At 37.8% G+C, this 1153433-nt stretch overlaps 5 protein-coding genes and 1 long non-coding RNA gene across 13 annotated transcripts; 3 read left to right on the top strand and 3 right to left on the bottom strand.

The window, feature by feature from the left end:
- The first annotated feature begins 57681 nt into the window (after window positions 1-57681).
- LOC119781050 lies at window positions 57682-59280 on the top strand. 2 transcript variants are annotated; one of them, XR_005280490.1, is made up of 3 exons: window positions 57682-57699; window positions 58711-58827; window positions 59150-59280. It is a non-coding gene; the product is annotated as an uncharacterized LOC119781050 (long non-coding RNA). The 2 variants fall into 2 exon arrangements; XR_005280489.1 differs by lacking the exon at window positions 57682-57699 and having other exon boundaries at window positions 58315-58827.
- Window positions 59281-262162: 202882 nt separating this feature from the next.
- diaph2 (diaphanous-related formin 2) lies at window positions 262163-804215 on the bottom strand. Of its 6 annotated transcripts, none has more exons than XM_038281299.1 (31): window positions 804157-804215; window positions 803286-803630; window positions 770898-770930; window positions 768867-769043; window positions 756807-756911; window positions 744053-744073; window positions 661660-661799; window positions 645733-645807; window positions 645553-645622; window positions 644452-644588; window positions 639245-639353; window positions 635048-635158; window positions 633147-633259; window positions 628450-628566; window positions 619800-619918; window positions 615195-615259; window positions 613372-613476; window positions 604885-605217; window positions 597102-597216; window positions 521026-521127; window positions 516697-516791; window positions 491629-491730; window positions 487743-487982; window positions 479791-479920; window positions 430974-431098; window positions 378411-378575; window positions 366930-367065; window positions 344018-344107; window positions 342532-342597; window positions 269922-269943; window positions 262163-265789 (listed from the first exon to the last, which is right to left on the bottom strand). In XM_038281299.1, the coding sequence occupies exons 2-31, from the start codon at window positions 803367-803369 to the stop codon at window positions 265672-265674; spliced, it is 3420 nt and encodes a 1139-aa protein (XP_038137227.1). In that variant the 5' UTR covers window positions 803370-803630; window positions 804157-804215; the 3' UTR covers window positions 262163-265671. The 6 variants fall into 6 exon arrangements, with proteins under 6 accessions (XP_038137227.1, XP_038137228.1, XP_038137231.1 ...); XM_038281300.1 differs by lacking the exon at window positions 804157-804215 and adding an exon at window positions 803959-804117; XM_038281303.1 differs by lacking the exon at window positions 269922-269943.
- A 61392-nt stretch (window positions 804216-865607) lies between these two features.
- Window positions 865608-867416, bottom strand: LOC119781007 (zinc finger BED domain-containing protein 5-like). The gene has a single exon (XM_038281291.1). The coding sequence runs from the start codon at window positions 867414-867416 to the stop codon at window positions 865608-865610; it is 1809 nt and encodes a 602-aa protein (XP_038137219.1).
- Window positions 867417-958819: 91403 nt separating this feature from the next.
- Window positions 958820-1047071, top strand: glra4a (glycine receptor, alpha 4a). 2 transcript variants are annotated; one of them, XM_038281280.1, is made up of 11 exons: window positions 958820-958969; window positions 959063-959152; window positions 1012187-1012317; window positions 1015785-1015852; window positions 1016953-1017176; window positions 1023010-1023092; window positions 1033923-1034060; window positions 1037043-1037257; window positions 1038836-1038985; window positions 1040707-1040817; window positions 1046122-1047071. In XM_038281280.1, exons 1-11 carry the CDS (start codon window positions 958896-958898, stop codon window positions 1046410-1046412), a joined length of 1575 nt encoding a protein of 524 aa, XP_038137208.1. In that variant the 5' UTR covers window positions 958820-958895; the 3' UTR covers window positions 1046413-1047071. The 2 variants fall into 2 exon arrangements, with proteins under 2 accessions (XP_038137208.1, XP_038137209.1); XM_038281281.1 differs by lacking the exon at window positions 1040707-1040817.
- A 90426-nt stretch (window positions 1047072-1137497) lies between these two features.
- gla (galactosidase, alpha) lies at window positions 1137498-1146927 on the top strand. Its single transcript, XM_038281272.1, has 7 exons — window positions 1137498-1137750; window positions 1143109-1143283; window positions 1145043-1145217; window positions 1145654-1145745; window positions 1145831-1145992; window positions 1146164-1146361; window positions 1146476-1146927. The coding sequence occupies exons 1-7, from the start codon at window positions 1137590-1137592 to the stop codon at window positions 1146773-1146775; spliced, it is 1263 nt and encodes a 420-aa protein (XP_038137200.1). The 5' UTR covers window positions 1137498-1137589; the 3' UTR covers window positions 1146776-1146927.
- Window positions 1146928-1147287: 360 nt separating this feature from the next.
- Window positions 1147288-1150366, bottom strand: rpl36a (ribosomal protein L36A). Its single transcript, XM_038281283.1, has 5 exons — window positions 1150278-1150366; window positions 1149645-1149750; window positions 1148295-1148362; window positions 1148077-1148199; window positions 1147288-1147368 (listed from the first exon to the last, which is right to left on the bottom strand). Exons 1-5 carry the CDS (start codon window positions 1150278-1150280, stop codon window positions 1147348-1147350), a joined length of 321 nt encoding a protein of 106 aa, XP_038137211.1. The 5' UTR covers window positions 1150281-1150366; the 3' UTR covers window positions 1147288-1147347.
- Between the last annotated feature and the right edge of the window lie 3067 nt (window positions 1150367-1153433).

Below are 1153433 nucleotides of genomic sequence, written 5' to 3'. Positions count from 1 at the left end.
AGAGACCTTTTCAACAACAAGTAATCTTTTATGGTATTGGTGGTTATCTCTATATCCATCAAAGCCTCATATAAAACACCGGTTGCCTGCATGCAGATGAATGATATGAGGAGAGGGTGGCTTCTTACACTTTTTGGAGTGAGGCATGGTGATGTTCTCTCTCCTACATAATTTGCTATTTAGGCCTATGTTTTGGGCCACATTCTGTTGTATGTGGATGATATTGTCTTGATTGCAGAGGAAGAAATTGAATTGAAAAATAAATGTTCGACATTATGAATACCTGTTGTAATAAAGGAAGGATTAAGATTAAAAAAGAAATAACTCAGATTGTTCATTTGACAACATCTTCTGTTGGTCATAGTCACTATAGATTTTATTTTGGTCAAGCATAGTTTATGTATTCTGTAAAGTACCTTGAATTTTTATTTAGAAGAATCTATATTTTCCTGAAGGTAGAAGGAATTAGCAGAGGCTGCGGCAAGGACAATAGCGGCAAAAGTTTTTCATTTATTAATGAGTTGAAGCTATGTTCTGATGGTAGTTTCAGTACCTTTACCAAGCTTTATAAATACATTGTGATATCAGTACTGTTTTATGCTCAGTACTATTTGGGGTTGCCCTAAAGTGTGTGTCTGTTCAACACAAAGCAATGAGGTACTTCCTTGGGGATCATACTGTAGCTTCACTCATTCGGCAGCTATAGAGGGAGACATGGGCTGGGATCCCTGTACTTTGAAGCAAATGGTTGATTTTTTTTTTAGATTGTGAAACACTTGCACTAATCAAATAATAGACTCGCCACGACAGCTTTTATTTATTTTAAAACCATAAATATTTGTGGTTTGTTTGCGATCACTTCCACCATAATGAACTTTTTGAAGAGTTTCAGTCTGGCTTTAGAGCTCATCATAGCACTGAAACAGCTCTGGTGAAAGTCACTAATGATATTCTCATGGCCTCAGATAATGGACTTGTATCTGTGCTCGTCCTGTAGGATCTTAGTGCTGCATTTGATACAGTTGACCATAATATTCTTTTAGAAAGACTTGAATATTTTGTTGGAATTAAAGGAACAGCACTAGACTGGTTTAAATCTTATCTATCTGATCGAATTCAGTTTGTTCATGTTAATGATAGATCTTCAACACGCTCAAAGGTTACCTGTGGAGTACCACAGGGATCAGTGCTAGGACCAATTCTCTTTACTTTATACATGCTCCCAATTGGTAGAATTATTAGACAGCATGGGATTAATTTCCACTGTTATGCTGATGATACCCAGCTATATCTGTCTATAAATCCAGATGAAGCTAACCCATTACATAGATTACAGGCATGTCTTGAAGACATAAAAACCTGGATGACTCTTAACTTTCTGCTTCTGAATGCAGACAAAACAGAAGTTATAGTCTTTGGACCAGAGTCTCTGAAAAAGAAACTGATTAGCCAGTCACTTCATTTGGATGGGATTAAACTGATTTCAGATAATAAAGTAAAAAATCTTGGTGTTATTTTTGATCAGGACCTGTCATTTAAATCCCATATCAAAGAGGTTTCTAGAATTTCCTTCTTTCATCTGAGGAACATTGCAAAAATTAGAAATATCCTGTCCAGGGGTGATGCTGAGAAACTAGTCCATGCATTTGTTACTTCAAGGCTGGACTATTGTAATTCTTTACTATCAGGAAGTCCACAAACTGTAGTTAAAAGCCTTCAGCTGATCCAAAATGCTGCAGCCAGAGTTCTAATGAAAATTAAAAAGAGAGATCATATCTCTCCTATCCTGGCTTCCCTTCATTGGCTTCCTGTTAAATCAAGAATAGAATTTAAAATCCTCCTTCTCACATATAAAGCCTTAAATGGCCAAGCTCCATCTTATATCAGAGATCTGATTGTTCCTTATGTTCCTAACAGAGCACTTCGCTCTCAATCTGCAGGTTTACTAGTGGTTCCTAGAATTTCTAAAAGTAGAATGGGAGGCAGATCTTTTAGTTATCAGGCTCCTCTCCTGTGGAACCAACTACCAGTTTTAGTCCGTGAGGCAGACACCCTGTCTACTTTTAAGGCTAGGCTTAAAACTTTCCTTTTTGATAAAGCTTATAGTTAGGGTGGCTCAGGTTATCCTGAGCTATCTCTATAGTTATGCTGCTATAGGCTTAGACTTTTGGAGGACATAGGGACCCCCATTTCATCATTCTGCTTCATTCTCTCTCTGTTCTCCAATTCTGCAGAATCTGTTAGTTCAATCTCTAACCTTCTGCTCTCTCTGCTTTTCCTCAGAGTAGCTTTGCCTCGTCTGTTCCTGTTTGGCTGTGACGTCATCCTGGAGGGAAACATCAGCTGTGCTGCTTCTATCAACACCCTTGTTTATAGATGTTGGAGATTGGCCTGTTTTCCAGTGTGGTCCTGTTTCTCTGACCGTGACTGAGTGGATGTGCTCTCTTCGTCCTCTGGCATGGGAGCTGCCTTGGAGCTCGTCTGCTTGGCTGTGTGTTTCCTGGACGGGGCCGCCTTTTACAGCTGCTTTTTGTATCTCTGCTTCTGTCTCCTTGAACCCCAGTCGGCCTCAGCAGATGGCCGCTCACACTGAGCCTGGTTCTGCTGGAGGTTTCTTCCTGTTAAAAGGGAGTTTTTCCTCTCCACTGTCGCTACAAGCATGCTTAGTGTGGGGGATTGTATTTGAGTCAATGAGTCAATGCAATCAACTGGTTTTCCTTAGATAGAAAACTTTGTATCAATTTGACTGTATGATCTGGTTGAACTGTAAAGTGCCTTGAGATGACATGTGTTGTGAATTTGGCGCTATATAAATAAACTGAATTGAATTGAATTGAATTGAATTGGTCTAGTGAGGTCTTTGAAGCATTTTCATTTGTAAATTCACATTAATTGTGTTTTGATCAAGTTATAAAATATATTTTTTAAACAAAATTAAAAAAAAGAATAATAATACCAAAAAAAATGTCATAAAATAAACATATCAAATTTTCAACATGAACTATATAAGAAAAATAGAGTTTCTAAATAAAATTAAACTAAAGATGCCAAAGTGGGGAGGTAGGGTCGGCTGCTCAGTGGCGCATTGGGTAGCACTACTGCCGTGAAGCAAGAAGGTTTCAGGTTTGATTTCCAGCCCCGGTTTATTTTTACATGGGTTCTCTCCGGGTACTCCATCTTCCTCCCACAGTCCCAATACATGACTGTTTGGTTAATTGGTTTCTCTAAATTCTCCTTAGGTGTGAGTGTGGGCGTGAATGGTTGTTTGTCTCTGTGCTGCCCTGTGATGGACTGGTGCCCTGTCCAGGATGGACAGTGGTGTAACCACTCCTGTCTTCACGAAGGTGGTTGACAGCAATAGTAAGGAGTCAGAACAAGAATATTCAGGAACCATATTAAAAAACAATACTTATTTTATTGACATTAGGACTTGCATTGGAGGAATTTTTGCTGCAGTGGCCCCGGCTCCCTAAAATATACTCTGAGATTTGTTGTCCTGAGCCGACATCATGCTGAGTAGTTCAAAGGCATTGAGTAATTTATCAAGGCTTCTGATTTGTCAGGAATCCAGTTTGTGTGGTCTGTTTTTGTGTTTCCTTTCCTCGTCCACCAGGTGGTGCTACGTCCTCATTGGGTCTCCCTGCACACCTGCAGCTCATTCCCTCATTGCCTGTGGAGTGTTCTTAAGCTGCTGACTGCCACTACCTTGAGGCCAGAGTGTTTTCCAATACAGGGTGCTCTAGCCATGCTTAATTTAGCAGAGTCTAACCTAAGACTAACAACTTCAAGAGTCACATCTCTGGGACTTCTATTATGGGGATAGGGGGGACCTATTCCTTTCCCTTCCACCATCAGCTCCTCGCCAGCCAGATCCCAGTTTACAGCCCCTTAGTCGCCCTGTTTCCTTAGCTCCTGAACCCATTAGCGTTCCAGTTTCTTTAGCTCCAGAGTCCGTTAGTGCACCAGTTTCCTCAGTTAGCCTGGTGCCACGGGTTGTTAGCGGACTAGTTAGCCTTGCGCCAGATCCCGAATCAGAGCCCTTTAGCCAGTCAGATCCCGATTCAGAGCCCTTTAGCCAGCCAGATCCTGAGTCAGAGCCCTTTAGTCAGCCAGATCCCGATACCTCTGTCATGGCCTGAGGGGCCCAAGCACTAACTTTGAGGATGGTGACAGTAACCCTGCCAAACAAAACAACTACAAATGTGCAGATGGCTTTGGGGCATACGTTACTTCCCCCTTTCCCCATTTGTTATAAAGATGGCATTCAGTGTGACAAAATTTCCCTGAGAGATTGTGTGTCAACCATGGAGCTGGACAGGAATACTTTTTCCCTGTGTCATTCACTTTATTACACGTAACTTAACTTAATTTGTGGACACCTATGGTTTGATTTCTATGTTTATGTGGATTGCATGGATTGTTACTCACATCAAGTGGCCAGTATAACCTGTAAAAATATATTTACTGAGAATGTTGGTGGCGTGTTCAATACCTATTTCACCCACTATATTTAAAGGTTTAACTATTCAGAACATTTGTCCATATGTAAGGCATATTATATATGAATGGGTGGGGAAATAATTTTCTCCTTCTCTGAAATACGTAAGCAATACAACTGAATTGTATATTTATTTATTTTCCACATCCATTGAATTTTTCACTGTCATTTTTATCAAAAACCTTTGACCTGAGAAAAATAAAACTTTAAATCTCTGATCCATTAAAATGATCAGTACAAAAATTAGTGTATTTTTATTGGGGATATCCATATAACAGCGGTTAAAACACTCAACACAATTTGCAGCCTACAGCTTGGCCTGGAAACAATATTTCTGAGCAATTGTCACTTTAAAAGAAAGGGTGCCAATTATGTTGTTATGTTATTACCTGTCAACCATGGAGCTAACAAATGGCTATTGGCTCAGTGTTGTTCCCTGGCCAGTGCTCACCTAAGTCCTTCCAGTGTTGTTTGGATAGCCTTGGAAAAGGGACAGGAAGTAGGATTAAGGAGCAGTCTCATGCAAACATAAGCCACTCGTATGTTAATGATAAGATAAATATTTCACCCAGCAATTTTGGCTTTGCATGAGATCCCACTTGCGTCCAGGGGACTGCTTTTCTAGAGTTTTATTTAATTCTAGATGAAAAGCTTAAAAAATAAAATGTATTTTTAAAAAGATCTTGAATGAGTATTTAACTTTACAGTGTACAACATATTTTGACAAAGATTTTACATTGGCGTCATTTAGTTCTATGTTTATGCCAACCCAGAAGTGCTATTATTCACAAATTCAAGGCTGTTTTGATTAATTAGTTCAAAAACCACACAGACAGTACAATCAATAACAAACACCCTTTCCCTTCATAATTAACATGAATTAAGTTTATTTATTTAACTGCGCTAGAGAGTAATGGACCAAATAGGAATAGGGAAATTATGTTGGCCACAAAAAAAAAAATGTTTTACTGCAATTCATCCTATTTACTAAGGCAGCATAATGAAGACTCCACCTGGTCCTGAAATCCAGCTATGGATAGCTGAGCTGCAGACAATTCTATAGAAAACAGAGTGGTCGCTCGTTACAAAGCCTCCAGCTAACGGAGGGAAGGATGACAATATACCTGAAAGTCCTCTGTGTCCCTTCTGATCAGTCTACCCTTTCGCAGCAGTGGGAGTGTTTGTGTGATGGCATATCCATTAAGAAGGCTTGTTGGGTTCCTCTCTCCAGATCACGTAAATAATTTAACCATCAGGGGTCAGATTCTATTAAACAGTTTGACATCTACTTTATAATGTGGTAGTGTTTATGAAGCCACTATTTACTAGGGAGCCTAAACAGAAACAGTGTGACACTACATGATGCCGCATTGCTCACTCTGACAGGGATAGGATGTCACTGGTATAACTACCAGTACCCAATACTCTCACTCTGACTACTTGGTGGGATAGTATAAATTGGATCTGCTGATTCTTTAACTGCTTCTATCACAGTAGATAAGGAAGGTTAGCCGAATGATGGACCCCTGATGGTTAATTGAAGTTTCATTAATTCTGCTGAAATTCAGCTGGAAAAGGAGCCAATATGACTGCAGGGCAACTGTAGACCCAGCGTTTAAGCCAATTATCAGTATTTTCCAGTGTCTTTATCCTCACATAGTCTGCAATGAAACCTATTTTATCTGACCTTGAATGTCCCTGTGTGGTTGTCTGTTTGGAGAATCCACAGCAGATCCCCAGTGAGGCGTCTGTGTATCCTGTGATTAATTATTCAGCCACTCATCATAGACAGATTGCAGTCTAATGGAGAGACTGACATATTAGCAGTTTACTCCACTCTATTCAATTCACTGAAATGAAGTGTTTCTTTTGATTATCTAACCAGTGGCAGTTTTTTTTATATAGGCAACATGGCTGACTGCCCAGGGTGGCATGACTTGGGTGGGCAGTATAAAATCACAACATATAAAAGCAAACTCAAAAACTAATTTATCTGTAAGCTTAAAGTCTTAAAACCTAAAAACCTAAAAACAATGCCTGTAATAGTTTTTATATTGATCTGCGTTATTTTAAACCTTCTGGGTGAGTTATTGGAATAATTTTTGTTAGCCAGAAATTAATAGGTGGTTTCAATGCTTTTTCAACTTTTCTTATTTTAATGAATCTTTACATGATGGTTTGAAGTTTTTTGTGTGACTATAAAATCCACTATATAGTCCCCGCTCTATATAGGGATTGAGGGAAGTCATTTTTAAATTTCAAATCATTCTGGCTTAAACATGTATATAAATGTATTCTTTATCAGACCATATTGTCCCAAAAGTTAGAAAATTTCTATAAAAAAAAAAAAAAATCCTTTTTTTATTTTGTTATCTTATGCAGGCCAGTTAGTTATATGTCAGCTTGAACACCTAAATTCGGCCAATCGTATGTCAACAGTCATCTGTCAATCAAATGTTTCGATCATATCTTCATTCATTTTTTTGTTTTTTTGATTTGTAGTATTTTGGATTTTTGGTTGTCTGCCTCTGTTCTTCACAAAGTCTCTAAGATTCACCTTTGCGTCCTAGTCTCTGCATTTGTGTCCTCCGAAAACCCCACCCAACTATGACACTTTGAGTATTTTTAAAAGAACACTTCAGCAAATTTCCTTTTACATTTTAAATCTTTATTTGCCAACATCTGATTTTTTGTGGAATAATTCAGAATTGGCCATATAGTTCACGATCATTGAAGACAAGCTGTTCAAATTTAACAGGTTTTGCATGCCATATGTGGGTCACCTATTTTCAATTTCAAGGTGGATAATTACTCAAAGATCCACCTGGAGACATTTGTTATAGGTTCAACTGTTGGAAGCTGGAGAAGTACCTCTCTTCTCCAGCAGAGTCCGCCGTGGATCCTCCTGAGCAGAGCCCTCTGCACAGCTGCTGCTCGTTACCATCATCAGGAGGACCCTCTACTTAAGCTGTCTTCAGACCTTGCCTCAACGCCGCAGTGTTGAGCCAGTTGGTTAGCACCTAAGCCCAGAACCTCTGAGAACTTTGCTTGCTCTGAGATCCTGACAGGATCCTAATCTTGTCTCTGTCTTTCCAGGAAAACCTGATCTTCCTTCGTGAAGCTCTGGTAGAGCTTAACCCGCCGAGCCTGCCCTCAGAGCCAAACCTGAAGACTTCCCCTGGATTCTCTTGCAGCTCTGGACCAAGAGCTGGAAATCCAAAGTCAAGGTCAGCTACCTTTCTAGAAGCAAGACGCTGAAGCAGCTAACGGACTCAGCTAATCAGACTCTCTCCAGTTCCAACAACCTTCCTCTCCAAGATCCATTCAAGGACCCACAAGGTACACTCCAGAGACTATCAAAGGACAAACCGCTAAGAGCCCAGCTAACTAACTGTCTTCCTCACAGACTCCGGTGAACCCGTTTGCCCAGGACCAGAACCAGAACATACTATCATTGGATTGTATTCAATAAACTCTGTTAACTTTTCATCTGTTTCCTGTGTCGTGGTGTTCTGCATAATTGGGTCACATTCGTGTACCGATCATGACAGAACACTGCGGCCAAACACAGGACCCAGCAGAGCACCTCCGGAGGAGGCTTGAAGTACTAGAAGCTCAAGTCCATGGTCAAGCCAAAACCCTCCGTGAGTTGAATGCTTTTGTTGAACACCATAACCAGACTTTACAGTCTTTCGCCGGCTATTTTGGAAGCGCTAATGCCGTTCCGGCAGCGCAACCACTTCCGGGTCCAATTCCCCCTCAGAGGTCACCAGAAGTGACGTCATCAGAGTTCCGCCCAAGCCTTCCTGAGAAATTCTCCGGCAATATGAAGGATTGCAGAGGATTTTTATTTCTGTGCAGATTATTGTTTCAGAACTCTCCCAACAGTTTTTCGACGGACTTTAAGAAAGTAACCTTTATTCTCTCTCAACTAACAGGAAGAGATTTGGAGTGGGCCCAGGCCAGATTTCCCTCTGATGAAAGTCTCAACTGCCGATACTCTGATTTCATTTCTGAGTTCTCCCAGGTTTTTAATCAAGAAACTGATCAAACAATTGACTCTCGTGCTCTTTTCAGTATTAAGCAGGGAAATTCATCTGTGGCTGATTTTTCGATCAACTTCCGGGTTAAGGCAGCAGCTTCCGGATGGAATCAAAGTGCTCTGAAGGGAGCTTATTTCATGGCCTTAAATGAGAATATTAAAGACGAACTGGCAACTCTCGACGAGCCAGCCTCCCTTGAGGATCTAATCAAACTAACAATTAGATTGGACAACAGAATTAGAGCCAGAAACAGCTCCAAGATAAGAGATTCTGGGTCTCACGCCCCTACATCTGCCTCAAATATCCTGACTGTTTCTTCTCCTCCCACAGAGCGACCAAAGGCCCAGTCCCTCCCTCTGCCTGTTCAGGCTTCACATTCAGGTGGTATGGAGGTCGAACCTATGCAGGTGGGACACACTCGGCTTACTCCTGAGGAGAGACAAAGACGTTTTTTGAGCAGACTTTGCATCTATTGTGGTGAAAGTGGAAATTTCATTGCTTCCTGCCCGGCTAAATTAAAAGGCAGGGCCCGCCAGAGGATCTGAGGAGTCTGGCGGGCCAAACCAACTCTAAGAAATCTCCTCGATTGATGCTTCCTGCCACTTTGTTTTGTGATAATCAGAACCTCTCCTTTTCTGCCTTTATTGACTCAGGCTGTGAACGGAACCTCATAGACTCTAACCTTGTTCAACAGTTGATGATTGAAACTGTTCCCCTTTCTCAACCTCTCCGTGTCTCTGCCATTGATGGGAAAAGTCTCCACCAAGTTACTCATCAAACTCAACCCCTCGAGCTCCTCCTCTCAGGTAACCATCGTGAAACTATCACATTTTTTGTCATTCCTTCCGCATGTTCCCCGTTGGTGCTCGGATTCGAATGGCTGGAGAAACACAATCCACGCATTAATTGGACTGAACGTCACGTGGAAGCATGGTCTTCGTTATGTCATGAAACTTGTCTTCGGTCGGCAGCCCCCGTGGTGGGGCCTCCTAGAGGGGGGGGAGAGATGGACTCTCCTGACCTATCTTCAGTTCCCTTTGAGTACCATGACTTGGCCCCGGTCTTCAGTAAGGTCAGTGCTACGTCCCTTCCACCACATAGACCATATGACTGTGCAATTGAGTTGTTACCTTGAGCACCGTTACCCAGCAGCCGTTTATATAACATCTCCAAACCAGAACGAGAGACAATGGAGAGGTATATTAACGAGTCTTTAGCTGCTGGAATTATTCGCCCGTCCTCTTCTCCTTTGGGTGCTGGTTTCTTTTTTGTTGGCAAGAAGGATGGTTCATTAAGACCATGCATTGACTACAGAGGGTTGAACCAAATCACTATAAAGAATAAGTACCCTCTGCCTCTCCTAGCCTCAGCTTTTGAACCTGTTCAGGGGGCAACAGTCTTCACCAAACTGGATCTGAGAAACGCATATCATCTCCTCAGAATCAGAGAAGGAGATGAATGGAAGACTGCTTTCAAGACACCATTAGGTCAGTTCGAGTACCTGGTAATGCCTTTTGGTTTAACAAACGCCCCCGCCTGCTTTCAAGCACTAGTGAATGATGTTCTCAGAGACTTTTTAAATGTGTTTGTCTTTGTCTATATAGACGACATACTCATTTATTCACGGAACTTAACTGATCACAAGAAACATGTCCGCCTGGTGTTACAGAGGCTACTGGAGAACAAGTTATTCGTCAAGGCAGAAAAGTGTGAGTTCCACCAACCATCAGTGACCTTTTTGGGGTTTGTGCTCGAGGGCGGGCAGGTTAAGCCTGCTGAGGACAAGATAAAGGCGGTATTGGACTGGCCGATTCCTGAAACTCGAAAACAGCTTCAAAGGTTTTTGGGATTCGCCAATTTTTACCGTCGTTTCATTAGAAATTATAGCCAGACGGCTCAACCTCTGACCTCTTTAACTTCGGTTAAGAGGAATTTTCAATGGACTCTCGAAGCTCAGTCTGCTTTTGACAAACTGAAATCTTTGTTTTCCAGAGCACCGATGTTAATTCAGCCTGACCCTTCCAAACAGTTCATCCTGGAGGTCGATGCTTCGGATTCTGGCGTTGGAGCCGTCCTTTCCCAGAGACTCGACTCAGATCAAAAGATTCATCCATGTGCTTTTTTCTCTCGCAGACTATCATCAGCAGAACAGAACTACGGCGTTGGAGATCGAGAACTATTAGCCATCAAATTGGCGTTGGAGGAGTGGAGACACTGGCTAGAGGGAGCTGAGCACCCGGTTCTAGTCTGGACTGATCACAAGAACCCTGCTAGCATCCAGTCTGCCAAACAGGCCAACCCTCGTCAATCCAGGTGGTCCATTTTCTTCTCCAGATTTAATCTCGTTATCTCCTACAGACCCGGATCAAAGAATGTGAAACCAGACTCCCTCTCGCGCCTATACTCCGTCGATCAACCCGAGACACCAGAGCCAGTCCTCCCGGCCTCTTGTACTGTGGGAGTCGTGAACTGGGAGATATCCGATCTCATTAACTCCGCCCTGGCCACGGAACCCGACCCAGGTAACGGTCCGGCTAACAGAACTTATGTTCCGTCTTCCGTCAGGTCCAGGCTCATTCAATGGATGCACACTGCCAAATTCTCGGCCCACCCTGGAGTCAGTAGAACTATCGCTCTCATCACCAGACGCTTCTGGTGGCCCACTCTCCACAGGGACGTAAAGGAATATGTGCTGGCCTGCCCCATTTGTGCTAGAAACAAGGCCTCGCATCAGCCACCTTCTGGTCTGCTACAACCTCTTCCGATCCCTTCACGTCCATGGTCCCACATTGCCATAGATTTCGTCACTGGTCTCCCCGTCTCTCGAGGTATGTCCACAATACTCACCATCGTTGACCGTTTTTCCAAGTCCTGTCATTTAGTCCCTCTCAGGAAGCTCCCCTCGGCGTTCCAGACTGCTCAGCTTCTCGTGAAACACGTCTTCAGATTACATGGCATTCCCCAGGAAATCCTATCAGACCGTGGTCCTCAATTTATCTCTCAAGTTTGGAAAGCCTTCTGTTCAGCTCTGGGCTGTAAGTCTGCTTTAACTTCAGGTTATCATCCACAATCCAACGGTCAGACCGAGCGCATGAATCAGCACCTAGAATCCACCCTCCGCTGCCTAACTTCCAACAACCCCACCGACTGGAGCCAGTATCTACCTTGGATCGAGTACGCCCATAACTCCCAGAGATCAGCTTCCACCGGCCAGTCACCATTTCAGGTCAGTCATGGATACCAACCACCACTTTTCTCCGCAGATGAAAAGGAGATAGCAGTCAAGACCATCAACCAACACATCCGTCGCTGTCAAAGAATTTGGAAAGAAACCATCACCACCCTCAACAAATCATCAGAGACCACCAAACTTTTTGCCGACTCCAGGAGACGTCCCGCTCCCGAGTACGCCATCGGACAGGAGGTATGGCTGTCCACCCGAGACATTCCCCTCAAGGGAATGTCTCGGAAACTGTCTCCCAGATTCATCGGTCCATTTAAGATTTCCCAGGTTATCAGTCCCTCCGCAGTCCGTCTCCAGTTACCTCCGAGTCTACGCATCCACCCCACCTTTCATGTCTCTCAGGTCAAGCCCGTAGTCTCTAGCCCTCTGTGCCCGCCATCCGACTCCCCACCACCCGCCCTGGAAGTCGATGGCCACCCTGCGTTCACCGTCCGTCGCATCGTGGACTCCCGTCGGCGAGGTCGCGGCTGGCAGTACCTCGTCGACTGGGAGGGCTACGGACCTGAAGACCGTCAGTGGGTTCCCGGCTCTTACATCCTCGATCCTTCCCTGATCGAGGAGTACGAGCGTTCCTGCCCATCTACTTCCTCCGGACCGCCAAGGGGCGGTCGTTGAGGGGGGGGTACTGTTGGAAGCTGGAGAAGTACCTCTCTTCTCCAGCAGAGTCCGCCGTGGATCCTCCTGAGCAGAGCCCTCTGCACAGCTGCTGCTCGTTACCATCATCAGGAGGACCCTCTACTTAAGCTGTCTTCAGACCTTGCCTCAACGCCGCAGTGTTGAGCCAGTTGGTTAGCACCTAAGCCCAGAACCTCTGAGAACTTTGCTTGCTCTGAGATCCTGACAGGATCCTAATCTTGTCTCTGTCTTTCCAGGAAAACCTGATCTTCCTTCGTGAAGCTCTGGTAGAGCTTAACCCGCCGAGCCTGCCCTCAGAGCCAAACCTGAAGACTTCCCCTGGATTCTCTTGCAGCTCTGGACCAAGAGCTGGAAATCCAAAGTCAAGGTCAGCTACCTTTCTAGAAGCAAGACGCTGAAGCAGCTAACGGACTCAGCTAATCAGACTCTCTCCAGTTCCAACAACCTTCCTCTCCAAGATCCATTCAAGGACCCACAAGGTACACTCCAGAGACTATCAAAGGACAAACCGCTAAGAGCCCAGCTAACTAACTGTCTTCCTCACAGACTCCGGTGAACCCGTTTGCCCAGGACCAGAACCAGAACATACTATCATTGGATTGTATTCAATAAACTCTGTTAACTTTTCATCTGTTTCCTGTGTCGTGGTGTTCTGCATAATTGGGTCACATTCGTGTACCGATCATGACATCAACAGTTTCTTATCTATCATCTGGAGTGTTTGAAAATGACAATGAAGCTTAGATGAACAAAGAGATAACAAATTTGTAATAGAGACAAAAACATTTCTGACATATCTAGGTTTAAACTATGAAATCCATGCTGTGAGATAACAGCAATCATTTGTTAGTTATATATTCATCAAAACCTTCCCAACAGAGAGCCCTATAAAATTTGGATTATTACTTTGTATAAACCTGGCAAAGAAACAGCTTCAAACTAAAAAGTATAATATTTCAACCTGCAGGAGGCCAGTCTGCCAGAACAAATAAGACTCTTAATCATGTTCTTGAAAATGTCCCAGAGTTTTAAAGACCTTGCCTAACCTGTGTGAGATGGCTCATTAATTGTGCATTACGAAAAGTGAGATGGTGGAAATTAGAATACCTGCTTGGAATCACAGCATCCGTTATTGTTGATGGAACTACTTACACGGCCCTTTGACTATGCAGAGTCAGTGGTAGCAACCACCTCCAGCACAACGGCAGCAAGCAGCAGGTGCTGTTTCCTATTAAACTGAGCTGAAACTGAGAGCAGCTGTTATTGGCTGAGTGCTTTCAGTATTTGACGTGAAGTCCTGATGGCCAGCGCATTTTTCACAAATACAACTTTGAAACTCTTCTGTGAGCTCGTACTATTTACAGTTCATGACAGTGATTCTACATACTGTATGCAACAATATGGAAACTCCCCAGATTCATGTACTTTACATGAGTTTTAATTCAGACAGTTGCTTCATGGTGTACAGATTTAAAAATAAAACACCATTTTAAGATTTCTTCATATCCCGGTTGTGTAGCATGACTTTGTTTTCAGCCTCTTTTACTCTGATACCCCTAAATAAAAACCAGCGCAACCAAATGCATGCAGAGGTCAGGTAAGTTTTGGGGTGTGGTGGCCTAGTGGGGGAATAGGGCAATCCTGAGGTTGTGAATTCAACACCCACTCCCACTGACTGCCACTCTGGGTCTCTGAGCAAAACCCTTAACCCCTGATTGCCTCTCAGACACCCCACTGTTCCCCAAGGGGGTGGGTTAAATGCAGAGGTAAATTTCTCCAATGTGAGATCAATAAATCTAAATTATTATTAATTTGGAAATCGATTCTTTATGAGTATAATTTAATGTATATATAAATGTACAGTATCTACTCTATAAAGCCTCTGCAGCTTTTGTAGAAAGTAGTACTGAAAAAAAGGATATTTTAGACAAGTCAAAAGTCAGGGTTTGGAGAACTGTTCATTCCACCACCTATCACTTTCAACAATCCAAGAGTCAGATGGGCACCAACACTTACACAGTGGGTAGGAAAAGCACTAAACAGACAAGCATCTGAAAGGCTTAAATTAGCTCTGGACAAGCTATAGAGATTCACAGATGTAATAAAAGCTTTGGTTACCTGAGGATAAACACATTGCTAAAGAAACAAACAAAACAAAACATAAAAAGCAAAAAAAGTCTGATTTTGCCACACAGCAAACACATAGAAGGTGTCCTAGTCAGAGTAGACCTGATTTAAAATTTTTGGGCTACCTGAAAAATAGAAAACTGCACATCAACCCCTACCAATACAATTTCTACTGTCACTGTGGTGGCAGCGCAATGTTGCAGTAGCTCTTATTTTGAAACAAATATAGAAAACATTTTTTTTTCTTTGACATTCTCAACTTTTAATTATGCACTTCATTGCAATTTTTATTTTATTCTTTTTAAACAGGAAATCCAAACTATCTTCCAGGTGAGGCTGTAATATAGACAAAGATAACCTCTGTTCTCCAAAACAGAGACATCATCTCCGAATATGGTAATAAAGAACACCAAAATCTGTCACAACCTGGACTTTGGCTTATAGTCGGGTTGAATTAAGGCCAGAGGTACAAAATATAGATATGGTACAACTTAGATGAGAAGTAGGAGGAGGAGGGGAGGTGGTGGTGCTGGTGCTGTGACTAGAATAAATTTGCTGTGATTGAGGTAATTGCCAAGGTTACTGCTGCGAATCAAACAGTGGAATGTCATTGAAAGTATTGTTTTCAGAAGTACTGGTCACAGCTCATACCAAGAAGATGCTAATGATTGCTTTATGTTGTATCTCTTTGAAAATGTAAAAAAAAAGCTTGTCTCTTGAGGCAAAAAATTTTCAATCAGACTTTTGCATTCAAAACAGATTTGTTCAAATGAGTTAGCTGATATAATTTACATAGAAATTTTTGCCATAAACAGAAATACAAAGGTATGTCATACCTGTTTTAAACCAATTCAAAACCCACAATTTCAATACATTTCAATTGCTAATCTGTCAAAAATTCAGTTATGCATGGAATTTCCAATATTTCTGGCAGATTTAGGTTTGAAAAAAATTCTATTTTTTTTGGGTCAGATCTGGTATTCTGATATTTAAAAAAAAATGCATTTGACATTTAAAGAATATGCCCCTCTTTTGTTATCAAAAATACATTTTCCAACCAGAAAAATGTTTCCTTTTTTTTGCTTAAATTATTAATTAATATGCGAGGCGCATTAATATTTTTGGCCTTAATTGTAATTATCAAAATTATATGCTATTAGTATATAGTTTTTTTCTTTTCTTTTTACTTTATTGCAAAAATATTGTCCAAATCCCTAAATGCATGAGTTCTAATAACTTCCATAAGCACAGGTGTGTATAATCAAGCTTCGGAGCATTCCGACTACTTAAACATTAGTTAAACAATTCATTACTCCCAGGAGTTCCATGAATTCCATCATAGTCCTGTGGAAAATTTTTCACGGACAAAAGGTTTGCAGCAATTTTCATAATAAACTGAAACTGATAGGGAAAAAGGGCAGATTACAGTAAAGCACAATCAAGCTGTGTCAGCTGATCCTTAAGGGAATAGCTTACAGAGATCGGCAATGTTCTTCAGCTAAGAGCTAAAGATCTCCAAACTTAAAATCAGTTTAAGAAAATCATACGTGATTGATGATAAGTGGTATACAGTGGATGTCATTATATGCATTTATTTGTATCTTAATCTCAGTGAGGAAAAAACAATTTGGTATAAAAATAGATTTTAGATAATTTTATGTTAATGACTCTAAGAAAATTTTGTCAAAGGCCTGTTATGTTCTGCTGAGTTGTTCTTACTGTTCTCATGAGACATTGCTGAAAACTGAAAATGTTGTCTCTCCAAGAACCCCCCCCCCTTTTTTTTATTGGTCTTTACGAGATTGAGTCCTTCATCGGTTCCACAGCAGTCTGCCTGAGTTTGCATTCTAACTTCCTTCTACGTTTCTCAGATCAAGCCTGTCCAGAACAGCACCTTGTGCCTTCCGACTGATCCCCCTCCACCCACCTGGGACTAAAAGGGGCACCCAGTTAATCTTGTCCGACAGATTGTGGACTCTCGGCTGGTAACTCGTTAACCGGGGGGCCTATGGTCTCATGGATCACTCCTGGGTGCCGCGTTCCTTTATTTGTGACCTGTCCCTAATTGACAATTACTCGTCTTCTCTCCAGAAAACCAGTTGAACTAAGATGCTTTTTCTCATTGGAATAGAATAGAAAATCCCTTTATTGTCCCACAATGTGGAAATTCTGGTGTTTACCGCAGCAAAAGTATTATAGGAAAAAATGGTCATACAAATGTGGACCTTAGAAAAATTAAAAAGAATAACATACTAGTGAAGAGTTAAAAGATAAACAATAAAATACTTTAACAATATAAAACTGTTCACTTGGAGAATAAATAACCAATAAACAGCTATGGACATTTTTACAGTAATGGATATTTGAATAGCAACATCAGTAATGTTAGCCTTTTTAAAAACGGACACATGAAAAATTCTAAAAGCCTGAAATGAAACAGTGGCCACTTAAACATGTTTGCTAACCGATCAGTTGGGGATGGTTTAAGCATTGGTTTTGGGTGTTGATATCTACAATTGGGGTTTAAATGGATTTAGAATAGAGAGTTTTCTGTGTTTTACCTCCATAGGAAATTGTTTAGGTTCTTTTGGCTAAACTAATTTGTTATTTCCACTTCTCAGTTTAGAACCCTCAGTCCAAACTGGTCCCCCAGTATTTTGGGACATGCTTCAAATTTTCCTGCACAAAATTTCAAATCTAATCTTCTATTTTGAGATGTTTTACATTTTTTTATCTCCTCAACACACTGTACCACTAGACACAAGAAAAACTAATGGAGCATTACTACATCAAAATAAAATGTATACCAAAATTATTTGGCCACAATACACCCAACAAAATACAAACTATTTCATTTGCACTTCATAAATTAAATTGTATATTTTTCTTCGTAAAATGAAGGGTAATGTTGAAGTGAAAACAGTTATGACCAAGTTGACTAAAATGATAAACACTATATGAGCTGTTATGTGAAAATAAAAACTGTGATAACAGAGGTGGGGTCTAAATTTTTTTTTAGACCATATTTGCCCTAGTTTTTTTCAAAACTAGGGCAAATATGGTTCCTGTTTTTAGTTTCCAGCCAAAAAAGTTGCACAAGCTACGATTGCTAACGTTGCTAACCCCTCACCCTTTCATCCATCCATTTTCTTACACGCTTGTCCCGAGTGGGGTCGCGAGGGGTGCTGGTGCCTATCTCCAGCAGTCAATGGGCAAGAGGCGGGGTACACCCTGGACAGGTCGCCACAACCATTCATGCACACACTCACACCTAAGGACTATTTCAGTCATGTTTTTTGGACTGTGGGAGGAAGCCGGAGTACCCGGAGAGAACCCATGCAAAAATTAACCGGGAAAAATAAAGCCAGGAATCGAACCCAGAACCTTCTTGCTGCAAGGCACCAGATTTGTTAATGATATTATTGAATACTGAACTCCTCATAGGAGTCAAAAGAGAAAACTCTTCCAAAGCTAAGAGATAATAGCATTTATTCTATGCAGTGTGATGCAACCCTTTCCTATGTTTGTGCATTGCTAAAAGCTTAGGCCCCTTAGTGATTGTGCGGTCTGTCAGGGCTGGCTTTCCCTTGCTTGAGTTACTGGTGAATGAACATCAGTTTATCTTTTTTTTGACATTATTCTCATAAGGCGGTCACATTAGCGAGTTGTCGTGTTCAGTGGCTTGTGTGATTGCTCTTTGACAGTCTGTTACCTTTGTTGGAGTGAGTGAAGTAACACTACTTGCATCTGAAGTGATAGTTGACTGTAGCAGTCACTCAGACGTTTAAATGTAGCAGTAATTGTTATACTTAATGCATGCTTTTCCTTTTTTGACATTCACTGGTCTGTTGACATTGTGCCCTGCGCTTTAAGTATCAGATCATTCATATGTTTATATTAGACTGAGACATTCTGCTTTGCCAAAACCTCTTAAGTGCTTTGTTAGTGTGTTTTATCTGTATTCTAATATGAAAATATTATCTAATGTAATTTTGCTTTAAATTGCATATAGTCTGAAATGTAAAACATTGCATCTTTAAAAGAGTACTTTTGTCATGAATTACACCTGTTTGTATTTTCAATTTATTATTTCTTCCATTTTTTTTGTTGCTCCATGCTTTGTTAAATGTGTGTCTTTCAGTTGCTCTTTTTTATATTCCTTTTTGTACACTGCTAGTCTCTTTTCAATCCTTGTGGATTACCTGTGATCCTATTATTTTTGGTTTTAACATTAAATTATCCTTTACCATTAGGCTTATTTCACGATACCAAGGTAAGGGATTAAGTCTGGATCTTCTAGATATTCCAGTTTGATTAAAATCTGCATTTCATGAAAGCCGTTACAAATAAGTTATCATGGGGTTTTATGCTGTGAAACTAACGTGCTTCTAACCAGACTAACAGCCAGTCTTAATCAGTCCTGATTTCAGTGGTGACTGAAATCATCACAATCACCAATCACTGAGTTTTGATAGTAATTCTGTTTTCTGTTCTTTATATATTTTGAGGTCATACCATAAAAGCAGCTCTAAACAAATGCTTTTTTTTTTCTCAATAACATGTCTATGTTTATTTTTTTGAAACTAGTCAAATATATTTCAATAAAAAAAAAAAAACTCTTTAATAAGTTAGTGAAACTCAACTAAACTACGTACTAAATATAGAGATGTAGAAAGAAAAAAATGAAAATGGTTGAACACCAAAATTATATGAGGTTAGGGTTATGATAATATAGTTTTGCACTGATTATTATTTGTAAAGTGCCTTGAGATGACTTGTGTTGTGAATTGGTGCTATAGAAATAAACTAAACTGAATTGAATTATATATCTGATAACCAAAGAGTTTGGAATAATGCTAAATAAATTTTGAAACTTGTTTAGAGAAATTGGAACATGATCAAATCAATTCACAATGCAAATGTCACAGCTGGAGAATAGAAAGATGAAGTAGACCATCTTCATCTTGTATGAGATGTATGAGAGATATTTTTAAAATCATTCCAGACTCTTAATCTACAATCCATGGTTCGCTCCATAGTTAGCTGGAACTCAACAGTGAGCAGGTAATAAACATCTAATTTTATCCCATTCACCTGCTTGAAGGTAAGAGAAAAAAGTTAAAGCAGCAAGAGCCTCCCTGAAATAGGAAGCAATAAGTAGTAGAGTTAAATAAAGTTCTTGACAAAATAAACAAATTCTTTACAGAAAGACTTTGTATCAAAAACCTTGTTCTCTGCAATAAATCAGGAACCTTTTTAGCTAACAAGCTTAAATTAAATTAAGAAAAAGCTACCTCTGCTGTTACAGAACACGGAAAACTAAATAATCAAGATACACTATATTGCCAAAAGTATTTGCTCACCTGCCTTGACTCACATATGAGCTTAAGTGACATCCCGTTCCTAATCCATAGGGTTCAATATGACGTCGGTCCACCCTTTGCAGCTAGAACAGCTTCAACTCTTCTGGGAAGGCTGTCCACAAGGTTTAGGAGTGTGTTTATGGGAATTTTTGACCATTCTTCCAGAAGCGCATTTGTGAGGTCGCACACTGATGTTGGACGAGAAGGCCTGGCTCTCAGTCTCCGCTCTAATTCATCCCAAAGGTGTTCTATCGGGTCAGCTCCAAACTGTTCCCACAAAGTTGGGAGCATGGAATTGTCCAAAATGTCTTGGTATGCTGAAGCATTCAGAGTTCCTTTCACTGGAACTAAGGGGCCAAGCCCAGCTCCTGAAAAACAACCCCACACCATAATCCCCCCTCCACCAAACTTTACACTTGGCACAATGCAGTCAGACAAGTACCGTTCTCCTGGCAACCGCCAAACCCAGACCCGTCCATCAGATTGCCAGATGGAGAAGCGCGATTCGTCACTCCAGAGAACGCGTCTCCACTGCTCTAGAGTCCAGTGGCGGCGTGCTTTACACCACCGCATCCGACGCTTTGCATTGCACTTGGCGATGTATGGCTTGGATGCAGCTGCTCGACCATGGAAACCCATTCCATGAAGCTCTCTGCGCACTGTTCTTGAGCTAATCTGAAGGCCACATGAAGTTTGGAGGTCTGTAGTGATTGACTCTGCAGAAAGTTGGCGACCTCTTCGCACTATGCGCGTCAGCATCCGCTGACCCTGCTCCGTCAGTTTACGTGGCCTACCACTTCGTGGCTGATTTGCTGTCGTTCCCAAACACTTCCATTTTCTTATAATACAGCTGACAGTTGACTGTGGAATATTTAGGAGCGAGGAAATTTCACGACTGGATTTGTTGCACAGGTGGCATCCTATCACAGTTCCACGCTGGAATTCACTGAGCTCCTGAGAGCGACCCATTCTTTCACAAATGTTTGTAAAAACAGTCTGCATGCCTAGGTGCTTGAATTTATACACCTGTGGCCATGGAAGTGATTGGAACACCTGATTCCAATAATTTGGATGGGTGAGCAAATACTTTTGGCAATATAGTGTACTATAAACAGCTGTTTCAGAAACTTTTATAAAGCTCTATACTCATCAAGAATAAACTCATATGTTAGTGTCATTGATACATTTTTAGACAAGGTAACACTTCCTACATTGTCCAATTATCAGACAATGACCCTGGGTTCACTGCAAACAACAACTGAACTTGAACAAGCTCTAAAAGGCATGCCTAATAAAAATGCTGCTGGCCCTGACAAGTTTCCAGCAGAATTCTATAAAGAATTCTGCACTAATCTGCACTGTTCTGGGCGGGGGGTTGGGTACTTTGGTGGGTTCTATTATTCATGGTGGCTGCCGGACCGGGCCTGAGCCTACTGGCCCCGTTGGCCTTGGGCCTCTTCGCTCTCATCTAGGTCCACCTTGGGTGTGACTGGCTGCCGGTGGAGCCCATGGGCTCACTTACATGGCCCCCTGTGACTTCAATATTATAGCCTTAAGGACTGGCCCCGATTGGGGTTTGGCCCCTCTGGGGTCAGGCCCTGGGTGCTCTCAACTTTTCTATGTCTGTCCCCGTTTTTTCCCAGCATGCTTTTAGGTATCTTGGGTTCGGGTCAACTCTTCATCAGTCCTGGGCCCTGTCGGGACATTCTGGGCCCACCCCTATTGAGCATATCGTCGCTGTCGGACGGAAACCTTGTATGTCCAAAACCATGAAGTTTACAGGAAATTGTAAAAACAGCGACAGCGGAAGAGTCCAATGGAGTAACGAGATTAAGTCCCAACCTTTTTTCAACACTTTTCATTGGTTAATATTTTCCAAAACATACGTTCACACGTGGGGACTGACCAATCGTATCAATTTATGGGAGTTACAAGGTTTTTTCCCGACAGTGACGATATTTTTAAATTCATCATACACAAGTGTGCTCATGCATTCATACCAGAGAAAAAAAGTCTCACCTTGACAATGGAAGAGGTACACTTTTGCATGATTGGGTTGAGTTGATGTGCATAGTGGCAGATATATAATGTGGACATTTGACACATTTTGAATTTTCCTCTGAACATCTGCACTAGAACCCCTCATCACACTGGCTTGATCATACACCTAGCAGCTTACTTTTGTTCAGAGCTTACATTTGATGGGATCAAGGCATCCTTTAATTGCCGGAATGGACCTTAAGATGTCCTTCACTGGAATTGTAAAAGCTGTTTAAATTTTATATTTTTAATTTTCAACCTTTTGAAAAACGTTTTGGCTTGTGTTGTACCGTTAAGGTCAAAACAGAACCTATTGGGACTGAACTGACTTAATCATCCATCCATTCATCCATCCATTGATTGATTGTTGGGTTGTGGCACTGGGGTAGCTCTCTAAGTAAGGAGGCCCAGACTTATCTCTCCACAGGCACTTGAACCTGTTACTCTGTCCCAGGCCAGCCGTGTTTTTCTTGACCACACCCACAAACATTCTGTTAAACCCACACTTAAGTTACCATATTGGCTCTTCTGAACGCACCAGATCATGAATTGAATGTTGTCCATTCTCCAGCGTGCTTCTAGAACCATTATTTGAAAGCCTTGCTGAAAAAACCTAACTCTTCCCAGACCCTGAAGTTCTCCACCTGTAAAAAAACAATCATCCTCTAAAAAGTAAGCCTAAAGGAACAATTGATCAATTGATCGTATCACTGTCCAACCTACACTCATACACTAAACTCTACAGAACACCATGGCAGTGTGATTTTACTGACCTGCTTCTAATTTTTTTTTAAGTTTAAACCTTTAGCTGATCCTCATGTATTGTATGTATGTGTGGGTCAGATGAGCAACCATTACGACAAAGGCACAATTCAGCCCCCCATAAAACTTTTTTTTTGTTTGTTTTCCTATTTTAAGTTTCTTATTTTTTCTTACATGTTACAAAAAAAAGGTGTGTTATATTATATTATTATGGGTAAAATATTTTAGTATAGTCAGTTGTTAATTGCTTCATGGATTTTGTGAAAATTATTTGATCTTAAAAATATTACTCTATATGTCCAGCTTCAGTAAACTTGTTCTTGTTTTACTTAGTTATAATTACATTGGTAGGAGTGGGATTAGTAGTTTTGAGAATATGCTTATAGTGCATTTTACTATAGTGAAGTGGTGGAACATTGCTATCCCTAAGAAATTAATTTGTAAAAGCAAAATATACAGGGCCGAGATTAGAAATCTCCCACCAAGTGATCAAGGCAATCCCAGGAGGCCTCAGATCTGCATTTTTTTTTTTCATTGAATCACATTGCTGCAGAAATACAGCCTATTTTGCAAACAGCAACACATTCCATGCTGTGTCATTGTGTCTAAATGTAAACTGTGCAATAGGAATTCAGTTGGGGTTAGTAAATCACTTTGTGGACACAAGCCTCGACTCTAGAACTCACATGTAGAAGAAATTTGCTCTTATATCCTATTTTCAACCTGGTATACATCAGTGTCTTTTAGTTGCACAACAACTCAACAGTAATGTTAAAAATGTACAGATGGTATCCTATAAGGAAATTCTTTTTTCACTCAAAATAAAGTAATGAGTAATGCAAACAAGCTAATGAAATCTATCTGCCTACCTGCCTGCCGGCCTATAAATACAGTATATACCCTATTTATTACCAAAGAGGGTTGGTCAAATCTATAGAGATTTATATACTTCTGTCTTTATTAATACAGATTATATTTTTGATTTACCCCCAACAAAATATACATTAAAACCAAGAGACAAATGTTGGCTATTTTTTACCTTAAATGCTGAAAGCCGTAGAATAGCTGACTGTCAGAAGACTATAGAGTTCTGTATTACTGGATTCCACTCAAAACTCCCTATTGGCAATAACTGTTCAACCTTGAAGTGGTCACTTTCTTCTAAGCCCATGGAACATCTCTTTGCACTGAGGTGTGTACCACTGTGACAATTTGCTGTTAGGTCTCAGTAATGCAATGTGGGAAGACAGGGGTGACCTTTGCCTCTCCTTTAGTGTTTCCCACAAGGCAAAGAGAGGCGCCTGTCTCGTCTAGGTCAACTTACCTTTCAAGCAGACAGCTCTCAAACTGCAAGGACTTTAGTAACCTCTGAAACACCAAGGTGCTGTGAGGAGAGGCTAGGTCCTTTTTCTGTTCAAAATTACTGCTTCAGACATGACACTGCTTATTCAACTGCAGGAGCTGAGAGAAAGCACTAAAATGAAAACAAAGAAGTGCTGTAGATGTACCATTGACACTTTTAGCCAATTACTCTTGTCTGTATTCTGGAAATGGCTGTCTAGAAGTAGGTAAAATTGGCCTAAAGTGATAAGTCAATCAGTGTTTGTATTATTTTTGTTCACTTCCTGCTTCAAAGGTTTAGAAAACAGAAACTGTTGGCAGGTAGTGTTAAATAACTTGATGTTTAGAATTTGTAGATTTAAAAAAGAAGGTTGATACACCTTACTTTCTGAAAATTGTAATAAATTTAATATATTTACTGCCCAGGCCAGTAGGGGTAGTAAGTATGTTATTTAATCAGATATTATTCTGAATGTCATATATTGTTTATGAACACATGCCCTATTGGCTTAGTGTTAGAACAACAAATTAAAGTGTGAATGAAGCTCAAATCATGTTCAAACAGATAATTCTTATATGGAATAAATTCATTACAACTTCCATTCAAACTATAAGAGTTTATTAACAAAAATCATTCAACTCTAAGTCAAACATATTTCAGTTAAAAACTCTTGAATAAAAACTAGTGAAAATCAGCTAAACTAAGCTACTATGCACAAAGACCAAGGAAAACATTGGTGAAAACCATAATCATGAGATAATAATCAGTCTGAAGATCTGACCTTGAGCCTGGGTTTCCATCATTAACCCCTCTTCCAATCGAAACAACCGGACACCTTCACGGAAAGAGAAAGAAATAATGTCTGGTGTTTTTGTGTGGGGTACATCTCTGTGGGAGGTGCTCTGTAGAGTGAGTTGGGGAAGGTTTGTAGAAGTTTTGAGAGGGTAGCAGCACTGTGGAGCAGAGTTGCATCCTCTACTATGAAACATGGACATTGGTCCTCACTGTCCAAAATTATTATCATGGTTTATGGGCCAATAGTGCAAAACACAAATGGCAAGCTTCCATTGGTTGAAAGGTATATTTGATGTTACCAGCGACAAATGTAAAAAATAATAAACTATTCTTAAATATTTGAAGGGATAATTACAGTAATGCCGCAATTTTAGTTCTTACCTGGCTTTACCTTGTGTTGCAAGCTGGATTGTCGCGAGATTTGAGTTTTCATTCTTGCTCATCACCCATTCCAGATTGATAATGTAGAACTTAACTCAGGTCTACACATCAATCTGGCTACTACTACTACTAGGTTGTACTTGGCTGACACTAACCAAAAAACAATAATCCTTTATAGTTTGACAATAGAGAGATCCAAGTGTTTTAGCAGCAATTGGGAGAAAAAAGTCTACTGCATCAGGAAAAAAAAGCAGTTATTAAAAATATCAGATTCAGGTAATTCAGGAGTGGGCTTATTTTAAAGGTGTACAAAAGCAGCAAAAGTAATCAACAGACTATAATGTGCAATTTTACCAGCACAACTGGAACTCAGTTACATTTAATTAATATGCAATTCCAATCAAGGGTAACACCAAGTAATACTTGTAACTTAAATGATTGTAACTAAAAATTTGCTCAACCTCCACCCCCATACAGGGGACCAAATATCTCGCCTGTTTAGCCAGGCCAACAATTCCCCCTAATGACCCCCCTTTCATAGGCATAGACCAGTATCGGGTATTGTAGACTAACAAAGAACCCAACCGACTCTTCCAGGGGCGAAACCGTTCTTCTGGTTCAAGTCGCATGTTTTCTAAGCCAAAACAAGGCATTGATTTGGTCCCCTCTATGAAGAATCAAACTCAACACCTCAATTCTGACATTTTGAATTGAAAAAGCTTCCTGGATGGGAAGCGAAATGTCTTCAAACTTGGAAAAAAAGTCCTGTGGATTGTTTTTTTTTTTTTTTTTTTTTTTTTTTTACTTTTTTGGAATAACAATTTGCTCAACTGCCAGCTTTATTTAACCTAATAATCCATGTCACAGTATTGATATTATGTTTAATAAACTATGCAAAAAACACAGGCTTCTACAAAAAACACAGAATATATCAAGGAATCAGTAAACCTAACAAAGTTCAAATAAGTTATTGAGGCAGTCTTTAAGATTATATAGTTCATTAGCTGAGCTGTTGTGGTGCACTGAGGGAATGTCCATTACATAAGCAGCAGAAATTATATAGAGCAAACAGATGTGTAATAAAAGTGTTGTACAAATGTCATGTATTCATCGTCCACCCCAGTGTTTGTGTGTGTGTGGGGGTGTTAAACATATTCTCTAATCAGATAATATTCAGACTGCCATATATTGTTTGTGTACACACACCGTACTTGCTTTGAGCCATATCTGATCCTGGGCTGCTTCAAGCCATATCTGATCCTGGGCCACTTTGAGCCACAGCTGATCCTGGGCTGCCTCAGGCAATATCTGATCCTGGGCTGCTTCGAGCCACATCTCATCCTGGGCTGCTTTGAGCCATATCTGATCCTGGGCTGCTTTGAGCCATATCTGATCCTGGGCTGCTTCGAGCCACATCTGATCCTGGGCTGCTTCGAGCCACATCTCATCCTGGGCTGCTTTGAGCCATATCTGATCCTGGGCTGCTTTGAGCCATATCTGATCCTGGGCTGCTTCGAGCCACATCTGATCCTGGGCTGCTTCGAGCCACAGCTGATCCTGGGCTGCTTCGAGCCACAGCTGATCCTGGGCTGCTTCGAGCCACAGCTGATCCTGGGCTGCTTTGAGCCATATCTGATCCTGGTCTACCTCATGCCACATCTGATCCTGGGCTGCTTTGAGCCATATCTGATCCTGGTCTACCTCACGCCACATCTGATCCTGGGCTGCTTTGAGCCACAGCTGATCCTGGGCTACTTTGAGCCACAGCTGATCTTGGGCTGTCTCATGCCACATCTGATCCTGGGCTGCTTTGAGCCATATCTGATCCTGGACTGCCTCATGCCACATCTGATCCTGGGCTGCTTTGAGCCATATCTGATCTTGGGCAGTCTCACGCCACATCTGATCCTGGGCTGCTTTGAGCCATATCTGATCCTGGGCTGCTTCGAGCCACAGCTGATCCTGGGCTGCTTTGAGCCATATCTGATCCTGGGCTGCTTCGAGCCATATCTGATCCTGGGCTGCTTTGAGCCATATCTGATCCTGGGCTGCTTCGAGCCATATCTGATCCTGGGCTGCTTTGAGCCACATCTGATCCTGGGCTGCTTCGAGCCATATCTGATCCTGGGCTGCTTCGAGCCATATCTGATCCTGGGCTGCTTCGAGCCACATCTGATCCTGGGCTGCTTCGAGCCATATCTGATCCTGGGCTGCTTCGAGCCACATCTGATCCTGGGCTGCTTCGAGCCACATCTGATCCTGGGCTGCTTCGAGCCACATCTGATCCTGGGCTGCTTCGAGCCATATCTGATCCTGGGCTGCTTCGAGCCACATCTGATCCTGGGCTGCTTCGAGCCACATCTGATCCTGGGCTGCTTTGAGCCGCATCTGATCCTGGGCTGCTTTGAGCCACATCTGATCCTGGGCTGCTTCAAGCCACAGCTGATCCTGGGCTGCTTCGAGCCATATCTGATCCTGGGCTGCTTCGAGCCACATCTGATCCTGGGCTGCTTCGAGCCACATCTGATCCTGGGCTGCTTTGAGCCGCATCTGATCCTGGGCTGCTTTGAGCCACATCTGATCCTGGGCTGCTTTGAGCCGCATCTGATCCTGGGCTGCTTTGAGCCACATCTGATCCTGGGCTGCTTCAAGCCACAGCTGATCCTGGGCTGCTTCGAGCCATATCTGATCCTGGGCTGCTTCGAGCCACATCTGATCCTGGGCTGCTTCGAGCCAGATCTGATCCTGGGCTGCTTCGAGCCACATCTGATCCTGGGTTGCTTTGAGCCACATCTGATCCTGGGCTGCTTTGAGCCACATCTGATCCTGGGCTGCTTCGAGCCACAGCTGATCCTGGGCTGCTTTGAGCCACATCTGATCCTGGGCTGCTTTGAGCCACATCTGATCCTGGGCTGCTTTGAGCCACATCTGATCCTGGGCTGCTTTGAGCCACATCTGATCCTGGGCTGCTTTGAGCCACAGCTGATCCTGGGCTGCTTCAAGCCACAGCTGATCCTGGGCTAGGGATGGGAATCGAAAACCGGTTCCTGTTCAGAACCGGTTCCGTATTTTCCGATTCCATGGCATCGTTTGGCAGCTCGCTGAACGATTCTTTTTTCGATTCCCGCAGCACCAGAGCCTAGAGCGTCGGCTCTGGGGAGCACGACTTACGTCACGTTTTTACGTAAGTTACGCAAGTTACGTAAGTTACGCAACTTACGCAAGTTGGAAGAACTATTCGAGGAGGAAGACAACCGAGCTGCGGTCACTTTGTGAATCAAAGCCCCGTCTTTCCTTAGCCCAGAGGGTATATCAGGAAATCCAGCTCTGTAAAAGCTTGCCCTCCATCCCCTGCAGGGATAGCGCCACACTGTGGTGGTGGAACAAGCAAGATACGCTGCCCTTGCTATCTGGACTGGCTGAAATCTACCTCTGTGTGCAGGCTTCCTCCACCCCATCTGAGAGGGTGTTCTCCACGGCTGGAGACACCTTAAGCTCTGAAAGATCCTGTATCCTTCCAGAAAAAGCAGATATGCTCATCTTTCTGCAAAAGAACTGTTAATTTTCCCTACTACTGTTTTATAATTAGTATTTTTTGTTATTTAAAATAGGTTATTATCCCATCATTTGTTATTAGACATTGTTGGTTATTAAGTTTGTTCTTGTATTCATTTTTCATTTAAACACAGATGTTACTCCAGTTTCACATTTCCTGTGGACATCTTGATCTTGTTGAGTTTGTAAGATTGTGCAATAGTTAAGTAAACAAAGTTGATGCTGATAATCAAACTGTTTGTTCTCCTTTTTCCCCCAAATTGGAATCGAAAAAATAATCGATAAAGAATCGAATCGTTTCATAGAATCGAAAAGGGAATCGGAATCGTGAAAATCTTTTCAATTCCCAACCCTATCCTGGGCTGCTTAGAGCCACCTTTGATCCTGTCAAGATTTAAGCTATGTCTGAACCAAGCCATGGTTATAAGTTACGACTTATAATTTCTGCAATTTCAATTCAAGTCTGGTTTAGTTTGCAAGATAACTTTCTCATTGTTGAAAATAAAACTTTTCAGCATAACAATGTGTTGGCTGAATAACCAGATTCTCACCTTTAAAACAATAGAGTGGCAACTCTCTCTGTTTCCTCTGGTCCATGTTGAGTGTGGTATAGATGCCATGTCCCCAGACAGCACAGCGATTACCTGTATCCCTATACTTAGGCCCACTGACTGATTCCAAGATTGTAGACATCTGTGATGCTATTTAATGGGCACAGGTTGACTTAACAGGTCCCTTTGGTCACAAATATTTTCAGTCTTTTCTAAGGGTACCATCATTTTTGTCCAGGTGAACAATTAATTTATTTTTTAAATCCTTCTGTTGAAGAATGGTTGAAAATCAATGTCTAACTTTTAAATGCCTATCTTAAAACAGATTTTATTTGTTATTACTTTTTTCCAGATTCAAGTTAGTTCTATGACCATTATGGGTTTTTCTTTCATAGAACAAGGGGCATCAACAATTTTGTTTATGTGTGTATATGCATGTATGTATAGCCATGTAGAATAATTAGGAGAACCTCTAAGAACTAGTGTCTTTTCTTCATATTAAAACATGTTTATAACCAAAAATGAAGAAATGGAAAGCCGTCATACATTTTTGTGCAAATAGTTTTGAACAATAAAAAGCCTTCTTTAGTATTGTTTAGACTATTGCTGATGTACCTCTCTTGCTAGCTTTTGTGTTTAAATGTTAATTGACAAATTAAGTAGAATTTCTCAATATTTGATGAATAATTTTTCTTGGTACACCCAATGTTAGAAAAAGTGAAGTGGCTTAAAGTAGTCATAAATATACTGCCAACCTTTCTCATCGTTCTCTCTCTCCTTATAAACAAACACTTCTACACACACACACACACTATATATAAGCTATTTATTTCAAACCTGAAATGAATGGTAGAGTGCAGAAACAAGAAAAGCAGCCAAAGCTAGAAAACTCATTAATGCTTCTCTTTACCGTTTCCACCATACCTACTATGTTCTTCTGAATTAACTTTCAAGGGCACAGAGTTTCAGCAAATATTTCATTTCCCAAGATGGCCATCACTCAAGCTATCACTTGAACAACTCAAATCCGTCTATTGTGAAAGAAGAAGAGGAAAGATGGAGGTTATATAGAAAGTGGAAGATGACTGAGATTACTTTGTGCTATTTTTAAGTGTCAATATCTGGAGAAAAGTTGGAAAAGTGGAGATTGGTCTTTCACATTTCTCTAACAGCAGTGGACTTTCTTAGTCTTTTATGATATATTTTTATTATTTCTTTCATGGTTTGTGCTTAATTTGAAATGGCCCTACATTTTTTAAATTAAGATATTAGTTGTGTTTTCAGTATTTAAATACTGGAAAACATTATTGAACATTATTGAATTGATGATCAATCTTGATTAATTTGTTCATAAATCAATTAATGGTACCATATGATAGTTACTCCATCACGCTAGTGCCTTCAGAAAGGTTTATTTAGAATTTGCACATGATCTGTTCTGTAAGCTCCAAGTCTCGAGCTTTGTTTGTGAAGGAAGTGGATGGCGACAGCTTTTGACCAGATAAATGCGCCCCGACGAGGTTACCATGAGTCTGGAACACACAGATCTCAGCTGTGCCTATCTCAATGCAGCTATACGGCTCCAAAAGAAACAGGATGGTGGCTGTTGTCCTTAAATAACTTCGGATGTGAGATCACAGCAGCAAGGCATGTTGGGATCCATTTTTCCACAGTATTATTACGGTAATCTGGGATGACACTAACTTTGAGCCACATTTTGTCCTCCACTGCATGTCCATAATAGCTTCTTCCTGAATATATGAGTAGACTTTTAGAAAGCTGTTACATGGTTTTGGGGGTGCATCTTTTTTTTAAAGTGCATGTATTCATTGAGTGGGGGTTTGGGCTTTGATTGCAAAGGTCTAGGGGTCACTGTTTTACTAGTGATGCTTTTACCATGTTGTAACAATTGGCAAAAGGTCAGATTACCCCCAGCAGGGTATAAAAAAAGAGAGGCAGAGCATTAGCCTAGCATTGTTCCTTGAGCATTGTCTCTACAACCTCAATGGTCATAAGCCTTCTAAAGCTGAGGGATGTGGGTCTGCTTTCCAAAGGTTAGTGTCTACATCTGCCGTACCCCTAAGCTATCAATGGGAAACAACTGTTGCTTCTCTATCGCAATACAGGGATATTAAAGCTATCTATCTAACCACCCTTCCTCTGCAGAGACAGCTCTGTGGGGCTCTGATGCAAGTTTTAATACACTAATCACAAAATCTCTCTAGGACCCCTATTGGCTGCACTAATTGCTTTCCTTCACTATTTTTCTCTTTGCTCACAACTCTGGTAACCCTTTGCTATATAAACACAAATTGACAAGTATTCCACCCTGAAACTATTAACATCTGCAGCACAAATAAAGCAATGTGTTTGTAACATCTTCAACTGCATTTTAAACAATATTACTCAGATGAAACCCACAGTTGTGTGCTCTTAGGGGACTTGTATTTCTATGATGCAGACAGTTTACTATTTTAGTCTAGTGTCATCTTCGTACACTTTTTTTGCACATCCTTCTGCGACTCCCGTCAAAACATAGGTAAGTGTGTGCATATGGTCTAAAAGGGCTGCTATTGCAATAAACAATATTACTATGTTGTACTTATCTACTATGTCGTAGCACTTTGTCACAACATTTTATGATAAAATGGTAATTGGCCTGTAGTTCTAAAGTGCTTTTTTTAAGTCAGGAGATTTGACCAAAGCACTTTACACTACATTCAGTCATTCACGTATTCTCTCTTTTACTGATGTAGCAAGCAACATTGGAGCCACAGCTGCCCTCGGGCGCACTGAAAGAAGCGAGGCTGCTTTACAGTGGCACCACCAGACTCTCTGACCACCATCAGTAGGCAATGCGGGTGAAGTGTCTTGCCCAAGGACACAACAACACTGAAAGCTGGAGCAGGGGCTTGAACCCAAAAAAACTCCGGTTGCAGGGTAAACTACATCTTCAGACAACACAAAGTTTGCAGTCAGTGGTGCATTAAACTGCAATTATTATCATTAACCTCTCTGGACAGTGCATGTTTTTGTTTTTTATTTAAAATAATTTCTAACTATTTGTTTACAGAATAAAACTTCCTCGAGCTTTCTGAAGATCTATTGAAAATTAAACATTTAATTTAAAGCAAACAACAAATCTGACAGCGTTTTGAAAATAAGTTCTTTTTTAAACAGTTTAATTTAATGAATACATAAGTCATAATTGGCAAAAGTTTCATTACTAACTGTAAATTTGATATTTACTGTTACTCCTAAAAATTTACTCTGTCAAATATAGGCATAGTTGTTCTAAAGCAAGCTATATAAAAAGCTGAAATAGTGTTTTGTTTTTTTTGTTTTTTAACTACGCATTTGAATTTTACAAATAATGTTTGAAGTTGTACCATATCAGTATCAGGAAAGCATAACGTCAATTGTGCCTTTGTCTACTACTTGACCATCACATTATCAACAACAATTTTGAGCTACCGTTGAAGCTGTCCAAAAAACACATTTAACAGCTTCTTTGGCATTGTGCCACCTACAAAAAAACATCACACTGGGCCGGAGCCAAAAATAATATGTTTTTCAGAAAGGTGGCTCCACGGTTTGCCATGGCTTGAAGTTCACATGGAGCGTCCCGAAATGTGGTGCAAGATTTGCCACTTGCATCCAAATCTAGCAGACAATACAGTTGCTCTTTATTAAAGCCAGGTGTACACTGTGCGATTTTCGGGGCAATTTTGCAGTTTTTCGACCGGGCCGACTTTCAGTCTGATCGTGCGTTGTGTAGTGTAAAGGGGGTTATGAGGGCCGATCAGCCTCTTACGACCACCTCTCGATCAGGTATCCCGTGAGGTCGGGAGAAAATCAAACATGTTTTTTTTCTTCCTCTCAGATGTAAACACAGAAGCATGGCAGGGGTGAGGGTGAAATGGAATTCTTTCTGTAAAATTAATAGACCTTAGTAGCCACAGTTCCTCAGCCATGTCTTTGTCTAAATACATCGTCGCCTTTTCTTTTTAGGGCTTTCAGCACAAAATTGCACAAATTGCCAAGGCAGCGTGTTTCACTCTAGTGACCATAATATTCCCCTTCTATTTGTTTGGCCTCCAGATAGACGAGTCAAAGCAGCTCCATCTCACATGGTTTTTAGACGTGCAGTGTGAGCAGGTAGATCGCATGAGAGTGTCATGCTGCACATACATCGTAAGCTGTGAACTCACACTATACTATGAAACCCTGCAGTTTAGTCGCACAGTGTGAGCTGCAGCTGCGTGCAACGATTGAAATAAATCGCACACTTTACGCCTGGCTTAATGCTCAAAGAATTTAAACAATCCTTTATTTGAAAAACATAAAAAGAGCCAGGAGCACATAAATTGAATAAAACCATTGCTAATAAACAAGCTAACCGAGAAGAAATGTCCAGTCGCCCATTTGCCAGATGGCAAGATAAGCTGTATGAAGAATAGCGACAAGCTCTCTTTGGCATTTTTCTCCTTGCCTTTGATAAAGCACACATCCCATGTCTTCCTATTCTGAAGATATTCCTTTACTGAAGCAGCAAGGAGTAAATGTTTAAGGTGTGTATCATTCATGTGAATGGGGAACCCAGATCATGCTCACACCATTAGTGGGGAGTTAAGAGCCAAGTTGTGGTCTGCTGAAATTTTGGAGGCTGCTTTTTGATGGATTTTTGGTGGAAGGAGGATATCACAAAAAATAGCAAGGAATTGTTTGCATTGTGTCTGTGTCCAGCAACATAGAGTTTACCTCGGACTAAAACAGATGGACTTGTAAAATTTTTCCTTGACATAGGCTTAAATGAGTGGACAACAAAGTTGGTTGCGGTGTGCACCAGTAGCGGCTGGTGGAGTTCTCTCCAGGGGGGCCATAAATTAAAACCAGACGTATAACAAAAACCAATCAAACGTATACTAAGTTATCACACCAGTATATTTATATGAATGCCAACAAAAAGACTTTATAAACAAAAACATAATTTCATGTACAGGTTATCTTTTCTGTTGCCGTTGTTCCATAAAAGAATGTTTTAAGATCATTTGGATTTGAGAACATTATACTTTTAAGCATCACCATATGGCCCATTTACTGATTAAGTGAATAAAAGGGCTGTGGCGACCAGTGGACCTCCGCTGAATTTCCCGCTGCCAGGGCTAACATTATCTCGTCTGCAGCAGCCCTCTCTTGACATCGCCATGTGTGAAGTACCGCTGGCTCTGATGCCATTTCTGATGCCAAAATGTTCATTTGATTTTTGTTTATCTGACTGTGTTAGTTATTATTCCCCCACCAAAGGAAAAATTAAGAATGTATTATTATCTAGAGACTTTGAATTAACAGGAGGTGAAATGCACTTTCGCCCCTAACTTTAGGGGGCCCTGAGCAAAAAATACTGTGTGGGGCTACCCACCTCAAAATGAACAATAAAAAAATTCTTAATACAGTATAAGCAATATTAAAGTCCATACAAATAAGACTTCAAACAGCTGTAGATTGGTTAAAGTTAGGTCAGGGTTCAGTTTGTTCATGTTAATAATAAATATTTCTCAAGCTTCTGACTTATTTAACAGGTATTTAACAGAACTTGGTATCATTGAGACCACATTGATGTGTGAGATAACAGCATTGTAGAAATCATCTGCATAGTCAAACAGCAGACTTATGACTTGACTTTATTTATTTACTCTGTAAGACAGAATCAAAATAAGGAGTTACCCAATGACATGATCTATAGTTATTACTTGTTTGAATGTTTGTATACTTCATCTTTACCTGCCGCCAGGTGTGCTTCTCTCCCATAGGATTGTGCTTACATGGATGCACTAACATTCAATTTTTACTTTTTGATAATTTAAAATTACGCTTCTGTGGGCAAAAATGTATTTTAGGAAATCAGCTGTTAGAATTCTGATTTAAAAAAAATAATATTTTTTTTATTGATTTAAAAACATCTACAAATGGAACAACAGAGAGCAAAAGGACCTTTATTAAATGTTAAAATGACCAGACTACATATAAATGTATGCATTAACTCGAGCATCATTCTGCTCCTACACGATCTCCCTCTCAGTTGCAGCATTAGCTTTTGTTGCTATTTCTTTTAACCACATTCTCCAATACCTTGTTTAAAATTCCCCATTAAAATCTTTAGTTTCAACGGTCAGTGTTGGGAAAGTTCTCTTTCTACGTGAACTAGTTCAAAGTTCAGTTCACACATTTTAAAATGAACCAGTTCAGTTCATAGTTCATAATTCAAAATTTTGAACTAAGTTCATGGATCCAAAAAATGAACTAGTTCATAGTTCTTTTTTTTTTTCATATATTGCTCAATTACACCATAGCCTACTGAAGAACCACAGACAGCAATCATTTTATCAGTTGTAACACTGAAACTGTGCGTCAGATTTCATCTTCATATCCAGTTTTGAATCCTTATCCAACCAGGGTTTACATTAGCATTGAGGGGACAGCATTTCCCCATTGTTGCTGTAAATTCACTTCACACTAGTAGCAGCTGCAGCTTTCACCCCTACAGTATATTCTCAAAAACATCAGGAAAAATGTGCTGCTTGAATGGTCTTTTTTTATGAGGAATTATTAAAAGAAAAACAGGAAAGTAGTCTTTAAGGTGCAAATGTTTTTTTTTTTTTTTTTTTTTTTTTTTTTTTTTTTTCCATTTGAAATTTCATTTCAGTTCATACTAAAAAGAATACTGGAATCCTGGAAAATTATACCAGGCAGGTTTAAGTGCAGATTTTTTTTACTGAAAGCCGGCGGGCAAAGTTTGCAGAGAAATTTAAGATTGTTGCCATCATCCTCACCGACCACCTGGTCATAAAAAGGTTTTAAGTGATCATACTGCTGTTTTGTCGCATCCACTGTCGCCACCATGCTGCTCTGGCTTCCACGCTGCATTTTGTTTTGATGACGCACGCGGCTGTAGGCTACGACACTGGTAGCTGGTGTTGCCAGATTGGGTGTTTTTCCCGCTACATATTAAGGCCTGTTTACGGTGTGATTTAGCCGGGGTTTCGCCTGGAGGGCTTTATAGAAATCTGGCAACATATTGAACGAAGTTGAACTGAGAGAGCGTGCCGTTCACAGACACCAGAATGAACGAGTTCACAATAACGTTCATCAGGCAGTAATACGGTACGTTCAGTTCACGTTCGCCCAAAATATGAACAAGTTCATGAACTTTCGTTCAATGAACGCGTTCAGGCACAACACTGTCAACAGTCATGGTCACTCTACTGATGATGGATTTTTATAGCTGCTATGCAAGCGCCTCACTCTGGGTGAACCAGTTCATAGTTGATTAAACTCAGAATTCGTCTGCTGAAATGCTTTTGTTTCTAGACAGATCCACCTATGGAGCTAATTAATCGTTACATTTTCCAACATACAAAGTATTTATGAAAAAGTGCTTCTATGCTCCTTTTTAATGCTTTTGTCTTGAGCCCAACATTTGCCTCAGCAGAAGGCGTTCATACTGAGTCTGGTTTTGCTGGAGGTTTCTTCCTGTTAAAAGTTTTTTTTTTCTCTCCACCATCACTGCATGGATTGCTCTAGAGTCAATGGCACTGTGGCCACATGCTCTTGCAGAAGGAAAGAACCCTGCTGGGTTCTTTAGACATCTATTTCTTTTGCCAGTCTGATTGTATGATCCGATTGTAATGTCTCTGTGCCTTGAAATGACATGATTGTGAATATTGTGAACTACACGAAAAAACATTTTTTGCTTTTCTTTCTCTCTGAAATTAGGTCCAAAATGTACAGAAACGTGTGTTTATCTTGCTTCACATAAATTTAATGGGGGAAAAAAGTTGCATTGATGTGCATTTACATGCTTAGGACCTAATTGCAAGTTCCTTTTCTAAAGCTGTTTTTGAATCATCAACTTGTGACTTTGTTAAGTATCACCCACTACAGAGCTCTTTCACTACTGAATTGCATACTGAAACCTTGGTGGAAGGCACCACAAGAGAGACTGTAAAGAAGTCCATCATTTTCTTTCGGAAATAATTTTCATTTGCTTTACACATATTTTGTAAATATGTCATTATAATGATTAGCTAATATTATTATGATTTAAAGATCTTTGTTGTGTTTTATTTTCTGTAAAATAAAATATAAATTGCTAGATCTGTATAAAAATTATTAACCACGTTTCCCTCACATATTTGGATGGTATTGAGGAGAGCACAGGGCTATAGTAATAAATCCCTGTACCTGTTAGGTAGGTGTGTAGCATTACGTACAGTTTAACCCAAAAGGAAAATTAAAGTGCAGTAACTACAGTAACAATTTTGGTAGTACTGAGACAGTTTTAAGAAAAATGTTACAGACAACAATCAAATAAAAATGTCCCAATGTTTTGGGGCCACAGATGGAAAAACATGTCCTACTTAAAATTTTTAAATCCTCAGATATTTTAGTCCACACCTACTAAATAATTTAATTCACCAAAATTATAATTTCTGCACAAGAACTGAATTTTTAGGACATTACAGACCTTTTAAAGATTTCACTTTATACTATAAGCTTTTTAATATTGTGCACCTCATATGGAATACTGTACCTTTCTAACTGAGGAAATCTGTCAAACACTATCTGGTAACAATCCAATCTAAAACAGAGAAAGTTTAATTTTTTTTCTCTAGTAACTATTTTTATTTTTATTTTTTTTGTAACTGTGCATTTTGACTTAAAAAAAAAAACAGAGCCTTTGGTATCTTAAGCTATGCAATATCAAGAGGGCTGTTTAACTTCTATAAAATAGCTTCCTAGGAGAATCTAATGGAAAAGGCTGTCATAGGGGTTGACTTCTGCCTTATTAAATGCAATTCTAGTTCAAATATTTAGATTCTGAAGTAAAAGAAAAAGTCTATACGGTTTACAAGATCTTAGCATGTCAATGTTTTTAATTGTTACAAAGCAGTTTTAATTGGTTAATTTCCTCACCTTTTAACAAGCAGAGCTACTTGAATGCACGTTGACACAAAAACACCCTTGATTGATTGAAAGATCATGTTTGTATCCACGGTAAAAAATCAATCTATATTATCATCTCTTGATCGAACTGGATAGTACTGAAGTAGTATATATGACATGTTGATTGATCAATGTTTGTTGCAACTGTCATTTAAAACTATTTATAATGCAGATTGAATATCAATAACTTTAAATTGCTGAATGTGTTTTAGGCGACGAGCTATCTGCTCGGTCTGTGGTTAAGGATGACTTTTTTTCTGCTTGCAGGAAACTCTATACTTTAAAAGTTGCTTTTGTGCTATTTCAAAAATTCAATTCCTTAAATCCACTTTAAGCTACTAGGTAAATATGAAGTTTTAATCCCTTCTTTGAAAAATGTCTAAAAGTTTATATACATTTTATATCAAATTTCTTATATACCTTTTTTTGGTCTTATCTGTGCTTCTTTAATACCTAAAGATTTAATACAGTTTTCCCAGGCATTTTATTTTTCCTTTGCAAAATACATGAAGCTGCCCTCAACGTCAAAAAATATATGAACAGTTTGAAAAGACAGATTTACATTTTCTAGTATTTAAAATATAAGGGGTTAAGAATGTTTTTCATTGTTTCACAATTAGAAATGGTGGACTGTGACAAAATGTAGTTTAAATAGGAATTTTATATTCTCCTTTTTTAAAGTGGTGTCCTCTCCTATTGTATTACAGTTTAATTAAGAAAGTTGGGTTTCAATGAACTTTAATAGATTTGCAAATCTTTTCAGCTGTTAAAGCTATCTCAATTCTATAGACTATTCCCGTTTAGTGTAATAATGGCTGGTATAAGATTTGAACAGTTTTTTTAATGTTGTCTATAACTAAAACAGAAATTTGCAACAATTTAACAGAAAAGAGAGAAACATTCTAACTCTTGTTTGAATTGAATTTTCTTTGGCAATCTGAAAAAAAAAAGTTTAAACAAATACCCATGCATGATGAGATGTCCTTTTCACTGGGTGTGAAGGAAATCATTTTTTCAAAAAAATAGTCTGTGTTTTCAGCAATAAGAATATAACCACAGATTGTGGTAATTTTATACTATACTTTATAATTGGGCGGCACCATGGTGCAGTTTGTTGCACTGTTGCCTTGCAGTGGATGCATTTCTAGTTCTTGGAGAGGGCAGGAAATTATATTAACTTATGAGTTATGTGGAGAGCCCTGATCAGGACCATAAAGGTGTAACCTGCATCTATTGTACAGCAGTTAAAACGGTTGAAAATCTCTTATAACCTAAAAATAACACAAACTATGTCAAACTTTAATAAATCTGAAAGAAATATTTTCTAAGATTGTTTAAATGTGTAATTTAGTCTGGCCCCACTGAATGAGACATCGGAAGATTGTTGATGAGAACAACCCATGTTTTTCAAACCATGTCTATGCCTATTAGCCAACGCTCTGACCAATGAGCGCAATTGACTGTGACGTAGTAGGCTTGACAGAAAGCTGGTGGGGGAGTGTAAACAAACAGCCTGTCGGTAAAATGGCGAATACTTCTGTCTTAAAAATGAATGAGCGATACCAAGTCTAATCCTTCCAAAACTGATTCCAAAACTGAGTCAAAGGAGAACTGTTCTTAAGTTGTTACAATCTTCCTTGTTGTGCTTTCTCCGGCGTTGCGCAGTTTTGTCGTCACATCCTCAAAACCCCGCCCACTTTGCGTCCAGAAAAATGTAAAACACATCTCTGCGTTGTGATTGGCCTGCCAGTTCTGGGGCCAATCGACGCGCTGCTTGAGCTGCTCAAACGCGCTGTGCCTGTTGACTTTGTATGTAAACTAACTGCTCCTGCTGCCTTTGCCGCTTTTGGTGTGAACGTAGCATTGCTGTTTCCTAATTCTGGGTCCTTATTACATGTCTAGTGCTCCTTACCGACCAGGGATCAGGCATATTAAAATGTAAAAGGTAAAGCTTTAAAATAATGTTAATATCATATTCTTGGACTACTAATGAAACAATTGTTTTCGAGTTTGAAACAATTGTTAAAATGGAGTGTTTCCTAGAATGAAGGGCTTGGTGAACAGCTTTTTGCATCCTGGATCATATATAAAAACCCAAAGCAAATTTGCTTTATAAGAGCTGCTAGAGATTCTTGAAAATTTGTAAATAGCAATAGTAGTGTCAAGTAATTTGTTTTAAAGGACTCAGTGGGATGACTTACATATGAAAACGATGGGAATGGTAAAGAAGACAGAGAGGATCTAAAAAGGAGGTTTCTGGATTTAATGTTATTTTATTGAAACTGTTTTCAAATAACTGATATTGCTAAGATATTCAGTTGAAGTTATCATATCAAAGAAATCTGCTTTTCCAATGTGTCCCCAGTTTGTTGGTGTCTGAAAGACAACCAGTAAGGCCAGCCTTTCAGTTCAGCCAAAAAAAAAAAACAGTTTAGAATGTTTAAAAACAACTTAGAAGGCTGAGCAAGTAACTGGATTTATAATTCAATATTGACTTTGGCCCTGAAAGATCATGAAAGCAACACAATAATCAATAACAACCATCTTAAAAAATGTGTTGGCCTATTCTTCTTCTTTGTTGTTTTTTTCGTTTTAAAGTCATATAGTACAACTTATATACTGTAGCTATAAACAGCAGCATTCTGATTTGACACATACATTTTTTACTTCAAAACTTGGAAAAGCAATGATCAAAATTAGAAAGAACCAAAATGGGTTGGGGCCAAGAAAACAGCGAGGCGTGCTTAATACACAATAGGCTAAATAAAAAGACAACAAAAAACTGTTTCTCTGTGTTGTGTGTTGTCTTTTTGGCTACCCACCAATGTGACAGATTGACATTTTCACCCTACAGGTTGACGGATGCGAATTTCATGCCCTGCTCGTAAGGCAGCGTTACCACAGCAGCCCCTGTTTTTGTGGCTTCCTGGCCTCAAGAGTCACAAAAAGAAATATTTGCACATTACAACTTTTACTAAAATCGCTCAACTAGTTATTCTTCACTGAGAATAATTAATGTTAACAAAAGCTAAAAAAAAAACTGTTTAAAAAGGGAATAGCACAGCACTGTTGGAAGAGCTGTACATGTCAGCTTTAGACTATTATATGTAAGTTTTTTAAAATGCTTTTACGCGAGCACTGTAGCAAGCAGAAATAGTCAATAAAATGGTACACTGCACACTCAGACTGTCAAACAAACAAACAGTACCACTGTCAGCAGTTAAAGTGCAATATAAGTGCATTCATTTACTTTTAAGATGGATGCAATAAAATGTTTATTTGCTAGGTAAGTGTTGAGACAGGCCAAGTACTATCCCCAATAATGGATATACTGTTTGGGGGTATGTTTACAAAGCCTAAACTTAACTATTTAAATGGATGAAACTGTTTATCACAGATGGACAGGAATCTTGGTACAGGGAGCTACCACTTTGTGGCATGGTGGAAATAATTATCTGAGATTAAATGTGAATTCAATAATTCACATATTCATTCATGTATATTTCAGAAGAAATAGAAACAAGTAAAATTCTGTTACCATCACAAGAGAAGAAGTGAAAGTGTTGGAGGAGCATGCATGCCTTTCTGTATGCCAGGATGGCAGAATCAATGGGATAGCAAAATGTTAAGCTTTTTGCAAGAAGGGGCATAGCAGATTATTTTTTTATAGGAAGCTTAGGTCTTTCAGTGTTTGCAGAAAGATGTTGCATTTCTTCTATAAGCCTGTTTTAGAGAGTGTGATCTTTTTTATCATCATCTGCTGGGTCAACAACATTAGAGCAAATGACTTAAAATGGCTGGGTCTGTTCTAGGAACTTCCCAAGAGCCTAGATGATTTCAAAAAGAAGACTTTTCATAAAGTGATGAACATTATGAACAACATTGAGGATCCTCTTCATGAGAATGTTAAACAATAGAGTGTGTTTAGTAAGAGGCTTCTCCAGATCCTGTGCAAGACAACCCCCTACAGAAGATCCTACTCACAGCTATCAACTAGCTATTAAGTTGTGCTAGTTTACCAGAAGACTATGAATATACTAAATGAATAGAACTGATCATGCCTTATGTCCCTAAAAGAGCACATTAGTTTCAATCTGCAGGTCTACTAGTGGTTCCTAGAATATCTAAAAAAAGAACTGGAGGCAGATCTTTTAGGAATCAGGCTCCTCCCCTATGGAACCAACTACCAGGTTTAGTCTGTAAAGCCTGCACACACCCTGTCTACTTTTAGGGCAAGGGTTACACTTTCCTTTTTAATAAAGTGTCTCAGGTTATACTCAGCTAGCTCTATAGTTATGCTGCTATAGGCTTAGATTGCTGGAGGACATAGGGACCAACATTCTGCATCATTCTATTGCTATTCTCCCATTCTGCAGTGTTTTGCATTTCATTCTCTGTTATGCTCTTTCTAGAAAACTTTTAACCAATCTGACTGTATGATCTGGTTGAATTGTCTATGTAAAGTGCCTTGAGGTGACATGTGCTGTAAACTAGCGCTATATAAATAGACTTAATTGAATTGAGATTCCATGCCTTTTTTCCTGCTACAATTTAATGGTAGAAAACACCATGCAGTTTAACATTTTTGCATTCAAGACAGGATTCTCCATTTGCTGGCTTATCAAACATTCACTAAGCGCTGACACACAACATAATTGGAGAATCATTTAATCACAGAAACAAACAAATTAACCTTTAAATTCTGGTAGGGGTATTCAAGTGCTTGATATACTCATTTTATGTCAAGGAGTATAGTTTCTTTTCCTCTCACACAAAATCAACACCTAACCTCAAATACCTCTTTTCTGTAGGCAGCAGCAGGAAGACAAGGTGTGAGACAGTATTTGGGACATCACAAAGCTCATTAATGTGACAGGGCAACCAATTTAGGTCAAATGGATGCATTGTTACCCAGAGGAAACACTTGATAGCCAGCTCAAAAATTCTTTATAATAAGTTAATTAGATATTCACTTTATGATCCTGCAGCCATCATATTACCTGATGGTTTCCTGATACAATTTAGGTTTTTAAAAAGTATTGTCGCTCAAAGGAGAATAAGCATTAGAATAGTTAATGCTTAAATGCTCAGAACTCTTCAATTTGTGATCTGAAAAACAATGCATAAGCAAAGGATGAATATAGCAAGAGTAATTTGTGTGTGACTGTGTGTTACCTAGATAATCACTAAATTATGGGTTGAAAAGGCAACTAACTCAAGAGAAAACTCAATTGAAACTACCCCCCCCCCCAAAAAAAAAAAAAAGAAAAAGAAAGAAAGAAAGAAGGTTTAAAGTCATAGCAGATCCAGTGTCATGTCTGCAAGGAAGTTTGTTGACCGTGGCTGTGCCGCTTTTTCTACCAAGTATTCCCAAAAAGGAAAGTCTCTCTCAATGCAGGGAGGATCCACCAAACTCACCTTCATGTTCACCCTATGATGGGGATGAAGTCTGGACTAGAACCAACAGTTTCCCTCCTGTAAATCCCCTTTTATACCAAAACTCTACCAATAAGCTATTAAAAAGAAGCTGTAAGTTAGAAAAAGGCTCGGCGGTCAATGGATGTTGATATGCGTTAGAGATAAGTCCTTGATAAGTTACACATAGGTTATGCACAAGTTACTTAAAGCTACAGTGTGTAATAATTACAGGGATATACACTCAGAAATGTAATATATTATACATAACTATTTTATTTATCATCATCTACGAGCTCAGCCTCTTAACCTTAATATTTGCGTTGCCTTAGAATTCGTTATTTATAATTACATTGGAGCGGGTCTCGCAGCCATGGACGCAGACATCTTTGCGCTACAGCAGCGCAGAGCCAACAAACTAGTGATTGCGAGATCGCCCATTACGCTCGAAAGTAACTACGGCAAGTTGAGAGAGATGAACTGAGACGGTACTGAACAATAGATGGCAGTATTAAAATTATCTTTGTAAACAAACCTCATCACTTGAGAAGGTAGTTGATCCGGACGTCGTGGAAGACATTTTGTCCCGTAACGCTCGCCGTACTGTTGGGGGGGAGAAGCGGTGGGGGGGAGATGTTCATGTTGCTGCGGTCTGCAGTCTGAACGTTAGATGTCGCTGACAATTACACACTGTAGCTTTAGGCTGGACACCACAACTTAAGAGTAACTTACACTTAACATATGTCAACGATCAAATAACTTACCTGTAACTTATGCCCCACATATGGCATATGCTGGCATACGTCCAGAATTTTTGAGCATGTTCAAAATTTCCCGAAGTACTTGCTCAGCGGGCAAATGCAATGAAATTTGTACTCTCCCGACAATAAAAACTACTTGCCCCGGGCGATCGGGCAATGGTTAACATCGAGCCCTGCCTTAGTGGGCCATTTCTACCAAATATCCCCAAAAAGGCAAGTCTCCAAACAGAAGCATGTTACTAATGAAACAAGGATTTTGAGCTAATTAGCATTAGCTAAGGTAAGCTGATAATGTTTAAAATAACATGATCATTATAATTATCAATGTTGCAAACTTTTAACTTGCCAAATAATATCCAAGCACCTAAAAAGTGAAGGCTTACCTACAGTATGTGTTTTCCCAGAGTTGACAGGAAATTAACAAAACACCAAAGCTCATGGTTTTTAGTCTGGCACAAAAGTGAGCATCACATGCATCTTAAAACATTCTGGAGCTGACAACACCTAAGAGCTTTCTTAAAAAAGGCAAGTCTTACTCCATGCTCCTACAAATGATTTTCTGTATCACCTATGCATTTTTTCCTCAAAAAATATATTAAGTTTATGAGTCCTAGAAAGGATATTATTAAAAAATTTCATACACAATTTCGCAAGCGCCCTCCACCACTGGTGTCCGAGCTTGACCAATTCACTTTGACCTGTAGTAAATCATAGAAAATGGTGGATAATGAAGGCTGCTCCTGATCGATCCTTCAGATCTGGAGGGGTCTGTCTACAATCTCTATGGCATGCCGCCCCACAACTAAACCCCTGCACCTTTTTTTTAATATATCAGGATTTAATAAGAGCTTTAAATGAAAAAAGTTTTAAAAAAATCACTGAAATATGTTGTAATGTAGCTTTACAAAATAAAACTTTCAAAAAATAAAACATCATTATGATATAGACATAAATAAATAATTTAATGCATAAAAGGATAATTCTAAAAGTTAATAAATAAAACTTGAAATAAATCAAAAATAAAATAAGTTAAAATGTCTTAAAAGATCTATTTATGTTTACTTCTTGGTGACATTTTTTTTAATTTCATATTATATTAATTAATAATGTATTAATAGTGGCATATATTTATTTATTCATGTATTTGTTTACTTAAAGTTGAAATACATGACTCTCCATATTGCTCAAATACAACCACCACATAACCCCTGCAGGACATAAGGTGTGTCTGCCTGCAGGAACTGGCCATGCCTGACAGATTTGCTGGCTCCAACAGCAGAGAGGTAAAATAATTCTGGAAAGGTTTTACCCAGTGCTGTGCTGAAAAGAGCCATTTCCTCTGTATAAAGAGCCAGAGGGAACATTTCTTGGAGGCAATTTCTTTTGTGTTGTATCAATTTCTTATGGCATGCTGTTGTTACCCTCTCTAGTGATGCATAACAGTCGTCCCTTAGCAAAAAAAAACATTTCTTTTAAGCATAAGTCTCACAGGTTTTTGACACTATGTTGCAAAGTCAGATCCAGAGGGATTACGGATTGCAAGTTGTCCATAATGCTTGGGTTTTTGTTGTTCTGATATTCATGTTGTTCTTTTCTGCTAATTAAGCTAACTATGTTTTATTACTACAACTTCCCACATAGTTACACAAAAATCAAAACAGTTATTACTCTTAAACATATAATTGATTGCAGTTAAAGAAAGCCATAGGGATTGAGAACAAGACAACTGGAAAATCATCCAGTTCAAATGAATTATTTCAGCAACAAAAACAATGGATTCAAGTATATAATTTTATATTACATACATTTTGCTGTTACAGTAGTTTAATTATTAAAATTAAATCAGCCAGTACTTTTTAGTTATGACACTACAAGTTTAGCAGTGTATTTAAGATAACATAGTCAGTCCTTATGCTATGTTCACACCAAAAGCAGCAAGAGCAGCAAAAATGATGCGCGTTGGGTGGAGCCACCCTATCCTTTCTATGCCTGGCAGCTATATTTGCTGTGATCAGTGGGAATAAAGTAGTTTTAATATGTTTTTAAGTGAGAAAGTCCACATGAACTTCATCAGTGCAGTCAATTCATCAAGGTTAAGATCCTGCATTCAAATATTATTTCGTTGTCTGAGCCGCTCAAACCCCCACATACCGGTGGTGCGCTGTCAGTAGGAACCCAATTCAACAGCAGCTTCTGGCCCGGTCACCTCTTGGCGGTTTGCCGCAGCGGCTGGAAGGTGTTTTTCATGTACTTTTTAAAATTATTTATTATTTAACCATTTAAACTGTATTTCCTAATCTGAAGCCTTCTGTTTGCATATTACTTTTCCAGTTCTACAACTTTAGGTGAGTAGAGTTAAAGAGTAAAAGTAAAAAGGTTCAAAAACATAGATCACTTCCTCCTATGTAGATTTCATTGTTTTCAAAAGTGCTTTTTGATCTGGGGTATAAGCTGCTAGTTTCACACGATGTTACAATAGTATGGGTGTCAAAAAATATAACCAAAGGTCACATACATAGATAGTCTGTGGAGTATAGCAGAAAAGGATTTTATTAGGATTACTCAGTCTCTCTGCTTAAGCTTAGGGTTTTAACTTTCGCTTTATCCACCTATTCAGCAAATGAATTCCTCACCTGACTGAAGTCAAAGAGGTTTGCAGCACTACCCCCTCTTATATAGGAGCAACTATGAATATAAATTGGCAAGTTTCTCAAGGTAGTACAACTTATCCATGCTTCGCCGCAGGGGGAGAATGTTGATACCTGCATTATACAAGAAGAGTAATTTCATTTAATTTGTAAAGGTCGTAAAGGCAAAAATTTTGATGTTCTTATTGAAATATGAAATATGGACTTTTTTCATCTTAAGCTGTTATGCTTAACAATCCTCTAGTTGATTCTTTTATATGATTTCATGAGATTTGAAAAAAAACCCGTCGTGCATCAATTTTTAGTGTTATTTTTGTTTTATTTATATCACCTGGATAAAAATTGAAAGACCTCCGCACCCGACATTTGGCCCCGAGTTAAGCAAGCACAATATATTTTGGAGTCTTTTTTTTTATTACTTTCGGAATACTGCAACTGAAAAGTAGTCACAAGTCATGAAACAAACTAATAATAATAATAGTAATAACAAATATAATATCAACAGGGGACAAGAGTGTACCAATAAAGACAATGTTGTAGTTTCAGCAGAGTAGACATTTATGATTCAATCTGAATCATAGTCGTCTTCAGTCGTGAAAAAAAGAGTAAAGCTGGATAGCACACAGCCTGATGCTGGGACTATGTGACTCAATCCTCCCTGGAATTCAAAAATGTTGCTCTTTCCTGTGATCAGTCAGCCTGGGGCAAAGTTGGCACTGCTGGACGGTGCCTGAGTGAGGGAGAAACGACCGAGTAAGAGTGAAGGAGAAGAAGGGATAGAGAAAAGCGAAGGAGGGAGGGAGAGAGAGAGTGAGAGAAATGTGTGTGTGTTGGGCTCCAGGCTATGATACCAAACTTCCTTTGAAGCATGCGGCTGTGGGCTGCAAGACTGATATAATATTTAATGAAATAATTACATATACAGCGAGGAAAACCTGCACCGGTTAGACGTTGTAGCTATTTTTGCAGGGGATCTGAAAAATTGCTGCATATATCTTGGATTTGTCTTGTTGCCCTCTCTCCCCCCGTATAATGCACCATGCATCTCAACACTGGTATTAAAATTTGTGCATAAAGTTAGAATTTTTTATGTTAATAATGTTATACTGAATTAATTTAATTTGTTTCTGCAGAGAATTTTCATTGTCAGCAGTCTTGCAGCAACATCATTAAATCCTATTTGCCTCTCCCATCTGCTAAATGGAAAATAAAAAAAGATGGAGATATAACGCTAATAGGCTGTTGAATTTCTTCTTTTTAAGGTTGAATGACTTTTAAACTTTGTTATTTACTCCAGAGTCTTTTGCTCATTTAATCTAACCAGCTTTATGACATTACATTGTTACAATGAAAATGAAAAAAGCATATTTTTCAAAGCATGAAGCTTATCTCCTAAAAAGGTGAACTGTTGGTAGAGATGCACCGATCATGATTTTGGGAGCCAATCACCAATAATTTATCACCAAAATCAGTATCTGCTGATCTTGATATTACTAATCACTGACCACAGCATAAAAAAAGGAGGCAACAGGGACAAGCTTTTTTTTTTAAATCAAAACGTAAGATAGAAAAAATTAAGTTGCCAAAGAATTAAATTGAGAATGATCTTAAGAGGTTTGTGGTTGCCTTTTAAGTTGTTTTAATTCAGTTCAATTCAATTATAGAAAGACCGTTTTGTCATCCTAACTCCTGGAAAGACACCGGTCTGCTGTCACAGGATCCTCTGATCCTCACTGTCCTTCTTCGTCCTCAAGCAGTTAGCTTCAAGAGGGTATCATTAGCCAACTACAGCCTTGTACTGCCCTCCTATTGGTGTGCATAACCAAAACTAGACAGCCAGCCAAACTCCCTCAATGACAACAAGAGAGTCAGGATGTAGCGTCTCAAGCTCCAAGTTTACTGAAGACTTGTTGTCAGAAAAGGTGTAAAACTGAAATAATACAGAAATAAAGTCGAATGAATATCTTATATAAACACTAAGGCATGAATATTAGACCAAAATTACATGAACTATAGTAAGAAATGCAGTACAGGTATCTTTAAAATCCTGGATGTATGATACACGGGGCTGTTTGCTGTTTCAAAAATTTATGAAATTATTTTTTTTTTTTTATTATTTTAATGGTGAGCAGGAGGTCAAACAAACATTCATTATGTTTTCCAATGCAGTAAACATTTCTATGATAAATACATTTAAACAATAAATGTAAACACTTCTTTCAAAAAAAATTTGCATCATAGCAATAGAGGTCAGTGGTCATAGCCTGCAACATGTTTCAGCGCGGTGTGGTGCCAGGCAGGTTAACAAAGGAGCGGGCTGTGTCGGACCATGGATCCCAAAGGGAAAAAAAAGGAAGATACCTAATAAGAGCAGAGGACTTAAAGAAGGAGGGACCAAATTACTTGCTTTCATTATCAATGCGGAAAGATTGCCTCCATTTTTGCTTTGTAATGAGAGGTTGTCAGAAAATAAAAACAGTAATTTGGAAAGGCATTTACAGGGAAGGCTTGCCAAATATGCTCCAATCACAAAGTTAAGAGTGAAAGAAAGAATGTGATTGAAGAACCTCTGGCTAAATTAGAGGAGAGCAAATATAGATTTAAGAAGTGCATTGCATATCCGAACTCAACTACTGCTTCTAGTTTTGTTGCAAGCATGGAAAACCTTCCACAGATCGAAGTGGTAGTGCTCTTATGCAGGTATGTGAACTTCATCTGACTGAGGGACTCCCAATTCCGCCAACCGTTTCTCAGGTGCTCCAGAAGACACTGGCCGAAATTGGGAGTCCCTCAATCGGATGAACCGTGAGCTAGATCTTGCCGACTCTGCGGAGCTTGAATATCCGATATCCTACTTTTAAACAACTTCACTGAGGTATTATAATGCATGACAGTTTTTAACAAAATCACATTTTTACCATTTTAGGGTCATTATAGTAGCATAGACGGTATAACTTTTTGCACAATTTTCATCGCGCTTCTTTAGTGCACAGCATGCACACGGTAACTGTCATAAGGCATGATTTTTCAGTTTTTATGAGTAATATCTCTGTAGTTCCTGGACCAATCCATACGGAAAAAAACAACTGTTGTCCACTGTCTTGTCTGACAGCACAATAATTTATCACTATCAAGTAATTGTAAAGAACAACATTTGCTTTTTTTAAAGTTCCTTAAAAAATGTCAGTCTCCCATATTGTATTGGACCCTGCCCTCCACCCACAAAAGAAATCTAGAATGTGAACGCAAGGTGTGTTGTCTTGTATCTAATCGGGTTATAGGGCCCAATGTTTCAGGAACTGTAGAGCAGACCAAAGCCCTAATAAAGTTTAGAGCATAAAATGAGGAGCAGTTCAGCAAGGAGTTTACCACAAAGCATCTCTTGGAGTAAGTAGCCTTACCTGCTGTTTTAACCATCACATTCTTATCAAGCATTCACCCACCCTAATGTTCATCACAGTAGGATAGCAGTCAAAGACCTCGGCAAAAAAGGGGAAAGTCAGTGGCCAAAATGCAGCAAAAAAGTGGGAGCCTGGTCCATCTTTCACCACTGCACCCCCACCAACACTGATGCTACACATAGCAGCAAGCCCTTCTGCTCCTTCCACACCAGCTGCTCAAGTACCCCCACTCCATCTCCCAGAAAGAGGGCAAGAAGTCGGAAAAGGAGCAGAAAAGGTACGAGGAAACTGAAGCCAAAACTGAGAGGTTCCTGGGCCTGTTTAAAAAGCAAAATGCAGTTAGAGCTGTGGTGTTTTTATCTTTTAGTTTGCAAGCAGTTTCAGCTTGTTTGTATGTTTTATATTTTTCCCCAGATTATTTGAAATGTTGTTCCATCAATCCATCAATCCATTTTCTTACGCGCTTAATCCCAAAAGGGGTCGCGAGGGGTGCTGGTGCCTATCTCCAGCTGTCTACGGGCGAGAGGCGAGGTACACCCTGGACAGGTCGCCAGTCCATCGCAGGGCAAAATATTGTTCCATATTTGTTATATTTTTGTAATATTTTTTGTAAAATGTGAGCTCAGCTTTCTTGAATGCAAATATTTTAATGAATGGAATTGCTTGGTTGTTGTTTTTCGACTAAGCATCACCAATTCATACAGTACGTCTCATTATAAAATGAATGACCTATTATTGTACATAATATAAAGCCTTCATAAAATGCATTGGATATATTATACAAATCGAAAATATACACCATTAACAGTAATTATATATAAATTCCCGTAACACATATCAAATATGTGGCTGAACTTGACTATTTACAGGTTTTGCTTGCATGCTTATTAAATATAAACTTTTATAATTTAAATAGTCCAATGTAAGGAGTGATGGGGGCTTAATCAGAATAAGGCAACCATCAATTGCACCAGCAGCTTCATTGAGAATGGGTGTCCCAGAAAGTTGAACAAATCAATGACCCACAGTGTCCAGATTTGCCAGGCTTCAAAAGGATATTGCTCTGCTTCAATTGTCCTAAATAAACTGTGCTACCTTGTGGACAATTCTATGGATGGTGGACGTGGGGATATTAAAAAACGTATGACAGTCTTAGGACAGACGGACCATAGGACGGACCATAGGCATGGTGTCCAGGCTACCGTCACTGGGTCGGGTTCGGTCGCTCCCTCCACTTCGGGCTCCCTGCGCCATCTGCCAGAGATCCCGGAGATGACGGCTCGGTTCGAGTGCCCGGTGTGTTTCGACTATGTAGTCGACCCAAATCCCGGACGATTTTAAAATTCCCCCTGGATATTTTATTAGGTATAAAATGTAGGACATGTCCAGGAAAAAGATGATGTCCGGTCACCCTATGTATAGTGCAACATAAAGATTCTGATCATAGATGTAATAAAACAAGAGTAAATATTGGGTCAGATTTCAACAAATGAGGGAAGCTCAGACCTACCCTTGGAATAAAAAGGGACCCACAGTTGGTCATCTTTAAGATGCTCTATTCAAACTAACTTCAATATATGAGACATGTGGAGTTGCAGTGGAAGACTGTAATGCTTTCCCTCTTCTCCCATGCACATGCACAACAAGCTAACAAAAGATTAGCATTAGTGCATGTAGCGCTCCCCTCAGTAATCATGGAGATGAGGGCAGGGCTTTTGGGTTCGTCTAAAAAATAAATGTCCAATTATGCTTTAACCTGATTAACTCACGTTTAATATTTGTTTTGAATTTCTCTTTTTAAGTTTATACCAATGAACTATACTAACTTACCTTTGAACTAACAAGTTTAATCAAGATTATACAACCAAAATTAAATTAATTACTCATCTAAGGTAATAAAATACACCACACACTGTTTTAGAAAATCAATTCTCTATTATTTACTGAATACCAAATGATTAAAGCAATGTAAAAATGAAATAAAAATATCAGAGCTTCTTATTCTTTAAAGAAAACAAATATTCAAAATAAATACTTTTATATTGTTAAACTCTGGATGAATTCTTCTTTTGTTTACACAGGAACTGTAACTTAATTCTCCCTCGTTTATAGAAAATTATCAAACTGAAATGTTTTTTTCTAGGTTAATGAGATATCCTAATTTTTTGTTTATTAAAACACTGAACCAGAAATATGCACAAATAATAAAAACCTAAATTTTGTGGGCCCACACACCTTAGTACTAAAGCCGGCAATCGTATTAGTTTTTTTAACCAAATGGGTACCCTTTAGTGTTCGGTGCAGGCCTGGGTGTAGCTTGAGTTCGTTGAAACCTCAGAACACACAGCTGGATGGTAGAAAAAAGTGAGTTGAGAAGAAAGTCTGTTGGAGGAAAATGAAGACCCTTTCACTGCCGAAGATGCGGTGCTCGCTCGTCGTCTGCAGCTCCACGTGCCTCTCTAACAGCCTCTGCCACACAGTTAGCTTGCTGCTAGCTTAGCAAAGTTCTGTCTTCTCAGGTTGAGTAGCTCACTCAAACCAACAAAAAGCCTCTTATAAATCTTTTGGAGAGTCCGAGTTGTTCTTCTCCACAAACTTGGTCAAAACATCTGTTTAACAGTCTCTTTTCTTTACTGTTTCTTTAACTGCTTCTTCTCGCTTTTCCCTCCAGTCTCTCTCCTTCTCACTCCCTCCGTTCTCCGCACCAGTCCTCTTACATCCCGGCCTGTCCACATTAACCCCATAAATGCTGGTTTTAACAGTTTTACAGATACATACAGATACAGATTAATTTTTTACATTTTAAAGAAAAACAATAAACATAATGAGCATAATACTTATTTTAAAAATGCTTTTAACATGTTTAGAACCATTTAATGAATTTCAAACCTCTTTTTAATCAGACTAATTCTTTAATTTGTGAACTAGTATTAATCAATGTTTTTAACCGGGTTACACCCTCCCCCTTCTAAATGTTTTTGATGTCCTCATCAACCCTAATGAACTTTTTGATTTATTTTAACTGTTAACTAGTAAGAAGGGTGCATAACCATGTTTAAATTAACTCTTGCCAATCTTAATGACAACTCCTCTATGTACAATAGTGAGAGGCTGATCCTTTGCCCTACCAGGCTCATCATAAGTTAACCTGATAACTGGTTTCACTATTCTTTTTGGACGGTTTTCCGGTTTACTAATAATTCTTGCTCTAGGGACTGTCTCTGGATGCTCATTGGTGCTAGGGTTATCAGACTCTGAACCACTTTCCTCCTCTGGAAGTGAATCTTGATCTCCATACTCTTCTCCCACATTGTTGTGTTCCTCCTCCACACTGTCTTCCTCTGACAAGCTGTCCTCAGCAGGATTTCCATCTGACTGTAGAGGAGAATCCCCATCATCTGGGATGAAAGTTGACTGTCTTGCAGTATCTCTTTCCTTTTTTAGGATTTCCTTCAGGTGAACACTGTAGGGTTTTTCAGGTCCATAATACTCCACATCTGAAGAAGAATCTGTACACTCCTGCAACTGTTGAAAAACCTCTTGTACTTCAGATTCAGGTTTCTTTGATCTCTTTTGTGTCTCGGCTCTGGTTCTTGAACTTCTCATGACATGTGACTTTTCCTCCAACTCCACAGTTGGCATTCTCACTAATTGTCCAATTGCCAGGAGATGATCACGATGGAGAGTTTTGACTCCTCCCCCTCCTTCTTGTTTGACTTTGTACACTGGAAGGTTGGGCATCTTTCCTACAACCACATAAGGGATAGGACTCCATCGACTCTCCAATTTATGTTTTCCTTTCAGTCCCAAGTTCCTAAGTAGCACTCTGTCACCAATATCCAAGGTTTGGAATCCCACTCTTCTATCATAGGATCTTTTGTTCCTCTGATGTGTCTTAAAAGCCGTATCAGATGCAAGCTTGTAGGCCTTCTGCAAGTCATCTTTTAGCTTGGTTACATAGCGGGAATGGCAACCATCAGCTTCACCATCAGGAGAGGTTCCAAAGCACAAGTCTATAGGAAGCCTTGCTTCTTGCCAAACATTAAGAAATAGGGTGAGTATCCTGTAGCATCACATTTGGTACTGTTGTAGGCATGAACCAGGTAGCCAACATGTTTGCTCCACTGCTTTTTCCTCTCACTCCCCAGGGTTCCCAGCATGGAAAGAAGAGTTCTGTTGAACCTTTCAGGCTGCGGATCTCCCTGCGGGTGATAGGGAGTGGTTCTCGATTTACGGATTCCCATCATCTTCAAAAGCTCTTTGATTAACTGGCTTTCAAAGTCTCTCCCCTGATCGGAGTGAATTCTGCCTGGCAGACTGTAATGTAGAAAATACTTGTCAACCAGGATCTTCGCCACTGTCTGTGCCTTCTGATTTCGGGCTGGGAAAGCCTGAGCGTAACGGGTGAAGTGATCCGTTACCACTAAAACATTTCCAATGCCGGCAGAATCTGGCTCCATCGACAGAAAATCAATGCACACAAGGTCCATTGGTCCACTGCTTGATATATGATGCAAAGGCGCTGACCGATGACAAGGGGTCTTTCTCGTGACACACTCTCCACAGTTCTTTATGTACTGCTCAACATCACATGCAAGCTTCGGCCAAAAGAAACTGTTCCTCAACAAGTCAGTAGTTCTTTCAATTCCAAGATGTCCTAGATCATCATGTGTAGCTTTCAACACAGCTTCTTTGAACCCGCTTGGCAAAACAAGTTGAGTCAGTTCTTCTCCGGAGGGCCGCTTGCTTAAACGATGGAGTAGCCCATCCTTCATCACTAGCTTCCCCATCTCTTTCTTAAGGCGAAAGGTCTCTGGTTTGGATCCATTTTCTTCAGGCCATTTTCCATGTTTAACAGCCTGAATGGCAAGTCGGATGGCTTCATCCTCCTCTTGAGCTTTTATAAGCTCCTGGTTTGACATTTGCCCCAAGGATCTCAACTCCAGGTGAGTCAGGAATGCAAAGACATCAGGCACACATTCTGGAGAAGCTCCCAACTGGTCCACATACCTCGGACTGCCTGCAGAACCAGGGATGCAGATTTGTTTGCAGATCGATCTCACACCAGACTGTGGTATTGTTGTCCATTCTTCTGTGCTCTCATCAGGCATATTTCTCGAGAGCAGGTCTGCGTCTATGTTGTGTCTGCCCGGTCGGTATTGGACATCGAAGTCGTAGGTGGATAAGGCAGAAAGCCATCTGTGCCCCACGGCACTGAGCTTGGCGGTCGACAGTACGTATGTGAGCGGGTTGTTGTCTGTACGTACTGTGAACCTGACCCCATACTAATAGTCATGGAATTTATCCACAACCGCCCACTTAAGGGCCAGGAACTCCAGCTGGTGAACGGGGTAGTTCCTCTCAGAGACCTTTAGCTTCCTGCTGGCGAAGGCAACTGGTCTCAGACCCTCCCTGTGTTCCTGATACAGGACAGCACCAAGCCCTTTCAAGCTGGCATCTACATGCAGGATGTATGGCTTGTTGGGGTCTGCAAAGGCCAACACAGGTGCATGGGTGAGGCAGTGGATAATCTTGTGGAAAGCCTCGGTGCAAGATTGGTCCCATCGCTCACCAAAAGGCTCAGACTCTTTGAGGTAAGTCTTTGTGTTGTCTTTCTCAGACTTTTTGCCCCTCTGAGTTGGAGCGTAACCTTTTGTGAGCTCAGACAATGGCCTGACAATGGCTGCATAATTTGCAATGAAGCGACGGTAGTAGCCGCAAAATCCTAAAAAGGATTGAAGAGCCTTCAGGTGTGTAGGCTGTGGCCAATTTGTAACGGCTTCTATCTTGGATGGGTCAGGCGATACTCCATCAGCCGACACAATATGTCCAAGGTACTTTACCTTAGGCAGGCAGAACTGACATTTGTCGATTGAGATTTTTAGTCCAACCTCTGCCAGACGATCAAGGACTTTAAGAAGTCTCTCTTCATGCTCTTCTAAAGTTCGGCCAAATACAATCAGGTCATCGAGGTATACAAGGACTTCAAGCAGGTTCATGTCACCTACAGCCTTCTCCATTAGTCTCTGGAAGGTGGCTGGGGCTCCAGTTATCCCCTGAGGCATTCTCTCAAACTGGAAGAACCCCAGTGGACAGATGAAGGCCGTCTTTTCCTTATCATCCTCAGCCATAGCAATTTGGTAATATCCGCTCCGCAGATCAAGAACGGAGAACCACTTGCTTCCAGTCATTGAATCCAACACATCATCAATACAAGGTGTTGTGTACTGATCGGGAATTGTTCGGCTGTTCAACAATCGATAATCAATGCACATTCTCACTGATCCATTCTTTTTACGAACAATCACGATTGGGGAGGCATAGGGGCTATGTGACTCCTTAATAATGCCTGCCTGCAACAGTTCTTGGAGGTGCTTTCTCACGTCTTCCAGGTCAGCTGGAGCCAGGTGACGGGAGCGCTCTCTGAATGGCCGTGGATCTGACATTCGGATTGTGTGTTCTACTCCTTTTGCCAATCCAACATCCCATTCATGCAGCGAAAACACCTGAGCCCTTGTGGATAGCTTCTGACGGAGTCTCTGTTTCCACTCCTCTGAGACAGGTGAGTCTCCAAAGTCGATCTGGTTTGGATCAAACTCAGTGTCAGCGGACTTGGAATGAGAGAGGTTAGTAACTGGGTGATTCTCATGAAATCATGAGAAATAGGTGTCACAAAGCATTTTTATGATTAAAGTTTACTCTATAAAAATAAAAAATATATAAATTAAATCACATTTTCATGTACTATATTGCACATAACTCCAAATCACAATACCTTTTAAACATTTTGTATTTTTTTTACATTTAATGGTAAATTTTCTCATTACCGCAACGCGTCCAGAACTAAAATTGTGCTGTATAAGATTGAAATATTATTAATTAAAAAGATCAAAAAGAATAAATTTCAGAAAATATCATACTACTAATAAGCACAAATAAAGTACATTGGGTATTTGGTGACTGTTGGTAAAGACAGTGAAAATAATAAGAAAAAGAAATGTGTCCAACACCAACTTTCTCATCCTCCGCAACAATTTTGAATCAGCAATAAAATCAACAAGGAACAAATATTTGCAAGGCATTTTGTTTGAGGGGGACTGAATTGACTGTAACACTCAAGATGTCTACCAGGTAAGCAGCTATATTTTTCTCTCTCAAGACAAAAGTTAAAACTTTGGTCTTATTGCACCTATGTAACTTTTTAATTCTCATTACCGCAACATGACATTATGAAGTCTTAAAAAATATTTCTGCTTTTATTTTTCTGTAATTATATAGCCTATTGTGGTCTAAACATAAACAGCTAAGAAAAGTTTAGCTAACCCTCATGGTGCTCCTATAGCTAGCGATAAAGGTCAAGGTCACTCATCCTCCGCAACACCATTATCATTCACCGCAACTGTTGCGGTAGTGAGACTCAGTGTTTCGGTGGATGAGAATACATTGGAATGAGCTGTTAAAGCCAATGCATCCTGAGAATGAAAGGAAAAAATAAATATAATGTACATATAAAGTCTAAAATAAATATGATATACATTGAAAGGAGCTGCTATAGCTGTTAATTACATTTTAAAATGTAACATTTCAACCTCATTTCACTGTACATCATATTTATTTTACTATGCATTACTATATATGAAATTATATCATATTATATACTATATATTATATTATGTTATATTATATTATATTATTAAATAGTATATCATAAAGGATGGGAATGCATAATAACAGCTCATTTCAATATATCATTATTTTTATTGTACATTATTATTTTTTAAGTGTAGACCTATGTTATATGTATTATATAATATTATTATTACACACTTGTATTATATTATTGTACATTTTATTCAGATACGGTTACAAGCCATTTCCCCACCAGTCCTAGCAGGACTCAGTAATCTTCCACATTTATGTACTGTATGGTGGCTTATTTGAAATTTTTTATGAAAATTATTAAATTATGAATATTTAATATTGTTTTTTTTTCTTCTTTTTGTTGGATTAGCGTGTGATAAAGAATAGAATAGACATTTTGCAGCTAAGCTGCCTGACCAGTCTTTCCATAGAAACAATAATGATGACTTGGTTAAATCTTCTTGCAAAAGTGCAGTCTTTACATGTGCTATCTTGTTACAGGAAAGCATCAGGTGAAAAGAAAAGGGCTTCAGCGCAACAGAGGCTGGCAAAGCATAGGGCAACAGTTTACAGCGATCCAATCTTACATGAGGAACACAAAAGGAAAGAGAGAGAAAGGTTAGGGGAAAGAGTGATAACAGGGAAAATATACAGTATATGTAATGTATGTTAGGTGGTTTGACAGTTGCACTCATACCCATCCAAAGCCTTGCACTCACAGAGAAATGGAAACATTTCCCAAAGCACACACTCAGAGAGACACACTTGTATGATGTTACCATGCAAACATTCATCTGCTGCACACATTGCCTACACACCCGAACACACAGTTACATCCTCAGCAAATATAGGTATACACACAATTTTGTACATAGTCCATTGATTGAAAGAAATATAGCATGAGCATAAATAAAAGGTCTGTTTTTTTTTTTTCTTCAAGGTATCAAAAACGTAAGGAAGCTGGTAAACTTAAAACTACTAAAGATCTGACAAGCAAACAGCTCGAAAGAAGAAAGCAACAATGGCGGTAGAACTCACAAAATTATTACAAAAGAAAAAAGCAGCAGCAAGTACTTCTGGACTTGACACCAGAATCATTTGTCAGTCAGGAGAATATGGAGAATGGAAGTACTGAGAATGATGGAGCATAAAGAGAGGAAGCAGACCCTAATCCTGACAGAACACCACTGAGAGCCCTCCAAGAACATTTAGAAATGACAGGACCAATGGATACATCAACCCCCTGAGAGGGTGCTGCCATTAAAAAAGAGAGACAAGACAACAAATGAATGAATGAATTCACCAAAGAAATGAAATAAAAGTTCTTTTGCAAATGTTATGTGTTTCTGTTGTTTGACATTATGGTATTACGTGTTCTAAATTTCAAACTGGAATAAGAACCAAATGTTGTGACAGGTCAGGGGCGGGGAACCTGTGTTTCGAGGGCCGTTTGTGGCTCTTAAAGGCCGTTTTATCCGGCCCCTGGTATAGTTTTAAGGTTATGCAGCTTCGCATGAAATATGACATATTTTGTAAAGTAAACTTAGAAAGTACATTTGCAATACAATTAAGTTATATTCAGGGGACCTAGAGAAGCTGGGTTCTGTTTTAAAGCTGGCTGCCTTCGATATAGGCCTAAAGTACAGGGGGAAATCCTGATTTTTGTTCGTAATAAGGCCCTCGGAGGACTTCTACAGCCCTCGGATGAATGTGAAGTGGCCCCTTGAATGAAAGGGGCTCACCACCCCTGTGATAGGTTAATGAATTGTTTTGAAATATTTGTGTCATTAACATGGCCCTAAATGGGATATTGTCACAGCTTTGTTATGCAATAATTAGAATCATTTTAATTCGCATTGTATATTTTTTCTTCCACAGAACATGCCATATTGTGTTGAATATGGCTGAGCCGAAAAAAAATTACAGTAATAGATATTTATATTTGTTGAATATTCACAGACTTCATACTCCATGTGCTTGTAATGCCAACATTTACCAGAGATATTAGCTGTTGAATAGGAATCCTTATGGACCTATACAATAATTCTCATCTCCGAAACATTGAAACTCATTTCCGAAACATCATTCTCATCACCGCAACACATAGTTATTTGCAAATTATTGAATTACTACAAACTGCTTTAAGTTTGTAGGGGTACTTAGATAAACTAGAGTGCTCCATACATCATCTCTATAAAATATAAATATATATAAGTATTTTTTCAGTAAGATATCCTAAAAAGACAGACTATAAATCATTAAGTGTGTTGCGGTAATGAGACAAATCATAAAATTTGAATACAATACTTTACTTCAAATATAATAATTCCTGGTTTGTAATACACCTCTTAACATAACTGTTACTAACATTTATTTAAAAAGTCATAAATGCATAATTTCTAAACATTTTTCTGATGTGATTTTATGTTGCGGTAATGAGAATTTCTTGGGCTCAGGCAGACTAAAACTGCAGTAAAAATTAAGAAAAAATGTAACAAACTGAATAAAAATTGTGTTTCTAGAAACTTAAGACTTCAATCTTGCATTCCAGAAAGAAAATTTGCTTTTAAAAGTCTTTTTAAAATTTTGAGGTGTGAACCGTTCTACATCTGATTTTCGTGAGAATCACCCAACTGCATCAGTCAGATACATATGTCCGATAACTGTTCCCACTGGTATGATTGTCTCGGTCCAGGACTCATTTTGGACCAGGATTCTGAATTGGCTAACATTTACATCTTCACTAGGCACCACCATTGGCTGAAGTAGTACACCAGCTGGGAGTGGAGTTAGAGGAGACGAGTCAACCATCAGAATTTCTTTGTCGACATGCTGCCTATACTCTACTTTGCAGACTGCACTACAGTTACCACCAGGGGGCAGAGTCAGAGGGCCAGGGCCTTGCCATAACACACAGCCAATATCATCCAAGGCTGTTGTGTTAGTCGATGTTATTTTGTTATCTCTGTAACACCGTATCCCCAGGGTCTGGGTGATGTCAATGCCATTGTCTTTACATTGCTGCACAAGACGTCGGATGTGACTGGCATTGGTCCCCACAATGACAGGGGTCTGGTCTGCAGTTCGGGGCTGGGGACAGATTAGGGCAAGGATGGTCACGGTCTGATCAGCCCCTACAACCTTTGCTGGGTATTCAACATCGACCACTACGTACCCACGGTAGGGATAACTGCCCTCAGATTCACTCAGTCCCCACAGGGCTAAACCAGACACAGGGCGTATGGGGACATCAGACAGGTAAGTCTGATACCAAGATTCAAAAATAATGGTGACCTGAGAACCACTATCAAACAAGGCATCACAGCAATGACCATTTACTTTCAAGGGTATGATGCTGGGTGGGCCAATCAAGCCTTCAGGGATGCCAGCCTGCTCAGATGAGGTAACAGCATTTTTCTTGGCACCACAGTTCACTTCACTGGTGGTGGAACCACCTGACTGCTGTTGGTCTTTGGTCACCTTTAAAGCATGAATTAGCTTTCTGATAACCTTGGTTTGATTTTCAGGGTTGCGGCATTTAGTGACAAAATGTCCGCTCTCACCACACCTGTAGCAGAAATTCTCATCTGACTTTTTCTGTGTTCCTTTGGGTGTGTGGGAGACCTGTTCAGAAGCTTCGATGGATGAGACTGCAGCATCTTGGTCAGACATCTTGTTGCTGGTTTTCTGCTGTAGTCGTTTCAGTTGTTTTTTCAAGGCAGCCAGCTCGGCATTTTGCCGGTTCTCAGGAACAGGTGGTGTATTAATGGGTGTAGCCTTCCTATAATCCTCCTTGACTGGAGTGGATTGGGAAGATAATGATGCAACCATTGCCTTCAGTTCTTTTATTTCCACCTTTAAGCTCTGGATCTCGGCCTGCCTGGTATCCACTTCAGGATTAGCATGCACTTGATGTACTGAGGCACTGAGCTTCCTTCTAGAAGTTTCATACTCTTCCTCAGCACGGATCTCAGTCAAGAGCTGCAGAAAGTTTGGGGGTGCGGTCTTCCTTTCTCTCAAGCGCAACTGGATCAACATCAGGTCTGAAGCAATAGCACCTCTTAGCAGCTGTTCCAAGCGCGCTTGATCCATGCAGCTTGCAGAAAGACCACCTCGTTGAACCACCTTAGTTAGAGACCTCTCTAGACGTCGAAGGAAATCTGATAATTTCTCTCCTTTTTGTTGTTGCATTAATCTGAAAGAAAAATAGAGATCATCACCGGACTCTGCATTTCCAAAGGCTATTTCAAGGGCTTCCAAGCATTCTTTTGCGCTGGCTTCAGGGTTGGCATGTCGCACTGCTTTCACAATTTCTAGTGCGGACCCCTTTAAACTTCCAATAAGTCTGCGTCTTTTTTCTCTGTCGGAGCATTCAGTCTCCTCCACCATAAGCCATGCTTGCTCTAGCCAATGATCAAATGTCTCCTCACCTGGTGGTGTTGGTAGGGTTCCTGAGAATATGCGCAGTCTGATGTAGCTCCCACCATCAGCTGGTCTGCTTGTCTTGTCCAATAACTCTCCAACAACTTGAAAGATAGATTCAGTGGAGGTAGTGGGTGGGGGTGTACCGGGGAACAAGGTTTTGAGGTCCTCCATTGTTTTACCTTCAGCCTGCAGCAACCCTTTCAGTTTATTATTAAACTCTTCAGCAGCTGCCTGCGCCTTTCCAATGATGATAACAGGCCACGCCTCTCCACCATCAATTGTCACAACCTCAGGAGGAACACTCGCCTCGTTCACAATCTCCTTACACTCACACAAAACCATCCGTCGGTTTAGTCTCGTACTGAAGTTTCTCCCACGGACACGCACCCGTCCCAAAGACTTGATATTTCCCAGTGTTTCTTCTACTTCACTGATCTCTACATCTTCTGGGACGATGGTCATAAGCGAATGAGTCTCCTCTAACCCTTCACCACGGCACCAGCGTTTTAACTCTGACACTAGTTCTGTTTTTTCCATCTTTATTTTGTTTGTATTGCTTAGTACTTAAATTACTTATTTTAACTTTTTTATTTTTTTAAGACTGAGAAATCCAAAACTATCCCAGCGGTGCCTCCATTTTATGTAGCGCTCCCCTCAGTAATCATGGAGATGAGGGCAGGGCTTTTGGGTTCGTCTAAAAAATAAATGTCCAATTATGCTTTAACCTGATTAACTCATGTTTAATATTTGTTTTGAATTTCTCTTTTTAAGTTTATACCAATGAACTATACTAACTTACCTTTGAACTAACAAGTTTAATCAAGATTATACAACCAAAATTAAATTAATTACTCATCTAAGGTAATAAAATACACCACACACTGTTTTAGAAAATCAATTCTCTATTATTTACTGAATACCAAATGATTAAAGCAATGTAAAAATGAAATAAAAATATCAGAGCTTCTTATTCTTTAAAGAAAACAAATATTCAAAATAAATACTTTTATATTGTTAAACTCTGGATGAATTCTTCTTTTGTTTACACAGGAACTGTAACTTAATTCTCCCTCGTTTATAGAAAATTATCAAACTGAAATGTTTTTTTCTAGGTTAATGAGATATCCTAATTTTTTGTTTATTAAAACACTGAACCAGAAATATGCACAAATAATAAAAACCTAAATTTTGTGGGCCCACACACCTTAGTACTAAAGCCGGCAATCGTATTAGTTTTTTTAACCAAATGGGTACCCTTTAGTGTTCGGTGCAGGCCTGGGTGTAGCTTGAGTTCGTTGAAACCTCAGAACACACAGCTGGATGGTAGAAAAAAGTGAGTTGAGAAGAAAGTCTGTTGGAGGAAAATGAAGACCCTTTCACTGCCGAAGATGCGGTGCTCGCTCGTCGTCTGCAGCTCCACGTGCCTCTCTAACAGCCTCTGCCACACAGTTAGCTTGCTGCTAGCTTAGCAAAGTTCTGTCTTCTCAGGTTGAGTAGCTCACTCAAACCAACAAAAAGCCTCTTATAAATCTTTTGGAGAGTCCGAGTTGTTCTTCTCCACAAACTTGGTCAAAACATGTTTAACAGTCTCTTTTCGTTACTGTTTCTTTAACAGCTTCTTCTCGCTTTTCCCTCCAGTCTCTCTCCTTCTCACTCCCTCCGTTCTCCGCACCAGTCCTCTTACGTCCCGGCCTGTCCACATTAACCCCATAAATGCTGGTTTTAACAGTTTTACAGATACATACAGATACAGATTAATTTTTTACATTTTAAAGAAAAACAATAAACATAATGAGCAAATATGCTTATTTTAAAAATGCTTTTAACATGTTTAGAACCATTTAATGAATTTCAAACCTTTTTTTAATCAGACTAATTCTTTAATTTGTGAACTAGTATTAATCAATGTTTTTAACCGGGTTACATGCACCTGATAACGAGCTGGAAAACAGAATGATATGAGAATAAGTCAGCGCAAGTGTGATACATACTGGCTGGTAATAGAGGTTTGATATATCAACAATAAAAATCTACTCTTCATCTCCATAGTTGTAATGGTTCATGCCTCAAGTTACCTTTTTATTGGATATTATTGGTTGTCCAAAATGTTCTTCATTAATGAAAAATTCTTCTTTGTGAAATTATCTCTAGTGTTTCTAGAGGACTTTTTGAACAAAGACGGCCTTCTTTCTTAGGTTGTTGAGTGTCTTTATGTAATGTTCACTGTTGCTGTTACCCAAGCAGATGATGACAAAGGAGATCACACTATCCTCGACAGAGAGATATGCAGGTTCTTGCTGCGAACACTGAAAACCCTAAGCCTTGTTTTGAAGTACAGTCTGCTCTATCCCATCTTTTTGACTTCTTTATAGTTGCATCTTCAGTTGTGTTTGTTGGCATTTATAATCCTTCACAACTTCTTCTCCTATGTTCATAGTATTTGACTTGTTCCAGTTTCTTCTGAAATCTAAATTCATCTCCCTTTTTTGTTCATATTCAAGATCAGATTATCTATTTCCACAGCATAGCACAAAGGGGTTAACAAGCTCCTTGTACTCGGCGTCTTGTTTAGGCCTCTGTCTTATGCTGACACTTGGAGGTGTACTAAGTAAAAAAAAGAATAGTGAGAGTCCTATCCCCTTTGGTGCTCCAGTGCTGCTACCTGGTTAAACACTTTGACCCTTCAATCTCAAAAACTGTAATCAGTTTATATGGAGGTCTTTGATTTAGGCACCTGTTATTGAATCCACCAAAGTCTTGTTAAGTTTCTAACAAAGTTCAGGCAAAATTGCATTGCAGGCACTGACAAAAATCAAAGAACAAGATATTTAAAGTGCTGGCTGCCTTGTCAAAATGACAGTGTGTTTGTTTAGATAGGTGTATGATGACATATTCAAGCCCGACTCCACAGCAATAAGCAGACTGCAGAGGATTGAAAGGGAGTCCCCCTAGGAATTTCATGTATGTGATATGGGAAGACATGGCAACATGTCTTTAGTCATCAAGGAGTATTAGCTGAGTTTTCTTTGGTACCCCAATGAGGCACAAGGTCTTCCACATAAATGGAACCATCTACTATATCAGGCTATGGTTAAGGATGTTTTGTAGAATCTCTCAGAGCTTCTTTGTACAGGCTTTTATGATTCTGGGGCTGAAAACATGTGGACTTACAACAAAATGCTGGGTTATTTTAATTTTTTTTTTATCAAACCATGTTCAACCGCTATGTTGAGTACTGTATGTTGGTTAATTTAATTTGGTTACCTTCACAGAATTGGATATTCTGAGAAATTTCCTAGGTCATTTCTCTTGGACATGGATTTATTACCAGTTTGGTCATAATTTCTATAATGTTGTATTGGTTTATTTTGGACTATCCAACACCTTGGGATAGCGTTAGAGCATGTGCAACCAAGCACCGCCCACTAACACAACCTCTAAATTATTAGATGGGGCTGACTAGACAAAAAATTTCACTAAGCAAGGTTTGTGAAATACTCAGTATTTTCTTACCATATATTTGACTTTATATCATTAGATAAGTAAGTTTGTGAGGGACTTTTGTGTACTAGCTTTAGGAATCAATTGATATACTAGAAAGCCAATTGTTAGCCAATACGGTAAAGAGTCTGCATTTTGTTTAAGCTAGCCCTGTATGCTTTGGCGAAAATCATGTTTGTGCTTTTGCTGGTCAAGTTGTTCTTTTAGGTAGAGAAATAAATTAATATTATAGGAAAATATGTCAATATTAATAAACTATTAAAAGATTAATGCTTTATTGTTGAAATTGCTTATACTGTTGTCTCTTGTTGTGATATGCTGCCAGGGCAACATGATGCCAGGGCTCTGGTCACAGAACCTGCAGCTTCATTGGCCTTTTTGCCTTACTTTTTCAGCTGCACAGTATCTAACTTCAGAGGTTAAAAAAAGGGAAAAAAATCTACAGAAAAACTGTTCTTTTCAAAAAGAGTCAAATCAAGATAGGAGAGTTACTCTGATGTGCAGTCACCTCGAGCAGTGCAATTCTACAAATTCTAGAATCTATGGTCTTAACCTCTCCAAAGCTACTGGATCAGCGGCGACCCGTTTTATAGCGTTTACAATTATTAACTCAGAATGCATGAAAATTACAAAGGTTAAATCTTTACCAATATAGGCATGTTAACATGTCTAAATTGGTAAAAAAAACAAAACAAAAAAAAACAGAAAAACAGCTAATTGATTCAATTCAATACAATTGTTCTATTCTTTTTCTTTATATAGTTGAAATTCACAACACATGCCATCTCTAGGCACTTTATATAGACAATTCAACCAGATCATACAGTCGGATTGGTTCAGAATAGGCGAGGATTAATTTTAAACAAGGTTGGTGTGATAATTTAATATGGCTGACAGGATCTGAAGAATCATTCTCATTTAATACTTTGAGAATTCTTTACTGTTCTTCACAAAGTTTACAGTGTCAAAAAAATCATGTCAAAATTACCAATGAAAATCAAATGTATTTTCCAATTAGGAGTAGGCATTTGTTATCGTGCAGGTGCAGTGTGGTCAAAGAAGGTGCTTCCTAATGGGGACGAGTTAACACTTTCCTACACAGAACGGTGATGGTCTCTACTTCTCCATTGATTGGGAGGGGCTCTAACTCAGAGAGCAGACATGCATGAATAAAAAATACCACTTTGTGCATATGCATTATAACTCAATTCAATTCAGTTTCATCTCAAGGCACTTTACAGTTCACCAGATCATACAGTCAAATTGATTCAAAGTTTTCTATCTAAGGAAAACCAGTTGATTGCACCGACTAATTGACTTGAATGCAATCCCTCACACTAAGCATGCTTGTAGCGACAGTGGAGAGGAAAAACTCCCTTTTAACAGGAAGAAACCTCCAGCAGAACCAGGCTCAGTGTGAGTGGCCGAGGCCGACGGTTGTTCAAGAAGACAGAAGCAGAGACACAAAAAACAGCTTTAAAAGGCGGCCCCATCCAGGAAACACACAGCCAGGCAAATGAGCTCCGAGCCAGCTCCCATGTCAGAGGATGAAGAGAGCACATCCAGCCATTCACAGTCAGGAAAACAGGACTACACTGAAAAACAGGCTTTCTCCAACATCTATAAACAAGTTTTAAGCCTACACTTAAAAGTAGACAGGATGTCTGCCTCACGGACTAGAACTGCTAGTTGGTTCCACAGGAGAGGAGCCTTATAACTAAAACATAGCAAAAACCTCAAAGTTAATTTTCCATAATCTAGGACCAATAATATATGTAGTTTTATATTAATATCAAAGAAAACAATGCTGGAATAAAATGCATTATGAAATGTATTCAATAGATTTTATCCATTGAGTTTAATTTTAGAAATAACAGAGATAAAGTAGCTATTTAGTTTGGAATAGATCCTTTGGGCTGTAACAATGTTCTTTGTGATCTATAACCTGTCAATGCTCTCATCATTTCTGCTTACGCCGCATCCCATGCCAAGTGGTGCATACATCAAATTCTAACAGAAGCCCATAGCTCATCTTTCTTTTAGCAAACTACAAGACACTACACATTCTTACCTGGTGTTTCATATAAGATTAATATCCTAACTCAGGACTGTCAGATAACTCAAAAAGTGCTGCTAAATGTTTGCTCTCTAAAATGTGCTGCTTTCCCATGATTTTCTATTTTATGAGGGCTTATGTTATTTTAGTTTTTTGGAAGAAAATATGTTCATCTTAAATTTCAGGACCAAAATCTCAGTTTCCTTTCCTTACACAACTGTTTTACTTTATCTAAAGTGCATACAGTAGATTGGTTGTGATTTATACATATAGGGTAAAAGCCATACCAGCAAGACTAAATACCAGCTAGATGGTGTTGCCTAGCAACTGCTGTGTCCCATAACTTGTACCTGCTTCTGAAGGCAGGTTCCATCTTTTAGCTTTCTCTGTCTTTTAATTGGTCAGGAGGGTAAACACAGATACTTCAATCTTCAATTCTCATATTTCCATCTTTGCTCTTAGGTGACAGATAGCAGCAGCTTTATGATAGCCCTATATGATGACACAAAGCAAAAATGCTCTATTGTGACTTTTACAGGTTGTTGTTTTGAAAGGTTTTACAATACTTATTCTTACAGGCTATACAACTGTCTAAGTGCATTGGGAAATATAGGCTTATTCAGTATCACTGCCCCCAAAAGAAGAATGGCACCTCAACAGAAAAGCTGTAGAATACATTATATTGCAGTTATCACATCACTGTATTCAATATCATTCTCAAAAAATCCTGCTTAGATGTGCTAGAATATTGCACTATAAGTGCCATTAATACAAAATCTGCATGCTAGTGATATTTTTTATTTATTTTATAGATTTGCACTGCCCTTAATAAATTGCATGTTTTCCAGCTATCATACAGCCCTCTAAACAAGATGGCGTGGAAGTGTAACAGGAGGTTGTAGCAATGCTTCTTTAAACCAATTTCTCTAAGAAGTGCTATACAGTTTCTGACAGTATGTTACTTAATCTGTACGAGTCAGTTTTATGGACCCTTTACTGTATATTTACTTTGACGTTGACAAATTTTCTAACATTTTTCTAACATTAGTTTAAAGAAATAGAATGAATGGAGTTCCCCACTGCTTGAAACACAAGAAACTTGTGAAAGGATGCTTTTTTGATATCTTCAATGTTGCCCGGAAATAGTGCATCATCTTTGAGATCATCAAAACTTACATCAGTGCCTACTTAGCCTCAATTAAGTTTGAAACAAGATACAAATAGCAGGGTCAAATGGAGAATTTAATTATCTTCAAGCTGTTTTCAGCCCTGTAAAGAAAATGCTCATTAGCTTCTCTCTGAAATGGCCTGCATTTTGAATTACATGGCACAATATAAGACACTCTGCTTTAGCTTCCAAACCAACTGTGTTTTTAAAGTAAGAGGTTTAGTTATAAGATATGAATACTGCATATAAAGTCTGAGGCCATGCTTATACTTCAATTGGAACCTCTAGTACAACTTATTAATAATTTTAAGTATTCATGAAGGAGCTTGAAACCCCCGCTGAGATTTGAAGTTACTTATTGGTTAAAATGACCATTTACAAAGTTTACAGGTTTTCCAAAAGTGATCAGACTGAATTTATAATTAAAATCTAATTAGCACATTCCTCATATCGGGATTGTATATCAATGTGCAGATGGCTCGCGAATCATAATGTACATCTTTCCTATTTGTAGTTTTGTGCACAGGGATGCAGAGGAGCTTTTTTTCAGATTTCAGATTTTTTCAGATATTTCAGATTTATGATCTGCAAAATGACCAGACTATAAAGTTAGCAGCAATTTGACATGTTTGTTCTTTGGCAAATAATTGACATTTACGGCTAATTAGTATTCCTTCATATCTCCAACACAAGCTGTAATTCAGTCACGTTTCAGAATTTTTCATTGGAGCCCAAGGCATGTGTTGGTGCAAGTGAGAAGCACCGAAATAGTCACGTGTCACTTCACTTACAACAGGAACAGGGTGTGCATCTCAGGAAACATGAAGAGTTTAAATTCATTTGCTGTGGTGCAGATAACACTGGTCATTTGTATACTGTACACAGTAATGACTGTACTGATTCCAGATGAGCAAAGAGAGTGAAATATGTGGATAAGGTGCAGGGATACAGAAAGCTTTCACTCACTTACAGGTGCTGGTCATAAAATTAGAATATCATGAAAAAGTAGATTGATTTCAGTAATTCCATTTAAAAAGTGAAACTTGTATATTATATTCATACATTACATACAAACTCATATATTTCAGATGTTTATTTTGTTTAATTTTGATGATTACAAATGACAACAAATGAAAATCTCAAATTCATCATATCAGAAAATTAGAATATTACTGAAGACCAATAAAAACAAAGGATTTATAGAAATGTTGGCCAACTGAAAAGTATGAACATGAAAAGTATGAGCATGTACAGCACTCAGTATTTAGTTGGGCCTCCTTTGGCCTGTATTACTGCAGCAATGCGGCGTGGCATGGAGTCGATCAGTCTGTGGCACTGCTCAGGTGTTATGATAGCCCAGGTTGCTCTAATAGTGGCTTTTAGCTCTTCTGAATTGTTGGGTCTGGTGTATTGCATCTTCTTCTTCACAATACCCCATAGATTTTCTATGGGGTTAAGGTCAGGAGAGTTTGCTGGCCAATTAAGAACAGGGATACCATGGTCCTTCAACCAGGTACTGGTAGCTTTGGCACTGTGTGCAGGTGCCAAGTCCTGTTGGAAAATGAAATCTGCATCTCCAAAAAGTTGGTCAGCTGCAGGAAGCATGAAGTGCTCTAAAACTTCCTGGTATGTGGCTGCGTTGACCCTGGACCTCAGAAAACACAATGGACCAACACCAGCAGATGACATGGCACCCCAAACCATCACTGACTGTGGAAACTTTACACTGGACTTCAAGCAACGTGGATGAAGTGCCTCTCTTCTTTTCCTCCAGACTCTGGGACCTTGATTTCCAAAGGAAATGCAAAATTTACTTTCATCAGAGAACATGACTTTGGACCACTCACCAGCAGTCCAGTCCTGTTTCTCTTTAGCCCAGGCAAGACGCTTCTGATGCTGTCTGTGGTTCAAGAGTGGCTTGACACAAGGAATGCGACAGCAGAAACCCATGTCTTTCATACGTCTGTGTGTGGTGGTTCTTGAAGCACTCACTCCAGCTGCAGTCCACTCTTTGTGAATCTCCCCCACATTTTTGAATGGGTTTTGTTTCACAATCCTCTCCAGGGTGCGGTTATCTCTCTTGCTTGTACACTTTTTTCGACCACATCTTTTCCTTCCCTTCGCCTCTCTATTAATGTGCTTGGACACTGAGCTCTGTGAACAGCCAGCCTCTTTAGCGATGACCTTTTGTGTCTTGCCCTCCTTGTGCAAGGTGTCGATGGTCGTCTTTTGGACAACTGTCAAGTCAGCAGTCTTCACCATGATTGTGTAGCCTATAGAACTAGACTGAAAGACCATTTAAAGGCTTTTGCAGGTGGTTTGAGTTAATTAGCTGATTAGAGTGTGGCACCAGGGGCCATCAATTTTGAACCTTTTCACAATATTCTAATTTTCTGATATGATGAATTTGAGATTTTCATTTGTTGTCATTTGTAATCATCAAAATTAAACAAAATAAACATCTGAAATATATGAGTTTGTATGTAATGTATGAATATAATATACAAGTTTCACTTTTTAAATGGAATTACTGAAATCAATCTACTTTTTCATGATATTCTAATTTTATGACCAGCACCTGTATATATAGATTATATATTTACTTGCAGTCTGTACTATATGGTAAAAATACTCACACACACATTTATCTTGCTATATGCAGTGACATGTGTTGACTTTCATTGATTTTCAATCATTTTGAATCACTTCTGTGCCCTAACCCTGAAAATAACCCTAAACCTAACCATTACTAGTGCAATGGCATCTCACCTTAACCCTTACCCAATTAAACCTAACTGTTTGCAAAACAGGTCATGAGGACCAGCCAAAATTTTCTCAAAGGTTAAAAGCTGAAACTGGTCTTCATGCCTGTCAGTGCACTGAATGTTGGTAAATGGACCTTACACAGTCATACACAAACATACATACATATGTACACACTTATAAATATATACACATATATATACTGTATATATCTACATAGACTTAGACAACAGTAAAATAGTAAAAATACATTACCATTTATAGTAGTGCAAAATTAATATGGTGCAAAATGCAGTGTAAAACTGAGTTGTGTCCTATTTAAAAGGATTATAATAGTACAGCACATTAGTTGTGTAAAATAATGTTGCAAGTGTGGTGTAGAGTCCAGTTTACAGTTCAGCAGTTCAACGTTCTGATGGCATTGGGAAAAAGCGGTTGAAGAACCTGCTGGGCTTGCAGTGAAGGCTGTAAAGCCTTGGGGACAGCAGGGATAACAGTCCATGTTGGGTGTGTCAGGGGTGTGGACAAGCAGCGCTGGGATGAAATATCAATAGTGAAGGGGATAGGGGCCCCAGTTATCCACTCTGCTTTCCTCACCACTGTTCTCACATTCTTCCAGTCTGAGATGCTGCAGCCTCCACACGACAGTGAGAATGCTGGTCAGAACGCTCTCTATGGCTCTTCTGGTGGGCTCTCCTCATCCTCTGCAGTAAGCGCAAGCAGTTCTGTGCCCTCTTGACCAGTGAGGTGGTGTTAACAGACCATATATATAGCATACTTTTATACCATCCACATGGAGTCTGTTTCTAATTTTTTCTGCAGACACATTGGACATTTTTGGCCTACTGGAGGTCATTTTGCTGTTTTACAGTGCACCTCCTGTTCCTCCTTGCACAAAGGCGGAGTTAGCGGTCCTTCTGCAGGGTTGTTGCCCTACTACAGCTTCCTCCATGTCTCATGGTGTACTGGTCCTTCTCGTGAGCATGTCCACCCACTGGAAACTTATGTGTTCCCTTTATTTTTTGAGCATATATATTTATATATATATATATATATATATATATATATATATATATATATATATATATATATATATATATATATATATATATATATATATATATATATATATATATATAGATGTATTTATTTATTTATTTATATTTATATATATATATATATATATTTATTTATTTATTTATATTTATATAAGTATTTATATAATGTATGTACTGGAAAGACATACGGGAGAAGGAGGCAGCACACAACAGGGAGGCAGTGTGGCTGGTAGCTCTGAGAGTACCACAGCAACCTCCCTGAACAAAACCCAGTCAACATCACAGTGGCAGACATCCTTGAAAGAGTCTCAGGTATGAAAAACTGGACAGTACCAGTCCCCGAGATGATACCCGCCTACTGGCTCAAGAAACTCATGGCTCTCCACGAATTTGGTTATCAAAAAGTAATGTGCCCATAAGAAAACAGGTGAAAGCTAACATTTTATCAGTGTCTAAACCCTTAGTAAAATAAAGCTTGCCCAAGCTTCAACAACAGCTCAAAACAGATTACTATAGCATAGCATACCATGCAATCCATCCTGTTTTCTTTGTCTTTACTCATCAGTAAAGACATGAAATGATCTGAAAATAATTTTAGCAATTCTTTGTGATGATCTTGGCGCTGATGGCTGGCTTAATTGCTGATTCCATTCACCTGTCTACTCTGCCCATTACCGTTCATTTGATCCACCTGTTTCCAGCTGCTATATGCTGCCTGTTTTTCCGCCATCAACGCCAGATTATTCGAGCCTTGGGTGAGATTGATTGTAGCATACCCTGCGGTGTTTAGTCTGCCTGATCCTGACCAATTTCTGTTCCCGGACAACTGAGTTTTGATCGCTCCTAATCTGCTCTATGTGCCTGCCCTGTTTCTGGACTGTTACCTCAATTTCACCTGTTATTGACCTTGGACCTGTCTTCTGACCCTGATTTGGATTATTCCCTCTGGATTGTTCTGTTCTTCTGTGTGCAGTGGCTGCTGCTGATCACTGCTCTTCTTCTCTCCTGGGTCTCTGGAATTGGCTGTGTCACAAGCTACAGAGTAACCACTCCGCTGGACTTCTCCCCTTCTTTTGGGCTCAGACTGAATTTTACCAGGTTGGTGACTTTGATGCTAATTATCTTTACCCATCTGAGTTCTGAAGTCATTGACCTGACTTTCTGTTTCTACAGAGTATCCAGTTAGCCCGCCCCAACTGACGAGCAGCCACACATTTTTAATAAACGCTTTTTTCTGAATCTTATCTGTCTGCTAGAATTCTGGGTCCAACATTCTGAGCACCTGGCATTCTTTATTAACTATAAAATTAAATAGATTAAAAACGAACCTTAAACAAATAAATCTCATACCCTGGCCACTGAGTTGTAGAGTCCTCTCCCTATAAATATTAAATTCTCTGTGAAAAATGCAGATCCTTCTTTAATAAGATCCTTTTCAAACTGACATGCAATGTTTCTTTTTAAAACCTAATGCCTCTAATGGACCTAGTCTTTTTTTTTTTTTTTCTTATGCACAAAACTACAACAAACATATCCTGACTAAATCAGGAAATAAAACAGCCTGATTGGCTGTAAGGAGAGCGGAGACAACACACTCAGAGTTTACTGAACAAAACCTGCTCCCGGCGAGGTTACAGTAGCTCTGGTGAGAATGTTTACTTGAAATGGACCTCTGGTGTTCTACTGACTTGCCAAACTAATGCAGACTAAACTATGAAAGAGTGGCAAACAATACATGGAAAGATAAGCCCCTTCACCCTCCCTGGTACTGTACAGGACCTAAGCATTTTTAAAGTGCTTTGTGCTGGCTTGGCTTTTGTACTCCAACGAACCAATCCATTCCTGCAACAGGTAACAGCCAGTAACACAGCCAGTTAAGATAGTGCCATCCCATGTTTTCATCTGAGAACAAACAACAAAAGAGTTAGCAATAAATTTAGCGATGAAATATAAATGTGTGTGGGGGTGTGCATGGGTGTGTGTGTGTGTGTGTATGTGTGTGTGTGTGTGTGGGGGGGGGGGGTATGTCTTGATGATAATTTGAGGGGGAGATGTTAAAAGAAGCAACTCAACAACCAGGTGGTTGTTAAGAGGAATCAGATAACCTTTAAGAATGGCTATAGACTAAGCAGAGAAGTCCTCCTGAAAATTAACATTACATTTATGAAGGGATCCATCACCAGCATGCTAATGGAAGACTTGATAAGACAACAGAGCAGAAGTCAAGTAAAACCCCTCTGTTGGTGCATAATTTCTTTGAACTTATCCCTTTTCTTTTTTTAAAAATGATGGTAGAGGACCTTTATTGGGACTCCTTAGGCCTCAGCTCCTATAAAGACAGGGCTAGACATAAAATGAGTTTAATAGTCTATTTAACTTAAATTTAGTAGGAGGTTCCATCAGAGAAACATAGATGATCTTTTACAATGGGATGTTTCTTTCTTGTGACAACTTTGAAGATAGCTTTTTTGCGTATGAGTGGTTAGGACACAGGTAGATGATCATGGACATAAAACAAAGAAATCAGTATGGCCTATCCAGGCCATTTGCTATTTCATTATTCCAGATTCATGACACTACCACAGCTCCATGCTGCTGTCGCCCCTTGGCTATAGCTCACTGTCACTCAAGTTGCTCATTAAGTGCCAATCGCACACTACTGCAGGCTATAATTTTGCCAAGACCCAGTGGCAATGCAGATGTTGCATAATGATCTCAAGGCTCCTTCCATTAAAATATATGTAAATACAATACATGCGGTGGACAGACTTTAACCTTGAAGATTAACTTTGCCACTGTGTTCACTAATGGTCACTTTGGACTTTATCAGTTTTTAATGGTTTATCAAGATAGTAGGACAACTTTTGCTTCCTAAATGAGCTAAAAAACTAGTAATCCCACCTCCCCTCTCAATGCATTTAACAATGATTGAGATAAATGGCCACCAGGGGTATTAAAAAAACAAATAACCCAACTTGAGAGTCTCTCTTAAAGCACTCTGTGCAACAGATCACTGCTAATCACAATTATGAAAATAACTAGCTACCCCCAGCTCCTCCCCCGGACAATACCTTAGAGGGAAACGGGTTTTTGCAAAGTTTGCTTATGCCAGAGGGCAGGTCTGATATTGCACATCTCAAACTGGATGAATCATTCAGCCTAGCAACATAAACTTCACATTGTTATCAGAAGTTTTATGCAGATGGTTAAATGATCATGTGTTCTGTGTCAGTTATGAGTAACCTCTGCAAGCCTGTCCTCTAGTGTTCAACATAAACCACTCTGGTCAAATATGCATTTTGTTATACTCATAATATAAAAAAAAAACATGCACATGCAGTGGGTGAAAACAAAATATCATACGAGGACATTAAAATAGAAGAATGATAATCTGCTTTTAATAAATGGCACATTTTTTGTATGAAGACTTTGAAGATTGATTGCAATCTAACTAAGATTAAGTTTGATGTAAATAATACAATACTTAGTCATTATGTGGCTTTAAAGCAGGATCACTGATATACAAACAGTCCCATATAACACCCCAGCATGAAAAGTAAAATTGTAAAGGCTCTTATGGCTGACTGTAATTAAACAAAAACAAGAGTGGAAGCTTGGCAGTGAATGAAATTATAAGTGTCAGGTGTCACTATCCATGATCCTGACTTTAATTGACAAGTTGTCATGGTGTAGGCATTTGGGAGTCAAATAAATCATTCTTAGCCCAAAGACAGAGGTCTGAGACAATTTATGCTGCTGTTCCAAAACAATCACAGCAAAGGCCATGTGAAACTCTGGGGAGCTTTAAGTAAACTGAAGGATAGAACATCTATTCAACCAAGACAAAAGATGTTACATATAAGTGTCCAAATTACCTCAAATAATAGATAAATGCAATGTATTTCCCATTTAAACAGACAGTTGATGGCAGTTGAAGGATAGTTGTGTTACAACAGATCATGACAGATCATGAAAGTTTTGCCTTCTGTTGCTTATGGTTTCTCCATTATAAAACTGTACTGTATCACTTCCAAGTGGTTTGTTGGATGAAATAAAATATTTATGGTGTTAGAAAATAACATGATCAGAAATGAAAAACATTTTACAGGTAAAAGCTACATGAAATCTTGTCTATTGCACATGCCTTTTACTATAAAGATGAATTCAACATATGGATGTGACAAGATCTCATAATTCCATAAAATACATTTGGCCTCACATAACAACATTTTTGTAATCTTGTGGTACATTTGCCTTATTTTTTTCTTTGTGGACTCTTATGAACACTCCACATCACATTCAACAAACATTCTTAATTTCAGTAAATGATCCTCGAAAACCTCATGTTTCCACCTGTGCATAAGTGAGCTTGCGTTCCCAAGAAATGCAAATCTGAATAATTACCAGCCCAATAATTCCATATAAGGTTGCACATAAGTCATATATATCGGAGGGCATATTTCCTGGGAGACCGCGGTCGGGATCCGGACCCATCTGCAGGCTAATCTGGACCCAACCTGACAAAACATTTCTAAATTATCAAGTGTCTAAACGTCACGTGCGCCGCTTCTCCTGTTACCCCGAAATCCCACATCCTCCGTCATCGCTCCGCCCCGCAGCGCTCCAGACCACCTGCACAAAGCAAAGCCTCCGCTGTTCCTCCCATATTGCTGTGCTCCGACTTATCCTCGGAGCTCGAGGAGAGCATGCGCAATATTATAATTCGTAGGAACAAAACATGCAGAAATAAATGCTTAATTTAATACTCATTACATTTTCTCACAAGTATCTGTACATTGTATTCCTTAAAAGAAACATTACTCGTTACTCTTGGCTTGATGAAAATAGTTCGTAAACTTTGTGTTTGGAGAAGTTCTATTATTTATAGTGACAACAAAAATGACTAAAATGACAAAAATTACTAAAACTTGACTAAGACTAAAATTGATTTTCGTCATTTAGACTAATACTAAAACTAAATTGGGAAGGCAGTGACTAAATATAACTAAGACTAAAACTGATTTTTGTCATTGTGACTAAGACTTAGACTAAATTACAGACATTCCAAGTTCCAAAAACTAATTTCAGGGAGATGCTCCCTTGCCCTGATTATTTATTTCATGCTTTTCTGTGCCCCCATGAAAACACCCTGGCCCCCTCCTGGCCCCCTGGTAAATTTGGTCTAGATCCTCCACTGTTCCTCACCTTCACTGATATACTTTAGTATATTCTGCTGTAAAATTAGTCCTATACTTTCGTTATTTACTCGAGGATTCAACCTCTGCCGTTTCACAGGATGCACAGCTTTGAGTGGTAACTAGGTGACTGTCAGAGAGTAACCCGAAACTTACCGGACTGATCCAATCAGCTCTCTGACAGCCAGTCACCTGGAAAGCTTGTTGAACAGAGCATCGCTTTGGACAGATACGCTGCAAAGGTTTCACCAGCAACCTCCTCCCCACACCCCGCACTCTCTTGTTGTCTGCGCAATCTCAGTAGTTCTAATCCGCACATGATGCACAAATTATTGCCTGCCCGCTCTCACTTGCATTAAAAAAACACCACCTAGTCTAAAATCCGGGATAATTTATCTGACTCATGGGCATCAGTGAACAACTATCTATATCAGGGAGACTCCCAGAACTTCTGGGAGACTTGGGATGTCTGAAATAAAAAAAAAGCTGATGAAAATAACACAGCTAGAAATGAGCACTCGAAAAACGATGAACCTAGGAAAGCAACTGGAGATGCCCTGAAGTTATTAGTACAATGCTGCACTTTGATACAAGTGGAAGAAGGCGATTTACTTTCAATTGGGGAAAGTAGAAGAAATTGCAAAAGGAACATAAGACACCCCAATACCATTTGGAAAATAATCTACATCTCAGCATAAAGCCTCACAGAGAAGAGGAGGAAGCACCCACTGCTCTACCAGCAACAATAGCAGAGGTGACCCTGAGGTGGGAGTTTCGGATTTGTGGATAGATTGAATAGGCTGGTCAGAGAGATATATTGTCCTGTAGAACTCTGATTAACCAGATTGAGTCTGGGGAGCCGAAAGGACACGCAGAGATCGAATCCTTGGAAGCAGTTATTTGAGCAGTAGTCCTGGTCTTCATCTAAGGGACAATTTAAAAAGGACTGGCATTATCCACCCTGACAACTATCTTAAAAGGCTATTCTAACATTGAAACCTCCTCATTCAGCCTATAAACATTTTAGAATGTTTATCCTCAAATTCCTGGGGATACACATCGCAGACAACTTCACCTAGTCTGTGAGCACCGCCTCACTGGTCAGGAGGGCACAGAAGCGCTTGTACTTCCTGTGTAGCATGAGGAGAGTCCAAATGCCCCCATCCATCCTCTCAACCTTCTACAGAAGCACCATAGACGCTCTGACCAGCTGTCTCACTGTTTGGTGTGGAGGCTGCAGACCCTCAGACTGGAAGAACATGAGAGGAGTGGTGAGGACAGCAGAGAGGATCATCGTGACTCCTCTTCCCTCAATTAAGGACATTTCATCCCAGCGATGCATGTCCTGAGCCCATAACATCATCATTGACCCCTCACAGCCCCATCATGGATTGTTCTACCTGCTGTCCTCTGTGAAGAGGCTTTGCAGCATCCATGACAGGTCTAGCAGGTTCTGCAAAAGCTTTTTCCGTGCTGCCATCAGACTGTTGAAGTATTGAAACTATAACCTAGACTCGGCATCATACTTGCAACAACATATTTCACTACCGAAATAGTATAAGATCATACATTTCAGTAAATAAGGTATTTAAATTTTTAAAAGCTTTTAAATATTTGGCTTTCCAATGATCACCACCATGATATAGATTCAGTTATAAATTCTTCTTAAAAATATAGCAATTAGAATGAAGTTTACACTATAGTAACAGTGTTTAATGCTGCTGATTGTGTATGGGTATGATTGAGCAGGTATTTTGGCAAAAATGTAGACTTGCTGATAAAGCAGTTGGAATCTTTACTCTTAGGTGGTGATCTTGAGCTCCTCATTGATGGGCCTTTCTACAATCCATCAATCTTTTGATTTGTTTCCTTCACCCTTCCTTTGTGGTGGTGTTATTTGCCATCTAGATTAGACACAGCCTGGTGCAATTTGAACAGAAATCTAGAAACAAAATGCAGTTAGTTATTGTGCCCATGGCAAGGAGACATCACAGGAGAGACTGGAGATTTCCAATTTTTTTAAATCAAATATTATTGGATTGCTTATGCTTATACAAATAACATGCTTTACACATTGTTTTTATTTGATTATTATGATTGCTGGGGCTATGATTTTATCCCCCACAATTCCCAAGGATTCCCCACCCCGCCACCCAATAGATTACAAAGTACATCTTTGTTGCAAACTGCGGCTGCATTTGGATGCCGCCATTGTGAAAAACCATGTTGCTTCGCCATGTTTAATTATAGAAGCTAAAAACGGACACAAAATTTGTCCTTGCATATACATGGTTGTGGAAACAAACAACTTTAAATAACTTTAAAACATGTAGGCAATCCGACATGCAACTTGACAACAAGCCTGTGATTTCAACTGCAAGCAAACAGACCATGCTTACATCTGTTGGTCGTCAGACGAGACGCTGCTAGCAATGGCACCTTTCCCAGGGTTAATAATACAGCAACGTTGACGGTCTTGCTGTGAGATGCTTTTGGCCTCTCTTTAGGCATCATTTCTGCTTTGCTAAATGGCACATTTATATCAAATTTTATTGTTTTTTGGAAGCGTGTTTTGCATATTTATCAACCATTTCATTCGATTTTATTCCTATTTGAGAAGGAATCCATATGAAAGAAACTATTAATCCCATCGCTTGAGTTCTGAACAACTGATGAAATTCTAATAAGAGATCAGGTCTACTGTCTGAATGATTGTAATTGAGTTAATATAACAATGAACTTGAATCAGAGCAAATTAATTTCTTAATCGATGAATTTCTTCAATCGCTTCTAATGCCAATATAATCCCAAACATTTCCCGTTTAGACAAAAACTCCTCATTGATTTATTTTAACTGCTTTAAAATTAAATTCTGGAACTACAAACAAAACACCATTCCTGTTATTTGCATCTTTTGAAGCATCTCTATACTACTGACTGCTCTTTTTCTATGTCTTTTTCTTTTTTTTTTGTTTCACCAGCAGCCTAAAACTTAAATGTCATTGGTCATTTGAAACACTGAGACAAAATGAAAATGACCAGTTTTGATTTTTTTTCCAAAGGCCCTACTTTGTTTTTCCAACTGCACTTAAAAATTAAAATTTCAAACAGAATTATTGCAAAAAAGCTAAATTATTTGAGTGAATATCATGTAGCATTGGTAGATGCAAAAAAAAAAAAGACTTTATAGGTTAGAACATTTAGGCCAAAATATCAAAATAAATATATAAAAGATAAAACAGTCAAAAATAAAATTGTAATTTCCGTATATGTCATGGAAGAGATATTTTTGTAGTTTTGACTCAACAACGTCATGTTAATAACTGTTAATTCCCTCCTTTTTTGTTATTTTAACTGTGGAAAAGCCACACTAACAAGATGCTGGGAAAGATCTGTACATTATTAAAAGTTTTTGTATAACAAAAAAAAAAAAAAAATCAGACCGAATAAAAGGTACAATTTGGAATACTCAGATCTATATATATAATTTATGATTATATACTTGGATACCATTGACCAAATTTCAATGGATTTGTCAGGATTTAATTTGTATATCTGAAACATCCATGAACCACTATCATTCAAGGATTAAACTCATGAGGATCGAGTAGAGATTTTTTATTTTTTTTTTTATCTGTTCCACATACTTTACTTATTTATGACCACAGGGTCATTCTAAATGAGTGCCATTAGTTCCATTTCATAAGCCAAGCCTAAACAAGCTAAAAGTGTTCCAACTCTTGATTATTCTATTAGGATCAAACATATAAAGTTGATAATTAATTACCAAGCAAATCATTTAATGAAACAATCTCTTGGATTTGCATTATGAATTGGTTACACACACTCCAATTGCTTTAAAATAGTTTAAAATTAATTTAAACTCATTCCAAGCTCTCCAACATAAACTTTGGTTTTCAAACATAAAAACTATGCTGAATATCATTGCATTACTTTATAGAGTAGGGTTTTGACCTATTTTATTTCTTTTTCTTTGTGTTCAGTGCAGTCCACATGTTTGTGGAAAACATGTCTCTGGGACTGTTATTATACCTAAATTCTGTTGTAGATCTAAGAAATTTAAGGGCTGTCCCGGCGTTAAATCTAAACAGAAATCAACAGGGACGCTTTTGTTTGTTGGCTGGAAGATGATAAAAACAAAACAAACAGCAAACATTGACCGGAAATGTTTGTGGAAGCTATGGTAATTAGCAAGATGTTTAGCATTAGCTATAAGGATGGGACTTTTCTGATGGTAAAAAAAATATGTATTTATGTGGCAATTTTTTCATTATGGAATGTTTTTATTATGAATATGCTGGATTACAAATGGAATATCAACAATCTAAGATTGGACCTATAATATGGCCTAAGGAACACTTCAAAGTTATGAAGTCGAAGCTTTTTTTCTAAAAATTCAGATTTACTATGCTGCTATTTTGTGGAGAATCTAAGCTTTCCAAGGATGTATAACATGTCTATATTGATAAAAGTTTAATCGGTTATTTTCAAGCGTACTGCTGTGTCGAATGTAAATATGCACAATGGAGCGCTGCTGTGTTAGTTTAATTGGTGGCGAGATTAACTGGTTGATGTGCACCGCAGATGTTCCTGAAGTGTATGTGGCTGTGTCAATGCCTGATGAAAAGATATTCCTAAAGTTAAAAAACTTTTCGCAAAAATTCTACCAGAACACATTGTTTAGATTAGAACAATGTGTCACAGAAAAGCCACAGAAAAGCATTTAATGCAAAGAATCTCACTCAAAGAACACAGTTGTTCACAAGATCAGAATCAAATTGCTGGCATACATTGATAGCAGTTTTGTCAACTGAATGGGTACATTATCTTCGTTTGGTGAAAAGTGTATAGAAAAATCAAAAATATAAAGAATTTTCTGCAAAGGAATAATAAAGTAATTCTGATTCTGAAAAATCTGTCTCACAATAGAGTATCATTTCCCCTGCTTACCATATGCTATAAATCAAAATCTATCCTCCCACTATGTAAATTCCTGATCGTAAATAGAAGATCATGTAGGCCTATCATTAAAAATGTAACGCATGTGTAAGCACCTTGTCAAGACAAAATTGTGGATCACTTACTGCAAACAGACCAATTGGGCTACTCATCCTTCCTTTCGACTTTCTCCTACTTTATTTTTCAAATTGTGATGATTTCGAGTACAGGTTCTTTCTTGTTATTAGATTTCATGCTCCTACATTTCCTTTATTTTCTTGTTTGGACAGGGATACAAGTCTCTACAGAGGTGCTGCTTCTGTAGTTTTTCTCAGACCACAAAATTCTCTCCTGTATGATGAACTGCATGAGGTCCCACAAATAGTGGTTTGAGAAAAGAAACACCTTTATTTGTCTGTATGCAATTTTAAGTTACAAGAGCGTAACAGTGAACTGTTTTGCTGCACCATATATACAAAGGGGGTAGATGAGCTACTAAAATCTGAATCATGTACCTGCTGATGTGGAAACGTTACTTTTTATGTATTCACAGTAGAATTTAAATTCTAGTGTTATCAGCTACCACTACGATGTGGGTATCACACGCCATGACTTTTTTAAATTTTTCTGTAAAAAATAGCAGATAAGAAATCTAAAAATTTTTTTTGAAAAATAATCAAATAATCAACGACAGTCCCCCCTTTAACGACAGACCTTCAGAATCATAGACAGGTTTCAGATATTACAGCCTAACAATGGAACTAAGCAATACAAGGCCCTGTCTATATAAATCATCAAACTCACTGCGGATCCAGACATTCGATAGAGAAGCTTCCGGGAGGGAAAGCAAAACATCTTCAAACCTTGGAAATCAAGTCCAGTGGATTGTTTTTCAACTTTTACGGAATGACTGTGACCTGGATGACTGTGAATCTTCATTAGCATAATCAACTAGATTAATTTGGTCCAAACGAGGTCCACAACACAGCTGTTTGGGGAGATTAGGTGGCTGCCAGAAGACAATGCTGCAAAAGTAAACAAAGAGGTTAGAATAAATGTTCTAATTTCTGCCCTAAGATCTATCAAAACGTGTCTGTTGTCTGTAGAGAACGTAAAATATTATGAGAAATTGAAGTTTGAGGGTCAAATAAACGAATCATGAGTTGGCAGAATCTGAAAGCGTCGGAGTCTTCCCAGATTAAATTGTGATCCCCCGATATCTGGAGGAATGTGAACTGTAAAACACTCCATCACCAAGGATGTTGTTTGGATGTTGTCATGATGCTAATCCTCAAATTAGGATAGTAGTAGGCTACTTGAATTAAATTATTGGTTTCCTTTCATGTTGCATTTATGCAGAGGTGTCAAGTAATGAAGTATAAATACTTTGTTACTGTACTTAAGTACACTTTTTAGGTATCTATACTTTTTTTCATTACTTATTTTTCTTCCTACTTCTGACTTCTACTCATTAAATTTTCACACATGTATCTGTACTTTCTATTCCTTACATTTTTAAAACAAACGCTGCTCTTTACTCTTGGTTTCGGTTTAATGCAGAGGTAACGGATTAGCAGACCATGGTCCAGATCCGGAACCACCTGCTGGCTAATCCAGACCCAACCTCATTTAAAACATTTATAAAGTACCACATATTGTCTGACCACTCTGTCTAAACGTTACTTGCGGCGCTTCTCCTGTTACCCCGAAATCCCACATCCTTTGCTCCGCTCCACAGCGCTCCAGACCTCCTGCGCAAAGCAAAGCCTACAGCCTCCGCTGTTCCTCCTGTCATGCTGCGCTCCAACTGCCTCGGAGCTCCAGGAGAGCATGTGCGATATGATAATTGATTCTTGTCTGTTGCATCCAATCTTTTAAATAAACAAGAATTATGCTCTAATTTCTAGTTATCACCAATCCGTTGTTACTTTATTTTAATTTGAAAAACCGGACCTTCTCGCCATTCTTTTTCCTGTTTGGTGTTATTGCAATAGCGGATCTTGACCTGGCCGAACTGGAGTGTATCCTGAACATTTTGAGTATGTTTGGCTCAACCTGCTGCTGTGAAGCAGGATTCTCCACCATGAACATAATCAAAAATAAATATAGATCTAGGCTTAAAATGAGCACCTTGATAGGTGCTTGAGAATGGCTTTTTCTCCATTCAAACCCAGGTTTTAAGCCTTGCAGGGCAGCATAAAGCCCACTGCTCTCGTTAAGCCAGAAAAAAACAGAAACATGAATGCATAAACACCCTATTTTGTTCCAGTGCTGAATTCTGTTTAAAGTAACAGATAATTTAAAATGTCTCCAGAACTTTACTGGTTACTGATTTTCTTTATTTAAACCCCTTTTTAATTGGTTTCCCCTGGTGTAACGTTTATAAATATTTATTTCACGTCATGTGCGCCATCCACTGCAGATCTTTGGTGCCATCCACATCTAGTGAAAACTAGTGTAATTGGATGAGTCATATAACCCAAACACTCATTGGTTAGCTAAAGGAAATCATCAGAAGCAAGCAGGTGTTCTTCAAACTGCAAACGTGAATTGTCTCTGCCATGCTACAATGTCGGATTCAGAAAAAGATGCTGAAATGTCTGAAAGGTCAGGCAGAGGCGAGAGTGTTTCGGGAGATGGAGACAGATACCAACAAGACCTCCCTCATCCTTGGCCCTATCTGAAATAACTTTTCGAAATAGTCGAAATTCATATAGTGGCATCTGACTGTTTTTTTAAAGATTACTTTATACTTTAATAGTTTAAGTAGTTTTTCAAGCACATACTTATTCATTTTTACTTGAGTAAAGAGGTCAAGTTGATGCTTCAACTTTTACCAGAGTATTTTTAAACTGCAGTATCTATACTTCTATTTCAGTAGAAGTATAGATATTAGTAACAAATGTGTGCACATTTGACACCACTGCATTTATGACCTTGCCATGATCTATAACTATGTTCATGAAGTCAGCTGTCATATCTAATTCTGTTTTTTCAGTGAAAGCCACATTTTTTCATTTGCATTCAGATAAACTTTAAATCATTCACATTATTATTGTGACTGGTAATTGAATAGATTTTGACTTGCTTTTTACTGTGATCCAATACTGTATGTTTCACCTGCACAATTTTAGGGGAAAATAAGTCAACTCATCACAAACGCTAATAGCTAGGAAATATTTATTTTTTCAGACTTTTCAGAAGTAGTAAAAGATACAGTGGTGCAGTGGTCCTACTGTTTTTTTTTTTCAAAAATTCACTGCATCCCATCAGAAACCACCAATCAGAGCCAAGAACAGCTTCTTAGCAGTGTCAATAATGGCCATGTTCCAGACTGCTGGTGTACAGCTGATGTTCCTTGATGTAAAACAAAATATGTTTGGTCCCTACCAGTATATGAGTTATAGCTGTTAATCCACTGGTATCATCCTGCTTACTAGCCATGCGCATTTACAACAGGCTCCGCTGTGAGAGAAGAGCTGTAGAGAGCAGACTGTAGCCCAGCAGAAAGTAAGGGGAGGAACCCCCAAAAAATGGTGGTTTTAATTTTCCGACTAACTGTATAATATTTGAAGAACTCCCTACAGCCACTTTAAAATAAAGTGTTTCTTTTTTTTTTACTTTGGTGGGAAGCCCAGAGTTGCTCTAGGGAGCCACAGATCACTCAATAAAAGCTGGTGATAAACAGGGAGGTCAGACCAAACATTGGATGATTTTGAAGTGGTTAAATTGCTTAACCTTTCATTCTTTTGTTTGTTTTGAAAACCTGGACAGTGTAAATGTTCCTTTTCCTGCTTGTGCAATGTCACATCTGTAAATTTTGCTGACTGACCATTTCCTTGCTGCTGCCATTAGAGCTGGTAAAGACATGCCACAACAGGCAAAGCGGCTAAATATTAAATAAAAATTATTGTGGTTAGAGCAGTGCGCTTCTGCTCTGAGAATTTTGCAAGTACCCTGTTCGATCCCCACAGCCTGCACTCTGGGTTTCTGAGCAAGACCCTTAACCCTACTCTGCTCCCTGGGAGCCACACAATGGCAGCCCACTGCTCCCCAAGCGGATGGGTTAAATGCAGATAGAGATTTTCCCCCTTGTGGGAGGATAAAGGGATTTACATTATATTAAAACTTTCTTCACAATTTGTACCGAAGAAAAATGTAGATTTTTTTTCCACATTCCATTTATACCTTTTTTGTCATGAATCAGAACAAAAGGACCCAGTATTCAGGCAAGACAGACATTGGTATTACTCAAAAGCTTTTCTTTAAAACGGGAGGATGTGAGTAGCTAGGGCGTCTGATGTAGGAAACTCTGCAGGAGAGAAACACAGGTTAGCAACCACGAGAGGTCCAGGAGTCCAAACACAGTTCAGGCAGACAGATCAGAACAGGCACAGGCAGGTTCAGAGGTCCAAGGCAAGGCAAATTTATTTGTATAGCACAATTCAATACAAAGACAATGCAAAGTGCTTTACGTGATTAAAATATAGGAAAATAAAACAGAATCAAAGCAAGTAGGAAAAATAAAAAAATAAAATAAAAAAAGCAGAAACAAAAAGAATAATATTAAAAACAGTTGGACTTAAGAAAATAAAAGAGTTGAACTAATGATGTTTTAGTTGAACTGTTTAACTAGAACAGTCGAAGCCAATCCTAAACAACTGTCTTTTTAGTCTTGATTCAAAGGAACTCTGGCTTTCCGCACTTTTAAAGTTTTCTGGAAGTTTGTTCCAGATAAGTGGAGCACAGGAACTAAATGCTGCTTCTCCATGTTTAGTTCTGGTTCAAGGTATGCAGAGGAGGCTGGAGCCAGAAGACTTGAGTGATCCAGGAGTCTAAAAACAGTTCAGGCAAACTATTCAGATGGGAAAAGGCAAGCTCATTGGTTGAGAGGCAGAACAGGTAAGGATCAGGTAATCAGAAACACTAAGGTAATGCTAAAAACATTTTCACTACAGAACTCAGACAGGCTCAGTGGTTGAGAGGCAAAACAGGTCAGGATCAGGAAATAAGAAAAATCAAGTACGGTACTCTAAAAACTCTCTCACCACTGGCCAGAGAGAACAAGTTAATCTGGCCTTGATGATTGGATGCAAGTACCTTAAATAGAGGCAGGAGCAGGTGGATAAGATGAGCAGTAATGTGAAACTGGGCAGAGTTAAACATCAGTCATCGTGACATCGTGATCATGACACTCCTTGTTTCGGACTACATGAAGTCTGAATAGGATAGTTTGTTTTGTTGTTTTAATCAGACAAAATGTGGCCATGTTTGAGGAGTTTAGCATAGCTCTGTTACGATATGCAATGACACAATTTTCTAAATAAAACAAAAACTAACCAAAAATATAAGTATTTCTTATTGAATATTTTACCTTTGTTATGGTAATGTTTTCAAAAGATTATCAACGTTTTCATTTTGTTTTTCTCTTCGACTTCACTGTTTTTAAGTTTTTCAGGGAACTAAATAGAAATTTTGACATTCAGAGATCATCATCTCTGGACCCCCCTACACACTCATTACAAACTATTCAACAATGTTAATTGTTGACTGGGGAGTCCTTATGGCAGATGCTCAATGTTTATTGGTTGGCTCAGAGGTATGAGTTGTTAACGCTGAAGGTCTTTTGCTTCGTTAATGTGGAAGGAATCTATAGACATACTTTATCATATACCTTGGCTCCCTTAGTTTTGATGTGGTGTAACAAGATACTGTAGTACTCTCTTTCTTTGGTGGGGCTTAGTAGAGTCACTCCTGTTTGTACGCGCAAACAAAATGAAAAAAAAAAAATGTATCCTATTAATATTTGAGCCCAAGGAATTGGTTCTGAATGCAGCGAGCTATGGGGGCTGGTAATGGAGGACAGTATGTGTCCTGGGATCTTGCGTTTGGATCCTCTATTGCGAGGGTGATGAGACCTGAATGGCGACAGGGAGATGGAGGCATTGAGGGGGAGAGCTGCCATTGCCCAACGCTCTGTTAGGCGCCTAATGGAGAGGCAGCAGAAAAGCAGTGAGCTCTGCAGGGCCTGATGCTCAGAGAAGAGCACTGCAACGCAAACTCAGTGGCAGGAAAAAAATAAATAAGTCAGGCAGTGGAGGCTGCGGCCTTTCCATGACTTGGCATTAAAAGTTTGACAATCTTTGACTCACAATGCATGTTTCATTTTCCAATTGTGCATTGTTTTTTTTCCTTAAATTTTGACAAGAAAGAAATGAAATAAGACTAAGGTCTAAATTAATGAATGTGTCATTTGCTTTTGATATACTGTATAATCCAAGTATGCATTTAGTTATTGGTAGGCCATAACACTGGATCAGATGGGGCCTCTCTGCTGGTTACCAGTTAATTGTCATAGAATATCCAAATCTAACCTATAATTATCTTATGGAGAAAAAACATGACGAAGAAATATTTGATGTGTTTGTATTCATGTGCCAGCTTTTTACTTTAATGCGCAAAGTAAGGAGGTTCTTCTCAATTATTTGACATTACAATATTTATAAGAGAGAGCATAGGCTAGATTTCATTTATCCATTGTCACAGCATATAAAACATTTTTTTTATCATCTCGTGTGTGACATGAGAAAACCTATTTCTTTTTTTTCTAAGTGTAGAGGAAAGGAAATATTTAGATGCAACCGATTATTTCAAAAATACTTTCAATAGTCCTGGACCAACACTGAGGCCATATTAATGAACTGTTGTAAAGCAGTTGTTATAAAGCAAAGCTTTGCAAGAAACAGATTTACTTCTTTTCTTTTTAATATGCAACAGAAAAAGAAAAGCAAACAGAATTGACAGTGTTCTTTAATACTTCTACAATACAAACATGCTCATATTGTAGTGATATTAGACAAGCACAAGTTAATCTCTAATCGTTTCATTATTTAAGATCTGGTCAAAGATCAGGTAAAGAAAATTATCTTAAGAAAAATCTGAAATACTTTTAAGAACGGTAAAACAATGTAAACAATTATTCTAGTCTGAAATTTATTTTAACTCTAACAGCTCATTAACAGTCCTTGATTTAACCCAACTTATTTTGAAGTAATCCTCGCCTATTTTGCATACCCAAATGCAAAAGCAAATAACTGAGAAACTGCAAGCCCAAATTACAAGTGTGATACACCACTTGAAAGCTAAACCTTCTAGTTTCTGAACATATAAATCCAAGTTGGGCCAGTAAAACACAGCCTAAGCTGCATCACTTCAAGCATGAGCAAAGTTGTTTTTATTATTCTCGAAAATAATTTGTCTTTTTTGAACAGCAGTAATAAAGACATGCTTGAGAATAGGCATGTTTCAGGACTCCTGTCTGTGTGTTTGTGTTCTGTGTTTGTCTCCCTTCCTCCACCAGGAGGCGCCTGGTTCTGGTCCGCCTCCTCACACACCTGCTGATGGTTTCCTTGTTAACGGAGTGTTCTTAAGCTGCTGACTGCCACTACCTCAACGCCAGAGTGTTTGCAAGTTTGGGGAAGTCATCCTGCAAACTGGATTTTTCTGACCTTCTCTACCTGGAAGGAACAACAGAGCTTCAAGCTGAGCTGGGGTTACAAACCCACTTTCCCCAAGAGATCGTTTGAGCTTCACACTGAGAAAGGGATTCATCTCCACTACGACCCGTTCAAGTACCGCAGGAAATCTAAGTGGCAGTCAGCTTCTCCGTTCATCTACAAACAACCGCATTCTGGGTAAACCCTGTTCTGCCCTCCACCGAATCAGACAAACACTGGAACAATAGCATACAGACTGTAGTCAAAGATTCAGCAACTTCTCTGGAAACGTGAGTCAGCAACCAGATCCTCTTCTCCAAGTTCACAAATCAAATTTCCCACTGAGCCTGAACTAATCGCTGTGTCTTCCCCTCACTTTTTAGTTCCGGTTGAGCAGTGTTCAGAGCAACACTTCTCTCTGCAATTATCTCTTCAATAAAACCTGTTAAACCTTTTCTCCTGGTCTCCCTGTTTGGTCTTCAGCATTTGGGTCTTAACTTTAGTAAAATCATGACAGCATGTCTCATTGTGCTACATTTGTTCTACATCATGATCAACATAAATGCAGAACATTTCAGATGTCTAAATACAACATTTTTTTAGAGCTTTCAACTTTTGGTGTCACCGGCGTCTCCCAACTCTCCAAATGTACAAAATATTGCCAAATGCTTTTTACTCAACTATTTGACCCATAGAATAGTTTTCTGCTCAGGTTTCATAGGTTTTTAATTGCTCATTTTGAGCAATTAAAAATTACCAGGCTGCCTCTGCATATCGGGAGAGGCCAAATCCACAGTGTGTTCATATAGTGGCTTTTTTGGCTTGAGGTCGTCTTTTGAAATTAGTGTTGGCCAATAAGCTACTGTAGAACATGGCTTTTTCTGCAGATCTGATCAAATCAAAGGCGGTTCCTCCATTTGCGGTCATGTACCAGTTCTCAGTAGGGAAAAAACAAATCTTCATTAAGCACATTAATAATCTTGCCTATACTTCTATATAAGATTATTATGTTTCACTATCATGGAGGGAAATTTAAAAAGGTAATATATTTTCAGAGTGATTAAAATAATTTTGTTTCATTTATTTATTTGGAATAATTTTGCATTCTAATTTCCATGATGCAACTGCAGTAACGTGGTGCGGAAAGGGAGATAATGTCTCTGACGATGCTTGATGATAAAGCATTGCCATGATGATCTGTGATACTAAAAGCAGAGATGAAAAGAAGACAATGAGCCCCAAAACCACCAACCAAATGGCAGAAGAAACCGTCACATAATTTGTTTTCTACGGGCTCATGAAAATTAAAAAACTTTTAACCATGAAACCGCAGAATTAAGCATTTTTCCCATTTGCACGCATTAAAATTCATGACTCCACGAAATTCGACCATGACTCAGGATGTTGATTAACAGAGGAGAAATGTTCAGCGCCCACTAGGGGATTAATAAATGTCCAGCTCAATTATGCTGAAGGAAAGGATGAGCCAATATGCCCCTGTAAACTGAAGGCAGCCAAGCTTAACTTTTATCATTTATAGCAGAGGTCTGCGGACTGCGGTCTGGATCCGGACCACCTGCTGGCTAACCCGGACCCAGCCTGAATTAAAACATTTAGAAATTACCGGATGTTGTCCGACAATAGTGTCAAATTTCACTTGCTCCTCCTTTTTTTACAGTAAAGCCCTCCGAAGCTTCCAGGACGAGGCTACACGTGATAGAAATTAGCCAATGAGCTGCTAATTAGCCAATGAGCAGGGCTGCTCCCGCTAGCTACTTAGGACACAGAAGGCAAACCTGTGGCATGCCAGGTGATGGGAAAGGAGAAGAAGACAAAGTAAAGTGAAAAGAAAAAGTGAAAGAAAGTGTGTGGATCGCTGGAAGAACTGGGGTGAACTGGTAAAAGAAAAGTGAAATGGTGTGCTCAAAGATGACCTTGCACATTTTGAGTATGTTTGGCTCAACCTGCTGCTGTAAAGCCGGATTCTGCATCATCAACATAATCAAAAATAATAGATCCTTGGGACCCAGGACCGGATTCACTTCAGGGTGGCCGACTCCCGGCAGAGCCCGCGGATTCTTCCCCGTGGCTCCCCGGGGCGCCGGCATGGCGGTGGCTGGGGGGCTTCCTCGGGGCTGTCTCTCCTCCTCCCTTGGTGGGGGTCTGATATCCTGGGCTGGCCCCTCCTTGGTGCCTTCGCTCTTGGGGTACCTCTGGGCGTCTGGGGCTTTGGGTCTCCCGGCGCTGGACTCAGTGCTCTGGGGGGTGCGCCTCTTCGGCTCTCCAAAACCACTATTGAGCATTTTCTCTATGGATAAACTTTACATGCACAAGTTCACCCTCACAAACAATTACAGGTGCTTGGGTCCAGGTACTCAGAGACTCACTTCCATACAGAAAGCCTACATTCATGTCTTCAGGTAACACAGAGTACATGTCAGACTTAATAATACTACTTCAGTGATAGTTTCAAGGTGTTGCTTTATTGTATATCTCGTACCATGTCTTTTGGTTGTGCTGTTCTTTTTATATCTCGTTGCAGGCGATGAAGCAGACTGAAAATGTTTTGTCATTGTCTCCTTTCTATCTCCTCTTTCTTTATCTTTTCTCATTTTTTTTCTTTTCTTTTTCTTCTGTTTTTCTGCTCTATTTACATTGCAGTGTCCATATAAACTGTAAAACTCCCTGCATAATTATAATAAAGCAATTTATATGCATGAAACAAGTGGAGCAATATGGCAATTGCCATACTGCTACACTTGTGAAAGTAAAATCTGTTGGGCTCTTTTTGGCATCAAGACAAATATTGCCACATTGCCAGACAGGACACTGTTAAAAATAAATAAATAAATAAATAAACATGGATCCATGCTCAAAATGAGCACCTTGATATGTGCTTGAGAATGGCTTTGTAGCCATTCAAACCCAGGTTTAAAACCTTGCAGAGCAGCCTAAAGCCCACTGCTCTCATCAAGCCATTAAAATGAAAAAATAAAAAATAAATAAATAATGAACAGTTCAGGTGTTTTCATAAAATATATGAATCAGGAAACTGTCTTTATAACAAACTGAACGATTTTTGTTCTCTTTTTAAAAAAACACTTTAGATTTTAAAATGAAAAAAAAAATTATATATATATTTTTTCTTTTATTCAAAAAGTGAATATATAACATTGGTGCATAAAAAACTAATTTTATTTTAGTGTTAAATTATGTTTATAATTAACTTATTAAATTATGTTTATAATTAACAACATCTCAGAACCTTTGCTGGTTGTTGGTTTTCTTAATTCGGACCCCGCTGAATTTTAATTGGTTACCCCTGATTTAGAAAAAGGAGCCTTCCACTTGAGTTTTCAGGCTATCAATGTAAGAAAGGAAGTTGTGTGAAGACTTGGATTGTATGCTACATGATATATACAACAGGTGATATTGGTGTTGTTCACGCCACCATTTTTCTCAGTAAATATATCTCTAGAGGTTCTATTGGCATGCCATTTTCACCAGATGTCAGATGTTCAGAAATTAATTTATTACATCCCTGACCTCCATTTGGCTATATATGCCTGACCACAATAGAAAAAAATACAAAAGTTACATTTCTTATCTGGATCTGAGGAATTCTCCCCTTTGTTATTCTGCCCTGGACCAGAGTTACTGTTTTTGTGCATGTTGTTGCAATGTACAGACTATGTTTTTTCTTGTTTTTAATTTATGGTAAATACATCTCAGTAGGAAGAAAACCTTTGTAAATGTATATTCTTTTGAACAAATATTAAAAATACTAAGTTATATTTCTTCGAGTTTAGAAATCTTACATTTAAGGAAACTGGTTTCAGTAATGTTATTGTATTTGTGGGACTTAATATTTGACTTGATTAATATATTCCATCATTGATGTTTCCGCAGTTTCTGTGTAGGGAGCACATGTATTTTCAAGAGGGAGTCGGTTCATTGAAAAGACAGGATGGAGTGATGTTAGTGAGCAGAAACCCCAGATGGACTCCACTACACTCCACTCAATAAGAAAAGCCCTAAACGGATTTCAGTGAGGGAATTGCTCAGGGAGAACAGAACAGATTGATGGATACACGTTCTGCATGCTATTGCCGGTGGAACAGCAACACCAAAAGCATCTCATCGACAATTACAGCAGAGGAAGTGCAGAGAGAGAGAGATACAGCCAGGGGAAGCCATGAATTTCAGGGAGATATTAGGTTTGAGGAAGGAAGAAAAAATATATCCGCACAGCCTCATTCAGTCAGTCTCCAGCTCACTGTGACAAGAATCCTTGGCAGCACTTTACGAGTCTGTGCAATTCAAATCCCATCATTGTATTTCTGCAGGTTCAGTATGTTTCAAGGTCAGGCGTAGTCACCTGTAATTGATTATTACAAGCATGCATTGCAGAATCATAAGCTTTGCCATCTTAATGCTGTGTTTAGTTGACAAAGCCTGCATTCACTATGCCTGTTGATTGTGGACAAAGGAGTTGTTATTAATAGCCAAAGAACTGTCCACATAATCAACTGTTACTGCTTTAAGTCGCATATAAAGAAACCAAAAGACTGTGTAGCCATGTTTTAGCTCAGTATGGTAAATGCAGAACTTTATGGTTTAAAGTAGGAGTGGTTTGAGGCCAGTGAAAAACTATATGAGTGATATGCCTGATCAGAAACTTCCTTTCTGCAAAGGCAGGAGTAAGAAAAATGTTCAATTTTCTTAGCCGTTAATCTGTGTAATCTAACTGTGTTGGACTCAATCTCTGGAGGAGAATAGGTGCGAGACAGCCCACCTTCCAATTCAAAAGGACATGAAGCCTCACGAACACATCACAGGTACTATCCAATGCATGTGGTGCAAAATGGCATCAGCTTCTGGGGGGCTTTGATAAGATAGCTTCCCCTTTTTCTCCTCTTGCCCACTGCTCCCTTACACACAGCTGGGAAAGCATGTGGCTTTGCGCAACTTTTGAAGTCTCACTTGGATGCGACACAGGTTGCAGGCGTTGATTAGACGTCAGCATCACTTTAGGGGATAAGTTGCTCTGTGAATAGGCTATTCTTGATTTTTCAAGGACATAAGATGCATTTTAGAGTCTTCCAAAAGTCTGGATTCAAGCTGTTATTGAAAGTGAAAACCAGGAAAGAACTATGCTGGCCCAGTACTTTTTCATTTGCTTTACTATGAACTAATATACAGAACCTGCTCAAACAAAGTGTAAGCTAAGTATCAAATTAAATGCACTCATAATTTGAAATGTTTATTATTGAACTAATTAATGTAAATTCTTTAGGTTTTATCAGCCCAGCTTGAAAGAGTCCTGTGTGTTGCTGAATGTGTACATTGATGACTAAAAGACATCTTCTACATCCATTTATCTGTTTACTACAGTGTGTTGAATTCATGTTAATGAGTATTTAAAGAGATTTCAATTAGTGGAAAAATTGCAGGGGGGAAATATAAAAAAAAGTTGAATCAACCAAAACTTTTGCAACCCCCATGCAGTACCTCTGTGGACCCCCTGTTGAAGACCTCCGCCCTAAAATAAGATTTGATTAGTTGGATAAGTTATAGACAAACACACTGGCCATTTTACCACCTGTTAAGTCTCCAGAAAGTTGTTTTGAACTTTAACAGGAGCTGCAAAAAAGTTTTTCTAAAAGTTGCTCTAAAATATTGCAAAAAAAAATCTAAAATTTTAAGAATTAACAAATGGTACCACAGTTAACACGTTGAACTTTGTGTTAAATAGACCTGCTAAATAAACATGTATTTAGCCAAATAAGCTACATTTCTTATTGAGTTTATTTAAGCTTCTAATAAGTTGCATAGTGAAACAAGAACACTGTACATCAACCCCGCACATGCTGGTGGCATTCTTTGGGCATGGTCCGAATTGATCAGAAGACTTTCCCGTCATCCTACTTGGACAACAAGCTGAAACATACAACTGATGTTAAGGTTTAATGGTTAAAGTGAAAGCATAGGCATGTGTTAGAATGGCCAAGTCAAAGATTGAACCTAATCCAGTTAAGAATGTGTGACAATGTGACAATCATCTTAGTCCAGTCTGACCTAGCTTTAGCTATTTTGTAAAGAAAAAAGGTCATAGATTTAAGTGTTTGCAAAGCTGATTGAGATAAATGCAAATCACTTTTAGTGGCAATATCAGTGAAAAATGTTTTTTGACTCATATTGAAATCTTAAAAATTTGAATTGATAAGAAATGTGAAAAAAATATTTGTATTTCATTTCACAATCATGCTTTAAACAATGTTCTATGCATAAAATCCAGATTGAATCCATTAGTTTGTGGTTGCAACTTAAGAGGTTTTGAAAAATTTAAAAGGATGCACTGTTCTGGATCTGTAATTCATCTGGAATACTGAAAAAGCCAGATATTGTTTGTTTAGCTACATTATGAATCCCACTTTCAGCTAGTTGACCAACCCAACAGAAAAAGACTTACAGTAGTAGCCATTCAAAAATTCCCCACTTTTCTTGATGTGCCCTTGGCTGATCTCCTACCATTCCTTTTTGAAACATCAACATTTGTGCTAAAATATTCTTTCTGTCATTATTTGTAAACATTAAGATCTATAGAGAAGCACCATCTCCTGGTCAGACCCTGTAATTCAGTGAAAGAGTGGAGTTAGAGTAAAAAAATATTTTGAATGGCTGCTACTGTAAACATCAACTTCACATTCAGGAGGGTGTGACTCAAGCAAAGAAGTCTGTTATTAACCAAGTAAAAACAATACAGGTGCTGATTATCCGGTTGCTAAGAAACACCAAATAAAAAGAGACATGCTTATATAGGAGGAAGTCACTCACTGATAAATAAGAGGGATTCTTTTCTCACATTATTTCCCAGAAAGAAAAAGGCCATGTACCAAGACTCTTCTACTAGTTAACAAAATGCACAGGATAGATTACAGACCTCAAGGCCATAGGAACGTTGTTACTAAGCTGGTGTATTTATCTGTGCAGCTGTTAGTCAGTCCCTGCTGCTGTGTGGGTGGGTGTCTAAATGATTTAGTTTATCCTTTTTGTAAATAATGTATATAATTAGGTGAAACGATTTTATTTCTGATAACCCTCCCTGAAATGGTAGCAAAAATCATTCAAAGTGACGTTAATGTTGTTGCAGCTGACCCAAACAAAATGATAAGAGCCTTTAATTGTTTCTCTCTCCCAAAGGTGCTGTAAATTCGTGATTCCTGATAGAAACCAGCTAGTTTCATTTTGGAGCACCAGCATCCCCCATGTCCTTAGACTATTGCACTGCATCCACTTTAGGAGAAATGTAGGTCATCATACAAAAACCCACCTCCAGTCCCCTCTTGCTCAAATTCCACTGACATCTTTAAGGCAAGAACCGTCTTGAGCTGCACCCTAATCCTTCCGGTCACATTGAGTTTTAAATTCAATCTAAGGTTTTCTCATTATCTGTTATAGAGATGCTGGGACCTCATATTGGTCAATATATAGTTTAGCTAATCTGATAAGATACGGTAGTAAGGCCTATAGGAACTAATGATTCCTGGATCTGTTGGTCAGATATTTTTAACAGCTCACAGGAGGAGCCGACAGGAAGGATAGGAGACTAAGATCATGCTTGGAGACTGTAAATACTGAACATCATAGTCACATAACTGATGTTTTAAATTCATTCTGATGGTGTTGCCATGAGAACATAGAGAAATATAGGCAAAAAAAGCTGAATGAATGGAATATGTTTTGAGCATATAAGGTTTAATTTAAACATTTTTAAACCTCGCAATGATCAGATTCTACACTTTATATTTAAAGGGAGTGGGAGAGGAAGTGTACAATTTTCCTCATTTACAAAACATCCAACCTTAGCTTGTTGGAAACATGTCAAGAGATGAAAAAAAGGTTTTTTTGTAAGCTTAATGAGACCCACCTGTAACTTTCAACATAACACAACATTTTGAAAATACAACTTGCAAGCTATTAGCCTTCGTGGGTGAACAACTGCCTGAAGGCTGGGTAATATCATATGTTATCTGAATATTTAACACGCTTTTTCGTTATGTTCTTACTTTACTTATCTCCTGCGAAACAATAAACCTATTTGTACACTACTGGACAGTAACAAAAAGAAATGACTCCATTAGGTTTGATGGAAAATGAATCAGCTTTTGGTTTATATAAAGTTTACATAGAAGAAGAATACATTAAAATGAAGTTTAGAGAGAGAATAGAAGGCATAAATAATTAAAACTGGGCCTCCATGCTACTACCTATGTATGCAATAATGGCAGGTTTGTGTGTCCACAAATAAGCACTACATTTGTAAAGGTAAATGTATTGGTACCCAAAGCTTTATTTAAAATAAACAAATATGCTACACAATATGTCATTGCTTTAAATCTGCAAACAAGCAGAATAGTGATGTGTGCAACTAATACTTTAACACAGCTCATCCAGTCTAGGGATCTGTCCAGGGGGGTATAAAACAACAAAATTCACACCTTCAGTTGGCCTTCAGTACTTTATTTTTTATTTTTTATAATGAGCCAAATTACATTGTGTAGTTGCAACATATGGTTTCGAAGACAGCATGGCTACTAATTTGTGCTGATCAAAATGTAAAAAAAAAAAATTATAATGAGAGGAAGAAGAGAATCTGTCTCATTGGGTTTCTGCTGCTACAGTACTTTGGTGTAAAACTGTGGTCATGTCCCTTCACCTCTACTTTGCTTTGCCCCCGTCATATTTGTCAATCTCTTTGGTCTTTCAGGTTCAGGTTCTTACTTCCTCATCATCTTCCTCTTCAACTTGTGCTATTCATACATCACATCCTCTGTTACTGCTTTGGTTATGATGGGTTGGGCATACATTCACACTACAAGCAAAATGCTTCATGGTCTGAATAATCTGTACCACTACAGACAATTGTAACCATGCCAGTGTAGAGTTTTAAATTCTGTTTCAGGGCCCAGGATATATCACACTTAGATGAACTGCTCCCAAAACCACATAAATGGCTTCCTTCACACCCCTCTCTATTAAAGAGAGAAAAAACAACCTTAAACAGAGGTGGTGGACTTAGATTCCAGCTTCCAAAAACTTATAATTCAGTTATTGAGTTGATTCCTTCCAGGTATCATCACAACCTCCACCTCATCACAGGGGAACAGAGTACGTCCACTCTTCAGCCAGGTGAACAATCCCCCCCTTCAACAACAATCTTTCACCATACACAGGTTTCAGATGTTACAGGCTAACATGGAACCAAACGACCTTATTGTCAGGTTCAATTTGCATGTTTCCAAGCAATACAATGCCTTGTTTTTAGTCAACTATATAAAGCCTCAAACCAATGCGAATCCAGACATTTTGAATTCAGAAAGCTTTCTGGATGGGAAGCCAAAAGTCTTCAAAACTTGGAAACAAAGTCCAGTGGATTGTTTTTTCAGAAAGCCTTTGACACTATTAAGATCTTTCCAAGGTTTGGTGTGAAAGCACTTTTGGACTCCTAACTCAACCTCTGATCATGCTGTCACCATTGCACCATTATTTGTAAAGAGAATGTTATGTAGTTTTGCTGTAAATTTCTGTATAAATACCATGAAGCAGTAAAAGGTCTCGTTAAAATCATGTCAATCACACAATATAATTTCTTTAAAATGATTGCTAATACTAATTTTCTGCTAGTGGCACATAAACTTGTGCTTGTATTTAATAGTGATAAAAAAGTACATTTGCACGTTTTTATATACCGTAACAAAGCTTTGTGCTGTTGTCCGCATTCTTCCCATTTGATTTTGTGCTTTTTTTTCTTTTATGATGTTCTCCCTTAACGATATAAATGCCACATTTTTCATCTCCCAAAAGATTAGGAAAAAAGTTACATAAATTGTGAATCTCTGTGACAAGAATCTGATTCCATCTAATAACAAACTAAAATCTCCCTCATTGGGGTGAGCAGAAAGATCAATACTGCTGACATGGTAGGAAATGGGCCAGGATGTCTGAGTCAAAGCAGCAGCACATCCAGTTCACACTGCTGTCTTATGGGAATCTACAGCTGTGGCAAGAAAATGTGCCTATAATGGTGTTTGGACAAAGTTCCTGTTCTAAAAAAGCAATGGTGAGTAAAATGTTAAGCAGAAACCTCTAACTACATAACCTGGAAATTTTTGTTATCTGTCTGGTTTGTGTTTACTATATTGTGGTGGGGTGTTGATCTTTTTCTGCTTACACTTGAGGGTTTTGCATCAACGTTATATTAGAAGGAGCTTCTCTCATATGTGATGTTTGGACAAGCTAGAGTAGTTAAATGCAAACAGAGCAATGGGAAAGTAATCTTGGAGAACTGTTTGGCGGCTCATGTTGCACCATAGTGAAACATTTGTATCTCATAACCTCTCAAACTCCCATTGTTTTATACTTCATAAAAGTTTGTTTTTGTTGGAGTATTATATGTCTTTTTTATTCCAAGGGACTATTACATTGTTGGCAGTATAAATGAATAATATTTTCTTTCTAAGTCTAAGCTGTTGCAACTTCACCTCAAGGGTTCTGCCCCATTTAGAGTAGTTACGTAAGGGAAATTTAAGGTTAGGCATGGTGTGCATCAGCGGGATGCTAAGATATATAAGATTTAGTTATTTTATGCTAAACTTATCCCCCAAAATCTAAGTTGAGACTTGCGCAGCATGGCTCACTATATAATGCCTTACCAGACCCAAGGACTTCTGTGGGGAGATGTGCTGTTTCGATTTGGCCATGGGCTCATATTGGTAATCCAGCCTGCAGGGTGGAGATTGAAAATGGAAGCTGATCAGAGCTCTCCCTCTGTGTAGATTATGGAGATAGTGGTACCCAAGATATAATTTGATGGTACAATGAAGTGATCAGATACTGAAAATAAAAATCTATTTGGAGAATAACAATTATTTTTATAGTCATGAATTTGGTAGGGATGAATGTTTAAGATCAATTTGACATTATTACTGACAGACTTTGACCATCAAATATTTAAGTACTTAATTTAATGCTAAACACTTTAAAACATTGCAAAACATGAGATTCACCACGAGGAAATTATTACAGATAGAAGCACATTTATTTCTTGGTAATTAATTAAGTTGTACTGATTACATGCCATATCGTCCATTTTTGCCATATATCTACAAAAATCGACAGTAAGAGTGGTTGTTTTTTTTCCATAACTTAACAAGAAGCGATGACAAGCAACTACCTATTTTATTTAGGATAAAACAATTACCAGGAGATAATACTGGCCACATAAAAAATAAAAAATGTGGCGAACATATCTATAATATAATTACCCAGACAGATTCAAGATCATTGGACCATTGTCAAGTGCCAGAAAACATAAAATGAATCAACCTCATAGTCCCCCTTCAATGTTTATTTAACTCTGCAATATGACTATCTTCCTATCTGGCTTCACTATAAGTTAAAACATTGACTAACAGCTTGCATTGTTTACGTGTATATCTAGAGTTGTGTTTAATAGCCCTTTACTGTATGCTATGTTTCAGAAGGACCCCTGACAATAAATGTCAACTGTAAGAGTACGTAAGCGTTAATAAACGCAACCTAAAGAGCAGAGCAGATATGTATTGACTCTTATTTATAGCCTTTAGGACATGTGTTTAAAGGGTTTCCAGATATCAAAAAATATGTGCAAACTTTATCACAAACATTATCAGGTAGAAAAAGACAGCTTTCCCAATTTTTTATGATATTTTATCTTATCTCTAATTTTTACTTTTGTTATTTTGATCTTAATTTTTTCACTTTATTTATAGCACTTTGTGATAGAGTTCTTATGAGTGATAAGAAAGTGATATAACATTTACTATTAAAATTGTTATTTACTTATTTTTTAAAACATATCTTTATCACGTTTTTCAACTTATACAGGAAGAGCTTTGTACAAAAGCATGAAAGCTTCTTATAATAAACATAACAAGGTGAATAAACAAACCGCCACAACAGAAACAAAAAAAAACCACACAGTAAAAGACAGGAAAAATAAAATAAATACAAATAAGTCAATAAATAAAATTAAATCAGGAAAACCTGTAACAATGTGTTCAAAAAAGAATCATATAGACTACGAAAAAGGAAAAAAAAAATGTAACAACATTAAGGCTCAGATTAATTCATTAATTTAATTTAAAGGATACATAAGCAGATATGCAGGCATTACTGTGCTACTATCATAATTGGTTGAATTCACAACTCAAGTATGGTTCACTCCAGGAATCTCAGACCACATAAGTCCATAGAGTCCCTTCTGTATAGTCCCTGCAATCTCTATACCGATATATTCTATGAATGGATCACATGTTTTGTAAAATAACAGAGGTTTGTCTTTAAGCCAGTAGATCATTGCCTCCAAGGGAATTAGTTCCTTCACACACTGCAACCACTGTGAAGCGCAGGAGGTTTGTCAGAGATCCACTGAAGCAAAACAAACCGTCTGGCACCAAACAGAAGAACATCTAGCAGTCTCTGCATATAAGAATTTAAGTTCAGGCAGGATGTAAACCAAGGATACAAGACAGTGAGGTTAGGTCCAGATCCTTACCAAATATGTCAGAAATTTCTTTACAGACCTTTATTCAGAAATGTTTGATGAAGGGGCAGCCAAAGATGAAATGGTAGTATGATTCCTCTGAGATCTTGCATTTATTACAATATTTCGAAAGTGTGGGGTTAAATTTGTTACTTGATATTGTGTAATCTGGAGCCTATGGGTGACTTTAAATTGGTGTTCCATAATTTTGTTGGTGGACAAGCAGCCGAGAGAGCTCAACCACCCCACTTACCATCTGGGATTTATGTCCCCAGATCAGCCTCCCAGAGCAATTTAAGATGAGTCGAACCCTCAGCTCCACAGAGCACCACATAACCTGGTTATCAGTTTTCGGGGCTCAGGGTCTTGTAGCACTGCTTCTATAGAAGAGTGAGAGAACCCACTAGGATATAACCTTGCTTTTAAAGATATAAAACTACGGAACTGCAAATACCTAAATAAATGTCTGGAGGGGAGATTGTATTGATCAGTTAGCTGGTTGAAGAATTTGACCGTGCCATCAGCTACCAGGTCTCCAGTTGTACAAATACCCTTCTCCAACCATAAAACTATGCGTTGTCTTTGAGGCCAGGAGGAAACTCTGGGTTAAAATGAATAGGGGTGAAAAGAAAGAGACAATCCTCCCAAGGTCTAATGTTTCTCCATACCTTTAACGTGTTTTGGAGGAGGAAATTACCCCTTAAGTTGTTCAACAATTCAATCAATCTTACAACTGGCAAAACGGCTAAACAAGTCAGACCTTCTAGGAGGCTGTAGATTTTATAAAAACTCGCCATGACAGGAGATAGCACTTCTCTGGAAGTTTCATTTGGAAGGTGTGATGGAAATAAAGTTTTTAAACATATTCAATGGACCAAAATAAAGATAAATGAGTAAGATAAGTAATAATAAAAGAACATCCCTGTGGTTTCTCCTCTATGAACCCTGGACAACTTAGCTGTTCTTCACATCCTCTCTGAATGTGGTTGTCTTTTCTTGGGTAGCTGATCTTTTGAAAAATAAAATGCAATGGTTCTTTTTCTTTTTTCAAGCTCCTATGGGTTTGACAGGAAAACCTGGAAGCTTTAAGAATTAAAATATTGGTGTTGGTTTAATTACTCCTAAATGCCAACGGGAGATTATTAAACTAGACTGAGCAGTAATTATTTAACTTGTGAGCAAAACATGGTCCTTGTGTGTTAGCACTAAAGGTTGTATTAAAAACGCGGACTTGATTTTGATCACCATGGTATTTTTATACATAAACAAGTGGAACAGAGTTAGGTTTTAATGTCTGTCATTTTTTAGTGTGAGAAATTGGGAATATGGAGTTAGAGTGTGTGAAGACACTGAGATGGGTGAGTCTCAGTCCCAATGGGTGAGAGTTGACAGCCCTGGGAATTGGATCAGAAGGGGCAGTCTCAATGCTAAGCCAAGTAGATTGGGGATCATTTCTTAACCATTCCCAGAGATAGCAACCAAGGCAAGCTAATTGCCCCCCTAATTGCCCCCTACCACTTCACCCCCCAGGCGATGTTGTAGCTTTTGTAAATGCAGTCTCGTCCTTTTCTTCAGGGCTCTGAAATGCTCTGCGGTTTCTGTTCATTGAGTTGATATGGTTGTTAAAGGACCAAGTTCCTTGGTTTGGATTTTTATTTGTGTCTTTTACATATGTGACATGGTGTAACAAACCATGCACAAGTCTACCCAGGATCGCTTTGGTTGTTTACAGTTCCTGAAAAGTGGAGTCTAAGCTTTCCAGTGATGTCAAACCTTTGAAAATGAAAACAATAATTGAAGATATGACTATTTGAATGTGTACTTTAAGAAGAATTCACCCTCAAAGTTCCAACTGGAAGCCAGTTTGCAGGAAAAAGGCTGCTAATTTGAATAATGTTGTATAGCTTGCTGCAGCAATTACCCAAACCTTTGTCAATAGAGGCTCATAATTTAACTGGACTGCATTGTCATTAACTGATAGTGCTATTTTCTGTCAATGTAAATGATAATTTACAGCAATGCATTACAACTCTATGTGCATTTAACAGACAATTCTTCTTCAACTTTGTTTTTATTTCTGCTCTTAGTGGACCTTTGCATTTTATGGACCATTTTAGAATACAAAGACAGAATTTTTGGGGGGTTGATGATCAATATATGTTTCTGATTAGAATGAATGGGCCAAGAGTTTATACCTCTTCATACATTTTAGATGGCAAAGCAACATTTAGTTGATTTATTGTTTATAGGTATCTATTAGTTGAATTTGTTTTGGTATTTAACATAAAGCTTATCTACATTCTAATTCGGACATTAAATTCCCTCACATTATGGTGAAAGCCGCCCTTTTTAAACAACAAACTGGTCACCCATGTGAATTGTGCAGGGTTATCCCCAAAAAAGTTTTATTATGACTTTTGTTACGCGTTCCAGAAGTGCACCTCTAACAGCTAAGAATGCCTGTGGCACCTACAGATTAAGTTGATTTAAATACCACATTTCTCTCCTTTGCAACAGTGTTGAAATATTAGCGCGATCTGCTGCTACCTGATTAGATTGTGATGATCAGAGCAAGAATTGCAATGTGATTTAAGCGTAGACAACAGTTATGACATAATTTGGGTGCTTTGACTTTAGTGGATGTTGAAGAAACAAACTTTATAGGATTTAAGGGGGTGTTTACTATAAAAAGCTGACATGAGCTTTTAGTGAATAACGTAGCTACTTATATTATGCACAGGGGTTAAAGATAGCATCAATATTTTGCAGAACCAACTTCAGTCCAAAGTTGCCAGTCTTAAGGTCTGAACACACTGAACACGATTTTGTGTCCAATCCAAAAGAAAATTGTGTCATAAGAGGTTGTGGAGCTTAGCTTTATTGAGAGTGAATGGGAATGACAAACAACTGACAAGATTTTGTGTAAAGGGGTTTGCGTACCTTGTAATAGACCCCATGTCTATTTTTTTCAGACTACACATCAATGTAGTGGCAATTTATTGGGGCCACCAGTTTGACTCTAAGGCAGACCTTGCCATTTTCACAGGAGTCTTAAAACCCCCAGGCGCTTGTCTCCTGCCACCGTTGGTTTTGAGGGAGCTGTCACTGGTCGTTCCATTGCAGCACCACATGCCTGTATGCAGGGTCTGCCACATGGAACAATAGCAATGGTTAAGTACTTAATATTTAAGTATAATCTTGATGAACTGACTGCACTGATTATGTGTATGCTTAAAAACATACTTAAAAAGTGGTGTCCCTATGCAAGGCCTTAAATCATAGTATATAATTATATAGTATATAATTATTTGAAATAACCTACATGTAAGGAGAAGATCTGGTTTCTTTAATTTATTTAGTAGGTTTAAAATTGGTGCCGAATATCATGCTGGCAAAGGTCTTTTTTCTTTTATAGTAAGTCTTTCCGATCTATGGCCTTTGTAAAGGGCAATTTACAAAGGCCGCTTTTTTTTCAGACAGTTTTATTATTTATTAGCATGTTCTTTTTCAACTAAAATAATTAGTTTTTCTGTAATCTTTGTTGGTGTTGCTATGATACATTTATGGGCTTTGATCTCCTTTTTTGGTTTGCATTAAAGTGCTTTACAAATCAATAATTGACGTAAAATGCATGTTGTAATCTGTTAGACAAAACAGGCCCTCTTCCCATATTTTCTGCTCAGTATGTATCACAAATACTGTGCAAGGAAGCTTAGGTTTGGCAAGCTTTTCAGTCATTGTTCTGTTTAATTCATTGACTACCAGTCTTTCATATTGATAAAAAGAGCTCACAGTGGTGAAAGAACAGAAAAATTACAGCTCTATATTCTTGTGTGCTACTGGGGCGCTGGTTAAAAATGTTATATTCTAAACTCCCATTAGACCAGTTTGCCTTAGTTTAGAAACCAAAAGACATGGGTTTACCTTTTTAATGTCAATGATGTCCAAGTTATCATACAAAAAGGCTATCTATTTGTGGGCTTTAGAGGGACGTTAATCTTATCAAAAGCCGATTTATTTAGGAGGATTGATTCCCTGATTAAAGGAGGCTTTTAAGGATGACATTTACCTTTGCCGAAGGCTAATCCTGTGTTTACAACCTGCTGATGTACTTGCAATTGTGTTTAAAAACTTGGATGCAAACATACAATCTCAATATCTATACATTCATAAGAGCAAGAGGTGTTCCAGTTGCACCAAATGCACATATTGGGAAAACTCTGCAAGCTTAGCACACTTAATTGCACAGCTATGGATTAGTGGTGAGCCGATCAGTACACCTTATATGGTGACAACCTGAGCAAGGCTCCATTATAATTGACCTTCCTGTTAAACCAAGCAAGCTCAGGCTTTTCCTCTAGCTGTTCTGGTGAATAAAGCTTTAGGTTCTTTACCTGATGCATGGCCAAGTCGCTTGACATTTCATTTTGCAATTACCCAGAAGAGGCAAACCTCCTGCTCTCAGGACTTTATTATCACTACATGCTCCTTGGGTCTCCCAAATGGCAATTATCTCACTATGCTCACAGGTGATTCAGCACGAGTTCCATTAGTCTGGTGGTGAAATGCTGTTACATTAGTTCATGGTTTCTTGTCTCTTGTTAGTTTTCAAGACACAGTAGGACAAATTAGAGCACAATTACAGTCGCATAAAGAAAGAAACATTGTGAAATCCATTTCCATTGTGCTAAGATATAATACAAAGTCTCATGGCTTTGAGGCATGTCGACTAGGATATTGCACAACTCTCTCTTCAGAGTTAGAGTGGTTTTCATGTTACAAAATTCTTACAGAACATGCCTGTTTTGAAAAATGGGTTAAAAAAAAAACATTTCATTTGGTCTTTGGTATATTCAAACACCATTCAAAAACATAGGACCCTATATAGTCAATGAAAAAATTTTAGTATAAATTAGGTTACAAGACTGGCACACTTTTGTTGTTGTTTCTGTATATTGAGTGTTAAACCACTGGTAAATAACACAATTATTTTATTTAAGTAATTAAAATCTAGTAAATTATTTTGGCAATTTTGAGGATAGTTGTTAATGACTACTTAAAAACCAAAATCAAATTTTAAAGAAAAAATTTGTTTTAAACAGGAGACATTAAAAAAATACACCAGATTCTTAAAGCATACATGAGGACTTAGTGAGAACTAGTCCCTATAAGTACATGGTTACCAGGGATCTTAAAACGTTTGCTCTTTGGCCAGCAAGAAGAGTTTGCCTAACAAAGCTCTTTTAATTTCAATTGCCATGAAATAAAATACCACCAGCTTTATAATGTAATTTTAACTGTTTATTTTACTGGGTAACAGGATTGAACTATCTCTACATTAAAACGATACCTTTCAAAGAGGGTAATTTAATCAATTTATTTCTACTGGCTGCAGTTATCACTTTTGCTTGTGCCCTTATTTTAAACCACACTTTCCCTTCCACTCAAATCTCCTTGACCTGTGTGCTAGATACAGTAATCTATAAAACACCATTTTCATAATCTATGGCTTACTCTCCTTGATGACTCATTGATTTTCCATTTGCCATCTGTTCAGGTGATAATACAGCCTTTTGGTTTAAAAAATTAGCTCTAACCAAAAATCATAATCAGATATACCTCTTACATTTTTAATACAAGGAATACATCTATGAAATTAATTACCTTTTTTTTCATTAAGTATTGAAAGAAATTAACCTTTCAAATCAAATTCATTTTTTTAGATACATTTGTAATAAAATTTTCTTACATTACATTTTGAATGTTCCAGAGAGGACAAAGGTTGCTTGTCAGTTGTAAGCCACTCAGCTGCTAGTTTGTGAATTGATTCTTAACAAAAAAAAAAAAACAAAAAAAAAAACTTCCCTTGGTGTAGAAATCCGTGTCAGAGGAGCTTAGATCTAAGGGTTTTATTGATGGGAGCTTTTTGTAATGTGTGTTGCTCTTCCATGTGATTGATGATAGGGCCTTGCTCTCTATGGTCTCTGACAAGGCCCCAGTCGACTAGTCCAATAGCAACTACTCAAACGTGACAAGTTGGCAGAATGTGTCCAAGGTGAGAGGAGGGCAGATGGGAAGCCACCCTCTAGAGTATCTTCCACAAAGCAGAAATGAACAAACTGCTTAAAGATTCACTTTAGATATCCCCCATTTCCATTTATTGGACCTGGACCCCTTCTGGCTCATCCAACAGGACTTTTTCATTACTTTTTGACATAGTTGTTCTTCATGCTCAATGGCTGGTTGAGCCCCAGGTCTTCAAGAGTAATCAGTTGGGTGCTTGTTTATGCCACTATACGCCTGTAATCTTTAGGAATTGGACATTTATAGTACAGAGAATGTTGGGTCAAGCAGGAAAACCTCCAGAAAAACACATACCATATCACTTCTTCACAGTTTACCATGCATCCTAAACATGGCTTGGCTGACCTTGCAAGAAACTATTAAACACCTGAAGTATTTTTAAATTTCATTTGCCATCGGTCTCTCAGCAAAATGGGGAAAATGTAGCCTGAAAAACCTTCTGAAAAACAATATCAACATTATTAAAGCTCTTTTCACTCTTAATTAAACATGATTTCATATATTCGCTATATGCAAACTACAACTGTTGATGATTTCTTCATTTTATCGTAACTTTACTAATGTCTTTACAAGTACGTCTACAGTATATATAACCTCTATCTTTTGAAATAAATAATATGAAGATTTAAAACAATTAAATACATAATTTCAATATTTAAAATATGTTTTGCAGACCCTCAGGCAGATATTCAGTCAGTCAAGACTAAACCTGTATAAAGCAGAATGAGGCGTGTAAGGATATATGAGTGTCAACCAGAGATGGCAAAAGTACTCACTTTCTGTACTTGAGTAAAAGTACAGATACTTGTGTTAAAAAATACTCTGGTAAAAGTGGAAGCACTGATTAAACTTCTTTACTCAAGTAAAAGTACGGTAACAAAGTACAGGCTTGTAAATTTACTTAAAGTATAAAAGTAAAAGTAGAAACCACTTTTTTCATGCCGTTGCCTACATTTTAAATGGATGTCTGCCAATAGGACTAGATCTCCGTTGTGTTCATTTTCAATCATCTCGTCGTCGATGCTACTATGCTAACGCCACCGCCACCAAGCTGCAATGATTTGCCGCCAATGAATACCGCCGAATCTGTCGATTCATCTTGTAGTGGTGCGTCAAATGCAACGTAGATTCCCATCCAATTAGACTGAATTTGGTATTGATGACGTGAAAAATAATAACGGTAACTCCATTGAAATTATTCAAAACTAAAGTAACGAGCCAATTTTTTAAAATGTAAGGAGTAGAAAGTACAGATATTTGTGTAAAAATGTAAGGAGTAGAAGTAAAAAGTCGCCATAAAAATAAGTAGTAAAGTAAAGTAAAAATATCAGAAAAATCTACTTGAGTACAGTAATGAAGTATTTGTACTTCGTTACTTCCCATCTCTGGTGTCAACTGAAAACATTTCCTCACAGACAATCAAATACAAGGACTTTCCTGGTAGTTAATTTACTGTGTATCTTCCCTTTTTCGCAAAGACTTGATATTTAACGAGTTTTACATTTTATAAATACAACTCTTAATAACTCAGCAGGTGGCACTTAAACCATGTGCGTTTTGAAGCCTTCTGGCCAAATTTCGACTGAATATTTGACCTGTCTGCATCAAAAGCTGAATTCAATTTCCAATAGCACAAATTTATATTTATAGCAAAACGTATTGTTCTACAATCAGATGGTGGTCTGTGCTTTTTTTATGCTTAATGCATACCTGCGTCATTTATTTAAGGAGCCAGTTTGCATGTGCTTTTGAGGTCAAATTTCTGTTGGGGCACGCAAAGGTGTCCAAGCAACAACCATAGCTGTTCATATTAAGGAAAGCTGAAGAGGTTGGCGGTTGTCTTTACTTTCTTCATTGTGACAGTAAACACCACTACAGCAAGACAGTTGTAGCCTGTGGCACACAATGGCTTTCCATTAATCATCTTTTTTTCAAACTTCCTTCCATCTGCATATTTATGCACTGCCACAGATGTGACAGGTATAGGTAATCTAATTTTGAAAACTGGTCTTGGATGAATCTCCTTTGCACTCTGTAACTGGCTTACTTTCCTAGTGCAATTTTATCGACCATATAGTATTCATTCCTAGTAAACAAAAACAACAACAAAAAACTGTTTTAACTGCAGTGCAATTGCTCTCTGGGATTGTTAAAAATATAATTACTTTGCATATATTCAATGTAATTTTCTGAACCCAGACTATAACCATGCTTGATATTTGGTTCTTTATTCTTTGATTTAAAATATTGTCTTGTATTTTCCAAATGTTTCTTCTTTTTATTTTGGTCAAAGCATGTTTTTATTTTTTATTTATTTTTTTTTACTTTCCTTGACACCCTTGAAATTAATACTTTTAGCTTAGGGGCCATGTTTAGCTGCAATGGACTGAAATAATTTTGAACAGTAAGTAAAGGTATCTTTGTCTAACCAACCATACGGAGTTCTTGTATAAATTAAAAGTTAAAATTGGAAGACTTAAACATTGTTAGGATAATTTATTTTATTGTTAACTTTAAAAAAAAGTGGTGAGAACTCCAAAAGAAGGTCAATTCAGTTTATTAATGAGGCACCAATTTACAACACATAATTTCAAGGCACTTTATAGAGACAAACTTATCATATTTTACTGTCAGATTGATAAGAACTTTTGTAAGGAACCCAGCTGAATGCTTCTCATTGCACCTAATTGCACTGACTTTGCAAGATACGTACGCTCTTCCTGGATCAGCAAAGGGCAACAGCAGATATTTGCTTGTATTGTGTTTTAGACTCTAGAGCAACACTTCACACCATGCACACATACAGCAAGAATGGAGAGGGAAAACTCTTTTAACAGAAAGAAACCTCCAGCAGAAATGAACTCAATGTGAGTGGCCTTCTGCGAATGATGGCTTGGGTTTCAAGGAAGCAGAAACAGACAAAAAAAAAAAAAAAAACATAGAAAGCATTGGATCTCCTCTTCACAAGACAGTAAACTTACCCATTTCTGGTCTCAGATGAAAAAGTGAAACTAAAATTTCAATTAAAATTATTTTTTACAATTTCATAGGCTTTTTAACTGTTTCAATTCAATTGTTTATTGTTGTGATGCAAGGCATCTTGGTGTTTTAATTTGTTAAATGATTTTTCAGTCAATTCAATTCAGTTTATTTGAATAAAACAAATTCAGAACACATTTCATCCCAAGGCACTTTACAGAGGCGATGCTGTCAGATTGGTTGGGGAAACCAGTTAATTGCATCCAGTCTCTGACTTGAAAGATATGCTCTCCCTGGATGAGCCTGAAATGATGACCTGAGCTTGCATTTTGTTGTTGACTCTTTAGTATTCCCTCATGCCATGCATGCATGTAGCGACCGTGGAGAGGAAAACTCACTTTAAACAGGAAGAAACCTCCAGCAGAACCAGGCTCAGTGTGAGGGGCCATCTACCGAGGCCACAGAAATACAAAAGGTAACTTTACTAGCTTCACAAGGGGCCCTCTCTGGGAAAGAAAAAGCCAGGCAGATGAGCTCCAAGTCCACTCTGCTAGTCAAAGTAAAAAAAACAGGGCTACACTGGAAAAATGAGATATGGATGGCAGCAGCACAGCTGCTGGACTGTTCTGATTGCTGCCCTCTGGGAAGAAGCTTTGCAGCATCTGCTGAAGGTCCAGCAGGTTCTGCTAAAGCTTTTTTCCCGCTGCCATCAGACTGTTAAACTCTAAATGTTGCACTGCTTTTTGCATCATATTTACTTTGCACTGCACTGAACTTTTCTATATCAATGCCATTTTGCACCATTATTTTTAAACTGGTTTCCTTTTCTCCTACGCTGTTTACATTCTGATCACTGCTGCTCTTTATAATGGTAATATTCATTCACTGTTGTAAGCTGTAAGCAATGTAACTTAATTTTGTATACACTCTGGATATACAAAATGACAATAAAGTTTGTCTAAGTCTTAGTCTCTAAGCCAATTTCAATCCAGGGTGGAGTCACAGTTGAACTGGAGAAGACCAGATGAAATTGCTATGATGGGAAAAAAACAGAAAAAAAAAAAAAAGTTATGAGTGAAGCTTGGCACATACTACAGAAGAATAGAGATAGAATGAAGCAGAATGAAGAACATTGATCCCTATGTGATCTAGCAGCCCAACCTTTTAGCAGCACAAATACAGAAAATAGCTCAGGATAACCCAACTATTTTAGATGAGGTAGATAAATAAGATAGGAGAAATATTATCTCTTGTTTTAATTTTCATCAGAAGTCTGGCTACAGCATTTTGGATCATCTGAATTTTGATCACAGTTTAAGTACTTCCTAATAGTTAATAATTAAAATAGTCCAGCCTTCAAGAAGGAATTAAAACAGTCATGCCTTCAAGTAAAAAATTGCATAGACTAGTTTCCCAGCATCACCCTTGGACAGGATATTTCTAATTCTTGCAATGTTTAGGAGATGAAAGAAAGAGAACCCCAAGGTTCTTTACTTTATTATCTAAAAGCATTTCAATCCCATCCCACTGAAGAGACTGAATAATCAGCTTCTTTTTCAGAGACTCTAGTCCAAAGACAATACATTATGTTTTGTCTGCATTCAGAAGCATCACGTTAAGAGTCATCCAGGTCTGTATGTCTTCAAAATATGCTCATAGCCTTTATAATGGATTAGTTTCATCAGGATTTATAGACAGACAAAGCTGAATATCATCGGGCATAACAGTGGAAATTAATACCATGCTGTCTGATAACTCTACGAATTGGGAGCATAAATATATATATGGTAAAGAGTATTAGCCCTAGCACGGATCCCTGTGGTACTTTGAAGGTAACCCTGGAGCTTGAGGAAGATTTATCATTAACATAAACAAACTTTATTTAAACCAGCCTAGAGCTGTTTCCTTAAATCCTTCAAAAATGTAAAATCTATCTAAAAGGATATGACAGTATGATAAACTGTATCAAATGCAGCACAGAGATCAAACAGGACAAGTACAGATACAAGTCCATTATCTGAGGCCAAGAGAATATCGTTAGTGACTTTCACCAGAGGTGTTTCGCTGCTATCATGAGCTTGAAGGTCAGACTGAAACTGTTCAAAATGTAACACACTTGTTAGCAGCTATTTTGTCAAAACTTTAGATTAAAAAGGAAGATTGGACATAAGTCTATAATTGACCAAATCATCTGGGTCTAGAGAAGGTTGCTTAAGTAAAGGACTGGGGTACCTATCCCTTTAACTATTAATCATACATCAAATGGAGGTGGAAATTAGAGGGAATAACTCCTTAAATAAATTGGTTTAAACTGGATCATAAATACAAGTTGAAAGCTTTGATGAGGATAATAATTTTGCAAACTCTGAAAGCTCAGCAGGAACAAAACAGTCCAAATCCAGTTCAGATTCTATACTAACCTCAGATACTGCCTCACCTTCCAGAGATGAACCAGTTATACTTAGAGTGCAGCTAATGATCATGTTTTTCATAGAATCAATCTTATTTATTAAGAAAAAGAGTTACAGAGTGTAATATCAGAAGATGGTGCGTTTAAATAGACAAGAAAAATGCAAGCAGCAAAAGAAAAGCTTGTAAAAAAATAGCAGAGCTGCAGGTTGAGAGTAGGAGTGACAGCGAGCGCAGCGAGGCATAGGACTTCTGTGAATAAAAGCCTCATGCAGGTATTTGAGACATTCAGTGAGCAAAGTTCAGATTGCATTCTAGTTGAAGTGTTGTAGTTGAAGATTTCAATTAAATGTACAGTAGCATTACTGTTTTTTTGTTTGTTTGTTGTTTTTTTTTTACTTTTTATTGTTTATTGCACAAATCTTTCGTTTTAATATTATTTCAATGAAATTATTAGCATTTGAATATAAAATAGTTTATCAGTCTTTTTTTTTCTTTATGGCCTTTGTTTTGTTACTAAAAAATTATAAAAGGGGGTCATCTTATAATCAGGATCATCCTATATTCTGGTCAGTACTGGAAATAGAAATAGGATTATTCTGTTATCCTACATTAATAAGGAGACGCATGCTGCTCTTACTTTACGAAGGGTCATATAATGCTGTTGTGTCCAGACCAGCTAGGAAACCTGTAGGCATGCAAGGTGCCATTTTCTCTCCAGTCTCCTGACATTTTGCTTAAAAGGGTGCAGCTCAAAGATACAGATGGGATAAAAAATTGGAAGAGTCTTTAGATTCCTTATAATTCATAACTGCATTATCTGATAATGATATGTTACAATTAAACTTTCTTTTGGGGGAGGGGAACTCTGTTGAAGTAATTTTGAAGGTCTTTTAAAAGTGGTCAGAGAGGACAGGGTTGTGAGTGTAAGTTGAGGTGAGGTTGGTTGAGGACCCAAATGCAGAGATGAGGGAGGAAAAGATGAGTTCCTTCAGGCTTAATAAAATCAAAAGACCAGAAACAAAATCCAATAATCAAACAAATACAAAAAACAGGAGACGTTGGGAGAAAAACACATGGGGAGCCAAGTAACAACAAGGAACCAGCACTGAAGAACTGCACAGGGAGAAACAAAACCGTATGGAATAGGCGTGGATAGAAATGACTAGAAAGGAGCTAAGGGAAAGCAGACATTCACAAGGGGACAACAGAGAGCAACTCAAGACTGGTTAAATATAAAACAAAATGGAAAATACACCAAAGACCAACAAAATAGACTTACATAAATTAAAACTCAAAGTCCAAAAGGGGAGAACCATAACAGTGAGGGAATACTGTTATTTCTTCATATTTAATGCTATATGTCAGCACAAGGTCCAAAGGATGAAGATGAGAATTTTTGGGACTATTCACATTTTGAACAAAACCATTCAAATTCGTCTGCTTTTGCTCACCTTGAAATTTCCCTGGCAAGCAAAAGCAATTCGCAAGGCAGCAACTAAATTGATTGAATGGACAGAGAAGAAAAAAAAAAGCATTGACATACAATTCATTGACTCATTAACAGGTGGACATAATGTCAGAGGGATAGATGAATTGAGAATGTATAAGCAGATAAATATAAAAAATAAAAGACAAATAAAATTGACAAAGTAATGATTGAGCAGACAGACAAACAAATGAAATAATTGTTGGACAAACAATTTGTGAATGGATGGACAGGTAAAAGATTAAAAGGTAGGACAAACTGAATGGAGAAATAAAAAATGGGATGGATAGAACAAAAAAAATGGAAAGATTAGCTTTTAATTGAACCACAGAAGGATTTAGGACAAGTGGGTGGTGGACAGTTTCATGGACCTGAACTGTAAACTTTTTCAATAAACTATTTTATTCAATATTTATTCAACCTGATGACGTCTTTCTTATCAAATACTCCTGAGTTGTTTGGGAACCCTTTAAACCAGGGGTAACCAATTAAAAATCTGTGGGGTCCAAATAAAGAAAATCATTAACCAGTAAAGGTCTGGAGACATTTTTAATTATAATCTGTTACTATAAACAGAATTTAACACTGAAACAGAATGAGGTTTTATGCATCCATGTTATACATTTAATTTTTGTGGGGGAAAAAAAAATTGAAAATATTTCCATTTTTACATCTGAAGAGTCCCAGAGGGCACTCTGGTGCCGGAGGGCTTTACCGTACAAACAGGAGAAGCGGTGCAAGTGAAATTAGACACTGCACACGGACAACATGAGGTAATTTATAGATGTTTTAAATCAGGTTGGGTCTTGGTTAGCCAGCAGGTGGGTCTGGATCTGGACCGTGGTCCACTAATCCGAGACCTCTGCTTTAAACCGTCAGAGTGTATAAAATCTTCTCAGACAACACTAACAGCTCACATTAAACCATGGACAAAATTTTGATTTCAGAAGCAAGGGGGACTGTTGTTGGAAAATTTTGATTTCTCTCACTTCATAACATTAATTCATCCTATTTACTCACTATAAAAGTTTTCACTCAGTCTGTTTCACCTTCAAGGCCACACAATTCTCTGTGTGAGGATGTTTGTAGACCAGACATAGCTTCTTCCTATAACAAACCAGATTCTTTCTCAAGGTTTTTTCATAACATGTTATGAATAACCAAAGTATCTGTAGTTTGTTTTGACTCTGACTACTTTCCTTTGTTGTAAGTAATGGGAACACATGTTGCTCCAGCAGAATAGGGCTGAATGCTGTGCCATAAGGGCTGTATGATGAACTGTTCTCTCTTTGCAAATATGTGAATAAAGTGCCGACTGAGTGAAATCCATCGATCTCCGTTTATTTAATCAGGGCGAATAGTTGATTACTTTTTTCCCACAACAGGGATGCAAGTATTTTTGTTGGGAGCTGGAGAAGTACCACCTTCCTCAAGCAGAGTCCGCCGTGGATCCTCCTGAGTTGAGCCTCCTGCACAGCTGGAGCTCATTCCATCATTAGAGGATCCACAGTACTTAAGCTGTCTTCAGACCTTGCCTCAACGCCGCAGTGTTGATCCAGTTGGAAACCTGTTTTTCTCCTGCCCTCTGAGCCAAACCTGAAGCCTCTCTCTGAACTTCCATGCAGCTCTGGATCAAGAGCTGGAAACTCAAAGTCAAAGTCAGCTCACTCTTAAGAAGTAAGACGCTGAAGCAGCTTACGGACTCTGCTGAACAAACCATCTCCGGACCCAACAGTTTCCCTCTCAAGGCTTTAACCAAGAACTCTCAAGGTACAAATCTGAAACTGTCAAGAATCAAACTCCTATGCGCAACGCTAACTGAACTGTCTCTCACGCAGACTCCGGTGAACCAGTTTCCCAGGCCTGAACCAGAACCAGTCATTCTCTCTGTGCTTGTGACAATAAACTCTGTTAAACCTTTTACTCCAGTTTCCGTCTCAGTGGTGTTCTGCATTATTGGGTCACACCAGTGAACCCATCATGACAATTTTATGTTATAAATTTAGCGTGTTTGACCAATTAAACACAGTGGTGACAGCCAATCACACAGGAAAAGACTGTGGGCCAATCATGAGCTTGGGGGCGATCTAAACTCATGGAAGAAGGCTTTAGCTTGAGCTGCGTGTTTTCCTCTTGCTCCCAGTACTGGACGAATGTCTGTGCACTGTAGTGAAACATTGATTTTGGACAGTAAAACCTGCAAATTCCATCCCTCCCCCAAATTATGTCAATGCATTAAAAACCTCTGATCATCTCACTTGTTAAGGTCCTTTTTTGTCAAAGATAAAGATTATAGAGATCCATTTACAAGTTGTGAATAGACTCCAGAAGAGTTCTGTTTCTTGTAAGTGACAATAATATACTCCTTCTTATCACAACAATGCCTAAAATTAACTTTTCTTTATTTGACGTATTACTGGACTTTGGTTTATAAACATCTAAGAAACTAAACCTCCATAAATCTAGTTTTATACAAAAAAAAAAAAATGAAATGAACGCCTCTCAGCTTTTATTGATGGGGCAAGTTATTTATATCAACCAAATCAAACAAGACGTTTTTTGAACACTGATGCTCATCTAGCCACACTCAATATGTGTCACTTTGATTACACACCAAAAAGGAGAGGACTTTGTTCAGCTGGAACCATGCTGAAAAGAACTGCGGTAGGTCTGAGAATGGTGGAACAATTCCAAATAGGCCTCATGGGTGAGTGAACAAAAGGTGTCGGTAATGACACTTCATCGCAGATAGACAGTATGCTCAGAGAAGTGATCGGTTTGGGAGGGGGGTTGTGTTTCATCATTCAAAAGCTCAGGCATGACATCTCAAAGCAATTATTGTACTGCCGTTTTTTTGTCATATTGAGATCAGTAAGAAGGAGCCAATTACTCCCAGATCTGATGGGAATCAAAACATTTCTTGTTAATATAGTTTGAGCGACAGTAGTTCTTACATTCACAGTATGTCTACATGCACATCAAACCTGCTTGGGTTAAAGTTGAGCTAAAGAACAACTTCTTAAAGAATTTGCTAAACATTTTCTAAGCTCTGCATGAATTTTAAGGGAGACCATAGTAAAGTGAAATGATTTTGTGATGAGATAGCTTAAAAGGGTGCATCACAGATCCAAAGTTTAACCCACTGAGCGGAATATTGACTTGGCAGAATGAGCTCAGAGAACCTGAAGTGCTTGCCTGTGATCCCCCAGTCTGTTTTTAGCTGAAGTAAAATCAGTGTGGAGATAGATGTTATGTGTCTGATCCCTCAACTGCATCATGGTTGAAGTTGCTTAGTTAAAAACTCATGAACACATTAAAAAATGAATATAAATATGAAATATTATTTGTAAAAAATTCTAAATTCTGGGTAACCTTTGTTATTTTCTCCTATAAATTTGTACTGTGTGGAAGAATTTTTCACTAGAATTACATCTGTATGTCCTAATGAGTACATCTCCAACAGCTTTGCACATCCAGTGACTGCAACTTTAGCCAGTTCTACTCATACTTCACAATTGCTCAAGGTTAGTCAGATTGGAAGAAGGGTTTCTATGAACATAAATTTTAAAGTCTGCCCAGGAAGTCTGAGCTTAAGTTTGTATGGAGCCATCCGATTAGATCAGTTGACTTTTATCTAAACCATTCCTCTGCAGCTCAAGCTGAGTGTTGAGAGTTTTTGTCCTGCAGGAAGGCTGATCTCCTTCCTATTCTCTGCACTTTTGCATCCTCAAACAATCTTTCTTTCAGGATTTTTCTGTTCATCCATCATTCATCAACTTTAACTTAAATCTGTCACAAGAATACATCTGTCAAACCAATTAAAAACCCTGAAATGTTGGCTTAACCTTATATCAGTAATCTGGATACTCATTGAAGATTAACAGGATTTTCTGTGGGTATCATTTAAAACTTCAAAAAGTTTTTTCAAAAACACAAATTACTGCTAAGTAAGCTATCTTGTACTTTGCTTTTACAGTTTTTTATTTAAAAAAATGCACCACAAATTTTATTAATTTAACCCAAAATAGTTTTTCAGACAGTGCATTTTTTTTAGGTTTTCATGCAATTTTTTTCCATTTCGATTATCTTACTTCTGCATCTTTTTTTTTGATAATTTGGTAATAATATATTGTATGAGATGATGCTGTAACCTCTTATATTTTTCTTTCACAAGGACTGTTGCTTTTTGTGAGAAACATTGATGTAATTGTTTATGCCATTGTACAATATGTATTATGCATATTGTACCATGCATTTTGACTCCAGTTGTCACCTAGCATCATCCTGTATTATAGGTTGTATTTAGATGCAGTTATTGACACCAGAGAGCACATACGTTTGAGAAACAATATGTTTGTGAGCAATGAGAAACGTTTCTAGTGGTTTCTTGACAGCTCATACCTCTGATCATTGTCAGATTGTGGTTTGTTGTACTGAGTCCCTCAGCAGTGAGAAGATGATATAAGCTTCTCAAGTTCTGTGAATGTAAACACTTCACTGGTTGACATAAGCCAAGTCCTGTGGGATCAAAGTTCAGCTTACAGAGGCTGTGTTTGCCAGCTGCACCACTTTATAGAATTTCAGCTGGACAAGCACTCTGATCTGGAGTTACTCAAATTGTAATATATTCTTTGAGAAAACAAGGTTGCTTTCTAATTGTTTTCTACAGTAGATCGTCAGTACACATTTTGACATCTCGTTGTTTGAGATAAATATCTGAAATTAAGTGCATGTACAGTGAAGATTAGATTAAACATAAAGTAAAGGCTAAATTAGTAGTACTTAACCAGGAGTGCTGCACAAATGCGTAAAAGTTACTGTTGGTAATATATATAAAAAAAACTTTATTACCAGGAGACCTGTCCAGGGTATACCTCGCCCCTTGCCCGTAGACAGCTGGAGATAGGCACCAGCACCCCTCGTGACCCCTTTTAGAACCAAAAGCTCTTGAACCAGCTTTTGAACCAGAGATACCAAAAGTTTTTTATTTATTCATTTATAATCTTAACCTTTAATACGACCATTGGGATGTACTGATGATAACTAATCCAAATATTACCTTATATTGGTGAATATTTCCCTTGAAAGCTCAAATTATCTAGAAAGACCCACGTTTAACCTCTGGGAGTATGTGCTACAGCGATTATATAAAAATAAGATCACAGTAAGAAATGTTTTTTATGACCAGTTTCTTGAATTCAGCTTCTGTTTGCAAGCAAAGGCTGATTGCCCTTCCAGGTCCCATAAAGGCTGAATGGACCAGTGGCTTTGTGCAATGACATGGTGGTTATTTCATGGCACTCCCCAATGGTCAATGACTCTGCTTCATCATTGTTCCACACCATTGTGCAGCTTTTTATGAGTGCAGCTGCCACCTGTCCTCCATGCAGCGTTATCAAGCATGGTAATGGCATTTTTATACCACAAGAAAGGAAAGTGACAAGCATTTGACAAGTTAGTCGAAATGCTAGACTAAACAAATGGACTTAACTTGGAGTCTGCTTAAATCTAGTTAGGAGTTGATAGTTCTTTTCACATAAGGAATATCTTTGTTGAGAGGTGTGATGTTACAAATTCAACCTGAAAAAATTTTTTTTTTCTTTTGTCTAATGGCTTTCTTTTAGTATCCTGCAGGACAAGCCGAAAGCCTCATATCTTTCTGTACACAGGTGGATTTCCTCTGTTTATTAACTGATTTGTCAAAACAGACATTTACAAGAAAGGGCAAAACATTTATGTTAATCACTAATTAATTCATATTAGTTTTTTTGCAGAACACAGCATATAGTCAATAATCAAATATACATAAACAGGAAGTTTTGATTCTTAAAAAGGAAAATACTTAAAAAAGTAAGACTTCAATAAGATTTAAGGACCCTATGCATTTTTTAATGTTTGCTTATCCATCCATCCTATTCTCCCACTCATTTTGTTTAGGTTGTGGTTGCCATATCTCCGGCAGTCTATGGGCAAGAGGAGGGGTACACCCTGGACAGGTTTGCTAGTATGTCACAGCTCAACACAGAGACACATGACCATGCACAAATACAGTCACACCTAAAGAAAATTTAGAGAATCTAATTAACTTAAAAGTCATCTTTTTAGACTATTGGAAGAAACCAGAGTGCCCAGGAAGAAAGACTCCAGGCTGGGAATCGAACCCAGAACCTTTATGCTGATTGAAAACAGTGTTACCCACTGCTAAGTCATGTTGGATTATATTTTCTTATATTTTTAGTTGTGCTTAAATCTGTTTTACATTATTTGATTTGTTTTTACTGTGAAGGCGAAATATTTGGGGAAAAAAACAATTTCATATAAGATATAAATAACGTGAACATCGCTGTAACCCAATCGATTTTCCCTTAAACCATCTCCAGCTCTCTCTCTGTTGGATCCCGGAGTATTTGCATACCAATTCTTGTTGGGCTCTGTATAGCCTCGAATTCAATGCTATTCCTGACATTTTGAACTGAAAAAGCTTCCTTAATGGGAAGCGAAACGTCTTCAAACTTGGAAACGAAGTCCAGTTGATTGTTTTGTTTTGTTACTTTTTTGGAATGACCAATTCAGAGGTACTATATACAAAACATACAGCATTTTCTGGGGTTTCATTCCAGTGATGTGCCTGTAAACCTCTAGCCTGACCAGCCAGACTAATTTGCACAGTGTAAACAGATGTTAGTCTAAAAAGGAGCAGGCGGAGCCTGAAGTCAAAAGCAAGATTAACAGAGTCAGCAGAAACAGTTTAGAACCAATCATCAGAGATGGGAAGTAACAAAGTACAAATACTTCGTTACTGTACTCAAGTAGATTTTTCTGATATTTTTACTTTACTTTACTACTTATTTTTATGGCGACTTTTTACTTCTACTCCTTACATTTTTACACAAATATCTGTACTTTCTACTCCTTACATTTTAAAAAATTGGCTTGTTACTTTAGTTTTGAATCATTTCAGTGGAGTTACCGTTATTATTTTTCACGTCATCAATACCAAATTCAATCTAATTGGATGGGAATCTACGTTGCATTTGACGCACCACTCCAAGATTAATCGACAGATTCGGCGGTATTCATTCACGGCAAATCATTGCAGCTTGGTGGCGGTGGCGTTAGCATAGTAGTATGGACGACGAGATGATTGAAAATGAACCCAACGGAGATCTAGTCCTATTGGCAGACATCCATTTAAAATGTAGGCAACGGCATGAAAAAAGTGGTTTCTACTTTTACTTTTATACTTTAAGTAAATTTACAAGCCTGTACTTTGTTACTTTTACTTGAGTAAAGAAATTTAATCAGTACTTCCAGTTTTACCAGAGTATTTTTTAACACAAGTATCTGTACTTTTACTCAAGTACGGAAAGTGAGTACTATTGCCATCTCTGCCAATCATAGCCTGCACCACTACTGTAAGCAAGGTTTTAGATTGAAGCAATACATGTCGGGAAAAGAGCTTAGAGCTTTCTGGTAAAACTCTTTCGCCACAACGAACTAGAGCAGTGCTTGTGTTTTATTAGATGAGGCAGCAACCAGTCTACCAATTTCTTACTCTATCCTACAGTCACTCCTTATTAGACACAGAGATCCTTGAACACCTTTATGTGAGAATTAGAATGAGTTTTCTCTTGCACTCATTCTTAAAATCTAACCACCCCCCTGGTCTGCAATTACAGTTTGTTGTATTTCTTTAAAAAGTTTTTCACGCAATTTTGATGAAAATTTGTCATTTTCTAATATTATTTTACAGTATTCAACAAATCTTTAAGTATTAGTTTATTTTTATGTCACTTTAGTAAACTGCATAATATTCTCTATAATATTTCACAACACAAAACACTTTGCTTTTGGGATGTAAAAATCAAACCATTGACAGGTTTTTTTAATAGTCTGGACTTGCATCTTGTGCAGGTATACCATTTTGGATTGTCCTGCTGCAGCAACAAAATGTTTGCAATGTTTCTTTAAAGGTTCTGATACCACTGGATTTCCTTTAATGCAAACTAATTGCTTTTTTCCCCTGTATCTGTTTTGTTGATGTCAGCAGGTGGTTACATTAAACTCAGTGCTTTCTTGAACCCCATATTTTTAATGGGGTGAGGGACTTTCTTTATCCACATATATAATTAAATGACTGATTGACTTTATTGACTCGTTACATCAGCTCAAATAGTCAAAAAAAGAAGAAGGTGCCAAAAGAAGAAAAAGGTACATTGGATATATACTATGCAGAGTATTTACATTGGTATTTATATGGATGGGTATTTATATATAGCTACTGCACTGGGTGTCAAATATAAAGAAACCGGTTGAGTTTTTAATAGTAACTGCACATTAAACAATGCACAAGTTATTTCCATTGCAGTATTGCATTGTAGTCTGGTGACAGTAGGGATGAACGACCTGTGGTAGTGCTCCTTTTTACAAACAAGGTGTAAAATTCTTTTACTAAAGAAGCGGCTCAGCTCCTCTACAGACTGGTGCAAAGGGTGGAAGGTCTTGTCCATGATGGATGTAGGCTTGTTCAGCATCCTCCTCTCAGCCACTTCGTCCAACGAGTCCAGAGCGTAGCCTAGGACAGAAACGGTCTTTCTCGCCAGTTTATTTAGTCTCTTTCTGTTCTGTTCCTTTGTCTTACTGGCGTTAAGTCACAGGTGGTTCTTCTCACACCTGTCCACAAAGTTCATGATGACCGACCGGTACCCCAGCTCGTTCCCCCCAAAAACACAGCCTACAATGGCAGAGTGATCGGAGAACTTCTGAAGATGGCAGCTGTCCATGTTGTATTTGTTGTAATTTGTTCTCATAGTACTGAAACATACCGAAAAATTTCCTGCCAAGTTTGGGTTCCGTCTTTAGTAGGTTTTAATGTTATCTTCTTGACACTGATTTTTTTTTCATTCCCCTCCTTCTGATGCTGATCACAACAGAACAGCTGTAGGGTAAAAATACACCAAAAAAAAAAAGAAATTCAGAAAGTCGTTTGAAAAGATAAGGAAAAAATAATGTTTGGCTTTTATACCACTTGAAATCTCACCATGTTGTTAGAGTGATTGAGTCTTTGAATTGATTTCTAGATGTTGTTGTTTAAACTCAGGGTTGGAAGATGTCAGGAACAAGACTAACTTTCTGCCCAAAAGAAAGACAAAATAAAATTCAGCCAGCTGGCAAATGTGTAAAATAACTGGCCAAGTAACAGTGTGTCCTTCCACAAAATGGCTCCTCAGATAAGCTATTAGCTCTTCAGCATCTTGACTCTGGTGTTGGCTCATAGTCATTGCGCATTTAAAGGAGGTAACTGCCGTAAAAACTATGAGATTGGTAGGGCCAGCATGTCTTCAATAAAAAATGTGCCTTAGTTGCTCCGTATCTGCTAAATATTAGCTTGCAGTCACTTTCAATGCACTTAGAAATACAACGTGACAGTGAAGCACATAGCCCCTGAATGACTGCTCCACCTTTCCACATAAGTTACACATGAACATGTCATCCACTTAGCTAACTTCACGCACAATCATGAATAAATTCCTAAAAATTAAATGCTCGGTTAAAACTTTGCTGGCAGGTTTTCTATAAAGCTGATAAAATAGTCAACAAACCTAGCAAACTGCAAGAAACAGTTAAATTAGAAAGGCATTTAAAATATTTAAACCGGACAGATGTACACCTTACGTATTCATTTTAGGCAGTCTAGGTGAGAAAAGCGTCAGACAACTAAATTATTTTTGCTGCCCAACAACGGTAGCTCAGCAGCTGCAGTCAGTTACTGTAGCATGGTGAAGACATGATGGCGGCTGTCTGAGTCTTCCTGGGCAAACCTGCAGTCTATGCACAGCTTAGCACCACCCTATTGATGAAAACTCTCAGTAAGGTCGTTCATTGGATAACACAGCTTTGAAAAGTTCTCTGCAGTTCAAACATCAACAGTCATAGTAAAAGACCTGTAATGTGATTCAAATAGTAAAACAACTGTTTAGACTTCTATAGCACAAATAAAAGGCCAGTGGACAAAACAACGTCACAAACATTTTAAGGGAAGTCATATTTAAATTTCAAATCATTCTAGCTTAAACATGTATATAAATGTATTCTTGATCAGACCATATTGTCCCAAAAGTAAGAAAATTTCTATTTAAAAAAACAAACCTGTCTCAAAATCTGTGTTTTTTTTCTTTGTTATCTTATGCAGGCCAGTTAGTTATTTGTCAACTTGTACACCTAAATTCAGCCAATCATATATCAACGGTCATCTGTCAATCAAAACTTTTCAGTCATAGCATCTTGATTCATATGTCGCAGCTAATATATGCAATGATTGAAATAATCATTTACACTATCATTGAGTTACATCCCAGTGTCTACGGGGAGGGACGTATGTGTCTTCAGCAGGCGTAGAGCTAATAGAACTGGCAGCGTTGCGAGGCAAGGGCTCAAACATGTACGGCTGTAAGCCTTCTACACCAAACCAAGCTTCTGCCACCCTGGCATCCTCTTCCACAACAACTTCATCCCCACTTTACTCCTCTAAATAAAAAATGTATGACCGAGAAGACTCATCCACGACCTCCGACACAAAACTCTCCTCCTCTTGCATGTTTCCGCTGTCCATAGTGTTCCTTGACAGTGTCGTTGTTAAGTGCTACTTGGTCCCAATGTCATTTCCCAATGGGAACCTACTAGCACTAATTTGCTAACTGGTTAGCAAGATGCTTCTGTGACACTGGCCACAACTAAACTGCTTGCAAACTTTCCACCACAACCATCCCGCCCCCTTGATAATCGACCAATCACATTCACTTCATTCACTCATGTAAAGTCAGGCACCATGAGGGAGAATTTGGAACTGCAACTGTTTCAACAGCCGCTTCCCTACAGCTTTAAATACAACTTTTGTATATCGTTATGTACATTTACAGTTTTGAGAACAAATTTTTAACACTGAATTTACTTCTTTCTTCAATGATATTCTATTTTTTCATTTGTCTAGAAAAATAAGAAGCATTAAACAGAAAGGCAGCAATTTGTTTATTTTAATATGTTTTCATTAGCATCAATTAAATGCATTCTACAATTATTACTGCTGAAATATCAGCTTTTTTACAGTATTACAATGTTGGCATTTTTACAGTGTATTATATTTTTTTTACCATTTTGCTCCTGTAAAAATCAAAGTTCATGCCTGCTTCACAATCAACAAGTATTTCCGACAAATGTTAAGGTGCAGAACTCAGTAACAAATAGTTTTATCCAAATAATGCCGTAAAAATTAAGGTTTTAGGAATTTTTTTATTTGTACAGCAATTTCTCTGCAAACATGTGCATATTCATTAATTTTTTACAGTAAATCACTGAGTTTAATATATATTTTTAAGTAATATTCAGTATTATTCAGTCACTTGATTAACAGTTATTTAATGTATTTAATAAGGTAAAGGACAGCTTTTTGTTTGACAGTCTTTTACTGTTGCTATTTGATGGTGTTTTGCTGTATATTTTACTGACTTTTTTTACAGTGTAGTAAATATTGTAAGATTTGATAGCTAGATCTTACTTAGAGTCTGAGGATGGATGGACAGGAGAGGGTGAGCAGAATCTTTGGTTAGGCTTGCAAAGTGATCCTTATGGCTTGGCAGGAGGCGATGGAGGGTGTACAGGTTTGCTTGACGTTGTTGATAAAGGAGTTCTGGCGTGGTCTGTCTTTGGTTTCAGAAAGGTTTGGCTAACAGAGTTGCTGTGGTTGAACTCAAACTGCTGTCTGAGGTCACCTTAGAACCAAACAGAGAAAGTTTAGTGAAGGAAGAAGGTTCAAAAAGCTTCTTACTACCACTTAGGTTGACACTCAACTGTTTAATGATTGGAGCCAGCTTTTTGAAAATGCAGGGTAGATGATTCAGGGTAGGTGTGCAGCAACACTCTGTTCAGCACTAAACACCTGTGACTCAGAGAGGAAACACCAATCCAGATCCTGACACACTTTACTGGAGCATTACCTGCTGTCTTAAGGGAGTTATCTAAACTACATTTCACCTGATCAAATTAGTTTTGCTTTTTTAGTTTTTATTAAATGCTCCTTTTATTTTTTTAAATCTATAAAAATGATATTCAAAAGATTTTGTAATGTTCCTTTTCTCCAAGGTTATAGCTCCACAGATATCTAAAAAATTATGTGGAGCTGAAGAAGTAAACTTTAAATGATTTTTATTTCTACATGGGTAATATTTGTAAAATACTGCTTATGTTTATTACATTTGATTGCTGACTACTCTATTTATCTCTTGTTATTTGTTAAGCGAAAGGATTTGTTTAACCAAAAATTACCATCATGATACAAAAAAGCTTCCTTGGTATCATCACTTGTCAAGTGATGATGAGGTTTGTTTTCATTAGATCACAATATCAAATCCATAAATTCTTCAATAATGTTGTCTATTTTAATTGATGTTGTATTATTAGGTATAGAAAATGTTGACAAAAGATAAAGCAGGGAATGTTCTTAAGAAGTATGTGAGTTTTCTTTTTAATTTAACCATAGAACTGTTCGTCATCCTACCTCAAGCATGGACACTGACCAGCTACTGCCCTCTCTCGCCCCGCTGCTCTGTCAACCTGTTCCTTTGATCTTCAGCTGTCCTCCTTTCACCTCCAGCAATGAGCCTCTAAAAGCTGCCATTCGGCCCGCTGCCCTCTCTTCCTGCTTTGCCTCCCTGTCTGACTTCTCTGATGCAAAGCTGTCCTCCTTACGATCAGCCACAGTCCCTCTCCCCTGCCTGGTGGACTTCCCCGTACTTCCAATGCCCTGATTCGACCTTACCCAATTGTGCTCCTCATCACTAATCCTGAGCTAGCAGTTGCAAGCTGCTGCCTATACAGTTTTGGTTCCTTAGCTTCAGAGGGAGCATAGTTGGCTGCTTCGTACCAGTTATGGATCTCTCTCAGGTGCTGTTCTCACACTGATTTCCTGCTGCTCCTGCCTGAGTGCCTTACCTTACCTCTGTTTTTTGAGGGATTTGTTTTGAGCACTGTGACAAAAATAAACATAGACTACGCCCTGGACAAAAGTCTGCTCAGAAAATAAAACACAACTGCTCTTAAAATGGGTCGTCTCCATAATCACTGGCCGGTTGTCATTCGTGGTCGGTTTAAGTCTAGTTTACATAGATAATTTTATAAATAGTAATTTAGTCTGTGTAGGTTTGTATATAGGTCTAACTTGCTGAAGCCATATTGTAATGGTGATCTCTACAGACACGTTTGTTTCTTTAAATGGATGGATGGATGGATGGATGGATGGATGGATGGATGGATGGATGGATGGATGGATGGATGGATGGATGGATGGATGGATGGATGGATGGATGGATGGATGGATGGATGGATGGATGGATGGATGGATGGATGGATGGATGGATATTCAGAATCGATTTCATAATTTCCATTTTTTATTTATTTACTTATCATTACTTTTGACAATTTTAATGTATTTTACAGGCAGCAGATTTTTTTTCTGTATTTAATTGAAGGATATGTGAACTTTCAAGCACAACTCTTGGGCAACTGAATTGGCATACATTTTTTCCCACTTCATTCGTCAGGATCGCAGTGGGCCCTATCTCCAGTACTCTATGGGTGAAATGTAGGGTACACCCTGGACAGGTCATTCGTCCATTGCAAAGCCCTGTTTTTATCAAGTTCTTGTATTAACCTGCTATTATTCACTTTATTGTCCTGCTATTTACTGTTCAACTCATGTAAATTAAATGCATGTAAATGCAATAAATTGTGCTATTCAAATAAACTTGCTTTGCCTTACCTTGCTTTTTGAATACCTTTTTATGTGTGGGATAATTCAGGCCGGAGTCCAGCACTACACCAACACTTCCAGCCTGATTGGTGGTTTCTATCTATATTTACATAAACTGTGTGCAAGCTTTTGGTCATCTTGCACTGGAATGGGTTCATAATCACCTGGTGACATTGTATTCTATAGCTGTGTGTCGCCTACATAGTTATGCTACTATAATATAAGTCAGCGGAAGCATGTAGCCAAAATAATCACTCTCCTTTAAGTTGCATCAAAACAATCCAGTGCTGGAAAGGCTTATCCAGTTTTTCTGCAACTCTAATAAAATTTGTTAATCAACAGTGTTGAATGCTGCATTAAGGTCTGATAATACAGAAACAGAAGAAATGTTGAGGAGGGGTGTGCTTATTTAATTTTTTTTTGCAGTTTCTGAAATGTTTTTATTCCTTGTTTTCTAAAACGTCTGAACTTACTGGAGTATAAAAAAAAATAGCTGCATGTTAGTCGACTATTTGTATTTAAATTACTTTACACAACTTGATGATTTCAGTTTGAATAACGCCTTTTCACACTTGGAACATCTGAAAGACATTATCACAATTACAGTGAGCAAAGAAAGCAGGGATTATTTTCTTTTACTTCTGGTTTACATTTACATAAGACTGAGATTTTCTAATTTGCCACAAACTGTCATTCACCCATACAGTTATGCACTGTATACAGTATATCAGTATTTTAAAGGCTTGTGGGTTGGCAAGGACAGTGAAATTAGCCTTATCAACATTCATTAACCTCATTTTCATTCTTCAGAGCTACAGCAACTATCTGTCACCACAGCACAAAATGATGAATTGGTAATCAGTTGAAAAGCTGTCAAGAAAGCCTCAGGAATTCAAGATGTAGACACTTGTTTACCTTGTATTAACTGTTTGTAATCATATGAGAATTTATTGTTGGTTCAGTAAGGTATGTTTTTTTATATCCAGGTTTCTCATTTTTAAACAAATTGACATCAGTAATGGTTCTTCTTAGAGACAATACTAAACTCTGTCTCCCCCTCACCTTAAAGTTTATGATTTGTACTGGTTGTGATTATTTTTTAATTAATCCTTTTCAATGATTTATGATTTTCCTTATGTTAACAGAATGTATACAGCTAATCAAAATGTTTACCCTCTTTTGAAAAAATTTTAATATGTGGGGAAATGTTCAAATGTTTTCCATTTTTAGGATTGCCTATAAAAAGAATTAAACTGCAATGAGTAACTGCAGCATTAACAAATGAATGTCAGCTGTTTTTGATTCAATGCCCAAGTTCATCTCTGTGTGCAACACTTGAAACATGCAGATAAATCAATACAATTACAGCTGAGCTAAAAAAAATCAGACTGTTTCTTGATTACTGGGTCAGTGTGCAAAAACCCGTTCCCTCACTCATCTAAATGTGCTCTAAAGTTCAGACACAGAGAGCAGTTGGATAGAAGAGAGCTTGGGAGGCCAGCCGATGGATAATCTAACAACCTGTTGTTAATGGCTCATGTTTTAAACGTTAATGAGAGCCGGAGTTAAAAGCAGCATTAGCTAAACTCTAGGTGGATTCGAGCTATGTGGATTAACTTTTCATTACCTCCTCATTAGGTGAACCTAGGGATTACAGGGACCTCTGTATGAAATGTGGCATGAAAATATCCAAATGGCTCTCCATAAAGCTAGTTTGCAGATGAGCAAAGTAAGTGATTGAGCTTTTAGCTGCTCCTTCTTCTCATCGCTGAGAATCCCTACACAGTTTGGCTGACATCATTTGCTCCCTATTAACCAATAAGAAAGCTTGCAGGAGGATGGAAGCTACTGATTCCTGAAGAGATGACTTTGAAAACTAAAATAGGTCATTAAAAGTAGAGTAGGAAGGCCATTATAATTCTAACACTGAAGTTGCCATTTATTTGCATTACGAAGTCCCTGGTGAAGTAGTTAAATGTCACTTGCCAACTTTAATGAGAGTTAAGTTGGGGGAGTAAGCTCAGAGCTGATTAGGGTTTTTTGCAGCAGCTTCATCCAGTGGTTTATTAGCTCTACACACTGATCGACCAGTGAATGGTAAAACTGTCCAGCCACCACCCCTGGGATAAACACCTAAGTTGTGTCTCTGTTATTTTTCTTTCTTTTAAATGCTAAAGCAAAGTTAAATCAGCAAAAGTATATAACTTCACTCAGTTATCTGCAATGTGTCCTGGTTAGTTATGGATGCCATTAAAAATCTGCCTAGATGACGGTATTCTCCAGTACATCAGGTACAACGTCATTTGGCCTGACACAAAAAAAAAAATCACAGCAAATCTTTCTGTTTTAAAAACTTAGAGGAAGATGGGATTGTAAAACTCTTTCCTGGTTGAGCATATCCAGTTAAAAAAAACATCATTACAGCTCTAATTTGGCAAGACAATAAAAACCTTTTGGATCTGAGCTCCTGTGCATGAAATTCTTTGAGTTGATTTGTTTTTGAGTTGCTCATTCTTTTAAGAGGCTGTTGGCTGCAAACAAATCTCACACTCATGGTTTATTTACTGTAGATTATTAACTTCTAGTTGTTGTAAGTTTTTATACCCCTTAAAGATGTTCCTTTATGCTGTCTTTAGGCATTTGATTGGATCCAGTTGTTTGTACCCTGTTGGCTCACTGGTACTCCTGGTCCAGTCCATATTATAATTATAGGAAGAAATTCCAACGTTCAGTTGCTGAAGTTTTGCATCTACACAGAGACTTTAAGACTGAGACAAGTAAAGTTATGCCTTCACTACAGCTTGCGTAAGTTGGATTTTTGCTCTTAATATGTGTACCTTATTATCTTCTACCATCTTTTACATGCTTCTCTCTTGTTTCAAGGTCAAACAGAACTATGACACAAAGCGTTAAAAGTGTTTCCAATGTTTCAATGTAAGAAGGGTTATTTAGGTTTGACAGAAAATTCCATTGAGAAAAGCTTTGACTTAGCTCCCAAATGTAAAAGTAAGTTTTGTACAATGACAGCTCTGGGGAGACTGCAAATAGTCTACAAATAGTTTGTGGGAGGTGGAGCAATACTGGCTAAATAGTCCATGTTCCCCTCCATGCATAGTGTGGGCTCTGAAATCCTAATCCTTTAGAGAACACCATGTTCAAGCATAAGGATGTCCATCTGTGTCCGTACTCAGTTGTGGACATAGGAGGTAAGTGATGCTATCAAGCTGAAGAATGAGTCAAATTGAGCCTGGTTCGCTTGTGGGACTCCTGCAGCAGCGTGTAGGCATCGTGAAGCCAACTGTGCCGCTGCCGACATGATTGCAGAAGTAAAAACTCAGGCCTGCGAGGAGTTTGGACAGGTCATGAAGAAAGACTATCATTTATTCTCAAAGTGATTCTGTAAAACTGTCTGCTGCCTCTGGAGGAGAAAGCAGTATTTTGCTAACACTGTTTTGAGTGAGAGTGAAGAACTACTGAGCCTGAAAGAGGAAATCTTCGGAGAGTGGAAGGAATACTTTGAGGATCTCACCAATCCGACTAATACCCCTTCTGTAGTGGAAGAAGAGATGGGGTGCTCAGGGCCGATTTCGTTAATCACTCAGGTGGAAGTCTTTCATGCTGTCATAAAACTTCATGGTGGTATGGCCTTGGGGATGGATGAGATCCGCCCTGAGTACCTTAGAGCTCTGGATATTGCCCGGCTGTCTTGGCTGACAAGCATCTTAAACATTGCGTGGAATGTCGGGATGGTGCCCCTGGATTGGAAGACTGGGGTGGTGGTTCCCCTACATAAGAAGGGGAATGGGAGTATCTGTTCCAACTCTAGGGGAAACACTGTTCTCAGGGAGCTTTGGTCATGAAATCTGGATCAAGACAGAAAGAAGCGGCTGAAATTAGATTTCTTCACAGAGTGGCAGGGCACTCCCTTAGAAATAGAGATATAGGGTGAGGACCCTGATCATTCGGGAGTACAACTGCTTCTTCTCCACATTAAAAGGAGTCAGCTGAGGTGGCTCAGACATGTTTTTTGTGGATGTTCAATGCATGTCCCACTGGCAGAGGCCCAGTGTGCGACCAAGGACATGCTGAAGGGACTATGTCTCTCGGCTGGCTTAAGAATGCCTCAGGCCTCCTCCAGTAGAGCTCAAGGAAGTGTCTGTGGGGAGGGAAGTCTAGGAGTCTCTACTGAGACTGCTGCAGCTGTGCAGCATCCAGTCACATATGAAGTGGGAGACAAGGAGTACAAGTACAACATATAGGGCTGCAGTGGATTAAATCTTTTTTAAATTTTCACCAATTTTTTTCAGATATTTGTTTGTGAAATTTTGTTTCTTCTTTGGAATTAATTTTGACTTTTAGTTTATGTATCACATTAAATAACAATAAAACACAATAAAGTTCGTGTTGCTAAGCAATGCATCATAGAGTGACATTAGTCCAGTTGAGATTTTACCCATATGAATCGATGGGGGCTGGAACTTGCTCTGCTCTCTGATTGAACTCAATCTAATTGAATCAGACCTAGTATTATTTCAAAATGTCACAGCTCTTTACGTCAACATGTTTATTCCCTCAGTGAATCCCAAAGGATGCATACTTAGAAAAAAGACACACAACACAGCAGTGCTCTGTGAATGTGTCCCACACTTGACTATCCTTATTATGCAAAAGAAAGACTGTTTGATTGTTGCTAAACCATCTGATATGGTTCTTATATATCAATGAATCATGATGGGAGTATGTTAGATAACTTAGAAATTATTATTATTTTACTTAATTTTGCTTCATTTTATCTACTAAAGATGATATATTTTGGAAAATAAAATAAATTAAAATAAAAACAACATTGTGTGTAAATACATATTTTTAACTTAATTTAGATACTACAAGTTATGGTATGGGTATACAACAAATTTATTTTCTAATCAAAATAGGGGAGTGTTCTAGTTTTCTATGTGTTTTAATAATGATTATATAAGAGAAATAGCTTAAATCCTCAACATTCACTGCTGTGGATTTTCTTTGTCCCTCCCTGTGACCTATAAGGAGAAGCAGAAGAAAATAGAAGGCGTGAAAACATCTCAGAGAGGTGTGAATATAATCTGAATTAATGAGGCCATATCTTATGAGGGGAACAGTGTGCAGAGTCTGTGGGTGAACTCGTATAATTTGGATAATTAAAGCAACTTACTTTGACATTTACCACACGTTTGTGAGATTGGTGGCGAATGATAAGTGACACTGACTATGGCCTCTCTGATTATGCTAGGGATCAAGTGATTGTGCCTCCTCTGATACTCTGTTAGTGACTGGAATTAAGAGAAACCAGTGTCATTTATAGCATTTATACCACCCAACATATTGAGATGCTCATTTTGTTATCTTAATGGCCTAGCATGTATTAATTAAACATTAGGCATTGTAATTCGTACTGTTATTTCTCCTTTTCTCAGACTAACACTCACTTAAATATAATCTTTGGGTATGATACAAAAAAAGAAAACAAATAACAGTTGCTTTGCCAATACTGGCCCCTGACAAGGTCCCTTAACCATTTGCTCATCCGGATAGCACACATTCACTGTGACACTATTTTCTTTGATTTCCCTTGCTGGCCAATTAAGGAGCAGAACAAAGTAAGTTAGTTGTTCTCATACCCGTGTTTTTTGGTCCACAGCAGAATGATATGAATGCTGCTTGAGTTATGACACAAAATGACCGCATTTGTAAGAGCAGTCCTTATAAAATTGCCAGCATCCAAATACAGTTGTTTCCAGTGCCTGACCAGCATAAAGTGAATAGTACCTTTCTTTTACATATCTTTTTTTTGTGTGAAATTGCACAGATTCTGTTTGCAAGCACTAATGACATTCAAGGAATGTCTCCTGGTGGTCTTACAGTTGATATGCCAAACTACCAATTATTGATCCGTCTGCATGTGGATGTTTATTACACTTGTAAGACCCTGGGGTAATTAAATGAAATTGCTATGCTTATGATGGCTATTATCAGTTTCTTTGCCACAACGGTCAATCATTCTATTAAAAGCCTTGCAGAAACTCGACTTGCTACAGAGCCAGTGGCAGTACAGTGCCTCAGGCTAGCAGAACTAATTAGAAAGGTGCCCATTGGAAAGTCTTCAGCACCATGTCCAATCCATCCAGCATATTTTTGCCTTTCATCCCAATATTCAGCTTACTTTCAAGATGCTCTATGTCTATGTTTCTCCTAAATTCCCTACCTACTACTTTAGGGCTATCCAGAAAATTTAACAGCTGAATAACCTTAATACTGCAAAATAACTGAAAGCAAGTTAGGACGTTTTTGTTTTGTCACGCAAATGACGATAATAGTAATGTCACGCCATAATGAGGTATATATATTTTTTTGTCTCATGTACATTAAAAATAACCAAATAAGCGTAGTTTCAAACAACACACTTGTTAGCAACTCTAGTTTACATTTTACAGTACTTTTTAGGGCAGCCGAAGTACAGTAGATGCAGGGTGCAGCTTTGAATAGGAGTTGGTTAGAATCGACTATTTTGATAATGTATTGATAGGGTCATCCCTTATAGGTACTCTGAAAATATGCATGGATATTGCTTTACTTGCAGAGTCTATATTATTTGTTGTATTATATTGGGTTTATTTTTTTGCAAAAAAGTCTCTTTTATTTCTGATGCTCTCATGAACCTAAGAACAAACTTGAAAAATGTGAAGCCTTTGGGATGCAGATTTAATCAGAACAAGGCTATCAAGATGAAGGAGAAACAAATAATGAAAAGAGAAATAAAAGAAAAGAAAATAAATGCTATATTTAGATGGTGTGACATGAGTTGTTTCCATCAGTGTCAAGACAAAAGGCATCCCTTGGGGTTTGAAGATGGTTCTATACGCTGCCAAAGATGGATAATTGGCTATTTTGAGTAATTTTTTTATGAACAAAGCTCAGCTGCCTCAGCTCAACCTCAAGTAAATAACATACCTTGGGAATAGCCTCTGTTCAGCCAGCTTCTGTTTGTAGATTTCTGTCTAGATGCATGTTTTCGTCTGCCAGATGTAAAGAATAGGGCCAACCCTGTTAGCCCAGATGGAGCTATTTTGATTTCCTCTGATCAGTACATCTGTCTGTAAAAATGCAGATAAGTGGCACAGCAATGACATGCATTTTAGAAGGTAAGTATACGTCTTTTGTTTATTTTTCCAAAGCACCTCTAAATGTAACAAATTTCTCTGCTCAAAATGCAACTTATTTAGGTTTCTTTTAAACTTCTGTTAAATAATTCAATAAAATTCACTTCAGTTTATTTATATAATGCCAATTCACAACACATGTTATTTCAAGGCACTTTACAGAGACAATTCAACCAGATCAATGCCCAACCCTAACCCTCTAACCCTACTGCACCTAACCAGATACGTTCAAAGTTTTTTACATCAGCAGAAAACCAGGCGATTGAATCGACTCACTGACTTGAAAACATCCCTCACACCAACCATGCGTGTAGTGACAGTGGCAAGGAAAAGTCCCTTTTAACAGTAAGAAACCTCCAGCAGAACTAGGCTGTGTGAGCAGTCATCTGCCGAGGCCAACTGGGGTTCAAAAAGAAAGAAGCAGTGATACAGAAAGTAACTGTCCACCAGCTCCACAGGCAGCCCTTCCCACAAACACAAAGCCAGGCAGACGTGCTCCAAGCCAGCTCCCATGTAAGAACATGAAAGAGAGCACATACAGTTAAGTCACAGTAAGAGAAACAGGACTACACTGAAAAACAGGCCAAGCTCCAATGTCTATAAACAAAGGTGTTGATTGCAGCAGCACAACTGATATTTCTCTCTGGGATAGTATCACAGCCAAACAGGAACGGACTAGATGAAACCACTATGAGAAAAAGCAGAGAGAGCATAACGTTAAAGACTGAATTAACAAATTCAGCAGAGTGGGAGAATAGAGATAGAATGAAGCAGAATGATGAAAATGGTCCCTATGCGCTCCAGCAGTCTAAGCCTATTTCAGCATAACTTTAGATATAGTTGAGGATAACTTGAGCCACTCTAACTATAAGCTTTATCAAAAAGGAAAGTTTTAAGCCTTTCCATAAAAGTAGACAGGGTGTCTGCCTCATATAGTAAAACTGCTAGTTAGTTCAATAGGATAGGAGCCTGATAATAAGATCTGCACCCTGTTCTTATTTTATAAATTCTAGGAACCACTAGTAAACCTGCAGATTGAGAGCAAATTGCTCTTTTAGAAACAAAAGGAATGATCAGATCTCTGGGATGAGATGGATGTTGGCCATTTAAAGGAAAAGTCCAGTTAGCAAGGAATGATCAATGGATCATTATCTATACCTAAAACTAACATGTTTGCGGTGATTTAAGGAGTTTAGCGTTAATCAGTAAAAACATAAAAATAATAATTTTTGTAACGATCACTGAGTCCTGGACTGGCTATTTTTGCCCAAACATAGTAACACCTCACTCCTCAAATCTTTAGGCATCAACGTCACGATGTGGTAAGCCATAGGCCATTCTCCCCCAATGGGAACTACTAAACAACCCTGGAATCAACAACAATTATCTAAGATTTTGAGAGGACTTCATTGAAATCTGTGAGAGCTATAGTTAAACTGACAATTACCATGTCTGTGGCAGTTGGATGTTGTAATACATCAGGTAAAATGAAAAAAAGTTAGTTATTTCACCTTTGCAATTCATGATCCACCACGGACGGGTTCGTTGTTGGATTACAAACTTAAAAAAGGCAGGATATGCCATCAAATTTCTGGCTAAAGAAAAAACACGTAATATGTAGCCAACATTTTGAAGACGAATGTTTTCAAGATGACTTGGATATTAGTGCATCGTGACAAACACCAGATACAGCATTGGGACTTGATCAAAAGCCGATACCACACCGTGATGTTACAAACCGGTAGGTGGCGGTCGTGTCTCTAGAAAAGCACATTTAAATTAAATTACTCTTAATTAAAAACACTTATAATTTATCAAACAGTATGTAATAATTTCATATTTAAAGTACTTTCAGAAGTTGGAATTCTGAATATGACCAGACTTCTCCTTTAAGGCTTTATATGTGAGAAGGAGGATTTAACATTCTGTGTTGGATTTAACAGTAAGCGCATAAAGACAATCTAGGATGGGAGAAATATGATCTCTCATCTTATTTTTCATTATAACTTTTTGGATTAGCTGAAGGCTTTTAAAGTTTGAAATTGTATTTGAACAGCAGTTTGTGGACTTAGTAAAGATTTTCAATAGTCCACCCTTGAAATAAATGCATGAAGTACTTTTTCAGCATTGTCTCTGGACAGGATATTTCTATTTTTTGCAAAATTCTGGAGAAGAAATAAAGAAGTAATTATATAAACCTCTTGATATGGGATTTTAATTACAGGTCCTGATTAAAAATAACACCTAGATTTTTCACTTCGTTTTCTGTGATCAATTTAATCCAATCCAAATGAAGTGACTGACTAAGCAGCTTCTTTTTCAAAGACTCTGGTCCAAAGACATTAACTTCTGCTTTGTCTGATTCAGGAGCAGAAAGTTAAGAGTCATCCAAGTTTTTATTTAAGACATGCCTGAATTCTATGTAAATAGGTTAGTTTAATCTGTGTATCATCAGCATAACAGGGGAAATTAATCCCATGCTGTCAAATAATTCTACCAATTGGGAGCATATAGTAAAGAGATTGGCCCTAACACTGATCCAAACTGGCCTAGTGCTGTTCCCTTAATTTCTAGAAAGAATATAATGATGAACTGTATCAAATGCAACACTGAGATCAAACAGGAATAGTACAGATAGAAGTCTATTATCAGAGGCCATGAGATTATCATTTGTGACTTTAACTAGAGCTGTCATCTCTAGTTAAAGTCTAGTTAAAGTAAAAGTAAAGTTATGATGAGCTCTATATTATTTTAGACTTGATCATCACTAAAGGTCTGAAGATTTCTAAAGTCAGTGTTACTGATGTTGCCCTATCTGATCACTTTTCTGTTACCTTTGAGGGCATCATTTCCAGTGACTCATTTAGCCAAAGGGACATCATAAGAAAACGCACCTTTAAGGAAAATGCCACAGAAACTTTTATTCAAGCTTACTCTGCTACTTCAACCTTGGGGTGCAACTCAGTAGAAGAGCTAGTAGATAACTTTCAGTCTAAAGTCTCAGACATCATTAGCTGCATTGCTCCAATTAAAGTGAAAGTCTTTTCCGGTAAGAAGAAATCTCCTTGGAGAAGTGCTCCAGCAGTTAGAAATGAAAAAAGGGAGTGTCGTAAAGCTGAATGCAGGTGGAGAAAGACGAAACTCCAGGTTCACTATGACATCTATAAAGAGAGACTTTACAGATATAGCTTACAACTGAAAAATGCAAGAGAATCTTTCTTCTCTGAAATCATTAACAAGAACATTAATAATACTCGTGCTTTATTTGCCACAGTCGACAAGCTAACAAATCCTCCTGTGTCCGTGGCTCCTGAACTCCACTCCACCCGCCTGCAATTAATTTGCTAATTTCTTTACTGAGAAAATCCTAAAGATCAGAGTATCAGTTTATACATCCATATCAAGTTCAGTACCAAAGTTGTCTCCAACTGGAATTGATATTGGCCAAATGTCCCAATTCAGCCAAATAAACTATAAAAGCTTAGAGGAAATCATTCAGCAGCTAAGTTCCTCCTCCTGCTGCCTTGATGTTCTACCCACAGCTTTCTTTAAGAAAGTTTTGCCTGTCATAGCATCTGATTTGACTCAGATAATAAACACGTCCCTTCAGTCAGGTGTTTTCCCACAGTCCCTAAAAATAGCAAATATCAAACCACTCCTAAAAAAGAACAGTTTAGACAAATTACTACTCCAGAACTACAGGCCCATATCAAACCTCCCCTTTATCAGTAAGATTATTGAAAAAGCAGAGTTTCAACAGTTAAACACTTTCTTAGATATGACCAGCCGCTTTGACGTTTTCCAGTCAGGTTTCCGTGCTCACCACAGTACAGAAACCGCCCTTATCAAGGTGTTTAATGACATCCGTATAAATACAGACTGCGGAAGAACCACAGTGCTGGTACTATTGGACCTCAGTGCAGCATTCGATACTGTCGATCACTCCATCTTGTTAGAGCGCCTGGAAAACTGGGTCGGCCTCTCTGGTACAGCTCTCAACTGGTTTAAATCCTACTTAAAGGACAGGGACTTTTTTGTGTCAGTAGGCAACTTTACATCAGAGATGACAAAAATCACATGTGGGGTTCCCCAAGGGTCCATTCTGGGTCCCCTCCTATTCAATATCTACATGCTCCCTCTTGCTCAGTTAATAAAAAACAACAACATCAGCTACCATAACTATGCAGACGACACACAGCTTTACATCACCATGTCACCAGGTGAATATGAACCAATTCAAGCACTAAGGAAATGCTTAGAAGAAATCAATGCCTGGATGTGCCATAATTTTCTTCAACTGAATAAAAACAAAACTGAAGTAATAATCTTTGGACCAATAGAGGAGAGATCTAAAGTTAGCACACAGCTTCAGTCGCTTCAGCTAGTAACCACTGATCAGGCCCGAAGTCTAGGTGTAGTGCTGGATTCAGACTTGAACCTCCAAAAGCATTTAAAGACAATTACAAGGTCGGCTTTCTATCACCTGAAGAACATTTCCAGGATTAAAGGACTAATGTCTCAGCATGATCTGGAAAAACTAATCCATGCGTTTATTTTTAGTCGAATTGATTACTGCAACGGTGTTTTCACAGGTCTGCCTAAAAAGTGGATCAGACAGCTGCAGCTGATCCAGAACGCTGCTGCCCGTGTCCTCACTAAGACTAAGAAAGTAGAGCACATCACCCCAGTTCTAAAGTCCTTACACTGGCTCCCTGTATCTCAGAGAATAGACTTTAAAATACTTCTGTTAGTCTATAAATCTCTGAATGGCTTAGCACCTAAATACATCACAGACTTGCTATCAGTTTATCAACCCTCCAGACCACTCAGGTCTTCTGGCTCCAGCCTGCTCTGCAGACCTAGAACCAGAACTAAACATGGAGAAGCAGCATTTAGTTCCTATGCTCCACTTATCTGGAACAAACTTCCAGAAAACTGTAAAAGTGCGGAAAGCCTGAGTTCCTTTAAATCAAGACTAAAAACACATTTGTTTAGGATTGCCTTCGACTGTTCTAGTTAAACAATTCTTTAATCCAACTGTTTTTAATATTCTCTTTTTGTTTCTGCGTTTTTTATTTTATTTTATTTGTTTTTTTATTTTTTCCTACTTGCTTTGATTCTGTTTTATCTTCCTGTATTTTAATCATGTAAAGCACTTTGCATTGTCTTTGTACTGAATTGTGCTATACAAATAAATTTGCCTTGCCTTGCCTTGCCTCTAAATCAAGGTTAAAAGTTTTCAAAAATTTTATATGGTGTAAATCGTCAAACACTTGTTTGGCAACTACCTTCTCATGAGTTTAAGACAAGAAAAGAAGATTGGATATAGGTCTATAATTGACCAAGTCATCTGGGTCAAGAGACAACTTCTTGAGTAAAGGTATAATTGCAGCTACCTTAATAGCCGAAGGTAAATATATCTGTAACAGGGAAAGGTTAATCATATCTAAAAGGAGATTGAAATCAGAGGAGAATACTTCTTTAAACAATTTTGATGGAACTGGATCTAACATAAAAGGCTTAGATGAAGATAATAATTATGCAAACTCTGGAAGTTCAACTGGTTGAAAAAGGTCTAAACCCTGTTCAGATTCTATCGTTACCTCCGATACTGCCTCACCTTTGAAAGATGAACCAATCATCTTCGGAGCAGTGCCAGTGATCTTATTTCTAATAGAAACAATCTCGTGTATGAAGAATCCCAAAAAATCATCACAGCTCAGAGCAGGGGGAATAGACCCTTCATTAGAGCTATTGCTAAGGTTGAGTTTGGCAACTGTATTAGAAACAAATCTGGATTATTATTATTTTCTATTAATAAGGAGCTTTGTGAATGATCATTTTATACAGCAGTAAACTGTTTTTCCAGACAAGGTAGCATTCCCATAGGCATTTAGAGTGTCATTCTCTTTCCAATTTTTCAGCATCTTGCTTTAAAGTGTGTGGCAGCATGCCCTAAAACAGGGAGTTTTTCTTTTTCAAAGGGGCTACATTTTTTAATGAAGTACGCAGAGAACTAGCAACCCATCAACAAAATCATCAACCTGTGAAGGGGAATAAACTAAATGTGTGCCCCTCTGCAGCACTGATCAGCGATACAGAGGAGAGCAAAAGTTGAAAAGACTATTTAAAATTTATAATTGCATTATCTGTTAATGATCTGCTAAAATGAAATCTTTTTGGGCAAGAAGAACTCTGTTAAAGTAATTTTGAAGGTTATTAACATTATCAACATTGTGAACGGGAATGGATTCAAGAGTTTGGCCATACTAAAATATTGATATTATTGTCCTTTGCAACTCTGTAAGTAATCTGTTAATATGCTTAATGTCATTTTCCATTTGAAGACCCATTTGTACACAACTTTAAATTCCCGGTGGGCTTCTTAGAATGCTGCTTTAGTAGTTTAAAAAATATCTTTTTTATTGTTTTTTTTATACAGTAGACTTAGACTTACACAGATTTATTTTGTCATTTTATATACATGAGTGTATACAAAAAGAAATTTAGTTCTAGACGATTTCCTTTTTTAAAGTGCAGCCTTGAAAAAATTAATACATAAAAAATTGTAATAAAAATAAATTACTGTATATTTACAGTTCTAAGTGTTTTTTTCAGTAGGCTACTATTTAGAATTTAATTTAGATACAGTATTTACATATACTAATTAAACACAGTAAAATTTTAACATTTGGGAAAAAATGACAAAAAAAAAGTACAAAAAAGACAAGACAACCAAACATAAAAAAACTCTCTAGGCAATTCTTACATTATTTCTGTTAAGTCATGAATTTGTTTTTTGAATTAAGCTTGTGTTATAAAGTCTAAGTGCAAAATGCAACACCATTTGATTACAATCAGTGCCCAATAGGCCAACAATATTTTTATACCACATAATTGTTATTTAGTAAGTAATTAACAAGTAATTTAGCTTATTAATTGATAGAAGGACAAGAAACAACACAGATTTAAAAGAAAAGGCCAGGATGATGCAGTAATTATCTTCACATACAAGCAGCTTCCCCTTAGTATCCCTGACAACAATAACCCTGCATATGAAGCCAAAAGTACATGAACATCTGTTATCCCAGCTGCTTTAATCATCTAGATATGTGTATGATAGGATCCAAACAAGACCAGGGTCTTAAATGCGGGGCTCTTCTCTGATCTTGCCTAACTAAAATAGATTTTCTATGAAACCATTATGTCCTGCTGCCAGGAATGTAACCTTAACAATAAACTTGTTTTGTTATTTTGTTAAAATGCAAAAAGGGGCAAATGCATACATTTAATACAATAACCCATCAAAATACACTCTTAAAAATAAAATAAGAAACTGTTAACTTTGACACAATAACATTTGCTATGCTGAGTGTGTAAAATATTCCCATCCTTTTTTCTTTTTTCCTTTTTTGGACATTGAAATCACCTGTATTACCTTATTTTCTGTGTCTGAACATTTTAGGCCAAACAAATACTCTGTCAAGAAGTTATATAATAATATCTGATGCACTGATACAACTGATAAAGCCAGATTACAATAAATAAAAACAAGTAATGACTATTGTACTGAGTACACAAAAATCCAGTTAAAAGTCTTCAGCTTAACATGCTGCAACAAGAGCTCTGATTAGAAATAGATAATATTTGTTCCATTCTAGCTTCCCTTCATTCCCTCCTTTTTAAACTAAGAAAATAATTTAAGATTCTCCTACATCCATATAAATCCCTTATTATTCAAGCCACATTTTACAGCAGAGATCTGATTGTTTCATATGTACACAAAAGATCACTTCGCTCCCATACTGCATATTTGTTAATGGTTCCTAGAATTTGTAAAAGTCAAAGGGGAGACAGATCTCTTAGTGTTTAGGCTGCTTTCCTGTCGAAGCAGTTTTTTTTTTAAGTTTGTGAGGCAAGCTTATAAAGTGACCTCGGCTTTCCTGGGCTATGTAGATATGCATCTATAGGCCCACCACGCATGCTTTTATGCAATACCTTTATATTTACTACCCACCCCAAAAGGGGTGGTAAACATGATATTTAATTACTTTCAGTCTGTAATATTGCTCTGTGAGCACATGGCCTCTGGCTGTGTGTTAGGACAGCAAATGAAACTATGATTAGAGCTCAAATCACTGTCAGTTACCCCTGCACATGTGGCATTAATTCATAACAACTTTCACTTTAGAATACAAGAATAAAAAAAAAGTCAAACATATTATAGTTAAATTAATGCACAAGTGAAACTCAACTAATCCAGTGTAATGTATGAACACTCTCAGGGATTTGCACAAAGCTGAATGGTTACTGAATGGTTTAAAAGTGTCTTATTTTTTAAAAAGTGAAAAAAAAAAATGACAAAACTGGGCACAAAAAAAGAGGTCAACAAAGCAGACTTGAATTCACGTACTAACACAGGGAACTCAAGAACAAACTTAACTTCCAAACAAGACATGAGGGAAATTTAAATAGTGGATGATCAGACCACGGTTGACACACAAGGGGTGTAACTGACTAACATAGAAACAAGTTTCATTAAGCAAACAAATAATGGCCAGATTACTAAGCACTTTTTAAAATTGGAACAAATATGATAACTGTTCAAATACCATCTCAAGAAATAATAAACAAATTTCCTCTCCACTTACAACAAATGGTGTGACCCACTTAGGAGGCTGCATTGACCACATATGGATAAGAAAACTTGAGCTTGTTGTGACGTGCAAGCAGCAGCAACTCTAAAGGAAACTAGCAACTCAAAGAAAAATAATTGAATCCATTCCATCTTAACCAAAATATAGGAAACTGAAAAATAAAGTTAACTGAATGTGTGCACTGCAAATATCTACCTAAAAAGTCAGGCTAACAAAAATATAAAAAAGATATTAATATTAAATGAATATTAAATGAAAGATTGATTAACATTGATTGAATATATGATTTTCCCGGCTCAGTGACGCACCCACATATAACCTGTTCCAGTTCGCCTACCATTGAAACTGCTCCACTAAAGACGCCATCTTCTCTGCTCTTAACCTGAGCCGAGCACATCTTGAAGTGAAGAACACCCATGTGCGGATGCTGTTCTTGGACTTAAGTTCAGCTTCCAACACCATCACCATCATCCCACAGCATCTGTTAGGAAGACTGGAACAGCTGGGCTTCAATACACCCCTCTGCAAATGGCTGTTAGACTTTCTCACAAACAGACCTCAGTCAGTCCGGGTCTGACAGAACACCTCTGATGTCATCGCCCTAAGCACAGGCTCCCATCAGGGCTTTGTCCTGAGCCCCCTGCTGTTCACTCTGATGACACATGACATACCTGTTAAGGGAAACATGGTAAATTCAGCGTTCCTCATCATTATATCTTCCCCCCGTGGAAGGCATGTTTATCCTGTTTTAGTATATATATATATATATATATATATATATATATATATATATATATATATATATAGTGTTTTGTTGTCTTTTTGCTTCCTTGTGGATGGTGACACCATTCCTTGTGCTGCTGCTGCATATGCATCCTCCTGCATTGAGCTGCAGTAAGGTAGACTATCAGTTGTTGGGTCAGCATCTTCAAATGATCTTCAATGCCACCTCTCATTCACACTGATAACAGCAAATACTAGAGGGATATAAGATTTGCGTAAAATTTTTTGTAAAATGCTGTTTGTGCCTATGATAAACAAGTACACTTTACTTAATTAATACAAATTAATGCTTATCAAGTTATTGATATTAAGTAAATATTACTTAATATCTTCACAATTGTTATGTCTTATGAAAAGTAAGATTACTTGATATTGAAGCATTAAAATTTACTTAAATAATTTATGTGCAAATACTGTACTAACAATATGTTTTTTAAGTAAATCTTATGAGTTGTTTTTTTTTTTTTTTTTTTTTTTTTATTGTGGGTGGCTTCATCAGCATATTGAAGTTAGGCTAAACTGTAACAGGGTAGCATGGCTAACACTAGCCGAACTTCTGGCTAATGTTATTTCATGAGGACATTAGTAATTAGGAAATCAAAGTGATGTTTGACTAGCTCGGTTTATATTATTGACTCTTTGCAAATACTTAAGGCAAAAAATTTGAAGTAAACTAATCAATATTATTTGATATGTGACCAATATAAACCTCAGCATGGCCTGCCTTTGTCTGCTCTGATTGGCTCAATGGTCATCCTTCCTAAAGTTAACCGATGTAATCATTAAAGGCAGTGAGTACTAGCCGATTAGAAGCAGCATAGTGCAGGTAATGGCTTCACTGTCCTAGGAAAAAATGGGAAATTTGGCTCACAGATTCTACTTAATAGTACTGATCACTGGGACTTTAGAAGTGGGTATATGCAATACTGATAATATAGGTATAAGCAGTATACCAGCGTCTACGCTGGACTACACCACTGGCTGGAAATCCTAAACTCTAAACAACCTTTCAGAAAACAAACCAAGTATCCCTACGCCTCACATTTTGCCTGAGCTGCTACAGCATTTACAGACTAGCTATCTGACACAGTAAAATAACTTCCTGCTCTCACCATCACAGCTTTTTAACAGACAGTTGGGATTGATCCAATCTTCAATTTAAGGTGTGGTGAAGCCTGCTTTGTAAGCGCCTGTCTTGTGAAAGCAATCATCTTTAAATACCCAGCACAGAGATGCAAAACCTTTGGAAGTTTTGCAGGTAGGCAAGTTATGTCCTGTTCTTTATAGACTTTTGACAAGACAGGAGACTCCATGTAGCCCCCAGATGTGCTTACTTGAATGTGTATATGTCTCTTTGAATTAATTTTCCAAAAAAATCAAATTTTGAGTGTTAAACTGGTTTTAAACTGCAAAGCACATTATGATACCAACAATAGGCCTATAAATACATTTGAATTTTAATTGAAAGAATAATTATTTAATTATCATTTTACTTTTTAAAAAGGCTGAATTACTCAAGTAGCACAGCTGTATTGTGCACAAATGCAAATGCATTTTAATGGGCTGTGTTCTTACATCCCTTGTAATGAACAAACCATTCACCATAATGTGAAATGAGCATTGTTCACTGTGCTCTGTGATTCAGACCATACATTATAAAATGAAGGCATTTTAGCTCTCTGCATGATTACTTACATATACAACAATAATGTATATTAGTATTTAACTGTACTATATGGGATCATTGCTTCCAGTTTATATCCTTGGCTAAAAATATCTGGCTGTTGTTAAAAGTCTGATGTTGTATAAAATAATAGCATAAAATCCAAAAGTTGTCACATTTCATTCTAAAAGTCAACTAAATTAATAATCTCATTTGACTTATTCCATCGGAGTCTATTTTTGAAAACATTAAATGTAAGATTTTACATATTATTGGTTGAATTTGTATCTGAAGAAATATGCAATGTTACTAAAAGCTAATTAAATTGCGAGAAATATTGGCCAATGCATTTTGGTAATAAACTGTACTGAATGTTGTGAAAAAGTAAAGAGAAAATAATCCATCAGATCTTTGTTAATCAATTCCTTTGTTGCTTCAGAGTTCTCCAAAAGTCTTGCTTCAGCATTTTAAATGAGCTGAGCTTAGCACTTTTTCACTTGCTCTGTCTGTGGACTTGCTGTGTATTCTGTATCATTGTATCTTTGCATATCCAGTTTGGGTTAATGTTCTTTGATAGATGACCTAATATTTGGCCCTTATATGAGGGCTGGCTCAGGAGTTCACTCCATATAGGACATTCTAGGTGTCCATGTTTTGAAGGTGCAAACATGTGTAATACTGTCCTTATGCATTTTTTTCATTAATGGTGCTTTTTGGTTGTTAGTTCAAGACATAAAAATTCAGCTTTTCTTTTAAAATGTCAAATTATCAATAGAGTTAGCTCTTGCTAATTATCAAGATGATAATTAATATGCAATATTATGTTGTAAAAAAAAAAAAAAAAAAGAACATCTGTGACATTTACAGCTATTTCATGACTCAGGAACAGCTCCCTGGCATCAGGCATGGTCTCGGGAATTGTCTCTCCACACACCCTAGTGTGGAGAGGGAGATTTTAAAAAAAATTATTAAAAATACTTTGCACAACTTATACATTTGTTATGAATATTTTGGGAAATGATTCTGCCTTTTTTATTTAGCTATTACATGTATTTGGATTTTAATTTAATTACTTTGAGGCCTAATTAACATAAGTTCATGGAAGTTATGTTGTCATGGCAACGTCAAGCAAGCTAGAGCATGGTAACCGGCTCATGGCGGCACACTAGTACATTTACATAGTCTAATGACAGAAAAGAGGAGTTGCACCGAAATGCATTTCGGATTCGTGTGCTTATGAGAGGCTTTACCTCTGTGACCTCAGAGGGCACGTGATCATTTGGATACCTGTAACCACGGTAACCTGGCTGTAGCTCAAAGAGCATCGTGCTGCTGCGCACTTATATATCTCTTCAAGCAGTTTAATGTAACCAAAGTATGTTAGAGTGTTTTATGATGTTTTGATTTTATGTTCTTTGTGTAATGTGTGTGGAGAACTGATCGATAACGTTTATAGTATATTAATATAATTCCTTCGTTGGAGTTGGCGTAAAAATTATTTTGCATAAAACATTTTTTGGAGCTAATAGTCACGTGTGACATAAAAACAGTGACTCAGATTCGTGCCAGCTGACCAAATCTACATTGTTATAGTGTTATTGTGAAGATAAATTAATAGCGAATACTGTATATTCACCTGAGAACTGATGATGTCTGTGTGTTACAGACCCTGGTTGCATACACTGAAGTGTATATGACAATAAATTAGTGAATCTCAATTTACTTATTTAGGTATTACATAGATCTTTGTCTAAAAATTTTCAATTTCAAATGTTCTGTTCAAAACTACTTCCGGCGGCCCTGGCATCAGTGGATCAACTTAAACTCCTATGCATAGCGCAGTCTCTTTGATTCAAGTATTAGACTCTTTTCAACAGCTGAACTGTTTTTGAAGCAGACCCAGTAGAAAAAATTAAATAACAACAAATATATTATAACTTGCAATGACCCATTCTCAAATTAGCTATGGGGTGATTATTCTAACAATATAACAAAATCAGGGCCTTATAACCCTTAATGTTACCCAATGTATATATTTTAACCAGGACTTGAATCTGAAGTTTAGATCAATATGAAGACCCATGTTTATCTTGATTTGTAACTTAAAGGGGAACACCGTTTTTTTTTACATTGGCCCCTTGATTTTACGTTATTACATCATGTTCTACTCACCCATATGAGTTTTGTGTCATTTTTAGCTGTTCTGAAGATATTCCGTTATATCCAAGTAACTTCTTCCTATGGGCAACAAGTTGAGGACACAAACTAAACTGTTCATAATTGATCATTTATGGTACGCCAGCATTCATAACATGTAGGTAAATCACTGTCCCCCAGACATCCGCGGTTATATTTTTTATATTTATATCGTTTCAAAACAAAGCGGAGTGTGTATGACGTCATCCGCGCGTGCCGGCTATACCATTCATCCTGTCCGCTGAACCACTCCTGGTTTTACTCACATGCCTGAAAGATATCTAGTGCTACTACCACTGTTGATCTCGCTCTCGACATGGAATTGAACGATTCAGATTAGCTCGCCGAATGAATAGAAGGGGTAGAGCGTAGCCACTGCCTGTCACAACTCCAGTCCAGTGCGCAGATGACATCATACACACGCCGCTTTGTTTAAAAAATATATAAATATAAAAAATATAACCGCGGATGTCTGGGGGACGGTGATTCGCCTACATGTTATGAAACTGGCGTACCATACAGAATAAATTACGAACACTTTAGTTTGTGCCTTCAACTCGTTGCCCATAGGAAAACTAGGAAGATGTTACTTGAATATAACACAACCGAATATCTTCGGAACAGCTCCAAATGACACAAAACTAATATGGGTGAGTAGAACATGGTGTAATAATGTAAAATCAAGGAGCCAATATAAAAATAAAAAAAAATAGTGTTCCCCTTTAAGTAAACACTGGGACATTTTGTGACATCGGACATATGTGATATATTGCACCTCCATCGAAATTTCACCTTTTCGTCCTTGCACTTCTATTTAGGGTGGATGCAGTCAGCACCTGAGAGAGCTCCAAGTATAGAGAACTCTGTAAAGGAAACACTGATGAAATATCCTAGAAACCAGCCTCACCCATTTTCTTTATTGTCATGTGTCAAGGGAAGCAGCTTTTCTGGAACTCCTTTAAGCCATATTATGACAGCTAATTAAGATGATGACAAGTGCTACTTTGCTCTGATGTGATTTTAAAAGATTAAAACTGAGAGATTAGATTATATTTCTAATAATAGAATTTTATTTTCTCATGTTCCACACCTCACTCTTTCGTGCCAAACACTAACTGAAAGAAAGAGGACAACCATAAATCTGGGCTAACAAGTGACTACTTCTCCTTCAGAAACCAATGAATATTAAGTAGCATAATGTCTTTTCAGATTGATTTTGTAATTTCAGATTACATTGTATCTCATCTTTTAACACAAAAGAAAGTTAAAAGGTAGCAAAAAAGTAGAAAAATACCTTGTTGAAGGTGTTTTACTTGATAATTTAATTGATTGATAATAAAATGTCATATATTGTATTATAACTCTAGTCTAATCTTCACGATTACCAGCTGTTTTCTTCCACTTAACTTTCCATTAGCCTAATTACAACTTTCTCAACTACCATTTTCTGTAGTCAGTATAGAGAAACATTCCCATTAAAATCCTTTTTTTTTACACAAGTACAAAATTGTTGGTAGGCTACCCCTTTTTAAACAAGGAAAAAAACAATAGTCATGGAAATAACTTGAAACTGACAAAACTGATAATAAATAACATGTATTGAAAATGAATAAATGAAAGTCTAACATTGATTTTACATTTTGCTTCAACAGAATTGTGAAAAATCAATAAAAAATTGACTGAAACAGCCCGGGAGAAAACTGATGGAACTCAGAAAAAAGACCAAAAAAATGTGACAAAAGGGGACATGTTAAATCAAAGTGTGTGCGCTCATTAGCTTTACAGGTGTCTACAATCATGTAATCGGTCAGTTGGCCTATATAATGGCCTAAAAGAACACTGTTGCTTCTGTGTAACATGAAAGAGGCTCTGTTGTGTTCTGGGCTGCTATGCTTCATTTGGCACAGTGTGCCTTGAATCTCTTCTAGTTACAATGAAATAAATAAATAATAATAAACTGAACTTTATTGATCTCACAATGGAGCATTAACTATCTGCATTTAACCCATCCCCTTTTGGGATGGGTTAAATGCCCTTCGTCCTCAGGCCACTTTGCAGCGCCCATGGAGCTATCCGGGGTTAAGGGTCTTGCTCAGGGACCCAGAGTGGCAGTCTGTGAGAGGGGTTCATTTTTAGTTATTTTTTTAGGCTGCTAGCTAATGCCAGAGGAGTAGTCTAGGGTTTAAGGTCTGACTCAAGGACCGTAGGACTTTCTTTTGGTCATTTACTTATTTAATAGAATTTTAAATTTTTCGCATTCGTGTGTGGCTGAATTACAGTATTGCTTTATCGGAGGTCTGGTCATTATACCATCACCTCTTCCTAGTAGGTTTCTTCTGAGGTTGTTTCTTACTCGTTGGAAATGTTTATTTACTTTGAAATCACGTTTGATCTTGAGAGAATTTGTGCAATTATTTATCTGACATTTAAATTTTTCTTGAATTAAATTTGCTTGTGTGTGGTATGTCGTGCTTGCTGTTTGGCTGTACACCACACACTGTAGTAGCAAACCTGTTATATCTACAAATTTGTTAATCATCATTTGATAATTAACATGTGGGCTCTTATAGCTTTTGAAAATCATCTGACAATTCGAAAACTTATGGTGTGAACTAGGCATTACATGAAATTAAATTATTTCGCAAACAGTAATATGTGTGAAAGATATATACAGTTTAGACTGTTTCAAGAGAGGGGTCCGTTATGCCTTGAAAGTATGAAACACAAAATGAACTTAGGTATGATCCTAAATAGAAAACAACAAATTAAGCAGCAGTTAAGATGGTCATTGTTAGGTAACAATTAATAAAAATATCTTTTCAGTTTACTAGAAGAGGTTTTAATGTGTGTGAAATATAAACCTGAAGCAAAACATACGATTTTACACATTATTTGATAACCTTATTTCGATAAAGTGAGTCTCACAGTTTTTTGCTTTTTAATAAAATACAGATTGTTCTTTTGGCTACAAAGATGTCCCAATAAAAGCGATCCCTTAAATTCCCTTGCAGAAATGTGAGCTAAACCTTGAAACTATATTGAATTATTTTTGGCTTAGTGCTTCATGAAGGTTGGTGTGTGTAATGAGAATCGTATGAAAAACCAATCAAGTTAACATGAACCAGTCTCTGTTTCAATGCAAGTTACATGATGAGGTGAAAATATAATATACTGGTATAAGATTATGTGAGCTTGAGTTGTTTCTACATAGTGCATCGATATTTTAGAAGTCAAAACTCATATCAAAAACACTTTGTAATTGTGGAAAATTGTATTCCATAACAATACAGCACCTGTAGTACCATTTTAAATCTTGTATAGAGTTGTTGTTTTTCTTTTGCGTTGAGTTTCTCTATAAGGTGTAAAAGGTTTATGTGGATTCATGAAGTAAATTTTTAAAGTAGACTTTATAGTGATTCATATACCGGTAGCTAGTTTGAGATATCTGTTGCCTTTATGTGTTCATATATTTTAATTTTAGGCCAAATATAAAGTCTCATAGGTCTGCTTTATTTTTTATTCAGATGACGGAAAAGTGATTAAAATAAATACATTTTGTAAAAACAATTTAAAATCTAAAAATATATTTTTTTAAATACCTTGTTATATACAATATTTTAATTCCTCTGTAATAATGGATTTGGTTCCATGTAATTTGTGATGTTGGGACAATTGCATTGTTTTTATTTACAGTAGCAAATGTGTTTATATTTCCAGCTTTTCTTCTCCAATCATCCTATCAGTATCAACATAACTCATTCGATAGTTTAAATTTAGATTTTTAGCTTAATTTGGCATATTTTGTCCATGCAGTATGATGGTACTGAATTGATTGAAGGAAAATGTGCTGTGTTGTGGCATATTTTTATTTAAAATAAAACATTGATTTTAATGTTTATGGTTTAACATTTATGAAGCAATGATTCAGACAAGACAGACTGTATCTGATTGCTCAACAACAAAGTTACCCTTTTATGCGCCACTGCTTATGCATGAGAATATTTACTATGGAAATCCTCCATATACACGTATAGTAATGTAGGTGTTTGTTGTTAAGTATGTATAACTGAAAAGATGGCACTCACCCTGTTCATCCGTGTTGTTTAAACAAAGTATGTAGATTATGGCCGTTTTTTATTTTTTCAATAATACCTGCCTAAGACGTAAACTCTGTTAGCTACCTTAAAACTGCCTTAGGCTTTGGGGGACATGCAATATTTTTGACAAAATCAATGACCAAATAAAATTTTGCCTTGAATGCAATAAAATGTCCAGATACTAACATAAAGTAACCAGTGGCAGCTGCTGCTCTATGAAAGAGGGAATGCTCAGTGGTCTTTATTAAATTCACTTATTGCATTGACAAATGTGGAAACACTTAAAACACAAGACTACAGTGGGTGAAAATAGCTGCTGTGAAGCACTCTGAAATAATGAACTCCAGAAACCAGGGCAAGAGTTCAGTACAAGATGACTGTTCTGACTGAATGATCACATCACCCCCTTGAATCATGAGGGAAACCTCTTTGCTATCTGGCCACTGTCAATCAAAAATCCTTAAGTAAGTTTGGCAATCAGCATGAAGCAGCCACCTTCACGACATGTCCCTGCTCCATAGACCCTCTAAGGGGTTTAGCCACATGGATGTGACATATTTTGGCGTGTTATCTAATCAGGGCTCTACTCTCTTACCTCAATAGACCAAGGCTCAAACCTCAACCGGTATTTCTCATAGACTGATCGGCAGTGCTCTGTTGCTCCACAGTGGGGGGAGATTGCGCCCCTGAACGAGTTCAACAGCTGATTAATGCACAACGTACTGAGTAGTATTCAAAACACAACTTAAAGTAACATGTTTGAATGCTTACCTACATGCTCGAAACCTCTACTTGAGAGAATTTGTTGCTGAGAATTAAGTGAAAAACTCAAAAGGTTTCTGATTCCAAATGTTCCCTATCCAGGCTAAATGACCTTTGTGTAATTTCAAAAAAAGGGATTTATATTATTGAAAACTTTCAAACTATGGATCAGTTTCTTAACACTACACAAAAAAGTATGACTTTGAGTTTGCTGATGGCAGAATAATATGCCTAATTAAATACATAGATTTTTGCTAGTAAAGGAAGCCATATAAAGAAGTTCATGAGCAGGAATATTCTTTCGCTGAATCTCTGATTATTGACGTCCTATAATCTTTTACCACTTCCATCTTCCACTTCCATGTCACTTGACAATTGCTGTTTTTCTCGTGTTTTATTGGACCTCTTAATAATGCAATCCAACTGTTTTACCTACTAAATATGTTGCAAATATAGCTAGACAAATATATGCTTTAAACCCTCAAGTGGTTTAATCTGGGTCTGATATAAATTTGAAAGTCACTTTGAATGAATGCTACCTCCAAATGTTATTTAAGACTTGGCAGCAGACTTTTCTGACAGGTTGTGCCCCTGCTGCCCTAGTAGCTGCTTGGCCCTCTTTGCTCTGTATGTGGAAAGTGTTGCTGAGTACTGGAACGCCTGTGGAGAGGTGGTGTGTGACGGTATAGGACAGTGTTGGTGGTTTAATATAGCCAAAAACACAGGAAATAACATGACCATAACTCCCTCCCTTCTTCTTGGTGACACCATTTTTTTCTTAAGGTTTTTTTAACGAAATAATTTTCAAATTCTAATAGGATATTTCTGTGACCATTTAAGATTTGAAAAGCAGTACTAGAGCAAGTTTAGTACCCAGTAGATAAGTATTGGTACTCATACTTGTCTTTCACTTTATCCAGGACTGAGTCGCAGGGGCCTAGCAGAGTCGGACACCTCCCTCACCCCAGATACTTTCTCCGATTTGCCGAAGGAAACTTGTAGCACTACCAGGCAAGCATGGAGAGATATAGTCCATTGTGTCCTGGGTCATACCCTGGGCCTCCTCCTTGTAAGACATGCCTGGATCGCCTACCGAAGTAAGCATCAAAATTACATCTGTAAAAGTTATCTGAGCATCCTCAGCTGACTTGATTTGGAGGAGATGCACCTCTACTCTAAGCCTCTTCCGGGGGACCAAGCTCTTCGCCTTATCTCTGAGGAAGTGCCCAGCAATCCTGCAGAGAAAACTAATTTCTGTCCCTTGTATCCGGGATCTGGTTCTTTTTTTAAGTTTTTTACCCACCTCAGTAAGAATCCAGCCTCGAGCACCCCTTCTCTTCTTCTGCTAATGATGCCGTGTTGGCCCGGTGGAGAAGATTCTCAAAGTATTTCTTCCACATCCAACTTCAGGGTCAGCAGCTTGACACTCATGCTGAAACAGTGTTAGTAAAGGACTGCTTCCTCCTCAGGCGGCACTTGACGGTTTACCAGAATCCCTTTGAGGCTGAGAGATAGTCTTCTCCATGTTCTTACCAAATTCTTCCCTGGCCCAAATTCTTTTGGGTACTGAAGCTATGAGAATGCTGTATTGTTCTTATTTCTGCTCCCTTTCATTCAGGAGTTAAGAATGTTTTTTTTTTTTTCATGTTTGTTTTGTTTGAGCGCAATGAATTAAATAGAAATGTAAAACAATAAGAATAAAGAAGAAAGTGATACTGCAGCTCTTCTACAGGTTATTTTATCATCATACATCCGTGCCAATTGCTTTTCAACCCCATGCAGCTTTTTAACCAACTGAGTCATAAGCACAACCCTAAATTTTTCTTGTCTTATTGGAAATAAAGAAATGCCATTTTGGCAAGTGAGGAGAAGGGTACACTTGTAGCGTTATAGTCCTCTTCTGACACATGAAATTCCCACCTATGTGTCATGTGTGGGTGCTTGTTGACAGGTGAGCATGGGAGGGTATACTGGAATCAGGATACAGGAGACAATGCTTTTCATCCCTTCCTTTGCTCTACAGCCAATATATACATAGAAAAAAAAAACATACATTGTTTTCATTAGGCTGCACATACCTTTGGGACTTTGCATTTTAATTCTTGTTTAAATGGTGAATTTCTTGGGTTAAGTAAAAAACTGACGTTATTGATATGTTAGTTGTTAAAAGAGATATAGATTGTATAATTACACTTGTTTGTTATATATTTAATCTTTCTTTTAGTACTGGTTGAAAACTGCAAAGGTAATTCCACTCTTTAAATCAGGTGATAAACACAAATATAATGATTACAGACCAGTGCCATTGCTTCCAAAGTCTTCGAAATTGCTTGAGAATTTTTTTTTTAAGGAACTAGAGGAATTTATTGAGGGAAAAAAACCACTTGAGTGAGAATCGGTATGGCTTTAGAACAGGTCTAAGCCAATTAAATGAAAGCGAAGTATGCAGTCTGTGTTTTTATTGGTTTAAAGAAGGCCTTTGACACCATACAGAACGCTATTTTAATTTCTAAAATGTATTATTATGGTGTGAGAGGTGTGGCATTAGTGTGCTTATGCAGTTACTTATACCAAAGACAACAATATATAAAGTTAGGACATATTAATGACAACAAGAATATAAAATGTTGCGCTTCACAGGGCTGTACTTTGGGTCCAAAAGTTTTTATTTTATTCATTAATAATATTTGTGATGTTTATAAATTTCTGCATCTCTTTTTGTTTCACTGATGGCAATCTTTTTTTTTTTGTGGGATGATTAAAAACAATTACAGCAGGCCTTAAAAATGAAATTATGAAACTTAAAAGAGGGTTTTAATTAATTTTTGCCTTAATTTTAAGAAAAAACACCAGGTTTATGGTTTTCACTAATAGAACAGACAAAGACATTGTGTTGTTTATCTGTTGCATCAGCATCAAAAGAATTAAATAAATTAGATTTCTGGAAACATGGAAAAGTTATATTGCATATGTTAAATCTATTGTAGCCAAAAACATTTTATTTTGAAAAAGGCCAAGCACATTTTACTTATATTAATAATTGGGAAATACTTACAAAAGCAGTATTACACCTTTTTTTTGTTACACAAAAGACCCAATATTATCTTAATATTAATAATAGCTTTTGCTGGTGAGGATCTTTACAGATCAACAAACATTGCTACAAAAAGCAAACAATGATTTTATTACTTTTAGTCAGTACTCAACAATTCATACATGCATACTTTTAACACTGTTCCTGGCCTGTCTGCTGTGTCCAGAACTTAATTTGATTAGAAAAATGATAATATCCCATTGTGGAATTCCTCCCACTTTTCTTTGTTCTGGGCTTGTGATGGGACATAATGTGGAGTTATAGAAGAGAAATGATTTTTGCAAGGCATTGTAATCTTGGACATTTCTAGACCACACCAGGATAATATTCTGTGTCAGATAAAACCAATCTCATCTAACTCTGGTTGATAAATGAATACACTTTTAAAAACACCCAAAATATTCCCCTTCAAATGCAGTCTATGCTGAGTTGCATACAGTCACAGAGAGAGTCTCTTCCAGGACTGTAGGTGGGTCTTGATATGACCCTTCAAAAGTCTAAGCAAATTCATTCTCCTTGACTATTTGAGACAGAATTAAGAACAGTAGACAGTTGGAATCCTAAAATGATATACTTTCTAAAGGGATTAACTACATCAGCACATTTCTCAGTTTCTTTAGATGTCCTTTGTTTCAAGATGACATCTTTTAAGGAAAATGGACCGTCCACCTTGCCGGAATCTATGAAGTCGCTCACAAGATTATCCAGTGATAGACACTTCTGATGGAAAATAAGGCTGGGGACTTTATGCAGTGATTATCAGGCCCCAAAAAGCCTTCTGAGTAATCTATCCTCCCAAGTAATTTCAGTATTTATGGGATTCACCTTCAAAATGTAATGTGGCATGCAGGTATGAAAAAACATAGGAAATTAGAAACCCACTGAGGATGACAGTAAGGGAGCAGCAGAGAGAGAGAGAGAGAGAAGGAGGAAAAAAACTGATGTGGGAGTCATAAAGTAAGTCATTTCTACAGCCTGCCTCCGAGACAGGTCTCCCATGACCTCCACCACTACCGCCCTTCACATCTGACATAGTCAGGAGGACAAGCTGGAAATATGAGGCTGCTTCGGCATCGTCCATATTTAAATGCACTTATTATGTCTCTGTCTGAATGAGAGCATCTGTTAAATGACTGAATAGTAAATTGTGTGCTGAGGACAGCGGAGAAGAGGGGCAGATAAAGGAGCTTTGTCTTAGTTACATTTCAGCAGGTAGAGGCATGGCTTAGACTGCCAACAGGTTTTGCTACTGTGCAGGCCTAATGGTGGATGACTGAGGGGAGGAGAGGGAGTCGCTGGTAAAGGAGATGCGATTTTCCACTTGTCCAAGCAGTTTTCTGTGAAATAACATGAGTTAACTCCCACTTTTTCATTTTTTTTTCTTTCAGGAATTGTGTTGAATTCCCTTTAGTAAAAAATTAGCTAAATCTGTCAGATGCCAATCACATTAAGTGATATAAAAAAAACAATAATTCTGAATGTAACTATTTTTTTATATGATGCTTTTGCCTGAAATAGATGGATTTTCTAAAGTTTGAATAATCATCATTTTGTGGGTGGAGTTAGGTATTGCTTTCCAAACATTTCTTGGACACAGTCGTGACGAAGCATAGCTCTGTAAGATGTAAGCTTTGGTTGAAAAGAATGTTTTTTTCTAGAAACTATTTACCTTGGCCTTTAACTCATTATTTCTTTATTCGATGTTGAGGTTTTCTTTAGATAGAAAAATAAACTTCTGACTGTATGATCTGGTTGAATTGTCTCTGTAAGGTGCCTTGAGATGACTTGTGTTGTGAATTGGCGCTATTCAATTAAACTGAATTGAGTTTAAGTCATTAATTTTTTTTAAATCACAATATTTCAACAAACCAACTACACCACTATGTTTTGGAAATGGATAACATTACACTATTTTAAAAAGCAACAATATATACGTTATTTACAGTAAATTTTACTTTTACTCTTTTTGGCTTTGAAAATGCTGACTTATATAATCTGCCTGAATTTATTTTTTTATAGCATTGGATGATTAAAATGAGCTTGTTTTTTACAGATAGCAAGGGAGATAATAGAAAGTATTTCATTGATTCAAAATTTGGCCATATTTGCATGAAGACTGCTGGATTTTAGAAGAACTTGAGATTGCTGTATTATTGTTGTATACTGCAGTTGCAAAGGGATTAACCCAAATTTTTCCTATTGTTTTTTCCCAATCATAACATGCTCACGACTCTCCCTGCTGCTTAATTATCTTATCACTTTGAACACTATCATGTGTAGGCATGATACAGATACAGATACATAAAGGAACAGATACATAAAGGAATGTGAAAATTATCCCAACAGACCAAAAATTGTATGGGTAAGCAAAATTTAATTTACAGTTCTTGGAATATTACAGAATACAAACTGTTACATTTAAACATTTTTGCATCAAAACTATCAAACAAATAAAGCTCAAATGTGGATAACCAAATGTGCATACTGAAATAGTTCAAGTACATACAACTGCATCTTATGAAAGCATTGCAAACATTGAGAAGAATTAAAGTGCAGGATTTTGGATAAGACATAGCAACATGTCAATCTATAATACCGTGCACCTGCAGAGCTATTTTTTTGTTTCTTTGCATTTGTTGGGATAACATGTTTAAGCTTGAAAACCTTCCAGAGCAGTTTTCCTGCAGCTGATCAGAATTCTTGGCTTGACTTTCTCTCCCTTCAAATCTTCTATTAAAGGATTGCACCGTCTCTGAGCTATTGTATCATTGCCACAACGCTAATCAATCACAGGTCACAGTGTGTGCAGCACTGAGTGCGTGCATGCATCCATGCACATTTTTAAAGGGGTGTTTAGCTAATGCTATTCCAATGATTATGAGTCCTTAAACATCAAGCCTATTGCCAAATTGCCCTTGACACAGAAATATGTTGTTAGCTAAAATAATGTGATGCCCATTATTTTAGGCTGTAGTACTCTGCCAGAATGCAGGATTATTTGTTGCTTGCATGGCAGCGGCAGCTGCACAATCAGAGATACACAGAACAAGGAGCAGAGAGTATCTCCACCATTATCCTGCCAGTTATAGTGACAAGAAGGAAAATTGTAGGTTATAGCTACGAGAAAATGAAAATCCCTCTGAGCCTTCTGCCATAGGTGGTATTTAGAAAAGAAACAAATTTCAAATTTGGACTTGTTTCTTCTGGTAAATTTCATTTAATTAATCTGTAGAATTATGCTGTGTTGTGTCTTTTTTATGTGCCATGCACATTTTCTCTTTCAACCAAAATCTGTGGATCTAATTTTTTTGAAAACCATGGCACTTCTAAATGCTTTAAAAGACAATTTGTGTCTTAGTTTCTTGATGATAATTGAGCTTTGATGGAAACATCTTCTTCAGTTATAACATGGTTGAATGTAACAGGCTTATATGCTATAGTCATAACAATCACACTGATAGGGTAACTAAAGTCACTATGGGGCCATTAGGACAAGTGAGTCACTCAATCTACCCTCTGTTCAGAACAATGTTCTAACCATTGTTGCTTTTCCAAACATGGCCCTAAAAATGTCATATGTGTTTTTTGTCACATATTCCTTGGTGAGAACTGAACCATGCCAGATGCATAATAATTTATTTCCCATTCTGAGGCTTAGCATGAGCTTCAGTAAATCTCATGTGCTATTTCTGGTAATAAAAAATTGCATATTCCAATTGGTCCAATGAGTCCAATGAGTGGATGGAATTGATGTAAACAGTATAAGACAGAGGGATATTCTGATAAACTACAGTTTAAGACCCCATTTAATGTTCTTGAACTTGCTTTAAATATAAAGCCCTTAAATGTAAGTAAAATCCTGAGTAGGTGGAGAGCTTGTTTTTGGTTCTGAACACTTATATATCAAAAGTTTTCTTGATTTTCTTTCCTGTAAAATGAAATAATAATTGACTTTAAATGTCCTATTTTATGCAAAAAATTCCTTTGAGAAATATTTTGTAAAAGTCATGTGTGTCCTGAAACATGGGTGAGGTTCACAATTGAAAAACAAAAATACAGCTATTTACCTATTAGCTAATGTGTGCTCTAAATACTGTGTTTGAAAAGCATTCCCATTATGATGTCATGAGGGGAAATGAGCTGTCCAGGTCTCTAGCAGCCCATTGGTCAAACTATGGCCTTCCTCTAATGCATTATTCCACGCTAGGCTATCTTTAAAAACTCAGACGGGTTGTCATGGTTGCTGGTTGTGTGGGCACAACCTTCGGGAAGCATGGAAAGCCAAAAGAGCTTGTCTAGAGGAGGGCTGAATATGGAGATTTTTTTGGTAAAGGCTGTCTGCCTAATTTAAGAGGAATATTATTACACAGATGCCAAAAACATGCTCTGAGTGTCATGATCTTGGCACTGATGGCAGGATTTGGCTAATTTCTTCGACCATCTTAGCTCTGCCCAGTGTTCGATGTCACTCATCACATCCACCTGTTTCTATTTAACCTGCCTGTTCCCAGCCATCAGTGCCAGATTATTCGAGTAGTGTGTGAGAGTTCTCTAGCCTACAAGTGTGTTTCTGATTACCTGATCCTGTTTAGTTTCTGCCTCTGGACTTCTGAGTTTTGGTTACCCCTGTTCTGCTCTGTTTGCTTGATCTGTCTTTGTACTGTTACCTGGATTCTGCCTGCTTACAATCTTGGAACTTTGTCCTGACCCTGGCTTGGAAACTCCTTTGGTACCTCTTCCGATCCCTGATCTGGAAACCTGCCGGTGCTTCGACTTTGGATTATTCCTTCTCCTACTACTTACTTCTTCTCTTCAGCGTCTGCTCTGCTTCTCTTCTGGAACTCTGGGGGTTGCTCCCGCTGCATGCTGCGGAGAAAAAATCCTACCGGATTCCACTCTTTCCTCTGGGCTTAGACTGAACTTTTGACCAGGTTAGTTACTCACATTATCCTTATTGTTTCCAGTCTGAGTTTTGTAGTCCTTTGTAATAATTATTTAATAATTCTAATATGTATAACAATTTATGCATATTTTACTTCTATTCATAAAATGATTTTGAATCAACACAAAACGTTAAGTTATTTTCAGGCACTGATGACAAAGCTGCAGGTAGTTGTAGCAATTAAATTTGTTTGTGTTTTTGTGAGGATCCATACAAATGAATGCCCAGCTGATGACAATAAATAAATGGGAACACAGCTACTGAGAGCATTGGTGCATCAGAGGCCTGCCATGGGTGGCAAAAAAAATAAATAACAGAAAACATTTTACACCACCTGGTGATAACATTTCCCTGAATCCAACATTTATTCATTTACCCTTTGGCTTTAAGAGGAAGAGAGCATGGCAGGGATAGTGGCCCAGATAGAAATAAATGTCTCAAAATGAATTCTGAATATATAAAATGTCATATGAAGTTTTAATTTTAGAATCCCCATGAAGCAAAATGACCAAATGTATTATGAGCCCAGGCTAATCCTTTTTATATAAATCTGTACGTTTTCTACTTAGTCTTGCTGAGAGACGCTGCTTGTCGCTGCTGGATATGACTTACTCTCTTTATTGTTTCCTTAAAAACATCAAGTAATATGCTGGGAGAGAGACACAATCTCATCCATCATGATCTATGTCTCTCAGTGACTATCATATCATTTGAAAGCAGAACCCTATTCACCTTATCTGTGCCTCCCAGTGAAGCAGAAAATAAGGGCGAAACTGAGTCTGAACATTACTGAATATAAAACCACATTGGAAGCCAAGTAAAACAATAAACATCAAGTAAATAGAGAACACATGTAACGGACTGTGCACTAAATCCCTTTGGAAAATGTAATTCATTTGTTCAGATAGACAGCCTACTGGCTGAAGGGAATTTCTGATAAAATTTTATTGTGCATGTCTATCACCACATTATACCACCGTAAACTATCAAAGTTTGAATATATTAGAGTATAACTTGCTTCAGGGGAGGGACTGACCTGTAAGACAAAACTAAGATTACCACAATGAAGGAATTGGGGCAACACACTCAAATCCTTTGTTATGAATTGTTGAACTGAGGGGAATAAAAAATGCTTTGCCGGGAAGTTCTTGATAGCTGAGATTTAAAGAGGATTAGGTTTACTCAGTGAGCTGACAGCTAGCTTGTAAGGATACTTAGCTGGTTAAGCTACCTCTTGGGAGAATAATACATGGCACCATATAATACATGGCACTGTATGTGGCAAACATTGCTTCTCAGAGCTGACACATTCCTTTCATTATGCCTATATAATGCTATTTTTAGATTTTTTCTTTATTCATCCCATCTGTTAATTTAATTTAACTGAAAGCTACATTTCTTAATAAAATATTTTGAACTCTTTACCTGTTCACTTTAATTATGAGCGCGATGTTTAGAGCAAATATAATTTTAAGCAAACGTCAAAGAAAAACTTTAACAATTCATTACAGATTTTGAAGGAATCCAATTTAAATGCATGATAAATAGAAACAATGTAGACTACTTTTCCGTCTGCATACAACCATAATTTATTAACAACATAGGGCAATACAAACTCAGGGTATTAATTAATGCAAATCGGTATAAAGCTATCTTGTGAGGAAGGCCAGTTGATCTTACTGACTCCCCTCCTGAGCAAACATGTGAAAACAGTGGGTTTGGTCATTTTAGATGTTCAAGGCCTTGTTTATTGGTTTCACTCAGTTACATCTAAAATATTATTATTATATAAATCTTGAACGAAAGAATACATTGTAGCTAGATAATGCAACATTATTTACTGTACTGACAACTAAAGTTGTATATAATCTTCCAATAGATTATTGAACAACAAAAAAGTTTATATCAGAGATGGCCGACTTTTTTTTTTTTCCAGTAGGACATTTCTATACCTATTTTGTTCAGGTCTTGGTTAATTTTGAATGCTTGCACTTGAGGGCATATACTTATTGGATTTTTTACATCTGCATTTTCTACTTATGACTATTGAAATAATCATTGGCTTCACGGTCTTTGCTTCTAAACTGTTGTTGGAGACTAAAGTTATGCTGAGCAGAGGGCACAGCTGATCTGGTTTTTTTAAGGTCTTCAAAGGACCCTAACCACATAACCTAGTTTTTGGAGGATCCAGCCAATCAACTGGGACACAATCAGAATTCCTTAGAAATTTAGCATGCTGTCTTTACCTCAAGAACAGTATCTCCTTGATAAGAATTGAGAGGATGTCCATTTCTTGTCCAACCTGCAAGCTGCATTTGACCATTAAAAGGCCCTAACTTTTATCATCCTTTTGTTATCTTGCTTTATTCTAGCAGGCCCTGATGCTTTAGTCTTAGATGGCACAGTGATTGGGGCCATCGGTTGAACCCTTTGGGATGGAGAAGTTTCATCTGAATTTAGAGGGTGAAGAATAAATGGAAACTGTAGGACAAGACTCCAAAAGTCCTTAAAGGAATAGTCCGGTCTCATTCAGGATACAAACTTCTGAAAGTACTTTAAGTATGAAATTATTACATACTGTCCAAGTGTTTTTAATGAAGAGTATTTTTTTTTTTTGAATGTGCTATCTACATGTTCCATATTTAAAATGCTTCCTTGTTTTACTAGATTTTCTCTATCTTTCTATGGTTAAATATTGTTGTAATTTTCTGTTATTATAGCATGCTAATGGCAACATTGGTATTACAAGCTGGCTCCAAATCCATTCGGAGTTCCCCCAACAGCTCCAAAATGGCAATGCTGATAAACGATATGTTTTGATGATCGTTTCCTCGTTCATTGCAAAAATATTCACACGGAGTGAAAAAATGCGTTCTCTGCGTCTCCTTGCTTCATTTCCATGTCTCCTTCTTGCGACAATAACCGCTGCCATGTGTGCGCAATTACGCATACAGACCATTTGCACCTTCTTTTGAAACGTGTTAAATATAGAGTCAGATACCGTTAGCAAAATTGCGTTCAAGTTTGATAAATCACTTTGCGAGTGCTAAATTAATATATTTACATGTTCTCCTCCCACAAGACGCACTTTAGCGTGTAAACGCCCCATATTGCATATTCATTGCAGAAAAAGTACTAAATGGATCAGAGGCGCTATTTAGCACGTTTTAAAGACCAAATGCTTTCAGCACGCTGTTGATAGATCAGTTTGTACATTTTTTAGCGTGCGCAGTGAAATAGCTCACGTTTTAATACACGCAAACCTTTGATAGATCCGGCCCTTTGTGTATTATCATAGTGTGAATTTAGATGTCTTTATATTCCAATAAAGCACTCATATCCTGTAGGAAAGTTATTCTACAATCCATGAAAAACACATGTAGCCTTAATTGATTTTTTAATTCCCCAGATTTTAGCTCATAATCTCATCATCAACTAGGTGTGGTGTCTGAATCCTTTCTCCTCTTTGGATATTCATTTGTATTTTGTTCCCCAATGTAGCTGTTAGTCAAATGAGGCCACTGCAATCAGCCCTGACAGATTTAGAGCATGTTAGAAGCCCTGTTTGTCACAAGCTGTACCTGCCACTCAAATAGCAACAGAGAAAAAGAGAAGAGAGAAAAGACAAAGTCATTTACGTTTTTTTTTTTAATCCTTAGGTAACCTAAGATGTAATTTTAGCCCCTCTTGGGCTTACACGGCTTGCCTTAATTTGCTGAAGAGTTTCAACCCAAATAAAAACGAAATGAAAAAAAAATTCTATAGCTACCACTACTTGCTTTTACTTGGTACCTGAGACTTCATCAACAGTGGCAGGAGTGATGTTTATCAGTTTATGGGTGGGTGGGTTTTTAAGATATAAAGATAGTTCTAGTGGATAGTTATCCAGAAGTCTGCATTATTGATAACTTTTTGAAATATATCTAAATTGATAATCTGTATTTTAGAAATTGTAGCACGTATGTTTGAACTCTTTTAACACAAAATTACTTTTTAATTTCTGAGTAACTTTCCAAACTAGCCTGGCCTGTGTGTAAAAGTAATTTCCTTTAAAAAGGGAAAAGCTGTTAATGATATTGTCATCTTCAACTGCAGAATCTTTTTAAGATGAGAAGATTATAGCGGCTACAATGTAACTATAAGCTGGCACCCATTTTTCATCAGTGGGGCGGGGCTAAAGGGAAAGGCTCTGTCAGGATCCTTTGGTTTTTCCGGTACTCCTCATCTACCTGTGGTAAACTAATGGGGGGTTCTGATTCAAGTGCCACTGCTAAACCACAAAGTAAGGTTATTAATTTGGTTAGCATTATCTTTTGGCTGTATAAAACGAAAAGGGATCCAGTAAGCTTAATTTCCAACTTAGCTACAAGACGATCTTTATTTCAATGAGAACAAGAGCTCAATTTAACATTAGTGAAGGACCCCAAAGAAGCCATCAGTTTAGCCTTTTCCCTGATGTAAAAACAGTGCAAGCTTGTAGTGATATTGTAACTGCAGAAACTCTGCAGTGATACAGAAATAATCTTGCCTTGAAATAATGCTGCAGCTGAAGATGGCAGTATCATCACTAGTTTTTCCCTTCTGTTAAAAATGTCCCCTTTCAAAGGAAGTTTAGACTTTTCAGAGTTCGACTATTCGATGTTTGAATTTTCAGTGTTTTACTTTTCAGTGTTTACATTTTCAGTGTTTAGTCTTGCATTGTTTAAATGTTCAATGCCAAATTTCACATTCAATGTCAAAGCAAGCTGTCACTGATTTATATATAATTTCAATCCCTTTATTGTCCCACATTGCGGAAATTCATTCTCTGCATTTAGACCCATCCATTTGGGGAGCAGTGGGCTGCCATTCAGTAGCGCCCAGGGAGCAATCAGGGGTTCAGGGTTTTGCTGACGAACCCAGAGTGCAGGGTGTGGTGATCAAACCGGGTACTTGCAACCTCCTCAGAGCACAAGCACACTTCTCTAACCCACTAGGTCTACACTAGAAATTTCTTGTCAACTAGTTTGTTTCTCATTTGCTCAAATATTTAGATGTTATGTGTTTAATCTTTAAGTCTACTTCACACCATCAGATAACTTAAGTAAGTTCTTGATTCTATGGGTCTGGCAATAGGCAAGGCAAGGCAAATTTATTTGTATAGCACAATTCAGTACAAAGACAATGCAAAGTGCTTTACATGATTAAAATACAGGAAGATAAAACAGAATCAAAGCAAGTAGGAAAAAATAAAAAACAAATAAAATAAAATAAAAAATGCAGAAACAAAAAAAGATTAAAGAAAACATGTTTTTGTTGAATTGTTTAACTAGAACAGTCGAAGGCAATCCTAAACAAATGTGTTTTTAGTCTTGATTTAAAGGAACTCAGGCTTTCCGCACTTTTACAGTTTTCTGGAAGTTTGTTCCAGATAAGTGGAGCATAGGAACTAAATGCTGCTTCTCCATGTTTAGTTCTGGTTCTAGGTCTGCAGAGCAGGCTGGAGCCAGAAGACCTGAGTGGTCTGGAGGGTTGATAAACTGATAGCAAGTCTGTGATGTATTTAGGTGCTAAGCCATTCAGAGATTTATAGACTAACAGAAGTATTTTAAAGTCTATTCTCTGGGATACAGGGAGCCAGTGTAAGGACTTTAGAACTGGGGTGATGTGCTCTACTTTCTTAGTCTTAGTGAGGACACGGGCAGCAGCGTTCTGGATCAGCTGCAGCTGTCTGATCCACTTTTTAGGCAGACCTGTGAAAACACCGTTGCAGTAATCAATTCGACTAAAAATAAACGCATGGATTAGTTTTTCCAGATCATGCTGAGACATTAGTCCTTTAATCCTGGAAATGTTCTTCAGGTGATAGAAAGCTGACCTTGTAATTGTCTTTAAATGCTTTTGGAGGTTCAAGTCTGAATCCAGCACTACACCTAGACTTCGGGCCTGATCAGTGGTTACTAGCTGAAGCGACTGAAGCTGTGTGCTAACTTTAGATCTCTCCTCTATTGGTCCAAAGATTATTACTTCAGTTTTGTTTTTATTCAGTTGAAGAAAATTATGGCACATCCAGGCATTGATTTCTTCTAAGCATTTCCTCAGTGCTTGAATTGGTTCATAGTCACCTGGTGACATGGTGATGTAAAGCTGTGTGTCGTCTGCATAGTTATGGTAGCTGATGTTGTTGTTTTTTATTAACTGAGCAAGAGGGAGCATGTAGATATTGAATAGGAGGGGACCCAGAATGGACCCTTGGGGAACCCCACATGTGATTTTTGTCATCTCTGATGTAAAGTTGCCTACTGACACAAAAAAGTCCCTGTCCTTTAAGTAGGATTTAAACCAGTTGAGAGCTGTACCAGAGAGGCCGACCCAGTTTTCCAGGCGCTCTAACAGGATGGAGTGATCGACAGTATCGAATGCTGCACTGAGGTCCAATAGTACCAGCACTGTGGTTCTTCCACAGTCTGTATTTATACGGATGTCATTAAACACCTTGATAAGGGCGGTCTCTGTACTGTGGTGAGCACGGAAACCTGACTGGAACACGTCAAAGCGGCTGGTCATATCTAAGAAAGTGTTTAACTGTTGAAACACTGCTTTTTCAATAATCTTACTGATAAAGGGGAGGTTTGATATGGGCCTGTAGTTCTGGAGTAGTAGTTTGTCTAAACTGTTCTTTTTCAGCAGTGGTTTGATATTTGCTGTTTTTAGGGACTGCGGGAAAACACCTGACAGAAGGGACGTGTTTATTATCTGAGTCAAATCAGATGCTATGACAGGCAAAACTTTCTTAAAGAAAGCTGTGGGTAGAACATCAAGGCAGCAGGAGGAGGAACTTAGCTGCTGAATGATTTCCTCTAAGCTTTTATAGTTTATTTGGCTGAATTGGGACATTTGGCCAAGATCAATTCCAGTTGGAGACAACTTTGGTACTGAACTTGATATGGATGTATAAACTGATACTCTGATCTTTAGGATTTTCTCAGTAAAGAAATTAGCAAATTCATTGCAGGCCCGGGTGGAGTGGAGTTCAGGAGCCACGGACACAGGATGATTTGTTAGCTTGTCGACTGTGGCAAATAAAGCACGAGTATTATTAATGTTCTTGTTAATGATTTCAGAGAAGAAAGATTCTCTTGCATTTTTCAGTTGTAAGCTATATCTGTAAAGTCTCTCTTTATAGATGTCATAGTGAACCTGGAGTTTCGTCTTTCTCCACCTGCGTTCAGCTTTACGACACTCCCTTTTTTCACTTCTAACTGCTGGAGCACTTCTCCAAGGAGATTTTTTCTTACCGGAAAAGACTTTCACTTTAATTGGAGCAATGGAGCTAATGATGTCTGACACTTTAGACTGAAAGTTATCTACTAGCTCTTCTACTGAGTTGCACCCCAAGGTTGAAGTAGCAGAGTAAGCTTGAATAAAAGTTTCTGTGGCATTTTCCTTAAAGGTGCGTTTTCATATGATGTCCCTTTGGCTAAATGAGTCACTGGAAATGATGCCCTCAAAGGTAACAGAAAAGTGATCGGATAGGGCAACATCAGTAACACTGACTTTAGAAATCTTCAGACCTTTAGTGATGATCAAGTCTAAAATATGTCCCTGTTTGTGTGTTGGTTGTTTAACATGTTGAGTTAAACCAAAGTTTCTAAGTGTGTCACACAGTTCTTTTGCACTTCTGTCTTCAGGGTTGTCAACGTGAAAATTAAAGTCTCCCACAATAATTAAACAGTCATAATCAACGCATATCACAGACAGGAGGTCACTAAAATCATTAAAAAAGTTTGACGTGGACTTAGGAGGCCTGTAAACATTTAGAAACATAGTTCGTACCGGGCTCTTTACCTGCAGAGCCAAATGTTCAAAAGAGTCAAATTTTCCCAAAAACACCTTTTTACACTTCAGTGAGTCATTAAACAATGTTGCCACTCCTCCACCTTTCCTTTGCTGTCTGCTCTCGCAAAGAAAATTGTAGTTTGGAGGAGACGACTCCAACAGAATATGTGCTTCATTAAGTCCATGTAACCACGTTTCTGTTAAAAACATAACATCAACATTATTGTCAATAATAAAGTAATTAATTAAAAGGGATTCTCCTGACAGAGATCTAATGTTTAATAAAGCCAGTTTATATGAATTAGTGGTTGATGTTGTCTCTGTAGCAGGCTGCATCTGACAGTTTATGACTCTTAAGTGTCTGTTCCTGTTTGTTCCCATTTTGTTTTTCTTATTTCTGCCACGTATCATCACAGATATTCCATAAGCTCCGGTGTAAGGCCCAAGCTGATGCTGGAAACTGTTATGTCTGATAAGCTTGTTGCCAGGGCCCGGTGTGTATCACGGAGAAGTTATCTGAAGGTCCTGACGTTCCGTGATCTGTAGAGGAGGATCTGGGGCTCTGCTGCTTTTAGAAGATGCTGGTTTTTTCACATAGCTGCGGCTTTCGGAATGGCTATGTGGAGAGGATGTCAACTGTAGGCCAATCTTGAAAACTTTGTTCATGTTATGAGAAAATTCCAGAAAAGGAACATCTGGGCTTTGTGGGGGAGAGGGGGAATTGGGTGCAGTCTGGACTGGTGTCTGTGGGGATGGAGGTTTTTGGTAATTTAAAGGGGAGTCCTCTTTTTGTCCTGCTGAGATCTGGGATGAATCCTCCTGTAGTTCTGATGTAGGCTCTTTCTGTGTCATCTTTTTGGCCATCTTTATCTTGGCTTGTTCGGGCTTTACTGGGCTTATCGTTTGTTTAGGCACTGGTTGTACTTTGTTTTGGAACAAAGCTGATGGTGCATGGTTCACAGAATAGAAAATGTTTGATATCAGCCGTTTCGCTCCTGACCTATTTAAAGAGAAACCATCTCTGTTGAACAAATGTCTCCTCTCCCAAAAGATGTTAAAATTGTCTATGAACGTTACAGTTGTTTGTTTGCATGTTGCATCCAGCCATTTGTTTAACATCAGAACTCTGGAAAACATTTCATCTCCACAATTAATGGGCACGTGAGGGCCGCTGAGAAACACCTTGACATTAAGACCATCAACTAAATTCAGCAGACGAATGTAATCCTCTTTCAGTATTTCTGATTTTCTCAGGGCTGCGTCGCCCAAGGCTTCAGCTTGTATGATGAGTTTTTCCAAGGTCGGGCGTTTTTTCATGATCTCTGGAAGGATGTCTGTTACATTAGACACCAGGCCATAGTTCAAAGGGGTATAAATCAACACCTCTGTGTTTTTCTTGTTACAGAAATGTTTAATCCCACGTATAGATCCACTGCATAATATCAGGGTCCTTGGCCCTGTGGCCTGTTTTTTCTCTGGTAGCTTAGAGTGAAGATTGTTGACATACCTTTGATTGTCTTTGTGATCCTTCTGGGTCTCATCTTGAAGTGGAGCAAATCTGTTTTGTAACGGAATTCCAATATTTCCAGCAGGTTTACTCCTATCATTTGTTGTGAGAACATCCCGTTTTTGTTTCACTTTTCTTGGGATATCTCTCTGTGGTCTCGGCCAGTTTTCTGTGTCTAGGTGGGTTCGTTGATCCTTTGGTCTAGCACCCAGAGTGGTCCAGGGATTCTCCTTTTCCTCTGGGAACTGTTTGTTCGCTGAGTTGCTGGGTTGGTGGTCCCCGTTCGGAATCACAGGCAGCGTTGTTTCATTACCATACGCGGCGTTTACATCATAGTTTACTTCAAGTTGGTGGATTTTCAGCTCCATGACAGCTATTTTCTGTAGAAGCTTGTCAAAGTCGTCTGTGCTGAAGGTAGGCATCCTTTGAATCGGGTGGTTCTTCTCCATGTCCACTTCGGGGAAGAAAAAAATAAAAAAATAAATAAAAATAAAAATATTTAAAAAGAAATAAAAGAAAATAAATCAAATAACTAAATCCAACTTTCTGTAGTTTTGGATAAGAGATAAAAAGAAGATAAAAGGACCAGAAAGTGTAAGCAAGCAGGGAGCAGAGAAAAGAGCGTGTGCACACACTGAAGGACAAAGACTATAACAATAACATCCTTCAGGATTTTCTGCTATTATTGCATGATGAGGCACTTATCTTTTCACTTATAATCAATTAGTTTTGGTACCATTTTCACTTTTAAATTTGAAATATAGATTTTGCCTTAACATAACTTGTGGCTGTCTGTTATTACACTTTAATTTTATATTTTTAAAAATCAATAACAGTATCAATAATTTGTACTTAAAGAGCACCTTTTCAAGTGAGGGGACTCCAGTCGTTTTTTATTCAATCATTCACCCATCCATCCACACATTCACAGACTGACTGTAGTAAGCTACATTGTAGCCACAGCTGCCCTGAGGCTCCCTGGCTGAAACGAGGCTGCAGTACACAGACGTCACCGGGCCATCAACACAGTGCGGGTAAATTGTCTTGCCCAAGGACACATTGAAAAATTTGTTTCACACCTGCAACCCTCCCTTTGTATCCTACGCAACATATAAAAGATTGTCTGGCTTTTGTCTGTTTTATTTAACAAAAAGAAGACAGATTATTACTCAGCATTAATAAATACAACTAGTAAACTACCCAAGATTAGGAAGGAAATTAAAAAGAGTTTCCCAGATGGACAGTTGAAAAGGGGGATAATGCAGAAAAAGATTGAGGCATGCCGTGATCGTCTAGTTTGAAACTTGGAGTATCTGGTCCAAATACCAGGGAAGGCCAGCTGGGGCGTTTGGCAAACATATTTAGCAACGAGTGGCAGACCCTGAGCCCCCGAGCTAATCCTGTTGCAGGTGATTATATGTAGAGAATTTCAGAAATGGGCAAAGAAGTATATACTCCTGCTCCCCTCTTTTCAATTTAAGGTATCTAGTGTGGAGGCTTTGTTTTTTAAATCTAGAAATTGTGTTTAAAGCAAACATGTCTGACTAGCCTTTGTTCAAAATAATTTGGGATAGCAATTTTGCCTGTTTCTTTTTAACAAGATTTAATCAGTTCGCTGTTTTGCCAGTTGGTTTTTAATAATTAATAGTTAAAGTATTATCAGTCTGACGTTTTACTCTTACTGAAAATCTTTAAATTTGAAGAACTAAGTAGAAACACAATAAAACATGGTGCTTTGTTGCTAGATGGCAGCTAATTTTAAAGCTGAAACTAAATACTGGACATAAGAATAAAGCCTTGAATCAGAACAAAGTGCTTTATAGTTTGTTAACCAATACTAATCCCCAATAATCTAGTTCCATGTGTGAACCTGTTATGAAACCAAAGAATTAAAGTTAGTATAGCTAGTTTTAAACTTCTAAATCAGATCTCTAAATGAACATACTATGAAACTATTAGGAAATATTTTAAGTCATGTGGCTGTAATTCACTTGCAGATAACATTACTCATTGACATTTAAAATGTATCATCCCTAAATGAACCAATATTAGCCAGACAGGTAAGATTAAATATAAGCAAGCAGGGTAAAAAAGGGGGCGAACTCTGAGAACATCATTATTCTTCAAAATATATTTGAATGTTGTCTTCAGTGCCTGAAGTGTGACATATGTTGATCAATGTTGGACATGCGTAAAAGATTAAGATTCAAGCACCTTGCTGTCTTATGAATCTGTCTTTGCTCTTTGGTGCACAAACATTAGAAAAAATGATCAGCTTCCTACTGTTGCTTATCCTCTACCCACATGGCCCTTACACGAATGATAGGAGGACACAGGTGGGGACCTGGAACAGTATCCTCATGAGTACTTGAACAGAAACAAAGCCGTTTGGCCCAGGCACCAAGAGCTGGATTTGAACACGGTTGGAAATGCCGGCCAAATGTTTTTTTGCTCCCCTTGATTCCAGACTCTTGTCTCATGACAATATCAGGGGCCTTTTGCTGGGCAGAGTGAAGACTAATATTGAACAGGCAGGCCAGACAAATAAGAGCACTGTGTACATAGCCACCTGTGAACCAGCTGGAGAGTAGATGGCCATAAGATGGCTTTTGGTCCTCAGAGATTCAGTCTGATGAGCAAAATGAATGAAAACAACAGAAGCACTAAGCCTTCTGCCCCACAGAAAATTATACAGAGCCTTTATCAGAATTACAAATGGCTGCTACTGCCACAGAAACAGTCCTGCATCTATGGTTTGATTAGTAGTGTTTGTGATGTGGATAAGGATGTTTTGGTTAAAATAAAATTTAGTAACTCATCCTCCACATGCACCGGAACAGTGACATCTATGGCATAGATTGCCATATGGTGGTGCTACACTGCCTATTCTAATATAAAACAGGATTCTATTTTGCATTCCTCTCCAAGTTATGATAATGAGAATGGAAGTAATTGATAAATAATTTAAAATAAATAATCAAACTGAAATTTGAACTGTACCTTGAATAACAGAACTGTTCAGCTTAAGCATTGCTAGCTTGATTTGTTTGTCTTGTCTTTTTGTACTGTAGATCAGTTTTTTTTGTCAAATTTGTTTTGCCTCTGATGTTGGATACTGTGCAACTGAACCTGTTTTTCTGATGCAATTTTAGCAACCATAGCAAGTTGTAAAGCCCATAACCATTTGGAACATTTCATGTTAAATACACATGTGAATCAGATGTGAAAAATGTATGTTTCACATGTAACTCACAAGGATACAACCACATTGAAAGCTAAAGATGGGGTTTGAACCAATAACATTTAGGCTGCAGGGTAAACTCCTGCATCCAATGCCACTGTTACCCACTTTCACAAACATGACTGCAGTTGAGACAAGTCAGCTGTTATAGAAATATGTATTGTACAGAAAGAGCACAGGTTTTATTTTACTACCGGCATCTTGGAACATTAATGTAATCGGAAATGCCATTTGCTTTGTTTGTGTATAATTTTTAGTAAAAAATAATAGATAAAAATAAAGCTTAACTGCTTGACTTTGCAGATTGATTTCAGTTTTTACTAATTATTTCAGTTTTGAAATGATTAATGTATACTCAAAGCACATTACCAGTTTTCAACCCTGGATCCATACTGATGTAAAGGGGTTGCTAAACAAGAAAAAATAGCTTTTAGGAAGGAAAACAGGGAATTATTGAGTATACTGTAGATGCCTTGCAGCTGGTGTCACAGACTCATCAAATGTTTGCTAAAATCTAGCCATGGCCATATTGAGTTCTGGTCCCCTGTGTAAAAGATGCTGTCCGTATGTTGTGCTGTTGGGTGTGACAATATGAAAGGTCACCCAAATATTTCTTTCTACCACTTACCAAGAGAATGAGCATTTTTCAAGATGGCTGTCAGTTACCAGAAGGGCTTAGTGGCTGTGGACTGCAAGTAGCCATCTGTGCGGTGTACATTTCGTATCAAGATTTAATTCAATTGATTTTAGTCATATAGCCTCTATTCACAACACATTTCATCTCAGGGTACTCTGCAGAGACGATCAATGTAGCCATGTGTACAATTATTATCAAATTTGTGAAACAATTTACCCCTCTGTATGATTAATATTTCCGCATAAGACCTAATGTAATCTACATAAAAATATTATTAAGGACATCATTATACAGATGAGATACCTTGCGAAAGAAGTGAACTTGATATTAGGATTTATTAAGATATTAGGATTCTGGTGTATGAGGACGGGGAGTGTATAACATATGTGTATCAGTCTTCAAAGGAAAAATTAAGGAGCCGGTCAGTTAAGGAAAGGTGTTGAAAAAAGTCTGCCGGGACTATGGATCGCATACTATAACAGTATCCCTCTGTGTGTTGTTTAAGCTCACAAAGATTTAAATGAGAATGATCTATTCTGGTAAGAAGGGAAGCACCAAAGAGCTAAGCTAAGCATTTGGTACTCAATACGGCAGTGGTAAGGTAGAATGTGTCATGATGTCATGCTTTTGAAAGATATCTAAGTAGAGGATATAAATTGTTAAGATAAAAGAAAGCAAGAAGGCATACAGAAAGAATATGAAACGCATGCTCCAGCAGAACAATATCAAAGAGGTTTGGTCATGGATAAAGAAGATATCAGGCTTTAAACAGAAGGTGGATCAGACAAATGGAAGTCTTTACAATTCTTCAAAAGGTTCAGTTTAGGTATAGTTTCAGGATCCTTCTCTGCTACCTACAATCAAATGGATCATCATGGATCATCCGGAATCCCTGTGTTTGATCTCAGCCAAATTAGAAGATGGTGCTGCTCCCTCTATCTTTCACCTGTCTGTCGTTAGAAGTCAAGTGAAGAGGCAACTGGAGAGACTGAATCCCAATGAGTCAAAAGGGTCAGATGGTGTCACCCTCAGAGTCCCAAGGCCAGTGCAGAGCAGCTCTGTGGGATGCTACAGCACCTCTTAAACCTGAGCCTGACCCAGTAGATGGTTCCGGTGTTGCAGAAGACCTCCTGTCTTATTCCGTTATAAAAGAAAAATCATTTAACAGTCCTTAATGAGTGAAGACGTGTTGCCCTGACATCCCATACATCTGTTTCCTGGCCTGTGAAAGAAAACAAGCATCGGGCCCCCCTACAGTTTTCTCATAGCCATGGAGTTAGAGTTGAATAGGCCATCATACATCTGCCTCTGCAAATTCACTGTTGTTTAAACAAGCAGACATACTATGGGGATCATGTTTTGATTTCTCCAGTGCATTTATCTTGATTCAGCCTGATTCACTATATCAAAAACTCCAGAATAGTCAGGTGGGGAGGTATCAACAATTGCTGGGATCAAACATTTAGTTAAAAAACAGAACACATTTTTTGAGACTGACAGGTTAACTGTCAAATCAGGTAGTCTTTTAGGTACTCTTTTAACTATGTACACCTATTTAAAGTATAGGAGACGCTGTTGTCAATACTCAGATGATTGGGCAGTCTTTAGGTGCATCAGAAATGTTTGACAAGAAGCATAGTATAGGGAGATAGAGGACTGCTTTGTGGCATGATGTGGAAACAATCATTTCATCCTGAATGTGAACAAAACAAGGGAAAAGAGTGAAGATTCCAGAATACAGGAAAACAATTAATCTCACCTCGAAGAAGTGGAGGTTGGAGGTTCATCTGGACAACCAACTCGAATGGTGATGCAACTGTAAGATCATCCGGAAAAAGTGATAGAGCAGTCTTTTTATTTCAAGAAAGATTAAGTCCTTTCCATCACGATTCTGCATGATTCTGCATATCTTTCAGTCTTTTGTGGGGAGTTCAATCTCCTCTGCCATCATCTGTGGGGAGTAACAGCATCAGGGCAAATGACTTAAAAAAGTTTAACAAGCCAATAAAGAAGGTCAATTCTAGGAACTCTTCCTTTAATAGAGTATTTTTTTAGTTTAATTCAACTAAACAAGCTTCTACTTTTTTCTTTTTTTTTTGGAAAAAATACTCACCTAAAATGAAATATTTTACTGTAGCCTTAAGGCATAGTTTTATAAGAGAAAACAATTGTACACAAGGACAATTAGCGTGTCAAGTAGCAATTAACCCGAAAGATGCTGAAAGGAAGGAAAGAGCAAATTAAAAGTGAAAACTAAAACTAGTAAGTAAACAACAAAACTGTTTATTTTAATAATATTTAATTGTAAATATTGGTTGTACATACAAATAGAATGACACCTTCGAAGATACAGACATTATGCTTTTTTGGTAAATTTCCCACCTTTCTTGAATGTATTAAATAATGATGAAGTAATAATGCAGAAGTATCAATTAAGATCAAAAGTGCATTACATTAAGAAATAATAAAAATGCAGGCAAGGCAATGCAGTTTTATTTGTATAGCACTTATCAGCAACAGGGCAATTCACAGTGCTTTACATAAAATCAGTTAAAAAATAAATAAAACGCAGAAGAAACAGTTAAAAATAAAAACAAAATAAAACACAAGAATGAAAATTACAGTAAATGGTAAATGGCATGTACTTATATAGCGCCTTTTTTCAAGTCAGGAGACTTGACTAAAGCGCTTTACACTACATTCATTCACCCACACACTGATGGTGGCAAGCTACATTGTAGCCACAGCTGCCCTGGGGCTCACTGGCCCCACCGGGCCCTCTGACCACCATCAGTAGACAATGCAGGTGAAGTGTCTTGCCCAAGGACACAACAACACTGAAAGTCGGAGTCGGGGCTTGAACCGTCAACCCTTCGATTTCAGGGCAAACTCCAACATCCAACGCAACTGTTGCCTCATACAATATAAGAAATTAAACAGTAAAGAAATGAATGTCATTTAGAGAAAGGCAACATCAAAAAGAAAGGTCTTCAGCATTGATTTAAAAGAACTGAGAGTAGCAGCGGACCTGCAGGTTTCTGGGAGTTTATTCCAAGACAAGTCCCAAAGAGAATTTTAAGCATAATGCAGTAATTCTAACACTGCTTCCGGTCAGTATTTCTACACACAGGACCTACATGCATTAGATCTGACCATTGCATGCCTTTGTACCAGAGAGTGAAGCCAGAACAGAGGCATTGGCCTATTTAAGAAACAGATCTATGCCTCTTTTAGAATAAGTCAACTGCAAAATGACACACTTCACTCACATTGCCTACTGAATGTGGTCAGAGGGCCCGGTGGCACCTCTCTATGGCGGCTTTGGTTCTGTCAGTGAGCCCCAGGGCAGCTGTGGCTACAATGAAGCTTACTTTCATCAGTGTGTGACTTTGTGTTTGAATGTGTGAATGATTCTGTTCAAGTCCCCTGACTTGAAAAAGCACTACATAAGTACAGGCCATTTACCATTTTTACTATAGCTCTCCCAAGGTTAAATATGGCAATGTTTACCATCTACTTAGAATGACAGTTACAACTGGATTATTTAAAATGATACAGGTTGTGGGGATTTTGTTATCTATAGGGGTAACAATGCTTCCAGCTCCTAAGTAATAACAGGGGAAATATCCTCAAATCTTTTTTTACAACCTTTTTTTCAATCAGATAATTGTGGTATACTTTGCTTTAACCTTGATTTTGCCACATGCTTGTCTAATTCCAAGGTCCTCCCAATACCAAGGGATAGTTTAGAGGAATAGAAAGGAACTGAAACAATCAAGCCAGGACATTAATTAATTACAAAGGAAACTGAATGCATCTGGGGGGACAAACATTGCTGGCAAAGTAGTCCTGTCAATTTCTTAGTCCGGTCTGTTGCTTATTTGGTTTCAAGAGTTTTGAAGGGTGCAGCTGCCCTCACAAGTGCTGTCTGTTCTGCTATCATCTAAAGCAAGGCTACTTTATAAATATCATCCACAAAAAAAATTAAAATTTCTTAATAAACATGATTTTGAACATATTTGAAATCACAAGATAAATGTCAACAAAAGCCTCTGTGTGGACTGTTTTCCTAACCGTGAAAATACTAAAGATACATTCAAAAAAACATAGAGACTTAAAACAAAAGGTTATACTCAGCAATAAAAATACATACATTCAGGTATTTTACTTTATCTAATGCAGACAGCTCTGTTAGGAAAAACACAATAGATGAAATAGAAGAAAATGTAATTGGAATGTTAAAAGTTCAGATAAAGCAGACATTTGAGGAAACTAAAGCGGCCACTTCTCACACATCAGGAATTACTGTGGAAGTGGAAAGCAGGATCATAGAACAAGAGGGGTCTTTCTACAAAGCTCAAGCAGCCTTTTGGTCCTTTTAGCACCGAACACTGCGGTGGTTTCAGAGATTGAGTGCTTGTTCTGTGATCATTTGCTAAGGATGGACAATTCTCTCTTTTCAATGGGCTGAGCTACTTATGGCATAGGTGATAATCACCCACTCCATAATGCTCCTGAATCTGAGAACGGCAGGCATAAAATTAACCTGTATCCACACAGTTCAATTTCCCTGATTGCTGGTGTGAAGCTATCAACATTCTGAAGTCTCGGAAGGCTTGCTACTGATCAGCAGTATACAGTAGTAAAACACCAGATATTGCAGCTAATAATTAAGGATTGTTGGAAAGATGTTAACTTTGTCATGATGACATTTATTTTATTAGCTTGATTTAATTCACAAGATCAAAAATAACTACAGTAGGTTAAATTATCTTATGATCAAAGTGTAAAGCATTTACATTCCTTGGTGTAAAATGATAAAAGTTTCCAAATATACAGGTAAAAAGGAACTTCAGTGCCTAGTAATTTTATAGCCTGACCATTAAAGAAAGTCAACAAAAAATCTAAAACTTATTTTTCATTATAATATGAGCAGTTATTTTATTCTCTTGAATAATATCCTACACATGATTTAATCTCACTTAGTAGATTCACATTAAGTAACCTTATTCACTTATCTAATATTCACCAACTTCAGTAGGCCCTTTGCTCCGTATTAGCCCTGATCGGTATTAATCTAATCAATTATACAATAATTTGACAAGCCAAAGGCTACACAAATCGGAGACTAACTTGGCTCTGTATGAGACATGTTGCATAGTAATGAGAGTTCTTTAAGATATGCTTCAGATTCAGTCATTTGCTTGACAGCCTGACTAAATAATTTCAAATATTGAGAACAAGCAAGACATTGTTGCTAATTATAAGTTTGTGAAAGTACAGGGCTGTGCTTCCCAGTGGGTTGATTTTCCTTAGGTCTGCTGCACACACTCAACCACATCATATTCTTGGTTGTACTGACTGAGCTGTGATTGCATCCTGCCTGATATTCGGCAGTTCATTAACCTATAGCTAAATAAGTCTCCAGACAGTTGATCTAATAGAGAGGACAGGGCTCTATCCACTCTGCCCCCAAAACTAAAGAGTAAAGATAATTAGAGCTCAGTTAACAAGAGGAGAAGCAGATTTTATTTTCTATGTTATAGTTCAATTATAATTTGCACCCAGTAGACCAAATATTCCTGGGAATCACCAGCATACCCAAGGGTCATCCAAATATGTTTTCCCTGCAAAGCATTTCCACTGCGACAGAGACGTAAGACATAATCCTTTGGATATTTCACATCAATAACCACAACTTCTTCATTTAGCTCAGACCTAGAGCAGCAGCAGGAAAATGTGGCCCTTCTAATATGAGGGTGGAGGGAGGAAAAAAGGAGTATAACAATGCCAATGCATAATGGATTAGTGTAGGAATGCAGGCGGAATATTAAGTAGGTCCTCCAGTACAACACAGGCCACCTGAGCTACGTTACAACAGAGTTGTTAAGGTGTGAATAAGCCACTAGGTGAACGCCCACCATGACACTCACTCTGACACACGATTTAGATAAATGAAGTATGAGCTTTCCAGAGGCTTTTCATGAAGGGCAAGAAATGATCTGTTATGTCTCAAATTAATTTTTTGTTGAACAGCAGAGTGGGCAGAAAATGCTTGAACAATAAACAAGGTTTAATACTGTATATCCTTGAGAAAAAGGAAATTGCTAGGTATACTGCATCACATTTCATAACATTTTGTCAAATTACAGCCATTTATCTTAATTGTGATGAAATACTAATTACAAGTAGTAGAAAAAATATTTTGTTAAATATTTTCCATCCTTCTTTGTAATCTACTTAAAACCCCCTTAATATAAAAGTGCAGTGGAACCAAATATCCCCAGAATGTACCTTATAAGCAGGGTGCATCTGTGTGTAATTTAATCCCAGCATAAGTCCAGTTTTTCTATGAAGGGTTCAGAAGCTTGTCCCAGAGGTCCACATGGCCAAATTGTATGATTTAAGGCTTCCATGCCCCCGTGTGTGGACAAAAATTCCACACCTATGAACTTTGCAGACAAATCCGTCTGAAAAAACATAGGGACGCAAATTTGAACATCTAGAGACATTCACTGAATAAACCCATAAATATCACCTCTATCAACAGATTGGGAAAAACATAAATAAGCTTTGAAATAATTGCAACTGGCTGTAATTTCTACTTCCTTATGTAGTGCTGTGTTGTCAGCTTGCTTTTTATTGCTGAGCAGTGTATAAGTCGATGAACTAAAACTCACCGCAAGACATGATATGTTTATTGACATTGATAGCCAATCATTTAATACTAATGTACCCCATATTTTTCAAATTTTGCTTCCACTTCAGAATTATGCAAAATTCTGCAACTGTAAATTGCAAAATTGCTTAATAAATCTATTTATTTGTTGTGATGTGATGAAATGTGCGAAATAAGTAATTTTGTTTAAAAAAGCATCAGACAAAGGTCTGTATGGTTAAACTGGAAAAAAGAATTTAGATGGTGTCACAACACTGGTTCTCTCAATGACTGCCACCAAGATGTTCACATAAATACACAGATGTTGAATGGGCGGGGGATGTCAGAGTGAAAAGTTGCTGCAGCTGGTGCCAAAGTACACAGTGTTTGGAAATAGACACAGGTATGTATACCCTGCACTGCATCCAGGCACTGGCACATGTTGAAGTGGACTTGGCACTTAGGTTTGCGAACAGATGCTAATGCAGGATAGATAATTACATCAGTGAGTGAGCAGACATTTTTCCACTTAATTTCCGTCTTTTAGAAGTGTGACTACTCCCCTGAGGGGGACATGCTATAGAGAGATGCCTCTGTATATAGTGACTGGGAAGGCGCCTAAAGCACCCGACTGAGAGTCCTGATCACTGAGCCTCATCGTGACCTCGTCCTCAGTGGGAAGCCTGTCAGTGTTACTGGCACTTTTCACAGATGTGTTGAAGTCTGTGTTGCTGAGATTAGTTAGTCAGCCTATTGCATTTTCTTTTCAAAATGTATTAATAGCTTCCAAATGCTTGCACTGATTAGGACCTACAATATTTTTTAAATTTTTGTTAAACAAAAAATCTTACTTTTTATGTCAGTTTTATTAATTGACACAAACCAGTGTATAAATACAAATATTTCAGATATGATCTGAGCAAAAGACAATTAATTTTGACCTTGACAGACTTTGCCTCCTTTGATCTGTAGAGAATTGAGGGTTCAACTCCAGCTTACAACCACTATTTTCAACGTTTTCATATTCATGTCCATTTTAACTGAACTACAGTGAACCTGTGCTGCGTTTTGCATATGAGCTGGACATGATGGTGTAATAGCAAATGACTTCAGTGCGCCCCACTTCAGCATCAAATAATTCTTCATTATAGTCTATCTGGAAAGCAGTAAGTAGGTTAGATCAACACAGGACAATTTATCAGCGACTTTAGTTGTAATTTAGCAACCCATATCCACTGTGGCACAGAGTTGAGCTGCGGGACAATGACTCTCTGTTGCCTAGGCCTCAATAAACCTCACTTCAAATTAAGTTAGCATGTTCTGCTACATTGCGTAATGAGCTGCTCTAGTAAACAATATTGTGCTGCTCTCCCTGATTGATTGGCGACAACAGTTTTACTGCTTTCACAAGGGCCTCCGAAAGGACACAAGGGGTTCTTTTGGCAGATGCTTTTATTATTTCTATGTAAATACATTCAGGTATTGTTTTTGTTCAGCTATCAATGAAATCTCAAAAGTATTCCCTTAAAGGGTTGAGGCTTATCATGTTGTGATTCTCAACATGGGGTGCATGTGTTTGATTTTCTTTTGCCTTTGCATGGTCTAATGCATATGTTTGCAAGGTGAGAGTGAAGAAAAAGTACAGAAGTGCATTAGGGAAATTTATTAGCCCATAGGACTTTAGGTAATTTATGGTGTCAAACTATGCAATAAATAAAAGCACAAGTGAGGGGAAATAGTCTGCAGCAATGAGCATCATACTTGACAAAGACCTTCCAAAGACCTTCTTGCCTTTGACAAAGCAAGTGAATGCCACTAAACCCTCCTTACTGCTTCTTGGCAGAAACACAGAAATAAAGGACAATTCCCTCATGTCATATTGAGTTCAGATGTTTTGCATATGTTTTGTTTTTTTGTAGATATGAAATGTCTTTTGGTGCTTTGTATTTTACCATTTACTGTAAGATTAATGTGTCAATTGCTCAGGGAATAGTTGTTGTTTTTTTTACATCCAAGTGACTCTGTGGATATTCGCAAATAACTTCCCAAAATTATATTTCTTTGGCACTTCAAGGGTAGGACTGATAACAAGTTCGACTTGAACAAATTTTTTAGCATTTTATATTATATATTCAATTTGAATTGTCCAGGGTGTACCCCGCCTCTTGCCCGATAACAGCAGGGATAAGCGTGATTGAAAATGGATTGATGGATATATTCAGTTCAGTTAATTTATATAGCACCAATTCACAACATGTCATCTCAAGGCATTTTACAGAAACAGTTTATTCAATGTTTTCTATCTAAGGAAAACCAGTGAATTGCATTGACTCATTGACTCGAAGGCAATCCCTCAAAGCAAGCATGCTGGTAACGACAGTGGAGAGGAAAACTCACTTTTAACAGGAAGAAACCTCCAGCAGAAGCAGACTCAGTGGGTGCGGCCACATGCAGATGCCAACTGGGGTTCAAGGAGACAGAAGCAGAAATACAGCACCGAGCTCCGAGCCAGCTCTCATGTCAGAGACTGAAAGAGAGCACATAGAGTTAGTCAGAGTAAGAGAAACAGAGCTACACTGAAAAACAGGCCAAGCTCCAACATCTGTAGCATAAACAAAGGTGTTGACGGAAGCAGCACAGCTGATATTTCTCTCCGGGTGTCACAGCCAAACAGGAACAGACCAGATGAAGCTACTATGATGATAAAAAGCAAAGAGAGCATAACATCAGAGATTGAACTAACAAATGCTGCAAAATGAGAAAATAGAGATAGATTGAAGCAGAATGATGAAAGGGGCCCCTATGCCCCCCAGCAGTCTAAGCCTATAGCTACCAACTGGCAGTTGGTTCCACAGGAGGTCTGATAACTAAAACATCAGCCTCCCATTCTTCTTTTAGAAATACTACAATTCACCAGTAAACCTGCAGATTGAAAGCAACATAGGAACAGATTGTTAGGAACATAAAAATTGATTAGACCTCTGATATGAGATGGAGCTTGGCCATTTGAAGGCTTTATAAGTGAGAAGGAGAATCTTAAATTCTATTCTGGATTCATCAGTAAGCCACTGAGGACAAACTGGGATAGGAGAGATTTGATCTCTCTTTTAAATTTTAATCAGAACTCTGGCTGCAGCATTTTGGATCAGCTGAAGGTTACTATCTAAAGTTTGAGGACTTCCTGATAGTAAAGAATTACAATAGTCCAGCCTTCAAGTAACAAATGCATGAACTAGTTTCTCAGTATCACCCCTGGATAAGATATATTTCAAATTTTTGAACTTTCCACTGAGGAAAGGAAGAAATTTGAGAAACATATTTGATGTGTTATTTAAGTTCCAAGTCCTGATCAAAAATATTACCAAGATTTTTTACTTTATTACCTGAGATCAATATAACCCCTTTCAAATGAAGTGATTGATTAATCAGCTTCTTTTTCAAAGACTCTTTTCCAAAGACAATAACTTCTGTTTTGTCTGCATTCAGAAGCAGAAAGTTAAGAGTAATGATTTTTTTACGTCTTTAAGACATGCCTGTAATCTATTTAATGGGTTAGCTTTATCTGGATTTATAGACAGATATATGCGAGCATCATCAGCATAACAGTGGAAATTAATCCCATGCTGTCTAATAATTCTACCAATTGGGTTCATATATATGGCAAAGAGAATTTAAACTAGCCAAGTGCTGTTACCTTAATTCCAACAAATGCAGCACGGATATCTAGCAGGACAAGTACACATGCAAATCTATTATCTGAGGTTATGAGAATATTGTTAGTGACTTTCACCATTTTTAGTGCTTGGCATGCCGTTAAACATGATTGAAACTCTTCAAAAAGTTAATTATGGTGTAAGTGGTCACAGATTTGTTTGGCAACTATTTTCTCAAGAATTCTTGATAAGAAAGTACAATTACCTATAGGTCTATGATTAACTAAGTCATCTGGGTCAAGAGAAGGTTTCTTAAGTAAAGGTTTAATTTCAGCTACCTTAAAAGCCTGCGGTACATATCCCTGTAACAGGGATAGATTAATTAGATCTAAAATAGAGGTGGAAAATAGGGTTAATACTTTCTTAAATAACTTGGTTGGAACTGGATTTAACATAGAAGTTGAAGACTTAGATGAAGACAATGATTTTACTAACTGAAATTTCAGCTGGATCAAAACTGGATCTTAATGCAGCTCAGGTTCTATAGTTACCTCAGATATTTGACAGTAGCCAGATTGATATGTATAGAACTGAGTTGATTTCTACATTATCAATCTGGGACGGCTGCTGTTCAGTCTTACCACGAAAAGGAGGGACGTTTAGTACAATACTTCAAGCTGATTAGATGACGTGCCATATAGTACCTGACTTCCATAATATGCTCTCAGCCATTCGTAGAATCACGATAGGATTTGTCTGCAGCTTCTTGAGTTTTTTCACAACTGGCAGAGTAAGCTGATAAATCAAACTTTTTCCAAATCCTGACGGAAGAAAAGCACAGACATCTTTCCCATCTACAAAGGCAAAGAGGTGCTTCTCTTTGCTCTTTTTTTAAACCCGAAAATGGTCGCAACTGCGGTATCAACAGGTGAGTCCTCCAATGTAGCCATGTTTGTAATGCCCTGGCAAGATCCTTCTGACTGTCATCATTCCTACATGTCCCACTAAAGAATAACTATAACTATTAATGAAACTATAACCATGAATCACAAATGTTACATCATTATTTCGAGCAGTGTTCATTACTACTAAGTAAAAAGTATCTAGCGGCTAAAGATAGTTAGACATTGTGTTTATATATAAATATTTCTATGCAATTTATATTACAATAATAACAATTATTATTATTATCATTAATGCACTTTATTGTACTTAATAACACATTTGAAAACTAAATTACAAACAGCACATATCATAATTATTTTCTACATTGAAAACCAGTTGGAAAACTGAAATAGAATGGTAGATAAAAAGATCTGAAAGATGTTCTTGTCCCTGCTTGGTTCAGCCTTTCCTCAATTGTGTGTATTGGAGTTGGTAGCATCAGGGGTTACTTGCATTACAATAATGACAATTAGCAAGGTGGAGTATAACCTGAAACAAATTGGACTTGGGGTTTTAAGGTTTTGGTTTACAACCACCTACCAGAATAGTTTGCCCAAATCAAGCTAACATATTTTTTAATGCCAAACACAAAAGCTATTTCATGGAAAACAAACCATTCTTCTTAAAAAACTAACCATTACCTTCACTATGTTCTACTCCACCATTACATGTTATTCTAGCATCTTAATGTTTTTTGTGAGGTGTTTTTTTGCCAGTTACAAGGTTTTGAAACTGCATTTTTTATTTTGAGAAAATCAAGATCAAAATCGGGCTAGAACTTGTGTTATTTGCATCAAAGTTGTTGCAATGTAAGGATGAGATTATAATTTAACAAAGACACAATTATATCATGTCAAGATCTTCTCAAGACAGTTTGTGGACTGTACCTACCCCAAGGCAAATAGAGCTACAATAACAGTTTTTGTGATTGGCTGAAACAATTAAGGTGTCTAATTGGTTGCAAATAATAGCTTGTTAAAACGATGAATTTGTGCAAGTCATGTCAGGAGAGTCTCAAAAATCCTCAAAAAAATAAAGTCGAAAGAGCAGTATTGTTTTTTTTTTTTTAAATCATGCGTCACAAATAATCATGTGTCACAAATAATGTTGTGAAAATTGTCTTGTTTAAATCATTATGTGTATGTGTAGATCTTATCATTGGTGTCATGATGCGGTGGTTTTACTAGCCCAAATGCAGACTCACAGACACAGAGGGAGGATTAAAAGTCCAATATTTATTGGAACTCAGAAGAAGCTGCAGGTTCAAGGCTCAGACAGGCATGGTGGCACAGGTAAGACACACGATCCAGCACAGAGGGAAGTTCACACTCAGCTTATATAGGGAGCTTCCTTAATCAGCAGATAGAAAACAGCTGATTAAGCTGAGTCCAAGCTCCCCAGGCTTGGATCCACGGCGCCCTCTGGTGGGCAAAGTCCCGGATCCTGACAGTACCCCCCCCCAAAGAAGAAAAAAAAAAAAACTCGCCCATGGAGGGCGAAGGGCGAACCAGGGATGCCAGGAAGAGTCTCATGAAACCGGCAGCAGAGCAGAGTCTCACAAGCTCTGGAGAAAACATTAAAACAAGTCACTTACACACAATGTCGTCTTTATCAACATCGTGCAAATCTGGACTTGCTGATATGGCTCCGAGCAAATAGGAGGTCTGTGAAAACAAAATGTACAGCTATGATCGGTATCCATCCGTATCCATTTCCTTTTACCGCAGAATGAAAGCATATTCTTTAAATCTTACCCTTGCTCCGGTTCATAGCGCCTGCAATTAGTCTCCGAGTTGTGAAGACGGCGTACTGCTTCCTGTGAATCACAAAAAATACACTTTAATGAAGCTTGTTCTTGCAAGGCTACTATTAGCCGTAGCTTTAGGCTAGGCTGTTATTAGCCGTAGCTTTAGGCTAGGCTGCTATTAGCCGTAGCTTTAGGCACTAAATTGGCACTAAAATTATTTAAATATGTTTATCGAAGTATTTATAATTCTTTAATAAAAAATGCTTATAAAAACAATTTCGTCAGATATATTATATCGCTCCAGGCGGAGAAAAAGCTAGAGGATATATATATATACGTATATATGTGTGTGTGTGTGTTTACATACATACAGGAATCATGGAACTCTGCTTACAGCTCCTTCATATTTCATGTACACTAATAACTTGTGTACATGGTTCTTGTTGATGGCATTAAAATCATTTCAAATAGCATTAAAATAGCATTAAATTAGAGTCACTCATTCCTGTATGAACCCTGTGAGCGCTTAATTTAATATGACATATTAAAAAAATCCCACCATCATCCAGCATATGTTCAGTTTCTGCCCAAATATAGATATATATTTTTGTAGATTTTTGTAACGGGGATAAGGATAATTCAAAACTGCTTTTTTTCACTACTCCCAAACTCAGCCTCTCTTTTCATTCCTGTAATAAGAAGTTTCTTTTGAATGGATTTGATTAAAGTTTAAGTCCCTCGGTATAAAATAAATATTTTGATGGAGATGAGAAATCTGCTTCCTCGTTGGTGAATAACCAAAAGTTTGGATCCAATCATTTAAATAAACGGTGTTAGTTTTTTTTTTTTATATATATAAGAATTGTGCTATAATTTCTAGTCACCGATCTGTTGCTGCTATATTTTAATTTGTCGAACCGGAATTTGTCGATGTTCTTTTTCCTGTTTGGTGCGATTGCAATTGCGGATCTTGACCTGGCCGGACCTTATGACCACAGTGTACCAATCGTCTGATGGCTACTTCCAGCAGGATAATGCGCCATGTTATAAAGTGAATCATCTCAGACTCATTTCTTGAAACTTTTCCACTTAAGTAATTGTGAATTGAGCATATTGACAGACAACATTTTATTTTTTTATCTTAAATGCAATTTTTTTTTTTTATAATTACTGCTCTAAATGTATTGCTCTGTCAGCTAAAGATCTGTTTTGGTCTCTATACTTTAATTAAATAAATCAATTCAAGCTAAAATGTAAGAGGCTATACTGAGCCTGATTTCTTTGTATCAGAGATTTTCTTACCTTTAAGAAAAATGTCACTTGGAGTAAAACCCCCCCTGCAACCCTGATTTGCATTTGTATAGCTCACAGCATGTTCATTTACATGTTAAAGCCTCCCCTAGAATTCCATGGGGGGGAGGCATAGGGGGAACACTGCCTAAGAAAGTCCACGTCAATTTCAGACAATTTATGGGAGTTTTCGGCGAAGCCTGCAAATTGTCGTAAACTGCCGCTAACCTGAAGTTCCACAACAATCTACAGTGCCGCATATTGAGGAAAAACCCACTTTTCATGCAGTGGTGGGCGTGCAGGTGGCGCAGTGGTTAGTGTGCACAACCCATGTTCTCTGGCCTTAGTCCTTGACGCGGCCGACCCGGGTTTAAATCTGACCTGTTGTCCTTTGTCGCATGTCTCTCCTCCTCTCTCATTACCCATTTACTGTCAGCCTACTATTGAGAAAACGAGACATTAGTGCCGCAAAAACTCAACAAAAAAAACGGCCAGATATGATTAAAGTTTCTGGGATGTTGATAGAAGCCTCTATAGCTAAAAACATACTAGTCATTATTAATTTAAAATAAGTTACTTTAAAATAAGTTACTGTTTGAACATCTGCCCTAACCCCCCAAATCCCTCAATCACTATGTAGAGCAGGGGACTATATAGTGGACTTTATAGTGAATTCAGTTAACTGACTGTTCAGACAGATGATCGCTAGTTTTCGCTCCACATTGGTCACGTAACTCTAGTTTCCCACATGGTGTCTGTGTCATCTTTGTTATTTGTTGCTGCTGTCGGATAGTGACAGCTGTAGGTGCCGGTGAGCCGCTGTGGAGACAAATCCCATTCCGCGATATATCAGCCTTTCTTGTGACCATGGATCATAACAATTTTTCAAGGTGCATTGTGGGAAATGTCGAATCCACTACTTTTTCATCCACTAGACATTAGGACATTCATCTAAAATGGCATAAGCATTATATAGTGCCCTATATAGTGATTAGGGCAGACAATCGGACACAGCCCAGACTTTCATTAGCTCACACAGGCCCTGACTGCAGTGAGCATCCTTTGAAAAAAAAAAAAGCCCCCCATCCCCAATGCTGGTTATGCTAAAACTTTTGAAACCATGATGAAATTATGCCGATACCCTGACTTTTAATGTAATAGTGTAATAGTGTTTTTTAATCACATTTAACTCCTAATTTGCACACATCGAGAAAAGCATGAAACCTGCACCGTTAAGAATGCCATCAGTTTTATAAAGTTTATCTTGAGCTGTAAATGTATTGGGGCTATTTTAAATGACTTTCTGTCTTGCTAATGCTGATTTAACTATAATGTGCAATTATGTGATGATGTCAATTTTTACTTGAGATAGTTACACTAAAAAATAATTCTACATAAAACAAAGAGCATTATGAACAACAATGAGTGTCCTCTTCAGAGGACTGTTAAACATCAGCAGAGTGTCTTCAGTCCAAAGCTGCTCCAGATCTTGAGCAAAACAGACCAACACCAAAGGTGACTTCAGCTATCCATATCTAAAACAACTTGATGAAAGGCCATTGAGTTACTTCAACATTTCATTTCCCTTTGGGATTAATTAAGTATTTTTGAAATTAATCAAATTAAACATCTCACATTTTCAGTAGAGTTAGAGTCTAAGCAACTAGAAAATTGATTATTTAACTTAAGACTATTATAACTTTTTACGATAGTTAGAAATTACTCTTCATGTTTGCTATATGAATGATTGCTTCTTTATGTTCCTTTCTGTCATTGCTTTCTTTCATCTCAAGAAATCGACACATCCAATGGAAAGACGACAGTGATGTCTTGTCATCTTTCTATTGACAGCTGCTTTATGTTCCTCTACAATGTTGTAATTAAAGCTGTTCCTTGAGGTATTATTAAATGTGAGTGTGTGGCATTGAATAATGTATGTGAATAATATCCAAAAAGCCTTTTTCCTATCGATTCTGAGGAGAACTTAGTTTAATGTCTTTGGAAAATACAGCAGGTAATCTATTGAGTTGTTCAATTATGAAGGACAGGGAAAAGCTGAGACAAATTGTGATTCCTTTGAGAGCTATTTTCCACAATGGATTTGACAAAATCGAAGTACCCTCAATCTTAACTGGTTCTGCTCAATTAGTAAGCCATTCTATACTGAATTTAAAATATTCAAATATTAAAGAAATGGCGCAGCATCTTGAGGGACTTAATTTGCAGCAGCTACCCATTGACAGCAGTACATGACAGAGGGACATACCTAACAGTGAAAGCATGGTTAACACATCCAATTATTTGTGTTGAGAAAGAGAAGTCACCAGGATAACACCCGAGGAGTCAAATAATATATATATTGGCTTTAGGGCTTATCCTGCCTACGAAAACAAGCAACAGCTCATTCACATCACACAGAATTCATTTTGGACCAAATTTGACATATCCTCCTCTGTAAAGTTGGAATCAGTAAACTTGAGAGAAGGTAAAACTCAGCTGGGCAGGTTGTAAGCCTCATGAATGTGACAAATTATTCTCATGAAAGATTCAGGTGGACCGTGAAGGCATGCTTAGACTGGCTGATAGGGTCTCAGAGGATTACCAATATACCCAAGACTTTTTTAATCACTGATCAAGGAGTAGCAAGGACAGTAAGCCAGATCTGAAGTATTTTAGTTGGCTTAGACTGCCAATTTCTGTACCAGTTGGAAAACCAAAAAGGGAAATAATTATGAAATTAGGAACAAAAAAAACCCCCACCTTAAGATGCCTTAAAGCTTAGAAATATAAATATACAGTCCTTTCAGTCATTAAATTCAACTAGTCAAACTCATTTTGTATCCATTCATTATACACAAGCATATATTTGAAGTTTTGGTAATTTATCATTTGATAATAGCTTATAACTAATAACAAGTAAAACGTTTGTAATAATGGTTTATTATGACATAATACAGTATTTTAATACAGAAATGGTGTGGTCATGTATGGCCTTTATAGACATGGCAAACACTGCTGAGATGTCAGTCACTGACAGGATGGGCCATAGGACCCTAATTGCTAGTGAAGCATGCGTGTCACTGGGTTGTGCCCAAACATATTGATAGAGAGTTTAGTGGAAGGAGAGATCACAATAAAAAGTTGCACAAATAACATAGATGACTGCAACTTTGAGAGAACTGTGAAGCAAGGTCTATTAAATTACTTGAGGAATATTCAGAAGGTGTTGAATTTGGCTAGAGTCAGTGGGCCTCTTGCAACATTTTATGTTCTTGTCGTACATTTCTCTTACTTTTTCTCCTACCCTAGGCTCCTACAAGTGTGCCACATCACATTCAACAGACATTCTTTTCTTCAGTAAATGATCATAAATGATCCTCAATTATGTTTGGCATTCTACCTGTACGTAAGTGAGCACTCATTCATAAGATCGCACATATACATATTTACCTCCATGATAATTCCATATGAGACTATGACTTACAGTGATCGTCATTTGGTGTTCAATCACAGAAATGGCACTGAAAGCAACTAAGAGAAACTACTAGTTTTGAGATCGAGGTTCTGCTAACTGAGAACTGAGCAGCAGAATTAAAAGAACAGTAAGAGCCAAGCAGTAGGGAATTAATCACAAAAGCTGTAAATGTTGTGGTTGCACTGTTGAAGAAGTAAAAAAATATATGAATAAATAAAAATTTAAATTAAAATCCTTTGATATGAAAATGATGTCAAAAACAAAAGCAAGACAATCAATACAATCTACTGCTGGAGGAAAGCAGTCTAACATTTCATGTAAATACTTAATATGAGTTTGCCATCAACCAACACAATACAACATACTGTAAAATATCCTCATAATACTACATGTGCATGTGTACCGTACAGCTCAAGACATAGTCTGTCATCCTTTCATAGCACTCTCCATCTCTCTCATACAATGCATAAACATAAAAATGTGAAAAAACGAAACAGCGTCGAATTCAAACAGACCCAAACCCAAACGTTATTACATCATTTTCTACATACCTCTATTAGTTTTGTGTCATTTGAAGCTGTTGAGAAGATATTTGGTATTGTAATCCAAGTAACGTCTTCCTATGGGCAACGAGTTGAGGGCACAAACTAAACATCATAATTTATTCTTTATGGTGAACCAGCATTCATAACATGTAGGCGAATCACTGTCCCCCAGACATCTGCGGTTATATTTTTTATATTTTTTTAAAACAAAGCGGAGTAGCTTTAGTGACGACAAATATGGCCATTCAGTGAAAAGCTAGGTTCAGAGAAAAGCTGACTGATTGTGCAATTCCATTGTCAAGTTTGGAGCACACATAAAATGTGTTTTTGCCTGAGAGAAGATTAGAAATAGGAGTAAAACTGGGAATGTGGTATTTTCTCCTAAAACACTCATATAAATGATTTAAGATGGAATTTGTTCATACAAATTCTTACTGTATGAGAACCAGTGTTTCAAGGGCCCCCATAAACATAGGATACACTGCATTTGTGTTAAACCAAGTCTTTTTTGAATAAACAAATATTTTGCATTGTATCTATAAACCTTGTTTGTCTCTTAAGATAAGGTTGAGAGAGACAGATACTAAATTGTTCAAGGGCCTTCTCCAGGGCCAAGCTTGTGTTTTCATCTATATCTTCCATATATGCCAGAATAATCTTAACCCTAGCAACAACATAGTGTAGTAAAAGTAAAATAATGCCTACATAAAAAATGTGTAACATTTGAGGATGCACTGGCCTTATATGCAACTATATGGAAGACTAGAATGGTTAAGGGGGAAGTTATTTTAAATAAAACTGCTTTCATTTGGCCCATGTTTGAGGACAGATAACAAGTCTTAGGATTGCTTTAAAAAAATAAGAATTTAAAAATAAAAAAAGGATGTAAAAGCATATCATGATAGAAATTACACACATATAAATTACTGCTCTGGGGAAAATCATCAAGAAGGTGCATTTGTAATTTTAAAAACGTGGCTGCTTAGATTTTAGAAAATGTATATAAAACGAAAAGAAAATAACCAAAGTGTCATTCAGGCGCACTTTCAGTACAATAAACCTGACAAATCAGTTTCCTGTTTTTATTGTTATAGAACACATGTACATTACCTGACCATATCCAAGCTATGTCATAGAAACAAATGTCACATGGTCCAAATGTTTGTCCTCCAACAAAGAAATGTACCTCCAGATAAGGAGAGTATGTAAATTAAACCTTGAGCTGCACAGCACCATAACAGAGCCTGTCATATTTAAGAACTAAATGCAAATCGTGCATTATCACCAAACACATTCACTATCCAGGAGACTGATGCCTTTTGTGTAGAAGCTGAAGGTGCTCTGCTTTTATGAGAAAGAAAAAAAAAATCAGAAGAAAAACAGGTCTTTGACAGAAAACTTCTCTCATGACTGAAAGGGACTTGTCAATCGCACAAACAATACCCTTCTCTCACTCTGTAATTATGGGTTTCATTACTCAACTATGCACCATTCTAATGCTGTCACTACACTTCTATCTTTGTGTCCTATACACAGACAAGCTCTCGTTGAACTGTAGCCTGTCATACAGATACGTGGATGAGAAAAGACAGAGGCAGACCTGCTGAAAGCAGAATATAGGGCAACATTTTGCAATTTTTTCTAATCTTCAGTTGTATTGGTAAACAAAGTATTCTGAAACTATAACGTGGAATAGCTTAATGTTAGTCTTTTTAGCTGTTGGAAAAATTTTTTTAGCTTAAAGTAATGCTAAGAAATATAAAAGATAAATCTATAATGACTAAGACTATAATCCTTGAAGTCTGCTGTAACTACAGGTTGCACATAGCTCCAAGAAAATTGAGATTTTGATATTTAAGGTTTAGAAGTATTACAATACAGTCATCTAACCTTATGGTTTTGCGAAATAAATATACTAATTGTTATCCATCTAAAAAAAATCCAAATATGAATATATTATTAGTTGTATTGTTTATATTCTCCTGACTCCAAACCTGTCTATAAAGCTTTGTAGATGTATATGTAAAGTAAGTTTATGAGAAAGGGCTGCACAATGGTGGATAGAGCTTGCATGTTGTCTTTTGGGTACTCTGACTTCGTCCCACAGTCCAAAATATGACTGTTGCATTAAATGCTGTTTTTAAATTCAGCTTAAGATTTTCATACACTGTATGATATTTTCAATCATTGTACTCAGCTACAGCTCAAACTGTATGACAAAACTGCAAGGTTTCAAAAGTTCACAGCTCACAAAGTATATTCTTACGTTGTGCGGCCCAACGCTCTGATGCAATCTAACTGCACGTCCAAACACCAAATGTTGGACTCAGCTCTGAGAGGTGGGGCCTTTCTGACTTGTCAATCTGGAAGAAGAAGAAGAACTCCATCTTTTACACCTGTGCATTGCGCAAGGTTCTGGTAAATCGGCTGTGGCTCTGCTTCAACAGCAACAAAATTTATCCTCCAAAACACCTCAGGAGGGCCGACTGATTAGAGCATTGATCAACCATTTCATTGATTACAGTCATTTGTACATGTACGGTACACTAGCCAGAACCTTATGACATTAGTAGTAAGTAGTAGTAAATTTGAGGGGGCATTTTCTTGGACAGTGGCATTAGGTGCAGGAATTTGCCCTGAATCCGAAGGGTTGGTGGTACATGTCCTGGTTCTAACTTCCAACATTTTTACACTAATTAACCATTATTTTGGTCAAAGTGACCAATCTGTTTTGGTTTTTCGCTTTTACCAATATAGATTGTTCAAAAACACTACCGAATTAGATTGGATGTTTAAACCAAATTGGTTGGACACATAACTACCAACGAGATTGTGAAATTCAACGAATATCTTGGGTTGTATTGAACAATCTGTTTTAAGGGTGTGTAGCTTATAAATGTTGGGTTTTTATAAAACAACACACGTCCCTTTGGAAAATGTTCCTTTTAAATAGCTTTTCACACTTTTATTGGTTGTCTCACTTTGTGTTTAAACATTAGCTGATGTTAACCTGCTTTGAATCAGTAACAACTTTTGCATAGAAGCAAACTTTCATTGTTTTCTAGTTTCCTTAAGTTATGGTTCTATCACTGATTGGAAAAAGATTACCAGTCTTGGTAAACCGAGCATACAATTTGCCCACTGTTGTCACCGTACAAGTAAGTAAGTATTAAACGTGTAATCCCCTGTAAATCTGACTTTTTCATGTAAAACAAGTGTGTTCTCATACACATCTGACTTACTACGGTATTAAAAATAATTCATGTAACCCTTTATACAAACTTTGAAAAACAAATTTTTTTTGCTGGCATCTTTTAAAGCAAGTTAAAACTAAACTAGGTATGCTAATGTTTTCTTGGACATGTGCATAGGGAGGCAAATGATTTGTCAATTGCATGCTTGTTGGAAATTGTAGAAAATTGTGAAAATTCATTGTTTGGTGTTGCAGATTTATAGACAGATATTAAATTATCATGAGACCACATACATTCTGTATGCATGAATGTGGTTGTAGAGGTTTAAAAAAATTTTTATAGTCACTGAAATAATATAAATGGTCATTAGTGAATGCTGGTCATATTTGACAAGACCTTTTTTTTTTACTTTGTTCCTCATAAATCATAATAGAGGCTAGTGGCAGAGTAGTCTATACAGTCTTTCATTCACTCTTTTATTCTCATATGTATGTGCCATAATGCTTTGGTGAAGGCTATTCACAGCTAATGACTGATTATAATTGAGAGGCCGGAGTATTACACAATTGAAGTCTTTCACGGGTTTTATGGATCTGGTGCTAATTAATGAAAAATAGCGGCCACATTGTCTCCCATCAAATCCAATTCTTAATTCACCAGAGTCCCAATCACCCCTTCACTGGAGCCTAACATTTTAATCATCCTACCTCTTGAGCACAAGGCCAGTCCCCTAGTCGATTACTGCAATTCAATTTAGCATATTAATTATAGCCACTGCCACAGGATATGTACTTTCTCCCAACTGGAGGTGAACCTGGCTTATGTTTTCCCACTTTAAATGAGTTTGCTTATCTTTGGCCTTGTTGAGGGTGTGTATACATCACTACTAGAGTATAGCATGGTAATTTTTTCATGATGCACCCTTCCATGTTACTATGAGCAAGCAATGCAATGGAGGAACTCCCGTTGTTAATCCTTTATTAATGGGTAAGAAAATCGATAACTCCACCAATGGAAGGTCAGTAAGTTCAGAATGGACCTGATGGTGCTGCAGATGGCCCTGAACTTCCTGTTAAAGTCAATTGTAAGATTTGGAGAGAAAAGATGCACTGGGAGCATGCTAAGGCCAGCCATTTTCTCTCATATGGGCCAAGAGCCTCAAGTAAAGAGGTTGTGATAAAGGTGAGGATCTTCCTTAACAGAGATAGACTTAGTGTTTTGCAACTATTTCCTGTCTCTAGGTTTTTGTACAGCTTAAACTCACTTAAAGAGATGTCAGATCATATTTCCCTTTGACATGTTTAATGAAGTGTTTAAGGTATAATTTTCTAGCATTCCTGAATTATGTAAGCAGAATAGACATTGCATCCTGTATGACACAGAAAATAATTACTGACTTTTTTTGTTGATATTGTATATATTCTAAAAGGTATATTCAGTTGCAGTCCTTGAGGTATGGTGCCCTGGACCTTTAGATGTGTCTCTGCTTCCACACACCTGAATCAAATAGCTGAATTACCTGCTCAGTAAGCAACCAAGTTCTCCAGAGTCTTGCTAATGACCTAATTATTCAACTCAAGTGTTGAAGCAGAGAGCTATAAAGAAGGCACAGGACACTGGATTGGTGCTGGATTGAGGAATCCTGTTCTAAAGAATGTTGACTTCACTCTGTTCAGCATTCCTTCAGTGTAGCATAACATTTTCCTCTGCTCTGTCTTGGCCTCCCCCACCCTGAAACAAGCACACAATTATCGAAATACTAAAGAAAATACATTTATATATATTGTTCATGCTGGTGTTAGTATTTTCCATGTAAAAATGGCAGCTAAACATATTGTTTTGTGTGTGGGGGGCTTTTATTAGGTTTGATGATTATTAACTGGTGCTATACCATGGTCTGGTTGAATTCTCAATTCTGATTAGCTGCAGGGTGTCAATTAAAAAACTGATAAAGAACACCTAGCCTGTAGTTCTAAATTATTGCACTGCTTTACTCTAAAATGATAATATCCTTCGCATCCCAAAGGTGCCGTAGGGGATTTCGGAAAAACAGTTCCAGCAAGCTATATTTTTGAACATACACAACCATGCCTCTCCCTTCAGACCACCCCTCGAAACCACGCCTTCAAAACACATGAACGTGCATGCTGTCTGTCGAGGTTCACATGCTACGTTCACACCTAAAGCAGCAAAGGCAGCAAAAGCAGCTAGTTTTCATGCAAAGTGAATGGTTGACGAGCATCACTGTGCAGCAAAAGGTCCTGCAGCGCATCTAGAGCAGCAGGAGCAGCGTGTCCCTGATATGGGAGCTGGCAGGGAGACAGACACAGCACTGATGATGCAGAGCGCTATGATCACTCCTCTAAAACAGTTTATTAACATCTAAATTAACGTAAAATGCAGAAATCTGCCAGCAAAGCATGTTCGCTTTTATGATCCTGGTGCCTGCAGTTTGGATTACTGAACGGCTCCGACAGAAATGATATTTGAAGGCAGGATGGCAATCTGGATGAACTGACTGCACTGACGATGTTTTCAGGTGGACTTTCTCACTTCAAAATAGATTCAAACTACTTTTTACCCACTGATCGCAGGAAATATAGCTGCCATTGTTACAGGCAAAGAAAGGATATGGTTGCTCCGCCCAACGCGCATCAGACACACTTTTTCCACCTCGCACTTGTACAAGCCTCAATGATGAAGCAGAGCGCGCGGTTTTGCTGCTCTGTCTACTTTGGGTGTGGACGTAACATAACGTGGCTAGCTTCCAGCCATGGCATCGTGCACAAGCATTGGGGAGTTGATTCGTTCATGTTTCAGGGTACGTGCACAGGAGGGAGGGACAAGCAGCTGACCATGATTGACATGTCAGGAACCAATAGTGTACAACTTTGTGAGTAACTAAAGGCATATTTTCAGGTGAATTATGGGAAGATTTCACAAACCATCTCTCTGTCTTGTTTACATAGCCAGGCCTGCCATGCAAACACACATGAATATAAAATGCTTGTAAACAGCTGCCACTCAGGACCTATCTTTGTTGGGTAGGAGCAAAATGGCAGGCAGTGCATCAAGCTGGCCAAAAGGTTCACCTGAAGACAGTCAGCATTAATTATTCCCACAGAAAAAAAAAATCCTTGACAGAAATTGTCAGATTAGGAAAGGTACAAAACAATTATTAAAATTGGACTTGCTTTTCCAAAGTGGAGAGCATTTTGAGAGCAGAAGCAGCTTTAGTTTGACGCACAGTATGGTGGTCAAAGGTGTATTTTTGTTAGTGTAACAGTCTCAGACTTGTGTGGCTATCTTAATTAGATTCAAAGTAATGCTATAATTGTTGCATGAGGGTTAATTGTTGGAATGTGACCAGCAATGGACCCGGTTTCAAGGTACTGTCTGTTCTAGCAGTTAGTCCAGCTAGAACAGTCAAAATTGTTTGATGCAGCCCGGCAGGCTTGTAAGTTGCTCACTGTTATCCTAATGTACATTTAGGGTATTCTTTTTTTTACATATAATCTAAAATTGAAACAGATAACTGGCAGTTAGATTGTCATATTTTTTGAGTAAGTAGCATGACCTGGGAGTTATCGCTGTTCCATGCACTGTGTGTAGTTACACTGAGTTTTACACAGAATCGTGAGTGTGATGTCTCTTATATTGTAAATCAAATAACAAGACACGTGAAACAATAAATCTCACATTGTATATTAATATTTAAAAAAAATATACATATTGTAGCAATAAATTACATTTTTTTACAAGTAAGGCAGTTAGGCAGTCTGAATTGATGATAATACTCATCATATTACTATCATTATTATTATGATTAGTAGTAGTAGTAGTAGTAGTCATACTATTGTTATTAGGTTTAGTATTGTTATTAAAAAACATAACCCAATTATCTATTGTGTAATGTTATTGAGCTTCATAGAAAGATGTAATAGTATTGTTTTGGTCTATAGACAGTGCTCAACAGTGAAACAGGTCGTGAAAATTATCTTATTTCTTCTTAAAAGCATATTTCTTCACAGTTCAAAAAGCTAGCTCAGGTCTAAGTATTTTTTATTTGGACCAAGAAATTACCAGATAAGATGCATAATCCATAGCTCCAACAATATCCTCATCTTTGTGTTTAGCACATCTCTATTCTAGTGTATTACTTAGAACATTGTAGTAAAGTTGAATATTATGTGAAATTGTAAATTTGCACAATTTGCAAAGAAATGTTGTCTTGATAATTAAGAGGTAACATCTGAAATTATTAAACCCTTGCAAATTTAGAGCCTAAAATAGTTTTTATTGTCTTAAAGTTAATAAGTCAGGAAAACTATGTTCAAGCTGTTCTTGGCATTTAATGGTTGATAGTCTGATTTGTATACACAGCATCAAGATGAGTATGCCTAAAGGCAAGTCGACACCCTCCACATTGTGATGCTGCAGAGTCTGCATGATGTGAGGAGATGATAAAGTAAGTCCCCTCACAGTGGGTCTCTCCTTGCTTGATGCAGAGGACTGCCTCCCTCCTCCTGACACCCTTGCCTCATCTTTGCCCGGCTCTCCCTAGGCTCCTGGCATTCCATCGCAGACCCCTGTCAAATCCCTGAGAAGAGGCAGATGGCCTGCTTTTTCTATGTACTAATCAAGGAGGAATTTGCTCCCTCACAGACACATCACCTCTGACCCATGTGTCTAGTCACATTCATTATTCATTCTCACATAGGTAAGCTGCTGCAAAGGGTTGAGTGCAGAGTGGAGGATGTGCAGGCTGAGTTAAAGAGGATGCTGGGTGGGGTGAGAAGGGCTTGTTGTGCTATGCTCCTGCTGGCACCTTATACCGATATTCAAGTGTCCCTTAGTCCTTCATACCAGACAGAAGACCTCATGGGACATTTCAATCAAAACAACAACTTATTTTTTGTGCCTTTTTGCTTGTGCTTGCATTCTTGACACCTTCCTCATGTCTTGTTTTCTTTAGTTGTAAATAGGAACTAACCCAGGAAAGATCAAAAGGATAAGGAAGGAATATTTTGACCAACGAGAAACTGCTTTCATGCTCTCTTATATTAAACATTTTTTGTCAGTTTAAAGTTCTACTACTTCTTTATTTCCTACTCAAATTGAGCCTCCAACTAAGTCAGTTCCAATTTTATACGCTCTAGTAACAATTTTGGACAAAACATTAGTTCCTCATTATGCAGATTTTTTTTTTTTTTTTTATTGCAATGAGGGTTTTTTTGGCTGTTGGTGATGAACACTGTGAAAGTGGAAGGGTTTTTGCCAGTATTTTTGTTCCTTTATGGGCATTTGTTATGATGCATAACCATAGCAAGTTGGTTTTGTACAGAAGCAGCTCGTTAACATCTTAAAAAAGTAAAACGTATACTGCATCTGCAAGAACCAGTTAAATTTAAAAGGATACACTTTGGATGGAGAGTAAGAGGAAGGAAAAGAGAGAGAAGGAAATTCAAGCTGTCTCTTCCATAAATAATTTTAGGAAATGCTAGATCTTTGCGACACAACTTTGATGAAAACAGAGCTTTAGCAAGAATATAGGCAATGGAGTATTATGTGTTGCACTGACAAGTGGCTGCAGCAGCATACCTCCAGCATAGCCAGGCTTCCTGAACTTATAAGCAGACAGATTTAAAGAATGCTAGAAAACTCAAAAGGGTGTTTTGAAATAACAGATGGTATCATCAAGGACATATCACCATGTAGATACATCTGCGCTGCTCAGATATTGAACTGCTGGAAGTAAGTTTTCATCTATTTTATGTGCCCAGGATGATCACCCTTCACTGTATACATTCTTATTTTGAGTGAACTAAACGATCAGTTTTGAAGTAATGAATGTGAGCGAGAGCGATGTTTACACTGACAATAATTAGCGACACACACACACACACACACACACACACACACAGCTAATGTTCCCATTCAATTGATAATTACACTTTTCACTGGATAACGTCACGTTTTACTGCACTTATTACGCAAACCTTATAACAGACCAGCATGTTTACTGCTAGTACTAGTTTGCACAAAATCAGACTCAACTACTGATATTTCTGATACTTAGCAGTGGTTTACATTATGTTTTAACTTCAGAGTTCAATCTTTTTCAATTAACACAATTATTTATGTCTTAATCAATTCAGTTTAATTCAATTCAGTTTATTGATATAGTGCCAAATGATGGCATTTCCAGCTTATAAAGATTTTTTTTATTGCACCACAGTGGAAATAGTTGTTATTGAAAACATCCATCTGCAGTAAGAGGGACAATTCTCACTGATGGATGACTAATAAAACTAAAGGGCATACATTTATAAAGGAATTAAAAATGAAATAAATGTGTCGGGTGTACCGTCAAGCAAGGGGGTAATAAGGCATTCTCAAAAACACAAGCAGAAAAAAACTCAAAGGAACAATTTATATCTAACCTTTTAATAATAATAATAATGAGACAAGAAGTAACTTTTTTCTAAGTTACATACCGTGAAAGTAATAAACGTACAGAAAAGCCAATACATCATCTTGTAGACACGTTTAATCACAATGAAAAAAAGGCTTTATTATGAATGCATTAAAAAAGAATTAATTATTTCTGTTGTTCAACCAAACCTTATCTGAAAACTACAATTTTATGAATAACAATCTTTTCTTTAAAATTACATTTCATGCTAGGGATCAGCTGCAACCTGTAGTTCTGTCAAATATTATATTTACTTGGATTCTTACAATGGAATTTCTCAGCATTCAACTCCTAATTTGCTCTAATATTGATTTTTTTTTTTTTTACAGTGATTTTAACAATAATAAATATTTAGTATGATTATAAACTATTTTAGTTAAGTCAGTTATACATGGGATTCAAAATTTGCAGTTGCCAAAACTAAAATTCAGCAAATGCAGAGAGAACTGTTTTTATGTTATCTTGTCAGATTTAAACAAGTTATGGCAACTCTACACATTCGGCAAAATAACAGGAAAATACATTGCACTGATTTAATTAAATTAATTTGAGACTATTTATGTGGGTTATTTAGTGCACATAATTAATCACTGCGTGGTACAACACATGTATATGTATACAACATTAGCAACCTGTAAATACCTTATTTGTTTTTAAGAAAATTAAAAGAAAAAAATGTCTTCAAACTTGATTTAAGACACATTTTGAATAACCTCTTCGAGCAACCAGCCACCTAGAAATTTTACACCTTCTAATGTTTTGTTCCAGCTACTTTCAGATCATGTTAGATTTGAGGTTTAAGCGTCTGTGAGAACATCAATATGTTTTTTAATCATCGCACCGAGGGGAAGATGAAATGGGTATGGAGTGCATACAGTAAAAATCAATAAGTAGAATGCAATAAGGGCAGCCAAGTACTAGAGGAAAAATGTGATCACACTTTTCAAAGGCTAATTCCATATTACATTCATGTTACCACACTAATCAATTTAGATTCACCCATCAAGCTCAGTAAGATCATTAGGAAGCAATTTTCATTTTGCCTGAGACTCCATTAGTTGCTCGAGTAACATTGAACTCTAAATTGCTGCACTCAGAATGCATCTGGACTGATTTCTGAACAATAAGAAGCAAGCAGAATTACATGCAACTGCATCATTAGATTTAAAAACACATTCTCAGATGCAGCCACTTATGATGCAGACACATCAAGCAAACATCTTCACATTAGCACCAAGTTTGCTTGTCATTCCAATTGCTTCCTTTATTGATGTTTAGACCGGCTTTGAGCCCCATTTTGCTCCTACACATCTTAATAGATGGAAATAGCAGCATGTACGCTCCACTGAGCATTACAGGAAGTGACTTTCAGCTACCTTACACAAGGTGGGAAAATCAGTGGGGAGCAAGCCATTATGGCAATGTTGTGGTTCATTTGAGTGCCATGCACTGTGCAAGAAAACATGATCTTTCAAAATGGCCAGGGGATTCTGCACAGCAGGGTCGCTGGGGAGAAGCTGCCCCGTAAATTACAACTAATTACAGCTTCGATTTAGCTGAAATCCAGCCGGCTCATGCCCACATTTCCACCAAGAAACAGGAGGGATTTCTTCCTATTCCACTTAAATCTCTATGTCCATGAGCAGTAAGGCACTGTCAAATGAGCTTTACAAAATTATTTTAAATATTGTGTTGCACATCAGGAGCTTATATACAGAAAATAATCCATTAAATTACAATTGTCTCATCACTAATAATATGAAAAAAAAGTTTTCATAGCAACCACTTACAGTCTTTTTTTATTAAATCACTTAAGCATATCTTGTTACTGTAACACAAGTATTTCATGTTAGCAGGGTAGGACATGAAACAGTCCATGCATTTGTTACTTCAAAGCTGGACTAATGGAGCCGAGACAGAAGTTCAACTGAGTAAACTGATTACTCGCCTTCATCCGCCTACAGTACTACACAGCCAATCAGCTTTGAACCACACCTCCACGAAAGCCAATCAGCATCCAAAGTTCATCTCAAAAGGACTACGATCCGCACTGTCTGCTACCTAGTGCAGAGGTGGTGGATGCGATGAAATTTTTTACTATCAGGAGTTCAGAAACTATAGTTAAAATCTTTCAGCTGATCCAAAATGCTACAGCCAGAGTTCAGATGAAAATTAAAAAAGAGAGATCACATCTCTCCTATCACAGCTTCTCTTCATTGGCTTCCCATTAAATCCATAATAGAATTTAAAATATGGGGCGCGTTTGTAAAGTTAAGCAGTCAAAAATTAGGAGCAATCTTTATGGTTACTTAGCGTGTTTTAAGGGAAAACACGCTTTTTTTCACTATGTCTTTCATTCATTTATATACATTACTTTGTTAAATAAATTCAGCTTGGAGCTGAATATTTAATTTGCAAATTAAATATTTTGTCTATTAAATAAATATTTAGAGATTATAGAGACGTTTACTGTGGTAGTTCACTTCTGCTTTTCGGCAAGTGAATTTGCATATTTGCTTAGTATTTAGCTAGCACAAGCAAGCTAAATATTTAGCTAGCTTAGTGCTAGCTAAATATTTAATTTGTTCAATAAATATTTCATTTGGAGCTAAATATTTATTTAAAAAATATTTATTTAACAAACTAAATATTTAGGTAGTAGCTAATTTATTCAAAAAACTAAATATTTATTCTAAAAACTAAATATCTAATTTGCAAACTATATATTTAGTTCGGAGCTAAATATTTATTTAAAAAACTAAATATTTAGTTTGGAGTTAAATATTTATTTAAAAAATTAAAACATATATTCAAATATAAAACTTTCTTTTTTGATAAAGCTTATAGTTAGAGTGGCACAGGAAAGCTAGTTAGAAAACCTTCAAGGACAACTGAGAAGTTTCCTCCAAAGACAGTTTTGTGTATTTCCTCTAGCCAGCCACATTAATAGTAGGCACCTGTACCATTAAGTTTTTCTCAGTTTATTTATATAGAGCCAATTCATAACACATGTAATCTCTGGACACTTTACGGAGACAATTCAACTAAATCGTACTGTCAGATTGGTTCAAAGTTTTCTCTCTAAGGAAAACCAGCAGATTGCATCGACTCATTGACTTGAAATCACTCCCTGGAAAGAAATCCCTCACAAAATGAAAAGAAAAGTAAAAAAAAAAAAAAAAGTGATGTGCAACTTCTCACATCTTTTTTTTTTTTTTATGTTCACCAGTAAAATACAGGCATGGGTATTTTGAAGCATTTTCATAATATCCAGATTTCACAGAGACATTTTGTCAGCACACCACAGGAATTTTTGATACAACTGACGGAAAACTAGCCATACTGTAGGTACCACTGGGTCACCAGCAAGTAAAGCACAATGGCACACAATGATCAGAAATTTCAACCAGCTACTCTCAAGTTGTAGGAAAAGATTCTACAGTCTATGCCATTGTCACCCCCCCTGGGTCTTTCATTCTATAGGAAAAAAAACAGATTATGCACACAACACAAGCTGTGATCTACAGTACACGATGATAAAATTGGATGATGTTTACAAGGATCTTCTAGTAATAAAAAAGCCCTGAAGTAACAAACACTTTGAATGATAAAAGCAGGCTGAGGTGATGGCTTTTACTTGATTTCGACTAAGGTACAAAGAAAGAGAAATTGCAATTATCAGAAAAAATGTCTTTGCTTCTTTTTTCCTAGAATGTATCATAGCTGCAGATGAACATGATTATATGTTTGGTTTCTTTTATAGGCAATAATGAAAAACTCACCAGAGCCGATACTGACCATAAATCCACCCAGCCAACCACCTTGGCTTTGTTAAAGATTATCTCCCAGAAATCATTTATTTTTTGTTACCATGGAAACCAAAAAACAAAGCATCTGTCACCTATTTTTTCTTGTCTCTTCTATTTTTTTTTTTTTTTACTTGCCAGACTACTATTATTAAAAACAAGAAAACAAAGGGAACAAAAAACAACAAATTGCATGCCACCAGACTCACTTGACATGTCAAAGGAATGATTTTCTCCTTGTTCCTCTACCAGGCCTCTCTCTGGTATCAGGATATTGCTCTTCCATCAATTAAATATTAATTTTGCGTGCTTGAAGATGGAAACTATAGTACCATCTGCTGCATTTTAAAAGTGAGTGAGGTGTTCAGGTTTATCAGTGCGGGTGGAAAGTAAGGTGCAGGATAACACCTCAGACAGTCGTAAGCTATTCACATGGTCTGTTTCATCCTTTTTATATTGCTCTGGCAGTGGTAGTTTCGCTCCGTAGCCTCTCTGTTTTGTCAGGAGTACATATTCAATAAACAATTCTCCTTTATCACTGTTTTAATAAACTTGTTATTTTGTTCTTAACCTTAGCATGATTTGGGGGTTGGACAATGTGATGTAACAAATTGTGAGAGATTAGATTTTTTTTGCATGAAAATGAGCATCTCAGAATTTACACGATTCCTCTTCTCATCAGTGACATGGGAAACCGCACTAACCAGCTGCTCGCAGTCTACACTTGTGAAGAGCGCAGTTAGGTACTTGCGTTCAACACGGGCCAGAGCAGGTTGAAAAAATGTTTTTCAAGCAATTTAACAAAACTAAAATATACTTTGCAATAGAATTGAAACAGCGGTTTAAATTCTGTTGTAAAGTATGCACATGGCCTGTTTCATCCTTTTAATATTGCTATTCCAGGGGGGAAAAAAACCCTAAAAGAACTGTATAATCCCAGTATTTTTGCAAGTAAAATCTTTATAGTCCTGAGAAAGTGAGAAACATGTCTTAAGTAAATGGAGCAGCTGTTAGTCAGTGTTAAGATGATGTGTGGAAGTTCTTAAATTACAGCTTCTACATTTATAAAGTGTATGTTCCCACACTTAATTAGCAAATCCCAGAAACATTTAGTCTTCGGTGACCACTTTTTCTGAGCTGTCACTGAATCGCTGGCTCTGCGCCATCATCTCTCTCTGTTCGTGGTTGTAGCTATTGCGTGCGCCGTGTGCTGATACGTATGCGTACACCTGGAAACTGGTCCTTATTTATATTTGGTAAGTAACGAATAACTAATCTGTTTAACACATCAAAGCGTAACACATCACCGTCTTTTACAAACTAACTAGTTGCTGAGCTAATACTGGAAAATAAATGTATTTAACACTCAAGAAAAATTTTTATTTCTATTTCACCTTTTACAGATCTTCAAATATCAAAGTTATAATAAAAAGCAATAAAAAATAAAACATTAAGCAAATACCTGTCTGAATAAGAATTTCTTTAGTTGTTTCTTAGTTTCTACAGTGTGGGAGAGCAGTCCGGAGCTTTGGAGCAAAGACCTGAATGCACGGTCTCTAAGGGTTTTCAAACAGGTTTGTGGTATCACAGACAGCATTCAACTAGAAGACCTCAGTCTCCTAAGATAGTCTTCAAATCATATATTATAGGCCTCACTGTTGTTTTATTGACTTCCCATTTCAATCTCAAAGTTGTCCTTCTACTCCAACATTCCTGTTACTCATCTCCATCTTCTCTAACTTGTGCACATTTCCTCGTCTTGCTCTACTGGGGACAAGTATTTTCGAAAAAGTACACAGCCAGCGAACAGCGAATGAAAGATTCCACAAGTAAAAAAGTGAGAGAGACATTTCATTTTTTTTTAATCTTGGCATACAGTCAAACCCTAAAATAGTGATGACTAATGAGAGATTGCTATGTCCAAATATTCTTTATTTAGGCATGCAAACAAACCTTTCACTTTATCATCTAAAGACATATGAGGCAATTGCACAACATATGGTAACATACCGAGAGTGTGCAATCACTTATTTTGCAAAGATTTCTGAACATTAGATATCTTTACAATACAATTTTCTTTTTTTTTACTTACCTACAGTGTATGATAAGCCTTCTGCATTCTGAATTATGTGTTTCAGCCATTTTGCAGGGTAACAAGACATAATTAAACCTTGATTTCAAGTTCTCAGAAGGTTATAAAAAGATATATAGGAATATATCCTTTTTTTTTTTTTTTACTCACATTGTTAAATCTACACCAACCCCTAACTCTTTGTGCTGTTCTATTTCAATTTTTAACAAAAAACTCCAATTGCATATGTTTAACTATTCTCCCATCTTTTAATTTTCTGACTTGAGCAGCAGCACATTATAAATGAAGATAGTTTTGTCTCTTAGGCCTGGCACACACTAACCCTATATTTTGTTTACACTTACTGTCTAAATATTTGTTTACACTTACTGTCTAAATGCATCCCTTCAGGTTGGAGGAGAGTCCCCGCCTCAAGTGCAGGAGTTCAAGTATCTTGGGTTCCTGTTCACGAGTGAGGGAAGAATGGAGCGGAAGATTGATAGACGGATCGGTGCGGCCGCTGCAATAGTGCGGACGCTGCACCGGTCTGTCGTGGTGAAGAGAGAGCTGAGCAAACAGGCAAAGCTCTCAATTTACAGTTCGGTCTACATTCCTACCCTCAGCTATGGTCATGAAATCTGTATCATGACCGAAAGAACGAGATCCCGGATACAAGCGGCTGAAATTAGCTTCCTCCGCAGGGTGGCTGGGCTCTCCCTTAGAGATAGGGTTAGGAGCTCGGTCATTCAGGAGAGGCTCAGTGTAGAGCCGGTTCTCCTCCACATCGAGAGGAGTCAGTTGAGGTGGCTCGGACATCTTCTTCGGATGCCCCCTGGACGCCTCCCTCGGGAGGTGTTCCAGGCACGTCCCACTGGGAGGAGGCCCAGGGGACGACCCAGGACACGCTGGAGAGACTATGTCTCTCGGCTGGCCTGGGAGCGCCTAGGGCTTCCCCCAACAGAGCTGGAGGAGGTGTCTGCAGAGAGGGAAGTCTGGGAGTCTCTGCTTAGTCTGTTGCCCCCGCGACCTGGTTCCGGATAAAGCGGGAGACGACGAGTATGTGTCTAAATGCAAAGATTGTTTTTTTAATGGGTTTAAATATTGAGTTCAAACAAAAAAAGTTTAGTGGTTATGGTGTATCTTTGTACAGTGATATCCATTGATTTTCAGAACAATGAGACCAAGGCACACTCTGCAGAGGCCCACTCAGTTTTTCTGGGAGGCTTCTGCAGACTTGAGGGGAACTAAATTCTCATCAAATATTACCAATTATATTTAGATAGTGAGCTAAAAAAAAAAAAAAAAGAAAGAAAATTTCTTTAGTTGCACTGCTCAATCTGCATGTCTTTCAATGTGACAAAAACTTTTCTCCTAAATACTAAAATTTTGGCAGCCTTCAGGTAGATATTGCAATTTCACACATTTTTCAATTAACATTGTCGCTGTGATGTTGACAGGAATCACTGTATAAGCATTTTTCCATCAGTTTGTATGGCAACAAACAGTAGTCTGGTTTGGCCAATTGTTGTCATTGCATGAAATATGTTGATTGTTCATCCCTCAGCTTTGGATTTTTTTTCCTCAAATAAATAATTACAAGTGTATAATCCATGGGCAAAAATATTAGAAACTCCATAACTCGTTTTTCAATGCCACTGAGCTGCCACACATCATTTGACACAAATAAATTAGTTAGAATGGTCTTTTTGTTTTAAAAAAATAATGTTTAAAAAGTTACAAAATGATATGCTTTAAGAGAATAAAGCAAAACATACTTCATCACCAGTGAACACGGGTAGTGCCTTCTGAATCAGAGGGTGTGGCTTAAAAGCCCCTTTTGTAGAAAGTAATATTCAAATTAAAACTACTTGTCCACTGGGAAAAAAAGAGTTCTGAATGTTTTTTGTTTCATATGGTAAAGTATTAATGGTTTTCTTGTATTCTTTAGGACAAGGTTTTGTTTCTCACAGCTTGAGCCATACCCAGAATGATTTTTTTTCTATTATTATTTATTTTCAGTGTATTTGATTTTAGATATAACTACGTGATGGGAATTCTAATGGACAAAGAAAACAAAAAAACAGGTTTATTCTATCTGAAATTTAGAAAATTCCTTTTTAAATGTACATAAACAAAACAGTGTAATGAGGTCTTTATTAGTTTAATGTTGATATTTTCTGTTACAGAATATCAAAAGATATGCTGTTTTAAAAATAAGAGTGGTAAAAGTTAATAAACATTTTAGGTTAAAACATACTTTTTTTTTTTTCTTTACAATTTGTTGCTTTAATTCTTTCAATTAGAGTTAAGTGCTGTCATGAAACAACATTTGTAAGGAAGTGAAACAAGATACTGAGAGAACAAATAAAACAGGTGGGGGGATATGGTGGGCACATCTGTGTTAGAAAGACGGTTCAGCATGGAGACACAAAAGTAGTGTGCTGTGATAGGCTCCTAGGGGAGGTGCAACTAATTCTACATCCCTGTTGCATGTTTGCAAATAGGTGTGGAGGCTAAAAATGATCATTACAATCGTTAAATCAATCTGACAAGTGACAGCAGTCATGTTGGGGCTGAATTCTGTCCAGTGTCTATGGGATTAAGGAGCAATGTGGATTCTCTGTCGGTAATTTTTCAAGACAAATAGCAGGGCTCCCCAGACACAGCCCTCTTCAAGGCAGCAGGCAGCCTGCACTAATTAGCAAGGGAGGTGTGAAGGAGAAATCATTACTTTATCTACACACTGTGCCCTACATACTCTCTCTTCCCCCACAGACACCGTTCTGGCCACTTCCCATCCATCGTCTCTCAACCATCTGCAGCAAGGTGTGATGCATGGGCATGTTCAAGTGCTCACATGGGTTTATGAGGAATATGTTCTTACCCAGTAACAATGATCACTGCATTTGAATTCAAAATGAAGGGCAAAAGAAAAGTTTTAGGGAAATGCGTGATGAAATATAATTTAACCTCATTGTTTTTTCATTCTATATAGATTTTATGTGACAAATTAATTGCAGATGAGTAATATAGGTTTACAAAGTTATTTGCAAATAAAAATCCCAGTATTTTTTGAATTTGAATCTCTACTTACATATGTTTGTATCAAATTGTCACTCTGCATTTTTATTTCCTTTCACATAGGCCACACAAGGACTGCAATAACCAGAAAAATAACTAAAAGCTGATACTAACTCTAGAGAGAGCCCAACCAATGGTTGTAAGGTTGTGCTTTTACCACCACCAGTTTAGTATGCTTGTGTATGTCATAGGGAGTTTTACCTGCAGCAAAGACATGCTGCAAAAGACTTGAAACCCGGCTCAAGGTTTACATTTCAGCATGACTGTGTCTATAAACATACATTTAAGTTATGATAGAATGTTTCAGACCAAATAATTTTCTTTAATTGGAATTTCCTAGTCAAAATCTATAACTAAATCAGTTGAGAATATGTGTAGTGATTAGAAAAATGCTGTTAACAGCAGCTATGTTGCAAAGGAACAACAAATCAACAGTGTTTCTGCAATGTATTGACTGGAGTGTTGAGCATAATCCCTTTGGCATTTTATTTTTACAATTTTGTAAAAAAAAATCTTTTTTTTTTCTGAAAAAAAAAAATCAAAAAGCGTAGTTGTGAAACGTTTCAAAAAGCATGAATGCTTTTGCAAAAAGCTATATCAAATATTGGGAAGGTAAAAGTAGAGGACTAGGGTAATTATTGTAGACTCAGATGAAGTAATGACGAGTTTGAGTAATGCAACAAGAGCTTCTACTGCAAGGTGTGGAAAGCTCACTGTTATGATTCTATGGGTGTAGTTACAGTGGCATGGTTTCTGATTGACTGTTTGAGCCAACAGGACCTTTAAAGAACCTCTGGACCTTCTGTATGAGGCCTTTGAAGTGCTGATCAGCCACCCTCCGAACCTTAGCTGGGCTCCCAGCAACATGAATCATAAGCACTTTAACACTGGGAAGTGCTTGCTGTCTGAACCATCAAGTAGCACACAAAACAGTTACACTCTGTAACATTAATTAGCTTGTACAGCCAGAGGTCAATCATCACTGAATCCACCTGTGCTCTCTCACTCTCTCATTTTTAAGAATATGTTCATAAGAAGTTCAACAAGAAGGTACATAACCTCTGTAGGTTGATCCTATAAGTAGTCCACCACAGGCTTAACAGGAAGAGTGCGTCATCCAACCAGCCTGATTTAAGGCTGGATGCCACAAGTAAAGTGATGCACTTAGTATACGCAGGCCACTATCTCTTCAGGAACATCTTGAATATTTAACAATGACTGAATTTTACATACAAGCTTTTAAAGACTGATATTTATTTTATGGGGACAGAATGCATAAAAGTAGCAAAAATTGAAACCTGTTACTTCTCCCCCTATTTTCAGAGATACCCTTTTATCGAGCAGTGTTTACTGTACCAACAGAATGCACTCACAGATATGTTTTGCTAAATGCATGGAGGTTGGGAAAAAAAGGTTGCTGATGAAGGCCACTAATTTAGCAAAGGTTTCCTTTATTTTTCAAATACAGGTTTAGATGTGCAGAAAAGAAGAAACAAAATCCATTCAATCATTTCTCTAAAACGCAGTCATTATCACTACCAGCTCAAAAAAGGAAGGGCAAAGAATAAATAAAACAGCGTTCCAAAGTGGTGCACAGAAATCTAACATTCATGGGTGGCTTACGAGAGCATCCAAGGCAAATCATAGCATTCCACATAAATCCCCCTGAAGTACTCACCCACTCAGTCCCCACCCATGAAGGAAAAAAGACCTTTCAGCACATATTCATAAAGGTTCTTTAATGGCTTCCAGAGGGACATGGGGCCTTCTCCTCAGACAGAGACATTTCACAGACCCACAGGCAGAATCAGGAAGAGCCCAGAGAAAAATCAAGCATGAGGGGGAGAGAAAGATAGTGAGACAGAAAAGGGGGAATAAAGTCAAAGTAAGACAGAGGGAGGGGATGTCTTCATCATGAGTGGAATAGGAATGATGCCCCACTGGGGTCTATTAGTGTGCCTTTACACACAATGGCAGCCTCACCAATTTCCAAGTGAGGTAACAATGAAAAGCTCCTGGTTTATCATTATAGGAATACAGAAACAAGACAAACATAATCTATTTTGACGCCGAAAGAAATAAAACATGTTCTCGCCTTGAAGTGAGAGATGTCCACTTTGGTTTCAAATAGTATAACCATGTAATAAATTTTATCGGAATATATTTAAGATCATATGACACCTCAGAGCTAAATTCACACTTTTTTAAAGCACTTTCCCTTTTTTTATTATCTGTTTAACTACTTATTTGGATCATATAATCTATGATGGACAATATTTTATTTAGGTGTTCACTTTCTAGTTTAAAAACAGCTAATTTTGTAGAAGAGTGGTCAACCAAACACATAAGTGCTTCCTATACATTTATAGGAGCTCCACTTAGGGATCAGTATTTGAGCCCCATTGTCAAAATGCTATTTTAGGGTTAGGTATTAGGTTTAGAACTAAGGTGTAAATTGAGTTTAGGCTGCAATTTGAGTTAGGTATATCCCCATAATGGTTAGGTTTAGGCTAATGGGCAAGGTTAGACTGAAAAAAATTATTAGAAATGAATGGAGGTCACAGGAGAGTCCCAAATAAAATAGTGTGTGTGTGTGTGTGTGTGTGTGTGTGTGTGAGTGTGTGTGTGTGTGTGTGTGTGTGTGTGTGTGAGTGTGTGGGTGTGTGTGAGTGTGTGGGTGTGTGCACATACAATATGGGCAGAACCCTGCCATGTCACTACAGAGTACAGAGAATAAATACCCGGCTGGTATTTAATTTACTGAGGTCATGCATGCCGCAGAGTGCTGCCATTGGCGTGTTCTTAGGGCTGCCAAGGGCCTCACCGTGAGGCGATTTCCTATAGCGCTGCCTTTACTTGCAGTATATAAGCCACATTTGGCTATAAGCCACTGATTTTTGCTGAACTGTCCCACACTAAACCTATAGCGGGAACTCTACATATCACCCCTAGAGTAGGGAACAAAGAAGAACGGTAGCTCTCGTTAGCTTGTTGGCTCATAAGAGCTTCTAATGAAAGATGGAAATTCATCAGCTCTTTATTTCTGCTCTGCGGGACTTGCATACAGTCTCTTCTTTGGTTTGACCACTTTAATGCAGCAAATAAATGTAATGTCAAATGTCTGCCTGATCAAGTATGTGCTTGTGCTAAATGAAAATTTACCCTTTCTTCTATGATTTCCAACACCTGGTGGTTAGGAACAATCTATAGCGAAGCCCAGGGGGGATGGCATCCCCCTTCTTAAAAAAAATCTTAAAAATCATCCCCCCTTCTTAAATGTCCATCCGCACATACCATCCCCTGTGACATTTTATTACCAAATGTGTAAAAATTCTACTATAGGCTGTGTTAACAGTAATGGCATAATTAGCCCTTTCAACATTTGGTGGGCTGTGGGCTTATGAGTAGCCTGAGCAAAATGAATAAAATCAAAGAAGTGGCCTACCATGACTATGAAGCTGATCCCAGTGGGAAATGTATCCTCTGCATTTGTCCCTAACTGTGTAGGGGCAGAGATAGCCATGCCAGTCCAGGGACTGACTGCAGTTCTACTGTAAGGTGCCTTGGTCAAGGTCAGTGACCGGCTTACCTGACATATAACAACCATACCATGCATATTGCTTTAGGTTAACAGACAATCTTAAAGCTGCAGTCTGTAACATTGAGAAGAGAGCAGACTTCGACTGAAAATTTGAAGAAAAACAGGTTTCACGCCACTCCCCCACCCTCTCTGCTTCACTCATGCCCCACCTCCAAGCTCCACCCCTCTCACAGCATCTGCGCGGCAGGTTCAGCGGTGAGAGGGAGGGGGCGGGATTCAGCGTGTGTGAGCTGTGATTTACACCCCATCAGACGCTCCTCTGGCTGTGATTGGTTGTTTTGTCTCGTCCCGAAATATTCTTTCCAGATTGAAATACAGGCAGTAGGCGGGACCAATTGAAGCAGTTTTTTTCACAGGTTACATATCACATGTACTGCTGTCTGGGCATAGGGACAGTTTTAGCCAATATGACAAAAAAGGGATTTTTAAAAACTTACAGACTTCAGCTTTAATTAGGCTATGTATGCTTCCAAAAAAAAAAAATTCTACCATTCCCCTTCTTTTTTTTTTTTTTTTTTTTTGCAACTTACCAGTTCAAAGTGTGGGGGAAAAGGGGAAAAGTAGCAACTTATAGTCCAGAAAATACGGTATAGTAAAATTTTATTTTATGGTGTATATGATTTGGGATGAAAGACACGTTCATATAAAACAGTAACCTTAAATGACATTTAGTTTGATCCGATGCCCCATTTTCTTAATTACTACATTACAATTTTATTTAATTCATAGGGCTCATTTAGATAAAAAAATCACAAATAAATTCACACTCACTAAAAAATTTAGTTAGTGTGATTACAAGGATTTTCACACTCCCGCTGGGTAGAGGACAGAAAAGAAAACCTAGATAGACAGTTTGGATAAGATGGGACTAATATTGTTAAAGTTCTTTTACTGTCTACTGTAAATGTGATTCAATCCGGCATAACCTCAAGGTAAACTTGAGCTCAAGCCAAATGCCAGGTTTGTGTTGCATAGTAGGATGCTATAGAGTAAACAACTGAATAAACAATGGTGGAGCATTATTTTAACAAAGTAACTTTTAAGAAATTTTGTCAGAATCATTCAGTATGTTGTTCAGTAATTTTACCAGAAATAATAAAGAGAAACTCACTAAATTATAATTGTATTATCTGTATTTTCTACATTACACAGCAGTTGCACTCTGTGTTTACAATTGGTAATCCCATCTGGGACACATCTGGATAATAAATAGGCTGAACAATCCTGTGTGATTTGAAGATAAAGGTTTTGTTTCACATGTGCATCAGTTTTCAGTTAGATAAAAGGAGCAGAATTGCCAAAATGCCATAAGAGAAGAAACTCATCTGAGCGATTTAAATAATCCATATTTGTGAAACTTTAACAGTTTTTTTTTTATTATTATTTGGTTTCTGGTTTAGATGGCAAACTAACCATTGCACTTCCAGTTTATGATTTGAAAAACGTCCAAAGGGCACAAACTCTGCCCATGAAGAATTGCTGTTTGAGAGAAGATGATCCTGTCCTATGAAATTAAGCTTATGTAGGTAATGTGAATTACCCTTATAATTTATTGCTGAAGTGTGCCAATATGCAATTAGTATCAGTTAAAGGTAATGGCTTGAAAAAAACCAAATTACCCATTATGTCTCTTGAAAACTTCGACTGTGATCTACACTACCACAATTCAATGTTGTCATTATCTTACCCGCATGCTCTTCCAACCTCTGAGTCTGTCTCTAAGCACTATGCTCCATGATCAGGGGAGACGGCTTTAAGAAACTAATGATAAAAACAGTGACAAGACCAGGGTTAATCAGTTAAATCTAAACATTTGCAGTCTTCATTTATTTATTAAAAAAAGTGTCATAGATTAAGCTTTCAGTGTCTTATACAAACACAAATCTACGATCAATTTTAAGGGCCACATATATTTTTTGAGGAAAGCAAAGGATAAATACGTTTACAAGAAAGAAAATTCCTGAAAAAAATCAGGAGATAAGAAAGTGGTAATGTTGCAAGAATTAAGTAGTTAGATTACAAGAAAAACATAATGAGAGTAAAGTAGCATCAGATGAGTAGCAATACAGTCATCTGCAGAATTAGTTTGGAATTTTGGCAATGTTCTATGATGGAGTATAAGGGCCAGGCTATAGATTTTATTTCAAACTGCGAGAAAAGATCTTAAGATTCAGCAAATAAAGCCAAGGAATACAGCAATAAACTTGAAATATAACTAAAATACAATGTTATTAGGAATAAAAAGTATATTATCAGATTATGTGCCTCTTGTACTTAATAAGTGTCTATGAGTCTTAAAGCGGATCTGCATGATCCAACTTGCTCTAACTTATCGCTGCATAAGGCCAACCCACCCAATGAGGCGTCAATGGCTACATTCACACAACAGCCTGAAGTGACACAAATACGATTTTTTTGCGCATACGCGACCTGCATCTGATCTTTTCATGGCAGTTTGAAAAACACAGATCCAATTTTTTACAATGCGAGCCAGGCCAATTGGCTCTATGGTCCTGAATCCATTATGAATCTGATCTTTTGAAATGCGACCTGTATGTGAACGACCAGGTCACATTTAACCAACCTGAATGCGGAGAGCAGTCTTTTTTTTAACCATCTTGAAAAGATTGAGTTTTTTAAGGTTCGGAAAGATAGCTAGACGAGCTCCAGCACTACCATCCATGTTTACTTCCGTAAACACAGAGCACGCTTGCTTGTGACGTCATTCTTCTGCATGAATGAATGTGATGAATGTGTATGTGATCTCCTATATGAATGCAGTTCATACAGGAGATCACATACAAGTCGCATATATTTGGAAATGTGAACAGCAATGCAAGAAAAGTCAAAGGTTAATACATGTTCAGGATTTGTTTCTTTTGGTTGACTGCAGAAAAGGATGATTTAGAAAAAAAACAACATATTTTCATATTTTGGTAAGCAAATGTAATGAGCATACGAGGAAAAACATAAGCTTTCTGTCATCTTAGAGTTTTTTTTAAGCTTTATAAAAGCTTGGGGTACCTTACTGTCACCATTTGTTTCTTGTTAGATTGCTTTACACCGCACTAAATACATGAAATTTTCAAATATCATCATAAAACAACTTGTTTTACTGAAACCCCTTTCCTTAACTTTGACAGACGTGTAACTTCTTTTGATCTCACTTTGGAAAAGGTGAGATGTCTACAGTGATTAGTAGCTTAGAATTCCAGGCCTTCCGCAGGAAAGCTAATGTCCTTTCTTTTGAGATGCTCCATGCCTGGTATCTCAAGGTTTGCTGTGAACTCAGAGAGAAATGTTGCAGAGCGGTTGTTTTTGGCAAGAATCAGTTCTGAGAGGTCCACCTACTTTTGATTGGTCTGCAGGTTCTGATCCTAAACAGGGTTTCAGGAATACTTGGCTTTAGCAGCGGGTGAGGAATGAAGCCCAGTTAGCCATGTTGCCTTTTTCTCCCTGATGTGTCTGTCCTGAGAGAGAACATGGCGAGGAGAATTAGGCAAGCATGAAACAGCTGCTTTCCAACCACGCATGGTGGGGGGGCAGGATTGCATGTCCCTGTGGGAGTGTCTTCTGAGGGGAATTTGTAGCAATTTGAAGAGGAGAGTAAAAATGTTTCTCCATCAATGTTCAAAGTTACACGGCATGGACATTTTTCTGCAATGTCCATAATTAATAACTAATAATTATCATGGCTTATTACAAAACATATGCATAATGTTGTATTTAATTTGGTGCATATGACACAAAATAATATAGGATCTAGGATAGCCAGTACCCAAGTGTCTAACATTTTCTAAAAAAAAACAACAAAAGAATGCAATAAGAAAATTGTTAAATTTCGAGTCTGAAATAGCTTGGCATTTTAAAACACTTTCAGAACATTAGTAAGCCTGTTAATGAAACAGACCCTCAGCATGATGGTCCTATGATCACACCTGATAGTCGGTTAATTTTTCTTAGATTTGAAAGTCTCAGTCTGACTCATTAAAACATTAGTCCTTGTGGGCTTTCCTTTGGATTTTAACACTTGAATTCTAGCAGTTTCTATTTTGTCAGGCTTGAACCTTCTTGAGTTGTTTCTAAATTAGATTCCTTTCATCTTAAGGTGTAGGTTTCAGTTGACTTCCTTAACATCTTTGGATCCATTTAATTCATAGAACAGATGATCCATTGCAAATATTCTGTTTGCATCTTTTGGACCAGAAAAAAATGAAAGAAATTTGTCTAATTTTTAAACCAGTTACCTCAAAAATACAGCTCTCTACAAAAAAAAAAAAATGCTTCATTGTAGAGCTGCTGCCACTTTCATACTCGAAGTATCATAACATAATCAGACCTGCAAGAGCTCGTCCAGGACAACTGTGGTTAATTAAAACAACTTCGATATTTGCATTTGGTGAGATGTGATACTGAAATAAAAACCCATTTGAGTAACTCTATTCCTCTGAGATCTCCATTCAAACAATATCGCTATAAAGAAGTTCAGAGGGCTCTGCTTTTTCAAAATAAGATATTACAAGACCTTCATGACCAACTTTTAAAACATAAGTTCAGTTTGTGTTTATATTTTCCCTGTTTATGAAACTTTGTGAGGGTCTGAGATCAATTTTACTACTACTTTTGATCTGAAAAAACAGTGCTGTTTCTTTTTACATAATTACAAGCAGTACTTAAGTTAAGGGGGGATGAGGGGGGATGGCATCCCCCTTCTTAAATGACCATCCCCCCATACCATACTCTGTGACATTTTATCACTGAACGTGTACATTTCTATTACATATTCACAGTAAAGGCAATAATATTGCCCTTTCAACATTTGGCAGGCTGTGCGCTTACGAGTAGCCTGACCAAATTACGGTGGCCCAGAGGGTACATGTGCTTTCATTTTCCACCTTAGTGGCGCAACCAGCGCAGCAGGTGACGGTGTTCTGAAAAGCATTACAGCCAATCGGCAAAGACAACACGATTTGAGGGATTGTAAAAATAGGGAGGGGAGGGAACCTCCCGCAAGTTCCAGGTTCGAAGTTGCTGAGATCTCCCTCCCCTGCTTAGTTTGAGAAATAATGTGTTTACAAACATAATGTGTTTGCCTGCTCTCTGGGATTGTCGTATGAATTTCATAAGTCTGGGACAATAAATGTGAAAATAAGGAGGAGAGGGAGTCTTCAGCAGGTTCCAGGTTCTAAGTCTAACAAATAAAATGTCAGAAATTTTGGTGTTGATAGCAAAATTGGCATCCACTGAGCAGAGACTTTACTCATTGCGCACTGACTGTAGCACATTGACTGAAATGTGTCGCTATAAAAGTAAAATCCTATTAATTAGATTGTATCTTTCCACCAAAACTATCAATTTATTGGCATCCATTTATAAGAAATATGGAAAAATTAATAATATGTTTAAAATGTACCTTTTCGTTCATATTTCAATCTGTTTTCTGAGCGATGCGCGCTTTAGCGACAGGGGAGGTAATTCTCGGCACAACAGAGGAAACCCGGAGGAGAGAATGAAAGGTTTGAAAAATGCATTTTAATTAAGCAATTTAAGACAAGTGTTAAGATTATTATCTTGAAAGAACAGCCAAGTGTGATGTTAATGTCTGGCTAATGGTCAAAAATGACTTGAATGTTGACATCTGACTGCAAAGTCCCTCGTGTGACTTGCAGGATGCCTGTTGTCTGATCAATGGTAAATAGCTTAGTTCGACGGACCTTAATTATTAGAGGCCAACTTGACTACTGATTACAAGAGGAGGTCTTGTGTATCAAAATATAAATGCTATAGATGTATATGGTATAAAGACATATTTTGGATGTTTATAAGCCTTTGATTTTAATTGCACGCTATATTTTCATCTATTATTTTTACAAGTATTGTAAAGGAAGCCCACTATTGATACATTGGTGAAGAGCTGTGTGGCTGGTGTCCTCAAAGAAACAAATGCTCCTGATAAACTTGCAGGAGGTGGAAACATTTCAAGTCCAAAACCAAAAAATTTGATTGACAATGAAAGATGATAATTAATCCTAATTCAACTGTGAACCCAATTATGATGAGCCTTTAGTTCGAGAGCGTTTACCAATTTCCTTCCTCAATACTGAGAGTCTGAAGCAGCCCATTAACAATTCTTCATGAACAGGGTCCTCTGCTCAACATGGAGCTCATTAAAATTGCATTGGGAAGGTGCCATTTTCACTTATTAGCTTAATTGTCAGGTCATGTAGATTGGAAGGATGACAGTGAAGGTGTCTGTGCCAAAGGACATGTTAGTTTCATTCAGCCACTGCTGCTGCAGAGTATAGGTCATTAATTGTTGAGTGTGCCACATATATGGGCCACATTAAGCCACAGACAAATTAAACAAGCCTGCTCATAAATTATGAGACAGGGACTGGGGCACTCTATATATCATAGCCATAATATTCATCTATCATCACCAGGCTGGAACTCCTTTCACTTTCCATCTTATGGATAAACGTGAGGCATATTCTCTCACCCACTCCTCCTTTGTCCCTTCATTGTGCGATGAAAGTGAGGCATCACAGTTGATTTCATTACTTACTGCTTCCTTAACATTCTCAGACTTGCTTCATTATCTGCCTAATTTATGATAATGTGTTTGAATGGTTTGGTTCTAATAAGTCTTTTAGAGTAAGTGATAAAATATTTTGAAGAGCAAAGCATGAACCACAATGACCTTGAGAGCTTCTAATGAGGAAAAATAACCGTTATAATGTTTGCTGGCTTTTTTTTAATCAGGTATTTAGCTTTTGTGTCCCTACAAACTAATAAACCTATTCTTGACTGACCACTTGTTTGAGAGCTACTTCAGTGGCATTGCTGATCTTTAAACATATAAGACAATGATATTCTTAGTCTATAGTGTTTTTTTCATAGCTTGAGCATTGAAAATTTTCTCATAGTTCAACATGTTAGTGTCCTATTTTGTTGCCCTAAATTGTGCATAACAAGTACGTCAGAATAATGAGAGAATAATGCCTCACCTTTAACCATGGCAGGTCTATAATGAACATGGGGGTTTGGCTAATGGTATTAAACATTTTAAATTAGTTTTATTTTTACATTTTGATTTTTTTGTACTTAAATCTAACACTTAAACTTAAAAATTATTTAAACTGGCTTTTGCCTATTAAGAAGGGTATATAACTGAACAGACAGACCAGATGATTTGAGTACACACAAACCAAGCAGCATTTAGCAAATTTTTAAACAGGTTGAAAAAAAATTAAATGAATTCAGTGGTTGAAAATGATCCATGCATAAATTAGGTTTGAACTCATAAGAGAAGTATAAAAAACGCTCTTTCCGTAACAAAACAGAGGAAAGGTTTAAAAAATCTCAACTTTGTTTTTAAGAAATTTTAAGGTTTATAATCCAGTTTATCCAGTCTCAGTATTTTGAAGAGGAAGTAATCTTTTGCAGTGTAGCCTTTCCAAAAACCTTTGAAATAACATTTTAGTTTTGCTCTGTCAGGATGCTTTAAAAATTACAATACATAAGAATCCCTAAAAATCATAATTTTGGTATCTTTCACTTTGTCACATTTTACAAAATTACATGCTGACAACCTAATCTCTGGAAGACTCACTTTTATAGGCATTCATTTCAGCGGGAAAGGAAATCTAATCAGTATTTTAGGGATGGCCTGTGGCACTTGTAATGCCAGATCCCCATAAAACAAACTACAACCACAGCTTCAAACATACTTTGCAGCTCTGACGTCACCAAGAACATAAATTCTAGAGTCAACACCATTCCCTTCATCAGCATCAAGGTGCCTCAAGGTGTAATCAGACCGAGGCCGTGGCAAGGGCAGTGGATTTACTAGTATCCCTATGCAAACTGCGGGGTGAAGGGTGGGGAAGCAGTCAAGGATGCACTAAAGGTGTACACTGCTCCACTATCACCCTGTGGAAGTGTTGGCATAGTCGGTTAGAGCAGTGCGCTACTGCTCTGAGAAGGTTGCAAGTACCTGGTTCAAATCCCACTGCCTCCACTCTGGGTTCAAGACCCTTCACCCCACGCTGCTACCTGGGTGCTGCACAATAGCAGCCCACTGCTACCCAAGGAGATGGCTTAAATGCAGAGAGAGAGCTCATTTCGTTATTTGCCAAAATGGCAGCTTATCAGTGACCGGCTGTAGGCAAAGCTTTGTTCAGTTAAAATGGAATACAGAAAAATAAGGAATACTCTCAGGCAGTTTTTAGGTTGTGTTAAAAAATGCCATTTCAGAAGGACTGTTCATTTTGCTCCCTTACCTCCAGCACAGACCCCAGTCTGTCGCTGCCCACTGCCCAGCATCAGTCGTTTCTACATGGGTAGATTTACAAAGAAGTACAGCCAATCCAACCATCATCCAGATGCAGCTCTGGATGAAATAAAGTGGACTCTTTTCATTGCTTCTGGGGCTTTTTGAAAAATGTATGGCAGACCTACTCCCAAGCCAATTGAAAATTTGTACATAGAGAAAACTTTAGCAGCAGTCCACAAAGTTAAGTTTAACCTGTGCTTTTATTACGAATGCAAATAGCATGACCTTGATAGGAAATGCTATTGGGTTACCAAGAGTAATGGCAGGTCCAAACTGAAGTGTCTGGAAGGCTGCTAAATTACTAAATACGAAATAATCATTCCAGCCAATAAATAAGATAAACATGCGCTCTGTTATATTTAATTCCAGCACAGGAATGGCAAGTTTCAAATGAGCACCAGCAAGCCCCTGCATCCAGACGTGCTTACTTTCCTGCTTGCATTGCTAAGCCAAACCATTAGCTCCTAGAAGCCATCTTTGCTCCTTCCTTGCTGAGAACCAGTGCACAAAGCCAGCTGCCAGGCTACCTCCTGAAGAGAATCTTAGCGCAGCTGCCCTTGTTCTTCCCTCTGGAGCAATCTGAGATACGGGACACCATCATAAGGATACTGCCTGCCTCATTCTTTGTCATGCAGTGAGCCTACAGCTACACCTAGAACACAGCCAACAGTCATATGGCTGCTTTCCTGAGGAAACTAGCTGCCAGTGCTACCCTTGCAAGTGTCCAGTGGCGACAGTGGCAATGGATGCAGGAGTTTGCATCCGAAGGGTTGTTAGTTCAAGCCCTGGCTCCGCCTTTCAATGTTGTTGTGTCCTTGAGCAAGATAGTTCACCCATATTGCCTACTGATGGTGGTCAGAGGGCCTGGTGGCACCTGTGTACTGCAATCTCACTTTTGTCAGTGAGCCCAAGAGCAGCTATGGCTACAACATAGCTGAAAACCATTACTGTGGTAAGTGTCTGCAGTGAATGACTGAATGTAGTTTCAAGCTCTTTGGCCAAGTTTCCTTATTCTCCTGGCTATACAGCATAAGTACAGGCCATTTATAATTTGTAAGCTATGGATTAGGACCACTCCAACTGTTTCACAGATAACAAAAAAAATGTGTTTCTTTGGCAAATTCTTGGCAATGGCTTTATTTAAAATATATTTAATTTTTTTATTTAATCCAGAAGGAGTTTCTTTGAGCCTTGGTTGATCTATTGAATGTTGTACTGTTGATTTAACTGTACAGAAGCATATAGCTGTTGCTGGGTTCAGACAAAAAAAGAGGAAAGGTAATATCTAGATGGGTTGAGTTATTTAACATCTGAGGTTTTTGCAATTTAACACTGCATTAAAACAATTAAAAAATGTGTACTCCATCAAAAGAAAAGTGTATAGTGATTTTATAGTGTTTTTATTTAAAAGAGTTCACTCAACAAATGGCTCGAAGTAAGAAAGGAATCCAAATAATTTTGCTTTGGCTGGGACAACAAAGCAGTTACAGGTGTTGTACTGCATGCTCTCTTAAACTCTCCACTATGGCTCCCCAAAAAAATGATGGAGAGGAAGTGAGAGGGCTGTGCACCATGCTACTCAGGTGAACAGCTGGACTGTGGAATATTTGGCGGGCAGAAAGTATGAGGCACAGCTGGCTTTTAAGAGGAAGAGCACCCCTGGAGCCTCTGGGAGGTCACAGCCTGCTAGGCCGTGAAGCGCTGCTCGGCAGGAGCCGTGTGTAAAGGCAGAAGGCCTGTGCCACTGCGTGCAGATGTTCCTCCCGCTCTGCTGGCTGCCTCAAAACACACACACACGTACACAGCTACAATGCACAACCCTTGGTGCGAGGATGATTTAACACATAGAGCTGACGCTATACAACAGCACCAAGACACATTCAGACATGTACACACTGTCTGCACCACCACGGCACTTTTTGAAGACCTCCATAGCAACAACCACCACCTCTCTACTTGTGAGTTCTATTGCTGAGAAACAGTAAAAAGGAACTAAATGAGCTCTCCAAGGTCTAAAACATACAACCAAATAGGAAGGTGCCCCTCAAATGCTAACAGAGAAGCCTCTATTCATTACCCAGAGGAAAAGCAGCATTACAGGACAAAGTAGAGATAAAAAACACAGAGGAGGAAGAAAAAAAAAACTCAAGGCTTCAACCTTCACATCCCTCAATATTATACCTTGTTATGCATATCTCTCACACTGTGCCACATTTGAATAGAGGGAACACAATCAATAGAGGAAAAAAAAAGTCTTTAATTCCTGAGCTGCTTGCTTTTATCGACCTGAGCACTCCTTGGGGAAAAATCGGCAAGGGATGAACAATGCAGTTGGTGGAAAACATATCCAGTGTCTGTGGTATCATTACAAAATACCTCATCGGATCATGTCAGTCAAAACCATGGAAGATTGAGGGCTATTTATTTCAGGTGGGGCCTGTAGCAGGGGAGATGTTACCAGTCGGACAGGTATAGTCATCAGCAGCCCTCCTGGCAGTGATGAATAGAGAAGAAGACAGAATGACTGGCAGGCCTCAGAGAAGGACAACACTTGGCCGCACAATCTCCTCCATCTGTCCACCCCGACAAACCCTTTCTAACCTAGGAGACAAATCCTCCCGCTGACACCTATGAACAAGCACATCTGGCAACTAAGGTGCACTAGGGTCTACATTGACAGCCCCAATCAGCCACTTGGTATTCACTGTGCTGTCTTCCACCGTATTCTGACACCAGAGCTGGGGAGGAGGAGAGCAAGAGGGAAGAAAGGGATGGAGGTTAAAGAGAAAATAAAATTTTAATCAGCTCAATCACAGGCATATCACCACAACTACAGTCTGGCACTGATGTTCCCTCAATCAAAAAGCTTAATTATAGTGAGCACAATGAGGAGAAGAGAGGAGAACACAATTTGGAATGAATGGTGACAACAGGATCGTAAATATTAAAGCCTTACAGCAGTGCTATAAAGGTATGTATGCATCTTCTGTGAAAGAATATAGTTCAAAGCCCTTTGTTAAAAGAGCATTAGCTTTTGGGGATTTTAACTATGGACAGATAAATTAAAACAGTTGTTTTACATGTATGGTTGGTTCTGTTGTGCTGTCATTATTTATGAACCACACACTGGCTAAGGGCTATATCGCTGTCTACAGTGAAAATTAAATATTGATAAAGCTCCGGCTCTCACCCCAGTATTCACTGTGTTAACAAATATGCTTTATTTGTGAAACAATCAAAATTTAATAATTTAACAAAAAAATTGGTGAAGCCTATTATGATTCAGTATGATCTCCGCCGGTGCTCCAGATGTCAGGATCATGTCTACATACTGACAATACATGCAAAGCCTGTGCCCTGTTTTATACATTATTTAAAGCAGTTCCGAGGGGGGATGGGGAGTCAACATGGGTATGGGGACTGACACATAATATGCATAGAGGTGACCTGAGGAGGGCTGTCCAAATAAATATTGAATATTTTGCTCAATAGGCTTTAGTAATTTAGGAATAGCATTGCTGAGCTACTGCAGAATTTTAGATTCACATCATGTTAAGGAAACGAGTGGCTATCAGAAGGCAGACACCCTGTAAACATAAATAAATTGATGTATTCAGCAACAGTGTTAATAGATTTTGCACCAATGCAATGCTACCACCAATCTGAACCTTAAACAAAAGGCACGTTGGTTTACATGTATATTTTATACCAAATTTTGACTGCCACATCTTAATGTCAATGTTCACAATAAGATGGGATCTTTTAGGGAGCACTCAATGATTAAGAATGCTAATTATGTTCACTATTAGTGCTGTAACTGTAGGAAAACAGATACATTCACTAAATCGAATAGCTACTTGTGGTCTTTGTAAAATGAGTGAAGGATGAGCAGAAGTTAAACTCTGGGAGTCTGAAGTGCAGAGTGTTTCTACATTAAGCCTGGAAGTGCACAATTGACACTTTCAAAAACCAGGCTCTGCCTGGCTTATCTTTTTAACACGACATATTTAATATAGTAATATAAAATGAATTAAAAGATGTTTACTAAAAATTGAGGGAGCAAATATTTTGGAAATAAAATGCCTTATTTCTGACAGGGTAACAATTTGATAATTGCCCCTAACATTTTCTTTTATATCATGCTCCTGTAAGTCAAATTTATGCTTAACATGTTCTTATTTTTTGCGTAAATGTTAGCCTCTGTTTTCTATCCTTACACTTCGAGCCATATGTGATTCAATGTTAATATGTAGCACATTTAGAGATTATGCTTTGGCAGTTCTTGTTAACAACAGATGTTGTCTTCCAGTACATGTTACTCTGAAGCCGGGTCTCTGCAGCCCAGATATTGAACTCTTACTAGTTGATTTCCGGCTATATAATTTACCCAGAGAATTTACCAGTATTTTGTTGGTAACTGTTTACATATTACCTACTGCCTTTGTCGACGCCGCTGCTGGTCAGGGATAAAGAAGATTGCAGGCTTTAAGCAAAATGACGATACAGATGGAAGTCTGAACAGAGCCAATTAACTGAATATATTATTTAATAGGTTAAATTCCATAAACAGAAGCTCAGTATAATTCCATTTTACCCACAGTTACATAGACATCCTGCCCTCCTCTGCCATTGACTGCCCTGTTTCTATGAGTTAGTTGGCAGCCAAATCAAAAGATGATGCAGCCCCCTTGGCATTTCTCTTGTCTCTAGAAGTCAAATGAAGAGAGACTAAATCACAATAAATCACCAGGTCCTGGGGGTGTAAGTCCTGAAGGCCTGTGCAGAGCAGCTCTGTAGGATTCTACAGCAGCTCATCCTTAGCCTTAGCATGGTGTGGAAACAATCATCTGATCCTCAATGTCAACAAAACAAGGGAGACGATTGTAGATTTTACTAAAAACAGAAACAAGTTGAATCCTATTATCATCATGGGAGAAGAAGTGGAGGTGGTATAAATATCTTCACCTGGACAACAAACTGGACTGGAGACACAACTGTGAAACTGTCTAGAAGAAGGGACAGAGCACACTGTACATCCCCAGGAAGCTTTGGTCCTTCAGCATTTGTACCAAGATGCTAAATATCCTTTATTGGTCAATTGTGGCGAGTGTGTTATCTTCTGCTACCATCTGCTATATGCTAGGGTAACAGCATCAGGGAAAATGATTTAAAAAGGTTTAACAAGTTGATAAAGAAGTTTGGGTCTGTTCTAGGACCTCCTCTGGAACCTCTAAAGATTATTCCACAAAAATGATTCTTCATAAAGTGAAGACCATTATACAAAACTGTCATACTCCCAGTCCTTGGTGCAGGCTGGGTTTGTCCTTTTTTTCTCTCGCTGCAGGGCTGGACAGGCAGGTGCTCCTCATCAGGCTGATTCCCACCCTTTTTAAGGAGCTGGAACCAGGAGGAGGGCGTCAGTTCGTTAATGCTCCAGCGTTGGTACAACTGATCCAGAACCAAGCCTAGCATCTTAGCTTTGCCTGAATCTAACCCTGTGCTCTCTGCTCCCTTCTCCTAGAATCCAGGATCCCAAGCCTAGAAACCACTCCAGAGACCTCTGCGCTTTGGACCCCCGTTAGAGGCGTTTTCAGTCAGCCTCTAGGAACCAGTGAGGCTTCTGGCCTCAGAACCAAAGGAAGCCCTCCTGCCTGAGCTCACCTGCCTGTCCACCCTCACCCTGACACCACCATCTGGTCTCACCAATCGGACCTGCACCAATAGCCTGGACCACTGGACACCATCCTCCCAAACAGACGCCAAGCCTTCCTCTCTGTGAGTCTCACACATCCCTCACTCCTCTACCTGCACCGAACTGTTTCTCACCTGTCACCAAACCTCTTCCAGCAGTATCCTGACAACCCTGCCTGCCGGACTCCTCTCTGTACACCACAAAACTTCAATAAAACCCTCAACTGATCATTGCCTCCGTGATTGCTCCTATTCAGAGTCTGAAAACCCAAACATGACAAAAACAGGTAGCATCCTCATCGGATTTTTAAACGATAACAGAATGTCTTCAGTGAGAGGTTTCTCCAGATGTGGTGCAAGAAATACCAGTGCCTACAGCTATCAACACCTACAGCAACTGATTTAAAAATAACTTATGAGTTACTTCAGCATCAATTTCTCTTTGGGATTAATAAAGTTATTTTGAATTGAATTGAACTGACCATACCTGACTTATAAAGAGGTGTGGACTGGTTCAACCCCTTTCCACCTCCTTTTGATGTCAAATATGCATTTTGTGAACATAACTATGAAGGGCCAAAAGGGTAAAACTAAACATATAGATATATCTTGACTTTTGTTTGAGATGAATAAATGGAACAAAAAATAAATAAATCAATCAATGCACTAATACACGTATCATTGAATAATTAAAAATATCATTTAGGTATTTAATACAACAGTGGTTGATCAAATACACCATTAGATTCTGAAGTCTACAATTGACTCATTACTGTAAAAGTCCTAATAAGATCCAGGTCCACAAAACATATGCGGACTACTGATTGGGCAAACTACTAGGATTAATGGGAGTTTTCCAGTTTTGTACACCTTGAAGGTTTACCACGTGGTGCCCTTTGGGAGGGGGCACTCCAGGATTATGGAGTCAGGTGCTCTTCACTAGGGCCCATGGGTCACTGTGCAAACAGAGTAGGAGTTTGGTCTAAAATGCCGGCAAGTGAGATCTGTTACAGGTACAGGATAGGATTTCTAGAAACAGCTAGATGTAGAGGGTCTGGTTTTGTTCAACCAAAGTGTAGAATATAGCAGGAGATCAATAGACAGATTTGTGCTACTGCAGCCATAATCTGCATGCTGCTCTGTCTATTATGGTAAAGAGAGAGTTGAGCCAAAAGATAAAGCCCCCGATTTACCAGTGAGTCTTTCTTCCTACCTTCATGAAATGTTGATTGTGACCAAAATGACGAGATCCCAATACAAACAGCCGAATGGGCTTCCTCTGCTGGTTGGCCGGGCACTCCCTTAAGCTTGGTTTTTGCTTGATGCGTCCATGAGGACCACGCAGCCAAATGACGTCATTGTGGGCTTCCACGCCCCTCCGCGATGACTCCATTTGGACAGAATTTCTGGACAGAGCACCTAGGAACATTTGTAACTAAAGATGACATTGTACCACTAAAAATTGTACACGACAGGATTATAAAAGTAGATAATCATTTTAAAATAAATTAATTTGAAAATATATAAATTAAATAGTCTTACTCAATACATGTACTGTACAATGTAATCACAACAGTCACTTGATAAATCACACTCTGGGTGGAGGCTAACGCAGATCGTATATGACGAACACTGAATTTGTGAAATTCATTGTTTTAGCCTGATTTCTAAGCATTAAAGCTTCCCCCTTACATGGCCTGGTAGAGTTATTTAGGCCCAATGTAAGGCAATGCTAAGGATATCTCAAAGTCATAAGAACCTGAATAGACTTATTGTGTGAAGTGGCCAAGTGGGTTGGCTTAGTCTAGCCCATTGTTAACTATGAGTGGAGTTGGCAGCTTTAAATAATTTCATGGTGAGGTAATTTCAACTGACTGAAATTAATAATTCTATTTTCAAATAAGTTTATTTTTTAAAGTACACATTCAATTTCATAATTTAAATGGTATATTATAAATTATTGAAGGTATATTCAATTATTTAATTATACTTTTTATAATTTAATAGTATATTTAATGATTCAGTGATCTATTAAATAAAAAACCAGGACATCCAACTATCTAATAGGATATTTTGATGGAAAATATATATCTTTAATGGTAAATTCACACTTATTCATTTCTTTATATATTTATGTAATTTTGGAAATTTTTTAGCCTTTAAGTCTTCGCAAATCCCATAAATTTCACACTGAAAACCAAATTCCATTTGAGGTCAATTTACTGCCCTTTTTTCCCTCACCTGATTCTCAAATCAAATTTCAGTAGGTCACCTTGACCTCATTTTCAAAGTGTGCCTTTTGTGATTGACTGATCCACATTTTGTGTTGAGCCGTTAAAAAAGTGTACCTGATAAAAACTGCCAGAGAGTATATGTGCCTTTTTTGCTCAGCGTTCTCCCTTTCAGTCCTGAGCTATTAAATTTATGTTAAAAAAAAACAGTCTTCTAGATGCATTTTCCTCTTTTAAAGGCATAAACATACAGTTCCCACATGAATTTAGCATGAATACTGGCTGTTAAAAGGTTAAAACCCACAGGGCCACAAATCCAGGCTACAGAGAGATCATGACATCCCAGCGGGCTAGAATATTAGTCACCAGCTTCATCTTGGTCATAAATCTAACTCGGCGGAATCTTTTCTTGCCCTTGTACCATAAATGCATTCCACAAAACTGAAAGTATTCTTTATTTATCATTGCTCTGCTGAAAATGGGGCGTAAACAGTGGAGAATAAAAGCCAAAACCCGAAGCATCAAAACCCTGTTGACCAGACTGTCAATTCCTAGAGGAAAGTCTTCACTTGACATTCTGTTAGTGGCTGCTTCAAGGCCTCTGAATAGACAGGAAGCAGCAGCTGATAAGCGTGGCAGAAAGGAAAAAGAGAGATGAAGAAAGATGTGGATTTATAGCAGGTGACCGTACACCTCCACAGGTCAGCCTTTCTAACTGGACTCCATTAATACACCAGTCCCCCTTATGGCATAATTTCCGCTTCAGTGCTTCACCTGCTTTGGGGACAACTTCACTGCCACTTAAGTCTGGAAAAGAGTAGAAAGGGCAGGAAGTCTTGGGCCTAAGAAGGAAATGTATTCTGAAAAGAGTGCAATAACAGTGGAAAGGTAACATAAAGGTCACAAAGTGTGTGGTTTTCTATTTATTGATTATATCTCTATTTAGGAGCAGTATGTGGTGTGTGAAGTATTTTCTGACTTATGTTCATCTGATGCATCAGGATTCTGTTTTTTGTTGGTCCTGTGACCTGAAGCAGGCTTTAGGGACAGGCTTGGGCATCATGGTATAAATGCGTTTTATGGCCAGGCAGCTGCCATGGGCAGGCTGTTTTTATCCTTTCTGGCAGAAGACAAAATAGCCACCTGCTTGACGTTAAAAATCTCAATGCTATGCTGGGCTTTATGTGTGCTGTCCATTCAGACGAAGATATACAAGAACGTGTATGAGATGAGCTTACTGCTGCATATGGTGTGCACTTAAGCCATTCATTGGTGTCATAAGCATCGTTGCTAACACATCCTCCACATCCTCCAGAGCTCTATGGGAACTGGAGGATGCTGTTTGGTTCATGAACCCACTGAAGAATTATTTTCCTCCTCAGGTCCGTGTTTCCCTTAGGCATGGCTGAATGTGTCACTCCTCTGACAACTCTGTTTGCCTAAGCTCGAGAAAGCCCTCTGATTATCCAGACACTGGATGGAAGCACTGCAACCAGCTGGGAATTCACAGATGATCACCTCCAGGATTTGCAATACTGACTGTTTTTGGAGCTGTGGAAGAAAGGTGAGTAGCACTCAACCACCTGGTACTCTGATAAACAAGTTCATGTATGAGGAAGAGAAAACCTGATTATTAAAGGTATTTCTGAATGCTCTCTCTCCTTCAAACTCGCTATCTCGCTCTCACTGCGAGCAGCCGAACAAAATTACTCCCCGCCAGTGAATAATAAGGAAGTTTATGAAACGTGACGAATGTGACGGGGCTTTACATGAAATACCAATGAGGGAGGCGCCACAGCGTAACAAATGCTACATCCTAATATCAACAGTCACCTTGTGTTACTCCCTCTGCTCCCAGGAAGGACACAACACAGACGGAGAATGAACACACAGCATGATATGCCGACACTGACAATCACAGTGTTGGCATGCAGGCAAAAGGCAGGTGAGCGTGCACATGCAGCCAACATGCACAGGATGATGGTGGGCGAGCAGCAGGTCGGGATGGGGGGTTGTTTTCAGTGTCACCTGTTGGCTGACACACAGTTTACATTTTTAGTCACAGAAGGGGGGTAGAGAATGTGTAAAAATATTCAGATAAATCTGTCACTCAGTTTGATCATGTAAAAGACCAGCATTATTGGGGAAGCCTGCTTGTTAAAATCCTTGGGATGCTTTATTGAGGTTCTGTTGATATACCACAAATATGTCACCTACATTTTTATACACATATTTTCCTGCAAGTATTTAAAACCCCAGATTCAATGTCTCACAGGAGTAGGAGTTGGCTGTTAAGAATGCATGTCAATGGAATGTTTAGCTGAAAGAAAAAGTGTTTGAAAAAGGACCACTAGCAAAGTTTTATAAAGGTGTGATGGAAACATTTTGGAGGTTTTGAAGGAGATCCACAGAGTGTGGGCTTAGACTAGATCAGTGTTACTAAGGACACCGCACACTGGCATATGCTGGACATGATCCGAAACCCTATTTCTTATATTAAGCCATTCTCAAATGAAACCTGAAATTTTTTATCTGAAAAAATTAGAAAAGGATTACAGTGATGCTTAACGGTCCAAAGTCAATTTTTCAGAGCAGAATAAAATTTGCATTTCAATTAATTTTTCCTGAGTCAGTAGTAAGCATGAAAAGGCCAGGAATCCAGGTTAACTGTGCTTCATTATGATGTTAACAGTGATGATTTAGGGATTCATGACATCAACTGCTGTTTGTCCACTTTTTAACTAAGTATTGATTGATTGATTGATTGATTGATTGATTGATTGATTGATTGGTTGATTGATTGATTGATTGATTGATTGATTGATTGATTGATTGATTGATTGATTGATTGATTGATTGGTTTACTTTATCTCACAGTAGAGAAATTTACTGCTTGGTACATCAGCTCAAATAGTCAAAGAAGAAGAATGTTCCAAGAGAAGGAAAAGGTACATGGGATATACAGTATGTGCGTCCACATGACAGCTTTTTAAGTAAGAGGTCTTCACTGGCACACAAAATGTTAGAGCACATCAAGCTTTCCACAGCTGACAAGCTTTTCAGAGTTGCAGATTTTTATTTTCTTGCAAGAGTTGCTACCTGCCTTTAGGTTTATTATCAATTGAACCTCTTAGATTGATTGATCTGCAAACTAGTCTGACATAAAACATGTTGAGAACCTATGGCATATTGCGACATAAGACTAGAAACACTAGCATTAACAATAGAGATAACTAGAAGGTGACTATTTAAGCAAGTTTAATGGCTTCCTTAATGCCTCAGCAATACCACAGGCTTAATGTTTCCACACCATGCAGCATTAATAAGGTAATTAATGTAAAAGGAGCCTCTGATCTGAAGCATTCATACCTTTTCTCTACTCACTTATTCCATAAATGGTCACCCACCACATCTCACCTCTTGTCCAGTAACAGTATGGGCACTAGAGACTGATTAGCATAAAATATTTTGGCCATTTGGAGCAAACCAGACACGATAAAGTACATGCAGCACCAACTTAAAGAAATTGCTTCAAATGGTAACAAGTAATTAAATTAAGTTTTCCAAACTTTATTTATTAACTTTATTTACGTTATAAACTTGATTGATTTATTTGTTATCAACTGAAGCAATTAATTTACATTGGAGCAGCATTTTGCTTTTAGAGTGCAAGTGTAAAGAGAGAAACCATCCTTGGATACCATTCAGTCTTGTTTCTATTTCTGGTTTAAAAAATGATTCCTATATAAGATATGAGTAATTATAATAAATATAGTTTTTCATTAGATATAGGTTAATAATTATTAAAATTAAACTTGATAAACAGTTGAAATATTTAAGGATTCATATTTTAAATGTATAACTGAAATATATGATATTATGCTTGATACAGAAATGATCATAGTTGGTATCTGAAGCTAAACCCAAAAGATAGCTCAAGATAACTGTAGACCTACACCACCTGAAAAACTCATATCAAACATGTTAGCAGTGAATGAGCAGGTTAGTATTAAATCTGTATTGAAAAACACAACTTTACTGGGCAGTTATTTACATCATGTCAAATTACTGACAGCTAATGGGGATCCAAATAAATAAACAAATAAACTAGTGATGTCCTACTTCACACCCTCATTTCATGTGTAAATATTCAGCTTCTTTATGAATAAACCTCTAAAGAATTGTCAAATTTTTTAAAGATCTGTATGTTATTTTAAAATCACATAACATAATAAAAGTGTTTCAACCTGCGTACCTCTTAGAGTAGCCACTAGCTTCAGGCTCCAGATCCAACTAATCAGTGTTTACTCTAAATTGAAATATCAAGACAGTTAAGATCTGTCAGACAGTAAGATATTTTAAAGTCTGTTTATTTAAAAATGATGGATCTGCAGTGAGCAGCTAAGTCGTCTAAGGCTGGAACCTCTGCAAGAGGAAAACTCAGGTTAGTGACCACATCAATCTGGCAAAGGATGATTACGAACATGTGAGTCACTAACCTGGTCTTAGTTCAGTCCGTGGCCAGAGGAAGATGGGGATTCCAGCAGGATGGTTACCAACACTACCCGACGAAAGCTGCCCAGAGAGTTCCAGGCGCTGAAGTGCTCACAGGGATCAGTGCTAGGACCAATTCTCTTTACTTTATACATGCTCCCCATTGGTAGAATTATTAGACAGCATGGGATTAATTTCCACTGTTATGCTGATGATACCCAGCTATATCTGTCTATAAATCCAGATGAAGCTAACCCATTACATAGATTACAGGCATGTCTTGAAGACATAAAAACCTGGATGACTCTTAACTTTCTGCTTCTGAATGCAGACAAAACAAAAGTTATAGTCTTTGGACCAGAGTCTCTGAAAAAGAAACTGATTAGCCAGTCACTTCATTTGGATGGGATTAAACTGATTTCAGATAATAAAGGAAAAAATCTTGGTGTTATTTTTGATCAGGACCTGTCATTTAAATCCCATATCAAAGAGGTTTCTAGAATTCCCTTCTTTCATCTGAGGAACATTGCAAAAATTAGAAATATCCTGTCCAGGGGTGATGCTGAGAAACTAGTCCATGCATTTGTTACTTCAAGGCTGGACTATTGTAATTCTTTACTATCAGGAAGTCCACAAACTGTAGTTAAAAGCCTTCAGCTGATCCAAAATGCTGCAGCCAGAGTTCTAAAGAAAATTAAAAAGAGAGATCATATCTCGCCTATCCTGGCTTCTCTTTATTGGCTTCCTGTTAAATCAAGAATAGAATTTAAAATCCTCCTTCTCACATATAAAGCCTTAAATGGCCAAGCTCCATCTTATATCAGAGATCTGATTGTTCCTTATGTTCCTAACAGAGCACTTCGCTCTCAATCTGCAGGTTTACTAGTGGTTTCTAGAATTTCTAAAAGTAGAATGGGAGGCAGATCTGTTAGTTCACAGGCTCCTCTCCTGTGGAACCAACTACCAATTTTAGTCCGTGAGGCAGACACCCTGTCTACTTTTAAGGCTAGGCTTAAAACTTTCCTTTTTGATAACGCTTATAGTTAGACTGGCTCAGGTTATCCTGAGCTATCTCTATAGTTATGCTGCTATAGGCTTAGACTTTTGGAGGACATAGGGACCCCCATTTCATCATTCTGCTTTATTCTCTCTCTGTTCTCCTATTCTGCAGAATCTATTAGTTCAATCTCTAACCTTCTGCTCTCTCTGCTTTTCCTCAGAGTAGCTTTGCCTCGTCTGTTCCTGTTTGGCTGTGACTTCATCCTGGAAAGAAACATCAGCTGTGCTGCTTCCATCAACACCCTTGTTTATAGATGTTGGAGATCGGCCTGTTTTCCAGTGTGGTCCTGTTTCTCTGACCGTGACTGAGTGGATGTGCTCTCTTCGTCCTCTGGCATGGGAGCTGCCTTGGAGCTTGTCTGCCTGGCTGTGTGTTTCCTGGATGGGGCCGCCTTTTACAGCTGCTTTTTGTATCTCTGCTTCTGTCTCCTTGAACCCCAGTCAGCCTCGGCAGATGGCCCCTCACACTGAGCCTGGTTCTGCTGGAGGCTTCTTCCTGTTAAAAGGGAGTTTTTCCTCTCCACTGTCGCTACAAGCATGCTTAGTGTGAGGGATTGTATTTGAGTCAATGAGTCAATGCAATCAACTGGTTTTCCTTAGATAGAAAACTTTGTATCGATTTGACTGTATGATCTGGTTGAACTGTAAAGTGCCTTGAGATGACATGTGTTGTGAATTTGGCGCTATATAAATAAACTGAATTGAATTGAATTGAAGACTTAAAGACTGAAGAACTGGCATGAGATCAGATCCACCAGACAAAGTAAGGTGGGACAATCCAAAGGGTGAAGTAGAAGCCGATGTCTAAGAGGTTCACAGGAGTCCGTGCCAGAAGATCAGAGATCCGAAGAGGTAAAGAGGGGAACTCCAGGTCGGTGTCAAGAAGCAGTTTCAGGGTCGGTCAACAGGCAGAATCCAGCAGGAGTCTGAAGACAGGTCAGGTAAACAGATCAGAAGGGGAACAGGAAGGCTCAGATGTCCAAAGGCAGAACGGGTCAGGATCAGACAATCAAAAAACAATCAGGTACACTAGAGAACTCTCACCAAAGAATCGAATAATCCCGCACTGATAACTGGGAGCAAGCAGGTTAAATAGAGACTGGAGCAGGTGACACAGATGAGCGATGATGAGAAACTGGCGGAGCTAGGTAGGTGAATGGAATGAACAATCAAGCCAGTCATCAGCGCCAAGGTCATGACAAGGTCACAACCTTTTGGAACCTTTCTCATGTAACATGATCTATGCAATATTTTTAATAAACATCCTCTGGCTGATTGAAGATCTGTATGAAACATAGAAGCACATGCTTTCTTTTTTTCATTATCTCAGCTGTGTAGTAGCAGTAAAAAAACTGAATTCCTCTGAGTGGTGCTCAGTATTAATCACATTCTTCTGCTGCAATCATTGTGTAACTAGGGATTAAATTGGGACAGGGCTGTCTGGGCCTCAGCCCACTGTCCAATGTAGTCAGGGTTCAGTCATCATCGCATGAAGTATCTTTAGATCTAAAGATATTGTGGCAATTGGTAACTTAGTCATTGTACTGAGCTTTGGAGCTGTTTGATTTTGTATGCAGCTCAAAGACGCTGGCATACATGACATATGGAGAGGTTTACAGAGAACGATTTTTTTTTTTTTTTTTTTACAAAGCAGTGACATAAAGCTAATAGGCACACTGTAATCAGTTCATCAGAATATTGATAGACAGAGGCAGTTATTACTGAGGCATTAACCTAAAAGAATAGATTCCTCCTTCAATCAAATGTATTTTTTCCACTGCATATCAGGCTCAAAACAACAGCTTCAGTTGTCACCTTTTTTATTTATGTTTTAAAAAGATAGCTTTTGGTCATTCCTAATCAAAAGTCACAAATGTTCTTGTGGAACTTGACTATAAACAGTGCCTTGGAAAATTCTTTGCATTTATTTTTTTTAAACTAATCAATTTTGAAGAATTAGCTTTTATAGAAAAAAAATTTTTCAGGTATTTCTCTCCCTACTTTTCTTATCTATGATGTTTCTGCCAATTATTCAAGCTCAGTCAGATTAAATGGTTATTAAAAGAGATCATTTTACCACTGTATGTAACTACACACATATTGGTCAGATATCCATCAGAAAATCATTTGGAATGTGATTCAAATGCCACCAGAATAATAAAGGCAGTGCAAATGTGAAAGGTGCTTATGTCAGTTGATCTATCTGCAGTCAAGGTGTGACAGCATTGGTAAGCTAACATACATGGAAGTAAAAAGTAACCTCCTGTAAATATATTGCAAAAAATAAATAAATAGATCAAATGAAACACAATGTAGGCCTTTTTTAACGTTTTAATAAGATTTTAACATGATGTAAAATTTTTAGAGTAAAAAAAAACTGGTTGCGATATAGCCTAGTAAACTAGCCCCACCCTCCAGCGGCCAAAATCATTTTTGGCTGCGAGTTTGGTCTTGCATCTTGCATTGGTCTGGGCCAATAGGCACAGACATGGTTTGAAAAACAACCGGTTGTTCTCATCAACAATCGGGGCCAGACTAAATTACACATTTAATCTCACATTTAGTCGGGTTTATCAGGCTAGTTGTGATATAAAATAGCAGATAACCTCAATTTAAATTGTAAAGTTAGCAAGGCTGGTTTGAGCAGGATAACAAATACGTTTTATGTTTTCCCATCAGGCCTTAGCACATTACTAAAACTTTTTCCTGTTTAGGCGGAGTTCTCTTTTAGTATAAAGAAACAGACATGAGCATGAATTATATTAAAATTTAGATAACAATACATGGAGCTAGTGCTTACAAATGCAATTTATTATGCCTGTCTATCTTGTGATCCTCTAAATACTGTAACTGAACAGTTTTCACTCCTGAGTGTGTTTATGTAACCGAGCAGGTTTCTCTCTGCGGTCTACTACAGAACCGTACGTTTATCCTTTTCACTCTCAAACTCCTAAACACCTGAATGACAAAAGCCTCCACTGAACAGAGCCATATGTTTACCTCTACTTTCTATCCCCAATGGCCAGTCCTACTGCTTGCTGGACATATTTTATTGCTGCTTTTCTATTGCTGAGGAAACGTCTTTTTTGTGTGTGAACTTGCACATTGTAAACATTTAAGCATAAATAAGTTGTTATGTTTCAACTAGAGCATTACTATTAATCTCGGGTTAAGAGGCAAAGCTGGAAATAGAAAGTCAGAGAGCTTAACTGAGTGTCCTCCAGTTTTTTTTTTATGTTTTCTGTTACTGTTGTGTGTAACACGCATGGATGTAAGTTTGTGTTTGTGAGGTCGCCCTTTTTATCTTCTACTTTCAGGAATGGAGAGCCTGAGTGTTGGTGTGTTTTCTGCATTCTCCGCAGGGACTATTTCAGTTGAGGGCAAAGAACACTGAGAAACTTTGAAAGAGCTTTTATGTACTTTTGAGTGAAATGATCCTAAGAAAGGCTTTTATATATAAAAAATAAATACTTTTTATTCAAGCTTCCACATCCAGAAGGGCACTTACTCAATTACCAAGCTCCCTTCCTCCCTTTTTACATCCATCAATCCCGCCTCTATTCTTAGGCCAGCTTCTGTGGAGTGTGTGTGCGAATGTAGGAACTGCTATGGGCAAAGAGCATGAGCTTAGTTGTAAGCAATATAGGGCATGTCAGTGAGTATGCAGTGAGTCAGTGATTTGTAACCACTTTTTAGCCATATTCTAACTTCAAAAGATCACCCAGCTAGAATAAAAGAAAACTTGCCCCATCTTTCTTTATCTTAGTCATGTTGACTGTTTTCAAATATGTTTACACTCCTCTTACTTTTTTGCTTTTCTTATGTTTTGTTTCACATTTAAATTTGGTACACAAGGATACGTCTAGAACTCTATAATGAGCAATGTTGCCTTTTTTCAAACCCATCTAGACTTTTTTCACATGTCGTTACACCACAAACCTATATGGGGGGATTTTCAACGGAAGCCAGTGCATTAGTGTAAAATGGAAGGAAATTCATACTTTAGCTTATGCTTTTTATAAATAAGATCTGAGCTGTGAATTCCTGCAGCTCCTCCGGTGTTGCTTTGGGCCTGTAGTTGCTGCTCTCATTACCAGGTCTAACTATCTGGATGGACACTCACGTCTTGTTAGGTTTGGATGAGGATGGATTCAACATGGCTTCATGTGACGTTCAAAGCTAAGCATATTGTTTTATAACCAAACCGTGCTCTAAACATCTTTGCAACTTTACATGTGTCCTGTCCACTGTGTTCCGTGTTCCTTCCTCTAATATTCTCAAACATTCTCTGAGGCTTTAGGAGAATTAATATGCACAAATACTGTATAAACCCTTTTTTACATCTTAATTAACTTAAAAGATATAGTTGCACATAATTTAATATTTAGTTGTCAGGGTAAAGGGGGCTTAAATGCTACACTGCTCAGTTTTACTTTTATGTTAATTTAAAAATTTGTTAATATGTTCAACCTGAGCTCTTGATAGAGCTCAGTGAAGGTTTTAGTTTTAAAATTGAAAAATTTGACAACTGCTTGTGGTATTATAATGTTTGTACAACACTTAAGCCTACTGAGACCAAACCCTCTTCTGTCGCCCTCGCTTTGGCTTCTGGACTTGCTTTTAACTTCTGCCTCGTCACTCAGAAGCCCAAAAGCGAAAGGCTCCCAAAGGTTTGACAGATAAAAGTCTCTGCACTTCATTTCTGTTTGACATTTTAGCTCCCAGAAAAAAAAAGTTTCCTCCTTTTCTTTCCCTCCTTCCATCTCATAAACACACACATTCAGCACTCTTGTTGATGCGGGTCCATCTTCTCTCCTCCTGTCCATCTGCCAGGAAAAATGGGGCCTCAAACAAAGGAGACGGAGGCTAACTCAGTGATCTGAATCAAATGGCAAAAAAGAGGAGGGTTGCAGAGGAAAGGAGGAGTGATGGGTGCCAAGAAGGGAGCACCGGGGAGACGTGAGAGACGGAGGGTTTGGATGGTGAAGGGAGGCATGAGGGGCTAGATGTGTATTTTTTCTGACAGGTTGAAGCCTCCTCTGAGCTGACCCTCTCCCTGCTGGGAGACAGGTCTCCTGGATGTGGGTGGGGTGAAGCAGAATGGAGAAAAGAAAGAATATATGAGAAGGAGCAATAAACTGTTATGATGGGGAAAGCCCAGCTGAATGCAGCAGTAATAATCTGTGACAAGGCATAAGAATTCATTTGTTCCATACCGACGCACAAAATCTTGGTGCTTATTTATTATTTATTTTTTATTAAATGTATCAGGTTAGATTAAAACCAAGCAGTTAGTATACAAACGTTGAGGTGAATTGACACAGCAGACAAAACTGCCTTCTGTATCATTTTAAAATTTCATGTACTGGGACAAAAAGTATTGATTTGTAAGCGCTGACACTCCAGTCGAGCAGAGTGGACAAATACGGTGTCGAATGACTTTCACTGACCGCTTAGATAAGAAGAACAAACATGATAAAGAAGCTAGATCGCTGCTTTGAGAGTCCCAGGGAGTCTTTAAATGTGCAACAGAGGAATGGAAAAAATTATAGATTCTCAAAAGGTTTTTGGAGGTGTTCAAAGCTGATTCGTTATTCATACGATGATCAGTACATTCAAAGAATTAATAATCTCATCTTTCTCTGGAAAATAGATGTTATTTTAAAGACACATTTTATTCTTTTTTATTATTCACAATTTATTCTTTCCTTCTTGCTCCCTTAAACCAGTAAAGTAGTAGAACAATTTGACATAGATTTGGAGTCAGTGAGTCACATGACCTGGAAGCTATCGAAGAAATATCAGTAATTTTTGCAATAACATTTTTTTTTAATATACAAAGGCCTAAATTGGAACAAAAATGAGTGTGCCTCATTAGGCTAACGTAGTAAAACAATTTCACAAAGAATCTGAGTCAGTGGATCACATGACCTGAAAGCTATTGAAGAAATATCATATTTTTTTTATTTTAAAAAATCTTTAAAGATGATCAAAGGCTTGAAATTGAATAAAAATTGGTGTGCCTCATCAGGTTAATTTAGTAAAACAATTTTCAAAGAATTTAAGTCAGTAGGTCACCCTGCTCGGTTCTGCTGCACAGTAGTCGACCAAAATCCCGGACAATTTTTTTTAAATTCTCCCCCGGACATTTTTTTAGGTATGAAAAGTAGGACATGAAGGAGAAAAAGAGGACGTCTGGTCACGCTACCACACGCAGAAGTTTAGTAAATATTTGCATTTTTTTACAGTTAAGTGAAAGATAATTCAGTACAAGGGCTTCTACACAACAGTGAAATTATTTTCCAAGTATTTTTCCAATTTCCTTGTTCTGTTGTTTAAAGAAAAAATACACTCACCGGCCACTTTATTAGGTACCCGATGCTAGTAACGGGTTGGACCCCCTTTTGCCTTTAGAACTGCCTCAATTATTCGTGGCATAGATTCAACAAGGTGCTGGAAGCATTCCTCAGGGAGTTTGGTCCATATTGACATGATGGCATCACACAGTTGCCGCAGATTTGTTGGCTGCACATCCATGATGCGAATCTCCCGTTCCACCACATCCCAAAGATGCTCTATTGGATTGAGATCTGGTGACTGTGGAGGCCATTTGAGTACAGTGAACTCATTGTCATGTTCAAGAAACCAGTCTGAGATGATTCCAGCTTTATGACATGGTGCATTATCCTGCTGAAAGTAGCCATCAGAAGTTGGGTACATTGTGGTCATAAAGGGATGGACATGGTCAGCAACAATACTCAGGTAGGCTGTGGCGTTGCAACAATGCTCAATTGGTACCAAGGGGCCCAAAGAGTGCCAAGAAAATATTCCCCACACCATGACACCACCACCACCAGCCTGAACCGTTGATACAAGGCAGGATGGATCCATGCTTTCATGTTGTAGACGCCAAATTCTGACCCTACCATCCGAATGTCGCAACAGAAATCGAGACTCATCAGACCAGGCAACGTTTTTCCAATCTTCTATTGTCCAATTTCAATGAGCTTGTGCAAATTGTAGCCTCAGTTTCCTGTTCTTAGCTGAAAGGAGTGGCACCCGGTGTGGTCTTCTGCTGCTATAGCCCATCTGCCTCAAAGTTTGACGTACTGTGCTTTCAGAGATGCTCTTCTGCCCACCTTGGTTGTAACGGGTGGTCATTTGAGTCACTGTTGCCCTTCTATCAGCTCGAACCAGTCTGGCCATTCTCCTCTGACCTCTGGCATCAACAAGGCATTTCCGCCCACAGAACTGCCGCTCACTGGATGTTTTTTCTTTTTCGGACCATTCTCTGTAAACCCTAGAGATGGTTGTGCGTGAAAATCCCAGTAGATCAGCAATTTCTGAAATACTCAGACCAGCCCATCTGGCACCAACAATCATGCCACGTTCAAAGTCACTCAAATCACCTTTCTTCCCTATAGTAATGCTCGGTTTGAACTGCAGGAGATTGTCTTGACCATGTCTACATGCCTAAATGCACTGAGTTGCCGCCATGTGATTGGCTGCTTAGAAATTAAGTGTTAATGAGCAGTTGGACAGGTGTACCTAATAAAGTGGCCGGTGAGTGTATAATAATAATAAAGAAACAACTGCAATGAACTTCACTACCATTATGTAACTTTGGCCACTTAAAGTATAGGTTGAGCTCTGCCTGTTTTTCTTAAAATGGGTCTCAAATGACAAGGCATTAAAATTGCAATTAAAGGAGTTTCCTCCGATTCCATGATTTCAAGATTTAAAAAAAATCAAAGGTGATTAAAGCTGGTCTCTTTTATACTCAAACACCTGGAATGTAGCAAAACATTTTCGACAAAATCTAAAATATAAGTTTGAAAAGGTAAAAAAGTGGTTATGGAAAATGTGTAGCGACTCTGTAATGCACACAGAGACCAATAGTAAATCGAATTTTTCTAATCCCTAACGTTGAACTCTTAACTAGGTTTAAATTTATAACTTTTTATTCTTACATCTTTGTTGTAAAATATTAGCGAAATCATGTTTAACTGTGGCTGCTCAGTGACGCAGTGGGTAGCACTGCGGTTTGGATTTAGGTTCTGGAATCGATTCCCCGGCCTGGGGTCTTTCTGCATGGAGTTTGCATGTTCTCCCTGAGCATGTGTGGGTTCTCGCTGGGTACTCCGGCTTCCTCCCACAGTCCAAACACATGACTGTTAGGTTAATTGGCTTCTCTAAATTCTCCTTAGGTGTGAGTGTGTGCATGAATGGTTGTTTGTCTTGGTTTTCTCTATGTTGCCCTGCGATGGACTGATGACCTGTCTGCCTCTCACCCGTAGATAGACCAGCATACCCATAGTCAATACGCATGCTTAAGATGTCAGATTTGCGTTTACCCCCTTAGTTTTGTATGAGAAATAGACTTTAAACTACCTCAACGGGCGTGTATAGTATCCCTTTAGTCATGTACAAAAAACAAAACTAATTAAGGTGAAATCACCATGCGCTTAAAAAAAACACCAAAAAGTAAGTCAATAAATTGTTTTGTACATGACTAAATGGATACATACCCATTGAGGTAGTTTAAAGTTTATTTTTCATACAAAAATAAAGGGATAAACTGCAGGGATAAAATAAAGGGATAAACAGGTATTGACTATGGGTATGCTGGTCTGAACTGGTATGCTCATCTGACGGAAGACCGGCACCCCTCTTGACCCCAGCTGGGATAAAGCGGGACAAAAAAATGGATGGATGGATTGATGTTTAACTGCAGAGTTAAGTAATAAACCAGTCTACCAATTACATGGTGTGACTTCTGCTCGGGTTCTTAGAGTGTCCATCGCATAAAGTAACTTCTAATAGTTACAAATGGTCTGAGAATTCAGCCAGTAAATTTAGAGCTCTTTTCTTCTAATAGCTTTTTTTATGCATCAGTCTTGTAAAAACATTAACTCAGTGAGCTACCATTTGTGAAGGAGATGCAATTGTTTTTAGTTGGGTTGTATTCATGCTTTCATCCTGTGTTGTACAATACTAGTACAATAGTACATATAGGCTGAGAAAAAAATAGCTCTGTAATCTTGTTCTCTTCTAAGAAAAATGTTTTTTTCAACACAATGGAAAACAAAACTTAAAACAGCAAATATTAAATTAACAGGAAAATGCACCATTTAAAGGTCACACGTTTTAAAAAATGGATTATTTAAAAACAAAGCCAAAACAAATCTCTGTTTCAATCCTTATTCCTGAGATTTAAAGAATGTCTTTCAAATTTTGCTCCTTCAGATTGAGATTGGTGGTGGAGGAAACGCTTCCACACGGTGTAGATGTGTTCAGGAGAGAAGATATGTGATCACCTTCCTTTAAAAGAGGGAAGCTTAGTGGACCTTAAATATGTTTGGATCCTTTGTGAATAATGTTAGCGGAGGGGATGGGAAACATGTGCAGTGAAAGCTGAATGACTTCCCGTTGGTGCATCTTCTCTGAGATAAAATGTTTATTGATCAACTGGATCAATTTTGATGGCTTATTTTGTGTCCTCTGTAATTAAAGAAACAAATCTCTACATTACTTTTCCAATGATTTAATGAGATTGCTGGATGGTTCCTCTTTTTTGAAGAACACTGTTTTGGAGTAAAATATACTTTAATGGACAAAATTTTATAAAAAAAAAAAAAAAGAAAGAACAAATTATTACCATCTTCGTCATTCTTCCTGAAAATGTCCTTACTAGTTTGTATTCTTCAGAACACAAACTTTAAAAATTGGAAGTTATTTTTTTCTTAGGTTGTATTCCAAAGAATACAAACTGATTCCAAGAAAATATGCAGATATACAGTCTAAGTGCAATGCAGACAACAGTGATAAGATGTACATGCTGTGATGATAAAATTCAATTTCAATGAGTGCTAGATGAAAGAACCACAAGAGATAAGTAGGGTAATGAATAAGTAACAGAGCAGACACGTATCTAGGCTATACTTGGGTTGTATATTTAGCCTTTAAATAGCTACAGTAAGAAGTTTTTCTGTTGCCTCATCCCAGGAGTCTGTGCTGCTGACACATAGACTGGCCTCAGAGCTACATAAGTTTCTTTTATTTAGAAAAGTTCTGTGGGAAGATTTTTCGTCATTCTTTCATCACAGACTGAAAGGCTAAAATAATTTATCAGAATATGAGCTAACATCATTTGGATCTCCCATGGAAATGAATAGACCCAAGACCCTGAAACGTATCTCCTGTAAGTATGTTGATTAAAGGGAAGCATGTGGCATATACAGTTGAATACAGGTTTATATATTTACAGTTCACTCTGTAGAAAAAAAACAAACCTTTGTTTTTGTTTAGTTTTTCTGCCAGGTGGAATGCAAAAAAAAATAAAAAGGCTTATTTGATAGGACATGGAAAGTATATCAGTTTTTCTAGATCTAGAAATAATTATGTTTTTTTAGTATTTGTTAGAATTGCCTGTTAAACAGTTTAACTTGGATCATATTACCTTGGATCTCCTTTCATGAGCTTCTCTCGATACTTTGCAAGGATACTGGCTTGACAAAACTGATGCAACTGGGTCAGGTCTGTACACTGCCTTCCTGGTACTACCCTTTTAAGATCAGACCAGCAATTTCCTCTAAGGCTGGGGGTTTGTAATGGGAACTCTAACATTGGTACTTCAATGTCCCAGAGGCACCTTATAGCTGGCTTAATGCCTGGGATCATTGTCCATTTGGATGACCCATTTTGCTCCTCACATCTTACTTCCTTACTGATGTTTTCCAATGTTCTCCAAGACTTCTTCATGCTTCTGGTTTAGCATGTATTGACAGTGGACAGTCACTTGCATAGGGTTGTCCACTTCGCAACAATCCCTTGTTGAGTATGCATGATGTGACAGTGGAAAGAAAAAACACCCATTTTAACAGGAAGAAACTTCTTTCAGATCCTGGCTTATTGTGAATGGCCATTCTCCACAACCAACTGGGCGTTTAGGCAGATAAACACAGCAGAAGACATAAAGGCACTGATCCAGGAGTACAGCACTTTATGTGTGAAAGAAAAATAAGTTTTTGTGCAAATCAGCTTGCTTGGTGTTTTTATCTAGGAGAGAAAGAGCTGAATGGATAAGCTCTTTTAAATTTCAAGGTCTTGATGGGCAAAGAAACAGATAACATTAAATAAAGCTCAATAAAAGCACAGCCAATAGTTATAGATGGGACATAGGAGAAAAACAAGTCTAAACACTGAAAGACCAGTTCAATTGTAGCGCCTACAGAATGAGAACATGAAGTTCTTTCAAAGATTTAAGGTCTTTGATCCTATAAGTGTATGGAAATCTTATGTTGCTGATGAATAATGACTCACATCTCTCTGTGTCGTCTTACCTTGCTGTGGATGTCGACAGTCTTCAGCCAACATATTCACAATGTCTTTGGATTCTGGCTTGATACTGATGTGCAGAATTAGCCCATAAATTGTTTGTCGCTTGGAGGCAGAACCTACTTCCTTCCTGCCAAGGATTGCTGTCTTGATATCCCTACTTGGATACCAAATGTCTGTACAGATCATTATGGAACCATTAAACAATCCCCCGACCTGTTTACATCCAAAATTCAGTTCTTATTATCTGACTGGTTTCTTTTGATTTTCTCATCACTTACAGCGGGCAGTGCTTGGGATGTTACCTTAAAATATCCAAGTTAAATATTCTGAGTTTTATAGCTAAAAAAGTCACAAAATAATTACATAGGTTTCCCTTTAAGCATTTTAAAACAGTGGCCTTTGTAAATAAAAACATCTGATTTAAACAGAAGCAATACAGTTGAAACTGCAAGCATTATCCAGTATTTGACAGTATGGACATTTTTGTTTATCAAATATTATTCATTTTTATATCTATATATTTTGGTTCCATTAAATAGGGATTTAGTTGTTTTTAATCTTTTTTTTTTATATTATCTGATAAAAGACTATTCATTCTTTTAATTTTTCTCTTTATAGAAAAGGTTTAGTCTAACTTAAAGTTGTGGTTGTGCACACTAATATATGTTTAAAGCAGTTCCTGTCTAAATAACAATTTATTTTGGAAATTGCAGTTAATACAAAACCTCACTCTAGCACACAGGATGTTGGTTTAGTGTTATGAAGTGTTTGCAGACGCTGGTTAAAAATAACTATTTTGTTATCCAAGGCAGTTTATCCCTCTATAAACTCAATCTGTCTATCCAGGAGCAACCTGTAGTTAGAGCACTGATGTTTTTAAACACTTAGAAGCCCTTCCGCTTAAGTACATTACAAGTCAGATGTAATCTGGGTCGTTGGAGTCAGGAAAATTCCAGAATATATAAGGACTCCTGGATAAGGGTCAAAAGGTTTTCAGAAAAACAGAAGAAAAGTCGGGTTTAGTTTTTCAGGCTAAAATTGGTGCCGTTTTGGGCTTGCCATGACCTGAAGGATTAAGAATTAGTAATGGAATGTTTATTGCAACTTTTAAATCAGTTAACATCATCATTAAGATTTCATATTTTATTTCTTTTAGTAAACCGAAGAAACCTTAACGGCCTTCTTTCTCTTCAGTGATTAAGACTCCGCAGAACTGAAATCTCATAAAACAGGGATTGCACTAAATGATCCCATGTTTGACCTGGTTAGGGCATGAAAAGCTACAGCAGCAAAATCTCTGCAGAGATTAATTTCTGCAAATTCCTTGGCAAACTCCTGCCAGACATTAAGCCCAAACTCACCGAAATACAAATTCAACCACAGACATAAACTGTTGTGTTTAAGAAGAAAATGCTGCTCGAACGTGATTTCCCCAGCTGAATTGTCTCAGGTGGGGAGGGAATCGTTACTTTGTTTTATCTCCATAATGTTTGTGTATTTCATTAACTGGAATGAAAGATGAAACATAATTATTTTGTACTCCAGCTGACAACTGATCTGTCACTGGCAGCATTAAAATCTCGACCGTAAAGACACAGGGTGGAGAGAAAAGAAGGATGATGTGGAGCGGGTTCATCTCTCACACTTTAACAGGGCTTTTTACTCTGAGGTTGGAAAAGGAAAACAAGAAAACTAATACTTGCCAAATACACACAACTTTAACCTTAAGCTTGTTAGAGGAACGCACTTTCTTATTCCAAGCTCCTCCATGCCTGAAAAAGGCCGAGGTGCAATTAAACCAGAGCAGACAAATAAACTGGGGGAAATAATCCTTCTGAATTACCTGAAAAGCAAAGGAGATAAAAAATAAAAAAATGCCTGCAAGGTGTGGTCAGAAAGTCTTAGAAGAAAACAGGTTGGCCTATATCTGCATGGTGACTTGCAGCCAAGTGAAAATTAACCTCCCAAGATCAACAATAAACCTAATTAGAGTTGTGTTCTGCAGCACACATCTCTAAACACAGATCACAGCTTGTTGAGAGATGAATCTCCATCTGTCTCGCTGAACAGTGGGAGGAGGAGAGTCTCTGAGAAGATCCGTCCCAGGATGCCTTCAGTGGAGCTCACTCTGTGTAAGTGTGTGTGTATAAGTGGGCATGTTTTTGTTACCCTGTGGGGACACTTTACCAGATATATGCTACAATTTGGGGACTTACAGGCACTTCTTGGTGGAGGTTAGGTTTAGGGACTAATGTTTGAAAAGGCTGAGGGTAATGGTCAGGGATAGGCCAAGGGTCAGGGTTAGGCCCTAGAAATAAATGCAATATGAATGGAAAATTCAATGCAAAGTTTCCACATGGATAGTGCCAGAGTGCATCTTTGTGTGTCTGTGTGTGTGTAGGGGGGAGAAAGAGCGAGCAGAAGAAGCCGTCTTGGCCAGGGGGTTACTTCCCCATGTCAGCTCTCATTTTATGATGTTACGTTGCAGAGGGGAAGTGGAACATGGCACATACAGGGGGAACACACCGTTGAATTTGAGCATGGTAGGTGGTGATGATGCGAAAGGGGGTGGTGGGTCTGTCACGCTAAGGGGCTCAGACAGGAACAGCTCTGGCCTGCTATTTGACACTCACCACTATGGCTCAGGCTGCCAGATTCAGAAAAAAACACGATTGTGGGATCAGGATTCGACAGCTAGGAAGTCCCTTGGTATAGTATTTATATCCTTTAAACTCTTATTTAATTTGTCATATGATAAAAAAAAAAATTCAGAGTGGGTTTTAAGAGGTAATCCAACACCAATTTATGGATCATTTTAAAGTAGATGGTTAATAGAACATGTTTTTTCTGTGGTAATTTATATTCAGCTGACTCAGAACAATACACTGTAGTTGGAGATGGTAATATCTGACTGCTACTAGCTTCACAAACTAAAGACTGACAATTTTGCCCATTTTTCTTTTAAAAATAGCTTAAGCTCAGTCAGATTGGGTTTACTGAGGTCTTCACATTGACTCTTTACAAATATATTTTTCTTGATAATTTCAGTGTAGATGACTAATTGCACTACCTTTTTATTTTGCCACACATATTTCATATTGACATAACAAAAGTTTGGTGTTTCATTATTCCATGTTCGGTTTGTCAACTAAGTGGCCTTTTAAAAAATAACCATTTCTTAAGGCTTTCTTTCAAAGCAAGATTCCCCCCTCATTATAAATAAAAAACAAAGACCAAATAGGTGGAATGCATAACAGTTGTCTAATGGTGATATTCTCCCACCTGAGCTTCTCTCTGTAGGACAGAGGCCCTAGAGGACCAACTTTGGACTCCCAGGTTAAACTCTCTGGCTGGGAGTCCAAAGTTGACCCTTTAGGGCCTCTGTCCTTCAGGTTTGCAATGTTTCTCTGCTTAAAGGAATAGTACACCCAAAACATGATTAGCCTTCATTTTCTACTCACCCCCATGCTGAACAACACTCTGGAGTACTTTTTTGATATCTCAAATGCATCTGGAGATCTGGGAGGCTTCTTGCTGTCTGCTGACATTCAAATAATGGAGGTCTATGGTGCCCGAGTCCACAAAAAACATGTCAATATTCCTCCATACTGCTCGTCCAATGTATTCCAAGTGTCCTGAGTGGGTAGCATCCATAATTTACTCGAAACGAAGTCATTTAGAATGTTTTTAGAGCATAAACAGTAGTGTATAGGATTTCCTAAAAGCGCGTTCACGAGTCTACGGAAACCGCGGCAGACCAAACCAGACGAAAGTGCGCATTCAGCTCGGCAAAGAACTCATGTTCACATTGTTTCTTTCTTTGCACAGGTAAACAGCACATTTCTTCTTCTACGCTTGCATTATCGGCAGAGCAGACGCTGAATGCGCACTTTCGTCTGGTTTGGTCTGCCGCGGTTTCCGTAGACTCGTGAACGCGCTTTTAGGAAATTCTATACACTACTGTTTATGCTCTAAAAACATTCTAAATGACTTCGTTTCGAGTAAATTATGGACGCTACCCACTCAGGACACTTGGAATACATTGGACGAGCAGTATGGAGGAATATTGACACGTTTTTTGTGGACTTTTATGGACCTTTCTGCCTCGGGCGCCATAAACTTCCATTATTTGGATGTCAGCAGACAGCAAGAAGCCTCCCAGATCTCCAGATGCATTTGAGATATCAAAAAAGTACTCCAGAGTGTTGTTCAGCATGGGGGTGAGTAGAAAATGAAGGCTAATCATGTTTTGGGTGTACTATTCCTTTAAGCACAACTTGCAGGAGAGCAGCCCTTGAGGACTGACTTTGGACGTGTGTGATGTAGTTGGACATTTAAACTTCCCCAAAATAGCCTCCCTGTTCTTCACAGAGCAACTGGTTTTATAGTGAGATTAAATTACACAGGAATGCACTATTTAAGAAAGCCACTGCTGCATACCATTGGTTGTGCTGTATCATAATAAACATGACAAAACATTACTGCTGTATAAGTTTTTAAAGCAATGTTTGAAGTGTACTCCACTTTTCTCATAATTCAACACAGTTTTATTTTTTTCCTCAAAAGACAAACAACACTTGGATTCATCGCATTTAATCATCCAGTATAAAATATTAAGCAAATCAATGATTTCTTCCTCCTTCTTGTTGCTCTTTAGTGTAGGAAGAGAGATTTTAGTTGGAGATATTGATTTAAAAGAGCTCATTTTTTAATTCCCCTGATTATTTTCCTGCAATGCCACTGGTTTTGACAGCATTTTCCCTTAGCCTTTGACACTGGGAAAGATAAAGTAGTGGGAATACCAAGGTCCCAAATATGTTGCTTTTATAAGGACGAGCTGTCCCATTCATCATGCGCTCTAACATCCAGCGCTCAGTGGAAGCCCTGTACATAAGTCAGCACAGGACAGGTAGCTTTGGCTCTACCAGATAATGAAGTGAAGATGAACCCCTCACTGAAAAATATTGAAAAATAAGTTAAAGAACCTAAATAAAATAGGGACATAAATGTTCAATGGGAATTTTTTTGCTTTCCACCATAAATAAACTCAAAATGTGGTTTTATATTTGGAAGTTTTTACATAATTGCATGATGATTTTGTGTTGTTTTTTCTGTCCAATTTTGTGGCAGAGGACACGATTGTTGACTAAAGGTTTGTCTTGTCACACTTGACCACAAAAACTGGTGCTGTAGTATGCTGTAGTGCTCTTTATCATTCTCTGATAAAGACATATACATGATGGTATAAAATCTGTAGGGTTTCTTTGCAATAAAGAGTAAAATTATTCACCCCTCTTGGCGTTTTTTATGTTTGATCCTCACGACCAGACATTTCTATTCCGAATGGATTGTTTGAACCATCTATTTTACGGAACATGCCTACAATTTTTACAGTGTATTGTAATTATGAAAATTAATCCATTGTGAAATAACAAATACAATAAAATAATGGAAAACATTTCGCGTGCAATACCTATCCAAATGCAAATGTTTGAAGTGCCTCCCTGTACAGCATTTTCAGCTGCATAGGGCTGCAGTTGAGTCTTTGTGAACTTGTCAAATCTTTCAACTTGCATTGTTGCCCTGTCATCCAGGCAAAATAGCTCATACTTCATCTAGGATGGTTTTCACTTGTGAACAGAGATCCACAGTCCTAGGTATTGACCTTGAGCAGGACATTCCAACAGATTTAAATGTTTTCTCTTAAACCAGTTGATGTTGCTTTAGCAGTACACTATGGATCACTGCCCATCTGGAAGAAGAGACTGTCCTGGTCGTAAATCAGATTTAAGGAGATATTGCTCAAAAATACCCCCATATTTAGGACAATCCATGTGCGTTTTATAGTCCTTATTGGTTGAAAACATCACCACAGTATGATGCTGTCACCACCAATTCACTCTGTGTAAATATTTTTTAGTTAGGATGTACCGTATTTTCACGACTATAAGGCGCACTTAAACGTCTTTTTTTTTCCTCAAAATGTGCGGTGCGCCCTATGGTGCGGTGCGCCCTATGTGTGTTGTAACTGCGACTTTTGAGACCACCTCATTGAGGAGATGATGAAAGAGTGGCTGAATGTAAGGAGACCAGCTGTTTTTTTCCCACTCATCACCATTAATCTGTAACTCCATGCGTGCCCATCTCACAGCTGATGTGAAAAACATGGGGAAACAAATTAACCCTGTGCTCGCTGTTCAACCGCTCGACATCGGTGTGAACCGGACCCAGCAGGTGCAGCAGAAGCAGCGAGTTTACATGCAAAGTCAATGGTTGACGCGCGTATAGGTGCAGCAAAAGTCCTGCAGCGCGTTTTGGTGCAGCACGTCGGGAGCGTTTAAGCATCTGACGCACCGCCAACGCGCTGCTGCAGCTCAGATGGAAAAATTGAAGTTTTGCTGCTGGACGCGCCGCATCAACCAATCAGAGAAGCTGATCTGGGATCTGACAGCGAGACAGACAGCGCTCTGATGACATATGATGAGAAGACTAGGTGGTTTTTTCCACGCATCACCATCGCTGCGTGCCCATCACAGCCGATGTGAAAAAAAGATGAATCAAATGAACGCTGTGCTCGCCGTTATCCCGGGGGGTCTGACAAAGGAGCTTCCACCGCTCGACATCGGTGTGAAGCGGCCGTTCACAGTAAGGCTGCGAGCGGCGTGGGAGCGATGGATGACAGACGGAGACCACAGTTTCATGATAAATGGAAGGCAGCGCCGGGCAAGTTACGCCACCGTTTGCGGATGGATTGTAGATGGACTGTGTCTGCTGGCTCTGTTGTTCAAGCTTTTGCAAAAGCCGGCATTATTTCTGAGGAGCTGCGCTGCACGGAAAGTGACTGACAGCGCAGAAGGGGAAACTGGCATGTCTGATTTAGCGCAGCTGTTTTATTCAGAGGAATGCTGAGGATAACAGAGGATGATGACTTTGATGGGTTTGATTAATACTTTGTAATAAATACATGAATAAAGCACAATCATACTCAGTTTTGCTCCCACTCTATTTTTCTACCTGAAAACTTAATTCAACAGCAGCCTCTGGGCGCGTCTCCTCCTCTTCAGCGCGGTGGCTGGCAGGTGTTTTTTCATCTAAATAATCTAAATCTTGCAGCTATTTGCTGTGATCAGTGGGAATAAAGTAGTTTTAATATGTTTTTAAGTGAGAAAGTCCACCTGAAAACTTCATAATTGCAGTCAGTTCATCCAGATTATCTATTTCTGTCGGAGGCGCTCAGACCCCCACATACCAGCGGTGCACCGACAGGAGAAATCCTTTCGTTCACCGCGGCTGCTGGCAGGTGTTTTTCATCTAAATAATTTTAGCTGCAGGCACCAGGATACCGGTAATAAAAGCGAACATATTCCGTCGGCAGGTTTCAGGATTTTAAGTTAATTTAGGAGTGATCACAGCGCTGTGTCATCTGCGATGTGTCTGTCTCACGGCCAGCTGCCAGGTTTGATTAATACTTTGTAATAAATACATGAATAAAGCACAGTCATACTCAGTTTTGCCCCCGCTGTATTTTTAAATACGCAGTAGAGGTATTTAAAGGTAGTAGAGGGCATGTACCTGTATATAAAAAACGCGCCCTATAGTCCGGTGCGCCTTATGTGTGTGTTAAATACAGAAATGGGACACATAACTGAGAGTGCGCCTTTTAGTCCGGTGCGCCTTATGGTCGTGAAAATACGGTATTAGGTTTGTGCTAGACATAGATTTTCTTTGGGTACCAAAGAAATTCAGTCTTGCAGTGTGCTGCTTTGGTTAATCTGAACAGAGCACCTTCTTTCCTACATTTGGGAAGTCGCAAATAAGCCTTTATCAAACTCAAGACATGGCTTCTTATTTTAGTACAAATTAATGCAAAATTTTAGAACGTTAGGACAATTTTCTGTCCACTCTTCCAACAAGCCCAGCTTTGTGAAGTGTAAACTTTATTCTGGCCATATGGACAGATAATCAGATCTCTGCTGCTGAACTATTGAACTTTTCGAAGTTTCAAAGTGGTCTCTGTGCAGTCTCTGGTGATTGCCCTTCTTGACTAGTATGAGTTTTGGTTGGTCTTCATATGTTTTGCATATTGTTTGTGGTACCATGTAATTTTATTTTTTGTAACCCCTAATAGACTCCTTGGTGTTGGGAGTGTTTCAGTAATAAGCCTTTTCAGGTGTATTTATGCTGGAAAATCATGTGACACTTAGAAAAGTCATTGGTTACAATTCAATCTTTTATGAGATCCATAGTGAATGTAATTGAATATCTGTGCCCACTACAGTTTTCAGTATGTTTTTATAAGTATTCTTTACATTTAACATAAAATATATACAGCAGATTTATTAGGTAAAATAAGAATAACAAACATTTAGATTAGTTTGGAATGTGACAAAAGCTGTGAAAACCTTTGGGAAGACTTTGGATGCTTTTGCTCTCTTATACGGTATTATCATTGCATTTTTAGCCAGGTATGAAGGGTTATGAAAACCTTGAGAAAAAAAACATCAAAACAGAAATTGTATCTTACCCATCTTTAGCTGAACAAATAACCCAACATGTTTACTAGGCTTAGCCAGTTTTAGGGATAATATTCAGAATTCAGAAACTAAATTAAACAACAGCTAAATTACTTAGTAGTCTGAAAGTAAAACATTTTATTAATTCCCACCTTCCTGTGCAGTGAATGGTATTTGTAAGTGTGGCCTAATTGGAAGAATAGTTGGCTTTCATGGCTGGGGGTTCAGTTCAAACTTCTTTCTGCTACATGCCATTGTGCTTTAGAGCAAGGCACGTAATCTCAGACTGCTGCTGATCTTCTGTTTGAAAATGTACATATTTGGATGTATAGTTTTTTGAATGTAGCTCTAATTTTTAAGTGGTTAATATTAATAAAAATGTTTAAAGAAACCACTTACATCTTGATTTGATATTATGAGTAATGAAGTATTATTATAATCTATAGCCATAGCTCAGCTGGCAGAAATTAGTTGTGATGCAACTGTAGCATCGCCCACACAAGTATGATCTTTCTTTAAATTGAGTAAATTTGCTCCAATAAAGAGCCTCTCTTTGACAAACTACTGTATCTATTAATGTTTATATAATCTGTTTCCTGTCACTTGCATCTGGTAGAAGTACCCTAACTGCACTATGAAATATTTTTACTTTACTTTCTGTGTTAAATGTTGTTTGAGGGTCTTACATTTTCTCATGACCTTTGGCCTTTTTAACAAGTTGATTAAAATATTTTTTTTTCACCACCATATAAGGTTATTTTTGGTTTTCATGTTGGGTTTCGGCCTGCACAGTGGAGCAGTGTGTAGTACTGCTGCCTTGCAGCAAGAAGGTTCCGGATTTGATTTCCAGCCCGGGGTCTACCTGCATGGAGTTTGCATGTCTCCCTGTGCAGGCGTGGTTTCTCTCCAGGTACTCTGGCTTCCTCCCACAATCTGTTAAATTAATTGGCTTCTCTAAATTATCCGTAGTTGTGTGTTTTTCTCTGTGTTGCCCTGCGATGGACTGGCAACCTTTCCAATGTGTACCCCGCCTCTCGCCCCTAGAAAGCTAGAGAATGGCACCAACACCCCTTGTGACCCTGCTTGGGATTAGCGTGACGGAAAATGGATGGATGGATCAACGTTAGGTTTCTTTCTCCAAGCACTAGATATTCATGTTCAACAGAACTTTAAAAAGAACTGTTGCTCAGTATAAAAAAAAACAAAACAGAGACACTGTTGTTTTCAAAAATCAGTTTATGTAACAAAGTGGTTATAATTTAGTACCATTCTCCATTCAATATTCTATGGAAGGACAGTCTTCATAACCATTTTGTTTTTTTTTACCCCGTGTTGCTAAGCATACAAATAACCTTAAAATGTTAAAAATATAAATGTATCTTAAGACAGTTTAACATACTGGGTGACAGATAAAAAGAAGGCAGGCAGGGATATGGTGGCTTACACATCATGGTCAGACAGGGTTTGTCAACAAAAATAAGCTTAGCATGTTTATTCAGCCCCAGCAGAACTTCATCAAAATAGGAAGAAGTGGATATGTAGCAACTGGCAACTGTTTACCAGACATGCTGTGCAAATAGTTCACTCTGTTAGTTGTAAAGTTGCTTTTACAAATCTTGGAACAAATCTTTCTTTTGTCTGAGCAGAATATCTTGTAAAGTGCGTGGACAGTGAATGATACGTCTGAAAAATGTACCCTAAGCACGGAAGAAAGGGCACCTTTGCACTTCATACCCCTGCCTCCTTGCTTGCATGATTTACATGAGCACACAGTGACTTGTAAAAAATATTCTGCCCCTTGAACTTCTCTACAGTTTATCACCTTAGAACAAACATAATATAACAAGCATGTTATAATGATTAACATGATTGACCAACACAAAGTAGTTGTGCAAAAGCTGATACATTACTTTAAGCTTCAATTTTAACTAGTGTTGCGCCAATGCCATTTTTGTCCGCGATACCGATACCGGATACCTAGCTGTGCAGTATTGGCCGATACCATACCGATGCCATGTGTTTGAAATTGATGTGTGTGTATATACGAAGAACTGTGTACTACTTGGATGTAAAATAATTGCCATTATGGCCTTGTCAAGCTGCTGCCTACCTTTGTGAAGCAGGTAAAAGACTTTAAAAAAGTGAATCCAGTAGAACTTTTTATTGCCTACCTGGAATGGGTGACAATAGTTGAATAAACTTTTGGCTCTCAAAATGGTTTCAGTGCCGTATTTGTTGGTACTCGCTGACACAGATACCAACATTTTAGAGCTGGATCAGGGCCCTGCCCGATACTGGTATCGGTATCAGTTCAACACTAGTTTTAACTCTATTTCAGCTCTTATGTTTTACTCTCGCACTGAATTGATATTGATATCCACACACCTCCCTATCAACTCTGAGTAAAACCGTCCACAAAGTATGATGCTACCACTATGGTTCAAGATAATGATGGTGTGTTTAGGACCTCTCTGGTGTGTTATCTACTAATTAGGGGACTTCTTAAAGGCACACCGCAGACTTTGTGACCTAAAATGTTAATACATATGAATTATTTAAAGTGATTCCTCAGGCCAACATACAGTGCTTGACACTGTCAATGTTACGAGCAGGGCTCCCCTCTTGAAAGACCACAGATGTAAGTTCATAGAATATACTCCGTCGTTGGCCAGGTCATGTGACCTGGAAGTATGTATCTCTTTACTGCCACAGGCTCTTCTATGGTCACGGAGCTAAGGCTTTTCTCTATTATTTTTTTGCCTGCTCGACTACTGGTCATGGCTGAGGCAAGGAAAAATCTTTGTTATCATTTTCTTTGTTTAGCAGAATACGGGCAGAGAGAGCAGGATACAAACAGTAGCCAGCTGAGATGGATGTAGCTCTTTACTGTAGCTCTGCCACTCGTCCTCCGTGCTGGTTCGGCCTGCCCGGGCAGTGCCATCCGGGGAGCAGCAGCATTCTCACGCCCTCCAAGCCTCAATCAAAAGACACAGGAGGCGGGACGGCTGAATGTTTGTTGACTTTTATGACAGTGCTGCGGCGCTTTTGACCATTAGGGGTGCTAGACGTGAAACGTATCGGTCTAATGCTGCTAGTGGCCAAAAGTAACAAGGTGTGCCTTTAAGTTAATTTGTTGCAAGGAATTTTTTTTTTTTAGGGGCGTTAAATAAAGTTATTTTTTTTAATTTCTAAAATAGAAAATTCACATGCACTCATTTGTGTTGGTTAATCAAAAAATCCAATAAAGAACACTGAATACTGTAGTTTTAAAAGTGAATAATCTGAATGTGTAGGAATAGTTAAGGGCACAGTAGTTTACATCATCAGCTGAGGTTTGTTAGTAAGAAGCATATAGATGGCGGAATGATTGGCTGTTTTTCACATGTCTATGTTTTGTTGACCTAAAAGTCTCTTGCTATTACTTCCTATAAAACACACAATTTTCATTTGACACAATGGGATGAGGAGAGAACAATCACTATGATACTGTGGGTTTTGTTCTTTGTACAAGTCTTCTAATCAGAAGTTCGTAATTCTACTCTCCTGCATGTCAAATTTTCCTTTTCTCTTTGAGGCTTCTGATTTTTCAACCTGTATTGTTGCAGCAAATGTCTACAATTCCTATTTACTACTTGCTTGAAAAAAAAAACTTTTAGATGATAAATACATAACTTATGATCACAATAAGTCCTCTACTTAAAAAAACTGGTCATCAATATCGACCAAAATAAGATTTTTTTTAAGATGTTTGTACACTTGAAGGGTTAATTAAGCTGTAAGTCTTTTTTTTATTGAATAATCCAAATGTGGCTTGTTTAGGCAGGTAAATACCTCATATCATAGCAGACCTGTGTGTTGCTGGAGGACTGTGATTTAAAAAACTGGTGTCATTCAAAGCTTAAAATTGCGCAGATCTGGTGTTTTGAAGAACAAAGGGGGAGAAGCGATTACAGAGAGGAAATCACTTTTTTGACAATGCATCTTTATCACTGCTGTGTACAACACGCCCTCAAAACTGCCACCAACGCAGAGTCCCTTATCCAGAAAACTCATTCTCGAGGCTTTCACTCTGTGACGGCTTTAACCTGATATTCAGCCGAGAGTTATTGTCTTCTTAAATATGCAGACTTCTCGAAGCGTTGTGGGCGCGCACCTCGAACCGAGATGATGTGTAAAATTGCATTTTTTTTTTGTTGCATGCAGGCAAAAGGGAGGGGAGGCTCCATGAAACAGGCGCATCACAAGCAGCCCTGGCAGATTGTTTAAATGAAAAATCTTCATCTATTCAGCGCAGGAGTCAAGCCCACTGAATCCTATTTTCCCTGGGTTCCTGTTTGGATTACTGAGGTGGCATGAGGCGTGCAGACACACAAAGCCCAAAGCAAAGTTATGCTGCTTCTAAAGTAACTTGTGTCATGGAAAAAGGGTCACTTATGTCATTAGTGCTTGGGAACTGGAAGGTGTCTGGAGACCTGCTTGCTAAGACAAGCATCATCCAGCCTGCTGTGGCCCTCAGTCTGTAATTCTGGTCATGCCCCATCTCCATGTAGATTTAATGGTTGTTTTTAGTAGCATCTGCTTACAGTCTAGTGAAGTGAGGAGGGACAAAGCCACCCTTAGCATGAATATATGAATAAATAGTTTACATTAAAAAGTAAAAGTGGGTCCTTGCAGTGAAATCAACCAGTGATAAGACGCTGGCTCCAAGATTAAAGCTTTTATGGTGTCACAGATCCCTTAGAAGTAGCAATAAGCTGATGGATTTTTGTAAGGCATCAATCTAATAATTCTTAATTCTTTTTAAGAGTAATAAATTGAACAAATATTTCTCAGAAAGAGAACAAAGTAAGACTAGTGTGTGATTCTCTAGACCAGAGGTTTCCAAACTTTCCATTTTCTGGCCCACATAATGGTAACAGAGTTCATTTATGATCCAACTCCGGGTTAAGTACACAAAAATTTCAACAAAATCCGTTAACTTCAGATGTAATATTAGAAACAGCATCAACAACCAACGCAGTAGGTTTGTCTGTTTTTCAGTGTTAGAATAGATGTTTATGGTTTAGTTTAATTTCTGTGGTGCCTCTCAGTTCCCTAAAACAACAATAACATTTATTTTATGCTTTAAGAAATAGCAGAAGGTTGACAGGATAGATTGTTAATTTGTAAAACAAAAATCTAATATAACTAGAAGTTTTCTACCTGACAAAGAAATACCCAGGGTACTGTATGAACGTACCTATGCCAGGGCTGGATGTGGTGCATTGATGCAGACTACCCAGAGCTTACTGTTCCGAGGCTCAAACTCAGGCTTAAATTTGTTCATACTTAGGACAATAATGTTGTTTTAACATTACAGAACAATAAAAAATGAATAAAATGCAACAAATTAAACCTGTGAAAAACTATCTATTTGAAATCTTTACAGGAGCCTTTCTTTCTTTACGTTTGTGTTGCAACACAAAAGGAGTGAGGTAAGCCGGAGTTAAAAAGTTTTGCAGTTAAACAGGATTTCAGTATTATTTAAAGAAAGAAATGCATAAGTCCTATAATCTGTTGATATACCTTGTAGAAAATTAAATGTCCTTTAACATTTCTTGCACCTTCTTTTCACTTCATTATAAAACACAGCAAGTTTCAGTGAGAATGGCAAACTCTGAGTCTTCTTCATTAAGTAACAACTTCTAAAAGGAAAACTGTTGTTCTCAGCATGATCTGCTAATTTGTAGAAGAATCTGTGTCTCTAATCAGCAGTGTAGTTAGACAATTAGAATTTTGCAGAACCTGCTGGATTATCCAACCTTGCTAAATCCTAAAACAATTATTGTTTTCATAAAGCTTATTTTACATAAGCTCGATGTTTTTATGTGACATTAGGCTTATACCATATTGGACTGTGTTGGTTTTCAAAATGTGCCTTAAAAATGGTGTAAAAACTTTAGTACATGGAGGTCTGCCTTGCTGAAACCCTGCATGACCTGAAGAAAGGTTCAAATGTTCATGGTTGATCCCAGGCAGCTGGGTGTATTTAAAAATGTCAGCTTCTAATTGTAACAGCCACAGCAACCTCAGGAAACAAATCAGCACCTGAAGGGTAAGATGAGATTATGCAACACAACACAAAATCTCATCAGTTAAAATGTCTTGCATTTTAAAAGTCCATGAGTCACCTGCTCTGTGATACTGGTGCAGAAAGCCGCCAGCTCTTGTGGCTTTGTTAGAGAGATAAAATGTGATTATTATTGAACAGATTACCTTAAATATGACAGGGAAATAATATTTCACTGCCCTCCTCTTCATTAAGACCCATTGATGTGTCCTCCATTTTTGTGACAGCTGTCCATGGTCTTCCAGACAAGCATGCTGGATACAGTAGTCCCTCTTGGCAGAATGTCCCTCTGTAGCAGACTGCGATATATTTGCCTGTTTCCTGTCTGCATTTTGAGTTAACTGAAGCATTTGGATTAAAATATAGGTTTAAACATGGAAGGAAACAGCTTTTTAAACATGTTCCAAATCAAAAAGAAACATTTTAAGCAGTAAAAAAAAAATAAAGAATAAATATGTAGGGAGTCAAATAAAATCTAAATGTCCAGTTGTTTCTTTCTGTAGGCAGTTTTCCATACTTGGTGCTCTGGTAGCAACAGTGAGGGGCGGTGTGTCCCTCCCAATGTCTTCCCTATCGCCTTGTCCTCATCGCAGTCCTCTTTGGCACTTATCTAAGGTCTTGTAGTAGACACGGGTAATCATCGAGCTTGGTGATTTGGGTTGTGGCGTGAGCGAGACCTTTCGAGGACTGCACGGCGGTTGTCTGTTCAAGAAGAGAAAGGGGGAAAAAGTAGGTGAGACTGGGAAAGAACAACAAAGCGCTACATTGATCCATCTTTGGCAGAAAAGCTGAACTAAATGAAAGGCTTAGGAGAAACTAAAAGAGGGAAGGAACAGTTAGGGGAGGAGAAACAAGGCTGACTGTGAGCGAAGAAGGATGGGAGGAAGAAGAGACACTAGAAGCTGAAGGAGTGGAGGTGCCTGTTTGGTGTCATAGTAACTCCATTCATATCCTAAACATAGTTCTTTATAAAGAGACCCTACAGGAAGTGTTCTCACATCAGATACAACACAAACAGAGCAAATAAAGGAAACACACAGAGACATACAACCAACCAGAGCAAGGATGAATAGCCTGTCACATTTTCTACATGTAGTTTGCTTCCCATTAGCTTGGGCTTGTAATTAGTGTCAGCATGCACCTATCAAATCTAAGATGTAGAGCTGCACTGTGTTGATCCTCCCACCTGTCCTCAGAATTTTCCAAAGGTGCAACAGGCATCTGATCATTGTCAGAGCTGTTTGTGGGAAGGTTCCTGCCTTTCAGGCATGCAGAGCAACAAATTGTTCTAATCATAGTGAACGGGAAATGTTTGGGACGTTTGAAAAAACCCAGCTCTGAGGCTCCCTTTGGAAAAAAAAGTTTTCTCTAAACATTATTTGAATTGAGGCTGCTCTTGCAGGCACCTTTACCACTGATTTGCAAAATAGATACCATGGATGTCTTACATTTTTTCAACTTACAACCACAAACAACACTATTAAATTTGAAATCAATTATACAGACAAGCACAAAGTAGTCCTCAAAGAATAAATTTTTCCAACTCAAAAAACCCAAAGGTGTATGTATGTATTATGTTTAACCCTTATGTGAACTTAATACTTAAGGGTTAAACATATAAACAACCCGGGGTAAACCACTTTATTAAAGCTACACAGTCTTTTTTGGTAAGACTTGCAAATCTAGGGACTGATGTTTTTGCACATCCTTCTGTGGAGAGACAATTGAGAGACATGTATGCTTCAAATCAGTTCATGGATGCTCGGTCTGCATGTTTTAGCTTGTTCACCTGCTTGAAAATGAATTTCTGCCCCAGTAAAATGACTTCAACATAATTTCCTTAATAAGGCTTCCTTGTCGGCTGAGGAAAAATCTCTTAAGTACAGTATGATGCTGCAACAGTTTGTATGTGGGAAAAATGTAGATATAGGCCTAGATAAAATTACTGACAAGGGGACTTAAGTTTCTAATTATGGAAACTTCTCTCAGCATAAAGGAAGCCACTTTTCTCCCCTCTCTCAACCTCCCTTATCTATCATGTTTTACTGCTTGTTTTTGAGAGCCTTTCTTTGCATATCTTCCAAATACTAGAAATTATGGATCTGGGCAGCTGGTCTCTTAACGCTATTGATCAAATTTTTTCCATGAGGAGACTGGGCAAAGCATAGCATCTTTATCTCTGGGAGAAGCTCTGGTCTGTTTCATGGACGTATTCTCCTATGAAAACATGTACTACCAAAGTCTCCCATGGCTAAAGAGACATGTGCTCTCAAGTTCCCCATTTTGCTTGCCTCATCCTCACATTTCCCTACCTGTACCCCTTTACCTCCCTCCTCCCTTCACCTCTTCCTAATTCTGTCCCTCCCCCGTTCCCATGTGTACCATGCAGGGATTTTTGCAACCTCATGGTGTGCTCTGCAAGGTAATGTTATGGTATTTCATTTCTTGTTTTTATCGACCCCCTAGTATTATCTTTCTAATGCGAGAACAGCACATTTAAATGGTTGCAGCCTCAGGCACATGTCCCTCATATACTGTATTCTGTTGAACTGTGTTTCTTCAATGGGTTTTTCTTAACCAAATTTCATGACAAATTAACACATAACATAACAATCTTATTCTGATTTGACTTTTATTCATTGGATGCACTGGGTTTTATTTATGATATCAGATTTAAGATATTTACTTGTGAGAAATAAAAAAAAAACAGGTATCCTTTGTGTTGGTTTGTCAAACAAATGCTAACATTTAAGTATGTGGTTTCAACATCACAATGTGAAAAGGTTAAATGGTTTAGCAGGCATTGTAGGAAAAAACAATATTTCCCTTGGGGTCAGAAATAAGCAGCAGTTGTACTTTTGGTATTTTCTGTTGCCATGTTCATGACAAAGTCATAAAATCTTTTCCACCTTTGCTATCCAACCACAGCTGCCCAGAAATGCCCATGACATCCTTCGGGCAGCCAGGTGGCAGGTGGATTTGGATGGAGCCAAAAAGTCGAGCTACAGAGATGACTGCAGGCACACCCACACAGGACTCTTGGTATTTCCGAGTGTGGTGTTGCCAACATGTCTATTACTCAGTGCTCTGCTGTAAGGTGCCAGGCTTCCGAGGCTGGGCGTTGTTTAATGGTGCTTGTTCCATCCATCATGTCAGGTAATGAGCTGAGAATGAAGACGGTGGCTAGGAGACATGCACAAACCTGTGTGCGCAAACATGATCCTACATTCACAGTAGAGAACAGCAAGTGCTCCCTTCTTTGGGGTTGGATACAAAGCATCATGCAGATGGTGCACAGGAGGAGAGATGGAAGAGGGAGGGAACAGAAGGAACAACAGGAAGACAGTTCAAGATGTAAGACAATTGAATAAAGGTTCTTTATTCTCTCTGCTTCTTCTAGCCGATGCATGTTTATATGCTGAATGCTATCATGAGAGCTAACATGTTCTGGCAGAGTGTCCAAACACGTCATAACTACTTATCCATGCACTCATTGTATTCTGTCCACAGGTTACACTACACTTTGTGAGCACGACTTACGAAGCTTACTTCCTTTCAAAACAAGCATACATAACATTCAAAATGATTTGAAGGGGAATATTGGGACAGTTTGAAAGAAAAAAAAACATGAAAGTAGATCATCCACAATTTATCCCTGCCAATCATTTGCAAGTCCAACTGCTCTAGCCTCATTTCTGGACTTACAGTCACCTTTAACCCATCAGAGAAGCTTGGAAAACAGAGCCTCTGTCTCTGGAGGGTGTTTAGCTTGTACCACATTTAATTCAGTAAACGGGATGGGGAGGGGGTACGGTTTAGAAGATGAACTGGGAAATCTAAAATTAAATAAAGGCAGAAACTGGATTGAAATGGAATGCTGGCCATTTTAATCCCTTTGGCATTTTCTACCTTGGTAGTTTTGGCTTTATCTGGGTCACTAATCTCTCATTGTTTATTTGAGTTGACCCTAATGGGGATGAGACCTGTAATTAATGTAAACACAGTGACCAGGGGCTCCAGCTTCCCAAGGACCACAACATTTCAGCTTCTTTTTTTTTTTATCAGCTTTTATCTCCCCCACAAATTGAGATAATGTATTGCATTTAAATTTGGTAAGAACTGTGTGTTTTGAGTATTAGACTTCAATTAAAACACATTTTTCCTAATAAATACCCAACATGAATAATAGAATGATAAAAAAAAAAAAAAAGTATTAGAGAAGGGAAAAGGCAGTGAGTCTATTTAACACATTCGGTTTGTATGTGGGCTTTGTTATTTTAAAAGGTGTTCATTTTACATGCTGTGTAAGCTGAGAACCATTGACCATTAGAATGACCGCTCGCTGAAGCTGTTCAGAAGGACTTTGCTGTAAGCAGCGGTGGACGATTGACAAGTGCCCTTTTGGGGTTTTGAATGTTCTTGCCTAACTGCCTAAATGTACTGGAAAGCTTTTGTAAAAGACAAGGAAGAAAAATCTCCAGAAAAATACCTCTCCATCAGAGGAGTCTTGAAATGAGAGCTTTTAGCTTCTCATAAAGACCTTTCTGTTCCTATCTACAGGTGCATACAAGCCCATCTTTTCTCACCCCAAATCAATCTATCACAACAACTGAACAAACAGCAACCATTTCTAGTGGGAGAGCAACATTACAACTAGCCTATACTGAATTGGAAGCTTCAAGCACACACATATATAACTACACACATACTAGTGCAGAGGGAAACAAAGTGAGACAAGGGAAAAGGAGGACAGATACACACAAAAGAACTATTCTTTTTTTTGTGCACTGATTGCAACTCTCTCTACTCGCATTGGTTTTGATGGCTTCTTTACCTGCATCTCCCAGAGGCGACATCTTTTCGAGTTACAGCAGAAGTGACACAGAGGAGCGCAAGAACAGGAGAAGAAATTGACAAAAGAGGATCAGGTATTCCGTGTTACAGCAGAGGGATGCTGGCATCCCAGCACTTAATTAAGTGCTGGCTTGGCACCATTTCACAAAATGTAGCTAAATGTACCATGGAAATCAGCAGGGGTGGGTGGAAGGAGGGCAGAGACATAGACACGCATACATGCACAAATGCACACTGTCTTTTTCGATCCAAGACACCACTTACAGATTGAAGAATGAATTGTTCCATAAATGAAGTTCTGTGTGAAATCTTTCTGTGCATCGCTTTGAGGAATTCACACAGTTACTAAAACAGTACAATCCTTTGTATGTATTATATGATAATACAGACCACACAGGAAAGGTTCTGAAAAGTACAATAATACTAAGTAATAAACCAGTAAGTCTGTCACTTTGGGATATATGCTGTGAGATTCCTTAAAAGAGATTAAATGAAATTATGTTCTTTGTGTTCCTGCCATCTTTTTGTCTTCTAATTGCACTAAATTGCATCATGATGGTGTTCTGTGATGTGAAAAAGCAGGAAATCCAACCACTCATATAAAACACTTTCAGCTTGAGGTAGGAATTACCTCTCCTTGGCAAGAATAAACAGCAAAGACTTCAGAGGGATTACACTGACATAGTTAAATACTGTAAGGCCAGCAGGCTCTGGGTAAACATCTAAATATGGCTAACATATTGATCAAGGTCACATAATAAAAAGACTAAACAGCTTCAGATGGGAGAAGCTTAGCTCTTGTGCAGTGACCAAATACACCAAAGTGTTTTTTTTTGTTGTTAAACAAGTGAGCAGTGACTCCTCTGACAGCCCCACTGTCTTTGTGTGATTTCTCTGAGTCGCTTCACTTTGTGACAAGTTGAAACATAATAAAGGTGATTAAATCTCAGCATGTTGTGTTTGCTCCCTGGATAAGAAGAAAAGCATCTGCAGCAGTAGCAACAGGAACAGTCACAACCTTCTGTCAACCCCTTTTTCATCTCCTCCTCCCTTTCTGCAACCAGCCTTAGAGCTACAGAGTAATGCAGTGCCCCTCACTGAAAAACAAGATATGCTGGATAAATGGGATGCCAAGGGAGTGCTGCTATTTTTCCCTACTAAAACTTATGGACAGGGTGTTTTAAAACTTTATCTTGACAGACACAGCCTATTGTTGAGAGGTGCCAGAGAGCCTTTTCTATCTTATGTTACAAGTCAGTTGTATATTTATGAAACAACAAACAGAACAACCCATACTGAAGGATTAAGTCCATGGCAATTTAAACTCAACCAAGCAGAAGCCCAAATACCACTACTAATGTACTTTTTTTTACAGAAGTATATATTAGCTGTTCTAAAAGAAAATGACAAATTAGGTAACAAATTAGGTATATTTGTATGTTTTTTTCACAAATGAGGAGAAGATGGAGCAGGAGATCAACAGAAGCCACTGTTGAGCCACTGACATCCATCCATTTTCTGACACGCTTAATCCTGAGTGGGGTCACAAGAGGTGCTGGTTCCTATCTCCGGCTGTCTACGGATGAGAAGCGGGGTCAACCCTGGACAGGTCGCCAGTCCATCGCAGGGCAACAAAGAGAAAAACAGGACAAACAGGAGAGGCCAATTAACCTAACAGTCATGTTTTGGACTGTGGGAGGAAGCCGGAGTACCCGGAGAAATCCCACGCATGCTCAGGGAGAACATGCAAACTCCATGCAGAAAGACCCTGGTCTGGGAATCGAACCGGAAACCTTCTTGCTGCAAGACAGCAGTGCTACCCACTGCGTCACTAAGCAGCCCGAGCCACTGACAACAAATCTGAAATCTATTTTGGAGCTAAGCCTTTCAGTGACTTGAAATATAACAAGTATTTTAGAGGCTATTTTCTGAGATATGGTTAGCTTGTGTAACAGTTTTGGCACTGGGGGACATGCTCCACTTTTTTGGGTGCGGTGAGGACACGTGCAGCAGAATTCTGGATCAGCTGCAGCTGTCTAATCAACTTTTTAGGAAGACCTAAGTGAAGATGCTGTTGCAGGAATCAATCCAATCTACTAAACCACATAAAGGGGTTTTTCAAGGTCCTGCTGAGAATTTAGTTATATAATCCTGGGGGTTTTCTTTAGGTGATAGAAGGTAATATTTGTTGCCATCACAATGTGCATTTGAAGGTTCATGTCTGAGTCCATCATTACATCCATATTTAGAGCCTGATTGATGGTTTCTAGCTGTATTAATTGGAGCTTTGTGATAACATTTGGAAGCTCTTCTTTTGATCAAAAGACTATTGCTTCACTGAATAAATGTGTGGAAAATCCATTCTTTTAAGTCTTCAATGCCTTTACCCAGCACTGTCTTTGCAGGTTAGAAATACAGTGTTGTTGAAAAGAAAAAAAATATAAGCAGATTCAGCAGGTTTTTAATTGTATAACCTAAGCAAACCACAAAGAGGCAACAGAAAAAGACATCACTGACATGAAAGATTTATTTGTAATTAGTATTCAGAGAGGGAGAACATCTACAGAGCTCTGAGTGTAGCTGAGAGGGATGACTGTACAAGGATTGCTCCACCTGTGAGCTCTGTAGGTGTAACTGTAAGTGCTCTCTTTTAGTTTGTAGACTTAAATACTGGCTCAGAGCTGATCTGTTTAACTGTGTTTCTCTCCAAGATTAAGCTGCTAAAGAAGCTACTTCTGCAAATAAACATGAACTTTTCTCATGAATACAGTAGATAGCACTCCTGGATCAGTGTTTATGTGTCCGTTCTATGTGTATGCTCTGTCTGCTCAGTCATGGAATAAAAAATCATTAACATTAAGCCTCGTTGTGCTGGAAGTTTATTTCTGTTAAAGGGGAGTTTTCCTTGTCACTAAAGCTACATACTCATTCAGGACAAGTTAATTCCACATGAGGCAATGCAATCTGTTAAGTTTTCTTATGGAAACCCTTTTTAACGAACCTCTGATTTGAATGAATTAACTATGTAAAGTGCCTCATGCATGTGAGAAATGGGATAATATGAATTAAACAGCCCTTTGAGTGAGAGTTTTGTTGTAGAAAGAGACAAGAAATGGAATTACAATCAGTTCAAAAATGTTCCCTGTTTTACATACAAATATGTGAACTAAATAAAACAAGGTATTCATAAGAAAATATTTGCCCAAATTGGTCATACAACCCCTGGGTTTAACAACAAATTTCAAGATAGACCAAAAGTTACAATGTTTCAAATTTTCCTAGAAAATCCTTAGTTAGACCACAGCGTTTTTCCCAGTATTTTCATCCTGTAGGTCATACTCATTCATTCATTACTAAACAGGGTATACTCAGGTTCGGAAAAGCTATTATCGGATAATTTATAATTATCAGAAAATAACATCTTCTGAGTTCGTGAACCGAAAAACAGTATGGTTAGAGTTGTAAAATTGGCTGCTGTTTTTATGCAGTTGGTTCCATGAGACATTTAACATTTATAAAAGTATAGGGACATTTTATTTAATGTAAGTATTTTAATGTCAAGTGGTACATTTGAAGTAAATGCTAGAATGGATATACTTAGTGTATATAATCACAATCAAGTTTTATTTTAAAAGCAGTATTTGTTTTTGTGAGGCTTTTGTGAACTTTTACTGTATAGTTTCAATTACTGTTTTCACAAAATGGCTATATTAAAATGTTACATGCATTTTGTCCATCCCTAGCCTCGGGTTGTTACCCTGAATGTACCAGGCCTTTTCCAGTCTTTTCCCAGTCTAATCTTTTCTGGAGATACACTAAGTCTCTTTTTAGTTTTATTTTATGTGTCATGTTTGCCAAAACAGCACAGAGAATTGATGTCCCAGTGTTGGATAACAGCCCAGCAGATTTGCTTTCACAAGTGGACCATCGTGGCTGTTGCCACAAGGTTCTTCTTGATACACTAAGTCTGATTTTAAACACTTCAAAGCTGTTTTTGAGAGACAGAGAGGAAGAGATGAGTTTCTACTGTTTGCAGTAAACAAAGGCTGTCATGCTTTTTGTAAAGTAAAGACCGATGTAGGCTGTTTGTTGTTTTCCCCCCCAAAATAATACAATGGTGACTATAAAGAAGAAGAAGAAAAAAAAACAACTCTTATACCAGCTACATTACGAAAACCAATTTTACAAATTATATTTTTTTTCCCTAAATACTTTAAGTACTCTAAACTCAGGTCAGATCCTTTCCTGTGTTAGTGGGCACCAAATTACAATTGCAAATTGAAATAAAAGCATCCTCTTGCACAGCCACAGCTACTTTTACCAGCAAAAAAAAGGTTTAAAAAGAGCTGAAGTGCTGATGTTTGGTAAATGGATTGGTATAAAACAAACTCAAAGCTTCTGTTGTCAAAATGTATACAACACTTTAATTCAAATGCACTGTATATATATTAGAGGAATATTATTTCAGTAAGGTGAAACAGGGTGGAAAAAAAAAAATTAACATAATGGCAGAGACAAAGCTCCCCTAATGATTTAGTTTGCCTATAAAATTAAATGATAAAACCAGATGGTGCAAATATTTAACTTTTTAAAAGCACTTTTGCTACCACAAATACATAAGCTTTTCTTTTAAACCACCAAGCACTCTGAAAATTGAAGTAATTGATTGAAGTTTAACAGTTGGGAAAAGACGCAATAAGACAGCAAAGTTTATTTTAGTCTGCTTTTTTTTCTCAATTTCCAATGTAAACAGGTTCTTTCCATACTTATAAAGATGATGTAAAAAGAGAGCATACATTTTTTTTTAGAACTAGTAGATGGAAAAAAAACATCCTTACATTAAACTCTAGGGTGGTGCCTCTATCAACCATACAACTAAACCTGCCAAGATATTACAGTGATGAAAGAATTATCGCCTGTAAATGTTTCCCCCTGTCCACAGGGGCGAATTCATCAAGCTGCCTTATGTTGTAGAAATGGGGAGTGTTTCCCTGTTAGGAAACATATTAGAGCCAATAAATGCCAGCACACTGACAAAAAATCTGCTAAAAGCTAACAAAAACAAAGACAACTCCTTCAGGAAAAGACATTTTGCATTCATTTGAACATACTTTAAACCATGGCATTACAAAAAAGTCTGTATCGATTTAAAGGAACAAAGCATAATGCAAGATTTTTTCCAAAAAAGCTAAAACCTTGTTTCTGGATAGTAATTTAGAGACTTTAAGAAAGTGGCAGAAAAGGGCAACCTTTGTATTGATGCAGACAAGACCCTACCCCCAACCTCCTTATCTCCTAAGCCATCCTCATTTTATTTATGAACTAGATGCCAAGAGAGTTCCACTTTTTTTTCCAAACTGAGGGGAGTAGTACACTTTTTTGAAGTGTAAAAATAATGCCTAATAAACCCCCCTTTTTTTTTTTTTTATAAATCCATACAAGGAGTATTTTCAAAGTTCAAAGTAATAATAACTTAAATCTGGAATTCACATGTTCAGCAGTTACCAAGATTTTGTTTTAAAAACAATATTTGGGGTATTCTGCACCCTTGGCAGGTTTTCAGTGAGGTTGTAACTCCAATAGAAAAAAATTACCAGCTATGCATATTCTGCTTTTTTAGACACTGGATGTTTTTTAATGATCTAAATAATTTCAATCAGACCTAGTAACTCTTTTTACAGTATTAGAACTTCACTTACTACATTATGAAGTTATGTTACTATTTTTAGCAACTGGGAAAGTAAACAAGACAGATGTTAAAACAGATTCAAATATATGAATCTGTTTTCAAGCTTGAGTTATGCTGAAACTGACTTTGGCTGAAGAGAGGGACTGTTCCAATTGGAGAAATAACAGTTTGGATCGGGAAGACTGCAGGAATTGGACAGACTTTGACACTCTTAGCTGTTTATCCAAATCTGCATGAAAACACTAAAACACGGAAGTTTATATGAGTACCAATTATTGACAAATTTATCCAAATGGACAGACGGATGGAAGTGCCATCTGTGATAAGTAAAACAGTTTATTTTCTGGCTGTAGTAGATGTACTAGCGGGTTGTTCCCATATAATTGTTACATTATTGTTGAAGGGTTCTCTTCAGTTTGTTCTGGAAATTAATTCCTCAGTTTTTTTTACTTGTTTAACTGTTTATTTAAACTATTTTTACATTTTGTACATTTGCCACAACTTATCTATGGTTTATCTGTATAGGTTTGCTGTAAATGAAGTGCAGGGATTAAAATATTACGGTCCCAGGCCAGATTTCGTTGGTAGTGATTGATGGTAAATAAATGTAAAAAAAGTCAATCAAAATCCCTTTTGCCTTTGTCAACCAATGGTAGCAAAGGAGCGCTCTGAAACTAACAGTGTAACAATAAGAAGAAGAAGGGGGCGGGTGCTGATTGTGCGGTCCCGCACACTACATGTTTGCCGGGAGCTATGGCAACAGCTGATTTACCAAGTGTCAATAACTGACCGTGTATGCGTTATAAAAATAAGGGTTTGTGCTTTCCTGACCAAAGTAGACCTCTCACAGCCTGGTTATCCTCCAGCAGCAGTGTCTTGCGGTGAGCTTGTTGCCGGTATGACGCCGACATTTTCGATTAATGCTCAATACTGAAGTGTGGTCTGCCCTACGTTGTTCCACGCCACAACGCAAGAGGAACAATCACCAACTAGCTGTGGGTCTGGATACAGAGGAGGCGGTGAGAAAGCACACACACACGTATGTGTATATATATATATATATATATATATATATATAGTTCAGGCTCAGGATTTCTTTTTACTTTCATCGATGGAAGTGCATAATGTGTCCTTGTTGCATGGTTTGCACCTACTTTGTAGTCAACTGATTATGCATAAACTCCAATAAGTTTTAGCTTGTGAAAGGCATCATCTTTAATCTCAAGTTAATCAGTGACAAATACATCTTTATAAAACTTATAGTCTAACTTTTTATGCTATCTATCCAACTCTTTTTTTAAAGATGCTTTTGGATAAATGTGCCATATACCTATAGCTGTTGATATTTCTAAAAAAGTCTAATTTACATGAGTGGGCTACAGAATGTCACGGGATCTGAAAGTGAGGAGGCTGCAATCTATGTTTTTCTATGCAGTGTAAAAACGCGCAGGGGTGACTGGAAGAGGAAAATGCTTAAGACAGATCTGGATAAACATGCTTGGGTAAGATAGGGAAATTTTCCCACTTGCTAGGTTTCACTTTCTTTCTTCACTCTTTTTAATCCCTCCTATTTTCTGACATTACCTCCAGTGTTTACTGCAAAAAAGCTGTCTGCCTACAATTTTTATGCTCATGGAGCACAGGAACAACGTTGAATTTGAGCTGAAAATGGACACTACAGACTGAAGATATACCATTCAGTGCTTGTGTTAACAAGTTTACATTCCTGTTTGACGGTATATACAGATTTGGAAGAAAAAGGCACTTATTTGGCAGCGATTCGTAATAAATAGTTCAAAGGAGATTTTGGCCAAGAGCATGGCAGTCATAACACATGGAATTGGCTTTGATCAAACTGATGATGTGGGTGTATATATTTTCATGCCTCTATCACAAGTCTACCTCATTGGGTTCTGACATGGTGCATACTTGTCAGTACTGCTACACACCTTAAAGCTGAAGTCTGTAAGTTTTTAAAAAATTACTTTTTTGTCATATTGGCTAAAACTGTCCCTATGCCCAGACAGCAGTACATGTGATATGTAACCTGTGAAAAAAACTGCTTCAATTGGTCCCGCATACTGCCTGTATTTCAATCTGGAAAGAATAATTCGGGACGAGTCAAAACAACCAATCACAGCCAGAGGAGCATCTGATGGAGTGTCAATCACAGCTCCCCCCCCCCACCGCTGAACCTGCCGCAGCGCCCGGCTGCCGCAGTCAGGAGGACGCGCGTGGAAGTCATGGCGGAGCGACAGCCACCAGCGAAAGAGAAACTGCCCTTACTGCCCCTGCCGACAACTGCTTACACGGCAAACTTCGGTATAACCAGCATCTTATATCTAGCTGCTTGGAGGTGAGTGTTATCGCTCTTACCGATTCACACTCCATGCTGCGTACGCTGCTTGGACGCTTCTGCTCGCATGCTGTAGCCGCGCAGATGCTGTGAGAGGGGTGGAGCTTGGAGGTGGGGCATGAGTGAAGCAGAGAGGGTGGGGGAGTGGCGTGAAACCTGTTTTTCTTAAAATTTTCAGTCGAAGTCTGCTCTCTTCTCAATGTTACAGACTGCAGCTTTAAATGATTTGGTAAACTCGGTAAAAGTAGCTGCACAAGCCTCACCCAAGGTCTAGTCTTGTGTATGATAAGAGAAAAACTTTAGTTGAGCTTAAGATAAACAATTGAATAATATGATAGACTGAAGATCAATGTTACAAAGCAAACTCAAGATGAAAAGTACATGTATAGAATAATTAGGATAAGAATTCTGTGGTCTCGTCCTTAATTTTGTTAAAACCTAAACCAGCAAAACTGTTTAAGAGAATGATTTCTCCTTAAACCATTTTAATTAAGTACAACAGCTTTGAAAATTCTGTTATTTTTTTTAGTATTGAGCGTAGGGGATAGGGTTAACATATTAAGTTGTGTAAGAAGGGAGGGTAAAACAGTGTTTTACACTTATTCTAAAGAAAGACAAAATGATTGCGGGTAATATTTTATGACTTAGCACCTTTCATTAGATATTATGTTGTTAAGAGAGCTAGGGTAGCTAAATAAGTCTTCATGTGTATGTCAATGACACTAACTATGGAGCCAGTGGAGGATGTAGGCTTTGCTTTGTGTAGGCGGTTTGAAATGGAACAAAGCGCATACAGACGATGTGAGATATGGGGGTAAGTCATCCCATGTAGAGTGCTTTCTTTTGACTGGCTTATACAGGGGAGCTTTGTGATTGGTGTCAAACCATTTATCTTTGATTTTATTGACCACATGATTTTTATGGTTGATTTTTATCTTTGATTTTATTGACCACATGATTTTTATGGTTGATTTTTATCTTTGATTTTATTTGCACTGTGTAGCACTTTGAGATTTTTCTTAATGAAAAGTGCGGTACAAAATTGGATTTATTATTATTATTATTATTATTCCCTGCTTAAATTAATGTATTTATGTATCGAGGCAAAAAATCAAAAATCCACACACAAATTCAGTGAAGTTTAAAGACCACTGGTACTTTGTAATTTAATTTATAATTGTTTATGGACCCGAAAAACTTTGACTAATGTGGTTTTGTGCATATGTGGACCGGGTGTGCTTCCGTGAATCGTGCTGTGCATGTGTGGTTCTTGTGCTCTGTGTGTGTGGATTTTTCTGTGCTTGTGTGATTCATGCTGTGCATGTTTGGATCTTGTCCTGTGTATGTATCAATCTTTCTGTGCTTGTTTGAATCGTGCTGTGCATGTGTGGATCTTGTACCGTTTGTGTGTGGATTTTTCTGTGCTTGTGTGAATCGTGCTGTGCATGTGTGGATCTTGTACTGTTTGTGTGTGGTTTTTTCTGTGCTTGTGTGAATCAGGCTGAGCATGTGTGGATCTTGTCAGGTGCATGTATGAATCACACGTGTATTTGTGAAAGTTGAGACCGATCTAGCTCCATATTAAACAGTTCCACATATGGTATTTTATACAACAGAAAGAGGCTGAGATCTCTGTTAAGTCATACTATTATCGGCTGAAAGTGTCTCTCTAGCAGTCACAATTAATTGTAGAAATGCCTTAACGTATCAGAAAATAGTTATCATTTAAAAAGTTTTTTCCCCTTTTATGCTCCCACAGATTGTTTTCTAAAATGCTTATGAAATGAGCTAATGTTTAGATCTCTTCAATTTGAAGAGTGTTTCAGGGGGCATTCATTTATTTATGGCTATCCTTTTACATAAAAACTGAAACCATTCGGAGGGAACTGCTTCTTGGTGAAAAGTAGTTGTTACATGTCTATCCAAGTTTCTGACCTTCCAAAATACTGTCTTAATGTGGGTGTAGCTGGATAAATTACACTCTATCGTAAAGCCGTTTGAGTGGTCATTATGGTTAAAGAAAAAACACTAAAAGTTTAGTCAATTTACTATACTGGTTATCAGTCAATTTCTGGGCACATCTCTAAGAAGGACCTCTTTGTACTTGAGAAAAAAATAGGGTATTGATAATTTATAATTCTACAGAAATGGGTAGTAATTATGTAAGTAGGGCTCTAAATGTTTAGCTAAGTAACCAGAGAAACAGAATTGAAAATTTAAAATGTCAAAACTGAAAATGGTTGCAATTATTTATTTATTTTTTTATCTTCATAAAGTTTCAGTCAACACATAAGAAAAATATGACGCACTTTCATGTAAAACATTTTTCTTCTTTTAACCAGAAACACTTAGCTCCTCTTACCTCTTTATTGCCTGAACCTGCATGAAGGGCTCCTATTATTGGGCCTTTCATGCATTAATGTAGTCCTTTCACCATCACACTTTTATGTACACAAACAAACACACAGCATTCAAAGTGTACTCCATGACTTACAATATCCCACACTGTTCCTTTCACACCTAGTGGAGCGAGCTCAGTTCAAAAGTAATGCTTCCTGACTTTTCCACGCTAAATATATTGGGGATTGGGAAAAACTGCTGCATATGTTTTGACAAAAATGCTTTCTTTCTTTTCTTTTCCTTTTTTTTTTTTTGGGGGGGGGGGGGGGGGGGGGGGCGTGAAAAGCACTACTTTACCTACTCAGTAGTGACTCTTGACAGGTCTCACTGGGGACGAAAAGGCAAGACCTGAAAAGCGTCAGCACCACATGCACTTATCTACTGTGTGACAGTCACAAAAAAAAATACATCAGCCCTCTTGAAGCTTAGCTAACTTCTGTGAGATTTTTGATGGAAAACAACAAGCCTGACAGGCTACAGGTAGAATAGACTGCTTTTTCTGCGTCCCTGGTTCAAAAAAATCTTCTTAAAATATCTCTGCTAGACTTGATTCCTAAGTCACGGAACAATGCCTCTTGGCATTCAGGGATGCTGCAGAGGAACACAAAGCCCAAACGAACAGTTATATGAAAACACTTTTGCAATCGATCAGTGCCTGAGGCAGAACTCTCATTCATGATTGTCCTCTCAGCAGTTGAGTTTCAGGAGACAGGTTTCATCCCAAGAATACCCATGAAAGACAACCAATATTCTCAAGAGTAAATGCTCTGAAGTACAGCACACCTGTTTGCCGACTGTTTGAGTTTAGTTAACCCTCTGACATCATCTCCCTGCTTCTGCTCAAACACTGGATTATAACTTTACAACTCTGCAATAGCAGAGTTCTGCTGCATTGTTTTGTAACAGTGTTTTGGAACATCTTATACAGGGTCTAGAAAAGGTACTTATTTAAGCCAGATATTGTTAGCATTGAAGCCAGATTATCATTATAATATGCCCCTTTCCCACTGGCTGAAGATTCCATTTAAACCCGGGAACGATCAGCTTTTAGTTGTAGTGGTAACAGCTCATTGACGCGTGCCTACCCAGGTCAAACTAAATCGCCTCGGCTCTGATAGGCATGCTGTGGGGACACCATGATCGCAGCCCCAGGAGCTGATCTAATTACTCACTTCATTCACCTGCCATTCTCTCCCTGCTCTCTAATTATTATTCATCTTATCCACCTGTTCCCTCTGCTTTATATACGGTTCAGTTCAGCTACTGGGGCTGTGATCATGACAATTTTACATTATACGATTGAATACAACATATGGACGTCAACACACAGCTCCAATCATGTCTGATCTAACAAGCTGAAACAGCTCTGTTTACGTTCAATAAAAATGGTTCAGCACATTGTTGGGAGATTTGGATGAACAAAAGAAGGAAACAATGAAACACAATTATTATGCCCAGGCATTTTTCCAGGTTCCTCTCAATTGTTTACTTTCCTGATTTATGTTGCATTGGTGTCACCAGAGAGGCAGCAGTGGGGGGACAGAGGCCATGCAGCTTGCCAGCGAGGTTTTAGTCCCAGCTTGTTTTGACAATGGGAGGGAGCTAAATGCCGATTGTTAGCGGGTCGTACCATGTTTAATAAATCCTGGTTAACCCGCTTTTCTTAGTAGGAAAGAGGCTATAGAGATCTGAACCTCAAGAGGTCTTTAACTTATTAAACAAAACTAAATAATATAAAGTATTACACAGAAATAAAGTGTAAAGTAAATCCTACATTGTTTTCATGTTTTTTTTTTTCATGACTACAATGTTAAAATGCAGAAGGTTGTCTTCCAGGATGACGCTGTATTACAGTAGCTTCCTCTTTCTTGCTATCCAGTTAGACTACCATTTCCATACCCATCAAATAAAACATCCCCAACCATGATATGCTGTGGTCGTGGCTTTAAGATGATATACAACATTAGATACCACATCAGAGATCATTTGGGCTTATATGACTGAAGGACCCTCAAATGTTAGTTGTGTTTCCTACATAGTTCATGACAAACTGCAAACAAGAAATAACATGGCTTTTGTTTAAAGCTACAGTGTGTAATTTTCAGCGACATCTAGCGGTCAGACTGCAGACTGCAGCAACATGAACGTCTCCCCCCCACCGCTTCTCCCCCCCAACAGTACGGCGAGCGTTACGGGACAAAATGTCTTCCACGACGTCCGCATCACCTACCTTCTCAAGTGATGAGGTTTGTTTACATAGATAATTTTACAGATAGTATTTCATTAGTCTGTGTAGGGTATAGATTTCATGTAGACTTAAGATAATAAATATACCCGTTATTTTTTCTACGTCGTTGTGACGTTTTGGTGAGCTGCTTTGCATGGTGATATAAACAGACGAAGTAATTATAGTCATTAGTTTAACAGCGAGATTGTGTTCGCTGGAAGAATATATATTCCCCGTTTACAGAGTCCAAGTCTTGTTTGTGGCACGGGGGTTACAAGGCAAGGAAGAGGGAAAGGAAGAGGGCAGAGAGGCCGGGGTGAGCGTGCAGCTGGGGCCAGGCGAGAGAGGGGAGCCAGCGGGGTGAGAGCAGAGGAGGAAAGGCTTGAAGATCTCCAAAGGAGCCGGAGAGAAGTAACCGAGGTATATATCCAGAAAATTATTTTACAGAAAATTACTGAATCATTACCTGTGAAACGTCAGGGACGTTGCTGAATAAGTATACTGGAGAGTAACAGCATCATCACGCAGCATGTTATTGTTTTAGACAGGTCTGAGCATCCTGTACTCCAAAAACTGCAGTGATATTAGACAATTGTGTGTATAGGATTAATTACCTGTCCAAGAGAAAACGGGCAACTTGAGCGTCACTTTGAAAACCTTTTTCCTCCATCAGTGACTTCCATCGTGTAAATGCCGTGCCAATGTTGATCCGTGTTTTTTGTCGTTTCTTGTCACTCTTGCGTTTATTCTCGTCGTGTTTCCGCTTCTTAGATGACGGGGGTTCGGTGTCCGCCGCTTTTCGTTGTGATACAGAGTAGGCATGATCCTCCATTCGTCTGATGTTTGGCCACACAGTGCCAAACAGTTTGCAAAGTCACTCACGCCTGCCGCCTTGTTTACCTTTCTTGTTACCGAGGCGCAGTATACCTGCTTCTTCTTCTTCTTTGGTTTCAGGCAGACTAAACGCTTCTCAGGCATAATACTGCCATCTACTGTTCAGTACCGTCTCAGTTCATCTCTCTCAACTTGCCGTAGTTATTTTCGAGCGTCATGGGAGATCTCGCAATCGCTAGTTTGTTGCCTCTGCGCTGCCGTAGCGCAAAGATGTCAGCCTCCATGGCTGCGAGACCCGCTCCTATGTAATTATAAATAACGAATTCTAAGGCAACGCAAATGTTATGGTTAAAAGGCTGAGCTCATAGGTGATGATAAATAACATAGTTATGTATAATATATTAAATTTCTGAATTTATATGCCTGTAATTATTACACACTGTAGCTTTAAAGAGTGCTTTTGTCTTGGCCAACTACTGGAAAAGGCCAGACTTTCTGAAGTCCTTGACCAATAGTTGTCCTTAGGATGTATTTTCCCACCAGGTGTTTGGATTTCTGCATCTCTTTCAGGGTTACCATGGGCATTTTGGCTTCATTTCTTATTAATGCTCACCTTAGTAAGCCTTTCAGTTTAGGGGGGCAGCAGTATTTTTTTGGGATGACGGCATGTTTGTTCACAAATTTTCTCTCACAAACCTCCAAGGTTTACAAAGTTGTCTCAACCTCCAGTAATGGTAAACACAGAAAGAGTTCAGATTATTTATTTTGTTTAAATAATGAATGTCTTACGGTACATCTGAAAGATGGTTCTTTGTTGAATGTCAGAATCCAACCTACAACAAAAAACAGCTAAAATCATAACTTTCACTTGAAGTTGTTCATAATTAAAAAAAAGATAAAATACTATTCCATTCCAATATAAGCAATGGATTAAAGCTCCTAATTTTAGCCTTGACCAACAGCCTGAGACCATGGCCACAGGATGTTCAGGAGCCTTGGAGAGGACAGATGGGGCCTGTGGCTCATGCCTGAGTTTTACCAGCCCAAGCCAGGAGAGAAAGTAATCCATCAATCCAAGGCATACTGGTGCCTAGGGGTGTCAGTCACTGATCCTGTAAGACTGATTAGGCCTCTGTGGGAGGCCAGGCCCCCGACAGCATGGACATCAGTGCCGGGCTTGCTCCACTGGGGCTTGATGTGAGCTGGTCAGAGCCAAGCCAGTGACCTGCTTCCATTTGGATTCTGTGGAGATGGCTATGTAGATCAAAGATGTCTGTGTAAAGTCAAAGTCTTGTGGTAAAAGTACTTTTTGAACTTTGATCTTTTTGTGAGTTTTAAATATAAATTTTATATGTAATTTTCTAATCCAATCACTGACTATGCCATAAACCTGTAACAATACAGTACTGTACAATATAAAACCCCAGATGAAGTGATAGGAAGTTAATTAAATTATCTGGCTGTCTGATGAGCCGCTGAGGTCAGAGATGGCATCAGTCAAACAAACAGTTTTAACCAGCAGCAACCAAGGCAAGCTGCATGATTGACAGGAGAATGAGCAGACAGAGAGATAGTTAGACAAATGGAAGCTAAGATATAGTTTGACAGACAGATGGGAGCATAAATGGATGGTTTGGCAGCATGATAAGGTAAATAGGCTGATGGATCACCAAACAAATGCAGGAGGAGGAAGGCAAGAAATAAAAAGAGAGAAGAAGAGAAAAGAATGCCTGCCTGCAGACAACAAAAGATAGGAAGGCAGATAGCCGGATAAACACAGATGGATTGTGTTGATACACAGGGAGGTGGGGCAAGATCGATAGATTGTTTTATTCTATTTGCTTGGCAAACTGGAGATTTGATGTGGCTGCTATCAAGCTGATCTGTTTCCGGCGACGCCAGCCGTGACTGTTACAGATGGCAAGATAGCGACACATCTCAATCTTAGGCTAGCCTCACTGACGTCTATCTTGGCTTTCGTACCAGCATCAGTTTCAGGAATGTCATTGCTTCTGTGTTAATAAAAAAAAAACATCAGGAACTATAGAGGATTAGGTAGTTGAGTCAGTGAGTGGATGAAAAAAAAAGAGGTTAGAGCATGGAGAAAAGTAAGAAAAGGATTCCTGCTTTGTTTTGAGCAAAACAAAATGGACGCCCAAGGAACCCGGTGCCTCATTACAGTTGCTTACGTTTACCATGTCAAAATAGAAGACAAGGGTGTCCAAAGTTTACAGGGAAGGGTCCTCCTAGTTAGAAAGGTGGCTCCAATGTGGTGCTGCTTGAGGGACATGCAGGTGCACTGCAACAGCATTGATGAGTGTTACAGGGCTTATAATAGACAGGAAAGGCCTAGAAAGCATGCCCTTTAGAGGTGCAGCATCTCTCACAGCCTGACAGCTTACAGGGTCCGGGCTTCACAATGACACCTTCACAGCACGCTCAAGATGACACACAAAAACATATGCTCACAGTGGCAAGAAAGTCTCTGAAACACAAATAAGTTTGATGGCTCAGAGACACAATTACAGAGACATCCACCTCCACACGGACTAATGCATCTGAGATACTGAGATATTAGATGACAAGTAGAATCACAACATTATACTGAACATATGAAAACATACAAAAATAAAACAGAATAGAAACAGGACCTCCAAGACTAGGCTTCTGGTAATAAACATCTGTTCTTACAGTGTCAGTTCAAAAACAAATGTCCTCCCAAGGAATTTTACAGAATCAATTCATTCAAATAGCAAAGAAAAAATTGGTCAAAAAGTTTTCTATCCAAGGAAAACCAGTACATTGTATAGAGAAAGTGATTTGCAGTTTCTCTATACAATAAATAGGCATGTAGCGACAGTAGACAGTTGCTTACATTGCCTTTGACTTTGCACCTATCCAAGCATGTATGAAGCAATGCTTCCATAAGGCTGTTTCATTTATATAAATTTATAAAGAACTGATTTCTGTACTGATTTATTTCCAATCAATAGAGTTAACTCCAATCCAACCATAAATTCAAAAAAACAAATAATAAATCAATATAGGTAATTTCTTAGATTTATCTGGAAGACTGCGGCTGGTGTCGCAGTAGGGAATAAGTAGGCCTTCCTGTAGTACTTCTTTGGAGATGTGAAGGAACATTGTCTCTACAGAAAGTCACTCTGCCAACAGTCTGGCAAAGGTTGAGATATTTTACAAAGAATGGAATGGAACATTGGTAGAGATGCATTACCAAAGATTAGTACCTGTATTTCAGGAAAAAAATTACCGGTATTACGTAGTATTAACTTAAGGAAGCTTAATATGTTCAGCCAAACTTCTCAAATGTTCCTTGTTAAAAAAATAAATAAACAATAAAATATTTTATGTTGGTTTATTACATACAATAGCAATAAAATAGATGTTTTTTATTTTATTTAAGAAAACCTTGTAAAAGGCATGTAAATTAAATTGCACCGTAGTACAGTTAAATTTATCTTACTTATGTTGATACCAGTGGATTAGAAATGCCTCTAACTATCAAGTAAATCCCTTTGTAACAAACCTTCCTCCTCAGAAAGCATGCTGTGTTTCAACCTCTAAGACTAAATTCTGTTTAAGATTCACAAATCTTTTTAAACAGCTAAACCTTTTTATGTAAAATGTCTTTTAAACAAATGAAGAGCAGAAATGTAAAGTAGAAACATTCTCTTTTTAATAATGTAATGGTATTATTTCTTTTTTCCCTGATGAATGCAGCAAAACGCATGACTTAATCTGCTTAGCTGACATACTCTGTTCTTTTAGTTGAACAGCTCAGGTAGATTACCACAAACGAATGCTTAAGTCCTTTATTGTTTCGCTTACAAACATGAAAAAGCAACTGGTCCAACAGCTGCTGAGTTTTACAGCAACAACCCAAACTGCAATCCAATCTTAGGACTCTCTAACGCTCCCACCACTGATGTCAAACCCAACTTAATAAAACATGGTGTTGAGTGTTATTTATTTATCATTCCTCCTTTTGATGTGTCTCAGCACACAGTGAGAGTTAGTGAGGGAGATCGCAGAAGGTTTTGCCATGCTCTTTCCTCCCTGAGATCACTGTCGGACCCATTTGGCCATGTGAAGATGCTCCCTTCTGTTCACAAGGGGGAAGCAGGTTGGTTTTGCTTCCAGAAACACTTTTCACTTTCTCTTTTAGTATAAATCATTCATGGTAAAAGATGCTCCCTCATGTACACAAAACACCACAACCCCTCCTACATGGAGGTACACTTTGCTACCTTCATGTTCTTACTTGTGCATCACTTGCATCGCTGTCAGTGCAACTTCTTGTGTAAAAAAGCCAAAAGTAGAGGTGGCATATAGAAGACATATAGACCTGTGTGCAAATGACGTAACTTCTTTGACGGTATCTAAATAACATTTTATATTGTCTTGTACTTCAAACTCTAATTTTTGTAATACCCTTTAAAACCCCAATACATTTTTTTAATGGTTAAGCCTAAAACAGTACAACATTTTACGAGTACAACATTTTAAACCACCCTACATTTAATTGGAGGATCTGTTGATCCTTTGAAGGCATGTCTTTAGTATTAGTCTTGTACTACTAGAAACTGAAAATTCTAGTTCTGCTACTTTTGCCATTTATTGGCAAAATTGGTGAAACTGAGTAAGACTGGTCAGAGATTATCTATGAACATCAAATTTAAGGTTTTTATTCCCAACTGAAATTCAGTCTGGACTTTTAAATAGGCCATTGTTACAAATCAAAAACTAATCAAACCATTCCATTGTGCCTCTAACTGTATGTTTATTGTCTTGCCGGAGGGTCAACCTTAGATTAAGTGTTTTGCTGTGTCTAATGGCTTTTCTACCTAGAATACCCCTTGTTTAATTTCATCAGTTTACCCATTTACCACAATGCTCTTCACAGTCCCCAATGAAAAAAAAAAATTCCCACAGCATTTGGCTGCCACAACAAGTTTGTCTCCTCCTATAGAGCAATTTCCAAGATGGCCAGTTCAACCTGGTCTCATTTCACCAGAACATTTTCTTACACATAAGGGTGCATAAATCCTACCAAACCTTAAAATTGGAATTACATTTTACCATAACATTGTAAAAAGGCCAGATCAAATTTCTGATGAAACATTTCTCTACCTGAAAAATATATTTTAAAAATCTCAAAGCCTGTAAATACTTTTGAAAAGTACCTTTTAAAAGCACAATTCATTCGTCTGTGTAAGCGGGTGCAGGTCCACAACACATACTCACACAACAGACATCTTGCCGACAATGAATTCTGGAAGGATGAAAAATTCATTCATCCCTTAACTTATTTATCAAGAAGGAAGATATTTCTGCAGGGATGCCCTCCAGAGATGCGATGCTCACATGCCAGGCGGCCTGCCGCCACTTTACCCACAAGGTTTTTAATAAAACAAGCAAACAACACAATTCCAACACCTATAAATAAGTGATCGTTCTTGAATAAAGTGCTGTACACAAACCCCCTCGCTGAGGCCACTCATCACACTTTAATGGGAACCCTGCACCAGTGAAAGTCGTGCCTCTTCTCTCTCCCCTTGCTCCCTCTTTTTAGTCTTTACCTATGAGCAATGTAAGGGACCTAAAATCTGTAAAGATAGCTGAAATCGCAAAAGTGATGGGATAAATTTACATCATTCTTGTACCATCACCTGCTGCTTAAGGTACAGCACCATCACGGTTTTATGATTTATTAAGCTATCAACATGTGTTGCCCCCTCTTCCTTTCCCTTTATCATTTCTTCCACACACACCAACTCTGAGTTACTTCCCTAGTTATCGCTCTTTCTGGAGACAGGTTGTTCACAGCAGTTTGAACGTTCAGTGGTGGCTCGCCAGATGCTTGGGCGTCTGTCAACATGCTGCTATTGTTAGTTAGTTTTTGATGAGATTTACATGGCAGGAAAGGCATCAAATAAAATATACCACTGAGAATATGAGAGGGGATCACACCTAATCCGTGCACCTGCATGGCACTTTGGCACTGCAGCCTCTGTCTGAGCCAGCCTGACGCATGCACACAGAACACAAGCAGACACAAGCAGATACATGGACCCAACACACACAAACACACACACCCACACACAAACTCAATCAAGACTGTAAACTTGCACAGCGGTTGAGTCTGATTTGAGAGCAGGTTTTCCAGGGGCTCAAAGGATCATAATTACCATGAGTGTTTGAAAACTCAACATGCACAAAGTACACATTCTAAATAAGAATTTGGAAAAAGAAAAGAATTTAACTTTTCTGGAAAAAAAAAAAGGTTACATATTTTCAGGAATTTATTCTGTTAGTATTCATCTTGTGAACAAATCCTAAAAGTGCTTTGCAAAATCACATGCTTTTTTTGCTACAAATATATTTGGGTTTTGATTAGATTTACAAACAATGTACATTAGTGTTCAACATGCAATCCAACACAAACCACCAACTTTGTAAATTGAATCCTACTAGATATGTTACAGAACAATAATGACAAGAGTATCTGAGCAAAACCCTGATCCCCAGAATGCTCCCCGGGAGCTACAAAAGCTGCCAACTGCTCCCTAAGGGATGGGTTAAAAACAGAGGACAGGGGCATGGTGGTTAGCCCATGACCCATGTATGGCGGCTTTAGTCCTTAACATGGGTGTCACAGGGTCGAGTCCCAGACTGTTGACTTTTGCTCCATGTCTTCCTCCCTATTTCCCTATCAATCCCATTTCCTGTCTCTGCACTTTCACATTTATTGCTCAATAATAAAGCAGAAGACAAATTTCCTCTGAGCCTACTGTTGCAATGACAAACAAAAATTTTCATAAAAACTATGTACCATGTCGTGGGAAAAAGTATTTATCATCATAATTACAAAAACCCACCACAAGCAGATCAGAGATGAGGTTTTGCAAGTGTTTGAACCTCTAATAGATAATTCCTATGGATCTACAGAGATCAGAGGTTCAAGCTGCAGAACCTGTTGACAGGGCAGGTGCTATATTTGTCCGCACAAATCGAGAAGCAGCAAGAGGAAGTCTCTGCAGTTTGTCACAACTTATCAGAGGGCGCACAGCACACATTTTTTTTTGTCAAGTTTTTATTTGTAAATAGAAGATTAAAACAAATATTATTTTTCTTCCACTTTAAGCTAGAGTACAACTTTGTGTTTGTCGTTCACATACAAGTTCAGAGGAATAAGTAGCTTAAACGAAAAGTCAGGTCATATTCTGAATTCAAACTTCTGAAAGTTATTTAAATATGAAGTGTCTTTAATTAAGCGTAATTTCATTGGAATGTGCTTTACTGGAGACATCCATGTTTGTCAAAGAGCACTGGTGCCACCTACCGGTATGTGACGTCACTGTGCGGTATTGGCTGTTGAGCAAGTCCCAGTGCTGTGCTGATGTTTGTAACAACGCACTATTATCCATGATGGCGACAGCCAGTGCACTATGCGAAGCAGAGAGTAACGGATGAATGAAGTGTTTGTTGTCTGGCCAGAACTTTTAAGGCCAATCCTCCCTCTTTAAGTTGGCAATCCAACGACAAACCCGTCCGATCATGAAATTAAAAAAAGGTGAAATACAAAATTTTTTCCCACTTTTATCCAATGTATTACAACATCCAAATGCAAGTGGGCACGGTCAGTTTAACCATAGCTCTTGCGAACTTCAATGATGAGTCCTCTCGAAATCTTAAATAATTGTTGTTGATTGCAGATGTGTCTAGTAGCTCCCATTGATTTGCTTCTAAAGCAGGGAGAATGGCGCTAGGCTTACCAAACAGGAGTGAGGTGTTACTATATTTGGTCAAAAATGGCTGGTCCTGGACTCAGGGACCGCAAAAAAAATATTGTTTTAATTTTTTTTACTGATTAAAGCTAAATTCATTAAATCACTGCGAACATATTAGTTTTAGGTATAAATAATGTCCCATTGGTTATTCCTTGCTGACCGGACTTTTCCTTTAACAAAAAAAAAACAAAAAAAAAAACAATCTAAAGTTTTATTCTGTGCAAGGGTTCACTGAATTAACTTTGCAAGTTTAGTTTCTTGAGTCTGTAGCTTCTTGGATTATGTGGTCTGTTACACATTTCCTCTCCTAACAGAGTGATATGTGTGCAGACCCTCAAACACAAACTGTTCATATCAAACCTGTGCTGATTAAAAGAGAACTGGGTCATGAGTGTCCTGGCTGGTGGCACTGTCTGCTCTGGCTCAATAAGCCCCACAGTTACCCAGAATCCCTTGGCATCCATGTCAGAGCCAGGGCCTGAGGCAACACACCTGTGTCCACACTTCTTCTCTGGGATCAATTAGCATTAAAGTTTCAGAGTTGCTCTCCCGCATGGTGGACATAGTGTACACTGGAGGGGTACAGCCTGAGAGCAACCACAGAAATAGACAGAGCCGTGAAGTAAGAAAGATTTGTTGACACACACAGCACAGCAACTGGTACACAGAAGAAAACAACTCTTTTTTTAACACAGCTATACTTCTCTGGGTGCTTTAGTTTGCTGTGTTTTGTTGTAGAACTCAATCCAACACTTGGAAAACTGCATTTGCACTGAACTGGGAAAAGGACAAAGTACTTAAATTTTATAAATATGATATTCAGACATTTAGAAGAGACTGTTCTGACTGTCTTTTATCAAACATGGAATCCAAGCCTTTATCACCGGTCTGCTGGCCATTTACAGCTAATTACCATTTAAATTTGGTCAACATCGTTAATTTAGTCAGACCGCATAGTAATTTAACATATATTTCTTTCCATTTCTGCTTTAGAATAAGAATAAAAATAAATCAGCTCATCTGAGAACCCTATATTAAACTAATTATGAAAATAAATGACCAGAAAATAAACTTTAAATTCAATTCAAAGTTTCTGGAAGTACTTTAAAAATAGAAACCCTTAAAATGATAATTCAGGTTGCAGCAATTCAAGCTAAAGATCAGACCAACTAATTCCTATTTTACTTGGTTTTGATTACACAAATTCTAATTAAAAATATTAAAACATTTCTGTGTAATCTTGTTGTTCTTTAGAATAATGTATAGATTTATCTTTAGAAATACATTTAAAAATCTAAAATTTTGAACAGTATCAAAATTCAAAAGTCTTATGACATGGCTCTGTGTTTTAGCAGCCAAAATGTTGCTTAGAAAGTAGGTTTTCTTCCTTTAAAGAGTGAGCTGCCAGTTAGAGCATCCATTTACCTCTGCCTCAGTCGGTCTTCTTTCGCAAGTCACTTCACTTAGCTTGCCTGTTTATTAGCCATTAAGAAGCTTATATATTCAAATAGTTACTTTTAACAGGATTTTTCCTCTCACCCCACCTACTGCAAAATTTGAGTCATTTTCTCATAGTAAGAACATCCACACTAACGAATGTTGCGGTCAGCATACTTTAGAAACGCTTTCATCTGGTCATTTAACAAATTGGAAAAACATTGACAACAATCCACCAATTTTTGTTACTCGGATTGTTACTACTATGATTACTGAAAAGTTTCATGTTAGTTTAGAATAGGACAAAAAAATCCTTCACATATTTCAAGAGTAGTAGTAGTTGCAGTCCAGAACCCTGGACTATGCAATAGTGAAGTTAACATGAATATAATTTCACAGTCTGACTGAAAAGTATTTAGACTCAAAAACAAACAAAAAATCGGGGTGCACCTTTAATATGGATGTAAGTATTTTGAATAAAATTACTGATCAGACTAAAATTGTGTCGTAGACATACTGATCAGAATATTCTGACTAGCATCTGGCCACTCAAAGGGCAAATACGTCACATTAAGATAGGGTCCACATGAGCACTCAGGTAGGTCTGTCTCTTTTAGAATAGCTTGATTTTTACAAGCATTACATGCGTGCTTATTCCATTGTCAGTTGGGATAAACCATCCCTCTCAGTAGGGGTTACAACTCATTCCAATCCTGCCAACTCCAATCAGTACATACTGACTGGCATTTTTACATGATAATTTACTTTTAGTAACGCTGTTTATTTCAATTAATTGCTTCCATGTAGATGTAGCCAAATCTACCTTTGAGTTATCCTGAAATTGAACCTTAGAGCAGCACAAGTAATCCAGACAACACCAGAGACATTACTTGAGATGTACACCAAGATGTGTAAGATCAGAAATGTGGGAAAGGGACACAGGTACAAAACTTGTGCTGCAGTTGCATTTCAGATCTTACAGAGGATGTTATTTGATCCACTTTCTGTCATCTGCTGTTCAAAGGAAATGTAGCAAGCTGAAGGGTTTCTGCTGTTTCTACTGAAGACTGGCTCACCCTAGTTAGTGCAAAGACTAGTTTGACTGTTAAAGCAACACTAAAGATTGCCTCCTCCAACCGCCCACTCTCCAAACACCTCACAGGGCCATTTTTCACAGTATTTACCTTGACATACAGTTGTGCTTGAAAGTTTACATACCCTCCCATTAGAGAAAATTATGAATTAAATCAAATTCAAATACTATAAAACTGAAAAAATAATAATAAAAAAAATGCAAAATTTTGATTTACCAGTTTTATTTAACAAAGTAATTAAAAAAACAAAAACTGTCCCAGAATAATTCAAGTACCTTGCTCATGAGCAGTGAACCATCATACCCGTCAACAGGTGTAGAAATCCGACTGAACATCTCCTGAACGTTACAGAAAACTGATGATTTCACTGATTGCCTCGAAGTGTTGCTCAATAAAATATTAGTTCAGGGGCTAAACAGGGTATAGGTGAGACATTATGGAGCAGAAAATGAAAGTTGTGAAGTTCAGTTTCTCAGCCCCTTGAGGCTTCTGGGCAATCATGGCCTTACATTGTGCATAATGAATGTCAGTGTGCCATTAAAATGAATCACAAGTACAAAGTGTTAAGGTCACAGACTTTTTAGATTGCAGCAATAAATTCTAGTTCTGAACTTAATTTCTTGCTGTTCTAGTTCTGCCTTGTTTAAACTTGGAGCAAAATTCTAAGATAACTTGGACCAGCATTTATTTAAAATATGTCTTCAATAATTTAAACAAGCTGCTATATATTGTATCCAACATACAAATATGAACTCAGCTATAGAGATTGTAATAGATAGAAGAAAAAAAATAATTGAAAAAAACAGACAGTAGTCACATATATAAACTGTTTTGTCAGTTGACAGTTTGGTTTTTTAAATGTCCCCAATGTGATGTATTACACTTTAGGCATACAGTTGTAAATTCCCCTAAAACTTCTCCAGTCTTCATAAAGCCAGGATGTATTTGTTGGGATCCAAGGTTTGCCCTCCAGGGGGCGGTGTGGATCCCATTCTGTAGCTTCTGTTTTCTGTTTGGTTCCCGTCCTGTGAGCTTCTTTTCTGTTGGGATCCAGAGGGTGCCCACCAGAGGGCGCTGTGGATCCTTCTGGGAGCTGGTTCTCAGCACTCAGCTGATTCCTATCAGCTCTGCTGATTAACCGCTCACCATATAAGCTGTGTTACAGCTTCCCTCTGGGCCGGATCGTAGCCATGGGCTTCCAAGCCTTGCCATGTTCTCCCATGTTCTGCCATGTGCTACCTTGCCATGCTCTTCCATGCCATTGCCATGCCTGCCTGAATCTGCTTATCTGTGCCTGTTAAACCCAGTCTGTCTGAACCAGCGAACCAGTGAGTTTGAGCTTGTTTATCTGTTCCTGAGTTTAACCTGTGCTCTGTGTTCTCTGCCTTCCAGGGCAGAACCCTGTGTGTCACTAATAAATATTGGACTTTAATCCTGCCTCAGTGTCTGTGGAGTTCTGCATCCTTGGGCTAGCAAACCAACCACGTATCATGACAGAACGATCCGGCCAACAGACTAGCCCAGCAGACTCCCAGCACGCTCACCTGGTGAGGCCCGCCCAGAGCCGTCCGCTACCTCCCGGGTGGGAGGCGCTTCGTCGTCACTATGATGAGCTGGTGGCTGCCTTTGCCCCTGAGTTAGCCCCTGAGTTAGCCCCGAGCCGTCTAGAGACCCCTAAGCCTGCTCGGATTCTTCCGCCAGCATCATTCCGGTGGGAGGAGGTGATCCGGAAGCGGGAGATGGAGCGGCGCCGACGTAAAGAGGAGTTGGATCGCCAATGGGAAATGTGGTGTCGCCAACGTGATGAGGAGCGGGATCGCTGGAATCGGGAGTATATGGGTAATCTGGAGACCCTTTGGCGTGCTATGCGCTGTTCGCCGCCTCCTCCGGAACCACAATCGGTGGTCACCTCTCCTCCTGATGCGAAGCCGCAATGGGCGGCTTTTTCTGTTCCTGACCGGGAGCCGCAATCAGCAGGCTCCTCTGTTCCTGACCGGGGTCCGCAACCAGCGGGCTCCCCTGTACCTGATGTGAAGCCGCAATGGGCGGCCTCTTCTGTTCCTGATCCGGAGCCGCAATCTGCAGCCTCCTGGGTTCCTGTGGAGCCACAGTCGGTGGTCTCCCCTGCTCCAGGGGTGGAGCTGCAGTCGGCGGCTTCCCCTGAGCCTCCTCCTGAGCTGCAGTCGACGCTTTCCTCTGAGCCTCCTCCTGGGCTGCAGTCGACGTTCTCCTCTGAGCCTTCCCCTGAGCCACAGTCTTCGGTTGCTGCCGAGCCTGTTGCTGTGTCGCTGAAGCTGAGACGGCGTCCTCCTCGACGCTCCCCGCAGCAGCTGAGTCGGCGTTCACCTCGCCGCTCCCCGCAGCAGCTGAGACGGTGTTCTCCTCGTTGCTCCCCCCAGAGGCAGAGACGGCGTCCAACTCGGAGCTTCCTACAGCAGCAGAGAAGGCGCCCTCCTCCAAGGCCCCTGCAGCTTTTGAGACGCCGGCCATACGGCCGGCCACCTGAGACTCTGTCCTGCTGCCGGTCACCCGGCCGGCCACCTGAGACTCTGCTCTGTCCCCGGTCCCACGGCCGGCCACCTGAGACTCTGCCTTGTCCCCGGCCCCACGGCCGACCACCCGAGACTCAATCCTGCTGCCGGTTCCACGGCAGGCCACCTGAGATTTAGCCCTGCTACCGGCCCCTCGGCCGGTCACCTGAGACTTTCTCTGTCCTCGCCCACCCTAGGTGGGTTGTTTTGAGTTTTGGTCCCTGTTGTTTTTTTGTGCCTGCCCCCCCGTGCCTATTTCCCCCTCTGTTCGCCCTAGGTGGGTTGTTTTGGTTTCTGGTTTTTTGTTTTTGGGCGTCTGGTATCCGCCCTTGAGGGGGGGGTACTGTTGGGATCCAAGGTTTGCCCTCCAGGGGGCGGTGTGGATCCCATTCTGTAGCTTCTGTTTTCTGTTTGGTTCCCGTCCTGTGAGCTTCTTTTCTGTTGGGATCCAGAGGGTGCCCACCAGAGGGCGCTGTGGATCCTTCTGGGAGCTGGTTCTCAGCACTCAGCTGATTCCTATCAGCTCTGCTGATTAACCGCTCACCATATAAGCTGTGTTACAGCTTCCCTCTGGGCCGGATCGTAGCCATGGGCTTCCAAGCCTTGCCATGTTCTCCCATGTTCTGCCATGTGCTACCTTGCCATGCTCTTCCATGCCATTGCCATGCCTGCCTGAATCTGCTTATCTGTGCCTGTTAAACCCAGTCTGTCTGAACCAGCGAACCAGTGAGTTTGAGCTTGTTTATCTGTTCCTGAGTTTAACCTGTGCTCTGTGTTCTCTGCCTTCCAGGGCAGAACCCTGTGTGTCACTAATAAATATTGGACTTTAATCCTGCCTCAGTGTCTGTGGAGTTCTGCATCCTTGGGCTAGCAAACCAACCATGTATCATGACAGTATTAAATATCCCACTAATGCCATCCTAAAAGTTGACAAACTACATACTTACCGTATTTTCACGACCATAAGGCGCACCGTACTAAAAGGCGCACTCTCAGTTATGTGTCCCATTTCTGTATTTAACACACACATAAGGCGCACCGGACTATAGGGCGCGTTTTTTATATACAGGTACATGTCCTCTACTACCTTTAAATACCTCTACTGCGTATTTAAAAATACAGCGGGGGCAAAACTGAGTATGACTGTGCTTTATTCATGTATTTATTACAAACTATTAATCAAACCTGGGTGCTGGCCGTGAGACAGACACATCGCAGATGACACAGCGCTGTGATCACTCCTAAATTAACTTAAAATCCTGAAACCTGCCGACGGAATTTGTTCGCTTTTATTACCGGTATCCTGGTGCCTGCAGCTAAAATTATTTAGATGAAAAACACCTGCCAGCAGCCGCGGTGAACCTGGAGGCTGCCCAGCCTAGAGGCTGCTGATGAAAGGATTTCTACTGTCGGTGGACAGGTGGACTTTCTCACTTAAAAACATATTAAAACTACTTTATTCCCACTGATCACAGCAAATATAGCTGCAAGATTTAGATTATTTAGATGAAAAAACACCTGCCAGCCACCGCGGTGAAGAGGAGGAGACCCCGCCCAGAGGCTGCTGTTTGAATTAAGTTTTCAGGTAGAAAAATAGAGCGGGAGCAAAACTGAGTATGATTGTGCTTTATTAATGTATTTATTACAGAGTAGTAATCAAACCCATCAAAATCATCATCCTCTGTTTCTGAATTAAACAGCTGTGCTAAATCAGACATGCCAGTTTCCCATCTTCGCTGTCAGAGTCACTTTCCGTGCCGTGCGGCTCCTCAGAAATAATGCCTGCTTTTGCGAAAGCTTGAACAACAGAGCCAGCAGACACGTTAGTCCATCTACAATCCATCCGCAAACGGTGGCGTAACTTGCCCGGCGCTGCGTTCCACTTATCCTGAAACTGCGGTCTCTGTCGGTCATCCATCGCTCCCACGCCGCTCGCAGCCTTACTTTGAACGGCCGCTTCACACCGATGTCGAGCGGTTGAAGTTCCTTTGTCAGACCTCCTGGGATAACGGCGAGCACAGCGCTCATTTGATTCACCATGTTTTTCTCATCAGCTGTGAGATGGGCACGCATGGAGTCACAGATTAACTGCGATGGTGATGCGTGGAAAAAAACACCTGTTCTCCTCACATACACCTCCCTCAGCCACGCTTTCATCATCTCCTCATCCATCCAGCCCTTTTCTTTGCGTTAATATCATATGTCATCAGAGCGATGTGTCTGTCTCGCTGTCAGCTCCCAGATCAGCTTCTCTGATTGGTTGATGCGGCGCGACCAGCAGCAAAACTTAAATTTTTCCATCTCGAGCAGCAGCAGCGCGTTGGCGGTGCGTCAGATGCTTAAAGGCTGCGGGACCTGTTGCTGCACCTATACGCGCGTCAACCATTGACTTTGCATGTAAACTCGCTGCTTCTGCTGCACCTGCTGGGTCCGGTTCACACCGATGTCGAGCGGTTGAACAGCGAGCACAGCGTTAATTTGTTTCCCCATGTTTTTCACATCAGCTGTGAGATGGGCACGCATGGAGTCACATATTAACAGCGATGGTGATGAGTGGAAAAAAAACACCTGGTCTCCTTACATTCAGCCACTCTTTCATCATCTCCTCAATGAGGTGGTCTCAAAAGTCGCAGTTACAACACACATAGGGCGCACCGCACCAAAGGGCGCACCGCACATTTTGAGGGAAAAAAAAGACGTTTAAGTGCGCCTTATAGTCGTGAAAATACGGTACTTGTATATCAACATGTGTTTACACAAAGTTTTTGTACCATTGATTCTCATACATTATCACAATATTGCCATCACTGCCAAATATTGTAAAGTCACTAGTTATTATTGACTCTCTCACTATTAAAGAACAATTTGGAGATTCTATTACAATCCTTGGTATTTGCAGAACATGTTAAAGGAATCTACTCTGCATTTAGAATGGAACTACCTTGAGTTTTTTGCGCAAGTAGTTTAAGAAAATGTAAACTACTACAGCAGCTGAATAGCATTCTACATGACAGTCACTGACTAGAAACTGCATGTGACTTTAAGAGATCTCCTTACAAACCTAATGAACTCTTATTTGGTAACAGCATACCCTTGGTACCCTCTGATTACTATAATTTGATACCTTAGAAATTTCATATATGCTGACAATAACAGGGGCCATAAGCACATTTGCTATAAAAGGAAGCTATTTTAAGAGTTTTTGCTAAATACTTCACAAGTTACTGTTCAGCTTAAGATTACAATTGTGAGAATTTGTAATTAGATTGTCTCAGTTTTCTTATGCCTATTTAGGACTATTCCAACGTAATGGATTGCAGAGTCTCTTCAAAACAAAACACCTGACTTAAACATTGACTATTCCAACATAATGTTGGAATAGTCAACCGCTTTCCATTGCGGAAAAGGAGATTTAGGGCATGTGCAAGAGTCTTTCATCCACTTCTACAATTAGCATGGGGTAATGTTTTGAACAAGCCACTATCAGCCACACTCTGCCACCATTGCCCATCCTTCCGCTGAAGCAAAGCACAACATACCTCATCTCAAGCAAACAGTCTGTCAAAGGTAGGCGGTGGAGTTTGTTTTGAAGAGACTCTGCAATCCTGGGGTCTTCACCCTGGGGGGGCTTTCCCACAAACATGCGTCACTTTGCAATGAACGTGGATGTGTTTGGCTGTATTCTCATCAGTGTGTATGGTTGCCACAGAGGAAAAGGAGCACAGAGGGCAGCTGTACCTGCGCTGCCTCGTGGTTGTCTCTTGACAGTGCCCTTCACATCACAGCATGGGCTTGGATATGGGAACTGACAGAAGTGACCTCCATGCCACATCAACCTTACAAGACACACAAACAGACCAGCGCACACAGATCTACGCTCATACCTCTTAACATGCCAGCATGTATGGAGATTTAGGGCATGTGCCACCAGTTCTAAATACAAAAGCATTTTGACACCCATGACAGAAGATATGTTTTAAGATAAAAATAAGAGGTTGCTTATTCTGCCATTTGCAAGCTGGTCAGCCACAGACAGCACACCACGCTACCCCCTCTGGGCTGGTTAGCCACCCAGCCCCCCTGTCAGACAGCTATCAATAGGGATTCCAGCAGAGCTTTTGCTAGACAGCATGGGTAAACAAAGACAGGGTGGAAAAAAGGAGCCTGAATCAAAGGCAGAGTGAAGACCCTGTTATTCTCTGGGAGCGGAAATCATTTGCTGGCAAATTGTGACTCATTTCAAAGCATTTCGTGTCTCTGTGTGGAGGGGTGTGTGTGTCATATATGTAAAGAACAGTTCAGGACTTACATTTTGTGTTAAAATTTCTAATTTTACATATTTAAAAGGTTGTTTCAACCCTGCTTCATCCTGAAAACTGTGATCTAATCAAAATGTAGAACACGTGTCAGCCAAAGCTATAATTGATTTGAGTCTGTGCAGCACAATTCAGAGTGATTGATAGAGAGCCGAGGAAGTGGGGGCTTGTTTCTTTTCTCCACTCCAAGTTATAAGCAGTATTCCACTTACCGACCAATTTATTAGGTACACCAGTTTGATGGCATATTAATGTATCATATTACTGCATCTTTCAATCATTTTGCAGTGATTTTATGGATTCAGGCGTCCATATGGTGGAAAGGACTTGCTAAACCTTGCCTCTGCACCATACTGGGGAAGAAAGAGCATTTGGTGTCATTGCATCTGGCATGGTTGTTGGTAGGAATTTTCAAATACAAGCATTTTTTTTTCAGGTTTACAGAGAGTGATAAAAAATAAATAATTTCCAGTCAGCAATAGCTGTGTGGATTAAAATAAATACATTGCTGATGGTCTTAGTGAAGAATGGCAGACTAGTTTGAAAGGACAGAAAAGCAACAGAAGCTCAGTTCTAATACTCACTTGAACCAATATATGCCATCAATGAACACAAGATGTCTAACTCTGAAGCAGATGGGCTACACCAATAGAACACCACTCCAGTAGCTAACCCTGTCTGATAAGGCATGGAAACCAAGGCTACAACTTGTACAAACCAAGTTTGAAAAGTATTCATTTGTAAACATTATGCCAGGTACAGTAAAGTTACATTTCAATGGCAGTATTCAGATTCCATGGTGCAAATTTGGTGCTCATCGATATACTATACTATACAAAGTATATATATATATATATATATATATATATATAGTTTGGGGATCTTTTCATGACAAAGTTTTGAAGCCTTTTCCTCCCTTTATGACTACAGCTTACCCTTCATCTAAGATAGGATAACTGCAGGATATCCAGTCAAATTGAACTGATATCTTGAACAAAAGGAGTTAATTGCACTAAAATGTTAACAAGATTGAGTAGACAATGAGATGAAGGTGGGTTCACACAACTTCTGTTAGTCTAATAGTTTTTCTCTCAAACTGGCTCCTAATAAGCTATGACACATGTTTCAATTTCCTGGTGTCCCATTGAAAAATCGTCCTGCATTTGACTGGGTCATATTTTGCAAAAGCTTCAACAGGCTTTTTCTTAAATATAAAGAAAGCAAAGCTACAGAGCCACACTGGCAGTCAATCAAATTATAAAGCACCGTCCCACTTTACGACCAACCTGTGCACCGTGCTCCTAAAATAGAATAGGTAAATTATTTTATTATACACAAAATATAACTGAAACTATGTTTAAAGAAAGAAAACAGAGCCACAACCACTACAGTTTATAACTCTCAGTGAAAGGTGATTCCAATAGAGAGTTTTATTAAGTTTGTGGATGTTTTTATTTTTTATTTCATAAAAAGGGAAGCATGATAAGCTGTGCATGTATGGCATTGTTTTTTTTGTTTTTTTTACTTAAATAGGATCACTTTTTTTATTTTTTGGATGTATTTTCTTTGTTTGTTTTCCTGAACTACTATGTTCATTAACGTACACAGTTTATTGAAATGTTTTATTGATTGCATATGTCTGAGTCTTCCCAGCCTGCTATAAACTACTACTGTATGTCTTTCCAAATGGGGTAAACTTAGGTGGTTTACATTGCCACAGAAAGATTTTACTTTATATGTTCCTCAGAGTGGATTTGTTACTTTGCCACTTTGTCGTGTTCTTCTCAAACTAAAAACATCGCCACAGCCTAATTGCTGCGTATGTCTGACCAAAATAGACCAGGGGTCTATCTCGGTCGAGCTATGCATACACAGTAGTGGAGAATTGTTTGCAGTCTGACCAGCCACATGCATTTTAAATGAGCTCTCAGTTCCAAAATCTCATACAATAAGATTTTCAATTGGATCATACGCCAAAACATATCCCGTGTGTTCAGCCACAGCTTGATAATATTGTGTCAATACTAACAATAAGCTCTTAAGAAATACTCTGACACCTTGTTGAATTTGGGCCGCAAAGATTTAAGGCAGTTATAAAGGCAAAAGGATTTCCAACTCAATGCAAGCAAGATATACCTAATTAAAAGGGCATCGCGTGCACATATGTAAAAATGTTTCCCAACTTTTCAACCATTAAGATTACCACAGTTGTCACCTTGTCTAAAGAGTAATCTTTTCTAATTCCATGTAAGCATGCAGTCATTGTAAGTAAATCAATTTCCTCACCACTCTTTCTGCAGTGACATATGTTACAAGCCTCCCCAAGGTCTAATTGAAATTAAGTTAGGTGACCTTTGGGGTGCCTATAGGGACAAGATTGTTCCACCAGGCCCCTTCTATATTTCATTTGCTCAAACCTCATAAATCAGCCTGTTGAACTTGGCCGGGATGATGTTCTCGACCTTTCTTATGACATTTCCAAATGGCCACATCCTCTACCTAGGATCATGGCACCATGAAAGCCATCCAACCATAGTATTTGAAATGAGAATAAGTCCACTGCACTGAGAGCTCTGGGAAAAAAAAAAAAAAAAAACTTTGCAAAGCCACTAGAATATGCCACTGATTGTCACAAGTGGTGCTCTGCATGCATAGTTTCATTAAAAGCATTTTTCTAAGATATTTTGAGTGTCTGAGGAAAGCTTTTGAATTCGATGGCTTAGTTATTGATAGATACTGAATGTTTTTGAAAATGAAATGTTTCAACAGAAAAAAAAGACATTGTCACTTAAGACTTGTAGTTTTTTTTTTTTTAAGATTTATTTGACTTGCATCTATTCAGCTCTTCAATACATTCACCACATTCACCAACAAGAAGTATTGGGGGTGGGGGGGTGGTTTGGGGGGGATGTTTGTGTGTGTGGCTGTGCTGAGCTGGACTGTACAATGTAAGTCTACTGAAGTAAGTGGTTTGTATCTGTGTGCTCTGCAGGGAGAGAACTAAAGGTCCACTTGCAACAAACCTAGAGGGAATAGGAACATCTGGTGGACCGGCTGCTCCTCTGGTTAACATGCCCCTCCTTAGTGGCCCCAAACGACACACACCCAGGAAACCATGTGTGAGCAGATCCGTTCAATTTTGTTCACACACTCGCACAAACAAAAAGTAAAGTGCTTACACATACACAGGTGCATCTCAAAAACACTAAATTGTTAAAAAATCTATTTCATTCTGATAATTCATTTAAAAAGTCAAACTTGTGTATTACATATATGAATATGATCTATGTATTCCAGATAAATTATGTTTATCAACTAAAGACCCATTTATACCCTGAAAATATAAATAGAATCAGTTAAAATTGAAAAGGATATTATGGTCAGTATATTGATACAAAATACTGTAAATTGACACCAGACAGTCCAGCTGTCAGTCAGTATCACCTAACCACATGAAAGGTAAACCCCAAAATACAATCCTTAAGAAGATGCCTGTTCCCACAGGGCTACATCCACGCATTTTATTTAAAAAGTTAAGTTGAAGGAAAAGTATGCTAGATAACAATTTGCCCTTTTGTGATAATCTGAATACTAATATCTGAAATAGCCGAGGCTTTATTATAACCTCACTAACAGCTGGCAGAATGTTGTGATCAATGAATCAATGTCAAATATTGAGGGCATATACTTCAGAGTTCACTTTTAGTTTGGCAGAAATGTGTGCAGTAACAATCATGCTATACTTTCACATTGCAAGCAACTTTCCACTCATATGCTTAGATAGTAGTCTAAGAACATCCTCACCATTTAACAATTACATCCTGATTATCAATGACGGTGTTTTGCATGTCTCTCAATCTGTAGTTTGCCAGTGGTTGTGTAGGATGAAACATGTTAAACTTTTATTAGTCTTATGTAATAATTTCATCATAACAGCTAAAGTTAAAAGGATTAAACACTTAAAATATACTCTCCTTGAAATAAGTGTATGAGAAGATAAGTTTCACTTTTTGATTTGAAACATTGAAATCAATTATTTATTTAGTGATGTTCTCATTAACATGCAGAGGTTCTTTTACCAGCAGTTTCCCTTAATAGATTTTACTGCTACCTATTTTATCACAGCAAATTCACATTTTAATAATGATCCATTACTGCAACAGTCCTAAAACCATACAGACAGTATGTATAAAAGTGCTATCATTCATATAATGATGCTGAAGAGCAACTGTCCAATTTGCAGCAGATGCTCCTCAGAGCCAAATTAAGCCTGTGCTATTGCTGGTGGAAAATGTCATGGTACTGGCAAGGTGAAGCCTATCTGCTCAAGTCCCTGCCCAGATGTGTGACTGCTTGCTTCCATGTTCATCCTATAATCAACTACATACAGAGCTGTGCCATATTTATCTTCCTCAGACCATCATTCATAGGAATATTTCTTGTTGTTGTGCGTAGATACATAGCTGCTCTCAATGATACCATCTACTGCTCTCAACATGTTAACATAGTAACGTTAGTGGCAGAGGTCATATTTCCTGCAGGTGTAAGGTTCTGTAACAAACTGCGACAGGGACAATGGGTTACTAGTCCTCCATGAAAGGTTCAGTCCCTTGATAGAAGTGGCAGCACTCTGACTAGAATGATTGTTCACTGCCCCAGGGCTGGCATTTGGTGCCCTAGGCAAAATGTAGCACAAATAACTCCTAACTCCCTCCTGCTTCTCTCTTTCCCAAAACTGAGAGTTGGTGCCCATAAATATATAGACCTAAAATGACTTTTTTAAGAGTTTCAGGGGTGTCTCTTGCCTTAAGTCCACTTATTGGGCAGTGATTTTATTTTATTGCATCACCTGTACTCTCCTCATGAGGAATATCTATCTTTTAAGTAACAATAACAGTACACCTTAAACATACAATGTTATGTGGTCTTTTAAGAAGGAATTGGTTCTCACTGCAGACCTATATAGTCAGAAAAACACTGCCAAACGTAAGCAAAACTGAGCTGATCCCCTGCCAGGGCCTCAGCATCCCTCCTTCACCAATCTATGTAATGGAAGTGCTAATGATAGTAAAGCAGTCTGTACCTCAGAGAACAGTAATTTAAACACTGCTAACACTGTTGCCACTGCAGTTACTCCATACCTCTAGTATCCGATATCACTCTCTGGGGGATCATGGTGCTTTATCCTGTGTCTACATGAAAAAGGTAGATAGTTAAACAAAAAGCATACGAGAATACCTTCCCATTTCCCCCTAACTCTGGAAAGAAAAGTTCTCTCTCACTTTATTGCATTGTAAATGTTTGCTTTATCAGCTGCTCATCACTGCTAAAAAAAAGAGAGAATTGATTTTACTTTTCAGAAAAATAAGACTGAAGAAGGCAAAATAAATAAAAGCAAGGAAACAAAACAATTTCATGCAGAAGGAAGAGAAGAGCTGAAGGTATAGAGGAAGATTCTGCAAAACATGAAAAGGCTTTTTCGGCTATTGGTAAACAGTCCTGACTGAAAGACTGAACAATACGTTATTTGTTACACCCATCACCCTTACCAAATGTGTAGAGTGATGAACCTGTTGGATATGCATTGATTTTCCAGATATTGACCAACACAACTACCATCTTAGTATCATGAGAAGTGGCCTCCTGTTGATGACATCACAAACACCCTATTTCCCAATTGATGAATCTCACCAGTCGTCTCTTTGGTTTATTCACCTGCCATCATTCATTTCCATCTGGATATGGTTACTTTCAGGGCAAGGGGTGTGACAATACAAGATGCTTATTTATAATAAGAACTAACATAATAATTCTTTTTTTGCTTCAGACAAGCAAAATCATTCGTTTCAGGTTTGACCATAACAACATTTCAGATTTTGAAGGACAAATAAAAGATTTGTCAGTAATGCAGGTTTTGGTGCCATCACAAAAAGCATCCCTCATATTTAATTATCTGATGACATATTTATGTTCTTATTTTGTTAGCAACACTTGAAGGTATTAGTTCTTTTTTATGCAAGTCTAACTGACTTCTTCAGTTCATTTTTTATGTGTATCTCTTTTTTTACTACTGGGTGATGGATGCCGGATGAGGAAATGAATCAACCCAAGCACTTTTAATTTCAAGGCATATCCTTCTGATGATTAAAACTTTATTTGATTAATACATTTTCACATTCAGGAAAATACTGAATTAGGATTTGTTTTGTTGTACCAACTTTTTGATATTGTTGCACTCCAAGGTCCAGTTGTACAGAACAAGCACAAAAAGCATACAGAGATAAAGAGCCTTGAGGGGAAAAAAGTGTGTGAAATAAATGTCAAATTCATGTGTGTAAATTGTTTTCTAGTTTGTAAAACTTGTCAAAAGAAATCTAGCCATTTAATGTTGCCCTCATCAGCAACCTATTCAGTAGAGTTTTTTGTCAGCATCACGAGGCTCATGCTGCTATCAAGCTGTATTATGTTTCTGATAAGTGGCTGTTGTATAACATTAGTCCCAATCATGACCCTTAGAGATGTCCGGATCCAAAAAGAATAAAGAAATTGGTGGAGAAAATTTAATTACACAGTTTGAAATCATCACCTCAATCACACATGTCCCTCTATATGAAGGAATGTTATTATTCCTTATCACTTTTAATCAAACGTTTTACTAAGACCAGATAGTCTCTTCAGTCATACAGAGACCCTAATGAGCTTTATAACAACATGGTACAGATGGATGGATGGATGGATGGATGGATGGATGGATGGACGGACGGACGGACGGACCAACAGATGGGTTGACTGATGGATGGATGTACGGACAGGTGGATGGATGATTGGATGGATGAAAGGGGTGGGTGGATGGATGGATGGACGGACGGGTTGGTGGATGGACGGAGAGACAGGTGGTTGGATGGAGGTATGATAGATGGGTAGATGGATGGAAGACAGAGCCATAGAGGGCTGAATGGATAGACAGACGGACGAACAGCGTATAGTTTTTTTTTCTCCATAATTTTCCTTTTCAAAACTTTTCCAAACCTGTAAAATACTTTTTAAATGCGTTTTCAAACCTTTCATTGCTGCATAGAGTTCCTGAATGCACCACACCATCTCTTCTGATTAAATATAAGCATGGCTGTCATCAGTATATTTGCTGAAGTAAAACCAAAGTTGTTCAAGTAGCCTTCCCTAATTTGAATGGGATACATTTTGACAGAAAATCAGCATTTAATGAGGAGAAATGAGATGGGAGAAATTAGCCATTACCCTACAGAGCAGGCATAAAATGTTCATAAATAACAAAGATGTTGGCACTGACTGCTTTAAAAGTTCAGAGCTTGGGGGGCATTGTGATGCTTAGACACTCACTTCACTTCATCTTGGGGGAAGGGGGGGGGGGTAGAGTGGGGGGAAAGGAAAGAGAGAGGGAAGAAAGACCATCATGATGTGCAAAAGAAAGAGAGACTGTGAGCAATGGGGCGAGAGAGTTTAAAAGGCACTGTGTCTGCGGCTTGGAAGGACGTAAGGAGGGAGGTATGCGACAGCAGAGCGTAGCAAGTGCGGCAGAACAAACCGATGGTGACTCATGGACTCATTCATTCACCGCTGTGATCAGATCCAGCAGGACAGCCCACCATATGGGATGGCACAACTTATTCATCCAATCACTTGGGCTACACATAGGAACAGAAGACGGAAGGAATGGTGTGTGTCAATGTGTGTTTGCATGTGGAGGAAAGGTTTTCTATATATGACAGTAAATGAAAGAGCTTGTAAGTAGAAGAATTTTAAGAACAAAGGGTGTAATTAATATGCATTGCCCTCAACATTAATAAAAGAGATGCAGAAATACATCACGGACAAGAACTGCAAAATGCAACTTGCCCTGCAGTGATTATATTGTTAGTTTCTCTAAACTGATTGTTTGCAGATTGCAACATTTACCAGGTATTCTGGCTTCAGAAAAACAAAAGCCTTGAAAAACTTAAATTAAGAATCTTATTTGAATTCAATGTTATATGATACATTAAGCAATGTTGTGGAGGGAAAATCACAGTTATAAATATTTTGCTAATAAAATCTCCAAAGCTAATTTCCTTCAGAGGTCACCTAATTAGTGAATAGATTCAGCTTATGTATAATTCAAACTGTTCTGTAAAAGATGCCTCAGAAGGCATCCTGAAGAAAAAGGAAGATGGCATAAGGCTGGATGAAATTTAAAGCAGGGTCTTGTACAAAACTCAAGCATTTAACAACACAGAGAACTGAAAAATCCATTCTCTGACAGTGGAGCCTCCAACGCATGGCTGTCCACCACTGACTGACTGAGAAAAGTAAGAATTAATGGGAAACAGGTCAAGAGGCTTATCCTACCTCTGGGAGAGCTGCATAAATCCACAGCTCATGTGTGAGAGCCTCAACAAGTCTTAGGTTTATGGAAGGGTGGTAGGAAAAAGCAACTGTTGTGAGGCGGCCTTAAAAGGTCCCATCTACAACTAGCTACAACCCATGAAGAGGAAACTAAGCAAATATGTGGAGGAAGGTGCTCTAGTCTAATCAGATCGTCCTGGACCACAATACAAACTGTGATGGAAAAATTCTGCTCCTCAGTAGAGACAGGGAAGCTCACCAGAACTGATAGAAATACAGATGATGGTAAATACAGGATGATCCTAGAAGTGAACCTGTGAGAGGTTGAGGAACATGTTAGATCCAATTTGACAAAGATAGGGGATTTCAGAAGGAAAGAAAATGTTTCAAATGTTAGTCTTTTTTTTGTCAAAAATAATAAAGATTTTAAAATGTTTTAAACATGAAAAACTTCAAACCGTTTCCAAGCCAAAAATCAGGACAAGGAGAAGAAAAAAATAAGACAAAACAAAACCAGGAGAGGCAGGCAGTCAGGCCAAATAGAAAGGAGTGTGTCTAGAGAAGTTTTATCGCGTGTGATGGTAGATTATCCTTTCTTTTCTCTATGTGGCTAGTCTAAATTGCGCTAAACATGCACCAAGTAATACATTTGACAGAATTTTACAGTATGCTGGGCGCCTCTAGGGATCCCCAGCTGAGATGTCAGTCTTCAAACGTTCTCTCACAGCATCAGTTGGATTCAATATACCAAAGTTGCAAAGGCTTGTTTTCTCTGTTATATAGTTTTAATAAAGTGCCTGATGGCAATAAAGCTGATTCAAACCATTTTATGAAACATTTTAAATAAAAAAAACAAACCCTAGCTAGTTGCACAGTTTAGTATAGCCCCAGCTCCAGACAGATTTCCATATCATTCTGGTCCAGGCTCCAGAACAATAAGAACCGAGATGGATAACAGTCAGTTACTGCAGGCGGAGACCCACAGCTCGAACCCCACCGGCCCGGAGGCACGAGCCGAAACCGGGTAAAAACGACATCCGAAGGGCAATGTTTCCCACCCGGAAAGCAAAAAGGAACCGGTTCTTGGGTTGCTTGGTGTGATCGGGTTACTGAGGGACCGCCTTCCCTTTCCAGGCTCAGCAGCGCTGCACAGCCTGCAATGCAGAACCGCCAGCACCACACACAGGGCTCCAATACCGACCGCAAACCTTTACACCTAGTCGCATCAGCACACTGCCTACCGAACCAATCCCAATCCTGTGATCCCCTCTTCAAACAAAAGGTTAGAATCTGCTTTAAACTAATTAAAGCAGCATCTGGAAAATGCTCTGAAAGTGTTCTTGAAGATCAAAGAACATATACATTAGTAGCGTAGATTAAACCAGCGAGCATTAATAAAACCACTAAGTCTCTGATTGCTTCGTATTTGTCCTCATTAAAGGATAAAAACACAAAGGTGAATAAATATTGACGCGCTATGTAAAATGACTACTTCCTGACTAAACTGACGTTATGGCATCCCTCAGTGGGTTACGTGACCGTATCGGGAATTTTGGGTTGTCTGCTATCTTAGTGAATTACTTGATACTATAAGCAACTAAATGTTGTTGTAAGCAAAAATTTTTCACTTGTGATATATTTAATTTTTTACATCCTATCAAATTAGAAACTATAAGTATGTGTTTTCTATTGGAACTTTAAAGCTGAAGTTGTTGTAGCATTGACTCAGGGGGACACACTCATTTCCGACTTTTATAAAACTTTCTTTTAAACTGACATAAACTCTTTTAATGCGGATTTTGATTAATAACTATTTTTTAAAACTCTTGTTTGTTTACACTCTACAATATGTTGTTGCCCCTTGGCTAAAAAAGCAAACTCTTTACCCATCATCCACAGGGCACACAGGAGAAATCAAATACAATTTAAAAATGTATTAATGAATTTTTGCTAGCATATGACATTGTGACAATCACTCCTGTCTTTTCTAGGCCTCTGTTAAAAGTAGATTAAAGCTAAGCTCTGAGAGGTGAGGGGCCTGGCAAATTGAGCCTCCAGCACACCAAGCGCAGGAATAGAAACAGACATAATCTAACCAAAGCCAGATATTTTTGAAAAGAAAAGAATGTTTCAACCCAGCTGGCAAGAAGCATCATAAACCCTTTTATAAGGTACCTAAACTAGACTGTGCTCCAGAGAAAGCAGAACCAATTTGCTTAACTTCCCAACATGCAGGAGCTCGGCGATAAAAGAGTCTGTCCTATGCCGAGGCTGGCAAAGATATTGTTATCCACTTTATTCCTGTGCCACCTTGCCAGCTTACACAAGACTGATAGCAATCATTTTGGGGTAATTTAGGGATTAGACTGGAGGTGTGTTGTAATCACAACCTTGTGTTGGAAGCCAGACAGTATTTTAGTGTATATATACATAGCATAGCATGAGCAGCCAAGTTGTGTCTTTTGTTTCATGTCCAAAAAACGACTTCTAAGAAATCTTCCAGCCAGAAGCCAGATTAAAAATGTGGTTTTTATAGTAGCAGCATGGAAGTGTATAGTGTTATTTGCTTGGATAGGTGCAAGATTACTCGAATGTATGTTTCTAGTAGAGTATTTCTGTTAGGAAAAGAACCCCACAACATCCTGCATGCGCCAGTGTTAACATTCTTCATATTTACAGGCATATTTACATCTTTATACGTTACATTATAAAAAAACCTAAAAATGAAATTCATTACATTACATATGGAAATACATAAATATATAGTATGTACATATATAATTATATAAAATTAACACAGGCATGTCAACTTAGATGAGGTGGTAGTATTACAGTATGCTGTGGTGCTGTTTTCTTCAGCAGTATAGAGGGAAATGGCTAATGTGAAAAAAAGTAACTCCATGTACTGTATAGAAATTGAGTATATCTGTGTCATGTATGGAGCTTTTGTTTCATGATTTTCTAAAACAATGCAGAATGGCATTGTGGTTATTAGCCAGTGACACTGCTTGGTGTGAAGGAGCTAAAGCTCCTTAAATAGTGCTGTTCAGCTTATCTGCATTATCAGCAGCGTTACTTTTGGTCCAGTGAATTTAAAGAGAAAAGTTAACTTAAAATCAGTAATCTTCAGAATGCTTGTTATGGACTCTAGAAACTTAGTACATATAATTATTTGTATTCTGTGTCTCTTCTCTCTTTCTTTAGACTTTGACTTGGGCTTTAATTTTTAAAATGAAATTAAACTTTTTTTTTTTGGAACCAATGAGCAACAGACCATTATTTTTCCTTTTTCTCTTTAGCCAAAGTAAGAGGGTTCTTACATTGTGTTTGGTCAAGTAGTGACTCAACACAAAGACTGTTATAGATGTAGCCAATGTTCATTTTACTTGCACTTTTCCTCATATCACATTTTTCCTTTCACTAAACTCTCCATTGGTTGGCAATAGCTCAGGTTGTGCATTATCATGCTTATGGAGTGTGTCAATAACTCTCTCTTGGACAGCAGTTATGTACTTCATAATGTGGCCATTACATAACATTTCTATAGCAATCCACTTTTAATATATGTATACAATATTGTAGTTTTCTAGCAAACAGAATTTTGTTTTTTGTTTAGCTATAAGCTATAATTTTCATGGTTAACCAATATATAACTTAAATATATAATACAGTGTTATTAAGCTCCTTTGCATGTGAAAACTTACGCTTTATGAAAATAAAATATAACATTTTCAATTTCTACTCACAATTCATTGAGCTTCACCTCTGCCTCACTTCCTGTAAGCCCTGATCGTGCCTCACTAAGTTGTAACCTTTTTTTTCCAAGGAAACAGCCTTATTTTTTCTAAGCTCCTAAAAACGTAAGTCTGCAGATGTGCAAGACAAAAGCAACAGCTAAGGTAAAGGAACGCACTACTCGTCCCCAGAGGTTAGTCACAGCATTATCACCTTGACAATCAGTCTTATTCGTAGAAAATCCTCCTGGCTTTTTGTTCCTTTTGCCCTCTGCCACAAACTCCCTTCTGTTCTCAGATCCCACACTTCAAATGATCTACTTCTACCTTTTTGTGCCCACATTATAGACAGTTTAAGGTAATTCCGCTTGGCAGTTACAAGACTGCACATCAAAAGGCACGCTATCTTGATGTCTGAATACAATGACAAGTTGTATTTTGTCATTCCCTGCTCTCAGAACTGACTGAAATACATCAAGGTATTTTTTGAAGTATCAACTGAAAAGGTGTTATATCTTTAGGAAAAATTAGATCCATAAACGGTATTTGGATACTTGATTTTAATTTTAGATCTCCACTAATATATATTCAGCTTCCAATAATAAGATGAATACAGGCTTACAGCAGAGCGAGTCATCTATAATTTGTGGTTATTCGTCTAAACTGGATGAAAGTGATCGGGATTTGCAGCTTTTAAATGTCTTTGAAGCCTCTCTAGTTTCGGAATTATAAGTAATTGGCCCTTGATTTAAAGCTGATTTATGAAAATATTTTCATCAGACAAGAATCTCCAGTGTAGGCTTTTCTTTATTCTGTAGAGATTAAGATTTCATGAAGTGGTAGCTCATGGTGAAAGGACCTCTTAATGCCAGTGAGACCATCCTCACTGCTCAAAAAAACATCACAAATCCATCAGAAAGCATTTTACGAGTTTACCACTAAGTGCAAACCCTTTACAACTATCAAAAATAGGAAAGTCAAATAAAATTTATTCAGCTAGGACTTGAAGAGCCCTCTATAATCTGCATAAACAAAGTTCAACTTGTAGCAGAATTTTGGGGAGAAAAATAAATATGGACAGGAGTTGGAACTGCTTATTGTCCGAAGCACAGCCAACGTCATCTGGAAAACATGGAGCCAGTGTGATGGCATGGCCATGCATGGCTTCCACTGGCTTTAGGCTACTGGTCTTTATTGATGTGACAGAAGACAGACTCAGCAGTGAATTCTGATCCATCTGGTCAAATTCAGCCAAATGTATCAGAGCTGAGCAGTGGCGTTTCACAGCACAGATGGACAAACTTCTCAAACATACATAAGGAACTCATTTTGCATTGACTGATTCGATTATCCAATGGCGTTTACAATTGTGTTTCATATGTTACACACTTTAAAGAGGGGGATTTGGTGTAGAGGAGCTTTCAGCATGGCACATTTTATATCATATGTTAGTAAGTGACACACTGTTTTTTTTTTTTTATTTAACCCTTCAGTGCTTCTGAAGCTGTTACACTGAGCTCCTTAAAAAAGATAATGTTCAATCCAATCCTATAATCCAAAAACGTCAACATTTAATGCTAAACTACTATACCTTAGATCTTCACATTCACCATATAATAGGGGCCATACATAGTAAACTAGATAGTGGGTGGGCTTATCAGGCAAGTGATTTGGCATAACAGACAGTACAAGAGTATTTCAGTGCTTTGTAATTATGTACCAAATATCCCTGTTACTGGACCCACCTGCTTAAAGTCTGCCTCTATTATCCCCATCTCCAATTCTCCCCAGTGACAGGCCTGAGTGACTATTGACCTATAGCTTTAACAATAGTCAATCAAGGACTCCTTCAATGTCACTGTGGACACACACCCGTTCGCTTAGAGGTGGAACCTTTCCACCACTGACAGCATCTCATTGGTGGTCCACAGAGTTTACACTATCCTGGACAGCAGAGATTCTTACATTTGTTTACTCTTCTGGAATTTTCCTCAGCCTTTAAAGGAAAAGTCCGGTCAGCAAGGAATGATCAATGGATCATTATCCATACCTAAAACTAATACATTCACTGCGATTTAATGAATTTAGCATTAATCAGTAAAAAAATAAAAACTGTAATTTTTGTTGCAATCACCGAGTCCGGAACTGGCCATTATTGCCCAAATATAGTAACACCTCATCCCTGACATCTTCCTGTGTGACGTCACAGTGTGGTAAGCCTAGTCTCCCCGCTTTACAAGCAAGATCAATGGGAACTACTAGACACATCTGCAATCAACAACAATTATTTAGGATTTTGAGAGGACTCACCACTGAAATTCGCAACAGCTATAGATAAAGTGACAATGCCCAAATGCATGGCAGTTGGATGCTGTAATACATCGGGTAAAAGTGGAAAAAAAATAATTTGTTATTTCACCTATCCGATTCATGATCCTCCAAGACGGGTCGGTCGGTGGATCGCCAACTTGAATATTGAGGATTTGCCATTGCAATTCTGGCCAGAGAAAAAGCATGTCATATGTAGCCAACATTTCGAAGTAGAATGTTTTAAGATAACTTGGACAAAAGCGTGTTGTGACACACTAGATACAGCACTGGAACTTGCTCAACAGCAGATACCGCACCGAGACGTCACAAACGCAGTGTGGCAGTAGTGTTCCTTAACAAACATGGATGTCTCTGGTAAAGTACATTCAAATAGAATAAGTCAAAATTAAAAACCCCTATCATTTAGTGAACAGTATGTAATAATTTCATATTTAAAGTAGTTTCACAAGTTTGAGTTCTGAATATGACCAGACTGTTTCTTTAACGCCATCATCCCACAGATCTGTGTAAACGCTCTTATCTCTTGGACTGAGTCCAACACTAGGGAACATTGATAAGCAATTACAATCGCAATATAAGTTTACATTATTACATTCACTAAAAGATCATTGTAGCATTGTAAATATGCAAAGCTCTATCTGACCTATACCAAAAGGCTTTCACTATTCACATTTTCCCCTTTGCCCTATCTGGGGCACTTACAGTTGATGAGAGTTGACAGTAGTAAAAAGACTGACTGCATGAAAAAAAAAGCTTACATTTTGCCTCTTGATAATAGACGTTGCCATTCTAAGCCAGTAATGGTTTCTATAATTTAGTCAGTTGAGGAGAAAAGAGGCTCTTTTTCATATCTGTATATAGGACCATGTGTTTGGTACATCCCATAAGTCATTTGGTTATTGCTGCTGTTCACTGTTCTCTTTGCATCTGAAATAAAATGCCTTACAATCTTTCTTAAAAACAGCCGACCTCATGCAAATTAAGTGACCTAAAAGACTTAAATTACTTTAAAAATTATTTGTAAGTAACTTAGAGCTTTTACTACCTCAAGGTAAGTATCCAACATCTTGATGTTTAGCATCCTCTAGTGCCCTTTTGTTCTTGACATGACCTACTTTGGTTAACAAAAGACAGGACCAAGCATATGCCATTGAAAACGGTGTAGTCTTGTCTTCAAGACAATGCCAGATTCACTTCAGTAAGCTGCTCTGAAGTTCAAAGGTAAAGCAATTCCTAATTTAAAAGCCCTGCTGCAAGTCAAGAACATATTGTGTGAGATTTCTGATCAATCATCGCCAAAGAAAAAAGATTGCACTGGCTGAAAATAATAAAAAAGATGTTATCCATAAAGTGGAGATCTTTTGAGGGATGAACTCCTCAGAGGGAACTCTAGCTATGCCAGACAGACTGTTCAAATCTCGGTCGACAGACAGATTAATGAGCTGTGCCTTCACATATAGTACAGCAAACTTAAGATAGAGCGGGGATCAGTCCTTGGCTGTTCCTGCAGCACCAGTACAGCATATGGTGAATCACATGTGTAATGTGTTTTGCAGTTATTTAGTACCTTTCATATCTATTATTACTCCTTAAGCTTTTACAATTTTTTGTGTACTAAAACAATGTCTTTTATTAAGATTTTATCTAATACAACACTTTAGATTATATTTTGCATATGCAATAACTCTAGAGACCTTACGACTCTATGCGTAAGATTGGAGGAAGCAAATCACTGCATATTGCCCTTAAACATCCCCCTATTGAGACATGGTAGTGGCAGCATCAAGCTGTGGTAATGCATCTTATGTGCAAGGATAGGAAAGGTGAAAATAATGGAACTAAATAACAGACGGCAACTCTGAAAAAAACAGCAAGAGCTTTAATTAAATGGCTTAGATCAAAGCACATTAAACTTCCTGAACTAATTTAATTAGAAATACAATGAGATTACTGGTCACAGATTACCATAGGATGTACTTACTTATCTGTGATAGTATGTCAACTAAAATCCTAATGTTAAACTATTTATGAAGGGAAAAAAAGAAGAAAGCCTAAGAGGTATATAGGTAGTTGTGCAAGCCATTGAAAACTTGACACTCTAGGAAAAATGTATTTAGCACAACCAAAAAGCTCTAAAAGCCAGAATAAAATGATGAAAATAGAGTGTAGGGGTCCTTTGTGCATCCTGAGATCGGTCATTACATAAACTGGCAGTGCAGATGTGAGCTGCATTGAGAGTGATGTATGAAAGAAAAAAATCCAGCACCATTATGAATTGGTTGGCTCGAGGCGTGGACGATGCTCACAAAAATGCTCTCAAAAAGACAGGTTGTCCTAGGGCACACTTACACAATCATGACGCAGGACTACAGCCAATAATATGTTCCTCTTTTCCAGACAAATTCAATTTTTATCCAAGACATATGTAAGCTGATTAAAAAGCCTACAAAGACTGGAGAAATATGTCACATCCTCCAGGGCTGGACACAATATTGAGTGCTGCTTGGCAATGTCTTGCCTTTCCTTCTATGTCCTTCCTGTAAACTCCTCTAGTCTGACCTAACTGCATCACCTGATCGCATGACACATCCATTTCAGCCTTCCCTTTTTCTTTTCTTTACTATGGAATATATGTCCTTGGAAAAGTAAACACATTATTCTGAAAGGTCTATGAAAATCCTCTCATGAGTTCTATCATGTTTTCCCTTTACTATCCATACTTAATGATTGACACTGGGAATTAGTAATATTTACATGATGAAAAGCTGGGAGAGAGTTATTTTACCTCGCATACAGCCCAAATCTTAATTCTGAGTTGGGTTTGTGTATCCAAATTTAAAGCGACTGTCATACAATCTAGCTAAAAGTCCCAATTACACTGTTTGCAAAGAACTCTACAAGATCTGACAATTTTTTTTTTCTGTCACACTGTTCAGGAACTTTCACTGCAGATCACCACGCATTTACTGGGGAAATTGTCCCAGAGATTCTCAAAGAATCTAAGTTGCAAGCTTTAATTGGTGGTTGCTGCTCCAACTACAGTAACTGAAAGATTGCTGTTTTACTTTGTGTTTTTTTTTTTTTTTTTTTTATTCAGTTTTCAATTCAGTTCATATGTATACCCCAGATTTACAACACATGCCATCGTGAGGCACTTTACAGAGGCTTCAATCAGATCATACAGTCAGATTGGAGAACATTTCTATGGAAAACCAGCTGATTACAGCTAGTCTTTGACTTGCAGGACACACTCTTCCTTGATGAGTTTGTGGCAACACTAGATATTCGCTTGCAATTTGTCACTGATCCTCACACTGTGCATGCAGTGGCAGTGCAGAGGAAACACTTGCTTTTAACGGGAAGAAAAACCTCCAACAGAAGCAGGCTTAGTGTGAGTGGCTGAGTCTGACTGGGGGTTAACGAAGAGAGAAGCAGACGTACAACACTAACATAGAAGCACTGATCCATAAATACTTTCTATGTTAAAAAAGGTAACAGCAGACTAGAGCTAGGGGTCACTCTGTGTGGGAAAGTAACAGTTAAGCAGAAAAACTCTGGGCCAATTCAAAGACGCCATAATAGTGCTAAGCTACTGCTCGGCTAGCTATCCCTTACCACCAGATATAAAATGCGTAAGAATTCAAAAAGTGCCCAGTACAAGAATCCACCAGCATACAATGTTTTTAGAAGTACTGTTGTACAGTTGAAGTACCTCAGAGATATCAGAGAACAGAAAATGTTGCTGAAATGGAGAGAGACTGAGCAGCACCACAGGATGTTAGTAAACAACAACCCAAACAGGAAGTGAAAGCAATATACATTACCAATCGCACAGCTTTTTAATAAGCATTACATTTAATGAGGATCACAACCATGAAAACTGTGTTTTAAAAGATATTTACCTCCTTATTTGCACATAAACATGAGAACGGCACTGTGAAAATGTGAGTCTTGCACCAATCAGACTCTGTCATTGTCGCACCAGGAGCGCTTGCAGGCACCCCTGCCAGCAGACTGAGAGCAAGTTTTAAAAGCAGGGGTGATGTGACCAGGTTTGGAAGGATTCCCAAATGGTCTGTCATCCAAAACCGACTGATGGTCAGAGTGTTCTTTTCCTTCTCAATAAAACAAAGCATTACAGGTGGATCGGAGCACTGTCTCTGGGTCAGTCTGATAGTTTGCATAATAGGGGAGATATGAACAGGCCTCCAATATGGGTAATATCCCCCCAATCTCATAAAACATGGTGAGCCAGTTTCCTGTTACTTATATGCCTTATTGACTGTGTATGTTCAAGTCTTTCACTTGCCAAATGTGTGTACTCTATGCTTCCTTACCCATATGGGAACAATAGATGGTAATGGCTGATTTTCTGTGAGATTTAGATTCCGGTGCACATTCTTAGTCATCTGCGTCATGGTAACCACAAAACTAACTTAAATCAAAGATAATCCAGAATTTCAGCCAACCAGCATTTTAATTGTGTACTGTTGTCGCATGCTGACAGTGACACACCAGTGTGCCAGATGAGTTATTCTTATTTCCATAAAATGTATGCAAAAAACTATACTATTTATTGAAAGATAAGGCATCACATATTATTTAACAAATGATTATTGAATGTATTTGTTTTATTTGTTCGTTAATTTTAAGACTGTGTTGCTTAGACAAACTCTTCTTAAAATTTGCAACACTACTTTAAGTCTATCTGAATGAGACACACTGAAGTTTTGCAAAACAAAGAAGTGAAAGAGCAGCTGTTTGCTACTTTGCATTTGTGGCTTTGGTGGAAACTTGTCAATCAAAAGTGGGTCACAAAAACCCATGCACACTCCCTCTCTGGCACCACAACACTGTTTGTTTAGCCATTGCAGTAAAGTCATATCATCAGAATGTGTGTGAATAACATATCTGAATTATGAATGGGGAGAGGTTAATTATGGATGAAAGGAGGGCAGAAACAATGCCATAGACAGTTCTCTGAAACACATGGTTAGATAAATGGCTATAGACCCAGTGTGCATTTGTTGGCAGGCATTAGGTCAGGGAGGGGCTCCTTATTTGGCAGTTGGTGCTTATATATATTGGTCCTTGCTCCATGTGGTTCTACCCAGCATTATCCCTCATCAAGTACTTAATTTCAATTATCAGATGTATGCATATTTGACCTAAGTTGACAGGGAAACTATTCTATAATTGACTATAAAGCTCAAATTATTAAATGAAAAGCAATTACACTTAACTCTAATCCTAATAGGATGATGTGGAAAGTGCAGATGAAGGCCCATTAATGTTATTCACTAGGTTATATTATTGTAATGATGTTGAAATTTTCGTCAAAGTGTTGTTTTTTTAATCTAGGTGTTTATTACATGTGTCTCTACATTCCTTAATAGGTTAATGGGGGGAAAAAAATCTGTGGAAGGTAATCAATCAGCTGCTGTTTTCTGTGCTAATGATTCTTGGGTAAAAGAGTTGCACCTGCAGCTTTGAAAGTTTGCTGCATGTTGTCATCCATGAACAAAGGCAGTGGCCTTTTACAAAGAAGGTCAGAGATTTGTTGCGATAGCATGAAACCGGGTAATGCAGACTGGGTTGGTGGCACGACTTAAAGAGATGCAAAAGGATCAGAGTGGAACTAATATGCAGAGAGCAAATGGCTAGATGAGAAAAAAAGACAAGACTATTGGGGAAGAATGATGTTCTGAATGCAAGTAGCTCCCTGGTTTAGGAGCTTGTGACCTCTAGGGGTTTTGTAAAGGTATTTAGGGGGATTAGTGTTATGTTTTATTCTTGTTTTTACAACTTTGTTAACTTATGTTTTGCAACTTGTGGTCATGATGGAATCTTTACTAAAGCAGCAAAATTTCTTAAAGCAATACAAATCTAATGTTATTTATTCTTTGCAAAATTAAAAGTAAATTACTTTGAGAACTAAACAAACCTAAATGGATCTTCCACATTTAACTGCTTTTAGAAAGACCCTTTAAAACATCCTTCCTGGCCTCAGATTTACCCTTAAACATATACACATACTTATCCTTTGCTGATGACACCATAAATATACTGATATTCTTTTAACCGTCATTTTGAAAAGAACTGTTGTATAAAGAAATATCTTTAAACTAATTAAAACTTTATTAACAAATAAATTCAGGGGAAAAAAAAAAACAGAAAAATAATCCATTCAGTTAAACTCTGCTTGTGGACGTGTTTGATAAACTGAATGATTGCATGTTGATAACCTTGAATGTGAGAAAACTGAATACAAAGATAGATTGCTTCCATCCTTGTGCTCTCTCCTGTTTATGAAATTGTTGGTTTGCTAATATAACATTTCCACACACAAATCTAAGCCAAATGAACTGGACACATTAAATTTGGATATATTTTAACCCACCTAGTGACATACTTTAATAATTTATTTTTTTTCTATATGTCTAGTTTAAACATTGTTATTTAGTCAAAGTTGGAGACCTGACCTGTTTATTGAGAGTTGGCAACTTAAGATCCAGTCAACATTAAGGTGGTCTGGTTTCTCTGTACAGACTATCCTCCGGTTTTTCTCCTTTTCATTAAAATCATCTATGAGAGCTCAGAATACTAGTAAAGAAACCTCCCATCAGTCATGACCAAACCCTTCATAGCAGTAGTACAGTATGCATAAGTGCTATCATTGTCCTTTATTTATTATTTTGTTTAACTAGTAATTATTAATTTATGTATATTTCCATCTTAAGGAATTCTTAATCTCCCTGCTTCTTTAATTGTGTGAGGAAATCATGTATTGAATAGGTAGAACATGTACAGAATAAACTATCAAACGCTATTAATAAAATGTCAGGCTACGACACCTAGAAGTTAGTTTTAATTTACTATTTCAGTTATATGTGACCTGCATAGCTATTTGCCCAAAATATGAGTTAACATAATGATATCTGTGACCATCTGTCTCCTCTGTTGTTTAACACATCAAAGTATAAATCCGGGCATTAGTGGATAGATAAATATCTCCGACAAGCTGCTGGAAAATATGCACAGTTACACAGCACTAAAAACAACTAATCAAAGGAAAAATGTTAATAGTTCTGTTTAGCTCAAAGTTTAAGAACATAAAATAAGTAGAAAAAAAAAAGAAAAATAGCTTTACTCTAACACGATAAGGGTCAAAAGACGCAAAGTGGTAAGGCAAAGGCCCTGTGTAATGTCTCCTTGTTGAATTCTCTAGCGCTAAGGGCCTTGGGACATTCACTCAGCTCTACTAAAACATTCAAAGCTTTGCTTCCAAAGAGCAAAACTTTTGTTCTTGCACAAAAGGTCTGACCAGAGGTTCTCCCATAGAAGGGAGCCCCGTATAAAATCAGATTATTTCCACTGAAATCCCCCTTTCTCCACCTGCCAGTTAACTATGTCACTACCATTGTGTCCTAACTGATAAAGCTCTCCAGTGTGGTATAAAGGAGGCTGGATGTGTATTATTGCTTTTACTGCCATTTATTCACCGAGGAGAGTGACAACTCCCCCCCCACCGCCCGGTTCCTTCCCTTTTTTCTTCTATTTTTTTTTCTAAGGAGAAATCTGGGCCACATGCCCAGAGGAACGCAAAGTGCTTTAATTCATTCGCACCTTTTCTCTCTGGCTGCCATCTCCAAGGCCTCTCTTTGTGCCCAGAAGTGATTTGCTCAGGCTGGACCATCAAAGCAATTATGGCAGCGGCCTGCTTCCCTATTATAAAGGGAGATGACTGACAACAGGGAGACTGTGCGGGGGTGGAGGGCACTTTGCTTCAATTTATTTGATCTGAAAACATTTTTTTTAAACCCACTTGACTAACAAACACAAACATCTCCTCAGATTATCTCTTTGACATTTTTTGACCAAAAACATCTTATCCAATTTTCTGAGCAACGTTTTTCAATTACCTCTCTCACCTTTAGGGAGCAAAGTAAATGTGGCCTGTATTGAGGTGATACAGTTGAGGATGCACACAATGTAACAAAATACCACGAGGCACAGCAGGCACTGATCGGCAGCAATTAATGTAATGGGCATGAGAAAGCACAATCTTCTGACTAATGAGAATGTCTTATATTACAGCACAAATGCATAGGGTCGCCAAGACTCCTATCATTACTATGGCTCGCTACAAAAAGGGATACTCCATAAATGGATAATGCGGGCAGAGAGAGCCGGGTACGGCGCCACTGAGCCGATCGTCCATCCAACAGTAATAATTACGCCTGGAGTTACATGAAGTCACTGGGATGAAGAGGGACAGGATGCAAGGGAAAATTAGGTATTTTAAGAAAACAAGGCATTAATGTGAAGAGTGGGGTATGAGATAAAGGACCAAAGTGAAGTTGAGTAGAATACAAAAAGGAAAAACACAGATGAACCATGAGAGCAGAGGAATCAAGGAGAAGGGGAGAGGTAGACGAGTGAGCAAAGTGTACAAATGGTAAAGTGACACATTGGCTAATCAGTCTGCTGTCGTTCTCCTTTTAAAACTGTCATTTTGGCCATCAAAGCATCAGGACCTTGTTCTTTTTCTGTCTTTCAATGACTGATTCCCCTATTCAATTATTCAAGGTTTATAAGCAGAGGCCATCAATTCAGCAACCGGCAGAGCCAGTGAAATAATGACAGGGTTGCTTCTTTAGCCATAATGACTGTCATAAACATTTTAGAATTTAAAGAAGGAAAAATTGATTATTAGACTTCTTCAACCAGCATAAACATATAAAAGATGGAAGTATGAGTTTAGACAAAGGTTTTGCATGCTTTGTTAATTATTATATAGTTTAATAATCCTGAGTTAAACAACTAATATATTCATGTAATTAATACAAGGCAAATATAATTCTAAAGTTCTTTCTGCTTCTTTTTATTCCGCATTGTAGCTGTTGCCCAAAAAATTCATATTGATTATCGAGTTAGTAACAAATATCTCAACTAATCAATGATGCTTGGCAGCCAAAGATGTCTGCATGCATTAACTGAGGACTTGAATGCGTATTAAGCTGCACTACTGCTAATATATATGTGGCCTGTGTGAGTGAGTTATGGTTTATTAGTCTACTTGTTCTTTAAAAGCCCAACCTGTGTGAGTCACAATGTGAAAGCCAGAAATCAGGTCAACTGTAGCCCTGTGAATGAATGCAAGGCCTAAGTATATATAATCACATACATGCAATCAAACAGAAATAGACATTAAAAAATAACAGCCTGTCAGCACACAAGGAACAAATGTATATGAACACATACAGGCACACACTGTGCCTACTTGTTGGAATCTCAGCTCCCATCTGCCGTAATCTGCCCTGGGGCAACAGTGACCTGAGCCATAGACAGAAACTCGTCTGGAGTGGAAAGAAAATAATAATAGCTGAGGTAATGCAGTGTGTAGCTTCATCCTTTACTTAGTTGGCGATGCCTTCAGGGCAGGAGATGTTTCAAACTCACAAACCTCATCTAGCTTTGAACCTGAAGCGCAGCTCTCACTCTCTAGTCGCTCAAACATTTTCATGTTAGAGACAGAACATGCAAATCAGACCAGTTTAGAAGCAGAGAAAGTAAACACGGGTAAAAATGTTGCAGTCAGTAGCCAGATCAGATAAGAACAAACTCAATAAATTTTGTGGGCAGCTCCAGTAAAGTTTTGTAAAGAGACTTTGAAATAATAACATTTTAGAAAAAGTTAGCATAATAAAGAAATAACAAAATCACGTCTTGCATATGAATATGGTGCTTATATTGATATTTGCCCTTTTCCCCCACACGATAAAGCTGCATCTTATGCTTTTTATGATAAACAATCCAACAAATAAATTAATATTACAGGATGTCATTCTTTTTGAAAGAATTTCTGCTACCAAGCATTTATACAAGCATCCTAAACCTTAAAAAACTGTAACAGGTTCGCAGCATCAGACATCCCCCTACGTAGTAATCAATAGACATGATTTTCTTTCTACTACTGGAACCACTGTCACCTACTCATTCTATGTTTCACACCAGTCAGCTCACACCAACTACATCTAACTATTCAAGCTGGGAAGGATTTTTTTTTCATATCACACTTGCTGCAGCGTGTATAGCGGCTTCTACTGTTCATTTCTTTTTTAACAATTTCATAAAGAGGGGGCGATAAGCTGCGTGTGTGCTGCATTGTCCCTCCTTGTTTCTCTGAAGCTCAAAGAGGATTGCTTTTTCGCTTTATCTGTTTTCTGTCCCCCTCCGCTCCTACCATGAGTAAAGTATGCTTATTATTGAAATATTTTACTGATGTGACTGGTTTAGCTTGCGATTCAGAGATTTTACTTTGTATTTTTCCTAGAAAAGATGCATATTCCTTTGCCACGGGGATCTTCTTCTTGACATTGCTGCCAAATTGCTGCATGAATTCGGCAATAATAGGTCAGGGATTTTAACTTGGTCGATCCATGCAGTTTCGACGCACTCTAAGTTCCAATTTTTCGTCATATGAGTTTCTCAATCATGTCCTGATTGTTCAGGCCTTTAAGCTACAGCAAATTTGAGCAAACTCCATGTTAACATTTTTGACAGTTTATAGATAGTATCTGACAAATGTTATGGAAAGTGTCACCAAAAAATGCTTCTGTAATATCGATTCTAAGTCATTAGACATAACAATTCTATCATTAGTGATTTACTTTACACCCAGCAAAAAGGAACATTTTGCAGTAGATATCTAAGGGTGCGTTTTGAGGCCTTCTGTTTCCCTTTTTTAATATTTCTGTCTGCTATGCATGGCAAGGTCAGTATATTCCCTCATTCAGCCTAGTGGCTAGGGCCTGAAAGAAAAGGGACGTCGGTTACATGTTAAATTTACACCACAGAAAAATAAAGTCAGAGATTAATGATAGTCTCATATAGTGTCTCATTAACCAACAATGTTGCCACTATTAACAATGATTTACCAAAATATTTTCTTTTACTCCCCCTGAGTTATTTGTATCAAATTAAAGACTGTATTGATTTACATTATTTAGTGTTAGAATTATGGTAGCACAAACTAAGGCATATTTAAAATCTCTTTCCCTTCTTTACCACTTTTGGCTAGATATTTATGCATTTTTATTCCTTGACTTAATTCAATTTTAAAGGAACATTAAAGAAGTGTACATCTTACCATTTCTTTAGGAAGATAAATACAAGCTCGGATAAATGACAAGCAGACCTTTGTAAATGACAGCATAATTAAGGTTATCTAAATAAATTGCACTAAACTCCAGAAATGGTGTAACAGAAGAAGAAAAGTAACAGACACCATTTTTGTCCTTATTATTTTGTTGTAGAATCAGTAGAATCTTCGTGTTTAACACATTAATGCACAAGATAAACTTCAGATATATTGATTTTTTTCCTTAGTTGATAATCCATTGAGAAAATATATCTCCAGCACATTTTATAATCCATCTGACAGAAAAAGAAAAATATTTACAACTGAAAAAGAAAGAGATAGATAGATGCAGGTCTGGCAAATACTCCAGAGTGCACTTGTTTGTGAAAATACAAACAAGTGCACCCTAGAATATGACACACAATATGGGGATAAGTGGAGGAACAGTCAAGGCAAAAAGTAAGACTTACAAACACCAGTAACACAAAGTTTACTGCATGGTGTTGTTTATTTTTAAGCCTTATTAGGTCAGATTATTTTCTTCACACTGAAGCACAAGAAGTTAACTCTGAGGTGCACTTCCTGTATCCTAACTGTGTACTCAAAACCAAATAATAAATCACCATATGCATTTTCCAAGTCCTTATCCACTGGAGGTAGGGGCCCATACTGTGGCAAACTGTCTATTTTTAAGGTTCACATATTAGTCATCTCTTGGGGCGCCTATCATTGTAATTTATGGAATTCATGAATACTAAACTGTTTTGTTCCCTTCTTGTTTACCCCACCACGCCCCTCCCCCCTCCCTTTCTCCTCCTCCTCCTCCACCTTCTTCCAACCCTTCTGAGAACAACAAAAACTGATTTGTATGAATTCAAAGTGGCTCATGTCGATCACCTCCTGCTGAGGAGGAAGTGTGGTGCCCTCTCACACCATTTGCAGCATGTGGCAAAATATTTCTGCAGTTTTAAGACTTATTTTTTTAAGAAAACTGTGGAAGGACAAATGTGCTGTTACTGTCGAATCCTGGACTTTTCTGAACTTAATACTTTTGAATAAAGCACAGTTTGTTCCAAGAACAATTATATCCATTGATTCTTTTTTCAACAGTAAATCTACAGATATCAAGGCACTTTATTGGAGTGATAGTTTAACGCAAAGTAAAGCATAGTAGTGAAGTTAAATATTAATCATAACTGTTTTTACTTTTCAGTGTTGCTGCACTGATCTTATGAAGTCTGTTATTATCTTCTGTGATGCCCTTTTTAACCAGCTTCACTGTTCTACTAGCATCCCCACACTTTTATACCTTTACTACCTTGTTTTATCATTGGGATGGTTCAGCATCAATAGTTTACAAACATTCAACAATGCTTTATGGCAACAATGTTTGAATTTCAGTCTTATCTGACCTGAATACCCTGTTGCACATGGTTGTTGTGTCCCATAAATGATTTTATAAATCATTTGTAACCTCTAACCTCTTTGTAACCTACAATATTCTATACCCACAGACTGCCACTATGGGTCCCTGAGCAAAGACCTTTAACCCCACACTGCTCCCCGACCCCGCACAATGGCAGGTCACTTCTCCTTCTTTTTAAAACAAAGTATCTCCAACTATTCAAAGTAAGTAAATATTACTGCTAATTTCTCTCTGCATCATCATGGCATTTTTTTTACTTGCAGCTATGACAACACATAAGGCTACTATCCAAAAAAATATAATCCCTGACTTAGAAAATGGGAGGTAGTATAACAGCGCTTTATCATAAAAAATGACAATTTGATGGCCAAATGAAATGCTGGACAAGGACAGCAGCAATGTGCTGCATGAACTCAATAAGGCTGAGAGTGCTGCTAAAGCTTAGAGAAAGGTAATTTGACCCCACTCAAATTTCTCCATCAGCATTAACTAAATGGAGGCCTTAGGAGTGAGGAACAGAGAGACATAGAAAAGGAGCTAAAACTCTGGGTTCAATACATAAATAATAAAAAAAAATAAACTAAACAGGCAAGGCAAATTTCCATTACTTGAATAGGAATCGCTATTTCAACTGCTAGGCTCTAAACGCAGACGTCCGTCCTCCCCGTCTCTTTTGTTCATTCACGTGAGCACTTTTCTCCTCCCTAACTGCCCTACATGGACAAATGGATATTTGCCATCTCGCAGCATCCTTGAGGCACATCAATAAATAAAGTTGACACAAATAAACAGATAAATAAATAAATATGAGGAGCCTAGCAAATGGGCATCCGTCAGCATTAGTGATAGAAGCATGTCAAGTGAAATCATGCTTGACTGGAGGCTGGCCTGCCTGAGTGTATGCTTTCTTGTAGATTGTAGGCTCTGTATGGGAATTTTTGTGTAGGAATAAGGGTACATTACGTTTTTCTTATTGGACTTTGTACTTTGTTTGACCCCTGGGGTTTCTTTTGCAGTGTTTACCAGTATGGCTACTTATAAATCTCTCTATAAGGATAAAGTATACACACTCCATTTTACAAATAGCTTTGTATTCCTTTTTGTCCTCTTATTCCTACATGTTCTTTTGTGGGACTGCATGATCTATATACCATCTTTTTGCTTTTTATTTTCTATTTACGTTTCGTTTTACAAATGACCATTACAGATTTCTTTTTAGTCATGATTTTATAAAATCCCCATACTGTTTTATACTTAGTACAGTTGGTCTACTTTAAAAAAAAAGAATTCTAGATGGGATAAGCAAACAGATCAAAGTAACATTTAGATAAAACTAAATATTAGGAAGGTGAAAATGTGCATATAATACTACACTTCTGGACAGATTTATTAAGTCAATGAAATATTCAAATATCAATTTCATGAATGAAAGCACTGATGGAGGCAAACTTTTAACGACAAAGGAGGTTTAAAAATCTTTACCTCTTATGGTCAGAAAACGGCAGCTAAATTAAATTATGCAATTTTTATTTAGCTATTTATTTTGAAAGTTTTATAGTCATCTTCATCAAAGCTGCCTTTAAATATTGATACAGTTTCAGGATAAAAAATGCATATCCTGATTTGGCAATAAAAAAACAAAACAAAAGAGGATTGACCAAAGAGTTAATTTGATCGATTTTAACTGACTGCTTTCGATTTAAATTTCAATGTTTTAAGTTCAGCATGTCCTCAAATAGCCAATAATTCTAAAATCTCAACTTTCTTGCATTCTGGAAAGTAAAAGGAATTCAATAAACCTGCAGTTAAACACATTTTAATTTATTCGCCTGCTCTAAATTTTGTTTGAATGATATGACTTGTTGAATAGAACTTTAAATAATGTTTCTGCATATCTTGTCTTTGTATTTAAAGGAATTACCATTATCAGTCACAGCCAGGTACACGCTCCTTTTATGCCTCAATATTACAAATCATCACATCAAGGCTGCCAAGAAGAAAGAAGAGATATTAATTCTGTTGCTTTCCGGCCGACAGATTGTAAGATTACAACTGGCACTTCAAATGCAAACATTATACGTTATATTTTAATAATAATCATATCCTGTTAAGAGAGAAAGAAGTGTGACATAAGAAAGAAAGGGATTTGATTCTGGCCCTGTGTCTTATTGCTTGAGGAATGCATAACCATGCAGGATGGCATCCTATTTCATTGCACATCATTTTCTTTCTGATCGTCAGCTGGCCCCGCTGTATGCCTAATGAGCGATAAATAAGGTTTAATTCAACCGACACAAGTTGCCCATCCTTCAACACTAAGCATGATAGCTTGGGCGAGTTTCCATTCGAATTATATGAGGGTAATTTGTCAGTTGGTGGGATGGACCTATTGCCATCCCTATATTTGGCTTTCACAGGCATTCCTTTGTCTTTAAGCTCTGCAAGTTTATAGGTCTATTAGGAATTCATCAAACAATGAGCGACATCAATCTTATTGTGGGAAAGCGCTCTGGGTAAAAATAAGATAAAACCTTCCATTATGGGGCGCTCCAAAACACATTTGCCCTCCAAAATTGATCTAGTATTGACAATTTACACTTGAGGTGACCTTTCTTAACTGCCCACATACTTGAAAGCCAATATTGTTTGGAGAGAGAGTAATATGAACTCACAACTCAGTGTGAATGCTTCGAAGTTACTAAATAGGATTAGGTACCAAACAGCTTTGCTTTGGAGGGGGTGGGATTTAGATATGGTTAGGATTGGACAACTAAGCAGGCACTGGACACGTTTTAAACCAATGCAGTTCTGCACCTATGGAGTACTAATCGTAAAGAGCCTTGAGGCTTTTGTTATAGGAAAAAAAATATATCATTTATGTGCCATAAGATAAAAATAAAGAAAGAAGAATTGTGAAAAGAAAGTAGAAAAGTCAAAACAGTTAACTGTTCCTCTTGTCATTAGCGGTGTAGTAGGTCTGGGGGATGGCTTACTGTAAAGGCATTGATCTGCTGTAATCAAACTAACTTCCTGAGTGGATATAATTTGACCAACTGACATAATAAGCCAAATTAAACTATCTGGAATTGCATTTAGAGTCAGGTTGGGCTTTTTATCACTAAATATGATGGTTAAATGTATTCTTTTCTATGACTAAAAATGATATTTGTGTCAAACTGCTGCGAAATGAGAAAAATTTAATGAATTGAAATTCTGTATCATAAATGTTTTCTTCAGACATAGACAAATATCCTTATTTATAAGAAACAGGAGATAGATTTCAAGCAGCTTGTCTTTACAGAACAGCTTTCTCATCTACTCTATTGATATCTCTCATCTACAAAGCCATCCCAGCTGTAGAATCAAACCTTATGGGTCTCTTTGCCCCAAATCATGTTAGCTCCTCTTCGTGTAGGAGTGCCACAAGGGCAGCCCCAATGAATAACATCTATCAACACCCTGCTGTAGAGGCCAAAAGTTGAGAAGGCAGAGACCTCGGCTCAGAGACGCCCTACAGCAGAAGTATGCAGCTGATATGTCACACAAGCTGGAATGTGTATATGAGATGTTGCAGAGGAGAGCAACTGGCAAGATAGTGAGATGATACAGTAAGATAAACGAGGTACAACATGTGTGTGAGGAAAATTAATTGCCGAAGGAATTACGATCACTATCGCTTCCTGTTATTTAATTTAAGAGACAAAAATGTCCGATTTTTCTAGTGATTGAGAGCACGATGCAAAATAGCTGCCAAGCAGTACATGGTGTGGTTCATCTTATCAAGGTAATGCTGATGGCAAAGAGAGGTAATGAGAACAGGTGTTAAAGACATTCCAGTTCAGCTTGTTGAAATATGAGAACACTGGCATATGTACAGTATATGAAAGCCTTTTTTAATGGTGTTTAACTCTGTTTTTAACAATTGACAAGATCAATCTAGAGCCAGTTTATTTTCAATGAAAAACAGTGTTAATTTAATCTTTTACAAATCTAAAAGAAGGGTTAGTTTATGACCTTACAGACCAAATGTACTGCTTTTAATTCAGTCCACAAAAACCTTACTGAAATCAATAAGCATTATGAATTTTGTAATGTCAAATATGTCCTTAAGTGGTCTATTATGGGCATAAACATTATGGCAGTTTTAGTGCTTTATGATCAACCTCCCCCAGCAACCAACCAGGCAAGATTTGTTCTTTGAGATTTCCTTCTTTTTAAAGTCAACATTCAACTGGTTCGTCATTTTCAAAAAGGATGGAGCCAATAGGATTTCTGATAGCTGATATGATTTGGTATCTTCCTTTCTTATGATAGTTTATCTATTATATATTTTGTATAAATTGCAAGGGGAAGTGAAGAGAATTTCCACCAAGGAAACACAAACTATTTAAGCACATTTTGCTGAGAGCGAGAACTACATTACTAGACTTGATGCAAGATGAATAATAATAAGTTTAACCTGAGCTTTTGTCTTATTAGGGGCTGAATTTGTTATTATTTTCACTTGCCCAGTTAGCATGATGTGCAGGTAGTGAAAATTATACAGAACCAAACCCATATATACTTAGGTTTCCAAGTAGTCTCACTCCAGCTTAGAACAGACAAGGGAACGTTTTGTGGACTTGCTCAGTAAGGTGAAGTACGATACCATTGGTAAGTGGTAGAGAGAGGGAAGGGACCCTGGTTTGGGATTTTAATGACATTGAAAAGGCAGTAAATAAATAAGATTGGCTTGACTCTCTTTGAAATCTGATTGATGTGTCTTTTGGGAGGACCCCCTCCACCACCAAATATGAAAGACCTAGTGAGTCTGTGGCTTTCATCCTTGACCGAAAATCAATGAGCCAGGATGTATGAAAGGCTCCTGCTCTCTACCGACCAATCTCCAGGCAGATTCCTGTTAACTGCCTCTCAAGAAAGGGAATAGGAAATAAAGCATTGAGGTATCCCTTTCACTTTTTTAGAAATTAAATCCTGCTTACCCAACCCATGCATCTAATATCTTTAGGATTTTGTTTCAACAGATAAAAAGAAAAAAAAGATCAGTGTGCAGTGCTTAGCCCCTTCTAATCCATTCCACCTAATAAAAAATCCAGGACACAAAATTTCTTAAGAATAGAACTTAATAGAAAGTACACCTATGTGTAACTTAATTTCATTAAAAATCCAGCTATCTCATGAAGACCTCAGAGGTTTGTTAGGAAAAATTGGAGAACAAACTAGATCACAAAGAGCATGAAACACAGGAGAGGGGTCAGGGAGAAAGTAGTGGAAAGGTTTAAGGTAAGGTTAGAATGTACTGCATATCAGCATTCAAAGCTTTCAACACCTCACCATTAATCATCTCTAAATGGATATGGCCAAGAATGTTGGACTGTAATCCAACAATAACATGGCTAAACAGGAGAACATTAATCTAAGAAAAGACACAGAAGCACATGGCAACTTTTAGGTGAAATTCAGAGATCCACAGCTCAGAAGGGAGACTGTGTCTACAAGACAACTATTAGTCCTACCAAGAATAGACTTCTACTTACGGAGGTTTACAAATACAATTTAATTTAAGAAAAAAATGAATTTGCCATAAGATATGTATGGGGCACTGGTATTTAATTCAACAGGTGGTTGTGCACTCAACCAATCTGGCCTTCGAGGCACAGTGTCAAGAAGAAACCTACTGAAAAACGATAGGCCACAAGTGTTAAGCAGAAATCCACACCTATGCAGGGAGCAGGCAGCATACTAGAATAAAATCATTTCAATAAAAAAAATATAATGTCTTTGAATAACCCAATCAAAGTACAGACACACTAACTGATGAAAGGAACTGTGAATTGCAGTTCTCCAATACGATCCAATTTGAAGGATTCCTAGCTATTCTGTGAAGATTAAAGTAGTTCAAGGAGGCAGAAAATATAGGCCACACATCAGATCATTACTCGGATTCAAAAGTACATTGTTCTTCCTTATAACAAAAATGAACTATTTTATGCTGTTCTTTTACAATTAATTAAAACAACATATTTTAATGAAGGCACTGCAGACCTCAAAGACCACTAAAGTGAAGTAATCAAGATATGATTATAACCAACAGAAATATTTCCAGATAAAATCATTGCTATCAATTGGTGAGTTATTTTTAGTCTCGTATCAGAAGACTAAGTAGGACAGGTATGCAGTTCTACTTTATGGATGCCCCAAAATACTCACCGAAATGCTGACAAAACATCACAATTATATTGTATATCCAGTCAAAGTTATCTGTAATGGCCATTAACTAATTCCATCAAACCATGAAGCTGTTTTTCCTGTGGTCAAACAAACTTAAGACATTAAGTATAAGAGTAGGGGGGACACAGTCATCTTCACTGCAACTAAAGTCGACTTAGATGAAAGAGAGCCAATAAACCTTTGGAAACTTCCAGAGTAGGGTATTAAGGTTGTAGAAAACCTTGTTTTATTCCTTTGAGCCATATTATAAGAAAATTTGATTCAGAAAAATGCTTATACATGCAATCTGAAGCAAAAGTCCAGGTTAAAGTTTGCAGTAATTCCTTTATCTACATTGATGAGATAAGCTGCAATACTCATATTAACAACTGTTGTTTTCATAAGTCTGTAGATAAAAAAACAAAACTACATAATATTTAAATGTTGTTCGTTTAAAGCCTTACCTGGTTAGGAAAAAATTGAACAAAGTTCATTATTATGTGACAATAATGAAACTGCAGCGGAAACAGTTTGCTGGTCTCCATCAATCCATCCAGGTTTTCTGTGTGGAATTAGGAATGGCTGCTGTAATTGCATAACACATGACTTGGGCCCCGAGGGTTAGATTTTCTATCTTACACAAAGTGGAGACAAGGAAATAGGAAATGCTTTTGGAATGGGGTTTAATTGTGACTGGCGGCGCCCGGGATTGTGCTCAGCCCGACACTCGAGGTAGACTGCTGAAGAGCAGTTTGGCCTAAAGGATGAAGGAGAACGGCACACTGGCTTTAAATGAGCTCCTTTTTGACGTTAGCGAGGACTCTTGTTGCGTCTCTGACAGACTCTCTCTGGTACATGCTGCTCGTTTAAGGATGACAGGAGGTTAATCAAGCTTTAAAGAATGAGATTACAACCGACATGACAAGCGGGATTGAATAGATTCGGCACAGCGACTGTTAAAATGGCCACAAGATTCTTCTTCTTACTTGTGGGAAAAGATAACATGAAAATGCTGTCAATCCAAGCAGATTGCAGATATAAATTATGTATAAATATTAATACAGACAAACCACACAGAGTTTATCGCATCTCTCCTTAAATTACAGAAAGAAGTACCAACCCTTTAAAAGCAACTTTAGGTGACAAGTTTTGTTATGTAACCATGAATCATTAATGAGATTCGTAGCACCACTTTTGAATGTTATGTACCATCTGAAATAATTTCATGTACAAATATATCTGTATCCTAACTTACAAAGTTTTATTTCTCCTTTCATTTCCTCCCCCCCTTTCTCCAAATTCAATAGAGAAAAGAAAGTCGAATGGCAAAGTTTTGTTTTGTTTTTCTTCCCTCATCAACTCAGAGTAGCGAGTGCATGCAGCAATTTATTTACCAGACACTGCTCTGTATCACTGGACATTGATCTGCTGGTGTTTAATACATCCAAGTGGCTTTAAAATTGTTACTCACTAGGAAAAAACATAGCCTCCTGGGAAGAATCTGATGCACGGCGCCCAGCAGGAAATAAAACCACCTCATCATTCTAGCTTTAAAGACAAATCTAAAAAAATCCCTTATAGGTACCTGGTTTTGGCTAAAATATCTACTGAAAATCTGAAACAAAGGCAATGTAGGCAGACCTTACTGTGTAGATAATATTTAAAAAGCTACAAATCAATTATATGCATTGTTCATGCATTGTTTACATTTATAGAAAGCAAAGGATTTCCTTTTAGAACTTTCATTAAGGTGTGTATCATCATAGTAGTTATTAATTTATCTATTCAAGTAATTGGTTGATTGACTTCACTGATCTTACAGTGGAGACATTTCTTGTTACATCAGCTCAAATATTCAAAGAAGAAGAATGTGCCAAAGGAAGAAAAAGGTGCATGGATATATACAGTGCATCCTCATATGACAGCTTTTTTACTTATTTTTTTTATAGTAGGATCATTATACAGGGTTAATGCAAATATCCATCTATATAAATACATGGGTATTTATAAAGATGGATATTTATATATATATAGTTACTGCACTAAGTCAAAATCAATAAATTGTAGGACTTTAAAGGTTATTATAATTTAGTTCAAGAATTGGCTACAGTATGAAAACCAACTTAAATGTGAGGCTTTTATATAAGATTACATAGTAAACATCTGTTAGACTGGTTAAAAAAGATTTTATCCTACAATACAATAGTAAAGGCATACTTTTCTATGTTTCTATGAGAAAATAGGTTCCAGTAGATAAGGTGAGAGTAATACATTTACTTTAGGCATTTGAATACACTATAATAAGTCATATTTAGAGGCAGATTTCTCAAAGGTTCATTTAGGGAAGCAAATTATTAGGCAAAAAGTTTTTTTGTTTTTTTTTCCCATTAGGTCTGTTCACTTGACTAGCATTATTATTTAGGAAGACCCAAATCGCTTGGGTAGAAGTACAACAAACAGAATTCATGTGTATAAATGTGCAAATGTTTCAAGATGGTAGAAAATGTAGTTTTTAATAAAAAGCCTGGATGTACTTAAGACTTTTTAGGGCCATGATTTTAAGATTCAAGTCTTTAAAGACTGTTTAAGACCTCAAGAATTCACAATTTGAGAGAAACTAAGATGGAGCTATTTAAGTCTTTATATAAGGTTCAAATTATAGCAATAAAGATGGCTGTGTTTTTGCTAACTGCCTAGATTACTCCACATTATCTCCATGACAATTTATTTTTTCTTCTTAGACAAATCCTGTACTAATTAGCTTAATGTTTAGACAGTTAAACTATAGTACTGTATAGGTTTTGATTATAAAGGGTAAAAGATGAAAATTTATTTGTGTTCCTTCATATTCTGTCAATTTACTGGTTCTTATGTCATAAAAGTTTTAAGTTCTGTAATCAAAGTTCTAAGCCCTAAAAACTATAATTATAAATTCCAATCCAGATATTTGCTTTAATATTATTTCACCTGTGATATTTTTGTTTTGCCTTTTAAAACATATTTTAATATACTTTGATGCCTATCCTTTATTCTGTGTGTTGAAGTTTGGGAATTTAAAATTGGCATTCAAAGCCTTCAACAAACCCCTAAAAAAAAACAAAATTACAAAGTTCTTGGAGGTAATGTACATGTCTGCTCTTATTTAAAGTAGAAAGTTTGTACTTAACTAACTTCAGAAGTTTAATCTGTCATCAGTAAGTTTTATGAGGCTTACTGTACACTGCGCTTTAAGGAGTTTGAAACTAGGTAAGGTATTATAGATCTAATTAGACTGAGGTCACATTTCAGGATTAAAAAAAAGATTTAAAAAAATTACAGATTAAAAAAACTCAATCTAAGTAAAATTAATATTTAAACAGCCAAGCTTTGAATCAAGTTTAAAGGAGCATTTCACAATTTGTAGCGCCTAAAATGCGGTTTGCTCCATTTACAGCAGGTTCCTCTATAAGCACCAGTAGTCAGTTCATTAGAAGGTAATTCAGGTCCTATTTTCTAGTTGTGTATGTGTGTGATGTGGCCTGTTCTCTCATTCACCTGACAGGGCGTACACTGTGCGATTCTCGGGACGATTTTTCAGTCGTGTAAGAATTTTTTGATCGGACCGACTTTCAGCCTGATCGTGCGTCGTGTAGTGTACAGGGGGTAATGAGGGGTGATCAGCCTCTCACGACCACGCCCTGCTCAGGAATTGTGAATCGTTTGCAAATCAGTGGGGGATGCAGGAACAAGGATTCTTCTTTTTCTTCTTTCTCTCAAATGTAAGCACAGAAGCATGGCGGGGAAGCAATAAGTGAAATTTAGTTTTTTTTCTTTAAAATTGACAGACCTGACAGCCATGTCTTTGTCCAAATACGTCATCTCCTTTTCTTTTTAGGGCTTTCAGCACAAAATTGCACAAATTGCCAAGGCAGCGCGTTTCGCTTTAGTGAGCTTCATATTCCCCTTCTACTTGTTTGGCTTCCGGATAGACGAGTCAGAGCAGCGCCATCTCACTGCGGAGCTGAGTCGGACGTGGTTTTTAGAGGTACAGTGTGAGCAGGTAGATCACATCAGAGCATTGGGCCGAACATAAATCGGGAGCTTTGAACTCACACTGTACCACAAAACCGCAGGGTATCGTGGTACAGTTTGAGCAGTAGCTCCACGCAACGATTGGAAAAAATCGCAGTGTACGCATGGCTTAAGTGACTGTTTTTCAAGATGGTTCACAAAAGACGAGTCATACTGTGAGTGCCCCTCAAAGCCCATCACAGTTAAGTTCAAAATAACTTCAATATTTCTAACTGTTTATACCTCAAAAGACATTCCTCTAAACAAAAGATAACAAGTACAGTGGTAAATACTTTTCCTCCTCTCCTATCCAAGTATACAGCTCTGGTGTCATTTCAACTTGTCACCAGAAGGGGTAAACTTCTGTAAAACATTCTGGAATTTACACTATACCCCAATAACATACATTTTCTGTTGTATTCATTTGTTCTGTTGTTTTAATAAAATAGGTCTAAAGTCTAAATTAGGGCTAAAACAATCAGATTAATCATGATTACCGGTAATCGATTATTGAAATAATCATCAACTCATTTAGTAATCGATTAATCGTTAACTGGAGTATAGAGACTGTAAAATATGTATCTAGCTGACAAAGCAGCCCACTTAGAGCAGTAAATATACCAAGATTGTGAAATCAATATGTACAGTAAGCATTTTGCATTCAAGATTAAGAAAAAAAATCATCTGTCAATATGCTCTATCCAGAACTACTCAAGAGGAAAAGCTTTAGTTTCACCTGGTTTAGTTTCATAAAAAATTCTTCTTTAAGAAACCTTTGGTTATCCGATTATCAATTGAAAAAACAATCGACAGATTAATCGATTTGTGAAAATAATCTTTAGTTGCAGCCCTAGTCTGAATGTATTTCAAGTGTAAAATTTACAAATTGGTGTTACATGAAGAAACTGCCTTTTGTTGGATCCTGTCTTTGTACCGACCATTAGAAACTTACTGTAAACTCCCATATCCTCACTGATAAAGAGTTTTTTTTTTTTTTTTTTTTCAAGAAACAGCACCAAATTTTCCATTTTGGGAAAATGTCCAAGTTAACTAGAGGTAAAAATAAACCATACTTATTTAAACCTGTCAGTCCACTCTGTTACCTTCTAACCACCTTTGACACCCTTCATTGGTTGTGGAACACAGGGTGTAGTAGTGCTTGTCTGAGAGCATATGAGCAACCACAACACTTTTCACTCAGTGTTTCCAATTTGAACAGTTGAGGGACAGTCTGTCCACCTCCAGTCAACTCTTGGAATTGTTATTGTAGATAAGAGTGACTCTTCCTCCCCACAACCAGAATTATATTACCCTACATCAAAGCTACATCTTAACAACCAGTTGTTGATCATTTAAACACTGCTGCAAAAGCTTCCTAATGAACTTAATCTTTTAATCTGATTAGAGCAATTTTCAAGTTGTCATAAACTTATTAAAGTCTCCTGTTATCGGTTTTCTTTAGCATCACACTCCTGACAGTCATATCTGGTCATGCAAAAGCGTTTATATAATAAAAAAAAACACATGACAATTGAACAGCCAGTTAAGCATGAAGGTCTGGAAGTCTTTTGAGAGTGCACTAGCTAGTGAGCTGCTCTTCAACATCTACAAGTCTACTCATACACAAAAATCAAACACTGTAAGTGACTAAAAGACTAGAGAACAGCAGATTACATCCTACAGCTTCAAGGCAGAAAGTGATATTCAGTCACCATGCAGCCTAACCACATAGACAAAACTATACGACCACTGTAGCTGATCTACATTTCAGAAAAATGTGCTGAGTGTTTTTTCACTTTTGAATATTTTGGGGTTCACTTTGCGCTATACACTTTGCATGTTCTATAAGAACATGAAAAACATAATAAGATGAAAAACTTCTCCTAATAGGGAAAAAAACTTTTAGAAAAAGAAACGGAAAAAAGAAAGTAATTTAACGTAAGACATTGATTTAGTCAACATTTATGCTTAGCAATAACATTTAGCAGATAACAGTAGGCATTTTTTATTGTTTGCGCTGTATTGTGAATGCATATGCTAAGTTGGGTTACTTAAGGACCGTCATGAGATTTAAACTTGTTTTCCACATTAAAGAATTAGGCAAAAGGGCTAAAGCTAACCATGCTATCAGGTCTAATTCGCTTGCCTTGAAGCAGTTGGCTGAGCGCAGTAGTTATCAAATTATTCTATGAGAACATTTTTATGCTCCCCAGCTTCCCTTGCTGTCACCTTATCAACAGTTGAACAAAGAATGTCAACCTCAGCAAATTACTAATTGCACTGAAATAAACAATTACAAACTCCACAAAACTGCCACCTTTTAAAATGTTATTATTTTAATATAAAACTTGCTGATCTTACTGTGCAACAGAATTCAATATAGTGACCAAGAACTAAAAAAACAAAAACTTAAAATGAGTAATTTATTCACTTCATTTCTATGAATCCTCCTGCAGTTACACTGGGCCCCCTCCTAGGTTCCCCCAAATTTAGGAACCTCTGGCCAAGTGAAAGGTATATTTTGCAACATTTAAAATCAATTGCAAACCAGTAATTGCATTAATAATAAATAATTATTATAAAATTAAAGTTATACCTACTTATTTCATGGTTCATTTGATTATTTCATGGGAATCCATATTTATGTATTTCAGGATATATATTTTATCCTCCATATACCTCAGGTTTAACATCACTCTGATTGTAAAACCCATCTGAACTTCTCCCACTGGGATTCCCGTGACCCTGCAGAGGTCCCGACCCCTACTTTAGCCAGCCCTGGTCTAAAGGAAGTGATGTTGCCTAATGAATAAACAAAAATGATGACTACCTGTCTTGGGAGCAAAGTTAGAGACAAGGTTGAATGCTGGATTTAAAGAAAGGAATAGGCCAAACTACAAATTGCTTGAGGAGAGAGCAAACAGCCAGACTAAATAGATGACTGCAGCTGTTGTTTATTAGCAGAACATGAATTTTTATTTTTCATGTATTGTTTTCTTAATATTTTAATGCTATTATGTATCTTTCAGTCAGTTGGTACCAATTAATAAATCGTCGACATCATAGTAAATCAATAACCATGTTAACTATATTCTATATTCCATGCCTAGATGGGGCAAAAGGAGAGCGTTTCCTATCATTCATTTTATGATACACTATATTGCCAAAAGTATTTGCTCACCCATCCAAATTATTGGAATCAGGTGTTCCAATCACTTCCATGGCCACAGGTGTATAAATTCAAGCACCTAGGCATGCAGACCGTTTTTACAAACATTTGTGAAAGAATGGGTCGCTCTCAGGAGCTCAGTGAATTCCAGCGTGGAACTGTGATAGGATGCCACCTGTGCAACAAATCCAGTCGTGAAATTTCCTCGCTCCTAAATATTCCACAGTCAACTGTCAGCTGTATTATAAGAAAATGGAAGTGTTTGGGAACGACAGCAACTCAGCCACGAAGTGGTAGGCCACGTAAACTGACGGAGCGGGGTCAGCGGATGCTGACGCGCATAGTGCGAAGAGGTCGCCAACTTTCTGCAGAGTCAATCACTACAGACCTCCAAACTTCATGTGGCCTTCAGATTAGCTCAAGAACAGTGCGCAGAGAGCTTCATGGAATGGGTTTCCATGGTCGAGCAGCTGCATCCAAGCCATACATCACCAAGTGCAATGCAAAGCGTCGGATGCGGTGGTGTAAAGCACGCCGCCACTGGACTCTAGAGCAGTGGAGACGCGTTCTCTGGAGTGACGAATCGCGCTTCTCCATCTGGCAATCTGATGGACGGGTCTGGGTTTGGCGGTTGCCAGGAGAACGGTACTTGTCTGACTGCATTGTGCCAAGTGTAAAGTTTGGTGGAGGGGGGATTATGGTGTGGGGTTGTTTTTCAGGAGCTGGGCTTGGCCCCTTAGTTCCAGTGAAAGGAACTCTGAATGCTTCAGCATACCAAGACATTTTGGACAATTCCATGCTCCCAACTTTGTGGGAACAGTTTGGAGCTGGCCCCTTCCTCTTCCAACATGACTGTGCACCAGTGCACAAAGCAAGGTCCATAAAGACATGGATGACAGAGTCTGGTGTGGATGAACTTGACTGGCCTGCACAGAGTCCTGTCCTCAACCCGATAGAACACCTTTGGGATGAATTAGAGCGGAGACTGAGAGCCAGGCCTTCTCGTCCAACATCAGTGTGCGACCTCACAAATGCGCTTCTGGAAGAATGGTCAAAAATTCCCATAAACACACTCCTAAACCTTGTGGACAGCCTTCCCAGAAGAGTTGAAGCTGTTCTAGCTGCAAAGGGTGGACCGACGTCATATTGAACCCTATGGATTAGGAACGGGATGTCACTTAAGCTCATATGTGAGTCAAGGCAGGTGAGCAAATACTTTTGGCAATATAGTGTAGATTGGTCAGTGTGTTATGAATAATGCCCAGGTTACCATCAAGCATCTCTGAATGCCCAAAATGTTTCTTCATGGTGACAAAATCCACAACTCAGCACATGATTCTGTTTTTCGTAGACAGACTCAGATTGTGTTCTGATAGGAAGGACGAGTGTTATGCAGCCAGGAGCAGTGCAGTACAGAACCAACAATCGTGCTGGGTCTGGGGTTAAAAAAGGTAGTAAAATAAAGACACACCTAGAGTTCTGCTACCATAGTTAGCACCCGGCCACCGAGAGACTGGACTGGAAGGGCTTTGATCACCTGTAACAATGTGGGCAGTTAAAGAAAAAAGGAAAGAAAAGGAAGGTGAAAAGGGAGGAGAGAAAAATCCATCAGAGGTGACACATTTAAGATATTGGCATGACTAGTCCCAAAGCAAAAGAAAAATGGAAAAAAAAATTGAAAACACACACACTACAGAAATGTGTGACAGAAAGAGACGGCAAGACCAAATCATATGAGGCAAATTGTAACACACTAGCATGAGAATGAGAGTATACACTTCTTATGAAATAAAAAATAAATAAATCAGCTGGTGTGTTTTACCCCAACACACAGAAAGAGTTCTCATCAGATGGCATGACAATTAGGTTTATGTTATCCTGGTATGTTAACATGTACATTTAAAAAAAAAATAAAAAAATCTTTAGCAGTGTAATTCAAAGAGATAATTTAGATCAACATCAGGAACAAAATGGACATATGAAGGAAACATTTATTGAACTTAGTCTTTTACATAGAAATATTATCCTGCATTTTAGGTAGCCTCTCCTTAATCAATACATAATTCATAATTCAGCGTTTTGCTGATAGACATTGTGGTAGATTTGGAACCACTGCACTTTTTATGTTAAGAAAGGACAAATAAATAGTAGGAAAGTCTTCAACCAGGGATATTATAGCTTGATGTAAAAAAAAAATAATAATAATAATAGAAAAGCTACAGACCTCTAAAAGCAGAGTACCAAAAAGGACTATTAATATTTGAGTATGTTCCTCCTATTTTATTGCTTTATGGGTTAAATACTCAATAAGAAGAGACCAATCTGCCTTAGAACATCAAATGCTAACATTTTAGGTAAAAAACTAAACAGTCTCTTGATGCTAATCGTTTTCATTCCTAAATTGAGGGTAGTTTTTGAAAAATAAGCAAATCTCTTCTTCGTGAAGAGCACTATGTGCACAAATAGATATGATGTAAAGGCAAATGAGAAAGCTGTAGTTTGATGATATGATCCCACTGATTAAAAATCTAAGCTCAATCTCAACAATTAAAAGCTAAATTCCCCTCTTAGTCTCATCCCCCCATTGGTGTCTTGGTTATCTACTCTTATCTTCTGTTATTAGTGACGATATACAGAAGAAAGGGTCTGTGGCTCAGCTGCACAACTCTGACTTACATGTTGTTTGACCCTTACACTCCTGGAAAGCAGAGCTTTCCTGAGCAAGGATCATTTGTTTAGGAATAGTCAAATAAGTTTAGAACAGGATTAAGCTAAATCAGCTTTGGTCATAATGCGGAAGAAGTACTAGTTCAGAAATCCTTGAAAAGGTGAAAAGGGGTTGATGTGGTACAATCTTTGCATAGTGATATAAAGTTTTCATAACGATGGTCAGAAGCAGAGTCAAATGCATATAAAAGCACCATGCGAAACAATAAGACAGAGGAAAAAAATCCTACCAGTTCTTGGTGTCCGTTTTCTCCGATTAAAGGCTGCTCCAGACTGCAGAGTTTCCATTAGTCTATCCATCACACCAGTTTCATCCCCTTCTGCAAGAGAACCAGAAGACAAATGTTTTCATTGAGTATATAGTGATATCTTTACACATGCAGAGAACCTCCAACGCCCTTAAAGGACTATAAGTCTAAGCCAGAGGAGGTCCTCTTTAACTGTACCAAAGGCAATGAACACATGGACAAAGAAAACATGATAGAAATCCAAGCTCTGGTTAGATCAGACCAAATGTAACTATTTGGCCAAAATACATCATACCCACTGTGAAAACATAGTGGTAGGCAGCATCATGCTGTGGTAGCACGCTTTCTGTATAGTAAGAAGGTCCTGGTTTCGAGTCCAGGCTCATGGTCTTTTTGCATGTTCTCCCCCTGCAGACTTGGGATCTCTCTGGATATGGCCGCTTCTAACCAAAGTGCAAGAAATTAATTCAATGGAAGTTAACTCATGACCTCACTTCATATAGCGGGATGAGAATCGATATGAGTGTGTGTATGTGGTTGGGCGTGTATTTCTTACATTTTAGAGATGATTTTACATAATTCATAGCACATCGCAGGGACCAAGTGGGTACAAATGCTGTTTAAGTCTTAGGTTTTAGGTTTAGGACTAAGGTGTGAATGTTAGGTATAGGGTAGGGGTAATGGTTTGACTGTAAAAATGGGCTAGAAATGAATTAAAAGTCATTTAAAAGTCCTTACAAGGATAGAAAAATGTGATTGTGTGGGTGTGTATGTGCCTGTTTTTTCCCCCTCTGTCTATGTATTGGCCTTTGATTCACTGGCGACCTATCCAAGGTGCACCCTGCTTCTCGAATAAGAAATACTGCAGATAGGCACCCTAACTGCAAAATAAGTAGTTGTGGATGATGGATATTTCTCCTCTACTTCATACAAATGCATTACTTTTGGCTGTGTCTTTTTTACATTCTCGTACAAAATGCATTAGAGTCTTGTAATGGGACAAAATCTGAAAAAAAAAGAAGGAATGTATAGAAAGTAGTTCTGCAAGTCACTTTGACTACTTTCACAGTGAATATACCCTCAAGATTCTTTGCTACTGTTGAATTTGGAGAGAATTGTCTGCCACTCAGTTCAGTCAGTTTTTTTTTGTTTTGTTTTTTTAGCAAACAACTGTGGTGGAGTAAAACACACTTAGCTTAGGTTAGAGTTTAGTAGAGAGGAGCCTCAGGATAAAAGCATCGGGTGATGGTCATTGACAGATATTTTTTTCTGTGGCTAACGCAGGGGGAGCTAAGTGCTCTTTACAAAGATTTAGTGTGGAGCCGCTCAATACAGAGGCTTTCTATTATTGTTCAGTCAATGACACTGGGACCAGGCTCCAAAAAACACTCCTTCTACCCACCATTTCATCTGTCCTGTGGATCCATGAAACCAGAGAAGTGAAGGCAGTCAACATTAGGCCATTTAAAGTGCTGTGGCAGGACTAGATGTGCCTATATTGTGCACATACAGCTCTGCTCGGTAGTCACAGAGTTCAAAAATATGCTTAAGCTTCATATCTAGGTCATCTATCTTTGCGCTCACATACTAATGAGCTAGAGGGGCAACCTTTTCATCATTCTGGAGTAGAATAGACATTATTTTAAATATAGGATCATTAGGGTGAGTTATGTGAACCTGGACATTTGGCAATCAATTCTTTTGCATGTTTGAGTAAACTAGCTCTTCCCCAATGTTTTACAAGCTTTGTTTGTGGCTTCTTTGAGGAGCCAGAGGGAAATTCAGAACATAGGGCAATCTGGAGGAAAAAAAACACTACAGTAATCAAACCTTTTTGTTTCAACGAGAGAAAAATAATGCAAAGTAGTTAATTAGATTAAAGTATTTTCCAGGAGTGCATCTTTCTTAACTAACAAAGTAACAAAAACAACTGGCAAATTAAATATTGATTTCTATTTAAGATTTTCACATTATTTTTACTTTGCCTTTTGTTAAAAGTAAGTTGAAGACAAAGCTGTTAGTGCTTGGATCAAATACATCACAAGAAGCTAAATAATTAAGCTTGCATGAGTGAACACTAAACAGGCACGATATCTTACATGTCTGGTCAAGTTCAATTCATAACACAAATGTCACAATGGATGATGCTTGACTATTTTTGCTTACAGGTAATGGAAATGCCAAACTCAGTTTCTGGAAAATAATTAAGTGAAAATCAAAAAAAGATTTTAATAAAGAGATATAGGCATTTCAAAAACATATCAAGTCCTGTACAGAATATGCTTTCCAAATACGTATGCTCATCTTGTATGACTTATTGCATCAATGGGGCAGGGCATGGAGTGGCTCAGCTTAGAGGTTAAAGTAGCTTGTGCTGCTTTAATAAGGGTCCTTCTCTCATCTGTAATGTTGCTCTGGTGTCTCATCTTTTTCCTCAAAACACCTCATAGATTCTCCAAAGGGATTTTGGTCATTTGAGTGTGTTGGTCAATCAAACACATTAAAATAGTCATTAAAGCAGGCATTGATGCTTTTCAAATGTGGGCAATTCACCGATCCTGTGGGGGAGTGAAATCAGACCTTTCCATGAAGGCTGTTCAACACCAAGAAACCAGTCTTTTGTCTAATTAGAGAATGCATAGTGCTTTGTCAATTCTCTGCACATATTCTATGGTTCAGCAGCTTCTTAAGACAGGAATGACCGGTTATTTTTGTTCTTCTCAGCTTTCCTACAATATACGTGGTATAGCCAGCTTTTTACACATCTTTTTGTGACTTACTCTCCCTTTGAAAGGTGTTAATAACTGTCTGTGTGACACCGACATATTAGGCCATAATATGGATATAATATACAGTTGCATTTATGTTTGCTTTTCTATTATAGTTATGACATTTCCTCATTACCAGAATTGCAGTTTTTTACAAGCTGCATATCAGAGATACATTAACAGAAATAAGACCTTAACTATTGCTTTGTGTTAAATAAACCTGTATCACAGTTTACTTTTTTATTTTAATAAACTTTTTAATACTATTTATAGTTGTCTGTTTTGTTTTCAGCAGAAGAATCTGATGGTGCAGCAGTTAAATATTGAAATAAAATGTAAGGATCAGATTGCATCGTTTTTTTTTTGACAACATGGCTTACTACTGAACATTTTGAATAAAGAAATTTGGTCAACCCAGTCTGGCTTCTTAATAAAGCACTTCCATATGTCTAATTGGAGACAGATTTTCTCCATACTGAAATATGACTAAATTGATTTGCTGCAGAGATAATAAGTAAACTTCTTTAAGAAGGCATTTGATTATAAATGTGTATGATGAGGAACATAAAAAAAAAAAACATTGATTAACTCGAATCAGCTGCCTGTTGGACGTTATCAGAATGATGTGCATATAAAAGTCATTGGAAGAGTTTGGTTTTATCTTAGTAAAAAAAAAAAAAAAGATTTAGAGCATAGCACATAAGCAAAAAAAATTATGAACTGCATAAAAAGTGACAAACTATATCTGATGTGATTTCAATGTTTTTCAGAAAAAGAAATCTTGCACATAGCTTTCATGAAACAACACATTTTCCCATTACTTTCGAAATGGCGCCTGCAACTGTTGTTTCATTTAACAGCTACAAACCACCCAACCAACAATCACTCACACAAGTAAGAGAAGACAGAGCAACTAAGAATAGAAACATGTCTTATGCAAATTTTAAAAAAGCAACTCTTAAGACGCCCTCACTAATTTTACTCTCTATCTCATTTCCTTCCTTTCTTCCTCAAGTCCTTCCCAAGGGCTACTTTGAAATCAAAGAAGCTGTGTGCTGTGCTTAAAAGCAATCCTGATTAAATCAAGCTTAATTAGACCAGCTTTATCTGAACAAAACCAGAGCAGAGCAAAGTAGTGCTTATCTCAAATTGCAGCACTACACCTCAGATAGCGAGCTGGTTGGTAAAAAAAAAAAGAAAAAGAAGGGTAGGGCACGAGGTTTGTCTCCAGTGGACCTGAGGAGCAAAGCAGCGAACAACTTGCTGTTCTATAACTATATCAGCTCCCAAGATCTTTAGTAGCTCGTCTGTATGTAGGCTACCTACGACAGATTGGGAGTCTGACAGAAGGCAGAACCTGTTAAGTGCCAGGTAAACATTCATCTGCAACAACTGTGTACAAGAAACTTCTTGACAGCTCCTTCTTCACGTAGACCCGAACATCACAGGGGGCACCTGACACTTTGATCAATTTGTCCTACTTCCAGCTCAACTCCAGCACAATTCATCATTCGTAATGGCCAAGACTTCGGAGCACTTCTAGACTGAGGTTCAGGGGGGAGCAAGTCTGCAGACACGAGGAACCAAAATGACTAAAATTGGAAGCTCACTCCCCAGTTACGTCCCAGACCTCAATTAACTATTTTCCCAAGTTGTCTGAAGCTTTAAAGTTAAGAAACTCTCACAAATATGTTTAATTTAAGAAACTCTTTACAGAACATCCAATGAATCAGTGTAAATAGAAAAAAGGGTTAGACTGAAAGAAAATATTATTTAATAACACATAATCTAGTAATTCTAATCTCAAACTTTCCTAATCACTCCTCATACCATGCCCACTTTAGCTGACATGTCAGTTTTGTTCTTGAAACTAACTTGCCTTATTTTGAGTGAGCAAACCTAAACCAAATAATAGTCTCACTCTTATTACCAGCTGCAGTACATTGCATGATGAGGAATTACAGAAAAGCTAACCTTTTTGCACCTCCAGATCTTTCTGAAGAGGAAATATCCCTCTTTGCTCGCAGGAAATTGCTTTCTAAATGGGTTAAGATGGGCTAAGACCCAGGACATTGACAAACCCTTCCGGTGATGAAACACCTCAGTGGGGACCCTCAGCAAGTCAGTCTGAGGTCTTTTAATGATCTTAATAAAGCTTGTGGCAATGGGGAAGATGGTTAATTTCTTAAACACTTAAACCTTTTAGAGGAGAAATAAAACTCTGGGAAGTTTTACTGCCCTTAACAGTTTCATATCTTTCCTCCTGATGCTTTCAGTCATACAATCATCCACCTTCTTCTTATCCCATTGTCAGATTTCTGGTACCTTGACCGAAAAATCTGTGCCGAATGCCACTGAGAGCCTGGGAAATTGGCTCACTGCAGCATATTTACAAGCAGTACTATCACATTTTCTAATTAGTAGCTGTAACAAGAGCAATGTGCTCTCAGCTGGATTGCCATAAAACCTTCACACATCAGATTAGTTTTTCTGAAAAAAAAAAAAATTGTGCAGAAAAAAAAGGAACTGTGAAGCGATTGCTGTTAACTGTGATCTACCACCAATCCCAGGAGCAGAGCACTAAGTCAAATTTCGACAACAGCAAAGAAGGGGAAAGGAAGGGATATGAAAAGAGTAAGCATCATCCAAGTGTCTCGATCAGAGAGGAAAAGTCCAAAGAAAAAGATGATGCAGGAAGAAAAATGCAGGGGGGAGGTTGGCACACACAAGGCAGAACAGGGAGGGAAGATAGTTTGCTGGTATGTGTTATTGGGAGGGAATACTGTGGCAAGACAGGCACACACGGCTGTAAAACATCTCCCTGCATACTTAAAGGCCCCAGCGCTGTGACATTTAATTATTTCTAAAACATACTCTGCTGCATGCAATTTACAGACACACATACCATGAGCTAGAGTTAGACTTGCCATGTATTAAAAGTAATACCAGCCCATGTTTTATATTGAAACAGTTGTGGATCCACTTTATAAACTAAATGTTACAGAGCCGATTCTTGGCTGACATTTTCACAGAGTAGATAGATACCTAACAGACAGGGACATGGCCTGAACTTTTTCCACTCTTCGTAATGTTCAAATCACACACATACACACACACACACACACACACACATATATATATATATATATATATATATATATATATATATATATATATATATTCAATGCTGCTTTGAACCACTTTATTCTGGATAAGGCATTGCCAGTCTTTTAGAGGACTTTACACAATCACATGCAATGATGTCTTGCGTATCAACAACAATTTTCAGCTAAATTTAAGTTTAAAAGTGGGTTCCAATTTCCATGTTTCATAGTGGAGACAGTGTTTTAGGGTAAAATGTAATGTGAGTTTTTCTGCCAGCCAAAACAGCATTTCATCTGTTTGCCAAACATTAAAATTTTGGTCTCATCTGACCAGAGTTAATCTTTTTTCTGTTGACTGTTTACCCTTCATTGCTTGTGAGAAACTTTACTTCCACGGAACGCTAGCTTTTTGCCACACTTCTACAATGGTCAGAATTCATAAAGTACAAAACTAATAACAAGCTTGTGAATGCCAATTGCAAAATACATATATTATAATTCCTCTATAAGATCTGTATAAAAATAATGAAAACAGTACCACTACAAAATCAGCCACATCAGTTAAACATCATATACCTGCTGTTTCTATGATTATAAAATAGTATCAATAAAGTTCATTAAGTCAATTGGCCATCTGTTACTTCTTGCATGTTTTTCAGTGTAATTTGATTAATAGATTAAAATTAACTTCTGATAGTGCACATGTAGCCTTCATGGTTCACAGAGGGAAAAACTAAATATTTTTCTAAAAAGTTCCTGCTCCCTAAAACAACAGCAAACTCTCACCCTCCATCCTATGAGGTAAAGCAGTTATGTCAAGGACAAAAAACAAGCACTTGAAATCAACTGACTCTGGCAAATGGAAGACTACTGCTTGAACTTTTTCCCATTCTGCTGTGTTGAAACATTTGCTTGTGCCAGAACAACATCTGTTTTTAAGTCAAGTGGAAGAAAATATTTGCTATTTTTTTCACCTCTGCAAATGTGTCACATGCATTTTGATGACAACCCTTTTATTAATTTAACCCCCAAAAATATAAAATCTAGTGAAATATGTTACCTTCAAAGATCACTTAATAGGTTTATATTCTACCAGCTGTTATTTCAAGACCTTTAGAGGTTGGTTGGAGAACATTAGAGCAAAAATAGGATCATGATGATGAAATAAGTCATTTACTCACTCTTCATGAAACGTGCCTCGGGAGGAAGCACAAAATTGCAGGAAGTTTGAAAGAAAGCCAAAATAATCCCCTCTCTGGAGATTACAACATGCCATGTAGGGAGAAGCAAAGATGCAAAAGCAAATGCAACAGTTGGGAGAGATTAAATGTGATTTCCTTGGCTAACATGGCAATAAAGAAAACCATTTCTTTGAACACATCATCATCACTGTGAAATATTCTGGTGACAGCATCATGCTGTGGGACTGCTTTTTGCCAGCAGGGCTGGGGATGCTGCTCAGCAATAACAGGAAAATGAATGTTGGGTTGCAGATTTTCTTCCTTAAACATAAAACCAGAGCTAAAGATACTTATTTCATTTCAAGGTATTTGGTGCAAAAAAATTATATAAAAAAATGAATTTGGATGTTGTAAAGTAAAGAAATAATAATAAAAAAAATATATAAAAAGGTTTACAGATTATGAAAAATGTAGCACGCAAATCCCCTTAGAGAGCTGTAGACAGTTTCCTCCCAAAGCGCATAATTGTGGTGTTCTCCTAAATCGCATCAAAATGCAACATGTAAGCAAATTACCCACAAACAAATTCGGGAGTCTAATTTGCTCTATGATGAAAGCATACAGGTAATGGGCATGATAAATTAAAGAGAGTGTGGGTAAGTAACACAGTGAGATTTTAACTTCACCCCACTCACCCTTTATGACTCCAATAGAGGAGATGAAGAAGAAGTGTGATGGAAAGGAAAAACATGTTCTTTCTTTTTCTTGCTACAGATTGTTTTGGCACAACACATTTAAGCCCATCTGTTCCCCCACAGACAGTCACCTGTGCAATTAACCTAGACCATTAGCTGTGAAACAAAGGCCTCAGCGGAAGGAGGGGGTTGTTGCTTTATGGCCAGGTGGAAAGGCAGAATCAACGCTTTCTTTTAATCTAAGCCCCTTTCCCCACTCTTGCTCCTACGCACCTGTCTCTGTGTTACTTTCACACCTGGATTCGGTCACATTAATGTGCACACGGACACCTGCGATACTCAACAGCCTCCCTTCTGCTTTCTGTTGAAAAACCATCAAGCTTTAAGCATGGATATCCTCCACTCACCCTCCTCCCATGCTGTCCCAGTAGCATCAAAAAGCCAGGGAAACAGACACTATTATTGCCACAGAAAGCACAGAGAACACAAGTTGTTGATGAACTGCAGCCGTGCACCTGTTGGATATACTTCCCTTGTTTTTTCCCTCCATTTTTTCCCTCTTTCATAACTCCCTGATGTCCAACCAACCGATCTTTACAAAAGCTTTGCCATGATGACCTCAGAAAGGTTTCAGCGAGGCTCCATTCTGCAATTTGTAGGAGTTTGTGTGTAGGGGAGTGCACAGAGAGTGGTTCCTGTCAAATAAAGCAGCAGGGGAAGGGTAGGATAGCAAATAAAAATGGCGAACTTGATGAGCAAACCCACTCATGTCCTCCCTAACTCGATTATGAATGCTCGCACAGCACTCCATCCTAGGAGGAATTGTAGTGCGGCTACTACTTTATTCCCGGTGTGGCGCCAGGGTCAGGGAAAAAAAAGATAAGGGAGATGCGGTGAGTGGAAAAAATGTCACGAAATTGCCAAAGGTGGCTTGGAGGATAAAGGTGAGTCAAGTTTCAAGAGTTAGAGGGAAGTACCAGAGCTTGGTCAGGCTGGTCATCTCAGAGCAGAAAGGCAAGATGTCCTAACTTGGGAAAGACCAGAGAGAAACGTGGAGCCAAGCTGGTTGTCGACAAGGGAGAGATGAAAGTGGATTAGCCGCTGTGGCAATTTGCATTCTGTGGTGGAGCAAAAGCCCCAGCGATGCCCCGAATAGCTGGATGCATGAATAAGTAAACAAACAAAAACAAAAATAAACCCTCCATCTGGATGGATGCTGCCAGGCCCCAAGTGTGAAACTGTAGGGAGGGAAGGGAGGGAAAAGAAGGGTGGGATATGGGAAGAGGAGGGGAAAGAAATATACAAAACATTCTTCATTCACTCTGCTATCATTTACTGCCTTAAGGTGTGTGCAGTTAACATACTGCTATCGCCATCCATCCACAGCTTCGGGCTAGTTTGCCTAGTAACAGCACCAACACATAAGGGAGAGCTCCAGCCCAACACTGACAGATGTTAAGCTGACACACTTTCCCCATGCCACATGGGGTCACAATGCCAGCGTGCCAGGAGGGTCTGAGGAAGCTGTCCTCACAACAGAGAGGGCCACTACCACCTCTTTTCTATAAGCAAGTAGAGCCAAATTTAGCTCCAATATGGTGGGCCGTGACCTACATTCATTTTCACTGCCCCGGCAGGGCCTCCACTTTAATGGCGTCTCCTTTTATCCAAACTCACTTCTGCAAAGCAACTGAACTCTTACGTTCTTTTCAGGGCCAAAATAGAAAGCAGCATAAAAAAAAAAAAAAAACTTACTGGGTTCAGCTTTTAGTAGCACTCAATGTGTTTCGGTTTCTGTTTATTTAATTCCATTTACTATTTTCAGTTACTTCAGGAGGCGCTAATTTCTGACTTTTTTTTAAAAATGCCATGAGGTATAAAGTAACTAAATGAATCTTGTCTTTTTAATTCAGAACCAAAAATCACATTATGTTAGTTGGAAACATCAGAGGGATTGATGCTTTGCTGTTACATTGATATATGTCTTTTTTTAATGCAACCACAGGGAGCTCCTTAATCCCACACCTTTAATTGCTCTAAATGTAATCCTCATCCTCCTTCCTGCTACTTTGCTGTTAATGCTATTACTTGCAAACTACTAAAAGACCTTTATGACTGAGAAGAAACCTTACAGCAAAGGTCTAATAAATCAATTTCCTTTCTTCTTCTGACCCAGAAGTTTATAAAAATACTTAAGTTTTGTGTAAAACAGAATTTGCCTGCTATATATATATATATATATATATATATATATATATATATATATATATATATATATATATATATATATATATATATATATATGGTAATTTGAATGCAGATCTAGTGATAGCTTTTGTTCTGGTCTATGGATTACATTATTATGGTCCTGAATGGTTGAATCTGCTTTATATGTTTTATTTTAGCTGTTCTATTCCAAAGGTGCATAAAACATCAGATTTTTTTTTTTTATAAAAATTGGTTGAAGCTGTTTAAATGTGTATTTTCCCCCCATTCACAATTAAAACTATAATGAAATACTGTATATGTGTAAACCAGAACCAGAGGTTTGATTAAAAATTGCTTGGATGATAACAAGCAGAAGCTTGCAGTAAAGGTGCAACTTGCACCTTTACTGCAAGCTTCTGCTTGTTATCATCAAGTTTCTATTTGTGACTGCAAATTTGCCTCTTGTTTTGCTTGTTTTGGACTTGGATGCACCTTTTTTTTAGAAGGTAAGTGCGAAAAAAATATTTATATAGCACCTTTCAAGAAAAAAAAAAAAACTGCTTCAACAAATGTATAAAAAATACGACAGTATATACACGGGATACAATCAAATAAAAGCTTATTTAAATGGATAGATTTGTATCTGGCCTTAAAGGAAGCCACCGAATGTTCAGGTTTCATTCCTGAGTTTCAGAGCCATCAAAGGAAAAGCTCTGTCTCTTTTAGTTTTCAGTTGTGTTTGTTTTTCACTTCGATGCTTGTTAGCCTGTTTTGTCCAGACGGTTTGGTGTTTGTTTGGGAACATCTTCAATTTGAAATAAACAATTTCAGCCATCTACCAGCTAAAATGCTGTGGACTTGAACACTGTGTAGATTTTCCATTTTTTTTTAGTATGTCATCAACAATTGTGCAGTCTATCTGTACCACTGGGATCAGGAGTTCAGGATGATAATCAGAAAGGTGTGAAAAAAAAGAACTTTAGCACCATTTATTACTTTTTTGGTGAATAAACCATTATGACCTTGTATTAATCATTTTAAGTGTGTAAATTGAATGCACTTTTTTTAAATATGAGGGTCTTTGACAGAAACTATAAAGACACTACGAAAAGATTTTAGATAACTCAAACTGAAGTGATACCCCTATCCTTGTGTTGGTCTCCTTTTTTAAAGCTCTGGCACATTTGGGTAACAGATACAGTACATACTGTAGTTTCAGAATGATCAAGATTGCATCTGAACTAAGCCCCTCATGGGCTGTTTGCGTCAGTGTAAGGCAGCACTATCAGGGGAAGCTAAATGGATTTGACAATGGGATTTGATGGTCTTTGTAGTGAGGGTAATTAGGTTTGATTGACTGTAAATTGGCTGGTGGGGTCCAGATCTGGGAGGGGAAACGATCGCATACTTGAACCACCCACAAATTAATGAGATTCAACTGTGCCTGTGCTTATTTCACCGGGGAAGAACAGAATAGTCCAGAGAATGATGTGAAAGCAGGAAAGGAATGAGGGAGGATGAGTCCACACTGAAACAGGGAAAACTATGGAAGAAGAGACAACATTAACTGCATGGGGATACCTGAAACCTGTCTCACTACTTTTATTTGGACAGCGACAACTTTAAGATATGAAGTATTTTGTTTTTAATCCAGATACTCTAAACAGAAAGGGTTCTTCCTCTGGTTGACAAGAATTTGCTGAAAATAAATACTTGGACAGTAGTGGATGACTGTTGTACTCTACCAGTCATTTTTTACTGTAGTGCATACAATATATTTACTCCTTTTGTGACACTTGTTTATTAATAAGTCCAATTTTCTACATGTCTTCGTTCATGCTGCCTGGCCTTGTGAGACTAAGCCGTCTAGAAGCTCTGTGTCATTGTCTTAGGGCAGATAGATTCTTTATGGAGGTAGAGCACAATCTAATATGTTGTTATTTATTACGACAAGCGCATGACGGAAGATAATCCTGGTGCCCTTGTTCCCATTTTTAGGGTAATTATGTAGTTCAACAGCAGTTGCAAACCAAAGCTTGCGGTACTTGCAGTCCAAATTGAGTGCAGAGAAAAATGGGTTTGCTGAACTTTTGGAGTTTACTGTAGTGACATCCTTAGAGAAAATATGCTTTGTCTTTTTTAACTTGTACAATAAACTACAGTAACTTACAAAAAATGTTAGAATACATGACCATTTGGATTTTAAATGATTGAGATCATACACTCACCGGTCACTTTATTAGGTACACCTGTCCAACTGCTCGTTAACACTTAATTTCTAAGCAGCCAATCACATGGCGGCAACTCAGTGCGTTTAGGCATGTAGACATGGTCTAGACAATCTCCTGCAGTTCAAACCGAGCATCAGTATGGGGAAGAAAGGTGATTTGAGTGACTTTGAACGTGGCATGATTGTTGGTGCCAGAAGGGCTGGTTTGAGTATTTCAGAAACTGCTGATCTACTGGGATTTTCACGCAAAACCATCTCTAGGGTTTACAGAGAATGGTCCGAAAAAGAAAAAACATCCAGTGAGCGGCAGTTCTGTGTGCGGAAATGCCTTGTTGATGCCAGAGGTCAGAGGAGAATGGCCAGACTGGTTGGAGCTGATAGAAGGGCAACAGTGACTCAAATAACCACCCGTTACAACCAAGGTGGGCAGAAGAGCATCTCTGAACGCACAGTACGTCGAACTTTGAGGCAGATGGGCTACAGCAGCAGAAGACCACACCGGGGGCCACTCCTTTCAGCTAAGAACAGGAAACTAAGGCTACAATTTGCACAAGCTCATCAAAATTGGACAATAGAAGATTGGAAAAACGTTGCCTGGTCTGATGAGTCTCGATTTCTGCTGCAACATTCGGATGGTAGGGTCAGAATTTGGCTTCTACAACATGAAAGCATGGATCCATCCTGCCTTGTATATACAGTTCAGGCTGGTGGTGGTGGTGTCATAGTGTTGGAAATATTTTCTTGGCACTCTTTGGGCCCCTTGGTACCAATTGAGCATCGTTGCAACGCCACAGCCTACCTGAGTATTGTTGCTGACCATGTCCATCCCTTTATGACCACAATGTACCCAACTTCTGATGGCTACTTTCAGCAGGATAATGCGCCATGTCATAAAGCTGGAATCATCTCAGACTGGTTTCTTGAACATGACAATGAGTTCACTGTACTCAAATGGCCTCCACAGTCACCAGATCTCAATCCAATAGAGCATCTTTGGGATGTGGTGGAACGGGAGATTCGCATCATGGATGTGCAGCCGACAAATCTGCGGCAACTGTGTGATGCCATCATGTCAATATGGACCAAACTCCCTGAGGAATGGTTCCAGCACCTTGTTGAATCTATGCCACAAAGAACTGAGGCAGTTCTGAAGGCAAAAGGGGGCCCAACCCGTTACTAGCATGGGGTACCTAATAAAGTGGCCGGCGAGTGTATGTGGTTGACAAACAGGAATGTTAGTCATAATTGTGAAATGAAGGAAAAATCGTGAACAGGTTTTATACATTTTGACAAATAAAAATTTAATATTTGGAGTGCAAACATTCATATTCTTGGCCATATTAACATGTGAAATATCAGCCAAGAACTTTAGAAATAGAGACATGTTATCGAGTGCCCAACCAGATGTGGTAAGGTTTGGATAACTGCTACACCAGAGTAAGCAGATCCTATGAACCCGCTCCTTTGATTGCTCTGAATCATGCCTCTATGCATGTAAGAGTTGGACCACTGTTACACTGGACTTCTGGATCCCCTGCAGTGGGTCTTAAAGGAATAGTACACCCAAAACATGATTAGCCTTCATTTTCTACTCACCCCCATGCTGAACAACACTCTGGAGTACTTTTTTGATATCTCAAATGCATCTGGAGATCTGGGAGGCTTCTTGCTGTCTGCTGACATTCAAATAATGGAAGTCTATGGTGCCTGAGGCAGAAAGGTCCATAAAAGTCCACAAAAAACGTGTCAATATTCCTCCATACTGCTCGTCCAATGTATTCCAAGTGTCCTGAGTGGGTAGCATCCATAATTTACTCTAAACGAAGTCATTTAGAATGTTTTTAGAGCATAAACAGTAGTGCATAGGATTTCCTGAAAGCGCGCGCCTGCGCGTTCACGACGCTACGGAAGCCGGCAGACCAAACCAGATGAAAGTGCGCATTCAGCGTCTGCTCTGCCGATAATGCAAGCGTAGAAGAAGAAATGTGCTGTTTACCTGTGCAAAGAAAGAAAAAACGAAAGAAAAATGTCTAAAGACTTCAGTGTTGAGGAAGAGCATGAGTTCTTTGCCGAGCTGAATGCGCACTTTCGTCTGGTTTGGTCTGCCGCGATTTCCGTAGACTCGTGAACGCGCTTTTAGGAAATCCTATACACTACTGTTTATGCTCTAAAAACATTCTAAATTACTTCGTTTCGAGTAAATTGTGGATGCTACCCACTCAGGACACTTGGAATACATTGGACGAGCAGTATGGAGGAATATTGACACGTTTTTTGTGGACTTTTATGGACCTTTCTGTCTCGGGCACCATAGACCTCCATTATTTGAATGTCAGCAGACAGCAAGAAGCCTCCCAGATCTCCAGATGCATTTGAGATATCAAAAAAGTACTCCAGAGTGTTGTTCAGCATGGGGGTGAGTAGAAAATCAAGGCTAATCATGTTTTGGGTGTACTATTCCTTTAAGAGCCAACATGTCTGCGGATGATGCAATACACATTACCCCCCCCCACACACACACAGTATATCCTGCAGCACCTTTTTGAGCTCACTGTGCCTAAATCCACTTGTAGGAGGATCACAGACTTCCTGACAGACAGGATGCAGCATAAGACGGTAGGGATACAGGCCTTTGAATCCAGGACCATTAGCACTGGTTTCCCCTCAAAACTGTATTGTTTTTCCTCTTCTCTTTCCCCCGTACACCAACAGCTGTGCCTACGGTCACCGGTCTGTCAAGCTACTAATGTTTGCAGATGATTTACTCCCTCTGCTTTCTGGGCACCATCACCACGCAAGACCTTAAGTGGGTGCTCAATATAACCTTTCTCACCAAGAAGGCAAAACACAGGATGTTCTTCATGCAGGAGCCAAAGAAGTTAAGCCTGCCAAAGAAAGTGAGGGTGTACTTCTACAGTAGTCTGCCATCCTCACATTGCCGGGAGGGTGACTGACAGAAAATGTCCTTCTCTTCAGGAACTTTGCACCTCTATTGTTTTTTTGTCTTCATGGACTGCCTTTTATTTACTTATAAGCAGCTTTATATAGACGTTTACCATCTTCCAAAGGCGCTTTTATAAGGGAATGGTTTCACACATCAGAATTTTCATGTAGGCCTAAAAGTAAAAGAACTCCAGATTCTTGGTGTGTCCCCAGGAGTTGTTTTTTTAAACCTCAGACCCACTGTCCTGCATTGTTTTTGGTATTTCCCTGCCTCCACACGCCAGACCTAAATAACTGGGTGATTAACAGGCCTCTACAGCCTGTGGTGGCTGCTGAGGAGGGAATGCAATCAGTTGATGCAGGTGTGCTGGAGCACAGACACATCTAATAAATAAAGGACAGATAAGAGTTTAAAATCCACTGCCCTACATGGTTTATGGTAGACATTATAAAGGGTTTCAAATGACTTTTTTATAATAATAGCTTCTTTTTTGTCACTATTCTATACTGGCCAGATTTATGGAGTCTCAGATTAAATGGTGTCCGTTTTTCACTTGACTGTTGGATCTCTTTTATAACAAACCTCTGAATGCTCTGATTTACATAACAGCTGTATTTTTACTAAAATTGGATATTTAAAAATAAGGTCACTTTTTAAGGCTGCACTGGGCTATATTTGTAGGGGTATCAGACATAAAAAACTAAAAAAAAAAATCCAAAAGGGTTAAGATTCTTTGACAAGACATTCCATATTATAATGCCTGAAGGCTGAAGTTCCAGGAAGCAAAGCACACACCTGAGAAATTGCTGGCAAATTGAGAAGCATCGTAAGATATGTCATTTTTTGTTGAAAGGTCTGCCCTTGTTTTTTACGTGGTATATCAAACAGGAAGGTCAACTTCAGTTGTAATATCCGCTTCCTTTTTTCCAAGCTAAGCCAAGGTGTGGCGAGAAGCTCTCCTGGAAACATTTCTTTTTATATGCTTGTGTCTTTGACCTTGACGACTCTAAAGCTATCTTTCCAGGTAATAATATGTGCCACATCTGCCGAGCTATGAGGACACTATGCAAACTTGGAGAGGCAACCTGTCCACCCCACCGTGGCACGTCAGCTCTTGTCTATGATCACCTGGCTGACATGGCTGCGATGCAGGTATATGCTGGCCCTACTGGCAGCTGTCAGTGTCACAGGGAGCCATCAATCTAAAGCTCCAGCACTATCTCTCCTGACAGGGCTCTGCCAGCCACAACCAGTCAGTCTACTGCAAAGAAATATGTCATTTTAGTTTAGCATACCACAATAACAGAAACATAGATTTAAAAATGTATGTTTGGTTTTAAATCCCCTTGTTTAAGAAAACAAAAAAAGGAAAAGTGAAGCTGCAGCTAACTTAGATAAAAGAGACTGGTAGGGACTCGCCATTAGTATCGAGTTAAACAATAACACAGTACCAGTTTTAAAGTCTTAAAGGTTTGTCTGGGATGCCTTTGTGGTCTGAAAAAGCGTGGAAAATAACGGTATGGAAAATATTCATTCTCTAACGATTTTATATATTTTTATCCATTTTCATTCCATTTCATCCCATCCATCCATCCATCCATCTCTCTATAAATTGGTTTGTTGGTTCATCTATCCAGTCATTTATTTGTTCATGTGTACATTTATTCATCATTCTATTCGTCTGTTCCCTCTAGGGTTGTCAAAAGTATCGAGACTCAAAAAAGTATCGATACCAAAATGTTGTATCCGGATACAATACTCGTTTTTAAAAGTATCGATACAGTGCTACAGTGCTTTGTTTCTTAACCAGTTTGGCTAGTGTCATTCTTATGTGTGCAAAGCATAGCCAAGGAAGGAAAACTTAATTTTAATTTTATAAGTTTTTTATCAAGCTTGCTTAATATTGTGCACAGCATACAACCTCAAAATATTGTTCTTATTGTTTATTGTATTTATTTATTGTATTTTATTTATTAATGAAAATATTTTTTGGAGAATTTTGGAGTCTTTGTTTTTATCCTTGTGGTATCGAAAATGGTATTGAGTATCGAGTATTTTCCTTAGTATCGGTATCGAGTTGAAAAGTTTAATATCGTGACAACCCTAGTTCCCTCTATTCAGATAGCAGCATAATAAGCTCTAAACTCTAGGAAAATCTACGGACTTTTGAGATTAAAAAAATCCTTCAAAGCTTTTTTTTTAAATAGACTATAATTATTAAAACTCAAATATTCTTTATCCAGCTTGTTGAGCGTGATATACAATAACCAATAACAATAATAAAATAGGGCATGCAAACCTTCCAAACCACTGTCAAGGTCTGACCTAACTAACCATACTCACTCATTTTTCCCTCATATTTATAAAACATACATCTCTCGGAGAGAAGCCCACATTTTATTTGTGTAAACATAAACCATTTGATTCACAGCAAGTGAAAGGTTGACAAGAAGGATTCATAAATAGAAGCTGCAGGCCCATCATTGTCAACATGCCAACTGCTCTCTGCAGAAAATCATACAGACACGGAGACCTCATTTTAGCAGGCTTTGCTCTGAGGGAAGGATGCTTAAAAAACTTTTGAGCTAAAAAAAAAAACATGTAGAGCTTTGGAAGAGGAAGAAGCACAAGCTGGTTTCTGCAACAACTCCATGGTGGCAGCATTATCTTAGACAGATTTTCATGTCCATGCTTAAACTATTATTACTGAGCACATTTCAGATGTTTCATTCATCCACCTTTAGGCTTACGGATGTGCAACTTCAAACATAGATTTCACATTGTTGTTTTTTTTCCAGCTTCCAGATGCTGAGTGAACAAAGATAACAATATAAAAGATGATTAGAATGTGTGTTCAGTGACTATGTTGTAGCATATGTCGCATGCCAAAACACATTTATCACAACCCGAATTCTGCTTAAGCAAAGCAATGGACCCGCATTTTTTTTTCTGCTGTCTGCAAGCTGTTGCAATGGATTGAGGCAGCAGAGGGGCATTCAATCCAATCAGCGAAAGATGATGCAATGATGACAGAATATAAAATGTGCTAAAGCTTTAAAATGTATTTTTCCGGTTTGTGAAACAGTTGAGGATATTTATAAGTTTTGGTTTTGAGTAAAGTCAACTAATAATAAGCTGCTTCTACACTGCAGCCCCTGATGGAATTTTTATACACTTAGAATTTCCCATCTTTGATGTATTTTGTTGGAAGCCTGTGTGATAAGACCAAGACAACACCAGGCATGCTAACAAGAAGGCCTGGTAGAAATCTGGAAGTGGCAAACAGGCTCATGATACTGTAGGAGCTGCAAAAATCGAAAGCTCAGATGGGAGAATCTGATGACCAGAAAACCCAAAAGTATTGTACTCAAAACTTGTGACTTTATAGCAGAGAGGGGAGAACAAGGCCAAAAAGTCCAGCAGTTTGTCATATGGTTTGCAGGAAATAGAGGTGCTCCGGTTGAAAAACAGAACCAATACATCTCAGGGAACACAACTTTCTAACAATGAAACATGGCGGAGGGAGCATCATACTGTGAGAAAGCTTTAGCATGGACACAATAAAGACCAGTACTGAAAGGAAATCTCATAAAGGAAACGAAAGAGGCTGAAGTTAACTTTTCAGCAGGACAAAGACCTTAAACATACAACCACAGATTAAATAGAATAGCTTAGATCAAAGCATACTTCAGGTCTAAATGAAATGAAGCAATGACCTTTGTTATGTTGCAAAGAAGAATGTGCAACAATACAAATGTACTGTATCTGTCCAAACATGAGGGAAGTTACATATAAATGCACCTACGATTCAGTTGATGATTATTCTAAGGAATTCTGATTTACACGGACAGAAATTCACAGACATTTCAGATTTCAAGCAGGTTAGGTTTCCTTCCACTTTAGTTCTGTCTATCACACAAAGAAATACAAATCATTTGGTTATTTTCCTTTCAAAAAGTATTCCTGGTGAATAGATGAAGTGTAATGGTCTCCTAGCATGTTGCTGTTTATTCATATGTCTCAATGCCAGAACATATAGTTATTAAACATAGGCAGACACGCTTTGCGGCTCTGTTTAGAGTTTAGCGAATTTGACTGGGATACACAGTTGACATGCAGGATCAGGCACTTGCCCCAGATGGGGGCACTGACCCTGGTGATGTCAACCATGCAGACCACCAGAAGGGCCTGCTTCTCTCCACTCTGATGCCTTAGAGAAGGAAGGAAGTCTTCCCCCATTCGGCAGATCTATACAGAGCCCCGCTATCTGCTGGTGACATTGGGCTGTTTTATTTCCTGTTATGAACCTCTTCTCCTCTTCGCCCTGTCATAGAAATAGACATTGGCTGGGGTTTATATTCTCCAGTGATCAACAGTCACTTCCACTGATTTAAAGTGGTTCTGTAAATGTTGAACAGCTGGTCAGTTCAAGAGAATCCACTTAGAGCAGATTAAAACAAACTGAGTGACTGGATAATGATTTTCTAACATATTTCATACATTAAGATTTCAAATAAGGACTATAGTGTTTAGTGATACACTGCTCTCATCTATCTGTCATTTTGTTGTAAAAGTGACAAAAAAGAAAGACTTAATTTCACGGAGGAAAGAATTCTGTTGTAATATTACCACTTTCCTAAAAGCGTTTGTCTGCCCTCCTCCTCCATCTTAGTGCCATCCTGACAAAGAGCTAAATGAATTAAACTCTCATTAAAAATGCATTTTATTGTTAATCATTTGCGAGCAAAGAGGATTAGGTTGCAATTTGTGAAATGACATCAAATCTATCCCCTTTCAAAAATAGACTCTTGAAATTGCTTTAAAACAAAATACTATTATCCGTCAAAACCACCTTTTAAGCCTCAAAATGAGCAAACCAGTAAATCCCTTAAAATAGATAAGACACTGACCTGTGCTTAATTCTTATAATACAATAGGCATATGTTTCCTCCATCTGCTCAGCTAATGCATCGACAAACACAACAAACATAGACGCTTCTAGTCCATTTTTATCTGTCTGATTTCTAAGAACAGGTGTATAAACTATCTATTTCAGTGTTTCATTTAGCCTTCTAACCCCCACAAATTCAAAATTAATGTAAAAAATGTTTGTCTATGATTAATTAATGGAGTGAGGAATTACAAGAGTCACTTTTTGTTGCTCACTTCCGAGTGATGCTCAGCATGAAATATTAATAGAAAAATCACCTCAAATACCCAGCTCTTAAAAAATATGAAGAACATGTAGAATTTTATAGCAGGCTGGGAGACAAGAGCCGAGACTCTTAAGCCAAGGCTGTCATACAGGGGAGGAGAGGAGGTGCAGAGAAGAATGAAGCTTAACAAGAAAATATGGAGTTTCTTGTTATACAATTCAGGCTCTTTTACCTGCACCCTATGAGCTAAAGTTTATATTCCCATTAATTAAACACATTAACAAAGCTCATGCGTTTTCCCTTCTCCTAATTTCACCACATTTGCAACAAGTGTTTAGATTATGAAAGCAAGTCTTATTTTAGGTTGAGCATCATCAAGATTTAGTGCTCTGGGTGTTGGTGTGTAGCACAACCCCATGTAGAGGAAACAGCCAACATATATAAGAAGATGTCTGGTCATACAGAACTATAATTAACTGGGTAATGTCAAAATTTACAGGGGTATGAAGAATACGTTTTAGGGGTATGAAAATAAATTTTACTTCTTCATATCCCTTTTTAGACAATTACTATTAATGAATGTCAGTTCTCTGGCTATATATACTAACAAGTTTATTTAGTGGAAAATTGTGTCTCGATTTATGTTCAAATGAATTTAATTTAATTGAAAATTGGAATTTGGACAGTCTCTTTTTGTGTACATTTGGTTTTTTAATTGAAGTATTTTTTGGGGTTGATTTATTGGTTATTGTTCATCAAATTTCTGAAATAAATCCCTTTTCATTCAACAGTGAACCTATTACCACTATGAGGCAAGGTGCTGGCAGAGCCATGCTATGGGGATAGACTTTGCTGCTCTTCATTTTATTTTATTGCAGCATTTTTCATTTGCATGTGTTTTGTGTCTGTCTTAGCTAGTCTATTTTTTCTGCTTGCATGCCTCATTTGTTTTTATATTTCATATTTTTTATTTTATATTCTGTTTATATTTTTCAGGGAAAAATCTCACAAGAAAAGTGAGGGTATAAAGACAAACAACAAGCTGAACTCACTCACCCACCTGCTCTTACCATAGACATTAATAGATACTGGGCTAGTCCTTCCTCAGACTGTTTTTCACAAAGGAACAAGTAAAGAAGCATGAAAATATTCAAGGTTAAAAAAAATGAAGGTAAAAACCTTGACATCAGAAATGCTGGCAGTGCCGAGCGCATCTTGGATTGAGAAAGTGAGTCTTCCATAATTTTTCAAGGTCAACATGATTGAGACAGTCCAGTAATCTAGGTGTTGGTGCGCAGCACAAACCCCACTATCTTAGAGGCTGCAGGCAACACTGCCCATGTCATCTTCATGTTTTATTCATTCTGAATGTCATATTATGGCATTCAGAAACCCAGATCAAAATCTGCACCTGCAGAAATATTTCATATCGTACCACTTCTCCATCCTTCTCCATCTGGTTTGCCAGACACAGAGAGAGAGAGAGAGAGAGAGAGAGAGGGGGTAAGAAAGCCTCCTTCAGCTCAGCCATGTTGGATTATTGAAAGTAGAGCTTTCAGAGAGGTCTCTGCTCTGGGAACAAAAAAAAAAGGGAGAGAGAGCAAGAGAAGAACTGTAGTATGCATCAATTATCTTGGAGAGTCTGTGGCGTGCTGGAGACTGTCTTGTCATATTTCCCAAAGTGGCTGGGCTATGGAGAGGTCCTTGGCTAGCACTGACATTTAGAAACTGGTGTGGAAATCCCAGTCTGTTTGTCAAAAAATATGAATAAATAATGGACAAAGGGCTGCGCTGCCTGCCTGCAAAGCCTCCCAGGCTTGAAATTCCTTCAGTGTCATTGACATAACTAGACACAGGCATCAGGCTCTGTCACCAAACCCCCCCCCCACCCAAACCCGCATGTGTAAAACAACTGTAGCTCTCACTAATCAATAGATGACTTGCTGGCGTTGCTGGAGGACAGCAGAGTCATTATGGCATTTCACAACAATGGGTCTAAAACATTGAGTGGAAACAGCGTTATACTGTTTTTTTTTTTTCTTATTTTCCTTCCACCTAATACATAAAAAACTACCAGCATGGTAATGATCATGTTGAAATTGCCGTCTACAGAGCAATCTTCACTTTAGTCAATAAAGCAGGCCTTAATTTCCTTTCTTTACATGCGGCCTGTATTTTCCAGTGTGTGTCTCAGTAAGCAGGCTGCATATTTGTGTTTATCTGTTACTACTTTCCAATAACTGGAAGCATCACTGAATAAAATGTGTTCAATTTTAAGATGCAGCAGGGGGAGAATGTTTTCGTCTACAGAATGTGGATAAATAGAAAATACCAATTCTAGCATAACTTCTCTTTTGTTTGGAAGCACTGACTGAGCTATGGAAGGACTGTAAACATGAGATTCCCTCAGAGCTGAAAGATGAACAAAAAAAAAAGAAAAGGGCCGCCTCCCCCTGTTTCTCCACATTAATACCAGAAGCTGACTTCAAATCTGTGTACAGGAAGTTTCCATAAAACCTTCTTTCCGCCCTTGTGCTTCTTGTCCCCTGAACTCCCCACCCGCCTCCCTCTCTCCGTCTCTGCAGCAGTATGGGGAGAAGCAGTGTACCTTTGTTCATGTCAATCAGCTGCTTCTTCTTCTGCTGACGCTCCTGCTTCTCTCGCTCAGCTTTTTCCTTCGCCAGCTTGGCTCTCTTGATCTTCTCCTCCATCTCCCTCTTCTTGTGGTTCTCCTTCACAGCTTCCTGATGAGGCGCACACACACACAGACATATAAACAGATAAAAATCCAAATGTTGCTCTGCCACCTTCACTCTTTTATCATCTTTGCTACTGTACAGAAGCAATAGAATACCATCAGCAAATTCTTATTCAGTAACTGGCCTGATAGAGATAAGCGTCTGGGGTAAACAATGTATCTGTTGCTGTGTATGTTTTTTTTTTATTTTTTTTTTATTATTATTATAAGCCTGGGTACAGTGAGGTTTCTGTACAACTTTGGATATTTTCAGATCCACAGCTGATTTGATGTGAAAATACATCAATAAGGACATTTATACAAAACCAGTGCCTATTAAACATATTTATAGCCTTTCAGTTTTCCCCAATTTATATAATTACAACTGCAAACTGTGCTATATTTCATAGTGATTCTCTGTAATTGAAAACAAAATGCATAATTACACTGGAATAAAAAGTAAAGTTTTTTGTAAATTAAAATCTGACAGAGTCCATTAAATTAGGCCTTATTTACTATGATATCTCACTGGTCAATGACTTCAAAAGTTGCGTGGTAAATACTGTAATACTGTAGGTTGAACTTACTGTAGTATAAATGCAACTTTTCTGTGAATGCCTTATTTATTGTTTTTAGAAATAAAAAAATGTATCATCAAGAACAGTGAAGGAGGGATGAAGTTGAAAGCAAGATCTCTAGCTTTGAATTTCTTACTTGACCTAAAAAGAAAATGCAGGCAAGGACAGCATTAATCAGAAAAAATGACCCAGAGGCGTTTACAATATAGAAAACCACTGAAAATAAATCCAATATAGAAACAAAGTCTTAGAAAGGGCTGTTATGTAAAGGACACTGCAAATGTGAAGGAAGAGGCTTGAATCAGATAAGACAAAATTCAACTTTTTGTCTTGACAAACACGGTGGGGGCAGGATCATGGTGTGCAGAAGCTTTTCTGCAGAGGGAAAGGAAAGCTGGTCAGAGTGAGGCCATCCTTCAGCAGATCAAAAATATATAGAGATTGACAGAACTAAATAGAAGGGATGCACAAGATCACGAAAACATGCAATGATGGATGTAATAATAACACTAGCACCTTCTGGTTAAACAAATAAGCAGTAACAGTAAAAACAGGCACCGTAGATCATGAATGGTTTAAATAAAAATAAATAATTAACAAAAAAATGGAACATTTTAGGCTCATCAACAAGGTTTTATAAAAAAAACTTTGACTAATAATGACTAAACCACATTAGCCATAGTCAACCTTCCAAAAAAGGATGAAGTAGCAGTGTGTATTACAGACATTGAGAGCCTGAAAGCATAGTACTATAATTGTACAAATAAGTAATACCATAATATTACATAATGTAAGCATACTACATACAGTAAGGCAGCACTGATATAATCTGCTGAGGAATTTATTGCTGAATTGAGGGCAAATTTTGAAACAATGTTTGAGCGGTTCCTCCTATAGGCATAAAACCACAAAAAATCTAATCATATAAGCATAAAAGCTTAATTCTTTGCCTTTAACTTCACAATTATGCACAGCTTTGAGTTGGCCAATAAAATCCTTTTATATCTATTGAAGTTTGTGGTTGTAGGGTGGCAAAATATGAAAAGATCAAATATATTTGAACACTCTATATTTGAACATCACTGTGAAATATAATGCAGGAGTCTCTCTAACCAAGAAAGCAACAGCTCTGTGGTATGCTCACGAGTCAGAAACTATTCATGTCCTCCTTGGTTACCAGCTGAAGTGCCATGAAGGTAGCAGGGATAGAGAGATAATAAACCATATGTATTCAGCCTTGTACAAATGTGTCAGTTTGTTCTGCTGCAAGCTAAGACTAAGATGCAACCGCGTGACCTTTGAAGAAAACAAAATGCGGTGGCACAGCCAAGGTTTCACATGTGGGAGGTCATACTTCATGTTAGTAAATCTGTACAATTATGTGAGCTTAGGTTGCAGTCCATTCACATCTTTATGCTTCAGCTCATCCGCGGTGTTCCCTCTCCTGTTTGCATTCATGTGGGCAGCTTCAAGCGAAGACATAACCCTCTCTGAGCGGTGATATAATAAGTGCCGACAGTAGGCCCCCCATATACTGCCCCTGTGGTCCTGATGAGTGTGCCGTGTTGGCAGCTAAGACAGGGGGATTATGGGGATTGCGGGAAAGGAACAAGGAAAGAGGAGCTCATGATGCCAGTCAATAGCAGGTCCTTTCTACATGTCCAAGGACACAGCCCCTTGATGTTACCACCTCCTTGATGGATGATAAGGGCAACGGGAGCAGCGGAGACAGAGAGAGATGGAGTAGTTGTGAAGAAATCAAGTTTAAAGAATGGAAATAAACATAATGATAGTGAAGACAGGATGAGTTTTAATATTGTGTCCATTATGGAATGGTGATTACTTGTCTCTAACTGCTGCTAGTCAGTGATGGCTCTTATATCAATCTGTATTTAATCACAACATCAAGCCTGTGTAAATTATACTGCTACCCCCTACACAAGATATTGATTGCATCCACTTTACCACCTCTTTGGACGCGTTGAGACCTGTGCTTTGTATTTAGTAACAAAACATTTAATTCCCCATTTTGTTTATTTGATGGATACAGTGGGGACTGGTTGGAAATGGACGGTTTCCTGCGTGATTCCTGTGTGATTCCCACGTGAATCACGTTGTATTTCCTGAGGCCAGTTTTTTTATTTCAAAAAGAACTGCAATGTACCCGGACAACCACCAGGTGGCGCTTGGAACCTCTGCCGTGCTGAGGGTGACGTTTGTGGGCCTGCAGTCAACTGAAAAGCAGGTTTATTGGGGATCTTGGTGTGATACTGCGCTATTTTATTTTGTTTTTGATTAAAATAAAGTTAATGAATTAATTTAACATAAGATTATGCAGTCAAGTGACTGCATAATCTTATTTTATGAAAATGGTTGCGTAGTTGTAGATACACCTCCGATCTTATCTGAGAACTGTTATTTCTATTTATCTGCATCGCTATTATTTAATGAAAAATAAAATTAATTAAGTTGGAGCCGGGGATACGGACTGTAGCGCAACCAGAGAAAGGCGACAGAGACAGTGCTGCGGCTGGTGATGTTGAAATTAAAATCATATCCAAAGTTGATTCCTCATTAAGATAAGCCAAAGTTATTCAAAAGGGTATGTAAGAAAATATATTTTCTCTAGTTTTTTAAAATATAAGTGCCGTTGAAAGCTTTGTTTTTGTGTGTTACTTTCTTGCCGTGCAATACGTGACACCCCTCCCAGTCTGGTCAAGTAGCAGACTGGGAGGTATGTCACGTGTTGCGAACTTATAGTGCAGACCTGGATATACGGTATAGATATTGCTTATATATTGCCACAGTGTTTAGATATTTTTATAATTCTATTTACCCTTATATGTGTCATCTTGCACGATTGTACCATAAAAAAATCCCTAGTTTGTGAACTCCTTCTCTGACAATGTCAATAAACCTGATTCTGTTCCTGAAAAAACTGATGTGAAACATTTTGTTTCTATAATTTCTATTTCTATATTTCAGATTAGATTTTAAAACAACACAAAGTGGGAAAAGAGCATGAGAGAAAATGTGTTTATTGTGATGAATACTGAACAGGTTTACATTGAGAGTCGTTGGGATGATTTGCGTGTTGTACGGAGAAATTCGTTGATCTTATCAATGCAGTCCTTCAAGTCACTCTTCCCCATATCAGGAAACTTTTGCTGCAGTGTTGAAACCACAAAGTTGAGCTGTGAGGGGGAGGGGGTCTCTGTAAATGGTGGTGGTTGAATTCTATTGTCAGAGAACAAGAGAGTAAGTTGTCTGCAAAGTACCGCGTCAACTCTGAATAACCTGCTAAAGCCATTTGTCGTTATTTTTTGCACTGATTAGGCGGGGGTCCTGAGGGGTAGGGGGTCTCACAAACATAAGTTGTTCATGAATGCAGGCAGACCATATTTCTGGTTTTCGTCAAACCCCATTTCCATTTCTTTCGTTTTTAAAATTAAATAAAAAAATTAAATGGCAAAAATCCAAACGTGTCTGCTAGTTTAAAGTCCATCTTATTTATTTGAATATTTAACGAAAACATTGCAGATGCTTCACACGCACACAAAATGACAGAAAGATCCGAGCGTTTTAGTTTCCTATATATATATAATACCTTTCAAAACCTATGAGTGTTTTTAAAATCTAGTGATTTTTTGAAAGAAAATAAAAGAATAAAAATAGTTAAGCATTTTAAAAGGAATTTAAAAAAAAGGAACATAACAGCATTTTTTAAATAAATGATTTATTATGAGAACATATCATTTCACCATTTATTGGGGGTAATTAATTGAATGCTTATTTATTTATTGAACATGTGTATATTTATTTATTTATTTAGATTGGAGTAGATGTGATTAGATGAGCTTTATTGATCTCACAGCGGAGAAATTCACTCGTCACATATTGGCATAGAAGTTACTGGAGGTGCAAACAGGGAGGAAAAAGGTGCATTAAGATGCTTTATAAAAAAAAAAAAAAAAAAAAAAAACATTTAAGGCAACTCGGCCACAGTTGGGACTGAACCCACAAGCTGTTAGTCTACACACCACTCAGCTTAACCACTGCGCTATAAGTTCGCCACACGTGACATACCTCCCAGTCTGCTACTTGACCAGACTGGGAGGGGTGTCACGTATTGCACGGCAAGAAAGTAACACACAAAAACAAAGCTTTCAACGGCACTTATATTTTACAAAACTAAAGAAAATATATTTTCTTACATACCCTTTTGAATAACTTTGGCTTATCTTAATGAGGAATCAACTTTGGATATGATTTTAATTTCAACATCACCAGCCGCAGCACTGTCTCTGTCGCCTTTCTCTGGTTGCGCTACAGTCCGTATCCCCGGCTCCAACTTAATTAATTTTATTTTTCATTAAATAATAGCGATGCAGATAAATAGAAATAACAGTTCTCAGATAAGATCGGAGGTGTATCTATAACTACTATCAATCTATCTATAAATATTTTCATGAAATAAGATTATGCAGTCCCAATGTTAAATTAATTCATTAACTTTATTTTAATCAAAAACAAAATAAAATAGAACAATATCACACCAAGATCCCCAATAAACCTGCTTTTCAGTTGACTGCAGGCCCACAAACGTACAGACACGGTGTCTCTGACTAAAGGAGCTGGTCAGCTCCTCTTTTTATACAGGCTCATGCGTGAATGTCCAACGAATAACTCCAATTGTTGTTTCAAAAATATAAAACCTGGTTTCATTACTTTACATTCTAACTTTCATTACTTTATAAAAAAAGCGATAATAATTATAATTAAAAAAAAACAAAAACAATTTAGGCAACTCGGCCACAGCTGGGATTGAACCCAGAGTCTATTGAACCAAAGACCACTCAGCTTAACCTCTGCGCTATAAACTCGCAACCCGTGACACCCCTTCCAGTCTGCTACTCGACCTATGTAATTCTGACTCATGGGACGCCGAAATGGAGTCAGACTGCCACCTAGTGGCTATAGTAGTCACATGTTTTTCACACAATACGTGAAACACGCGGAGCGTGAGTGAAGTGTCCATTTCCAATCAGCGCCCACTGTAGCTCTGAAGGCAGGGAATCTACTGCCTCCACCCGCCAACAGGTTCAGCTAATTTCCACAGGAGCTGCTTCATATGTTAAGCATAATTTGGGATATAAATTATGTGGATTACATCTTAAAGTTCTGTTGGCAAAACTTGTTTCAAACAAACAATTTACTCTAACTGTAAACATGATTATGCAACATCATTTAGCTGGTCTAATCAAACGGCACCTCTAATTATCAAAGCCCTGCATCTGTGTTTGTTCATTTATAATGTGTCCCCTTGCAGTTCTCTGTGACAACCCACATTTTCCTTGAAGCAACAATTCATTTTATCAGGCTCAATTTTACTGACAACTTCATATATTGTGGGAGGACAGCCAAGATAAATCTATTCTAATGAAAATTGACTTAAAAGATAAAAATAGTTTGAAGAAACTGGTTGTTATGACATCTGTTCTTAACTGTTTTTATATTTTTCTTAATAGACTCTACCAATGCTGAACACATGTTTTCAGAAGTGCAGGTGGTGTTTCAAACCTTTGAAATAGAAAGGTATGATTGTAAGACTGTTCAGACCATTTTTTTGGTCCTTGTATTATCCTGTCTGTCCCTCTGAGAAGTTATTTTGACAAAGCCATTGAAGAAAAGCTAATTCTAATTGGATCATTCTACAGGTGATGAAGGGGACATGGCAAACATGAAAAAGAAAGAGTTTCTCTGTTTTTAAGTGGAAAACTATTTAAGAGTTTCACTGATACACATAGTTCTTTGGGAATAGGAAAAACTGACATTGTACATCAGAGCTGGCAGACTCTTGTCCATTGCCCAACACATCCAAAACCAATGACTAAAGAGCATCCTCTGCAATCATTCCAATTTAGTTAGACCTATATGAAAATTGCAGGACACCTGTTCCTCAAGGTATGGATTGGACACCCCTGATGTACATCACCCCGAGTTTACCGGCTGGACTCAGTTAAGTTTGCTACTGCACATACTCTTCAAGGACTACTGTAAGATATTCTTTCTTCTTGAGGTGGAAATAACAAGAAAAAAAATAATTTTGCCTCAAAGTATTCAAACTTCACAAAAAGCTCAGCTGCCAAGCTCATAGAAAGTCCCATCCACTGTAGCTTGTCTTACAAAAGAAAACACAAGACAATGGCAGAGGAGGCATTTTCAGTACTAATTAAGGAGAAGAAGTAGCAATATGCTGTATTTTACCTAGAAGACGTGTCATGAATTGTCATATTGTCTTATTTCCCTCTCATTGGTTTTGAGGATCAATATTTAGGACTGGTTGGCCAAAATCTCTATCTATAAAGTTTCCACACCCAAAAGGGAGGGATTTTGCTTATAACCTGAAAAGCTGTGGGAGCACAAACAAATTTTTTGTTTCTTTGAGGCATTTTTTTTCACAGTTGCTGGGAACCTAAAAAGATGCAATAATGTTTAAAAAGCCCCCCAAAAAAACAAAACAATTATGACCAAGTCTGACATTCAACCTTTAGCATAATAACTTTAAATATACAAAAACACCTAGGTTTGTTAGAATATCACAGTCAAAGCTCTGATCCAAATCCAGTTAACAATTTATGGCAACGCTGCTTATGTAACATTACCCAACTATCTACATTCAATTTGACTGGACTTAAGGTAAAATGTCCCTCAGATCTGTGCCACACATGGAAGACTTTAAATAACTTGGCTAAAAGGAGTTTCTATAGCATAGCCCTGCTTCCCAGGAAGGGTGAGGAGGTCTTTAATCTGTAATAAGTCAGTAGTTTGGGCATCTGATCAGTTTAAACTGTCAGTACATTTGTCTAAATACTGGCTTCGCCATTTTCTACACTAAAGTAATGACACTCTTTCTTGCTCTGCTGTCTTTTTAATTCTTGAAATGTGTGTATTGTTCTCCTTGACCCTAAGCAACACAACACTTCTCCAACAGCATGGTTCTCTTCCTATGCAGATGGGTTTGCCGGTCCAGTGAGGGCGTAATAAGTATTTCCAACTGCTCAGTTGCACCGATGATCTCACACAGAGTGAGTGTCATCGCCATATCTCATTTGAATTTTACAAACACTACAACGCCTGGGCTTTAAGTAGCAAATGTGTTTATTAGCCATCTGCTGCATCGTGTGCCAGGATGTGGGGTGAAATGGCTCCAAGAAGTTATAGGTTACAGGCTGAGAGACTTCTGCTGCTGTATACATGTATTCACATATTGATGGGGTGACCTCCAAAGTCTTGTGCAGTGACTGTGCCGCTATACAGTAAGTAAATATATTGCATAAACACAATTCTGATTCAGCCAATTCTAAAAGCAGTAATCTCAAGTTTTGGAATAAATATGAAACAAATAAGCATTATATTATATAAGAGGAGAAATGGCAGCAATATCCATTAAACATCATCTCATAAATGTTCTGTCCTGTTACTTTATAGACCCACTCTGGGTTATTTGGTTGTATTAGAAAGTCACTTCATTAACAAGGAAGACTGTTGGCTCATCCCAGCCCATCTGCTGTGCTTTGATAACTCATAAATAAAAAAGAAAAACTCCCCATCCTCATGCTCCTGGTCAGGATTACACATAAAACTCTGTGGGATTGAATTTCACCCATGCTCTGTTTCAAAGTATGGCAGTAACATTAAATAAAAAAAAAAAAAAAAAGTGTTGAACTCCTCAAATATTGAATTGGCCTAAAAAAAGAAGTGGGGGTTAGGGAGAGAAAGAGAATGAAACAGAAGTAAAATAGAGTTAATGGATTCTCTTATCAGTTACATTCAGTTCTGTGAGGACTGTCTGTCAATGCGTTTGCTCAAATGCCTTATGTCGGTCGGGTGCATTAAGCTTCCGCTCTTTAGTAAAAGCAATTTAGGGTGACTGTGTTGCAAGGAAATTCTTTAATACAGGAGATGCTTTGTGCTGAGAATGGATTACAAAGAGCACCGCAAAAGAGAAAGACCTTAGCGGGGGGTGTTTTGTTCAAGTCAAACAATTCCATGTGTGTGTATTTATAAAAAAAATAAAGAGATAAATGTCCCTATGCGACCAAAAGGCTAAATTCAGCTAACATATTCAATAACAACAAGTCATCACATTTTTTTTGATTTGCCATATTGTCACTATTTGGAAAAGTCGATGTAGGTCAACCTTTGTCAAAGATAAATAAAGCATAAGACCTTCTTAGGAAAAATAATCGGTTCGTTGGTTTTTTTAACAGGGTTAAAAGAAAATAAAAACAACATTTAAATAGGATAACTATTTATTCCTTGTTCTCTGCAAGCAGATGGGATTAGCCTTTCTGTCAGCAAAGATGAAGCACCAAAAACTATAAATAATATCTGAGGAATGTGGTGATTAAAGGATTGTTTTTGTATGAATATATTAACTACACTATATCCCACTTACTTCTATCCCCTTAACCATAGCTGGAAAGTTTGAATTGCTAATAAAATATTCATATGCAGCTATTTGCTTGAGAGAATAATTTATTTTCTTGGGTGGATGCCTCTTTTACAGATATGCAACTCTGGAATCCTTCTGGGAGTCTCATTTTGGACGCGTGCACTTTGATCAGAGAGAATGAGAAGCTGATTTCACACGAGGATCAGAGTGAAAAAAGAAAGGGATCCAGACAAGGGGACCTTTCTATTTACATTAATGGGTTGTGAGGAGAAAAAGCGAACGCCGTCCGGACAGGATGTCATCATCCTGACACCTGCAGCTTTAGGGGAGGTGCCAGGAGGGAAAGAAGGTAAAGAGGCAAAGACAAGGAAATACATTTTAGAGGACTGGTGAGCAAAAAAGAAATCCTTCATTAGAGATTATTTTTTTACCTCTCCATTTACATCATCTCTACTATAACTTATTAATTATTCCTGATGTTTGCATTAATAAGTGTAAAGGATTGGGTAGATATTTTATAAAAAGGAAGGGTCAGTTACTTTTATATTTCATAGTAAAAATATGTTTACACTATAGCGTTAGGCAAATGATGCCTAAAGACAAGAGACCGTTTTTTTTGGTGTAAACATCTGATTTAACTTAATCTCCCTAGAATCACCATGGAAACGACAGTAGGTGAGTTCAGTTTGATTGTTGCTAAGAAGGAAATTAGAAAAAAAGCCATTATAAATGTAAAGTCCACTCTACATAGGTGTGATTAAATATCTTGCTCTGAATATCTCCCTGTGTTTTGAGGTGGGCAAGGTCTAATGGATCTCTGAATAGAAAAAAAAAAAAAGAAGTTGATAGCTTCTAAAATTGTATGGGGACTGTTTTCCAGTGTAGTCCTGTTTCTCTGACCGTGACACAGCTAAATGTGCTCTCTTCATCCTCTGATATGAGAGCTGGCTCAGAGTTCGTCTGCCTGGCTGTGTTTCCTGGATGGGGCCACCTTTTACAGTTGATTTTTGTATCTCTGCTTCTGTCTCCTTGAACCTCTGTTGGCCTCAGCAGATGGCCGCTCACACTGAGCCTGGTTCTGCTGGAGGTTTCTTCCTGTTAAGAGGGAGTTTTTCCTCTCCACTGTCGCTACAAGCATGCTTGGTGTGAGGGATTGCATTTGAGTCAATGCAATCAACTGGTTTTTCTTCGATTGAAAACTTTGAATCAATTTGACTGTATGATCTGGTAAACTGTAAAGTGCCTTGAGATGACTTGTTTTGTGAATTGGCGCTATATAAATAAACTGAATTGAATTGAATAAAAAAAAAACACAATGCTCTATTTCATACTTAAGCCTTAAGTGGTTTGTGAAGAATGACAAAATAACCCAGGAGATAAAATGGTGATGTCTTTGAAGTTATCTTAATTTGCAATAGAAAGCCTTGTTTATTGTTTTAGGGTCAGAAGTTTTTGAATGTAGGGGTTTACCACACATAGATAAATGCTGAGTTTGAATCAGAAAATGTTTTCCTTTTGACAGTTTTTTGTATTTTCTTTACAAAAAAATACATATATATTAATTGGTTCTGCAATACTGGAGTAAAACCTAATTGATTTATGTTATTATTAATCCAGGGATGATTCTTAGAAAAGATAAGGTGGTTCTGGAATCTAGGAATGAGTTAACCTCATTAAAATCCTGTATTAGTATGTGTGTCGTGGCTCACTTACTCCAGCTGTCCACAACTTTAAATCTTAAATTAACCTTGCTTTGCAAAAATCTCATGGCTACAGTAATTGCTGTTGCATTTTCTTTCTTCATCTCAACGTTCTATCTTGTGAATAGCCAACTTCTTTAGCACTGCCCTTTTATGGCTTAGCAATAATGTTTTTGTTAGTAATAGTCAAAACAGTAGTTTTCCTTAAGATTTTGTAAACCCTAGCATTACAGAGTATATATATATATATATATATATATATATATATATATATATATATATATATATATATATATATATATATATATATATATATATATATATATATGTAAATATTTTCTTTTGAATTTAATAAGAAATTGGTCATTTTGTATTTCTTACTATTTATCATAATTAAAATGTAACTTTCAGTTTTATTGAAAACATTGTGATTTCTCACCATCTGTGAGGTCCTACAGCAAGTCTGATGAAAATGTAAGCCATGTGCAACCAGCTCTCATTTCACTAACACCCAATGAGCAAGTGAGTGCAAAGGCATGTGCATGTGTGGGTGGTGGGCGCCGTTAGGCTCTGTGTGTCTGCAATTGGAATAAATGCACCATAGTTTCAAACTCACCATGAAGAGGAAACGGAAGTTGGCCAGCTCTCCGAAGAAATCCTCCACACTGACTGAGTGGGGGTCGAATGCGAAGTAGTTGCCTATGCTCTCGTAAAGCTTCTGCATGTTCTTGTGCATGATGGACAGCTTTTCATACTGCTCCCGAGAATGTTTGGAAAAGCCGTGAGAAAGAGGGAGTCAAGGAAAATGGAAAACAGAATGTCTCAAACACAGAAAACATTACAACGCTACAGTAATCAACGAAAGCAAGCAAATGTCATGTTAAAATTATTATGATGACAAGCTTTATAGTATTTTTAAGACCAACATAAGTCAAGGTCAACAGAACAAAGCAGAAAATGGATAAAGGAGGATCTCCATCTCACTTTGGAGTCAATGACATGGAGAGCTAATAGCTGCAGCCCTGAAGTAATGGAAAGGTGTTTTGTAGGCAGCAGTATGACACAGATGGTTGCTGGAAAAGCTGATTGCAGTCATTGTTCTATTGTTTCACACAACAACAGTGGGGTCAGGTTGTTTTGAACCTCACAGCTCACGTCGTACTGTGTAATTTACTGAACAGGCGGAGGACTTTTCTCCCGGTGAATGAGTATTGACAGGCGGCATCAGTTAAGCATTATCACAGCAGCCATTGACCTCATGGAGACCGCACTTGGGCACTACAAGACTCCCGCCCAGAGTAGGATGAGGATGATGCAGCATGGATTTATGTGAACACAAATGCTTGCACAACATGTAGTTACACCAAACTAAGAAAATAAAAATAAGACCTTGAGAAGGAATTCTTTATAGGTAGCATCTAATAAAAGCAGCTTATTCAACAATTTACTTATACTGTATCTTTAATAAAGAAAAGGCTCAAAGGCAAAATAGTTTTTAATAAATCTGGTCAAATCTCATTAATCAATTTTGATTTCAATATGCTGCTATAGATGGTAATAAAAGTGGCACTGGTATTTTTTTGTGAAAAATTATAATCCATGATTGTTAATTCATATAACATAATTTAATTAAGAATCAGAGTGTCAATTACTATTCAAACTAGGATCATATTACCGTCATCAATAAAATATTACAACTCATTCTAGGACTTTTTATAGACTATATAAGAAAATCTAAGCGTTATGATAGGTGTACTGAAGTTATTCCCTGAGGAGAAGGTGCAACTCACACACAATAACAGGAAACAAGACAACATAACTTCCTAAACACTTACTTGCATCGAGAGCAAAACTCATCCTGCCTCCATAATCATCAAACATAAGTGAGGTGAAAAGCTAAGAGCACTTATAACCAGAGTGCACACTTATAGTAACACACAGCTTATGTGCTGGCACAGTCAAATTAAGCTATAGGACAGTCTGAAGGTATGCTATACCTCAGACGGCAAGGTATAAAATGAGTTATTTTTCATTTCTTTGTCATTGGCTGGTAGCAGATCCGATAGGAAAACTACAGATATGTAAATATACTTTATCATACCAACAGAAACTCTTTATGGTGCTAGAAGAAATCTAGTATAGATGGTGAGATTCCATCTTCTTCTGTATAACAACTAATAAAACTTCTTTAAGGAGAGAGTGACCAGACTTCTATACTCTAAGTGAACCTTACCCACCATTAGAATTAAAAACTATTAAAAAAAAAAATCTTCTTACTCAGATATAATGAGTGTTTTATGTCAATTGAAAAAAGACACTATTAGATTTTTTTTTTTTTTGGGTAAAAAACGTAAGCAACCTTAAAGGGTTGACTGTCAAGTCAAATGTTCATTTTTGGACTGAGCATATGTTTTAACTGAAACGCTCTAAGGGATCTCCTCGATCAATGAAAGTAAAAAAAAATGTGCTTAAAGAAAATAATGTGTCATCAGTTTTTATAAGGTTCTTACATCAACAGTAGTGATGTTTTTTTTGCCATTATGCCCTCTAATAATTCATCTCAGTAGCTATAATCTTTGCTGCACAGAATGTATCATATATCTAGAAGTAAGATGGAAAAACCTCTATTGGTTAGTATTCTGCTACAGCACTCATTAGATGAATATTTTTATGAGCTACACATCATGTTAAACATTTATGCACAATTAATGAATCTATTTATTAATTCAACAGGGTAAATTCTTGCATCACTCGAAGGTATACCCTCAAATTTTAATTACTCCCTACAACGTTAGTCATTACAGCAAATCTCAGAAACGCATCATGGTTAAAACACCATATTTAACATTTAAGGAACCACAGTATACATTGTATGCTATTCTTTCCTCACAGTCTAACATGTTGCCTACATTGTGAAAGTATGAGGAAATGTAAATATATAGACAATCTACAAGACATTGTAGAAAAATTTTGCAAAGCTGAGTGGGGCAAAACTCCTGCACAGCGCCATTACAGACTCACTGCAAGTAATCACAAATGCTTGATTGCAGTTGTTGCTGCCAAGGGTGGCCCAACCAGTTATTAGGTTTAAGGGGCAATCGCTTTTTAAAGAATAGATCTTGATTTTTTTTTTTCCTTTATGATGAAAACATCTTAACTGCAAAACTTAACTTTGTGTTTAATGTTCTTAAGCACTTAACTGTGACCAACATGCATAAAATAAGGAATCAAAAAAGGGGGCAAAAAACCTTTTCTCACCACTGAATGTCCAGAGCTGTAAAGGTTTTTGCCCCCTACGACTTAATTCTGCCTTTGATTTAATGATTGAAATTATCAAACACATTTCAATGTTAAACAAACATAACCAAGATCCCTTACAGAACCTGTGTGACAACAACAGGTAGACTGATACAAGATACAAGCAAAATACAAGACAATCACGGAATGATTGAAAGAAATTCAAGAAGATATGAAAAACCAAGTCATTTATAGATTTGAAAGGATAGAATAATTCTAAGGTTCCTTGGGTAACTATAAAAGCTGTACTGTATATAAGTAAAAAAAAAAAAAAAGAAGAATGGTGACCTTTCCCAGGAGTGGCCAGATCTCCAAAATCTGTTGAGAGCGCATCGATAACTAATAAAACAGGTTATTGAGGACCAAGGCAATCCATGCCATAAAATCTCCAAACACTGCTGGATTAAAATTATTCCACAAAATAATTTTTACTACCTTGCTGAGGGGTATAGGGGATTACATTTTCACAAAGTGGCAGGTTGATTGGGATAGCTGTCTTTAAGAAAAAAAAATCAAACTATATTGCATCTGCTGATCTACAGCATTTACAGTATACAAAAAACTAATAATAACAAAAATAAACATAAATCTTTGGGGAGGAAATACTGGTCACTGTCCTGTCGGTGCACATCTATTACTGTAATAAAGAGGTCAAACAACTGATAAAAGTTCAGAAAAATAAGGTTTAATTATGAGCAAGACATAGTCTGTGTGAATGTTTCTCTTGCTAAAAACAGATTTTCTTTTATCAATTTTAAAGTAATTTTAAAGAAAAGTGTAGCTATACAAATCTTTGGTTCTGCCTACACTTTCTATTTTTCAATGATGAGTGTACATGCTACAGAACTTAGTTTCTATTATCTTACATTTGATCTACAAATGATAATGCTGATAAAAATAAAACCACATTACAATCAAAGCGGCTTCATTAGGACTGGATTTTTGCCATCTCCAACTTATCAGTGCAGTCAGTAAAGCACCTCTTGCTGATACAGTATAAGGTGCAAATCAAGTACTGTGCATTTCTCAAGGGAGTATTAGCCATAACAACCAGAAAGAAAAGTCCTGGAAGTACCTGCAAACTAAACAGCAAATAAATGATGAGAAACAATGAATGTAAAAGACTAACAAGACAGAGCTTATCTAATTAAAGGAGTTTGTCTTTTTTATACATTTTCCACTGTAATCCAATATAAACTGGCCCTGCTGCCATCAACTGATTAATAAAGGCCATATTTTGATAACGATTTGCTGCCTTAAGTTAATCTTGCTAAGGTGGCAGCTCCCAAATCTTTAGAGACGTGGGTGCGGTTAAAGACAATTAGTGTTTTTTTTTTGCTGTTACCTTGGCAACAAGCAGGGATTTGTTAGAAGAGCATGTGGCCTATCATTATCAGGGCCAAATGGTTATCAAGATATTATTATTTTTGAATTCTACCATTATTATGTGGAGGCGATAGTTTTCTAACAAATCTGGCCATTCACTGTCTGTCTGCTCTGCAAGTTTAAAACACGTGTCAATGGGAACAATGGGAATGCAGGATTTTTTTAATTCTCCAGACATGTAACACGTCATCTCCTCCGTCAGGTCGGGAGTAAAACACGTTTATTGCTTTGATCTAAAAAACAGTAATAAACAGAGATTTTGGAAAGAGTTGTTTTCATGTGGAGAAAAAGTCGGAGTAAATTAGTTGGATTTTATTTTATTTTTTTAAGAATACAGTTGGACAATCAGAACATCGGGCAGAGAATGGACCTCTGTCTCTATTCATATGTGCCTGGACACGATTTACCCCCATTGCTGCTGTCAGACTTCTATCTCTTCCTCTATACACCTCCTGCAATCTTCTTTTTTTTTTTGAGAGTCCCAGTGGATGGATGTGAAAGTAAAACTTTGCCAAAGTAATATATCTTTTCAACATCAAAAGAACTCTTGACTGGAGTCATGTTTCTAGGATGTAGATATTTCTAGGATGTAGAACACAGTTTGCTAGAAAGATAGAGCCTTGTAAAATTGTGATAAATTTTAGTTTTAAGGTTAACGCTTAGGAGATGGATTTCCAGCTTACAAAAATCACTAAACATAAAAAAGCTTGTCTTAACAATGTCAAAGAAATGTTGATCAATACCAACAACGTAGTGCTACAACTTAATGGTTACAGAACGCTTATCACCCCTGTGGTTTAGGGAAGGAAAGGAATTACTTTATCCATTTAGAGAAAAAAAAAGAGCAATTACTGTAAAATAGTAGGTTGAATGTGTGATTTTCTGCAGCTTTTTTGTGTTTTCTTTTCATTCACTCTGCTACGGTGTACCTCACAGCTCTCATGGGGCCTCATATTGTTTATGCTTTATATGCCTTCTCTTCGGTGCATTTGAGCTTTGGGAACTGTTACACACAGTATTTAAATATACATTAACTTTTAGCAACTATATTTCTAGGGTACATGTTTTTCACGGCTGTAAACCTTCAATCCAATGTAAATCAAAAATCATTCCTTTGACTTTGGAAACTTCCAGTCCATAACAACCCATGCTAAACCTTTAATCAGAAACCTTTACATATGTTTAGATTTATTCACTCTTTATTATATTTCAAAAGAGGTCAAATCAAGGTCAGAAGTAGAAACTGTGATATAAGCTTGACAAACTCATGATCTACCCTACCTGTTGTCTAACCATATTGGCTTCCCATCTACCATAGCTAATGTGTTTTTCCTCACTGGGTTGCTGAGGTCTCTAGATCACGGTCTTTATAAAAGGCTCTTTTTAACTGTCTTATATTAAACAGCTTCTTTCTGTATTTCTCTGATTCTGTCTCCTTGAACCTAAGTCAGCCTTGGCAGATGGCCACTCACACTGAGGCTGGTTCTGCTGTAAGGTTTCTTCCTGTTGGAAAGGAGTTTTTTCTCTCCACTGTCACTACATGCTTAGTGTGAGGGAATGCCTTTGAGTCGATGAGTCGATGCAATCAACTGGTTTTCCTTAGATAGAAAACTTTAAATCAGTCTGACTGTATAGTCTGGTTGAATTGTAAATTGCCTTGAGATGATGCGTTGTGAATTGACCATACGTTAATATAAATGCAGTGTGAATTTTTTCCTTATTTAGGAAAGTATCGGTTAAATTAAACTTGAACTTAATTACAATTTTCTGGTGTATCTTGGTGCGTGTGTTTTCAATTTTCCTGCGTAGCTTGCCTTCTCCTCTCACACTCTGTACTACCCATATATACACTGCGGTAGATGTGTCCCGCTGGGGACTGGACTGAAGCTGGCTGGGCTTTTGCTCTTCGTATTTCCACATCAAAGAGATGTCATTTTGATGGAGCCTGACACACACTATCCTGCAGCAAAACAACCTGCACACTGAAGCCGCCATCCAGCATGCATACAAAAACGGAATGAGAAGGCAAAAATACTTTCACACTTATCCATATATATATATATATATTGCACTCACTGTTCATGCTACCATTCTTTAACTGTCTCCCTGTCAGGTTGTCTATTAAACTGTTCTTTCCCTTTGCCTTTTCTCTCTTGTTTCTTTCACTTGTCTGCCTTTATACAGTCTCCGTCTAAAGAAAAACTCATTATAATTCTCTTTCCACACCACCATTTGATATTCTCTCCATTCAATTCTCTCTCTGAGCAACAAATCCCCTCTTTCCTACTCAGAGTGGACTTTCAGAAGTATTCTGTCTGAATAAGGTCTAACATTCACACCACTTGGGCTTGGGGGTGAGCAGGGCGTAGGAACGCTGGGTCACGAGGTAAAGCATCAAACGGTCTTTGGTTGTTGCCCCCCATCCCCTCCAAAACCCTGTTTGTATGTTTTTTTCTCTTCAGGCTATCCTCAAAGAAGAGCTGCCTGCTCTCCCCGAGCAAAAAAAAAAAAAAAAAAAACTATGCCAGTGCATAAACAGACCATATCCCCAAGGTGAAAGGGCCTCCAGGTAGCAAACATGTATAAACATTATGAACAACTTCATTAACTAAACCTTATGTGATGCCATTTTTATGCAAATAGTGCCTTCTCAAAGAGAAATAAGTTTCAATTTTTGTTTCACATTTACCGCAAATAAAAGTTCTATATTTTAATTGTTTGTATATGTGATAGACACAGAATCAAAGTAGATCTTAACCAAAGCTAAAGTTGATGCAATGATGTAAAAATTGTTTGCAATTAGAAATACGACTTATAGCACGCACTTTTATTCAACCCTCTTAACTTTAATTTCCTTAAATAAAATACACCGCAAGTCATCTGATTAGTAAATGTAACTGAACACATACATAGGAAGATGCTGAACAAGAGGACATTAATAGAAGCAGCAGAAGAGAGGCCCATGCTGCTCGGACGTGCTAGAGAGATCCACAGTTTAGGTGTTGACAGGACTACTATAGTTTGTGTATTTCAGAAATTTGACTTTAATGGAAGACATTTAAAGGAATGTTTAAAAGAAAGTCATAAGAAGAAATTTGCTACAAATCATGTAGAAGGAGTAATTGTAAAAGTTAGTGGTGAATCCACAGTTATGGCTGTAAATTAACAAGCGAAAGATATTATGAACCTCATTAGAATAAAAAAAAAAAAGACAAGCATATTTATGCAATACAATTAGTAAGCTTTTTAAAGTCAAAACATTTTAGAAACATGTATAATTTTTTCTACTTAAAAATTATACTTAAGGTATGCTAATCTTGGAAATCAAAATAAATTAAAATGTATTGAGAAAAGATAAAGGGGTATGGGGGGGGTTTGAACGTTTCAAGGTACTTCAGCAGGATGCTGCTCATGAAAGCATTCAGTTCTTTGCAAAGAGTGCTACATTAGACAAGGTCAGGCAATAAAAAATCTTATTCAGATTTAGGTCTCCGCAGTGTCTTTCTTATTATTACTTTCTATAAAGTCCTGTTACTTCCTGTCCTTGTAAAATCTGTAAAATTTTGCTTTTTGTCCTGCCCCAGAGTCTTCATTACTGCATTTAATCAGCCACTATTTACCTGTTTAACATGCCAGGGAATTATTTTTTAATTTACGAAGCTGCTATCAGGCACACTTGTTTAAAACATCACAATCGGACATCCAAACCGTACCCAAGTCAGATTATAGTTTTTTTTTTTTTTTTAAAGCCAAAATTATTTTGGTTTCATAATAAAACACAGTAGTATCGATTTATGGTCCCCTGCAAATTCAAAACGCTGTTCACAATGACCACCTATGAGGACGGCATTAAATTACCTGGTTTGTTTACCTGTGTGCATGAGAGAGTTATTAAAGTGCGACATAAAACCATACATAGGGGGCCTAAAAAGCCTCCCTAATAAGTCTCCTGTAACCTAGTTTCATTAATGTTTATCTAATGCATTTCCTATGTGCTCAATGGCCAATCCATCCAAGGCCCCACACTAAGCCTTCTTTTCTCCAAGCCCCACTATCCCTGCTCCCTTTATCCCCCTACCGACAGCCAGCAGCCCCTCTGGGCCAAATTACACCAAGGCTGCCCACTGACTGGACACAAGCCATCATGTTGACTGAGAGGAGAATAAGGGAGTAGAGTAGAGAGTTGGTATGTCAGATGGAATAACTCATTTTCTCTCTTTCATTTTCTTTTTTAAAATAAAAACAATCCTTAATTCCAGAGGTTCATAATTTTTTTACCAGAATCTGTTTTGTTGTTCTTACTGTACATAGTTGTAAACAACCTTTAAAAAGCTTAAAGGCTAAAATGCAGTACAGACTTTGGAATGCAGGCTTTGTTAAATGTCACTGATGTGTAACTTGCACATTTACACAGCCGGCAATCCTTTGCCACACCATTTGGCATCTCTTTAATGCCGCCACCACACCATATTTCTGTAAGAGGAGTTTTTATTCCTCATAAAAGAAATGTGCCGCTCTCCCTTCAGCAATAATGGTTGTGATTGTTCTGCTACCTTGAAGCCACCCCTTTATACAAACACTTTCACAGAATAATGATCAGTTCAAGCTGGATTGAGTTAGTAGGTTGATAAGCAGTTTTCTGGTACCACCGCCATTGTTGAATAGGTTGAACTGGACAGACTTAAAGTACAGTAATCCCGCTAGGTTGAGTTTGCCTCGTGGTACAGGTCTCTGGGTATAAATTTGTGGAAAGAAATGGAAGACCTTTCCCACACAACTGAAAACCTGGTTATCTTAATCATTTTGAAAATACACTAAACTTGGACGACAGGTGAATTCTCTACAGGCTGTGAATCTTGGCTTTAAGTTTTCAAGTGGTGATGAAAACGTTTATACTAATAAGCACCCAGTTTTGATGGACTTTGCTTGTCATCCTCCATTGATGTGCAGTGCAGTGAAATTATTCCATGGAGAAAGTTTATGGACAGGTGGTTTATCCGATAACCTGCCAAGTACTCTTTGAAAGTACCTGTCCTTTAACACTTTCCTCAAACGACTTCCCATATGGCTGTGTGCAACAAACCATATGGCACTTCAGGTTAGCTATATGCACAGTGTTACTTTTATGGTGACAGTGCAGTCCTCACTGATGTTTTTAAATATTGTCTGGAAGTCCAAACTTTAAAAAAAAAGGCTAAGACTGTGAAGAGCTGTCTGCACATTAAATTAAAAACATATTTTCCCACATCTGGTAGGGAAATCTGACAGGTTCAGCAAGTTATATTTCCTGCTTTGACAGAGGAGCTTAGATTTTTATCCCCTCGTAAGTCCTCATCATCTTCTCACCTACAGCCTATACCTCTTCTTTCTCTGGAAATTAGAAGGCAGATTTAATGTCAATTTTACTGTCAATTTATTCTGCCCATCTGTCCCTGAAATATTTATACATGCAGGGGAAGGTTGCCTCTGCTTAGGCATTCAAAGCTCTTCACTAAAGCACCCAGCTGGTGTTTTAACAACTCAGTGAGGGGGAAACTGGTGGATGTAATGACTACATCTCATGAAGGAAAAGACAGTATATAAATTAGGAATGAGAGGATTAGGACCATGGGAACGACCTGTTGAATCAGGGATTGGCTGTTCAAAAATGGCTGTCAGGAAACATTTTTCCTTTCTTATTGGAGCTTATCAGGAGGTGAGAACACAATGCTGTTCTGAAATGATATGCAGAAGCACACAAGTTTTCTTTTATATTTTATCTTGTGTAGCAATAGCGGGTCTGTGCCTGTTTTTTTTTTTTTTTTTTTCCAGAGAGCAGCTTTAGGACAGTGCAAACCATCTGTGTTTACAACATTCACATTTGTCAAATTTTAAAAGGTCAAGTCTCTTGTTCCCGCGATCTAATCAGTAAACATCAATTCCGACCTAACTACAATGACTTCTGGAGGATGGGGTTTGATGGACAGCTTGTAGACTGTGTTACATATTTGAAAACAGAAAACCTAAAACAGCATGCAGAAGGTTTTCAATTACAAAAGGTAACATCCATGAGTCAGCATTTGCAATATTACAAATCCTGTGTGACACATTTACACTTTTGCTTTGCAACAAAACCCACCACCAACTTGTTGAATATGGGGGAGAACAGGTGCATTCCCATAGTAAATAAATTATATTCAGATTTTAATTTCAAATGTATTCACTACACACTTAACAAAACAAATAGCTTTGAACAAGGCATCCACCGAAGCATTTAATTTGACAGATATCACTGAACAGCAGTTTTTATTCCAGCGGCAGGACAGGTTGTAATTTGCAACCTCATCAATCTAAAATATTTGTTCTCTCATGGTGTTCAGGGACTATGCAGATATTTCTTTGAGTTTAGCACCTTTTATTTATTTACTAATCTTTTTGAGGACACAAATGTAACAATGACAAAGATTAATTACAATGATTGTTTTTTATTCCTTTTTGTCTTTTGCTTTGTGTCTAATTATCTGTGCAGTGTTGTTGAAACTGTCTGAATTTCCCAAGCCTTTGTAAAAACATTACTGGAGCTAAAAGAGGTTTTTTGAAACTGGGTTGATTTATGTAACAGGCATTGGTATGATTATAACAATAGTATGAAATGATGAACAGCAAATATCCTTTAAGTATTATAAAGGTGGAAAAGTTGGCTCTCAAACTTTACGTTTTATTATCTTCAGATAGTTGATAAACTATAAATTGTTTTATTAACCTGAAGCCTGCTTCCCTAAATTTAGACCGCCTACAAGCTCCTGATTGGCTCTCTGTCTTTTCTTGTGTTATTGGTTGTCTCTGCTGACACTCCTGAGGAGCTCAGTTGCAAAAATCTGATGCATCACTGGTGCTACAGTCCCAAGCACTACCGTAATTATAGCTTTAGTGTCGCAAGTCTAGTTCTCTGCTTTTTGGTACTTTTGGATTTTTGAGATATCTTAAAAGGTTCAGGAGTTTTGGTTTTTGAGAAGCACGCATGGCTGTCAAAGGCGTCAGGTAGTCATGAGGGGGAATCTGCTGCTCTAAGTTGGACATTTGTTCATTTGATTGGATTGCATGATCAACAAGGGTTTTAATATCAAATGAAATAATTTGATTGGGATCATGTACATATGTGTGTTTGGTAATTAAGCACTCTGCCAGGATGTCTAAAAAAAAAAAAAAAGGCATAAGAGACTTCTTTAAAATTCCAAGCAGCATGCCCACTTCAAGATCCTCCTCATCATTGTAAATCTCTGTTTTCTTGTAAATTGCAGACAAAAGTAATTTACTATTATTATCAAACGGGGAAAAAATGCAATCAAATAAAGTGAGTTTATACATCCAAGCTCAAAATAATTGTAAAACTATGTAAAACTACAAACGTGTCATACATTTGATTATTGCATGAAAAATTGTCCCACAAAACCCCAGTCAAATAAAAAAAGGGAACAGTGTTGATAGTGTTTGTGCACTATTAACTGACATAGTGGGGAAACAGACTTAAAAAGTCACCTTACGTCATATTACAGTATATATGATGTAAGGTAAGGTTTATAAAAATAAAAATAAAATACTTGGGTCCCATCATCTCCAAAATCAAAATTTCATCCTTGAATCTATACTTTTTCAAATGCTTGATAAAAAAATGCATCAAAATGATACTTTAAATGCATTTTCCAAATAAACCCAAGCAAAGCCACTTTGCATTAGAGATATCTGAAATGTATTACAGCTAATATAATTGTAATATCAGAAATGAAAAGGGTCAAATGAAATGGAGGTAAAAGCTCCCTTCTAGTCACATGTTATGATTAATGAAAACTGGTTTTTAAGCTTGCCTTCTTCAACCCTCTGATCAAAACACAAACCACTGTTGAATATCTTATTATGTAAATTAGACTATTATATTTGAAATACTAGAGCTAAATGCTTTGCTCTCATTTCAGTTATGTGGGAATAAGTGCAAAGGTCAGATGCTACAATAGTAAAAAAAAAAAAAATTAAATCTAACAAAGACTGATGAATCCAAGTCATTTCCGAGTGAGAAGAGGAGGCATTTTGCATCTACTGGCCCATTTTTGTATAAATTCTCCTGATAAAATAAAAGTCAATATTGCATAACTTATTTATTTATACAATAAAACCTTTTTCAATCAGAGAGAGAGATGCAAACAGAACCAGCCTGTGCTCATTGACTGATACTGATGACCTTAACTTTATCTTCAAGTACAACTAGTTAATTATAGGATAAGATATTTTTTCAGCTTGTGAATAGAGAAAAGATTGCGGCTGGAGTGATAAAAGATCGTCTGTAAGGAAACAAAGAAGAAAGAATGAGGGAGAAAGGCAATATTGATCAGATTCCTTCAGTCAGACTACTGGCCCAGCAGCTACCGTGACAGGGTACAGCTCCATTCAATAGCCTTATCATTACCACAGCGCACGCCCATTCAGGAGGTCAGCCCGTTTGCTCCCGGTTCACTGTGTGTCTATCTGTGTGCATCCGTAGGGGAGAGAGTGGGGGGTCAATTTCGATTCTTTAAGCCAATGAATCCCATTATAAGACCACTTACAGCACATTTCTTTGTTCACTACACTGTCTTCCTAATGAAGTATCCTGAGAGTAAAGGGGGTGTGAAGTAAAAACATTTTTTTTTTCAAGGGTATCACAACAAACATGCAGAGTAAGTAATGTGTCTTAATTAAAACATGATTGGGAAATAACATGGCTAAAAAAATCAACAAGTGGTGACAGTTTATTCCAGTTATTAAGCTGTGGGGTACAGACTTGCTGCTAAAAGTTCTTTGTAATATACACAATTTTTGTTTCCCACAACTAAATGTTATATCAAATAAAGGGAATTCTGATTGAGTCACTTACAGTTACACTTACAGTATCAATCTCCATCTAAAGAGGTATGTATAGGTTAGTTTTGACGGCCCTGATACAGAGGTCAGATTTTTAAACTTCACTCTCTCTATGCATGTTCAAGGCTCTTATTTTGAAATAGGAAAGTTTGAGGTCTTTCAGCATCGATCATTAACTGACAGAGTGGGCAAACAGACTTAAAAAATATGAGTAAAAAAAAAAAACATTGGGAACACAGTGATTGGTAACTGGTAGAAGAGTATCTACTTATCTACTCTGAAGCTTCCAGTTATGTTTGTTTTTAATGGTTTTGGGACGAGTTTGATCAGTTTTAGTCAAATATATATATCAGGAAATATATATATATATATATATATATATATATATATATATATATATATATATATATATATATATATATATATATATATATATTTCCTGATAAATGTAAAATAATAATAAAATTGGCTTATTTCAAAAGGCAGTAAGATTAAAAAAATATTGAATGAAATTTTGAAAACTGTTATCTTTTGTTTTCTTATAATCTCACTAAATCTGTATCCTTTGAACTCTTGTCTTATCATATAGATAAATTGATTTTGCACCACTGAAAATTTTGGGGTTATCAAAGAATATAGGTCAGGTAAGTAATCAATACCTGCCTACTAGGGAAACTCTTACACAGGGTCCAGTCGGCCTGTTCTGTAAGCAGGTATGAAGAGGGTCTGGGCAGGGAGTGCAGGGGCAAGTTAAAAAAACCCAAGAGTGACTACAATGCTATTGAGGGAACCAAGTGTTAAAACAGAAAAATTTGATTTTACAAATTACAAATCATAAACCCTCCCTGAGAGCCAAAAGAAAAGAAAGAGGACACAACAGCTCTCTAAGTTATTTGCAGGCAGTCATGTCATATTCAATAACAATGTAACTAAGCCAATCCCAGACATTTTTTCCCAAGATCAACAGGAAACAATGCCACCACAAAAGAGCTCATGCAATATTCAATATACAGAAAGGGAATGTTTCTGTGAAAAAAAAAAAAGAAAATCCTCCTTTTATCTCACGGTTTAAAACCTTTTCAAAATAATATGAAAATTCTATTCAGTTTAATTCAATAATACCTTACAAATCCCAAAAGGGAAATTAAGTTTTGGTACAGCCAGCCGGTAAAGTAAGTTTTGCAGTTCAAAGTTGTTGTCCTTTTACATAGAATAAAAAAACCTCCTCACATTGCCAAACAGTATTACACACATTTCACATTTTCTTACACACGTGTGTGTATCTATCTATCTATCTATCTATCTATCTATCTATCTATCTATCTATCTATCTATCTATCTATCTATCTATCTATCTATCTATCTATCTATCTATCTATCTATCTATCTATCTATCTATCTATATCTATATATACAGGTGCTGGTCATAAAATTAGAATATCATGAAAAAGTAGATTGATTTCAGTAATTCCATTTAAAAAGTGAAACTTGTATATTATATTCATACATTACATACAAACTCATATATTTCAGATGTTTATTTTGTTTAATTTTGATGATTACAAATGACAACAAATGAAAATCTCAAATTCATCATATCAGAAAATTAGAATATTGTGAAAAGGTTCAAAATTGATGGCCCCTGGTGCCACACTCTAATCAGCTAATTAACTCAAACCACCTGCAAAAGCCTTTAAATGGTCTTTCAGTCTAGTTCTATAGGCTACACAATCATGGGGAAGACTGCTGACTTGACAGTTGTCCAAAAGACGACCATCGACACCTTGCACAAGGAGGGCAAGACACAAAAGGTCATCGCTAAAGAGGCTGGCTGTTCACAGAGCTCAGTGTCCAAGCACATTAATAGAGAGGCGAAGGGAAGGAAAAGATGTGGTCGAAAAAAGTGTACAAGCAAGAGAGATAACCGCACCCTGGAGAGGATTGTGAAACAAAACCCATTCAAAAATGTGGGGGAGATTCACAAAGAGTGGACTGCAGCTGGAGTGAGTGCTTCAAGAACCACCACACACAGACGTATGAAAGACATGGGTTTCTGCTGTCGCATTCCTTGTGTCAAGCCACTCTTGAACCACAGACAGCGTCAGAAGCGTCTTGCCTGGGCTAAAGAGAAACAGGACTGGACTGCTGGTGAGTGGTCCAAAGTCATGTTCTCTGATGAAAGTAAATTTTGCATTTCCTTTGGAAATCAAGGTCCCAGAGTCTGGAGGAAAAGAAGAGAGGCACTTCATCCACGTTGCTTGAAGTCCAGTGTAAAGTTTCCACAGTCAGTGATGGTTTGGGGTGCCATGTCATCTGCTGGTGTTGGTCCATTGTGTTTTCTGAGGTCCAGGGTCAACGCAGCCACATACCAGGAAGTTTTAGAGCACTTCATGCTTCCTGCAGCTGACCAACTTTTTGGAGATGCAGATTTCATTTTCCAACAGGACTTGGCACCTGCACACAGTGCCAAAGCTACCAGTACCTGGTTGAAGGACCATGGTATCCCTGTTCTTAATTGGCCAGCAAACTCTCCTGACCTTAACCCCATAGAAAATCTATGGGGTATTGTGAAGAAGAAGATGCAATACACCAGACCCAACAATTCAGAAGAGCTAAAAGCCACTATTAGAGCAACCTGGGCTATCATAACACCTGAGCAATGCCACAGACTGATCGACTCCATGCCACGCTGCATTGCTGCAGTAATACAGGCCAAAGGAGGCCCAACTAAATACTGAGTGCTGTACATGCTCATACTTTTCATGTTCATACTTTTCAGTTGGCCAACATTTCTATAAATCCTTTGTTTTTATTGGTCTTCAGTAATGTTCTAATTTTCTGATATGATGAATTTGAGATTTTCATTTGTTGTCATTTGTAATCATCAAAATTAAACAAAATAAACATCTGAAATATATGAGTTTGTATGTAATGTATGAATATAATATACAAGTTTCACTTTTTAAATGGAATTACTGAAATCAATCTACTTTTTCATGATATTCTAATTTTATGACCAGCACCTGTATATATGGTATATATGTTATTTTCATTACCCGACCAGAAGGCCTATGGAGGACCAACACTGCCATATTTAAAAATAAATACAGAAATAAATAAATGCTCAATAGATAAATAATAATAATACAATTAATTGCCCCCAAAATACAATAAACAAATAAATGTACGTAGAAATGAAATTATACAGTGAGACATAAATGTATATATATAGTTGACCCTCTAAGACACACCCCTTCCTAATTTGCATAATGAGGCAGAAATGCATACAGAGATGTAAAAACAACAGGCAAAACTAAATAGCATTGAAGAAATATGTAGGGTAGAAAATACAAAGGAGAACAAAACAGACAGAAATATATCATGCACATAAATAAATTCTTAAAAAAAATAAGTAATAAATAAATAAAGTTGAAGATTATAAGGGACAATAAATAAATGAGGTAAATATTACAAAAGTGAATAAATAAAGAAGCTAATTAAAAGAGATTCATACATTTATGTCTCACTGTATAATTTAATTTCTACCTACATTTATTAGTTTATTGTATTTTTGGGGGCAACTAATTGTATGCTTATTTATTTATTGAGCATTTATTTATTTATAAATATGGCAGAGTGGGTCCTCCATAAAGGTCTGTCTGTCTGTCGTCTATCTCTATCATCTATCCATCTATCTATCAACCTATCTATCTGACCATCTGTACGTCTTCCTTTCCAAGGAAAATGTGATGACTAATCTATTCGCATTACAACACTGCTATCTTGGTGTGATCAGGGGTCATTATAGTTAATAAGAGCCAACAGTGCGCCATTGTAAGGCTAAATATTGAGGTGAATTTATGGTTCTTTTTGGGCAATCTAATGCAATTTGGTATATTGTAACTACGTATCTCCCACTATTGGCTCTGCACCTAATTCTCAGTTGAATCTGTGGAAAAGATACTACAACAATAACAATGTCACACATCCAAAGCATGCCCTTAAAAAAATGCATCCAATTTAAATACAATCGAACAACCCAGTTCTTCATTAGATTACAGTCAAACATGAGTTGCATAAGTAGCTGTCAAAGTCTTGAAATAAAGAAGAAAGAGATGCAGACTGGGGAGAAAGGAATAATGGAGCCGTCTCCACTGGCAGCACAGAGGCACAGAGACTATTTTTAGCAAATTAATTTAAGTCTCTAAATAATTAACTGATAATTATCTGGCAATCAAGAGTAAGATAAAATGATCTTCCCAAGAGGTTTTTTTGTATATCATGTGGCTCAGCGGGTGGACAGAGGAGCTTTGTGAGAGTAGCCATTCAAGAAAAAAAAAAAGAAGAAGAAGAGAGGGAATGATAAAGAAACCAGAACGTGATGCAGAAAGAGAGAAAAATAATTGACAGGGAATATAGTGCAACCAGCTCACTAGAAGGCGAGTGGATTTGCAAATGATTAGTGCCTAATGAGTGACAGAATGGAGACACTGAACATGTATTTCTGTCGGGCATAAAAGACGTTTGCACCAGCTGTCTTCCATGTGCTTCCCAAAGATGTTTTTAGAAACAAACATTCATAAATATAATTATGTTCCCTGCACAAATTGTGGCAAAATTTAAGCCTTTTCTGGAATTCACTTTACAATGAATGAGGCTGTAAATCCTTAAGAACAGCCTCAGATTGTACGTTTACACCTTACAAGGGCACCATTTTCACAAAAAGATGGATTAGGATTGTAGAATAATGGCAGGAAGTTGACAAACTTTCTCCTGCTTTGTCACAATTAAATTAACTTCATTACCAGTTCATCTCCCTGCTACAAAGTCTTTCTTCTTCTTTCCCCTCTTTATCCCTCAAAGCATCACATATTTCACTTCTTCAGTCTTCCAGTGTAACAAAAAAAAAAGAAATTACATTACATATGGGCTCCATTTGCAAAGGCTGTCAAGCAAAGCACAGACATCTTTCTCTAAGGAACATACATTTCCAACGGTGCTGTCTTCACTTTAAATTGCATACATTTCCTGCATCTTCAAGGGTGTTTGAAGGACACACCAACAAAGGTGATTAGGAAGACTTAACTAGAACATGAAAAATAAATGTTTTGCAAATAACTCCTCTTTTTTGATATGAACAAAGAGGAATTATGCATTTGTACCTGAGATGTAACCTTATATGCTAGTATGCTGGGTTTTTGCAGGGCTTAAAAAGAACGCGGCAATTAGTTTGACGATGTAACGCGCTTTGGTGAAACTTAAAGCTGACAGACCTACATTGCCTCCCCACTGTGCAACCTTTTATAAAATCAATGCCAGCACTAAACACAACTCCACCCTGTGGAGCTGGTCTATGTTACAGCCTCCTTCCACTTCTTGTGTCGGGAGGAAAACACAGACAAACAGATAAATTAGAGACTCCCCTGCTGCCCTTCTCTTATCCTCTAGTCTGTCGACTATGGTGAAGTGACAACAGCTCTGCCAACATTATTCACAAAGATGAAGAAAAAAAAAATTGTGCATGTGAGACGGGAACACCTGAATTTTAAACTTCACTGTCTTTAGATAAATCTTTATTTGACACTACAGAAACGTATTCATATGTGCCAGATATTATTAGTTTTGCCATGGTTTGCTGCTGATTGGGGGACATCGTTTAGTATAGCGCACGTCCAGCAGGATCTTTAAAGTGACGTTAAAGGGGAAGAGAGGGTTGACGTAGATATTTGTTCCCCTTACTTCTTCCTAGATGCAGAACTTACTATCTGACAAAAACAACACAAAGGAAGAAAAAGGCTAAATAAATATAAGGTTTCGTTCTGTTTTGACTTTTCTTTTTTGACTATATCCCTTGAAAGGAACTTTGATAGGTTCTTGTTAGTTTTTCAGGTGTATAACTGCAGTTAAATTACTTAAATACTTTAAAATGACAAGAGACCAACAACAGCAATTGAAATTTCTACTGGCTTCATGTTGGTTGACCCCTTTTTCTACTCATAGTTCTAATTTGTAACCTACAGAGAATATGGCTCACTGCCTAGGGGGTATTATCTTCTGAAAGCCATGTGCCAATAGTAAAATACTAGCTATCACTCACTTACTGTATGCACCAGACATGTATTCTGTTGCTTATTTGCATGTACAGTGATTTTTACATGCAATAAAAATGGCCTTACACACCGATATTAGTTAGGTTAGACCTGACTTGAAATTTTGCACATTTTAAATGGTTATTTTGGTGTTTTCTGGGCTACATCTACCATTTCCAATTCAAAATAACTAGTTAAACCAGTGCTTGATAATAACACATGAAATAGTTTCTTAAAAGAAGACTTTGGATTTATCAAACCTTCAAATTCAATTCATGACTGGTAGTAAACTCAGCCATATTTTAGAGGGGGCTGTTGTGGACGAAAGACAACCATGCAAGGAAAAACTATAGGGAAATCTTTATGTGGTAGCTATAAGTCTTTAGAATTGAATGTCATACATACATTTTTTTTTTATTAATTTAATATTTATTTTATTAACCAAGATAAAATATATTAATTAAGAAATAAAAGCAATAATATTTTTTCTTATAACTGAGACTGAAATACACACTTTCAACTCTTTCTGTAAAACTTGCTTTCATTGGTTCCGCCCTGAAAGTGACAAAAGTTGACATGAGCGAACAGAATCAGGTCAAAAGCAGGTCCTATTACATAAGTTCATGCATTATGTACTACTTAAAATCATAAATTATTCTAGCAGCTGTTAAAAATAAACAGTTCCTTTTCTACTGTAAATAAAAGCAATAAGATCTTGACAAAACCAAGAACATTTTAGCAAGTACCATGAATAGTTTTCACACTGTGAGGATGTCATGGAAACCCCTGCCAAAAGCAAAATATCTCTGGGTGGTAAAAAATTAACTCTATCTCTAATTCAAATGAACTAGTACCTTGTAAGTATGAAACCCAGCGAGGGAAAAATAACTGTACCTTTTTGTTTCCTCTTATGCATTATGTGTTTGTGATTCTTCTATAGACCGACATGGTTTTTTCAAAATCCAACATTTTCCCAAAACACATAGCTTGAAAGCCCAGAAAACAGTTGTTGCTGCTTTATACTGTTTAAGTGATCTTAGATAAATGTGATTGGCAAAAATGACAACAGCATATGTTTTTGATGAAAAACGAAAACGCAGTGCTACCCTACAGTAGGTACAGTAGTTTGGCTGAGTTACCTGCTTCAGCAGCCCTATGGCAGCATCACTGCAGTCATTTGGCAGTCTGTTGCTCTAATTTGCATCAGATTACATGCCCACAGAGGCAAACTCTTCTTAATGAGAAGCATCATCCTCTGCAGGTGGCAGGAGGGAAAAACAGGAGTTGGGGACACTGAAATCATATACCTCCTCCAACTATCACTTGTCACCAGTAGATTGCCGTTCTGATTACATCCGTTTCAACTGCACAGTGTCTTTACGATAATGTTACCTCACTGTTGCAGCGTGTGAATAAATTAACTGTTATTAAGCTAATTACGGTATTAGGACTGTCAGCAGAGTGATAGGCCATGATACTTGCACTTCAAAATAAATCAGTCCTCAACGATTGTGGGTACCACATCTGCATTCCAATTGTCACTGACTGTAGTTTCTATGGAGTTGTGTCACATTGTAAGAGGTTTAAACTAGACTGGAAGCAGCCCACCTCTAATCAAAGTGGCTCGGGGCAGCCTGTGGGTAGCTGGCGGTATTGAGCAGGAGAACAATCCATATCAGTCATTAAAATGCAAATGTGTTTACCAAGTCTGGCTTTGATGCCGCTATAATAACAAGCAGTGTGGAACAATCGTGAATCAAACTTGTGTAGCGCCCTATTGAACACACGCCGACGCTATGTAATGAAACAAGAGCTGAGGTAAGAGCAGTTTCGGCAGTCAATACGAAATCCTGTCATTATCTGAGAATGTGAAACAGAGAATTAAGCAGCACAAGATGAAGCTGGCACAACTCCAAAAGCCGCATTTCAAAGCAGAGTCAGATCTGTGCCCGATTTTAGAGACTACTCCAAGTGAGAGAGATCGGTGAGGCTTCAGTGGTTCGTAAATAAACATGGGTAAAAGAGCTGCACCTGTTTATATACAACAATTCAAGGCAGCTGGAAAAACTCACAGGAATACCTCAAAAATTTTCACAATATAAAAACTTGAAAGTAGATGCATTCTGTATATTATTTTCTGATTTGAATAACTATCTGAGTGCTACAAAATCAACTATCTTCTGCAGCAGACATCAGTTTTTTAACTTTTCTACAAGACTTTAATTGATTAGAAAACACAGTATGGTAAGTACAACAAGGTCACACTGAAAATAATCTTTACTGAGTGATGAAGACTAAATATTAAATAAATATTTACTATTGAGTGTCAGTGTCATATTAAAAACAAAGCCATAAGAAAACCAGAATGTCACACGATGTGAAGGTAAAGGGGAGAAAAGTGATAGATTACATAAAAGAGTGAGCACAAGAAAGTGATAGATGAGAGAGGGTAACTAACTGGTGAGTAAGGGAGGAAGCATTTTAGTGGGTGGGCTCATCTTTTGCAAATCATCCCATCTCTGGGAAAACAGACAGCCACAGAGATGAGCATTAGTACTAATCTCAGATCTGCACCTTGAAAAGATGTCAGACTTTCATTTGCTACTTACAAGGTCTCTCTTGTGATCACCCTGAATGACAAAAGCACCAATCAGTGAGCAGATTACCATTTATTTACTGTCCTACCATATTGTAATAAATCTAACAGCAAGACTGAAATTAACTTACTTCCAGATGTGTTATTAATAGCTTTGAGTACGGGGTCTTAAAAGGGAAATGATACAATTTCAAACATTAAGTAATTGGCAATCATTAGACCGTTAAATTAAAACTAATCTCAGAAAGGATTATTATCTCTGATCAGTGTAGCATCAGGGCGAATACTTGATACCGCACCATTTCAGATCAAATCTAATAAGCTTAAAGGTAAGCATTCAAGGCTTAGTATTCATTTGTGGATAGAAAAGCCTATTCTGAACATAGTTCACTTGTAATATGATAAGAAGATATTGTTAGCGGATTAGGGTGTCCCCCTGGGATCTATTAGTGGATAAGTCCTACTCACTTTCTCATGAACCATTACCTTACTAGTTACAATCTTATCTTTTCATGCTCAAGCAATTTTCATGGATATGCACTAAGAATGCAAAACAGATGTAGAATTGGGTGTATGAACTTTACTGAGTTTTAAAAACGCTGAGCATATCAAAGGAGGATCTTTATAAAGCAGATTTCATGGACTGATGGTCATCCTTTAATATCAAATTACCGAGTAGGTAAAACATTTATTAGCTATTTTCTGAGGTACAACTTGTTTGCCTTCATAACTTTCTTTAATTGGTGATGACACTCATGGATGAAATTTTTATCTCAGAAGTCTTCAGTGTCTGTGACCGTCCAATCACAGACCAGATTCAGTGGAGCATCAGATGTTTTTAAAGTGAGCTACACAGGAGTGACAGCGGTGACAGCCAATAACACAGGAAAAGGCAGTGGGCCAATCAGGAGCTTGTGGGCGGTCTGAATTCAGGGAAGCGGGCATCAGCTCTAGCTGCGGTTTTTCGCTTTGTCCTAGTGCTCGACGAATGTCTGTGTAACATTGTTTCTGGACAGTAAATCGTACAGGGGACCAAAATGGATGACTGAAAAAGTGCAGGGGACATGCCTCCCCTGTCCCCCCAAAAAATTACGTCCATGATTGCACCGATGAAACAGAGGCTTTGGTCCACATCACCATGATAAGCTGTGGGTCAGTGATCTCTTCTTGGCTAAGACATGGAAAGGGTACTCCATGAGACTGAAAACTGATGACTGTGGAAGCCACCGGAAAAAAACAGGAATCAGTTGTACCGTGTTTGAAACATTACTTAAAGAATAAACTACTTATAGCTAATTCTGCTGCTTCTCCCAAAAAGTAAGAGTAACTCAGTTACTTCTAAATTAAAGTAACTAGTTGCTAGGAAAAAGTTCAAATCAGATCAGATGGAGTTATGGCACCAAAGTAGACCCTATTTTGGTTGGACCTGTGCAGCAATTTGGCAGCAATGCCATGAGCCAGTCATGAAAAGAGACAGAAAAAATATATAAGCTTTGGGGAAAATGCAAATTAATATCTCTAAACCAAGAGGTATTTCAGACATGTTTGCACTGTTAAGAAACACACTTAGCATTACAGGCAGTCTATGCAGTGTACTTTACTCATTCTGGGAGCTCAGGAGAACAGAAAAAAAAAAAAACATAAAATGAAATAGAAAGCCTATTTGAGTTTCAAATAACAAATGTGGAGCAACAAAGATTCTTATGAGGGACAATACTAAATGCCATGCTCCCCTTTTAATAAAGTTGAAAAAAAACTTTAATGCTTTCCCTGATATGTAGAACTTCTGTTCAATCTGATCCTGTCAGGAATATACAGTTAGAACAAAACTAGGTCAACTAAGTATTTGTGTGCCTGACTGTGTCAGTAGAAAAAATTTAAATTAAAAAAATTGTGCATAGAACTCACAATGAAAGTCTTTACACACAGTGTGACAAGAAAAAAAATGCGTTGGAGCTTTCAGAGTTGGATGCGAAAGGTGTTACCCACCCTTAACAAATGACTTATGCCTTGGTTAACATGCTTTTAAACAGAATATATCAGACGGTAAGTAAATGCAAAACATACTTTTTAGAATGATAATTAATTAAGGGAAATAAATAAACAAAAAACAACGTTGAACACCTACTTGTGCCACTAACATTAGCAAATATTATGCTCAAGTGTTTGCATTAAATAGAAATGAGTGTTTTATGTCACCTTGGAAGAATATCCTTTTAATGTACTCTTTATTGTACAATTATTTTAACCATGTTGCATTGCAGGGTATTTAAACATACATGGCCTCTCTATTGCTGTGCCCTCGCAAATTAATTGGATCTAAATCCAAACTTTGATTAGGCATTGACAAAACCATCAAATTTTTTTTCCTTTTTAGCCTTTCAGTGTGGATCTGCTAGTATACGGATCAATCAAGTGCATCTCAGGTCGCAAAGTGATATTTGAACGTCCTCCTTCTGGAAAAATCTCTGAAGATTACACCCATCATGTTTTATGTTGCTCTTTTCTTTCTGAACTGACTTATAATTTTAGCATAAACGTTGGTAGGTGTTCCCCTAATTCTATCGATCTTGCAGTGATCAGGCTTGGATGTGGCTGTAGAAATTGATCTAATCTTTTCACGAAATGCATCTAATTGCAGTTAAGGCATGATTTAACAAGGCTTTTTAACTTAATTACTGAAATCATCCATTCAAAGCAGCTTTTCTCACTGACTCAGGCCATCTTTCCTGATCAGAAATGTTTACAAAAAGACTGAAATATAATCTATAATGGGCAGATACCAGCCATCTTCAGGCTTTAAGTCTTCTACTTTCTTTTTTTATTCTCAGGCTATATAATGTGCCACAGAAATGATGACGGTTTCGCCTAAGGAGTTAAAAAAAATCCGCTGACAAAGTGAACAGTGTTCCTGCCAAGAGCCTTTACAGAGAGATGGGTGAAATTCAATCCTCCTCTTTTTGCCAACTGTTAGAAATCTATTAGAGGCCAATAAGGATTTTGAGCGAAAGAGTTTTGAGACATTTGGGGTCAGCCTTTGAGGTTAATTGTGGAGTCCTCTGCCTGGTCATTGAAGGGATCACTGTGTGAAACCAATCCTAAAGGCAGGGAATGGACAGTGAGTGTGGATGGCATTCACAAGATTAGAACAGCTGATGGAAAGGGCAAGGGGAATCAAAGTGAGGAGCAGAGGAGGGAAACATGAACCCACAGACCTCAAATCAACACTTTCACAAAGCTGCTGATGTTAAGTGGATTTAGGCATACTCTAAATGTCCGTAAGAGTGGTTGTGTTTAGCCAACAAGCCCACTGAGACTGACTTGGAAGTACAGGGTGTAATTTAACCTTTGCATGGATACACAAGAATAGCAATGTTTGAACAGAAATACATCTCCTAACTACCCATTTGCCAGTACAAGGTGAAATTACTAAACTACATAGAGGACAATCACCAGTAGCCACCCTCTACCCTCACTGAAGTAATTAACGAGAATCTGCTGAACACAGGAGACAGAGTGATTAAAGTCCAGCTTAAACGCATCCGGAAAAAGGTGAAGAACTTCAACTCAACAGCAAAATAGACACTCCTGGACTGTTTATTTTCCTCTGATGAAGGTTAAATTAAAAGACAATGGCGGGGGGTGGGTGGCCATATCGGGACGTGTTGCAAAAAGACATAGTCCTCCTTTGGGCATCGCTCCACATCTCTCTAGCCACATCCATGCCAGGCCCAGTTCACAACTTGTTCTATATATGTGATGCGCAAGCAGACAACACTCTCTCTCTTGCGTATACATAAATTCATGGCGGCACTTTCCCCTCAGACACACACATACACAATGTCCCTCATCACCTTGCTCAAAGATGAATGAGTTTGCCGCTGTCCTCAATCATTTTAATCACTTCAGTGGAAAATGCCTCATTCCCAGCTATCATCCTGCATACCCTGGCAGCTATCTCATGAGTACACATTCCTGCTCTCCCCTCAGCTGCCATCTAACGTGCACGCAGAAACACCACCAGCGTTATTCGCTGATACTACACACTGCTATCATACCAGAGTTTTTTGTTTATCAACAATAACAAGATGCCTCATGATAATTGCCCTCAGCACTAAAAATATTTACCTATCAACCTTTGTATGTAATCACACATAAACTCTGAAAAATACTGCATTATGCAAAAGGTCTTAAACACTCAAATTAAATCCAAATCTTTCAAACCTGTCTGGCACAAATATTCAGCTAAGCAGGTGTACTTATCTGAGACAAACAAAGCAGCTGTTAAAATTCATTTGTGGATTCATCAATTTACACATTGTTAACTTTGATACCACTCAAGAGAACAAGCAGCACCAATAAAACAGTTGTATGTTTATAGCAGTGACATTTTAATTCAGGGCTAATGGTTAATAATAACATGACGTACAGTTCCTTGCTAAAGCATTATCTATGTGAACTTTTTCACAAAAGAACCACACATCTGTACACATTTTATCAGAATTGTATTTAATAGATAAAAATAAAATAGTCTGTCTGTAACCTGGGATAAAATATGTATTTATGCTTTGAAAACATCACCAAAAAAACATGTGTAAGTACTGATCCCCCTTTAGATAAATAAAATCCACTGTTGCCAATTGCCTTTGTAAGACGCACAACATTAATGTGCAGTCTAAATGTCTGTATCAAACAAACAGCTTTGTGAAGACCTGGTACCATACCAAATCAGCTAAAAAAAGAGGGGGGGGGGGGGGGGGGGGCGGGGGGTTTGGAATATACCGATATGAACATTTGAGCCAATACCAGTTTCCAATAATGCTGAAATTGTGGTTGATTTTACTGGGTTGGTAGAGAGAACAAACAATGCTGACTTGGTCTAGTTTGTTGAGAGTTCAAATTTCAGACAGGATAACACAGATTGAAATGAACAATAGTCCTTCATGAGCAGATGGATACTTTGTAGACATTTTAGTTGCTATTAACATACAAAAGTTTAAACTGAACTTTAAACATAATGTAAATTCATTACATTATTCACTCTCTGTATTTGACCCACCCCCATGGGGAGCAGTGGGCTGCCATTGCATGGCACCCGGGGAGCAGTGTGGGGTTAAGAATCTTGCACAGGAGCACAGACTGGAGGCTCTGGGGGGTTGAACTGGGTACTTGCAACCTTCTCAAAGCAAAAGTGCACTGCTCTAACCACTAGGCCAACACTCCCCAATCAACAAGTACATTTAAAATAAAATAAAGGGGAAATGTCTTGCATCTCAGAATCTTTTCCATAAACTGCAATGTTGTCCTACCCCTCTCTTTATCCACACCACTATCAGGATTTTTCTATAAACAAACTTGGCTTTAACTAGACAAAGTATTTCTGCGGCCTTGATTTCCTTTTTGTAAAAAATAGCTGTTACTTAATCTGGTTATTAATGTGTATAGATGTAACAAATACTTTTTGAGAAATGAGGGATTAGAAATAACAGACATAGTATCTAAATGTTGGAAGTACAAGGAGGAAGGTCCTTAGAAAACTAAATTCTCAAAGCCATCCCATGTAGAAGTCAACCCACCGGACACGCGCAGGAAAAGGTCCTTAGTGATTCTAAACACACAGCCCTAACTCTCTCTCTATATATGTGGTATGTCATGTTAAATTGGCCCTGCCAAAGTAAGACAAAAGTTTTAACATGACATCTAAAATAGACACAGTGTAGAGGTTAAAAAACAGGGAAAAGTGCATTTCAGAAAAGAATTACATAATAGTCTGCTTTGTTTGTGCTTGACTAGACTTCCAACGGGAAACAAAAATGTACTTCCATCATTTTTACACCATCCAGATCACTACATGAAACAACACCCTAATAAGCATAAGGTCAGTAATCCTTATTAGATTTTATTTGATACATTCAAGATTAGATTTTAAAGATAACTATTTGTGCTGGAAGCTCCAGGGAAGCTGAACATTGACCCAAGTGTTGCAAAGATTACAGTATGGGTATTTTTTCTAGGAATTATGGTGCTAGAGAAGATTGGGTTATTTACATGAAAAAAAAACAACAACAAAAAAAAATCTATCTTATCTTATTTAGATTACTAAAGGGGAATAAAATACAACCCAATGTTGGCAGTGGACATTACGTTCTAAAGAGGAATTACCAGTGGTTACCCATTCAGAAGCTACTCTGCATTCTATACACAATATTCAACAGATAGTTATTTCACAAAACACATCACTTTATTATAATTGCACTCTCACAAATCAATCTTTTTTTTTTTTTATTAATTTAAGACAAACCATGGAGTTACACCATTAATTGTTGAGGACTATAGATACCAGTACAAATCTACCAGGTTTCCATGTGAAATCAGCAAGAGACTAAGTGCTTTGACCAATATAAAGGAGAAAGGGTTTGCTCTGATTAACACCAGATGGTTAAATCGGAGTCAAGAAACTTGTTTGTAGCAGGAAGAACGACCTGCTGGTTGCTGGTCTGATCACATTACAAGCCTGAGGAGTTTCCCATGCCTGGGATGTTTGTGTTTATCCTTCTGCCAGAGCAAGCTGTGACCATGTTGAAGTCTTCAAAAACAACACCCAAAAGAAGGGGATATTTGCTAACATAGGTCTTCACAGCACCAAACTACCAAAGGTTTTTAACCTTTTCAAACCAGAGGTCAACCAGCAGCTCCAGTGGATGGTTTCAAATCTCTTGAATGAGGCATCCTGATAGAAAACTGTGAAGAAGTCAGGTGGGAAAAATCAGCGGTACCATAAGAACTGCTTTGGTGGCCCTCTGCAGCTCCTCCACTGTTAACATGAGATATTTGCTTCTGTGATTAATATTCTCTTTATCTTCTGCATTATTTTAGGTGTACGTTCAGTGTTTTTTTGTTTGTTTTTTTTTGTTTTCCAGCAATAATACTTAGTGATTTGTGAGAGATGACAACCTACTGATCACTATTGTGTGTTAGCACTCTGGTTCTCTTTGAGGTAGGCTTTGTTTTGCCCCAAACAAGACATATAAATGAGGAAGAAACTGCTTTGAGAAAGGTGTCTGTGAAGGGTTGAAGTGTATGCATGAGGAAATTCAAGGTCTGCCTGACAGAGGCCAAGGAGGAGTACAAAAGGGAAAGAAAATATAAGCTGCAGAACAACAAGATAAGGGAGTTCTGGGCTGATATGAAAACTATCTCAGGGTGATATAATACAACTACACAAAGGGGAGGGAGCCTGTGAAAGCACAACAGCTCAACCCTTTTGATTAACAGGCTTGACAGCCAAGCTATATCAGTTTGTGGTTGCGAGTCGAGCACCACATTCGAAAAACTACTCAACCCACACACACCTATTCTCTAACTCCAAATACACGCTATTACCAAAGACACAGGTGAGCTGCATGCCTAAATAGGCTTTGACACAGGGATACAGATGGCCTGGGCAGGGTTTGTCCAAGGATGTTAGAGGCCCAGTAGATGGGGAAGTAATTGAAGCACATACAAAGCAGTGGTGGAGAGTAAGACCCTGAATAAACTGCAGGTTACTCCAAACAATACCCAGAAATCATCTGCACAACATGGCCACCAGGCAAAGGATGTTTTTGTTTACTTTTTTTTTGTCTGAGAATTTTGCCCCAATCTTTTAACAAAAAGTGGCTCTAACTTTCCTCCCTGCGGTTTAAAGGCTCTGTAACTCCTTTTAGCTCTTTTAGATGGAGACAAATCAATAGATGAGTCACTCCACTGCAAATTTGCAAGAATGCTATATGTCAATGTGAATGTTTGTTCAAATTAAATACAACTATTTGTTTTAATATTGCAGTGCATGTAAATAGTTGTTATGCAGCTAATGAACACCTTGAATGGAAATAAATAAAATGTGTAACTCAGCTGCTACATTTAACTACTACACTTGCAATGAATATGTACCATACTGATGTACACTAGAATCTTTGTGCAAGGACTTTGCATGTGTGGGGTTCTCTCTAGGTACTCCAACTTTCCCTCACAGTACTAAAAGTTAGTTAGGAGTAAAACTGTACTGAGACTGAGATTATTCCCGGTAAGGTGTATTGTATCATTTCCTGCTTTCATTGGTGCAGAGCTGCATTGTGTAGTACTGAGATCCTCACCATTTGAGCCTAATTCTCATTTCTGTGATATCCCTGAGGTTACTCTTACTGAAACATTTTCTACTGCTGCACTTTTCTAAAAGACAGTCTTTGTGTTCACACAGTTTTATTAGTGGTGGTAAGAGGAAAGAAGCTTAGCAGTAGCTTTAGCTCTACTATGGCTTCCTTCTCGGTCTCCCCTGATGCTGTTCCTTCTCTGTTTAAATCTCCTGCTCTCTGTAAAATGTTCAGGTATTTATAACCCTTCATTAGCAATGATGGGGTGTGTAATAACTGTAGATTTTTTGTAGTTTTGGAGTCAAGGGTTTTAGAGATGGAGTCAAGGCTCTGGGTTATTTAACAACTGGGAATTAGAGTAGGCCCAGAAGCTCACTGCACTGAGCCACTGAGAATTGGTTTACGGACATGTAGTGATTCTCCATCAGTTCCTGAGCAGCTGTCCTAGATCCCTGCCCACTAGTCACCACCAACCTGTCTCCTCATTCTACCTGATTCACCTGTTCAACGACTAAACTGCTTAGAAGCTGATTCTGGTAATTGGCAATCCATTGTAAAAAAAAACATGGCATTAGAGACACCAGGGACCATCGTGAGATGTTTGCCAGACCAAGAACAGGCAACATGAAATGCTAAATAAAACTGCTGGCTAAGAGTTAAACTAAATACAGTAAGTTTATCATTATGCAGTTATTTTCTCTGGCCCCTTCCCTGATCTTAAATTTCTTCTTTTGAATTCAGACAAAACAACATTTTGGACAAGAGTCTTTGATAAAGACGCTCAATAATTATTCACTCCATCTGATTGGCATTAAAATGGCCAAGATAAGATTTATTTTCACATAGAAAACTTATTTCCTTCTTTCATCCATGGAATTTGACAAATTTAGAAATATCTTAATTGATGTTGCCAGCATTCTAATGAAAATAAAAGATAGATCATATTTCTCCTATCTTTGCTTACCTTTATTTGCTTTCCATTATATTCAGAATATCATTTAGTTTTCTCCGTCACACTTGCAAATCACAAATAACCAGCTCTATCTTATATCAGAGATCAGATTGCTCCTCATGTTTCTAACAGAGCACCTCACTCTCAATTCGCAACAATACTACTGGTTCCAAGAATAAGTAAAAGTTAAATAGGAGACACATCATAGTGTCTCTTCTGTGGAACCAACTACAGTACAAGTTTTTATCAGGAAGGTTTTTAGGAGTGTGTTTAATAAAGCTTATTATTAGAGTGGCTCAGGTTACTATTTCCATAGTTCTGCTGCTATAGGCTTAGGCTGCTGGAGGACACAGAGGCCTTATTTTATAATTCTGCTTCATTCTACTATTTTTTTTTCTACTCTTCTGCATTGTCAGTTAGCAAATTCACCTGCTGGTGATGACCCCATTGGACATTTTTAGATACAACGTTGACCCAACCATCTACTAGGAAATTGTACTGCCTTTCATGCATTCCTGGCTTTTTTTTTTTTACTCATTCAATGTAATATTTTAATTTTCTAATAAATAAAATTCTAGGGGTTATCATTACTGTAGCTTCAAGTCATAAAAAGAAACTATTGAAATATATCACTCTGCATATAATGAACCAATACTTTGTGTCATTAGAACTTTCATCAGAACTAGATTATTGAAATGAATTATATATTCAATGATATCCAAATTAAAGGAGATACCTCTATATTTCAATATAGTGTTTCAAAATAAAGGTATCTGAGCTTACCTTGCTCACACAGTTTGGGAAAAGTCAGTGCAGAAACCTCATGCATCTTACACCTGATGTATGATCCATTAGAAATGAGCCTCTAGACCACATTCAGTCCACAAAGTGAATGGGAACTGCAGTCAGTCATTCAAATTTCTCCATTATTCTCCATCTTTTGACATTGTGTTACAACTTGCCCTGAGAAACAATATAAAAACCTTGCCAACCAGTGTTCAATCACAATTATGGGAGCCATGATCTGCTCTGCTGAACTGCAGAGTTTCTCTCACCATGTTTCTAACACAAAAAGGTACATATCCAGGAGGTTTATGGTTTGAGAAAATACACATCGGTACAGTGCGAAAAAAATAAAAAAACCTTTCACTGTTGAGCTGTGAGGGTGCAAACCAGCACACCTCTTTGGTATTGCTTATTTGTACCTTCAGCTTTAAGTAACTTTTATAAATTTACAATAGCTCTTATCTTGTCCATATCCATCTCATATCCCTTTTAACTTTAGATTTTTACAAGACAAAACTACAACCTTGAAGCTTAAAGCCTCTTTATGTGACAGACAGAAAACCCAGAAATACAGAAATCTGTACATGCTGTAGAGTCCAACACTTAAAAAGATATGTTAGTTTTTTTTAAGCCATTCTCAGTCAGCACTTTGAAGAATCTCTTTTTGCAGAAATAATAGCCAGAAATCCTTTAAGGGAATATCTCCACCATCCTTTGCACACAGAGAAGCAATTCATTGGGTATTATTCAGAAAACATCTCAAGATTAACTAAAAAAAAAAACAGGTGTAAAAAAACAAATTTTAAAGCAGGTTTTAAAACAGATCCATGTCTCTGTATCAATCGATACACAGAATCTAGCTTTCTCCTCTTCTATATTTCTATATCCGCTAGGGCAAGGCAAGACAAAAAAAAAGGAACCATTATGTTTAACTGAAACCACATGGTATGTTGGGCTGTATGGTGAGGGTTTTTGTCCTGTTATTGGGGTGAACCTTTGCCCAAGTTTCAAGACATTTGATTTTACTTTATTTTTACCCTGCATTTAGTAAAACCAGTTTTCCCATTAAAATTGAAACCCACCACTCAGGATCATGCTACCACTATTATTTTTGAGAGCTAAACCAGTAGTTCCAATTTTTGTCTTATCTGATCAAAAGGCAACTCTTCCATAATTAGCAGGTTTGTTGATTGGAAAGATACGTCTAATCAACATTGTTTTTTTGTTTTTTTCATATTTTAAATTGAATCTCTAAAGCTCCCCCAGAGAAAGGCCAAAAGGGTCTGTTGTCTGATTTTTGATTAATTTGCTCCTTGCCAAGCCTGCAGCTTAGTTGGATATGTGTCAGTTTTTCTTTTTACTTGCATAATGAATTGACGGCTATTCAAGGCTATAAATAACTAACTGAGATAGTTACACCGAGCTGGACTCTTATACCTTAATTAGGTAAGATCTGAGGGCAGTTGAGTTCTTTAGGTTAAACTGAGGGGTGATAGAGTAAAAGCTGAAAACAAACCAATGTGCCAAATTTCATTGTTGTTTAAAAAAAATACAAATCCTTATTTCATTTAAATAGAAAACAAATCAATGAAGCAGGTAATTGCAATGTGGCAAAGAATAAGAAAGTGTCCGTACAGTCACTATTTTGATATATATCTTTAAAGTAGGGATAGGCAGACCTGTGCTTTAACTTGAATTACATTTCTGACATCATTCTTGCTGTATTAAAAAAAGCCCACTTGATGATTCTAAGGCAGAAGACCATTTTAAGGCAAAGAGCGAAATATGGAAACACAGAATCATAACGCAGCTGTTATGATTCCAATGTCATCCAATGACATTTCTCATCAAACTAAAATAGCATATCAAAAGATTTGTTATTGCTAAATATAATGGCTGTATACCACTGCAGTTAACTATTATGTTGTTTTTCATGTACAGCAATTTGAATTGTCTTGCCATTGAAATATCCCATATAATGAACTTGCCTTGCTTTATATCTGTGAGAGTGCAAAATGGGAGTTTCTACAAAGATACCACAGTGTTAAGGCATATCCATCTGTTACAAATGGTATAACAGGAAACTTTAATGAATTATTCTCATTGGCGCTTTGCTGTCAGTCAACTACTAGAGTAAAACAGTGGATTCAATTATACTTTAGAAAAAGAGCCAACACTTTGTAGAAATCGTGCCATTTGGTTAAACATTCATTTAGAAATCTAGGTAAACACAGACAGATGTTCAACGTTTTTATGTGAAAAGAGAAGAAAAAAAGCATTTCATTTGAATCACTGTAACTTGATGAGATATAAAAGAAAAATGAAAATTTTCAACAAGAAAAATAAATTAATTTTTTTTGCAGATATTCACCAATGACAAACAAAGACGATTCTATAAACTACTGGTAATCAGGCAGTTCTTGTGTTGGCTCTAATTAGATTAGGCATGCTTAATTTTATTCTTGGCCCCACTGGCACGTGGAAGAGGTGGTATAAAAATAAAAACTCCCTGTATAAGTCTTTTGAAAGTATTTTTGTAAAATGGATTAAATGTTTATACAGAATAATGGAAAAATCATTTTTACAACTCTGTGAATATCCTTGAACATTGTAAGATACAAGGTGATAAAAGTTTTCGCACCGAAAAAAGGCATTCACACTCTGTTTCTTTTACATGACTTTAGTTGGAAGGAAAGCTGTAAGATATCAAAGCAAAAGCCCTGGGATCAACCATAAGTCTCTGTCAGAGGAAATAAATTCAAGGTCAGCTACCATTTCAAGTAAAAGGGATCTCACTTTCCAGTTTTTAAATGACGAGGTTTAAGAGCTCCAAATGAATACAGTCTGTGTGTCTCAGTAAGGAAGAAAGGACGGTAAGTGAATCATTTGTTTCTCATTCATATTTATGTTTACAGGAATTTCTTGATAAATTAGAAAATTAATTAATTAGTAAACTGATTTATAAAGTTCAAGGCACACATCACAAATACAGTACGCAGATAGATACCTGTTTTTTGTTTGTTACTTTAGATGATTACGGCTTAATGGAAATAAAATAAAAATGCAGCAATATATATGTAATTTAAAAAAAATTTACTTTTATACAGAAACATTTGATTGTGGCCTACATGATAGTGGTGAACACTGCTGACGTAACAGTCATCCAGTAGATAGTGTATTCCACTCTTACCAATGGTATTATGGGTACGCCAAAAAAGTTAATTATACAGAATCTGGCTAGTCACAAAGCCAAAGTAAACTATATCAATGAAAGGTTGAGAGGAAAGAAGAAGCACATAAGAAACTGGGGTTATTTTAGGCTAGATAGAACAGGGAAGAAAAGTCAGTTAAAATGATTAGAGGAGTTTCAGAAGGTGTGGTCTGCGGTTAGTGAGTTCAGAGTGAGATCTTTCTACCAGTACATTTTAGTGCAGTTCATGATTCTATCCAATATCTCATAATAGTTTCAAAAGAATTAAAAGGTTTCCAAACGCTGTTAGTCATAAATATCAAAATAAGATGAATACTTTAAATGATTTACCACGTATATGAAAAAAAGTTATACAAAATAATCTCCAGCTTTAAAGTTAGAACTATGTCTATCTATCTATCTATATATATATATATATATATATATTTACATCTATATCTATATAGATCTATATATATAAATATCTCTCTCTCTCTTTCTCTCTCTCTATACAGTATATATATATATATATATATATATATATATATATATATATATATATATATATATATATATATATATATATATATATAATTTTTTTTATTTTATTCAAATATACTTTGGAGCCCCTCCACGTTCCTGTTACAGTACCAAACACAAAGGCTTTAAAGCTTTAAGTCATAAATTAATTCCTCCCTGCCCCAAACAAAAAAGCTTCATCACTGCAAACAGCTTCATATCTTGAGGTCACCCCGTCTATTCAAGCTGCTAATTAGAGGGTAATATAAACTCACAATACCTAAACTTGTGTTTTGGCTCGCAGTACATTAGCCCCACTGATAAGAACCATAAAGACAGTCGAGGATGGTCCATTTTCTGTGACATGCCTGACATATCTCTGATTTAATGCAGTGGAAAGAGGTAATGAGGAAATCAACATGCAATTCCAGGACACATTAGATAAGAGAATAGCCTTGTTGGCAGGTCTGTAATGGCAGCCTATCCCTTTCAAATATTCAAAGAAAGAAAGCAAGATGTGAAGATGAAGCAAATGAAGCACAATGCAGTGATGACTGGGAGTCAGTTTGCATGGAACCACACTAGACCTCACAAGTGGTACAAAGACAGGGAGCTGTCCATTGATTGGCTCAATTGATCAAACAGTCAATCATTCATTGACCTGTAGCCAAAGTAAGGATGCAGTATTCTTTTCACAATATGAGGATCTGGTTTGCCCTTTGTAGTTCATGCAGAGAGTAACAATGTGGATGCTCAACAATGAGCAGAAACATCAAATATCAAAACTAATTACATATTTCTGTATCCCTAAGAGAGCTAGTTACAAATGACTTATAAAAGTCTCCCGTAGAAAGGAAGAGAGAGAGAAAAACACCACTGGTGCTTCAATGTCAAGAAGCAGTATGGAGTTACAAGCCACTCAGCACATGTCATCAGCAAAGAATATCCTCTTAAAGCTTGAATTCAACAGTGTGTTTTGACAATTCTGTCTCAGCCTTGACTGGCAGAGAATGGCAGCCAATCCCCATCTCAAATGTGACAAGGAAAAACAAAGCCTGTCAGAATGAGTTTGAGAGATGTCTACTGAGAGCCACATGTGGAGAGAAACAGCGTCGGGGAGGGGGAAAGTGGCGGAGAGAGTAGAGGTGGGGGGGAGGTTTGGAGGAGAAACCGTTACTCCTCCACACGACTCTGTCCCTGAGACACACGTCATGCTGCTCCCCCCTCAGTGGGGGACTCTGACGGGATACTGTCTGTGCGGCACTCCCCCCCTGGGTGATTGATGAGTCTCATTTTGCCAATTAATGGAGAATTCCCTGTTGCCTACCATCAGATTGCCGTTTGTAACTGTTAGTGTTTCTGACTGTCACTGATTCCTTTTAATTAGTGATATCTCCCTTGTCTAAGGTTTCTAGTTTCTAGGACGTGCAAAATGTAAGGCTTAGTAACTGCTGCATACTGCAGCATTCATCATTATGAATAGACAGAAGAGTAGGGGAAATTTTTGAAAGAACCAAGGTAAAAGCTGCCATTATGATGTTTATCACATTTAAAGCAATTTTTTTTTTAATCTAAAAACTCACCAATGACCATGGTTTTTGCATCTTTTTTATAGCTTTTGGAAGTCAGAGGCAAACTCACACACACATATTTCTTCTTTAATGTGGCCACAAGGGAGGCAATGGTATGATAGCAGAAAATGGAGAGTGAATTTTTCATATGTAAAAATAGTAGAATGATACTAATAGAGAATGCAGGTCATCACAAATTAATGCAGACAGATGGCAAACAATCTTTATGCAATAAAATGAAAAATTTACTTAATTTACGCACATACTGTGGCATGTTTACAAACAAAGAGAATATAGTATTAACAGTTAATCACAGAACATCAATCACAGATACTGTAAAAGGACATTGTGTGTGTGTGTGTGTGTCTGTGGGGGGGGGGGGGGGGGTATTGCGGAAAGAGGGATTTTTTTCCCCTTCAGTGTTTCTTAACAGGATCTGCATGCATCATTAGGTTTTATGAAATTATTATGGTATAGTAATATTTAAAATTTAGGCCCAATATGGCTACATAAGGTATAAATGTACTATTTAATTTATGGTACATTTCCATAATACTACATGTTCCTGGCAACGATGCGCAGTATGAATGGCATCTGGTAATTGTGCAGAGCACAGTGTCAAATGGGCAGGCTTTTGAGTTATAGAAGAAAGCAAACTGATTAGATTTATTTTTCTCAGTAAATTAACATTATGACGAGACTAGATTAAACACAATTCTATTACTCAATACTTTTCAAAAAAGGAATAGGTATAAGTGAAGGCTTATATTCACACTACTCCAGTGGGTTGATATGATCATGGTTCATTAATCTATTAATAAAAACTATTAATTGGATTTAAAACAGGTGATACTAATCAAAAATGGGAGTAAGTAGGGCACTGGAGAGAAAACCCAATGTATTATAGGTCAGCAGACTGCCAGGTTATAGTAAACAGTAAAATATTAAAGTAGATAGGAAAATATAATTTCCTATCAACTTTCTACTTTTTGGGTTGTTGGTGGGCTACCCTACTGATGCTTAAACAATTTTCAGGAAGAAACCCAGAAGTATCTGTCAAGGACTGACAAAATGAGCCTTTAACAGCCAGGTCAGCTGATGATGATTACTACTGTGGTTTATTTTTCTTTCTTTTTTTAATTTATTTTTATTTTATTTTTAACTACAGTGCTTTATAACAGAAGCTAAACAAACTGGCATAGTATTTTGGTGTACCTGGAGCATGACATTTCTCTTTGCAAATGTACTCTGACTATGGTATATTGTGGATTCCCACCCTCAAAATGTTGTAAAACCTTTCAAGGTCTTATTTACTTGACAAATAACTCTGGTCACGTTTCTCCTCTGCTTGGATTTGATAGAATAATTTGCGAACAATGGGGCTCACCATTCACCTGCGTCTGAAGAATTTCATTAAAACATCAAATGAAAGTGAAATCATGAGCCATGACGCTGGAAAGCCAGGATAGCTAAGCAGAAAAGGATGGCTGGTGTCTACTGTGGGATTAAAGCTCGGCAACAAGTGCTCATGGGGGGCTTTGCAGTAAACCCAGGAGCCCATGACAAATGAGGGCGGTTGGGCCTGTGTCTATTACCCAGCACTAAGCCCAGGCCTTTGGGGGAAGTAATGAGGTGCAGATTGGAGCCTCTGCCGATGGGTTCTTAAGTCTGAATTTCAGTAGAGCAGAAATAATCAGCAGAGACCTGTGTCAATAGTCTGAGAGCTATACAACTGCTGAACAACACACACAGAAAGACTAAATAAAACAGATAATCTAAACAAATAATTCACTATTATAGCATGACGAATACCCAAGACTTATCAACTTGACACATATCACTGTTGACTACTTAAGTTAAGTCTTAGAAGAAGTCATGAGATTGACAGTGTCTAAGATTGTGTTTTAGTGAGCAGGTTAGCTGGCTTGAACACCTACAGGACATGACACATCCCAGAGGACTCCCTGCAGGACTGGCAGGGCATGGAAACCATATCAGAGGAATGTGACACTTGTTTAGTCTGAAGCCAAAGGTCCCGAGTACATCAAGGGAGAATCTTTTTGCTTCATGCCACACCTCCTCTGGGCTCTAGAGAGTGGCAATCTTACTCTACCGGTAAACAGAGCCGTTTCAAGGGGCCAAGTGTCATAGTCTAACAAGACACTGTTTGCCAAACAGTAAGGAAATTCCCTCTCATGGCATTGGGAATAATAGGTTGGACAAGTTTTGCTCCAATAACTTTTCCTTTTTACAAGTTTTGGAGATTGTTGTTCTTTTACAAAGTAAAAATTATTTATTTTATTTGCACAATACAGCATTTGTATAATTTAAAATTATGGACTAAAAATGTTATCTGTCTGGCTTGTGCTCCCACATCTGACTTAAACCATAGCTTTAAATTAAGCTTGAGCTAAAATTCTAATTGTATGTGTAAAACACTCTTTTACTGTTTCTAAAACCTTAAATAGTATTAGTCTGAAGCATTTGTGTGCTTTGCTTTTGAGTTATGTGCCATCCAGACCCCTCAGGTTAGCAGAGGCAGGTCTTTAATTAATCCCGAGAGTTAGGAGAATAAAGCCTACAGGGAAGCATCTTTTACTTATTATGGACCATGACTGTGGTACAGGCACCCTGGGGACCTGAGGGCAGCTGGGAAGGTTCACAGTTTTAAAGGCAGAATTACAGCAGAGTTAAACCCAACATTATTCATACCTTTGGGACATTTGGATTTAAATAAATCTTAAATTTTTTCCATTACCTTTCTTCTTAACTTTCAGATTTCTGACTTTATTTCAATAGAGAATTTTGTGGAAGAAGCAACATGTTGACCCCCCAAACTCGTCAACTATTGATACTTGCTCATAACTCCCTGTGTGTACTGCGATACTGATGTCATGGGGCTGCCCCTCATTATATACTGATGCACAGGGTGCATTGCAGGTTTCATGCATTGTGTCATGTGACACACATGAAATTTCTACCCTACAAAGACATTGTTGGTACTGCATGGTGACATGTTTCCTAGTGTTTGTTTAGGTTTAAGGTTGGGGGTAAGGGATAGGTTAGTATTGGGGTCACAGTTTACAGTTCATTTAAATTTTTGCGAGTTCAGGAAATCTACAATGTCTTATGCACCCTGCAAGTCGAAATCGCTTGAAGGGTTTCCCCTCTCAAGTTGGTCATCAATCATAAGAAGTGTTTGATGTAACTATTTTTCCTTTATATTTCAAAGGTGAAAGGTGCAGTTTCCTCTTGACAGCCACGACAAAAACGTATTAGCTTTAGTCGCATTTTAGTCATTACGATATGTGATAGTTTTAGACGGTTTTGGTCGACTAAAACTTATAAAGGTTTAAGTCTAGTTTTATGTTGTAAAAAAGTTAACCTTTACCAGACTGACAGCTCTTGCCTAGATACTACAATAACTGGGTATAGAATGCTGCTGCCATGCAGTTCATCATTGTTGTTTGGGCAGAAAACTTTGATTTATAGAATTTAAATAAACTTTTATGAATGAATGCCCTACTTTATAAAAAAGTGTCTCACAAAAGCTGTGAAAATAGCACATCTAGTTTAAGTTTAATATAGGTTAATATAGCTGACATATAAGCTAACAAAATGTACAGTAAAGGAATGTTTTTAGACATACAAGGTTTCGACTCAAAATCAAACACTTTCTGATCTACTATGAATTATGCATAACACACAGATCAATAAAATCTTCATTGCTCTAAAAAAGCAAAGAACAAACACATTCTTCTTTCAACTATGGCAATTTTGGCATGTTAAGCTCGTCAGTTTTCATTGTCGTCATAAAAAAAGGAGCATTAACGAAATGATTTCTTCATCGTCATCACTGGAAACACACCGGACGGAAACAACACTGGAAAGGGGTGAATTTTTCATAGCATGGTTCTACTCATACCATGAACTCAAAGTGGTGCTCGTTCCTTTCTATTTGTTTTTTCATCAATCATTTTATTTTTTTTTATTAAACTTCTTATGTTAATTATTTATTTTTATTCTTTTTAATATTTTGTGTTGCCTTGACAACACTGCAATATACTTTTCTTTTTCCTCTCATGCGCAGCACTTTGAATTATGCTGCTGAAATGTTCCACGTACAGAAAATAAACCTTGCCTTGTCGGAAAGATGTTTCCTATTAAGTCTTTGATGCTGATTGTAAAGTTTCTCGTCCATTTTTTTGCTTTCTTCTGTCATTTTAAACTTTTCTCTCAGTTTTCCTTCTAATTATGACAATACAGCAATAAAACATGAAGAAGCTTTTGTCTAACTGCCAAACAGCGCAACAATTACTTTCTGCAGATTCTGAGACTGCAGACACCCCTCACTAAACCCTGCTCTGTGTTTGTGTGTTGTATATTAATGGCCTAATTTGTTTATTCATAACTATGTATTATTAGTTTCTCCAAAGAATACCTGTTATTTTGTAATGGCGCCTTGCATGTTAGTTTAATTTAATCTCCCGTTTGGAATTTTATATTTGAAATAAGGCAACATCCAGTAAATAATGAATAACAGTCCTTTATAAGAGTTTTATTGAATTTACTTTAAAAAAATGAACGCAGCTCGAAAGTGATGAAATTGTAGCCCGTGTTGGTGTCTTGAAGTTTGTTAGATTAGGCCCTTAAGCAATGCAAAGCTTGCATTGCACCATGTAGCTGATTAGATAATTTGTCTGTGGCGGCTACGACTCAGTTGATTTAATAAAAAAGTATTCCCTTTGCAAAGCACACCATTCTTAAGAGCTGGTGGTTGCAAGCACATCTAAAAAACACATTCCTTGAGATGTGCTTGCAAACACCATTCTTAAGAGTTGGTGGTTGCAAGCACATCTAAAAAACACATTCCTTGAGTTTTATTTTTTTTAATGTTCATTCATATACTTCTTTCCACTGTAGCACCAAATACAGAGATGAAGAGCAATGGCAGCTTGATCACACATGAGAAGATGACACATATGAATGTTAAAAACAATTAATTATAGCTGAATTTTATCTTTTAAGTAAAATACAATAGAGTTATCAGGTCTCACCTTTGAATTCAGCAAGTGTTCATCCAGTTGATACCCATTAAAAAGTGTGACTTTTTAATTTTTACCTCAACAATGCATTATTCATTATGAAACATAACTAATTATGAAACATAACATAACTAATTATTTTGAAGTGCAACTTTTTTTGCATCGCCTTTTCTTACTTGATTTTTAGCAGTCATTTGCAGAAGTCAGGCAGGAGATGGGACTGTTAAAGAACCTGAATTTATTTAAAGTTGTTTCCATGGCCTTTTTTTTTTTTCTTTGTAATTAAAAGACGATGCAGTTCGACTGTGCTTTGCTTAATTGGCCAAGCAGTTTACAGTGCATTTCATTAGCAGGGAGAAACACACATATCAGTGTTGAGGAAGGGGGTTTAAAAGAAGGTGGCGGTTCAGAGAAAATGCTAACATTATGCAAAGGAGTTAGTAGGGAAGGGTTGTTGTTTTTTTGTTTTTTTTTAAAGAAAATATTGGTACTTACTGAAAGTGCTTCTAGCATGAGTTGACCTACTTTTATCAAATACCAAACATAAAAGAAATAAACCAAATGAATCCGCTACAATACACCTTGTTCAACATATGAACTGAAATGAAAATATGTAGCTCTACAGTTTTTTTATGCTTCTACGTTGTTTCACTGAAATGTTTGAGACGATAAATAACGTTAATATCTGATGAAAGAATTTTGATACATAAAGTTTGGTTTAGAGGATGCCTTCTATACTGTGTTAAAAGCCACACTACACCTCATACCTGGCTGTGCCGGCCATACACTGGGCTCACACTGAACAAGTTGTTCTGCAGAAAGTTACTCACTCCTTAAGGGCGGATTATACTTCTGCAACCGGACACATCAAATGTCGCTTGCGTTTGGTCGCAAACCAGTTTTGCTGGTATGCTTCTGCAACAGCAGCTTCCTTTCAAAATGCTAGGGGGAGCCTATTCAAGAACTCGCAAGAACTTCGGCGGATGGTCACTTGTAAGTACGACAAAAATGTAAAAGAAATATGCTAGAATTTGTGTTTTTTTTTCTTTCATTGGATTGAAACTTCCAAACAGTAGAGTTTACTTGCAGAACTAATGTAGGTGTTTCTTCCACTTACAATCAACCAACTGCAAATAGAACATCTTACAGTCTTGATTTCATAATTGGTACCTCTGCACAAACCAACCTCCAGCCAATTATGCCAGCCAGTTATGTGATGTTTTCTCCATCCATAAACTTATTACAGTGAAGGTCTTGCTTTTAAGAGTAAGGAAAATCAGAAACGAGGACCCTGCGTGAATCTTTTTCTAGGTTTTTAAAACATAGAGGTAGTATTACAAGCCCCCCTCAGGGCTAATAAAAAGGGCATCTCTCATGACCCAATGTGGGTGGACTTTCAAATAGTAGGTATCAGTATCATAGCAAAATGTGTACCGCTGCTCAAAGAACCAGCTACTGGTGTTTGGCTCTGAAAGTGCCAGTTAAGTAATAAACTAGATCATCAAAACTGTTCTAGTTCACAGAAAATGGCAGTTTAAGTGCAAACAAACAATAAAAAAAAAACAAAAAAAACAAAGACTAAGTCTAACTAAACTCTTGAGTTAAAATTGATGACTACTTATGTAGTGCAGCAAGCACAAAAAAGCACAGTCCGTTTTTCTGATCTAATTCATAAGCTGACACACGGTTTCAGTGACTGTAAACTAAAGCTTTATCTCTGCTATAATAACTTGAAAATATAGAGCAGGGGAAGTTATTTTAAGTCATCAGGGTTTTCTGTACAGCATATTTTAAGTATTACCCCGCTTCAACACTAGATTTACAGTAAATGAAAGGGTCATTAGTAGCACTTTCAGACTGGCTGTGGAAAATATGCAAATTGATGCAGGTATATCAAGGCTGAGAAACATCTGAAACATGTCATAAGGAGCATAAATGGCCACCTGTAACTTCAGTAGCTTGTAGATCAGTTTATTCAGATTCAAACTCCAGATTCAGAAAATATGATTTTATTCCTGCCTAGTGGGCCGAAATTTGGAGCTTGAATGTCCAAATATGTTTCTCACATTCTTCATTCACCAAAGCTTTTTTGTAGTCCCATGAGATTATAATTTGGTCCAGACAGATGCTTTCAAAGGCTATCCAGTCCTCTAATCATATCAAATCAAGAGCAGCGTGTGTATTCTCAGCGCAAAGTCAAGCTTGTTCTGATACTCAGCTGGACCCCACCAGGGATGCTGCTTGTCATGAATCCTGTTAAAGGTGTTAATGAACTTGATCTTGAGGTGTATTTGTGAACAGGAGGGAGTCTGGTTTGGGAATCTCAGGTTCTCATCTTTGCTTTTTACTAATTAATTGGTTCTGTTGGGATCTGTAGGCCAAGAAACTTCAATGCACAAAGTGGTTTGTTGCTGAGTTTAAAAAAAAGGAGTTTAAGCATTTTACTATGTTTTTCAAAATGGGTGGTTGGATCAATTACTACAATTTATTGTAGAAAGGTTGGGTGGGGGGGACTTTAGAGATAGAGCTTAAAGCTCAGAGTCCAGTAACTGCTCCTCTGCATCGAAATAAGTAATTTAGGATTGTTTGGGCACCTATCCATTAGGATGGCTCCTTGGTGTCTCCTCTGGAAGACAGTTTGCTAAATGAAAGGCTGTATAATCAAGGACTGCTACAGTACTTTCACCTGGAAGACTTATCAACATGTTGCGATTTCAACAGGCTGCTTGAAAAAAACTCCACCCTGTAGACCTAAAGTAATACCCTACTACCCTACTACTGTTGCTCATTTCAAACAAAATTAAAGACAGCTTCATGGTTCCTCCCTCTCTACAGCTTTTTGTTACTCACTGAGTAGAAACAAAGAAAAGCTTTGACTCTGGTATTCAGGAAAATAAAAGGTTAAGCTGAATATCAATATGTTGGGTTAAGTCATTAAGTGCAGCACAGTGAGATGTATTAGACATGTCCGAGCATTCATCAAGCTTCTGCTCACTCTCTTATAGCCCCCCATCGAGCCACCTCACTACATCAATATTCTAGTATACAGAGTCCCCCTCTACTCTTCTCTCTAGCTTCCAGCAGCAAAAACACATTTCTACATGTGTGAGTGTGTGTGTGATGGTGCATGTGAGAGCTATAGCCTCTGCAGTGAAATAAGGCTCTCAGGGGGATTCTGCCTCAACTGTAGGGCCTATCTTGCCCCCCATTACTTCTGACAGATAGAGATCACTAAACTGCTGAACAAACACTCCATTCAGTAATTTGCATACATTACAGTAATGGAAAGAGAAAAATGTATCAATAAAGTCAAATGGAGTGCTTCTGGTAAGTCTTTTTCTTTCTTTTGGTATTTTTGCTGCTATTATTTCAGGTAAAAACTTTAACTAAAGGGTAATTAAGTCATTTGACAACTTCCTAAATTTACTTTTTGCTTGAAAATTATCTAGAGAAGGAAAATAAAATAAAAAATAAATAAAAAGGAGAAAAAATACATTTTTTTTATGTCATTAATTATAAGTAGGAATTATTATATGATATTTCTTTATCATTTAAAGCCATCATTCACAATGCATAAATAACAACTAATTATCTAAATGCATTGTAAATTACTCCTCCATTTCATTGCCTCCCTCATTCTCTAATGCACACCTTAGCAAAGACTGTCTCATTCATCACAGGCCACAACAGTCAAGACAACAGAGCTTCACTTAAATTTTTCAGGGTTGCTCAAGCATTAAATGCATGACTTTTAGCTGCTGTTGTTCTTCCATCTGTCATGCTTCAAAGAACCAACATCCTTTTTTTTCCATTCCTGGACAAAGTTTAAGAAAGGATCTCTTTAACTCTTCCATCTCTCCTCGGGCAATGGAACTGTCAATCTCAAATAAACAGTAGCCTTGTTCCAAAAAGTCATTGTTCATGTGGTGCATCACTGAGGCTCAGAGGAAATGTTGGAGGTCAAAGTGAGCCTCATTTTTTATTTGCTCAATGCACCAGATACATTCATACAGCCAAACTGAAATGCTGATCCTCACAGAACCCCGGTGCAAAATGTGGTGACAACAACACCCGGTATAAACAACAGCAAGCAACAAATAGGCCTTATATTAGGCAGAGGTCACACAATGCAATAAAATGGATCAATAAAGTGGAGAGATGAATAAAGAGGAGGGGTGCAGTCCCTGACTTGTTTATAATAGCGCAACTTAAACCTTCTATGAATAAGCAGGTCTTTTAAGTCTGTATTTTTTCTACGTATTAGCTTATTAGCTTCCTTTAGTCACTACAGTTAAGAACACAAAATAACATATGAGGACAAATTTTTTGTTTGAGTGATTTTTTAGAGGGTGCACAAGAATATATGAAGCTACTTACTGTAGACTAAAATATTTTCTATAGCATGTTGATAAATGTTTTTGGTTTACATTGGCCCTAATAGCTAAATTCTGCATTCTTGGATTAAAGTGTGTTTCTAATGCCTCATCTAGGATACTTGTGCACAATGAAGTCAGAATTACAAAGCACACTGAGCAAAGTGTGTGCAAGCAGCACTGACGCACATTGTGGGTCTTGTTTGTGAGTATTTTTTTTTTTTTGTGTTTTCTTTTAAATACACCTTAAAACATCATCCATGTAAGCCCAACAGGATTATGATCCTACTTTTAAATAGTCTGTACTACTTTCCAGTGGTGGACCTCCCCACACCAGTATGCTATCCAATCAGTCTGGGCTTTTCCACTTCTGTCCATGGCGGCTGAAAGTGAAAAACTGTTTTTCAGTATGTGATCAAAAATTGCAGGTGCCAGACTAAAAAAATCCAAAAAAATTTCACATGCAAATTTTGACATTTTAACAGATTTTAACATTTAATGTAGGTAATAATTATAAATTGTTTTGCTTGAAGGTTGAAGTATTCTCACTTTTCCTTGCACATCAAAACATTAATTTTCCTGGTTTTTAACTAATTTAACTGACATTCGATTTTGATTATTCTACATTTCACAAGTAAGAAATTGACTTTATCTCTCCGCCCCTTTAGGTGGTAGTAATACGTCTAACGAGTTTACCATTACACCAAAGGAACCAGAGAGTTGCAGTTATTCAAGTAAAATAAAGCACTTTTTAAGCACTTTTTCATGCAACAGTAATGTCTTGTAACAGTGGACTTTTGAAAAGCAAGATTTCAAGGTCAGGAAAAGAATGAAAATCTCGATTAAAACTCCTACATGGTTAGTGCAAAGAAAAATCACAATCACAATGATTCGAAAAAAATATATTTTCCAGATCTGCTCCTCTCATTGGTTGACATGCCGCACCAGGCTAAAACTGTTCTGATTTTGTAATTCCTGAGCTTTGAGGCATATTAACATTTGAAATGCTCACAATACATCATGCCCTATGCTTCAAATACTTCCAAATGTGAGGTGCCAAACGGTCCAAACAATCTACAAGACTGCTCGACATCCCTTGACGGGCAAAGACTTTGCATATAAACCAAATGCCCTTGATACTCAAAAAAGTATTTGGTCTGAACCAGTAATAGACTGTGAAGTTGTCTACCTAAGATAACAGGAGGGGTAGGCAGATAATGAAATAATTTTATGTTTTTGTTTTCTATCCTTGGTCAGTTATGGAATACACTAAATTTGGACATTTTTCACCAACTTGAGTGAAAGGTGCTGTAGGAGATCTTGGAAAAACGGTTCCAGCAAGGTATATTTTTGAACATACACAACCATGCCTCTGCCTTCAGACCACCCCTCGAAACCACGCCTTCAAAACACATGAACCTGCATGCTGTCTGCAGCGCTGATGCAGAGCGCTATGATCACTCCTCTGAAACAGTTTATTAACGCCTAAATTAAAATAAAATGCCGAAATCTGCCGGAAAAACATGTTCGCTTTTATTATCCTGGTGCCTGCAGTTTGGATTATGTACATGTGGCAAACCGCGAGGAGGTGACCGGGCCATTGGCTGCTGTTGAATGGGATTCTTAGTGACAGAGAACCGCCGGTGTACGGGGTCTGTGCGGTTCCAACAGAAATAATATTTGAAGGCAGGATGGTAATCTGGATGAACTGACTGCACTGACCATATATTTAGGTGGACTTTCTCACTTCAAAATAGATTCCAACTACTAGAAAGGAATGGGTAGCTCCGCCCAACGTGCATCAGATACATTTTCTACAGAGCAGCAGAGATACTTCAGCTGCGCATCAGAACTAAACTTGTTCAAGCATCAAAAATTAAGCAGCACACATGTTTTTGCTGCTGTTGCTGTTTTAGGTATGAATAGGGGGACCAGACGACCTCTTTCTCCCGGACATGTCCTACTTTTCATACCTACAAAAATGTCCGGGGGGTAAATTTCAAAATCGTCTGGGATTTTGCAGCAGAACCGAGCCGTGAGCTCCGGGGCTGGGGACAGAGCGACCGAACCCGACCCGGTGACGGGGGGTCGATTCATTCATGTGTCAGGGTACGTTCACAGGGGTAGGACAAGCAGACGATCATGATTGACGTGTCAGGAACCAATCGTGTACAACAAACCGTCTTTTGTGATTGGTTGGGGTTATTCATTGATTTCTAACTGTAGCGAGGACCAATTATTTTAGTTTCCCTTCCAGACCTTCTATTTCCCTGCTGGCTAAGCGGCTGTGGGGAGATCTTTAAGCCACATGATGAAAAAAGTGTCAGGAAAGATCTCCTACTGCTCCCTTTAAGGTAAGGCACTGCATTCCATTATGAACCCAAACTACCATTTTAGTTTCCCTTACATGGGCCCATCGCTACTACAATGCCAAATAGATTGAAATCTGAAATAGCATCTCACATAACATTTGGTTAAGAAAAACTTAAGGCAGCCAAGACAGCTGTTGGCAGAGCTTTTGAAATACATGAATATAGGGAAAAAATGCTCTGAGGTTTTTTGTTTCTTTTTTTAAAAAGTTTTTTCCTTTCTAAACTGTGAACCAAGAGATTCCAAGACCCCACCACACTGAACCACATTTAGCACATTTCCAGATAACTCCAAAAACAGTTAATGTTTGTGGATGAAAGACATAACTATCACTATTAAGTACATCACCTGTACAATGAAGAAAAGTTGCTGTTAATCTCTTACATGGACACATCACATGTTTCACATTTACCAGCTGTGTCACATCAAAACTCATGGAGCGCAACATAAACTGGTGAGACTAATAAAACAAATCTACTGTATCTAAGAGATAAAGTAACAAGTATAATACTTACTGTTGCCTTTCCTCCTACAGTCAAGGCAGTAAAATCAAGAAATGTAATTTGAACTATAAAAAAAATTAAATGACAGGGAGTGCATATTTTTAAAGCTGAGAGAAATTCAAAAGTTAACATGACGGACATGACTGTATCAATTGGTTTCATTTTTGTTTTGTTGTATTCTCAGTTGACTAAAAAGCCAACACTTGACAGAATTACCTGGTTTCAGAGAGATATCATCAAACCAAGAGGAAATGAGTGGTTTTTGTCAGTTAAACTTGTTTTCAAATTAACCTGCAATCATGTTTTTTCACCACTGAAATGGACACAAAAATGCTAAAGATGGCAGATGCAACCCACTTTAATTAGCTGAAATTATGTCTGAGAGACATGGGAGCATAATGAGGTTTGGAATCGTGCCAATAGACTGAGGGAAGCAAAAAAAAAAGAACATTTAACTTTCCAATATCAGAAACAGGAATAGCAGGTAAAAAATCTATTTGTTTAGCGACATTGTATCAGTTTTATTAGAGCATGATTTAATCTCCTGAATTTTTAAAACTACATAATTCTGTCTACTGACTTTTTCCTTATTTCAAGCAGATATAATAGTGGAATTAAAATATAAGGCCAAGTTTAGCATCCACATAAAGTGGGCTAAAAAGTATTTAGTCAGTTACTGATTGTGCAAGTTCTCCAACTTAGAAATTTATTTATAGGGACACATCAACTATTAGACAAAACAAATTTAAAAGATACCCAGGAGTTTAACATTGTAGGCTTTTTTTAAAGAACATATTTTAAAAATAAGTATTAAGTCAATAACAAAAATTATCCTCAGCACTTTGGAGCAGAAGCATTGTTGGGAATGACAGAGGTCCAACAGTTCCTGTAAGTCTTCACCAGGTTTGCTCACACTGTAGCTGGTATGTTGGTCAATTCCTTCATATGCAGATGTCTAGGGCAGTGATGTTTCAAGGCTGTCGCTAAGCAACAATGACTTTCAACTCCCTCCAGAATAATTCTATGGGGTTGAAGTCCGGAAACTGGCTAGACCACTCCAAGACCTTGAAGTGCTTTTAACATAATCAGTCCTTTGTTACCAAGGCGGTTTGTTTGAAATCATTGTAAAGCTGGAAGAACCAGCCATATTCAATACTCTCATCGATGGAAGCAGGCTTATGTTTAAAATCTCACCATTCATGGCTTTGTTCATTATTCCCTTATCACAGATCAGTCATCCTGTTATTTCACAGAAGAAAAAAAAAAAAAAAGTAAAAGCTAAACAAAACATGATGTTTCCACCTCCATGATATGGAGTTTATGGGATGCAACTCATTCATTATTATACCCAAACACGAAACGTTGAGTTGGTGCCAAAAAGTTCTATTTTTGTTTCATCTGTCCACATGATATTCTCCTCATTCTCTTCTAGATCATCCATATGCTCTGACGGTCCTAGACTGTACTGGCTTGTGGGGGGTGGGGGGTGGGGGGGGCTGGCATTGAAGGATGTGAGTCCCTCTCGGTGTAGAGTGTTACTGATGGTAGCCTTTGTTCCTCTGGTTCCAGCTCTCTGCAGGTCATTCATCAGGTCCCTTCATACTTCTAGTTCTTGAATTTTTGCTCACTGTTCTCATTATCATTTTGACCCCATGGTGTGAGCTCTTATATGGGGCCCCAGATAGAGGAAGATTATCAATGGTCTTGTATATCTTCCATTTTCTTACATTTGCTCCCACTGTTCACTCTTCCCAGCCTGGTGCAGGTCTACTTCTTTCAACAGTTCTTTGGAATTAGCCATGATTGAGTTTTTAGTCAGACTGTTTGAAAATGTGGACAAGTGTTTTTTATACAATAATGAGTAACAACAGGGGCCAATAATACAGGAAACAAAAGCAGTACAGAAGCAGTTGCTACAGGTCTGTGAAGGCCAGACATCTTGCTTTTTTTTGGGGGGGGGGCAAGCACATATTTTTCCACTATAATTCACTAAATAAATTATTTAAAAATCCTACTGTGATTCCCTCTATTTAGTTTTCTCATTTTGTCTCTCGTTGAGCACCGTCATGAACATTATAGACCTCTCTCATCTTTCTAAGTAAAAGAACTTGCAAAATCAGTGGCTGACTAAATATTTATTTGCCCCACTGTGAATCTTATTAGTAAGCTGTAGAACAGTTTGTTCAATGTTGACCCAAATTAAACTTGTTGGCCTAAATTCTAAAGAGATTTAAAAAAGAAAAGAAAAACAACAACCCTCTATACTAAAACTATCATCAATACATGTATTTTTTAAATGGAGGAAAAAATATCAGACACCTCAAAAGCTTTCTAAGCTTTTAATACCAGACCATGTAGGTCGGATTGGGAGAAGAAGGGTAGCAGAGTGTTTTCAGGTCATGACCAGCTGGCTTCTCACTGCTTACCTCTAGGGAGGAGCTCCAGACAGTGAAAGAGAGCCATACTGCAGTAAATCTACACCTCACCATTTCCTCTCACTCCAGTCTCCATTTCTCCAAGGATTCAGGGAATCAATACTGGTATCAGTGGGCAGAGCAGCTTTCCTGCTTGCAAGCTCTGTTCCTGAACCACTAGCAGCCATGTGGAAGTTGACGTTTATTCATTAGTTTCCATTTCATCACTTTAAGTCCTTTTTAGGAGGGATTTAAAGCCATTTACTTGATTTTAGAATATCACTCTCATACCACTCAACGTGTAAATAAATACAAGACTAATGGAAGCATGTATCAGGTTATATTTTAGCATCTAGAGTATGATTACACCCACTCACCTTTCTCTTAATTTTTTTTATCATTCTTGTTATTATGTTAGAAGCCACAAAAATGATCCTGGAGAGTGTTTTTTTTTTTTTTTTTTATTTCTAATGTAAGGGAACCTAACCTCTGGGTGTTGACACAAAATTTGATTTTGTCCATTGATCAAACCTGCAGGTTGAGGACCTTTTCTTTTCAGAGAGGATGTTGAAAAAAAATCAGGGACAAGGCTAATTTAATTTTGGCAGGAGTAGAGATGCCTGGGCTAGAGTAAAGCACTCTGTTATCAAAACAGGAGCAGTGCCACAAGGAAAGATGGTTCTGTGGAGAGGCTTGTGTGGCCGGTCAAGAGATGAAATCAGGGATAGGCGATAAGATGGTGTGAGGGGGCTAGAAGCCCCTATTAGAGGCCCTCTGGGGACAGGCATCAGTAGCAAGGTGAAGTAAAAATAGCCATGGGCACGATTTTCGCTCTTGGGACACAGGAAGAAATGAAAAGGGAGATCTGATCAACATTTTGCAGTAAAGCATTCAGATCCATTCCCCCTACATTCCCCTGGGTGTCACCTATCCCACCAAGCGACAAACAGCACAACAGTGCTGGCCAGAAAACAAACATGCAACTTAAGCAATACTACTGTAAAAACATTAAATAATGTCATTCAGTGCAAATGAAAAATGATAGTGCAGATGTGTGAGAACCATTAGGTTAAAAAGGATATGGACATCTTTTCTATAAACTTATCTTGGGGGTCATCCGTTTTAGGGAAATTCTCAATGTCGTTCTCAAGTTTCTGAATCTGTCGCTCCATTGTGGCCAGACTGCTCTTCAGGATTTCAGCAGACACTGCAAAACAGAACATGACAACAAAACAGAAAAGACAATAGATTGTTATCAATATTTGGATTTACTGGAAATAAAAAAACAAAACAACAACACTCTAATAAATTTAACACAAAGCCATGCAAAGGCTGCATTTAAAGGAAAACCAGCTGCGACTGGGGCAGACTGAGTGTTGCGACAAACTGACTACAGTAAACTCAATTTGTGTGTGGCCTAGAAAGCCTGCGTCTGTGTGTGTATCTTTGAGCGGCTACAGTGTGTAGTTGTGTCTGCTTTGGCTCATTAATCAGTCTGTAATCACTGTTTGCAGAGTAGCTGTGAAATCCACAGTATTCAGATTAGGCCTTTCAAGTAGAAACTTCAAACAGCTAGAAGTGTCTAATGGGATCAGACGGGACAGGACCATGGATGAGGAAACCATGTTTAGGTTGCAGTTAAGAGGATAGTTTTATTGATGCACATACACATGGATTCAACATAAATACCTTTACAGGATTTGTCAATAAATACCTAAAACTGGCACACGGAGTAGTGTATATTTTATATTATTATTTTTTTTTTCCTCAATAGTTCAATTTGATAATTAAATATAAAAACATTACATTATATATAATCAAATGGGCAAAAAGGTGGTTACACCCCGGACAGTTGCAGAGTAATAATATTTAAAATATGATATCATGAATTTCAATACAGCGCATTAAAAAAGTTCATAAATATTTATTTGTATTAATAATTATTTGTTTTATAACCTTGTTATAGATGCCTCTCATTTGTTTTAAAAACTTAACTTATTTGCTGAATAAAATTCAGCATCTAAATCTGACAGCGGCATTAACAATTTTGAGTTTACCTAAAGATACTTTTATTTGTTTGACTTCATTTGAAACGCAAGGCAACACAAACAGCTCTGGAAATAATAGTCTGATCTCATCAGATGCATCCATGGTAAGATCTTCATCTTTCTTTATCTAAGTATCAAAGTTCAGTTTGAGTCTTAGTTTTGTTCCAGACGATAAATAAAAGCGGATTAGTTTGTTCTCAAACCATCTCCAACCTCAAAATGCAATCTTACAGAATTGATTTACAGACACATTCCTACCAGATACAAACATTTTAGCTCTAATTCAGCGAGACTGAAGCCAGAGCTCTCCGTCATTATTGGACTTTACAGCTAGCTGCCTGGGTAGAAAGACTGGGAGATTCCCAGCCCCTCCTCCCCAATTCCCGTAAACTCCACTCCAGGGAATGACACTGAGCAAAACACAGTCTCACATAGCCTGTTTCTCCACTGATAGGGCCTCTGAGATCCATGTGCTTTGCCACTGTGATCTTAGCTTCACTAATGGTGAAAAGGGGGAAGCGAACAAGCAAGAGAGGTGGGCTGATGATGCAAGAAAAGAGACAATTACATTCACACAGAGCTGCTGGGAGGTCTTTGTCAGGCACTGTGCCTTCTGATAGTAGTATTATAGTAGCTTGAGGCCTGAGTGATAGTACTGAGTAATGGTTTGGCTGAAACAGTGATTATAGTAACTATAGTAGCCAAGAAATAGTGGCTGAGGCAAAGCAGGACTGGTGTTTCAAGGGAGCTGTTAACAGGATCAGAGCACAGCTATGGGACTTCCGAACAGACTATTGTTTACACGGGAGCTGCCCAGTGTGAGACACATTGACACAAATATAGGAACTGAACTCCTTACCCAGACATATCCATTTTTTATACACCATATTGTATATGTTCATAGGCTTGTTACCACTTTCTAGAGCTACATTAGGCATGTATTATGAGTTCATTTTTGAGGTAATTACTTGTTTGCATAATAGAGCATCAAATCCTTAAGGATGTAATTAGTAAATCTACAACAAAAATTATTTTCCAATTTCCAAGAAAAAAAAGGGGGAAACATGAGAGTCTCCTGAATATATGAGGTAGATCAGAGGAGAAACAGAGGACAAGTGGGGTTGGACTATCTGGTAATGGCTGCGAGGAAGAGCTGCATGGTCTTTTAACAGACATGCCGCACGGATACAACCGCAAGGCTACATGATGTATGGGGGACAAAGAGGAGAGCAGGGAGGACAAAAGGCAATTTGAAAGACAAGATTCTAACTTAACATATTTATTGATATGAGGTCTGTAACACTAGCTGTTGGCACATTCCTCATTCCTAAAGGAGGGAAAAAGGGGAAAAAACAAGATAAAGACAGAACACATTATGCTTGCCTTGTACCACTCAAATAAAGTGTCAGAGAAACACACTGTGTAGCTCACAATACCAAATCAACCACCGTAATGTTAACATGTCAATTTTTTGTTCTGTAATTTGTAAAAGGGGCAATTTTCTTTTTGATTTATAGACAAATAATTCCAGTTTGTCAAGCAGAGTGTTCTTTCAGTGCTGCCTTAGGATACAAGAAAAATTATTCATTTTTCTTTTCACACTTTAAGGCAAAATCTTCAAATAATATACACACTTTTTTGAATTCAGGTGAGATGGTACATAAATCTAAAAGTGCAGGTATTTCATAAATGTATCTCTTACCTTGGTGAAGTCAAAGTAAGAAATGTGCTTAGATTTTTGTAAAAATGTATATCATTTCTAAAAGAAACTACTTCAAAGCTTTCAATATAGTTTGAAGTCTTCCTAATAGAATCGACAAAAAGTAGGGTATTAATGCACTTCCCCACCCACACCTATTGCTGTACACTGCTGGCCAAAATACCAACCTTTCCTCATTTTACTAGAAAGACCAAATTGTTAGAGTGCTAATACTTTAAAATACCAAAACTCATCTGGTGCATCATGCAAACAAAAAAAGTCACTAATTAGTAAAATTAAAAAATACGAGCTGCATGAAACTCACAGATTGTTCTGGAACGGTGGGACTCCTTATTCAATTATTAGCTCATATCATCCTGTTATGGTGTGTTCACATCAAACACAATTTCAAGGACTTTTTGAACGTATTCAGATACCTCCGCTCATTTGACACATCGCCATGTAATTTGTTCCACTCCTGTCCTTCACCACATCATCAAATCAGATGAGCTTCTATCTGCTGCTTGCAGGTTTTATCTCAATACGGACCTGGTTTTTACTGAGCCACTCACTTACAAGGCTTTCTCATTAGGGAAAACCTAATATAGCTGCAAACTTTGGCCTCCCTGGGTTCACCAGATTCTTCAGAAGCTAAGCCAGTTTGGAGAGTACCACTACAGTACCTACCTCGGTAGCTGTGTCGGGATGAAAGCCACTTTCAGTGGTAGTTCTGTCTCTCCAGGAACCAGTTTGAGGACCTGCTGTCCTGGATTGGTGGATGACTCAGCTTCAGGGATACCAACTACAGACAATGTATTTCTGCTTCTGCAGGAAACCTATCCATTTGTCTAAGTAATGCACTGCAAGACGGCCGACAAATAGAACCTAAACGCACCTCTACATAGGGGTAAATATACTCGTTCTGGTCACTGGAATCACATTAAGTGTGAATGTACCAGTATAACTTCTACTAAATTTAAAGAATAATTGCTCTAAACAAAATACAGAAAAGCAAGGAATTTAAAGAATTCCTTTTTTTTTTTTTTTTACTAAAATTAAAGATGAAATCAAGTTAGAGAATATTTGTGTAGATAGTCCAAAACTTATCATACCATTAAACTGTTATACATACTTTTCTTAGACTGAATGTATTGGAATTGTCATTTTTCTTCAAATTTTGTGATTTTAATTCTATGTGAAGGTTTTAAAACTACAGGGAAAAAAGTAAACTAGCAATTTACCTCAGTATTTTCACAATATGATCCATCAATTTTATAGAGGACAGCTATGCTATTCTAAAAGTATGCAGTGGGCACCAGATCTGATTGCATCCACTCAAGACAGTGTTTGTTATTCTACCAGATGTACAACAGCAGGTTTCAGAGGCGCCCTAAAAAAGTAACTAGTATATATTCTTCTTATCCTGAAAGCTGTGTCAGGCTCATGGTGTGGGGACCGGAAGGAACTTTATTGCAGATGAAACGTTGCCCCATGGAACCTCAGGGTTAAAAGCAATCTCGACCCAGCATGACGCCTCCCTCTCAAATCTCTCATGACCCTCCTTGCATATGCAGCACAGAACGAAATGAGGGAGCAACCTGGAAGAGGTTTTGCACATGGTAGGATGCATAAAATGAATGTTTTAGTTCTATGCAACACATAAAAGTCAAAGTTTTAGCATCAAAAACCAGTGTCTTTCATTTTCAGTCGTATTTAAAGTAAATTGGATATCCAGTAGAAGGACAGGTGAAATCGACACAAATAAACAACAGTCTGTGCTCCCATTTCAGTAGGAGTCTAAGCCTCTCAAGTTGCAGTGGAGAGAGCAATATCGTTGCTGTTGCACAGCAGTCTCATTGTTCTTTCTGATTATCTTGGATCATGCGATGTTGCAAACAGCAGGCAGGAGAAAGTGGCAAATTAGAAAATTTAATGGACAGCATAAACAAAGAAGAGGGGGGAGTGCTGGTGGTCGAGAGTAATCTATTAACATTACTGTTCAGTATTCACATGTCAGAAGACTGACTTCTTGCTTTGTCACAGCGGCATAAATAAGTAAGAAGTTTGAGTCATTTATCGAATTCTAAATATTTACAACATATGTTATGTTGAATTATTTAGCATCACACAAATATCTAAGAGATAGCTGTTGAATTATACTGGAAAATAAACAATTGGCACACGCACCGCCTGAATTAATATACAAGTTTAACTGTGCGCAAGTAACATTAAATCTTCTTTTTTTTCTGTTTTCTTCTCCTTTTCCTTTCATCATTAAGCTTTAATGTACAATAAATATTAAAGCCATGAATAAAAGGAAGCTTAAAATCATACATTTAACTGTGAGGTATTTTTATTTGACTGTATGCAATACTATTCAATTTGAAGTTAAACAATATAAATGGATGTGAAGGTAAAACAGAAAGACAAAAAAAAGGAGAGGAAAAAAACTTCCTGCACCTGACCCTCTAGAGAGAGGACTTGTTTACAATGGGGGTCATGTCTGTGAGACTTTATTGCTTTTGGCAGCCATCAGAGCTACAGCCCAGTGCCGGATCTCTGGAGGAATTACAAATGGAGTCGATTACAATATATGTTGATGCATGGGAAAGTTTAGACATTGACCTGGGCGATGACAATTCCCTAGAAAGTGTCGAGGAAATCAGTCAGAATGATGTGCTGGTGGTGCCCAATGCAAGTCTCTGCCCTCTGCCATAAAAAACGGAGTGAGAGACCTAAGGGGTGCAATGCTTTACTTTCTCTCTACTGACAGCAAGCCATCCAAAAATCTGTTATTCTCTTGGGGATAATCATTTCTCTTTGTTAACACTTTAGATGGCGTAACTGTGACATATTTATGCTAAGCATCATGTGGACAACAACAGTGTCGCAGAGTATAGCATTCTAAACAGGGTCTGCCATCTTTAAATATTAGAAATAAAACAAGGTCTTGCTAAAGTGTTCATGTCCCTTAAGCTTTTTCACATATTGTCACATTACAACCTCAGCAATTACATTGAGATGTGTGACATCCAGCACAAGCTAGTGCATACTGTATCTGTAAATCTAAACGAAAAGGTTTATGGAAATAAAAACCTGAACATTTTGGATATACATTTGGATCAAGTCCTCCTTGAGTCAAAACTTTGTTTAAAAAGCATCCCAAAACCATGACAGCTACTGTTAACACTGTCATGGCAACGGGCACAGAAGAGCTAAACATTTCTGTGATTTCCTATGAGTAGCTGTGATATAATGTATCAATCTATTCATAACTGTTGTACTGGGTTGGTTTGTGATCATGGCAGCATTGGTTAAATTTGATCGGTGACCTTTATGCATGCTTGTGGAACTAGTTAAAATCAGTTTTAATAATTAATCATCGGGTTTTTATAAATAACCAAGCTTCCTGCTTCAGAGTGTTTTTTCTACCAGCTTTTGACATATATGAGCTCCTCATAGAAAAGTAAAAGAGTTAGCAAGAGGGAAAATGAATGAGGGAAGAACTGCATGCAGAGATGATTATAGGGACAGGGTGATGATCACCTGAGTGAATGTGCATTTCTTCTGCTGTACCAAGTTGTAGTTCCAATTAAAAAATTTTTTGTGTGCTAAACATAGTACTTTTTGGCATTTTATCGGCAGAGAAAACAAGCTGAAAAATTAAAAAACAAGTATGCAGTTTGAACTGATGTGTTCAAACACATCATAAGATGAATAGCAAATATATTGACAAAAAAAGTCTTAATCAGACTAATAGTAGACTAAAACTTTTTTGAGTTATCGTGGACAAAAAACCAAATAAAACTTTCACATATGAAATTACTTCATTTTGACTAAACCTAATAAGGATCTTCATCCAAAAAAAGGCTTTTAAAGGCTGCCAAAAGCTACTTGTAGAAAATCATTCTTTACTGAAGAAAATATTTAACATGAAGATGTTTTTAAGGTTGAATAACAGCAGTGTTTTTTAAGAGTAAACTTACAGCAGTTTTTTTATACGTCTGAAAACTTGACTAAATATGTATTTCTAATGATCAAATTGGAATATATTGCAATTTAAAACAAAGAGACAGAAAATAAACGTAAATAGAATTCTATTCAAATAAATATTTTCAACCAAAACTAATAATATTGATAAGGTAAACAATTCAAATACGTCTCCATTAATAGGAACAAGGAGATTATTGACGCTGATAAAAAAAATCATAGACTATAGTGGTTAACTCCATCCAATTACTTCACTCAAAGCTTCAAAGTTGCACCATTTCAAACACAAATGAGACAATTTCACCTCACACCTTTGTGTTTTACTTGGCATTTTTATATTCATATATTCATATATATATATATATATATATATATATATATATATATATATATATATATATATATATATATATATTCATATATATATATATATATATGAACATGCTTTTACACCAACATATTCTTTGATTTGGTCTCACCGTGCTTGAGCTCTAGGCGTCTAGGAAAATTGCCTTATGATTTACCATTATACAAATCCAGCTCGGATCTAACACATTTAACATTTTAAGTATGACAGAACTTCAATTAATATGCAGTACAGGCACGCTGCAGCAATTACCCGGGTGCAAGCCAATGGGTGCTCACACAAAGATGAACACCCACAATGAGATATCTAACGTATCACACAAGGAAATTCCTCCTTGTTGTAAGACATGCTCAATTAAATCTGAGACACATGAGATTTTCATTTTAGCTAGGTGTATGAGTTTTATTGTTTTTAAAGGTTTCAATGTTGAAATCACTCCAATCATTAACATAACAATATGATAATTCAGTTAATACCATGTAAAGAGGGAATGTGCTCTGCAGTCTGCAGAATCAAATTCTTTTGAATAGAGGAAGAAGTGTTACAAGAAAGAAAAAAAAACTATTTTGCAGAAGTTTTGAAATCACGCTACTTGATGACTGATGCAAGAAGATAAAACAGATATTGACTATGAAACAATAACTGAAGAACTTTTTAGTGTTTATCAATATGATTCAGGAAACAACATAATGTTCTACTATACAGTGCTCTCTACACATATGAGCATGCCTGGTAAATATGGGGAAAAAATCTGAAGCAAACATTATAATAAATGTATTATTTAAAGGGAAAAATCCTTCACAAAGTGGCATTTTGCATCAAAACTGTTCCACATTCTCCATGACTCCTGCGAACGCCACCATGGACCCGCTGTTTACCCTTCACTGTCAAAATATGGAACAACTCCAACAACCTTAGAAACTACTTAAATATGGACTGGGAGCTGGTTGAGCGACGCTAATGGAGAAGTGTCTTTTAAATATCTTTTAGCCTGTTAAAATATGAGCAACTGCATTCCAGTTAATTTGTAGGCATGTAGAGATGATTAATCTAAGTTGACACACAATGCAATATAAATGTCCAAACAATATAATTTTCCTGATTTAAGATCCTGTCTTCGGTTTAATGGCAAAGGTCGTCAGATTTTTATTCAATATGCTCTGGCATTTCACAGAGTCTCTCTATGCCTAAGCCCCAGGATTTAAAGCCCCAGGATTATATTTAGCTGGGAAATAGGAATGCAAAAGGAATCTGTTTGCCTGCTATTCTCATTACTCTAAAATGCCCAGGTACATTTATTTAAATCAACTTTAGAAAAACTGCACTACACCTTCAATTCTGCAGGTGGCGTTAGTAAGAAAGCACATATAATTTGTTGTTTACTCCGAGTGCAGTATAGACTGAAACAATTTGTTAATTCCTTTAAAAGACAATTTTTTTTCTTGCTTTTGCGTCGAATACTTCAAAAAAATACTAGTTGACCAGCTTTAAAAAAAGTGAAACTATATTAAATCCTTTATATATTTAACTGAGCTTTTAAGCAGGAAAAGTTGAAGTAATTATCTGATGTTAATCTATACATTTATCGATCGATCGATCAATCTATATATATATATATATAGATATATATATGTAGATATATATAGTCATTCCTAACATCTGTCTCACTGAACTAAGCTCATACCATTTATATTAATTCCTCTATCTATCAAAAATATCACACATTTACCACATATCTTGTAAATGCTTCACATTCACCATCAGTTGCTACAACCAGATACCAGGCAGCAGGAGTACCAAGCCAAGCTAAGGCAGCTTTAACTGGGGTTTCCTGCTAATTTCCAACTGTTTGGTCAGTGTAAGTAGCCTAGTACCCAAACTGGCCAGTCTGCAAGGCGCTGCTGCTTAAAAAAGGAATATTCAAAAGTATGACATAATCTTGACGAACTGATAACACAGATGAAGTTGTGAGGCATTCTTTCTTCATTAAAAAAAACATCTTAACACTTCTTTATGTGAGATGTGAAGGTATTACAATGGCATTTATAGGCTCATCGCCTTCAGTTGTTGGTGAAACAAAGCTTTGCAGGATAATTTATTGGATACAACCTCGCTTTCAACAATCCTAGGTAATATTAAAAAAGTCCTGCATCTTTAGAGAAACCAAAGCCCTGGCAAAAAGAAGCCTGGGTAAATGTGTATCAAAATGCTACCTTGACTTTGAAAATCCTTGGACCTCTCAAAATCCCAAAGCTTTGAGGGGCAAAGAGAAAAGGGGCTTTTGATACCTCTCTGTACAACAAGCTTTACGGGGCCAATAAAAAAAATACCCACAGCATCACACATACCTCACCATTCTTATTTGTGGCCATAGTAAGCTTTCTCCACTTATGCATTTTTTAACCATCCTAGTATCAGGTTTTAAACACTAGGGTAAGAGAAAAAATGCAAAAAAAGAAAAAAATGGCAAAAAAAAAAAAAAAAAGCATTCAGCTATTTCTATTCAGTAGAATTTGTTTTGGTCTTGATAAATGTTTTCGTCATTTTGTAATAAACATATTTTAGTCAGGGGCAAACTATGCTACTTCAACAAAATATCCACATATTTAAAATTATTGCAAATATTTACCATGGGTGTCAATACATATATTTTAATCACTGTTTTCAATCAATTAGAGCCCTCTCATGTTGAACAAAGCTACATCTATTTAAGTAAAAATAAAAAAAATTTCAAAAACAGTTTTTAATGGATTCAAAGCATTAACATGATTTATATAATATTTATATATTTATATATTTCAAAACTCTTGCTTTAAGATTTACAGCACAAAACAACATCAATTTTAAAAAGTAAAGCAAAAGATAAAGATGGATATGAATAAATCTCCTAGATTTATTGCTTAGTTTCAGAGTCAAGTGTTAACAAATAGGCTATTTATGTTTAATCTGAGGAGTTGTGTTTTATTTTTTAAAAATACAAAGCTATATTCATGATTTTATGTATTCAATATAACCCATTAAGTGCTACTTTTCTGAACTGCTCTTTGCCTAACTAACGTTTTATTTATTTTTATTTTTTTTGCTGAATATTTCTATTCTGAGAACATTAAAGTCTTATCTTCAATCAACAACAGCGTCAAGGCCACCTGACTTAGAGGATCGGTAAAGCGAGTGGTACATTTCTCTTAAAGTCTGCTTTTGTTTTCAAAATGTTCTTTTCTATACACTAGCTGCTTTAGTTAATCTTCCTCTTTGACTTTTTGTTTTTTCATAACTCAACATGTTTTCTCTTCCTATCATTTGGCTTTCTGTGTTCCCATTTGCAGCGGAAGAGCTCCCTCTGTAAGGGACATACCAGTATATTTAAAAGAAGCAAAATGAAATATATCTACCAGATTTTAAAAAAAGTCGACATCTTTTGAAACAAAAGCACGTGTCATGGAGTAACACATTATTACTCATGTATCAGGTCTTCTTTAAATTAAAGCTTGTGTTATTCATGATTCACCAACACATTTCTCAATTCAATATACTCCATTGCCAATACATTTACTGACTAAAGACTAACAAATAGTCCTGTTGAAACTCTCACTTAGGCTACTGAGCATACTTTAAAAATGGGCCTCTGTGACATTCACTGTCTGCACATGTGAGGTGCTGTATGATTCATAAGGAGAGTGAGAGGGTGGTTGATGACTCATAGACCCTGTTAATCCCCCTCCATCATTTTCCAGATAAAACAGCAAAGAGATTTTTCCTCCATGAATGACCACATGTGGTTCCATTTAAATCAACACCACCTATTACAACATACTTGCATGTTTGTGCTAAAAAGCACTTTGTGGGTTATACTCAGTATTTGTCATGGAGAAGTCCAGGTGAAGATGCTGCTTTTTTTCCAGTCAATAAACAGAACAAACTGCTTAGGGATGTTTGTTGCTGTCAAAACAAAAGGGTCTTTTTCAAGTGTGGTGCCTTAAACTGAAATGCAAACTTTGAGGCAAAAAAATCCTTGTATTTGAAGAAGAAATTAAAACGTGAGAGCATGCTGTGTTTGAAATGCGTTCCGTGAATCCACAAAGCCAAACTACTGTAGGAGCACTTCAAAAAGGGGTTTAAAAAAATTAAACTGATAACATTTCCCCTCTTGAAATGTATATACTAAATATGTCCTGTCATTGTTTTTAAAGATTAAGCTAAGTTTCCAACTGTAATAATTACATCACAAAAAACCTGCAAATTTCTAATTCATGGCCAGTCTGGATTTAATCAGGTCTAAGATAAGAAAATATTTACTTTTATTTTAAAAAATATGACTTAGGCTATAAGGTATATTGTATCACAAATGTGCAACTCAAGTCTGAATTGATTATAAATATGTTTAGGCACCACAACCTACATTTGCTGTTTGTCTAAAGTTTTTAAAAAAGACATTTTTGATGGACATATGAATTCTTTGCAGAATATGCATAATTGTGACTCCTTGTTGAGATTTCTGTAAAATAAGTATATACTTAACCTTTTAAATTGGTCAGTGTATATCAGAACTTTTGAGAACATTTACCCTAGTCTAAGACAAAGAACTAAAACAGTATTTTACTCTTAACTAATCTTCAAAATGGAAAAAAAAACGATGTTACACAAATCAGAAAATTGCTACTTGTTAGAACATGCCCTCAAAACAACAATAAAATAAAAACGGTAAACAAGGGTCTAGGTTTATCTTGTTTTCCAAAGAGGCAAGATGATGTACAAAGAGGTAACACTGTCAACTTTGCATTTTCTTCTTTGTCTCAAATAAAAGCCAATCTACTTGATGGGGTAAAGGCCCGGTTATACTCCTGCAGCAGAGTGCCGCAGTGAGCTTGACGCAGACATTTTTGATTTATGCTCAATAGTGAAGCGTGGTCTGCGCTATACACTGTGGGTCTAGATATGGCAGAGGCGATGAGGAAGTGGGTGCGGGTTTAGTCTGACAACGGAGGGACATGACGGTGAAAAATGGTAAATGGTAAATGGCATGTACTTATATAGCGCCTTTATTCAAGTTAGGAGACTTGACCAAAGCGCTTTACACTACATTCATTCACCCATTCACGCACACACTCACACACTGATAGTGGCAACCTACAAAAGAGCGGGGATCCAAGTGGAAAAAGGGTCCCAGCGTTCTCGCACACCTCGCTATTCTAGCGGGTCAAACTTCATGAGTTGTTTTCTGCAATTTCGGTCATAAAGACAAAACAAGCCGACCTCCTGTCTGCTGTCAATTATGTTTGGGAGAGGTGAGGAGTGTCTGCGGAGGGGGCGGGGATGGATTTTTGTTCACTGCGACATCTATGCAGAGGACCTGGTTTCTAAGTATAAATCAGCCTTAATTCCCAACTGGTTCCTTGGTGGTTTTGGCATGTTGTAGAGTCCATTGTTCATCAGTGTTATTTTATTTTTGAAAGATCATGATGCACAAATTTCTAAAAATCAGATGAGCAAAACGAGATGTCAGGCATATAAGTAACCGGTACATTTCAAAATAAGAGGGGAAGGCTGTCTGTATGTATGATCCCATCCTACAGGAATCCGGAGGAAGTGAAAAGATGCTCAAATACAAAGTCAAGCATTTCTTTTTCTGTATAACTTAAGCCTATGAAATTTAATATGGCACGTAGGAAGATAAGGACCTAAGTAGTGGTAACAATAACTGTGGCTAATTAATTTTAGTCAAAACAATAAAAAATTGCATGTTTTAACATGGGACTGCCACAACAACAAACAGTTGCTTGACTTTCCTCTTCTAAAAATTACATTATCAGATTATACTTGTGCATTAAATGTTTGATATTTTAACAAACTGATATATTTATTGTGTATTGTCAGAGAAAGATAGCTATTTCTCATAACATTTAAACAAGAACAAGGTTTGTAATTCCTATACAAAACTTCCTATGCCCTTTATATACCGTAACTGTTTTTACCAAATCATTAAAATGTATCTATATGGAGCCAAGTTAAAAATGATTCTTTAATTCATTTTGGAAAAAAGAAACTTCATTTTAAGAAAAATCCATTTCTACATATCTATACCAGTGCAAAAATCTACTGTGCAGATATAAGTTTGCTTTTCATGCATATTTGTAGAGAAGGTAGCTTCTAATAAAGTCCTAATATAGTCAGTGTTCTCATGATAGTATCTTATATCAACATAACTGTTTTTATAGATGAAGAGTGTGCAGCATGAGCAGATAAATGCAGCTGAAGATATCATTTTTTTTTACAACTTGAAGCTTTTTGAGCAGTCAGTGTTATGCTCCCGAGAATCTAATTACATTTTGGTTTCTTTGAGGAAAATTAAATGTGTTTACCTTGTGAAACCGTTGACACACTGTCATTGAGTGTTTTCCCTAATATGATAAATTGCACCACCTCTCAAATATAATTTTTGTACTCACAGTACAGTCACACAATGTTTGCAATTGAAAATAAAGTTTTTACCTATATCAAATGCAAAAAATAGGTAAGAAGGAGCAGTTAGAAAACTGAATATTAGTTTTTTGTCAATCCTTTAGCTCAGACACTGATAAAAGAAAAATATGTAAATGATCAGATCCTACATTTCATGTGATTTATGCAAAAAAAAAAAAAGATAAGATTTTCCTTTATAAGACCACTCCTTACGTACACTGCTGTTTTCAATAAAACCTCTGGAATACTTTCAGTTTATTCTTTCTAAAAATGGCTAAGATAGGTTCTGCATGGTATAAGTTATGCAGGATCTTGTTGAATAAATGACAATGAAATATGAACGCTCGTATCCAGAAATAGAGTCCAGGGTTCAGTAAGCAATATCACCTTGCTAACTCCATCTTTAGTTTCAACCTTTATGAGACATTAAGGTTTTAAATTCTCAAACAGATTCTGAGTCTACTTTCAGAGTCCTTGTCACTGATTGTTGATGAATTTTTTATATAAATTACAGTCCTTGGGGGAGAAAAGACAAGTTCTTTTGATTTGATTAACCTTGATACTAAAGTGGTATCTGTCAAACAGTATGCCATATTCCCTTTGAGTTTTGGTTTCATCATTAAGTGCTGATCAGAAGGTATGGCTGCCACCCAATAAGGGAAGCAGAGAAAATAATAACCAAGGTAAGCAAACAAATCAAATACAGTAACTTTGAACAATGTATTTGGCAATGGCAACAGCAGTACATATTAAAATATTCAGTTAGGAGTAGATTAACCAAACATAGATAAGCCACTATTTCAGAGGACAGAATCAATACTGTTTTGTAATCAAAATGTGATTTGCATATTTCATATTTAAAGATACTTAAAATGTACAATTTGTACTACGTAACTAAGATAATTGCCTTAGCTGTGGTTCTATCCTAGCTAAATCAATTAAAAAGGCCAGAGATGCAATTACTGTCATTATTTAACTTATTAAATTAGAAACTACTGCTGGACCTGTGCTTCTATGTGTTTTGTATGCATGCTCTGTCTTGGCAAAAATCCTAATCTATCACAGTAAATGGATACCAAACATAGTTCTTTTGTTTGTTTTCTTCTGTCATAAGACGCTGTCCCTTTCCACTATTTAAACATGCTCGGTCATTGAACATGTTCTCGAAAGGTTTGGTACTCTTGGAGGGGAGACTACTGCAAAGTTAATGACGGATAGAAAACTATTCTCATAATACATTCAGTTTGACTGCACTGTAATATAACAAGGGTTAAAGTTCAGTGGTTCAATGTAAATCTTTCCATATTACTTTTTTAATCTACATGCAGAGGAAAAAAAAAAAAAAAACTAATGCAAACATTTTTTTGTTGGTTCCAGTTTTCATGAGCTGAACCCAGAGATCCAAAACCTTTTCTCTGTACATAGAGTGTTTTTCCCCCCCAATTGTAAAAGTATTGTGGACCCGTCTGTCTAAATCAGTATTCATAAACATTTCTTTTTTGCACAGGTGATCCATCTACTTCACAGGTGTCGCGTATAAAGATTCTGATTTAATAGCATAATTATTGCCCAGGTGAGCCACAGGCTGGCCAAAATAAATGGCAACCCTAAAATCTGTGCTTTATCACACAGCACAATGCTATCCAGGGTAATATAATCAACAATCAAATGTACACTGATGATGAAAACAGATTCGTGTATAAAAGTGCAGATGTCCACTGAAGGATACATGTAACACAACTCTGAAATAGCGGGCTAAAAAGAAGCCTTCTATCTGTGTTTTGTTTGTGTTTTAGCCAAAGACGTGACAAGAGGCAGAAGAGGGCTATTTTTAGTACTTCAACAAATTTTTGCCTTTTTTCTTTCATGCGTTTATGCCTCATTTCAATATTTAGTAATTAAACAACAAATGTTCAATATATATTTTTTACCTAATTATAGTTTTTTGGATTCTAACTTTTGTTTCCTTTGCAGAACATGTTATAACAACAGAAGGTTGCTAATCTTTGCAAATGTTAAACTTGTTTTTTTTCTAGCAAGTGCTCATGTATTGACCCATACTGTATATATAACTGCCTAAATTTGAAATTCATGTGGCCCTATATCAACCCAATACAGCAGATATGAAAATATTCATATCCCTTGCGAGATGGGAAAGGTCAGATCAATTTCTCCAAGATCCCTATATGTCTTAATTTAGCTACGAGCACACAAAGGGACATCCCATCCGTTTAGCAGATTATGTTAAAATAAGTGAACAATCATTAAGTAAGCAGGTATGTGCTCAGTATTCATTTGGCTGGAGCACTGACATATCTTTTGTTTTCCACATGAGATGAGACTTGGTATGCATGATTGCTAAGCCATAAACACAACCTCTTTCCACTCCAAGCATTCCTTAAACTCATCAGTGGCATAATGAGACTTTTGAGCTAGGAGATGAATTAACTGGCTGATTTTCTTGTTTTGATACCCCTCCCTTACAGAGCAGCTGAACACTGCAACGAGAGCAATCTACTGTGATGTATATGCAGACAGAATGAGATAAAGAAAAACTGATTGGCACTAGACACAGCTCGATGAAATCATCAGAGTCTTGTATCAAGAACAAGCAGGCGGATGGAGTCACGTCTTCAGGGAAAATCTTAATTTACAGACTAAATCCTTATACCAAAGTTAATAAATAGAACCAGCTTTGAAAATTAAACTGGGAAAATGATCGTTTTGTAAGAGATCTTTGCTGCCCTTCAATGTCAAATAGGTGGGAAGTTAGAAAGAGTTCTCCTTTGGGGAAAAAAAAACAAAAAAAGAATGGAAAAGATTTAAGTGGGACATGTGAGTTTTGTTTTGTTTTAATGGAGCAATTGAACAACACAGTATCTGAATGAAAGAAAAAAGTATTTTAAGAGCACCTGGGATTTCATATTAACTTTTGTTCAGTGAAAAGTCATTTTCATTGTGTTCAACAAAAAACAAAGTTGATCTTGTTTCATGCTACAGGCCTGGGGCGACGTACACCAAACACACACCAAAAGTTGCATCAAACACAAAATAATTATTGCATTGAACTTTGCTCTCAGGTTTTCTCAACTGTAATAATGAAATAAATCTTATCAGCAGCTTCTTCATTCTAAACTGGTTGTTTATAGCTTTGAAAAATAAGGCAAGGCACAATTAAGACAACATGGCAATAACATGAGACAAGTTAAAACAAATACTGTACAATACAAGTAGAGTACAGTTGGTGCTATTTTTTATTTAGCCTAAGGCAGCTTCATTGTGCACTCTTTTTTTCCATTACTTATGGGAGTATTTAGCTCACAGCTAGCTCACATGTCAAAAGAACAAGCAGCTTGGGGCTTTGTTGAAGTCTGTCCTCAGTGAACAGTTTTTGTCCATGAACATGATCTTAACTTTCAAAGTGTGAAACACACTCAGGGGTACCAATCATTTCAACATGAGCTTTCTTTCACTTTGTCTAAAGTGATCGTTTTTACTCTCCTTTGCTGCATTTAACATGTTTACATACAGTATGACCTTGACTCATTTAAAGAGGATATAGAGTCTGAAATAAGACTTACTGCTAATGTGGAACATTTACATGTTAAAATGTTTTGCAGTCTAGCTTTTCTAGCAGTCACATGTTTTTCAAGCAACGTTTTGATCCGATTACTTTTCCTCCTTTTATACACATGAAATGGTAGGCTATGATAAAATGGATGTATGCAATTTCAGCCGTCTCAATATAGTGAGCTTTAAAAGAATCTCAGTGTGAACAAAAAGACTACATCATTACCTTTTCAGAGGAGAGTATGAGGAGCTACCAATACACTCTGAAGAGCAAATGACCTAAAAAGACTTCGTCTGTCTGGATTTTTCATCTACAGAGACTCTACTAATGCAGGGACAATTTCACCAACATCATAGGGATATGACACATTCATGATTAACGGAAATAGCTCTGTTTTAAAGGTAGGTATAGGAAGGATGATGAACAGCAGAAAGGAAGTCTCCCACTGTGGTTGCAAAATAACATTAAAGGCTCCAGGCTCCTTATGATGTAACATGAATGAAGGAAAAACAAGTCTTGTTTGACCATATATTTGGCTTTTTGAGGCCACAGCCACATATGTGCCATTATCTTTAATTATTGACTGCAGGTGCTCTGAGCCATAAGAAAAGTAGGAAAAGAGGGAAATCACAGCTTCAACTTCAAGTCTTATCTAGTCTCTTTTGTTGTCTATCGCAGTGATTGCCAACCCAGGGTATGCATACCCCTAGTGGTCCGCAGGTGCATTTCAAGGGGTACATGAAAATATTTTAGTTATTAGGTAGTAAAATAAAATAGGGTTAGGTTAGTATGTTTTTCTTATATGTCTGAGTTAACCTTCAGCTTTGACACACATCAAAACCGAACAGAGGAACAGACTGGATGTAAACAAAAAGTTGTTTTTCCACACCTGAGTTTAGCAAAGCAAGCTCAGGTGTCTTGATGAAAACGAAGTAAAACTAATTAAGTCAGTCTGACAATTTTTTTTTCTGTATTTTGTTCCAAATTGATCCAGGTTAAATATAATTACACCGGACTTACTCAGAGGAGCTTCAGTTTTATAAATACAGATTTATAATATGATTTTATTTTGTACTTACTTCAATTCCTTAGTAAAATCCAGCCAACTTATGTTTTTTTTATTTGAGATGGAAAAAATAAAATGCCTCAGAATTACATATCCAAATTAAAAGGTTAATTACAATAGTCTTTATTTTATAATCACTTATTGTATGTTCTTCTTTTAGATAATCATCAGTACTATTGACTGAGAGGTGTACTCATGGTAAGACAAAATGTCCAAAGGGGTACAAAAGTCAAAAAATTTTGGGAAACACTGGTTTATTGTATATACTATGACATCTTAAACTACAGAACAGGGCATATCAGTCTGGTAAGGCTCAGAGTTGTTTCAAAAGAGGCATGTTTGGACTAATGTGAGTGTATGACAGAAAGAACAGGCTTTGCATTTGGAGCGTTTACTGCTGGTCATCTAATAGTGCAGTACTTACTGGCATGTGAGCATTATGCAATCTGCTTGAACCTCTGTTGTCACTTTGTGACTAAAAGCACTTAATAAAAGGCTGCTGTGTACACATGTTGAGCTCTATTACTCAGGTCTTGGTTCAGAGCTCTATGTATATGAGTTTGGAAAATCAGGCACATGCAGGACCCTGGTCTAGATTAAACAGGGCAGGGCTCCTTACCTAGTCATCTTATAATAAAGGGAGAATAGCCTAGGATGTTATGGAATGTTGTCCTCATGGGACAACATCCACCATATCAGGCCAAGATAATCCAACCTGTTGAATTCCCTGATTTGCTATCAAAGTGGTTCTTAATTTCTGATTGGACCGGATCACTGTTTCCCCAAGATTATCTCTCCGACAATCGAGGCTTCCTGGAAAGGGAAGATCCGGGCAGAAATCGGAGTGATTATCTTACTGTGTGAAACATGCACCTTAGCATGTGTGTACTGTATATGTACAGTACATATAGTATAAAAGCTTATAAAGCCTATACTTCTGTTGTTGTTTAATGTTTTTAATAGAACTAGCATTTGCTTATCCAAAATGTCATATTTCTTGTAAATCCCTACTAAACCATCAAGCATTTTCTGGTTTTGTTGAGGTTTCTGATTCTCAATCAATGATAATCAAAATTAGGATTATTTCTAAAGATTTCAGAGGATATAAATAAACATTATTTAAATTCAAACTGATATTTAGGCAGCTTGCAGATGACCTTTTTTTAAACTGCTGCACAAAATGAAAAATTTGAGCTAATGTGCACAGAATAAAGTGGAAGTAGACATGAATAAATATCCAGAAATAGGTAGAAAATGGCCAAACGAATAGTTAAAGAGGGAATTTACCCCAAACTTTTTTAGTTGCTCAGGATTTACCATATATGCTGCATGTATAAAACAATAGTAAATCTAAACATTTTCAACTGAGACAAGTAAGACAGTCTGCCAATATCTGAATGTTAAGGGGTAATGTGATACAAGCATTTTAAATAAAAGAAAAAAAAAGAATCACTCAAGACAAAAAAGAATAAAATGCACCAACATAAAAAGGAAGGAAAGAGAAAAAAGAGGCAAGAAGACTCTCCATGTTGAAAAAAAGGTATACAGAGGAAGCTAGAAACAATAATGGGCTGACATGAAACATAATCCCCTCTGTCTGCTATTTTATTGGCAGCCCCTCCAAAGAATGGTGGCTTCCCTATTATGACTTAACACATCAAAATCCCAGCATAGCACACACAGAAAAGGCCACCTGATGATAAACACAGCAGACAGCGTCAGAGGCTTTATCTTGTGGCAGCCTGCAGCTCGACACACGTTCAATTTGGCCTGCAACAATCGATTCTGTCCCTCCTTACCGCTGCTTCAGCTGGTGGAATAAAAACAGACCTTTCGGTAAAGAGCAGGTCTCAGCTGGTATGCCATGTCAAGGCAGAGGAGAGGAAAACCAGCCATAGCAAGACACTTAGCTTGTCTTTCACTATCAAATCTCCTCGCCTTTTCTGACAGCAGTTTGGCCGTGATCAATAAATAAATTACATTTTATTACCTTTAGACACACAAGCAACCAAACCATTTTTTCTCGCTGTCTGAGGTCAATTTATCAATATATTTCTATGTATATATTTTTATTCATTTGATAAATGCCAGAGTATTCAGAGGGGAGCGTTATGTTTTATTATCATGCAAAACTTTACAAATACTGACAGTAATAGTGAAACACATTACATCTGTGAGAGTAATCTTAAGATGTTTATATGTCAAGGAAAAAAAGGGACCAGTTGCCATCAACAGTAAAAGGACTACTGTCTGAGTCTGAGGGCGGATGAAGCTATATATCTTTAATCAACATAAAATGCCAAATTACAGTTTGAAAACATGCCAAAAGACAAAGACCACTATTACTTTTGGAATAAAGGAAAAGCTTGTAAATCTAAAAAAAACAACCCAGACTGGAATGCACAGAGTCGGCAGAATCATGTTGGGGGATGTTGCAGCAGGTTCATGGTATATCGAGAACCTTATACGGTGATATTTAGGCAGCATATCTTGACATCAACCAGCAAGTTACTGCTTGAACACAAATGGGTTTTTCTAATGGACAAGGAACTTAAAAGGTATTGTGGAGTGTTTTTGTGAATTTTTGAAAAAATAACCTGCTCTTCCACTTAAAAAGGCAAATGCACATGCACAAACCTGAGCCCGCTTCCGAGAGGGTACCCGAACATCCGCCCTAACCCCTAAATCCCTATATCACTATATAGAGGGGGGAGTATATAATGGATATTATAGCAAACTCAGTTCCTTTACTTTCAGGACAGATGATCACTGCTTTTTGCTCCCAGTTGCTTACGTAACTCCTCCTCCACTGTGCGGTGCCTGCGCCATCTTTGTTATTAGCTGCCGCCGTTGGGTACCGTCAGGCTATGGCGACGGTGGTCTGCTGTGACAGCATACTGCTTTGCAAAGAGAGCTCTCCACGCAAAGCATTCTGGGATATATCTGCTCCTTCTGAGGCCTTTTTTTTCTTGTCATACAGTTTGTAATCACTTTTTCACCTACGACCCTCTGCCATTTTCAAACAACCGCAATAAAAAAGGTGGTTGTTTAACCATATTACATAAAACCTGGCTAAAGGACAGGAGAACATGCTTTGAGGGTATTATCAAGAACCGTGAATTTCATGTAAATATTATAAATATGTATTAGTAAAGCTGAGTCTGAAACGTTTTTTTCTTGCATGATGAGTAGGGAAACCACTACAGCTTGAGAAACCACTGGAAATGAGAAAATGGCACTAAAACATGGGAAATATATGAATTTAAAAAAAGTTAAAAGATGGTCTATATACACACATCACAGTATGTATGTATATGCTTGGTAGTTTCCAAAGAGGTGGCAAACTCTAGAGGGTTAAATTATAAAATCTGTTCTTTATGAAATTCCTATAGTTTATTTTTGGATTCAATAGAAACTATATTCCATCTCATCTTTTCACATTGATCCTCCAATATATGCACAAAGAAAAAAGGTATTTTTCTCTAATACATGATAAAAAAGGAAACATGAGAAAAGAAAAAAAAAAGGCCAACAACAACAACTATTTAAGTTCCTGACAAAAATGGGGGCCTTAAGATATTTTCAATTGAAAAACTTAGAAAGTAATACAAAAATAAATAAATAATAATAATAATAAAATAAAAATCAATGAACCTCTAAAGGATATAATCTGGTCAGGATATTGGTGATAGATTACTTAGATTACTCTCTATTTGTGGTAGACATTTTTGTTTCACTTAAAGTAAGTAAAAGGAAAGTACATTATAATCTTCTCATTCTAAAACCACTGTAGTATAAAATTTTAATTTATAGCTGCTTATTCTGTTTAGTCAGAATACAGCTGTGAGGCTACAGCTGTGGTTACAAATGTTTAAAATGATTAATCTTGGTTTCATTCCTGCACAACCTGTGTGTGCAGTTCATTTTAAACCCCCTTTATCATGGAAACCTCCGACGGAGCATGTGACTGTTGCCCGATTCATTTTGCAGCATGACACCAACAACATCCAGTCGGAGAAATTCTATGGTGACATGAGGTCGTGCAACAGATGGCGTGAACCCCACAGAGTCTCAGCCTCAAGGTCAAACAGAGAAGCTGGGATTACATGAAGCAACAGGAGAACTGACGGCTTGACAAGCCGGAAGAAAAATGCAAAAATTATATCTATGAAAAAAGTTGTTTTGATAGCAGTGCAATTCATAAAGTAAAACTAATTTTACATAAGAAAAGTAAATGGGTTGAGAAAACATTGGAATATAATAGCAAGAGGTCACAGACGAGTTTTTAAGTTCTGTTCAAGGCCTCCTCTCTGAAATGTTCTTAGATTTGAATTTTTTAACATGCTTATATCTATAACCTTTTTTGATGTAATATACAAGTAAAAAAACTAAACACTTAAGTAAAACATAATTTGACTTTTCTTCGTTCTCCAAGTTACGTATAGAAGAGTGGCTAATTTAGTCCTTAAAGTGCAACACCGGAGCTGAATCCTTCTGTTTGAAGAGCATAATCGTTTCTTGAGTCGAAAGGAAAGAGCTTGAGAAATATATGGGATTCATTACAAGGGAGTAAAACACTCTTTCATGCTGGTGCGCATTATAGCAGCCTCCTTCCATAAGGATTATTAATACCCTGTCCTATTTATTTGCTACATCAAGCCTCCTTCCAATGAAGGTTGTCCCTCTGATCAGTATGCAGGCGACCCGGCTTCAAATCCTCAATTTTTCATGCAAATGTGGCGCTGATTTAAATATCATTTGAATATGGATCACACAGTGTGACTCCATATCAGAGCTGCAAAAAACAAAAGAGGGTTGAAAAATGCAAATCATCACCATGTAAGAGAAAGGTCATAGTCAGGACCTGTTAGATTTGTTTTGGAAATGGAGGCCTGGCTGCTAAATTAAAACCCATTCCACAAAGCAGAGGACAGAATTAGAGGAGACCGAGTGTGATTTACATCATAAAGGCGATCAAACACAATATGGCTTGTACGACATAAACGAGGCACTTCCAGGTATGAAGGTGGGTAATCAAAGGGATCCGTTTGCCTCCTACACTTCAAAATGTACCAAAAGGGACACATTTGCAATGCACCACAAACAAAAGCTCTCAACAGTTTCTTATGTTTTAGTCTCACCAACTCTCCTTTTTTCTTTGCTTTTTTTAAATGAAACCGTTGTACGAAAGTTACATTTTGTGTCTTCATTTTTCAACAATATAAACTGGAATTCCACAAGTGAGAAAGGAGAAAAGGAGTAATGTGTAGAATTTTAGGAGAGTTAAAAAAAACAAAAATGAATGTTGCGACGCAGACACTGAAAACCTATGTACTGCTATATATTTCCCCCTATCTGGGATATAAATCATGATTGATAGTTGAGTCTTCACACTTAGTGGCATGCATTAACTGAAACAGGCCCAGGGGAACCAATTTCCCCGGGCACACTAAAACTCCTGATGAGCAGCTCTGCGATGTGTGCTGCTGGCCATGCTTTTAAATCATATATTGATGACAGTCCATGATAAAAATTACTCAATATAGTATCCAAAATCAATTTCAACCCCCGCAGACACGCAGGGAGTCATTCTGATGCTTATGACAGCATTTCATCCACAGACACGTTTTCTCAAACCATGGTCAATAGAGAAAAATAGTGTGGGAAGGAATAAGAGAAAAACACAGGCACTTAACCGCAATGACCACCTAGTCAGAAAATGATCTGTTGCTTTTCTGGGCAAATAGCAAGCCTGTTGTGATGGGTATTTTTTATTTAATTCTGGCATTTGTGTGTATTGAGCGGCAAAGATTAACAGAACCTGAAACTAAAGAGTTCAAGTCTCTACAGAAGACTTCAAAAATGCCACAAGTATATATGTATAAATCCATATCCCAACTTTCCTGTGTAATCGGTATATATTTTTCATATTTATTTATTTTATAGCCTCTCACATTTACTCTCCGTTTATGTACACCTATTTTATATACTGTTTATAAACATTTTCTGCATGCATACATGGTCTCTATGCACATGTAAATAAATATTTATATTCTGTATAGCACTTTTGGATAGATACAAACTACATTTAGTTGCTTTGTACTTGTGAAAGTGTAACGATAACAAAGAAGAATTATATTCTTCTATTCTATTTATACATAAAGTATACATATGTACAGATCATGTATACTTTAATTTAAAATTAGAGAGGCTTTTATAAATCATTTTACACTACACTAACCTTTAGTCAAAAATCCCGCAGATTTAACACCCTGAAACTATGCGCAAATCTCTCTCCGTCGAAGCTGTTCACATTAAAAAGCTGTTCCTCCAGGCTTGAAAATCTTGTTTTACAATTACTTTAAGAGTTTGATGGTTTTCGTTGCACACCACCCTAAAGCTGAAACTATGAAAAAGCCGTTTGTTGTTGCTCTTTCATTTAGACAGTTTAGTTTAGGACTAAATAGCCCAAGATCATTAATTGCTTTTGGTTACTGTGATTCATATTTAAGTTAAAGATGTGAAGTAGGTCTATATATATATAGATCTACTGTTTCTAATGAAATAGGAGAAGTCTTTACTTTAAAGGCACCAAAAAGCTACATACATGCCAGGAAATTCAACTTGGTAAGTAGAGTCAAAAATTGTGGTTTGTTATGTTATAGATACTCCTCCAGCATTTATAGACACATACATTTTGATACGTTGAAGTTTTAAATAATTTCCGGTGCAGGTACAGATACAGAGTTCCTCTCTCAGACATGTCAACAGTGAGACCTATTGGTTTGAGGATCTTTATGTAATTCAATTTTTCCTGCAGGGCCTATAAAGAGTCTTTCAATATGTCAGAATACCATAGATGGAAATATCTTATCGTCAATAAGATACTGTAGCTGTTCAACAAACATGACCATTGAATGCAAATATGTTCAGGGCATTAATTCCAAACAGGATGTTATAAGTTGTTATTTGCATGCAGGGGGTTGGCACAGCCTCGCAGTTGTAATTGTGAGATCTCAATAGTGCCTTATCTGGAGGGAGCAGGAATCACTTCAGAGAAAACTCAATTTCCTGCTCATTTGTTCAGCAGTGATTGTCGTCATTATCATATGGATCAGAGGAGCTTCAAAGATAGGTTATCTCAGGTCTCCCCTGTGACAACTACTTCAAAGTTCCTCAGTGAAAGGTAAAATGTCCTCTCAATGGTTTTTATGTTCAGCTCCTCAGCCATTGTTGTGAAAAGTCTTATTTTGGCTCACGCAGTGGTAAATGATTGTATCTACAAGAAAAATCTGAATTTATAATAATGTTTTGAGAGTGTTAAAGAAAAATGATTATTTTTAGACTTTATTACAGTTAATCTTATGGCATGTGTAAACACTCTCACTTGAACATATTTCTTAATTTTGAACAAGGCTGTGTTAATGATTTAAAACTACTAATGGGTAAGTATTTAGAGCACCATACCATAAAATGAGTATCTCCTGGGGGTGAACATTATTTAAGCCTGCAGGAGAGATTTCTGCTTGGTTTACAGAAGGTCAAAAGTCTTCCAGAATAAACAACCAGGGATGGTGAGGCCCCCGCATTCCACAAGCTGTCTGTGAGAGCTTATCTTGTGTTTTATGACTTTAAGAATTCTAGATGCCAGGACAAGCTTTCCGCCTTTTCTTGTTAAAACAAAGAAGCAAATGACCCCAGATGTTTGCAGTAAATAAGGGGAAGCCCTAGCAGTGTCAGAGATGGCTTTTGGTTGGAGGACCGAGGGCCAGCCCTTTTTGAATGGATTAGATACAAGAGGATAAAGCTTTCTAAATAGAAGTTACAGATCAGATTTTGCTCTTGCAAACTCTCCAAAGATGTCTTGTACGTCTTTGCTTTCTTTCCTCCTATGTCAGGTAATGGAATGTATGTCTCTGTTGTTCTGCAGTTTCTGGTGTAGGTTTGTGCATTGTCTTATTTCTAAGTTTATGCATTGTCTTATATTGGATTAAACTCTGTAATTCTGTGATGTCAACACGCCTTGCTGATTTTCATATTACCAAACGCAGCTCGCCGGGTGGACCTGGAGAGGGAAGAAAATGAAAAGCCAACCTTTTTCCAAAGTTAACTATGTTAGAATATTTTCTTCCTTTACAATTGGGGGCTCGTGCCGGTTTTGGAGTCTCGGCGGGCAGCTGTCTGGTCCTGATTGATCCGTCTCGGCCCGACGCTTCGGTGTGGTAAGACAGTATTTGATTATTTTTTAGTTGTCTGAAGCGCCGTGTGTCGTCGGACCGGGGCTGATTTGCTGTGTGCGGCCTCACAGAATTCAGAAGCTGCAGAGGTAGATAGGATCCCTCCTAAATGAGTCGGTTGTTTAAGGATTTGAATAAATACACATTACAGGGAACTGTGGCTAGTTCAAACAGAGCCTTTACGTTAACTCTGACTTAAGCTGGGTTTTAAAAAATGTATATTCTTTTTACCCTGAGGAGCAATGCCTGTGCCTCTAAAAAAGAATTTCGGGTGTCTGTGTATTAATTAGCAGGGGCTTGTATCAGCCGGAGATTTCGACTCATCTCCAGTGGACTTATAATTATTTGGGTTAATTGGATCGAGTTGTATCACTCATGGAAAAGGACTAATAGCAGGTTAATTGGACCGAGTTGTATCACTCGTGGAAAATAAAGGACTAATAGCAGGTTGGATCACCTTTCTTTGGCACCCTTAATCGGGTTGCTTATAGTATAAAGGACTAAAATAAATTATTTGATTTAATACGGGTTCAATCGCTCTCCCCAGCTGAAAAAGAAAAAACCTTTTGTCACTGGGCGGATTGAGTGATCGAATAAACTAAATTGAGGCTTATTTTCGCCTCGAGCTTGACCCAGCTCTGAAGTGTAGGACTGAGAAGTTGAAATGAGAATAAAAGGGATTTGTAAAATTGAAATTGGACAATTAAAAGATGCGTCATACATTCTTTTAGCCGGCTCCTGACGTTTTCTTTTCTTTTTTTTCTGTCTTTTCTTGACTGAACTACAACGTTGTCTGTGTTTCTGTGTTTTGTATGTTTCTTAGTGTTTGTGTGCGTGCTTGGCTGCGGGTTGATTTATGGCTGTGTGTCTGTCTTCCCCCGTTATACTGTAGCCTATGTCCCACCACGCGCTGCTGTCTATTCGTCTGTCTGTGTCTGAATTGTGCTGAGATTGTGCGGAAGTGATTTGTGTTTCAAGATTGTGTTCTGAAATATTGTTAAATATTTTTGCTGGATGTTGTATTACTAACTTTCTGTTAAAATGTGCTTCTGTGGGACAGAGGTGTCTCCGTTTTGGATGCAAGTTTTGTTTCACAGCAGGGGGACTGATTGACCCCCCTTATTTGCATTTTGGGAGTGCTTCAGTTCTGTTAGCACTGATGTCCAGCTGACTTTTTCAGGATTCTTGGATTTTGATGTGAATTACTCTTAGAACTGTGTTTTGTGTTGAGAAGAAGAGTACAAAATAACAGATTTACAGATGTTTTTACTTTCTCAGCGGGTGAAATGTGTTGCATCAGTTCCAGGCTAGAGCACTGGAATGATCCAATTGTTTTTTATAATACTGTAACATTGACAATCACTTCAATTTCTAGGTTTCCTGACACAGGAGGGAACACCCTCACTGATTGGAACAGGAGAACATATGGATGTTTTTCTGCTTAACAGTGTTTTCTACACTGTTAATGTGGGACATGTTGAAACACTAATGAATGACTTTGTTTCTTGTAGGACAATCTTCGTGTGCAGCCCATTTCGCATATTACATGACCACATGAACGGTTTTTGGGTTTTCCTACAGGGGGTCTAGGTAGCCATTTAATAACAGTGGGCTATCATGAAATACGGTTGTGTGTATAATTTGGAGTTTTTAAAAAGGTTCACTCAAAACTGAACAATATTAGAACTATTGGATAATAATGTCTTTTTATTATTTTTTTCAACCATGGTGTTATAATATTTGTGTTTAAGACTTTTACAGGATGAATTTTGGTTTGAAATCTGGGGTAACATCCTGCATCTTTCTTACAATGTGTTGATGAGTCTGCTTGAGTGTGAATGAGAGTGAATGTGTAGGCAGATGGCCTTTGATGGGTTTTAGGATGCTCTATGTAAATATGACCTCAGTTTAGTGTGTAGCTGTGTGATATTTTTCTTATTTTAAACTATTTAGGTACACTGAAGGTTTTGTTTCATAAATATGTTTTTATTACTGCTTTAAGGGACAATTTTAAGGTAATGACGATTTCATATTTTGGTGTCACAATCTGGTTGAAGCTGAATCATCTGCTTGTGCAGTGAAATTAATATGAAACGAGAATTCAGCCTTGGCTTAAAGCAGATAGATGTAGTTATTAGGAAATTGTGTTATCCACTTTGACTAACAACACTAACAAACTAACCTAAATTCTAACTAAATAAACTTGGTTTATATTTCATATGGGTGACTGATTGGACATGTTGAAATTTTAGCATAATGGGGGTAAGTTCTTCCATTTTTGTTTTTCCACCTCTAAATTGTTTTTCTTTTGGAAATAAGAAAACACAGGGGGATGTTATAAAGATAAGACATTACAGATGGAACTTTGAAATTTACATAATCTCAGTCTAGTTTGAATACTAGATGGAAGATTTGGAGAAATGGTGGAACATCTTATGATATTTTGGTTTTTCAGCAAATTATTATATAAAAGTGACATAGATTCCAAATTGTTTTCAAAATGAGAATTTTATTATATCAACAGGGGGAGAAGCAGAAGTAGACCCTAATTCCTGGTAAATTTTTGGATATGGTTAATGGTAAATTAGTTAATCAATAATTTTGATTTTTTTCGATTCAACAATAGTGAATTATGGATTTCTTTAATGTAGAGTCATATGGCCTTCCTGCTTTACTACAATATGGTGTATGTGATATAGAAGCTTCTACTAAATTAGATTTGATCATCTCAAATTGAACGGTTTCAAATAACATCTATGCCATGTCTATTTACATTTAAAATTGTTGATAGATTTCTGCATCACTGCTGACTTTGATTATATACAGTTGGGTGTAAATTGTTAATTTTGAGGAAAATTTTGGTTAAAACTGCTATGAAATTCAGATAAAATGTAAAGGATTTCTGAAATTTTGAAATAGGACTTTGTCTTGAAGCGTGGGACAATGATAAGGATGTTTGGTATTTAGTAGAACAATATGCAATTCATAATTATTTGACCAAGGGCAATTCCATCACAACTTTTATAAGTATCAGTACTTGGGCATTCTAGAGTTTGTTCTAATTCTTTAATGAGTTTGTGAGGTTGTGATTTTAGAATTTGTAGTTGATATTTGGCACAAGCAGAGTGAATGTCATCGAGGTATTGACGTTTATTGATTTTGAACAGTAAGTGTCATTATTTTCTTAATTCTGGCACATCCGATCGTGGACTATTTTAACAAATTTCTATCTATTCTTTTTGCAGTTCAGGATTTGGGGCAGTTGGCCGTTTGTGCTATAACAACAACAAATCTAGCGCCACACGGGAGGAGGCATCACAAGATAAATTTTATTTATGATAGTGAAAGTAACAAAATGTGGCAAATATAAGTTTTGCTTTTTAATTACTTTGTATTATTTTTTCTCTGGCAGTTCTCCTTCCTTCTGACTTGATGGCAATCTTGGGGGAAGGGTCTTTTAAGCTCAGAGATCATGGGAAGATGTATTTGAAGGGATCTTCTTGATTACTGCATCAGGCCGCTGTTGTTGCTGAACAAAGACATGATGATGCTGAACTAGGCCCATCTTCTGCTGGACTGTTGTATGAAAGCCGAACGCTGTTGAGCGATTACGAAGGTCAGTGAAAGCGAACTGTTCTCCTGCTGTACATGATGATGCTGCACGTGATTGCAAAGTGCTGCTCATAGGACCTGGCAACAGATGTCTCCTTTGACTGTTGCTTTTCATGCCGGGCTGATAACAAAAGGGACTCAGGCGTTATCTGTGGGAGTCTTCTATGGCTGGAAATCAGCAGTGAGTCGGGACCACAAAGATCATAGACAAACCCGGACGGGGGCTTCAGTAGATGACTGGTCTGCTGGTTTCTATGTCCTGCTCTGTCGACCACGAAAGGCTGACCAAAGTTCATCAAAGCGGGACTGTATCCAGATGTTTCTGCACTGCTGGAATGACTGCTTCTCTAGACACGTTCTGATTCAGCAGATAAAGAATTGGGGCATGGCAAGTTGCTCAGCGGTGGTCCTGTTGTGTGTTCTCATGTTTGATCCTGGATTCTCACCTCTGATCATATGACCTGGGCGCCAAAGCCCACTCCTGGGGTTCCCTTCAGTCTGCAGGTTGGAGACGAAATGGGTGCCAACACAACTTGGTAGTGGTGAATAGGTTCTTTTCTTTAAATTTTTGTAGTGTGTGATGCCATTGTTCTCTTCTTATTTTAGATATAGCACTGAGGCGCCCTGTTTTCTTCACGTCCTGCAGCCCTGCAGTGTAATTCTAGGTGTTGAGGACAACCCCATCTCCTGGGGTCAGAGGTTTTACGATGCAGTTAGGGGTTGGTGTGCACCAACTGTTACGACACTGCATTCCTCCTCCATGATTCACTCTGTTGGTCTCACGAAATGCTAATGTGTTTTTTTCCCTTCCTGCCTGAAAAGAATGGGCAGGGACTAATGATTGCAATTACATTTTTTTTTAACTATAGCTGAATTGCATTGTTTGTTACGCTTCATCTACTAGGGAAGATGATCTAAATTTTTATTTGCATAGTACAGTGGCTACCATTCAGTAAAACTAAATTTAAATTTAAATGGAATTTGAAATTAAGGTGTTAAAGTGGATTGATGGGTGTCTATTGAGCTTACTGAGCAAATGACACCAAGTTCTGTGTTGATTTCATAAATTTAATCAAACATTAGAATTCTTTGATTGAGGTGTGCAGATTGTAACAGCATCTGGGACACCATGTTTGACTTGCATCCAACTGTGTTACATGAGGCTAAAGTTAGTGGTGATGGCGGATTTCATCTCAATGAGTTGTATAGGATTTTTATTGTATTCTATGACAGAACATTTGTTCTGTTATAGAAACAGGGGGACAGGAATGGAATTGATCTGATAAGCAAATTTTTAGTTTGGATCTCTCTTTACGTTTCGGAAAAAGAGGTTATTGAAGTTAAATCAAAATACATTAAATGTTTTACGGTGTATTAGCAGCATTAAAGATGAGCTAACTATTTGGATATGAAATAAGTAAAATGTATAAATTGAATATACTAAACAAAATATTGACTATCAAATAATTTACATAAAATAGTGTTCTTAAACTAAGGAAGGTGATCATTGGATTGTTGTATCTCTATTCATATGTTTTAAAATAAGTTGTTTAACTAAGACATCCAGGAAGGTCTAAACTAAAGATTTACATAATTTAATAAATTTAGCTGTATTGAATCTCTCTCCAAAACTGAAAAGGCATTGATAATTGATAAACAATATAAAAAGGGTAATACATTATTCAATTAAATATTTTATAAATAGGTTTTCAAATGAATAAATGGATCAAAGGTAAAAATGGTTGAAATTTTTGGGATTTAAAATATGATTGGAATAAAGTAGGTCATTTTTGATATTTAGTGACTCATGTAAAGCAGGCTGATCATTCTTTAAGGTTTTAAAAAATAGAAAATATGATGATTGAAATTAAATTGGTCTAAATTGGAGATTTACAAATTAACAGTTATGGAACTGCTTAAAAAATACAGTTAAGTTTTGGGTTTAACATGATAGGAAACTTTCATTTCTCATGTAGGCCTTATATAAAAAGAGGGTCAAAGGATTGATAAAATACAACTCCAAAGTAGCAGATTTATAATACAAAAGGAAGACAGTGAAGCTGTCATAAAGTGTAGGATCAATCATTAACCAATCAACAGGGTTCTCTCCATATGAGCTCCAGACAGGACGGATGTTTCCAGGACCTGCTACCCGCATTCCAGGATGGAAAGGTAAGCTTGCACATTGATCTCATAAAGATTTCTTCAATGAGTTACAGGTCCTGGCAGCAGAATTTACAAAATACCAGACGTCACAGGAACGTCCAGGCTCGGGATCAGTTCGGGAAATCAACTGGGTGCGCATGAAGGTCATCAAAAGAAAGTGGTCTGAACCTCGCTTCGCCAGACCATACCGAGTCGTGGAGAGTACATCTCATGCTGTCCGTCTACAAGAGAGAAGGAGACACGTGGTTCCATTGGAGTCAGTGCACATCAGCTGAGGAGCCACGGCGCACGCTGCAGGGCATACAGGAGAATCTACAGTCTCAACCTGCGGTCGAGGAGTGTCTGAGGGCCATCACAGCGCGGAGGAGGATCTGCATTTCCGGGCAGAAGTCTGCCAAAACCACTTCATTTTCCTGAATTACAAGGCTTAAAAGGCCCAGACAGGCACAATAATCCTGTTCCGGTGTCCTTCCATTGAGAAAAGGAGATTGCACCCTCTCCTTAAACTCACTGTTAAATTGGCATAATACTCCAATTTTCAGTGAGCAACGGACACTCAGGTGAAAACCTGAGGTTTACAACCGAGGAGGAACACGTGAAGGATCCAGCTACAAGATCATCATTAACTTATCTTCTCTTTATTGCGTGTTTTCGTTTTTTGCGAACTCTTCAAGAACATTCGTTTCTTTTTGCGCGTATTTTTGGATCGTTTCCTGACGAAGAATTCATATTCATTTTTGAAAGACTATCGAAGGAGCATAGAGACGAACTCTAACTTCTTATTGTTGAATTGTGAAAAAAAAAAGAAAAAAAGGTCTTTTGTAATTTTTATGTGTTTATGATGTATTTTTTTATGTTGTTATTGTTTTGTATTGACAAATTGTAATTTTTGTGGCGAGTATTGTCTTTTGAGTCTGCTGAGCATTTTTTGGTAATTTCGAGATATCTTGCTTTGGTTTTCTAATTTTATACTTGGGCTAATATTTCTATTGTGTGTTTTCTTCTATTGACATAACTGAGTTTTATGATTTTTCATGTTTGATAAGTGAAATGTATTTTTAGTTTAGTTTTTACTGGTTAAAATTTTGTGGTTCATCAGGTGAGTATTACATTGTTGGACAGCGCAAGATACATTTGATAAGTTTAGATTATGGAGTTCAGCTTCAGACACATGGCCTGGCAGGGGACCTAGGAGGTGCTGTTTAAAAAGGGGACTGTTATAAAATTGGGCTAATGTTTTAGTTTTTTAGTATACTAAATAGTTTTTTGGGTCCTCTATTAGAAGGCTTAATCATTTTATTTGTGAGGTCTGTATGTCTCAGACCTCAAAACGGGGACTGTTAAAGAAAAATGATTATTTTTAGACTTTATTACAGTTAATCTTATGGCATGTGTAAACACTCTCACTTGAACATATTTCTTAATTTTGAACAAGGCTGTGTTAATGATTTAAAACTACTAATGGGTAAGTATTTAGAGCACCATACCATAAAATGAGTATCTCCTGGGGGTGAACATTATTTAAGCCTGCAGGAGAGATTTCTGCTTGGTTTACAGAAGGTCAAAAGTCTTCCAGAATAAACAACCAGGGATGGTGAGGCCCCCACATTCCACAAGCTGTCTGTGAGAGCTTATCTTGTGTTTTATGACTTTAAGAATTCTAGATGCCAGGACAAGCTTTCCGCCTTTTCTTGTTAAAACAAAGAAGCAAATGACCCCAGATGTTTGCAGTAAATAAGGGGAAGCCCTAGCAGTGTCAGAGATGGCTTTTGGTTGGAGGACCGAGGGCCAGCCCTTTTTGAATGGATTAGATACAAGAGGATAAAGCTTTCTAAATAGAAGTTACAGATCAGATTTTGCTCTTGCAAACTCTCCAAAGATGTCTTGTACGTCTTTGCTTTCTTTCCTCCTATGTCAGGTAATGGAATGTATGTCTCTGTTGTTCTGCAGTTTCTGGTGTAGGTTTGTGCATTGTCTTATTTCTAAGTTTATGCATTGTCTTATATTGGATTAAACTCTGTAATTCTGTGATGTCAACACGCCTTGCTGATTTTCATATTACCAAACGCAGCTCGCCGGGTGGACCTGGAGAGGGAAGAAAATGAAAAGCCAACCTTTTTCCAAAGTTAACTATGTTAGAATATTTTCTTCCTTTACAAGAGCAGGAGTGGGTTTCTGAGAGCTAGAGTTCTGGAGTGGTAAGATAACTATTTAAAATATAAAATATTAGCATGTGTATCCCAACACATAACATAATCATAATCAATTAACTGTAGATTCAAAATGTTTATGTCATCTTACATTATGTTAAAGATGTAGACCTTTCAGCCTAGCCACATGCAGGGTTAAAGTTCAACTTCTAGTCATACATAGCAGGACATTCATCTCAAACAAGTAGCTTAATTTCTCCCTGAAACTGGCACCAGGATTTGAAGCTTTCTCTAACTGAACCACTGCAAGCACATTTTAATTGAAATACTTAATACTGCTTTCCTTTCTTTTATCTTAACTGATTTATTAATTTGTTGTGTGGATCGTATATTGATTAGTGACTGATTTATTAATACTGACCATCCTGTTTGTTTCTTTGAACATGCATTTCGTAAAACTAAACCGTGTGTAATGTTCTGTTGCTTTCAAACTAACATTAGGTTGAAAAGGGCTGTGAAGTAAATAGTTCTCCTCCATAATGTCATATCTGTAGTATTAACAAAGATAATTTCCCCCTGGGATCATTGAAGTATTTCTGATTCTGATCAGCTCCAGAATGAATCAAAATGTGGTCTGAATTTGCCGAAAATTGCTATTTGATCTATAACTTAAATAATATAAATCTATAAACCATGTCAAAGTGCAAATAATCAATTGACAGGATTAATAAGTAACAAATGTTCTGTAAAATGAACCAATCTCATTTGAACAAATGATCTGTTCGACCAACACCACCTTAGTCAAGTTCTACTCCTTTCAAACTTAGAGGTACGGACCAGAGCTACCTGACTGCAGTGTGTGCCTTTCACTTTCTTTTTTTTCTTTTTGTCACAGATGTTTTTCATTTGGAGATTTGCTAACAGGAAACAGGGTTCAGAGAAAGAGGTGGAAGATCCATAATGGGTCACATGCTCCACCTCTGTATTATTGCTCTGCCCAAAGTTTGGATATGCTTAAAGTGGAATAAGAGAGCAGTGCAACAGCCACTGTGAACCACTGTGTGAAATGTAGGTGTACATATGTGCGGTTGCAGATAAAGAAATATAAAATACATTGTAAAGCACGATTTAGAATCCTGGCAAAGACATATTAGTACTGTATATTTAGAAGTCGCACTTTCACATTAGTATCCATTTGTCCAGGACAACTCTAGCAATCTATCATGCATCCATAAAAAAAAAGAAAGAAAGGAAATGTGCCCAAAAGTAACCAAGTTTTCTACCAAAAATTTTTTGGATACAATAAAAATATTTTGTTCTCCTTCAGATGTCAGTGAACTCATTCTTCTAAGTTACTGTAGAAAAAAGAGCTGCATTTAAAATGGCACTTTCTTCAACACCTCTGTTCATGGAACCCTCTCAGCATGGAAAATGGTCTTCTGTGACAGGCTGAATTTCTAGGCTGGCAAAAAGCATTATTCTCACTCCCGGTCCCATTGTCAACCCTCATTGAAATCCGCTGTCACCAACCGGAGCCTGATGCTAAGCAGCGCTGCTGGCCTCCCTGCATGTGTCTATCTCTGTCTACATTCATATAGGCCCTCTAAAACGGTGGTGTAGGAAATGAGAGAGGGAGGAAAAGCAAAGGACGGAAAGAACAAAAAAAGGGAAGAAAAAGAGTGGGGAAAAAAGGAAGAGTCGATGTTATGCTCTCTCAATGAACTACTCATCAACCGTGAAACAAGAAGAGGAGGAAAAAAATTTGAAAAAAGTAAATCTCTCCAGAGCTCATCAGTCATTCAGCACCGGTTATGCTGGACAGGTCTGTTCCCATGACATGATTTACACAAAGAAGAAATTACAAAACCCACTTTTTTCTGACACATACCATCTTATGAAGCAGCCTCAGAGGTGTAGAAAATTGTTTCTTTTTTTCTCCATTTGGATTTGGTTAAAAGTTTGGGGATTTGATTTGGTCTCACTTTACCTCTAAAGTGTCTTGATATGAAATGAGTCTAGATACAAAATTATAATTGAATGAAAGGTTCAACAAAATGAGACTCTGTATTTGTAAAAAAAAAAAAAAAAAAAAATAGATAAATAAAATAACTAGATAATTAAAACAAACTGAGTCTGTATAAATGCATTTCAGCAGTTCTACCAGAAATGTCTTAACAGTTTGATTGAGGGTGGAATCTGGAATAAAAGCTTATTAAAGATTTTAAATAAGTTTAATCATGTTACAGGTACCATACTAAAATTGTGTCTAAAATGCTAATCTTAGTTATTGCCTCAGATCTTTGGTACTGTATTTTGATACTAGTTGCTAGTTCCCGCTATTATTTGTGACCTCTTTCTTTTCTTCTACAACCATTCTGAAAGTGGAGTGGGTTTGAATGGGTCAGTCCTTCTCTGTCAATAATGGCCTGACTAAAAGGACAAAGTCAAAGAAATAAGGCCAGTTATATACTCCTACTTTATTCCAATTCCATAATCAAAACAACGATATATTGGCCATAACTCAACCTCACACATGGATTCGTGACTTAGTCATGTACAGACCAAGGGGCCTGATCTTCAAGGAATCCCAAAAAAAGGCTCTGAATTGCATTTGGAACTTTTTCTAGCAGGTGCAATAGGTAAACATGAGATTGATCTGCAAAAACTGCTGCACACATTTTAAGGCATGCAAAACAGATTGTGTGTTCTACAGGCAGTTTGAAAGCTGCAGTTTTCGGCAGAGATCATAATTATTAGAGGAATACTAATCAAAATACAAGCTATTATTTACCATGCACCTGAAATAGGCAGCCTATCACAAAGTGCTACGGACTGAAATAAAAGAATGAAAAGATTAAATTAACTGAAAGCAAATCTTAAAAATATAAAATACCATAAAATAGGAAAAGGTCTGCTAATTGACATGAGAACAGATTATGCTGTAAACATCTGGATTTATCCCCAACAGGTCCTCCCAACAGCACCTGGACAAACTGCAAAACAAGGTAGTTGCTTAAGAATTTAATAAATCATGACTGTGCTTTGTGCGCAGTTATGTTTTATTAAATCAGAGAGACACGAAAAAGCCGCCAGCTGCATTAATATATGCCAGTCTGTAGACCTTTTTTTGTCCTTTGATAATATTACTCTGCTTTTGTTATTTCTGGCTTCTGAATATTTACATGTGCACAAAATCTCTGCTTATTGTCCGCATTTGAAGCAATACCTCATTTGTGACAACAGATAATTTCTGTGTTAGTTTGCACCTGAGCTTCAAAAGTACTAAAGAAAGACAAAAAAGTGCAATCGCAGATGACTGTCCCATTTGTAAAATTGCTTTGAATGAGGTAAATGTCTACATTTTCATATCCTCCACCCATGAATTTGTGCAGTTTTTCATTAGAACATGGTCTACACATCAATGAAGGTACACGAGCAACAAAAAAAAAAAAAAAATTGCCGTTGCTGCGTGCCAAAGTAAAAATGGAAATCACTTTACACCTTCTTTGCAGATCCGCTCTGCGTGTAAGAACCTGTTTGCAGTTCTTTTAAGACGTACAAACCTTCTAAAGATCTGGCCCTATGTGTAAAAGAACAATAAAATTTTTCCTATTTCCTTCCACTTTTTCCCTTATATAAATTTCAATTGAGCAGAAATGTGGCACTTCCTCAGCCTTTAAATTAATTGAAGCAAATGGCTCGCTCCTACTGAGTTTAATACCCACCTGAGTCAGCCTGTCATTCAAATACTCCAAAGGAGGAATGTTTAAATATAACATAAGTATGACTAACCTAAATGACTGCTAAGGGTTGGATTCATTATATTTCTGTCCAGCATGACCAGCATATTGACATTCCAGTGTAAATACTGGCTTATGTACAGTAAAAAAATTTAATAAATAAATAAAATACAAAATCCAAGCTGACAAGACACAAGTAGGCTTGGCTGTACTATGAATAAACATTATTGCTTTGGGCACAGTGATGACTGAGAAAATCAGTGGTGCAGAAAACTTTTTTTTTATGTATCAATATTCTGCTTTCAGTGAAAATCTTATTTTGCTGTTCTGCCATGATTCGGTATTTTCTCTCTATTAACTGAAGCCTGTCGATAAGCAGAGATGCTCAGTAAATACAACGGGATCTCATAACGAACCACAAAATGCGTCTTCTGACAAAACAGCATGCTGCAGGTTCTTTGTACGTTACAAAAAGTAAGTATGTCACATTCTAAAAATGAATCAGGTTTGGCTTCATTTTCAAAAGATTGGTAGAGGCAATATTTCCAAATAGAAGGAAAAAAAACCCAAACTAAATATTGTTTCAATTTGTATTCATTATCAACAGTTTGGCAGAAGGAGTGGCAGAAACAGAGAGTTAAGGCCCAATTGTTAGAAATGAAACAGTTACATTAAGTACTCTAGCCTGTACCTTTCTACCATTGAGCAAGGCATCGCCAAGGCAGTGTAGATGTTGCCTTGAATATTCAACAGCTGGCTAAGCTCAAGGAGGTGGCTAAAGGTGCTGCGCCCTGACTGGAAAGAAGTAATAGTCTAATAGTCTAATGTGAGATGTATGTGTATTGCTTTGGTGAATGCAAATGTAGATGAAATTATTATCATTATTATTATTATTTTTTTTTTTTACAATTTCAATAAAGTGGAGAGGCACTTTGAGTGTAAATTTTCATCCAGTATTTGGTAAATAGACCTGGCTAATAAAACATTAATTGAGTGCAACAATAATTCTCAATTAACATGATAACTCCACGCGGGTTTGTTGTTGTTTTTTTTGTTGTTTTTTTACGACTTTAAATAACATAACTTAGAATATTTTTTGATATACTTTCTTAAAACAGAGTGCATAAAGTTAATTTAACAGTGCTTCTAATACCCCTGTCAGAAAACTTTGATCAGTAAAACACACTTCTGCAGTAAAATAAACATTTCCAGGTTCAGGTCAGAAGATGGAGGGAATTCTATAACATAATAAAGAATAAACGCAGAAATAAAAGAATGCTCACTAAGTACGATTAACTGGATCCTTTATTTTATAAATTTCCTCATTTACACATTTATGTATTCATTCATTCATTTTTACATTTCTGTATATGATTCTGCCTCATTAAGCAAATGAAGAGTGTCTGGGTCTACTTATTCTACCTATCGGTTGGTTAGATACTACAGCATTGATAAACTCTCCAGGACTTTCCCTCCATTATTTTTGTTTTCTTGTTAGTATAGATAGGTTTCCCAGCCAGAAGTATGGAGGCTGCCATTTTTGTTCGTTTCTGCTCAGAACTTCGAGGAGAGCTTGGGGCCGTGTGGGAGGGACAGTTGGAGATCTAACAGTTTGTGTTCTAAGTTGTGGCTGCAGACATAAAATCTGTATTGGGTTAAATAAAGCAATAAAAGAGTCATGTGGTCTACACCTGCATGAGCTGCTCCCTACCTCACCGCAGCAGCAGGTTATTATAGAATGGGGAAAATAAACCCGATCACCTACTTGGTACTTAGTTGGAAGGTAACCCATGTTCGTTGTAAGCTTAAGCAGCCTTGGTGGTTAATGTCTCTGCAAAATATAACAATGTACCTGTGCTCAAAATGGACCTGCACACCTCTGGCATGTATGCTTTTTTTCTCTGTGACAGAGTGAACTCAGCGGTGATAGGACAGCAGCTGTGTGACCAGCCGGGTCCAGCTATACAGATGCAGCCCGTGTTTTGGCAGGGATCATCATCCCCATCTATTGCCATGGACTCAACAAATTACAACATTTTATACTTATCGTACATTTTTTCTTGTTATCCTCCCAGTTTTATATAGTAGTAGGGTAGGGAATTGATAAACTACCTTCTAGTATGATAAATAAAAGAGGAAATAACAATTTTAGAGCCATAACTATCCAAAGTAAATCAACCCTGAACTTATTCAAATGGATATTAGTAGCAGAAATAGCTTTAAGGCTTAAGTGAACCAGAAATACCTAGCAGTTGAAGCCCAAAGACCTTGCCCGTCTTCATTTGCATATTGAGGAAGAAATCAATGAATAAATAAATAAACACATTTATTAATAATTAATAACTGAATACAGGAAAAAATATCTAATTAAATACATAAATAAAATAATGAACATTTAAAAAGAAGTGAATAAATACACAAAGAGAAAAGGAATAGATTAAAAAGTATCCAATTATTCATACTTTTAGAGCATTAGTTATTTCTGAATTCATTTTTAATTTAGTCAGTTTTGGTCCTCCATAGATGGAGCCTACTGAGGACTAATACAAAATAATAAATAGAAATAAAATACTGATCACTGATCCAATAAAAATGTAATTTTATCTTTATAGGCTTGGCATTTATCTATTGCTTAAACATGTCCCTGGACTCAAAGATTATTTACCTGACATCTTTAGTCGAAGAGAGAAATGTAAAAATCAATGAAACTGTCCCAAGGTTTATGCAACGATACTGCAACATTTCAAGTCTATCAAGGCAGTCGGTAACCTTTATATCTCGGTATGGTTTTAGTAAGAAAGTAAAAAAATAGATCAAAATCAAACCAACTATAAGGTGGTGAAAAATTCACTACTAAGAGAATGAACAAGTTTACCTCAGTTGAAGAAAACTTCAGAAAACAAAAGGGAAAAAAAAAAAAAGATTTATTTTAAAATCTGATACACTGAATATTTGAAGTCCAATTTTTAAATTGAAAAACAAATAAAGCTCTGTAAAAATATGTTTCTGCTCAATAATATACACAATAAGGAAGAAATGCTTTTACTCATTCACACTAGGGAAATTAGGCTGAATATAAACAAACTAAACAGATTTTAGGCGAGTTAAAAAAAATCTAAGAAATTAAAATGAAATTACATCTCAGCACTGTTACTTTCTCACATCTTAGTTACATTAAAATTAAAATGCACATACAGTGAATTACCTCTGCTTCATCTCAAATTATAATTGAAGTTAATGAGCCTTAAGCTTGTGGTTTAAAAAAATAAATGAATTTTATGTGTCTCAACTGCCACAGTATATATGTGTGTATTTTGAATAATTCCCAGAGTTCCTGAAGCGGCTGCTGCTGATTTCACACCCTAGCCTACGCTTGCGTGAGGGAATATCCTCTGAACCCCACAGCTCCATGCAATTCCACTAAGACCAAAAGACAAATGATCCTTTCTGTGTCCCACCCCATCCAAAAAGCCATTTTGTCTACGTAATGCAGAGCCAAGTACTGCTTCAGAGTTTAAATGGGAAATGGGTACTGCTTTATTATGCTGCAGTGCCTTGAAATGAATGTGGATAATAGATATATTCACAGTGGTATTAATATCCTCAGAGTTCATCTTTTTTTTTCCTCTCTTTGCTCATTCTCCATTTTCTCTCTCACAAGCTCCAAAGTACTTTGCCCTTGGCTATGCCTTATACTAAATGGATTTATGAGAACATTCGTGTCATATTTCCTTTTTTTCCCGGATTGTCAAGACAGATCGTCACTGAGCCACTGATTGAGTGGAATCACCACACAGACTTAGTACCCATTGTCAGTCCCCACATGCTCATCTCAGGGGGAAATTTAACAAGGCTAACTGGCCAATGACATGTCTCTGAAGGCTTTGGGAGTACTATAAAGATAAGGTCAGGGATATGAAAAGAGTATAGTGCATCCTATGTTAGAGGGAATGTTTCACAGCACAGTCACTGCATGGATTCATGCAAATTTAGTGTGGCGTAGACATAATTAATATGAACCGTATATATTGCTCGCAGACGCTGTACCAAAAAGATTAGGACATAAGGTTTCCCCTACATTCTGAGCCAATCCACAAATAAATGTTGACAGCCACGACGTGTACTTCCATAAATACTAGCAGCTTTTGGACATTTATGGAAGGATATCAGAGAAGCTGAATTTCTGACTGCCAATCTTTAATCAGCACCATTTCGCTGGGCAGTAAGTGTGTGTCCCAAGGTCAGCTGGCTATCTATCACTTATAAATCAACAAGAAATCTTTAAAATCTATGAAAAAAGGGGAGCTCCCTATCTCTTTAGTCCACTGCATTCAGTTTTCTTCTTTGAGTGTTTTATTTTTACTCTGTTTCTTTACATTTCTGTTGAAGAGCAAGAACAGCCCATCTGGAAAAACTTGTTTACATGTGCGACCTTGCTAATGTGGGGTGACTGCCTTGTGACTTCTTACACACAGTTCTGGTCACAGTGCAAGATGTTCAGAGGAAACTTGTACTTCTTTCAGAAACCTAATTTCCCTCCTTTTTTTATAACTGCTCTTTATTTCATTTCTCTAGTTTCTGCTGCATATAAACTGTACATACACTAAAGGCACGTCTTCTCCAAGAGTTTAATCGTGGGAAGCAAAGGCAAAACAAGAATGTGAACTCATCTCCCTATTTACACACAGATGGAGATTGAAAATAAACATCACAGACATCCAAAGCACTTAAAACTTTTTGCAAAGAGCCTTATGCTGTAAAATTAAAACCAGGAATTGAAACGGTGACAGAGGAGGAACAGAATACAATCATTTTAAAATGGGAGGGAGGAAATAATCATTTAAAATCGTTCAAAATAGAATCAGCTGCCGATGCTCAATATTCCTCCAAATAATCTCCGGAACAAATATTGTTTCAGCTAAATCAATAGGTGTTACAGCGCCTTATATTTAAAAAAAAAAAAGGTTCTGTTATTTAATTAATTAGAAATTAGAAAGTGAAAAATCAATCTTTCGTGTTTAATCCTAAAATCAATTTTAAGAGAAAATTATATGTCATATTAATTCTGGATTTTCTTTTCATTATGTGATGTTTATATTATGGCCTACAGAGGCATGGGAAAAACTGATATAGTGAGACAATGAGGTAGTTCAAGTACATTACTGGAAGGAAAAAGTCAGGTAAATAAAGATAAACTAATAAACGTTTGCAAAGCTAAGCCCTGTCAAAAGTTTGGTGCAGAAACCAAAGGCATTTACTACAGCTATGATGATTAAGAAAGAGGTATCTCCATAAAGCAGAGTTTGCCTTGTTAGTTTAATGCAATTCCTCAACCAGCTCTAAAACCAAAGGCATTTCACCTCATATAAAGAGAAAACTGAACTATTTCTCAGTGGCCTCTAAGTTTATTTCATATGGAAGTTAATTTTGCACTTAATTTGTATATCAAGGTTTCCATAGGTAAATTGAAATATTAAGTATTTTGTCCATCTGAGCTTCCTTTACACTTCAGGAATGCCAACAGCTGATTGCCTCCATGCTACATAATACAGTATTCATGCAGTTATTAATGAGAATGGATATACATTAGAATAATTAACAAGGAAGCAGCATACATGCAGTCCAGTGCACACTCATACATATCAATCTATAGATATGTACACATAAATACTTTCCGAGCAAGGCAAGCATTTTCTTGTACCAATCCCTTTTTGATCTCATTGAGGAAAAAACCTTAAGTGTATTTTGTTTTATTCTTTTTAATCAATATATGAATGCTTCTCATTTTAAATGAACAACTAACTGTTCTATCTGACAAACATATTTATTTTATTTATATGAGTGACTTAAAGCAACTGAACTTATGACCGTCATCTAAGTCTATCCAGGAACATGAACATAGTTCTAAATATATGTTAAATCCCCACACGACGCAGTGAATTTTAATAAAAGCTGACCTTGATACATGCAGGCTCTGAGAGGAGCAGAATCCAAAAAGGAGCAAAGTTGCCAAAGGGAACGTCTCAAAATTCAGGTCTCGATTAATTGTTAACCTCCTACTTGCAAGTGGACAAGGATGTTCCTCAGCTCAGACGGCTCTTGCAGAACTGATTTTAGATGGGCTAAGTACACAATAAGTTGCCAAAAGACAATTTATTTATTTATTTTTTATCTGTAAAGAAGAAGCAACTGCAGAAACCAATGGAGGTAAACAAAAGGCTGATTTTCCAAATCATCCTGGTCTTATGTTTAATATTAGTTAGTATAGATTGTTTTCATTAAATTTGACCAACTGCAAACCCTACCTCCCGTTGTCCCACACCACCCTTTCAGATTCAACAGGCACAAAAACAAAACAAACAAAACAAAAAAATAATGCTTGACTAATGAAGGTTTGTTCAAGGTACAATATCATTTTTATTGTTTAATCATCCTCTGCTTGTGTGCTTGCCCCATATTACATGTGCAAAGTGCATGTTTTATTGCTTTTTAATATTCATATTGTTAAGGGTAAAAAGAACAATCATAATTATGATGCTATTTTCCTTTAATCAGTCTTTTTTATCACCCACCAGTTGTCTAAATAAACAGCAGCTGTGTTTCAAATAAAAGCAGGACATATTAATGAATAAACCGAATTTTAAATTGATGTTTACCTGAGAGATAACTGACTGAAAAAGCTGATCAAGTTCACCAGAAATACGTAGTTAATTAAATTCAATTAGAGAATACTCAGGATTTTACCTGATGTTCAAAAGGTACAAAGGTTTTATTGGTTCTGGTAAACTTAATTCACCTAAAATGGATCCTGAATCTTGCACTGGATCTGGAGATTAGGGTAAATAATTAAATGATGTTTAAAAATCACCAATAAGGCAAGCCATGCCTTCTGATCACTGCTGGGATCTGATTTAAAAGCCATAAAAATTGATTTTTAAATGACTCTGCTCTCACATTTATCAAAGCTGTAAATGTGGGAAAATAAATCAAATAGTGCTCGTGTGTAATAGCTAAGTGAGCTTAATAAAACTGGTCCATTCGAGGTCACATCAAACTCCTGTACGAGCATCTCCTGTCTTTGATGTAACTGATTTTTTTGTGAAAGCAACTCAAACTACTGAATATTGTGAAGTGGGAGAGAAAAAAAAGACTTCCACATCATAGTGGAATACATTTTTATTTAAACTGCTTAAGAAATAAAAATCTGAAAAGTGTGCCTTGCATTTGTATTAAGGCCCCTCTCTGTCCATTATTTCTAGAGACACGTTTTTCTTTAAAAGCCAGGCTGACTGCTTCTAAAATCTATTTCAATTCTTCTTAGAAAAACCACTTAAGTCAGCTAAGTAAGTTTGAATGAAGAGATTAGTTATGAAATCTTACAAAAGATTCTCAATCTGATTTCGATTTGGACTTTAACTGGGTCACATCACCAGATGAATATGGACTGATCTGTATCATTCCACTGAGAGGAAAGTGTAGGTTTGCAACTCAACCTGCATTCCAGTCTTAATTCTTCTGCAGCCAAATCTTCCTTAAATCATGATGATTCTACCACCTTGATATATGATAATAGATGATGCAGCATTTTTATGTCTACCAGGGATTTTTGACCACAGGTGATTCCATCTGAGCTATGGATCTTTCCTGCTCCTTCACAGTTCCACAGCTACCATTGGCATTACTGTATAACTGCCTTTTTCATTATGTCCTGGCTCCATGTTTAAATGTAAAGCCAAAGATGGACAGGTTTGCATTGGTACGCATATGTCTGCTTCTTTTTCAAGGGTGCACTTAATACAGATCTGTAGGATTTTATTTTTTAATGGTAAACTTGCTTCACTTCAAACCTTTTTCCAATTGTTACACCTGACCATTCTGCTCTGTTCATGATGTTGTTTGTTAACCAACGGTCTCAAAGGAACCTTTTCGCTATTCCAAATTAGGAAACTTTTATGTTATTTTGGGGTTTTAGAGTGAAGCTATCTTAAAGGAATAGTACACCCAAAACATGATTAGCCTTCATTTTCTACTCACCTCCATGCTGAACAACACTCTGGAGTACTTTTTTGATATCTCAAATGCATCTGGAGATCTGGGAGGCTTCTTGCTGTCTGCTGACATTCAAATAATGGAGGTCCATGGCGCCCGAGACAGAAAGGTCCATAAAAGTCCACAAAAACGTGTCAATATTCCTCCATACTGCTCGTCCAATGTAATCCAAGTGTCCTGAGTGGGTAGCATCCAGAATTTACTCGAAACGAAGTCATTTAGAATGTTTTTAGAGCATAAACAGTAGTGTATAGGATTTCCTAATAGCGCCCCCATGCGCGCTCACGATTCTACGGAAGCCGGCAGACCAAACCGGAAGGAAGTGCGCATTCAGCGTCTGGTCTGCCGATAATGCAAGCGTAGAAGAAGAAATGTGCTGTTTACCTGTGCAAAGAAAGAAACAACGAAAGAAAAATGTCTGAGGACTTCAGTGTTGAGGAAGAGCATGAGTTCTTTGCCGAGCTGAATGCGCTGGTTTGGTCTGCCGGCTTCCGTAGAATCGTGAGCGCGCATGGGGGCGCTATTAGGAAATCCTATACACTACTGTTTAGGCTCTAAAACGTTCTAAATGACTTCGTTTCGAGTAAATTCTGGATGCTACCCACTCAGGACACTTGGATTACATTGGACGAGCAGTATGGAGGAATATTGACAAGTTTTTGTGGACTTTTGTGGACCTTTCTGTCTCGGGCGCCATAGACCTCCATTATTTGAATGTCAGCAGACAGCAAGAAGTCTCCCAGATCTCCAGATGCATTTGAGATATCAAAAAAGTACTCCAGAGTGTTGTTCAGCATGGAGGTGAGTAGAAAATGAAGGCTAATCATGTTTTGGGTGTACTATTCCTTTAAACATGAGCAGGTCTAGACAAGGGCCAAAAGGGGACAGGGTCCCTGCAGAACTGGTCTCGGTCATTGGACTGAAGACAAGATGCTAAATCCGTTTTTAATTAATTCTTATGTATTTGTTTTTGTTTTTACTGCTTTACTTTAAAAATAAAATAAAAATATAAGTGTTGCCCTTTGAGCTCCAGGCATGTTGATTTGGAACCTCAGTGGCTCAAACATTGACCTGCAACTCCAGAGCACGAGTAGTTATTTTGTTCTTTGCAAAAGGAAGAAACAAACCAGATAAGGACCTGCAACAGGTTATTGTCCTATTGCAGATCCATAACCTGGGACCAATCTTTCTGACACTGGGCAGCACATTTCTCTCTAGAATCTCTTGATAGTCTTGAGATTTGACTGGATCCAGCAGATATTTAAAATCCCCTGTGCCAGATGGAGCAAAGCAGCTTTAGAACATAACAGAGCCTCCTCCATGTTTTTCCAGTAGGGAGAGTGTTCCTTTCTTGATATGCTTCCTTTTTTCACTTATGAAGATACAGTAGAGCTTATGAGGCACTGTAAAAGCTTTTCATTTTTGTCTCATCTGATCATAGGACATTCCCCCAAAAGTCTACAGGGCCTTGCTTGTCAACATTTAGTCTGGAAAATACCAATCTGGGTTTTTATGATTAATTTTTAACAATATAGCATCAATGGTAATCTGCCATTAAAGTTGAATCTCTATAACTTTTAAAACCATGCATAGTTTTCTTTCTGCTTTCCAATTATTGACTTCTATTCTGTCCTCGAAATACGAATCTTTGTACAGCTAGACAGATAGTTAACAACACTAAAGATTCCAGAAGTTATGCTGAGGATTCAAGTATTTTTTTGCTCTCTTTTCTTCCACAGTTTTCTTTCTTTCTATCTATCGAATCTGTAAGAAGACAAAGATCCGTCCATGTTCTGTATGAAACGGACTTTAATGTGCTTTCTGTTCAGATCGGTCCGACTACGAACTACGACTTAACATAGAAAAAGACGGAACAAACTGCACTAATGGACAAAGGTGTTTCTCAAACGTCAACTATAATGATGGGCAATTACTTACAGACAAATATTTGGTCATGCTCTGTATGAAACTTGACAGTTGTACGGTTTCATCTCAAATCAGTCCGTCCCTTAAATAGGTGCAACTAGGAACTACAACCCAACCTCATAGGGCGGAACAATTTCTGTGTTGGTATCACATAAAATCCACCCAAAAAATGCATTAGATTAAGGAGATGTCCCACACAAAAATAGGTAAAAGGTTTAGTGGTATGAACACTTGAAATGACATTGCATATCTGTTGTGAGCATAATATATAACTCGTTTTAGAATAATAGTGGCTGATTTGAGGTATTTATTTTCTACCCTCACATAATTAACTGGATTCTTATTGGATAATTAATTTTGTTAGAAGCGTCTATGACTCTGAATGTGTGTAGACAGATGTCTTTCCACGCAAAATACTTGAAGACTATTTCAGTTCACTAATACAATGGCTAGCAGCCTCAGTCAAGTGCATAATTAGCTGAATTAGATTAAATGACCAATTAAGAGACTAACAAAGTAAATAAGCCTAAGGGGATTCCAGTGAATGCGGGAGAATGGAATTAAAGTGGAATTAGATTATTGACAGGGAGAATGACAGCATGGTCGGACTAAACAGTTCTATTTCTGTCACAAATGTAGAGGTCGTGGAGGAAAATCTGAAAGCATTGGGTTTCAATGTGCAAAAACTGTAACATATTAAATAATGAACTCATACCAGCATGGTTCTGTTTCTGCACAGAAACAAATACTTTACTAGCCCATAAATACTTGCATTACTTTTTGAACCTCAACAAAGCTCAGATAAAAAGAAAACCATACCTTTGCTTGCACTTTCCACGTGCTCCAGTTCATCAGGAAACCCCAAAATCTCTGGGTGATTCTCTTCGCACTTCTCAGCCAGAAAATGGAGAAGTGTTGTGTTGTGGCTGATGGATTTAGTGTCTCTTAGCTGTAAAGAAAAGGGAAGAAAACATAGATTTATTGACAGTTTTTGTGTTTAAACATTTTAATCATTTAAAGCTTAATATTGCCCTTAATATTATTTTTTTCCTGAAAACATTATTAGCAATGAATAAGTTGAAATGTATCTACACCATAAACACAAAAACTGATTTAATAAATTTTTCAAGTTAGGCTTAAGGATTTCAGATTGGTGAAACGTCCTCAGGATTATAATTGAGTCATGCCAGAATAAACTCCACTAAAGCTCATTCATTCTGTTAACTTCAACTGTTAGCATCCAGTGGAGACAGAGTGAGAAAATCCTGCAAAGGAATATTTGAAGACTTTAAATATTTCAGACTTCACAGCATTAATGCTCAGATGGACAAATAAAAAAGGAATTATCACCAGTTGACTGTGTATGTTTATTTCCTCTTTGGGACACATTTTGTGCCAGTTTTATTTGAAAAATGTTAATGTTATAAACTTTCTCTGACACTGATGTAAGAATAGCGCTCCCTTTCAGAGTGACTGCTGTAAAATAGTAATCTCTGTCTAGGTAAACTACATTTATGTAGGTCATAAAAATGAAATGCTTCACACTAAACACATAAGAGAAAATGAGTATCCAAAAAACAGATTTAAAAGGACAGTTCTCCTTTTAAGTTGCCTTTGGAGGAGCTTGTTAAAACCCTAACTAGAGTTTTCGCCCTTCTTTACTTCTTTACTCCTCCTACTGCAGACCTAAGAAAACAGTAAGTCTGACTGGGCTGGTGTAGAAAGTAAGGTAAATTTACTAAAATATAACTTATCACAGATAAAATCCATAAAGTTCAACATAAAGACAATGGAAATATAAAAGATTAAAGGTAATACTGTTAAAATAACATGTTTAAAATCAACTCTCTGACCCAGAGTCACCATGTGACCAAAAGAAGGTATTTTGTTTTAGTAGACAAAGTTTCCTGCTGAGTTTTTTTTTTTGGAAACACCTCACGTAAATCAGATTTTGGTAACCAAGTGTGAAATAGCTAGGGTAAAATAAAAGTTTGATGAACAGTGAGTTCTGGGTTGCAGAGCCATAATGCACTTATAGAGTTAAAATACATCATGTATATGGATGTTCTTTGCACCCATCCATCTCTCTGTCTGTCAATAGGTTTAAAAGTTATGATCTAAGCACTTCTTAAGTAATAAAAGTAAAAATTTTATTTCAATACACACTATTAAAATTACTTTTTAAACTGTCACACAGTGTCTAGTGTCAACAAAGGTACAAAGATGGACACAAACTAAAATTTATCATAATTTTACTAATAATTTTTTTATTGCCAGGATTCTCTTAACTATCTAAAAAAATATATGCTATGGTTAGAAGCCTAATTGGAACATTAAACTGTTAAGCAATGATTTTAGCTACTATTTTGTGACTAATTTGTGATAATCTGAAATAAAAGCAATTATAAAGCATATTTTTTTTCAAAGATCAATTAGCTAAATAAGTTCCCTCTATCTTTGGGGCTTAAAAAAAAATCGATTCTGAAAAAGGTTAGTTATCCATTTCAGTAAAATGTCCACAACACAGCCGATTTTACAATCTGACACATTTCACTCCAACTGTACAAATGCTAATTAATATAGTAAGGAGGTTGTAAGAGACTAATACCAGAAGTGGGATTTTGCTTTTCTTAAAAAGGCCACTACCCGAGCAATCACAAGGATTATTTGTGTAATTTCTGAGGTTTACAATAAAAAATAAATAAAAATATCACAAAAGAAAACACTCTGCACTACTTTCTAACATCTCACACCCCTGAGAAGCTAAAAAGTCCACCACTGTATCAGCGCCATACCTGTGAGTGTGATTCTTCACATGCAGAAATCTTGTTTCAAATTCACTCCCCACCGTGACTGCAATGCAGTTCGAATGGCATGCTGGGAAAGCTAATTAGCACAACACTGCTCTGTGGGCTTGGGCTGATAATATCTGAGCAGTAAACAAGAGGCAGTTGAAAATGCCCACGTATAAGCATGCAGATACACGCGCAGATTCGCTAATTGGAACACATTTAGGTAATACTGAAACAATTACCGGCTACAGTATATTGTAATAGTAAAAAGATCTGACAATTTGTCCTAACTACCATCACATATTAAAAGACATTGAGTTATATTTCATGAAAATAAGTTCATCTTCCAACAACTCTCATTTCTGTGGAGAACAATGCATATCTCCCACACTGATTTCATCTCATAACTATCAGAAACAATTTGATTTATAAACATCCACAAACAGAATGCTTAGTGAGACAGCTGTAGAGGGGATCAACAGGTTCTAGCATATTGCCCCAAGCTTCACTGACTAAATGTGAATATCTGCACTCATGCAGAGCAGGAGAATGGGGATGCTGGGGTTTCATTAAGAGCACTGGGTGTACCTAGAAACCCAGTCGTTTCAGGTAATATGGCTGAACTAGAATTACTAGGTGAGACCTGAGAAATAGAGTCATTACTCAGAACAATTGATCTCTCTTATTTTTCCTGGCATCTATGCTACATTAAAAACGTATAAATTAATCTTACACAAATATAAATGAGGGTTTGATGCTTCAAAATCAAGTAAAGGATGGGGAATTTGTATGTTGAAAGAAAATTAAGATGATTTTATAGTTTAGATCATTATTAAATTCATAACATTAAATTCCATTTTTTAGTGGGAGCAATATCAAGTTTGATGTATATTATGTAGGTTTTGAAGGCGTCTAAAAGAGAAGGAATCAGTAAACAGCTAGAAATTCTTGTGTTTGTTCCAAACCTAAACTACCCTGAAATAAATGTCCATACGGGTTTGGTTCTTGACTAGGACACTAATACCTGAATATGATTCAATCTAATCTAATTCACTGTAGCTCCATCTTTATGTTTAGGATTGTTGTCCTTCAGGGAGCTTTCCTGCCACCCTAGTTTTAGTTTGATCTCTGCTTAATGTAAAATCAAATAAAGTGAAGCTCTAACCAGGAAATTAGCCTTATGTGATATTTCCTGAAACCATGCTCATAATGGTTTAAGTGTGTAATAAAAAAGTGCAGTCTCCACCTCACAATGTGTTCATATGTGGGGTAAAAAGTATATATTTTTTTATCTACCCAAAGCATCTTTTCCCAACGTACTGCAAATACTTAAACTATGGACGTTCCCCTCTAACTCTATGATTTATGTATTACTTTGTACAGGTCATCTATGTAACATTCTATAAAATACCCTTAAACCTATTACTGTATTGAATGAATAAATGAAAGAATATCACTAATAATCGGAATAGCAACATCAGAACAATAAATAAGCTTATCTGCAACAACTTTCTGAAAAGGAATCAAAGCTACATTATATAAATATGGTGCAAACATACTCTATATTTCAATGATATTTAGTAAAACTTGTTGATTAATAGAGCAAAAACATAAATAAATTGAAAAGTAAATAGAAAGATAAGGCTCTTAGGTATTTGACAATTTGCAACTAAGCTTTTTGCTGACACATTGGATGACACATACAAAAAATATGCTTTTATTTTTTTCTTCCAGGAACTGGAATAGACTTTATTGGCGACATGGTAACTAAAAAACCAAGTAAAAACACAGAAATACTTGTTTTAATCGTTTATCACAAATTGTTTAATTATTATGAAATTAACAATATTACTGCATGTAGCCCATTTTCCTCAGGCCACATAACTAAGAATGTGACAGAATTATAAAAAGTCAGAACAGTATGAATACTTTATGAGGACACTTTAGGAGTATGTACATGCACATCAAACAAACCATGGTGTCTTCATACTAATTGAAGGCTCCTAACTCAGCTTGTATACATATGCACTGAATGCAACTGGTTGCAATGGATTTTATTTAGGAGCGTGAGAGAGAATTGATATTAGTACAGATAAATACTAAATTGAAAGATTTTCAGTTGCAATTAATGTTGTAAACTTATGCTGCGTTCACACCGGACGCAGCAGGAGCAGCAAAATCGCTTCTGTTGCTTGCTTTTTGCTGCTTGTACCTGTTTAATTCGTGCGCGGCTGAAGCAGCTTTGCTGCTCTGGCTGCGCGGTGCAAAAGTGTGTCTGATGCGCGTTGGGCGGAGCTACTCTATCCTTTCTTTGCCTTTCAGCTATATTTGCTGTGATTAGTGGGAATAAAGTAGTTTTAATATGTTTTTAAGTGAGAAAATACACCTGAAAACTTAATCAGTGCAGTCAGTTCATCCAGATTACAATCCTGTCTTAAACGCTCCCGACGCGCTGCTTCAGCTGCTCAGACGCGCTGCGCCTGCTGCTCAAAACGCGCTGCGGGACCTTTTGCTGCGCCTTGACGCATGTCAACCATTGACTTTGCATGTAAACTCGCTGCTTCTGCTGCGCCTGCTGCGTCCGGTGTGAACGTAGCATAAGCGTCTGCCTCAGCACTGCAAACAATGAAATGTCAATAAGTCATTTTTTTCGTTATAATAAGTGCATTTTTTCTTGAAATGAGGAGGTAAGTGAGACACTATCCCAATGGAAGAAAATAATTACATTTTTCTGATTATCTTATTTCAAGAGTAAAAGTACTCATTCCATTGGCAAATCATCTTATTTACATGCTCAAATTAAAGGTAAATACACTAAATTTAAGAAATGTTTCACTTATTTCTAGATTATTTTTACAATGTAAGCCACGTTGATATATACCGTAATATCAAATTCAAATAGCATACAATAGAGTCAGCAGTTGTAATGACAAAGCAAATATGAAAAGTTTTAGTGGCATGAATAGTTTTGCATGTTAAATGCCATGGCTTTTTCTAAGGTGAGGATCTAGCCAAAGGTTATGTGTTGTAAGCACATGTTGTATAGCTACAATGCTGCAGTTGCAACATGTTTCCATTTAGGACCCTTTCTTGTGCTTTTTTTTTTAAATATGTTATTAAGTCAGAGATCCTAACCACTAGCAAGCATCATTTACTAACCTCATCCCCAGTAACTTACAATTTATCTTTGAAATACATTTTTTTTTTCATTCTTCCAGAAGATCAATAGAAAACGAGGGCTATAGCTTGTCAAATCTCATCATATTTTAATGGGAGAGTAGAGATATTGCATAAAAAAATCCAATTTCTAATAAATATTTTTAATGGACTCAACAGAAAAAAAACAATACCCAACGGTGGTTTTTTTTTTTTTTTTTTTTTCTTTTTAGCAACAAATTGTAACAGGGATATAATACAATTCTTCTCAGTATAAACAGCCCTGAGGTAAAATTATTCCATATTCCTCACTTGTAAATGCAACACATCTACTTGTAAGATCAGCTAGAAAGCTAAGCTATATTACAAGAAAACAATCTTGTCATTAACATATTTATCTCTAAGAAATATAAAGAAAAACAGATAAAGCCACAATTAATTAAAGACAAAGATATGATAAGAATGGAAAATCCTCCTATTAGCAGGATTCAATTTAACTCTTGATGCCAAAGCAGATAAAATATTTTAATTGCTTCTTATTTAGTCATACATTAGACTGAAAAAAGTAAAATCTATATAAGTGCAGTGTTTGCATAAAATTACAAATATTGCCTCATCAGTTCTAGAGCATATGTTACATCATGTGAGAACACATACATGTTCTTTAGTTATAAAGTGTACAGCAAGACCAGTAATTATAGCAGTTATTAACTGTAAACCTAACATAAGTATGTACAGTTGCCTGCATGTTACCCACGTAAATACTTAATACATCACTTTTGCTGAACTGAAACTGAACATAATTTTTTCTAAATGTAGTATCAATAATTTAACAGAGTTGATAAAGGAGTTCTAATTAACAAAAAAAAAATGGACATGGCCGTTGACTTCCTAAGATCTTTGATACAGTTCCTAATTTTCATTCAATGGTATTTTTACACAAATATATTCAGTGGGATATCAAATTAAGATCAATTTCCTAACTGAAATGAATATCTTACCAAAAATGATTATGTTTAATCTCTGGTTTTGGGACATACCTGTGCATAAATGATTTTATAATAACTAGGTTAAATGTCTGTATACCTCTTTGTTCAATTAGACGCTGCTCTATCCGTATCCTAGCACTACTGAGGCATTTTCAACAGTCAGAATGTCTCACATAGAGGATTTTCGCTTTAGTGCAAGTGTTTTTTAGCGACTGGAAGAGCTTCATTCCAGACATGATTCCGTGGGCATTCTTCCATGCCCATGAGCCCAGAGAGCTTATGAGAACAGGCTGGCTTTCAGGAAACTTTCCATTCCACACAAAACGAGAATTAAAGCATGGGGCTAAACAGTGAAGCAGAAGGTGGGTCAGAAGGGGCCCTTTCCCTCTGCATATTCCCATCATCAAGCTCCACGCTGATGAGTGCATTAGGTACCCTAGATCCGACACCCAGGGGGGGCATTTACTTGATTGACTAAAGTGAGAAAGCATACTTTTTCATTCTTGTCCATCAATAATGGCCCAATCAGCCCCCTGAGGCGTTTACCAGTTCTAAACTAAACACTGATTCACTCACCTCGCAAGAACACTACACTTTCTTCATCACAGAAAACCCTATCCTACATCATACACAAAGGCTTTAGAGCTAAAATGGAGAGAGGTAGTCTTTAAAACCCACCTATTGCTCTGTGATCTTTTTTTTTTCCCTCTTTATGTAAAGCAGCTGAAGTTTTTCCTTTATGTCATATCCAACTAGCCATCCAGTTCAAAATGAATGGTAAAACTAATCAGCTCCCATAATCTTGGAAACCAAACACATCTACTCCAAAATGCTAGAGGGGAAATGAGGCAGCCTTGGTGGAGAACAAGAGCTGAGTTGGTTTTGAGGAAAAAACAGACACTAATGCATTCTGTAGACAGAATCTAGCATAATTAAAAGTAAGAGGCATATACAGGTCAAGCTATGTTTAACAGTATCCATCCATCCATATATATATATATATCCGGGGCCGGGTCGCAAACACAGCAGTCTAAGCAAAGATGCCCAAACTTCCTGATCCATGCACACTTCCTCCAGCTGCTCTGTGGGGACCCCGAGGCAACACCAGGCCAGCTCAGAGGCATAGTCCCTCCAGCGTGTCATGGGCCTTCCATGAGGCCTCCTCCCAATGGGACATGCCTGGAACACCTCCCGAGGGAGGCGACCAGGAGGCATCCGGAACAGATGCCCGAGCCACCTCAGCTGGCTCATTTCGCCGTGGAGGAGCAACGACTTTACTCCGAGCTCCACCCGGGTAACTGAGCTCCTCACCCGATCTTGAAGGGTGCGCCCAGCCACCCTGCAAAGGAAACCTATATGTATTTGCGACCTTGTTCGGTCATTACCCAGATCTCATGACCATAGGTGAGGGCAGGGAGGTAGATCGATCGGTAAATCGAGAGCTTTGCCCCTCTACTCAGCTCACTCTTCACCACGACAGTCCGATACAGTGACCGCCTCACTGCCGACGCGGCACCGATCCGTCTATCAATCTCACGCTCCATCCGTCCATCACTCGTGAACAAAACCCAGAGAGTAGCCAGTTTAAATTGAACATTACTCACAGGTCCCTTAAAGAGCAAAAAATAAAACTGCTGTCAGTGAGTGCAAATGTAAGGGTGGCTTTTAAACCTCTGATATCCATCAACCTGCGCTCACAAAATCAGTCTGAAGAATCCATGCCAGTTCTATGCCCAAGTAGCTCTTGAATTCTTCCCATTTATATTACTACTCGCTTAACAAACTACTAAAGCTACTAATTCGGACCCCTTTCTGTGTTTTGTGAGTGCCTTACCTTGCAGAGGAAGCTGACGTTGAAACCAAACGTCTGCGCGTTCCTTGAGCCAGCATTCATGTAGTTGCCAACCAGCAACACAAACTCCAGGAGTTTGCTGAAGCCTTCGCTCTTCTTCACTTCTTCACAGGCGAATGTCACATTCATGATATCTGGCCTAATGTTGTTCACCTGCTCCTCGAACGTCAGCTTGAAAAGAATCCCGTTGAGACGTGACCGCAGCAGCTTTACTGAACTCATCTGTAAAGTTAGACAGAAATAGCGAAGGAAATTTTGTCTTTGTAAGAAAAAAATACCCAAGGATGTCTACAAAACGTAACAGATTATGACACATCGTTCCTTTGTGGGGTGAAACAAAAACCCATTGCATCACTTTTTGTGGTACATGCAAAAACCTAAATATACATACAGTACAACAATACAAAGTAGCATATAAAATAATCTTTGGTTTGTCTTTCAGAGGTCCAAAGCTCTGATGCAAAATAAGTGGTCACATAGAAAATGTACATATTTGACCTTAATGCCAAACACTAAAGGCCTGACCTTAAAATAATCCAAATAAGGAGCACTCAATTGCAAAGCAATAAAAAAAAAATGGGTGCAGCAGGTAAGCTTGATGAGGAGGATCTACAAAAATGAGATGTCCAACTAGCAAAATGTGCAAACCAATGTAATTCTGGCCAATTAAAATTGATTGATAGATTGATTGACTGACTGACTAATTGATTTTTGAATGACTGCGATTTCATAGTTACATCAGCTAAAATAGTCAAAGAAGAAAAATGTGCCAAAGCAAGGAAAGGTTTTTAAATAGTAGGATCATTATACAAGATACTGCCCTGGGTGTTTACATGGGTATTTATATAGATGGATATTTATGTTTATATATATATAGTCATGCACTGTGTGTCAAATATAGAGAAACAGGTTACTGCACAGGGTATCAAGTAGTAAATTGCATATTATATATTGCACAAGTTATTGCTGTTGTATTGTTGCATTGTAGAGTCTGGCTGCAGCAGGGATGAATGACTTGCAGTAGCGATCATTTTTACAAACAGGGTGTAAAATGAACAAATCGTGTGAAACTGACTTTTTTAGATTGATTGTTAAAGACAGATGAAGTTTTAAGCCATTGAGACGGTTTGAGATACCCAGTTGACATAGCTATCTGAAAAACTGATGTTTACTTTTCTATTTATTAATGCGATCAACAATCTCTGGACTACAAATTAACGAGAACAGAAAGTATTCCTTATGTTGATATCCCTTCTTACTATCTACTGTCTATAAAATTAGACTATTTAATGTAGAGCAGCAATGAGAAAATATAAGCATAATTTATCTATTAAATACAATGACGTATGATCTACCTCCCCTCTAGTTCCCTGCCCCCTCTAGGGCTCACATGAACAGACTAGCACCTTCAGCCCCACCTCACAACAACTGGTTTGTAAACAAGTGGAAATCACTTTGAAAGCGAGCTTGTTGGTGACAGCTTGGCTAAAGGAAAGCTAGAGCATCTCTTATTTCCCAAGGGAAGTAAGAATGCAGTGAGGAGCTGCTTCATCAGTAGCAGAAAGAGTAGGTGTGTGTGTATGTGTGTCTGTGTGGAGGGGGGGGGGTATTATGGTTGAGGGGTTGCAATTACAACAAAGGTGAGATCACAACGTAAAGTGCAGCCTCTTTCTTCATTACGTCTTCTAAAAACACAAGAAGAAAGCAAGAACAAGAAGCTGGAAGAAACTCGTCTCCACCCCTCAGGTCGGACTAAACATATGTTTTGTCAAAGCATACAGTAGGTACTTCTCTAATCCTACTGAGGAGGTAACTTCAAAGGTAATATCTGAGCCTTTCAGTGCTGGATAGTCATTTAGTAAATGGGTGGCAAGAGCTGTTAATTAAAAAGTAATTAAAGCTGTAACTATACGGAAAGGTCAGATCAGCTTGAAGACGTGCTTCCCTTTAAAGATTTCCATCATTCATATTATTAGACGACACCATTAACACAACAGTAATGTGTAAACATACAGTAGCAGTTACACAGGTATGAATGTTGTTCATTTGGCTTCTTTCTTCATTTGATTTAACATGTCTTTTTTCTTTAATGTAATGTTTGTACAACTGAACTGACATATAAACAAAACTCGGTGCACAGATTTAGATTTATTTTGAATTACTTTAGGTTTCTTTTTTTAACCCAGGCAAGTTTAAAATACATAACCATACATGCTTTACACAGTTCATAAAGCCCTCTGATATTTGCTTACATTTCCTTCAGCACTCTTGGCAGAATAATTAGAAACCGTGCAGTTTTCAACTTTATCCTTCAATTTAAAAAACAACTTTGATGTATGACTAGGTTAAATTACTACACCAGTTTAAACCATTGCACACAAACTGTCCTCCTCAGTGAGAGTTTGGTGGTCTTAGTATCAAAAAAACAACCCAAGAACCACCAGGATTTCAGCCTTTTTCAAGGTTCAAAATGCTAAATCCCCAGTGTTCAAAACTGTCCTCATGCTACCAAAAATATATGATTTATGGTTTAAAGAAAAGTTACTGCTAGGAAACTACCATTTTTTCTACAACATTTTCACTAATAAAAATGTACAAATATCTAACCAAAATTACACCAGAATTATATTATTTCTTACAAAATGTGGCCTTTGATTTGGTTTTAGCTGTTACAGTGATTCTTGATTACAAATTAGTTAGAGTGAATGTATATGTTTAAGCCTTTATTTATGATCAGGAAACATGTCACACTTTACCAGTTCTTTAAGCCTAGTCTTGAATATAAATAATTATAATGAATATACAGTACTTATTTCTCTATGGCTCCAGATTTTAAAAAATAAACCCAAATAGCACCAGATACAACACAAACTAAAAAAGGGCAAAGGAAAGATGAGACGAAAGGACGGAAAGAGGGACACGGTTTTATGCAAAAAAATATTTATACTATTTAATAGTATCATTGGAAGATAAAGTCAAATTAAGGTTGAGAATTTCATTTAATTATTTTTGTTGTTTTTTTTTTGTTGTTTTTTGTTTTGTTTTAATTTGTCCATAAAATAGTAAATCTGCGCGTCTAATCTGCCATTAGGGTATTAAAATATCTGACCAGCACCATATAACACTACCTATAGTTCACAAGAAAGTGTCTGAAAAACACTTGTTTTTAGTTGCACCCTTCTCATCATCATCATTCAAAAGTTCAAAACAATGTTAATTAGCAATAGATGTTTAATAAAGTGTTGCAGGCAGTATGCCAAAACATTAATCATTTTGTGTTTAAAAAAGATTTTACTAGTAAAGAAAAAAGGTAACTTTCTTGAGACCACATTACAAGTAGACAATATATTACTAAGAGCATTATTTACTATGCAACCTGAGACGATCGAACTTTTGGACGCTCATTGTAAATTGATAGGAGCATTGGGATACATCACCAGGCCGGTTGGCTACAGATGCCTGCTTTTCAAAGACCTTAAAACAAGCAGGATTCATAGCCTCAGGGTCTGATTTTATCATGAGATAACATTGACAGCTGATGTCAAAGAGCCACATCCAATTTCTTAATGCTGGACGCTCATCAAAGATGATTGAACTTCTCTTTTCTCAAGTCAAAAGGTCTTTTAACAAAAGCCTCTGTCATTTGAAGGCTGAGCTATCAACTCTGATTGCTACTTGGGAGTGTTTGAAGCTCCAAAAGAGCAAAATGCAAAAAAAATTTGATCCTGACTCCCTGGCCAAACCAAATGTAAGAAAAAAAAAGATGCAATGTTCAACTGGGCTTGTCTGAATGCGTTTGAGTATAAACTAGGAGTATGACTAGATACACAGTGTAAAAATCTACTCTGCAAGAGCTAATTATACTTACCACAATGCCGAACTGCTCTGACTCCACGAGCTCCTCATATTCACCTTTTAGTTCCGCTAGAGCACTCAGTTCTTTCTGCTCAGGCAAGTTCTTTATTAGGTTCTAAAATGAAAGAGCACACACAAAATACAAGAGTTAATGCAGTTCTCATTTTCTGCTTTAGTCTGTAAAAAAAAACAAAATGCTTGACAGCTTAGCTGAAAACAAAGAGCAAAAACCAAACCAAAGCCAGTGATGTGTTCATTCATTATTTCACCTAATTAAAACGAATTTTACATTAGTCTCCTGTAGAAAATGTATAAAGTTTTTAGAAAGTAAGAACATATGAGGTTGGAAATCATTACATAGAATAAAAAAAAAAAAATAACCCTGATGTAGTGGACAGAACCTTTAACACACAAAAACTACTTCCAAATCTTTATAAAATGTTTTTGCTGGAACTCAAATCAACCATGACCTCAAATCGAACATAAATGGCGTGTGTGACCCATGTTAGCAATAGGAAAATTGTGTATTCTATTCCAGCTTCCTCCTATCACGTTTAAATGCCTTGCCCCTGGGCAAGGCATTTAAACCCAAGTTGTCTGCTAATCTGTATATGCATTATGAATGTTGATTGCTCATTAGTGAGTGTGATTGGATACATTTGGCTATAGAGCTTTGAGCACAGTTACTAAGTCAGCCTTTTATCACCTGAAGAACATTTCAAGAATTAAAGGACATTCAAGCAAAACTCACTCTTTTGCTTGGACTCTTTATCTTTAGTAGAATTGACTACTGCAAGAGTGTAATCATTGGTTTGCATAAACAATCCGTCAGATAGCTGAAGCTGATCCAAAATCCTTCTGCCCATATTCTCATCAGAACTTAGAAAGTACAGTAGAGCACACCAGCCCGATTCTGAAGTCCCTCCACTGGCTCCCCGTAGATCAGAGAATAGAGTTTAAAATTATCTGTTAGTCTATAAGTCATTGAATGGTTCAGCACCTCAACACATAAAGATCTGTTGTAAGTGTATCAACCTCCCAGAAAACTTAGGTCTTCTAGTTGACCAGCTGTCTCACTATGTGGTGCAGAAGCTGCAGCGCCTCAGACTGGAAGAAAGTGATAAGAGTGTGAGAACAGCAGGGAGGATCATCAGGGCTTCACTCCCATCCATAAAAGATATTTCATCCCAGCGCATAGTGAACTGTTGCAAACTCTAATCAAGTCACAAATCGGACACTACATCACGCTGCAAACATCATACTTGTGCTACATGGTGAATCTTCCAAACAGAACTCAACTCAGTGTTTCTACAGCATTTTGCACCATATATATATATATATATATATATATATATATATATATATATATATATATATATATATATATATATATATTTATTTATTTATTTATTTATTTTTGCATTGCTTAGAACCTTCCGCATCAATGCCTTTTTGCACCATGTTTTGCACCATGTCTCCCACACTGTGTACATTTTATCACTGCTACACTTTATGAATTGAAATGTTCTTTTTCACTGCTAAGCTGCTGCTTATTCACTGTCGGAAAGATATATACTGTAAACTTAATTTCGACATAAATGACAATAAAGCTTGTCTAGGTCTAGTCTAAGTCTAGTTCCAGCCTACTCTCTGCACCCAGAACTAGAACCAAACATGGAGAAGCAGCATTAATTGCTATGCTACACTTATTTAGAACAAACTTCCAGAAGACTGTAAAAATGCTGAACGCCTTAGTTCTTTTAAGTCAAAGTTAAAAACCCATTTGTTTAGAACTGCATTCAACTGTTGAAGTTAGACAGTTAAATTAGGTATTATTATAAGGTTGCAGAGATGGCAAAAGTACTCACTTTCCGTACTTGAGTAAAAGTACAGATACTTGTGTTAAAAAATACTCTGGTAAAAGTGGAAGTACTGATTAAACTTCTTTACTCAAGTGAAAGTAACAAAGTACAGGCTTGTAAATTTACTTAAAGTATAAAAGTAAAAGTAGAAACCACTTTTTTAATGCCGTTGCCTACATTTTAAATGGATGTCTGCCAATAGGACTAGATCTCCGTTGTGTTCATTTTCAATCATCTCGTCGTCCATGCTACTATGCTAACGCCACCGCCACCAAGCTGCAATGATTTGCCGCGAATGAATACCGCCGAATCTGTCGATTCATCTTGTAGTGGTGCGTCAAATGCAACGTAGATTCCCATCCAATTAGACTGAATTTGGTATTGATGACATGAAAAATAATAACGGTAACTCCATTGAAATGATTCAAAACTAAAGTAACGAGCCAATTTTTTAAAATGTAAGGAGTAGAAAGTACAGATATTTGTGTAAAAATGTAAGGAGTAGAAGTAAAAAGTCGCCATAAAAATAAGTAGTAAAGTAAAGTAAAAATATCAGAAAAATCTACTTGAGTACAGTAACAAAGCATCTGTACTTCGTTACTTCCCATCTCTGTAAGGTTGTAATCCAACTGTTATTAGTGTTTTTGTTTATTTTTACTACCTGCTTTTATCATATATTTATATTTATTTGCTTTTATTCTGCTTTTGTTTTTCTGCTTGTACAATTCATGTAAAGCAATTTGTACTGAATTGTTCTCTATAAATAAACTTGCCTAGCCTTTACAAGCAAACAGCAGGTACAATAATCCAAAATGAATGTAAACTCCTGAACTAAGTCAATGTGCTGTATGTAAATCAGGGGTAACCAACGCAGTGCCTGCAGGCACTAATGGGTCCTTAAGGACCATATGGGGGCCTTCAGCATCTTCTAAAAAACAAAACAACTCAGCAGTGGACAAAGTTTTGAAATGTTTTATTCTGTTGCTCTTCTTTTTTTAACCATGTATAGAGCATTTGATCATAATATCCGTATATAGCATTCAAGCATTTATAGAGATTTCAAAATGACAATATCTAATACAAAATCAGAAATTCAAAGAAGCAATGAAAACAGATTTATCCTGGATAAAGTTTAGCTGCTGATAGGTCAGCCCATAGGTTAGTATTGTATCCCTTACTATATGTTTGACTTGATATGACTTAGTAGCTATAAAGTAGCTCTCAGCATTAAAAAGGTTGGTTGATGTAAATGAACACATTAAATAAAATATTAACTCTGATTGGTAGATCTGTGTGCAAGTTTTCCTTTATCAATACAGTATGAAAAATAAAGTGTTTCTCCTTTTAAAGAAAAAATATAATTTCTTGCTCATTTTATGTTTTTAATAAGTATAGTTTATCCAGCAGTATCAGTGTATACTGATTAATCCTTTAAACTTTTCTTTTTGAAACAAATCAAAGCAAACCTACAGACATTATCCACATTGGCTACCATGTAAACAAGTTACATTTTCCTGTTGTTATTCCAGTGATCAGAAAGAGTACCCTAAGGTAGGCCAATTGGTTATCTGAAAAGTCAGATTAGGTCACAAAATCAGAGCTGGTAATTGTTGCTTTATGACTCTGAACTGTTCCCAGAGCCAATTACTGAACATGTCGGAGACCTTCAGTTAGCCACCCTTCCACTGCATAATGCACATCACCATGTGATTGTCTATGAAAAGAAGCAACGGTTACACCATTAATTTGCTGGCATCTGATAAATGTTTTTATACAAGCACAATGAAATTAGCATGCAGTTGTTGGTGGTATTGTTGAAGATTAAGATAGAGATGAGGACGATAATGTGAGGGGATTCTTTTCAGTAAATGTTAATTGTTGGTATGAAGGTCAGCCAATTTAATAAAATTGACCACGGCAACTTTTCTCTCTGAGGTGAAGAAGAGAAAGAGGTGCCCTTTTCTAGGTCTTTGCTGAGCTTCCTTGCTCATTAGCTCCTCAAATTTAGTCAGCGGGAGGAGACTGGCACGGGACCATGTGTCAAGATAGGAACCCAGACAGACGGGAAAATGGAGAGTAAAAGCTGATGCTGGGCCACAGACTTAGCTGACCAAGTTATAGATCTCTATAGCCCTAACAGTCAGCACGACCATAGTCAACTTCCCACTAATGATGGCATCTCTGTTTTCCCCTCCGGGGATTCAGTGATATAAAAAGTAAGCCATACTGCAAGATATGCAACCTTATTTGGGATGCAGCCATTAAATCAAATGTTGCTTGCTTCTTTTCTAAAGCCCCAATTAAAGCTTGCAGGAACGTATGGTGCCTCAATAACAAAAGCTCTACTTTGTATCAACAGAAACAGCAATCATTGCAGCAGATAAAACAAATCTGAATAAAAGCTGTGAATATAAAATAATATAAACAAACTAAACGGTAATGACCTTCAACCTATTATCCAGTTTTAGTCATAATCACTGCTCAAATAGTTGGTTGGGTTTTTTTCTTTGTTTTCTTTTTTAGCTCTGGTATTTATAAGGGTTTTGTTTCATACACCAACTATAACTGGATCAACTTTTGTTAAAAGGGAAGAAAATCATACATGATTTTCAGTTCCTAAATTATATTCAGTGTAAATAGCGCAAGCTCATTGAAACTAGCGAAAGTTTTTTTTTAGTCAAGATTAGTTTTAAGTACTGTTGCATCTGTAGCGTATGTTCCACCTATCTTTTTATTGTTTTTTCAAAGATAAAGGGAAATCAGATCTTCCTCCATATCTAAGGAGGTTGTGGCAGAAAGGCATAGAAGGAATTTCTCACAAAAAATATAGGAAAATGGTTTGCTCAGCTATAATATCTTTAAGGATTGTTGGGGTGTAAATCACCCATCATGGCGATTCGATTCAGTGTCAATTTCCTGACCCAACGATTCTGTCTGTCCTGAATACTGTTTACGCGAGTCTGTGTGTGTGTGCAAGCGGAAAGAGGGTAATGGCTAAAGGAAGCGAGGAGGGCAAAATAGGTTTGGCGCCACCGCAGCATGGAAGTCAGAATTACAACCAGGAGAAAATGGATAAAAATAGACCGGAGGGGAAAAAAAAAAATAATAATAATAAAAAACATGAATCGATTATCTTGCGGACGTGTCAATGCATCAGATTGTCGGCTGTTGGGTCAATGCATTGATACAAAACGATTATTATTTACACCCCTAAAAGGTTGCATCTCAATTTTTGCACAATGCATGGAAGCTCTGTCATCCACTACATACTTGTGTGCATATTGAACAACTATACTACTTTACAAAATGACAAAATAAAAGTCTAAGTAACTAACAATCCGCATCTAAAATGTCTATTTCTTTAGGCATGGTATTAAATTTGGACTCTGAGTAACAATGGCTGGTGAAATTTAAAAATTGGTGGAAAAAGATGAAGGATGTACAGTACAAATACACACTCAGGGTAAAATTTGTTGGTATTCCTTGTCCAATAAAAGAAAAACTCACAGCGGTCACATAAATAACTTGAATCTAAAATTAACTGAAAATATTCTATGCAAATGAAAGTCAGATATTGCTTTATAATCAGGCCTCGACAGAATGAATAAAAACAAAAAAAACTGATAAAAGCATCCCAGACAATGGGCTGCTCATTTGTCCTCTTCCTGCTCTACGCCTCTCAGTAGGTGGACTTTCTCTTTTTTTGATGAGTGATTACACAGAGCTCCTTCAAATGTTTAAAGCTGAGCATATTGTTTTCAAACTCAAATCTGCCGAACATTTTGCTGCAACTTAAACACTGAAATCTCCAATGTCTTCCTTGCTCTTTATGATGCAGCTTATATGTCAATATCTAATTAACAGCCAACAGAGGCCTTAAAACAACACAAACATTTAAACAAAAATCAACTATTTACCAATAGGGTAATTTTTAAGAAGTAATCAGCTGCACCTTATTTCTCTTGATTGATCAAACAAAAGAGATACGCACCTTTGCATACAAACATTATTAGGTTTTTTTATTTGTCAAACAACATAAAAAAAACTTCTCAATCTTGCTCTACTTTGTATTTGTGTATCACATGAAATCAAAGTACACCAATTTTTATGATTGTACAATAATAAAACTAGAAGGATTTTAGCTTATGACTGATTCATACCTGATGCTGCGTGAAAAATAGCACAAACTTTTCATAGTATTTTGTTTGTACACACAGGAATAGAGAGTAATTATGAGCTAAATAGGCTTGAACAGGTTTAAGAATTAGATTTCACTCCAAACAGTGAGATCCATTTAAAATGTAAATAACTATAGAAAAAGTAAAATCCCAAGGTTAAAACAGTTTACTGGAAGGGAATGGCAGGGAAATTAACATTTGGATTAGAAACAAAGTCAATATATCTTTAGCTTTCGGTGAAAAACATCGACTCAGAAGCAAATTGTTCATCCTTTTGGAATACTTACCAATTCTTAGACTAATCCAATTACTCTAACATATTATGTTTGGGAAATAAGGGAGATTTGTCTCAAACAAAGAAATTTTCAATCACTTAAGAATGATTTGTCCAATCAAAAAGAATGCATTGGCGTACAGACATAATCACAATAATGTGATAGGATATTGAGCACTATTTTACAAACTTACTGAGTCTCACAAAAGAAACCTAAAGCTGACACAAAATCAGAGACAAAGTAGAGAATAATTATTTTCACCTTGTGATCATTGTTTCACATATTAATCATGTTATGAATTACCTGCAATGACTCCTTCGAATGGGACACCAAATAACACAGAAGTTAAGCAAGGACGGTTGATCATACAGTGGGTACAATAACTAAATATGTGCAATTAAAATTTCTAATTCATATGGGCCCAAATGCTGTTGGATAAGTGTGAGTTTAGGGTTCTTTTCCTTCCCAGTAATTTCCTATTTGGATGTAGCACTTCCCCCTGTTTGTGTGTTGTAGGCTTTCCCTGGGTAATCCAATGGGGCCATGTTAGGTAAATTGGTGACTTTGTATTTCCCTTTGGTGCAACAAACACTTCCTCAATGAAAAGTCACGATTTTCAGCAAGAGAACTTTACCAATGCTTTTGTCACAGCAATCATATGTTTTAACCTCTATGAAATCATTTCAAAAGTCCAAGGAAATAGAAAATGTTAGTTTAGTTTAGTTTAACTCATAAATATTTTATCAGCTTCTAAAAAGGGAAGTAAGGGCAAAAGACAAAGCAATCTGGTGTTCTCCAGCTATTACTCAGATTATTTAGCACTTTCTACTTGGAAATTAAATTAAATCATATTTAAGTCAAAGGACATTTGGAACTATTACAGATATTGCATATCTTAAGCCTTTGCCACCCAGACAGGGCTTAACTACACATACAAGGAAAAGCTGCATGCAGTTAATTATCCAAAACTGTTTGTTTTTATGACTGAAAACCACTCATTGTTTAGGTTTAAAACAAATTCACTTTGACATGAAAAGCTCAGCTAAAAGCTAAAATTACAATGAAAAAACTGTACGTTAAAGTGCTGTTATCTCAATAAATCTCCATCCAAGAATTCAGAGGGAAACTAAATATTGGATCCTTAAACAGGGCATCTTTTCTAATTAACTTCTACCCCGTATCTGGTTTTACTTTGGTAAATGCAGTGGTACTTAAAATGGTAGATTATAAAGTTTGAAAACCTGAAAATGTCCCTTTAGTCAAAATATGACATAAAACTCCCACCTACTCCTCTTGAAACTCAACTATTGCTATGAGTAATTTTGACAATCATGAATTTTTATGTTCATCCAAACCCCCCACAAAGACTGCTTTTAAATCTCCTGTATACTTTATATGGACATTTCATAAACCAATTTCTGTGGACACCAGAATCCATTCCTCTTTGGATTAAAAATACCAATTCCATACCATGACTAATATGTATTCTCATTGATAAAAGACTCCTTGAAAGCACAATACTTGCCTGTCTGTCAACATTTTAATTTGTAGGATAACTTTCATCAGAAACACAAGTCAGATTGTTTGTGATCGTTATTCCAATTCTGAAAACAGATTAGAATTTCATTGCACAAAAATGCTCAGTCAATGCCCATTGATTTAATTACAACAGGTCATTTCAAGGATGCAGAGTGTGTTTAACATCAATGGTGTTTTTTCCCCTGAGTCAGGCACGGCTTAGTGTACATATTTTGAATGCAGTGGGTGTTGGTTAAGAACTATTGAAGCCCACACTGTGAAAGTCCTTTACCTGTGGAAAGGAGGCAGATGAGAGGAGCAAAAACGAGTATGAAGTAATAAGATACGAGATACGGCTGAGTAAACATTTGTCGAGGAGGACAGTTTCTGTACTGCTTTTATTTTCATACTTTGATCTCTGCGGCTGTCAGCCAGCTTCCTGTTAATCAAGTTCAGTGTCAAAGCTTTTTGCAGGGCCATGGCAAGCTAATGCAGGACAGCGCTGGGCATGTATAAGTTGTACACTTTAGAAAACTGTTAAGTGGACAAAATAATTCTAAAATAGTGTACATGACGTGTGAATGAGGTAGAAAAAAGATTTATGTTTTACTTTGCAATTTTAATCATTAACATTTTGAAAAGCATTAAAATGTTAGAAAATGTGATGCTTTAGTATTTAAAAGCTTTAAGCAATCCATTTTATTCTAGAAAAAAGCTTACCTGAGACATGCATGGTGCATGGTCCCTTATTCTGCGTGTTGTCATTCATTTCAGCAATACATCTTTTAAACCAAAAAAAAATAAAAGGAAAATACGACAGTTTGCTTAATGGATAGTCCAAATTAAATGCACTCATTTGAAAGACTCATTAGGATCTAAAACACAGGCAAACTAAGAGCCACATCTGCTGAATGCTTGACAGATGTAATTTTATACTTTTAATTGATTTTCGACTTTGTTTCAGGAGATGGATAAACATGTGGTATTCTGCCAATGCTTTGTGGCAAAGAACAACCAGCGACTGCCATCTCCTCGAATCCAAGGATTCCCATGTGGCTCGTGGGAAAAATGAGTGAACGATTCAGTTCAAATTAAAGAGAGAGAAAAAAAAAAGTCGATAAGACTTCTGAACACTCCCTCATCTGCACTCTTTAAACCAAATTTATACCAAATGTGTCATTTTAAACCAAAACCTAGATTCTAATCTTAGGGGATTATGTTGATTTTTATTATGTTCGCTTTTTTAGGAATATACAAAATAGAGAATTTAGATGCAATAGCCTCAGTTCTTAGGTCACCCCCATTGGCAGCCTCTTTCACCAGTTTTCTTTTTTCATACATTTTGTAAACTTTCCGTAAAGTTCGGGGAGTGGCGCCCTAATGCTTAGGGCATTGCGCTTGGCACCAGGAGGTTCTGAGTTCAAGCCACACTCCCACAGACTGCCACTCTAACTCTCTGAGCAACACCCTTAACCCCACACTGCTCCCCGAGGTCCTGGAGCCATAAGGTAGTCACAACTTCATCTTTATTTTCCTCTCTTGAATACATTTGCTATTTAGTTGAACTGATTTGGATAAAAGTCTCTTTAGGTGTAAACAGCTGTGAAAACAATAATCCAAATCTGAAATGAACTGAGATTGGGATATTTTTAACAACCACAGTAGATCACAGCAAAAAAGGGATTCATGTTTAATATTGTGGCTTTGTACCACACAGATGCTAAACACTAAAAATAGTCTTGTATATTTAGTGATATTTGTTGTTTCTTTTAGAGGGAGCCACTCACACTTATCCAATACTGAAAAATATGATGTGGTTACAGCTCAACTAGAACAAAATAAGTGGAAAAAGTATAATCAGATTTGTGAGATTGGGTCTTTGTGATGAACTATTAGTGTATCACTTTAAATACAGATAATGTTAACTGTAACATGCTTCCAAACAAACTGCAAAATAATGCTGTCACCTCAGATTTAGCCGTGCAGTCCTACTTACCTGGAAAATGTTTATTTATGTGACAAGTAATTGGAAGCACTAAAAATAATTCAGAAATGCTGCAGCACTCAGTGTACAAACTGCTACAACAGTAGACTACCCACTACTATATTCCATAAAATGGTAATAAGAAAAATAGCAATAATGAAGTTTTCAGTAAAACAAAGGCCAACAAGTGAATCCTTCCATTTCTAATATAGCTAAATTACAAAGTATCGAACTTGTTACACTATTCTGTCTTCACTCTGCATCAGTAGAAGCTAATATTCTGAGCTCAAACAGCCTTAAAAAAAAACAATAAAAAAACAATCAGAACGAAGACAAATCTTGTCTCAGAGGTAACCAGCATGTCACTGTAAGCAAACGCGCAATGACAGTCTGACAAGCAAAAAACTGAGTGTGACAGATTTTAAATCCGTGTTACACTAAATGAGAAATTCAGCATAAGAGAGAGAGACGCAATAAAATGAGCAGAGGGAAAAACATGGTTGAGAGAGGAGTGGGGGAGGGATTAATTTAAGTGTCTGTAAGATCTGACATACTAAGCGTGACATTAAATTTGTCGTTAGTATATTCCAAAAAAAAATTGAAGGGGGGATATTTACATTTTATGCACCTGAACACTTGCATTTAGAATTAAAGGTGCGAAGTAGGATTAAGAATGAGGCTATAAAAAAATATATGCTTCCAACATCAAAACGGATCAAACAGCTGAAAAAAAATAAATAAATAAATTTATGGAAAAAACCAAAGTTGTCTACTAGAAGAAACAAAAAAGTAATTATTGTGTTCTCTAACGTGTAAAACTTTCCTGTTGACTTGGCCTGAAGTAACAAGCAACATGGAAGACTAATTTAGAAAGAATCTTTAAGTAATTGAGAAAAGACGCACCACATATCTCTGTAATTGTCCCTCATTTGTGTATATTCCTCCTGAGCAATACAGTCATCCAAACACAAGGCCTGGGTATGAGAATGTCAATCAAATAAGAGGAGAGCAAGCATGCAAAACAGTAATATAAATTAAGTTGTTTGTGGAGACTTGCTGCATGATAGTGTCTCTTTGATTGATGTGCCATCTGCCACAGAAACTAAGACGCAGGGTAAAAAATGAAAACAGAAATATTTTTCTTATTTTTTATAAAGCACTTATGAAACTAGAGCACTAAGCATGCTGGAGCAGCAGTTGAGTGGACTCCACAGAATAAAAATGTAACTACTGAGCTGTATTGCATACTGCACATATCCACTTGTGTGTATGCCTACAAGTATGCATGCACATTTTTTAATCAATACTTAACCTCTGCAGGGTGTAACCAGCCAGGACCCTCTGGCTAGAGATGAGCAGGTGGGTGATGAAGTCTGAGGTACATGTAGTACACATTTGATTCATACCATTAATATCTGAAGTGTATTTTTTGTTACACCTGACTACAGCCTAGTCTTTCCTCAACCTGCATCTACTTTTGCCCTCATTCTGTTTATTCAACACCCCCTTTGGTTTCCTCTTTTATGTTTCCAGCCCTACCAAATCCGCATAATGTATTTCGAATTTCACTGTAAAATTTACATTTGATGCAGAAGTGCTATGAGTGTGTGCCAAAACGCACCGCAATTAAGCCCATGGGGGACTTATGTTTTTCCTGCTTACGCTCTAATCCAACATCCCCACAGTTATCGCCTAGTCCCACATGTGCACTTTTACACTGTGAAAATGATGCCCAACAATGTACCAGTTGGCCAAAATCACCTGTTACAGATGTGAACAAAGGCTGGCATGGGCATCGACGCCTCGCAGCCATCAAGCAAAACCACGTGTAATGACGGAGGCATGCATATGGATGAGCTTAGGGCTGATGTGGGTGATTGACAAGAGAGATAAACAATAATAACAAGGCAAGGCCAGCTCAGAGGACTCCTGTGAGACCTGGCAGAAAGGTTGTTGCCATGGCAGGCTGAGGGGGGAGGATTACAAAGTCAAAACCTTGCAACACTTAGTGAATGTTTGGATTTTCCTGAGCTGGTAAAGATGATCAGCTACAAGATACATGGACTTTGTTTACGCTTATAAGTCAGTCATTAAAAAAACAAACAAAAAATGGCAAATAATCATCAGTTTTACATGGAAAAATCTAAGTTTAACAGGTAAATCTAATTTGAAATGAAAGTATGAAACATCATTCAAGCATAATATCAATTGTCAAATCAAAAGACGATAGCCCTGCAAAGAAAATGTAGGCAAGGTGTTTAAGCATGTTAGAGGTTAAGTCACTGTAGGGAAAGATTTCACTCTCAAGAATTTGTGGAAATAATATAAGAGTGTAACTGTTTCAGCTCATTGGTTAACCTATTCGTTAACAACTGTACTTATCAGGAAACATCTTTATTTCTAACAGCTTAAAATTATTGGTATCACGTGGTAAATATACCAACTATATTTCAGTTTTAAAGGTGAGGTGGTGGATTTTCTTTTTCTGGGTGGATCATCAAAATAAGTGGTCCTCCTAACTGTCAATCATTCTGGTGGTATGTTAACGTAAGGTTGTCCTTTGTTCCGTTATCTTTTTCAGCGCATGTGCACTTCAGGTGCATATGTGAGGTGAGCTTTGGGTATAACCAGTCATTGAAGCCCACCTTTCTCACCATGGTTCTTTGAAAATGGCAAAGGGTCATAAGAGAAAAAGTGTTTACAAAGTGTAAGAGAAGAAAAGAAAGGCCTCATAAGGGAGAAACAAGACCAGAGTGTTTTTGGGAGATTCTTTCACTCGATATACACTCGTATACTGCGGGCTTCCCACTGATGCCTCTGTTATGAAGTTTCTACTTGACAAGTAAAGTTTGGGATGCTATTTTGACAAATCTATTTCACATACCCGCCAACAAAAGTTATCGACCTCTTTATTGCAACTTTCCAGGGAAGATAAGTTCAATTGTTTTTGCAAATCTTTTGGAAACAGCTTGTATGAGCAATGCAAAAAGCAACTTTTAAACAGAGCTCGTACAAAGAGAAATGGGCCTCTGCATGCTCTCGCACATGTTTAATAGGTGTTCCCTCTCAGGAGCGGGTATAAGGTTGCATATGTGCATTTTTTTTTATAGGAGAAGGCAGAAATTGGCCAAATTCTCCACTATACCTTTAAGTTTTTAAATTTAGTATCAAAGTAGCTGTAGTTGTTTAACCTGGTTACCACACACACTTTGATTTCAACACATATATCAACATAAATACCTGGGAACAGAACTCTAAAGATATAATTTGGACGTTTAGGGGGAAATTAACTGTGTTTACAGGAAGCAGAAGCAAGATGTTGTGAGTGTGGCATGAATTATCCAAACAGACTTACTACCTATTGGGAGTACCCAGGGGAAGCCTAAAATACCTACCTAATTCCTACATTTATTTTCTTCCAGAATAAAAAGTGCATTTTTAAATCCCTAAGCCAAGGTGCAGCACGATTTTAGGGACAAAAATAAGTTTTCATTAATAAAGTTTATTATAAAACACTTAAATAAAATGTTTGAAAATCTGTTTTTTCCTTTGACATTACTAAATCAGGTCATGTAAAAAATTCAAATCAATAAAAAACCCAACCTGTTCTCAATCCCACTCATCATATCTAACATCCACGTACTGCATGTAAACCCATAAAGACATAGAGCATTTTAATTACAAGAGAAATTGGACACTTTTTACGTTGTGTTTCTTAAATACAGGGTATTTTTAGATAGCATAAGACAGCAGTAAATGCAGATGATTAACAGTAGTGTGGTCTTACTCATTTGCCTTTCCTTTTGAAAAGATGGGGTAATATAAAATACATTGGCACACATTAAACATTAAGAAGTCACTCTGATATTCTGCAAAACAAGCCCCAAGGGGCACATCATCCACCAACAAGATTTAGCTTACCACACACACCAAAAACTGGGTGTGCTAAAACACTTTGTGATGACACTTTCATTTCAAGACATTGAATCACTTGGCATCTTCAGAGCAGCAGTGAGGAGGCGGGACTGAATCTGCCATGGCCTATGAAACTGGTCTTATAGGTTAACTGAAATATATAATTGTTTCATAGATTCACTACAAGCAATGGTTGTATGGCCGGTGTGTTTTATAGAGAATGTCCTTGATTGTAAAGCCATTTAGTAGGAACCACAACCAATAAGTAATTGGTTACCCATAGCCCACTAAAATATTTTGTAGAGGCATAATTTTGCATTAAGAGTAAGAAAAAAAGTGACATTCATGAAGTTCGCTATCAGGTGGATCCCCCCTTTGCAGATTATTATTATATGGATGTAGGGATCCATCCAAATATTGTCGTATTCTATCTTATCTCACTTCATACCTCCTTTATTGTTGGACATGTTATCTCCGTGTCTGTCTTCACTCTCTCCATACATACATACATCTGAGGTCTGCTGTCTGTCTGGCATCCATTTGCTACATAGTCTGTCTTGTCTAGTCACTATTTTAATCAGTAAATGTCCAGTCCTTCTTAAGTAAGCATATCACTTAGTCTCCAACTTGCCAACTTGTGCTTTGATGTAACTGCTACCAGTCTAATCCCTCCTGTTCCCTTTGATTGAAAATCTCGCTATCTTCAGCTTCGCACCCCCTGCTCTGTATTATGTCACAGGCAGTGCCACTCACTCCAAACCATAAATCATAACAGGGGTTTCCGTAGAAATCTTGTCACTATCTCCTCTTCATAATTACTCAGTATACTCGTATCTATCCTTCTCACATCTAGATTGCAATGTCCTTTTTTTGAGGACAACTGACCCTCAAGTACTTGACCTTCCCCTTTCTACCTCACCTTCATTTATAAAAATTCTTTGAAGTTCTAGTCTAATTCAATATACTGCCATAAAATGCTTAGAATTAAAGCATAGTGTATTTTAATATGGCAAAAATATGAAGATGTAAATGTTTACTGTGATATGGAAACAGGGATCTAATTGATCTGTTGTATACCACTTATGTAAAATCAAAAATCTTAATCGAAATAGGTGTGTTTGCAATCCACTAGAATCCCAGCGATATGGTGTGATGTACGTATGGGCATGATTTCCTTCACTGTGGGTGTATTTCATTTCCGAAGAAAATTAAAGTTGTCAAGACAAAGTGTTGCCTTTTATAAATAACATTAGCTTTAATGGACTGAGGTCAGCGGTGTGATGAGCTTTATTATGACAATGTTGAATTCAAAATGAAATTTAATTGGCTCTCACAGAGATGTTGAGAATACAAAACTATATATAAAGCATGAGGATCCAAAGACTATGTTTGCTTAATGAATCTAGAAAAGCTTATTAGACCTAAAATAGCTTATTTGCCTGAGGGAGCATTAGAAGACAGGACAACATGTACTGCAGACAACTTAACAATTTCTGTACTAATCACAAAGAACAGTTTTCTTAGACGTGCCAATTAAGCAACAAGGGAATGCAGAGCAGTCCAGCAGAACTACTGCACAAGGAAAATAGGGGAAATATGGCAAGAGAAAGAAGCTCTGAGAGCTTTGAGAGTATATTTGCAAATCATTAATCTAAATGCCTGAAAACCAACACCACTTAATCCTTTCTACTGCGAGTGAGAAATCTCCTTAACAACGCCTTTGGACATGGGCCCTTTAGAGGGGCAAAATTATGACTGATTCAAAAATAACACTGTCAGCAAGCCCAACTTATTTTCAAGTGTTTGCAGCAATGATTGTCACATAATACTATGTTTTTTTTGGTGTTTCAATCTGAACATTGGAAACAGACAAAAATAGAATAGAAAATTATAAAACTACTTTTATACACTCACTCTGTATAGGGACCTTATTAATAGAGACAGTGCTGTTCTTGACAATAAGTAGCTCTGTTAGAAAAGTGTCTGAGTATATGTTTTATCCCTGATTTTTGGTGTAACTCTATATTACTGCTATTTCTTTTTCAGCTTTTCATTTTTAAGCTTAAAATGTATATGTCAAACAAGATTAAGCACAAAGTTCTCATAAGTTTTTTTTTTTTTTTTTGGGATGGCTGTACAAAGAAAATAATGCCATATAGGATTACAAATCTTTTTTAACTTAAAAGCTACTTCCATAGTTTCACCTCTGTGGTTTAGAATTACATTTTCTAAGTACAAAACAGTTTCTGATCAGTGGTTTTTCTAAACTTCTAAGCCTTCACCTGGAATTCAGATCTGGACCTTTGAAGAGAAGATTTAAGAAAAATCAACAGGAATCGGTTAAATGCCATGCCAGCTTAAACTCCTGTAAAAAAGGAAACACAGACAGCAGTTCACACCAACCTACTAAAATTGGAAAACCAAAATTCAAAGTCTCACATTCTCCTAGCCTTGATTTCTGATGCAACACGGAATTACAAATAAACAACATGAAAGCATTTTGTTGCCTTGTATCAATGGTTAAGGCTGGTTAACTTAGTCTATTAAACAAAATATACAGTACTGTAGTCATTACCATTGTCGATGTCTGCCGATGTCCACAGTGAACTTATTTTCTAATGACTACTTCCACCATGTCCAAATGTATCTGCAGTAATCTTAGAGCATTTAGTTATTGGAGATCAATACAATGGGGTGTCTTGGATTATGCTGGCATGCAATACCCTCAAGAAAATGGTCATGTAAGTATATGGAGCCTTTTTATGTCATAGCGCTATACACTATATTAAGTAATTAACCCATAACACATTCCCACACAAACAATAAACTACATTGTAGCCACGGCGACCCTGAGGCATACTGGAGAGAGACTGTCATAAACAGACGCCGATGGGGCCCAATTACCACCATCATAATATGTTTTGCACAAGGGCAAAACAATCAAGAAAGACAAAGCTGGGGTTCTAACTGGTGACCCTTCGGCTTCATGATGAACTACATTCAACATCCAAAACAGTAGCTCAGATGTAATGAATAAAGTGGCCTGTGAGTAAATATCAATACAGGATATCAAGTCATTGAGATTATAAAAGAAACATTTCTTAAGCCTAAATACAGAGTCTCAAAGGATGAAGCAGTACAATGTCGATATTCTTTTAAATAAGGAACAAATCTTTTAGTGTTATCTTGCTGTAGCTCATTTTAGAGACTCTCATAGTGTGCCACCACAAGCAACCTAGTGCATTTATATAAACTGATCATAGAATAAACCTAACATACCTCCTTCTTCTCCCTGCTGCCCTTTGGGAAGAGGCTTCACAACATCCGCTGCAGGTCCATCTGGTTCTGCAACAACTTTTTCCCTGCTTCCATCAGACTGTTGAACTCTAAACTGGACTGTGAATCCGGTTTTCCATATCCACGTCTTTTGCACCATTATTTTTAAAACTGGTGTCCTTTTCTCCAACACTGATTAGATACTGATCACTGCTGCCCTTTATAACGGTAATGTTAATTCCACAGTTATAAGTTGTTGAATTCACAGTTGAAAGCTGTAAGCAATGAAATTTTGTTTTGTACACACTGTGTGTATAGAAAAATGACAATAAAGTTTGTCTAAGTAAAACATATTTGCAAGTCCTTTTTAATAATCAAAAAAAAGTTTGCTACTGTAGGTTTGGAGGAACAAATACCACTATTATACCAATAGAGCTGTCACCCAGGGGCACAGTGGCTGTGAGGGACTTCAGCAAAACCTCCAACACCAAAGGGGAGCCAGCTCACTTAAATTCACCTGTAAGGTGAGCTGCATTTGTTGATCTAAACAATCCAAGTGGGGAGGTGATTCACATGGCCATGATTCCACTAAAAAAAGTATTTTGGAGCAACATGTCATGTAATGTAAAACAACCCGATGCAACCCAGGTCCTAAAGCCCAGAACAGACAAGCTTGAATCTTCCATCACATAAACAATTACCCCAGGACATTTCTCTTGGTTATGCTGTTGTGCGCCAAGATAAGAAAAAAAGAAAAATGCAGAAAACAAAAGCTTGGTCAAACTCTCTGAGGATCTAACCGCTTTCTTTGAGCCAGTGCAAGTGACTGTCTCCTATTGTCCTCTTTGTCTAATTGTCATACAGTGGGAATTTGATGAATCTGACCTGATGTCTGCAAGTGACCTTTGTCCATCTGCACCATGAATAAATACTGTCAGTAATTGAGAAATACAGACAAAGAACGTGAAGGACAGAGGTAGATTAGATGCAAATGCATTTTTCTGATGTTCAAGGAACAAACACATATTGATTGTTTGCATGACAAATGACTACAGGGAATGGAAGAAAGAGGGATAACTGATTCACAAAATCATTTGCATGTAGCATCTCAGTGTCTGTATGCATGATGAATGCTGAAAAAGAAACTCTGGAACTTCATGGAATATATCGAGCATGGATGAATGGTGAGAGCTAAGACTGCCTGCGAGAATTCATGGTTGTGTACATCATCCAAGTTGATGATGGGCCCTAATGTAGAATAAGGAGAGCCAATCAACTTCTATCTATCTACTCTACCAGGGTGAGGCATCAAAGGGGTACTTCAAGGCCAACACGTTCTGCTGACAAATCATTGCGTGTCACGAAGAAGGAATGCTATATGATAGAGTTATGGAGTTTCAGACACAACACCAACACCTCCTGAGTCCTCTATCCTACGCCTCCCATTCATCAAATAATGGTTATTCTTTTATAATTTAAAAAAATATGGTTTTTAACAATTTATCTTGTTCCACTGGTGGACAGACAATTAAAAAAAAAACAAAAGCACCAATATTAAAAGCCTGCCTACCAACCCAATTTGGGAATCTAATTTTATTACTCTATTCCTAATTCGGCTATTTGTAGTATGCCTTATATAACGAGCGGTCATTTTAAGATAATATGATTTGCTACTTTAAATAAGTGTGGAGTGCTGCTAAGGCAGAGCTCTTTGCCTTCCAACTTCACAAAGTTGAGCTTTACCAATAATAAGACATCCATTTACCAATCAATTAATATTGCAATCAAAAGAAATCACTAAGACTTTGCAGCTGTCTAACAAAACATATGAAATGAATACATATCAGAAGCAAAGGCAAAAGTCCAGAGCTTTCTGATAAGTTTGTTTAGGGGGGAGACAGATGAGCTGGCAATACCTAACAGAGCAACTCAGGTGAAAGAAACCAATCCAGAGCTTGTAAATGTTACGTTTCCAACAACTAATGGGATGAGTAGTCCAAGACATTGAACTTCTTCAATACAATCTGGAAAGGCATAAAAATCACAATCTAAAATCCATAACTATACAAAAATGTATGCATCGATAAAAAATTTGCACCAGAATAAATCTTTGCTCTAATCATCCTGCATCGACCATTAAAGGCCCACCACCCTCGGCTGGCAATATGTCAGCATTTAAAATACGAGTAAAAAAGTGGAAACTTCTACATCAAACAGCTCTATTAAACTACCACTACCACCATTCCTACCACTTTGATCTTTAGCATCTTGGTGTATAATTTCAGTACTTTTTTCCCAGTAATTTCTTGGCAGTGTTCTGAATTGCCTGGACATCTGTTTTTTTATTTTATTATTCACATACATGATGAACTGTGAGCAATACAATGACTGGAGTGTCTTCTTTTATAATATTAAAATACCTAAGTCTATATGTTAAATTGAATTGGTAATTTTATATACGTTAAACAAAAAAATCAAACAATTTTAAAGTTTTGAATGAACATTTTGTCATGAACTTTTTGCTTGATTTTTTATATTATATGTGCAGATGAGTATTTAGTGTGTTATCTATCCACTGTTCCATAGAGGCTGGAAATTACGATGGAGTATTAGGCCCAGGTAAAAGATTACTTTTTTTTATTATTTTGAGAATAAAGTGGTAACACTAAGAGAAAAAAGTTTTAATAATAGGAGAATAGTCGTAAAATTACAAAAGTAAAGTAACATTACAAGAATAAAGTTGTAATATTACGAGAATGAAGTCATCATACAACAACCCGTTTCTGAAAGAAAGCTTCCAGCTCCGACCAGCATATGACGGCTAACCAGCTCCACCAAATAGCAACCTCAGTCCACTTTGACATGCTGCCTAATCTGATGCTGATGTGCTAAAAGATTTCCTTATTTGTCAAAACAGAGCCAAAGTATAACTTCACATAATGCTCGACATTCCTCATTTTAGTGAAGAAATTGCTTCTTGTAGGAGTGGTCATAAAATACAACTTGATTCTCTTAATATTATGACTTTATTCTCATAATTTTATGACTTTCTCATAATTTTACAACTTTATTCTCAAAATGTTATGACTTTATTCTCGCAATTTGTGACTTTATTCGCGTAATTTTACAACTTTATTCTCATAATGTTACGACTTTAATCTCGAAATAAAAGAAAACATACAGTATCCCTAGCCTGGCCCTAATACTCCGTAGTAGGAAATGACACTGTTACCCTGTCAGCAGATTTTCCCACCATTGCTGTGCAACCATCTCTGGGAGCCTTTGCTGATTCTTGAATTCAAGAAAAAAGAGGGATACTATTTAAATAACTTAACCTTGGTTTGGATTTCTCCCCAACCCTATCCTTGACCTGTCTGCTGTGTTTCTTGTTATTCCTGATGTTATTTGTTCACTGATGTTCTCTAACCTTGGAGGGTTTTAGAGGCGTGTGGATTACACACATCTGGACTCCATAACAAAGTGTCAAGAGAGGGCTGGTTCCTTATGATTTTACTAAGAAGTATCAGAGCCTATAAGTTGTTTCTAATTTATTTCTAATATATGTATCAATATCATATTGAGACAGCTAATATTTTACCCCCTTTAAAAAGAATAAGCAACATTTTTTTTCTATTACATAAAAGTCCCACAAAACCTTAAAGTTTGTGATAATAATACTAAAAAATGTGATGAAGTTCAAGGGTATGGCACTCTTGCAAGGGACACTACTAGCCCTAGTGCCTTAATGGCAAGCTGAGACAGAAAACACTTTAAAGCAAAAATAAATTCCAGAGCTCCTGCTTCGCCATCTGACCAAGCCAACCGCGACAATATGTCATCCCAGTGTCTTGTCTGTTGGAATTTTTTTCTTCTTCTTTCCAATGCAGATCATTCAGTGTGCAATAAATATGGAGGACAAAAAAAGGAAAAAAATGTAGATTTGATATTTAGAGGACTCAGTTTTAATTTAATTGAGGAGCATTTGTATGTTGTAATTATAATTGGGTAAAATTACAGCTTTACATTTCTGTAGCTTAGTGTTCTGTAGCTTAATGCTATATGTTTTGGAAACAAAGGTTTCACTTGAAAAAACACTATATATACACAATCACCTACTTACTAATATTAACAAGCCAGTGACTTTTGTTCCTTTAAATATTTGCCAAGGCATGCATTCACACTCCTCTGTATGTGTGCATCTGTCTGTGTGGATAAATGGTGATTGGCGTGCGGCTGAAAGTGGGTGGTGTGGAGTGATTAATCAGCGTAATGAGTGTAGATGAGCACTGTGCAGATGGAGCCCACACTCAGGACCGTGTCACCCAGCAGGAGGTCTCTTTGCTTCCCTTCCGAGACTCTCTATAGTTTTAACTATGGTTTTGACTGCATTTCTTTGGCATGTGCCACCTCCCTTCTTTCGTGAGCTCCTTTCTTTATGATTCACATTCATTACAACCCTATTCTTCTACGAAAATCTATGTGCACAATTAGCAGAATTTCTGTGTAAATATAAATTACCCCTGTTAGCTTTGCTTCTCTCTCCTGCCAAAAAGCATCATAATTCTGTGTTTTGCTTAAGACGCCAAACTTCACACCAAGCACCTTAATGTATTCCAAAAGATTACTAAATAATGCTTTGCCACTGAAATGCAGTAAAGATAATGTTATATGGGAATAGTTTTTCACAAGATGTAAAGGGACTAAAACATTTTCATTCATATGATTACTATAGATGTTGACAATTCCCTCTTTTAGTGGTTAGGGTTCTCTGTTCTTCTAAGCCAAACTCAACCCCAAAAAACAAAATGGTTTCCTCTGAATCTTTGGTTAATATTTATGTACAGAGTATATTTTATATGTAGAATTTGAAGATACACAGACCCACAATCTATGGGAACGAACACATGGATGAATAGCACTCTAATGGTTTAACAGACGGCCTTGTGAACATCTTACATTAATTAAGAGAAAGTATATAAAACATCAGAAAAAGATTAATGTGGCTCGAGAAGTCGGGTTCATTCTTCAGTATAATGTCGGGATGCATGAAAGGAACACATTGATTTGTAAACATTCGGGTAATAACAGGCCATTGCGCCGTTTAGGAATGAGTCTGCTTCTGTGTCTTAGAGATAACCCTATTGTAATGTGTATAAACCCCCAGAACAAAGACAAAAGACCTTCAGAAAATAATGACTTAAGCCGGGTTAGACAGTGTCATTATCCACAGTGAAGAAAGAGACCATTGCTCCATGTGCACATTTAAAAAGATATGCACACACAAACAATGAAGCCTGTTTTGGGAGACATGATCTGTGGTCTAATGGAGTAAAAAAGATTAAAATTGGTTATGGTTAACATTGTCACTTTTAGGGAAAACAGGGGGGAGCTTGCAAGCATAACAGAACCATCCTACTATAAATCTTAAAAATGCCCATAAATGCTTATTTTATAAGGGTGTTTTGCTGTTTAGGAAAATGTCATAAAGTTGATTTGGCATATTTACTTTATCTCCAGAAATGTAAATTGAAAAATATGACAAATAAAAGTCTAACAAGATTAAGGTGGCTTGTTTTACTCTCTAAAATTACAAAGTAGCTTTAATAATACAGTATGCACTGGAGTCCAAATGCAATACCAATGGTAGTTAAAGTACAATGGAGGATGTTTTAAGAGCCAATAGAGCAAATATGACGATGGAGTCAAAATCTTAAAAACAAAAACCATGACAACTTCTAGATGCCATCAGTACAAAAAGACATATTTTTCTCATGGCTGGTCCTTCTGCACTGATTGGCTAACACATTCTTGCCTCCTATGTCCCTCTGGATTTTCTGACATTAGCTTTTTTTTCCCCCCCCACATTCTTTTGCTGACTCAATCACTTGGTCTTATAAGTCCCATCGAGCCTCCTGCTTTGTCAGAAGCTTCACTGCCCTGATTCACATTTATTAAAGAGGGAAATGGGGGATGGAAAGACGGCATTATAAAGTCTTTCAAAGTGCATGACTGGCTTTTTGAAAGTGGAAACAGTCTTTATGTGAAGCATCCAGCAATAAAGAGTGCTTTCTTGTTTCTAGATCTAGGTTTTGGGGTTAGTCAGCATTATACAATACCTCGGATCTTACATTGCCCAACATGCTGGTGAGAATAAAGTACAGGAAGCCATTAGGGTATAAAGAATAGGTTAATCTTTAAAATTTCAGATGGCTGAACAAGTAAAACAGACCTGAATTAGGCTTATTCTAACTTTTTAAAAGGTCCGCTCATCTTTTGGACTGCCGCTTTAGTCCATATCTACTCTATTCTGTTTTGAACAACAAAAATTTGTATTATTTTGAAGATAAATTTCTTACAAAACTATTCTCATTAAAATTTTAACTCTAAATGGTGGATTGTTCAAATAAATGTTTGACATGTTCATTTTTGTAAAAGTTCTTTATCAATATGTAATATGTCCCTAATTACATTTGGATCCACTTGGTCACCAGTTATAACGCAGAAACTCCAGATAGAGTGGCGTTAAATGCTATCGGTATTCTGACCATGTCTGTGTAATGGCAGCTGCTTGATGGTGTGGACGTGATTAAGTGGGCTATTTGTCTGGTGCTGTGTGCAACAAGGGGCCAGGTGGGGATTGGCTGGTGACAAGACTCTCCTGCTGGCAGATATAGACAACAGAAAAAGACTGACGGCGGAAAAAGGTCAACATGTTAACTTCCTTTCACATAAACAAAGCAAAGCAGGAAAGAGATGTGCCATCTCTGTAGACTATGTACTTTTTGCCAGATTATCTATCATTCCCATTAAAGGTTAGCACAGCTCAAAAGAATAGTCCAAGGGTTTCCTTTTCTGAATTTCCCTCAACCTCATTGTATATTCCTTCAACCCTCACTGGCTTGCATGGGGTCCTTGTACATGCAGGCTTTTTGTTCTTTGCCACTCTTTACCTTATTTATAAGGATCAATCTAAATTTAAACTGCATTTTTATAGAAATGTGTCTTTAATGACTAAGTTTTAAATATGGAACTCACAAACTGACAGAGGAATGATTGGATGAAGAGCTGGATGCAGGGACATATGGCTAGATGTGCATGTATGACAGAGGCAATAGTAACCTTTCTTGTCTCTCAGTGGGGAACTTTAGAATGAGTGGATGCATGTGTGGAGGGATGAATTAATAGGTGGGTGGATGGGTGAAAGTCTGGAAATACAAATATTTTCCCTTAGACTATTTTCTTTATTGCATTCTGATCTGGAGTTGGTAAATAAGCAGTGGGCGGTGAAATAGACCTGCCGTACAGGTCTGTGCTGATAAGCAACGTGAGAACTTCCATAGAGAATCTATAGGAATTGAAATTACTTAATAGGACTTCAATTTGAAATCTGAAATATAAACACACCTCATAGCAGCTGTAAAATAAATAAATAAATAAAAATAAAGGAATATGTGTGTAGAACACACACAAATATGAAGGACAATGCATCACTGCCATGATTTTATTAAAAATCTAAATGTATGTTTCATAGTCTACGCCTCCTACTGATGGAATAAAACACAAACAAAAACAACATGACTTTTTTAGTCACAAGGACAGAGGAAGAAACACATGGGCTTTATGCTGCCCAGTGATGCAGCTTAACCTCAGATGACCCCGCCCCCTTTTCAATTAAAGGCTTCTAAGGCTGATACAAAATTATGAATAAAATAAGAACAAAAACAAGAATCCTTTAGGAAGCTCATCAATCACAGTTTAGAGACAAAAGGTAAAGAAGGGGGTGTAGCAGAGGAGTCTTTACCAAGTCTCATCCTTCATCATCCATTATGAGAGCATGAATGGGGGGGTCTCTGCTGTCCACAAGAGAATATGAAGACCGACGGAAGCCAAAAACGGGTTTAAAATAGGTGGCAAAGCTCCTCACCAGACATGGAAATTCTTCTCATATGAGCACTTTTCATTTGTCCTAAAACTCTATGTCTAACACAAATCATAAATATGAGTGTGAGAGAGAAAGAGGGAGACATTGTGTAAAAAAAAAAGCTAACGCACAACAGTGAACATCAGTCTTACCTGGATGAGTGATTCACTCAGTCTTTCCTCGTCTACCTCCAGCACAATGTCCCGGATCTCTTCATAAGGCAGGCGGAACGAGCCCAAGAAAATTGCTGTTTTGATGTAGAGAGAAGAGAGTCATTTCCTCACTTTTTTATTAGACTGCAGGGTTCACACTGACATTTTGGCACTCATCGCTCCTTAGATAAAATGATCACACACTGCACTTCCCATTTGGGAAAAAAAAATGGTGCTACTCTGACAAAAACTGCAAAGGAAAAAATCAAAATTCACCTGTATGGTGTCAGTTTTTGTTTATTTCAAACAGTCGATCCAAAAACAGAAACCTAACAAAATAAGTAGCAGCTGAAGAGGGCGCTCCCCTCAGAGCAACATGTTTTTATTTGGGTGGATACGAAAGAGGAACCATGATTTTGCCTCAGGGGGGAAGCCTGGTGGGTGTTTCACACTCCAGGTGGGGTGGCCACATTGGAAATTGGAGCTGATGCTGTATCCAGGTGGAAGTCACAGGTGGAGCTTTGGTAATGAGTTGGAAGAGAGACACTCAACAGCTGCCATACAACTGTAGCAGCAGGACCTGATGGCTCTATCTGATATGAAACAAGCAGAGAAGTTTTTTTTGTTTTGTTTTTGTTTTTATTTTTGTTCCTCTTAGCATTTTTATTTCAATGCAAACTACATTAGGTGATAAACTTTTCATATATAGAGAAACTTGCTTTATGTTATGTTGAGACTCTACATTGCCATTTATTAGTAGGGAGATAACATGACCATGTTTGTATCCCTTCACATTGCACTCATTTCATTATTTCCTGGCTTTTAAGCCGATTATTGCCAGTTCATGTGATACAATCAGATTTTCAACACCATTTATGTCAAGACTTTTACACAGTAAAACTTACAGTCAAAAATAATGTGTACCAGAAATTTCTACAGGGATCTTGGCTTTAGATTAGACTAAAACACACTGTTATAAAGTGGGGAGGGGGATGGACAGTACTTCAATCTGTTTGTCAATTCACTAATGATTCCCTTTCTCTCTCCACCAATCTATTTATCTGTCAACTTTTCTGTTTTTTTTTTGGCAGGTTTTGTTTGTGGCGCATGATATTGATAGTTACAGATGCAACTAACTAACAGAAAATCTTTATTTTTCACCTAAAAAAGATGAATCTGCTAAAACTTAAAATAAACTATAGAAATGCAAAAAGTGTAGGAACCCTGATTGTTAGATGAGTCGCTGTAGAGAATTGTGTGGTTATATCTGATTTTTGCATGTGTGCCACTGTAAGCATTTGCAAATGATTTCACTGAACTTGTGTATGTCTTTGACACGGTTGGTAGGTGTCAGTGCCAGGTCTGATTACTGTGCCTGCAGATGGGCTTGGAGTTTGGCGGAAGGAAAATAAGCGTTAAAATTACCACCTTCACAAAGGGAATGGGAGGGAATCCTTTTGTCATACACAACAACACAGCTCTCCTTAGTCGCCTTGATACACACTATTGCATCATAAATCATTTTCAATGCCTGCAACTGAACCCTGTAAGCTCTCTTCTCAATTCTGATGTGAAGGTTCAGTGACTGGGATGGGTGGTGTGGTAGTATGAGTGATTGTCATGTCAGTGTTGCTTTATGTATCATGGTAAAATGATTATGCATACTGCTATCATGTAAATTGTGTCCATCTGTCTTCAAAAACCTTTGCCCAGCAATGTCACCATGAGGGTAGAGGGTTGACCTGTGGCAGAGCCTCAAATAGGAAAAGCCGAGCCGACTGTATTATTTTAAGCTGTTAAATGCAAAAGTATCAATGTCTATGACTCAACTAGAAGTAGAAATCCTGTTTAAAAACATTTTTGTAGAAGTTAAGAGTATCAACTTAAGCTTTTTACTTGAGTAAAAGTGTGAAAGTATCATTTTTTAAACTAATTAAAGTCTAAAAGTAAAAGAAATGCAAGCAAAAATGTTAAGGAAGGATGCTTTACTGCACAAGCTTATAAAAATAATTTTTTTACAATTCTGGATAATAACTTCAGGATGATCCATCCTAATTAATGGCAGTAGTGTCAAATGTTGTCATCTTGGAAAACTATGTTGAAACGGGTCCATATACAAATAAATAATTTGTCTGAATAGAGCAAATTATTTCTCCAGTAAAGTATTGATAGTCGAAATTTCTACTTAAGTAAGGTAACAAAGTATTTGTACTTTGTTACATGACACCTCTGGGTAAATGTCTGATAGAGTGAAATATAAATTAAAACTACATAAAAAATATATTGGTATTTTGTAAGTTTTCAGTCCCTGCCACCCAACCCATACACAGTGAAGTTTGGAGCAAAAGGCTAATTTAAAGGTAGTGTCAGTAATTTTACGATTTTACTAATTTTGCACATATTACTGTAGCACATTTAGTTTCTTTCATTATTTCACAATTTTCCAGTGTTTGATTTTCTACAGCTGATGTTGGATTTAAAGTGTTTTTAAAAGTTGTTAAACAGCAGATCAACTACACTTTAAAGGAAAAGTTCAGTCAGCAACGAACGATCAATGGATCATTTTCTATACCTAAAACAAATATGTTTGGGGTGATTTAATACATTTATTGTTAATCATTAAAAAAATAAAAATAATAATTTTTCTCGCAACCAATGAGTCCAGGAGTGGCCATTTTTGTAGTAACATCTCACTCCTAACATCTTCCTGCAGTGACATCACAGTACGGTAAGCCTAGCGCCATTCTCCGCGCTTTAAAGCAAACTCAAAGGGAACTACTAGACACATCTGCAATCAATAAAATTATAATAATCATTTAAGATTTAGAGAGGACTTCAGCATTGAAATTTGCGAGAGCTATAGTTAAACTGAAAATGCCCACAAGCATGGCAGTTGGATGTTTACATCGGGTAAAAGTGGCAAAAAAAAAAAAAAAAAAAAAATTCCATCTTTCAAATTCATGATCCACCATGGATGGGTATGTTGGTGGATTGCCAACTTGAAGAGGGAGGATTTGCCTCTGAACTTCTGGCCAGAGTAAAAACCCGTAACATGTAGCCAACATTTCGTAGAAGAATGTTTTCAAGATGATTTGTATAATAGCGCGTTGTGACAAAAACCAGATACATCATTGGGACTTGCTCAACAGCCGATACCGCACCGTGACGTCACAAACCGGTAGGTGACAGTAGCATTCTTTGACAAATATTGATGTCTCCACTCAAGCACATTCAAATGAAATTACTCTTACTTACAAACACTAATTATTTATTGAACCGTATGTAATAATTTAATATTTAAAGTACTTTTTAGAAGTTTGAATTCTTAACATGACCAGACTTTTCCTTTACGATGTACATTGTGAGTTCTTTTCCTTTCATTTTTAATAACTCTATATCACAATCCAGTATTAACAGGAACTGTATAAAGCTCAAGCAGACTTTATCTGGGGCTTCATGAGAATTAAAAAACACCCACATGGAGCTCAAGCAGTCGAGTCTGTTAAAAATTAATTTTGCATAATCTGACACAGAGGGCTTGGAATAAAGCTGTAAGCACTTAGTTTGACTGCTATATTGTTGCCAAAAAAATCCTCAAGTTTCCACAAAAGGCTCAAACATCACTATCCTAACATAGAAACCATTAATCTAATAGTTTTTTTTCTTTTTTTTTTGTTCCTTTTTTATTTTATTCTACATGCAGCTTTTCCTGTTTGTGGGAATATTAACAGCTGCAATAGGGGAAAAAATTTCAAAATCTTCTGAGATAAAAGAACATCACTGTGAAGAATAACTTTGTGAACCAAACAGAAAGCTAATTATGTGTTTCAACCAAAATGCGTTTTTGAGCGTCAAAAAAGCAACTCAACTTGGACACCTTGCAAACCGGCAGGCAATCAGGGGATTCTCCAGTAAAAGCTCTATAAAGCCAGCCATACTGTCAGAGATTTGCTGCTGCTGTTTGTAGCAGTTAAAGGCACATAAAAAGATTTTTTTAAATATATTTTTAGGTAAAACTGCACTTTAAAAGCACTTTATATGTATTAATTTTAATTAAATTTATGCTGACAGCTCTGCAGAAGCAGAGATCACGGCTTGTATGTTGTGTCTGTTACCAAGACAGCTCCTGGATCAGCTTTTCTGAATGGTTGACGCTGGATGCTCAAATGCTTCCGATCCTGGAAAAGTGGTAAAACTCGCTTCTCTCGACGCTAAAATCTGGATATCAAGCCCTCCTTCATGCCTTACACTTTGCATGTAAACTAGACACCCTGAAGCTCATGTTTGTTGTGAATGCACCATAAGGGTTACATGACAGCATCTACTTACATAGGTTCTGTGCTGTCTTGGCATCCAGGATACGAAGCTCCTTTGTCTTCTTCTTGAATTGGGGCATTCGGTCATCAGTCTCATCACTCACATCCTTTTTTACTGCAATATAAAAATAAACAAAAACAAATAAACAAACATATGACAATATGTTTACTATATACTGCTATGCAGCTGCTATTTGCAAAGTTAATGACCTGCCAAAATTAGCTGAGCATGGTCATGTAGATAACAATTTACCAAGTTGCATGACTATATATTATCAAATAAATTTAATTGGACTAGGTATCGTTAAATTGGACGGCATCTAATTGATCTGTCTATATGCTTTGATATGGGATGTAAAAGATAATTTGTTAATATCTTAAAGCATTCTCATGTCAACTGGAGCTGTTTCTCAACAAATATTGTGAAGTAGTCTAGAAAAAAAATAAATAAAAAATATTTCCCGGGACATATCCGTATTTCACGTCCTGTCCCTGGCGTCCTGGGTTTTTTTTAGAAAGTGAGGAAATGTCCTGATTTTTTTAAATTACCTTAATTGGACCATTAAATTTACAGGCGCTAGGGCACTGCGCACGACGCTGCGTGTGACGTAATCCCTGAGCTACGTCAGTGTGGGCAGCCCTGTTCTTAATCAGAATATAGATTGCGTGGCTGTCAGTACGCCAACAACATGCAAAAGCGCAAATGTATGTTTACCGACAATTTTCAAATAGTTTCCCCCCTTTCAGACTGGGTCGAGACAAATGGGAGGCCTTGTGCACGTGTGCAAAGCAGGCACATATGTCTCGGTGTGCAATGGAGGTGCAAGGAATCTGAAAAGTCACCTGGACACCGAAAGTAAAGATAGTCTATTGATATATCTGTTCGTTTTTGCTACACAAGAGGTATTTTTTGTTAATTAGCTCATTTGTTAATTTATTTTTTCCAATAGCCTACAGAACAGACATTATTTCGTTCATTGCTGAGGCTGAGTATCATCTGTTATTGGGAGTTGAGAGTTATGGTTAACTTTTATTGTTAAGTGAGGGATGTTTAGATGAGACATTATTTCTTTCATTGTGCTATTCATTCATTACAGGAATTGTTAAGCATTTTTAATAAATACATTTTGAATGAAATTATCGTTTGTTATTGGAGTTATTGCTGTTGACTTTTACTGAAAAGCATTTTTTAATAAATCAACTGTAAATATCATGTTATTGTGGGATTACGTAGGTCTATGTTAAGTGAGTGCATGCCACAGACATCTCTATGCATGGGAACAGAGATCCCAACCCCCCTGCTCCAAGGTGTCCTGGTTTTCCCAAATGAAAATATGGTCACCCTAATATATAGTGAAACACAAAACATATAGTTCATTGTACAGAGTGGTCTAAACATCTATTTCTCTTAGTTTTCATATTATAGTTAGTGAAATTGAAACATATTTTTTCCTAAAAGAGGGAACACAATAGACTTGATGAGTAAAGCTTTAATGCAACACCCTTCAAAATAAGGGCAAAAAAAGTTTTGCCTATTAACATGTAGTTTTTTAAAGTATATTCACTTAAACTTTATTCGTAGGAAAAACTGAGATAAGAAAAAGTCAACAAACATTTGGGGTAAATTTCAGAGGGAGATTCCCAAAGCATGAACTTTGTGTGGAGTCTTGAATAAGGGTGAGCAACAATTATTTTGTAAAAGTTCTTCACATTATTTATTTAGGATTGTCAAAAAATAGGCTTCCTGCCTGAGGGCATAGTCTGTAGAAAATCAACTTAAATCTTTCAACTTTCCAAGATGAATGAGAAAAAGTGCAACTCCCTACAAATCCAAGAACCCAGTAATAGCAGTCCACAAAATGTACCCCCAAATAAACCTTCTTGTTCTAGAAAAGAAGACATTTTAAACTTTTCACACGAGGAAACATTTAGGAAAATAACATCCGTATTTGTACTCCAGTAACGTCAAGCATGTCTAAAAGACTTTTTTACAGCATATATAGCAGCAGGACAACATTTTAAATTAGAAATAAAGGGTGGAGGAAAATTTATTTTTTCACAATAAAGAAGGAGCAATATGAGAAAGAAGACTCCTTAGATCCTTCATTCTCCCCTGACGGTTTCTGTGAGGCAGCACACTTTGTTGCTAATCATCACAACTGCTCTGTTTAAGCCCAAGGTGGGAGTCTCAGAGGAAATCCAGAACAAACAATCTGCTCCCTTAGTGCTGGCTTACATATTTGAAGAAAGAATCAAAGAGGCAACATCTCCTGGGCACCTAGAGGAAGGAATGCTTAAGGCGCCTACCTAACTCTGCAGTGCGCTGTCAACATATCACAACAGGCATGGAGTTGTTTACAGTGTTAAATATTGCTAAATTGCAAAAAAAGGTTAAACTGATGAAACAGATAGAATTATTGTTGATTTCCTGTCAGAAAACTCAAACTAAAGATGCTCTTTAGGAGCCCGAAGCACTCAAGGCCTCAAACTCAAAGTCTGAATACAAGCTGCATGCAGACAAATCTTTCCTTGTTTTCTCTATTGATGTTTCAAGTAGATGTGAAATCATAATTTCTTAATTAACTAAGAAACAGTGCATCCCACATATCCAACGATTCATTATGGAAGCAGAATGTGCTATTGGTTTAAAGGTATAGTTGAGGATGTTCTTTTTTTGGGTGGATCATCAAAATAAGTGGTCCTCCTAATTGTCAGTCATTCTGGTGATATGTTTACATAAGGCTGCCCTACTGTATGTGCTCATCCCATTTTCACTTAACGAGGCGAGTGTTACATAGTGGAAAACATTGCAAATCTTCTTTTGGAAGGTAAGCTTGTATGAGTGATGCAACAGCAACTTTTAAACAGAGCGTGCACGAGGAGAAATGGGCTCGTGAATGCTCTCACACATGTTAAATAGGCGTTCTCTCTCGGGAGCCACTACAGGGTTGTGCATGTGCATTTTTTTTAAGTGAAAAGGGCAGGTCTTTTCAAAAATTTGCGAAGAAAATAAATTAATAAATTAATTAATATACAAGACAGTAGGCCTACTTGAATAATTGCTTTAAAAATGAGAAAACAAATAGCGAAATAAATAGCGAAATAACAGAAATAAAGTGTTACATTTAAGGATGTTTTGGAAAAAAATTGGATTTAGGTATTAGAGCAACACAACAGTATGACTGAGTAAGAACACTAATCCATTGTGCAGAAACTTCCTGTCAGTGGCCTCAATGTTTCCTCCCACACAGCCAAACTGCTCAGGAACAGTTTAAGGGAAATGGCAAAGGGCCAAGTGATTATCTGGCCTCTAAACATATCAGATTTCAATCCACATCAACACCCACAGACTGTGTCAAAGCAGGTTCTACCAATGAAAGCCACATTCTGCAACCTACAGGACCCAAAAGAGCTGCTGCCAGATATCAACAGATGTCTTTGAAATAGATTGACTTCTCCCTTGGTGCTGTGATATGATTTTCATATAAAGTAGGATTTATATTAAAATGAAGATCAGTATGAGGTTAATTAATTTGTTCATAATTTAAAGTTCAACTTACATTGAAAAAGCATGATTGCATGAGCAATCATACATGTTAAGCTTTTCTGTTAGTAAAAATAAGAGACAGGCTGCTAAACCATCAACCAGGGGGGTAAGCTGCAAAAGGTCATTTCTGAGAACTTAATTCATTGAAAAATTAATTCAAGCACATTCATAGAAAGTTATGTGGAAGGATAAGGTGTTTTAGGAAAGGGAATGCAAGAAAATAGCACCTTGATAGAGGGCAAGGATAGCCTTTATTTAAACAAAAAATATTACCGGTATATGAAAAGCTGTACTCTACTTTGCTGGGAAACTGAATTATTGGCTTGAATTAGCTTTAGGGCATGACTGAAATCTACAGAAATGAACACTTCCAACATGTCACTTTTCATGTAATTCATGTATAGAAAGTCTAATAGGTCACTTTTTGAACTTCATGTTGCATGAGGTGAAAATACAGAGTATTTCTGCAGTACATTTCAGCACTGTTCTGTTAGATCCCCTAAAACCACTCAATTAAGAAGCAACCTTAACTCACCCATAAACGTACCAGTAACAACATTTATATTTTTACATTTTTTAGTATTTCTTTACTGAAAGGAGTGATAAATCATCAGTCCCTTGACTTAGACAAAGAGACATCTATATTATCTTCCTTTCTGATTACATTAAGAAACTAACTTAAGCCAAAAGTGAAAATCAGCTCCTTTCTGTACCAAATTATTCTCTGCGACCTCTACTATCTATTTACTCTACAGCCACTTTAATCTCTCAACGTGATACCTTACATTCTCACCAGGGTGCTCTCAGCATACTGGTGTTCACCTTTGCCTCCAGGCACCCATGCTGCTCATTATTAAAGAAAGTACATTTAAAAACAATAATGAACCATTCTTTTCTATCCTAGCCCATACATCTCTGAGTTCTCCTGCAGGGAGCTGAGCATTGGCATCAGAAGGCTGACTGAAACGACTGGTTTTTGCTGGTTGACTCAATTATGCCACGAGTCACATGTGTTTCCTCTGAGCGCTGCATGTGAACTGATGGGCCCTGGAGGGCTTGCACACATTTCAAGCTGCCACATTGTCAGCGTCCCAGGTGTGTAGAGAGGATGAATATAGGTGGCATATACCCAGATGGCTGGCCACAACAGAACCTCTTTTAAAGTTTAATAAATGAAAACAAAACACAGAAGTTTGGAGAAAGTTACTAAACATCCTCCCCTCTGGTTGGCTTTAAACTTGAGTTTTTTCTTTTAACTAACAATAGCCCAATCATAGAGTCGGCTTGTTGCTTCTTCAGCCATAAAAAGCTTAAACCGTATGACATTCTAGGCCTGCAACAGCTGATTGAAGTCCTTGCCAATATTAGGACGTGTTCTTTTAGTTGTCCAAAGGCTAAAATTTAATACTGTGAAAACAGTGCTCATGTTTGTTAAGCAGAAGCTCTCAAGAAGACACACAATGCAGAGACACTTGTGACTGGAAAAACCTACAAACTTGTGTGCAATAAAATTAATTTATATGATTTCAATATTTATCAGATAATGATAAGATAAAAAAAAATCCAGATTGTTAATAAAAATAAAAAAAGAATAAATAAATCCTTTTTGCCAGGAATTTATGTTGGATCATTAGAGAAGTCATAAAATACTAGACTCACAATGTTCAAAGATTAACAATACCCTTTTTGGTTTGTTTTTAAAAATGGATCCAATGCATTTACGATGAATGTTAATGTTAAAAAAATACACACAAAAAATAAACAAGGAAGCTGCATTTCATTGGAAATTCTTAACAGACCATAATATCTGAAAAATTAAGCTGTTACTTTATTCTCATTTTTCTCTTGCATGTAATATTGTGTACCTGTCCCCTTAAAAGAACATAACTTTTTATCTGCAATATTCTTGACTTTCCTTTTTTTTTTTTTTTTTTTTTTTTTTTTTTACTTTTATAGATTTCAACCTTCTTTTTTTTAGTGTTTTTTAAAAGTTGAAATGGTAAATGATTGGAATTACTAGCTGAATGTGAACTACTGCATCGTCTGGACAAAATGTGATTAAACCTGACCAAGTCAGAGCTAAATAAATATCATACACAAAATATAAATTAATAATTATATTTTATATTTACATATTCCATTTTGCCTTACAATTTTGGTATCATAACCTATCTGAGACATTTTACATTTATTTGCTGGCTAAAACTGAACATTTATAGTGCTAAATATTTGCTAAAGTGCATTTCATGTTGAGTTCCCATTTAAATAGACCTTTCTGTGTATTCCCAAAAATGTAAAGAAAAAGGATATTTGTAGACAGAAATGAAACAATGAAGATGTTGAAGTGCTTAAAAAAACTAAACAAAATAGTTTTCTATGTGAAAACTATTGTGATTGTAAGAAACTTCTTTAAATAGGAGGGTGATTAACATCGCTCTTTTCCAAAGGGAGTTACCAAATTCTTAAAATGGAAAACACACATGAATGTTTCACTTAGAAAAAACAAAAAAAAACAACGCTTTTGGCTTATTAAGCACGATTTGGCATTCATCTGTGTGGGCTTTGGATTGAGGTATACCCATGAGAAACTGTATGATAACAAGAGTTCTCCAATACTTGGACATCCAGTTTGTTTGCTGGCCCATAATCACTCTCCTGGTTTCCTTCCATGAGATATCTCCCTCAAGACGTCCATAAAACCCAGGGCATTAGAAAGCTAAACACTACCACATGTTCACTTCCGGACACAGACTCCCAGGATGAGCCCTGCCACCAGGCACCAGAAAATGAGCAGGCCTTTAAAAGACAGAAAACAGCAGATGACAGGTCTTCAACTAACATATTTAAAGGCAAAGAAACATGGAGTGGGACAGACAATGTGGAGTCTGGTCTCCTTCGAAGCAATTTACTCCTTCAAATGTGCAATCTGCCCGCAAACATGGGTCTCTTCCTCCATATCAGGGACTCATGCTGAGGATTCAGCTGCTGGAAATCTGCCAGCCTGACTGAAGGAGTTGGAATCTGAAGAAAAGTCATTGTCTTCTGCCATAAAAATACCAGTTCTTCAGAGCTTGACTTTATTAATATACATGTTTTATGTATGTATGCTAAAACGTGAGCGGGACAAGAGGAAAATGTCAGCTGAACGCAGAACAAAAAGAAATATGTAAAAGCAACAAGACACCTTGAACAATAACCCTGTTTCTAATTTCCATGTTCAGTTCCTTTAAAGGGAGGTTTCGTTCTTTACCTTGAAGACAAACTGGTGATTAGATATATAGCTGTTTCCACTCCTCCTACTGTCTTGGATGCTAAACAGATACTCCCACTTGGAAAAATGGCAATCTGTCTCACTGAGTCAAGCTTAAAATGTATAATTTTCCTGTCATCAGAGGAAACCAATAAGGCATAAAAAAACAGAATTTTACTTCGCTATTACCAATTACTGTTAGTGTTAATACACTTATTCACAATAATTAATTCATTCCTCCCAGTTCTATAAATAAGTAATATATAAAGCTATAAAATATGCCTAATGATGATGATGATAATGATGATGATGTCTGTGTTCTTTTCATTGTTGAGCTTGTAGCCATTCACAAAAAGCATCTTTCCTAAAATCTGGTACATCATCTGACCTTATAGTAGACTGCTGTGTAACATAAGATGCTGATTATTTACAATGTAAAGCTTGAATGACAACTTGTCCAATAGGTGAGTGACTGCCTACTGGTAACAAAGAAAAAAACATCCATTAAGCATTTGACTACAAAGATAATTTGTTTGGGAAACAAGCAGAGACATGATGATCAGGAAGTAAATGTTCATACCATGGGGGGATTATGACTGTCACATGTGATCATAAAGATCATAGACTGAAAAAAAAAAATTTTTTAATTTCTGTGTCTTCTGTCATTAAAAATCCTCTGTCACTCTCCACGAATTACTCCAAACAAGTAACCCTTCTTTTTTAACTAAAAATTAAACTTTGTTCAAGCCACAAAAAAAAAAACAACAATGTTTTTCATTTGCTTGAATGACATAATTTGAGAGTTTTTAATTGGAGTCTTTGGAGTATTGGCATTTGCAAGTCTGTTCATTACAAGCAGACAGAGCTATTGATTTTTTTTTCTGTAGGGTGCTGGTTTGTTGGGTCTCCAAGCTACTCAGCCAAGCAAGTTCTGACTTCCTTCACCTTCCTAAATAAATGGTCATATTGTTACTTAAACAACTCCAATTTGAGCTTGGGATTAACCTTGCTCACATTACTGCCTTATCTATGTTGCATTTAAGATATATAACAACAAAATTCTACTAACCTTTGCTTTTTGCATTTTACATTTTTCTTGACTTTTGTCTTTAATGGAAATTAATATAACTATGCCAAAGAGTTGTTAAGATAACATGATGTACTGTCAGATAATCTTTAAACAAGAAGATGTTTGTTCCCCCGGATATTTTAATTGTACTCCTCATGTCAAGGTGAGCTATTAAGCAGTGGGACCTGTCAACTATGCAATAATTACCTTGCCTAATGATAACAGATAATACATTTATAATAATACTAATACTGATTATAGAAACTTAAATTGCAAAAAAAAAAAAAAAAAATATGGAAGTTGCAATTAAATGTATCTCTAGTCAGATTGCGCATTTAAAACATCTGGTTCTGTTTACATGAGAATACAAGGTGCGTAATCAGGAAGCAGGATGAGTCCCACTGAGTGATACTTTGACCTGAGGCCAATAATGTCTTCAGTATGCAGGGAGCGGCTCAGCCCACGGTGGAAGGTGCACAGCTGGGCTTGGAGCAAAGCCCAGTGAGAAAAACGCCTCCTCTTCTAATTGAGACAGCACAGATCTCCCTTAGTGACCCTCCCATTTCTATTCCAAGAGGGAAAAAAGAAAGAGTCCAGGACATGGGGAAAGTTTTCTGTAAAAAAAATAAAAAATGTACTTTTATACAGGGATGAATCTCAGTAGAGATGTTAGGGTTATGGCCGGATGTGCTCAATTTACGAAATTTGCCGTGATTTATAGGACATTAACACACCCAGGCAATTATTTTTTTTTTATTTTAATGCTCTTTAATTAAAGTTCTGTTTCAAATGTCCTTTTGAATCAAAAAAGTTAAAAATGAAAACGCAAAAAATGTTATCAATAAACAAATGCTTTTTAAAAAAGGGAATAGCTCAAAGCATAATCAATGGCCTGGGGCTTGTATATCCTTTTAGCAACGTTTAATCAGCTCACATCTACACAGCACAGTTTTTCTCTCTCTCTAAGAGTCCAAGAGAGTGTGGGAAGGCTCTGACTTTGCCTCAGCCTGTTAAATTGGTCATGGAGACATGCTCCTGGGGGCAGTGAATGGATTGAGCCTGACAGCCAATCAGTTCTAGGAAACTGTTCTCTGGTTTTACCAAAGCAGCTCATTGTGACCCATTGTGCTTGAGCGCTGGTGGGAAGGCGCTAGTTGCTGGTCCAGTCGGCTGCACCTGGTGTCCGTTAAGACCCCCGCTATGCAGCTCAGCCTTGAGCATTCAGGAGGTAGCACTAAAGGTGGGGCTGTGTCAATATGATGAGAATTTCAGCCAAGATTTGAGGGTAAGGTTGTTTCCTGGATAACTGCCGAATTTACTCAGGTCCCTCTGGTCTTTATTACCTCTCCCAAGCCAATGCTACATGAGATCGAGCCCAGAGAGAGGGTTCAGAGTGTACTTGGCCAAGGCTGAAGATATTTTAAAATGTTCATCTCCAGTGGCAGTAAATTTTTACACAAGCTGCTGCAAAATATATCTGTAGGCGAACTAAGATGAGAATATTGACATGACTTTCACCTCTCACTTTTAAAGGGATATACCAAAAGTTGTTGCAGAATTTTTAGGAATAAAATAGGCTTTATACACAAGGTCTGTCATAAAATACCGTCCATGCACCTTCGTATAAATTTCACTTTAAAAAAAGTTTCCAAATATAATGCAGTGCTGTCAAAGCATGATACGTGACACAATATGTAAATAACTTCTTGCTATACATCACTGTAGTTGGTGGTTGTAATCTTTTACTTTTCTTAACAGACACTTTGAAAACTCAGAAGACAAACAAACACAGCACTTATTTGGGAGTGCACTAAAGCCTGTATTACACAGCAAGACAATTGTGGCTATTTTTGCCCCGCTCTTTCCCTTCTTAGCCATCCCAATAATCGGAATGGCTGTAAAGATAATCTTAGCAAAAGATCTTGTTGTGTGTGGCGTCTCAAGAGTCACCGGGTCTGTTTTCTGAGAAGTCATGTCTGACATCTGAATTTGTTTGATTGATTGATATCTGTTTATGTGTGGTAAGATGTGGTTGCTGTGTGGCTCTGCACCAAACATTGTTAGTCTGAACCCGTTATATCTGTTTTTATTGTTAGATGTGTGGTTTATTAAGCTTTAAAAATCCCCCAACTGTTTTAACAGAAATGGCCAACGAATGACATTACCATATATTTGACTATGCTACGAAGGTGCTGCACTCCACTTGCAACAATGGATGCTTGAAAATAACAGTAAAACTGACAGCATAGATTTCTTCGATTAACTTGGCTAATAACTATCCAACTACTCTATTACTGTTGGGGTATTTTGGGGAACTGATGGCTTTTAAAGGTGCAGAAGGAAATCTTTTCTGACACATTTTTTACCACGTGGCTTGAAGATCTCCCCACAGTCACGTAGCAAGCAGTGAAATAGAAGGTCTGGAATGGTGCCTGCTACAGTGTGAAATCAATGAGTAACGTCCACCAATAACGAAACAGGGTCCGTTGTACATTGTTGGTCCCTGACATGTCAATTGGGGTCATCTGCTTGTCTCTCCCCCCTGTGCGTGTACCCTGACACATGAACGAATCGACCCCCCAATGCTCGTGCAGGACGCCATGGCTGGAACCTGGCCACTGTTATGCTATGTTCACACCTAAAGCAGCACGAGCAGCAAAAACGCCTGTGCTGCTTCATTTTTGATGCTGCTACAGTACAAGTTTGGTTCTGGTGCGCGGCTGAAGCATTTTGCTGCTCTTGCTACACGGCGAAAAAAGCAGAATTGATGCGTGTTGGGCAGAGCTACCCTATCCTTTCTTTGCCTGTAACAATGGCAGCTATATTTGCTGCGATCAGTGGATAAAAAGTAGTTTGAATCTATTTTGAAGTGAGAAAGTCCACCTGTAAACATCTTCTGTGCAGTCAGTTCATCCAGATTATCATCCTGCCTTCAAATATTTTTTCTGTAAACTAGCTGCTTTTGTTGCCACTGATGCTTTCGGTGTGAACGTAGCATTATGTTGTTGTTAGCTTGTGTCATGAGCACTCGGTCTCGGCTTGTTTGTCAAAAATATAGCTTGCCAGAACCTTTTTTTTCAAGATGACCTACAGCACATTCAGGAGGAAGGGATTCATCCTGTAACTAGTGGTCTGCAAGTTCAAGCCCCCTCTCTGTCAGTCTTAGTCGCTGTACCCATGGGCAAGACATGTCCCCCACCGTACCTCCTGTTGGTGGCGAGAGTGATGCTGCTTGTAAGACGGTCCCGCTTCTGATAGTCTGCCAGTCTAGCTTACCAATATCACTGTGGGAATGAGTAAATGACTGAATATAGTGCAAAGCCTTTGACCTAATAAATCAAAATATACAGTATTGCTTGAAACTTTACACACCCTCCCGTTAACAAAATGATGAAATTCACACTAGTAATTAAAATGACACAAACCTGAAAAAGTAACAATAAATAAAAATGTACTAAACGATAATTCAGTAAAATACTGATTTTGGAAATTTTTATTAAAAAAATGATTTTGCAAGAAAATAGTCCTAAACAAATTAAAGTACCTTTCTCATGAACAGTAACCCAACATAGCTGTTAAAAGGTGCAGAGGGTACCTCAAAATGTTGCTAAAAAAAGTATATATATATATATATACAAATATATATATGTGGATGTTTTTATTCTATCTATAGATTAGAAATTAATGTCAGGATCTCCATTTTTATTTTATATTTTCAGTCTTTAAATGGTGTATCAAGTTTCCAATTACCGTTCACTCAAATTAGGGATCTTTATTAGATTCAAACTTAAGAGTACCCATTTGGTGTACTGCATTTTGGAACTGTGGAACTTCTCTGTTCTGCTTGGAAAGATGTGACGATAGAAAAGTGGGGAGAAAAATATAAAACATTTCTAAAATAATAGAAAAAGACATGCTGGCAATAGGCACGGTAGGGTTTTGTGTTGTAATGCACCTCATGGAGCCAAGTTTTATCATTCCGGCAACCGGAACCCTAGCACTCTGACACTGCACAAAGTTTATCCTAAAACAATGCCTTTGATAATATAAAAGTTCAATCAAAATAGAAGCTACACTACATGAAAAATGCAAAGACAAACATTTGCAAGTTTTTGAAAGCCAAATATAAAGCATTCTAAAAATATATCCTTAAAATTATTTGCAAATTAGTCTTGTCATTTCTAACATAGGCTACGGGAGCAAAAAGCAGCATGGGCTCTGTGTGTGCTTGTCCTACTTTTTTTTTACAGGGTTGCATTTTTTACATTTGTTAGCTGGCAGAACATAATATGGCCTGTTTTCCTTTTATTGAAGACTGTTATTCTTTACACCATCCTTTCTTGTGAAATTAAGCTCTTGTGTCTTTATTGCTTCGTTATTATACTAGTATAAAAATAGCATGCTCAACCAGCAGGAAAGAGTAATGCTGACAAAATGTGTTTCACTTTGCATTTTTGTCCTTTTGCATCTTTGTTTGTTTGTTCATATTTCTTGACAGACAAATTGGTATGCAGAAAGTCGACATGCCAAAACATGATGGCCAAAGACAGGTGATGTGAAAAAAATACAGATTTTCCTATTACAATGACACCTGACAGAGAATGGGAAAAATAGGGCAGCAAGTGAATATTTTGACCTTGAAGTTGATGCAATGAAAACTGAATAAATACACAACTGAAAAGATTTGTGGGATTTTAAGAAAGGCCCAGGCCATAGTATCTACACAATGGCAGTTTGAGTTTGTGTTCAGGACCTTCAAAAGGTTTAAATAAAAATAGTCAATGGCTCATTTAGTCAAAGAGGAATGGAAGATCGGTCTGCGTTTTCAGATCTGATTTGTAAGAACCACTTTACCAGAGGCTACCAAAAAGATGGTAATGTTGATGCTAATGGAACCTGGAAAAAAAAAGAATTAATACATTGCTTGGTCTGAATCCATTGTATTGTTGCAAAGCCTTTAAAGGGGATCATAGGTATTTAATCAGGATCAAAAAGTAACAGACTAAGCATTCTATGCTTTCTTTTTATATTGTTGATGGCTGGTTGAATGGAAGTGGCTTGAAAATAAGTACTATCAAAAAGACGCTATGAAACAAATGAAATCGGTCATCGTGACATTACTTGATGTGTGTCCTAGGGGTAGGATAGGGACCGATATTGCTTAATCTCCACATAAACAACATATGTTTCAAAATTAAACACGTTTTTTTTTTTTTTTTTTTTTTTTTTTTTGCAGATCATACAAATAGTTTCTGTGGAGCTGAGAGCTTACAGCAGCTCCCGGGTGATAATACACCAGAGGAAAAAAAGAGCTAAAGTGATAGTTTGACAAAAACAAATTTTCCCTGAATCAGAGAAAAAGTTAATGTTATTTGGAAATCATAATGGAAATAATGTGAAAATCAAAATAGATTGGGCAGAGGTGGAACATGCAAATTAATATACTTTGATTGTTGACTATAAGATATGCTGGATGCCTCATGTCAAACATGTTCAGATTAAATCATTTAAAAAGACCTGTGATTTATTTAGTAAAGCAAATGACTTTCTAAACCAAAATGTGCATCACACATCCTCTACTTTTCACTGATTTATCCATACCTGAGCTATTGTGTAGAAATCTGGTGTAACACCTACAGAACATCAAACAGCTATGCATGCTGCAGAAAAGAGCCATCAGGATAATTTATTCAAGGCTGACTATCATGACCACACTAATCTATTATTCATTCATTCCTGCTATCTTTAATGGTTTGAGCTGGCTGTATTTCAAACATCACTATTAATGTTTAAAACTAGAAATAAATAACTACAAGGCAGCAAACAAAAAACATTATGTCGAAAGAGGTGGAAGGTATAGTTAAAGGGATAATATGAATTTGAATATCATATGTGCTAAATCGCACATAAAAAGAATGAGCATTTCAATAAAAGGTGTGGAACAAACTAAGAGTTGAATTAAGTTAATGTCAATGCATGAGGCTCAAACTGGTTTTCTTAAAAAGCTGTGAAAGACGAAGGGTGGTTGTATGACGGCTGGCCAATAGAGGGCGCTAGGGCCCTGCCCCACCCACCCAATGACCCTTATTGACATAAAAAAAAATGTAATTTTAAATTCATATATAAAATATTTCAAAATATATTTATATGTTTTTTTAGATGTGCAAGATAAATTCTTAATCTTTAGTGAGGAGTAAGATGTCACTTCATTTTTCACATCAGATTGTGACGTATTTCTGCCCTAGAAAATCAAGAATCTTTGCCCAAAAAAGTTGTACATGCGCAGTAGCTCCTCTGCAATACAAAGGTATAGGAGAACTTGGGGCGCAGATGAGCTGCGCCCCAAGGTGACAGGAGGTGTATTTGTTCACCACCTCCCACCACTGTCGCAGCAATTGGAGACGCATTGGAGAGAGAGATAAATGAGAGAGAGAAATGGCGCAAGAAACGTCCTTTTCCAGCCCCTGGTTTAACTACAAGGCTCAGTTTACTGCCTGGAGTGAGGATAACACTTTATTCTGTTGCATTGACTGCCTGCCTTTTTCAAACTTCAGGATTTGACCCAACATGGACAAAGACAGGTAGGACTGTTTAAAGAACTTTTTTAGAAAAGACAAAGAAGAATGAACAACCTAGGATTCCCATGGAAAATTCTATAATATAGTGTACCTTTCCAGATGATGATCGGTTTCTGGTGTCCTCCACTTTGAATTTATAGTCTCCCCAGAGAAAAATCCACTCTACCAGCCGCCACTGGTGTGTGTGTGTGTGTATATATATATATATATATATATATATATATATATATATATATATATATATATATATATATATATATATATATATATATATAAGGGGTGGAACGGTTCACAAAATCCACGGTTCGGTTCACGGTTTCTTGGTCACGGTTTTCAGTTCGGTATATGTTGATTGTTAGGAATATCTATTATGTCTTGTACAGTACAACACGCGTCTTCCAACTCCTGTTCTTTCCCACTCGCCATACCAACACAATTCTCCACAACACGTGATTATTTTCTGCTTCACCCAGCTACGCTGCTTCGCTTCTTCTTCTTGTTTACTACTGGGGGTTGGCTTTGGTCGCATTCCCGCCACCTTCTGCGTTATATATATATATATATATATATATATATATATATATATATATATATATATATATTTTTTTTTTTTTATTTTTTTTTTTTTTTATAGGCCTATATGTTTTTAAAACTATTTTTCTAGCTCAGGTCAAGCCATTAAATTCATGGGAGAGGTTAACTTAGCCAAAATATGGTTCTAAATCAGGAATTTAAATTGTGCGAAACAAGAAGCAGAAAAAACAGAACAAAAAAACAACAGGAAAATGGGGCTTGACAGTTTAAAATGGCTAATAAGGATTTGCATTAAAATCGCAGCAGAGCAAAACACCCCCCGTGGAATCAATTTATTGATAGGTTGGGAAAATCTCAGTATAAAGTTAGTCACTGAAATAGAAACTGGTGATTGGGATTTAAGAATAAGCTTAGATAAGAAATCCAGACAAATGGAATCATTTATATTTCAACAAATCACACAAGCAGGTGTGGCTAAGCAAAATGGTGCATGAAAGGTTGTCAAACAAGGAAAAGACATTCATGCTTATGCTTTATGCTTTTAATAAATGTGCTCAAGTATTATCTCTTCTTCTTGTGAAGGTTAACCGATAGGTTGATCCAATTTGTCTACTGAGGCGTGAAAGGACTTAAGAAATGCTTCACATTTCTGTGTGGGAAATGTCAAGGTTTCCTGAGAGATGAGGACAAGAGGAGGGGGAAATGACTTTTTCTCTTGCTGGCAGCTTGACTTCATGCTTGTTAGCACCAATAGGCTTATCCTTGGCAATCAACACCGGGACGGATATGTACAGTAAAATTCTGGGTCCTGAATTGCATTAAAGACAGCTGGTAGTGCATCTGCCACCAACATACACGCAGTGTCCCTTCCATATACGTATGTGTAAATACAAACAATTCATTTAAAAAGATGGGATTGGTTCCTCTGTGGCTGAAAGCTTTCATCATGTCACCTTCAGATATCTATTCTTTGTACAACTAGAGAAAAGAGCGTTCTGTGACAAAACAGTGTCACAGCTGACATGACCTGATTAAAGATGCACTATGCAGCATCTATGGATAAAGTTACAGCAAGGAAAGAAGGCCACGAGAGTCTATTTCTTACTTACATTTTGTATCTGCAGCACTTTGTAAATGTGAAGTGGCTGTTTTTCACTTCACCTAAGTGGGCTCTCTACCGTAAAGATGACGAGACTACGGTGTCCTGGAGTAACAGACCTAAATTATATGCCCGTTATTATGTCATATGGCAGAAGAGCACATTAAATAAAGTTCTTTTGATAATAATGTGGGCATGTAACAACTGCTGTAGTGCAGAAGGTATTGTCACACTGAGCTCCATTGAGCTCACTCAGTTTTATTAGAAAATATCTGTAATAGGGCTGCAACACAATCCTTAAAGACCCACTTCCTTGAAAAAGATTCCATTTACCTATAACTCTTCAGATGCTAAAACCTCAAAATTTAATTTGGCTCAGTGGTGTTTCACCAACACAAAATAGATGCATGTTTTTCAATATTGTGCACCACTGTAAAAACAGAGTGACCAAAGACAGATTTCCATGTCCTTCCACACATTTCCAACTGATTTGCTCTATACTTTGACTCTACCTTTCAAAGAACATATTAAACATAAATTATTCTCTGGATCCTCTGTCTGTATGATTAATGTTGTTTTCTAAGTGGGATAACCCAATATTCAACTGTTTTGTAGACCTTAATTCAATGGTCTTAAACCTCTCTCCTTGAGGGCCAATGTCATGTAACTTTGAGAAATGCTACTTGACCTGCACACCTATATTAAACAGCTAAACTGCCTCAGTAGCACTACTAATGTTTGAATCAGGTGTTTTGAAACAGATATTGTACTATTGTAGCACCAGCCCTGTACACTTTGAGACCACTTCCTTAAATAGTTTTGATTCCAGGGTTTCTCTGAGCGTATCACAATCCATCCAACTATGATGAACTTATTTATTCCTGCTGTTTTGTATGTAGGCTAAAGTAGTTTTTTTTGTTGCCTACTCCACTGATGCATGACTTTGCATCGACATTGGCTGTCTTCCTAAAGTTATTCTGTTTAACCCCCATTTTGTGTAGTCTTTCTACATTAAAACCTTGATTGAGTCTTCCCTTCACCTTCCCTGACACCCCTGATGGCCTGTGATGGTGTTCGTGGTGTTGTTTGCGGTTGTCACCTAGTGTTCAGTGAGAATCAGTTACACACCGCTGCACTGTTTACAAATAAGATGACTTTTATAGGCAGCTAATTGCTCCGGATTTTATTTAAATTTAAAGGAGTTGAACTCAAAGGCACACTACACTTCCCATATTTGTATCTGTTAAAAAGAACCAGATATGAATGCTTATGCAAAACACTATCATTTTCCATACCAAAGAAATGCACTCAGACATGTAAAGGGAGAACTCCAATGACTTTGGGTCAGTGGTGGCAGTGATGTACTTAAGTATAAGTTGGTAATCAAGTTATTTTGTAATAAGGCTTTTATTTAGGGCAAGTCAGAGTGTATGGCATAATGTTTAGAACTCATTCAGATCATAAATGCTTCTCCTTCAACACATAATAACTAATCAAATCTAACATCCAAACACTTCTTTGGGATTCTGATATCAAAAAAGTTTCTAATTTAATTACGACTGTATTTGGATAATTGCAAAGCTCTGTTATTAATTTGTTTGTCACTCAAAGAAGAATAATGCAAATAAAGTATGTTTGATGAGTGAGAGCTTAAAGCGTTGTCTTTGTAAAGTGGAATCATCAACAGTTAAACAAGAGGTTAGTCTGCAGACCTACAGACTCAAGCAGCAACACAGAAACTGCATTCTTTTTCCTTTTTTTATCCGTGCTGCTGAGAATTTCTGGACTACCTATAGTGTTTGGGGCACAAGCCATTAAAGTGCAGCCCACTTCCTAGCAGGCAGCCTATGATGTGTTTAAGTCTTGCTGCTACCTCGCTGTCTGAATGAGTACTATGCGAGTCATGGGGGGTGTGGGGGCACAGAGCGATTTTCTCTGTAATGTCCCCTGTGATGTGAAGTCTGCACCATACTGCTGACCTCAAATTTTAGTAATTACCCCCAAATTACAACATCAACTGGGATACTGATACTACAGCTGGCCATTTTAACTGTACAAAGATACTGTTGAGAATTGTCCAGAGGCATTTTTCTCCTTGTCACTTAAACACTGCCTTTCTTTTTCCTATATTTTTTAACACTTTTGCTGATATGGGTGCCAAGGGTGAATAGTTGATGCTGATACAGGAGCACTTGGTTTAGCCAAGAATGAAATCAGATAAGCTAATAAAAAACATTTTACCAGTAAGGGCAAGGAAGACAGTAAATGATGGACAACATTTCCTCCATAACTTAACAGAATCTGTTGAATAAGGTGCCTTGTATTGAATAATCTGAAAAGTTGGACTTTCATTTTATGATTATAGATTTTTCGAACAAACTACAGAGGCTTTCAAGAAATAAATGAATTTATGCTGAAATTAAATTACACAGATATTAACTATATTCACCGATGTTAAAGTGACTGGTCACTCTGGATTTCTTTTAGGGGCAGAGAATGTAAATAGAATTTCAGACTTTAAAGAGAAGGTGCAATGAAATAAACAAAAAACCATAAATCCGACTTTTCTTTTGTGCAGGGAACATACTCAATCTAATAAAAGCTGCTTGCATTACCAAAACTCTTTGGTATTGAACTTTTTACTGCAGGGTCAGGGTGACCCATTTTAAATATCAACAAGGTTTTTAACTTGACGTCAAGGGCCAAGATGACTGCATTATATTATCCAGAATGAGATTTGGTCATGCTGGACAGAAAAGCACATTTGAATGATAAGCAAACATGATATGAGATTTTGCAGTTACTGTAGGTCACTAAAAACAGTTGAAGCTGTGTTCTCAGAGTGTAATGGGCATTCATTTTAGAGAGATGTATTAGACAGAAAACTTTCTGCTTCCGTCTGTTGGTAAAAGAGGCTGGATTTGGACAATAAACCTTTAGGATCTAGGTTCTCTACACACCAATACTCTTGTTTCAGCAAAGCTGGACACATCAACCCAAAATAAATGCTAACGTGAGGAGGTATGAGGTCATCCTGTAATCAGTGGGTTGTCAGTTTGATCCCCAGCCCAATCTGCTCCGGTCATCGTGTTCTTGGAATAGATGCTTTACCTGCCTTGCCTGCTGTTGGTGGCAAGGGGGCCTCGCGGTACCAAAAAATTTCAACCTCGCTTCTGTCATTTTGCGTCAAGGCACCTGTGGTTACACTTACCAACATCAGCGTGTGAATTTAAATTTTGAATGAATTAATCTAATGTAAAGCGCTTTGAGGTTCTCTGGACTTGTGATGTTTAAATACAGGACATTTACCACTTAAAAGCATAACATCTTGTAACTTTTCCCCCTTTAATAATTTTCAAAAATATAATTCTAATAATCAGCCTGAGACAAAGCATCAGTGTTCCTTATTTGCATGGCAGAGAGGCCAGATAATATACCTTTTGGAGGCTTTTTTTTTAATCTATTTTAATAAATGTTCTAGGCTCATGAAATAAACGTAGAAACAGCCAGATCATTTACCACATATTTTGTACATGTGCCTCTAACAAAATATTTCACATTTGATTTTGCAGAACCTTTGAAAAGCAAAGCAGTTCAACCTAAGTCATTCCATTCCTCTTCACACACCCACACACACACACGCACATATACATATATATATATATTCACACACACACACCAGTCTGTTGGCATAAACTACCAAGAAAACAGCATTCAAGAATTCAAGATTGGGGCTATAAGCCTGATTCTTACTGCCTCTCTAACTCAAAGGTGTTGCATAGATTTTCATTAAGCACCTTTTACCTTTGTACACATATGTTTAGTCCAATTTAAGCCACCGCCTTAAATTAGTAAGCGCAGTCCTAAGGATATAACATTATTTCAGTACAAATACAGCTGAGAATATCAAAGGGTTTATAAATGCACAAACCATCACAGCAGACTTCTAAAATCTGCTGCTTTGAGTTGTTCTATCACGAAAATCTAAATAAACATTGACATGATTGGATAGCAGATTCTATAACTCCCATATGAAGGCCATCTTCTTTATAAATGGTTTAAGCACTCATATAGTACCTTCGCTGCTTTCTGTAGGTCAATATTCCCTTCAAAGTGAAAGAAAAAAAAAAACATAAAAAGGAAATGTGTCTGATGGCATCAGATGATCCAGACACTCATGTTCTATAATTTACTTAGAACTGATCCCTCCTTGCTTCAGTCTAAAACCCTCTCTCAAACATACATTAGACTTCATCTTGGTACATTTCTGTCTATTTTCAGTGCTACAGCAACTCAAAAGGAGTACAGAAGTTGCCTGCATACAAACAACAAAGAAGTAAAACAAAAGGCCTGAATAAACAATAACAAGGATGGATGTAAACTTTAGGGAAGTTCCAAAGCTCCATCCCTAATTGCTGTAAGCAGCAGATAAACACAGGTAGCAGTAGCAGATGTTTACCTTTGGCAAAGCTTTTAGGTTTCAAGCTGATTTCATGGATGTTTCAATTTCCCACTGAAATGTTAAAAAAGAAGGGCTTGCATGCCGATAAAAAAAAAAAAAAATCTTGCTCAGTGATATTGCACAAGAAAGGAGAAAAAAACAATACAATGACATTTCTCCAGCTGCCAAGATGACAGAAGTAGGTTAAAATGTAAGAAAAGGGAAACGCATTTACGTGGACAATAAAGTGCTAAAGTGACAATCTGTTTATTCCATTAGGCTTCTTTTCAAAGCTTTATGCTTTAAGACAACACAGCAGATGAAGTATTCATCACACTGAAAAAAAGAAACTGATTCCATTTGAGTGGAGGAATTCCCAGCTATTCCACAGAAACGCTTTACTGCCCAACAACCTTCCAAACCATTCATACAGCACACTATTTGGTAGTTTATTGCATTCTGCTACTTCTAAATAAGGCATATTCCTACAGCCAATATGCTTTTAAGGTGGCACTCTTGTGAAACCACAGCAGCTAGAATACTGTCATTAGAGCTCTAAAATGCAGGGTTTGGGGTGCTCTCATATGTAAGTACATCACTTAAGCAATTTGGCGCTCTGAATGGTTCATCTTCTTAAGCACTGGCCTCTGAACTGATGGGCAACACTGAAGAAATCTGTCCATGTGCATCGAAACGTTCTGCAGCAAAATTTGTGCTAACAAGTATTTCACAGTGTCTGGTTTACATAAAAGTGCCCACTTTGCCATAATACACCAATTTAAAAGCCTTTGGAGGGAAACAGTTTTCTGAAGGTGAGCAAAAAAAATAAAAAAATTTTTGTTCTTTCAACTTTAAAGGAATCTACAATCTTGTGGGGGGAAAAAACCTCAAAAACTATTCACTTCTAGTTCTTTTCCCTCCCAAAGCATCAGCTTTTTTTTTTTTTTTTTTTTTTGCAGGAGGTTTCCAGGAATATTAAAATAGTAAAAGCAGAGAAGTGTACATAATTAAGAAAGTGAAGGGATTCTGTGTGCAATATCCGAACAAAGATTATAAAAGCGCTCATGTAGCAATATTTGCGGAATGAAAACCCCAGTGTTACAAAATCCTAAGTGATTTTACATTTCTAATTCCTGCCTGTAAGAACAAGCTAAAAAAACGGAACACCAAGATAAGGTTACAACTTATCCCTTCCTCCAAGAACAAACAATCAGACAGACAGACAGACAGACAGACAGACAGACAGACAGACAGACAGACAGACAGACAGACAGACAGACAGACAGACAGACAGACAGACAGACAGACAGACAGACAGATAGATAGATAGATAGATAGATAGATAGATAGATAGATAGCAAAACTTGAATCTACAAACCATTCAGTCCCTAAAATAAAGTTGGGTAGATGTTGAGCCAATCATTAAGGAATACAATAATACAAATATGCATGCAGCGATTTAACTTAATTCCTGGAGAGAAAACAAGCTTATCAGTTCTTTTTTTTTTCCAAGACAGTGTCTCATTCTTTGAACTTGGAATATTATGTAGTTTCAATAATATTCCAAAATTAAATGGAATGAGAAAATTTTGTGATTTCTTCAAATGTACGAGTGACTAAACGAAATTGAAAAGGAAATCCTGCAATTACTCATTTAATGTTTCTAATAACTATATTTATGTTTTATCTTCAGTCATTTTCCTCCCAAATATAAACCCTTTAACAGAAAATAAACATGCCACACATCCAAGTTGCACATAAACGATAGATAATTTCACAGCACTCTATTTTAGATAACCAGGTGTTTGCACATGAGTTCTCAAGCCACCCACAATCGACCCCATCCTCCAGGACTTCAGTTCTCATTCCATTCCCAACCCCGCTGGTCCCAGGGGGAAAGCAAGCACCTGGCCCAGCAGTTTCATATTTCATTCAGGTGTACCTCCACAGCACTGCACCAGCTTGATATGCACGCATATTAAGTACTGTATTGGCATTCTATTTTTTTGTAAATAGGTATTTAACTTTCAAAGTAGGCCACCACTGAAGGACTGGACACATTTTTGCCTGAAGAATATTATAAAATTCATACTAGACAGTCTCCAGATTCACAATATTTGTGGGACCCAGAAGTTATACATCAACTGCACATTTGTTATTATTAAAATAGCATTACCTCCATTTTAACTGAGCAACAAGAAATCTTATTTTTAATCAAATATATCTAAGTCAACTTTAGTCACCTTTCTTTTTTTAATTATTGCTAATAAATCTGTCACTCCAAATGTATCCTCTGCCTTTGCTTTACATTTGTCTAAGATTACTGTCCTGGTTTGGCATCCGCAGAATATATTTATAATTTTTGGGATTTGTTTGTAATTTCTTTTTTTTCTGAAATGCTGTAGTAGCAGTTTCCCTGGCATAAGTAATGTGATTTTCTGTCATGTAATGATGTAAGGCTAAATAAGCAGATTAAGCTAAAGATTTAGCTCCTTTCCTCACCTGAGTAGAATTCTTATTGTTGACTCTGTGTAAATTGAAAGAATAGATATATAATATATGGATTCAGAATATATATATATATATATATATATATATATATATATATATATATATATATATATATATATATATATATATATATATATACAGAGATGGGAAGTAACGAAGTACAAATACTTCGTTACTGTACTCAAGTAGATTTTTCTGATATTTTTACTTTACTACCGTACTTCTTTTTATGGCGACTTTTTACTTCTACTCCTTACATTTTTACACAAATATCTGTACTTTCTACTCCTTACATTTTAAAAAAATGGCTCGTTACTTTAGTTTTGAATCATTTCTATAGAGTTACTGTTATTATTTTTCACGTCATCAATACCAAATTCAATCTAATGGGCTCTATGCACAGCTCCACTACTTCCTGAATTTAAGGCAGCTCCTTTGTTTCCTGTCTTTCATTACTGGACGAACTGATTAATCCAGGTGTGTCTGGCCAGTTACTTAGGTCATACACACCTGGATTAATCAGTGCATCCAATCATGAAAGACAGGAAACAAAGGAGCTGCATTAAATTCAGGAAGTAGTGGAGCTGTGCATAGAGCCTATTGGATGGGAATCTACATTGCATTTGACGCACCACTACAAGATGAATCGGCAGATTCGGCGGTATTCATTCGCGGCAAATCATTGCAGCTTGGTGGCGGTGGCGTTAGCATAGTAGCATGGACGACGAGATGATTGAAAATGAACACAACGGAGATCTAGTCCTATTGGCAGACATCCATTTAAAATGTAGGCAACGGCATGAAAAAAGTGGTTTCTACTTTTACTTTTATACTTTAAGTAAATTTACAAGCCTGTACTTTGTTACTTTTATTTGAGTAAAGAAGTTTAATCAGTACTTCCACTTTTACCAGAGTATTTTTTTAACACAACTATCTGTACTTTTACTCAAGTACGGAAAGTGAGTACTTTTGCCATCTCTGTATATATATATATATATATATATATATATATATATATATATATATATATATATATATAGAGAGAGAGAGAGAGAGAGAGAGAGAGAGAGAATATTTTGTACAATATTTTCTTTAACATGGTTAAAGACCATATTGCACAAAATATTTAATTTTCACTTTATATTACAGAGTAACACACGTGTGAAACTGGTTGTCCCTCGATAAGAGTGGTTGGTGGAGGTCCTTTAGTTTTCAAGACCAAAATATTTAGTCAGTGAAGTTTGTCTTTCATTTAAATCAGCTCTCTTTGAACGAGCAGACCAGCAACATGCAACAACGTAAGGTGGAAGGGCAATAATTCATTCCTGTATTCTCCATGTTGCCAGAGAAAACTGGAAAGAGAGGGGGAACAAAGAATACTCAATTAAATGATAAGACAGGGAAGGAAGTCTGCTAATATTTTACACCATCTTATAATTTTTTCCATACTAAAAAATACTGAAATAATATTGTAGACTTTTCCTCCCTTTTCTGGGCTGAGGAAATGTTCTAAAATAAATACCTGACAAAAATCTGTATGTTTTTTCTTCTTTTGTGTAAGATTGTTGAAGAAAACATCAAAAAGGTAATCTAATTCTACCAGAGGGGTTATAACCTATCAATTTGACCATCTCAGTTGCTGGGGAAAAAGTTCTTCTTTCAGACAAACAATGAAAATAAACTGTCAGTAGAAATCTTTGTTTTCTCTTTGTAGACGTACAATGGATTTTTTTTTTTTTAAATGGCTTAAATGTATCTTTTTTTATAAAAAAAAAAAGTGTTACACTGAAAATAAGAATATATTTTTAAAAAGTAGCTCTCCTTTTATTAATACCTTAAGCAATAATGTGATAAAATTCATATCAGCTTTGAAGGCGTTTCTTTTTCTTTTCTATTTCCAGAAAGTTTTCATGGACATTGAGAGCTGGAGTTAGAGTTAGTGAGCCTACAGAAAAACAAACAAAGACAATTGCTTGTGTGTCTCCTGGCAGTAACAAAAACACCCTAAATTGTTCATGCCTCCCTTTAAAAATACAAGGCATCCTTATTTCAGACAACGTTCAGATATAACTTAGTATATTTCATTTAAGCGTAAAAACTGTGCTGCCACAAATGAAGCAAAAATGGCCTCTATCCCTCAGACCATCGATTGGGCTCATTGACTAGGGAGGCTTTAAAGGTGATGAGCACATTTACCTGATAAATAAAAATACAGCCACACTTAAAGGATATAGCTCTGCATTACTTCATGACTGCTGTGGGAGGAATGATTGAGCTCGTTCAGCTAGTGTAATACTATCACCAGCTCCCTGAAACATGTCTGCTCCCATAGATTCCCCTTTTTCTGTCCATCAGTTGAAACATCTGGATTCATTTTAGAAGGTCAGGGCTAGTGAAGCAGAAACTGTCAGCAGAAGTTGTCTTGATGTATGTCATGAAATGGAACAAAATGCCACCTCAAGACGGCCAGAAAATAGCAGATAATATAAGGACTGAGGAACTGTCTTCAAAGATAAAGGGGTGGGGGAGTTTTTCCTGGCAACCAGACACATTAGATGTAGACCCCTTGACAAAGTATTTATAGTTCTTCACATTTTCAGCATCTGGTCAAGTAAAAAAAACAAAAATGTTAATGTTTATGTGTAATTCTATTTAAAGTGGAGGAGAAGCAATTCTTTTTTTTTTAAACCGATTTTAAAAGTCTGGCAATACTTCTTTATAATAGAGTTCAGTTTTATGTTCTGGGCTTTGACGAGGTCATTCTAACACTTTGCTTTAATTTAAATAAACTCGCTGTAACTCTGGTCGTAGTTTAAGGTTGCTGTTTCAAATTGCCTAAAACCCAAATCTTTTATCTATTCTGCATTTTCTTCTACCATGTATGGCTCAATCCAGGCATGCCCAAAGATGGTCCTCAAGGGCCACTATCCTGCAGGTTGTAGAGGTTTCCCTAATTTAGCACAGCCTATTCTGATTACTCCAGTTCAGCAAAAGACTGTTAATCAGTTCTCAATGAAAATCCACTGTGCTGGAGCAGGGAAATCTTAAACCTGCAGGACAGTGGCCCTGGAGGACCAAGTTCGGGCACGCCTGGTGGCTGCCACCACTACATGTCAGACCAAATAATGTTCTCCAATATGTTGAAGTGGTTTAAGTGCACAACTTTCCCATTGCCAAGCAGAACGCCTTTCATTTTTCAATAAACAATTAGAATTCTTTGTGCGGTTTTCAAAGATTAGGCTCATAATTAAACCCTGTGTTGAACTTTCTCATGTTACTCCATCTTCTTGATGCTGTTCATTCACTAATGTTCTAGAGCCAATATGAGTGCCTTCAGAAATGGCTGGATTTACAAATCAAAACTACAAAATAGCGAACCCTTAAGTTATTACTTGCCCTCTAAAGGTGATGGTAGGTAAGTGAATTCAGCTTAGTTTAGGGGTGTCAGTAAGAGCCTCTAAAAATTGTGAATACTTTGGGGTTTTTGAACGAGGCAAAATCCATAAAAACTGCATTGTGTGGCACAATAGATACTGGAAATTATTTTGAACTGTGTTGAACTTTTCTTTTTTATTTTAGAGACAGAAGACAGAATACCAAGAAATAAAAATGCCTAACAAGATCAAGTGTGTTTAAAAAAAAAGTATGAAATCTTCTGCACTCAAGTAAATAGGTGTGAAATTCTAACAAGACCAACCTATTTCTCTTCACTTAGAGCTCCTCTTGGTGAGGTGAGCTGTGATTTCAAAGCCTCTCCCCAGAACCATATTTTATAATGAGTATCTTTATTAGGTGTGTGCTTTTGGGTCCTTGCTCATTTCTTCGGGGGCAAACAAAAGTAAGCGAGACATGCGCTCCGGAGTCCCTCCCACCTGTCTCACGATGCCAATACCTCCCGCTTCACTCTTCTTTCTTTCCTCTCCCCTTCCTCCAATCCCTCCTCCTGGATTAAGAGCTCTTAATTTTCACTAATTACACAAACTCATTTCTTTTCTTCATGTCTCTGCATTTCCTCCTGTTTTTCTCACCATGGGGCTCATAAACTCGTTGTGAAATGGGGTTTAATAAGGCTGCCTTGTGAGGGTTTAGGGCCTTTAATGGACACAGGGCTTGTTTGATAAGTCCCCACTTCATCACACACTTTATTAATTAAAGTTTATATTACATTAGAAACAAAGTTAAAGCCATTTACTCCTCAATAATGGTTTCATGTAGCTGCATATCTATAGACAATTAATTTGAGCCTTGACCTCGCATTTGCATTTTGCTCTCGTTTGAAGAAACTGTAAATTTGCAGTCGGGAAGATGTTAGGAGAGGCATTGCTGAATAAGAAATTCCTAACTATGAGAGGAACGACTAAAGAAATTTATTTCTAAAGAGATACATGGCCGATGAAAGGTCGACACCCACAAAAAAAGATTTAAAAAAAATTGTATCCCATTAAGGATACATATGCTTTTTTTCTTTTAGTAGAGCATGATGATCAAATAGAAAATGACATTATTTTCAAAACAAGAACTCCCCCATACATATACATAAAACATAACATCCAACATAGATTTCTGTTTGCAAACTACACCAAAGCCGTATAATTTCAATAGTTGCTTCAATCTTCTACTGAATGTTTGCCAACTTCCCTCTGTAGAATCCGTAGCTAAATAAGATTAGTTGGATCGCTTGCAAGAATTTAGCTTTTAAGCTTTTTCCACAAATTTTATCGGACATTGGTCAAGCAGCTGTTGAAACAACGCATTTTTAATGTCGACACAAAGGTAGTCTGAAAAAATTGAGGGGTAATCATGATAAAGTATTTTGGAGGTGTTTGAAGAATTATGGAGCAAGTTTGATGTGTGTTTTATACTGTCTGTATAGTGCTCTGTTGTGTTATATGTAGCTTGTTTTTTCTTTTTCTCTTTTCTTTTTTTTTTTGACCACCTCAAAAACAAGATAGCACATATCAAGGGACTTTCCATTAATCTACAAAGTTAACAGAAAATTAACAGTAATTAACAAAACATTACAGGTCAACTACCATTGTTCTTTTCAACTGATACCAAGATTTTGCATTCTTATGGTGGGTGTTGGCCTAATAGAGCAATGCGCTAGTGCTCCGAGAAGGTTGCAAGTATCCAGTTTGATCCCCACAGCCTCCACTCCGGGTTCCTGAGCAAAACCCTTGACCCACACTGCTCCCCAGGCGCAACATAGTGGCAGCCCACTGTTCCCCAAGCGTATCAGTTAAATACAGAAGTATATTTCTCCAGTGTGAGATTAATAAAGTTAATTTATTATTATTATTATTATTATTATTAATGTTATAGTCATCAACAAAAAGGTTTAAAATATACAACCAGGAATGTCAGTGCTGTTGCGTTCAGGAGCTTGAGGCTTTGTGTCTCATACATCTGGTTCTTAATGAGAATTTCTGCACGTCTAAATTGGCATCCATGTTTCATATTCTTGGATAGGAAAAGCAGAGGCGTGGAATCATTTCAGTATTAAGATGAATCACGGAGCGTAAACATTTCTGTTTAAATGCCAGAGACTAAAGATGTACATAAATACTGATACTTTTCACTTACAAAAAATACAGCAAACTAGACAAGTGATTAAGTTTGTAAATTCTTATCACAAAAAAATAAAACTGTTTTTACATTTCAAAGACAAAAGTAAATGGTTTAAGAACCTGATCTCATTTTATATATTTTTACTGCACATTGGGTAAAGTGCAAAGTAAACGTAGTACACCTGGAAAGTTAAATTTTTTCGGAAACATATTACGGATACAACAATCAAAGCCTCACAGCTGTTTGCACTCTGACCAAACATCTGCATCCTGCATATCAGATTCACCCTAATAAATCAGTCTTAAATTATCAAAACAGGGCCTGATTATATAGTTAAACTCTAACAGATGATGAACGGCATCCAAATATGTGTTAACTTTTATAGTTGAGGATTTATTGAGTTACAAAATTCCTCTAAGCAGAAACCCAGATTTTAGCAGCTCTAAAAGAGCATGGATCTTAAGTTCAGACTCTGACATTAAGCTTAATTTTGCTGTAATGGCAGAAGTCGAATAATACAGTCAAACTATCAAGCCACTAATAAACACAGGATCCAATTGATTCTAGTATTGTTGTAGTTGTCCTATCATTTTCTCATTGTTTGTCAACCCCCTATTGAGAAAAAAAAAAAAAAACTAATAAGTAAATAATCAGCATTAGATGGAAGGTGTAGCTGGCAGAGAGAAAAATATTTGGTGGCTGGATCACTGTTTGAAAATAGCCAATATAAAGTTGTAAGATTGATAATATCGACTATATTAAAGAAAAGAAAAATACTCAACTTGTAGTTCTGGTTTAAAAAAAGAAATGTAATACATTAATTTCCCCAAAATGGTAACCGGCATTAACACATACCAGATCATTTCAAAATGGCTACGGTCCGTGTATCTTTTGGTTTATATAATAACAATGAAAAAAAATAGCAAAGAACGGAGTTAAATTGTAGTATGATCCAGATGAGATTATCTATGATCGCTGCACTTTCGGTTGCACTACAATGATCTTTAGTGTAGCTATTGCCAGTTATATGCGTATAATAACAATGAGAATATCTAAACAAATACAGTTATGCACATTTTCCCAAAATAAACGTGATCCAGGTAATCTATGTCTGCTACACGTTTGGTAGCACTACAATGATCTATAGAAAAGTAAAACCTGAATATAATGAACACCTTATATCCAAATCTATTTGATTCATAGAGCAAACAGTTATTTTTAAAGGAATTATTTTCTATCCTACACCTACCAAAGAGACTTTAATAAATGTTTTGCAATTTAAGCTTTGGAAAATTCCTCAAAAAAAAAAAAAAAAAAAAAAAAAGGAATGCATTATTTTCCCACCCAATAACTGTAGTATGAAACACGTGGGATCAAACATAAAATGAATTGGATAATAATCCACCTCTCTTTGGTGATGGTCTTGAAGATTTCTCTAAGTTTTTTTTCCTGGTGTTGCTACTTGCAGATGGTCCCTAAGCATTTGCAGACCAGCAAACTCTGCATAGAGTCCAAATGCAATTCTCGCATCATGGTGGGAAACTTGTTTTGAGGAAAATACATTTGTAGCTCACTTTGTGCCGTGCTGTGGCGAGATGTCGGGTATGTAGAAGAAATGATTGGCCGACGAGTTATTGATCCGAGGAACCTGAATCTGTAAATATCTTTCTAACTTTGCTGAAGTGTCTTATTTCGGTCCTGAGAGAGACTCTTTTATTGTTCTGGAAAATGACGTATGGCTCCATGTCCTTGATCAAGCTCAATTATACAGCATCAAGTATTTTTATTTTCCCCTGGGCAGCTCTTACTTAATTGGTGCTTTTGCCACAAATAAGAAACCCATCCGCTCTCCGAATACGAACAAACAACCACAAACAAGCATTTTTTCATTTCTGTTCTAAAGTATGTTCATTTTTTGTTTCCTGAAAAGGAAAATGAAATTGAATATTGAACATTAATATTAATATTTCCCTTTTTAGACAATGAAAAAGATAAACGCTCAGAAGTTCAATTTTCTTTTTATTTTTTTTTAAAACAAAAATCAAAACACTATTTGTTTTTTTAATTCCCATTTCTGAAACAAAATCCAATGACCAAAAGATGCATGGACGAACTGCTCCCATTAACTGAATTTCACCTCAGCTTAATCCTAAAATTACCTTCTAATATACTTTCCCATAATTCCCACAATCAATAAAAAAAATAGTTAAACTGTATGTTTGGTCATTTGGGAAATTTGTCAATCTTGGAGACAGATCATTAAGAAAAAAATCAAGTTGCTAGGTGCAAAATTGTTAAATAATTTTCTTTAAAAAAAAAAAAAAAATCAATGCTGTTTAGCTGTTGTGTGTTTGGCTCTAGTCAAGTAACAACTGCGTGAATGTCACCAGCCTGGATTTCCCCAGCATAAACCTCCAGTGTAAAGCATGAATCGGAGTGGTCCACTTTGTCTCTTTCAATATTCTTGCTATCAGTTTAAATCAAACTCAATCCAAGAACAGGTAATATATTTTCTGGCCTGCAGTAAGTAAAGGCAATATATTATTGTACCCTATATTCCTTTCTGCACAAAACAATGAGATTCTGAAAAGACTTTAGCATAGCGTAGAGGCAGAGAGCAAACTGACACCCTGCAAGATTTTTCTGAGGCACTGAATAAATGGACACTGGCCCACATCCCCCAGTCTTCTACCCACACACTCATCATGCACATTTTGTGTGTGTTTGCACTGAAAAAGCTGAGGATGTAGGAGGCAATGCACAGGAGACAGGAGGAAAGCACAAGTGGTGTGGCCTGTCAGACATAATGAGTAAGCAACAATACACACAGTAATTGCGCTCAACTCCAGGGAACCCCTCTGTGTGTATTGGACACTTGTGTTTATGTCTGCAACTGTGTGAGTGTGTATGCGTGTGTGCTTGTGTGGGTTTGCATACACCAGGCTCAGACACATGCAGAAAGCAATATGTTGAAAGAAAGAGAGGGCACACTCAGGGCATCAACAGAGACGAAGACTGAGGGGAACAAAGAAAGCTAGAAACACTCTGTTGCATGTTGATTATAGAAAATATTTTTAAGGCACAATTTGCAGCATGAGCTTGGCTGTGCCATATTTGCACAATACAGTAATGGTAGCAAACAAAGAGAAAAAGCAGACAAAATGAATTCTACATTTTTAGCTCCACTACAAAGAGAATCATTTTCATATCCAAGGAAAACAGCATACATGTTTTTGTTTTGTAGTTTGTTTCTAGGCATGATGTATGATTATATAGCAGCGGTAGCAAATAACTGGATATAGTAGTTGTCTTGCAATAGGAAGGTAGTTTAACTCCAAAATGCCTATGCAGTTGCATTCTGATGCATTAGTATGTGCAGATAAGTGAGTATGAATGGGTGAATGTGAGTCTAGTGTAGAAAGCTTAGATTGGTCAGTATTAATAGAGGGGTGTTTTATAAATTCAGTCAATTTAAGATTTATTATAGTTGCATTTTTGTGCAAACTACACGGTGTTGCATGGTTTTGTTGTTTAAAGACCAGACTTTGTATCTATGGCCCTCTGAGTTCTTTACCCCAGAATCAATCCACAATAAGTTCCTCATATAGGGATGATGGTCAGAGGAATGAAACCTTGACCTTTTTTTCTAAATCAAACAGAGAATGATTAACAGACGTCAGCACTGGGGATTTTTGCCTGTGGCATTATAGAGAAAAAAAAAAAAAACACTGAATCATAAACACATTAAATTTTATAGCTTTGGTGCAGCCCTTGCAAAGGAGTGAAAACTTCCTAACATGTTATTTTTAAAGCACTAGAAGACTTCACTGGGTTTTATCAGATAGATTTAGAAATGTATCTGTGTTTTATTTCCATTAGTGCTGTAGCTCCTACCAGCCCGATAATTTTTGTTCTACTTAACATGAAAATGTCTCAGCCATAGATTTTCCATAAGCTGCCTAGTATCCCTCCATTTTCACTGCTTTTCTCCAGCCTTAATAAAGCTCAGGCCTTCCACTTTGTAACTTCCATCAAGACAACTAGCTTTGTCCTAACACTACTGATCTTCAACTAATTGCACATTTTAGGGAAAATAAATAAAGCAAGAGAATTATACCTCAGAGCATTATAGTACGAGTAAAAAAACTATCTATAGTTAAAGGAGAAGTATACATCTCTATTATGTGCAACAAACTAAGTGTTTTAACCCTCATCAAGTCTTTATATTATAAATAAATATTATCCCTTACAGTTTAAAATGTTGCTGATTGGGTTTAATTCTCAGTTTCTTAAAGGTTTGTTGTATTATAAGCATTTTGGCTCCATAAGGTACTGAAACAGCATTAAATTTTTTCTAGCTTTCTGCTAGATTTCATTATCCATATTACAACCAGAGGCTATATGTAACTGTAGGAGAGAGGGCTTATTGTAATGCAGAGTAACAGTATAAACAAAGTTATTGCGGATTTGACATATTTAGTATTTTGAATTAGAATTTAGCTCGGCTAAATCCGAATCAGCACCCCATGTCTGTCTGTTTATACAAAGTAAAGTAGTTATTTGCAAAACATAAAAGGCTTCCAACATTTTCAAAGTCAGCTTGTTCTACTACAAACACATTTAACACAGAAGAATAAGAAAGTCAATTACTGATATTAGCCGTGAGTTAATTCACTGTTTAGATGCCCAAATAAACTGCAGGATTATGTCAACTTGTCATAGAAAATATAATTACATTTTAAATACACATCTGTGTGCCTCCTGAAACTAATTTACTAAACAACAGATAATAAAGGTGTTATTTTTATAGAAACAGGATCAGATCTCTATGTATTACTTTTCTAGGTCTGTGGAAAAAGTGGAGGGGACTCAAAGAAATTATTTTAGACCAGTAAGTTATCCTCAAAGTTAAAATTATTTTCAGTCTCAGCCTATGCCCTTGGCTTAAAAATAAGAAAAAAACGAATTTGCATAACATGTTTGGATATTATTTGGTTTCTTCTTAGATTTTAGGACAAGAAATAGAAAATTTAAATAAGTCAATATAGATAAGAGAAATGAAGAGCATAGGAGGCAACATGCTTTGAATTCATTTACTCAGAGAAACAATATGATTAATTCTTCTATCTCTATAAATAATGCAACCATCTACTGCCCCCAGGCTCTTTCATGAGGTCTAAATAAATAGATGAAGTTGTTAGGTTGGCAAACAGCAGTAAGCACCATGTGAACATTGTGGCCTGTGACCGACCAGTTGCTGCATCGGATTCCAGTAGCTTTAGATTAAAGGAGCTCAACCCAAACTCGAGGGAACAGGAGGTCCTGTCACTGTTTATCCAGTGTCAGAATGAAACCAAGACCAGGCAAGAGCAAAAATGTATCCCTATTGTGTTTCTGTCCTCCATTGTGTGTTTGACAAATGAAGATCATACCGATTCAGGGCGGCAGGCGGAAGAGAAAGCAACAATGGCAGCAGGTGCACCAGGACAACTAATATTTGCACAGCAGCTTCAGCAGCATCCACCCCCCCTCCCGAAGAATAAAGGCAACAGTCACCTCATAAATGGCTCCGTTACAGACACATAAATCCAAGGCTGACTCCACAAACACATCCAAGCACCCCCCCACCCCACCTTCCCATTCCTCTTCTTTTCCCCACAAATCCCTTCGGTGCAGGACAATTGCCGAGCCAGATCCCAGTAACGAGTGACACGGCAGAGGTCAAGCTGAAGGTTTTAGTGTGAATGCAGTGTGTTCATGCATATGTGATCCTCCGCCAGCAATGTGACAGACAAAGCCAGTTGCACTCCGGCTTCTGCTACGCTCGAATCGTGACACACTTGCCAATAGATTTTGACTTATTGAATGTGTGAACTAATTAATCGTTTAAGCAGAAAAACGGACTAAGTAATTAATAAATACTTTCAAAAACAAATTTAATGACATTAAGGGAAAATAACAATGTTATGTCATTAATATAGAGGTTCAATCAGTTAATTTAATTCTTTGCCACCTTCACAATGACCTTACCCCTTTCCTAGAGCTAATATATCTTGGTCACTCAGATCCATATAGGTGGACACAATTAAAATCTATGCTAGTAGCAAAATTTATCACAGACATGATGAGTCTGGAATGCATTATACCTTAATGGTTTTTATTCTTCCCAATTCTGCAGTACTTTGCATTTGCACTACTGCAAACAGAGGGATTTCAATAATAACTGCAGGTTTGTGTATTGTGTAGCTCTATCAGTAGCTAAGAGATGTCTTAATCACAATCATGTAGAAGCTATTTTGATTTTGATTTAAAAAATGAAAATTAATTATAAAAGATAGACTCACAAAGAAATGTTTAAAACAAGCTAATCTGTTACAAATCCCCACCCAAAAAAAAAAAAGATGCAGCTTTTTTCTAGAGGGTCGAGAAGCGTCAGACCCAGTTTGAATAGTCAAAAGGCCTTTATCTCACATTTCTTCATCCCCAACCTCTTTTTGTGATCAGGCATAAGAAATGAAGGCTTAATCCATTAAGATGGAAAAATCCATGGCAGCCGCCTTGGCTTTGTGGGAGTATTAATAAGATGACAATGCCGATTCATCAGAGGCCCCAGACTTTAGTTTCTTCGCTGCCTGTATGAGCTCACACCAGCTGATACACTGGATCCTTCGTAAAATATCACAAAAATGTACAGTTAATTTTTAGAAGACATAAGATAAAAACCTAAAGATTTCTCATTACATTTCTGATAGGCTAAAACATTAAAAGGTCGTACCAAGCTTGGCTCTGACAGGTTATAACATTGCAGAGGTATGATCACACTTTCTGTGAGGCAGGTTCAAAGCATCTCTTGGAAAGAAAAATAACCACTTAAAACATTTATAGACTAATTATGAAATTGACTTTAGATCATTTTAGCAAGGACTTCAAAGACTAAAATTAAGAATAAACATCTGATTGAAATAATCAAATGTCAAAGGAAACTAACCTGTATGGTATCTGCATCCACACTTACTTATTTTACAATTTATTATTTTCTTAGAAATGACTTCAAATCTGTAACAATTTCAATGGTTGACAAAAATTGATTTAAATCTTAACCTGCCATTGTTCTCACTGATTTTAGGCTTAACCTTCAAATATCAAACAGCCTTAAATGTTAAGCCTTTGCAGTGTTGATTATTAGCTTATAGTGGAAAGCTAAAGAAAGCTGAAAAGATCTAATCCTAAATTCTTTAAAATTGCTTGTGATCAACATCAATGTTTTGAATAGAAGATCTGAATGTCTTGTAAGGATTGCATTTTACTGACCACAGTGAAGCTTTTGGTGCAATTAATAAATAAAGGTGATGAGGTTAGGTGGAGAAGCTCTGTTACAAACTCCAGATTCTGTTATTGGTTCTTTGTTTAAGTCCAGCTTCCCATAGATGAATAAACACACCATTAGTGAGTGTCCTTTCACAGAAAAAAGAAAACAGGACAATGAGTTTACGATAGGTGATTGACGTACAGTACAAGCAGCATGTTTTAAAAGCTCTAGATTGCTTTTGACAGTAGTTGACATGTCCATCGTCAAAAGTTCAGCTTGAAATGACCTTTCCACCTCAGCGAACACAGGACTGACAGGGATCATAACAGAAATAATCCCACACTACAGATCACTGTGATTGGAGTTCCAATTTGGATTTGATAGAAGAGGAGATAAGAGAAATTCAGCCTTGGGAAACCTTCAACCCAAAGCACAGCACTCTGTCTAAAACTTGAGAGGAAGAGTGCAGCTTCTTGCTGGATACAAAGGTGAGTGTTTCAATCAATAACACATGGGATCTCTAAAGACTTGGTTCTGGTCCAGGAAAAATCCATGTGAAGGAGGGACTGAGAAGGTTAAGGGTACCAGGCTGGTCAATAAGCTGGGCCTCTGCCCCAAGGCAACAAGCTGACTCCAGCTGTGAGACAAGACCACAGGCTAGTGTTTAACTTTCATTCTGTCAGCCATTGGCTCTCCCACTGCTCCTCAACCATTTGCCACGCAGTGCGACATTCACCTCCACACCTCCGCCCCCTCGACAGAAAGGCAATCAGTGAGCTGAACTGGTTTGCACGGTAGCCTGAGGCCAGACAGAAAAAAACACAGTCAAGAGTTTTCTGTGTGAGATAGTATGGGAAGCAACTGTAGAGCTAGACAAAGGAAGCAATGCGGTTCCCTGCAGTACATCGACTCTACATTAGAAACTTAGAGGGTTTCAATTAGCAGCACATATGACTTATCCTGCAGTAAAAATGCTAATTTGGATTTGAAGCTATGGAGATGAATCACAGGTCAATATAAATTGGAAAGGTCTGTTGGAGATGTATGGACCTGAGAGTCAAAGACATCTTAAATACAGAAAGAAGAAGAAAAAATGCCTTCACTTTTAATTTCTGTCTCACAACGTATTTAACTGAAGGTCAGATTCAAGCAGGTTTAGCAGCACAATAGAACAAAACGCCCACCCTTTACTGTCTACAAAAAACCCCTGAAGGTCTTTTGCAGGTAAACAGGAGTTTTGATTAACCTTTTATAAAATCCTAGAAACACTTCTCCTGCTGGAACTTAGATCAAGATGAAGCAAAAAAAAAAAAGAATAAATGAATGAATAATGTTTCAAACTTGTAATAAACATCTTTTCAACATACTTGTTGATCACCATTTCTATTTTTTGATGGTCTTCCATTTGTTAGCAATGAGCTTCTTGGTGTGGCATTTTCATACACGACAAAAAATATTAGATCTTTTTGACAGAAATATATCAAATAGCAAGTGATCATAGTCTCAGAGACTGTGGTAGAAAGTAAGCCTCATTTGGGAGAAAAAAAAGAGTACTATAATAAACAAATACCATTGAGTCTCACAATCCTAAAAAATAAGGATGTAAAAGGTTTTGACCTTTGACGTTTACTCCATATTAAAATAATCTTTAGACTAACCTTTACATTAACTTCCAACAAAATGAAAATTTCCAACCACCTGAACTCATTGGCTGTCCACACCAGAATCACCATGATAGAAACTAAAAGAGTGCCTAACATTGCAAACAGTTCTCAAAATCAAGTGACTCTATTTAAGGAAGATGATGAAGCTGAAAACACATCTCAATAAGTTTTGAGAAATACTGGGGAGCTTTGGATAGGCATTGGCAAGAGTGGCAGAATGGACAATCCAAACAATGTTCATCAAAAACCATAGTTGCCTACAGGTCGTATTGGCTAATTTCTGACCCAATGAGGTAATGTTCCTGAGGTGCAGTCTGAGTGTCTAGATTTGGCCGTAGACTCAGTGCCTTAGCTTCCTTGGAAGGAGAGACTGGGAGGGACTGATCAGCCTATTAAAGTTTCCCTTTGAGAAAAATAAAGACCATGCCACGGTGAAAAGTCAATAAAGTCCGATGATTATATTACCTATTCTTTAGACTTGGGAATTACATAAATATCAACAAACTACTACTTTATACATCACAAAAATTAATATCTGGAGCTGATTTAACAGTCAACCGCTTTAGGTATGGATTACTTTTTTGTATAAACGATGCAATCACTTTTAAGGTTTAACGCAATAATCGGCGGTTCAGGGTAAACATTTTACAAGAATTTTTATCATCATAACAGTTTAAACTTGTATGTTTGTGTTATGAAATTTAGACTCAGGTCCCATTTAATATTAAAGAAATGAAATAGATACAAATTAATTAGGTGCAGCTCGAGTTTAGCAGTCTAAAAACTGCAGGATCGAAACTGTTTCTGAGCCTGGTGGCCTTGGTCTGGATGCTCCCCAGCTACCTGATTGAGGGGAGAGGCTGAAACAGTCTGTGTTCTGGATGGGTGGAGTGCTTTATGAGCACCCTCCCAATTAATCTTGCTGTGTAGAATTAACAGGTGGGGGAAGGCTGTTCACTACAGTTCTCAGAACACCCTTAACCACTCTGTGCAGAAATATTCTCTCAGCAGCACTGCAGCTGCCAAACCACACAATTATGCAGGTGTAGAGAACACTCTCAACCACAAAGTGATAAAAGTTCCTCAGGACTGAGCTTCCAAGTCCAGCTCCTTGCAGCTTTCTGGAGAAGTAGAGATGCTGATGGGGTTTACCAGAGAGGACATGTTGGAAGCTCAGTTGAGGGCACTGGATAAGTCAGACATCATTTACCCAGGTTGCATTGCAGCATAAACAACATGGTGACTTCCATGTGACATCTTACAGTATTTTTACTGTATTGTATTTGCATATATACTTCTGAAAAAAGTATACTATTAGAATTAATTGTAGACTATTGGAACTAATTGTAGATCCTTTTACGAAAATAGGGCACGTCAAACGTCACTGAGGTTAGCACAGAGCACTGACCAGTATATAACAAGGAAATCTTGACTGTTCTTTCATGCCAAGAAATTTACAAAAACTCATTGAAACCACAGATAAAGACCCCCTGCTGCTTCCTGCATGATAAGTAGGGAAATTAATTACTTACCCATCCTTTCTTGGCCTGAAAGTGACAAAAGACAAATCTACAGTTGCAAATTAACCCCGGAATAATGAATGAGAAATGGAGCCCCAAGGTCTTAATTGAATATTTGCTGGACTCATTTTGTTGACAATGATGGATGTTGGCAAAAAAAGACGGCCTCGGCAAACTCATATTTCATATTTCATCATTCTCACATCTGACTTCAGTTGTACAGATTTATTGATTGGTAAATGATGAGTTTTTATTGTGCAGCTAAGCTGAATGAAGTCTGACATTTTCTGATGAGATTTGATAAATTAGGACCATCGGGACTTGAAGGGAGAAAACTGACTGCTTCGGCGAACATCTTGAACTATGTAGACATTCCAAAATTAGGGAGGCTTGATGGCACAGATCGAGGTCCAGGTAACTGAGTGTTTATATTCATCACAGATAATACTTGGTAATACAAACACATCTGTCAGCCTCAAACAGGCTGACCATAGAACAAGGTAAAAGTTTTCTTTTCTCACTAAAAGAGAAATACTCATGCCGTTAAAGCTTCATCAAAGTTTATTCTACTCTCTAAGCGGGATTTGTAGCACTGGCTCTTTTATGGAGACACCCAGTAAATTGAATGTGAATATCACAATGAAATGTAATCCCCTAAAAAAGAAACATGCTTTAAGCATTAGGGTGTCATTTGCAAACCACAAACTACATGAAATACACTTAGTATTGCACTACACTAGGATGAGTCTTACATAATAGAAGTAACTCTAGGAAACAAAATAAAATGTAATGCATGAAACACTTGAGGATCATGAGTTATGCACAGAGGAGAAATCATCACAGATAAGACTAAAATGAATTTCTGTTAAATGTGACTCTACAAGATTGATTTTGGTGTCTGAGGCTTTTTACTTAAATACTTGGAGGTACTGAGAGTTAATCAAAGTTGCCCCACTTTGAAAACTTTACTTAGAAAAAAAATGTCTAAGGCCAAAAAGTCTATAATTTAATGATGTCAAACTGCTGACTTGCACAAAAAGGGGTAGTGAGTTTGGGGATGGGGGAGGTGTACATTCTTTTTTCAAGTTATTGCAATCTGAATGGTAGCTGGGCTGGAAGTCTTTAACAAAAAGTTAAGTAATTAACATTTGAGGGACCAGCAGTGATTCAAAAACAACCTGTCCTAAGGATCTTTTGCTTTGAGCAGCACCATAAAAGGTCAAAAACACATTTTTAGCTTATGTACAGACCTGTTCAGATGACTAAAATACGACGACATGCAGGAGTTTATATTGCCTATAGAAAAACTGAACGAAAATGTCAATGATGATTGGTTGAACAAATAAAATTAATGACATTTCTGCCTACTATGCATCTAATTTTAAAGCAATCAATCAAAATCAAAAGCTGAAGGATCAGCAATTCTGCACCTCATCCTATGCTTAATTGGCCCCGCCCTCCTCGTACCTAAGTGTTGTGGTCACAGACACCTCTGAAGGACTTATGGATCAACTTTAAATATAATCCATCCAGAAAAAAGCTTCAAATGGTTCAGGATTGTTCTTTCTAATCCATGTGCTGGTGACTACAATGCTAAAACACCATGACATTTCATTGCAAGGCATTAACCAGTCTATATGTGGGAAAACATCCAACGTAAAAGTCAGCATTAAAACCTAAAAGTATTGGTTTCAGTGGAACTGTATTTCAAATAAGGAAAATAATGTTACTATTCCAGTACCACAGATTTGGTTCACAGACTCCCACCTTAGCATGTTCAAACCAAATAGTTCACCTTGAGGGAGGGCGACTCAGAAAGGAAGTGCAGATAAGACAACCTAATCAACACATCCAAGGGAGGTAATAATGACAGAGCATGAATAAATATTTTCCCAGATGATTAAACTGGGAGGAGATGGCAGGAAGGTAGGGAAAAGTTCCTGCGTGTGTGAAACTATGCATGCAGGAGGTTAGATAGGTAACAGAGATAAGACTGCAGCTATCTGGAGCAAATAATGTGCTGAGAGGCTCAGAAACAGCCCAGCTCCGCCCTGCTGCCCTTAACCAACAGATGAAGGCAAGAAAATATGTTTCCCATGAGCAGGGAGGCAAACAGAATCTCACTGTGTGTCAGAGGGTTCAGCCAAGAGAACATCCCCAGCCAAATAGATAGCAATGTACACCAAATAGGAGGGGCAATGCTGCAGAGTTTCTCATAAAGGGAAACTTACTCATATGTTTGATATTTAGGAAGAAGGAGCTACCAATCACAGAGTGCTGCTTTTTGGCGTGATTAGACGTGCATTTCAAGAGTGGGTTTAATCAAAAAAATCATTAAGGTGTCAAGATAAAGTTTTGAGAACCGTGTAAGGAGTTCTGTATATGTTTCTGTAGCTTATCCCCACTCCCAAGCAGTTATATAAACCCCCCAATACACGCGAAAAGACTTGCACCATTAGACCAAGAACAAGAGGAGTTGCAATAACCTAGTTTGATTCTAGTTCTAAAAAAAAAATAGCAAATTAAAAAAATTTTTCACCTGAGAAATTCATTTTTAAGTGATTCCAATCATTTTTATCCCATTTACAACTTATTGTGGACTGCAAAATTATTCAGCATGTAGTATGAGATTTCAAACTTGTTTCTCCAGTATGTGATGTATAGTTCACTATTTATTTTTTATTAATTTATTTTTTTTTTACTTAAAAATAACTTTGTTTTCTTTCCTTATTTACTGAAAGGGCAATTAAGAAAAATATTTCTTTAAAAACAGCCTGGAAACACTGCAACTTTAAAATACTGTTACATCCGGAGCAGATGGAGTTTCTAAATGACAACCAATTAAGATTTTCAGTTTCTCATTAAAAACAATTTAAATAAAATACTCATACCATGTTGATGCGTTTCCTGCGAAGTAGTAGATGCGTAATAAATATTGGCTATGAGAATTAGTTCATTCTTTTTTTTTTTTTAGGTGAATCTTAAAAATGGACAATATATGGATTTTTGAGCAAGGTTTGGATGCAACATAATCTTTCAACATAATCATAATCACTAGTCTGTTTCTGATTGGACTTTTAAAAGTTAATCACCATTACACTCAGAAATCAGAGGATTTGCTTATTTTAATGCACTTGTCTCAAATTCAGCTGGTTTCTACTGAGTTTTAAGGTAAACATCCGTTATGGAATAAAAGTACTTCTGCACCTATGATGCCTTATGTGTCTATCTGTATGGGGAATTATCACACTCTGTACATAATAAAGTGAAATTGGTAAACAAAATTGGACAGAGGTTATTCCTTTATCTCAGGGTGTGTCACTGAGCCTTATTATAAAAGGCACAATGAACCTCTTTTTAAACAATGCAAACATTTGAATCATTTGTTATTTATGTTATCAAATCTTGAAGACTAATTAGAACCAATTTTTAACAAATAAATGTGACTGGAGTGGGGAAAAAAATAACAAATATTCTTTTTTTTTTTTTTTTGGTAAAATTCATTACTCCTCAAAATAATGTGAAAATTACTCCCTGTAGCCAAAAGCTACGAAGAGAGAGATGCTAGTAAGAGCCTATTTTTCTTTTATAAACCAATGATTTTCTGCACAGATTGTAAAGTTCAACCAGCATTACCTTCATATGTGTATATAACTTTTTTAAAGAGTGGTTTCCTTGATTATTGTCTCACAGTCCACAAAACTGTACTGTGTGTTTTGAAGCCTAACTGTCTGTGTATGTAGTGTCACCCTGACAGATGGACTCAGCTGGGGTCTCAAAGGAAGTCAAGGAAGAGAGAAGCACACTGTAACTGTCAGGCCCAGTCCCTGGAATCCCACAGCTTTCTGCTACACTGATCCCAATCACTGTACACCTGCTCTTCATCGCCCCCACTTTCCAAGTTCTCTTGTAGGACAGCCTGATAGATTTGAGTAGGATGTGAAGACTGGAAATTACTCTCCTTAACGGCAAAGCCCCAATTTCAAGCTCCCGGTAAAAGCTGATCCAAGAGCACTGTGTCAAAAACCTTCTTCTGCTTTTTACGCTGAATACAGAGACAGTTGATGCAGAAGATCTGGTGAGGTCACAGGAAAACTAGAGGCCATCTGCCTACTCAGCCTGCTCTGTGATTATGAGCCTTAGGACTCCCTAAGGTAGGGGGAGGTAGAACAAACTCAGGGCTCAGTTTTCTTAAGAGAACATTTTCACAGTTACTGCTGTTCAATTTTCCCTTTTAATTCAGTCCTCCTCCTATGCCACCCTATTTAGAAGCTCTGCAAAGATAGCAATGTCATTTCCAGCAAAAGTCAAGTTAGAAATTAGCAAAGAAAGTTGTACCACAAATGAATAAAATATGCAAAAACGGAGAGCAATTACAGATGTGTTGCACATACTAAAGTATATATCTCAAAATATGTTACAATAGTTGTTTCTTGCAAAACATGCAGTAATGGATGATATATAGGAGAACGAAAAGACATAATCTTGTTTTTTTTAAGCACTTACCTGTAAAATGTAGAGATTCACCTTTCCATTTTTTATCTGATCCAATGCTTAAAACCTTGGTACAGTAGGTTTACACTGCAGTGATATATATATATATATATATATATATATACACTTTACAGCAGTATCACATGGGAAAACTCTGTATGTCTTTTCATTTTTTTTGCTGCACTTTACTAACCCACACATTCTGGACATTTCTCTAGCATCATTATTTAATATAGTTTAAGTTTCTGCAAGAAAATCCTAACATTTTGCCTCAACGATTCTTTTGACTAGATTATATAATCTATTATATTATTTCAAAATGTCATTCAGTAAAACATGCAAAGTTTGTTGGGACACAAAACCCTTAGATTTTTATTAAAATCCCACTTTTTTAAACTTTTTAAAATAATTATGTGAACATTAAAAATTACCAAACAACGTATGAGAGCATGGGTCAGGATTTTTAACAATCTCAAAACGCTAGTGGGTGGATAGCCATTACCAACAGCCAATGAGCGGTGAGATTATTTTGACAAGGAATAAAAAAAATAAATAAAAAAAAAAGACCACAACCAGATATTTGACATAAGGCTTATGTTTGAAGAGATCTTCATTAACAATTAGTAAGCTAAATAGCAAAAAGCTTATAGCAAAAGTATTTGAATTGTAGAATGTTGAAAAAAGATAGTTGAGTTATAGCCAAAACACTTATACTCTATCATTTATAACATGCATTACAATGAGGCCTGTTTGTCAAATTAAACTTGCTTCATTTTTGCTTTTTTTGTTGTTGGGGGGTTTAACGTAGTATTTCATAAATAAATAAATTCTTATTTATATGTAAGATTCTCTTTACCTGTAAGTTAAAAAACCATCATAACGAAATAAAGGCTTGAAAAAAACTAGTTTGTGTGCAATTAATATACGCTAGATTTCAATTAGTAATGGAGAGGCTAAAATAAACATCTTAATAATATTTTAATTTACTTAAAATGAGTATTACTGTCAATATTTAATGTCTCAAATTCTGCCAAATTGTACTATATAACTACTAAAAAGATCTTGTAACTACTTTTGAGGTAAATTTTTTGTTTCTTTTTGTGTTTAATTGCCCAAAAAAAGTGTGAAAACACAAATTATAGAAAAGCATTAAACAAAATAGCAAAAAAGAAGAATTTCATTGTTCTGAAAACACTATAGTATTTTCCTATTTAACAATCACGTGTTATGATCAAAATAAAACAACGTTCAGTCTTTCGTTATATTAAGACAGGCTTCATCGTCAAACCAACACTCCTGTTTTCCAACTAAATATTTGTTTCAAATAATCAATATACTTAATCAACTCTGATTAGTTCAGTTGTATGTATGTTTTCTTAGTGTCATTAGGAAGAAATGTTTTCTGTTTCAATAAGGGGAAATTACTTTAGCTTCCTGTAACAAATAATAAAATGCTTATAATTAACAAGCCAATATCAGAGGTTTAACTTAAATGAATTATTCATTGGTGTGTTCTTAATGTTTAATGACTGATTAGTTTATAAAATGACACTTGAGATGAGCTCGAAGTCAGACACTATGTTTTTTCATCACATTGCTGTACTCATTTGCATACATATAAATACATCTATATTATTTCCTTTTTTCAGTTCAAGTCAATGGAGCAAAGCAAAGTGGGCAGCTGTTGTTCTGAGTGATTGGCAGGACTTCACACAATTCCCTTGGTTACGAGGACAAGTGCTGCAGCAAAACAAGGCTCCCACTGACTGCCTCCCCTGCTGCTCCCATACCTGGAGGCAACACAGGAGATAGCCTATCGACACTAATAGGGGGAGCAGGCAAGGGCTGACATGCTTTTTGCATGCCTGCCAGCATAGTCGATGCACCCTACTGTTGCCTGCATGCAATAAATGCTACCATAGACACATTTTTAAAAGCACACTACAGTTAGTGTTCCAAAAAATGTCCAAAATAACTGAGAGGCTATTAATCCTTATATCCCATAACCATATATTATTCAGGCCTCCCTAATAAGTTCCTGAATACCTGGATGAAGATCTACTTTTGCACTCCCTCTCTGTTGCATTATTTCCCCTACTCATAAGTTCAATGCTTTGGGATCAATTTAGAGGGACTGTAATTGCCTTGAAACTATTTTTGCATTATTAGACCAGAGTCCTAAGATGGCATTTGCAGTGAAGGAAAGGGCACAGCAAACAGCTCCTACATAGTTCTAAAGGTTACTTTTAATCACCCAACGAGGAATCCTCCCTTGGCTCTCCATCCCTGATTTAAATCTATTCCAAGTTCAACTGAAGGGTCCACATTCACCATGCAACTGTGTATATGGCAGGAAACTGCACTAATTAAGTGGTGGGTAGCATTGTTACAAAAAGATTCTCACCTCTGACATATTGTCTGACGATCAAGGGAAGACGGCTTCATGTGAACTTGAAAGTGTGGAATATAATAAAACGTTAATTACAGAGAGACAATGCAACAAAATGTGACTTATTCAGGTGAGAGCTATCATCTTATTAAGGGAGCTCTGCTAATGTTCAAAAACGGGCCTCAGTTTGAACTTTCTACAGCTTGGTGGAAAGGGAATGCAGGTGCATTTTTTATTTTCAAAGATAACACTAGATTGGTCTTCTCATTCTTTCGTTCTTAGAACAGGCGTCACTTTGCTAAAGAGATGTTTTTGCTCAGATGGCAACAACACAAAGTGGCTCGGGGAAAACACCAAACTGCCAAGATGAAACGAAGATAGCTGTAATTCAGATCTTACCCTGTCAGTGCATACTCAGAGATGGCAGGATTGTCAGTGATGTGTTTTTGGTTTTCCATCTCTGTCTGACTGACTTTTCAGCCTCCTGCTTCTTAAGCTAAAGTAGTTTTTGCTGTCGGCAGGAACGGTAAGTTATTCAATTCATAAATGCATAAATAAGGAGCAAATTATTATCCACAGGGCTAGATTCTGAAGGTACAGCCACACACATTAATCAGCAGGATCACTTTCTTCCCCAAGTTCATTACCTCTTATAACGAGTTAGTGTGGTCACATGCAGGCGAAGCAGCATGTGAGGAATTCTTGCCAGCACTACATTTCAGCAAAACTCCATCAATGGCGAACGTGTTTCTTCAGCTGGCAATTGTGAGACTGACACACCTCAGAGACGCAAGCTTGCACATCAAATTTAGGTCAAAGATACATTAAAATTTCAACAAAGTTCTCAGCTTTGCCACAAAGGTGGAAAGGGAGCAATTCAAGTGAATGTGGAACGCTCACTGTGCTGCTCCAGCAGGATATTAACAATGGCTACAATAAGAAAGTCTAAGAATCCTGCAGACAGTGTAGAGGAGGCACTAACACACTACCACTGGCTAACATTACTTCTTGGCATCATTAAATTCAGTCTTTGGTCTTAAACCTAAATTATATACCTTCAATATCTCCAGATAACAATAAAATGCACCAGAAACACTAAAGTGCACAACTACTACCCTCAAAGAGACCGTTATAAATATAAATATGATTCTATTCAGGTATTACCCATAGGGACAAACACTTCACTAGAAACTCACACATTTGGCAAGATAAAAAAAACATCTGAGGATACCTAGAACACTATTATCAGAGACCGCTTCATGAGCTGTAGGAGTGGATGTTTCATAATAAGTAGAGGTAAAATTTATAGGCAGCAAAAACATATGCAATAATACAACTGAATTCTAACGCAAAGACTTCTGTAACACTGTTTTTGCTTTAGACGATGTTATCAAATCTATAAGAAAATGTTGGTATGTTCTAAATCAGAGCTGCACAATACAAGGAACACATAACATTGGGATATTAATGATAAATATTCATTTGATGATATTCCTTTGATGATGATTTACCTCACTATTATCTCTTAAATTATCCGGTCCAACTTTTTACATTTTAGTACCATAACACCTAGAACAGACAGATATGCCGCAATATGGCATGTAAGGCATGTTAGTTCAATGCTGCAAACACATCATTTACAGTATAGTTAATTGAGATCACTTAACCTCAAGACACTAAACTATTCAAGTTCCATAACCATCTCTCTTGCCATTTTGGCCACTTCATGCATTTGGAAAGTTGAGGTGAGTGAATCAGTACAGATTAAACATCGGCACAGTTGTAGCATGAAATAAGGTAAGGTGATATTTGGGTAATAGGAAGGTTTATATTTTGTCTAAATTTTACTTTCATTCAAATAAGCATTTTTTAAGTATTAAAAAAAAAAATTCTTTAAAATTGCATTTTTATTTGACCGTTTGCAACTAAAACATTGCATGACGACCAGACCTAACTAGTTCTGCGCCGATGAAACCAATTTTCCTGACGGTACTTCGGTTTGGAAGTTCCCACACCGTTTCTGCAGATGTCTCGTCAAGCGCTGCCATGTTGAATGAGTCCAAACTAGAGAACAATAAAATTCTATATTCAAGAGGGATTTTGTGAATACTCAGTAGCAACCGACATCCAGCTCATCTCAGACATCGATGGAAACTCCACATAAGATGAACATAAAAAAAAACTTGCCAAATAAGATCACACAGAACGAGAATGAACTGAGTGCTGAGCTCAGACCGAGCTTTGATGAGTTAACCGTGCCAACGTTATTTCTTACAGCCATTTGGATATGGCTACCATGGTTCTTTACCTCCTATCGGTAGTCAACGATACTACAAATCTCAAGGAAGGAATTAAGCAAACAAAAATGGCGACATCCATAACATTCAGGAACTTAGGTGCCTGGATAGCGTTGTCTGCCAAAATTCCAATGAGAGCCTTATTCTCAAAATCATCCCAGGTTGTACCAGGCTCTTTTGATGCCATTTATTGTTAACAGGCTGAGAGGACGTACATGTTGTGAACAGGTGAAGAGATCTGTGAATTGCACAGCCGGACACGCCGGCAAACCCGCAAAATAAGTCAGCTGACTGTAAATAGGAGATGATGCAGTCTACTCATGTGTTCTTTTTTATCAGAGAACCAAGCCACTGATTAACCATGCCGAGTCTTACTGTTGAGCTAGCACTAATGCCTGGCATGGTCCAGTTCAGTTGCGTTCCATTTACACTCAACAGTTATCTTGGTTACCATGCTCGGACCGTTCTCTTTCAAAAGAGTAGTGTAAAAGTGGTATGTGTGTGTTATAAATTGTTCCCTTAGGCTATGAACGTTTTCAACTGGTCTAAAAGTTCCTGAAAATATTTTGCAATCATTTTTAGCTTGTGAAGCTACTATATTTTTGAAAGCAAAACAAAGAAAGCAAAGGAAGTAGATTAAAAACTGGTCACACATAAGAAATACCAGTGCTTTACATCTTTAATTGTACAACAGGGACATTGGTAATTTCCCCTTTAAACACTGTTGGATATCTAACAAAGTTTCATCAAAAATGTTCAAAACTTTTAACAAGATTTAGAAAGAAAATCAAATCACCTCATTGTAGAATAAGGCTGTGTAATGGGTTGAACTAAGGGCAAAACATCATACTTAGTGGATCTAAAAAGGAATGTACAGCCTACAAAACTTAATTTAAAAAACTGCTTCTTAAGAAATTGGTTTAGGAAAAACTACAGTTTAGTATTGGCTTAAGGACTGAACAGTAGATTAAGGCTAATCATATCGCCCAATGTAGTTTAATTAATATGACTGGCTAATTTAGGTTCTCTGTGTTAGAAAATATCAAGCCAGAACAAGAATGTCGGACAAATAACTCAGTTTGAAGAAGGAAGGATGAATGGATGAATCAAGTATAATTGGAAATCTAAATCTCAACTTTTAATGTAAAAGAAAACACATTGATTATATATATTTTAAAATAACAACAGCTCCTTCTATGCAGTAAAGGATAGAAATATAAAAGGTGTTATCGTTGCTAAAGACAGTAAAGAGGGATTTACAGGCACTTCAAATACTGTATTGGCAACTGGCTATCACTTGCAGCATATGACACTGAAAATTAAGGGAGGACACTTCAGCTTAATCTCTTAACCTAATAGCTAACTATAAATAAGTTGTATATACTTTATAGACCTGAAATTCCTCAACAGTTGAGAGATATGTCTGGAGCAGATGCCCTGTTTCTGTCATCGTCATCACACTTTTCACAGTGCTAACCAATAAAAAGGGTGTAAAGCTTGTTGCAAGTAAGGGGACATGTGTCATAAAGTCTAGGCGACTTTGTCAAAAGGTATATTTTGAAAATAAATAGATAAATAAAACGTGTTTTGCTTTATCTAACCAAAATAGTTTGCTGTATGTTTGTCATTCCCCAGAAAAATATGGAAAACAAGTCTTGTGCTGCAGCTCAGTGGTATTATGTTGTCACAGTTTACAACCGCTGTCCAAGATGCATCCTGGCTGACAGATGTCTGATTCCCCCTTAGAAAAATAAGGACAAATTGCTGTGGTTATTGTTCAGGTTTCATCTCCTTGTTTTGTGAATTGTTGTTTTCTTTGTCTTGTTTTCTGCTTGTCAAATTTCTTGCTAACAGGCAATGCCAGTGTTTTTAATCCAACAGCCCACTACAGCCATCATTTTGAACATGGTTAATATCTCTGTTAATTGCAGTCGTAGAACATGGAAACCAAAGACCAGAAATAAGCAGTAAAAAAAGGTTACAACAAAAAAAAAAAAAAAAAACACACCATGAGCGTGACACAATTTGAATAATGACTCGCATTTCATTCTGGGAAAAGCACTTGATGGTGACATTTGAAAAACAGTGTCAAATTCAGGAGCAATTCTCAGCGGGCGCTGTCAGAGCCTAATTAAACCAACCTCACTTGGAACTATCGGGGACCAACATCTCTTGTCTGAAAGACGGGGTCTGTTGTGTGTGTTTGTGTGCATGTGTGCTTATGTTCCCTGGAACATGTGCATATACAGAGCTGTGGGAAAAGTATTAATCTCCTTTAAGATTGCTTTTGCTTCTTTTCACTTCTACAAAAGAGAGAAACATTTTTAGTAATTATTTATTATGTTAAATGTTCTACTGATACTGGCCTGGAACCTATGTGACATGGTTTGATTATTTGATAACCAGGATTTTTTTTTTTTTTTAGGTTCAGTCTCACGAGCAACACTTTCTGCGTATTTTTGAAAAGACCCGCCTTCTCCACTTAAAAAAAAAAAAAAGCACATACACAACCATGTACCCGCTCCAGTGAGAGGACGCCCATTACATGGGTTCCAGGGCATGCACAAAACCATTTCTCCTCGAGCACACTCTGTGCAGTTGCATCTCTCATAAAAGCTTACTTTCCAAAAGAAGATTTGCAAACTTGTTAGTGTTAGATTCACCACCGGTAAGTGAAAATGGGGACGAGCACGTAGGAAAGCCTTACGTAAACATATCATCAGAATGATTGACAATTAGGAGGGCCACTTTTCTGATGATCCACCCGGAAAAAGAACATCCTCCACTATACCTTTAAGCCTGATAAATGCCTAAACCTGCCAGAAATAAAAGCTTGTGTAACATTTGTTCAAATTAGATCTTGATGATCAAAGACTTTTGCAGAAAACTGCGATGGCCTGATGAAGGAACAGTGGACCTTTTTTAAAGATGTGCGTCCTGTAACATCTTGGTTTAGACCAGTGTTTCTCAACCTGATTCAGATGATTGCAGTTCAGCAAAGCCTGATAATCTGCTATCAATTGATAACAGGTGTGTGAAAGCTGGGTAACATCTAAAACATGCAGTGCAGTGTGCCTTGAGGACCAGGATTGAAAAACACTGGATAAGACATCAGAAAAATAGTGGCTTAAGCAGAAGTCCAGATTTAAATCTGATCAACATGCTTTGGCCAGTTCCTTCACTAGAAGCCCTCTGTTGTGGTTGTATTAAAGCAATTCTGCAAAGTGATGCGAGTTAAAACTCCTTCAAACTGATTATTAAGTGCTAACTCAAAGAGTTTATAAATGTCATCACAAAATAGGCTGCTATGGATGCATTTGAAAACAGAATTTGAAGTCTATTCAGGTTGTCTTCTCTGATGTTAAAAAGTTTATAAAAATTGGAAATATTTGAGTGTGACAAAAAGGAAATAAAACAGACGAAATATTGAGCTGTAAAACATTTGTTCAAGCTGTAACTGTTTGTTGAATCTGTAAATGAATCAGACATGATTAAAATCTGATTTAATTCACACCCATTGGCCCTGAGGAAAGACTGTTCTATACTGCCTTATTTCTGTGGATGCAATGGTCCATCACTGAGGCCTAAAATACTCATATCTTTCCACAAATGCTTCCTTAGAGGGGAACTGATCCACACTTTAACACACAGGGAGTAAAACTTGGAAGCAAGATCTCAATGGTAAACATACAGTAACTATTGGGTGAATCTTCTCTGGATAAACCAGAGCATACACATAAACAAACAACAACTCTTTACCCTAAACACATTTGCAGTGGTAACAGAAAAAAACAACCATCATCTCTGAATGGCTCCAATAACAAAAACATTTAAAGTTTTGAAAAGACCTCATTTGTTGCAGAAAATACTGGGCTGCTTCCATCCGCCCACATGTACACAAACACTGTATCAAAGCACTGTGTGTTTAAAGGCTTTTGCCACATTCAGTCAAAAGGCCCAGAAAGGCTAAAAGGAAAATATTAAATGAAAGGGTGAAAAAAGCTTGGCCTTGTCTCCTTCAGTTGGTATTTTATTTCCAAATCTGTTTCACACTTCCTTTCCTGTTTTTCATGTCCTAATTGGCTCTATCAAGTAATGAAGGTCATCAATGCTGTGCTCTCACTGGTTGTCTGTGCACCTGATTGGCTACAGCAAAGCCCTAATTATCACAGCAGAACATATCTGCTCTGACCCTCAGTGGCATTTTATAGTAGCAGATTCAGATACATTTGTGGAAATTTGTACACAGGAATACACACAAACACACATTTTCTTTATTTTTTATGAAAAAAAAAACAGTAAGAAATAAAATAAAAAGCTCCAAGGCCACAGTTTTGGCTGGCATCAACCCATTCGTTACATGCCACAATGACAGTAGCCCTCATTCATTCCTTATTAACAGCACGGAAAGCTGCCTGAGGTTTTAATTGGGAAAATGAGCAGGTATTGGCAGTGCATCAGATAGGAGGGCTTGATGGTTATTTCGAGTGGTCTGATATAAATTCCAGGGGGTCCCCTATGTGGCTTTGTTGTACTTATTAGTCATCTAAACAGATAACAGATTGCATCTTAATTGGAAATCCCTACAGTAACCTTGGTAACCATAATGTAAAATGATCCACCCCTTTTCTTTATTTCTCACGGTTTCTTTGGCAATGTTTAAGAGAACTCGGTTGGTGACTCAGCCATGATCGTGATATTCTTGATTTAGAGAAGGAAGGGTAATTGTAGCAGCATTCCACAGACAATGAATGACACCATGCACACACCACCACATTTTCCATACCTGCCTAAATGCAGCCTAACCACCTGACACTTTCTAAAACAAGTCACATCCCACCGACGCAGTCTTTTACCCAACAAAGTCCTTATCAATCCTCGGACCAACATCTCAGTGTTAAAAATATTTTGATATCAATATTATTTTAATTCTCTGAGAAAGTGTTTTTAGTTTTAACTAGAAATAGGCCCAGATCACCAAAATAAACAGAGTGTTACTGAATTGTTATGAGTTATGATTATGAGTATGCTTTGAAATTGCTAATATGATAACTTTTGACATCTGTAAAAAGTTTGTGATATAAACTCTATAAAGATAATTAAAATCATTGCAAACAAAACAAAGACAGGACTCAACCTCCCATTTAGGCTGTTAGAAGTCTTCATTCAGCTCATTAGAAGTCCTGTTACCGGCAATCCAAATTTCAATCACTTGTCAACCAAGTATGTATCAGTATTGCTCTCCTTGAGTTTTCCCCCAAACATGAATTAACTTTTATGACTGTGAAACACAAAATGTTCCAACAGACCCCTCAGAGCATTAAGACTAAACAGGTTTACGAACATAATTTTGGGTTAAATTGCAGGAAAAGTAACTGATCATAAACAAAATGTTAGGCTGTTAAAATGTCAACTTGTTAATGTAATGCAATAAAACAAGTCCACATTTCTTTTTTTTTTTAAACCGGAGGTATTTTAAAAACTTGCTCCTAAAGTCTAGACTTGGACACCTAATTCTGACTCAGCCTTGGCACAACATGTCAACCCTCGATTGCTGGTTTCACCAAAAAAGTGCCTTGCTTGCTTAATTTTACTAATACAGGATGGTTTCAACTAATCAGTGTTGCCACACACATAAACAGACCATGCAGTCAATTACAGACTCCATTAAGAAACCATGGCCAAACATGAATCTGCAGGATATTTCATTGGTAAAAAGCTATCCAGTTTTCAGAAATCTAACTGAAAAATGAATGTAAAATACTGTTGCCACCAATAAAACCAGGGAAAGTGGATGTCAGGCCAACACTGATAGATTAAACATAAATTGTTGTTTCTATCCCACATATCATTTCCTCAATTTGCTTGTTTAGATCTGTAAACAAATGTATCTGGGTGCCATTTGTTCATTAATAAATACTTAAACACTCACTTGAAAAATACCTTCCATTGGTAACAGTAAACCCATCAGCATTCCCATTCTTCACAGTAAAATATCAATTCTAAACAGAAGCTTATTTGTTGCCATGGGTAAATATTACCTCAGACCCTTAAACATGAATTTAAATTGACTGTATAAAAAAAGGCAACAGTACAAACGATCATGAGAGCATGATGCACTATGCATTATTTAAATAAAAAAATTAGGGCAATTATAGCGTGTGGAGAAATGTGTGTTGGCTTATTACGTGCCTGCCTGACTGTACGGAGCATGAGGAAATACAATGTTCTCTGGAGAGATAATAATAATAAATCTTGTGCACCCATAAAAGGGCGTTCCTGTTTCTAAAAAACACAGTTTCCTTAACCTAGCTCCATGTATCACATAACCCTCCCCTGTTTTAAGACACAAGCAGTACATTTTAAGGGACAGTTCAGCTATCCTGCAGATAACGGTTTTTAAAAACTGTCTCCACACATTAAATAAAGGAGCGAACATCCCTTTGCCAAGCACATTTCATCTTCTCAATGACACACAGCACTGAACTCATGGCTACACGGGCCAAGGCTCCTGGAAGAAAAGATCTAACTTGTCCTGAAACAAACTGACTGGATGGGGGAAAAAAAAAAAGAAAACAGAAAAAAATAGAGTGCAGGTTGAGTATGGTATCAAATACGTGTTCATCTCAAAGAAAAGAAACATGAGAAACTTAACACTCAAGCATCGTTTTTGAAAATTACTCCATACAGACACAGTTCGAGCATGATGTCAAACTGTGCACAATCTGCAGAAACCATGGCTGTTTTATCTGATGAAATTTCTAGGGTAGATGTGGAATGTTGGTTATAGGTAAAGCTATGATTTACAAAATCCCAATGAGACTGGGAGGGAAAGTATATTTACTTCCCCCCAACTGCCACAGATTCCTACCACTGAGATGTTTGGGTTTTTGGCCAGTATCACAGTGCCCCCTACTGACGAGAAATATTACTCAAGACAACACATTAGAGACTTGTTTCAAAAGAGACTTATTCGCTTCTAAAATACTTTGCTATGATAGTATTTAAATATGTATCTACTAAAACTTTATAGGTAAGAAGGGACTATATTGTGACTGTTAAATAACTTTTCCAGACCACTGTGGCAGTTTAATATGAAAATGTTATGTTTTGTAACTAAACAGACAAAAAAGGTAAATGAATAATAAGAGATATCTTGATAATTCATATACCGCTGGACCAACCTTAAAATGAAAATGAAAGAATGTCCATTTCGTGAGTTTCATTAATTATAAGACTAAAGTCATTATCATTTTATGAAATTCCTTGATCAAATCTATGATAGAAAATAGCACATTGTGAACAGAAATAATATTATAATATTGCAAATAAAAAAATCCACAGTCAGTAATGATTAGCATAAACTATTATCAAATATTGTTGCAGTTTTATCACATTTTCTTACAGAGTTCAGTAAGGAATAGAATGTATGATTTTTTTTTACATATAATGGGATCCTATTTGTTTGATCTTAACATATATCTCTGAACCTGAATTAGACAAACTTGAGCTGTTAAATGGCTTACATTAAATTAGTTGTACACAGGTGCTATGTGAATAAATCAAACTGAATATGCTTGCTGTCCTTGTACTTTATCATTGCCATAGCGAACAATTAATGTGCTGTGAATATAATCTAAATGAAGAAGTATAATTCAATACTGTCAATGCTGAAAATGTATTTTGTAATTGGTTGACTCTACAAAATCAAGAAAAACAACTTCAAAAAGGAGTTTGAGATCAGAAGAAAAACCGAGGGTTTTTGTTTGGTGATGGCTACTATTACAATGCTTTCTAACATCACTCCTAAGCTCTGATCAGCAACAGACTCCCTCAGACACCTTGAATTGTAGTGCTTCAACAAGCTATTCATGTTTTCTGCAGAGACTGTGTCACATTAATTGGAGTCTTATTATCTTAGTGCTGGAGGACACTGACATTTAAAGCAGAAAAATCCAGATGACACAAAAAAAGCTATGTCTGTTATTGCTTTGACAACATGCTTTTCTTAATTGCAAGCGACGGAGCAATAATACAGCATAGATGGCCTGTCAAGGCCAGTATGTGTGTGTCCACATCAGCATTTCAGGCACTAAACATATGAGGAAAGACACAAATGTACAGTACCACCTTAACTTACATTTACACAACTCTATAAAATGTTTGGCAGAACCTCTTTTCTGAGCTGGGAATTCTTGTTTCTTTTTGCTTCACTTCATAATCATCCTCCTCATGTAAATAATTAGCCTAATTACCTTATGGAATAGATACAGCTATAAGATACTATATACATCTAGACTGAGGGGAGAAAAAGTACATCAACTGAGCAATTTGATTAAACAAGGGAGGGTGCAAGTTGTCTTTTATTAAAGTAGATGAGTATATTTCACGTATGTTGAAATGGGTATGTGCTACCCCTGATACCTCTCATAGAACAGTTTAAAGCAGGGGTCTTCAGTGTTTTCCAGACCAAGGACCCCCAAACTGATGGCGAGATGGTGCAGGGACTCCCTGATTATGTATAGTATGAAATTGTGTTATATCAAACTGGTCCTATAGTCACTCTATTACATATGGTGTAATGTGACAAAAGTAATTTCTCCCTGGGGTCATTAAAGTATTTCTGATTCCTCATTGACGGAACAGGTGTTGTGAATGAAATGGTTCCCAGCTTGAAAGAGCTCCTGTGCGTCACTGAATGTGTGCATTGATGACTGAAAGACATCTTCTGCCTCCATTTATCTTTTTAGTACAGTGTTTTGAATTCATGTTAATATGTATTTAATGACATTTCAATTTGTGGAAAAAATTTTCAGGGGGAATATAAAAAAAAAGTTTAATCAACCAAAACTTTCGCGACCCCCATGCACTACCACCGTGAACCCCCTAGGGGTGGTGGCCCCCCTGTTGAAGTCCTTCGGTTTAAAGACATGTTTAATTTTAAATCCGCACTAGACTTTACTTACACCTCATGCGAATGCTTGTGCATACCAACACCACACAGTATGACCAAAATTCAAGGTACTACAAATTGCTTAAAATATTAAGAAGTGGACCCATACTGCAAAAAAGGGACGTACAATGTATCAAATTTAAAGGTGGAGATACACAAAAATTCCCCAAATTAGCAGATTACTGTTCCTGAAGATATAGCAGATTACTGTTCCCTGCCAGTTTGAAAAGCTGCTCTTTCTCAGATAACATAATGCAATTAACATTACCACTATGCCATGCTGACAAAACTCTTTAGTGTAGATGATGTTGCTGACTGAGGAGGTATCAAAGTTAGCAATTTCAGTACAGTGGGGAAAAAGCTATAATTTTCAATTGCATTTTGAAACATGTTTACTGGTCACATGAGCTGCTAGGGAGTGAGCGTAAGCAAGACATTCAACAGATATTGACACTTTACCTAAGTTGTTTTAATACCAGTAAGGTTTTTCCAATATCAGCCTTTGTCACTTTAAGTACCAAGCTGCAAGAAGTGACAGAGGCTCAATTGCCTTGGGCAAAATTCTTAAAGATACTTCACCTGCCTTGCCTGCTGCTGGTGTGGTGATGACAGGGTCTGGTGTCTCCAATTGTATAGCAGTAGCTTTTTGCTATATCATTGACATATGAATGGGTGAAGGAATGCAGTATGAAGTGCTAAACCTGTTTACATTTGCAGGCCACTGATAGTTCAAAAGGAAAGTAATATTGAATAAAATAATTATTTTGAAGTAATAACTTGCATGCTGCCCAGGACGTCACCAAGGCAAAATGTATGCCAAGGAGTTTAGAGAGGCCATGGTCTACCTTAAAGCTATCCAAGGAAATCATCCAGGGTCTCCTGAGAGGGAAAAATGCTTTGCTAACACTGTCTTTAGTGAGAGTGGGGAGCTGCTTATCTTGAATGAGGACATTGTCAGAAGTGGAAGGAAGACTGAGGATGATCTCAACTTGGCTGACATACCTTCCGTGGGAGAAGAAGAGCCAGGGTGCTAGGGAGACTCTTCAACTTTGCGTGGAAGTTGGTGACAGTTCCCCATGACTGTCAAAATAAGGTGTTAGTTCTCCTCCAAGGGAAGGGAGACTGGTGGATGTGTTCAAACTGAAGGAGGAGAGAAGTCTTGGCTTCCCCAGAAAGGACTATGCCAGGGTGTTGGAGAGGAGAGTCCAGCTAATGTTCAGACCTCAACTTCAGCAGTGGGGTTTTTATTCTTGATGGTTGACCACTGTTCTAACATCATTCTCACAGGGTGCTTGAGGGATCATGGGTGTTTTCCCAACGGATTCACATGTGTTTTGCGGAGCAAGAGTTTAGTCCCCATTGTCAGCAAGTGTTTCTAACTTGTTCTAAGCACATGATGGATTCCCACCAGGGTTGCCCTGTCACAAGTCCTGTTCATGACCTTTATGGACAGGATTGCTAAGCACAGTCAAGGGCCTAAGGGGGTCTTTGAGGATAAGCAGGTTTTTGTCCCTGCTTTTTGCAAATAGAGGTTCTGCTGGCTTTCTCTTTTCAGTACCTATAGCTTATACTGGGCTGAGCGCAAAGCAACCAGGATGAGAATCAGCTGTCAATGTCAGAGGCCATTGTTCTCAACCAGAAAAGGTGGCTCGTCCCTTTTAGGTTGTAGGAGAGAAGAGCCACTTCTCATCCACATCAAGAGAAGTCTGCTGAGGTTTGCTCTGACCTTTTTCAGTTGTCCCCTGGATCCAACCTCTGGAGGTGTCCCAGGCACGTGCCACTGGCAGAAGAGACCCATGGGACAACCCAGGACATGCTAGAGGGACAATGTCTCTTGTTTAACCTTGGAGCACCTTGGGTTTCCCACAGCAGAGCTAGAGGAGGTGCCTGGGGAGAGGGATGTCTGGGGATCTCTGGTAAGACTGTTGCTACTGAGACTCAGTTCCAGGTAAAGACGGCTTTTACGAGTATGAGTAACTCATATGTTGATTTTTGCTGTTAATTTAGGCAACACTTTCAGCAGATTGCACAAACAAAGGAGAGCTAAGTATCGTTTATAATTTTTTTTATTTTTATGGAGCATTTTTTTCTGGAAGATATGGCAGTCTTTACTGGATCTTAGCATTAAGGTAAGGCAACCTTACCTCTTCTTTGAGCAGATTTTCCTCTGTTTCGATGCAATCTCCCGTCATGAGCTGACATTAAGTCAATAATTAAATGTCGGTAAAAACTAAAAGTTAATTTTATTAATGTTATTAGCCTTTTTAAATAATGGCAGTTTCGATCATAAGCCATCTGTATTACTAGAGTAGACACATGCTAAGTTATGTGTGTATTTTAAGTGTTAGTGTTGGTCAGTGAGCTAACCTCCTTTGCCAAAACAAAATGACTTATACACCTTATTCAATGCTAGCTATACCTATAGTGTTAACATCTAACATAGGATAAAAATAATTTCAGTATTTTTTTTTGTTTGTTTTACAATGACTGCCTCTGAAAGCATGGGGCCAGCACAAGTACTTTTAATACTTTTATTGTACTATATTTCTATATCATGAATGTATCGGAGTCAGATACAATATTCTGAGTAAAAAGTACAATTCAGCTTGCATATGGGCAGTGATGCATTATCAGACTGAAAGAGGAGTGCTTAAATTTAATGCAGTGTCTGAATCATTTACCTTTAAAAAAAATCTTGTTCCCACTTCTATGTCTAAAAAACAAAGAATCTAAAACAAGTAATGTGCCATTAGTGCAAACAGTGTGTCAGGAGTTTCTCCTGACAATGAAATGTCACTGGAGTCTGTTATAGCTTTCATGCTGGTATCAGCACCCACCTGTGTCTAAGTATGTATAAAGAACGCCCCGAGGGGACCTGCAATGGATTCTACAACATACCTCCACGATTGTAGAACAATGGCACACGAGCTACTCCGCTGTGGGGCCGTTGCTACTTTTCTAATAATCTACCCAGCATGTGTTTATCTTTGTTGGACCAGGTTGTGTGGAGGAGGCAGTCGGGGAAAAAGGATGCAGACAGAATCCTGCCAGCCTGCGAGTGAAGAGCTCGCAAATCCAGAGGGACAGCTGGCTTTGTGTGCGAGCGTGTTCATGTGTGTATCTGTCTGAGAGACAGAGATGGCAGCAATACAGTTATGCCAACACGAGTTATGGTCTCACTTACACAGGCACACATACACAAAACATTTAATTGCCAAAACAAAAAAAGTCTCTCCCGAGCTCTATTGTGTCTAATGTGTTCAACGTTAATCTTACCCTTTGGGGACATTTGTTACTGTGTTAATTACACACCACCAGGAGCCCTAATTAACACACATACAAATATGTGCACACACAAACGCATACACAATTCATGGTCAAAATCGGCAGCATAGATTAAGTCAGACAGTCCAATATGGGAGAAGCAAAGCTAATGAAGCATTCACACAGAGTTAGGTCATTCTGGACTTGCTTTAGGGTCAAACACTCTCCGACACGTTTAATGAACAAACTCCGCACTGAGATGTGTGGAGAAATTTCCTAGGCTGGAGTGGCCTGCACGCCCTGCTCAGTCAACCAATACACCACCGGCTCATCACATCCTGCACAGGCATTTGCTTTCACTACGGAGCAAGGATTGGGGAATATTAGAAGAGGGAGGCAAATTGCAAACCTGCAAACACGCACAACAATTAACCTCTGAAAATTTTCCTGCGCCCTCTTTCCAGCCTGACATCGGTGCTCATTATGCTTCACTACTCAGTAAAAGTCATTAAAACGCACAACAAAAGAAGCAAACAAAAAAAGCCCTCAGGATCATTTAAAACAACTGCAGGTATTTGTCTCGACCATTTTAACTTTGAGGAGCTTAAAAGGATATTTTTGTGAAAAATGTGGGCATTTGTTTCTTCCCAGAGGGGGGACCACCAGTCTCAGGGGCAGATGAATGGCCTTCAAGGTGACCGATATCACCTATCTTCCCTTTGCCTTCAGTAAACAGCAGGACATCCAATTACATTCCAGTGGTTTTCACACATTGCATTATAACAACAGCCGTAGTAGATTTGTATCACCTATATGCTTTTTCCTTACAAGGGCATTTTCCTAGTTAAATCAGGAATTATACATTTGCAAAATCTAAAAACTATATTTTCTGCTTTGTTACAGAAACTAATCAGAATGGGAATAAATTCTATACCCTGATTAAAGTTGTTGATTAATGTAGCCATACTTTTAAAATAGATAAAAAGTAAAAATGATGAGAAAAAAAAAGTGCAAAAGACAACAACAAATGTGGTCGTCAAATCTTTTATCTAAAATGAACATTAAATTACCATACAGTGTAAAGGGGGTCTTTAACTTTTTCAGCCCAGGATCCCAGATTGATGGGTTGATGCAACAAAGATTACCCTTTCTATAACAGCTTGTTGAGGAGTGCTGACAAAGTATTAACAGCAGCCTGGAAATATACAGCAAAATCGTTCAAGAAAAGCTCTATAGATTTCAGTTTTTAATGCAAATTTATTGTACTTGTGTAAACGTACTGAAAATGGATTTAACTATAGGAAAACAAACAAAAAACAAAGTAAATCCTAAAACAAAGTAAACAGCTCATTGATGCATATCTAGAGTAACTCGGTGAAACGACTCAGCAAGCGGCCAGCATTAAAATTGCTTCTGCTCTGACCGTCTTGCTGTGGGCACACCAGACCTGGGATGAAACACTAATTTACGTGATAACATTGGGCGCAACACACGGACGTCAAACCCTGCTCCAGCCACATTTGATCTAACAAGCAGGAACAACTGCTAGCAATCGATAAACATGGTGCAGCGCTGGTGAAAGGGGTTTGGACAAAGAGTAAAACAATACAGCCCACTTACTACGCCCTGGCTACCTTACAAGTTGCTCTCCATTGTTTACTTTCCTGATTTCCGTGCACTGGTGAAATCATCAACACTATTATTTTAAATGGGAAAGAGGCTATTGAGGTACTGGAAGGGTTTTTACCTTCCTTTGAGCTGTATTTCTGTCATTGAATATTCTGGATTTGTAATTGTTGAAAAGCCTCAAACTAAAGATAGGGACCTACATTTCCTAGGTATCTCACACAAAAATTATATTGATAAAATATTATTATGGCTGTGCTAATACTGCCTTCTAGGAGGGATATCCATGGTCTATGGCTCTGTAGATAAATGGAAATTAAAGTGTTTACACAAATATGTGTGTGACAATTAACACAAATGTAGAAAACGGTTATAGTAATAGCAGGAAATATAGCGATTATTTTATCACTTCTAAATACAGAATTATTTGTTATATTTGTTGTTTATCAATGCATCTATGGTACAACAAATTTATTCAGGGTTTATATTTAGTCAATTGTAACATAATGTTCAGGATAACATATATGGGACGTAGGGAAAATAAAGGACCAACAATATATTTTGAACACCTGCTAAATACCAACAGGCTAATCATGTGTTCGGATGAGTCATTGAGCTTCTGATTATAGTGTGAAAATGTTAATGACTGCTGTGATGTCTTAATATTTAATAAAAAAAATTAAAAATAGCCCAACACAGAGCCTTAAAATTTTATTTCAACAACTATATGTCTAAGTAATGCTAGAAATACCAAGTTACAGATACTAAAACATTTGAACAATTCTGGCTTTGTAATTTAACCTGGATTAAATTGCTGACTTTCACATAAACTGTGACCAACAAATGTATATAACTGTAGAGAAAAAGACCAAAGAAAGAAAAATATATATCATACAGAGGTATGGATTTGGTTGTGAAAAACTTAAATATAACTTTATATTACAGTACAGCTAAAAAAAAACCCACATGAGATTTAAAAGATCGAATGCATTTTTTCGCTTAGCATAATTAAAATAAAAACCAAGCTGTATCAGTCCTCCAAGGTTAATTTATCTCACACACTGTGTCTGCGGTGTCTTGCAATCTTGGGGATGCCTGTGGCCTCATGAAGGTTAATAAGCTGCTTTACCTCAGTTGAAGCTTGGATTGGAATAGAGTCGGAAAGTTAAAAAGAGAGGCCAGAAGAGCAAAAGCACCTTAATGCAAATCCCCAAACTCAACTAATCTTGTCAAGTCTTCAAAACCTCCAGTTTCTTACTTCAACAGTTTTCAGGCTTGCTTGGAGCCGTACTCTCTGTTGAGCTGAACATTCATACACAAGTTCAACATCTACCAGCCTTTATAAAGCAAAGAGCACAAGAGGTCAGGGGTCTGGATATAATGCAGAGATGATGAAACACCTTCTGGAATACATTGTTCAGCTGTCTGCACGCCCACTCTGGATTTTAATGTTAACTGAGCCAATGTTGCACTTTAATGCGTTTGATTTGATGTTACAGGCAGGGGTATACTCGTATATGTTGTAAAAGCAAACCCTTAATTTCCCATGACCCTGCTCCCATCCTGAAGTGTTACTGATATAGTTTCCTTTCATTTGTCTGTGTAGGTGGAGCAGAAGTGCAATAACATTGCAACTCTAGTACACCCAGTTTACTATTTCTAAAACCTGTCTGTGGCAGCACCACAGAATTTACTAATGTCTCTGCACAGTAATGAATGAAAAAACAAATATGAAATAAAAACACATTCCTAAATACAAATATATCAAATAATCCCTATATTGTTATCTGGTGTACATTATATTTTCAAATGCATTGCCTTGCTTTCTAGGTTATGTTTTATCGTAGACGGACAATCACTTAATATATTGAATACAGCATGAGGGCAATAAAAATGAAACATTCAAATACAATTATATTCACGATTATATCATTAACTTTCTGGGCTGTTTTTTTTTTTTTTTTTTTTTTTTTTTTTTTATCTAAAACCCTGAATATTACTGTTTTTTTCTGGACTCTAGAGTGCACCCAACTAATAGCCGCACCAACAAAATTTTTTGAAAAACTGGAAACATATTATAAGCCGCAACAGGCTGTAAGCCACTGATATATACTGAACTGTCTCCCACCAAACATGTAGGGAAGATCTACAAATATTCCCTGGAGTACGGACGAAGAAGAATGCTAGCTTCCGGTAGCTTGTTTGTTGCAGCAGTGAGAGCTGCTACAGAAGCTTAAATACAGCAAATAGATGTCAAAATGTGTGAATTCGGGACAGTTGTTCTCCGCCGTGCCTGCTGCTAGCATGTTGTTATGCTAAATGAAAATTAGCCCCTTACACTTTAATTTTCAACTTTGACTTCCCCATATAGCAGTTAGGGAAAATCCACAGAAAAGCCGCACATTCTTTTAAACCACATGGTTCAAAGAGTGTGAAAAAATAAAAAGTAGTGGGCTTATAGTCAGGAAAATACAGTAATTTTTTTTCTTCTTGTTTGTTTTTTTTTTTTTAAGGATGGATGGTGATGAACAGTTAATCCATGTTATTATAAAAGTCTGTGGGTAGCTGGCCTAGTTTGTGATTTTCCGGTAGCATCACAACAATAAATAAAATAAACACTAATATTATACTTAATTACTAAAAAGATACAAAAGAACATGTACAAATATTTCAATAAAAAACAGGTAATGACCTTTGCACAGTGAATCTGACAAGGAACTGGAGCTGTTGACTCTTTATTACTATAATCTAAATAAGTTCTCTCACTAGCATAGGCAAGTTTTAAGTACAACCACAATGGGCACATTGAATTCCACCTTGACAAAAGCAATGCTCAGCTTTCACAAAGTTCATCTAAAGCCTAAACTCCAGCAGTCACAAGTTTGGACAATTTCCTTGGAATGTCACTCCTTCTTAGTGTTTTTATTCATTTTGTTCCTCTGTTTTGGGTTCTAGGTGACTATCGAGCTCAACCTGTAATCAGGCAGCTCTGTCTGCCTTACTTCTCCAGCTCTCTCGTCTGTGCAGTAATTTGCCTCGCAGTGGTGCGAGAGATCTTGATTATTTATATTCATGGAAGCACCATCTTGAGCACAAAGGAGTCGTGTTGTTTATCCATCCTGCAAGGGCCATCGTGGGTTCTCTCTCTGCCTCCATGCTGCTCTTTTTCCCTGTTCACTTCCTGCCCAGCTGTGGGATTGTCACTCCCTCCCTACCGGCCCATTTGAGACCACAAAGCAATTCCACCACGGAGACTCAAACACAAATTAAACTTAATGCCATGTAACCAACTCGGCCTGCTACTGTGCACAGTCAGGCACAGCGTTAGCCAGCAGAGAAATGGGGACTTGTGGGCACCTTTTTTTTTCATCAGTGTGCAAATCATGAGTCGACATGGAGATAAATAAAAAGCTCTTCTGGAGATCAGAGTTAGACAACAATACCAGCAGAGTTTGAGTTTAAACCTGTTTAAAATCGCATTAAAAATACAGCATGTGGCTGATTTGCAATAGCTTGAAAAAACAAACCTTAAACACTCCTATCAATGAGGAAGAAAGACCAACTGCTTAAGTGAAAAAAACAATCAACCCTTTAAAAGAATGACACAGAGGGAGACGACACTGAGAGCTAAAAGATTACCTATAATTAATACAGGAAAGAAATATTTTAAAAACTGAATAACCTCCCTCAGTTCTTTAAAAAAAACTTTGTGAGGCTTTATCAATTTTTTAAACCATTTTCCAAATTATTTAACAAATGCAAACTGACCGAGCCCTTCAATTTCTTTATTATAACATTTTAAGTACCCAAACAAACAAAGTAAGCCAGCCATAATTAAGCTTTTGCACATCCCTTAAAAACCTTGTTTTTTACTTTTATTTCTGAGCTGGAACAGATATGCACTTCATATTCTGCAGCATGGCATCGGGATGGGGTGGGGTGATTTGTGGGGTGGGGTATTTAGTGAGACTCCTTTGGGGCCTTTTCATGCTAAATGCTCCACTGACAGTGTTGCAATTGTCATGTTCTTAAATACAAGACCTCTGGTTACATAAGCATCACATCACTTAATTAGACCAGTTAATATACATTCAGTCTGCAGAAGACATATTGAATGAAGCACTACAAGGGGAATAAAAGCAAAATGCTCCAAGGCAACATGTGAATAAATATATTTAAATCACACAAACTTTTGTTTTTTATTATTTATTTATCTATAGATTTACTTATTGGGGCGCAGGTTCCTTTTACATATTTCAGGATTTGTTCAATTAATCTGTGGAGCTGTATTGATTGTTTTATTAAGACTCCTAACTTTTTGTAGCATGATGTATTGATGTCATTCAAGGGGTTCAAAATCGTGTAATGGAAAAGAACAAATGTATTTATTTAATAATGTCAAGACATGTCTGCTGATGATTCAAGCCTGAAGAGAGTTAAGATTTTAGCAGATAACAGGAAGGGCAACAGAGTAGAGAACAAATGCTCCGTTTTATGTATTTCTGATTCAATCTTTCTCATAAAACAGAATTTGCAGCGCACACCAACCATGTGGAAGCCTTAGTCCTCGATGTGGCAGACCAGGGTTCGAATCTGCCCTGTGGTTGCATTTCTCTCCTCCTCTCTCATTCCCCCTTTCCAAAAAAAATATGGGCCACTACAGTGCAATAACAACCCCCACCAAAAAAAGAAATAAAAAACGTGTAGAATTTGAAAATAAAGGCAGCCTTAGAAAAGTAAGATCTACTATCTTGAGACTTTAAAAATAACTAAAATAAAATATAAATAAAATTACTTTATTGTACAGTTCAAGCAATGCTGGTTACACTAATCATGCCATTAACAATATATTAACAATCTTATTTTTGAGGAATTAGTATTCCCTACAGTCATGCACAAACAAAAAAAGTCAAAGAAATTTAATCTAACCAGAAAAGAAAAAAACAACACAAAACAAACTTCAGATCATTAGAGAATTAAAATCATAACCAACATATTAAAGAGAAACTGGCATGACCCAAATTTCTGCTTCTTAAAAACCGAAGGGAGCCAACATTAAGCATCAAAATAAACATATTTAGTATCACAGGCAATATTTATTTTTCAAGAGGCAGATTTCTTGAACATTACACTGTACCTGAAGAGACATAAAAGGTAGCGGGGTGCAGAGTTGGGAGGTTGAAAGCGGCAGGTATCAAAGACAGCTAATATTCAGAGGGCTAAAGTTAAAGTGCACTGCGATAGCCGGAATGGCTCTCATCTGAGAAGAGAAGATTAAAATCAGTGGGACATCACAGCGAAGCAATATGAAGAGGGAAAGAGAGGAAATTTCTCTCTAACATACACTTGCTCACTCTCTCACACGAATGCATGCCCACACAGACACATAATATAACCTCCTACGATAAACTAATTACTCGTCGTTAATATTTAAGAGCCTAATTTCCATTCATATGTAATATATTAAAAACTTGCAGGGATAAGCAAAGAAAAGGCTGACCCTGAGATATTCACAGCAAGCTAACTGCTGCAAACAGAGAGAAATGAACATCAGAGTGTTTTGTGTTTTATTGAGACAAATGTCTCCTGCCTGCACTACCAATTAATGGCCTCCCTTTGAAAATGTGGAAAATGGTACAATTTGAGGCCTTCCTTTTTTTTCTAAATGGGATAATAGCCTATTTACTTTGTTTTATGCAGTAATGGACTTTAAATGCAGAATGTGTGACTGGGGGGTTTAGAGACGAAGAAAGGTTACCATAGCTATTCAGTAAAATGCAGCATCTCTTTGTTCAGGCGCTGATGACAGTTTGTGAAAAGGTTATGTGGTAAAATGCAAAGCTGTGATGATGTTTATTGAGACCAACACTGATAAACAATAAGAATGAGAGTGGGAGACTTTCTCTAAACCTAGTTTTAAAATCGAAGCTGCCTCTGGGCAGTTTTCAGAGGCAATAAGAAAAACATGCAGGGTGATGTTGTTAGGGATGACTTGGGCTTCTAAAAAAAGCATAGAAGATTTAGTTTATCATAATTCTACCTTTAGAAGTAATGTTAAAATTTTGCCTAAATATTAGGGCCAATGTTCTTTATCTTTAGGTTGTAGTACATATAATTGGTCTAAAAACGCATACGTTCCATTTCAGGAGTTCTCGATAGGGCATATTAACAAACATTTTTATTTTTTTATCTTACTATAGTATAATCTCGATATAATTACTACTCTAAGTGGGTTGTTAGCTTATGTTTTAGAGTCTTTTTACTCTAGTTAACGATTAAGCGATTATTATATTGACGATTATTTCAATAATCGATTAATCTGATTAATTGTTTCAGCCCTACATATTTAAAGTTTTGGCTTTTTTAACAGTGGTGATGACAGGACCATTGTTATCATAAGTCATTGTTCAATTTATAATAAAAATGTGCAGCATTTTAGATTCAAACACTCGATAGAGCTTAGGTAATTGAATTTTTACAAATTCAGCATTTACATTGTATAAATTTAGGCTTAGACTTAGATTCAACTATAAATTATGGGAAATTCTGGTTGCAGTAGCGTATGTAGAGTACAAAGGGCAGAGTTAAAGCAAGAAAAAAACAAAACAGACAGTAAAAAAAGAGTGTAAAATAGTACAAAAAAGTTGTAATGTCCTGGAATATGTTTCCTTTAGGCATAAAAATATCTGCACAGTAGAGAGCTAAGAAAAGACTACACATTAGTTCGACTTGGATAACTGCACTTGCACTGCAGAGATGTATATATATATATATATATATATATATATATATATATATATATATATATATATATATATATATATATATATATATATATATATAGAAATTCAAATACATATATACAGTAGCATTTATAAGTAAATATATTTTCTTTATTTCCAACTTTAAATCTTTCCTTTAGCTGCAAACTACATACTGCATATGAATGAAACGGTCACTGAGAAGAGGCTTCTTTTCCTTTTCTTTATTAACACAGCTACTGACAAACAGCCTCAGTCTTCATGGTAAGCCTTTAAGAAACTCCAGCTAAAATGACAAAGCTTCAACAATAGTAGTTTTCCAAGATCATTTAGCTTGCTATTTTATTCAAGTCATGTTTTAGATGAATATAGAAACCCTAAAAGGAGGAGAAACGTGGAGAAATATTGATTGTTGCAAGAGTTGCTACGTTTCTCAGGTGCTCAATGTTCATTTTAGTGGTTAGCATCAGCTTTCTTTCCAGAGAGGTGGCAGAGCCTCATCTGAGGTGGCTGACCACACAAGAGTGTGTTTGATCCAGCCACCAGGTCAGCCCTGATGTTAACACAGTTATTAGGTGACCTATTAGGGAGAGTCAGGGAGTCGGCTAACCCCCCCACTGATTCCATCATTATTGCTGTTGCTGCAGGGTCATTACCACCCTGCTGCTGGGGCTTTGTAGCGGGTGTCTTCACCACATCGGCTCAGTGGGAGAGTTAGTGTCTAGGGTAGAGTTGTGGGACAACGATAAAGGAAGACGGGAGTCGGAGTGAGAAAAACTACTGAAGGATTTGATCATATCCCTTGGTATGAAGGGGAGGATGATTGTGCAGCCATCACTTAAAGTAAGGCTTTAGTCAAGTTCCATTTCAGAGCTGACCTTTAGAGCAGTGGCACAGTGGGCTGAGGCAAAAATACAGAGGAAAAGAAAAATCTACAAGAAGAAAAAACAAGATAAAAGGAAGGTTTTTAGAGACTCGTGAATCAAATCTTTCCTGTCTGATACAGATATTAGTTTTTTTCATTGAGGTCTGAGCAGGTGATTTAAATTGTGCCCATTCTGATTTTCTTTTGTAAGGATCATAATACAAAAACGCAAAGAAAATGAGTCAAATAATTACTGATGTAGTTATGAGAATGACTCCAAATGCAAATTAAAATGTTATTATCCCAATTTATTTGTTAAGGCATTTGTAACAATGCAATATTTATAAAGTCAACAATGTATATAATTTTTTTATGGTGTACATATCCTTGATTTAATGGGATATATTTAATGTTCATGCTCTGAATAAAAAGGAGGAAACAGAATTTCCTTAACATCTGACCTAAGATTACTGATACGAGATGATCGAAGGAAAATGTGTCTGTTCTAATCCAAGCTGAATTGTAGGAGCGTACCTTTATGTTCTAGAGAAAAATAGTATTTCTTGATACCGTCATATCTTAAATACAATAAACTAGATATTTGACTTAATATAAAAATTCATAGCAATAAAACTAAAAAAAATAATGAATAGTGAAATATTAAGCATTGTGTCTAGCATCTGCTGGTAAACTTTATTTCTGCTCTTTTTTATTTGTGCTGAAAAGCTCAGAAATCACCATCACAAAGTGGCACATGGCCTTTGTGCATCAGCAATTGATGTGGGCAATGGAGGAAACATTTTAGAGGGGCGGGTGTGTGAAGTTTGCCAACATCAATCTTGTTTCAAATTGAACCGTAAAGTTACAGCCGAATGGATTGGCTTTCAAATGCAGGAGGCCATGGCTACATGGGATTCAATCCCAGAGTGAATCTGATTTGATCCTGTGAGCCATACAAAGGCACAACCCACTGATTGATAAAGCGAAGTGAGGGGAAGATGAGTGAAAAGAGGAAAAAGAGAGTCAACTCAATGGGGGAGGGTGGAGGGAAGGAGGGGATGGTGGACGGCAAGAAAAGAGAAAAGATGAGTTAGGACAGCAAAAAAGAAAACAGAAAAGAAATGTGTGAATGGAGAGTTAAATAACTTTCAGTGAGACCAGGTAGTTTTGCAGGGACCATTTAATGCCTTACACACAACTTATAAAGCTGTGAAAAAGCATGGCACTGACAGAGAGAAAATGGAGATGTCTGTCTATGATAATTTTTTTTTTTCATATCAGTGTGTGTGGGTGGTAACAATTTTAAGATCACAAAGTACACAGTCACACTAAAGGAAAGTCTAGCCTTGACATCAGCCATTGAGGTGTTCCTTTTAATAAACTTTAAAGTATGACAAATATTTTAGCTTAAATTAAAAAATGCTTTTTTTTTTTTGTTACCAGAGAGAAATTAAATAAAAAAATGCTGGAATAAGGGCTGATGGTACAAAGGGATGTGTATTTTTCTAAAAGCTGCCAAATAACTTGGATAAGAAAAAAAAAATAGATAAAAAGAGAAATATAATATTTCTTCATGTTACTGGGAACAACTTCTTCTGTAAAAATTTTGGAGACTTGCTCAAAGCATACTATCAAAAATCATATAATTACACATCTGTATATATAAATAACACATTTTTATTTAACTGGTGTCCTGAAGAGACCTATTTTTATTGTATTGATATTTTTAAGACATATAAACACAATTTTTGTGGCGCTACAACAATTGCGCTAGTTAGAGTGGCTGCAAATTGGATTCGGTCTGCTAGCTTCTTTCCTAACTTTAGCTACTCTGTAAGAAGAAGAAAAAAAAACAACCTTTCCATAAGATACTGCAACATTTAACTTTAGATTAATAAAGTATTATTAAATGAATTGTGCTGATTGCTGTGGAATACATTCATAGCTATACAGTGACCTAAGAATGACTTCAAAGTGTTTTTATCATCAATCTTATCATTATCAGGCATTATAGTACCACAAAATAGCATAAGATTTTAAGGCCAAATCTTTCAGCCCTAATAAAGACATGTGGTCAAAGATAACTTTATTAAGCAGTGTTAAAGAAATGCAGCTGAATATAAATACATGGAAAATGGGTACAAATCATCCTTAAACTTTAAATGTAAGCACTATTGAATGTTGGTCTAATACAGAAAGTTTGTAGTAATTGGGGGAAAATTCAAAGAGTATGAATACTTTTGCTATATATGATACTGATATTTGGCAATAAATCATGCTGATAAACAGAAGAGAAGCAAGTTAAATCTGAAACCAGTACCATCCTAACAATACTCAAGAACATCAACATAGTTGCAATGCAAAAATGCTTCCCATAAAATATCAATGTCATATTTTTCAAAGGGCATCAGTGTGCTCAGTATGTTCAAAAACACGTATCTATGTATACACATTTTTTCAAACTTAAAAACAAACTGGAAGATTTGGTATTTTATTTACGAAGCTTACAAGTCTGGAAAAACACTAGTGAGCCCAATGAGCCACAGGAGGTACCGCTTTGGAAAATACACAACAAATAAGCGTAGAAGCTGATAACAGTCAGTGCTTTAAGCTGCTGTTCTGTCAGTCTTTATAGCAGTTTCTCTCAGAATTACAGTGATGATTACACCAAGCACATGTAGCAGGGATATGCAGAGAAACAGTTTATGTTATTGATAGCCAGAGAGCTTCATCCATCACACTAAAACCATTGATTTCTGTTTCAGTCTGCTCCACTCGGCCACTGACTATCCTAAAGTGGCATTGGCAGCATATTTCCTCTGCCTCAAAGTCCCCAAAATGGACACAAATAAATAAACAACTGTGGCACCCCTACAAGACTTAAAGCAAAGCCTGAAATCCCTATTGGTTATCATTTCTTTTCTTGGTAAAACTCATTAAAAAGCAAGACCTATAAAAGCAGCAGGGGAGATGACAGTCTTGCATTCTCAGTTGTTTTAGAGGCTTCTGAGCGCAATAAGCGTCGGAAAATTGGGGGCCGTTAAAGCGATTCCTTTTTTTTTTTCTTTTTTTTTTTATTAGTTTCTGTCGCTGCCAAAGTGTTGCTTTTCAACAATGCCAGTAACAAGCATGAATCCCAAGGAGGGCGAAGATAACAGAAGCCTTTTTTGCTGCATTTTCTGAGGGCAGCTCTGTAGGGAAGGCATTTACACCTGCTTGCCTCATCTTTCAAAATACACTAGGCCCCCAAAGTGTGCTTTACTTATAAATATCCACATCTTGTGGCAAAGATGGAACCACAGAAAGGAAAGAAATAGCTAACAAGTCATGTTTGTGAGTGTGTGTGTCATTTTTTATTCACCAAATGACCAATATCTCACACAAATAGGGTTGGTTTTAACAAATGACTTGAAGTTAAATCGGCACAAGAGATTTATGATGCATCTTTATGATGAAGCTCCAAAATCTCAAGGGTAAGACCTAACCAGCTAAACCTCCCAACAAAACTTAACCTTCACCAGATTCAATTTTTCAAGTTCGAGTGCGAGTTCAAGGAAGGCTCTGCATAAATAGTTCTTATCACTACCCAGGAGATTTGTAGACGAAATTACCCCATAAATGCATCGCATTTGACTGTTCAGCATGAATCATGAAACGCACAAGAGAGAAAACAAATGAACTACTCTCTCATTTTAGGTAAATCCATCCTAGCAGGTTTTCAGAGCAGCGCCATCAACATCAAAGCCCCTCTCGCTGACTTTCAACTCCACACCTCCACTGAAGGGGTGATGGGGGGTGTGGGTGGGTGTTCAAACATTAAACAGCATTTTTCATTCATGAGAAAATCATGTTCTGTTTCAACAATAGAGGGAAAAGAGCTGATTCAGTCGAGTCGCTGCAGGGGTAATTGATAGGGATCTAGAGGAGGTAAGTCCCGGGGGAAATGCTGGATCATGAATTCCTACCATGCCAGGGGGAACATGGACGATATATTGAATCCTTTTTTTTTTGTCCCACAAACCTCAGTGGGCAAGAAAGTTAATTTCTGGCACCATGTAATCTGTAAAGCATCAACTACCTGTGAGTAATTAAAGATTTTGAAAAGCTGAATTAAATTTTAAAAGCCACATTCATGCCTTATTCCAGCCAAAATGGCTGAAATTCAACACCACTCAAACAGAACCTGTCTGACAACATGAAGCATGGTAAACATGTCAAAAAGAAAAACATCATGCCCCAATCTAAATTAATTTGAGAACAGAGGAGAATATACATATTTTCTCAAAAAGGCATTAAATCCATATAAAATGGGAAATCCGCAATCGTAAATGAAAACGGCTTAGTTGAACTCTGTTCGTGTGTATTGTATACACCACTGAACTATAGCATTGTGTTGCACTGACCCAAGCTCATTGTAGTGTTTAACTAATGGAGCACTACCTTGAATGTCCTGGAGTCAAAGCTAATATTTGGCTGCACAACCAATAGACTGATGATATCCAGCATACAACTTTGGATAGAGCAGGAAGCAAGTAATCAATGTAGATGCACCATCTCTGCCGCTTCCTGTGTAACACCACAGGGTTCAACAGCTACACAAGGCATTTAGACTACAGTAAACCACAGAGAGCAAGGGCCAAACAATATAAATGGTTTAAATAATATAGTAAATGTATTAAACAATATTTAGTATGCTAACAACAATATAGTAAACAATAAACTTTAAATGTAGCATTTTTAGCAGTTTCACTTTGCATATCATTGAGCGGGCCCGCTAGAATTTAAACGAATTCTTTGAGTACAATGCATTCACGCTCAGCCAGAGAGATGGTGGTTTTTCTCTCCTCAGACAGCAATTCGGTCCAGGTGTGTAGATCTGTGTGTCTGTCAACAGTGAGGTAGGATGCAGGAGTTCATCACATAACTAGAGGGTCGCTGGTTCAAACCCCAGCTCTGCTGTCCTCAGTTGAGTTTTTTTTTTTTTTTTTTCTGTTGCAAAAAGATTCACTCCCATTGCCCATTACTGATAGTGGTCAGAGGGCATCATCTATCTGCTCATCCATCCATCCATCCATCCATCCATCCATCCATCCATCCATCCCTCCGCCCACTTACCCATCCATCCACCCAATCAACCAAACATCCATCAATCCGCTCACCACCCATCCATCCATCCACACAACTGTCCATTCAAACATCCATCCATTCACCCACCCATCCATCAATCCATCCACCCAAACATCCATCCATCCATCCACACACCCACCCACCCGTCCCTCCTTCCGTTCGTCCGTCCGTCCGTCCGTCCGTCCGTCCGTCCATCCATCCATCCATCCATATCTTTTTGTGTGTTTATGCAGCATGTGAGGAGTGTCAAACGTATGACTGGCCTTTCCACTTCATTAAACTTTGCAACAACTGTTCTTTCCAAGCCATATCCTCTTTCCATCTGTATAACTTTGGAAAATCACCTTGCGGCAGCCCAGAGAAAATTGCTGTTCATCTCACAGTACAAAGAGTCTAATTTTTGGACCTTGAGGCTGTGAAAGCAAGGAACTGCTGGCAGGCTGAATAGTGTCCAAACAAAAGCTGGGTATGAGGAAAAAAAACGTGCAGGGTTCTGCGGAGTTATGTCCACACATGCTGATAGAGCACAGATTTGACTCTTCTGTGCTTGACAGGGCTGACTCCCTCCCGTACCCCCACTGCTGCTAGAATTAGAGGGGTGTACATACTGTCAAAGCAGTGGAAAACAATCAAATTGTCATGGGGGGATATATCAAGTGCTCTCAAACACCATCTTCCACTAGAAAAAACGGCAAGAAAATCCCAGCACTGCAACTGTTACCCATAAGCAAGTTAGATTCCTCATTGTGTATCTGAGAAACAAACTAGCTGCGACAAGTAAACTCCCAGAGCTTCCTTCAAAGCCTCACATCCACCCTGATAGAAGATTGGCCTACTGGGCTGGAAAAGGCGAGAAGCAAATCAAGCATAGCTGCCACATGTAAAAGTTCAAGTTTGTGCTCAAAACAAAAGAAAAACACAGATCTGTAACAGCTCAATGGACACAAAGATTGAATGCAACGTGAAGTTCACTGACTATTTATGCTTTCTTTAAAGGAAACGCACACTAAATGTGATGTGTGACATTAAAAAAAGAGTTTGAACTCAAAGCATGCAGATTTTAGAAATAAATGCTTTGATTTAGGATAATTAGTATGTCGGAGGGAAAAGAAAAAAAAAAACAACGTACCCTAATACCTTAGCAACAATCACCTTAGAGGCCACATGAAGCATGTGTGAGAAGATTAATTAAGGGTGCAGTGGAGAGAGATGACACCTCTTACCTTTAGTGTGTGAAGAGAAGTAGAGGGAGAGCTGAGCAAATAGGTCAGGGTTTTCAAACTTCTCTTCTTTGACTTTGATCCAGAAGCAATTCTCTGCCATTTCCTGGGGCACTATCTGCAATGACACGAGGATTCCATTATCGCCACAATCAGAAACCGTCATTCCATCAAGCCGCCACTCAAACTTCTTCCAGCTGGAAGATAGTGTTTGTGAGTCTTTTCCTGTGTGTGGAGACATGCGTGACCTTGGGTGGGATTTTGAGCAACTGAGTTGCTAACGGGACAGATAAAAAAATAAATACAATGAGGAAAGCTAGAGAAGAGTAAAATGGGAGGTTTGATATTGTCATTTTTGACTAGTGAGGATAATGATGGTCATTCAGCAGTGTCGTGTTAAGAAGATGCATAAAGACTTCTTTTTCTCACTTTTCCATTAGAGACTTCGACGAGAGGAACACTGAGACAGTAGCAGACCACTGTCTCGGTCACACTACATCGCAATAGACACCTGATCGATATGAAACACATCGGATAAAGTTTTCAATAATTCCACTGAACTCTGATTCAGATCCCCCATGGTGTTCTGGGGGATTTAGTCTCTGAACCTCTCCGAGTCAAACTAAGCAATGTTGCTATCGGGGTTGCCTTTTTGTTTGAAACAACTTCAGCATTTATGTCATTTTTACCCTAGTTGACATTACACCTCTAAGCTAAAGTGTGCATCGCAGCAGCAGATTGCTGCACGCTTAATTTTCTCCTGTGTGTGTAAAAACAATGGTGTCATTTCAAACTGTCACCAGGAAGTGCAAAAGTCTGTAACAACTCTTGACCTTTTTAATTTTTTCCTCCAAATAATAATGTTGAGCACATAATTAGGGAGAGTGATAAATACCTCCAAAATATTACTACCTACTAATATATACCTCCACTGCTTTACATTTTGTTTAGAGTCCTGAAGTGTCTCTACTGTGGCTTTTTATTGTGGGCCACGCTGGAAAACTGCATTTATTGCAATGCCATCATCCTCAAACTAGAGTAATCATGTAAAGAAAAAGATGTAAAAACAGCATTTTCGCAATGCAGACAGTTACAGCTAGTACTAGACAATCATCAAGGCCACATAGTAATGGTGATAAATGTGAACACGTTGGAGAGTCGCTAGCTGGGTTAATGGAGGTTTATAAAACTTCCTATACAGGCTTGTTTTCACTGAAGCAGAGATAATAAAGGGAGTCTGTATTTCTGTTTTCTCCATTTCAATTCATTCGGCTACTGTGTGCTATGAGGGAGCAATGATCAAAGGAACCAAATCAACTTCCATTCTTAGTCTATGCCGGCTTGACCTTGCAGGGTTATGAAGTGGGGCAGGTGCCCATGTCCAATGGTCACAAGCAGACAGGTGGTGTGCACCCTGAACAAAACAGATGCTGTCAACTAAAAAAAACTAATGTTCAGTGGGAGAAAGCCTGGGTACCCAGGGAGAACCCACTCATTAAAAAGAAGCACTGGAGAACCTGTGAACTCCATGCATTTAAAGCTAGATACATCCTAACCACTGCCACACTGCACAGCTAAAACTTGATGAGACTAAAATAAAAATCTAACAACAGCAATTTACACCTAAAGTAGCTGACTTATCTTAGCCAACCTCCAACGACTTATTAATAACACTTTAAAGTGACAAATAGTGGAATGCTGAAAATCTTCATTAAAGGCTTTCTGTATGTCAGATGGGACTTCTCTCTGGAGTTTGTACTTTCCCCACATGACTGGGACTTATCTTTGGGCACACCCACTGTCCGAACAGGGTGCATGTTAGGTTAATTGGTAAGTCTATCTAAACTGACTCAAGGAGTCAATGTGTGCGTGTGTGTGTGGGAGAGAGTTTGGCTCTTTTTCTCAGTAGTCTCCCAGCTGGCTCTTTGATAGACTTGCAACCTGTCCAGGGTGTGCTCCGCCTCTCACCAGATGATACCAGGAAAGGCTCCAATCCCCTGTGGCCCTGAAGGGGATGAAGTGGGTGTGGAAAGTAAATGAATATTATTGCTGCAACTGCTGCTGCAACTGCTGCTGCTGCTACCACCACAGTCACTTTTATTCCTGCTACTGCTACCAACAATAACAACAATAACTGACTCTACTTCAACAGAAATGAAAACTATTTGACCTTAACTTGTAAAATAACAAAGAAAAGTGGTCAACTCAAAAAGTTCTGATTATGTGGGAACATGGGACTGTTAAACCTGATACCAGATTTAAATATTAGGTTGATCATAGTGACTTTGGTCGACGTTGTCTGAAGTCATATTTCCTCGTAAGGGGTGTGCAGAAAAACAAAAGAAAATCCTCTAACTATAAAACATAAATAAATCTAACCAACCTTTAAATATTTTTCAAATAGATCATTAGATCTATAAACCACCTTTCCAACACAAAAAGAGCTCTCTAGAACAGGCAGCATCTCTCTTTATAGAGGAAAACATGGTGGTTTTATGTTGTTATGCATATATGAATCATATCCTTCTAAAAGTCTTATACATTACAGAAGAAAAAAGCTGTAATGGTTTAGGCTCTTCAAATTAGGATTTTAGGATTCAGTTGAATTATATTTTTGTTTTTCTATTAACTAATACAGAAGTGCAGCTAAAAATTGAAAAATGTATTTAGTAAATGTTCTTAATTTTATTTCCTTTCCAATAGAAAATGTGTGTGTTGGTCTATTGCAGAATCACACTAAGCACTAAAGTTTAAAATGTGATTCTATGAAGACATTGCATGAGGATTTATGTGAGCACTACCGTATTAAAATACCCAACTCCAAATATATCTTTAATCCGGATAATTAAAAGGCAATTTAAAAACACACATCCCAGTTTTTTTTTTCCACCTTTAATATTTGACACAGCTCTTTTTCAGTTTTATAATTTTGTTAATATTTTGTTGTTAAATTCTTGGTCCATTAAGTGGCTTTGGGATTTTCCTGCAGAGCCTGAGCAGAATTAAGACAAGCTCTGTGTGTTTAAAGCAAGGCATTTATTACAACTTGAGCTAATGAGCCACTGTCGAGCTTAGAGCTTATCTTGTGGCGCTTTCTGCAGCAGTGGTTATTTTCTTCATCCCAGAGCATTTATGTATCCTCTGTAAAGTAATTTTCATATGCTCATAAATATTTGTAATCAAGATTTCAAACTTATGCCTAAATCTAATATTATAAATAGTAACAGGTTAACGTTATTTAGCTGAAATGGGAGCATAGCATTACTTAATTTTGTTTAGTTGTCTACTTAATCTTAATTTTCGGTGAGAATTAATAATACACCAAAAAGAACGAATGCAGCAAATAACTCTTTGAAAGCGATTAGCAATTAATAGCTGACATTTTCATGTGTAAGCCTGTGTTAGACTTGTCCCCTGTGTATGTGTTAGAGCACTGCTTTAAGCTAATAAAACACAGCTAGTACAACTACTGTAGATGGAAGTACAGTGAATGACTGTACAAAGAAGCATAAACATTTAGAGTACTGTTTGAAAAACAATATAAACGCATAAATAAATTCAGTGTACATTTATAACATGAAAAAAATGTATCCTGTCATACGAAAGTGGGGATGTGAAACATAGAAAAAAGATTTGAGGACTATTAACATAGAAAAAATTCCAAAAATCATTTCCTCCAGTACCTGTTATTCTCTCATGCATTACTTGCCTATGAATATATAAATTACATTTTCTACATATCATAAATGAACTCAGGCCTACTGCAGAACAATCAGTGCCCCATCATTTTACAGCATGAAGCTAAATGTATTCACTTACAAGAGCCAATAGGGAATAATATGTACTTTCAATATGTAAGGTATTTTTGGTATTGCTTCATTTATTTGTTTTCTATAGGTTTTTGAACTCCCAATTGTGCGTCTTCCAATAGGTTATTGTCAGGGTTCCGTGTTCTGCTTATTCTCTTCCACAGGTGGTTTTTGTCGACAAGTGGGCGTGGCCCCGCTCCTGTGGCTCGATGAGGCTGCTCTGTTGAGCTTAAGAGGAGTGTTCAGTCAGCTAAAGAACGCCAGAGTGTTAAACTGTTGTGGTCCATCTAGGCCTCTGTCCTGTCGACAGATCTCTGAAAACTGACGTCTTGGATTCCTGATTCTAACCAGTCTTCTGTCTCCCTCAGTTTGTTGAGCTCTGGATCGCTCATCCGCCTGTCTCCGTGCTCTGAGGACTGGTCTCTGAATCCCTGCAGCTCCAATTACCCTCGAGCCCTTTTGAAGCTACCAAGCCAGATAAGAGACCCCTTTCCTGGATTCACATTGGTTCCTTCAGCTGCTCCTCAAACTTGCCTCCGCTGCGGTGCGGCTTGGGCCCGTGCCTAAGTTCCACCTGTCACTCAGCCCCCTCTTCCCACCGGGAAGCTGTGAGTTACAGAACCCTTTCCTCCACTCACCCTCCCCAGATAGGTTATCCGTACCGGTAAGGTGGTATGGCGGTAAGCAGAGCAACAACAGTGCAGGTTCCTTTACCTTTTTCTAGTCTCAATCAGTTTCTTCTTTCCTCCCGCAGAACCCCGAACACTGATGTTCCAAACCGTGTTTATTTGCGTCTAGTCTAATAAACATCTTAAACTGCTCCTTGTTTTCCCGTCTGTGTCTGCATGTGGGCTGGATATCCGAAAACCATGACAATTAGCAACTATCACCCCTCTCGCTCTGTCAGTCTGCCTGCTTAACTGATATGTTTTTTTTTTGTTTTTTTTATGTAACTGCTGTAAGTTCTCAAAACATGGATTGTAAATGCATCGAGAAACAAAACATTAACACAAGTATGTAGATGTGAAAGGGATGAGTAGGCCTACCTGCAGGGCTTCTTTGAAGAGGCGGATGAACTGTTTTCACAGACAGCTGCAGATGCTGGCTAGCAATGTTTGCCAAACGTTAAATTAACTATTTTCTTAATCACCTCTTCTCTTCCTTTAAAATCTCCATTGCCCCCACAATCGGAAAAACCCTGATATTCAGCAATCAGAGTTATGATTCCTTTATTATCCTTCCCTCTATCAGCTCATTCCGTATTTCTTTAGGATAAAGGTTTGGTGACTTAGATTACGAATATATGTTGATTTTTAGTGTGCTCAACCATTTTACAATAACATATTATGGAAGTAACCCAAAATTATCTTTTTTTTTATGGAGTATGTGCATGAGGCTAAACATTTATGGCACAGAAAAACACAGTGGAACTTTAAAAAAATTTCTGCCGTTTTTTCCCCTTCTCTTTATACAACTGCATAGTAGTCAGGTCTGGCACTTGCGTGCTTCCATCTGCTCCGTATAGAGAAGACAGATGACTCATGTTCCACTTCACTGACATGAGAGAAGCAGATTGTTTTTCTTCAGGTGGTTATGAATTTCATTTGCATCATCAAACTGAATCCCTGCAGAGGCCATGTTAATCCTCAGCCACTTTAACCTGTTTATGTACACTTGTGCAGGCCGTGGTCATTTGTACCTTAGTACAAGTTCACAAATTATAGCCAAAACCACATTAACCCTTAAAATGAGTGATGATGCTGATGACACAGGATCAAGGTGCGAACAAATCCAGCTCCCCCTGGGGATAGGTAATAATACATTGGAGTGTTACGTTCTCCATTTTGTAATACAGGGAATGGATGAGCTAATGCACTGCTGTAGGAGCACCAAACTAAAACAGTTAGGAAACAAGTAGGAACATGAAAGATTTTAATTGGATTACCACTGATGTAAATGTACCTCCTATTATGTCATTTATCACCTTGTTCCTTTCAATTTCATTTCTTTAACCAAAAATTGGCCAACTTTTTCCTGTACTGCTTTGGTGGAATTGATTTCATTAAAATACATTAGTGAAAGGAAATGAGAGCATCAGTTCTGGGGGAATGCGTACGAGTCAACCTAAAGGCCAAAGATATGCGAATCATCAAAGGATCCACCTTTGGTTTGATCACTGCTCTTCAAACTGTGAACAACTCAGTTATGAATTTTTCAAGTTAGCCGACTGCAGTCTGTGTCCATTAGTATGAAGACATTCTCAAAGTAATTATACATCTGCTGGCTTAAACCAATCTTTTATTTCACCAGACTTGCCGGACGGACAGACAGACGGACAGATATACCCCTTTTCCACTGGCTGAAAAACAAGTTTAAACCAGTGAATAATCTGTTTTAGTAGCAGTGGGAACAGCTTACTAATGCATGTATACCTATGTCAAACGACTCGGCAAGGAGCCCGCATTAAAATCGCCTTGGCCGTGATCGGCATGCAATGGAATAAACAGAGTTGACCTACTAAATTACGTGACACTATTGAACACAACGTACGGACATCAACACACCGCGGCAGCCATGTCTGATCTAAAAAGCCGAGCAACTCTGTTTACATTCGTTAAACATGGTGCAGAGCTGGTAAGAGGGATTTGGAAAGATAAACAACGCAAAACAATTAAGCACACTTACTACGTCTTGGTTTCCTTACATGTTGCTCTACATTGTTTACTTTAGTGATTTACGTCACACTGGTGATAGCATCAACACTAACACAGCATGATATGGTCACCAGAGACACAGACGCGAGGGGACAGAGGCCATGCAGCCTGCCAGCAGGGGGTCAGACCCAGTTTTGGATGGATGGATGGATGGATGGATGGATGGAAGGAAGGAAGGAAGGAAGGAAGGAAGGAAGGAAGGAAGGAAGGAAGGAAGGAAGGAAGGAAGGAAGGAAGGAAGGAAGGAAGGAAGGAAGGAAGGAAGGAAGGAAGGAAGGAAGGAAGGAAGGAAGGAAGGAAGGAAGGAAGGAAGGAAGGAAGGAAGGTCAGGTTAGGTTTAGGTTTGTGTATTGTAAAGGAAATGAACGTGTGTGCACGTACTGACTTGATATGGTATCATACTTTTTTGTCTCTTAAAACAGGGCAGGCTTTATGGCAGTGCCTTGAAATATTTGGATCTTGTTAAAGTTCTGGTACATTCACCACCTAACCATAATATGGGTTAGATTAGCTTGGTAAAAATCAGGAGTTATGGGAATCAGCTCATCACTCCTAGACCACTAAAACCGCAAATTTGTCCCAGCCAATGAATGCACCTTACCTACAACGATTTTGTTGCTCAATAAAGTCTCAAGATTTTAGACCTTGATAATTTTCTGAATACATCTGCATAAGCAACACAGGTGTATTCATAAATGTGACATGACAAATAGAGAAAAGAAGACCTTAATCCACTAAAACCATTTGTCTGCAGCCTGAGACTAAAGCCTGAATCACAAGGGCAAATAAGCAGTGTGAAGAACCATTAAATCAACATTAAAATTTGTGGAGATAATAGACCAAACATCAACGGTAAAATATAAACCAGGTGGAAGAAAATGCTTCATTGAAATTGTTTTTTTTTAAATGTGATGGAACATTACACAACACAGTCTTCCTTCAAATATGCTAAGATGGTGCAAATCCAATGACATCTGAGCAGTGAAAATTGTTTACTCTCCAATCCTTTGAAATAGATGTTATAGGTGGAAGAGTGTGGCATGTGGTAGTACGGCTGTTTGAATAGATTAAGGGTGCTTTTAGATAAATCTCCTTCTGGTTTGAACTTAGCATTATAGCATGAAGGCATAAAAGATCGAAAACCTACTGAAAAAGGTGCAAAATTACAGTTTGTGCAGACGGAAAAAACTCCACTGCTATAAACATGTTCATAGGAGCCTTAAACCAGACAAACAGAGAGTGAAAACAAGTCTGAATAACTACCTTTGACCAGTTGACCCTCTTCATCACAGTTTCAGGCTTGTATGTCTTCTTTGGCTCCAGTCCATAAGGCAGCTTGACAACTGGAGGTGCAGGAGGACCACCAAAGGGAGGCGGAGGAGGTGGAGGCCCACAACCAGGTGGGGGTGGAGGTGGCGGGGGTCCTGCTCCTGGGGGAGGAGGAGGGGGTGGTGGAATGGCGGCGTGGCCAGGGAGAGGAGGGGGAGGAGGACAGCCACCGGGTGGGGGAGGAGGAGGTGGGGGAGGTGGGGGTGCTGCACCTCCTGGTAGTGGTGGAGGAGGTGGTGCTGCAGGTGCAGCTGGGCCTGCAGCAATCTGCAAAAAACAAAATGGAAAAAAGTCTGTATGCAACTACATGCTAAACAATTATCATTCCCCGATTTCACCCTGAATCTGATCACAATCCTTCTGGAAAATAAAAAATAATAAAAATGTGTTTCTTTTCTAGTGTTGCACCAATGCACCGCTTTGGTGAAGCACTAACTGGATGCTTCTACATTACCAATGAAACACGTTCCATCATTCACTCTTTGGTATGGAACAATTTAGTCCTCTGTCAAAAAATGGTGTTTTAAACATTTCTGGAAAGGAAAAAATATGTAGAATGTCTGTAAAATATGGCAGTGAATAATATAAAAAAAAAAAAAAAAAAGGAAATTTCCAACTTTCATTTTCTAGCAGCACAGAGAGCCATCATTATGTTCCAGTAGAGGGATAAAGGTGGCAGTTTTTTTTAGATCATTTGAGCTTTCAAAGGATAATAAATTGTAATACTTTAGGGCTTAAACTTTCTATCTTAAGTTATCTATAATTGGAGAAGGTAAAAATTGGGATAAAGCAGTCATAAGTTAAGCATTTGCAGTCTTCTGAATTTCTTACAGATATTGGAATTTGAAAATATGTACTGCAGATCATGCACATATGCTGATAAGCGTTGATACATTTTCAGATATTGTGTCTATAGACTGTATGTTTAGTGTGTTTAAAGATCAAATTACCAAAAATCGAACTGAATATCTGATTCAACTGTGCATCAAAAATGTTATTCCCCAACAGAATTTAAAATAAATCAATCCAATAAATTATGTAATATTCTTCCTACTGCTGGCGTATGTTCACCAGTTTATCTTATAGTTCAGCTTTCAGTTACTTTCATGTAAAACATTGCTTTTTAGCACAAAGAAGGAACTATTTGGACTAAGTGGGTCCTTTTAATTTCGTTAATCCTCTTGGGTATTCTTTAAACATCGAGCAAAAGTTTGAATAAAATAAAATAAATAAAATGACTTTAATTTACAAATGTTACTTTCTTATCAGGAGCTCATTATGAGTGCTTATAATTTGGGAGCTAATAAAGAGTCAACAGGGACGTAATTATAACCTGGGGTATGTCAGAACTATTAAACATTTGAAATAAGCAGGAAGGCGGTGAAAGTCCACTTCAAGGCCAAAAGAATGAGAATTTTTACGGGAATAAAATGTATGATAATTCCACAATTACAGCCACTGTTGCTTCAGTTAGGCTTAGATTAGATGTCTCCTCTAACAGAGAAGCACTTCCAATTCTCATTTCCAAAAGCAATTCCACCACTATGTACATTTCCAGCAGTCACTTGATTGTGTGCGTGAAAATGTAATTGGTTTCATATTTAAAGACGTTACATGGCGTTTCATTACATAATGGCATTGACTGATTTCTTATTAGGGGCAGAAATTAAAAAAGGCGTTCTTCAAGGAGCTCCTCGCTCAGATTGCTCAGAGCCCTTTGCCTAAAATAAGAAGAAAAAAACCCACTCAGTGATTACACGTCTGTCAATCTTTTAAGGCTAATAGAAGAGAATGGATTCAAATTAGCTGGTGAATTAGACAGGATTTGTTTTCATAGTTAATGGCCTCTATCTCCATTTTTCTCTAATCCATCAATGATAGGCTCAGATGTCAGATAAAAAACTCCTGGGTAATGAACTATTTTCACCAATAAAAGAAAAATCTGATGGGATCAATATAAAGAAGAAAACTGAGCTGATGTTTAAAGTTTACAGTCAAAAAGGTCAGAAATTCTACGTTTTAATATTTCCACCTCCTGTATGTGTGTCCAACAGGTCAATGTTAACCAAACATTAAAGGAATGATTGTTTTTAGGTTTTAGAGTTTCCATTTAGATGTATTCTCTTGAGGCCTTCCAGAAGGAGGTGAGTTTAGTCTGAATAACTTGAACATGATCTGATTAAATGTTTGCCAAAAGCACATCTCTAATAGAAAACTTTAACACCAATTTCTATGAAGTTACCATGAGTTCTAGCTTTAACCTTTTAGTGTTCAAAGTTTATATTTAGCGTGATCAAACATCTTAGCTACGTAGAGATCTGACATTAATTTGTTTACCTAAATGTTATGTTGCAGATTCCCATAGGAGCCATTTCAGTTCATGACTTATAAATATACTGTAGAATGCCAAGTTTGGTGGGAAAATCTGTTCATTATAGACCCTTATCTTCACTATAATTGGTGATATAACACGGTGTATCTCAGCCCCTTCACATCTGACACCAACATTCGTATCAAGAGATCCAATCATGTCTGAACAACTCTGAACATGGTGTTAACTGTCTATGAACAGATGGTTTTACAAGACCAGATTTGAAGGATGTTTGGTGGGTAAAAAAAAAAAAAAAAAAAAAAAGGAGGGGGAGGGGGTGTTGGGATTGGATGTTGATCACTGAATGTCAAGATGCAATATGAAGAAACTTCTTTTTACAGTCTATGAGGTACTTTCTGAGCGTTTCTTATGTAGATATGGGGATTTAATTAGAAAACATCCAAAAACAGTTTCTAGAATGATATAAATACAAATGAATAAGATATTTCACATCAAAGTGAAGCTCATAAAACACTACATAATAGCCATACCAAGTATGATCTATTATTGAGAGCCCCAGGTATGAAGGTCAGGTTTTCTGCAGGTTTTGAATGCTTAAATGAAAGACTTTAAACATTAAAATGTGTATAGGTATTCTTTAGGCAGGATACCCTGTTGTTTCAATGTTTAACATTTTCAAATCGATTGTTTCCTGTGTTTCGCTTGTGATGCTGAGCAACAACATCTCAAAACTTTTGAACAATTTGTGTAGGACCATTGAGTAATCATAAAAAAAGATTAAATAAACTTGGCAGGCTTTAAAATACTGCCTCAGATCATGGAATTGGTGCTAGACCAAAAGGTAATATTGCAGGATATTCTGAAGTCTTTGAAGCATTAATAATTATAAGATCAAAACAAAAAACAAAGAAATCTAGCTGATTAAACCTAAACTAAAAAACTCTAAAATGAATTGAAGTTCTATAAAATACAGCTTCGGGTTTACTTTGTCCTTTTTATGAGCAAAATGTTAATTTTCATGTTCTAACACATTTTTGGCATTATGACCATCTTAGAATAATAGAATCAAGAAAACTACAATATATGAACTAGGAGAAGAATATTTCACACTAATTGCATTCTTTAAAATATATTTGGTAAGTTTTTAATTTTTTTTTTAATTATTGTTATCAGTAAAGGTGTTGAGAGAAGCTGACGTTAACAAAAAAAAACTGTCTAGAGTTTTATGTTGTAATGCTCTTAGGGGTTGAAGTGACACTTTAGTGTCTCTGCAGTGATGCTACACTTTGTGAAGTCAACACATACTTTGTTTCCTCTCTCTACTTGTATCTCATCTGTTAAGCTACATAACTAAAAGCAGAGTTTGTAGCGAAAAAACCCAACAACTCTAGAGAATCTAAGAAATGTCAAAGTGTGAATAACAGTTTTTTTATGTTTTTTTTTAGCTGACAGTTCAGTGAGTTATGTGACTTTGTTTTGCTTTTTTTGGGAGATAAATATAATAACAAAAAAATATATCTGAGAATAGATGTTGGTCCCAGCTGTGCATGGCTGTGCCTTGCAGGATTTGATTTAATACAAATTTGGCAGGATTCAGGTTAGTACCAGTTCTCAACAGGGCCTATGACTCAAAGGCAACCATGTAACCAGGAAAAAATAAAAAAATAAATCAGTCTCACAATCAACTTGAGAATTTAAAGCAGCACAGTCCTTTATTCCTTAACAAGACACTTGGATTTGAAGATTTGAAGATGATTAATTGGAGGGTTTATGTGCGAAAGGCCAAGCATGCAACAAAGTCACCCACCTTTGCTTCAAATTCCCTGATGAGTCTCTGAGCCTCTTTGAGTCTGTCATTTTCTACAGTTAACTGTACAGAAAACACACACACACATACACCAGAGATGCACACCACATGAACAGGCATGAAACAGCAAACAGGCAGCACAACAAAGAACCACAAATGAGGGTTGGGTTAGATAGACAATGAAAAGAACACTAGTAAACTTCAACAGATAAAAAATTCACAGCAAACACAATAAAGACATGAGAGAAATGAGAAGAGGATGGGGGTTTACACAGTTAATGACAATGGTCGTACAAGGCTTTATTCGCATTATGTCACAATGAGCTTTTTCATGTGCAAAAGGCTGAGTGTGATGTACTTTTACACCTAAAACAAGATGTAATCTATCTTCAAAGGAGCATCAGACTAAAGCGATGACTGTATAAAAGAGACGCTGCACAGCATCTCTGACAGTTGGAGCTCCTTCAAAAACCTTCCATTTCCATTTGTTTTCTCTTCCTGGTATCACAAAAATACATTTGAACTTTGCACCTTTAGATGTGTGATTGGCACCGATTTTAGCATGCTGTTTATATATATATATATATATATATATATATATATACACTTTTCTTCGAAAGGAATGAATTGCGCTTTGATTATTCACTTTCAGCACATTGCCAAAAGTAAGAGAACGGGAACATATTCTACAGATATCAAAATATTTTCTACGAAGTCAGTTCAACTAAGATTCTATGAAGACAGTAGGAACATAAATGTGCACTCTAAAAATGGAAAAAATGAAAACTTTAGTTGAGTGGAATAAGAGAATCTTTTTATTCTTTAAAAACCTTTCCAATGAAAATGCAATATTAACAGCTATTGAATATCTTTATTTCATATGCCATGGTGTTAAAACCAAGATTAGATTATGAGATGGGGGGAAAAAAGGAAGTAAGTGACACAGTCCTGGTTTCTGAGCCAGGATTTAGTCTAACAGTACATCTGCAATACAATGGAAATGTTAGTTTCCCTTTTAAAAAGTGTGTTTTTTTTTTTATTAGACTCTTATCAGATCTTCCAGTCAGGATTAGCTTAAAGCAAGGAAACTGACACTTACAGCTAATATCCTTGATATGTCAGTCAGCAATGCCTCTCAAAGCCATGACTCCCACCACAGTCCATGTTTTAAGGAACTCCCCATACTTTATTAGGCTTTGCTTATCACTGTTTTCCATGTTGCATATCCACCTATTGCTTCCACATGTTTTTCTTCTACCAGACTTCATTGGCAACTACTTTTTTGGTTCCTACCCTCCTTACAAAAGTTTCTGCAGGCTAACTCTTGATTTAGAAGTCCTATGGTTGTAAAGGTTTGCTTTAAGCAACCTTTTTTTGCAATTCAGAACTTCTGAAATATAATGGACAATGAGGGAAAGGTTGCAAAATTTACATAAGATACTTGGAAATTAAACTTTATACTTCAATTTTCAGAGATGTATTCTGATTCAAGCCATCCCAACACCAACAAAGCTCACAAAGAGGTTCCTTTGTTGTGAGCTGGACTGCTTTTGTCATTTAAGTCAAATCTTATAATCAGTCAGGATAGACAGTCTGGCATTAAAAGACAGGGAGAGCAGTCTACTACAGCTCCCGGTCCTCTGGGGTCCTTGCTGGGTCAGCTACAAGCTGGCCAGGTTGTTAAAACCTATTAATGGGCTGGCTCAGTGTGTTCCAACAAACCTCTGCAGTGCTACATTATTCATCACCTCTAGATGTGATTCAAAGAATAGCTTTCTCTCCTGCCTTGAATGATTGCAAGCAAAAGGTTTGGGGAATAGTGGAAGAGTTCTATTTTCTTGTGATTTCAGTGTCCTTTGTTGCTGTTTACCAGCCGAACCTCCTATCAACTCAATTGGGAGATAATCAAACACACACATCAAACATGCTGCTTGTTACAATGCCAAAGTTCTGGAGGAAGACTCTCATTAAACATGTTTGTTCAAAAACAAGGTGAAGAGAGGCAACTCAGACATGCCTGTATTTTAATATCTGACAGGAATTCTGTCGAGGAGATGAAAGGTTAGGGTTAGCTCAAACTTAATTCATATTCAGAAATAAAGACGGCAGTGATCCGAGGCTTTGATGGACAAACTAAATGCATGTCCTCATACTGATCTGAAGGTTCTACGCTCAGACGGGTAATGACTTGTCTAAAGAAGTTCCTCAAACGTGGAATGGGTTCTAAAGAATTGAATAGTGAATGCACTATAAGCCAGGTACTATCACTGAGTGTGCAAGCCCTAAAGTTAGACTTTTTCTTTTTTGGTTAAGCTTCTAAACAGGGTAAAAATCATCATCAATAATGCAGTGTTTGGCAATCTTGACAGCATTTTGTGCATTTTAAAAATTGGACCTAGAATCTAAAATCTATTGGTAATCATATTGAGACTGCTGTTTTAGTAATGCTAACATGCTAAAAGCTAACAATAGAAAACCACATTATTTACAATGACTATGCCCTATTATGATTAGTGTGACATTGCCTCTGCTCTTTATTAGAAGAAATAAAGATAGCAGGTTAGAGCTTTACAGAATCCGTGGATCAGGATCAATCGACCACACAATTTGGATTGATGCTAAACCGTTAATGCTTACATATAACTATTCCTTCCAAATAAAGACTTTTAAGCCTTGTTTTTTACTAAAATTAGTGACAGTATTTATGTGCATATGAAAAGTATAAGAATCCTTGACTTGTACTTGTCAGTAACTCAGTGTTATAGAGTTTATAAAGGTTAGGATGTCACAGAATACTGCTTGCATGACTTTAGCTGAGAAACCCCATGAAATATACTAAACTATGGAGAAAGAGATGGAGAAAAGGGAGTGTACTCTCACCAGAAGAGTCCATTGGTGTGCCTTTTTGCCTGGACCCCAAGCAGTGATTTGTGTTTTTATTGGTGGGGTTGGCTTTGCGCATGCTTTTTGAAAGCAAACCATAAATTGTAACACAAATATGCATGTGATAACCGAGACTCAGGTTAGAAGTGATAAGGGCAAGTAGAGCATAGACCTGGAAATGGGGGACAACTACTGAAGATGCTGCATGCAGCACTTCTGCTGTCTTTCTGAATTTATGTCATTATCCTAGTTGCAAAAACATTATGAGAGTCAGAAGCAGCTCGCTCAGTGAAGGTTTTGAGACATATTTCTAATTTTGGAATGGCATTGAGAATGAGTGCAATCCAAAGGGAACCCACAGCATGCAGGTGGTGGCATTGCTAAGCAACAGATGGTGGACCAGGTATGATTTGAATATGTCTACTGCTACGCTGGCTTGCTGATTTCAACGAGACATATGTTTTATGTGCCTAGGTAGAATCAAGGCCAGTTTCCATTAACATCTTAAGTGAACCGCACCAAAGTCCATTTGGAAGCAGACAGAGACCATCTCAAATAATGGGTCTCGATCGGCTGTTTTGTCTGAAAACAGGGTTTACTTGTGGTTATTCATAACCGCACAAAAGGTTCAGACCAGGAAAGAATGTGAGCTCTGGTAAGGTTAAAGCAGATCAAACATTTCAGGACTAAATACATCCGCAGAGTAGAATCTAAGAGCTGTAAAAACTTCTTAAACCACCATCTAAACATCACTTATTCAATGTTTAGGAGCTAAGAGAAGCAACAGTAAATGAAATTCTGGCGAAAAAAGCAACATCAGAAATGAATCAAGCAATACCATTCCTCCATGCTGGTTTGTATTAAACTCTCAAAGAAGAGAGCCAAACTGGCCTTTTATCCCAAGGCAGTCCTAAAAAGGGTTTTAAATTGCGTTAAAAGGGGAAATAGCAGTCATTTTCAGTGCTCAGAATGGAGGGTTTTGCCTGGGAAGAAACAATGTGGAAGCCAGGAAAAGAAATGCAATCCATCCCTTTAATGATAGAATTTCATAGGAAAAGCTTCAATAAAGCAATTCTCGCTTACAAAGAGCTACAACTTAGGAAGGAGATTGACCCTTTATTAAATCAAGTGGTCTTGCACGGATGATAACTCCCACTTACACCACCTTCACATCTGTAAGTGGGGTGAAAAGATATACTTCTGACCCAATCAGGCTGTTTGTCAGGGAACCATTACTTCTTGATGCGATGATTTTTCAGACACATTTTCATTTACGTAAATGTTTAAAAAGAATATAACCTCTTTCATCTCAGCTTGATCAAAATAACTTTTTGTGCTACTTTTTTTGATGGCATTATAGCTTTCTTGTGGAGTATTTGAACGTCCTTTGTGGATTTACCTGGGCCTCTAGAGTTTGGATTTTGGTTTCCAGCTCCTTGATCTTTTCCTCCTTTTTTTGAGACTCGGCCTGGGCCTCCTGTCGAGCACTGAACTCCTCATCAAACTGCAAAAGAAGAAAAACAAGCATGTCTGCATGTAGATAACAAACGTGTAGAGGGACGTAAAGGTGAGCGGCAGGAGAGTGAACATGGGGGAATCAAGAGTAACAGAAAACAGGCCACTTTACACTTTAAGTTTCAATCCGCAACCCTTACAGCCCTAGAGTCCTGTCATCCTTTGTCTACGTTTAGAGCTTTTTTTTTATGCACGTTGATGGATCTAACCTTTGCAAAAACCAAGGTATGTCGTAACAATGAATTCACCAGCCCAACAGGGTGCACAGTGGAACACCAGGACACAGGTCTCAAGGAAAAAACATTCAGGACCCCTGCAGTTAGCGGACAGGTAGTTGAAGTATAGACTGTATCTTTCCTTAATACAGAGCACAAAATAGTAGATGCTTAACTTCAGATGTCTTTTGTTTTACTTTGTTGTTTCAACAACACCTCTGAGGTCATTTGACCAAAAAGATCAGTGTGTTTTTCAGAGGGACGTCACGTTTAGTGAAAAATTTATTATACAATTTAAAACATGAGGTTACTGATTTACCACAAAAGCTGGAAAGTTCAATTCAGTTTTATTAGCAGCCTCCAAGACTGATGATTGTTAAACCTGTAGCATCAATAAATAGAGCCGGTTTGTAAACTGGAAGTTTAACGATGATCTTAAAAAGTAGCATGGATCTGAGTCCATGTTTCTATAATTCTAAACAAACTAGGTTAAAAAAAAAAGTTTCACAGCAAAACAACCATCTGTTCTATAAAAACAGTAAGGGTAATTTCTCATGTGCCAAAAAAAGGTTCCATGATCTCCAAGGCTGTTTCATAAGCATGTTGACATCTAACAAAACAAAACCATAGCTTTTTTTGGCCATTACAGGCATACAGCCTTTCAATAGATAACCAGAACACCAATAAGCAGGTGGTAGTTCGACATACTGAGGCTGCTTTAGGACAGAGACAACATGCTACTATATAAAAATGGAAACAAAAATGTTACTTTTAACAGATAACATCCTTAATTTTTAATCTAAATCACAGGTCTATTTGGGTAAGAAGAAAGATAATGATATAAAATACTAAATAGATGAGAATAAATCTAAATTAAAGTTTAAGATTAGCCACGTCAAAGTCAATCTAAAATTCCAAATGAAGTCATTTAGGCTAAAACTCTTTAATTTCTATGATGCCTGTTGGCTGTCAGCACCAAGGAGGCACAGGGAGTTCTATTTAATAATCAAATTTTTTGCTGGATAGTTGTTTTTTTTTTCCTCTCTTAACAATTATCAGAAAACATTTTTTTTTCTAATTCCTCTTATCCTTACTCGAATAATCTTTATTTGATGATTTGACACACTGCACTCTGAGTAAAACGGTTGAAAACCGAAGAAATCTGTGAGGTTGCAAACACTTTTTCAAACCACAGCGAGTAACTGAATCTCCCTGAACCAATAAGTGAGGTCCAGCCTGAAATACCAAATGACATCAAAGGTTTTCCTCATAACTTAACTCTCCCCGAGCTCGTGCACAAATAAGTATACATCAGAACATCACCATTGATTCCTGTAATGCTGATACAGATCATGTAGCGTCACAGCCAGCTATTGATCGTGGCATGCAAAATCAATAGATTGTCTGGGTGCTCCGGGGAAGAAAAAATGTCGCTGATTGGAGCTCACCAATCTGAAGGGGGGTAGGGGGGGTTGAGTGATTAATGTCTCACCTTTTTAGAATACTCCACAGCCTTCTGCTCACTCTCTTCAACTTTGGCTTTATCCACACACTGATCTGCAAGGCAAGATGGGCGTGAGATACTTCAAAGGCATCTAGGGTGCATTGTGAGACTTTGACATAAGCTGGCATCTACGTTTGAAAGTGTGCAAACCCGATTTGGCCAACTCGCCTGGGCTGTGAGGGTTTTTTATTTTAGAAAGTGTTAAAAATGTCTTGTACCACGAGTCTTTTTTCATTAAGACTGCCAAGATGTATTTTAAGAAAGCCAGCACTTAATCATCTCCCAAAGGAATAATTTTAAACTCCTTAATTCAAAGTTCCTCAGAATGCACAGAATATCAGATGATTTCCCGATACCTCAGATCAGAGAACAAAGAGCTGGCATGATGTCTTAAATGTATTAAACCTGAAGACGGGTTGCATTACGCTCATGTCCCTTTCTTCTATTTTCTGTTTTAATTTACTCACTGAAACATATTTAAAAGAGTAATTTTCTATTTCATCTGCTATGTAATGTTGTGAGTCTGAAGCATAAGAAAAATCAGAGTTTAGACTTCAGTTGCATTGCACTTATTTTTCATTTAGATCATTTTTCTTTATGTGCTTCACATGTAACTAAACTTGAGTTATTTAAACACAGAACCAGTCTACAAGGGTGCACTGTAACTCCATATCATTTTATACGACTTTCTTCTTCTTCTTCTTCATTGATTTGCCTTTCATACAAAATGACTACATATATGCAGTCTCATTTTCGTATCTCTGGCAAAAGTTATTTCAAAAATCTTATGAGGTGCACGCAACAGTGTTTATACATTTTATCACATGTTGCCACCAAAGTAAATTTCTAAGATTGAAGGTGGAAAAACAAAATATGAAAAATGCAACAGGAATTTTTACTTAAACAGCCATAACTTAAATGCAGGGCAACCTATTGTCTTTTTGTGTTAGCTAAGCATTAAACGGAGCCTCCCTGGGTCATTAAATGGCTTTTTAAGGTTTGATAGAGAACATTGGTGTACAAATAGCATGAAGACATAGCAAAACATCCGAGGGGGTCGGGGGTTAAGCTTATTGCAGGGTTAGGTTCTTCCTCATCTGCTGCCAAGGATCCTATGGTGACCATGGGTTCAGGTGGGATAATGCCTCGAGTCTGTCACTGACAGAACTGATGCCAATCAATGCCAATCAATATACAGAGGCTCCAAAAAACCTGAGACTTTTACAGGTTTACCTTCCAGCAGGAGGCCTCAGCACAGAACCAAAGCTACAAAGGATTGGCTTAGACCGAAGCCTTTTAATGTTTGAATGACTCTGTTAGGGTCAAGGCCTAGGTCTGTGGCAACATACTGAACTTGATCTTCACAGATGTTCTCAATACAATCTCACTGAACTTTGGTGATTCTTAAAAGAAGGAGGAACAAGACTTTTTCTCTCTCTACATGTTCAAAGCTTGTAGAAATCTACCAATAAGGACCTGCAGCTGTTATTGCAGTAAATACTGCTTCTTCAATGTATTAACTCAATCTGTATTAAGAAACAGGAGTAAACAATGCAGAAAATTCAGATTATAAATCCCCTACGTATCAGCAAAGAAAAAATTAAAGCTTCAACTAGCAGGGTGCAAGAAATGCATTTCACACTTTTTACCTTTCTATTTGAAAAGGTAAGCAAAAAAAGCTGAAGAAAATATGTATTCTTCTAATTCTAATTCATTCATGTTATGCATTAATTTGCATTGGTGCATCTCATAAAATTCCAATAACAAGCAATTCACTTTGTTATGATAATGTGAAACATAAAAACTGAACATTTTTCAGCACTTTCAATATTTCCAATAGGCAGAGTGAATGGTTGGTAAAGCATTAAGTGGAGCTTGTTTGATGGATAATTGGGAGGAAGTGTATCAAAAGCTGAACTCAAACAAAGCCTTCAGACTGGATGTTAGAACACATTTTACATATTTAATGACCAATAAACACAGTTTAAAATAAAATTCAACATATAAGCAAAAAAAAAAATGCTAAAATAGAAAACATTTCTACCCCCATGTGACTTTTATTTAACTTCAGCAAAGTGAGACAGAAAGCTCCATGCAGCATCTGTTCTCCGGGGATAAGTTTAAAAAACTTTTAATGACCCTTTGTTGGCAACTCACTAGCTAGTGACAACACTGTGAGACAAAGTCAATTTATCTTATTTGTTCAAGTAAAAAAAAAAAAAAAAGTCTCATTGGAAATGCAGCTCAAAACGAAGGCTGTCTGCAAAACTCAACAAACACAAAGGAATACAAACAGAAGCAGCCAAGATACTCTATTATATGATTCATTTGACACAATCAAATACAGGTGCTGGTCATAAAATTAGAATATCATGAAAAAGTAGATTGATTTCAGTAATTCCATTTAAAAAGTGAAACTTGTATATTATATTCATACATTACAAACAAACTCATATATTTCAGATGTTTATTTTGTTTAATTTTGATGATTACAAATGACAACAAATGAAAATCTCAAATTCATCATATCAGAAAATTAGAATATTGTGAAAAGGTTCAAAATTGATGGCCCCTGGTGCCACACTCTAATCAGCTAATTAACTCAAACCACCTGCAAAAGCCTTTAAATGGTCTTTCAGTCTAGTTCTATAGGCTACACAATCATGGGGAAGACTGCTGACTTGACAGTTGTCCAAAAGACGACCATCGACACCTTGCACAAGGAGGGCAAGACACAAAAGGTCATCGCTAAAGAGGCTGGCTGTTCACAGAGCTCAGTGTCCAAGCACATTAATAGAGAGGCGAAGGGAAGGAAAAGATGTGGTCGAAAAAAGTGTACAAGCAAGAGAGATAACCGCACCCTGGAGAGGATTGTGAAACAAAACCCATTCAAAAATGTGGGGGAGATTCACAAAGAGTGGACTGCAGCTGGAGTGAGTGCTTCAAGAACCACCACACACAGACGTATGAAAGACATGGGTTTCTGCTGTCGCATTCCTTGTGTCAAGCCACTCTTGAACCACAGACAGGGTCAGAAGCGTCTTGCCTGGGCTAAAGAGAAACAGGACTGGACTGCTGGTGAGTGGTCCAAAGTCATGTTCTCTGATGAAAGTAAATTTTGCATTTCCTTTGGAAATCAAGGTCCCAGAGTCTGGAGGAAAAGAAGAGAGGCACTTCATCCACGTTGCTTGAAGTCCAGTGTAAAGTTTCCACAGTCAGTGATGGTTTGGGGTGCCATGTCATCTGCTGGTGTTGGTCCATTGTGTTTTCTGAGGTCCAGGGTCAACGCAGCCACATACCAGGAAGTTTTAGAGCACTTCATGCTTCCTGCAGCTGACCAACTTTTTGGAGATGCAGATTTCATTTTCCAACAGGACTTGGCACCTGCACACAGTGCCAAAGCTACCAGTACCTGGTTGAAGGACCATGGTATCCCTGTTCTTAATTGGCCAGCAAACTCTCCTGACCTTAACCCCATAGAAAATCTATGGGGTATTGTGAAGAAGAAGATGCAATACACCAGACCCAATAATTCAGAAGAGCTAAAAGCCACTATTAGAGCAACCTGGGCTATCATAACACCTGAGCAGTAACACAGACTGATCGACTCCATGCCACGCCGCATTGCTGCAGTAATACAGGCCAAAGGAGGCCCAACTAAATACTGAGTGCTGTACATGCTCATACTTTTCATGTTCATACTTTTCAGTTGGCCAACATTTCTATAAATCCTTTGTTTTTATTGGTCTTCAGTAATATTCTAATTTTCTGATATGATGAATTTGAGATTTTCATTTGTTGTCATTTGTAATCATCAAAATTAAACAAAATAAACATCTGAAATATATGAGTTTGTATGTAATGTATGAATATAATATACAAGTTTCACTTTTTAAATGGAATTACTGAAATCAATCTACTTTTTCATGATATTCTAATTTTATGACCAGCACCTGTATACTTTTCTGAAAAGTTTAATCTCTTTTTATGTAAGTTTATAATAATAACAAGACATGCAAAGTCTTTTTTTACATATAACAAGTTAAGGTATCAAATAATCATATTTCAAACAAATCTACAAAAGACTAGAACAGTCTTACACTTTATTTAATTTTTTTTAATGCAAACTATTTGTAATTAGTTTAGTTGTAGAACAGTCAAGGTTTCTATAAGGCTGGGCTGTTTCATTATGAAATTACTTAAAGACTGGATATAGTGCATCTCTCTATGAAAATCTGAGACAAATGCACAATCCAGACATTAAGCATGTTTACATGCTGACTGTCTTTATACAAAAAAAGGCTGATGAGAAGAGAAATGCTTTATGGAAAGAGGGAAAAAAGGAACATTATGGTTGTTGATGGGAATTAAATCATATTCTGGAGGGAGAGGGTTGGTTTATGCCAATCCATAATCCATTTTAAACACTTGGTTGAATCATTACATTCAGATTGGGGCAAACTAACCTAAATGTGCATATGTGTAATAATCTTGCTAATTAAACTTATGATTATACTGCAACAGTGATATTATTTTACTAACAAAAGGTTGCTCTTCAATGATATTTAAAGCATGAAGCAGTTCTAAGGTTACCAATGAGCTGGGTGAAGTCCACATCCAATCGTTTACTGTAGCCAAAGTCGGGGTCCGTCCCACTGCGATGCAGAACCACCTGTGATATGCATTCCTCGATCACCTTGTAGTACTGAGGTCTGGGAGAGGTCACAAGACAAAGCAGAACCATTAGACAAAAAAAGGTATGAGTGACACAAAGCCCACGAGGCTAATTAGCCACAAATGATTCCCTTATCCAAGTAGAGGTCACAAAATGCCATGGCAAAAAAGCCTACTCCTACTGGAGAAAATAGGTGCACCATTAAATTTGATCACTTGCTTCAACCCTATCATGAAATTAGTAGATTAATGGTGACACAGAAACCCAACACATGATCGTCTGTCCATTTCAAGGTGACTGACGGCAGACAAGCCTGAGCCTGCCCCTCGCATAATTTGCAATCTTCTTTGCCAATTAGGACGACCGTAAAAACTGAAATGTAAATCTAATCAGTATAATGTGTGTAATTAAAATCACAATGGCCAGGAAAAACATGCCAGACAGCTGGGAGTGTGACTGAGAGCGTGGCTTCGTCAAAGACGGACTGTGAATCACCCCTGAAAGTACGCTGCCACCGAGCAGGTTGGTATGTGACCTTTTCTGTGTAACATTATCAACTTTAATTGCAAGTGACATTTAGCAAATACAATGCCATCTTAAGCTGGGCTCCAAACTGAGAAGTAATTATTTTCTAACCCTGACACAGGCCAGCGTTTGATGTTTAGATCTAAAACTGAAACCAGTCTTTTCTTTTATTATTATTCTTCCAAAGGCTAAATGTCTTTTGATTTGCAAGTCAAAAATGTTTTAAACATGGTGAGGCTTGGTAATCCCAAATCCAACAGCCTAATAAAATAAAACTTAACTTTAATATATGAACGTATGAGGAATTAAGGAGACGAAACAACAACTTTAGTTTAAAATTAAACCTACATCTCATATCATGTGATGTGATCAGTCAGCTTCCGGTGGACCTACAGTTGGGATGCTCAGGTCCAGTCCTCAAAAGCTACTATCCTGCAACTTTTTGATGAACCCAATGTTTAACACACCTGAATCAAATGAGTGGCTCGTTAACATGCCTCTGCTGGCTAGTTAGCCTCATTAGCCTCTGCTGAGCTAAATGAGGGGATTCAGCCTTTAGGTGCAGGTGTGGTAGAGAAGAGATGCATCTAAAAGTTACAGGATGGATGGATGAGCAGACGGATGTTGATTTAAACCTGGTTGTGTGATATAAGCTGGAAAACTACTAAATACTGAGCCCTGTGACCTCCCTGGTAAATATTTGCAATAAGGCTTAAATATAATTATATTTTTTTATGGTAGTGGATATGCCTTTGAGAAATCTAATGACTAAATCAACTGTGCAAAGATCAGGCACACCTACACTGTATTATATGCTTGTCAGTTAACCTTTCCTTCTAGTCTTAGTTTATGAGTAAGAAACAATGCCTAAGAAGTCTTTGTGACTTAAGAAAAACAAGACAAGAAAATATGCAACTTAGGTGATGTGGTAATTTCAAAAACCAAGGAAACAGCTACAAGATATCTGCTGCTTTACATACAGTAAGAGTATCGTTCAAAATATCTCAAAGAGGCTGGTACTGTTACAAACCATTGATGAGGCAAAGCAAGGCCAGTTTATTTGTATAGCATGATCCAGTGAAAACACAATTTAAAGTGTTATACATAGGAAATAACAAAAAGAAAAGTATACTGTACTACAAAAAGGACAACCTAAATAACTAACTAGAAAATGATTGTTTAAAAAAAAGATTTATAAAATAATAAGAAGAAAGACGGTTGGCCTGAAAACCTGACTAACAATGTTTCCATAGCAGTTAAAGGCCATTCTAAATAAATGTATCTTTAATCTTGGTTTTAAGCAAGCAAGGGTTTTACTGCTTGTTGGGCGTTTATTCCAAATTGGTGGAGCATAAGAACTAAAAGCTGCTTCTCCTGGTTTGGTTCTGGTTCCAGGTATGGAAAGCAGATGAGAGCCAGAAGACCATAGAGGTCTGGGTGGTTACACTTACACTTAAGCTTAAAGTACCAGAAGGCAGTCATACATTTTGAAGCTAAGTCATTGAATGATTTATAGAATGCCAAAGGTACCTTAGAATATATTCTCTGAGATATAAGGAGCCAGCTTAACGAATTTAGAGCTGAGGTGATGTACTCCGATTTTACAGGACCAGCCTAATTGAATGTTGGCAACAATAGAACCTGTTTTATGAGGTTTCATTTTTACATGGGTTATTAAGCTTGATCAGGACGTTGATAGTAACTTATCCAAATACAAGGTGCAAAATGAATGGACCAGTGAATCAACTCTTGCACAGATATTTAACATAAGTAATATTAAATGTAAACTTTGAACTTAACTGTTACATTGTAAAATCCAAACGTATACTATAGAGATAATTCACTGCATTCAACAATGGATCAAAGTGATCATGAGTTTGTGAGAAAGCCAAATGGCCTGAAGAGGAAAACAAGGACTTCCTCACCATCATATCTTTCCAGGGGATAAACAATGATCTGTGTATAATCCTAGAGTACTTCAGTAATGTGTGTGAAAGCCTGGATAGATAAACCTGAAGCAAATGGATGAAGCATAACTATTAAAGGGGAAAGTTATTAGCATCAGGAAAACAGACACCTGATGGAACAATTAGGTCCCTCACATCTCTATTAAATTTACAATTAAGGAAACAGCTACATGTGTTTTATTTTACACCAGTGGATGACAGTAAAAGATCCACCTCTGCACATAAATATGCTAGAGCTTAATATTCTTTTTAGCTTAATCTAGATTGACCAATTGATCTATAAACACGGTTCTCTAAGAATATTGCTGAAATGTGATAATTGATTACAGCAGACAGAAATGTGAACAAAGTATCTGCTGCTAGGTGCGTTAATTAGGTCCAAAAAGACCAAAAAAATATGTCAGTGAAAAAATGAAAAGAAAAGTAGTAGGACTTTGTTAACATCAAACCTTAAATAAAATAGAGCTGGCCTGTTTACTCTAACAGCTTATTTCAGACTACTTTTTTATTGGTGATATACTGTGGGTGGACAGGGCCTATCGCACTAGAAATAGAAAAAGAAAACCAACTGCAACAAAGAAAGAAATCTTCAGCCAAAGTAAATAAGAGTAACCCAGCTTTTAGGTAGCTGTTTGAAAGTGAAAATGCCAAGCATTAATCTGGAGCTGTTGGATTCACCCACTCATGACTGGCACAAGCTGGTGAAAGCTTACACAACATTGCTTAAGCACTGTGGGACTCGGCTTACAACTGTCACGAATGCGCACCACATTATTATCTCAATAAGCCACACTATTTTCCCCTTGTCCTCCGCTGCCGCCACCAGGCAGATAGAGACTGGGTGGAGATAACTAGAGACGGAGAGAGTGACCCAGAACTGTCATTGCCCTTCCACAGTGGGAAGGGCTGGGCTCCCGAAGCGAGCATATGTCCTCAGCATCATCCTCAACCTCTTCTTTTTCTTTTGGCACCTTCATTTCTTCTAGTGATAACTTGTGGTTCAGCTCAGCCCCAGCCACTTGATCCAGCCCTGCTCCACATAACCGGTCTAATCCCCATATCACCAGGCTCCAAAAGAGCAGATCTGCTCTATATTTATTGGGTGGGTTCGTTGCGTTCCAATTCATTAAACTTGTTTGTAAGGAAAGATTAATTATCAAAAACAAATCCTGCCCAGGAGGACGAAAACAAAACAACTTATGGTTTGCTAGATTTTATAGTAGACAGAGCAGGTTTGTCCCTTATTGGATTATTTAATGCTATGCTACCTTAAGTTTGTAAAGGTAATGAGTGTAGACCTGATTAGAACTGAAAAAACAAACCAAAAAATTGAAAATATGGTTCCTTGCAAAGGTTAATTTATTTATGTTTTTTTATTTTTTTATTTTCTTGGATCGTAAAACAAATATGTCACTGGGGAGTGAAATGAAAAGGAAAAACAGTTTTCAAAACCTGTGAACTACATAAATCTTAGACGTGTGCAGTGAAAATTAAAGTTAAAAATCAACAGTATCATTTAGAAACACGGAACACATCAAACCAATCATACAAATAGTTATGAAGTTTAGGTTTCTAATCAAAATCCCAGTTCTTTGAATTCCAAGAGATATCAAAAGTGTAAATCAAAAGTAGAGTATGGCCCAACTGTAAGGGTAGGAAGCATTATTAAAAGAACAAGCCAAAACATGACTGGCAGCTCTGAAGGTACTCCCAGCTCATTAAAGGACAGGAAAACTATTAGCTATCTACTCAAGAAAACTAGCTTTTATGGAACACTAGAAAAAAAAGAAACCACTTCTGGAATAAAGGCATAAGAAGAACCACTTGTCGGAGACAGAGATGTTTAAAGAAGGTGCTCTGGTCACGTGAGACTAAAGTCGAATGTTGCAACATTCATGGTGAAAATCCTTACAAATCGATGAGAACCATGGTTCATAGTGAACCTCAGTGGTGGAAGCATGATGCTGAGATAATCCCACCCATTAGAGGTGAGAGGGATGAGCTCGTTACTGTTTAGAAAAAAAGAGACAAAGAGGATATGAAAGGGAATCAAAGTGAAAATCTATCAGTACCTAAAAATGCATACTGTCAATATTTCCATCTCTAAAAATGCAGAAGCTGTTGGAGGGCAACTGGGAAAAAAAAGAGTCGCAGATGTATTAACAGCCAACGGTGGCGTTTTAAAGCATTGGCTCAACGGGGCTAAATACTAACTGATGTTAAACTAATGATATGATTTTTATTTGTAAAGAATTTGAATTTTTTGCTTCCCTTTGTAGTTAACACATAAAGAATGTGATCAAGTTGAAGGGATATGATTACTTTAACTACTGTATAGTGAGACTGACAGAAAATTATGAAGTCTCCACAAGAAGTTTTGTAAATTGGTATAAATTTTTAGATCTCACCAAAATGCACTTAGTTCAACTGCAAAACTTAAATCCTTTTGAGACAGAGGAAATAAACAGCTTTTATCTGAAAATGTTGCATGGACCACATTATTCATACATCTTATATCATCCAAACTCTGCAGCTGTGATGTATGGGGAGTCAGATATCTCAATCTTGGTGCCTTTCTGCTTTTATTGTTTGTGCTCCAGGTTTAAAAATGAACAGAACCAAATATCCAGATAAAAAGATCATAACAGCTTCTGCTCCACGGAGTGTTACATGGTCTAAGGAGCAGAGGTAGACTTGGCGGAACTGGATAGTTAATATGAATTCTATTTCTCACTTCCACCAAATAAATGAGGAATGTATTATGCATGACTCCGAGGGGACAGCAACTTGTCTTTGCTAAATTCATCTACCTCCTCTTATCCTTATCTTCAAACTTTTTTAGGTCTCAGTTCTGCCAAAACTTCTGACACAGCATGGAATTATTCAGTCTCTTTATTAAAAAGGAGTCTGTCTCGTTTTACAGTCGCTGGCTAATCTGCATTTCAAAAATCAGTCTAAAAACAGAGTTTAAATTTTAGAGTGGCTTTATTTCTCAAAAACAAAGCGATTGGTTTTGACTAAAACTGCTCCCAGGATAGAGATCATTCAGACAGAGCAAACACAGAGTGCATGCATACTATTTAACAACTCCTTCCTCCTATGAAACAAACCTACACTCAGCCATTTAAAGCTGTTGGCTGGAAATCCACCAATTTAAAGAATCTAACATGCAGATTTCAATGATTTAACACTTCTATTAAAGGTAAGCAGTGTTGCCTATATGGTAGAGAGTGAACAGAAAACAATTATCTTTGGATTAATAACTAAAACCTATGACAGAATAGAGATATGAGGGAAAAAAAAACAAAAAAATAATGTCACTGCTTACCTGTTTAATGATTAAATAAAGAAAGCTTGAAGATATGAAAAAGGTTACGAATTGTGGAAAGAGTGTATCAACAATAAAGTCAAAATAACACTGCTTTGTGTAAATGAGAAAATAACTTAATATTTTAGAACAGGATTGAATAGAGAAACTCTTAGCATGCAGACGTCTTGTCAGGGAACACTACTTGGAGGAAACATCATTCTAGCTTTTTGCCTTTTCGAGATATTATTTTGCACTTTATTCGTAACATACTGTCTTCAGTCTTGAACTTATTTATATTCTGTAAAGAATAAGAAAAATCATTTGTGGGAAGAAAAAAAAACTTTTTATTACCAAGTTACCTACATACTCCTGCGCAAGGAAGCAGATCTTTGTCTCAGATACTAGATAAAAATTATCTTTTACTCACGTATAGACATTATGTTAGATCAGTTGTTAAAGTAATGTGAATTACATTTTCACAATCCCAAAATACACAGGTAAAACATTGAGTAGAGCTTTTTAACAAGAATGGAGTCTAGACTGCATTTGATAACCTCCAATTCAAAATCTAAAATATTCGGACAAAACCTGACCTTGAAATAATGAGATAATTTTCTCATTGAGGTTACGTTCCCATCATAGAGTGCTAAACTTTCTGTATTTCTTTTTTTTTGTCAATCTTGTTTTCTTTTTTTTTGCTATTGTTTTGAAGCACAAATGTTGTATATAAGATATGTAATGTCAATTGAATAGATTTTCGTCCTACCTTCAAATATAGTTTGAGCTTATCGGACATTTAGGAAGAAGTTGACACTTTGATTTACGTTTATGTTTCTAAAATCTTGACAAATCTGGACTAAATTACTGAACAGACAGATATTTATCAAACTTTTACCAAGAAGTCAGTCTGGATCCCTATAATGTAGGACTTAAAGGAATAGTACACCCAAAACATGATTAGCCTTCATTTTCTACTCACCCCCATGCTGAACAAAACTCTGGAGTACTTTTTTGATATCTCAAATGCATCTGGAGATCTGGGAGGCTTCTTGCTGTCTGCTGACATTCAAATAATGGAGGTCTATGGCGCCCGAGACAGAAAGGTCCACAAAAGTCCACAAAAACGTGTCAATATTCCTCCATACTGCTCGTCCAATGTAATCCAAGTGTCCTGAGTGGGTAGCACCCAGAATTTACTCGAAACGAAGTCATTTAGAACGTTTTAGAGCCTAAACAGTAGTGTATAGGATTTCCTAATAGCGCCCCCATGCGCGCTCACGATTCTACGGAAGCCGGCAGACCAAACCGGAAGGAGGTGCGCATTCAGCGTCTGCTCTGCCGATGATGCAAGCGTAGAAGAAGAAATGTGCTGTTTACCTGTGCAAAGAAAGAAACAACGAAAGAAAAATGTCTGAGGACTTCAGTGTTGAGGAAGAGCATGAGTTCTTTGCCGAGCTGAATGCGCTGGTTTGGTCTGCCGGCTTCCGTAGCGTCGTGAGCGCGGATGGGGGCGCTATTAGGAAATCCTATACACTACTGTTTATGCTCTAAAAACATTCTAAATGACTTCGTTTCGAGTAAATTATGGACGCTACCCACTCAGGACACTTGGAATACATTGGACGAGCAGTATGGAGGAATATTGACACGTTTTTATGGACTTTTATGGACCTTTCTGTCTCGGGCGCCATAGACCTCCATTATTTGAATGTCAGCAGACAGCAGGAAGCCTCCCAGATCTCCAGATGCATTTGAGATATCAAAAAAGTACTCCAGAGTTTTGTTCAGCATGGGGGTGAGTAGAAAATGAAGGCTAATCATGTTTTGGGTGTACTATTCCTTTAAACGTTAGTAGTTTTAGTTGTTTCATAAAAAAAGGAACGATAGATTTAAAAGGACCTTAAATATTTTCAGATTTCCATTAGTCTTCTCACCAACCCTGATCTTAACCTTTAACATGGCAGTCTGATCTTCAGATGATTCATCTCATTAAATGTTTCACACAAAGAAAAACTGAAGTGAACTTACAAGATTCTTATAATTGTATACTTTATTTATCACAACTAGCGATCCTGTTGCTACAGAATTTGATACTAAGCCAGTTGAGATTCCGAAAGTTTATGTTACATTAATAGATCAACCCTACAAAACTATACACCTTTAGGAGCTACCTGTATTCATCATGAAAGTAAAATCTCTGCATTTTTCTGTATGCCTGCTTCTGTCTCCTTGAAACGCAGGCGGCCTCGGCTGATAGCTGCTCACACTGCGCCTGGTTCTAATAATTTCTTCCTGTTAAAAGGAAGTTGTTCCTCTCCACTGTCGCTACAACCATGCTCCGTGTGAGGGATAGCCTTCTAGTCAATGGGTCAATGCAGTCAGCTGGTTTTTTTCTTAAATAGAAAACATTGAACCAATTCTGTTTTTGTAAAGTGCCTTGACATGATGTGTGTTGTGAATTGGCACTATATAAATAAACTGAATTTAATTGAATCAAAGGTCACAGATAAAAATTGGCCTTTACATTTTTGGCTGTTCAACACCTTTATTAAAGGCAGATTTCAAACGGGTGAGGAGATGGTGGAAAATCTACAGGCATCAGTTAAAGATGTACCATGATGCAAGTAAAATCAAATTGATGGGTTAGTAGGTATTGTATCTGCTATGAAACAGCAAGTCAAGAAGCTATAGAGGAGGAAAGCGAGAGTCTCAACAGGTCATCAGTCAATACAAGGCTAGCAGTATGAAAAGTCAAACAGAACTTACCTGATGTAATAGTCATTCCTGATAAGCAATAGATGCTGAAGGATTGACAGAAAGTAGGGCTCTGAAGCGGTGTCTTTCACCATATTTGACAGGAGATGGTACACTTCATTCATATCAGTGAGAGAGCAAGGTTAAGGAAAAAAACAACTTTTTTTTTTCTTAAATCACACAACAATAAAAGCACCAAGCCTGACAAACTTATTCAACTCATTTAAACCTTTAAAGGTTTATTAAGTTTTTTTTTTTTTTTTTTTCATTAGAAGCATTTCTTTTTTCAAGATTGCAGTACACTGACAGGCATCCTAGTATGAAAGTCAACAGATATCATTTCTCATTGTCTCTCAGGGGAACTATGACTTTAAACTGCTCGGTTGAAAAGGGGGACGTGGATTGAAGAAGGCTCCCACTGGTTTACCTGTCATTCCAGACATTTCTTTAAAGAAATACCACACTAATTCCATTAATAGTCACACAATGCTTTAAATTACAACACTAATTGATTTTTTCTAGGGTAAAAGTATATGCCAGGCTTAACCCTTGTACTGAATAGAGTTGCATGCACAAGCAGAATGTTAGGCTATTAAATTTGCAAAAGCTATTGACTGTATATCTTCCCTTGCTTTCTAAAAGAGGATCTAATGATAGCTTGACGTCTAAAAGCAACTGGTAAATCTAATAGGCCTTTTAATGTTTTAAATCTAAACCCAGCAAGCAATGCATAATGACTGGAAGCATTTGTTTTGACCTTTTAATTGGTCAAAGAGGAAAGAGTTTGCTGTTGACATGTCCTACCATGAAGCAACGCAGGGTGTTGGAAATGGTGAGCAGTAATAGTGAAATCTGTAATTTTACTACCTTAGAAAGCAGAACTTAAGCCTGCAGGCTCATCATGTCTGTCTGAAAGTTAACATGCACATTTTGGCTTTTAATGATGCACATCAACCACAGTTTTTCAAGCGATGCATATGCTCGAGTTGGTAGATTCGAGACAATTTACAGAGGTTCAAAATACTAATGTAAACAAATATTTTGAGGACATTGAGGTTCTAAGATTTGCTGGGCATCTGACCACTTATAATAAATGGTACATACATTCATCCTCTTTATACCATTTTGACCCTCAGCCTGTGCTGCAAATTCCTGATGATCAGAGTCAATGAAGTTGACATATTAAAGATCAAAACCTTAAAAATAGGCCTAGAATTGTAATGAAAAGCCATTGCTGCAATGGGTGTATGTGCACTCCTGAGTGAAACAGAGCAAAAAAACGGTAGGCTGAAGAGAAAGGGCCCTGCTACGCCTCAAGAGAAGATTTAAATCTGAACATAAATGGTGGATTTTCACTACCTGCGTTAAGAAGTTGAAACAGAATACCCACAATGTCATCAAGTGTTAAAGGCAGCACATGGATCCAAAAGATGTGTGTTCAGGATCTAAGGGTTGCATCACTTGTCAGGCCCGGGTTGTCTCAGCTGCATTTGGAAAAGATCAATGCTTTTAAATGCAGCTCCACCGTTCTCCTAATCAATGTTAACAGCCTCTGTAATTAAAACACTTTAATTTTTTTTTTTTTTCAGACAACCAGAGAGAGAAATTAGACTTCTTAAGTTTAATTTCTCTCCCATGCATTACCTGCATAAAAGGCCTGGGAGAATTATCAGCCCTGAGAGATTCAATTATAACCACATCTCAGAAGGGAGAGAGAGCTCAACCTGGGAGTGAGCAGAGCTAGGTTCATCTATCACTAAACATCGTACATAATCCTGATGTAAACTCTGAGCTTTTCAATGCCATCCCCTTCACCCAATCCAAGCATTTCTTTCTCCCTCTAGGTTTCTCTCTGTCTCTTAAAACATTCTCTCTCTCTCCAAATAATGAATAAACATGAGTGGCAGTCAAGTGTGATGTAGGCCAGTGATGGCGGGGTCAATCAATCAACATTTCACAGTTCATTAATATTTATTAGAGGCCTGGAGTCATCTCCTTAGCACCTGGACCTGGAGCCGGACAGAGGAGAGGACTCTCTTCAGGTTAATATTTATGAAACCGCTGGGAGAAGCAAGACACATTTGCAGGGCTCAGGTGGTGGAAGTCCTGTGTGTTAGGATGTGTGTTTCTCATTTTGTGTGCGCTCCATGCAAACAAAAGGACAAAGGGTAACCTGGGTTTTCCAATCAGGGCCATACCTCGCAGATCAATACCGCATTGTCCTTGGAAACAAACATTAGGCTTCTCATTTGTGAACCTTCTCAAGCACATCATTAATCCAGCTACACCCCCACCCCTCTCTATGCACACATACGCCTCCCCTCACAAGAGTCACACCAAACTGTCAGTCACAGTGGCACTTTTATGCTTCTTACAAGGGCTGTGGAAGAAAATGGTTGCAGGAACAAGCATCTACATAATGTCAGAGTCTGGTTCGTCTGCTCACAATGTCAGCTATTCATACATGGCCTAAGAGAAGATTTCTGAATTATTAAAGAGCTCTTCTCTCGGATGTCAGAAGAAGTTTGCCACTTAGGACAAAATCCGTGCTCCTCTTATTACTTAGATGCTGAGATTTTGTAGCCAAACAGTGGAAAGCGAGTGTAGAGATAAAACTCTGTCTGAACTAGTAAGAAGAAATAAAAAAAGGTTATATTACAGCATTACAGTGGTACCTTGGTGACTTCGAATACAGTTAAAAATGTGGGTTTTTTTTGTATTTAGCATTTGAATTCAAACAGGGAAACTCATAATGTGGAATTATTACACTGAGAGATACTTTAGTCATTTGCATATCTGAGCTTGTAAAATTTGAAACATGTTTTCTTTTGACTTTACGTATGAACAATTGCCTATTTATTTCTATACACTTCAAGACCTCTGTTTATTGCTGTTCTCACTCAATAACTGCTACAATAACAGCATATTTTTTGTATTTATGTGTAAAACTGTCATGGAGCGAATGGATCATATTTTTGTTTGGTATACACTGAGGACAAAAAATGAATGACAATGTAAAAAAAACGTCTTGTGAACTTAGTTTGATTGTAAGCAAATGAAAACAGCAAATGATAAAAGGCCAACAAAAACACCATTTAGTTACGGGAAAATTAAAAAAATATTCTCTTGTGGCCTTTGTAATCTTGGAGAAGAATGCTGAGTCATTTACACCCTCCTACAGGAGAAGGAACAACAAAAAGTTCATTGTTGTTTGTTCAGAGTCCTTTTCCGAACAAGCTGATGGGAAATTTGTTGGATAAAAAAAGTATAATAGGAAACAGGAAATAAGCACCAGAAATCTCATCTAATCAAAAAATATATCCATGCAGTATCTGTATTTAGTACTTGGCTTGCATGAATGACTGAATCATCTGTGTGGAACAGAGCTTAGGAGCTGCTGAGGTTTGTGCAGGAAGCCCAGCTTGCAAGAATAGTCTCCTTATGCTAATCTGCTTAGTAAAGTTTAGTGTCTTATCTTTACCTTGATAAAATTAATAGAAAAACTATGGAGCTCAGATCTGGTCAAGCCCAGTTAGCATGTTCATTAAAGAAGGTAGTGGTACTTCCTGCATTGTTGGCCGGTGTCAAGAATATAAAACTATCATTCATAGGAAGCTTGTCAGTAAGGAGAAGTTATACTTTTTTCCCTCCACTAAACTTTCTCTTAATATACCTGGATACAGCCCTCTGTGATCCCTGCGTGGAGGATGCTAATCTATTTCTCCTGAACAGCTATGAAGTCAACTGCCTTCTCCATGATTGTGTTGTTTATCAAATTGTCCTTTGGGATTAATAAATCAATTAAATCATTACAATGAAACTCGGAGCTTGTCTGCCTGGCTGTGTGTTTCCTGGACTGGGCCGCCTGTGGAGCTGGTTGACAGTTGTGTTTGGTATCTCTGCTTCTTTCTGTCTTCTTCAGTCTCCTTGAACCCCAGTCGGTCTCGGCAGATGGCCGCTCACACCGAGTCTAGTTCTGCTGAAGGTTTCTTCCTGTTAAAAAGGGAGTTTTTCCTCTCCACTGTCGCTACAAGCATGCTTGGTGTGAGGGATTGTCTTTGTGTCAATGAGTCGATGCCATCAACTGGTTTTCCTTAGATAGCAAACTTTGCATTAATTTACTGTAAAGTGGCTTGAGATGACATGTGTTGTGAATTGGCGATATAAAAACGAACTGAATTGAATGAAACAACAAGGACTTTGTTAGAATATATATATATATATATATATATATATATATATATATATATATATATATATATATATATATATCACTGGTGTGTAATAAATTGGATGAATTATTGAAAAAAATTACTTCATTGGGATGCCATTACTTAAAAAAAGATGCCTTAAACAGGATAATGTTATTTTACACCTTTGCCTTTTGTTTCATTAAAGTCTTTCTAACCCAAAAGCTAACAAAGGACAAAAAGCAAAGTAAAGAAAAGAGGAGAAGGATTGGAGGAAAAGAGCAAATAAAAGACTGCAGAGGTCATAGGTTAAGATGACTGGGTTATTTACCAAGTATACCTGTCCCAGGGATAGAGTAGGATATTGTGCTTTGACTCATCTAATCCTCCTCTAATGAACAAAGCCATAAGGCGGATTTAGTCTGCAAAGCAAAAACCAAAAGTAAGAACCGACCCTCTGCTAGTTCTGCAGGCCTGAACATCATGCCTCTATATATCAACCAAAAAACAAAAGGATATTCCATCTCAGCACGGATGTCATCCAGGCGATGGGAGAGTTCAATAGCGTCTTCATCTTTGTTCTCATTGAACACCTTCAGCTGAATGTCCAGCTCTTCGGTCTTCTTTATCTCCTGGAAATCAGTCACAGTATCAAGAGTTAAAACTGTTTTTATACAGTCTATCTATGAAATGAAATCTATGAAATTAAATACAGAGTAAGAGAAGCATAATGCTTTTAAAGGTTTGCTCGATTATTATATTACTTTACATTGAAATCTCGCTAAAATATTTATGCCTCACTTAAGTTCTTTGACTTCTGTTTTAGTATAATACAAAAAAAATGGAAAGAAGCTTATTGAGATTTTGTTTTATGTATATCCTTACAATGTATTGGTGTCGGATGCATCATGCTGTGGGAATGCTTTTCTTAGCAGGGAATGGGAAGCTTGTCAGAGGTGATGGGGAAATGGGTGAAGCTATATACAGCTCCACCCATCTCCCATCCAGTAGAGAACTTTGACAGAATATTTTAGGTGGAATTATAATCATGTCTTTGATTTTGCACAGGTAAAGTCCACACAAAAATCATTCAGCGAAACCTGAAAACTGATGTTTAAAGATGTTTTCCATTCAACCGGGTCAAGCTTGAGCTATTTTCTTTTTAGTGGTTGCAGACATTACTGGTTCTAAGGCTTAAAAGATTGGCTGGATATAAATGCTTTCCACAATCCACAAATTTTTCTTTCTGTAATTTCATCCTAATTAACTGACAAGCTCAATAACTTGGAGTTTGTTGTTATAGTTTGACAATGAAATATAAAAAAAAACTTCTGCAAAGCTTAACAACTGTCCAGGAGAGAAAAGAAAACTATGACACACAACCCTCCCGCCGACAGTTTCACTTCCTGCACACCTGTACCAGCCACAAGGGGACACAGAGGTGCTCTTTACCACTTCCCTATGAATCACTAGCAGTGGGGTTTACACACAGAGACACAGCCAAATGTAACCCAGTTTCTGTAGGTATCAATCACTTTGCACCATTTTTGGGGTGCACCATCTGTCTTTGGCATCCAACATTAGTTCGCAGGTTGATGCGAGGTAGGAAGCCAAACACAGGCGGCCAAGGACTATCAGAACTAAACAAATTGTGCTTTCTTTTCCTGCGGGCTTCACTATTTCTTAGCCAACAGCTACACACACTCCAGAGCATAACTCATAATTAGATGAAGGAGTGTCACGCTGAATGTAGGCAATAAAAGTGGTAAATGTGGGATTCATAAACGACTGTACACACAGGCTCTTTCATATCAGGGGGCAGGAATGGAGATAATTAAAGTAATGACCGTAAAAATCAACAGGAGCAGCTGGGATGACTTATTAACAACTGGCTCTGTGACACGTTCACCCCACTTGCAACAAATGAGAGTTTGAGTGATGAGCTGGAGCTCGCTCGCCTTGGGCTCATGTGAAGGCGAGGACGGTGAGGTTGCTGATAATGACGCCTGTGTGCAAAGGTGTGAGCTCTGCACTGCACTCTCAACAAGCCCTTTTTACTAATCATTCCAATTGTTTAGAATCTTTTCTTTGAGATTATGCTTTGCAATCACTTCCATTTTCTAACTAATCAGTAAAGCAAAACAAATTCTGCGAATAGATATTTTGATCCGGAATTTCTGATTGCAACTAAAACAATTAGGACTTACATTTAAAATTCAAAATGCACGAGAATGAATATATTTTCTCTATAGAAATATGAAAGAGAAAGGGTTATTTTACTTGAATGAAGCAATAAAGGATTTAATGTGATAAGGTTTAACTGAACTGACTAGAACTTGCTTTATTCATTATTATATGTTGAAATTTTAGGCAACATCTTCACAGTCACAGGAGATTTAAGTTGCTTTCTCATAACTCACAGGAAGGATCTTCTTTAAGCCGCATCTGAGGAACTCGTTGCGTAGATGAATCCGGAAGTCTAGATCATCAGGTGATGTGACCAGGGCATTGATCAGCTGCATACAGGCAACCTGCAGAGCAGACAAATACAAAAAGAATAAACTTATGAGCAAAACAGAGGACGGTAATGGTAGGAATCAGAGCTCCAGCTATAATTACAGATGCACTGATTAGACCTTTCTAAGTCAATGTTCATTTTTGGCTTTCTGTGAGGCCTGGATTTCAGATTTAGATTTTCTTTTCTAGAACACATTTTTTTCTTGAAACACATACAAGGGAAAATACACAGAATTATATTTGAAGAGACACTGTACGGGTTTTGTTTATTAAAGTTTATATATATATTTATTTATTTTGGAAGGGTTAGGCATTAAAGAAAATGTGTATGAACTTGGTAATAGATCTTTTGAGTTGAAAGTTGAATGCTGTCGTTTGAAGTGTTTTTTTAACTCGAAACCGTGGCAGTACTTACTTGTGATGGATTCCAGAATTGGGAATGAAAGAATAATCTGAATATATATATATATATCATATATAAAAAAAAAATCCAACCTGTTTTCCCTCGAATATTGCTCAGTTGTTAGAAAAATGCACTGGTGGGCTGAACATCAGAGTTAAAGAAGGGACTTGCCAAATCCAATGCCAAAACCAAACAGTTTATTGACTCCAGTGTCATGTCATTTCTAAACTGATTACTGAAGTTTGAAGAAAAAAGGCATGTTTGGTTATATAGCAATTCCTTCATAAAAAAAAAGCAAAAAAAAAAAAGGGGGGGGCCTCCATAGTGTGAACTGTTCACAACAACAGGAGTCTGCCTAGCATGTCCTTCCTCAGGGTGAATTCAGACTGCCGGTCGGATCGAGGGATCAACTACAACTAGAGTTGCCATGATCAAGAAAAAATAATACAGAAAAAAGTAAATCTCAAGCAGGTTTCTGTTACCATTTCTATGTTTATATGTAGTGGCTAAAAAGTGACAGACCAAGGCTGTAATCAGCGCTATGCATCTGGCAATGTAGACTTACTTTGTCATCTTAGCTAGCATTAACAATGGTTCATGCCATTCAGACCCATTGAGAGAGAAATGTGAATCTAACGTTGCATTCAGGGCGGCAGAAACATTCGATTGATTCATTACATAAGAACGTATTAAAAATGTGTTTCCATCGTCTCTGCATCACTTTTATACTTTTTCAAAAAAGTAAAAAAAAAAAATTAAAAAACCCAAGTGAGCCTAAAAAAACATTTAGTGAAAATTTATTAAGCTGATTAAATTTTTGCTCTTCCAATGCAATGTTTCAAAATGCTAAAAAAATGGGAGATGGAAGCAGTTCTGAGCGGACAGGCTTCTTAGCACGGATTAAGCATACTAGGAACCAACACACAGCTTCAGGGTCCTTTCAAACCTGGGAAATCTCAAACTTTAGAGGAAATCTTTCATAAACACTGATGCTGCCATCCTATAGAATAGTTTGAATGGAGATATGAGATTAAAACTACTAGCAGAATCCCATCTCAAAATCTCTGCATTTAGATGGTTTCCAATCCTGACACATCTTGTCCTTTTTCGGGGAGAGAGAGAACGCCCCATACCATCACACTGCCTCCAGAAGAAAAATAAATAAATAAAACTGTTTGGCATTGATAGAGAGAATGAGGGAATATTTCCATAAGAGCAACCCCACCATATAAAGAAACATGAACAGCTGGTTCATCATTATAAGATATATTTTTATTAAACTTTTTATTAAACGTTCTTGTTAGAAAAATGAAGCTGTGGTTGAGTTTTTTATGCAAAATGTATTATATATGATTAATAGTGCATATGAATGTGTTTTGTTAGTTAGAGCTTGTTTCATTATGTTTCTCAGGGCCTAAGCTGCTGAGCTGAGGAGAAAAGAAAAAACTCAGGTGAAATGTGAAACAGTCCAGTTCTGTGATTCTATTGAACAGATGTGCATTATTAATGGATTTATTGGAAGAATAAAGAAAGAAAAAAAAAGATTTTGTGCTGGGTGGGTGAGTGGATGGATGAGTGGAGGTTAGGGAGAGGAAATAGCAGATGAATTCTAATGAGAAGTAGAGGGTTTCTAGGGAGCAAGCCATGGTTAAGGCACTTTTCCTTTGACAGACAATCGATAGAGCAGGCTGAAAGATTCCCATGAACAAAATCTAAAATACTGAATTCTTAACCTTGACCCTGCGCTCTATGCAGCATGTGTTATTAATAGCAATGACAGCTAAGCTGATTCTTTAGGGCTGTCATACAGCTTTTTTTTTTATTTAATTTAAAAACTTATTTTCTGTTACTGCCTTATTTCACTGTCAGTCTGAGAGGCTGGGCGGCAGAATTTGTTTTTGTTTATTGTTGTGTACCAGCGTGTATTATAAGTGTGCAAATGCTGGAAGAGGAAAAAAGGAAGTCATCTCAAAAAGATAAAGGCAGAGCAAAACTATAAATATTTTCCATTTTTTAAGAGAGGCTCACTGATTTTTTTTTAGAAATATTTTGAATGAAGGTTAAACATAATGGCTCTGACCAAAGTTAGAGTTTTTGATAACTTGATATTGAAGCAGTTAAAGCTTAGAGGACAAATTAGATTAATCTAAATTAGTCTTTAAAGTAAAAAAAAAATAGTTGAAATTGACTTAACAACTGTAAATATTACAAGGGATCATAATATATGTCATGTAATTTTTAAGACTTTTCTAAACTCGATAGTCTATAGTTCAGACTCATTTGCTTTAAACATACATTTCAAAACTTTTAGAAAACCAAAATTTGAAATGTAATAATAAAAACACAGCGACATCTAGATTTATCTTTAGAACCTGCATACAGTATAAAACTTGATGCAGCTCCTGAAAAATTGATGCTTTCTCTTTCTCACAAGGAAAGGTTCTGGGGGAAGGTTGAGGGTGAGTTCCAGAGGACTGCTACAACTGAGGTAAGGGTGTCCAGACATTGAAATTAAACTGCTAATATTTAGAAAGTGTAAGGCATTTAGACAGGGAGTTTTTCTGTTTTAAACCTGTTCACTTTTAGCTGAACTAAACTGAAGCACATTTCAATCACATTAGCAAAGTCTAGCTGTGCCGACGATCACCGGCTTTGGATTTAAAGTCTATTAATTTCCCCCAAAACCCCCTGCATCAGCAAGGCATTTTAATTTACTCCACAATTAGCAGAGCTTCATTTCATTAATGGCAAAATTTAAAGGAAAAAGGAAAAACAACGACCTTCTAATAAAAGAATATCTTGTTTCTCCTCCACTGCCCGGCTCATCTTCTCTTACTTTCATGACTTCTCAGGCCCTGCAGCTAAACCAATTCCTTAAGCAATTCCTTACTTTGGAGTCTTAAAAAAACATGCTTTGAGTGGTGTTGTTGCTGCTGTTAGATAGTTGTTTTCCTGTTCCTGAAGAACACTGGTGAAAATGAGGAGAGATACGCTGCTTTGTTGCCCTCCTCTGAGATTTAACTTGAGATTTGACAGCATTGTAGAAAAAAAAAGCAATAGGAAGTATTTGTGGGATGTAAGGAAAAAAAAGGTGAGTAAAAGCGGTGAGAGGTAGAGGAAATGTGAAAAAGAAAAGAAGCAAAGAACAAAGAGAAAATCAGTATCTTTCTTTGACTGCATCTTTTGTATCCCTTTGCAAAAACGGAAAGAGCCATTCAGTGAAGCTGCTCAATGAGGCAGGTGTTTTCTTTTAATAAAGAAGTGGCAATGGAGCATTGAGTGAATTATAATGGGTCCCTGATCACATCTTGTCATGTCCTAGGGGGGATATGATGAGGACAAGTCGACGTGGAGACAGGGGTAATGTTAGTTGTGGTTATAAAGCTCAGATTGAGGTATTAATGGACCAAACACAACATAAATTGGCATAACTGTCTATTTGAGTTGTTTCTGTCGCCATTAGGATCCTACAGAAAAACAACACGGTCTGTGAACGACACGCTGTCTGCTTCTGCTTTGTATCCACAGTGTATGTATTAAACAGGAGTTTTCTAACAGGATTTCTTTAAACCTCAGTTTTAGGTTTGCAGGCAATTATATTTTCACTGTACCACTTTATGGCAGAGCAGTGCTAAGGTATTTGGATCATCGTGCTGTTGGTTGTCTGCTCGTGCTGAGTGCATGCCTAATCACTCACCTGAAGCTGCTGGGCCTCATGGTTCTCCAATCCCTCCACAATTGGAGCAAACCTCTCTTTATTGTTCCTCTCTGCTGCAATCGTCATGGCAGCCAGAATCTTATCCAGGCTGGGGAAAAAGACAAGCAAATACTTTCATTACCTCACAGTGACAGGACAACTTTTTTTTTTGTTATTTAGGCCTTCAAACGCTTCTCATTGTATCTCTTCTCATGTGCTGGTGTGAAGATTTACACAGCCGCTTCAGTAAACCAAGCTTAAACAAAAAATGTGAGTTTTGCTACAAATGTTGAGGACAAAGTTGTAAAAACTTTCTAAAACTTTTAATTTTATATAAGTTTTTTAATCTCTTTATGTTTTTGGTGTCTTTCAGCTGCATGATGGCTGCAACTTGTTCTAAAAGTAAGATGTTGGTTAACATGTTAAATTCAACTTTTTTGAGGGCTTTATTCTAATAATACTGGGTTTCTTTTGATAGAATTTATTGTATCTACAATTAGCCTAAAAGCTGTAAACTTTTTGAGAGATAAGTCAGGTGGTGTGCAGCCAGAAAATCCCAGTATGCACCTGATGCTTGAAAACAGTCTCAGTAAAGTGAAGGGTATAGGATATGGTGCTGCCTTTTATCTGATCCTATCTGCATAAGTAAGTAGCCATGTGCTTTTTTCAGGCCGACACACATCATAAAAGACTGCTGAGCTGAACAAAGCAATTGTTTAAATAAGGAGTGGGTGTGTCCCCTCCATATATGCAGAGGTGCAACAGTTTTACACAAACAATTTGGTCTTTTAAAACTTCGGAATCTGTCATTTAGAGCACTAAGGGGTTAGTTTATATCTTCAACTTGCACGTTTTGTCATAACAGGAAAATTGCTATATTTTTTCCCCTGAATCGAAAAAAAAGTCATAGGAAACTTTCTTAGTTCTGCGAATTTGTTCCTGTGTTTCTCATGGCACATCATAATTATGAACTAAGAGACATTTTGAAAAGTGTGTATTTAACTTAAATTCATTCTCATTCCCTCTCATACCCTGAATAAAATCATATGCAATTAAATGTCACCTCCTAAGTACATGTTTGCATCATTTTTACTCAGTATTACAGAAGCTGCACTGGGAAGACCTCAGAGGATCACCAAGACCAGGTTGCACATTCTGCAGGTCAGGGGTGAAATTGTAAAAAAAAAAAAAAAAAAAAAAAAAAAAATGTGTCCTTTGACTTTTATATGAACTGCAGATTTTTGACAACCGTATTTTATGGATTATAAATGACTCTCGAGTACAAGTTCCACCAGCCACAATATGCATAATAAAAAAGCATAACCAAGAATATCCTGAAGGAAAATTTAAAATGAAAATAGAATAGAGGCAACAACAGGCTAAATAATTGTACGGTACGCTAACATTACACGACACACGAAAAACAATCTGAGAACATGCCTGGTATGTTAACATAACACATTAAAAGTTATTCAGATAACTATAGTATAAATAACATGCCAACAAGTTTATCAAACCATCTGTGTGAATCCCCAAATGACTAAATCCAATGAAATCTTCATCCATTGTGTCACTTTTAAAAGACTCTGCTAACTCCAAACTTTCTTTCTGCTGCTCGATTAACGTTTTTGGCAGCATATATTTATACTTGCAGCTTGTAATCTGCAGAATATAATTTACTTTTCGGTGCCTTTTTGTAAAGCCCTTCTCAGTTGTGTTTTTTTAATTTATTTTTTTATTTTTTTTACTTAAACCCAATGCGTCTTCTTGGGGTTAAGTGTGAAAATAACATGTGAAATTGTATAATTTGTTAATAATTTCACACATAAGTCGCTCAACAGAATAAGTCGCACAGGTGGCCAATAAATGAGGTAAATACTAACCTAAAACAGATGAAACCAATTAAGTATCCCAATTAAGATTTTCTTTGTGTTTTCATTTCATCCAAAAAATAGAATGTTAGGTTTGTGGTCGCGAGGAGCTGATATTTGAAAGATTTTAAGGGATATGAAGACCTTTTCAAGGCTCAGCATGTATGAAAAAACATCCCTAATCAAACACAGCAGACATACTTGTGGTTGCATCCTCTACAGCTTTTGTGATTAGCAGCTGATCAGTGAGCAGAGAGATCATGTGTCTGACAATAGAACCGTACAGAGTAAAGCTTACACTGAGATAAATGGAAGACGCCGCATGATAGACATTACAAAGTTACTGGAAAACATGATGAGCGGCATACTGAGCAGCTTTAAAGCCAGTTCAGACGTTGCTACAAAACAGGCAAGATAGATCTGCTTAACTTGTCGTGTTCTCTTTTGATGTTGTCAGCCGAGGATGGTGCCGAACATGAGTCAGATTCACTGCACTGGCTGGCAGAGAAGTTTCAGAACAGAAGGGTGAAAAGCTACACCTCAATTCCTTTGACTGTCATTTCCACAGCATTCTGACATTTTTAAAGCATGGCTATGATTGTGACAAAGATCTTGTTGCTTAACCTATTTTTAATTATCTGAGTGACTGGAGTGAGCGAATAAAATAATGTGAGGAATCCAGGTCTGCTATATATACATATATAGTGCCACTAAGTTGCTATATTAGCAGTGATGTGTTTATATCAACCTATGTAGCGACAGAACCAAACATGAATCTAATTTGCTTATCAACTGCATCAGTGCACTGATTAATGACTCAAGTGCATCTACCTGTAAATGTGGTTGTAAATTAAATAAAAGTTTGCTTGAGTTGTCACAACATTTTTCTCACTTTGGGAGATAATTTCTTTATCTTTTATGGGGCAATCAACCGACTCCTGTATGTTTTGTTGAAATGCAACAGACAGATGTCAAGAGAATCTTCGCTACCCAGCAATCTAGATTAGGTGGTCTTTAAATTGTGAAAATACAATTCCAACATGACCATTGACATAAATTCATGACTTTATGACTTTGTATCTTATAATTATGATTTTGGAATTTGAAATGATGACTTATAATCTCATGATTATGACTTTTTAATTTCATAATTATGGCTTTGAAAGTCAAAATTATTACTTTAAATCTCCTAATTATGACTTTCTATTTGCCATTTTTTATTTTCATGTGGTGGAAACGGGCTTCCATAAATACGCAACATAAAACAATAAAAAATAAATAAAAAAGAATCTGTTAAACAGTTAAACTGGCTTTGATTATAATCAGAATTCATTTTTGCAAGCAAAACTAAGCAACCCTTTACAGTCACAATCATATTCCTAAAACGTTTACTAATTCTGTCAGTAGTAAATTCTATTCACTTTCCAATCATAAGCTCAGAAGCAAAAGATATCCAAGAATAAAACTAATCAATTTATATTCCACAACATGAAACCAGTTTTGGAAAATGTATAGTCAGCATCAGAATTAAAAGCCCACAGCCCCGATTTAGATGGTGAAAAATTTTAGACACATTTGCTAAACTCAGCTTTTTCCTAACAGAAAAAAGAGGGTTTGTTTATTTCCTTGACTGCATAAAGACTTGACTCTGAGCTGTTATTGTTATTCCAGTCTGGCCCAGTGGGAAACAACAGAAACACTCACATAACTCCAATTTAAAGGCTGTCAAGCAAGTTGTGTCCAAAGTAAAATAAAGAGACAATGCTGCACCGAAAAGTGTGATTTTTGTACTGAGTTGTTTCTGTAGATACAGCTTATGAGTTCCCACCGTGAATAAACTCAGCATGGATATTAATGGTGGGATGGAATCTCTGTAAAACATAAAAATAGACTTGGAGGATGAGAACCGCAAAGGCAGTATTTCCTATATTCTCTGTTCAACATTAGAGGTGTAAGCTCAGTAAAGACGAACGAGGCTTCCTATTTTTGTCTTCGGTAAGGATTTTAAATGATGTAGCTCAGTTTACACACCGGCATAGATTTACTGAAAAAAGATATGGCAACACAAGCAATTAAAAGGCTATAAAACTAAAATATATGCTGCCTTTTAAAGAAAATGTTTTCCTTCCTGTCAGATACCAATAAATAACACTAAAACCAATTCGGAATCAGTCCTTTAATTGTGAGATATACTTTCCTAGTACAAACACATGGTTTTTGATGGCATATCAGAAAATAAAAAAGCTGGCTTTCCCAATAATTGCAACACTAAAAATAGTGTAAAGTTGTTGTTTCTTCTTTTTTTAAGAAAGCCAGCCATTACTTATATAGCTTTTCCTCCAGATGTCACATACATTTACAAATGGGGGTTTCTGCAGATCAGATGAGAAAAACCTCAAAGCTTTTTATTTTCATATTAATTAAATCTAAAAATACTTTATTGATCCCTAAGGGAAATTAAATGCTGTAACCAACATTCTAGGTGTTTCTTCAGTGAGTTGTTATAGATGCTGATGGCTGCAGACAGGACGTCTCTGCTGCAGAAGCCCCTGACTGAAGACAGTACTTCTGCTTTACTTGTCAGAACTCCTGTGAGATGTTTCTACTTTATTTGTGCATTTATTTCAACCCCCCCCACCTCAATTAAAATAAAAGATAAAACAATAAAAAATGTACTTTTAGAAACTGTAAAGGTATGTGAATACATGACTAAGAAAAAATAAATAAAAGCAAAAAAATAAAAAACAGTTCTGAGAGCAACTATAAAAATGTAAAAATTATATACTCATATTTGACGGAAACATAAAGTATATACTTTTTATTACATTGTTGTTTTTTGTTTTCAAAATCTAAATCATAGAGATGACAAAAGAGAATGAAATCTCTCATAAAACTAACAATTTTATACAGTAGGTACTAATCAGCTTCATTAAAAAGGTTTTTATCAGGGGTCATATAGGTTTTGCTGCTAAAGGTTCAATTTGTATAATGAGTTTTGGATCATAAATATTGTTAATTTTCGTAGACAGAAAAGTAAAGCTGGAAGATATCCTAAATCCAATCAACTTCAAAAAGTACTGTGCCCAACATGCTCTCTATTTGCTTCAATATTAGAACCTATAAAATGTGCTTTTAATGCATTTTTTCTTTGAAAGTTTAGAGTTATATTTCATTAACATTCCTTTATCAATAGAGCTCTGCAGACCTGCAGATAAAACCAATGCCTCTGACCTTTATACTGTGACAATCTCATTATCTGACATTACTCTGAGGAGAAAAGAGGCTGATGTGTTAGGTGGCTGTGAGAAACGCTCAGATATGATCCATTCAACTCACATGTTTTCTTCTCCGATGATACAAATAGCTGAGAGAATTTTGACAATCTCCGTCATCATGTTGGTCTGTTTGGGGTCGATGGCTCGTGCCAACAGCAACAAGCTGCGCTCATCGCCCAGGATCCTTTGCAGTCCATACTGTAAAAGAGAGAGCAGATAAGGCAAGGTAGAGAAGAGGTCCATCGGGGAAGAAGATAATGAGAGCTTTTATATTCATAGGGAACTTCCACTTCTAGTAAAATATAAATTACATAAAAAAGCTGTAGTGTATGAAGTTACAGTTAGCCTTAATCCTCTTTTAAAGAGATACAACGAAGCTGTGCAAGGAAATGGCAACGATGATAAATTGATTTAATTCAGGACAGGACTGCAGGGAGAAATTCTTAGTCTTCTGCAGCTTTTAGTCTAAGTACAAATGGAGGACTGGATTGAAATAATCATGTGCGTGTGTGTGGATGGGATTAACTTCACTAGAAGCAATATCAATAGTGCACCTAACCCTAAAATCTGGGCCACTTTAGAGAAATGAGCAACACTTTCCTATAAAAGGGATAATTGAAAGTTCAGAAACTTTTTAAGGTGAAATTAGCATCGCTTTACTGCTTCATTATCCTCAGCCAGTCAACAACAAAATGCAAATAAGGTCAGAGCTCTTACCACCTGTGCATGTTTTACACTTTAAAACAGGTTGCATAAACATTGTTTATGTAGTAATTCCAGATTTAACAGATTCGGCTTTCAAGGGCTTTAAGTCATTTGCATTCTCCTCAAAATATAGCAAACTAAAGTTTATTACACAGTAATTTGTATTGGGCTTCTGGTATTTTATGCAAAAACAACCAACTGGAAAGAATTAAAGGAGGAAGGAATGAAGGACTTTGAGGAAAAAGAAGTTTAAAGAACGTTTAAGACCTGGATAACATTGAATTTTATTTTATTCTTTTTTTTTCTGCAGACTGAGGGGGAACCTGATTTGTAACTCAACGTTTTAGATATCTGCTCAGTTATCATTTTTTGTGATGGTCCATTCAAAATACAAAATTAAAGAAAGATCTAATGAATCAGTATAAAAAATGTATCTCCAATATAAAGTTATACAAACCTTATTGTTCATGAAGGCCTTTAAACACTGGATAAGTTTGTACTGGTTGCGTTTGTCAATGCTCTCTTGCCTGCAGAATAAAAACATTTCATATTCAAGCATGTTTAAAAATGATATCCTCCTTAATGCACAGGTGTAGATACAGTATTGAGAAGTGGGAAGCTGGGCTTGTTAACTTACTGTTTTTTGTCCAAAAGCTTATCCAGATTATCCAGAAGAAGGCCAAGCCCCTCATGTCCGAAGTTGTTGACCCAACTGGAATAAAGAGACAAAAGAGAGAGAAAAATGTTAGACAAAACAAATATTCAATATTAATAGCTTCACTGTTGATGCCCTGGATGGTTGATTTAAACCAGGACCCCCTTGAAAACAGAAGCAGACACATTCAACTGAATTCAGCAGGTCCAGAGAGGACATCTTCAAAATGACCGCTAATGTCAGCACTTTACCTGATGAGCTCAAACAAAAGAAGATCACTGGATGCTAAGATCAGAAAGTCTGCTGCTGTTTACATTTTACTTAACGCTTTAAGCAAGGTTAAAGAGCTGGTTTACTTTGTAAAAGTTGTAAAAAAAAAAAAAAGACGGAATAGGAAAAAAAAAAGAATATCTGACAGCAATCAGCTCACTGAAAGCAGACCTACTGTTTTTTAACACTTGGTCACCACCTATTTTGTATTTTAACTTTCTCTGAGTCGATCTTTGTTCAACATCAGTAACAGTGTGTTACAGCGTTTTCTTGCAATTTAAGTTGCATGATTGTTTCTTTATCATTTTATGTCTGTAACTAAAGACTACTTTCTGAGAAATGGCAGGTAAAGTTTAAGTTATTTTTATTTTAAATCGAGGAGCTTTTCATCTTACTATCAAGTATAAGGTTGAGAGTTGTACAGTAGGTGCAAAGTGTGTCGTTTCCTTGGAGGTTGGAAGCAAATTTCATAAAAAGGATTTGCTCAATAGACCTTGTATCTTATCTAAAATTCAGCTTTAGACTTTTACACATGTAGTTTAAGAACATATGCACAGTACTTTGCATTCTTTCCACAACCTTAACCTTAAACAATAATATTTAAAGTCAACCATGCCCTCTCTTTGACACTGAATATATTCTCCATCAGTCAGACTTTAAACTGCAACCATTTACACACAAATGAGCATCCATCCATCTTAACCAATGTTTTCAGCGCAAAACAGTTTGCATCCAGGCCCGATGCGAGCAACTATTATACTGTGCCAAAAGATTAAGCAATGCAACTTAGATAACACTGTAATCGATAATGGATCGAGAGAGATAATTGCCTATAAACCGCAGCGTATCTGGAAACGGCAAATGATCCAGTGCAGATGAGCCTGTTTGTTTAAGCCCGGAGCAGAATCAAGAGGCGGCTGCAGAGAACTTAGTGGCTGCAGCCAGATTATGCCATTAGCTTTACTTGTTTTCGAGCCCTTAACTGTCAGTGACGCAAAATGCATGAAGCAATTTTCCAGCATTAACGGGGCACAAGTCAATGATTTATCCTTCCTTTTTGACAATGATTTGAAATAATAATGGTTTTAGTATTAAAGCCGTTTGTATAGACTCAGTGAGTTGTAAGAGACCCTCAATTAGAGATGGAATGCATTTGCCTCAGGAAGCAAACAAATTCGAGGTGAGGTATTTCTTTAATCTGTGGCTAAATAAGAGCTAAACAATGACTTCCTGTCCTACATTTTACCAAATGTTCTCATAAACAGACAAGCCGAGGCTATTTATAAGCTGTTAAACTTGCAATGTACTGAGTTATGACGTGAATCCCTAATAGACCCCAAACAATACACTTTTCAGAAATGTTTCTGTAAAATGAATTTCACCAAAGGGTGTAGGATCTTATTGTTTCATTCAAGCATGTGCTCTAATAAATCTAAAGGCTGCAAAAGATTGCATAAACATTTTCTCTGTTTACAGAATAATGGAAAATACATCTGGATGTTTGGAATACAGAAGTACAATCATATACAGATAATTTTAGATTTTATGACAAAATTTGTGGAATTAAGCAACATGTGCAGAAAAAAAAAACATGGCTTAATTCTCTTTTAGGCGAAATAAATAAATAGGTACAGTGAGTGTCCATTTATTTTTCTCCTCACCAAGAAAAGAAGTCTTGCTGCAGGTTGCAACATAATACAGTTCCCCTCAGGGTTCTTGATGCACTAACTGTTTTGGGTTCTCTGTACATCCCAGACAGTCCATCATTCTCTGTCCCCTTCTGCATGACTTTAGGTCATTTGCAGCTTGCCTTCTTCATGCCCCAAAAGTTTACTTAGAAAAGGCTATTAAAAATACTATATGGTGCATGCAGGGTGCTTGTCCTCTAGCTATAAAAACACAAAGAAACACCTTAGGAAATTGGCAGCATAAAATAATAATCTCTACAAATTAGAATCTGTATTACAAAAACAGCATCTCTTAATTGTGCAGATTTCTGCCTCAATTAAGAAGTTTGTACTTAGAAGGAACTTAACTTGGTGTTGATAGTGCAGACAAGTTCAGTGTATATACAGAATACAGAATCTATAGCTATATACAATATATAGTCTATAGTTATGTACTATATACCCAGTAGACTGTGGGTTAATGTAACGTAGGAGGTCTGGAGATGCTGATGATGGTGTAACTTCTAGGTCCTGAACACGGGAGGGAGAGAGGCAGTGTCAGTGTCACGGGGGTCTCTGGACGTTGTTAATAAGGCTGGTAGCGGATGGGAAAAACTTTTCTTGTGGCGTGAGGTCTTGGTACTGGGGGATCGCAGCCTCCTGCCAGAGGGAAGGTGACTGAATCAGGGAGATAATACTGCCATTCCTGGTGTGATAAAAGCAATTGAGTCAGCTCCGAAGAACGTCAGGAATGCTTTGACTGTTAATCCAGAAAATCCATCATTTTGGATTGGGCCAATATCCTGCCATTTGTTGCGTCTCCCTGAGGAGTATGATCTCTCTTTATTATGATCCCCCGACAATTCACAAATGTTATCGTTTGAAGCAGGCAGAGCACTAAAATGTATCTCTTCCTGAAATCATTCCTGAAATCATTTTTTAACAGAAAAGTTCTTTCCATATTATGTTTGGTTCTCTGCTGCTGACTAATCATAATCACATCATGTTGTCAACTAGGATATAAATAGACCAGACCGGACAAAACATTTCAGCTTTAATCATATGTGTACATGTATCACATATTTTCTTAAGATTTCTGATTATTAAAAATTGTAGGGGAAAGATGAGAAGCTATTCTTTTTTTTAACTTGAACACTTTGAGTGCTATTCATTATACATCCTGAATATTTTACAGTTCCTCATCAATATAACTTTGTTAAAATTAAACAAACTGACAACAGGTCAAAAATGTGTGAGGATAATGTCAGCACAAGAATCCACAGCCACAGAATCACATGCTGTCCCACCTCATGTTTGACTGATAACTTCTGTTGTTTTGAGGGCTTTTCTGTGGATTGATTCCGTATATAAACCACTTTTACCATTTTATGAGGGCTCAGTGAGTAGCTCTGTTTCTGAAAGCCTCTGAACACAAACTATATGTTTCATATTGCATTACAGACCAGGCTATACAACTGTCCCTCTGTGGGTTTAAGGACATGTTTGCTTCTGCAAAATTCCTGTTGTACTCTATTGTGCCTTGTAACCAATGGATCTCAACTATATAGCTAGAAACAAAGCAGCACCGCTGTTAGCTTAGTGATTCTGTTAAAGCTCGGTATGGAGGTATGGAGGATGACCCAAGTCTGGACTTTCTGACATAAGGCAAACAGAAGAAGAATGAAACTATACTTTTTTTATTAAGAAAAAAATATATTGCTTCTGGGCAGGACAATAAAATATTCAGTCCATACTGCAAATCCAAATGAAGGGGTGAGCAGCGCAGTGCAAGATACCACTGACAAGATAACACTGCAAAGCACAATAAGGGGAGATAATGAATACAGGGGATCAGATGAGTAGAAAAAGCAAAGTCCAGGTGTGTGACAAGAGCAAGACTACAACAAAACAGGCTTTCAAAATAAAAAACAGTATTACAATAGGTTCACAATTTTACACAATAATAAAGAGTCTGGCTTTAGATTATAATGGTTAAACCACTTGAGGGAGTGAGGGAGGGATAATCGCAACATCATTAAAACCTCTGGCATTCAGAACCTGAACTTCTAGGATTTAGGAGGAGCTTTTTAAGTCCTTAAAAAATGTCTTAAGGATGAAGGCAATGACTTAAGCTGGAAGTTTTAATATCTAAATCCATTCCGCTTATGAAAAAAAAAACATTAAATGCTACTGATTTATATAGAACAGTGAATTTGCCCAAGACAGGCTTCCATGGGAATTTCAGCAATGCTTAAATGCTGAGCCCCACCAACGTTTTAATGCTCTAAAAGACAAGATATTACAGAAATATATATAAATATATTTCTTTTATTATAGTTGATTACCTACAGGTATCGTTTTTTTTATGCAACACCAATCAACACTAATAGAACTGCAAGAAATAACAAAATGCAAATAAATTCTCCTTATTCATTTAATTATGCATTTATAAAATAAAAATAACATATCGCTAATAATGTATGGTTCTATTTTACAATTTAACAGCCCTCAAGCCAAGTTGGCTCCAGTCTTTGGACAACTCAGTCTGCGCTACTCTTCTATTACCAGCATGAAACAAAGATGGACAGTTGGTTGAGATCAGTCAATAACTTTGCAGCTGTCCTACAAAATATGGGGGCGATTACAATGCAAATAGAAACTTCAGAGACCAGCAGAACCTGGCATAATGAGAGTGTTTGTTTGCCATTTCAGAAGACAGAGCAAACATTCAGTGAAGCAGTCCATCAGATCTTTATATGATAAAGAAAGTTAAAGGCAGAACCTACAATAAGGGGTTACAACTAGGAGAATAAAATGAATAAATAAAAGCAAAAAAAAATATCTAGGGTATAAATGGTCAAAAGTTAGTCACTTCAATAGCAATTCTTCTACATTGGCAGCTGAAGTTCAGCCAATGGAAGAGTAGCAGGAGAAAGTCACAGTAAGAGGGAAATGGTCAGTATGTCATCCAGCACCCTATACAACAGCTACAGAAGAAGTTTACTTTTTTAAACAATGTTATTTAAATTTCACTGTATAGTAAATGTAAAGAAAAAATCAACTTTTACACAATAATTTTTTTTTATGAAAGCTAGGAATTAAGATGCACTGAACATATTATCAATTTCAAACAGAAACAAACCCTAAATAAAATACTGTGGATGAAACTGGCAAACATAACTGGATATTCCACATACATCGAATTGTTCCTCCTTCCTGTTTTTCATTCACATTTCATGGCTTCAACAGTAAGAACACTATCATAGGCAGGAGAGGAACTCTGGACTGCTAAATCCAGATAGCCTTTAGCCTTTTGGAGATCCTTATCCTATAGAAACACACACAGATGTGCGAGTCAAATCTGGGACTTAGCCTTTGGATGGCTGTAGATAAACAAATGCAACAAAAGTCTGAAGCTCTGCTTTACATTAAACAAAACACCCAAAGATGCATACATTTGCATGTGTCACACAAGGTACAGGTGATGCATTAATGTAGTTTTTGCAACTATAAATGAGGTGTGATGTGCTTTTACATCCTGTCACACAGAAGATTGTGTGACTCCATAGATAATAGGTGCAGGATAGGAAGGTTGGGTGGTCCCTATTCTAAATAATCTATCTACAGGAATCAAACAGGTTCCTCTTTCTTCCTCCTTATTTAATGCCTGCTCTATTGGAACAGCAATGATCATGACAACCACTTCCTTTCAGGCTTAAGGGTTCATACCAATTTGATGTGATCTGGTTTTTGCTAATGTTAAACAAAGTGTGGTTTGAACCATAGTCTTCATAAAGTAATCAATCTCTTTATCAGTTCAGTGGAAGCAATCTTTTACAGAACTAGTCTGAATTTAAGGCCTGAGGAGTCTAAGGCTGGTCTCAGCGCTCCATAACAGTGATGTTGAGGGTAGCCAAGCAAACAGACGAACAGCAACAGAACCCAAAAAGAGCTTTCTGAGGTGAGAGTCTGCAACATGAATTAATGTGTTGCTGAAGGTCTATGTGTGTGTTTCCGTCTGTGCATGAAACCACTGAAAGACAGCAGAAAGAGCAAAATCAAAAGTTTGCTGTGCAGTCAACTGACAGCACACCATGATCCCTGGATGCTTTGAAATTTCTCCCTACTGAGTAGAAATCACCTGAAATTTTTATTCATCCTCTGCTGAACACCATGCATTCAGTCCTCCACAACAACAACCCTTCTTACTAGCCCCTGGATTTTGAAACAAACCAGGAGAGGTAGCAGACCTGAAAGGCTTTTTCTTTCTTTTTTACATTTCAATTATCTAGTATTATGAAAATCTGTTAAAGGAGTTTCAGACTGGAGATCATATCATATTTCAGGGGCTTGTAAAGAGGAATATACAGCAGCATTTTTCTGAAAGAACTAAGATATTTTAAATGTCATTGTTTCCATTTTGTTGCATATAAATTGCTTATAAAAAGTACTTTTGAAGCAGTGTATACCTCCAACAACAGGTGCACCAATATTTTCTTAGTAATACTACTACTACTACTACTAATAATAATAATAATAATAATTGAAATTTATTGATCTCACACTGGAGAAATTTACCTCTGCATTTAACCCATCCTCTTGGGGAGCAGTGGGCTGCCATTGTGCAGCGCTTCGGGAGCGGGGTGTGGGTTAAGGGTCTTGCTCAGAGACCCAGAGAGCAGGCTGTTGGGATTGAACAGGGTACTTGCAACCTTCTCAGAGCACAAGCGCACTGCTCTAACCACTAGGTCAACACTCCCCCAACTAAGAAAAATGACTACATGAACAACATGAACTAAGACAATCCATGAGATACTTTTACATCATAACTTGCTTCTTAGAAATGACACAGAATATCTATACTGTAGGCAATATCTCCGTAAATACTACATATGGGTGTAACAACAAGTACACAGTTTTAAAGCAGCACATCTAATATATAGGACTGACATTTATATGGCTTACAGGTTCTTTTTTTTGTTATTATTTCCTCTTCTTTTCTGGAAAATTGGATCACATTTTGACAGTGTGATGATGTCCATTTGAATTCTGATGTGGTTGAGGGATAATTGATTAAGTAGATTGACAGTCTGAAGGCAAACCGTGACAAAAATTGTAATTCAATAAATATTTTTTCTTTTAAACAAAAAAACAGTACTCATTACCAATTATATAAGAAAATAACTCATTAAATGTTATAGTTAAAAGCAAAATATATCTTGCAGTAACAAAAGCACAAAATAAAACTAGCTCGTTGCCAAAGTACTTTCCACTCTACCTTAATAAAACGGAGGTATCTAATCTTCCTGTAATTTTTCCTCAATGACTGTCTTTATGTTTTCCTATTGGAAGCTTTTATAATCTTTTCAGAAATATAAAGGTTTTTCTGTTTTAGTTAGCTCATCAGCTGTGTGCAGCAACAGGTGGAGGAGGGGCGCTCTTAATCGGATCAAGCTATTTTTTATTTCAATGCTGTCTTATTTCTTGGCACATTTGGATCAAATGTAAATCACTGCATTTTTTTACTTGGTTAAAAAGTGATCTTGTTTTTAGAACCAAAAATATTGCAAAAATAAATTTTTGTACAATATTAGTTTAAAGAATATGAGCTTTATCTCACCTTCTGGTATATATTCATAAATAAATGTAAATACAAATAAAAAATTATGTTTTCAAATAATTTATGCATAACTCTGTGGGTGTAACTGAAAAGACTGTGTTAGAGGGTAACAGATGGTGTCACAAATAAAATGGTCACTATTATACTCAAGATGTCAAAAACCTATGTGTCTCCAACATCACTTGCTTGAAGAAACAAAACTTCAACTGTGAAGAAAGCCTTCAAAGTGAAAACTAGTTAACCTGTTCGTTTCTGATTGCTTGTCACATCCATTGTTGACGTGACATAACACTCAAGTCTGAACTAACCAAATCAAAATGTGTTATATAAAAAAGTCCAATGGCAGACGTATGAATTTACTGATTGTTCCCTCCTCCAATAAAACTGAAGCATTTACCTACAAATCCTTCCAGATTCGATGCTCCTTGACAAGAGGCAAAAAAAAAAAAACCTCTGTGGAGGAGATGGAGAGCTTTTCTATTATGAGAATAGAAGTTGTAAAAGCAAAGCTTCACAAAAATGTATTTTTTTGGCTTTCTAAGATTATCTTTCTTATAAAATCATGTACATGACAGAATGAAATTGCTCTACGGTTAAGTTTTATAAGACCTTAATCTACAAAAGCCAATGACTCGTGTCCTGAAGTGGCACTTAAACATAAAAACCTCCATCTAAATAAAATGTATCTGACACGGCTTCAGATTGAGCTCCTCTACTATAAAATGAATTAACTAGATCATTCATGGTGAATTCACTTTGATAAACCAACATCAAAAATGACAGATTTTAAACTGTATCATTCATTGATAGACTGGCAACTCATTGTAGATTCACTGAGAACCACTAATCATGCTTTGTGTCTCTGCCAGACAAGATTTCAGGCCAGAGCTGTGGAGAGAGTAGACCCAGGAGACATTTTGAAGCTCATAGTGGTTTCAACACTCACAACAGCAGAAGGACCGACGGATATGCTCCTTTGTGCTGGTGTTAATTGCCTGCTGTACACGCAGCAGACCGAGAAGGGCCAAAGGAGAAAGAGTGAGACATAAGAGCCCCAGTTAGAGCTGCTACTTTAAAAAATGTTATGTCAAGAGACCAGCTTTTCCCCCTATCTTATAATTGTTTTTGATTTCACAGTACAACCTTTGGCTGCATGTATAAAACTTAATTGCAATCAAATGCAGAGATATCCAACTTCCAGAGGCAATTTGTCAAGAATCAGCTCTACAAGAGAGTGTGGTTGTTGAGTCCAGATTTATTCAGCTCAAAACACAAAAAATCTATGACATCATCCCTAAGAAATGAATTAAAATTAAACTACTTGGTAATGTTAAGCTATTTTTTTTGTATTGTTTCAGTGTCATGCATGTTTTAAAATACTTCTCTGTTAAACATGTCTGAAATATAAATACTGTCATTAGCAGACTGCTGCAGAACTTGGCGACAGGCCAAGAGGATCATTTAACTATCTGAAGCTGTTCTTGGGAGAAGGGACATATTTAAAACATGAAGACCAATGATCATGAATATTTTCCCCCCTGAGACTTCAACAAAGAATTGTTCACGTGATAAAAATCTTCAATTATAAATGTTGAAACCAATCTATGTAGAGTTCGAGTTTGCAAAAAACTAGATATACCAGTGAGAAAAGAGGGAAGGAGGACATAACCTTTGCCCCGTAAATTATAAATAAGATAACGCATTTTTTATAAACCCCTTAGATCGTTCAAATGGATTAGGAAATGAAAAAGGCATCAAGTATAAAAATGATAAAATGACAGTGAGACAATGAAGCAGTGGATAAATAAGTGACTGGGGGAAATGTTTTGAGGATAAGAAGTGGAATCCCATGCAGCTGAGGAAAAAGAAAGCAGAAAAAGAAACGGCGAAGGAAGCTCTGGGCGATTCCATCTGTAGGTGGATCTGCAAAGGCTGCGTGCCACACACCTGTGTGGGACTGCCCTGGAGATAAGGCCCACAGCAGAATGGCCCAACGGCCACCTGTGCTGCCAAACAGGTGCACAGCCCAGCCAATTAAACTATAAGACAAACACAGGCCTGAGGGAACAAATTAGCAGGCAACACAAACATCAGAGAAAAGACAAAAAGTAGCAGTAAGCACTCACAGTGTAGAACAAGACTTTGTTAGCTAGTGTCTCAGGTCTCCACAAAGTTTTAGCTGCTATTACAATCAGAAATAAACAAAATTCATCCTAAATGTGTTGTGGAGGTTTTATAGCAAAGAATAGTTTGAAGGTACGGCCACATTTAACACCTGTGTATGTAAAGCAAGTCAACAACTCATTATAAAGAGGAAGTAAGCAGACGGAGGCTGGACTTATTAAGTCAGGATTACATGAAATCTGAAAGTAACTGAGACAATGATTAATATTTGGAACAAAATTCCTACAAAGCACAGTTAAAATCTGAGTTTAACTGCTATATAGTCACTTAAATTTAAAGGGAAAAAGTATCAAAGGCTACGTTCACACTGCAGGCCTTGATGCTCAATTCCGAATTTTTTTTTGCGAAATCCGATTTTTTTTTGAGTTGCCGTTCATATTTCCAAATATATGCGAATTGTATGTGATCTCCTGTGTGAACTGCAGTCATACAAAGCAAGTGTCCTGCATGCGCAGTAGAGGACGCAATGACGACACAGGCCAGCGTGCTCTTTTTTTCGGGAAGTAAACATGAATGGTAGCGCCGGCGCACATCTACCGATCTTTTTCAACCATAAAAACACAATCTTTTCAATATGGTTAAACATAAATACTGCTTGCCGCATCATCATCTGCCATGGTTGTTGTTTTTCTTACCGCTTCTGGGTAGCAAGACGCAGAGTAGTGACCTTTGTCGAGTATTAATGACGTTCAGGTCGGATGAATGCGACCTGGCCGTTCACACACAGATCGCATTTGAAAAGATCAGATTTGTATTGGATTCAGGACCACATAGCCAAGTGGACTGGGTCTGATTGGAAAAAATCGGATCTGTGTTGTTCAGACAGCCATGAAAAGATAAGATCCAGGTCGCATATGGGAAAAAATTGGATTTGGGTCACTTCAGGCTGCAGTGTGAAGGTGGTCAAAATGTTTAGGATTCATACTTCATTAACTTGGTTAGATTTGAAGAAAAACAAAAATTAGGATATTATCTTCAAACATTTCTTTTTTTTTCATCAATTGCTAAATAATAAACTCATTTAAACTTGATTGTTTAGTAAACTTATTAATGTAACAAGTCACAGTCTGAAAAGATGTATTGTTTCAAGAGGAACAGAAGTGTGCTTGAGATGATAATTATACTGAATGTGTTAACGAATAAAATTCAGTATTAAAATAATGGAGACATTTTCCAATCATTTACCTCCATGTTCAGTTCAAAAGATGAAGTAGTACATCCCCCCACCCCGAAGGATTTAATTCAACATTAAGGTACTGCCACGGCCAGTATGATGACAGTGTATAAAGGTTACATTAACATAGCACCGTAAAATGCAGACTTTGTGTGTCATAATCCATAGCCAAAAAAATGCAAAACATTCGCATTAATTACCAGTAACCTTCTCTACGCTTCTGGAAAGTAAGTCACTCACCCCTGGAGAGAAATAAGCTGCATACATATAACTAAAGGACGTATGCGAGTTGACACCCACACAGTCCTTGTCTGCACACACACCCAAAGGTTGATCTCTGGCTTAACCTACATCTCCTAGTTTTGACTCATTCCTAAATACTCAAAGGACGACAGTTTAAAAAGTAACCGTTCTGAAATGGAAAACCCTTGACAAAAACAAAACAAAAAAACATGGTAGATGAAATTAAACAGCTTGACCCACTGTTCTTTCAGTTTTTGAATGAGATTGAGCAAAATCTAAAACTTAATTGCCCTCTTCACTCTCTTTCATCTAGATTGATAAAATAGTTTTTTTTTATTACCATAGGCACTGCTTCCTTAACCTTTAATAACCTTTGTCTTAGCTCAGGAACTGTGTTGATTGCTTTCAAACATGCTTTTGTTAGGTTTCTTTATCAAAGAAAACACACCTTGATCTTTGGGTTTTTCTCATTTAAGACAAATTTCTTTTTTTCCTCTGTCTTTCCTGGGTTTTAGAAAAGAAAAAAAGTTTTTAATCACTTTCAACATGTTAAAAAAACAACATCAAATTTGAAAACTGGTTAGTCTAGCTTTACATCAGAGCATAGAGCTCTGCTTTATAAAAGAATGATATAACAGTCTGTTAAAATCCTCTGGGGTTCCAGTTTTGCTGGACTTTACAGCAGCCTTTAACTTTACAGATCATTATGTTCTCTTGTTCTGACTGAAACAATAGGTCTGTATCTGTGGTATAGCATTAAAGTGATTCATCTCTGAGTTCAAGAGTGGAAGGTATTCCTTTTCTAAAATTATTTTACGATTCATTGATCATAGCGATACTTGTACAGTGGGGAAATTTAGGCTCTGCAGATCAGGTGGACACGTCATCCATAGGCCAGGCTTTGCGCTCTATGCCCATGTAGAGTGCAATAACCTGGTCAAACAGTAGTCGTGACTGAGGTTTCGTTTTTAAACGAGCAGGAGACCAAACACAAATCAAATATCAATAACTGCGAAGAATGTGATAAGAGACACACTATAGTATGAGGTTTAGCTTCAGTATGAGCAGTATTGGTGGCTTTGATTCCAGTTTAATCAAAATGGATCAAATGCAGAGAAAGTAAAAGAAAGATCTGACCTAAAGAGTTGATTTCTAAACAAAGTTTAAAGTTGCTCCCCAACTTTTTTAAACTTTCTTTTTTTTAAGTCTGTGCAAAAGTAATTAAACAGCTGTGATCTAATTATGCAGGTTATAATCCATTTTCAGTTGGTAGTCAACGAATACAGAAATCAGCTTTCCAAAAGTGGTTATAAATCTACTTTAAACAATCAAAAACATGTGCACATTTCTGAGTTTATGAAGATTAGTATTGCCAGATGCTCTATAAAAAAGAAGTACCCCATCAGTTAGGAGAACAGTTTCAAAGAATCTAATATGAAGGAGAAGAAAATTAAGACAAACAAAAGAGCTGAAAATTATCTGGGAAGGGAAAAAAAGCTAATAGGAAAGTGCTTTCCTGGGAGAAAATATTATTAAATGAGTTTCACAGAAATGGATAGGGTATCTGCAGCTATAAGACATGTCTAATTTGCAGCAGCAGACTTGTTTAAGGAAAGCTCTTGTTCCCAATTCTTATGGGAGGCAGGTTGCTGGAAGAAGAAAATGGTGTGAACATGACTGAGAGAGGAGAGATGAACACAGCGAAGTGGGTGTAACATTATATGGCTGGAATACAGAAATTGTGGTGTTTAAGCTAAATAAATAATACCTCGCTGCACTTCCCAAGGCTTTCACTGACCACCTTTGGAGAACTGGGATAGACTCAATTTGTTGTTAGAGCAACAAATGGAGGGAGAAAAGCAGCCTTTTCTCCTTTTAGACTGGTAAGCTTGGCCATTTTAATTGGGATGACTGCTGCCAGTCAAACAGGAGGGGAAAAAAAGGCCTGCTGCACAAAGACGGAGGGGAAATTTATTAGCTTGACTTATTTTGTGGGTCAAATATCAGTTCACTACAGCATGGCAGTAGCAAAAACAACCAATTTTACTTTTACAAAGGAATCTCACAGCTAACACTGCAGACATTTCACTGCTCAGAACCAGATAAAAACATTTTTTACCAAATCACAGGACAAAATAAAAAAGTATTGGTTCCCAACATCATTATGGTAGCCCCAATAGCTGATCTGATTACTCACTTCATTTGCTGCCTTGGGCTGCTCAGTGACGCAGTGGATAGCACTGCTGCCTTGCAGCAGGAAGGTTCCTAGTTCAATACCTGCCCCGGGGTCTTTCTGCATGGAGTTTGCATGTTCTCCATGAGCATGTGTGGTTTCTCTCTGGGCACTCTTGCTTCCTTCCACAGTCCAAAAACGTGACTGTCAGGTTAATTGGCTTCTCTAAATACTCCTTAGGTGTGAGTGTGTGCCTGAATGTTTGTTTGTCCTGTTTGCCTCTGTGTTGCCCTGCGATGGACTGGCGACCTGTCCAGGTTCTACCCCGCCTCTCGCCTGTAGACAGCTGGAGATGGGGGGAGATTGCGACCCCGCCTGGGAAAAGCGTGACGGAAAATGGATTGTTTCCTCTGCCATTCCCTTCTCGCTCTTTAATTATCATTTATCTAATTCAGCTGCTCCCTCTTATATATATACGATTCAGCCCAGCTATCGGGGCCAGATCATTAGTTGTGTATTCTTAGTTTATTCATGTTATGTTTTTGATGTCAGTTATTCATGTTCGTTTCATAAGTTTTAGTTAAGTCCCTGGTCTGTCTATTCCGGTTCGGATAGGAACCCCTGGTCGGGCTACGGACTCCTGGATTCCAGAACTGTTTCTATCTGATCTGTATCCCTGACTTTGATCGGATTCCTTCCTGCTCCCTGGGGATGCTGTGTCGGGGACACTCTAGGCGGCCTTGCACCGCCGCTCTTTCGGCAGTGCCTCGGCTGGATTCTGCCTTCCTCGAAGTGGATAGACTGAACCTTTAAACCAGGTTAGTGACTCATTCGGACAGTCGTCTGCCAGATGAATGTGGTCACTTACCTGTGGTTCTCCCTCCCGAGTGTCAGTTATTAGGCGGGGCCCCGCCTCCCTCTCTTATCCACAGCAGACCATGTTTCTGTTCATTTTTGTTTTAATTTCTGTCATTAAACATTTTGAAACTTCCCACTCTCTGACTCGCCTGAATTCTGGATCCATCTGTCTCATTTCATGACACCCAATGATGGGAAAGCAACATTTTCATCTGTTAAGATGCTTCTTTCCCCTCAAATTGTTTATTGCTGTTTATTTAATTGCTGTTTATTGAGTGTTTACACTCCTGATTAGGGCTGGGCATTGTTCAAAAATTTTCGGTTCCGGTACCAATACCGATACCTTTACTTCGATACCGGTTCCTGAATGATACTTTTTTCGATACCAGTTTTATAATATCAATTCGAAAAAAAAGAAAATTACACAACATAAAAAAGTACAAATCTTGAGTTTTATTTTAAGCTCTGATTTTTCCATTTACATTTTTCCTCTTACATAAAAAAAAATTTCAGTGTCTAATATTCGCTGTTACATTGTGAGGACCTTTTTACTTAGCAGTTTTCCTTTAGAAAAATGACCATGTCTGACAAACAAGCCCGTTGAATGGGATCCTACTGACAGCGCACCGCTGGTATGTGGGGGTCTGAGCGGCTCCGACAGAAATATTGGAAGGCAGCATGAACTGACTGCACTGATTAAGTTTTCAGGTGGATTTTCCCACTTAAAAACATAATAAAACTACTTTATTCCCACTGATCACAGCAAATATCGCTGCAAGGCAAATAAAGGATAGAGTAGCTCCGCCCAACGCGCGTCAGACATACTTTTGCACCGCGCAGCCAGAGTAGCAAAGCTTCTTCAGCCGCACGTCAGAAGCTGGTACAAGCAGCAAAAAAGGAAGCAGCAGACGTGATTTTGCTGCTCCTGCTGCATCCAGTTTGAAAGCAGCATGATTCACTCCGCTCTGGCTTTGCTCTGCCCACGGGCTGCTGAGAGGAGGATGGTCGCGCTGGCTGCGGTCCGCTCTTCTTGCAGTCAAACACCGAGCAACTTTCTGCTCTTAAATTGTTTCGGTGCACGATGTATTGCATTGCGCACTATTGGCATCAGTCTTAATAAAGTAAAGCCGCACTTTTGACCTGGGGGGCATTTTAAAGGGGTTCCATGACGCTCACAACCAGTTCACAACAGATACACATGAACCCTGGCTGTAGGCGTGACCACCTGTGTATTTTTCCTGGATGACGCAATCACGTTAAGTGTTACAGCCAATCACTGAAACTTGGTACCGAAAGACGAGGCATGTTTCGATACTCTGTAGAACCGAAGTATTTCGGTCGGTACCATAAAAGAACCAAACTTCGGTACCCAGCCCTACTCCTGATAGAGAGAATTTATATTGTAAAACACTGCCAAGTACAGTACTTTGTACTCTGTTACTTATTCTGTTATTTTTATACACTTTCAAAGGTCCACATTCTATGACCACTTCTGCTATAACCTTTTGCTGCCACCACAACTTCCCCATTGTGGGACAATAAAGGGATTTTCAATTCAATTCACTTCAAATTGTGTATTCCTTCAATTAAACACCCAAAACAGAACAATGGTTTTAATGAGTTTAGGGTGCCCAAATATTCTGATATATCATAAAAAGATTTACAACAATTACAAATAAACAAAGGTTGGTTCTCTGTGATTAAATCTTCAGTTACCAACCTGACAGGGTTACTGGTGAGAGACACTCTGAGGGATTCCAAGCAGTTGAGCAGCTTTTCGTCCATGATGCCAGAGCGCAGCTCATGGACGTATTCCTGGGATGAAAGTGTACACTCATGTCTGCTGTTTCGTAGCCCACCCTATGAAAAAAATAAAACATTCAATTAGCAGTTCAAACTAGAACTTTTTAACCATAGTAATGACAAAAAGTGTGTGGTGATCTACTATAAGATGCCATAACTTTATCCAATGGTCTTATCTATACAGAGTGGATTACATATGGTTCCCCAACAGATTAAACAATGTGACATATCATGGCAAAAATATGCAGAAACTATGTTATTTATTTTTCTGTTTCCCTTAAAGAAACAACTAAAGCCTTAGATGTTTTTTGTATTCTTATGAGAGACTCAAGAAGTGCATAGTTGTGAAAGGAAAAAACAATGACATAGTTTTAAGCACTTTAATCACTTTACTTTTTATTCACAGAATGATGCTGCCACCACCATGTCTAACCAGTCTGTTGCTAAAAGCTGAAAATGTTCTCATCTGAGCGCCTTCTACATGTATGTCTCTATAATTGTGTCTCTGAAATTCATGCTGGTGTTTTTTTTGGTCTTTATGAAGCAGTTTACGTTTTTTACTAATGTTTTCCTGAAACCTGTGAGAACTAATCGGACAGCTTGAACTTATACAGATGTTAATTCAAACATGTCGACTATTTTCTAATTAGGTTTACCCTAATGAGTAGATCATTCAGAGTTCTGGGGGCTTAATACAAATGTATGATTTATGTTTGTTTATTCACTTCATAAATTACTTCAACGTGTCTCATGAAATACACTAATATGTTATTTTCCATGAAAACAAACTTTGTATCTAATCCATCCAAGGAGAAGGAAATTATAAATTGGATGAGCAGAGCGTGCCTGAAGCCTATTTTAGCCTAAAATATAACGTAAATTAAAAAATATGCTGAGCATTTTCTCCTTTCTGATGTGTAATCAACCAAGACTCTGATAATGGACTTTACCACGTGTGCAAAGACAGGCACCACATGCAGTAGACAGCAGTGTATCCTTAAGGTAGACAGGTTTTTGTGTTTATCTCCACAGGGACGTGTTTCTACACTGACACTTAGATAAGGAGATCAGTTGTGACATAATTCATACCTGAAGCCTGCTTTATACCTAAAATTGATGAATAACCAGAGTGACTGAATCAATCACTGGACTCAAACTCCAACAAAGTTCCAAATGCAAAAAGGTTTATATGCCAATTTTTTATGTTTAAGAGCCTTTAATAAATTCTTAGGATCTTTGATAATTACTGGATGATAGTGCTAAAGTCATGTCGGTTGTTTCTAGAAGGAAGCAGAGGCACAGAACCAAACTAAAGAAACTGGCTGCTGGGATTCCATCACAGCATCCTGAAACAGGCTCCCAGGCATAAGGAACGTGGTTGTATTCATTCTTATACCGCTGGTTCTCCACACAGCAAACTACACTAATCGGCATTTTGGGAGGTAATAAGCTAGCATATTTATCTGCAGAGAAAGAGACCTGCTGTTCTGTTGCAATGCCACAATCAACATGAATTAACCGTTTTTGTGTCAGTGCATGAAAACCAGAGGGATTCCAACAGCAAGGCAGCCATCATCTTATATTTTTAATGCAAGCTAAGCTTGGGCTTTGACTAAATGATATCAAAAATACATTTCTTTAATGATGGTGATGTAGAATCGTAGTCTTGTAATGACTGGTGCCATAGCATGATTCATTTTCACAATAAAACTGTTGCATGCAACTAAGCAGCTTATAGTTGTGGCCCTTTTTTGTTATTAAGTGTTGAGATGAAAGTCATGCAGAAACATGAAGAAGATACTAATTTCCTATTTCATAACATGTTTCTGTCCACTACAAAAATGTATACAGCAAAGCTATAAACACTCTAGTGTTTTTATGTTTTTGTTTTAAAGATAATTTATTTTTGTTATATTTTAAAGCTGGTAGAAAGGTAATGGGTGTAGATAAAGGGGAAAGATGCACCCGGCCTTGCCATTTCTAGAGTTTTTAAATCCTTACAGTCGCAGAATAACTGAGTTAAATCAAAGATTAAAGAAGGTGATTTATGAGTCAAATAATGCAGCCGCATTTTTAAAATAAAAAAGCATTCTGGAAATGCTTTTTTATTTTCAAATTTTACATTTCAAATTGAATTTTGCTATGTATTTGCTGGAGTACATTTTGAAAAATAAATCTCAAATGTCTTTCTTTTTCATTTTTATTAAGTAAAAGGATGAGCAGTTTTAAAGAAAAAAAATGAAAATGCAAACAGGATTATTGATTACTAATTTAATTTATGAGGCAAACAAGGGAGCCACATTCTTAAAATGAAAAAGCATTTCTGAAAATGCTTTTTCATTTGAAATATGGTAACGATTTGCTTCCATAAATTAGTGCAAATAAAGTAAAAAAAAAATGTAAATGTGAAAACATTTGATTTTGATACAATTACTGAATATTCTGATGGTTTTTCCAAACCCTTTTTAGCATAATGCACCACAGTCTTTGAGCTTTAGCTTTAATTAAAAATAGACATCAAGCACCAAGTTCGAGCAAATAGTGTTACACTTGTATACATTGTATCGCTCCATTCACAATATCCAGTGATTTGGTTTTATTTTATCAATAATTGACAATAATAATACTGCAAAGATGAAAGTCCCATGCATTCATGCTTTGTATGCAAATTATGTTAGATGTTATTTGTCATTAAAAAAAAAGAGATTGGAATACCAAACTGTATTTCTGTGTATTCTTATTTTATGTTCTCAAAGCTTATTGGTAAAATATTATTTTTTTCCATCTGCTGAGTCTGCCGTGTCATTTTGAGACAAAGTGAAAATACAGTGTCCTGTGATTTAACCTATTCTGATTTAATATAACTATTGATTTCGTAAGTGTTATAACTACAGTAAAACAATATTAGATTAGTTGTTATGGTCATGGGTAGTAAGTAGATAAGTTACCCAGTACTCTAGCCTTTTTTTCCAAAGACTTTTTTACTTTTACTTGAGTAAAAATATGATGAAGTAGTGCTACTCCTTCTTAAGTACCATTTTTTTTGTGAATCCCAAACACCTCTGATTATTTAACTCAATATCTGAGCCACAGTTTTGGATGAAACATCTCTTGATTATAGATTGGATAAAACTTCTCACTAACTACAATATATACTATCCAGTCCTCTATTTACACAAAGGCTTAAGTCATTGTTTTCACACAAAAAAAGTAACTAAAGTTCAAATTAACAAGATAAATCACTCCTTTCACATCCAAAATAATATGAACAAAGGAGACACAAGTACTTCATCCTAAAGTAACATCTAAATATTTGTATTATTTGGCAATGAATGAGTCCATTCAGTGCAGAAAAGCTATATATTTTTTCTTTGTTGGGGAATCTAAGCCTGTTAGGTTTTCATCATCAATAAAACCCAAAACTAAACGTATGTGTGCAACTACTTCACCTAGCTTGTATTGTACTTAATTTTTGAGTCTTTAAAATGGATGGGAAAGTACTGATATCACAGAAAGTTTAATATAGTAGCTGAGACAAAATTAAAAGTTTTCTAAAAGTAATAAATAATTTATTTAAACTTATCAAGATGCTAGAGCCCAGTAATGTTTTAAATAAATAATTCAACCTGTAGTGCAGCATGTTTGACAAAGTTTTTATTTTAATATATCGCAGGACTTTACCAGCTCACATTACTTGAACCTCAAGTCTACAGAGAGACTTGAGGTTTAAAACTGGAGGCAGGAGCTTCGTTATGCTACTAAAAAATTAAATTAAAGTTGAATTTTGTGACTGGATAAAGGTTAATATTTCGAAACATATTAAATCAAATCTTTTTTTTTTATCATTTATTTCTTTTTTATTACTTTAAACCATCAAGCAGAAGTTGTTTTTTAGACTTTAACAATTAAAGCAACTAATTTAGTAGAAGTAAAATAACAAAACCTTAAATTATAAAACAACAGAAAGATTGAATTTGAGGAGCAAACATTTTTTAACTTAGATTGTATTACTGCACTTAGCCTATTTGCATCTTTGGAGGTTTTTTAACATACATCCACAGTAATGGAAGGTTGGACACAAAGGCATTTATATACAAATACATTTATCTTCCTACTACTCAGTAGTTCCCAGCAAACATACCACGATGTCCAGAAAAGCTTGAGCTCTGGTTTCACCACATGATCTGACCTCTGGAAACCAAAGACATATGCCATAAACTGCTTTTTCATGTTCTGAGCTCAAATCAATGGAATCCATTGGGATGATATCAACATTACAGCCCTATACTGGCTGCAGAGACATAATCTAAGGAGCAGGAGAGGAAGCGAAGTAGTCGGAGGCTGGCCTCTAAGTAATAACTGTTGGTCTCTAACTGGTTCAGACAGAATGGTTAAAAAACAACATGGAAAAAAGCCAAAATCAAGAGGAAAACTCTGTGAGAAGTTGCTATTGTGTGTTTAGGATCTGCACTGGAAAAATAATGAAGGGCAAGAAAACATAAAAAGGGTAAAATAAAAAAAATAAAAAACAGAAGGGAACTTTGGGAATAAAGGAGAGGACAAAGGCCATCAGAAGACTCTGCAACCTCAACGGCAGAGGAGAGACTTGAGTCTCATCGCCTGCTGCTTATTGAATCCCCTGTTTGTCGATAACAGTATTTCCTGCCAAAGAAAATAGTGTTGGGAGCAATTACTTCAGTGAGCCTGTCAATTTCATTCTGCAGGGTTAGGGGTGCGTCGTGGATCCTACCCTCCACTGTCTCCGCCTCCCCCTTCTATGTACACCATGGGAATTACAGAGTGTGTTGCAATCTATTGAGGAAGGAACAGGGAGACAATGCCAAATCGGCTGCACCTCTACATGTCATCTTCACCTGTAATGAGCCTGTAACAAGCTGGCATCTTCCTCAGTGCCCATATGCTGCCCACTCAGGCAGACTGACAGATAAATTATTCAGGTTCTTTGTCAGCTTAGTGGGAAACCAAAATAAACAGTAATATGTGTGTACCAGAGATACAGCAACTTCAAGGTCTGACATGTTACTTTTCATCCTGAATGGTTCGCTCACTTCTTCTGCAGACAACTGTTATAATGTGGTTTTTGTAGCACTTTTTTAATATTCTTAATTGTTAAAGATCTACACAAAGTACAATATCACTGCAAAGTTAAGGTTTCTTACATTTGTTAACATAAAATCAGTTTGATTAATCACTTATCCAAAAGTGTCAGGAGAAGGTCCGGACTGAAAACCTATCGTGACATAGATGTCCACCTAAGCTGAAAGTACCACGTTTGAAATGCTTGGAACCACTGGAAACAGCAGGGATCTACATCATAGGCTAGACTATGCTGAAGAGAAAAAGAAAAGGTCTTTTATTCCTAAAAGTCCAAAAACTTTAATTCCACAGTGTCAAAAATAAAACCACCTGGTTTTCATTTAGCACTGGTGATAAAATAAAAACTAAAGAAATCAGTATAACAGTACAACAGCCAGGTAACATAGAGAGCAAACAGGTGGTCTTAAACAAAAAATAGCACTTTTTGATGTACAAAGAGAAGACTATGAAACACGGTGGTGGAAGCACCACAATGTGGGGGGATTTCTTTAGAAGAAACAGAGAAGAGCTCAAGATCCTACAATTTGAGTCAGAGCTCCAAAAGGAAAGTTTTCATCAGAGCACATTCATATGTAAAAATGTCAAAGACTAAAGGTATAGAGGATGATTTTTTATTTCCGGGTGGATCATCTAAATATGTGGACCTCCTAACTGTCAATCATTCTGTCAATCAGGCTGTGCATGCTCACTTTCAGATGTGGTGAGCTACGGTTTCAGACAGTCAATGAAGCTCTCCTTTTTCACCGCCGTTCTTTAAAATGGCAGAGGGTCGGAAAGGAAAAGTGTCTATGGAGTGTATGACAAGAATAAAAGGCCTCAAAAGAGGCAGATATATCCCAGAATGCTTTGCAGGAGAACTCTCCCTACAAAGCATTAAGGGAATTGCTGTCACAGCAGCCAGCTGTTACTACAAAACATCAGCAACTAAAGATGGCAAAGGCACAGCGCAGTGGAAGAGGAGTTACGTGACCAACAGGGAGTAAAAAGCAGTGATCATCTGTCCGAAAGGGTCAGTTAACTGAAATTGCTATAAAGTCTACTATATAGTCCCTGCTCTATATAGTGATTGAGTGATTAAGGGGTTAGGGCGGACGTTCAGACACAGCGAGATTGTATGAGCGATGAAAAGAGCAACTTTTAAACTGACTGGTCAAGAGGAGTGGGTACAGGGTTGTGCATGCTTTTTTTATTTTTAGTGGAGAGGGTGGGTCTTTTCAAAAATTCACAGAAATCCTCCACAATATCTTTAAGATTTGAGAATTGTTGGCAAAAATGTATGTTCATATATGTTCTATATTGGATCTGAATGAGCTCACTTTGCATAAAAGAAAAGGCGGAAATCCTAGTTTTAAGATTTGTTAAACCTAGAAACACCAAACCCAAAAAGACTTGCAACAGTAAATGGATTTCACCAAAGTATTACATTTGTGGGACTGAAAACAAATACAAGTCATAGCTTTGTAAAACATAGCTGGAAACTAAACTGTTAAGACCATCCACTTTGTGTTGGTGTATTAAAAAAGACAGAATTGGGTGATTATCACTTGGAAAAATACCAAAAAAAACTAGAGTGAATTAGGACACATAACACATTTTTTACTCCTTTGATCACATAAGGGTTGAACAATGTTGTAATCTATATTGTACATCTTTGCTTTTGATGATATAGACTGAAGAAGTGAAGCACTATAGAATGATTCAAGTCTACTGAAACATAAAACAAGTGTTCACCATTCTCACTAACATATTGGCTAACAAAGTCAACATGAAAAAAAAGTTTTAAATTACAGGAGAAAGATGATTATCGGTTCTTTGTATTTAATTAACCAAAATGAATAGAGCACCCACAGCTGGGTGTAAAAAGAATAAAGATAGAATCGAAGCAATTAGAGGATATCAAGCGACATGATGATCATGTTACAGCTTAATTTCCTGTTCATTAGCAACCGATGGATAAGGTGAAAGTAAATGTACCAGAATGGATAAAAGACATGAGACAGATAGAGTGATGTGTCACACACATCGGAGGTAAAAGGTATGAGGAAAGTAGTTAACATTATCGCATGATGAAATAAGATTTAAAGACAATCCAGACCAGACCTAAGTTAGAGATGTTAGGCTGTAAAAATGAGGATCCCTTCATTTAACACAATCTAGAGTCTGGCGTGTGAGCGTGACAGCATTGACGGTAAAGGTCAACGGGAACATGGATCAGTTGAGATGCTGCTTGGCTGGACAATGAGTTTTGCTAAGCCCCCCTTAAAGGACAGAGTTCTGCTGCTGGCAGATAAGACATTTCATCTAGCCACCAGGCTGCGGGGCTCACTACACAGTGGGGGATTTCCCAGCAGACCATGTGGCAGAGCATTTCATCTCTGTCTATCATCATCCATCTACAATTCAGTCTTTTTACTTCTTTCTTAATTTTTTTCCCCCCTTTCTGTCCCTCGCTCTATCCATAGTATGGTCTTTTTAAACCTTGGCTGACAGCTACAAAGAAATATGCGTTTATCTGCTCACACCAGGGGCTTTTTTCCTCCATTTTTATTCCTTATTTATTTTCTTTTCCATCTTCTGATTCTTTTTGTGAGAAAGCAGAATCAATAACCGGCACTATTCTTCTACGTCTATGTAACTAGAAGTTGCAGGCATCAGGGACAATTAGGCCTCCGACACAAAATAAACACAATGGTACCATCATAGCTTGTGCCTCGAAAACTTCACTGCAAAACAGCATCAAACTAAAGAGTGAACAAAAAGAAAACAAAAGTCATTAGGCTGGGTAAAATAAATACAGCAGTTATTGGAAAAACAAAACAACTAGCAATTGTCAAGACATTATAGTATCTGTTTCTGTGGGTCCTGATCCCAGTAGTTAAGAAAGCAAACATAAAGTGACGACTGACATATTCCCAATAGCTTGTAAGGCCAATACAACAATTCACCACTGCTTGCATGTGATAGGAGGGTGTTAATGACTAAAAAGTCAATCAAAGAACAAAGTTGTAACAAATACTACTATACTAGTGATAATTGGTCAAAATAACAAAGGTTTCATACAGATGAAGAAAAATCTAAGAAGGCTTTACAAAAAAAAGGAGTTGGTGAGGATTTAAATATCAAGTACTAGAGGGGGAAAAGTAGTCTTGACGCTCAAATGGTCTGGCATATCATTGCAGATAAACATATTTTTAAACCACATCAGCTCAACGCACATGCAGAGAAGCTAGCAAAGGGTACATTTTTACCAGACACTAGATTACAAAAATAGAAAGACAAACTTTTCTTCAACAAACAAAATTTCTTCACTACCTGATCCGTACTGGTAGCACGATCCGTACCATCAGCTCATACGTGCAACCAGATATACATTCGGGTCGAAATCGATTTTATTTTGTAAAAAAGAACTAGATTATGTTTTTTTTTTCCTCCTTAAAAATAGTAAGTGTACTAAACTACAATGTGTTAAAGGTTAGTGATTTATTTCCTGTGAAAATCAATGCCTTAAAATTTAGTCTTTTTCAGTTTTAGTTTTTCATTTCTTGTCAACATAATGGTATATAGTGCGTAACCTAAAGAAAGAAAGCACAAAAATGCAGATAAACATGGTTTAATCATATTTTGCCGGACCACTCTGAGCATGTCGATGATGATGTCACACAAGCACTTTAATGGAGAAAATCTAAAAAACCATCCAAATTGTCTCAGAAAAGTCATAAAACATTTTTTTTTATATGTGTATAAGCATTCTTTAGTGAGTTAAGGATATAAAGTAGTTAAGTAATTTTAGTGTCGTATTTAAATTATTTAGGGAAACCCGGATGTATATCGGGTTGCGCAGGCACAAATGAGCTGATGGTATGGATCAGGTAGTGACCATGCCTAAAGTTACAATCTAATAGATGTTCACAAATTCGTGAATGGCTTGATAAAAATCAAACTTCAACTGGATTTCGGAGACATCTTCTGGCATACATTTGAAGTATCTCTTTAGGAATCCGCAATCCAAAGGCCAACGGAGGATAACCTGCAGTTAACACAGATTTTAGCTTTAATTTATATATCCTTTTTAAGTTTGACTCAAGTTCAAACCATGAAGAGCACACAGCTCTGTCTCACTGGCCTTTTCTCCAAAATGTGGCATGGTGAGATTGAAGCATCAGGCACTGTCAAAAAAATAAAAAAAATCCCATAGAGGGTTGACATTCAGTGTCATCATCTGTACACTGGGGAGAAGGAAAACATTTTTACAGAAACGCTCATGACTCTGTGGTATCAGAACTGCAGGGGTCAAAAGAAAGTCAGCATCAAAGATGTATTATTCAAATCAACTGGAGGTGGTGGATGAAAAAACCCTTAAACAAACTATAGTTACAAAAACATAATAACATAAATTAATTTCCCCTTTGTATCAATAAAGTGAATTGGATTGATTTCTGCAGGATGAAATGGAAATATATACTAACACTAGATCAACATAAGGCTCCTACAAAAGTACTTTTATTTGTAAAAACATTACCAATAAGGTATTCATTAAATGATTACTTGCTTTGATGACGTGTTAATTAACTTTAAGTCTAACTCATCCTAACTTCACGTTTGCAATAACCTTGCAGTATAATCTCTGGAGTACAATAATTCGCTAACTTTTCCACAAGTGTAGTCTTGATTTCTAAGTGCAATATCAGTATTCTAAGCAGGAATTCACAGCATGTCCTGCTACAGCTCTGTTTGCCATGTTTAACAAACCTGCTTGTGGCCATGGAAATTAATCTGCTTTGGATGTTTCAACTTAAACCCTTATATCTCAAACCACACAGGTCAGAACTTTTGGCCTTGCTCTATCGATTGCTTTAAGTTGTGCTGGAGTAAAAATACACAATCCCAAGCAAAGAAACACAACACTGCAGTTTGTATGTACAGTACCAACACATGTACATTGTCTATTCAGGGTTAAAAAATAACCCAATTTTTTACTTTAGCTGTTTTCCAGTAAAAAATAGTTCATTATCATAATATATATTGAATTTAAACCCCCCCAACAGCACACCTCATTAATGACAAGAGGGAGTATAGTAAAAGCTTCACACAAAAGTTTCCTCAGTTTTGTGTGTCTGTGTGCAGGAACTAGAGTGTAAATGTCCATATTTCTTAAAATGGTTCTTAACACTGTTGGTGCGCACACACACGCACACACACACACACACACATATATACACTTTTCTCAGAGTACTGTTTGTATGTTGTGCAGAATATTCCCTAAAGCACCTCTCCCTGTGGTTTGCAGGACTCATGTATGCACTGAATTTCAATGACACTTCTTATAAAGATAGGAGCAGATGTCAGCAAGTTTACTGAAAGGCAGGTAGAAGAGAGTCAGAAAAGTTGAGTTGATAAGTCGACTACAAACTAGCTACAGAAAAGAAGAATTCAGTTATGCATCTATTTGCATAAATCTAATAAGGGAAACTGTGATTATTTTTCTGTCTATACAACAGAAAATAAAAGTGTGCTCTACATTTTACTGAGGCATTAGACCTCGTTGTTGCTTATTCTTTAAGGGAAGATTGCCGAATGACATCCTAAATATAAGACCTTTCTCACCGACTTCTACAAGAGATCAAATCCTTTAATAAGGCTCCAAAAACTACAAATAGAAGTATACTACACATTTATCAGGATGTGATACATAGTCAAATAAAAAAAATTGGGAAAAAAAACACAACACTAATTAGCCAATTTATATTAGCAAATATATTTAACAAAGACTGATGTTTTCAGGTCTTCATTATAATGTTTTTCTGCTTTGAGCCAATGTAAGCATGACATGTAATGTTAGAATATTAGTTCAAACTAATTAAAAAAACATTTTTAATACAGAGAAGTGGGCTTAATGGCATTTATGTTTAATAGCTGTTAAGAATACTGGAACACATTTTAATTTAATTTACTTTACAGGATTGCTTTATATTTGCAGTTTTATAAAGGGAAAGAATCATGTTGGGGGGAAAAAAACAAATTTTAAAGTTTTGAGGGTTTTTGACACATCTCTCTCTCCCTTTCCCTTTTTTTTTTCCTTACTGTGTGATGTGATAGAGGAGTTTAGCATGTCAGCTGTTAGGAAGTTAAAGCCACACAGGATTTAATTTAGGTTTTCACTGAGGTGTGCAGCATTGATTGCACTGTGGAGGCCTCTCTTTGCTTGTGTTTCAAGCTCAGGGAGCTGGAGTATCAAGCCAAAAACTCCAACAATTGACAAATATATGAAAGACTGAGAAAGGTTGAATACAGCCGAAAAAGCTCTATAGATTACGATTCTGAGGTCTGTACTATGTTCTATGTGCTTATATCCTTCCGTAATGTTTTCTATAAGCGACACAGTTTAAGTGAATCATATAAAAAGAAAGACACTAGATTTGCAAAAAAGAAATTAGTATTTAAGTTGAGCAGCAGGTCTACTTCCACAAGTATTACACATATTTTACATGGTAGTCAATGATGCAAACACTAGTGCTGTTATCATGAGCATAAATAGAGAAATTAAATTAAGAAAGCTTTAGTTCATGAATCTATATCCAAAATGATAAACCTTTTTTTTTTGGGTGTCATTCAAACTCTCGATTTCATAAGTTGAATATAAAAAAAAGTTATTGTGAATTTAAATGTGATGTGAGCTTCCTTTATCAAGAAAAACTATTTTTTTTAGTAAATCTATTTACCAAGTCTTAACTTTGGAGACTATCGTCTGACGCTGCTATTGCTTTGCTCTGAAATTGAATTGCAAGATATGTTTTGAAAGAAGCTTTTTAATATCAAAGTTTAAAATCCTCATCATCTTTGAAGTTAAAAGTTTGAGATATTGAACAAAAACATTTTATATTTTTAACCCAAGCTTTTTAACTATGACGGTGCTTTAAAAATAGCTAGATATTGAGTTATTTTCTTAATGTAGAATTTCAGAGGGCTTCTATCTCCTACTTAACAATTCTAAATTGAACTGCAAGATGTGCCTGTGAACAAAAATTGATTTCTTATCAGTTAAATGTTTCAAATGAACCTAAAAACTCCAAAATGAGCTTTCAAAAACAGTCACAGTGGGTTCTTTTATTTTATTTTCAATTAGAAATAAGGATAAGCTTATGTAAAAATCTATCCGTTATCAACAATCTGAAATAATCGTTTAAATAATCTTTTTAACTTACATATTTTCACCAAAATACATCATCAGCTATAAGTAATTTTACTTATTTGCATAGTGATACATTAATATTAGCAGATCATGTTAATAACCTGGTATATTAATTTTAGCATTTATAGAAATATTACTGTTTATCAGCCACCTTAGCTTCCATTAAGGATATGTAGCGCCCACTCTGGCCACAGCATAGTGACTTATATTTATTTTGTTTACAGGAATGTAAACAAAAATAAAAAATTTTAAGAACAACTCTCCAGACAATTTCATTTTTTTAAAGTGCAGACTTGAAAACAGTAAAAAAAAAAATACATATAAACAGTGATATAAACATATGACTGTATATTTACAGTTCTAACATTTCAGTTAGTGGTAAAACACCCCCAAAAAGATCCTAACTTCAGAAGGCATATGTATTAACCAGGATCAGTAGTATACATACACCACCTTGGTTGCAATTAGGCCAGAACATGACTCACATCTCACTATGTTAAGTATTGAAACTTAAGAGACTGAAGTGAATACAGGTAGAAGGAAAACAGTATGCACAGGCATGAGCACACCTGGCTTAATCAAAGAAGAGTTATAAAAGATAAATTGCATTTTAGTTTTTATACAGCCTGATTGATGGATGATCCTGTACAGTAGGTAGATGTTAAGTGAATCGGTTTTTGTTTTACAAACAACAAACTTATGAGGAGCTAATATAGGAGAATGATCCTACACTGTATTGTCTCTTTAATGTTAAGTTTTTTTTTTTTTGCTCGAAACCAACAAAGATTTTCTGATACAATAAATACATTCCTCCACGAAGGCAAACAATGTTTAACCCAGAAATCAGTGCTTAAATCTTCTGAGTTTATTAAAATAACAGCACAACACCCAAATTCATTATTTCCTCTGTTAAAATCAACTGCCTTCTATTTTAGAAGCTGTACAAACAAAAAGCCAACTGGCTTGATCATCCTCTTTTTGATATAGTTGCTTTTACAGAACCAAACAACATCATGATTGTTTATCACTGGCTCGTCACTTCTTTGCCCTCAAACAACAAGGAAAGGTTCATTTCTCTCTCTGTCTGTTGCATTCTCTGACATTGACAGCTCTTTCTATTTGTCGCCGAACTCTACAAGGTCAGAACAATATATCACCCACATAACGCAACCGACGAATCTAAAATCCATGAGTTTGACATGGAAGGGGGAGTATAAAACACTGCTGAGCCGTTTTAGCTTGGGTGTTGCTTTGGCCTCCTTTTCACCACTTGCTGCTAGCCTTTTGTTAAGCTCTGTGTGCCACTATGTAAGGTAAACAAAGCTCAGCTGGTCTGGCCTTAAAGCAATGCTTCTGACATACTGGAGGTGTACCAGGATTTGCCCTGACCAAAGCCTTGTGTTCCTTTGGTTTTAGTTATACATAATGCATAGAAGATTTATTATTTTTATTTTTTTTACAATTGCGTGTATATTAATGAACAAGTTAAATGTAATTGTGTCCAAATTAACCAGTTTGATAGTTTCAATGCTCCATAAGGTTTAACGTAAATATGCTTCCAGCATGAAAACAGATAATCATTATAAAAAGAGCTAAGCTACAGTAAAAATAAATAACAAATTATTGCATTATTACAATTTTTAAGCTTGTTTTAATGTCTTGTATTAGTAATTAAGCTCAATTAATGCTGCAAGCATGAAAAATAATGATGCCTCTTTATGTATAGCACATATTTTTAACCCCAACTCAGATTTCCAAAAGACTGACAGCATTTTGAAACGAAAGATTTTTCATCAAACGTAAAATTTCTCAAGGCATATCAAAGCATCTCAAAACTATTTGCCTTGACGTTTATGTGCTGGGAATTTTAAAGAAGCACAAAAAGTTGTAAAATTGAGAAAATTGCCAAATTTAGAGAATGCCTGCAAAACCTTTGAACAAGACCACATCACAGGTATTAGTGCATCTAAAAAATGTCTAGATAACTTTTTAGGTGGTGGAATAAATCTGTGGTATTGCTACCTTTTGCAGCAATGGTTTACGGCACATCTTACATTTTTGTTTGACGTCCTCAGTGTGAAATCCAAACCAATGCCATATATTGATCAGCTGAAACACCTGCTGTAGACATATTTTGTTTGCCGGTTGCTGTAGTGTGCGTGAGTGCCTAGCAGGAAAATAATCCTGGTTGGAGGACGGGGTTATGATGCATTGAAAGTGTGTGGGAAGAATAATACTCATTGAAAAAGATGCAGATGGCTTAATGTCGTCATACGAATTTGTACTGGATAATTGCGACAGAGTCATTTTAACTATTGTGCGTGAGGAAACTCGACATACATCAATTATATTCTATATATCCCCCACCTCTACCTTTAATTTCTGTGTTTCCATACAGATACTGTGTGACGGAGGAGCCGTCATCAGCTGGGACTTAGGAATAAGTCAGTGTCAGCATGCGCACAAACATACACACACACACGCATACATACACGTACGCAATCACTTACTTTTGTTGCAGGTTGGGCTGGCGCCGTTCATCGTGGGTGCACACGCGATGGTCCGGTTTTCATTTAACATTTATTCTAACCTGCTTATTTTCAACCAAGTATATTTTCTGCGTCTATTTTTCAAACAGGTTTATTTCCGGATTGTAGCGCGCCGGGAGGCAGTCACGTGATGACGTAGTGATGTCATCAGAACGTACAGAGTGTGTTGTATTAAATTGAGCATTGTATTTTTGATTACAAGTTTATTTATTTTTTCTCTCTCTTTAGCATGGTGTTGTTATTATTATTGTCATCATTATCAAAATCATTATTTTTGTTTACTTAGTGAATTAGAAGTAATTGTTTAGTTTTTATTTTTATTTTATTTTTATTTATTTTTTTTTCTGTGGGTGGAGCCTATAGCTTTAAAAGCAGGCCTCTGTTCCACAGGGAGTCAGTCTGTGGCTGGACTCCTGAGATGTCACACTGAAGGTGATGGATTCTGATTTTTTTGAAGGTACTGCTCTTTTTCTGATTTTAACCTGCCTTGGATGTCCATGTAAATATTTTTGCACCAACCGTCTTTGTTCACCAGAAGAAAAAATCACCGAATAAAAAAACAATCACTAAACTTATCTCCGGCATTGGCCAGTCATTTATGTGTTTGACCAAGTCATAATAGAACCCCGTCACATACTGAAATAACTCTCTGGGTGTTCTATATACACCTACAGCTTGCAATACTTACAATACATATGGCTTCCTAACTGATTAGACATGGATTGGATATTTAATTCTTTAAGGCAGTTATTAGGGTTTGGTAAATGTTGTCGGTTCAATGTTAAATCACATGCTCCGGAAACCTCAGCTTTTGTTATCAGGAAAACACACAGAACAAACAAACCGCCGTTTCGATTATCATCTGTTTCATCCTGAGGACAAAGTGCAATAAATAAGAGGCAGGATGATTGAGGACAAAAACTGGGCTCAGGTAAAATAGATTTGGCAGAGACATTGATGATGTCCAATCCCTACACAGGTTCTGTGGGCAGCGAATGATGGAGGGGACAGGCATGATTTATGACAGACCTGGGAGAGTGGTGATATGCCTTGCCAGAGAGAAGAATAGGAGGTGTGCATGTTTGTTTAGCAGTGTTTGTATTTACAGGACTGAGTGGCAATAAATGGAGTTCATGCAATCTTAACACTTTTTTTCAAATTCCAAAAAAAAACAAATGTGAACTAAGAAGGAGATAAGTTGCATATATAGGATTCAGTAATTATTTACAAAGCAGTCAGCTTTGATCTCCTCATGTCTGCATCACAGTTGTCTATAATAACTAGACACATTTCCACTCCTCTTTCCTGTTAGCAAGATAAATGGGATTTTAAATTGTCTGCTGCTAGTCTATCAGGAAAAGAATATGGTCTATGAAAAATCTCCCATGAAAAACCAGCATTTGAAGATGATCTTCCCATCTCACACACAGTATATCTAACACAGAAGGGTGAGAAAGGTGAGCTGTTAGGAAATCATGTGGATATGCGCAAAGAAGGCAGAAACTTTAGGAAACAAACTTTTTGAAGAGTTTGCTAAAAGTTTATATTCACCTAGGAGTCAATAGCCCAGCAGTATGTCTGGTCTACAATCAATAAGTAGCCTTCACAATGTACAAAACCTTCAATTGAAGCTGGTGACAGTTTGTATCAGTGTATGTGGTGCCTTGCAAAGGTAGTCATACACTTCAAATTATTCCCATTTTTCAAAGAATCGTTCTCAAACATCAATGTAGATTTATATGGTTTTATTTGTTAAACATAAAAAATTTGTACTCTTTATCTAATAAAAATCTAAAGAATGTGTGTTGCATTTTTATCTCCCCTTAAGTACAAACTTTGTAGTACAAACTTTTGCTGCAGTTGAAGCAACAAAGCTTTTGAGCTATTTCTCTGCCAGAAAGACAACTGTAGAGAGTGAAACATTTACAGAATAATTTCAAGGACAAACAGATTCAACAAAGAGATTCTGCAAACATCGATCATCAGGTTCCCATTAAGATGTAGGTTTACAATAAGGCTTGGTAACTAACAGATACACAGGATTATGCAGCTACCACCATGTTACAGCAGAAAGATGTCAATGATATCTGGTGTATGTTTTGCATTGGTCAAAGTTAACTATATTCTGGTTTTATATATTCATATATTTTTCTTTTATCCATTCTTCTAAAAAAGGAGAGGGTGTATCTTTTTTTCAATTCACACATTTAACAGCTTTGTGTTACAATTATCACAAAACAAAATATCAAATCGAGGTTTTATTTGCACCATGATGCGATTGAAGGTATACGAAACCTTTGAGAAACACTGTTTACATATACTTATACGCGTTTAAAAAAGACTTAAAATGAATTCAGCAACCTTAGACTTACTAAACAAAATCAGCTCAGTTTATTCTCATTTTAAAACAATCACAGGGACTCACTTTAGGGCCAGGACCCATTCAAAGGCTGTAGGGAAACCTATTCATCAACACTTTTGTGTCCAAGCTCTGTCTAGTAATAGATGGGGAGATCTTTAACAGTCCATAAATAAAGGCTGCAAACTCGAGAAAAAAGCACTTACATCAGCAGAGCAACAGCTAAGCGAACTCTCTCCCAGGTTGGGCTTCACTACTTCAACAAAGCAAGATTAATTTGACTGCTGAATTGAGGCCAATGGCCGAGCCATGGCAAGCTGCCTAAATGATGGCAAGGTGCCGCATGGCTTCATTGCACAAGGATCATTGGTAAATGTCAAAGGTGCAGGATTGCACGTAAGTGGCTTAAGTAAGAGCAACATGTAATTCTTTACCTGGCGGGGAACATATCGAACCCCTACTACGAACCAGACATAATTAATGGAACAATAAATGACCAGTCAGTACCAGAGCAGACCGAACAATAACATCTGCATTTCTAAATATACCCCAGGAGATAACATCAAATAAATAACTGGGATTAAAAAGAACAAGAACAATCACAGCTCTGCTTTTATGCACAGAGGCAATTTAGATAGTAAAAAGTGAAATAATATTACTAGTAAGTGAATCCAATAGGAAGAGATTAATTAAAGAGATACTGGGAATACAATATCTCTGAACTGTATCAATATTATCATTAACAATGGGAGACGAGTATCATTCAGCACAATCAAAGGGAGACATAGAAGGAACCAAATGAGTGACCTTGGGTGAATTAATTAAATCCATCATATGTGTAAAAAAAAAAAAAAAACGAAATGAAAAATGCACCCAATGTGTTTGAGCTCTGAACTGGGAGGGTTAGTCAGAAGGGTTGCAATGAGAAAAAGAGTTATTAAATTAACACTTTTTTAGGCCCTCGCACATGCAGGCAGTAATGTGAGCATGACAACAGAAGACATTTGTCTGACTTCTATGGGCTAGTAGAAGCTAGCAATGCATCCTGACTGCTGTACCTTTGTAGTAATTCAGTAACAAACAACCTGTTTCAGTTATACATACTTCAGTTTGTATACAGATGGTGCACTTGCATATATGTTGAGCTTAAGTATTAACTCCAGGCTGCAGGGATGAAAAATCTTTAAAAAGTGATGAGCGGGAATAACACTAATGAAGTAGTTGCTATATTTTTTTTATTGCACAACCAAAACATTTTTTTTTTATTTCAGATTTTCTCTTTTTTTATTTCCATAAAACATTTTAACAAATATGTACAATATTACCAGATAAGGCGTAGGTTATGCTACAATGTTATAGTTGGAATTCATCAAATATCAGAGTTTGCATCACACTTTTAAATGTTCGATACTTAATTTTTTGGAACTGAAATGGGAGGCGTCATATTTCTTCACTGATATTTCATACTGAACATTATCTTTAAAAAAAAGCAATGTATTAGCAGCCTTCATTGCATTTCCAAATGGTTTTATCTACAACAGAAAACAAACAGTTATTCATTATGCTCAGAAAAATCTAAATGTAAGTTTTGTTTATTATAGAATTTTTACATTTATATATAGGCTAAAGTTATCTATTATTTCTAGTTGTTTCACTAAGACATAGCAGTGGATTAAAACAAAAATAGTGAACAAAATCCACCAAGTTTAGCAGTGTGGAAGAGCTTATTGAGCAGATTGTTACTCCCTTAAGTAAATTTGCTTTTTTAATTAATTAATTAAGTTTAAAAAAAAATATGTTTTGTGGTAATAGTCAAGAAATCAGTCTGTTAATGACCAGAAATATTCTCAAAAATCAGAATTCATGTTTCTTGTAAGGAAAAGAAAAGTATAGCACCCTACTTACAGCCAGCTGACCACCAGTGCACAGTCTGAGGGCATCAATTAAAGGACCATAAATTGTAGCTGATCTACAGCTTTTAAATTGCGAAAAGAAAACTTCCCTCATGCAGCAGACTAACAGTGCAGCGACAAGTTCAGGAGGCCTATTACAGCTGTATAATAATAACTTCAGCTCTCTGACATCTCATCAAAAAGTCCTTGTAACAGTAGAAACTGAATGACAAACTCTATATTTCAAAAAGCTGTAACCAACTCGTGCTGAAGTAGCATAAAAATAAATCTCAGTTTGGGTTAAAACACAATCTCTCACCACTACAGAGTTTTAAACATTTAAATGCTTGTGCCTCAATAAGTTCAAGTTAACTTAGTCAACACATCTAACACAACACCCCAAAGTCAGTGTCAAAAGCTGAAGTTTCCAGACATTAAGAAGCGGTTCCTTTTAAGCAGAGGCAATCAAACAGCTGACTTCTTTGCCCACACACACAAACACCCTCACACACCTATAACCATCATTGACAGGTGTGACCTTTCAGCTATGCTGGTAGCAGCAGCCACTCTCGCCCCAAGACAGTAGGCCTGGATTAGTCACTCTCTCTGAGGATTGTGGCGCCCTGCATGAATGCGCATGTGAGGCCCAAAGTCTCTCCAGCATGGCCGAGGGGCCTGCTATGAAAAATAGAACACCTAATGCCTGGAGATAGAGACATTCATCGAAGACCAGGGCCCCCGCTTGCCTGCTTTGTGCACTGCCTCCCCTCCCTATTCTCTACTCAGTACCAAGATTCTGAAGCCACTCACTTATTTCAGTCATAAAAGAAGGATTGGAAGTTTTATTATTATTGCTTTGTGAATGTTTATTGTTTCTAGCCATTTTCCATCAAAAAATGTCTTTCTACCACATGTGTTTGCAACCATTTACATGCTTCAAGTGATCTTTCTTGTTTAGAGCGAGATAAGGATATCAGAGTGTCATGAGCCATCAGCAGACAGATAAGTATGAAACTACTTCAACACTCCATTCTGCATATTTAACACAGCAGGTTGCCCTCTGAATGACAATTTTCAGTAGGCCGTTGCCAATACCAAGAGGAGGCCAAATACAACCAAAGAAATGGTAGCCATGCCAACTAATTCCAAGCAGATTGAGAAGTTAACATTAGCAGTGAACTGCTCAACCCTGGAGTACAGCTTTGTTATGACATCTCTGCTTTACTCACTTCCTAAAATCCTCTGGCATATCAATGTTGACAATGATGCTTCTTAAAATTTTTCTAAAAATGTGAATATTATACAAGGTAATATTCATAGCAAAGAAAGGTTAAATGCTTGCTTTGCTCTGCAGAATCATGATCAAGTCTGTTGTTCAGCAGGCAGTCGTTTACACGCCAAGAGGGTTAGCCACAAAGGGGTCATTGGGAAAGAAGCTGGGTGCTGTATAGAAGCATATTTATGAAAAATTTAGTGAAAGGAAAAACATCTTGTAAAAAAAAGGGTCTAAAAGCTGATGAAGCTTATTTAGGAATTGGTGCTTGAAGAGCCACAACTAAGTGATGTATTACTTAATGGTGACATAGCAAAGGGCTTTTAGTTAGTAATAATTCATCCAGATGATGTTCATTTCCTGAACACTGCATCAACAATTTTCTCAGGATTACACAATTACACATATTTTTTTTAAAGCAGACCTGTACAATATCATATTTTTGTCTGGGAAACCAAATGTTGGGTTTTTTAATATGCGGTTAGCTATAATCCTCTAAATACTCCTCTTACCAAGATGCACCACAGAGCACCACAGGAAATAATTCCTACCTGTGGTCATCAATCTCTATAATGCCTCCCTAAAGTGATTCTGACACCCCCCTCTGTAATTGACATTTATTCATTCCTTGCACTATTTTTGCACGTCACTATCACTTTACTTGGATTTAGCCACACACACACACACACACACACACATACACATATATATATATATATATATATATATATATATATATATATATATATATATATATATATATATATATATATATATACACATATATAAAAACCAAAAAACTGTATCTGGAGCGTGTAACAAAAGTAATTTCCCTCTGGGATTATTACAGTGTTTCTGAAATGAACAGCAAATTGATAGTTGAAATACACAACTTTCTTTTTTTGAATCAAAATAGCTAAAACAAAGCAACTTTTTCATAAAACACTATGATTATTCTGCTTTGCATGAAAACATAAATATTTATACCACCCTGAATGCAAAAAAGCTCAGAAATACAGTTCAGAACAAGGGTTTAAACTGAACAACAAAATTCAAATCTCTTATGACAAAACAATCTGTTGGCATGGCCTTTCTTTTATGACTGAATGTGATTTTCTCACACAGGCCCCTCTATGTAGCAAACTAACTAAAGCAGACCATGGGGCCTGCCAGCAGGATTCATAGGTGCACAGCAACGCCCCAGCATGCAACTTTAGGTGCTTCGCGGGGTTACTGCTCTCCTTTGAGCTTTCCTCTAGCTATCTATACCCATCTAACTCATCCTCCATGTTTTCCATGAAAATTTGAAGACTAGATTAGTCTTCAGAGATAAGGGCCTCTCTTTAAGTAATGAAAAGAAAGGAATACCTCAGAAGTTGAATTTCACGACTCAACCCAGGCTAGATTGTTTAAACACATGGTTCTTTATTCTAAAGTATTCAGGTGCAGTTTCAGTAAATACGAGTACACCCACTGCAAATGGTGTTTCATGTACCCCAATGTGTTCGTTTGCTCAACTGACTGAACATTGCATCAGGCATGCAGAATGTGTTTGTCTATGTGCCTATTGTGTGCTCCTGTGTGTGCTCTCTGTCAGTGCCAAGGGGCTCTCAGACATGGGGAGGTTTAACACTCTTCAAGAATAGGATTTAGCAACACACAGGCGGCCCTGGCAGTCCAGCTTCAAAGAAGAGGCAGAACGAAATCCCTTATGTATGTGTATATTGCTTCCACCATCTTTGTGTGCGTGTTTCATGTACATTTAGAACATGCTTCATTAAATAGAAACTTCCTTAATGGCATGATGAAGAAAAACTAGATAGAATTATTAATTTTACAGGAAAGAATATGGTAGAGGTTTTTGAATTACTTAAAAAAGGAGAAGGTAAAGTTATCCACATTATAGTAGGTTTAGTTAAAACTAAAATGTAGTTATATCAAGATTGCTAGGCTATCACAAACACTGGAGATTTACTGATCAATTCTTAAGATTGATATCAGCTCATTTTTTCTTTTATTTGTTCTTGAATAAGATCAAGATTACAGACTAAATAAACTCACTTCTACTTATGTTGGTAAAATACATTAAATATGCCTGTTGTGATTATAAATGGTAATAAACTTCTTTCTGGTTTGTAACTAAATCACATCTATCACCAAACAATAGCATAGTCTATTTTTCTCAAAAGCAAAACACACACACAAAAAAGAAAAGTAATAAACAAAAATAACCACTGGAAACAGCAAATCAGACCACAAAGAACAAACACATAAAAATAACTGATTCACCTTTTTTATAATATAAAAATGTGAATTAATTCAGACAAAATATGTTTCTCTATATAAACAATTTACACAATCATATCTAAACACAGATCATTAAATTCTACATGATTCATTCATTTGTAACTGTCTTTAATGTACAGTAGTCATAGGTTGCTATGTTTTTGCAGATGATTGCATTAATAGTAATGCAGGTTGTTTGTGTTTGATTTACAAACCTGCAAATCAATAATAGAACATAATAATAGGTAATATTTCTCGCCCAGAATCACTCAGAAAATCGTCTCATCCCATTTAGTCTGGTTAACCGTAAGTCTGTCTGATTTTAGCAGCCCCGCCAGCAACCGCAGAATGATACGCCCTCTCCAAGGAATGATGAGTAGGAAAAGATTGCTGCAAATGCCCAGTTGGCAACTCTCTGCCTGCCAGATAGCAAGTCAGCCAGTAGGCCAGCCAAGTTAAAGATTTATAATTTGAATCTGAAAATTAGTTATCTAAATTTTCTTGGTGAAAAGGACATGATTTTACAGGGTTTTTTTTCTGTCTAGACAGCATTCTTGGTTGTTGGCGACAGAGAAGGATGAAATGAAAGAGTCTGCCAAGATGCCAGCTATAAAATTCGATCAGCAAAATAAAACTCTACTGCCCTGGGTGCCTGCCCAATGGGCAACAAGGGGGAGAGATAGTAAGAAATACAGTGGAAACAGATGGGAAAAGGAAAAGGGTGTACAATAGGTGATAGTCTCCTTTTAACCCCAATATTTGCTGAGAGGAAAAGAGATGGGGAAATTACATTACAGGGGCTGCGATCAATAACCACCCATATCAAACAGCCTCAAAGTCCTTCTACTCAGACACATAGTTTCATGTCAAGCAATAACATTTAAAGCCAACTCTACCTGTCTCTTCCTGACGCAATCATGACCTACTTAGCAATAGCTTTTCTTTAACTTTAAATATTTATAGATTAGCGGTAAAACACTATAAAACTAAAGCAGAGAATCAATAATAATAATAAGACACGACATATTCCAAGTGGAGCTGGTGACAGTAAGTGTATCAGCACCCATTTCTAGCACTGCGTGCTATTCAGTGGGTGAGCAAGGCCATGCTGGAGATTAGGTTTCAAGAGAAATGTGGTGAGTGAGTATGACTTGCCTGTCACTGCATCTACAAACACCTCAGAGAGCTGTCACAATAATGGAATTTTTTGTTTTGAGGAACGGTGGTAGCAGAGCACAAAGATAAACAAGAATATATGCTATGTTGTCGGAGGAGATGTGAACAGGGACCCTGGATTATCAAATCTAATTCTATATCAGTGGAAAAGCGTCAGTACTGCAGTTTGTGAGGGTGCCACGATCAGTGGATTATAATGCAACCTTAATATTAAAAGGGGTTTGTGCTACAACCTAACATTTCACAGACTTCTCTTTGAATTCACTCCCGATATGCCTACTATGAAACTCAAAGGAATGTATTACCACTAAACTTGTGCAGACTCAAAAAGTGGCCCAAAACAGCTATTTTTTAAATCTCTATGTTTATGCTGACACTTATCTATATAGGTTATATTCTTTATGAATAAGAATTTTATCGTGGCGGTAATTCAGAGATTAAATCATAGAAGTGGAACTCATCAATTAAGATTCAAAATGGACAGTGATGCATTTCTGTGTTGTTGTTTTTTTTATAATTACAGCTTCCAGCTAAAGATAAGCCAAAGCACAAGGTGCTCTAAAATGTTAACATGGCACATCAAACCATCAATGTCTTTAGAAACAGCAGACTTGATCACAAGCAGCTCTGAATCTGAGCCTATACAACTTTCCTGAAGTTTCTGAGAACTTCCTGAAACCAATGAACAGCAGAACCATTTTTTGCTCTTCGTAGTGCAGGAAGGGGGGGCATTTATCTAAGAAACTTGACTTTTCTTTGTTTGTTTTGCTGGTGATGGTTCTGAGTAAAACATTATCCATACTTTGTGTACCCACCCCATCTCATCTCATGACTAGGCTTTGCTTTGCAATATTCCAGGCTGCTGTTATCTGTTCCTTGTGCTGCTTGCTCTACAAAAATGTCTTCTTTCCCCTTAACTTTCCATTATGCTAAAAAGCAGTATACATGTGAATGACATAACATTTCCATATAAGACCTGCTTATTGGTCAAATAAAATTTGGTTCCTAAAAGCTAGAAGCCAGAATGAGGAAAACGCAAAGACGAATTATGATATCCCAGTGCTTCACTTTTTAATAAAATGACAGAAATAAATTAACTGTGTGCCAGTCTGAATGTCATTTTAAATATATATATTTAAAAAAAATTTATTGAAATTATTGACAAGTTCTGATTAAATTAATAGGACGTTACATATTAACGTCTCATAGACTGAAGGGGATTCTAAGATTTAATCAACTTAAAATTTCTCCTGAGATGTGAAAACGCAAGACTAGATGATGAATATGCAATAAGTTGCAATAAACTTGGTATACACAGCTGACAGCAATAAAGTCCCACCAGGAATGCTACGTCTCTGGGGTTTAATCACTTAAATACACAGTTTTAAAAGGAAGAAAGCAACTTCTTTCTAAGCAGGAGTAACATTAGCTCAGTCAGGCTAAGACAAGCATCACATTTACACAACTTAGACTTAGACTTAGACTTAGACTTCTTTATTTGTCATTTTGTATGCACAGGGTGCATACAGAACGAAATTGCGTTACATACAGCTTATGAACGTTGCATTGATATTTCACAATGGCACGAGTTATAGAAAAATACAAAAAGTGCAGCAGTGGTCAAAGTGTGAACAGTGCAGAGGATAAGAGACAGTGTGCAAGTTGCAGTGGTTCAGTGCAAAATGGCATTTGTGCAAAAAATGCGTTATTGAAAAATACAATGAGATGAACAATTTAAAGGGCTAAAAGTTAAAAGTTCAGCAGCATTTGATGCCCGATAATGTGCAATAGGTGCAGAGTTCGGATTGTGGATCAAAGGTTCAACAGTCTGATGGCAGTGGGGAAGAAGCTGTTGCACAACCTGGTGGATCTGCAGCGGATGCTGCGGAACCTCTTTCCAGAGGGCAGCAGGGAGAACAGTCCATGGTGGGGGTGTGAGGGGTCTTTGATGATATTACGGGCTCGGGACACACAGCGCTGTGATGAAATGTCCTTAATGGAGGGAAGAGGAGCCCCAATGATTCCTTCCGCTGTCCTCACCACCCTCCTCACATTCTTCCAGTCAGAACACAGAACACAGAACACAAAAACAATGGAAACAAGTGCTGTGGTAAATTGGCCATGTATAAGCCCCATAAACCATTTCAGATAATGCACTATCGGTTAGTGGGCAGAAATAATGAGGTTTATCGCATTGCAAGTGTATGCAATAGGCCCTGTTTAGTAAAATGCAACAAATGTAGACAGGCACTGAAGTGGAACTTTTTTTGAGCTTCCCTGTGAATTCTTAGGTTAAAACTATCATTATCCAACAAGTGAGGGGATTCTAAAAGCTTAAGTATTTTATCATGATGTGCATAACTTTACAAAATGTCAAGTGCCCTGTCATCCTTTCCCTCGTCTTTGTAATTTGAAAATATTTGGCATTTTTAATAGAGGGTGTGAATCCTCAGCATCTTAAAGAGCTTTCCTGTATTTCCCAGGGTGAGGGCTCAGTGCCGACATGAGCTGAGCGCCGCTTTCCAAGCGGCTCCCTGAGAAAGCACCTGGACTACTTAATGAAGACGCCCACACACAAACAAGCAATAGACGACAACACTTTTGAGCTTTTCAGCTAGGGCTCTTTCTGATAATAATAACCAGAAAACATTGGCACAGAGGAAAAAAAGAAAAGTGTGAATATTAACGTTGCACTTTGCAAAGATATATGTCCCTGCAAAGATATCACAAGCCTATTAATTAGAGAAAAAGACATGACCTTCTAGGTGAATGTGGTGCAGTTGTTTTTCTCAAAGGAAACAAAGACAGATTCTCTCACATGAGATTAAGAGAACAGCTGAAAGGACTGATGGCTTTCTAAAACGTGATGATAGAAAAGCATTTAAAGACGGTAAAAAGTAAGTTAAAAAGTAGTTGAGGGAACTTGTGCATTAAAACATTTGAGTAGACCATATTAAATTTGTTCAAACTAATAACACATTCAGCTTTTTGCTGCAATCCCTCAGCTAACTAACTGACTGGAAAGTTTACGTTTTCACTAGGGCTGAATCAATTAATCCAATTAATCGTTATTAATCAATTATTGAAATAACTGTCAACTAATTTAATAATCGATTAATCATTAAAATGCAGTGTAGAGACTGTAAAACATGCCTTTAGCTGACAGAGCAACCCACTTAGAGCAATAATTATACCAAGACTGTAAAAAATAAATGAACATCTTGCATTTAAGATTAAAAAAAAAAAATTTCACCTGTCAATATGGTCTATCTAGAACTCTTCAAGTGGAAAAGTTTAAGTTTAAACTGGTTTGATTTCATAAAATGTCTTCTTTAAAGGAACTTTGTACTATCCAATTATTAATCAATTAATTGAAAAAATTATTGACAGATTGATCGATTTGCAAAATAATTTTTTTTTGTAGCCCTAGTTCTCACCCAATAATAAACAAGAGCATGAAATATATATTATACACAATAAAAGTTATCGGTCGGTGTGGACCAAATCTCTGTCAGACACACACTGCAGCCACTCAAACACTTTGGGGTTATTTATGGATTTAATTAGCAGATGTGTGGAATACATATAAAAATAAAATAATGAACAAAAGACAAAAAACAAAGCATCAATCCCTATGCTCTAAATGTACACCTGTCAAGTATCTACAACTGGTTTAAAACTCAGTTAAAAGTAGCAGCTAACATTAGCTAACACACTATTTTCTTGACATCAGTTTGACGAAACAAGTCAGCAGTAAACGGAAAAACAGAGATGTTGACATTTTTATTCAGGAGGGGTGTCTCTCCAACCCTTGCTGCTACTATGGCATAAATCCAAAGATGCTCAGATTGTTTTTCATTTCCATGTGAATAATGCATATTTTTACATACATTTAGAAAGACAAGATGCTCTGAAAATAATAAACAAACTATGAACTTATACAGTTTTCCTTTATTCAATAAATATAAGAAATATTTAATTTCATTTAAATGTGAAATATTTTACCAGCTGTGTTAAATCTTCCACAATGTTGAGCTCAGATCAATCAAATCTGAAACAGTGACAGCCACGCCAACTCCCATATTCGCTTAAGGACCATAGCGTTAAATTTCTGCACACATTCTGATTCACAAATAAAGTCAAATTATTTGATGAAATCCTTCTAAACCTGGACACTCCATCTCTGGTTGCAAAGGTTGTTCTCTCTCTCTGATTGCAGGCGGCACTGAAAGTCGATGACTGTTGATGATTCAAGGTCTTTAAACAGACAGGTATCTCACATATATGTCCAAATGAAGAGATAAACATGCCTTTAAAAACATTGCCTCTTCAGCTATTAGGCTCATTAAATTTCAGCATATCAGCCTCATTTCAGGGTAATTTGGACAATTTTAAACTTTACCAACAGTTGGCTGAAATGTGCTGTTGAGAACCTTGAAATTCTTTAAATATATAAAGATAAGCTAAGATATCCAGATGTTTTACATCTATTTAAAAGACTAAGTCAGTGTGTGATAAGGAAAACATATTAGTTAAGCATTCTATCAACGTAACATTGCCTCTATGCTAATATTCAAGAGGTAAATGGAAGAAAAACTCCAGAAAAGAAAAAGGAAAAAAAGTTTTAATAGCTAAATTGTGAGGGCTCAGGGGTGTTAAGTTTGAAATGAATGTGTTCATGCATCTATATAAAAAACCTGGAACAACTTAAAAACTAATTTTGTAAGCTATTGATTTTTATGCCACCATAGAGTTATAATGAAACCCTCAAAATGCCTACACATTAATAGGAGAGATCAATCAAGTGCATTGCCATGCTCTGCTATAATGTACATTTGAACAAAAATCAATATTTAAAGACGTGTTAAAGGATGTTGCAGTTTTTGGCTTTTACTCATCTCCATTTATCACATAAACACACAAACTGCCCACATTTAACACATGATGCAGAGACGAGGTTTACAAACATGCAGCAGCAGCAGCAGCTCTGCTACCGATTTTATCATAGAGCACCATATGTGGAAACTGTAAATGTGTCGGCACATTAGAGACCCAATTTCAAGTGTTTTGCACTCGAAGAAAAGTAGAAATGAGCGTGCGTGGATCATGCCCATTGTGTCCTGAATGCCGAGGAAAACATGACAGGTGGTGGGAGGTTGGCAGATCTTTAGAGACTTGTCACGGGGTTCCGGTTTATGAGCCAATGACAGGAGACACACACCCATCCACATCAAAGTTTATTACAGTTCATCACCTCCCCACCTGCAGTGTAATGACATTTAGCCAATCCTATAAAAATCCCAGGAAACCTGTGGGTATAAATCAATGCCTTCCCACCTTTCTAACTGCTGTGCGCATTTATTATTAAAGCTTCCATATGATTTTATATGATTGAATGTGCTTGCTCTTATATGTGTGTGTTTATTTGTTTAATTTGGCTTGGAAGCAAAAAGCGAGCAGGTATCAACACACACAGACAGCCCTGACATACACACAGACAAACATCACCCACTGAAGGAACAACCCCCATCCCAGCTCCACGGAAAAAAGGATCAGTGTGTATCGGTGCTGACAAGCAGTTTAGCTAAAATCCCATTCGTTTCATCCAAGCAACCCGTTAAAGAGATGGTCTGCTGCAACCAAACAGAGGGCTACACAAGCTCCACCTGTCTGGCTCTATGGTTTGCTATCTTTTATTCACCCCCTTAATTCACTCCCCACAATCTCCAGACATCTCCTAGTCTTATCTTATGCAGACGTACATTTAAAATAGTGTCCACTAAATGGTATAATCACAGAGGCAGATTTGCTTTTGTGTCATAGTAAGTTTGGAAGCTTGCATCCCTGCCTGTTGAGGGAATTGAAGACTCCAGTGTTTGGTTGTTAATGCAGTCAGTGACTACCCTCTGCAGGCAGTTAGAGTTAATGCCACATTAGATAGAGGTACAGACATGGGGCAACATAAAAGGAATATCAAAATGAGTCAATTTCCTGACAGGAAATTATGACAGAAATTTAAATGCTGGAAAAATATTGTAACTGAAATAAATACAGAAATAAAAACAAAACAAATGGATGATTGTTTTCAGTTCATTCTGACTATTAATGTTTAAAACTTCTGCGCTGAATGGATACACATTTCATTTTGGAACAAATGATGATGCTACTGATGAGCTCCATGCTGCTTTTTGACTACTTACCAAAAGTCATTATTGATAATGAGCCATCACGAGGCACAAAAACATTATAAAAGAGGAGATATGATTTTATTGTGGCAATGATGCACATATTTATGTTGACAAGCAGTAAATTGTTTTCATGTGTAAATTCTGAACATTTTTCATTTACTGTACATGACTTCTTCCAGTATAGTCACTACCATTTCTGTGATCACTCAATCTAAATTTCTACCACATACTAAAGAGTTCACCTAACATCCTAAGTATTGTGATTGCAGATTGCTTGATATGATCATTAAAGAAGCAAATGCTTCACACAATGAAGAAATAACTCAATTCCTCACAGAAACGCTGCACTATAAAACTATCAACAAACCAGAGCAAACCTAACAATAACATTACAGGTGTGAGGAAACAACCCATGCATTTCAATCTCAATGAAGAACAGAGGTACATCAAGCTCTTTTTTCAAAAGCTATATCAACTGAAGCATCTAAATGCTGCACATAAACAGCAATGCACCTTAAATTAGCAACTTAAAAATAACAGTTGTTTCCTGCTGAGGTAAATGTACTCATATTAAACATTTCCTGCAATAAAATACTCCAGAGGTACATGCAATCATTCCACTCTTTATTTGGTATGTCTGTTTTTCCAGCCATAAAAATGATAGAACTTAGTCAGGAATGCAAATTATTTATTTATTAAATAATGTAAAGTGTATTATATCATATCAATTGACACACCATTAATTAATAAGCACCTATTTATCTAAAAACACAAGCTTTCTCTTCCATAGAGAGAATCTTTCCTGATTTTTTTTTTTTTTTTACAATATGTATCATTATAACAATGTATTTTGCCAGTTGTATTACAGTAAATACTGAGTAAACAAACAATACTTTTTCTTAAACATTGTTAAACTCAACAAACTATCGATAAGATAAAATCAATCAGGAAGCTATTAGGTTACTGAATAAAAAAAGGCGAAAAAGTTTGTGAAAAAAAAGAATGATATCTAATGTCAGATCATTTGTCACTTTGTTACAGTGGACGATACAGTCATAATTCTCTGTTTTTAGTGTAATCCAGCAATCAGTGCAGTTAGCAGTTCTATTAAACAGGTGGTTCTGGTTTCTGTCAGAGTTCTGTTTGATCATTTTATAGTAAACACATGTATAAATCCCAGCAGGAAGGTGCCACATTGCCTGAATATCAACCCTGCATCGACTTCCATCTTTAAAGCAGTCTGCGCATTTGCAGTTTTCTGTGTGCCACCCTCCGAAAAGTTGCTTAGTTTGCGATACAAGCGATACAGACTGCTTCTGGACATAACAGAGTTGTCATTAAAACGGTTGGAAGTAGACCTATAATAACAAAAGTTATGAAACTATTTTATGAAGGTAGAAAAGTTAGTGTTGGTTGAAGTGCATTAATACACAAAAGTCTTCCCCTTCTACCTAGGTAATTGTTTGCATGTATTTCACATTATATTACAGATTTTATTACATTTTATATGATGCTCTCAACTTTTCTATGATCACATCCTCACCTTGGGAGCACAGTAGACAAGTCGATGCTGATCAGTCATGCAGCAGGGCTAAATGGACACTATTTTGGTCATACATTAATAGTTTATCGGCTGCTTAAACCAGAAAGGCATAACATGCATTCTGCATATGATCATTAAACAGTGTTAATATCATGGACTAGACTCTAGATCATCATAACTTCTCTTGCAAATACCAGCATTAATAGTGGTGCCCTCTAGTAGACATGGCAACACTACAACACTGAAAGAAATTCCTTTAAGTGGAGGTTATCAGTTAAATAGATTGAAATACAATTTGCAACAATGTACTTGCATCCCCAAAATGAATGTATTCAGCTCTCCTTGCTGAAGTTGCTAAAAAGAAACTATTTGAAATCATTTTCATGCATCTTCTCTTATCTACCCTTGATATGTCAAATATGTTGACCCAGTCTGACGACGCATCAAGCCACCCGCAGCTGTGGACGACAGAGCACATCGGGAATCCCACTTCACCCCTGCCTTCAAAGGTTGTGCTCTCTGCCAACCTGTGAACCTACGTGCTGGCAAACATGACATAAGTCTGGTCTGTGACAGCGTAAAAGCATATTCCCATTCAGCTTTGTAGAGTATGGCAGCTCTGGCAGAATGGCTTTGAGATGATAAAAGGCAACAATATTTGTCAAAAAAAACATTATCGACTCAAATAGTAGAGTTATCATAAAATGAAAACATAGTTGAAATCTCAGCACATTTTGAGCCAATAAGTAGCAACTGATCATTTTTTAACCATCACAGCTTTTAGAAATATTGCTGCTGGCCATTTGTTGATAACCACAGTGTACTCATCTTGAAATGGAGATTTATTAATGGAGAGTTATTTATCCGTGTCAAAGCTCATGTTATTTTGAGGAGATTTTCAAACATCGGACTGATATTATTGTACTCAAGTGGTCACCACAATCATCAGTTAAGCCAAAGAACTTAGAAAAGTAATAAAACAAAGATTTATATTATTAATGTGCAGCAGACATACTTGCAGCAACAAGACCTAGTTGAATCAATTGAGTTATATAAAATAAAGGCAGTTCTGAAAATCTTTAAAAAGGTTTAAACGTAGTACTACAAAATATGTACCTAATAATGAAGCCATTGAGTGGACAGTTATTTGTTTTTTAAAGATTTTAATCAAAAAATTCATTTAGACAAGAAATATAATGGTTTTTCTTCTCTCTCTCATAACTACACACAAACACTCATCCTCCTCACAGCTGGTATAGTCTGCAGCCCTCCATCCGAACACATGTTAAGTACGGAGGTCAGCTGGACACTGGGGGTCTCTCTGCTCTGTTAAAAAGAAGAATCAGCTTATTAAAAAGTGAGCTCAAGAGGAGGCATTCATGCTCCACCCCCCACTGCACACCAACACTTTACTAAGCTAATTAGCATCTTGGACCAGAAGCGGTGTCAATGGGGGGAAACAACATATTTCACCCTGTCAGCTTATACCAGTGACCTTGGCTGATCTTTTGATACGCCATTAAAGTATACACACCAAGATGTCAAAGAGAGGTCTTTTCCAGCCCGCCTGCAACAACGTCTGCAAACGCTTGTTTTCGGCTGAGGAGTGAACCGCCCAGACGGCTTTGATCTAGCCAATTCCATGATCACACCTTAGCACTGATGAGTACAATCATTTGGCATGCAAATAGCAATTACTGTAGATTCACTTCGGCTGACACTCAACAGCAATCCTTTTTCCTCCTGGTTTTCTGTAATCACAACAAGGAGGAGACTTTTTCTAGACATGAAGTCGGGATTTACAACTAAAAGGGAACAGACTCAAAAGGTACCTGAATATATTTTGTATTTCCTCTTAAAAAAACACAACTTACTGATTACTAACCTTGTACCGTCATCTGGTTTGGCAGACTAGACCTTTGATTGAAAAAGACTTCCCTATAATCACATGTGTATGATTATGGCATTAGGCCGGATTCTTCACATCAGAATTTCCAATCAAGAAATTGGTGTCATGGATCAATACAGCGCAGCACCTCATCTGATGGAGGAGAGAGGTGCAGAAACGTGTATGCGAAGGAGTCTCTGGATCAATTAGGAAGCGACTGGCACGTACAGACATTACTTTTGATCTTCTAATGCATCTACACAAAGACCTGAGGCTGAGCATTTGTTGGCTTCTAAGAGGAAGGAATCGATCCTTTTTGCAAGTGTCGGATCCAGTTCGTCCTGGGCCGTTTAAGCAGTGTTTAAGACATAATGAAAGGAGAGAGTCTAAATCCGCTTACCTTCCCCTAAGTGAAGAAACTGTATTTGCTGTCAGACTTTTGGTGAGATTGAAACATTTAATCCTTTGAAATAGTTTCTAATGCATCTGAATACCTGGTTAATCTCTCCAATGTGCTATGGTCTACTGTTAGACTGGAAGTTAACCTGCTGTGATGACATCTTATTCTATCAGGCTGATATTTCAAGCACATGAATGAAGTAAAGTAGACCTGACTGGCCTGTGGAGTTGTATAATCTGATGTGCAGGGAAAGAAATTTAAAATACTTGCAAAGACATTATTTGCTGTAAAACTGCAGAGGAGTGGATACAATCAGTTCATTTTTAAATCCAAACCGCTATGACTAGATTCCTGCTGCAAATGTGGTAAAAATATGTGACTATGTGTGTTGCATACAGTCCTTATCAGTGAAGCCCATGTGGAGTGTGTGGCTTATTCAATTAATCAGGCATAATTTAAACCAGCCGCCCGGGTGACAGGGGACCCAATCACTGGTGGAAAAAGTCATTCCTAGCATTCCTACTCCTAGTCCGTTTCTCTAATATGCTGTGGCAACCTCCTAACTATTCAATACCAGACCCAGACCCCCACAGTTTATGTAGTCCCTCAGCTTCTTCCCAGTTTTCATCACTTCACATTTATTAGACCCCACACCTCTATCAAAGGCAGACTGGAGAAAAACTGCAGCTCCATCTTATGTCCAAAACTCATCTCGAAAGGAAAGGAAATTGTGAGAGAGAGTGGAGACTGTATGTGGAAAGAAAGGCAAAAACCAACAAGCACAGAGAGATTGAAGACTCAGTGTCTTCCTGAGTTTAGCGCAAATGGGGAATCTAAAAAAAACTATTTAATTTGAGCAAATGCTATCTATCTATCTATCTATCTATCTGTGAATGTAGGAAAAACACAGGTAAATAAAATTAAGTATATAGACATTGATACATGTACTTTTAACTGAAAGAAACTCTTACGAACCAAACCTAAGACACTAAATAAGAGATGTGCCAACTTTATTAAACCTGACTCCTTGAAACTCATATTTAAAACGTTTTTTATTAGCGATGGTAAATATTCCATTGCTACCAGGTCACACCAAAAACAGGATTTTTGGAACTCAAGGATTTCATAATCAAGTTACTCTTGATGTGTTAAACATCAAGAGTAAATTTCTCCAATGAGAGATCAATAAAGTCAATCAAAGATAAATGAAGAGATGTGAGAAACAAAACTCAAGGCATGATAGCCCTGTAATCTATTTAAAATATGAGACATTAAGTCTTTAAGCAGATAACAGGAAGGAAGAAGACCTGCAATTGTTTCCCTAATTGTTGGAACCCCAGTTTTCAGGTGACAGCAAGCTGAGCTGATGTTAGTGCCCTTCCAGTATTGACGTCAATAAAGAAGAAGGACCAAAATCGTGCCTTGTTCAGAGCAGGCTCTTGTGGCGTTTTCCTGATTTAAATAGAGAGCCAACATGAAAAGAACTAAGCTTGCTTTACAATACGTTATTTCTAGCAGGTTTCAATTGAAATCCAAAACCAAACCAAATCCTATAATATTCATAAGAGTATGAAAGTTGGGTGTTCATTCCTTTAATGTTAGCTGTTCTACTGGCAATAATCAAAAGAGAAGGATTATCAAAGTCCAAAAAATAAAAGCCTTTACAGAGATTAGATAAGTGTAAAAACTACATCTTAGCAGCACACTTTTGTGAAACCCCACGATTAAGGTAAGTATCGCTAATAGAACACATAACGATTAGTATTTAGGGAAAAAATATATTGTTTACAGATAACTTTTTTCTCAAAAATGATTGACGCTTCTTTCTGCAAAAATATAATAAAGGGTACAAGAACAAATCCACAGTTAAAGGCAAAGATTTATTTTTGGCAAACGTGTATCTTTGCACTGCTGTAAGCTAAATTCAAGAAAGATGTATAAAACATATCCAAGGTTAGGTTATAAGGGAAGAGTTGGCCTAGTGATTAGAGCAGTGCGCTTGTGCTCTTAGAAGGTTGCAAGTACCTAGTTTCAACTCCCACAGCCTCTAATCTGGGTGTCTGAGCAAGATCCTTAACCCTGCACTGCTCCCCGGGCGCTACATAATGGCAGCCCACTGCTCCACAAGGGGAGAGATACATTTCTCTGTTGTGAGATCAATAAAGTTCAATTATTTATATATCATTATACTGTATAAGATTTGCTAATACAGGAAAAATGTGTGTCACTTAAGTTTCTTGAAGTTAGTATTCCCAATACCTAAGAAAGTAAAAAAAAAAAAAAAAAACTATGGGGAAATGGCTCTACACCTTCTTACATAACTGTAGTGTATAGAGTGCATGTGTGTGCCTCTGGAAAAAAAAAAAAACTCATCCCGCTGACATACTATAAACCTGACCTGAACAGTGACCCCAAACAGCAGCAAACCATGTAGAGAAAGATGGACAAGCTGGCAGGAAGCCTGAGCTCGCCAACATCATCTCGTTCAAAGTATGCTCAGAGACTGACAAAGCTTTCGAGATGCTGCTGAGATTCTGGGACTGGCAGCGCAGAACCACCACCCCCACACATTTCTAAGAAGTATAGAAAAATGTTCTGTCCTGCAGCAAGAGAAAGTTTTTAACTTAACGGATCCTGAACAGTGTGACTACCACAAAGGTGGAACATAACAGGAAAATAAGCAGAGGGAATTGGCAAACATTTATAGAGAACATTATTTTTGTATAGTAAGAGGCAAAGATTATTTAAAAAAAAAAGCAAAGTAAAATGCTAATTAAAACAGTTTAGGGAAAATTTAAACCAGATATTCAATAGTGAGAGATAATTTGTAACTTAGTTCTCCAAATACTACTCCATATGTAATGTATGACTCATTTTAAAACATAATGTGAAAGAAATGTCAGTTCTTGTAGTCCACAAGACCACGCTCCAACCATCTGATTTTTTCCCCATTTTAAAACATGATACTCTGTGCGACCCATGTACACAAACCTTAGTCCTCCAATGGGTGTTCGAGTCACGGCTTGTTTAATTCTCTAACATGCCTTCCCTCCTGCCTATCAACTTCCAATGCATCTGCATATGCTATCAAAGTCAATCAATTTCTTGTCAGCATATCCTCAAATAAAGGCTTCTATTGCCATAAATATCTGGTACTGTTTACAAGCCAAATATGCAATTTGTAAAACCCTAAACATTCCCATAGCTTCCCAATTAGTGTGGGATAGATATGTTTGAGGGAAAAAAATAGAGCAGACAGAGATTTACTCTTTGAGTCATGATAATTAACTTGCAAGCACACAATGTCCAGGGTAAGACCAAAACAGGAATTTTCTGCAAGTCCTGGTTACTTTAATGTCCATAACAAGCAATTGTCTTCACTGAGTTACAAAAATGTCATAAATAAGTATATAAATCCAGTTAAACAGTTCAGTGATCAAAACAAAGCACAGATCATGGTTATCTACCAAATACACTGTTTTAAAGTCAGCATGTGAGCTATCATAAATCAACAACTGAACTGAATCACTGGATCCAACACTAGAGGACTAAGAGCCCATCTTCACAAGGACACACTGAGGACATCAGATGGAGTGAAGTCAAAATCAATGTTTGAAGCCATACCTCCTCAATGCCATGAGCAAAACCCTCTGGTTACGTCACAAAAGAGGCACAAGAAAACTGATCCAGGTTATTTTGATGACGATTATTCATGGTTTATATGCTTTTTTCTTTTCATTTTAATAATTTTGTTCAAAATCCCTGTTTCAATGGTATATTCAATACCATAGCAACAAATGGTCTGTGATATATATGTGAAACAAGAAACAGTGAGTGATGATGGCCAGGGTGGACTGGATTAAAGCTTCAGAGGGTTGAGGGGATGGCGGCTCTCACTGTGGTTGTAACCTCTTGAAAACTGATTTTGAAACTATTTTAGGACTAATAGATTTCAATATCTTCCATGTGTTTGTCTCTGTTCTAGGACTCCATGGAAAGGAGCATAGTGTGTTCCCTTTGGAGACAATTCAGCCTACTTTATATGTCAGACTGCTGATTGGCTGGTGTACAGCATGTTTCAGCTGTGTCTGAGGTTAAATATTAAGCATTTGCTTGCTGATCTGAAAGATTAAAAAATCTATTAGTGAAAAATGACATTTTTCTGCTTTTTACAAATCAACTTACTGCACTGAAAGACCTAAAGATGTTGTGTCCATCAGCTGGACATAAATGACTGAAGATTAGAGCTTATAACTGGAATTGATTGACCATGCTTTTCAGCACACACTTTTATAAACGTTGAGAGGCAACTAAAAATTATCATCTTCCCTTTGTAATTATTACTGTAGTAATACAATCTCTGAATTATTAAGCTAGTGTTACAATGGCCTAACCTCATCCAATCTTACTGGTGTGATCTATAATTCAATAAGGGCTGCTGAGGTTCCCTTATTATAACCAACACGCTAGAATGGTAAATGAGCTCAGTACTCAACCTCACTCTTTGTCACTCTCAGCCTGTCTCTTTCACTCCATATCTCTGTCCGTCTTATCTGTCTCATTCTGAACGTGCACAGTGCACATTCATTCAACATTCACTTTTTATGACAATCCGTTATAAACATCATTAGATGTCCTTTTTTTTTCAAATATTCTTCTTTATTCATAGGAGTATCAGCAGCCATATCAACGAAAAGTCTAAACAGCATGGTGGAGAGCAAAGGGAAAGTATGTAATCGCAAAGCCTGTTTGATCATCCTCAAAATTATGTCTATGACAATACCCAAGTTGTTTGGGAAAGAGTCAGCAAGAGAATATGCAAATACGGATTGCTGCACTGCTCTTGTATGTGGAGCCCAGGCAGAGGAGAAAAAAGAAAAAGTGCATTGTGGTTCTTTCTTGTTTTGAATTTCAAAGGGAAAGCAGAAAATGGCCAAGGAGTCTCTTTATAACCCCAGGCATTAATTCTGCATATTACAATCAATTATAGAGATCTGAATCCCAGATTTATCTATGGAGAGAACATCTGGAGAAGAGTACTTCAGTGAGACTATTGTATCAAAAAAGGAACTCCGCTGTGGAAAAGGGAAAATGCTCAAGTAGAGTCAGAAAGAAGCGACTGGTGGAAAAAGAGGCAGAGTTAGTGGTGTAATTAGGGACAAAGGAGACAGCCGACAACTCCCTGATTGAATGCATTTTATAGTCAGTAACATGCTGCTAACACATGAGTGCAGAAAGTCTGCAAAAGTGATGCACACCCCAATGCTAAGGTTTAAATATGGGAAGTATCAACTTTTGCAAAAACAGCTGCAAATATTTTCTTTGTAAAGCAGCTGAGACTCTGATTGGATAGTGATCATCTGAACACCAATTTTAGATTCAGGTCTGAACTCTGACTGGGCGGTTTCATTGCAGGAATATGTTTAGATCTAAACCCAGCTTCTATATGTTTCCTAGAAAGGAAACTTCCATTGTTGTCTTGCCTCCCCCCAGCATATTTTATTCCAGGACTGGTCTATGTTTAACATTCCTTCCGCTCTTTTCAGCTTCCCTGTTTGCTGGAGGAAGCCTTACATCATATGATCCTGCCACCATGTTTTACAATGAGGTCGTGTGTGCAGGCTGATGGGCATTGCTTTTCCCTCACATATAGCAACATGCATGACATCCAAGAAACTCACGATTTTTTTTTTTTTTTACCTGACCAAACCACATCCCATCACATTTAAAAATTGCAGTTTCTTTTATGACTTTCTCTAATCAGTGGTTGTTGTTTTAACTCTTTCTTCTCTTACTGCACATGTAATAATTTAGATCTTCCACCTACAGTAAGCTGTGGATCTCTGTGTTTCCTCAATAGCTATCATGGTTCTCATGCCAACCCTGGTTTTGTTTTCCTTACAAAGTCTGCTTCAAACTTATAATTTTTCTTGTTTTTTGTATGTGTTTGTAGAAATATATAAGAACAATAATGTGGGCAATCTTAAGATATTTTTTATAGCAGAATCACACTTGAAACTTCTCTACTACTTAATCCCTGACCTGCATGGCGTGTTACTTAGTCTTTATAAAGCAGATTGTTTAGAAAACAGCTTTATTTATACTTAAATCACATATGTCCACTAATCAGAATTCAAAAGGTAATAGTTTTGCATTTTCTTTAACATAAATCCCAATAAATGCATAAATATAAGATGGAGTTAGTGAAGTTATTCAATGCCCTTTCACCTTTCCTCAAGCATTTTTGGCAAATATAAATTCTTTTAATCCTTTACATCTTTAATGACATGCTCATAGTTGCAATGCATTATTAAGCTCATGAATTTCTTTTAATGTGACTTTTTTCCTCCTTTATATTTTCATGTCCTTAAAAAAAGAACAAAAAAAGAAAAATCACACATAACTATGTGCCACACATGCTCCTTCCCATGTGAGTATTTCATGCTCTACATTTCAATAATTAAACTGACAGAGTTCAGTCAGCTACTAGGTGGGGAACATTTCTTATCTATCCATATTCCTACAAAGATCCACAGAGACAAAGTTGCATTAATAAAAGCTTTTAACAGGATGGGGCAAGCGTAATAGCAGGACCTTTGCCCAAAACAAGAGACCAGAGACCTGAATGTACCCACAGTCATTGTTCTGCAAAGATCTGGTGAGGCTGCAACCACAAGCCAGGGAAATGTGACAGTTCCCCTCTCACATTTCAGCTCTCCAGGGGTGTAGAAGCAGGATTGTACACCAAGTTCAAAGGGATGTGAAGGAGTGCTTAAGAAATTCTGGGGCAGCGGCAAGGGACAGGAAAAGAGAGAGAGCGAAAGCTTCTGATCCACAAAGGCAATTCTCAGGATATGAACATGCAACACAAATGCGTGCCAGTGCATCGATTGGCAGGATATACGTCAAAGAGCTGCCTAGCTCCTCTTCACTAATTCTGATTTAGTACAATGTTTGTTTGGGACTTGAACACATGGACCTACTTTGGGTGTCCAGGTTCTTAGCTGAGATTACTTTATGAAATATTGATACAAGATGAACCTCTTCTATAAAACAGCTTTCTAATGGGAAACAAGAGAGTATCGAGGCACCATGAATTTAACAGCAAAAAACACACAAAAGTACATTTTAAAGCATAGGTGTAGTTCTTAAAATAATGTGTTTTAGTTTTTTGCCAGTGGCTATCTGCTGAAGACAACCTCTCCAGTATGCAAATCTAATAACATAACAGCCCTTTATTATTTGCCAAACCAGGAAGATTTTGTGGTATATAATTATACACCCAGTCAACAGGTGTCCACATATATATTAGGGTAAAATCTAGTTTAAAAACAGAAATACTTCAACTATTTAACTAACCAAACCTTAACTGGATGTGCATTTTATGAATATATATTTTTGTTAAAAATAAAATAAAAATAAGCTTAATAGAGAATTGGTTTGGTTTGGTTTAATCTAACTCTGTAACAATGGTTGTGTAGTATTTGAAAGGCATGTTTGTGTTGCTTTAAAGTGTTATGCATTTATATGTAGATTGCACCTAGGAGGGGGCAATAATTCAATATAAGGTTATATTACATGATCCTTTCATTCAATAAGGGTGGGAGGAGTTTTAAACACATTTCTGATGTTTAAACTTAAATTGAAGTCAACAATTACACCATTTGTCTGATATCCCAGTTTTTGCATAGTTTTATGTATTTTAATTTTCAAAGCAAATACTTCAAAAATGTGAGAGAGGGGTTTAAAAACAAGGCAAAAATAATTGTCAAAAGTTGGTACAGGATTCTTTTGTGGGCAGTGAAATCAGTCTTTCTGAGGCTTTTATGTCAAAATGATTTTGTATCTACCAAAATTAAGAAATATATTGTGATATACATTTTGGCCATATTTCTTTTGCACCCACTAAAACCTTACTTGACACTTGGTGCCAGTGCCAAAAAGCTTTTGGTGTAAGTAGTGGGATGAGAGCGGTTAATAATTCCCTATCTGGTAATAGTGGCCTATCATCACTGAAGATTGTTTTAGTGCAGGAATGAATGATGATGAGACTCTGCAACCAATGGCAATCTGGTGTCCCCACACTTAGCGACTGAATCCCAAAGAGTTAAAATCCAATAAAATAAAAAAAGAAGCCAGTGGCAGACTAAGCTTTTAAGAATTGGTAAGTTTTGGCAGAGAGGATTTGGTAAGTTTTTCCATAGACAGAATTCACATAATAAAACAACTTGCTGTTCAACGCAAAAGGATTTTCCTTGCAAAAGTGGCACCGCTTAAAAGGCAAGTAAACAAGTTTTTGGTTATTTGCCTTTTGTATCTCTGCCTTCTTTCTGTATGTCTGTTTTTGTCTCCTTGAACCCCAGTTGGCCTCAGCAGATGGCCGCTCACACTGAGCCTGGTTCTGCTTGAGCTTTCTTCCTGTTGAAAGGGAGTTTTCCTCTCCAGTCACTACAAGCATATTTGGTGTGAGGGATTGCCTTTGAGTCAATGAGTCGATGCAATCAGCTGGTTTTCCTTAGATAACTTTGAATCAATTTGACTGTATGATCTGGTTGAATAGTCTGTAAAGTGCCCTGAGAAGACATGTTGTGAATTGGCACTATATAAATAAACTGAATTAAATTGAACTTAAGATATGGGCTGAATTATGACATTTATTTATGAGTTCTATTTGTTTAGGGATTTCTTTTCTCAAGAATCTTTTTTGTTTACCTCACTTGTCACTAAAAACTAATTTTAGGCCGCCCAAACTCGGCACAATAAGCCTGTTCAGTGTTCGTGAAAAAGCCAAACTAACCAATTCGAGGTGTTAAGCGCTACAGTCTTGAATAAAAAAAAATAAGACAGACAACACCTAGGGAAACCTGAGAAAACAAACACGCCCGCACACGCCCTAACACAAGCATGCAGGCACAAATGAACACACATTAGCCAGCTTACCATCTCTCTGCGGACAGGAGGAACACTCCCGCCACATCATTTCAGAGTGCTTTTCATCACAGTGTGACAACGTGTCAGCTCCAGTCCCTGTCACTACAACACACTGCATTGATATTCACCAACTGTGCAGCAGCCTGGGACACAACACAACCAAGCCAAAAAATGTGACACTGGAGGAATAACTTTTCTGCATTTACTTGCCTACAAAACACACCCACGTGCCTATACTGATAGTGCTAGATCTGGGCACGATGATGTGCATACAAATTAACTGGAACTCTGGTACGGACACAGCGTGACGTGTAATAGCTTTCTGCAAGCTACTCATAGCTAGTAAAATACAGTTCAGCTCACATATTTCAACATCAATTTAAGGGAAGTTTTAATGTTTGTTCTCCGTTACTAAAATAGACAACGTCAATTATTCTCTACATTAAATCAGGGCCACACACCTGTCAATTAGACTGATGAATGGATGGACTGATTGGCTGACTGGGTGCCATTTATGTTTAATTTAAACTTATCACAAAAACAACACAAAAAACCTCCTATTCAACATCCACTGAGATTTATAGTGCCAAAGGCAAAGAATAGGGACCTGTGGCGGAGCAGAGAGAATGAGGGTAGCCTGTGTGTGTGTATATCGTTAAATGTGCATTTTTGGCAGGTTGCACACAGCACAATAATCTGATTTAATTGCAGTTATTTTTATATACAATTGGAAAATGCGGCAATAAAACAATGATCTGTGGCTCCAATCAAAAATACAACAGAGGCTGGTAAATATTTTTTTATTGCACCACCCCAAAGTGAGGATATTAGGAATTTAACTAATGCATTTCTATAGCACTCAGCTGCAGTCTAAAGTATGAATCATTGATGATCTCCCTTGATGTGGAGGAGGATATGAAATTGATGAGGAGTCCAACGGGCAGCAGAGTAAATCTGCTCTACAAATATTGCCTCGACTCGAACACCAGGTAAGCATGTAATGAAATTTCTAGTGCAGTATAGCTCTGCACAAGAGTGTGATTATGCACCCTCTCTTTTGACTTGCTCTGTATCTCTCGCACAAACATAGCCTTGAGTGTGAATACAAACACACCGGCTGGGGAGATGCATTCAGCGAAGCAATTAAACATCCCTGCGCGTCGGCATACAAACTATCAGCCAAATCTCACTCCACAGGTACCCACTGTGGAGAGTCAGTGGTGTGGATTAATCCATCCCTGTGTGTCCGAGCTGCATGGCTGCTCTGCTGGCCCGGACTACTCGGCTTGTTAAAGTTGATTTATTAGGCCTCTGTTTACTTTGGCTTTCCCAGGCAGGGGAAGGTCAACAATAATGGTCCTCTGAATGGGAATAAATTCTGACCTGGATATATATGGGCAGCACTGCTTCTCTACAGCAACCTTTCATAGCATGCAAGATCAAATCATAGTCCTCCCCTGCCTCCCCACTCTTGTGTACACACCCACACAGTTTCTGTCCCTTAATAACTAAGACATCAATCAGAAACATTTTAAATTGGTGTCCCTTTTGCGGTTGCTTTTTATTTGCTCTGTAGGCTCCCTCCCTCTCCCTGTTTTCTAACACCAATGTTACATCTGGAGTGAACGCCCATTACATCAATTAATGCATTCGTTTCTACGTAGCCTGAGAACCAAAGATGCAATATGGAAGAAAAATATATCGCACATAAAGAAGCTGCTGTAGCTTGCTAATAATGCACAACAGCACACATGCCTGCTGAAAAAAAAACAACTTCAACACTATAACAGAAGTTAAATCCCCACCTCGATCCAAGGCTGACAAAGCAATAAAAACTAGCAGCGCAAGAGTTTTTGTACAAAGGTAGAGGAGGAAAACAACTTAGTCTCCTTTTTTCATTAACCTTTTTTCTTTGTAAGGCAGGATATATAAGAAGGTTGTTTTCTATCAAGACGCTACATAAATGGAACTATCCTCTCTGTGCTATGCAAGTGACATCCAATGAGTAAATTATAAACACTCTTTCTGCTGATCAATCTCACTTCCTTTTTAAGTCGATGGGAAATATGGTCAGGCATCTCTAGGCCTTTAACATTAAAAGAAGCAATGCTTCTTTTAAAAGGAAAAACAAAAAGCCATCGAATGAAAAACACACAATCATCTTAGAAATATTCTTATTTAAAAATAACCTCTGCAAAAATGTGTTGCAGCTGCCACGCTGCTTACCTGTAGGGAAGTATGATGTAGTTATTTAAACTTCTTGTAACCATGCTTTACGGAACCAGTTCAGTCTTCACTTGATGGTGTGAGAAAAAAGTTTGCTTCATAACGGATGGAATGAGGACGCAAATAAAACAATAGGGAAATTAAAGGGTATTTTTGTGTGTGTGTCATGTTTTGCTAAAATAGCTCTGGACATATATGTCCCAGAACTAGATGATAGCCCAACAGATTTGCTTTCAGAAGCAGACCATCACGACTGTTGCCTTAAGGTTCTGCTTGGTACTTCTACATGAAACTTTAGTGGGCAGGCTTTTTTTTTTTTACCTTACCGGGCAGGCTTTTAAAATAAACCGGGATTTTCATCCGGCCTCATTTGTTGTCTTGAAGTAGTTTTAATTTCATCTCTGAATATAAATCAGGTAAAAGCTTGAATGTCATCTAAAATTCATCTGATTTGTGAGGAACCACTGACATCAGTCTTACTTTAACGACATGCCCGCTTGTCTTACTCATTTTGAAGAGCAGCATGGAGATATTCATCTTCATCATATTTATAAGAAAATAAGTTACACATAGTTCTTATACTTTCTTAAATGCCTAGAGGAAAATGCATTTAAAAATGCTTTAGCGGGTCAGCAGGTGGCTCAGCAGTTGAGCAGATGGAAAATATATTGCGGCCATAATCACCTGTAACTGCTCATGGTTTAATTCTTGACCTAAGGCCATTTTCTGCATGTCTTCCTCTTCTCTCTGCCCTTCCTTCTTTTGACCTCTAATACATAAAGGCCACTAATGCCACAAAACAAGAAAATGAAAATTTTAAAGGCTTTATTATGAATCTAATTTATTATGCTATTCTAAATACAGTATATATTTTTCTTCTCCAGACTATGCTACTGCAAAAACATTCTTAAAGTTTTAAAGTATAACATCACCATAAACATGAAGAGAGATATAAATATATAAATAAAACTAAATAAAATGACACCCTGCTGAGCATCCAGAAAGTAAAAAAAAAAAAAAGAAAATAGCTGAATAGAGTAAAAATAATGAAGCACCAGTACGGCTGAGTGTAGTTTTCTACCTTATCAAATGTCAACATTTTTCCCACCGACATTCATCATAATTTTTACTGTATCTAATGAAGTAGACAACTTTGACAATATGAGAAAAATATGTATCCAAGGTGATTTGTCATGACTGTGATGTGTTAGTGAGAAGCTCAGCTCAGAGCTCTTTGATTTAGTCATTAGCCTATCTGTGAGGCTAATGTCATAAACTTAAAGCAGAACCCCAACCCCTTAAATCCTCCCTATGTTCCTTCATCATAGAGCAAAGAGATCCAGTAATAACCAAACAAGAAGCTATTTAATATTCTCCACCACGCTGAAAATGTTTCGCAATGCCCGAGAGACACATCAGTCAGATTACCATAAAGCTCTGTACCAATATGCTTAGTTTAGTTTTAAGAAATTAACTCTTGCCTGGAGCGCACCTCCTAGCTCAGACAGGCTGCAAGCTGCTGCCACCAGAGCTCGCTCATCAATAGCAACATGCTGTGCTGTTTTTCTAAAAGTTCCTTATGCATTTAAAGTCCCTCAGACGACCGGAACACATGTAATATTGTAGTCTGCATTAATCACATATCCCCTGTGAAATATTTAGATGTAAAACTGATCGTTTTACATCTAAATATCTAGTTTTTGGATTACATTAATAATTTGAAACAACTGTTCTATTACAGGGAAAAGTGCTACTACATATATATATATATTTTTTACAGCCTAAAGGGTTTTTTTAGTCTCAGTATGCAGTTTGAATAGAGCCACCCACTGACTAGATTTCACAATGTTGGATTAATAAAACATATGCAGTTGTACATGGTGTACCTTCAACTACCGAAAAGAATGGAAAACTGAGAAGTCTGAATTTTACAGTGATATAATTAATATCCAGGTCCTTACTGTGAAGAGGCCATTAAAACTCGCTGCTAGGCTTTGCTCAGTTAAAGTCCAACCGATCAGGACATCAGAACCGACAGCAACTCTTTAAAGTTTTATTCACAGGTTCCTCCCAAGCATTAAACATTCAGCCTCGTGATAATCTTTGCATGGACAACAAAAATACAAACAGGAGTGCACCACATATGCACCCCTCTATCACTCATTTATAACAGTCTTCCACATGAATCAACCATTTTCTTTCTACAACTTAAGAGCCTTGGATGATTGTGAGTGAGCATCCCTCTGGTCATTAGATCATGCTAAAGCAGAGCACTTGAAGCGGAGAGCTTTAACACCCCATAAATGCTCCACTCAGTCAACGGCTTTGATGAGGCTTTTGATATGGTTTCACCCCATTAGGTAGTCAGAAGGAATATTCAAGCACATAAAAAAGAAATAAAGTCAACTTAATCTAACCTTTACAATATTCCCAAATCAAAGAAAGTCTTTACAAGTAATTACTTGCTTTACGGCGCATTGAGAATCAATACATTTGCAAAGTGATACAACACCTTTAGTTTCCTTTTTATTTCAAAAACAGAGCACTGATAACTTGTTCCTACTTTTCTCACAAATTCTCTCTTTATCCGCTCACTGAAAAATAAAATTTCATCTCCTATCCTAAACTAAAGGAAGCCCAAGTGTGGTCCAAAGTATTAGACAGAGGATAAGATCAGACATTTTCTTAATGATTATAATGACCTACAGTAAACTCAACTACCTTATTGATGATAAACTATTGATATGTTGCATCTCTCACAAAGTTCTGTGTATAATATTATCTGGCATTGCTTAAAATTGATAGCCTGGGTGCCATTCCGAACTTAGTCCCGCCCACAACATTTGAGGTCGGGAAGTTCGGTGTGGCATTGCTCAACAGTAGCGCGAGTATGCTAGCACAATATCTGGCGAGCCAATCAAATTGTCAGGGCGGGCTTTATACGATGATGGACAGATGATCAACAGTAACGTAATCAACCATGTCACCAATGCGCGCTTGGGTGACAACAATAATGGCTGCCGCTGGAGAGTTGAGGTGAGTAGATTCTGCTATTAGGTCTGTTCTAGAAGATATCGACAGCAAATTAATTTTAAAAGAGGAACAGAGAAACGCGATCAAGGCTCATCTTCTTATAATAGGCGTGCAACTGCACGCTTTGATTTTTGTTGACAACAACTATGCGTTGCTTAACATATGTCACGCACTCCGTTGCTCTTATTGGTTGTAGGTCTATCCAATTGAGTGCAGAGGCATTTTTTTCCTGGTTCGTTCGAAACACGCCCCATAATCACAGCTCTATGGAGCAGTATCAGACTCATATTCTGACTAGAATTGAGTAGGACTACGTCAGGCTATAAAATTGACTCAATGACGACAAAAAAGAGAAGAAAAAAAAAGAATTGTCAGGGGTGAATGGGACAAAGAAAAAAAACAGAAGAGACAAAAGAGCAAACTAAGAAAAAAGTTAAGTTGCTCTTAAAGCTTTTTTGATGTTTACTTTGGTTGTCTCTTTATTTTACTGTTATGTTGTTTCTTCCTCTCATCTCATACAGCTAGGGAAGCAGACTTCTAGAAGTTACTGTATATCTTCTGTATATTTTTACTGTTGGTTTTATTTTCTCTCTTTTCTTCTTTCTTTATCACCTCACTTTCCGTCTCTGTGTCCATTGTATATAATTTCACTGCCTGAATAATTTTCAATAAAGTTTCATATATAAGTACCAAGCAGGACCTTATGGCAACAGTCATAATGGTCTGCTTGTGAGAGCAAAGCTGTTGGGCTATCATTTAGCTCTGGGGCATCTATTCCTACAGCTATACTTTCAAAACAGGACTCAAAGAAAAAAAAGAAAGTTAGGATAAAAGAAAAAAGTTATGCACAAAAAAGGGACAAAAAAGCTTAATAAAATTGCTCATATATTTTTATATAACAGCCAATGATCAAAACATTAAATATTTGTTTTCTATCATGCCAGAAACCAGCAACCACAGAAAATGATCATCTTTCACTCAAACATGTCTAACCAGCCTTGACAGTTTTATAGTCGGTACGTATTTTACTTAAATGCTGCTTAGAGCAATATAAAACCAGCAAAGGCAGTTTTCTATCAGCTATCTTGACCCTAAAGCATCCTTTTTATATCCCACGCTAATTCTCTCACAGTTGTCTAATAGGATTGGCTGTGGCCAATTTAATTGTAGTGCAGGATACATGAGGCACTGTAATTCCCTTCCTTATCGTGCACTCCCCTCCAAAGGGTTTGTCAAAGCTTGAAGACGGTTTAATCAAATTTAAGTTGGTACTAAGGTCTTCTAATGAGACACACACTGATGGATGTGTAAGAAAGAAAAAAAAACACCCCAGCAGGATTTAATACAACTTTGGTAAAAATACAATCATACAAAAAAATGTATCAATGCTGAAAATCCTCCAAATGCAGAAGAAATAAATTAATGAAGGTAAACCAACCCCTTTAACCTCCCCTTATTACTATTTGAAACTGCTGAGCTGTTCCGACTCTTGCATCTATCAAGCTTTATTATCCTGCTTTATGAGACAAGCAAGATGTATCGGCTTCCAGGACATCTGACCGTCTGCCAATACCTTTATCGCTCTCTTCTGCATTAAATGGCAACACGGTACTTTTCCAAGAAAAGTTAAAAACCAGCTATACCCCAGGGAAGTCAAATTTTTGCAGATGCAAGAGGCATTTTTACCAGGTAATAACAATAAAAAAAGCACTTTTTAATGCCAGCATTTCTACATGTGTCAAAGTGAATATAAGATCCCCCTAGAGATATGTATTCATTTATTTACCATACTTTTTTAGAATAAACCCTGGAGGGCGAGGGACCCATCAGTGAAAATAATTAGTCCTTGTCAATCACCTGACTGATGTCCTGGACAGAAAGTCTCTACATGCCACGTTCATGCTCTGACTAAGGAGTAGGTGCAAATGGAGGGTGGGAAATAAAGTAGCAGTTGATCTGCCATGTAAATACTGCATATAACCTTGTTTTGTGTCGTTTATGGTTGCTTCAATTTTTAAACAAAGAAAAAGGGTTATCATTGAGTGTCAAAAACTTTTTTGTTTAATAGTAAAAAAGGTTTAAAATTCAGAACAATGCTGACAGGAGTGGATTTTAAATCTGTCTACGATCAGGAGCAGCTGAGCCTGCAAAGGTCTGGTTCTGCAGCAGATTCTTTATCAGCAGTTGTTCTCCAACTTTTTGTGTGCGTTGGTTCTATTTACCATTAGGTTGTTATTAGATGGTTATTACTTGGTAATGATTGCTAATCTACAGTTTGTCTATTATAGAATTCCTGTGGAGTTTTTAGGTTGTCTGAGCTCTTTGTGCAACGTTTAGATTTACTGGGCCAAAACGGTCAACCTTTGAGTAATTTATAGCTATATGAACTAACAGTTACACTCTTTGGGAAGACCATACAATGATTATTCCGGGTCGTGAGATGCTCAGGTGCTGGACCAAAATGCTGACAAAAAAGTTATACCGGATTTACCAGCTTTTATTAACTGTTTGGTCTAGTAGGTTGTTTAAAGGATTTGATGTTTGACATATGTTAATGCAATTAAAAATTACTTAGTTTTTGACAGAAAACTAAGTCATTTTTATACGTTTGGGTCAGATCTAACATATTTATTAGTTTTTGCATCTTTACCTTGAAATTGCATCTTTAGTCCTACAATACTGGCTCCATGCAATTGTTTCCTCTATTCACTGTTACCTCCTGCCCTCCATCTGAAATTGTGTATCATTAAAATCCCGTGACGACCTACCTATTGCTTCCAACGCAACAACTTGATGGAATCAGCTGCAACAGTTTCCATAGATATGATAAAATGAACAGAATAATATGCAATGTATTTCACTATAATTTCAATAAGACTGGACTGTTTGGCATTGAATCTGAATGTGGCTATAGTTGGACTGTACTTAAATGGATTATACCGCTTTGATTAAAAAATGTTAGATAATTAAGTAAGAATTAGATCTACTGGTCTTGGTAAGTACATTGATATGTAAACTGAGATGAATTTTCCTTCTGAAAAAAGCTGAAAGGCTTCTTTTTCAGTTCTTAATGGCTCGCTTTTTATGTAGGTTTTATTTTTAGCCCATATTATTACAATGCATCATATTCTATACTTTATTAGATCATAATTTGAATTTAATCTTGACTGAATTTGATTATCTACACTGACAAGAGCTGGATTCGTTCTTCTTGCAAAGTGTTTTGATATGTCATATGTATCAAACCGATGTAATATGAAAAAGACTGAATTCAATTTTGTTGCTACATTTAATAAAAATATCACAATTAGTGTCTTGCCACTACACTGACCAAAAAAAGGGTCTACATTTATGCCGTAGCCCTCTGTTTAAGGACAAAAAACAAAACAAAGAAATCTGTGCCACTTATCAGAGACTGTTTAAAGTTCCTGGCAAACAGAATTGATAGATCAAAGTTGAGCGTCAATCAACGTTCCAAAAATAAAAGTTTATTTAGAGAGGTGTATTTCAAATACAACAGCTATTCCATCACAGTTAAGCCAGCCTAAATAGGATCATATTGAGCTGATTTTTACATCCCATAGCAAGTCACTAACGGAAAATAATCCCCAACCCTTATAACTAAAGCGAAGCAGAGCCGTTTAAGTCATTGTGCTTTTGGAAACCAATTTAGGAATACCGTACAACCAAGAGTTCATTCCCCATTAGATTCTAATGAAATAAAAAACCTTTTCTGGTTCTCTGTAAATAATTAGTAGACTTTTTCTTGCCTCATGAATTATCTCACTCTGATCTGCAGTTATAACCAAGGGGCATTTCATCCAAGAAACTACCAAGACAAAATCAGTTGCTTAAAAAAAGATGAAGATATGTTATTCCTATTATCCTATTTCTGCTGTCTCTGCCCTAAGGTTATTTAATTTATAACAAGACCGTAAAAAAAACCCTACACCCGGTTGATAAAATAATGAAGACCATTTGCTTAAAAATTTGCGACGTAGGTCATAAATAAGAACAAGCAATCTCCGACCCTACAGACAAGCCTGACTACTAGCAGATTTAAGCAAATGTCATTAAAACTAGAGGAGATTTAACACAAGTGACAGCAAAGAACAGTTTCCTCGCTGTGCCCACAACCCACCCCATAAACAGAAAAACAAAGCAATAAGTTGTCATATGGAAATTATGTTTATTTAAGTGACTCACTTCAGAAGAGGAGAAAACCGTTTTTGTTCAAGAGCTTGATGTGACAATTATGGCAAAAAGAGAGAGACAAATTCAGCGAAGGGAGATTAAGGGTGTTCCAAAGCATGGCTTGTCGTTACAGCACATGAAAGGACAAAATCTATCAGTGACAGATTAACAAGGGAGATGAAGTGCTTCAAGAAGAGCACAGTTTAGAAATGAGTTTAACTACACTGGTGGGAATCAAGGAAAAGACAATGAGCGACAAAGCACTCATCTGTCTAATGTGCAAAATGATGGCATGCCAAATCACCTCATTTCAGGATAAGCTGTTTTTCAAAGTATTCTGAATCTAAATTGAGGGGAGACTCTAGGAACCCATTACGAGGTTACAAAAGTACATCCGATTTAAGAACTTTCATTTTTGCTAAAAACTTCACTTCAAAGATTACATTTCTGCCCAAAATTACTTGTTTATGAAAGCCACAAAATTCCTAAAACAGAGTAAAGGGTGAGTAGTGCTTCGTTGCTACACAAGCACTGACTAGTATAAATTTATGATGTGTTTTTATATAACTGACAAACAGATTATTAGACAACATCAAGCTTTACCTTGGAGTAAAACCTAGCCAGCATCAGTTCCCCTTGTAAAATAAGTCTAAGCTGCTTTTATGAACCACCTATTGGAGATTAAGTCTTTTAAATCTGGCAACCTAACGTTATAACTGAGATGTTTATTTCTAAGAAAAAAAGAGTAGTTATTGAGTTACCCTGTTGTGTTGTTGTGTTGACAAAATACTGCTTGTTGGACTCACAAAATCCCAAAAGAAGCTTTGTGTAACTTTAATAGTATGTGGCATAAGTTTGGGTTCGAACAAAACCAACAAAAAAAAAAAAAAGGCAAGCATAGCTTGACAAAAAACTGACGGTGAAGTAAAGGGCTACTTCACAATACATCATCTCATGGTTTCCTTTCTCATTTTACCAAATATTAAACCTCTTCAATACAGGCTTTTTTCCTTTTTGGCTGCTCACTTTCTGACACAACCAGGATTTGAGCCCGGGGTCACTGCATTTTGGATAAAGCTTGAAACCATAGGAAAGTACATTAAAGCACTGCTGCTGCCCTTCAGAATTATCAAAGGCCTCTCGACTTCCTTATGATAATCAGAATCATATTAGGATCATGTGTACATCAAGGAATTTGACTTCACACCTTCTTCTGGACAACATCTATATGTGAGGACCAGCTCAGCCCACAAGGGGCGATTTTAGGAACTGTAAGGAAGAGGCAGTGTATTCTCTAGACCACCTCTATCTCCACAGTCTTGAACTGGTTAAGTCCCAGGTTCTAACAGGTTCTGACACCACCACTGATCCATTGTCCTGAATTTAAACAATGACGATGTCAGCTGTGGATGGATGGAAGAAGTTTGTAGATTTGTTGATTTGAGGTGAGTTAGCCCTTTGGTTGAGTGTGGTTAAATGGCTGTCTCCCTCTTTTTTTTTTAACCCACAGAAGACGCTGCTGAGGCCATCAGCCAATTGAGTGTTCAACATCGCATGTAGATAAGTTAGTTATGGAGATGGTTCAAGCTTCCCAAAATTGCTGCTGCATCTGCATCATTAGCATCTCAATACCCCATTTTAGCTTTTATATGCAAGCTTCTTTTAGCTACCCTCATCTGCCAGGTCAATTTGTCTCTCAACTGCTCATACAAGGCCATGTTCTAACAGCTGTCTTTAACCCGATTGTCAGTTTTCTATTAATTAGCCTCCCCTATTTCAGACTAATGCTCTTACAAGGAGTCTGACCTAAAAGTGGAGATCATTCCTTAGCAAATACCCCCACTGTTGCTCTGCCACATCTACCTAAAAATTGAGCTTTCTTTCAAATGTAGGTCAGAGCAGGTAAAAATATTTCTTCCCATTATTGCTGCTTATTCACATACATGCATCAATGGCAACACTAAAGCCACAGAGCCACCTACATGAAAAATCCCAAACTAACCTCTGCTTTCAACAGTCCTCTCAACATCCATCATATCAGGCAGACGTGTTGACCAAGAGGCGGAAAAATGCGTGGTCTGTGGGTTCAATTATTTCTCTGATTTCTGGGACTAGCAGCAGGTCGATAAGTAGGCGCTACTTGAAAAATGTCACAGATAACAGTAAGATGATTCTAAATATTAAGCTTCACTCAATCTGCTCGGGCCATTCAAACCGTAACTACTATCAATATTCCTTAGCCATCCAAGTGGCAAGATTCATGTTTTCTAATGAAAGAGCCATTCCCTTGGCCTGGCCTGCTCTGGTTAGATGCCCCTGAATAATGTAAAGGAAGTGTTTATTGAACCGAGAGAAAAAATGGGCATTGTTTGCTGAACAAAACAGAAAGCATAACATAACAATCCTAGAAAAAAAAACATGAGCACTTTCTTCTTGTCTGAGGAATCTTTAGATCCACAGAGGCGAAAAATCCACAGCCAAATTTCGACCTGCTTTGCTTACTCCTCTGTGTCGGCTGCCTTCAAAGCTCAAACGGTCACTGCAGCGTTTCTGACCAGCATATTAAACTAAAATGTGTCATTTAACATCAGTTTGCTGCAAAGAAATAATAACTTCATGTGATTATGAAGCTAAGCTTTCAAAATTGAATGTTACAGTATCATGCCAAAACTTTTCTCTCCTTTTTCATCCTTCTTCACTTTCTCGACCAGCTGAAATCCTTTTGTATCTGTGTGCACTGAGCACATACTGATCTCAGCAGGGCACGAACTGCATTCCTAGGGTTTTCTTTAGCTTTGAGCAAAAAACTAATAAATCTAAAATGCCTTCTCTCCCCATGCTGGGGATTAGACCTCGAAAGAAGTCATGGTTTTACATGGAGAGAAGATAATACCATAGAAATGGAACTCTGCTTCTGCAACATTGTGACTGCCAACAACGAAAAATATTGCCAAAGACCACTGTTGCCTATGATGCCTCTATAGGTAAGTCCTAGGAGAGAAAAAATTCTAGGAGGGAAAATTGTTATGAGGAACTTGTGCTAGCTTACCCTGTCCCTACTGTGAGTTGGTATTACAATGAGCAGTAATGCAAAGATCCCCCCCAGCTAACTGTCATTAAACAGGAGAGCACCGGCAAGTAAAAAACTATTTATTCAAAATGAAATGTCTGCCAAGATATGCATGGCTAAAGCCTTTAAGTGTAAGTTATCTCTTTTAGGTAGGCGTATAGCTGAGCATATGAAGGTATAGAAAAGGGAAAAATAGTAAATAGCTTAACCCCGGTCCCTAAAGGAGCAATAAGCACTCAAGGTGGAGATTACAGCTGGAGTGGAGGTAGAGATAGACTTTTTAGTTTTGGTCTACAGACAGTGTTCAACCAGCCCACCAAGTGGTAAAATTTTGCTTTTTTCTCTTTGAAGGTTTTTGAATTTTATCCTGTGAATTTTTGCTGTTCCCAACTTTTGGCAACAGTCAAACAGATGGTTTTAGCAACTGACCATTAGACTGGACAAAGAACACGGATTACCTTGCTACTAAAGAATGGACAGAAAGGTACATTAAATCCGAGTACGATTAAAGGGATAGTTCGGTATTTTTGACATGAATCTGTATGGCATCCCCATCACCAGTGGCATGCAATCACACTGACTTACCCCTGGCAGCGTCCTGTGAGCAGAGTTATCGTCCAGTTTTGGTCAAGCCGAAAGTAGTCCGGCAGGTTTTTAGGAACAGCGAAATAAAACTTTTCTCTTCCCAAAACATTATGTGTTCAAAAGAGTGATATTTTTGCATCCCAAAAACATTGTAGTGGAAAAAGTCACACGTCGTTATCAATTGGTCCTATTTTCTCTCTGTTCGTATCAGTGCGCGCCGTCATTCAGACAGCGAGCTCAACAACAGCCAGATGCATGTCTCCCTCCGCCTAGCTCCTAGCTGGGCGAACAGAGAGAAAATAGGACCAATTGATAACGACGTGTGACTTTTTCCACTACAATGTTTTTGGGATTCAAAAATATCATTCTTTTGAACACATAATGTTTTGGGAAGAGAAACGTTTTATTTCGCTGGTCCTAAAAACCTGCCGGACTACTTTCGGCTTGACCAAAACTGGACGATAACTCTGCTCACAGGACGCTGCCAGGGGTAAGTCAGTGTGATTGCATGCCACTGGTGATGGGGATGCCATACAGATTCATGTCAAAAATACCGAACTATCCCTTTAAAGAACTAATGCTAATGGTAACATTGGTAATCCCCAAATAAATTGAAAATATTAGACACCATCTAAAACTTTGACTCAGTAAGGTTATCATTGAGAATCATTAAACCTCTTACCAGGAGAATGATCCTAAACCTACACAGCAAATTCAAAAGTGTTAAATAATATGGTGTTAGTAGACTTTCTTCAAAGGCAGTGTTAATTTAGCACTTAATAGAGTTATATTAAACAAATATAACTCTGAGGTGTCACATATTATGAGTTAAAACAGTGTTAAATAAATAGTGTTACATACTAAATCTGGAGGTGTTAAAATGGAAAAAAAATAACACTTTGTCTATCAACTCTGAACTCCTACAGTGGATTTGACACCCAAAGAGTACATTCACAGACTCCGCCTCCAATGCTACAGGTACCGAACGAAGCTGAGGAAAACTTCAGTCTCCATTTAGTGTTATTCAGACCCGTTTACCCAGCCTGGTAAGTAATTTCTCTCAGATTGTTTAAATATTTTATTTGCTTTCTAACTCTATGGCGTTGTTTGATACAAAATAGAGCCGTGTGATAGACATTTGCTACGTTGCATTAGCTACATTGCTTCGGTGATAGCCTGATAGTCAAAATGACTGGCTTCACAGAAGTAACAATTAATTTACTGATTGTCTATGCAGTTCAGTAGTGCAAAAATAATCTTTATTAAATTTTCTCACAGGAGATGCTTGTAAAGGTGGAATATGAGAGAGTGCAGAAGTACATTAAAGTTCCACAAAGTGATGAATGCTTTTATTACTCCCGGTTTCTTCAAGATTGTTTGTATTCATATGAAATTTAAAGTGGTGTAAATTAATCTCCAATGTGACAACTTTATAGTAAGGCTTTATTTTATGTTTTAGTTAAATTTAATTTCAGTTTTCTTTTTTTCAGTAACAGCTAAATTCTGCTGTGAGCTTCAGCTCTTCACAGAAGGTGTCCTCGTCCTGACTGATACCTCGGACACTAAAGTTGACTCAGACATTTTTGATGAACTTCTAAGGTCTGAGGTTCGAGCTTTCATGGTTGGATACCAAAAGCAGCTAGCAACAGGTAAAACTGATTCATAATAATCTGGAGTAAATTCCTTTATGATGTTTAATTCATATTTGAATATTGGTGCAATGTAAAAAAAAAAAATCCTACCCAAGTTTTATTTCTTTGAGTTAAAGAATACTGTTGAATACATATCAAATACAATTATTTTGTTGTGCATTAGTCTAATTGTAATTTATGCACATGGTTATTTTCTAGATATTGAGATCAGTTTGGTTGAAGATGAATTACAATCATCAGTGCAGGCCACCCCTCTTGTCACTCCAACATCACCAGTTTCACTGTCAGACCATTCCTCATCCCCTTCTTCTTCTTGTTCTTCGGATTCAACTCTTATCCTCAAAAGTACAAAGAAAAGAAAAAAGGGCCAAGAAGAGCTTGATCGTGATGATGCAAAACAGGTCAGAAGCAAAGCCTATCGCCAGTTATTGGTGTTGATATTAATTTTAAAAGCAGTAGCCTTTGGGCCAGCTACTAGAGGTTAATCAGAATATGTTTTTTTGTTGTACAGATGGTGTATACAGTCCTGAGGTCAAACCCAAAGGGTGAAGAAATCTTCAATGAATATCACAAAACTACAACGCTCTCAGATGCAACTCGTCGGCAAATGGTCAGCATACTGGTCGCAGATATGATAGAATCTCATGGGTATAACTCTTTTGATGATCAAAGAAATCCGTATTCACTGACCAGAGTAGTGATACTTTTTTTTGTTTTCAAAAGGAGGATCCCAGCCATAAGTGTTCGGACTAACTATGCCCTGGGGATTGCAACTCTTTTTCCATATCTTCAGGATCCATACTCAAAAAATGGTTGTGTATGTATTCTGTCTGAAACTCCACATATATGTAATTTTGCCATGTTATTGCAGTTTTGACAAATAAGTGTCCCTTTGTGTAACTCCCAATGTTACTACACAGAAGTCACTTGTTGGAATGTGTGGATCTGTTGTTGCTCACTTACAAGCTTCTGGTCTTTCTGAAAGTGCTGTTCAAACAATTTGTTCTGTTGAGGAAGCTCACCTATGTCAGACCTTTTGACAGGCAATATTCTAATAAAAGTGAGAACATGTATATTGTTCCACATTGTTACATGTTTTGAAAAAACATTTTCTAATTGTGGTGCACTTTTGGAATAAATATTTGCTGAAAAGAACAAACATTTCTTCTTTCTTTATTTATTATATAAAGTAAAATTTCCAGCATTTAGTTTTAGAGAATAACTCCAATGTAGTTAGGAAAACATTCCATGAGAGTGTTAATATTCCAATTCTAACACGAGTTGGTGTAATTAAGTGTTAAATTCAACTCCAGAAAGATTTATTTTTTAACACTAAATAAGAGTTATGGTGCCAACTCTCCAAAAAGAGTCAAATTAACTCTCTCTGGTGTGGACCCATATAGACACTTCAAGAGTGTTAAAATCAAATCTGACAGTGTTAATTTGAGCATGTTGGATTTGCTGTGTATGGTTACACCCAACATAGCATTGGCTAAGCTGACTAAAAATACACCTGTATCTTTGGTAATTTTAATTCTCTGATCTAAAACCTAAAAGGAGACTAAAAAAAAATTGTATGAGAGACGACCCAGGATAATATAGAACAGTTTGCGTCCTCACTGGAAGTCATGATCAAAAGCATGGGTGCATGACATCTTCCTTTAGAAAATCAATCAATATAATAAATGACCATGGGAAAAACACATTTATAATAAATGTCACAAAACAATAATAACACCAAAGATAGAAATATCTAAAACATAATACCCTGTTAGTTTTTTTTTTTACTGTAACTATAGTTGTGCTTAATATAATTTTAAGCAAAACTAGTTTTTCGTTTTTACCTTTTGGTGTCAGAACCTTACAATTTCAGGAACCAAAGATATGAAGGGTGCAAAGAGTAAACATTCTAGCATGTAAACGTGTAAAATTATTTTGCTAATCGTTAAGTTCTTCATGCTAATTTAGATAAAAGTGTAAAAGTTCTGACTTTGTGAGTATTGCAAAACAGGTGATTATGTTAATAAACATGTTTTTAATGGGCTATTGTGTATTAACAATATAATTCTAATTAATAAAAATCTAGCTCAATCAAAATTTACAAAATTAGGCAACACACTATACAAATGCACAGCAGAATGCAAACCACAACATGTGCAGCACAAGGTAATGTTCCGGTTCTTGTTCTCAGACAAATATCCTTCTATCAAGTAAAGAAGGCCCACATACAGGTAAACAAATCATGTAGACCTCCCAGCACATCCACAACTAAATTCATCTTTAAGAGCCGACAACCACCTCCAGACATTCTGGGGTAGCTAACCTATCCCTCTGAGCCTGAGCCAAGTCGCTTCTAAACAGACATGAGGGAGTCAACACAGCTTGTCCCACATCGCTGTGTTTACACAGTCATGCACAAGCTCACTACGTGTAAAGGAGGTGAAAACAGTTTATAAATTAATGTACATTGGTATAGGTAAAGCTAAGATGCTTGGCACCACTTTCTCAAGGCTGCATTCATCTCTACAGGTTAATTACATTTTTTTCAAACAAAAGGTAAATATAAATTATAATTCATTTAAAAAAAACACTTGATGATGTTACATGCATGAACAAATGAAGAGACAGAGCCTTGAAGAACACTACAATAACTCAAAAACAAAAAGAAAGCTGCACATCCTAACCTTCAAACCTTTTTTCTGCAAAGTATCTCAGGTACAAAGGTGAAGCAGTTGCTTCCCTCCTCCATTCTTTAGTGTGACGTCTAGCTCTTCGCCAAGCTACACCAACACAGATTTTTTTCCAGAGCTCTTCTCCTTTTAAACACTAAAGATGGGCCTCTCCACTCAGTACCACTTACCAACTTCAAGGTGATGCAAACGCCAAGGCGTTAACTCTACAAAGTACATAAGTTTCCGACAGAGACGCATGCTCTCGATAGAGAGCTGGGAAGAAAGTGTTAGTGGAGGAGGGGAGAGGTGACAGGCATGTGAGGAACACCTTCTGAAGTGTCATGAGATGGGCTCAGCTGATGAAAGAGGGTAGGAAAGAGGAAGGGAGAGGGGGAAGAAGGGAGGGGAGAGCAAGAAACAGAACGAGCTGATGTCACATCTGAGGCGGCGGAGAGGCTTTCAAGTTGTGGAGCATTGGCTCTGTATTCCACAGAGGAGCCTCTCTGGTTGAATTTCAAGGTTTGTGTATGTGCACATTTGTATCTGTATGTAACTTTGTGTGTGTTTAATAAAACATTAAATACTAAGAAGCATGAATGTGTAACAGTTGGTTTGCTTCTGTATACAGAACAAGGACCAAACAAGAGTGGATGTAGTCCAAAGTAGGATCCTTGCATTCCGTCGCGTAAATACTTGTTTTATTGGATCGATATTTCCAGGATAATGGGACGACATTCAATTCCAATGTTTTTGGAGAAAATTGTAATAATGTTACTGATTGTGATAAACTTTCATTAGCTCAATTCTTTATTTGGTTAAAGTGTGTGCTACTTCCCATCATGAGACCCTCAGGCCCCGTCCAGACGAAGCAGGGTTTAAGTGGATCCAACAAAATTATAGTCAGATAATGGGTCCTCTTCAGGGAAACTGGCTAAATCTGAAACCTGCTCCCAAAGAGGGAACGTCTGAATCCAGGGCCTGCAGCTGCTAAGTTTGGAAACCCCAAGTTCCTCACAATACAGCATATTTGCACAAGCAAGTCAACATAGATTTCATTTGTCTCCCTTAAGAGAGATTAGGTGAGACAAATGACAATAAAGACTTCAGAGGTGCATTTCTGTTTCAGAAGCTTTTCAGTTTATTGTGGATTCTACACCAACACATTCTGTTCCTCTGCAGTCTGTGTGGACTGTCTTGTTTTCAGTTCTCCCTTCCTTCTGCTTTCCTTCTGTGACAGCCTTACTATGCCAATCACTACCATGGCATACGTTTTACAATCCCAATTACTGCTCCTCCAACTTCGATTCATCTTTAGCATCAATTTTTTTGTGTGTGCACATATCTTATTCAGCTCTGTGTGGATGTAGCCTCAGTATGTGTTTAAACTGATAGTGTGGTGTCCTTCAGGATATCAGATGTATACTTTAAACTCTATAGGTTATAAACTCTTCATTCACTATTGCAGACCTGTTTCATGCTGTTCTAGTGAAGTTATTCTCTGAAAAGGTTAAAGGAAAAAATACCACGAAGGAAAGAATATGTTTAGATGGAGCTGTTGAAGCATTCCGATTGGGAAAATAAGGATTTTTGTGGTGGGTCAGATGTCAAGTGCTGCGAACCTGAAAGAAAATGTTGTTAAAAGAATAATGTAAAGAAAGGCACAGTCTATAAGTCTGCAGCACATAATGCTTTACACACATGATCTAGGCTAAACTCTGGTTCTATTTAGAGGATGTGTAGCAGATTTTTGAGTCAGTGGACACTGTTGTGTGACTATAATACTTTAACTTCCATTTGGTTGGATGTTGGGTGTGTAATTTTGAATGTTTAGGTGTAAATCCCTTTGAAAACCTAATTAGTGGTATAAATTTGTGCATAACTTTAAAATGGTTAAGGAGGAATTCAAGATTAAAGTAAAACAACAAGAAGATATCTCAATATGTGACAGTTAAAAAAAAACCTTCTTTACATTACATTAATCTGCCAAAATGTTCACATTTTACACTTAATTGGCAAAGCTAAAAATTTATAATCCCATTTAAAGCCCCAAAACACACTGATCACTTGAGTGGATTTCCGTTTTTAAGCCTTTGTTCCCAAATGGTTCATAAAAACCTATTACACCTGGGCAATGTGACAATTTAGAAAAAGGCATAAAAAAGGCAAATGAAGCAATGAGTGTAAAATCAAAAGATATATATATATATATATATATTTTCTTTTATATGAATAGTTCTTAAAGTTTTAGATATTTATAAAAAGGTACAAAAGAAGTTCAAGTTAGCAATAAGGGTTACAAATTAGTTCAGCTATTCTTTATTGGTTTCTGAAAAGAAAAATGGAGAGTAGTGATAAACAGCAATATAAACATACCACCCCTCCTTTAACCTAAAGGATCGATGCACTGGCTTGGGTTTGCATAGAAAATTGCTGCAGAGCAATCAATCTCTCTTGAGTTTTGTGAATCCGGGCAGGTAGCTTAGCCTGAAGGAGACTAGACAGGGGCTTGAATGTAGGCACAGGAGAGAAGAGGAAGACAAAGCCTTGTCGATAGTACTTCGTTTTCCATCAACTCTGGTTCTTAATCACCCTAGTCTTAATGTGCCTTTCTATCCAACGGGCCCACTCCCAGTCCAATATATCCAACATGATCTAGACCTAAACAAACATCTACCTGCCTCCTGCTCACTCACTCTCAGAGAGCTGCCCTCATCCATCTAAGCCTATAGCAAAGGTCTTCATTACAGGAGTGTGGCAAGAGGGTTGAGGAAAGTTTGTCTATATTGATGGTGCCTTCATTGTCTTTTCTTCTTTAGGGGAAAAAAAATACTCTGTGCAGTAATTAAAGCAGCTGCTTGCCCACTTTGTGCTCAAGTCACATTTTGCATAAATCAGCACATGGGAAAAAAATCCCACTAAGTTCCACTAAAGTCAATATAAATATGCAGAGACACAAAGACTTTACTCACAATGATACAAAACCATCAACCTTTTTTTTTTTGGATAAAAACTATTTCTAAGCAACTATTTGGATTTAGCAACATTAAGAGAAATAATGCAGAATGCAACAATCAAGATTCTATAGCGTAATAGGAAGTAAAAGACAATAAATGGGGTTAAGACGAAAGCCAAACTGGCTTTTAGCCTGGGAGGACTGCATGCACACCTGAGCATTGTTTAAGACAACTATGGCAGAAACCTCCTCTTCATTGAGTTAATTAGCAGTACCCCACAGTCAGCATCTCAGGGTGTGAAAAGGAGGACCTGAGGGAGAGCAGGCTGTCTTAGTGTCGATTGTAGTAAATGGTTGGCCTCCCTGATGAGCTCCCATCAGCCCTTGGAGCTTCCTGCTATCACGTCCCACTTAATTGTAATTATTTGGAAGGCAGACAGCCTCTGCAAATTTCATTATTTAGATCAGGAGGTTGACTAACTAAGGCTGCCACTAATTACAATCAAATCATAGACATCAATTCTGTACAAATCACACAGTTTTGCTATAGTGGGCCATTTAATGATGTAAATAAACAGAAAGTTACATTCTAAATAATTTTATTGCTGTGTCACAGGCTGCGCAAACTCTCCAATACACCAACAATATGCTACAAGCCTTTTTTTTTTTTTAACCAGCCTACTGCTTAAATATGCAAATATTAGATTATATAGGAGCAGAATAATATTCCAGTCAGAATAATATCAATTAATGAATACTTATATGACAAAAATCAAACCTTTTTTTAAAATAGTTGCTTCATAATTAAAAGAACAAAAGGTCAATTGGATAGAAATCAAAGCTTTCTAAAAATAGAAAATCTGAAACTGGCCAAAAAACTCTGATTGAGCATTTCTATTTTGTCTCTATATTGTAGATTCTTACAGTGCTGAAAAATGGGCCCCATTACCCGCTAGTCCCAAACAGCTGAAATCACAGGACCTACATCTTCTAAAACATGTATTCAAATCCAGTGAAAAACCAGTTTGAGGACACCAATGAGAATGGAGTGAGTTAAGAGGCTTAGTAGCACAAGCAGATCCACCTAACTTGGCCCTGTCAGCTGCCCTAGGCCCACCCCCACGCCTTCATTATCCTCCCGACTCCCTCAACTCATCCTCCTCCAGCACTGGTGCTAATCCCGCCTGAGGGGATAGGACATAAACCTGCCAGAGGAGTCTCTAGTAAGGAAGGAAACCTCTTGTGAACAATTACACTGTGGTGTTGTAATCACTGACTGGGGCAACCCTGGCCTTTTCAGTAGGTCAGCCCAAATTATCGCTGCATGCCTTTGATGTAGGTGGATATCAGATAAAAAAAGGCAGATTATGATCACAGAGACTCCTAACTTCGAATTTCTACTTTTTATAAATTATTTCTATGCTTTTCAATATGCAGCAGCAAAGAGTATTTATACAGACATTATTGAGTTCATTCACAAAGTGGCCTCAGATAAGAAATCAATAAATGATGGCTCTTGTAAAAAATGTAAATTGATTTGCTTTGATATTTTATGTTTTCCCTTCATTAATGGAACATTAACAGTTGGCACAGACTTGTTTTTCTGAACAAAGTTTCTTCAGACTCATAACATCCAAAAAGCCTTCTCTTTCTCTATAGGATTTGTATGGCTCTCATATAAAAATGAAGCTTGGGGCTATTCCTCAGTGTATCAATCAATGCGACTAAGATCTGAAGCTGCATGAAACAAACCGATGGGCTGGGGAGCTGCTGGGTTTTTGCGCGCTGCTTGTTTGTGTCCAGTCGGCAGCATGTAAAAACCTATTTGTGCGGCATGTTGAGGAAGGTTTGAAGGCACTGTCAGTTTTTTATATATACAAACATAAGGCATAGTGTCAGCAGAAATGGTGTACTATTCTCTTCCCTTGTTACCATGCATGAAACTTCTGTCAACAAACCTGGACCATCTGTCTGATTATCCACCATCCGCTTTTTGTGGTGTTGTTTTCCCCCATAATCCAAAACTTTACTTTGTGCTTTCCATGAGGAGTTGCATTTATGTATAAGATACAGACACCAGCTGTAATTAAGAGCCACAGTTTATATGACTACGAAAACTAAAGTTTTTGAAGCATTTTGGACTTAAACCCATTTGCATTTTTCTGCTTGAATAAATAAAGTCTACTTTAATACTCTAGCAGAGGAAAAAGTTGAAAAGAAGACTTGTCAATTTGCAGGACTTAAAAAAGGAGCAATTCATCACAAACAAAAACAAGCTCAACTTTATAAACTATTCATACTATACTTTGCACAGCCTTCGGTTCTTCTTCTATGATTCTCATTTGGATAAGCTAAAAAAAAAATTAAGTTATTCATCAAAAAATACCACCGTTTCATTTCTTTAACGAGAAGATAAGAATTGCACATCGAAAGGATTACACATGTAGTTGTTCAACCACAGTTCACTACTAGGCTACAACAGTATCAGAGCCCAAAACCTTTGAAAAGAACAGATGTGTTGTTTTTCCTCTTAACACTTGGAAAAATAACAATCAACAAAGAAAACCATAACTGCTTTATGAAAAAAAAATTGATTGAACTTTCAGATGTTGCTAGCTTAAAGCTTTCCTGTGATTATTTCCTCCATGTTTTAGGCTTTAAATTATCAGGGGGTTTTTTTTCTTTTCTTTTTTTTAAGCATTGTTGTTGTTTGTGTAAATCCATGTACATTTGTTTTGTTTCTTTGTCAAGACACATGCAAACACTAAATTACAGCTCAAAAGGCATGTTTAATGAAATTCTTTTATCTTTTTTGTAAAGTGATATTATTTTGAAATGGTTTCCATTATAACTGTCAGGATTTGTGTTGTGTTGTGCAATTTATATTTGATTTCCTTACACACATACAACAAAGGTAAATGTAAACACCTAAACCAAGGGTGGGGCAATATCTGGTCCTCAATGGCCACTGCCCTGCTAATTTTAGACGAGTCCCCGCTTCACCACATCACACTCAATTACTAAATCAGGTGTGCTGACTTAATAAGTGAGATTAAATTACCTGCTCAGCATGTCGGCATGTCCTCCAGATGCCTGTTAATGGCGCTATTTAAATCTGAGGTGCTGAAGCAGGGACAAATCTAAAACTTGCAGAAGATTGGCCCTTATGCTCCCAAGTTTAAAACCCCTGTACTAAACAGAAGTCCAGAAAAAAAGGGACAGTCTGTATTGCCTATTTAAAACAAGTAAACATCTCTTTTCTTGCTGCATGTGAAATCTTTTGAAGGTAATCATGAAGCTGTTGCAGCTGTCAGGGACAAATCATAGAGCAGAACTGAAAAGAATGATCATTCATTTTAAAGACTAGAGCATATAAATAATTTACAACCATCGCAAATGGCTTTGACATCTAATGTGAAGACATCGCCTTTAATCAGAGGGTGATTTACCGAGTCCTGTTTACAAAGTGATAAAGCGAGTAATTAAGCACCTTACCCAGAAAATGCTTTAAATTGCAGAAGTGTTTTGTGAACATTTCAACTTTAATCTAAATAGAGGAAATAAAATGTTACGAAAAGTTTTACTTTCAACACCACATTGAAATGACACAGGGTTAGCATAATAATGTATAAATATCAGCTTAAAAATTGTTAGATAAAACAACAAAAATGAAAATAGGTTTTCTGCAGTTTGTACACGCAGCCTAGTTTCTGAAAGTGGCCAACTGTTGAGTAGTGAGTGTCCTGAAACACGGCTCTGTTTACTCCCACTGCAGTTATACAAGTTGTTTCTCTTATCAACACAGCCACAAATTCCTGTCCATCGGGGAGCACAAAAGTCCTGTAATTGCCTGCTTCCCCACTTGAGCCCCATATAGCAAAATGTTAATAACAAACTGATGAGAAATTCATTAAGGCCCCAAATAAAAAATCTCTCCACGCTAACGGGCGAGTACATTATAATTAAACTGATGCCTCACAGCTTTCATTAGGCCGTGGAGCCCGACAACTTGAACCATCGAGACGAATGCAACTGGGCGCTATTGTTTTACAACTCGTTAGATGCTAAGCCATGAAACAGATTAATACAATAATTATATAACTCTGAGGGCTCTTTTCGCTACAGCCTCTAGCAAAAAGAGACCTAAGAGTTATATAAGAAAATTAGCTGACAACTGAAATGCACAGTGTCAGGTTTACGCTAGTCTCCAGGAACTAGTTCAGTCAGAAATAGTTACAGCTCTGACCACTAAGAGAAAGGGACAGGCTGGACAGTGTAATTAGGCTTTTTCCTTCTCCCTGTCTTGAACTATATTCCCATCTCTTATGTGACGTGTGCTACTTTCCCTCTCTAGTCGCGTCCACCTCAGTCTGTGCTCAACCTTCCACCTATTCCTTTGTCCATTTGTCTTGCCAGCTTCATTTTATTCTGTGTTCTAATTTTTCAAAAGACCCCAGAAGGACAGTCTTCATAAGAGAAGTGACGCAATAGTATAACTTGGGACAATGCTTTTTGTTTGCAATTTGCATATTTTATCAAGGAAACGGATTAGTTCTTAATTCTTTTGTGTATTGAAAACTGTTCACAACCCTTGAACTTAACAAGAAATGTCAACATATCCTCATGGGTTATGATAGAAAGAAATAGTGGATAACTAAGACAAGGATATTTTTTTGCAAGTAAAAATCTGAACAGTATGACTTTCTTTTGTCAATACTTTCCTTTTATTACAAGTGTTCCGCATCTAGTCAATAATAATTTTTGTCACTCTTCTGTAGTTCAAAGAAAATCAGATTGGAGAGATAATGACCATGAAAAGTTAAAAAACAAGCTTTTTTTTTTATAAATCTATAAAAGTAGAAACCTTGTGAAACCTTGTGTTTTGTAAGTGAGAAAAGTGTTCGTTTTTTCCCCAAAATTGAAGTGTTTCATTTCAGAAAATGAATGGAAATGCAGCTGATGACCCTTTTGCAAAAGGCTGCTGTAGGCACGCTTGCACCATCAAACTTCCAGAGATAGCCTCAATCGTTTTTATTAATAGTAAGTTTTAAAAAATCCCTTATGCAATGGATAATTTGATCATCACTCTTTATCATCCCCAACCCTTAATTGTGGATCCCTTATTATTCTGGAGTAAATGCAAAGGAAAAAATTATCAATCTGTTTGAAACCATCTACATTTTCCAGATGAGGGCACTGTTTTGTATCCATAAAATGATTTAACAAAAAAAAAAAAAAAATGCAGGAAAATCTAATGCTAGCGTATATAGTATGCAATAATCACACTGTAAACAGACCCTCAAATATACTCCAGTTTCAGGAGATTGGCCTTTTTACAACAAGCAAATTTAACTATAGCTACAGGTTGCAAAAGATTGTGCCAATGCAATATTTTAACTATCAGCTGCACATATGAATAATTGAGGCCATTGTCATTTGACCTCAGGGAAGAGGGAAGGCAAGCAGGTCAGACTAATGTGAACCAATAATCTCTGCCACAGTCATTAGGATGATCAATGCCATTCTAATGAGATAACATCTGGAACAAAAAAAAAAAAAACTAATAGCAGACAGCTGCTGGGCAAAGTGAGGCAATTACGAGAACATTCAGTGATGCCAACTAATTCTGGAGCCATTGTGGCCTGATTTTGGACCCCCATGTTAACATCAGGAAAAAACATGTTGAATATTTCACACCTCATCTCATAAATAACCATGAAACTGTAATATCAATGAGAATGTGCAGGAAGGGGTAGGAACTGGGAGGAACAAATACCTCAAACAAGCTCAGCTTAACATGAATGCTTATCGAGCGGCACTAAATTGGTCAATTAAGGAGAAAATCTGTTTTGAGGTAACCTTTCAGCTTATTAAATAAGCTATAAATCAATCTTTAGAGCAGAATGAGTGGCTGGCTATTAATGAACAGACGTGTCTAATCCCCAGTTTTCCTTGCTGCTTTCTTTAAGCTTGTGCACAAGTAATTATGGGAGGGGGCAGCAACTGGCGAGTTCATGCATCTTTTTTCCCCACAATTAGGCTCTCCTGCAGAAGTTGTACAAACGTCTAAGGGTGCAACCTGAAAGCGCAAACACGCTGAATACAAGTAAGCTATGTGGAAGACATAAATTTGAAAAGATGTGAACAAAAAGTTTTACCTTCAAACAGCCCTTCGTGAGAGAAGCTGGATCCAATTAGCCCAAGGCAGAGAGAGGAAAAAAGAGGAGACATTTCTAATAGACCCCATTAAAAAAAAGTACTTGGTGATCATGAATGAGTATAATTACTACCAACAAAAAAACTACTGGCTGTAAAACTGATTGAAAAAAAAATCCCTCCTCTGTTAGACTCTAAAGCATTAATTATATATAATAAAGCAAAACAGAAAGAATAAGAGACCTTTCAGAGTTGTCAGTTAATGAAGACCTAGAACTATGTAAAAAAAAAATGTTTTTTTATGTATAATTTATGGTCATTCAATATGAATTTATTAGTCTCATAATGAACTAAGTACTTGGTTGTCCTTATTTTCCTGTCCTTGTTTTTGCATCTTACAGCTCTAAAGGGGAGCGCGGTCATGGAATTGATTGCGATTAAATGCAGTAAAATGTTTTTTTCATCAGCACATCAAAGAGAAAAAGATAACTGTCTATTAATCAATCTATCTTACATAGGCTAAAGTCTGAAATGTTCTTGTGATGTTCTGGACAACTTTTTAGTTTCAAAGCAGCTCATCTGAAAAAACACAGACAAACTTGTTTAACTAATATCTTTTCAGAACCTTTACTGTTTATTTCTAGTTATGTACCTTTTATTCACTCCTTGAAAATGCTTAATTGACATTGTCTTGATGAACTCTAAATGCATGCAATTGAAATACCTTTTATATAATCTTAATCTTTAGCTCCCTCTACAAAATGAAGTTAGGTCTCTAGCTATACTCAACTTCTTCAGGGTATCATTTTTTTAACATTATTCTACCATTAATGCATGAGAGCATATATTTGCAGATTCTGCTCTATAGAAATGTATTTGTAAAAAAAAAATAAAAAATAAAAAAATACATGTCACAGATTTCTACAGTTTGTTTAAAAAAATGTCAGTCAATTGTACCGTGTAAAGAGGTTAGACACAGTATATACTAGAAGAGCACATTAGTATGGGTGGTTTGGGAAAAAGGGGAGAAATGTATCAGAGTTTGAGAGCAGTCGACACTACAGCAGCAGTGCTCCTCTGAGGGAACGGCGGTGGCGGTAAAAAAGCTCCCAACTAACAGTAATTGGTTTTAAAATAATGGAATTCATTACAGTTATGCTGCTTGTTCAGAAATGCAAACAGGGAAAGAAAAGAAACTCACAAGAGACTTGGGCTGAACTGCTTCACTAAAAACTACGGAGAGATGAAAGGCATAATTCAAATGACAATTTTAGAACCTTTAGTTCATTTATATCAGTAACTGTGAAGATGTGCAGAGATAATAACATCAAGACATAGTTTTTTTTTTCAGTTCTTTTGTTCTAGTTGAAATGCTTTGGAAGGAAGTTTTTCCTTCTCAGTTTCATTCTTTTGTGGTGGCAAGTTCCTCCTCCTCCTTCTCACACAGAGACATGTGAGGTGACACACAAACAACCCAGAAAACAACACCCGTCGGCAGCACAGACAGCCAACTGAAAGCTAACATGTGAAAACTTGACAGGTAAGGGGAAAAACACCTCACGCATGACAGTGAACTGCCTGCACGTCTTATTAAATGACTGCGTAATTATATACATCAGTTATATACATTTTAAAGTCCTGTTTTTTAATCCCCATCCGGCTGCATGAATCAAGGCCAGCGTATCTGCCCAGATCAGCATTAAAAGACCATTTCTCACAACCACTCAGGACATAAAGAGACAGGTCAACCATCTCAGCATGATTGGATGTGCCCTCTCACGCTGTGCCCATGGCCAACATCAAGCACATTGCCATTTGGAAGACAATACATCTGCCATCAAATGAGCCTCGGGCCAATATCAAGTAATTGGCCCCATTCAAACAGAGTGCTTGATTTACTCCAGCCACTACTTGAAGGAGGCGGTCGTCTTTCCAACATATGTGTAGATAACAGCAGGGGTGAACATTACTACTCTGATATTATGCTGCATTTTACCTCAAATTCATCTGCAAAAGCAACAATGCCATATGGCTATGTATTATAAATTGAAGCATGTTGTTGACAAAAGAGGTGGAACACAAGAACGCAGAATCGGATGAGCTGTTCCTTCAGAGACAAGGTCGGCAGTAAACAGTAAAGCCACCAATCTGCCACATGCAAAGAGCACAGGGTATCTATAAACAAATGTGACTTGTGTGTTTGAATAAGTGGGCTCAGACGAGCTATGGGGCTTCAATCTTTTTATCTTTCTGAAGGAAATCGTATAACAGAAAACAGTGAGGTGTTGACTTGGTGTCAGTCTGTAGGAGTCATGGATGAAAGGTTCTGTGTAAAGACACGAGACGGGGGAAGAATAACATAAAATGATATGGCTGGGTGTAAAATATGTAGCGAAATATATTATCAGTGAAAGGCAAAACAAAAAAGGATTGAGTACAAAATATTACTCTGATCATAAATATGTACAGTGATACAGGTCAAATCAAAGAACTTTAAGTTAAAGACAGTCACATTTATATTTATATATATATATATATATATATATATATATATATATATATATATATATATATATATATATATATATATATATATATATATATATATATATATATATATATATATATAAATTCACCTCCAGAGTCATTATCTCTTGTTTTCAGAAGCACCCTGGTTATCTAAACAACCACACTAATTGCAGACATTATACTCTTATTGTGCCTTTTAAACCTCAGATGTCTTCGAAACAGTAGTGGTGGTACACCTAGCTGAACAGAAACTCAAAGGAAACCAGTAGGACAACAGCATACCAACAATAAAGCATTGCACAAGTAAATTCTACAATCTAGTAGCCATCCATTGCCACCAAGTGCTGAACTTTGGTACTACGCCTCTGGCCAGACACCTGCAGCATCCCCACACCCTGAATCAGATAATGATTATAGATAATGAACTCTTTTTTTTTAAAGATTAAAATTCATCATAACTGTCTGAAGAGCAATCTTGCCTTCATCCCCTGGAAACCTTGGCATAAAACAATTGAAGATAGATAAGAATAGAATGTGTAATTTGTAAAAAGCTGAGGCAACTTTGACACTTGCCATGAAGAAAACATTTGGGTTGGATCAAGCACATGCATTTCCAATTCGCCCCTTATCCTCCGCCACTGCTGAACTGTCACACCAACAAAATTTCAAGAAAGTCTCAGTATCTATCTATACATCTACCACTAAATGACTAATTCAAGCCTGTTTATTTATTTTCGGCTCTTTTACTCACAAGGGATGAAAGCGCATCCAAGCAGCCACATGGTGCCAGTTGACGGCTTAAAAGCTGCCAATTTAACACTATGGTCAGTCTCTTAAGTGTGAGATGATGAAGAAACCACAAGCCAGAGGAGAAACACAGCCAGTGAGCTTGCTTGATCGTGTCACCAATCTTCACAGGGTAGATCTGTCAGAGGAATAAGGGAGAAAACTGGCCGCTGATGAGGTGATTCTGAGACATTACTCATGTGTGGCCAAGTACACGGGAAATGTTCGATGACATCCAGCTAAAGAAATCTGCTCTATGAGGGAGCTCAATCTGATAGGCACCTTGTTAGCATCCAGCTTTGGAGAGTGGACAACTAGCCTGTGTTGTAAGGTGCAACTAAAGTTCTTGGTAGAAGTCAGAGAAAAGTTTGTATTTTGTATAAATAGGCATGCATGAAAAGGGGCCATAAAGGGAAGCCCTTTATCAACTCCCCTAATGCAAAACATCCTCCAAGAATCTCAAAATACTGAGACAAAGCATGCACTGAGTTGGAGATGACACCCAGCTAAAGAAATCCGCACCATCAAACAAAGCAAATAGCTTCCTAAATATACACAGATGTAGGGGATATCTAAAAGCTAAAGAAACAAATAAAGAAATGGGGAATGACTAGAGGAGCAAGCAACCATAAAACATGGGAATACACAGAATTTCACAGCTGTGTGAACAGTTAAAGCAGATGCGGTGGCTTGTGATGGTAGATGCATACCGAGAGAAGGGTTGTAAAAATATGCTATAAAGTTTATGGAGCCTAATGCGGCCCCACAGGAGCCTCCCGCTGAGCCGAGTGCGCCGACGGAGCTGTTGAGTGTGTGACAGAGCTGTGGGGGAGAGATGTACAACTGAGCAAAGCTAGTTTTCACAAGGTCCATCAGTTGTAAGGGGATGTGCATACAGTGAACTAAATTTACAGATATGCAATCAACAGAACTAGGACTCCTTCCTCCCTCCTCCATCTCATCTGAAAAGAGTCAGTGTCTTTATGCCTCCATGTCCAGAGTCTAAACCCGTGCTGCACCATCTGCACCATTCTGTGCCAGAATAGCACAAAGAAAGTTGGTGAGCCATTTTTACAGATACACACATTGCTGTACACACACTACCACAAGCACAGCAACTATAAAGCTCTACAACAGCCTCTGTTCAATCCAATATCAGCATACTGGGACCACTTCAGCCTTTCATGTTCCCTTCAAAATAATGAGATCCAGCTCTCCTCTGATTGAAGAAGAGTGATTGTTTCTGGTTTTGAAAAGGCATTTTTTTAAAGAGTTGTGTTGAAGAAAACAGCAATATAGAAACAAGGAGATGTGGGCCAGGAGAAGATTCTGGTAGTAGGATAATCTTGAGTAAAAATAGACAAAAAGAAGCAACATCTACTATTGCTTGAATATATGTTCTTAGGACGTCATGTATCCCAGATATTTATTGATTAACTGTTTTCTTTGTTACAAATGGAAATCCAAGTAGACCGGAAGAAAAAAGTTGAACATTATGAGATTAAGATCATTGTTGTTATTTTTTTTGTTTTGTTACTTATTTCAGAGAGTAAAACTGAGATTTAGCATACTGGTAGTAAAATATTTGTATATTCAATACACAGTAATTTGATTGCTTGTGTACAGTTTCTGTAGCAGTATAATAGAAGTGTTTCTGTTTATCAAATGAGTGAAAAATATTTTTTACAATATTTTAAAAGATGTAGAAATGTAGATACAGAGAACAGGAGAGAGATGAACATTGATAAAAAAATAAAAAAATAAATCCCCAAATTGAAGGAAAACTGCTCATGGCGAAGTAGCCTTGTTTCCCGGGACCTCCAGCGGGAGCTGATGTTGACCTAATCCCACCCACACAGCCCACCCTCTGTCACAACTGAACTTCAGCTCCTTCACAGTATGTAAAGGTCAAACTCAAACATGAGTGAATGAAGTCGAGTCATTCACAAAATGAGACGCAAAAATTAAAATTGAGAGGCCATTATAAAAACGCTAAGTTTAACATTACACAACACAGTAAATAATAAAAGCGAAAATGACTGAACAAGCTATTTGGGTTGATGAACCTTTTCAACAAAAAACAGCCTAGAGTAGTAATTGGACACTTGCCTACAACTGTTTTTCCAGCCATCTGTTTCTTCTTTCAACACTGGTTCTTACAAAGACTGGGGGAACACACTGCTAAGACTTCCTACTGAGATTAAAGAGGTCCTCCGTTGTTATAAAGAAAATAGGTGCTGGTTAAAGAAGAGGTACAAATAAAGCTGACTTGGCAACACATGGGCTCAGCTCACATGTCTTGAACAAACAGCAATATCTTTTAAAAAAAAAATTTTTTTAATTGTTTCCTCTTATTGCAGAACTGAACGTTTCATTTTTAGCTACATTTCTGTTGGTTTTGAAAAGACTGTCTTTTTTAAACTAATACAGCTTTCTATTCAAATACCAGTTATACTTTTTTTTGGGTAGCAACAACAGCAATAAAGTAACTATATTGTTTTCTGTATTTGTCCTGTCCTCCAATTATGCCTGGCTGTTAACTAGAAGGATTAATGATCGACACAATTGCCGCTTGCAACAGTGCTACTTACTGGCGCTTCAATGGTTTCCCTTTTTTTGTTAGACTTTGCTTTGTGAACGGAGATAAGTTAGAATGAAAATAAAGTTATGAAGTCATTGCTATAAGACCTTGCAGATGCAAAACAGTACTACACTCTTCAGTTTATAATAAGTTTATATCATGTAATCTCTAGAAACAAGGTTAAGGATTGTTCTGTTTATATATAAATCTGTTTTGTTTTCTGAACTGTGGAGAACTTACTGAAATTAACTGAAAATTTTGTAACTAAAAACATTTTGTAAGCCTACTGTGGTTTAAAAAAAAGTCTCCAAAGCATAAAAGTGCCACAGATAAAAGAATCTGAACTTAACTGAGCCATTTCAAGACATCGCTAAGCTCAGTTTTAGCTCTGGCTGAATGTTAAGAGTATTTATCAAATCAGGGTTTATACAGGAATAAATAACTCAAATCTAGTGCTTTTTAATGCTATTTTAATGTTCTTAGAAGTAATCTTAATGCCACTAACAGGTACCCATCAACAGGCTGCAGCCATGTCCCGAATTCCTTGTTTTCCGACCACTTTTGTTGAAATCTGCTTTTTACCCCCATTCTCTAGCTTTTTCTCCGACTCAAGCTTCTTTTTTGAACATCCAGCTTTGCGATCAACCGGAAGCAGTTCCACATAAATATACGGTGATATAATATGTCTGACGAAATTGTTTTTATCAAATTAAAGTATTTTAAATGCCACAATAAACACATTTAATGAATTTTAATGCCAATTAAGGCATTCATTTAAAAAATAATAATTAAATGACTTTTAATGATTTTTAATGACCCACGGAAACCCTGCAAATGTAGGTTTTTTTCTAGGCTTCGCTGGTTACCAAGTGTAACTTAAAGTCTACTAAACACTTATTAAATCTAACAGGTTCGTTAATATCTCAGTTTCTCTGTGGAGTACGTAACCCAAGGCCACACCTGTGCTCCATTTGTCAAGAAACTGGGGGAAAAAATGCCCACACACACTGAGGCACATACAATTCTGCCAAGAAAATGTAATATGTCACTCCAAGTATTTATCCTGAAAAGGAAATGATTGCTTACATCCATCAGTCCTGAATATTTAACATTTGGTTTGCCTGAAGTGAACAGCGCCATGACTGATTGTTCTCCCTCCATGATGTGTTGCTTGTTATGAAACAACAATTCAGTTAGAGGCGGATATATTTCTTTGTTATGCTTTGCTAAAATGTAACCTTGACCTTTGAAAATCATGTTGTAAGCGGAATGTCGATAAGTTTGAATCAACGTCTGTGTTTGTTGTATTGCAGGTTCCTTCAGTCATTCCTGAGACATGGGAGTCACATGAAAAAATAGATGTGAGGTTGAACTGACTGTAACCTTGAAAAAATATCAAAGCCTTTTTTTAATAATAAAAAAAAAATACTGAATATGTGTTTAAAAAACAAACTATGGGCAAAATTGTATTTAAATGGAAGCCTTGATCTTTTCTCCCTTTGAAAGAAGAAACACTGATTTTTTACCACTTTCAAGCAACTGTTAGGCATGTTTTATATATTGGATGTGAAATAGTCTGCAGAGGACATTTGATAACTATAAGCTTTAGCAATTCTGAAATGTATAATTCAACTGCAGACTTACTGGAGTCAAGAAAAATGTGCAAACTGGTAAAGCAAATCTGAAGATTTTTAATCAATTCAGACAATCCTTCCCGCATCTGGACTTCATTTTCAGAGCATTGGGTACTACTGCTGCACGGCCTGATGCATTTGAATAAAGACATCAGGAATTACACTTTCAGATTGGAAAAACTAATTCTGAGAACTATTAAACAATTTAACTAAGTGAAACAATTAATATTAAATACCCATTAAAATGGAAAACTTCTGACCCAGTGTCCCCAGTAACTAGAGGATTGTCAGATAAATCCTCTCTTATATAACTCCAAGAAAAACGTTGAAGTCGTAAGATGAACTCTAAAATAAGCTTTCAGCCAATCAAACAAAAATCTTATTCAGATAGTCCTCTTCAGAGCAAGTTTCCTTGATCTTAATTTATAATAGAATGGTGACTGGCGAACACTGGCTTAGGGCATGTGAGGCACACGCTATTGATTAATTTTTCATTGCCGTCCTTTTAAAGCATCAAGGACATGTGCCACATCAAATCTCCTCAACCCAAAGCACCAAGTTTAATAGCTTGTGTGAAACAAAAACTCTGCCGAAAGAATAAAATGGAAGCGGGAAGGCTGGATTTCTTCATAGTTTCCTTAATATTCATATCTATATATACATTTTGTGAACATTGATGTGATCTGAGTTTTTTATCAACCTTGTGAGTATAATTGACCCATTCTAAACAAGATGAAGTAAAAACATGAGTACTGTGAAAGGTTATTTAATTAATACATTATATTTTATTTACTGAAAAATGTTGCTTATACAAGCTACGATAAGACCAGATTTGTTGAAGAGGATTATTTATTACCAAAAGTAGAGAGTAAATATTCTCACATAACTCAAAGGTTCAACTGTGAATTAAAACTCTTAAGAGAATCATTTCCTAGTTGCTGATTTTTGACTATTTGAAGTCAACCAGCAAAGAAACATTTCAGATAGTACGGTAGTTTAATATGAAACAGTAAATCTTAGCATGAAAGTCAAACAACATAGTTCTGTTATTAAAAGGAAATTTAAATTGAGTGCATTATATCAAAACATTTCTGATATAATTTATCTTTATATAATGCTGTCTGTCAGAATTATAATGTCTGATACAATTAAATGAAATGTAATAGATATTTAGGCATGTCTGAAAGCTATAAATGTAATGTGCTTTTTTCATCTTTGGCCTTCCAAAGAAAATTAGTCAGACAAAACTCAAGAACATTAGTCGATCATAGGAAGAAAAAAAAAAAAGAAAAAAAAGGGAGAGTACTAGAAACTCCAAGTAAAAGGCTTTAGAAAAAGTACATATTTGTTATGATTTTTAGCTTGTTTCTAATCACAGGTCAATTTGTCCATCTTCAGCTATTCACACCGACCCGTCATAATTTCAGCCCAGACTACAGACATATTCTACCAGTCACTATGTTCATCAACACTGCATAAAGGCTTATTTCCCATACTAATGAAGCTTTTTTTTTTATAAATCACTGCAGTAACATAAATAAAAAAATCCCCAGCTATAAAAAAAATACTTAATGTGCACACTTCGTCAAAAATGCTAATTTAAAGGAGAAGTTCGGTTTTTTACACTTTAAGCCCATTTTCTGTAGTGTCCAGGATGAAATCGAATGATCGACACCAAAAGTTTGACAATTGCTCCTGTCTCTGCTTTTTGGCTCATTTAGAATCACCCCCTGGCTGCTTTAGAATGGCTAGCATAGAGCATGTCCGGTAATGTCCTTAAAACAACCTTAAACGTTCTTTTTTTAAAATATGCTACTCACCGGGTCGTCAGCGCTGTTCAGTGACGTTCCAAAAAAAGTTTCGTGAAGAAAAAACGTCCCTGTTGTGTTTTATTTAGCATTTTGTAAATCCCATTGAGTTCTGTAGGAATAGTCAATATTCCGCTGCCACCGGAAACGGAAATGGGGCCTGTTTACACAGTTGTAGTCTTTTCGCTTCACTCTGTGTACTCCGACGTCGAGGTGCTAACGTCTCTGTTAAACACTTTAAAAAACTCTGAAAATGGAATACGAAAGGTGGATTCTTGATTCTCGACGTCGGAGTACACAGAGTGAAGCGAAAAGACTACAACTGTGTAAACAGGCTCCATATCCGTTTCCGGTGGCAGCGGAATATTGACTATTCCTACAGAACTCAATGGGATTTACAAAATGCTAAATAAAACACTACAGGAACGTTTTTTCTTCACGAAACTTTTTTTGGAACGTCATTGAACAGCGCTGACGACACGGTGAGTAGCATATTTTAAAAAAAGAACGTTTAAGGTTGTTTTAAGGACATTATCGGACATGCTCTATGCTAGCCATTCTAAAGCAGCCAGGGGTTGATTCTAAATGAGCCAAAAAGCAGAGACAGGACCAATTGTCAAACTTTTGGTGTCGATCATTCGATTTCATCCTGGACACTACAGAAAATGGGCTTAAAGTGTAAAAAAACCGAACTTCTCCTTTAATAAAGCTAATATAAATGGTTGATATTTTAACTTGATATGAACCTATTCTTTAGTTAAAGTAATTAACTCCTTTGTTGATTCTAACTCATGTATCACACATATTGTCAGCACAAGTAAACCTGCAAATATGGAGAGGATGTTTGAGTTTAATACCATAGATAGAGTGATATGTTGGCCGGCCGATACTTTGGGTGATTTTTATTTTTTTTCCTGTATCGACATCAGCCATGAATTCCATGCGTTTGCCAATTCTTTCATCCATCCAGCAACCATGGCTTAAGATCAATGGAAGTGCATCTATTGTCTCTCTCTTTGCCATCTATAGTTAAAATGTTTTGTTTGATTTGTGTTTAAATGTTTTATTGTTGAGTCATTTTCATCATGCTAATGTAAGTAAGAAAAAAAATGGCTACAAGAATTGACATCTAAAAGAAAAAAAAATATCTGCAGCAGATATAGGTGATCGCTTAGACCGAACTGAAAATAAAAGGTATCAGTGTCAGCCTTATAAAAACCATCTGTATTAAAACATACTTTTCAAACTGCTTATGCTATATAGCCTTCATTTTCTTATCTTTCTGCCATACATCCAGCCACAGTTTAACATTTACAATACAGATTTTGTGTGCATACACAATCCACACCTGGTTTTTCTGAGGAAATAGGAAAATGCCAGTAAATTCTGCAACACTGCAACCAGCTCTGACCTTTTCTCTCTCAGGTATAAGGCTTTCTGGACTCTTTGGTCTAATCTGCACACTGACAACAACATTCAGAGAGCAGTTGTTTACACAACCCTATTTACCATCACACAACCTGACATTTCAGAGCCAACCGGCATCTAAGCAGTCATCTGTCCAGTTGTACAGGTATTGATCATTTCCTGTGGCTTGGAGATTTTCCTCTGCCGTTTCTTCAACAAATGGATCACACGCCCTCTCATCCCAAGTCTCAGCAGCCTTTTGAGCTGCAGAGTCCGTCAATGGACGAGACAAGATGGAAGTCTACTTTCAGAAACTGCGCAGCAGCAGACACTGACGGATGGACCTTGACTTCTGACGTAAATCAGGCCAGTGCTTACAGACTGCTATGCAGCAAAACCACCATAGAGCCGCTGAGATATATAGTATACCAGCAAAAGGCGACGTTGGCCCTTTAGTGCCATTGTCCTGCAGCTTTTGTATGCATTCCTGCTCCAACACATCTGAAACACAGGGCCAAATTACCTCCTTGGCATACCGGTAGGGTTAGCAGAGGCCTGGTCATTAACCATTGATTTGTTACAGGTGTGTTGAAGAAGAGATGCATGTAAAATCTGCAGGACTGTGGCACACCAGGACTGTTGTTGCCCACCCATGCAGCTACAGTGCAACTGATTGATTTAAGTCTGTCTGCAAGCCTGTTACTACCTAGGTATGTTGCTTCGATCTTCTTCACTTTTTGGTTGGAGCTTGAAAGACAACATGAGACTCTTTGCACACTTCCACAATGGCCAGAGTGATGAAAGTCAATTCACAGCGTTCTGTTCCTAGCTCATTCCTTACTAGCAGAAGAGAAAGTGCCAGAGAGATTTCATGGCTGAGACAGAGGACTTACACTCATGTTTTCCCAATGGAGCATCAGAACCAACACTTTCCCTCTGGCACATCTGAGAGCACTCAACACAGCACGCTGACAGCGTGAAAATAGGAATCTGACAGAAATGTAGGGGGGGGACTCGACTAGTTCACGATTGGCTAAGCATGCTAAATACCGTTTCCTCCATCCTCTCTTTCAATGGGGCTTTCACAAATGGGAGCTCAAGGCTTTTAGTGTACGGGGGTCTATCTATTTGCCCCAGCTGCGGGATTATCACAAAGGTTAAAAAAAAAATCCCAGGTCAAACACTTTTGGGAGCTTTTCAAATGAAACTAAATTATTGATAACCAAGCCCTGCTGTATCCTTTGAAAAGGTCTGCGGAGATTCTGGAAAAAAAAGCTCTTCACATCTTAGATGAGCGGTCATGATCGAAAATGAGGCAATATTGTCCTTTTTCCATTTACCGAACAAAGTGTAGCTATTACTGCAGATTGAAACCTACTCGGTAGCCATCCACACAGGCCAAGCTGATAAACCTATTGCTCACAGCAAGTACAAAAAAATTGTTTGACAAAGATTGAAAAGGGTAATCAATAAAAAAAAAAATGCCTCAAAGAAAGCCAGGTCATAGAGCACCGTTTAACCTCGCTGGTGCTTCTAGCCCTTACAGTCTGCTTAACCGTCATGAAGCCCTCGAAAGGCAATCAAAGAGCTCTTTAAGCGGCAACACTTAAAGTGGTAATTCCACACTTCAAAAGACGTTACCCAATGAGACTTTTTATGGATTCTGTTTTTGACTGAAATTATTCTTTCAAACTTAAAGACTCTCGAAGAGGAACCATGACACTGTGATCCAACAGCCACCTTCAAAGGACCTACTGCTTTAATGCTTGGTGGAAGAAAGACGTAGCATCCTTACTGTGGTTTGGTCCATGAGTGCATTTTAGCTTTTTCATGCAAGAAGTCTTCAGTGTGCACCAAGTTGTGTATTATTCAGAATTAATCATTATCGTTAAGAATAAGACATTGTTAAAAACAGTCCATGGATTTCCATCACTCAAAACCCAATAGTTCTTTTATAACACTGTGAAAGAAAACCTGCAGAAAGAAAACATCTACCAAAATCGTCAGACTGTACAAATGTCTTTTACTTTTATTTATAAAAATCTAACACAAATCTAAGGAATAACAATGACCTTATGCGCACAGCTTGGAATGCGCTCCTAACCAGCTGTCTGAAACACAATGCCTTGATGTGTGTGCATATCTGTGTGTGGATGCGTGGGTTCGGAGAAATGAAGACACATACAAAGTCGTAACAAGATTTCAAAGCCAAATAAATAATAGGCTACTTACCGCCACTTTGCTCCCAGTTATCTGCATGCAGCGATCGGCGGAGAAGGTTAATGTGCAAAAAGACACAAACGGCACACTCGTTAGTAAGCCAGGAAATTATCCATAACAGGCTGAGGCATTAGGGTATCTTTTGTGACAACACAGAAATCCTTCACACATTTATGGGACACTTTACATGACTATTCCATCAACGCAAACAAGATAACTTAAATTTGTTGCTGCACACTCAAGATTATGTCTGTGTCTGGCAGATGCTAGTCCTCTACTTTTAGATTTTAAATAAAGCAGATTTAGCTGGTTGATGCAAATTTCACCAAGTGTCACCCAAATATGAGGGCTTCCTACTGAGGATAAAAGTCTAAAGAAAGTCCCTTTGGTTAAAAATCAATGTTCTGCCAGTAACACCGGTCTTCAGACGTCACATTTGGTGGCAAAACTACCTTGAACCCATGCAGTCAGCACAATTTCCAGGGTTTAACCTTGTTATCTGTCAATAGTGGCAGGTAGCAGGAGCGATTTTCATTACTGCAACTGTGGGACTTGTTTCACAGTGGGAAGGTGTCTGTTAGCAGAGTAAATGTATTCTAATCTGAGCCTGAGCTCTTTATGCTATCCAACATGCTTCTAGGGAATTGCATTCTGATTGCACAAAGTTATAGGGCGTATTGAGCCCTTTTCTTTTTTTTTTTTTTTTTTTTTTTTTTTTCTTTTTTTTTTTTTTTTTTACAGTGTCCTGTCTGGCAAGGTGGCAATAAGAATAATTGTCTTGATGCCAAAAGGAGCCCAACAGATTTTACTTTCACAAGTGTAGCGGTATCGCAATTGCCATACCGCTCCACTTGTTTCATGTATATAAATTGCTTTATTATAATTATGCAGGGAGTTTTACAGTTCATATGGACACTGCAATGTAAGTAGAGCAGAAAAACAGAAGAAGAAGAAGGAAAAAGAAAAAGAAAAAAACAGGACAAAAGATGAAAGAAAGAGGAGATAGGAAGGAGACAATGACAAAACATTTTCAGTCTGCTTCAACACCTGTAATGAGATGGAGAAAAAAAAAAGAAAAAAGAACAGCACAACCAAAAAACATGGTATGAGATATACAATAAAGCAAACACCTTGAAACTATCACTAAAGTAATATTATTAAGTCTGACATGTACTCTGTGTTACCTGAAGATATGAATGTGGGGTTTCTGTTTGGAAGTGAATCTCTAAGTACCTGAAGCCTAGCACCTGTAGTTGTTTGTGAGGGTGAACTTGTGCATGTAAAGTTTTAACCATAGAAAAAAATGCTCAATAGTGGTTGTGGAGAGCCGGAGAGGCACACCCCCCAGAGCACTGAGTCCAGCGCCGGGAGACCCAAAGCCCCAGGCGCCCAAGGGGACCCCAGAAGCGAAGGCACCAAGGCGGGGCCAGCCCCGGAAATCAGACCCCACCAAGGCAGGAGGAGAGACAGCCACGAGGAAGCCCCCCAGCCACCGCCATGCCGGCGCCCCGGGGAGCCGCGGGGACGAGTCCGCGGGCCCCGCCGGCAGCCGGCCACCCCGAAGTAGGGCCGGGCGCCGAACACCAGCCCCCCCACGGCGCCGACCGAAACGCCCCAGCCCCACAGAGCACCGAAACACGCCCCGCCCCCCAGCACCAAGCCCCGGCGACCGGCCGCAACACCCACCGCGACCGCACCCCCCAGGAAAACACTAAGACGGCCCCGCCCCCGGCCGGGGCCCATGCGCATCCGCCGCGAACCGGCCACGAGCGCCGCGGGACCCCCCCCCAAAACGCCCCCCCCGGCCAAAAGCGCAGCCCCACCCCACCAAGACCGATGCCAACAGCGCGCAACGAAACACACCGCGCACAGAATCAGCCCGAGAGCAGAAAAGCCGCCCGGCGCAAAACCGCAAGAGGAGCAGACCGCAGCCGGCGCAACCACCCCCCCCCAGCAGCCCGAGGGGCAGCACAAAGCCAGAGCGGAGCGAACCGCGCCGCCCCCCCACCGGACGATGCCAAAGCAGCCCAGCCACGTCCGCCACCCCCCCCCGCAGCCCGCACCAGGCCCCGACACGCGGCCAGAGCAGCTCCGCCGCCCCGGCCCCCCACCACGCGCCGGTCATAGCCACCCCAGGCCCACACCCGCCCCGCAGCCCCACCCGCCGCGATCAGTGGGAACAGAGCAGCCCCGCCATGCCTCCAGGAGGGAAAACCCACCCGAATACCCAGCCAGCGCAGCCAGCCCGCCCAGACCGGCCCCCCAACACTACCCCCGCCGGAGCCGCCCGGACCCCCACACACCAGCGGCGCGCCGCCAGCAGGACCCCCACCCAGCAGGCCCGCCTGCCCCCGAGAAAACAGACATGCCAAACCCCCCAAAGAAAAAAAGAGAAAAAAAAAAAAAAAAAAAGAAAAAGGGGCCCCCACAATGCGACAGCGGACACCAGACACCGACCCGCCCGCAACCGCTCCCCCCCACCGAGGAAGAGAAAAAAAAAAAAAAAAAAAAAAAAAAAAAAAAACAAACAAATAAATAGGTAAATAAATAAATTAATTAATAATTACAATTAAAATAAATAGGCAAGAGGAGAAGTGCGAGCGGAAAAACCGGAGCCCAAAACAGGACCCAAGACCCGCACCCCACCATGCCGCGCAGCTCCCCCCCTCCCCGAACCGATACCACATTGAGCCCTTTTCCCCTCCTTTCTGCACAGATTTTATAGGAGGTAAGGAAAAAAAATCTCACTTTCATTTTCTTTTAACGTTACTCTCAAACTGTCGGGGTTTGCATCCATTTATTGCTGGTGCTACCTTTTCCTTCACCCTACTAAAAGTTTAGAAGAGCCACAGAAGCAGTTTAACAAGGTGTACCTCAGCCAGCGGCGTAGGAAGCGGGGGGGACGGGGGGGACATGTCCCCCCCAATATAAAAGCCAGGTGGATATGTCCCCCCCAAAAATTGTACCGCAAAATATTAGATTTTGACATTTTTTTAACTAGCGTGCTTTTATTTTGAAGGCGCAGCATAGCGTTACGTCACTGTACTCCCCCTCCCCTCTCTGAACTGCTGAGTGTTTGAGCACTCAGTCAGCAGGGAGGGAAACGGCGACACAGAAATCAGAAACTTGTGAAAGAGGTAAAATAGTCTGTCGGGATGCTGCTATGAATATTGCCCATTTATAACGTTTTGTTTTTATTTCACTTTCATATATAGAAACTGAATCTTTTTGGTTTAGTCATCTTGTACGGAAGAGGATTAGGGCCACTGGAAAAAAAAAGTTAACTGATTTTTACATTTTTTTTTTAGTTTAACATGGGGAAAAAAGTCAGAATTCTGACTTTTCTCAGAATTCTGACTTTTTTCTTCTGACTTTTTTCTCAGAATTCTGACTTTAATCCCAGAATTCTGACTTTTTTCTTCTGACTTTTTTCTCAGAATTCTGACTTTAATCCCAGAATTCTGACTTTTTTCTTCTGACTTTTTTCTCAGAATTCTGACTTTAATCTCAGAATTCTGACTTTTTTCTCAGAAATCTGACAGATGATTAATATTTCTAATCAATTTACAGTGTTTTTATTTTTTTTCGGGGGGGTACTTATACAGATACATAAAAACAAGTAGGTCTAACTAAAAAATAACCAGAATATATGTTTAGAGTAAAGATTGACTAGTGTTTACACAAGCACACAATTTCAAATCTGCTGAGCTTGCTGTGCAAGAAAATGTAAAATATACGTATAAAGAAATATAACAGGAAGTACTGCTAAAACATAAACTAAATGTTAAATAATGTAGATATTGGTTTAAAAAATTGTTCAGATTTGGAAATTTGGAAGGAATACATAATTCTGAAATTAATCAACAAATCTGGTAAAAAAAAAAAAAACAACAAAAAGAAATAAAAAATAAAAGTTGCACTTTTTTACTTGAGGAATTTGTTGAATAACTTCATAATTATGAGTTTAACTAGTTGGAGGTAATGCTACACTTCTCTGCTTCCTGTCCTGCTCATAAAAGGTAAACATTATAAACCCACCATCCATTTTCTACATTATTTGGAAAACACAACACAAATGTAATATAACAAAAGTATGTTTAAAAACAAACATGTTAGCATCCAGCCATAGCCATGTCTGTTTTAGAGACTAGCTCTCTTCTGCTCCTCCATTAATGAGGGGACCCCTCGGGCACGTAAAAAGTTGCCTAATTCTGTCATTTTCCACCAATGTGTCACTGGCAACCTCAAACAACTCACATCTTTGTCAGTGAAGCTGAGTGCTCCCACATCTCTTCCTTCATGGTGACCATCTACATTAAGATCCAAAATTCTGAGATTAAAGTCAGAATTCTGAGAAAAAAAAAGTCAGAATTCTGACCTTTTTCCCGTATTAAACTGAAATGAAATTTAAAAATCACTTAACTTTTTTTTTTTTTTTCAGTGGCCCTAATCCTCTTCCGTAGTCTTGGGATGATCACTCATCCAATATTTAACTGCTAACTTTCTCTAGACGTTTGCTACGCTAGCCAAAATGTTTTTTTTTTTTTTATATATCTCATTTCAGTACAATGCCACCACCAACTAAAAGGCTGAAACAGCAGTAGGACTGACTCAGATTTTTTTAAAAAGAGAAACGTCAGTGTGAGTTACAGTCACCTAACACAACTTGTGTTGAAATTAGCCCGATCTGGGCGTGCGTTTAACGAGGATTTTTTAATTTTTTGCGTGGTTTTGATTCGCCGAAATTGACAGATGTTATACCTGCCGCGCTCCTGATCGTTAGTTAAAACCACAGGGAGAATTAATTTTAATTCTTAGCAGCGGCGGTCGCATTGGTCGTGCAGCAGACTGCTGCACAACCACTAATTAACCAACTAATTAACTTCTGCACCTTTATTTCCTCAAATAAACTGCTGGCTCCTCTTTTTAGACGATAAACAGATTAACACAACATTGACAACTCTGTAGTTTTCTCTGTTCTGTACTGCAAACTGGAATTAAAGGCGCCATTTCTACCAAAGGTCTTGACAGACTGGCGACCTGTCTAGGGTGTACCCCGCACCAGCACCTCCCGACCCCACTAAGGGACAGGGTGTACAGAAAATGGAAGGATGGATGGATTTCTACCAAAAGTTGATAATGCGTTTTTGAACCAGATGCTTCAAAGCGCCCTGTCCATAATTCTTTAACACACTGTCAGCTCCCTCTGTCAGTCAATCTATATAAATTCATTTTTGACCATTATTGCAAGTTTGACAAAATAAAACATATCAAACTTTGCACGTGTGGCTTAGTGAATTGTTTTTAATCAAACTGAAATATTTGATTTTCTAGTGTGATGCAGACACTAAATATGCTAAGGGTTGAAGCCCTTGAAAGACATCTCCCTTTGCTTAATAAAAGACTCCAGTCATTTTGTTTGGTGATATGCTCACATCTTATGAACAAATGCATTATGTAAATTTTAAATGCATTATTTTTGCAAGACACATTTATAAAGGAATAAAGTAAAAGATTAAATAGCCTTTTTTTTAAGTAGCGTACTTAAGATATGTTTCTGTTGAATACGAATCTCAGATTTCCGACATGTGTCCCCCCCAATAGTAAACATATTCCTACGCCCTTGACCTCAGCTTCCCTACATTTTAGACATACTGCATGATTATAAAATGGTCAACAATATGGGACTCGGTGTGCAACATGCTCACTACAACCTTTGCAAATTTACAGACATAATCTTCAGTGTGCTTTGACAAAAGTTGGAAGGAGCTTGGAGGTGAAAAACACAGGTAAAAAATGCATTTTAAATGAAAATCAACTAAAGTGTAGTTTATTAAAAAAAATGAGTCATTGGGTACAGAGGACATGAAAAAGGTCTGCACACCTACAATACCTGTTTAGTTTTAAAAATAGAAAAAAACTTTTGAAAACTTTTTCCACCTTTAATCATAGCTAGACCCAAAACAATGCTGATCCCAAACAAACTGAAACAGTTATTGCAAAAATGTGCATATACTTCAATATTTTCTTGAAGCATTTTCTATGAGGTCAAAACTTGACTTAAGCTTTTGTTAAACATTTCATAAGATTTTTAGAAGAAGCCTTAAGATTTTGTGTTAACATTATGTGTTGATTGGGCCCCATTTTCACCTAAAGACCACCATATATAACTATAACTATTTTTATTATCTTTTTTTTTTTCCTCTGCTGTGAAGTTTTAGCACCAAACATAATGCTTAAACAGTTCGACCTCCTATTCGTGAAATGTCAGTTTCAAGGTATAGTGGAGGATTTTCGTGAATTTTTGAAAAGACCTGCCCATTTCTCCTCGTCCATGCTCTGTTTAAAAGTTGCTGTTTGCATCGCACATACAAGCTTACTATTCAAAACAAAATTTCCAATTTTTCTACTGTCAGACTCACCACCGATAAGTAAAAATAGGGACGAGCAAATAGGATGACCTAATGTAAACATATCATCACCAGAATGATTGATAATTAGGAGGACCACTTATTTTGATAACCCATCCCGGGAAAAGAACATCCTCCACTATACCTTTAATGTTTTCCTGTGAGACTACAGACAGATTAAGCATATCTAAGGTTTCTGTGACCAGCAGGTACTTGCCAGACACTCCTTTAATGTTGCTCTAAGCCTAATGGCAACAATAAATTAGTTTTATTATCATTGTTTAATCAAACCATGAGTCTTCAGTGATACCAAAAAACAAATTCTGACCATGAGAACAATCTGATGCCTTGGAAGCATTCAGGAGATCATGGCTTATGTTGTGAAAAGAAACTGTCAGGAAATAGATACTAGAAAATCTTAGCACTATTGGGGGTTAATTAAAGGAACTTTAGATTACGGCTGGTGTTTACAGATTCCTTTTAAAGTGTAATTAAAAGTGGTGGATTTTTTTCTGAGGACAGATACGCACTCAATTATAAGGGAGGGCATACACTTCCAATACCATCCTGTATTTGTTTTTTTTCTTCTGGTTTCTCAAAAATATTTCAGGATTTTTTTTTTTTTTTTTGAGTTCCATGTTTTATGGGTCATCTGGAAAGGTGAAAAAATGCCTAAAATTAAAACAAAACTGGTATTGTAACAAGGTATGCAGGCTTTTTTTTTTGTTCCAAATGACCTACAAGATTTCCTCTTGAAACATCTTTATAATGATCGCTGACTGTATGAATGGTGCAAATTAATAATCATCAGTGGTGTGGATTTTCTCTCAAGTAGTTTGGGGCATACAGAGCGGAAGGTTGAAAATTGATGGTCACATCAAAAAAAAGGGAGAAAAACGCAATAATGAGCAAACCCCCCCTTACAAGATATTACATCACATCTTTCCAAAGTGAAACAAAGCACGTTCATAATTTAACACACAGCTCTATGCATTAATGGCATTAGTAAAATTAGAAAATGTTGCATTTTCATTCAATTTGGATGTAGAACATGGTGAAAATGGGAAAGCAGTTTATGCAAAGGTAATGGGAAAAGACGGGTAAACACTTGCGCTATATATTGGGTTGGATTGTGTGTTTAACAGAGTTCAGTCTTAGCATGTATCTTTCTAAGATAAAAACTCCCTCTATTTGTGTTGGGTGTAATTTGTCAGACTCCTGTTAACCCATATGAGTTTGTTCTCAGTGCAACATAGCTTTGGACTGAGACATAGAGAGAGATGACCAAACAAGAAGATGGTTAAACAGAGTTTTAAATTTCTTCTAAAATATGATTCAGCAAAAACACAAATTGTAAAAATTATTAAAAGGGAATTAAGTTTTAAAGCACATGTGATGCATCAGCATGCATAGATAAAGGATAGAGTTACACCAGCTACCCTGAACCTTATGACCACCAGTCAGACATAAAGTCGGCTTTCTTTTAGCCCCAAGTACAAAAATTAAACCCAGAAGGCATTGAGCAGTAGATTGTTTGGTACCAATCAACGAGTGTTAATCTTGCAAATGAAGCATACTGGAATCTTAGTTGAGATTTGGAGAATTTGGAGACCAAATCAAAACTTCAACCTTGCTTTTTTACTGCTGAAATATTTGTTTTAACTATCTATGGTGTAGAAGGTCACATTATTCATGTTTCTTAAAGCTCAATTTTAGATCAGCAAAACTGTTCAGGGAAATCGTTTTAAATACCTAAAATCAACAGAAGTAACCAAGGTGTTCCAACAAAACATTAATCGGAGCATCTCACTGCCACTGCAGCCTGGTTCTCTGTACATAGTGCTTTCTGCAATTTTTAAAGCAGAGTTGACTTTACTTTACTTTTGATACACAAATAGGACTCTGGATTCCCGCTTCCACTGCTTTGTGAACCCATCTTAAGCTACTGTAATTACCGTATTCTGCTTGATTGTTCTGGTGGATTTAAGTTGGGAAGGACATCCCATATAGCCTTAGCAGGACAGTATTAATCAATAAATACATTAAATTCTTCAACAACTTCAAATGCAATAGGGCTGTCTTTGAGCCTTTGTTTATTTCATTAGTGGATCTTCAAGGAGTCATTACCTTAATTTCTACAGATCATTATAAATCAGTCATACTGCCTGTTTAGTGAGAAAGTGCTTAAATTGTAACATTTACCCTTTTTCCTTCATGAAATACAGCTCCAACTACCCAGTGTTGATGGAAAACCTTCTTTCAGTGGTCATAATGTTTGGGCTGATAAGTGTATGCTAAAGCTGTAGCTTGTGATTGCAAACTAATGAATCCCAACTCAAAGTAGCAAAAAGATTTTTTCTTTTGATCAGCAAAACATGTCAAGAGGAAACATCTGTTCAGTACTGTGGTGCATGTGCTGCTTTCCCAATAATTTTTTTATATTTTGCGTACTTGGTGGACTTATGAACGCTATGGAACATGCATGACACAACTTTGTATTAGTATAGGTCTTGGAGACGTTGGCTGTAATAAATATTATTGCAAATTTACTTAACGATATTACTTTTTAATAATAAACATAGTATATGACAGCAAAAATGCTATTATATACTATAACATCACAAATAGAGGAAATGATGAAGAGTGGAAACACCGAACCCAAACAGTGAAAGCCCCGCAGAAAGAAAGATAAAACCACAGATTTTCTCAAACCGTTTGAGCTGATAAAGCATGTCCATAACAGACAAACCAGCCTACTGCTGAGGTATAACCCATTTAAGGACGAAACAACTAAACGTATCAATAGAGATAAATCAATTTTTGAAACTTTAAATTTAAAACAAAAATCCAACTGCAGTATAATGACCACGTCATACTTTTTGCTCATCAAACAACCCATTCAGGTCATTTATTCATCTGAAACTGTGCTGAAAATATTTACATTTTGCATTTAGAATTAAAATCATTCTTTGGTTTAAATCCTGTATATTCTATCCAAAAGTTTTAAAGTGGCGACTGAGAATTTTGTTTTTTTTTATTACCAATTTTAACCTTGCAATGCATTTAAAATGTTCAATAAATGTTTTCCTTGTTAAAGTCAAACAATGATTTATTGAGGAATCTTAATTTACTAAGAGCATCGGTTTTTAGATCAAGAAAATCTCAAGAATAACTGATAATAAAAGAAGTAATAGCTGCTAGCCTAAATGCTATAATTCCTTTATTGAAGGGATACAGAGGAATAAAAGGGTCCTACAACCATAAAATACGCTATGGTTGGTATATTTGAGCTTTCAGAATGTTTTTCCAAACATTAATGAGGTTGTTGATGTAGTCATTTTGAAGGAAAGACATGATAGATAAAAAAAAGGCTTAAAATTAGATCAAATGTGTGTATTTGCTCACAGTTTATTGCAAGCTTAAAATTTTAACTTCAACTCTTTTGCATAAACACAAATAGCAATATCTTGGTGGCTACAGTATGTTACTATTGCAGTTAATTGTTACATTTGGTGCAGAAATTCTGCATATAAAAACCTTTGTTCCTCAAAACCATTAAATACTATCTAAACAATCAAATTGATATACCCAGCATTATGTGACATTAGTATGTCACACAGTGTTTGGGTCTACAGCTGTCCTGTATTGTAACTGCACATTTGCATGAGCAGCCATTTCAACCCTGGCAATGAGCCCCCCCCATCAGCCCTATTAAATGTGAGAGCAGGGTGCAGACAGACATCACATTTTGTCCTCTGTCCTTTCACTACACAGATTATGTTATTCATTTGAATAAAATATCTCTGCTCACAAAGCATAATGGGCCCTGTGAGGAATTCAATCATCTCGGATAATCATCATTATCAATAATGCCAGTTAATTACCATAACAATGAGCAAGGTAATAAATGATGATGTCAAGGCAGAGCTACCAGGTTCAGGAAACAATGAAGAAAGAAATGACTTCTTCTCTTTAGAAGTGCTATGAATATCACCTCGCTAAAGTTCTCCAAAATTTCTAAGAAAGATGTCATTTCATTATAGAGCAGCGGATTAAAGCCAAAATTTGAATTGTCTGCACTGATTTAATTTTGCCCCATCTCAAAAATTGATAAGATGCCAAATATAAAAGGTGAAAAAAATATGCTGCTACTTATATATAGTAATAAGGAACTGCTGGTAAACACCTATGCCACATGTTTAAAGTTTTCTAACGTCTTACTGCCACACCAACTTATACTAGCAATAATGTGTAAACTGTCAATGAGTAAACTGAGGACTCAGTTATTCCACTAAGAGTTTAACGGCACTGCTTTGATGTGGCTTTTAGTATCAACTTAAGTAAACTATCCTTTAGTTCAATTGCCTTACTAAGCTGCTTCTGAGATTAAACTTCTTTTCAATTTGGATTTCCTGATTTTTTAAAAAACAACAACAACAAAAAAAAACTTTTTTCTAGCCTTTACTTTGCACTAAAAAGCATCACTTTTGGTCAAAGTTGCAATGGATAGTAGCAGATAAAAGGTTAGGTTGAAAGCTAATTATCAAATAAAATGAGACAATTTTCTCTCTGGACATTTGTTCAATAATATATTTCAATAATTTTGTTTGCAGTAATGCATGCTTAAAGCATCTTCAAAATGGTCTGTGTAGGAACCAGGATCTGAACTTTTTTCAGCTTCTCATCCATCACTAAGCGTTTCAGAGAAGAATGACACCTACATGTCTATTCGCTGTCAAACTGCTGGAATGCAGTGTGCGCATCAAAGGGGTTTACGTTATCAGTTTGCTGCCAGCAGAAGGAGTTTCATCATCGACTTTTAGCGACATCATTTAGGGGTTTTAGGAAGCCAAAGGACAGTAGCGTCCATTTCTGTTCTTGTCAGATACAACCGAGTAGTGGTGGAGTAACAGGAATCCTACACACCCGACAAAGTCTGTCTTCTTGTCTTGTGGGGCTAAGAATGCACTAAATGTTTTTGTTGGCTAACAGGTTTCCCTTTTATGCAGAGACATATTATTCAACAGTTACCCTAAAGCTTCTAAAATAATACACCTTTTTCGTAATATCCCGTAAACTCTAACACAATTTCAAAAACAAAAGCTAATACGTATGTTATCTGTACTCTTTAGAGATCATTGCATAAAAAAATATCTCATTCTAGGCTTATTTCTTTTTTAAATGATAATTCAGCTGGTTAAAGGGTAGACACTTCCACTATTGGAAGTGTCTCACTAAAGGAGTCCGTCACCAGAGAAAACACAGACCCCCCACCAAGCCCCATGAGAATAAGTGGCTCCAAATTACAGGTGCATCTCAAATAACTAACATCATCAGAAATGGATAAAAAATATGCACTGGCTTCACACAAAGTAGTATATTAAAACTTTTTTTTTTAATTAAAAATTCAGATTTACAATACAATTGCATAGCTTCATACAGATATCAAGACTAGGCCTCCTTTTACATGAATTACTGCATGCAGATGAAGGCAGCCAGTTTGTGGCTTTGCTGTGTTTTTAAAGATGCCCAGGTTGCTTTACTGACAGCCTCCCACCTCTCTACATTATTGCAATATTTCATCATACTCTTTATAGCAGTTCCTTGATTCTCTGTGAAGTCGAGAGAGTTTTCATCCCAAACAAACATTAATACCAGGGTCGCTAAAACCTGGTGCTGGCACCTCTGCCAATGTTCGATTTCCTAGTCCTACTAAAAAAAAAAGCATTTTCTCAAAGCTTGTAAGTGTGTGACTGCGTTTTGTAAACTGAAGTTATCCCTGAGGATTCTGCAACTTTTTCCTTCCACACAGCTTTCCAGTGTTATACTTGGACAAACCACTGTTAGAACACAGCTTTTTGATAATTAACCTTTAATAAGCTAAACTAAATGTTAATTTGATTCTGTTGTCAGTAATTTAAAAGTCTTTGTTGGTCATAACATAAAACACATCAATTAATATTAGTAATTCTTTAGTTTTCTTATGAACTAGGTCAGGGGATTTCATTAGCTATAACACTTGTTCAACTGAAATAAACAATTTCAATATATCACACTGTGTGAAATGAAGCCAAAGGACTTTCACTCAACTGAGTGCTTAAGTTTCTAATAAAACTTTAATATTTTGAGAGGTTCCTGTAGATTGCAGTAGAAAACCAGGAAAATCAGAAGCAAGTAGATCAAAACTGCAAACCAAAGAAGTGGGGTGCAAGCATGAAGAGTGAGAGAAGGCGGTGGAGTGAGTGTGCTTTAAGGGATGACAAAGCAGGCAGGAAGCAGAGCATCAGATTATTTGAGCTACTATTTTCCAATCCATCTGTTATAAAGAAGGCATTTAGAATTACCAGTTCACTTACAGATTTTGAAGTGGCTGAGATGTACTGGACCACCATCTCACGCTTGGTGGCCAAGTCCTTTCCACGTAAAGGGGCTTTCCGTTCCTCATTGAGGTTCATGTCCTCCTAAAAACAGAACAGGAACAATGAAACTGACTGCCTGTTTCAAGGTAGCCTTTAATGAGCAAAATAACCAACAAAAATGCATCTCCACATTGTTGTGTTTGTTAAGACACATTTTTTTTTTTATTTCACATCATCCAATTGGCACAGCAAAGCAGAAAAGGCTTTTAAATGACGTGCAACTGAAGTTGATCCCCAATAAACAAACACAAAACCTCAAAATATATTCACATTTTTGCATTTCAAAACCTTCAACTTTAAACCAGATCATTTCAATACAACAGATTCTTCAAAAATACGCAGCATTTCGGGCCCAGAAACAATTATTTTTCAATTTCCACCATTACCCTTTTATATCAGATCCTGTCCTTTGCTTAAATTAATTCCCAACCACGTTTCTTTGTTAAAGTCACAGGCTGTAGCAGTGGAGTATAATGGCAGGAATAATTAGTCCTTGAAATAAAAGTAGCAAAGGCAGCAGCAATAGAAGAATATAAAGAAAAAAATGGCACACTGCACCGCAACTCTGAATCTGAACAGCAGAACAAAATCAAACAACACTGTTTCTATTGAGGCCATGCAATCACAGCTGATAGGCTGGATAGGCAGTATCTGCGTGTTATTGGGAGTATTATCTTCATGCTACTTTAATTCGGCATCACAAAGAGTTCTTTCATGTGAGAGACATCAGGGGATAGAGTGAAGGCCGGACAGAGCACTAAAAGCTAGGGAATGACATGATGATTAGAATGAAGGAGGATGTTTATCAGAAGCACTCTCTCACAAAGAGATGGCTCGAATGAACAGAGGAGAAAAACATCCTCCGTTGAGGTAACAAGGTGGAGGTCTGCTGCCCTCTAGTGGAAAGAAAGGAATACATTTAACTCTTGAAGTCTCGATGTCCTATCGTTTTCTCTTCACCTGATTTACTTTCTAATTTAACTTATAAATTCAGTGCATCACCATATTAGATCACTGGATTACTCCTAGGTTGAATTATCATACCAAAGGTAATCAGAATGAAGTTGTTCAGCCTTGTTTGTCCGTGAGGCATGGGCAGGAATCCCAACCAGGAGCACTGTGACCTAAATTCCTTTAACTACATTTCCTCCAGTAAATACCCTCTGAGCTAAAAAGAAAACCATTAACATCTCTTGTGGAAATGGAAGGGTGGTTTGGGGCTTGGATGCAGCCGAAACTTTTTCATCACCCAGGGAAAGCAGCAGGTTTTTTAATTAATCTTTGAACCCTGCTAATTTATCTGCTTAATTGGCATTCAATAAAGGAGGCAGAATGTGGTGGGGTGAGTACGTTGCAGGCGCGCAGGGGGGGGCGGGTTGCATGAGTAGTGAGCCTGCGGGACGTTTGTCAAGGGGCAAACTGGAGGAATGAGCCCTCCAATGTTCAGCCTGCAAAATGATTAATGCTCTTTTATTAATTATACCCTCACAGGCAACATAAAAAGAGCTTCGGTATATCATGACTATTCTGCTGGTGTAACAGAAATGCTGTGATTTGAGCTTCTAGCTATGCCAGTAGACCAGACATATGCTAGAGCCTGCCATCTTACACTAGTCTGACTAACTCTGGTAGGGATTTATTAATACTAATCAGGGTGCAATTGCTGCGTTCATACCAAAAATAATTATCCTGAAGTATTTGGGAAATCATCCTTTGATCAGTGCTATGAGAAAGTCTTTACCCCTTTTAAAGGGTTCTCTTGTTTTTACCTTTTTGTTATGACTAACTATGTTTCAGAGTCAAAAAATAAAAGGTACATTTTAGACAAAAACAAATTAAGGGGGGGAACTGGCAGTTTTTAATTTAAGGTTCTCAAATCATGGATTATTTTTTTATACCCACATTGTTTTGGTTACATCTCAGTAGGTAGGTCTGATCACCTCAAGAGGTAAAACTGACCTCTATGGAACCTAAGCGGACAACAATAGGTAAGAAGTGCACTAAATTTTGATGTTAAGAAATTAAAATGAAGGAAAGTCACAGACATCTGTCGTTCTTCATATTCCTTGTAGAGCCTTTGGATTTTTGTGAGCCACAATGAGAAACATTAACCGAAAAAGAAGAGAATATTGGACAGAGACGAGATGTCACAGAAGTGTAAAAAAGGCAGAGTTCATGATTCTAAGAGACGGAGCAAAATGACATTAATGGGAGAGTACCAGCAGGAAAACCACTACTGACCAAATATGGGAGAATGGCATGCTTTTCATTATATCTAATGCAAATCTGCCAGCATACCATACCTGTATAAAAACATGGTGGTGGTGCGATAGCCTGAGGTTGATTTGCTGGTTCTGGGGCTGCAATAACCGATGCAACATTATTTCTACTTTATACCATTCTACTCTGCCATCATTTTGTGACAGAGCTGCAGTCCAATGCAGCAGGGCAATGATCCACAGAAAAGCATCACTTCCACCTCTGAATGGAAAAAATAAAAACTGGCAGTCAGTTTCAAGTGGCCTACTCAAAGTGGCGGTTCATCCTCAAAAAGCCTCCAATTAGGATAAAATAGAGGACAAATCTTCAAAGAGTAAAGGGTCAATATTCCTCTACATGGAGGTAAATGAGTCTTGGTCAGTTATTAGCTTTAAGGGCCAGTTTGGAGGCTTTGATAGATTTTATCCTTTCGCAAAACAATAATTGGAAATTTCTTTAGCTTTTACTCACAATATTTTTGGTTTTAAAAAAGTCCACAAGTTGAAATGGTGTTGGTCTTTGACTGGGTTCAATGTCATAGTGTCAGGAGAGGCATGTGGCATAAAAACTTTGCCCAGTCTGTCAGAAAGTGGTGATGACCTCTGAATATGGGAGCAGCTAAAAAGACACATCTTTGATAACACAACAGGTTTGCGAAAATGAAGGGGAACTTTTAGACATCACCGCCTGAGGTAAGTTCTCAAAATAAGGTATTGGTGAGTAGCTAAAGAAATGTTTAATGCAACCCAAGTAGGCAGGTGTTTCCTCTCACTAAACCATTTTTCCCAACGAAGCAATAAGTTAAGACGGCTGCACTCTAGGCATGGCAGCTCCTCATTGGGGACGACGCCAAGCAGCTGTCTGATTATGTGGATCAGAGGTTTCAGGCAGTCAAGAACCATAGCAGAGTGAAAATACATTCCAACATATTTTTCATGTACGTGTACAATTTGTTCCATATTATGCATAATGCATTTAATATATTGCACATATGAAAATAAGCCCAATAGTTTTATTGAGAGTTTTATTCTGTTTTATTCATCTCTGACTACCCTACATCAAATCAGGGATCATGACTCTCGACTGCATCTTTAGTTACAAATATAAGACTTTTGATTTGGCTTGTATTCATGCACTGTTTACTTGATGTCTGGGCTTTGTGTGTCATGTACAATCTATTTTATGTAAACTGAAAGTGGATATAAGTGTAGATCAGTTAGATTATCTTGTTTTATCAATATCTGGTTGTTATGGAAAGATTACATAGTAGATCTGCCAGTAAAGGGAGAAAATGGCAGAAACTGGTCAAATGTGGGTTTTTATTTCCATTTAAAGCACTTACAGAAACAAAGACAAAGCCTGCAGTTCTTACAGATGTGGTTTTAGTTGCACTTTAACAAGAGATGTGGGTGGACAAAAGGAGATACAATTTCAGTCATGTTTATACAGTGATGAATGCCTTTACTGTAATAAAAAAAAATCTAATTTCTATATATAAAGTGAACTAATCAGAAGTAAAAACTTTATTATGCTTTTGCAATATCAAATTACAAATTAAGTCTATCAATGACGTTTGATTGTTCAGGACAAGAAGCAAACAAAGAAAAAAAGCGTATTCTACATCTCATTCTAATCTTTTATCTTCAAAGTGAAATCAAAGATTTAACATTAAAAGGTGTTAACCATATTTTTGGATATAAATGTATACCAAAGTTTTTGTATTTGATAGATATTATGCATTTAATTTGTGATCATTTTACATTTTAGGTCTTAGTCTGAAATGAATATCTCTGCATAAGGTTTGTAAATAAAATCAAATAGGTTTGGCAAAATGCTTTGGCTCGATATTGGTTAGGGTTTTAAACTAGTGTGAAGAAAAATAAACAGACACTGTCAAATCATCCAAGGCTTTAAAACTATACGAAGAGTCTCCCCTGAAGAAATATGAGGTTCTTAAAAAAGTAAGTAGTAAAAAAAATAAAATAAAATTCCTTTGCCTCCACTGTGACAAATCAATTATTTTTTTCCACTACCCCCAAGTTTGATCCATGAGAGCATGAGGGCACATGCCGTAATTCTCCTGTGGGCTGGTTTTAATGTCCTGGTGCAGAGTGGAAGAGCTGAGGGATCACAGAAGAGCTTATTACCCAGAGTATTCATTCTAACAACGGCAAACATAAAACCTGAAACAAGGCACTGTAGCAATGCACCCTTACACTGTTAATTCAGTGGCTCTGTGTTGCTGTGTGCACCCCAAAAGGTTCTTAAAATCTTTGGAAAAGGCTTAACAGGAAATTAACTTTATTAGAAAATACTTTGTTTTCTCACACATAATAAAAATGTTGTTTTGCCTCATCATTAATAAACAGAATAAGAGAGGAGAGTTTGTTGAAGCCCATGTGAAGGTGGATAATTGACCCTTAACATAGAGCTGGGGCTTTTACTTATTATTTATATCATCAACAATCCAGTTAAATCTGAGATCTGAATCCATCTGAAATGGGTGGTAAGGCTTTAACTCCGATTAAAATAAGTCCTCTATCAAATCTGACTAAGCTTCAGTAAAGCTGCACAGGGACAAAGGCCCAAATGTCAGTGCATAGATGTACACTGATTAAAACCTTCTACAAAAGATCTGTACTTGGAATTGAGGTAAAAGTTGCTGAAAACTGATGACTTATCAGATATGAATGCAAAGGAAAAACACACCTTTCAGAGGTTTTTATTGATTAAACTTTTTGAAAGCCATATTCTTTTTTTTTCTTCCTTTCAGTTACACAATGTCTTACTGCTTGGTCCTGTGCTACAGTTTTAAATCATAGAATCTTAATAAAACAGTGAACATTGATCCATGTGAAAATAACTTGACTAAAGGTTTAAGGGGCATGAAACAGCAAGAATCTGCACCACAGGAACAACAAACAATTTAATCTGTTTAACTGAATTTATTTCAAACATAAAACTAAATTTGGAGAAAATGTTTTGTCTTAAAGTTTCCTCAGTAGAAGCAGATAGCAGTTCACAAAGAGTCTGGTTTTGCTTTGGATTTGTTTCTATACAATGGGAGTTTTCCTCTCCACTGTCATTACATGTTTGCTCTGTATTAAGCTTGGTTTATGCTAGACTTGTTCGTGATGACCGCAGGACCAAATTAAACCATTTTTGGCTTCCATGCCCCTCTGCACGGCGTCCATGCAAACAGAACATCCGCACAGTGAGCCCATACCTACGTGGACAGTTCAGCTTTGTGCAAAAAAAACATGATGAGCAAGCAATAGCTCCTACTGGCGAGCATCTGCAATGTAAACATCTAAAGACAGCCTTAGATTTAGCTCATAAATATCACCACTATCCACAGACTTTGGAAAAACTCATGCAAACAAATGACTGTCATTCTTGAAGAGTTATAAACGCCTGTTTTCTACTTTCTCACTTAGTGTGGTCTTGTCAGCTTGCCGTTTGTGCTGAACATGCCCGCCAGAATAAGGGAAAACCGGCACGGAGAATAAGAGCTTTAAAGGTTATGACAGTTGGTTCATTTTCTGTGTGGATTGTATGTGCATCGAGCATGACCTAAACTAATAGATTTCTGCAATGTCAAAGACACAATGCAAGGGACTGTCCACAAGCAACAGGTGGAATGACTGCTGCAACAATGACTCAAGGCAGTCTGCTGGGGTTTCTTAGAAAACTTTAACCAATCAATGAAATGCTGTGTTGTGAATTGATGCTATATAAGTAAAAGGAATTGATAATTTGTACAGAATACATAAGCTTTATGAAGGAGCACTATTACACATAATGGATGATTGCTTAGAGAAAGAACAATGTCCTCACTAAGAGCTGATTGAAGCAATGCTGCTCCTAAGTAGAGACTGACATTTTTTCGGGAATCCCACGGGTCACGGGATTCCCGTGGGATTCCCGTGGGATGGGAGTCAGTATTAGTAACGATCACGGGATTGGGACGGTACAGGATTAAACATTAACGGGAGCAGACGGGAGCGGGAGCAAACCAATAGTAACTTCCGCTCTGAGTTTTTCACCCGCGCTCAAAAACAACAAGAATGGGAGTGGTGCAGGAGCGGGAGTCATTCTGAATGGGAGCGGGATGGGAGTGGGAGTAATTTCACCAGGAGTGGGACGGGACAGGATTTAGATTTCTACTCTGGACCAGGATCGGGACGGGACACCATTTTTTTCTGTGGGAGTGGGACGGGACAGGAGTGAAAATCCACTCCCGTGTCAGTCTCTACTCCTAAGTGAAAAATCTTTGATTAAAGCCCACTTCTTCCACACAGTTTTCGCCTCAGTGCCATAAAAACATTGGACATATTTTTTAGTGCAGCTTTACTGCTGTGTATTGTGATGAGAGGCTCAGAATTCAAGCTGTGCATATCAAGTTAAACCCTGTAACAAATCACATACTTGCTTTCTACACAATTACCAAGATGGTAGCATGGAAAGTTATTTGGAAGCAGTCGAAATCTCTGCTTTCATGAACACATTCCTGTGCTCAGTTATTAATCTAAAACAAAAATCTATAAAGTATTAATTTGGTTTTCCTTACCACACAGAGTTTATTCCTATATTTTGTCAGTTTCCTTTGATGAATGCTCAGTAATGGGTAATAGGCTATTTCAGCTTAGATATACACACCATAGAGAAGTAAGAAAAGGGAAGAGAAAAACATTTGTTGGTGGTCATTAATGCACAGTAGGAGGTTTGGCTGATTTGGCGAGGGTCAGCCCTTCAATTGAAGACAGCAAAACATCCCAGGCTAAAAGTTGTGAGAACAGCTAATAGTGGTGTGTGGGCAAAGTTGATAAAAGTGTGTTTGACATAAAAGAAAAACTGAGAATATATTCAAGATGACAAAACAGATAATGAAGTTGGTCATTATTAGCAAAAAGTAGAAAAATCCACACTTCAGTTATTTTCTGTTTCCAACATCAAAGCAGAACGGTTTCCCGTTTTTCCGTGGAGGCAGTATTGGAATCGACAGTACATAAGCAAATCACCTTTTTTTCTCCCCCTTTTTTCGATTTCATTACCGTAATTACAGCTCCCAACCCGAAGTGTCAGGATCTGTCAAATGTCAGACCAGCAAACATGCCTCTTGTGTCATCTGTCACTGAGCAAATTGAAGCCTGGGTGTAATGTCACGCCGCTGTGAGCACAAACATAGTAATTGAGAGGTGAACTGAGTGACAGGGATGAGCATCCAGGCAGGAAAACAGTGAACAGAGGCCTGATGAAAACCTGGAGCTCTGATCGTATTTTTCTAGCCCCGGCAATAAAGGCTATTGTACGAGAAATACAGAAAAGATAAGCACCACACACACAAACACACACTCAGATGAGCTATCTACAAAAGAACACACAACCTCTGAAATAAAGCCAAAGTAATTCAGCCCCTCTCTTCAAAGAGATGGGGTGGAAGGTTTTTCTTAGATTTCCATCATGAAGTACATGAGGCCAAAAACACACAAACATGACAGGGCCTTGACCCCCACAGAAGTGAGAACTTTAGTCTTTAACTCTGCAAGTAAATCGTTATTCTAAATGCGTTATACTCAATCTGTCAACAAATGCTATAAATACGCAAAATCATGTTAAAACTACATCTTTGAGCCAGAGCTCTTTTGTTTCCAAGAACAATGGTTACACAAACATCACTGTGCCAAATGATTGTAGTACGTGCTGTGAGTCATTACTGCTGTAAGGAAATAGGGGCTCTGTATGCAGTTTATTTGAATCTCTCAACACAGAATGAGATTAGCAATTGCTTTCAATCTTTGGAGAGCTGTTTTACTGCAGGGTTCATGTAAACATGCAGCTGAATCGACAAAGCTCTGCAAGCTTGTTAGGCTACATATCAGAACCTGTTGACTTTGTTCCAACACACAAATGCAGAAAGCCTTTAAAATTACTGTTACCTCATCAACTTTTTTTAATTTTATTCGGTAAGAGCCCCGAACTTCGATACATTTTATTGGATTTTTGGTGAAAGAGTCAAAGCAGAGCACGGGTTTACAGTAGAATTATTGAATGATAAATGGTTTCAAGGATTTGTTTTTGTTTTTTAAATCTGAATAGTGCAATGTGTATTTAGCCCTCCTCATATTTAAAGCTAAATATAAAAATGTACCTCCTTTTTAATTAATTTTATTTATCACATATGTTTAACACTATGTTTGATTATCCTTATGTTGAATTTATTGTGGGGTATCAAAGGGGTTCCTAAACTTTTCCAAGCTGCAGCCCCCCCCCCCCAAAAAACAATTATGGTTTGGTCAGGAAGACCCTTTTATGCAAACTAACAAATTATTCTACAAAATGGGTAAAAAATAAAGATAAAAAATAAATATAAAATTGTATTCAGCATAAGAATAATAACCTTTGTCAACAGTGTATTATGTTTATCTTTAAAGCTAAAACAAGTCAGATTCACACGTGTGTTATTACGAAAGAGAAAAGGCCTTTTCTGTCAGATAAGGAAGGATAGTTCTTTCCTACATAATTTCCCTCAAAGCTAATTTTTAAATCCCTAGTTTTTTGTTAATGTCATATATACCAACACACATTACTATAAATACATATAATAACAATAAATATGTTATATTTAATGAATAATAATGTTTAAAAAATATAATCGTTCATGATGAGAAAGAAAAAATGTACATTTCTTTCTCCACTGGGCTGTTACAAACTATTACCATAAAATAGATTAAAATGTGCTGCTGTAGCTAAACAAAATAATAGATTAAAGGGGTTTAAATACTTCAGGAAAGTTCTGCATGTCAGATGATTCAGATGACAAAATCTGAATACAAGTGGGCAGCGTTATTCGTTTATTATTAAGCATTGAGTGGAAGAAGCAGAGTGAGCTGCACTGATGGTGAAGGCCTGAGGACAAGAGCTGACAGTACCAACGCTGGGTCATCTACAGCTCTGGTAAAAGAAGAGAATGTGGATTACAGCCTGAATCCAACACTTTGGAGGCTGCATTACAGGGGCTGCACAATGGCACAGATTGCATAGATGGTTTTATGAAAGATAAAAGCAAAGGTCCTCCATTTATGCTGGCCAAATAAAAAAAAAAAAGTACTCAAAGATCAAACGTAGTAGGAGTATATGAGTGTGCATGTGTTTTACAATTGGGTTAACATTATGTCATAGAGATGTTTTTAAAAAAAACAATCCAAAAAACACTGATATAACTTCTTATGCGATTTTAGAAAATGTAAATAGCAGGAGAAGGATCATTTGATTGAGCAATTAAAACATCTGGAAGTGGGAAAAATCACATTTGGTTCATTTCAGTGATTTAATATCCAAAAGCAAAGCCATTTTGTTAGCATTTAAGCGGTTTGGGTTAAACAAATCGCATTAAAACGTGTTATAGCTCAAAGCAGAAACATAGAAACCCTATTCTTTCTGTAAAGCAAAGGTCCGCTCACTATTCAGGAAAACCTGGCATTGAGGGCATGCAAGCAACTGATTACGTGATGCTCAAAGGTCAAAATATGACTCAGCTAGGAATCAGAGAAATAACTAGCTGTACTTTGTATGAAAGAAGGTACAAACGCTATAAGGTAGTCACCAGGGTCATTTAGTGTTTTCTTCTAAAGAGATGATGCCTAAGCATTCAGTCTTTGCTTTTTGACAGAAGGTTGTCTTAATAACTGCTGCTTCAATCCATACTGAAAAACTTTAACAGTTAGGCTGGTATGGTGTAGTTGCAGACAAACTGTTAAAGATAACCACAAGGTTGACAGAGAAATGTGCATTTGAACAATAAGAAGACATAAATTATCCAGGAATATTAGATTTAAGGTTCCCAATTCATATAGAAAAACCCTGAATCCCTAGCTTCTCTGTGAAATTAACTTAAACCAAATCATTGATCTCTGACATTCATCTTGATGACAAAAAAAGAAAGAAATTATTATATGGAAACCCAGTGGCATGTAGATTAGTTTAAGGAGAAATTTTGAATTACCTTACTATGATGTTATAGTTTATAAAACATACTTACAACATACCAAGTTGAGCCTTCTCATTCAGATAAATCTCACACTTTCTTTGTAAAATGCAGTCGGCGCTCAATTTGAGTGTTTTTATAAGTGCAAGGTTGTTCTGGTTGCTAAGTGAAAAAAACGTAACCAATATCTAATAAAAAAGAGGAAGGAAGGTCATCTTACTGTTGAGGAGAAAGTGCAAAAAATGATAATACTTTTTGGAGGCTCTGAAAAACAGACTTCTTGACCCCACTGAATAAGGGAGCATGTTCAACAGAAGTGTGTCTCCGGTGAGAAGAAAGATAAGTGCAGACTACATGTGTGACCATATGTTTGAAAAATATAGTGACAAATTGAAAAGCACTTAATTCCCTGTCACTGTTTAGGTCATCTTTGATATTTATCTGTCTTTGTTTTGGACAGCAAAGAAAACAGAGCTTAAAAGAAAAAAGAAAGGGATGAGATACTGCTCTGTCCATTTGATGTTTCTTGGGGGGCTTGGTCTGCCGGTGTTCCATGAATCTATGTTGGCCTGTCCAATCTACCACCCTGAGATCTGCTGTGAAAACAGCCCGAGGGTGTGCAGCACCAACAGACGCAAGAAATTGATTAAGTCTGCTCAGACCTGGGTGAAGGTTAACATCTGTATGCAGTGAAGGATATTTTCAAAACTTCTCCCTAGATCACCGACCATACCTTCTGCCCATCTGTCCTGGGATGCCAGAGGAACAAGTTCACCAAGTGACTCGAACGGACCGATTCCCCAGGCAGTAAATACACTTCATCTAAATCTTTGTTCTTGCGTTACTGTTGCATCTAAGCTTCATGTTTTGTTTAAAGCTGTATCTATATGCCAACTGTGTCCAAAGCGTGGCCTGGAGGACATTTATGGCAAAGCGCATGATATTGTGAGAGCGCCTGGAGCATATTCCAGATTAAAGCAAATCCAAGCACAGGTTTAGGTGAACTACCATTTCAAATTTTTGAGGAGAAAATCCAGAAACAAAGTATTATCACAAAAATCCAAAAACCTTTACTATGAGGCAGAGTTGTACTATAAACAATGGACTAAAATATTATTTCTATTTTATATCTACAGTGATCTGTAGAACCCTTTTTAGAAAAATTCAGAAAATCGTGTTCCTTGCTCTATAGTTTCACATTTATTTTGCTTTGAGAAGATAAAATCCTCAGTCTTATTTTTTGTGTTATTTTGTGGTTGATGTTTTTGGCCTTTCATTTGTTCAGGGATTGAAATTTTCTACTATATTTAAACAAAATCAAATGATAAATTGTGCTGTACTCATTTTTCATACTTTTCTCTAGAAATTCAATTATTGATCTCTTTTTAATTACTTCTTATTATCATTCAATCTAATATGTAGTTTATTGTTCATCTGGAAGATAACTAGGTGTTACCTTGGTTTTTGAGTCTAAGCAATTACACCTAAATGTGAAAACCTGAATAGGGTTATTACTTTTACCGGTATATTAAAATCTACAGATATTTTATATTATATCCACAGTAGTAAACCAAGTAAGCATAAATACTAAATTATGCCATTTTTTAATCTTAACTTCCATGTTTGATCATTTTTATACAGAATATTTAGGTTTTGTTTGCCAAGTGAACTCAGGAGCTATATTATTTTGAAGATGAAATGCAGGTGACATTAAAATACAAAAAAAAAAAGAAAAAACAATCTTAGCTCACCATCATCTTCTCGAAGAGGTCAACTATTTCTTTTTCTGAGAGGTTATTGGATCTCTCGTCAAAAAAAGGCTGTGGCAGAGGCAGTTCTGTTTGGGTAGAGTTGGGATCGGTCGGGTGTTGGATGAGAGGCTTCTCCTTCTTTGCCCCTGTTTTCCTGAAACTTGTAATACGGTCTCGCTGAAAGAAAAACAACATTGAAGAAATTAAAATACTGCACTAAGTGTGTGGGAAGGAGGAGAAGGAAAACATTGGTTTTAGTTTGCCTGTACTATAAACACCACATGCATCAACAGGTTATACAATTTTCTGCTACTAACAATTATTTTTACCAGAGTTTACAGTAAACATAAGATGATTATATTGAAGACAGCTCAAAAGGTATGACTGCAAACAAAAACATGTAGGTAGAATCACAATCATTATGACCAACATAAAACATTATTTTTTCTTTATCTTAACACTGAAACCAAATAAAAAAAAAAGGTTTAAATATCTGCAGATAAGCAATAAGATATTCCATTAAACATGTCAGATCTTTACTTACCGTCAGAGCTGCCATAAACTGTTTTGTAATGATGCCATTTAAATAATTCAAGGACATTATTCCATATTCAGTTTATGTTGCGATTAGAAACATTCCTAATTAATTCAATGGATTAAATCTAGTGACACTCATTCTGTACAGAAACAAAGATGGAGCACATGCGGGAGGGGGGTTCATTGTTAGGTTTATGAAGAAACATTGCGGGAAGTCATGCAAATGAGATGAGGACACTTAAAACATGCATGATAACAAATGATGTACTGAAGATGAATAAATTATTCAATGGATCAAATGTACTGTAGGGTTTACAGTTAGGCTGACTGTTAAAATTGTCCAAATACATTTAAGAGACATTAAACTGATTGATTAATTTAATAACAAATATTTAATAAAAATAACAATTTAAGGAGGCTGTGACTATCGGCTCCCTACATAATTACTCGCACCCCTGGTACAAAAGCCTTAAAATATGTTATTATTAAAACTCTGAGGTGCCAAGTTCCCTCATGTAGTTAGATTTAATAGTGGGATTAATTAAATTTTCTTACTTCCTATTTGATGTCAATGCTGGCTGGATAAACTTGTTTTGCCTCAGTCCCAATCATTTAAAAAAATTTAAATATAACCCATTGTGCATTACAACTATAAAAGAAAACTAGGATTGAACTAAGTTAAAAAAAACATATTTTCATAATTTTAATTGGTTTTTGCACATTCAGCTTTAAAGCCTAAAAACATCCCATTTTTGTTGTTGTAGTTAGTTAGTATTAGCTTCAGCGTTTTTGTTCATATTTATTCCCCCCTCCTTCTCAGTTATATAAAGCAACTATAGATAGTCCATGTCCTTATTTGGAACAGGAAATTCTTAAACACATTTTATTACTTAATGTTTTTTTTTTTTTCTCAGAATCATTCTACTTTTAATTAGAGGTTTTATTCACAAGAAATATATAGAAATATCCAGGATTTATACGTCTATAACAGGAGGGAAAGAATGCACACTTAATAGTAATTCACAATAGATTATGAGACCAGTTTATATTTGTGTATTAAGATTTTTCCACACTAAATTCCCTTGAATAATGTATGCTCCTGACTTTCCAGTGCTGAAGAAAGTAAAACAGTACAGGTCAAGTCTATAGCTCATTAAATTCTTAATATGGAGTTGGAACCCCACTGAATGAATCTGAATATTTCTTTACAAAAGGTTATTTGCAAATTTAAGCTACAGAGAACAAATAAATAATTTTTACATTTACACTTTCTTATACAGGGTACGATAATTATAGAAGCAATTTGAGAATTATTTCAATCTACTGGGGAGGAAAAACTAAAAATGAGCTTAAACTCTCTGCTTTTTTATTTTGAATTTGGGCACATTTGATCCATTCATAAATGTCTGCTTCAAGTGTCATGCAGCCATGGACAACAAGTGAAAAATATGTAGAACAAAGCTAGTCACACTAAAATGTAACCAAGCACCTTACCATGTCATCAGCCAGTGTTTTTATGTGTATGTTCTGTTGGAGGGAGGGCACAGTATGAAAACAATACCTAACAGAAAATTGAAATTCCACCTCTTCACATGTAGTTTTCTCAGATTCCTTCTCATTTGTGAGATCGTTTCATGAAAAACATGAAGCGTGAATGCCAAATGTAGAGCCTTGTTTAATTTAGAAGACAAATGAGCAAATCTTGAGTATCGTACATGTGGATATGACATTTAATAATCCAAAAAAAAAACAGAAATCAAATGTGTATAGCCCAAGGACACACATTTGAAATGTAACACCCACACATAGAGTAGACATAGGCCAGTTATTGGTATCCAGGTAAACCATGTTTTTAAAAACATGCCATATGGATTTTTTGGCTATATAGTGCAGAGACTAATGCCAACAAATGCAGTATAATTGTTTTTTTTATAATTTAATTAAAAAATAAATTGTTTCAATAATACTAGACTGAGGCACTTTAACCCAAGGTTATACCATGACAAACTAATAATGGCCAATGCCTAGACAGTTTACATGAATCTTAAATAAAACCTATAAAATCCTTCACCCACATTGGTTTGTCCACTGAAAACATGCGGGTTAGTTTTGCTTAAATCAAGTTGTGTATCAAATCATCAAAAAGTTGCACCCAATGCCGAGGCACAAAGAGTGATTTAATTTCTATGACACTGCCTCTGAAGAGCATCTCTTGTGGTGACAGGCACTGGAAAGATTTACACCAGAACTTCGGCTTGAGCAGATGTTTATCTTCTCCTCAAACACAATAAGAAAATCTGCTGCCACAGGCTTGTGGCTCAGCAAGGGACGGCCGTTTGAAACATACCTCAAATGGGAATCGGTAACAACTCTGCCATATGTTGTGGCACTAGGCTGTAAAGTACTTATGAGTCAGGAGATGTGGGGCTGTGATGGTCATAAAGCTTGCCTCCAGCCGTGGATTTCTCTACTCTTCTAATCAGGAAACTAGAGATACTGGGGCGAGACAACAAATCGGCATAACCTGAATCTCTCTCTGTGAGTCTCCATCAGTTGTCTCCCTTGGAAAATCTGTATAGACCCTCAAATTGCCTAATCTGTCACTACCTTAGTCTGCAACAGCTGATCAACAGTTGGGTGATTAAGCGATTAACACAAGAAAAAATGTCAATCTTTTGCTGGTTTCATGTGTTCCCTGAAGTACTATTCCATATCAACATATCAGACAGGTCGTCATCAGCATGCATCATATCAAGATGATTCCAATAGCTTCACTTTCCCTGCAGGAGCCATGTAACCACCTGGGCTTGACTAATCCAGACAAACAGCAGTTCCACCGAGGCTAAATTAGTTGCATTTAACAAAGCCGCATCACTACTCATAACAACACCCTGACCTGAGCAACAACTTTTCCCATTACTAACTCAAAGCGTATGTGTCATTAAGCTCAGCATTCGCAGGCAGTCAAAAACTGCGTGAAACAATAGCTAATTTACAGACAGAGTACTTAAACATTTTCTAATCAATTTAACAACAATCAAACCACTGTTTGGTTAATTGCCTTGACTTGAGGGCCTTTCTTTGCCCATTATCTTGGCAGCATCGCAACATTGCAATTAAACACCTAACAGTTAAGTTTCTATGTCCTCTGGGCTTTGTGTGCTTATTAAAGTAAACTTTTTCATCATAATAAATGTTTATTACCAAACACATATTTCCGCTAAATAACCTAATCAAATTAGCTCTGGGTCCCTCCTTAATCAAATCTGATCATGAGTCCATGCAGATCCTCAAAACTGAAAACACAAAGCAATATCCCACAACTTGAAAGGCAATCTGGGCACACAGAGCTGAACCAGTATGCACATTTCACCAAACAACTTCTAATATTGCTATAACTAACTTCAGCTGAATGTGAAACATATTGTTGAATTGCTCCATTTATTGGAAACCCATACCAGGTGGCGCATGTAATAACCTGACTTCTGAGAGGGAGAGAAGATAAATGTTGCTTCAGAGTGACCATAACTCCACAGCTTTTAAAAAGCAGAGTTCCTGCGCTCAGCTAATTTAACTTGAGCATCTGTATGGTGTATTTAATTCACTCACTGGAACTATCACTATAAAAATCAGAGACCCCAATGCCTTTGTAAAACAACTTGAAGGAAATTAGTTTTTACTTTAATTAGTTACAGCCATAGAAAGTTATTGTCTGGATATACAATGCTGTGGAAAAAAAACATTTCTCTTGTCAGAGATTTCTTGTTTGTTTGTTGTTTTTTTTTTCAACTAAAATGTTTCAGGTTAGATATTTAAAGGTTAGACATTTAAATATTAATGATTTTGAGAGTAAATTAAAAATGCAGTTTAAGAAAAAATACTGTCCAAGATATGTGAAATAGTATTAGTCGCTAAACCTAATAGGGTTGTCAAAAGTATCGATACTCAAAAAAGTATCGATACTGAAACGTTGTATCCGGATACAATACTCGTTTTTAAAAGTATCGATACAGTGCCACGGGCTGCTCAGTGGCGCAGTGGTTAGCACTGCTGCCTTGCAGCAAGAAGGTTCTGGGTTCAATTCCTGGCCCAGGGTCTTTCTGCATGGAGTTTGCATGTTCTCCCTGGGCATGCGTGGGTTCTCTCCGGGTACTCCGGCTTCCTCCCACGGTCCAAAAAACATGACTGTTAGGTTAATTGGCTTCTCTAAATTGTCCTTAGGTGTGAGTGAATGGTTGTTTGTCCTGTGTGTCTCTGTGTTGCCCTGCGATGGACTGGCAACCTGTCCAGGGTGTACCCCGCCTCTCGCCCATTGACTGCTGGAGATAGGCACCAGCACCCCTCGCGACCCCAATTGGGACAAGCGTGTAAGATAATGGATGGATGGATACAGTGCCACCACCAGTGGCACCTAAACAGTCATTCATCTAAAGTGCAGAATAGAGGACAATGCACTTTCTGAACACTGTGTGATTGAATAATTCTGTGCATTTTTCAGTTTAAGACTTTTTTTGTAACAGGTGCAGCAGCTGAGAATTATTTTTGTTTCATAACTGGTTTGGCTAGTGTCATTGTTATGTGTGCAAAGCATAGCCAAGGAAGGAACACTTCATTTTAATATTATAAGTTTTTTATCAAGCTTGCTTAATACTGTGCACAGCAAACAACCTTTATTGTATTTATTTATTGTATTTTATTTATTAAGGAAAATATTTCTGTAGAATTTTGGAGTCTTTGTTTTTATCCTTGTGGTATCGAAAATGGTATCGAGTATCGAATATTTTCCTTAGTATCGGTATCGAGTTGAAAAGTTTAGTATCGTGACAACCCTAAAACCTAATAGCAGCTTGTGACGAACTTGGCAGCAGCTATCATCAATAAAACTACTATCAAAAAGTGACGAGTCTGAAATCGATGTGAAAAAAAATAAGTAAAAAAAATAAATAAATAAAATCGCTGACTTGTTGAATTTAATGATACTTTTTCCTTTTAATAAATTAGGACATTAAGAGCCTGTTTAAAATCCTTCCACATCTCAATCTAGACTGACTAGGCTACTTGAAAGGCTGATATTCTTCCAGATGTGGAGTAATTTTAGTGCGGCAGCCACTCTTACGTAAGTTCTCCACTGCTTTACGTTTCTTTTATTTTTCGATGTTTATATAATGGCTCTCAGTGTGTTGCGTTCAAGTCCCAAATGTCTGAAATCAGTTCATCTTGTCTTGCTATTGACATAATTTAGCCAACTCTCTCAGCTTTTTACCCTGCAGCACCACTAAGAGTCATCTCACCATGAAGTCCTAGGAGCTCTCCAAACAAGTCAGGGACAATGTTAGGGAGAATAGGTGGGTTACAAAAAAAAAATCTTAATCTTTGATAAACCAAGTTGATCAAAGCCTCTTGGATAAGAGGCGAAACGCCTTTTAGAAAACTTCACGCCCGGTTTCCTAAACTGAACTTTCAAGCTTAAACATGACCTGGATGACTGAAAATCTTTACAGATATTGACCAAGTGTCTTCAAATCAATTACCTTTTTATTGAAAGACCATGGTACCTCAACACGCCTGCCAGGAGACGGGTACCCAGTAAAACTCAGAACAGTCAGCAAAGACATTATTCAGAGAGGCAGAGACCAATTTTAACAGAACTCCATGGCAAAGGCCATGTAGATGGTGTTAAATTCAAAGGATATCCTTGAGCAAAACCTGCATAGGTCTGCCTGTTATTTCGATTGAGGTTTACCTTGTGGCAAAATAAAATATTCCACCAGTATAATTATCTAAGGGGAAAACTTTTCAATGTGTTAGAACAGCCTAGTGAGTCATTACCTCAACCCAACAGAGACTGTGTAAATTAAAGTGTGCTGGGGTGAATAATTAATGGAATCATCCAAATATTACCTAGCCTGATAAACCAGACTAATTGTGAGATTAAATGTGTAATTTAGTCTGGCCCCGATTGATGAGATATCACAAGGTTATTGATGAGAACAACCCGTTGTTTTTCAAACCATCACTGCATGAAAAGTGGGATTTTCGTCAATATACGGCACTGTAGATTGTCGTGGAACTTCAGGTTAGCGGCAGTATACGGCAATTTGCAGGCTTCGACGAAAACTCCCGTAAATTGTCAGAAATTGACGTGGAATTTCTTAGGCAGTGTTCCCCCCATGCCTCCCCCCCATGGAATTCTAGGGGAGGCTTTAACATGTAAATGAACATGCTGTGAGCTATACAAATGCAAACCAGGGTTGCAGGGGGGGTTTTACCCCCCCCTGCAACCCTGGGTAAGAAAATCTCTGATACAAAGAGATCAGGTATAGCCTCTTACATTTTAGCTTGAATTGATTTATTTAATTAAAGTATAGAGACCAAAACAGATCTTTAGCTGACAGAGCAATACATTTAGAGCAGTAATTATTTTTTTTTTAAATTTGCATTTAAGATAAAAAATAAAATGTTGTCTGTCAATATGCTCAATTCACAATTACTTAAGTGGAAAAGTTTCAAGAAATGATTCTGAGATGATTCACTTTATAACATGGCGCATTATCCTGTTGGAAGTAGCCATCAGAAGATTGGTACACTGTGGTCATAAGGACATAGGTCAGCATGCTAAATTGGTTTTAAGTGGCCCAAAGTGTGGCAATAAATATCCCCCAAATAGATGGTAGAAATAGATCAGGCTCAGTATAGCCTAATTATAGACTCTTACATTTTAGCTTGAATTGATTTATTTAATTAAAGTACGCTAGATTACTGTGTATGCAAATGTTATGTAAAAAAAATACACAAAATAATTTACTTCAAAAATTAGTTTTAATCAGAATCAGTTGGCTGTAATGGTTAATTTTTTTTTTAGATTTCCACTTTTTTTTTTTTTGTTATTGAATATATAAGAAAACAATAACAATCTCAAATAACAAGTCAATAACAAATATTTCAATACAAGAAGAAATATCACAACTCCTGCTTTTGAAAAATAAAATTAAATGCACAGGCTGGAACAAAGTATAAAATAAAATAAAATAAATAAAAATAAATAAAATAATAATAGTAGTTAAAGTAAATTAATCAGTGGGGACTACCAACTGAAATTCTTCAATTAACTCAAACAATTTAATTGCATTTAAATTCTGCATCTTTCTCAGACATCTTTTGAAAAGGGAAAGTTCATTTTTGAGAGCAGAGATTGGGAGGGAGCATTTTGCATAGCGACATTTATGGATATAATACTTTGTTACAATTATTAGAATATTGATTAAAAATTCCAAATTTTTTTTTCTTTAATGGATAAACCGAATTGAATGTTTTGCCAGGAAATAAAATCTAAATTTATTGTTTTAGTTTTTGGGAATATATACAAACTATGCTCTAATTTCTAGATACCGATCTGTTTTTACTATAATTTAATTTGACAAACCGGGTCTTCTCTACATTCTTTTTTCTGTTTGGTGCGATTGCAATAGCGGGTCTTGATCTGGACGGACCGGAGGGGAGCAAAAAATAGCTCAGCTCCGTATTTTGACGGTGAAGGACGGAGAAGACGTACGTGGGCGGTGACGAGCGGAGGATGTGGAACAGCTCTCATTGATTTACATGACAGACAAGTAATACAGATAGTAGGATGGACATTTTATTAGAAATAAATCATACACTGTTCAGAATACGAAACATGGGGCTGATAGTTACATTTGTGTGGGTTCCAGCACATATTGGGGTGGAAGGAAACGAGAGGGCAGATAAAATGGCAAAAAGGGCAATTAAACATTCTATTAGTTTTATAGTTAAAATAAGTAAATCAGAAGGAAAGAGTATTATTAAAGAGAAACTTATGGAAATTTGGCAAAAAAGGTGGGATGAAGATAAAACAGGAAGATGGTTTTATAAAATTCAGAAGATGGTAGGAGAAAGAAGAAATGGAAGAAGAAATAGAAAGGATGAAAGAGTGATAACAAGGTTAAGATTTGGTCATACAGGACTTAATCATACACTTTTTAAAATACAAAAACATAAAACGGGCAAATGTGATTTCTGTGATAAATATGAAACCATAGAACATGTTATATTAGAATGTCATAAATATGAAAAAGAGAGAAGATATATGAGAAGAGAGTTTGAAGACATTAAGGAGAAGGTTAATTTATTAGATATACTGAGGAGAAATTTAGGGAGTAAACACATACAAATAATTATTCGATTTCTAAAGAAAACGAAATTATTCCATAGAATTTAATTATAGTAAGTGTGTTTGTGAGTGAAGGAATGATATACAAAGCTGTGCACAAATATGTTTATATTTTTAAGTGTGAATGTTTGAATGTATGTTTAGAAGAAGTTAGGGTAGAATGTATCAGGATCAATATTTAAACCATCACGAACCACACTCCATACCAGTAAGTGGCGGTAATGCTACTAACAGTTTGTTGCCAACCGCCATAAAACTCGACAAGAAGAAGAAGAAGACAGACAAGTACTCCGTACGTGAGCGGGGCGGAGCGCTGACGGAGTATGTGGAATCTGGGGGTAAAGGAGGACAAATACACGTCCGGCTGGGTGCAGCGCCGGACGCCGGACAGTGCAATGAAAATCCGGACTGTCCGCCCTAAAGCCGGACATCTGGCCACCCTATCTGCAGTCGAGCAACTTTGCGGGATATATACGAACTCGAGGAAGAGAAGACGGGTGCACAACGCCACGCTAGCGGTAAATATGTTCGATTACTGGTAGCTATGCTAAAAGCAGCCTAGCTTAGCTAGGCAAGCTAAAGACAACCTAGCCTAGCTAGGTAAGCTAAAAGCAGCCTAGCCTAAAGCTTTACTAAAGTGTATTTTTTGTGATTCACAGGAAGCATTATGCCGTCTTAACAACTCGGAGACTAATTGCAGGCGCTATGAACCGGCAGGGGTAAGGTTTAAAGAATATGCTTTCATTCTGCGGTAAAAGGACATGGATACGGATGGATACCGACCATAGCTGTACTTTTTTTTTTTTTTTTACAGACTACAGTCGCCTCACAATGAGGCGGTGACCTCCTATTTGTTTGGATTTGCACGATGTTGATAAAGACGACATTGTGTGTAAGTGACTTGTTTTAATGTTTTCTCCTTCCTTGTTACTGTGACTTGCGTTTGATTTTTTTTTATTTTTTTATTCATACCACTCTCATTTAATTGTTTTCCAGCTGCCTGTAAGACGTATTATGAGACGGTATGCAGGAGCTTCAGATACACGTTGCTAGCCAGCACGCTGCGTGCGGAGGCCGCCAGGCTATCTGCTCGGAGTCGGGCCAGACGAAAGAGGGTAAGACTTTATTTGGTGACTATTTTTCAGGTGCATTGATAGATGTGTTGTGTCCATATGCAGTGCGCTGATTCATGTTTTTTTTTTTTTCAGCTGCTGAAGGCGAGGCAGAGTGTGCCAGCAGATGAGGAAGTGGAACTCTGTAAGTCCGCCACCGTCGACCTCATGTCCGACGAAGAAGATGGCGTCGTCGGCGGTGTCTCTGGATGGATTGTACGGTCGCCGCCATTTCGTAGGCCGGATCTCACTGAACTCTGTGTTAAGCTGCAGTCCCGGTTAGAAGCGATGTCGAAGTACAAGGCCACGCACAGTATGCGTCTGCACATCGGACCTGCCTCGGAGGGAATGCTGCCTGTTACCTCCAACCCCGAGGAAGCAAACGGACCGTTCACGGAGTTGTAATTTTTAGATACGCATGTGTTTGGATACGCGTTGTATATAGTTGTGTGTGTTTTAATAAAGCTCTTTCTTTGCATAAACAGCTTCCTGGCAAATGTTCATTTCCTGTATAAATTCATTCATGTCCTTGATGGTAGCATAATAATTGTGTAGTAGTGTAGGATAACATAAATACACAGCATATGAATGAATAAATATATGAATATATATATATATATGAATGAATAAATATATATATATGAATAAATATATATATGTAAATATATATATATGCCAACCAATCACGAGCGACTTCACTTGTTTAAAAAGAAGTGGTTCCGTCCAATACTCAGTAAGAAAATTAAAGCCTGGCGTGGCCACGTGTGGTTTTGCTGCCAATCACGAGCGATTTCATTTGTTTGAGAATAGTGGTTTCAGCCAATACTGAGAAGGTTATTCAAGCCAGACCTGGCCAGCCGCGCGGGTTTGCTGCATTCATATGCTAATTAGGGCCATTAGTACAGCTGATCGCTCTCCACCTACGTCACTGTCCGTTTCCGACAATTTGTGGCACGACAAACGCGGACAAGCACGGGTTGCAAATTGTCGGAAACTGACGAAAATCAGGCAGATCTGCGGGAGTTTACGGGGGTTTACGGGGACGAAAATCTCACTTTTCATGCAGTGCATGTCTGTGCCTATTGGCCAACGCTCTAACCAACTGACTGTGACGTTGAAGCTGGTGGGGGAGTGTAAACAAACAGCCTGTCGGTAAAACGGTGAATACGTCCCTCTTAAAAATAAATGAGTGTAGAGCCTCTTCCTGCTCGCGTTTCAAGGAAAACCCAGAGTCTAATCCTTCCGAAACCGATTCCAAAGCAGAGTCAAACGAGTTTAAAACTGTTTAATAGTTGTTGCCATATTCCTTGTTGGGATTTCTCCAGCCTTCGCGCAACACTGTCATCCCTCCCTTAAAACCCAGCCCGCTTTGCATCCAGAAATTCAAAACACATCTCTGAGTTGTGATTGGCCAGCTCTAGGGCCTTGGGCATTGATCGAGGCTAGACCACTCACAGGCAAAAATTATTTTGGCTGCTGGTGGTCGGGGCTAGTTTACTAGGATATATATTACTAAAAAAAAGAACTTCTGAAACAATGACAGTAAAAGGCACATTAAAACATCAGCTTATTTAATATTCTTTGTGCCAAGTTGCTATATTGAGTCCATTAAGAATAGAAGAAACATAAAGCTTGCATTCAATCAAATACAACAAAGTTCACCAAAGTCAGGCATTAGTGACGTTCTTTTTCTAATCAGAAAATTACCCATATTATCTTCATGTAATCAAATAAGATGAACATTATTCCTTCTGAGCAATTTCAGGGAGTGGTATCAGACAGAACTGAATTTCCATCTAACTGAATTAGACAAGAATAAACAGTTTAAACTGCCTGATTTTTCTTAATGGTCAACTTGGCCAATATGTATTTCCCTTTATGCTTTGCATGTGAACAAACACTATTAGACATTTTAGGGGTAAATATAGAGAACCATATAGGCCAAGCTCATGATCAGCTGTTGGTAGTCATATAAGTAATCTACAAAGCTTAATCTTTCTGTTTTTTTCTGGTTAAAATTTCTTATTTTATACTTATCAGACCCTGACCCAAACTGCTGAACCGGAATTAGAGCTGTAGATAAGACACTTATTTTCCGGAAAGACTAGTATTGGGAATTGGAACATATTACGTACTCCTACCCATCAACTGTAATGCGCAATTAAAGCACTTAAAGGTGGAAATGCAAGTATTAGGACAGGGCATAAGGTCACTGTGTCTTGAATTAAGCTCTAGGGGGCACAATAAGTGACAGAAAGGGTATTAGCACCATTACTTTTATTGTTCAAAGATTTCAGTAAGTTATAAGCAATATATTGTTAATTGAATCTCATAAAACTAAATATCATACATAAATAATTTATAACTTAAATATACACATCTTGTCTTTTTTGCCCAATCCAAAAAAGGCAGGCTCATGCCTGTGTCTATGTTTCACAGATGGATATAAACCAATTCATCAGTAGACTGAACCTATGTCAAAATAATCAGTATTGGCCTTTAAAAAATAAAATAAACCTGTCTGTTTATAGAGGTGGTTGTGTAGGAGAGAACTGCAGCTCTTAGAGCATCCCTTTTCTTCAGAGATCAAAATAAAAATTTCTTTGTCCCTGACAATTTTCTGCATCTCATGAATGTTAGTGAATTTCAAGAGAAGAATTAGTTTACTTGACTGCCCTAACTGGACCTCAGCTCTCCCCCAGAACAGCTCAAATCATGCCCTAACTGTTCTCCACGCACTCTGCATAACCCTGCTCTTTTTGCCCATAAGGTTAAATCTGGTGGGGGGGTAGTCCTCCCCCAGTCTGTTTTATATATATATATATATATATATATATATATATATATATATATATATATATATATATATATATATATATATATATATATATATATATATATATATATATATATATATATATATATATATATTCATTCATTTTTTTTTAATGCAGCTAAATTTTCATTAATATGAATAGAGCTATTTGAAGCCACCCATCAGATGAAACCAAGTAATTGCACTTTAACATGTTCAGGTGAGTCAGAATTCGGCATCCCAGCCTGGCTATTCTGAGTCAGCTTCAGGAACTGCCTCTCACGTCAGTTTGCTGCTTTGTGAGCTTGCCTTCTTTACTTCCGTTTATTATATATGTATATATAAATATATTAGGGCTGCAACTAACGATTATTTTAAAAATCGATGAATCGGCCGATTATTTTTTCGATTAATCGATGAATCGGACAAAAAATATTTTTTATATTAACCTCTTTATTCCAAAATAAACATTTTAGACAGAACAAACAAGCACACAAGTACAGGTTGCTCATTAACTGTACTGGTGCAATATGAAAAATAAATGTTTGTGTTAAAACTATGCAAACTTATATGAGAAATGTAGCTGTACATCCACAAAATATAGGGTACTTCGTTTCATAAAGCGCAAAAAAAGACATTTTTGTTTTTTAAAGCCCCTAAGGGGTTCAAACAATAGGTCCCCCCCATTTCAACAACTGAGTTTTTTTTAGACTAGAAGAGTTCTGCCTTTTAAGACAGGAAAGTATAGCAGTTAAAGTTGCTACTTGAGAAAATACTTAACCATAGAGATAAAAATAGCCCTGTGATTCAAATTATAAATTGTATTTGGAATAAAAATGAGAGAACTAGGGGTGGTAAAAAACACATCCTCCAAAAACAGATATTTACATGGGAATGTGGCATATAATTAATTGACATATTACTGATCTTGCTGGATTTTATTCTGCTTTACTTCCATAAATTGCAGGATCTTTACTTTATCTTTGCCAGAAGATTTAAACTTTAAAAGCCTTGCCCTCATAATTTGCAAGTTAATTTATTTATAAAGTAAATGTAAACGCTGCTTAAGCTAATTCAAATGAAATTAAAAGTAAAATAAGTAGCCAACCTTATCACTGTCTGTAACCTACTAACACGGTAAGGAAAGCATCAGATGAGCTACCTGAGAAACTAACGTTACGTTTCCCCACTTTAAAACCAAACAAACATGGTGGTTCCTTTACAAAGCGCAGGCTATTTTAATTATTGTGATCAATTTGCGCCGTCAATCCCGGTGCATGCGCGCTTCATTTGCAGTCTGGACGCTGAGGCTCTGACTGCAGCGCTAAGAGGGACTCCTTCGGGAAAACACGGTTGGGATGGGGGAGGCGCCCCACGGCAGAGTAGGAACGATACATGCTTTCACGTAAGAGTCTCCAAAAGACTCTTACGTGGACTCTTACGTGGAGACTCTTACGTGAAAGCATGTATCGTTCCTACTCTGCCGTGGGGCGCCTACAGCTACAGCTACACCGAAAAAAGTCGCCAGATTTGTCGCTAGTCGCTTTTTTGAAAAATAGTCGCTGGAGGGGTCTGAAAAGTCGCTGAGTTGGCAACACTGCGCCCTGCAGCGCTGGCTCACTCTGCCGTATTTTTTTTTCTTCCCCCGTTTCAGTCAAGAGGTAGTGATGACGGCGCGGCGGATGACGCATTAATCGCGCGACACAACTAATCGATGATGAAATTCGTTGCCAACGCTTTTAAAAGTCGATTTTTATCGATTTTATCGATTCGTTGTTGCAGCCCTAAAATATATATAAATTTTTTTTTCACTATTGATTCATTCTTTGAATAAAAGAGATATAAGCCCTTTGATATAACCAAAATAAGGGGCCCTCTGCTATTCAGTAATAGGTATTGGACACAAAAGTGAAGCACATTTAAATTAGACAAATTGAATCGATCAACACTTAGTACTAATAGCAAATAAATGCCATGTATTAGAGCACATTAGGCAGGGCAACAAGCAAAGAGAAGATAAAAAGCAGCTGATCCATTAAGAGGATCCATTTAAAATGCAGCAACAGGAAACTTTGACTGAAACTAAGCTGCCAAAAACAAAGCTAGAGACCTGAGGAGTTTGCTAATAGAACTAAAACATCACCTACAAATCAATATCCTCTAAAACTTGGATGTCATCAGCAAGTTAATGCCTCTAGTAGCTCAGAAAACACCCTTCTATTGTTTATAGTTTCTGGAAAATGGTAACTTCTGAAAAGAGGAAGGAAACAGAGTGCAGCTAAGATTTGAACGCCTTGACAGGAGATGACCTAGCCATGTGACTGCAGACGAGCACAGAACTGCCCTCGGGTCATCCCCATTTCTGATAAGAAATGTTCTATTGCTGTTACCCTGTGTGGAAAAGATACGAAGCCATTAAAACGGCAGAGGTTTCAAAGGGGCTTTTCTAGACAAACAATAACCACTGCACTATTCGTGCTTCACAGATTACTAAAAATATGCTAGCGATTGTTTTTAAAAACCACAGACCTACAGAACCCTGCACACTTGAGTGCAGAGTGTTCTTCTACAGTTGTTATTACAGCTACATAGCATGTTTTTAAAGGTAGGGAGGTACTAAAATTATCCTAGGTCTTAAATATGATATACCTAAGGAACTTTACACATGACCGAGGTTTTAAAAAAACTATTTCATACAATGTCTTTGACAAGTTTTCCTTTGAAATGAGCAAGAGACCAAACAAAGGCCTATAACTTCAACCAGGAGCTCAGTTTTAAAATGCTCTGATATTTAATATAAGGCTTATTTTAATCATTCCATTAAATAACAAACTGTGATTTAGAGATTATCAGACACACAGCTGTGTGTGATTCCACCATAACTTGACCCAGGCATTGGCTACGCTGCCTGGGATTTGATCTGAAACACTACTGGGCAGCAGGATGTGTAAGGAGCCAAGAGACCAGCTGGAAATGAAATCAAAATCTCCAGAAAGCTTTTGCCAGCAGAGGGAACCAGGGAGAATAGAACAGAAAAGTCTTTATTGTCACTGTACCAGGGTGGTGCAACGAAAATTGAAGGTGCTTGCAGTGAGCTACCATAAACCACAGTTAAAAACAAGTGACATGAAATATTTAAGAAATTTAAAAGAGTGCACTAAGGTTTCCTGTTAAGATGGCTGCACTGTCTTTGGACTTGATAAAAACAGAGGACCAACACCAAGAAATTACATGCCTCCCCAGATTATCACTATGAAACTTTGCACACATGCAGCTGGGTTCTGTCTCTCCGCTCTTCCTTCAGACTCTGGAATCATCATCAATTGGAGTTAATTTTGTTTTCCATCTGTAAAGACAACTTTATCCCACAATCCATAGCTTTTTCTCTGTAACCCCAGGTAAGGCAGTTCTAATGTTGTGTCTGGTTTAACAGAAGCTTAACATGAGGAATGTGACAGCTGTAGCCCATGTGCTGGATTTGTGTGTTGTGGCTCTTGAAGAACTGACCACAGCTGCAGCTCATATCATGTGACTCTCCCAAAACTCTTCACATTTGCTTCGTAAAACACTGTCAAGGCTGCAGTTATGCTTAACCTTTGTTCTTTTTTTAAACATACCTTTTACTTACACTAAGCTGTCCAACATTATGATAATATACAGTAATAACAGCTTTTGTTTGTAGACCTTCATGACTAGGATTATTTGTGCCCTAGCATCAGTGACTGACTGATGCTCAGTCAGAGGTCTTCCCCATGATTAACTAGGACATAAAAAATCATTGGTTTTGCTCTGATGTAACATCTACATATCTTCATTTTTAATCTTTGAATAAACAGAGATAAATAATTGAATTTGTTAGTTTTTTTTCTAAAAATTACTGAAATAAAAATGTCTTTAATTATGTTTCACTCTACTGAGTGGCTTCAATATCATAGTTTCTGTGCTTTTTAAGTATATGCAACAGGTATTTTTGGCCATATATATTTTGAAATATACTTGTGGCTATTAAAGCTGAGCAGCACCTTTAGTGAAAGACTTTTACTCCCTGTTTGTAAAAAGCGCTACTGCAGGTCATTCATCCCTGCTGCAACCAGGCTCTACAATGCGACACTAAAACGGCAGTAAATTGGGGAATGTATAATGTGCAATTAATATTTCATAATCTGTACAAGAACCTGTTTCTCTACAGTTGGCACCCACTGCAATAACTATAAATATTAGGGATAGAACGGATTATGAAAACCGTCCGAACCGTTCGGTTCGACTGTCTGGGTTCGATTCGCGTGTGTTGCGTTCGGTTCATGCGCTGCTCCTTTTTCTCATAGGCGAAGTGTGTACACTCCAGAGCAGAAGGTGGCGGTACTGCGACCAAAGCCAACCACCAGTAGTAAACAAGAAGAAGAAGTGAAGCAGCGTAGCCGGGTGTAGCAGAAAATAATCAGTTGTTGTGGAGAATTGTGTGGGTATGGCGAGTGGGAAAGAACAAGACGCGCCAGCAACACTTTATAGGTCTGCTATATGGGACCACTTTGCATTTAGAGTGACCTACAATGACGGCGGAAAGAAAGCTGTGGATAAAAACAGTGTGCAAACATTGTGCAACACGTTTTGTTTATGCTAACAGCAACACGACCAATATGTCAGGCTAACAATCAACATATACCGAACCGAACACCGTGACCACGAAACCGTGACCCGAACCGAACCGTGGATTTTGTGAACCGTTCCACCCCTAATATATATCAATATCAATATCCATCCATATTAATACCCTTGTTAACACCCTGTGCAATAACCCTGCATAATAATCTTACCAAAAAAGAATAAAAAAAATAAATAATAATGAAAAAGCTGTCATATGTAGACGCACTGTGTATACTGTATATATCCTATGCACCCTTTTCTTCCTTTGGCACCTTCTTCTCTTTTGACTATTTGAGCCGATGTAATGTATAAAGTCAATCAATCAATCAATAAAAACATCTTGGCTGTTTTAACAGACTTTGGCACTCACTTGATATAAGGGACATGGAAATGGGAAAGACATTCATTCTGTACATCTGGCTACAGCAGCTTTGTCAGAACGTCCTCCCGTCATTAATTACCAAACTGCTGGTTGCAACTATGACCATATTGAAACGATGATTCATATCCTGCCACATAAAAAGTCATGCCTGTGCTCATAAACAGCCAATGTCTTGAGCAACCCATTAAATGTCCGTATTGTCTTAGGTTACCAGGTAACCAGTGCTATAAAAGGCTTGTGTTTAAATTTGACCACTGAATCTGTAGGTTTTCTCCATTGTGCTACTGAAGCATTCTGAGCCACTTCCGGTCTCCCACTTCCTGAATGAAATCATAGCACTTATATGTGGTCAATTTCCTACTGGTTTTTCCCACCTCCCTTAGCAGTGTTGTTTTCTTTGTTTACTGAATAGCACAAAAACAGAATGACAAACTACTAAGGAAAGTTTGACAGAATTATAAGACTGACCAAACTGGATTGAGGCAATAAAGACCCTCATGAAGTGCTCATCAAGCTGACAACTTTGGCTCCCCACAAGCTAACGATCCCCACAGGCTTTTCTCAAACTCGTATATCAAAGTGCTGAAATCCTCAAATGCCACAGTCTCCAACAGGCTTACCACAATTATCCACCAAACATGACTTTCAATGTAATACTGACAAACTGCCACAAGATTTAAGATCCTTCATTGCCTTGTTTGCATTATTCTAACTTTAAAAAAGAGCACTTCTGTATTTTTTGACTTTCTCTTAAATTAAAATTTTCACTGTAAAGCATGTTTGGGTGTGTTTTAAAATAGTAATTTGTTAATAACATTTTAAAACAGGGGCTGGGATTTCTAACTTTCAGTTATCTGATCATTTGATAGAATTGCTAAATTGTACAGTATGTTGCGCTGTTCCTTCCCATTTAAGGTGCTTATCTCAGATTGCTATTACTACACTATTGCAAAACTGCCCAATTATAGCCTTTATGGTTTAACCTAATTATCAATTAAAGCAAAGGATTATATATAATTATAAAATCAATTTTTTTGATAAAGTCGAATTAAATGAAAAAATATCAAAAGAAAACCCATCTGAATATTTTGTTGTACGTTAAAGTACCATAAAATCACAGGGAAAAGCCTATTATACAACATGTGATAAAAGATATAGCATAAGCAGATTCAAGGACTTTGTTTGGGTTACAAGGACTAACATGCTAACAAGGACTAAGTGCACTCCTCGCAAAGCATTATGGGATTTGCAGTCACAGCGGCCCGCTGTCAATATAGGCTGTAGCTACCTGAAAGTGGTGACAAATAAAGATTGTGCAGGCACCGTACAGGGAGGCAGAGTCACATGACGGATGGGGAGCAAAAAGTAGTGATCAACTGTCCAAACGGTCAGTTAACAGAGTTCTCTATTAATTCCACTATATAGCCCCCACTCTATATAGTGATTGAGGGGTTAGGACATTCGGCACAGCCAGCCACTCTGTGTCTATAGACAGACACTTCAATGATTTTAGTTGTGCTGGTTTGTCAGCAAAAAACATTGGAAACTCTGAGCTTTATGATGGCATTAAGAAGCCAGATTTCTCTCCAGCCTTTAAACATTTTTACCCCAGTGAAAACACTTTATTGAACTTAGATTAACCTGTAATTAGAGGCATGTGTTTAGAGGAGGTATTAACCAAAAGCTGACGGAAGAGCATGCATATCAATTTATGCTTCGCTACGACTGACGTTTCTCGTAAAGAATTAGCTTTAGCAACATCATTTTCTCTGTGCCTGAGCTCAGTGAAGGAGACATTTATCTTTAGAAGTTGTCTACATACTTTAACCTCCCTTCTAGTGATGGTGAGATGAAGCCTCATGAGGCATTGAACCGTTTGGCCAAATTGCTTCAACGATCCCCACAGTTCATGAGGCTTCATGTGAACGTCACCACTTACTGGTGGACTGCAGAACTACAGTTTGTAATAAAATCTGTGATTTTTTTTGCAATTGTTTTTATTTTTTTCCCCTTTTAAGTGCCCTTGAAATTGTTAATGGTTGGTGTGTATAATAAAATTTTTATATATTTTTTTTTTTTAAGTGTAAAATTTCTTAGAGCAATCATTCAAGGTGCACCGTTTTTCTGCCATTTTAGTGAAATAAACTCAAGCAGACAGTGAAAGTGTTTGTGCAAATTGGGCAATGATGAACAAAATGAACGGTGTAAGTCATTTTTATTCAAACATGATAGTTTTTCCATGTTTTTTTGATTTTAATCAGGTTGGAAGTTGTGTTCAACCAATCTTTTTAATAAACCGACCTAATTTTCCCAATCTATATTTTTACTCGGGCAAAACAATGCATTTTAGTCTCATCAGCAAAAATAATTACATTTAATCGCAACTTTCAAAAGAGAAGGACTGGTCTTGAACCATCAACCTCTAGGGTGAGAGTCTGTCCCTTACAGAGGACGCCACTCATGTAGATGGCCTGTTGTGGGAGAAAATACTTGTTAACACTGACGTATTAACACTGGCTTTGTCTGGTGGTTTGCTCAGATTTTGATCATTACATTGTTTATTCAAACCAAATTAGCTTTAAGCGACTAGATTGGTTGTTTTTCCAACCAATCTAATCTTAGAATCTATCCAAACTTTATCCAGCTGACAGCAGCTCTCCTCCAATCTCCCACATCTTGACTGAAAACTGAGACTGTTTAGATGCCTGTCAAAATTCTTGCGCTTCCCGAACCACTTACCGAAGCAGTCACGTGGTATCACGGTAGCGAGGCCTCGGACGTCATCAATTTTGGCCCCTCCTCTAAATGAATCACGCCTCGACACGCGCATCGGGGAAACGCCCCCTCCATTACTCGACACACGCCTCGAAGCTTCGGCTCATCTCATAACATCACTACTCCCTTCTAATTATTGCATCCTCAGCCTTAAGCCTGTTTAAAGAGAAGCAACAATTGTGCAATCATGTGCTTCCTAAAATAAAGCATTCTGGTGATACAACTGCTGTAAGAAAGGGAGGGAGAGCAGTTTGTTAGGCCTCCAAGTAAAACTAAAAAAGTGTTGTTTTTTTTTATTCAGCCCCTCAGTGGATAAATCTACATATAAATCTTTATTTTAAAAACTCAGATTTCTAGTTAAACACCTTACCATCCCTAATTCAATCCCAGGTGGAGCCTGGGTTATGCATTAATGCTGGCTTTCCCTGTTTCAGATATAGCAGCCTTTTGTTGCTCTCTAGACATTTAAAGAAATTATTGTAGCTCTATGCTCCAAGCCTCAACAGTTTAACGGGACAAATTGTGAAACTAATATATAGCCTTTAAAATGGCAAGCAGCAGCTTAATGCAACAAATATCAGGCGGTCTTTTATTTCAGAGGCTAAGAGACTGTTGTATTTCTGCCTAAAAAGGTAAAGAACTGTAACATAAAAGCATAATTTATCGTGAAATGAAACTAAGAACTATGCTGCATTTTGATACGAGAGCATTAAACAACTTTTGCATGTTCAGCTAAAACTGACACAGGCCAGACCTGTTTTTTTTCCCCGTGACTTCCCCTTTTGTTTTCAGGCCTGATCATCACCCATAAAGATCCCCACATGTCACAGGGAATGACTGGAAACAAAATTCTGTTGTGAGGTTTGCTTTGGGATAAACAAATTTAATGTGAAGACAAGGCCCTGCACTACCATCACACCACTTGTTAGTCAGGGGAATAGAAGAAAAAACCTTTCCCTTATGATCATTGCAAAGGATGGAGTATTTCTTAGACTGCTTGAATGTCTTGTGGGACTTTTGGGAATCATGAACGCATTCATTACACAAATTACTCATTAAGCCTGTACTTCAATGTCTTTCCTTTTCCATTTCAGTATATTGAGCAAATCTCAATGAGCTCTATGCACAACTGCCCTACTTCCTGAATTTAAGGCATCTCTTTTCTTCCCTGTCTTTCATTACTGGATGGACTGATTAATCCAGGTGTGTCTGGCCATGGTTACTGAGGTCAGGCACACCTGGATTAATCAGTTCATCAGTCCATCCAGTAATGAAAGACAGGAAACTAAAGAGCTTCCTTAAGTTCATGAAGTAGTGCACTTGTGCATAGAGCCCATTGAATAGGAAGCTGTTCTGAGTAGGAATACATCCTAAAATAGGTTTTTGAGATAGATATTTTGAATCTGTGTACATATGTGGCCCCATTTTTGTGCTTTTACAAAACACCAAAAATGAACAATCCTTATGCAAGACTTCTATAATTTTAAGGGACTGTAAATATCCACGTCTTCTGGGGAAAGTATTTAAAAGAACTGGTCTAATAAGTTGTGAGAACTTTTTTTAAGCAAATATAGCTCAACCTACAACAAATAAGCCATCAACTAAAACTCTTTTCATATTCTACAGTTAATTAAACTGAAGCAGTTACTAACCTCTGAAGTATCTGCTGAGGCTTGTTAAATTGGTCTACCTCTTCATGCTTATAAAGCATCTATGTGACAGACTGCTTACCAACAGCTGCATCAAAATTTGATGTTCCGTACAGTAACTTTGTTTTTTCATAAACGCCTACTGAAACTTTCTGTTCCAGCGTTCTTTAAGTGCTCCTCAAGACCCACTGCCCTGCGTGTTTTAATGCCAGCCTGCTCCATCACACCTGATTCAAACTGATTGCTAATTAGCAGCTTTTTGCTGAACTTGATGCCACGCTGAGGAGGTAATTTAATCATTGAAATCAGCTGTGTTGGAGCAGAGACACATGTGAGCCATGCGGGGCAGATGGGTTAAAAAACAAAAGCATCAAGTTTATTTCAGCACTTTTGTTAACAACTTTCTCTCATTTCAGTGAAAAACAGTGCACTGTCACACTGCTGCTGACAAGTTAACTTTGCTAACATATATTGGATCTCTCACAAATGTTATGAAAGTATTTCGCTTTACATATTTTCTTGAATAGTGAAATGTTTCTTTCCTTATGGTGCATTGTTAATGCTGGTCTGATCCAGCCAGTGATTGGTCTAGGACAGGGGTGCCCAAGTCCAGTCCTCAAGAGCTACCATCCTGTAACTTTTATATGCATCTCTTCTCTAGCACACCGGAATCTAAAGCCTCAATCCCCCCATTTAGCTCATCAGAGGCATGGTAACGAGCCACTCATTTGATTCAGGTGTGTTAAAAATGGTTGCATGAAATACTTGCAGGATAGTAGCTCTTGAGGACTGGACTTGAGCACCCCTGGTCTAGGATAATTCTGGGCCAGTGTCCTGCACCTTTTTTGTTGTCTTTCCGTTAACACACCTAAATCAAATAATTAGGTCATTAGCAGGGCTGTAGAACCCGACTGATTGCTGAGGAGATAATTCAGCCATCTGTTTCAGCTCTGCTCTATCAGGGACATAGGATATGTCCAAAACATGCAGGACATCGGCCCTTAAGGATATGAGATTGACAGCCATATATTAGAGATTTTTAAAAGTGATCAATTTACACCTTAGTTTTAGGGGCAGCATTGCTCCATTAGCCTACTTTGCTAAACGAGAAGAAAACAAAAGAAGAAGAAAGTCCATCTTGGTCAGGGTCAAAAGCAGTTAATCCATTCCCTTTCTGCCACCTAAATCACAACAAATACTTCATCCAGCAATATTCTGACCTGACCTGCCACATCCTCATGCTGTCATCCTCTCTCTTAATAATCAACACAATAACACCTGCCAATCAATAGTAGAGGCTTGTCAGTGAATGACCAATTGTCTATTTGTCCTGACCCTCACCAGGAACGCATTCCTACAATGTGGCAGAATGTTGCCTTGGAAAGCATAGCAGACAAGAAAAAAAACATGTAATAAAAGGCAAAATGTTGTCAGTGGAGAACATGCAATTCAGAGACATATTATTTGAAGACATTTCGCTTCCCATCCGGGAAGCTTTTTCAATTCCAAATGTCACGATTAGGTTCAGTTCCAGGCTTTATAGAGTAGCCCAACACAAAGCCTTATTTTGGCTTAGAAAACATGCAAATTGAATCAGAAGAACAGGTCTGTGCTTTGTAATGGGAAAGGCATCGAGGTCTGTGTTAGCCTGCAATATCTGATACTGGCTTATGCCTCTTAAAAGGGAAGTCGTTAAGGTTGTTGTTGGCCTGGCTGACCAAGTGAGACTTCTTGTTCCCCTGCCTGGTGATGAGGATTATGATAGCGGGAAGGAATCAGCTCTATCGCTGCATTGTAGGTTTTTGAGAGCTAAAACCTGACTCCATTACTTCTGTTTTAAGTTGCTTTTTCTCTCTTAACACAAATGGCTTCCCTCACACCTCTTTTAAACCACATTTCTTCTTTGTCCACAATGTGAAAATTCTGGTCCTCAAAAGAATGTCCTTTGTATTTTAAGTAAAAATATTCATTCACTTGGCAAATCATCTTATTTACCTATTCAAATTAAGGGTAAATACAATTAATTTAAGAAATTTTTACTTAATTCTAGAATGTTTTTGCAGTGTAGCTAGAGTGCTTATGTATTTAAGCAGCATGGAGGTTCAGCCTCCTAAGCACAGTCTAAGTCAGATACAAGTTAAATAACCATACCTTTTTCTTCTGAATTGTGGGAGTCCTTGTTGTGCATGGGCTATGTTATAGGCTTTTAAATCATTTAAATCATTTTTTTATTCAAAAGAAATTACATGTCTTTTGAATAAAGCCATATGAAGCTATAACAAAAAAATATTGAAACTATATCTAATTCAACCTGCTGGTATGGGCTTTAAATATTGATATACAGCTCAATTATAAATGTGATAAACATAAGCCCACTCATAACCCCCACGCATTGATTGAAAAGGCCCATCACATAGCCCTTACATAAAAAAAAGACTCCCAACTAGTGCTCAGATAAGCCACAACAAGATCATAGTGGTGAAAGTGCCAGGGAACGTTTATCTGGTCTGTTTCAGCGTCCTGGACCGAAGGTTTGCTGTGAAAACACTATTATTTTCTGAATTTTAGATGTTTGTAAAAGTATAATTCTGACATCCATTTCTCCAGCCCCCACCCCAAATTACTTTCCACTCATTTCACAGCTCTTAATTTCTGCCATATAAACAGGCTGTTTGGCTGGATAGCCACTGGCTAATTATCCCTTCCTCATTTAGAAAATTAAAATAATTTCTAAATCATTACTGTAGTAGAGGTCTATTTCAACAGTTTTATTAATCTAGTTTACTAAAAAACTAGTGCTGATTACGTACTTTACAAACTGTCATAACATGCACCTGTCACGGATGCTACTGTCAAACACCATCACAGACATGGCTGTCAGCTTTACTACAAGCCCTGTAACATGATGCCAATGAATGTTATGTCAAGAATTTCTCAAATGTGTTTACACTTAAAACATGTCAGCATGCTCTGCTAGTTGAAAAGCGTGCGTTGATGGATCATCATGAAGACACAAATCTCACCCATAATTTCCATGTTATTAAGCTCTTTTTGATACTTTACAGGATCACCTTTTTTGGGGGCTGACATGTAGATTTTTAGACAGTCCCTCTGTAAAATATAGCTCAAGTTCAGTCAGACTGATCTGTACATTTCAACTTCAAAATTGTGCCACATGTTCTCAGTTTGATCAAGCTCTGGATGTAGATCCATTTACTGTTGATGATACTGATAATGAATGATAAAACTTTTAAATTTCAGGTATTTTGCAGCTTCAAAAGGGGTTATCTTTTGAAGCTGCCCCATGTTTAACTCTATAAATCCTCCAATCACCTCTGATCAGCTTCCCTATCCATACAGGAAAGGAAAAAAAAAACCTTAACATGATGCTGCCACCATCACATTTCACTGTAGGGACAGGATTTCTGGTATGAGGCTGAGCAACACAGTCCTTTACGTTCCAATTTGCCTTCAACTGCCCAGGGCACATTTGTCAAATGCATGGCTTGTGGAAACCTTCCGCAGTACTTTATGACTCAACCATGAAGACAAGATTTCTGTAGCACATGACTTATGGTTGTCTTCCCAACAGATCTGCCATCAGAGCTGTGGGTAAATCCAGCTCCTCCACAGGTTCGTAGGTTAACGCTGGCCTGGTCTGGCAGTTTAGTTATATTGGCCTGGTCCTGACTGGGCAGGAGTTGTGGTATACTCATTCTGTTTAGAATGATGAATTTATCAGAGTCCTGTGAGTTTTAGTTTTATCAAATTTAACCCCACTATAAAACACATTTATGATGCTTTTTCTCTTTTAAAAAAATGCCCATGCAGAACAGCTGTTTCTTTTAAAGTAAACATTAAATTACACAAAAAAGGGACTCTATTTACAATGCCAGTGTTTTCTCAGGCTGCAGTGGGCAGAGTTGATTTAGCACAAAAAATATGAAATTTAATAAAATGTTAAAAAGATTAAAACTATATATATATATATATATATATATATATATATATATATATATATATATATATATATATATATATATATATATATATATACATACATACACACACACACACACACACACACACACACACACTTTGGCTACTACACACTATTTGCTTTTCTATCCAAATGTCAGAATATTTAAGTTTTAAAATGTGAAAAAAAAAGCTAGGCATGTTTTAGAGTCTCCATACTTCAATTAACGATTAATCAATTACTAATTTAGTTTACGATAATTTCAATAATTTATTCTTTGTTTCAGCACTAGTGATAAGCATATCATGTCAGTTAGTATTAGCAATGGCACATGCCATCCAACGACCATAGAGAGAAATTTGATCTAATGTTGAGCGTAATTATGATTTTTATTTGACAAAAACATCGAAATTTCCTGAAATTTAGTAAGTGATTCAAATTTTCCGAATTTCCTCTTCTACTGCAACACTTCAACATCCAAATAAAAAAAAAAAAACATTGACAGAAACACATCTATTATCTGGGATACACAAAGACATGCAATAGAATTAGATAAAAAAAATTTTGTTTTAATTACTAAATTACAAAACATATCAAAACTATTAATAATAAAAAACAAAGTATATATAACATGGAAAATATGCATTGTAGAAAAATGTATTTGCTGACATAAACCTATCCAAAAACACCAATTCCAGTATAGTTAGTGGCTTCATATGCCAAAGCAGACACAGTAGCTATGAGACTTGAAACTAGATTTTACAAGTTGTACAAAAAAGTCCTTGGCACTGTGTTTTATCTGATCTAACTAGAAGCCATCTGCACAGATCCAGTCTGTTTCTCTGATGTTGTAGGTTGAAAGTATGCATAATCCTACACACTGAAAAACATAGTCCAATTGTTTTTGACAGAGTGGGAGGTTTCCTCTCTCACTTTGTGTTCTGAGGTCATCTTTTACTCTGGTATGCACTCAGGAAATATTTCTCTCTTTATGCCAAACAAGCACGACCGAATTCCTTTTAAAGATCTCTTTCAATATAATGCTCCTGCTCCACTGCATGGCATAGTGTCATGTTATGACAGAAATTATAGTGATGCAACAAAAAGCTTCAAACCATTTGCAGGTTTGGAGGTATAGTTATCGTATCTCAAAACACTGTAGAGTTGTTTGAGTTTCCTTTTTTGAGTCTGTGCAACATGGGCCTCCTAACTTAAATGGTGTTCCTATGATGTAATCCTGCACAGCGACTTGTTGAATAAACACCCAGTTAGTTATCAGAGCTAAGCCACGGCTGTCTGTGACTTTGCTTTATGCAAAAATGAGAGTCTGATGATAGACATTAAGAATATTTATTCAATCTGCATGAAGTTTTAAGTAGGGAATCCATTTAGGTTATGTCATAAGTTATCTTATCAGATCCAACTACTGTTTCACTTTTCTTTTAAGATAATACAACCGTTAAAATCAGTTACACTAATAAAAACATTCACATTAGTTTTACATTCCTTCAATCAGACTATAGTGCAGAAACAGGCAGCTTAAGTTGGGGATAAACATAGAAGGACAAATCAGGGTTCCTCCCAGGAATGAATAATCACTTCCTGCCTCAATTCAGAGTTCCGTGAGATTTTTTATTTTTTTTTGCATACAGCTACACTTCAGACTGCAGCTGAATTGAGCAACAGCGAACATGCCCGGCCACGAGAGAGCTTTTTAGAAACCAAAACTGCAAGTCTTACACAAGCTCTTCAGAAGTTATTTTAGATGGCAAAGTCATTAAAAAAACTTGTGAGGCAAGATATTCACTGCAGGCTCCCTTTAACGTTTCTGAAAACAACACCCTAGCTTTGGGAGAGCATGCCGCTGCAGTCCAGTCTGGGATTTCCTGTCTGGCAAATCCTATCATCATACTTTCCACTGCCTTGACTTTACTCCTGCAAACCGATTATTTCAAGATAAACCACAGAGATCTCAGACAGAACTAGTAACCACAAACAGCCAATATGTTTGTAAATTCAAATTAAAATCAGTGCTGCTGTTGTGTTATCATACATCTTTACATTAAGTTACAAATGAACACTACTAAGTGTTTTCACACCAAGTGCTTAAAAGATTTTGCACAAGCTTCCCGACTACTTTTATTGAGTTAGTGGCTCAACAGGCCAGTTCACACCTAATGACATTCTTGCTGGCTCATTTCCAAAACCAAAACAAGAATCCACCTATAATACTAATATGATATGTATAATATGATAAATATAAATCAAAATGATACAGTATCAGTGTTATAATAGAGGGGAACACAATCCCTTCAATGAACAGCAGAAGTCCTTTAAGGTCACGTTTATTCTGTGTAGCAACTCTATATGGTCATTTCTGCCTCAGCTTGGACATGCCTCTATAATGTAGCCTTGGTACCACTCCCTGCCAAGTTTCACCTCAACTCACAGAAACATGTGAGCACACACTCAACCGCTGCAACCACCTGTAAAACAAGCTAAAGAATGATGCAAAGTACTTCAGTATTAACATATGCAACTCCTCCAAAGAGCATCTTGAGATCACAAAGTCTCTATGAAGCCTCTTTCCCACTGAAATTGGCGGATTATCGTGGGTTTTTCGAACATGGGTCGACCTGTTAACAATCGGCCCATGGCTCCCTTCCCTTTGGCAAAAAAAAAAAAAGCTGGGTCTGACACCACGCCAACACTGCTGTGTCTCTGGTGATGTCATCATGCTGGGAGAGCATCATGGAAGGACGCCAGGAGGTAGGAAGTGTGCTTTATTATTTGGCTCTTTTGTCGGCCTGAATTCCTCTCACCAGTGCTGCGCCATGTTTATCGAATGTAAGCAGAGTTGTTTTGGCTTGTTAGATCAGACGTAATTTTGTGATGTCTGTTCATTGCGCTCACTTAAATTAGGGGGTCAACACGGGTCTGATGTTCTGACCGTATGCCGATTGCAGCAGAGACGTTTGAAGGCGATTTCAAACCAGGTCCCTTGCCGCTGTATTTGTCACAGGTTGACATGGGTCAATTGTTTTTTTTTTTATAACAATCCCTATATACTTTCTCCACGCCGGCCAATTGATTGAGAGTAGCAGCATATAAAAGCCCTTTTCGTCATAAGCTCATAAATGGACAGGTGCAGCGTTTGCCAAACTCTACCCAGGGGTTAATTGTACTTGTCTGCTTTGACTATATACAAAGAAGACGAAGTTCCATGACAACAAGCTAACTTAGAAGGGTTTGGGGTAAAGTAAATATTTAAAAAACGTACTTTTCCCTGCTTTAAATGTATTGTTCAGAGTTTAAAAGTGATTGTATTGAGATGGTTAGTTAAGATCATTTCCAACCTTGAGTTATATAAATCACCTGTTTTCATTTTTCCCCCAATTCTTTATTCGTCAGTCTCATCTCTTCCTGTATACATTAAAAAATCCAGATAAACAGTAACGTTGCAATCTACTTTCCTTGTCTCACAAAATGTAAAGACTTTATAAACCTCAATTTAGATCATTGCAAGCAATATTTATAAATATATAACTATTTTACATGCATGTCGAATTTGTACATCATACAGCTCAGAGATTTTGGCCCTGTCATGTTCTGCTATTGTTGTTTTAAACTATGCCAAATTCTCTTTAAGATCAGAGCTTAACAGCATTTAGAATCCTGTCATATGTTTACAATTATTTTTCTCTATAAAGAGACAATAATAATATTTGAGCTAACATACCTTAATTTCTTTATTGGAAATTAGCTCAATTTGACCTTTTCCTCATAAAAAATGCTTCTTTGTTTGTACTAAGAAATTTTAAATCCTTACTTTTTCCATGAGATTTTCAAAAACGCTTGAAATTTTTCAAAAACCAGAAAGTTCTTCAGCAGGTGTAGTACTTAGTAATTTAGCTCTTTCATCAAACCTCCCAATAGCGATTACAAATTGGCTTACTTGTAAAGGAAAACTCTGTTCTGATCTTAAAAATAAAACCAGATACAAATAAACCAAACAGTATGACAAGTTTAAAATGACAAACTGAATGAACGGCTGACCTTCTTTTTTTTTTATTGGTTTCTTGCATTTTTGTGTATTTACCATTTTAAACAATTAAATGATTTACTAATACTTCATTAGCTCCCCTAAAAAAAAGAAAAAAAAACTGCATTGCTCCAATACCTATGTCAATATCACAGAAAAACTGAGTTTTAAAAAATCACTTTAGCTATGAGCAGTTATAAGTTACAGAAATGCACTACAACCGGCTAAACCATCTAATGAAATGACCTCCGCTGACCTGCTCAAGCATTGGCCGAACTCCACATAGACGATAACACAGACTGCATATGTGCAGGATCAGGCAAATCAATGGAGACTGCATCATAAGCAAATATCATTAGATTTAGCATGTTTGTCTCTGATAGACAACCTTTGAGGATGGTTTCAGTTTAGCTCTGAAAGAGCCCTGCTCTGCATCCCCAGTTGAAACTTAAGCATCCCCTCCTTTGAAGTGAGAGAGAGCAAACCTCTAAGGATAAAGATCTGGGGTAACGTTAGCAAAGACACTACTTTGTAAGCCCTTGTTAACAACGGTAGGGAGTCTCACAGCCTGCGGTCCCTTTGCGCTAAGGCGGCTGTGATCAACTCAGCCCTCTTAGTGCATAGGGACCAACAGACGTGCAGTTCATACATCAGTGCTGTCAGCAGACAATAAGATACTTTGAGAGGCACAGAAATGCCTCTCCAAGCAAAATAAAGGGCGGATATTTTGAAAAGTCTCATTTCGTTATCTCTAATAAATATTCCATGTAGAAAGAGAAGACCAGAAACTGATGTAACAGAACTTTCACACAGAAGTGAAAGGGCTTAATGCACTCAAAGCTAAGTCTAAATGGTAAGATAAACAGATAGCTCCAAACTTTAACAAGGGTCTATAACTGGTGGTATAATGTAAAATTATGAATAACCTTGTTACTAATTAAACGTAGTGTCTTATACCTATTTTACTTCTTATAAGCATATCTATATAATCATGCGCTAAAACAGCTTCTGTCTAACTGTACTTTTTGTAAAGTTACACAATTAAAAGGTTAAAACCTCAACATTTGGAAATCCTAGAAAGAAAGAAAAAAGCCACAAGTTGCAACACATGCTGCCGGTTTGTTATTGGCAGCTAAGAACTGATGTCGCCAACTGCGGTCACATTTTCCCTACCAACCAAACACATAAACAGTCTCAGGGAGAACAGCAGATAGTCACACAGCTACTCATAAGGGAAACTTTCTAAATGAATGTGAGAGATGAAACGTTTTAGATCATCCTGACAGGAAGAGAAACTTCTATTGCCTTTCAAAACTTAGAACTTTTTACAATACCACGCATTATTCTGTATTTCTTTGTGGTTTTATGTAATAAGTCAACAAAAAGTATTGCAAATTTTCAAAGGGGAAGGAGAATAATGTGTGGTATTGATATTTTTTTCATAGAAATCTGAAAAATGTGGCATGCTTTTGTATTTTAGATCTTTGAGAGCCTAAAGAAGACCAAGGAGAGCTGCAGTAAAGTCAAAGATGACGTGGAAAAGTTTAAAAAAAAAAACATGTTAACATCATCCTCATGGCAAAACATAAATAAAAATAAATAAATTGCGCTGAATATAGAAAAATATTATACCCCTTTTCACTGGCTGAAAAACCTGATAAACCCGAGAATAATTGGCTTTAAGTGGCAGTGGGAACAGCTCACTAATGAGTGGCTACTCGGGTCAAATGATTCAGCAAGCGACCTGAATTAAAATCACCTCGGCTCTGATCGGTATACTGTGGGAACACCAGACCAGGTAGACCCGCCAAATTATGTGACATCATTGAACGCAACATATGGACGTCAACACACTGCGCCAGTCGCTTCTGATCTAACAAGCTGAAAGAACCGTGTTTACATTCGATAAACATGGCGCAGCACTATTGAGAGGGTTTCGGACAGATAAATGAGCAAGATTACCGACTACACTCTGGCTCCCGTCTATGTAGCTCTCCGTTATTTACTTCACTGATTTCTGTTGCACTGTCGACATTATAAACGCTCACCCAGCATGATGCTGTCATCAGACATGCAGTGGTGGGGAACAGTGGCCACACAGCCAGCCAGCAGGGGGTCAGACTCCGTTTTTCGGTCAAATGGGAAAAGAGCCAAAAGTAGGTTGTTAGCGTGTTAACCAGGTTTTGAAAAATCCTGGTTTTCAGAGGGAACGCATAGTTAGATAGTTAATATTTAAGATGAGGCAGAGATCCACCTTCCAGCAGGACAACATCCCTAACATACAGCTGGAGCCACATTACACAGATCTACGTACATCTAAGAATAGGGAATTAGAGTAATCCAGTAAACGTCCAAGAGAGTAATTGACAGAAACCAAAAACCAATGTTTAGGGGATACTTTCTGACCATAACTCTATCCATAAATCCCCACAAAAATTTATTTTAATATAAAAATCACAGAAAAACATGATTCTATAGAGAATCGATTCAGCTAAGGCAGAATACAAATGCACAGCTGATTTCTCAACTTTTCTTTACACATTTAGAAATGTGTCACATCCTTCCCATCTCTCAAGTATGCACTAAATTTTCTTGATCTGTCAAACAACATGAAAGAAAAAAAATGTCACATTGTGGTTTGTGGTTATTCAAGTGTGTTGTATTGCACCTTATGTTCAACACATTAAACCACATGAGATGGGTTATTGCATTAGAAGATGTTCACTTTACATTGTACTGATATAAAAGTAACTACAGCCCCTTTTATTCCCAGAAACATACTACTTAAAAAAAACACTGAGTCTCTAATTACAGACCTTTTTTTTTTTAATAAGCACACTTCTCTCTCAACCTAAATGACTTCCTTAAGCCAAACTGATGTTGAAGCTACTCATGAACCAAAATGCCAACTGAAGTTTCCGGTTATCTCACACATGCAGCCCTAATGCTGACTAAGGTTTCTTTTTATCAATCACATACACTCAGAATTTATTACCAGCCCCACAATAACCGCCTCCACGCTGTGCAGCAAGTCATCCAGTAACAAAGTCTATCTGAACATGTGAGAGCAGCAGGGACGGATTTAAGAAATTTGGGGCCCTAGGAAAAGCAGGCAAGGGGGCCTCTGAATTGAGAAGACAACAAATAAAACAGACCCATTATACTGATACAGAAATTTTAATAAAATAGACATACATTATTTGTTCTAAATGTTGTCCCTCTCTTCTTGTTTCTTGTTGTTTTCCTCTCTGTTTTCTAATCAGCTGACTTTTCATGCCATCTCAAAAGGAACGAAAGATTTTTTCCAATCACTAAGCTCATTTAGCTGATTGCTCTTTCCTGTGTTTCCAAAAAGGCGACGGCAAAAGTAAATAACCCAGTCCTTCTTTTCACTGTAGAAAGGCCACGATCTGCTTATCTGTTCTCCACTATTCATTGGTATGAAATAACAGCTGCACGAATAATAACAGCAGACAAGATAGAAGAGAGCAGGAGGCGAGGTTACGAATCTACTTGCTCTAGAGAGCAGAGTTGGGTGCTTTTATATGTTGTCGCCAAAGTCTCTAGTAGCAGAAAAAAGTAGCTAGATTTGGCGCTAGGCGCTCTTTTTAAATTAAAGTACTAGAGGGGTCTGAAAAGTTGCTAAACATAGAGAAAAAAGCTCTAAGTTGGCAACACTGCTCATTTGTTTTCAAATGGTTTGCTGCTGTCCGTTTGGACCTTTCTCAACATGTGCAGCTAAAAGACTGATCCAAATTGGTGGACACTGAAGGGGGGCTGAGACACATCTAATATTATAAGCGTTCTGATCGCATTTTAGCGAAAGGATTTTTATCAAAAACATAATTAATGAGCACAAATAAGGAATAATTGTATCAACTATACAACTAAACAGAGTTTTATGGGGGCCCCGGGAACATGGTGCCCTCAGCAACTAACTAGTATTGCCTAATAGTAAATTCCCCCCTGGAGAGCAGACAGGTCTAGCTGTCACAACAAGAGAACTCTTCAGAACCCAACTTTTAGGAACAGCATTGATAAGATGATCTACTTAGTGCCATGAAATTCAAAGCACTCAGGAAACAGCATCTTGTTTTGCTAAACTCTCTTATAAGCACTTTGTAGTGGCATACATTAAATAATAATAACACATCAATAACTTCAGCCTAATGTCCTGTAACAACTGAGTGGTCTGTACCTATACAGATGCTTTAACATCGATTTATTGCAACTGTTTTTGTTTTGTTTTTTCACTTACATTTCATTCAACAATTTAGATCTACTCCTAATACCTACCAGCTTTTTGTTTTTACCCTCATCCTCGCTGGATTTCTTTTTGGAGGGCTTATTGGGATCCTCCCCTCCGCTGGCTTGGTCCATCTCAGCTATATTAACGTCAAAAAACAAGCTGTATGTTCTCCCCTCGGAAACTTTGGTAACTCCTTGCAAAATATCCAAACAAAAAAACGTTAAATGTGTATATCCAAGTTATGTTTTTTCAAAATCCATCCCGTTCAAAAAAAAAAAAAAAAAAGAAAAGTTGCCCAGGTCCAAAGCAAGCAGAGAGGTCTGCTTGTAGAAGAGGTGTGGTTGTGTGGTCTCCTCTGATCAGTCACCTTAAACAGCAGGGTGTACTGCTTTCTGAAACATTGAGCAAACAACAGATAATTACTCTAACAGACTGTACTGGATGTTAAGTTTCAGTTCACGTGTTTCTCCTACAGAGATACAAACGGTGGAGCATTTGTAAACAAAACTGACACTTAGCTAAATTATTATAAACAACAGGAAAACAAAAGAAGCGCTTAAAAACTGACCGACACAGATAGATTTTATATTAAATATAAACATACAATGATTTTGACATGCGAGAAACATGTTATTTTAATGAGCAACGGGATGAGCATTTTATCTGACAGTAAAGTCATTGATTATTATCAATAAAAGGGTTGTCAGTTAAAAAAATCACCGTTGTTCTCTATGCTTCAGATACTTTGCAGCGCTTCAATCAGACCCAAACACGCTATTAAGAACTGTTATGCAGCGAATGGTGGTTATTTCAACTGATACAACAACACACGGCAGCAGGTGACGATATTAAACTATACACCGCCATAGGGAATAAAATATTTTTAAAAGAAAAGTCAAATTTCCAACGGGAGCTTACCTCAGCAACCAAACGTGAAAACCAGGCCCACACAGGTTCCGCCTCCTCCGGCCGCTGATTGGTCAATGGGATATGCCTTACATGGGAAACTAAATTTCAATTGGACGGATTTCCTGGCAGTTGTAAGGTCGGCGTGGCGTAAAAAAAGGCGGAGACTGTGATGAAAGAGAGGTCAGTGTGATTTCAAACAGCAGGCGAATGGGAATCAATGGGGGGAAAAAAGACTTACAAGGCTTTCTGTGTACCTGTGTGTTTTAATAATACACATGCAAATAATTTCAGTGCAAGGGACACACGATTACAAGCTGATCCCTGTTGCACATGCACATGTTACAGAGTAAACTGGTTCTATGTATTTTGAAATATAGTGCAGGGATTCATTTCTAATAGATCAGTTGTTATATGTGAATAAAACTTCCAACTGATCAATCAATTGATGATAATGTTTTGTATTTGTGTCCGCCAGTGACGTGCGGTCAGGGGAGGCAGGTGAGGCAGTGCCTCACCAGCCATCATGGAAAGAAAGAAAATATATAATCATAAAGTAATTTAAATTGTTATATTCATCCGGTGGTTTGTACTAAAAAATATTCATTTTTCATGTAGCTTCACCAATTTCGATTTTTATTTGTTCAAAATCGCTGAATTTTCTTATTTTCCCATTCAAATGCTTGGAAGCGATGCCGGTGAGGCAGCAGCGAGCTCTGCCTCACCTTGGATTGCGCAACCCCTGGCTCTGCGCTGGCTGCAAAGCGGAGAGAGCATGTTGCTGTACGGCGTCAATAAAATGGTTTAAACAAATGTAATATGTGAACTTATTTCTAATAATTTGGCTTATGTATATAATGTACAGAGCTTTTTGTCACCAACTGTGTTTGTGTAACGTGTTTCGTGTAATGAGCGATTATAAACGGCAGAGAACAAGTTCGAGGTGAGGCAGGCAGTTCTCTTGCCTCATGGCAGGGGGTGCTCAAGAGACTGAAAACATAAGGCAGGAACAGGACGGATCAAGGAAGGCTTTCTTCCCTGGCAGTGATCTCCATTGAGACAGAGAGACTTTTAAAACTGAAGGAAGATAAGGAGGACTTCTATTCATTTATAAGTAAAGGTAAGACAGTAATAACATTTATTTTGTTTTGTTTTTTAAGGAAATGTGTGTTTTGTGAGCTACAGTTTGTATGTGTAAGGATGCAGAAGTGAAACATAACCTGTAAACTGCTGTCAATCTATGCATCTATTTGCAAATCTGATTCTGATGACGTCAGTGCCTCACCAGCTATGAACCTCACCGCACGTCACTGGTGTCCGCTTTAAACATGTTTTCCAAAATAATCAGAAAGACCTAAGGTATTTACCCCCATTATTTATATTAAGCTTGTTGTTTCTTAAAACCTGTAGTTTATGTTACTGGACACCTTGTTTTCTCAATGTTTAACTATCCCTCATCGCTCCACAGAATATTCGATCAAATGTTTTGTCAAGATTATTTTGATCGGGAGAGTTTCTGCCATTTTCCGAGTCGTTTTGCCCTTGTTGATTTATGTACACTGCCTTTATTCAATTCCATGGGAATCATTGAGTTGCACTGCATTTTTATTGGGATGATCCCAGTCATTTTACTAAAGAAATGGCACCACATGGCATATACAGAACCTGGTGATGGAAGTGCAACAGCAAGGATGATTGCCTCTTGAACTTGGGATTTTTTTTTTTTTTTCAAGTGAAATATAAAGGTAAATATATTCCTTTTTGTTTTTGTATCTGTCTTTTGTTTTTACAGTTTTAAATAAGCAAATATCTTCATTTTTTTTCAATAAAAACTAATTTGACAACTGTAAGAAAATGCAGAATGTGTCATTTTTCTTTCCAAGTAAGCTTTTAAAGCAAAAAGACAAGGTTGCAACAATTAGTAAAACATCCATTTAAAGTGTTTGAAAACTGTAAACTAACACTACATAAACAGTGAAGATAGGCAAATACAGGGCTTATCTTAGTAAGCTATTCTAAAGAAATACCACAAGTGATCTATTACTGAAATAGATATCTGCATGTAAATTTAAGAGACTCTGTAGGCAGGCATGCAAATGACAGTAATCTGAACAGCCTTGTAACGTATTCTAGTAAACTTTCAATGTAAATTAGATATAATGCAATGTCCATAGGTGCATATTCAGACAGCATTCTAAATAATTGTGTAGACATTGTTTGTAGGTTGTTATATTGTACATTATAAGTGTATATAGAAATTCTGACAGTTGTATATTTTAAAAATTCCATTTTTTTTTTTCTTAACATGCATTTAGCCTGTGCTGAAAATAAAATTCTGAACTTTGAGCATTCACTGTTACCAGCCCTGAGGTGATGTAAGATGGTAACTATGTATGGTATCTGGGTTAAATGTTTCTTTTTTATGTATAGTTTTTCTTGTTGCTAGTAGCTCATTCTACTTGCACACATCCTCATGTGGCTTTCTTAGCCAAGCCCTCCAATAGGCTCTATTAATCCAAGTTAACTTGCATATTGCACTAAACTAAAAGGTCATGGGGTTCAAACCTGCTTCTGATTGGGAAAATAGTGGGAAATGTTTGATTTCACTTCAGAAGATACTCTTTAATGGTGTTTCGCTGGTCATAGGAACAATCCCTCTCAGGTCAAGGTGGTTGATGACAACATTTCTTCTCTGTTTGCACTCTAGGCAATACACCTTTTGTCCCTTGATTCTGAAACACATCACCACCGCTGTCGCCCAGAGCCAAAATATTTCATTATTGCTGCTGTGGTCTGTGGTTGTGGGTTGTGTTGGCAAGTTAAGGTCTCCACAAACTAAAAAGGAGGAAAATACAACATTGCTGAGTACACAAAGTTGTATTTTTTATCAGACAGTTTGTTAGCAGATTCTTCCAGTTTCTTGATCTAAATGTTAAAGTGTAACTAAGCCGATGCAAAAGCAAAACCAGCCCCCAGACATTTTTTTTTCAAAAGTGCGCAAACTGTTGCTGTAAGTAATTTTGTTACCACATTAGATTATGTTTCGGAACCCTTTTGTTTCAAAGAGATTAGAGACAAATCTAACAGGTATTTTTATGTGTTTTTGGAGACTTTGGTGACAACATGTGAGAGGACTGAATGCTCTGATATAACTGTTTTCAGCAATGTGTGCTTCTGCAAGCTCCTCCCTTCTACATGGCACTGACAGGTGGCCCGACTCGCAGCAAACCTTTGCAGCAGGGTGAGAAGAGTATCTCCTCTTTGTTTCCTTACTAAAAAGAGTCACACGTGCAAAGCTTCTAGCCTGACCAGCCGATATAGCAGACTGACGTACACAATGTGAACGTCCGTCTGCTACATTCTTTATTGTAAAGCTGCAAAACCCGTTAGTTTCCAAAACAATCTATTGTAATCCATATTTAAGAACTTGTAGGCTTGTAGGGTCTTCCTTGATGATGGCCTTAAATGTGTTGTTCACCCACTCCTCAGCTCCAACTGAATGTACAGAGGTGGCTTCTCCAGGCAAAGAAAGAGCTTCTGAAATTTGCCAAATCAGCCCTTGCTGTTGATTAATTTGGTTGGTCCTGTGGGAGAGGCACTGCATGGCCATGGCTCCACATCACAGTCACCCTCATTGTTTGGAAAGTCATTGTTTTTTTTTTTTTTTAGATAAGTTTCAAAAAATTATACTTTGCCCCTGTGCAGATGATAATCCTATCCAATGTGATGTTCTTTGACCTGCTGTCATTGATTCACAAAACTAATGCAGACTCCATCTTCACAATGGTTTTAGTGGGGAAAGTTACCAACCTCTTCATATTCTTTCATCCTTCTGTATGTACTGAGCTGTGGATTAGTTTGTTAGTGGCTCCCTTTTTTTAGTATGTGCAGCAGTTCAACTGTTTAGGCAATGGAGAGCATCTTCCTTTACAATGGTGAACCGGATTTTATTCAAGGGTGACTTATGAAAATACGAGAAACTGATAGGTGCCCAAACTAGTTTAGGTTGGATCTACACTAATCACACTGTACCAACTGGAAAAGGACTGCTACTATCAACATCTAAGGGGTTGTTCTTTAACTCTTTCCCTTCTTCAACATAGAGAGAAAAATAGTTATTTTATCATATTTAACTTAAGCACATTCATCTGAATATTTAAATTACTGCAATGTGTTGTCAGTTAATGTTGAATATACTAAGAAAGGAAAATTCAAGTTATTTAGGATATTCCAGTTCAGACTATCACTGCTTTCACCCTATGGTTCAGAGGGCACTGCTTGTTCTTAAGGTGGTACAGTAAGTTACAATGGAACAACAAATCACCAGATCAAGGTGGTCATAGCCGTAGCCATTACTGGCCAGGGGCGGCCTTGGCTTATAGCTCCATCCCTGTTCCTTTGGCACATGGGGGCAGCAGCAGTTACATTTATTTGATGCGTTTGTAATTAATTCAAATTTTTTTAGGAAAAAAAAAAATCCAACACACATCAGCATGAAACATGAAACCAAATAATAGTGAAAGTAATCAAGAATTGACATGAAAGCTACAGTTTAACACAGGCATAAAATAGACTGACTCAGGCCTTTCGTGAGAATGTGAGAGAAACCACTCAGAGAACACGGAGAAAGGTTTAACAGGTTAATTTGAGGTAATGAGAACAGGGGTTGGATCTGGAACTCGGTTAACTGGTGAACCGGAACTGGAAAGTCAGAAAGGAAGATCACAGAGATCAGTTCAGGGACCGTGGGAATTGAGACTGCAGTTTGAATTGTGCAGGAGAGAGACTCACGTTTGAGGGGGCTCTTGTCAATCTTTGAATCCAGTCTGTGTAGGATTATCCAGAGTAGAGGGAACTCGTTGGAGCGCGGACAGGTATACTTACGTTGGACTCAGAGGAGTAAATGAGGGGGCTGTCACTTTGATTTCCAATGAGAACTTGAACGGATCATGTGGAGGTTTTCCCCTGCTCAGTGTGAACTCAGTAATTCCTTCTAGGCGGAAAAGGTCCAGGTATCCAGTTATATAGGAAGGCTTCCTGCCGAAGAACAAAGACAATAAACTCATTAGAGTCAGAGAAACAAGGCTAGGTAAGACTCAACTAATCTCAGCTTGGCTAGAGTACCCAAACTGGAAAACACTCTGGTGCAGAGGTAGTGACAGCCCACTGCTCAAATACTCCTCCAGTAATGGTCCAATGAGCCGCAGGTGTGCAGGGAGGCTCACTGAGGACAGGGCACCACCTGGTGGTGGAGAGAAGAAAAGCACACAAACAGACCACACAAACTGGATTCCTAACATGGACTAGATTCTCTTAGCCAATCAAAATGACACAAAACAGAACATTTTGATGTTCACTGACCCAGTCAGGACTCATAACAAAGTAGACTAGTTCATGCAGTAGAATTCGGTCACATACATTTAAATACATAGTAGGCTACTGTACACACACACAATATGGAGAGGGACCCCTGTATATAGAAAGTTATTGTGCTGGGCCGTCCGACTTCCATTTTGTTTTGTTTATTCCCTGGAGACTGACACTGGACCTCTGAATCAGTTAAAAGTTTTAGGCAAAATATTGCAGAATTATACAAAAATGTCCACATTAGCACGTAAAGTCAATATAGCACTTATAAGGCTAAATTTCAAGGTTATCTAGTTTATCTGCAAAAAACAAATGTTTATTTGGAGTTTAGGTTAACTTTGAGAAAATGTGGTTTCTCCCTTTAAGGACAGGTGTTGTCTCCTAAAGCTGACCGTTGGATCCTTTACCCATTACAAATCTGTAATTGTTACTTGAGACATTTAGAATTTTTTTTTAGCAATTTATGTAGTTAGAGCTTTATTAATTTTGCTAAATCTTAAATCTATCCATTGAAGTATTTTAAATACTCTTATCCAAACATTCCACATGATAAACATCAGGAACATTTGGCTCAGCTAAAAATAGTGACTAGATTCAACAAAACTATAAAGAGAACTAAAAAGGTTTTTATTTAAACTTCATTAATAAAATTCTGTTATTATAAATAAGCTGGATCTTTACATACATTACTTCTAGAAACATATTTTGTTTTTGCAAATAATCAATACTACTTTATACTTACAGCAAAACAAAGAAAGCATAAAACCAGATGAATCACCTGTTTGTTTAGGGAGACAGTGAATCCTCTTCCCACACCCTTGCGGCTCAAAGCACAATACCTACATTGAGCGTTACCGTGTGAACCAGTGGGCTGTGCTTTACTAAATGTCGATAGAAGCAGATAAATTCTCACAACTCCTTTCAAGAATATTTAATGTTAGACTGAATTTCCATTAAACCTCTTTCAAAAGCACCCCAAAAACATATATGGATGATTAAGATTCACCTGGCTGTGACCACTTTATCTTTCAAAGGTTTTTTGGTATTAACCAAAGTGTCGATGTAAAGTACAATACAAAGATTTTTATTTCTACTATTTGTTCTATTTCTTTTTGAGTAATAAATAAATAGAAAGCTACAAACAAATAAAACTAAAAATAACTAATATGTTCCTGACAAAAACAACATGAAAAGCACTTATCCATAACGTATGCATGTAATAAATAATAGGAAGGTCCAGATCTTGTGTAAATTTGGATTCAAGGTTTAGCTGCAGAAAATAAAATTGTACAAAAATTAAGTTGCACCTCTAGAATTTAACAAACTAAATTTTAGTTCCATCACATCCCTTACAAATTTATCTTTATAGTAGTTATTGTGATGAAGGCTTATTCCCTTCTTTTCCGTCACTGTTGTAAATTGTGTAATTTCCCTAAGAATATTTGGATTTTTCATCAAGCTTTAGATTAAGCTTAGATTTTTTATTCACTACTTTTCTGGAGTAGATAAGCTTATTTTACATTTGATATCTGAAATACAAAAAAAGACTGAACATTTCTGGATATCTCTCTGGTATTAAAATTTGCATCTAATTGTTTAATGAAATAAAATAAATAAATAACAAATAAAAACTGTCAATGTTTAGATTTCTAAGCTTTCTACTTTTACTGTTATTATTTTATACTGAAAATTTTCATAGCAGATCTAGAAAAGCCTCTGACTGAAGACAATCTGTTGCTGTATGAATCAGACATGAATAATTATGAAATATTTCATCTGGGGGAAAAAATGTAAACTTTTTTCAAGGAAAGGATCTTGGAAGACGTTAAAAGCATCCAGTAAACAAAAAAATCTGCTAAAATTAACAGTATTTACCCATGCAATTTAAGATTTGCAAAGGGAAAGTGTGAATTAGTGAGTCAGTCCCTATCTATTAGTGAGCTTTGAATGGGAAGAATCTGGTTTTGGTCCCAATGGAGTGCAGCCTCCTGCCAGAGCTCTCATCCTCAATGCAGTGAAGAAATATCTGCCCTTGTCCCTGGTGGTGGCAGCAGCATACCAGAGGGCGATGGAGAAGAAGAGGATGGACTCATTGATGGCCAAATTGAAATGCATCATCGTTGTCTCTTTCAGGCTAAGACTCTTTAGCTGTTGCAGAAATTACATCCTTTGCTGGGCTTTCTTTATGAGGAAGGTAGTATTCAGTTCCCACTTGAGGTCCTGAGCAATGATGCTACCCAAGAAGTAGAAGGACTTCACAGTGGTGAATGTAGAGTAACACAAGAGGATGAGGCTGTGTAGGGCTGTGCTTTTTCTAAAGTCTACATCTATCCCGTTTTCAGAAAAAGATAAGTCTAATGGAGACAGATGATGGTTGCAGTGCTTTAGGGTGGATGGGATGCCACGGTCCAGCCCAGCTGCTTTGCAGAGTTCCTGCCTATTAAAAAGTCAATGGGGGAGGGGAGGAGATGGGGTTAAATGAGCTTCCCAACTTTGAGAAGAGAGCAGGAAATGGTGGGCTGGGGCTGAAGCCAAGTACATGAATCACAAAGAATGGTGAACAATTGATTCAGAAAGTAGAAGTAGGATTGGTTTAGCTCACTTCAAGGCATGAGTCATTAATGTAGTGCAAGCTGTGGGTTTAAGGTTTGAGATCTGTCTGATCTCCCTAAAGCAGATAGGGTGTTGTTTTTAGAGAGCTGGTCTCACTTTCATGCTAAACCAGTTATAGTTACATATGCATATATATATATCTATATATATATAGATATATATATATATAGATATATATATATATATATAAATATATAAATATATAAGAGGTATATGTGTACATATTTATATTATCGTGTGTGGTTTGTTATATATATATATATATATATATATATATATATATATATATATATATATATATATATATATATATATATATATATATATAAATGCTCCTATATCTGGAGCATGTAACAAAAGTAATTTCCCTCTTGGATTATTAAAGTATGTCTGATTTTGATTCTCATAGTGCTTAGCGGACCTGGGTCTTTGTCACCAGAATGCATCTTTCTTTTCCAACCTAACCGTCTGAGTTTGGCTGTAAACAAGGGTTAGTAATTGTTATAACTCTCACTACTACACGATGTATACACCTCTTCTCACAGAAGCTGATATAGGACCTCACGGCCTCTATAAACTCATCCAGATTGTGTGTAGCAGTCCTAAATACATCCCTGTCAGTGAAGTTCAAACTGACTGAAAAAGTGCAGTTTCACTGGTCTAATTCTTTAATATCTTCACAATAGGTTCACACAGCTTTAATTTCCACCTGTATGCAGGAATGAGGTGGATCATCATATGATCACAGTAACCCAGGGCAGCACAGAAAACCGCATAATGGCCACTGCTTACTGTGGTGTAGATTCTGGTTACACTCTCTCTTCATGGTAGCTGGAAATATCCACCTGGCCTGGGAACACCTTGGGCTTCCCTCAGCAAAGCTTGAGGAGGTGTCTGGGGAGAGGGAAGTCTGGGAGTCTCTGCTGATACTGCTGTCACTGCATCTCAGTCCTGGAAAAAGTGGAAGAAATCAAGTAAGAATATGAGTACTGTGGTGTAGTGGAAATTTCCCAACCTTAGATCGTCACTTGATAAACTATCTGGGGAGTTCCTTGCTAAGGGCTTCTTTGTTGTAGTCACCAAGAACCATAACAGGGGAGTCTGGGTTTGTCTGCTTCACATACAGTTTCAGGTCAAGCAGCATGTGCTGTGCATCATGCAGTTGCAAAGTAGAAACAGAACAGTGAATGACGCAAACTCTCAGGGGGAGTAAAAAGGCTTAGATTTAATAAGTACATATTCCAGATTAGGAGTCCAGCACTGCTGCATTACTGTCATGTAAGCACAACAGCTTGTGTTGTGGAAAAAAATATGTCTGTGCCCTCAGCTTCCAGGTAATTCTGTCACGGCCTGCACTGTACAGTTGGAAGCTTGCCAATTTCTGCGCAACGATTGGATCACAAACCCAAGTCTCTGTGAAGCACAGAAGAGAAGATGAATAGAAGTCTCTGATGTTCTCAGCCTGAGCTCGAGTTTGTCCAGTTTGTTGCTCAGTGAGCGAACATTGAAGAGAAATATTTCTTGTAGCGGTGTGTGGAAACCCCAAGGCGAAGATGAACAACCGACCAGGCTCTTTTTGTTCTCCTGCAGCACTTTATTGCACAAACAAGAGCGAGCAGGCTCTTCAGACAAAATGTTGATAATTCCACTGATAACACAAGTGGTGAAATAAATCCATTAGAGCTGTGCTACTGATGTGCATGAGCTCTTATTTAGTGAAAGTGCCTCAGGAATCCATCCATACTGCATGCTTGTGAGATCACTGGGGAGTGGTTCCTATCTCCAGAACTCTATGAGGCAGGGTACACTGTCGACAGGTCACCAGTCCATCGAAGAGCATCACACAGAGACATACCAAAAGAAAAAATAGAGTCTACAATTTACCAAGTACTAATTTACCTGCACACTCACTGCAAAAAGACCCTAGGGCAGGGATTGAACCAAGGACATTCTTCCTGGAAGGAAACAATGGCAAAAGCTGTAGCACAAACAGTGCAGCCCACTCCAGGAAACTCAACAGAACATGCACACAATACATAAAAACAAAACAAAGAGAATTAGACATGAAGGAAGCTATGCCCTGGGATATCCTTCAAGTAAGTGATGCAGCCTTTACTGACACATGTGAAAAAACATTGATCGTTTTTATGATGGTGAAATATCTTATCAGTAGAGTAATCAATATAAATGTTTATTGTTTTAATTTATTGACAACCTTTTTAAAGTTTACAGTATATTGAATTATTCTTTTCCTTTATCTCATTATATATAGAAATGTTAATATTATTGCTACATTGGTTATACATTATATCCTCTAACATGATAATAAGGAGTACAGTTTACAGCCTGTTGTTTTCTTCTCTTGACATATATCCAGCTTCTGGACCAAAGAAAATCAATGGAACCCAGTTACAGCAAGCACATAGTTTATCCAATCCCAACATGACCACAACATCAGTGGTGTCATTTTTGGTCAGTATATGACACTTCTCACACTTGTTCGGCTGGGATTTTGTGGGATTTTATGGGAGTACATAATGTGCATTCAGCCAAATTGAAAATAGCCATCTCATTTCTTTGTGGCCCTTTGCCCTGATGTGGATAGGAATATGGGAGCCAAACATGTGGGGGAAGTGGGAAGCTCCAAGATCAGAGCTCCCTCTTAAAAATGACACTTTAGTATAGTTGTTTTGGCCTGGAATTAGAAGGAAGACTTGAGTCAAAATAGTCAGCATTATACTACAAAAAAGCTTGCCTTAGTTTCGTTGAATAACTGAATTCATTTGCAAAGTGTAAACCTATTTAAATAGCGATTGAGTGAAAACAAAAATTCCTCATACAACAACTCTCGCCCAAATCACTAATCATTTGAAGAAACTGTCCTCTATATTGTCCTACACTCTTATAATTTATTGTTTTTCCCATAACATGAAATGCAAGGGCTGAAAATGCCAGTCCAACCCTGTCAATTAGTAGAATGATTTCCACCATTATCTATAGGTGATCAATTTAAACATGTCATAGTGGGGTTGAGGTTTAACAGGACCCAAATGCTGATACTGACGTTGAATTGGATTCTTGAAGATTTAATAAGAAAAAAGGGTAACAGAAGCAAAAATCCAAAAACATAAATACACAAAGGGCCGGATCTATCAAAGGTTTGCGTGTATAAAAACGTGAGCTATTTCACTGCGCACGCTAAAAAATGTACAAACTGATCTATCAACAGCGTGCTAAAAGGATTTGGTCTTTAAAACGTGCTAAAGAGCGCCTCTTATCCATTTAGTACTTTTTCTGCAATGAATATGCAATATGGGGCGTTTACACGCAAAAGTGCGTCTTGTGGGAGGAGAACATGTAAATATATTAATTTAGCACTCGCAAAGTGATTTATTAAACCTGAGAGCAATTTTGCTAACGGTATCTGACTCTATATTTAACACGTTTCAAAAGAAGGTGCAAATGGTCTGTATGCGTAATTGCGCACACATGGCAGCGGTTATTGTCGCAAGAAGGAGACATCGAGATGAAGCAAGGAGACGCAGAGAACGCATTTTTTCACTCTGTGTGAATATTTTTGCAATGAACGAGGAAATGATAATCAAAACATATCGTTTATCCAGCATTGCCATTTTGAAGCTGTTGGGGGAACTCCGAATGGATTTGGAGCCAGCCACAAGGAGGACCCATGCAATACCAGATATCACAAAACTCCTTGCAACATTGCACTTTTTTGCATCTGGGATCTCCCAATCTCGTTTTTCTGAAGTGCGCGCAGTCATCTTATCCACAGTCACTTCTTGTGAGCCATTTGGTATGTGCATTTTTCTACAGGCCCATACAAAACACCTGTTTTTTTTTTTTTTTTTTTTTTTTTACTGCAGTGAAGTAGAAATTCAGACACATACCACCTTAGGGAATAAAGGTTGCCAAAGTTTATATATATATATATATCTATATATATATATATATATATATATATATATATATATATATATATATATATATATATATATATATATCCATCCATCCATTTTCTTTACACGCTTGTCCCAAGTGGGGTCGCAAGGGGTGCTGGTGCCTATCTCCAGCAGTCAATGGGCGAGAGGCGGGGTACACCCTGGACAGGTCGCCGGTCCATCGCAGGGCTATATATATGTATATATTAGTGCTGTCAAAATTATCGCGTTATTATCGCGTTAACGCAAGGCCATTTTAACGGCGATAATTTTTTTAACGTCAGATTAACGCTATGTGGTTTTATGGTACAATTTTCCAAGTACATCCCGCTGCAGCCTGCGGGAAGGCGGGGCTATTTTCCCCCAGTGTATGCATTTCTCATAGGCTTCGAGAGCGGAGCTCCTCAAGGAAAAAAGACGCTCATACACTGGGTGACGCTAGTGCCTTTTCTTTAAGCCCCACCACCAACAAACAAGTTGAGTGTCTGGTAACTAGTAGCAACCTGAAATACGCTGAGAAAACAGATTACTGAGGTGAAATGGAATCTGCTACGGCACTCTTGCCGTCTATGTACGCTACAGGTCGGTATCGTGTGTGTGTGTGTGTGTGTGTGTGTGTGGGTGGGTGTGTCTGTGTGTGGGTGAGTGGGTGTGTGTGTGTGTTCTCATTTTTGTTAAGAGGCTGAAAAGTAACTTTCTAGAGTATAGACTACCTTCATCTAGTGATGTCGGTCTATTGATTTTGATGTATTGATTGATTCATTATTACCTTGGTTAATTAACATCTAATGTTAAATCTACTAAATTTTATAGCAGTAGGGTAAAATGCTTGTCTTTGTTCAAAAGACTGTATTAACTGTAAAGACTGTTTTTTACATCAGCCTGTTTTCAGGGCCTTTTTTTGGCAACATATTTGTTATTTTTTGCTACATGCCTCCCCATCTTCTTGCCATATGTTTCTATGGCATAAATCAGTATCTGTGACCTGTTTTCATTTTAAAAAAAGAACATTGGCACAAACCTAGCCTGTATGTATTTTTTTGTATGTCATCGAGAGTATTTAAATGATTTTCAATCAGGAAAAAAATGTGCGATTAAAATGCGATTAATCGCGAGTTAACTCAGGCATTGATGCGATTAATCGCGATTAAAAAATTTAATCGATTGACAGCACTAATATATATATATATATATATATATATATATATATGTATATATGTATATATATATATATATATATATATATATATATATATATGTATATACACTATATTGCCAAAAGTATTTGCTCACCTGCCTTGACTCACATATGAGCTTAAGTGACATCCCGTTCCTAATCCATAGGGTTCAATATGACGTCGGTCCACCCTTTGCAGCTAGAACAGCTTCAACTCTTCTGGGAAGGCTGTCCACAAGGTTTAGGAGTGTGTTTATGGGAATTTTTGACCATTCTTCCAGAAGCGCATTTGTGAGGTCGCACACTGATGTTGGACGAGAAGGCCTGGCTCTCAGTCTCCGCTCTAATTCATCCCAAAGGTGTTCTATCGGGTTGAGGTCAGGACTCTGTGCAGGCCAGTCAAGTTCATCCACACCAGACTCTGTCATCCATGTCTTTATGGACCTTGCTTTGTGCACTGGTGCACAGTCATGTTGGAAGAGGAAGGGGCCAGCTCCAAACTGTTCCCACAAAGTTGGGAGCATGGAATTGTCCAAAATGTCTTGGTATGCTGAAGCATTCAGAGTTCCTTTCACTGGAACTAAGGGGCCAAGCCCAGCTCCTGAAAAACAACCCCACACCATAATCCCCCCTCCACCAAACTTTACACTTGGCACAATGCAGTCAGACAAGTACCGTTCTCCTGGCAACCGCCAAACCCAGACCCGTCCATCAGATTGCCAGATGGAGAAGCGCGATTCGTCACTCCAGAGAACGCGTCTCCACTGCTCTAGAGTCCAGTGGCGGCGTGCTTTACACCACCGCATCCGACGCTTTGCATTGCACTTGTTGATGTATGGCTTGGATGCAGCTGCTCGACCATGGAAACCCATTCCATGAAGCTCTCTGCGCACTGTTCTATAGCTAATCTGAAGGCCACATGAAGTTTGGAGGTCTGTAGTGATTGACTCTGCAGAAAGTTGGCGACCTCTTCGCACTATGCGCGTCAGCATCCGCTGACCCCGCTCCGTCAGTTTACGTGGCCTACCACTTCGTGGCTGAGTTGCTGTCGTTCCCAAACACTTCCATTTTCTTATAATACAGCTGACAGTTGACTGTGGAATATTTAGGAGCGAGGAAATTTCACGACTGGATTTGTTGCACAGGTGGCATCCTATCACAGTTCCACGCTGGAATTCACTGAGCTCCTGAGAGCGACCCATTCTTTCACAAATGTTTGTAAAAACAGTCTGCATGCCTAGGTGCTTGAATTTATACACCTGTGGCCATGGAAGTGATTGGAACACCTGATTCCAATAATTTGGATGGGTGAGCAAATACTTTTGGCAATATAGTGTATGTATAGCAGAAATTCATATTCACTTATGAATGACATTACGTTCCCTGACAGTAACCTCATTATAATGAGAAGAAAACACAAAGGTAACTAAGAAAATAATTCATAAACCTGACCTGTGATAACTTAAATAGTAATATTCCATATGCATAAAATCTTTAAGAAATTAAGGTCTGAGGAATGTGGAAAACGTATATTTCTAACTTAGAATTAGATCATGTATGGGAAAACACAGTAAACAATAGGCAGTTTGATGTTTTTCTTCTGTTTCAAGAATTCTAAATGTTAAAAATTAAAGAAGATTTCTAGATAAAAGTAGCCTCAGTTATATAGACTGGCTTATTTCCTGAGTTTTATGAAGGATCGGTAAAATGTTGTTCAGTGTTAACAGGTAATTCTCACTTAATTTCACAGGTACCCTAGCTTAAACCACTATGGAAGTAATTGAAATCTGCCTTTATCATTGGATTTAACCATACATGAAATGCTGACAATCACTTAAAAGGAAAGTTTTAGGCATTTTATGATTGAATAATAATAATTGATTTGAATTGTAATTTTTCCATAAATGAGAAATACTGGGATGGTGCATGTCTTCAGATATATTTTAAACAATCAAAAAATATGGTGCAAAAATTTTAATGTTGCTGGAACTATTACATTATTGACATTATTGCCCATTAATATTCTAACAACACTGTAGAATATGGGAATAGAGACAGAGAGAAGCAAGATGAGGAAAAGTGCTCCCCATGCCCTCCAGAAGTCTAAGACTATAGCAGCAACAGTGACCAAGCAAGCATCGCTCTGTTCCACTTCCATATGTGGTACTAAATTAGATACATATCCAATCCTTTTAAGCTCTGACTTTCATGTTATCCAGTCTCTAACTACTCATGAATAAAGACTCATCTTTAGCACTTTAGCCACTGCTTCCCCCCTAAAAATCTAATTTTAAATACTTCTGCGACTTTTAAAAAAATGTTTCTTCTCTCTCCCTATCCATCCACCCTCTAACACACTTAATCCCAGGTCAGCATCAGGTATGCCACCTTAATATTTGAGGCCTCACCATGGGGCAAACATCTTGTCCAAATTCTACAAGCCCTGTTTCGATCAGATTCTCGTTTTCTCTTCCTTTCCTCGTCTGACAACTGCTTTCGCTTAATTTTCTCACAATTAGCTACTAGAGTAAGTACACATAAAGGGAAAACAAATGAAAATGGATGAAAACCATTAATAAAAAAATGCCATGTAAGTTTTACATGGATTTTATGTTCAAGAAACAAATTTATTGACGAGTTTGAAATTAGATTAAATTAGCTTTTAAACAAGTTTCAGCCCGGGGCTGGCCCAAGTGGCTTGGGAGAGGGTGATCTGGGCCTAACTACTGAAGCTGCTACCCCAGCGACCCGATCCCGGATAAGTGGAAGAAGATCGATGGATGGATGGACAAATTACGGTTTGTTTAAACTGGTTAGCAATACTGTTCCCAAAGCAAAATAAAACAGAATTTGGCAAAAATAATATGGTATAGTATTATATAGTGAAGTATTTTTTAATTAAACGTTTTGCAAAATGAAAACTCCATAGCCATTTGGATAAATAATTCTTAATTTCATGAAATTATTAACTAATGATTAATAACAAAGGTTAAGAACCCTTATGCTAGATGGTTTAGCTTTGTTATCTAGGTTCTGTTATGAAGACAATGGCTAGTTGACACAAAGGGACTAAATGAGTCTGGTCATATTTTAGCAATCACATGTAATGAGCATTTCAGGAAACACAAAGATTAAGGTCATATCTATGTTCAAACCTTTATTTACATTAAGTTTGTATGACTGTCTTTATAAACACCAGCTTAAAAATATATTAGCCTTGGGTTAGCCACTAAGTGGTCGCCATTTACTTCTGATGGCTTGGTTAAGGAACAGTAGACACATGAAATTATTAGTAATCATAAAAAAAAAAAAAAAAAAAAAAAATTGTTTAGCAGGAAATGCTTTCTCCAACTTGCCAGCCCTGCAACGGTTATTTCCGGTGCTGTAGGAGACAGCAGCCTCTCCAGTAGATCTCTAGTTTCTACTCTTTATTCGCTATTTTTTTACTTTTTTTTTTTTTAGCTCTTTTGTACCTTTTAATTAATTCTACTGATTTCCAACTGTTGGACGATTTTGTCTTTTTATTGAGCATGCAGCCCGGAGCTGCTATTCTTATGTACTCGAGGGAGGAACTGGTGGTGCTGAGAACCATGGGACATGCCGGTATAAGACATGCCATCCCGGAGGAGCTGAGGAGGAAATACATGGCCTGCAAAGCCAGTGCTAAGCTTAAGGCTAGGCTAGCGGAGAATCGGAGGCGCTACAAACCATCGATCCTTAATCATGGCGAATGTGATCTCGCTGTCTAACAAGATTGACGAACTGACTGCTCTGAACAACCAGCAGATTTATTGAGAAAGCAGCCCGCTCATCTTTACTGAGACATGGGTAAATCACCATGTTCCAGACACCAAAGGGCTGGTTATACTCCCTGCCGCAGTGTGTCGCAGTAAGCTTGACGCAGACATTTTTGATTTATTTTGAATTTTGAGCGTGGTCTGCACTACATATCCTGTGGGTCTACATACGGCGGAGGCGGTGAGGAAGTGGGGGCGAGTTTGTCCGACAATGGAGGGACATGAGGACGGAAAAAGAGAAAAGCAAACTGGCCTCCTGTCTGCGGCACTGTGCGGTCACCTACAATTTGGGAGAGGTGCAGCAGAGTGTCTGCGGAGGGGGGGGTGGACGTCTTTTTGTTCACTGTGACACCTACGCAGAGGTATAAGGGAAGTTCCACAGCAAGGATTCCTTCCTGGACTTCTCAAGGGCATTCAACATCATCCAGCCCTCAGTGCTCAGAGAGAGATAGGCCACAGTATTCAGGCTGAAAGACACCATCTCTGAAACTGTATTGAGGCCCCCAGGGCACAGTACAGGCCCCTGTCCTCTTCATCTTATATACCTTAGATTTCTGTTACAACCCTGAACTTTGTCACATACAGAAGTACGCAGATGACACAGCCATGGTGGGGTGTATCAGGGACAACAGAGAGGAGGAGTACAGGAGTTTGGTGGGGGACTTTGCCACCTGGTGCCGCACCAACCCCCTGGAACTCAACATCTCCAAGACGAAGGAGCTGAACATAGACTTTGGGAGGAACAGACCAAAGACTAAGCCGGTACTACTGGAGCCGGCTGAGGTGGAGGCTGTGGATTCATACAAATACCTTGAGGTGTGGCTGGATAATAAACTGGACTGGTCAACAAACATTAACCACCTGCACAGGAAGACTCAGAGCAGGATGCAGAGAAGGCCAAACATCCAGTATGCAGGATGACTTCCTGCCGAAAGGCAAAGACAAAAACAACGTTAAACTCAGTGAAACAAAACTCAGATTACACTCAGCTAAACTCAGCTTGGCTAGACTACCTAAAACTGGAAAACACTCTGGCCTTGAGGTAGTGACAGTCCACTGCTTAAGTACTCCTCCAGATAATGATCCAACGAGACGCAGGTGTGCAAGGAGGACCAACAAGGACAGGGCGCCACCTAGTGGTGGAGGGAGAGACAAATACAAAACAACAGACCACACAAACTTGTCATAAGTGGGGGACCATCCATCCCATACTTCATTAGTTGTTATCAGTAAAAGAAATTTAAAAAAGCATACATCCTTTTTGATGGTCTATCACATAAAATCCAGTGACAAACCTTAATATTTGTTGTAAAATGTGACAAAATGGACAATTTCAAGAGACATGAACACTTTGCAGGACACGCTGTAACAGAAATGCAGACCTATGATGATACCAAGACCTTGGCTTTTCTGCGATGGTTTGTAAACATGTGTCTGCACCTCTTACAGATAGAAACGGAACTTTGTATCTCCTGTTTATACATTTGCTTACAGAATAAACAACAAAAATGTCCAGAGTTCAATGTGAGAAAACTATTACTAAACATCTTGATTTTCCATCTCAAGCAGCTTCATTCCAAGCCCCACTTATTATTCAGAACTGACAGCAAATAATGAAGGAAATTCTCCCCAGACTTCCTGACAAGTATATGTGATTTAATCTTAGGGCAACCCAAAATGTAAGGTTGAGAACTTCTAATATTTAAAGTTTCGTTTTCTAGTGAATATAGCATTTATTACTTTTTCAGATTTAATTTATACATTTCAAAGTTCCAAATATAAGGACAAACAGGATCATGACCGACTGCAATCTTGAGGTTATGACCTCAATGAGGCTGTATATAGAGAATTACAGACAGATTTAAATCATACAAGCATGAGTGGAACATGCAGATCTTACAAAAACAACATCCTTTCTGCTTCCAACTGGTAAACTTCTTGACTGGAGACAACTAAACTAACCACAAACATAACAACAGTAAGGATGGAAAACAGGAAGGGCTTCTAAAACAAAGAGAGTTTTCAACCTAAGCGGAAAGTAAGGATCCTAAAGAACAATTACAAATAAATAAAGGTGCTGGGCTGCTTTTTTTACAGCCCTTCAGAAGAAGATTTTTTGGGGATTTCAATGCAGAAATAGTTAAGGAAAAAAAAGTGTGTGACAAAATCTTCTGAAGTCACAAAAACAATAAAAAAAATATGATGGCAACCAAGTTTTATTAGAATAATCAGAATGTAACATGCCAAGATTATATATAAAATCATTTTTACTAAAGTAGAATTTGCAAAAAAGTTAATCTGTTTCAGTAACCCTAAAATCAGTAGGTGAAACAGATCATACAGATAAATTACTCACAAACAGAATTTCAAATACTCATTCTGACATATAAAGCCCTAAATAACCAAGCTGCATCTAGATCCTTATATCAGAGATCTGATTGCTCTATATCTGAAGGCTGATAAACCTTCAGATATAAATATGCTTCCTAGATTTCTAAAAAGTAGAATTGGAGGCAAATGTGTTTTCTACTCCTAGACTACTTAATTTGTATAACAATTAAATGATAAAGTAAAATGTTACATTTAATTATTAAAAGATATCCCTCTAAAAGGTGATCAATATTCAAAACACCACAACTGTTTTAATTATGAAATAAAAAAGTATTTTTATTCTTATTTTGATTAGTTTACTAGAAGAAGAAAATTAAAAAGCAGTTTTTGGGGAGCCTAGAGAAATGCATTTATTTTATTTATAAGTAGTTAAATTTCTGCATCTCTATTAATCTGTTTGGATTAGAAAATTGGGACACATTTATTCCCATAAAGAAAAGAAAACAGAATACTTCCTTATTGAGATTATTTAGTTTAGAGACCTCTAAACTAAATAATTACTGGAGCCATACATCCTATGCTTACTTTTGAGCAAAAAAGTATTTTGTCAGCCAATGATTTTGCAAGTTCTCCTACTTAGAATAATGAGAGAGGTCTGTAATTTTCGTAATAGGTACACTTCAACTATGAGAGACAAAATTAAAAGAAAAAGATGCAGGAAATCACATTGTAGGATTTTTAAAGAATTTATTCTTTGCTCTACTCATATTTGATCATATAAACAAAATGTTAACATCTATAAATGATACATATGTGCTAACTCAATAGGTTTAAAATAGGTTCTGGCTTAAAAAAACAAAACAAAAACATTTTAAAAGCCTAACAACAGAACGATAATAAGGAGCACAACTTCTCGGTCAGTTAGCACTTTCGTAATGGTTGTGTATTTTGTGAAATAGCTACCAAAGGTATCAGATATGTCCCAGACCTGTCTTGTAATTTGAATGGGTGGCCAACACTTCTGCCAAACTACTGGACGGCATAGCAACCTAACATTCTTGGTCTTCCACTGGCAAAACCTTCCTGTTCAACAGCTCCTATGTTATACAAAGTCAAGCAGGCACAAAAACATGCCAAACAATTTACAATATCTAGTTATATTTACAATCCAAAAATCTTTTGCAAGTATTAATATTGATTTTCTAAATTTGCCTCCTCGCCGTAGTCTGTTTTGTGTTGCAGCACTGTGCTCACAGTCAGCGACTTTGTGACCTTGACCGAGGCCTTTAGCCTGCAATGCTCAACAGGCCAAAGGTTCAAGACAGTGCTGTGGAGTCGGAGCTAAGGCATGAATAACAAATCTTCGAGGAAATAAAAAACGAACTCGGAGAACAAGGCGTAATTCCATAGACTAACCTGTTTTCAGTGTAACATACTATGTGGAGGCTGTATGATCCAGAATCTTTTGTTAGGCTAAAGGACCATAATTAAGCATTATGAAAAAGATGAAAAGTTGTTTTAATGGACCAAGCGACTGTGTTCTTTATCTCTCTTGGCTTATTTATGCACAGTTGAGTTTGAGCTCAAGTGTATACAACAGTTTAAGATAAACAAATAACATCTTTTATTTAAAGGCTTAGCTATATAGATAGAATTTTTTATTCCACTGAAATGGAGAAAGTAGTAGGGCTTGATATAACCCCCAAAATGCAAAATTATTAAGTTAAATATGGCTAAACCGCATATGAACAAGAAACAGAGTACCTACAATAGAAAGCCGAAATCCTCAGGGCAGGTTGAATGTCCATCAACCAGTATAGCAAGAACCTTAACCTATTGAGCATTTACAGAGTTATAGGCAGACTAACAAAACTCCTTTGATAACATGAATTGAGAAAAACATCTAATCAGAAAACACACAATTTTACCAAACAGAGGAATAACATGGGAACATGAATATGAAAAATGATATTACTTAAAATACAATATGACAGTAATACCACACAATAAAGCAATGAAAAGAAATCCTCCCAAAATAAAAAAAAATTAAAAGAGCACTGCAAACATTTGAAATGTGGAATTGCCAGTTATAAAACCATCAAATATATACGTACAACAACATTAAGACTACCTGCTTTGTGTTGGACTGCAATGCCTGTTTGCATCGTGATTTTTATCAAATATAAGAGACTGTTATTCAACAAAAATCTGATCTAACTTTAAATTAATTCTATTAACAGAGTAATTGGATTACATTTAGTGACAACTGGCAAAGCAAGATGTTTTGATCTATCAATTTCGTACTTGAAATAGTGGGGTAAAGAAATGTCCAAAATAGAAGACTTTTAAAAATGGAAATGAAGCAGCTTAAAAAAGAAAAATAGGTTTTTTTCCTCCAGTTTAGGTTCTTCAGTTCTTTAAATTAAAGAAAAAGTATATATTTTTATGTGTTATTATTTTAGCTATGACGAGAGAAGCTGTAGCACTCATCATGTTGTGTCAGCCTGTACAGGACTCATCACAGCCCATACAGGAACAAGGCACTCGGTTAAGACTTCCAACTGCCAGCAAACAATTAGTTTTCTTCTTCTGGTAGAGTCATAGAGGGAATTCGCAGGGTCAAACCAACAAGAGGTCAATTAGGATGGACAAAAAAAGAGCAAGAAAAGCTTTTTAAAAACCATCAAATTCAGGAATATTTTCCTGTTTGATGTGCCTCACTCTAAGCAAGCTTAATTTAGATACTTAAACAAAGAGTCATTATAGACAGACTATAGACTGTAGTAAAAGCTGACTGTCTCCAGGTTTTATTTCTGTTTTTTTTTTTCAACAAAAAAAAGTGTTTCATTTAATGATATCCATCAATATTTGAATCTGTCTGTAAAAAAAATTAACGTAGGAGCAGTCCCCTTTTCCCATGTTGTGCCAAATTCAACAGATTAGGTAAGATATTGTGACCTATTTTTGGATTTTCAAATACAGCCCAGCTGAACTCTACCTCTGCTCTGGAAAAAAAAAAACACAGCCTGTGGATTTTCAGTGAGGAAGGAAGAGGGCAGCTCTGGGACAGGAAAAACAATAAGATCTCCCTCATGGGAAGCCGTATCAGTTTGTCATGGATTTATTGTGGAACACAAAATGTGGTTTGTGAAGAAAACACAAATTCCTGCAGTTGACAAGTGATTGCATTACTTACAGCATTGGCGTACATTTCCTTTAAAAGAATAGGTTAGAATGCCAATGCTGTTGCCAGATTTCAGCTGTCTTCTGAATTGACAAGGATCTGTATGTCTCTTTAACTGTTATATTTGAGGCTGCTCTGTGTTATGTGAGGAAAACTGAATTGTATCCACAAATGTTTTGTGTGGGTTAAATGTTTTCTAATTTTATATTACTTTAAAGTTCCTGTTTTACTTTGTGAACTAATTTCCTCTCTCATTTCAGACAAGTTTTCTCCCAGAGATTCCCTCTTTTAATCAGCCTCTGCCCAAACCATAATGACATCCAGCTTGTTCTCACTGTCCTCCTGCTTATTTTTTTCAGCTTCTCTTTACCAATTCATCCTCATCTCTTTTTTCAAGCATTCCAGAATCCTTTATCTTTAAACCTTGTCTTTGTTTTGACTCAGCATGTCCTCAGGGCTTGCATCTGTATTGGATATTTTTGCTTTGATTGGATTTCTTGTGAAAAGACCATGGACTGTATTAAAGGATTACTGATTGGAAGACCACTAATTTGAGTATTGCGTATGATTCCTCTATTCATGTTCCTATGCCAACCTCAAATTTTTTAGGTTCATTTAATATCAGTCAGAAAAAATGCAACAATCCATTCCCAAGTATGTCTGCAGAAGAGCAACAAAAAATAAAAAGGAAAAAGAAAAGAAAATAAATATTCAGAAGGTAAAACTCAGGTTATGATACAGATTGTGCTGGCCATAACATATTTTTTTCCTTTTTTATCATTATTTTATGTTATATTCTAATTTGGTGTTTGAGTTAAGTGTTTTTATTCTTTGGTTAGCAATAACCACCAAAATACAAGAGATATGGGATTTAAATAATTCAGTATTTGTAATGAATTTGACAAAAACAGTCTCGGCAATGTTCGACAAAAAGTATTGACTATGACAAAAAAATAAATAAAAATTAACAGTAAATTAATAAAAAAAAATAATAATAACTTTACTCTCTTTTGTAAATCCCATTACAACAAATTTTCCTCTGTATATCATAATACTCAAAATCAAAGAGCAATCCTCTAAAATACAGAATAATAATCATAATATACTGTATAGATATATAGTATTTGTAAAAGATAATCTTAGAATATATTGATATAAAACTCTGTGTTTATCATATTAGTATTTAATTTGAAAATATATATCTTCAGTTTAAATAGTTATTAATCTGAATAAATATGTGTCATCTAACGTAAAGGTACGTTTAGAATTTATTTTGGTCCTTTAAGTGGTGGTGACATGTAAGAGAATATTTTAATATCATCTCTAACTCATCTTTCATGTGATTAAAATCAGATCTATTCATTCAGATTCATTCAGACAGCAGCTGTCTGAACTGTGGTTGGATCCAAGATGGCCGTCCTCTAGGTACCTCCAATGAGGTATTCCAGTTTAAGGGAAAAGGGATCATTATCTATACATAAAATTAATACGTTTGCAGTGATTTAATGAATTTATTGTTAATCAGGTAAAAAATTAAAATAATAATATTCGTTGCAATAACTGAGTCCGGGACAAGCCATTTTTGTCCAAATATAGTAATCCAGACATTTTCTGGCAGTGACGTGAAGGTGCGGTAAGCCTAGCGCCATTCACCCCGCTTTAGAAGCAAAATCAATGGCAGCTACAAGGCACATCTGCAATCAACAACAATTATTTAAGATTAAGAGAGGACTCAACATTGAAATTTGTGAGAGCTATAGTTAAACTGACAATGCCCACGTGCATGACAGTTGGACGTTGTAATATAAAGTGAAAAAAAAACTTTTATTTCACCTTTCCGATTCATGACCCACCACGGGTTTGTTATTGGATTGCCAACTTGAAGAGGGAGGATTTGCCATTGAACTTCTGGCCAGAGAAAAAACATGTAATATGTTGCCAACATTTTTAAGCAGAATGCTTTCAAGGTTACTTAGATAATAGTGTGTTGTGACAAACACAAGATACAGCATTGGGACTTGCTCAACAGCCGATACCGCACCCTGACGTCACAAACAGGTAGCTGGCAGAAATGTTATTTGACAAACATGGATGTCTCCAGTAAAGCACATTCAAATGAAAATTACTCATAATGAAAAACAGTTATTATTTATCGAACAGTATGAAATAATTTAATATTTAAAGTAATTTCAGAAGTTTGAATTCTGAATATGACCAGACTTTTCCTTTAAAAAAACACTTTGTGGCTGAGGCTTATAGTGAGGTGCACTCTATAGTTCACAGAAGATGGTATCTTGGAAAATTGTGATAATAAATAGGAATTAAGCTTACAGAAGACAGTCTTGATATTTTCCAGATGGTTTAGTGCATAAAAACTGTTATTGGCGTATTACCATTAGTGCCAAGAAGTTAAATAATAATCTTTTAAGGCCGTGTATTTTCAGAACAAAAGGCACTGTTTAAACAATGGTTTTTAAAAAATCCTTATTTTATATTTTAAACAAATCTTTCCTAACCTCTATAAAGGACAAAACAGTCGTAAACCAGTCAGCAGCCAACAATGGTAAACACACCAGAAAGAAAATGTCCAGCTCTCCTTCAGTTTTCCTCATATCATTGCCAGTTTCCACCCTATTTTCCACCATTTCCTGTTCGCATACAGTACACTTCCATGCAAGCTTATCTGTAACTTCTAGTGGGACGCATGTGTGTAGAACAAGACTCAGTTTTCAACAGACATCACTGCCGCGACTATCTAATCTTTTGTCTGCAGTCATTTAGTGCTGCCCCTTTTCAATTATACAGTGCTGATTGGCTTTGCTAACATACCGAGGTCCAAAGGGCTCCGTCTGAGCAAACAAACCGTGGCTACAGAGAAAATCAGAGGGCAACTCTCAATGGGCTCAATCTCATAAGGAGGAAACTGTGACTCGCTCATATACATTTATACATAATATAATGCCATTAAGAAAAGATCACTTCCCCAACATGTTCAACATAGACAAGAAATGTTGCTTTAAATGTTTCAGATCATCGAATAAATGTGAGATTATAAACAACCCCTGTAAACACAGAAGGTTTTCATGTTATTTATAAAGGAAAAAAAATGCTTTCCAAAACAACCTTGCTCTGTTTGAATAAAAGGACCACCCATTGTTAAAATAAAAAATAATCATAACCATAGAGCTTAAAAACTCCATTCAATTTCACACAAAACACCCAGGCTTCGTTAAAACTAAATCATTAGTAGGCTAAAATCCAAACTTAAAAAAGAGAATAAATTAACTAGAAATTAGTTGAACATGTAAATGACATAGAGTGATGGTGTGAGGCTGCATTGTTTCTTTAGGATCTAGATGACTTGCCATAATTGATGGAAGAATGAATTCTGCGGTTTACCAAAAAATCCTTGAAGACAAAATCCAGTTTGTAATCAGTTTGTAATCAAAAGAGGAACAATCAAAAAGTCCTCCTCTAAATGGCTTCAAACACGGGTTTGAAGAGGCCTAGTCAAAGGATTGACTTCAATCTGATTAAAATTATGTAGCATGACCTTAAGCAGGTGTCTCATGTTTAAAAACCCTCCATTGGGGTTGGATTAAAACTTTTCTTGCAGAGCAAAGTAGGCAAAATTCTTCCATGATGCTGTCAAAGACTCATTGCAAGTTAATGTTAATTTCTTGATGGCAGATTTTACCTCAACTAAATTATTTTAAGAGCATATTAGATTTGTCTTTTACATTAAGTTAAATATTCATTTCAAAGCTGCTCTTTGTCTTAACTAAAGTTATCTCAGTTTTATGGTCTATAATATTTAGAACCATTAAAACAGCAATAAAAAAGACATTTGTAAGTAGGTAAATAGTTTTTTGCAGCACTGTTTAAAGGTTAAACCAATCAGGAGAGCACATTACAGACATTCTGCTTTTCCATTCAAATGCTGGAAGCTCAGGGGAAAGAAAAGCTGACCCAGATAGAATATGTCAAACCTGTGACAGCACATTGCTGCATTGGAGTATGCAGACTTACAATGATTATTGCTGTCTCTTGATGCTAGGAAATTCTAATCAAGCAATGAAAACTGACCCTTCTGGTTTATGGGATGACATGGGATACCATATTATGGTGAAGTGCTCTCCTCAGTTAAAGCCTAATTTCCATGTCACCAGAAAACAGTGTTGCTACATGAAGCAGCTTTTAAAGAAATAATATGGCTGTAAAATAGGCTCTACTGGTTTTTTGTTGTTACGTTTCTATAAAGGGGAAAACATAACACTGCACATCCCCAAACCCTCAGCTTAATGTCAGATTCTGAAAGGCTACTAGGTTCATATACCTTACTTTACGTAATCAGGAACAATTGCATTGGTACAGCATGAACTGTCTTATGTAATAATTTCTTTTTCTAAAGGGGAATATTTTATGAGGAATAACAATAAAATACAGACACGAGGATCACGCCTATCTTATCCTATAAAAATTGCTTGACCTGTTTAAACTGACTGCTGAATGCGCAGAGCATTGGTTAAACAACAGTGACATCTAGAGGTTAATGGAATAGCCTTTTTCATTTTTCCAAATGATGCACGTTGAAATAATAATAAAAAAAAGCTTTCATAACTCTGCTGCACAGTAAAAAATTCTGAATGCCTGGATTGACGACATCTGTATACTATACTGCATGCCTAATACTCTGCAACATGTACAAATCCTGCAGAATGTATTCAGCTTCTGGCTATAGCTGCCTAATTAGACATGCACCGCTGTAATTTGGTGATCAGCAGGAGCTTGAAGGCAAGACATGACATCGTATATGGCTTCATGAGGCATGTCAGCCCAAATGACAACCATTTACCATCACAGAACATTTGCACTGCAAGGTCAACAGCTCTGTTGTGGGGAGCTTTTGGAAAGCAAATTGCGAAAGCTATTGTGTAATTGCATGAAAGCAGCAGTGAACTGCACAAATATAATGGTAAGTGATCATTATCTATACCACATAATGGTCAGTTGCTGTTGTCAATTGGTAAATGGAGGTAGATATATTCCCTCAGGGGAAAAAAAGAGAGGGTGAAATTACAAAATTAGAAATATGCCGTGTCACGTGGAAATATAAACACACAGTTTCATGGTCATATTGAGCTTAGCACCTGCCTTGAATAATATCTCACTCAATAATACATGTTTGTGTTTCAAATCTAGTGCCTTTCAGCAGCAAGTACAGACCTTGAATTTTTTTTTTTCATTTTTATCAAGTTACAACTATATCCTTTACTGAGTGTTATTGAGATTTCATGAAATAGATCAATAAAAAACAGCACATAATTAAGAAGTTTAAAAATATATGTATGTTTCATTCTACCCCAACTAAACATCTATGAATGATGTGTGCTTATGCATTAATTTCTCTTAAACCTCTGAATAAAATTGTTTGCAACCAACTGCCTTCAGAAACCATCTATTGTAATTAGTCAACAGAGTCAAAAATCATGATTTTGTGTGCACAAAAAGGAATTTGAGGAATAAGAAGACATTTTAATCCTCACTTCAAACAACAACCACAGTATATACACAATGTAAAGGATAAAGGACGGATAAAAATAAGGATAATAGCAGTATGTTCAAGTGTGCTTGTGAAGCCCCTCTTTTTTATTTGTTTTTCAAAATAGATTAAAGAGGGAAGGAGGGTTGTGAGTGTAAAATGCTTGTTTGGCTTCCAGCAGAGTAGTTGACTATCCTGGCTGTGAGGTGCTCATTGTGTTCATCAGAGTGACAGCCTTGGCCCAGAGGAAAGAAACTGGCTCTGTGTTGGTTCCTTTTTGCCATTAGCACTCTGAGTCTGTAGCACCGACCTCAAGGTAAAAGTCTAAACAGCCTATGACTATAATGCTTGGGGCTGACAGAGATGCATGTTGCTTTCTTTTTGGCCCTGGACCAGTACTTGTCAAGGATAGAGGAAAGGTCAGCCCACTTCATCCTCTCAGCAGACCTAATTGTTAATTGCAGTTTGGTCAGACCTATCCTGTTTTGTAGATGAGCCAAACCAAATGTAGACTGCTTTTTGCACAAAACAGATAATGATTATGATGATGATGATGATGATGATGATGATGATGATGATGATGATGATGATGATGATGATGATGATGATGATGATGGAGTAAAAGTGATGACCACAGCTTCCTATTGAACCTTTCATTCTAGATCTCTTCACCACAACAGACATGTGCAGTGCTCCCATTACAGCCGAAACACTGGTCAAATTGTTGATCTTCCCGTCCTTTCTTCCCTCACCAGGTGGAAAAAAAACCCACTAAGATATTTGAACTCTCTATTTGAGGCTGAGATCCCCTTCCAGCATCGAGAGGGCAAGCCACATCACATGCTGCATCAATACAATGTAGCAAAGCATGGAGAACTCTAATTCAAATCTTAAATTTAGAATAAAATAAGCACAGCAAACTCTTAAAGTCTCTTGCCTTTATATCTTAACGAAGATATGTCTACTTTATTAGACAAAGTTACATAGTGACAGCAACTGAACAGACTGGCTTCACTTTGACTGGCAATGTTTAGCATTGCTTGATCTTTTGACTGGCTGCACAGTGATGCAGTTTGTAACCCTTTAGATTGCAGCAAGAAGGTTGCCTGTCTACAGGTCTACTTTCTGTTCCTAGGGTCAGAACTAAACAGGGGGAAGCAGCTTTCAGTTATTATGGTCCTTACATCTGGAATAAACTCCCAGAAACCTGCAGGTCCGCTGCTACTCTCAGTTCTTTTTAATGTTGCCTTTCTCTAAATGGCGATCATTTCTTTACTGTGTAATTTTTTATACTGCACTGTAATTTTTATTCTTGTGTTTTATTCTGTTTTTATTTTTAACTGTTTCTTCTGTGTTTTATTTTTTTTTTTTAACAGATTTTATGTAAAGCATTTTGAATTGCACTGCTGCTGAAATGTGCTATACAAATAAAGCTGCCTTGCCTTCAATTCCCTGCCTGGGATCTTTCTGCACTGAGTTTGCATATTCTCCTCCTATATGTTTGGGTTCTTTCCAGGTACTCATGCTTCCTCCTGCAGTCCAAAACATGACTGATAGGTTAACTGGTGTCTCTAAATTGTCTTTAGGTGTAAGTCTGTACATTGTTGGATGTCTTTGTTTGTCTCTATGTTGCCCTGGGACAGACTGGTGACCTCTCCAGGGCGTAGCCCGTCTCTCTCCCCTAGACTGCCAAAAATAGGCACTGGCTCCACTACCTCCCTGACGAAATAAGTGGGACACCCCTAATAATTTCACCATTCTATTCTACTTTAAAATGTGCCATTTTGTGTTTTAAAGTCATGAAATCAAAATAAAGTTCCTTAACACTTGTGGTTCAACAAGCTCAGTGATTATAACTACATATGCAAGATTCTGTAATTGTATTTAAGAGAGTAAAATAGGAAGGAGTGCTCCATAATTAGAATCTTATACAAAACAAAACAAAAAACTTGAAACTGTTTGAATAGTTTTACCTTTTTATAATAGAATGAAAGCTTTTATTCTGTGCTGTAAGCATGAGCTGTTAATCTCCTTTGCCCAGAGGAGAAGAGCTCAACATGTTATCCCTATTTTGAAGATTTAGGCTGAGTAAGATTGGTAAATTATGCTGGTGGAGAGTAATTCTAGCAGACAGAGTGGCACAGTTCAAGAAGCACACATTGCCCCTAGCAACCCATTAGGATTAGACTGTGGACTAAAATACATTCCCAAGGTAAGTGGAGAAGTAGGCTCTTAAGTGTGATACCTTGTTTTCTGAGATACACACTAGCTCTTGCAGAGCCAATATATGCCTTCCCCCACTCACAAGTTTCTCTTTTATCTCCTGCCACTAACAAAACACTGTCTAGCTCTCTACCATTCTCACCTCTCATCCTATACAGCATGTTACTGCTCCACTGGGGAAGCAAGAGAGGGGTCCTCGGTGTGAAATGGAGGTGCAATCACACCCCTTTTCCTTCAAGGTTATTACCGCCACTTCTCGGCTTTTCTACACGGCCGCCATGAAGCCGATGGAGGAAAATGACAATGGTCAGGTTTGTTGAGTCAGAGCATTAAGCTGCAAGCAGGAGAAATAGCTTTGACTCCACAGGCTCTTCAAATCACCACACTGAGCCAACTAAATGCCACAGCAATAAGCAAAGAGACAGGCAGCATTTTTCATCACAGAAGGGGAGCTCATTTCGGAGCGAAGCAGACTGGTGCATCTTGTTTGGTTCTTTTCCTGGAGAGGCAGATGTGAAGTGTTGTCAAGAAACGGCTTCACAGCAGTGGGACAGAGCTTTCATTAAGGCCTCAACTGAGGGGCATCAATACAGCCAAGTACATCTGGGGAGCTTTTTAGTCCAGGTAAAGTAATGGTGAAGACAAATGGGCCAACTGAATGATCATTACGCTTCCAAAACTCACAGCAGTCAACAGCTATGAGAACAATTAAACAAAAAACAAGATTATTCTGGCTTATTATCCACTTTCTTTGACTCGTGTCTGCCTAAATAAAAAAAAGGAAAAGCAAAGTCTACTTTATATTCTTTCCCATGTATAAATCCTCACTGGATCTCTAGATATTAAAATGTTGTCATTCAGCTATTAAAGCACAAAGTAACATTAACCTCAGCTACAGGACATATTTTATAGAGCACAGACATTATTAGCCAAACATCAGTGTAAGTAAAATTAGCCTAGCATTCAAGATTGCAGTGTCTTTTCTGCAAACCTCTTTGGTTTTACTCCTTCATAAATGAGTTAATTCCAAAACCAAATCGAATGACTGCACTGTCCTGACCAGATGATCTTCTTTTTTTCATCTAAAAAAGATACTTTCATTTTTAACTCAGACAAACCTTAAAAATTCTAAAACATCATAGCTAGAATATGAGAAGAACTTTTCTGAAAGATGTAAAAAGATGTTAACACAAATAGAAGAAAATAACTGTGGGCTGTAGTACTTTCTTGGAATGTCTAAAACTTGTTTTCTTGTAAGCTGCATACTGCTTGGTTTTCTCCCCATGATTTGCCCTTTTGCTGACCTATTGTCATGTCACAGTTTCGAGAAGAGCCGCTGTTTTTCTGCTACATTTTAGACAATAACCTATGAAACTGAACCTGCACTTTTTGAGCTATTAAAATGTTACTGTTGCAAACAAATGCCAGACTGAAATTATCAGAAGCAGAACTGTCTCTAGGCAGAAGTAAACTAAAGAGAGCAACCTGGATTGTTTTATCCTGGAACTTAATATTGCACAAGCCTGAGCAATTTATCAAGCTGTGTGCATTTCCATTGTGGGTTCTGAAACAGGCACTACAGATGCAGTAAGGATCTGTTCCTTCTTTTTAAGTGGCAGTGACAAGGGAAAACAGATCTCCATACTGAGATGAAAACACTGAAATTATTCTGATATTCTCAGATTTATTCTAAAGAGGTAATAATTTAAAGTTAAACAGCGATAAAGTAAACTTGGTGGTAATGCATATCTATAGTGGAAGGGGAAGAAGGGAAGGAGTTCCAGGTGAAAAAGTAAAAAGCTGGGATTTTTGGCAGAAAAAGTTTAAAGGATACTCTTGTCACAGCAATTACACTTAATGGAAGGTCTTCCCTAACTCATAGAGAGACTTAAAGGTAACAAAAAAAACTGCCAATGCCTTGGTTACTCTTCTTCATGAAGACTGCAGGTCTGTTTTCCTGGCAGCAATACTTTTCAGTTTTCTCACCCTGAGAGGACAGATACTCACAGTTATTACTAAACTGTAAAGTGACTATGCTAAACTCATTACAAGATTATTATTTGATGCTATGGAATTAATTTTATCACATTATGCTTTTAGTCATTTTTTTTTTTATTAAAAAAATTAAATTTACTTACTTGCAGAAAGTTTTTATTAATTCACAGATATGTAATCTGCTCTTTTTTTCTGCTCTCTGAATCTGATAACAATTTATAGTTTTTGTGAACTGTGAATGTTTTGTGTATCTTAAACAGAAATACAATAAAGCTGTGATATTTGTTTTGTGGTCTGATTCTGTACTTTTGACTTTTTATGGCTTGAGTTTTAAGTTGAAGTTCCTTTTTTATTAAGTTTGTCTGTGTTCCAGTTACTTCTTTATTTTCTTGGTACCAAGAGAGTTTTGTTTCATGCTTGGTCTAATTTGAGTTATTTTGAGTTTGTCAGGTTTTGCTAAGGTATTGCTTCTCTGAGTTAATATTTTGTGTTTATTTCATGTGGTGGGAAAATTATTTTCCCATCTTCCTCTTTTCCATCACTTTAAAATCTGAATGTCAGCTTGTTTTGTTTTCTATGTTGCACAGAAGTATTCACTCAGGCTCCCCACCTGCTAGACAAGGCAATGCATGAGGCATATCTTAATGATGCTTGAGATGTTGCTTTGCAGTGTGAGACGTTTTGGAAAGGGAGCTAGACTCCTTTAGGCTTATAGTTATTCAACATTCCTCTGTTTGCTTCAAACTGTCTGCATCTTGTTTAGGTGAAGCTGTATGTGAAAACCCTCCCAGTTTTCTCTTGAGGCTTGAATAGTTGGTGCAATCCTTTGTCTGACCAGAACAGACAAAACCCTGGCATATTATTAATAAAGGCTGCTTGAATGAATCTCGTTCGTGTTGAATAACACTGTTTTCCCCATAACAATAGTCATCCCACTCAGCAGTTATCCCTCAGTTCTCTCTGTCACCCAGCTCCTGCCACAATTGCAAGATATTAATTAGACTCACCTGTTTGGCATCGCCGTTACCTCCCCAGCACTGACAACGCTCACATATTGTTGCCTCCTGTTGTTTATCTGTTGCCAACTCCATCTTCAACCTGTTTTGACGGCTATTTCATAGGTCCTCACTTATTTTGAATATTGTTTGGCTTCAGTTTCTTTTTGTGAAATTCTCATTTATTTCAGTTAGTGTTCCTCCATGCGTCCTGTAACTGGGTCCTTTTTCTAAAGTAACAACATTCTATTAAGATACAAATAAAATCCCTTCGAGGGAAAAGTTTTTACAGTCAATAAAAAATGGTCAATAATCAATCTGGTACACTTTTCTTTTTAACCAAAGTTAACCAGATCTATTTCAATATATCTAAATAAGATATTTATTTCGGGCGTCTCAGGAGGGGGAAGCGGTGCAGCACCAACACTGTTTATAGTGGGGATGGTGTGCTGCTGACCTCGACTCGGGACGTTGTGGGTCGGTGGGCGGAATACTTCGAAGACCTCCTCAATCCCACCAACATGTCTTCCATTGAGGAAGCTGGGCCTGGGGACTCTGGACTGGGCTCTCCAATCTCTGTGGGCGAGGTCGCCGAGGTGGTTAAAAAGCTCCTCGGTGGCAGGGCCCCGGGGGTGGATGAGATCCGCCCGGAGTTCCTCAAGGTCCTGGATGTTGTAGGGTTGTGTTGGCTGACGCGACTCTTCAACATTGCATGGACATCGGGGGCAGTCCCCCTGGATTGGCAGACTGGGGTGGTGGTCCCCCTATTCAAAAAGGGGGACCGGAGGGTGTGCTCCAATTACAGGGGAGTCACACTCTTAAGCCTCCCCGGCAAGGTCTATTCGGGGGTGCTGGAGAGGAGGGTCCGTCGGATAGTCGAACCTCAGATTCAGGAAGAGCAGTGTGGTTTCCGTCCTGGTCGTGGAACGCTGGACCAGCTCTATACCCTCAGCAGGGTCCTGGAGGGTGCATGGGAGTTCGCCCAACCAGTCTACATGTGCTTTGTGGACTTGGAGAAGGCGTTCGACCGTGTCCCTCGGGGGGCCCTGTGGGGGGTTCTCCGGGAGTACGAGGTGCCGGACCCTTTGATACGGGCTGTCAGGTCCCTGTATGACCGGTGTCAGAGTCTGGTCCGCATTGCCGGCAGTAAGTCGGGCTCGTTTCCGGTGAGAGTTGGACTCCGCCAGGGCTGCCCTTTGTCACCGATTCTGTTCATTACCTTCATGGACAGAATTTCTAGGCGCAGCCAAGGTGTTGAGGGGATCCGTTTTGGTGGCCTTAGGATTGCGTCTCTGCTTTTCGCAGATGATGTGGTCCTGTTGGCTTCATCAGGTCATGATCTGCAGCTCTCGCTGGATCGGTTCGCAGCCGAGTGTGAAGCGGCCGGGATGGGGATCAGTGCCTCCAAATCCGAGGCCATGGTCTTGAGCCGGAAAAGGGTAGAGTGCCTTCTCCGGGTCAGGGGGGGTGTCCTGCCCCAAGTGGAGGAGTTTAAGTATCTTGGGATCTTGTTCACGAATGAGGGAAGAAGGGATTGGGAGATCGACAGGCGGATTGGTGCAGCATCTGCCGTGAAGCGGGCGCTGTACCGGTCCGTCGTGGTGAAGAGAGAGCTGAGTCAAAAAGCGAAGCTCTCGATTTACCGGTCGATCTACGTTCCTACCCTCATCTATGGTCATGAACTCTGGGTCATGACCGAAAGAACGAGATCGCGGATACAAGCGGCCAAAATGGGTTTCCTCCGTAGGGTGGCTGGGCTCTCCCTTAGAGATAGGGTGAGAAGCTCGGTCATCTGGGAGGGACTCGGAGTAGAGCCGCTGCTCCTCCACGTCGAGAGGAGCCAGTTGAGGTGGCTTGGGCATCTGTTTAGGATGCCTCCTGGACGCCTCCCTGGTGAGGTGTTTCGGGCACGTCCCACCAGGGGGAGGCCCCGGGGAAGACCCAGGACACGCTGGAGAGACTATGTTTCTCGGCTGGCCTGGGAACGCCTTGGGGTTCCTCCTGAAGAGCTGGAAGAAGTGGCTGGGGAGAGGGAAGTCTGGGCCTCCCTTCTTAAGCTGCTGCCCCCGCGACCCGACCCCGGATAAGCGGAGGAAGATGGATGGATGGATGGATGGATATATCTAAATAAGCAAAATAAAATAAATGAACATTCAAGATAAGTGACTAGACTTGTATGTTGTTAGAAAATGAAATGACTGGGCCTGTAGTGTTACCATAGGATGGGGCTCTTCATGTTTTGGGAATGGCTCTGCTCCAGCATACTTATTTAAATGATTGCTTTATTGCATCAAATTATTGCAGATTATTGCTCCTTCTTAGCATCACACAGGAGCGTCCTGGCAAAGACAGTCAGCAGCAGAGTTTCATGTTAAATGCATCATTCAACCAACATACAAAACAGAATTAAAACAAACAAAAAAAATCATTAAAATATCGAATTATCATAAGCAACACATCTTACAATATGAATACAAATAGTCAGGTAAATAAGCTGATTTACAGCTTCCTTATCTCTTTAAATGTATTTTTAAAGTTTGTACTAAGAACAGCTCATTAAGTTTGAATAATTTTCTTTTAATGAAAAGCATCAGGCTCCATGGAAAGAAAACTGCAAACCTGTCTTGCTCCACTCTTATTGGACCTTTGGATCTGACAATAAAAACAAGTCGGCAGAGCGATGATAAGAGCCAGTGCATTTCTGAGAGATATGCATCGGTAAGTGCTGTAACATCAAAGAGATATTTATTAAGAGGTAAATACACATTCTGAAGCCTGCAGGACACAAGAGAGAACATACTGACATGATAATAGAGTATACAGTTATGTGTCAGAGCTCTAAGAACAGTGATGAACCTAAGAGCTTCATGATAGTATTATAGAAGTCTGTTAATTACCAATGTAATGAGGTGATGTGGTTTGGCGCTGGGGAAGACTTAAAACATGCTAGACATGCCCTGAGGAACAGGGCTGAGAACCAATTTTGTTGGGTTTTCATTTGAGCGCATATAGACAAAAATCCCTTAGTGTTTTGTACCAGTTTACCTTTGCCTTGGTGCTTTTATTTTAATCAGTGTTGGTTTATCCGTTTTCAAAATAACTATAAAAGTTCTGAACAGATTTTAATGAAATTCTTATAGAAGGTGTGCCTCACACCAAGGAACAATTCACTAAATTTGGTAATGATCCAAATGCAGTTTTGGTGATGATCCAGATCCTAATCTGAATACAGCATTTAAAAAAAAATTTTTTTTTAAGATTCTCTAACATATTGAGATAGAGATCTTTGGCGGAACAAGCAGTTTTCCACTAAACCAGAGTGTGGCAGCAGTGACTATTGACAAAACAAAAACTCAAGAAAAGGTAACATTGTTTTTTTTTTGTTTTTTTTTGGTAGGATCAATTCAGAAGTTATGAACAGATTTTCATTAAATGCTTAGCAGGTGTGCATCTCATGCCAAGGAACAATTCTTTAAAATTTGGTATTTATCCAGATCATGTGCGAATTTTAGCCACTAGTGTATGTAAAAATATGGGGCAAAATGTATCGCTTGGAGCAGGTAAGCTCTCTCCAAGTGCTTTTCTACTTTAGTTTCTTCTTTTTTTATTTCTCATAACAACAAAAATAGCATGCATTTTGCTACAGTATAGCAAGCTAGGTATGGGGAAATCTTTTCAGTCAATGGCACAGTTCAAGCAACATTCCATTGCCGCTACCTACTTAATCAAGAAGGGTGAATTCTGCAAGTCAGTGACTTGATGCAATCTGCCAGGTTGCCTTAGATAGAAAACCTTTTAACCAATCCGTCTCCGTGATTTCATTGAACTGACCTTATAAATTACTTTTTGATTTCATTGGTTTTGAATTTGCTATATGAGATTAAACTGACTGAATCTGATTTAGGATCAGTGGTCTTTGTTTTGTCTTTGAAGTACAGCAAATGTGTATAATATAAAGGACTTCGGGTCTTCGAAGAAAACCTGTTTCTTTAGTAGCATCATCTGGAATGTACTCAAAGTTATCTGTAAGGGCAACACAAACATTTTTACAAAGTCTCTCTTAAACAGAGCACAAAGTGAAATGTAAACTTCTCAAGAGTTACATTATAAAATCATCCACTTTGACTGCTAAATCCATCTCTATGTGGAGCACTTTTTGGCCACTTGGCTCTGAGTTACTAAACCCCAGCAGCTCCCTTTGGTCTGGAAACTTATTATGAGGCATCATGTTTTCATTATCATGATGATGACATCTTGATCACAGTATGATTTATTGTGCCTCATTCAATTTTCTCATGAACACTGAAGGGAATGTGGTGGAAACACACACATGTACAGAGTGGGGGTGGGTGAATATGTTGAAGAAGAATAATACAATCATTTTGGGGACAAAATCCATTAAACTCTCCTGTCTGGTCTTCACTTCACTCTTGATTGCTTTACTCCCTAATCCATTTATATGAAAAAAAAAGACTACATTTTCAGTGAGACAAAACCCCAAGCAATTATGTCGTCCTGAAATATACGATTTACAGCACTAACTTCAAACTGAGAGCTGACGGTTTTATTCTTAATGACTGGAAACGAGAAAAAAAGAAGTGCTAAAACTAATCCTTGTAATGTCTGAAAAGAAAAGTTTTGAAAATCTTAAGGAAAATTTTAATGGTGTGAATTTTGAATTATGTGAGCAATGCATGTAAAGTTTAAATACAAAAACAGAAATGGTGGTCTTTTATTAAATTGTCACACAGTAAACAGCGCTACCAGTGCAGTGCTGTTAATACAGCTGCTTTGCATTTCTGCACACTTAGCTTGTGGCTGCGGTTACCCATGGTGCCAGTTCCGTCACTCGGGAGTCTCCTTTCCTCAACCTATCTCTTGTTCCTTTAAGATCCTGTAAATAGACTTTATTTTTCCTAAAAAAAAGACAACTGACTGCATAATGTTATATATTATATGTGTAAAAACTAAATTAATCAAAAACAAGCTAAGAGCCCATTCAATGTTGCAATAGATTTAGGCATTTCTCTCTTTTTGCCTACTTTTTATAGTATTTACCTTAATGAGACCAGAGGCACGATATTGTGCATTAGAACAGTAAGTTAACAAGAAAGTGTTGGAGTCAGGGCTTCCCCAGTGAAGGAATGAAAAGAAAGAGTGTCTGAAAAAGTACAAAAATATCTGATGTCACAAGAGATATAACAGGAGTAGGTCAGAAGACACCGTGGACTCTGGAGTTCATTGGAGCGGGAGCTAAATCCTCAACAGCTGCAAAATGGAGGGATGCATTAGTAATTACTACCAGCTGATGGCAATGGTGTGCAATGCTGGGATTGTATCAGTCCATCGAACCAACACAGCAAAAATAGTTTTAAAATACATTGAAAAGATTACATAATTTACATCCAAACAACAATCTACATTTGGTTGAAAAGTGAAAGTTGAAAAGCTGGAATTTTCAGATCAATACAGAGATTAATACTGGGCTTGCAATGTCTTTTCACTATAAAAGACACTATTTTTTCCACTATAAAAACCCCAGAAAAATATGTGTCACTTGAAAACATCACTTAAAATCGGGTTACTTTAGACAACAGCACAAGTCTCCAAGGATTAGGGTCATGGCACATAAGAAAACTGTGATTTTCTTTTCTTTCATGTTGTTGCTTTTAGAGTAATGGCTTCTTTCTCTTTGAGTTGCCTGTCGGTCCATTGGGAGTAATGACACTCGCTCTAGTATCTTTTCAAGGTATTTTGTTTTGCTTGTTGATATACTTTTCACACCAAAAACTAAATCCTTGGGATTGATCAACCTGGACAATGTGAAAGCAGAACTCTTCCATGATGTTAATACTTGCATAAAGGGTAGTTGTTTGAATAGATGAATATAACACCTTCAAGTGTGTTGTAAATATACTCAAGGATAAACAAGAATGATTCCGGTCCACAAGTTGAATCTTTATATAATGGCTGATTTCTTACAGATCCAAAGAAAGGCACCTCAATTTATCCTAAACGTGAACCTATAAAGTTTTAATACATCTGGGCTTTCCTAAATTGTTCAAAGGCATAGTAATCTTAGTGTATGTATACTTCCAAATATAAAGAAAGTATTATAAAACAAATGTCATATTAAACTGGGATTTAGCATATGGAAATAATTCTGCCAAGAAAAAGGTTTATTCTGATTTATTAGTAGAAAAGGAAAAGAGGTTGTTTTTAAAGCGTATGTAAATATGTTATCAGATTTAATATTTTTTCTTTTTCAGCATTTTATGCTGTTGAATACTTTCTACCCTTGAAATGTTAGAATTATGTTTTATGCTGTTAACATTTGATCTTCTGAAGCAATTTCAGTTCCAGACCTAATTTCGTTTTTAGAGGTGACATGCACGCAGCTGTTAAGACAGACATTTCTTATATTGTTGTCAGGATTAAAGGAATCCAAATGTTTAGCATTCTCACATTATAACTAAAAGATTTTCCCTGTTTTTTTTTACTTTAAAATCCTCATTAAACTGGTCTGACACAAATGGAGCCTTAAGAATGATATTCTTTTGTGGAGAGTTAGTCTGTGAAGGTCAAGAGATGTGCTTTAGAGGAAGAGAGGCAGCGCTCATTTCTTGAATCACAGTGCCATCCAGAGGTAGATGTGCTTTCCGGTTCACTCAGTCCCAAAGCTAATTTCTTACCACCTAACAGTATGGAGATTTCCCTTTGAGATGAATACCTAAGGTCTACACACAAAACTGTAAAACAACAAAGCAAAAAAAAAAAAAAAAAACCTGCATGATGGCATTAATATTACCAAAGGCCATAAGAATGATATTTATGGCCAAATATACAGACTAATATAGAATAAGAACAGACAGCAGGAGAGAAAGTTGACATATTCAAATCTATGCTGTAGAAAATTGGTTATAAAAATATAGTTGATAGGTGGATAATAATCCAGTTCCAGAAAGTGAAAAGCCTATAGAGAAATTAGATCAAACCATTTTTATTTCCAGCTCCACAACTCAGTCTGGATGCTAATTACCTGGTTAAGTGAACAGGATGAAGGACAACCTGGATCATGCATCTCTGAAATTACTCTGTCTTGCCAGGATATTCATTATCACACATTTCTATGTTATATTGCTGAGATTTTCAGTAATATCAGTTCAAATCATAATTCGGTCATAATTCAGTACAATTTCATTGGATAATAGTGACTGAATTCACAGCACACACGATGTCAATGCATTTTACAAAGATGGGAATTTAATCAAATCAAAGTGGGAGATACCAAGTGAACTGCATCCAGATCAAATTGATTGTAGTTATCAAACAAAGCTGAGATGTGGAAAATAAATTTTGGTGGAAATGTATGCAATGATTAATGTATATATGTTGTAACAATAAGAGTGTTATGCATTTAATTTACAGAAGGTTGAATTGGAATATTGCATGTTTGGTTCATTATCACAAAGGTAGGTGGTTTGTGATCAAAAGGCTGTTTTGTGCCTCAAAATTTTAGCCACAGTTTCTTTTTGGATGCTCGCCTGAATGCTGTTCAGAGTGGCAACTCTCATCTTTATAGTCAAGATGATTTCATTGCATATCATTGCTTCCTTCTTCCTGGAATGAGCAGATGACTTTGAAGTCTGCTGACTTTTAAAGGTCTTAATAGAGGTGTGTAATGAGGGTGAGTCATTACTTCAGATGGAAAAAGTAGTGGGAAAACACATATCCCTGTGGAGCTTCAGTGCAGATTCTCATGATGATTGATATGAACTATCCCTATCGCTCTTGTGTCTGTTAAAAAAAAGGGTCCCTCATTTTAGAGTAAAAAGTTAATCTTCCTGACTGCTTTATGCAATTTTCCAGCAAATATCCAGGGCCCAATCAAATTAGATAGGAATAGATTAGAAATATCCTTTATTGTTCCTCAATGGGGAGGTTCAGGTGTACCATTATAAAAAGTGAGAAGAAAGTTGAAAAAGTTGAACCATGCAGATTCCCAAAGGGGTAAAAAAAAAAAAAAGTTATTAGAAATAGCATACTCAAGTTCAAAGAACTGTACCCCTGATTAATATTACTCGTAAAATGCATTATTTGCATGTATATTTGGCCAGAAAAAGAAAGCCAGTACTTTTTCAAAAAAACCTGAAGAACTGTAAACATTTGCTGGAATATGGAAAAATATTTACCAGTGTTTTAATTTAAATAATTAAAAAGACCAAGATGCATATGCATGTTTTTTTTTTAAATAAACAGACCTTTATCATTGCCCTCCATTTTAAAAATGTTTTTACATTTGATGCAAGATGCAGAAGATTGAAGAGATTTCAAAGATAGAAAAAACAGCATTGAAACAATATGTACAAAGGTAACCAAAAATCCCAAAGGTCATTCTATTCTGTATCCTGGAGATACATTCTAATATGTTTGCTCAAGTGCAAATATCCAACTGTGTGGCAACCTTTGTACAGTATGTGAAGTTTTTCATGAGATTTTGACTAGGGTGTCTGAATGGTGGAGCTAACAGTCATTTGATTGAACAAAAGATCCAGATGGTTTCAGAAGAAAACGCTTTTTTCTTAGTCTTTGTTTTATTCTACCGACTTCTGAGCCTCTAACCAGGGGGCATGAATGTGAACAGGCTGTACTAAGAAAAGGTGGGTTCAGAGGTTTGGAGACGTGAGCTTTGCGTTGTATTCCTGATGGATATGCGGCCTCCAGCAGGAGCTATTGCTCGCTGTAGAATCACACACTTCAAATTGTTTAGAAATGTTTGTCTTTTAGGCCTTCCAAACTGATGAGTAGCAGTAATTACTTCTCTAAGATAGTGCTGATGTATTTTCTCCTTTGCTATACTCCATACCAATAAACTGTCAAAACTCGGCTTTTATAGAAGTGCTCACACATGCTGCAGGTTAGGGGATTTATTTGGCAGCATCTGCTGCTATCTTCCTTCTGATAGTCTACAAAAACTGCAACGTTTTTCTTTGTTCTGATGTCTGCAGAGTAAGGAAAACATTTATCTTATTATAGGCAGGGTTCAATTCATTACAACACAGTGTTTCCTCATTTGTTGACAAACTTCAAGAAAATAAAACTGCTCACTTTGTTGCAAGAAGTAAATTGAGCAGACAGAACAAATGGATTGCTGAGGACAAAATAAAACAGGAAGCAGCAGTTTTTTTTCAACCAGCATAACTACATCTAATAATAAAAGAAAAAAAGGTGGGTCAAACAAAAGTTATCAAACCAATAATACAGCAGCTCTGGTGTTTTCAGTTGATCTTATTGTCTATTCACATTTTATTAATGCCTCCCTCAAGCAGGCGCGCTGGAAGCTGTTTCAAGCGAGGGGGGCTGATGGCTGGGTTGGAAAACACATGACGTCATTATGTTGAGGGCTGTGGCTGACGTTTTTAACATAATATTGTAGGCCTACATTTGTCGCCAAAAACTGCCATTTAAAATGCATCGGAACAAAGCATGAACATTTTAAACTTTATTTCTTCTCTTTTAATCATTCAAAACAAACAACAGCTCCCAATCAACAGTATCAGGAATAAAACATGGCCTAAATATCGCCTAAACTGAGCATTGAACGTCTTGAAAGTCCATTCGACTATGGATATGGGGAATGATTTCATATCTGAAACAAAAAACACACAAAAAAAAAAAATTAACTAATTTCATATTTTATCACTAAATAGCTTAATACAGACATAAAATTTAGTGATATGCCGCCTTATTCTAGCGTAGACTTCTTCAGCCACAGGACTAAGATGAATAGGCACATAAATAACGCTAAATGCAGCAGTATAGGGAAATCAAAACCATTTCTTACCTCGAAATAGTCAGAAATACGTTTCTGCTGCCTATTGCTAGCCATGCCTAAACGAATGTGAGGTGGCGGAAGCTTCTGGGGGAGTAGCCTAGTTTTTTATGAAATATTAAAATAATGAATCATTAGTTTATATCTTATACACAGCCCATCATTTTAATCCCATATAAAACATAGTCTTTTAAAAAATAAATACATAATAATTTCATGTTTTTAAGTACAATATTATGTTACTCCACAGCCCCCCACCATGGGGGGCTGATGCTATGACGAGGGAGGCTGCAGCCCCCGCAGCACCCCCCTTCCCGTGCCACTGCCCTCAAGTGATTCAGCCCCCCCCCCCGTAATTGACATTTATGCACTATTTTTGCACGCCACGTATCACTTTACTTGGATTTATCACTTACTTGAATTTTCACTTTATTTGGATTTAGTTTTTACATATGCATAGATATACATGCATATATATATATACAGAAGAGATATATCTGTATGTATTTTATCTTTTTTTATTCTTATTTTTTTATCTTTATTATATTGTATAGTTGGATGTGTGTATATATTACCGTATATAAAACTGTAACTGGAGCGTGTAACAAAAGTAATTTCCCTCTGGGATTATTAATGTATTTGTGATTCTGATTCTCACTGACCAAAAAAAAGAAAATATCACAAATATCAATGGTAGTTGTAAATTGACATTTATAGGGTTTTTGAAAAAAAAATCATTATGTTTTTTTTTTTTTTTTTTTACATGGCAACCCTCCTCCTTGGTATATCCAGAGAACATAACAGCTATTTCTAGTAAACATAATGATCAGTTTGGCATCTCATGCAAAGCTGCCAGGTTACTTTAGACTTTATACTTAGACAGATTTGTCATATTATTTACACAAGTGTAAAACAAAAAGAAATTTTTTTTGGAACAGCTCTATGGAAAATTTCCTCTTTTTAAATTGCAGCCTTGAAAAATAGTAAAAAAAAAAAATCATAAAAACAGTAATATAAACATATGACTGTAAATTTACAGTTCTAACTTTTTTTTTTTCCAAGTTCATCAATAAGTTTGTCAAAAGCTCTTAAACAGACCATTTAGAGGTTATCCATTTGTGTTTAGCGTAGCATGTACAGGTGCTGGTCATAAAATTAGAATATCATGAAAAAGTAGATTGATTTCAGTAATTCCATTTAAAAAGTGAAACTTGTATATTATATTCATACATTACATACAAACTCATATATTTCAGATGTTTATTTTGTTTAATTTTGATGATTACAAATGACAACAAATGAAAATCTCAAATTCATCATATCAGAAAATTAGAATATTGTGAAAAGGTTCAAAATTGATGGCCCCTGGTGCCACACTCTAATCAGCTAATTAACTCAAACCACCTGCAAAAGCCTTTAAATGGTCTTTCAGTCTAGTTCTATAGGCTACACAATCATGGGGAAGACTGCTGACTTGACAGTTGTCCAAAAGACGACCATCGACACCTTGCACAAGGAGGGCAAGACACAAAAGGTCATCGCTAAAGAGGCTGGCTGTTCACAGAGCTCAGTGTCCAAGCACATTAATAGAGAGGCGAAGGGAAGGAAAAGATGTGGTCGAAAAAAGTGTACAAGCAAGAGAGATAACCGCACCCTGGAGAGGATTGTGAAACAAAACCCATTCAAAAATGTGGGGGAGATTCACAAAGAGTGGACTGCAGCTGGAGTGAGTGCTTCAAGAACCACCACACACAGACGTATGAAAGACATGGGTTTCTGCTGTCGCATTCCTTGTGTCAAGCCACTCTTGAACCACAGACAGCGTCAGAAGCGTCTTGCCTGGGCTAAAGAGAAACAGGACTGGACTGCTGGTGAGTGGTCCAAAGTCATGTTCTCTGATGAAAGTAAATTTTGCATTTCCTTTGGAAATCAAGGTCCCAGAGTCTGGAGGAAAAGAAGAGAGGCACTTCATCCACGTTGCTTGAAGTCCAGTGTAAAGTTTCCACAGTCAGTGATGGTTTGGGGTGCCATGTCATCTGCTGGTGTTGGTCCATTGTGTTTTCTGAGGTCCAGGGTCAACGCAGCCACATACCAGGAAGTTTTAGAGCACTTCATGCTTCCTGCAGCTGACCAACTTTTTGGAGATGCAGATTTCATTTTCCAACAGGACTTGGCACCTGCACACAGTGCCAAAGCTACCAGTACCTGGTTGAAGGACCATGGTATCCCTGTTCTTAATTGGCCAGCAAACTCTCCTGACCTTAACCCCATAGAAAATCTATGGGGTATTGTGAAGAAGAAGATGCAATACACCAGACCCAACAATTCAGAAGAGCTAAAAGCCACTATTAGAGCAACCTGGGCTATCATAACACCTGAGCAGTGCCACAGACTGATCGACTCCATGCCACGCCGCATTGCTGCAGTAATACAGGCCAAAGGAGGCCCAACTAAATACTGAGTGCTGTACATGCTCATACTTTTCATGTTCATACTTTTCAGTTGGCCAACATTTCTATAAATCCTTTGTTTTTATTGGTCTTCAGTAATATTCTAATTTTCTGATATGATGAATTTGAGATTTTCATTTGTTGTCATTTGTAATCATCAAAATTAAACAAAATAAACATCTGAAATATATGAGTTTGTATGTAATGTATGAATATAATATACAAGTTTCACTTTTTAAATGGAATTACTGAAATCAATCTACTTTTTCATGATATTCTAATTTTATGACCAGCACCTGTATGAACATGAGGACCTACTTGATAACATTGTTTCTATCAATATCACTAAAATTTAACTTTTGGAAATATTTTTTACCCCCATACACTTTTTAAAATGCTAATGAACTCCTAACACAAACCTAGTGTTAAACATTCATTCATTTATTTACTCTGGATCAGCCAACTGTGGTACATCAGTAAGAAGTACTAAAAAGCTATTCTGAATACCTAGTTTAGAAGAATGTGCTTTGGTTCAATAAGACCAAAATGTCTTGTCTGGCATACATGTGAATAGGAATGTGTACGGTAACAATTAACGCTGCACAACACCATGAATTTTAAGATCACTTTGGGAAACAGGGGGTTGGTATCATTATGCTGTGGTGAAAATGTTCCTTTAGTAAGGTGCAGTTTTATTAATTTGTTCAAAATTTGCTCAAACATCTTTAAATCTCTTTTCACAATGTGGATAATGAATACTTACCCTGCAATAGGTCCTGTGTTTCAATTTTGCCTGCTCCCCTGTTAGAATTTAACACCCTTATTTGGATCAAAGCATAATAATGGGTTAGAATGTCCTAGTCAAAATGCAAACCTCATTTAAACAAAGAGGCTGCAGCAAGACATGAATACTGATCTTTATAGAAGCTCTCCGTGCAGTCTGACTAAACATTAAAATATTGCACAGAGGAATTTTACAAAAATCATTATAAAAGTGAAAACCTAGTAGACAGACAACACAAAAGACTTAAAGCAAAACTTATTGACTCTGTTGAACTTAATAACAATGCAAGCTACATCAGAGTTTAACACAACTATGCTGATTTAGTTTGTCTATTCAGTAAAATCCTAACAAAATCAATGGATGTTTTTCCTTGAAATCTTTCTTTATCTTTACAAGAATCCTTTAACCGACCTAAGGGTGTTTCAGAAAGTGTTGTTATTGTCCTTATTTTTTAAATATTGATTCAACACCAGAATGCATTTATTACAATACTAACTATAGGCAGGCAGTGTGTTGTACTTATAAGTCATATTCTCTTATGTTGGAGCTTTGTGATTAATGGGCTGGAAAATCATCAGAACATAAACAGATGCAATTGGTGCACAGTCCTTAGGGCTCCAACAGAGTGAAAAATATGACTAATTAACCCACTGAACTGACCCGTAACTCCATGGCTCAGAGGGAACGAAACCAATCAGAACACAACTGGCCTCTCCTTCGCCTTCTAGGTCATTGTAAAGTCCCACACAAAATTCTGAAATAGAGTGAAGAATACAATGAATAATTAGTAAAAAGTATTTCTAGAAGATTAAAAAAAAAAAATCAACAATGAAGCTCAGTTACTGAATTATTGCAATTGCTGAAAGACTGTACAACTCAGTAATTTGGTTGTTTTTGGGTTATTCTGTCTGTAAGAATAAATAAATTGAACAACTTAAATTCAGAAAATCCAAATCAAATTAGAAAATTAAATGTGTATAATTAATGATATATAACTATGCAACATGTATAATTTAGGGCTGATGTCTGAAAAGTAAAGATGAAATGAAACATATAATCATACCCCATCTCCTTCCTATAGTCTTTATCCCTGACAATATTCCTGATTTTAACTTATCAGTCCATCCTCTTCTAATGCTCATTAAAGGTGTAATTGAGAATGTTCATTTTTCGGGTGGATCACTTAAATAAGTGTTCCTCCTAATTGTCGATCATTCTGTTGATATGTTTACGTAAGGCCGTCCTACGTGCTCGTCCCCATTTTCACTTACCGGTGGTGAGTCTGACATAGTGGAAAAATTGCAAATCTTCTATTGGAAACTAAGTTCGTATGAGTGATGCAAGCAGAAACTTTTAAAATCAATGTGCACGAGGAGAAATAGGCTTCTGCAAGCTCTCACATGCATTTATTAGGCATTTGGAAAATAATTAAAATAATAAATAGATTGATTTGTTTATTTAAAAATACATACACACATTTGCAGGTGCCCACATACATCTACATACAATTACAACCGAAAGCCAACACAACCATTGCAAAGAATATACCTTGACTAAGACTAAATCAATGTCCATCGCTCTTTCTCCATCTAATATCTTTTTAAGAAAACCAGTTTAATCTTTTCATAAACAGGTTATGGATTAGCCATGTAATATTCCTCCCCTTTTCTCTCAACAAGTAACTCTTATGTGCTGTCTGTAAGCTGTTTATTTCTAGCTGTTTACATCAATTTGGTTTGAGATTTTCCCAGATCAGAAAGTGTAAGCCAGCAGGAATTAATGAATAATGCATGAGTTTGGTCATGATAGCCAACCTTTTGAATTATCCTGATGGGTCTTTTCTGCATAGCAATATCATTAAAGTTCTGTAGCTATTACCCAGGACTTCTACACAATAGCCCAGGTACGGTTAAACCAGTGAACAGTAAATCATGATGCAGGTAAGGTTTTGCTTTACAAAGAATTCATGCAAATTCAAGAATAATCTGTATGATATCATATGAGAGCAGCTTGCCTGTACGGAATAACATATTTGGATTGTTTGCAAACAAAACCAAGTGTAATACTTTCAAAACCTTACAGAATGGACCTTGCAAGATATACCAATATCCCACAAATGCTTTTTTTTCTTTGCATGTCTTTATTCTTGTGTAAATACCTTATTTTCTACAGCCTTTTTTGTGATTTACTTTTTTAGACTTGATGTATTTGATGGTATAATAAATAGTCTGCTTTTTCCTTGTAAGTAGTAAGTATGCACCGCCCTCCTGTGAATTTATTCACATTAAGCAAACCATAAAATTCATTTTTATAGGCATTTTTGTCATTAACCAAAGCTCTTTGCACAACAACAGGATGTAGGGGAATGTTATATAAAAAGTGCTTCATTCATTTCCACTTTGCTCCCTTGTGTCAATATATATGAAACTATCCTTTGCTGCAAAAGCAGCTGCAAGTACTTTGAGGAAAGTCTCAATTAGCTTTGCATTTGTAGTCACTTTCTTTAAGGATTTTCCTATAAATAGCAAATTCATCTAATTTCCTGTTTAGGCCTAATGCCCTTGTTGAAGCATCCCCACACCATAATGCAGCCGCTGTGCAGTAATTAGTGCTTTATTTCTTTGTTACACTGCATTTTCCATGAATGCCAAAAAGGTGGTTTAGACTGTTTAAAGGGGAACAAAGAAATTATTTAGATTGTGAAGAAGCTTTACCCTTTCCTAACTCTGCTTTCTCAAAAGCTAAAATTAAGAAATGGACAGCAGTGGCTGTATGTTCTTAAGAAAGCCTCACAGGTACCTCACACGCCACCTCTTGCATTAAATGTTGCCTCAACCTGTGCTATTGTTCTTTGAAACAGATTAAAAATAATGTTCACTGCATCTCTTTCAACACTGCATATTGAGTGAACTAAGAAAATGAAAAGCTCTGTGTCATTTTGTAGTAACTAGAGCCATTGTAACATTCATTCTTTCAACCCCTTTGGGGTGGTGTTTGATAAATAGCTAGTTTTATCAGAGGACTGATATTAATTGGTTGAAAAACATTTCGTAATACAAAAAAACCCCTCCATGTCAAAGTAGAGCTTCTTCTAATGGGAGTAGTTTTACAGCAACTCCCAAAGACATTTGCCTAGTCTCTCATATGAAGGACAAAAAACCTTTTTTTTTTTTTTTACATATCCTAGTAATTTCCTCAGCTACTTTAGCAATCCTACCAAAATAGGGCACTACTATTGGGGAATGCTGTTTACTGGAACTTGTTTAATTGTAATTGTTTAAAGTGGGCAGTATGGTCCTATTCAGAACAGCATTTTCCCAGCTGAAACCTTAAAGGAACATCAATTCCTGCAGTGATTTTAGTTCTTTTCAAGCAGCTGATCCTACAGTAGGTCATTTGTCCATGCTCACATGCATACTTGCTGCAAAAATTGAGGATGCTAAAAATTCTGTTTTCTTTGCAGCTTCTCAGCTCTATTATGCATCACCTGACAATGTTTGATCTTCACAGGTTTTTCTGCTGCAGATTCTTATATTTGCTCATTTAGGCTGCATACTAGTGTCAATGCAACCACAATAATTATTACAAGGTTATAATTTCCTAATTTACACACAATTAATGATTCAAATATATAGAATAGACGTAAAAATTGAATTTCCAGCTTATTAGGTCTGCTTAGTTTCATGGTCTTTTAAATTTTAAATTATAGACATTTTTCTGTCAGGGGCTTGATTCTTATTTCCAAGGAAAATTGATGTTCGGTATTTTGAAGATTCTGCTTTACTGGGAACTTTTGAGACTGGACAGATGATCAAAAAGCAACCTACAGCAGTAGAGCTTGCTCACTCCCCCAATTTGGCCTCTATGGGCTAAATACATTTGGCAATAGTTGTAAAGGTAGAGGCTGGAGTTTACACCTATCTATCAGTTGATTTTTTCTATAGTGTATAGAGGGATTTTGTAGTTCTAGAAATTTCAGCAGACTTGAAGCTGAGCTTTCTTATGCATTTTGGGTATTGTGGAAACCCTATTACAGAATAGAGTAAAATGTAAATGTCATTTATTTGTTTCACTTCGCCAGCAGGTGGCAGACTAAGCCCACATACTACTTTTAGGAGTTGGGCAAAATGTGACAGCTGGAGCTATCCAGAGTCCAGTATAATGCAATTTTTGCAGGATCTTGCTGTTTTAGTAGAAAATAGCCGAAAAACTGTTAGTGAAAACGATAATGCATCATTTACTGAATAAAGTGAAAGTACTGCAGAAGAAAAACAATTCTTGATTTATTCTGATCCCAAAGTCCAGAGAGACTGCCGAACATGAAAGAATTTTAAAAATGTGCATAGAAAATATATATACAGTGTTGCAACAGTCAATTTTATACTTTAAGACTCATTATGCAGGTAATATGTATTCATCATATAGTTAAACAGACTGAAGTGTGATGATGGACTGTTTTACTGATGTTATCAGTTTTGACTACATATAAAAAGCGTAAGCAATAGGTACAATAAAACATTCAGGTTAATGTTTAAACAGCACTCTGGGTGAGCCATTCTGTAACCCCGACCAATCAAAATGCACCAAATGAAAAGCAGATGTTGGATGCTGTACAGTCCTGCACACACTAGAAAAAGCACGTCTTTTTTGGACTTTGCAAGATAGTATAGTAATGAATGTAGTTTAAAAATTCGACCTGATCTTCCGTCTGTTGCTTAGCAACACAGCTGCAAGCTTGCTGTGGAATTCCTTCAGTTTTTGTGACACATTAGAAATTTAAAGTTTCAAATCTGCATTAAATAACCTGCTCATGACACTCTAAATGTTTTGCAGCTTGACTGTGATAGTCATTTCCAGCATTTCTGGGTCTGTGCTCTGTCCCGCACTAGTCATTGATCATCACATTATTGGCTTTTGTGTAAGTCATAGTCCACTTGCATTAAGTAGAATTTGAATACATACCAGAACTCCACATCTGGAAGATGTGACTAAACAAGCATATCAAATGAATTCTCCAGTGAATATATTGTTTTTGTCCGGTATTTGTGCACTCCCCTTTCTAATGCTACCCTGGGAAACCACCAATATGGTCCATATAAAAAACCACTCAAGCCTTTAATTTTAATTGTTTACCCTTTAAAGCAGGTGTGGTAAATTCCAGTTCCCTTTGGGCAGGTATACTGCAACTTTTAGATGTGTCCCTGGTCCAACACATCTGAATCAATTAATTAGATGATTAAGAGAACTCTGGAGTAATCTGCTGCATACTGAGGAAGTAATTAGGCAATTTGATTCAGGTGTGTCTGACCAAGGATGAATATAAATCCAGCAGAATAGTAGCCCTAAAGGATTGGAACTCCCCATCCCTGCTTCTAAAAAATTGGAAACAAAAATTCACAAAAGATGGGCTTTTAAGCTCTGTCTGTGGAACAAAACAAGAAGCGGACAAGCACTACAACCATCCCTTTCACACATATATTTGCAAAGGATAAATACCTGCAAAACAATATAATCTTTCAGAGGAACATGTCTGCAGAGGAATAAGATAATTGACCACTTTATTATGCTGTTAGCAAACTTCACTTTTTCTGTCCTGAGTGGGAGCAACTCGCATTGACCTACATGCACACGACTGGCCCGGCTTGTAAACAAGACTTTGGAACAACAAAGGAGAATGCGTGTGACGTCTTGCTATATTCAATCAAGAAACACACCTTTAGTTCTTGTCATTACTATTTCTTGGTTCTCTTTATCTAAAATAATGAATTATTGATTATTGCTTCTGATTACAGCTGACAATGTTGCCGTTGTCGATCCAAATATAAGAAAGATCTCCACCTTCCTTAAGGTAAAAAAAGTAGAGGTTTTTATGATATGTAGCACTACTGTTGTCAAGCTGAAGAGCACATGCATTTTTCATTTTCTGAGACTCACCAAAGTGGTAAAGCTTGATGTGAAGCTGTATAGGCGAGCCTGTAACAGTGCACATGGAAACATACAGATGCTCACGTTTAACTTGAGCCTTTGAGACTGGCTTAATAACAAATCTCATGGATGATTTGGCCTATTATGCCCAAAAAATGAGCAGAAGTATAGCACTGTGCGTAGAACCGGAAAGTTAGATTACAGGAGGCTATCAATGGGTCTCTGGGCTTCTGTATTTCTAGAGAGAAAAATTACTGTATGCCTTTCATCTGGATGCAGACACACTCTATGAAATGCATCTTTCCTATATCTCCCCTCAAAGAACTGCAGTATCTTTATCATTGGTCACCTTGACAAAAAGAAGTTTGAGCTGAACTGTTAATGATGTCATAAGAAATCTTAGTGGTGGATCTTCGAAAAGGGAAATATATTAATCATTTGATAACAAGGGTAAGGTTTAATTTAAACTGATCTATTGAAAAATAACTTGCAAGCTACCAGAAATGAAGGCATCACTCTGCAAAAATGTATACCTCTTTTGAGGTTTTTTTCAGACTGACATGTTGTACCTTCAACCTTAATTTCAGAAGGGGAAAAAACCTTAAATATTTTCACATAAAAAAATGATGCCTTGTATTTAAATACCTAACCCTTTTCACTAATACTTTATCCACTGCGAAGGACTTAGTTTTTTTTTTTTTTTTTTTTATTGTATTAGAGAATAAAGAACCCCATTAAGACAATTTCTTTGAATTCTAACAAGAAACAATATTTTTTATGATATTATGATTTATTTATTTTTTTGACTATCAGTTACGGTCCTGGGAAAGCTGGAAGGGTGTCCTTACTTAGAGATAAAGCGCCAGCTTATCTTACTAGCTTAACTTACTATTTCTAACTGGCCTCCGGAAGGACTTACGTTTAAGAATATCTGAGCTAAGTCAGCATTTTGCTTGTCTTACCAGTACTAGTTTCTGTCAGGGATCCATTCATTTAATTTTCACTCCAGTAAACTCACATAAAGGTCTCCATATGGACCTCATCCAGTAAGTGAAGGCAGCTTCACAAGGCAGCCTTTACCTTTAATTACCATTGTCCCATTTTCACAGTTGTATAATAGAGGCTGTGGGGAGAGAACAGCAGGGTAAACAACAACAAAGAAAAAAAACAGCATATCACTGACCTAGAAATTCCAACAAGAACGCAGGAGAATCAATTAATGCAATGTGATATCAAACAGGAGTCACCCTGCATTAGGTAAACAAATAAATAAAACTAATTATTGGAGCATTTTAGACAGACTGGTAGTCAAGTTACTTTGTATGATACAATTGCCACAAAGTGGCACATTAATCTATATTAGCTTCCTGTATTAGAATAAAAACAAAGAAACTACCAAAAAAAAAAGAAGGTTTATCATAAAAGCTGTAGCACAACTTAAGTACGTCATTGCAAAGCTAGCTTTGGGTACTGAACCCATCTTCTACCTAATAAAAATCTATGTTATACTTACTGACATTTTTTAATGTGCATACAATCTAGCTTCATTTTTCAACAGGTAAAAAAAAATTTAATAGCATCTGCATTCTGCCCCTTTATCATAGCTGCATGCTGAAGAAACAACCACATATCTTTAAGCATAAAAGTAATGACATACAAGATGGGTACACAGTTTTTGATTAACAAAAGAAGGCTGGACTATCAGCATGAGGAGCATTTCAAGGTTTTTCATGGATTTAATATGGGAAAACCTTGAAGTACTGTTTTTTCCAAACTTTTTTTTTTTACTTCTGTTCTTCACCTTATAAAATGCACTTAAGTACCAACTTATAGCATCTGACGGGTCACGGTCATCAGAGATGTTGGCAAGAGCCAAGTTCCACTTCAAATTTGTCAGTAATTTTTTTTTCCTAAGTGAATGTCACAAAGTGATGGTGGACCCACTTAGGTGACCCTAAGTACACTCTATGTTCTTAGGGAGCTATGGGTGCTTGCTTTGAATATTTGGCAATGTTAACTAGTGCAGGGGTTTGTCTCCTGTTATATTTAGTTAAAACACTCCATCTAACCTACAGCTGTGCTTAAAAGTTTACATAATAACCAGCTGCCAGTAAAATATGTTGGAATTGACTCTCGAAATGTTTAGAAAGATTCTGCACCTTCAGGAATTGAACAGGGGCACTTGTTCAGTTTTGTGTTTGACAGAGGGGATGGTGCGTTCAGGGTGATGAACTGTGTTGCTGTCGGGCCAAACATAAAGTTTTGCATTGTTGCAAAAAAAGTTAGATTGTGGACCTATCTGAACAGAGCACATTCTTCCACATGTTTGCTGTGTCTACCAGGTGGCTTGTGCAGAACTTTTAAGGACATCTTTCAGAAGTGGCTTTCTTCCATAAAGGCCAGATTTGAGGAGTACTGCATACGTCTGATTGTTGCCCTATGGACAGAGTCTCCCACCTCAGCCGTAGATCTCTGCAGTTCATCCAGAAGTATCATGGGCCTCTTGGCAGCCTGATCTGTCTTCTTGTTGTTTGAGCTGAAAGTTTGAAGGGAAAGCCAGGTCTTTGTAAATTTTCTGTGGAATTATACGCCTTCCATTTTACAGCTTGCATGGTGCTCCTTGGGATGTTTAAAGATTGGGAAATCTTTCATATCCAAATCCGGCTTTAAACCCCTCTACTACAGTATCTCCGACCTGCCTGCTGTGTTCCTTGTTCTTCTCAATGCTTTCGTAGTTTCAACAGACCTCAAAGACAATCACAGAGACTTGATTACACACAAGTAGATTGTATTTATTATCATCAGTCATTAAGGTCAACATTCAGAGATTCTCACTGAACTTCTAGAGAGAGTTTGCTGCACAGAGAGTAAAGGAGCTGATTAATTTTCTATGCCCCACTATTGAGTTTTTATTTGTTAAAAAAAACTTAAAATATCCAATACATTTTGCTCCACTTCATGATTATGTCCAACTTGTTGGTGATTCTTCACAAAGAATTACAGTTTTTAATCTTTATGTTTGAAGTCTAAAATTTGACCTGAAATGTCGAAAAGTTATTTTGCAAGGCACTCTATGTGGTGTTTGTATGCCCTACCTGTGCCTTCATTGGTATCTTAGCTCCCACAGTGCAAAAGTGCAAATGTTGAGTTATATGATGATTGAAACCTTTATCGAGGCATGGGTTGTGAGTGTGTGTGTGCATGGCTGTGTCTGTTTTGTCATTTTGTGCTGTCCTGTGATTTATCTGCGTTCTGTCCAGAGTGTTCTCTGCCTGTACTCATGAACCAGACCCCCTGTGAACCCTAACAGGATTACCAAAATAATTAATGGTACTGAGAAGTTGTAAGAACAACATGGAGCACATATATGAAACAAAATCAGTTTGAAAGACCTTTCCGTACCCACATGTTACCTTTGACAGAAACAACCCAAAATTTGAGATGCAAGGTGAAAGTTATATTTAGCGCGTCTCATATCACAAGGTGTCAGCATTTGCCCTTGCCAAGAACACTCTTCATTTTGGCAAAGAAAGAAGCACAGAAAGTTGAGTGTCAAAAAGCCCTGGAGAATTCTATGTTTAATCCAGAAAAGAAGCCACATACTGTATTCTGCATTTGCTGTTTGGAAAATTTCCACTGAGCGCATGAGTAACAGACAACAGGATAAATGAAGATGAGGTGCACTGCTCTCAAATGGGGTTTGTGAGGTTCAGGTGACTTATCTCCATCTCCCTGCTCTCCGCTGCAAAGATGTGTTGCATAATAAAGACAGATGAATGACTCTACAGTGTGTTCATGAAATTGCTCATAGTACGTTTCTGACCATAAACATTCGGCTGCTTTCAGTTTGCAGTGACCAACACATGTTTTTAATTTGATATTTTACTAGCAACACTGTGCAAGGGAAAAAGAGAAAGAATGCATAAATAAGAAATTTTAATAAAATGATAAAAGGGAGGAAACAGTACATTTGCTGAAAGTGTGAAGCTTCAAAACCTTTCGTGAGTTGAAAAATTTCTGTAATTATGCCTCAGGGTTTAACAGTTATGGGTGTTGTTATTGGATATAAAGGCAGATACAAGGATCTTGAATTCTGTTGCATCTCTCAATGTGATTTTTCAACATTTTCTAACATTTATCTATAATTTAATAGTGAAATACAAAATTTATTCTGAGACAGGTTTTCGTGCTTGGCGATTCAGAGTTTAGGACTTCTATCTGCTGCTTCATGAATACCTCGAAGGTTTTTAAGTTTCCTCCTTACCTGTTCTTTTGTTGTCTCCTTGTTTTAGGAGGGATTTAATGAGTCTGTGTTTGCCACAAGGGATGGATAGAGGAAAAAGCTGAGCGGATGTTTTTGAGGCAGGGTAACGTTGACGGGTCTCTAATGCATTCCAAGGGGATTGTTGACTTGGCTCATTTTGAACTCAGGGAAATACACCTTTACCTTGAAAGTTTTGCTCTTGTCCACACAAAATATGGCTAGTATAGAGTAAAACATAGGGGCAGAGTAAATGCAGCCCCACTGGCAAGTATGCTTTTAAAGACTCAACACATCTAAAAAAGCTGAGATCAGCTTTTTGCTATCGATTTGATTTCTTATCTCTTATGTAATGCATATGTATTTTTTAATCTTTATTGCCTTGATTTTCCTTACCATTGCCTACAGCAGTGTGAACAGATCTGAGTGAGGCCCACATGAAGAAAACAATTCTCATTGTTTAGCAGCATGTTGATCATAAGATAGAGCAGTTTCTATTTAAGACATTTCAGTCTAAAATGGACCATGAATAAAAAGAACTGTAAATTAGTAAAAAAAGAAAAAACAATTTAAACTCATGAAGCAACAAGGACATTAGATGAAATGTTATTTGCATGGTGTTGGAGTCTATTTTAGCCAGAAACCCTAAATGACTTTAAAATAGAAAACCTTGTCAAAAGTTCTTAAGAATTGTATATCTGTTCCTTTTATATCGGATTCTGTATTGCAAATAGTAAGACATTAGTAAATTGGAAGCTATGACTTTTTTTTATAGAAGCAAGACTTTATATCAGGAACGGGGCAGATGGACCAAATATTCAAGTTGAGACAGACAGTGGGAAAGTTCAAAATGTTTATTAACACAAGACGAAGCGTGGAGCTGTCAATCTGCAAACCGCAGTCTGGTTTAACAGATCAGTCCATCCTCTCCATGCGAAGCAGGATCCAGCCGACGGAATGCCAAACGAGCTGCAGTGCTGAGTCGCCCAGAGTGTCTCTAAAGTAGCAACCTTAGTGAGCAGGCAGGAATCCGATCTAGGTCAGAAAGAACAGTTTTGAAATCCCGAGTCCGCAGCCTGGTAGGGGTTCCAATCCACACAGGAACAGACAGATCCAGGGTTCCAGGAATCCACAGAGCATGAAGGCATGTTCAGAGTTCCATGAGTCCAGCAGCATGCTCAGACAGATACCCACAGATGCCGACAGGCAGGCTCAGTGGTTGATTGGAGATAAGACTTGGTACCAGGATAAGTACAGGACTTTAAACTGGACTCCTCCAAAAGCCAGGACACAATCAGGAAACAAGACAAACACAAAAAAAAATCAACCACTGGCCTCCAAGAACGGGAACATGAACTCTGGAATAACCAAACTCAAACAAAGAAACTAACATACAATCATAATACAAACGAGGTTCTGGCCCCGATAGCTGGGCTGAGCCGAGTATAAAGCAACAGACGCAGGTGAATAAGATGAAGGATATTTAGGAAAAGGGCAGAGTTAGGCAGGTGAATGAACTGAACAATTAAGGTCAGCTATCAAGGCAGATCATGACAATTTACATAAGTCCTGATATCTGCTTATACAGCTAAGAAAGTTAGTTTTGCTTTTTCACACTAGAATTACGTTTAGGATTGAGTGAGAGCCTTATTAATAAAATATTTTAATTAAGTAAAAAGTATGGAATGGATCAGTAAATCAACCAGACATGGAATGATTATCTGCAACAAGAAACAAGCACAGTAATTTTAATAAGTAATTTTTGTTTTTTTGCATTAAAACTGCAGAGAAGAAAGAAAGTCACAGCGGCTCACAGAGACCTTTGTCTTTCACCTCAGGTTTTTCCATTTTTTGTAGCCTTTCTCAGTGTGGCAGCTACTCTGGTGAGCCGTCTCCCAAACTGTGCCATGTAGGAACAAAGTGTGTCATAATTATAAATGAAATTTTTAAATAAATTTAACAGTTGTACATTGATTAATGTAATGTAGTGTAACGTAAATCGCTTTATTGTCCCACAATGGGGAAATTCACTATCTGCATTTTAACCCATCCCCTTGGGGAGCAGTGGGCTGCCATTGTGCGGTGCACTGAGAGCAGTGTGGGGTTAAGGGTTTTGCTCAGTAATCCCAGACTAGCAGTTTCAGGGGATCTGATGACCAGGTACTTGCAGCCTTCTCAGAGCACAAGCACACTGCTCTAACCACAAGGCCAACACTCCCCATTTAAAGAACTGAAGTGTAATAACGCAAAGGGGAGAGGCAGCAGACTGCACCAATTTTCGCTACAAATATCTGAACTGTGATTAAAATCTATGTAAATCTATGCTCTGCACCTCTAAACAGCAGATAAAACTGCACAATTTTAAGAACTCTTTTTTTCTTTCTTTTGTAAGTGTGTGTGGTGTGTGACAAATTACAGGCCAGACAGTTATGAGCAAATAATGTCTATTTTGTGCAATCTCTTCTCTGGTAATTCCCTCTCAGGACTGCGCAATGTGCAAACTTATTTACAGACGTCACAATAAGAAAGACATAAATACAGTGAGTGAGTCATTTAAATTATTCACAAGGGGACCATTACATGCTGAGAATGCTGTCAGTGACTGCAAGAGCTATTACCATTTATTCTTTTCATAAATATTTTAAACAGGTAATACAATCAATTTCCACAATGTCTATAAAGCCAGGTATGTGTATGAACAGTATTCACGGGCTATTTCATCCCAAGTGAGTGACTTTCAGTATTCTAGTCAGAAAACTTGATGGAAAGCATAAAACAAACAACATTTTCAAGACTAGAAATTACAACTTCTTCCACACTGATGTTGTAGTTTATACTCAAACAGAAGATGAACAATGCAAAGAAGTGTGATTTCAAACCTCATCTAAGCTTGTTTACTGTAAGAAAGACTCCAGTGGATGCACCAATGAAGCAGAAAGCAGAAGGAGGTAAAACAGTGGAAGAAAGGACCTATACATTTAGATATGAATGTAAAATCCCTCCTCGGTGGAGTGTAAAACCCCTGAGGAGGTGGGAGGAGGACGGGGAAGCACACGAGCTGTTACTGGGTCATTAAAACAGTTTGCTGAAGTGACAATGTAATCTGAGCTGACATGACTATGAGCAAACAATGAATCTGCATTTGTATTTGACTGAAAAGCACCAGAGGAGAACTCCACTGTAGAAATATTTTTCATTAAAACGGATGATCTCCATCATTTAAACTCTATTAAAAATTTAAAGGGGGAAAAATATGCAAAGTTATTTAAGAGTCCCAGAGTGTTGAAGTATCAAACTTGTGCTTGAAATCAAGCAATAAGACCTTGTTGATGCAAAATTACTGAATAGTGAAGAATAAGATCCAAGCAAACAAACAATATTCATTCATTTTTTTAGAGACAGGTAGTAACACATAGCATTATATTGACCAAACAGTAGTAAAACATTTGGTAGACTTCAACATTACAGATGCACCTCTGCCAACTCTGTCAGGCTATTGTAAAGGCTTTCTCTATGCCATTACCCTGACCTAAAATGATTTTGTATTAACAGGCTGTGCTCTCCAGATCATGAAACTGCAAATTTTCTATGACTGATGCAAATAAACATTTGTTAGGGAAAAGTTTCTTTAGATTCATAGTAGGAGTGCAAAAATGTAGAGTAATTTCCTTTTTTTACCACTCATAAGAAATGCTGGAGCAGTTGCTTCACTGCTCATCTGTTCAGGCATCCACTGTGAGTACTCTCAACCTTCTTAATCTAAGGCCAGCTTCATACATTTATCACTTGTTCACTCTTTCACCTACCAAAAAAGGTTTCCATCAAGCAACCCAGGTCCATAGATTTAATATAGATCTTGTTTAAATTAGAACTTTAATCAGCAAAATTATAATTTGTGCACTTTCCCTGTTTTCAATTATTGATATACTTTGATTTAATACTTGAAGTGTTAAGACTTCGTGTTATTTTATTATGTTCTTCATTCTTCAGAAATGTATGGCGCATATTTGTAAAATTACAATTATGATTGATTGTACCAGTAAATAAAACCAAATGAATGATTCAATTGTAATTGATATTTAGGGATTCAGGGCTGTTTGTTGTTTTGCACCCCTAATCCCCTTCTTGCACTTGGAGCCTAACTACCTCTAGCTCTTGAGACCTGGCTGATAACCACACGCCTACTTAAGGCTGAGTCAGACATGGAGTCAACGCTGGAACATTGTATGCCACATGGTATCTCTGTCTCCACCTGTTAGCTTTGCTTTTTGAAAAAACTCAAACTCACTTTGCATTCTCCTGGTGTACTTTTGCACGTTTTATTGTGCAACTTTACAAACACCCACACACAACTCAAGAATTTCCTACTCCTCTTGCAATAAAATAAATCCTCATGATCTGATCATCGTTGAGTTTCCTGGTCCAACATGTCCCTGTTAAACTGAATCTGGAATCCCTTCATCATACTAACCCAGGGGTTCTCAACCTTTTGCAAGCTGGGCCCCCCCAAAGCTGGTTCATTGCAGTTGGGGCCCCAGTGCCCCCCGCCCAGATCCCCCATCCCCCCGCCCCGCCCCGCTCTACCTTGCATAGATAGATAGATAGATAGATAGATAGATAGATAGATAGATAGATAGATAGATAGATAGATAGATAGATAGATAGATAGATAGATAGATAGATAGATAGATAGCCCTAGGCTATTATTTTTAGGCCCACATTATTATTATTACCATCATCAGTAGCGGTAGGTAGGCCTATTATCATTTCTAGGCTATTGTTATAATTGGCAGTAGCACCAGACTTCTAATGTGAGCTTGCAGGCATTATTATTGTTATTATTATTATTATTATTATTATTATTATTATTATTATTATTATTATTATTATGAGTAGTATATGCCTATCATTATTACAAGGCTATTGCTATATAATTATGAGGTTACATGCTTTATTGTTGTTGTTATTATTATTATCATCAGTTGGCCTATTATCAATACTAGGCTATTGCTATATAATTAGGTGATGTTAATGTGAGACCTGAGCCTGCTTTGCCTTGCAAAGATCCTCAATTCTTGGCTCAATGTTTGATAAGCATAGCCTCAAATCATCCTCGATTTGTGCACGATTGCGGTGTTTTGTTTTGAGTGCAGTCATTTTTGAGAATCCTGCCTCACACAAATATGTCGACGCGAAAGGAAGGAGAATCTTCAAGGCGACGTCACAGAGTTCCGGGTATTCCTGCATCAATGCTGCCCAGAATGACGAAAGAGGACAGGAGCTAAAGAGTTCCTTCAGTCTACTGTCACTCTTCAGCTCAATAAGCTGTTCCTGCAAATCAATTGATAGCTCGTTTGCTGTGCACACAAACGGATCTCGAACCCATGCAAAAGAGCGATAATCCTCTTTAAAGTACGTCGCAAATTGTTTTCTCATTGCTGACAGGTGCTCAGACGCTGATTGAAATAGGGAGGAGAAATCGTGTGACGCGCCTGCATCAGTTATAAAGTCTGTAAGGCAGGGGAACATGTCACAGTTCCCTCGACTGATGCGGCCATGCCAGAGGTCTAGTTTTTGTGTGAAGGCCTGCACTTTGTCTGCAAGGAGCAAAATATGAGTTTCGCGGCCTTGCAAAGACAGGTTGAGGCCATTCAAGCGGTCAAATATATCGACCAAATAGGACAGAGACGCAAGCCACATAGTGTCATCCAGATGCTTCGCCAGATCTGATTTAATTTCTGTCAAAAACCACTTCACCTCCTCTCGCAGCTCATACAACCGCTGTAACACCCGCCCCCTGGAGAGCCAGCGAACTTCAGTGTGCAGAAGCAGCTGTTCGTGCCCTGACCCCATCTCCTGGCAGAGGACCCCAAACAAGCGAGAGTTTAGCGGCCGTGATTTTATGAGATTTATTATTTTGACGGATTGGTTCAGCACAGAGTCAAAGAGAACCGGCATTTTTTTAGCAGCTAGTGCTTCGCGATGGACCATGCAGTGTGTCCATTTCACAAGTGGAGCTACTTGCTGAACGCGAGCAGCTAGGCCACGCTCATGCCCCGTCATTGCCTGCGCACCATCCGTGCATAGGCCAACGCATCGGTCCCAAGCCAAACCATTTTCGCGGATAAAAATGTCAAGGACATTGAAAATGGCTTCTCCTGTAGTGTGTGACTGAAGAGGCCGGCAAAACAGGACATCCTCCTCAATCACCTTGTCCCGCAGATACCTGACATAGGTGAGGAGCTGTGCCTGCCCAGCAACATCAGTGGATTCGTCCAGCTGCAGCGCGTAGTAAGGACTCTTTTTTACAAACTCTATCAGTTGCTCTCTGATATCGTTGGACATGTCTACAATTCTCCTAGCGACTGTGTCATTGGACAGTGGTACTGCACCGAGTTTGGCTGCTGCACTATCGCCTATCATTATTCTGCACATGTCTTGCGCTGCCGGCAAAATGAGAGTCTCTGCGATTGTATGCGGTTTACCCAGTTTACCGATCCTTTTGGCCACTACATATGATGCCTCCAAACACTGTTTAGACACAGTGCTGTGCACTGAAATGGTTGCCTGTTGCTGATGGAGGCCATCAAGCTTTCTTTTAAAATATTCGACCGGTTTATTTTTAATGCCAGCATGCTTTGTTTCGAGGTGTCTTTTTAATTTGCAGGGCTTCATACTGTCATTTGCCAGCACCTCGGCACATACGACACACTGAGGTCTCAGTTCAGCCGTGACTGTAAACCCAAACTGCAGGTATGCTTCATCGTACTTGCGAAGCTTTTTTGCAGCTGGTGGTGCGTTGGTTGGCTTGTTGGTCCTCACAAGAAATTTCTCCATTTTAATTTGTTTTCAATAAAGTTTAAACTATGGCAATATGTAACTATGTGTGGTGTATGTTGAGAGACGTATCAGGGGCTAATCAGTCAGGACTTAGGCACAATCTTTCATTAAAACCAAACAAAATAATTATTTTGCAGACAATTCAGATTTTATTTTAATTCTTAACGATTGTAGTCCTCGTGTGTGTGTGTGTGTGTGTGTGTGTGTGTGTGTGTGTGTGGTGTGTGTGTGTGTGTGTGTGTATCGTTTGGGTAGTTAGCTAAGTAACTACTGCCTAGCAGTTTAACAAAATTACTGGCTAGGGCTGAGATATGATCTAATCTTAAAGAATGTTTCTGGGTTTAGTCTTTAAAAAGACTGTTGGGGTTTGTGTAGTAAAGGCCTATGTAAATCGAGATTGATAACAGACTAGCGAGAGCTGGCACAAGCGAACTTGGCAAGAGACTAGACTAGAGTGAATGGAGAGCTATGTCGTGAGTCAATTTAAATGCAGTGATTTATTTTTGTGAGAGTGAGTGAACATTTACACCCCGCTCTGTAAGTCAAGGCGGGAACGGCGGCGACCATGCGCATGCGCGATTCATTTGCAGCCTGGACACAGAGGGGTGTGTGTCTCCTTTCTGCTGCAGGCTGGGACTGCTGCGCGAGGTTACTGAGAGACTGACCGCCTGTGAGTGCCTTTGGACGGGAGAGGGGCTCATGGCAGCACCCGCTGCTCGTTGAGCACAGTATGCCTAACTGCAGAGTGATTCGTGCTTTCGAGTCTCCAAACACCACAAAAGTCTCCAAAAACACCAGTAAAAGTCGCGGGATATTTTGACAAAAAATAATTTGTATACAATGTCGCTTAGTTCACTCAAGGCAACAGAAATGTCCGCCCGAGGATGAGTGTAAACTCCACACAGGAACATCACCGAAAACTCCCATGGGAGAAAAAAGGGGCGGCATTTCAAAATAAGACATTCCAAGTTGACGTTGCAAGTTTTGTTCACGATGACACAATCAGTGCACCAAAGTTCGTTAATTAAAAAACACTCACCTCCACCCTTCGATTTTCCGGTACGCTCCTTCACCCTGTCCGAGCGATGGACAGAGAAGCCCGGCGGCTGGAAAGAAGAATCCAGCACGCCGCTGGAAGCCTGTAGCGTCCCCACTCAGGGGCTCAGCTGTACGGCGTATGTGGCGATACCTCCGCCCAGTCCTTTCGCTCTGCTCCCGACTTCCGCGGCCCGACTCCTGGCCTTGTTTACCTCGAGTGGGGCACGCATCGAAATCAGCACACCTCAGTCCAGTATTGGCAAAAGACAGACCACAAACTTCCTCACGGATCCTCAGAAGTGTCTCACGGCCATAATTTAAAGTGGTAAATACATCAAAGACAAAAACAAACATAAAACAGCCAGCACACAGGAGAGCTCTTGCTACGGCGCCCTGTCTCGGCGCCATGATCAACCACCCGCTTATCACCGCATTTGCGCTCACTATCGACAAAACAATCAAATTTGTTCAAAACTTTTTTTTTTTAATCAGTCCAAACACATTTTAATTTTTATTCAGGAGTTATGTATATACAAAACTTTAACTTTTTATGAAATAAAAAGTTAAAAAAAAAAAGATAAAAAAAAAGATAAAAAAAAAGTGTAAATTTTTTTTTTCCAGTTTTTTTCCACTCCCATCCTGTAGCCTACTCGCGCCCCCCCGGGGAGAGTGTCGGGGCCCCCCCGGGGGGGCGCGCCCCACCGGTTGAGAACCACTGTACTAACCAATTCTTAAGTTCTCCACTCCTCTGTTCTCTTCCTCCACTGCTTACTCACCTTTGCATTGTTTGTCCTTGTAGGTTAATCTGACCCCTGTGCTCTAAACTCTGGGTTAACTGTTTACGATGACATAGTCTTAATATATTTGATTAACCTGCGTATTTAGTATTTATCCATGAAGTACAAAATGAATATTCCCTGACAAAACTGCTTCTGATTCATAGAATCATGAGATTTATTTTATATTAGTTTGTTGGTGAAAGATATGCGTTTCCATGGATTCATAAAACATTTTACCAGAACAAAATTTTAAAAGTAGCACAATAATCAACAAAGTAATTGGTATATGATCCAGTATTTTCTCCACAAACTGTTGCTAAATGTGCATTGTGTCTAAACTTAAGAGAAATTTTATATACCTTAAAAATATGACAAAGATTTTTAAAGGATAATTCTCAGGTTGTGTGGAGGTTTTTAGAGGACCCAAATGTAGAGACAGAAGCTGAGGAGGATTCTTGAAGATTTAATTAAATTTTTACACAAGCAGAAGTCCATAAACCAAATACTGAAACTGTAATCCAGGAGAGATCAGTGAAAACACACATGAGGGGAAAATAAATGATGAAGAACTAGCAAAGAGTGACTGAACAGGTGGTGTATATATGGGAAACAGAAACAATGGGAGGACTAAGCAGACAAGAAACAGGTGTGGACAGAAGAATCTAGAAGGGAGCTAGGAGAAGGAGACTGACACAAGAGGGCAACAGAGGGTAAATCAGAAATACATAGGAACTAGACTACAACTAAAAACTAGAATAACACAAAATGGAAATAAAACCAATGAAAATTTAAAAAACAAACTTAAACAGAACCAAAACCATTACAATAATCTAGTTTACAAACTTTAAAAGCAATATCTGTCTCAAAAAGTATTCTCTTTTTGATTTCATTGATATATTATATAAGGCTTATTGTGCTACTTTTATATTCTGTATTAATTCAGAAAGCCAGGTTAACAGCATCTTCAGTGAAGACTTATACTCACAGGAATGATAGCCAAGCACAACAAATGATTATCAGATTTCCCCCAAATGATTTACAAAGCAGAGTAGAAAAACTTCCTCAATTATTAAGTAAAATCACAAAATGTTTTATAGAGAAATAGCCCTAATCCTGAACACAGCCTTGCACACAGGATGTACCCCGGTCTTCAAGTTTGCAGATCCATTTCTCTTTGCTCTGCCAATATTCTACATCACTCTAATCCTGCCTATTTAACTCCACTTTCCGCTGCAGTAGAAGCCTAATAACCAGATTTACACTGCCTAACATGGTCTATCCCCCCTGCTTTAAGGTGTTTAGCTCTTTAATGTGTTATTAGTAACAGGAAATGAAAGGGGCTACTGAAAGCAACTCAGAGTAACAAAAAGGAGCCAGAATATAGAACGCAATGAGCTGATTACTCCCAACAGATGAGTGGTTTCATTATTGCAATATCTGTGTTGCTATCGAGTGTTTGGGTTACCAGCTTTATTAAATCCTAAGGGACGGGGTAAACTCCAATCACCGTGCTTTTAATTAACGGCTTGGCAATTAATGCCACGTTGAGAATTAGGCTGTATAATCGCCTTACCCCTTGGCGATTTATAGAACAAATATCAGGCAAAGCAATGATGTGAAACGAACAACTGATTGGCCCTGGTGGCTCTGCTGTATTATTGCTCAGCGCAGACTTTGACTGGGGACTGAAACAGCTTCTGGCATCTCCAGTTAGCTTGAAGTTTAGTTGCCAAATAAATAAAATATTTTTAAAGCTAAGGGCAGAGCAGATGGTTAAAATTTTAAGATATAAAAAATGTTTTATCTCAGAATGCATGCTCACGTTGCAGTTGATTTACTTACTTCTTTTCCTTAGGCAATCCTTCTTTTGTATTTAAATTAGAAATGGCTTGAAAAAAGTCCTTTTAACATCACTGACTTGCTTACCTTCTCCTGCTGGCCTCCAATTTGCTTTGTGCGATGGAGTGGAAATTAAGAATGATAGGCCTTGTAAGTGTCAAGCTTCTAACCGCTTTTTCTAAACTGCTCTCCCCAGAACTGTGCCACTTATTTATAGACAATGGGTACGGTGGATTAACAAGAATCCCCAAGACTACAGTCAGGAGAAATGACTTTGAGGGCTTTTTGGCAGGGTCCAGCCATTCATTTACCGTCACAAAACCCAGCTGAGCCATTTGGCTGGAGGTGGAGAAACTGCGCTCTGTATTTACACACAGTGTGATGCTGTTTTAAAGCATCTATAGCTACAATTCAGGTTTTATGCATTTTCTAAGTTTTATGCATTACTATTTCACATATAGAGGGGGAAATCAGCTTTTTAACTAATTTTGGAATGGGATCAATCATATCTTTTTTTTCTCCTTAGAATCCTTTAAAATACTGTTTTAACTGGAAATAAAAAAGCAACATGCTACACACCTATCACAACTATTAAATACAGAAAATGCTACAATTTTGTTGTCTGTCAGTGCTGAATTAATTATGTTTAGTTTGAGTTTTGCAGTTTTAGAGAGAATATTTTCTCTATCTTTGCAAATTAATTCAAGCTCACTGCACCTGTCAACCAAGCTGCATAATGGACTTATGGCTGTACCTTGACTGAGATATTCTAATAAACATGCTCTGATCTAAATAATTCAATTAAAGATCTGGATGCATATGAATGGCCATTTTCCTGTTGGTAGCCAAACATTTATCCTTCCAGCACTTTATTAAGTTACATTCACTCTGACCAGTTTTCCTGTAACTGCTGAAGTAAAGCCTCTCAACAACACGATGTTACTGTACCTCCATCATGTTTACTATGGGTGTTCAAGTTGATGTGGAGTTTTAGTTTTCTGATATGCGCAGTTTTTGCTTTTATTGTTTTTGCATAGGATTTTTCAAACTTTCAAGCTTTTTGTCTAATCTTACCTGACCACCTTCTTTAACAGGTTTTCAGTGTTTCTCTAAATAAGTAAGAACTAACTCTAAACAGGACTCTTGTGGGGCATTAGAGCAAACTGAGCAGCAGGTTAGATGTCAAACTAGTTGAACACTAGATGTTGTTGTTCCATTGCATAAAGTTAAAGCAAAATACACTGGCGTTTTTTTTGTAACACTATGGTATAAGAAAAGGTTCTTACAGATGTCAAAGTTGTTGTCAAGGTACTGCACTATTTTCCAGCTCTCTGGGTCTTGGTACATGTTTGCTAATGTATGCAGAGACCTATGTCTGGCACCGTTTGGCACAAATGCTCAGCATCAGTCCCCTGAAGCGTCTACATCTCCACTTTTTTCAGATTCATTTGACAGACCTTAAGGTACAAAGCCACCTCCTCCACTTTCCTGTTAAAGCAGAGTTGCTGTCCCTGGATGATGCACATCCTTTCAGTCACAAACAGACATTCAGTGTGCAGCCATCCAGAACAACCATCTTATTTCAGGTAGAAGAGGGTATTTTATACTCATCACCTCCAAAGAAAGTGCTGCCCTTGCTATTAGCTCATACAAATATAAACCCCTTTGGAAACACTTTTTAAATACAAAACAAATTTTATTTTTTATTTTTCTCAAGTTAAATGATTTCTCTGATGTTTTTGCTGTAGAGAGACAAGAAGAGTAGAAAATAAAAGTAAAAAAAAAAAAAAACTGTACACAGCATATACCATGTAAGGCAAAGAAAGTCTATATAAATAGCACCATTCAGTACAAGGGCAATTATAGGTGCTTTAAATGAATTAAACTATAAAATAAAAAAAACATGATGAAACAGATAAAAAACAGTTGGACCACAATCTTAATAACCCATTTAATAGTTTAACTTCAACATCGATCCATCCATTTTCTAATATGCTTAATCCCAAGGGGGGTTGCGAGGGGTGCTGGTGCCTATCTCCAGCTGTCTACGGGCGAGAGCCGGGGTATACCCTGGACAGGTCCCCAGTCCATCGCAGGTTTAACTTCAACAGTCAAAGGCAGTTCTGAAAAATTTGATTTCTTAACTTTGAATTATCAGAGACTCAAAAGGCTTTGGCCCTTTATTGTCAACATTATTATTCACATTCATTGAATATATATGGAACAAAACACAATGAATCCTCACAATACATGTTTCCAGGTGGTATTCAGCCTATAAGGACCTGCAGCTTCTCACCTGCCAATTTGATAAATAAAGGCGCATTTAAGAGCTAAATGTTTTTGTCCCTCTTGGTTTCTATTGTTCAGCTCCACCGCTGAACATTGTTTCTTTCTGGGTGAACATTTCAACACCCAAAATGGAATTCTGTATTGCAACAATTAAGTATAATCCTGTTTAGACAGTTTTACCTGAGAGGCTTTGCAGCACTTAAAAGTATATCTTTGTCATTTGCTGGCCAAAATATACGTTCCCTTCTGCCATTTTTCACTCTTTATATTTGGATGTCTCCTACATGATTTTTTTAAGCTTTTTAAGCTGACACAAGATGCTTCATACCAACCATATGCCAAGCTAGTCTCTTCCTGGGGATATTCCAACTCTGCAATCAGTGACTCCAGTAAGTAAAACCTGCCAGCAGAGTGATGCTGATAGTTATTTTAGTTTGATGAGAAGTGTTTATTTTTTCAGAAGCATCATTTCATCCAGAAAACAAAAAATAAATAGAGCACATTGGGAAATAATCCCATTTAACTATACATCCATTGGACAGGAGGAATATACTCTGGACAGGTTGTCAGTCCATCATTGGGCAACATGAGTACTCAATAGAGACACAGAGACAAACATGTTTTTTTTAAATAAGTAAGGATGCCAGAGTACCTGTGGAAAACCCCCCCAGGCACAGACATAACAAGCAAACTCTAGGTGAGGCTGATCAAATTAGAGCATTTTTGATTGTTTATCAACATTATTTTCCATGATCTTGGCACTGATGACTGGATCATTTGTTTCATTCCTTCCACCTGCTAAGCATAGGCGGATCTACTTGGGTGGCATAGGGTGGCAAATGCCACCCTAAATGACAGCCTTGCCACCCCTGCTGCCACCCAAGTTGGCGGTAGGGGTGGCGAGGCTTATAAATTATGGATCATTTGAGAATTACGACAGCTAATTTCTAATGTCGGACTGCAGTGAATGCAGCACGAGATGACGCGAGAGCGACTGAGACTGAATGTTTTGAAAACCGAATGGGGCAACGCGAGGGAGCCAGGGGTGATGGGGAGAGGAGACACAGGGTGAAACAGGTACAAACTGATTAACTATCTATCGAGAAATGAAATCATAATGAAAGCACAATGTTGCTAGCATAGCTGCAATGCTGATTTTGAGATGATAAAAATCAGGTTGCAGAACGTTATTTCTCCAACTATGATGTTAGTTAGGCCTGACGTTTCAGGCTCATAAAGACATGTTTGCGGTCAACTATGACAGAAAAGAAACTATCAAGTTTGATTGTACTCAAATCAAAATGCACAAAGGCATTGGATCTAAATAAATTTGTGAAGCGTTTTGCTGAGCAACATGGAAATCGCCGCATTCAGCTGTTATAGTCATGTTAACTTTATGTTATGCTCTCTGGTGAGCCTTTACAGAGATGTTACGTTTTGTTTTGGCACCTGAGAAAATCTGATATTTCCTTTAATAAAACCAAAAGCGTTAAAAGTTAAAAATGTGATACTGGTGTGAATCCTGCTTAATATGAAGCAGTGTTGTTGTTTCTTTTTTGTATATATAGTATGAAGCTATACAGAAATGACCTGTATGAACCTACTCACAAGCAAAATGTATTTTTTATGTTGCTTGCTTGAGGCACTGGTTTGTGTTGCTTTTTATGTTGCTTGATACAGCAGTATGGAGGACCACCTCTGCCATATTTAAAAATAAATACAGAAATAAATAAATGCTCAATAAATAAATAAGCATTCAATTAATTGCCACCAAAAATACAAACAACAAATAAATGTACAGGTCTATCTACAGCATATTTACATGCATGAAATGTCCCTTTCATGTTGCCGTAACTGCTGTATGTCAAGTTACTGAGGAACAAATGTGGTAAATGTGTGTTCAGAGTAAACAATACATGGATGTCCGGTACCTTGTTTGGGTGCCCTGACCCTTTTATTTCTACTGTGTAGTTATGCTGACTTTAGTGCAGCTCAGTCCATAGATCTATGATGGGGAACTTTTTCTTTCTATAGTTTCTTCTTGTGCAAATGCTGCAAAGCTGCCTCTCTGACAGTCAATCTCACACATCTACTACTCAGCACCTGTGTCTCACCTTAATACCTTTCCTGTGATAATGCCCCTCTAGAAGTAGTGTTATCATTCTTCTATCTCCTATTAAGTGAGATCACATTGTACGATGTATTATTAATATGAACTGTTTCACATGAAACACTAGTACTGTACATACTATTCTCACCAAACTGTGATAACTGTGATTAAATTCAGTGTAAACAAATGCCATATGTTGCCACCCCTAGAAAATTCCTGCCCCCTTCTTGCCACCCCATAAATATTTTTCTAGATCCGCCCCTGCTGATAAGCCCTGCACAGTTTTAATTTGCCCTCATCTGATCCACCTGTTCCAGCTCTTATTTATGCTGCCTGTTTTCCAGCCATCAGTGCGAGATTATTCGAGCGGAGTTTGAGAGTTATCTACCGTACCCTGTTGTGTTTTGATTGCCTGATCCTGACCTGTTTCTACCTCTGGATTCCTTAGTTTTGGCTTGCCTGTGTTTGGTCTCTTCTGCCTGTTTCCTTTGGTACCTCTGAATCTCTCTAATCTTCTGGTTTGGACCTCTGCTTCGTCAATTGCTCTGGATTCTAACTCTGGACCCTTCTGCTCTTCAGCGCCTGCTGGCTTCCACTCTACAGCCTGGTCTGCCCTTCTCCTGGAACTCTCTGGGCAGCTCCCACTGCCTGTTGGGGAAAAGTCATTTGACTAGATCCCACTCCTTCCTCTTGATGCGGACAGAACTAAGAACCAGGTAAGTGACTCGCATGCCCAGTATTGTTCCATTGCTGAGTGTAGTGATCACTAACCTGAGCGTCTGTCTCCACAGAGAAGCCAGCAAAATTGTTTTTATCTTTAAACAAATCTGTTCTGTCTGCCTGAATTCTGGGTCCATATTTCTGAGCCTTGATATAATTTTTGAATATTTCTCACCATTACATTATTAATCCATTACCAATATAAAAATGTTTAAGAGCAGGGGTCCATCTAAAAGGTTTGAATATGTGTGCTCAGGGAAAGCTATATCTTGTTCTTAAATCCATTGGGTGATCAGTCCATTTCTAAATGGGATTGTAGATATTTTATTACTCTAAAAACAATGGACTGACCTTGTGTTATAGGTAGGGGTCTCCAGCTGCAGTCCCTGGGAGCTGGTTTCATTGAGTGTTATAGTGCATCATGTTGCCCTGACTTTCAGTTTTGAATTCCAGCTTGGAGGGGCATTGCCTTAAAATCTATTACTCAGAGGAAATAATGTATGGTAGCCCAGAGGGTCACACAAACTCAAAAATTGGCAACACAGACACCAAAGCAACAAAACACAACTAAAACAGCCACAACAAAAGCTATAACAGGGGTTTGCGGCTAGGATCACACAAAACGGGTGAGCTGGGAGGAGACGTAGACGCATCTGACAGCAGAGTCAAATCTCTCTAAACATCACCGTGCAGTTGTTTGTGCAACTTGTAGCATTTTCTTTTGCCTGTTGCATGTTGCAACACAGTTGTGTATCTGCAGCGTGTTTGCACTTAGCTGCTCTCTGTTTCAGTGTTTTTCTGTTTGGATGTGTTTGGTTTCTTTTTTGTGTTTGTCTAATTTATTGTCTTTGCTAGTCTTTTTTGTCTGTGTCCTGAACTTTTTCTATGTGCTGCCCTTGAATGTATTTGCACTGTGTTTGCACCTCTCAGTCACTGCAATCATTACCAGGATGACTTTTTATTTCATACAAGTTGATTTATCATGGTTTTGTAGCTTGTGACCGTTTTAGCATTATTTCCACTCAAATTTAATTATAATTAAAATACATCTGTGCCTGATATATCTATTTGACCAAGTATAGTCAGAAAATGCAGCCTCCACAATCTTGTTTTAATGGCAACACATTTGAACATGCATGGATAACGAAGGTATTTAAGAAATCTCCTACACGCGTCTTGTAGAAAACTTATCAAGTTCTCCTGGTTGGCTTCACTGAATGGAAGGTGGTTTCTGATTTAATGTTTGGTTAATTGTTATAGTTAGTATTACAATGTATATAGTTTTCTGGTGGAGTCTCTGCTTATCACAGAAAACCACTGTGCGTTTGATCTGCTGGTATTTTAAATTAAATTAGTGAAAGAGTACCTTCTTCGAAACTAAAACAGTTGTTCTAAATTGCTTAAATCTTTCTTGTTGTGCTAAGGGTGAAACAATCCATGAAAGCGCAAATATTTTCTCTTACTACCAATCTTGGAAAATAGCAGTGGGACTCGTTCTCCTTCCTGGTTGTAGATTACCTAACTTTAACTAAGTGCCCCAATTTTGTAAACTCTTCTTAAATTAAATAGGGGATGCTTTGAACAGGGTTGAAAAAGGCTCCAACAGCCTCTCACACATTTGCCCACATTAATGAGGAGAGTCTAACAAAGATGTAATAAGGCCAGGCTACAGCAGTAGTAATTTGTTTCTCATTAATTATTCAGTGTCACAATGAGCTGTGAGTTGCATTCAGGCTCCACTTACTGTAGGGATTTAAAATTAAAGCAGACAATTATATTTTTGTAAGAACAAGTCATTCACCATCTTTAATGATAACACAAAAACACATCTACTAGGCTACTGGCAAAGACAGGATGTTTTTTTCCCAATCCAAATTACACAGCATTTCTAAGAAGTGAGGCTTATGAAACCAAAAGATCTGAGTGGCTGCAGTTTGTTTACAAGAAAATGATCTGACTGTTAAGGCGGGCATACGCTGTGCAATATTTTCAATTGCTGCATGCAGCTACAGCTCACACTTTATGATGAAATTGCAGGGTTTGAAAGTTCACAGCTCACGATGCTCTCACAGTTTGCGGCCCGACGCTCTGATGCGATCTTACTACGGCCGACTGAATTTCAAACATTTTTGATTTTATCAAACCTTATGATTCCTGATCGGGAGGTGGTCGTGACAGACTGATTGCTCCTCGTTACCACCTGTGCACTACATGATGCACGATCGAGCTGAAAGATGGCCTGATCGAAAAATCTCACATGACTAGAGAATAAGCCTGAAAAGGGCAAAAAAAATCGTACAGTGAATGCACGGCTTTAGTGGGCATTCAGTATATAATTTTGTGTTTATGAGCTTTAACAGAGACTGGTTAATTTCTCTAGATACTACTGTCTCGTGATAGTGTGATCTCTGTTCAACATAAAGTATGGTGAGAAAATCTATCATTGTGATACTATGTGCAATAGAGACCAACAGAAGTCGTCACAACCCTTTAAATGTTTACATTTAAGCACATTTCAAGTTTGAACTTTAGGATTCATGTGATAAAGCAACACAAACCAGTGCCTCATTGTGATGAAGAATTGCTTTTTATGTAAAAATGTCCATTTTAATCGGAGTTTGGTAGTAATTATTACCTTTACTCAGCTACATTTACTTCACAAACATTAACAAAATATTCCAAAGGGTAGATGAAACAAAGTCTTGTTTTGGCTTAGAAAACATGCTAATTGAACCGGACGACCGGGTCTGCCCCCTATAAAGCTTCAATCTCAACTCTCCACTGAGGTGCCTTGATACAGCACTCTGGGAACAGCCTACAGTATTCGTTCAGAAATATCTTTCTGTGTCATTCCTTCTTGCTTGAGGGTGTCAATGTTGGCCTTCTGGACAGCAGTCAGGTCGGCAGTCTTACCCACGATTGGGGTTTTGAGGGATGAATCAGGTTGGGAGTTTTAAAGGCCTCAGGAATCTTTTGCAGGTGTTTAAAGTTAATTTGTTGATTCAGATGATTAGGTGCATAGCTCGTTTAGAGATATTTTTCATGATATGATATTTTGTGTGATAGGAATTTGGAGTTTTAATGAGCTGCATGCCAAAATCATCCGTATTAAGACAATAAAAGGTGCGAAATATTTCAGTTAGTGTGCAATGAATCTAAAATATATGAATGTTCAAGTTTTATCATTACATTATGGGAAATAATGAACTTCATCACAATATGCTAATATTTTGAGAAGGACCTGTATTACTAACTCTAGTTATGCACTCCACCAGTAGGTGGTGACATGTTCACACCTACTAGTGTGAGCTTCATAAATTGTGGGGATCGTTGAAGCAATTAGCCCAAATGGTTCAATGCCCCATGGCACAGCATATTCACCTTTACCGGTTCACACAAAAGCTTATATCAGGTTCATGGGTAGTCAACTTCCACGATAAAACTTTAATGATCCCCACACCGCAATGCCATATTTCTTAGCTCTCTGTCAAATGGCATCTTTTCATACATCTTCACTACTCTCCGATCTGGGCTACTAATACGGGCCATTTCTTGCAACACCACGTTGATTGGCTCATGATTTGTGACATGACCAACTGCTAAACAGGATTAAGATTATTTTTTGTTACTTTTTAACCCCTTTTGAATACATATATTATCACCTAGTAAAGTATTTTAATGCTCTGTAACTGCTTAATTTGTATACCAGCGATGGGAAGTCATATCACTAAGTAACAGAGTTTTAAACTGTAAGCTTGAAGCACACTAAGGGATCTTTTGTCTAGGGCACCAACACCCATGATTTGTACAAACAGACACAACATACCACAGGGCTTAATTTAGCAGCAAGCATTTAAATGTTCTCTACCCTGAGTTGTGCAACTGAAGCTTTTTTTAACCTTGGTACCAAACAGGAGGGTTTGGCTTTAACTCAGATGAAAGCAGTTTCCGGAGACAGATTCATACTCATACTGTGAGATGAGGCAAACCTACCACTTCAGCTGCCATGGATGTGCCCAAATAAAACCCAGTCCTCCCTGCCTCTCCTCTTGGTATAATGCCTTCTGGTTCAAATACTGTTCAAATTTTCCTTACATAAGCAGTCAAACTCTTTGCCGTATTAGCTTCTTAAGATGGGCTTTGAATTTTTTGGGAAGTAGAGTGAGAAATTAAGTTACACCAGCATGCAAATGTTGGCACACCACCAGTAAAGGGTTCACAGAGAGCTCAGCTGGCAAAACAAGAAGAAATTCCCCCAAAAGTAAAGTATAGAGATCACACTGTACTTAATTTGTCTCCTGTTCTTAAATAATCTCTATAGTGATTTTTTATATATATATTTTACAGCTCCCAGTAAAAAGACATTGAAAATGTTACCCAATGCTGAAAAACCAGAAAGATTTCTGCAGATTGTACACTGCAAAAACAATCCAGAAATAAGTAAAAAACGGCTTAAATTAAGTATATTTAGCCTTAATTTGAGCAGGTAAATAAGATGATTTGCCAATGGAATGAGTATTTTCACTCTTAAAATAAGATAGTTAGATAATATTTACTTGAAATAAGACGATAAAATAGTTTTTTCTTATTTTAAAAGGAAATTGTCTTGTTCCATTGGCAAAGTGTCTTACTTACCTCCTCAAATCAAGAAAAAACACACTTATTTTAAGAAAAAATAACTTATTGAGATTTATATTTTTTGCAGTGTAGAATTTCATTTTAAATAGCTATAGATATTTACTGTATTTAGAGTTGAGGTAAATTAGCCTGTTTGTGATCAGATAAAAAGCAAATGGTACGGCTTTGCTAATTGCTTTTACAGTTGATGCTTTACATATATACGCTTAATAGTTTGGTAAATATAACATTTAGGTTGAATGGCTGGACACATTTGAATGATTTAGAGAATAATTTTCAATCGACAAGGAAATTTGTTTCTGATGCAGCCAAAAGGTTTTCTTATCTTTCAATATTTATATTTCACATATAAATCTTGTTTTATGCACTTTTTAAAATTATCATGTTACTAGTTATTTAAAGCCCTAATTATTTCCCATTCTGAGCAAAGAAAAATATTAATTGGAGTTACAAACAATCTTAATCTGGCTGACCAGCTTCATACATGGTTGTACTGGCAATTAGATGATTCATTTTTGATAATGAGCTCCAATTCTTTGCAGTTGAAAGGCCTCCTTGCCATCACCCTAATCATCACCCTAACATTTATTTCAACGCACAGATTTTTAATCAGATAAGGGTCAGGACTGGGCCAAAACAAACAACTACGCCCAATTAGAAGAAATAGTTTAATCAAACTGAATTATCTTTTTAAACTTTGCTTAAAAACATACTTTTAAAAACTGTCCAAAAACAAACATTTTCTTACATAGAAAACAATCAACTTAATCAACATGGCCCTGAAAATGAAATATGCTGCATTTTTTCTAACCCTGGATCTAATTTTAAACATTACCAATTATTTATTATTTTTTTTTTGCTTCCCTCAGTTGTTTTGAATACATCATCCTTTACATCAATGCAATGTCTCATACATCTTAAATACATTCAAACCCCAAATTGTGTATTAATATTCTTTAACAGGTCATTTTTAATAAATCATGTGTAAAATCTTTTTTGTTAGAGTTAAATAAATATTGAAATGTTTTTAATTTCTCCATGGCTATAACAATAAAAAACACATTTTTACACACCTTAATCAACAGGTCAAAGTGAGAACAAATGATTCATCCACTTTCCTCTGCTAGATGTTTCACAATACACTGTAAACACTGCCTGCCCATAACTTACCAAAAAGGTGTGAGCCTCCTTTTATCTTTTCATTGTTATTTATCCATGGGTGAAACTGTGATTATCTTCTAATTTCTTAAACAACTATGACCAAAGACAAACTGAGAAAGTGGAAAAGATGTTATTCTTTAAGAGGTTTCTATTCATATGCATACAATGATAAAATCGAATGAGATTTGAAGAACTACAAAAAATAAATTGAGAGCTGTCCAGCGAACAAACGCGAAGTAGAGTGGAGAACCTGCATCTTTAAGGGAAAAGATTTGATCAGAAAAAAAACCCTGATCAGGCATCACTAAAATATTTGACCAAATCATAAAAAAAGAATAGTAGAAGACTTAGAAATCCAGTTCTCTGATTAGAATTAGAGAGTATTTAACTGTAGGGAACACCCCTTATGTGACCTCATCAGATTCTTAAATGTCATAATACTAGCCCTAAGAGGCTGGCAGTGGGGATATTTATACCAGGCAGGGTTCAAGGAGTGAGGTCTGGTATGACAATCACCCATGCTAATCAGAGAATCGGGATTAGAATTTTTTTACCTTGAGTTCTACTTGATAACATTTGTTTTGTGTCTCACTACAGTATACGGGCCAAATACTGACTCAGATTGCCAGACACATCTGTTGAGAATGACATTTGTTTCCATTGGCAAGTCAGTGAAAGATCACACCATGTGAGCCTGCACTTAAGACCAAGTGTAAAAGAACATGAGAGGTCGCATCCAGTTTTTAACACCTAGAAAATGTATTTAGTGTGAAATAAGTTCCTTTGACATTGCTTTTTCCCCTCATGTTGCTAAGCCCAAGACGCAAATACAACTTCCTCAACCCTGTTGGTTGACAGTCTGAATGGATTAAACATTTAGGGCTCTTGCAGACAGGCCTGCCGCCTAATAACATTTGGCTAGGCTGGGCTAGAAGCCTTGAAAGGGAAGAATGTGGCCATCCAGGACAAAGACGTATTTAGATGAAGGTTGCTTGCAACCCACGGCTCCACCAGTGGCAACTGGCATAGCCCGAGGTGCTCCATCTCCTCACGATCCTACATACAATCCCCTATTATCCTGTGTTTGTCAGTCTAAGGCTTGATTCTTACGTCACAGCTTGTATGAGCGATGCAAACAGCAACTTTTAAACAGGACGAGGAGAAACGGGCTCGTGCATGCTCACACACGTGTTTGATAGGCATTCCCTCTCGGGAGCGGGTACAGGGTTGTGCATGTGCGAGTGGAGAGGGCGGGTCTGTTCAAAAAATTTGCAACAATCCTCCACAATACCTTTAATCTTCCCTGAAAAATAAAGAACAAAACAGATTTAAATAATAAGAAATCCTGGCATTTTCTGTTTGAGACGCACAGCAGTCACTGCTTACTGCTGAAAAATCAGGAGAAACACAAAGATAATTTATTTTACTGACAATTTTCTTTTTATAGTACTTGGAATATAATGGGACAAATTGTTTCTTCTTCTTCTGGGCCCCCCCTCAGACAAGGTGCCCTTAGAGTTTTTCTAATTTAACCATACGGTGCCACTGACTGCAATGCACCTACATAATGTAAATAATTACCTTTCAACTTCAGCGTTGCACAATGACCCAAATTAACAGCTTGTTTACATCCCCAGAAATGCATTGCATAACATTTAGACTGGTGCAAGTGGGAGAGACAGTCAGGTCACCTAATTCATACTCTTAAAGATTTCTATGCAGATTCCCAGTCATCAAGGTCATAGTTGAGCTTTAAAAGCTCAGTTAGCAAATGAAAGTTTAGTTACTTAAACTGAACTTTTCAAGCCCTACTTAACTATTTTTTGTCTCTGAAGGGGGGAAGCAAGAGCTTTGAACTTTTTAAGTTTTATCTTTGTATTTTTTGCTGTACCGGTACTTACACTTATTTATCCTCTAACTCCTCTACATAAAATAGGAAAACTCAGATTTTGTAATGCTACTGATTTCTACTTACTATGGCTTCAGGCAACAACAAATGTCTCTAGGCTTTGCCTGAGGCAGCATTTATCAAATTGCCTGTTGGCCAATAGCTCTACTTTTTGCAAATGTGCTCTGTGGATATGCAGCAGTTACATTACCATTTGCATATTTGTCAGCTTTTTAACAAACTAAAGCTCAAACAAATGCACATTTAATGGCTTAAAATTTTAATGAGAAGTTGAAAAATTCATGAAAAGATTCCCATTAAGGTTAAGGCCTTGGTGAGGTTAACCCTCCAGTGTGCCTCTGCAATCGTTTATTAATATACCCTTTGCATGTTTTTGACACCGACCTGTCAAAGGTACCATTTGTACTCCTAATGAAAGAGGGGATTTTACATTCTGCCAGTGCTGCAAAAAAAGACTATAGAGCACAGGGACTTTGGAGCATTTCTTGTAATTAATCCATCTCAGTAAGAGAGAAGGGACACAGAGACTTTTGAGATGACTGGAAGGCAGCAGGCAAACAAGCTAACAAGTTTAGCCTAACTGATAATATCACCAAAGTGCCAGAGAGCTTATGTATGTATACAAACGCCCACCTTTTATTTATATTATTATTATATTATTAAATCTTTGTAATCTTATTTTGTTGACTGCAGGCACTCAATGAAAATGAAAGCTCCTCCATCAACCGACCAAAAATAAGGCTTGTAATAAGCCAAATGGCCAAAAGAGACCTAATTCTGATGGGCTCTTTGACTGTTTTCTGTGTGCAGTAATTTCTAAATTATTGTACAGAGGCAATATCGAAATGGAATTGATATTCTTCCAGCGACACCAGCTGTTATCCACCTATAATGAATGTTTTAATATGTACATGTTAAAGTGTCACATTGGAAGAGCTTGGTGGAAACAGCAAAATTTAAATGTACTGACAAAATTGCGTAAAACAACTTGTTTGCTCAGTTGCTCAAAGAGTAAATGACATTTATCGAACTAAAATCTGACGTCGCGGAAATCTGACTGATCTTCTATTTATAATGTAAACATTTAAATAGCATTCCTCTCTTAAAGTCTCCTGATAGGATGTGTCATCACTGTAATACTGGCTGATATGATAAAGTACAACTTGCCTGATTGCAACACAATAATTAAAATCTTGCTCCATTACTAATCTGTGGTGTGTGGTAGTTTGGTACATCTACTTCCTGTTTATTAAATTCAAGTGTAACATTATTGCATCACAACATTACACTTTCCATTGCCTCATTAGTTGGCTGTAATGGAATTTGTTTTTCAATATTTTAAAAGTTTTCATGAGAATTGGAGGAAAGCATGGCTACAGAGACGAGCTGCGAACAGTCTAGCTTGGTGACAGAGCTACTCTTATACAGAAAAAGGGAAGGGCATGGGGACAAAATGAAACATACTTATCTGGAAACACTACCCCCAACTGACAACAGTTCCTAGTCTTGCTAGATTTTCATCTTTTGGGTGTTTCCCTTTAGTTTAATTTGATATGAATTTCCAAGGTTAGTCAGATTTATAGAGGTGAATATTGTCAACTTTGATTTTATGAGATGTGGTGGTCCGTCCAGTAGTGATGGGTCGGGCAACACCGATGCGTCGGCGCATGTGTCTGTCTCATAGAGCGAAACCTGTGTCGACGTGTGTTTCGCTACGGAAAAGTCACGTGACCGAAACAGTTCCTGTATCGGTCACGTGACCGATGTTTCGAACTGACTGACAAGCCTTTATAAGGATGCGCATCTGCCAACGAGATGCATCTGCCAAAACAATCTTGCGTGTTTTGCGAATATAAAATTCATCAAAAATTATGGAGCTTCCTCAAGCAAAAAGAAAGGTTTCTGCCGTGTGGGACCACTTTGATGTCATTTCGGAAAATAAGGTATTTGTTTTAATTTCCTTGATTCATCCTGTTCCTCTCAGAGTTTCCACTTGATTCATGTACTAAAATACTTTTTTTTTTTTTTAAGATGACCTTTGGGAACATTTTGATCTCGAAGTGGGGAGGCAGACCAAAAGTGCCACAGCTGATGCCATCCTTGAGGTGCAGAGATACATGGCAGAGGGCAATATTGCGAGGTCCCAGGATCCTCTTGTATATTGGAAAAACTAAAGGACGGTTTATCCAAACCTCTTCCGCCTGGCCTTAAAATTTTTGTGCACTCCAGCTTCATCTGTGCTGTGTGAGCGGGTGTTTTCCACAGCTGGAGAACTAATATAAAAAAAGCGCAACAGACTGAATTTCAAAACTTATTTTTTTTAATAAAAATTTGTAAAAAAAAAAAAAAAAAAAAATACCAGTGAACAAGCATCTTCATTTACTACATGTTTACTTAGACTTAGACTTGACTTTATTAATCCCTTGGGATTACTCCCTTCGGGAAATTGTATTTCCAGTAGCAGGAAAAATTGCACATACAAGAAAATAGAGGATGTTTAGACACAGTATATACAATAGAAAAATAAAATCAATTAAATAAGGTGTAGGAAGATGTATTGGGGAATGAGGATAGACAAATAAATACAGATTAGAGATTATTAAATTATGATGCAGGTTCTCATTATTCATTGACTGTTTCTAAAATATCAAATATGTTTTAATAATAATACAATGCATCATACAATGAATTGCATCATATTAGTGTATATAATAGGTCATCAAATCAGTGTCAGTTAACTCTGTCAACTAGGTTGCCTGTAGGGATTTTTAATGTCCAGCAGGTGTCAGTATTCAGTGACACAGTATCGACACAGTATCAATACAGTTTGGTAATGTGTCGAAACGTTTCATGACGCCTCATCAACCCATCACTACCGTCCAGTAAGGCACAAGGACAAAGGCATATAAAAAAGTATTTTCTATTTATTTTCCAAAAATAATCTTCACAAAAAAGGACTTACATCAAATCTCAAAAAAATATAACCAAATGTGCCCAAATGAAATCAACTAAGGCGTACCTTACTCAGGATAACAAACCAAAAAACTGACCTCACACAATGAACACACAGGGGAATTTATACACAAAGGCTAGCCTACACAAACGAGGAGGGGTGGGAGATGAGACAGAGACAAACAATGCATAAACATAAATAACTAATTCAAACTAACACCTTTTGACTACAACACAACTATCAAAAGAAAACAACATAACACCAAAAATGCTTTAACAATTATGCCATAAGTGGAGAGAAAGAAGCAGACTCTAAGATCTAGTCCCCTGCTTCCAGCAGCCTGATGGTATGTCCCACTTCCTGGTTTGCCTTTCAACCAGTCCTCTCCACTCAGCCAGTCCTTCAACTCAACAAAAAAAAAGTAGTTAATTCAATTCAAATAAACAAAAGGTGTTTACTAAATGTGTGCACCCATAATAGTAAACAACCTAATGCAAAAAAAAAAAAAAACACCACAAAAGTGAAATTATAAATGTACTGTGTGAAGACCTTTAAATAAATACTAACACTGAAGAAAAGATGGAGGAACCTCCACATGAGACAAGACTTGAAGTAGTGCATAACTGTAAAATGGAAAGATCTTTGATTAAAAAACAAACAAGTCCTTTAATTGCTTCTGTTGTGACTGAGTAATGTTTTAATAAAACAGACAAATTTCCTATTGTAAAATCATTAATAAATTAGTTGATGTGTTTCATTTAATGTCATTAAATGATAGTGTTCTGTGAAGGCTTCAAATGTAATTTTTTTAAGAATGTAAGTGAACAAACATCAACACAAAGAACAAAGAAAACCAACATAGAGGTCTCTGGATTAAGTTTTAGAGACATTTAGATCAGTGTTAGTTTATCAAACAAACCTGCAATGGAAAAAACATTGTTAAGAATCATATGTATCATATGTGTCTAAGATTTGGTTGTACATCAAGAAGATGTACAAGGAGAGCTGTGATCAAGGAGGCAGCCTACTTGTTAAGGCTGGAGGAGCGAGTGGGAGAATTGCCTAATGGGAAAATTTAATCTTAGTTTCTAGAAGGCACATTAAATATCCGTGAAAGATTAAACCAGAGCAGAGCAAAACTATGCAAGGATGATTTTTTTTTCCCTTTTGGGCTGTAAGTTGGACACAATTATCCTCAAAGGGATGCATAGTGGTGACAGCATAATGCTATGGAAATGTGGTTCTTAAGAGGAACAGGGAAGTTTGTTAAAAGTGGAGCTTAATACTGGGTAACCATTAGTAAACCTATTTGAGGAAAACAAATACTTGAGGCTAGAGGCAGAGGTTCGCCTACCAGCAGATTAATGAGATCAACACATGAACCCAAAACTACAAGATAATGGTTTAAATCAAAACATTTTCACAAGTTTGAATGCCTCAGGCAGCATCCAGACTTTCAGCTAAATATCTCTGGCAAGAGTTGAAAACATTTTTACACAGGAGCTCATTCTCTATTCTGATTGAACTTGAGTTATTTACACAAGGGCAGCAAAATTTGCACCTCTAAATAAATATTTTGTACAGCAATAATCCTAAGGAATTCAAAGCTGTAACTGCATTGAGTGCTGCTGAATATATTTGCACTCAAAAAAATATATTCATTTTTATCTGCTAAACATTGTATTTTCAAACATCGTATCCTATTCTTTCCTCCCAATGCATTAATTAATTTTGATCTATCTCATCAAATACTAAAGGGTTTGTTTGTAACGTAACAGAGTCTGCAAAGGTTGAAGGGTTTCTAATGCTTTTGAAAAACACCATATGTTATGTGTAAAAAAAGGATTAAGAATAAGAACCTTGGTGGAGGATTTCTTTAACCCAGCATGTGACAGGTATTTCACCAGCATTGGTACCCTTTATCTGCTGCTTACATTTGTCCTTTTGCTCCTGTTCTTCCCCTTATTTTCACCCTGAGCCGATCTCCATGCAGGAAGCACGGAAACTCGATGTGACAATCTTGGAGGGATTGCAGGCTCAGAAGTTATTAGAGCAAAACTCCTATTTAGCACACAGTCAAAGAGAAATGAAACCCAGCTAGTGTTTGTTCTGTTTCAAACAATACAGCCTCTTCAAAGTCTCCTTGTGTTTCTTTCAACCTGCTTTCTCATACATTACACCCTGAGGAATTGAAACTGTTAGGCGTACGGTAGTGCAGGCTTAAATAAAGGATCATCTCACTTAAATTAAACCAGAAAACAAACAATGGCTCTAACAATAGAAACTTTCCTTGGCTGTTTAATTGAAAGGAAAATCACGTCATGCTTTTTCTTTTTTCTCATGGTTATTGTCCAAACAGGAGTGTTTCTGTGAAACACAAACATTCAAATGTGCGTTTAAATGACAGGAAGATCAGGACAAGGTGATGCTCAACTGAGCTTCTAAATCATAAACAAACATGGAGCTCCCGTCTCTATCTAGGAACATTAAAAGCTTTCGCCACACCAAAGGCCTTTTCCCTCCACCGTGCTCCTAATCTCCCCCTCATCTCACACTTGCTACATTTGTCAGCTTTGTTTTGCTGGTGAGCTGCGGCAATGTGTCCGAGCCAGGCTCATCTGTTCACAAGATTATCTCAGTGAGGAGAAATCTTGCATCTCATCTTAATTTGTCTCCCACGTGAACTCTGGCTTTCTCATCTCTTATCTTGGGGTCCGATTGATGCCGTTAATAACTGTGTGCCTTTGCTGGAGGAATTTCGAACTCTGCAGAGCCACTACTTCTGGTTGATCAAAATCATCAAGGACAGAATATACTAGAAGGTTTGAAACAAAGTATCAGCACTGCTCCGGTTTTTGTCGCATGGACTGCCATAATCATTATTATTATTACATCTAAACTGCATGCTGTATTTATGTACAGAGATCAGTTTATACCTCAAAGAGAAAATGGTGAAAAGCAAAAGCTCTAGAGCTGTAATCCCTCAAACATCTCTTTTCAGACCAACAGTGATGTCTATATTTCTTAGGACTTAAACAAAACTCTTAGAGATATTGAAAAGCTTTAGATGTAAGCACTTCTGAGTTTCTTTGCAAAGTGTCTATTCTATCCTGAGCTACAGTCTATTATTCTCAGCGAAACCATGACCCATGCCTCTTTTTTTCCTAAGGCCTCTGAGAGATAATAAGCTTTGAAGTTTAAATAAAGGATTCCTCTGTGTCTGCTGCTTGTGTTAAGATTCACACATAGACTTGCTTTTCTTCCAAACACATTCATTATAATTCTGAAACTTAAGCAAGAATATTAAACACAGAATAAATCCAATTTACAAAAAAAGAAGGCATTTAGAGAGGGAAAAACATATTTAGGGCATTCTTCACTCATTATGATGCACAGGCATAACTTCACACAGTAAACAGTACACTGTCCTTGCATGTAGGCTGCTCCATAAACACAGTGCAAATGTTGGAAGAAAAAGCTGTAGGTAAATATCTAGGAACAGTGTCTCCCATCCTAACCAAGGTGGTGATGCTGAACTGGAGAGGCCCGGGAGTAAAAGACTGCTACATCCAAGGTGTAGCAGGCGTATTTTTGCAGGTCTACATGCCATTATCAATCTGCTCAATAATTCAGTACATTTATTGAACATTAACCCACAGTTTATTATCTACTCGATACTTTTTTTACATTTAGGCTGATTTCATTTTTATTTTTAATGGTCAGTTGTTCTCTTCCAGAGCCGTGCATTCAGTGGGTCTCAAACTTAATTTCAACTTAATTTTAATATATGCCTTTTTGAAAACTTCACACCCATTCTACTAGAGCAATGTGACTTTTTCCCTCTACTAAACAGTTTATTCTATTTGATTTTTGTTTTTAAAATCCTGTAATTTTTAATTTTTTTTTTGAAATTAGTTAACCTATTTGCTTCCACTTTCAATGGGCTCTATGCATGGGACAGCTCTTTTGTTTCCTGTCCTTTTCTACTGGATAAACTGATTAATCCAGGTGTGCCTGACCCCTGTAACCATGGCCGGACACACCTGGATTAATCAGTCCATCCAGTAATGAAAGACAGGAAACCAAATAGCTTCCCTAAGTTTAGAAAGTAGTGGAGTTGTGCATAGAGACTATTCAATTCTGTTTTATTCTATTTAATTTTATTCTGTCCTTTTCTATTCTAACTAATTTATTCTACTTGATGTATTCAGGGGCTGCTCATCGTCGCAGTGGGGGGCACTGCTGCATTGCAGCAAGGAGGTTCTAGGTTCGATTCCCGGCCCAGGGTCTTTCTGCATAGAGTTTGCATGTTCTCCCTGTGCATGCATGGTTTCTCTCTGGGTACTCTGTCTTCTTCCGACAGTCCTAAAACATGGCTGTTAGGTTAATTGGCTTCTCTAAATTCACTTAACGTGTAAGTGTGTGGGTAAATGGTTGTTTGTCCTGTTTGTCTCTGTGTTGCCCTGCGATGGACTGGCGACCTGTCCAGGGTGTACCTTGCCTCTCATGCATAGCCAGCTGGAGGTAGGCACCAGCACCCCTTGCGACCCCGCTTAGTGACAACTGTGATGGAAAATGGATAGATGGACATGTATTCAGCCATGTGTTACATTCACCTGTTTATAGGTGCTACATACAGTTGCTGCCCATTTGTACACTAGACATCCATGTTACACATCTCTATTTTGAGTTCCCACTGCATGACTTCTCCTTACTCTAAGGTGTAGCCCACCTAGCCAAAGTAGGAAGGTCATTCTTACCAGCTTTATGTTCTGGATTCTCTTGTAATAGTTATAATTCATAGATGAGGGGTAGTTATTGGCTTAGCTCTTCTTCACAATAACTTTAACAGCACCTTAATTGGTGTTGATGAGACCATAGTCCATCCATTCATTTCCTACTGCATCCTACCATCACATGTAAACAAAGCTTCAAAATATGTAAGTACCTCTGGGTGAGTTACAGACTGACTCTTGGATACTGATGCAACAATTCAGCTTATTTTAATTCAGAACCATGGCTTAAAAGCTTACAGAAATTACTCTAACTCTGAATTTTTCATGTTTTGCTGCAAGCGGCTCCAAGGCAGTGGGATGAGACCCTGGGGTTGGGGGACAAGAAATCCTCATTCTCTATGACTACACCTTGAGAGCCTGACTATGACAACCAAAAAACAAGATCCTTAAAAGGTGTTGACTGCACTCAAGTCCAGTTAATAGACAGAGATCTAGCATGACTTTTGGATTAGATGGCAGACACCAAGCCAGCCAGTACTCATACCCTCTCTATATATACTTACCTTTATTCTTTGTAGATTTAGGTTGGGATACTTAATAAAAATAAAGTTCTTATCAGACATAAAAGAAGATAAAAAAGAAGATTATTAGACAAAAGCGCTCATTTAAAAAAGAGGAATTATGTACTTTAAGATCTAATGGTTTCTCAAATGGGAATAATCATATAAGATGGATAGCAGATAGTGGTTAATGCTGGATGGCCTCATAAGCTTCAGACTGCTTTGATATAAGCTCTCAGACAAAGAAGGTGACTGAGAAGTACAGCCCACCTGAAAGGTGAGCACAAAGTCTATATTTTTTCATTCATATTTCAGTTTTTTTCTTCTTGTGGGATTAATTATCCCTCTTGAATGCCATATTCTTTGGTACTGTATAATGAAGGGTTATTTTACATCTACAGAGTGTGAAATGACGAATAATGCACCTGTTGAAATTTTGACATTCGCTCTCTTTCATGTTAACCTACAGTAACACTCTTTTTTAAATCTCACCTTTAATTTAGTTGTGGAGAACTTTAAAACACAATTTAGCACAAGTTATAACGTTAACTCCTTCACACACTGGCAAAACGATGTAGAAATAAGTAATTATTTCTTAACTTAAGTTATTTAATAACTATTATAAATGTTTTAAATCAGGTTGGGTCCGGATTAGTCCGCTAATCCGTGACTCAAGAATTAGGTGGAAGATCTAAAGAAATCTGGGTTTGTTTAGGGTATGAGGTATGCAAAGGTGAAGTATAGACGGAGAACAGAGCAAATAATGGGCTCATGAGCTGATATGGAGTAGGTGTGAATGGAAGTAACCAGAAGGGAGCAAGAGGAAAAGAGACAGGCACATGGAGGTGACAAAGAGCAACTAATAAATGCAACACAGCCTAAATTTAACACAAAATGGAAAATAAACTGAAGATCAACAAAACAGAAGGACATAGATAACTGAAAACTCAAAGTCCAAAAAAGGGATAACCATAACACTTTGTGACAGACTGGCAGCCTGTAAGGTTGAATCCATGCTCTTACACATTAACCCTCGAAAGATTTGAATCAACAAGAATTAGCAGTTTTCTATATGGAGTGAGAAAAACATTTGAACATTAACCATGTACATGCAGGAAAAGGTTGCTGTAAATCACAGGTTTCACAGCCCAATCCATATTTTCTGGCCTTCTACAGCTCTTAGATGTGCTTTTCTGTCAGCATAATCAGGTAATTAGCACTGCACTTTAGAACTGATACATACAGCAGAAAGACATGCTTATTATATTTCTGAGATCATCATATCCAATGATGGAAACAATTAAAGATTAGATTGGGAGAGAACTGCAATTTTATACGTTTTTTCTGCTTCCTGCGATCTGAGCTAACTGAGACTGACAGAAACTGTCAGAAGATAACTGGGCTCATCAGCCCAAACTGCCAACTGCGGAAACATGATGATTGGGACTGGAGACATTTGGGCGTTGAAACGCTGTCTGACAGCCTCCCAGTGAGACTTGGCTGCACTGTAGCACAGTCACCTCTTTCTCCTCTCTTCTTTAGTGATGGTTATCTGCTTGTCAGGATGAGGACACAGCAAAGAGATTGGGGAGGGTAGAGATACCTGTCTCTGATGTTCTGGGACTCTTCACTTGATTAATGGAACAATTGACTCAGTGATTAACACCTGTGCATCGAGTTACTAAAAAAAGCCAAAAGAGACCAGAAATGGCAAGATATTGATTTTCTTTCTCCCCCCAGCTCAACACCTATCTTCTTTCTTCTGCTCTATGACCATGAAAAACTAGTGCATTCTTGCTCATTAACCAACTCATTTACATACTCACTGGAGAAACTTTTGTGTGTGTTCTGACTTACAACATTGTTAGTATTCATCTCTCATGCAAGAGATTAAAACTACTTGTGCTGTTAAATGACAGGAGGCGGTTATAAATGAATTATGAATTTAGGATTATGAACGGTTTATATCTCCTGCCATGGATTATTACTGTAAATGAATTCAAACTTTGTAGATACATTTTAACAAGGAACTATTCTATTATAGTACCAGAGACACTGTCAGGCCCTTTTTACTATGATACATGCCTTGGGCTATATCATTTTCCATTAACTTGTGAGTGAAAAAGAATATATTTTCCACTAACAGATTCCTTTATTTTTGCTTTTTGTCTCACTCATGTGACCAAGTTATTTTTTTCTCTGTCAATTGAGTTTTAAGGGTTTGCATAATATACTAACATTGATATAGGGAAGATGATACGGCATACATTTTAGGCCTAAATTGGAAATATATATATGAAGCTGGATGTTTTTTTTTTTTGTAAGCTAAGGAACTCAGCAGAAACTGAAAAATATCCAGTTTACTCTAAATGATCACATGTACTGGAAGTCTTCTGCTTACATGTATATGTAACCCAGGTGTTACTGGGATGTTTGTTTGTTTTTTGTTAAAAAAGAAAATTCTGTTAAGACATATATGGGCTTATATAGTTCATAACTCCTGTATTATACAGTTGGTTTATTTTCATGTGCTATGCATTTAAATATTTTGCAGAGATTTACTTTAACTGTTTTGATTTAAAAGAGAAAGGAAAAGCAAAAGAGAGGCAGGAAAAGAAAAGAGAGAGGGGCGGGTTTTTCTTTGTTTTCCCGGTGGGGGGCGCGGTCCGTCTTCTGGAAGAGGGAAGAACGAGGGACAGTTTTTTTTTTCTGGGCCCGGAGGAAAAAGAGAGAAACTGTACGGGAGGGCCACCGGAGTTTGTTTTATACCGAATCGGCGGGGCCTGTTGAAGGGACTTGGCTGTAGTGAGTGTTTAAGTGCTTAGTTTATACGTTCGCCGGTTTGATACGCCTCAACCCAGCCCGAGGGCAGGCCGAGAAAAGTTAGCCCCTGCCAGAGGTAGCTCGGAGCTACTCAGTTAGCGCCCTGGTTTCCGAACAGCCAGTGGTTCCACTGAAGTAGCCGACGAGGGAGCAACGCTACTCGGTTAGCGCCCTGGTTTCCGAACAGCCAGTGGTTCCACTGAAGTAGCCGACGTGGGAGCACCGCTGCCCGGATAGCGCCCTGGTGATCGGGAAAGCCAGAGGTTCCTCCGGCGACGTGGGAGGGATTTCATCAGCCACCTGGCCGGACATCTTGTGCGGCTCGCACACAGGTTCTTTTTTTTTTACATTTGTTTTTTTCCTCTCCACTGGAATACTGGAACCACCGTACTGTGAGAAAGGGACCTTTGGAAAAGGATTATTTCTTCAGTTTACATAGACAACAGGCCTGCAACGATTATTTTTGGGGGTATTTTCTTTTATGTGCCGGCTATTTTGTTTAGTACCTGCGCAGGTGTTTCAGAGTTTTGTTATAGTGTGGCCACACGGTTTTTTCTGTCATTTTAGAGGTTATTTGCCCCTAGCGGCTGAGGAGTATTTGTTTTTTTATTCGTTTTATTGTAAAAGGGGGGTGTACAGGGGAATTATTATTTGTGTTGTTCGGCGTGGTTAAAATAAATGCTTTATTTGACATACACTATATTGCCAAAAGTATTTGCTCACCCATCCAAATTATTGGAATCAGGTGTTCCAATCACTTCCATGGCCACAGGTGTATAAATTCAAGCACCTAGGCATGCAGACTGTTTTTACAAACATTTGTGAAAGAATGGGTCGCTCTCAGGAGCTCAGTGAATTCCAGCGTGGAACTGTGATAGGATGCCACCTGTGCAACAAATCCAGTCGTGAAATTTCCTCGCTCCTAAATATTCCACAGTCAACTGTCAGCTGTATTATAAGAAAATGGAAGTGTTTGGGAACGACAGCAACTCAGCCACGAAGTGGTAGGCCACGTAAACTGACGGAGCGGGGTCAGCGGATGCTGAAGCGCATAGTGCGAAGAGGTCGCCAACTTTCTGCAGAGTCAATCACTACAGACCTCCAAACTTCATGTGGCCTTCAGATTAGCTCAAGAACAGTGCGCAGAGAGCTTCATGGAATGGGTTTCCATGGTCGAGCAGCTGCATCCAAGCCATACATCACCAAGTGCAATGCAAAGCGTCGGATGCGGTGGTGTAAAGCACGCCGCCACTGGACTCTAGAGCAGTGGAGACGCGTTCTCTGGAGTGACGAATCGCGCTTCTCCATCTGGCAATCTGATGGACGGGTCTGGGTTTGGCGGTTGCCAGGAGAACGGTACTTGTCTGACTGCATTGTGCCAAGTGTAAAGTTTGGTGAAGGGGGGATTATGGTGTGGGGTTGTTTTTCAGGAGCTGGGCTTGGCCCCTTAGTTCCAAGGAAAGGAACTCTGAATGCTTCAGCATACCAAGACATTTTGGACAATTCCATGCTCCCAACTTTGTGGGAACAGTTTGGAGCTGGCCCCTTCCTCTTCCAACATGACTGTGCACCAGTGCACAAAGCAAGGTCCATAAAGACATGGATGACAGAGTCTGGTGTGGATGAACTTGACTGGCCTGCACAGAGTCCTGACCTCAACCCGATAGAACACCTTTGGGATGAATTAGAGCGGAGACTGAGAGCCAGGCCTTCTCGTCCAACATCAGTGTGCGACCTCACAAATGCGCTTCTGGAAGAATGGTCAAAAATTCCCATAAACACACTCCTAAACCTTGTGGACAGCCTTCCCAGAAGAGTTGAAGCTGTTCTAGCTGCAAAGGGTGGACCGACGTCATATTGAACCCTATGGATTAGGAACGGGATGTCACTTAAGCTCATATGTGAGTCAAGGCAGGTGAGCAAATACTTTTGGCAATATAGTGTATATATATCTGAGTTTTGACCACTCACTGAATAGTTCCAGAGTATAGAGGTATAGCTTCAGAGAGAACCCCACCACCCTTAAGGGATCATAGGACATGATTTGGGTTACATATACCTAAACAGAGCACCATTTAATGTCTTCAAAATGAGCTGCAGTCTGTTCAAGTAACAAACTTGAAAAACTGCATTGTTATTATTTCTCAAAAATGTGAGCTTCACTCATAAACATACATGCTCAACAGTGATTGGTCTGCTTTCAGTCTCTCAACTCAGTTCACTTAAGATCAACCCAAAAGTCTTTCGGGGCATCAAATGCTCATCTCTGACCAGGTCGCTGGGGGCAGCAGTCTTAGTAGAGGTTCTCTAACTTCTTTTATCACCAATCAGTTCTTCCAACTTTCCTTAGGGGAGCCCAAGGCGTTCACAGACCAGCCAAAAAACGTGGTCCCCTTCAAAGTGTCCTAGGCCTCCTCCCTGAGGGACGTGCCTGGATCACCTTCGACGGAAGCATCCAGGGGACATCTAGAAAAGATGCCTGAGCCACAACTGACTACAATCAATATGAAAGAGAAGGAGCTCTACTCTGAGCCTCCCCTAGATGACAGATCACCTTATTTTATCTCTAGGGGAGTGCCTGGTTATGCTGCAAAGAATGCTGATTTCAGCTGCTTACATGAGGGATCTCGTTCTTTCAGTTCAATCCAAATTTTTCCATTCTACCCTAACTCATGAACAGGACCAAAATACAAACTCCTACACTTGAGCCAGAAACCACCCTTCAACCTAAAGGGGGAAAGCCACCTTTTTCCAGTCTAGAATCAGGGGGGCGGACAAGGAGGAGGTGATCCTCAACTCAGCAGCTTTGCACTCAGCTGCTAACTATCCTAGCGAATGTTAGCAAAAGGGAGCCAGTGGAACCACAACCTCTGCGAAAACTACTGACAAATTACTTTGGTCCCCAACCAGTTCCCCTCCAGTCCTTGGCTGTGCATAGACATTCTGTCAATAAAGAGGACAACAATCCCACATTGCTTCTCCTGAAGCCTATCATGATCATGGCTCTGAGAGCTGGCCTAATTGCTCATTTTATTCACCTGTCTTCCTTTGCCCAAGTTCAAATAACTGTTCATCTAATCCACTTGCTCCTGCTTCTATATATATGGTTCAGCCCCAGCCATTGTGGCCAGATTATTGAGGTTGAAATCATTGCTGATGCTCTTGTTCTCATTCTCGGTGCCCTGTGGAGAGAGGGTTTTATTTTAGCATTTCGTAGTGTTCCTGTTATCCTGACCTGTTCTGCCTCTCAACCACTGAGCCTGCCTGATCCCATCTGAGCATTCTGCTTGAGCTCTCTGTGGACTCCTGGAACCCTGAACCAGCCTGTTCTGATCTGTTTCCTTGACCCATTTCAGACTCCTGCTTGCCCTCCACAACTGCAGCATCGGTGACTATCTGGGTGGCGCCCGCTGCATCTAGTTTACAGCCGTCCGGTTGGATTCTACCACGTTCATCGGAGATGGAGTGAACTGATAAACCAGGTGAGTGACTTACATGGATAATCATCATCTGCAAAGGGTTAACAATCATTTTTACTCTACTCTCCAGGTCCCTAGCATAGGCCCTCCAGGGGATGATAAGTGTGATCCCCTACATTTAGATGACATCTGGTCACCCTTTTGATTGGGGAACCACCTAACCAGTCTAGGTGCACTGTCCGCAACCACCATGAAGTGGTGAAGTAGCAAGTCTGCCGCGCCAAATAGGCTTCTTCTGGAGCTTGGCAGCACCCATTACTACCAGTGTCAACCAGTGGTTGACACTGGTAGCTTCCTCTGGAATCTGAGATAAGCTCTTCCAGAGAAAGTCTTTGAATACATCTTTCACCAAGAGCTCCACCAGATTTTCCCAACACACCCTCACTACTTGCTCAGGCCCGCAGAGTCTGTTCAACTTCCTCCTCTTCCAGCATATATACATATAGCAAGTCACCAAGCGGTGTTTGGTGGACAGCAGAAGGAGTCCTATTGAGCCTGGTTGCCTTGTGAGGCTCCTGAAGCATCAGACAAGTACCATGACAGTGGTTGAGCATTAGAAGAGGTAAAAGCTAAGGCCTAGGAGGATTTTCAAGCCTGGGCAGATCTCCTCAACTTCAGAATTCAAACTCAGCATCAAAATCATGCAGCTGGATGACATGAAGTATGCAAATTTTCCATCGACGTAATCTAGCACCTTTTATGTTAGCCAATAGCAACCTTTCTTCTCCCTTGGAATTCCTATCCCCGAGTACCGCAAAGTAGGGTCTTGATGATTGTCAAACCCCAGCTTTAAGAGAACCACTGTGGCTTTAGTCCCTGCCATGGAATACCGGACCTGCTCTACACTCTTTGCAACGTCCTTTAAGATTTATGAGATGTTGCACAGTGGGTCCACATAGGTTTTGTGGACCTGGAAAAGGCATTTGACTGTGTCGTTCCTGATACCCTGAAGAGTCACTCCTAGAGTTTTGAGCTGGTGGCCATTTACCAGGGATCATCTGAACTCAGCACAAACACAACAGGAGTCTGCTGGCATTGCTGGCATTAAGCTGGATCTGTTTAAAGTGTATGTCGGACTCCACTAGGGCAGGGAATAAAAGCTAAACTTAGCTTCCTGGCAGGGTATCCTCCAGATTAAGTGAGAAGCTTTGTCATCCAGGAGAGGCTTGGAGTAGAGCCACTCACCATAAAAAGGAGTCAGCTGATGTGGCCTGGGCAAGTGTTTCGAATGCCCATCCCACCTGATGAATGTTCCCCCAGGGTAAGGCCCAGGAACAGCCCAGGACATGGCGGAAGGATTATACCTCTTGGCTGGCCCTGGAACTCCCCCTTAATCACCTCTGGAGGAGGTGTCTTGGAAGAGGAAAGAAAGTCTGTGTATCTCTGCTGAGATGTTTGCCTCCGTAACCTCTTCATCTTAAAATTAGGTGTACAGATCTCTAGAGATAACTGGATTTATTCAGCTTTGCTGAAGTTTTGCAGAAAAAAATTAAATTAATTAGCTAATAACATGTTTTTAAAGTTAAATCTAATGTGAATAAAAGGACTGATTATAATGCAAAACTTTTAAAATTAGTAAAATTCTGAGTAATCCACTCACATTCTTCAGTTAAAGTAGTTATCACTCTGATGTGGAAAAGTTTTTCCAAGAATTAATTTTCTGCAAAAATCATGGCCTTTAGAAATATACTTTCATACACGATGCAATCCATTTTCAACCCTCAAGAGTACGCAGCAATACAAACACTAAACAACATTCAGAGACAATTTCATTTAATTATCTTGGGTGTGTTTATTCCAAGCACTCTGAAGGAGAAAAATTGTAAGTGTTGCTGAAGAAAGCACATTCACGCGGGTCAAATTAACTTACAATATTGGCAGGAAATGGGATTCAAGCAATTCCAGTTTAGTTTGTTTGGAGTTTTCATGAGGCTGTTAGTTCAAATAAAGACCAAAAATAATAACAGGACATAAAATTGGTTCTATAACAGCAAATGGTTTCCATAATATTTGCATGCACATGCAGGACCTACTGAAAATGTATTCTAGCCAACAGGGAAGACAGGATTATGAGCTTTTGGTCAATTAGTTGGACATGGAGATATAGACATGTTTCACAGCTAATGATGGTCTTAAAAATGCCTTTTATGGATTGACTTTATTAACTTACCTTTTGTTGAAATCACCCCTATAAAATGTTTCAATTATTTGTTTTATGAATGCTGAAAAGGGCAACTTACCACAAAATCTATAAAAGTTTCTGTGTTGATAAACTGTATGGATATGAGTCAGTGCTTTCTATGTGTACTGGGCATTATTTTTGACAATTTACTGTACATGTGTGGCATTTGTTTTGTGTCTAAAGCCATATATTTGGCTCCTTTAAACATGGGTACTGCATCTGATTTATTTTTAAAGTTTGGCTTCATGTTATTGTGATGTCCCCCACACAAACTGATATCAGCAGCAGTGGGCAGCACTACAACAATTAGCTCCATTAAAAAAGAATAAATAGCAGCTGCATCTTCACATGTCTCCATAGTTAGCTTAAAGTGTAGTTAAAGACTGTACTATTTGTAGGATTCCTCATTAGGGGCAGTCACACCTGAACTTTCTAATTTCTTTCCTCCATGTTCTCTGTCTCTGGTAAAAAGAAAGCCTCCTCTCCATACAACCGTTCTGTTGCAAAACTATCATCACTGTGATTAGAGTCCATGTTTGTGTAACTGTCTCTAGCCAGTGGTGTAGTCCAGGGTATATGCAGGTATACTGCGTATATCCACTTATTTTTCAATCGGCATGGCGTATACCCACTTCAAAATCCCCAGTTATCCGCACTATTAAGTACAATCTCTGAGCCAAATTTCCAATTTTTCTTGGACACTGAAGCCATCACCTACAGTACATTGGTTGTAATTCGCTAGTAATCACTGTCTTTACTGATTACATTGTTTAACTTTAGGCATAATGACCAGATAGCCAATCTTACACAGAGAAGGTCAGGTCATGCGCTAGGTGGGGGTGGGCCATTTCTATTTGTGGACCTCGTAAATGATTCTACACTAAAATAGCTTTTATTTCAAGTTTAAGAGTTTATCTGATTATTTACGATGCATTTGTTTTTTTTAGTTTTTAAATCTAAGCTGAAATATGAACAAGGATGTCAAATTCACATTCAGAATGTTTTATTTAAATATATATTTTTTTTAAATAACTCAAACACCATGTTTGCCTCATCAGTATATTAAATACATGCAGGCTGCCAGTCATCAGCAATACCAAGAAACTGTTCCTGATTAAGTTATGTTCATTTTAATAGAGGCCCACACTATCTGTTGCCAATCAGACGCTTAAAGAAACAGTTTACAGAAGAAACTACTGACTTGTTAAATCAGAGAATAGGTGTCATGAATGTGGATGGACTCAGGGATAAGGAATAATTCCCTCAATATTCATAATCATCTCTCACTAATCTGTGGGCCAGCGTTTAGTTATTTCATAATCCTTCCTCCCTGAGATCAAATAGCAGAAATTGGAAGTAAATGAGTAAATACTACAAAGGAATTTTTGGGTAAACTACATAGAGCGGTCTTACATGTCATTGTTTCTGTGCTGGATTAAGGCTACATTCACACTGCAGCCTGAAGTGACCCAAATCTGATTTTATTGGCCCATATGCAACCTGGATCTGATCTTTTCATGGCAGTCTGAACAAAACAGATCCAATTTTTTCCAATCCGATCCAGGCCGCTTGGCTATGCGGTCCTGAATTCGATAAGAATTTGATCTTTTCAAATGCAACCTGTGTCTGAACAGCCAGGTCGCATTCATCCGAACTGAATTTCATTAATACCCGACAAAGATCCCTATTCTGCGTCTTGCTATGAAGAAGCAGCAAGAAAAACAACAACCATGGCAGATGATGATGTGGAGAGCAGTATTTATGTTTGACCATATTGAAAAGATTGAGTTTTTATGGTAAGAAAAGACAGCTAGATGCGCGTTGGCACTACCATCCGTGTTTACTTCCGTAAACACTGGCCTGTGATGTCATTGCGTCCTCTACTGTGCATGTGGGACATGAATGGTCCTAGAGGCAGTTCTAAGTAGAAATAAATATAAAGTACTACAAAATAAATAATAAAGGTTGTCCACTTAAATGATTTGTCAAAATACAAAAACTGAGAGTCCAAATTTAAATGTAGAGTACTAGTTAAACACTTCACTAGTTACAGCAACAAAGATAACAGCTGGTCTTTTATCTGACCATGATCCTTGAAATAGCAGACTAAGGACAGCAAGCTGCCCAGATGGGCCCTTTATGCCTATGAACCCTGTTTGTCTCAGATGAAGCAATTCCCAACAATCCCTACCACCCCGTTCCCCACCTTCTCTGAGCAATGAGCCACTCACTGTTGGATGGCAATACATTCCCAGATTCAGCTGTTCAATTAATCAAGCTGCACAGATTCAGATCGGCTGACCCGCGGCTCATTGACCAGCTGACAAGAGAATGTGAATCTGTGTACCCTGCATCTTCTCTCTGACCCAAGGAGATTACACACTGAAAACATTTTACATGATTGCTTGACCACATACACTATATTGCCAAAAGTATTTGCTCACCTGCCTTGACTCACATATGAGCTTAAGTGACATCCCGTTCCTAATCCATAGGGTTCAATATGACGTCGGTCCACCCTTTGCAGCTAGAACAGCTTCAACTCTTCTGGGAAGGCTGTCCACAAGGTTTAGGAGTGTGTTTATGGGAATTTTTGACCATTCTTCCAGAAGCGCATTTGTGAGGTTGCACACTGATGTTGGACGAGAAGGCCTGGCTCTCAGTCTCCGCTCTAATTCATCCCAAAGGTGTTCTATCGGGTTGAGGTCAGGACTCTGTGCAGGCCAGTCAAGTTCATCCACACCAGACTCTGTCATCCATGTCTTTATGGACCTTGCTTTGTGCACTGGTGCACAGTCATGTTGGAAGAGGAAGGGGCCAGCTCCAAACTGTTCCCACAAAGTTGGGAGCATGGAATTGTCCAAAATGTCTTGGGATGCTGAAGCATTCAGAGTTCCTTTCACTGGAACTAAGGGGCCAAGCCCAGCTCCTGAAAAACAACCCCACACCATAATCCCCCCTCCAACAAACTTTACACTTGGCACAATGCAGTCAGACAAGTACCGTTCTCCTGGCAACCGCCAAACCCAGACCCGTCCATCAGATTGCCAGATGGAGAAGCGCGATTCGTCACTCCAGAGAACGCGTCTCCACTGCTCTAGAGTCCAGTGGCGGCGTGCTTTACACCACCGCATCCGACGCTTTGCATTGCACTTGGTGATGTATGGCTTGGATGCAGCTGCTCGACCATGGAAACCCATTCCATGAAGCTCTCTGCGCACTGTTCTTGAGCTAATCTGAAGGCCACATGAAGTTTGGAGGTCTGTAGTGATTGACTCTGCAGAAAGTTGGCGACCTCTTCGCACTATGCGCGTCAGCATCCGCTGACCCCGCTCCGTCAGTTTACGTGGCCTACCACTTCGTGGCTGAGTTGCTGTCGTTCCCAAACACTTCCATTTTCTTATAATACAGCTGACAGTTGACTGTGGAATATTTAGGAGCAAGGAAATTTCACGACTGGATTTGTTGCACAGGTGGCATCCTATCACAGTTCCACGCTGGAATTCACTGAGCTCCTGAGAGCGACCCATTCTTTCACAAATGTTTGTAAAAACAGTCTGCATGCCTAGGTGCTTGAATTTATACACCTGTGGCCATGGAAGTGATTGGAACACCTGATTCCAATAATTTGGATGGGTGAGCAAATACTTTTGGCAATATAGTGTACGCTTAACTGGATGTTGTTGATGTTCAGTGAAGTGAGGAAAGTACTTGCTCAACATTTAGTCCATTTTCTGCTTCATCTCAGGTGATGTATTCCTGATGTTAGGTTTTGACTGTGCAGCATGGAAATATCTACACAAAGAAGACATTTGGCACTGGGGACAAGGAGCTGATAGAAAACGATTTTGTAATTGGTAGTTGTGTGTAAGTATTAGTCCCTAAAAGCTCATCAATGATTAATATTTAAATTTAAAGAGGAAGAATGCTCTGCTTATAAGTGATGCACATTTTTGATAAAAACAATTTTGCGTGTGTGTGTATCTGTCTAGCCCTCAGAGTGAGGACCATTTTTCCTATTTCACCATCACATTGAGGACCAGTTGTTGCATAGTGAGGAATTTTGTCTGATCCTCACGAGCTATTTCGCTAATGGTTAGGTTTAGGGCTAAGGTGTCATTTGGGTTAGGTGTAGGTTTAGGGTTAGGTATGCATTGGTAATGTTTAGGTTTAGTTTTAGTGTTAGGGCATAGAAAGGGTTGAAAATGACTGAAAATCAATCTGAGTTAACACATGGTCCTAACTACGATGGTATAATGAGTTATTAGACTCTCAGCCAGGTTATCTGAAATTCAGAGACATAAGAGGGTTCTTTAAAATTCAAAGTGTAAGTTACATTCAAAGAATTGCGCAACACCCTTCCTAAAAACACCATTACTGGCTCCTTAAAGCAGTATATCCACTTCAAGAGCCTCTTCTGCATCATAACGCTCTCAGTAACCTTGTATATAAGTTTTATTAAAAGTGCTGATGAATAAAATATATTATTGTTAAATGTTATAATTATTTAAAAAAAAAGGAAAACAATACAATTTATAAATGTGACTTTATATATCCAAGCTCATAATAATTGTAAAACTGTGTTCTTATGCTGCATTCACACCGGACGCAGCTGGCACGACAGAAGCAGCGAATTTACATGCAAAGTCAATGGTTGACGCGCGTCAAGGCGCAGCAAAAGGTCCAACAGCCCGTTTTGAGCAGCAGGTGCAGCGCGTCTGAGCAGCTTAAGCAGCGCGTCGGGCGCGTTTAAGCATCTGACGCGCCGCAAACGTGGTGCTGCTCGAGATGGAAAAATTGAAGTTTTGTTGCTCGACGCGCCGCGTCAACCAATCAGAGGAGCTGATCTGTTTATTGACGCCTAAATTAACTTAAAATGCAGAAATCTGCCTGCAGAATATGTTCGCTTTTATTAACCTGCTGCCTGCAGTTTGGATTATTTAGATGAAAAACACCTACCAGCTGCCGCGGTGAACCGCGAGGAGGCGACCCGGCCAGAGGCTGCTGATGAAGGGATTCCTACTGTTGGCGCCCCGCTGGTATGTGGGGGTCTAAGCGGCTCCGACAGAAAAAATATTGGAAGGCAGGATGATAATCTGAATGAACTGACTGCACTGATTACGTTTTCAGGTGTATTTTCTCACTTAAAAATATATTAAAACTACTTTATTCCCACTGATCACAGCAAATATAGTTGCAAGGCAGAGAAAGGATAGTGTAGTTCCGCCCAACGCGCGTCAGACCCACTTTTGCACCGCGCAGCCAGAGCAGCAAAGCTGCTTCAGCCGCGCGTCAGAACTAACTGGTACAAGCAGCAAAAATGAAGCAGCAGACACGATTTGGCTGCTCTTGCTGCGTCCGGTGTGCATTAATCAACATTGATTGTTGCACCACAAATTGTCCAATTGTTCATGTCTCGCATTCATACTTTTTCAGAGGATAGCAGAGATGCAAGTGAAAGACGAAGAAACACACATAGAAGAACTACTAGAAAACAAGTTGAACTTATATATAATAGTAATATTAAAAAAATGCTTCTGAAATCAAATTTCATCCATGGAATTGATAGGCAGAGCGATGTTAACATCTTGCTTATGTCTACAACAAAAATGCAAGTAGAGTATGCTAAAGATAACTAAAATACATTAAGAGATGTGAATGCCTTTATTATCAATGGTTGTTTGTGTTGTCAGTTAAGATAAGTGGTTAAACACAGAAAACATAGTGTATTTGTCACCTACGAAATTGCCTTTACTAATAATAAAAAACGAAACACAGTCACTAGGTAAACAGTTTGCATCCTTGTGGTCATTTGTTATCAGTACAAGCAGTTAAGTGAAATTGAAATAGACTATAAAATACAATTTATGATGCACGTTCACAAAGGTGGCAGTCATCAACCTGATGAGTGTTTTTGTACCGCTTGGTGTCATTTTTCATAGTCAAACCCCACCGAAAAAATAAGCTAAAGACAAAAACAACAGATGGTAATAAAAAAGTACCGAAATGACGAATATTTTTATTAGCCTTGCAGAAAGCCTGAAGGCTTCAGAGTGATGTATATGTGCTGTCATGATTTTTTTATGTACTGTGAGGTCTGGATTGATTTTTCTCTCTGTAACTAGAAAACATAACAGCATCAGGTATGGGTTTATCTCAAGTAAAAAAGCAGAAGCTCTTGGTTTGTTTGTGTGATAAAAGGGGCCTGACATAGATATATTTTTATTAAAAGTTTGTAAGCATTTAGATATTGTAAAGGAAGAAAATATTCTAACATAGTTAACTTTGGAAAAAGGTTGGCTTTTCATTTTCTTCCCTCTCCAGGTCCACCCGGCGAGCTGCGTTTGGTAATATGAAAATCAGCAAGGCGTGTTGACATCACAGAATTACAGAGTTTAATCCAATATAAGACAATGCATAAACTTAGAAATAAGACAATGCACAAACCTACACCAGAAACTGCAGAACAACAGAGACATACATTCCATTACCTGACATAGGAGGAAAGAAAGCAAAGACGTACAAGACATCTTTGGAGAGTTTGCAAGAGCAAAATCTGATCTTTTTCTTCTATTTAGAAAGCTTTATCCTCTTGTATCTAATCCATTCAAAAAGGGCTGGCCCTCGGTCCTCCAACCAAAAGCCATCTCTGACACTGCTAGGGCTTCCCCTTATTTACTGCAAACATCTGGGGTCATTTACTTCTTTGTTTTAACAAGAAAAGGCGGAAAGCTTGTCCTGGCATCTAGAATTCTTAGGGTCATAAAACACAAGATAAGCTCCCACAGACAGCTTGTGGAATGCAGGGGGCCTCACCATAAATTCTCATGAACAAACTTAAATTTTTTCGAATCTGGTTCAAGGAAAGGTTATCTTCACAAACTTGTTCAAAGTAAGAAATATGTTCACAAGGAGAGTATACAACATACCTTTTACACATGCCATAAGATTAAGTGTATTAAAATCTAAAAATAATCATTTTTCTTTAACAGTCCCCGTTTTGAGGTCTGAGACATACAGACCTCACAAATAAAATGATTAAGCCTTCTAATAGAGGAACCAAAAAACTATTTAGTATACTAAAAAACTAAAACATTAGCCCAATTTTATAACAGTCCCCTTTTTAAACAGCACCTCCTAGTTCCACTGCCAGGTCATGTGTCTGAAGCTGAACTCCATAATCTAAACTTATCAAATGTATCTTGCGCTGTCCAACAATTTAATACTCACCTGATGAACCACAAAATTTTAACCAGTAAAAACTAAACTAAAAATACATTTCACTTATCAAACATGAAAAATCATAAAACTCAGTTATGTCAATAGAAGAAAACACACAATAGAAATATCAGCCCAAGTATAAAATTAGAAAACCAGAGCAAGATATCTCGAAATTACTAAAAAATGCTCAGCAGACTTAAAAAACAATACTCGCCACAAAAATTACAATTTGTCAATACAAAACAATAACAACATAAAAAAATACATCATAAACACATAAAAATTACAAAAGACCTTTTTTTTTTTTTTTTTTTTTCACAATTCAACAATAAGAAGTTAGAGTTCGTCTCTATGCTCCTTCGATAGTCTTTCAAAAATGAATATGAATTCTTCGTCAGGAAACGATCCAAAAATACGCGCAAAAAGAAACGAATGTTCTTGAAGAGTTCGCAAAAAACGAAAACACGCAATAAAAAGAAGATAAGTTAATGATGATCTTGTAGCTGGATCCTTCACGTGTTCCTCCTCGGTTGTAAACCTCAGGTTTTCCACCTGAGTGTCCGTTGCTCACTGAAAATTGGAGTATTATGCCAATTTAACAGTGAGTTTAAGGAGAGGGTGCAATCTCCTTTTCTCAATGGAAGGACACCGGAACAGGATTATTGTGCCTGTCTGGGCCTTTTAAGCCTTGTAATTCAGGAAAATGAAGTGGTTTTGGCAGACTTCTGCCCGGAAATGCAGATCCTCCTCCGCGCTGTGATGTGCCTCAGACACTCCTCGACCGCAGGTTGAGACTGTAGATTCTCCTGTATGCCCTGCAGCGTGCGCCGTGGCTCCTCAGCTGCTGTGCACTGACTCCAATGGAACCACGTGTCTCCTTCTCTCTTGTAGACGGACAGCATGAGATGTACTCTCCACGACTCGGTATGGTCTGGCGAAGCGAGGTTCAGACCACTTTCTTTTGATGACCATCAGGCGCACCCAGTCGATTCCCCGAACTGATCCCGAGCCTGGACGTTCCTGTGACGTCTGGTATTTTGTAAATTCCGCTGCCAGGACCTGTAACTCATTGAAGAAATCTTTATGAGATAAATGTGCAAGCTTACCTTTCCATCCTGGAATGCGGGTAGCAGGTCCTGGAAACATCCGTCCTGTCTGGAGCTCATATAGGGAGAACCCTGTTGATTGGTTAATGATTGATCCTACACTTTATGACAGCTTCACTGTCTTCCTTTTGTATTATAAATCTACTACTTTGGAGCTGTATTTTAACAATCCTTTGACCCTCTTTTTATATAGGGCCTACATGAGAAATGAAAGTTTCCTATCATGTTGAACCCAAAACTTAACTGTATTTTAGAAGCAGTTCCACAATTGTTAATTTGTAAATCTCCAATTTAGACCAATTTAATTTCAATCATCATATTTTCTATTTTTTAAACCTTAAAAATGATCAGCCTGCTTTACATGAGTATAGTTAACCTTGTCACTAAATATAAAAATGACCTACTTTATTCCAATCATATTTTAAATCCCAAAAATTTCAACCATTTTTACCTTTGATCCATTTATTCTTTTGAAAACCTATTTATAAAATATTTAATTGAATAATGTATTACCCTTTTTATATTGTTTATCAATTATCAATGCCTTTTCAGTTTTGGAGAGAGATTCGATACAGCTAAATTTATTAAATGATGTAAATCTTTAGTTTAGACCTTCCTGGATGTCTTAGTTAAACAACTTATTTTAAAACATATGAATAGAGATGCAACAATCCAACAATCACCTTCCTTAGTTTAAGACACACTATTTTATGTAAATTATTTGATAGGCAATATTTTGTTTAGTATATTCAATTTATACATTTTACTTATTTCATATCCAAATAGTTAGCTCATCTTTAATGCTGCTAATACACCGTAAAACATTTAATGTATTTTGATTTAACTTCAATAACCTCTTTTTCCGAAAAGTAAAGAGAGATCCAAACTAAAAATTTGCTTATCAGATCAATTCCATTCATGTCCCCCTGTTTCTATAACAGAACAAATGTTCTGTCATAGAATACAATAAAAATCCTATACAACTCATTGAGATGAAATCCGCTATCACCACTAACTTTAGCCTCATGTAACACAGTTGGATGCAATTCAAACATGGTGTCCCAGATGCTGTTACAATCTGCACACCTCAATCAAAGAATTCTAATGTTTGATTAAATTTATGAAATCAACACAGAACTTGGTGTCATTTGCTCAGTAAGCTCAATAGACACCCATCAATCCACTTTAACACCTTAATTTCAAATTCCATTTAAATTTTAAATTTAGTTTTACTGAATGGTAGCCACTGTACTATGTAAATAAAATTTAGATCATCTTCCTTAGTAGATGAAGCGTAACACACAATGCAATTCAGCTATAGTTAAAAAAGAATGTAATTGCAATCGTTAGTCCCTGCCCATTCTTTTCAGGCAGGAAAGGAAAAAGACACACTAGCATTTTGTGAGACAAACAGAGTGAATCATGGAGGAATGCAGTGTCGTAACAGTTGGTGCACACCAACCCCTAACTGCATCGTAAAACCTCTGACCCCAGGAGATGGGGTTGTCCTCAACACCTAGAATTACACTGCAGGGCTGCAGGACGTGAAGAAAACAGGGCGCCTCAGTGCTATATCTAAAATAAGAAGAGAACAATGGCATCACACACTACAAAAATTTAAAGAAAAGAACTTATTCACCACTACCAAGTTGTGTTGGCACCCATTTCGTCTCCAACCTGCAGACTGAAGGGAACCCCAGGAGTGGGCTTTGGCGCCCAGGTCACATGATCAGAGGTGAGAATCCAGGATCAAACATGAGAACACACAACAGGACCACCGCTGAGCGACTTGCCATGCCCCAATTCTATATCTGCTGAATCAGAAGGTGTCCAGAATAGCAGTCATTCCAGCAGTGCAGAAACATCTGGATACAGTCCCGCTTTGATGAACTTTGGTCAGCCTTTCGTGGTCGACAGAGCAGGACATAGAAACCAGCAGACCAGTCATCTACTGAAACCCCCGTCCGGGTTTGTCTATGATCTTTGTGGTCCCGACTCACTGCTGATTCCCAGCCATAGAAGACTCCCCCAGATAACGCTTGAGTCCCTTTTGTTTTCAGCCAGGCATGAAAAGCAACAGTCAAAGGAGACATCTGTTGCCAGGTCCTATGAGCAGCACTTTGCAATCACGTGCAGCATCATCATGTACAGCAGGAGAACAGTTCGCTTTCACTGACCTTCGTAATCGCTCAACAGCGTTCGGCTTTCATACAACAGTCCAGCAGAAGATGGGCCTAGTTCAGCATCATCATGTCTTTGTTCAGCAACAACAGCGGCCTGATGCGGTAATCAAGAAGATCCCTTCAAATACATCTTCCCATGATCTCTGAGCTCAAAAGACCCTTCCCCCAAGATTGCCATCAAGTCAGAAGGAAGGAGAACTGCCAGAGAAAAAATAATACAAAGTAATTAAAAAGCAAAACTTATATTTGCCACATTTTGTTACTTTCACTACTATAAATAAAATTTATCTTGTGATGCATCCTCCCGTGTGGCTCTAGATTTGTTGTTGTTATAGCACAAACGGCCAACTGCCCCAAATCCTGAACTGCAAAAAGAATAAACAGAAATTTGTTAAAATAGTCCACGATCGGATGTGCCAGAATTAAGAAAATAATGACACTTACTGTTCAACATCAATAAACGTCAATACCTCGATGACATTCACTCTGCTTGTGCCAAATATCAACTACAAATTCTAAAATCAAAACCTCACAAACTCATTAAAGAATTAGAACAAACTCTAGAATGTCCAAGTACTGATACTTATAAAAGTTGTGATGGAATTGCCCTTGGTCAAATAATTATGAATTGCATATTGTTCTACTAAATACCAAACATCCTTATCGTTGTCCCACGCTTCAAGACAAAGTCCTATTTCAAAATTTCAGAAATCCTTTACATTTTATCTGAATTTCATAGCAGTTTTAACCAAAATTTTCCTCAAAATTAACAATTTACACCCAACTGTATATAATCAAAGTCAGCAGTGATGCAGAAATCTATCAACAATTTTAAATGTAAATAAACATGGCATAGATGTTATTTGAAACCGTTCAATTTGAGATGATCAAATCTAATTTAGTAGAAGCTTCTATATCACATACATCATATTTTAGCAAAGCAGGAAGGCCATATGACTCTACATTAAAGAAATCCATAATTCACTATTGTTGAATGAAAAAAATCAAAATTATTGATTAACTAATTTACCATTAACCATATCCAAAAATTTACCAGGAATTAGGGTGTACTTCTGCTTCTCCCCCTGTTGATATAATAGAATTATCATTTTGAAAACAATTTGGAATCTATGTCACTTGTATATAATAATTTGCTGAAAAAACAAAATTTTATAAGATGTTCCACCATTTCTCCAAATCTTCCATCTAGTATTCAAACTAGACTGAGATGATGTAAATTTCAAAGTTCCATCCGTAATATCTTATCTTTGTAACATCCCCCTGTGTTTTCTTATTTCCAAAAGAAAAACAATTTAGAGGTGGAAAAACAAAAATGGAAGAACTTTCCCCCATTATGCTAAAATTTCAACATGTCCAATCAGTTACCCATTAGAAATATAAACCAAGTTTATTTAGTTAGAATTTAGGTTAGTGTGTTAGTGTTGTTAGTCAAAGTGGATAACACAATTTCCTAATAACTACATCTATCTGCTTTAAGCCAAGGCTGAATTCTCGTTTCATATTAATTTCACTGCACAAGCAGATGATTCAGCTTTAACCAGATCGTGACAGCAAAATATGAAATCGTCATTACCTTAAAATTGTCCCTTAAAGCAGTAATAAAAACATATTTATGAAACAAAACCTTCACTGTCCCTAAATAGTTTAAAATAAGAAAAATATCACACAGCTACACACTAAACTGAGGTCATATTTACACAGACCATCCTAAAACCCATCAAAGGCCATCTGCCTCCACATTCACTCTCATTCACACTCAAGCAGACTCATCAACACATTGTAAGAAAGATGCAGGATGTTACCCCAGATCTCAAACCAAAATTCGTCCTGTGAAAGTCTTAAACACAATTATTATAACACCATGGTTGAAAAAAATAACAATTATCCAATAGGTCCAATATTGTTCAGTTTTGAGTGAACCTTTTGTAAAAACTCCATATTATACACACAACCGTATTTCATGATAGCCCACTGTTATTAAATGGCTACCTAGACCCCCTGTAGGAAAACCCAAAAACCGTTCATGTGGTCATGTAATATGCAAAATGGGCTGCACACGAAGATCGTCCTACAAGAAACAAAGTCATTCATTAGTGTTTCAACATGTCCCACATTAACAGTGTAGAAAACACTGTTACGCAGAAAAACATCCATATGTTCTCATTTTTGTTCTCTTACAATCAGTGAGGGTGTTCCATCCTGTCAGGAAACCTAGAAATTTAAGTGATTGTCAATGTTACAGTATTATAAAAAACAATTGGATCATTCCAGTGCTCTAGCCTGGAACTGATGCCACACATTTCACCCACTGAGAAAGTAAAAACATCTGTAAATCTGTTATTTTGTACTTTTCTTCTCAACACAAAACACAGTCCTAAAAGCAATTCACATCAAAATCCAAGAATCCTGAAAGCGTGAGCTGGAAATAGCACAGAACTGAAGCACTCCCAAAATGCAAATAAGGGGGGTCAATCAGTCCCCCTGCTGTGAAACAAAACTTGCATCCAAAACGGAGACACCTCTGTCCCACAGAAGCACATTTTAACAGAAAGTTAGTAATACAACATCCAGCAAAAATATTTAACAATATTTCAGAACACAATCTTGAAACACAAATCACTTCCGCACAATCTCAGCACAATTCAGACACAGACAGACGAATAGACAGCAGCGCGTGGTGGGACATAGGCTACAGTATAACGGGGGAAGACAGACACACAGCCACAAACACTAAGAAACATACAAAACACAGAAACACAGACAACGTTGTAGTTCAGTCAAGAAAAGACAGAAAAGAAAAGAAAACGTCAGGTGCCGGCTAAAAGAATGTATGACGCATCTTTTAATTGTCCAATTTCAATTTTACAAATCCCTTTTATTCTCATTTCAACTTCTCAGTCCTACACTTCAGAGCTGGGTCAAGCTCGAGGCGAAAATAAGCCTCAATTTAGTTTATTCGATCACTCAATCCGCCCAGTGACAAAAGGTTTTTTCTTTTTCAGCTGGGGAGAGCGATTGAACCCGTATTAAATCAAATAATTTATTTTAGTCCTTTATACTATAAGCAACCCGATTAAGGGTGCCAAAGAAAGGTGATCCAACCTGCTATTAGTCCTTTTCCATGAGTGATACAACTCGATCCAATTAACCTGCTATTAGTCCTTTTCCATGAGTGATACAACTCGATCCAATTAACCCAAATAATTATAAGTCCACTGGAGATGAGTCGAAATCTCCGGGCTGATACAAGCCCCTGCTAATTAATACACAGACACCCGAAATTCTTTTTTAGAGGGACAGGCATTGTTCCTCAGGGCTAAAGAATAAATTAATCTTTATTAATTAATCAATTAATCAATTAATCAATCAATAAAACCTTCTTTTAAAAAACCCAGCTTAAGTCAGAGTTAACGTAAAGGCTCTGTTTGAACTAGCCACAGTTCCCTGTAATGTGTATTTATTCAAATCCTTAAACAACCGACTCTTTTAGGAGGGATTTTATCTACCTCTGCAGCTTCTGAATTCTGTGAGGCCGCACACAGCAAATCAGCCCCGGTCCGACGACACACGGCGCTTCAGACAACTAAAAAAATAATCAAATACTGTCTTACCACACCGAAGCGTCGGGCCGAAACGGATCAATCAGGACCAAACAGCCGCCCGCCGAGACTCCAAAACCGGCACGAGCCCCCAATTGTAAAGGAAGAAAATATTCTAACATAGTTAACTTTGGAAAAAGGTTGGCTTTTCATTTTCTTCCCTCTCCAGGTCCACCCGGCGAGCTGCGTTTGGTAATATGAAAATCAGCAAGGCGTGTTGACATCACAGAATTACAGAGTTTAATCCAATATAAGACAATGCATAAACTTAGAAATAAGACAATGCACAAACCTACACCAGAAACTGCAGAACAACAGAGACATACATTCCATTACCTGACATAGGAGGAAAGAAAGCAAAGACGTACAAGACATCTTTGGAGAGTTTGCAAGAGCAAAATCTGATCTTTTTCTTCTATTTAGAAAGCTTTATCCTCTTGTATCTAATCCATTCAAAAAGGGCTGGCCCTCGGTCCTCCAACCAAAAGCCATCTCTGACACTGCTAGGGCTTCCCCTTATTTACTGCAAACATCTGGGGTCATTTGCTTCTTTGTTTTAACAAGAAAAGGCGGAAAGCTTGTCCTGGCATCTAGAATTCTTAGGGTCATAAAACACAAGATAAGCTCCCACAGACAGCTTGTGGAATGCGGGGGGCCTCACCATAAATTCTCATGAACAAACTTAAATTTTTTCGAATCTGGTTCAAGGAAAGGTTATCTTCACAAACTTGTTCAAAGTAAGAAATATGTTCACAAGGAGAGTATACAACATACCTTTTACACATGCCATAAGATTAAGTGTATTAAAATCTAAAAATAATCATTTTTCTTTAACAATATCTAACCACTGCTTGAGACCTCTGGTATTAACTCTGAACCTGAGGGGTACCTTCAGGTTCAGAGTTAATACCAGAGGTAACTCAACAGCAGTGATAAACCATACATTAATGACCAAGAATATAACAATGTATCATATCAAATATAACAGCAGAATCTAGTGAAAAGCTTAGCCACAAACTAGTTTAGAAAATGTCTCTTAACTATATTTTACAAGTACATTCAAACATGCTTGATTGAGAGTAACCCCCGGCTCACACCGACTCCTGTCTTACCATTGCGGTGCGGTGGGTGCGGCGCCGCAGTGATTCCAAGTCATTAAAAAGACCTAAACCTCTCTCACCGGCTGCTGAGCTGTCCGGCTGCGGTTACCGAGACACTCCGGAGCTGCAGAAAATTCAGCAAGAAAGCTATTCTTGCGGCGTGCCGGAGCCCTCCGCAACAAGCTCTTGCAAATATCCTTATTTGGGCCGTGTTATCGCGTGAAGTTACGGGAACTCAAGTGAACTTCTGTTCTCGCTAGTTAAATCTCCGGACCTGTTGCCGGAGCCGCAGAGCCGCACCGCACCGTAGTCAAAAGGGCGGTGTGAGAGGGGGTGTGCGGGAGTTGCGGTCTCCGTCGGCTCGGTAACCGCACCGGAGCCAGTGTGAGCAAGGGGTGAGAGCAACAGAAAGAAAACAACATTTCCACAGGTCTTTCACATCCAGAAGCCTTTGGAAGCCACCAATCCAACTGCCTGAACCAACCTAAAAGTCTGCTTTCAGCTGGCTCTGATTGGCTGAAACTACCTTTAATCTATCCCATTGCAGAGTTATGGGCCCGCGTAACCACAAACAGCGCATAATGGTTAGGGTGAGCGTAAGGGTCACGGTTAGGCTGTAGAAGTTCATGGAAGTCAATGGGAAGGCCCTGCACAGATAATGAGACAAGTTATGCATGTGTTTGGGTGGATGTGCGGGTAAAAATGTATAGTAGCTCAACAGTTTTGAATTCAACACTACTCATTACCATTAGTGACCCAGAAATTGAGTATAAATGTTTCTACATGAGAATATGCACTGACGGTTCCAACTGTGCCAAAATGGCCACTTTGGAAACCTCGCATGAACTTAAAATAAACTGAGGTAAAAAAAGCACCTCTTTAATTCTGTTCAGCTTCAGTTTAGTTTTTTTTCGGTTTTTAACACTTTATTTACACAATTCAAACAAAAGAATAAAATATTAATGTAAAACAAGTGTAGGTTAAAAATGTACTGTTAATGTAAAAACAAGAGTCAGCTACAAATCATTAAATGAGGAGCTTGTTAGATTTTAGTTGTCCTTAATCTGACACAGTACATAAAATTTTCTTAAAACCCCACAGCTGAATAGAATCCTCCATGTTCTGTGTGGCTCTGTGGAAGTGAAACTCTAGCCTTATTCTGAGTTTAACGTTGCACCTCCACAGAGCCACGGCATCAAGATAAGGTCCCTCCTGCAGTCTGTCTCTGCAGGACAAGTAACTGGCCATCTTTGCTTCATTGATAAAAAGCTGTAAAAAAAAAAAAATGTCCCAACAAGACAAAAAACACAATTTAAAAGGCTAAAATGTGTCTTGTGCATTCCATAAAAAACTTGGAACACATTTTCAGACAGACGGCAGAAAAATTAGTTTGTGGCGATGTCACCGGGTAAAATCCTCCATTGTAGATCACCACTGGCTTGCTTTTTTTTTAAGTGTTTCTGTCCAGATGAAGACGGGCCGGTTATGAAAATGTCTTTGGATAATTGCTTTTGTGCAGCTATGGTAAAGGGCTTTCTGTTCCATATTTGATAAAACCGTTTTCTGTGGATCCTGGCTGGAGAGTAGAGGTCAGCTTTGCTCAGGGAAGCAATGATCCAGGATCAGGCCAGGAAAGGAGTACATCGGATCCGGATTATTCTGACCCTGACAGTACGAACAAAGGAGGCTCCTCTCCTTGTTCGACAGCTTTTCTCTCTGAAGGTCCAGGAAGCGCCGCACCAGCCTGGCAGACCGTACCCTTAGAAGGGGAGGTCTTTGTGAAAACAATGTCAATATATTGTACTTTATTTTGAAAGAGAGTTATGGATTGCAAAGAATAATTTTAGAGAGTTGCCGATGCTGACAGTGTTGTGAGCTTTCATTTACTCTTCATCAGTTAATGACACATCCCCATAAATATCAAAAGTGTTTTTTTTTTATTTGAAACCAAATTTATTCAAATAGACATTCTGGTTAAATAGATACACTTATTTAAATGGGTCATGTAATTTTGAGCACAAATGGGCTTAGTACGAACATAAATGTGAAAATGAAGATGATGCTTTTTCAAGTTTGATAAAATCTCTTTATTCTCTATTTCATATGCAGGTTTACCAAGAATCCTTGAACAAAAAAACGATTTATTTAAAGTATTATTTTTATTCACTGTGTCCTTGAGTGCTGTATCGAGCAGGAGATCAACCTTTGAAGGTTGGAAACATCCCCAGGATCATTATCACGTTGGATAAATGCATATTGTTCTTTTCTTTAATATTTACACTGTATGTTGAAAGTTCCTTAGATGCACTCAATTGCTATTGCTGACTATTGAATCAGTAGCAGATTCTGCTGTAACCTGAATTGTAAATACTGTTACCATATTTCTCTCAATTTAAACAACAATCTACTTATTTCTTTCAATGACTGAGCAATTATCAAATAGTTCACGCTGTTCTTTTAATAAGACAGAGAAGCATAAATGCCTGTGTTTGCTGCAGACATGACACTGTGATTGCAGAAGTCATTAAACGTTGCTAGCTGACAGCTGTTTGGGGTTATTCATGAAATGATCGAGTGAGAGCCAAAATTGGAAAGATGAGGCGAACAGGAAGGGATGCAAATCTGCTGATGAAAGGAATGCTCAAGTTGATTAACTTTCCTTGGACGATTACCTCCAGGTTAAGCTGGTTTGCTTTGTTTAGCAGAATTTAGATGCTTCTCACTGTTTCTCTACTAAGACATTACAGGTTGTCATAGCTTATTGCTGATAAGTGTTCTGTAACTTTTTCAGCATTAAGCTATTTGTGTGACCATTTTAACGCAACCATTCAACTCTCAAGATTACACGTCCAGATGTCATGTCTTAAATCACCACTAATTTCATCATATTGTGCATTAAAATAAAGAGACCTTTTTCAATACCCAAATCATTTGTTAAAATATAAACATAACATGGCAGGTCTAAAATCTATACCACCTTCACCAGGAAATACTTCCAGGAATAAAACTACAGTGCACGGCCACTGATCCCACTAGATTTAAACCACAGAATTAGACATAGTTTTTGACCTAGAGAGCAAGCGTTCTTTACCGCATAAAGTGCAGAAACATAAAGCGATGTTGTCTCCTTACTGAAGTTTGCCTGCTTCTGCCATAACTGAGCGGTCCCTTCTGGCCCTGGTGTTACACCTTGCCTCTGTTGTGGATTAAGACAGGAGATCCAGGTTAAGTAAAACTTAAAGAAAAAATTCTTTGTTGGGATAGTGATTGCCTGGGTAAACTGTGTTTAAAAAAGGTTTGGTGTTAATATTTACTCCAAAAGGAGTTTGCTTTAATTTTATTGTGCGTGCATTTTATTTCAGTGTATTCCTCGTACGCAAACCAGTCTCAACTCCATTTATATATACGCTCCTGTTGGCTCTGCTTGTGGACTTTTTTCTGGCTCGTTCTCAGAGTGGGGTTGGATCGTCACCTATTAAACTTTGCAGCCAATAGAACAACAGCCTGAGAAAGGGTGCGCTTGTTTTCTTCAACTGGGCTTGAATGTAACACCTTACTAATAAGGTGTAAGCCCATCTTCTAAATTTTAGTTTGATGAGCATCAGCTCATCTACAGCGATTTCAGTATATAAGCTCATTAGGAAGCTCTAGGAAGCATTCTGGACACTGCAGGTGGGAGATTTACGGACTGTAGCAAAAGCAATGTTGGATACATGAAGCATGTTGCTATTGCAAACCTGGAGAGCACCAACAGTCCACTAGGGAACATAATTACAGTTCCTTCCTCGCAGCAGTCGTTAACTAGCCTGACGTAGTCCGACTCAATTCTAGTCAGGATATGAGTCTGATGCTGCTCCATAGAGCTGTGATTATGGGGCGTGTTTCGAACGAACCAGGAAAAAAATGCCTCTGCACTCAATTGGATAGACCTACAACCAATAAGAGCAACGGAGTGCGTGACGTATGTTAAGCGAGGCATAGTTGTTGTCCACAAAAATCAAAGCGTGCAGTTTCGCGTTTCTCTGTTCCTCTTTTAAAATTAATTTGCTGTCGATATCTTCTAGAACAGACCTAATAGCAGAATCTACTCACCCAAACTCTCCAGCGGCAGCCATTATTGTTGTCACCCAAGCGCGCTTTGGTCACGTGGTTGATTACGTTACTGTTGATCATCTGTCCATCATCGTATAAAGTCCGCCCTGACAATTTGATTGGATCGCCTGACAGTGGGCTTTAATACTCGCGCTACTATGGAGCAGAGCCAGACCGAACTTCCCCGAACTCAAACCTTGTGGGCGGGACTAAGTTCTGACTGGCACCCAGGCTAGTCGTTAACCATCACTACTTCCAAAAACTCAGTGATTACATTACATCTCTGCTCCCCTAGTCACATTGTTTTGCGGATTTTTCTAAATAGCTTGTTGCTAATTTTGTATTCACAATTATAAATGACCATGTTTTAGTCTTAATCACACTTTGTTTAATCTGTAAACAAACTACACCGTTTTCTTTCAGTGTAAAATATCTTCTTCTCTTCTTCTTCTTCTTCTATTTTCATTCTTTTTTTCCTGTTTCTTTAAATAGGAGTTTTATTGACCCTTTAGGATATCTGCTCTGCACATCACACTATACAAACACACCCAGACTCCCAAAGGCATGCACAAGAGTTCCTGTGTCCACATGACGAAGACAGGGCGGATCATCTCAAGCTGTTTGCTCTTTATTCTCGACTCAAGGACACAGACCTTTATCATGGTTGAACAGCGCCGTATATCCCACGTTCTTTGCCTCCAATAGGCCTTTGAGTTATGGGCCCCTGCTGATTCCCCCTAAAGGCCAACCGGATGAAAGCAGGGGGAGAGATGCACCGTGCACTTAACACTAAGCCCACAGCTCCAGACATACCCCCATCTATCACTGTCAGGCCATGAGCGACCTCTCTTTGCCTGCCAGTCTGCTGCTAAATTACAGGCCAGCCCTGAAGTACTTACATTTAGTTGAATTATATTGACCAGACGTCGGAAAGTGCAGCCGTTTGTAGGATTTCTGGCTAAAAGTGAAGAAATATTTCAGACGCGGAAACTTCAGCTATGTATGAAAAAGAGTTATGAGTAAAAACATCTCTGTTGCTTAAGGCATGAGAATCTAATGCCTGGGAGGGTTGTAAAAAAAAATGATTGATCCTTTTTGAATGATATTAAACCCTTTTGATGCTGTAAACCCTTTGTTCTTTGCAATGTGGGCCTTCTACAATAAAGGCCCTTTCATCTAAAAATGCAGAGAAGCAGTTTTTTTCTGTCCCTTTGTTGCTTTTATGAAATTGGCCCACTAGTCCAGATTTAGAGTGTAATTACATAACCAAGCTAATAATGCAATATTTTTAGTCCTAGTTTTTTCTTCCCTTTAAAGACAATTTTGTAATTTAAAAGCAGCAGGCTTTTAGTTGATAGCAGTAGAGGTACACAATTTTCATTCAAGATTTTTAGGTCACACTTGGTGATAATGCAATATTGTTTTCAATTAATGACAGCTAGAGGGAATTCGGATGTGTCAATCTCACTACTGTATATGTCATGGTGACTGTATATAGGCTAAGAAGATTATAACCCACTATAATACTATATACTGTAACTGCTTTTATTCTTGCTGTTTTCTTCAAGTTTGACTTTTGCAATGTTCCCATCAATGCTTGTGAGCATTGTTGGGAGCTCATTGAAACCACTATGACTCAGAATTAGATGAAATGATGAAAATTACTCAATTAGTCGGATGTTTATTCACAGCCGCACACTGACCAGTGAGGCAGTCATTTAAAGTCGCAGCATGATTCACGGAGGTCTGGAAAATCCAAATAATTGCCATGAATGACAAACAATTTGTGCATTTGTCTTAAAAAGAGGTTAGGCCTATCGTTTGACTAGTTGAAAGGAACTAATCTTGCCTTGTAATTAAAGAATGTTATTTATTTTTGAGTAATTAGTATGTTTTTTTTCACCTCCTTGATTTATTTTTCATTCTCTTTGTTTTCATGTTTAGTAGCATTTTGTGGAGGTTTTATAGCTTCACTTTTTTTTTAAGTCCAGAGTATTCGTGTGTTTTTCTCAGGTAAGAGTTAAAGTGACATTAAGTGGATCTCTCACTGCCTGCCTGGTCATCTGTGAAAGAGCAGTCCTGAGTTAATGGGCTGCAGAAAAAGGGAAATTATGTTTTGCTAAAGGGATGTTTGTTATTTGTTTTAGGTTTATGTTAATTAGGAAGCAGCACATATGGAACTGATTTCGCATGTAATCTCCTTTGTCATCTGTGCCACTTTCGATAGTGATAGGAAAGCTTTGTCTAGAGCAGGACATTTTCCTAAAGACCCAATGTCCCGTATCTTTCATTTGCATGCTTGCTTCAACACACTTAAATTAAATAGCAGAATTAACTCCTCAGCATGTCTTTCAGTTCTACGGAGACCAAGTAATGGCCCATTCATTGAAGTGATTAATTTATGTGTAAGTGCAGAGATACATAAAAAAGTTTGATGTAGAAACGCTTAAAGTTGAGGATCTCTGCAGTCATTGCAGTGAAAAAAAGGTAATGTTTGTGATGTGCTTTCTACTGTTTTCTTTTTATATGTTTTTGGGGGGTTTTATAGCTTCTTCTCATTTTGCAGACTGTAGTGTCAGTGCTTTCTCAGGCAATATTCAAAGTAACATTAAGTGTAATGCCAACTATCATATTCATACATAAACACTAAATTACACATATAATGTAATTATATATATATATTAATTACACACAATGTTTGTATTAGTAAAATTTGTAATTTAATGGATTGTCTGAAATAAATTTATATGTTCTCATTCCCCAATTTATTTTTGGCTCCCTATCAATTTAATGAAATGCTAACCGAGACAACGTTCTTCGGTATTTGAGGAATCCAATTTAAAGATGCATATTTTGGAAAAAGGTATTTTCTTTCACTTACATTATTTGTCAATTATTGTGAACATCAACATACATCAGCCTTGCACCTGGCACACAGTAGTTCAATTAATTTACTAAACTATGTACTAAACGTTTTAAGGAGATATTATTGCAAAAATGAATTGACAAAGAGTAATAGCAGTTGACTCAATATTAATGATGAATGTTGATAAGAGGGAAATTACTATTTAAGAAAACAATAAAAGAGGTTAACAGGATCACACATGAATTTGAAAAAATAATAATAAATAAGATCAATTAATAAAATGATTATCATTATTTTTTTTTTTTTGGAATGACTATGACCTGGATGACTGAGAACCTTAACCAGCACACATGTATTCCCAGCAGCACTCATAGTAAATTATGTTCAAAGGAAATTTCCAACATTGCTTGATGTTTATCAGATATTCTGAAATCACAAAATCAGTGAATGTGTGACACAAAACTTCACCAGGAAAACTTTTAAAAAATTTAGATGATAAATGCATGGTGTAAACCTTGGATGAAACGTATAAAAAAATTTTTTAAATTAGATGGATCAAAAGCAGAACTAGTCCCTCACTTAACAGTTGTTAACATTAAAAACAAAAATATTAAATAATGATGGAGCTTTATGAATTTATAGTATCTTGCATTTCTTTAAATTATTTGTTTTGATTAGAATAAGGCAGCTACAAATGTGTAATATTTATATTATTGTAAAAAATAAAACTGGAAGCAAACAAAATGAGCAACAAGGAAACATGTTCTCCACTTTGTCATCTACACCTTGATATTTATTTTCTCTAACTGTGGTTACTAGACTACACATGCACACATATGTTGTAATTATGGTCCGAACAGCTAAGTTGAAAGAAACAGGATGAGGATATTCTCAAAGCTGATATTATCACACATTCCTTTGATAAGCATTTATAGCAGTATCCCATACTGTGGGTCTCCATGGGGCTTAATTCATTTAATACCATTGCCTTGAAGGCAGAATGGTTTCAAGAATATAATTTTATCTAGTTTATACTCTTCTTTTTGAACATTAAAAAGGGGGGGGGGGGGGGGAGAGAAAAAGAAGAGATCAGAAGCTGCCTGCGTGACAAGTTGTTCATTCTATATTTCTATGAAATTGAAAACCAAAAAGGACATGAAGGCAACCAGAGTGAAAGCTACAGGTGACTTTAAAATAAAGGGACAAAAAACTGAAGCTAAAATACAAATGAAATTAAAGGAATCTATATGGAACACTCAATGGTACAATAAAAACACATGGTGGTCATTGGTTAATTAAATATTCCCGAAGTTCAAAATGTTCCGATGAGTATCATTGGGGTAGTAATCTTAAAATGGAACGCATATCCTCTCTCAAAAACCAGCCATAACCAGTGTTTTTTTGCATGGTTATTGAAAGACAAATAAAAAAGGAATAATCAGATCAGCTTTAGCTTTTTGATCAACAAATGACTTTAGTACATTTGGAGGCCTTTTATTGTGGCATGACCTACCTTTTGGTCATGCCACAATAATTGGAGTGCCTTGAGATGACATGTGTTGTGAATTTGGCGCTATATAAATAAACTGAATTGAATTGAATTTTCCACCAGTTGGTTTATCCCTGTAATGGTTAAAAAAAAAAAAAAACTCCACTAGATGTCCCTGTGTTATTAAAGTTTTAGCATTTTAAAATGCTCGCAGAATCTCAAGATTGTGATGGTGTTCTAAGTGACAATAATAATCAGTAGAACATACTATCATTAACATGAGAGGACAATGACAGCAGAGTGAGCAACAGACTAGGCAGGATTCAATCCCCAGTCAGCCAAAGGGATATCCCCTTGGCCATGTAGCCAAGGTGCATGATCAGCCGGATCTGTAGTGACAGCACCCCACACTGTCACACAAGGATAAAGAGAAGATTTCCTAACCCCGTAATGCCAAAAAGAGAGGCAAATGAAAAAAAAAACTTGTTCAAAAATTCAATCCAAACCCAAAGAAAGCTACTCACAGAAGATGGAAATATTAAGACATTGAGAAATTAAATGTTCCTGATTCGGTATTTGAAGCTCCCATTTCTGTAAAAACACCTTTGCAGTATTTCATATAGCTTTTTAAAAATGAGATTATTCAGCATATTGCTCTGCACACCATTTTTACTCTGCCCGGGAATTCAAGGATTCAACCAGTTCAAGCCATATGGATATTGAAAATGTCCTTGCAATGCCACTCTTCATGGGTGTCTCCAGCTTGCTAGCCATGGATTATTAGAGGAACCGTGATTCCCATGACAACCTAATACATAACTAATACAATGCCAAGGAAATGATTCCAGCTCCTACACAAATGTATTAATTTAAACAACAATTCATTTCAATAACAGCCCAGAACTTACAACACCCCCTCTTTAAGATGCTTTACAGGCAAAGTCCTCTGATTCCATCCACTCTCAAGCATTGTGTGGAGACATACAATGGCCTTAGATCTTGCAAAATCGGCCAGTGTATCACCAGTAAACCAGAAGAATGGGTTTGCTCTGTCATCATTCAAGACCTATTGCTCTACCAAGGTACATCCATGTTCCTCAACGTTTCCACTTTGTGAGGAGGAACAAAAGCTATGTATTGGTACTAAAATCACACTATTGAAAACACAGATCCACAGGTTTCAGTTTTTTGTGACTACTGCACTTCATAAATTTTGACTTGGTTCAAAATGTCAAAGCAAAACTGTATATCAAATGCATTGACACTGTTAGACCGAGTCAAATAGGTGGACCTTCACTGATGACAAAGTAGCATTGATAAACACCTCCAGAACCTCTGATTTCAGGTCTTCAGTGTTTCAGTCTGAAAGCGTTGAGATGTTTTTACGATAAATTGGTCAATGTGAGCAATGCATGTAGCATCATGCCAATTACAGATGTCAAACGATGAAGTAAAGATGCCAGCACCAAGACTGATGTCCCTTGCCTGTCACTCACCTATGAGTAAAAATCGTCATAAAGGAGGCAGCCGTTTTTCATGCTGATACAAGACCCCAGCAAAATTATGGTGATGTATTCTCTGATCTTTGGCTACATCCTTGACCAATGAATCTCAAATGCTTACTTTGTTTTCTAGAGGGACTGTGTCCTACTAAATGAGAAACCACTGAGTCTCAAAAGGTTTTGTCTGGCAGTTGTACACAGGCAATAATCTAGCGTCAAATGTTGGCCAACCATCATCTTGTTCTCCACCATAAATGTTGCTTCAGAAGAAACATTACACCCTAAGAAGACCTTTGCAGCCACATACACATGTGCATTAGTGCAACTTTGAACATTTCCCATTTCACTGTGACAAACAGGGCAGGTAACCTTTGACTAAAGGGAGTGTGAAGGTGGACGTGTCAAAAGAGCAAATTCTTTTCTATGTTTCCGAATGCCCACCAGCAGTGTTTTATTGCCTCTCAACAGAAACAAAGGCACTCTAAGATCTAAAAACATGCTGTTTGTTCTGATACAGTACAGTAAATCTGTTTAGAGCATATTCTTTCTACTGTTGCAAGGCAAACACAAAAATAGAAAATAGTTTGGAATTTTTTGTAACTTTGTAAATTTGTGACTCCATCACAAATATATTCGACGTTAAGATCATTAATGTGTTGAATACATACTTTTTTTCCCCTATATGGGTTCACAGCCATCAACATAGAATTTACTCATAGGAAGCAATTTGGGAAATCTCAATCTTTTAACTTACAAAGGCTGTAGGTAACGTGTTTGTATTTGAACTATCCTTTGCCTGTGTTGGGGGTAGTTTTAAAACCTGTGGTTGCCATAGAGACCAGCTTAGCTAAGGGAGCTGAGGGAAACATAACTTGAGTTTGTCCAGTTATTGCTCCCCATGTCCTCCAAGTGAGAGCCACCACCTTTAACTAAATCCTCCATTTATGGATGGGTACATAGCTGTGTTGTGTGTGCACATTAAACCCTTTCAGGTTCTAACTTGTGCACCCATTAACCATATTTATTGGCACAATTCCTCAGTGGTGTCACAGAAGGAGCAATATTAAAATACCCTAAAGACATTTTGCCATTACTCTATTAGTGTTTGCTGTTTTCATTGTATTTTAAACATAAAACTCATTATGTGACTTCACCTCATATCACTGCAACCTTAAACACCCAGAGAATATGAAAAGAATCAAAGCATTTATAGCTGCAGCTTAAACTTACAAAGCTCAACAGGGGCCAAAAAGTGGACAAACATCTTAATAACGTAGTCAAAATGCATCAAATACAATTTTGCTGCTTTTATAATAAGAAAACTTGACGTTTTGGTCCAGAAACAATAAACCACTACACAGGTTATTCAAAGTCAATTAATAATCTCTCCATACAGCTATTCCTCACACACACACACACTAAACAAAGTCTAATAAAGGGATTAGATGCAGCTATAGAGGAACCTCATTTGTTTCCTCTCATTGATGTTTGTGTTGTTTGTTTTATTTAATTTTATTTAGGTCAACAGAGACAGCCAGTGCAAAGCAACCCCACTTACAGCAAAAGTATCTAAGTCTGACTATTGATCGAATATATTTATGTACATTAGTGCCTAACTGATATTGACTCTTTCCCTGTCAGACAGGACATATAAACTTTGTTCATACAGCTTGCAGTAGCATTAGTATTATTCTTGAGTATTGATTTTTGACATCTGAAGGATATAATGTTTGCTGGATGCTTTTAGTCCTGAAGATGCAGGTTATTTGGTAACATTTCCATTGAGAAAATTAGATGAGCTCTTTTAGACTAGCATAGCCCGTAGAAGATGCAGTGCAGTTATGAAAGATGAAAACTAACATGCTGTTAGAGGAGGTCTAGCAGCAAATTGGATTTTTGTTCATGGATTCATTGTTCACAGAAAAATGAATTTGTTTCATTTAGTTTTGAGTTATATAAGAAATATTGTATGTCAGGAATGCTGTAAAACCTGTATAGCTCGTGCCATAAACATATTTTTAGATTTATGTTTAAACATTACAGTAGGAGAAGCATTTTGTATTATTACTTTATCACTATAACAGATACCGGACTGGGGAAACCTTTGCAGTGCTTCTGAGTTAATAAAACAGTGAAAACTTGAATAGTGAATAGAACACAATTCTCATAAAGTTGTTGTTTGTATAAATTTCATATAAGAAGTGTGACCTTATTGTTTGACTGTTTAGCAATAATTGTGGTCCATGTTGAAATATCATAAGTTGACTGCTTCTACAATCAATGACATACATTCAATGTTGGATAATAATAATGTCTAAACTATAGTCACATTGTGCATTACACATCAATATATACTATAGATACTCAGTTTAACAGTTCCAGTGTCCTCAGCTGTGGGAGCTTTTAATCATGTAATGATACATTTTATGCTAAACTCAATATAATGTTAAACAGATTTTGTAATTCAGAAATGAGCAGATCTTTTAAGTTAGCCAGTCTTAAGTGCAAGGGGATGTACTTTGCAGCATGGGATGGATGGACGGACGGACGGACGGACAGATGGTCGGTCTAAACAAGCTCACACTGTATTCGGCCAACCAACTACATAGTTTTTAATGTAACCTGGACTGAAAAAAAAATTCGAATAGACGTCGAATAGAAATGTATAACTTCTGAGTAAGCTCAAATTATATTAAATAAAAATAAATTACAAATTTTTAAGTTACATAAAAAATAGTTCTACGTAAAAAGATGAGTTACTTGACTCCAGTTCATTGAGGCAATCAGTTTCCACATAAGTATTGATTCCAAAGAACTTACTTGGGTTTGCAGAGCTGTTGATCAGGATGTGACACTAAAATATATTTTTAAACAATATTCTTTATTGCTGAAACACAAAAATTTCTTTTATTTGTTTTATGTGCATTTAATCTGTATCATAATTTAATTAGCTCTTCTGAATTGAGTCACAAAAATAATGAATTTTGTGAACATTGATTTATTTTTACATATACCTCTTTGTTACGATGTGGTGGTCAGTAAGACAAAACCTATCCTAATTTATCCTATGGATAATGAACAGTTTGACACAAATACATAAACATACCTTTTATAATTACACCGTTAAGGAAGAGGAGGCTGTCAGTTGGCTCCATAGCCTTATCACTGTATCACAGCAGGTAGGCTAGAACATAGCCGTAGAGGTGGTTTTGTTAGGATCCATACTGGATTGGGCTTTTGTTTCTCCAAGCCTCCCCGGAGAGGTAGCCACGAGCCTGCAAGACATGACTGAATGTCAGCTTCCCTGAAAAGGAAGATCCAGCGGCTGTCTCAGCAGGATGCGGTTTAAGGAGGCCTACAATACAGTGAAGCAGGATGCAGCAAAAGCCCTGCCAGAAAATCATATCTGAAAATAACACCACACACGTTTTTGGACAGGAAAGAGGAATTTGTTTTTTGGTAAGTAAGGAAATTAAAGGGATTTATTTTTTTTTTTTTCAAAACGAATCAATCTAGATTGAATAGTTCTCTGTCAACTAGACGAGCAAAAACAAATGATACAACTTCTTGCAACTTCAAAAGTTAGAAATGTTTTGCAAATTTGATGAAAGGTATTAGACAAGTCCCAGAGGGTGGCTGTCATTAAGTGATATAAAAAAACACAAGCTGGTTTTGAAGCAAGGAGCTCTATAATAAGATGTTTTAAAGTAGGACAGAGTTAACTGTAAAGACGACACACGTATAGCTGCTGGAGGGGGTTTGGTTGTCAAAAATGTAAAAATAAGGCTAAAAAAAAAGCAAATGTACAAGTGTGAATGCTCTGGGTTTTAAATGAACCGTTGAATAACTCAGAAAAAGGAGGGATGAAGCAAAATGTTCCATTTATTGTTGTTCCTTTGGAGTGGGTGGTGCATCTCACAATAGAGATGGTGACTGCAGGGCCTTTAAGGCATCCTAACTAAAAAGGGGTTGACCTAAATGTTCCCGTTTCTGATTAAAAGGATTCCTACTCAGCATCTTTTCTGCAATTGAATTCCAAAGAAAAGAAGATCATCATGTATGAAATGTGTCTAACACAACAGGGGGGTTGACTAGGAAAGCAGCCAAATAAGTTTTAAAAGAGAATCAAAAATATGTAAACTTCAAGTTCCACAGTAATGAATGTCATTTCAAAACATGAATCAATAGGCAGACTTCCGTTCTATTAATTTCCACAACATGTGTCGTCTGTATGTCATACAAGTAAACCTAATTACCCATGATGGATGTTAGACAAGTTTGTGACAATTACAATTAGTTGATCTTTACCAGAACGGTGTATTGCTTTCTCTTTTCCTTCACTCTCAGCAGCTCTTCCCTTCATCTTGTCTTCGAACAGTTTGACAAAATAAACCCACAACATGCTGATGAATTATTTAAATTCGACTCTGTGATGTATGCAGGCAGAGTTGCAAGAGAGCAATGTGGTTATTACTACCAGCAAACCTTCTTCCTCCAGCTGACTGAACCTCGAATTCAACTAATTACGATCTGCAGCCCTGCAGCTCTTCAGCACCAAGTGGGAAGAAGAAATAGGAGCTTCTGCCTACATTATCCAAATATGCTGCAGTCAAAACTGCTGCATCGCAAAGATGGAGCTGATGGGGGTTTATCAATTCATAGTGTAACGAACAGCTAGTTATCATCATTCAAGCCATGGAGGTCAATCAGAATTTGCTGACTAGAGCTGGGAAATAGGATTGTGCAGTTTTGTTAGTATTTAAACTTTGATTACAAAGTATTACGATCTTCAGCTGAGGTTACCGTAAATTATGCAAGTTTTCATTTATTCTTGAGACCAACCCGCAGATACTAAACTAAGTTAAGATCTCGAGGCCACTCGTCAGAGTATTATTCACCTTTTTCTCAGTTCAGCATAGTGGCAATCATTGAATACCATTTCCATGAAGGGATATAACTTGCCAGCATGGATGTAGACGTATTCAGAGCAGTGTTTCTCTTTTTTTTCTCCTCCCCCTGATCATTTCACCTCTGTGAAGAGTGTCTTGACAGACCTTATCTGTCTCTCAGTAGTAATTTGATAGTGCAAAAAGGGTTAAATAGCATTCTCACAGTTTTGCTTTAATATTAGGTGGACATTTTCAATACAGTGATATATTTGATGTGTTTTGGCATATAAGCAGTGATTCTAAAGCATCTCTGGGAGCAGCTGGTCAGCAGTGTGTTGAGTTTCTGCATCTGGGTGACCTATTGAACCAGATTAGATTCTCTTGAGAATATGCTGTATGTGCCTCCTGTTGACCACTGCCAACAAAAGAATGTGGCCATCGACCCAATTATTACCACCCAAATGTGTCACTTTAGTTCACTTAAATGAATTTTCTTCTCTGTTCTCCCAAACTTAGTTTTCATGTTTCATGGCTTTCTGATTCCTATTTTTCACTATATTTACTGTATTTTGCTTCTGATTAATAATCTTAAATGTTAAAAACCAGAGAGAAGGTACAAAAAAACTGAAAAGCAGAGGAGAGAATCACACATTTAAAGATAGTAACCAGAATCATAGAGTGTGTGGTCAATGGGCAAAATTTTCATAAATATCAACCCTAAGTCTGTTAGTAAATAAAATTTGCTATTAGATCTCAGCAATATGGCCTTAAAACATTGCAAACAAGCTTATAGTTAGACTTAAAGGTCCAAGGAAAAATATTGGCAAAATGGTCTAAATTAGCCAAGGCTTCAGTGTCTTGCTGATTCTGTAATAAATGCCTTTACTGTTTATATGAGATTATATATCCAAAAACATTTTAAAAGCTTTCTGAATAAGTCTACAAAGCCCTCTGCTGCAGTTCTACTAATTCTGACTTATTTTTATACAATAATCATTCAGCAAATAACCAAAATGTACTTTGTTAAGGCTTTGCATGTTAACAATACTGCATGTTTTATTATTAAATGAGACACTTATTCTTTCAGGAGCCTTTTCATTCTTCTAGAGTTAGGTCAGTTCCCAGCTCCAGAGGGAAGTGTATCTTCACATGTTCTGCTAAGTTATGAAAGGCTGAGTGCATAACAGAACATTTAAGTTATTTACAGTGATGTCGGATCTCCTGTTGTGTTCCAGCTGTTGGCTCCATGCGATAAAGGCTGGACAAATGCAGGTGAATCAGATGAAAGTTAAGGGAGAAAAATTCTTATTCACTCGCTGTTCTTTTCTTTAAAGAGCCAATATTATTTTGCTTAACTAGTTTAATAGACTAATAGCTCAAAATAGTTGTATTACATGCTATCAGTTTCTATCAGAAGATAAAAAAAACAATATAATATGTGAAAAAAGAGGAGTGAACAAAAGCTAGTATGAAAATTTTATATTTTTAAGTTTTCAGTTTGAATTTGAGTCCACTGCAACAAAATGTATTTAATAAATTTTCTGGTTAGGAGGAGATTATCAGGAATCCTTACAGAAAGCAAGAGATTGGAGATCTAACAAAGTGGAGATGTTTAAATCTCTGTTACTGTTTTAATTTGCGTTGTTAAAGCTGGCTCATAGGGCAGGGTACTATGTCATTAATGGTGCTGTCTCTACTTGTTTAGCAAACGCCTTATAGTATTGTTATGCTTGTTCTCTGTTAAAAATTAGTCCACAAAATAGCTCCATTGCTTCTTCCTTGTTAGCCCTGTTAATTTCCTCTAACTGGTGTTTGATCTCAAGAACTTTTGTGAGATTTGCTATTTTTATATCTCAATTTTCCTGAAGGACATCTGCTTGTGTGTGTGGTGTATACGGCCTTCCGATTTGGCTGTACATCACGCACTGAGGACCAGACCTGTTTTACCAATGATTTTTTTATTCATGTGTGGTGGGGACTCTGAGATTATGAAAATCACGCAACAGTTTTTAAAATCTTGCAGAGGGAACCTGCCATAACTCACATGAATGCAGACTTTAGAGATCAGTCCCTCCACAACTGTTTCAATTCAATTCAGTTTGTTTATATAGCGCCAATTCAAAACACAAGTCATCCCAAGGCACTTTACAGTTCAACCAGATCATACAGTCAAATTGATTCAAAGTTTTCTATCTAAGGAAAACCAGTTGATTGCATTGACTCAAATACAATCCCTCACACCAAGCATTCCCGCAGCAACAGTGGAGAGGAAATACTCCCCTTTAACAGGAAAAAAACCTCCAGCAGAACCAGGCTCAGTGTGAGTGACCATCTGCTGAGGCCGACTGGGGTTGAGGAGACAGAAGCAGAGATTTAAAAAAAGCAGCTATAAAAGGCGGCCCCGTCCAGGAAACACACAGCCAGGCAGATGAGCTCCGAGCCAGCTCCCATGTCAGAGGGCGAAGAGAGCACATCCAGTTAGTCACAGTCAAAGAAACAGAACTACACTGGAAAACAGGCCGATCTCCAGCATCTATAAACAACGGTGTTGATGGAAGCAGCATAGCTGATATTTCTCTCCAGGATGGTGTCACGGCCAAACAGGAACCGACGAGGCAAAGCTACCGGTACTATGAGAAAAAGCAGAGAGAGGATAACATTAGAGATTGAACTAACAGATTCTGCAGAGTGGAAGAATAGCGATAGAATAAAGCAGAATGATGAAATGGGGGTCCATATCTCCTCCAGAAGTCTAAGCCTATAGCAGCATAACTATAGATATAGCTCAGGATAACCTGAGCCACTCTAACTATAAGTTTTATCAAAAAGGAAAGTTTTAAGTCTAGTCTTAAAAGTAGACAGGGTGTCTGCCTCACGGACTAAAACTGGAAGTTGGTTCCACAGGAGAGGAGCCTGATAACTAACAGATCTGCCTCCCATTCTACTTTTAGAAATTCTAGGAACCACTAGTAAACCTGCAGATTGAGAGTGAAGTGCTCTGTTAGGAACATAAGGAACAATCAGATCTCTGATACAGTATCAGATGGAGCTTGGCAATTTAAGGCTTTATATGTGAGAAGGAGGATTTTAAATTCTGTTCTGGATTTAACAGGAAGCCAATAAAGAGAAGCCAGGATAGGAGAGAAATGATCTCTCTTTTTAATTTTCATCAGAACTGCAGCATTTTGGATCAGCTGAAGGCTTTTAACTACAGTTTGTGGACTTCCTGATAGTAAAGAATTACAATAGTCCAGCCTTGAAGTAACAAATGCATGGACTAGTTTCTCAGCATCACCCCTGGACAGAATATTTCTAATTTTTGCAATATTTCTCAGATGAAAGAAGGAAATTCTAGAAATCTCTTTCATATGGGATTTAAATGACAGGTCCTGATCAAAAACAACACCAAGAGTTTTTACTATATTATCTGAAATTAGTTTAATCCCATCCAAGTCAAGTGACTGACTAATCAGCTTATTTTTCAAAGACTCTGGTCCAAAGACTATAACTTCTGTTTTGAAGTTTCACTACAATACTTTACAAGTTTACATTTACCATTTATTAATTTAGTCCCTTTTTTAAAGACAGCAACTCAGAAAAAAACTTTGGTGTTTAGTTTTTAATTTAGGAATAATGTGGATCATATGTGACAAACTATGGTTCTTAGAGCCAATAGATTACAGAAAGCAAAACCTTACTTCACCTTAATCATCCAAAATCAACTTTTTACTTTACTCCTCTCTATGGGTAATATATCACTGTGAAGTTTTTTCTGTTGCTCACATAATAAAAAAAACCCTTATCATATTCAAGTCCCAGACTAAAGTGAGGTTTTGTTTTCTCTTTTTATCTTAGAGATTCCTTATCTGTGACAAAAAAAGATCCAATCTGGGATTATGTATTGGTATAACTTCAAATTCAGCCACAGTAGGAAAGGTAAACAAGAGTAGTAGTAAATACTTATATATAGATAAATAAATATCAAAACTTCCAAAGTTTAAACTGAAGCATATTGGACTGACCCCATGGACAGCCAAGTGAAACATAATTAATCATCTGAGTGTTCACATACATATAAATCATGCTTTAGGTATTTCTACATCCTTCAGTGAGGGTCTGGGGGTTCCCATGCTACCTCACGTAAGCATATTCTTGCTGCTACATCATGAATCACCCTTAACTGAATTACCATCTTTGCTTTTCTCTCTGTCTGCAAATACAATTTGTTCAAGTGTCCTTCTTTATAAGACTATTTAGCAACAACAAGGTATTATACGTAGATACACCATATGGAAAGAAAAGACGTTTAATAAACAACCCCTGCAGTGGGAATGTGAGAGAATAATGTCAAATGTTTACATTATATGAAAAGTTGAAAATAGATGGTATTGCTCCTGGTTGCATCAGCACATATAGTATGTCTGACAAATCTCTTCTTTAACCCCACAGATATTAGATTCTTTGCACATATCTCACAGCTTTAAAGGGATATTATTGCACATTCTTACTTATGCTTATTTCTAATTGTTGTGGAATAATCCTACATTTGTAAAAGAAGCTTTTAGCCATCTTGACTGGGTCTTCATTAGTCTAACTTTTAAAATATTCCAAGGCTTGCATTCATCCATCTTCCTTCTCCCATACTGGAGATGTTTTTAGTGGGTTCAGATGTGAGGATTGGGCGGCCCATGACAGCGTATTGATCTAGTGATGTTTCATCCACATCATGAGCGACCTGATTGTTTGGCATCAAACATTGTCCTGCAGGGGGGAAGAACAATCTCCACAAAGAAGGAATATTTTCAGGACAGAAGTAGGGAGAAAGAAATGTAAAAAAAAAAAAAGAAAACAACAGCCTTTCTGTTGCAGCCCTGATCATAATCAATTTTCTAACCTATAACATGCTGTTAAAGCTGAAGACTAGACTCAGCAATACATTTTCTCAATCAACACTTCTATGGTCCTGTTTTTATATAGCTTTGATCCAAGTGCAAAATGCATAGATATGAACCAAGTGATTGTAAGTCTGGCTTTTCTTTGTTTATCGTTTATGAAGACCTTTGATCTACCTGTTCTCTTAGATAGAATATTGAAATGCTCTTATAGTTGCTGAGTTACATTTAAATGATTTAAGGTTTAACAGATTCAGCGTGAGTCGTAATGACCTCAGCCCCTCAATTTTCCTTTCCTGTCACGTTAAAATCGCCTCATCTTTTTATTCACCTGATAATTATTGTGGTTTTCCAGATCCATTTTATTTGAGACACTGGATTAAAGTGGATCGTACATGTAGAGCTCCTAATTTCTCCTAATTTCTGAATAAACTGTACCAAGCTCCTGTCTTTCTCCCAAGAGAAGCAGGTGCATCAGTACAAATTGAGAGAGGGTAATACAGTTTTTTTTTTTCAATTCACAGATACTGACCAGGAAGACATAAGTCAACTGTATTCTAACTGATTCAATCTTCAGCATGAACGGATTTGCTTCAAAAATGTATTAAAAAGTCAGTAATCAATTAGGAAATTATTTTATGAAAGCATGAACCCACACATATTCTCATTAATCTCAGTATCACAATTAATTGTTCACAGATAACCCAACATGTTCTTTTTAAATATCCACATTTTTACATTATGCTCTGGTGACTAGGAAAAAAATACAGAGTCAGATTATAACTCATTTATTTTGTAGTTCACTCTGAAGTTATCGTCATCGTGGGGCTGGAGCTAAAACAATATCAGGGTGCAGTTGGTCTGGTGGCGCTGACTACATCAATGCAGAAAGAGAACCTTTATTCCAAACACCACAGCCCACCTCATACCTGAGGCGGCTGCTCAATTAGACTGTGCCAGGTTTTAAAAGGAAGGTTTATATTTTTATTTGAACGGTCCACTTTGTACAACCTGTTTAACCAGGTTCATCCCAGCTAAATTATTTAGCTGGGATGAACCTGCTCAGCTACAGCTCAGCTGTAGAGTTGGTTAACAGCACCAAATCCCTGAAGGTTCACATCACAGACAACCTCTTATGGACTGTAGACACCCCCTCATTGATGTAAACGACACAAAAGTGCATGTACTTCCTGTGGAGGATGAGGAGAGCCCACCTGCCCCATCCATCCTCACCACCTTCAACAGAAGGTGACCAGCTGTCTCACTGTGTGATGTGGAGGCAGCAGCGCCTCAGACTGGAAGAGAGTAAGAAGAGTAGTGAGAACAGCAGAGAAGATCATCGGGCTCCTCTTCCCTCCATTAAAGATATTTCCTCCCAGCGCTGCGTGTCCCGAGCCGGTAACATCCTCAATGACCCCTTACACCCCCATCATGGACTGTTCTCCCTGCTTCTCTCTAGGAAGAGGCTTCGAAGCATTTGATGCAGGCCCAGCAGGTTCTGCAACAGGTTTTTCCCCACCGCCATCAGACCTTTGAACTGTTGAGAAAACTCTTAATCATGTCACTGACTCTGCATCACAGCGCTTTGAGAAATGGAAGTGTCATGAAAACTGTACAAAACGAAATTTAGTTTTTTATGTACTTTGTATAAACAGTGTATACGAAACGAAATTTTCGTATACACTCTGACAATAAAAGTTGTCTAAGTCATCTTAAAAATAGCTTTTAACATTAGGTTTACTTATTATTTGATTAGATTTAATCTTTGATATTCCTTAAGGTAACTTGAAATGTCAATGCTGTACCTTTAACACTGAGCCAGATTAAGGTCATACCACAGAAGATGCATCACAGAATCTCCAAAATATGAAAATGTTTACTCTTTCAACATGTTATGCTTAAATGAACTTTGTATATTTTTTTTATATATATGTAGCTTCCTTTACTTGTTATCACTAGATGGAGTTGTTTTTGTTAGCTGGATAAATTAGAATTTGACCTTTGCTTTTTTTCATTGATATTAAATAAACACAAACCTGTGCAACAAAAACTCATTGACTGCTCTTTAAAACTGATTAGATTGATAAAGATTTCACCCTTCAAATTGTTTGATAGATTTTTAGATTGGTTTATATATAACATTAAAATATTTTAACAGTGTACTCTCAGTTACAACATTCATATGTCCAAAATATGATTTTAAAAGAAGTTTTACAAACTAGTGGGGAAAACGTTGATAAACCTTTGGTAGTAATTATACTTGGGTGCATGGCCGGCGGGAGGCAGATTTAAAGAAAATGTATTAAAAATACTTTGCACAATTTCTAAAGCTCTTATGAATACTGTGGAAAATGATTTTGACTGTTTTTTATTTTACTATTACGTGTATTTGGATTTTACCTCAATATTTTGAGGCCTAATCAACACAAGTTCCCTGAAGTTACGATGTTATGGCACCGTCGAGCAAGCTATTGGTCCCCGAAGAGGTATCCTGCACGCAGCCGACTAGTAAATGTACATAGTCTAATGACAGAAACAAGGAGGACATATGGCACAGAAATGCATTTCGGATTCGTCCGCTTATGTGATATTTTATCTGCATGACCTCAGAGCACACCTGAACATTTGGACACCTTTAACCAGGGCACCCTGGCTGTAGCTCAAAGCAAGAGACTGGTGCTGTCGCGCACTTTAATATCTGTTCATGCAGTTTAACGTAACCATAGTATTTTAGAGAGTTATTCTGATCTTGTGCTCTTTGAGTAATGGATGAGGAGAACTGCTCAATAACGTTTGAATCATATAATAATACAATTATTTCCTTGTGGTTTGCATAAAAGGTTTTTGGAGCTAATAGTCACATGTGACATAAACACACTTAAATTCAGGCCAGCTGAATAAATCTATGTTTTTATAGTGTTATTGTGAAGTTTAATTAATAGCGCATATACATGTGTATTCACCTGAGAACTGATGATTTCTGTGTGTTACAGGCCCTGGTTGCATGCCCTGAAGTGTATATGACAATAAAATAGTGAATCTCAAACTATTTACTTATTTATTTTTATTATAATTTTAATAAGCCTATAGGCTCATAGGTCTTTTGTCCAAAAAGACCTGAAACGATTTCAAAGCACACCTTGTTCAAAAGTACTTCCAGCAGCCCTGCTTGAGCGAGTAAATATGCTTATATTTAGAGCATACACCATTAATCATCAAGTAAACTGCTTAAAACACAAATCTTCTACACGTCTGCAGAAAATGAAAGTACTACAGTCCAGAAGATCCCATGCTGCTTCTGTTTGCTAATTAAAATTTAATGCTTTACCACATTGCTTAGTATTCCTTTCATTCCCACCGCAAAACTCACAACACCAACATAAAAGAAGCCACGGCAAATGGGGGGATTGTCTCTCACCATTTCCACCACTGCGAGTGGAAAATAGGACAGCCACTCAATGCTCCTTCAAATTCCGCTCCAACTGCAATGAGACACAGAAGGATGCTGCTTCTGTCAAACATTTCTTTATCACAGTAAATCATGGGATGCAAACATTATTCTCAGCTAATTAAGAGCACTTTCCCCTGTGTGGGTTACTGGTAAAGATAGATAATATAGAAACACCTTGTTTATGGTTGCTTCTCCTGAGACATAAAGAAGCCACGCATCTGCACATTCAACACAGCCGGAAATGCATTTCATGATTAGAACTCTGACTCTTACTCCTATGATAGAGCAATTAAAACCCAGCGTGACATAGTTGTAAAATGGCTCACAGCACACCAATTCTGATCTGCTCAGTAAATAAATCATTACAGCTGAGCTGTGGAGATCTGTGGATAAGTGTGTGAGCTTGTAAAATAAACACAAGTAAGGATTTCAGCCAAATTACAATTAAACTAAACTCTGTTTCCACAAGTAGGAAAAAAAATGTCATTAACCCTAAACTGTGTATTAAGGAACATGTTGTCAGGTTTGACTCTGCAATGTTTCAGGCTATGTTCACACAGTAAGACTTGATGTTATTTTTTTTTTTTTTTTTTTTGAAGGTTCTCAGTCATCCAGGTCACAGTCATTCCGTAAAAATTCAAAAAATATCCACTGGACTTGGTTTTCAAGATTTGAAGACGTTTCGCCACCTCTCCAGGAAGCTTTCTCACATTTGAATTGAGAAAGCTTTTTGAAATTCTATATATGTAGCATGGTCATTACTACTACCTACTGTTTAGCTATATTCAATTATCTTGGTTTCAGATTTTTTTTTCTATTTGGTTTGCAGATTATATGGCATCTAATTTAACCAGCTTTTTGTTTTTGTGTAGGACTTTCCCAGAGTAGTTCTTCATTCCCCTTATTAGTTCCAATGTCAGAGCTCACAACTTCCCAGTATATAAGCTATAGTTTAAGATGTTCCTAGCTGTTCCCTCCACTGCATTCTGCCTGGTTTCCAGTCATTTTCACCTAATGCTATACTTCCAGCTAACCATCTTAATTAATAAAACCTTACCAGCATGTTAATTACAAATTCTTGTTTGTAATTTTGTTAAACTAATAAAACTTAACAACTTAACCTTTTGAAGCATGTCCATGGCTTCAAATGGTTTGAGCTCATAGTGGGGCTTATGCTTTTTTCTGAATGCTTACCCTACCTAGGAACTTTTCGACAATTTCTAAAATTATTAATATTTATAACAAAACCACCGACTGAGTTAGCAAAACTAAAAGCACAAAATTGCTTTGTACTCAGTTTGCAGTTTTGTGACACAGACTTTAAAACTGTAGGTACAATCCACTGCACAGAACTCTTTTAGCGCAACTGTAAACAAAACTTGTTTCTTTACACTCAATTTCCAAATGATCAACACAGTCCTGGCAAAGATATACACATATATGGCTATTATACACTTTTCTGCCAATTTTCTGGCACACTGTCATGTATTAAAACTGTTTAAGATGATTAGTTCACCTTGCAATTAGCCTAAATAAGCCACATGTGAGCTGTCTGTGTGGCATAGGCGGATCTACTGGGGTGGCATAGGGTGGCAAATGCCACCCTAAATGACAGCCTTGCCACCCCTGCTGCCACCCCAGTTGGCAGTAGGGGTGGTGAAGCTTAAAAATTATGGATAATTTGGGAGTTACGAACGCTAATTTCCAATATCGGACTGCAGTGAATGCAACAAGAGATGACGCGAGAGCGACTGAGACCGATTAGTTTTGAAAACCAAATGGGGCAAAAGCGAGGGAGCCAGGGGTTATGGGGAGAGGAGCCATGGGATGAAACAGGTAAACACTGATTAACTATCTATGGAGAAATTAAATCATAATGAAAGCACAATGTTGCTAGCATAGCTGCAATGCTGATTTACAGATGATAAAAATCAGGTTGCAGAACATTATTTTTCTATCTATTATGTTAGTTAGGCCTGACGTCCCAGGCTCATAACGACATATTTGCGGTCAACTATGACAGAAAACAGACGATCAAGTTCGGTTTTACTCAAATCAAAACGCACAAAGGCATTGGATCTAAATACATTTGTGAAGCGTTTTGCTGAGCAACATGGAAATCGCCGCATTCACCTGTTATAATCATGTTAACTTTATGTTCTGCTCTCTGCTGAGCCTTTACAAAGCTGCTACATTTTGTTTTGGCACCTCAGAAAATCTGATATTTCCTTTAATAAAACCAAAAGTGTTAAAAGTAAAGTAAAACATGTGATACTGGTGTAAATCCAGCTCAATATGAAGCAGTGTTGTTGTTTCTTTTTTTGTTTAAATAGTATGAAACTATCCAGAAATGACCTGTATGAACCTAATCACTAAATGGTTTGTACTTTTTTAGACTGGAAGCAAAATGTATTTTAATGTTCCTTCTTTTCAGATTTGTGGAGATTTTGCTGTAACATCCAATACCTGCCTTTTGTTGATTTGTTGATACAGCAGCTCTATCTACAGCAGATCTACATGCATGAAATGTCCCTTTCATGTTGCCTTAACTGCTGTATGTCGAGTTACTGAGGAACAAATGGGGTAAATGTGTGTTCAGAGTAAACAATACATAGATGTCCAGTACCTTGTTCGGGTGCCTTGACCCATTTATTTCTACTGTGTAGTTCTGCTCACTTTAGTACAGCTCAGTCCATAGATCTCGGATGGGTAACTTTTTCTTTCTATAGTTTCTTCTTGTGCAAATGCTGCAAAGCTGCCTCTCTGATAGTCAATCTCACACATCTGCGACTCAGCACCTGTGTCTCACCTTAATACCTTTCCTTTGATAATGCCCCTCTAGAAGTAGTGTTATCATTCTTCTATCTTCTATTAAGTGAGATCATATTGTACGATGTATTTCTAATGTGAACTGTTTCACATGAAACACTTGCTGTACATACTATTCTCACCAAACTGTGATTAAATTCAGTGTAAACAAATGCCATATGTTGCCAACCCTCAAAAATTCCTGCCCCCCTCTCGCCACCTCATAAATATTTTTCTAGATCCGCCCCTGCTGTGTGGAGTAGAATGTAGGGAGCAAGAAGAATGAGAGTTAGAGGCGGAGGAAGAGGATGAGGAGGAGAAGAAGCAGGAGGAAGAGGAAACCAGATATGTCATCAGAAGGGAGAATGTTAGTTCCTTTGGTCCGCAACTGGTTTACAGGTTATCCATTCTTCTCTCCCCCCATAGTCTCCTTTTTTGAATCCGACTGAAGTCGCTAACCCTTTTCTGCCTGGTGCTGGAAGGTCTATGCCAGTCATCCCCATCAACCTTTTACAGGCAATGGAAGAGGCATGTGGGGATATTGACCAGGCATCATGTCTGGCCTGAATAGGGCATTCCAGGAGATGTTTTTGTCACAAAACGGGACAAATGGACCCACTATTCAAGGTGAGACAGTCAGTAAGAAAGTTCAAAGTGTTTATTTTAAAACATAAATGGACAGAAGAGAAGCACAGAGCTGATGTGGATCTGTGGACCTGCAGCGACTGCAGGCAGGATCAGCCGATACACTGCCGACGAGATGCGGCCCTGAGCTGCCCAGAGTGTCCCCAATGCTGCAGCCTCGGAGAGCATGCAGGCAACCGATCCAGGTCAAGGGAAAATAGATCAGGCAGGAACAGTTCCAAGATCCAGCGGGCCGTAGTCTGACCAGGTGTTCTGATCCCCCAAGGAACAGATAGATCCTGGGACCCAGGAATCCTCAGAGCGTTAGGTAGGTTCAGAGTCAGAACGGGTCCAGAAGCCCAGACAGATACACAGAGATGCAGACAGGCAGGATCAGATGCAGACAGGCAGCCTCAGTGGTTGAGGAACAGAGACAAGACATGGCACCGGGATTTCTGCAGGAACTTTAAACTGGTCTCCTTCTTGGAGTCAGGCTTACGGGAATAAAACTGATCCTCCCCACATTCCGAGCCAAAAACCCTGAGAGCTCCACAGAGAATGACAAAAGCCCTCTCAATCGCTGGCTGCCAGAAACCAGGACAAGGAATAAACAAAACTAATTAAGCAGACAAACTAACAGGCATAAATAAACAGACAGAAAACAATGATCTGGCCCTGATAGCTCGGCTGAACCGAATATAAAGGAACAGACACAGATGGATGAAATGAGTGATAATTAGAAAACCGGGCAGAGTTAGGCAGGTGAGTGAAATGAACAATTAAGGTGAGCCATCAGGGCAGATCATGACATTTTTCCTTGGTGCCTCGGATGAGAGGACATTGCATGTGATGTGGATGAAGTCTAGTGGCCAGACCTCGAGAGACACACAATGTCTACTGATTTTTTTTTTACTCAGTGATTTTGTGTTTCGACTTAGAACAAAAAGACACATTTATTTGTTTTGATGTGTGTAAATAAACACCAATACTTGAAGTTGTGATCCCTGTATGTTTACAGAACTATGACAAAGGTATGACCTCAAACTGACATAGCCTTCCTTGTGCACAGAGAAAGCAAAGGCCAGATGTGTTTTTTATTTATACCATCAGTGTGAAATTGGCACATGTTGCTTATTAATATGATGGCTTGTGAAAGTTTGATACAAAAATACTATTTTAACAAGGATTTGAAGAGTTAAGCAAGGTTCATAAGTTTTTGCAAGGGTATTCCAGTGTTTTGCTGATTTGATGAAAGGTTTTCTTATTTGTGTGTATTTTTGCAAAAATAGCCAATAAATTTGTGCTTAAGCCATCAGAAAAAAAACTGTAAATAGGAATGTTTATTGAAGATTTTGGAACTGTATGCATATATGTAAAACTCTATGCATAATTTTGGCAAGGTTTGTGCAGTAAATTATTGATTACAAATTGATGAGTTTCATTGTTTCGTATGAAGAATATTTCACATTTACAAGGTATTTATTCAAAGTATCATGTAAACAAGTAAATATTTAACCAAAGTCTGAGCAGATCATTTATGTTTCTCAGATGTTTCAGAATTCCTCACAAATGGAAACACAAACCAGACATCTATTATAGGTAACACTGCTCTTTAGAAAAAAAAAGGTTCAACAGAAAATGTAATTTCAAAGAAAGAACATGATGTTCAAAAGTGGATTTCAGTCCTGCCCCGTGTGTGGTTGTGTTATCTGAGGCTAAGACAAACTCTTGAGTGGGGAAATAAGATTCCAAAGAGTACAGCTGTGTCTGAACAGGCATCTGAGTGTCTGCTCTGGGCTCAGCTCTTATCTTTACTCCACCACTGTGTATAAAACTGCGGTATTGGTGTCTGCTCTTGAATCAAGGAGCTGCACTTTTAAAGGAAGCATCTCTACACTCTATAGAAAACCAAACACCACACGCAGATGTCATATAATCTCTTACATCAAGCTGGGAATAGGAATCAAATTACCATCTCTCCTTTCAATCTGAGCTGTCCATCTACTTACAACATTTTTCCATTATACCAGAAACCCCCCGAAATTTTGTCCAATCTGTATTATACAAAATTGTAATGGTTCTCCCTTTATGGGACTCGGGATTTTTAGTTTTCAGTTATTAGTTATTGTGTTTTGTTGATCTTAGGTTTATTTTCCACTATATCTAAGCTGTCTTTAGTTACTCTCTGTTGCCCCCCTTTTGCTTGTTTTCCTTTCCCTTGGCTTCCTTTTAGTTAGTTCTACTCACACCTGCTCCATATTCAGCTCATTAGCCCGTCCTTTGTTCTGTTCCCCTTAAATACTCAACCTCTGCAGTCACCCAGTGCTGATTCCTTGTTGTTTTGTTGTTCCCTCGTCTTTGGCTTCCCACGTAAGTTTTCCCTGATGCTCTCTGGATTTTTGGTTCTTAGTTTTTTATATTTTTGGTTGTATGCCTTTGTTTTTTCATTTAATCTACACGATTCACCTTTGCCTCCTGGTCTCTACATTTGGGTCCTCAACCAACCTCCATACAAGTCGTGACAAAAACAAGCTCTATTAGCTTTATTAGGGGTTAGATTAAGGAAGCAAAAAAATTGCATAACAAGTTTAGAATGGCTTTTTTATATTGAGGAATCTTTTGTTGATTGTGATTACTGCTGCCTCCCTTGGCATAATTGTTTGGCCAAAATAGTATAAACAGCTACCATACCAATAATTTATTTAACCCTTTTCATTTGTTTATAATAATTTATTTTTTCCGTGCAGTTAAGGTTAGTTAAAAGTATTTCAAAATTTATAAGTGATTTAGGTTATAAGTTATCATGCCACTCTCTGACATTTTGACAGGGCTCAAAACAGAGGACCCAGTATTTAAGGCAAGACAGACATTGGGATTAGAGACTGACATTTTTTCGGGAATCCCACGGGTCACGGGATTCCCGTGGGATTCCCGTGGGATGGGAGTCAGTATTAGTAACGATCAAGGGATTGGGACGGTACAGGATTAAACATTAACGGGAGCAGACGGGAGCGGGAGCAAACCAATAGTAACTTCCGCTCTGAGTTTTTCACCCGTGCTCAAAAACAACAAGAATGGGAGTGGTGCAGGAGCGGGAGTCATTCTGAATGGGAGCAGGATGGGAGTGGGAGTAATTTCACCAGGAGTGGGACGGGACAGGATTTAGATTTCTACTCTGGCCCGGGATCGGGATGGGACACCATTTTTTTCTGTGGGAGTGGGACAGGACAGGAGTGAAAATCCACTCCTGTGTCAGTCTCTAATTGGGATAACTTTAAAAAACTAATAAAAAATGTAATAAAATAAATGGACTGCAGTAGCAATGGGTAGGGCGTCTATGGCAGGAAACTCTGCAGGAGAGAAACACAGGTTAGTGACCATGATATTTCAGATTGAGGATTATTATGAACGTGTGAGTCACTAACCTGGTTTAACAGTTCAGTGCCTTGAGAACAAGGTAGGATCCAGCTGGTGGGCTGCGAACAAAATGCGTCAGGCACCAGCCAGATTGTCCCAGGTACTGCATCCCGAGAGCGAAGAACAAGCAGGAGTCCAAAGCCAGGAATGGTAAAACAGATCATAACCGGAACAGGCAGATTCAGTGGTTGAGAGGCAGGCCAGGATATCAGAAACTCTAAGGTAATGCTTAACACAGTCTTCCCACTGGTTTGAGAGAAATAATCTGGTGCTGATGACTGGTAGCAGGCAGCTTAAATAGAGGAATTAGCAGGTGGATCAGATGAGCAGTAATGAGTAACCGGGCAGAGTTAGACGGGTGAATGTAATAATTAATTAAGCCAGTCATCAGCTCCAAGATCATGACACATTCATATTAAAGGAAAAAACTTATGAATGCTATGAGTAGATGCTTTTTTTATTAGAGTGAATACAGTTAATAGAAAAAGGGATTCAAACAGGTGTTTTTGCAAGCCCAGACTGCTTGTTTTTCACATAGGGCAACAGCATGTCTGCCATGCTTCTTTTCTTCGTCTTCTTTTTGTTTAAATGGAGATTGCAACCTTAACTTGTAGGTCCATACTGCCACCTACTGTACCGGAGTATATAGCATGGGCCATATCATTTATTTATGTATATAAATATCTAAGTATGCCCTAAAAAACAAACTTCAAGCTAATGCAATACATTCTGTGTCCTGAATGCAAATTTAAAATGCTTAGGCTTTAACTAATCATTAGCAAAAGCAACAAAAAATTACCTGCCAAAAATTATACTGATGATTTTGTTACTTGAACCGTCGTACCTTAAACTGTTTGATACTTTAAAAATCTGAAGACTTTCTGACTCCAGATCAGAATGTCTGCTCTAAATATTGCTAAATAAAGGAAGGCACTCTGGCAGCTGAGGCAAAAATAAGATAACTGTAAGCACAGGGCTTTTCAAGGGTAAATTTATACCTTTGTTTTTTAGAAACCTTTAAAGAATATGATTATAAAATATAATATTTACCTCAAATGTTCATATATTCCATTTGCCAATAACATTATGTTTAAGTCATGTATGTAGAGAATAAAAACAATATACAATTTAAATCTAAACAGGTTTTTAAGGTAGACTACAAGACATTTAAAAATATGTGACTGGGATTCTTTAAGGAAACTCTGACTACAACTTACATGATTAAACACAGGATTCCATATTGTGTTAAACTTAGTTTGACATTATAATCTTTCAATAATTTGGCTGACTGATTCCCACCGACTCAGTAATGCATTGTCATTTACATTTTGGTAACCGTGTCTGACTGTCACAGTCAATCAGTCTTCTTTCTTTTTGTTTGACTGCTGGGTTCTCCAAGACAGTTTGAACTGAAAGAATGCTTTAGTCATGCAATGGGTGGTCATGTCCGTCAGAATTCGTCCTCCACTTAATTAATCAGTTCATAGCTGGAAAAAGCTATTTCCCGTTTTTTCCTGCACTTGCCATTTAAGGAATACAACTGAAATAGGAATTTGCTCTAAAAGTTTGAGATCTACTTAAAGGAACAAAAAAGGCCTGGCTAAGCAAACAGTTAAGGCCACATGGATTAGTTTTAAATGGATTTAGACACATATTTATGGATGAGCAGCGGTAAGGTATGACCAAGCATGTACCTCATTTAATGGTGGGTAGTTCTTGAAAAGGTTAATCTTGATACCTTGGAAATACATTTTCTATAATAATCTTGATTTTTTTTCCTTTATCTTGCTCACAAATATAACAATGTTGAAGGAGTTACATCCTTGTAAGAAAACATCCTTTTTTTGTTGTTTGTTTCGAATACAAATGTTTAAACAATCACCTTATTATCATCTTACTCAGGGGCTTTAAAATAATTTTATTTTGGGTTGGAGTCATGGCACAGCTATTATTTATGTATGATTGTCTACGCATTCCGAATTTTCACTAACTTAAGAGGCTTTGTGTAACACACACACACAACTAATTTGGTTTAATGTCATGGAGCAAACCACACTTATGTTGTAGTGGTCAAAGAGTTTCTGGCATAGTTTTTGTTTCATATCTAAATACTCTTCTTATGAAAAAAGCAGTGGCCATTTAAGCTGATTGGTTTTCTGGTAGAGACTGGACTTTTAAACATTATCCAAAAATTTTAGAGCTAAAAGGATTTTCAGAACCTTAAAGGTAGCCTGCGAAAATTGTTTCAAAGCAAGCTTAAAGTGTATTTTGAAGCTTTTTCTCATTGAAACACCAAACCATGTCCAGTTTTATTCACCATTTTAATTCTGGAATGATGTTGAATAAGTTGGAGGTAGTGCATCATTTATGATACCATACATTTTACCCAAAGAAGAGCCTTAGCTCAACTTCTCCAAATATACAATTAGTGGCTGGGAACCAAAATCTTCGTCTGATGTAATTGTTGCTTGCTTATCTGCAAGGTGTGTTGCTGGAAACCAAGCACTTTTAATTAACCGTAGCCTGTTAAGAAGATTGGACATATATTCATCCGCAACTATGCCAAATGTTTGTTGATCCTAACAAATAGCATGAAGTTGTTCTCTAGGTTGGTAAAGTATCCTTAACCAAATTGTTTGTGGGGTATATGCATAATTTTATTTATATTTTTTTTGTCTGTGTAAAATGACCTAACAATGTTAAATTAAAATTAATATTTTTGAAAATTTGGCAAATAAAGGAAGCGTTGATGCTGGAAACTCATATGGAGAAAAAGAACTGAGAGAAAAGCACCTTATCCTTCAAACATGCAAGTTGTTGCAAACATTTTTAGAATAATTACCTCTTTAGGCTATTAACAACATGGACCACTGCACATAGCTTTTTGTACTCCCTCAAACCAACAGCTGTGCAGGATGTTTATTTACTGTGCAGCTGGGGATAAAGCAGAGGTTGGGGCAACAATAAGTGACTCCAACCACAGGTCTCTCCCTACGGGAAAGAAATCAAGACAGATTTTGTGCTGGGCTAAGCAGACATTTTTCAGGGACTCAGGGTGTAAAAACCCTCCGATGTGCAACCTACAGTGTTGAGCATGATTCATGTTCACAAAAATGAACAGCAATGGAAATAATGTCAGCTTGAATATGAAATAATTGACAGAATATCCATTGTTTGTGCTTTCTCCTTTGAAATAAAAACACATTGCCTGAATTCTAGCTATGTCACAAAGCATTTTCATTGAAGAGCCATAATTTAAAAAAAAACTTTTTAAAAAGGATTTGTATGTGGCCATTATTGCCTCCACTAGATACTGGATACAGGGGATTTCTGTAACATTGTGAGATAGGGATATTTGGTGGAATAAGCAGTTCCCCACTAAACCAGAGGGTGGCAGCAGTGACTATTGACAGCCTCTGCATCGGACACAAAAAGTCTGGAGGTATTTTACTGAAGACAAAAACAATAATAGGGAAAATTTTGGGTTCATTAGCTGGAACAATTCAAAACTTATGAACGGATTTTATAGAATTTTTTATTTATTTTTACCACAGATGCTCCTCATACCGAAGGAACAACTCATTTAAAGGTATCGATCCAGATCATGTGCCTTTGGGTGTAAGTCACAATGCGGGGAGCTCTGCATTCTCCAAGTGCTTTTCTTGTTAATTCATGAATCATGTTAAATCACATTTGGTCAGAAAAAATAGTCTATTTGTTTAAGCAGATGCAAGATCTGTAGGTTTAAGCTATTCATCATTCTATCCATGTTTATCCTCGGTTTCTACTTCATTTTTCCGTTTCTAATGTTATAGCGGCAATAAGTAATATTTTTACGTGCCTAAGTCCAACTAAAATAGACCTGTGGTCAGATCACATATCTACGAAAGCCCCCTTGCAGAAAATTGTGTTGATTCACCCTTAATAAGTGTTAAGTGCCACAACCTCTTACAACACGATTTTTTGTCGCATCATTTTTCAGTGTGTCCTGATTGCCAAAATAGCACTGAGAATTGATGTCCCTGAACTGAATAGCAGATTTCCTTTTATAGTGGACCATCATGGCTTTGTGTTGGAACCTTATCTGTACAGAACTCTTAAGTCACTGTGATGGTCATTTAAGTTTTTATGAGATAACTGAGGGGTCTGATAACTTCCTCCTACCATCTCTGGCTGGACAACCCTATTCACAACTTTTTATGTCACCAACCCAGTGGTAGGTTTGCAGCTCTATTCTTGTTCACACGGTTAAGCCGGGCATACACTGTGATTTTTTTTGCCCTTTTTGGGCTGATTCTTCATCCAACTCAGTCATGTGAGAATTTTTCGATTGGGCCGACTTTCAGCCTGATCTGAGCTGGAGCTGTATGTAAAGATTAAAAAAATCGTACAGTGTATGCTTTAGAAAGCGAGCTTTACTGCAGCCTAATGCGTTATTAATTTGTGTTTTTAGCCAAATGCCTCTTGCTACTCACAGGTGATAGAACACTTTTGGATTTTTGAAGGTTGGCAGAGCCAGCAAAAAGAGCCAAAACAAAAAAAATCTTTTCAAAGAGGTCAACACACTGTTCACAAGGTACAATGACTGATTATCATCACCACTCATAAATAACACTGAAAATGTAGCCTACACTTAAAGCTACAGTGTGTAATAATTACAGGGATATACAGTCAGAAATGTAATATATTATACATAACTATGTTATTTATCATCATCTACGAGCTCAGCCTCTTAACCTTAATATTTGCGTTGCCTTAGAATTTGTTATTTATAATTACATAGGAGCGGGTCTCGCAGCCATGGAGGCAGACATCTTTGCGCTACGGCAGCGCAGAGCCAACAAACCAGCAATTGCGAGATCGCCAAAACGTCACAACGATGTAGAAAAAATAACGGGTATATTTATTATCTTAAGTCTACATGAAATCTATACCTTACACAGACTAATGAAATACTATCTGTAAAATTATCTATGTAAACAAACCTTATCACTTGAGAAGGTAGGTGATGCGGACGTTGTGGAAGACATTTTGTCCCGTAACGCTCGCCGTACTATTGGGGGGGATAAGCGGTGGGGGGGAGATGTTCATGTTGCTGCAGTCTGCAGTCTGACCGCTAGATGTCGCTAAAAGTTACACACTGTAGCTTGAAATGCAAATTAAATTAAAAAAATTGCTTCCTAGATCATAGCAAAGATTAGCCAAAGACAAAAAACATAAATAAATCCAAACACCAAATGACAGGAAAGCTACCTAGGGGAGATGACAGAAATCTGCTGCCCTTCCACTACTGTTAAAATGACAACTACCGCTGTTACACAACATGGAGCCCCGGCTACCATAATAAGATAAGTAATAACAGTAGACACAAGGCATAATTTTGTCAGGCATATAATGCTAAAATCTGGAACATCTTCAGTCAGAGACAGATCGTCAAAATAGGGACTGACCCAAAAATTGAGACATCTTGTCACCATATTCTTATGGCATTTAGGTACCACTCATGCTATGATTTAAAACTAATCTTTGTGTTTGAGTTGTTTTTTATACATACATATTAACAAAAATAGCCAGTTACAAGTTTTTGTTTTAGGCTCAGACAGTTTTTACCACCTCTCCGAGATTCCACCAAACCAAAGATGAATTGCCAGAGGTCGTGATGTTCTGAACATTAAGAGGGGCCCCAAATCAAATACTTAAAACCCAATAAGCAAGCATAGCTCTGCCTTATTCCCATTGACAGAAGATGATGGGCAGCAGACTACTTGCTGCAGACCGTGGCACTAACCCTGAAATCCCACATCTTCTGTAACCATCCCGCTCAGTTCCGCTCCGCTGAGCTCCAGACTGCCTGCGCAAAGCAAAGCCTACCGCCTCCACTGCTCCACTGTCCTGCTCCGCTCCGACTTCCCTGGAGGTCGAGGAGCTCGCGATATTACATATAGCTCGTAGCAGCAATACATGCGGAAATGAATGCTTAATATATTATGACATATTAAAAAAATCCCCATCAGTATCCAGCATATGTGCTGTTTGTGGCCAAATATTTTCTTTTTGTGGATTTTTATAACACAGATAACTAGGATTACACATGGTTTGTATGAACTATGTTTGTTTTCAACTCCTAAACTCAGCATCTCTTCATCCATGCCTGTGATAATATATAAAAATAAATATATAAAAATTATTCTCCGATTTGTAGTTACCGAGCTGCCATTACTATATTTTATTTGACAAACCGGACCTACTCGACATTCTTTTGCCTGTTTGGTGCGATTGGAATTGTGGACCTTGACCATACCGGATTGGAGCGGAGAGAAAAAATAGCTTAACTCTAAATTTTGGATGGTGAAGGACAGAGAAGACAGTGAATGTGGAACAGTTCTCATTGATTAACATGACTTGCAAGTACTCTGCACGATGTACCTGAGAGGGTGCGGGGACGAAAATTCCTAACGAAGACAACCAAAATCTCAAAGTTGCAAATCTGACACCTGTTTGCTTTGTTATTACTTGGCTGCCCTTAATTACAGTTACTCTCTTTGTTAATTATCAATCTTAAAACTCTTAAAACTTCAGTGATAACTAAGATTTTCTTGACAAAGGGGGGAATGTTGCTCCTACTTTGTATACAGAGTACGCAGAAGAACAATTGTTTAAAGAGGCATAGAAACTCCTGGTGGACTCAGCTGATGAGCTTCAGGAGAAAATTAGCATTTACTCCAGCCACAATGACCAACGGCATCTTGAATTTTCCCTGCTTGAAAACATCATAAAAAAGTGATGTGGAAGTGGGTGATGGAGTGAAAAAAATGTAAACATGGAGAATGTAAGCATAAACATCAAACATATGTTGAATAAATGATGGCTACAGCCCGGGTTAGTTGCATCCGACTTTTTGGTCTCCGTTTCGATGTGTGTCCTTGTGACATTGACTGCAGGGGGTAGAGTAGGAAGATTTGCGCATATTTTTTTCACTTATGCCTTTGTATCGAAATGATACAATATCTGACTGGGTCAGATGAATAGAACTGACCAAAAAACAAACAAAACAAAAAAACACAGTGTGGCTATAAAGAAAATCTCAGCTGCATGAACAGCCTGCGCCACAACAAATGGAATATTTTAATAAATAAAAAATATGATTGAAACTACGTTTAAATAATAAAACAACTCAATAATAAAGGCTGTGGGACACTTCATACAGGTACTGAGTAGGGGGGTGAGACGCCATTCTCAGAAAGCGGTGAAGTTTGTTGAAATTTTTTGAAAACTCTTTTTCATAAAGACAGGATAGTAATGAGCTGCACTCTCCTTACTGTCCCTTGTTGTTTTCTTTCCTGTGAGGCTAAAAAAGGAACACTATATTACTTTATCTGTTTTCTGTCCTGTCTTAGGTAATGTATTCTTTGAATTAAAATGTTTTATTTATTGTTCATGCCAGAATCTGTCACACCTGCTATATACCAGCTCTGTGACTCTAAACCTGTGCATTTCCCTTGCGATTGATTTTATTTTGCCTTTCTCCCAAAGCACATGTGTTTGACTTTGTAATTGCACCTTTTTCGGGCAGACCCATAAAATTGCAGCTGAATTGCTGTGTAGTCCAACTAAAATGAGAAAGGCCCCTTGCAGAAAATTGGGTTGATTCACCCTCAATAAGTGTTAAGTGCCACAACCTCTTACAATGCGATTTTTTGTTGCATCTGACAAAAATCATGTTTGGTTGGGTTCAGGGGGATACGGCTTGTTTCAGCTACATAATCAGAAATGCTTGCAATTATTGTATCCAAAATGACCATCAGTTAAAAAGATAAAAAAAAAAAACAGAAATTGTTTTCTTGTCTTTTTTTTCAGTGTGTCCTGATTGCCAAAAAAAACACTGAGAATTGATGTCCCAGGTTTGAATAACAGATTTTCTTTTTCAGTGGACCATCATTGCTTTGTGTTGGAAATTTATCAAAAATATATTTGCTACCATAGTATAAAACTTTATCTTTACAGGACTCTTAAAACAAAAAGACGAATGACCAAGATAAAGTACATAAAACTTAGAAAGAGCACAAGAAAATCCTAACAATATATAGGGCATATAAAGAAAAAAGCTAATACAAATATAAGAAATCTTTAAATATTTAAGGAACAATAATACCCATGGAGGTATACAGAAGTGATGTTGGTTAAAGTAGTTCCAACTTCTAAAATTGTTCAAAGGTGTTCCCCTAAAAGTTGGTAATTTTTCAAAAATAATTTTTGCAGATTAAAATATTACAAATCTGGGTGAAAGTTGGTAAAGGGGCATGCTTTTGTTAGTTTATAAATACCTAACTCAGGTCATATGAGCCTATTCACTAATGGATTTCCAAAACTTTGTTAGTTGCCAATAATATGTAGAGGGAAGAGTTAAGCATTCTTTAACAATATGAAGCAATGGACTTGTTAAATTAGAGTATGTGAATTTTTTTTATTGATGTCTGACTGTTCAGTCCTATGCTTTAAGTGTTAGATGAACATATTTTATGAACCAGAACAATATGTCTTTTTCCAGTTTTATCTTCACTGAAATCACTGCATTTGCCGGTACAAATGTCCCCCATCTGATTTGGTCTTCAGGCTGTGAAATGCTTCACTTGTGTAATTTAAACACTAATCGAAACGGTCTGAGAGGTCAGAAAGTCCTGACATTTGAGGTAGTTTTGGCAGCACTTTTTGTAGTGATTCTGTAACTATGTGATCCTTTTTCATCAAAAATGTTTGAACCACACTTTTTCCCAAAGCTCTGAAGAAAAAAAAAAGTAGGTGATTTTTATTTGTTAAGTTACCTCCAATTTAAGGGGATATATTGAGACAAAGTGAAATGCAGTTCAAAAGGATTCAGCTGTTAAATTGTGCATACAGTTTATGCAGTTGTCTTAGCATCTTTATGTGTCTTTGTATGAAATCAGACTAAGACTCACAGGCTAGAGCTGATTCCTATTATGAGAGTGGCCAAGACTAAAATTAACAACCAACCTTTAAGCCACTGTTCTGATTTCCCTTGGTAGTTCTTTTTTCCAATTTTATTTTGAAGGGAAACATAATTGGTGGTAAACATCCTTAATACATAACTGTATTATGAAATGTAAAACATTTTCTGTTTTCAGCCATATATATACATGGTCATGCTATTGTCAATATCAAAAAATACAAAAATCTAGTTGATTATGAAAAATTAAGGATACATATGCCAAGGGCATGTGCTGGGGTCCCTTTCACAAAGCAGGTTTAAGAAACTCAGACTCAAATCCCCAACTCTGAATTGATCTAGCCTGAGGTTGGAAACTCATAGGTTTTAGGTTTATAAAAACTGCTGTGAGTTAGTTTAATAAACGCTGAGTACTCCCTGACCTATAGCTCCAGCTGCAGTGTACTACAACATTTACACTGTTGTCCCTGCACAGCTTGAGTTTTATCCCTCTTGGAATAAAACATTTTCTTACACCTTTTTGCACTTCGACCTTTCTTATTTTCGCAACTACACTGGTAGTCCCACACGCACTCGCCACCATCACTACGGATTGTTGACAAAATTGTGTGCCAGTCACATGATCTCAGTCACGTGATTTTGTTGTGGTTAATATACACAGAGGCTATATTTACTAACAAAAGTGAGCATCAACAAAACTTAAAAGACAAAAACAGATGCCTTGCAAGCAGAACAGTGTAATAATAAAAAAAAATAGTATGCCACCAGATTAACTTAATGGTGTATAACTTTAAAACAAATGTCAAATAACAACACTATGTACCTTTAAAACGCAGCTTGACGAATAGCTAAACATAAAACATTTGTATTTAAATTTAAAAAAGTATGTCCTGTTGGGAGCTGGAGATATTCCACCTTTCTCCAGCAGAGTCCGCCGTGGATCCTCTGAGGGAGCCTCCTGCACAGCTGCAGCTCGTCAAGATCATCAGAGGATCCACTACTTAAGCTGTCTTCAGACCTTGCCTCAACGCCGCAGTGTTGTTCCAGTTGGTCAGCGCTTAAGCCTAGATCCTCAGAGTAATTCGATGACTTTGAATCCAGCTTGGATTCTAATCCTTGTTTCTGTTTTCCAGGAAACCTGTGCCTCCTCTGTGTAAGCTCAGGAAGAGCAAACCTGCCGAGCCAACCCTCAGAGCCAAACCTGAAGAATCACAGTGAACCTCCAAGCAGCTCTGGACTAGAGCTGGGAAACCCAAAGCCAAGGTCTGTTCAAATAAGACGTGAGACGCTGAAGCAGCAAACGGACTCTGCTGATGAACTCATCTCCAGAACCAACAGAGACTCTCCCAAAGCTAACCTCAAGAACCCTCAAGGTACAATCAGTAAACTTCAGGAAATCAAACCTCTGTTGGCAACGCTAACTGAACTGTCTCTCACGCAGACTCCGGTGAACCAGAATCCAGGCCCCGAACCTGAACCAGTATATACTGTGTGCTTGTGCATAAATAAACTGTTAAACTTTCATCCTTGTGTCCGTCAGTGGTGTTCTGCATTCTTGGGTCGCTTTTAGTGAACCCATCATGACATATCCAAAACATATTCATAATCTCACACTCCTGCCTTTTTTGTGTGAGGGCTTCAAAGCATTACCTGCAGTATAGACAAGAAAAGAACAGTGTACACGACATCTCTATAAATAGCAATAAAAAAAAATTGCTCGGCAACGCAGAGACACCCAACCATGCACACACACCTAAGGACAATTTAGAGAAGCTAGTCATAATTTTGGATTGTGGGAGGAAGCCAGGGTATCCGGAGAGAACCCACACATACACAGAGAGAACATGCAAACTCCATGCAGAAAGACCTTGGGGCAGGAATCGAACCAGGAACCTTCTTGCTGAAAGGCAACAGTGCTAACCTCTGTACCAATGTGCAGATCCAATCAGGGTCAATTTAGAATAAAGTTTAAACTAGAGACAAATAAAAAAGTATATTCATAAACATAAAGATAGACTAACTTCTAGTGCGACTTCTAGCACTGACTGTAAAAATGGTGACACCCTTCGATTTCCTCTAAATTAATTTTCCTTCTTGTACCAGGTCATTGTTTATGCACCATGTGTATACTTGCTTCACTACAGCACAGCATTTTCATCTCAAAGGCCTATTTTATGAAGGAATTATGCACAATTTTACAGTAGTCAATTTGTCTCAAACTGGTTTCTTTAACAATGTAACCACTATACCAGGGGTCGGCAATCCACGGCTCAGGAGCCGCAGCGGCTCTTTAGCGTCCCCCTTGCGGCTCCCTGGAGCTGTCTCAAAAATGTATGAAAAAGTTTTTGTTTAGTTTTTTTTTTGTCTGTTTTACCTTGGTTTGCAGGCGGTTAAAGAAAAAAGGTTTTCCAATGTTGTAAACATTTGTATAACAAATAAATTTAACAATAAATTGCGTCATAGCCATAGAGATCAGTGGTCATAACTTGCAACCAGTGTGGCGCGGTGCCAGGCAAACAAAGCTGCAGGTGTGTCTCGGACCATGGATCCCATAGGGAAAAAAGGGAGATAGCTGATGAGAAAAGAGGAATCAAAGAATGGAGCGACTCATTTGCTTTCATTATCAATGCGGAAGGATTGCCCGCATTTTTGCTTTGCAATGAGATGTTGTCAAAACAGGAAAAAGAAAAATTTGGAAAGGCATTTCCAGGGAAAGCTAAATATGCAGCCGACCACCAAGTTGAGAGTGAGACGAAAAGTGCGATTGCAGAACTTCTGGATGAATTAGAGTAGCGCAAAGATAGATTTAAGAAGTGGATTCCATCTCCAAACTCCACTACTGCTGCTAGTTTGGTCGCAATGATGGAAAACCGTCCACAGATCGAACAGGTAGCGCTCTGCTACAGGTATGTGAACTTTCTTCCATTTTTTCCCCAAATCCAAAAAATATAAATCACACCAAGGAACGATGGTGACGGAGGATGTGGGACTTCAGGGTTAGAGAGCTCTGCTCTGATGGATGTCAGTTCCTGCTTGGTTCCCCATGACTCAATCAATTCCTCCTAACAGAAACACATCCACCATAAAAAGATTCCTTTATGTTTTTCTATAATTTCATCAATGCAAGAAAAACCTAAACCGCGTGGTGAAGGGTGATGAAGCAGCCCGTGGTGAGAGCGTTCACTGCTCCTCCATCACTCATGCTACTATGTGACATTTGCTCCAGGATAAACATGTAACCATAAATGCTTATTATATATTTAAGCCCACATAGTCCTTTTCTATAGTGGTCTAATACACTTAGAGCCCATGTTGCCATACGAGGCATATATAAGATGCTGATGAAGGTTCTCAGTCATCCAGGTCATAGTCAACGTCTTCAAATCTTGGAAACCAAGTCCAGTGGATATTTTTTTAATTTTTACGGAATGGCATATAAAAGACTTTTAGATGTTTGCGGCTCCAGACAGATTTTTTATTTATTTTGGTCCAATATGGCTCTTTAAGCAGTTTGGGTTGCCAACCCCTGCACTATACCCTAGTTGCCTCTACAGATCACAGTCAAATACACCACCTGTAATATGTGGAGAAATTGAAGATTCTATTGATGTACATGTATTACAGATCCAAGGAGGTAGCCTACTGCTAACATATAGTGGCCACTGGTTAAAGATGTACAGGTCACTGGCCAAACTACACCTCTAAGCAGTCTAGGAAGGCGGTGAGGGTAATTTAAAGCTAGAATAAAGTCTCAGTGACCTTTTTAATTGTTATACATCATCAGCCTTCATAAACACAATGTATTGTGTGTTTGGCATACCACTTAAAGCTTAATTAGAAGCCCCTTCGCTTAAAAGAAAAAAAAAAGCTATTTGCACAACATCCGTGTGGGTTCCTTTAAATCGTCACCACTTGTATTTTTTTGAGAGCGCAGGAGGGAAATACGGAGCCAAACGCTCGCCTTTAACATCAGCAGCAACACGCGGACAGACTGACCAGCTCCCCTCAACCACTAGAAGCACAGCTGCTGCGTGGATGCGTGGAAGACACCCCCACCGCTCTGGGTGGAAGGGAATGAAGTTTTCCAAGAGACGAGCCTGGATCCAGCTGTGAGAAGATGCGTTTCCCCCTCACACAAGTTGCTCTTTGGATTTGCTGATTTTTATTATTTTTTTTATGTTTTATTAATTTATTTTTCCAAGTTATTCAGCGGGGACAGGGAGGATGCTCCCACAAGTCATTCGGATTCTTTATGTCTTGTCTTTTTGCGTCTTCCAAGGAGGCTTCATCAGGTAAGAAGATTCCACATTTTTAAATCGGATATTCCAATTATTTGCAAAGACTTGACATAAACTTTTACGACAATAGACTTAACTCGACTTCACCAGCATAAATATAATTGATCACAGACTATAGATTCGAAATATGTTTTTCTTTATTATTTGTATTTCATCAACTGGAGCCTTCCAGCGCGCAGCTTTTTCCAACCCAGCTTTTTACGCACCTCAAAGCCTCCCCTTAAAACCCGAATAAACACATTTCCTAAAGAACTCTACCTTATGATTAATGAAAATAAACATCATCCCCGAATAATGGATATGACTTAGTTAGATAAACACTATGAGCATGTTGGTAGAATTAATGGAGAGATGTTGGGAATGTGGTAAATCATTATCAGCATGCCCACTGGAAATGTGCATGTTGGTTATCATGTTTTCTCATCTTAAAATGAAAAACTACACAAAAAAAAGTGGTAATTAAATTTTTTTGGATGAAAACATTTATATTATCTTGATCAGAGAAAAAAAATCTTTAAATATAAATATAGACAAAAAGGGAGAAGCAGAAACTTAACTTAGGATTAAGTGTTTTCCCTTATTTTGGCTGTAACATAAAATCAAAACAGAACTAAACATTATTCGTTCTACAATAACTAAGTATATGACAATTTTTTTTCCATAGTCCTTAAACAAGCATTGGACATCAACTGGTCCATGGCTCTATGGAGTGCATGGTTATTTGTCCCATGTGTCCTGTGATGGACTGGTAACCTGGCCAGGGTGTACCCTGCCTATTGCTCAATGACTGCTGTAAATAGTTACAAGACTTCCATAGCTCTTTAAGTCAAGACGTTTTAGATAATAGAGTGGAGCACTTCTTTATATACTATTTAAAAATTTTTTTTATCCATATCTGCATTTTTTTTTCTTACTACTTTAAACATAACAATAAAGCAATCCAAATATACATTTCTTTTCTGCATTTGACCACAACAATCAAAAAAATATAGTATGTTAAATTTATAATAAAATAGTATTTAGTTTTTATTCCTGGTGTTTAATGAGAACATCCAGTTACCAAAAGAATGTATGGAGCCTAAACACTGGGGTAAATCGATGGTATTGCAGGACATAGTAATGCTGTTGTGCAGGAACTGAATATGAATGAAGTCTAAATGCCGTCATCTTCTGCTTTATCTGGAGCCGTGTCGTGGGGGCAGCAGTTTTTGCAGAGATTCCCAACCTTCCCTCCCCCTGAGACACCTCCAGCTCCACTGGGGGAAGCCCTAGGTGCTCCCAGGCCAGTTGAGAAATATTTCCTCCAGTCTGTCCCGGGTCGTCCCCTGGGCCTCCTCACCAGTGGGATGTGCCTGGAACACCTCCTGAGTGAGGCGTCCTGGGGACTTTGAACAGAGCTGTTCGAGTCAGCTCAGCTGACTCCTCTGGATGTGAAGGAGAACTGGCTCTACTATGAACCTCTCCCAGATTACTGAGTTCCTCACCACATCTCTTGCGGAGAGCCCAGCCATCCTGCAGAGAAAACTCATTTCAGCGTCTTGTATCCAGGATCTCGTTCTTTTGCTCATAATCCAGATTTCATGACCATAGGTGAAGGTAGGAGTGTAGAACGACTGGAAAACCGAGAGCTTATAAGGCACGTGTTCATTTTTATTTTATACAGGTATAGCTAAATTATTGATTATGTTTAAATAGTTGATCCAATTCATTAATTAAATTCCAAAATTCTATTTCTGTGTATGATTATAGCTGACATGTACAGTATATAGCTTACAGTATATATATATATATATATATATATATATATATACACTCACCGGCCACTTTATTAGGTACACCTGTCCAACTGCTCGTTAACACTTAATTTCTAAGCAGCCAATCACATGGCGGCAACTCAGTGCATTTAGGCATGTAGACATGGTCAAGACAATCTCCTGCAGTTCAAACCGAGCATCAGTATGGGGAAGAAAGGTGATTTGAGTGACTTTGAACGTGACATGATTGTTGGTGCCTGAAGGGCTGGTCTTAGTATTTCAGAAACTGCTGATCTACTGGGATTTTCACGCACAACCATCTCTAGGGTTTACAGAGAATGGTCCGAAAAAGAAAAAACATCCAGTGAGCGGCAGTTCTGTGTGCGGAAATGCCTTGTTGATGCCAGAGGTCAGAGGAGAAAGGCCAGACTGGTTTGAGCTGATAGAAGGGCAACAGTGACTCAAATAACCACCCGTTACAACCAAGGTGGGCAGAAGAGCATCTCTGAACGCACAGTACGTCGAACTTTGAGGCAGATGGGCTTCAGCAGCAGAAGACCACACCGGGTGCTACTCCTTTCCGCTAAGAACAGGAAACTGAGGCTACAATTTGCACAAGCTCATCGAAATTGGACAATAAAAGATTGGAAAAACGTTGCCTGGTCTGATGAGTCTCGATTTCTGCTGCGACATTCGGATGGTAGGGTCAGAATTTGGCGTCTACAACATGAAAGCATGGATCCATCCTGCCTTGTATCAACGGTTCAGGCTGGTGGTGTCATGGTGTGGGGAATATTTTCTTGGCACTCTTTGGGCCCCTTGGTACTAATTGAGCATCGTTGCAATGCCACAGCCTACCTGAGTATTGTTGCTGACCATGTCCATCCCTTTATGACCACAATGTACCCAACTTCTGATGGCTACTTTCAGCAGGATAATGCGCCATGTCATAAAGCTGGAATCCTCTCAGACTGGTTTCTTAAACATGACAATGAGTTCAATGTACTCAAATGGCCTCCACAGTCACCAGATCTCAATCCAATGGAGCATCTTTGGGATGTGGTGGAACGGGAGATTCGCATCATGGATGTGCAGCCGACAAATCTGCGGCAACTGTGTGATGCCATCATGTCAATATGGACCAAACTACCTGAGGAATGCTTCCAGCACCTTGTTGAATCTATGCCACCAAGAATTGAGGCAGTTCTGAAGGCAAAAGGGGGTCCAACCCGTTACTAGCATGGGGTACCTAATAAAGTGGCCGGTGAGTGTATATATATATATATATATATATATATATATATATATATATATATATATATATATATATATATATATATATATATACATATATATATATATATATATATATATATATATTTAGATAGATAGATGTTTCCAAAGCGGAAATCTGTATATATCTTACAGTACACCAATTGCTCAAATTAATGCAGAAAGATCTAAGCTATAATCCTTTGGTTCCATAATTCCAGCTGCTTGATCGGAAAGCACACATGGCTATGAACTCAGCTGACAGACTAAAAGACTTAGCAACAACTGAGGGGGCCTTTATGATGTGTTTCAGATGCAGGACCTGAAATGAGTTATTGATAGACCCCATTAGAGAGTTAAGCCACAAAAGCTTAAAATTAAAGAAGATTTCCTTTTACATTTCTACAGAGTGCTATATCCAGGCACATTAATGGAACGCTGAGTTGGATGAAAAAAATGTAGTTAAAAACAGCATGCTAATAGGAGTAATAATTGCAGCATAGTTTATGGGGTGATTTGCAATGTACAGAGTACAGCTGGAGATAGGACTTCAGGACTGTATAAAGAGTAATATCTTCTTTAAGTCTAGTTCTGGTCTTTGTGTTACCATACTGCTCCATTAACATAAAGAGTAATACTTTTTTGCAGACAAACTCAGCCGAACTTATACTTGTTTCCATCAGCCGAAGCACATAACCCTAAAGATAAGAAGTTGAGCGTTTTCCATTTACATTTTTTTTTTTATGCGCATAACTTAATATGCCAGTCTGGTGATAAATTTATTTAATTTCTCATCTTTTCTTCTATTTCAAAAGGGGCCCTTTACAGTTGCAAACATTGCTTATAGCTCTGGGAAGCTCCTGCAGGCAATAAGGGACATCCCCAGAGGTTTCAGAAGAAGAAAATCACATCTTATTATTGTCCTGTTACTTATTAATTTCCATTTGTCTTCATCTATTCTACTTTCCTGATTTTTAAACTTTCTTAGCTTCTTTCTTTTTCTCACTTAGTGCCAAAAAACTTTTTGTTCAGAGTGAACACTTTCCTTATTTCATGCCCTGCCACCCTCAGGTGTGAACGGAAGGGAATTGAGATCTGCATAATCCCGGAGCGGAACAGAGCTGTGACTCTGTGAACCCAGGGGCAAAGAGAGCAGCTCTCAGCCCGCAGAAGCAGTCAACTGACAGCACCTCCTATGAGGAATGATATGCTCTCCTGCTGGCCTTTTTGCTCACTACATGAGGGAGGAGGGAGCGATATGCAGGCATGGAGCAAAAAGGGAGAGATTAAGGAAGGAGGGCAGCCGTAAAAGACAGAAAAAAAGGAGACAGAGGTGGGGAACGGGAAATTATGAGAATGAACCGTGCTGAAATGTGGGTGAAAAAGAAACAGAGGTTGGTAGACTTGGCTGCAGGCAGCCGTTAGACCAAGGCTGGCAGATGGACAAAAATGGCATTACTATGTTGGAAAGAGCGGAGATTGTAAGAAACTCCAGGTGTACGTAGGAATACAAAATAAAACACTTCATTTTTATGGATTTCACAAATAAGAACAGTTCCTGGATGGCTGTTAACAGACGGAAATGGGGGATTAATAATTTACTAATTATTACAGTGGTATGGCTAAGATGGTTGGAGATATAGATTGCATTAAGCAATCTGTGTGTGCGTCAAAAGGAAGTGTTGTGCCGTGCAATTCATGTTAGTTTACAGTATATTGTCTGTCAAATGAAAAGGAAAACCTGACTAATTTGTTTGAAATAAGTCACAGCTTTACCAATAAAAAAGCAGAACTAAGAAACTTTAAGAATATCACATTAATGTTGGCTTATAATAATTTCAATGCAGTAGTTTAACTTGTGTTAAACTAGCTGTGATTTCATCTGGTATCCAAATGGTTCTTGCCTGATACTGAACAACTGATCTTCACCTATGTCAACATGTACAAATATTCTATTTTTTCATCTGCTGGTCAAATGTACAAATCCTTTACTAGGACATTTTTAACTGATTTTTTTACCCTAATTTTAGATAGTCTCTTATTCTGTGTTTTTTTTATTTCGTGGATTTTCTATTTGCATTCAGAATTTGGGAGTTTTAATGATGTTTAAAAAACTAACAAACCTCCCCAAAAAAGCAATTTCTACTTTTCACTGCTTGCTAAGTTTGAAGGAATACTGCAATGTTAATGACTTCATGCCACCGTTTGTCCACTGTTGCTAGATTCTCCCTTAGGATCAGGGATTGTGCAAACCCAGTATTTGCACAGTTTTAGTTTTTTGCACAGTTTTAGTATTTTTGCAAAAGGTTTACCATGCAAATCTATTTGCATGGTTTTTAGATGCTCCAAAATTTGTTCCTAAACCCATGCTGTTGGTTATCTATAAATGAGCTAGTTTATTCCCTTGTTGTCTTGAGTATTTTTCATTTAATCCAAGAATACCAGTTGTTCTTTTCTTTTCAGATGTGTTTTTTTTACTTTGCTTTAAAGTCTTTATTTATATATATATATATATATATATATATATATATATATATATATATATATATATATATATATATATATATATATATATATATATATATATATATATATTTTTTTTTTTTTTTTTTTTTTTTTTTTTGTTTAGTATATTTTTAGTTTTGTGAGTACTTGTATGGTTTCATTGGATGTGTGCTTTGCTATTGACACTAAATAGCATTTCAACTTTTTACATACTCTCTAACTGAACTTGAATTAGAATGGTGAAAACTAGCCTTGAATCTTTGTATGATGAATTTTTGTATGATTTCATTGAATTTACCACATTTTTATGAATATAGTTAGAAAATCCCTCAAAATAACATTTGCTTTGTAACAGTGGTATATAAATGAAATGAGTTAAATTTAAACGTTGAAACTCTCTTCTGAAAGTCAGCTATCAGTTTTTTTCTGTTTAACTTCTGAAAGTTGGAAATGAAAATATTGCTGTTCATAAACCCATTCCAAGTTGAAAGAGATTATAACACAAATGTCCATGTCAGGATTTCATGAACAATTTATCTAAATCCTAATTATCTAGTTAATATGGAAATTATTATTTGCTAAAACTACTCATTGATTTTTGTTGTGGTTGACCCTGAAATTTTCCCTTTACTTCTTCCTGATCACCTGATCATTTTATTTATCAAAAGGACACTAGCTGCTGTGTGAGATGCTTATCAGAATAATAATACCAGTGCATTCTATGCAATACCAGTTCATTCTATGTATTTTGAAAACATCCTTCCACCAGTCTAAACTAGAAACGGATTTTAATAAAAATTTTACCAAAGTTGCACCTTAGTCCAACAAACAATCGAATTAATGTTGGTAATAATCCATGTCATAATCTGAATGCAGGATTTTTTTTTTAATGAGTCTTTAACATTATTGGAAGAACAAGCAGTCCCCCCCAAAACCAGAGAGTTTTGGGGGGGACATAATCTTTTTGGTGGAGCAAAAATATTTAAGTTATCAGATTTCAGAAGAATGTGAACCTCGCAAAAGCTGAAGAAGAGATTGTGGAATTATGGCAATTCTTGATGCTTATCAGATATGTATCTGTTCATTGGTAAATTGGGAGTGGAGCATAGGAAGGCCTTTGAATAAGTGACGGATAATCTCACCAGATATCCCCATTGTCCTTGCCCCTGGCCACTGAGAAACCACAAACCAAATCTAAAATGGTTCTATTATCCCACCGAGCTGGGAACCCCTCACCCTGACATCTGCTCAGAGAGAAATTACTCTAAGGTAGAGCTTGACCAAAATGTATTATCAATATATATATATTATGTAATTTTATTCGGTAATGGTATTATGAAATTTGAACACATTTAAGGTATTTTTCAGTCTGTGGTTGCAGCATTAGTCATTGACTGATCTGGGCGCAGGCAATTCAAGCTGAACAGAAAGAGTTACGTTGGCTACAGAGCGATTACATCCACCACATACAGGGAGCCTGCTGAGCTGCTAAGCTCCAACACTGCAAGTTTTAGCAACAGAATTAGTTTCCTAGATAATGTGACTATTGTCTTGAGCATCTGGTAATAGAAAAAAAATTGTGCGCACATCGTGTAGAAACCATGTTGCTAAAGCAAGAGCTGGTCACTGTTTAACGTTGGTGAGTAGAAGAGCAGTAGAAGAAGAAGCTTTTAAATAAGAGGAGAGTGCAAGCGTGTCATCACTGACAGGGAGCCACCCTTTGACATTTTCAGATGCATAAATTTATTAATTATGTTTTGACTGAGCTTATCTTTGCCAAGAAAAAGGTTTTAGTCTTGCTAGCAGATGTTAATTGTGTTATCAAGGTTTGCTGTGCCCAGGTAATAAAATAAAACAGAACAGAGATCTGTTAAAATCAACTAAACCTGAGAAATGCAAAATAAGCTAAGCTTTCATTTAAAAACAGAACATTTTTTATTTATTTTTCTTCTGAAAATAAAATAAGCACCAAAGCCAACCTCCATACTAAACATAAACATAAACATCATATTTTCATAAAATGAAAATTGCTTCAAATATATTAATCTAATCCAATCCAACTTCATTTATAAAGCTCTTTAGAATTTCCCAAGCTCCAAGAACAGCAGGTCAATATGAAGACATTTCTAGAAATCACCGAAAATAGAAACGAGGGAACGCAGCAAAAAAAGAATATTCTCTTATGAGTTAAACTGTCTTTCAGATACAATATGATTCATGTGTTTTGGACTACAGAGAAAATGTTTGCTGTTGCTGCCCCCTGGACAGCTAGAAACACAAATCCTGAATGTCTGAAGGCCTTTTATGAGCTCATTTAGATTTGCACAGATTTAGCTTATTTGTCATCTTCATTGAATTGAAGTTGTATCATAGTTAGTGAACCAATAATGGAGACTCACAGGGTTTAAAGTTCAAAATAATTTTCTTCATAATAGAGAAAAATAGAATATGACAATCACAAAATACTGTTCTGTGGATTTCCTCAAAATAACAGTGTGGTAATATATATATATATTTAAAGAATACTGTGTTCAGTAAGATTTGTGCACATGTTGGTATGGACAGGTATGTTGGTTCACTGTTCATGAGAAAGGTAGTTTAGTTTGTGTGGAACATTTATTTATTTTTTTAGATTCTTTTTAACAAAAACTCAAAATCAATATTTAATTTGAATAAAATAAAATTTATTAAATGTACTTTTATTTGTATTTTTCTTTAGGTTTGTGTTATTTGAATTACTAGTGTGAACTTTCAAGCAGAACAGTATATTGGTTATTTTTGAAATCATCTTTGTAGATGCACACAAACACAACTAATTTTTCAAATAAATAACTGAAAACTGACTAGATTTAAATAAAGCCCCTGCTAATACATCTAGATCACATATATCTAATGCACATATTGTCACGATTTGGTTATGGTTTATTGACCCATAAGCAGAGGCAGGGAGGCAGAGGTGAATTTCTTGTGGATTTAATGATGAGTTAACTGAAAACTGAGCCAGGTAATCCAAAAATCAAAATACGAAAACAAAGTCCAAACTAACAGGAAACCACAAGTCCAAAAATCCAATAATCAAAACATGAAAACAAGTCAAACAATCCAGAAACCATGGAGACATCAGGGGGATCACAATCACAAGGAGGAAGTGTCAGAGAGACGGAGTTGGAGGACGTTTGTCGAGGACCCAGCAAAGAAGAACAGAATAGTGAGAGTATTTATAGGAGACTGAAAAAAGAGAGGGTTAAGGAGCAGACTGGGAGCAGGTGTGTACAGAGCAGGAGAGGAAAAGAGCTAGGGAAAAAGGAGAACACAAGAGGGCAGCAGAGGGCAACAAATAAAAAACCTGGAAAACTGAAAATAATCAGAAAACACAACAAAATAAGAATTAAACCACTAAGACCAATAAACAAGGAGTAAAGCAAAACTGAACACTCAAAAGAAAACATAACAGAACAAAGACTAAGACAGTAATTAAGAAAAAAACATAAAACATAATAACTAAGTATTAAACCACTTTAACTAGAAAACAAGGAGCAAAGCAAAACTGAACATCTAAAAGAAAAACATAACAGAACCAGAACTTTAACACATATTCATACATCTATGCAGTCTAGATCAAACATTTATGGTTCTACATGATATAGATATTAAATAAAAGACAAAATATAATTCAGAAAAAAGAGCAAGAGCCCTGTGTTATCTTTAATTTTAGTATAATGATGTGAATACTTACTCTGTGTTTGCTGTTGGTTTATAGTTGATATATTAACTATAAAAATGTCAAATTAGTTAGGAAATTCCGAGGTTCAGCTTTGTCCTGAAATGCACCCTGGATACAATGCAGGTGGTGGAAAAGACAAGGAAGTAAAAACTAAATAAAGAAAAAAACCTAAGCAAGAACCGGCTTATTTCTCCCATCAGCTGTTAGACTTTATAACATCACTCCTCCCAACAATCTCAAGTAGTTGTTTAAACCCCTGCTGTTATTTGCCAACTTCTTTCCATCATTTTCGTTGTCAATTTTCCTAAATTACTCAAGTGCATTTCTATGTATTTAGAAAACATCCTTCTCAGACTTTTGATAAATGTAAAGTAGTTTTTCTTGTGTTGTAAACTCTTCCTCTTACTCGCAACAGGCTGGTTACTGCAGCAAGATAATCATGGCAGTTTTTGCCCCGATCTTCCCGTGCCGAGAGCCTGGGAGACTCTGTGACCTAGCCCTGATCTCTCATCCTCCATGAAACATTGAAGAATAAGCTTGAATGTATATAAAATGGTTACTCTCCACTAGGTTCACTTGAATAGCTGCAAGAATGTATTTGTATAATACAGTGAGAGTGTTTTGATCACTCCATCTAAATATTTCGTTACTTGATCATGGCAAAATACAGCTTATGCTTAATACTTATATTAACTTACAATGTCAAACCTGCCTGGCTAAAAAGATTCTATTTTATATTCTGGTACTTGCAGTTGTTACCATATAAAAAAACACTTTATACCCTTCCAGGTGCTGCGAATGACAGCGGGAAATCCACTAATAATAAGCCGGCTTAGAGAGCTGTCCCTGGGGATTCTCAATGTGATAGCAGCTATATGCATGAGTCTGCTGCTCAAAGCATCTATAACAATTGTTTGTAATCCTATTCTTCAAATAAGGCTGCCCTGTGTGTTTCAGGTGTCCCCTTGCTACCAAACATGGGACTTAAATTAATCTACCATCTGCAGCACTTGATGACTGTCTGTGGAGTCTATGTAATCATTTGAATCAGATTTGCTCAGTGCTGAAACAGAGAGACGTCTTAAACATGCACGGCTGTGATACTTGAGGGCCAGGACTGAGAACCACTGATTTATGAAATATCTAGAGGTAGGATCATAATTCTGGTGAACTGACTGCATGGATGACAAATAAAAAATTTCAATATGTGATCCATCTTTTACAGACAGAACTGAATTTCCACATTTCACAATAACAGATAATTCTATTCTACTTTATTTTGTTATTTTCTATTAAATATGTGTAATTATCAATCTATACAGTAGCAAATGTTTGGAGGCCTAGGTCAAATTGCAACATTTGGGTATGAATGGGGTTTCAGCAATAGGCTCACATGGTTAAGCACTATCTGATATTTTACTGAATTTGTTTTGTATGTGAAACCATTTAACAAGAACCTTTAATTGCCAGAAAACAAAACTGACAACAAACTGCTTTCCAAAACAAGCACATTCAGCCATATATTCAGAAAAATATAGAACCACTCAAACAATTTTGGGATCAAACTTGCAACCTATTTATTTTAAGACAACTACTCTACCACTAAGACACTAAATCAATTACTGCATCTATAATGAAGCATTTGTGTTTAGTTAAAAAAAGGTTTTCCTGTAGCTTAAAGTTTATTAAAGCTACAGTGTGTAATAATTACAGGCATATAAAGTCAGAAATTTAATATATTATACATAACTATGTTATTTATCATCACCTATGAGCTCAGCCTTTTAACCATAATATTTGCGTTGCCTTAGAATTCGTTATTTATAATTACATAGGAGCGGGTCTCGCAGCCATGGAGGCTGACATCTTTGCGCTACGGCAAGCGCAGAGGCAACAAACTAGCGATTGCGAGATCTCCCATGACGCTCAAAAATAACTACGGCAAGTTGAGAGAGATTAACTGAGACGGTACTGAACAGTAGATGGCAGTATTATGCCTGAGAAGCGTTTAGTCTGCCTGAAACCAAAGAAGAAGAAGAAGCAGGTATACTGCGCCTCAGTAACAAGAAAGGTGAACAAGGCGGCAGGCGTGAGTGACTTTGCAAACTGTTTGGCACTGTGTGGCCAAACATCAGACGAATGGAGGATCATGCCTACTCTGTATCACAACGAAAAGCGGCGGACACCGAACCCCCGTCATCTAAGAAGCGGAAACACGACGAGAATAAACGCAAGCGTGACAAGAAACGGCAAAAAACACGGATCAACATTGGCACGGCATTTACACGATGGAAGTCACTGATGGAGGAAAAAGGTTTTCAAAGTGACGCTCAAGTTGCCAGTTTTCTCTTGGACAGGTAATTAATCCTACACACACAATTGTCTAATATCACTGCAGTTTTTGGAGTACAGGATGCTCAGACCTGTCTAAAACAATAACATGCTGCGTGATGATGCTGTTACTCTCCAGTATACTTATTCAGCAACGTCCCTGACGTTTCACAGGTAATGATTCAGTAATTTTCTGTAAAATAATTTTCTGGATATATACCTCGGTTACTTCTCTCCGGCTCCTTTGGAGATCTTCAAGCCTTTCCTCCTCTGCTCTCACCCCGCTGGCTCCCCTCTCTCGCCTGGCCCTAGCAGCACGGCCTCCCTGCCTTCGCCCTCGTCCTCTCCCTCTCCCTCGCGTTGTAACCCCCGTGCCACCAAAATGACTTGGACTCTGTAAACGGGGGATATATATTCTTCCAGCGAACACAATCTCGCTGTTAAACTAATGACTACAATTACTTCGTCTGTTTATATCACCATGCAAAGCAGCTCACCAAGACGTCACAACGATGTAGAAAAAATAACGGGTATATTTATTATCTTAAGTCTACATGAAATCTATACCCTACACAGACTAATGAAATACTATCTGTAAAATTATCTATGTAAACAAACCTCATCACTTGAGAGGGTAGGTGATGTGGACGTCGTAGAAGAAATTTTGTCCCGTAACGCTCGCCGTACTGTTGGGGGGGAGAAGCGGTGGGGGGGAGATGTTCATGTTGCTGCGGTCTGTAGTCTGACCGCTAGATGTCGCTGAAAATTACACACTGTAGCTTTAAGTGAAAAATTCACCACCTGAAACTTTAATCTTTTTTGGAGTAAGCCCAGGTATATTAAATATATTTATAAACTTACATTAATTTATAAAATATAAGCCTGTGAATATGAAGTATGTGCTTAAATGTTAATTCTGTACACAGCATAGCCCTTGCAAGTTGTTTTCTTATAAGAAAGCCACTGGAACACCTGCTAAACTACAAAAGTAAAAAGCTGTTTCTCACAGCAAACACACTAGAAGAAAGTAAACACAATTTAGCTGAGATATAAACCTCAAACACTCTGTTACTGAGACAAACACAATCTTTCTGGATTGGCTTTAATTGAATTCTGATGGTTCTTTCTGCAGATATAGTAGCATCTGCTCTCTAACTTGATAACTGGAGGCAAGTAAACACAAAAAATAGGCGTTTTACAAAATTGTTATTTGGAACACATAATCCCGAGAGTTGTCCACAAAAAAACATGTCCTCTGGCTTTCAACACTCAAGACAATATGAACTTAATATGAAAACATTTGCACATCTAAAACAGCACCTAAGACCAAAGCCTTGAACAAAGTGTTTTTTTTTTTTTTTTTTTTTTTTTTTTTTTTTTGCTGTTGACATTGTAAACATGTATAAAACTTGTGTGTATCACTAATTTTACCTTGAGTTCTGGAACATGTCCCTAAAATGCAGGAATCTACCAATTCACCCTGTTGGTACACAGCAAGCATTGGTTTCACAAAGGAAGAGTAGAAGAAGAGCAGATGGTATGTTTACGTGAGTTAATGACTAAAAAATGAGCCAAGGAGAAAGAGGGGAGTCAAACAGACGGTTTGCTCCCTGCAGCCGGCACAGCTACAAGCAGTCCTGGTGTACTTATCAATGAAGTATGACGATGAGAGACACCAAGAATTTTCATCAGAAGATGAAGAATTGCTTTGTCTGATTCTACTTCTTAGCTTTAATATCTAGCTTGGGTTTTTGGAAGATCTATTTATCTTTAAAAAACATGAATATTTGTATGCCCTCTGCCCTTATGTTAACTGTAGTAATGTCATTTTTTTTTTTATCTATTTATATTATGCATTGGCCTGGAGTCGTAAAAAGCCCCGTATTTCACTTAAACTAACTTCCCTTCTGATGTAGCTAACAAGTAATATTTAGTACAAAAGGGGGCCGTGAGCATGCATTTGCTCTGGAAGCCTAACCCTAATCCTCCACAGGATCAAAGTGCCTGACACAGATCGGCCCGTTGCTTCACTGGACATTACATCTGTGATTGGATACTGGGTGGAGGTGATAGTTAAATGATGAGGGTTCAGTGGTAGGCTGACACAAAAGACTAAGAACTGTGAATGATTTTTTTCTGTTCATTCCAAATATAACATGTTTCTGTTTTTGGTTCATGAAAAACTCTTTTGTTAACCCACAGTTGATTTTAACAGAGTTGCAACTCTCACACATCATTTTAGTTGAGGATTAAAATTCAAAGTTGGCAGATAATTGTTATTATCTGCTCAATAATTTGGTTGTTTTTCTAAATATTTTATAGCTAGGACAAACAATATAAAAAAAAGGAGCCAGATGTAATAGGAAATGCCAAAGAGGTGTATCTAAAAGCTAAACAGCAATGTCCAAAATACAATAAACAATGAAAACAAGTGAAAATTGCCTCAAATTTAAATATTGACTAAGATCACCATGATTCATCAACACAGACAGATTATGTTTAAGATATGTAAGTAGGACAAATTCCAGTAATATTTGTGAGAAAACGGTTTTAGAATAAATCATTTTTTTTGTTTTATCTTTACAAAGAGACAAATGTTTTTATTTTTTTAAACCACAAACCATGTCTGAAACTTCTGTTTCAAGTTGAGCCACATGAATGGATGATCAAACTCCCAAAAGGCTATTAAACCTGCACTCTTTAGTATTTTCGAGGATGGAATAAAGATTTTTTTTTTAAATCTCAAACTCTGATTCAGTGTATGAAAATCAAGGTCAGGTGGAACCCTTTGGTCATTAGCAGTGTTGGGGTGTAACGGATTACATGTAACGACGTTACGTAATTTAATTACAAAAAAAAGAGTAACTGTAATTTGTTACAGTTACAATGAGAAAATATGTAATTCAGTTACAGTTACTTCCGAAATTATTAATAATGACAAATTTAGTTACATTTAAAAAAAAATATTAAGAAAAACCTTTGCGATATATGTAATGATATTTTTATTGCTTCGCGCCCTGTAATGCCATTTCCCGCTACGGCTCCTTGTCTCTATCATATTTGCCACTCTGATGATCCCTCCTTTGCTGGTGGAGCCTCCTTGAGGAACAGCAATCGAGCGGACGGTTCTATTTCAGCTCAAGCAGCGCATCAAAAATGACAGCCGTCCAGCACTGGAAATTTAAGCGGGTTTCGGAACCTGCTTGTGTTAGTCTGCAAACTGCGTAAATGGTAGAGCCTGGGGGAGGAACAGAAAAGAGTATGGCCCGATGAGAGGAGTCTGAGAAAATCTTACATGCCTGGTGCTGGCATCTCTTCTTGTGGACATCCTGTGATTGCCTGTCAGCAGTTCCCTCTCAGCTTAGTGCTTTTTTAAGGTTCACATTCAGTTCTCAAAAATTAAATGTTGAACATGGGTCAGTACTCATTAAAACCTTAAAGTAATCAAAAAGTAATCAAAAGTCATTAGTTACATTACTTTTTAAAAGTAATCGAAAAAGTTAAACTACAATTACATTTTAAACAAGGTAACTTGTAACTGTAACGGATTACATTTTTAAAGTAACTTACCCAACACTGGTTATTAGTGCCTCATTATTTAAAAACATTGAAATAGCACTAAAGCAGCAAATCTTTTCTCCAAGTCTGCTTTCATTTCAATGGGGTTTGAAGTTCAAACTCTATACGAAATGATTTACCAATATTTTTTTATCTCGCATTTAACACTGTACCTTACACAGTAATTAAGTCAGACTTACTCATATTTATTTTAGAATGTTTAACATTTCCACATTTTTTTTCTTTGATGTCCTCATAAACATTTTTCTTTCCAGTTCAGGGATGGAGGTCTTGACACAGGTCTCAACCTGGCTTTTCCTCATTTTAAGCTCGGATCGTTGTTCCTCGGTCTTGTTTTTGTATTATAACCAGGCTGATTTTAGACTGTAGTTTTATTTTGTTTGTTTTTTATAATAAAATTAACATACCTATCTTTGACTTTTACCCACAGACACATATCACACTCTATGTGGATTTAAAACAATAGTGATCAGATCGTTGTTGGATCCCACCATATCAGACCATGTTGTTATTGCTAATAATCAAGAATCCTTGCCATGAGAATTGTTACAACAACTTGGCATTTAGTTATTTGATTATCCTTGCTTTTTATTCATTCCTTTAAAATGTGAAAATTCATCTGCAGTGTTGCTTTCACTGAGCACACACCAGCTGTACTGCCTCTGAACATGTCGTTGGTTCGGCAAGTATTGAATTTGCTTTTCAAAAACATGAAAAATTTGAAGAAAGAGTAAGAAAAAAAGCTGGGCTAAATGTAAATTCTGTCCGCTTTACATATAAGAAATATGTAAATTAAATAGGATGACATCTAGTTTTACTAGACTACTACAGTAGATACATTAGGAAATATAAATATTTAATTCTTTAAATCAACCTTTGGGCAACTGTGGTAACATAATGTAGGTTAAGTGTTAATATAATTCTGAACCCCGCACAGGTGATCCAGAACATTTGCCAGCAACATAAATCAAAATAGACACACAACAACCAATTTCAAAACTAAGCAGGTAAAAAAAAAAAAAAAGACCGATGCTATATACAAAAAAGCTAGTGCAACACTGTCATTTTATGAAGTCAAACATAAATTTAGCCTTACCTTCATTTCATTAAGGTCATGAACAATTTAAGTAAAAGATCTTCCAGATGGCTCCAGCGATCTGTTGTCTCAGTTCAAAACCTACACATGAGACTGCTGAGTGTTTTTTGGCTTTCTCCTTTCCCTGTAGTTGACTTGCAATTGCAAAAGGCACAGGAAAACAATAGCAGAAACATTTCAGAATCGGTTATATTTCAAAATTATAGAAATATTGAAAAGGGTCACGCCATATATACTGATTGGTTGAAAGACTAAAGCCAGACATACATTGTACGATTTTTTTCAATCGTTGCAGCTACTGCTCACACTGTACGTCTAAAAACCACGTCAAACTCAGCTCCGCAGTGAGATGGCGTCTAACCAGAAGCCAAAGAGTAGAAGAGGAATATGAAGCCTTGGCAATTTGAGCAATTTTGTGTGCAAGAAAAGAATGAACAACAAACTTTTCAAAACTTTTTTTTTTCTTTTGCTCGCTTTTCGTAAAGAAAGAAAAACAAAAAATAAAAAAATACAGGGAGCTACTGTAAAGGTCAGCAGTTAAATGCACATTTAATTACATGATAATCTCTTCCTACTCATATTTCTCAGGCCATGGCTCCTTACCTCTTTTAATGTCTTTGTCCCTGCTTTCTTTATTTTTGCTAATACAGTAAACTTTCATATGTTTAATATGACAAACATACCTGAGTCTGAAGGACTATGTTCTATAACATATTAGAAAAGGAACTAGTAATAAGCTCTCAAAATACAGACTAAAAGGTCCGAAGTTAATTCCCAGCAATCTACATTGACCGTTATTTGTTTGCTATAATCATCCTGTTAAGAATTCTCCCCCTCTCACAGTCACAGCCCCTGCTCTACTCATGTCTTACGATGTTCTGCTTTTTTTGTGTGTTTTTGTTTTTAAATGTTGGTTTATTTCCCACTTTTCATCTTTAGTAAAAACAAAACAGATCCCCGCCTTATTTACCTGAATACACGAACGTTGGCAACAGTAGCAAAATTTGGGCCAAATGTTTATCTCAGCAAGGATCAGCTCAGTCCAAACAAAATGAATCAATTCATGCATCCCATAATGTCACCGGACGGCTCCCTGTTGGTGGTGATAAGCTTGCTCTCTCCTCACTGCACCAGCTTTAAGCTGCACGTCAAGCTGTTGCTTTACAAGCAACATGCTTTCTGTACGATCTGCATGCAACAGTCTTTTTCTCATTCATTAGACGCTCTCACTCAACCTTTTGCCAAAAAAAAAAACAAAAAAATGAGGAGGGAAACTTGCAAAGTCAATGACTCGATTCAATCAGCTGGGCTTCCATCAATAGACAAGATTTAACCAATGTCTCTGTATGATTTATTTTGTCTCTAAAAGCCTTCAGAATAAGCTGGCATAAGCCATATTGATCAATGTAGTGCAATTTGGATTCTAAACAGTATCAATCTGGAAAGGCTCCTGTGGAAAGTGTTTGCAAAAGGGAGGGACATTCAGTACATTTCTTCATGAGGATCGGGTGAATCACCTAGTGGTAATGCCTCCCATGTTAAGCTTTTAGTCAATTGCACCAGCAGTAGCCTGTATTTGTTTCACAACTAGCAGAATTAACTAATAGATCAATCTCTTAACAAATCAATTTGGGAGGAACGTGCAACAATCCTTACCATCTACAAAGTCACAAATCCCATTCTTTTGCTCACTTTTCATGAAGAAATATTCCAACTACAACTGGTGGCACCATGTTCTTTGGCTTCAGCCTTCATCTGGTTGAAGCATCACTGCATTTATTGGTCCAAACCATTTCTGTCGGGCTAATGTATCCATTGGCTTCTGGCAAGATCACCTGAATGTAATTACAAATATTTTTGCAGCTTGTTGTCATCCCCTTTATTGGAGGTTATTAATAGCCTCCAATTTTAGTAATAATCAGAAACAGGAAATTATTGTGTTATTGCAATTTTTTTGCAATGCTTTATTGCCAAGTTGTGTGTTACAAGGAATTCGCTTTGGTGACAAGGTGCTACATAAAGAAAGTAAACATGGAGGTTACATAAATGAATACCAGAATACAAAACTGGGAATAACCAAATACGGGTTTGTTATAAAGAGAACCATGGCAAATTGTTAAGCAAGTGTATAAAATTAGATTAAATATTATACATATACACACACATGCAAATATTCCCATTTCTGTTTGTTTATTATAGTGTGTTGTTTTCTTTGCCAATTAATGAGAAAAGTGTGAGTAAAGGACCTGAGCCATGTTTATCAGGCTAGTTGTAGATGGGGAGAAGCATTTAAATATTTTTGCCAGGAGTTTCCAGTCCTGATGGAGTTTAAGTCCAGATGGGGTGGTGTTGAGGGGGCTCAGTTGCAATCTTACCTGTTCGCGTCCGGATCCTGAGGGTGTACAGTTCCTGACTGGAAAATTGCAGCCAGTCAACCTCTCTACAAAGCAAATTGTATTGAGTGATGCTGAGCCAAAATTAGCGATTTTGCTTCCCCTCCATCAGGAAATATGTGATCCACCTGAAGGTTGAGTCAGGAGAAGGGGTTGTGTTGGCTAACTCTAAGAGGTGAAAAGGAATGTGGAGGAACTGGAGCTTGCTTGTTCAACAAAATGGTGATTGGTTGACTCTCAAAGCATCAGTAGAACTGATTAGAGAGATTAGAAGTAGAGAGTCATTGATCGAGTTAGATGCTCTAGGCTTATAGGTTGTAATCTGTCTAAACCAACTCCAGACAGATCTGGTTTTGTTTGCAAAGAGCAGGTCTTTTACATCTAGTACACAAGAAGAATAAAACTATGTATTGTCATAGATCTCTTAGAAAAAAGTTGCATCCAAACGAGTGCACTTGGCACCAATAAAGATGCTGTAATTAATATGGTGGGACATTTGTAGCGCTGTGACACTGCTTTAAAAATCACTCCCAAACCAATGACAAACACCCCGCCCCGGCCATGCAAAGACAGCTCATGCAAGGTAAACACAGCAACTTGAAAGTAAAGAGGCGCATGTGGCTCAACGAGGTAGGTTGAGCAACATCCCCAATAAAAAAAGAAGCAGCTTGAATCATGGAACATGAAACCGGCATTCTCTGATTTTTCTCACAGGGACCTGGTTTAAAATATTGTCCACAATCTCTCCCAAAACCCTAGCTCCATTTGGATGCATAGCCAAAACAATAAAATAATTATTGCTTAATGGAAAAATGGTAGAATATGGATGATATCTATCATAATTTTGGTATTTAATAACTGTACAGTGTTTTTTGTTTCAAATATTTCCTGTCTGTACGGTCTTTTGTTATCATTGTTTGCAAATCTGGTTGCTTCCCTTCACCTATCTTTTTTTTGTTGAATATCCTTACTGATGGTCAAGATGAGATCTTTCCATTCTATTCTATTTGCACCAGAAGACTTACAAGCACTGCCTTATGATTCCTTTTAGAAAGTTGTGCAGAACAAAAAGTTAATGATAGGAAATATAAAGTAATAAACATTTTACACCAACCAGGGTGTAGGCAGTAAAAGTCGATTTGATACTTAAACAGAACAGACAACAGAAGTAGAGATTTGTGTACTGACCAAAACAATGCATTGCTTGGTAAGCCTACTTTGTGTCGAGGAAACAAAATATGAGCCACAGTGGTAGAGAAATGAAATTAACCTGACCTCTCCACTTGTGTTCTCTGGCAGTGGCAGATTAAAAGAGCCACTTATTGACTGGAGTAGCACTTGGGCTTTGAGGTTGGCAACCTCCAATTAGAGACAAGAAGTGAGGAACTATTATGAAACTCTCAATTATGTCATTATTTCTCCCTAAGAGCCTATGTTGATGAAACTTCACTTTAAGTATGCAGAAAAAGAATGCTTTCTGAAAGCCAACACCGACATTACACAGAAAATAAGAAGCAATATGTCATGTTGTAAACATGGGATCTGCTTGAACAGGTTGAAAACTTTAGCAGTTGAAATAGATGAATGAATTTCAGCCAAATATTAAAGGCCAAAACTTACAGAAAACTAACATTTTTAATTAGTTTTAATTTTATTTGGTGGATTATTAAATTACATTTGAATACATTTACTACCCACATCTTGATCAATCTCAATGTTAATCAAAACTAACAATTCGTCATGGTTGATGTTCTGGATCAATGTACAGATCAGTACTCATAAGCATGGAAAGATGAGAAGTGTAATCAGAAAGAACACATAGAAGCAAAGTGGGGCATAAAGGTGGAATGCAACAAAGAGACCTCAAACGCAAACTTGAGATTTAAAAAGAACAGAGAACAAGTGCAGGCAATGGGCCAAACGAGGAGACACAGGTGAATGAGATATGCTGATTAGCCGACGCCTCTGGCTGAGGCAGAATTATAAACAGGGGCAAAGAGGTAGAAAGACAAGGAAGAAACCTACAAAACCTATAATATAATACACAGTTACAGTAGCCGCCATTCAAAATGGCCCTTCCCAGTCAAAAGCGAGCTGAATGGCAGCCAACTTCTAGCCACTGGAGTGACCCCCCTCCTTCTTCTGGGTGTGCAATTTATTTTACTGTCTTCACCCTTTCACTGAATTACAGGGTCTGACCAGGAGAAGGCACTTCACTTTAGATCTTAATGTCCACAAATCATGATGGAAAGAATATTCTTGTACCAAGATTGATGTTTAAAAAAAGAATTCTTAGGGGACCAGCCAAGGAAAGTGGGGAAATGTTGAATGGCACTACTGTAACAAATAAGGGGGAAAAACATAATTAAATAGCAACAAACTACAAAATAAGTATAAAATACAAAGCAAAGGTGAGTATAGAGGAGTGGTGGTCTAATGGGTAGAGCATCACACTTGGGTGCCGGAGGTTCCTGAGTTCAAGCCCTGCTCCTAGGGACTGCCACTCCCACGGACTGCCACTCTGGTTTCCTGAGCAAGACCTTAACCCCACACTGCTCCCCGGGCGCCACACAATGGCAGCTCACTGCTTCCCAAGGGTTAAATGCATAGGTACATTTCTCCAATGTGAGATCAATAAAGTTCAGTAATAAAAACTATAGTAATTTAGCTCATACAGAAAACCCCAAATAATAAGGGAAATGCTAAAAAAACAAAATAAAACATTGACATCATATGAAAACCATTGTGACACAACTGTGTCCAGTTGGAGAACCCTGGAAGTCTGAGATGGAAGTGGTGATGACCTGGAGATTATTAAGAAGCACAAGGAAACATTACAGCCTGGAGATTGTGGAGATGGAGAGGACCAATGTCTCAGTGGTAAACTGCCTGGCAGCATACCCTGGGTCCTGAAAAACTCTTACTTCCCTGAGAAGTAGCAGAAGGATCTTGAGATTCTCCCCAATATAAGTATTTGGCCTCCTCTGTTGACCCCTTAATCAAACGGCTGAGGTCCAAAATCTCATGAGTGGGTCTATCTGCTTCGTCTAAAATGGAAATGTCCTGAACCACAGATCATATGACTACTTAGGAGCAGCATGGTAAGAGGGAAGAGTTTAAACTAAAATTAACAAACTTACAGAAAGAAAAAATGGCAAAGGGTTTAAAAAGTATTGAGAAAGAAATATCTTTAATGATATTTATTGGCAACACGATAGATTTTGTTCAACACTAATGTTAAACACTGTTAAGGTCTGTCAGTGACCACATAAATGCACGTGATGTCATTTTAATGCTATTAAGTTATTTAAATACAGGCTCCAAGCACATGATTTTGTACCTTGTGGAACTTGTCCGCCTTCTTAAAAAGCTCCATAGACAGGTCCACTTCGTCCGCAGCTGGTTCACCTCTCCTAATCAACGCGCTCTTATCAGCTGTGCAACCTTATAACGCATGGCTGATCTGAGAGGAGCGCAGAGAGGACAGATAGAGGACAAACCTTAGGATTTTTAAACAAAGTAATGTACCAGAGCATCATTGTACTTCTGATTTATTTACCGCTGAAGCAACAAGAAACTTCTTTTAAAAAACAGAAAACATAAAAATGATTAATTCAGAAGGAACATAAGTATTTATTTCATTCTTTTGTGTAATTGTGTCTGATTGCTGTATGATTCTGTCTTTTACTATTGTAACTACTGTATGCTCTTGTTGCCCTTTTTGTCAGGTCACTCTTGAAAACGACATTTTAATCTCTAAGTTTTTCATACCTGATTGAAAATAGGAAAGATTAAGATATAATAAATTGCCTCATATTCATTCTATTTTGATTGTTTACTTAAAAATGACAACAGCATTATCTGTTAAATTAAATTAAGTTGTACCAGTTCTACAGATTTTAGGATGTTTGATTTTGATAAGGAATAATTTTCTGTCCATTAAATTAGAAAAGGTAGCTTGATCTTTTTGCAAAAATTCACCATAAAATATGTGTATTAATTAATAAACCACACTTTTTATATTTGTGTTCTTTTTCAAATGAATATTTGAGTGGACCTCAGTCAGACCTCTGGCTACTGCTCTGCATTTGATTGCTAAACTATGTTTTTAAGTTCTAGCAGTCTCAGTTAAGTTTAGCTTCCTTGATCGACAAAAAACCTCTCAAGACCTCGCAAGACTGATTCTTACACATCCATTGGGTCTACATTAAAAGGGATCTTTATCTCAGGTCATACTTTCCCGCCCAAAAGCAAAAAGTGGTCTAATGTTAGTACGTAGATGGGTATATTTCACTGAAAGATTTTTTCTAATTGAGTGTTTCATAGTATTAGTGTAGTGAAGACAATTGATAATTTGTACAAGAAAACATTTGCTTCATACCTTTTAAATATTGAAGCAATCCCATTTAAGTTTTGACCCAAGTATTAGCTTAAAGACACACTGCAGACTTTGTGACCTAAAGAGTTGATGCATATGAGTTATGTTAAATGATTCCTCAGGCCAATATACTACGCTTGACGCTATCAATGCTATGAACGGGGCTCACCTTTTAAAATACCGCCTATGTAAGTTGGGAGATGATGCAACGTTGTTAGCCAGGTCATATGACCTAGAAGAATGTACCAATTTATGGCCACAGGCTCTGATATAGTCATGGAGCTAAGGCTTTCGCTCTACTATTTTTTCACCTGCTTGAATGCTGGTCATGGCCGAGGCAAGGAAAAAGTTATTGTAGCTGGAGATTGCTGTATGTAATCAGACTGAGTGAACACCAGCTCGGAATGTCCGGAAAAAGAAATATTATCAGAGCTCAGCTCAAGCTACTTTTCATTTTTCTGTTGTTTTGCAACAGTGATTATAAATCTACTATAAAAAAAAAATTGTTTTTAAAAAACGTAAAATTTTAATATGTTTCTGCTTGTTCTATACATGTTCCATTAAGACAGTAACACCTACCAGTCATAATGGTAACTATGAAAAGCTTGCGGCTCATGTAAAAACCATGATCCTCTCACACATTCCACATCTTAACATTCTACTCACTTGCAAAAGGAAAGCAGAGGACCTGCCTCTGTCAAAATAAAATACAAAACAACAAATTGTTTGACATTCTCCATTTTACAACAGCCGAAGTCACGCATGAGCAGCGGAGCAGAATCTGTTGGATGGTAAAGGGGGCTTGGAGTGGTTTTGAGGGGGGATTATAGCTGTGTTTGTTAGATGACATGTTGGGAGAGAGGGTCTTTCCTCCCTTGCTGGTATAAAGGAGTGGGTGGTCAAAATGTGTAAATCCTCTACACACAAACAATTGTCTAAATATTACACTTTGTAGAAGGAAGCAATAAAACGCTTTAAAAGCGTTGATGCATTTTATATCTTTAAATGCTCTGCATATGGCTAGTTGGACATCCTGTCTATGGGCTTTATCTGGGATTTTATTGTATAAGTGGTCTCTTTGCTGTAAGTGGCACATATTTGACTCTCTGTATATGTGCCAAGCTGCTTCAAGGGTAAAACTGCAGGTCGTGTACTTCCACAAATCAGTGCTCTGACCTCTGTATCACTGGCAAACTCTTTTCTCCCCACATTAGTGGGATGACTTGTTGTCCTTGACTGAGGGAGCAGAGTATCAAACTGTATTATGCTTGAGTTTAGAAAAAGTTTGCCAGAGGAGAGCATACCAGTGTGAACTTTGAGATGTGTTGTTGCTAATCCCAAAGGATGCCCCAACATGTTGTTTTTTTTGTGACTGGGTCTACCCAGTGTGGTTTCTAGAAATAATTCCTGCAGAAGTCGGGTGTAGTGATTTTGGTGACAAGTTAAGAAATGCTGGTATTCCCTCTATTCATGATTTAAGCAAAAAGTTGGGCTCTACTAACCAACAATGTATTTTTTACAGGTAAATTGAACAGTATTTTTTTCATCCCCTAGCATTGCTAATTTCTTAATAACTCCTAATCTTTTTGACATTGTTGCATCCTAAAATGATACATGGCTTTCAGAAATACTCAAATCTAATTCTGGTGTGCTACATGGCTTAGTGATTGAGCAGAACAATGGTATTCACAAGCTATAATGCATGATAGGGCTGTCTGTGGTTTGATTCCTGACCCCAGGCCATCTATTTCAGGCTTTCCCCCTCTCTCTGCTATCCCTTACAGTCGGCATGTATAATTACCTTAATGTGGACAGACATCCACACTCCCATTTCTCTAACTATGTCAGCACGTGATCTACTTTATAGGGGTTCTACATTAGTTGTAAAAGCTCACATTATAAGGCTGTGTTTTATTTATGATGGTTTAACTTTACTAAGCAGGTAAAGTCATCTAATAGGTTACCTGAAGATCACATTATTTTTAATTCAGTCAGTCTGGAGTTGGCCCTCAACTTGTCATTTGGAGCCTTGCAGAACTCAAAACCGTATGTTCATTGTTTTTTTATTTCAATATACTCTTCTAGATGATTAAGATAACTAACAAGCCAGGAAAGGTCCATCCCTCTTACACAGTAGCTTTTTTACGTTTTAAATAATAACTTATGTTCTGTATAAAAAAGCTTTTTTAAATCCAAAGAATTCCTAATGGCATATTGTTTTTTTCAGTCACAAATTTAACTCTGGCATGAAATCTATAAGAGCAAATGAAGAGGTGTTATTTTATCTGAAGCCGTAATGGTCGTACAAAATATTAGTTTGAAGATACAGTTTTCCAGTCTAATGAAATACTTAATTTTTTAAAAGTAATTTACAACTAATTTTCTATTTCAGATTTTTATTAAACTCTTTTTTTATTAGGATTTGTACATTTCCTAAGTCTTCCTGTTTTTAGAATGATCATTTAATAAAAGAACAATGACTGTGATATAAAATGATTACAAAAAAAAATCTACAGATGCACACCTACACCTAATTGTGGATTTTTGTTTAGAAAATAATCCGTTCTTTTGATCTAATGAGATTTCCAAACAGTGGTGTCAAATATATGACATTATCATTATGTATAGTGCATACCTGCTTTTAAGGACAAAAGGTCTTTCTTGGTATCACAAAAGGCTATTTAAGGAGAATTATTCGGTGTGATTTAAAGCTTTTAACTCGCCACCTTTCATGCATAAGTTAAGATCAGTGGCAGCAGATTTAAGACATCTACAAAGTCAAATAAAAAAGAACAACCGCAACAGGCATAAGTGATTACAGACAAAATCACCTTGAGACAGCAGTAAAATTTAATCATGGGCTTCGCTCATTGTCGATTTCAAGGTCACCAAGCCAGTAATTTAAACCTTTCATGATGTCAAATTTAGAGGGCATATTGAGATGTGGGCTGGTGGTGGTAGTCAGAGCTTCATCACAACCCATAAGGATGGCTGGATATACAATTTTTATTGAGTTAAGATGACAATTTGTGAGCACAGCATTGATTAATAAAATATCAAATAGCATTTCCTATTTAATAAATAGGTAGGTTTGTTTATAAATGGTGTTGAAAAAAATAATGTAGGATTGGTAAAAGAGTGCCACTTTGTTCCTTTCACGTACAGTTATTATTTTATAGCCAGAATATATTTTGATTGTTATTTTTATTTAGCATTTCACCTCATAGTATGTAAGGTATTGTATGTATGCAGAAAATCATTTTGTTGGAGTATTTGCTTTTCTACATACAGAAGCATTGTAATCTTTCTGTTTGGAAGATTTAAAAAAGAAAAACAACAAGCGTGTATGTCAAACAGGATTAGTTTGTAGTCTGTCTGCACTTTTTCCCCGTAACAGGCTAAGGAATTACCATAACTGTCTGCCTTTGTTCTTTGGAAAAACTGTAAGACATGCAATGCGTGTCCAGCACCCCAAGAGGCTCTTGTGAATAAGACATCACCCCAGAAGAAGTGCACAAAGCAAATGGAGCGGTGCCTGAGTTGTCTCCTGGGCTCAGGCCTCATAGGAAATCTCAGCCAGCCAGTCTCTGTCTGGCCTGTGGGTTTTTCACATCTCAGAGGATGAAAGAATCAGGCGATTACTTTTTTACCTGCCATCAGCTTTGTACTGTCACAAACTTGTTTACTGGAACATAATTGGCTGTTTGGGACTGACACTATCTAAACTGCTGCCAGCTCGAGATACTTGTAAAGATCTCAACACTTCATGAGATTCACCATAGTCAAACTTACAGAGAATTTTCACTTCTAGTGTTCACTAGCACACGATTTGTGAAAAATACATAGTTTCAGGCATTTTTTAATGACTTTAACTAATCTGAAGCAGTTTTTAGGCTTAATGAAAGTTTATATTACATGAAATTCTTGGACTCAAAGTAATGAACCTTGAGATTACTTTCTTCACTCCTGTTTTATTTATTTTTTTTATAAAGAGTTAACTTTAAATGTCCCTGGAATGTGCGATTTCCAAACTTTTTACCTATAGATTTTTCTTTCTAATGTTTGCTTTATTTAGAGCTTGTTTTGGGGGTCTGCTGTTCATTGGTCTAATGAAAAGAGTCTCGAAGAGAAACCTGTCCTATGTAAGAAGAGCTTGTGTTTCTGCTGTAATTTTTAAGATCTTGTCTTTTCAATTTGATTTACATCTTGGACATTAATTTCCATTTTATTTTGGTTATCTAGGTTTAGGTTCCTTTTGTTTTCAGCGCTTGATCTTTTCAGCATCAGGTTTAAAAAGAATCCTTATATATTGTTATACAGTTTGAGAAAGCCTAGGTGATGATCAGCATCTGATTGCTTAATTCATATTATATAAGTCCAATAAAAATGCAGATGTATATAAGCTGTAGGAAGACACGTCAGACACAGTGCCCCCTTGTATAATATAATAGAAAAGTAAAAGGAAATCAAGCCAGAGAGCAGGAAGAGAATTATGGAGCTTCACAGATTTGGTTTATACTTTGTCATAATTGAAGGTGACTCTGGGCGAGAGCAACTACTGAGGCAGGTGAAGGTTTAAGAGGTTTATTGAAAAAACAAGATAGTGGATGTGAACTGGAAGCTGTAAGGTCTGGTCAGGTTCTTCTGGGCTTCTGCAGGGAAGATGAGACTGGTGAATGTGAGGAAACAGTTGCTGGAGGATTATGGTGGGCAGACACTCACTGTAGAGAGGCTGTGGTCCGATCTTGGGGGGAGTGTCCCCGGTGGTCCGAGTGCTTGACCAGTACTCTCTCCCTGGTTGTTGGTTCGAGGGTGGACAGGCAGGTGAGCGCACGATAGCTCGAGATCCCTCTCGGGTTCCTGGTTGTTTTCAGACGGGGGGTCCAAGGTCTGTGGTTCACGGTTGGGTCCAGGGGTCAGAAACAGGGGTTCTGCAAGAAAAGGTTCAGAGCAGGATTTAGGCAAGGGTTTGAGAATCTCTAGGACAAGGTTTGGGTTTGTTCTGTACCAACGCAGTGGTGTTAACGAACTGACGCCCTCCTCCTGGTTCCATCTCCTTAAGAAGGGTGGTGATCAGCTCAGATGTAGTGCACCTGCCCGTCCATCCCTGCTGAGGAGAGAGAGAGAAAACCTTGCCTGCACCCGGATACAGCCCGGAGTGTGACATACTTGGATAAAACTTTTAAATGCCTTAAGCCTTTATTTGTCCAAAAGTTTATATGCACTTTACTTTTTGAAAAAGGATAAAGAATAATTTTATTTTCAACTAGAGATTAAGAAAAGCTGATTTTCTTTTTCAATGTTGTTTGATTTAATGTTTGTTTAGGATACTGTAAACTGGATTCAAGGATAGTGTAAACTGGATTCAAGACTTTTAAACACCAAATAAGCACTTAAATGGTGTTAATGTGGTGTAACAAAATGTTAAAATATTTTATGTAACCTTTCAACATTTATTCCATTCATCCTGGCTGTTATTATTCTTATATTATCTGCTACAAGACTCCAGAAGTAAAATTAAAAAAACTCAGAAGGAAGATTACAAGTTTTGTGATGAAATATAAACTGGGCCCATTTTTGTTAAAAAAAAAAAATAGAATTGGCAAAGCAAAAACCAAAGAAGAGTTATATTTGTCGAGGTACCGATAGGCTGCATCTGCATTGAATGTGAATCAGAAAATCCTTGAAGGAACCAACTTCATGGTGGCTCTGCCATGATGCTGCTGACTAGTGCCAGCAGCTTGATGAAGCGAAACAGGCCAGTGGTTATGCCTCCAACCTCCTTCCTCTTTGTGCCACGTCCAAAATATAGGTCATGTAAAGTGCAGTGACTATGGGAGTGCAATGGATCTGAGCTGTGGTTTGATAAATCCAAACCTACCTCTGTAATTACAATCAATCTTTGTTGGCATGAGATATTGTCTAAAACTTGCATTATTCACCTGATTATTATGTGATAAATTTTTTTATGAATGAATAAGTGACTATTTCAGACAATCCACTAACACATGAAAACATACACAATTTCATATATATATATTTGTATGTGTATCGTCTGTATATATATATATATATATATATATATATATATATATATATATATATATATATATATATATATATATATATATATACACACATATAAAAAATAGATTAAAAAAAACTCTTCCTCACCCACCGCAGGTGTTCTCTCTTTTTCCTCCAATCTCGGGTCCTCTACCAGAGGCCTGGGAGCTTGATGGTTCTGCTCAGTATCTTTGCTGTTCCTAGAACTGCACTCTTCTGGACCAAGATTTCTGATGTATTTCCAGGGATCTGCTGTAACCACTCCTCAAGTTTTGGGGGGCACTGCCCTGAGTGTCCCATTGACCACGGGCACCATTGATGCCTTGACCTTCCAGGTTTTCTCCAGCTCTTCTCTGAAAGCCTGGTATTTCTCTAGTTTCTCATGTTCCTTTTACCTGATGTTGCAGTCACTTGTAATTGCTATGTTGACCAAAGCGGCTTTCCTCTGCTTTTTGTCTACCACCGCAATTTCTGGTTGGTTTGCCATTACCATTCAGTCCTTCTGTATCTGGAAGTCCCACAGGATGTTGCCTAGGTCATTTTCTACCTCCTTTGGAGGTGTTTCCTACTTTGACCTAGGGGTTTCTAGCCCATACGCTGCACAGATGTTCTAGTACACTATTCCAGCCACTTGGTTACGGCGCTCCATGTAAGCTTTCCCTGCCAGCATCTTACACCCTGCAGTTATGTGCTGGATTGTCTCAGGGGCCTCTTTGCACATTCTGCACCGGGGGTCTTGTCTAGTGTGGTAGATCTGGGCCTTTATTGCTCCTATGGAGCCATGATGAGTGCCTCTGTGTTGTCCTTCAGCGTTGTTGGAAAATTTGTCTTTGCTTTGTCTAGCCATTGGTAAGACTTCCTGATATCCGCTACTTCGGTTATGTTTCGGTGCTACATCCCATGAAGGGGCTTATCCTCCCATGATGGAACCTCCAGCACCTCAACTTCTGTTCTCCATTGTCTGAGCACGTCATCTGTTGGAGCCTTGTCCTTGATGTACTCAGGGATCTTGGATGTTTCATCCTGGATAGTGGCTCTCACGCTCACTAGTCATTTGGGGTAGAACCCTTTGTGCATGGTTAGGAGTTTTCGTGTCTTAACATCTATATATATATATATATATATATATATATATATATATATATATATATATATATATATATATATATATATATATATATATATATATATACATATATATATATATGATACCCTCCCCCTCTCAGCAAAAAGCTTTTGTATGCTGTCTGGTTTTAAACTACTACATCAGAGAATCGAAACAAGCAGGAATGAATAATAGATTAGTGTGTTCATGATAGCCAGCCTTATGAATGATCCTGATGGCTCTTTTCTGCAGCGTGGATAGCAGTTTCATGTCCTGTAGGTGTTTCCTCAGATTTCAACACAGAAGCTCGGGTATGATTGAATCGGTGAACAATTAGGAATGTGTAACGATTTATAATTTTGAAAATGTTTTGCTTTACTAAGGTTTGCGATGCCTGTACATAATTTAGGCTCAATATGTTTGATGTGAGGGTTCCTCCTGCTTAAGGTCCACCCCTTTCTCATGACGGATCCATGTCACTCATACTAAATGATACTAAATGATTGTTTGATTGTTGTATAGTCTCTCGCTCTTCAATGTAGCAACCATGACTCTCAATGATCTCCCTATAGAATGTATTTTCTGGGTCATTGTCCTCTTCCATGTCCATGTTCCGTCTAATTAAAGGTTCTTAGCTCCAAATGTTTTAAATCCATAGCCTCAGCTACTGATGTAATATCTTTAATTGTTTGCAAGTAGTGATGTTTGGCAATGCTAATTTCTTTTTCAATTTAATACTGAGTTAAATCTGAGTAGTCTGGTATATGTAGAGTTTGGATCATCTTGGATGACAAATACATTTGATGTGTTTGGTAAATGTACAACAAATATAACCTTTTTATAATTACTGTGTGGTTCAATTTGAAACTAACATCAAAATGTGTTATTGCATTTCAAAATGCCACAATTACTGCCAATGTCAATAAAGCATTTTGAAATATCCTTTTAACAGCTATAGCAAATTGGACTAATATTTATCAACAGGTTTTTCACAAACATTTATTTTTTTTAAGCATCCAATATATCTTTTCAAAGTGCATCATAGCTGTCTTATCGCTGTTTTGTCTTGTATAAATGAACATCATGTTGTTAATTAATACTTTTAGGAAACTCATATCCAGCTCTTAATTTCTTATTGTAAATACAGAACAACTAATAGGTATTATTAACATGAAAGTGTTAATTAACCAATGTGTGGTTTGGTTAACATGTGACATGTTGACTAAAAAACAAATGCAAAAAAAAAAAAGTATTATGAATATCCTGAAATTGTTCAAATAACATGCTGCAGCAGGCACAGTGTTGTCATTGGTCCTGAACCCTCTCTGCCTGTGTGAGATAACCACAATAATACACTTTAATCCAAGATGAGCTCGTGCCACTAGTTGTTGAGGAATTGATTTGTTTTTTAACTTCTTTTATACCCACTGTTATTAATATGAGCAACATCAACAGTGCTTAGTGTCATTTAAAAGCTCCAGATTTTCTCCCTCCGTATCTGGATTGTACCTGCCTGAAGCACAGAAAAAAGCCCCCAGAGACGTCTGTCTTAGCAGCAGCACCTGACATGGTGCCCTCCTCTCCTGTCCACCCCATCATGAAGTTCATACATTCTGTGTTGTGGTTTAAGCTCAGGTGGTCCACAAGGGTGTTGTGTTGCCACTTCTCATTGTTTTCCCCAAAACATGTTGGCTATATATGGAACTAAAAATAACTCCTGACATGAGTTCTTTTACTGAGTCTATGTTGGTGAGTGACTGAGCAGCAAAAGCAGGCTATGCTTGAAAATATATACTGATGTGGTACACACTTACTACATAGAAGAAAAAGTAGTTTCCAACAATCACATCAGTTATGCAGTTTTCTTTTTAAATACAATTGTAAAACAATTGTAGCATTAAAGCAAATAGGATTTGGGATATTTGGATTTGAGAATCGATTTTAGAGCCTTAAGTTTAGATATCAGGGGTAGCGCTGCTGCCTTGCAGCAAGAAACTTGCAGGTTTGATTCCTGGCCCGGAGTCTTTCTGCATGGAGTTTGCATGTTCTCCCTGAGCATGCGTGGGTTCTCTCTCCAGGTACATGACTGTTAGGTTGATTGGCCTCTCTAAATTCTCCATAGGTGAATGGTTATTTGTCCTGTTTGTCTCTGTGTTGCCCTGCCCTGGACTGGCGATCTGTCCAGGGTGTACCCCGCCTCTCGCCCTTAGACAGCTGGAGATAGGCACCATCACTTTTCCCAAACCCACTTGGGATAAAGTGTGGGTGGATGGACGCATCTACATATTATTCTTTGCTAACTAGTACATACTGATTTTGTCACTGATGTTAGCTTCTGTCCACTGATGGGAATTTGTCCAGCTCCTTTGTATCTCTGATGACTACAACCTTTGCCTCCTCTGGTGATCTGTTTGATTTAATAAAAATCTTGCAGTTTGTAGTCGACATAGCCTGGATTTTTCTTCGCTTCTTTAGGACCCCACCCTTCCCAGTGATGTCCGTGTTTGTATTGGTCAGATATTCATTTATGGAAAAATTCATGTTTCACATCCTTCTTCCTTTTTTAAGTAGAGCTGCTTTGTTCTTTCATTATTGCATGATGATGGCATGTTTATCCTCAAGAGTTTATTCTTGGCAGGGGTCAGAAAGCTTCAATGTGTGCACAATCCATGTTAAATCCAAGGGACTGGAGAAAATGAGCTACCTGTTGTTCAGTCCAACTCTCAGGTGTCCTCCATTGTCAGTGGTTACCACATGAGTATATGACCTGGGTTTAATCTGTAGCATGGTGGCCACAATGTAATTCATTCTTGTATATTGTTCCAGGTCGGTAAACCCTTCTCCTGCCCTTATCCACGTTTTGATGGTGGAGAGCTTACACTTCATCGACCAGCTCTAGAATACCTTTCTGCTACAGCCTGATAGCAGAAACCTTCTCCGACAGAATGTCCAGGGATTCTTTCACTTCGTCAACCTCATCTGGTGGCTTCTATGATCCCAGGCTGTAACTGCTTGCCTTTTTTATTTAAAAAGATCATAAAATTTATGTAACAACAGATAAAGAAATGCGACAAAAATTCAAACTGCATTAAAGAAAAATAGGGAACTGAGAGTGAAGTGGAATTAACATTTCAACTAACACAGAGTCTACTGTATCTTGTTCCACGTTTTAGAGACATCAGATTATTTTTCTTCTTTCATCTTCATAAGCTAACCAAAATAATCTTTAAAATTTGAAAACTTATTTTATAACATCATATTAAGGTTTGCAATATACATTAACTATAAAACTATTTTCATTTTTCTGATTATGTGTTTTAAGATTTGCCTGCAAGGACTTTCTCTTGTGTGTTGCCTCAGACTATGATGACCTCAAAACTCCTTTAACCAGTCATTTAATCATACAGTACATTTTACTCTACTCTCAAAATGATGTTGATGAAATTGATGTTCAAGCGGTTGTTTTATTTTATATTTTACTTATTTAATACAGTTCTTAAAGTACATTTGTTATTAAGTATTCGGCAACAATAATTTCACCTTATAAAAGCCATTTATATCTAATTACAAACATGTAGGAATGGTGAAAATCAAAAAACATGTTTTAGGTACAGCAGATTGTGACTCTACTGGACAACAGGAAGATAATTTTCTTTGGTCCTGAGGACCATGTCCTGCATTTGCTTTCTAGAAAATTTAAAAAGGTAAAGAGCTTGGAAGTTTGGAGTTCAAGCCCCACTCCCACAGACTGCCACTCTGGCTCTCTGAGCAAGACCCTTAACCCCACACTGCTCCCCAGTAGCAGTCCACTGTTCCCCAAGGGGATGGTTGAAATGCAGCGGTAAATTTCTTTAATGTGAGATCAATAAAGCTCTATTATTATTATTATTATTATTATTATTATTATTAGAGAGCTACAGACATTTACCTTTGACCTTTGTATCTAGAGATAGATTGGGGAGAGGGTGAAAGCCAATGCTCGAAAAAGTATGTTGAGACTTGTGAAGTGTTAATGCACTTGTGGGGCTTCACACAACTGACCTTCCATTACAGGAAAAATTGCATTTTTTTTTTAAGATTAGGACAGTAAAAAGGTCAAACAAACCTTCAGTGCTTTAATCAATATAAGGGTCTAGTGCTACATCTTAGTTGTTTAGAAAAAGGAAGAACAATACTAAAGTGAACTGCATTCAGTAGATACTATACATATGACCTCACTTTACATGTGTAGAACTTCTCAGTTGCCTTTGTTTGAGTATAAAGCTGCACTCGAGTTCAAACAGCCCTTATTTATGCAATCTTTTGACGGTATCTCCTCTACCTCCCATCAGAAAGCCTGCTGACTCTGTTATACAAAGACTGACAGGAGGCAGTCAGCGCTGATACCACATCTGAGAAGTGAAAACGATGGTCTGAATACAGAACTGCTTGAATCGAAATCTGTAAGGATGGGTTGGTCCTGAAGAGACTCTGGTAGATTAACTCCCTATTGGGGGTTAAAGGTCAGTCCCTCGAGGTTCTCACACAAACCCACGCTGCTACTTTTCCTTCGAAAATCTTTAGTTAGTTATTTATTGGTTTAGCCAGTGTAAAATAGAATTCACATAAAATTAAATACATTTCCTATTCACATTTTTGATGCTAATAATATTCATAAGAGCAGGTTGTGGCTAAAAAAAACCTTAAGTGACAGCTGGAGCTGGACCTCTGGGAAGAAGCTTCGCAGCATTCAGTGCAGGTCCAGCAGATTCCAAAACAGCTTCTTTCCCACTGCCATCAGACACCTGAATGTTGAAAAACCTCTAAATCATGTCACAGAGTCTGCATCAAACTCAGTGCATTTTTTTGCACCATGTTTTTTTTTTTTCTCCCACAATGTTTACATTTGATCACTGCAGCATTTTAAGCAGTGTTGTTTATATCAATAATGGCGATGACAAAATTATTTTGCTGATGTTCTTTATTTTCATGGCGATAACGAGAAATAACGAGCTAAAGGTGGAGCTTTATTGACGAAAACTTGAGAGTTATGGGTGTGAGTTTTAGTCAACAAGGCAAGATTAAATAAAAAGTAGCGGGGGGTCGGTTAGACATTTTAAACTGCATCATTGTGCTGTAATCTGCTAAGCAGTATCAGCTGTGCTTCTAAGTCCTGTTTGGTCATGCAGCCCACCTGCCTTGCAGCAGTGCTCATTCTGCATGACCACAGATGGATCATGGAAGTAGCCGATGGGGAGAAAATAATTCAGAATGGTCCAGGTGTTTTATAGAACATCCATACTGCATGGCAAATTCTGATAAACAGTTCTTCCATCTGTGCTTGTGTAGAAATGTGCCTTGGCAGGTGCATAGCTCAGAGCCTGCGCTTTACGCTCCACTCAGAAGTATTTCTCTTCCTGCTCTCGCTACTTAATAAACTATGTGGCTGATAATCCTCTATCAAGCTTAAAAAATTCCGTTGTCTAACTATCAATATTTAATTTCTTCCAGCTCACAGGTAGTGATACTATACATTCTTTAATTTCTACCGAAAGGAATCCCTAAATTACATCCAAAGAAAATATTTCATTGAATACTGTTTGTTTTTTGTATAAAGAGCCAAGTAAGAAGGTAAATAGATCTTTGCATAGTTCACTCATAGTTTGTGTTTCTATCTAGTTAAATCATGATGATAATTATGTAAATTATGTAAAACGCTTGATTGTACTTGTGCAAAAAACTGTTTTGCACATGCAGTAAGTGAGTGTGTTGCAGGCGCAACACACTCAACTGAATTGCATGATTAGATCAATTTGTACCCTTTTTGAGGATCTGCCTTTCATATTTTAAGAAACCTGCAAACCTTTTGAAGATCTGACCCCATGTGTTTTATGGCATCATAAACCAGTTAAGTCTATTGGAGAAATTAAATGGGTCTAGTTGATGGAATAAATGACCACAAGTTTGAGACTGAAAACCTTCTCAGAGCACAAGTTAATCACTCCCCTCTCTCTGTGGAATTCACCGCTGGTCGCTTTGCCATTGTTGCTTGCAAGGTTGGCATAGAGATACTATGTAAATTCACCGTTCTTGCTGCAGATACCGTGATAATCTGAGAAGATTGTAAAAACAGGAAAAACATATATAGTGAGGGGAAATTGTCAAATTGATATGTAATAAAAGCTTTGACTGAAAGATAAGCCAGTTTCTGCTCTCCTAGGACTAATAGAGTATCCTTTAAAGCAGGGGTCAGGAACCCGCGGCTCTATAACGCCCACTTGTGGCTTAGTAGAGCTTTTTCAAAATGCATAAAAACATTTTTATATGTTAAAAAAAATCGTTAAAAATCGTTAAAAATCATCACTCATCACTCAATATGGCTCCAAGGAAGAACGCGTCTGAGGATATGGAGGAACTAAGAAGAGCGATTGAATTCCTAACCGAGGAGGTTTCCTCGGTCAAAACTCAGCAAAAAGGAATATTGAGCTTAGTGGAGGAGATCAAGGCACTTCGTATTCAAAACGCAGAAAAGGACAAGAAAATCGAGCGACTACAAAGTCGGGTTGCAGAGCTGGAGCAACACGCGAGGTTAAACGAGGTAATTATCACAGGCCTCAGGGTGAAACCGCGTTCGTATGCTCGCGCTGTCACTGCAGACGAAGGAGAAACGAATATGGAGATGCAAGCGTCCACGGAGCAACAAGTTACTTCCTTTTTTCAATCTAAAGGAATTGAGCTGGACAATGGGAGTATCGAGGCTTGTTTTCCAATCACGAAGAGAAATGCCGGTGATAGGCAAGCCATCCTGATACGTTTTTGCAACAGAAAACACAAGACGGCACTGTTGAAAGAGGGGAGGAAATTAAAAGGAACCGATGTTTATGTAAATGAACATCTGACCAAGGAAAATGCGGAAATAGCCAAACAAGCGAGATTCATTAAAAAACTGAAGAAAATACAACAAACGTGGACTGTAAACGGCAAGATATTCATCAAGTTAAATGGGGCTCCGGAAGAGGCTAAAGTTGTTCAAGTAAGGAGTATGGAGGAGTTGAGAAAGTTTGAATGAGGGACGTCATGGGAGCTACCGTAAGGTAACGCAAAGACTACACCTACATGACAAGCATAAAAGAAGATTTGGCGGAGGCCAGTATGTCACACCTTCACAATTTACAGGACATTACGGAGTTAGGCTTACACCAATTTCAATACACTGAGCATACCCAACTAGATATGGAACAGGATATAGATCCCGACAACAACTTCTACACTCACATCATCAGTGACTGTCGTTACTACACCGACAAACAATACAATCAAATAAAGCAGGACGGGAAATTATCAGTACTACACATTAACAGCAGAAGCCTGTATGCAAACTTTGTAAATATAAAGGACTATGTGTGTCAAGTTGTACATCCCTTTGATGTCATAGCAATAACAGAAACGTGGATAAACAACGAAAGGGGGGCGGATTTTGGGATGGAAGGATATGAGTTTGTGCATCTGAATCGAAACAATAAGACTGGTGGAGGTGTGGGATTTTTTGTGAAAAATGAGTTGAATGCTTAGATTGTTGACAAAATGACGGTATGTGTGGATGACTTACTGGAATGCGTCACAATTGAAATTGGTTTAGAAAAAATGAAGAATGCTGTTATCAGTTGTGTTTACAGACCACCGGGAGGAAATGTTGAATTATTTACTGAATGGTTTGAGCACTTCTTTAATAAGACACAGACGCTTCTATTCATCTGTGGAGATTTCAATATTAATCTCATGAATACAGGACATAGAAAGACGGAACAGTTCATGAATACAGTCTACAGTATGGGTCTATATCCAACCATTACCAGACCAACAAGAATAACTTCTCACAGTGCCAAGTTGATTGACAACATATTTACAAACTACATGGAAAATAGCACAGAAAGTGGTATATTAATTACAGACATATCTGACCATTTACCAATTTTTACATTATTTAATTGCAATTATAGAAGAAAGAAGCTTGCAATTAATGGGTTTAGATATAAAAGAATTAAAACAGAGGGAGCCATGATGGCTTTAAAACAGGATTTATTACATCAAAACTGGGAGCCTGTGTACATCGAAGAAAATGTAAATGCAGCCTATGAGAAATTTATGGATATGTTTAAAATGTCGTACAATAAGCACTGCCCAGTAAAGAAATTTAAAGAAAGCATTAAACAGATAAATAGTCCATGGGTGACTGAGGGGTTGAGGAGGGCGTGTATGAAGAAGAACTCATTGTATAGACATTTTCTTAAAAAAAGGACAGTGGAAGCAGAAGCAAAATACAAGAGGTACAAAAATAAATTAACTAATATATTGAGGTCTTGTAAGAGGGAGTACTACAATAAATTGCTGGAAGGAAATAAAAACAATGTTAAAGGTATATGGACTATCTTAAACAGCATTGTGAGAAAGGAGTCAAAGGGAACAAAATTACCGGAATATTTTACTGAAAAGGACAAAATTATAAAGGATATGACTGACGTTGCTAATGGTTTTAATAGGTTCTTTGTCAATGTTGGACCTGAGCTTGCGTCAAAAATATCAGAGACAAATACATCTGTCTGCGAAGACATGGGGGAAAGGAACCCATACACAATCTTTCTGGGTGCAGTGACTGAGACTGATGTTAGAGAAATAATACAAAACTGCAAAAATAAAACCTCTGCTGACTGGATGGAAATAGATATGAAAACTGTTAAGATTGTTATGGAAGAAATTATTAAACCACTAACTTATATTTGTAACCTGTCCTTTCAAACAGGTACATTTCCAGACAAAATGAAAATAGCTAAAGTTATTCCACTGTTCAAAAACGGAAACAGACACCATTTTACAAACTATAGGCCAGTTTCTTTACTCCCTCAATTTTCCAAAATAATTGAAAAACTATTTACCACTAAACTAGATATCTTTATGGAAAAACACAACATATACACTGACAATCAATATGGATTCAGGTCAAACAGATCAACATCCCAGGCACTACTACAACTCATGGAGGAAATTACAGATTGCATTGATGATAAAAAAGTGGCAGTTGGGGTTTTTATTGATTTAAAAAAGGCTTTTGATACCAATGACCACAACATATTGCTGACCAAACTAGAAAGGTATGGGATAAGGGGAGTTGGGTTGGACTGGATAAGAAGCTACTTGGGAAATAGACAGCAATTTGTTCAAATAGGGGAACATAAATCAGAGCTCTTGGAAATTACATGTGGAGTACCACAGGGTTCAGTGCTGGGCCCCAAATTATTTATCATTTATATAAATGACATCTGTAGAGTTTCAAGGGCATTGTCATTGATTTTATTTGCAGATGACACAAATGTATTTTGTTCGGGCGATAGTTTACCGCAGATCTTGGAGCTAATTACAACAGAAATGAATAAGTTTAAAATTTGGTTTGATAAAAATAAATTATCTCTTAATTTGGACAAAACTAAGTTTATCATATTTGGAAGAAAGAATTCTGAGATTAATGGAAAAATTTCAATTGATAATAAAGAAATAAAAAAAGTGAATGAAATAAAGTTTCTTGGTGTGATTTTAGACCACAAGATCTGCTGGAAACCACATGTAAGCTATGTGAAAAATAAGCTTGCCAAATGCTGTGCTATTCTTAGCATGGCGAGTCATATATTGAACCCAAAATCACTAAAAATGCTTTATTTTTCATTGTTTTTGCCATATTTGATTTACTGTGTTGAAGTTTGGGGTAACATCTATAAGAGCACATTACAATCTATATGCACACTACAAAAAAGAGCAATAAGAATAATATGCAAAGTAGGATTTAGAGAGCACACCAATCGATTATTTATACAGCTATATGCATTAAAATTCACAGACCTGGTAAAATTCAAGACAGCGCAAGTAATGTATAAAGTAAAAAACAAACTAGTGGCTAAAAATATAAATGAATTGTTTCAAGAACGAGATGTAAAATATAATTTTAGAGGAGATGCAGTATTCAGAACGAAGACGGTACGAACAGCGATGAAAAGAATGACTATATCAAGTAGTGGAGTGAAGTTATGGAATAGTCTACAGCCGTGTTTAAAGCAGAGTGTGAACGTAAATTTGTTTAAGAGAAGGTACAAAAAATTACTTTTGGATAAATATGTAGAAGAGGAAAGATAAAAAACAGGTAGATTAATATGGAAGAGTGAATGTAACTAGTTAAATGAGCAACTTAGGTCTCTTGATTTATTAGGGATGGGAAACTTAAAAGTTTATACTTCGTCCCATTCCTTTTCGAACAATTTATTATGGTTTATGTATTCATTGTGTTGTGTTGTATTTACACATCTTATATTGTTTTGTTGTTCGAATAAACTAAACTGAAACTGAAACTGAAACATTTTTATATAGTGTGTAGGAGCACAAACAAACATTCTTTATATTTCCCAATGGTGTAAAAATGTGTATAATAAATACATTTAAACAACAAATTTCCGCATTTCTATCAACAAAGATTTGCGTCATAGCCTGCGACACACGTTTCAGAGTGGCGCGGTGCCAGTCAGGTGGCTGTTGTAAACACACTGGTGGGTGCACTGTCATTAAATTATACTGGCTTATTTTCGTTTACATGGCCTACTTACCTTATCAAAAGGTTGCTGTTGCGTTTTATTGCACTGTTGCCTCAATTAAGTGGGAAAAAAGATTATTTTATTGTTACTGTTTAAAGAGGATTGCATTTTATTTTATATATGCGTAGGTTTGAAATTAGAGCAGTCCTGTTATGCACATATCTCTTTTTTTTTCTCGAATCCTCAAGATAAAAATAACACAAAAAATCTGATTTCGTTATTGTACCTCTGTAATTCCATCAATGCAAGAAAACATAATACATTTATACTGTTATGGGAGTTAAACTTAAAGTACCAAATATCGTACAGCAGATCAGCCACATGGTGCCTCATTTTCTCTAGGATGAGCTGCAGGGAAAATAAACATTTAATCATGAATGCTTATCACGTATTTAGGCTTACTTATTCATTTTGATAGTTGGCTAATGTACACTTAGAGCCCTTAGGAGGCTTATATAAGACTTTAACATTTTTGCTGCTCCAGACAGATCGTTTTTTGTTTTGTTTTTTACATTTTTGGTTGCAGACCCCTGTTCTAAATAAATCCAGTTGCTTTAGATTTAACAACCATAATCTACTGCTAATATGAATGACAAAAGGGGAATAACAAGAACTAAAAATGAAACATATAACTACATGGCAATCGAGTGTACTCAAGTTTAAATAAACTATTGTTCATAGAAAAAACAGTATCGGTCAACCTCTTGCCTGACATGGTAAATGGTCTTATTCTTTTGTACTGATCATGGTACATCTGAAGATACATTTCTGTGTCACCAAGTTTAGATTGAGATAATTCTCTCTATGGACATTTTTTCCCCTTTATGCACATGTATAAATGTCAAATAGTGAAGTTCAAATCGGCCAGAGATTTGGTTTCTAAAAATCAAAAGCAGAAACACTTCTCTGCGATAAACTCAGAGCAGGAAACTTTGTAAAGTGTGTGGGTGAAAGATTTTATTAAGTTGTGACATTATGACAGCTACGAGGGGTTGAAGAAAGTGCTGATTCACTCCTTCAGATTTAACACAGCAGGATTTGGGCAGATAAGCAAATTAAATCATAAACAGAAGGATATTATATATCACACAAATATGAATTTTTAGCTCACTAGACCAGAGTGGATGAGAGTGCTAAAGATTAGTTAAGGCTGCATTGGAACAGCCTGGGGTTATGGTTGGAGTTCAGTCATAGAAACATGAACATAATTCTGTCATCAAGTCACAGCTCGCTGTGCCCCGGTTATTACTGCGGCGCAAGCCTGGAAACATCCCATCGCTAAGTTCTCTGCAGATGTCAAAGCTCAGTGATGAGATTAAAGTTCACACAGTGCAAATTAGTTCACATGAGGGATGGCGCAGAGTTGTTATTTACACCGGATTAACAAATCGAAAAAAATCAAGAGTGTGGAAATAGAACATTTGGACAAGATTTGCATTTTACAGTCTTTACTTAATTTACAAACTCAGGGAAAGTTCATGACTGAAGCATTTGTTTCGAGCAAAGAATATCAAACATAACGAGACACCTGAAAAAGGCATTAGATACATATATAAACTCGACATCTGGAGAGCATGGGTAACTATAAAGTATGCAGTTAAGATTGTGCTACCTTCTTCCATTGCTCCATGCATCAGTTCAGATTCATGTTTTATTTTTGGTTTGTTTCCAGCAGTGGACATGGGTCAGTGGACACCTCTTAGTTGCAAAAAGCATGTATTCAGTTTTTTTTTTTTTTTTTCAAATTTAAGAAGCAGCACAAGAAATAGTAATTCAAGCTTTAGAGTTGAACAATAGATTAATGAAAGCAGGTGAGAAGGTGTAATAAATCAGAGATGAATGTTGCTTGGGGCATTATAATACTCTGGACAATGTTTTGCTGACAATCATAAGGCCCTGCCATGCTGTTTAAGAACACATCCATGGCACCGGCTTTGTCTTCACCCTCTGGATTATTCTGCCTTCCTACATCTGGTCGGTACTGATCTCCTGTTTGTCCTATTGTCCTAGTCCTATGGGACTAAAGTGTCTCGGACTCTCTGGGCGGCACCCGCCGCGTCTTGTTGACAGCCCATCGGCTGGAATCAACCTCGTTCTCTGGGCACGAACTGAAGTATTCAACCCAAGGTTCCTGCCTTAGAAGTCCTTGCTGTAACTGCGGATCCGCTGTATAAACTATTAAGCAGGTGTTTATAATCTTATGCTTAATCAGTGTATTTAAAGCAGTGTTTCTTACAGGTATCCTGCCAAGAAATTTGAAATATAAGTGATTAAAAAGGTATGATTTAAAATATATCCTTACTATGTTTTATTTGAATATTATTTTCTGCATTATATAGAGTAGAGTACCCTAAATCTTTTCATCACATTATAAAAAAAGATTGTGTCAGCCTTGTTCAATGCTTGAAGATAATTCTGAGATGTTCCTGTATTTAAAATCTGGAAACTCTTTTTTCCTCCATACATCATATGCTTCACTTAATAAAAACACAGATTAAGTGAAGAGCCTGTCTGCATGAGCTCTGCCTGCATGTATTTCAATACCAAAGGCTGTCATAGTACAAGAGCGACATTGGTCCTGTCATTGAAGATGAATGTTCAAGGTTGAATTGCAGTTTGCTCCAAATCCCATTCATCAGCCAGTCCATTGATCAAAAGGAGCTATTTGCAGCCATAGGGCATCATAGAGAAACATCTGAAGACAAGGTTTACATAGGACATTAAAGACAAAATGACATAATTTTACAACCATAAATCATTACTAAGGAGATATATTTTGGGGGGAAGAAATTAATAGTTAAACAGCCTAATTTATCAAATCGGGTTGTCTTAATCTAAGAGATACCACTTTAAATTCTTTGTTTCAGTGAATTACAGATTTTTAATTCAACAAGTATCCCTTCATTGACTGAGAGAGATAAAATGAACACATGTATGAAGCTAACGTTTAAACCTAACCGGATGGTAACTTCCCAGAAGCACGAAAATTGTTCAAGATTGTGCTCATCTACTGACCCCAGCCCATAGCAGATACTTGTGCACCAAAAAAAAATTCGGACAAGTTAAGAAAAAAAAGGTTGAATTAAAGGGCATATTTCCTTATTTTAAAAAATAAAACAATTTCTTATGTGTTCATAACTTATAATTCTTTAAACATTTGAAATTGAAAACTCGTTAGGAGAGAGAAACTAAAAGCATAACTTAAAAGTACTCTTTGATCATAGTTATTTTTATAGAAAAATTACACAAGCACAGAGACTGTTAAACAAGCATAGTTTTAATAATAAGCAAGTATAATAAACAATGAAAACAGACAAGCTATAGATTGTGGGAAGTTATGAGAATGACATTCGATCCAGGTTAGCTTAATCAAGAGAATGCAGAACAACTTTGAGTGCTGAACAGGTGTACTGAGGAAAAACATTAATTATGACAGGAAACACAAGAGCAATTTAATTAAATGCAAAGGAGAACCAACTTCCTCAGTTTCATCACAAATAGAAGCTTTTCAGTATGGTTATTAGTACCGACTCTGTTGCATTGCTTCATAACACTCAGCTCCTCTCTATTGTCCATCAGATGTACAGATCAAGTCTTATTTGTGATGAATGGAGAGGAAACTGTTAGTCTTTAAACAACAGATGTGCCACACAGGAACTCACGCACAGCTAGGGTAAAGTTAAAGTAACTTTCAAAATAAGAGGCGATGCATGGGCAGGTTTTGCATGCATCGAGTGAGGACTGTTGCAAGTGCTGGTTGAAGGAACATTCTTGCCTGCGTCTTTGAGGCAAGACAGTGGTCAGAGGGCCCAGTTACACCTGTGTAAAACAGCCTCGCTTCTGTCAGTGAGCCCCAGGGCAGCTGTGGCTACAGTGTAGCTTGCCACTGTAAGAGTGTGTGAATGGATTAATGTAGTGTAAAGCCCTTTGGTCAAGTCTCCTGACTTGAAAAAGCACTATATAAGTACAGACCATTTTCAATAAATGGAATTTTATGAACATTAAACTTCTTCCTCTGGCAGAGTGTATAAATTTTCATTTTAATAACACTCAGTTATGCAACAGTTATTTCACATATTGTTTGGTCCTAAAAGTCATTTAAAGCTGAGATATAAACCTAGAATGATGTTTTGAGAAAATGAAATTTTACTTACTCTTTTTAATTATAGACAAGGCATGAAAAGTAAAATAATACAAACAAACAAAAAAAAGACAGTTAAAAATAAATCATTGCAGCGGATTTGCTTGCTTATGAACAACCCCAATGTAGTCTTATTTATTTTCCATTCTTAGCAGAAGTTATCTTGATAGTGGGGCCTAGTACATTGTTTATAGTATAACAATGATCCTCGAAAAGTGCTGTTTACTCCTTGGGAGTGGTGGCCTAGTGGTTAGAGCATAGTATCCTGTTTTTGTTTAAAAAGTAAAGCATGAAACAGATGTTCTATTGTTTCGTAGTCAGTTTTTGATATCTTTTTATCTTTTTTTTTCCTTTTTTTATCATTACCTATGCTAAAATAATTAACGCTGTATAACATCAGGAATCAACTGTAACTGTTAGGTACAGTTTTTGTCACTTCCAAACTTTACCTCGTTATTTAAATGTAATTTAGCAACATTCTATGAGAACTTGTCTGATAAGTTGTCACAAGCACTAATTTGTCATCTTATGAGATTGTGACGGTCTGTTAGGCATAAAGTTTGGTGTAATGCATAAAGGTTTTCCTTTGCTGTAGACAGCACTGGCTTGTGCATACAACAATAAAAATGAAATTTTTAGTCCTTCAGAAGAAAAGAGCTGACGTTAGAGAACACTTTACTCATCGTGCTTGTGTCATTATATAAGAATGTTCAGTCAACACTGTTACGTTGTTAGAGAAATGTTCTTGTATGCGCATGAAGTTCTATTTCACCTTTGATCCAGCTTTGATTTTGTAACCCAGTAAATTCACTCGTTAATGAGAGTTTGACAGTTTTAGGCTCACTATGTAATTGATGGAAAGAGATTAGTCACGCATTCTAGACGGAAGTCTGGCACAGACGGCCAAATAAAAAGGAATGCAGGGGAAGTAAAAGGTCAGGCTAATTAAATGTTAGTAAAGAACACCTTAGTAAATGAGTAGTTTAACGAAACGACCATCCAACATATATGTGGAAAGTACTGGAAATCCAGTTTCCATTTATTTTGTGGCTTTAAAATTGGTAAACTTATAAAATATTTGTTTTTCACAAGTGTACTTGGTATTGGCTCACTTTTGCATAAAGTTTATGATTGATTTGATGATTTGTCCTAAATGCTGGGATAAAGAGCAGGTTAGACCTTTCCAGTCACAAGGCACCCAGTGAGTTTGTTGAGGTGTCTGGGAAAATTCCTGGAGAGATCTGTCACTGTAAAATGGAGATGTTGAAGTGCGAACATTTAGTGGATTACTTCATTCTGGATCCCTAAAAGCACACACCTGTGGTAAACCTTCTATTATTTTCTGAGGAAGGTTATGGAATCTGAATTGGCTACAACCAGGTCTTTAATTGCAGATTGGACTTCCAGAATGTAAGACTTTAGATTTATTGGGGTCAGCTACTCCAGCAGTAATGAAATAAAGATACCTTTATGGCTTTGTTGCTTTGAAAACTCAAAGGCTTAGACAGGTTTCACGTGCCCAGAAGCAAAGCAGCCTGTGGAATTGTAGTTTGCCTCAAGGATGTTCTGGAAATATAATTAATATAATTAACAACAACAAAAAAAAAAACATTCAGGCTGTGTATGATTTAGGGGCTGGCTTCTGATTCAGACTAAGGTTATCATGAGGTCTAAGGATTTTCCAAAAAAATATCAGGACATTATTTTATATACACTATATTGCCAAAAGTATTTGCTCACCCATCCAAATTATTGGAATCAGGTGTTCCAATCACTTCCATGGCCACAGGTGTATAAATTCAAGCACCTAGGCATGCAGACTGTTTTTACAAACATTTGTGAAAGAATGGGTCGCTCTCAGGAGCTCAGTGAATTCCAGCGTGGAACTGTGATAGGATGCCACCTGTGCAACAAATCCAGTCGTGAAATTTCCTCGCTCCTAAATATTCCACAGTCAACTGTCAGCTGTATTATAAGAAAATGGAAGTGTTTGGGAACGACAGCAACTCAGCCACGAAGTGGTAGGCCACGTAAACTGACGGAGCGGGGTCAGCGGATGCTGACGCGCATAGTGCGAAGAGGTCGCCAACTTTCTGCAGAGTCAATCACTACAGACCTCCAAACTTCATGTGGCCTTCAGATTAGCTCAAGAACAGTGCGCAGAGAGCTTCATGGAATGGGTTTCCATGGTCGAGCAGCTGCATCCAAGCCATACATCACCAAGTGCAATGCAAAGCGTCGGATGCAGTGGTGTAAAGCACGCCGCCACTGGACTCTAGAGCAGTGGAGACGCGTTCTCTGGAGTGACGAATCGCGCTTCTCCATCTGGCAATCTGATGGACGGGTCTGGGTTTGGCGGTTGCCAGGAGAACGGTACTTGTCTGACTGCATTGTGCCAAGTGTAAAGTTTGGTGGAGGGGGGATTATGGTGTGGGGTTGTTTTTCAGGAGCTGGGCTTGGCCCCTTAGTTCCAGTGAAAGGAACTCTGAATGCTTCAGCACACCAAGACATTTTGGACAATTCCATGCTCCCAACTTTGTGGGAACAGTTTGGAGCTGGCCCCTTCCTCTTCCAACATGACTGTGCACCAGTGCACAAAGCAAGGTCCATAAAGACATGGATGACAGAGTCTGGTGTGGATGAACTTGACTGGCCTGCACAGAGTCCTGACCTCAACCCGATAGAACACCTTTGGGATGAATTAGAGCGGAGACTGAGAGCCAGGCCTTCTCGTCCAACATCAGTGTGCGACCTCACAAATGCGCTTCTGGAAGAATGGTCAAAAATTCCCATAAACACACTCCTAAACCTTGTGGTCAGCCTTCCCAGAAGAGTTGAAGCTGTTCTAGCTGCAAAGGGTGGACCGACGTCATATTGAACCCTATGGATTAGGAACGGGATGTCACTTAAGCTCATATGTGAGTCAAGGCAGGTGAGCAAATACTTTTGGCAATATAGTGTATGTGGTTAATGTCTCTTGAATCTTACTTGGGGGACTCGGACATTACCAAGGGAAATTTAGAGCAGTTTAGTTTACCAAATTTTGTAGTAACGAGACTAAAGGGTTTGTTGCAGTGAAACAGAAATAGCACTTCCCAGCCTATCTATGAGATTTTACTATAGGAATTGACATGTAACATGCATGTTTAATTTGTGTTAGTCTCTTTTTCGATTTTTGCAGGCCTCGTTATTGTCTTTTCAGTACCTTTTATATTTACTGTGCATTTATGTATTTGTAGTGCATATCTTGGCCACCATAAGAACATTACAGAGATCACTTAAAGCTTATCAAGACATGAATCTCAGTGACTTCACTTTATTTATTTTGAAAAATCTGTAAATAACTGACAATCATGTAATTTACAAGGTGGATTAAAACTGTCCCCAGAGCCAGAAGGGCTCGCAATAGGTAGATCAGGATGCAGAGGCCTCAGTCGCTTACTGTTCCCCAGTTCTCTTGGCACCGCCCCCTCATGCTTTCCCTGCAGGTGGTTGGCCCACTGGGGCATGTCCTCATTTCATTCCTTTGGGCTCTGCCCGGCTGTGTCCCAGGAGAAAGAACCTGACCACCAGACGCTCGCCAACAAACCCCAGGACTGGTTCAAGGGTGAGATCCTGGCTCCGCCATACTGGGCAGCACTAGGTGCCTCGATTATTTTGTTTTGTTTGTTTTCTCTTCCATATAGAGTGAAGGTGGCTTGCAAAACATTTTTGGATGCTCCTGGACACCTACAGTATGTACCTTGGGAAGTTTCAAGCCTATTTTTTGGTGTATGCAAGCTACATTAACCAGATCCCAGGGCCCATATAATTAACTGAATAACTACCATTCAAGGCTTATTCTTTTCTCTATAATTTTTTGACTGTTTGTTCATTAGCATGTGTAAGACAAAGAGAAGGACAAAAGAAGAGCTAGCAGACAGAGCTGATAGTTTAACTGCAAAGTGGAGACATAACAGAATTAAGTTAGTCATTAGTCTGATTGATATGATGTGTTTCAGAGCAATAATTATAGTAATACTACTAATAATAATAGCTACATATTCAAAACTATATAAAAAACATAAAACTATGAAATAAAATTTTCTTTAAAATTTCTTTTTTTTTAATCCAGATTCTATGAAAACAGCGGGATTAAAGAGTTGTCTAGCAAATTGCAATGTCTCTGGTAATTGCATTTTTTGTGTTGTAAAATGTTTGACCTGGGTATTACATAAATAAAACTCAGTTACAAACATTTCTACCAGCAAAAAAAGGTGTAATGGCATAAATAAAGTGTTCTATATAGTGACAGTAAATCTTCACCATTTTTGTGTGGAGGGGACATAAAGAAGCGTGTTGGTAATGACAAAGAAATTAGGCTTGGCCTGGGTTTGAATTTCTATTTGCAGCCTAAACTGTTAGAGAACACAAATATATCATGATGTCAATCTCTCCTCTGTGTCTTGAAATATCCTCCACAAAGACCTCCAACCTATAGTCCCTGACTGCGCAGTTTATGTGACTGTAGATAGAGCTAAGAGGCCCTAAGATTGATGGATCAGAGACTGGCTCCACACACACTCACAGTAACACGTACACCAGCAAAGCTGCCTTGGGATTGAACCTGCCATCTTTAGTACAAAGCTTTAGATCATGACCGATTGTGAACTATTTACAGTTGTGTCAAAATTATGGGGTGAAATATGCTGTGGCATGCCAAGGGCCGAACTGAAAACTAATGCATTGATCAGGATCTTTATCTTTTCTCCTTAAACATTTCTCCTCTCTTTTTCCTCCTATTCTCATTTTAAATCCTGCCTGTTGGTAATTTATTTCAGGGGTTGTCTAAGACTCTGGAGCTCCAATCAACTCAGTCCTCAACCCTGTATGACGTTCATAGCATTACAATTGAGCCATCATTCTGTCAGGAATACCCCCACCAGGAAAGCAGCATAGGGAATCACAGGAGGAGGACAAGTTTACCTTAGCTTCTCTGTTCCTTCTCGGTGCTCGAAACATAACAAGCTCAGTAAAACTGAGACATCATCTAACAGAGTTAAAATGTTAATTATTATGAGCCAATCTGTTTTAATTGCTAAAAATTTTCATCCTCATTTTCCTAAAGCTGGGTACTTCTTTTTTTATCACTGATTTGTGTCATGATGGGTAAACGGAGGCAAGCCCATATGCAGAACACACACGGAGGAGGCAGGGAAAAAGTTCAAATGTTTATTAAAAGTTCTGAACATGAGATCGTAAACAAGTTCTGAGACTGGTTCACTGAAGTCTTGACTGGGACCGGAGACTGTGGGTTAGCAGAGTTCATGAGAAGCTAAGCGTCGAGCTTCAGGCTTAGCTTGGCAGACCTAGATCTGAGCTTCCAGCTCATTGCAGAGAACAAAAGGGAATATCCACATAGGATTCTTCAGGCTGAGCTTCCAGCTCATTGCAGAGAACAACAGGGAATATCCACATAGGATTCTTCAGGCTGATTCCACATAGGAATCTTCAGGTAAACTCCACATAGAAGTCTTCAGGTTAAATCCACATAGGAATCTTCAGGTTGGCTCACCAGGGCAGATTAGCAGGTTAAGCTCACCTAGAGCTTCAGGCTAGAGACAGGTTTCCTGTGTGGCAGCTCTCCCAGAGCTTCAGACTAGCGACAGGTTTCCTGTGAGGCACAGACAAAGGAGAGATTAGAATCTGATCTCACACTAGAGATAACTAAGATTCTTCCAGTAACAGAGGCTCAGGTTGCTAACCAAACTAAGATCAACACTGCGGCGTGGAAGCAAGGTCTGGCAGGAGCTTATAAAGGGGTAGTCTCCTGATGAGTAGATGCATAACAGGTGTGCTGGAAGATTCCAGCTCCAGGAGACCCACAGCGCCCTCTGCTGGAGGAAGGTGGTAAAGCTCCAGATCCCAACTGTAACTCCAGTCTAAGAGAAAATAACAAAGAGCAGAAGAGGATCCTCGGCGCCCTCTGGTGGGCAAGCCTGAGGATCCCAACAATTTGCTGATCCCCACTCTCTTTGATTCTACTTTTCTCCTGTAATACTGCATCTCAAATTTATACAGTGTCTTCCAAATATATTCATACCCTTAACTTTTTTATTTCATATAATAACACATTACTTGGATTTAATTTGATTGAAGAAAACAAAGTTGTCTATGACTTTATGGTGGAAAAAACTATGCATAGTTTTCAATGTTGTTTTTTCATATAATTATTTGTAAAGTTACACTACAAATATATTTAGCCCCTTCCTCGCCTTGTAACCCCCGTGCCACAAACAAGACTTGGACTCTGTAAACGGGAAATATATATTCTTCCAGCGAACACAATCTCGCTGTTAAACTAATGACTACAATTACTTCGTCTGTTTATATCACCATGCAAAGCAGCTCACCAAAACGTCACAAAAATGTAGAAAAAAATAACGGGTATATTTATTATCTTAAGTCTACATGAAATCTATACCCTACACAGACTAATGAAATACTATCTGTAAAATTATCTATGTAAACAAACCTCATCACTTGAGAAGGTAGGTGATGCGGACGTCGTGGAAGACATTTTGTCCGTAACGCTCGCCATACTGTTGGGGGGGAGATGTTCATGTTGCTGCGGTCTGCAGTCTGGACGTTAGATGTCGGTGAAAATTACACACTATAGCTTTAAAGAGGGATGACAGAGTTTTCTAATGATTCTGCCACCTGTGGTCAAAACACAGAACTGCACCACTCTTCTGATGGTTCTTATAGGTCGTGCTCGTACTTAAAAAGGTTTATTTTATAATTTTTTTCCCTTACCTGGATTTGCCATTGGTGTCTGTGTGGATTGATTTTGAATATAATGCTTCAATTTTTTTGCTACACTGCAAAAACGAGCTAGAAATAAGTACAAATTTCTTAAATGAAGTGTATTCACCCTTAATTTGAGTAGGTAAATTAGATGATTTGCCAATGGAATGAGTATTTTTACTCTTAAAATAAGATATTTAGATAATATGCACTTGAAATAAGAGAATTCAACTGTGTTTTCTTATTTTAAGTGTAAATTGTCCTGTTCCATTGGCAAAATGTATCTTTTACCTCCTCAATGCAAGAACAAATGCACTTATTTGAAGAAAAAATGACTTATCTAGATTTAGACTTTTTGCAGTGTAGGTCGTACTCATTCAACACAGACGCATTTGACGTCACAGCCGCACTCTTGTTTTATTTCTTAATTTCTTTTTTTTCTCTCTCTCTCTCTCTCCTTTTGGCTTTGATCTTAGAAATAAAAAACTGTAAAGCAATTTGTTAGAGGTATCATGGAGGAACTATCTGGCAATGCCTGAGCTCAGTCTCAGGTTATTTTTAACCTAGTATTATTTTTGTTTTCAACCTCCTGTGCCGTGATTAGATGCCCTCTCGACTCAGTGCAGGAGGTGGGAAACAAAAAATAACATCTCCATAAGATAATGTCTCCCACCCCATGCATAAAGCTGCTGCTGAACTGGAATGTTCCTTCGCTGACAGCCTGATGCACCCTAAGTGCACCAAGGAGTGTTATCACAGATCCTTCCCCCAGCAGCTGTAAGACTTTATAACCATCACTGCTCCCAGCAGCCTCAATTAGTTGCTAGTACATTCATGCTGATTTTTGCACAGCTTAGTTAAATAACGCTTCTGTCATTTTTGCACATCTTTTGTGCTGCTGATATTTTTTACACATCCATTACTGTAAAAATGTCCACAGCTGTACATTGATATTTTTTTTATACTGATGCACAGTATTTATATTGTTAAAACACTGTACAGTACAGTATTTTATTTCTGTGACAGCTTTTGCTATAATCTTTTGCTGCTGTAATGCCACAATTTCCCCATTGTGGGACGAATAAAATAGATTTTCTATTCCCATTTTTGTGAAATCCTTTCATGTCAGTGCTGGCAAAATTTCTAAAAAAAATTATTCCTGTACTATATTTCTTTCAGTTTAATTGTTTTATTTTGTAACACAAAATACATTGTCACCATACTCACCTGTACAACATTCAAAACACTTACTCTTTTGTTTTCTGCATGTCCTTGCTTCTTTCAGATTGAGCTCCTGTAAGGAGGAGATAAAGCCCCCCAGCAGGGCTGGACCACAGCTTTCACCTTCCGATTTCCTGGACAAGCTCATGGGGAAAACATCAGGATACGATGCACGCATCAGACCCAATTTCAAAGGTACACTGTATTCCAAGGTAGACCCTCACAGCAGCAATCAAGAAAATCCAAAAGTAGACAGTCAAGAATAAGATAAACACCTGGCAGTCTCTGCAGTTAAACAAAAAGAAGCAAACCTTTCTTGGATTTTTATTCTAGAGGGTTAGACAGACATGTAACTGTACCATTTTCCAAGTAACATTTATTTACCAGAAACTAATTTAATAACATTGATTTAATAGTGGTAGAACACTTTGTACATACTGTGGGTAAGAGATTTTGAGCCACTTTTAAAGCTGGAGTTTTCATTCTCAGCCCTGTTTGTTTTTGTGTTGCTTAAAGTCTAGATCTGTTTGTCCATGAAACATTAATGCCAATGGAGATAAATTTTTAAACAGTTACTTATAAATTCAAACTGGATAGGTGAATATTTTGTTTCCAGGTTTTCCTGCACAACAGTGATCGGAAATATCTGCTTCACGATAATGCACATTTAGTGCCACTCTCCTACAAAGTAATTTGATTAATTAGGCACATATTTATAGTAATCTTAAACTATAATGTATAACTACTGCAATATTTTACTTTTAATGGCATAATTCAAAAGCATTTTTATCATCTAATTCAGACTAATTTCTGCACATTGGTATAACCCACTTTTTCCATACTTGGCTGTTATTTATCTGCAATAATTCGTGCACTGAATAAAACAGTAGTAACTAGCAACTGCAGTCCTCCATTATCAATAATTATCATTATTAAAAAGGCGGAATCGGTAACTCAGAGCAACGACCAAATGTCTTTGTGACCCGATTCTAAAATATTATAGCACAAAAATACTCATTTGTATGCCTATTAAAGGTATCTAGAAAGCTTTAAATTGATTTTCATATATTCAACTTTTGATCTACACTAAGAATTACGTATTCAGTTAAGATGAGAAAATCCAAATAAAAAATCCAATAATTTCAAATCTAAGACACAAGTTCAAAAAATAATTGTGAACAAAATTACAGTTACTATACTTATTTGCTCTTTCTCTATTAATATATTTGGCGTTTCTCTGCTCATGAGCTTGGTCCTCATGCTGTGTTCATTTTTAGCCCCACAATTCTTTTATAGGATTTAGGTCTGTTGACTGAGATAGCCATAGAAGAAATAAGCTTTTGTGTTTGATGCAAGATAATCTGTTAATAGGGTCATATGATTATCCACATTGTCCAGGTGAAAGACCCAATTACAGCAGCTCAAACACATCATGCTTAAAGGTATAGTGGAGGATTTTCACAAATTTTATAAAAGATGCGTCCTCTTCTCATACACTTCCTAGACACTTTTTCTCTTACAACCCTTGGCCATTTTCAAAGGCGAGCTTCAATGACTGGCTGAAACTGTATCTCACCGCACATTTAGACCTGAAAGTGCGTATGCTCAGAAAAAAGCTAACTGAGCATAACATAACATAACATTAACATATCACCAGACAATTAAGAGGACCACTTATTTTGATGATCCACCTGGAAAAAGAACATCCTCCATTACACCCCTACTACAGGAAACAATGCAACTGCCACAATAAGCCAATAGAAATATTACAATTACTCATCTACATTTTTTTTTTCTAATAATTAAATAAAGCTACTCGGAGACTTATTAGTCTGGTACAGGAGAACATTGTGCTTTCCACCTGCCTGATCTGTATTGAAAAACTCTCCAGAAAAGGAGCACATAAGTGGCACATGCCTTTCTTATGACAGGAGCTGAAAGTCCACAAATCCCCAGCGTTTTCTCACATTCAACCTTCTATGACATTTTTTTGTTGTTGTTGCATTATATTTAAAGATGGATAAAAGCAGCTTTACAAAGTTCTCTCAAGCTTTGGAAAGGAAATAGACCCAAAGCATCACAAATCTTTTAGCTGTTGAAAGGGTCTTTTCTACTTAATCATTCTGTATTTCACACCAGAACTACAAGTAGGGAGCCTCTATTAAAAAAGAAAATGTTTTACCAACATCACATTTTCCTTTCCTACTATCACAAATCCTCAAAGTGGGAGGCTTGGAAACTTTACTTGCACTTTAAGGAGCACTTTATGCTTTTTTCAGATTAGACTAAATCTATTCAAGTCCTCTCTTAAGTTTGGTGGAGAATCAGTAGGCCTGGGAATCTGGTTAGCTAATAGCTTCTTAGATTACTTATAAAATCCAAATTTGAAAAAGAACTGGGATGGCTTCCAAAAACACTGAACATGTGTTGTCATGTGTAGTGATCTAAAACATGGCTGCTGCAATGAAAAGTACAGGGGTTATACTCCCTTTATCTTGAATGCAAATCCATGTCATGGACCACACCTGTTATTTGTTTATGTTAATTGCACCTAAATGATTTGCATTTAGTTCTCTTTATTTTTGTTAAGTTAATGTGTTTTGCTTCCTCATTGTGTGGTTGTTGACTGTTATCATTCTGTTGCTGTTCCCCTGTTCCCTGTTTATACTTTATATTTGTGAGTTCATCATTTTTTTTCTAGTATATTTATTCAGCATTTGCCTGTCTTCTTACCACTTTGATCCTTAACCACTGCAAACCATCACAATGTGGCAGGGACTGCAGCTCAGAAGTTTGTTTTGCAAAATTCCTTCAGTATTGCAAAGTTTTAAAGAGAAACAGTAAATCAGACCAGATTATAAAGGAAGTCATAGTCATCTTCACAACTGTTTAACCATCATTTAATGCTGTAGCAGAGATGTTGTATAGCTCTGCAGAAATATTTCAAATCTTGCTTTATTAGAATCTATCTGTATTTGCTTTGACTGAAGTAAAGCATCTTATGTGCACAGTAAGATAAATGTGCTTACATATGCAAGAAAAGCAGCAATTTAGCCCTGCAATTTGGTTGTTTGGTTGTAGTGAAAAGCTGCAGTACAAAGGTTATCACAATAACAATAATCATCCAGACCAAAATAATGGTAAATGCATATCTGTTACCAGACGAATTCATGTGTTTAGCTAGAAATCAGGCTTTTTCTGTCACATTATGCTTCCATTTTAATGACTAAGTATGGAAACTTGACTATAAATGTTTGAGTAAGAGTCCAATCCTTAATTGGACATATTTACAGTCTAAAATAATATTTTTTGTATGTTTTAATGGATTTAAAGAACAGAATAACCTGACCAATCATAAGCTGCATGACAAGTTTCAACAATTTCAGTCATCAGCAGATTATAGTGTAAAGTTGTTTTACATCACATTCCAGATTCTTCCAAATCACAGCTGAAGCAGCAGGGACTGATTTCCTCTAACAATCTATACCAGCTACAATCAATGAAGAAAGATGAAAAGTAATGAAGAAACTGCTGACATTTTTCTGAAGCCTCAGGAGAAAAACAGTATAATGGGGAGTTTTAAAGTGGGCACCAGCTTAATCTTATAAATGCCGATTTAAGGGAGCAGTGTGTACATTTACACTGTTGTTTCTTCCCCTCAGGCCCTGCTGTGAATGTCACCTGCAATATTTTCATCAACAGCTTTGGGTCGATAACAGAAACTACCATGGTAAGTCATTAATTTATAATTTTAAGAATAAAACCTTTTTCAAATACATCCATATAAATTGCATGTTGGTTGTAAAATGCCAAAATTAACTATCTGTGATATTCCTGGTTATAACCCAAAAAATGCTCAACCAGCTTTATTCTCCTTTTCTGACTCTCTTCTTTATTAATCCTCTCACTACTGAAGCCTCTCATTTCTTTTTCTTGAAGCTCAGCAGTGCAACCTTCAGAGACCAATGGGTCACTGACATGCTGATAATGAACTGTCTCCTCAGCAATTAAAATGAAACATTGGAAAACTGAGAAAGAAAGATAGAAGGAAGTGAAGAGGTCTGCATTGATAGTGTCATTGCTGCTGGGTCAGCGCAAAACAGCCAGGAGCCGTTTAAAGGGATCTGAGGGAGTTCCAGAGGATGGTTTCTCCTCCTCTGGAACTCCCTACAACCATATATAAATATTTTGCGTCTGACACCTTTTGCATAATTTAATGGTAAAAACTTTGCTCAAAATCCTATTGAACACAATCAGATATACCTGATAACAGAGGGCAGAAGACTACACAAAAAATAATCTTGACTTATCGCATAGTAATAAATTATTAATATCAACAATGTATTTCTGTTTTTTCTTTTTACCTATTTTGTTAAAAGGCCAAATAAGGACTTCAAACCAAAAAAAAGTAATTTTCTGTTTTGTTTTATTCTTGGATCGGGCTTTAAAGGGTTAAAATATTACAAAAAACATCAATATAAGAATCTGGATTATCAAAGCTTTTGAATGTTTCCTTGTATTTCAAAATGTTTAATATACATTTTTTTCCAGGATATTAATTTTATTTGCAGAGCTTACAACATATCCATCTATCATCGATCCATCCATCAGTCTATGATTCATCCATCTACCCATCCATCCATCCATCCATCCATCCATCCATCCATCCATCCATCCATCCATCCATCCATCCATCCATCCATCCATCTGCCGTTCCGTTTTTTTTTTTAACTTTCAGATCTCATCAACTTACAACAGCAGAGAAGTTTATTTCCTCATCACCTCACCAAACTTCCACTTGCCATATGTTGACCTTGAGTTCTTTTGCAGGACTACAGGCTCAATGTTTTTCTAAGGCAAATGTGGAACGACCCTAGGCTGGCTTACAGTGAATACCCTGATGACTCCCTGGATCTGGATCCATCCATGCTAGACTCGATCTGGAAACCTGATCTTTTCTTTGCAAATGAAAAAGGAGCCAATTTCCACGAGGTCACAACAGATAACAAGCTGCTGCGGATTTTCCAAGATGGCAGCGTTCTTTACAGCATTAGGTAAGTGAAGTTAAAACTTGCACAGTAAAACCACTGACAGTGTTATTGATTTATTCCACTGAACATTAGTTTTGATCCCAGTTTGACTACCTTAACGATATTATTTCCAAATGACCTAAATCAACTGTGAATTGATTGCAGTTCTACTCAGTAGTGTTCAAAAAACAGCTCGAATCAAATGCCACTCAGTGCTGTCCAAAGCAGGCAGGCAGCAAAATAATCTCATCATCCAGAAATTCTTGATCTGAACTGATGAATTTCCAAAGACATGCACCCTCTGCATCTGTCCTCTCATCAGGGATGGAGAAAGCATTGTGAGAAAGATTTAATGAAAATGCCAAACAGAAAGCATGTGACAGGCTTTGATCGAAATTTGCACTGGAGGAAGGAAATCTTGCAGATTTAAGCACAGCACCAGAGAGGAGGATTGCATTTCTGGTCATGACATAGGTGTCACAGTCCAATATTGCTGTCTATTTGCTGTTCGTTCTGTTGAATGTTGCGAGGCAAATGGATATTGTCCTAGGTCTTACTGAAAAAAGAAGCAACACAAATTTAAATGTGACAAAATCACTAGTGTGTCACATTTAAGAATAAGGAAAAAATGACCTAATTTTCTAAAAACATAAATTCTTTGAACTTTGCCTATGATTTAAACTACATTTTAAATGTACATTATAAGCGTTCAAGGAAGTACTTTAAAGTAGTGACAATCTATATAAGGTAAAAACAATTCCAGTATAATTTTTAGGTTTATGAATGTTTAATGGCTGGTATTTTTCAACTTATAAGATAATAAAACAACTATTGTAGGACAATATTTGTTTGTGGCTCTAAAGCTGCAGTCTTATGTTGTGTTGAGGCAGGTTCCAGGATAACAATTATTAGAGTATTACTACTTAAGGTAACTAACTCTGAATGGCTGAAAAGGTTGTGCACCATCAAGCATAGTCTGTTGAACTCAAGTCACAAAATGTTTCATTGAATAGTTTTATATGGATGTGAGAAATTGCAGTGTGAAAAGGTTATTAGAGATAAAGGGTTAGGGAAAACCTTTCTCCAATAAAAACAGTGAAAAAGATAGATATGGCCCTTAAATTAAATGCTTTACTGAATTTTAGTACGTACTAATTGACCCTACATCTGCTCTATTAGCAGAGGCGTGCACAGACATTTTGGGGGGCAGGTGCTCAGGAGGGGAGGGGGGGCACTTTTTAGCGCACGTGGAACACTTAATTATAAAAAAAAAAAATACACACATGTTGAATGAAATTTGACTTTTATTTGTAACATTCTCTAAACGTGAGTTTTCAATGGAAAAAAGTCACATCACCAACAGAACAGACTAAAGCATGCTTCTTTCATCTGGCTCATCTCCCTGTTTTCCCTCATCCATCTGCTCTCCCTCATCCTGCTGTTCTCCCTCATCCTGGTCTTTTTCTGTCTCTGTGTCTTCCCTGAACTCTTCCTCATCTCCTGTCCTGGTAGATGTTGATAGTATAGAGCTTCCCTGCTGTGACTGCCTACAATATAATAATAATAACCATCATGACAATAATAATAATAATAATAATAATAATAATAATAATAATAATAATAATAATAATAATAATAATAATAATAATAGCTTTAACAAATATGCCACATTAGTTTAAATAATGGGCTATTAGGGCAACATGACTGGAAGTCTTGTCACGTGGATATGACTTATGGTAGCCTACAAAATAATAGCTATTTTAATACCTGCTGCACAAACCACTTAAAAATAAAATGTGAACAGCTTTTAAGATTTTTCAATACGATTAACCCTCCTTTCTTGGCATTGTGCTGCAATTACTAAATCAATATACAATTAAGACAATAAAGAGACCAAAATGCTTATAATATAATAAGCATTTTGAGCAAATCAGAGCAAAAAGTCAGAATTCTCAGCAAAAAGTCAGAATTCTGAGAAAAAAGTCAGAATTATGAGGAAAAAAGTCAGAATTATGAGATTAAAGTCAGAATTATGAGAAAAAAGTCAGAATTCTGAGAAAAAAGTCAGAATTCTGAGAAAAAAGTCAGAATTCTGAGATTAAAGTCAGAATTCTGAGATTAAAGTCAGTATTCTGACTTTTTTCCCATACTAAACTGAAATAAAATTTAAAAATCAGTTAACTTATTTTTTTTTTTCAGTGGCCCTAATCCTCTTCCGTAGATTTGCAATTGCAAACTCTACCGAAATTATTTGTAGCCTATATGGTCGTCCTCACGTTATCTGTCATTGGCTTTGGCTACAGTGTAAAACTTTCAGAATCAGAATCAGGTTTATTGCCATTGTTAGTGAAGGAGTTCACAAACTAGGAATTTTTTGTGGTACAATCGTGCAACATGAAACATATAATATGGAATAGGTAAATAAAATTATAAAAATATCTAAAAACTGTGGGTATACGTCATGCAATAAAATAGACTAATATATACACTTAAGATAAAAATATGGATATAAAATATAAAAAGTAAAATAGCATCTTACAAGGAGACAACTAGTTTATCAGGTGACCAGTCGGGAAAAATGCTTGTTTGGTGCTGCTGAATGAGACATTTTAATGCACAACAAAATGATTTGCTTGATCTGTATATTACCTGGCTAATGGGGCACAGGAGAAGCAGCCTGTCAGCGACCGTTCCTGCTATCTGAAGACGCTACTGAACTGCTATGATGCTGGGCATCTGGCATGCCCTGCGGGCGACCGCGCGAGGTCACGTGACAAAGGAAGAGAGATAGGCTGGTCGGGTGTGCTTAAGTAAGTGGCTCATTTCGGGGCATTGTTTCAGTCGTTTTTAATGGCTCAGGTTTTCAAAAGATCATTTCAAAACCGACCTCAGTAAAATCTTAATAATATTAATCCATCCATCCATCCATCCATTATCTTACACGCTTGTCCCAATTGGGGTCGCGAGGGGTGCTGGTGCCTATCTCCAGCAGTCAATGGGCGAGAGGCGGGGTACACCCTGGACAGGTAGCCAGTCCATCGCAGGGCAACACAGAGACACACAGGACAAACAACCATTCACACACACACTCACACCTAAGGACAATTTAGAGAAGCCAATTAACCTAACAGTCATGTTTTTGGACCGTGGGAAATAATATTAATAATAATAAAAAAAAAAAAAACGAGTTTCAAAAGGTCATTTTCTTTGATAAAGGGCAAACTTCCTAGTGCTTTAGCACCACCTAGTGTCTATGTATGCACGCCCCTGTCTATTAGAGAACGCTAATCTTTTTTGCAGAGAAAAAGACTATGTGGCCAGTGTGCAATAGACCTGATTTTAACATTACACCAAAAAACAGTATGTGTAGACCAACTTTAAACGTCAACTGCAGCTCTGTTTGGAGCCATAAATTTAAATTCATATATTTTTTTTTTGGGTTCGTGTCAAAAAAAACTGCCTGGTCTAAAAGTTTTTCTAAGCTTAGACCTAAAACTTAATATATAGGTCCACAAAAAGTGAGTAAAAAGTAAAAAGATTCTTACATTGGGCTTAGTATTGTAAGTTAATTTCATACGTCATTTTGAGAGGATAGCGATATAATTGACAATGTATTCATATATTTGCTGTAAATTTTACAGCCATGGGTGAAAACATGGATTGAAACTGTATTACACTTGGACACCTCTTGTTCATCAATGAGGAGTGGCTGTTAAAATACTTCTTTCATATGAGGAAGACACAGACAGTCCTGCTCTGTACTTTTACTACAGTTGCATGGACACAAATGAGGGTTAAAAAGGCCTGATCAGGTCGAACATTTTTCCTGTTAACATGTCAGACTGAAGATTCTAAATAGATTCGGTCCGATCAGAAAGAACTTTTATTCCAAAAGAGAGAGGTGGTTGTTGCTGATTAGCATTCCGATTGGCGTCTTTTTAAACACCTATTTGCATCTTCGGAGTAAAATAACCTCAAATAATTTGGAGTAAAAAAACTTTATAGTCTTTGTAGTAAAACACACTGGGAAAAATCGAAATCTAGATAAGTCATTTTTTCTCAAAATAAGTGCGTTTTTTCTTGAATTGAGGAGGTAAGTGAGACACTTTGCCAATGGAACGAGACAATTTACATTTAAAATGAGAAAAAAAAAAACTATTTCATTGTCTTATTTCAAGTGTATTTTATCTAATTACCTTATTTTAAGAGTAAAAATTCTCATTCCATTGGCAAATCATCTTATCAACATACTCAAATCAAGGATAAATACACTTAATTTAAGACATTTTGACTTTTTTCTAGATCCTTTTTGCAGCGCAGTCTCATCACTGTGCATGTGTGGAACTCATTCCTAACCTTCATGTACTTGTTGCCCGTCCTTGATGAGGAGATAGCACTAAATGTGAGGATTTAACCTTCAAGTAAATCTATTAAATCTCATTTATAGCTCTAATAACGTAAAAACATTTTTTCACAAATTTGAAACCACATTTAGCCTAGATGCGTATTTACAGTTTAGAAGCCCATTCATCTTCTGCTGCTTATCCTTCACAGATGGCTGGTGGCTACCTCCAGCAGTCTATTGGCAAAAGGTGGGGTACATTCTGGATAGGTGGCCAGTCCTTTGCAGGGCAACATAGAGACATACAGCCATGCATACAGTTTGTCGTGTTTTTTGTGTGTTCTTTTTTGGGGTGGTGCCAGAGTACCCAGAGCGGACCCAGGCTAAAGAACATGCCAACTCCATGCAAAAGACTGTAGGTCGTGAATCAATCCTAGGACCTTCATGCTGCAAGGCAACAGTGCTACTAACTGCTCCACAAAGCAGCCCCCTTTAGAAGTCCAGATGGATTTCTAACTCAAAATGCTTCCAAGGTTTTGAATGTTCATTCTTCTTTTGCTAATTCAAAGTTAACTTCAAACATACTGAATCTGCAACGGGTGATGCTTGTTGCTCACCCCTCAGGTTAGCTTAATTCATTTCTAGATAAAAGGTTTCTTAAACCTGCATCATTATCTAACACTATCTAAATGTGTTGATTCTGTCATCCGTGGTTATTGCAGCTAGAGTAATGTCACCCAAATCAGACATTTGTCTCCCAGGTTGAAAAGAACTAGGCTCGAAATAAATCCATCTATTTGAATACGGATAAAACCTTAGTACTCAGCCTCTCTTAGATCTGCAATATATTTCCAATACACCGAGGTACTGGTCTGTCACATAAATACTTTGCTTCCTAGTTGCGTTTGGTAATTAGGAATCAAATCAACCTGAAATATATGACAGTATTTAAGCAGTGTGAGTAAATTCAATCAGTGAGGTATGTGTAGCTTGTTCTTCTTCAGGAAATGATATTGTGTCATCATAACACATTATCAGATGGGTGTAAGTGTGTTTGTTTCTGGAGGCTCTTGTCTCGCCTCTGGGCAATGCATTACAGCGGGTAATTACACAGCTTTCCCTCAGACATACTCCTAAATAGCTTTCTCTGTCTTTCCTCCCTGAGAATCCTTGAAGCCATAAAGCTTCAACAGCACAACAAAGGAAGTTAGGATGCTGCTGCCAATTACTTCTCATTTACTGTGGTGCAAAGAGTGATCAAATGGTAACACAAGATGTTTTCCAATCTTCTCTCTTTGAGTGATGTTTACATTTTGTCCCTTATTTATTAAGGCTCTATAGACATTTGCATTCTGTTGTAAACAAACATGAGTTTTTTTTTTGTATAAAATTGAATGTTATTTCAAGTTGTCACCCTAATATTTATCTTTATTTCTACAATACTTTCTCTGAGCTTAAGGCCATGTGATATTCCCTATGGAACCCAGTCTTTCCTCCAATCTGTTTCTCTATCAGGTTGACTCTAACCCTGTCCTGCCCTATGGACTTGAAGAATTTCCCAATGGACATCCAGACCTGCACCATGCAGCTTGAAAGCTGTGAGTTTTCCTTTCTTCCTTTTACTTTTTCTTTAATATTTCCTTTTTTCAATCCTTTGATGTTCTGAGCTTTCTAAAAAAAATGCCTTATTCCAGGGAATACTCTCTCTGTCTGACCCTCATATTTGTTCAGTTTGCTTGAATTAACGGTTCTAAAAAAAACTCGATCTCTAGAATGAAATCGTTCATTACTATTTAGACTTTTTGTTAGAAATAGGTTCTCTGTGCCAAGAGTCATAAATAAATGTTCAATCAAAATATATGATTTCGTTTGTGCCAAATTGTGTAATTACTTGGAGAAAATTTGTGATGTGCAAGTTCTGGTATTCAAATCATTACAATAAAGGACAAGTAAAACTAAGTAAAGTACTCATACACATACTTGAAGTGTCCCACTTCAGAACTGGGGGCAGCAGTCTCAGGCGAGATTCCCAGTCTTCCCTCTCCGTAGACACTTCCTACAGCTCTGCTGGGGGAACCCCGAGGCTGAACCAGGCCAGCCGACAGGCATAGTCCCTCCAGCATGTCCTGGGTCATCCTCTTGACATCCTGCCACGTGGATGTGCCTGGAACACCTCCCGAGGTAGGCATTCAGGGGGCATCCAAAAAGATGTCTGAGCCACCTCCGCTCACTCCTCTCGATGTGGAGCGGCTCTAGTCCAAGGTTCTCCCGAATGATTGAGCTCCTCACCCTATCTCTGAGGAAGTGCCCAGTCACCCTGCAGAGAAAATGTAATTTCAGCCACTTGCATTTGGGTTCTTATTCTTTCAGTCATGATCCAGATTTCATGACTATAGGTGAGGGTAGGAATGTAGCCCGACCAATAAATTGAGAGCTTTGCCTTTTCACTAAGCTGTCTCTTCACCACGACAGACCAGTGCAGCGCCTGCTTTTTAGCAGCAGCGGCACCAATCCATCTATCAATCTTCCACTCCATTCTCCCCTCACTTATGAACAGGGCCCCAAGATACTTGAGCTCATCCATTTGAGGCAGGAACTCTCCCCCAAACCGGACGGGGGGAAGCCACCTTTTTCAGGTTGAAAACAATGGCTTTGGACTTGGATGAGCAGATTCTCATGCTGACCACTTCACGCTCGGCTGGAATCCTCCTTAGTGCATGCTGTAAGTCTAGGCAGGAGGGAGCCAGCAGAACCAGGTCCTCCGCGAAAAGCAGATACTCGATCCACTGGTGGCTGCACCTAGAAATCCTGTTGGCTATGAACTGGACCAGTGATAGAGTGTAGCCCTGCAATAGTCCAACATGCACTGGAAACAGGTCCAACAATGCTGGCAATGTGGACCAGACCCCTGCTCCACTTGTACTGAGACTTGATAGCCCCTAGTAAAGTAAATGGCAGTGGTAACTGAGTGGCTGGTGGGCGGGTCGGTGGAGCGAAGTGGGGTCCGAGCAGCACGGATGGTGAGTGGTCCTGCACAGTTGGGCAAACCAGGGGAGAGCCGGAGGGTTCCGAAGCCCGGCTTGGTAACAGCAAGGGGGCCTCGGAGTGGGATCCTAGTAGGAAGCGGAGGTAAACTTGCCTTGGGGCAACAGAGCACGAAGCGACGCTTGGAGAGGGATCCAAGGAATGAGGCAACCTGAGATAGACAGGAAAGAAGAATTGCGAATAGTACACATAAGCTCTCAGAAGACAGTGGCCAACTCAGGCATACCACACTAGATTAACACTCTGCCGTCCTCCAGCTGTCAGATCGCCGCTTAAATGCTCCCAAGCAATGCTGCCAAACGAGCTGCAGGTGTGCAAATTCAAAGTATTTAAATGAGTGCTTTAAAAAGGATTAATAGTACTGTATACTTACTAATTTGCCTGAGCTGGGAAATTACTGCAGAAAACTATAGCTACTTTTTTAAACTGCTTTCATCAACAGTTATTAACAGATGGAATGGTTAAAAAAAAAAAAGTTAAACAAAAAAGGAAATAGATTAATGATGGTTTGATCATCTTTTTTATACCTTTCTTTACACTATTAAATCTTGAACATGCAATAACATTTATATATTAAACTTTTTAAAAGGTTACAGGAGGAAAAAAAAAAGAATAAATGATATTTGCTCTTTTCAGTCTCCTCTTACCTTTAGTGAGATAAGAGCTGCCCTTATGAAACCAATTTCCAGGATATAAATAATAAAACTTTAATTCAGTGTCCCTTTTCTTATATGTGACTCACTGCAATGCCCTGAGGTTATCTAGTTCTTTATCAAAGGAGATCTAAGCTTAGCAAAGGGTGAAATGGACAAAGAATCTATGTCATAAAATAATCTCTGCAGAAGGATGTTCAGCAAATAAATAAGAAAAGTTGGTCTTGTATCTTTTAGCTGATCTAATAACAATTTGTATTGGTGTTCATGGAACTAATCTCAGAGTTTTCAAAGAACAACAGTTTATTTCTGAAAATGTACTCAAGGACAAACCTTTTGTAACAGCTTTTAACTAAACATTTGACATTTAATTGTCAGAACAGTCATTCTAAACAGCTGTGTAGCATTGTGGATTTTTAAGATCCCTTTTCACCTTTAAGTTATACTTCCATCCATTATCTGACACGTTTGTCCCGGGCGCTGGTGCCTATCTCCAGCTGTCTATGGGCGAGAGGCGGGGTCCACCCTGGGCAGGTCGCCAGTCCATCACAGAGCAACACAGAGACAAACAGGACAAATAACCATTCACGCACACACTCAAACCTAAGGAGAATTCAGACAAGTCAATTAACCTAACATTCATGTTTTTGGACTGTGGGAGGAAGCCGGAGTACCCAGAGAGAACCCACACATGCTCAGGGAGAACATGCAAACTCCATGCAGACAGACCCCGGACCGGGAATCGAACATAGAACCTCCTTGCTGCAAGGCATCAGTGCTACCCACTGCACCACTGAGCAGCCTTATATTATATTTATAACTATTTTTTTAAATACTATTTTTTTAAGATATGTCATGTTTATATTTTATTTCCTGCAGAATAAAGCTCTGGCAATAAGATATATCCAAATAAAAGTTTGTTTAATTTATTTAAACGTAAAAAAATAAATAAAAAATTGGTGTTGATAATTTAACAGTATATGGATTAAAAAAGGAGCAGTTAGATTAAGAGTTGAATAAGGGCAGATTCCAATAATCAGGAAGGTAAATGAGTGACTTCTGTTTAAGAAAGAACAAAGTTTTGGGGGAAGGAGATCCTGGTGGCTTGTAGAGGCAGGTGCTGCAGCAAGGATGAATGTTTTAGAGAGAATTTCTATAAGGTGAAGCAGATAAAGATATAAGCTCTTGACAGACAGTATAAGATGCTGGAAAGCAGACAGACAAGTGATGACTTTAGATACTGGTTCTGTATTGGACAAATGTAGATCGATTTTCAGGAGCTGGCTGTAATAGTGAAGATATTCATCCTTGTTTGCTATAGAAAACTGTCAAAAGCTTTCACCTGCTAGGCATAGAAGACAAAGGAATCTAACTAAAAAGAGGTTAGCAGATGAATGTGAAAAATAACTCAAAAATAGTGTCAATGAGGGTATACCTGGGCTCAATTTAAGGATTTTTATCAGGTAAGTTCTGTTTGTGTTAAAAGTATGACATCCTTAAAGTATGTAAAGAAGATTCAAAACTCAAATAACCAATAAGCATTCCTTGTTTGGGCAGGAAATTTGCAAGGTCCTGTATGGCCACCCTTCTTATTAGAAATCTGTTCTGTTCGATTCTAAAGTTGAGAATATCCTTCTGTCCATCAACCTGTGAAAAATCACCAAATGCCATTCTGACCTGAGGCCACTCTGACAGCAAAGATTCCTCTTCATTTATCGGTCAACAGAGACTTATGTCAGTTCTGAAAGATATAATTGGCAAGGAACTGGACCTCCATATGAGCAGCTTCCTGGTTCCAGCTTAGTTAGCTGGTAATATAAACTTTTCTTTGGGTCTGTACCCCATTTCATTCCTTTTTCATTTCTTCTTTGTAGTTGTTTGTAACAGTGCATTTGCTTTTTAAAGAGATTTTGAGAGCTGAATATTTTAGAGCACTGGAAAACTGAGTAGTTTACAGGTGCTGGTCATAAAATTAGAATATCATGAAAAAGTAGATTGATTTCAGTAATTCCATTTAAAAAGTGAAACTTGTATATTATATTCATACATTACATACAAACTCATATATTTCAGATGTTTATTTTGTTTAATTTTGATGATTACAAATGACAACAAATGAAAATCTCAAATTCATCATATCAGAAAATTAGAATATTGTGAAAAGGTTCAAAATTGATGGCCCCTGGTGCCACACTCTAATCAGCTAATTAACTCAAACCACCTGCAAAAGCCTTTAAATGGTCTTTCAGTCTAGTTCTATAGGCTACACAATCATGGGGAAGACTGCTGACTTGACAGTTGTCCAAAAGACGACCATCGACACCTTGCACAAGGAGGGCAAGACACAAAAGGTCATCGCTAAAGAGGCTGGCTGTTCACAGAGCTCAGTGTCCAAGCACATTAATAGAGAGGCGAAGGGAAGGAAAAGATGTGGTCGAAAAAAGTGTACAAGCAAGAGAGATAACCGCACCCTGGAGAGGATTGTGAAACAAAACCCATTCAAAAATGTGGGGGAGATTCACAAAGAGTGGACTGCAGCTGCAGTGAGTGCTTCAAGAACCACCACACACAGACGTATGAAAGACATGGGTTTCTGCTGTCGCATTCCTTGTGTCAAGCCACTCTTGAACCACAGACAGCGTCAGAAGCGTCTTGCCTGGGCTAAAGAGAAACAGGACTGGACTGCTGGTGAGTGGTCCAAAGTCATGTTCTCTGATGAAAGTAAATTTTGCATTTCCTTTGGAAATCAAGGTCCCAGAGTCTGGAGGAAAAGAAGAGAGGCACTTCATCCACGTTGCTTGAAGTCCAGTGTAAAGTTTCCACAGTCAGTGATGGTTTGGGGTGCCATGTCATCTGTTGGTGTTGGTCCATTGTGTTTTCTGAGGTCCAGGGTCAACGCAGCCACATACCAGGAAGTTTTAGAGCACTTCATGCTTCCTGCAGCTGACCAACTTTTTGGAGATGCAGATTTCATTTTCCAACAGGACTTGGCACCTGCACACAGTGCCAAAGCTACCAGTACCTGGTTGAAGGACCATGGTATCCCTGTTCTTAATTGGCCAGCAAACTCTCCTGACCTTAACCCCATAGAAAATCTATGGGGTATTGTGAAGAAGAAGATGCAATACACCAGACCCAACAATTCAGAAGAGCTAAAAGCCACTATTAGAGCAACCTGGGCTATCATAACACCTGAGCAGTGCCACAGACTGATCGACTCCATGCCACGCCGCATTGCTGCAGTAATACAGGCCAAAGGAGGCCCAACTAAATACTGAGTGCTGTACATGCTCATACTTTTCATGTTCATACTTTTCAGTTGGCCAACATTTCTATAAATCCTTTGTTTTTATTGGTCTTCAGTAATATTCTAATTTTCTGATATGATGAATTTGAGATTTTCATTTGTTGTCATTTGTAATCATCAAAATTAAACAAAATAAACATCTGAAATATATGAGTTTGTATGTAATGTATGAATATAATATACAAGTTTCACTTTTTAAATGGAATTACTGAAATCAATCTACTTTTTCATGATATTCTAATTTTATGACCAGCACCTGTACTATCTTTATAAAATTCAAGAGGTAGGAGCTTCTCATTCAAACACACTGGCATGTAAATACTATGATTACTTATTTGAGGGTAAAATAACCATTGCTATGTCTAAAGTGCAATGATGTATTATTTATTGCTTTTTTTCAATCTTAAACAATATAAAAAGCAGCAAAGGTCAAATATCTCAATTTAAACATCTTAATGAGTGGTTCAGAAATAGAAAAGCTATGTAGAAGAATAGAAATAAATGTACAAATAGAAACCACTTTACTATACTATCCTTTAAAAAAAATTGCTTTTTTCACGTTTTGGTTGTGGTTTAGAGCAGTGTTTTTCAATCCTGGTCCTCAAGGCACCCTGCTATGCATGTTTGGGATGTTTCTGAGGTTCAGCAAACCTGATTCAGATGATTGCAGTTCAGCAAAGCCTGATAATCTGCTATCAATTGATAACAGGTGTGTGAAAGCTGGGAAACATCTAAAACATACAGGCAAGGGTGCCTTGAGGACCAGGATTGAAAAACACTGGTTTAGAGGACCCAAATGCAAAGGCAGAGAGACTGGGGTGGTTTCTTGTAGTTTTAATGATGAAAGCAGTTCACAAAGGCAGGAATCCAAAAATCCAACTAAAAATGTAACACAACCAGAACCATGGAGACATCAAGGGAAAACAGGCACAAGGAGCCAGGGAGAGACGAGGTGAGAAGCAACGACAGGACCAGCAACAACAAGGAACCAACAAGGAGTGACAGCAGAGGGAGAGAATAAATTGCTGACTGAGACAATGGCAGGGCCAACGAGCTGACAAGGAGCAGGTGTAAGAGGAGACAATGAGGGAGCCAAGGAGAAAGGAACACACACAAGAGGGCAACAGAGGAAAACAACAGAAAAACCTGGGAACTAACATAAATCTAGAAACTATAACAAAATAGGAATTGAACTAATAAAGCTAGGAAACATGGAGCGAAGTAAATAAAAGAACCAAAACCATGACACGCTTAAGTTCTGCTATTTTGGAACAAAATATATTTGGCTTGAATGCTGGATCAAATATTTAAATGATTAAAGTAGACTGGTCTGTTTAAAGTTAAAGTTATAACTTATGTTGTACTTTGATTTTCTACTGGGAAATTATTAGGATAGGAATGTTGTTTGCCTAAACGATACATATGACTCAAATATCCAGATTTAAATTTGGGTACAAGTCACATAATTATATGTTTATACTTTATAATGAGGAAAGAATATGAATCAGTCAGCTTCCCCAAAGGAGCATCCTATTTCTAAACCTTCTTCAGTTTAAATTAATCTTTGACATTTGATAATAAAATCAATTTCCTTTTTCCCTCTAAAACACAAATAGGTTTCTAGTTTTTCCTGGACTTAATTATAGTTTTATACATTAGCATTTAAGTTTTTTTCATGAGTTATATATCTTCAATAGATACTATGTAGATTTGAAATGTTTTGTTGCCTATATGTGTTGTTCCTTTAGTTTTTTGGTTAATTCAGAGAAAAAAGTAATTATTATTCTATATTTGAATTTTATTAGTATTGATTCAAAGCTCTCATCAAATTTTAAGTTTTTAACCTAGGCAAATTTTTAGTAACACAACAAATCTGCTGAGTACACTGAGATCTGCTTGTTCTTTTTTTAAGGAGAACAGTAGCTACCTGACGAGGAAATGTTTACCCTTTAAATCTATTTGAATAGATTTATGAACTTTAAAAGTATTTTATGCAGCTAATCTAATACAATTAAAGCAAAATATAAGATATTTTTCCTCCAACAGTTATTTATGTATATATTTGTGTGTGTTTGTGTGTTTGGTTTGAGTTACAGTATCACTTTCCTCTGCCATTAGAAGAGAGGTAATCATTTCTGATTAAAGGCCCAGTGAGGATACTTGGCCTTGTGTTGACAAGTGCTAATATACCACCCAAGGGTGCAATAACCTTGGCTGGGGCCTAATATCGAGAGGACATTATAGGTTTTACTGTCACTACTGAAAATGTGCCTACACCATCTGTTCAGAAAAATAAGTAAGGATGGAGGGAAAAACTAGGAGTTATTATCAAGGTTTAAATGAGTCAAGGCCAGTGTTCAGTCTGGCCTTTCATCCACTGGCTTTAAAAAGATATATAAAAGGCTCCAAGCATGGGATTTTTCCTTATTTTGAAACATCAAAGCTCCATATTGCAGCGTATAAGATGTTCTCCTGCCTTGAATCGTTAGTGTGCAATAACCGCAAATCTACTTTGCAACTTCAATGGCTGATGAAAAGAATGGAAGAGAGGAAGATAGAGACGGTGACTGCGAAGTGTTTCACTTGATCGATGGCTTTTGAACATTAGAAAGTAGATGACTCGGACTAATGGTCATTACCCAATAAGTTTTCCCTATTCCATACATTCTGGCTCATGAATTTATTGTCGTCCTCTGTGTGGGTCATTAGAGGTTAGTAAACCTCACAGTTTTAATTGGCAGTAGCAAAAGCAAACCATTTCATTGTTTTCAGAAGGCACTTGTATTCTTGGTTGTTGTGGGAGGATGTATGAATGACAGTTCCTCTCAAGAACAAAATAAGTGTGTTTTTGTGGAAGTCTTTCACAGCATTGCGTGTAGTATCTTGAATAATTGATGCTTTTGCATCTTAGGACCTAAAGGTACCCACTAGATATTAGTATTCTTCAGATGCTTAAGGCAGCCTGTGTTGTTTATGCTGCATATATGTTAGCTGTAGCTGAAATTAGTTATAAAAAAGTGTACAACCTTAAAAGAGGCCTATCAAGATTTACTGTGCCTTTTTTCAATTAAGCAAACTGTAGTTGATTTTTTTTTTTTGTTCTTTAGCAAGTGCTCTTTGCAAATACCTAACAAGACATATGTTTACAGTTTAATTAGAATAATAGAGTTTTGGGATGGCTGAACCAAAAGCAAGACATAAACCTGTAAACATGCTTCATCATCACCAAACATCACAGATTTGGAGCTCATCTGCAGAGATGAATTGTCTAAACACCAAAGGAACAACAGAAAAAGCTGGTGAGCAAACACAAAAAAGGTTTTACTACTACCCGTCTACCTGAATACTGTCGTGGGAAAGAAGTATTCAACTATTCACCCTAGTTAAATACACAGAGATCGATGGATTTTACTCAGTCGGCACATTTATTCATATCTTTGCAAAGAGAGAATGGTCATCATACAGCCCTTATGGCACAGCATTCTGCCCTGTTCTGCATGAGCAGCGTTAGCCCCCCCTTACTTACAACAATGGAAAAGTAGTCAAAAAAATTATAGACACTTGGTTAAACAGTAACATGTTATGAATAAACCTGAGAAAGAATCTGGTTTGTTATGGGAATAAGCTATGTCTGGTCTACAAACACCATCCTGCAGAGAATGGTGTGGCCTTCAAGGTGTAACAGACTTAGTGAAAACTTTTATAGTGAGTAAATGAGATAAATTAATATGTAATAGAAGAGAAATAAACATTTTCAGACAACAAATACCAATTTCATCTTTTTTTTTTGCAGATTTTTTTAAATGGTATACATAATTTAAAATTTACATTAAATACATTTGCACTGGTAAAAACATCTTACACAAACTTAATGAAATAACGGCTGATAAAGCATTGTGTTATTTGTCTTTTTGGGTGTATAACCTCGTCTTCTATCCATCAGGAGCTGGATTAAGCCCTAAAAAAAAATTTTCCTCTCTGAAAGACATCTACTAGGGAAAAAACAGCATTGTAGGGATAGCTGGATGGTGTTGCATCAGTAGAGCTCATTTTGATTTTCTTTCCCATTTAGTCTATTTTTCACTCCAGGGACCATTTCCAGGTACCAAGGTTTGTTGTTTTGGGGCCATCATTACCTTTCTGTGTTTACAGATCATTTACCCGGGTAAAAAAAAAATTAAAAAGGTAGAAAATTACCCCAGAAAAAAGAAGCACTGAAAGGGAGGTGGAGCTTTCTCATTTGATGTTTGAATGGAATTTTATGGAGAGAACATGAACCATTTCAAATTGACAGTTTTATGGTTAAAATTAACAGAAAAAGCAATAGCCTTGGAGGCTACAATCAAAGTTTCAAACAGCAGAAACATTGAAAGAATGCCAGCCAGCCACTTTCAAGGTACTGCTACCTAATGTTTTAGGTCTATATTTCTCTTAAAACACAAAGATTCAATATTTTTCTGGATGTTTTTTTTCTATAAATAAATGCAGTTGTTCCCTGATATTACTTTAAACCAGTGTTTCTTGATTTTGATCACTGCCTTGCATGTGTTAGATATCTCTATGTTGCCGCACACCTGATTCAAATAATTGCATTACCTCTTCAGCAGCAATAAATTGCTGCAGATGCTTTCCAAACATCCATTCATATAAATCAGGTGTGTGGCAGCAAGAGAAACCTAGAACATGCAGGACAGTGGCTGAGAACCACGGGATTTAACCCAAGGAGTAGCATTCATGACGACAATGAACTTGAATCCAGAAGCTAGATTTGGATAATTATATCACACAATATTTATTATTGTGCCATTTATAACTCGTTTATCCCAGCATTTCACTTAGTAGCATTTTTCCAATAAATAAAAAGAACAACATCTGCTCTATTTTATACATATTTAATCAAGTATCAGCAAAGCTGTTAATAGAGATCGGGGAAAACATTCAGCAGCTGATTAAAACAAAATTCAAACTCTTTGAAGTAGAGATAAAGAGGTGTTTATCACAGCTGGCAATATCTACGTTTAATACAGCCATGAGCTGTATCTGACTCAAAGGTCAAAATCGTTGAGAAATGTTTGATTTGAAATGTTAGACCTACAATTTTAGGGGATTTTCAGCTGAATTTTTATGTCTTTGAAAATCCAATGATTCTCAAAAATATAATGCATTGCAGTAAAACTCCTTGCCTGCTTTTGTTTTCCTTCATTATCTGCCGAGTTGTGTCTGGTTCAAACAAAAAGATACAAGAATGTATGAATTTAGGACATTAATGAAAATAAAAGTACAACTACTGAATAAAGGTCAGCTATGTTATTTTAGATGGTTAAAAAACTGATTTATTTCGTTCCATATAAAGACTGAAAGGTTTAAGTCAGTCCGACACCTTTCCTTAACACATTCCTCTGTTCTTTGTTCCCCTTTCACAGTTGGTTACACAATGAATGACCTGATCTTTGAGTGGCTGTCTGACAACCCCGTTCAAGTGGCTGATGATCTCACACTCCCACAGTTTGTGCTGAAAGAAGAAAAGGACTTGGGTTACTGCACTAAGCACTACAACACAGGTGCATCATAAACTCCAGTTGGATTACCTAAAAGAAAGCAATGACCCTACAGAAGCCAGCATATATTGTGCACTTAATCTAATACCTTCCACAGTCATATAGTTACATTGATCTTAGAAGATTATTCAGGGAAACTTTGTGGTTATTTTGCAATCAATTCACACTCCTTAAACATTTTCACTATATGGATAACAAAAACAAAGATTCAGTTAAACAAGGTCACACAGTCAGTTTGACCAAAGCTTTCCATCTAAGGAAAACCAGCTGATGGCATAGTTTTATTGTCTCTTCAGTAGTCCATCACTGTGCGCATGCTTGAGCGACAGTGGAGAAGAAAACTCCTTTTTAATGGGAAAAAACCTCCAGCAGAACCAGTCTCAGAGTGAGCGGCCATATGTGAAGGCCTGACTGGGGTTCACCGAAACAGAAGCAGATATACTGGTTTTTAGTTTTTTGACCCACATGCAGATGTACATGGTGAACCAGTAAATTTTCATGTTTTATTTACATTAAGCAAAAAGAATCTGGAAGCAGCGAGGACTGCAAGAAGTCAATTGAACTTCCTGGTTGGTCTGAGGGGAGACAGCATGCTGATTAGGAAGGGTTTGATTGATGACAGCTGATGACTGATTGATTTGGTTAATTAGGAGATGGAGTGGTTGGATGGTTTTGTAGGGGTTTAATTTAGCTGACTTTGCAGACTGAAAACCTGCAAAGGTTTAGGACACTGGCAGCCCAATCTGCTCAAAGAGCCATATTGGACCCAAAAAACAAAAAATAAATCTTTCTGGAGCCACAAAAATATAAAAGTCTTATATATGCCTCGTATGGCAACATGGGCTCTAAGTGTATTATCCCACTATAGTAAAGGACTATGTGGGCTTAAATATATAATAAGCAGTCATGATTACATGTTTATCCTTGAGCAAATATCACATAGCTGCATGAGGTGAGGGAGGAGCAGTGAACGTTCTCACCGCCCACCACCCTTCATCCCGCGGTTTAAGTTTTTGTTGCATTGATGTAATTATAGAAGCACGATAAAGGAATCTTTCTATGGTGAACGTGTTTCTGTTAGGAGGAGTTGATTGAGTCATGAAGAACCAAGCAGAAACTGACATCCATCAGAGCAGAGCTATCTAACCCTGAAATCCCATATCCTCCGTCACCATCGTTCCTTGGTGTGATTTATATTTTTAGGATTTGGGGGGAAAAAAGGAAGAGAGTTTACATTCCTGTATGTATAGCTCTACCTGTTTGACCTGTGCATGGATCTGTGGACGGTTTTCCATCCTTGCAACCAAACTAGCAGCAGTAGTGGAGTGGCAATCCACTTCTTAAATCTATCTTTGCCCTCCTTTAATTTATCCAGAAGTTCTGCAATCTCACTGGTCGGCTGCAGATTTAGCTTGCCTTCCTTGGAAATGCCTTTCCAAATTGACAACCTTTCATTCCAAAGCAAAAATGCAGGCAATCCTTCCGCATTGATAATGAAAGCAAATGAGTCGCTCCATTATTTGAAGCTATTTTCCTTTTTTCCCTTTGGGATCCATGGTCCGAGACACACCCACCCCTTAGTTTGCCAGGCACCGCACCACACTGGTTGAAAGTTGTAACCACTGATCTCTAAGGCTATAATGCAAATTATTGTTTAAATGTATTTATTATACAAATGTTTACAGAGTTGGACAACATAATTTATTTTTGTTTGACCTCCTGCACACCGCATTAAATCAAACGGGGGAAAAAATTAAATTTTCATCAATTTTTGAGAAAGCTCTAAAGGGTTGCCGACCCCTGGTTTAGGAAAACGTGAGTGAGAGCATAGCTATATTGTATAGAAATGTCGTGCTGGAGAGCAGGCAGGCACGTGATGAAGACTCAGAACTGCTGCACACAGGTGAGACCTTTTCCAAGAAGATCGGAGAGGAATTGAGGTTCAATGGTTTTCTGGGACAATAACAAAATCCACATTTGATTTAAAAGGAACATTAGATTTAATTCTATATTTGACTCAATCCACTGGGTCAAGAGATGGTTTCTTAAGTAAAGGTTTAATTATAGTTCCCTTAAAAGTCTGAGGTACATACTGTAACACAGATAGATTAATCATGTCTAAAATGGAGGAGGAAATTAGAGGTAATACATGCTTAAATAACATAGTTGGAACTGGATCTAACATACAAATTAAGGGCTTAGATTAAGATAATAGTTTTGCTAACTTTGAAAAGTCAGCTGGATCGAGGCAGTCTAAACCCGGCTTAGATTCTATGGTTACCTCAGATAATACTTCACTTCCGAAGGATAAACCAATCATATTTAAAAGGGTGCCAAAAATTTTTTAAATTTTTAAATAAAATCAATCTTATTTATAAAGAATCCCATAAAATCATTACTGCTAAGAGCAGGGGGGATGGGCGGTTCAACAGAGCTATGGCTTTGGGTGAGTTTGGCAACTGTATTAAAAATAAATCTAGGATTTTTCACATTCTCCCTTTCTTCGGTTTCAGTAGTTGTTAGCTAGTTTAGTTTTTATTTTTTGAAAATGCTTAGTTTAAGTTTAGTTTTTATTAGTTTCAATTATAGTTTTATTGTTTTATAAAATAGCACTTAATTACAACATAAATTGCCTGTTAAAGGTAAGCCAAAGAGGTCATGATTAAAATTAGCCACAAATCGAACATGTAGAAAAGTGGAGTCTTCATGTGGGATGTTTGGCATATAGTTAATACTCCACATTCACCATTAAAAAGACAATAGCAGCAATAGTATTCTGTGGGGATGCTTCTCTTAATCAGGGTAGAGAAGCAGTTTGTACTTGAAAACCATGAATCATTTTTCCCACAATTCACTCGTCAGTCAGAAAATCCCTTTAAAATGGTTTGAATATCTGGTTGTGACATCAAGAATCTGAAAGAATTCAGGGATTAATGAACATCCTTGCAGGTTTTGAGTTAATTATCACATGCACTGTTCCTGCAGGTAAATTCACCTGCATCGAGGTGAAGTTTCATCTAGAAAGGCAGATGGGTTACTACTTGATCCAGATGTACATCCCTTCACTCCTCATCGTTATCTTGTCCTGGGTGTCCTTTTGGATAAACATGGATGCTGCACCGGCCAGAGTTGGTCTGGGTATCACCACTGTGTTGACAATGACCACACAAAGCTCCGGGTCTAGAGCTTCACTGCCAAAGGTAAATCTGCTAATTGGCTATATTTTATGTTGGTTTATAGTTGGAATGCTTACAAAGTAGCAAGACAAACTAAATTGTAATCATAGTAATCTTTTAAAAAGCAGCATGCTTCCGCTGCAGTAGTTTGAGATTTGAGCAAAGCATGAGCAAGGGGAAATGGTGACACATGATTGACAATAAAAAAAAAGTTAATATTTTAACACCCTACATCTGCCTAGTATTCAATGTTCCACAAATTGGACAACTAACTATGAAGCAGTTGTTGGTTGAAACTTGTTTTTTCACCCACATTATTTACGTCAGTGGACTGATTCCCACTGTTTGGTTCAAATTATGGAAAGTAAAAAAAAATGAAAGAGAGTTGCCATTGCAAAAGGTGAGTTTAAAACTGGGTTGGGCCAGTGTGAAATGTGATTCTCCAAGAGCTTTTTTTTTTCTCCTACTCCAAGAGCTTTTAAGAAGTTTGTTGAAGTTATTTTTCAATTTCATATGGAGGCTATAGCGATGTAAAACACTGTACTTCACAGAAGACAGGCATAGCTGCACATGTCCAACATTGTTCTTTATAAGCATCCAAGTTGTCCCACATTTGTTTTTTGAGGTCTGGTCACCATAGATCCATTCTATATTTTATGCATTTTTTTTATGCAGAAAATCTACAATTTTCTCATTGACTAAGCCTTTTAAGTTTGTTCTTCAAGAAACTTCAGTCTGCGGGGTTACAGACCAGTAGTAATTCCTTATGATGCAGTAGTTGATACGAAACTTAGACAGTTACCTGTTTTCCATTTTTTAGAGTTCAATTTTCTAAAATACCTAAATGCATGTGTTTCCATGACAGCAGAGAAGAAATGCAGAAGCATCTCACAGTGAAGGTGTGCAACCAGACAGTCTTGGAGGAGCTAGATTTTTTTCCCCCACAGATTATCTGCCTCATGTTAATGTCAGGACAAGTTTAGCTAACATGTAAAACATACTTTTTCTTACTGCACCTTTAAAACAGATACATGCTTTATCTTTTTGTCCTGATATTTTTTTGATGAGACCTGAAACAGTTCAATGGGATGGGGACAGATGTTTAATTGTATCTACATACAAGTTACAAAAGTGTATTTGTGGGCATCATTCAGAGAAAAACAACGGGCATGCTTAGTTAAAATGATTTAGTCATAATTTTGCATGATTTAGGATCTATTAGGCATGACTGTGGTGGATCATAATAGATGTATAATTTCCTTTATCTCTGTTCTAGTCCGTACCTTTTTAACAACCGGAAATTGGTGCCTAATTAAGTTAAGTCTCAGTGCAATGCTTGAGTATCACTGATGTGCTGTGGCATGTCTTCTTTCATGAATGACACAGCTGGGGCAATCCCCAAGTCTTGGCCGTGACCTGTCTGGTCGCTATGTGTCAGCTGCCCACAACCCACTTACTCATTTAAATTCTAGGTCATGCAAGACATGAAAGTTGTTCCAACCCAGAGCTGAAAAAAAAAAATGGGTGTATGGTGACCGACCCACAGTTTTCCCTAAGCCATACTAATTGTCTTTTGATCACTGTGGTGTTTTCTGTTCTCAGGTATCATATGTGAAGGCTATTGACATATGGATGGCAGTGTGTCTACTGTTTGTGTTTGCTGCCTTGCTAGAGTATGCAGCAGTCAACTTTGTCTCGAGGCAACACAAGGAATTCATCAGGCTGAGGAAAAAGCAGCGGCAGCAGAGAATAGTAAGTGTAAATTGAGCAGAAATACAGACAGCTAAAGGCTGTCTCCAGGAAGTGAGACATTCAAACTACCACATGCTACAGCTGATTCCTAAAATGTAGGCACACAGTAAATCACACACATGCACATGTACATCTCCTTGCAGGATCCTATAATGTTGACTTATGTGTCTTGTTATTGTGGCATGCTGTATATTTTCGACCTGACAACATCAACACGCTACAGTTATCTGTCATATTACATGAGGAAAATCTGTTCATCCCAGTGCAGCTCATTTCCATGGTGGGCACTGACCTGTGAGGAGCTTTATTTATGTCACACCATTTGATACAGAGAAACAAGTTTCCATGATTCTTAGGTATATGAGAGCCAGTAGCCCTGATGACCAACTTCATGCACTGAAAATATATTCTTAAATTGATTACGATAACACCTTCTTAAACCTCAATAAAATTTTACAAATACACTGATCAGCTAGAGTCGAAAGAAGACAACCACCCTTTTTTTTGTAATACTTTGAGATGTTTGTTCCAAGAAGCTGTACTTAGTGAACAACCAGAAATATGAAGTTAATACATTTGAGACAATTTGTTCTGCTTTATTCCTTTTGACTTTCATTCTCTATTAAGATTTGGAAATCTTAGGCCACCTTGCTCTAAATTTTAGTTAGGATGTTAACCATAACTGGTTTGTTTTTATCTGCCAAATTAGAACAAGCTTGTTTTAAAGGAGACTTCTCCCTTAGCCATATTATGTGGTATTCTCTCTACTCCCATAGTAAAAACAAAAATGTTTTTGATTAGATGATTATGGCTGTTATCAAATTTGGCTGAATTTGCTAACAGCAGGTCAGCATTTTACAGAAAACAGAAAATACCCTCAAATATCCAATCAGTGCATCCTTACTTTACATTTATGGTGTGCACTCAGCAATTGCTTGTATTGTTTCCCTCATCTTCTCTACTTTTTCTGCAGCAACTATGTTATTTTTGGTCTTTTTTATTTTTTATTATATTAGCTTCTGGAAATATAACAAAATATGACTTACTGTATAATCCTATTAATAATACATGTGACCTTACACATAACCAAAAAGAACTCTTGTAGAATTAATTCATGCTTTAAATGTTGATGAAACAGAAGTTTGCAGTTGTAGATGTTGTTTGTAATGTTTCTATTTAAGGTACGTTTGCTTTGATTATAAAATCATTTTGTACATGATACCCCTGTTAAACTAGATTAATTTTTTTTTCAATAAAGGTTAAAGAAAGTCTTTTTATAGACAAGCCATCTTGACAGACTAATGGCTTAGAGTGGACAGTTACAGACCTGCACTGTATAAATGTAGAGGGGTCACTGGGCAGAATGCCCTCCTCCATCGATACATGGGGGAGAGTACAATAGCCTTTTAGGGAAAAGGATGGTGCATGTCCACTTCTGTAGCACAATTACTCCCTCAGAGATGTTTGGGGTCAAACTATATCTGAGATGTATCGACACATGACCCGACTAGTTACACTGGAGAAAAGTTGTGAATTAAGTAGAGAGTAAAGTCCAAATCAAACGCAGGGTTAATTAATGCATTGGCCTTTATTCTTTAGATAGAAAAGAAAAAAAAATTTATTCCCCAAACCAGAAGCCTGAAGTGAGTAATAAAATCAAAGGTTAAATCAAAGCAGTAACTTTTTCCCTTGTTATTTTTATATTTTCCTTTTGGATGGAGGCGATTGGCAGTCTGGCTGCAAGCGTTGAGTCTTTGCGGAAAGCCAATGACACTCCTGGTAACAACTCAGCCTGCAGGAATCTGAGTCAGCATTGCAGCGCCTGTGCAAGGGTAAAAACAAAACAAAAAAAAGGAATGAAGCCTATGTCAACCCTGACCTTCCAACCCAATTTCTGTCTGTGCCTGCAGCCACCCAAATTGATTGTGTTGGGAAAGTTCACCTCAAACGTGAATTTATACTGTCATCTTTCTCAGAGCCAAACCCACATCCTTTTTTTTATAAACCTTCTGTTTCTCACCTTCTGCTCCTGTATGCCAGTACTATCCCAACTACAAACCTCCTTCCTTTAATCCTCTTAAACATGTCTTCTCTTAAAATGTTTCAAAGTTGTTCTTGTTTTCTTTCTTCTTCTTCCTTTAAAGCTGTTGTGACGTTAACTAAGTTAGTCTTATTCAATTTTATTTTTATTAATAAAGATACGTTAGAAGTTATTATGTACGTAAAAGCCGAGCTTGGTTCTGACGACCATTTACACATCACACTATCTCGGTTCCTCGACTCCTCACCTCCTAGTGACGATTTGTGGTATTACTGCCAGTATTGAAGGAGGAATTCAAGCAGTTGGTGGTGGTAATGCACCAAAAGTTGTTTGTCAACCGCCATAAAACACAAGAAGAAGAAGACGAAGAAGGAGAGAATCAAGCAAATCAAAATGTTGCGTGGAGAACATTTCGATTGTTGTTTATAGTTGTTGTTCTTCTTCTGTTTTGTGTTGGTTGGCAAGCAACTTCCGGAGGGGCATTACCGCCAACTGCTGGAATGGAGTGTGAATCGGGATGTGCAGCCAGACGGAGATGACGCGTTCTGCTCATGCGCTCTTGTTATCAGAGAACTGAGCCAGGGAAAACCGAGCCGAGCCCACCTCTGGAACTGCTCTGCAGTTAGCGCGGTCCGGTTGTGTCTAGCTCGGTTCAGTTCAGTTTGCTTTCCATTTACACACGATAAGTTATCTCAGTTACTGAGCTCGGACCGGTCTCGGCGCGGTTTTTCAAGGGTAGTGTAAATGGGGTAATAAAATAAATGGGGTAAAAAACATGGGGTCTGTCAAAAATCACTACGACGGTAAAAACAAGTGTCAGCCAAAAATCATTAAATGAGGAGCTTTAAATTGTAGTTTTCCTTAATCTAACACAGTACATAACATTTTGTTAAAACCCCACAGCTAAATAAAATCCACTATGTTCTGTGTGGCTCCACCCTTATTCTGGCTTTAATGTTGCACCTCCACAGAGCCATGGCATCATGATAAGGTCCCTCCTGCAGGAGGCCTTTGGCTTATTTTTCCTATTCTGGCAAACTCCTCCTATAAAAAGAGTGTTTGTAAATACCATCCCAAAAAAAGTAAAAACACTAATTAAAAGGCTAAAAGTTGTTTTCAGTGTTGTGCATTCCATAAAAACATGGAACACAATTTCAGACAGACCGCAGAAAGGATGCTAAAAAGGAGTTTGTGGCGATGGCACCGTGTACCATTCTCCATTGTAGATTACCATGTCTTTTTTTCACTGGGGGCTTGTATAAAGTCCTCCACTGGCGTGCTTTTTCTGAAGTTTTTCTGTCCAGATGCAGACTGGCCAGTCCTGAAGATGTCTTTGGTTAATTGCTTTTGTGCAGCTGTGGCTTTTAGGTCCATATTCGATAAAACTGTTTTCTGTGGATCCTGGCAGTGATTTTAGTGAAGGCCGATGTAATCCGATCTTTTTTTTTTTTTGCCTAACATTGCATCAATATCTGATCTATAATCTTTTTGCTGCTGTAAACACCAGAATTTCCCCATTGTGGGAAAATAAAGGAATTTTCTATTCTCTTTTGTTGTAATTTTAGATCGAGACATCTCTAGTTTTAATTCAAAATTAAGTTATACTCCTTAAATTATAACATAAACATAGTTGTATTTTAGTTGTCTGGTAGACTGAAACATTGCTGTTTTTTTTTAACAAGCGCTTAGGAAACAGAGCAGAGATTAATAACAGTTATTACCCTTGAAGAACCATAGACCCTAGCGCATGACATACTGTCTTATTAAAACAAGAGTAGGAGAAATAATTAAGTAGTGCTAGGGGAGGAACTATACCCTATACCTTTACTGTGTGGTGCAATTTGTCATTTGGACAGCATATAGTAACTATAAAGTATTTCAAAACCAGCCTGCTGTGATACAGGCAATGTTAAAGGGAAATGACATTAACAGACTTAAACTTTGGAGCTCCATGTAAAGACAGCAGGGGTCAATTACAGGGTATGTGTCTTAGAGACATGGTGTATATAGAGCACACAGTTTGCATGCACATCAGTAGAATAGCATTTGATGGGAGCTTTTAAGGTCTATGTTTCAAGATTGTCTGGAATTTGGCAGCTGTCAGTGTTGGTGAGGGTGAAACAAAGTAAGAGGTAAAAAAATTGGATGAGAGCTTTCAAAGGCCTTCACACTGAGTGCTAATCGTCCAATTTAGATCACACATCTTCACTTCCTCCTGTTAAAGCGAATCTCGTCAAGTGTCATCTAGGCTTTCATGATTAATCTGTATCTATAAATATTAGCTTCAAAGGGCAGAGACAATCTCTTATTCAATGTAAAAATAAACTGTGCCTTTTTTAAAGTAGTATAGAGCAAAAAGTTACCATTACTGCTACTACTATCTTGCTCTTCCAATGTTGAGATCAGACATAAGAAGATCTAAAATCTACACAGGGTATTTTTGTAGAGAGAAATTTTGAATATTGCATTTATAGTTAGAATTTTAGAGCAAATTCTGCTCCAATTCTGTTTTTGTTGATTTTAAGGTTTCCTCCATTACGTTCAGAAATAAGGCAAAATAACTTAATTTCAATTCAGTCTGTATAATAGACAAATATAAACAAATATAACAAAATAGATAATAAACATGCTGAAAGTAGAAAACATCACTGAGTATAAGATTTGACCTTTAACTAAATGCAATGTAAGATTTGATGTGCAAAAAAAAAACAGGAGTTGTTCCCATCCCCTGTCACCAAATACACTGAGGGCAGAATTATTAGTATTTCAACCACATCATCCTTTTCATACTCCAAGCTGTATAGGCTTGAAAGCCAACTACCAGTTAAGTAAATCAGGTGGTGTGCATCTCTGTTATGAGAAGGGGTGTGGCCTAATGACATCGACACCCTACACACAGTGTGCTTAATTATTAGGCAACTTCCTTTCCTTTTGCAAAATGGGTCAGAAAAGAGATTTGACAGATCCTGAAAAGTCAAAAATTGTCAGATGTCTTTCAGAGGGGTGCAGCAGTTTAGAAATGGCCAAGCTTTTGAAGCGGGATCATCGCACAATCGAGCGGTTCATGGAAAATAGCCAACAGGGGCGCAAGAAGCGTGTTGAAAAAAGAAGATGCAAAATAACTCCCCATTAATTGAGAAGGATCAAGCGTGATGCTGTCAGGAAGCCATCAGCCACCAGTTGTGCCATGTTTCAGAGCTGCAACATGTCTAGAGTGCCGAGAAGGACAAGGTGCTCAATAAATATCTGAAGACTGATTTCTCCACTGATTTTATTGCCTACAGTAATAATTCTGCACAGTAATATTTACCTGCGCACACAGACATTCACAGACATTCTCATAAAACAAATCAACTTCCAAAAAATATTAAACTCTGATGTTAAGGAGTCTTTTGGGTTGATTGAGAACACAATTGTGTCCCAATGATAAAAAGAATCCTCAAGAATACAACTTGCCTAATAATTCTGCACACAGTGTACTTGCTGGATTGTAGATAATGATGCGAAGCATGAGTTCAATCATTTCAACCTCAGAAGAATAACGCTTCACCAGTTTGCCTGGAAATTGGGTTATGGTGTATTTTATTTGAATATGATCTAATTAGAATGTGTTTAGTTGAATAAAAATTTCTTTAAAAGTTTTGCATTGAATTGAGGTAATACTTAGTCTTGTTTATGAATTGATCATGTTGGTCAAGTGTAATCATCAGAACAGATGGACCCAGAATTGAAACTAGACCACTAGTGTGAAAACTTCACACAGTTTATTGAAATGAAACTGCTGCAGGTAGTCTCAGCAACTAGGGCAGGAACCTCTGGAAATGGAGACAGAAGATTAGTGACCAGCTTAGCCTTACAAAGTACATCAATCACAAACCTAAGGGTCACTAACCTTCTCTTAACCCTCAGTCTGGGAAGAACCAATGGGTTAGGTTCGTGCCGGTCGACAGTGGGGCTGAGGTTGCTGGTCACTGGTCAGGAAGTCTTAGAGAATAACTCCAGCTGAGTTACAATGTTCCTTGGTCAGGCAGAGGATCAGAACCATGAAGACAATAGTATGCAGGAGGAACAGGAGGACAAACCAGAACCAGGCAAAGTCCAGGGTCAGAGCCAGGTGATTGGAAGTCCAATGAAGTAACAGAGGGAAATCCAGGACGAGGTCAAGAAACAGTTCCAGGTTAGGCAACGGGCAGGCAGACAAACAGATCAGGGTCGGGCAGAACAGGCAGGCAGTCAGGTCAGACATGGATGAGGCAGACTCAGAAACAGGGACAGATCAGTTCGGGCAATCTGGCAGGAAGTAATAGATCTCAGCAATGTCTTGAAATAATCTGGCTCTGATGTTTGGTGTAAAGGCTGGTTATAGACTGATAGGTACAGGTGGATCAGATGAGTGGTTATTAGAATGGGGCTGAGCTGAGCAGGTGTGTCTGGTGACCAGACCAGCATCAGTACTGAGATCATGACCTCAAATGAATAGCATAAGATAAAATCGATTGCAAATTGATACTATCTCAATTTGATTCAGTTGAACAGAGGTGCAGCGGTAATTCATGCCAACTGTTCAAGTTCAGAACATAAGAAAATGCTCAACAAATTTTTATTCTACATTTGCAAATCATTTAAATCCCAGTCAGTCTATCGTTTCATCTTTTCTAAGGAGACTTAAAGATGGCCTTTAGTTAAGGGACATCCTGTATACCAGACATGAGTTTTTCAACTCAACATACCAAAAGCTTGGAAGGATTGGCATTACAGGAGAACTAGATCTGTTTTTCAATAAATTTCATTAATAATTGTTTGAACACAATGGGGGAATTCAACTTTCAGCTCAAAATGGTCAGATGGTCATTGTGGTAGAAATTGTCATTTCGGTTTGTTTAGCATTTAAGAGACATCATTTTTTATTCTTAAAATCTACCTTTCAAGTTTTTTTTTTTTTTTTTTCTAAAAATAAATTCCCAGTGTTTTTACTGCTGCTATTTTGAGCAACTTGACCTCAAATACATCTGGAAAATCCCCTTGTAATCAGTTCTAAGTAATATGGAAATCAAAACACAAAAGCAATCTTTTTTTCTTGTGTTTGCCCCCACAGGAGGAGGAACTAATGAGGGAGAGCCGAGGATTTTACTTCCGTGGTTATGGACTTGGTCACTGCCTACAAGCCAAAGACGGGACTGGTGTGGAAGGGCCCACGGTTTTCTCCCCTCTTCGCCCAGTCACTTTATATGACGGTGAAGTACTTCACAAGCGTTTCGTTGACCGAGCTAAACGGATCGACACAATATCTAGAGCTGTCTTTCCCTTGAGCTTTCTCATATTTAACATCTTCTACTGGATTACCTATAAAGTGCTGCGACATGAGGACATCCATGCAAACTTGTAAAACGCTTTCTGCTGGCATTATGTTGATGTTTTTCTCAGAACCAAAACTGCCTGTTTGACCCATTACAGTGAGTAAAAATACACACACAAAAAAATCTGAATTTTAAGGAGGAATACTGCTTCTCAAAGCCAGAATAAGAAATGAGAACAAAGTTGTGCTCAGGTGCGCCTTAAGGATCATTGACGCGAAGAAGAAGAGTATGTTTAGCTCAGTGACTTCTCATTAGTATCACTGGCCACCTCCTTGTATGTTTGTTTATTAGAGTTGCTTGGATAATGACAAATCAAAATGGTGCCAACAGCTGCAGATGATGGATTAAGAAATTAGAAAAGTTGATCCTGGCTGAATGAAACATACTGACTTGAATTTTGACACCACTCAGCTTTAAATGAATGTTTTTGACAAATAAAAAGTTAAAGGAACATTTTTATAACTTTAGATTAATACATTGGTATATGGGTGATGGGGACTTTGATATTTCTGAATATTCAGTAAGTGATGATTGATATCATTTTAATTATGTGATTAATAGATTATATCTGTATGTATGTCTAGCAGTGTATTAAAATGTATATAAGCCAAGCTGTTCAACTCCACAGAGCACAAATATGTATTTACTTTGTCAACTTTAAATAAATTGTTATTCTGCCAGGAAACAATACAGGAGTTTGCTTCTCTTTAATCAAAGTATTAAGGTGAATACTTTAAAAAGTGTGCATTAGAAACTCAAGTCACATATACAGACGGTGTGACGCACAATTACTTTCCCATTTCAGCTCACTAATAGCTCCCATCAGCTCGACAATCCCAAGAGGGAACGTAGCTTAAAGAAACAGTGGAAATGAAATGGTAAAATAGAAATCTTACAGATTAAAGTAAGCAACTAGTTCAAATCAGTGGCTCAAAATCTTTCATGTAACTCACCACTCTTTGTGTGAGATTGATGGGAGCTGCCTGTTTGTTTCCTGGTGTCGGTGGGGGACTTTGTAGGTGTGGAAATCCAGGGATGAGGTGGGGGGAGTAGGGAAGAAGGACCAATGGGTTTTTTAATGGGAAATCAGAAGGCTGTTTTATCAACTAATGAGTTTGAAAGGCGCTTCGTGTTCCACAGCTAATGACCATGAATTGAGAGAGGCAGCTGGAGCCGTCTGTCCTTTTCTCAGCATCCTAATCAACTTCTTGTGGAGAGTGTGTTTAAATGTCACTCCAAACACTGCATGAAAAGTGAGATTTTCGTCCCCGTAAACTCCCGCAGATCTGCCTGATTTTCGTCAGTTTCCGACAATTTGCAACCCGTGCTTGTCCGCGTTTGTCGTGCCACAAATTGTCGGAAACGTACCGTGACGTATGTGGAGAGCGATCAGCTGTACTAATGGCCCTAATTAGCATATGAATGCAGCAAACCCGCGCGGCTGGCCAGGTCTGGCTTGAATAACCTACTCAGTATTGGCTGAAACCACTATTCTCAAACAAATGAAATCGCTCGTGATTGGCAGCAAAACCACACGTGGCCACGCCAGGCTTTAATTTTCTTACTGAGTATTGGACGGAACCGCTTCTTTTTAAACAAGTAAAGTCGCTCGTGATTGGTTGGCATATATATATATTTACATATATATATTTATTCATATATATATATATATATATATATATATATTTATTTATTCATTCATATATTTATTCATTCATATATTTATTCATTCATATGGTGTGTATTTATGTTATCCTACACTACTACACAATTATTATGCTACCATCAAGGACATGAATGAATTTATACAGGAAATGAACATTTGCCAGGAAGCTGTTTATGCAAAGAAAGAGCTTTATTAAAACACACACAACTATATACAACGCGTATCCAAACACATGCGTTTCTAAAAATTAAAAGTCCGTGAACGGTCCGTTTGCTTCCTCGGGGTTGGAGGTAACTGGCAGCATTCCCTCCGAGGCAGGTCCGATGTGCAGACGCCTACTGTGCGTGGCTCTGTACTTCGGCATCGCTTCTAACCGGGACTGCAGCTTAACACAGAGTTCAGAGGGATCCGGCCTACGAAATGGTGGCGACCGTACAATCCATCCAGAGACACCGCTGACGACGGCGGACTTCCAGAGTTCCACTTCCTCATCTGCTAGCACACTCTGCCTCGCTTTCAGCAGCTGAAAAAAAAAAAATGAATCAGCGCACTGCGTATGGACACAACACATCTATTAATGCACCTGAAAAATAGTCACCAAATAAAGTCTTACCCTCTTTCTTCTGGCCCGACTCCGAGCAGATAGCCTCCGCACGCAGCGTGTTGGCTGGCAGCGTATATCTGAAGCTCCTGCGTACCGTCTGAAAATACGTCTTACAGGCAGCTGGAAAACAATTAAATGAGAGCGGTATAAATAAAAAATCAAACGCAAGTCACAGTAACAAGGAAGGAGAAAACATTAAAACAAGTCACTTACACACAATGTCGTCTTTATCATCATCGTGCAAATCTGGACTTGCTGATTATGGCTCCGAGCAAAAAGGAGGTCTGTGAAAACAAAATGTAAAGCTATGATCGGTATCCATTACCTTTTACCGCAGAATGAAAGCATATTCTTTAAATCTTACCCTTGCTCCGGTTCATAGCGCCTGCAATTAGTCTCCGAGTTGTTAAGACGGCGTACTGCTTCCTGTAAATCACAAAAAATGCACTTTAATAAAGCTTGTTCTTGCAAGGCTAGGCTAGATAGGCTAATAGCTAGGCTGCTATTAGCCATAGCTCAGGCTAGGCCGCTTTTAGCTTAGCAGGCAGTAATCGAACATATATTTACCGCTAGCATCTCTTCTTTGAGTTCGTCTTGTTCGATGCAGAGTCGCCATCGCGTCCAAGAAGAGTTTTACCCCGAAATCCCACATACTCCGTCTGCGCTCCGCTCCGCTCCGCCCCGCTGCGCTCCAGACCGCCTGCACAAAGCAAAGCCTACAGCCGCCGCTGTGGCTCCGTCCCCTCCTCTCTGAGTTCCTTGGAGATCGTAGAGGGCATGCGCCAGATGAACCAGGGTTTCCGCGGATCATTAAAAATAATTACAATTCATAATTCTTTTTTTAATCAAGGCCTTAATTGGCACTAAAATTAATTAAATATGTTTATCGTTGCATTTATGATTCTTTAATAAAAATGCTTCTAAAAACAATTTCGTCAGATATTATATCGCTATTAATTTGCGTGGAACTGTTTATAAAGCCGTATGTTCGGAAAGGAAGCTCGAGGCGGAGAAAAAGCTAGAGAATATATATACGTATATATGTGTGTGTGTGTGTGTGTGTTTACATACATACAGGAGTCATGGAACTCTGCTTGCAGCTCCTTCATATTTCATGTACACTAATAACTTGTGTACATGGTTCTTGTTGATGGCATTAAAATCATTTCTAATAGCATTAAAATAGCATTAAATTAGAGTCACTCATTCCTGTATGAACCCTGTGAGCGCTTAATTTAATATGACATATTAAAAAAATCCCACCATCATCCAGCATATGTTCAGTTTCTGCCCAAATATATATATATATATATATTTTTGTAGATTTTTGTAACAGAGATAAGGATAATTCAAAACTGCTTTTTTTTTTTATGAACTTGTTCTCTACAACTTAGCATCTCTTTTCATTCCTGTAATAAGAAGTTTCTTTTAACTGGATTTGATTAAACTTTAAGTCCCTCGGTATAAAATAAATATTTTAATGGAGATGAGAAATCTGCTTCCTGGTTGGTGAATAACCAATAGTTTGGATCCAATCATTTAAATAAACGGTGTTAGTTTTTTTTTTTTTTTTTTTTAGATATTTATAAGAATTGTGCTATAATTTCTAGTCACCAATCTGTTGCTGCTATATTTTAATTTGACGAACCGGAATTTGTCGATGTTCTTTTTCCTGTTTGGTGCGATTGCAATTGCGGATCTTGACCTGGCCAGACCGTATGACCACAGTGTACCAATCTTCTGATGGCTACTTCCAACAGGATAATGCGCCATGTTATAAAGTGAATCATCTCAGACTCATTTCTTGAAACTTTTCCACTTAAGTAATTGTGAATTGAGCATATTGACAGACAATATTTTATTTTTTATCTTAAATGCAAATTTTTTTTAAAATAATTACTGCTCTAAATGTATTGCTCTGTCAGCTAAAGATCTGTTTTGGTCTCTATACTTTAATTAAATAAATCAATTCAAGCTAAAATGTGAGAGGCTATACTAAGCCTGATCTCTTTGTATCAGAGATTTTCTTCCTCAGAAAGATGTCACTTGGGGTAAAACCCCCCCTGCAACCCTGGTTTGCATTTGTATAGCTCACAGCATGTTCATTTACATGTTAAAGCCTCCCCTAGAATTCCATGGGGGGGAGGCATGGGGGGAACACTGCCTAAGAAATTCCACGTAAATTTCTGACAATTTACGGGAGTTTTCGACGAAGCCTGCAAATTGCCGTAAACTGCCGCTAACCTGAAGTTCCACGACAATCTACAGTGCCGTATATTGACGAAAATCCCACTTTTCATGCAGTGAAACATATGTGTGACCTCATACCTTATTTAACATTTTAATAAAATCCCTTTTTCTGCTAGTATACTTTTAAACTAAGTCTCCTATAATTTTGTTGGAATATTATTATGTGCTGGATCAACACAAATCAGCACATTGTAGTGAAAAGTAAATTACATGTGGTTTCTACTAATATGATCTAACACTAAATACGTAGAGGCTAGTTTAGTTTGGCTTAATTGAATATTAAATGTAGATCCCCATAAAACTGCAGCTATTCTTCCTTGGGTCCAAAAAAATTGACATTAATAAAACAGAAAATAATATAAATTATTACAAACAGAGCGAATGCAAATAAATGATTAAATGTTACCTTTCCACAGAGTTAAAAAAAGTCCATCATAATATGCTTCCTAATAAAATAAAAACTGTTAATTAAGAAAACATCATAAATAAGCTGATTATAGTAATAACTACTGTACATTATTGCTATAAATTAATAAGCAATGAAATTCAAGCAAGTTCCATCTTTTAGTAATTATGATCTAAGTGGATACAAAGAATCCTAAAAAATAGAGATGGGCAGTAAACACTGCAGAATTTTATAAATATTTATAAAATGAAAGCAAGAGTGATAGAAAGATGGCAAAGCCACACACATGAAAAAAATGGGGGGGGGAAACACCCTCCCACAGCCATTTTTTGTACCAAATGTCACAATTACTGACTACTTATTTACTCATATAAAAGTTGTGATAAATACATTCTCAGCCATTTATTTCAGAGCTCAGATACTAAAAACTGCATTGTTTATGAGCCATTTGGTCAGCAAATCTTACAGTTTTTCCAAATAAAGTCATTAATACTGCTGTCTGCTCTATGTTGAATACTTATTACGTATAACTTCTCCATTGAAGCTCCTGTTAAAAGAGCCAAAGATTTATTTAACTTTTTTGCACTTTTAAGTTAAAATGAAATAAGACTCAAGGCTGAGAAAACAATGTTGACATGGAAAAGGCTGCATCCTTTATCAAAACTCAAAAGTAAGCTAATTTATAGGATGATTAAAAAAAAGAGAAACCTAACAGAAATTACTTCCTACTTTTATTTTTTTATGTTCTACTTTTAATCTAAATGCTCCCAAAATAACAAACTATTTTTAGCTTTATCATCTTCTCTAAGAGCACACTTCATTCACGGTAAAGTGGTAACAGTATTGTTTTAGATCTGACAAATAAACATTTAAGGCAAAATAAGAAGCTTTTCTAAATCCATAAACACTTATTGACAATGCGCAAAATAGGATTTGGGATTGCCCTTAAATCAATTGTCATCAGCTCCTTTTAAAAACCAGCATGCTCCTTCAGAGCCTCTATTATTTCAAAAATATCTAAAAATGTAACCCAACTCTCCTGATCAGATTTTGTGCTATCAAAATCTTGAGGAAAAAACTCCTCAAGGAATATATCAACAAAAAAAAAGTGATCAATGAATTATAAATTGGTCTCAGCAGAATGATTGGTCAAAATGAGAACATGAAACATTGTTCCAACCTACTTTAAATGAGTCAATTGGTGTTTTGTGTGTAGGTACCTGTTGTGACATTTTCTCAAAGGAATGCACAATAAGTTATCATGTCTCCGATGTATAATTAAGTCAAACGTGCACTATTAATCACTCAGTAATCCTGAGAGTAATTTGATTTAAATCCAAGACATTTCCTTTTTGTTCCCACTGTCTGTTGAATCCCAACAGTTTCATTGTGAAAATTAAGGCCTAAATGCAGATGCTTTGCAAAATATGCAACTCTAGCTGTTGAACATCTCCACTGTGACTTTAAATTTAAACTGACGGACAGAAAGATAAGCAGTGTACTAAGAGCACATCATTACGTTTTTTTTTTTTATTTCCTGCAACTGTAAACTTAAAGTTGTTATACAAATGCTATATTTAGGTGGAAAAAAGAGCAGCTAAGGAAGAAAATATCAACCTCTTTTGACAGTGATTTATTGAGGGACAATGCAGCACATGTCACCTTTAAATGTAAGTGTAAACACAGGAAATGACTTGCCCCAGGTGGCTTAATGTACCTGGTGAATGTCACCCAGAACATTGAAAAACAAATCTGCGCACAGCATATGCTCCTTTTAACCTGTGGTTGCGAAAGATGTGGGTTGCACACAGGTTTAATACAAAATCCTGGCCTTCCAGAGCTAAATCTAATTCTACTGTATACTGCTGTTGTGTGGGGTTTCCACTAGATGTTATTGCATAAACCATTATATTATTTTTGTACATTGGGGACCAATGTCCCTGCTGATATTGACTTTGACTATTGCATCATCTCCTCACACAAGACCCTCACAAGACACTACCCCCAAATACACTTGTAACTCTTCAAAATAAAACGGTGGGTCTCAAACATTGCTGTTGCAAACATTACACCTTGCTGAATTGTGATATAATTTGATCATTTGATTGATTATAGTTAAAAAATATATAAATTTTTTCCTATACATTGTAAATAACCTGAACTTATATAGTGCTTTCTCAAGTCAGGAGACTTGACCTAAGAGCTTTATACTACATTCAGTCATTCACGCACAAAATCACATAGGAGTAGGGCTGCAACTAACGATTATTTTGAAAATCGATGAATCGGCCGATTATTTTTTCGATTAATCGATGAATCGGACACAAAATATTTTTTTTATATTAACCTCTTCATTCCAAAATAAACATTTTAGACAGAACAAACAAGCACACAAGTACAGGTTGCTCATTAACTGTACTGGTGCAATATGAAAAATAAATGTTTGTGTTAAAACTACGCAAACTTACATGAGAAATGTAGCTGTACATCCACAAAATATAGGCTACTTTGTTTCATAAAGCGCAAAAAGAGACAGGCATTTTTGTTTTTAAAAGCCCCTAAGGGGTTCAAACAATAGCCCCCCCCCATTTCAACAAATGAGGTTTTTTTAGACTAGAAGAGTTCTGCCTTTTAAGACAGGAAAGTATAGCAGTTAAAGTTGCTACTTGAGAAAATCCTGAACCCTAGAGATAAAAATAGCCCTGTGATTCAAATTATAAATTGTATTTGGAATAAAAATGAGAGAACTAGGGGTGCTAAAAAACACATCCTCCAAAGACAGATATTTACATGGGAATGTGGCAAATAATGAATTGACATATTACTGATCTTGCTGGATTTTATTCTGCTTTACTTCCATAAATTGCAGGATCTTCTTTACTTTATCTTTGCCAGAAGATTTAAACTTTAAAAGCCTTGCCCTCATTATTTGCAAGTTAATTTATTTATAAAGAAAATATAAACGCTGCTTAAGCTAATTCAAATGAAATTAAAAGTAAAATAAGAAGCCAACCTTATCACTGTCTGTAACCTACTAACAAGCTAAGGAAAGCATCAGATGAGCTACCTGAGAAACTAACTTACGTTTCCCCACTTTAAAATGAAAAAAACACGGTTACTCATCCTGCTGATCAGCTCTCTTCACTGCCATTGAAGGCTCCAACGTGTTTTCTTTTCAGGTGCTGCGTCATAACAGTGGTGCTTCCGTGCCATGTTCATTTGTTTTTACAAAAGTTGCATGTTACGACTTTTTTCCCTTTACAAAGCGCAGGCTATTTTAATTATTGTGATCAATTTGCGCCGTCAATCCCGGGGCATGCGCGCTTCATTTGCAGTCTGGACGCTGAGGGTAAACTCCTCACTAAAATCCTGCGGCTCTGACTGCAGCGCTGAGAGGGATTCTTGTGGGAGAGGGAGAAAGGCGTTGGGATGGGGGAGGCGCCCCACGGCAGCAGCTGCCGCTGTAGGAGAAGAGTAGGAACGATACATGCTTTCACGTAAGAGTCTCCAAAAGCCGCCAGTGACACCGTAAAAAGTCGCCAGATTTGTCGCTAGTAGCTTTTTAAAAAAATAGTCGCTGGAGGGGTCTGAAAAGTCGCTGAGTTGGCAACACTGCAACTGCGGCGCTGACTCGCTCCGCCATATTTTTTTTTTTCTTCCCCGGGATGACGGCGGCGGCGGATGACGCATTAATCGCGCGACACAACTAATCGATGATTAAATTCGTTGCCAACGCTTTTAAAAGTCGATTTTTATCGATTTTATCGATTCGTTGTTGCAGCCCTACATAGGAGTTTAGTTTAACTGAGTTTCACTAATTCAGTCAAGAGTTTTTAACTGATATGTCTGACTTGGAGTTGATTTTTAATTCTTAGATTTTGAATAAAAGCTGTTTTGAATGCATTTCATATGTGTACAGAGTTAAATGTATAACCATGATTTGAGCTTGATTAACACCTTCATTTGTTGTGCGAGATTTTATTTGCAACAAAAAACAAGGAAAACCTTGTATTCCTCCCACTTTCCAAAGCTGCACCACTGCACTGTCTAACAGAAAATAAAATTTGAGGTTGTAAAATGCTGAAAATAATTAAATCTAAATACGTAACTGGCTCACTGTCATGATCTTGCCACTGATGACTGACCTAATTACTCATTTCATTCACCTGCCTAGCTCTGCTGAGTTCTCATTACTGCTCATCTGATCCACCTGCTCCAGCTTTTATTTAACCAGCTCTCTAACCAGTCATCAGTGCCAGATTATTCTCAAGCCGTTGCTGAGAGTTCTCTAGTGTACCTGATTGTTTTCTGATTGGCTGATCCTGACCCATTCTGCCTTTCAACCTCTGAGTCTACCTGTTCCAATTCTGATCTGTTTGCCTGACCTGTCATTGGACTCATGCAAGATTCTGCCTGTTTACCGAACCTGGAACTGATTCCTGACACCGTCCTGGATTTCCATTCGGTACCTCTTCCTATCTCTGATCTCCTGGCTCTGAATCCTGAGCACGTCCTCAACATCGGCTTTGGCTTCTTCCTCTGGATTGTCCTGCCTTCCGTGGTCTGCTCAGTTCTGATCTGCCTGTTCTCTGGCCTCTAAAACTGCAGCGTCAGGGACTGTCTGGGCAGCGTCCGTCGTGTCTTGTCGGCAGCTAACTGGCTGGAAACAACCTTGCTTTCTGGGCACAGACTGGACTTTAAGACCAGGTTATTGACTCACACTTTCATTATCTTCCTCCCCCAGATCGACATATTCTCATTATCAGTGCATATGAAATCGTACGAAAAGTTATGCACACTTTTTCGTACGTTTTGGACGTTTTTCTTCAAAAAACCACATCAGTGCGCATGCGCTGGCAGACAGAAAAAAAAAACAGATCCACGGACGGACGTAAAATTGGGAAAAACAGTGCAATCAGCACTTATTCATGTCTCTAACTACGTTGCTTGCTGTTTTATATCTTAGGGTTAGGGTCAGGGTTAGGGCTAATTGTAATTTATATTCTATATTCGTGAATGGTGCGTCAAATGCGCATGCGCATACGACGAAAAAAACGTCCAAATTGAACGAAATTACGGTGCATAACTTTTCGTACGATTTCATACGCACTCATAATGAGAATAGGTTGCCCAGATGGACATGGTCACTAACCTGTGTTCTCTCCCTGCAGAGGTTCCTGACTTAAACGCCCTCACTGTTCCCTGCAAATCTGTTTACTTACTAAACATTGTCGAAAAATGCTTTGAAAAGTAGGTCCTCTGTTCTGAGTCTTGACAGCTCACCAAGTTTGCATACTCTCCAATTGATGCAGGGGTTCTCTATAGGTACTCCGTGTTCTTGCCACTACCCAAAAACATGACTGTTACGATATTTTACGCCCCTGAAAAGGATCAGCAGGTGTGGAGAATGAAGGGATGGTTGTATGTATTTTTTATTTCATTTTTTTTTTTTTTTCAAATTGAGCCTCAAACAGCAGTATTGATTAACCAAAGTAGCCTTTGTAGACAACCCATCTGAACACACAAGAAAATAACACTTTTGTAAGAAATGTTAGGTTTTCACATAAAAACTAAAACTGTGAAATTCTAAAATAGGAGCATCCATTTGCATAAAAAAGCAGCACTCCCAGCTTTTGGTTGCTCTAGCGCAACCAAAATTGGCAAAGACTCCTGGATAGGTGTCTAAATGTTTTCTGAAAAACTGAACTAAAATCTTGTTGCCTTAAATTTAAGCCTGCTTTGTGGTTCCCAGAGAGGGAGAACATATTAATGGGCCAACCTTCAATTAGCAGGTTTCAATTGTTCTATATCTCCATTTTCAGTGCAATATTAAAGCATTAGGTCAGTTTTCTCACATCCTAGTTTGTCAGGGCCAATGCGGTGCATATTTTAGATCTGGTATTTCTTCAACAGACCTGACTCCAACAGTAGCTCATTATGAGAGCTCTATAGAGCTTGAATGCATGACAGAGATTCATTTAAGTCATTTGATTAAGATGTGCAGGTAAAGAGACATGTCTAAATGTTGCAATTTTGTTGAGACCAATGCAACAGGTATAAATTTTTCCATAAAAAATGACTAATAGGTCCAGGCAAGTTTGAAAGCTAATATAAATTCTGTAAAAAGCATGCAAAAACATATTTTATTCAAATGAAAACAGACAATTAAACAGACAATTAAAACATTGTAAAATTAGACTGCACTTTACACTTGCAATTTTAAAAGTATTTATTTTTTATGCCTCCCCCATCTCCTTTTCCACTTTTGCTCAGATGAAATGCAGTAAAGGCTATCAGTCAATCACCTCCCACCTAAACCCTGATATATAAATAGAAGATAGTGCCACTGCCTCCCCTTTTCCTCTCTGCCATTTCATACTAAGTAAGGATTATGTCTTCCTTTTTCAGGCCGATCCATCAGACACGACCATCATTTTTATTATTACCTAAGGGACATCTCCTAAATTTTATGTTGCTCTGATGTTCTAGTGCTACAAAATCTCTTTTTTCAGGACCAGTGCATGTATGTCCACATGCATTGGAGGCTTTCCATGTGTATAAAGAGGTAAATCCTTTGCATGTATATTTGCTAACTACAGCTTAAAGGAATAGTACACCCAAAACATGATTAGCCTTCATTTTCTACTCACCCCCATGCTGAACAACCCTCTGGAGTACTTTTTTGATATCTCAAATGCATCTGGAGATCTGGGAGGCTTCTTGCTGTCTGCTGACATTCAAATAATGGAGGTCTATGGTGACCGAGACAGAAAGGTCCATAAAAGTCCACAAAAAACGTGTCAATATTCCTCCATACTGCTCGTCCAATGTATTCCAAGTGTCCTGAGTGGGTAGCATCCAGAATTTACTCGAAACGAAGTCATTTAGAATGTTTTTAGAGCATAAACAGTAGTGTATAGGATTTCCTGAAAGCGCGCACACGCGCGCTCACGACGCAACGGAAGCCGGCAGATCAAACCAGATGAAAGTGCGCATTCAGCGTCTGCTCTTCCAATAATGCAAGCGTAGAAGAAGAAATTTGCTGTTTACCTGTGCAAAGAAAGAAACAACGAAAGAAAAATATCTGAGGACTTCAGTGTTGAGGAAGAGCATGAGTTCTTTGCCGAGCTGAATGCGCTGGTTTGGTCTGCCGGCTTCCGTAGCGTCGTGAGCGCGCGTGTGCGCGCTTTCAGGAAATCCTATACACTACTGTTTATGCTCTAAAAACATTCTAAATGACTTCGTTTCGAGTAAATTCTGGATGCTACCCACTCAGGACACTTGGAATACATTGGGCGAGCAGTATGGAGGAATATTGACACGTTTTTTGTGGACTTTTATGGACCTTTCTGTCTCGGTCACCATAGACCTCCATTATTTGAATGTCAGCAGACAGCAAGAAGCCTCCCAGATCTCCAGATGCATTTGAGATATCAAAAAAGTACTCCAGAGTGTTGTTCAGCATGGGGGTGAGTAGAAAATGAAGGCTAATCATGTTTTGGGTGTACTATTCCTTTAAGGTTGTTTTGATACCTAGATTTGCTGATTTTCATTTTTTTTCTTTTAGGAATTAAGCAGATGAAGTCCACAAAATTTTAATGCAATTATTTTGGTTATTATTTTGCAATTATTACTCTGGGAAACTGTTAAAAAAAAAGCCTTGCTACTGTAACTTCACTTCGATCATGCTGGATAGAAATTATTAGTAGTAAAATCCTGAAAACAAGAAAACTATGGAGCTAAAATGTCTTGATCTTGGTGCTGATGACTGGAACTCTCTGGGCAACATTCACAGCGGATTAGACCCCTTTCTTTGGGCACGGACTGAACTTTGAAACCAGAGGTTCCTGCCTTTGGTGCCCCAGCAGTTACTGCAGATCCTTCATTTATAATAAACACTTTTTGTCACAGTCTTGGTTTTGTTATGTTTATTTAGAGTATTCAGTCTTACTTTTCTCCTTGTTTTAGTGTCTAATTATTATTATTTTGTTGTTTTCTTGTTAGTTCCTGTCCTCCAGGTTTTCCATTTGTTGTCCTCTGCTGCCCTCTTGTGTCCTCTATTCCTAGCTCTGTTTTCTGCTCTGTCCCCCCTTGCTGTTTTCTCTTTTCTGCCAGCACCTGTTGCCAATTTCCTCGTCAGCTCTCTCTTTGTCTCTGTTCCCTTTAAAAGCCCTCCTTCTTCAGTTCTTGTTTGCTGGATCCTCGTCTTACTTCTCATCAAACCTCTGGTCAGTTCTCTGTCGTTCCTTCCTTGTCTCTTCCTGGTTCTTAGTTTTTGCTTTTTCCCTGATGACTCTTAGATTCTGGTTCTTAGGATATTTTTGTTGGATTTTTGACTCCTGTCTTGTGAGGTATTTTGTTGGATTTTTGACTCCTGCCTCAGAGCCTGTTTACCTATTAAATCACTTTATTCATCTCAACCTACTCATCTCTGCTTTTGGGTCCTCTAACCAACACCACCAAATCGTGACACCTTTGAGAAATCAGTCTGTCTGTTTGCCTTGAATTCTGGGTCTTCTGTTCTGAGCCTTGACTTAAACAACCAATAATAATAATAAAACATATAACAATAATAATATTACAATAATATATATTTTAATATTACATTTATATTTCAATTTTTACCTTTAAAACCCTTTGGATCAGCTTTTAATATGCTGAAAAGTTCCAATACTTTTCATCAGGTTAAAACCCCTGGCCTCAGTGTGTTTTATAGGGATTTTATGCTGTAAACTGGAACAGAGTAGTGAATTATGAAGTTGAAGGAAGGACACACATACTTTAAAAAGGTTAACAAGTCAGATTTGAAAGTGCCTCATACATATTTTTTTCAGTCCACCGGATGCAACACTTTATAGAATACATTTTCCTATAAATGCTGTTGCAACTTTTTGAGGGAAGATATCTGCCATTTTTCAAAATGATCAGACTGATTTCAGCCTTTCTACTACAAGAATGTTATTTGATATCAATATATGGCTTAAGATAGTGCTGAAAGATGAACTTCCTCCCCAATCTCAAGGTCTTGTTGGCCACCAGCATAGTGGTGTCCAATTTATTTTCCAAAGGGACCAAAATCACCAAATTTTGTTTGTTTTACTATACTGTCCTCATGGCAGAGGCCATTCAACGTTTGGAATTGCCCCTAAAATGTTTTGATGGTAGGTAAAGACTAGGTTTGAATGCTCCACTTATTTTTATTTTTTTATTATTATTGCCTTTTAGATGTTTTAGCTCCCCATGATCTTGTTTTTATTCTGGAAAAGTGCCCTAGATTTTAAAAGGTGTTGTGGTATGTCTTCAATGCGAGCCTCAGTGGGTGAAGAAAATGTGTTTTTTATTCACATAAATCTATTTTTTTTGTGAACACACAGCCAACTGGCAGTGTGTTAGATGACTAAGGAAAGGGTGAATAAAGCTCAGTCAAACAGATAGTTCTTATGTTATGATAGTTCTTATAATAGTTCACCTATGTGGAATAAATTGATCACAGCTTTCATTCAAAATCTAAGAATTTATTAGCAAAAATCACTCAACTGAAAGTCACACATTTTCTGCTGGGTTGCCATTGTGCAGTGAATAAAACGTTACTTAGTAAAAATAAAAAAACTTTTTATTATTTGCTTAGTAAGAAATTAATAACCTAATTATTAATATTATAATAATTCTTGACCTGCTGGTGTTGAGCTACTAGCTAGCAGACATGAGGGGACTCTTATATGCTTAAAGGACTATTGCGTCATATTTTGGGGCATATTTTGCTCAGTGGCGCAGTAGTTAGCACTGCTGCCTTGCAGCATAAGGTTGTTGCTTTGATTCTGAATGGAGTTTGCATGTTCTCCCTGAGCATGGTTGGGTTCTCTCTGGGTACTCCAGCTTCCTCCCACAGTCCAAAAACATGACTGTTAGGTTAATTGGTTTGTCTAAATTATCCTTAGGTGTGAGTGTGTGCATGAATGGTTGTTTGTCTCTGTGTTGCCCTGCAATGGACTGGCGACCTGTTCAGGATGTACCCTGCCTCTCGCCCATAGACAGCTGGAGATAGGCACCAGCACCCCTCACGACCCCACTTGGGATTAAGCATGTCAGAAGATCGATGGATGGACAACAGCTTAAAACATCTGCTTGTCAGATGCTCCGCTTCTCCAGTCTCTGGGATCTCAAATTTTCATGTCAACTCAAAGCATAATGTTGCAGAACATTCTGTTTTTGAAGCAGTCTGGTTCTAAGATTAGCCACCAGGTCCAGATAGCCTTTGATCAGTCTGCAGATTATGATCCTTGGCTAGTGTGGCCTGCCGATGTGAACCTTACCTGGAGGAAGGTTCATGCCAAAGAGAATGAAAGTCTGTGAGGTAAGGACTTTGTACCTTACCGCACATGTGAATGTTGGAGTGTTTTACGAGAGGGGATTTAGCAGAAGTTGAAAAAGACAGTCCAACAGCAGAGCTAAAGCGTTTGGACAGTATTTTTTTAAGTTTCTGAGGCACTACTTGTCACATCACCCAGCAACATGTTTGTGTTTGTTTGTCCAACAATATCATCAGAAGGTCAGAAGCGGGGACAGACTGACAGAACACATAAAGGCTTAAAACAGCTTAGATAAATCAGTAGATTAAATCAGTCATTACAACCAAGGTGTTTGGTATAACATGTTGGAATGCAGAACAGGTCGGAACTTGAAGAAAAATACTGATGAAGATTCTCAATCACAGTCATTCTCATTCACAGTCATTCCGTAAAAGTTTTAAAAAGTCCAAGGTTTGAAGACGTTTCGCTTCCCCTCCAGGAAATTGAGAAAGCTTCCTGGAGGGGAAGCGAAACGTCTTCAAACCTTGGAAACCAAGTCCAGTGGATTGTTTTTTAAACTTTTACGGAAAAACTTAAAGCAAATACATTAAAACAGCACAAAGCAACACCAGGGCTACTCCTGTCAGTGAACATCTGGAAACTGAGGCTTCAGTTCACACAGAATAACCAAATTTGAACAAAAATTATTCCTAAGATATTGCCCCCTCTGATTAATTTCAATTTTAGCTCCAACGTAGAGGTGGTAATATAAGAATATGGAAGTTAGTCTAATACCAATTATTTAAGCTTGTGGTCTAGGTTTTGCATTGTGGGTAATATTTTTCAAACACATGTTGTCTCTTACACTGCAAATTCACTTACCACACCACAGCATTGTTTTCCTTTAACTACACCAGCAGTAAAATGCACCATGCCCAAAATAACTAAAATTATCTCAAGCTGGCTTCCTAAATTATACAACGAGGTCACTTCTCACAGGTGGCCTCTGTATTCACCAGAGATCCTGTAGGATGCAGTGGAAATGGACATTTGTGTCAAGATCAATATGGACTAAACTTTATTTAATTTATGATACACAGGATAAACTGGGTTTTCTCCAGTGTAAACAAGCAGATGGTATATTAAAACATTTAGCCAAATAAGGCTTTCCCACAGTTTGCAGTTGAAAGGCTCCACTCCAGTGTGAATCTATGGATGACATTTTAAATCAAATGGATTTTTTTTTAATTCCACCAATGCACTGTGTAGCTAGAAATAGTTAACCAGTCCAGGTAAGGGCCCCCTACTTTCTAAAGATCTTGAAATCAGTGTCATGAAAAAGAGACTGACATCCATCAGAAAGGGAAGATGCATAAATATAGACACCACTGGTATAAATAAGGAACTTTATTGTTCTTATTTTCAAAATTGACAAACTGATTATATTTTCATGCATGAGTCATAATTTTGCTATCTGTATCGATAGGCTCTATGCACAACTCCACCACTTCCTGAACTTCAGGAGGCTCCTTTGCTTCCTGTCTTTCATGATTGGATGCACTAATTAATCCAGGTGTTTATGACCTAAGTAACTGGCCAGACACACCTGGATTAATCAGTTCGTCCAGTAATGAAAGACAGGAAACAAAGGAGCTGCCTTAAATTCAGGAAGTAGTGGAGCTGTGCATAGAGCCCATTGTCCTCTCTTTGTTTAGATTTTCTTGATATTGCTGCTCAGCAGTAACCAAGAAACATGGACAGAAACATTGAATTCTTCAGAAAACAAAATGTTGTCCTTTCTGGACTGTGTATTCCACATTTAGGATGATAGGAGTCTAAAGATGTAGGTTTATGGGTAACCTATGGAGAGCCAAATATCTGTAATTTCATTCAAACAGACTACTGAAACACAAATCAGAGCTCTGAGTTACCAGCAGACGTGGAAAGTAAAGTACATTTACTGGATTACTGGATTTAAATACTTTTTTTTTTAGTATCTTTACTTTACTTTATTCATTTTTGTGGGGGGGGGGGGGTACTTATAACTTTCACTCCATTAAATTTAAAATTTGAATATTGTACTTTCTACTCTATAAAGGTGTTAGTTGTTAGCCTCGTGAGACCATCCTGATCTCGCGAGCTTTCAAGGTTTCACTTGCAGATCAGTCTGGAGACTCTCCATTAAAGAAAATTTGGAGCCTTTCACCAAACGAATGTCCAATCAGCGTTGGCTTTGAGGCGGGTTGAGGTGTGACGCAACGAGAAGCGCGACAGTTCAGTCTAAAGAACATGGCGGCTTCAGCCGAAGAAACTAGCGTTAGCGTAGCTATCGAGTAAGTTTTATCGGAATTACACTGTATTTCTTCACTGAAAGAAAAGCAAAACACTGCTCTGGAGGCTTTTCTCAGAGGAAAATATGTTTTTGCTCTTCTCCCGACTGGTTTTGGCAAGATAAGACATAACTTTTCTCAAGATAACGAGATAATTTTCTCGTTATCACCAGAAAACAGTTAGTGATTTTTTGATAAAACACGATGATCCACCTTTATGAGTTTATGAGGCTGGCCAACAGCCCTGGACTCCCAGGCCATCCATGCCTGCGGTGCCTGTAGTTGTGCAGTCACGGTACTGCATCTGCGCAAATAATCCGTTTTTTTTTTTGTTTCCTTTTTGTTTTCACTCATTGTCAGGTTGTGGTGGATGATTGGATTGCATTGACTATATTAAAAACAAATCTGACTTTTTTTTTTTTTTATGAAAATCTTAAATCCGGACTCATATTGGAGGTTAATGCATCTTATACCTGTTACAGGTGTAACTCTGGGGCTGTTCAGTAAAACACCAGGCACTATGGCACCAGATGCATAGGTCTAATTGCTTATGAATCAGAAGGGGAAGCAAAACATCAAACCCACAACATTGTCTAATTACCTAAAAGTTAAACACAGGATTATTTACAGAATTACACACAGGTTGCCATAAATTATACTTATAAATCCTCTCCTGCTGTTGTGGTATTTAAGAATGTAAACAGTTTTAACACACACCAATCATCTCGTTATGATGAGAAAACAGCTTTAATTATCTTTAGATAATGAGAAAATTAACTTGTTTTCTCGAAAAACACCACCTAAAAAAGCACCCGAGGGACATGACCGCTCTCTGTTTCCTTAAATAACAATCAAAATAGCCTTCATTTTTTTAAAAGCCTTTTCTATGCTCGATCAATACATCAGCTGGTCTCTGACAGAAGGTTTTTTTTTAATTACTCTGAAAATAATACAAAATGTAGTTATATTAAAACATTCAATTTGATTTGTGAATACATAAGTACTTTTAAATACTTTAACTTACTTTTTAATACTTTAACTTAGATGTTTGACTGAGCAACTTTTATTTGTAGTTGAGTAAGATTTGACTATGAGTAACAATCCTTTTACTCAAGTACTACTGTTAAGAACTTTGTCTACCACTGGTTACCAGGTGGATAACATTCCCTCCACTACAGAGAATGAAAAGAGAGATGACAAACCTGTGTCACAGGAAATCACTGTAAGCATGTGGTAACCCATACTTGGTGTTTGTTATGTCGGTCAGCAAAACTAGCACAAAAACAATACTGTGTCTAACGAAGAGGAGAAAATAAGGAGTTTCTGAAAGGCTCAGGCTGAAAACACAACAGAATTTCATACCTAAAAACATTCAAAGACTGGTTCATCCACCTGAACTTAAACTGGGGAACATTGTGTATGCGGCCAGGTGCAGCAAAGACAGCTCAGACTCCTACATTGTGGAAACAAAACAATAACTACATAAAATATGTCACAGCATAGGGGAACTTGCAGTGCATGCCTGCTGACAGGTGTGTGTCCATCTTATGGCCAAAAACAATTTTTTGGTTGTTTTTTACCCAAAAAGTTTGTAAAGAAATACAGCTCACTTGATACTTAAGGTACATAAAATATTATTTTCCTATCATCATTTTCTGGAAAATAATACTGGATCAGGAAAAGCCTTTGACTATAAACACTCTGTGAGTATTTAACAGTCTTCTGAAGAGGATACTCAGTGATGTTCAATAATGTTCTTCATTTTATGAAATATTTCTCTTTGTAAACAGAGTTTCTTGAACTTTTTGATCAGCTTGCTGACTTCTCTAAATCTTGTGCTCTAACTAGGCAGAAAATGGCGAAGAGATCACACTTTCCACAACAGATTTACAGCATCTTGCTGCAAAACGGCAATATTCTTTCAGTTATTAACAATAATCACAAAGATTTCTTGACCCATGATGATGACTCTCTTCCCTGCAGATGCCATTGGTGGTCATGAAATACAGTATCAGCATTTGAATACACAGTGACACTCATATGTTGCTTTGCTTTGACTGCTTGTGGTAGAATGTGGGTGTGTAGAGAGTTAAACATGAGTTGGAGCCTTCTGTAAACACGGGTGTGATTTATCACGCAAATTTTCTCTCTTCTTTTGTTAGTATAGATCCCCTACAATCACTTACAAATGAGGCCCCTGTTCAATATATTTTTTCTACTTTGTTTATTTTGCTTAACTATGTTTTTTCTTCTTTATCATCAGACATCCCAGTGTTAAAGAGACAACACTTTATGTTTCTCAATGTACAATTGTGTAATAAAAATTAAGCTCCTCTACTTATCTTAGTGGGAATCAGATGTCTGGTAACATGAGGAAGCCTCTAAATCAGGCATCCCCAAAGTCGGTCCTCTGGGGCCCCTGTCCTGCAGGTTTTAGAGGTTTCTCTGCTTTAGCACAGCTGATTCTGATGATTGCAGTGCAGCAAAAGCTTGTTAACGAACTATCAATGTAAATTAGCTGTGCTGGAGAAGGGAAACCTCTAAAACCTGCAGGACAGCGGCCCTCAAGGACCAACTTTAGGGATGCCTGCTCTAAAGAGTATACGACTACTGAGATATGGGAATTGTGAGTGTATTAACCTCAAGGAACAGAAGGCGGATATGAACTGGTGCAGGATTGATATGAAACTGGTAGAAAAAGTGGGCACCTAAATATGAGGTGCCCCCAGGGACATAAATCAGAATTAACTTGCATATACACATATTAAATTACACTCTTCCATATAATATACTGAAAACCTCACACAAACACTAGTAAAAAGCTCTCACATAAACTAGTGAAAACATTTACCTCTTATATAATCTACTCAAAAGCTCTCATACAAAGTAGTGAGAACTGTTCATATAAACTGGTGAAAAGCTTTACCTTTCATACACACTACTAGAAAGCTTTCATATACACTATTAAAAAGCTCTCATATACACTACTAGAACGCTCTCATATACACTACTAGAACGCTCTCATATACACTATTAGAAAGCTCTCATATACACTATTAGAAAGCTCTCATATACACTACTAGAAAGCTCTCATATACACTATTAGAACGCTCTCATATACACTATTAGAAAGCTCTCATATACACTATTAGAACGCTCTCATATACACTATTAGAAAGCTCTCATATACACTACTAGAATGCTCTCATATACACTATTAGAAAGCTCTCATATACACTACTAGAAAGTTCTCATATACACTGCTAGAACGCTCTCATATACACTACTAGAACGCTCTCATACACGCTACTAGAAAGCTCTCATACATGCTGCTAGAAAGCTCTCATATACACTACTAGAAGGCTCTCATACACGCTACTAGAAAGCTCTCATACACACTACTGAAAAGCTATTAGCGGATTTCAGTTGAAACGGAAGGTGTTTCAGTGAAACAGGAAGGACCGTCATTACACCGGAAGTTGTTTTAAACGGAGGTCATTCTGGCTAGCTCCGTACATTTTGTGCTATCTCCGGCCGAAATTGTATCAAATAAAATTATTGATTCATGCTCAGCTATCCGCTAAACAACTCACAGAAGCATGGGCATTACTCGACTTTATTTTTTATGTTTTTGCTTCAACAGAGATCCTTTTCCGGTGTTGTGCGAAATTCTGTTCCCATGTGAAAATCTGTTCCACCTGTGTCGGGAGCGCGCCGCGCATTGCAGCCACTTAAGCGGATCTGATCATTTCCCAGGCCTTTCGGATCATTTCTTGGTTAAATAAAAAGTCGTAAAATTATACAAGGTTGAGACATTTAGTTTAATCAGCCGCTGTTGTTTACAAAATTGTAAAATAAAAAAAATAAATGCGGTTTTCTTATGCTGTTTTGTGTTGTTATTTTAAACGCCAAGAGAATCAGTCTCTTTCCAAGTTTTTTCACTTCAGCCTGACAGAAATAAAAGTCAAGTCACCAAATACCAAATTTGTATTTCTAATTTTTTATTACTGATATAAGATGATGGGAAGTGCCTGATAGCAGTTCCATAATATGGAAACAAATTAATTTAGCTGCAAATCTTAAACTGTGTTTATTCCTCTCTTCATCAACAACAAACCATCTGGATTCGGTGATATTTGAGCAATGTTTGCCTAAATTAAAGGAGGGGGACCATATATTTTAGCTTTCTAATAGTGTGTATGAAAGCTTTCCAGTAGTGTGTTTGAGAGCTTTCTAGTAGCGTGTATGAGAGCGTTCTAGTAGTGTATATGAGAGCCTTCTAGTAGTGTATATGAGAGCTTTCTAGTAGTGTATATGAGAGCTTTCTAATAGTGTATATGAGAGCGTTCTAATAGTGTATATGAGAGCGTTCTAATAGTGTATATGAGAGCGTTCTAATAGTGTATATGAGAGCATTCTAGTAGTGTATATGAGAGCTTTCTAATAGTGTATATGAGAGCGTTCTAATAGTGTATATGAGAGCGTTCTAATAGTGTATATGAGAGCGTTCTAATAGTGTATATGAGAGCTTTCTAGTAGTGTATATGAGAGCTTTCTAATAGTGTATATGAGAGCTTTCTAATAGTGTATATGAGAGCGTTCTAGTAGTGTATATGAGAGCGTTCTAGTAGTGTATATGAGAGCTTTTTAATAGTGTATATGAAAGCTTTTTAGTAGTGTGTATGAAAGGTAAAGCTTTTCACCAGTTTATATGAACAGTTCTCACTACTTTGTATGAGAGCTTTTGAGTAGATTATATAAGAGGTAAATGTTTTCACTAGTTTATGTGAGAGCTTTTTACTAGTGTTTGTGTGAGGTTTTCAGTATATTATATGGAAGAGTGTAATTTAATATGTGTATATGCAAGTTAATTCTGATTTATGTCCCTGGGGGCACCTCATACCTAAAAGCACCAGCTCATATCCGCCTTCTGTCCCATATCTCAGTAGGTACACCACAAGCAAACTCACAAAAGTGGGAAATGTCAAATGGGTAAAGTCTCACTCACCTGTGCAAAACAAGTAACCAACACTTTTATCCATGTTTTAGAAAAGTTTTGTTCTTGCTACCAAATAAAATAACTATGTTTCAGAAACCGTCAAGCCCTAAAAAAAGTTTCAATTTCTTCTTCTTACTCATAAGTAAGAAGATATGTGCTTTTAGATGTCATACTGAGAGTAAACTGCAGTAAAAACACAATTTTCTTTCCACCTTCATATTCCTGAGGATCCCCCATTTTCTTTAGCTCAATTTCTGCATTCAGAGAGAAACATCTAAAGCCTCCTGAGACTCTCCTGTGTTGATCCGGTTTAAGCACTAACCTTCACAAAACCTCTCGACAGCCATTGTAATGAGATGATCTGTGTGTCCCACTTAATCTGTCTGTGATGTCAATGTTTTGGCTGCAGAGTGATCATTCCTGCAGAATAATAATGCCTAGGCTTTTCATGTTTAAGTATGCTGATCATGTGTCTTTAACAAATAATATGTTATAATTACGAAATAGACTTTTCTTGTTTTCAATGACTTTACAAAGAAAGAGCAAATCACAGCGCTGTTCTGTTTTATTTTATATTTCTTATTGCTTTTATTTATCTCCAGCTTAGATGTTGTAGCCATATTGTTTGGAAACATGGAATTACTGTAAGTGAAGTATCCTAAAGCATATTTTTGCTGCTGTGTAAGCCCTTTCTCGTCCCTTTAGATGAATCTCCTATGTATTCTTATCCTCACAATTAAGACTCATCAGATTTAAATGTCAAAGTTTAGCTTAAAAAACTGCTAATTATAGCTGACAGTATTCCCTAAAATCCTAGGAAATATTTGCATATTTTGTTGAAATACAATTTATCCTGTACTAATTTCTGTTCTTATAGATTTTTTCCAGGTTTCTATAGGTAGGTAAATCCAAGTGCAAACAGAGCTCTGGAAAAAAGGGATGAGTGAATTTAATTTAATAACTTTCCCCGCTGCCATCAGACTGTTGAAGTGTTAAACTATTAACTAGACTCTGCATCACACTTGCTAAATTATTTTTGCACTACCAAAGTGGCTGAACTGTTATAATCCTTTTAAATAGGACACAACTCAATGTTCTACTGCATTTTGCACCATATTTATTTTTGCACTGAACCCTTCCATGTTAATGCCCTTTTGTACCATTATTTTTTAAACCGGTTTCCTTTCTCCTACACTGTTTACATGCTGATCACTGTTTGACTTAATAATGGTAATGTTGATTTTACTGTTGTAAGCTGCTCATTTCACTGTTGTAATATGTATACAATGTAATTTTGTTTTGTATACCCTTTGTGTATATAACATGACATAACTAGACTATAACTTTAAGTCTAACTTTATAATTGAACTTTATTATCGAACTTACAGCACTTGGAACATGAACAGGTGGCTTCAATAGCAAGCATTGTAAAAGCGGCTGGTTAAATACTGGGAAATGGAGAAATGAAAACACGGAAGAGGGTGATGTAGAATTAGGAGCTAAGTGAAAAAGTTGAAGAGGGGAATCCGAGTAATTAACTGAGGAGGAAGGGAGAACACTGAGCTTGAATGGGGGCGACAGTGGTGTTGGATGTAGGAGTTTGCCCTGAAATCGAAGGATTGACGGTTCATTGTCGTTGTGTCCTTGGGCAAGACACTTCACATGCATTGTCTACTGATGGTGGTCAGAGGGCCCGGTGGCGCCAGTGTACGGCAGCCCCGCTTCTGTCAGGGAGCCCCAGGGCAGCTGTGGCTACAATGTAGCTTGCCACCATCAGTGTGTGAGTGTGTGCGTGAATGGGTGAATGAATGTAGTGTAAAGCGCTTTGGTCCTGACTTGAAAAAAGGCGCTATATAAGTACATGCCATTTACCATTTGAGTGGACTGAAATCGGCTAATACATAGCACTGCATCGGTCCGTTCTTTCATCCATCGTAAAAAGGTGCCATGCATCAGTCCTCCCTTAATGCATGCAGGATTGTCTGTGCATTGCTCCTTATTTGAAATTTACCAGATCAGCTTTACTTCCTGTGTGGCTCATCTTGTTTTAAGAGATCCACACATTTTTTCTGTCGCTTGCTGCAAATCGACTCAACCTGTATGGAAGACCACTGAAAAAAACAGATTCCAGTTGTGATGGAGGGAGGACACACAGGTCAAAGAGTCCGTGTGAATGAGAGCAAGAGGTCTGGGTTTTTGTGCTCAGGCCAGAGGTCTGAAAGCTTAGACCAGGGGTCTGTGGGTTTGGATGGCTCTGGAGCAAATTAACATAGTTTAAATAGATAGCTCAGTTGCTCTGGGCTGAAGTCTGGGAGCTTGAAAGGCGTAGGACCAAAGTAAACCCTGGGTGCCCAGAGCCTGGGGGAATGGTTGGTCCATCCCATTATCTAATAACTCTTGAACAAAAGCATGAGCTGAGTGCACCTTGAACCCCATTTTTAACAATTCCAGAAAGACGGAACTTGAGTGATGATGACGACGACGACGACGACGACGACGACTTGGGGCTCAGAGGATGTGAGGTCAGCCAGTGCTAATGCAGAGCAGTAAGTGAGTTATGTTGAGAAAACTATTTTTACAGTAAGCAAGAAGTCCTGCACACACTCAGTGACATAAACCACTGTCCTGGAGACACTTGGAGGTAGGAGCTGAGCAAAATGTGACCACTGTAACCTGTAGCCAAGGGATGCTCTTCAGCAGCTGTGGATGTAGGTAAGATTTTGGTCTTTGTTTCCAAAGAATGTAACCAATGCCTATCCATACCAAAAAAATATGAAGAGAGAAAACTGAGGTAAGAGCAGTAGAAGAAGAAGATGAAATACTCTTCATCAGCATGAACCTAAAGGCAAACTTGTGTGAAAATGTCTTATGGGGCCATGTGCAGTAGTGAAGAAGTCTAGACATACAGCTTTTTTAAATATCGAAGTAGAAGCAGTAATCCCATGAGACAGCTGTCTTCTTAGTGCTTTGTTCTCAATCAGCACAGTATTGGAGCACAACTTTTCCCAGAATCCATGTAGCTTCATGACATTTTTAGGTGCAGTCTCAATGTCAGCGCATACACATTAACCTTGGAAAATTTTTACACTATGCAAGGGTGATTTCTCTTGTGAATCCACCCCATACACTCTAGTGCATAAGAACTACACCCCTCTACAACTGCTGGTCTAACATTACCAGACAACATCCTAAGACAACAAAGTTGCAAACATACATATAGATTTGAACACCAAAGTAACAAAAATTAATAACACAAATTTTCTTTTTAACGCTTTTGTTTCTTCAGTGCATACTTGATATCAAAACAACTTCTGTAAGTGTGAATTATATTATAAAAGATATTAGTTAATGCTTATCTGTGCATTGTTGTCTTCCAAAAATGCAAGTATGTATAAACACTGTTAGAAACTGTATTTTACTGTTGTATCCAGCACTTGGGTTTCCCTTTTTATTTTGCAATTGCTTTATAAATAAAGCAGGAATAGAATGGAATGGGAATGTTAAGTTACCCATAGAAAAAAATTATTAATTCCACAAGTAACTTGGACAATAGATCAAACTGTGATCAAGTTTTTTTGACGCTTCGACCCTCTGGATGCTCATCGCTCTGGTTGTTTATCTGCTCTGTTCTGTAGCTACAAGCTAGAGAGCAGCTTGGCTTTATTTAGTTTGATGAGTTGGAAAAAATTGTTTTCAAATGTTTTTCAGAGAGAAAGTCAACTTCCAAACATCATATGTGCAGTCAGTTCATCAGGGTTATGATCCAACCAAAAGTGTCCAGCATGTTTCCTGAATATAAAGAATAAAAAATAAAAAAAAACTCTGGAGTTTAACCCCTTGATATTTATAAATTTTTTCATATGCAAACAGCTCTGCAGAAGTGATAACAGCTTACATGTGTCTCTGTCCCCCTGGATCAGCTTTTCTGAGTGGTTGACATTTGCAGTGGTAAAAATTTAATTTTGCATTTTAGCTATGAATGCTCAAATGCTCCAACTCTTGGATACCAGAATGCTGAGATGCCTGAAAGTTCGGATGAGCAGCTGGACCTCTTGATGGCGTCCGCCATAGACTTTGCATGTACAGGTGCTGGTCATAAAATTAGAATATCATGAAAAAGTAGATTGATTTCAGTAATTCCATTTAAAAAGTGAAACTTGTATATTATATTCATACATTACATACAAACTCATATATTTCAGATGTTTATTTTGTTTAATTTTGATGATTACAAATGACAACAAATGAAAATCTCAAATTCATCATATCAGAAAATTAGAATATTACTGAAGACCAATAAAAACAAAGGATTTATAGAAATGTTGGCCAACTGAAAAGTATGAACATGAAAAGTATGAGCATGTACAGCACTCAGTATTTAGTTGGGCCTCCTTTGGCCTGTATTACTGCAGCAATGCGGCGTGGCATGGACTCGATCAGTCTGTGGCACTGCTCAGGTGTTATGATAGCCCAGGTTGTTCTAATAGTGGCTTTTAGCTCTTCTGAATTGTTGGGTCTGGTGTATTGCATCTTCTTCTTCACAATACCCCATAGATTTTCTATGGGGTTAAGGTCAGGAGAGTTTGCTGGCCAATTAAGAACAGGGATACCATGGTCCTTCAACCAGGTACTGGTAGCTTTGGCACTGTGTGCAGGTGCCAAGTCCTGTTGGAAAATGAAATCTGCATCTCCAAAAAGTTGGTCAGCTGCAGGAAGCATGAAGTGCTCTAAAACTTCCTGGTATGTGGCTGCGTTGACCCTGGACCTCAGAAAACACAATGGACCAACACCAGCAGATGACATGGCACCCCAAACCATCACTGACTGTGGAAACTTTACACTGGACTTCAAGCAACGTGGATGAAGTGCCTCTCTTCTTTTCCTCCAGACTCTGGGACCTTGATTTCCAAAGGAAATGCAAAATTTACTTTCATCAGAGAACATGACTTTGGACCACTCACCAGCAGTCCAGTCCTGTTTCTCTTTAGCCCAGGCAAGACGCTTCTGACGCTGTCTGTGGTTCAAGAGTGGCTTGACACAAGGAATGCGACAGCAGAAACCCATGTCTTTCATACGTCTGTGTGTGGTGGTTCTTGAAGCACTCACTCCAGCTGCAGTCCACTCTTTGTGAATCTCCCCCACATTTTTGAATGGGTTTTGTTTCACAATCCTCTCCAGGGTGCGGTTATCTCTCTTGCTTGTACACTTTTTTCGACCACATCTTTTCCTTCCCTTCGCCTCTCTATTAATGTGCTTGGACACTGAGCTCTGTGAACAGCCAGCCTCTTTAGCGATGACCTTTTGTGTCTTGCCCTCCTTGTGCAAGGTGTCGATGGTCGTCTTTTGGACAACTGTCAAGTCAGCAGTCTTCCCCATGATTGTGTAGCCTATAGAACTAGACTGAAAGACCATTTAAAGGCTTTTGCAGGTGGTTTGAGTTAATTAGTTGATTAGAGTGTGGCACCAGGGGCCATCAATTTTGAACCTTTTCACAATATTCTAATTTTCTGATATGATGAATTTGAGATTTTCATTTGTTGTCATTTGTAATCATCAAAATTAAACAAAATAAACATCTGAAATATATGAGTTTGTATGTAATGTATGAATATAATATACAAGTTTCACTTTTTAAATGGAATTACTGAAATCAATCTACTTTTTCATGATATTCTAATTTTATGACCAGCACCTGTAAATTAGATGCTTTGACGCCCAAAACCTGTTCGGTGTGAACCAACCATACCTGAAGAACCCATTTGCCAGGAGAATATTTTTTATCTCTCTACTCTATTTAAAGTCCATTTGACAGCGAAATCAAAGCTTATTTATTCCTATGAATTGTGAATTAATATTTTTATACATTTATAATGTTTTCAGTGAGAGAAAGAAAAACTCAAATAGAAATCTTGTTTGTGAGTGCAAACGTGGAAAATAAAACTGATTCTTGTTATGTCATCATTTGCAGTGGCAAAGGACTGAGGCAGCAACACCACATTGGTATGCTGGATGTTGCATAGATATTTCAATGCAATCAGTATAACTTAAACAGAGGAAACTAGGGTGACAGGAAGGGGATGTGAATGGGATGACAGCAGGAGAGCCAGAAAAAGTTTATGAAAGCATGGACTTAAATGACACAGAAAGTAGCTGAAAACAGGTGAGTATGATCAACTGAAAACACAAAGGTGTGGATCATTACAGATTGTGAATAAACAAACTGCAACATATTTCACTATAGTAACATTAGAACAGCTTAATGCCTGTGGGCTTCCTATTATTTAGTACATTGTGAGTTGTGCTCACTTTAATCACTAACTCCTGTTAACCTTTGGGGATGAAATATTTTCAAACAGCTGCTATTTTTGTTTTTTGAAAACAAACAGTAGATCATAGGGATATTTTTCATAATTACATCTCTCCCTGTCTTTAGTTTCTCGTTATTTTATAATTGCAGTTAAAAAAAAATTTTTTTATCTATTTCAAAACTGACAATGTATGTGCATTTTTAAAAAGACTAAACCAAATATTATTAGGGTATTACTAATTCTGATTCAAAGATTGAAAGCTAAAGCCCAAGTTAAACAGCTATAGGTATAAATGAACATAGAATTAAATGTGAAAATAAATTAGATCTAATCTCCTCTGAAAGGTGACACTGAGCCTGACAATTTCGAAAAAAAAAAATTTTTTTTTTGCTGGGCTCATTAAAGGTGGGCAAATAAAAGTCCCTTTGTTAAATATCACCAATGCAATGTAGAATGATAATGAATGTTTGTGCTGCTCCTTCAGGTTGGACTTCCTACTTCTACCGTAGTGAAATGTATGTTTTCTCAGTTTGATTTAGTTTAATTTCTTAGCACCAATTCACAACAAATAATTTCAAGGGACCTAAAAGAGTCAATTTAATCAAATCATATAGACAGATTAGTTAAGTTTTCTCTAAAGAAACCCAGCTGATTGCATCAAGTCACTGACAGAATTCCCCCCTTGTCTCTTTCGGTTTGGCCTACAATTTTCTAATATACTCGATTTGAACAACTTTACAGCTCCTTCCAAGAGAGAAAAATCTCAAACCACATTTGACACTGTTATTTAAGCTAAAAAAAAAAAAAAAAAAAAAAAAAAAACCTTTAGAAATGCTTTTATTTCATATGTGGCTGATCTACACTAAGCTGACAGAAACACTTGAAGCATTTTAGAAGTCTGAACTCCTGCAGTAATAAGATAATTTTGTGTAAGTCCCTCAAGGGTTGGCCTGCTTCTCTAATGTCTAATCATTCACTGTTCCTTTGTCTCCTTAGTGCTGAGGTGGGGGATCAGATGCTGACAGAAAAAAACAAAAGATCAGCACCATTCTTCTTTGTCTGCCAAATCTCCCTGAGCTCGCTCTTGCTTTGTATGATCAGGGACTCAATACCTTAAAAACATGTTTAAGCAATAGATTCAACAAAAACATGAGTGGCTTTATTTGCTCTATGGTGGCTTTCTTTATAGAACAAAGAAAACTGTTGCACCTAAATAAAATGGGCTCCTAAGTCATGGAAGCTGTCTTTTTTTGTGTGAAGTAAAAGTGCTTAAGGAGCATGTGCTGTTACTGTAGGTGCACCTGGATTCAGCTCATCATGCGGTGTATTTATTCAGACATCAGAAGCAGTTTGGAATGCAGCAGAGCCATTACAGCTTTGGCTCTGTCTGTCGGCTGAACTAGAACACACAGCTGGCCTGCAAGCAACATGCTCTTCAAAGCATGTTGCTTGCAGGGTCCCTGGAGTTCCAAGATGAGAGCAGAAACAGGACACATCAACCACCACAAAATACTCAATACTTTGTCTCTAATTGTGTCTGACGTTGGATACAATTTAGGAATAATGGCTTTGAATGTTAATTGTAGAAAGTCCAAATCATGAAATCTAGATACTCTTGCAAGGGGATACTTTGTTTTGGTCTTGTGTATGGTCTAATAGAATAGACCTAATTATAAAATCATATTCCCCCAAAATACATATGAGAGAGTATGGTGTCGTCTATAATTCTCTTCTTGACGACTTAAAATTTAAGCTAAGTTTTATAAAAATTCAAAGTTCTTAAAAAGCAGAAAAAGTCTCAAACAAAGATCAAAAAATTTAGGCAGAGGCAGCTGAGTCAGGGTCCAGTGTGCTTATTGCTAAACACAACACATTCACACTGAGCTGGTCACCGGTGAGCCGAAGCTGAACAAATGGTGAACACAGCTCCCTTTTATACATTTCTTATCGGTGGAAACCCCCCATCAGAACATATTTCAGTCTTTGGTAAAGGTCACATTGATATTTATCTGCAAAACACGGTGACATTCATAGACACATCTCATTCTTGTGAGAGCAATCTCTCAGGCCATGAAAACATCTGGTGCATTCAAATCAGAAACTTATGACAGTTTAGTCACAAACATGTCAGAACACATCTTTCCCTTGCTTCAAGCCATGTCAGTCTGGCCTACTGCTCCCCCTTCGTATCTTAGTCAAAGCATCACCCTTTCTGGGACCATTACCGCTCCGTGTGCCTTGAAAATAACAACTCTTTTTGTATGGCCAAATTTTGCTGAGCTGGGCAACCTTGAGATGTCAAATATTTCATTTTTATTGAGTGTGCTTTCTTATCACTAAGGGGCCTCAACCCTGCGTTGTCCTGCAGACTTCACTCCTATTGGGGCCAGGTGCAATAGTTACACATACTCACTGCTCTGCTTTTCTCCTCTCTGCCCTTGAATTGCTCTTATAACAGTATTTGGGAAAACAAATTTAAACTTATAAAACATTAACTTTATTTTATCTTATGATTAGTGCAGATTAATACACAACATTCCCCCCTTTGATCCTAAAAGGATCAATTACGTGATTATGCAGGTGATAACTAATCTAAAACACCTTAAATGTGAACTCACCCAAGTGACAAAAGTATATATATATATATTGTGCACACTAAACCAAACGTGAGATTAAACACACACCATATAGTAGAAGTGAGTAATATAAGATGTGGTGGTGTCTGAGTAAATATTAAACTAATAAAATGCAGAAAACAGAATATACAAAAACAAAGAGGGATCCCCCTCTTGGCTCCCTTAAGAGGACCCGTCCTCGTTGCTTACTTTTTTTGTAGCAAGATTTTCTAATTCTGTTTTCTCAGCAGAGGCAAATACCAATGCCCAAGCAGCATCTTGTGTTACGAGGTCACTGCATTTATCCCCTACATTGGTGGTATTTCACACCCATACATACACAAACACAAACAAAAAGCTTCATCAGGCCCGGACTATGCCAGGCAAACACATCTTCTAGTGGTCAAAGGACCGTCATTACAACCAACATAGAAGTAACCATGTGGCACTCTCCTGCACAGTAATTGTACTGTCACATAAAGTATACAATCCTACCAATATGTTTAACAAAGGTATGCATAATCATCAATAATCAGCATTGTCCTTATATCCAGTTATGGCGTTGAAGTTGATATATTAATAATAATAATAGCCTCCATAATTCTGTCCATAATTCTGCCCTCCGTTCGGGCCCCCCTGGGTATAGGGAGCCATATGCTGCAGATCAGCGGTCAGCTGCATCACCTGCTCTTGTAGGTCGATAATGGTCTGCTGTGCATATCGAATTTGCTGCCTCAGTTCCAGATTGTCTCGGATCAGCTGCCGATTCCCAGCCTTTACTTTGCGTTTCTACAGGGTGTGGCGCATCCGTTCAAAGGACCGACGTGACTCGGGGTGCGCCAGACCCTTCATGAATTGGGCATAAACTGCTGTGGTCATAGAGGTGATTTCAGGCTTAAGGTCAGCGTTGGTATCATAGGACTCCAGCGGATGAGCCAAGAACTTTGCAACATGATGAGCTTCGGCAAGATCAAGCTTTATGTCATCTGCTATGACCATGAACATAGCCAGTACGCCTGGAATGGGTGGTGGTGGATAATTATATTGGTGGGGTGACGGTGGTCGTCGATCCTCGGAATTCTCAGGACTGGCAGGGGTGCTGGTTGGGCCGAAATCGATACTGAGGTTCCCCGGTGATGACGAGATGGACAGTGGCTTCCCAGTAGGTAATGGTGGTTGATCATCAGGCTGCCTGCTGGGTGTCATCATCGGTTGATCCTCAGGCTGCCTGCTGGGTGTCATCATAGGTTTGCTCCAACCCGAAGGTGCACTGCTTGGCCCCTCTGCAGGATCTAGTAGGTGCCTGGGAGGAAGATATGGGCATCCTACCCCTAGTGATGGGCCTAACGACGCCAGTGCAGCTCGTAAATTAATTTGGTTTTCTTCATATTCATCATAACTAGCCTCTGCCATGTTCAATAATCTACCTGTGGGGACATAGTATGGCAAATTTAGGCATCATCTGAAGGCATATTATCTCTTATACAGGTGCTGGTCATAAAATTAGAATATCATGAAAAAGTTGATTGATTTCAGTAATTCCATTTAAAAAGTGAAACTTGTATATTATATTCATACATTACATACAAACTCATATATTTCAGATGTTTATTTTGTTTAATTTTGATGATTACAAATGACAAAAAATGAAAATCTCAAATTCATCATATCAGAAAATTAGAATATTACTGAAGACCAATAAAAACAAAGGATTTATAGAAATGTTGGCCAACTGAAAAGTATGAACATGAAAAGTATGAGCATGTACAGCACTCAGTATTTAGTTGGGCCTCATTTGGCCTGTATTACTGCAGCAATGCGGCGTGGCATGGAGTCGATCAGTCTGTGGCACTGCTCAGGTGTTATGATAGCCCAGGTTGCTCTAATAGTGGCTTTTAGCTCTTCTGAATTGTTGGGTCTGGTGTATTGCATCTTCTTCTTCACAATACCCCATAGATTTTCTATGGGGTTAAGGTCAGGAGAGTTTGCTGGCCAATTAAGAACAGGGATACCATGGTCCTTCAACCAGGTACTGGTAGCTTTGGCACTGTGTGCAGGTGCCAAGTCCTGTTGGAAAATGAAATCTGCATCTCCAAAAAGTTGGTCAGCTGCAGGAAGCATGAAGTGCTCTAAAACTTCCTGGTATGTGGCTGCGTTGACCCTGGACCTCAGAAAACACAATGGACCAACACCAGCAGATGACATGGCACCCCAAACCATCACTGACTGTGGAAACTTTACACTGGACTTCAAGCAACGTGGATGAAGTGCCTCTCTTCTTTTCCTCCAGACTCTGGGACCTTGATTTCCAAAGGAAATGCAAAATTTACTTTCATCAGAGAACATGACTTTGGACCACTCACCAGCAGTCCAGTCCTGTTTCTCTTTAGACGCTTCTGACGCTGTCTGTGGTTCAAGAGTGGCTTGACACAAGGAATGCGACAGCAGAAACCCATGTCTTTCATACGTCTGTGTGTGGTGGTTCTTGAAGCACTCACTCCAGCTGCAGTCCACTCTTTGTGAATCTCCCCCACATTTTTGAAGGGGTTTTGTTTCACAATCCTCTCCAGGGTGCGGTTATCTCTCTTGCTTGTACACTTTTTTTGACCACATCTTTTCCTTCCCTTCGCCTCTCTATTAATGTGCTTGGACACTGAGCTCTGTGAACAGCCAGCCTCTTTAGCGATGACCTTTTGTGTCTTGCCCTCCTTGTGCAAGGTGTCGATGGTCGTCTTTTGGACAACTGTCAAGTCAGCAGTCTTCCCCATGATTGTGTAGCCTATAGAACTAGACTGGAAGACCATTTAAAGGCTTTTGCAGGTGGTTTGAGTTAATTAGCTGATTAGAGTGTGGCACCAGGGGCCATCAATTTTGAACCTTTTCACAATATTCTAATTTTCTGATATGATGAATTTGAGATTTTCATTTGTTGTCATTTGTAATCATCAAAATTAAACAAAATAAACATCTGAAATATATGAGTTTGTATGTAATGTATGAATATAATATACAAGTTTCACTTTTTAAATGGAATTACTGAAATCAATCTACTTTTTCATGATATTCTAATTTTATGACCAGCACCTGTATCTATGGATTATTCAGCATGCAAGTTGCTATATCTACGTGAGTAAGTATATAAGTCATTGTTATGCAAAATATCTATATATATACACTGTTGTTATTAAAGAAATGCACGTACCTGGTGAGGGTGGAAGGTGATCATGGTTACGTTTTATATCTCTTGGTCCAATTGTATCTCTACAACTGGGAACTGACCAGTTACACTTACAACAAGTCTTGAGACCATTCCCCGAACAAGGGGTATGATGCAACACACAACTATCAATATAATCAGTATTACTGCCCCTAAAATCATTCCTGCTGCCTCAAGATATTTTCCCCTTCCAAGTTTGTGAAACCAATCCCAGAATCCCTTCAGCTGGGTGTTCCAATTAGACTGCAGCACATGTTCATCCCTCATTCGTTTCATTTCCTGTAGGACTCCTGTGAGGCTACCATTTACATCTGTGTGCATGGGGATTAAAGTACAACAATCTTCCCCTATATAATCACATATTCCTTGGTCTCCAGCCATGCGGGATTCCAGCATGGACCTATGTTGTAGAACCATTAGTGAAGTTGCATGCAATTGTTCCTTTACCAAATCCAGGCCGTTTATTGTAAAGTTTATAAATCTTTGTTGATTATACCATAGGAGATTCACCCATCTACTATTTCGAGCTATGTACTGCGCATTGGCAATAGTTCCCCAAATTGGCACCGCACCAGCCACTCTTCCGCTTTCTATCCAATCACTCCCTATGGCAACCTGGTCTTTAGGTACTCCATATGGGATCTGATCCCAAGAAATATATACCTCAACTGATTTCTTCCACTCATGTTTAGGGGAAGTACTTCTTTTAGCGCGGTTGGGTATCTCATTAGATGTTACATTTCTACTTATTAGGTTATTTACTATTAACTTGAGTTGTCCTGTCAGCCTTACTGGTGCACAGATGCCTTCCCACTGAGGGGGTAATGTGGCCAACATTTGTGTCTCATTATGGCACATCCAAAAAATGTCACCTAAGGGGACAGATCCCCTCGCCAGGCTCAGTATTCGATACTGAGATGCACTTGAAGGTTGGAACTCATAGATGACATGTCCCCCATCTGGTACTACTTGTTCAGTCTAATTAAAAGAACATTAGATATGAGAAAAATTTCACCTGGAACTGAAGTGCCAAAATAATGATTGACGTGACGTCGGCATATTATTTGTAACGGAATAAATTTTCACGCCCCAGTGTTGCCAACTCAGCGACTTTGTCACTATATTTCAGACCCCTCCAGCTACTCTTTTTCAAAAAAGCGACTAGCGACAAATCTAGCGACTTTTGGAGACTCTTACGGGAAAGCACGTATCGTTCCTTTTCTTGTCCTCCAGCGGCAGGTGCTGCCGTGGGGCGCCTCCTCCCTCCCAACCCCGTTCTCCCCCGCTATCGCAGGAGTCCCTCTCAGCGCTGCAGTAAGGGACACAGCATGTTTACCCTCAGCGTCCAGACTGCAAATAAAGCGCACATGCGCCGGGATTGACGGCGCAGGTTGATCATAAATAACTGAATTTGAAATATTTTATCTTAAATGAATAACGGCGTTTGATTCACACAGCCACATGTTCATGTTTCTGGTTTGGAGTGGAGAGGGAGTATCCACTCATCGGGCAGAGAGCTGTGTGCATTCTTCTTCCCTTTGCCACATCATATCTCTGTGAGATGGGCTTTTCAGCTGTTGCTTCACTGAAAACAAAGCATGACTTGAGAGTGGCAGTATCAAGCCTGCATCCCCGTTTTGAGAAACTGTGCAATGCAAAACAGGCTCATTGCAGCCACTAATGCAGGGATAAATAGACCTGTCTTGCCAGATGGATTTCACTTCTTTTCTTTTATTAACAGATTGCAGAGTGGCACTTTAATTTTTTCTATCTTTGAGCTTGATACAAATTTTGACACAGCTGCATTTTTATTTTCTTTATTTTTGAGCTTGCTGTTATTTGATGTAGATAGTTTGTATTTAGATACTACTTGTTACTTCAATAAAATTGGAACATTTTAAGATTGTTTCATATTTCATTAGCATTGTGTTGGGGCGATGGGGACAGGCGGGGCTTGAAAATTCCCCCTTGTCCAAAGTGGGGAATGACAGAACAAGTTTGAGAACCACTGGTCTAGAGGATCTATTAGTCACTGTTTCCAGTTCTTTCCCTCGGGCTATACAAAACGGAAAAATCAGTTCAGCCGGTTTTTGTACTACTGGTGGAAGAGAGAAAGTGCTCATTACATCATTTATTGAGAAGTTCAGCGCTCTGGGGCATATCGTGTGGTCTTTTGATAATGATGCAAGACCTCCGGCCATCTGCATGGCACAGTGGGCAAAGCACTCCGTTACATCTGGGCAGTCGCCTATTTTACTTCCGGGAATAATCTGAAGGGCTGGTAATTTTTTAGCATTATAGCAGGCTATACAATCATCTTTAGGGCGCTTTTTGGCTTTGAACATTGCCTGGACAGAGTACTGAATCCATTGTTGGAACATATTGGTCTCCCAGTGTGCAGTCTTTAATTTGTCTAGATCTCTTTTCTGCCTTTTGTTTACCAATTTTACCATTCTATGCGCTTTCCCTACCGTCATTACCTGCTCTGTTAATGTGTTTTGGCATATGTTCATTTTGCATCTTACCTCAATGATCACCATCCCATCCTCACGGCAGTCCATGCTTTGTGGAACTCCAAGCCAATGTTTCCCCATTGAGTTACCTAAAATTTCTTCAGACATTACATAATCATATCTTTTGATTTGCACATGCATTAGTGATAGATTTTCTCCATCATTATTATTGATTACCCCTCGGTTAGTAGCTAGTGTTACCATTGCTAGTGCACATGTTTGTGTGTGGCGCATTAAATGTGTGTGTGCACTGTTAGTATAAATTTTCATAAGATCCCCCCTTGTTAACCCACAAAGGGTTAACACAACAAGAAAGTTAATCAAAGTCTGAAGAAGGCGCATACGGGAGATGCCCAGACGGCGATGGGGCGGGCGGGACCGAGTGGATCGGCGGCCCACTCGCTTCGGAGGAGGAAGGGGAAAGGGAGGGGATGAGAGGGGAAGGTACAGGTGAGGGATATGAAGGGGACAGGACTCCACCAGCATCTGATGGGCCAGAAGAAAGAAGTTCGTCCAGTGCCTGAACGACGGATGGATCTGGGTGAGACCCAGAAGAATTCTCAGTGGCAGAAGGATCATCATCATTGCCACCAGAATCAGAAGGTGGATGGGAAGCATAAGAATGAACACTGTCATCCTCAGAGTCCCCTGACCCTGGCGATTGGCGAGCTGCCAAGCGGCCCGAACGTCTTTGGACGCCTGACGTTGAGGGGAGTGGGGATGCATCAGTGCCCGACACCGGTGCAACATCTAAAGTTTGTGAGCTAGTAGAGGGGTGCTGCGGAGGGAGACTTATTGCTGCCCTGTCAGCATGCGCAGAGCCCGTCGGTCCTGGATCGAGTCCAGGTGGGTCTGGAGGCCGATGCCTGGTGCAGTGGTTTTTGTGAAACCAGAAGGGCTTACCTTCGACTTTCAGGGCAGTGGGAGTGGTAAGCACAACTTTAAAGGGGCCTTCCCTACGAGGCTCGTTCCACTGACGTCTAAAGACTCGTATGAACACACTGTCACCCACTTGAACGTCCCTGACATCCACTGGAATGTGTGTCTCGTCTCGGCTGTGAGCTGCTTTCACCTGTTGAAATATAAGCCTGTGAATGCGGGTTAAGGACCTGAGGTAGTCCCCCATTTCACGCTCAAGCTGTGCTAGGGAAATCTCTGCCAGCTGGGGTCCTCGAACCTGTGGGAGAGGCATTGGTCGACCTGTAAGCATTTCATGAGGAGTGAGATGGGTTATGCGGTTAGTTTGAGAGCGCATTGCCATTAATGCAACAGGCAAGGCGTCCACCCAAGTCAAACGGTTGTTGCTGTCAGCTATTATCTTAGCGATCTTCGATTTCAGGATCCCGTTAGCTCGTTCCACGGATCCCTGTGACTGGGGATGATACACACAACCAAACTTTTGTTTTATGCACAACAGTTTAAATATTTGCTGGATCACCTGTGAAACAAAATGTGGTCCGTTATCAGATGATATTGTGTCAGGCATGCCAAATCTGGGAAAAACTTCTTTACACAAAAACCGTGCTGCTGCTTTGTGGTCATTATGAGCAGTGGGACATGCTTCTACCCATCTGCTAAACCTACAAACAACCACCAACATATACCTCTTTCCCTGAACCCGAGTTATCATGTCTACATAATCCATCATCAGATGGCGGAACGGACCGTCTGGCATAGGGATACAACCCCTGGCAAAAAGTATGGAATCACCAGTCTTGGATGAGCACTCATTCAGACATTTCATGCTGTAAAACAAACTCAGATCAAAAACATGATACAATATTAAGGTCGTTCCAAAGTGCAACTCGTTGGCTTTCAGGAACACTCAAAGAAATGAAGAGAAAATATTGTGGAAGTCAGTGAATGATACTTTTATTGACCAAACACAGGGAAATAAATATGGAATCACTCAATTCTGAGGAAAAAAGTGTGGAATCACTCAAATTGGAGGTAGAAAAAAAAGGACACACCCAGTCTATTTCCTTTCCCTAAATGGACACCTGCCCCAGATTAGATGTGCCCGTTAGTGTGCAGTTCAAAACACCTGCTGTCATGACACCTTGGAGGGCTGCTGGACCAAGTGGAGTGGTGAGAACCATGGCTCCAACAAGAGAAATGTCCCTTGAAACAAAAGAGAGGATTGTGAAACTTCTTGAAGAAGGTAACCCTTCACGCATGGTTGCTAAAGATGTGGGCTGTTCACAGTCAGCTGTATCCAAGATATGGACCAAATACAAACAGCATGGAATGGTTGTTAAAGCCAAGCGTACTGGTAGACCAAGAAAGACATCAAAGCGTCAAGACAAACAACTTAAGGCCATTTGTCTTGAAAACCGAAAAAGTACAACTAAACAGATGAAGCATAAATGGGAGGAAGTTGGAGTCAATGTATGTGACCGAACCGTAAGAAATCGCCTAAAGGAGATGGGATTTCAATACAGGAAAGCTAAACGAAAACCAGCATTGACACCTAAACATAAAAGAATGAGACTCCAATGGGCTAAGGAGAGGCAATCATGGACTGTGGATGACTGGATGAAAGTTGTCTTCAGTGATGAGTCAAGAATCTGCATTGGACAAGGTGATGATGCTGGAACTTTTGTTTGGTGCCGTTCCAGTGAGATTTATGAAGAGGCCTGCCTGAAGAAAACAACCAAATTTCCACAGTCCTTGATGATATGGGGCTGCATGTCAGGCAAAGGCACTGGGGAGACGACTGTGGTTAATTCTTCTATCAATGCACAAGTTTACATTGACATTTTGGACAGTTTTCTCATCCCTTCAATTGAACAGATGTTTGGTGATGATGAAATAATTTTCCAAGATGACAATGCATCGTGCCATCGGGCAAAAACAGTGAAGGCATTCCTTGAAGAAAGACACATTCAGTCGATGTCATGGCCTGCAAATAGTCCAGATCTCAACCCAATTGAAAACCTGTGGTGGAGATTGAAAAAAATGGTCCACAAGAAGGGTCCAACCAGCAAAGCTGATCTGGCAACTGCTATCAAAGAGAGTTGGCACCAAATTGATGAAGAATACTGTTTGTCACTCATCAAGTCCATGCCTCAAAGACTGAAAGCTGTTATAAAAGCCAAAGGTGGTGCAACTAAATACTAGTGATGTATTTTGAATGGTCTTTTGTTTATGCGTTTTTCATGATTCCATACTTTTTTCCTCAGAATTGAGTGATTCCATATTTATTTCCCTGTGTTTGGTCAATAAAAGTATCATTCACTGACTTCCACAATGTTTTCTCTTCATTTCTTTGAGTGTTCCTGAAGGCCAACAAGTTGCACTTTGGAACGACCTTAATATTGTATCATGTTTTTGATCTGAGTTTGTTTTACAGCATGAAATGTCTGAATGAGTGCTCATCCAAGACTGGTGATTCCATACTTTTTGCCAGGGGTTGTATGTGCTAAGGGTTGAGTAAACATTTTACGCACATTGTACTTAGGGCAATGTGGACATAAGGCCAGTTCTCTGTCTACCATAGGTGTCATATAAGGTGACCACCAAACTGCCTGTAACTTTTGAACAACTTGGGCTCGTGAACAATGATCAGGTCCATGCATTATTTTAATGGCTGTCGGTAATAAGGACAAAGGTAGTACAAAATGTCCTCGAGAACTACGCCACAATCCATCGTGGGGGTGTGTTAACCGAGCCGCCCCCCTTTGTACCCACAGGCGTTTTTCTGCTTCAGATACGTTATTTTGGGCTTTTATTAAGGAGGCCAAATTAGTAATGGGTTCACACTCAGCTACATGAACCATTGGTCCCTGTAGTGCTGAACCTGTGGCTTCTTTAGCTGCCTCATCTGCTAAGTTATTTCCAATGGCAATAGGTGTTTTTGCTGTTTGATGAGCAGCACATTTTACAATAGCTAGCGCAGATGGAATTTGCATAGCTTTTATTAGCTCCACTACAGCTTGCCCATGTGTCACTGGGGTGCCATCTGTTCTAAAAAAAAACCCTGTTGTTTCCAGTTGCTAGGGTTTTTTTTGGCATCCCCAAATATCCATATGCACTGTCGTTTGATTGTCACCTTTTCCAGTAGCCCAATTTACAGGCAGCTTTTTAATCCCTTTTATCTCTGCCATTGGGGGGCAAGGGGGATTAGACTCATTGTTTGTACTTGGTAAAGGTCCCTTGGGGGTTTTTGGGGGGGACTATTTCCAAAAACCGGGGGTTTTTCCCTTGCCTCTGAGGGATCCCCGTTTTCCTTCGGTCGATCAGTTGGGGGGGGGTGTTGGGGGTTGTTCCCCCCTTCATTAAAGGTGGGCCCGGGAGGGGAAAATCTTGGGCCCCCTTTCTGGGGTTTCCTTTCTTGGGGGGGGGTTTTGGGGGGGTCCACTTTGGGTTTGGGAAAAATTTTCTGGTCCTGAAAGAAAAACTTAATAATGTTAAAAGGTTTGGGGTTTACACAAAAGGGGGGGCTGGTGAGCAGGGGCTTGAAATTTGATTTTGATGTGTAAGAAAAAACAGGGTGCCCCCTTTATTTAAAAAACGGGAGGCCTTTTTGTAGGCGAAGGTTTTGTTTGTTTCCCCAAACCCCTGGTACCCAGGGGGGGAAAAACCCTTCTTGGGGACACCCATCAAATTTTGTGTTTGTAATAAAAAAATTGGCTGTTTCCCTGTTGGGGGGTTTGCATCAATCCCTGAAATTTGCATCCCCTTGTCCCCCTCAGCCACTTAGGGGAGGGGGAAAGGGGTTTTGCCATAATCTGGATTGGGCCCCAAAAGCGGAGCATTTTGGAGTTTTGGGTTTCAGCAGCGGGAACGCCCCCTCTGCCTCATTTGCCCCATTGAAATTAAAGCCGGACTGGGTGCCCTTTGCCCTGCGGCTTTAATCATTGTTTCCGGGGGAACCCTTTTTTTTGATGCAAATTTCCACCCCCAAAGGTTGCTGTAACCTCCCAATCCCAAAGGAAAGAAAAATTGACAACACCCTGGGGGTTTGGTTATTTGGGTTATGGCTTCCAGTTGGGACGGTGCAATACACCTCTTGTCCCCACTAAGTTGCCTGCCGAGATACTCCACTGTTTGCTGGCAGAATTGCAATTTTTGTTTACTTACTTTGTGTCCTCCTTCTGCCAAAGCAGTCAACACTGTAATGGAGTCTCTCTCACACTGCTCTTTAGAAACAGAACAAATCAGAATATCATCAACATACATCAACATTGTAGATGGTATGTCAAGGTGATTTAAGTCATTTGCCAGTACACGATTGAAAATTGATGGTGAGTGTACGAAACCCTGTGGTAATCGCGAATATGTATATTGTTGGCCTTTGTACGTAAATGCAAATAAATACTGGGAATCTGGATGGACCGGTACACTGAAGAATGCTGAACACAGATCAATCACAGTAAACCATTTGGTACCTGGAGGTATATTACTCAGTAGTGTGTGTGGGTTGGGTACTACTAGTATTTCTTCTGCTACAATAGCATTAATCAATCTTAGATCATGGACTAATCTATAGTCATTACTGTTGGGCTTTCTGATGGGAAAAATTGGGGTGTTACAGGGGCTTACTGTTGGTTTAAGAACTCCTGCTGTTTCTAATCCTGTAATGATAGGCTGTATTCCTTCTACTGCCTCTCATTTAAGTGGGTACTGTCTTTGGGAGGGCAATTTAGCATTTGGTTTAATGGTGAATTTGATGGGGTCTGCTGATTTTACTAATCCTACATCTGTCTTACTTTTAGACCATACCTGCTCTGGGACTTGTTCTAATAGGGATTCATGTTCTGCCGCCACTGCCATTTGTCTTTTCCCAGGAACTTTAATGTGTTCTGCAATTACTTCATCAGCTTGTGAATATGAGATCTTGAAAAACAGTCCATCTTTTGACATGCTAATGCAGTCCCATGCTGTAGCAATCCATTCGGTGACTTGCTTGGCTTTTTGAACCATGGGTCCTAGATCATGTGACTCATACTCGTCTGCAATCAGTAATGTGACATGTGGTGCTGAGTTGGTAACCTGGAACCATTCTGCTACATCTTTATCAGGAAATGTGACAACAGCTGCAGCTCCTTGTGGTCCAACCACTATGTCAGCATACTGGATGACAGTTGTTTTGTTATTTTTGTCTTCATCCCAGCTTTTCTCGTAGTCTTCATGTGTTTTGCCTTTGTCATAAAACATGGTACAATGGAGAGGAAGAAAAGGTTCTTTAGATTTCTCATAGTGATTCATTATCAGGGGTCTCCATGTTTCCCACTCTAGTTGGAGGAAGGAGGTTGGTGATGTGAGTTTCAGCCAAAATACTTGGTCTTCTGGCTCATGGCTTGTTATCTGGGGGGTCATTTGCAGGCCCATTGGCATCATGTAGGCTTCATTCTTGTCTGTTTCTTCAAAAGAAATTCCATTAGGGGTACATTTAATTTTTGCATTGAGCTGGCACAGCACATCTCTACCCAGCAGATTTATGGGCGTATCTTCTGAGTAAAGTAGTGGTGCATACACAGTCTTTTCACCTATGATCATGGGAACTGGCTTAGTCATGGGTATTATTTGGGTCTTCCCAGAGAAACCTACTGTTCGAATCTTTGATGCTGAGAGAGGCAGGCCAATTCCACTTTTTCCTATACAGGAGTAGGCCGCTCCTGTATCAATCATAAAGCGATGATGGCTGTCATATATTATGACATCAATGGTGGGTTCTGTTTGTGGACATTGGGTTAATACAGGTAGAATGGCCTCTCCATCAGGTTTCTCTGGGCACCCCTATAGCCAGTACGTGTCTTGTCCCGTTCCATAGGTGGCTGGTCCAGCAGTAGGGGGCTGGGGTCCCATCCATGGGTTAGTGGGGCAGTCTCTTTGCATGTGTCCAACTTGTCCACATCCCCAGCATTGCATTCTCACTCGCTGTTGTCCCATGTCTGGACCGGCCTGTGGCATCTGCTGGTATTGGCCTTGAGGGGGCCTTCTTGGGGCTCCTTGTGGGCCCCTCCATCTTCCCCGCATGGGTGGCCCCCCTCGTCCCCTTCCGAACGTTGCTTGTTGGGGACCTCCTCCTTGGTTTAGATGCACATGAATAGGAGGGACTGGTTGAGGTTGGGTCAGATGTGGCAGAGCACCTCCCACAGGTGGCGCTGCTGGATACTGCATCTGCTGTGTGGGTGGAGGAATAACAGGAGACACTACTGGTGCTTGTACCACTGCCTCCCCTGTTGGTGCTCCCTCGGTTGGGGGTGTGGCCACCACAGTCAGTGCAGCTTGATGCTTGGGCTTCTCTTTCTCTTTCTTTGCTTTGGACAATTCCCCAATCTGTAACTGGGTTAGCTTGGTGGCCAGCATCTTGCTTTGGTCCTCAAAGGCCCGTTTCTCGGCCCGATGCATGTTTACATAGTGAATAACATGCTCAGAGAACAGAGGCCAGTCCATCTTCATGAGCCCCACAACTCCGTCCAGTTTGGCTTGTACTTCTTTGGGCATGGCCTCTCTGATGTAGGTTCTGAATAGAGGGCCAGATGTTTTCAGTTCATTCCCATCACTTCCAGTCTCTGTTTTCCATTTCTGTTGGAACCTGTGCAGAAACTGGGCGGGGCTTTCATCATCCTTTAGGCATTCTTGTCTCAGCTTAGTTGGATCACTGCAGGTGGGGTATTTGTTCCTTAGGGCTGCCCACACCTTGGGTCTTATTTGGTTGAATGGTATCTTGTCATACTGGTGTGAGGTCATGACCCTTGGAAGCTGGGCTTCGTCAAACACCTCTCTGGCTACTGAGTGTCCTGCTGTTTTAATTAGCAGAGCCTTGATGTCTCCAGCTGCCAGATTGATGCCTCCAGTGATTTCTTCCAGCTTTTCTATCCATCTGCCAGCACCATCTGCCAATGGGGTCAGCCTTCCAGCCAGGGTTATCATGTCCATAAATGACCATGGCACGTATCTGTCATCATGAGGTCCTTTAGACAGCAAGGGAGCCATATAGGTCCCTCCTTGATCTTGTTCCGTCTTCTGCTGTCGCATTTTGGACCTGGTCACCATTTGGCTAGGGCCGCTTTTTACTATCTGTAGCCCCACGTCACACTCAGCTGTGAGTGGCTTCCTTTCTTTTGCTGCTGGCCTGCTTTCCTCCTTGAACCCCTCATGGAATGGGTTTGTAGTTGGCAGTATGTCTGAGCCTTCACTGTCCTCCCATTCGGACACATCACCTCCCTCTTCCTCATATTCCATGTCTTTTCCCCCTCTCCTTCCTGCCTCTTCGATCAGAGACAAAGTCCGTGGGCTTGGCAGGTCTGGGTAATCAGTTTTGGCCTCTATTATAAGCTGCTCCGCTTCCATTCTCTTCAATTTTTTCAATTCTTCATCTCGTCTTTTCTTCTCTTTCTGTTTTTCTATTGTCTCTTTTAAATTTTTTAATCGTCTATTTTGTGCTTTCTCTTCCAACTCTTGCTCCTTGAGTCGTACAAATGTTTCCGTTAGTTGCACCAAGTCCTGGTTTATCTCTTTTGCCAGTGATTCAGTTTCTTCCAAAAATAACTCTATCTTGGGATCTGTGTGGCCTTTGTATGTTGACTTGGTCCTAGGCTCTGAGCGGCAGGTGGGGCCTCTTGGGTATGGTAAATGTCTGCGACGTACTGGGGGTAGGGAACGGCTAAGGGTAGATTTTCTCCTTACTTCTGGGGTTTTATCCCATCCGTCATAGTCACCGCTGTAATCATACTCTCCCTGCTGTGTGCTACTCATTTCTTTTTCTGTTTCTTCCTCTTCTTCTAAAGCTAATTTAAGTTGCCCTGTAATCTTTCCCCTGCTGCCTGACTTTTTCACAACTGGGTACTGACCTGCTGCACTAGGGTGATAAGGTGGTGGTTTATGATCAGTGTAATCATGGGCTGTTGGGCTCTTTTGGTGTTCTACTTTGAAATATTGCAGGATGTCTCTCTGTTCAGCATGCCTCTGTTTTTTATGCAAAAGCATCTGGTCCCGTTTTTTATCTTTATTTCTCAATCTTTCTTCAACTTCATCACAGCATGAAGGATCAAAGCTGCCTTCTTTAGGCCAACGATTTTTCCCAGATGTCATCTTATGCCATTTGGTCATGCATTTTTGAATTTTACGTTTATTGGATGGGTGTGTCAATATTACCAATTTGGCTGGCGTCAGCCCGTCAGACTGTTGTTTGCTCATATTGATTCCCATGGCTACTAGCAGTCACTCAACCGTCAGGTCCGTGCTTATTCACCAGTCTTTGTAATCCTCAGTTAATTTTTATCTTAACTGGTTCTGCTCTCTTCAATACAGATCGTGTTTATTTTCTTTTATTTTCTTTCTAGTTAATTTACTTCCTAAATTTAGATCTTTTCAATTTTGAGATAAAATCTTTAATAAAACAAATTTGTAATGTTATTTTGCACTTTCACTAATTCTATACTTTATATATTTTACTTTATGTAGACTATAGTTTGTAATAATATATACTTATATTATCTTTATCTTATAAAGCTTCCAATTTCTTCCAATCTTATTTAGGAATTTTGTTAATTTATTTCATTCTCATAACTCTTGTGTTTTTTCAGTTATCAATTTTGTTTTCCAATCCTTATTAATTTTCAGGTTATTCTTTTTAACTATATTCTGTACTAATTACTTCTATTAATTTATTATTATATCTTTAAGCTTTATCTGTATTATAATCTTTATTTATTAATATCACCCACCCCTTACTTCCCCTCAGTTACTCAACTCTTTCACTCTACACACTAACACAGACACACAAGACAAATGATTATATATTTACAGTGCACTTCTTTTTTCCTCACTGTTTCCTACAGTGGCATATACTCTTCCTCACTGTTTCCTACAGTGGCATATACTTTTTTCCCTGCTGCCCCGGCTGCACCCAGATAACTGGAAATGCATAGACGTCCTCCGGATGGTCGAGCGGTACTATTCTCCGATTATCGCGTAACCGGTAATATTCTGGCTATCCCTTAGCCTGGCTATCGCTTAGCCTCTCAATACCTTTTCCTCACTGTTTCCTACAGTGGCACATATTCCAATACCTTAATACTACTTAAGCCGTCTCGTAGAGCACCCTGACTACCTTAGTCACTGATACCCTCACGTAACACGCGTACACTATTGGTTCCGGATTTATGGCTTCCACAGACTATGTATCAATCTGTCCCTTTACCAATCATCCGCTCAGAACAACCCGTGTTAAGCTTAACTTATTTACAAAATAATTTAAACACAGAACAGTTTAACACAAACATTAATAACACTTAAAACATACATTCATACATACTGGATCCTTCCTCAGCTTAATCTGCCTTTATATACTCTTATATAAATTCTTATCAAATTTGGAAATTACTTTATTAAATTTGGAAAACTAGTTTTTTTTTTAGGAGAGCTTTGTGACGCCTGACACTCACAAGCAGTAGCCGGAGGCCGGTTTCCCACTAATTTAGAAAATTAAAACGAATTGACTCACCTTTAATGGTGAATTATGGGCCCTTGGGGTTCCACGCTCTCCAGCTGGTGCCTGCAGATCGTCCGACGTCCCCTTTTTGCTTTCCTCCTTCAGCTGGCTCGCCAATTATGTCGTCTATAATTCTCTTCTTGACGACTTAAAATTGAAGCTAAGTTTTATAAAAATTCAAAGTTCTTAAAAAGCAGAAAAAGTCTCAAACAAAGATCAAAAAATTTAGGCAGAGGCAGCTGAGTCAGGGTCCAGTGTGTTTATTGCTAAACACAACACATTCACACTGAGCTGGTCACCGGTGAGCCGAAGCTGAACAAATGGTGAACACAGCTCCCTTTTATACATTTCTTATCGGTGGAAAACCCCCTTCAGAACATATTTCAGTCTTTGGTAAAGGTCACATTGATATTTATCTGCAAAACACGGTGACATTCATAGACACATCTCATTCTTGTGAGAGCAATCTCTCAGGCCATGAAAACATCTGGTGCATTCAAATCAGAAACTTATGACGGTTTAGTCACAAACATGTCAGAACACATCTTTCCCTTGCTTCAAGCCATGTCAATCTGGCCTACTGCTCCCCCCTTGTATCTTAGTCAAAGCATCACCCTTTCTGGGACCATTACCGCTCCGTGTGCCTTGAAAATAACAACTCTTTTTGTATGGCCAAATTTTGCTGAGCTGGGCAACCTTGAGATGTCAAATATTTCATTTTTATTGAGTGTGCTTTCTTATCACTAAGGGGCCTCAACCCTGCGTTGTCCTGCAGACTTCACTCCTATTGGGGCCAGGTGCAATAGTTACACATACTCACTGCTCTGCTTTTCTCCTCTCTGCCCTTGAATTGCTCTTATAACAGTATTTGGGAAAACAACTTTAAACTTATAAAACATTAACTTTATTTTATCTTATGATTAGTGCAGATTAATACACAACAATGGTCTTGTCACTATGCACCTGAGTGATCATTCAATGTGCATGACTTTCAACCCAACGCCCCCCTCTGTTGTTTACGGTGCCACACATACAGGTGCTGGTCATAAAATTAGAATATCATGAAAAAGTAGATTGATTTCAGTAATTCCATTTAAAAAGTGAAACTTGTATATTATATTCATACATTACATACAAACTCATATATTTCAGATGTTTATTTTGTTTAATTTTGATGATTACAAATGACAACAAATGAAAATCTCAAATTCATCATATCAGAAAATTAGAATATTGTGAAAAGGTTCAAAATTGATGGCCCCTGGTGCCACACTCTAATCAGCTAATTAACTCAAACCACCTGCAAAAGCCTTTAAATGGTCTTTCAGTCTAGTTCTATAGGCTACACAATCATGGGGAAGACTGCTGACTTGACAGTTGTCCAAAAGACGACCATCGACACCTTGCACAAGGAGGGCAAGACACAAAAGGTCATCGCTAAAGAGGCTGGCTGTTCACAGAGCTCAGTGTCCAAGCACATTAATAGAGAGGCGAAGGGAAGGAAAAGATGTGGTCGAAAAAAGTGTACAAGCAAGAGAGATAACCGCACCCTGGAGAGGATTGTGAAACAAAACCCATTCAAAAATGTGGGGGAGATTCACAAAGAGTGGACTGCAGCTGGAGTGAGTGCTTCAAGAACCACCACACACAGACGTATGAAAGACATGGGTTTCTGCTGTCGCATTCCTTGTGTCAAGCCACTCTTGAACCACAGACAGCGTCAGAAGCGTCTTGCCTGGGCTAAAGAGAAACAGGACTGGACTGCTGGTGAGTGGTCCAAAGTCATGTTCTCTGATGAAAGTAAATTTTGCATTTCCTTTGGAAATCAAGGTCCCAGAGTCTGGAGGAAAAGAAGAGAGGCACTTCATCCACGTTGCTTGAAGTCCAGTGTAAAGTTTCCACAGTCAGTGATGGTTTGGGGTGCCATGTCATCTGCTGGTGTTGGTCCATTGTGTTTTCTGAGGTCCAGGGTCAACGCAGCCACATACCAGGAAGTTTTAGAGCACTTCATGCTTCCTGCAGCTGACCAACTTTTTGGAGATGCAGATTTCATTTTCCAACAGGACTTGGCACCTGCACACAGTGCCAAAGCTACCAGTACCTGGTTGAAGGACCATGGTATCCCTGTTCTTAATTGGCCAGCAAACTCTCCTGACCTTAACCCCATAGAAAATCTATGGGGTATTGTGAAGAAGAAGATGCAATACACCAGACCCAACAATTCAGAAGAGCTAAAAGCCACTATTAGAGCAACCTGGGCTATCATAACACCTGAGCAGTGCCACAGACTGATCGACTCCATGCCACGCCGCATTGCTGCAGTAATACAGGCCAAAGGAGGCCCAACTAAATACTGAGTGCTGTACATGCTCATACTTTTCATGTTCATACTTTTCAGTTGGCCAACATTTCTATAAATCCTTTGTTTTTATTGGTCTTCAGTAATATTCTAATTTTCTGATATGATGAATTTGAGATTTTCATTTGTTGTCATTTGTAATCATCAAAATTAAACAAAATAAACATCTGAAATATATGAGTTTGTATGTAATGTATGAATATAATATACAAGTTTCACTTTTTAAATGGAATTACTGAAATCAATCTACTTTTTCATGATATTCTAATTTTATGACCAGCACCTGTAGATTAGATAATCAATGTTTCAGTAAGGTGAGTGTGTGTGTGAAAGGTTGTTTGTCCTGTTTGTCTCTGTGTTGCCCTGCAATAGACTGTCGACCTGTCCGGGGTATACCCCGCTTCTCGCCCATAGACAGGCGGAGATAGGCACCAACACCTCTCGCGACCCCAGCAGGGATAAGCATGACAGAAAATGGATGAATATTTCAGTGAGGAGAAGCATAAACCGGATAAATATGATGGCCTCCTATTTTTTATAACTTAAAATCTGTGACAGCAATTTTCCCTCCAGTCAAAAACTATGTCACATCCCGGGACAACTGTTTTTAAAACCAAGTGCGAGAAGTTTACTTCCTCTTTCATCCAAACTTGGTCATGAAAGTAGAGACCCTAAAATTCCAGCTGAACATCACATTACACCAGTGGCCGCTGCGGGTCTTTGAAACAGGGGAGGCTCAATCAAAACCAAATGTGTTGTACTGCATTAACAAATTGTGATGGAGCGCCACTAAGCGTCCATCCCAGACTCTAAGTATCCGTGCTTCCTCTGGCCCAGGGGAATGCGGTGCCAGGAGCGCGCGCACGGGGAGAAAGCTCTCCCACGTGAGTGCGCTGCCCGGCAAACAGCTGCTTGCAGGCCGCACCTGTTTCCCGCGGTCCTGCACAGTCCCAACGAACATTCCCTGAACCGTCTGAACCGGTCATCGCGCGCGTCTGAGGGTGCACACTCGGCGCCGAGCTTCCACAAACACTCACCTCATCTCTGCTTCAGTCCTGCCGTTCCTGGTCAAGGGGCCAAACCGGAGCACTTCCGCGTCACGCTGGAAATAGCGCAGAGTGGTGCGCTTTGCCAGTCACGTGACAAAGGACTCAACCATTTTGGGTGTTTTGTTTTGTATTTTTATATTGTTTATGTTCCTGACGTTTTGAATAATGTATGGAGTCATTTTTTGTTCATTTTTTAGTTTCTATGCAGGAAACTGGGTTTTGAGTTTTGTTATTTGGTTATTTTGTTTTATCCTTAAAAACCCCTTAATTTGTATTTTGGTTTACCCGGGGGAGGGGCTAAAGGGGTATTTAAAGGGGAGCTGAGCTCATTTGAGGTGTGCTGGATCTGATTGTAGTGTTGGCTGGATCTGAGTAAGTTGTCCTGTGAATAGTCCTGTAAATACTTGTTTTTTTTCCCCCTCGCTTCACTTTAAATATCGTCACTGTTTCACTATTTCCACCTGGGTAGCAATAAATGAAAAAAGCACAAACGATATTTTTTCGGCTGGGCCATCATTTTTTGTATTTTTGAAACGAACCCGTGACATTTGGTGTCAGAAGTGGGATGGGCCGGTCGACGGAAGCACCCTACAGTGAAGCGTACAGGGCTGCGCTCACAAAAAGTGAAGCAGGACTTACCTGTGGACGATGGAGGCTGGGCAACTGAAGATGAGGAAGGTGGCGCTGCTGCCTCAATCACGCAGCCTGCACCAAGTACAAGTGAGGAGCTTGTGGAGGTCATGAGGACATTTTTAAAAGGACAGGAGCGGAGGGACGAGGGGTTTTTGGCGGAGCTGAGAGGGCTTCGGGCCACCTTCCCAGCCCCACAGTGGTCTGTCCCTGTGTCCGGACCTGCATCACCACCCGAGGTGTCAACACCAAGTCTCCGGGTGGACCTCCCCACTCCAGCTCCTCGGCAGCGCCGCGGTTTCTCCGAGGAGCCCCCAAGGATCAGCATGGAGAGAGCTGAACCCTCCAGACATGAGGGCCGGCTCTACGGCGACCCCAAGATCCCTCAATATGTCTCAGGGGAGGACATTGAAAACTACCTGCTACGCTTTGAGCGCATCGCAAGAACTTGGGGTTGGCCGGAAGGTGAGTGGGCATGTCGACTGGTGCCCTTACTCACCGGGAAGGCGTTGGAAGCTTACACAGCCATGGATGAGGAATTGGCGCACTCCTACCCAGACTTGAAAGCTGCACTGCTGATCAAGTTTGATGTTTCACCGGAGACCTACAGGCAGCAGTTCAGGTCCATGTCGGTGCCACCTGGAGAGAGCTCGACCGAGACCTACCACCGTCTGAAGGGGCTGTACCGGCGCTGGATCCGGCCGGAGCAGCACTCCAAGGAGCAGATCGGGGAGCAGATTATCCTGGAGCAGCTTCTTCGCGTCCTCCCGGCAGACGTTCGCACCTGGGTGAAGGAGCATGAGCCGACAGAGGGGCTAGCCGCAGCCAAGCTCGCGCTGCAGTATCGCAACGCACGGAGGGGAGGCCCAGCTGCTTACCAGGATGTTCGTCAGCCGTCGTCGCAACCCAGAGCCAGCTTCCACCCACCTAGAGATCCCGGGCCTGCACCCAGTCAACGTGGTCCTGGTAAGGAGCTCATCTGTTTTTATTGTCAGCAGTCAGGACACAAAGCTGCCCTGTGCCCAATCAGAAAGGCTAAGCTTACCGGGGCTTGTTACACCCCACGGGCTGAGGACATGCAAGGGGTAGGGAGAAAACAGTGGTTCAAGGAGGTGTGCATTAATGGGGAACCTGTGACTGCTCTGGTGGACTCGGGGAGCTTCATGACTCTTGTACGAAGGGACTTTGTGCCAACGGGCTTGTTGGATTACAGTAAGCAGGAGGAAATTTGCTGTATACACGGGGACAGACATTCTTACCCCACGGCGGTCATGACGGTGATGGTGGATGACCAACCATACTTACTTACTGTGGGGGTGGTGGAGAAGTTACCGGTAGCCGCTATCTTGGGTTGGGACTTACCTGTACTCCTGGATTTATTATGGGAGAAGGGAGCTGAGGAGAGTGACTGTGACAAGGGTTTGGCTGGTCCTGTGTTAACCCGGGCTCAGTTCCGAGCAGGGGTGGCACCCAGTACAAAGCAGCAGACGGAGCCGGAGCCTGAACCTTTTTCCAAGTTGGACAGTGACCTGTTTGAGGGGGGCAAAAAGGGTCCAAGGAAACCACGTAGCCAGCGGAGGTTCGAGAGGGGCCTGAAGTCAAGGGAGCCAGTCTGTCAGGGGCTGGACAAAGACTTGTGGGAGGTACCTGGGGACATTGGGGCTGTGCAGAGACAGGATGAGACTCTGAAACCAGTGTTTACCAAAGTGGTTGGGGGGCTGGACAGTGCCAAGGGGAACAGAGAGAGCTATGTTATCGATGACAAGGATGTTCTATATTTAGTGTCAGACGGTGTCAAGCGCCTCGTTGTTCCCTCGTCTTGCCGCCAAAGGATCATGCACTTGGCTCACACCTTGCCTTGGGCTGGTCATCTGGGTCGCAACAAAACATACATGCGCATCGCTTCCCGTTTCTATTGGCCCTCCATGTACTCTGATGTTCAAACTTACTGCAAAACCTGTCCCACCTGTCAAAAAACCTGCTTTGTCCGCCAATCTGACCGTGCTTGCCTCCAACCTCTACCTGTCATCTCCACCCCATTCCGGCGCATAGCCATGGACATTGTGGGCCCGCTCGTGCGAAGTAGTGGGGGCTACCAGTACATCCTGGTGATCTCAGACTACGCAACACGGTACCCCGAGGCGTTCCCCTTGCGCACCGTCACTGCCCCTGCTGTGCTGCGTTGTCTTGTGCAACTTTTTTCCAGGGTCGGTGTGCCGGATGAGATCGTGACGGACCAGGGGACCAACTTCACTTCCCGACTCATGCAGCTCTTCCACCGCCAGCTAGGGATCTCGGCGATCAAGACCACTCCGTATCACCCGCAGACGGACGGCTTGGTCGAGCGGTTTAACCAGACCCTGAAGAAGATGCTGCAGAAGTTCGTGGACGACACTGGACGTGACTGGGACCAGTGGCTGCCCTTTGTGCTGTTCGCCTACCGAGAGGTGCCGCAGGCATCCACCGGATTCTCCCCGTTTGAGCTGCTGTATGGCTGGGACATCCAGGGCCCATTGGACCTGCTGCTGAAGGTCTGGGAGGCTCCCACCACGGCTACTAGTGATCGGAGTGTGGTCCAGTTCGTGCTAGAGATGAGAGAGCGCCTGGCCAAGTATCGGGAGGAGGCTGAGGTCAACCTGCGAGAGGCCCAGCAGACACAGAAGGCCTGGTACGACAGACAGGCCAGACATCGAGAGCTCCAACCTGGCCAGAGGGTCCTGCTCTTGCTGCCATCCTCCACCAGCAAGCTGTTGGCCAAGTGGCAGGGTCCGTACACTGTCCTGAGGAAGATGGGCCCTGTTACTTACGAAATACACCACCCTGACAAGAAGAAAGCCAAACAGACTTACCACGTCAACCTACTGAAAGAGTGGAGAGAGGCCGTCCCAGTCTCTGCTCCTGTGTTGTCTCTTCTCGTGGCTGAGGTTGACAGTGAGGGTGACGAGGAGCTGCCTCTTGTTGACCTCCACCAGCCGCCTCCACCCACTCTCGACCATCTCTCTATCACCCAGTCCAGCCAGCTCAACGAGGTCTTCCGGAGGGTCTCCAAGCTGTTTGCTGCCAACCCGGGGAGGACTGTCTTGATCGAGCACGTCATCCGCCTGAAGGACAAGGGGCCCATTCGCCAGCGGTCCTACCGGGTCCCTCAGCATCTGGTGGCGCAGCTTCTGAAGGAGGTGGAGGAGATGCAGCGACTGGGGGTGATCGAGCCGTCAACGTCCGAGTGGTGCAGCCCAGTGGTCATTGTGGTGAAGAAGGATGGGTCGCTCCGCATCTGCATCGACTTCCGGAAGCTCAACGCCCTGTCGGAGTTCGACGCCTACCCGATGCCCCGGATCGACGACCTACTGGAGAAGATCGGCCGGGCCCGGTTCATCACCACCCTCGATCTCTGCAAGGGCTACTGGCAGGTGCCTCTGGAGCCGTCCAGTCGTCCCTACACGGCGTTCCAGACCCCTGCAGGATTGTTCCAGTTTACGGTGATGCCGTTTGGTCTCCATGGGGCCCCCGCAACCTTTCAGAGGCTAATGGACCGTGTTTTACAGGGTTGTGGTGACTGCAGTGCTGCTTACCTGGACGATGTAGTAATCTTCAGCGACACTTGGGAGCAGCACTTGCAGCATCTGGAGAGGGTCCTTGGCAAGATCGAGCAGGCGGGACTGACGCTGAATCCTGCCAAGTGTCAGTGGGCCAAGGAGGAGGCGCAATACCTTGGCTATCGGCTGGGTCGAGGTGAGGTCCGTCCGCAGGTCGACAAGGTGGAGGCGATCCGCAGCTGCCCAAGGCCTCGCACGAAGAAGGAGGTGAGGTCCTTCTTGGGCTTGGCCGGCTGGTATCGGAGGTTCGTGCCACAGTTTGCCACCATCGCCGCTCCTTTGACCGCACTGACGGAAAAGGCTCAGCGGAACCCTGTCGTCTGGAGTGAGGACTGTGAGACCGCCTTCCAGACCCTCAAGACCTGTCTCTGCTCGTCGCCGGTGCTGCGGAGTCCGGACTTCAATCAGCGGTTCTTGGTCCAGACCGACGCCTCCGCAGTGGGTCTCGGGGCTGTTCTGGCACAGGGAGACCCAGGAGAAGAACGCCCTGTGCTGTACCTAAGCCGCAAGCTGCTACCCCGAGAGACCAAGTACTCAACTGTAGAGAAGGAGGGCCTGGCCATCAAGTGGGCTCTGGAGAGTCTGAGATATTACCTTCTGGGGAGAGAGTTCGACCTGGAGACCGACCATCGTGCCCTGATATGGATGAACTCTATGAAGGATCACAACAGTCGACTCACCCGCTGGTATCTCGCTCTCCAACCCTTCCGATGCCAAATCCGCCATCGGGCGGGGAAAACTAATATTGTGGCAGATTATCTCTCCAGGTTGCCGCACGTCGTCAACCTTGGGGAGGAGGCGGATAATGTGATGGAGCGCCACTAAGCGTCCATCCCAGACTCTAAGTATCCGTGCTTCCTCTGGCCCAGGGGAATGCGGTGCCAGGAGCGCGCGCACGGGGAGAAAGCTCTCCCACGTGAGTGCGCTGCCCGGCAAACAGCTGCTTGCAGGCCGCACCTGTTTCCCGCGGTCCTGCACAGTCCCAACGAACATTCCCTGAACCGTCTGAACCGGTCATCGCGCGCGTCTGAGGGTGCACACTCGGCGCCGAGCTTCCACAAACACTCACCTCATCTCTGCTTCAGTCCTGCCGTTCCTGGTCAAGGGGCCAAACCGGAGCACTTCCGCGTCACGCTGGAAATAGCGCAGAGTGGTGCGCTTTGCCAGTCACGTGACAAAGGACTCAACCATTTTGGGTGTTTTGTTTTGTATTTTTATATTGTTTATGTTCCTGACGTTTTGAATAATGTATGGAGTCATTTTTTGTTCATTTTTTAGTTTCTATGCAGGAAACTGGGTTTTGAGTTTTGTTATTTGGTTATTTTGTTTTATCCTTAAAAACCCCTTAATTTGTATTTTGGTTTACCCGGGGGAGGGGCTAAAGGGGTATTTAAAGGGGAGCTGAGCTCATTTGAGGTGTGCTGGATCTGATTGTAGTGTTGGCTGGATCTGAGTAAGTTGTCCTGTGAATAGTCCTGTAAATACTTGTTTTTTTTCCCCCTCGCTTCACTTTAAATATCGTCACTGTTTCACTATTTCCACCTGGGTAGCAATAAATGAAAAAAGCACAAACGATATTTTTTCGGCTGGGCCATCATTTTTTGTATTTTTGAAACGAACCCGTGACACAAATGTTGAAACACATAAAACACATTACTACTGCGGGGTGCATCAACAAGACAAAAGTCTGTTTTACTGCCTACACCTGAACTTTTTAGGGTTGGTGGATGTCCAGAACTATTCAACAAGGAAACTAAAGAACCAAAAACTAAGAGACACTAGGAAGGAATAAAACAAAAGAATGACAATGATCCAGCAATGAGTAAATGAACAGGAGGTGTATATATGGGAGACAGAACAATGGGAGGACTAATTAGCTGATAGGGAGCAGGTGTAGATAGAACTAGAAGGAGCTAAGGGGAAGGAGACTGGCACAAGGTGGGCAAGAGAGAGGAACATAAAAAATACAACACCGCTTAAATACAACACAAAACAGAAGAGAAACCAATGACACAGAATGAAATAAATCAAAGTTTAACTGAATACTTAAAAAGAAACTTAAACAGAAGTCCACAGATGGCAGAATCATGACAGAACACTCAGTAAATAGATTTTTCTTTTTGATGGAAATCTACTTGAAAAATCTTGAGCCTTTCAAAGAGGATGGCTTCACAACATGGGCGCTTGCAAAGCAAGCTGAAGCAAAAAACTTTACTTGAACAGTGGATCAATAAAGCTGTGCATTACAGAGCAGATCCAGAGTAGTCTGACACTTTATTGTGTCTGTTCATTGTTGCATACACAACAATGAACTTGAGTTGAGTTCTTGTGAATTAGAACAGTACTAGGGCTGAAGCTGATGGCTTTTCACAAGTACATGAGCATATTGGAACGCACAAGTACACATATTGACAAACGGCAATTGTTAGGGTCTTTGGGTTTTTTCTGGTGTGAGTGAGCCTCGTGTCACAAACTATCTTTACTAATTGCTAGGCTGACCTGTGTCACTGCACACCTGAGAACATTTCACAATCAAGAAGACTAGCATTTTTATAAGGAGGCGAAGGATCATCTCTCCTAACCATATGATTACCTCTGATGGTATTCCAGCCAAAGACCTAACGAAAGGGATTTCTTTCTTGTTATATCTGTCTTCCCTGTGCCATTTGAAGGAGTCTTGCATCTGTCAGCTGTAATCCAAACCTAGTTTTTGACTAAATGACTAATGAATTTGCTTTACTTAGAAGCAATTATCAATTTTATTAATTATATTATGTACCTTTGCAATTATAAATTAGAACTTTGTTGTAAAGTTGAGGGATGCATGGGCATTTACTAATAGTAATACTAGTGAAAGCTTTTCCAAGCCTCTAAGGTCTAAGTAAAACCGACTCTGTTCATAGATTGATAGACTAGTTGAAATAAATGAAGCTTGCAGGGGTCCGTTTTCCCTGGTTGTAGAATCCAGAACAACATTCAAGATCAGATTCAGTTCAGGTCTCATCAACAATGAACTTACGACGAAAAAGCATTTGCATATTTCTACTTTGTGTCAGCTTATAAATTTTGTTATGCAGTGTGCATGTATTAAAAGGACATTGTACATAATGTTGTGTAATTCTGGCTGATGGAGAACTCATACTAAGCATTTAGATGATATGTTGGACCTTCTGCCTCCACGATAAGTTTTCATTGACTGTTTTCTGATCAAATTATTTTTTTTATTTCATTTTTACTTCTCTAACAATGCAGCCACTGCATTCACAGCTCTTGTTATTTATTCCCCCCTGCTTGGCTTTAACTGGTCCGTTTGTTGAATCTGATGTGCCGTACTCATAAAAGTCAACAGTAGGAGAAAAAGTAAGAGAAATTTACGACAAGAATACTAAAATGCTGCATGAGGCCCATTGTTTTTGTCATGTCTGGCTCCCCTTGTCCTTTTCTGTCTTTTAATGAAAACAACAACCCAACACAAATTACATGTAAGAAAGAAAAAAATCAGAGTGTTCTTTGGTTTTAAGATGACTTCTGCATATTAATTTAAAAAAATTAGTTTTTGGTGGGTTCATCGCAAATATGTTTCACATATTAAGTACTGGTATTAATCAATTAGTGAAAACTTATGTAATGTGTTTATGACATGAAAATGAGCAGATCAGAAAGTTGTTCTTATTTATACAGTTTTGGGTTGTGAACAAAATGGGACAAAAAAGCTTTCCAATAGACATTAAACAATTGTGGCATGTTTGGTTCTTTTTTTATCCAGAGGGTTGAATCCCCACCTTAGGCTGACTCAATTGTCACCATCACTGTAACACCTGAAGTCAGGGATAAGTAGAGAGGATGTGTTGGTGAGAATTTACCACTCACAACAAGGTGTGATCTAAACTACACATAAGGGATGCAGAGACCAGGGTCATGGCTGAAGGCAAGTGGGCTGACTTCGTTTGACAAAATCGTTGACAGAGTCATGAAAAGTGAAGCTCTGAAAGCTTTAGCTCACAACGGACAGCAACAGAACAATTCTGGGTCTGTTACAGCAATCCTCCTGACAGGAGGGCAATGTTTCACAGAAAAGATTCAAGCTGAGTCTACCATTTTGAGACATTAAATAGTCAAGCTCTCAGGAAAATGGAAGAATGATTAACCATTTTTCACCCTTTCGTCTCATTTAGTTGAGCCAGGGAACTGTTACTTTAGATAAATCAAGGTCCAGCTAAGGCCATTTTATGGTGAAAGAGTCACTTTGGTCCCAGTGTTCATTATTGCCATGTGTATGAAAGGTGCAGAGCAGCAAATAATGTGCATGAGTGGGCTTTTTACCCACAACAGTGCTGTGTTAAGCATGATCAGTAGATGGTATTGACTATGTGAAGCAATAAAGTAGATTCTATACTGGGAAAACATCCCTTCTACTTGGTCACCAAGGGGTCGCTTGTAGATTTCATCATTTTTACAAGAGTATGAAACATACACCTGTGAGAAGGGGGGAGAGGTGCAAGCTACAATACTATAAAAACTGCAAAATTCTTCAATAAAGACCTTTCAACTCATGTTATCCACAATTTTTCTGTACTTGTGATTTAAAATTGATGTCAGATCAGTCATTTTATTTCATGATTTACTTTTAACATTTTTTGTGAGAGTGTGGCTGTGGTGTGGCTCTGGGAAAGATTCTTGAGATTTATTAAATGTTAGGATAATTATCATTTATAATTATCCTAACATAACAAAAGCCACTTGGTCAAAAATGTTTGTGGTTGAAGGGGCTAGCATGGAGCATCCAGGCAACAGAGGGATAACCAAATCCCCTTATTTCAAACCTATTTAATTTTGACCTGCCTTAATTTGTCTAAATTAAGGGGCTTGGATTAGGGCCTGTAATTCATACGCTGTCATATGTGAATAATGACCTATACAACCCACCTCTTGCCTGTTAAGAAAGCACTGTCATGTTTGAATTATGCGCTTGAACCTTTCACTCAAAATTATCAAGTTTTATTTAATGACTTGCACAGTCACTGCCCTTTACTCCAGCCACTAATGTCAATTACATAAAAAGAGGGAGGTCTTGACTGTGAGGACTTTCCTGGTTCATTTCCTGGTTGATGCTCTCCCATCACGGTCAGAATGAACAGAGGTAGCTGGCCTAAAAGCTCTAGAGCTGCCTTTCTTCCCCTACCACAGCAGCTATGGAGGTGACTAACCAGGCAGAGTTAGGCAGGTGAATAAAATGGGCAATTAGGTCAGCTATCAGGGCAGTGATCATGACAGCAAAATAAAGTTTATCCTGCCTATTTGTTCTTTTAAAAAGAAACCTAAACTTGTATCAATAACTTCACGATCTAAAATGTTTTGGATTTTTCTCTTCCCACCTCCCTGCAGGTCTTTGGCTAGTTGTAAAACAAAATTGAAGAAATCTCCCTCCACTGTTCCTGGGTTTGACAGGACAAGACCATCCACTAAATCTTTTTTTTCTTTAGCACTTAACATTTCTCTGAGGGCAAAATTATTGTGATAGCATCCTTGCTTGCTGACTGTCTTCATCTGGATTATATAATTTCTCTGTGCTGATGCAGATATTCTTTCCACCTCATTGCACAGCACATTTATTGTCTTTATATAAAATTCTGCCAAATATGAGGGTGCTTCAGCGCTATTCAAATAAACTATGTACGTTATTTCCACGTTGTTAAACTGGTGTCTGTTTATTATTAGACGTCTTGATCCTCTTCTGCACTGCCTGCATTTCACAACAGGTGGAGAAGGTGTAGGTGCCGTTTTCTAACTGCTGAAATATTGAATATTTATTTTTTAGGCCGGAGAGGGAGGGCTGGATTCTTTCTGTTTTTGAACTATCGGTGGAAGAGAGTGGTTTGATTCCCTGATGGTGATTTCAATTGCATGAGGAACCCCTTGTTGCAACAGATGGTAGTTTTACTCAACAAATAGACTGAATGGTTAGTGCCTCCTTAGTGCACTTAGTTTTAGCACTTAAAATGGTCATTTGTCAAAAAGAAAAAAAAATTACATAAAATAAATGCATTATAAAAGATCATGTGTCCTAATGTTGTTTCTGGGATATTCAAGATTTTTTTTTTTAGGTCAACCAGAGGCACAACTATCCCCCATTAAGCTCCAAATCAATCAAATTAATCTAGCCTACTTTTTCAGTACAAAAGATTTGTGCAGGTAAAACTGTAATTTGTGCTGATTTGGTTTTTAAGATCATTTTTAATTACAGCCAATAACGTCGCCATCCTATCAGACGTCGGTGCTGCACTCGTTTTCTGATCACATGTCATTCCTGGGCTGGTATTGAATATAACAGTGGGCATGTTTATCTTATTTAGTGGCTGGAATTATTGTTTAATATTTATTAAATCACCTCACGCTTTGCACCTGCCTGTCAACTCCATGGCATTTCCTGTGAAGGTCTCACTGTCAGCATTTCCCGTTAAAAGCACAGGTGAAACTTAACATCACAGACTGCTGCTAAATGTTCCTTATGGACAATTTTTTAATCGGATTAAAAGACCAATTTTTGGAGAGAAAAAAAACACTAAACCACAAAAAATTAATAAATAAATAAAAAGTGCTTTGGTTCATTCCCAGTTGCGTTTGGATGGTGGTCGGATTCAGCGGTACTTTCTAAAATCTACCCTAAATCCACCCATGCAGATAGCAGCGATGCTGGTCAGTGACAGACAAAAGTCTGTGCTGGAGGTAAGGAAGTATGATTAACAGTTCTTCTGGATCTGATTAAAAACAACTTTTTTTAACCTCTTACACCCTAAGGGGGTATAAATAAATTTCTGCCTGACAAAAACACACAAAAGTAAATCACTTATAGCCTCACAGCTATTAGATTTAAGAAGAAACTTTTGGTACGTCTGTAAAGGTAAGATGTCATAGAATGGTTTTCTGGTGTCAGCACCATTGTAGCTTTGACCCTGCCTGAAATATTAGGGACAAAATATTTTTGCATTTTTTTAACCTCGCCAAAATTTTCTTTGAAATAAACATTGCAAAACACTACCAAAATATTATTTATAGCACAAAAAAGTAGTACAGACTTTTAAATCTAAATGTTGTGTAAAAATATACCATATTTGGACTCAATCAGATGAATCATATTTATTTTAGAATGGTATTAGTGAGAAATTTCTTAGGCGGAGAGGCCATTTTGGCACATTTATCCATAAATGTCACCAAACTCTGCCAAATGTGTTTTTTACATCAATACTGGGGGTTTGTTAAAATTACGAGGTCACGTAGCAGCTGGAGCCACCAGTGGGTCCGTAGGGTTCTAGGGGTTACAGCCACCTAAAATACTCTTGGGAGCATTCCTTATTTCCACCTTTGTTAACATCCTGCTGTGCTGCTGTGTGACAATCCACCACACTGGTCACAGACACTGTGTTCCCACTATAACACTAGGGAACGCCACAGAGGATCCAGCAAACCAAAGGAGGAAATGGTAACTTGAATAGATGAGAACACAGGTGCAGGTAATAAAGGACACACAGGTGAACTAAATCTACTAATTACTAAAAGCCTTTAGTGAGGGAGATATTTTTAAACAGGTGTAAATAATGAAACGTAAAAGGGATACAATATTCACCAATTAAAATAAAGAAAAATAAAACTACAAACACAGAAAAGGCACCTGGTAAATATATATAGCAAAAAGGCATACAATATTGCCTGTAAACAACCCTTAGCAAAAAGTTGTATATTCAAGTATACTAAAAGTGCACTAATTTCATACTTAAAATCAGGCAGTGCACTTAGAGTTTACTTACTCTAAACATATTTAATATATTTAACAGTAGTATAGTCAAGTGTACTTGACTATACTATTGTTAACTTTATTGTTTACTAAAGTATACTTTACATATTCTTTAGTAAACTTAAAAATGTCCCAATTTAGTTCGAAGAAGTATTACCAAAGTAATACTTCAAGTACACTAAAAGTACATTGTTCAGTATACTTTCTAAACTTATACTTAAGTATTCTTAATAGAATTTACTTCAAGTATACTACTTTTTACCAAGGGAAAAGATGGAAGTTTTATTTCTAATACTGAAAGAACTATGACAGTTCAGCTCTGCATAAAGTATCACACAAATATCCCATGTACCTAGTCCTAGCTTCTTCCTAACTGCCTCCACTGTTTGGATATCTAGCACTTATTATGGTGTCCTTGGACACACTTAGCTTAAATGTCCATACTGCTTTGAGATATTTGGTAAGAACACCTTGCTACAGTACTTGTATTGGGTTCAAGCCATGGTTTTTAAGCTTGAATATCCCCGGTGGACCGACACTTGTGATCCTGCTTGTGTGTCACATTTTTTGGGCTGTTGATGGAAAAAAATATCTAAGTCTTATTTAACACGAATTTAAGCCTAAAGTTTTTATTTTACATTTGCAAGGGAGAGCACAGTCTTGCAAATATTCCTGCCTGTTCTGGTCACACAGGACTTCACCAACTACTTAAGAAGCACAGGGAGTAATTCTCACTGACAAAATAGACAGTTTCTCACAAACTGAAGCATTTGTTGAAATAACCTTGAGCCTAAAGGAGTCTAGCCTCTTACCAAAACATCTCAAACTGAAAAACTGCTTCCGAGGTGTCAGTAAGTTAAGCCCTGCATTCAGCCTTGTCTAGCAGATGCTCTGTTAGACCAGACACTTTTAATAGTAGATCATAATAAACAGGGGAAGGGATGTAATAGTAACTTTATTTTTTTCAACTACAGGTTGTACAAGAGACATCAAGAACAAAGGATATATGAGAAAAAAAATTTACGCTTTGAAAATTTTCCTATTTATCAAAATTTTTCAAAGTAATACATACTTACAGTTTCAACATAGAAAGTCATTTTGGCTGGACAAGAATTAAAACTGGACAAAAACTACAAATACATCATAAAAAACACCATAGGAATAACAATCTTTCAGTTTGAAACTTTATAGATACTGTCAAACTTTCAACAACCAATTAACATCCAAATAATCTGTATAAAAACCATTTAAACTATAAATAAAACACAAAACAAATGCTATTGTAAACTGTGAAATTGTAAAAAAAAAAAAAAAAAAAAAAAAAAAAACTCTACATGTCCTCTTTTCTAAGCCTCCCTCAACAAATAAAAGCTGTTAGGACATCAAGGGCAAGCAAGGTAAGACCACCTTTTTGCACACACTAGATATCTGCAGAACAAAACAAAAAAAATCTTAACTTATTGTAATATTTCTTCAGTTATGTACGGAACACATACGGTATGTTTTAATATCTTCTGATCTATTTTAAGATTAAGAATGTTTAACAATCTTTACTTTCAGTGTCTCTACAGTATTAAGCTAAATAGATTTCTAACACACCCAAAATTAGAGGGTCATTATTAAAATATAATCCTGCCCTGTTAGCACATCAAGCAGGAAGATTAAGCTGTTATTCCATAAGTATTTTCTCTAAAAACTGAAGTACAAACAGCAAACCCATATACCCCAGCATCTATCTCAAGTAATTATAGGACTACATTTTTAATATCTTGATGCCAAACACACCGCAACAGCTGGAGTCAGATTACAGGGAACGTGGAAATGTGTTGCACTTTCAATTTAACACATTTGTGCCGTGTTTCTTTACAAGAGCTCTAAAAAACAGCAAAGTATTAGCAATTATATAACTAAAACATTCCTCTTTCAGTCAAAAGATATGCTTGCTTGGAAAAATAGCTCTTAAAAATAAACATATTTAGCTTAATTTCCTTGCATTCCTTTGTAACTTACCGGAAAAAAAATTGCATACATCATGGATATTAATTTGTGCATATTATTTGACCAATTTGTTATGCAATTTGACTGTTCGAATTAAGAGAATTATCCTCCCATTACATGCTAAAATGTTTCAGCTGTTTTTTTTACAGGTAGAACCAGCTTTATTTCACTAAGGGTTTAAACACTAATATAACATTATCATTTATGTGTTTTCTCATGTTACCATTACATTTTGATTACCAAATTATGACCTAAGATTATCTAATGGGAATCCTCATGTCTGCTAGAAGGTAAATAATCAATTAAACAAAGGTTATTGGTTCCCGATTAAGCAAATCATTTAATAAAACTTTATTTGGCCAATTAATGTTTTATTCAACTCATGGATTTGCATTGTGAATTGGTTGGAAAACCTTCCAATTGTTCTAAATTGGTTAAAAGCGAATTTGATCACATTCCAAATCCTTCAAGATAAACTTTGCTTTTCAAACACAGAATCCTTTTTAAACTGCGATATCATTGCAACATCTCATTTATTATGGTTCCCAATCATGTTTTCCTTCCTCTTTATGTCCATAGTAGATAAGTTTAGTTGAGTTTCACTGGTTTGATTCAAGAGTTTTTACCTGAAATATGCTTGACTTGGAGCTGAATCAACTCTTATGTTTTAAAATGAATTTGTGGATAATTTATAATTTAGTTATCTGTTTGAACATGATTTTAGCTCAGTTCACACTTTCATGTGTTGTTTTAACACACCGTCAGTAGGGCAAGTGATCACAAACAATATAGTCAAATAGTTGCACAATAATGACCCATAGAAGATGGGTAGAATATTTGTGTGTATAAAGTCTACATCTCCACCAAGTTTATATGGATTGTATCTTTTCAAACGTGACCTGTGTCTGAAAAGCCAGGTCGCATTCATCTAACCTGTATTTCAATAATACTAAACAAAGGTCACTTTTTTGTGTCTTGCTACGCAGAAGCAGGAAGAAAATCAAAGACCACGGCCGACAATAATGCGGAGAGCAGTCTTTTTCAATATTCTTGAAAAGGTTGAATTTTTTCCTGTAATGGCTCCTTCACCTCATATTACAGCTACATAGAGTCCCTAAATTGTTCTCGTGACACATAAACTTTGCAATTGTGGTGGTTCTCTCACTTTGCTGTAATCACCAACAATGTCTTTTGCCTTGCTCCACCTCGCAATCCTCCTAAGCTGCCCCCTTGATATGTGAATTGTTCACTCCAGGCGCAAAAATATTTTTTTGGTAGAAATGCATCTTAAAACATGCCATGTTAATTGAATGACGTGTTGTTGCAAGTTAAATGCCTAATGCACATACAGAAACTCACAGGAGGCAAGAGAAAATTACAGCAGGTTTATTAGTTCAAGAGATTTTGCAAGTTCTGTTTCAAGGATTTTCATGAGAGCTTGGGGGTACAGGTCAAAGAGGACTAGACTAGGGAAAGAAAAAAAACAAAGAGCTAATGTAAGAAGGTAAAGAGGCCTTACTCAATTCAATTCAATTATACTTTATTAATCTCCAAAGGGAAATGAGTGTTTTGGAGAGGGAGCAGTAGGAAGTGAAAGACGGAGGATATATAGAATTATAAGGAAACCAGTGAGGTGTCTTGATCCAGAAGGTTATGGCATAGTTCTTATTGGAGAGAAGTAGAGTAGAGAATCAAGTATAAAAACAGGTTGTGATCATGTGGCCTTGAAAAGGGAAACACAGGTAAAGATCAGTTAGGTGGTTCTTTCACAATGAAAGCATCAAAAATACGCTCAAAGCTTTTTGGGGCTCGGTTACCACATGGATCAAACTCCCAGTGTAAAGGTGGATAATCCAGGTCCATAAAGTAAAATCCTGCCTTGTTTTCCTTTATCCTACTAACTCATACAGCTTATTCGCCCCCAGTTTCTGTCGTGGAGCTGAAGAGCAAATGATCGATACCGATACCTGATAACTGGCTGTGCAGTATCGGCCGATACGGACACTATGACGACACAATCGGTTTAAAATTGATGTGTGTATATGAAAAACTGCATATTACTTGGATGTAAAATAACTGCCATCATTGCTTTGTCAAGCTGCTGCCTATCTTTTTGAAGCAGAAAAAAAATAATAGAAAGTTAATCCAGTAGAACTTTTTATTGCCTACCTGGAAAGGGTGACAATAGCTTAATAAACTTTTGGCTCTCAAAATTGTATCGGCGCCCTATGTGTCACGATGGATCAAAGGAGCAAGCCCATATGCAGAACACACACGGGGGAGGCAGGGAAAAAGTTCAAAGGTTTATTAAAAGTTCTGAACACGAGATCATAAACAAGTTCTGAGACTGGTTCACGGAAGTCTTGACTGGGACCGGAGACTGTGGGTTAGCAGAGTTCATGAGAAGCTAAGCGTCTAGCTTCGGGCTTAGCATGGCAGACCTTGATATGAGCTTCCAGCTCATTGCAGAGAACAACAGGGAATATCCACATAGGATTCTTCAGGCTGATTCCACATAGAAGTCTTCAGGTTAAATCCACATCGGAATCTTCAGGTTGGCTCACCAGGGCAGATTAGCAGGTTAGGCTCACCTAGAGCTTCAAGCTAGAGACAGGTTTCCTGTGAGGCAGCTCTCCCAGAGCTTCAGGCCAGAGACAGGTTTCCAGTGAGGCAGCGCACCCAGAGCTTCAGACAAGCGACAGGTTTCCTGTGAGGCACAGACAAAGGAGAGATTAGAATCTGATCTCACACTTGAGACAACTAAGATTCAATCAGTAACAGAGGCTCAGGTAGCTAACCAAACTAAGATCAACACTGCGGCGTGGAAGCAAGGTCTGGCAGGAGCTTATAAAAGGGAGGTCTCCTGATGAGTAGATGAATAACAGGTGTGCTGGAAGATTCCAGCTCCAGAAGACCCAAGGCGCACTCTGCTGGAGACAGAGGGTAATCTCCAGATCCCAACAGTAACTCCAGCCCTAACGGAAAATAACAAGAGACAGAAGAGGATCCTCTGCGCCCTCTGGTGGGCAAGCCTGAGGATCCCAACACTATGTTTTGATACTTGCCGATACTAATACCATATTAGTGCAGTATCAGGGCCAAACCCGTTACTGGTATCAGTGCAACATTAGTTGGAACTAATCTCTATCTGGGCTTTTTACTCAGTGAATTCCGGTGGCAACAGAAATCTATGCAACACAAAATGGACAAACCCCATTTCCCCTGACCTAACCTACACAGAGCTGTAATTAAGCCAAAGTTGTATGTATGTATGTATGTATGTATGTATGTATGTATGTATATATATATATATACACACACACACACAGCACAGAGGCACTCATCTTGGCTGCACAGGAGCAGGCCCTGAGCACCAGAGCAATAGAGGCCGAGATCTACAACACCAGACAAGACCCCAGGGGTAGACTGTGCAAAGAGACAATCTAGCTCATAACTGCAGGGTGTAAGATGATGGCAGGGAAAGCTTACATGGAGCTCCATAACCAAGTGGCTGGAATAGTGCACAGGAACATCTATGCAGAGTATTGGCTTGAAACCTCAAGGTAAAAGTGGTAAACACTTCGAAAGATGGTAGAGTATGACAGTGCCAAGATTCTATGGGACTTCCAGATAAAGATGGACAGAGTGGTAATGGCAAACCAACTGGACATTGTGGTGGTGGACAAAAAGAAAAGCCGTCGTGGTTCATATAGCAATACGAAGTGACTGCAATATCAGGGAAAAGGAATATGAGAAACTAGAGAAATACCAGGGGCTCAGAGAAGAGCTGGAAAAAACCTGGAAGCTCAAGGCATCAGTGGTACCCATGGTCATTGGGACACTCGGGGCAGTGACCCCCAAACTTGAAGAGTGGTTACAGCAGAAATACTGGAAATAGATCAGACATCTCGGTCCAGAAAAGTACATTTCTAGGAACAGCAAAGATACTGTTCAGAACCCTCAAGCTCCCAGGCCTCTGGTAGAGGACCCAAGCTTGGAGGAAAAAGAGAGAACGCCTGCAGTGGGTGAGGAAGAGTTTTTTGTTGTTGTTTTTTTTTTGCAGTAGCAAGGTTTATCAAGTGTCTGAAAAAGTGGTAGTAAATTCTTGGAATAATTTGAGCTTCAGACATTTGCTGTTTTTACTTACAGTAGATAATGTGTAGTCTTCAATCTACCGATGCTTTAAAGATAAACTGTTCAAGTAAAACTAGCTGCAGCTTCTCATCTAACTTTGGAATATAAAGGTGCTGTGAAAAAGCTTTGCATTAACAAACCAATGCCTCATTTGAGTTTAATATAATACAGTAATTTAAACTGTAGCACTCTTCAACAACAATGAAATAAATTCGAACCGATTTAACATTCATTTGAACCCAATTATGCATTTTTTATTGGATACAAGTAATCCAGAGTTTTACAGTTAAGTGTAACAAGGTTTTATATAAATATTTATTTACAATTTTCACACATAAAAAATATCTATCATTCTAATATCCCTCTGTACAAGATTGGTCTTATGTAATGTCCTTTATGTAAGGTTGCATTTATCCCTGTTCTAGATCCAATGTCATGCTTTTGTGATTCTTAATTAGAAAGGAAGGCTATTATATCTTTGCAGTTTTAATGCCCTTTGTATCATTTTATTGCTATCTGGAAGACCATTGGTGAATAAACCAGTCGTTACAATTTTGTTTCGACCCAGAATGATGTGTGTGACACCTTTTCCTTTTTTTTTACTTTTCCCCTTTCAAAAAGAATAAAAAATGGGCTTAGGGCCTACAGAGTAACCCGGAGAAACCAATTTGCAGGTTCATGGTAACCTGAGACATTTTGAAATCCAGCAGCTACTGAATAATTTTTCAGGTAATACAAAGGCAGATTCTCAAAGACGCAGGCTGAATTTTTCAACAACAAATAAAATATTTAGAAGAATGCGAAATAAGGTCCATTAAAACTTTAGCTCAGGTGTTTTCTTTCATGCTTTCTTCTAAAACAATCCATTCCTTACCTTTCTCACTTTAAAGGGGCTATTCTGGCATTACATTATCTGATAGGATTTAGTCAACTCTGACACTTTAACACCAAACAATGAGATGAAACCTATTTTAAAAAAGTTGGATTTCCTTCATATTTCATCCAATGCAAGAGGGTTTTTCTGTTTTAAAAATGCCTCTATTTTGTTTTCCCCTTTTAGTCATAAATAACCTGCAGATCATTTTATTTCTATTAAAAACAAGAAAACACCCAAACAAAAAGGTCCCTCTGTTTGAATCTCATCCAGGAGAAAAAGGACGACACACAGAGACAGATATCTGACAAACGCCTCAGCCATTAATATTTCGATGCAGATAATTACTTATCCATCATTCTTTCTAAATTTCCAGTAAACCTCAAATCTATTTGATTTCTGCATCTAATTTTGAGCTGTTGCTGAATCTATTGTATAAATAGTACAAGTCGACATCCAAAATTGTTTGTTCTTTATTTAATTTTTTGTGTGGCAGTTATATTTCTCACTTAAGAACAAATTATTTAAAGGCACACCAGAAACAATATTTAAAATAAAAACCACTTCTCAAATTAGGTCAGATCAGATTCACCTCTAATTCAGCTAAATACATGAAGACATTGACACAAGGGAAACTAATCATGAAGTTAATATCAAGGCAATACAGACAGAACAGAAAATAAATTCAATACAAAGTTGTAGATGTTAGATGATTTTTATTTCAGCTTTTGATTGATTTAATCAAATTGGTTTGGTTAAAGGGATAACTTTCATATGAATTAATATCTATTCTCAATTACAGCATCTTTGAAGCATGAGTCAAGAAGTATTGAAAAACAGTCTTGACTTGACACTGTTAATCTGATGTTGCATATTGTTTTCATTTATTTAGAAGAAACAGGTTTTAACCACTCAAATGCCTTTTCAACATTTATTGTTTGTGAAGTTGCTAAGATGGATGACTTTGTGGGTATCTCAAATACTGAGTATTATCAATTGACATCAATGAGTCATGTTCTTTTCACAACTTAATCTTTTATATTGCTTTTATTTTCGTGCCAAATTGCATGATATGGAGCACCACTTTTTGCTTTTGTTGACCATACATCACTTTCCAGGGGAACCTACTGGCACACTTTTAAAACCGATTGTTTGATATAGTTTTCTACAATCTAATCAAAATCTTATTTAAGAAAACAAGGTTATGAGAATTTAAATAAAACTATCTACCAGCAGCCAGTCACTCATGATTGTTTTGGTTTGATCAAGGGTTCAATTCTGTGTCACGTTGAGGGGAGGTTTTTGAGGACCCAAATGCAGAGATCAGGAGGCAGAGGTGAGTTTTGTAGTTTTAATCAGGTAGTCTGAGGCAACAGAGGCAAAAATACGGAGAACCAAAATACAGATAACCAAAATGCCAGGGAAAACTCACATGGGAAGCCAGAGACATGGAAACAACAAAACAACAAACCAGCACTGAGTCACTGCAGAGGTGCTGTATATATTGGGAGACTGAACCAAGACAAGCTAATCAGCAGATTGGAAGCAGGTGTGGGCAAGACCAACTAGGTGAAACTAGATGGGGGCAGCAGAGGGTAACAAGCGAAATCAGCACTGGTAGAAATAAACTATAAAGACACAGAACATAAAGAAAATAAAAATGAACCCAAGCAGAAGGCAGATCCCTGAATATCTGGTATATTTCATAAGACTTAATTGGCCCACATGGCCATTACAGTTACAATTACTGGAAATGTCCTGCAATATAGTCTTACCGTTAATATAGTTTGACCATTACCGTCTTTGACCATTAAATCATAACACAATTTATATTGTATTATATGGTTCAGAACTGCTAAAGATCTAACAGTATGGTAATACATCTGCTAATTAGGAGATGGTGAAAGTTTCATGATCTTCTCGATGTCTTAATAATTAAAATTTTGATTTAGGGAAGATGGTCCCATATGTGGAATGTAAAGTACTTTTTAACCTGAAAAAAGATTCTCTAGGCTTTTATTTTATTTACTGTTTGCTTATTAAAGCAAACTGTAAATAAGATAAAATGAAATAGAACGCTCTGTTCCTAGAGCAATTTTTTCAGGTTAAAAAGTACTTTGATAAAGTCCACAAATATCATGTTCTTGGGAATGCTCTAACCTGTGTGCAGAACACTTATAGGAGGCAGATTAAAAGTTTGAAAGGTTTATTGCAAAAACAATGGCCGTTTCCCAGCCTCAGCCCTGTTCCTATTAACAAGTGTCACTACCAATAGCTCATTTGCACATGCGCAACCAGATATACATCCGGGTTTCCATAAATATAGTAATTATGGTACTAAAATTATTTATTTATATCATTAACTCACCAAAGAGTTAATTTCTTTTCTTTATTGTTAAGTGAACAAAGACTTCACTCATGTGAGTCCAGAGTGGAATAAAGGTGCCAACCACCGGGAGCATGAACAAATAAAAGCAAATGTAATGGTAAAAACCTTAGTCAGTTAAATAACATGCTGCTGTCATTTTGCACATCTCTAATGTTGCTGCTATTTTATATTTTATTCAAATATCCTTTGCTGTAAAAATGTCCATAGTAGTATATTGGTTATTTTATTCTCCAGGTGCAAAGTTGTAAATTGTTAAAACACTTTACAGTACAGTATATTATTGTTTATCTTTTAACTCTTTACTATTATTTTATTCTTATACATTTTTCTAAGGTCCACATTTGTGTGACCATTTTCAATAATCTTTCTGCTGCTGTTAATTTGCCCATTGTGGGACAATAAAGATATTTTCTATTCTATTCTATAAAAGGGGTAGAAAGATATAAGTAAATTTAAACAATTTATGTATAAAAAATATATCTGCAAAATCTCTAATTTTCAACAACAATAAGTACTTAGTTAAGCAAATTGTGCGAAACAGCAATGAAAAAATACAAATCCTCAGATTTATAATCCCCACACTGCAGATATATTAGAAACTGTCCTTAAATTACAGCCAAACCCATTTACACAGTAACAGATAAAAATCTTTAGATAAATAAACATTACCCGCCACATATCTGACTCAATAACCATTAAAACAACTGTTCTCTTTCATAGCATTCGTTTCGTGTCTCACATTGGGAACGCCTCCAGCGTGACCTCATCAGAAGCTCCTTTTACATTACACCAGCCAGGATTGGCTGGAAAATAAGCCTGTCAGTATCAGAGAGGGCAAGGTCCCCCCCCCTATAAATAGGGCTGACACTGTGCTGCTTGTTATTCAAAAACCTCTTCTCGCAACGAGCAGAAGTTCCCAATTAGCTCTCTCTTGGATACCGTCTCTCTTGGAGCCTAGCTTAACTGTCCAAAGACTCGCGCGCAAGCTCGGTCGCTGGGCGCTTTGCTCCGAGCTGGTTCGGTATCAAGCGGAGACGTTTTCCTGGTAGAAATACCATAAAACGAGTAGTAATACTTGAGTCAACGCACTGCCTCACGGCTGTACGTTGGTCGACACTGAGTAGCAATACTCCGTAGCTACACCCCGGGTGGCTGAAACGCCGTCCCCCACCTAGCCACACCTGGTTAGCTTAGCTTTCACAAGCTAATTCCCTTGTAGCCCCAAAGCCAATCTCCAAAATAAAAATTAAATAATGGAGACTGCTAAATCCTCTGCGAAAGCGGAGGGGAGCCCCGAGGGACGAACCTGCCCGTGTGGCAATAAAATTTCAAGCTGGGACACCCACCCATCCTGTGTGGTATGTCTCGGTCTGAAACACACCCAGGCAGCCCTCCAATCTATGGAGGAGTGCTCACACTGTAGCCAGTTCTCCCTGAAGGTGCTTCACCGCCGCCTGGCTCGTCAATCGACCATGTCCGGTAATGAGCCGGTGATGGCCTCCACGGCACCGACACAAGAACCAGCCGACCAGGCTGTCTCTTTACCCACCGATGCAGAGGCCGGACCGAGCTGGGGAGAAATCCTCGATTCCGTGGACCCATTACCACGGGAAATGCCCGAGCTAGGTATCGCTTCGAGCGATACCTAGCTGCCTAAGACCCGCAAGACGTCCAGACAGCTCCTACCAATTTTCCCGGAGCTGCTGGAAGAATTGGCCAAGCCGTTTAAGGAGAAGCACCCAGTAGCCGGCAGTTCGGTACTGGATTGCGATGGGATGGAAAATTACGGCCTTCGCCAAATGCCACCTGTCGAGCCGGCCGTTGCAACACACCTGCACCCGAAGACTTCCATGTCAGCGGGAGGTCACGCCCTTCCATCGAGAGCGGACCGCTTTCAGTCAAGCCTGACTGATAAGTCCTACAGAGCACCCGCGCACTCAGTCCGCGCTCTAAATGCCTCCTCTATGCTGATGGCCTATCAAGCAGAGCTGGAAGAGCAAATGACTGCCGCACCAGATGCTGCGCTCTGGGAGGAGGTGTGCATCATTACCGACCATTGCCTGCATCTCCATAAGGTGGCGATCCAAGCGATGGGCAGATCTATGGGACTAATGGTTTTGCAGGAGAGAGCCAGGTGGCTGAATCTCACTACCCTGGCGACTAAGGAGAAGGAGGACCTCCTGGACACACCCATATCAGCTCAAGGGCTGTTTGGGGAAGCGGTAACCTCCATGCAAAAGAGGTGGGAGGAGAAGAAGAGGGATGATGAAGCCCTAAAGCTGTGCCTTCCCAGACGTACGTTTGCCGCTGCGTCTGCGACCCCGGCACCCCAGCGCCAAACCTTCGCCCAGGCAGCAGCCCGCTTCCCTCCTACTTCCAGGATCCCAAAACTGCCGAAGACCCAAGCAGCACCGCAAGGTGCGCAGAAAAACTCTGCCCCCAAGGCTCACTGGCAGAAAAAGCCTGAAGGCCCTCGCACGGACCAACCACCCCCCACCTCCACACCGGCGGTGAAGAGAAGGAAGCGGTTGGCCTAACACCCTTCCAGGAGGGAGGAAGCGAGCTGGGATCGCCCTCCTCCGTGGCTCCGTTTCTGAGCCTGTTCAGAGAGTTCAGCCAAACACAGCGTGTGACCGACAGGATGTTTCCGGCCTGTTCACCATGCCAAAAAGTCAAAAGACTCTGTTCAATGCGGGGATATCCAGAGCGAACCCCGAACATGTTTCACAAGCACTTCTTTGTGTTCAACAGAAATAAATGCTTCCAGACTGACGCATCCAGGTCGAGAACCAAAAATTGCTTCTCAAGAGAACAATCAGTGTCCCCTGTTCTTCTCCCTGCACGATCGGAACCCACCTCTGGGGGTAGATGCGCTAGCCCACCACTGGCCTCACACTCTGCTTTATGCGTTTCCCCCAATAGCTCTCATTTCACCTACACTAGCCAGGGTACGAGCAGAGGGTCATACAATGATCCTCATCGCACCCAATTGGCCAGCGAAGCATTGGTTAGCAGAGATAACACAGCTCCTCTGGCAGGAACCATGGTCACTCCCTGTACGCAGGGATCTGCTGTCTCAGGCACGAGGACAGATTTTTCACCCCCACCCAGAAAGACTGGCTCTATGGGCCTGGCCTGTGAGTGGTTTAACCTACAGTCGGTAGGGCTTCCACAAAATATTATTAAGACGATACAGGATGCTAGGGCTCCTGCAACACGATCTCTGTATGGGTATAAATGGTCAGTTTTTGAAAAACGGTGCTCAGAGATGCAAGATGTTCCTTTTCAGTGTTCTCTGGCGGTAATTTTAGCTATCCTACAGAACCTGATTGATAAAGGGGAAGCTTTTTCCACTATTAAGGTCTACTTGGCAGCGATTTTGGCCTGCCACATAGGCTTTGAGGGGAAAACTGTGGGCCAACATCCCTTGGTGTGCTGCTTCATGCGGGGAGCTCGAAGGAAGCTCCCTGTTTGAAGACCGATGGCTCCATCATGGGATCTACCCCTGGTGTTGGATGCTCTTACTACCACACCCTTTGAACCACTAGATCAGGTGGAATTAAAGGTAGTAGCTCTAAAAACAGCGCTCCTAATGGCACTGGTTTCTGCAAAGCGCATGGGCGAAATTCACGCTTTGTCAGTGCATCCATCTTGCATGAATTTTTCTTAAGATGGACCCAGAGTGGTTTTGCTTCCCAACCCAGCTTTTGAGCCTAAAGTGTTGGTGTCATATTCTCCCATTGAGTTGATGGCCTTCCATCCTCCCCCCATTTTCATCACAGGAACAGGAAAGACTACACAGTCTCTGTCCTGTGCGCGCTTTACGGATTTATGTGAGGAGGACAATTCAGGTCAGGAAGAGTGACCAGTTGTTTGTCTCCTGGGTTAAAAATCATAATGGAAAAGCTGTTTCCAAACAGCGGCTTGCACATTGGATAACTGATGCAATTTCTTTGGCCTATAGTTCAAAGGGACATCAGCCTCCAGAGGGCCTGCGGGACCACTCTACTAGGGGCTTAAGCTCTTCATGGGCTCTACTCAGAGGAATATCTCTGCAAGAGATTTGTGCGGCAGCAAGCTGGGCATCATCTCACACGTTTACTCGGTTTTACAAACTGGATGTCACAGCTCCATCACTGGCGCATTCAGTTCTAAGCATAACACCAAGCACGGAGCAAAAATAATATATATAAAAAAAAAAAAAAAAAAAAAAAAAATATATATATATATATATATATATATATATTTAAATTCGTATAAATAAATGATGATGGTGACAGCAGGCGCATAATGTGGGATCTGCTGAGCAATACGGGAGTCAGAATATCTTTCGTTCCCAATGTGAGACACGAAACGAATGCTATGAAAGAGAACTTTAGGTTACTTTCGTAACCCCGGTTCTCTGAGTAGCATGAGTGAGTGTCTCACCAAACCACCCTCCTTGCTCTAACGTTGCGAAGAAGAGGTGGTCATTCTTTTGAATAACAAGCAGCCCAGTGTCAGCCCTATTTATAGGGGGAGGGACCTTGTCCTCTCTGACACTGACAGGCTTATTTTCCAGCCAATCCTGGCTGGCGTAATGTAAAAGGAGCTTCTGATGAGGTCACGCTGGAGGGGTTCCCAAAGTGAGACACTCACTCATGCTACTCAGAGAACCGGGGTTACGAAAGTAACCTAAAGTTTTCATTCATTTCCTCTGATCACGGAGCAGCCGGTTTTCTTCGTCTCGCATACATCGGACCCATCCTTCAAATCGGGCAAAAAGAAGGAAGCATTCTAAGGCCGCATAATGAGGTGTCTTGGAATCTGACCAGACCTCGGCACCGTGCTATGACGTAATCGGCCTTGGAATCTGGCCTTCGTAGGACGCAACCCATAAATTTGAACAAGGCCAGGCAAATTAGCAGATTGGGAGCAGGGTGAACAGAGGTAAGAAGGGAGCTAGGGAAATGGAGACTGACATAAGAGGGCAAACAAGAAATATCTAAACACTCAAATACAATCAAAAATATCTAGAACAACCTTTCATGCTATCCTTTACACAGACAATAGATAGATGTTCTAAAAATGCACTGTAGCAGACTGTGCTTAATTGGTTTGTGTGGCTGTCACAACTACCATTGTAAGTAACATTTAAGGTGTTATCAAATGGCGATTATAACTGTGTGGTTTTTCATACATTTGCAAGAAGGTGTGGAGAAAATAGTTATCTGTCAAAGACAGGAGATATTCTATGGATGGTAAAAGGGACCAAAGTTTTTCTTTAGATAAAAAACCAGCAGCTATCAGGCAGTAAATAATGTATTTTGTGAATAATTTATTACAATGGTCTAATGATGGGAGAAAACTTGCCTTGTGTCTTAATCTCATCAGTGAAACTACAAGAAATTTACAGACATAATGATCACTCTCTTTCTTTTATCTACATAATCAGTCCATGATTTACTCTTCAAATTTGAAATTTGAAGTTTTCTTTTCATTGGTTTGTTTTTTTTGACACTTTCTCTCATGCCACTCAAGCTGCTCAAACTCTGTTTTGAGGAGTCATTTGAAAGTACTCCCAGATGGATAGGTTATCCTTTCTTTGTTGGCTGAGTTCTTCTTAAATGCTCCTGTCATATTTGCTGGCATATGACTATAAAGCAACAATTTCATGTTGTCATTTCATTGGTAGAAGTGTTTCTTTTACTGATGTGGTTTAACTGTTAACACCCTACTCAAACACATTGCAGGTAAAAATGAGGCATATACTGTTATATTTTTTTGAACCGTCATGTGCAGTGTCACAGCCTTTAGTTAGAATTAGACCTAGAGTTTAGTTTTGGGTTGTTGTTTTTTGGTACATTTTTAATTGCTCTATTACAACTCTTAGAAGGTCCCCTCATAGTTAGGTCAATGCCCACACTTTGAATGGTCCATTGCAACATGATGGTTATTTTGCCTTTCAGCTGTTCTTATAAGTTTACTGCTGTGCTTTGAATCATTGTCAAAATGTGCGCCGTTTTTGGCCATGCTTCATCTTCAGTCAGACAGATGGCCTCACATGTAAAGGTTTGGTGTGCAGCAGAGCTAATAGTTAACACACTGATTGGATGGTGTCCAGGTCCTGTGCCTGTAGAACAAGCCCAAATAATTATCTCTCATTGAAACTTGGCTTAATTTTCATGAATCCTGTTTTCCAGCTTTGGGATCCTGTTCTGCATCTTTTGATCCTGTTTAGTGTAACATATTATTCCACAGTAAGTGTTTTGTTAGATGCAATTTTGCAAGCGTATCCTGTGTTTAGAACTGTTATTGCCACCCATCTTTTTTTAAAGTGCTTTTGATTGTTCTGTCATATGATAGTATATTTTCTTGGATTCTGGTTACATAGAATCTGAGTGAAGCATATGTCTCTATTGTCAGTTTGGCCGTCCGTCACTTCAGTTGTTTGCTCTGCGGTGCCTGTCGTAGCAGTAACCCTGTGGTGGACACCAGCAGTAAGGGATGAGGCAAGTGTACTGTTGCCCAGTTGCAGAGAAAAAAAACATGGGCTTGGCAAAAGTACAGAGAAACCATGGAGAGAGACTATCGGCCAGACTCAAGGCGATTCTGACAAACTACTCGGGCGCTGGGGTAGAGTAAACTATGCTTTACTAACACTCATAAAAAGTTCAGTATTTGTTCTGGATGGATTCTTCTTCATTAAAATGTTTTAACAGAGAAAACCATCAGACTTACTAAACTTTTTGGGGATTTCTTCACCTGAATTATTGAGATGCATCAGAACATTTACTAACAATATTTATAGTGGGGAAAGGGAGCCACTAACCTTGACTAAAGACCCTTTCAGACAATGGAAGAAAATGCCTTCAGGATCTCCTAAACCTCACCGTCACGCCATCCCATCAGTCAGACTTGTTTATCATCTGAAGTTTTTTGGTGTTGGCGATGCTTTAGGGGTCGATGAGATCTGGCTTCAGTACTTTAGGTCTTGGAATGTTGTTTGCCTCATATGGTTATCAAACCTCTTCAACTTTGCATATCTGTCGGAGACAGTGTCCTTGAAATGGGTTAGTCTTCCTTTACAAGAAGGGGGGTCTGAGGGTGTGGAAGATAAAAGTATTAACATGTTATTTTGTTTAAAATTTTAAAAGAGTAATGTGATATTATGTACAGATAAGCATGTGAGCAAAGTTATCATGTCGCTGTGTATCTGTTTTATCAAACAACAGTTATCTGCTAATTGAGAGGCCGTGCTGCAGGAAAAGAGATATGGTCCAAAATCTATTCGTTTCTGCCTCCCCTCTGAGTGTAAAGAAAAGGTTCACAGTCACCTTACTCTAACCCTAAAGGCTGATTTATACTTTGAAACCAGGTCCTCTGCGCAGTGAACAAAAAGCCGTCCCCACCCCCTCCGCAGACACTCTGGTGCACCTTTCCCAAGTTGTAACTGACCGCAGACAGTGCCGCAGACAGGAGGCCGGCTTGTTTTGTTTATATGACCGAAATTGCGGAATACAACTCATGAAGTTTGACCAGCTAGATGATTGCGGTGCGCAAGAACACTGGGACCCTTTTTCCACCTGGATCCTGGCTCTTTTTCGCCGTCGTGTCCCTCCGTTGTTGGACTAAACTCGCACCCACTTCCTCATCGCCTCGGCCGTATCTAGACCCACAGAGTATAGCCCAGACCATGCTTCAATATTGAGCTTAATTTAAAAATGTCTGCGTCAAGCTCACTGCGACACACTGCTGCAGGAGTATAACCAGCCCTTAAGGTGATTAGTTACCAGGGAGTGTGAAGAAGTTACTGAAATTGTTTATGCAGATCTAAGAAGATACCCCATTTACACTACCCTTGAAAAACCGATCCATACCGAGACCGGTCCAAACTCGGATCAGTTAACCAGGCCGAGCTTGTTTCTGACGACCGTTTACACATTATGCTATCTCGGTTCCTCGACTCCTCGCCTCCTAGTGACGATCTGCGGTATTACTGCCAGCATTGAAGGAGGAAATCAAGCAGTTGGTGGCGGTAATGCACCAAAAGTTGTTTGCCAATCGCCATAAAACACAAGAAGAAGAAGACGAAGAAGGAGGGAATCAAGCAAATCAAAATGTTACGTGGAAAAGATTTTGATTGTTGTTTTAGTTGTTCTTCTTCTTCTGTGTTGTGTTGGTTGGCAAGCAACTTCCGGAGGGGCATTCCCGCCAACTACTGGAATGGAGTATGAATCGGGATGTGCAGCCAGACGGAGATGATGCGTTCTGCTCATGCGCTCTTGTAATCAGAGAACAGAGCCAGGGAAAAACCGAGCCGAGCCCACCTCTGGAACTGGTCTGCAGTTAGCGCGGTCCGGTTGTGTCTAGCGAGGTTCAGTTCAGTTTGCTTTCCATTTACACATGATAAGTTATCTCAGTTACTGAGCTCGGACCGGTCTTGGCACGTTTTTTCAAGGGTAGTGTAAATGGGGTCATAGTTAGGAAGGGGGTGCCCCTTTACTAAGTGGTTAAACAAGCAGTCCATGTTCTCCTCATCTATGCTCATGAAATCTGGCTCATAAGGAAAATATCCGAATCCCAGATACAAGCAACTAAAATTTGCTTCCTCCATATGATGCCCAGGCACTCCCTTAGATTTAAGTTGAAGACCTCAACCACGTCCCACTGAAAGGAGGCATGGGATTGCCAGGGACACACTGGAGGGACTATTGGTCTAAGCTGGCCCTGAAGTGCTTTGGTCTTCTCCCAGAAGTGCTTGAGGAGGTGTCTGAGGATAGCGAAGTGTGTTGTCATTAAATGGACAACTTTGAGTAAGCTTTGCACATACTGAGGCCAGCACATTCTTTGCACTAACTAAATGAGGGAATTTTGCACATACGCAAGTCTGTGCTGGCCGGTTGAAATTGATGTAATTGGGAACTATTGTACAGTCTCAGCCAGCAGAACAACCATCTCACAACCTGTAAAGAGACATAGGGGGGCTGAAAGAGTGCATCTCTAAATTGTGGCAAATGGTACTCTGTTCTCCATTAAGGTTCTTTTTATTGACTCCACACAACGCATGGTTATGATTTAACAAATTATTTTGTGTCTACCTTGTTTTGCAGTATATTGGGTTAAGCAACTTACATAGGTAGTAAATTGATGTAAATCAAACTCTTTAGAGAGTAACCTCGTTGACAATATGACTGCAACTCCTTCTCTGTCAGAGAGGATTGGGGGTCACTGAGTAGACAAGGACAAGTTTCCCATGTTTTATATTTTTTAAATAATAATTAATGTAATTATCTTCAGCTATATGGCTTAAAACAAGCGTAGGCATTTACAGTTCCTAAGGGCCGGTGTCCTGCAACTTGTAGATGTGTCCTTGGTCCACACAGTAGAATAAAGTAATTAAATTAAAGAGAAAAGTGAAATAGCATTATTTGACTGTTTATAAAACATTGTTTGATCAGTGGATGGACACCCCAGTATTTCAATTCCAATGCAGCTATAGGCCTGTAGTCTATTTTCCTTGCCATGTTAAGTGGCTCCAACCTAGCAAACAATTGAAGCTTTATATTTAAGATGGATTTTGCAGATACTGTCATGGTGTCTGCGTGTGGCTAAGACTTCAGGTTTCCCAACAGATCTCCATCTGGAGGGCGTGCCAACTCGACAGGTGGCACACCTGTGTCTCATCTGGTGCAGCACATATATGGAGCAGCTGGACTACCATTCACCCCTGATGGTCCGACTCAGTTGGTAAAATCAAGCCTCTCTCCCTAAGTGAACTCTCCCAGAGCTCTGAATCTATACTTTCAGATTGTGACTGACTTACTTGCGTGCTCCTTCTCATCCTGCTGCCTTTTCCCCCAGGCTCCAATGTTACTCCGTCTGCCTGCCACCGTTTGGTCTCCAGCCTACTTTCCAATCCACAAGCCCCCTCCAAGATCACCCCCTCATCTTGAACAAAGCATCTGATCTGTCTGAACCAAGCTCAGATACTGTTTTCTGTTAAATAAATAAGATAAATTGATCCGTTGTGTCCTGCTAGTGGTTTCCTGCATGTGGGTCAGAAAAATCCCCTCAAACATGACAGATACTCAGAAGTGACTGACAACCAGCTAAACTCAGAAACCAATGGTAACTCCAAGTAATTTAAGAGTTTTTTTTTGTTTTTGTTTTTTTAAACCTTGTCATGTACGAGAATACGCAGAAGAGTGATCCAGTTCTGCGTTTGGACCAAACGTGCCAGTATCCTTAGAACTCTTCATACTGCCTCTTTAAGCCTCTAGAGAAATCGCATGTTGAGGGGGTAATTCAGTCATTTGATTCAGTTGTGTGGAACCAGGGACAAAACTAGTGAATTGTTGTAAACATTTAAATACCACCAAATCACATGTATACTTACCGGCCACTTTATTAGGTACACCTGTCCAACTGATCGTTAACACTTAATTTCTAAGCAGCCAATCACATGGCGGCAACTCAGTGCATTTAGGCATGTAGACATGGTCAAGACAATCTCCTGCAGTTCAAACCGAGCATCAGTATGGGAAACAAAGGTGATTTGAGTGACTTTGAACATGGCATGATTGTTGGTGCCAGAAGGGCTGGTCTGAGTATTTCAGAAACTGCTGATCTACTGGGATTTTCACGCACAACCATCTTTGGGGTTTACAGAGAATGGTCCGAAAAAGAAAAAACATCCAGTGAGCGGCAGTTCTGTGGGCGGAAATGCCTTGTTGATGCCAGAGGTCAGAGGAGAATGGCCAGACTGGTTCGAGCTGATAGAAGGGCAACAGTGACTCAAATAACCACCCGTTACAACCAAGGTGGGCAGAAGAGCATCTCTGAACGCACAGTACGTCGAACTTTGAGGCAGATGGGCTACAGCAGCAGAAGACCACACCGGGTGCCACTCCCTTCAGCTAAGAACAGGAAACTGAGGCTACAATTTGCACAAGCTCATCGAAATTGGACAATAGAAGATTGGAAAAACATTGCCTGGTCTGATGAGTCTCGATTTCTGCTGCGACATTCGGATGGTAGGGTCAGAATTTGGCGTCTACAACATGAAAGCATGGATCCATCCTGCCTTGTATCAACGGTTCAGGCTGGTGGTGGTGGTGTCATGGTGTGGGGAATATTTTCTTGGCACTCTTTGGGCCCCTTGGTAACAATTGAGCATCGTTGCAACGCCACAGCCTACCTGAGTATTGTTGCTGATCATGTCCATCCCTTTATGACCACAATGTACCCAACTTCTGATGGCTACTTTCAGCAGGATAATGCGCCATGTCATAAAGCTGGAATCATCTCAGACTGGTTTCTTGAACATGACAATGAGTTCACTGTAGTCAAATGGCCTCCACAGTCACCAGATCTCAATCCAATAGAGCATCTTTGGGATGTGGTGGAACGGGAGATTCGCATCATGGATGTGCAGCCGACAAATCTGCGGCAACTGTGTGATGCCATCATGTCAATATGGACCAAACTCCCTGAGGAATGCTTCCAGCACCTTGTTGAATCTATGCCACGAAGAATTGAGGCAGTTCTGAAGGCAAAAGGGGGTCCAACCCGTTACTAGCATGGGGTACCTAATAAAGTGGCTGGTGAGTGTATATAATGGTGCATAATGGATGATTTAAATATTCTAGAGACTATGTAAAAAGAAGCATTTGGATAAAAAAAAAGTCAATTAAAAAGGTCCTTCTTAAGAAATAAACAATAAACATAAGGTGTGTTTGGTACTTCGAAATTAAAAATATATTCAATGCATTCACAAGGCTTCATGCAGATGTAATTTATTGAAGATCCAAAACAATCAACTAAAGATAAAGATAAATAGGGATAAACTGTAGAGTAAACATGACAATTCTTGCCCATATTCAACCTTATTAAACCTTATAGACAGGTGTGCTGCTTTGTCAAATTATCTGAGTTTTGTATGATTTTAAATTAATTCCAACTGATAACCAATCTGTGTTCCTGTTGGCGCCTACCAAATGGTTGCACTCCCTCTTCTGTAGCCACCATGGGATGCAGGGGACTGTGAATCACCCTTTTATTTAAGTCAGGTATGCAGAGGCAGAGAAATACTGAATTTAAAAACCTCTAATGTTGAGGACAGAAAAAGGACACAAACTTTTAGGCACAGCTATGATCAAAAAGGAAATGTGCTTTGTTTTATGCATGAAAATTGTTTTATAAATCAGGATTTTTTTTTTGGCATAATTCACTTTTTTCCAAAGTCTCCAGCATGATTGCCATCCAACACAATTATGCCTCAGGTAGTTTGGCAGGATTTAAACATTTACAGCAATTCGTGTGAATTACTCACAATTTGTTACAATAATAAATTGATTTGTAACATGACTCACCCCGTTGATCACTGGGGAAAGGCATGTGATGCTGAGCAAACATTTAAATATGTGCATACTTTGATTTTGAATCTAAGCTGTTAATTATAATTATTTGTGACAGGACCTGTCAGTGCCAGCAAAGATCACTCAGAAGTTTCAAATTTGATAAAGTCAGTCTATAATTAAAGTTTTTCATGAGGTAAAATTTTATTTCTGAGTATAATTATGATGAAATCTGGCTTTCATCCACAACCTCAATCCGTCTGTGTCACCAATGTCCCATCTTTCCAATATTTGCATACCTGTCTGGATGAATCAGACATTTAGTGTTAGTCTGCGTCTTTATACATGTGGAGGAATGGCATATACTCAAATCATCTGCTTATTTAATAATACACATATTCACCCCCCTTTTTTTACAATGGTAAAATCAAGCAGTGATTGAAAATTGTCTGTTCAGTCTTTACATCCACTCTTTTCAGCAAGGAAATCTACAGTACAGCCAACCTTGAAGCAGTTGGTTGGTGGGTTAATGTGTGTGCTTGCTCATCTCATTTTTATGTTTTCAAGTCAATTTTTTGAAGTTTGTAGAACCTTTTGAATTTTCTGTGAACTCTTATCTCCCTGTTTTCACAGTTGTCAAGTAACAAAGTACAAATACTTCATTACCTTAATTAAGTAGAATTTTCAACTATCTATATTTTACAGGAGTAAGTTATCTTTTAGACAACATTTTTTATTTCTACTCCTTAAATTTTTTTGCAATTATCGCTACTTTTACTTTAAAAATAGACCTGTTAGTTTGGTTTCATTTAAGCTAATTTTCCTTATGGCTTGTTGGTATTTAAAAAAAATAAAAACTTGGTACTGCCCCAACTTGTTAATAATAATGATTGGACTTTATTAATCTCACACTGGAGAAATGTACCACTGCATATAACCCATCCCCTTGAGGAGCAATGGGCTGCCATTGTGCAGTGTGGGGTTAAGGGTCTTGCTCAGGAACCCAGAGTAAAGGCTGTGGGGATCGAACAGGTTAATTGCAACCTTCTCAGAGCAAAAGTGAACCGCTCTAACCCACTAGGCCAACACTATGTGGTTGTTCACCACATACCAAAATAAGGTTTTTCAAGATGATCCAAAGTTAATTATTAGTTATAAAACTAAGAAAAGGACGTAGAAGGAAATTAACTTCCAGAATTTTACAAAAATGTTTCTTTAATAGGGTAGCGCAGTAAGCAGTATAAAGTAGTGTTGCAGCGATGTCATTTTTTGGCCCCGATACCAGATGCCTGGGTGTGCATTATTGGCCGATACCAATACCATCTGTTTGAAATTGATGTGTGTGTGTATATATGAAGAACTGCATACTACTTGGATGTAAAATAATTGCCATCATGGTTTTGTCAAGCTGCTGCCTACCTTTGTAAAGCAGGAAAAAGACTAATACAAAGTGAATGCAGTAGAACTTTTTATTGCCTACCTGGAATGGGTGACAATTCTCAAAATGGTATCAGTGCCATATTTGTTTGTACTCGCTGATACCGATACCACCATTTTAGTGCTGGATCGGGGCCCCGCTCGATACTGGTATCGGTGCAACACTAGTATAGGGTTTAAAGAATCTGTCCTAAACTTTTCTTTTCAGCATTACTTTTACTTTTATATTTTACATAGTATTAAATATGGTACTAAATGGTACTTATGTCCAAAATGTAAGTCTCCAATCTGAGTACAATAGTTTTGTAAACAGGAAAAAAAAAAAAGAAAACAGCTAATTAATTTCATTCCAGAACACAAAGTATTTCAGTTTGAATATATGAATTTTTTTCTTTAATATTTACAGAATATAAAAATATTCTCTGCAATAAGGAATCTACAACTCAGATTGCCTTCTAAGCCCAACAACAGCCTAATTAAAGTAGCATCATCAGTAAATATGGGTTCCCTCCCCTGAGATGCTCAAATAAACACTCTGAGCAGCTAATTACATGACAATGAAAGATTTTCTCACTGAGTTTACGTGAGCCGTCCGTGAAGTAGGGATTACATTTATGGAGGCGCATCTTTTTGGTGACATTTACTTGCACTGCTACCTGTCTCTACAGATCAATACAGTAATGAAACTTCTTGGCAAGAAAAGCACAAACCAACAAAGCTCTCGTTACTTTATCCTTACACACATCATAACAGAGTTGCCTACATAAGTCAGCCATGACAGTCTCTTCAATTATGTGACAGTGGGGAGAAAGAAGCATGATGGATTGGTGTCAAATCTCCAGGGAGCCATATAAGCAATACAGCGTGCAGGGGCTGCCCATCTGTCAACAATCTCAATTAACTGCTGTAAAGATACAGGCACCCCACTCTTTTATATAACAAGAACAAGGGCGTCTATCTAAACAGCGGGCGGCATCCTATTTTTACAAGAAGAAAACTGTGTATTTAGATGAGCAGGATTTGCCCATCCATCAGCTAGGGGGCTAGAGCAAATTGAAATCTGACATTTAGAGCCTCAAAGGCTTCTTTCACCAGCTCTGATATGAACTGCAGCATGTGACAAATTGTCTGTATCCAGCTTGTCCCAGGGTGAAGCCTCTGATAATGTTTAGAGATGAAATGGCCACCCTTGACATTTCACTGAAAGGTCATATTTTGTGTTCATTACTGCTCTCTTTTACATACAGCCAGCTTTGGGGAATGAGAAGGACTGTCACAATCTGTGTTTGCACCAATTTGATAAATTATTACCTTATTATTTTAATGGTGAATAAAAAGTATGCAAAATATTGCAGAGTTACCCTATTTCCTTTGAACATGCTTAGAAGGGATAAATCATAAAAACCTATGATTTTAATTATTCAGATGATGATTTATTGCTTATTTTAGTTCATAATTTGGTTTCTTAAAATAAACATTGTTTTAACCAACTGTGACTCAATTTTCTTGATTGGTTACTTTCCTACATTGTGGAAGAATTAAGATTAAATGGAGGACATTTTTTTTACTTATCAACAAAACGCATTGAGTCACACAAAGCAATTATGATTAAAGCATTGTTGCCTATTTTTTCTCCAGGTTTGTATAGATGGGAAACTGCAGAAAAAAAGCAGATCTGCAAATAAAATATCTGAATATGTAATTTCACACAAAAGAGCAAAGTGCAGCAATAACAGAACTCATCAATATCTCCACATGAGAAGATCTGTGACAACTTCACGAATGCAAACATCCAGATTAATTTCATTCAGTGGTAGGGTGTCCAATTTACAGATAAATTGAGAAACCTTTCTATAAGTCTTTTAACATCAGTGCAGGATAAATTACTGTCTCACTATTCCACCTATTAAACAAGCAAAAGCAGCTTCAGTATGTATGTTATGACAAACAGTGTGTGTGGCATTTTTATTAGCTGTGTTCCTCCGGGACCAGCGGGATAAATTGGATCACTTTCCATCAGTCCTGCTGCCTGCTGGAAGACAAATACAAATAAACACCCAGGGTGTCAGCCAAGATTCTTCTTTTAAATGTGTGGATCATCGGAAAATGTAGTTTTGTTCGGATGCAATGTGATGGCTCACTGCTTACATAAGAACTGCAGTCAATGTATGAAAAAATAAAATGAATAATCAGCCTAACCATAGATTATCTAAAATGTGCCTTCTGTAAGCTTTAGACAAGTAAAAGCGATTAACCCTGAGCACCTCAATGATGAGACTCCATTTTGAAGAATGGGCACCCTGATTTCAGTCCATTCCTTGGATCTGGCCATTTCCAGAACTTGGTGACTGTTTCAGTTTTCTGGGAACTGTCCATCCATCTGTTTCCCCTTCATTAATGCTCTGCTTTTCAGAGTCATTTTAAGGGTCATTGAGCAAGAAGCTGGGTGCAACCAGGTAAAGTTAGCAATGAGTCATTTTTATATTAGCACCATGTTGGTTTTAAGGCTAAGGAACCCATAATACTTGTCTATAGTATTCACTTAGTATACCAAAGTTTCTCCCAGGTCTCTAATATTTTTTTGCAAGAATAGAAAATTAAATAATAATCCTGTTCCTTAAATGTTATTCAATAGTGTAAATAGCTAAATTTTTGCTCACAAAGTCATAGTTTTTAATATGGTCAAATATACCATGCACAAGCATTTTATTTCAGATCCTCAAAAGGCTCCTTGACAATGTTTTGATAAATGGCACATTTTTACCTGCAGACGTCTAATTATGAAGTCCACAGTTTAAGTCGTAGCTCTGGTGACCTTAACAAGCTGTTCCACCAGGCTGATAGAGATCAAATATTCCCTCAACAATAAGCTTTTGTTTGAAACAACAAAAGGGATTACAAAGCTCCTCCAAAGAGGCAAATCAACAAAGACAGATGCAACAGATATTTGTTCCCAATCATCTGTGCCTAAAATGTGCAGATCCAGAAATAAAATGGGAAGGTGTTTAAACGGAAAAACCTAAAAATGCATCTAAGCCTTGGGACAATGAGCTCAAATCAGCATGCCTGAATAAATGATATTTTTAAAAAATCATAATTTTGTTAGACTGTGTCTAAAATAAAATAAAAGAAGCTTGGTGGCATAAAATATCTCAATAATCTCTTAAATGGTTTATTGTTGTTAAACAAAGATAGAACCAAAAATTATTTTATTCTTGGTTCTGTTGAGAGGCAAATGCTGCACAAATTGAAGCAGATATTTGAAGGGCAAATATATGGATTTTGGGTTTGTGCATAAGTATAAGTTTACATTTTTAGACAGTGATAATTGCTGTAATAAGATCAAGATACCACAAATATCCTTCATTTAGTCTTAACTTTATAGCTGCTGAATGAGGCTGGTTTAGAGGAAACAATGAAGAAAAAACACAGTCAGCTATACATGGTGCTCTTTGGTGTTTTTGAGTCATGCATAGCGGCTCCTTGAGTATTAAGCAGTTTGATGCAATTTTTTAGGTACAACTAAGAATTTAAAAACACCCAACCAACTCCTTTTCTTAAAGGATTATATGTGGCTCCTACAAGAAGTTAGCTGTATTAAAACGGTTCTGGCAATCAGAAATATTAGTTTGATTGTCGTTTAATGAAGCATTTTTATATTAGTCTTTATGTCTCCTTGAAATGGAGCTTCGGCCGAAATTCAACTGAAGAAACTTGTTTCTCTCCTACATCCACCTGCGACACAGCCAATCAGCTTTGAACCTCACCTCCACAAAAGCCAATCGGCATGCAAAGCTCATCTTGAAAGGCCTCTGATCTGCACTTGTCTGCTCCTGTGTGACTTCATTCAGATGACACCGTTTCAACCCACCCCCAGCCCCTCCTCGACCTTCGTAGCTAAAGCTTTATCAGATTGTCATTCCCCCCTGACTCTTACTGCGTTCCCTGTCTCATCTCAACCGGTCCGGTTGAAGACTTCCATGTTGAGCCTGGTTCTGCCAGAGGTTTCTTCCCAACGGGGAGTTTTATTCTCTCCACTGTCACTTCATGCTTGCTCATCATGGACAGGTTCTCTCAACCTGTGTTATCTAAAGTTGACTTCTAACTTCCAGGTCCCTGAGTGAAGCTCTAGTATCAGCTCACGCAATCCACTGGATCTCCCCATAAAGCTCAGCATACCGTCTCGCTAAGCAGCAGTCTACAGACTGACCAACTTCATCTATCTCCACTCCATCACCAGTTTCATGCCTGGGGGGGAAAACAGTCCTATTCTTTGCTTCTGTTCATGCATGTCTATCAAAATTAAGCGCTATGTTTCCTGCCGAGGTCTGGGCGTAAAGACAAACTAATTGTATCAATAATTTCTCCTAATTGTCTTTTCTCTTCGTGTGAGTTTTTCAGATTGAACCACAGTCGGCCTCGGCAGATGACCGCTCACATTGAGCCTGGTTCTGCTTCCAGTTGAAAGGTAGTTTTTCCTCTCCACTGTTGCTACAAGCATGCTTAGTGTGAGGGGTTGCATTCCAGTCAATGAGTTGATGCAATCAACTGGTTTTCCTTAGATAGAAAACGTTCAATCAATTTGACTGTATGATTTGGTTAAATGCAAAGTGCTTTGAGATGACATGTGTTGGGAATTGGCGCTTTATAAATAAACTTAATTGAAATGAATTATGTAGGTTCTTTAAATTTAATTACGTTTTTTCCTTATCTCTGGTTTCTGTAGTTTCAGTCAGCTGACCTCTCATATATACTAGACTACCTCACTACAACAATTCAGCTTCCTCATTTGCTAAGGTAGATTTTAGCGAAACACTATTGGGCAGCTGCAGGCGCATGTTCATCCTATTGGTCCATCTTCCTGTCAATCACGTTGAGGAGGTGGGAACCTGCGCTCTAAACAAGGAAATAGACGTGGGAAATAACAATAGCAGCTCCTAGTAAACTAAAAGCGTAGTTGTGTTTAAAAATGAGTAAAGTTGCGTTGATTCTCGTTGTTTTTAATGTAATGAGTCCTGCTGTTGAAGCGCTGGACAACGGGCTGGCTCTGAAACCCACAATGGGCTGGCTGCACTGGGAGAGGTTCATGTGTAATACCGACTGTGAGGCAGACCCTGACAACTGCATCAGGTATGAAACACCAAACGTTCTCTCTAATTAATAAGTACATCAATGTGCTATTAAATGCCACAAAACAATAAAAAGAAGACTTTTCTTCAACAATGTATCAGTTACTATGAAACAATGAACTGTTTCATGTTATTTTCAGTTCCCTAGAAACTGTGTCTAAGCTCAAAGCTTGGATGTTTGCTCTGGGCAAATGTGTAGCATTGGCTAAGTCCTATTTTCTATATGTTTAGCATTATAGTGCTAATATATGGAGGACCAATCCTGCCATAATTAATAATAAATACAGAAATAAATAAATGCTCCAAAAATAAATAAGCATATATTGCCCCCCAGAAATACAATAAACAAATGAATGTAGGTAGAAATTAAATTATACAGTGAGACATAAATGTATATATCGCTTTTAATTAGGTTCTTTGTTTATTTGTCTTTGTCATAATTACCTTATTTATTTATTGTCCGTTATATTCTTCAACTTTATTTATTTATTACTTTACTATTTATTTATGTGCACGTATAATATTTTTGTCTGGTTTATTCTTACTTTGTATTTTTTTTTACCCTATTTATTTCATATAAAGCATATAAAGCATATATGCTAAAACATATAAAGTTACAGCTGGATCAAGTCTGAGCTCCTGAATGGGATCGACCGTGGGCTGGGCGTCACATAGCTCAACTTCACCTCCATCGAGCTATGTTGTATGTTGTACAAGTTTGGCAGCACTGCTGGGTCAAGATTTGTCTCAACACTGCATGAAAAGTCAGATTTTCGTCCCCGTAAACTCCCGCAGATCTCCCTGATTTTCGTCAGTTTCCGACAATTTGCAGCCCGCGCTTGTCCGTGTTTGTCGTGCCACAAATTGTCGGAAACGGTCTCTGACGTATGTGGAGAGCAATCAGCTGTACTGATGGCCCTAATTAGCATATGAATGCAGCAAACCCGGGCGGCTGGCCAGGTCTGGCTTGAATAACCTTCTCAGTATTGGCTGAAACCACTATTCTCAAACAAGTGAAATCGCTCATGATTGGCAGCAAAACCACACGTGGCCACGCCAGGCTTTAATTTTCTTACTGAGTATTGGACGGAACCACTTCTTTTTAAACAAGTAAAGTCGCTCGTGATTGGTTGGCATATATATATATTTACATATAAATTTACATATATATATATATATATTTATGAATATATATTTATTCATTCATATATTTATTCATTCATATGCTGTGTATTTATGTTATCCTACACTACTACACAATTATTAGGCTACCATCAAGGACATGAATGAATTTATACAGGAAATGAACATTTGCCAGGAAGCTGTTTATACAAAGAAAGAGCTTTATTAAAACACACACAACTATATACAACGCGTATCCAAACACATGCGTATCTAAAAATTACAAGTCCGTGAACGGTCCGTTTGCTTCCTCGGGGTTGGAGGTAACTGGCAGCATTCCCTCCGAGGCAGGTCCGATGTGCAGACGCCTACTGTGCGTGGCCCTGTACTTCGGCATCGCTTCTAACCGGGACCGCAGCTTAACACAGAGTTCAGTGAGATCCAGCCTACGAAATGGCGGCGACCGTACAATCCATCCAGAGACACCGCCAACGACGGCATCTTCTTCGTCGGACATGAGGCCGACGGTGGCGGACTTCCAGAGTTCCACTTCCTCATCTGCTAGCACACTCTGCCTCGCTTTCAGCAGCTGAAAAAAAAACAATGAATCAGCGCACTGCGTATGGACACAACACATCTATTAATGCACCTGAAAAATAGTCACCAAATAAAGTCTTACCCTCTTTCTTCTAGCCCGACTCCGAGCAGATTGCTTGGCAGCCTCCGCACGCAACGTGTTGGCTGGCTGCGTATATCTGAAGCTCCTGCGTACCGTCTCAAAATACGTCTTACAGGCAGCTGGAAAACAATTAAATGAGAGTGGTATGAATAAAAAAATCAAACGCAAGTCACAGTAACAAGGAAGGAGAAAACATTAAAACAAGTCACTTACACACAATGTCGTCTTTATCAACATCGTGCAAATCTGGACTTGCTGATATGGCTCCGAGCAAATAGGAGGTCTGTGAAAACAAAATGTACAGCTATGATCGGTATCTATCCGTATCCATTTCCTTTTACCGCAGAATGAAGGCATATTCTTTAAATCTTACCCTTGCTCCGGTTCATAGCGCCTGCAATTAGTCTCCGAGTTGTGAAGACGGCGTACTGCTTCCTGTGAATCACAAAAAATACACTTTAATAAAGCTTGTTCTTGCAAGGCTACTATTAGCCGTAGCTTTAGGCTAGGCTGTTATTAGCCGTAGCTTTAGGCTAGGCTGCTATTAGCCGTAGCTTTAGGCTAGGCTGCTATTAACCGTAGCTTAGGCTAGGCTGCTTTTAGCTTAGCAGGCAGTAATCGAACATATATTTACCGCTAGCATCTCTTCTTTGAGTTCGTCTTGTTCGATGCAGAGTCGCCATCGCATCCAAGAGGAGTTTTACCCCGAAATCCCACATACTCCGCTCCAGACCGCCTGCACAAAGCAAAGCATACATCCTCCGATGTGGCTCCACACCGCTCCGCTCTGAGTTTCTTGGAGATCGTAGAGAGCATGCGCGAGATGAACCAGGGTTTCCGCGGATCAATAAAAATAATAAAAAATTCATTCATTTTTTTTTTTTCAAATCAAGGCCTTAATTGGCACTAAAATTATTTAAATATGTTTATCGAAGTATTTATAATTCTTTAATAAAAAATGCTTATAAAAACAATTTCGTCAGATATATTATATCGCTCCAGGCGGAGAAAAAGCTAGAGGATATATATATACGTATATATGTGTGTGTGTGTTTACATACATACAGGAGTCATGGAACTCTGCTTACAGCTCCTTCATATTTCATGTACACTAATAACTTGTGTTCATGGTTCTTGTTGATGGCATTAAAATCATTTCTAATAGCATTAAAATAGCATTAAATTAGAGTCACTCATTCCTGTATGAACCCTGTGAGCGCTTAATTTAATATGACATATTAAAAAAATCCCACCATCATCCAGCATATCTTCAGTTTCTGCCCAAATATATATATATATATATATATTTTTGTAGATTTTTGTAACGGGGATAAGGATAATTCAAAACTGCTTTTTTTGAATGAACTTGTTCTCTACTCCCAAACTCAGCATCTCTTTCATTCCTGTAATATAAAGTTTCTTTTGAATGGATTTGATTAAAGTTTAAGTCCCTCGGTATAAAATAAATATTTTGATGGAGATGAGAAATCTGCTTCCTCGTTGGTGAATAACCAATAGTTTGGATCCAATCATTTAAATAAACGGTGTTAGTTTCTTTTTTTTATATATATAAGAATTGTGCTATAATTTCTAGTCACCGATCTGTTGCTGCTATATTTTAATTTGACCAACCGGAATTTGTCGATGTTCTTTTTCCTGTTTGGTGCGATTGCAATTGCGGATCTTGACCTGGCCGGACCTTATGACCACAGTGTACCAATCTTCTGATGGCTACTTCCAACAGGATAATGCGCCATTTTATAAAGTGAATCATCTCAGACTCATTTCTTGAAACTTTTCCACTGAAGTAATTGTGAATTGAGCATATTGACAGACAACATTTTATTTTTTATCTTAAATGCAATTTTTTTTTTTATAATTACTGCTCTAAATGTATTGCTCTGTCAGCTAAAGATCTGTTTTGGTCTCTATACTTTAATTAAATAAATCAATTCAAGCTAAAATGTAAGAGGCTATACTGAGCCTGATCTCTTTGTATCTCTTTGTGAGATTTTCTTACCTTTTAGAAAAATGTCACTTGGAGTAAAACCCCCCCTGCAACCCTGATTTGCATTTGTATAGCTCACAGCATTTTAATTTGCATGTTAAAGCCTCCCCTAGAATTCCATGGGGGGGAGGCATGGGGGGAACACTGCCTAAGAAAGTCCACGTCAATTTCTGACAATTTACGGGAGTTTTCGGCGAAGCCTGCAAATTGCCGTAAAAAGCCGCTAACCTGAAGTTCCACGACAATCTACAGTGCCGCATATTGACGAAAATCCCACTTTTCATGCAGTGCAATGTTTGCTATTAACAGTATTATTCTTGCAAATAGTAGAAGCTTATTGGCTATGGCATTCCATAAGTTAGCCATCGCCATATGGGGAGAGGGAGTGTTTCTAAAACCCAAAAAAAGCAGAAAATAAAGCCAAATTTTAACAGAAAACAAGTGGGTTAAAAATAAAAATGTATAAAAGCAAAAAGAAAAGCTGAAGTTACAATCTATTTTCTAACATTAATTTAAGCTTGGATCAAAGACATTAATTTGCACCTTTGTTTTTTTTAATGGTGGTTCTCCTGCTAAAAACAACAAAAACAAAAAACTTCTGCCCCAGTTTCAAGTCTTTTGCAGCCTCTCCAAGGCATTGCATCATCCATGTGTTTTCTGACGTGAAGAAAAGCATCTCCAGAGCAGGATGTTATCACCATTAGAACTGTAACCACAGATAAAGCCAGTCAGACTTTTCCTGATCAATACAGATCTTTTTTGAGGTTTTAGAAACTGTCCTATTCAGGGATGGTATTTTTCACAAAGACTGTAACATGCAATAGAAAAAAGGATGTGCTGCCGGTTGTTACTCAGTGAGAAGAAGTAAGAATAAAGGCACCTGTACTCCTTTTATTTCTTGTAGATGTTTCATATCCCATCTGAAGCGCCTCTTCGGTTCTGAATAAGGTTGGAAGGAATAGCAATATATGCTGTAATTGGAACAATCAGTCTAATTAAACTTGCTGTGAAACGTACTAAAGAAGACTCAGGCTGTACCCTTCTTCAGCCCATTGTGGCTTTTGAACATGTAATTTTTACCTGATTTTTAAAAACCTATCAACATTATTTGTACAAAAGATTTAAAAATGTTATCTTATTAATATTTATGTAAATAAAAATAAAAAACTTGAAAGTCTGTTTTATTCTGACAAAATGTGAAATGGTTCAAGAAGTATTAATATTTTGTTGACATCTTTCTTTTTTATAGCCAGGGAAAATGTTTGCTTTTGCTGAAAGTAGACTGTGAGGTTTTGCCCTCTTTTCATTACTAATGCATCCCTCATACTCCAACCAGGGCTCTTCTTTTATTCAGGCAACAAAGGCATAAAAGTCAGTGTCCTGGCTGAATCTCTATATCTTCATTTCCTGACTACTTTGGAATGTATTTTTTACAATGCAGTGTTTAGGCACACATGTCTTTTTTTAGCCATGTTTTAAGCTTAGATTTGCCTCTTGGTGCCTGCATGTTAGCTGACTGCCCTACTTGTTTCCTCCTGTTGCCTTGGCAGCGAACGTCTGTACATGCAGATGGCAGACATGATGGTGAAGGAGGGTTGGAAAGAGGCTGGTTATGAGTACGTTTGCATCGATGACTGTTGGCCGTCCCACCAGCGGGATGACCAAGGCCGCCTGCAGGCAGACCCCAAAAGATTCCCCGGAGGGATCAAGAAATTGGCCGATTATGTGAGTAGCAGCAATAAAAAGAAATGTGTTGCTTTATAGTATAAAAAAGGACATTTTCTAGGTATGGAAGGCAGAATGACCACCATGCAACATATATTTGTGTTTTTAAGCATTGTTTATGTGTTATATAAATTGAAAATCTGGAGAAATTGGTAATATGTTAGTATTAAACCAACCTGAGTAGATACCTTGCCACGTTTTTGAGACAACAATATTTTTATCATCCCATATTTGATATTTTTGCCCATTTTTTAGAGTAAAATAATTGAAGCTCAGTCAGACTGGATAGAGACCATCAGGAAATGTTGCTTTTTTTAAATGCCCTGTCTAATCTTAGATTTAGCCTATATATGACATTTTATTCAGCTGTTCTGATATAAATTATAGAGAATAATAAACTTCTCACTGGATTAAAACTTTTTTTATCATCTTTGAATAAAATGACTAACACCTTTCATTTTTTTCATCATTGCCCTAGTAGCACAGTCACTTTCAATGTCTGCTTGAGCTTATGACACTAAAATAACAGAAAAAAAAGTGTGCCTTAAAATATTTTTTCTTTTCAGAAATTTTACACAAAAAACTTACAAAAGATTTTGTTTTAGACACCAATCATAAACATTTTCAAAGTAAATTAAATAGAAAAAAAAAAACGATTGCAAAATATAACAGATTATATTGCTAAATAGAGTTAAGTTCTGCACTCCACCAGTAGGTGGTGTCATGTTTACACAAAGCTTTATGAACTGTGGGGATCGTTAAAGCAATTTGCCCAAACGGTTCAATGCCTTATGAGGCTTCATCTCACATCACTACTTATAAGCATTTAACTCTAACATGTCTGTCTATAATTTGCTTTCTAATCTACAGGGACCACTCTTTTAATTGCTTTCTCTGGTCCATGTTGAGTGCGGTACACACCATGTCACCAAACAGCACAATATAACACACCCATAACTCCTTATGTAGGCCCACTGACTGATATATATATATATATATATATATATATATATATATCTTCAATTATATATATATATATAATCAAAGTCAGACATTTCTTTTCAACTGTGCTAGAAGATAGATAGATAGATAGATAGATAGATAGATAGATAGATAGATAGATAGATAGATAGATAGATAGATAGATAGCACAGTTGAAAAGCAATGTCTGAGTTTGATTTGTTCATTTTCTTAGTATTTATTACTTTAGTCAGACTCAAGTTATTTTTGTGACCATTGTGGGTTGTTTTTTTCATTTATCGAGAGGTACCAACATGTGTCCACTTGTGTAAAATCTATTGAGGTCTGTGGTTGCAAGGTGGAAAAATTCAGGAGGGTATTATTACTTGTGAAAGACACAGGATATTTATCCGTAGGACACTATTGAATGCTAAGTTATCAGTATAGTACTGCATTGTGTCCAAGTCTGCCTGTCTTCTTCAGGCTTACATAAATCAGGAAGCAAAAGCGATTGCAATGTCAGATTAGATATTCAATTGGGTGAACCCTCAGTTATATACATGATGGGAGGAAAAGGTTCAGTGTTCAGATTTGATCAGGGTGGAAATGAAGCATCATATCTATTCTGTGCAGAGTTATGACAGACTGACTCCTGACCCTGGCTTTTAGTGTGAATGCACAGCAGAGCCTTTTTCTGGAGGTCTTAAGCTTTGTATAACATCGCCATCTGCTGGAAGGATTTTAAAGGTCTTACAGAGAAAGCATATAAAGGGCTTTTTTTTTTTGTTTTTCCCTTTAGGTTCATTCTAAAGGCCTGAAGTTGGGCATTTATTCAGATGTTGGAGATAAAACCTGTGCTGGATATCCAGGCAGTCTGGGTTACTACGAGACTGATGCTCAGACATTTGCAGACTGGGGTGTGGACCTGCTTAAGTTCGATGGCTGCAACATGAAGTGGACCTCACTCGGAGAAGGTAGGAATTCATTTTAAGATTGACTTCATTGCTTATGTAAACAATTAACTGCAGATAAAGCGGGTTGCTGTTTTTGTACAATAGTTTTGCAATATTTTATTACTAGAACTTGAAGTGATAAGCTTATGTTACTAAACAGGTTTCATCATCTCAAACAGCACTTTTAGTCTATTATACTGCATTGACTATTAGCTATTAACTATTAGATGTGAATTTTCCCTTTATGGAAGAGGGCAATAAATTGGAAATGATCAAATTAAATCAGTCTTCTTCCAGTTTATAGTTATGCTTTTGGTTCAGGAAATTAAAATCCACACAAAATGCAGCAGAGTATATTCTGTGAAAATGTTCTCTGGGTTTGACCACCTTTGTAGATGCTGGAAACCTGTTAATTGATTCAGCGTCTGTGCTCTAATTGCTGATTTTACTGGTTCAGGTTACATCAACATGTCCAAAGCTCTGAACAAAACTGGAAGAAGTATCCTGTACTCCTGTGAGTGGCCTTTGTACGAGTGGCCTTTTCAAAAGGTGAGGAATGTATTAATCTTATATTTCCTTATGGAGGTGCTTTAAGAATAATCAAAAGATGATTTTTTTCCCCCCGTGCATGCAGCCAAACTACACCGCTATCCGTGAGACTTGCAACCATTGGCGCAATTTCAATGATGTGTTTGACTCGTGGAGCTCGGTCAAGTCCATCATGGAGTGGACTGCTTCCCATCAGGACATAATTGTCCCATCAGCTGGGCCTGGAGGCTGGAATGACCCAGATATGGTACCGTCCTCTACAGATGTTTGAATTTAAATCCAGAGTATTTTTAAATAAGCTTATTTAAAAGATATAATTACCAGAGATAAACTGCATCTTAAATGACCTTTTTAACTTAGTTTAATATACCAGAGACTATAGATTTTGATGTGCATATTTAACTCATTATTTCTCTAGCTCGTAATTGGGAACTTTGGTCTGAGTCACAGCCAGCAGGAGTCTCAAATGGCCCTATGGGCCATCATGGCCGCTCCCCTGTTCATGTCTAATGATCTACGGGACATTTGTCCTCGCTCCAAGAAGCTGCTGCAGAACAGGTGGATCATAGACATAAACCAGGACCCGCTAGGCAAGCAGGGGTACCGAACTGCCAAGGTGGGTGTAAATAATGGGATGCATGAAAACGGCAATGCTTTATTTTGACTACATGTGATTAATTTATTAAATATGTGATGTTCTGAAATCTAATAAATGTGGGTTGTTTTGCAGGGGAACAGTTTTGAAGTTTGGGAGAGACCCCTTTCTAAGAACCGCCTGGCCATTGCAGTGCTGAACCAGCAGGAGATTGGAGGGCCGAGGGGGTTTGCCATCAGAGACGTCCCTGGCTGGAAGTACTGCGACCCTCAGTGCAATGTGACCCTGATCCTGCCCCAGTACAAGGAGATGGGGGTCCAGCCTAAAGGCAGTGAGCTTGTCTTGCCTGTAAACCCTTCAGGAACTGCTCTGCTGACAGTCAGTCTCATCAGCAGAGACTTCAACAAGCTTCACTGGAAGAAGACATCTGTTTAACAAAACCTCATCTGGCTGCAATTCTCATTTTCACCCAATTTTTGCATCTAGTTCTGGATTTTTGGAACATTCCAGGCATTTGAACTCTGATCAACCATATGCCTCACCTTACGTTACTGAAATTAAAACGTTTAAACCAACAGTTTGACATTAATAAACAACAATTTCATGGGTCTTTTCAGACCTGCATTTCAGATTAACAGTTCACACTACATTTTTTTATTGGTATGGGAACAGGATTACTCCGTATCAGATTTAAACTTTTATAGAAACAGCAAAAGCTTTGAAATTGCCCTTTATAAAAGCATGGTTCTGTTTTATAAGTAGAAATCTACTGAAATGAAGGCTAAAATGTTATACTGAAATAAATCCAGGGACTTTTTTTTTTTTTTTTTTTTTTAAATAAAAGGGTCTTTGATACTTAGTTGTGATTTTTTTTTAAATGAGATATCTGAATACAGAAATCTAAACAAATGTTATGAATGCATATAAAAGGAGACTGAAAGGAAAACCACGTTTCAATACATTTATTGAAAATAGTGACAACTTCATCCAAAAGTCTGGACCACAGCTTAGAACTGGATGACCTGGCCCTGTAAGAAAGAGAATATGGGTGAAAATTCTGAAGATCAATAGTTTTATATCTGTGGGCTAAATAGAGAAAATAAAAGATTTTCTTTTACCCATTTCAAGCTATAACTTTGCAGCTAAAACCTCTAAACCGAATAGTCTAGACAACTGAGCCAGTAAGAAGTCAGACTTTGTAAATCATTAAACCCAACATCAAGTTGTTCACAAAACTTCTCAATTTCCTGTATAAACCAATTTACAAACTTCTTAACATTTGAAACTAACGGTCAATCTAAACCATTCATTACTATCAAAATATTTACTGTAACAGACGTCAAATAAAGTTAGGACATTTTAAAAATTAGCCAATAGATACAAAATTGAGATGAATATCAAGGTCCTTGTAATATTTTGTCTCACCAACAGCAGTATGTCAGGTCTTATGTTAAACTTCATAATTGCAACAAATCAGGTAAACGCATCACCTTTTTGCCCCTTCTGTTACCCAGACACCCGATAAGCACATAACATTGCTTTCAGACTAAGATATTTCCTCAACAAATTTAATCTTTAGTATTTGTCCAATACATTCTCATTTTACCGCCAGTCTTTCAGTTACTAAACCATGTTTCTCAAGAAACAGAGGAAGAGTTATTGACGAAGATATAAGCTGCTGCATTCAGTCAAATTCACATCCCGACTCTAAAGTGTTGATGCTGCTTCCTTCCTACCTTTCTCTTCTTGTCACCACCCAACTCGAAGTGCTTGCATCTCTTGATGGCCAGCATTCTCTTGGATCTGCAGTTGGGTTCCACACACTCAAGCCTCAATACAATTTTCTTTGTTGTCTTGGCCTGTAACAGACATTTCCCTTTTGCTTAATATAAAAAAACAAAACCTGTTTTTCCTTGAATAAAACTTGGAATCTACACAGAAAAGTAGCCGTTACCTTTTTACGGAAAATTGGCTTTGTTTGACCACCATATCCGCTCTGCTTTCTGTCGTATCTCCTCTTACCTGCAGAGACATTTTAGTTCAGTAACAAAACAACCGTTTCAAATTTTGCCACATTTTGTCTGTCTACAAAGTTCTGTGATGTGTGGCAAATTTGCAAACCCCCCAATTTAAAAGCAATTACAGTTTCAAGTCTTCTGGGGCATCTCTCTCCCAACATCTTCGCAGCTCAAGCTCAGGTTGGAGAGAATGTTAAGATTTACCTTCAAAGTATTTTTAAACTGGTGAACATGCCTTCATGCCTCCTGTTGCGCATGACAGTGTTCTCGATTTTCATTCCAGTGTCTGCTTTTATTCAGTGGCATCTCCGTTTCAACGCACTCCAGTAAAATAATCAGGTCACAGATAGAACAAGACTGCATATTGATGAGCTAAGCCATTTAACTCAGGTGTGTGGAAGCCGAGACATGCTAACTGTTGCAGGACACCTGGGCCATTTCTCAATTTGTGTACCTGTGCATTCTCGTGTGCTCGTGAATCATCGACATCAGCCCTAGTACTGTTCCAATTCACAAGAACAGCAAACTGATAACAGACAAAGTCCCTGGATGCTTTTCTCAACCCTCCCCATTTACTGAGTATGCATCAGAGCAGACTTGCCCGTTCTCGAGATTGACAGCTGTCCCAGTATGCACTGTGGCAGCAGCAGCTTTCAATGGAGCGCTACATTGAAAGTTAGAAGTTAAAACTAATCTAAATGCAGCTCTAGACGAGCCAGGCACATGGTGACGTTGCGAGTACGCTTCTGTTCCAATTGACCCATATTTATGCTGCCGTTCTCACCAAGTCCAGACCTCCCTGTGTTCTTCTCAAAAACATGCTTGGCAAGAACATGAGTCCGTACTCGCGTTCTAGTGACTTGAGGAACAGGCCTGATTTTGAGTGCTGGGTTGGGATGACCTCTGCCCAATGGGGGAGGTAAACCACCATCACACCAGCTTTTATGTCAGTAATTTCCAGCAACTCTCAGCTGAGCTGGGTACCTGTACTGCTCTCCCCGTTTGTTCTCAGTATATTGAGATTAGAGCAATCTGGCAAGAAAGTAACATTTCAAAGCAATTTTATTTTTTGCCTGTACTGTATTTGCAGGCACCATAGTGAAAAATAGAATTCCACTGTACGTTTTTAAAACTGACTATTAAGACTACAACCTTTTGTTATTATGTACTAATTGCTGATGAATAATATACAACTCAAGCACATTACGGTTATGTAGGAATAGGTTGGTGAGATTTTCAACATGTTGCATCGTGTGCACCCAATTGTGAGAGGAAAAATTAGTCACCCTGTGCATAGAGGGAATCCTTTCCCTTCTTGTACTGGGTCACTTTGTGGGGCTGGTGCTTCTTGCACTTTTTGCAGTAAGTCCTGCGGGTCTTCGGGACGTTCACCTGAACAACAAGAACAATGAGACACTCCAACTTAGAGAAACTAACACTAAACAATTTAGAAAAAAAAATGTAAAGCAAGAATTAAGAGATAACAGGTAAACTTGGCATTTCTGTTGCGAATACAGCTCTGGACATGTTATTCAAACGCCTGTGCTAATCATGCTAGCAGTTAGCACAGGTTAGCATGTAGCTTCAGCAGTATGAACATGTGCGGCTCTGTTGTATAATAACAGAGTACATTCCAAACTTAATATTCAAGATATTCCTAAGTTAATACTAAATAATTTGATTTGCCAGACAGAGAGTAGCAACCTAGCAGCTTCTCGCCGCTAGCATAGCATAAGTATTAGCATTAGTATTTATATCAGTCTGACAACGAACAACAGCATCACAGCAGCTAATATAGTAAACGTAAGGTATATCGAACATCCGTAATAACATTTGAGCTGAAATAAATACGAAAGGATGCTTTAAAGAGTAGGATTGCTGTTGATTTTACTAAATGCCTCGGCATAGTTGATTCTTACCATGGCTGCGGCCCCGATGAGGAGGAAAAAGAGGAAGGATGAAGCCGGAAGCGGTTGTTTAAGTGGATCTCAGCGATGGGCAGTCTCCCCTAGTGGTGGAGATGTGTAAGATCAACAAAAATAGATACTTGAAAAATGTATCTGTTGTAATTTAACATCAGATTCCAGTTTGATGGGTGGTTAATTTTTACCCCTCCCTGATAAAAGTTTGATTTGACTTAAATTTGCTTTTGTAAAGTTTGGGTTTGTAGTTTTCAAGAGTTCAGAGTCAGGCTTGACTCAAAGTACCGGTAATCATAATTTTTTCATCTTGTTGTGTTTTTTTCTTTTAGCTAATTTTTCATTTTTAAGTTTTAGATTTCTCTGAAACTATAAACCAGACCTGATATTACATCTGCAAATATTCACATAGTTGAAATATCATTTATTAAAGCAATTGTACAAAAACTTGAATAACTTGATTATAGTATTTTACCAAAAGCTGCAGAAGTGAGCTTATTTTGGTGAACAGAGCTGCTTGATGTCCACCAAGCCACGGCCAGCTACAACTGTACGATAAAAAAAAAAAACAAGAACCCTGTACTGTTCATTCGTTTACTTGTATAATGGATGAAGAAGCCTTTTGATGCATATGAAGAAATACTGACAGATTTTCTGGTATTCTGCGGCAGTAATACCAACCTGAACTGACTGGTAAGATCTGTGAAAGTTAAAATTCTTGCAGAATCTGATTCCGATAGTAAGGTCAGTTAAAATTCAGTTCTCCTGTAATGATCAGTTCCCCTGTTTGCACAACACTGCCATTACAGAGACCGGAGTGGCAGATTCAGATTCTGCTCACCCCTCTGGTACATATCTATAATTAGCCTCACAGGACCAGCTACAGCCACACACAAACACAAATTACTCTTTTTATTTCTTCATAACTTCTCTCTACAAAGCAAACATGCAGGCAAACCTTCCTCATTGATGATAAAAGCAAATGATTGGGCCCATCCTTCTTTGAACCCTCTGTTCTCTTCAGCTATCTTCCTTTTTCCCCCTTTGTTATCCATGGCCTAAGACACTCCTGCAGCTTTGTTTATAACTGCCACCTGCCTGGCACCACACAGCGCTGAAAAGTGTGTTGTATGCTATGATGCAAATTTTTGTTTATAGAAATGTGGAAAAAAAAAAATAATTAATTGATCTATTATACAAATTTTTATAGCATTGGAAACATAATGAATGTTTGTTCGACCTCCTGCACACCATAATAAAACAAACAAACTACAAAAAATTTTAAAATCTCTCTTATTCCACTGTTGAAAAAAGCTTAAGGAAGCCACAAAGGGGGCATTAAAGAGCTGCATGCAGCTCTGAGGCTGCAGGTTGCCAACCCCTGCCCTAAGTCTACAACTCTGAGGCTATACAGTGAGAGGAAGGACATGGGTTGAGGACTAGTGAGTGTTTTAGCCACTTTCCTGGATGAAACGGCGCAGATCAGCGAACAGATCAAAAAGATTGCCACCACTGATCGAATGCTTGGCAAAAGCATGGTTAAAACAGGAGCCATTGTGATAGGACAGGCCCCTGCATGGCATGTATAACTAAACAATAGAAGAAGTGGCTAATATATGCTGGACAAAGCTGTAGAAAAATACAGCACTGAGGCTCTAATCATGGCAGCACAGGAACAATCTCTGAGTACAAAGGTTGGTGTCTACCGGACCAGACAATACCTAAAGTACAGCTGTGCAGAGATGCTCCTGAGGCGACTATGTTGGAGTTTTCACCTTTATTCCAACACCCTGTGGAGAAAATAACACCACTGATGATTGATAGAATATCTGGAGGATCCTGCTGCAAATATTAAAGGACACAATCTTGAGGAGGGCATAGTCTAATCATGTACTTTCTATAAAGTAACTAAATTTTCATGGTCTACTGCAGCCTACAATAGAGGGAAACACCAAGCTACGTCTGTGATGTAACTTTCTCTATAACTGCTCTGAGATGGATATCAGATATCAGCAGGAGAATCTCTTCATGCAGCTGAAGTTAGCTACCATTTATTACTTTGAGGCTGTTATGACAAATGCTTTATTTAGTTCTAAGTTATCTTTTAATAATAAATAAATACTCATTAAGCCAAAGCAAGTTTGTTTTGGTGCACTCTATAAAGCCTCGAACTCAATGCTAATTCTGACATATTGAATTGTTAAAACTTCCTGGGTGTTTTTTTTTTTTTTTTTTTTTCGAATACTCATGAAGTGTTTGCAATGACTTTGGTCTTTACTGGTTTAGAAGTTGTGTTTGAATATGACTTTGATAATTACAATGACTGAGTTGGACTTTTAAAAAAATAGTATATTTGGTTTTCCCCTTTTGTTTTTGTTTTTTGTTTTTGAAGTCCAAAAAAAAACTTTTTTTTCTCATGTAATTTTTTTTTTCTAAGTAAACTCTTCAACAATCTGAACTAGTTAATGTGTCAACTAATACTCTTTAAAAGACCATCAGTCAGGCTGGTTGGAACTACTTTTTCCGTGGATATTCACTCGACAGTGAAGCTAGGACAGGGGGTGGTGAAAACTCCCTGTTCGCCCTTCTTAATTTCTATTTTTTTCTTAAAACCTCTGCAAAAGATATGCCAAGCATTTACAGCACCAAACTATATGTCTAGAAAAATGCATTTAAATACCATATAGAGTGATTAGTACACTGATTATTGACCAATTTAAATCTGATTGGATTAAAATGCTTTATATTAGAAATATATCAGAAATTTAAAATACATTAATAGAATTCAAAGTAAAGTCATCCCCTGTTTATGAGTCTGTATTATTTTTCTTAGAGCAATACTCTAAAACATTTGTTAATCATATCTACGCCTATCAATATCTTACAAAGATATACGGTCAGAGAAGATGACTGCTGAAGATAGGCAGCAGCCTCCCAGCGAACCTGACAGACGGACGGATATGCAGTTAAGAAATGCACGTAGGCAAACTCTTTTAGTTCCTTTGGCATGAGTAAAAAGCAAATATGATCTTTCATGCAACCAAGTAGAAAATTAAGAAACCTTCTTTTTAGCAAACTGAGCACTAACTGAAAGGCAGAGCAGGCTCTTTACAAACAGACACATTTATTCTCTTTCATTCTAATTATAATGACTTT

The sequence above is a fragment of the Cyprinodon tularosa genome, unplaced genomic scaffold, assembly GCF_016077235.1.
Source record: "Cyprinodon tularosa strain WSP-4 unplaced genomic scaffold, ASM1607723v1 ctg17, whole genome shotgun sequence".
Lineage (NCBI taxonomy): Eukaryota > Metazoa > Chordata > Actinopteri > Cyprinodontiformes > Cyprinodontidae > Cyprinodon > Cyprinodon tularosa.
Note: the sequence above shows the minus strand (reverse complement) of the source record. Positions and strands in the feature narration are given on the sequence as shown.

Excerpts from the sequence above, each read along its gene's own strand:
- diaph2 (XM_038281299.1), bottom strand. The coding sequence starts at position 803,369 with ATGGACCAAGCCAGCGGAGGGGAGGATCCCAATAAGCCCTCCAAAAAG. Across the intron at positions 613,477-615,194 it reads CTGTGGAGTATTCTAAAAAG|TTTGATGAGGAGTTCAGTGC; the intron begins GTGAGACATTAA and ends CTTCTTTTGCAG. Across the intron at positions 487,983-491,628 it reads CAGAGCAGTTCGGCATTGTG|ATGAGTTCAGTAAAGCTGCT; the intron begins GTAAGTATAATT and ends CTAACTTTACAG.
- LOC119781007 (XM_038281291.1), bottom strand. The coding sequence starts at position 867,416 with ATGGAGAAATTTCTTGTGAGGACCAACAAGCCAACCAACGCACCACCA.
- glra4a (XM_038281280.1), top strand. The coding sequence starts at position 958,896 with ATGCGTGGAAGACACCCCCACCGCTCTGGGTGGAAGGGAATGAAGTTT. Across the intron at positions 1,012,318-1,015,784 it reads CATCAGACCCAATTTCAAAG|GCCCTGCTGTGAATGTCACC; the intron begins GTACACTGTATT and ends TCTTCCCCTCAG. Across the intron at positions 1,038,986-1,040,706 it reads AGCAGCGGCAGCAGAGAATA|GCGATTGGCAGTCTGGCTGC; the intron begins GTAAGTGTAAAT and ends TTTTGGATGGAG.
- gla (XM_038281272.1), top strand. The coding sequence starts at position 1,137,590 with ATGAGTAAAGTTGCGTTGATTCTCGTTGTTTTTAATGTAATGAGTCCT. Across the intron at positions 1,137,751-1,143,108 it reads GACCCTGACAACTGCATCAG|CGAACGTCTGTACATGCAGA; the intron begins GTATGAAACACC and ends TTGCCTTGGCAG. Across the intron at positions 1,143,284-1,145,042 it reads TCAAGAAATTGGCCGATTAT|GTTCATTCTAAAGGCCTGAA; the intron begins GTGAGTAGCAGC and ends TTTTCCCTTTAG.
- rpl36a (XM_038281283.1), bottom strand. Across the intron at positions 1,148,363-1,149,644 it reads GGATTCCCTCTATGCACAGG|GTAAGAGGAGATACGACAGA; the intron begins GTGACTAATTTT and ends ATGTCTCTGCAG. Across the intron at positions 1,147,369-1,148,076 it reads GTGGTGACAAGAAGAGAAAG|GGCCAGGTCATCCAGTTCTA; the intron begins GTAGGAAGGAAG and ends TCTTTCTTACAG.